This window comes from Puma concolor, chromosome B2 (assembly GCF_028749965.1).
Source record: "Puma concolor isolate L17-30 chromosome B2, mPumCon1.1.hap2, whole genome shotgun sequence".
NCBI classification, from domain to species: domain Eukaryota; kingdom Metazoa; phylum Chordata; class Mammalia; order Carnivora; family Felidae; genus Puma; species Puma concolor.
Genome location: NC_141671.1, coordinates 2949774 through 4069170, shown reverse-complemented (window position 1 = coordinate 4069170; position 1119397 = coordinate 2949774). Strand labels below are relative to the sequence as shown.

Below are 1119397 nucleotides of genomic sequence, written 5' to 3'. Positions count from 1 at the left end.
AAAATTTCAAATACTGGAATCCCTATTGGGCGACACATCTGACGAAATTTTCCACATCTTACAATGAAGCTTGCTTAGTAGACCGTGCGGTGACCTATTTACGAACTTCTAAGCTTCCAGTGCCGAGCCCTTTTTAAAGTATTTGGGGTGGCTCTTAAAAGAGCCTTTGGGTTCTTTGAGAATCAGCCTTCGGTTTACTTCTTGGACGCCACCTTCCTGGTGCTGGTTTTCTGCTGGGTGACCTTGGCCTTCCCAGCCTTGGGCTCCCCTGCTCGGGCCTTTCCTGGGCTCTGCGCCGGCCGCCTGCCCCGGCCTCCCTTAGCCTTCCTGCTGCCTCGGGGTGCTTTCGGGGCTGTTGCTGCCCGAGGCTTCTTGGCCTTCTGGGTGGTCTTGGCACTCTTCGGGGACTTCGAATCCTTGGAGATCAGCTTCTTCGCCTTGGCAGAAGTGGGCCTTTTGACCTTGCTCTTGCGGGGCTCAGGAATGGCCTTCTTGTTGAGCTTGAAGGAGCCCGAGGCGCCGGTGCCCTTGATCTGCACCAGGATGCCCTTGCTCACCAGGCTCTTGAGGCCCAGCTTGATTCGGTTGTTGTTCTTCCCCACGTCGTAGCCGGCGGCCGCCAGCGCCTTCTTGAGGGCGGCCAGAGACATGCCAGCTCGCTCCTGGGACACCGCGAGAGCCTCCGTGATCAGCTTGGACACAGAAAGGCTCGGGGTCTTGCGACTTGAGCCTGGCATGCCCACCGGCTTTCTCCCCCTCCTCTTAGCTGGAGGATTCTCCACGGGGGCGGGGGCCGTGTCAGCTGTGGCCACAGGAACCGTCTCCGACATGTCACGGAAAAAGAAACACAGAAGTGACGTACCAGACAAAGCGTAATGTGCAGTGGGGTAGGGAAAGAAGGGGAGCCTCAAGGCCTTATATAGAGCACGGCGCGCTGTGATTGGTGCATCGTCAGGCACCGCCCCGCCCCTCGGGGGAGGAGCCTTTGTGTTTCTTTTACCCCCAAAAGTTGGATCCCACACAAATCCTCTGAGCAGCATCGCCCAGGGTTTACTGCTGAGTGATCCGTGGAGATCCGGATTTCACGTGCCTTTTCACCTTTTCATGAGAAATGACCTTGCATGCCCGAAGTATCAGATAAAGCCCTTGATTTTCGGCGAAATTCAAGGAGAAGAAGAAAACTTGCTCTTTTCCTTGTAATGTAAAAGTAAGTTTTAGCGCAAAACTTACCTCATCTCTTCTGAGTAGTTTTCCAAACGGTGGGCATCCAATCCGTGGAGAAAATAAGTTATTCACGCACTGGTTTTTATGGGAAATTCTCTATGTATGTGAAGGAAATAACACAGGTCGCTTAAATGGCTCCCTGTGTAGACGATGCTTATAGAATCGGCCAAAGAGTGCAGAGTACGACTTTATTTAGGCAAACACAATCTAAGAAACCATAATCTGCAAGGTATGTGGGTGGCATGTGACCCAAACCAGTCCTCCGTCCATTGCAGTTTGATAGAAGACCCTTAAGACTCTAACACATGATATCTGCTTAGTCCAAATCAGGTCTGTCACCTCCGTGGCTGACGTCCTCAACTGAATTTTGCTTCTGTTTTCAGTCATCCAAACCCCACTTCACCCCACCCCCACTGCCTGATGCCAAGCACACACACGGAAAAAGAGACCGTCCTTATTCTCAATCGCCTATAAAACGGGAGGCAGGAACGGTGGCTGAAGAGCTCAGTGGGAACCACAGGCCCAGATCTCTAACAGAACTGAGTTGGCAGATGTGCCTGCAAAGCTGGAAGAGAGTTCTCGCAACAAGGTTCAGGAGGCTTCTTTGGGCTTGTCCTAGGACTTGCCTCTGTAAGACGTCCAGATGGGGGGGTTGTTCTTCAAGGCCAGACCTTCCAGGAGGAGAGCAACGCGGTGCGGCCAAAGCTCCCCGGGGTTCAGCGGAGGAAAACCCCATAGGGACCATCTCGTGGAGATCCCCAAATGCTCGCGCGAGAAGTTGGTTCTTCAGGCGGGAGAACCGCCTGAAGGCTTTAAGGAGAGGATTTGCATACTGGTGCTGTAGTTGTCTTGGTTTTAGAGTTTTCACAGAAACAATCATTATTGAAAATGGCCCAGGGGCGCCTGGGTGGCTCAGTTGGTTAAGCGTCGGACTTCGGCTCGGGTCATGATCTCGCAGTCCGTGAGTTCGAGCCCCACGTCGGGCTCTGTGCTGACAGCTCAGAGCCTGGAGCCTGTTTCAGATTCTGTGTCTCCCTCTCTCTCTGACCCTCCCCTGTTCATGCTCTCTCTGTGTCTCAAAAATAAATAAACATTAAAAAAAAAAAATTTAAAAAAATGGCCCAATGTCAGAGGTTGGTAGTGCGTTTCTGTAGCCTTAAAAGAAAGACAAGGGCTTCGACTTTGTGGGAAAGGAGAGAGTCTACGTGTGAAATATTTCTGAAGTGAAAATCAGAACATGAGACTTTCCAACTTCCGGGTGCAAAGTGAGACAGCAAAGTCTCCGCCTCTCTCTGGCTCATGGGCACGTGCTTACACACACACACCAGGAACAAAAATTCAGGAAACGGGACATCTGGGCGGGCCTGTCGGTTAAGTGTCCGACTTAGCTCAGGTCATGATCTTGCAGTTCATGAGCTCAAGCCCCGCGTCGGGCTCTCTTCTGTCAGCACGGATCGCGCTTTGGACCCTCAGTTTCCCTCTCTCTCTCTGACCCTCCCCCTCTCTCTCTCTCTCTTTCTCTCTCTCAATCTCAAAAAGTAAATACACCTTAAAAAACATTGAGAAAACAATAACCACCTGAAGTGTCTGCATTCTGATACTTCCTAATCTATTTCATTTTTTTAAAATGCTGGTTGCAAACTATGGGATTGATTTCACAACCCACTAATGCGCTGTGACCCTCCGTTTGAAAAATCTTTTTTCAGGTTACAAGGTTACAAGAGGTTACAAGAGCATCTTACTGAGGACCTATTTCAGGGTTTCTTTACAATGTTTATTTACTTGTGAGAGAGAGAGACGGAGACACAGTGCGAGTGGGGGAGGAGCAGACAGAGAGGGAGACGCAGAATCTGAAGCAGGCTGCAGGCTCCAGGCTCAGAGCTGTCAGCACAGAGCCCGATGCGGGCCTGGAACCCATGAACCTGAGCCCAAGTCTGTCACTAAACAGACGGAGTCACCCAGGCGGCCCAAGGACCCTAAGTTTTAACACGTGTTTGGTTTCCCGGACCCTCGGTGTGACCTCTGAGTGCTTGTGCTTGGAGGTCAGGTTGTGAAGTGGATTGATCCTTGTAATTAATTACACGTTGACAGAAGATATCATTCCATTGCTTTACAAGTAACAAAGAATTGGGAGCACCTGGGTGGCTCAGTCCATCAAGTGCCCGACTGAGGCCCAGGTCATGATCTCCCCATTTGTGGGTTCGAGCCCCGCGTCGGGCTCTGTGCTGACAGCTCAGAGCCTGGAGCCTGCTTGCCATTCGGTGTCTCTCTCTCTCTCTCTCTCTCTCTGCCCCTCCCCCACTCACGCACGTGCTCTCTCGCGCTCTCTGTCTCTCAAAAATAAATAAACATTAAAAGTAACAAAGAATTGGAGAATTTTAAAAATTCTTACATTCCGCAATTTGAAACCTAGAGAGAGGACCATGATTCGTATCTTGCACTGGAGATCTAAACGCTACCATGAACACCCACACGCACAGCGCTTACGCTGTGTCGTCATCATCCCAATTATTTCCCCTTCAAAAAAGGAAGAACTGTAGAAGCTAAGTTTATAGTTAAGAAACTGAGTCACAGAAAAGTCATGAAACTCACCCAAGGTCTTAGAGCTAGGAAGCAGGAGGCTGGCTTCAGAAGGCTCTGGCTAGTTATACACATCAGCTGTGTTGGAGTATTTATTATTTTTTTTTTCCTCTTAATATGTCAGGACTGTTCATGTAATTCCATTTTTAGAGCTTGTATTTTTTTATTAATTTTTTTTTAATGTTTATTTATTTTTGAGAGAAAGAGAAACAGTGTGAGCATGGGAGGGGCAGAAAGAGAGGGAGACACAGGATCCAAAGCAGGCCCCAGGCTCTGAGCTGTCAGCACAGAGCCCAACGAGGGGCTTGAACTCGTGAACCATGAGATCATGACCTGAGCCAGAGTCGGACGCTTAACTGAGCCACCCAGGCACCCTTAGAGCACTTGTGCTTTGTGGACCAATAATATAATTTTATCTTGAAAAACTTTCTATTGTGGGAAAGTCACCCTTCCAAACTCTCATTATTGAAACAATACTCCTGCTGTAAACATTTCCTTAGATCAACTTCTGATGACAGTTCTTCTGAAGTCAAACAATGGAAGCGATCACAAAGAAAATAAGAGAACTGTTTTCTTTTAAAAATATAATAAAATTATTCTCTCATGATATGGGAACTATACAGCCCATTCTTTTTTTTTTTTCTTTTTTTTTTTACATTTATTTATTTTTGAGAGACAGAGCACAAGTGGGGGAAGGAGCAGGGAGAGAGGGACACACAGAATCTGAAGCAGGCTCCAGACTCCGAGCTGTCAGCACAGAGCCTGATGTGGGGCTCGAACTCACAAAGCGTGAGATCATGACCTGACCCAAAGTCGGACGCTTAACTGACTGAGCCACCCAGGTGCCCCAGCAGCCCATTCTTAATATTAATATTCTAGTCTGTTGTTTAAAAACAATGTTTACCCGGGGCGCCTGGGTGGCGCAGTCGGTTAAGCGTCCGACTTCAGCCAGGTCACGATCTCGCGGTCCGTGAGTTCGAGCCCCGCATCGGGCTCTGGGCTGATGGCTCAGAGCCTGGAGCCTGTTTCTGATTCTGTGTCTCCCTCTCTCTCTGCCCCTCCCCCGTTCATGCTCTGTCTCTCTCTGTCCCAAAAATAAATAAACGTTGAAACGTTGAAAAACAATGTTTACCCTATATTTCTGTGTGTGTGTGTGTGTGTGTGTGTGAATAAAATAAAGGCTTTAGATTTTCCCTGTGTTCAGTGAGATTCACGGGGCTTCACTTACTAACGTGTCCACCCTATATACTTCTTGGATTTTCCTGGTATCTAAGTTTTAGAACTACCTTGTAAAACTGTTATCCCTTTGTCATATGTTTCTTCTTTTTTCAGTAGCTATTTTTGAACTTCATATTTGGCTTTCCACTGTCTTTAACAAACACTATTTCACAATTAACCTTAACTCTTCTTCAACTGACTTCTTCCGTTTTGAATTATTCTATTTCGATTGACTGCTTGTTCAGCTATTGAGTAACTATTTTGTTTGTTTTGTAGGAAGGGCATGTGTATAATTTCATGCTTTGTGAAGGTTGTCTCTAAAAGTCGTCAAGTGTTCGGGGTACCTGGGTGGCTCAGTCGATCAGGCATCCGACTTCAACTCCGGTCGTGATCTCCTAGTTTGTGGGGCAAGCCTCGCATGGCATCGGGCCCTGTGCTGACAGCTCAGAGCCTGGAGCCTGCTTCAGATTCTCTGTCTCCCTCCCTCTCTGCCCTTCCCTGACTTGTGCTCTGTCTCTGTCTCTCAAAAATGAATAAACGTTTACAAATTTTTAAAAAATAAATAAAAGTCATCAAGTATTGAATATCAAATGCAGGTACGATGCTGTTCCAGGGCTGAGGGACAGAAAAACAACATTTTTTTTTTTTTTAATTAAGAAAGAAGTATTACTTGGTCTTTAAGCTAAAGAAGTTACCATTTTCTTTATTTGGGAGATAAGATTTAAACATAGGCACTGACAGAGGCCTGGGTGGCTGAGTCAGTCGGTTAAGCGTCTGACTTTGGCTCAGGTCATGATGTCACAGTTCGTGGGTTCAAGCCCTGAGTCAGGCTCTGTGCTGACAGCTTGGAGCCTGGAGCCTGCTTCAGATTCTGTGTCTCCGTCCCTCTCTGCCCCTTCCCTGCTTGTGCTCTCTCTCTCTCTCTCTCAAAAATGAATAACCATTGAAAAATTTTTAGTATATGCACTGACAATTCTTGGGTGCAGAGATCAACATCGAAACCAATAACCTGCCCAGGTGGTTCACAATGGAGGACTTTGAGAGGGTGGCGGGAAAGTCTTCCTCTGTTGAGTCAGATGGACCTGAATCACTTGTTCAGCCTGTTTCTGCTGCTCCTTACGAAACTGAACACCTTCAGAAGGAGTTCTAGAAACTTCTCAGAGGACAGAGGAGCTAAACCTGCCACCATCCAATTAGGAAGCACTAGAAATGCCTGACCAAGAAGAAAAGCTATTTGCATAACTGGGACCTCCCCCGCCCCCCCATTCAGGTGACCTTATTTCTGTTCTTCCAGACGTTCCGACCTCTCTTATTAGCTATTTATATGTAAGCAAAGACAGGTGCTCATATCGTGCTGTTTCATTTGTGAATAACACGTATATAGACTTCCATCCAAAACCTTTGTGCTAACTTGACCGAAACGATCCTCCTAAGCCACACAGATGCCAATGAGCCAGTCTTTGAAAGTCCGGAGACACAGCATTGGAACTTGTGAATTTTCTGTTGCACTTTAATACAGAATACAGAAGCATCAGACAAAAAAGCAGGAAGCCTTTTCTTTTAACTTCCCGATAGTAATCCAGTAGACCTCAGATGGCCCTTGCCTAGTTCCCCTTGATCTCACCCCTTCTTCCAGGCTGGCGCATAGATTGGCCCTCCAGAGGCGCTAAAGATGGCCGTGAGGCTGAAAACTACAAGGGGGTGGAAACTGAACAGCTGACAGCACAGGGTGCTAGAGAAGCCTGTGTACCTGGGCTTCTTTATTAAGCAAAATAATAATAAACATTTTACACTAGATGTCTTTCCAGTTTATTTACCTGTCTGAGGCACTACTCTAGGACCCCTGTGAAAGCCTGCCTTGCCGCACATATAGACCCCAATGCTGCAAGGATAGTGTTAGGCTTTATATCTCTCTCCACCGCAGAGGTGAAAGTGGTTTTGCACACAGTTTGCACTGTAGTTTTGCATGAAGCGCGATGTTTTTCCTAAGCGAGTGGTCAGAGCATGTTTATTCGAGCTGAAGCATTCCTCTTCCGGTGACAAGTCTTAGTCTAGTGCTGGCTCTGGGGACACGTGACTCTGGACCCTCTGAGGCTACTGTCTGCCTGTGGCACGGGGGAGCCCTGGCCTTGGAATGAGGACAAGTGGGTTCTCCCACCTTGCCTCTTTCTGATTCTTAATGATCTTGGCCAAATATAACTGTATTTCTCCTGGGCTTACTCACTTTCCTGGTCTGTGTGTCACAGCAATGACACTGTCTTAGTCTGCTCGGGCTACCAGAACAAAATGCCATGATTGGGAAGTTTAAACAATAGAAATTTATTTCCTCATGGCTCTGGAGACTAGGAATCTGAGATCAGACTGTCAGCGTGGCCGAATTCTGGTGACAGCTCTTTCCCAGCCTGTCGTTGGCTGTCTTCTTGCTCTGTCCTCAAACGGCCTTTCTGTGGCGCATGCACGCTGGGAGAGCTAGCTTTTCCTCCTCCTGTTCGGATAAGGCCACCAATCTTTTTGGACTAGGACCTCATTTTACAACTTCTTTCACCTTAAATACTTGCTGAAGCCCCGCCTCCAGACACAGTCACACTGGGAGGTAGGGCTTCGACATACGAATTCTGGGGGGACATAATTCAATCCACAGTACACGCTTTTCTCATGGAGCAGTTAGAGGCTTTCAAGAGACAATGCAGGCAGGGGCGCCTGGGTGGCTCGGTCGGTTGAGCATCCGACTTCGGCTCAGGTCATGATCTCACGGTTCGTGGGTTCAAGCCCTGCGTCGGGCTCTGTGCTGACAGCTCAGAGCCTGGAGCCCGTTTCAGATTCTGTGTCTCCCTCTCTCTCTGCCCCCCCCCCCCACCCCGCTCATGCTCTGTGTCTCTCTGTCAAAAATAAATAAACATTAAAAAAAATTAAAAAAAAAAAAAAAGACAATGCAGGCAAAAGCAATTTCAGCTACACACAGCCAAATGCAGTTCATTATTCCAGGACAGTCCTGGACAGAGGAGGCACCTGACTGACAAATACTAGTTTTTGGTCTTAACCGAACAGCCTGCTTATTCTCCATATGGTGGCCCCCCAGGGGACAATCGTGGTCACGGGCATCATTAGGCTGCCCTTCGTTTCTTACGGGATCACAGCTAATGAAAATGTGGGGGGAAGGTACACTCGCTAATAACGAAGGAGCTGGCATTTCTATTATTATTATTATTATTATTGGCCTGTCAGGTTAATAATGCTTTAAAAAATTCTCAGTGTAAACAGTATGTTGGGATTATAAATTGGCATGGTCCTTCTAGATGGCACTTTGGCAATGTTTTGTATTAAGAGCCTTAAAAAATGCTGTGACCTGGTGATTTAGTATTTCTAGTTCTAGAAGTCTATCCTAAGGAGATGATCACATATTTAAACAAAGACGTGTGATCTGTATGATCTATAATGCATAAAAATAGAACTCAATCTAGGTAGCCAATAACAGAGGACTAATTACCCAAGTAATGATACATTCATAAAAAATTGTGTTTCTAGGGCTGCCTGGGTGGCTCAGTCGGTTAAGCATCTGACTTTAGCTCAGGTAACAGTTCATAATTTTTTTTAATGTTTTTTATTTATTCTTGAGAGAGACAGAGCATGAGTGAGGGAGGGGCAGAGTGAGAGAGGGACACAGAATCCGAAGCAGGCTCCAGGCTCTGAGCTGTCAGCACAGAGCCTCACATGGGGCTGGACCTCACAAGACGTGAGATCATGACCTGAGCCAAAGTTGGACACTCAACCAACTGAGCCACCCAGGCGCCCCAACAGTTCGTAAATTTAAGCCTCACATCAGGTTCTCCGCTGTCAGCATGGAGCCTGCTTTGGATCCTGTGCCTCCTCTCTCTCTCCCTCCATTGGATCCTCCCTCTCCCTCTCTCAAAAGTAGACAAACGTTTTTAAAAACTGTGCTTCTAAGCATATTACCTAGAAAATTATATATGTGTATCTATGGCATGGTACCTAAATTTGCTTTATATATGATATATGTTATGGGTGTACCTTATGTATTCATATTCATCTATACATATTTGTCACATACATATTAAAAGGAAGTACCAGGGCACCTGGGTGGCTCAGTCGGTTAAGTGTCTGACTTCCGCTCAGGTCATGATCTCGCGGTTCATGAGTTCGAGCCCCACATCAGGCTCTGTGCTGACAGCCCGGAGCCTGGAACCTGCTTCAGATTCTGGGTCTCCCTCTCTCTCTGCCCCTCCTCCGCTCATGCTCTCTCTCTCTCTCTCTCTCTCTCAAAAATAAACATTAAACAAATTTTTTTTGAAAAAAAAAGAGATACCAGGAGTATTTTAATTTCTTCTTTATATATTTTTCTTTTTACACATTTCTACAATAAACATTTAATATTTTTATACTCAGAAAAAAAATATTTTAGCCAGGTTCTTACTGAGCCTTCCATGATCATTAAAAATATTTCCATTTATCTTCTCGTAGCGTCACTCGTCGCTTTACGCGAGAGATGCCGTGGTGGTTAGCAGTGAGCAGTGGTGGGAAAAGATGTCTAAAACCCGTCGGCTCCTGTGAAAAGAGAGAGATTGATTGATCAATTCATTTCTATAATTCATCAGATACCTGACACTGTACTTGACTCTGAGACAACAGAGGTAATGGCAATGGCTAATTTCACTGGGAGCTCGTTCTGTGCCAGGCAGTGTGTGTTCTAAGCGTTTTATTGATGCCAATGCATTTAATCTTGGAGCAACCTTATGAGGCACCTGCTATCGTTCTGTTCGCTGGATAGATGAGAAGGCGAAGGTTGAGCTTCCCAGGTGACACGGCTGTTGGGTGGCGATTCACACCCTCTGGAGTCTCTGTAGACTCTTAAATAAAGGATGAATTTGGTCCAGTCAGTGTCTCCTAAGTTACATTTGAGCTAAGTCTTGAAGGACGAGTAAGAATTTGTCGTGTCAGGGTTTTTCACAAAGGTACCACAGTGACAAAGGCCAGGTGGTGGGGGTTGTCTAAGGTGGGGTGTTTGGGGGTGAGTTGGACTGCCCGTGAGGGGTGAGGAAGGCCCTTGGCACGGCCATGGGTTGGAGTTCCAGCTCGGTATTCCCACAGGGAGCGGTTGAAACCATCCCGGAAGCCACCCTTCTCACGGGTGTTCATCGCGCTGCTAACAGATGAAGTCACCCCCACCGCCTTTGAAATAAGTCAAATGAAACATATCTAATGGAAATGCACCCAAATAAATGCCTAGTCTGTTTCTTGAGATGTTACAAAATGCATTTTTCCCCCTCGTCTTGACAAACAAGCAGAGGCAAACCTGATTTTACCCCCGGAGGCGATGGAACCCCATGCAGGAAGACATTGGCAGGGTTTCCTTGTTAGGGAGCCCCCCACCCCCTTCAATGCATGCAGACTGACACGACCCTTTGGCGGGGACATCCGGGATCTGTGACAAGTGTTCGCACACCTGGCGGGTCTGAGGACTCATAACTATAACCCGTGCTGGACACGTCTAACGCCCAGGCAATCATTTCACTTTACAGACACAGAGACTTTGCCGCACATTTTGTATGGACTTACAAAAGGGCCATCACGGTCACATTCAGGTAAGTTTTTGGAGAGATTCGCCTGAAGCAGAGCCTGATGGTCTGCGGGGCGGACGAGGGAAGGCAGTTCTCTCTCTTTAACTGGTGAGGGACAGTCTGCCCCTCACACCACCGCCCACCTCTGCTGACTCAAGATGTGACCTCTGATATTCCGAGAGTGCATTTCACGGACTCACTGCCCCTTCAAATGTCATGGTCTTGAACAATGACAAAGGCCACGTGTGACTTTAAACCCCTTGAAGAGGCCCCAAATTTAAGGTCCGTGCTGGAGGCATCCCCCCGGCTCTCCCTCTGTGAGCTCACACATAGTCTCGCCCGCTCACACCCGAACGAACACACGGACCGTGGAACCAGAGAAGGAGGGACAGGTCCTCGAAACACGCCAGAGGGACAATGGTGGACTTTGATTTCTCTCCTTTCCTTCATCACTGGTTCTTCTTCCCCGTGTGCTTTCCAGTTTTATTGTTTGGGAATTAACTGGGTTAATAGAGCAAACCTTCAGAACGGTGCTTGGCTAAGTGCGACCCCAGTGTTAGCAGCTATGGTTACATGAAGCATGTTCATTAGTGGACATATTAAAATGACAGGCACTGCCACATGTGACCCACCTTTCCTTTCTCACATTCTATATAATTGTGTATAATAACTATTGTTTATTGTCTGTCTTCTCCAGCCACGATGTGAGCCCCGGGACGGCCGTGACTTTGTCCCCTTCCAAGGAGACGGTCACTGATGGTGACAGGGTGGTCCTTCAGGGCTGGGGGAGAAAAGAAAGAACTCAGTCACCCCACGGCTCCCTCCTCATTCTTTCTGCGCTGGATGTTGTCACTGCCTGACGAAAAACCATTTTGACCCTTAAGAGGGTCCGGAGGGTGAGAGGGAGAGGGATTGGGAAGAAAGCTGGACCTCGTGACTCCCGAACACTTGCTTGCTCCGAATCCATCGGCTTTTTTTGCGCCGACCCACGCAGCCGGTCCGCATTTTCCCGCTTCCCTGGCAGGTTAGGGGTGCTGGGACTGAGTTCCGATCAAAATCATGTGGACGGAATAACGTGTGCCGCTTCGGGGCCTGGCCCGTGAAAGCCTCCTTCTTCTGTCTGCAGGCCGGATGTCCGGGCTCCAGCAGAGTTCTCTAAGACCCGGGGACATCTGAGGCACCAGGCGGAAGGAAACTGTCCCTGAAGGACCATGGAGTAGAGCCCCATCCCCCCATTGTGACGGGACACTATACAACACTGTGTAACAGAGTGACATATCTATTGTGGTTAGCCCCTAGGTTTGGGAGATCTGTTTCATAGAACAGGGTCATCCGCCTTGTTTTGACCTGAGGCTTGTCTACTGAAGAGACGCAACATTGTTATTCGTAGTAGCACCTTGATCCTGGATCTGGTCTCCCAGTCAAGCCCCAAGCACCCTGGGGCCCCCTGCTCAAAACTTCATTCCTCGTTCATCACGGCAGCCCCCACCTCATCGTCCTCATGCCTTAAGCCTGCCTTTGTTGTTTTGTTTTGGTTTGGCTTTTGGTTTTTTGGATGACACTTGCCTTCTGAAAGATCAGACATTTTAGCTATTTATTCTGTTTTTCAATCTTACCTTCCTAGAGTCCTAGCTCTTCGAGGGAAGGGATTTTGTGATTTTGTTCACTGCTGTATGTACACGGGAATTTGGGACACAGGAGGCATTCCACAAAAATTGGTGAATGAACTGATTCAGTCCGTCATTTATGTGTGTGGCTGTGCCCCAGGCCCGGCGACAGCCCCTAGGGATACTGTGGTGACCAAATCAGAGCCCAGAGCCTGTTGGACAAGACTAGTAGACAAGGGGTCACAACTAAGTACAAACTGTGCAATGCTCACACCGGACAACTGGGAAGCGATGGGCCGGAAGATGCCTGTGGGATGGTGATGAGTAGGGATTTCTAGGCAAGAAGGAAGGAAAAAAATTTTTTTAAAAAATGGAGGTCCAGTGTATGTGGGTGGCAGAGAGCCAGGAAAGCAGGGTGTTGGAACACAAAAGAGAGGGGAGAAGGAGGGCCCAGGCACAGGGTGGAGGGGAAGGGCGTGTCAAAGTGCGTGGGAGAATCCTAAAGGCAAGATAAGTATCCCCTTCAGGCACATGGGGACCACCCACGATGCCCCAGTTCACACGCCCCACCAGACAGAGGCCCCGCGACCCTTCCCCCCAGTTCCTGCTGATTAAAATCTCTGGTCATTTTAGGGCAGTGAAAAGCCTCTGTGTGATATTATAATGATGGATGGATGTCATGGCACATTTGTCCGAACCCATAGAATGTACACGACGAAGAGGGAACCGCAATGGCCAACTATGGTCCCCGCGCGATTGTGATATGCTGGTGTAGGGTCATCCAAAAGAGTGCCATTTTGGTGAATGATGTTGCTGAGGTGGGAGGCTACGCACGTGTGGGGACTGGGGGTATATGGAAATCTGTACCCCCCTCTCAATTTTGTTGTACACCTAAAAATGTTTGAAACATATGTATGTGTCTGTGTGTGTGTGTGTGTGTATGCATATATAAGCTCTAAATACATATAAATATAAAAGCATACGTATGCCCTAAATACACACACACACACACACACACACACACACACACACATATAAAAGAATATAGGAAAAATTTGCAATCCATTCAGTCTCATTTATGTTTAGAACTGACTGGGCCAAGTTCCAGCTCTAACCCTGACAATCAAGACCCCTGAGCACTCTCCCAGACCTTCCCCAAAGCCCTCACCCTGACGCCCGCCGGGTATCACTGACCCACCCTCCCGCCTAGCAGCTTCCCTTCCCTTCGCGGTCTGAGAACCTGCACCATCTCCGTACGATTCTTAAATACACGATTTCATTGACTTTTCTCAGCTGTAAAAACTATATTTATTTCAGTGCCCTAAAGCCCACATGTGTGTGTGTTTTCAAACCTAGCACCCACTATCTCTCGCCACAGCTAGTTAAGCAAGTCCGGCAGTAAAAAGGGCACATTTCCATCTTCAGTATTTTTGTGTTTTTATATGCTGTCCCACAGTGGAGTTTGGGCCAATAAGAAATAACCGAGGAGAAAAGGGAAAAGAAAAATAAAGGAAAAGAAAACAAAGGAGAAAGTGAAGACAGGAGGGAGAAAAGAATGAGAACAAAGGTTTATCCTTGTGGCTTTTGAAGGCAAGTCTTTTACTTGGAGCACTTGAGAGGGTCAGAAGACAAGTTTAGTCTAAGGGATGAGGTCAAGGTTTCACGCCAGTATTGCCTCCTCTAGGTAAGTCTGTCTGCTCCTCGATGAGACCAGCCCCGCCACTGCCGTTCCTTTGTCCTGTCAGAGCCAACAGCTGGGACATCTAACACCACGAAAAACCATAGCAGAAAGAAACAGGCCTTTATATCAACTACAATGCAAATTGCTTACCGGATGATAAAGCTACCTAAGTCTTCAACTGAGCCAACCAAAGCCTTCCTCTTCCTCACTCAAAAAGTAGCTCATTTTCCAGATTTACTCTCTTCTCCTTAAATTATAATGAACCCACAGTGCTTGAAGATGTCAAGCTGATTGGCAGAGTCTAGACATTTTCATCCGAGCCTAGAATATCTTGCAGGAAAGGTCACGGGCAGATGTGTATTCGGCCCCATTTCTTTTTCCGCTTGGTCATCCAGGATCGCCCAGGGTGAAAGTTTGGAAAAACTAACGTTTAATGCCTTTTAATTTAGGACACCTGGGACTACTTAGCAAGTGCTGAATCTATACACCCTTCCAAATCTGGAAGACTCAAGAGAAATGCAGGGATCATTCTTTATGCCCTTAGGAAGAGGCCTAGAGAGGTCATTAAATATGGGGTGTGGTGGGGGACTGCATTTTCTTTCAACCTACTGGACCAGGGTAAAACATGGTGAAATCGGTTGGCATTCTTTTTATATCAGATCTCTTGTGAAATTCCCGATTTATGAAAAACCGGCTTTTACCAAGATCATCATAATCTGCCTTAGGTCCCTTTAGGGGTATAAAAAAGGCTATAAATGAAGTTTGTCAAATATCAGCAGACACTGAGCACCTACCATGTGCCAGGCACTCTTCAAAAGTGCTTTCTGTGCATTAAAGATCTTTAATCTCCACAAACATCTAGAAGGTAGACGCTATTACCATCATCCTCAAGACACCAGCGAGGCCAAGGGTGCCTGGCTGGCTCACTTAGTGGATCATGTGACTCTTGATCATGGGGTCATGAGTTCAAGCCCCGTGTTGGGCATGGAGCCTACTTAAAATTAAAAATAATAATAATTAACAAAAAAGACACAAATGAGGACACTGAGGCACACAGATGAGATGAGGATTTGCCTCAGTCTCACAGCTAATAAGTAGGGAGCTGGGAGGGGTCAAACCTGGAGGTTCTGTCTCCAGACGCTATGCTCTTTTTCACCATGGAGCTATTTTACTGCCATGAAACCATCCCTGGGAGGAGTGCTTTATATTTCCTGTTTCATTTAATCCTCACCCCAGCTTCATGAGTAAGCAATTATTACCACCCAGAGGCTCAGAGTGGTAGGTTTGTCAAACAGAAACTCAAAGACATTTGGGTAATTATTAGCCGGCTGTTTTCCTGCGTACAAAGCAATACATTGATTTCATCCAACAAAGTCAAAAAAGATGATTCTATAACAGAGACGGGGGGACAAAAAGCCTGCAGAGTAAGAACAGGATGTTACGTTTGTGCATTATTTTTAGTCTGGACAATCTGTTCTTACACAGACCAAGGAGGACTTCCAAAGAAAATAATTAGCGATTCTTCAGAAACTCTCAAGATTGTCTGTGGAGCACGGGACAGGCTGTCTCTGCATAGAATATTCCTCTAACCCTCAGTCACCACCTCCATCTTGGGTAGGCCATGTCTCCACCATTTCTGGCACAGGAATTTCTCAACTCCCCCACTTTTGACTTTGGTCAAAAAAGGTATGAGAACAATCACACACATATAAGTATTTGAAGTCAAGGTAGTCTCCAAGTGTTAAACTGGCTTGTCTTACTTAGAATAGTTCTCAAAGATCATTCTGATATATTTTAGTTAAACATGTATCATTTTTCTTGACTATTTCAGTTGTAATTTGAGCCACAGTCAGAAGCACTCATTCTTGTTTAGGAAATTTTAGCCAAGGTATGGAGGTCTAGGCTCTGAGAAATCCTATTCTATTCTATTCTATTCTATTCTATTCTATTCTATTCAATACTGAGGAAGACCAAATCCAAAGTCGAATTGTTGGAAAGGCGGATACTGGAGAAAAAGGCAAAACAGAGAGGAAGAGAAAGGAAGAAACGGTCGACTCTAGATCTCATCTTGACCTGTAGAATCATAAGAGCAAGCTTCCTATTTCCAGAATTCTGGAGAGTTTTTAATGAGTCTCGGATTGTGTTTCCAATAGGAATTTATACCAAAGTGGTGAGATTCTACATATGTCTGCACAGAGAATCAAATATCCCTCTGTCCTGGAGCGTACTGCCACGTGCAGAGCCTCATATGGACATATCTGGAATCTTGGAAGCTTGAGTCCCCTACTTCCTCCTACAAATGGACCTTGAGAGCGTGTTGGGAGATTCTGGCGGGAGAGCACAGCTACTCCTGTACCTTTGACCACAGAATGGTCCTCCTGTATCGGGGAAGGTCATCCTCTCTGACCTAGCACAGCCCCGGAAGGGACTCACATGGAGTGGTGAGGGAGGAAGGGGGACGCCAGCCTAGCCAGCCAGACCAGCCAAATCAACCCTGGCCAGCAGTGGGGTGACAGATGTCACAGCGAGACATTTCTTGAAGTCTCTTTGAATATAGTCTGTATATTTTGTAGAAGTGTGTGTGGTGACATCTTTTCAAAGGTAACTTCCATTTGCTCAATTATGATAGTGTATGAATAACATTAGTTATTCATAATATACAACAACATCAGAACACCCCAAAGCAAAACATGTCAAAAGAGAAGAGAAATCAAGCCACACGGATCTTTTGGTACAATCTCAAATGATAAGAATTTATGAGAATCTTCAGGGGTGGACACGTTATCATTATTATTAGGGGAAAGAGTAAAATTTTGGCACCGTTAAGTTTAAGTTGTTTGGGGCAAATTTTACTTTAAATTCTCTCATATAATCTTCTCAGTAGATGGGGGATGATATGGGTAGATGTCCAATGTGAATACTTTTATACAGATTTTTGAAGGTATTTTACCTATGATCTTTTCATCATTCACAAATAGTAAAGGCATTACCATGTGGGGAAAAATCCATAAATTTTAACAATAACATGAAATTGATTCGTTAATGTGGTTCTTAAGGTGGCTGTTGCAGCCTTGCCCCACCTTTATAGGTTTGCAATTTATATTAATCATGAATAAGGTGAGATTCAATCACTTGTCGCGTCTTTGGCCTAATCAACATATTTGTAAAATTTGAACTGGTTTGTGCTTGTCATGGGAGTTATTTTTTTGTTACATGACTGTAAAGTCTGGAGATGGTTGGGCTATACAAGCAGTGTGAGAGATTTGTGATAGTCAATTTTCAATTTTTTTTTTAGTGTTAATTTATTCTAGAGAGACACAGAGACAGAGTGCAAGCAGGGGAGGGCAGAGAGAGAGGGAGACACAGAATCTGAAAGCAGGCTCCGGGCTCCGAGCTGTCAGCACAGAGTCCGATGCGGGGCTCGAACCCATGAACCATGAGATCATGACCTGAGCCGAAGTCGGACACTTAACTGGCTGAGCCACCCAAGCGCCCCTGTGATAGTCAATTTTTATTGAGGGGCCGGTTATATTTGATTTTATTTTCAGAAATCAAACTAGAAAATTGTCGTTATAGTATTGATGGTGATGAAAACGTTAAGGGCTGTTTTTCACACTGCAGTTGGGGTATTTTCTTTAGCATCACCTTTAATTGTAACGACTCGTTCTTCCTTTTCCTCTCATGAGTAATTATCCTCCCCCCACTGAATTATTGATGATAGGGAACAGTTAAGTTAAAACATAACAGTAAAAATCTACCCGGATTACTCTTCAGAAACAATTAACTACCAAATAATGTGTCAAAAATTGTAATCAGGGTGGGACATCAGACAAACCGGCATAAAACGAGCTTAGTGTGAGAACAGTTGTTATTTACTCTCATCAGGAGGTTGGGAAGCTGGGTTTAGACTGGAAAATTTAGGAATTCAAGGTTCCTAGGTGGCTCAGTTGGTTAAGCGCCTGACCTCAGCTCGAGTCATGATCTCATGGCTGTGAGTTCAAGCCCTACATCACCATCTGTGCTGACAGCTCAGAGCCTGGAGCCTGCTTTGGACTCTGTCTCCCTCTCTCTCTGCCACTCTCCCACCCGTACTCTGTCTCTCTCTCTCTCTCTCTCTCAAAAATAAATAAACATTCAAAAAAAATGTGAAGACAAGAAAATTTAGGAATTATTATAAAAAGCAGACCAAGCAGTGATTTGGCAGTCAATATTTGAAAAATACCAAACACACCTAATTATTTTATCGTCCCTCCTCTCATTAAGTGGAGGGAATAAATCGTTGGTTACCCAATGGCTGTCAAGCAAGGCCCACTGTAAAAGAAATCTTTTTGGTGTTTTGATCTGTAGTCAGAGCTTGAATCTGGGACGGTGAAAAATAAACTTGTCAGAGCAAACTGGTTATTACATTAAGACGTAACCATAAATCATGGGTATATAAAAATGGGGAAATGGTTGCAGTCATATTTTAGAGTGCCCTGTAAAACATAGCATAAAGTGATGGGAGCAGGTTCTTTGACACGAAGCACTTTTGTTGAAAATTATCTCACACATGGCAGAGACACAATATATTGAAAGTTCCATTTGAATCCTGAATTTTTCTCTTTCTTGTAGTGTTTTTTGCTTATGTTTTTAACGAATCCTAGTAAACCTTCCTGTTCATGTGTTTTTGGATACACCCATACCATAGATAAATATAATGATAAAGTCTATAATGATCAATTCAAAGCCTTTAACTTCACTTCCGAAGTATATTTAACTAATCAGCATGCATAAAACACATATTAAGTTGAATTTACTACATTAACAAACGGTAACAACTTCCATTTGTTACCGCAATAAATAAACACACTAAATACAGCCATGATCTTGTGTGCATATTTGTGTCTTTCTACAGCTGTAATACTTAATAGGATCAGAACTCTGTGTGTTAATAACAGCCCTTAAAAGAAGCAGGTGTGACTCAGTCAGTTAAGCATCTGACTTCAGCTCTGGTCATGATCTTAGGGTTCGTGGATTCAAGGCCCACATCAGGCTCTGTGCTGACAGCTCAGAGCCAGGAGCCTGCTTTGGATTCTGTGCCTCCCTCTCTTTCTCTGCCCCTCCCCTGATTGCTTTCTCTCTCTCTCAAAAATAAATAAACCTTAAAAAAAAAAAAAAAAAAAAAGAACCAGGTGATTGTGTTCTCTCCTGGCAAAGATAAGCGAATATATATATATATCCATTCTCCTAAGGCATTTCCACATTCTCTAACTTGTTAATCTAGGGTCATTCTTAACTGTGTAAAAATAAGGGCCTTGCATAGACCAAATTGTTTTTAGGGATGCATATTTTGTACCCTCTAATTCAGAAATTGTCCAGGTATCCAAAGATTAGGCTTTTAAATACTCAATTTAATATGCCTTAAAATTCTTACAGTTATGTATAGGTTGTGAATTCAGTATTTAAGCTGACACACTGAGCTTTTGTGATTTGTATGCAACATTATGAACATTAACTTTTAAAAATATTATCTATTATGATTTAATTTAGTTCAGTGTGTAATTTACAGATGTGTAATTTTAAATAAAGTGATCTTAACTCTTCTAACCAGTAAACCTACTGGAAGAAATTTAATAAGTTCAAATTAATTAGGGTTTCTTTCTTTCTTTCTTTCTTTCTTTCTTTCTTTCTTTCTTTTTTTAGAAAATAAACCCTACCTATGACCCAGCAACAGCCCTGCTAGGAATTTACCCAAGGGATACAGGAGCAGTGCTGATGTACAGGGGCACTTGTATCCTAATGTTTATAGCAGCACTTTCAACAATAGCCAAATTATGGAAAGAGCCTAAATGTCCATCAACTGATGAATGGATAAAGAAGTTGTGGTTTATATACAGAATGGAATACTACGTGGCAAGGAGAAAGAATGAAATATGGCCTTTTGTAGCAACGTGGATGGAACTGGAGAGTGATATGCTAAGTGAAATAAGTCATACAGAGAAAATATCGTATGTTTTCACTCTTATGTGGATCCCGAGAAACTTAACAGAAGACCATGGGGGAGGGGAAGGGGAAAAAAAAAGAGAGGGAGGGAGGGAGGCAAACCATAAGAGACTCTTAAAAACTGAGAATAAACTGAGGGTTGGTGGGGGGTGGGAGGGAGGGGAGGGTGGGTGATGGGCATTGAGGAGGGCACCTGTTGGGATGAGCACTGGGTGTTGTATGGAAACCAATTTGACAATAAATTTCCTATTAAAAACAAATAAATAAAATGAAAAAAAAAAAAAGAAAATAAACCCTAGACTTGTGTGAACTAGAATATCATGCTAATGTTAATTTTACATCATGACAATAACAAAGAAAAAGACAAAAAGCCATTTCTAAAGCAAAAGTGTGAAGCCAATGAATGTATCCAAAAATTTACTTGATTAAAAATATGTGCTATTTTCCTATACAATTACATATCATGAACTAAAAATGTTAAGTTGTTCAAAAATGATAGAGTTCTGTTTTGTTTCCTATCCTATAACCTCTTAACTAAAACCACTAACTTGGGGCACCTGGCTGGCTCAGTGGGTTAAGCATCCAACTTTGGCTCAGGTCACGATCCCCCAGTTTGTGAGTTCAAGCCCCGTGTCAGGCTCTGTGCTGACAGCTCAGAGCCTGGAGCCTGCTTTGGATTCTGTGCCTCCCTCTCTCTCTGCCCCAACCCACTCGCATTCTGTCTCTGTCTCTCTCAAAAATAAATAAACATTAAAAAAATTTTTTTTAATAAATAAATAAATAAAACCACTAAATTCACAGTTAAACTTTTCTGTTTTCTCTGAATTATAGTTTAAAGGGGCAGCACACTTAAAACATTGGGAGAACGTTTATTTTGATTTGAGTTTCTCTTTTTTAAGTTTTTATTTAAGTCGCAGTTAGTTAACATACAGTGTAATATTAGTTTCAGGAGCACAATAGGGATTCAACATTTTCATGCATCACCAGGCGCTGTTCACAAGTGCCCTCCTTAATCCCCACCATCCATTTAGCACACACACCCCCACCCCCCAACATCCCCTCTGACAGTCCTCAGTATGCTCTCTATAGTTAAGAATCCATTTCTTGGCTTGCCTCTCTCTCTCTTTTTTCCCTTTGCTCCTTTTGTTTCTCAAATTCCATATACGTGTGAAATCATAGGGCATTTGTCTTTCTCTGACTGACTTATTTCCTCTAGCGTTATACTCTCTAGCTCCTAGTTTCTCTTACGTTCAATTGTGTTTTTCATTCTTTATATAAGCCCTTGAAAATGTAAATAAGTTTCCACTGTAATTTACTGATCCCCTGCTGAGGTAGAGTAGACAACCTGCTCAAAATCATTTGTATTCACAAAACAGAAAATATTCTCAAAAAAAGGTATCGGAACCCTTCACTTTGGGTCCGACTCAGTAGTGTGATTTATGATACCATGTTTCTTCTCTCTTCTCTCTAACCTTGAAAAGCCTGAAGCGACAATAATTTTGTGTTGCTGAATCATAAACTTCAGAGGCTTCTGCCTCGCAAGAGACAGGCCTTTGCACGCTGGAGATTTGGTTAACTTGTTTTCTTTCTTGTCATTAGTCTCCTGTAAGGCCTAACCACTTTCTTAAAGTCAAAAGTTACTACGGATTGCCAGTGTGTGTTTGCATTATCTTGGAAGCAGGAATGCTGTTTTTGCAGATACGGACAACTATTTGGATATGTAAGGAGAAAACACAAGAAAAGAACGTTTGGAAAGGAGGAAAGAGACTCTTATCTTTAGTTTCCGGAATCCACAGCATACAAACATAAAACACCAAACCCAGGGGATCACATTAAAGGCCAGAAAGAAAAGACCAGCTTCCTGTTCATGTGTTCTCAAATGCCAGAGAATTATAAGAACAAATAGTACATAAACACAATCAACCCCAGAAAAATTAACAAATGATCTAGACTTCAGATTCCCTGTCCTTTGCCACCAACTAATCTCTTCACGATCTGACATAAAGCCAGCAGGGTGTACCCGATCTGCAAAAGGCAATCAGGAAAAGCCAAAATAAGAAACGACTTTGGGCAAGAATACATTGCAGCCATCAAGAACCAAAGGAATATAAGCATAAAACTCCCAACAGCCCAGGGCTGGACAAGGTTCCTTTCCAGGTCACACATTTCTATTGATTCCTATGGTAGGACTTAGGTAAACAACATCTTGGTGGAACCTTCAGAAATAAATGGTCAGGTAGTTCATGAGTAGCCTGCCCTTCACTTGTATAGAAGGGAGAACAAACTATAGAATTATTTCATCCAACAAAGGCAGACCAGAATTTATATAAGACAAAAAGGGGAGAAGCGACGGAGAAAAACAAGAACGCAAACAAACAACAAACAACCCCTTGTAGTCAACCTGGTAATAGTGAAGCTGCACGTTTTGGGGGTAACCTGATTCGTTGACAGGTGGTCAGTCTGGACTGGACCATCAGTCCCTAAGCAGGCTCAATAGGCACATAGGAGAATTAAAAAAATCCAATTTCAGTTGCTGAAGGACTCAGGAAACCTTCGCGTTTGGCTGAGGAGCTAGTGTGACCAGCGTCTGCCACTGTCCTGCATTTTATCCGAAATTGTTACAGGTCTTTGTGTCCTTTGTAACAAAGTTTATTCCCTGTACCCTCCCATGTTTTTAATGGAAAAAGCAAACTTGACCACTCGGTACTGAAACGTGTGACTTGAGTAAAACAAACGTAGAAAGCGCTTTTTACACCTTAAAACTTTTGCCTGGAGCAAAGTCCACGAGTGAAGTGCTTAAAGTGGGATTTCCCCACACACAGACTGCCTGCGGTATCTGGTACCGGAAGGTTCCCTATTGGGAGACTGAGAATGCCAAGTTCAATGGCGTCCTTCCCGTCGACCCACCTCCTTTCTCCGCCCCTAGTACTTGCTTGCCTTCAGTTCAGACTCCTTGGAGGCAAGTTACCCAGCGGTTTTGACAAGGCGTCCTCTACAGCAGTATGTAGATCTTAACTACAAGCCACCAGCCACCTATGAAGGTTGGGAGTCGCATAAAGCAGACAGCACGGCCCCGAAACAGCATGCGTTTTCACTGAAAACTCCCCGGAGTAGAGTAATGGAATATAACATTTGGCACATAAAATTCCGCAGTGCTTAGTATCACCTTCATTTCCGTCTCTTAGTACCGTTAAAAACAAAGAACCTGCTTATTCCTGCATGTGCAATGGCTTTTTCTAAAGTACAATACTTTAAGGTAAATATCTTGCTAACTCCCCCATGCAAACTCAAGTGTTTGATTACAGCTCTCTTAGTGGACATGTGGGTGGCCCTGAAAAGAGCCTTTGGGGTTGGGTAAGAGGGCGCTTACTTGGCGAGTCTACTTGGAGCTGGTGTACTTGGTGACGGCCTTGGTGCCCTCGGACACGGCGTGCTTGGCCAGCTCCCCGGGCAGCAGCAGGCGCACGGCCGTCTGGATCTCGCGGGACGTGATGGTCGAGCGCTTGTTGTAATGCGCCAGGCGCGACGCCTCGCCCGCGATGCGCTCGAAGATGTCGTTGACGAACGAGTTCATGATGCCCATGGCCTTGGACGAGATGCCCGTGTCGGGGTGCACCTGCTTCAGCACCTTGTACACGTACACCGAGTAGCTCTCCTTGCGGCTGCGCTTGCGCTTCTTGCCGTCCTTCTTCTGCGCCTTGGTCACCGCCTTCTTGGAGCCCTTCTTCGGGGCGGGAGCGGACTTCGCTGGCTCAGGCATCTTAAAACCTCAGAACGCCAGAAGTGGAGTGAAAGCAGGAAGCGAATGTCTGCTACTTATAGGGCTTTTATGCTAATGAAGGATGCAGACCGCGTCTTAGTTCATTGGAAGACCAGCCGTGAGGCTGTCATCCATGGGCAGAACTATGCAAATGAGGTATGGAAATAAAGCTTTTCTATTGGCTACTTGACTGAGACTCGTTACTAGCCAATCAGGCAACCGGGTTTGCTCCCCAGGAAATGGCTATAAAAGCAGCGATGTTTTACCTACTTCCCGGCTTGCTCTCTTTTGGCAAGTGATTAGTTCTCTTGTCTTGGGATTTCTTTCCGTTGCTTACGATGTCTGGACGTGGCAAGCAGGGAGGTAAGGCTCGCGCCAAGGCGAAGTCTCGCTCTTCTCGCGCCGGGCTGCAGTTCCCGGTGGGCCGCGTGCACCGCCTGCTCCGCAAGGGCAACTACGCCGAGCGGGTCGGGGCCGGCGCGCCGGTGTACCTGGCGGCCGTGCTGGAGTACCTGACGGCCGAGATCCTGGAGCTGGCGGGCAACGCGGCCCGCGACAACAAGAAGACGCGCATCATCCCGCGCCACCTGCAGCTGGCCATCCGCAACGACGAGGAGCTCAACAAGCTGCTGGGCCGCGTCACCATCGCGCAGGGCGGCGTCCTGCCCAACATCCAGGCCGTGCTGCTGCCCAAGAAGACCGAGAGCCACCACAAGGCCAAGGGCAAGTGATCTGGCAGTCCTCTGAGTTTCCGGAAGCGCTTTCATACCCAAAGGCTCTTTTCAGAGCCCCCCACCGCTTCAAAGGAAGAGCTAATACCACTTTTTAGGTTAAGGCGGGGAAGTCGATAAAGGTAAGTTGATTTTAGCCCAAGCCAGGATAGTGCGGTTCCTCGGCTTTTGAAAAAAAAGCATCCAGGTGTTAAAATCGCCCGGTCCTTCTAGGTAACGGCAAATCGAGTGTTCGACAACTGCTTGTACTTCCTGACTTGACGAATCTAGGCACCTCGGATAGTAATGTCTAACTTAAAACTCGGTTAACTGCGCAGCTCCGCAGTGATTTCTTAAGCTGTCTTGCGAAGTTGCTCGGATGTCCTTGAACGTAAACTTAACCGAGTAACACGGTAACTCCCTGGCCAGTCTGGTAGGTGCCTCGTCTTGGGCTGCGAGCAACCCGTCTTAACTAATCTATAAAGGAGTTAGCCTCTGCTCCTGTAAGTTTTCAAAGTATTATCTGAAACTTCAAGTATGGGGAAGGGTCTCTGAAAAGTGGCTTTCCCCCGAACCGGATAGTTCACAATACTGACTGAATCCACATTCGAATTGAGGCTTCTCCTGTTTACAAGTCAATTGGCTTTGGAGCCAGTTTCTAACTCCTGGTACTCGGTCTTGTTATCCATAAACTGGTGGGAAATTGGTGTTTTCATTAGACCTTTCTGCCAATCAATGCATTTAGAGCCCCTAACTTAGAGCAGTGCTGGACTTGCAGCCAACTGCAATTAACACTTTATTTCAAGAGGCTCAAATGCCTAGATTCCTAAGGCAGCCTGAAAAAAAGGTAGATAGAATCGGGCCACAGGCCTCTCCAAAGCAGTTGCTACTGAGGATCTAGTCATTTAGCTGCTCCCAACACCAAAAGCTGCAATCTGGGACCGTGCAAAACTTCCTGCAATCTTATTTTCTAAGATTGAGTCTCCAAGTGATTCTTTGGGGTGACTGGGTTAGTGCTCTGGAAAGTTTTTAGGCAGGAAGGGTGAGTGGGCCACGGGTTGCCCACACCCCTGCACTCGGAGACTCAGGCGGCCCAAGAAGAAACAGCCTCTTGCACACGCTCTTGGAGCTCCCACTGAAGCATTTCAGGTGGCAGTGTTGGGGGAGCATTCATATCGGAATATGTACGGGGAGGGGAGGGGAGATCATCTAAACAGAAGCTGGTTCCCCGTGGATATGCCTCCCACTTTCTAAATGGTGACGCTTCTGGAATGGTCTGGAAGCAGCCTCCACCCTCCCAGCCTTCCTCCTCCTCCACTCCCACCCACCTCCCTCCTTCCCCGAGTCCCGCCTCCCGCTCCCCCAGCCTGATAGTCACCCTGGAAAAAAGGGGCTAGGGTGTCTGGGAGTTTGGTGAAGACAAAGGGGCAGAACAAGTGAGCGCCTTGATTCTAACACGTTAGAGTTTTCTGAGTTTGTAAGGATTCTAAGGGGTAGGCGGGCTGAGACTGCACACGGGGAGGTTCCGGCCTGGCAGCGGTCCAGACTGGGGTCCGCCCAGAGGACCAGGTTCTTTGCACCCAGAATTTCTTGTATGCTGGAGAACTTGGATCCTTAGGTCCGAATTGCTTTATATGAGCCTAGCAATGCTCTTCATGAACTTTCCAGGTTGGTTTTGAGCCCAGCTCCAGCACTGACCAGGTGGGTGACCTTGGGCTTCGTGGTCAATTCCCCCCTGCCTCCATTTCTTCCTGTTCACCTTCGCTCACCTAGTGGTGAAACAAGTAGGCTCAGCAGTGTGGGTTCTGAAACTAGAACACAGGCACTCAAGGGCAACAGCTGACACTAAGCACTTTACTGTGTCAGGCGCAGTCCTACCTGCTTCCAGAAAATTCATTTAAGCCAACCATCTACAGGTAAGTGCTATCACTCTCCAGACTTGAAAGCCTAGGTAACGGGAACAGAACACAGACTTAGACGTTGTCTAAGTCCCAAGGTCAGGAGGCCAATACTTTAACTGCTGGCTGTTCTGCTGTAAGCACAGCTCCCTTAATAGGTGATTGTCGGAATAATGAAACCGGTAAAAACTCAATACATAATGGCTTAACTTTGTCCATGTACCCGACTGTCACCAGTTGTATCCTCAGCTGTGAAGAATTCAAGGGAAAGAGGAGAGGTGTTCTCCCTGGAATCTACACAAACGGAGGAAGGTCACCCACGGTATTAGCACTGCAAACCCAGAGGAAAAGCCCCTAGACTTGAAACAAGGGGAAAAATCAGGAGGTGGTTCGGTAAAGAGTTACAGGACTTGATACGCTAATTTCTTCTGCATGAAGAAGGAGTTAGTGAAGATATGATTTTGAATTCTCCCCTCTGGGCTTCAGTAACAAAACTCTGTATTGTTTGGTTAAGGATACATTGTGTTAATTTTATTTGTTTCCTCTTCAGCAAGACCTCCTTAAAGTCAAAGACCCCATCCTGTTAAGTCAGCATAGACCCTTGCATAAGATAAACACTTGAAAATTGGGCAGTGTGTAAATGCTGAGCTGAGTCAGTGGCTGGGCCATCAGGAAGCACCTTGTTCTAGAGGGTCTGCTTATCACCAGAGGAGACTAACAGGTTGCTAATAACATCTTCTCTTTGCAGTAGAAAATCCCTTCTGAAAAACTAGTTTGCATTGGCATCTTATTTGGGGAGCTTCAGAGAAGCACAGAAGGTGCCAAGTGACCAGCTCTTACCGAAGAGGACAGCCAAGAGGCCGTTCCCCAAGCAGAGGACACTGCTTAGAGATGTGTCCTAGCTCCCCCTCCCAGCATACTTCTTTGCCTTCCTCTTTGAAACGTCACTGTTTATATCCAAAAGCCCTAGCTACTCCTTTGGAAAATTCTCCAGTGAGCAATAAATTCTCAGTAGCTTCAGTTGGTTTCCAGCCATCGAGCAGGTCTCCATCCGCCATGCCTCAAGGGTCCTGGGGAGGACCGTTTCAGTTGGGGCAAGTTGATGAGAATGATAAACCCAGGCCTTCCAATTACTGGAGGCACCTGGACACCAGGGACAAAAAGTTGATCTCAGGGATTTACTGAGATGTGAGGCTAAGCTCAATCATTATTTGGTTATTTAGGGCATCCCCAACAATGCAGACCAGGATGATACAGCATCACCAACTAGAAAACCCCTTTTTACATTATTCCGTCCATTATACAGTCACTAGTTTTTTTTTTTTTACAAACATGATACATTTTATAATTATGAAAGATCGTATATTAAGGTCAATTACATTACCACCTACGGGTTTGTCATCTGTCGATCCTAAGTTATAATTACCAATGTAAATATTCCTGGTAAATATGCGTGTATATTATTAGAAGATGCTAGGAATTTAACTGAGGACTCCCCATGCGTACTGAAATCGAGAATAAGAAGTGCAGACTTGAAAATAAAGTGAAGTCACAGGCATGGAGTGAGGGTGGGCATCTTAAAAAATATCCGAACTTCATGGGACTTGATTACACCGCAGTAGTTTCCCTGTGTGGCAGCTGGGGCAAGGGGATGGAACCGTCTCCGGGCTTAGGACTAACGCGCGTCATTATAGTTGAGGCTGTTTCCCAAAGAAGTGAGTGTGCTAAGCCTCAGGGACACCAGGCGGTGGTGATACCCAGAACCGAAAGTACAGGACTTGACTTTGCACCACAACAAATCGTCTTTGCGTTAAAGATGGATCCCAACACGGTCAGACTACCACGTGCCCTAAAGTTCAGAACCTTGACGCTTGGTACTTGTTCCCGGTCTTTCCCCGATGTCCCTGATGTTCCATCAATTCTGCAGTTTCCGAGGCTGTCTTATGCGCAATAAACTTCCAATTTTACGTCTCCAGCCCCGACCTCCGCTGTGAAGTGCGAATGCGTGTATGCACGTTTCTCCCCAACTCCTTCACGTGCAACTCTCTTTTCAGCCTGAATCCACCTAAGACACAGGAGTTGACGTTGTAAGCCTGTTACTCCCTCTATTCCTTCCCACTCAGGAAGTGACACTACCCTAAATCCATTTGCTCAAGCCAAAACTTTAGGGGGTGAGCCTTCCTCGCTTCCCTTCCTCTCCACAAATCCAAACCATCCATAAGTCATGTCACCTATACCCCAACACGTGTCTTCCTGTATTCTCTACGCTCCTTGCCATGACCTGAGGGGCCACCCATGACCACCTCAGGCCTCTGGCCTCTGGCCTTCTCTCGGACTTATTTCCATCTTTCTGTTCCAGCCGCACTGGTCTCTTTCCACCTGCCAAGCTCTTTCCTGCTTCAAGACATTTTCACTGTTGCTCTTTTTCTCCGAAATACCTGTTCCCTGACTTGTCTTCTAGAAAGCTCTCTCTCACCCTCCAGGACTCTGCTTTTCTTCAGACAGTCCTGTTCTGACAGACCTACCCAGACAGATCAAAGATCTGGATACAAAATACAAATACTGGATGACATTTTAGGAAACATCTTAACCTCAGGGGTGTGTGTGCGTGTGTGTGTGTGTGTGTGTGTGCGCGTGTGCGCGAACACTGAGGGTCAGGCGTTATTGTTAAGCAAGGCAGGAAACAAAGCTGTAGAAGACAGGACATAAACTACATAGGCCAGAAGGAGATTTAAGACAATAGAAGAAAATGACTAACCAGGATATTTTGTATCTTTTATTAAATTCAAGTGGCCAGGGGCGCCTGGGTGGCTTAGTCGGTTAAGCGTCCAACGTCGGCTCAGGTCACCATCTCACGGTTCTTGAGTTCGAGCCCCGCATCGGGCTCTGTGCTGACAGCTCGGAGCCTGGAGCCTGCTTCGGATTCTGTGTCTCCCTCTCTCTCTGCCCCTCCCCCTCTCGGTCTGTCTCTCTTTCTCTCTCTCAAAAACAAAAAATTTAGACATAAAAAAAATTTTTTTTAATAAATTCAAGTGGCCAATGCATATCAGGGGTAAAAAAGTCAACCTTTCTAGTAGTTAAGCTTTGTATATACCAGTAATAACGGGATGCCTTTTCCTATCCATGGAGAGACACCCACGGAAACAAATAGTAAACAGGACTACTGAGGGCGGGGAAGGATTGCCACGGCCTATACTCTTTTGAAAAATTCTCCTGGAAATATCTATTTAAATGTAGTATTAGACCCTTGGCCTTGTGTACAACAAATCAGTTCTAGATAAATAAAGACAGAAACCAAACAGGAAAAAAAAAAAGTTGGCCCTTGAAAAAAGAGGACATCTACCCTCTAGAAACAAGCCCCTATGATGTAAGGTTATAGCAAGAGAGGTTTTTCACCTTTACAAGCATCTGAGTATAAAGTGTTAAAATGGGCGTGTATTAAGTTGGTAACTTCAAGTATCAAGAGTAAAGTTAAGAAGTAGCCTCCCTCTGCTCACTGCTCTGCAGGTCACTCTCTGGCCGTGACCCTGTGTAGATTCTTTGAACTACAGTCCCAGATTTTACCTATTGGGTCTCACAGCTCTGGCGTCTCCCCATTCCAGCCTCCGCTCCATGAAATCGGGACGTCTCTGCGTTCTCACTGTGCCTTCCCTGCATCCAGCAGAGTGGGAAGTGGCGGCCACTCAACTCCGCCGAACGCGCAGGGAGGGGATGGCGTAGCCCAGAAAGCCCTCTCTGAGCCCCGCACGTGGTTGTCTGCACGTCTGCGGAGAGGGGTCTGTCCAGTAACCGTCACCCACAGCTCGCCCCGTTAGCAGGTGTGCAGCGAGATCGGGAAGTGAGCCCCGCTTGCCTGCCACGCTCCCCCTTTTCGGCTTTGTGCACTAACCTCCCCAGATTTAATGTCTTCATGATAACCCTCAGGAAGCCCTTCATTCTTTTAAGGGCCTCTTCTCTGCCGGCTGATACCCCCGCATAAAAGAATCCTCTTTAACGTGCTACTGGGTCTGTGGTTGCTAAGGGTTCGCTTGGAATCCTGGAAAGAAAAGAGTCACGCAGCTGGTGCGTGTGACAAAGTCAATACTTTTTCATCCACTCACAGTGTCTGCTCTGCACAGAAGGGCAGCTCCTGGCTCCTACATTCCAACGCGCGGGTTATCCAGTTAACACGCTCCTCTCCAGGCTGTTTGTGGAAGATTCTATCCACCCCCCGTGTCTATACCCTGGCACTTTACATTCTCCCCACATGGTGGAGTTTCAGTAAATACTCCGAATGAACGTGCCGACCACAAACCTTAGACGTGCCCAGAAATGGAATAGTCACCAAGCCGCAGGGCCTTGAGGGTTTATCCCTGGGGTATGGACCGTTTTAGCCTCCACCCAGGCTTAAATCCCAGTTACTCACTTTGGAGGGAGATCCATGACGGTTCTACAGCTGCCGTGTCCAACACAGTAGCCACTGGCCACATGTGACATTTTCAGTTTAAAGATAACATAATTAAATTAAAGAATTAAGTGAAACTAAATTGAAAACTCAGGCTTCAGTTGCACTAGCTACAGTTCAAGTTGCTGGTGGCTACGGTCTTGGATAGAAAGATACAGAGCACCTCGGTCATCCCAGAAAGTTCTATTGGTAGGCACTCCTTGTCCTTCTAATTGTTCACGGGCACTTACTCGATGCCCTCCAGGTAGCATCTGAGTATGTAACGTATGGTCACCAGACCAAATACAGGATGCTCAGTTACATGTGAATGTCAGATAAGCAGCAAATAATTGTTGAAGACTAAATATGCTTTAAACTATTGCACAAAATGTACTATGCTAAGACAAAAATTGTTATTTATCTGAAATTCAGATTTCACTGGGCGTCTTGCATTCTTATGCGCCAAATCTGGCAATGGTGCCTGAAGACCAAAATGAGAGCATCTTCCAGGGCACCTGTGTGGCTCAGTCAGTTGAGCGTCCCACTTCGGCTCAGGTCACGGTCTCACGGTTTGAGGGTTCGAGCCACGCGTCGGGCTCTGGGCTGACGGCTCAGAGCCTGGAGCCTGCTTCGGATTCCGTGTCTCCCTCTCTCTCTGCCCTTCCCCTGTTCTCTCTCTCTCTCTCTTTCTCTCTCTCTCAAAATAAATAAACATTAAAAAACAAATGAGAGCGTCTTCCCTGGGAGCCTGGGTCCTCTTGACCGTGGGGAGTTTCTATACGAGCAACTGAGAAGGTCTGACACCAGAGATGAGCCTGTGGGTCTTTCTGCCTGTGTTGAGAAAGGCCGAGGAAGAAGTTCCTAACGGCCTTTACTTTGGTTTCAGATCTTTCCTTCGGTTTCCAAAGCTTCTCACGACAGAGATGTCTGGGTCCAGAAAGTGTCTGTGAAAGTCATCGGTTCTCAGAAATAAATGGATAGATGGGGGGCCATGTTCAGTCATGACTGACTGATTCTGCACCTGCAATTTTTTCCTCCTGAAAACTTATTCCGGGTTTATTTCTTTGTGTGTACACGTACAGCTTGGGGAGGAGAGTAAAGGCGGGAAAATATTATTGAAGAGAAGCTCTGTCTCGTAGGAAATATGTCTAACGGTTTGAATAAGTCATAGATTCAGAGGGTTCAAACAAATCAAACTAGCAAGAGAATCCACCCCTCCACTGGATTACTCTACGAGGTAACCATTAATTCCCTCGTATACCTACGCACTGTTAACTCACGCAGATGTGAGTCAAGCCACCCCCTCCCGCCTTCACTGATGAAAGACAGCCGACTGTATACACTGTTCTCCCCTTACTCTTTTCCTACAACAGTGTATTTTGGAGAACTTTCCAGATGTGAAAACAGGGAGCTTTCTGCACACCATCCTGTGGGATTGCACTGTGTCCCTACATCTTAGTGCACGTAACCCGTCCGCTATCGGGGGGCATATAAAACGAGATGATAAACCCGGATTCACAGCACGTCCGATTGACAGTCCTCCCGTTCTGCTGGGGTTGCGGAAAGTGAACAGAAACGCGTCACTCTTGGATGAGAGACTCGAGGTTCTTTGCCTTAGAAACTCTATGGCCCTAGCCGAGGTAGCAATTTTGAACCTCACTTTCTTCATCTGTACAATGGAGGTAATGCCTCCCTCACGTGACTATAAGAATGAAAGAGGACCGTGTGAATTGTTTGAAGCTCAAAAGAACAACACAGATAAGATCGTGTAACTTTCAACACCATTTCGCTTGCGAGAGTTAGAGATGATACGTCGTAATAGGAACAGTCTCCAAAGTCCAGCCTGCTGCCGGGGCATGAGGTGGTGCAGGGAGGCAGGAAGGCCGGCTCTCAATTACCTGCTTGAGACATCTCCTGGGTGACATGGCCCTGTCCTGCCCACCGGAGTCAGAAAATACCCTCTCCCAATTTCCCCCGGCCCTTCTCCCTGTTGCTTTTTTTCCTTCAAACCAAGGTCAGCTTTTGTCTATTTGTTTGTTTTTTTTGTTTTTAAGGTCACGTTTTAAGAATGTCTCCACTAAGCTGTAAAGTCTGTGTGTGTTGGGGGCTGGGGGGCCCTCTGGGCCATTGTTGCACTGCCCGCTGTGAGCCTGGGGACTGACGTTGCCTGGCATACACTGGTCAGTCCAGAAACAGCTGGCGAATACATCAGGCAGGCAGGTGTGGGAAGGGGGCATCGATGTACCAAGTCTATACAAAGTGGCTTGTGCACGGGCACACACACACAAATACATGTAGTTGCACAGCACACACGCAGTGAGACCTTCCGGGAAGGCATGGGAACCTGGAGTTAACTGCTGGGGTTTGTGTCCTAGCTCTGCTCCGCCCCTTACCACGTGTCTGACTGGGGGTAAGTCACCTGCCATCCCTGAAGATCAGACTTGCCATCTGTAAAATGGGACAGCGCCTCCCAGAGTTTTGAGAACCAATCCAATGGGATGGTACCTGAGGAAGCACAGTGTTCCTCGTGAAGCTTAATATAAACATGCGTGAAACGATGCAGACAGAGATCCATCCCAGTCTATCTATCTATCATCTATCGATTCATCTGTCTATTTCCAAATATGGAAAAGCAAAAGCAGGAGAGGATATTGGGATCCCCCTCGGGGATCTGCTGGCTTCGCCTGTAGAGACAGAAGTAACCGGGCTTATGCTAAGCTGGAATACTACCTGTTGCTGGTGGCAACTAGGCCCATGGCAGGAGGAAGCTTCTAGAAGAGAGGGCCCAGCAGACATTCACTGCTGAAATGGCAGCGGATGCCGCCACTCACCTCCCCCCAAGTCTCTTCCAGGTACGGGAGCAGCAGCCCCAGTGGAACGGGTGGGCCTTTCGAACCCAGCTGAGCTGTCTTTCCAAGAGCAGAGGATGTCAAGGCACGGATGCCCCATACGTTGCCCCCTCCACTTTGGGCTCGGTTCGCTCCCTGGACGTGGAGAATTCACCCCAACCGGGGATCTGAGCAGCCTTGACACAAGAAAGAAAAATGCAGACAGCTATTAAAAAGAAGGGTCCTGGGTAGATGGGCCCTGGGGGAGGACAGAATAAGTGAGCGTAGAGCACAGAAGGAAGCTTCTGTTTCCTTTGGTTCATTCCCTGCAGGTGGTGAGTGAAGAGACCAGGGCCCTGAATCAGTTGGCCTTGTGCACGGTTGCCAAAGAGATCAGTGGTTTGTACACGTCCACACCCTGAGGTATATTTCTGCCCTTGACGTCTTGACTGTCTCACGCCTCCAGTGGACGTGCCATTTTGGATCTTTCCTTCCTCTCTTGCTACTCTGTGTTCAGTGTAGGGCTGGTAGCCTTAAAACCGCTGCTGCTTACGGAACCAGTAGTTACTAATGGGGATTAGTAAATGCGACACATCAGGGCGTTTGGTTTTCTCCTGGAGAGCCAGTTGTTAAACAGTGAGCAGCACACCCCCGCCTTGAACAACCGTCGCTCCTCCCCGGTGAGGACACACACGTTTGCTCACACTATTTTCCTGTCCGGAAAGGTCCCATCTCACTTCCCATGCTTCTGGGCTAATTTAAATCCCACACTCCTGCCCCCCACCCCACCCCCCGAGTTGTTCAGTTGGCTAAGCGTCTGACGTCGGCTCAGCTCATGATCTCGCGCTTCAGGAGTTTGAGCTGCCTGTTGGGCTCTGTGATGGCAGCTCGGAGCTGCTTCGGCTTCTGTCTCCCTCCCTCTCTCTGCCCCTCCCCTGCTCACACTCTCTCTTTCTCTCTCAAAAATAAACATTAAAAAAGTGGTTTTCAAAGATAAATAAATCCCTATAATCTGTACCTCCCATGTATATTTTCGTATTGTTTCCCATCTGTCCCTCCCATGTATATTTCGTATTGTTTTCATGCCTACTTTCCAGATTGTAGGAGGACACCTAGCACACTCTTCAGCCAGACAGATACTCACCTGCCCCAACCCTAACTTCCTTCATGGCTTTTGCTCCCTGATCATTCTCCTACTTCCAGAGGGGGAGAGTGGCCATGGCCTGGCAGGTGGTGACGCTGGGAGTGAGGGCTGTGAGCACAGCGGGCTCCGAATGCCCCAAGCAAGGCACAACTAGGGCACAGCAGGGCTGTTTAAGCAGTGACCCCAGGGACTTCCTCGGGGTTGCCTGGTGATAAACTGAGAACAATGGCTGCTTCTTTCCCCGTGGGAAGATCAGCCAATGTTCCCAAGTGCTGGGAGGCTGGCGTTCGCAGCTGACGCCCACACAGAAAATGTTTCTTCTCCCTATTCAAGTCTGCTTTCATGTTTTTTCTACTGAGGGAACAGCACAGGCAGTGGGTGCCCTTGGGGAGCACCGCCCCTCTGCGCACCAGGGATGTGCCCCTCCTTCCCCGGAGATGAGCCCTGAGCGTTGCATGAGAACAGCCAGTGCCCTGGCAGACTTCTGCCCCCCACCCCCACCTAGTTCCAGGGGCCACAGCCAAGACCACCAGAGGCCCCAAACAGGAAGGCCTAGTCTGAGTCGCATGACCTCCAGAGGTTGAAGTCAGTGGAAAGGAGTGGAAAGGAACTTCCATTAAGGGCCTAGATCTAACTTTTTGAACATGATGGAAATCGCCTTGTGTCTGTCTTCTCCAATGTCCTTCATGAAAGCTAGAAACCAATTGCTGTTTCTATAATTTCCCATTTATCTCCTGTAGGTCCCCTTTCTACCGTCCCTCCTCTGCCCGCAATCTCTTTCCTCTCCACGTACCATCAACTATCTTTCAAGGAACACTTTTTGAAAGCATCCTTGTGGGGGAAGCTGGATGGCTCAATCAGTTAAGTGTCTGACTCTCGGTTTCGGCTCAGGTCATGATCTCACAGTTTTGCGAGTTCAAGCCCCATGTCGGGCTCTGAGCCTGCCTGGGACTTCTCTGTCTCTCTCTCTCTCTCTGCCCTTCCCCTGCTCACACACTCTGTCTCTCTCAAAATAAGTAAATACACTTAAAAGATTTTTTAATGAAACTAAAAAAATTTACAAAAACCCATGAAAGTAACTTCTTGTTTTCACACTAGGTGATCGGTGTTGAAATACGTGCAGACCCGCCACCACCGCGCTCCATGGATGCTCCAGGGGGACCCAGGCTGAGCTCGGCTTCGGGCGCCCGCGTCCCTGTGGCGCAACAGCAGGTGCACAGCGGTACTCTGGCTCCATCATCAGGAACCTCGCTACCGGGATCTCACCTGTAGCTCAGAAGCTGGGCCTCAGAATCAGACAAATTGCCCTTCTACCCAAATTCACCGCTCTCCAAATTAGCGTTAGATTGTGACGGATGTAGTCCCTGCCTCATTGCAGGAAGTAGATTATAATATTCACTGTGTGCCGAGCGCTACCTTCTTTTATCTTCATAAGGAGTTTATGAGGTAGGTGCTCTTATGATCCCAGAGACCTAGGGACACAGAGACATAGGGAACTTGCCCGTGTCGTCATTTTTCGTTACGCGCTGACACCCGGGGTGTACTGGCCCAAGGAGTTGTGAATCGCCTGTCGCTTTGGAGGTTCGTTTGAGTTGACTTGGTCACCACTCCCATCTTGTAATGGCCTCTTGTAGCTTAGTCTTTAACCAAGGAACACCAGAAATGAGGCCCTACTCATTTGTTACTTTTTGGTGATTTTCGTCATTCTGAGAGAGAGAACTTCTGAGAGAGACGTTCAACTTTAAGGAAGCAAGAAGATACCTGATATTGAACAATTTGTTCTTTTTCTTTGTGCCCAACCCAAAGGAGACGGACAGCAGCCGTGAAGGCTGGACACTGTGATTTCTGGGACCCTGTGGGATAATGGAAGTAAAAACACAGGTTTGGCCATACGTCAGCCCCCCTTTTGCAACACTATGTGACCGAGAGCAAACCATTTCCCCTTTTTATCTCAGTGTTTCCTTGTCTGGAAAATGGAACCAGTCCTATCACCTGCCTCGGGGGATGGATGTCAAGGTTAAGTGGGGATAATGTACTGGGCACATAGTAGACATTGAAAACAATGCCCCCTCCTCCTTTCTTTTCCCCTTATCTATGAGCTTGGCTCATCTCTAGGTGTATCCATTCTCTATGACCACGTCACCAATTATCCCCAAACTTGGCCACTTCAGGACCGGAACTTGGCCACTTCAGGACCGGAACTTGGCCGTGCCGGGCCCTCTGGCTGTCTCGCAGGCTGCTTTGAAGATGTGGTGGGTCTACAGCGATGGCTGTAGTGGGGCCCAGTGTGTAGCGAAGGCCCAGTGTGGGATCAATCCACTCACAAACCCCTTGTACATGGCTGTTGGCAGGATTCAGACCCTCGAGGACTGTTAGACTCAGGGACTCAAGTCCTCGTTGGTTGTTTCTTGTCTTGTGGACCTTCCAACCGGACAGCTTACAGCTTGACTTTCTTCTGAGGGAGTGAGCATGAGAGAGGGCGCAAGTGAGGTCCCCAGACAGGGGCCACAACCTTTGGGAACCTAATGTGAAAAGGGACCCGCCATCGCTTCTGACGCATTCTACTTGTTCCTAGCAAGTCCCCAAGCGCAGCGCACAGTCACAGAAAACGGATAACCCGAGGGTGTGAACCCTCAGAGGCACAGGGTCACCTTAGAGGATGCCCACCTCACGGAATATATCACGACCCGTTTAAAACAAGGTGAAACTGTCTTCTTGATCCAGTATCTTTAGAAATGGAAGAGTATCTCTGAGTTCTCACACACACAGGCCTGGTTGGGTGCAGGTTGGGTCATGTGCTCAGGCATCAAAAATTGCCCAAGTATTTACATTTCTGAATGTCCCTGGAAACTACATTTCCCAGGCTCCCTTGCTCTCTGGTTTCCAGGAGTTTTGACCAATGGAGACGCTGGTAGGCCATGTTGGTGAGACTGGGCACTTCTCCCTTCCCTCTTCACTTCCTAGGGTCTCCCCAGTTGGTACTCTATGGCTCGGTCTCATCAGAGGGCCTTCACTTGGTGCTCTGAGCTCCTGACTTACCAGCCTGTGCTGTTCCAGCTACACTGGGGGGTTCCAGCCCCAGCTCCTAGTTAATAGGAGTTAACACCTCTTCCTCCCTTTGTCCCAGTAGCCCTGGGAGACACACAACTTCCTGCTGTCACGTATCTTTTGGTTACTCCCCACCCCTCTTTTGGTTTCTCAACTCTTTCATCACCCGTTTATATAATTATCTCAATTAAATTCCATCTGTATGAAATCCCTAGAGTGCCTCCTCTTTTTTAACCGGACTGTACTCATCCACTGGGAAACAGTGGGACCAAACACAGCCGACGACCACTGATCTTCCTTGAACAACTAACGTGCAGACCAGTGTTTACAGCATTTTCTAGTCCTAAATATCTGCCCGGGTCCTCATGCTGCTGGAAGTCCAGCTCAAAATATATCCTCTAATCTGTACCTTGATCTCCTGACCAGAAATTAAGCACACATCTGATACTTTATTTAATATCAAGTGTATCTCATTATACATTAATTAACGGTATGGCTTATACACTCAGTTCATGTGAATTTAGGAATAAAAAGTAACATATATCAGGGCGCCTGGGTAGCTCACTCGGTTGAGCTCAGTCAGCTCAGGTCACGATCTCACCTTTCATGAGTTCGAACCCCACGTCAGGCTCTGTGCTGACAGCTCGGAGCCGGGAGCCGGCTTCAGATTCCGTGCCTCCCTCTCTCTCTGCCCCTCCCCCGATCACACTGTCCCTCTTTCTGTCTCAAAAATAAAAAATAAAACATAAAAGAATTTTTTAAAAAGTAACATATATGGTCACTTACTATGTGTCAAGCACTGTGAAATCACTTCAGATGAGATCAGGTGCATTCAGGGTGCATATGGCCCTAAACTGTTAAATCGCTTCAAAAAAATGACCTCATCTGATCTTAGCAACCCTCCTACAAAGTAGATAATAGTTGTATCTATGAGATTTTTGCCAGATTCTACAACAAACAACCCCCAAATCTTAGTTCGTAGCAATAGCAAAGGTTATTTCCGACTCACACTGTATTTCTTAGTGGATCTGCCATGGCTCTGTTCCATGTTTTCTTCACGGAGGGACCCAGGCTGAATGCGACATAAAGGGATCTTATTGCTGTTAATGATTTTTCTGGGAAGTGGGCACACGTCACTTCTAATATTTTACCAACCAAAGCCACTCCTGTGGCAATGACTGATGTTGATGTGGAGGAGAAATGTACTCTTCATATGGGGAGGCATATTGTAAATCCATATTGATGGGCAGGGATGTGTAATCCTCCCAAATATGCAGCAAAAATTTGGGAGTAGTAATACCATCTACCATACCATTGTCATCCAAATTTTGAACATGAGACAACTGAGAAACAGAGGTTAGTAAATTTCTTAAACTCATAAATCTAGTAAGTGACAGGATTTGAATTTGAAATGGAGTCATCTGCCTTCAGAACTGTGACAGCCAGATTCCAAGATGGCCCTGGTAATCTCACCTTCCAGTATGCACACACACGCTTGGATCATTCCCTCCCCAAACTGGATACACTGACCTATGTAAGTAATATAATACTGTGGCTTCTGGAATTAGGTCATAAAAGATACTGTGACTTCAGTTTTGCTCTCTTGGATCACTCACTTTTGAGGAAGTTAGGTGCCACGTAGGGAGTCCTGGAGCAGACCTACGGAGAGGCCAAAGAACTGAGGCCTTCTGCCCAATAGCCAGCACTGACTTGGCAGCCATGAGAGCCATCTGGGAATTGGGTCTTCCAGCCCCAGTCAAGTCTTCAGATGACTCCACTTCCAGTTAATATCTTGACTCCAGTCTCATCAGATATCTCAAGTCAAAACTACCCAGTTAAGCGGTGCCTGGTGGCTCAGTCAGTTGAGCGTCCAACTCTCAACTTCGGCTCAGGTCATCATGTCACGGTTCGTGAATTCAAGCCTTGCGTTGGGCTCTGCCCTGACAGTACGGAGCCTTCTTGGGATTCTCTCTCTCCCCGTCTCTCTCTGCTGCTCCCCTGCTCTCTCTCTGTCACAATAAATAAACTTAAAAAAAACTACCCAGTAAAGTCATCCCCAAATTTCTGACCCATGGAAACTGTGTGAGATAGTAAATCCTTTTTATTATTTTAAGCCATTAAAGGTTGGGAAAATTTGTTATGCAGCAGTAGATAACTATAAAAGTGTCTGCCATTATGCCAAACTGCCACCGTGTATGAATGAACAATCTGTGTAAATATATAGATCTTACATTTACAAACCAGCAAATGCATATAATGCAGGGGGAGTGAAGAGGAAAAGGAAAGGGTTCCTGAGGAAATAATAATCGGAGTTATGATGGATAAAGAGGGAAAGTGAAGAACAGAGTAGAGATATGCAAGAAGGCCAGATGCAACCTGTTCTTATTCATTGAACCATCTCTTCTAAAGACACCGGCGACATCTTTGAAGAAATGGATGCCAAAGATACTGAGTTAGACAATGATTATGAGTTCAATGTTAAGGTTAACGAAGAGGTAGTTAATATCTCTGAAGTCATTGTTTCTCTAGGCACTCTCTTTCCAGACAGAAGACGGTATTTGTTGGGATTTTTGCCAGGATTAAGGGATCTGTGTTTTGACTCTTAAGAGTATAGGGGCGCCTGGGTGGCGCAGTCGGTTAAGCGTCCGACTTCAACCAGGTCACGATCTCGTGGTCCGTGAGTTTGAGCCCCGCGTCGGGCTCTGGGTCGGAGCCTGGAGCCTGCTTCCGATTCTGTGTCTCCCTCTCTCTCTGCCCCTCCCCTGTTCATGCTCTGTCTCTCTCTGTTCCCAAAATAAATAAACGTTGAGAAAAAAATTTAAAAAAAAAAAGAGTATATATGTAGACACTTACGCTTTATACTTTTATGCACTTCCAGTCCAAGAAAAGACACCCCAATCCTTCACCTCACCCCCAGATCCGAAACGCTCTCCACCTCCACCTTTTTCAAGGATCCTTCCTGCATCCAGATTCCATGGGATCTCCTTGCTGGTAACCCAGAGGACAAGTCCCTGACCTCTCTCAGGCTTTCATCTTGAAACAACATGGATTCATGGAGACTCAACGTGCTTCAACATCCAAATTAAGTTTAGATTTCTTAGATTTTCTCTTGCCATATTTTTTATCTTTATTTCACTGATTTATTTAGCCTCGGGCCAACGTAGAACAACTTGACTGAGTTCAGAACTTAAAATACATGTAGGTACATATATACACCGATGTAAATATGGAAGATAGATATAGAAATACACGCACACTCTATAAGGTATAAAAATGAATTTGAGATCACCTCTTAAACTGCAGCCTCTGGCACAGATTTCCTTCAGTCTGCTGATTGAGACCTATTATTTATAAAAGCAGTTTAGTTGCCAGTAGTCAACTTCGTTGAAATTAAATAGAGAAGAGAGGAGAAAGAAGGGAAGGGACTGAAAGGGAAGGGAGGGGCGGGAGGGGAAGGGAGTGAAGAAGAGAAAGCAGCAGAGCAAATTGCACAGAAAAAAACATACTTATTACTTTTGTTTTGTCTTCAGTTAGGACACGCAGGACGAGGGGTAGGCCAGGGTGAATATAATGTTGTAAGACGTGTTTCTTGATGCAGGCTATGACCAAAATGTTTTTGAGGCCACTGATCAGCTAATAAGTTACATGAAAATAAACTGAAATCATTACTGTTCAAGTTACAAAATATCTCAAAACTTAATTGCTAAAAACAACCGCCATTTTGTTATGCCCACAGACTTTGGACCAGGAATTTAGATAGAGCAGAACGGAGCTGGCTTGGATCTCTGCCATTATGTTTGGGACTTCAGATGAAAAGACTTTACCACTGTCAGTTGGAATAATCTGGAGCCTCCTCTCATATTTCTGGTCCTAGAAGTAGGATGGTTCAAATATTAAGACAGCCAACCAGAATGCCCAAACTTGGTCTCCAACAGAGGTTGGTTTCCTCACAGCCTGGTGGCCTCAGAATCACCAAAATTCTTCTCAGATAGCTCAGAGAGCAAGCCTGAGGGCTCCAGCAAATAAGGCAAAAGCTGGTTGCTCCATACGACCTGGGCTCGGAAGTCACACAGCCTCAATCCCCCCACCCTCTTGGTGTGAGCTGTCACAAGTTCACTCAGCCTCGAGGGGACAGGAATTAGATTTGATGAGGGCGCAAGAGTCAAGACACGGTAGAAAAGGGAGTGTGGGTCAGGAAAAATTGTGGCAAACATTTTTGGAAAATTAAAGTTGCTTAATCATCTAACCAGGAGGATGTCCAGGCACAGGAAGCTAGATAGTAAATACATTGGGCCACGTTTATAAATGAAATATAACACACTGCAACTCGACAACTAGAGCTCTCTCTTACCAATAATACAGTAGGGTGGTTCTTATTGAGGGAATAATCAAGACAGAGGAGTAAGAACACTATGGTTTGGCACATATACATTTCAAAATCAGGACAAACTAAACCAGAACGTTCATGGATGTATATAATAAATCTTAGATAAAAACCAGAGAAATAATTTCAGTGAAAGTCCAGAGAAAGAGCAGAATGGTGTCTCAGCCTGTACTACCTGGTGTCTGGGAAACTTAGCATACAAAAAAACACAACAAAAGAAAAAAAAAATCTTTATCATATTTTTAAGGGAAGCATGTTGTTTGCTAATAATAAAGTAATTCATGGATCCATGGCTATGGTGAAAACTTGGAAAAAACATAAAAGCTTGGACACAAGAATAAAAATCATCTACATTTCCACCGCTATGGAGAATCTATGTCACGTGGATGTTTTCCCTTTCTGTGAAAAGTGTTACAACATGGTGAGATGTGAAGAGAAACTTTTTTTAGAAAACTTTTTATTTTGAACTAATTTTAGATTATACAGAAGTTACAAAACTGGTACAAACATTCCCTTGTAGCGCTCAACTGGCTTCCCCTAATGTTCATGTCTTACATAACCGTTGTACAACGACACTACAGGAACAACGACAATACAGGAAATGCGACAAAACCAAACAAACAAGCAAACAAAAGAACAGGAAATGGACATCGGCACAATGTTATTTACCAAATGTAGACTTTTTTTCAAATTTGACAAACTTTTCCACCGGTATCCTTCTTCTGTTCCAAGGTCTTATTCAGGATCCCGCGTTGAGTTTACTTATTGTTTTTCCTCAGGATTTTCAGGTCTATAATAGTTCCTTAGTCTGTCCTCATCTCTCCTGACCTTCACACTTTTGAGGACTACTGATGAGTTACTTTAAAGAATGCCACTCGATTTGAATTTGTGTGATGTTTCCTTTTCATTGGAGTGAGCTTATGCATTTCTGCCAGGAAATATCCCCAAAACAGGTGTTTTCTCACTGCAAGGAGTTCGTGAGGTCCATATGTCCTATTACTTGTCACATTTACCTTGCTCACTTAGTTAAGGGATGTCTTCTGGGGTGAACCACTGTAAACTTATTACCTTTGTCTTCGTAGTTGATAGGTGTCTTAGGGAAGACACTCTGAGACTGAAAACCCTGCTGTTCCTTAAACTTCCGCCTGGCGATTTTAGCATCCACATGTGGATTGTATCCGCAATGAGGGAGAGTTGTCTTTCTCGTGACGTATGTATGTACTTATGGATACATATTTTATTCTAGGGAGCTAAGAAAGTCCGACATTACCGATTTTTATTTTGTTGCTCAAATGGCAGCAGCTTTGGTCATTAGTAGCTCCTTGAGACTGGCTGCCATGTTTTTTTCAGAGTTTCCATCTTTTAGAAAACATTTCCTTGTCTTCTGGTACCACAAGATGTTCCAGGCCCATCCTGTCTTTTGCCTGTTCCCTCCTTGGAATCAACCACTTATCCAAGGACCCCTGGTTCTTTTTATTGGAGAATGATGCTTAAAGGCCAGATGTGCTGGGTTCCTTCCCCAATCCTATCGCTTTTAACAGTTTATTTTACTGGTACATGTAACATTACTATAGTTGGAAGAGTCAGTTACACCAACAGACATATTCAATAAACCGTTACTCCCTCCTCACCCTGACGCTCTGTTCCCCTTTCTCCCTTCTTTATACTCCTTTATAACCATCCCCCACTGCCATAGATAACCCATCTCCTTTATTTTTGGTTTATCCTTCCTGTACATCTTCTGCACAAATAAGAAGAAGGTGTGTTTTCTTATGTCCTCTTCTTTCTCCTATGGAGGGTGTCATACTATGGATACTCTTTTGCACTTGGCTTTTTCACTTATCCATACATCCTAGAACTTGCTCCTTATTACTTCTGAGAGATGGTTCTTACCCATTTCTGTAGCTTCGTATTCTTAAGTATTGCAAGTGTACCCTAGTTCATTTCAACGTTCTCTTATGGGTTGATAATAAAGTTCTCCCTGACATTTTATAGTTCCAAACAATGTTGCAAGTCAATAATCTAGGGTGTGCAATCCACACTTGGATTGAATGGTGTGCAATCCACACATGGTTGAATGAGATAGAAAGAATAAGAATTTGTAAGGTAACATATAGGTCCTTTTACGAAAAATTCGCCAGAAATGTTCTACACCAAAAGGTAAGATAGAGTACCTATTAAAAGTCCACAGAGGGGAAGTCTGTCCCAACAGACAGAGTTCTAAAGGTGATCCACACAGTGACCACAGTCCACGGTGCCACGTCCTTTGCATACGTGATACACCTCCTGTGTGGAAACTCGGGAAGGACTCGTTTGTCCTGCAAAAAGCACTTCATCCCCAAACTCTGTCTTCACTAAAGCACTCATGACAACATTAAAATAGCCAAGTGCAGAGTCAAGTGCTTGGAACCCAGAACGATGGAGTAAAAGGAACCAAGTACAAGCTTCCTATGCCTTTAACTTGTCTGCAAATCATATTGTTGTGCCTCTTCCCACAATTGCTATCGTGTCCACCATTCACAACATGCTCCCCATTGTCCATCACTTGGGTTTTTTTTTTAGAGGCTTAAAAAAAAGTCCATATCAAGAAATCCCCCCCCTTTTTTTTTTTAGCTCATTAGAGATTAAAAACTTGAGAATACTTCATGAGTTTAAGAAATTCCATGAGAAAGACTCCTCCCACTCTAGCCTATGATCCCACACAGCAAAAGATACATTTCACATGGGAAGCATCAGCACACAGTCAAAGAACTGAGTGCATAACTGAAGCCACAGGCATTGGGCACTGGTATTGGATATTCTAGTCTAGTTCAGGAAGAAAGAAAGAAAGAAAGAAAGAAAGAAAGAAAGAAAGAAAGAAAGAAAGAAAGAAAGAAAGAAAAGAAAGATGGAGGAAGGGAGGGAGAGAGAGAGAGAAATAATGGAAAGAAAGAAAGAAAGAAAGAAAGAAAGAAAGAAAGAAAGATGGAGGAAGGGAGGGAGAGAGAGAAAGAATAAATGAAAGAAAGAAAGAAAGAAAGAAAGAAAGAAAGAAAGAAAGAAAGAAAGGTGGAGGGAGGGAGAGAGAGAGAGAGAGAGAAAGAAAGAAAGAAAGAAAGAAAGAAAGAAAGAAAGAAAGAAAGAAAAAGAAACACGTGGCCTGTGCTACTAAATTGATTTCACAACCTCTAGTGATTATTCAGACCTACAGTCTGGAAAACACATTAAGAGCACATACTTTGAAGTCAGACAGATGTGAGCTGGAAACCTAGATGCACCTGTCAGCAACAGCCTGCTCAGAAGTCCTTAGCCGGTGCAAGTCCATATGCTCCTTTGTAAAATAGGGACAACAGCCCAGGCTAGGGATGGTTACATTGACCAAGTAAGAATGTAGGTAGCACAGAGTACAATGACCAGTAAGTGGAAAGGGTAACTTTTATTGAGAATGATAAAGTGAGAGGGGCACCTGGTGGCTCAGTCCCTTAGGCTTCCGACTTCGGCTCAGGCTATGGTCTCAAGGTCTGCGGGTTCGAGCCCCACTGCAGGGTCTGCACTGACAGCTCAGAGCCTGGAGCCTGCTTGGGATTCTCTGTCTCCCTCTCGCTCTCTGCCCCTCCCCCACCTGCATGCGCACGCTTGCTTTCTCTCTCAAAATAAGTAAGCATTTTTAAAAATTAAAAAAAAAGAAGAATGATAAAACGGGATGAGGAGCAGAGATGCCATACTAGGGGCTTCTGGGAGTCCACAGGAAACCAAGGCTTATCCACCCCATGTGGATGGAAAATCATCAAGCACGGGAGGCTTTGCCATCACTTTCTCACCCTTCCAGAGCCCACTTGAGTGCCCATTCGGGTGGGAATCCAAGGGAGTCAGGGTTGGATTGCTGCAACACACCCTCTCAACCTGGGGTCACGTCTGGCATGTCACAGGCAAGTCCAGAAATCTGCACCCTCGCATGACAGAAAACGGGTTTGACCTGTTGGTCACCTCCAGGGACAGCAGTAGTTCCCAGACTCAACTGGGCATCAGAGGGAACCGAGGACTTCTTAGATATTCTGAGACTCCCTGGAGTTACTGGTTCAGAATCGTCTGAAGAAAGACTTTGGAATCTAAACTTAAAATACAAGTACACACACACACACACACACACACACACACACACACCCTAGGTAGTTGGAATAGGGCCAGCCAAGCTGATAGATCAATAGTAAAGTAGAGCCTTTGGTGTTACTCTTATGCCATCATAGAAGAGTGTCAAATAAACATTTGCTTTCATAGTGGGAGATGCTCAATGTATTCTTTGAACCCATCAGTTCATTTTATTGATGGGAAAACACACTGTACCAGAGGAGACAACCATAGGTGAGTTGAAAGATCACAGAATTTGGAGACATTAAGTCCCTCAACGTCAGAAGTGTAAGGATTACATAGGCTCAAACCAGACATTTAAGAGAAAACTTCAATGGATTGTGCAAATTTAAGCCATTTGCAAAAGTTATTGTTTGTCATTGAAAATGAGTATAACACACTGTTCTGGGATTGAATGCCCATAAATCAGTTTCCCTAGTAACTATCAACTGGTCTGTTTTGGAACCTTATCCTCTCCCTTTTTATATTAATATATACCAAAGGGCATATTTATTTTTCACTAGCATGCACTAATTACATTGAAATGTTTATACATTAAGGCTTTAAAAATACAGATTATTTACGTTGATTTTATACCAGCATTAACTTAAGTAGCACTAATCTGAAACTTTTAATTAATGTTGTATCAAAGGTATATATTCTCTTTTGACTTCAGTAGTAAGGTCTGTTGTGCAGGGAGATTTGTGGCAACAAAACTAAAAATTACCGTGATGCCCAATGCTGTGTTACAACCAGCTACACTCAAAGAATGGTGTCGTATCACTTTATAGCACTGGCCAAAATGGTACGTTGTCTCTCAAGTACATGGCTTGCAAGTTTTTAAAGACAATTCCATCCAGACCATTTTCCAGGAATGATTCCTTTAGTTGGATGGTCATCGCTAACATAGACTCTCTGTTGATTGGGCAATTACCCAAACAAACCCATCTTTCACAGATCTTGCAAAGGATGTCTTCAGAGGACCATGACTTAACTTGCATAGTCCCGCAAAGATCCACCTCTGAGATGCAAATCTGAACTTGTAATTCAATCCAACACGTAACTTGTTTTCTTTTTTATGGATGTCTGGGAAGCATAGGGCCATAATCTTCATGACAGAAGCCATATTTCGTAGGTGGACTAGCCATTCATCAGCTATTGAGTAATGACAGGGTCTGGGTTGCTCTAATAATGGGAGTAGATATGTCATCATTGACACTTCGAACGTATTTCCCCATACGATCAACGCTTGAATTTCATCTCTAACTCGTTTCTTACAGTTTAATCCAGAAGAATGTGCCAAAGAACGCCGCAACACTGCAAATTCCTCAGCGTGTCCCTCCACTTCCAATGATTTTATGGACCTCATCTCTGTGTTATTTGAAAATTAATCCTTTTGCATCTGCCCACCCTGACTATGTTTTGGGGTTCCCTTACCGACCCAAATAATCCTGAATTCAAGGTATCTAAACTCATGGAGCAGTTGTCCAGGGAAAAGAGAAGCAACAGCCCCGCCCCCAACCCTTGGGAGCAGAAAGGAAAAGAATTATCCTAAAGAATTATTTAAAAACCCAGGTGCAGCCGACAGAAATAAAACCATGACTGCATAGACTGATGTCCCAGGGGTCCAAAATCTAACCCCAAATGGGCAATAATTTGTTTGCCATTAAACTAAACCAGTTTGATGAACTCAAATGCCCTCGGCTCAATAGGCAGGACTCTCCGAGGAGCCTGTGTTACTTCCCTCACTTAAGCGCAGATTTGTAATAAAAATCTTAGTGCCAGTGGCACGGTTTTTGGACATATAAGAAGCTAACCACTTGGAGAATCCTATTTGAGAGGTCAGAAAACTCCACAGTTAAAGATCGGTTTATAATTTACGAAGAAAATAGAAAGTTTTGTTTCTCTGAGTTGAAATTTGAAGAGCACGGCGGGAAATATTGTAAGTTTCTGGCATAAAGCTTTGTGCTTTCTTCATAATTTGAGACCGGCGTGAAGCCTGAGGCTTCAGGGATCATTTTGTGAGAAAAACCGGGCGATTCGATGTAGAGAATTTTGATATTTTTGGCATTTTTTGAGGTGTAACAAACACAACTCGGGATCCGAGAGGACACTCTGCGGCTGCCAGCGAGGCGGGCTGGACAGCGCACCAATCACGGCGCAGCTCCGCCCTATATAAACGGGAGGGCGCAGCGGCGCGGCCCGAGTCCCGGCCAGTGCCTCCGCTTCCGGCTCGAGTCGCTCTCCCCGCGCCCGCCTTCGACATGTCCGAGACCGCGCCCGCCGCGCCCGCCGCTCCGGCCCCCGCCGAGAAGACGCCCGTGAAGAAGAAGGCCCGCAAGTCCGCAGGCGCCGCCAAGCGCAAAGCGTCTGGGCCGCCGGTGTCCGAGCTCATCACCAAGGCCGTGGCCGCCTCCAAGGAGCGCAGCGGCGTGTCCCTGGCCGCGCTCAAAAAGGCGCTGGCGGCCGCCGGTTACGACGTGGAGAAGAACAACAGCCGCATCAAGCTGGGCCTCAAAAGCCTGGTGAGCAAGGGCACCCTGGTGCAGACCAAGGGCACCGGCGCCTCGGGCTCGTTCAAGCTCAACAAGAAGGCGGCGTCCGGGGAGGCCAAGCCCAAAGCCAAGAAGGCGGGCGCGGCCAAGCCCAAGAAGGCTGCCGGGGCGGCCAAGAAAGCCAAGAAGGCGACGGGGGCCAGCACCCCCAAGAAGAGCGCCAAGAAGACCCCAAAGAAGGCGAAGAAGCCCGCGGCGGCTGCAGGAGCCAAAAAGGCAAAGAGCCCGAAAAAAGCGAAAGCAGCCAAGGCCAAGAAGGCGCCTAAGAGCCCAGCGAAGGCCAAAGCCGTGAAACCCAAGGCGGCCAAGCCAAAGACCGCCAAGCCCAAGGCAGCCAAGCCAAAGAAGGCAGCTAAGAAGAAATAAGTTTCTTTGGCCTACTGCTTAGAAGCTCAACACAACCCAAAGGCTCTTTTCAGAGCCACCCACAGACCTCAAGGAAAGAGCTGTTGCACTGTGTTCCTTGGGGGGCGTGGCCGGAGGGAGGACACCACCTTGGTGGGGCGGTCCCTCGAGCACAGAGCGGCGTCTCCTGGCAACGCTTATTAGTTGCGTGCACCCCCTAAGAACTTGTACGTGCAGGGGTTTCAGTCAAGGCCCCGCAAGCCTATCCACGACCGAAACTCGAGCTTATTTCTCGAGCAGGCTGATCAGTGGTAAATTTCTCCCACACTGACGGCCAGGGTGAGCGTGAGACCAGAAGTCTGGGAAGCGGTATTTCCCAAGCATTTGCTAGTACAGGTACGTACGGTGTTTCACCACCTGACCAGCCCGGCGCAATAGAGCAGGTTGCTAATCAATGAGGCGAGCTGGGAAGGACTATGGGCTTCGGGCCAACGACCACTTACTACCCCGCCTAAAGCCTGACGCATCCTAACCTCCAGACACCGACTGGTACAGGCCCCAGACTCCACGCACGAAGCCATATTAGCCAACAGGGAGTGGTCTACACCTATAAACCGAAAGCGAGGATGTCCTCCGTAAAAGTTTCAGTGACCGAAATCTACGGCGCAAGTTCTTTAACAGGCTTATTTATAGTAGCTTTAGGCAGCCTACTCTAAGCCTTCTGATTGGCTCGAAGCAAAGTAAGGAAGCAGCCAATGAAAAGCTAGACCTGCAAGTATCTTTTACATCCGCATTTGTGACGACACACTAAAATTAATCCAATCGCGGACAAAATCTTACTAACCTCATTTGAATACCGCATCTATAAATAAACGTGGCTTTGGTGCCGCGAGTTATTTTCCCAGCTCTTAGTCATAGCGTATTAACTTCACGCCGCAATGCCTGAACCCACCAAATCCGCCCCGGCCCCGAAGAAGGGCTCCAAGAAGGCGGTGACCAAGGCGCAGAAGAAGGACGGCAAGAAGCGCAAGCGCAGCCGCAAGGAGAGCTACTCGGTGTACGTGTACAAGGTGCTGAAGCAGGTGCACCCCGACACCGGCATCTCGTCCAAGGCCATGGGCATCATGAACTCGTTCGTCAACGACATCTTCGAGCGCATCGCGGGCGAGGCGTCGCGCCTGGCGCATTACAACAAGCGCTCGACCATCACGTCCCGGGAGATCCAGACGGCCGTGCGCCTGCTGCTGCCTGGGGAGCTGGCCAAGCACGCCGTGTCCGAGGGCACCAAGGCCGTCACCAAGTACACCAGCTCCAAGTAGACTTGCCAAGTAAGCGCCCCCTTACCCAGCCCCAAAGGCTCTTTTCAGAGCCATGCATGTTTTCAACAAATGAGGTGTAACCCTTTCATTACGGAAGCTGTTTTCGAGGATCTGATAATCTAGCACGACTCAATTTTTGATTAGGGCTGCGTAGAAAGTATTTTCAAGTTACTCTGTCAGTAACACCTACAGTATAAATTGCGTGCTCACCATAAACAACGATTCTCTACATCCATTATTCCTTCGGTTTCACCAAACTAGACCTTAATTTTAAATGAAACGCCATTGCAAGTGTACAACTCCTGGTTCCGTGGGCCTGGCTCCAAATTGATCGTCACGTTGTTCAGGCAGTTGATAAGGAAGGAGCTTACCCAGAGCACAAAGGAGCCTGCTCTGAAAACTTTGTTCTCCTCACCTTTCTTTTTTTTTCTTTTCCTTTTTAATGTATGGAGGTGATACTGAAAACAGCCGAAGGCCGTGGGAGCGTCCGGTAAATGTACGTGGGCTTTTCTGGTCGGCCTGCCTTGCAGCTGCTCCCATATCTGCTTGCTCTGAGCAGCCGGCCAGGGAGGGGGCCTCTCTGGGGGAGGAGGGTGGCAGAGTCTATACTGTATCCAAAAGTCGCAGCGGGACCGGAAGGGAACCTGTCCGGGCTCTGAGAGGCCTTCCAGTCCTGTCAGTTACTGTCGCCTCTGTCCTAGGAAGTCCTATTTCGCTTCAGTCTTTGGGAAGCATTCAGCTGTAAAGTCCTCTGGGCCACGAGACAGAGGCCCACTGCTCAGTCCCATCAGGTGTGTGACTGTGATGAGGCGATGGTTCCCCCCGAGACCGAGGCCCCCTTCTCAGCACCCTGGCCGCTTCCCTGGCGTACCCTTGAGGTGAGGCCGGAGAGGAGGTTGGAAGGGAAGGAAAGCCTTTCGGGCAGGCAGCGGTTTCTGTTGCACAAGCTTCGCTGGCCTGAAGGGTTTCAGCTGCTGGGGAGTGAGGAAAATGTAGACTTTCTTTATTATTCGCCAAGAAACCTGATGAGAAATCTTTCCTGGTGACGCTGACCCACCTGCCGGGTCACATCCTCAGGGTAGAAGGTGAGCTAGAAACAAGCACACACACAGACACACACACATGCACACAGACCCACACTCGCCACGGACGATGGCAAGGAAGAGGGTGCCCCGAGCCTTGGTGCTGAGCAACGTAGATTCTGCCACCGGCAATCTGGACTACTATCCATTGGTTTCTGGCATCAATATCACAGGGATTCAAACACCCAGGTTGAGAATTAATTTAGGGATTAAGCCCAAGCTGGCTTTGTGCCCCTGAGCACCTGGATAATGCAAACGCAAATCCTCTCTGGGGGAATGAGCTTCATTGTGGGCCTCAACAAATCCCCGCATAGGAACCTGGAAGAAAAGGAACGAGGCTTCGTACAGGACATTAGCACATTATTCAACAAGACACTGTGACCCAGAATAAGAGCAGGGAAATAAACAGAGTAAAAGGAAATTAACAGATACAGATTTCAAGTGGCTCACTTTAATAACTTTTAAAAGAAAAAGGGGGAGACACCTGGGTGGCTCAGTTGGTTGAGCGCACAACTCTTGATTTGGGCTCAGGTCAGGATCCCAGGGTTGGTGAGATCAAGTCCCATCTGGCTGAATGTGGAGCTAGCTTGAGGTTCTCTCTCTCTCTCTCTCTCTCTCTCTCTCTCTCTCTCTCTCTTTTTCTCAAAATAAGTAAATTATTTATTATTTACAAAGGGGGAAAAAAGGACTATTTGAAATATGCTGAGAGCCCAAGAGAATGCAAAGAATGACCACAAAGATTTGAAAAAAAGAACCAAATACAAATTCCAGATACACACACACACACACAATTAATTATAAGAAAATTAACATTTAAAAAGCTTGCTGAATAGGCTAAATAGCCAATTGGACCCAGCTGAAGAATTTTCATGAACTCTGTAAGCAGGTCTTAATTATCCAAAATCCAGAGAGAGAAAAGTAAAAGTGAATTCAAGAGATCTGGAATTAGTAGCAAAATTGTCTGAAATACATCTAATCTTGGTACCAGAAGGACAACCAGAGAGAATGATGCTGATGTGAGCTTTCAAAGATCATGGCTGAGGATGTTTTAGAGTTAATGGATTTCTCGTGTAATTAAAAATAAATAAAATAGAGTGAAAACTGATATAAAAAAGGGGGGGTCACTGCATCACACTGTGACCTAAGCCCCATAAACTCTCACAAGAGATAGAAGGCTGATTACAACAAGGTTGTGTCTTCGACCTGTTCTGACAGGTGCCATCAGACTGAAATACTGTTATAAATACTTGGGGGGGAGGGGAGGATAATTGAGAAATTATTTACATGCACTCTATACCTATCTGATTACTAAACTTTGTAATTCTAATCAATATTTAATGGACTGTCTTGCTTTTCAGTGCATATAACACTATAATTAGGAAATTTAAAAAATTTATATTCTTTCCAATAACTATTTATGTTAATTACATTATCATGTTATTGTATCAGGTAAAATCACAAACTGGATGCCATATAGGTATGCTCTCAGTCATCGTGGTCTTTTTCCTCTTTTTCATCAAAGTGGCTTTGGTAGTTCATGACTTATAAAAATTTGTTTCCCTGCTCGTTGTTCACGTGTGCACGTGAGTGTGTGTGTGTGTGTGTGTAATCTGTATGTGTTGCTTAGTTTACTTCTAAATTTATTTTAAGTCTTTTTGTTAGGAATGATATATGAATTTTTGCCATTTGATGAGCTCATGTGCTTTTTCTCCTTTATCCTGCCACAATGAATATATGTAGATTTCCTAATGTTAATCTATACTTGCATCCCCAGCCCAAATCTTACGTGGTCATGTTATATTATTATCTTAAATATCAGCTGCATACATTTTAATATTTTAGAGTTTGTGTTTTTTTTTTTTTTTTTTTTCCCTGCTCGAGTCACACTCTCTTTTGGGTTTAGCCATATCAGATTTTGTCATTAAGATTATGGTAACTCTCCTCTATTATCTACTGCTGTGTAACAAACTACCAAAACTCAACAGCTCAATCCATGAACATTTCTTCCCTCAATTTGTTTCTGGGGATCAGGAATCCACAAGTGACTTAGCTGGGTGGTTCTGCCCAGGGTCCCTCGTGGGGCTGAAGTTGAGATGTACACACAGGCTGCAGTCCCCTGAGGGCTTGACCACAGCTGGAAGATTCCTTATTCCTTACCAGAGTTGGCTGGCTGCCCTCCTGCACGAGTTCCTGTTGGCTGTTGGCAGGAGAACCACCGTAACACCTCAGTTCCCTGCCAGGAACCCTCAGGAGGGTAAATCTCTTCAAAATGTGGTAGCATTTCTCTTGCAGAAAGAGAAGTCAGGCAGAGAACGTACCCTTGAAGTCTCTGTGACCTAGTTTTGAATGTCACATGCTGTCACTTCTGCCACTTTCTACTAATTAGAAGCAAGTCACTTTAAATGTGGCATGTAATCAGAAGGGGAACTGGGTTCCAGCTCACCTTTCCAGGTAAGGATGTGAACATATTGTGAAATTTTCACATCATTTTTTAATGCTTTAATTACTCGATTATAAAAAGTATTTGTTATTTAAGGAGTAGTCAGAAATCATCTAGACCTAATTCCTTTAGGTCGTTAAGAATTCCAGGAGTTAGACTAAAATTGACCACAATCCACAAAGACAAAAGCCAATGAAACTCCTCATGATGTCCTGATGGACTTCTCCCTGAGATTGTAAGGACCGAACAGTTGTCTCTGTAGTCAAATAAACCAGCACGTTGCCAGTATATAGAGAAAATGTTGAATGAATTGAATGAATTCAACAGAGAAATCGTAAACAGCCATCTGTACAACAAATCTCTGCTTCATGATGGTTGTAGGAATATCCAACAAAACTAGTAGGTTTGGAAAAGATAAATTAAAAGGGAAAACAAATACAATAAAAAGATAAAACCCCAAGCAGAGAGCTAGCCTCTTCTCTGCTGTCCTATCACTCCCTTTCAGTGTATTCAATAAACTTCTAACTCCTTAGGGGGGGAAAAAAAAAGGTAAAATCTGAAAAATACTTTGGCCTATGCAAATATAACAAATTAATGATATAAAAATCAATGATATAAAAAATAACAATTAATAAAATTTAAAGTGGGACAAGAAGTAAAAGCTCAATTAGTTGATTTAAGAGGTGGAATTTGAACTGATGATTGAGTCAGACTTAAAAGTAAACTACAATGTTTCAAGTGTAAGGTAACAAGATTAAGAGGTAGGAGAAAGACGTACAAGAAGAAACTAAAGAGATTAATTTAGTCATGAAGGCTTATAAGGAGATCCATGACATGTGTCAAAATTCTTACTAGATTGTAGTATGGCAACAGTTCAGAGTATTACTATAAATCAGCTCATTCAAGAGATAGTCAATTGAACATCTTTGAGTCAGACACAGGCATGGGCACTGGAAATACAAAAAGAGGTGAGGGTGTCCTTGACCTTCTGGAGCTCTCAGGTTAGTAGACCATCAGTGAAACTTATAGCTACATCTTCAATTTTTTTTTTTTTAATTATTATTATCACTCACTAAGACCTAAAAAAGTGTTTACCACTCTTTGGAAATCCACTGGCAGGGGAATAGACTTGGGCTCCCATGGAAACTACAAAGCTCCTTAAGACAAAATGTTCATCCCAATATTTGAGTACTAAACAGAATCTAGTAATACTAATATCATTGTGACACAGTGCAAAGCTCAGGTACACTCCCATAAGCGTCCCCTCACGTCTGACACCAAGTGCAAAGATGAAGGGTCTCCAAAACCATCCTCGGATTTGATCATTCACTAGATGACTCACAGAATCCACTCAACTTTATTGCACCCAAGGTTGGGGGATATTAATTACATCAAAAGGATACAGATTACACATAAGCCAAGGTGAAAGGCGCATGGAGCACAGGCTTCCCAACTCAGAGCTTCTGGTAGGTCCTTTCCCAGTGGAGGCTGGGGGAGGGTTTATGTCTCCCTGCCGCACAACAATATTGGCACAACACACAGACATTGCCAACCTAGGGGATTTGTCATATGAACATGGTTGACTGTCCACGTGGCTGAACTTTAGTCAGCAGGCCCTCTGGCGGTAGCCCACATGCCACATGACCCAAAGCCCCCAACATAAGTGACATTATTACCCTATCCTGTGCAGCCCAGGGCTTCTAGGTAAACAAAGATCATCTTATCATGCAGGACATTCCATGAGCCTAGAGATCCCCTCCCAGCAAAGGGCAAAGGCCACATCTCTCTTTGGATAAAATCGGTTCTTCACCATACACATCGTCATAAGAAAAACCATAGGTTTACCGTTTTGATTAGATGGCTATGATTGACCATAACTTGAATTCTCCAACTATTTTCTTTTTTGATGGTTCTGTCAATGGTTTGGGTTTATTTAGATCAACTGTGGACCCAAAAGTTATAAGGAGATTTCTAATTGAAGGCAATGTTTTTATACTTTATTCAGATGAACAACTTCAGCCGTCTCCTCCTTGACTTATACTCCCACTGCCCTCCACACCTTGGCGGCAGCAAAGAAGACTTAGGAGAGGTGGAGATCACGCTGGGGAAAGTTCAGAGTTCTTAACCTTCATTTTGGTGGCGTGGGCACACAGCGCTACATAGAAAAAAACGCTCCCTTTGTTTTACATGGACAGCGGCACTTGACTGACCTTTCCTTTCACCAACCATGAAATTGCTACTGTGGAAAGGGAACAGGAATTGTAGAAAAGTGAAGGACTAACGTTTTCGAATTTTGTCTAAAAGTTTCACCGTGAATGTTAAGCTGCATTTCATAAATACAAAACAATAAAAGTATCACAGCCAAATGGTGGCTATTTTTTAGGAATAGGGAGAAGAAGGAAGGTGAGAGGGACTGAGAAAAAGAATGGAAGAAGCAAAGGGCTACTGCGAAAGGGAGCGCCAGAGCCTGAAGACCAAGGGGAAGGCACAGAGGAAGATAGTTGGAGAAAGCAGAGGGAAAAGAGGGAGATGAAGAGCTAGACCTTGTTATGAGTTTGACCCTTCAGCTGGGAATAGAACATTTTACATACCTCAAATACGCCCCAGATTTCTTGGGTTTGGGGGTGAGTGGATGATTACAATGTTACCACATCTGGGAGACACTCTCTGACCAGCAAATGCACATGGCGCCCTTCAATCCAGCTCTTAACTTGCTCTGTTCATTCTTCTTCATTACCCTTAGCATAACTGACATGAATTTGCATATTGCTGGTTTCCTCTTCCCATGCTCCAGGCTCTAAGCTCCATTGGGCAGAGTTAGTCCTTTTTGCTGCTGACTCCCCAATGCCTAAGGATGTTCCAGACACACAGTAGGCTCTCAGTTAGGATTTACAGCAATCATAACGAGTTAAAGTACACATATAACAACAGGGACAGGGGCCAGAGGTGAGTTGTTGCAATGGCTCAAAAGAATGAGAGACAGCATTCCTGAGTCTCACTTTCCATATCTACACACCAAAAATAATAGTATACGACTTCTTAGAGCTATTTTAAGGATTAAGTAAGATAATTCATGCAAAGCTCTTAAATCAGTCTTGAAATAATTTTGTAAGTGCTTAGCCAATGTTAACAAGTATTAGATTTCTTTAGTCATTGAATTAAAATGAAATCAGAGGGGCCAATTCTCTTCAGGTCAGAAACTAAAAGAAAATGCAAGCCTTTGAACTGCTTGAATTCCACCTGTGGAAGGATAACTGGAGGATTTGGAACAAAGATCTTATTGTCCAGGTTTCTCTTTACTGGTTTGAGTCATTATGTGTTCATGCTAAAAATGACTAAAGTGTAGGTAATATTGGAGCAGAGATTCATTATACAAGCACATGTAAAAAACAAAACAAAACAAAACAAAACAAAAAAACATCTTTCTTGTACATCAAATAGTAAGGCTGATGGCAAAATGGCACCTAACAAACCCTTTTTATTTCTTCAACTGGGGAGAGATATGAATGCAAAGAAATGAATGCAAACAGTAACTGAAAAGTGAATCAGCCATAGAATTATGAGGTATGAAAAGTGATCTGCCTGAGAAGGATTGATTAGTATGAATATTCTGCCCGAATTTAACCCATCCTGGTTTGGTGTTCACGGATTCATTAGAAGGAGAGCCTTAGCGAAGAAGAAGAAACTAAACAGTGTTCTAGCATTTTCGTTTTATTTGTTGTTTTAATGATGAAAATAGAATTTACTGCTGTTACAGGCCTACAGAGAATCATTATTTACCATGGACTATGTTTGCTGGAGAAGTCTAAATGAGGAGGGCAAAAAGTCTGTAAATGAGATGTTAGGATCAATAAAATTTGTGGAGAAATGGAATTCCACATTCCTTGTTGACCCAAATCATTCCCCGAGATCTCTCCTTTTTAGACACACATTTATTTTTCACTTTATCTTCTGGCATCGAAGTCTGAGCGGGTAAAGCCTAAGCACTGTTTTGGCTCTGGTAAGGATCTTGAAGGTAAGCAGCTTGGGTTAGCTCAGCTGACATTTGAGGTGTCACTTCCAGCACCTGAATTAAGGGAAACACAATACTTCGAAGCAGTCTCAAAATTCAGCGTGTACCAAAACTACCTGGAGCATTTTTAAAACATAGATTACTGCCCTCCCCCCCCCCCCCCCCCCCCCCCAGCTTCTGATTCACCAGATCTGTAGCAGGATCCGGTAATTTGCCGGTTGTATTATCCAGGTGATGCTGATGCAGGAGGGCCAGGAAATCACACCGTGCTTTCAACCAGAAGAAGGGATTTCCTTGAATTACGAATGCCAAACAGCAACACAAACCAGTCACATTCAGGTCTAAACTGGAACTGGAAAGTCCTAAAAATTCGCAGCGACTGTCCTGCATCCTCCGCGTCCACGCAGGCGTGGAAATGACCCTGTGGCCCGGCAGGCCCCGCCTCCGCACCGCCAGTCTCATAGCCACTCCCCCACGTCGGCTCTCTCATTGGCCCGTCCTGCGACGCCCCCACACGCCAGCTTTCTCATTGGTCTGTCCTGCCGCGCCCCCCACGCTGGTTCCGTCAGTGGGCCTTCCTGCAACGCCCGTCCATGACGCCCCCTGATTGGACCGTTTTCGCGGCACGCGTCCCGCCCCCAACGAGCCTCACGTTGCACCTGCGCCATGTTTCGTTTTTCGGGCTCCGCGGTGGGGTCGTTCGTTTTCTCGGTTGGTGGCGTCGCCGCCGGCAGGCTGTTTCCCGTTTCGTCCCTTTCTGGTGCGCAAACCGTGGCGACCCGGCCTCGCCGCGCGGCCGCTGGACGTTCGCAACAATCCAGCGGGCCGTCCGCAGATGAGAGCGCGGAACCGAGCGGTGCGCGGACCGAGCCGCGGGGCAGCAGCTTCCCTGGTCGGCCTCCTCTCTGGCGGTTTCCGAGCTGGCCGGGCCTCGCTGCCCAGTGGCCGAGGACACCCTCGCAGTGGCCGCGCAGGACGCCCGGCTTGCACAGCCCCTGTTTACCGTCCTCGTAATTGTGGGGGATTTCGTGTGAGCACTGCGTGTACCTATGTCTGTGTATGTGGGTAATTTTATTTCCTACTCGGATAACCATGCTTTTTAATTTCATATTCGGGTGCACGCAGGTCTAAATCCTTTAGGCACGGTCGGCACAGAGCCCAGGCCCCACAGTACTTTCAATGGCTCATGAAAATTTTGTCATTTTCTCTGAAATCAGAAGATAAATATTAACTGTGAAGTTGACCAAAAGGCTCTAGTATGTAATGTTAATACATTTACGTTTGTGTAATTTTAATAACGTTATTAATTTTATTATTTTAATGGAGGGAGAGGCCCAGGAAGGCAAAAGTCCCTAGGGCCCACAAAAATCAGTGAAACTGCGAGCAGATGGCACACAATCCTTCTCATCTTTGTTTAATTTTTTTTTTTTTTTTGCAAACACCCGGATACGTTTCTGAGTCCTGTCCAGATGTTAACTCAGGTGTTCCTCATAATACACACGTGAACTATTGTTGTTCTAATTACCCCCATATATATTGAGTCACCTTAAGCTTAAAATTATTTTTACCCAATGTCCTACCGTTAGTAAATGGCAGAGGGGATTCTTATTCTAACCCAGGCAGTTTAGGTCCAGGGTCCTTGCTCTTACCCCCTAGAGTAAAGACATCATCTCTTGGCAACCATATGCAATTAATTCAAGTAACAGCAGGTAAAATTTACACCAAACTCTAGCCAGGCTCCTCTGAGCCTTCTTCTCAACTTGACTTATAAAAGCTTGGACAAGCATTAAAATCGTTTTCACAGATCAAAGCTATATCCCTAAGATGACCCTAGCCCTTCTTAAAGTGCATGCCCTAAATCAAGACCCACCATTCTTTATTTTTCCTTTTCTCTTCCTTCCTTTCTTAGAATCATCTTCAATGTTTTTGCTCACGAACGTGCGTTTTACAATGTTACCAAAAATCCAGCGACGTTTTGTGGCATAACATTAAATTTTTAGTGTATTCTGGAATTTATGAACATTTTAGCATGGTGTCATCACAAAACATAAACACGGTGAAGTGTAGGTCTAACTCTTTAAAGTCAATCTTGTTTTACATCCTTCGATGACATTTTATAGTTTATTCATATAGATTCGAATTTTTTTTTCTCGGACTTAGAATCCTTAGAATCTAAAGTACTGTTGTGAATAACGTCTGGTTATTAATTTCAGTTCCAGCCGAGGCATTGCTAATGTATACAAAGGTCATGAATTTTGTGTGCTGATCATGTGTCCACTAACCCTGTTGAGCTCTCTCAGATCTGTTTGTAGAGTCTCGCGGATTTCTTAAATGACATCATTTTCGAACAATAAAGATAACAGCTTTTTCTTACTGAATTTTTATCTATACTTATTCATCCTCCCCTGGTCTCACAGTGCTGGCCAGGCCTTTAGCACCATGTTGAATGGGAATCGTGCCACAGAGCTCTTGTCTGTTTTGTTTTGTTTTTCTTTTTACTTCCTAGAAATTCTTCTAAAAGTGTACCGCTATATGTCATGCTCACTGTAGCTACTCTTTATAAACTAAGTGGCTACTCCGTCTTGTTCTAGTTTGCTGAAAATGTTTATGATGAAAGAATGTTGGGGCGCCTGGGTGGCTCAGTCGGTTAAGCATCCGACTCGGGTTCGGCTCAGGTCATGAGCCCACAGCTTCATGAGCTTGAGCCCCACATGGGGCTCGGTGCACCTGCTTGGATCCTCCACCCCCCCTCCCGCTTTCTGACCCTCCCCCACTTCGTGCTGTCTCTGTCTCTCTGAAAATAAACTCAAAAAAAAAAAAAAAAAGAGTGTTATGTTCTAGCAAATATTTTCTCAGTGTCTGTGGAGATGACCGTACAGTTTTAACACTAGTAATATCTTACACTGGCAGATTTAGGATGTTCAACTTTTCTTCCGTTCTTGGAATAAATCGTGCACAAAATGCTATTATTTGTTAAGTAACATGGCTTCTTCGTTTCCATTTTCTTGCTTTTTAAAAATTTTTTTTTTTTCAACGTTTTTTTTTTTATTTATTTTTGGGACAGAGAGAGACAGAGCATGAACGGGGGAGGGGCAGAGAGAGAGGGAGACACAGGATCGGAAACAGGCTCCAGGCTCTGAGCCATCAGCCCAGAGCCCGACGCGGGGCTCGAACTCACGGACCGCGAGATCGTGACCTGGCTGAAGTCGGACGCTTAACCGACTGCGCCACCCAGGCGCCCCCCCATTTTCTTGCTTTTTAAATAGAGCTTTTCTTTAAGTGTTCACAAGTAAGACAAAGCCATAATTTTCTCTTTTTTTTGAATTGGTCCTGTTCAGTTTTCATAATAGATTATAGACTTTCAAAAGAAAACACATAAGAGAGATCTATTTTTCCACTGAAACAGCTTTTGTAAAAATAGGGATTATCAATTCCTGTAATTTCACTTAAACCTGTATAACCCAGCTATCCTGAGTACCATTTGGGATGAAGGGCATAGAAGAGATTTTTTTTTTTTAACTGCCCTTCCTGTTCCCTTATAATCATAATTTGCTTATTCATCTTGTTTATTGCTTAATGTTTGTTCTTGAAAGACATTCTTTTCTGTTACATTTCCTTTATCTCCCTTCCTTCATTCCCCCCTCCCTCCTTCCTCTCTCTCTCCTTTCTCTTTCTTTCTTTCTTTCTTTCTTTCTTTCTTTCTTTCTTTTTTTTTCTCTTTCTTTCTTTCTTTCTTTCTTTTCTTTCTTTTTTTCTTTCTTTCTTTCTTTCTTTCTTTCTTTCTTTCTTTCCTTCTTTCTTTCCTTCTTTCTTTCTTTCTGTCTTTCAACTTATTCAAAGCATTCTCATGGTTCTTAATAACTCCCTTTTGGTAGCAACTTTCCCTTCTTAATCCCGTAACTACCTCTCAACCGCCACCCCCACCCTCACGTGCACACACACTTTTTTTTCCTAATTAGTTTTGCTAGAGGCTTGTCTATTATTAGGTTTTTCAAAGAATAAGCTTTTGGTTTACGGATCATCTCCATTTTTTCTATTTTTCTTCTTTTTAAATTTTGAAATTGACATATTAACAATAATATGTCAATGCAAAACTCCATGGAGTTTATAAATAAACAATTAGATCTAATAAGAGTTCAACAGGGTATAAGAGCACCACGTAAAAATTCATGGCCGTTCTCCACATGAGCAATGACCTATCTGGAAATAAAATAGAAAACAAAGACATCATTCCTACCAGTACAACAGATCCTAAGGATTCTAAGCCCAATGCTCGATTTACTATCATTTTTATTCTAGCTTTTTTGGTTGAATACCTAGGTTATGTATTTTCAGTGTTTCTTGTTCCTTAACATGTGCATTTAACAGTATGTATTTTCCTTTTAGTACCATTACAAATACACCCTACATTTTTCATATGTATTATTCATATTTAGCTCAAAACGTTCCATAGCTTCCTTTCTAATATCCAGCCTAATCCATGTGCTTAAAAGTATGCTTTTAGTTTCCAAGCATTTGAGAAGAGTGCTTCATTTTTACCATCTATTTTTTTAACATAGTGATTTGCCAAGTCTGTACATTATACTGTGTTGACCACAAGTGTCGCTACCGTCTGTCACCACACAACGCTATTACATTACACTTCCATTGACTACATTCCTTATGGCGTACCTGTCATGCCCCTGATGTATTTATTGCACAACTGGAAGCTTGTTCCTCCTACTCTCCTTCACCCATTTTGCCCATCCCCTCACCCTTCTCCCCCTGGCAACCATCAGTTTGTTCTCTGTATTTATGGGCCTATTTCTGCTTTTTTATCTGTTTTGTTGTTTAGATTCACATATAAGTGAAATCGTACTGCATTTGTCTTTCTCTGTCTGATTTATTTCACTTAGCATAATACTCTCGAGGCCCATCCATCCATCGTGTTGTCACAAATGGCAAGATCTCATTCTTTTTTATGGCTGAGTGATATTCCATGATGGACTGGACATACTCCACACAGATATACACACTCCACATCTTTATCCATTCATCACTGACGGACACTTACGATGCTTCCGTATCTTGGATATTGTAAATAATACTAAAAGGAACATAGGGGGGATATATATCTTTTCTAATTAGTGTTTTTGTTTTCTGAGATAAATACCCAGTAGTGAAATTACTCTATTCTCTGGTATTTCCATTTTTAAGTTTTTGAGGAAACTCCACACTGTTTTTCACAGTGCCTGTACCAATTTGCATTCCCGCCAACAAAACAAGAGGGTTCATTTTTCTCCACATCTTCAGCCCTAGTTATTTCCTTTTTTTTTTTTTTTTCCCATTCTAATGGGTGTAAGGCAATATCTCATTCTGGTTTTGATTTGCATTTCCCTGATGATAAGTGATTTAAGCATCTTTTCATTTATCTGTTGGCCATGTGTATGTCTTCATTGGAAAATGTCTATACACATCACCTACCCATTTTAAAACCTTATTATTCTTGATGTTGAGTTGTATAAGTTCTTCGTATATGATTTGGATGTTAACACGTTATTGGAAATATCATTTGCAAATATCTTCTCCCATTCAGCAGGTTGCCTTTTCATTTTGTTGTTGGTTACCTTCTCTGTGAAAAGCCTTTGATATAGGTGTAGTCCCAATAGTTTATTTTTGCTTTTGTTTCCCTGGCCTGCAGAGAAACGCTAGAAAAAGGTTGCTAAGGCAAACAGAGATTGTTAAAGAGATTATTGCCTGTGTTTTCTTCTAAGAGTTTTATAGTTTCAGGTCTCACATTTAGGTCTATAATCCATTTTGAGTTTATTTTTGTATATGATGTAGGAAAGCAGTCCAGTTTCATTATTTTGCACATAGCTGTCCAGTTTTCCCAACACCCTTTATTGAAGAGTCTTTTCCGCATTGTGTATGCCTGCCTTCTTTGGCATAGATTAATTGACCATAACAGTTGGCTTATTTCTGAGCTCTCTATCCAGTCCATTGATCTATCTGCCAGTTTTTGTGCCATTACCATATTGTTTTGATTATTATAGCTTTGTAGTGTATCTTGAAATCTGGGATTATGATACTTTCAACTTTGTTCCTCTTTCTGAAGATTGCTTTTGCTTTTGTCTTTGGTGGTTTCATACAGATTTTAAGATTATCCCAGTTCTGTGGAAAATACTGTTAGTACTTTGTCAAGAATTGCAGTGACTATAGATTACTTTGAGTAGTATGGACATTTTAACAATATTAATTCCTCCAATTTATGAGCACGTAATTTATGAAATGTATTTCCACTGTATGTGTTATCTTCAATTTCTTCATCAATGTTTATAGTTTTCAGAGTACAAATTCTTCACCTCCTTGGTTAAGTGTATTCATAGTAATTTCTATTACATACTTTCTTTAATGATATCCATTCTAATCCACGTGTTTAGAAGTGTGCTTTTAGTTTCTAAGAATATGAGAAGATTGTTTCAGTCTTACTATTCCTAAAAAAAAAAAAAAAATATTTCTATTGCTCCATAGTTAGATTATGATAAAATAGTGCAATATATACGAAACTGTTTTCTTTATATGTATGTATTTATATGTATTCTGAAGCCAGTGTTGAAAATTTGAAATTATTAAATGGGTCCTTCGAAAAATTCAGAAATACTCTACGTGTTAAGTGAAGGAATCACAGATAAATGAAGTTTGTTCATTGTGTTGTTCAATCTTCTATAACCATAAGCATTTTCCTTCGTTGTTATATGAATTTCTAAGGGTACAGTATTGAAGGCTTGCCCTACACTTGTAAACCTGAAATTCTCCTAAAACTTCTGGAAGTTACTGCCATACATAGTTACTGGCTATGCGGTCAGGTACATCAAGTCCCTAAATGTTACATCTTATCAGTGGATTTTTATTTTATCATTATGAACTATAGATCCTTTTCATTTTTAAAAGTTCAATTTCATTAATTTTTTCATAGGTCTGGGTTTGATTGTCCCTTGCTCCTACAGTGTATTATTTCATTTTTATTTCTTTAAACGTTTAGTAAATATTTTATAGTCTGTATCTGATAACTTTAATATCTGAGATTCTTTGTGTGAGGAAGAGGTGGGGATTGAAGGCTAAAAGCCTGACTCTTCAAAGTGTCTGTTCTCCTCCTAGGTTAGGTCACATTTATGATGAGTTTATATTTGAACATCCCAAATTCCTAGGAGCACCTGGCACATAATATGTTCTCAATAAATACTAGGAAATAAGTAAGTAATTTATGTGTATCTAGAGAACTTGGATCCAAGATGCTTCCCTCCTAAAGGGGTGTGAGTTTGTCTGCATGAGGCACGATGGGACGCACAAGCTCGCGCCACACATTAATGTCAGGAAGCTTTCGCGGAAACTCTACTCTAAGTTGGTCTATGGTGAAATACTTGTAGCAAATTTCCTCTACCCTCCTCCACAGAGCCCTGCAGAGACCAACAGGTTTGTTGTTAGGGATCTTTGCTAGATTTTTTTTCCCCTACAAGCCTTTGTTTTCTCAAAGAGCCCTGGCTTTTTGCTACAAGTCTCTAGTTCAGTTTAAATGCTGAGAATCCTCTTTTCCCCAACAGGCTAACATTGATTGACAAAGCGTAGAATCCTGATAATGGTATTTGCCCCTAGGAACCAAATCTGGTGGGTTTAGCAGGCTGGCTTCAGCTCCGAGGTGTTTATTGTTCTGGGAGATTTAAGGAGTTTTCCTTGGTTTCTTGTGATTTGGCCATAATGTGCTAGAGTGTTTTTGTAGTTTATCTAGTCCTTAGCTATTTTGCTTCAGGACAGCTTTCCAGAATATCTTGTTTTCCACACTGGATCTAAAAGTCCTTATAGTGCATACCTCTCTACCCCCACAAATACTTGGAGCTTTGAAATGTATTTAATATTAATATTACCATACTCGCTGCCTCTTGGTAACGTTTACCCGTCATTCTTATTTTTTCTTTATTATTATATAAATCCAGTAATGGTTTCTTTTCAGACTCAAAGAAGAGGAGCACTTTCTAATCCACATTTTGTATTACACACATTTTTTTTTTTGGTTTGTAAAAAACATGGTAAATATCATAAAAAGATAAAATATTGAACATGTTCCAGAACTCGAACATAATGCTTTTCTGAGAGAGGCAAATGAAAGCTTAAAAAAAAAAAACTTCCATGAGACGACAATCATATAGCAAAACAACTAAACAATATTACACGTAAGTTAGTATCTACCATTATTTTGGAGTTACATTTTATGTAAATTAAAAAAAAAAAAAATCTCTATTCTTAGATCCGGAGAGAATTTTGCTGGGGAATAAGCCCACCAGAGGAATTCACTGATTTGAAAGCACACTTGTCAATTTTGCTTCTTTTTTTTAATGTTTATTTCTTTTTGAGAGAGAGATAGGGAGGCGCAGGGAGAGAGGGAGACACAGAATCCAAGTAGGCTCCAGGCTCCTAGCTGTCGGCACAGAGCCCAGCATGGGACTCAAACTCAAGAACTGTGAGATCATGACCTGAGCTGAAATCGGACACTTAACCATCACTCTACGTGCCGGGTTGTCCACTGCTGATTGGCTTGACTCCATTGTATGATACTGAGTGGTCTATGGCCAAACCATCCCTTGTGGATCAAATGTTTTATGGTCTACTGCTTATTTTTAGTCAGGCCTTTTGTCAAATTCCTGAGGGAAACCTGAAGGGGAGTAGGTGGCGACTGTTACATTCTTAAGAAGCACCTTACCGCCTAGGCTGTTTGCTGTTTGCATACATCCCCAAATATGTGTCCCCCCCCCCCCCCACCCAGGGACCTCAGTCCCTCTCTGCCTATTTTATTCTACGTTTCCCAATCCTACAAGGTCTTGTGTTTCCAGGCAATGTGTCAAAAAGTGGTCACAAATTATTTGCAAAAAGAGAGGCCCTTTTCAGAGTGAAATCTCAAGGGGAGGAAGAAATTTGAGTAAAGTTAGAGAAATCATCATGCCTCAAGTGATTGCGCATAGACTTAACTCTATTGTTGGCTCTCAAACTGTAGCTTTCAAATTTACCCATAATGAAGATATACAAAATTCTCAACTAGTAAATTAATAAAGAGGTCACAGTGGCAAAGCTAATAGAGACGAACAAATAAAACCAATGGCAACGCGAATATACACCAATAACTAAGTGATCATAGACAAAGAATTGAAAAGGGCAACTAGTTTAACATGGAGAAGAAAAGACATTCCAATAAAATCTGCCCCTTTATGCTCTTTGTTTTCTTGGGCCACTCACCCCGCCACATGCACAAAGACACATACCTGCAACCATATGGACAGCACCCTAGATTGTGCTTCCCAAACTATAGCGTTCACCCAGATTACCTGGGGATCTTGTCAAGATTCAGTCTGATGTGTAGCTCTGGGGTGGGGCTTACAATCCTATTTGTAACCAGCTCCTTTACGACATCCTGCTGGTGGTCCAGTGGCTATGATGTGAGTGGTCAGCCCTCGGTCAGGGGTGGGGTGGAGGTGATTAAATTGGGGACCAAGGGTCAATGGAAAATGAGACCATTCCTCCAGGATGCAGGCCAGCAAAAGAAAGTGGTGATATATTTGTCTATGATGAAGAAGATTCAAGGGGCACCTGGGTGGCTCAGTCAGTTGAGCGTCTTGCTCTTGATTTGGGCTCAGGTTATGATTTCAAGATCCTGGAATTGAGCCCCTAGTCCAGCCCTGCGGTCAGGCCCCAAGATGAGTTTGGAGCCTACTTGGGATTCTCTCTCTCTCTCTCTCTCTCTCTCCCCTTGTAGATTTGTGATTTAAAAGAAAAGAAAGAAAATTCGAGAATCTCTCAGAGGAAGTGTTGTGTAAAAAAGGTAACCTTGAATCCATCTGCGCAATGGTAATGATAGCAACAAAGCATGTTTAAAATTTTGCAGCTCTGAGGATAATCCAGTGTTCATGAACTAACTTCAGGAGCTGAAAACGAAATAGCCAGATACCTAACCGATTAGAAAAATGAGGTAAACTTGTTTTTTACCTGTACAAAATCTGAATCTCTGCTACTTTAGATATTCATCTTAAAAGGGTTAGGATACTTTGTGACCTAGATGGCTGATTTGTGCACGACAGCAACTATGTTTCTTTACCCTCTGGTTTCTGGAAGAGATAAGCAAGACATCTGAAGCGGGGGAAGGGTGGGGGAGCGGGGAATGAGAGTATATTCTTATTCCTCTTGGCTCCCTTCCTACAAAACTGGGCAGAAACTGCCTTTGTCTACCGACAGCCACAGCTCCTGTCCGACAGCCGTCTCCTGTGCTCACTGCTCTCTTCAAACCCTGCTCTCCTCCTGCCTCTTCTGAACTAGGAATAACAGCCCAGCGTCCTTCACCATTCTTTGTTGATATCCCTTAACCCTGCTCACAACTTTGGAAACAGTCCCTCTATTGTTTAACTGTCCCAAATAATCCAATGGCAGACAGCTGAGAGTCTCTTCAGGGACTCGCTGCCCATGTGTGGAGTGTGGGTATCTAATAGCCTCCAGGGATGAGCTTCATCAGGGTCCAGTTCAGCGATCCATCTTAGGTCACGCTGGTCTTAGGGCAGGTGCTCAGTCACTGAGCAAGGCAGCTGTCAAGGGCCTGGTCATTTGACCCAATCAGGAATTTCTGTGGTAGACAGTGTGCCCAGAGTTCCCCATTGGGCTGGCAGGGTCTTCACCTCTCTCTCACTGGTCTAGAACCCGGATTTAAATGCAAAGGTACGCTTTTTCCAGGAACCGTACAGGGGGGTTGCAAATCGGAGACGTGCCCTCGACCTGACTACTGTCTCTTTGGCAATTCAAACCACAAGGGAGAGCTTCTACTTTCTAAAATTAATCACCAAAGTAATCTGGATGTTCATAAAGTAGTCTGAACTTGTTACCAAATAGGTTAAGAAGGCTGCCTGAATGGGGGAAACTACTCTCAGGAATACGTCCAATGGGACCGCAGAGCTGGAGCCAATCATGTGCAGGCAGGTCACACGACGAGTCAGCGAATCACAGGCCGCGAAACGCATTCCTCATTTGCATACCGCTGACTACAAATAGGCGGGAGCCTGGCGCGGACTCCATTTTCTCTTCACTCGGAAGAAAGCGGAGTTGAGATGCCTGAGCCCGCGAAGTCCGCTCCCGCCCCGAAGAAGGGCTCCAAGAAGGCGGTGACCAAGGCGCAGAAGAAGGACGGCAAGAAGCGCAAGCGCAGCCGCAAGGAGAGCTACTCGGTGTACGTGTACAAGGTGCTGAAGCAGGTGCACCCCGACACGGGCATCTCGTCCAAGGCCATGGGCATCATGAACTCGTTCGTCAACGACATCTTCGAGCGCATCGCGGGCGAGGCGTCGCGCCTGGCGCATTACAACAAGCGCTCGACCATCACGTCCCGCGAGATCCAGACGGCCGTGCGCCTGCTGCTGCCCGGGGAGCTGGCCAAGCACGCCGTGTCCGAGGGCACCAAGGCCGTCACCAAGTACACCAGCTCCAAGTGAGTGCTGGGAGACACGATCCAACCCAAAGGCTCTTTTCAGAGCCACAGATTTTCACCACCGGAGCTGTGCGCTGACACGCGCTGGGGTCTTTTTGGGCATTCAGGTTACTGGGAACACACGGTACACCGTGACATGTTGTCGGCTTTGGGTGGGAGATTTCGTCGTGGCCTGTAAAGACGTCCTCACCGGCGAAAACCCCGCGGGCAGAACAGCTAGCGCTCCCTCCCTGGGCCGTTGCAGCTCCAGATCGCCTTCCTTAAAAGACGCACAGGCGCGGTGGCTACTGGCGCCGCGTCTCGAAGCAGACCCTGGTGTCCACTTTACGGCAAGTATCACCCTAGGGGTGTAAGCAGCCACAGTAACATTTGAAAAGCCCGCCATCTAGAGGCGGGACTTCCTCTCCCGGTGCCGCGGGGACCACAGCCCAGGCTCTTTGTGTGGGTCGGCCCCTCCCTCGCACTGCCCTTCCCCCACCCGTTTGCTCAAGGCTCCCTGGGTCCTGCTTAGGCGTGTACCACGGGCCTTTAAAATGTGTGTCTTCACCGGCTGCCGCCCTCCAGTGAGGACACTTACCAGTTTTTGATCGTGCTTTACCTCTTTCTTAAGTTGCCCTCAAAAGGCTCTCGTCATTACATTTGATGTTTACACTGTAATGTGACAATACATTCCTCTCCCACTCCCATCCGTGACTCCCAGGTGACCGCCAAAAACAATTCTGGATATTCAAGCGCCAGAGTCTCCTTACTAGTGCAGCCCCAGAATATGAAGTTGGCACAGCAGCCCCCAGTCCCTCCTCTGTCACTTGCGAGTTTACCCCTAAACCATCCACCTGTTCTGTCTCCAGCTCTGGTCCCCAGCTCAGCTGAGCAAATGGGCGATCCGGGAGAACACGGGGACCCAGGGGAGGTCAGAGGGTGGAGAGCAGGAAACGTGGACTCAGGATATGCGTTTTACTGACCTGATGCTGGACACCAGGACCCAGAGGGCTAGGGGTTGTGATCACGTGATGCCAAAGAGCCTAAACCCAGAAAATTAAAAGCAGAATCTGTCTCCCCTCAATCAGCAAACATTGTGACCTGAGGCTTCTTTCTGGGGAGTTAGCTGAGAAAGGTTGGGCTGGCAGCACCTTACTAATGAATGGAAATAAAACTGTACTCAAGAATCGCTACCTCTATCCTCCAGAAATTTCTAGCCAGCCTTCCCAGCCAGTCTATTTTATCTCTATTCTCTCGCAGAGGCAAAATAAACACACCAAAAAAGAAAAGGAAAAAAAGAAAAAAGAAAACAAAACAAAACAAGTAATTGTTTTCATTGCCAAGTTACAACTGCATTTCAACTTTTTATGATCACCTTGATTTCAGTTTGAGGTAATACTAAAACTCCTCTGTCCGTAGTGAGTCTCCTTTTCATTCCAGGGGAGTGGTTTTGTGAGAAAGCATACGTGACTGTGTATTATTCTTTTCCGTGTCTTTCAATGACCTCCGTGCTGGCTGCACAGTATCAGACATCAAGGCCTGTAACCGGCCACTCACCGAACGCTCAAAGCAAACCTCAGTGGATGCTTTTCCTCCCGTTTTTTAGTTCTCTGCTTCTCCCCACCCCTTTTCTTGCTTTTTCACACTTTTTGGAATGCCCCCTGACCTCTCCAGCCTCCAGGCCTTTGCAACTGTTCTCTTCCTGAAATGTCCCTGATTCCACTTTTCTCCCCAACACACAGTTTTGTAATCAACAACTCTCCCTTCAGCTAGCTCAAAACGTTGAGGAAGCTTCTGAACTGCCCTGTTAAAGGCTCTCACAGCTGTAAAGAACTGGCCCTATTCTCAGCCCCAAATTCCTTATTACTGACTGGCTGGGACCCTCAGGACTAGTGTGGTTGAATCAGGGCCTGTTCCCTGAGACCAGCCAGAAACGTTCCCTTCCCTGGAGCACAGGCAAGGAGGCAGGGGGGGACCTGAACAAACCCGAGCCTGGATTAGGAGGAGGGGAAGTGGCACTGCCTCAAACAGACGCCTCTAGGCAGAAACAAGGAATATCCATTTGTCTCATTGGCATTCAAGTGCCAAGCACTGAATTATGCACCCAAGATACAGAGCAGCGCTGCTAACCTTGAGTGTGCTTCAAAGTCACCTGGAGGCTTGTTAGAGGACAGAGTGCTGGCCCCACTCCCAGAGCCTCTGTCGTCTCCTTAGCTCTGAGGGATATCTGGGAACTTGGCTTTCGAGCAAGTTCCCACAGATATAAATGCTGCTTCTAGCTGCTCTGCTCTGAGCACATCTGATACATGGAGAACAAGCTGACCAAAGCCCCTTCCTGCGTGGAGGTTTCCGGTGGTAAAGATGAGGTTATGCTAGATGAGGACAGAAAAATCAGAAAGCAGTTGAAGGGATTTCTTTCCGCATTTTGTCAAATGGTGATCGATTTCCTCTGTGTGGGGCGTTAAGCGACAGCAGTAGGCATGACAGACGAGAGACTGCTCTGTGGGGCTGAGATCCTAGCGGGAGAGGAGAGAGAATCAACACACTGATTCCTCAACTCAATCATTCCAACTAGGAGTTCTCACTGCTATGAAACTATGGGAAATAAACCAGGTGCCGTGATACTGACCAGGTGAGGGAACCGAGGAACCAGGGGATACGACTCGACTCGCAGGCCAAGAGACTGTTGCTACAACAAAGCTCTAAGGCAGGGAGGAGTCTCTGCTCAAAAATACAAGTTCTGTGTGCTGGGAGAGAAGTAAACAAATATGAGGTGTTCGGGGAAGACACTGAGGGTTAAAGGGGGGCCTGAACATGTTGGACCTTAAGCGCCAGGAAGGCACCCAGACTTTTATTGTGTCGTGAGAATCTATTAGAATTTTAAAGCACGCAGCCTGCTGTGTGGGAAATGGGATTTATGGGATTAAAGGTAGAAAGAAGCAAAGACAGAATTGAAGAAAGAAAGCAAGAGGTAGACATGGGAGGAGAAACTCTAAAGAGTTCATTTATGAACTGAGTTTCATGGGTGAGGAAACGTTGCTGACATTTACTGAGTACTTTCCATGTGTTTAAGAAACTCTACCAGAGGTGCCTGGGTGGCTCAGTCAGTTAACGGTCGGACTTTCTATTTCAGCTCAATTCATGATCCAGGGGTTCATGAGTTTGAGTCCTGCATTGGGCTCTGAGCTGACAGCATGGAGCCTGCTTGGGATTCTCTCTCTCCCTCCCTCTCTCTGCACTCCTCCCTCTCTCTAAATAAATAAAAATTAGAAAAAAACAAAAAACCTGTGCTAAACTTAGTTTTTTAACATCTCAACATCCACATTATCTAGACATAACAATTCTCTCCTTCTAATCGACTGGGGACGAGCAAGGTGTGGGGCTGGGGTTGGAACCAGAATGTGTGCCCCCAGCCTGTATGCTTATCCACCGCTCGCAGTGCTGCTGAAATTCTTGCATAATTACCAAGAATTCTAGGAGAGGATGAGGTTTCAGAGACCGGGACATGGCAGTATTTAAATCCCCTAAAGCATTCCATGGAAGGTAACAAGTGAGTAGTTGTACATGTGAATCTGGGAACCAGAGCAAAGTGGGGACCGAACATAGAAATTGTGACAAGAGTTTGGAACTAGAAATGTTATTGTTGTTGGCATGCAACGGAATTGGAATTTTCCCATGGGTAAAGAAGAAAGGAAAGAAAAGAAGATGGCCAAAGATTCTAAACGGTGAGGACAAAAACCAGGAGATTAGAGTCACAGAAGTCAGGAAAATAGTGTTTCAGGAAGGAGGACGTGTGTGACCAGCCTGGTGTGATGTCTACTGAAATGACAACATGGGAGACCTTTGCATACGGTAAATGGAACCCACTGGGAATTCGAGTTACAGGGAATAACAGGCAACCCAGACATTTGGGACAGCTTCAGGACTCAGGAATGTGGCCTCACCCTTGGGACATAAGAGTCTCCACTGTGTTGTCACCCTTTCTCTAGGGCCATGATGTCTGACTGGAGCCGGCACCTGCCCAGCTAGATCTGTCAAAGCTACTTTTCCTAGAAGCTGCGGACAGCGACAGAAGTGAAAGGCTTGAGGACCCAGCCATTTCTTCATTGATCAGGGAAATTCCCTTTCAAGAGTCTCTTGGTTTTTTTGCTTAACATTAGTGTGTATATTGGGGTGGGGGTTTTTTTTTAAAATTATCTGGAATTGAGTTTTTATGGTTGTATCCACAAAACATTCGTTAATACACTTGCAACTTCTTAAGAATGTACGTAAACTCGTATTTGTGGAACCCACACACACACTGTGAGCATATTATTTATCCGGGGTTTTCGCACTCAAGCCTGAAAAAAAAAATACGAAGCTTCCCCTGCATCATAGATGACAAACGTGATCTGTCGAGATTTGCCACAGAACATAAAGATACCAAGTGCAAATTGAAAACTTGAAGAGTATGTGTCACAGTTTAAATGTCACCTTCTTTTTCTCTGGGCATCTCTCATTTCATGAGAAATAACAATAATAGTAATAGCAATCATAATAAAAGACAAAACGGAGCAGATACCATGCACGAGGCACTGGACAAAATACTCACCAGAGGCTTAATTTTATTCACCCCAAACCTATAAGGTAGACACTGCTGCTATCTCCCTATCATAAGGGAGGAAACAGACACAGAGAGGGTAAGTGAGCTCACCAAAGACGACACAAACACAGAGTCAGGTGTCCAGTTTCTTTTTTTATTTCTTAAGGGATAATGGGAACTTGTAAACTTAATATATGAATTGTTCAAGGACGTAGACGACTGCATTCTTACGCCTTGTTAATATATTTTTCAAGACTGGCAATGGAAGTTCAAAGGGCCTTAACTAAGAAGATTCATGGACTTCTTCCTGAACCGGGCTGCAAATCCATGCCTCATTGTTTTCATTTACTCCCAAATCGTGTGTGATTCAGTCAGTTTGGACTTCAGGCCTCTGAAAATCATAATTTCTCAGATGGGGCTAGCTTGCATTTCCAAACTCACTTCTCGAGAATAGATACGCCTACGGCCCGTAGTGAATAAGCTAGGATATTATCGTTCAATATACGCTCTCTGTATTATGTCTGCCCTTTCCTCTCTTCAGTTCTGCATCTCTAGATCCCATATCCTTAAGTCCTAAACTCTAGGTTGTTGACAAGAATCCAGGGAGCCCTGGGGTTTCCCTGAATGAGCCTCGGAGGGGACTTGAGCCCCCTAACAGATTCTCAAAGGAGTCTGTGGTCCACTTATTGTGAAGATCAACTCTACCAAAGGAAGACAGTACTTTCTTTTTTTTTTTTTTTTTTAACGTTTATTTATTATTTTTGGGACAGAGAGAGACAGAGCATGAGCGGGGGAGAGGCAGAGAGAGAGGGAGACACAGAATCGGAAGCAGGCTCCAGGCTCTGAGCTATCAGCCCAGAGCCCGACGCGGGGCTCGAACTCACGGACCGCGAGATCGTGACCTGGCTGAAGTCGGACGCTTAACCGACTGCGCCACCCAGGCGCCCCAGGAAGACAGTACTTTCAATTCCCACATTACAATGGCTAAGATGTTTGCGCAGTCCACGCGTTTCTAACACATAATAAGCCCTTATTATTATTATTATTATTCCATTTCGTGTTTTGTCCAGAATGGAACACAGTGGCACACATACCAAGGGAACGGCCCCACTTGGAATCAGCTTCCCTTAAAACCATGTTCAGGTCCAGAGAGGACTGTCCACACTGCTACAGAAATTGAGAAACCCAAACCGTATTTGGTTTGAAATGTTAAGTGGCTGTAACAGTCTCCACAATACATTAGCTTAAAGACAGTTCTTCATGTCACACGGGACAGATCCTTGTGATTAATCCACCTCTTCCTGATCAATCCAGGACTCTTTTTCAAGTCATTGTTTTACCATTCCCTAAGGACCTGATGTTTCTCCTAGATCAAACAAGGTCAACTCCTTCTTACCAAATAAGAGGGAAGAAAGTTTTAAAGCCCAAACCTGGGAGTGACTTCTGACTCATTTTGGGCCCCTGTGCCACAACCTAACTTCAGCTGCAGAAAAGCCAGGACATGTCGCCTAAAGTGACAGACCCACCTATTCAGCTATGCCTTTGTATTCCAGGGAACACATTTTATTGGAAATAGACCAGTTGACATAGCACAGCGGTCCCGCAAGAATCTTCACAAAATCAGACCCATTGTTAACACACGGTGGCAATGTTGACAGTCTGAGACTCAAGGTTTACAGACCCTGAGAACAATGTGTAACCCATCTGCGAGCTGCTAGTTGAGCACGCATTTCCTGACGCAAAGGTGGGATCTGAACCACGAAGGTTTGGGGTCGAAAAGCACATGACCTCACTAGCAGGAATTCAACCATCTGTTAACGCAAATTTAAGTGGACTTGTAAGCAAGCCGAAGACTACTCGGGGTAACGAAGCAGCACGATCAGAAACAAATCTGTAGAACACTAACCGGGAGTACACTAGAAGGTTCTGGTGGGCTCAGAAAGAAACCAGCCACGCAGGACGGGGAATCTCTCTGAAACACGACAGGAACATATGTTCAAATCCACAACTTAGCACAGGCTGCTGTTCTGGATCTTCATTATCGGAGAGCACCAGAAATGCAGAGTGTTAGTTGTCAAATCAATTTCACTTCAGAACCGCAAAACGCAGCGACTGCTTAACCTGGCTCAACAGCGACTGGGGAACACGAAGTGGACAGCGCTTTTGGAGAACGCAGTAGGTGGCCCTGAAAAGGGCCTTTGGGTGAGAATCGCATGCTTTCGGTAGCGTGAACGGTGACACTTAGCCCCCGAAGCCGTAGAGGGTGCGGCCCTGGCGCTTGAGCGCGTACACCACGTCCATGGCCGTGACCGTCTTGCGCTTGGCGTGCTCCGTGTAGGTGACGGCGTCCCGGATCACGTTCTCCAGGAACACCTTGAGCACCCCGCGGGTCTCCTCGTAGATGAGGCCGGAGATGCGCTTGACGCCGCCGCGCCGGGCCAGCCGCCGGATGGCGGGCTTCGTGATGCCCTGGATGTTGTCGCGCAGCACCTTGCGGTGGCGCTTGGCGCCCCCCTTGCCCAGGCCCTTCCCGCCTTTGCCGCGACCAGACATGGTCACCACACCACTGTAACGCTACGGAAGCACCACTCCCGTCGGCGCCAAGCAGCCCTTTTATAGCAAAGTGCCGGACCTGTTTGAAAACCCCGAGATCAGGGGCGGTAACCATACTCTGGGCCCGCCCATCGCTCGTGTCTCCTTTGCTGCGAGCGGCGCCGACCGGGCGGGGCCCCTGAGCAGGAGTCTGGCCCGGAGGGGCTTCCGGGAACCCTCCCGGCTCCGCGCAGCCTTGCAGCCGGCACTCCGGGCGACGCTTCCTACACCTTCCACACAGAAGCCTCACGCTTGCCCCTCACGTCTCCCAGACCAACCCGGAAATGCTCACCGAATCCTCGCCGTCGTCCCCGAGACGCTTGAGGTCAGCTTTGACGCTAAGCATGTCTTTATTGCCAAGTGTCTTCTGGTCTTCTCGATCGATGGATCGAGGATCTGCGTCCCTCACCAAGCCTCGCTGGATGCAAGTGTCGAGAACCCTGTGCTGCCTGCCGAGTCTCCAGTTTATGATCGGACCGTATGGTTCCTTAGGGACAGCTTCTGGCTGCCACTGTCCCTGCATCACAGCCCAGTCCTCCCCCCAGTCGCACACGCGGAGCCAAGCTCTGGAGACAGCCTGCTGCCACGCTCTCCCTATGACCTGGGCGGTGTCTGCTCGGCTTCTTCTTTGCGAGTACGTAAGAAAGTCCAAGTTCTAGAGCAGTGAAGCTTCGAGGAGATTCTGCATGGAAAGTGTTGGAGGCTGCACGCAACCACTCATTCGACATTATTATATGTTGTGAATGCTCTCTGCTCCTCTCCTCAGTAGTCACGCCTCTAAAGTGGGTGCAGCTCCTAAACGAAGAGCGCATCCTGGTTTGCTACAACGTTCTTTTGACAACTCCTTCAAATAATAAACACTTACACAGTTGACCTGCCATTAAACCCTTTGAGGCTTTGTGTAGATGTGGCCTCTCCTCCAGCCTCTCTGAGGAGCACCTGCTCCATCGAAGCTTGTTTTCTGACTTCCTGGTGCATGGGGACAAATTCCAGAGCGGGGCTCTTAGCCTCGGCTACAATGGCAGGTTTCAGGACTTCTAGGAACTGGCAGAGAACAACAGTTCCATCTTTATTTGCGCTATTGACCAACGGAACCCTGGCATTGTCTCCACTGAGGCACACAGGCAGCAAACAGTGTGACCAGCAGACCCGCGATGTATTCACACTGGCAGGTGCAGCTGTCAGTATTGCCAATATCTTTTAAGCATATCACCCCTTCTACACTGTGGTAATTGTTGGTCACGAAGGCAACGTTGGTACTTTAATGTATTAATTAAAAAACACATATGTGAACACTCCAACAATTTTGGTTGTTGACAATTTGACGTTGGTATTTTAGTGTAACTCTTTTCCTTAGTCAATCCTGGGTATGTTATCTTAAGCACTTAAAAGCACTGTGCTGGGAAGGGGCCCATAAACTTAATCACATATCCAAAGAAGTCCATGACACGAAGTGATCACTGAGCCTTCTTTGGGCTCTTCAGAGCCTTGAAAGGCTCTGGGTTTGGAAAACGTGCAGACAGGAGCACTGGGAAATGCTGCGAATGTTGGAATGAAAACCATAGGTTAGTAACAATAATCTGATGAGGTTGTATAAGGGTAACAGGCAACTATCTCCACTTATCAATAGCAAAGAGGTTATAGAGAGAGTGTATCTGGTATACGGAGGTGCAAAGGCAAATAGCCAGCAGGCACCCAGAATACAAGTTTGACATTTAGGCAAGAGGACAGACCCGAGGGAGAGGCTTCAAAGTTACCCATAGAAAGGTAACTCCTGAACCCATGAAGGGGAATGGAGCAGTACCTTGGAGACTCCCTACATTTAGGTGGCCAAGAGACAGCCCTTCCTTTGTTGGTAATGCACCTCTGTTATTTCCCAGATCATGGTTGTAATTCTGACTTTCTCTTTCTTGTCTGCACTGACTGCTATCACATTGTCATAGCCTTCTTATAGCTCAGCTTCTCTGCACTTCATAATCCTCACTGCTGTCAATGAATATTCTTGAGTTTCAAAATCGAGCATAATGAATCAAGCCACTTTAAGAGGATTAGGAATACATAAACGCTATAAAATGAAATACACAAAATACACATAACTGTGATTTATGCTGAGCTGATCCCTCGTCACATCGCACCTATCTGAATCGTGTTAGTACTTAATATTTAGTTAATATTTAACCTTTGGTGCTGCAAGAAGTAATCAGGCATTTCTGGATTTTGAAGGGATACAAAAGGAGGGTGAAACCCTCGTCTCTTGGGGTTTGCCCTGGGTATCCTCAACATTTCTTTCTTTCACCATCTTAGTGAACCAGAGACTGATACACGTTTCAAAATAAACATAATAACTTCTTAAAGACAAAGGGAGAATTTGCACAGTGAAAAAAGCCATTAAATCACTCTCCACCACAAATCGATTTCCTATTCAACATCAAGCATATGTTGTAATGTGTTTCCTTCTATAAAAAATGTAGTCGTGAATATAAAACATGCTTTTAAACACTGTTCCTTTCTCAAGGGAAATCTGTGTGTGAATGTCTGCGTGTATGTGTATGCTCTTTGATTCTGTTACTTTCCAAACTTCTCATCCTCAAACATGGCAGATTTCTGACCCAAAGGTTGTAAACATTTTAGTAGCTGATCCCCCCAAATAAAATCAATGTAAACAAATTTTTTTTTTCCACCAGTTAAGGGGCCCAACCCTCCATTATGCCTCTTCTGAATCTCCTGTCATCATCTATGGGAAACACGGACCCAACACCCATGACAGGACCAAACATTACTACATTTCCCATTTTCCTCAACAAATCGGGAATGCTTGAAACCCCCAAAGTAACTAACCCTCCAAATTGCCACTAAAAGCAATGATGAAGGCTTTTTGGACAAAGTAGTGACTGTCCTTGTCAGTACAAGCTCTTATTACAACCGTCCTTTACTATCACTCTTGCAGAGAAATGGGGAAAGAGCCTGTGCTAGTTCCCTTCATATGAACCAGATTTTCCGGCTCAGTCTCAGTGAGAACTAAGCAGTTGTTGAACGTCCGAGAAGCCAAGAATGTACAGACTGTTACGAGAGAGCAAGCTAGTGACAGCACAGACGAGAGGACTTCTATTTTAAACGAAACTCGTGAAGTTGTCTCCCTGACCTGTGCATCTCTCAGAGTGGCAGGGGCTTTTGGAAAAGGCTGAGACTGACGTCGTAAAACCTGGAAGAAGAAAACAGGCAGATCTCAAAGCACGAGCTGTCCCGCGTCGCTATACAATAGAGTCGCTGTGATCCCTCCACGGGAAATTTTCATTTTTTTGCTTTCCTCAAGGGTAACAAACACAATTCCGGGACAGAGCTGAGACTAGGTTGCGGTCAAGTGGCAAGGCTGAGCTGGGAACCAATCAGCGCGCCGCGCCGTGCTTGTATATATATACACACACACACTCCAGGGCCAGGCAGCTCAACGCCGAGACTTTATTATTATTATTGTTTTCTGTACCTTCCGCCAGCCGAGCCCAGAATGTCCGAGGCCGCGCCCGCCGCGCCCGCCGCTCCGGCCCCCGCCGAGAAGACGCCCGTGAAGAAGAAGGCCCGCAAGTCCGCAGGCGCCGCCAAGCGCAAGGCGTCCGGGCCGCCGGTGTCCGAGCTCATCACCAAGGCCGTGGCCGCCTCCAAGGAGCGCAGCGGCGTGTCCCTGGCCGCGCTCAAGAAGGCGCTGGCGGCCGCCGGCTACGACGTGGAGAAGAACAACAGCCGCATCAAGCTGGGCCTCAAAAGCCTGGTGAGCAAGGGCACCCTGGTGCAGACCAAGGGCACCGGCGCCTCGGGCTCGTTCAAGCTCAACAAGAAGGCGGCGTCCGGGGAGGCCAAGCCCAAAGCCAAGAAGGCGGGCGCGGCCAAGCCCAAGAAGGCTGCCGGGGCGGCCAAGAAAACCAAGAAGTCCGCGGGGGCCGGCACCCCCAAGAAGAGCGCCAAGAAGACCCCGAAGAAGGCGAAGAAGCCGGCGGCGGCGGCGGCGGCGGCTGCGGGTAAAAAAGTGGCCAAGAGCCCGAAGAAGGTGAAAGCGGCCAAACCCAAGAAGGCGGCTAAGAGCCCCGCCAAGGCCAAGGCCCCGAAGCCCAAGGCGACCAAGCCCAAAGCTGCCAAGCCCAAGAAGGCCTCCAAGAAGAAGTAAGCGTATGGGTTCGTCGAGAACGTCGTAAAGGCTCTTTTCAGAGCCACCCACCGGCCTCGGGAAAGGAGCTGTGGCACCCTGCGGACGCAGGGGGCGTGGCGGGCAGAGAGCACTGCAGCTGGGGGGCGGCCCCTACGCAACGGACGCGGTCCCAAGAGCGACGCCTAAGTGCACTGCGGGCGGTGAGAATTATTAGTAGGGGTTGGAAAGTCTGGGGACTATTTTTGGCACTAATTCCCCCTCCCCAACGTCCGATGGTTCGAAATGGCCCACACTCCACGCGAAGGCAGGAGTAATTGCGGGGGGGAGGAGGGGATAGCTCAGCTGCACGCTAACCCAGCCCTGTTTGGGGAACCCTGGTTGTGTTGTGTACGATTTGCCCACTTTGAAATTTGCACTTGACGAGCCAGTACCATGCTTAGGTTAGGAAAATACTTTAGCCACCGCGGCTTTTCTGCACCGTCTCCTGGTAGAAAACCAAGACACTAAAGCAAAGTCCAAGGGTTCCCTAGCCAAGCGTACTGCAGAAACCCAGGTTCCTTCCAGCTCCAGCATCTAGGACGTCAACACGCCACTAGGTGTCCATTATGCGAAACCCACCCCAACGCAAGCTGTACTAGCCAGCGAGAAGCCGTGCCCACATACCCACCCACAATTAGGATTTCTCCGGGAAGGTTTCACTTTAGATTAAAAAAAAACAACCAACAGGTAACGTCCTTGAAGGCGCACTTATACTAGCTTCCGGTAGCCTAGTCTAGACCTTCTGATTGGGTAAAAGAAAAGTAACGAAACAGCCAATGAAAAGCTAGACCTGCAAGTATCTTTTACATTCGCATTTCTGACAACACGCGAAAATTAATCCAATTGCAAATGATCTTACTAACCTCATTAGAATACCGCATCTATAAATAAACGTGGCTTTGGTGCCGCGAGTTATTTTCCCAGCTCTTAGTCATAGCGTATTAACTTCACGCCGCGATGCCTGAACCCACCAAGTCCGCCCCGGCCCCGAAGAAGGGCTCCAAGAAGGCGGTGACCAAGGCGCAGAAGAAGGACGGCAAGAAGCGCAAGCGCAGCCGCAAGGAGAGCTACTCGGTGTACGTGTACAAGGTGCTGAAGCAGGTGCACCCCGACACGGGCATCTCGTCCAAGGCCATGGGCATCATGAACTCGTTCGTCAACGACATCTTCGAGCGCATCGCGGGCGAGGCGTCGCGCCTGGCGCATTACAACAAGCGCTCGACCATCACGTCCCGGGAGATCCAGACGGCCGTGCGCCTGCTGCTGCCCGGGGAGCTGGCCAAGCACGCCGTGTCCGAGGGCACCAAGGCCGTCACCAAGTACACCAGCTCCAAGTAGACTCGCCAAGTAAGCGCCCCCTTACCCAGCCCCAAAGGCTCTTTTCAGAGCCACGCATGCTTTCGAGAAATGGGCTGTAATCTCTTTTGGAAAGCTGTTTTCGGGTGTCTGATGATAAGTTTGTATCTAGCTATGACTTCCACCGATTTTCAGTTACAGGTGCGTAGGAAGTGTTTGCAAGTTACCGGGTCAGTAACCATACCTACCGTAAATTACATGCTCACGTCGAACGAAAATGGTTCTAAACAACTACTATCCCTTCAATTTCACAAAAGTAGATAATCTGAAGTGAAAATCCCATTTGAGGACACAGCTCTCGACTCCCTGGGCTGGGCTGCAGATTGATGATGAGGCACTTGATAAGGAAGGAGCTTAGCCAGAGCACAAAGGAGCCTGCTCTGAAAACTGTTCTCCTCACCTTTTCTTTTTCTTTTCCTTTTTAATGTATGGAGGTGATACTGAAAACAGCCGAAGGCCGTGGGAGCGTCCGGTAAATGTACGTGGGCTTTTCTGGTCGGCCTGCCTTGCAGCTGCTCCCATATCTGCTTGCTCTGAGCAGCCGGCCAGGGAGGGGGCCTCTCTGGGGGAGGAGGGTGGCAGAGTCTATACTGTATCCAAAAGTCGCAGCGGGACCGGAAGGGAACGTGTCCGGGCTCTGAGAGGCCTTCCAGTCCTGTCAGTTACTGTCGCCTCTGTCCTAGGAAGTCCTATTTCGCTTCAGTCTTTGGGAAGCATTCAGCTGTAAAGTCCTCTGGGCCACGAGACAGAGGCCCACTGCTCAGTCCCATCAGGTGCGTGACTGTGATGAGGCGATGGTTCCCCCCGAGACCGAGGCCCCCTTCTCAGCACCCTGGCCGCTTCCCTGGCGTACCCTTGAGGTGAGGCCGGAGAGGAGGTTGGAAGGGAGGGAAAGCCTTTCGGGCAGGCAGCGGTTTCTGTTGCACAAGCTTCGCTGGCCTGAAGGGTTTCAGCTGCTGGGGAGTGAGGAAAATGTAGACTTTATTATTCACCAAGAAACCTGATGAGAAATTTTTCCTGGTGACGCTGACGCACCTGCCGGGTCACATCTTCAGGGTAGAAGGTGAGCTAGAAACGAGCACACACACAGACACACACACATGCACACAGACTCACACTCGCCACGGACGATGGCAAGGAAGAGGGTGCCCCGAGCTTGGTGCTGAGCAAGGTAGATTCTGCCACCGGCAATCTGGACTACTATCCATTGGTTTCTGGCATCAATATCACAGGGATTCAAACACCCAGGTTGAGAATTAATTTAGGGATTAAGCCCAAGCTGGCTTTGTGCCCCTGAGCACCTGGATAATGCAAACGCAAATCCTCTCTGGGGGAATGAGCTTCATTGTGGGCCTCAACAAATCCCCGCATAGGAACCTGGAAGAAAAGGAATGAGGCTTCGTACGGGACATTAGCACATTATTCAACAAGACACTGTGACCCAGAATAAGAGCAGGGACATAGAGTAAAAGGAAATTAACAGATACAGATTTCAAGTGGCTCACTTTAATTTCTTTAAAAAGAAAAAAAAAAGAATTTGAAATATGCCAAAGGACTGAGATGCTAGTAAGATCCTTGACATATGTCAAAATTCCCCGCTAAATCGTTACATGGCGATAGTTCACAGTATTTCCCATAAATTAGTTCATTCAAGAGATAGTTACTGAACGTCTTTGGGTCAGACACTGGCACGGGCACTAGAAATACAAAAAGAGACGACGTTGTCCCAGATCATCTGGAGCCCTCTGATTTGTAGAAGATCAAGAAAACTTACAGCTAATTGCTTCCTTTTTTTTTTTTTTTTTTTTTAATTCATTACAATCTAAAAAAGTGTTTATCACTCTTTGGAACTCTGCTGGCAGGGGAATAGACTTATACGGGAACTACAAAGCTCATTAAATTAAGGTAAAATATTCATCTCAATATTTGAGTACTAAACAGAATCTAGAAATGCTAACAGACATAGTGCAAAGTTCAAGTACACTCCCAAAAGAACCCCCTCATGTCTGGCACCAACTGCAAAGTTGAAGGGTCTCCAAAACCATCCTCGGATTTGATCATTCACTAGATGACTCACAGAATCCACTCAACTTTATTGCACCCAAGGTTGGGGGATATTAATTACATCAAAAGGATACAGATTACACATAAGCCAAGGTGAAAGGCGCATGGAGCACAGGCTTCCCAACTCAGAGCTTCTGGTAGGTCCTTTCCCAGTGGAGGCCGGGGGAGGGTTTATGTCTCCCTGCCGCACAACAATATTGGCACAACACACAGACATTGCCAACCTAGGGGATTTGTCATATGAACATGGTTGACTGTCCACGTGGCTGAACTTTAGTCAGCAGGCCCTCTGGCGGTAGCCCACATGCCACATGACCCAAAGCCCCCAACATAAGTGACATTATTACCCTATCCTGTGCAGCCCAGGGCTTCTAGGTAAACAAAGATCATCTTATCATGCAGGACATTCCATGAGCCTAGAGATCCCCTCCCAGCAAAGGGCAAAGGCCACATCTCTCTTTGGATAAAATCGGTTCTTCACCATACACATCGTCATAAGAAAAACCATAGGTTTACCGTTTTGATTAGATGGCTATGATTGACCATAACTTGAATTCTCCAACTATTTTCTTTTTTGATGGTTCTGTCAATGGTTTGGGGTATTTAGATCAACTGTGGACCCAAAAGTTATAAGGAGATTTCTAACTGAAGATAATGTTTTTGTATTTTATTCAGATGAACAACTTCAGCCGTCTCCTCCTTGACTTATACTCCCACTGCCCTCCACACCCTGGCGGCAGCAAAGAAGACTTAGGAGAGGTGGAGATCACGCTGGGGAAAGTTCAGAGTTCTTAACCTTCATTTTGGTGGCGTGGGCACACAGCGCTACATAGAAAAAAACGCTCCCTTTGTTTTACATGGACAGCGGCACTTGACTGACCTTTCCTTTCACCAACCATGAAATTGCTACTGTGGAAAGGGAACAGGAATTGTAGAAAAGTGAAGGACTAACGTTTTCGAATTTTGTCTAAAAGTTTCACCGTGAATGTTAAGCTGCATTTCATAAATACAAAACAATAAAAGTATCACAGCCAAATGGTGGCTATTTTTTAGGAATAGGGAGAAGAAGGAAGGTGAGAGGGACTGAGAAAAAGAATGGAAGAAGCAAAGGGCTACTGCGAAAGGGAGCGCCAGAGCCTGAAGACCAAGGGGAAGGCACAGAGGAAGATAGTAGGAGAAAGCAGAGGGAAAAGAGGGAGATGAAGAGCTAGACCTTGTTATGAGTTTGACCCTTCAGCTGGGAATAGCACATTTTACGTACTGACATACAACCCACATTTCTTGGGTTTGGGGGTGAGTGGATGATTACAATGTTACAACATCTGAGAGACACTCTCACCAGCAAATGCACATGGCGCCCATCAATCCGGCTCTAAACTTGCTCTGTTCGTTCTTCTTCATTACCCTTAGCATAACTGACATGAATTTGCATATTGCTGGTTTCCTCTTTCCATTCTCCAGGCTCTAAGGTCCATTGGGCAGAGTTAGTCCTTTTTGCTGCTGACTCCCCAATGCCTAAGGCTGTTCCAGACTCACAGTAGGCTCTCAATTAGGATTTACAGCAATCATAACCGCTTAAAATACACATATAACAATAGGGATAGAGGATGAACTGAATTGTTGCAAATGTTTAGTAGACTTAGCGACTCAGTCTTTTTGGGTCTTTCCACGACTATATAACAATAATAAAATGTTCTAATAAGTAGTGTATTACTAAGGATTCAGTGAGGTAAATCTTGTAAAAGTCTTAAAGTACTATGGACATTTATTAACACTTAACAATTGTCAGCAAGAACTATATTTTCCTTAGTTGCTGAATTAAGAGGACAATCAGAGTAGCCAATTTTTCGCAGGTGAAAAACTAAGAGACAAAATATGATCTTTGAATGACTTGAATCCCGCCACAAGAAGTATATTGGGGGATTTGTAACGAAGATCATGTTGCTTAGGAATATCTCTTGATTAAGGATGGTTTGAGTCATTATCTGCTCATGTGAAAATGACTAAAGGTAATATTGGAGTAGAGATACCTCATAGCGCATTATACAAACACATGTGAAAAGAACTCTCTTCCTTATACAGATTCCTTATACAGATATCAGATATACACTGATATCAAATATCAGTGCTGATGGCAAAATGGCACCTAACAAATCCTTTTTTATTTCTTCAATTATAGGAGAAATATGAATAGAAAGAAGAAATGAATGTAAACACTAACTGAAAATGTGGATGAGCTCATAGAATTTATCAAGTATGAACATCTGTTTTGCCTGAGAATGATTGATTAGCGTGCCTACCCTGCTCCAATCTAACCCATCCTGGTTTAGTGTACATGGATTCCGAAAGCATTATCTCAGTGTAAGAGCCTAAATAAAGGGCTTTAGTATTTTCATTTCACTTGTTGTTTTAATTACGAAAACAGAATTTACTGCTGTTACAGGCCTACAGGGAATCATTATTTATAATGGACTATGTTTGCTGGAGAAGTCTAAATGAGGAGGGCAAAAAGTCTGTAAATGAGATGTTAAGATCAATAAAATTCGTGGAGAAGTGGAATTCCGCATTCCTTGTTGACCCACATCATTCCCCGAGATCTCTCCTTTCTAGACACACATTTATTTTTTCACTTTATCTTCTGCTTCAAAGTCTGAGTGGGTAAGGCCTAAGCACTGTTTTGGCTCTAGTAACGATCTTGGAGGTAAGTAGCTTGATTTAGCTCAGCTGACATTAAAAAAATTTTTTTAAATGTTTAGTTATTTTTGAGAGAGAGAGAGAGAGAGAGAGCGAGCGAGAGGGAGCACTAGCAGGGCAGGGGCAGAGAGCAGGAGACAAAATCCCAGGCTGGTTCCAGGCTCTGTGGTATCAGCACAGACCCTGAGGGGGCTCGAACCCACAAACCATGAGATCATGACCTGAGCCTCAGTCCCATGGTCAACCGACTGAGCCACCCAGGCGCGCATCAGCTCACATTCATGAGGGCACCTCCAGCATCCGAATTAAGGGAAACACAATACTTTGAAGCAGTCTCAAACGTCCGCGTGCACCAAAATCACCTGAAGTATTTTTTAAAACGTAGATTGCGGGGCCCCACCTCACAGATTCTGATTCACCAGATCTGTAGCAGGATCCCATTATTTGCGTCTCTATATTACCCAGGTGATGCTGATGCTGCTGGTCCAGGGAATCACACCTTGAGAACCGTGCTTTCAACTAGGAGAGGATTTTCTTGAAATACGAATACCAAACAGCAACACAAACCCGACCACATTCAGGTCTTAACTGAAACTGAAAAGTCCTAAAAACTGGCAGCCGCCCTCCTCCAACCTTCGCGACCCCGTGGCCCGGCAGGCCCCGCCTCCCCCCCCCCCCCCCGGGCAGTGTCACAGCCACGGCCCCCGCGCCGGCTTCCTCATTGGTCCGTCCTGTCACGCCCCCACCCGCTGGTTTCTCATTGGCCCTTCTTGCCACGCCCCCTCACGCCGGCTCCTTCCGTGGGCCGTCCTGCAACGCCCGTCCACACCGTCCTCCTATTGGGCCGTTTCCGCGGCAGCCGGTGGGCCCAACGAGCCTCACGTTGCGCCTGCGCCACGTTACGTGTTTCCGGCTCCTCGGTTGGGGGGCGGGGGTCGCGCGTCGTCTTGGCCCTTCCGGCCACCGGCGCCAGGCTGCTTCCGGTGTCGCCCCTGCTGGGGCGCAAACCGTGGCGACCCGGCCTCGCCGCGCGGCCGCTGGACGTTCGCAACAATCCAGCGGGCCGTCCGTAGATGAGAGCGCGGACCGAGCCGCGGGGCAGCAGCTTCCCTGGTCGGCCTCCTCTCCGACGGTTTCCGAGCTGGCCCGGCCCTGCTGCCCAGTGGCCGAGGACACCCTCGCAGTGGCCGCGCAGGACGCCCGGCTTGCACAACCCCGATTTCCCGTCCTCATGTTTGTAGGACACTTCCTTCGAGTATTTGAATGTTACATAGTTTCTTTCACGACATGCACACTAACCCATGTATTTAGAACTACTTTGTTTCCAAGCATGTGAGAGGCTTTTATTTTTACTATCTTAAAAAAAAAATACTCTTTAACTGCTCTATAGGTCGATGAGGATAAAAGAGTGCAATATAGGGGCTCCTGGAGGCTCAGTTGGTTAAATGGCGGACTTTGGCTCAGTGTCCAGCTCTGCGTTGACAGCGTGCAGCCTGGAACCTGCTTAGGATTCTGTCTCCCTCGCTCTCTGCCCCCCCCCCCCCAAAAATAAACATTAAAAAAAAATTTTTTTTAAGTGCAGTATATATGAAACTGGTACCTATTTGTTCGGTACCTATTGTTACTATTCTGAAGCCAGGGTTGAAATTTTGAAATGAGTACCTTGAAATAAGTCAGATATTCTTTAGACGTTAAACGCAGGAATCACAGATGAAGTTATGTTTATCGTGTTGTTCAAATCTTCTATAAGCATAAGCATTTTCCTTGCTTTTTATATGAATTTCAAAGAGTGGTATATCGAAAGCTTGCCCTACACTTGTAGACCTGAAGTAACCTTGAATCTGGCCGTTGCTGCCATACATAGTGGCTGTTTCGTCGGGTACATCAAGGCCCTGAAGGTTACATTTTATCAGTGGATTTTTATTTTATCTTTATGAGTTATAGCTCTTTCTCATCTCCCGAAGTTCTATTTCATTACTTTTAAAAGTGGGCCTGGTTTTGAATATCCCTTGCTTCTTGCCTGTATTATTCCACTTTTATTTCTTCAGACTTTCAGCAAATATTTCATAGTCTCTGAATTTCCATATCGGAAATTCTCTGTCTGAGGGAGAGGAGGGGATCTCTTTTGTTTGGAAGCCTGACTCCTCATAGTGTATTTTCCTTCTCAATTTACACATTTATTATGAGTTTCTGTTTAGACACCCCAAATTTCTAGGAGAGTTCCTGGAACGTAATATGTGTTCAATAAATAGTGGGTGAATAGTTAGTTGGTGATAGATAGATAGATAGATAATAAATAATCTGTGTACCTACAGAATTGGGGTTAAAGAGGTTTCCTTCCTGAAGTGGTTTGTTTGCCTCCACAAGGCACTAGAGGGCGCAACGAACCCGCCGTTCTTTAATCTGGAACCTTTCCCTGAAATAGACTCTAGGCTTTTGGTGAAATCCTGCTTGTAAATTTCCTCTACCCTTCTCCACAGCTCCACCTCTGAGACAAAACAGGTCTCCTCTTAGAAATCTTTGCTAGATTTTTTTCCCCCTCAAGCCTAAGCTTTCTCAAACGCTCTGGCTCTCGCTTACTAGTTGTCTCCAGTTCAGTTTAAGGGTCTAGAGTCCTTTTTATCCCCGAGAGGCTGACATTGACACAGTGCAGAATCTTAACGCTACTTGCCCCCAAGGGAACCCAGTCTGCCGTATTTATCAGTAGGGCTTCGGCTACTAGCTGTTTATTGTTCTGGGAGATTTGGGGAGTTTTCCTTGGTTTCTTGTGATCTAGGCCATGACATGCTAGAGAGTTTTGGCAGTTTCTCTACTCCTTAGCTTTTTTGCTTCAGGACGGCTTTCCAGAATATTTTGTTTTCCACACTGGAACTAAAATCGCTTGTAGTGTGTACCTCTCTATCCCCACTAATACTTTGAGCTTTAAAATTTGTTTAATATTAATATTGCTACGCTTGTTTTCTCTTGATAAGCAGTTTCCAGGCATATTTCCCTTCATTCTTATTTTCCTTTGTTATGATTTTTTAAATCCATACATGATTTATTTTCAGACTCAGGAGCACTTTCTAATGCACATTTTGAATTACACACAGCTTCTTGGTTTAGGAAAAAAATCATTAACATCATAAAAAGATAAAATATTGTACATATTCCAGAACTCTAATGTTGGGGAGGAAGAATTCCTCTGTACTTCAAAGTCCTTGTAGCTGGACTAAGAATCAAATTGATGTGGGACGGGTTAACAGTTGAAAGTCAAAATTAATGGAGTACACACACAGAATTCACACACACATGGGAATTTCAAAGACCGGCAAAATAAAGTATGTATGTCGTCCTGAACTAAGGAGAAAGGGGTAGGGGTGTGGGACTTCAGGGGGAGGGAAGGCAATTCACAGAGGGATCAGAAGAGCACGTGTTTAGTATTTACACGTTTGCCCTGCTTTACAAATGGATCGCTCGGATAAAATTTACCTTTGTGAATCACCCTTATTCAAGGAAAGACCCCCCCTCCCCAACTTAGGTTCTTCTGTTTGGTTAAGGGAGGGACAAAAGTTTTCTTGAGCTGCTGGGTCTCAAGTGTCTTAAACTCAAAATGTGTCAAAATGGCATAAGCTGGGAGGGTGGGGTGGGTGGTACACATCCTGAACCCCTTCACTTTCCCCAGCTGAAACTTCCTTGGGAGTTTCATTTATTCAAGGTCGGTAGTTTAATCTCCTTGATCTGGTCTCTTAGTCGTGACCATAGCCAAACTCATTTCCAGAGGCAGTGATCAAGGTGTATTCTCCAAGGTAGGCCCATGGTGCAAATACTCAGGTATTAAACAAGAAGCATTTCTATGGAAACAAAAGAAAAGCAATGGTTGATGATTGGATCTAATGTAAACCCAGTTTTTGAGTCACGGGATAACCAGCTGAGAAGACTTCTGTATGGCAGAGTTGAAGCCATCTTCAGACAGAGCGAGGGCGGGGACTGGCAAGCCGATAGATCTTCCTAGATTGTAGTTCAGGGGTCTCTGGTGATCCTTTGAGGGGCCCATAGAGCAACCGCACACAGATTATCTACGCATGAGCTATTAGGGCAATTCTTCACATCAAGTCATTTATACTTAGTTTGCAGGGCTTCGGGGAAAAGGGGAAATTTCAGCTCTCAAAGAATTCAAAGTCAGAAAGACGAAAGAAAAATCAAAATGTTAGCTTAGAGACTTGTGGCCAGGCGCTGGAGGACGCCAGAAGAAATCACGATCCAGTTCAGTTTATAACATATAGTATTAAAATCTAATATCTACAAAGATGTGTGGTCGAAACGTATTTTCTCTGTATACTCACCCTCATTTTTACCAAAGATAGCCATATTAACAGTATTTTGTTTGCAAAAGAAGTCTAGTTTTAAGATATCTTGGCCCGATTATTTCCATAAGCGCAGCAAGAAGTGTGGTTGACGGTGTAGACTCTTGAAAACCTGCTTTGCTGGAACTTTTCATAAGGAATCTCGAGATCAAATTGGTAATAGCCTCTCAAGACCAGAAGCCAAGCCAAATGCTTGCCCTCAGACTTTGCCTGCGATACCTGTACACCTGGGTGAATTCCTCTCTTCTTGAGGTCCCCCAGATATCCTGAGGTTCCTGTGCCTGCCAGAAAGTAACCTTCTCTACTCACCTAGTAAGGTAGCTTGGAATTCTGTAAGCAAGGTATCACGGTGATATTTCCTGGCTTTATTGGCTCCATAAAGTCAGCCTTAGTTCCTCAAAGTTGATGGGTCATAACTGAGTCCCTGCACATCTCTCTCAAATACGACAATCTAGTCAAAGACTCGGTAGTATGACCATTGTTCCCAATGACGTCTTGTCATAAGGAGAAGACGTACTTATTGAACTTATATAAATAAACATATTGCCATCAAAATATAAGAATTCTCACTGAGACTTTCTGGATGGTTCAGATAGGGACAAGAGATAAAGCTTTCAATTTGTTCACAGAGGCATATTTTGTCAAATTGCTGAAGTCAGTGAGCTAAGAGAAGAGGTTTTCTTAATCTGGAAAACAAAGCAAAACATTTGTTAAAAGTCAGCAATATTTGAAAGACAAAGTCATACACAGCATAATTATCTTCCTCAATTCGTCCGGTCCCATGTTATTCTTGTTTGCTTGAATCCAGTTTTTCCACTAGTCCTGGAAATTTTTACATAGTTCCGTTTTATGGTCTTAAGGTTACCAGAAACCCACAGAGTTTTTTCCATGAGGGTCACTAAACATGAAGTACATTTGAGGGAAACTTTATAGTGACATCTGAGTAAAAGTATAGCTGTATCTTAGAAAAGACTTAAAATGGTCGTGGTTAAGGATCTGATTTGAGTTTCATTACAAAGCAATTGACAAGGAAACTTTGTTATTTTTTTGGGACATAGAACACTTCCAGACCTCAGATTTCTAGGAGTTTCATATCATTTTAGATGATGTATCTATATGAATACCCACCAACAAGGTTTATCACTTCTTTCACAATGCCTCCCATGTAATTTCACATACTAAATAAGCCTAATTAGTTTAATTTCTCATCAAAAATGTTTTTTGAAATGTTACAGGGGCCCGCTAGAAAATTTCACTCAGATTATGGTCAAAAGACTTCATTTTAGAATATGATTCTGGGAAGTATGTCCAAAAAATAATAATAACAAAAGATGTGAATATTCAATCATGGATTGAATCATAAGGATCACAATCGTTATGAAATGATCCATTTGTAACAAATATGTAACTATCCATTTAATTGTAACAGCAGTAAAAGATACCAGAGTCAAATTCAGATGGTTACATAGTTGTGAGTAAAATTTAGCTTTTTTTAATATTAACACTAGGTTTTCTTAAGTAATCAAAGATCTGATAAATATGGGAAATTATTCTGGCAAACAGAATCATTGTTTTTTTAGGCAGATAACTTAAAAGGTAAAGAAAACATTTCTTCACAATTTCTTATGAAGAGCAGAGCAATAGCTGAAGAAAATTTTGTACTTGTAGCAAAGAGAAAACAAAAACTTTGCACCCACCAGTGTGCATCTGATACTGAAACTTGTTTACTAATTTCAATTTGTCCTAATCTTAGCCAGTACTGACCACATATAAAGTTTCCTTCCGAAGAATCTTTCTCCATAAACCTACAACTTTCTCTATTTAACATTCCGATCTTGACTTGAATGTTCTGTCTTTAAGCAACCAGTCTTGTTTTAAGGCTTTCTTTTGTCTCAACAAATATGTCTTTTTATTACTCATACTTCTTACCAAAAGCACATATCTTACTTTCCTTGCATACAGAGCTGTCATTTCTAGCAGTCTTTATTACATTTATTAGAATGATTTATTACGATGATTAATGCTTAGGGGCGCCTGGGTGGCTCAGTCAGTTAAGCATCCAACTTTGGCTCAGCTCATGGGTTGGAGCCCCATATCATGCTCTGTGCTGACAGCTCAGAGCCTGGAGCCTGCTTCAGTTCCGGTGTCTCCCTCTTTCTCTGCTCGCACTCTGTCTCTCTCTCTCAAAAATAAACATCAAAAAAACTTTTTGAAAATGATTAATGCTTAGAAACCTTAATTCCTCTTGAAAACTAAGTAGGAAGCAATTGTGAACTGTTACACCACAACTCTTCATATTGGCCAATTTATAAATATGTGATATTATTTTTAGAAACATGGGTTTTTTCCTAACATAATCTTTCAGTAAAGCATAACATGTTTACTAGCAAACCTAAATTTATCTTTAGCTTCTCTGTGATAAGGCAAAAGTAGATAAACATGCTCAGTACTTAATATGTCATTATTTTGTTTTATTCGGAACAGAGCTAGATCATCAACAAACTTAACTTTTACCCATCATTTAACTTACAAAACTTTAAAAGGTTAGCTTTCCAAAGATTTTGGAAGTTATTTAGTTTACCTATAAAGCTTTTTACTTTATTTACATCTACATAAATTATGTGTTTTAACAATTATGCATAGACTACCCCGCAAAAACTTCATGAAGTAGGTATCCTAAGTTTTTTTTCTTCCTAACAAAGTTTGCAACAGAAATGATGGCGGTTTGGGGTGATGATGCGGTGGTCCAGAGCCAACGGCCAAGAAAGAATTCTTGAAGATGTCTTTGGTGCAAAAAAGTGATTTTATTAAAGCATGGGGACAGGACCCGTGGGCAGAAGGAGCTGCAGGGGGTTGTGACAGGTAGCTCATTACATACCCTCAGGTTGGGAGGGGGTCAGGGATAGAGTAAGTCTCTAGGGTATTTTGGAAGCAAGGTTTCCAGGACCTTGAGGGGCTGGTGTTGTGAGGAAAACACCATTTATTTACCATTAAATAAAACCTCAGCCTTGAGACCCTTCAGGTGTATATCAGGGGCCATAAGCTTGGAGTATAATTGCCAACATATACTTGGGGGTTAAAGATAAAGGAGGTTTGCAAAGGAATTTTTATGTGTTTCAGGAGACTTACAGGATCCTGGGGGGGGGGGGGGTCAAGATAATGTTAAGCCAAGACTTCCTTTTGCCCCCCAGCAAAGTGTCACCATCAAGGCGGCTGAGCTCCTAGAGGGAGTTCACTCTGCTGGTTTCAAGGACTTGTCACTATGGGGTAGACAGTTAAGGAAATTTAATTTTTCATTTGCCTTAGTTTCCCATCACCATGGCAAGCACTTAAACCCCCTTCCATCTTGATGAGGGTGATATTAGGGCTCCAAGAAGTGGAGTCTATAGGTTTCTGGGAATTAGGCTGTGGATAAGATTGCCTTTTTCTTGCAGTTAGTTTACTAAGCTCTCCATAAACTGAAGGAGACTCCTGTCCCGCAGGACTGTGATCTCCACGAGTCAACCATCTGCTTTCTTTCTTTCCCCTGTTCTTGGGTGGCGAGGAGTGTCCGAGGAATATCACACATGCCCCACCTGGCGGGGAGGGGTGGGGGGGCATGCTGTGGGGGTGGACGGAGGGGTGCTGTTAGCCTATACTTTGCCCTCGGCCCGCCCCACACCCCCTCATCAGAAATACCATGAACTTACTGGATTCAGTAAACACAAACAGGATAAAAATTTTATATTTCATGGTGATAACTCAAAAAGCACGTCTATTTTAATGAAGCCAACAAACTGCAATTAGCTTCAATACCAAATATCTTCCCAGATTCTGTGAATTTGAAAATCATTTGGGTTATTTTCTACCTTTCTGAGTGTTAGAGTGCCCAATCTTTACAAGCGTGTGCCAGCTTCCAACCAAATATTGTACATTTAGTTATATATAAAGCGTATATAAATATAGTACATATTCATTGTAACAATACCATCCAGAAGTAGAGAAAATCTCTCACATTAAAACATACATGGACATATACACACATATCCTAATATTTGTGGAGAGGACGTTATAGGCCCAATTATCTATATATCCAGCTATCTGTTTATTTTTTTGAAAAACTTTTCCCTAAAGTTTGCCTTTCAGAAAGATTGGCTCCTGGGTCCCAGAGAAGATGGGGGTAGAAATTTTACATCAAAAGGCAGAGACAGTCTTCTTCAAGGTGTATATTTGGAGCCCACCTGCCTGTTAAGGTAGTTGCTATTGTCTGGGCAAAAAAAGTCATAAATTTGCATTTTAAAAAGGCCTCTTCCCCATCCTCCCTTTTTCTTTCTTTTTTTTTTTTTTTTTTTTCCATTCAGTTTCAGGAGAGTGTGGGATGTGTTTACATTTCAAAGACATGATGAGATTTATAATTTCAAGGGACAGAGAAAGAGCGCAAAGAAATTTTTTTTCTAGAGTGTCAGGGTAACTGCTATTTAGAATTTACCCTCTTTTAAAAATACAGAACAATTTTCTTTCAATATCCTGATTTTTTTTTTAATAATAGCCACAAACATTTTCAAAGGAATATGCAAGATCTGAAAATTGATAAAGACAGGTGGGCTTTAACTTGTTTCTAGAGTTGTGGTTGTGGTTGTGGTTTGGTAGAGATTTGTAAAATCAGGACACGTGACCCTAATCCCCCAAAGACTGGATTATAGCCCGAATATCAAGGGATGGCCCATCTTCTTAACTGAATTTGCTTCTTTATATCAGGGAGAATTTTAACTAAAATGGGAACCAAAAGATTTACACCTTTGTAAAGTCTATATGTAGCCGTTTAATAACCTTGTTTTTCTGGGCACACAATTTAAACTTGGCTTCTATTAGCCCCTGAGTATTGGCCTTTTGCAAATCATTTGCAGGAAGGCCTAGGAGACACGGTGATCATCTATTTCCTCAGAAGGCAAAGTTGTGAACGTAGTCAAATAATCTTTCTAATTACTCTCTAAATTTGGTAGGATCTTTTGAAAGCAGACATAAAGGGTCTTTATAATTTAAAAGCTCTGCTGTTGCCCAGGGGACACTTTTTTTTTTTCCCCCCTGCAGGGGTGAGTAGGGAAGAGTGGATCTAGGTTACCACTGCCAAGGACATGGTGTAGCAATGCTGAGGCTTGACAGAGCCCCATTACAGAGCCTTGGAAATTAAGAGCATGGGCACCCCTACGGCCAGTCTCCACTGCTTTTGTTAAACTCATTTCCAGGGTTTCAGTAATTACGTGAGCAACATCTATACTCGGAACCAAGAGATTAGGCCAGTGATCTCTGTAAATCCTGTAGGGAAAGGGGAATTAAAAACAGGCAGATGCAGCCAAATTTTAAGAAGGAGAATTTGCATTAGCTGTGGACATTTCCTTTTGTCTTGTGTCTAATTTCCTTTCTATTACCTCATCAAAGGAGTCACCAAGGTGAGCCATTGTAAGACAATTGAGAGCTCTTTAAATATATTTTTCAAATACGGCCAATCTAAAGGATCCATTGTATGGCCATTGACGAGTAGGATCTATTAATAATGTCTTGAAACAAAAAGCCTTTTAATGGCTTACTCCAAGACACAACAGGCGTCCAAAGAGGGCACAGAGGATGCAGACTCCTGATCCAAAAGTTTAGTTCCTAATTAGTCTAAGAAAGCAAAGGTGTTCAACGCCCAGGCAGTAAGGATGGTATAGTGAAAAAGATGTCTCTGGTCTCCCATGAAAACATGATACACCTCCAGTCACAGACCCACGAATCAGTGATAAGCGGGTAGGCACTTCTGGAATGGAACTTTCCAGCTCTAACAAGTGGGGAAGGTTGAGATGACAAAGATTCCTATGGGCCAGAACCTCTCATGACAAACACACCCGGGAGGTGGCACAGCCAGCCAGCCAGACAGGGAATCTGGGATCCCCAGTCTATTCAACTGGCCATCGGCGTGCACCAGATAAATGTACCCTCCAATTGGTCGAGACCAAAGAGAATATTCTCATTACTCAAAGGCCAAGCTCTTAAGACACAGAACAAAACAAAAGGAAAGTATTAACAGATCTAAGCCGTGGGTCTCATGGAGCCAAACTAATTCCTAGGAAGTATTTGCTGTGGGGTCGGGGACTGTGGGTTGTTTTAGAGTGTACTTCCGTGCACAGGAGTTTTCTTTTTCCTTTTTCCTTTTTTTTTTTTTTTTTGATGTTTATTTACTTATTTTTGAGAGAGAGAACTCAAAGTGGTAGAAGGCAGAGAGAGAGAGGGAGAGAGAATCTCAAGCAGGCTGTGCCCTGTCAGCACAGAGCCAGATGCAGGGCTCGAACCCACAAGCCGTGAGATCATGACCTGAGCTGAAATCAAGAGGTGGACGCTTAACCGACCGAAACCCACAGGCGCCCCTGCACAGACGTTTTCTCGAGCTGGTGTACCTACTATCCATATAGCCATTCCCAAGAGCAACTCACCTTACCGCGGGAGTTTTCTTGAGCCGGCCAGCCCTCTAACAGCTTCTAAGTGTTCAATCCATCCTCACCAATTCTGGGGTGAGGGCTTCCAAGAAGTCCCTTAGCAACGAATGACAAGCAACGTAAAAGACACAGACAAGGGGCGCCTGGGTGGCGCAGTCGGTTAAGCGTCCGACTTCAGCCAGGTCACGATCTCGCGGTCCGTGAGTTCGAGCCCCGCATAGGGCTCTGGGCTGATGGCTCAGAGCCTGGAGCCTGCTTCCAATTCTGTGTCTCCCTCTCTCTCTGCCCCTCCCCCGTTCATGCTCTGTCTCTCTCTGTCCCAAAAATAAATAAAAAACGTTGAAAAAAAAAATTTAAAAAAAAAAAGACACAGACAAAAGAAAAAAAAGCCCATCTCTGGGAGGAAATGGATCGGTTACCAAAGGGGACCCGGCCAAATCAACCAAAGAGCCCTTTAGCCCAAAGAACTAGTTCCACAAATATTCTCTCCTGCTAATCTAAATGTCAAAAGAGAGAAAAAGGACGCTCACCACTCTTGCTCCATCAGACTCCACAGACAGAGACTCCAAGAGGCTGACGTGGTAAGAAATGTGACCTTCCAGCTACATGTCGGACGACCCAAGGATCTCTAAGCTGCTGCAGTGTCTAGGACAAACAGTGTCCAGTGAGTTAAAGTACCCTGCAGACTATGCCAGCCTTTGGGGAGCATGAATTTCTGTCTGTCCCTTCAAAGCTCCTTCTACACAAGTTAGCATGAAAAGATTTACAGGAGAAAACCAAATTTATAGTATACATACAGGGAATCCACAAATACACGAAAATGCCAAAGATAGGCTAAATGAGGTCAATAAATCATTCTCGACTAGGGGGCGGGGGTAGGGGGTTGAGATTACAGAGGAAGGGAACGCACTTCATAAGGCAATGAGAACAGATGTTTGGTCATTAGATGTTTGCACTTTCATTCACATGGGATGGGGCTTCAGAGCTGACAACCAAGAAAGGATTCTTGAGATGTTGTTGGCGCAAAAAAAGGTGACTTTATTAAAGCACAGAGACAGGACCCATGGACTGGGATTGTGAGTGACTGGTTATACACTATGGAGTAGCAGGAGTGAAGGCAAAAGGGAGGCCTCCAGAAAGACTTGCATATGCTAAACAGGACTCCTAGTAGATGCCAGGGGCCTTGCTACTGCCAAGCTAGGGTTGTTTTCCCACTAGTAACACCTTAACATTAGGACACTAGGGGGTTCCTGGAGAAACGTTATGCTCTATAATTGCCTCAAATATTTGTCAATGGGCTGCAGGTTATAAGGAAATGTAATGTTACCTGCCCTCTCCTTTAAAAAAATTTTTTTTAATGTTTATTTATTTTTGAAGGAGAGAGACAGACAGAGTGTGACTGGGGGAGGGGCAGAGAGAGAGAGACACAGAACATGAAGCAGGCTCCAGCTGAGCTGTCAGCACAGAGCCCGACGCGGGGCTCGAACTCACCAACCCGCGAGATCATGACATGAGCTGAATTCAGCCGCTTGACCCCCTGAGCCACCCAGGGGACACTACTGGCCCTTTCTTTCTTGCCTTTGTTCCCACATCACTATGGAGGGGACCGTGATGTTGGGGCTCCAGGAAACTGAATCTAAAGGTTTCTGGAGATTAGACTATTGATAAGATTGCCCTTGTAATTTACCAAGATATTTGTAAACTGATGAAAATTCATGTCCTGCAAGACTGATCTCTATCAGTTAACCATTTGTTTTCTTTCTGTTCATTTGTTATTAAGTAGCCAGGAGAGCCTGAGGAGTATCACTCCTATCCTGTGGAGGGGGGCCTGTGCTACCTTGTGTTCTGCCCTCGGCTTGCCTCATGCTCCCTCATCAGATGGATCACTCAGAAAAATCTTATCTCTATTAATAACACTTATTTTGGGAAAGACTCTACTCCCAATTTAGATTTATCTGTATGGTTAAGAGAGGGAGGAAAGTTTCTCTTGAACCTGCAGAGTCTCAAGAGTCTTCAGCTAAAAATAACCCACATGCCAGACAGGCAAGGTAGAGGGGTGTGGCCAGGCCTAACCCGAAACACTATAAAATAATCAGCACTTCTTACACAAGATTGCTTTCCTGGCATTCCAAAACAAAAGAACAGGCCTTCTAATATCCAAAATTAATCAACAAATTAATCTACATTGCTACACACTAATCATAACTTGTTCTAAAATGGTTTAACGGGACTAAAGCGGCCAGGAAGAACAGGGGAAAATTTCTCTCCGGATATGACCAATAGGAGAATAGAGCTCGAACCAATCAGGCCACACGACAAACCCACCAATCAGAAGTCTCAAAATGAATCCTACATTTGCATAAAGCTGCCTACAAATAAGCAGGATCCTGGCGCCCACCCCATTTTTTCTCCTTTCGGAAGACGACAAATTTGAAATGCCTGAGCCAGCGAAGTCCGCCCCGGCCCCGAAGAAGGGCTCCAAGAAGGCGGTGACCAAGGCGCAGAAGAAGGACGGCAAGAAGCGCAAGCGCAGCCGCAAGGAGAGCTACTCGGTGTACGTGTACAAGGTGCTGAAGCAGGTGCACCCCGACACGGGCATCTCGTCCAAGGCCATGGGCATCATGAACTCGTTCGTCAACGACATCTTCGAGCGCATCGCGGGCGAGGCGTCGCGCCTGGCGCATTACAACAAGCGCTCGACCATCACGTCCCGGGAGATCCAGACGGCCGTGCGCCTGCTGCTGCCCGGGGAGCTGGCCAAGCACGCCGTGTCCGAGGGCACCAAGGCCGTCACCAAGTACACCAGCTCCAAGTGAGTGCTGGGAGACACGATCCAACCCAAAGGCTCTTTTCAGAGCCACAGATTTTCACCACCAGAGCTGTGCGCCGACACGCGCTGGGGTCTTCCTGGGCATTGTTAGGTTACTGGGGACACCCGCGGGAGAACACGCTACCGGTTCTTTGGGAGATTCTGCCTTTGGCTCGGATCGCCGAGGGCTGTGCAGACGTCGCCAGCAGCATAACCGCCCGTGGGCAGAACGGCTAGCGCTCACTTCCCGGATCCTTACAGGTTCTGGCCCCTTTCCTAAGGCTTGCACAGGCGTGGAGGCTGCTGGCCCCTTCTCGAAGCTGACCCCGGTCGCCACATGGGAAGTGTCACTCCATGGGTGTAAGCAGCCACAATGACATTTGAAAAGCCCGCCGTGTAAGGGCGGGACTTCCTCTCCCGGTACCCCGGAGACGGCGGCCCGCGTTCTTTGTGGGCATCTGATCCTCTCACTGCCCTTCCCCACTCTTTTGCCCAGGACTCCAGGATCCTGCTTAGGCGTGTGTCCTGGGTCTTCAAAACGTGTTCACCGGCTGCCGCTCTCCGGTGAGGACAACGGTTTTTAGCAAAAGTCTTTGATCTTGCTTTACCTCCTAAGCGGCTCTCAGAAAGGTGCTTGTCATTATGTTTGGCTTTTAGGGTGTAACGTGACAATATATTCCTCTCCCAATCCCCTCCCTGACTCCCAAGTGACTTCCAAAAACAATTCTGGATATTCAAGCGCTACAGTCTCCTCACAAGTGCAGCCCCCAGAATACGAAAGCTGCCTCAGCTGTCCCGAGTCCGTCCTTTTCCGTCACTTGGCAGAATTCGTCCACCTGTTCTGTCATCAGCTCTGGTCCCCGGCTCAGTTGAGCAAAAGGGCGATCCTGAGAACTCGGGGACCCAGGGAAGTCAGAGGGTGGAGAGCAGGAAACGTGGACTCAGGACATGCGTTTTACCATCCTGATGCTGGACACCAGGGTCTGGAAGGCTAGAGGTTGTGATCACGTGACGCCAAAGAACCTAAACCTGAAAAATTAAAAGCAGAATTTGTCTCCTTCCCTCATTTCTACAGACCCTGTGACGTAGAGGCTTCCTTCGGAAAGTTAGATGAGAAAGTTTGGGTTCGTGGCACCTTCCCTGTAAATGGAAATACCAAGTACACCCAAGAATCCCTAACTCTGTCCTCCAGAAAATGCACTCGAAAATCACTAACTCTGTCCTCCAGAAACTCCTAGCCAGCCTTCCTAGCCAGTCTACCTGGTCTCCCTTTATTCTCTCAAAAAGTCAAAATAAGTATGCAACACCCCCCCCCCAAAAAAAAAACAAACAAGTATTTGTTTTCCCATTGCCAAATGTACAACTGCATTTCAACTTTTTGTGATCACCTTGATTTCAGTTTGAGGTAATACTAAAACTCCTCTGTCCGTAGCGAGTCTCCTTTTCATTCCAGGGAAGTAGTTTTGTGAGAAAGCGTACGTGACTGTGTATTATTCTTTTCCGTGTCTTTCAATGACCTCCGTGCTGGCTGCACGATATCAGACATCAAGGTTCGTAGACAGCCACTCACTGAACGCTCAAACCAAGCCTCAATGGATGCTTTTCCTCCCGTTTTTTTGTTGCTTTGCTTTTTGTTTTGTTTTATTTCTTGCTTTTTCACACTTTTTGGAATGCCCCCTGACCTCTCCAGCCTCCAGGCCTTTGCAACTGTTCTCTTCCTGAAATGTCCCTGATTCCACTTTTCTCCCCAACACACAGTTTTGTAATCAACAACTCTCCCTTCAGCTAGCTCAAAACGTTGAGGAAGCTTCTGAACTGCCCTGTTAAAGGCTCTCACAGCTGTAAAGAACTGGCCCTATTCTCAGCCCCAAATTCCTTATTACTGACTGGCTGGAACCCTCAGGACTAGTATGGTTGAATCAGCGCCTGCTCCCTGAGACCAGCAATAAAGGATCCCTTCTCTACAGCACAGGCAAGGAGGGAGGGGAGACCTGAACAAACCCGAGGCTGGATTAGGAGGAGGGGAAGTGGCACTGACTGCCTCAAACAGACACCTCTAGGCAGAAACAAGGAACATCCATTTGTCGCATTGGCATTCAAGTGCCAAGCACTGAATTATGCACCCAAGATACAGAGCAGCGCTGCTAACCTTGAGTGTGCTTCAAAGTCACCTGGAGGCTTGTTAGAGGACAGAGTGCTGGCCCCACTCCCAGAGCCTCTGTCGTCTCCTTAGCTCTGAGGGATATCTGGGAACTTGGCTTTCGAGCAAGTTCCCACAGATATAAATACTGCTTCTAGCTGCTCTGCTCTGAGCACATCTGATACATGGAGAACAAGCTGACCAAAGCCCCTTCCTGCGTGGAGGTTTCCGGTGGTAAAGATGAGGTTATGCTAGATGAGGACAGAAAAATCAGAAAGCAGTTGAAGGGATTTCTTTCCGCATTTTGTCAAATGGTGATCGATTTCCTCTGTGTGGGGCGTTAAGCGACAGCAGTAGGCATGACAGACGAGAGACTGCTCTGTGGGGCTGAGATCCTAGCGGGAGAGGAGAGAGAATCAACACACTGATTCCTCAACTCGATCATTCCAAATAGGAGTTCTCACTGCTATGAAACTATGGGAAATAAACCAGGTGCCGTGATACTGACCAGGTGAGGGAACCGAGGAACCAGGGGATACGACTCGACTCGCAGGCCAAGAGGCTGTTGCTACAACAAAGCTCTAAGGCAGGGAGGAGTCTCTGCTCAAAAATACAAGTTCTGTGAGCTGGGAGAGTAGTAAACAAATATGAGGTGTTCGGGGAAGACACTGAGGGTTAAAGGGGGGCCTGAACATGTTGGACCTTAAGCGCCAGGAAGGCACCCAGACTTTTATTGTGTCGTGAGAATCTATTAGAATTTTATTTTTTTTTAATTTTTTTTTTCAACATTTATTTTTGGGACAGAGAGAGACAGAGCATGAACGGGGGAGGGGCAGAGAGAGAGGGAGACACAGAATCGGAAACAGACTCCAGGCTCCGAGCCATCAGCCCAGAGCCTGACGCGGGGCTCGAACTCACGGACTATGAGATCGTGATCTGGCTGAAGTCGGACGCTTAACCGACTGCGCCACCCAGGCGCCCCGAATCTATTAGAATTTTAAAGCATGCAGGCTGCTGTGTGGGAAATGGGATTTATGGGATTAAAGGTAGAAAGAAGCAGAAAACAGAATTGAAAAAAGATCTGGGTTTCATAGGTGAAGAAACATGTTGCTGACATTTATTGAGCACTTTCCATGTGTTTAAGAAACCATAACAGTTTCGGGGCGCCTGGGTGGCTCAGTCGGTTAAGCGTCCGACTTCGGCTCAGGTCACGATCTCGCGGTAGGGGAGTTCGAGCCCCGCATCGGGCTGTGTGCTGACCGCTCAGAGCCTGGAGCCTGTTTCAGATTCTGTATCTCCCTCTCTGTCTGACCCTCCCCTGTTCATGCTCTGTCTCTCTCTGTCTCAAAAATAAATAAACGTTAAAAAAATAAATAAAATTAAAAAAAAGAAATCGTAAGAGTTTCTTTACAAAGGTTAACTCATTTAGTGCTCTCAACTTCCACGGATTATCTAAACACAACTATGATCTCCTTCTAATCGACTGGGGATGAGCAAGGTGTGGGGCTGGGGTTGGAAGCAGAATGTGTGCCCCAGCCTGTATGCTTAACCACCGCTTGCAGTGCTGCTGAAATTCTTGCATAATTACCAAGAATTCTAGGAGAGGATGAGGTTTCAGAGACTGGGACATGGCAATGTTTAAATCCCCTAAAGCATCCCACGAAAGGTAGCAAGTGAGTAGTTGTACATGTGAATCTGGGAACCGGAGCAAAGTGGGGACCGAACATAGAAATTGTGACAAGAGTTTGGAAATAGAAATGTTATTGTTGTTGGCATGCAACGGAATTGGAATTTTCCCATGGGTAAAGAAGAAAGGAAAGAAAAGAAGATGGCCAAAGATTCTAAACGGTGAGGACAAAAACCAGGAGATTAGAGTCACAGAAGTCAAGAAAATAGTGTTTCAGGAAGGAGGACGTGACCAGCCTGGTGTGATGTCTACTGAAATGACAACATGGGAGACCTTTGCATATGGTAAATGGAACCCACTGGGCATTCGAGTTACAGGGAATAACAGGCAACCCAGACATTTGGGACAGCTTCAGGACTCAGGATTGTTGCCTTGACTCTGGGACCCAAGTGTCCCTACTTTGTTTCGCTCCTCTCTCTTAAGCCATCATGTGATTGACGCTGGCATCTCCCTAGCTGCATCTAATAGATTGCCTTTTCTAGAAACTAGGAAAAGGGACAGAACAGAAAGAACAGAAATAGACATGAGTGCTCAGGGTGTGCTAGGGGAACGTCTCTTTCAAAAGTTTTTTTTTTTATATATATATTGTTTAAATAATATCAAAACACAGAGTCAGGTCTCCAGTTTCTTTTTTTATTTCTTAAGGAATAATGGAAATTTGTAAACTTAATATATGAATTGCTCAAGGACGTAGATGACTGCATTCTTAGGCCTTGTTAATATATTTTTCAAGACTGGCGATGGAAGTTCAAAGGGCCTTAACTAAGAAGATTCATGGACTTCTTCCTGAACCGGGCTGCAAATCCATGCCTCATTGTTTTCATTTACTCCCAAATCTTGTGTGATTCAGTCAGCTTGGACTTCAGGCCTCTGAAAATCATAATTTCTCAGATGGGGCTAGCTTGCATTTCCAAACTCACTTCTCGAGAATAGATACGCCTACGGCCCGTAGTGAATAAGCTAGGATATTATCGTTCAATATGCGCTCTCTGTATTATGTCTGCCCTTTCCTCTCTTCAGTTCTGCATCTCTAGATCCCAGATCCTTAAGTCCTAGACTCCAGGTTGTTGACAAGAATCCAGGGAGCCCTGGGGTTTCCTCGGATGAGCCTCGGAGGGGACGTGACTCCCATGAAATGTCTATGCCCACATGCATATTTTCTAACAGATTCTTGAAGGAGTTATTCATCCACTTATTGTAAAGATCAACTCTGCTAAGGGAGGACAGCACTTTCAAATATTCAGATTACAGCTGCCTAAGGTATGTGGACAGTCCATGCATTTCTAACATGAGCTCTTACCCTGCGCCCTGTCCAGAATGGAACACGGCACAACACATAGGAACACAGGAAACAGACCCATTTGGAATCAGCTTTCCTTAAAGGGCTCTCAGGTGGACAGAGGACTGTCCACACTGCTTCATAAACTGAGAAAACAAATCCGTGTTTGGTTTGTAAAGTGAAGGGCTGTAACCGAGACTCCATAAATTATCTTAAGAACAATTATTCATGTCACAGGACACATCTGTTGTGATTAACTCAGCTGCTGCTGATCAATCCAGGACTCTCCCTCGAGTCGTTGTTCTGCTATCCCCCAGGCCTGAGGTCTTGTGAGGACAAACAAGATCAATACCTTATCTGGAGGCAAGAGGGGAGGTTTTAAAGCCCACACCTGGGAATGAGTTCCGCTGACTTCCTGACTCTTCCACGTGCTCACCTGTAGCCAGAAAGGCCAGCTCCTGTTGCCTGGGGTTAGAAAGCTAGTAGTCCAGCTATGCCTTTATTATGCTGAACAGCCTTCAGTGGATAAAGACCAGAGTATATTGCAAAGATCCCCAAGACTTTTCAAAAAAACAAATACACCAGGACATCAGAAGATAGAGTGAAACGCTGGCGGTTAGTACAAGGTTTCCAGCAGCTTAAGAACAGGAGACAGATAACCCACTGCAGAACAGCGTTCCTCTCAATAGCAGACAGGCTGAGAAGGCGGGGTTTCAATCACGAAGACCCGGGTTTGAAAAACTCACAGGATTATGGGGGGGGGGGGGGGGACGTTGGAACGCTCATCTGTAACGGAGATTTAATTGGAAAATAGGGAATGGTGTCTGAAGACTGAGATGAGCCCAGACTTGGTAAAACAAACCTGAACAAGGACAGTTGCCAAGATGCTTTTGAAACCGGGAAAAAACGGGTCCTGGAGGAACACGGCCGACAGAAAGCACGCAGGCGATCTCTCCACACTATCTTTCACGGATTGAACCTCACAGTCTGGAAAAGATTTAAATAAACACCAGAACCAAAAAGCGTGCCAACTCCTTCTGTGACTAAATAGGCGGCCCTGAAAAGGGCCTTTGGGTGAGAATCGCAGGCTTTTGATGGCAGGAAGGAAATACTTAGCCCCCGAAGCCGTAGAGGGTGCGGCCCTGGCGCTTGAGCGCGTACACCACGTCCATGGCCGTGACCGTCTTGCGCTTGGCGTGCTCCGTGTAGGTGACGGCGTCCCGGATCACGTTCTCCAGGAACACCTTGAGCACCCCGCGGGTCTCCTCGTAGATGAGGCCGGAGATGCGCTTCACGCCGCCGCGCCGGGCCAGCCGCCGGATGGCGGGCTTGGTGATGCCCTGGATGTTGTCGCGCAGCACCTTGCGGTGGCGCTTGGCACCACCCTTGCCCAGGCCCTTCCCGCCTTTGCCGCGACCAGACATCGTCACCACACCACCGCAACGCTACGGAAGCACCACTCCCGTCGGCGCCAAGCAGCCCTTTTATAGCAAAGTGCCGGACCTGTTTGAAAACCCCGAGAGCAGGGGCGGTAACCACACTCTGGGCCCGCCCATCGCTCGTGTCTCCTTTGCTGCGAGCGGCGCCGACCGGGCGGGGCCCCTGAGCAGGAGTCTGGCCCGGAGGGGCCTCCGGGAACCCTCCCGGCTCCGCGCAGCCTTGCAGCCGGCACTCCGGGCGACGCTTCCTACACCTTCCACACAGAAGCCTCACGCTTGCCCCTCACGTCTCCCAGACCAACCCGGAAATGCTCACCGAATCCTCGCCGTCGTCCCCGAGACGCTTGAGGTCAGCTTTGACGCTAAGCATGTCTTTATTGCCAAGTGTCTTCTGGTCTTCTCGATCGATGGATCGAGGATCTGTGTCCCTCACCAAGCCTCGCTGGATGCAAGTGTCGAGAACCCTGTGCTGCCTGCCGAGTCTCCAGTTTATGATCGGACCGTATGGTTCCTTAGGGACAGCTTCTGGCTGCCACTGTCCCTGCATCACAGCCCAGTCCTCCCCCCAGTCGCACACGCGGAGTCAAGCTCTGGAGACAGCCTGCTGCCACGCTCTCCCTATGACCTGGGCGGTGTCTGCTCGGCTTCTTCTTTGCGAGTAGGTAAGAAAGTCCAAGTTCTAGAGCAGTGAAGCTTCGAGGAGATTCTGCATGGAAAGTGTTGGAGGCTGCACGCAAGCACTCACTCGACATTATTATATGTTGTGAATGCTCTCCGCTCCTCTCCTCAGTAGTCACCCCTCTAAAGTGGGTGCAGCTCCTAAACGAAGAGCGCACCCTGGTTTGCTACAACGCTCTTTTGACAACTCCTTCAAATAATAAACACTTACACAGTTGACCTGCCATTCATCCCTTTGAGAAGTTCCCGTTGACTTCGTGTAGATGTGGCCTCTCCTCCAGGCTCTGTGAGCAGCACTTGCCTCATTGAAGCTTGTTTTCTGACTTCCTGGTGCACGGGGACAAATTCCAGAGCGGGGCTTTTAGCCTCGGCTACAATGGCAGGCTTCAGGACTTCTAGGAACTGGCAGAGAACAACAGTTCCGTCTTTATTTGCGCTATTGACCAACGGAACCCTGGCATTGTCTCCACTGAGGCACACAGGCAGCAAACAGTGTGACCGGCAGGACCCGCGATGTATTCTTCTCACTGGCAGGTGCAGCTGTCAGTATTGCCAATATCTTTTAAGCATATCACCCCTTCTACACTGTGGTAATTGTTGGTCACGAAGGCAACATTGGTACTTTAATGTATTAGTAAAGAAACACATATGTGAACACTTCAACAATTTTGGGTTTTGATAAGTTTGATTCTGGAATTTTAATATAATTCTTTTCCTTTATAAATTCTCTGTACATCATTTAAGAATTCATCGTACATATATAAGCTTCATGGGATATCCAAAGAAGTCCATGACACGAAATGATCACTGAGCTTTGGGCTCAGAGCTTTGGGCTCTTCAGAGCTTTGAAGGACTCTGGGTTTGGAAAATATGCAGACAGGAGCACTGGGAAATGCCGTGAGCATTGGAAAGAAAACCATAGGTTAGTAACAGTAGTCAGACGTTGTGTAAAGGTACATGGCAATGGTTTCTCCACCACAACAAAGAAGTTATTTCCTCACCCTCTTTTCTTTACAGACCTTATCTTGGAGAAAATAGTGTGTCTGTGTTTTCACGTTTCCCTTAGGAACATAGAGAAATTTTTCTATGGATTAAGCCCCGTCTCCTGTTTTTTCAGTAGAGAGATATTTCCTAGGTTGAGGAGATATAGTCTGTATATAATATATTATTATCCAAGTCATCTCTAGGTGTGTAAAAATGTCCCTCTGGAATTAGCTCCCCGGTCTGTCACAAGAAACACAGGACATTGTCACCCCTGACTATCCAGAGATAAGAGGAGTCATAGTTTCATTTGCTTTGCTATATGAGACATGTGATATTTTTTCTCCTAATTGTAGTCACCACTGTGCTGAGTTATATGAAAGGAAATCTGTTAATACTCAGTATTATGTGTTCCTCTCCGTCCTCTATGTTGCTACAGAAGGGTCATTTTGTTGACACTATTCTTTTACTTCTCCAACATGTGAAGGGGACAAAAATGCATAAGTTTCATATTCCTTTATCATATCCGGTAGGATATGGTTGCTGAAACATGCATCCTTTTGTACAAATTGATGTAAGCATCAAAACTCTCTGAGGAGAAATGTGGTTGGCCCACTCTGAGCCTACTGGTAAACATTGGAGGCATCTATTTATTTCCAAGTTGCTTGGACCTTCAATGGACTAAAAGTCCCCAAACAAATCAGGTGTGGCTCACTTAATAAAGAATGGGGGTTTTATAAATAGAATTTACAGAGATGACAGGTGGAAGGTTATCTTTTGATTGGAAACTACGTAGGTGAGAATAGGTTATGTAGAGAGTATAGACAGAGTGTATCTGGTATACGGAGGTGCAAAGTCAAATAACCAGCAGGCACCCAGAAATACAAGTTTGACATTTAGGCAAGAGGCCAGACCCGAGGGAGAGACTTCAAAGTTACCCATAGAAAGGTAATTCCTGAACCCATGAAGGGGAATGGAGCAGTACCTTGGAGACTCCCTACATTTAGGTGGCCAAGAGACAGCCCTTCCTTTGTTGGTAAGGCACCTCCATTATTTCCCAGATCCGGGTTGCAATTCTGGCTCTTGTCTAGACTGGCCACCGTCACAGCCTTCTTACAACATGGCCTCTCTGTAATTCATACTCCTCTTTACTATCTATGAAGATTCCTCAAGTGAGTTTCAAATTCAACCATAAGAATCAAAATCTCTTAAAAGGATTAGGAATACATAAGTAAATACACAAAGTAAAAATGATTTCTGTTGAGCTGATTTCCCATCTCATCGCACCCATCTGAGTTGTGTTAACATTTAGTCTTTAGTAACATTTCTTACGTTTTTCACATTTCAGTTGAATGCGCTACAGGAAGTAATCAGTCATTTCTGGATTTTGAAGGGATCAAAAAGGAGTGTGAAACCCTCACCTTTTGAGCTTTGCTCTGTGTGTTCCCAGCATTTCTTACTTTCAACATCCTAGCAAAACACAAGACGGGTACATGCTTCAAAATAAACGTGTTAAAGAGAAAGAATTTGAAGAGTGATGAAAATAAAAATTAAATGCCTTTCTACCATAAACATGTTTCCTATTCAACATTAGTAATACAAACCTATCTCCTTCATAACTAAGAAATGTACTAGTGAATATAAAACACGCTTTTATAAAAATTGCCCTTGTCTCAAATGAACTGTGCGTGGAAGTGTAAGAATGCATGTGTGTGTGTATGAGTGTGTGTGTGAGAGTTGCATGTGTATATTCCTTTTTTTTTCCAAATAAGCCTCAATTTTAATAAGTTCCTCTACATACACATTTGCTACTGAAAATTGAACTACCACAAAAAACTTTTATTACAACTCTAATTTTTGAAACCCAGAAAATCTAGCCCATGCACTCTGCCATGACTATAATTATTCTCTCTAGCCAAACCACCCATAGTCTCTCTATATTCCTCCTGCTCAAGTCACTTGGCTTCCAATTTGATGTTACGGGTTTTTTTGTTTTGGTTTTTTTTATGTTTTTATGGTTGAGAAAGAGCATGAGTGGGGGAAGGGTAGAGAGAGACGCACACACACAGAATCTGAAGCAGGCTCCAGCCTCCCAGCTGCCAGCACAGAGCCCTACTCTGCAGAGCGACAGTCGGACGCTTCACCCAACTGAGCCACCCAGGAGCCCCATGTTAGGTTCACGGATCTTCATGACTTCGGGCTTCTCAAACACCCAGGCAATACTCAAAACCTACTAGGACTTCCTTGGGTCATATCAAAAAGTGGAACTAAAGTATATTGAAGTCACTCAAATGCAAACTACAGGATTCCTCACAAAATATTGGTACCAAGGTAGAAAGGACAACACAGAGCTAATATCACAGATTATCAAAATACCATAGTTTGTCTATGATAGAGCAGCTCTCCCAAGCTGCTGCATACTGATTCTAAAATTACCAGCAAGAAAAACACCATATAAGGTTTATGTTTACATAGACTCGATGTCATAATTATTCTCCGTGCTGGTATCCTCGGGCGGTCTAGGATACAGGCAATAATGACATCTACATCTAGATCTTTCTACTCTGGATTCATCCGTGGAACGCTGGTTGAACTAGCGATGGTCTTTAATAAACCACATCAGCCTTTCCATCATTTCTTTCCCAGCAGTTAACACAGTCCTTACTCCACCCCTCCTCCTGATGCTGAGTATTTGGGCCACAAGTCCCTGTGGTTCCTTCTCCCTGCCCTGCTGTTGGGGTGGATATTCTGGTAGAGGGGAACGAAGTTTGATACTAGGGTCGAGAGTCAATTTACTAAGGTTCTTTATTAATACTTCAAAGATGGTTTGACAGCTGAGCCTCCCTGGGAATTTTCTTCACTGGCCATCTGAGAAGGTTCCGGGACACAGGATGGGTAAAGCTTCGTTGGCAAATCCATCGAAAGCCAAGTCTCAGACCGAAGCTCCCTCTAGACCTTTGGATTTCAGCAGAAAGTAATGAGCACAACTAGCTACAAAGTAGCCTGGAAAGAACGAGATAGCCCAGAAAGGGCGAGAAACACTGAGGCTCCAACAAACCATGGCGAGAAAAGAAAACACGTGTATATTCTTTGATTCTGTTGCTTTATTAGGTTGCCCAAGTTTATCTTCCCCAAGCATGGCAGATTTCTGTACTAAAAGCTTAATAATGTTTTAATTACCGATCCCCCCCAATAAAGTCAGTGTAAATAAGACATTTTTTACACCATAAAGGAGCCTCTTTTATAGCCCTCCTAGATAACCTCTGTCATCATCTATGGGAAACATAGGCCAGACAACCAGGTCGGGACCACACACTGCTACATTTCCCATTTTCCTCAACAAATCGGGAATGCTTGAAACCCCCAAAGTAACTAACCCCCCAAATTGCCACTAAAAGCAATGATGAAGGCTTTTTGGACAAAGTAGTGACTGTCCTTGTCAGTACAAGCTCTTATTACAACCGTCCTTTACTATCACTCTTGCAGAGAAATGGGGAAAGAGCCTGTGCTAGTTCCCTTCATATGAACCAGATTTTCCGGCTCAGTCTCAGTGAGAACTAAGCAGTTGTTGAACGTTCGAGAAGCCAAGAATGTACAGACTGTTACGAGAGAGCAAGCTAGTGACAGCACAGACGAGAGGACTTCTATTTTAAACGAAACTCGTGAAGTTGTCTCCCTGACCTGTGCATCTCTCAGAGTGGCAGGGGCTTTTGGAAAAGGCTGGGACTGACGTCGTAAAACCTGGAAGAAGAAAACAGGCAGATCTCAAAGCACGAGCTGTCCCGCGTCGCTATACAATAGAGTCGCTGTGATCCCTCCACGGGAAATTTTCATTTTTTTTGCTTTCCTCAAGGGTAACAAACACAATTCCGGGACAGAGCTGAGACTAGGTTGCGGTCAAGTGGCAAGGCTGAGCTGGGAACCAATCAGCGCGCCGCGCCGTGCTTGTATATATATACACACACACACTCCAGGGCCAGGCAGCTCAACGCCGAGACTTTATTATTATTATTGTTTTCTGTACCTTCCGCCAGCCGAGCCCAGAATGTCCGAGGCCGCGCCCGCCGCGCCCGCCGCTCCGGCCCCCGCCGAGAAGACGCCCGTGAAGAAGAAGGCCCGCAAGTCCGCAGGCGCCGCCAAGCGCAAGGCGTCCGGGCCGCCGGTGTCCGAGCTCATCACTAAGGCCGTGGCCGCCTCCAAGGAGCGCAGTGGCGTGTCCCTGGCCGCGCTCAAGAAGGCGCTGGCGGCCGCCGGCTACGACGTGGAGAAGAACAACAGTCGCATCAAGCTGGGCCTCAAGAGCCTGGTGAGCAAGGGCACCCTGGTGCAGACCAAGGGCACGGGCGCCTCGGGCTCGTTCAAGCTCAACAAGAAGGCGGCTTCCGGGGAGGCCAAGCCCAAAGCCAAGAAGGCGGGCGCGGCCAAGCCCAAGAAGGCTGCCGGGGCGGCCAAGAAAGCCAAGAAGGCCGCGGGGGCCGGCACCCCCAAGAAGAGCGCCAAGAAGACCCCGAAGAAGGCGAAGAAGCCCGCGGCGGCGGCGGCGGCGGCCAAGAAAGTGGCCAAGAGCCCGAAGAAGGTGAAAGCTGCCAAGAGCCCCGCCAAGGTCAAGGCCCCGAAGCCCAAGGCGGCCAAGCCCAAGAAGGGGCCGGCAGGAACTCAGAAGTTTGGCTAACTGAGAATACCTAAAGGCTCTTTTCAGAGCCACACAATTAAGCTTATGCAAGGACTCGTAACACTTGGTTTCTCCAGGATCTTTCACAATTTACGAGAACAAGAAGAAAGCACTATCTCATAGAAAAGGTCACTGGCTCTGAAAAGAGCCTTTAGGCATTAAAGTTTTCACTGGCTAAAGGAACTTAGGCCCGTTCCCTATGGATGCGGCGCGCCAGCTGGATGTCCTTGGGCATGATGGTGACGCGCTTGGCGTGGATGGCGCACAGGTTGGTGTCCTCGAAGAGTCCCACCAGGTAGGCCTCGCACGCCTCCTGCAGCGCCATCACGGCCGAGCTCTGGAAGCGCAGGTCGGTCTTGAAGTCCTGCGCGATCTCGCGCACCAGCCGCTGGAACGGCAGCTTGCGGATCAGCAGCTCGGTGGACTTCTGGCAGCGGCGGATCTCGCGCAGGGCCACCGTGCCGGGCCGGTAGCGGTGCGGCTTCTTGACGCCGCCGGTGGCCGGCGCGCTCTTGCGGGCCGCCTTGGTGGCCAGCTGCTTGCGGGGGGCCTTGCCGCCCGTCGACTTGCGCGCCGTCTGCTTCGTGCGAGCCATCTAAAACTTCCCACAGCAGTTAGCTGCGGGAAAATGCAACCATACCATCCTCGGCTACTATATACAACGAGACTCCCCCTGTTTGGACAGGTATTTGTTTCCTATGGCTCCAAGTGAAGACATTGGTATTGACCTTCACTCCCTGATTCACATGACCTCTAGTACATTTAGACCCAAAATTAACATCTTCCACAAAAAAAAATAAAAATAACAGCTTCTTCCGATCCACCACTGCTGGTGTTTTCAACACTTTCCGGCCTCTACCTTATTTACAAAGATATATCACTTATCTACCTCGCCTGTTTCTTCACAAAGTTCTTTGGCTTTTGAAAGCAGAATCTAATACAAATTATTCCAAAGCTATCTATTGTTGGCTGAATAACAATTTAAGATATGACCTCTGAAACCGGCTTTCTTTGGATCGTTTTGAAAAGACACCCTATAGATGTTACTGGCCAACTAGGTTTTTCTTTTAAGTTTGTTTAAGAGAGAGGTGGGGGGCAGAGAGAGAATCCGAAGCAGGCTCTGCTCAGGTGGCCGAGAACCCCACGCCTGGCTCCAACTCGGGAACTGTGAGATCATGACTTGCGTCCAGTCAGACGCTTAACCCACCGAGCCACCAGGTGCCGTGGCAAGGTAGTATTTTACCTTAATTCCACTTTAGGAAGACAAATTACATGTCTATTTCTTGATGTCTCTATTCAAACTCAGATTTTTTAGGTATGTATTTATACAAGTCCTGAATGCACCGGCCATTAAGCCTGATTTGATTTCATATTTAATGTTGTAAGGTTATAATATTATTAACACGTACTTCCTTTACACAAACCGAAGTTTGTGTAAAATGGTGTTGAAAGATACCCAGAGTTGTAAGTGCTACAACATTACTGTGTGTTCTTAGTACTGATTGAAGGACAACGGGTTCTAGGGCATGAGTTGTATTTCGATTGGCAACTGATTAGGCCCAGGCCCCAAGCTCATTAACGCTGGATCTGGTTTGTTTATAAAGTGTGAATTGCAGGTGATTCTCTCCATTAAAAGGCAAACTGCTTTCAATAGCATACAATATTAAAGGTCCAGTTCTATTGTCCTGTAGGTCACTAACTAGATTTGGATCTCCATTTCCAACAAAGAGGAAACATCAACCTTCCCATTACCTGATGGTTTACAACGCTGGGGACTGCAGCACTGATCTGTTTAACCCTTGTGACACATCTCTACATCCGTCTTAGTTTACTAATGGGAACTATGTTTATGGTAACTCTAGAGTGAATGGCTTGTTCACCTTTGTGAGGAGTTGGGAGCACGTACCCCTATTCCTGGATTGACGAACTACCCTGAAGGGCATTTCCAATTAGCTACAATTAAGAAGGAAAATGTAAGCCCTTTTCATGAATACGGGGGTGGCTCTGAAAAGAGCCTTTGGTTAAAACTGTCCCCTCAATGACCTAAGGTGCTATTTTTCCAGTTTACTTGCCCTTGGCCTTGTGGTGGCTCTCGGTCTTCTTGGGCAGCAGCACGGCCTGGATGTTGGGCAGGACGCCGCCCTGCGCGATGGTCACGCGGCCCAGCAGCTTGTTGAGCTCCTCGTCGTTGCGGATGGCCAGCTGCAGGTGGCGCGGGATGATGCGCGTCTTCTTGTTGTCGCGGGCCGCGTTGCCCGCCAGCTCCAGGATCTCGGCCGTCAGGTACTCCAGCACGGCCGCCAGGTACACCGGCGCGCCGGCCCCCACCCGCTCGGCGTAGTTGCCCTTGCGGAGCAGGCGGTGCACGCGGCCCACCGGGAACTGCAGCCCGGCCCGCGACGAGCGCGTCTTGGCCTTGGCGCGAGCCTTGCCGCCCTGCTTTCCGCGTCCAGACATTTTAATACTCTCCAACCAGTTAGCTTGGTAAGGAAAAGTGAAATGGGGGCTCAAATCCTCTCAGCAAATGAGAAGCAATTATACTTGCAAGCCGAATTGTAAATGGCGCGTTTTGATTGGCTTAAACTATCCAGAAGTTTGCAACCAATTACAAAGGACGACTAACCCCACGCAATTTTCACGTCACTGCCTTACACTTTAGGACAATTTATCCAATCAAAGTCTAACTCGTTTAACGCCTCATTCGCACAGGCGCCCTACGAATATTATGAATGCTAGAACCAGGGCACATATTTCTTATCTCAGAAGTAGAGTTTTTCATCGTCATGCCACACCCAGCGAAGTCTTCCCCGGCCCCCAAAAAGGGCTCCAAGAAGGCGGTGACCAAGGCGCAGAAGGACGGCAAGAAGCGCAAGCGCAGCCGCAAGGAGAGCTACTCGGTGTACGTGTACAAGGTGCTGAAGCAGGTGCACCCCGACACGGGCATCTCGTCCAAGGCCATGGGCATCATGAACTCGTTCGTCAACGACATCTTCGAGCGCATCGCGGGCGAGGCGTCGCGCCTGGCGCATTACAACAAGCGCTCGACCATCACGTCCCGGGAGATCCAGACGGCCGTGCGCCTGCTGCTGCCCGGGGAGCTGGCCAAGCACGCCGTGTCCGAGGGCACCAAGGCCGTCACCAAGTGCACCAGCGCCAAGTAATCCTGACAAAATGTCTTCGTATTGAACCCCAAAGTCTCTTTTAAGAGCCAGCCAGTTTTTCAGCGAGAGTTGTAATGGCTTTAATAGTTTATGTGACTGCTCAAGAGGTTTTGTTTTATTTTGCTGAAAATATCCGGCTTGCCTTGTGTGGCACCAACACCTTAAAGCACACATACATTGTCACTGGTAGAGAGAGAAAAATGTCCAACGTAGTCAACGGTGTCTTGTCTCCACCGCCCATTTTGACTAAAAGCCTGGCCAAAGTGGTGACAAGTAAGTTTCACTTAAGCTGCTGTGATGCGGTGTCCTTTACACATAGTTTCTGTGAAAAGCAAAGAGGGCTTAGATTTGGTAGGACTGCTTGGTTAGTGCTATGTTGTGGTAAAAAGAAACTGGTTGCTTTCCACGTTCATCATTGTACCCTTCTAGGAGTTTTATTTGCTTAAGGCAGTATAACTTGCAAATAATAGTGGGAACGGGCCTATGCAAGAAAACTGAAAAATGAACATCACTGACTCCAAGACGGGATCACTTAATTGTACTGAGCATTCTCCGAAGGCTTGTTAAATGAAAGGTGATCGTTGGCAAAACGCCACAGTAATGATGCCGTCCGTCCAGGAAAGAAACAGCCTTTATATTGATATTTTGGTGTCTCTCCCTTAAAATTGTTATTTTCATCCAGGGTGGACTTTGTCAGGTTTTTTTCTATCTTGACCAACAAAAACTCTTTTTAATTAAAAAAAAAAAAAAATTCACAGGTCATTGCAGTTACACCGCTGCCCGGGTCCATACAGATATATAAAATGGTAATGAAAATATGCACTTTTCTGCCTGTTGTTAGGAAACTACTTAAAGTTATAAACTGCCATGAATCCATGAATGACATCCTACATGACTTAAATGCGAAGAATGTACGTACAAAACATTTTTAGGAGTTTCACCCAGGTCGGAAAAAAGTAAAGCTATTCTGTATTCTTGTTTAATTTCTTTCATGAATAACAGACTTTCTACTCCCCACAGAACACAGATGCACACACACAATACAACATACACAAAGAATATGTAAGCCTTCAAGCAATTAACAAAAGCAACAAGGAGAGAAAAGTAAAAGAAAGAAAACTAAAACTGCCAGATTGGGCAGTTTATACTACCGTAGTCAATGATTGCTTTATGTAGTAGTCCCAGAAGGAAAGAAATATCTAAACAAAGTATATATGACTTTCCTGGGGTACAGGAGCGCCCTGAGAATATGTACGACACTGTGCCTACGCGTTCTTCCCCCTCACAGAGCAGCAAATATATAGCGTTCTATCAAATTCTGAAAACACTATGAGCTACTGCGCTAGGCAGAAAAATGCCATCCCAATTATATTTAATTTCTAATCTCTACGGATCTGTGAATAGGTTAGGGTCCAAGACAGAGGGCAGTTAAAGTTCCAGATGGCATCAAGATTGCTAATCACCTGAATTTTAAAAAGGGAATTTATCCTGGATTACCCAAGTGACCCAATGAAATGCCATGGATGCTTAGAATTGGAAGAGGCAACCTGAATACAGAACCAGAGAGATAGCAGGGGGCTGATGTGGCCGGAGACTTCTGGCTTTGAACACAGAGAAAAGGAATGGAAAGCCAAAGAAAGGAGATAACTTGGAGCAGCTATAAAAAGCAAGGAAACAGATTTGCTCTGAGAGACCCCAGAAAGGAATGCAGAATTCCTGACACCTTGACTTTCGTTGAGCGAGACCCACGCCCAAATGCTGTTTTACAAAATTAGGAAATTATAAATTTCTACAGTTTGAAGCCACAACGTTTGTGATAATTTGTCAGACCACCAGTAGGAAATGAACACATCCACGCAGCTTAAGAATTATTGATTCCGGATTCAATGACATTCTCTAAAATTAGAGTAGATAAATATTTAAATTTAAATGTGTAGATGCACGGAAATTCTCCCTAAATATTGCAGACTCCCATAGTTTTGAAATGTCTCTAATTTTAACGGCGGCAACTTCCCATTCCTTCTTTGCTAGTGTTCAAAAGGTCTGGATTTATCAGCAGTAACTCTTCTTCTTTGAGTAACACTTCCTCCACTCACTACAGTTGTATTACGTCTGATCATAATTCTTCTTCAAAAAGTTTGCATATGTTGCATGTAGAGGAGTGATGGAAAATTTTAATTCGTAACGTCCATGAAAGCCTTATGAATTGTAAAGCCCTCTCGAAGGCGAGTTTTTACCATAATTCTTGCATTTGTTTTCACAGGTGTCCATCGAATGGTTTATTTTAGTCATTTATTATGTAGTGACATGCTCATTTTATAAAGTAAGACACAGTGGGTGTGAGAACCAAAGTTGATTTACATGGCAGAACATGCCAACCAATGTCTTCTGACTCAAAGATGTCTAGAGAGAATTCAGACACTTCGCATCGAATACATTTCTCACCACTTTTATTAAGGACCTTAACATAGATTATCTCCACTCTCCAGCACTAGGCTCCATATCTCATCTCCTTCCTTAGTGCCTTCTTTGTTCAGCTTTCCTTAAGTGTACGAGTCGGCCAAAAGAGAAAACCTTGGTTGGCCTAGGAAAGGAAATCCCACATCCCTACAACTGTCAGCTGACCTCAAATTCAATTCACTTCTGTATCCTGGAATAAATACTTTCCCTGCCTGGAAGAAATGACGCTGATAAACCTGAGACCGGCAATCCCTTGAAAGCAAGAAGGGTATCTTCTATGATTACCAAAGTGCCAATGGAGAGAGGAAGTGCACTAACCAAATGCTTTCCAATGTAAAGGAGTAATGGCCCTTTAAATCAATGGAGGCTGAGGGCCATGCACCATTCAGGAAAAGTTTTCAATTTTCTGGATTTTTACAAACAGAACTTAAAAGTTACACACGTTGCGGAATACTTAAAAGCCGAAACTAAGGTATTCCCAGAGACAAGTGAAGGAAAAAACAGTAGCCACATAGAGGGCTTAAGGCACACAGGAAACAAGTTGTCAAAAATTGTAAGGTTGGAGAACAGGCAAGGTGGAATTCAGCGTGAGAACGAATGGGGGGGGAGGGAAGAAGGGGGGGTGGGACACAAGGGTGGAAATGATTCTGGGAGCGTAGAAGCCAGAGAGGGTGGACGGGGTGGTGGCATTGCTGTTGCCAGAGTAAGGCAACTGCTAAGGTTTAAGGAAAAGGGAACTTTCTTTTCACATCTCCCTCGCTGTCTCCAAAACCTTTAAAGACCCAACTGCAAATTACATATATGCAAATTTCCAGGCCCCGTATCATGTTGGGTAGGAAAAGTGTAGAGAAATTCTGAAGTAAAGGACATGCTTTACCAAGCACGGAGGAACAGGTCATGTTTCTACTTTAAAGAGTATCTAAGAAAACGCAGAGACAAAACTGAGAGTATGTGCAATTAGAGAAATCCTTAACGTGACAACTCTTTAGATGAGAATTGAAGTGGCTCTGAAAAGAGCCTTTGGGGTTGGGTAACAGGACGCTTACTTGGCAAGTCTACTTGGAGCTGGTGTACTTGGTGACGGCCTTGGTGCCCTCGGACACGGCGTGCTTGGCCAGCTCCCCGGGCAGCAGCAGGCGCACGGCCGTCTGGATCTCCCGGGACGTGATGGTCGAGCGCTTGTTGTAATGCGCCAGGCGCGACGCCTCGCCCGCGATGCGCTCGAAGATGTCGTTGACGAACGAGTTCATGATGCCCATGGCCTTGGACGAGATGCCCGTGTCGGGGTGCACCTGCTTCAGCACCTTGTACACGTACACCGAGTAGCTCTCCTTGCGGCTGCGCTTGCGCTTCTTGCCGTCCTTCTTCTGCGCCTTGGTCACCGCCTTCTTGGAGCCCTTCTTCGGGGCGGGAGCGGACTTCGCGGGCTCTGGCATCTCAACTAACAACTCAGTAGACGGATTAAACAAAACTAACCCTAAAATGTCTGTCTTTAAGCAGAGTCTCCTCTTTTATAGGGCATCTATGCAAATAAGGTATGCAGAAATACCCCGATCTGATTTGATAATGTCTTTGGTGACGTAAATATGTAAACTTGATTGTGTCATATCTTCCTTCTTATTGGTTGGATAGCGAACGGTGATCTTTTTAACCAATCCCAGCTCGCGTTTTACACTTCCATCCACCAGTATAACTGGCATCTTTTTGCTGCTTCCAGGACATTTCTTTTTCGCTTTTCCTGCGGACTCTCTCTCGCAGATACCACTCGCTATGTCTGGCCGCGGAAAGCAGGGCGGCAAGGCTCGCGCCAAGGCCAAGACGCGCTCGTCGCGGGCCGGGCTGCAGTTCCCGGTGGGCCGTGTGCACCGCCTGCTCCGCAAAGGCAACTACTCCGAGCGAGTCGGGGCCGGCGCGCCGGTGTACCTGGCGGCCGTGCTGGAGTACCTGACTGCCGAGATCCTGGAGCTGGCGGGCAACGCGGCCCGCGACAACAAGAAGACGCGCATCATCCCGCGCCACCTGCAGCTGGCCATCCGCAACGACGAGGAGCTCAACAAGCTGCTGGGCCGCGTGACCATCGCGCAGGGCGGCGTCCTGCCCAACATCCAGGCCGTGCTGCTGCCCAAGAAGACCGAGAGCCACCACAAGGCCAAGGGCAAGTGAAACGTTTACGGAATCTGCCTGCTCTCCCAATCCCCAAAATCAAAGGCTCTTTTAAGAGCCACCCATCTTTTCTGGGAAGTGCTGAAATACTACAGAACTCCTGAGACGTTTGTTTCCTCACTTGCTAACCTTAAGGTAGCCTATTTCTAAGTTTCCTATTGTAAAAACTGGACAACTCCTCCCGGTACTCCCACACAATGGTCAGATGAGTTTAAGATGTTACATGTCTAATGCCTGGAGATTTATGAAACATTACATAAAATGCTCCCGCCAATTGCAAATGCACAAGCCATTCGCAGTAAACCAAGTGGCAATTCTCTGAGGTCGTGACTTCGGGGTGTAGGTTACGTATACAACAACGATAGTCATCGAGAGCATTATCTGTATGTTGAGATTGTTTAAAAGCGCAGTGTATACACATGTACGTAATTATAAACACACTCTGGTCAAAGTTGCGGCCACAAAGTCAAACACGCATGAAAGAAATGAGAGAACAAAGGAGACACACCTGACCAATCATATATCAGGGCGGGCTCTTCGAATTCTGGGGCGGCCTGAATTCCCGCTGCAGAAAGTTGTGCGTTTCCGTCTTTTCACACAAAAAGGAAATGAATGAAGTCCGCTGAAACCCGAAATGAAACCTCGGTTTTATGAATTCAATTTAAAGTGCATTAAGTAGACATATAAACTGGAATAACTTTTGATTCTATATTCAAATCTTACTGGAAATCCAATCATTTCTCGGAAAGGGAACCTGAGAACCAATTGGATCACAGCGCGGGACCTGCGAACCACACTGATCTCTCCTATAAATAGGGTCAGAAACGGCTCCTCGCTACTCTCCGGTTTCCTTTTCTGTGTAATTGTCATGGCTCGCACGAAGCAGACGGCGCGCAAGTCGACGGGCGGCAAGGCCCCCCGCAAGCAGCTGGCCACCAAGGCGGCCCGCAAGAGCGCGCCGGCCACCGGCGGCGTCAAGAAGCCGCACCGCTACCGGCCCGGCACGGTGGCCCTGCGCGAGATCCGCCGCTACCAGAAGTCCACCGAGCTGCTGATCCGCAAGCTGCCGTTCCAGCGGCTGGTGCGCGAGATCGCGCAGGACTTCAAGACCGACCTGCGCTTCCAGAGCTCGGCCGTGATGGCGCTGCAGGAGGCGTGCGAGGCCTACCTGGTGGGGCTCTTCGAGGACACCAACCTGTGCGCCATCCACGCCAAGCGCGTCACCATCATGCCCAAGGACATCCAGCTGGCGCGCCGCATCCGCGGCGAGAGGGCGTAATTCCCCAAGGCTGTTCCCTCCGGACTTTGAAAAAGGCTCTTTTCAGAGCCCCCTACTTTGTCAAAAACTGTTGTAACTCTTTCTTTCCGATTGCTCCCTTGGTGAAAGTAAGTTTCTCTTTTTCGAGAATACCCTGAAACTGTATTAGATGGATCCGCCGGTTTTTATAACAAAGAATCGGCTTTGGATTCATAGTAATTCTGTGTAATGTGTAACATTCCGTTACTTAGTCTTTCAAACTGCAGTTGTTTGATGAGGGCACAGAATGGCTCGTAGGTATTAAAGATCAAAAGGGATACTATTGTTGAGATTTCCCTCTTTACATGCCGCCTTTTACATCCTTTTGGGGTTGAAAGAAAAGAGCAACGTTTACGATTTCCATCCTCAGCAGAGTCAAAGTCTAGGTGAATCAAGTGAAATGCATTATTTCTTTTTAATGGATCTCCAGCCCACTGGGTCGGCCCCAGTAGACCAAAAAGTAAATACAAACATGATTCCTTTTGAGGTGGAGAAATTGGTCTTCAGGCCATTACATTATATGTTACCGAAGTGTCAAGTTCAAAATAATAAGCTGTCTCATTGTGAATTATTCTGATATATAACCATCAGTAAGGGAACATCGGGAAGATGAACCTGGTTCAAAGCAATATAGGACATTATCAAGATCAGCAATAGTTCAAGAAAGTGAAGGAAACTAGGACAGTCTCCCCACAATATTCCTCTTTGACATAAAAATTGGGGGCTAAAGGCAGGTAAGCAGCAATGACAGAAAAAGTGTTGTGGGCCCTTCCCCTTTTCCGCCTTAAGACAGGATATAAATTCTATACTGGAGACTCTTAAAAGCCCAGAGAGGGACCAGAGGAAGCCGCAGACAAACCTTACTGTGAGCTTCCTCCCATATACCTACCTTGCCATGGTTTTCGGTCCTTCAAGGCCTAAAAATAAAACTGCCTTCCCTTGTCCAGTCATTTCTCCACACATTCTTTGTTGAAGACGCTGTGTACGCTGCAGTGAGTGCTAAGGTACCTCTTCCAAGGGTTCTTCCCTGGGTTTCTCCCATGTGTACGCGAAATAAACACGTTAATAAACTTCTCATTGTTTTTATCCTGCTAATCGGTGTTTTGTAAAACGGGCCCCCGCCAAGAACCAAGATGGATAGAGGAAAAACTCACCTCCCTTACAAAAGAATGAGGACTAGAATAAAACCAAAAGAGCACATTTAGATCCAGAAAGTGTTATTATTCTACAGCACAATTACAACCTTTAGATGATCTTTTCTAATGCCATAATTTTCATCTCCAACCGACAAAAATCACTGAAATTATCAACATCCTACAAGTTACCTAAATTCATAGATTTTTCACAGATACTGGACCCTAATAAGCAGTCTAACAGAAGCACATCCCCCTTGAAATAAATTTAAAAAACAAAAACACTGGCAGGCCTTTTAAACTGCGCCATATGAGACAATGTAAAGAAAATGCAGTCTATTCCTTTACCTTAATTGGATATTTGGATATTTCTTAATAGGTTTCAGATCTGTTCTGGTCTGTGACCAGAGTCTTTCCCTTGTCCTCAGTGACCTCATGCCTGATGATGAGTGTGCCTTCTCATTTGCACTTTCCACCTCCCTGCTTACCAAGGATTTACCATGACACTGAGGGACTAGTGTTGAATTTCCCAGGCCTAAAGAAGTAGAAAGTACCAGCAGCTCTGTGACACCCTGTTTATCTCCAAGTCAGAGCCACATGACATCACTTGTTTAACTTGTTTCACAAATGTGAAATTGTGATTCAAAAAATATAAAATAAACATGTGACACAGAGAGTACTTAAATCATCAATGACTGAAAAGGGTAAAATGCTCCAAAAGGTTCAAAGAATATTGAAGAAATTAGGGTATTTATAAACAACTTAACACAGAAATATTGGAATAGGATTATTGAATGAGGTTAAAGCAAAATTAATAATGTCCAAGAAGCCATAAATCTTTGGAGTTAGAGCTGTTCCACCAGACAGAAAATACTTACAGCTCTACCAAATAAACCCCTGCTGAATTTGATACATTCAATCAATAGTAAATAGTGAGATGATCAAAGTCCATGGTCCTGCAATTCTTGTGTAGTCTTTAACCTTTTATGATACTAAACATCATGGCCCATCCTTTTGTTCCCTATTTCCAAGCCTCAGATAAAGTGTCGCATACTGTGAATCCTTACTGGAAAGAAATAAAAACATAGGACCTGCAAGATAAATTTCTATGAAACTGCATGATGTGACTCCTTGACATTGTACTCATCAATCAAATACACAGTAGACACTGTAACCTTTTATTGTTTCTAGACTCCAGACTGATTCACCTGATTTTCTTATCTGTCTCTCTTGGTCTTAGGATCCAGAAACAGTAAACCATTCTCGGGCCTTCGTTTTCATGAGATGGTTTTACATTTCCACAGTGATTACTTTGCTTCTTAAAAAAAAAAAAAAAAAAAAAAAAAAAAAAAAAAAGATAAGAGATTCTACATTCTCTTGTACAGAAGCTTAAGCACTTTTGAACTATAATTGCATTAGCAAACATTTTTGGATGTTCTCTCTCTCAAAAAAGTATACTTTTGGAAAAAAAAAATATGAGCATAGAACTTCAGGAAGTCTCCATCAGCCCGCCCTTAAAGAATTCTAAGGTTGACAATTTTTCGAGTTACCCCTCTTTTCTTGCTTTGATGGGTAATGTTTTCTTTGGCAAGCCTGTGTTCGCTCCCTAACATGATTTTATTTTTTAAATTTTTTTACAATGCTTCATTTGAGTTTGGGGCCAGTCTCTGGGCAACTGTATTTCTTAGAAACATAGATGGCCCTTGAACAAGGTTAGGGGTGCTGACCCCTTGCATAGTTGAAAATCTGGATAAAACTTTTGATTCCCCAGAACTTAATGACTAACAGCCTACAGGTGACCAGTAGTCTTATGGATAACATGAACAGTTGATAAACGCATACTTTGTATATTGTATTAGATATTGTATTCTTATAATAAGGTAAGCTAGAGAAAAGAAAATGCTATTAAGAAAATAGTATTTGCAAGCGCATGGATGGAACTAAAGGGCATTATGCTCAGAGAAATTAGTCAGAGAAAGACAGGTCCCATACGACTTCACGCATATGAGGAGTTTAAAATACAAAACCGATGAGCATAAGGGAAGGGAAGCAAAAATAATATAAAAACAGGGAAGAGGACAAAATATAAGAAACTCTTAAATATACAGAACAAACAGAGGATTGCTGGAGGGGTTGTGGGGGGGGGGATTGGCTACATGGGTAAAGGGCATCAAGGAAGACACTTGTTGGGGGTGCCTGGGTGGCGCAGTCGGTTAAGCGTCCAACTTCAGCCAGGTCACGATCTCGCGGTCCGTGAGTTCGAGCCCCGCGTCGGGCTCTGGGCTGATGGCTCAGAGCCTGGAGCCTGTTTCTGATTCTGTGTCTCCCTCTCTCTCTGCCCCTCCCCCATTCATGCTCTGTCTCTCTCTGTCCCCAAAATAAATAAAAACGTTGAAAAAAAAATTTAAAAAAAAAAAAAGGAAGACACTTGTTGGAATGAGCACTGGGTGTTGTACAGAGGGGCTGAATCACTGGAATCTACTGAGATCATTGTTGCACTGTATGCTAACTAACTTGGATGTAAATTTCAAAATAAAATAAAATAAATAAATAAATAAATAAAAGTATACCTATAAAAAAAGAAAGAAAATCATAAGGAAGAGATAATACCGTTGCAGTGCTTTATTGTGTTTCCTGAAAACCAGTGTGCATATAAGTGGATCCATGCAGTTCAAACCCCTATTATTCAAGGGTCAACCTTACATTGAATTTCCACCATATTTCAAAGCGCATGATGGCAAGGTTGGGTGAAAAAATCAAGAAGCAGAGAGGGGCAAGGAAGAATCCTTGAGCAGCGCTGCGTATAGAAAATAATGCAAGCCACGTACGTTATCTTAAATTTTCCACTAACCACATTTTAAAAAGTGGAAAGATGCAATCATTTTAATAATATATTCTATGTAATCCTAAATCTCCAGATATGTTTGTTCCAATCAATGTAAAAACATGAATAATGCAATATTTCGATTCCTTTTTTCATCCTAAATCCTCTAAACTGGGTGTATATTTCATCCAATCTGCTACTAAATTTTGATTGGAAATAACTTGATTTGCATTTCAATACCATAAACTTTACCGTTGGCAAATTGAGTTCACACGCCCACCTTGTTCAAACATACGCCAAATTTTCCAATAACTGAACAGAGTAATAGCTCTTCAATTTAAGTTATTTAATATTAAAAATTCAGTCCCTCACAGCATTAGACACATTCCGAATGCTCAAAAGAGGGTCCAGAGCACTTTATCAGACAATGCTTTCTTAAAAGGAATTGTGTTTGTGGTGTGAAGGTGGTGATGGAAGCTGGTGGTTAAATGGAAAGTATATAAATTTAAATGTAGCCATGTAAGGGTAGCACTGACCTCGAAAAGCGAAGATTTGCCCATACATAGATATAGAGGTCATTAGGAAGAAAAACAAAAACAAAACCTGAACATAAATCCAGATTACAAAATACCAGATTGAGGGATTTAAAAATATGGAGGGGCGACTGGGTGGCTCAGTCAGTTCAGAGACTGACTTCGGCTCAGATCATGATCACAGGGTCCATGAGTTCCAGCCCCGCATTGGACTCTGTGCTGACAGCTGGGAGCTTAGAGCCTGCTTGGGATTCTGTCTCCCCCTCGCTCTGCCCACCCCTGCTCAGGATCTGCGTCTCTCTGTCTCTCAAAAGTAAAAAAAAAAAAAAAAAGTTAAAAAAAAATTAAGAATATCTAGAAGGAAGGCAAGCCCTGGGGCAGGAAGACAGAATTTTCTCAGGCAAAGTGGCCGTCCCTGTGTCTCACACTGGACCTGACATTTACCCTTTGACTGCCAAACCATCTTTGTGATTAACATTTCCATCCTGCGGAGGAAGAACCTACAGTGAAAATGAGAGAACACAAGCCACAAAGCAGGACGTGGGCCTCAGAAGGTGAAGTGCAGGGAGTGCAGGCGGCAAGCCAGGGGACAGGCCTCCCCATGAGAAGCCCCCACCCGTCACACTCGTGTTCGTGTCAGGCTGCGGACTGCAGTTCTTTTCTCGCTCCCTAAGACCATCCTCCCAACGTCACTACTTGACCTCGATGTAAAGTGGACAAAACTGCTTGAATGGGAGGACAGAAGGGAAACACTCCAATACATTTCAGACATGCGACTAGAATTCAAACCAATGCCGAATTTCGACTGCGACTTGCCCGAGGTGTGTAAGGGTCCTCACAGTTCAGCCCGGAGAAGCAGATGTTAGCTTGACAGCTGCCATTATTTCGGTCCCTTGATTGGCCCGAGACGTTTCCTTACAGGCCCTTAAACAGAGCCTTCTTGCGTCTCCGCGGGTACGCGCGGCCTCGCGCACTTGTGGGCGGGGATAAACTCGCTGCCCCGGCCCCGGCCCCTCCGGCCCTGTTCTCAATAAGGTCCGCCACAGGGTTATAAATTAGGATTTCGTCGCTGTGTAACCTAACTTCGCTGCTCTGTTTTACTGACCGGAGGACATGTCTGGTCGCGGCAAAGGCGGGAAGGGCCTGGGCAAGGGGGGCGCCAAGCGTCACCGCAAGGTGCTGCGCGACAACATCCAGGGCATCACCAAGCCCGCCATCCGGCGGCTGGCCCGGCGCGGCGGCGTCAAGCGCATCTCCGGCCTCATCTACGAGGAGACCCGCGGGGTGCTCAAGGTGTTCCTGGAGAACGTGATCCGGGACGCCGTCACCTACACGGAGCACGCCAAGCGCAAGACGGTCACGGCCATGGACGTGGTGTACGCGCTCAAGCGCCAGGGCCGCACCCTCTACGGCTTCGGGGGCTAAGACTTTGCGTACGAGAAGTGAATTCTTTGCCAACCCTAAAGGCCCTTTTCAGGGCCACCTATCCATGCACTAGAAGGAGCTAGCGACGCTGTTTGTTTCCTTTTCGTGGGAACTGAGGTTACTGAACGTATTTTGCGATCTGAGTTCTATGACTTCCGTATAATTTAACCATGTTTACTCCTTGCCCGGGGGCATTAAACATCAAGGCAGCCATTCAGGTTTATGCTCACGGCCTTTGTCCATGGGTTTTTCTATTTTTCAGACGTGCCCACACTTCAAAGTTGCAATCCATTTATAGACAGACATGTCCCAAACATGAGATTGTACATTTTTCAAATCCAGTTGCTATCTGGAAATAAAGCTTGAATATGAACTGGAGGAAACACCATTAGCCTACTCTGTTCAAGGAAAAGCAAAGTGAGAATGCCCAGCTACTACGTGGTAACTAGGGGGAAGGGTTTGATGTGAGAGGCTTAGACCGAGCTGTAGACTGCGGCCACCTGTAAGCAAGCCTCCTAGGTGGCACGTGGGGACTTTTTCGCCCCTTTTCTCTCTCATATTTGGATTATGTAAAATAATTGCCAATAAAATGTATTTAAGCCACAATGATTTGGGGGTTTGTCTTAACCTTGTCACATCTATTCCCTGATATTCCATAATAAAAGCAGCAATGTTAAGTCCTCTCACAAACCCGCCGGTGCCTCCTTTAAAGCCAGAAAGGGAGCTACACAGACACCTAGCCCCGTGCTAGGGCTCAACCACCTGCAGTGTTTTCTGATGTCCACACTTACAGAGGAAGGAGGGAGGAGGTCTCCAAAATGATAACCAGGCAAATTGTCTTCTCTGTCTTCACTTCAAGAGAAAGTCACTGGCAGTAGCCTAATTAAAAGCACTTCAAGGTATTTGTAGCCTTTGTCTTTACCTCTTAGCATCAATTCCTGCCTCCAGGCAAATTGAACTAGAGTAATGAAGGGACAGGGGAAAGGAGGAAAACCGTTATGTTAGTGAACTTTCTTTGGGTTCTTAGCCTTGATTTTTCTTGATGGGTCCTGTGATGGCCTCGTAGGATGTCCGCCAGGATTCCCCCTCCTGGTGCTCACCCTTGTGATCTAGCCCCCTTGGGTGTGAACATGACTTGTGACTTATTTCCAACCCACAGAGTACTACAAAGGTGACTGGATGTAATTTTTCTGTATATGATTATTGTTAACTGACGTGTATGTTGTGTAATATCTATCCTCCTTGACTTTAGCATGCTGGCTTTGACGGACCAAGTATCCGTGGCAGCATGCACAAATGCCAAGAAACCCAGGGGCTCTTTAGGAAGTGAGGGAGGCCTAAAACCAAAAGCCTACAACCATTCAAGCCAACAGCCAGCAAGAAAGAAAATGAATTCCTCAGCCCTACAAGCACAAAGAGACAAATTCAGTTAAGCAGTGAGTTTGGAAGATGGTATTTCCCCACGCAAGCATCCAAGAGACCTCTATCCGAGGTAACATCTCAATAGCATCCTGGTCTAGGACTCACCTAAACTCTGCCCAGACCCACAGAAACTCACACTGTACATGTGTATTGTTTTAAGAGAGTAAAGGCAAATGAATTGTTGTGCAGCAACAGCTAATGCAGTTAGCTAACACACTTAGCATCTTCAATCAGTGTTCCATCTAAGATAACATAACATGAACTGAAACTGCAATCATTATCTAATGGAAGACATACGTTTTAAAAAGGAAAAAAAGGGGGGGGGAGAACAAACCTATAATGGGAATATTCCCTTTGACAACTGTGTAACCCTCACACGTATCTCCAACATAAGTATACCTACGTCGTGCCTTGCAGGCTTCCCTAATACCAAGCCTATAAACAATGACGTGCTCAACAGCATACATCTAACTCATTTGACTTTCAGCAGCACAAAAACAAACCGTCTACTTTTCCATAATTAACACATGAAACCCAATGATTTTCATCCATATCTTCTGTGATCCCTGCATACCTAGATCTTTTCTTATTTTTGTTTCATTTGAGTTTTTCTCTGTCTAAATGAATACAGAACGATACAGCAAAGGCAAGAAAAGAAAAACCATGTAAAAGTGGATCAAAATTAGGGTTTAGGAAAATGACTCAACATGCTGTGCAGTTGATTACATCAATAACATACAGCCAAAATAAAATGGATGATAAATTCATTTTAACGTACATTTGAAGAATTGTCGAAACGGTCTACAATAGATGCTATGATTAAATTCTGCAGTGCAGTAATACCCATGCCTAATTTAGATCTATTATGGGATGAATGACATTCAGAGTTTGGTGTCCTGTGCAAAATAATTTCTCATTGCACGAGTTGGCCTTTGTGAAATACATATAATTATGTTGTTATAATGTGGGCATTGTAATGAAAACAAATAACCAAAGTACATGTACTTAAGTACAGACAACTGTAAGTTACAGACACCCAGTGTGAAATTATTTTAAAGTCTAATGATTGAACAAAGAACCAAGTAAAAATTTAAAGAAATCACACAAAAACTATACTTTCAGGGCTTTAGCCAAATTCCTACTATACACATTTCACGTAATCTATGTGGCTCTAAAGATTAACATAAGTTCCAATAAACATCTCATACTATAACTGTTCTCACATCTTATGGAAACAGGTCTGTAAAAAGACAAAACATGCTTTTAAAGCCAGTTGAGGAACCTTGCTATTACAACTCTTTATATGCAAAAGTGAGTGGCTCTGAAAAGAGCCTTTGGGGTTGGGTAACAGGACGCTTACTTGGCAAGTCTACTTGGAGCTGGTGTACTTGGTGACGGCCTTGGTGCCCTCGGACACGGCGTGCTTGGCCAGCTCCCCGGGCAGCAGCAGGCGCACGGCCGTCTGGATCTCCCGGGACGTGATGGTCGAGCGCTTGTTGTAATGCGCCAGGCGCGACGCCTCGCCCGCGATGCGCTCGAAGATGTCGTTGACGAACGAGTTCATGATGCCCATGGCCTTGGACGAGATGCCCGTGTCGGGGTGCACCTGCTTCAGCACCTTGTACACGTACACCGAGTAGCTCTCCTTGCGGCTGCGCTTGCGCTTCTTGCCGTCCTTCTTCTGCGCCTTGGTCACCGCCTTCTTGGAGCCCTTCTTCGGGGCCGGGGCCGACTTCGCTGGCTCAGGCATGATAAACAATACCAAAAGCAGAAGAGTTGTGACCAACAAGGAAAAGAGTGAGGTGGGAAAAAAAAAAATCCCGAGTATTTATATCACGTATATGCAAATGAGGGTCCCAAAGTCTGAATTTTGATTGGACCAAAACTGACCAATAGATTAATAGCATGCAAAAGCAGCGTTGCAAACCTGCTTTTTTATTGGACTAAAAAACTAACTCTTCCAGAGAATCCAATAGGTTAATTTACAATACCGCTTTATTGCTCAAAGTGCATTCACCAAAAATCAAACAAAAAAGAAAAAAGAAAACCTCTCAATAAAACCTTATTTTAAATTATGAAAGTAGAAACTTTCGAACTGGCACGCGAAAACGAGGGAAGGAAATTCTATTATATAGCCCAGTAGAGTCCTAACTACTGCTCCTTTGGGTTTGTCATAAATTATCCAGGACACCTCGGGTCTCTTCTGACAAGAATGATGATATGCTAGACTATTATCATTAAGGTATGTTGCAAAAGACTCGATCACCGCCATCTTTTTTAAGTTTCAGCATTGCAAACGTTTTCCTCAATGCTCACCCCATTAGACCCCGACTGACATTTTAAATCCATTAAAACCAAACAGCAGAGTCCAATCACCAGTTTGAGTCAAATACGGTATTAAAAAGAACGAGGGGCTCCAAAACATTGGAATTTTAACGTGCGAATCCGGAAATATAAAATTCCTTATGTGTTAACATTATGTCTTAGACCATACTGGAGTGAACTAGATATTTGCTGTAAATAAAATGAAGTGGAACTCATGAGATATTATACAGTGGGATTTTCAAATAGGACAGGAAATACCTTCCGGATGAAAACGAGATAACTATGCAGAAAATGGCGGATTTTTTAAAGAGAAATTCTCAAGTACTGTCTTGTTTCAAGAACACCGTACTTTGTATAGACAAACAGAAGAAAAATTCAACAGAATTGTTTACGAGAATTATGGAGTTTGTCGGTCCTATTTGTTGTGTGCCAAGCATCACAAGGGAAACAAATAGCTTAGTGATTTTTTTCCCCCAAGGGGGCCGGGAACAAGTCGGTTAATTGAAATTAACCAATCAGAAACTAGCACGGAACAGATTAAACCAATGCTAAATCTCAGGGAGCACTTCCGGAATGGAGCTCCAGTTGACTCACCGGGATTGCCCACAATCCAATCAGAGTGATTCTCCCCCTGTATAAATGCAGGGGCGAGCTGTTACCCTGGTTTCCTGACTTTGCAGTTAAGCCATGGCTCGCACGAAGCAGACAGCGCGCAAGTCGACAGGCGGCAAGGCCCCGCGCAAGCAGCTGGCCACCAAGGCGGCCCGCAAGAGCGCGCCGGCCACCGGCGGCGTCAAGAAGCCGCACCGCTACCGGCCCGGCACGGTGGCCCTGCGCGAGATCCGCCGCTACCAGAAGTCCACCGAGCTGCTGATCCGCAAGCTGCCGTTCCAGCGGCTGGTGCGCGAGATCGCGCAGGACTTCAAGACCGACCTGCGCTTCCAGAGCTCGGCCGTGATGGCGCTGCAGGAGGCGTGCGAGGCCTACCTGGTGGGGCTCTTCGAGGACACCAACCTGTGCGCCATCCACGCCAAGCGCGTCACCATCATGCCCAAGGACATCCAGCTGGCGCGCCGCATCCGCGGCGAGAGGGCGTAAACTTGATTTCCGGATTCTGTGCCAACTTTGAACCCAAAGGCTCTTTTCAGAGCCAACCACTCTGATCTATAACAGATGCCGTGACACTTAAACAAGTAAGTTCCATTGCCAACCGAGCTCAAACTTGTAGCAGGCCTGAAAGACATATAGGCCTGTCTTAAATTAAGCTCTCAAGCCTTTGGTCTCCTGAAGTTTTCCTAGTGTGTTTAGTTACATGGTTTTACTTTCAAACCCCTATTTCTCTGTATGTTGCATAGGTCTGACAGGTTTCGTTCTGGCTCTAGGATTTATGGGTTTTATTCTAAACTTCGAGTATGGTCTGTTGCACCTTTTTGGTATTGTGACCGTTCCCTTGCCTCTTCCATCCTACAGGCTCTTTGACTTTTGCAACGTTACTTGGCGCTGTTCGAGGGGTGGCCCGTTGTGTCTTTGGGGGCCTGGGCTGAGCCTTCAAGGCTTCTGGTTATCTATTTCTCCCAGGGTTCACCGTGTTGAACTTAGAGAATCCCAAGGCCCCAGAACCCTTGGTCGGCACTTAGCTGAGCAGAATTTGGGGACCCAAATCACTAGCAACCGCCAGACCTATGAAAGGTGATCAAAGATCTCCCCCTAAGCCTCTTAAGGGGAGCCAAGGCTTGGGTTATTAGCTGGAGCACAAAAAAGTAAGAGGGTAGCGTTTCCTGAGAACTTCTTGCCGTCTATCCTTCCCGGTATATCTACCAGACTAAACAACCCAACCAAGAGCGGTTTGGGTGGGTCTCAGAAAGTACCTCTGGAAATGAACGCAGGAATGAGGATCCTTTCAACTGACGCTTTTTTTTTTTTTTTAAGGTTTTAAGGAATTTCTACACCTAAATTGGGGCTCGAATTTACAACGCAAAAATCGAGTTGCATGGTCTATGGACTGAGCCATTCAAAAAGGCACTTTTGGTTTTCCTAAATTCTCTATCTTACTCTCGATTTAAATCTTATGAGACTACCTCATTTATCAGTAAAACATGACAATCCTTTGGAAGCTGGAGAGCTTTCTTAAATTATTCTGTTCAATGCCTATAAGAAAATGGTTTGATGCTATTATTAAACAGATGTTCCTTTTCCATGAAAATAACAGGTTTCTCAATTTCTAAACCGGTAACTGAATAGAAGGGAAATCAGGAATTCTGTTCTAAAACTATTCAGGGAGTTATTTGGAAATGTAGAAGGATGTTTACTAATTGGGATACACATACCACTTGGAAGGATTTCATCTCTCATGTATTTAAACGCTTCGGCAAATTTGAGTTTGAGATAGGAAAAGGTATCCTTAACTATAGAATTGAGAAGCTTCTATCAAAAAAAACCAAAAACTTTTAATGGACTGTTTCACCTCAAGGGTCACTAAGGAAAGGGACTACTGGGGTGGAATACTTAACATTGACAAAGCTATACATAAAGTGCACAGACAAGTCAGCCATCGTAAAAAGTCCTAGAGGTTTTATAGAAGAAATTTTTGTTCTTGCAACTCTTTCAGACATTGAGACTTGGGGATTTGGGAATAGGGAACTCTGGATCCATATGGAAAAGAGCTTAGCTATCCATAGCTAAAATCAGTGGAGTGTTTTATATGTGTAATGTTGGATAAAGGCATTCATATTAGAGTGTGGTTTCCTACTTCCTTTGAAATTCTAGCACAGTGAGTTTTTTTTTAATCTGTGTTCTGTCTCACCGGATGTTGGTCATCAGGATATGAGGACCCAGTGGGCACAGAAAACATCTTTTTATGTCATTAAATCCACCAGAATATGTAGAATGGTCCTTCGCCTGAACAAACCCTCAGAAAACTTCTTAGTTAAATTGGAATTTAAAAAAATTATTGCACAAACAGATTACTGTTTACTACAGTCCTGACTATAGAAATAAAACATTAGGGGCACGTGGGTGGCTCAGTCGGTTAACTGAAGTCGGTGTCCAACTTCGGTTCCAGTCATGATCGCTCGGTCCATGAGTTCAAAGCCCCACATTACGCTGCGTGCCAACAGCTCAGAGCCTGGAGTCTGCTTTGGATTCTGTGTCTCCCTCTCTGCCCCTCCCCTGCTCGCACTCTGTCTCTCTCAAAAATAAATAAACATTTTTTTAAAAAATGGTAGAGTTTGTGTAATTTTCATATACAATTTTCCTAAGTAGAAATAAATTGAGTGGTTACAATGGGCCAGAAGTCAGGTATAAGGTTCCACAATGTAAGAAAAAATAGTAGTACTTGATATCAAATTGCTTTTAATGAATTTTTATTTTATTGGAGAAAGATCACAAATTATGACTCAGGTCACATTTCATATGTACCTACTGGTAATTAAGTCGTATATGCATTTCGGGTTTATCTGGTTGCCTGAAACTACATCACTTTTCTTCACTGTATAATCTCCGAATGACCAGGCACTTTCTCTTATAGAACTGATAGCTAAAATCAAGACAATTCAGAAGTTTTATTTCATTTTGCATACACTTCCTACCGCAACTGGCAGCAGAGGGATATTGATTTTTTATATCTGGAGATTTTTTTTGCCATGAAAGCATTATAAATATTTTTGGTTTTCTTTCTGTAGTAACCCCAACACCTTCGGCAGCATAGCACGAGTCAGAAAGTAAGGGAGGTAATACCTAAGTCAAGCCATGGGGAAGAGGGGCATAAAAGGGGCAGAGAGATTTATTACTCTTGGCTTCCTTCATAGAAAGACAGAAAATAAAATTACTAATTCTGATTAATATCTGGGGATAATCCCACCTATTGGACAGGATTAAAAACTCAGTCAATTAAAATGAGATATCGCCTCACACTTGGCAGAATGGCGAAAATCAAAAACACCAGAATCAACAGGTGCTGGCTAGGATGTAGAGAAAAAGGAGCCCTCACGCACTGTTGGTGGGAATGCAGATTAGTGCAGCCACTGTGGAAAACAGTATGGAGGTTCCTCAAAAGGTTAAAAATAGAACTCCCTTAAGGCCCAATAATCACATTACTGGGTATTTATCCAAAAGATTTTTTAAAAAACACTAATTCAAAGGGGTATAGGCATTCCTTTGTTTATTGCAGCATTATTTACAATAGCCAAACTATGAAAGCAGCCCAGGTGTCCATGGATAGATGAATGAATAAAGTAGATGTGGTATATAGACAATGGAATATTATTCATCCATAGAAACAGAAGGAAATCTTGCCATCTGGCAACAACTTGGATGGAGCTAGAGAGTATAATGCCAAGCGAAATAAGTCAGAGAAAGACAAACACCATATGATTTCACTCCCATGTGGAATTTAAGAAACAAAACATGAACAAAAGGGAAAAAAGAAAGAAAGACCAGCCAAGAAGCAGACTCTTAACTATAGAGAACCAACTGGTGGTTACCAGAGGCGGGGGGTAATGGGTTAAATCGAGACTGAGGATTAAAAAGAACACTTATGGGGAAAAAAACAACAACAACAACAAAAAACCTTAGTCAATTGAAAACACAAACCTTAGAGTAGTGGAAAACCATGACTGAGGCCCTAAGGTGTAGTTTAATGAGAGAAAAGAATAGAAGCATTATAAATTTGCCATTGATAATAATGGCACCCAATTGTTAAATGTCATCAAAGCACATTATCAGAGGCTAGACATGTTAATTAGGGGAATTTATTCAAGGAGATGGAAGTTGAAATGGAATTGGGAAAACTCTCCCAGGCAGAGAGGAGAGAATGGCAGGTGAAGAAAGTTGTTTAAAAAAAGAGAAAGAAAAACAAAAGAACAAATGAGAAGGCACTGAAAAGAAAATTGGAGTTGTTATTAGCGCTAGTTAATGCAAGCAGAAAGTATTATTATGAAAAAAAAAAATTGACTGCAAAGTTCCCACCTGAACCTAAGGCAATGGGAAGCCAGTCACCCTATGCATAAGACAGATCACAGAATGACCAGAATTGCAGAGTTCGGGGCTGGAAAAATTAGAATTAGGACCCTGGGTAGGAAACAGTAGAATCATCCCAAGACGGAGAAGCTACAGAGAGCATGTGAGAAAGGCGGAAAGATCACTTACCGAGACTCTAAATAAACATCAACCTGATTTAGTGACTGAGTGACAGGAACAATTGGGGCCTCAATACAGTGACAGGAATTCAGTGTGCCGCCTCCCGTTATAAGAAGTCAGGAAATTACTAAGCAGAAGGAGAAAGTGGTTACTTCAGACTGGTCCTGAAAATTGTATTTATATTGATTGATTGATTGATTGATTGACTGGTTGTGTGCTTCTGAGAGAACTACTCACAGGGGCTCCTGTCTGATGTTTGCCATCTGTAAGTGTCAATCTCTCAGGTTTTTCTAAACCTGGGCTTTTGCAACAATAACAGACAGACCACCTTGGTTCACCAAGAGAGCATCAGAAACCCAAGCGTGAGCATTGCAAGAGACCCTCAAGGGAGACCATCCCAGGGACATGGTCAGTGATGAAACACGGTGACTGGGAATGAGCTTCCTGTTCCCTCGTCCTCTGGGTGCAGAACACTAAGACAGCGGTGGTCTTCCTTACCCAGGACGTTAGCTATAACAAAAATTGGGGGAGATGGGAAAAGATTTAAATAAGTTCTGATGCCTGTGAAAACCCTGTCCTGTCCCAGGGAAAGGAATCCGAATACGAATATACGGAAACCATAGAAAAACTAGGACCTTGATTAAATCATACTTAGCTGTGTCTGAGGCATTCCAAAGGGCTTGTGAAGTAGTTAAGTCACAACGGGCCTGAAACAGAATTACAATAACTCTACTACCTTCTGGAGGAGGCTGAAAATGAAACCAAGAACTCCACTCCCTTTGTAGCTGATACAATACATGGGGCACACGACGAAGTAGAAACAAAGAAACTTGTACTTGAGACCCAGGTCCACCGTTCGGTGACAAGCCAATTCTGGGCAGATCATCCTTCCAAACCACAATTTTCTTTTTCTTTTCTTTCTTTTTTTAATTTATTCTTCAGAGAGAGAGAGAGAGAGAGAGAGAGAGAGAGAATCACAAGCAGGCTCCGCACTGTCAGCACGGAGCCCAGCCCAGGACTCGACCTAACCTGAGCTGAAACAACAGCTGAACGCTTAACCAACTGAGCCACCCAGGCACCCTCAAGCCACAATTTTTTTTTTAACTGTGAAACCAGCATTTTAACTATACCTAATGCAAAAGCCTCATAGGGAGGTGGTGACAGAGCACCCTGTAAACTGTAAGGAACTGCAGAGACACTCGTAGTCATTTTGACCACTCACTGAATGCCCTGTGCTGGCCTCATTCTCTGATCCCACCTGGCTCTGCATCAGAAGTGAGCTCTCTCATCCTGCGTTCGAGAAAGCGCACGGGTCTCTTGCCACTTCTCTTTTCCGATCCATACAACCTCTTGTCTTCAAAAAGATTCTTTTGAGTCAATATGTCACATTCCCCCATTTATCCAGATCTCATCCTCAAACAAGTCACTGTCATAAAGAGTTTGGGGGGCTCTTTCTGGAAAGAAGAAATTATGAGCTGCAGCTGTGATTCGGAAAAGTTGAACCCCTGCTTAGAACAGCTAGGAAGAGGGGCGCCTGGGTGGCTCAGTCGGTTGAGCATCCAACTTCAGCTCAGGTCATGATCTCGCGGTCATTGAGTTCCAGCCCTGCGCTGGGCTCTGTGCTAACAGCTCATTGTCTGGAGCCTGCTTCAGATTCTGTGTCTCCCTCTCTCTCTGCCCCTCCCCCACTCACGCTGTTTCTCTCTTTCAAAAAGTAAATAAACATTAAAAAAAAAAAAAAAGAACAGCTAGAAAGATACTCTCGGATACATCCCCCAGGCCTGTTTTAACAAACTTTGAAAATAATAAATGTTAATAAGCTATTAAGCCGTAAGCGTAGGGGAGGAAGGCTGCAAATCAAGAAACAAAGTCAAAAGGGACTTGAACCTTGAGTAATCTGTGCCCACTGGAGATGTGATCAGCAGTTTCTGAGTTCTTTCCTGCTATGGACCCTACGGACGGTCTGAGGAAATCTGGACACCTTCTCCATACTTAAAGCATACTGGATAAGAAAGCGACATTAAAATGCAGTTATCAAAGTGTATTTCTTTTAAGGATGTGTATGCAATGATGTGTTTCATCAGGGACACATCAAATAACAAGGGGCACCAGGTGTAATGATGAATGTCAGTGCCAAGAGCTCAGAGGAGTGCAAACTTCATTTCAAAATACCTTCAGTACTTGAAACTGATAAGAAAACGTCTGTGGTTGTCATTACTGGAAAAGCCACAGGCACTAGCAAAATGCGTTGTGATTAGTTGCCTACACACATAATTGAGGGAAATGCCAAATTGCATGTACTCCTTGAGAAAATAAAGATGTTTCCCCATCCACCTTTACAGCCCCATAATGATCAGATTTTTGCCAAGATTTCCCAGTAAAATCAAGTGGACTTCCTTGAAATTAAATAAGTAAGTAAGTAACTAAGTAAATAAATAAATAAATAAATAAATAAATAAACAAACCAACCAACCCACCTCGGCCCTGGTAGAAGATCAAACCCATGTAGAATCCAAATGTTTTGCTCTGGTCACCGCAACTCCAACTCCGGGAACTTTCTAACAAACCACGCAGACTCCCAGAGATTTTTCTTTTATTGCGTTTCACCCTTTCTATTCTTTCATTATTCGGCATAAATATTCAAGCCAACCATGCCTCCCTGGGACCTCTCAGCAATCCAGGGGAAGGAAATCTGGCAGAGAGGATGAATAACAAACCACGAGAGAAGACTTTTACCCTTTTTAATGTTCCTTAGCCTCGGAGTGCTAAATAATTATTCGGCTTTAGAGGAGAATAGCGTGAATAGTGCCCCAAAGGAGGCCTCAAACTTACCAAGGGGGGAAAAACAAAAAACAAAAAACAAAAAAACAAGATTTTCTACTGCTCCACAACATATACAAGTTTTAATGTCAACCTCTAACTGGCGCAGTATTTTTCTACCACTGGGGGCACAGCAAGTCAAGAGTACCTTCTGATTGGCTAACTCAGAACAACATCTGCAAACCAATGGGAAAGAAACATTAGGAAACATCCAGTGACTATAATAGCCCCTTCTTCAGACCGGCTTTTTACACAACAGCCCCTTCTCTAAACACGTGTGGGCGCGGGAAACGGGGCGGCAAGGCTCGCGCCAAGGCCAAGACGCGCTCGTCGCGGGCTGGGCTGCAGTTCCCGGTGGGCCGCGTGCACCGCCTGCTCCGCAAGGGCAACTACGCCGAGCGGGTGGGGGCCGGCGCGCCGGTGTACCTGGCGGCCGTGCTGGAGTACCTGACGGCCGAGATCCTGGAGCTGGCGGGCAACGCGGCCCGCGACAACAAGAAGACGCGCATCATCCCGCGCCACCTGCAGCTGGCCATCCGCAACGACGAGGAGCTCAACAAGCTGCTGGGCCGCGTCACCATCGCGCAGAGCGGCGTCCTGCCCAACTGCTCCCCAAGAAAACCGACAGCCACCACAAAGCTAAGGGCAAGTGAGGAGTTACCCACTCACGGTCCCTGCCCCTAACAGTCAAAGGTTCTTCTCAGAGCCACCAAACTTCTCGAGAACTGTAGCCCTAGTGACAGGAGCTTACAGATTAGAATTGCAGGGAGAGGCGGCAGGTCCCCCTAGAGCCACTGAATTCGAAAGCCGCGGACCAATCACATGCTCCGGCGGGAGTGTTTGAACAAGAGGGGAGGAAGGAAACTAAAAAGGCTGACGACGGATGAGTGTTAAGACTCTTCCACTTGAAACAGAAAAAAGTGCCTTAAAGATACCAGTTAAGCTCTTCCACTTGAAATAGTTGGGTGGCTCTGAAAAGAGCCTTTGAGAACTCGGAGGCAGGACATGCCGCTACAACCTTCACTTCTTCTTAGGCGCAGCTTTCTTTGCCTTTGTCGCCTTAGGCTTGGCAGCTTTGGACTTGGCCGCTTTGGGCTTCGGGGCCTTGGCCTTGGCGGGGCTCTTGGCCGCCTTCTTGGGTTTGGCCGCTTTCACCTTCTTCGGGCTCTTGGCCACTTTCTTGCCCGCAGCCGCCGCCGCCGCGGGCTTCTTCGCCTTCTTCGGGGTCTTCTTGGCGCTCTTCTTGGGGGTGCCGGCCCCCGCGGCCTTCTTGGCTTTCTTGGCCGCCCCGGCAGCCTTCTTGGGCTTGGCCGCGCCCGCCTTCTTGGCTTTGGGCTTGGCCTCCCCGGACGCCGCCTTCTTGTTGAGCTTGAACGAGCCCGAGGCGCCCGTGCCCTTGGTCTGCACCAGGGTGCCCTTGCTCACCAGGCTCTTGAGGCCCAGCTTGATGCGGCTGTTGTTCTTCTCCACGTCGTAGCCGGCGGCCGCCAGCGCCTTCTTGAGCGCGGCCAGGGACACGCCGCTGCGCTCCTTGGAGGCGGCCACGGCCTTGGTGATGAGCTCGGACACCGGCGGCCCGGACGCCTTGCGCTTCCCGGCGGCAGCGCCGCTCTTCTTCGCCTTCTTCTTTACAGGTGCCTTCTCTGCGGGTGCAGGCGCCACAGGAGCGACTGGCGCGGTCTCCGACATCCTTCCGCGTTGCCAACTAGGACAAAAAGTAAACTCAAACTGTCAGGGCGGCGCGTCTCGGAGGCCGGCGGCGGGGGGTTTATATAGCGAGTGGCTGAGTGATGATTGGTTGCCTGCGCCGTGCGCCGCGCCGCTCAGAAGGGCTCCTCCGCTCTGCAGTGTGGCTGTGTTTCTTTCCCCTTAAAAAAGAAGAAAAACGTAAGAAATCTGGGCATGAAATAATTAGAGATTTGGGGGAAACGGATCCGAGAGTGTTCAGGCTTCATCCCTGCCTTATTTGCTATCCCTAGTTTCAAAACCAGTAACCTGAAACTTTCCTGATTCCCCCAACTCTCTTTAAAACTTCGGTCAAATTGAGACAACTTTCAGATTTTCCTTAAAAATACTATTTCTCTCTGTTCCCATTGCACGTCTGTCTTCCAGGACATGGATCTGCACCTTCTTTTCTTTGCAAATTTATATAAGTAAGCTCATTTTTATTCGAATATACAAGGAAAAACGCTTTTTTCTCGCGAGCAGTAGCACAACTCTCCCGCAGTTGTTTGCACTAAGCCCTGGGAATTGGCAAAGGGATAGAAAATTCTACGTACAAGATGGATAACTATTTTTTTTAATAGAATCTTTTTTAAGTCTTTGAGTGACCAGTGTGTAAACTGGATTTGATCCCCGTATTTGGGGGATTTAAACATTTCAGGAAGGATGGGGGGCGAGGTGGCTCCATGGGTTTTCCAGATAAACAGTTCTTAATAGCAGCTTTCCGAAAATAGTACTATAATAGGTTTTTCAGACCTAGGATCGGCATTATAGATCAACTGCAAAGAGGAAAAGAGAATCATGAAACAATAGAATGGCGGGTCTACATCATATGAGTTGAAGAATAGAAAGTTACCTGTTTATATCCCAACCGTCTCCTTGAAACTAAATTACTTAATGACAGGCAGCCTAAGACTTTTTAACTCCAATATTTAACATAGAATTTTGTACATGTCTCCTGTATTTCAAAATGAAATTTAAAGTGCAAATGTTACTTGACTGTTTTTCACCATTGCAAGTAGGGACACAAGATTAGAAAGAAAAAAATGTCATTGAAATCACTTTCTGCACTTTCATAATTCTCCCTGGGCTTTTGACTAACAGGCTATGAACTACGCTGTGACAACCTAACTTACTTGGCTACCTTTGCCCACCAAAGGAGTTGAACAAACATTTCACGGCAGGTATGACCCACTTTATTATTCCATCTCTTGTAGTTTGCAACACAACAGAGCGAATGAAATTGGGTAAATATTGGATAATGAAACACAAAGTTAATATTATCAACCAAATAATCAGATAATGAAATTAAACTACATGCTTGTGAAAATAAATATTTTGGTGTTATGTTTCTTCTAACAAATATCCTTCTTTCCAAAAATGTAGTTATTCCAGCTTCCATCCAATGATGATTTAAGAATTTTCTCACATAAATCCAAAATAGGATAATCAGTTTTAAAGATGTCGTCTCTCCATACTTAACTAATTTCATAAAAGTCACTTGGCTGGCACTGACTGAATACAAGTCTGTGGGACTTGAGCCCGTGTTATATACCAAATACAAATACTGTGTATAAAGAGGTAAACTTACAGGATGGAATATGCAGCATTTAGTTCTCCCTCGGCAGGCATTTTAGGAGTGTCTAAAAGGGACTGTTTGTCGTCCTCTATAGCGTCATTGGCAATAGCAATGGCCCCAAACATTTTACAGGCCCTTTTCAGACCGGAGCCTACTAGCTAATATCATCTAGACCTAAAGATAGAATTTAAATTGAGATTTTTAAAAGTTTACCATTTGGGTCATCATGGTAGTCAAAACATCAATTGTTGAATAATCAGTGGAATTGTCCCCTAGGTTGCAAAGACTCAATTTCAGATAGGTGAAAAGTGGGGGCCTGGGTGGCTCAGTCGGTTGAGCATCCAACTTCGGCTCAGGTCATGATCTCACGGTTTGTGAGTTTGAGCCCCGCTTCGAGCTCTGTGCTGACAGCTCAGAGCCTGGAGCCTGCTTTGGATTCGGAGTCTCCCTCTCTCTTTCTGCCCCTCCACCACTCATGCTCTCTCTCTGTCTCTGAAAAATGAATGCACCTGAAAAAGAAAATAGGTGAAAAGTTGCTACAGCAGATGTCACCACTGCATTCTTGTACAACTCTTACTGGTTCGCACATAAGGGAGAGGACATCAGGGCTATTCCCTTAATTGTAGGTAACATCTGCCCTTCCTAGAGAAGCAATAGTTGAGACTTGATTTCACCTGAAAAGTTCTTCCCCAAATGTTTAGACAAGGATGGGGTTTGGCTGTTCTAGTTACTTCTACTGTCTGAGACCCAGGTACTTATCCTCTCTGTAACTGTAGCATGGACGAGGATCTAGAAAGCTGGCTCACCCCCAGGTATTATACACTTGAAACGTCCCCCCTTTTATTTTCGTAGCCCACACAAAAAAGGTTGCGTTTATTACTTTTGAAGCCCAAATCTGCATATATGTTAAAACAATTGATTTTTCCGTTAGACCGAGACCTGAACCGTTTATTTTATACATGTAAAAATAACTGAGAGGAACTCCAGTTAGATGGGTGATGGGTAGCTCACTTATGAATTCATGTTCTCCCCATTTTGGTGTTAACCTCCCTCTCCTCATAGTAAACCACTGTGAGAGGTCTAGATAGTGCTCAGCAGGTCAGCCCACAGCAGCTATGCTTAAATGTTCCAAAATTCAGTGAATTTCGAAGTTCAGGGAGAAAAGGGACTATGTTGAATAAATACCAAACGAGTGAATTAAAAAGAAAGGCTATATAGCAGATAGAGCATTGTGTTAGAACCAGATGTGTTCAGAAGGACCACAAGAAATCACATCTATTTTAATTTCCTATCACGATGATCTCATCTGAGGACACTCTCCCACTTGAAACTCCTCTCCAAGGTGAACCATATCTCATTGTATTTCCTCAGAAGCGCACTACAATGTCAAAGTTGTATGACAATTTCCTTTTTATATGTTCTTCTCTATCTAGATCTGGTATACCCAGAAGGTGCCTACGCTCTATCACACTTTGAAAATATTCCAACCCCCACTTCCTGCAGTAAGCCTCATTTTCAAATACCCTTCCCAGTCTGGACTAGAAGTTCCTCAGAAGAAGTTCACTGTCACAGCACAACCCAAGAGAACTTACATGCAATGATGAAAACGTTCTGTATCTGTACTGTCACACAGACAGCCACTACCTACATACGCTATTGAGCAGTTAAATGTGGCTGGAGTGACCAAAGAGATCTTGAATTTGATTGAATTTTAATTAATGGAAATTTAAATGAGCACATGTGGCTAATGGCCAACATTGGGAAGCCCCACTTTAAAACCACTCTTCTCAAACTTGAATAAGCGTACCATCCACTTGAAGATCCTTTTAAAAATGCCCTATCACTTCAGGAGACTTGGCGCGGGGCCGGAAAGTCTGTGTGTCTTAAGCTCCCAAGTGATGTTCATGTTGTTGAGATACAGCTGGTCCACCCATTGCTGCCAGGCAGAAACTAGTATTCTAAGCTGATGTCTGACTCCTCACTGTTTACTTTTCTCTTCCCTCTCCTAAGCTTTCAGTTCTTTGAAAGAACGTGTAGGATGGTCTTTGCAGACCTGGTATTTATACACCGATCTTGGCATGTAAGTTCTTGAACGAAGAAATTAGTGATTCTCCTTTGGTGCCTGGGACGTCACTGTGTGTTAAGTCTGCAGGTAGCTGTAACTGAGCTGTATCTCAAATAGTGTCTAAGGGAAACGAATAATCTTCTGACTGCCTATATCGTAAGTACCAGCAGAGAAGGAATTTTTAATTACCTTTTATAGCACGTAGAAGTCAGGTTCTTAATGTGAATATATGGAAGATGCGTAACTGTTGGAGTTTGTCTATTAAGCATATCAATGCGTCATCTGTGTGACGCCTTAATTCACTAACCTTAACTCACTGGACGAGTTTCAGAGTTTCTTAGCGGTATTTTTATTAATCCTGTTAATTTGCAAACTTTTACTCAGCATGATGTATCTGCAATGTTTTACTGACATAGATCTGTGGTAGGTGGCAAGATCCTAAGACCAGAATTAGAAGACCTCAGTTCTACCCGGTAAAATACCACTTATGAGAACAGGGTTAGCTCTCCAAGCCTGGGATTCTTCATCTTTACAATGCAAATAGTGCTTTATAAATCTGGAATCAGAATAGAAATTCAATTCACATTGGCTCCCCTTCCTAGAGTTCCTTATCAAGAAGGCTGAAAATCACGTAAACGTATATGTTCTGCCATAGGGGAATGATTGTTCCATGATCCACCAAATTTAAATAAATGCTGCTAAAATTGTAAGTCATTCTTTTACTTTTAAAAGAAATGCCACATCTAAAAGCTAATTTTAATTGTTGACAAGTTGTAATTTACAACTACAAATTACAATTACAAATTACAAATTGTAATTTACAAATTACAATTACAAATAACAATGCCTCGCTTTCATAGGCACCTGTAGGGTCACCGCCTCCTTTCTATAAATGGTAAGAGGTTACGAGACTTCTCCAATGCCGATTGTCTGAGACCCCCTCCCGCAGGCACAGGACTAGCCACAGAAAGCGACAGCTCTGACCCGCGCGAGGAAACGGACGCCAGACCAGCCCACCCCCCTCCCGGCGCCCCGCCCCGCGCTCCGCGCCCCGCCCCCTCAGCCGCCGCCCGCGAGGCGGAAGTGGGAAGAGGCGGGGCAGAGACTCGTTCCCGCCCGCGCCGTTCCGGTTTCCTAAAAGGTCCGCGACCGTGGTATATAAAGGGCTGCAGCCGCAGGTAAGGTACCACACCGTGCGACGACTCGCTACTGCAGCTATGTCAGGTCGCGGCAAGGGCGGGAAGGGCCTGGGCAAGGGGGGCGCCAAGCGCCACCGCAAGGTGCTGCGCGACAACATCCAGGGCATCACCAAGCCCGCCATCCGGCGGCTGGCCCGGCGCGGCGGCGTCAAGCGCATCTCCGGCCTCATCTACGAGGAGACCCGCGGGGTGCTCAAGGTGTTCCTGGAGAACGTGATCCGGGACGCCGTCACCTACACGGAGCACGCCAAGCGCAAGACGGTCACGGCCATGGACGTGGTGTACGCGCTCAAGCGCCAGGGCCGCACCCTCTACGGCTTCGGGGGCTAAGCTTTGCACCTGCAGCCTCCGCGCAATCCCAAAAGGTCCTTCTCAGGGCCACCCACTCGGTCACACGAAGAGCTGTTAACCGAGGAAGGTTTGTCCGTGTTCCCTTTAATTCTGACTGCGGGCGGGCAGCCACGTGACCTGGCCGCGGTCATGTGCGCGGAGCCAGGGGAGGGAAGCCTCAGCTGGGAGAATGCTGCATCCAGTGCGTGTGTTCTGGCCGCTTTATGGCGCGGGCTTTCTCGCCAGCGACTGCACTCTTCTCCATTTTCCTGTCCGGCAGGCAGCTGGCCTTGAGGCCACGCCGGACCTGCCGTGCTGCCGGTTTTCTGACACAGAGTTGGTATTTGTCCTCATTGTTAACAGGGCCCACGAATACCACCAGTAAGTTTTAATTGGACAAGTTTGCTAGGTGCATATCCTAATCTGACAGTGATGGCCCAAATTAAGTCTCCATATTCCTCTACTGGCTCCTTCCCATCTCTCTCTATCTGTATGTCTATCACTATATATATCTATATCATTCAGTATCAACTTAACCCATACCTCTATCATGCACTACGTCCTTAACATTTTATTAAATCTCCAAGTAATCTTGAGTAGGTCCACGTCTCAGTCACTCTTCATGATTATGTGACTTCACTCACTAAAAATACCCTTGCCGAGCGCCTAGGTGGCTCAGGCGGTTAAGCGGTTAAGCGTCAGACTAACTCAAATCATGATCTCATGATTCGCGCGGGTTCGAGCCCACGTGGGGTTCTGCACTAACAGCGCAGGGCCTGCTTGGAATTCTCGCTTCCTCCTTCTCTGCCCCCCCCCCACTTGCACGCATTCTATCTCCCCAAAAATAAAGTAAGCTTAGAAAAAAAATACCCTTGCCATGGTTACCAGTGACCTGCTAATTGCCAGATCCAAAATCACACAAAAAAATGTCATCCCTGCTACAGCTAATCCTGTTGCATCACTCCTCCCTCCACAATCTCCCAAGTTTCTGTGGTAGTTTTCTTCCTGACCCAGATCCTGTGTTCTCCGTGATTCTTCGGTTTGCTTTCTGGGCCCTGTTCCTCTGCTTGTGATTCTTTCCAATGAACAAATGGGTGTTCTCTTCACATCAGACCAGAGATCCTCCTTGAGCCATCTCTTCCCAACTGTTCCATCGATGGTGAGACATGCAGGCACCCAGAAAAGAACCGAGTGTCAGCTGAAAAGTAGCAGAGTAGGCCACCCCAAAATATGGCACTTTGGCATGAGGATTATTTGAGCTAAAGGCACTTGGAAAACAGCAGATGCGAGAATGGGGCTCTGACCTTCCCATTTCTCTCTGAAAGCAGAGAATTATCCCGTGTGAAAGGTGTCACCCCTATATCAGCAAGAGAAGAACGCTTATCACCAGAAATAAGGAGTCAGGGCTGAGAGAAATCTATACAAACAGACCTTGTTAAAATAACCCCTTAACCCCCCTCTCCTACTTTTGTTTTTATTTCATGACCACTAATCTTTATTCAACCTAATCTTTGTTACAACCTAAGTATGTAAGCACTTAGGCCTAACCACTTTTTGGGGCCTTCATTTTCCTGTAAAGACCCCAGTGAACACATAAAAACATTAAATAACATTTGTATGCTTTCTCCTTGTTAATCTGTTACATGTCAGTTTCATCCTCTGGCCCAGCCAAAGACCTTGAAAGGGTAGAGGGAAGTTATGCCTCTTCTACACAGCCTTCCAATCCTATTCTCAGTGCCTTTGTATGACCGCAGGGTCCTGACAGTTGTCCGCCTGCGTCCTTCCCAGCTACAATCCCTCTGCCTCGCCGCAGGGACCTGAATGACTACACATTTCATGATGCCATCTGGGCAAGACTACAAAAAATAAAAAGCCTTCACTGGTTCTCCTAACATCTGCAGAATAAAATCCAAGTCTTGTGCTTTACCTGGTCCCGGCTCACCTGCACAAGCCATCTCCAGACCCCTTCCCCCACCCCCCCCACGGACTTCTCTAGCTGAGAATACGGAACAACTCATCCTACTTGGAACTTTCTTTTCATCAGCCATCTCCTTTACATATACTTCTTCATCCATAAAGAAACTTCGGCTCTTTTTGGAGGTTTCCAGGATCTTTTTCCTGAACCGCTCACTCGCAGGTTCGTTGCGGGGGCCCTGTACCTAAGGCTAAGGAAACACACAGCCTAACAAGGAAAACAGACAGAAGCTGAGCCTGTCTATCAGAGATGCACAAAAGAGCACTCAGCGGGAGGTAACTCAAAGCGGAAGTCAGAGTTTGGGGGTGTATGTACCTAATTTAGTAGGGGACAGGGAGGCAAGAAGGGCTCTTATGGAAAAGCAAATGACTTTTTGAAAGATACATGTACCCTAAAAGAATAGATGGCAGGTGTGATAGTCTCTGACAAAGTCTGTCTGGGTGTGGTACCAATTTCTCCTTTCCAACAAGACACTAGAGTTGCTCCTGAGGAGCGGACGGATTTTGGACAACCGAGTTGTTTTGAGAGGATCTGTGCCAAGGTCCAGCCCCAGCAGGTCCAGGGGTTCCCGAAGGATGAACGGAGTCGGCGAAAAAAAATTAAAAATAAAAAACTAAATGGACACAGACAACAACAGTGTGTTAGACTGGCTGCTTTATTGTAGCAGGGGTGGCATTATGTTTGTTATCAAATTCCTTGTAGCTGCATTATCTATGTTTCTAGGCATTACCTAATTCTAAAAATGTTCCTTTGTGTGATCACCCATAAAGGAACAACATAGTTATTTTCTTGTAACGTTCCCTCCTGCCCTTTCAAAGTCATCTAGCTCCCCACACCTCAAGTGGAACGTTTACAGGGATAGGACTTTTTAATTGTTTCTTTGAACCATTTGCAGTATAAGGAACAAAGGTTTTCGCTTTGGCATGGGGTGCGGGGAGGGAGCCAAGAGGGCCCTGGGAACTCACGCTTAATGCATTCCCAGAGAAACAATGTATGCCTAGGAACTAATGAACCATTCTGTACCTTAACCCACCAGGTCCAGTTATCCTCTGGAATGCCTCCTGGGGGCCAAGCGGGCCTAGGGGTTGGAGTAACTTGTATCCATAGATACGTTTCTTTGTTGCCGGAGTGGAGATTTCCAACCCATTTGCCCCCTCCTTGGCTGGGAAATACATGGGCCCATCCTTCCTTTAGGTAGAGAAGTCTTTATAGGGGGTGGCAAGGGCTGGATGTGGGGCCGCACAATTTCCCCACGGACAATTTCTTTCCCCAATGGTTCTTTTCCCGGGGGGGCCTGGTGTGGGCAATTCCCCAACTGACAATTCCCCGGGTACTTTCATTGGTAGGGGGGCTGCCCCGACCAACGCTAAGGTCAAATTACATGAAAGCGGGAGCACGAGAAGCTTCACTTGAACTTGAACTTGTGGGCCACCCTGCAGTCCCCATCCGTCCACCGCCCGGGCCCTGCCATCAGGCCGGTTCGATAGCTCGGCTTCCAGCAGATCTGCTTTTAGGCAAAGAGAGATTTCAGGAACCCAAATGCTTTCAACACAAAATTCATCCTTACACTTTGTATAAGCGCTTCTATAAAGCAGCACATTTTCGGGGGGCATATCCGGATCCCTTCACCCCTTTCAAGAGAACTTCGCCTGATTCTCCCAAGCCAAAAACACACCCCTCCACACCAGTACCCAACACAACTTCAGAGTCCCCTCTCCAACTTTGGTGTTACTACACCCTTAAACAGTTGTTGGTGATGACTAATACGCTTTCCCCTCGAGATTTCTGGAAGGTTTGGACAATATCTTCATCTTAACATTCTCAGGACCCAGATAAATTATTAGCACATGTTATTCACTTAGTAAATATCTGTGCAATGACTACATGATTCAGTGAAATGAATAAGCTATCAAAGGCCACAAATAAACTTTTTATACGAATTGTTCCCCTTTAAATAATATCTGCCCCCCTAGAACTTTTTCCTCTTACCATTTTCCTTTACACAAATATCAGGCTTGTGAGTGCCAATCACCACAGCAGCCTATTTATTTATTTATTTATTTATTTATTTTAATGTTTACTTTTGAGAGAGAGAAAGACAGAGCGAGAGTACGGGAGGGACAGAGGTAGGGAGACACAGAATACAAAGCAGGTTCCAGGCTCCGAGCTGTCAGCACAGAGCCTGATGCGGGACTCAAACCCGCGAACTGTGAGATCATGACCCAAGCTGAAGTCGGATGCTCAGCCAACTGAGCCCTCCAGGCGCCCCCCACCACTGCAGACTTTTAAGATGCAGATTGCAAGCCCTTAATTTGTAATGAAAATAATTTGATGGGTCCCAACCCTAACCCAAAATTTTCTCACAGAAATGCTACTTTCATAAGCTTATACATATTGAAAGCGAGCCAGTTTTTCATCACTGTTTACTGGGATAGCAATTGTTGCTATAGAATTCCTAAACTTTATGTTGCCGGCATGTGTTTATATAAGAGAAAGAAAATAAAAGAGGTATTAGCAGCAGCCTTTTAGGAGGGGGGAGCTCCACATTTGGTTTCTTTTCTTTCTTTTTTTTTTTTTTTGGTAATCTTTATTTTTCAGAGAGAGAGAGAGAGAGAGAGAAAAGAGAGAGCGGGGGAGGGGCAGAGAACGAAGGAGGCACAGAATCCAAAGCAAGCTCCAGGCTCCGAGCTGTCAGCACAGAGCCTATCCTGGGGCTTGAACCCACAAACCACAAGATCATGACCTGAACCAAAGTGGAGGCTTAACCAGCTGAGCCATTCTGGCTCATGTTTCCTTTCTTATGTGTCATGCCAAAAAAAAAAAAAAAAAAAAAAAAAAAAAAAAAAAAAAAACCAAAAAAAACCCCCCAAAAAAAACGGTTTTTCAGTTCCGTAGCTAGGGTTACACTTACCTACAATGTAGATTTCCTAAAAGTGTATGGTATTATATTTTTAGCAGATTCACTTATACAGTGTGAAAAAAAGCTATGGCAACAGATCTTTTATGAAAATAATCACCCAAATTAATCCAAATTACTTTGAGTGAAAGTGGTATGTTTATTCAGAATATTTGGCTGCACTTCTGAATCTAAGATTAAAATTTGGATTTATCTCTATCCATTGATGTAGCCTTTAAAAAAAAAAAAAATAGCAGGGGTGCCCGGGTGGCTCAGTCGGTTAAGCATCCGACTTCGGCTCAGGTCATGATCTCATGCATGGCTTGTGAGCTCAAGCCCTGCCTCTGTGCTGACAGCTCAGAGCCTGGAGCCTCTTCAGATTCTGTGTCTTTCTCTCTCTCTCTCTCTGCCCCTCCCCTGCTCACATTCTGTCTCACAAAAATTTAAAAAAAAAAAAAATTAAAAAAAAAATTTTTAAAAAGCAGGGAAATGTACAGAAAATATCAACCATCTTGTGTAAAAAATGAAAATATCACCCCATATAATTTTAGTTTCAAGTACATGTGTTTCTGTTTGTTTTGTTTTTACCGTGGAACCTGGAGTGAAAAGATTTGCAAACCACTGGTCCATTGATTTCCTTTATAAACGCATTCGGCTCCCAGCTTAGAACTTGGCCTCACTTACCGAGGCTTCTGAAGGGGCAATGCTCAGGCTCCCTCCCAGCCACCATGGAGATATATGTGGCCAGGCTCCACCAATCGGTCTCACCTTCGAAAGACTTCTCTTCGAAATGGAAGGACGAGACAGCAGAGACTGTTCAGTGAAATGACTGAGTCAGTCAAATGAATAAGCTATCAAAGGCCGCCAATAAACTTTTATATGAATTGCTCTCCTTTAAATAATATTATCTGCCCCCCCCCTAGAACTTTTTCCTCTCTCACCATTTTCCTTTACACAAATGTGAAGGCAAGCCATGGCTTCCAGGTGGATGACCCATAGCCCCAGGCCGATTCTGCAGAAGAGTGTGGGGTTTTAGACCCAGAAGTATCTTCAGGCCTGGTCCCACAGCCCTCCCCGGAACGCAGTCTATCCCTTTACCCTCGCCCTTCATGTGCGATCAACCAGAGTCAGACTTTCTGGTTCCTAACTTTGAATTAAAAAAAAAAAAAAAAAAAAAAGTGTTAAATGGTTTTAAATACTTCCTGGTAGAGTTTGTGTATTTTAGGTACTTAAAGTTGTTTCACAACAGTGATGTGTAGGAGAGGTAAACTTAGCAGGAGAAAAACCAATTTTCTTTTACCTGTGCACGGGAACCTTCACAGGAAAACGAAGACCCAAAAATGTGGCTAGGCGTGTGTATTGACACACTAGGTTGGAAAAGTTGCTCAAATGCTTTAGGGAGGCTGAAGAAAGATAAGGGGTATTTTAACAAGGTCTGGTTTTACAGATTACTCTCCATCTCAGGTCCCGTCTCCGATAAGAATATTCTTTCCTCCTGGGACAGGGAATTTTATCTCCTGCTTTCGGGAAGAAAAAGGAAGGTCAGAGCACCCTTCTTGCCTCTGCTGTTTTTCAAGTGCCTCAGCTGAAAAGAATCAATATGTTGATCATCAAGTCAAATTGATTTCATTTTCTTTTTTAATTTTTTTTTAACATTTATTTACTTTTGAGACAGAGAGAGAGCATGAACAGGGGAGGGTCAGAGAAAGAGGGAGACACAGAATCTGAAACAGGCTCCAGGTTCTGAGCTGTCAGCACAGAGCCCGATGCGGGGCTCGAACCCTCAGACTGGGGATCATGACCTGAGCCAAAGTCAGACGCTTAACCGACTGAGCCAGCCAGGTGCCCCTTGATTTCACTTCAATATCGAAGCAACACATATTGAGATGGCATGCTCTGAACCCCCACAGAGGCAAAAAGGCTTTAGTCCTTGTGGTCATGGCGGACAGAATACTACCCAGCCCAGCCCACCCATGAGGATGGGTCCAGATCCCCAGAGCCTGTGAATATGTTACCTGACCGAAAAGGACTTTGCAGATGGAATTAAATGGAGGGTCTGGGGTGGGGCGCCTGGATGGCTCAACTGGTTAAGAGTCCAACTCTTGGGGCACCTGGGTGGCTCAGTCGGTTGAGCGTCCAACTTCGACTCAGGTCATGATCTCGCGGTTCATGAGTTCGAGCCCTGCGTTGGGCTCTGTGCTGGCAGCTCAGAGCCTGGAGCCTGCTTCGGATTCTGTGTTCCCCTCTCTCTCTGCCCCACCCTTGCTTGTGCTCTGTCTCTCTCTGTCTTTCAAAAATGAATAAACATTAAAAAAAATTAAAGAAGAGTCCAACTCTTGATTTTGGCTCAGGTCATGATCGCATGGTTCGTGAGTTCCAGTCCCATGTTGAGTTCTGCACTGACAATGTGGAGCCCGCTTGGGATTCTCCCTCTCTCTCTCTCTCTCTCTCTGCCCCTCTCCAACTTGCTCTTTCTCAAAAATAAATAAACATTTCAATGGAGTGTCTGGAGATTAGGAGATGATTCCAGATTACACAAGGGAGCCCGGTGCAACCACAGGATTGTGGTGAAAGGAGGTATGAGAGTCACAGAAGTGGCCATGGAAGCAAAGACTGGAGCCATGTGCTTGGCAGACACTGGAAGGGGCTACGAGCCAAGGAATGTGGGTGACCTCTAGAAGCTGAAACAGGCAAGCCAAAGAATTCCCCTCTAAACCTTCACAAAGGAATGCAATCTTACCAACACCTCCATTGTAACTCCTTAGACCCATTTTGAGTTCTGACTTCCAGAAGTGTAAGCTAACAAATTTCGGGGTGTTTTTTAAGCAACTAAGATTGTGTTAATTCGATAGAGCAGCCACAGGAAACAAATACAAAACTAATAAAATCTAACTGAGGTAGCCTTAACCTTCCTTTGTCACACTGTGAAAATTTGACTGAGATTTTACCTGGGAACTTAAACTACATTTGCCCTAGTAGAACGTAGTTTCCAGATTAAAAGGAGTAATTATTTTATCTCTAAGATGCTCAGTTTGGATTCGTAATCAAATCAATACTTAATCTCCTTCTATGTGACAAGTGATAAGACGGAGTCAGCTACCAGACGGTCAAGATCATCGAAGCATAATGGTTAAAACAATGTAGGGGTAAAATTCCAGGCACGATGACCACCGGAACATAACAGAGAGCCCAGAAACCCTCACACCCAGGAGCACTTAGATGGGGGCAGAGGTGGCATAAGAGACCTGCAAGGAGGGGTGCCTGAGGGGCTCCGTCGGTGAAGCGTCCGACTTCGGCTCAGGTCATGATCTCACAGTTCGTGAGTTCGAGCCCCACGTCAGGCTCTGTGCTGACAACTCCGAGCCTGGAGCCTGCTTCGGATTCCGTGTCTCCCTCTCTCTCTGCCCCTCCCCTGCTCATGCCCTGTCTCTCTCTCTCTCTCTCTCAAAACAAATAAATAATAACATTAAAAAAAAATTTTTTTAAAGAGACCTGCAGGGAAAATATGATGCTGTCTGTAAATAATGCTTGGAAAGCTGGGTAGCCACATGGAAAACGAATGAAATTAAAGCTCCCCCACCCCAAGGATTAAAAACGGAAATGTGAAAAACAAAACACAAACTCTTAGAAAACAGCATAAGTAAATATCATCATGACCTGGGATTAGAGAGGACATTTTTAAAATAAGACAGAAAAAAGAAAAGACGTAAAGTAACAGATGGGTACATGCAACTGTCTTAAAAGCAAGAAGTTCGGTTTATAAAGGCGACTACGTGAAAAGCAAAACTACAAGTCACAGAACTGAAAATGATATGAATCTAAAATCAACCAAATGCTAGGATCCAGAATACATAAATCCACATTTGTCTAGTTAATTTAATTAATCAATATTTATTCAAATCGATAACAAAAATGGGAAAACGATCTAGAGATTGGACAAAGGCCTTGATCAGAAACTTCACAAATGAGAAAAGCCAACTGACAAGCTGGTACCACACAGATCATCCCTATGTGACCGCACGTCTTCCAACTCAGGGGTCTCTTCTGTCGCCCTGCTGTGAGGGCAGCCCAACCAGAATGAAACACCTATCTGTGGGTTGCCCTATTTCCCTTTGAAGCCACAGGTCCCTGTGCCTTTAGCTCAGGGTGGCCTATAAATCTCAACTGACAGGGCACCTGGGTGCCTCAGTCGGTTGAGCATCTGACTCTTGATTTTGGGTCGGGTCACAGTTCGTGAGATCGAGTACCACATCAGGCTCTGTGTTGAGGGCGAAGCCTGCTTGGGATTCTCTCTCTCCCTCTCTCTCAAGATAAATGAATAAGTACTTGAATGAATGAATGCATGAATGCATGACTCAATCAATCAATCAATCAATCAACCAATCTCAACTGACAGACTTATCCCTGGGTCTCATACTCTGATGGGGCTCCCACACATACATAATTAAGTTTATTTTTCTCCTGTTAATTTGTTTCTATAGCAATTTACAGCCAAAGAACCTCCAAGGGTAGAAGAAAATGGGTTCCTCCCCAGTAGCTTTTTCCACTAAGCCTTAAGCCCTTGAGATCCACGCAAGCTGTTATCTGGATCACTAACCTCCCTTTTTATCACCCAGCAGGAATCCATGCGTGGGTGTATGAAAACATTTCACATCCACCCATTGAAGATACAAGTGGTTTCTAATTTAGGGCTATTGCAAATAAAGCTGTCATGAACTTCCATGTACCAGGTTGTTTTGCCCCCGCCCCTGGCAGTTTTGTGTTATTCTGTATTTCCTGCAGTCCACCTTAAAATGACATTTTTTAAGACACAAAAGTGCTGCTATGCTATCTGGGAGCCTAATAACCTTTTGAATAGTCACAAAGGAATCCCACGGTATTGCTATTATCATTTGCCAGGTTGCTTCAAGGTTCAAAAGTATTGTACCATAGTTCCCGTTGTTTCTGAAATCTGACTTCTGGGTTCTGTAGCCGAGGATTTACCCCACCAAGAGACTCCAGTGTTTGCTGAATAAATGCTGGTATCCCTGTCCTGTGGCTCCGGCCATGGGATTTGTGTTTCCACTGACACGCAGAACTGTTCGCTTGGTTCCTGAAAAACCTCCAGCCTTTCCTAAACCTCACGGCGGGATAAACCCGGGGATGAGGCTAAGAGTTCCCCATTACCGATGTCCCTAAGACCTGACTGCGCGTACAAATCCTGCATGGCGCTGGGGATCGTCATAGGACTCTGAATTTGTTTGAGCAAAGTTGGGAGCTGTTGCCTCCTTGGTTCTTTGAGGATTAACAGATTATTCACCACCACCTGTGAAAGCTCTGAGTCCTGCCTTAGAGACTACATGGTTCTCATACGGGGTGTAGACACATTCTGCACAACCTCGACTTTTCAGTCAATCATGAGCTGCAACAAGCCGATTTCGGGGGGGTGGGGGGGGGGAGGCTAAACATACTTAGCTCTCACTCCAGGCTCCAGGGTTGGTGCACTGGCGCCCCGCGCAGTTCTACAGACAGGCTGCTGCCCACACTCCGGCTAGTGCTGCTGCATGAACTCTGGAACTGCTGTGGAACCCAGGTTTGGGGTTCCGGTACCGACCTCCATTTCCAGCACAGAAAGGATGACGGTCTTTACTGGAGGATGTATTGCTCAGTAAAGAAATAAACGCACTGCCACCTTCACTGCTCCCACGCACGACTCAGCACGCCTTCATGAACACCAGTGTGCGCATGCCCTATCAAACGCAGGAACCCAGTTCGCTTCCTGTCATTTCAGAATGAAATGTGAAAACCCACGCCTGGGTTCCGGGTAGGTCCGACATCAACTGCTGCTGGCATCTAGCCAGCTGCTCTGTAGATTTCCCAAATCCCGAGTGGTCAATTTCGGGATTGGAAGTAAATTGCCGCTACTACTTCGTAGACCGGGTAAATACACCAGCCCAAGGCGGCCGTATGAACCCTTCACTCCACATGGGCGAAGGCAGGAAGGAAAAGCCAAGACCTGTCAAACACCCTCCGCTGGAGGATGCAGTGCCAAGAGGCCTCAAAGGGCGCACTCGGCCTAATCAAGGTAAGGATCCCGAAGTTTCTCGTGTTCAGGTGGAGGCCAGAGTAGGAAGCTGGAGAGTCAGCTCCCGCGACAGGTACCAATGCTACTCAAATCTTGGCAAATGCCGCCGCCCCTAGAGGTCCTCCCACATGGCCTGGGGGGGGGGAGGGGAGAGATAGTACTGCGGACACTACTGCCCAGGATACAGCTCTTTAAATTGAAACGAGAGGTGGCTCTGAAAAGAGCCTTTGGGTTTAAGGTCGGCGATCCTTCGTTAAGAACTTAGGCCCTCTCGCCGCGGATGCGGCGCGCCAGCTGGATGTCCTTGGGCATGATGGTGACGCGCTTGGCGTGGATGGCGCACAGGTTGGTGTCCTCGAAGAGCCCCACCAGGTAGGCCTCGCACGCCTCCTGCAGCGCCATCACGGCCGAGCTCTGGAAGCGCAGGTCGGTCTTGAAGTCCTGCGCGATCTCGCGCACCAGCCGCTGGAACGGCAGCTTGCGGATCAGCAGCTCGGTGGACTTCTGGTAGCGGCGGATCTCGCGCAGGGCCACCGTGCCGGGCCGGTAGCGGTGCGGCTTCTTGACGCCGCCGGTGGCCGGCGCGCTCTTGCGGGCCGCCTTGGTGGCCAGCTGCTTGCGCGGGGCCTTGCCGCCCGTTGACTTGCGCGCCGTCTGCTTCGTGCGAGCCATAACGGGAAAATGCACACCAGACGCCCAACTGAAAGTTCCTTCGCGCTGGCTCTTATTTATAAAGGCAACGTCCTCCTGATTGGTCCGAATCTTCAAATTCCGCGCCGTGAATTGAGTAACCTGATGGGCCTTCTGATTGGTTGCAAGGACTCACTTTAGAAAATCTCGTAATCCTGAAATGTACTATGTTCCCAGAGTCCTCCGTCCTTTATTCAGCCTGTAGTTAATGTTTCACGGTACCTTAACTGGTTTTGTCTTAATCCTCTTGTCTGGAATTGAATTTGGGAAGAGACGAAAGTGAAACCTCTACAGTTCCTGAGCGGTTTCAAAAGCTGTCCGTCTGAACGTGATTGATCCGGTTCAGTATCGTCCTTTGTCATTTCTCAGTTTCTGAGCTTGAAGCCACGTTTTATATTAGCCAAGGAAGCGCCGTATCCCATAACTACCAACACACAAACAAACATTGGCATCACTTCCAGACACTCTGCTCCTAGGAAACATAAAAATCGCACCGCTGTTGAAATGTGACGGTCCTTCGCTTCGTGAAAAAGCCTAAATTTTGCCGACTTTGAGCAAACCAAACTAGTAATGCCATGGCATAATTTTCTTAAAATTTAAATACTTAATTTTTGTGTTCTCTGTATTGCATTTAGTAACCGGGTAACTGCAATTTGGCAGGCAGATGTCATAAATTTGTCAGGTTTTTGTCTCTTTAGGTCGGGATCTAGGGAGACACAAGACTTCATAAACAGGTATTACTGACAAGATATACTTTTGCAGTTTTGAAAAGGAAAACTCTGATGGTGGAGAAAAGGGTCTAGACTTGCTTTCACACAAACGACCAATCAGAAAGTAGATTTAAAATCACCTTATTTGCATAAGGTGTTTCTACTGGCAGATTTGCTCCAATCAGGAGTTAAGATAGATTAAGCCGCTATTTGCATACGAGGCATATAAAAGTAGGCCAGCCTGACGCTCAGTTTTCAGTCTGCTGGACTTTTTTTGCTACGTTTGTGCGCCATGCCTGAGCCAGCCAAGTCCGCCCCGGCCCCGAAGAAGGGCTCCAAGAAGGCGGTGACCAAGGCGCAGAAGAAGGACGGCAAGAAGCGCAAGCGCAGCCGCAAGGAGAGCTACTCGGTGTACGTGTACAAGGTGCTGAAGCAGGTGCACCCCGACACCGGCATCTCGTCCAAGGCCATGGGCATCATGAACTCGTTCGTCAACGACATCTTCGAGCGCATCGCGGGCGAGGCGTCGCGCCTGGCGCATTACAACAAGCGCTCGACCATCACGTCCCGGGAGATCCAGACGGCCGTGCGCCTGCTGCTGCCCGGGGAGCTGGCCAAGCACGCCGTGTCCGAGGGCACCAAGGCCGTCACCAAGTACACCAGCTCCAAGTAGACTTGCCAAGTAAGCGTCCTGTTACCCAACCCCAAAGGCTCTTTTCAGAGCCGCTCAACCTTTCACATAAAGAGCTTTAATCCTGGAGTGTTGGTAGTGTTAGGCAAGAGCCATGTGGCAGTTGAAATGCTTTTCTCGGTCTTTACTTTCCCATTCTAGTTTTCTCGGTAGTTTGTGTTCGTGAAACGGTATTAAGCAAGACATGAGCAGAAAAACTTGTTTCGAAAACAAGGCAGTGCTTGGCTGCTTAACTATTGAGAGTTTCAGAAAATGAAACTAACTTGGCAGAGTTTTCGCCAGGGCTTGTACTGAGAAGTCTTGGGCTGTCTGGGCGAGCCTGGACGAGTTCTACACATTGGCATCCCTTATAGGCAAGCCTGTGTAGAAAGCACAATGTGCTTGGTGAGTCTGAGTCATTGTTCAGTGGGAAACAATAGGATGCTATATACCTGATGGCGTGAGAAACTAATTTCCTAGTAAATGGAAGGGGTTGGGAGGGAAACCACTGAACTTAGAGGATAGATGTCTGTTGAAGAATAACCCCAAACTTTAGTTGTTATTCTGCAAGTAATTGAGGCATTCCGTGCTTCTTTGGAAAAGTAAACAGGATTTGTAAGAGGAAGGAGAAGGTAAAGAAGCGGCAGAGAACAGCCTGGAAACACTGCCTCTTGTTTTGCAGTGATGTCTGCCAGCCAGCACAGGAGCCAGGCCTGGGCAGTCTTCCCTTAAGAGGCTTGATAGGAATCCTCAACAGAATACACTGTCCCCTATCCATTTACAAAGTACCTTGAGACTCACGTCATCAAGAGCCCTTCAGTTACTGTCCTCACTTTTGGCAAGTCCACCCTCCTAGGCACTTCTCTGTCGGATCAGGGAGTGTGGAACAGAGAGGGTGGTGGTTAGTGCACGAGGTTCTAGGATCACAGATCTGAGTGTGCCTAACTTTCTTCCCTAAATGACGTGTTGAGGGGAAGGACTAGGACTCTGAGTTTATTTGTTTATTTGTTGAGAGCCTCAGAAAGTGAGCTTCAGAGAGTGACAGGTACTTGGGGAAGAGCTCAGTGAGCAGGATAGAAATAATCTTTGACCTCACAGGGCTCCGAGTCGAAAATGGACATTTCAATGGGAGTCTCACAGACTAACAGAAAGGGCAAACCTCTGTCTGAAGGTCACTTTAGCATTGCCAAAAGTCAAATGGATTTAATCTTGACTAGGACAATGACAAGGGAAGAGGATGTGGCTAGAGGGAGAGAAGATTCGATGTGCAGGAAAAAAAAAACATGCAGAGTTTGCATTTATGGACTAGAGTTAACAACAGGGGCTATATATTTATTTATGCTTTTCACCGGGCCATGTCTCATTTTGGGTTCACGGGGATTCTGTAGAAGTTCGGTGCCTAACTAAAATGTAGGATCTTACTGAAATGCAGAAAGGAACGCTATCATAGATCTTGTCCATTAATCTTCTTAAGGACTGTTTTTGTGTACACCCTTGGGAGTGACAGACAACCTAAAATAGTCACTGGTTAAAGTAGATAAAAGACGGTTTCTCTCTCATGAACAGGTGTATAAATGTAATCTCGGGCCTGGCATGGGGTCTTCCTAAGGAGCTCATCTCCCTTTGTGTAATGTGCGTTGACTCTGTCATTGGAGAATATTCTCAAATATATTCTGCTATTGAATTCTGCTATGGAGGACCAACCCAAGACCAACAAACTGGATGGCCGCAACTCATAAGAAATGTTAAGTGGGTAATTCCTAAGTGAGAAACTTACGAGAAGTGTTATGTGGGTAAGCAAGAAATTGTATGAGATGGAGACAAAATTCAAAAGCTGTATTGACTAAAAATCATAAATTTGTTGCCTGTCAGACATGGTGCACATAGAGAAAGTAAGCGGAGCTCGTGTGCTACACGGAGGTGGGAAGAGATGAAAGAGAGCGAGAAATGCCAGAATTTGCGCCACACCAAATATTTATGAGGTACTCAGTATTCAGTCTTACATTGACCACCCCTTGGTGACTTCCACTTTAGCCCCATTTGCCTTCTGCAGACAAACACCCTCGTCAAGGGCATGGCTGCTTGGGATGTCACGGGCAGCCAATACATGAGGCTGTGTGCCCAGAAATGGCCTGCCCGGTAGTATAATTGAAGACATGAATGGGGGGTTGGGGGGTGCCTGGGTGGCTCAGTTGGTTGGGCGTCCAACTTCAGCTCAGGTCATGATCTCACCGTTCATGAGTTCGAGCCCCGCATCAGACTCTGTGCTGGCAGCTCAGAGCCTGGAGCCTGCCTTGAGTTCTGTGTCTCCCTCTTTCTCTTCCTCTCCCCGCTGTCTCTCTCTCTCTCTCAAAAATAAATGGACATTTTTTTAAAGAAGACATGCGGGTAATTTCCTACCTTTTTATTCTAGCTGTCATTCTTACACCTTGCAGCCCAAGAGGTCTGCTCCAGCTACAACTCTCTTGTTCACATTCTATCCTGAAGGAAGGAGAAACGGGCATCCCCACCATTTACTGAAATCCTGAGAATGGGGTAACCCGGCCTTTGCTAATATGCCCTTGGCCAAAAATACTCGATGGCCACACTAGCTACAAAAGAAGCCGGGGGAGTGCCATTACTACATAAGAGAGGAAAAGCCAATTTCAGGGAACAACTGTGTGGCTGTCCCTGCCACAGCTCTTACCTAAAGACAGAAGGTCTCCCTCTCTCTCTGCTCCTCCCCCGCTCATGCTCTGTCTCTCTCTCCTTCAAAAATAAATAAAAACATTAAAAAAGAAAATTTTTAAAGACAGAGGGAGACTGATGAGTTCCTACCTCTTCAGGGGGACACTGGAGCTTCCTGGTACAACACAACTGAATTGTAAGTATTGGCAATAATTGCTTCGGCTGCGAAGAAAATAAAATGGTACCAGTCTAGTTAGAATCAAATTTCCCCGTTGAGATGAACAGTGATCACCGCCACTGGGAAGCCGGGGCGAGCGGTGTGCGATCAGCACAGGCTTGGGAGATCAGCAAAACACCTGGGAAGGTAGAGGGAGGCCAACAAGGTCAGACTCAAAGCCCGTGAACAAGGTCAGGCTGAGTTTGGAGTCCAGTGACAGCCCACTGTTTCCATGTACATTCTGAGGGCCACCATCTGGTATACAAGTTCCAGCCTTACCTGCCTCAGGCTTGACTTCTGCACTTTTTACCTTGGTGGGTTTTCTCAACTCATTCCGAAGATATCACCATCAGGGTAACATTCGTTATGCACCGAACCTCCAGAAGATTCAGTCCTCGCCTTTTGTTCTAAAAAGCTCTGTTCTCTCATTTGGAACCTCAAATCTCTTTTGATTTTAAGTACACTATCACACAATTAAGACCCTTTCCTGAATCAGGCTGGCAGTCCTCCATGAGCTTAACACTCGTCTATACCTGCCCTTGCCTCTTGGTTCACCTTCCTCACTGTGCGCTCGGGAACCTGGAGTGATACTTTCTCAAAAAATATTAAAAACACGTGAATCAATGCTGAGTTTCCCTGGGAGCCCCAGCTTGAGAACACAGAGGACCCTGTCCTCTGGCTACTTGTCAGACCGTGACCCTGAATATGCTCCCAGCTTAGGACCTGTTCAGTCATCACTGTCCTCTTCTCTGTGGAATGATCTTCTCACAGATGCGTGCAGAACCACCTCCTTCCCAGGCTTCCTGCCTCTGCCTCGGTGGCACGTTAGTGGGGGAGTCCTCCCCACCCACCCTCTTTAAGACTACAACCCTCCACCACCCATCCCTGGCAGTCCTTAATCTTCTTGGCCTGTTTCTTCCACCCCTGAATCTCTTTACCCACCAAAATACTGTGTTTGTTTATTTTTGTTTATTTCCTGTCTCCCACAACGACAAGGGCAATGTCCGTGAGCCCCACCCCAAGGGAACCTTACCCACGTTACTCACTGCTCTATTTCCGGCACCTCCAATGACGTGGGGCGCGTTGTAAGCGCTCAAAAAGTTTTTGATGGGTGTTCAGAGAAAGCAAAATTAAAATATGCATGTAACACACAATGGCCATCCATTGTCTAGCACCGGAGATAAAACCCATGACTGAATTATCAAAATGAGCACCTCTGTGAAGTAGCTTACCTCACTATGCTTCAATTTCTTCGCCGTTGTATTTGGGCTAATAATGGCCCCTCACCCATAGAGTTATTGTGTGGATTAAATAAAATGATCTATGCAGGCACCAAATTACACTTTTGAACTCATGAAGTCATGGTTCTTTTACCACCTAGACAATTCCCCGAGACAGGGATTGTTAACATCTCTACCTGGCAAGTGACCTAAGGGAAACCCAGATGCCACCCAGAGCTTGGAACAGGCCACCAGTGGGTGTAGATTCAACCAGAAACACTGCTGCTGCTGATTGGCTCACCCAGCGAAATACAGCTGGGGGGGGCTCACCACTGTTCCTGATACGCGAACCTCTGGCCTAGTCCCCGAAGACGTTCACGTCTGTAATCTTGAATTTGCAATTCAAACAAATGGAGTTTGTTACCTGAGCGTACACATTTTGCCTGTGGCCATAAAACTAGCACGTCTGAAGTATCAGGATATGAATTGCATTTAACCTCTAACCTGCACAGGTTTGCTCTTTTCTCCTTAAGTATAAAATGCTAAAAGGTCAACTTCTATTTGCTAGACCTGGATAGAAAGAAAAGTGCGCCCTAATTTTTGTCCTGGAGCACAACTGGGACTACCTAAGTATAAAACAGAACCTGCTTAACTGAGAAACACACAGAAATTCCTATGTTCAACTGTTTCCAAGGCCTTGCATCTCAGAGCTAAAACCTCCAAGGCCCTACTTGATCTGGCTTTTTATCTCTCTGCCTTCACCTCCTCCTATTGTGCCCCGCCCATTCCATGCAGCGGGGGGGACACCTCACGACTCCCCTCCCCTGTCCTCTCCCCTCGCCTCCTTTCAAATCTATGCTGAAATTGTATCCTTGTCTTCATACGTGACTTATCTAAATTTCAATTCCCCATAACATTCCTTATTCCACCTTCATTTTTCTCCTTACCATCTACCACACTACCTCTGATATTCATGTGATTTGTTGTCTGTCCTTCCTGGACGTGTAAACTCCACGAGAGCTGAGAATTCTGTTTTGTTCTCCGAGCATTATTCCCAAGGCACAGAACAGCACCTAGCACATTGTAAACTCTCAACAACTATATGTGTGGAGTAGATAAATTTTTAAATTCATCAGTGTTGAGAAATGTTTGTTGGGGGAATCATCACGGATCATTTTGGGCTTTAAAATGGTAGACGTGTTTTTGTTTTTTTATTTTTTTTAATGTTTTTTTTATTTTTGAGACAGAGACAGAGCATGAACGGGGGAGGGTCAGAGAGAGAGGGAGACACAGAATCCGAAACAGGCTCCAGGCCCCGAGCTGTCAGCAAGACCCCGACGCGGGGCTCGAACTCTTGGACCCTGAGATCATGACCTGAGCTGAAGTCGGAAGCTCAACCGACTGAGACAACCAGGCGCCCCGGTAGACGTGTTTTAAAATATTGAGAGCGGAAATGATACGATTTTTTTTTACAATGATCAAGAGGTACAGATAAAACATATTTGGCTACTGTTGATGATGTTGAAGCTGGTGCAGGGTATACAGAGTTTATCAAACCATTATTTCTTCTTGCCTATATTCTGAAATGTCACATAATAAAAACGTTCGAAAAATGAAAAGAATAGTTGTGGGGGAGAAGATAAATTGACAAAGGCCACGGAGAAAGACCAGGTGAATACCCAAACAGCACTTCGAGCCCAGTGTTGGCCTGGAAGTCCAGGATGTTCCTTTTTGTAGCATCCCTTAAAATCTGGTATTACCAGGGCGCCTGGGTGGTTCAGTGGGTTGAGCCTCTGACTCTTGATCTGGGGCTCAGGTCATGATCTCACGGTTCATGAGCTGAGGCCCCTCCTTGGGGCCTGTACTGTCAGCACAGAGCCGGCTTGGAACTCTCCTCCCTTTCTCTCTGCCCCTTACCCCCACCCCACTGGTGCTCGCTCTCTCACTCTGAAAATAAATAAACTTAAAAAATTTATTTTTAATCTCGTATTGTCAGTTGCCCAAAGCAGCCCTGTCTCTCATCATAGACTCACATTGGCCCTATCCTCAGAAATTCCTACAAAAGCCACATACTATTTGATTCATTGCAGCAAGGTTAATAGTTGTCAACCAAGCCAGAAAATCCATATATATATATATATATATATATATATATATATATATATATATATATATATATATATTGTCTCTGAAAGCAAGCTACAAACCTGATTCTACAGATATAATTCCTTGCTAAACTGGGAGTCAGGAGTTAAACAGGAGCTAACCACAAGATTGGAATTTATGTAGCATCTGGTCTTGACCCTAACTTCCTGTTGGTAGCATCTGAGCTTTCATAATTACCATTGCCTACAAGCACCCCATAGACCACAACTAAAATGGTCCTGACTGGACATCAGGCAAAGATATTTTTCACAAAACCTCTAATTGCCTCTAATGTGTCATCAATATTGAGATCACTGCTGTTAAATCAAACTATTTTCCCAGCAACTTGCAATTGATTTGGAGAACATTTAACTCTATGACATAAATAAGCATGCTGTTTGCAAATGATTATTCCTGGTGAGAGTTCACAGGTGGCTTTCTTGATGAGGCCAAAAATATCATTTTTAAAAATGGGCTTCTTAAACTGGTGTCAGTGACAAGCACATAAGGTGAACTTTGTACAATGCAGCTTCTGACCAGGCCTGGGGGGGGATGGGGGGTGGGGGGCACGTGGTGATGAGAATCTTCATCCCTACAAATGATGCCCTTGCTGGTGGGCACACCCTTTATGAGTCAGACTGTAGAAACCACCAGGACTGTTACAGGCTCTGTGACCAGTAAGCTCATTAGAAATCCTGAGTCTAATTCTTTTACAGTCAACGATCAGGCTGTACTAAGTTTTTACAAAAAAGCCAAAAAAACTCACTTCACACGAGAAGGATAGGAATTAGTCAAATTGAGGTTTCAAACATGAAAAAACTAAACATGCCCACAGCTCGTTTTCCAACTGCAAATACCCAAACCGGTGGGAACTTTGTGTAAACAGCAAACGTACAAGCACCAGCACCCAAGCTCACTTTTTGGGAGTAAAGATCCCCAACTTCCACATGTCCCCATTAACCAGTCACATATAAAATAGTGAATCATCCCACTGCCAGGCCAGAGCAGCCCTGACTTCCCGAACTCACGTGCCCTTTCCCCGGAGCCAGAAGGTACTACCTTAGAACTTCTAACCACCTATCCACTCACTAAGCAGTTTAGGGCACACCGCAAGGTGCAGAATACAGCGAGCAGGTTCTGAAGACGGCCAAACGCCATTCACCAGACCAACTTAAAGACAGAAGGCCAACAGGGCAATCAAGTCTCGAACATTAAAACCCCCAGACGGCTTCAAGTGGACAAAGTTACAGCAACTTTACAGAAAAAGTGGGTGGCTCTTAGAAGAGCCTTTGAGTTGATCGAAATCAAGAGTGGGAAAGCCTTACGCCCGCTCCCCGCGGATGCGGCGCGCCAGCTGGATGTCCTTGGGCATGATGGTGACGCGCTTGGCGTGGATGGCGCACAGGTTGGTGTCCTCGAAGAGCCCCACCAGGTAGGCCTCGCACGCCTCCTGCAGCGCCATCACGGCCGAGCTCTGGAAGCGCAGGTCGGTCTTGAAGTCCTGCGCGATCTCGCGCACCAGCCGCTGGAACGGCAGCTTGCGGATCAGCAGCTCGGTGGACTTCTGGTAGCGGCGGATCTCGCGCAGGGCCACCGTGCCGGGCCGGTAGCGGTGCGGCTTCTTGACGCCGCCGGTGGCCGGCGCGCTCTTGCGGGCCGCCTTGGTGGCCAGCTGCTTGCGCGGGGCCTTGCCGCCCGTCGACTTGCGCGCCGTCTGCTTCGTACGAGCCATTTCAGAGAAACCGAGGAGGTAAGCCAAACTGACCAGCAAGGCCAAAGGCGTTGCCTTTATATATACTCAGAAACATTCCGATTGGTCTCGCGTTTTTCAAAAGTCCCGCGCAATGAAACTATTGGCTAAAGAGTGAACGACCTGATTGGTAAATTAAAACAGACTCCGATTGGATGACTAGTTCATCATTTCAATCCCCTGTAATCTTTGTCATAGTCAGCCATCCTAGGATTTAACACTAATATTCTGGCTCAATTCATCTCAAAACCAATTAAATCACTTGGAGGTCGGGGAAAAATGCCAATTCTGATTGAGGAGACCTACGTAATGGGGCCTAACGTTCCCAGGACCACGCTTTCATCACAGATTTATGTATATTTTGTTTCAGATGGTTATTTTTACTGAACTGAACCTTGAGTGGCCTAGACTGCCACTTGTGTCCACTCTGGGAAACCACAGGTAAAACGCCTCGTCCCGGAGACGACGGTAGATCACCAGTGCACAAGAAATGTTTGTTGGGCTTCCTTAAGGTGGCCGAATAGCATACTGCTTCTTTCAATTCAGAATTGAAACAGCTTGCTCCGATTTTCGATCCTGTAGTTTTGCTGTTTAAATGTCTTAAGAGACTCTAGGTTACCGTGCCCACCCGCCATTTTTCACAGGGTTCATTTATTAAACTATCCTCCTTACTTGTGGTTATTTAAGCGTTTTACTTGCGCACAACTTGGGAAACATGGGAGTCCAACCTATCCAGATAAGCACTAGCCCAATGCTGTACTTAAAACTGTTAAGCTTATTCAGAAGTCCCGTTTCCCAGGATCCCAAAGTAACGTCAACAAAATAAATTGCAATGAATGAACTGTAACCAAAGGCTGCAACCATTTAAATTTTACGCAATTATGTTGCCTCGATTTGAGCTACAAACTCTTTCATGTGAAAACGTGGACGGCTCTGAAAAGAGCCTTTGGGTTATGAAAGTTTTTAGCTTTAGTGCACACTGGGATTTAGATAGATTCACTTGCCCTTGGCCTTGTGGTGGCTCTCGGTCTTCTTGGGCAGCAACACGGCCTGGATGTTGGGCAGGACGCCGCCCTGCGCGATGGTCACGCGGCCCAGCAGCTTGTTGAGCTCCTCGTCGTTACGGATGGCCAGCTGCAGGTGGCGCGGGATGATGCGCGTCTTCTTGTTGTCGCGGGCCGCGTTGCCCGCCAGCTCCAAGATCTCGGCTGTCAGGTACTCCAGCACCGCCGCCAGGTACACTGGCGCGCCGGCCCCGACCCGCTCCGAGTAGTTGCCCTTGCGGAGCAGGCGGTGCACGCGGCCCACCGGGAACTGCAGCCCGGCCCGCGACGAGCGCGTCTTGGCCTTGGCGCGAGCCTTGCCACCCTGTTTTCCGCGTCCAGACATGATGATGCTGTGACTACAGAGCCAGAAAAAGAAGAGACTGAGCCTACCTCGCAAGAAGCTAGACCATTATACTCTGCAGAGGTTTGGTAAAGCAGCCTATGCCGTTGCCCGAACACAAATTCTAGCCAATCAAGAAGCACGTCCAAAACAACACTGTTTCTAATTTACATAGAACGTTTACGATAGAAAGGTCAAATTATTCATGGTTGAACTATGGGGAAGAGCCAATGAGAGTTTAGGATAAAGAACAGCCTATCAGAAGCTAAGATACTGAAGGGTCCAATCAGAAATCGTAATTCTGCGATCCCTAATTTGCATACACACCAAATAAAAAAGAGGTCGCTTGCTCGTAGGCGTATTTTCCTCCCGTTCGCCTAGAGGTGTTGTTGGGACGCAATGCCTGAGCCAGCGAAGTCCGCTCCCGCCCCGAAGAAGGGCTCCAAGAAGGCGGTGACCAAGGCGCAGAAGAAGGACGGCAAGAAGCGCAAGCGCAGCCGCAAGGAGAGCTACTCGGTGTACGTGTACAAGGTGCTGAAGCAGGTGCACCCCGACACGGGCATCTCGTCCAAGGCCATGGGCATCATGAACTCGTTCGTCAACGACATCTTCGAGCGCATCGCGGGCGAGGCGTCGCGCCTGGCGCATTACAACAAGCGCTCGACCATCACGTCCCGGGAGATCCAGACGGCCGTGCGCCTGCTGCTGCCCGGGGAGCTGGCCAAGCACGCCGTGTCCGAGGGCACCAAGGCCGTCACCAAGTACACCAGCTCCAAGTAAATTTGTTCACCATCACAGCACCAACGATTTCAGGCTCTTTTAAGAGCCGCCCACATTCTCATTTAAAGAGCTGTAATCTTTCCAACTTCTGGAAACTGCAACTTGTTTTCGTCACGTTTAATTTGCTGAGTATTGGCAAACTCTGAATTTGGGAACAAAGGTTAACTTCTGGCGTGTGCGGACCATCAAGAAGCAAATGTGTAAGTAACTTGATTATGGTGCATTTGGCTTGGCTTCTTCAGACAACTGCTGGAGATAGTGGACCTAGGGTTGCCCCCACCTCGAGAGGATTTTTTTTTGTTGTTGTTTTTGTTTTTGTTTTATCGCTTTTGGCTTCATTTTGTCCTCCGTTACCTTTGGGGGAATTCCCTTCAGGAAAACCTGGAGTCCTAGTTTTGAGTGGCCCTAAATGAAAACAAGTGTTAACCATTCTTGAGAAAAATGAAACCACTTTTTTGTAATTTGTTGGCTTGTGGGTGGCTACAGCGGCACCTAATGGCGCGATGTGCCCTCTGCAGCTTGACTTTCCAGACTCTTAGCGGATCTGCTAGTCCTCAAATCCACATCCTCCCGACTCCGCTAATTAAGCGAACATTTTAACGTAGCTAAACATTGCCTCTTGGAAAAGATCAGGAACTCTATCCACTGGGGTTTTCTACCGGATTAATATACGAGGGTGAAAGAGACGCTACCTAAAACTGGGTAACAGGAGGTGGGGGGGAGTCCCAGAGTTCTTCCGAAGCCTCCCTGTGTCCTGAATAGTCTTGTCCCCAGTTACTTCTTCGTTCCCTAGGATTTTAGTCCAAGGAAGAGGAGTTCAAAGGAATTTACATTTCTGCGCTTGTCCTTCGCCTGATTTCAGCCTACAATCACCCGTGAAACGGAATCTTCCATTGTACAAGCGAATGTCCTGAGAATTGAGATTAAGCAGCCCTTTACATCAATAAACACTATATGGAATATATATCACGGATATGGAAGGTAAGAATCACCTGGTAGCAAATTTAACTCTTCTGGCGCTGTGGTGCAGAGGGGGAAACAATGAGCATTGATGGTGTAAAACTGAGCTCAAAAATCTCATTTTCCACTTACTAGCTACACGTCTTGATCTACAAATGCCTACATGGTAAATTTCCGTGAGCATTAAATAAGCGGCTCCGTTTTGTAAGGGGGCTTGTGAAGGTTCTCTCGGCCCCACATGCAGTTAAGGCATTGAGTTCTAGCTCTCCAAAGCTAATTTTAAGTACATTTAGAAAATAACATATTCATGAGAAGAAATACAAAAGCAGAAATGGACACCATAAAGGGTGTCCAAAGATACAGTCCTGGCAGCCTGTTTCAAGGCTACATTTGAGCAAACTTCTTAAACCTTCCGTGAGCATTTCCTCGCCTCTAAAATGGGAATAATAATTAGTGCCTACTGCATGGCATTGCTGATGATCAATAAAAGATCACAGTAAGAGCGCTAGGACAGTCCCTGCAGAGGGGAAAGTCATCCAAGATGGCAGCTATGGCTAAAGCCTCTGATTGAAGGGGTAGGAAAGGTGCCCATGTTAGTATCTGAGTCCTGAGGCCTTGAACAAGGCAGAAGACCACAAAAGTATAAAGGCATGGGACACCAGGTAGGGTTCTTTGTCAATCTAAACCCCTTCTAATAGTCTGAAGCCCTCCTTAGAATCATCTCTCCACCCTGAACTCTTTTAAGGACAACCTAGTGCCTGTGGCTGTGAGACTTCCCCACCTCTGCCTGCCAGTTCAAGCAACACGTGCCTAATTTTCCAGGGACTTCCTCTTGCCTCGCCTGAGCCAGCGGCACCTCATTTAACAGTAAGGTGTGCGTTGGAGTACGAGGAAGGGACGCTGGAAACACACAAGAGCCGTTAGTAACTTTTTTTCCCTTTTTTGTTCCCATGCCTCCTGTTCTCTCTGCCTAACCTCGCTGTGGTGTCCGGCCAGAACGAAGAATCATCTTCAGAAAACCAGCTGGCACTCTTAAAGTTAGAAGAGAATCACGACATTGCTGCCTGTGGTCCTTCCCAGATGAGGGAAAGCCAGGGCCGCCCTACAGACGGCTGTGCTGTTGCCAACAACTTCAAAGACAATCAATCTCATTTCAGAAAAGAACGATCCTCGAAGGAAATACAGATAACCGCAAAATAAGAAATCTTTATACCAAATAAATGTGGTCCTTTCTACCAAATAAATTTAATTAACTTTTAATATTAAGGAAAACTTACTATGCTGACCTTACGTTTCTCATTTTGACACAGAATACAGAGAAAAGTGGCCGGGACTAACACTATTCTTAGATGAGCATCTGGGAACCACTGATTTGTTCAAGTCCCTTCATTTCAGAATTTTAAAAAATGTCTCTGAATCAGCTCAGCTAATCAGAGAAGGGGCCCGGGTTAAAACAGATTTCTTGACTATTTCCCCTAAAATTATACCTACTTCTCACTTCCACATGTTTGAAGACTTATATTCTATTATTGTAAGTAATCCGCACACATATTAATATCATTAGCAGAATATTATGAAGTAATCCACACAATGAAAATTCTACTTGATCTTTCATATTCCAGCAAAGCATCCTGTAATGTTTTTAAGGCAGTCAACAAAGCAACTGTCAACCAATAGACAGATGAATCGTGACATAATCAGGCATGATCACACGCTCTAACATTGCTATGAAAGCAAACGAGCTTTAGCCACACGTGACAACGTGGCAACTCAGAATAAAGCAATTCCCAGAAACCAGATGTGATCTAATACTGTGTCAATCCATTTAGGCTAATTGTGCCGTGATAAACAATCCCCAGATCCCAGTGACTTACTACAATGAAGGTTCTTGTTTTGCTCATGTTTATTGACTGTGGGTGAGTTACTGCTCTAATTCCACCTGTCTTCAGCCTAAGAACCATGCTGGAGGAATAGGGACAGATCACACAATGGCTTACTGAAACGACACATGTCATTTTCACTCATATTCACTGCCCATAGCAAATCACATGAGCAAGCCTAATGCCATTAGGGCAGGAAATAAAATCCTCTCACCAGATGGAGTTGCAAATGTCTGGAACGATAGGGCGTTCTTCCACAGATACAATTTTTTGATAGCAAAGACTAAGCACCAAAGCCACATATTATTTAGATTTCAGTGCATGTGTGATTTTAAAAGGATAAGAAATAAAGGCAAGAAAATGACAGAATTCAAGACTGTGGCTATCTCTGGTGGGGTTGAAGGAGGACAAAATTAGGCCAAAGCAATGGATTGGTAATATTTGTATAACCGGGTTGGCAATTGGGTTCTTTAATGTTTATTTATTTTTAGAGAGAGTGAGAGACAGAGCGGAGCATGAACAGGGAAGGGGCAGAGAGAGAGGGAGACACAGACTCCGAAGCAGGCTCCAGGCTCCGAGTTGCCAGCACAGAGCCCGACGCAGGGCTCGAACTCACAAACCATGAGATGATGACCTGAGCCGAAGTCGGACACTTACAACTGAGCCACCCAGGTGCCCCAGCAATCGGGTTCTAATGTGGTCATCATCATATTATCCTTTATAACATGTACACGTAGTTCAGATATTCCTTTGTATATATTGAGAATTATAAATTATAAAGCTAATAAAGGAAAATGTGCAATTATATTGGTGGAATCACCTCACGTTCCACAAAACAACAGAAGCCTCCTAAGCTATTAAAAGTTGCCTATACTGGGTTTTGTTTATAAGAAAGAAAATCACCCCTTAGATCCCAAAAGTCTGTAGAGGCCCACAAGGACAAAGCAGGGCACTTTGCCAAAGTCACTGCTGATACACACAAAATGTGTATTTCAATGGATCCTTCTAGAAATATTTTTCTTTTCTGCAAGGTTGCTTGTGTAGCCTTTTGATTTCATTAACTGTAAATCCGTTTAACCTTCACTTCATTCCTATCTATTCATCCAGGCACTTGAGAGTTTCAGTACAGTTTCACTCTAATGGGGAAAGAGATACACATGCACCATTGAAATCCAGTATGCTAAGAGCAACAACTGATTTTGAAAAAGATAATTGTTCCACAGTGAGAAAAACTGTAGGGAAAGACAAAAGGAGACACAACTTTGCACAGCTCCCTGTTGTCCAGAGTAAAGCCCAGATCCCCGTCACGGGCCTGACAGGCCTCCTGAGCCTGGCAGTGAGCCTCCTGGGCAAGCATCCGCTTAGGACTCCCAATACGGACTTGACTTATGCTCTTTGGACACCCTTTATGGTGTCCATTTCTGCTTCACATTTCATGGGCGGGGGTGGGGGGGTGTTGACTTCCCAAATAGACTGCAAGCTTCTCAAGAGCAGAGAAAACAGACTGGGGGGCATCAGGGGTTGGTATGCCATCACAGACAGCCTCCCTAAAAGGATATTTGACTTAAAAAGTGAAGGAGGTGAGAGGGATGCCTCCAAGGATCTGGTAGCTGAGAGGCCCATGTAGAAAGAAGAGTCTTTAAAAGATCTGTGTACTTGGCCTATTTGAGAAAGTTCCAGGGCCAGTGTCACTGGGCTAAGAAGGAGAGGGAGAGTAGACAGTTTGAAGTAACAAGGGCCAAGAGAGTAAGGACTTTGACTTTCACTTTAAGTGAAATGAGAGCCGTTGGAGGGTTTTCAGCAGAGAGGCGACTTGATCTGATTTACTCTTTATTATAATCCCTGGCTGCTGTGTGAAATATAGGAGAGAGGAAGCAGATGGGGCTGCAGGAATAACGATGGAGTGACGGCCGCTTGGCCAGAGCAGCAGTGATGGGAAAGAGCCGGAAAGGGAAATGCTAGCCTTCTTGCTGTGTTTTCCAGGTACAGCTGACAGGACCTACTATGGACTGGAGGGTCGAAAACAACTCCAGCTGAAAAGTTGGACTCGCCATTTTCCAGATTCAAGATGTTGACAAGAGAGGCTGGTCTTGCAGTGATGGTGTCAGATTTGGAAATGGATATTCATGGACTTCCAAATAGAGAAGTCAAGTGGGTAGCTGGGTCTCTGAGTGTGGAGTTCAAGGGATGATGACTTAACTTCTTCTACATTATTGTATAGACGGCATCTCCACAACAACAGGGGAACACCAGCTCAACAGATCAGAAACGGGTGTTCTCAGGGTCCACTTTCTCAGATCAGGAGCTGGTGAAGGTAAGGGAAGAGAAAAGCAGCTTCAGACACAGAGCTCTGAACGCTGGCCTCCACAAACAGGCTTCGGGAGGCCTGAGAACTCACTGGAATTGCATGCAAAATATACGGGGAAGTTGTCCATTTTGAGAAAGGTGCCTATTATCTATTGGTGGATCCCCAAAGTGATCTCCCGTGGTTCTAACTTCAACAGATTATTTGAGTGAGAGCTCCACTGTCATTGCACACTCTTATGACTGAGGGCAGCTTTCCACATCTGTAAAATGAGACTATTTTCTTCTGCTTGTTCTGAGAGTCACAGGAGAAAGGGAGAATTACAGAAACACGTGTAAAACCATCAGTGATCTATCCACAGATCATGAATACAGAGCAAACACTCCTTACTTATCTGACCTAGGACTCGGTTCTTGAACTGCTTCTCTTCATTACCAACCCTCTCTCCTAAGAGATCTCATCTTCTCGCATGGCTTTTTCACTCTCGTGGCATCAGGACAGTTATACCCTGACAACTCCCAATAATGTTTCCAGCCCAGATCTCTTCCCTGAACTGCAGATTCATATATCTAGCTAACCTAGTTCGTACCTCCCTCTTAGAAATGTAATAGGTATCCCAAATTCTGCATGTCCAAAGCTGAACCTGTGATTCTCCCCAAAACTTGTTCCTTCTATATTCTTATCCATTTTAGCGACTGGCATTACCATCTTCGATGCAGTGGCTAAAATCATTGGGATTATCCGAGAGTGTTCTAATTCTCTCATACTCTACATTCACTAGCTAACAAGAGGGCCAAGGGCAAGTTGTCCAAAATAGACGATGGTGTATTATTTTGAATTGAAGCTACGTGGGAAAAAGCACATGCAAGGACACTTAGACTCTCCTCGGTCCCCTCCAAATGTGGAAATAAAACTACCATATAAAAGGAACCCCTCACTGGACTAAGTAAAAACACATCATTATCACCAGAAATAGGAACTTTAAAGCCAAGAAAGCTATAGAAACAATCCTGGTTAATTTCACTAATGTACTACGTCAGGCCAAATTCCTCTTAAAAGTCCTTACTAATTAAAGCTCTCAAATGTGTGTTTTTAATCCTGTCCATTCCTCACGAATGCATTTTCTCTGTCTAGAAGGTATAAAAACTGCCCTGCATTATTCATTTGTTTGGGCCTCAAATTCCTTACCGGACCTCTGGACGCAGGTAATAAAACCTTTGGATTTTTTTTTTTTTTTCTCCTGTTAGTATGTCCTCCTGTAAAGTTTAGTCCAGCTGGAAGACCCTGGAGGAAGTGGAATACTTCTGATGACATTTTCGGGTGATGGGGGGTGGTCCGGAGCCAACAGCCAAAAAAGAATTCTTGAAGACACCTTTGGTGCAAAAAAAAAAAAAAAAAAAAAGGTGATTTTATTAAAGCAGGGAACAGGACCCTGGGCAGGAAGAGCTGTCCTGACGGGTAACTTCTTATATACCCTCAGGATGGAAGGTGGTCAGGGATAAAGTTTTTAAGGAATTTTGTCAGCAAGGTTTCCAGGACCTTGAGGGACTAGCTGTTGCTAGGGAAACACCATTTATCACTGTGTAGTAAAACCTCAGTCATGAGACCCTTCAGATATACATCAGGGGGCCACATGCTTAGAGTATGATTGTCAGCATATATCTTGGGGCCTTTGAGATAAAGGAAGTTTCCAAAGGAATTTTTATAGGTTAAAGTAGACTTACAGGTTCAGGGGTGGGGAGTGGGAGGCGGTCAGGATAATAAGCCAAGGTGCTCTTTTGCCCCTAGCAAAGTGTCATCATCCAGCCAGCTGAGCTCCTAGAGGGAGGTCACTGCGGGTTTCAAGGACCTGCCAATGGCTGTAGGCAATAAGGGAATTTAGTTTTTCGCTTGCCTTAGCTTCCCACATCATTATGGCAAGCGCTTACACCCTTCCTTTGTTCTAGGGTAGCCAGGAGTGTCCTAGGAATGTCACATATATTCCACCTGGGGGCGGGGGAGGGGTAGCCTGTATTTTGCCCTCAGCTCGCTCCACGCTCCTCATCACTTCCCTCCCCACGCTTAGCAATTTGGGGTGAAATATCCTGATGCCTATATGTACACGTTTTTAAAATGCCACCACATCTCCTTAAAATTAGGTGACATTTACATATTGACCATTAAGTAACATCCTTATCTCCGTGAGGTTTTCATAATAGGTCATAAATTGTCGCCCGCTAGGCCACGCAACACCTGCCAGATCTGACCCTCCAGCCGCCCAGCGCACGACCCCGGGGCCTTCGGAACCGCGGAGCGAGCCTGGCAGAACGCAGCCCAGCCCAGGGGCGGGGCGGAGGCGGGGCCGGAGGCGGGGCCAGGCGGGCCGCGGGAACGCGTCTTTGTTCCGCAGCCGTCCTCCCGCCGCCGACCCCGCCATCTTGGACGCGGGAGCCCTGCAGGGAAGGCGCACCCGCTCCCTCCCGCGTGGGCATCCCCTTGCTAGTATTCCAGAACCAAACCCACCTGACTTCGAACTCGAAAGTGCTCGGGAACGAAGGAAGCGCCTTGGAAATGCTGACGATACCATGTGGCCTTGTCTGTCACCCAAAACGATGGGCAGCCCAAGGCTTAGACAAACTGACTGCGGCAGAGCCACAGCACGGCTTAACTAAGCCCCAGCGTTAAAAGCCCTCGGATTAAAATAAAAGGGCACGACAGAGCGGACAACTAACAACTCTCATACACATTTGGAAGCTAGGCCAACAATAGAACACAAAAATCCTAGAAACTAACCAAAAGCTACAGATCTTTCGTGAAAAACGTGGGCGGCCCTGAAAAGGGCCTTTTTGTGCTTGTGGAGGTAGCAGAAGATCCGAGGCGCTCAGCCGCCGAAGCCGTAGAGGGTGCGACCCTGGCGCTTGAGCGCGTACACCACGTCCATGGCCGTGACCGTCTTGCGCTTGGCGTGCTCCGTGTAGGTGACGGCGTCCCGGATCACGTTCTCCAGGAACACCTTGAGCACCCCGCGGGTCTCCTCGTAGATGAGGCCGGAGATGCGCTTGACGCCGCCGCGCCGGGCCAGCCGCCGGATGGCGGGCTTGGTGATGCCCTGGATGTTGTCGCGCAGCACCTTGCGGTGGCGCTTAGCGCCCCCTTTGCCCAAACCCTTCCCGCCTTTGCCTCGGCCAGACATGTCAGCACCGCTTAGCCACCTCCCGGAGAAAGCATGAAAGGCGTGGAGGCAACCTCCTTATATGTGCAGGATGCGGACCTAATTGAGGACTGGAAGCGCGCACGCGGGAAGGGCCGTTGCCCGGCCCCGCCCTCCGCGGCTCACTCCAGTGACGTCACTGGAGGCGGGGCCCGGACCCTCGGAGCGTGCCCTCCGCGGAGGCGGCTGGACTGTCCGGGGGCCTGTGTGGGACCTCGAAACTTTTTCGGTGCGTCAGACTAAAAAAGTGAGCGTTTTGCTCTACGTTTTGCTGCGTGAGGGGCCTTGGCCGATCGCCGGGCGCCTGCGTTGGCCTGCGGCGACCCCGCGGACCGGCCCTTCCCGCCCGAGCCTCCGTCCGGGCCTCCCGCGGCCGGGCGTCACCCCCACACCGAGCCCGAGAGGGTGTCCTCCCAACGGCGACCGCGGGCCTGGTTAGTGACTCCGAGGCGGAATTCTCGCCCGCGTGCCTTTCCCGGTCTTCCCCTTCCTTCCCTGTTTAGTAAAGTTTGTAACCCTCGCAGAGTATCTGGCCGCCTCTCCCCTCTGCCTCCGGAATTTCAACGGGGTGGTAACGCTTCCGTCTCTGCCTCTGGCTTTGTTCTCTCTGATTCTGGTAGCGATATCGTTCCGAAGAGAATTGGCAGTTTGTGGTAACCGAGGTGTTGAACCGGCGACCTCAACGTGGGTTTTTCCAGTGTCAGTAATCGCCTCTGAACACAGTTAAGAGCATTATTAGGAGTCGCCCTTCGCCGGAGAGCAGAGTGGCGCAGCGGAAGCGTGCTGGGCCCATAACCCAGAGGTCGATGGATCGAAACCATCCTCTGCTATCTGCTTTTTCCTGCAACTTTTTAGTTTCTGTAGCCTCGTTTCACAGTAGGGGAAGAAAATAGAGCCTGTTTTGCTTCATTCTGGAGTGAAAATTATTTCCTGAAAATAAACGTGAAACTGTTTACATTCTCCAGAGAGAAAAAGACCGTCGGTCATGGATACTCAGTTATCATTAATTAAGATGTTCCCCCACCACAAGCTATATTTCTAGTGGTTGCCAAAGGGATCGTGACAGTCCCATTGCCCTATGAACCTGGGAAAACGCTAAAATAAGCTGAGTGTAAGGGTGAGGACAGGGATGGAAGCCAAGAGAAGGCGTTTTCTTTCCTTCTATACGTAATTCAGAAAAGCTCTACTTGTTAGTGAGCTGTGGCCACGTGGCTAAAGCCCAGCGCCAAATCTTTGCAACTACCAGAGTCGGAAACTTTGGAATAAATAAGTAACAGTTTGAGACAGAGTGCAAAGTTTTGGTGGCCACGATTGAACTCTGACCTGAGAAAACCACTTATGTGGTTGATGCTGGTAAATGTGTTTCTACCGCCTGCCTCCCTTTACCAGTCTCCAACAGAGGTGCTCTCTAGGCTCATGCTTAAAGTGTATGTTTTATATTTCTCTCAGAAAAGATCTCTGTTCATATACTCACGTTGTAAGAGGTCGACTTATAAGATATCAGAAAGCTTATTGTGTATAAGTTCAGCTTAAACTCACCTTTCATGAATAATTGAGATAAAAGCTTATGTAGTTCCCTAATACGGAAATTAACCACCCTATCTCGCTTCTGTAACTTTGCCTGCTTGCTAAATAGATACCTTAGGCTGCAAAACGCTCCCCCACCCCTTCTGCCAAGATCTGGCCTAGGCAAGACCAACATGTAAAAAGTCACCAACTCACCGCCCCATGGTATCTTAGGTGTCTAACTACAGTTGGTCATTTTAAACCCTCTTAGGACAAAGAACTTTAAATTGATAGGTTCCCACCAAAACTAAAGTCTGTGTGTCACAATAGAATTGGCTACCATGAAATGCTGTAAATTGCAATTGGGTAACTAAATAATGACCTATTCTGACTTGCTAAAATCCATAGAAGCTCACTGCTACCTTTGTTCGGGGCCATTCTCTACACTTTTCTCCTTAAGATCAGGAGATCAGGTTTGGCCCGGCCGTGAATAAAATCTTGCCTCGCTTCTATTCGGCGTCTGGTGGTATTTTTTTTTTTTTTTCCAACAGCACCCTGTTTCATTTGGAGGTTCCACTGAGATTCTATGACCACCCGAAATTCGGAGGCTGAAGCGGAACAGCTAGGGGACAGCTCCCGAGACACGTTCCTCGGCCCCGGCCTTCCGTTCTCAGACCTGGCTTAAGCAAGGTAGGCGAGGCGGTGCCTAGTTTCTGTTTTCTGTTACTGGCCAGATCTGATTCTCGGAGGGAAGGCTGGACGCAGTTTAACTTCCCCCTAGCTGGTGTCTGGTGGAGACATCCCCAGCCCCATCTGGGTCTCCGGACCGTCTGGGTTGGGCTTGATCACCCCAACCATTCGTTCTATGTTCAGTGCTCTGTGTGCCCTGTTAACCGTTTCCTGTTAGCCTATCTTTATCTCTGGTGTGACCCAGTGTTTAACCTCCATCATGGGTCAGTCTTCGTCCGAGCCTTGCTCTCCCCTTAAATGCATGCTAAATAACTTCTCTGGTTTCAAAGAAAAAGGAAAGAACTATGGCTTTAACCTAAAGCCATGCTGGCTGCGGACATGTTGCCCACTGGACTGGCCGATGCTCTCTGGGGTTGACTGGCCCCCAGAGGGCTCCTAGAATCTTAACCTTGCTTATGCCGTCCGCAGGATTTGTCATGATGTTCATCTCGACCAGGAGCCATATGCTGTGACTTGGGTCGACCTCCTAAACGACCCACCTTCCTGGCCGAGAAAGTGCCAGAAACAGGGCCAAAAGCTGTCATCTGGCATCTCCCTTTCCCACTCCCCTTCCTGTTGTCCTCCAAACTCCGAACCCTTGCTTCCCGTCACTCAGCCTTCAAAGAGGCTTTCCCCAGTGCTTCAGGAGATACCCGAAGGGAGGGACTTGTTATCTGATTCTCAGAGACCACCTCCTTCTCCCCAGACCCCACTAGCTCCCCAGGAACCAAAAGCCGCAGGAGATCCTTTGACTAGTCCCCCACACACCAGATCAGGAGCCCTCTAGAGAGGAGAACACCGGTCCTCCGATGCCCCAGTTCCCATCCTTCCTCTTAGGCAAACGGCTCCGGCTCCCGGTCCAGACAGGCGGCCAACACGCCCGATGGTTGTCTACACTCCTTTCTCCACCTCGGACCTCTACAACTGGAAAACTCAGAACCCGCCTTTCTCTGAAAACCCCCAGGGCCTAATTGACTTATTGAGCTCCATTTTCCCCACTCACTTACCTACTTGGGGAGATTGTCACCAACTCTTGCAGGTCTTACTGACTTCAAGGAAAGGGCCAGAGTGCCCCGGGAAGCCACGAGAGCAGTCCTTGGCCCGGATGGAATGCCTACCACAGACCTTCACAGAATTGAGCACGTTTTCCCTTCCGCACCGCCCCAGGGGGACCCTAACACGGATAACGGTAGGGAGCGTCTACTCCAGCATCGCCAGATTCTGTTACAGGGGCTTCACGCAGCGGCACGAAAGCCCACCGATCTGACAAAGATTCAGGACACGGTCCAAGGACCGAATGAGTCGCCTGCAGCCTTCCTAGAAAGGCTTTCCCGGGCTTACCGCTTCTATTCCCTATTGACCCCGAGGCAACAGAGAACCGTAAAACCATTAATATGGCTTTCGTTTCTCAGTCGGCCCCAGACATCCGTAAAAAGCTCCAAAAATTAGAAGGATCCGAAGGAAAGGTAATTTCAAAGTTGGTGGAAATAGCCCAGCGAGTTTTTCAGAGCAGGGACAGCCCTGCCATTATGCAAGGGAAGGAAATAGGGAAAGCCCTAGTAGCAGCCTGGGGAAAACCCCCCCAGGCAACAGCAAAGGACAGGGAAGGCCTCAACCCCGCCAGAAAGGACCCCGAGCAAAGCTGGGAAAAAAATCAATGTGCTTATTGTAAGGAAGAAGGACATTGGAAAGATAAATGCCCCAACAAAAAGCCCCCCCATCCTCGGGGCGCCTGGGTGGCGCAGTCGGTTAAGCGTCCGACTTCAGCCAGGTCACGATCTCGCGGTCCGTGAGTTCGAGCCCCGCGTCAGGCTCTGGGCTGATGGCTCAGAGCCTGGAGCCTGTTTCCGATTCTGTGTCTCCCTCTCTCTCTGCCCCTCCCCCGTTCATGCTCTGTCTCTCTCTGTCCCAAAAATAAATAAACGTTTGAAAAAAAAAAAAAAAAAAGCCTCCCATCCTGGTCGCCCAGGAACAATGACACCACCACAGCTCCCCTCTTTCCCTGAATCCCCAGGAGTCTGTATCCCCAGGAGTCTGTGGTTACCCTCAACGTAGAAGGGAAAGAAACCAGATTCCTGGTTGACACCGGGGCTATGTATTCTGTTCTTAAAGAACCCTTAGGACCTGTGATTAGAGAAAAGGTATACATTCAGGGAGCCACAGGACGAACGCAAGGCTACCCGCGGACTCGTGCCCGAATCACTGACCTAGCTCAAGGGACTGTTACTCATTCCTTTGTGCTCATACCGGATTGCCCATATTCCCTTCTGGGGAGAGATCTGTTGCACAAGCTTAAGGCCCAAATCTCCTTTACCGGAAATTCTACAGACTTGAGCCTATAGCCACCTGCCATTCTAGTTACTTGCCCTATATCAGAGGAATATCTACTCCTGGAAAAACTGGAGCGGAAAGCCTCTCCATTAATAGAAAAGTGGAAAGAGACAATTCCTACAGCTTGGGCTGAAACTAACCTCCCCCCACCGCCCCCCGGACTAGCCATTCAGCGAGCGCCGCTGGTGATCCAGCCAGCTGCCCCAGCCACCCCCATCCGGGTGAGGCAATATCCATCCCATCAGCCAGCAAGCGAGGGAGGGAATTGCCAAACACATCAACCGCTTGCGAGAAGCTGGGATCCTAACGCCATGCCGTTCCGCCTGGAATACTCCCTTGCTTCCTGTCCCAAAACCTGGGACTTCAGAGTATAGGCCGGCACAAGACCTCAGAGAAGTTAACAAAAGGGTGGAGACAATTCATCCTTCGGTCCCCAACCCCTATACTCTCCTGAGTGAACTCTCACCAAATTACCTCCTTTACTCCGTCCTGGACTTAAAGGATGCATTCTTTTGCTTTGCCGATTGCAAAAGTCAGTCAGCCTATTTTTGCCTTTGAATGGACAGACCCAGATGGAACCTACAACGGACAGTTAACCTGGACTCAACTGCCCCAAGGGTTTAGAAACTCCCCTACTCTATTTGATGAGGCGCTTCGAAGGGATTTGGTCCCCTACCGGGAGAGCCACCCAGATGTTAGGCTGTTACAATACGTAGACAACTTGCTCCTAGCCACTGACTCCTTAGCTGCACAAAGGCTACGGAGGACCTGCTAAGGGAATTAGATGTCCTGGGATATAAAGTTTCCGCAAAGAAGGCGCAAATTCGCTTGGACTCTGTCATATACTTGGGCTACCAATTGCATGAAGGCAAGCGATCGCTGGGGCGGGAAAGAATCCAAGCTATCCTCAACATTGCCAAACCCACAACTAAAAGGCAGATCAGGGAGTTCCTAGGGGCCGCTGGGTATTGCCGCCTCCGGTTACCTGGTTTCGCTGAGATGGCAAAACCCCTGTACTCTGCCACCGGGGGTGAAGGAACTGAGATGGTCCAGAGAGAACAAGAAGATAGGGCTTTTGAGCAAATCAAGACCGCCCTCACCCAAGCCCCAGCCCTAGCTTCACCTGCTATTACCAAATCCAACTATTTGTGCATGAGATCCGGGGTCCTTACTCAAGCTCTGGGCCCCTGGAAACGACCTGTAGCCTACTTGTCCAAGCGGCTGGACTCTGTTGCCACCGGGTGGCCCGGTTGCCTCAGAGCGGTTTACCGCCACTGCCATGCTGGTTGAAGAAGCTTCCAAACTAACGCTTGGGCAAGACCTTCAGATCACAGGACCTCACGCAGTAGCATCCCTGCTGCGCTCCCCACCAGACCGATGGATCAACGCACGAATCCTCCAGGATCAGGTATTGCCACTAGACCCTCCACGCATCACTTTCCTGAAGACAGAGGCTTTAAATCCAGCCACGTTGCTGCCGGATGGCGACTCAGAGGCCCCACGCCACGATTGTTTGGAAACCGGGAGTACTCTGACGGGACTGAGGGGGCACTTAAGAGAGCAACCTCTGCCAAAGGTGGACTTCGAGCTGTTCTCTGATGGCAGCCTTTTTGTCAAAGATGGAGTCAGACACGCAGGTGCAGCTGTAGTGACTCAGGACCATGTTATCGGGGCCCAAGCCCTTGAGCACAACACTTCTGCCCAAAGAGCAGAGCTGATGGCTCGAGCCCAGGCCCTCAGATGGGCAGAGGGGAAAACAGTGAACGTTTTCACTGATAGGAGGTATGCCTTTGCCACCACCCATGTTCCTGGAGCTCTATATAAGGAAAGAGGACCGTTCACTTCAGGAGGGAAGGAAATTAAAAATACAGAAATCCTGGCCCTACTGGAAGCCTTATGGCTTCCTAAAAAGGTGGCCATTATACATCGCAAGAGCCACCAAGAGGCAGACTCGCCCCAAGCAAAAGGAAACGCCGTTGCTGATGCAACGGCCAAGGCCACAGCAGAAAGACATGTTCTCCCGATTAAAATTTTGCCTCTGCTGCCTCCACGCTTTCTCCCCACGGAACCATTTTATACCAAAGAAGAGCTACGCCTGATAAAAACCTCGAGGGCAAAAAGAGATGACCAGCATTGGTATCACCTCGAGGATGGACGCATCTTCATACCAGAAGCTATAGGACAGACCTCGCTCTCCCGCAAGCCCACAGCCCCACACATCTAGGGGCAACCAAGTTGTCTGATCTGGCCCAAAGAGAATACGTTATTCCAAACCTTAATAAAATCGTAAAAAGCCTAGTCGACCAATGCAAAGCCTGTGCTCAGACTCACCCATCTCCCAAGTTTAACTTTTCGGGACGGCGACTACGTGGACAGATGCCTGGAGAAATTATGGGAATTTGACTTCACTGAGACGAGACATGGGCCCTCGTTATCATTATCTCCTCGTTCTAGTGGACACCTTCTCTGGATGGGTAGAGGCTTTCCCCACGAGAACAGAGTCAGCTCAGATAGTGGCTAAGAAATTACTCAGTGAATTGGTCCCCCGATTTGGCATCCCTACTGGTCTGGGGTCAGATAATGGCCCGGCTTTCATAGCCCAGATATCTAAAATGTTGGCCAAAAGCTTACAAATAAATTGGAAATTACATTGTGCCTACCACCCCCAAAGTTCAGGGCAGGTAGAAAGAATGCATAGAACTCTAAAAGAAACCTTGACTGAATTAATTCCAGAAACTGGCGAAAACTGGGTAGGCGTCCTTCCTCTTGCCCTCCTCAGAGTACGCTGTATACCTTACGTAAGAGGCATTCCCCCCTTTGAAATCCTATTTGGAAGACCACCTCCCTTGCTTCCAAAATTAGGAGATGAACAATGGGCGGAAATCTCAAACCAACACCTAGGTTTCATTCCCCGGTCTCGATTTACGAGGGAACCCATTTCTCCTGTCCTAGTGCCCCTCTTTGTAGGACTGGGGGGGTTGCAGGATCCATTGGCATAAGTACCGCCGCTTTCGTCACAGGGGATCAGAACTTCAAATTACTAAGCAAACAAATTGATCAGGATATATCAGAATTAGAAAAGAATATTGATAAACTGTCTGAATCTGTAAACTCTTTAGCTGAGGTGGTACGTCAGAATCGGAGGGGCCTAGGCCTGTTGTTTTTACAACAAGGAGGGCTTTGTATGGCCCCTGGGGAACAGTGCTGTTTTTATGTCAATAATTCAGGAATCATCAAGCAGAGCCTGAGTCAGATCGGACCACGACTAGAGGAAAGAGAAAGACAAAGACGAATTCATCAAAATTGGTATGAGTGTCTATTTTCCTGGTCCCCTTGGCTAACGACTCTCCTGAGTGCCCTTGCGGGACCCCTTATCTTCCTCTTTCTAGCTATAACTATAGGACCCTGTTTGATAAAACTACTACTTCAGTTCATAAATTGAAAAATAGGATCTAGGGGCGCCTGGGTGGCTCAGTCGGTTAAGCGTCCGACTTCGGCTCAGGTCACGATCTCACGGTCCGTGAGTTCGAGCCCCGCGTCGGGCTCTGGGCTGATGGCTCAGAGCCTGGAGCCTGCTTCCGATTCTGTGTCTCCCTCTCTCTCTGCCCCTCCCCCGTTCATGCTCTGTCTCTCTCTGTCTCAAAAATAAATAAAAAACATTAAAAAAAAAAATTAAAAAAAAAAATAGGATCTATAAAGCTTATGGTGTCACGTAGCCAATACGTCCCATTAGCCCAAATGCCAAAATAAGGTTATTCAAAGATTTGAATAACTAACAAACAGGAGTGGGGAATGTAATAGGTCAACTTATAAGATATCCGAAAGCTTATTGTATATCAGTTCGGCTTAAACTCACCTTTCTTATTTATAAATTTTTTTTTTTTAACGTTTATTTATTTTTTTGGGGACAGAGAGAGACAGAGCATGAACGGGGGAGGGGCAGAGAGAGAGGGAGACACAGAATCGGAAACAGGCTCCAGGCTCTGAGCCATCAGCCCAGAGCCCGACGCGGGGCTCAAACTCACGGACCGCGAGATCGTGACCTGGCTGAAGTCGGACGCTTAACCGACTGCGCCACCCAGGCGCCCCTTAAACTCACCTTTCATGAATAGTTGCGATAAAAGCTTATGTAGTTCCCTAATACGGAAATTGACCGCCCTATCTCGCTTCTGTAACTTTGCCTGCTTGGGAAATAGATAACTTAGGTTGCAAAACGCTCCCCCACCCCTTTTACCAAGATCTGGCCTAGGCAAGACCAACATGTAAAAAGTCACCAACTCACCGCCCCACGGTATCTTAGGTGTCTAACTACAGTTGGTCATTTTAAACCCTCTTAGGACAAAGAACTTTAAATTGATAGGTTCCCACCAAAACTAAGGTCTGTGTGTCACAACAGAATTGGCTACCATGAAATGCTGTAAATTGCAATTGGGTAACTAAATAATGACCTATTCTGACTTGCTAAAATCCATAGAAGCTCACTGCTACTTTTGTTCGGGGCCATTCTCTACACTTTCCTCCTTAACATCAGGAGATCAGGTTTGGCCCGGCCGTGAATAAAATCTTGCCTCGCTTCTATTCAGTGTCTGGTGGCTTGTTTTTTTTTTTTTTTTTTTTTCGACAGCACCCTGTTTCAACGTGATACTGTGCTAAGCATGAAGTGTTCAAGTAACCTACAGTCTAGACATGCTTTTAAACAAGTATGCAAGTATGTATAGTACAATAAGGTATTTCTTTTACAAGGTTATGCACAAAGTGCAGCGGGAAGAAGGGAAAGTGACGGTTTCTGACAGCCCCACGATCACCCACTAGTTGAGTGATTTTCCAGAAGGACTCACCTGACTCAACATATACTCAAAGCTAAGATTTATGACAGCAGAGGGAAGAGTGCAGACACAGAGGGACAAAGATACGCACGAGCAAAGACAAGGGAAGTCTTTCTCGGCCTCCGTCTTCAGAGATGATGCACACACTCTTCTCCTCTCCGGCTGTGAGCTACAGGCACCAGGGAAAGCTGTGGTTGCCAAACAAAGTCCACTTGAGTCCTGGAGCCCAAGTTCTGGAAGGGACCCGGTCACCTACCTGCCATACCCACCCCACACCAGCTACGTGTCAGCAATTTCCAAGTTTACTTCAGATAAGCTGACAACTTGCTTCATAGTGCCCCACCGCCTCAGGTGCATAGAATAACATCATTTCCCAGTAACCGTGTGAACATTCCAGAGTTTGACAGAGGGACGTCACCGCGACTACAGAGATCTGTGGAATCCGAGTGAAATAGATTCGCGGCATCACCCTTGCCCTGGCAATGGCCCAAGTCGGGAAATGTGGCAGATTTTGAGTCCCAACTTGAATAAGAGCTTAGCAGGCAGCCAGGAAGAGGCTTCCAGATGGGGGGGGGGGGGGGGGGGGGGGGAAACAAGCCCAAGGAGGCATAACGGTTGAGGGTTTCTAAAGAACTATAAAGCATTCAGTGTGATCGAACATGGAGGGGAGAGAGATTGCTGTATTCAGCAAAGTGGCTGTATTCAGACCACCTCCCGTTCACCCTGTAGCTGGAGGCGGTCTGCCCCCCACAGTACACCAGACGGCCGGACAGGCCACGCTCGACGCTGGACGGATGAGATTGGTAGCCGTTTCCGGTCACACGCACTCACAGCCTGGAAGGGGAGGGCACCGCATGCCGCGCAAGGTCGCTCGGCTGCAATCTCCAATCGAGTGAGCCAGCAAGGGCTGCGGGAGGTAAGCCTCGTAGTAACCAGGGGGCAGAGCGACCCCTGGTTCCCTCCAAAAGATCAATTGGCTTATTTTAACAGCTTCCAGGATTGACAGGGAGGGAAACCCATGAGGCTGAGGGGCTGACGGGATGTACCTGGACAGAGGAACGGGCCCGAGGTCTTATCTTGTGAGAAGAGGCAAATGCACAGGCCGTTTGGGCTCAAAGATGTCAAAGGAGCCCTGGAAATGTTTGGGCCTACACTGGAATTCTGAGTTGTGGCAGAAGCGATAGGGAAAGGGCCAGGCATAAGGAAGGGAAGGGGCAGTGCAAACAGGTTTCGAATTTGTCTATGGGCAGTAAGAAACCACCACCAGTTTTGAGCAAAGGAGTAATAGGATCACATTTTCTCAGTAGAAAAAAAATCTCTGGAGGGGCGCCTGGGTGGCTCAGTCTGTTGAGCGACCGACTTCGGTTCAGGGCATGATCTCACAGTTCATGAGTTCGAGCCCCGCTGACAGCTCGGAGCCTGGAGCCCGCTTCAGATTCTGTGTCTCCCTTGGGGCGCCTGGGTGGCGCAGTCGGCTAAGCGTCCGACTTCAGCCAGGTCACGGTCTCGCGGTCAGTGAGTTCGAGCCCCGCGTCAGGCTCTGGGCTGATGGCTCAGAGCCTGGAGCCTGTTTCTGATTCTGTGTCTCCCTCTCTCTCTGCCCCTCCCCCGTTCATGCTCTGTCTCTCTCTGTCCCAAAAATAAATAAACGTTGAAAAAAAAATTAAAAAAAAAAAAAAAAGATTCTGTGTCTCCCTCTCTCTCTGTCCCTCCCCCTCTCATGCTCTGTCTCTCTCTGTCTCTGAAATAAATAAACATAAAAAAATTTATTTAAAATTTTTTTTTTCAACGTTTTTATTTATTTTTGGGACAGAGAGAGACAGAGCATGAACGGGGGAGGGGCAGAGAGAGAGGGAGACACAGAATCGGAAACAGGCTCCAGGCTCCGAGCCATCAGCCCAGAACCTGACGCGGGGCTCAAACTCACGGACCGCGAGATCGTGACCTGGCTGAAGTCGGACGCTTAACCGACTGCGCCACCCAGGCGCCCCTAAAAAAATTTATTTAAAAAAAAAGAAAATCTCTGGAATTTTCAAGTTGGTGGCCTGATCTTTGACTGTTTTTGTTTTGTTTGTTTGTTTGTTTGTTTGTTTGTTTTTGCAGGGGAGGGGGGGTGTTGGTTTTTGGTTTCACTGCAAACTATGCAACAATGTCTTTCATAACGTATGCGGTTTTAAAAAATCATTTCTTCAGCCTCTCCATTCACAGACAAGAATACGCGTACTAACATCTTGGAACTTGGCGAACGTGATCGTTGCCAAGAGAGGAGAAAATGACCCGTAAAGCACGCTAGACCAGGAGGCCAAAACATCTGCACACCCCTGCAAACAGGCAGGCGAACGTGACAGACAGACCGAACCCCAACTCAGCCTTCACTGGCCTCCGTCGCATAACCAGGCCCGTATCAGCAGCACGTTTCTGGTCAACAACCAGCAAATGTCCAAAGTTTTCGCCATCATCTCCCACCACAGGTATCTGGGATATATGTCCCTCGGGTCTCACCAGAAACTGTGTTGATGCCTGAGGGGAAATGTCATGGAAACGGAGACACCAGTCATCCGCAAAAATTCTTTGGCAACCGCCCCCTGGTTTTTCAGCTGGGCGGCTGAGTTCCGGCCCCACGTCTCACTCTGCACTGGCAACGTGGAGCCCGCTCGGGGTTCTCTCCACCCTTCCCCTGCTCGCTCGCTCTCTCTCAAAATAAATAAATAAACAAAACAATTCTTTGGGCTGGATATCCTCGCTGGGGAACCTTCCCGTCGATCATGTCTCCACCAGGTCAGGTCTCCACCGGGACAAATCCGTAGTCAGATTTTTGGGGGACGAAGGAATCTTTGAGCTCCATAATCCCCACATTAGAGGCGATGGCAAAATTCCCAAAAAATATGTATGTGAGAGATGGAGCACATGTTTATTGAGCTCCTACTATTTGCCTGATGTTATTCCGTGGACAGGGAAAGAAGGACCACGTAAATGATCCCATGTCTGTGCTCCGGAAGCTGCTGATTTACTAGTCAACACAAGCCAAGATCTATCACAAATGAGCCAAGAGGGCCAGTGCTCCCAAGGTCTGGGACTTAAGAAAATTAAGGAAATGCAGCGTGTGTAGATTGTCGACAGTATCCTTAAACAAGGTCACACAGATTCACTGATGAACTCGAAAGAAGCCATCCAAAATATCAAAATATAAGTGTAAATCTCTACCACTTTATTGGGCCGAGCACTCTACAGAGCATCATCAATTCTATAAACACCTCGGCCATAGAATGGTTTTATTGCAACACGTTCCGGTGTTGAGTCATCTACCAAATGTAAAACTCGTTAACCATGTCTGTGACACCGCGACAGTGTTTCTCTCTTCATGTACGGGAACCTCAAATAATATCAATGAGCCTGGACCACTCCAAGGGCCTAAGCGACGCCAACAAAAAGCACGCTCTTCTTCTCCAGATAGAGACACGCTGTGACAAGCGCTCTGGTGGCAGGTGACAACGATCGCAGAGTACCAGAGTGTGGGCAGGGGAGACTTGTTAGGCCCCGGGGCCTGCAAGACAGCGACAAGGACGCCGGTGAGGGTGCTGACTGCCTTGTGGGGGCGGTGACACGATCGCCGGGCCGCCGGGCGGCCCGGCACCGAGGGTCTGAGACGAGTGACTGTGGCGGAGTATTAACAGGGAAGGCGCTCTGAGTTCGCTTCTATCCCTGGATGCAGACGAGATGCGCTGCTTTGGCATCTCTTCGGTCCCACGAACAGGTTTTCAGCTCGGGAGTGGAATGGGAGTGACTTTTCTCCCCACGCTGGACCCATCATAATTGTCAGATCCTACCCGCGGTGAGTCCCGACTCCGGGGCCTCAAATAACCCGGGTAATCTAGTGTAGAAAGCGCGGGCGGCGGGCGCGCTCTTTTGAGACTCAGGACCGGTCGGAAAGCTCATTATACTTTCCAAGTGTTGCGACACACACGTGCACTTGGGGACCACGTGGCCTAACGGATAAGGCGTCTGACTTCGGATCAGAAGATTGAGGGTTCGAATCCCTTCGTGGTTAGCGCTGGCTCTTTTTTTTTTTTAATGCATTTACTCCCCCCCCCCCCCCCCCGCCCCAAAGTGGCCATATCTCACGCGGTGGGAGGGACCGCCTGTCACCTGTTTTGCAAACCCGTTTCCTACCCTCAACAGGCCATTCTCAAAAGCCTTGGAAGGACCAGTGTTTCCAGGGGAGTCGGATCTGTAAAGCGAAAGCGCTGAGCCTCAGACTGACGCGGGGCCCAGGGGCCGGCACCGTGGGAGCCTGTCGTTTGTCCTCTTCTGTGGTCTCTTTCTCTTCGGGGCTGAGTCTGTGCGTCCTTGGAGGTTCCGGCTGCCGCTGCAGCCTGTGTCACTGGTTTTCACTCTTACCCTCCTTTTCCCCTCTTAACTGCCTTTTTGCCTCCCCTTGCGTTGCCATCAAAAGGATGAGAACAGGTCATACGCAAACCTGAATTACAGAACGGAAAAATTAAGGTCAAGAAAAGAACCCAGCTGTTTCCAGAGTGTGCGGGGAAACAGGAAGACAGAAGGAGATAGTGGTGCAAAGTACACACACACACACACACACACACACACAAAGAAAAAAACCCACATTTTTGTGCCTAAATAACTGCATCTGAAACTTTAGGATGAACAAAGAGTGATTTCCAATTCTTGGCTTCCTGGTGAAAGTCTGTTCAAATCACATGGAGCGCATGAATGTCTTTGCTAGGTCAGAGCACTGACTGTTAAAACAAGGGAATAATTACCTCTTCCTCTCCCCAGCCTCTCTTTTAGGTCTCCGGTATGACTCTGGGTTTCTCTAGACAGCTGTCGAGTCCAAATTGTAAAGCAAAGTTGCGGCCGGAGCGCCAGTGCCCAGAGGTTGAGATTTCTCAGAGGAGAAAAAGTTGCAGCGCGTGAATGTCGTAAGCAACCACTCACTGCCTCCTTCCTCACAAAATGAACCATTGACACTAAGTATCCCTTATTAAGCCAGAGAAAGGATATCATCTCAAAAGAACCAGATAAAGTTATGGTTAAGAACCATTTAAGTTGCTCGCATGTTTCTGGTTTCCTGGGAATACGCAAAAGCTTCCCCCTCCCGACCGGATTGGCCTTTAACCCTCTGCACTGACTTTTTTCACCCACACCTTCTCCAGGAGATTCATGGAAGTAGAAATCCTGATCCAAGAAGACAAAAATGTCCCTGATACAAGTTCTTTCCCTCTTTCTTCTTTTCCTTTCCGTTTCTCCTGCGTTCACAGCAAAGGCTACCAAGAGGAGTAGACGGCCTTTCCAGAGCAGAAAGTGTCAAAGAGAAGAAAATCAAAAACGACAGGGCCATCTGCAGACACCCCGAACTTTAAATGGTCATTGGAGCTTAGGGGCTTGTCCCCAAATCCAGAGAATAAGAATATATGGGGCCCCCCAACAGATGCGTAAGCTTTTCCGCTTTCAGAAGGGGATTCGGAAAACAAATAACACTCGCTAGGGATGGGGAAAAGTGGCTGGAAGAACAGAAATAAAGAAGAAAGATTCCTGGATGTGGATTACAAACACAGGGCGTCGGGCCCTGCTGGACAGGGGCAGAACAGATTCGTAAGTGTAATATGTGTTTATGGAGCACACTAAGCTTCTAGGATATAGGATCTAAGTTCCTAGGATCACAGTACACAAAGTATGCAAAAGTCCGTGTCCTCAAGAGACTCGGCGTGGGGGAGAGGGCGAGGGGAAGGGAACAACGCAGAAAACACAGAGGGGAATAAGCGGGTTATATAATGTATAAGGAAATTGTAGGATATATGAGAAAAGATAGGTTTGAAAGTGTCAGGATTTGTATCATGACCGGGAAGCAGCAAAGACTGCATGTCGCAGTCAGCTACTGCCCCGTAACAAACACACAAGACCCAAACGCGTAGAAGACACTCCAGTAAGCATTTATTACTCAAGCGTCTGAAGGTGAATGACCTAAGCCAAGCTTAACCGAAGGCTGTATTTTTGAGCCGCGGGTACACCTCCACTTGGCTCCTCGGCCCCCTGGTGCAGGGGCTCTGGTGAGTTTGAAGCGTGTTCCTTTCGGGACCATGAGTGAAATCGCAGCCGCTCCCTGGAGGGGACGTCCTCTCATGAAGATGGCAAACGTATTTAAAGGCCCTGCTTGACTTGTGTCTAATATCTCATTGACCCAAGTCATCCTCAGGCCCCAGCCCAGAGACAAGGGACGACACTCCATCTCTTGAAGAGGAACTGAGGAGTTAGTTACGAGGCAAAGGACTCGGATAAAGACAGGAATGAGGGGCACCTGGGTGGCTCAGTCGGTTGAGCTTCTGACCTCGGCTCGGGTCGTGATCTCATGCTCTGTGAGTTCAAGCCCCGCTTTGGGCTCTGTGCTGATTTTGAATTTTAGCAATTATTCATCCTTTCCTTTTATCTTAATATTCCATATTAAAAATGAGTTCTCAACGTGTATGAATTCTACACACTTTGAGAAAGAGAAGAGTAGCCACTGACAGCCAGGAACTGGTCTGACGCTCAGAGCTCAGCCTTAGTGTTGCTAGGAGCTGGCCTGGCATTCCCAGCTAAGCCCTAGGAAATTCCTGTTGAACATAAATAATTTCCAGGGACACCAACCACAGGCAAGGCCACCTTGTGACCATGACGAAGCAAGATGAAAACAAAACACTGTCCGTAATCATGTCTGAACGCAGATGAAAAGCAATGAACGCAGATGAAAAGCAATAACGTTGCACATGTAACAAAAGTTGCCAAACCTCCCCTCCTTCCCGGCTCACAGGAGGGACCACTGCATTTTTTCAAACCCATTTTAGCTCTCGTCTTGCTTTGATCCTCTCACCTTGGAGACAAAAACTATTAAGGTACCCAACCATCGAGTAACTGAGTCACTTAATAGGTCACCATATTTTGCCCCCCTCCTTGTAACAAGACAATAAATCCAACTTTGATCAACCACGGTGTGTCCTTCGTAGGTCTTGGCAGGAGATCAATTATCTTGAATTTTGAAGCATTAAATATCACTGAGATGAAGCCAGTTAACTTTTATGAGATACCTTCCCTTCATCCATCGCTTCGCCAGGCTAAGGAAAGATAGATTAAAAAGTTGAATATATTCTCTGCATGTCGTAAGAGCGACAAACTGTTCCGGTTTGCTGTATTTTACCACGCTATGGTTTTGTTTGGATACCGGGTGTCTTGGGCCATGTGATAGTGTTTAATTTTTGCTTAGGAACTTTATCAGGGTTTCTTTTGCGATTTTTTCCATCTAATTTTTAATGGTCTGATGCTTTCTTTCATGTAGGAGTTTGTAAACCATCTTCAAACTACATATACCATAGAAGCCAGATATTCTTAGATAAAATTCAAAATCAGATAATTGCTTCAGATTTTGTGCTCCATGGGCCTCAGTCCTCGTGAGGTTTTTCGAAGATCCGCTGGCTCATGACAAATGTACTTAAGAATTTTCTAGATAGCAAAAGTCACAGTGTCAGTTGCAAGATCGGGACACATTGGAAAGATCTCATCACCCGAAGAACTTGGTCCGCCCGAACCTTAATAAGGAAAGGCCCGTTATATGAGTTTTTTAAAAACAGTTGGCTTGGTTTCTACCTTAGTTTCCTCATCTGTAAAATGGAGACAGGTGACACAGGGGGGAGTTTTCAAAGAGATCATCTCTACAGTCCCTACAAATTGTGTCGTTGTACGCGGTATACCCGACCCTTGCTGCCTAGTTCATAGTAAAGTGAAAACAGGTGACGGCGGAGATTTTATGGGATTATGTGCCACAATTGAGATGCAAATGGCAGAAGGTGAGCAAAGAAGGGAGAAACGAATAGAGGCTGGGGCGCTTGGAAAAGATCTTTGATTTAAACTCTTTCAGCCGAAACACAAAATGGAGAATGACGCCGGGGCGCCTGACTGGCTCAGACGGTAGAGCACGTGACTCTCCATCTCGGGGTCGTGAGTTCAAGCCCCCTGATGGACTAGGATTCTACTTTAAAAAAAAAAAAAAATAGAGAATCGCTTTTCTTTGCGGATTTACGCGAAAGGTACGTGCGAGGTGGGGCTTGCAAAAGGACCTTTTGCCGGAAGGGGGCGCCAGCATCACCTGTGCGCCGGCACCCGCACTGGCGGCTGGACCTCAGCTGGGAGACGTGAGGTCACGGCGGCGCGGGGGCGCAGGGAACCGGCCTGCGACCTCCGTCGGGACCGCGGGCCGGAGGGGCCGAGTGGCTGACCCGCGAAGGAAGACGCAGGCTCCGGGACCGGAGTTTCGGGCGGCCGTTCCCCTCAAGGCGATGGGAGCAAATCCACCCTCCGACCCCTCTGTAAAACGGTTAAATGGGTAAGTTGCAAATAGCCAAAGTTACCGTTTCTGTCTCTTTCCCTACAAGCGCTGCCAACAAGATCGGGCCATCTCTCTCGCAAAGAGCTAAAACCTCGCTGCCCTGGCCGCAGGGGAACAGCCGCGACGAGGATGGGATTCGAACCCACGCGTGCAGAGCACAATGGATTAGCAGTCCATCGCCTTAACCACTCGGCCACCTCGTCACCCGCTGGCGGCGTCTCGGATAAATATTATGTTGCTGTCTCGCGCACAGGTCTATTTTTGTCATTCCCATTGTGCTATTCATGAAGTGGATCCCTTTGCTCCCTGGAAGGGGCCCTCTTACCTTGACAAAGCGAAAAACAAAATAAAGAAGAGACTAACGTCCGGGGGAAGAGGATGTGGACCCGAAGAGAAACAAAACACTCTTCCTAAGGAAACATGGGAGCCTCTGACGGCGGAACGGAGTTAATGACTGCTTTGGTTCTAAAAATCTAACTGGATTTCGTCGTCCCTCTTAGGGCCCGTACATCGGAACCACGGACTGCATCTATTAGCGCGGGAGATTCCTCGGCAGGATTCCCAGGAGGATGGCCGTCCTGGGCACCATGAGCGCTTCTTAGAAACAGTCACCTCTCCGGGAAGTCCTGGAGGGTGACTGGGCGAGAGCTGGAAGGGAGGCGTGAAAGTCAAACTGTAACCTGTCCCGAATGTCAGGCCAAAGATTTTTGGACTGTATGGAAGGATCGTAGGACCATCCGAGGGAGCTGTGTTCTGTGCTGGTTCTATTTGTTTTGTTTGTTTCGTACAGTACGTTTGATTTTTAAAAATTTGCTGTCATTTTTTTTTTTTTTTTTTTTATTGCCTATTTCGATGCCCACCGGCCACAGATCCCCGGGAACACGCCGGCAGGTGGATCAGGGGTCTGTTGCAGCGGCCCCAAGGAAGAACACACGCCTCCAGGGATCTTGGGGAATCTCAGTTAAAGGGGTGTTTTTAAAGACCTTATTAAAACAAACATGCCTTCACGTTTCACCTCTGTCTGCCAGATTGTTGACGAAACACAACAGTCTTTCATGATTAAAAACAAAAACAAAAAAACCGTCAACAACCTTGGTACAGACAGAACGTAGAGCAACATCTTCGAGGCCACGCAAGCCTCATATGGGATATAAGCCAAATCTTGGACAACTGAAAGAGGACGTCTGTATCTCACAGCACTCACAAAAATTAACAGGAATTGGATTAAAGACATAGATATAAGACCAGAAACCATAAAACTCCTAGAAGGAAACATAAGGCGGAAAACTCCTTGACATTTATTTCAGCAACGATTTTTTTGGACAAGACACCAACAGCACAAACAACAAAAGAAAAAAGTCAACAAGTGGGACTAACGCGTCTGCGGGGCAAAAGACATCGAGAAAATGAGAGAGCAAACTGTGGAATAGGAGAAAATATTTGCAAACCATATATTGGAGGAGGATTTAATACCCAAAATAGAGGAAGAACTCATACAACTCAAGTCCTATTTAAAAATGGACATAACAACAATCAAGTCCTATTTAAAAATGGCCAGAGAGCCATATAGACATTTGCGTGGACCAGACTGGCACCATCTCGGACAGATCTGCTATGACGGCCACCCTGGGACCTGAAGCCTTCCTGAGCATGGCCCCCAGACACACTCCCACCTCCCCCCCCCACACACACACACACATTCTTTCTGTCCAACCCCACCCTGATAAGTACACCTTCGGGCACAATGTCCTCAGTCAGCTCTGGAGATACAACTGTGAGTCTCCAACATCTCCTCCAGGAAGTCCTCCCTGTGTGCTCCCAGCCCCCAAGGCTATAAAAGCAGGTCTCACAGGAGGTGGGGTCACCCAAGACACGCATCTGTCCCTAAATCCCCATGAGAAACCATTTCTCCTCCAACTAGACTTGTCAGCCTTTACCTTCCGTCTTCCTGCTCCCTGGGCTTCTGGACGTCGTTTTGTGTCGACCTCCCTTTTATGGAACATTTCTCCAAAGAAAGCATCTAACTGGCCAACCTGTTCAACATCGCCAATAATCGGGGAAATGCAAGTCAAAACCACAAGCACCCACATCCGTTAGAATGGCTATCATCATCAAGTCAATAGATAACAAGTGTTGGTAACTCTGTGGAGAAAAGGGATCCCGTGGCAGTGCATACAATACAACAGGTAAAAGGCACAAAGTTGTCACTGTTTTTAAGTTTAAGTGAGTGACGAATTCTAAAATGATGCGGGAAAGAAAAAGAATTTATCTGGGCTTGGGAGTGGCAGGACGGGAATTGTAAAACACGATGTAAAGAAAGACAGATAAAGGAAAACTATAATCACTAAGACCTGGAAGGAATGTTCCCAGTGGGAAGGTCCCAGCAATTCCTCTCAATAGAGCACTTGGTGACTAAGCAAAAGGAAAAAACGAGCTACCTGCCAAGTATGAGTCCTAGGAGAAGGCCAGAGCCAGACGGGTCTCACTCTGCTTTGGGATCTCTAGGGTCTTTGAAATCCAGTGCGGTAGACATATTTTTTGTGTAATTCCTTCCATTGAGTGTGGGCTGGACCTAGCGACTTGCTCCTAACATACAGAACACAGTAAATGTGACAGGATGTCACTTGCGTGATTAGATGACACCAGATCATGGTTTCCAGCTTACCCAAACGTTTGCCCTATTGCTGTCTCAGCCTGCATGTTTTGAGAAAACAAGCTGTCGTGTTGGTAAGATCCATGAGGCAAGGAACCACTGACGGACTCCAGCCACCAGCCAGCCAGCCACTGAGGCCCTCGGTTCCACAACCTTTGAGGAACTAAATCCTGCAACACACGTGTGAGTTTGGAAACGATGGGATCCTTCCCCCCTTGAGATTTGAGGTGACTCCAGTGCAGCCAATACTTTGGATGCAGGTCACAAAAGACCGGGAAGCAGAAGACCCGGCCACGTTGACCCTAGAGACCCACCGCAACTGTTAGACGAAGTGTATCTTGTTGTAAGTGCCGATCTGTGGCAATCTATACAACAAATAACCCACAGAGTCAGGAAGGCCTGATGGCCCTGAGATCCCGTGGCAGCGAGGGAATGCCACTGAGAAGGTAAAAGCACAAGGGACCGTAAGATTGCCAGATCTGGGTTCAAATGCTAAGCATTACACCATGGAGCCCTTACAGAAGAGTGTCTATTGAAGAAAAGACGTGTCTGGAAGCTGGATGCATATTTTACCTTTGGAAAAAAGTCCTGATCAATAGAATCAATCTAAAGAGCATTAATAGATACTTGCCATTCGTTAACAGAGGCTGTGGTAGTCTGAGTCATGCATTCTAACATAGACCCACATCCCAATCCCCAGAACCCATGAATACATTACCTTACCTGGGAAAAGACACTTTCTAGATGCGATTACATCGAGGAGTTTGAAATGAAGAGATTATCCTGGATTTTCCAAGAGCACCCAAAGCAAGGTCAGACTTAATCATAGGAAACGTGACCACAGAAGCAAGAGGTGATCCGGGGAAGAGCCCTCTAGAAGCTGAAAATGGCAATGAAACAAGCCTCTTCCCCAAAGTCTCCAGAAAACCTGCTGACACCTTGATTTTAGACTTCTGATCTCCAGAGCTGTAAGAAGGCTGATTCGTGTTGTTTTCAGCCACTAAGTACGCGGTAATTTGCTACGGCAGCAAGGGGAAACTAATACAGAGGTTCTAAAACATGACCATGACTGGGGCTTAATAGGCGTGAAGAAGTTTTGCAGGGCTTTTTCCAGAACACTGTTTAGAGGCCAGAGGAGTTTATAGAGGCTCTTCTCCTGCTGTCATTGAGATCACTGGAAGATGTGCTTGAACTAAGGACAGGAGAGTCAACGGAAGGATCCCATGCCTAGCGGGTTAACCGTCACACCACGGGATCTCTGTATAACAAACCTTCAAGGGAAGACGCGTATCCCCTTGAGTCTGGTCACTTGATCTTCAAGATGTTCGTAAATTCAATCTAAGGAACATTAAGAGAGAGCCTCTTGTCTAGAGAAATTGGAAAGGGGTGGCTGGGGTCTCACTCCACGGCTTGGACGTTTTCAAGGTCACCGTTAGCCTCCAGAACATTTGTGTGAACTGCGGGGGAGAAAAGGGGGGGTGGGGGGTGGTGTCTGATACGTGAGCCGTTAGGGCCTTAAGACTAAAGAGGATCAGATTGACATTCAGGAACCCAGGGAGACCAGAATGCTTTCCACGAGGACACAAAGTACTTCGCTTCTCGTAAGTCTGAGAAGAGAGTAAGGAATCACAGGAGGCTCTTCTGGGGAAGAAAGCTCAAGTGTAAAGTTCATGCCCCCACACACAGCAGGATGCACTGGCAAATTGCACTGGCAAATTGAAACGTGGGGACAGGCGACCAAAACCAAAGCAGGTCCCACCGAGATTTGAACTCGGATCGCTGGATTCAAAGTCCAGAGTGCTAACCATTACACCATGGGGCCACCACACATGTATTTTGAGGGAATATCTATGAATATTAAATGCAGGGCTTGTCGTTCTATTCAGCATGTTATGGACTACAGTATTTATATTTTTTAAATATCAGTGGGAAATCTGCTATATCCCAGACAGCAGATGCTCCAAAACAAACAGGACAACTGGGGCTCACACGCGTAAACAATGTTAAGACCAAGATCCTGCTGGAACCCAAACCCGGAACTGAGGTCCGGGGTGTGACACAGGAGTACTTAGGGCATCCAGAGGATAACCTGGTTTCCCAATGAAGGGGTGGGGGGGAGGGGGCGCGATGCAGAGGAGGACACAGAATTCCAGAAAAGCGCACAAGCCACGCAGCTCTGCAGGGCAGTGTCGCCCTGCTAACTGGGATGCTGAGTGCTGAGGTGCCCAAGTACACAGGTGTCTCTGGCCAAGTCCAGGTACGGGGGTGATTTAAGAGAAGAGAAGATACTAAAAGGTTGGCAGGTCCCACCGAGATTTGAACTCGGATCGCTGGATTCAAAGTCCAGAGTGCTAACCATTACACCATGGGGCCGATGACAGCTGTGTCCCCTGGCAAGTGTTTGGAAGCTCTTTGCAGCGAGTCGCATGCATGTGGTTGGATCTCTGTCCTGAACAGGTGCAGAAGGTCCACGTTCCCTGGATCCAAGGGGGCAACAGACTTGTTCGGCTGGGGGTGGAAAGCCCCACGGAGCTCGTCTTTGCTTAGAATTTTCACCAGGGCCCACAGAGGACTTGAGTGCCAATATTCCTAGAAAAATCAAAACTGTGCATTTCCTGACTACCTAACCTGGACGACGAACGTTTGTCTGCCTATAGGCTTAAAGAGGAAAGTGTCAATGCTTAAAATATCTCTTCGGACATGTACGAATATAGAAAACTCAAGAAGAAAAAAAGTTAAAGGTAGCATGGGAATTTAATTTCAAGGATTAAGAAGAACTTCTACATTTCCAAGTATTTTTACGTCCTTCTTTTTGCTTATCCGCTTTCTCTAGTGGATCAATTGCAAGTGTAATAAAAGATTAATTTCTGTTATATTTACTCTTATTTCTGTTGCATATACAGTATTGTGTGTCTGCCAGTTTTATCAATCACCACAGTTCTTCTTTTCTTAGTAAGATTTAGCCAACGTCTGAAAACAAAGCCAATGTCTGAAAAACTGAAAACAGTTTTGAAAATTCTCTATCCTGTGCATCCTCTCTGCAGTTCTGGCTTCCTAAGTGGAATAAGAGGGCTCCAGAAGGAGGGAAGATTGGAAATCTCCTGTTTGAGATACTGATTCCAAAACACCAAATGTGCTCTCGAGTAAAAGAGTGATGCACTGAGTGTGCCCAAATTTCGGATTTCGGATTTCGGTTTCAGAAGTCAGACCCGAGCTGGATAGGGAATTGGAAATAAAAAAAATTTTTTTTAATTAAAATAATTTTAAAAAAAAAGATTAAAGCCTGGGCACTTTTCAGCATCTGTATAGTGGTTTCAGAAGAAATCCCTAATGTTTTCCCCAAATCATTTTCAAAAATTTTCTTCCCCCGCTGTTATACTAAAGGACAACTACCTGCTTACAGTTTCAAGGACAAACATAGTATTACCCAGGAAAACGGTGTATTTCGTGCTGTTTGTGTGCTTTGCAGCTTCCAAAGTTGGTCCAGCAGGTGTAACACCTGGAAAGAAAACACTACACCGTAGTCGGCAGGATTCGAACCTGCGCGGGGAGACCCCAATGGATTTCAAGTCCATCGCCTTAACCACTCGGCCACGACTACGTGACTGCTCCCCAGCTGTCTGGATATATTCCCATGAGGAATAATATCTTCCCTGTTTGTAAATTGATTTTCCTGCTGGTCTAACAACTCTGGACCGCCTGTCATCATACTAAAAACAACAAGGTTTTGAATATCGAGACGTTGATAACAGAAGTTATTACAAATTGTAACGTTTGCCTGTCGTGGGAAATACCAAAGCCCCTGCGGACGTCGCATTCAATCCAACAGGTGCGGGGGTACCCAACTCAGAGATTGAGTTACAAGGGACCAAAGGGAAGCAAAGACAGGAAGCAGGTGTTTGTCCCAAATTCCCTTGGGGATTCTTACACCTCCAGATCTGGTCCACTCCCTTTTTCTAAAATTTGAGGTTGAGCCAAAGAAGGGTGCTGAGGAGATAGCAGAGGATGGTTTCGATCCATCGACCTCTGGGTTATGGGCCCAGCACGCTCCCGCTGCGCCACTCTGCTCCCCACACTAAGCCGGCTTTTCAAATTTAAATTTCAAGGCAGTAAATTTTGGCGCCTTCTTACTTATGAGATGTCTGGATGCTTTTCAGCGATTGCCTCCAAGACTGAGAAAGCATACCCCCGGCTCCGTGCACTGCCACGCTCCGCCCCTCAAATGCCAGCGGCTTGCAATTCGCCCCGGAAAGACCGACCGGTTGAGGTCGGAGTGCACGCCAGCTCCAGCAGGATGACGTCTCAGGTCATGGGGAAAACCAAATGCATGCCAATTGGCATCATTTATAAGCTGAAATTGCAAAAGGAGGGCTTGCTTTGATCTTTCTTAGCCAAACGGGGATACAAGAAACACTGTTACTTTAAGGTACTTTTAGCTTGTAAGTTTTCGGTCAAAATGTTTTCACCCGCGCGCTGGGTAAAACGCGAACGCTGCATTGGCCGGGAATCGAACCCGGGCCTCCCGCGTGGCAGGCGAGAATTCTACCACTGAACCACCAATGCTCGGCATGCCTTGTCCCCCATATTTGTCCTTATAGCTACAGTTATACAGTCTCTGGAAAGTAGAGCAATGAGATTGTACACTTTTTCCCTAGGATTTTTCTAAACCCAATCAAAGAAAAAATTATACCTAAACATTCTAAGAAAACCTGCGACTTAGAAGAAGTGAAACTGCTGATATGCGGCCCTTGGAGGCTTTTGAAGGTGAAAAACAAGTATAAATACCCAACATATAAAAATGTCTTTTCTCCATCCCCCGCTTCCCCCCTTACATCGTTAATGAAAACAAATTCCAAAAATCTCTCCGTTAGGATGCAAGCCAATTCGGTTAATTACTGGGTCAAAGCGCTCAATTCGAGGTTGAAACAAGTTACCACATTTTGGAAAAAAGACCTATCGTCACTCTGCCGTGAAGACCCAAGTTTGTAGAAGAAGGTTATGGTCATCAGACGCGAGAATAGTACAGAAAATGCTGGAAGTAGGAATTCTCCCGAATCCTATCCCTTACACACATCCCCGTGACTTGCCCTTTGGAGGGTGGCCACTGGCCGCCGAGGTCGGTGTGGGGCTGGGGAACCAAAAGCCAAGCGGGACCTGGAAATAAATAGAAGTTATATCCCTTGCTTTTGAGGACTTTTCACTTGTCTGGAGAAAAAGCCAACACAGAGAAAACCATTGACGATCCATGAAAATTATCTTTACCAAAGTGAGCCTCGAGTTTGGTTTTCTGGGAGGTAATGGGCTCTGATAGTCCGGATGATACGAAGCATGTGAGAGCCAGTTTTTCACATGCCTCTATCTCCTTCCGGTCTCTATCTCTTTGCACCTTTTCTTCAGAATAGAGAACTCACAGTATTTACTTGGCAGGTGTGATTAGGCCGCTCTGAAGGGGAGGAAGCTCCAACAGCAAATTGATCTTCAAGTAAGAATTGGGGCCATGAAATAGGTTTCTCCAAACAGGAGAAATATGTTTGAAATAGGTTTCCCTAGCAACAGAAGAAAACAGAACTGCACAGCATGAGACATAAAAATCAACCTGATCAAGTCACGTAGTGCCTTCGTTCTTGTTTACTCGTGCCTAAAGGGTGCCTACATTCCTCCAGGGGCGTCGAAGGTAAATTCAGAGGATGGCCATTAAAGCGGTTTGAAAAACAACATAAAACCACCCGTCAAATATTAGTTACTGGTTTCTATTCCATGTAACTTTTTAGCGAACCTTCGAACGTCAGAAATTTTACCGTATTTCTATCGGAAGCAGATATCTTCAGTATAACACACATCACTGGTGTTCATGTCAGTGGGGCTGTGTCCCCCCCAGGCTGTCAGTTAGGCTCTGACAGGAGGCCTGGAGGCCAGCATGGAGGAAGCCGTTACCGGCCAGGGGAACGAACGCGTTATGCAACTTGATCCAGTGGAGTTTTCGGGCTCATACGGTCCAGTTTTGTTTTCTTCCGTTGCTGGGATTTGGAAAAGGCCAGAGGCCTGTCCGGGCCCAACGCCCCGAGAAGCCCCATCACACGGGGGCCGAAGGGAGGAGCCATGGCAGGGAGCCCCCGAGCAAGTGAGGAAGAAAGAGCAAAACTCTGCTTCCCACCCCCAAGGAATACATATTCGGCCCCGGAGTTAACAACTGTCAATAAAAAAAAAGAAAGAAAGAAACACAACCCCCCATGGGCAGTTCCAACGCAAACCTCCCTGCTTGCTCTCCCTGCTCGCTCTTGAGTGCTCGCTCTCTCCCTTCCCCCTTCCCCCTCCTCTCCCCACCCCCTTTTCTCCTGCTCTCACTTCTCCACAGTGTACTTTCCGCTTTAATAAACTTTCCCACTCCTGTGCTACTTGTCTGCCCTTGAATTCATTCTGGTGACCAAGACCGAGAACCTTCGGCGAGGCCCATGGAGCTGGCTGAGGCCAGGCCCAGGCTCACCTGGCAACAGAATCAGGCAGCGAACAAGGGAGAACATTCCTTTCAGAGGAAAGGTCAAGGACAAAGGCCCTGTCCTGGGAAGGAGCGACACGTATTTGAGGAACCGAAAGGCCTGGGTGACAGATGCTGGGTTGTTTTGTTTTAAGGAGGAGGATAATCAAGACAAGATCTGTGTGTACAGACATGCGCCATAAGGACTCGGATTTCACGGAACACGAGGAGATCTGGGACGAGGTCCCTGTCAACACCCAGGGCAAGAGATGTTGATGGAAGAAAAGAGGTCCTAGTGGAACAGAGAAGGAGATGGGCTGTGACGTTTTAGGAAATCACACTCAGTGGGACTCCTGCTCAGACCTGGGAGTGAGGAAAAGGACGTCCCCAGGATGGTTCTAGATTCCTGGTTGGGTGGGGGCGGGGCGGGAATGAAGCAGAGAAGGAGGCACACCCTGTTGCAGGCAGCCGGGCGAAGGAACAGTCCAGAAAGCAACCAGAGCAGAAAGAGGGAAACAGAAGACTGTGCCTCCCCCGACGTGGTGACTGTCCAAGAGAGTGTTTCCATGAAACCTTTCTTTAAAGAAGGTTGCAAAGGACGCACTGTCCATTGGGGGGGGGGGGGCTCCTCCCCCAGCGAGATTCCCCTGGCAAGCCAAGGACAAAAGCAGAATCACAACGCGTGCCACACAACTCAGATATTCTGTCCTTTCTGTCGTGTTAAAAACAGGACCACGGGCCCAAAGATGGAGTCACCTGTGCTAAGCCCAATCGCCACACCGAGACCTAGACTTACCAGTTACAGTGTTAGCATGTCCCAGAAATGGAATCTTAAACCAGTCAGCGAGAAATCCCTGGGTCAGCACGAGGTAGGTAACCTGCCTGATAGACGCCCGTCATCCCGTAAAGCAACGGGACTCTGCCTGAACCAGCCTGTGTTATGCTAGTATAACTTCCTCGTTCCCAGGCCCTTCTGCCTATAAGAGTCTCATTCTGTACAGCTCCCTGGAGGTCCTTTCTCTCTACTACAGAGGATGCTGCCCCGGGCTTGAAAGGTCGAATAAAGTCAGTAAGATCTTCAAAACTGGCCCAGTAAATTTTGTTTTTTAACAATCACAACTCCTGGGAGGCCTCTCAAAGTCACCTACTGGGTATACCTTGGAGGGAAATCGCCTTGCTTCTTTACCCTAAAAAAGGTTATTTGCAATTGACCCCGACGTGATTCGAACACGCAACCTTCTGATCTGGAGTCAGACGCGCTACCGTTGCGCCACGAGGCCACGGGGAAAGGGCCCTTTATCTGCCAAATTAGGATTTAAATAATCCTGTCTCCTCTCCTCCAGATTCTAAAGATTTTCTTCTGTTGATGGGTGGATTGGATCAGCTTTCTCCCCACTATCCACAGCTTGGCTAACGCCTTGCTAAGAAAGTAAAGGAATTGACCACATTAAATATTAATACAAAAACCCAAATGCTCCCTTCTCAGGAAAACTCAGTGCTTTCTCAGGCTCAGTCTTTCCAACTCTTCAGAATTCTCCTGTTTTGAGAACTCTCCTGTGCTTACTATTTAGATCCGCAGTGAAACAGGAATCATGATGGCAAAAAAAACTTGGCAAAACTGCTTTACCCGTCATTCACAAGACTTCTCCCTCTTCTGAAACAGACTCCTGGCCCGGCACCGGCCCGCCTCCCTGCCTTTCTCAGCACCCACCAGGCCCACCCCGACCTGCTGAAAAGCTGCTGGGTCTCAAAAGCCCAGCGTAAACGACATCACTTCCGGAAATTCTCCCGGCTCCGGCTCCTCTCCGTCAGAATGTGCAGCCTTCTGGTCTGTATAGTTTGTACACGAGCAGCAACTCAAATCCGGTGGCTATATCGCGAGCTCTTCCCACTTTTTAGTAGCCTGTGCTTGATCTTCCTACAGTGAGTCTCAAAACGCGGTCCCCTGAAGCAGAGCATCAGTTTCAGCTAGGAACTTGCTAGAAAGGCACATCTTTGTCCACGCCCCAGAACTACCGAAGCGGGGACTCTGGGGGTGGGCCTCTGCTGCCTGTATGTCAACAAGTTCTCCAGGAGATTGCGATTCGGGGGAAAGGCGGAAAATCACTGCTCCGGCCTGGAGATCATCCCCTTCCAGGATGGAGGGTGGACAATGTCTGAGCCAGCAGGGGCCGCCACAGCTAAGTGCCACAGATTGGGTGCTTTAAGCAACGGATTTATTTTCTGGCATTTCCAGGGACTACGAACCCAAGATCGACCCTGTCAGCAGGTCTACTGATGGCTGTCTTCTCCCGGTATCTTCACTGGGTCTTTCCTCTGTCGTGTCTGTGTCCTAATCTCTTTTTAGAAGGACACCAGTCCCGTTGGATAAGGCCCACCCATGTGACCTTCCCCTGCTTTGTCTAGGTCTTTAAAAGCCCCCCCTCCAGATACAGTAACATCCTGAGGGGCTGGGGGTTAGGCCTTCAACATTGTGAAGGGGGGCCGGTGGGACACACAGCTCTGCCCCTGACTTGGAAGTTTCCAGATGGAAGCCCCTGCTGACAATTCCTGAGCCCCGCCCTGGGATGCCAGGATGGAGGGTTCACGGGTAAATGCGACTGCCTCTTTGCTTTTCCCACACTATTTGCTTAGGCCCCCGCTTTCTGGAGTCTGACAACCTCCCTCGGCCTTCCAGATGGCAAGATCTTGTGGCCTAAGTTATCTCCTGTCCCCAACTTGTCCCATTGGAACTTCTATTTTGGAGTTGCTCTGAGAGGGATTCGCGCAGTGCACAGAAATGAATTCTTGTGTTTATCCCACCATCTCTCCCTGCCACGGTGGTCCCAGGGCACAGGGAGCAATCCGGTTTGGTCTTTGCCTCTCGCGGCTCAGCCCCGAGCTCACGGTCCCCTCAGGGCTGTGGCCTCTGCTCCCAGGTGCCGTCCAAATATAAAGCACTGTCTGTTGGTTATTGTCGCTTCACCTTCTTCTCCTCCGCAGTTATCTTGCTGGAAACTTGACCACATTTCTGACCCTGCGGCCCAACTTGTTTCCCCCACTAGACTGTAAGATTTCTTTTTTTGTCCTCGAGATTTTATTTAAATCCCAGTTAGTTAACATACAGAGTGATATTGGTTTCAGGGGCAGAATTCAGGGATTCATCACTTACTCACACCACCCAGTTCTCCTCCCAACAAGTGCCCTGCTGATGACCGTCACCTGGTTCACCCACCCCCCCACCCACCTCCCTCCATCAACCTCTGGATGGTTCCCTACAGTCAGGAGTCCAGACTGTCAGACTTCTGAGGCCTTGGAAGCGCCTTGCTTTGCAATAATGATTTCACGATGTTGCAGTCACAGCGCCAAGATGATTTTCCTTCCCCAAATGTTCCCCACACACCCCCTCACACCACAGGAGGACCACGTGGCCTAATGGATAAGGCGTCTGACTTCGGATCAGAAGATTGAGGGTTCGAATCCCTTCGTGGTTGCTGCGGGGCTCACTTATTACACTCCAGGCCCTTGCTGCTGTTTTCTCGGTTCAGTCCGTGAACAGATTCTTCTCCTTCTGACGCTAACCTGATAGTTTTACCCCCCACCCCCTCCTCCCAGGTCTCCTCCACACCCCCGCCTCCGTTTGTGACCCCGCTGCCCTCCCCGCGAGTGACTGGCCCTCGATGTCGCTCACCCCCTCTTCTGGTCGGCAGCTGCCCCCGGGAGCTTCTCGGAAACGCGGACCTTCCCGGCCCGTCCCCGTCCCTCTCGGCGGGGCGCCAGTCTGGGAGCCCGGGTTCCCAGCCCGGCTGCAGGGGGCGCTCTCCGGCCCCCCGCGCCCGCTCGGCGCCCCGCCCCAGACCGCGCCCCGCCCCAGACCCCGCCCCGCGCTGCTGAGCGCCCGCCCACCTGCACCCCCGGGAACGCGGGAAAGCGAGGCGGCCCTGGGCACCCCAGGAAAGACCGGAGGCTGGGGAAGGAAGGAAAGAGGTCACGCTCGACGGCAGCCTCTAACAAATGTAGGCAAGGGGTAGGATTAGAAGACCCACCACCGTCCTCAATCCCCAGAGAAGTTAAGAGACTCAGCAAAGAGCATTAAGGATCTTAAAACCCTTAACAGGGTTAGCGGGAAACAGCACGCGCGTGGTGGTAAAGGACCACCCCCAAGGTTCCCTGCTAATTGCAAAGGAGAAGAAAGCTCGGAGGGGACCGCTCCGTCTTCCCTATCAGTTGGATGCCCCGACAAATGCCTCTGGATGGGAACTAGGTACTGGAATCAAAACGATCTAATCCATCACTGTGATTTAACTTCTGGTTTAGAGAGCAGGGAGGAATAAATTAAAAGTTGCCTCGGGAGACAGGGAGACAGAGTCAGAATGTGAGACGTTTTAGAAGATAACCGACTTGGATTTTTTTTTTTTTAAGTCAATGTCAGAACAGTAACAGCAACAGGAAGTTGGGATGCTGTTCTAAACAGAAAGGGACTAAGGAAATGTCGCAAATCAAAGGCAGAGGCTCAGCACCGAGAACCCGCACCTTGTGAGGACGAGCAGACGCTTCCTCGCTTCAGGACTTCCCGGGCTCCCTGGACAGCGTGGCCGGAAAGGAAGCTGAGAAGGTCAGATAGCTCCCATGACGAGGGCCTCTTCTGCCGTTTGTGCCCTTTTTATAGGCCACAAAGTACCTTTTAAGACTTTAAAGGAGGGAAGGGACACAATCAGATTTGCACGCTCAGGTAAAGACATCGGTCGGTGGTGACCCAGCCCGACCTCCGCCATCTGCCCCAAACTGCGTCTCTGGTGTTCTCTCTCATCGCTGCCCCTCCCTGGGCCCCTCCAAAATGCAATGTTCCAGCCAGACAGAACTTTCTTCAGTTTCTCTCCTATTCTGCGAGGTTTAGGTCTAGAACACCATGCACCTTTCCAATTTGGCCAGCTCCCACACATCCTTCAGATCTGAGCTCGAATATGATGCATTCCACATATATTCATTGATTACCCATTTACCCGTTCAGAGGTAACAAAGGCAGAACCGGAAACTGTCTTCATGCAACTCAGAGTCTAATGAGTGACTCTCCAGGCAACCACCCAAGGTGGTCACGTCTGGGACCTAGCACTGCTCCAATAGGCCACGTGGCTCCCTGGACCTCTCACTTGCCATACCCAATTGTAAATGTTCACTTCTACCATTGTTTACTCTAGAAAGCCCTCAAAGGAGGGGCTATATTTTTCTTGCTCTCCATTGAATAAGCGCACTTAGCAGAATGCATGACACGTGATTGTGCTCAGAATAAAATTTTTCAAAGAATGAAGAAATGAACCCATTCAGAGACAAGAGCCTGGAGGCCAAAATACTGCGAAGAAGTTGTTGCAATCACTCCTGTGAAAAACTGTAAGAAGCCGATCTAAGAAAAAGGGCCTGTGGCTCGGGAGGAAGAGCCAGATTTGAGAAAAAAAATTAGGACGTGGAACTGAAGGCTTGATAATCGACGGGCTGTGGGGAGAGAGTAGAGAAAGGAAGAAAGTTAGGGGGAGTTCTAAGTCTTTGGCTTGGGCTCCCGATAAAATCTGGGTTGTTGAAGGAGGTTCGAGTTTGCAGAGATAGGGTAGAGCATTCATTTGGGGACATAGTGCTTTTGAGATGCCCATGCACGTGCAAAAAGAAATTACCAAGCCGGCATATATTATGAAGCCCAGAAGAAAGGTCTGGGCTGGAGATCATTTTCAGCACATGAGCATGGATTATCAGTCATGTTTTATCCTTCTTCTGTTCACAGAATGGAGCTATTGATGAAGTACAGAATCTCCTATTTGCACACTAATACACCCACGCTCCTACACATACAGATAAGATTGTGATAATAATCGTTGTGTAGTTTCAGAAATGCGGCGATCCTGGGGATCTGTTCTTGCTCTGACGGTGATCTTTGCAAATACGGTTTAACTATCATCCACAGAGTATCAGATACAGTTGTTTTCCCCCTTGGGAGAGAAGGCCCCATGCAGTGAAGCAGATTTGACTGCCAGAAATATTTTCTCCTTCCCTATCCCATCCAACGACATTCCATCAGCCGCTTTAAAATCTTTTGAGCTTTACCAAGGCACAAGAGACAGGTTTCCCCATGGAACATTTTGATGGGTCCCCTTTCTTGAATTTGAACGTGATGGTTACAATAGCAGCTGACAATTTATTGAGCCCTTGCCGTGTTCCAGGCACTGGGTTCGGCGCGTGAAGACATGGGGTGTCTGTGACGACATCTTTGTCCGGTGATTCGCTGAGAATTAATGTCGTACTGCGGCAAAAATACGAGGATTTTTAAAGGATTATTCGAAGGCAATTCTTTACAGAGGATTATCGCCACAAATCGCTGATTTGCATTCTAGAAAAGACCCAAAAAGCATTCTCAGGTGGCCACGTGCTGGAACGCAGGTTGGGTGAGACTTCTCTGGTGTCATTAGAGGGGATCGTTTGTTTCGTCCTCTTGTGTTACTAAATCCTGAAGTAGCCTAGAGTACATGATACATGGTAACATGGAGGAAGTGGGAAAACAGCGTCACAGTAGCTGTAGTCGTGGCCGAGTGGTTAAGGCGATGGACTAGAAATCCATTGGGGTCCCCCCGCGCAGGTTCGAATCCTGCCGACTACGACGGGCGAGTTTTATATATTTGCTCTTGTACTTGACCTTCAATTACAGCCAACTTTTAAAACCATTAAACATCCGTTCAGACGTTCGCAAGTTACATCAAAATGGAGGAAGTCTCACTGACGGCGAAGGAATCCTATTGGATGAGTGAACTGAAACAAAAGAGCCAATAGAACGCTTTCGTTTGAATTCTGAGGTTTCGGGCTTGGAAATCCTGGTGATAGGGACAAAGGAAGTTGGAAGAGAAGATTCCACACATTCATATTTAGAGCGACCTAGTAAGTCTACCACCACCTTTTTCCCTAAGTGTAAATCGCATTCGCGTGTGTAGGGGCCAGTGGCGCAATGGATAACGCGTCTGACTACGGATCAGAAGATTCCAGGTTCGACTCCTGGCTGGCTCGCCATTTTGGTTATCCACCTCCCCTTTGGAGGTTCACAATCTCCATCTTCCTTAGGCCGCTGCAATTATATATATAAACATTTTTAAGCCCTTTTAAAATTTTCTTTTGTAATGTGATTTGACACAAAATAACAAAACTGCTAATAAGACACGCCTCAACTGTAGTTCATATTCTTCTTTTGGATATGTAAATTTTCTTCACATCACATCGTTCAATGGTTTTCAAAATCGACTAGTCCTCACATGAGATGATCAATACCAAATAGAAGGAAGACCTTTCAAAGGCATCGAAGTTTCACAAAAAAAGAGTATTTCTAAATACCAATTCTTTTCCTCTCTCTCTCTTTTCTTTTTTTTCAAGATTTAATTTTTTAAGAGCAGTTTTCGATTCACAGCAACACTGAGAGGACGGTACCCACGCATGCCTTCACACGTGCACAGCCTCCCCTGTTACCGACATCCCCCACCAGCGGGGGGACATTTGTTACCACTGAGGAACCTACTTTGATACGTCACAATCACCCAAAGTTCATAGCGGACGTTACAGTTCACCCTTGGTGTTATACATTCTGCGGGTCTGGACAGATGTGTAACGACGCGGATCCATCATTACAGAACCGCGCAGAGTATTTTCCACGCCCCTCCCCCATCCTCTGCGCTCTCTGCCTATTCATCTCCCCCCACCCCACGCCCGGGCCACCACTGATCGTGTAGCGTCTTCGTTGTTTTGACTTTTTTCACAATGTCATACAGTTGGGATCATATCATGTGTAGCCTTTCCGCTTGGCTTCTTTAACCTAGTAACAGGCATTTACGTTTTCTCCGTGTTTTCTCGTGGCTTGGAATCTCATTTCTTTTCATGCTGCGCAATCTTCCATTGTCTGCAGGTCCCACAATTTATTCATTCCATTCACCTACGGAAGGGCATCTTGGTGGCTTCCAATTTTGGCAATTATGAGTAAGCTGCTACAAACATCTGTGTTCATGTTTCCGTGTGGGCACATATGTCGACTCCTTTGGGCAAATGACCAGGAGGGCAGTTGCTGGATGGTATGGTAAGAGCATGTTTCGTTTTATAAGGAATTACCAAACCCTCTTCCACAGTGGTGTGCCATTTTGCCTTCCCTTCAGCAATGAATGAGAGTTCCTGTTGTCCCACATCACTGCCAGCATTTGATGTCAGTGTTCTGGACTTTGGACATTTTAAGAGGTGATTTTTAATTTTCATTTCTCTCATCACATGTGATGCGGAGCACCTTTTCATATGTTTTTTTAAAAAGGGCCTTAACAGACATCACCGAACATATAGACGGCAGATGGCAAATTTTGTTAGGTTTTTATTTCTATCCTCCTTTCTACATGCATATAATTTAAAGAGTCAAACATCGCACTAGATTTGAAACAGGAATTAACAATAATCTCATCTTCCCCTCTCGCTGAGCTCGCTGAGCTTTTCGTGCTTTGGGACGAAAAGGACTGTACTTAGCAGAGGATGGTTTCGATCCATCGACCTCTGGGTTATGGGCCCAGCACGCTCCCGCTGCGCCACTCTGCTCCGGGCGTGCGCCTCTTCATAATTAACCTTCAGTTTCTGTCTGGTTTGCCCATTCCCCTCGCTGCCTCTGCAATCTGTAGAATTGGAAAAAGGGTTCTCTTTTTTCTCTTTAGAGTAGTAATGATTTGTCTTTTGTAATTCACTAGCCCTGGGCCTGAACTAACGCCCAACAGAAGGGTGAAGAAGAAATGGAAAAGCTTATTGTGGGTATGCTTCTCCGGGGCACGAAGGCGTGATTCGATGTGACACCTGATATTGTGTATTGTGCGAATGTGTACGTTAGATCTGGAACAGAATGCCTGCCTGTAACCCACTGTCGTGTCTTAAAGCCATTCTAAGTTATACAAAATAATAGACTCTGATGAAGGAAACGTGGTTGCACTTTCCCCTGTGCTGTGGTGTGATGGTTCATAATCTTTAGGGGGGGGGGGACGGAAGTCTTGAGCCCCAGGTGAGAGGAAAACGCACATTCGCGCACATATACTTTACATTGACTTTCAGAGGGTTCGCGGAACTTCCGGCCCCGAAGACTTTCTCTGAATTGGTGGTTCACTCCCTACAGACTCAATCTGACAAACAAAAACGTTCAGGTTTTCTCGCGTCTGGAAAGGAATTGACCTCTCCTGTGCCTCGCAGTGGTAGGGAATCGCAGAGAGCCAAGGATGGTCGCCTGGCGATGCGACCGCCCCGGTCTGGAAAGGCTGGCCCATGTGTGGAGCGGGTGAGCTAAGGTCGCCTACTAGAACCGGTCGTCTGGGAACACCTGCTAAGCTTGCGAAGGTCGGAGGGACCTACAGATGAAGAGATGGGTCCGCCAGCACGGAAGTGAGCGTGTGGAGAGAAGGCAGGGAGGGTTGGGAATATTAAGGGACGAGCTGGTGAAAAGTGAAATCGAGAACGTTTGCAGTGGGTCTCTCTGGGCCCCCGGATGCAGTAACAATATCGTACGTTCCTGCGTATGCTCGCCTTTTATTTACATTTTAAGGGGGGGATCCAAGGCCGGAGAAAGCACCTTCCTACACCTCCATCCGTCTCCCTTCTCAGACCAGAGCCTCTCCCAGAGACTAAAACTACTGACCCCGACGTGATTTGAACACGCAACCTTCTGATCTGGAGTCAGACGCGCTACCGTTGCGCCACGAGGTCCCCGAGGGGCCGTGGGGTTTCTTTACCTGTCAACCTGATCCGTGGAATCGATTTTTCCGCACCCGGTGAGGACCGCGCGGGTGGAACGCGGGCCCTCCAATCACTCCCCGACTCTGCGTCCCAGTTGCTTCTACTTGACGGTCCTTCCTTCTCTATTTCACTCCTGGTTTTCTCCATCTTTATAAAAACAAACAAACAAAAAAAAAAACACGTTTGCGCGAGTTTTGTTGTTTTTGTCTTTTTTAGAAATATGGCTATTGAAGGTCGGTCGCTCCGGACAGGAGTGGCGGGGGGGGGGGGGGGGGGAGACAGCAAAGAAAAATTGTGTTCCCCACCCCCGCCCAAGTCAGAGGTGCAACCAAGGCGGGCTTGGGATCTGTTTCCCGAGTTGCTCGTAGGTTCCCGCGGTGTTTCGGGGAGGGAGGGGGCGGAGGCTGACGCGGGGCGGCCCGCGGGGACCCGAGACGCACCTGCCGGCGGATCACGGCGTCCCCGCCCCCACCCCGCGCCCCCCGTTCTCCTGCGCGGCGGGGAGACGCGATTGCTTTCGCGCTGCCAGGGGTCCTTCAAAGTCTCTCACTGGGTCTCAAACCGCCCCCGAAAAAGAGCAAGAACTCTCTTCCTGTGTGAGCAAGTAGGCCATTCTGGCGCCGGGGGTTGGCTGGTGAAAGCACCTGTCTTGAAAGTTGGAGACCCCGCTTGTGCATCTCAGGGAACGTTTTCTGCAGACCTGAAATCACGCAGACCATCTATCTCCTCAAAGAGCGAGAGGTGTCTCTGAACTCCCAGAAAAGGACATGCGGGAAAGTGATCCCCATACCTTTCTCTGGAAATTAGGGTTTCCCTTTCTTAATCTTGAAAAATGGGTCCAGCGCCCGGGGTGCGGGCTGGGAGTTGTAAAGGACCCTGGATACAGGACTGAAGGACCTCGCAGGTAGCGGTGCACCCTTGATAGGTTATGTCCAGGTGCAGTCACTCCGTGGGGTGGGGGGACGAGATTAGGGACCTGGGTGAGGGATATGCTGGAGCCCGCCTCATTGGGAGGTGAGGTGAACCAGGCTTTCAGAAAACAAACCTCCAAAGGTTCGGCAGAAGCTGAGGCCACTTAGGAAAAGAAATGGGGGTACAGGTGCGCTGCTGGCAGAGAATTCAGTGTGGCCATAGTCGACTGAAAGTTAAAAGTTATGCTTTCCTCCGCTACCTATACAACGGGGATAACGTTAGTAGTGCCCACCTCCTAGGCTGGTGTTGATAAATGCAATGTGCTCGAAACGGGCTTATATATTCACATATGTTTAGAACGACGCCTACCGGACAGCATGAGCTCTCAGGAAAGGTTAGTGTAGGAGACACCGCTTGGCTCAGCGACAAGAGCACGTGACTCTTGATCTAGGGGTTGTGAGTTTGAACCCCGCGGTCGGTGCAGGGGATATTTTAAGAGTAGATCAAACTTTAAAGAAGTAGATGGTCCCGCGATGACTACCCCTATGAAGTTTGCACGCTCACAGCCTGGTTTGCCGGAGACTGGAGGTAAAATTCACACGTGTCCACTGCTACTTTCCTGCACAGATTGGGAGTTCCGTGTCATCACACAGAATTAAATGCATTGGCTTATTTCGGGTGTTAGAAATACTCCTTTAAAAAAAAAAAATAAGTAAAATCAGGGGGGAAAAGTAACATTGTTATCATCCCAAGTTACCGTGAAAATCAGAGCGGGCTGCAGATGAGTGTGTGAACTAACTCAGACCCGCGCCTGAAATTTATGAATGTCTGTTTCTTATTTATTTTTGGCAGCGGAGACTTAAAACTCAGTGACACACTTCAGCTCATAGACGTTTCCTCGTTCATATATTTTAGTTCGTGTTTAATGCTCATTCACAGCACAGCTGATTTCTGTCTGGTTGTTTATAATCCATTTTTGCTAATATTGGAGGAATTCAGGATCATATTTTAAAATGAAATTGTTATCCATTCTCCCTAGCAAGTTCCCAGAGCTCCAAGCTGCTTCTCTCTCTTGCCTTGTTTTGCTGCCTGGGTACCCTTTTCTTTCCCAAAGCGGGAGGCCCACGATCCCAGGCCTTATAGTCGTGATTTTGCTAATTACCTTCTTCCGACACGAGGCTCAGGCAAGAGAGTTTTCAGGGCCCCTCAAAGCTGCAGTCTTAGCATTGAATCACCCTTACTGTTTGTTATGATCCTGAAGCATGGTTCTGATAGCTGGCTTTGTCTTTGTGTCCATGTTTTCTGTTTCTTCCTAGTATCTGGTCCAGAAACTTGGATCTAGTCCTGAAGATCTAAGGAAAGGGACTCCAGGAATAAACCCTTTGGTTCTTGCCAGGCCTCTCCTCCACATGGTCTCCTGCCCCACCCCCGCCCCCCATCCCCTACCTGCTGGCAGTTCCCCGCGGAATCAGTACTTATCTGGGTCTCCAAACGTCTTTCTTTGTTCCTCTCACACATCTCATTACTGAAGACTTGACACCCTCCTTAACAAGACACATTGCTGAAATCTTCATGGAACCACCTCACCTCCCCCAGGCTGGGTTCTCTCCTGATTCCTGCAGGGGGCCACCCTCTGAGTCTCCCCCACCCCCCACCCTACTAGGTAGGCCACGATTCAGACCGCCTCTGCAATGCCACATAAATTTGTGTTTAAGGGGTAGACGACGGGGGTCAAGTGTCATTAAAGTGTGTTCGAAACCTAAGGAAAAGATTCACACCCATTATGGTGGTTATTACCGAAAAAGAAAAAGGTGTTGGCAAGATATGGACAAATTGGAACGCTTACGCATTGCTGGTGGGAGTGTAAAATGCTACAACCCCGTGGAAAACAATGTTGTGGGTCCTTGAAAAATGAAACCTAGAATTACAATCTGACCCAGGAATTTCACTTCTAGGTATATCGGCAAAAGGGTTGGAAGCAGGGACTCGGGCAGCTACATGACACAGCCGGTGACATTGTATCATACTGTATGACTCCCATTACCCAAGGAATAGCCTAGAAGAGTCAGCTTCAGAGACAGAAAGTTAGAATGGTGGTCAGCAGGGGCTAAGAGGGAAGAGGGCAGAGTTCTTACTCAATGGGGACAGCTTTGGTTTAAGATGATGAAAAAGTTCTGGAGATAGAGGCTGGTGATGGTCTCACTGAATTGCCACTGAATTTACACTTCAAAGCTGTTAAAAAATGGCAGGTTCTTGTTTTGTTTTGTTTTTAAGGTTTATTCATTTTTCAGAGACAGAGAGAGACAGAGCATGGTGGGGGGTGGGGAGGGGCAGAGAGAAAGGGAGACACAGAATCTAACGCAGGCTCCGGGCTCTGAGCTGTCAGCACGAACCCGACCCCGGGTTTGAACCCACAGACCGTGAAGTCAGATGCCTAACTGACCGAGCCACCCAGGCGCCCCCAAAATGGCAGATTCTTATTAAGCAAGCTGAACAGAATGGATTAGAAGAGGGATCAGAGAAAATGAAAGGCCAGACTTGCTGTGGCTGGCAAGCATCCAGGCAGCTTGTGACCCCCCTCCAGCCCTCGAGGACTTCCTTTATTGCTTTACCACCAGAGCCTAGCTCTGGTCCCTTTTGCAATTACCTCCCGGAGCATTTGGCCCGCTGACGCACAGCCAAGGGGGCTCACGACTGACCTTCTACTTGGCAGGAGTAAATAACTTAACCTTAGCAGCAGCTGGCCCCTCAACGTGCTTAAAACTGTGCCAGATTCCTTAGAGACTTGCGCTATCTTTAGCCCCCAGCCCCCAACACCTTCCAGTCGCTTCTCACCAACACAGGTGCCGCTCTTTCTGCCCACCGGTCCTGTCCCGGTGCTTCCATAAAGGCGCTGTTTTGCACTGAAACCATCTCAAGAATTCTTCCTTGACCGTTGGCTCCCCAGCCCCAGGTGACATCAAGGGTAGACAGGATAGACGATAGATAGATAAGCAAATTCAAATATAAAAGGACAAAAAAAGAGTGTACAGTATCTATAAATTTGATTGTGTGTCTCAAGTTATAATATAAAAGGTATTTCTCACTGTGCGTCACAGTACAAAAAAAAAAAAAAAAACAAAAACTGTGAGATTATGTGAGATCGAAGACATAGGAACCAGGGAGCAGAACGACAGGACGGAGGGACGCTCCTCAGGGTTCCCTCCAGGTGTGGACCTGTTCTGTGGAGGCCCAGGGGACCCACCGACCCCCGCGCCAGGAAGCGGAGGGAAGAGAGGATCTGCGTGGTTGCTCGCTGAGAAACCAGGGCACAAGGTTGCGGAGGCAGAGGGCACTCACCCACCGGTGACTCCTCGCCGCCCCTGGACAGGTCAGAACTCTTCATCCCCAAAGTGAGATTCAATTCCGAGGAAACAGGGAGCCCCCAGATTAAGTCCTGAGCGTGTGGCCCACAGCGTTCAAACCTATTCACGGCTCTCCTAATTCTATTATCGTGGTTAAGGTCCGCTCCCCAAGGAGAGAGAAGAAAGGGCAGAAAACTTCAAGGTAACCTGGCTATGCGCCTCCGTGCAACATCCCTCGTGACCTTGTAAGCTGAGACCACTTACTCAGACTAGGTGTTTGTGTGTGTTACCTACCATATATGGGAGACCAAGAAATAAAAAATGTATTAAAAACTATGCCACGTGACCTTGGGCGCTCGAACCCAACTAAGCGGGGCCAGCGCGAATAAAGCTGCTTCCTGGAAATTAAAAAGCTTCGGTGTCTCGACTCTCTGTGCGGGAATCCTGCTACCTTATAACGTTCTTAAGGGCAAAACCCAAACTCTTCGGTCCTGGGGATGCCCTGGGGTTCCCGCCCGGCCACCTCCGGGACCAGAGGTGATCTTGGCGGAGAGGTGGTTTGTTCCCCGCGCAGGGCGCATGCAGACACGCGTGGCGGCCACTAGGGGGCGGAGAAGCCTGCCGATGAGCGTGGGGGGGGCGGGGCGGGAGGAGAGGAGGGGGGAGGAGGGCCCTGCGGGGGCGGGGGCGGCCGGGGAGGGGGGAGGGGGACCCGGCGGGGGCCAGAGTAGGGGGGAGGGGAGAAAGAGCGCTGGAGGTCGGCCGAAAAGAACGACCGAGGTGGACAGAGCAAGGGAAGGGGAAAGCAGGTTATTGCAGGGAAATCATAACTTTCTGTTTGGCAGTTAGGAAACTTCGCATCTGTTAACAAAAAGTCAGCTAAGTACATTTGAAGATCTAATTGGCTCTAGTAAGCGATTCACGAATCGGGCAGCATCCCGCCCAGCAGGCAGAGGGGGAGCTCTGAGAGGCTGTGTGAAATGGGAGGCTTTTCCAGGAGGGAGGTGGGGCCAGGCGGTTATTAGCAAAAGAAAAGGAAAGGTTGCTTCCCGCAAAGTCACCTTCTGTTAGGCGAGGGGGGTGGCGGATGGAGAGGCCCCTGTAGCAGATTACCTCGTTGGTGGAGACCAGAAAATTCCTAAGTGACCAGTTAAGACTGCTTGTCTGGGGGAGGTTGAAACTGCAGTTTCAGGCTAGGTATAAAGAAAGCCCTGGTGTGGTGACTCCGCCCAAGTGTCTCCACTTGGGGTCTGTAGTTTCCTTGTTGCCACATTTAACAACGTGTTATAGATACTGTCTCATTTTTTCCTAACACTTTTATTTTCAGCCTGAAATATTGTGGATTAAAACCAGAAAGCCTGCTCTACCCATGAGGAGGCACATTTTCGGGGTGAGGATATCAAGAGTGCTAGACCTTCCCAGTATTTTACAGTTTTATTAAATCCATTTCTGTGGTTATTCTGGACAACATGCCAAGGGGGCAGTCCTCCTGTCGGAGCTCAGACACGGAGACAAAAGGCTAGAGCAGGGCTCCAAACCTTACGGATCGTCTGGTCTCCTGGAGTCGGCGCTAGTGAGAGGGAGAGAAAATAGACTAGGAACGTGCTAGCAAGGATGGTGACCCATATGTTACGCGGAAAAAAATAAACGTGGAAGAGAGATAAAGGCAGGGGAGGCGGGAGTGATCAGGAAGGATTCCGAGCAGTCTCTTCATCTGTAAAATGGGAACAGCAGCGCCACCTCGAGGTTCTGATGAGGAACAAATGAGTTAGCATAGGCCTTAGCGAGCGCTCCCTAGGTGTGAACAATAAAAAAAGAAATTGAGAGAGACAGGGAGTTTATTACTATAATCATGACATTTGGGGCTATACTGTTTCAGAGATTGGATTAATATTTTAGCTTCACAGAGCAGGAGCTACAACAAAAGATGGAAAAAAGGTACGAGGATTTTGCACTGTAGGGGAAAAAGCTTTCTCACAATTAGCCTTGTTCCTTGTGTAAGGTAATGAGCTGCCAATCTGGTGGGGGTGGGGGGTGGGGGGGGTGTTAAGCAGAGATCTGATGCCTGCCGGTGAAGGATGTACTTGAGAGGATTTCTGCATTTTGTGGGCATCTCAGGTGGCCAAGGTTTAGAATTCTTTTCAAATATCAAACTTTATGGTTCAACTTAAAATTTACCCAGAAATTAATCTGACCTGTATTGAATGATGCCCAGTGACTCAACAAATCCTTTTTGAATTCTTCGGCTGGTCATTTTTGGAGATTAAGCATGGAGTTTCACCGTATAGCGGAAATACACCTGCTATGTTACATCATGGTCACAGCCAGCTGGTGGCATAATGCATTGTGCATTCCTTCCATGAAGTCAAAAATATTCCTTGAAAATGTTTCCCTTTGTGTTATAACATCTACAACCTAAATGATCGTCCACTGTTTTCTCTATTATCATGCAGAATCAAAACAGCATAGCAGTTTCAAGCAGAAACTTTGGGATGAGACATCTGGCTTTAGATCTGAGACCCCGTTCCTCTGTCTGTGAGGAGAGCAGCTTACTTGGTGGCTCTGAGCTTCAGATGTCTCTTCTGTAGAATGAACTCACCATGTACTATTTAACAGTGGGGTTTTACTGGTCAGAGTGGCTGAAATTAACAACTCAGGAAACAAGATGCTGGAGAGGATGTGGAGAAACGGGAACCCTCTTGCACTGTTGGTGGGAATGCAAACTGGTGCAGTCGCTCTGGAAAACGGGGTGGAGGTTCCTCAAAAAATTAAAACTAGATCTACCCTGTGACCCAGCAATAGCCCTGCTAGGAATTTATCCAAGGGATACAGGAGTGCTGATGCAGAGGGGCAATTGTACCCCAATGTTTATAGCCGTGCTTTCAACAATAGCCAAATTATGGAAAGAGCCCAAATGTCCATCAACTGATGCATGGATAAGGAAGATATGGTTTATATACACAATGGAATACTACCCGGCAATGAGAAAGAATGAGATCCTGCCATTTGCGACAACATTGATGGAACTGGAGGGTATTCTGCTAAGTGAAATAGGCCAGTCAAAGACAGATATCATATGTTTTCACTCATATGTGGATCTTGAGAAACTTAACAGAAGACCATGGGGGAAGGGAAGGGGAAAAAATAGTTACAAACAAAGGAGGGAGACAAACCATAAGAGACTCTTAAATACAGAGAACAAACTGAGGGTTGTTGGGGGGGTGGGGGGAGAAAGGAAAATGTGTTATGGGCATTGAGGAGGGCACCTGTTGGGATGAGAACTGGGTGTCGTATGTGAGCAATGATCCATGGGAATCTACTCCTGAAGCCAAGAGCACACTGTATACACTTTATGTTAGCCAACTTGACAGTAAATTATATTTTAAAAATAAAAAAATAAAAGTGGTGTTTTAAGGATTCCATGCAATAATGCATCTATAAACAGTAGCATAGTGCCTGTAAAGGAGTAAGCAGCAATTAGCAGTTAATAAAGCTAGTTTTCATCCCTACTCTTACACACCATTGAATGTGACACACATTTAATGGCAATGACCGGACCTTGTTTGGACCCTGATTTGAACAAACCAATTGTAAAAATACATTTTTGAGACAATTGGGGAAACTTAGGTATGACTGGGTTTAGATGACTCAAAGAAACTACAGTAGACTTAATTTTTATTAGGCATGATAAAGGCATTGTGGTTATGTAAGAAAAAAGTCCTTAACTATTTTTTAAAAAAAAAACTTGTTTTGATGTTTATTTATTTTTGAGGGAGAGAGACAGAGTGTGAGCAGGAGGGGTGGGGGATGGGGAGCAGAGAGAGGGAGACATAGAATCCGAAGCACGCTCCTGGCTCAGAGCGGTCAGCACAGACTCGGACGACGCAGGGCTCGAACCCACGGACTGCAAGATCATGACCGAGCCTCGAGATCACGACCTGAGCCAAAGTCAGACACTTAACCAACTGAGCCACCCAGGCGCCCCACAAGTCCTTAACTACTAAAGATTTATCCTTATGGATAAAATCGCATGGTGTGTGGCGAGAAAAATGAGGGCAGAGAGATGAATACTTTCCATTCTAGCAGAACGTTAAGGTTGCTGAAGCCGGGGATGGACGGCTGAGGGATCCCTTATACGATTCTTTCTACCTCTGTGTATGTTTGAAAATTTCCTGGATAAAAAAAATTTTTTAAGATGCTAAAAAAAATGGCAGGGAAACCTTCCCAGTACTCTGCTGAATTATAAAATGGCAGGGCGCGAATCATGAAGTGCTCATTTGGGAAGAAAATTGCATTCCTTCATCGTTCCGTTGCACAAATAGTTACCAGGCACCTGCAATATACCAGGCACTGTTCAAAGTGCCAGAGAAACAGGTGGCCCGAGACCACCACAGAGTTCACACTGCACAATGACAATGAACCAGTAAACAAAACCTATGAAGGAAATAAAACGGTGGCGGCAGCCGGGGACTGAGGATGATTTGCACCCCCTCAGGGAACATTTGGCGACATACAGAGACATTGCTGATTATTAATGGGGGAGGGGGGCTACTGGCACCTAGAGGGGAGGTGCTAAACGTCCTACAGTGCACGGGACAGCTCCCCACTGGCTGGTTCAAAATGTCGACAGTGCTGGTTGAGAAACCTTCCAGCAAGATGGGGTGGTCAGGAGTAGCTCATCTGAGGAGGTGACGGTGGAGCTGAGACCTGACTGAGGAGGAGTAAGCCAAGTGCAGAGCTGAGAGGAGAGTGTGCAGGCAGAGGGGGCAGAGTCCTTGGAGCAGGAAAGCCTTCAGTGGAAAAGGAATAGAGAGAAGGCCTCGGAAGGGGTGTGGCCGAAGAGAAAGTGGGGGGCAGACCACAGAGGGCGCCTGCCCCCTCCCGGGGTCCGGGAGCCTAATGCACGCACCAACCTCACTGAAAATTTCAAGTCTCCCGGCCCCTGGGAGCTCAGTCGGTTGAACGTCCGACTTCAGCTCAGGTCATGATCTCACGGTTCATAGTTCGGGCCCAGCATCGGGCTCTGTGCCGACAGCTCGGAGCCTGGAGACTGCTTCCATTCTGTGTCTCTGGCTCTCTCTGCCCCTCCCCTGCTCACACTGTCTCTGGCTTTCTCTCAAAAATAAATAAGCATTAAAAAAAGAATTTTTTTTTTTTTTTTTTGTAATGCTAAGTCTCAAGCCCCACCCCAGATTTACTGAGTCACTCTGCATTTTAATAAGGTCCCCACCCAGGCCACTGAGATCCCTATTTCAGTGAGGGAGGCATGCTCTGGAGAATGGCAAAGGAATTTGGGTCTTATTTAAGCTGCAAGTGTTGCTGGATGAACTGGGGCGAGCCCGGACCCTGGACCCTGGACCCAGCCAGACCTGAAGGGGTCACCAAAGGTTCTTGGTCTTGTCTTGTCATGAGAAGGCATTCAAGGACAGGCACATAGCACAGCGGACAGGCGACACAAGCAGGAAAGTTTACTAAAGTGAAAAGTACACTCTCATGATAAGGGAGCGGGTGAGAGAGAGAGAGAGAGAGAGAGGGAGGGAGCTTAGCGCCCTGGGGGTTGGGGTTTCTACCTTTTTTTTAACAGTTGTTAACTAGGGGGTAGAATATAACTTAGAGCAGGGAGCAGGATTTGGGGGGTTTTCCTCCTCGCTTGCTTGGGGGCTTCCTGTCCTGGTGCCGCCATCTGGGGCCATCTGGTGTGATGGGGCTTCTCAGGGAGTGAGGCCCGGAAGGGCCTCTGACCCTCCCTGCAGCTGGGCACGGCCTCCTCCATGCTGGCCTCCGGACATCCTGTCAGTAACTAACTGCCCACTCTAACACAAGAACCCCTGGGGGATCTGGGGGGAGCCTGCCATGTCGAACCTCCCTCTCCTGTGATGTGTGGGTACCTGGGGCCAAGTGCGGAGGAGGGAGACCTTTCAAAAAACAGAGATGGAAATGCAGGCTTGGACCACGTGGTAACCACGGAATCACAGAATGTAAATCAGGTTTATTTGGATGTAGCCCCGACAGGACTTGCTGGTGGGCTCGATGCTGGCGGTATGAGGACAGGAGGAGCAGGGATGACTTTCCAGAGTTGGTTTGAGCGGATGGCCCAGTGGCCGGGGACGAGAATAGTGATTCGACTGTGTTTCCTTTGGTGGTGGGATTTGGGGGGGGGGGGGGCATGTGTGTGCGCTTGCGTGTGCATGCGTGTGCGCACGTGCTTGTGTGTGCCCGCGTGCGTGCATATGTGTGCATGTGCATGCACGCACGTGCTGGCGTGTGCGCGTGCTTGCATGTGTGTGCCTGCGTGCACGCGTGTGCATGCACATGCTTCCGTGTGCGTGCGTGCGTGCATTGGTTAGCGCATGCTGCTTCTGCGGACAGGGCTCTCCTGTGCTGCACGGGCCCCTGCCCCCAGGTCCCCGCTCCAGGCGGGTGTCTGCGCGGTGCCCTGCTCATTACCTCTGGGCCTGGCCAGCGGAAGGTCGGGGAAATGCTCCAGGGCTCCGAATGTGCTTTCGGGGTGTGGCGTGGCTCCCTAGCTCTGCCACCTGCCGGGACGGGGGACACCCGAGTCCTGTAGGTCCTGCTGTCAGAATAAAGAGACCTCTAAGCTGACCGGAGTTCCACGTCCAGCCTGGAGTCCAACCCAGTCGGCCACACCGCAGGCCAGCTATACCCCAGACACCTGCACACCCACGGAAGAGAAAATAAATGTTGATATAATCGCCCGAGATGTTCGGTGTTTATCTGAGGCATCCTTACAATAGAAACCTGTCTGGGGGCGCCTGGGTGGCTCAGCCGGTTAAGCGTCTAAGCATCGGGTTCTTGATTTTGGCTCAGGTCATGATCTCTGGGTTCATGAGTGCGAGCCCTGTCGGAGCCTGCTTGGGATTCTCTCTTTCCCCCTCTCTGCCCTTCCGCTGCTTGCGAGCGTTCTCTCTCTCTCTCTCTCTCTCTCAAAATAAGTAAATTAGCTTTAAAAATCTTAAAAACAAAACCAAGAGACACCTGTCTAATATGCATACACCCACTATAGAGTAAATATTAGTACCATTATTATTATATATATAATGGTAAATCTTTGCCATTGATCGGGTGGGGGACTAGTTTGTCCATGTCTGAGGTTCCTATTTTGTGAATCTGAGCAGCTGAATCATCTTGCTGAACGTGAAGTTGGGGGGTGGGGACCTGAGGAGAGAGGGTCCTTGGTCTTCCCGCCCCAGGGAAAGCCTGGAAAACAGGCTTAACTCCAGGGCCTGATTTGGATGAAGGATAATCCCAGGGCTGAGAAGACTCCCTAGCACCTGAAACTTTATCTCCAACCTGCTCACTATTGCCTGAAATCTATTTCATGAGGGAGATAGCCTTTTATCCAAGAATTAGAAATCACAGATTGCAAGTGCAATGTAAAAGAAATTTCAAATGCGATATAAGAGAGCAGATGAGTTTTTAAGGTAGATAATGATCCTCTCTCTCTCTCTCTCTCTCTCTCTCTCTCTCATCTCTGTTTTTATTCAACCGTCGGTTTGGGCACAAACCCTGTCTTTCAGGCACTGACTCCATTTTCCCTCAAGTATGCAAATGTGAAATACAAGAGACTTTGCCTCACAGAAGTCTGTCTGATAAGGGATAGGGTTAAAAAGTCAGCAGGCCCTGGGCATCTGAAACTGAGTACCAAGAGGAGACTGGATATCCTGAAGTCAAACTTCTCAAATTCCACAAATTGGCCTCGGGGACAGTCTATTTTTAAAACAGAAATAGGGTCTCAAGGTATGTGCTCCATTCAATGAATCGATGAGCCTTTTCTTTTCTCTCTCTCTTTTTTTTTTTTTTAACTTTTTTAATGTTTATTTTTAAGAGAGAGAGAGATACAGAGTGTGAGCGGGGGAGGGGCAGAGAGAGAGGGAGACACAGAATCCCAAGTAGGCTCCAGGCTCTGAGCTGTCAGCACAGAGCCGGACTCGGGGCCAGAACCCACTGGCCGTTAGATCATGACCTAAGATCATGACCTGAGCAGAAGTCAGATGCTTAACCGACTGAGCCACCCAGGCGCCCCCACCTCCCATGAGCCTTTTCAAGTGTTCTGACTCTGCCAGCTAGAAATTACCATCCTTGGGGCTGAGACCAACATTTCTGGAGAGCACCCCTCTTTGGGTTAACAATAGCCCCCCAAATAAACAAACAAAAATAGAAGCAGAAGAGACAGTCTGCAAGATTTCTTTGCTCTCGCCACAGCAGATCATTGGACAGTGGGGCTTGTTGTTTTAGGCGTGCGCTGAATAACAGCTTTCCCCACGGAAGCTGAGAAACCTGTCCATCAAAATTCATGGGTTTTCCTCCCACAGAATGGAGTTGTCGCTGGTAATTGGCCATCTGGCCTGGGAATACGTTTCCTAGCACCCCTTGCTTCTAGGTGGGTCCACGGACTGATTCTCACCGAGGGAACATGGGTGGAGGTGAGGTGTGTTACCTCTGGGCCAAAGCCACTTTCTCTCTTCTTCTCTCCGGCCACATGTGACGGACTCTGCTGTCAGGGATGGGGACTCATAGATGAAAGGAGTCACACAACAAAACCTACCTGCCAACCAGGGGCGACCGTGCTGACAAGGATGTGAGCAAGACGTTAATGACCGTTGAATTAAGCCCCTGATATTTTGGAATGTATTTGTTACAGCGACTAACGATACTCGAAGCGGTATATATATATATATTATACCTTCCGTGTTCTAGAATACATAGAAATAGCAACGGTTCCTCAGGGAGGTAGGACTTCCAAAAGTTTCCTCACTTTCCCGGCTTGGTACACCCCTCTTTAAATAGCCCCCAACCCAGAGGTTCCTGGCTGACTCAGTGGGCAGAGCATGTGACCCTTGATCTCAAGGTTGTGAGTTCAAGCCCGACGTTGGGCATGGAGCTTAGTTAAAAAAAAAAAAAAAAAAATCTAAAAACATCAGAAAGATTTGGCAAATTCATATTATGATCAACGTGCCTGGGCCAAGAACACACACATGACCTTACCAACAGTCAGGGGCTCTGGTATGTTAGTTACCCAGTATCTGGGGGGCAGAAATGCACCTTTGGGGGCCCTTACCTGAAGTTTAGCATCTAGTTCGGAAATCAAGCTGCTTCTCTGGGTCAAACTAGTGGGGATCCTCCAGAAGATTTCATTCTTATCGGTAGGATTTCCAACATCAAAGCTTTTGGTAGAATGTGAAAGTTAAAGACAGTTTCCCAGTGACAAAGCAGGAAGCGCCCAGAGGAGGGGGCTGTTTGCGACTTTGCTGGGGCAGCGTGACTTTGGAGGAAACAGTATTTCCTGTTAATTAGGCAGTTGGCTTCAGCAAACCTGTCTGTTAGCCCAGCCTGAGGCCTGGAAGGGCAGATTTCCACATCCCAAGCTACTTCATACTCTCTCACTCCCGTTATTGTATCTCTGAACTCCGTCGTTCCTCACTTGTTCACAAGGGGGTTGTGGGGCCCTACGTCGTCGGACAGGTCCTCAAGAGCATCTAGTCCCTTCTTGTGATGTCAATGGAGAAGCGAGCGCTTCTCCCAGCAGGTGTCAAAGACTGGACAGAAGGCATCCCAAGGGGCAGTCCCCGAGGCCCCCTGCTCACAAAAGCCTATTGGAGGCATTCCTGACTCTTACGGGGAAAGGCCAGGTACCTAGGGCCAGACTGGAGACAAGGCTGGGAATGGCCAGGCATTTAGGAGCCAAGGATGCCCAGATAAACACAACCCACTGATCATTTTAGAGCATAAACTGCGAGTTACTCCTACACGTATTTCAAGTACATTGTCGGTGCCTTTGAGCATTTCAGAACTGTGTTCTACGACAGGGGTGCTGAAGTCACCGGGGGCGGGGGCGCGGAATGCATTGATGTCTGCAACTTACTTTAAAAGGCACGAAACAGGGGCGCCTGGGTGGCGCAGTCGGTTAAGCGTCCGACTTCAGCCAGGTCACGATCTCGCGGTCCGTGAGTTCGAGCCCCGCGTCAGGCTCTGGGCTGATGGCTCAGAGCCTGGAGCCTGCTTCCGATTCTGTGTCTCCCTCTCTCTCTGCCCCTCCCCCGTTCATGCTCTGTCTCTCTCTGTCCCAAAAATAAATAAACGTTGAAAAAAAAATTTTTATAAAAGGCACGAAACAAACAAACAAACAAACAAACAGGGCCGGAAATAACTAAATAGTGGGGCACCTGGGTGGTGGAGTCCATTAACCATCCAACTCTTGACCAGGATCTCACAGGTTCGAGCCCCACATCAGGCTCTGCGCTGACAGCACGGAGCCTACGTGGGATTCTCTCTCTCTCCGAATTTCTCTTTGCTTTCTCTCTCTCTCTCTCAAAATAAATAAATAGACATTTACAATTTTTTTTAATAGAAAGAAAGAAATACGAATGAAGAGGAGGATGAACAGGATAGATTATAACAAAGTAAGCAACCGTCCAGAGCTGGTCTCTCTGCTCAGACACACCATCTCGGCACGCGGCCCCCAGGGCTCCTGCTTGTTTTTCTGTGGGACCTGGGGACAAATGCGGAGTTCCTGCTCCAGACGCACCCGAAAGCTCCCCCCCCCCCCCCGCCACTCCCCGGCTGGTCACGAGTAGGAAGCCTGCGCTGCCTTCCCACTTTGTTTCTGCGACGCCTTTGAGCCCACTCTCGGATCAAAGGCCCCCCAGGACACCTCTGCGGTGCAGAAGTGGTTTCCGAGGCCTCTAACCCCGTCTCAGCAAGAAGGCGTCAGAGAAAACGTGGCCCGGAGTCTGGGCTCGTGTTAGGGAATTTGGGGGAGGGTTCAGGGAGGGGATGCTCTCAGGGAGGTGGGGCAGGGGCGGTCCTGCAGGTGGGCATCTTCATAAATCCTGTCTGGGGGAAGGCTGCATCTCATGAGGCTAAAGCTGTCACAGGAGGATGGCTGGGCCTGGCTGCGGTGTGGAACAGCATTCACGGTTTTCTCCGTGTTCGTACTCAGTTGTCGCGCGGTCTTGTTTTTCGTCTGGATCCGTCACAGTGATAACGTCTGATGTCGATGTTCCCTGAAATCGCTTATGGTCATCAGGACACTGAGTCCGGGCCGATGTCCAGATGTTAAGGGTTGCACTTCTCCTCAGGGCGCCCTCTTGGCCTGTGGCTTCTGGCTGGGTTTGGTCAATGGGGAGCCAGGGCAGAAGATGGAAGAAGGGGAGAGGAGGGAGCGCTGTGGGCGCACTATCTCCCTGGGCTCTGTCCCTGCAGGGCCACTGCTCCCTGGCCACACTCCCCTCCACAGCTCACGGCTCCTCTTAAGAGAGCCCTGCCTGCACGACCGCCTTCTTTCAGGTCTCCAAAACGGCCTCTCTGCCTCCTCCCCTTTGGGTTAGGGGTGGGTGGTAACAGGTCCCCTGTTCCTGGCCCTGGGTATAGCTCCATCCCGCATTTTTGTGAACAGCTCCCTACGGACCCCTTCCTGAAGTTCCCAGTGTGAGCGTCCCCTCCGATGCCTGTTGAGTCTTGCTGATGCTGGTGGCCCCGAGAACGCTGGCTCACAGCTCCTTGTCCGGCGCTGGGTTCTGACAGAGGTTCATACTGAAACGAAGGGTTATGAAGATGGCAGGATCCGCCTGGAGCGCACGTCCACCGGCTTGTGTCCCCAGTCCCAGGCACAGTGGAGACCCGCCAATGGAGAGAGTCTGCCGGGACTCAGCGGTGCCTAGGGTTGCAGACTGAGAGGGTCTGTGCGCCTGCAGAGAGCGCTGGGGCACGTGTGTCCTGTATCATCAGAATTCCCCCTTCAGCCAGGAAGGGACAGCCCGGGGCCTGGGACCGGCATCACAGGTCAGGACCCCGCGCAGCCTCGGGTAGAGCGGCTGTTCCAAGGAGGATGTCGATTCTCGGCCGGTGACTTGTGTCTTCGCAGGGACGGTGAGACACAGAGCGGCAATCCCCAGCCTTCTCCCTCCAGAGATGTGTCTTTCCCCCACAAAGCTGTCTCCCCCCGCAAACATTTCCTGCGTGTTGCCTGTGGGCCAGAATCTGTGACAGGCGACGAGAAGTGGTGAATAGTAGATCCTTAAGCAAAGACAACATGACAAAACGGAGGCGGGGGGGGGGGGGGGCGGAATATATACAACCCACACCTTACACAAAAATCGAATCTCCTTCAAATAGAAAACAGCCCAGTAGAGAAATGAGCACAGGATATAAATTATTAGCTCGCAGAAAAGGAAATGACACATGACAGGATGTGCAATGTCACTCCGTAGAGAAAACAGGCACAGACGTCAGAGCGCCCTTCTCCAGAAACGATCATTCTCACTGTTGGACAAAGCATGTGAAAACGTTTCCACCTCGTTCCTTCCGTCTTAGTTCAGGTGCCCCAAAAGCTGACTTTGGAGTCAAGGTCGAGGTCGTCGACCTGGGAAATGACCCCCCGCCCCTCCCCCCCCCCCCCCCCCCCCCCGGGAAACCAAGTTCAGAAATAAATACAAGGAAAAAAAAGCCAACCAAGTGAAAAAATGGCATAAAGGGTACCTCAACTAGTTGGTTACCATATGGGCAATGGGGCTCAATCCCACCCAGTGTTCTCAGAATCCTCGCAGCAGGGCTGGGGAGCCTGGGCCATTTACCCACAGCCCCATCCGCCCCTGGGGGGGGTTAACTCCCCTGCACTTCCGGGTCAGGCTGTGTACATGCGAAGCAGCAAGCATCCTTGTGTTAGAGAAAGCTCTCAGGTGGGGAAGAAGGAAAGCAGGCACCTGGGTAGCCACCTTGCGGGAACCTTCCGCCTGAGGGGGTGGGGGGGGGGGGTGGTGTGGGATTGGACATGGACGCCATGTGTTTACAAGGCTCTGCCCCTGAGAGTGCAGTGAATGCCTGATCAGATCCGTCGGCCCTCCCTCCACTCCCATCCGTTTAGCCGTGCTCACTTCCTGTCTTCCGGTAGGCGTCCCTGTGATAAGGCCCCGCTGCCCCCTCCCCGCCCCACCATGGCCTGGAGCTGGTGGGGGCGTCCCACCCAGGCCAGGCCAGAGGGCAGGCCTTGCGCATCTGACTGCCCGCCGGGGCATGGCGTGGCGCGCACGGAACAACTGCTGTGTGCGGCGCCCCCCGCTGGGACTCGCAGGGGAGAGGGGGAGAGAGGAATCCCAGGGTGCAAGTTATCTGCGGGGACGTGCAAGGTCCCTAACCTACGATAACGCGGGACAGAATATAGTAACAGGCAAAGCCTCGGGGGTCAGAAGAGTCTGAGGACGCTCCAGACCGGGAACGCCCGGAGTCGTTCTTGGAGGGGACAAGAAGGCGGGGCAGGGATTCAAGAGGCGGAAGTGGAGAAGGATTTGGGTGAGGGAGAGCTGGGCCGGCAGCAGCGGGGTAGGAGGCCAGGGGAGCCGTTGCTGGTGTGTTAGCCGCACAGGTTTGAATCGAAGCAGAAGGGAGTTGGAGGCCTTCGGGGAAGCATTTGGGCCCTTGGGGAAACATGAAGAGATGTGCTTTGGGAAGGTGACTTTAGAACAAAGCTATACAATGGTCGGACTGAGGTCTGCGGGGCATGGGAGGGGGGCCCGTGTGGGTGTAGAGGATGTTGGACTCAACCAGAACGACAGAGCGTGACGCCCAAGGAGAAGGCCTTTGTTCAGTGCCACCTTCCTGTCCCCGCTGGTATGTCACCTCCCTGGGGTGACTCAGCATCTCAAACTCGCATCCTTAGCATCTCTCACTCAATAGTTTTTGAATGAATGACAGGGCGCCCGTAATGGCCATGGCACCTTCTTTACTACCTCTGCACCCCTCCCTGCGTTCCCTCCTTCTCTCTCCGGCGCCCTCCTCCCGGGTGCTCCCCACAAACCCAGCAACTGGGACAGATTCCTCTGGCTTTGGAAAGAGGGCTGCTTGTCTTTGTCTCATCACCCCCAACTCCAGCCTCTACACACTCAGATATCTCTCCTGGTGGTTACCTTGCTTCCGGAAAAAAGAAAAGGAAAATTTAAAAGGTCAGCTCATCTCAAAAGGCTGTCTGCAGCACTGAGAGTTTAAAACTGTCTGTGTATTCTGCCTAGTAACTGGTGAGAGAGTAGGCTCAAGGATACCATTGGCTGGGCCCGTCCACCGTCGGCCAATCCTGGGCTCTAGACCGTTCATTGAGTTCTTGGGACTCTGCGGTCAGAGTGGACCTAGTCTCAGGTCCTGCCGCTGGGCACTCTGCGAGTAATGGAAGGCGAAGGTAAATTTTTTTGTTTTTTGTTTTTTCTTCTCCGATTTCAGGGCGGTTTGTTCTCTGTTTGTGACTATGAGATTAGACAGAAGACGGACCACAGGAAAATCATCAGTTAGTTGAGCGTCAGAGGAGAAAAGAGAACGCAGAAGTTAATTCTAGAAGGTAGGAAAGGGAGGGAGGAGGGGTAGCGCTACCCCTCTGGGGGCAGGGGTGGGGCGGTAGGTGGGAACCCACTCTGTGGGCGGCGGGGTCCCCGGGAGAGGAGCCGCTGGGGTACCTCCCAGCGCACCCCGGGATTCCTGGGGGGTTTGGGGGGGGAGGGGAAGGGTATGGAAAAATATCAGGTGACAGCTGAAGAAACTCAACTCTGGCCGGAGAAGTGAGCCGGGGAGGGCGGAAAACTGCCTCCCCGATCATTGTGTCGTTGGCTTAATCCAGGGAACGTCTAATGAGCCCATCCGTCGGGAGGTACCTGAACCCGGAGACAGCGTGGGGCGCGCTGACGATCCCCCCGCGGTTACAGGAAAGCTGGACTTGGATCGGAGCTGGGGCCCCGTCTCCTCGGCCGGTCTCTCCACGTCTGGTGCCCCCAGGCCTCCGGTCGGGCGCTGACTCTCCCGGGTGCCTGGTCGGTGGCGCTGATGGAGCCCGCGGCCGCCCCCCGCTGCCGCGCGCGGGGCTCGCTTCTCTTCTTGGCGCTCCTCTGCGGGTGTGCCCTGCTCTCAGGTAGGGGGCGCCCCAGCTCCCGCAGCCTTGCAGAGGGGAAAATGCACGCCCGAGTCGGGAGGGTCAAGAGGTATTGCAGTTGGGGTCAAGCACCTTCCATTCTGCACCGGCTCCTTGATTTCACACCAGCGCCGCCTGGTTGGAGAAACACGGTGAGAGCCCCAGAGGCGGGCTGCACGTACAGGGTTTGCGTTTTTTGAGCGGCGACGTTTCAACTGGTGAAAAGAAAACGGACGAAGTGCGCTTTCATAGGGTATCTGGCTTAACTCCAAATAACCCGACTAGCGCTATTTGAACTTTGAGCTGATGGGAAATACCTCCCAGTGAGATAGATAACATTTCGCATTCTAACATCTCCGCATTGCGTGTGCGTGTATCTTGCATTTACAACACATTTCAGTTGGGACTCGCTCGAGTTGAGGCTACACTCCAGGCCCTGTGCTAGACTGGGGGATGGTCCGTGTCTGCAAGCACGGGGTCTGGGAGGTCCTCGGGATGCGCTGTTGGTACTTTGTTCACAAAGGAGGGGCAGCCCCAGGGGCGGAGAACCCCACCGGGTGTCTCGTGCCCGAGACCGCGGCTGCTGGGGGCTGGGCCCCTGGGCCCTGGGAAAGCCCAAGTCGTCCCCCCAGAGTATCTACTTCCTTTCCTGCCTTCCATATCCGATGGCTGTGCCCCGTCTGATTCCGCTCCTCTGTCGAACAGCCCAGTTTACTGTCGTGGGTCCAGCTGACCCAGTCCTGGCCATGGTGGGAGAAGACACCACGTTTCACTGCCACCTGTCCCCCGAGAAGAACGCTGAGGACATGGAAGTGAGGTGGTTCCGGACTCACTTCTCGCGGGCAGTGCTCGTGTACAAGGGTGGACGAGAGAGAACCGAGGAACAGCTGGAGGAGTTCCGAGGAAGGACGACCTTTGTGAGCGACGGCATCACACAGGGGAGCGTGGCACTCGTCATACACAATGTCACAGCGCACGAGAATGGCATCTACCACTGTTACTTCCAAGAAGGCAGGTCCTACGATGAGGCCATCATGCGGCTGATGGTTGCAGGTGTGTCCTTTCATTTTGCTCGGTTGCTTTTTCAGTGTCGTTCGCAGGGAAAGCTTCTCTCCTCACCTCAGGCCCGTGGCAGACCAGCACATTTGTGCCTCGAATCCTCTTTAAGCGGGGAAAGTGGCTTCCTCCTGCCCCAGGACCACTGTGGGCATCGACCACCTGCTACACTGTGGGCATCGGTTCTGGAGACGTAGGCACGGGACTCAGCTACAGCCTTGAGCCAGGGAGAATGTTTAGTCCCTAGAGATAGTTCTTTTTTTTTTTAAATAAGTTTATTTGTTTTATTTTGAGGGAGGGGGAGGGGCAGAGAGCGAGGGAGAGAGAATCCCAAGCGGGCTCTGCGTAGTCAGCGTGCAGCCTGACGTGGGGCTCGATCCCACGAACCTCGAGCTCATGACCTGGGCAGAAATCAAGAGCCAGATGTTCAACCAACTGAGCCACCCTGGCGCCCCTCTAGAGATAATTCTTATGCCTACTCAGAGATCTCTGGGGGTCCTCCTTAGTAACTTGTTTTAGAATTCGACATTTTTAGTGTGTAATACAATACACAGACAGAAAAACTTAGAAACATGAATGTACAGATTACCAGATTACTATGAACTGTAACCCATGTGACCGCTACTCATATCAATGAATAGAGCCCTGCCTTCTCCTGACCGGGTGAATTCGGCCCACCATAACAAAATACCCCATAGACCGGCTTAAGCGACACAAATTAATTTTCCCACAGTTCTGGACGAAGGTCGAACCGTCCACAGGTTTGGTGTCTCCTGAGGCTTCTCTCCTTGGCTTACAGATGGCTGCCATCTCACTGTGTCCTCACGTGGTCCTCCCTCTGTGTCTTCACGTGGTCTTTCCCCTGTGTGGACCCACCCCTGGTATCTTTCTCTGTGCTGATCTCTTCACAGCCCAAGGTATTGGACGTGAGGGCTCCAATACGTGAATGGGGAGGGGCATAGTTCAGTTCATAACATGCCCCCTCTCAAAACCCCCAACTGACACGTGTTCCCAGAAGTGCTGTATAATGGGAAATACACATCTTCCTCTTTTAGACATACGACAAGTTTGGTTGCCAAAATGTTTGTACCAATATATACTCTTACCAATAGTATATGGTGCTCCATACATTTGCCATCAGGTCCGAAGACAAGTTTTTCACACTTGAATTCAATTCGTTCTCTTTTTTTAAAAAAAAACTTTTTAAATACTCATTTATTTTTGAGGCAGAGAGACACAGAGCATGAGCGGGGGAGGGGCAGAGAGAGGGAGACCAAGAATCTGAAGCAGGTTCCGGGCTCCGAGCGGTCAGCACAGAGCCCGATGCGGGGCTCGAACTCACGAACCTTGAGATCGTGACCTGAGCTGAATTCGAAGTCAGCCGCGCTCAACCGACTGAGCCACCCAGGCGCCCCAACCCATTTCTTCTTTCTAGTCAGTTGCTTTTCATGACTGGGGGGGTCAAACACTGACCTTGACCCTTTTCACTCCCCTTCCTGAATTTTCTCCTCAGCATGTATAGCCTTCTGGTGTAGTATGCACTTTGCTTATTCATCCTGCTTATTATGTCTCTTCCACTAGAGGGATTTTTTTTTTTTTCTATTCTGCTTCTGTTGTATGCCCATGTCTGGGGCATAGTAGGTGCTCAACGAATAGTAATTGAATGGATAAATGAACCTGCTGCATAAGGCTCTAAGTGCTGTTCATCATCTCATGCCTGCGCTGTCTTCATTCTGAGCCTCCGACCTGCTTCTTCAACCTTTTCCTGTGAGCCTGTGGTCAGTCCAAATTTTTAATCGTCTTTGATGTGTGTGTTAGAGCAGGCTGGGTGATGCTCTGGTAACAAGCAGCCCTCAGCACTCAGTACGTGAAAATAACAAAGGTCCGTTTCTGACCATGAAACGTGTCCTCATGAGTCAGGTGGGGCTCGACTTCACAGGGACCTTCCTCGGGGATCTGGAGCTTTGCAGTTCCCCTTGGCAGAGGGAAAGAGCCTGGCAAATCCCCTCCTGGCTCACAAAGCCTCTGCCGGTGAGGGGCGGCATGTTATTTACACTCACATTTCATTGCCCAAAGCCAGTCCCGTCCTTCACCGCACAGGAGAGCGGAAACGCAATCCCAACCGTGTGGCCAGGTGAACTGAAAATTTTTGGTGGACGGCACCAGAGTACCTTTTCAGGCTTTTGTCACCGGATTTTTTTTTTTTTTTTTTTTTAGCTTTATAGTACAAATCACAACCAGAACCAATCAGGAACTGAGTAACACCAGCAGTTATTCACCACTATATCTCCGGCATCTAGCGGATTGCTTGACATCTAGTAGGTACTTAAAAAATAGTTGTAGGGGTGCTTGGGTGGCGTGATCAGTTAAGCGTCCTACTTTGGCTCAGGTCATGATCTCGCGGTTGGTGAGTTCCAGCCCAGTGTCGGGCTCTGTGCTGACAGCTCAGAGCCTGGAGCCTGCTTCGGATTCTGTGTCTCTCTCTCTGCCCCTCCCCTCCTTGCTCTCTCTTCTCTCTCTCAAAAATAAATAAACGTTAAAAAATATTTTTAAAAATAGTTGTAAAATGAATGAGCGGAAAAAAAGAAATTGCTGATATCAAAATTTCAGAGTGGGAAAATTTACCTTTGGGCTCCCTCTCGTCATAGACATTCGCAAGTTCATCCAACAAATGCTCAACAAGCCCTTCCTATGTTCAAGTCACCGTTCCAAGAAACCGAGGATAAATCAGTGAACAAAATACGCGAAGTTTCCTGCCCTCATGGAGCTCACATTCTAGAGGATGCAGACAGCCAATAAACATGATAATTAATTACACTGGATCTTATATCCTGTGGTGGTGAGCACTGTAGAGAAAAGAAAGCAGAGAAAGGGTTGGGAGTGCTGGGGGGGGGGGGGGGGGCGGAGAATGGCCAGAGCCAGCTTCCCTGCAAGGATGACAATTGAGCAGAAGCAGAACGGAGGGGGTGAGCTGTGCCCCTCTGGGCAGAGGGACCCGGTGTGAGGCCCCATCTGGCACCGCACCTGGCCCCTGGCGTCTAGATGGGGGACCACGTACTTTGTCACTCACACTCTCTGATTTTGAGAGTAAGAAGCATGGGGACAACTGGAATCCACCAGGGCTGTCCAGCAAACTATGACATACGGACATCCCTTGTCTTGATAAACATTGATTTTGCCTTCCCCCCCCCCCCCTTTGCGCAAATACTGACCATAGTGAGAGTGACTGATGTGTACAGATGAGTTCATTACAGTGTGATTAATCACCAAGCCTGCTGACCCCAAGGGAAAGCCGTGGGAATGGAACAGAGAGGAATCTCGCAGGGTTTCAGAATAGAAGTGGCATTTAAACCGAGATTTCTAGGAGTTTATTAATAATGGTTTTAAGGTATGATCTCACCGTCGGGGCCAGTGTGTTATATTTTAAAAGAAACATTTGGGGGCGCCTGAGTGGCTCAGTCGGTTGAGCGTCGGACTTCAGCCAGGTCACAATCTCGCGGTTCGTGAGTTCGAGCCCCGCGTCGGGCTCTGGGCTGATGGCTCAGAGCCTGGAGCCTGTTTCGGATTCTGTGTCTCCCTCTCTCTCTGCCCCTCCCCCGTTCATGCTCTGTCTCTCTCTGTCCCAAAAATAAAATAAACGTTGAAAAAAAAAATTAAAAAAAAAAAAAAAGAAACATTTGAAGACTGGAAAAGCCTTTAAGATACACATAAATCAATGGCATTTCAGTGGATCAGACCCATGGAAGTAAGGCTTAGGGGACAGTGAGGTCCCCCCTAAGTAGGCCTCAATTCACAGATGATAGGAGCCCCCATCTTTGTTACTGAGAAGGGCAACCTTGTATGTAGTTAATAGAAAATATTGGGGCGCCTGGGTGGCGCAGTCGGTTAAGCGTCCGACTTCAGCCAGGTCACGATCTCGTGGTCCGTGAGTTCGAGCCCCGCGTCGGGCTCTGGGCTGATGGCTCGGAGCCTGGAGCCTGTTTCTGATTCTGTGTGTCTCCCTCTCTCTCTGCCCCTCCCCCGTTCATGCTCTGTCTCTCTCTGTCCTAAAAATAAATAAACGTTGGAAAAAAAAAAATTAAAAAAAAAAAAAGAAAATATTGTGGCGGGAAGATTTCTCACCCTGGTGCTCTGACTCTGTTCACAGCAGCCCTGCGCAGGCGACCGGGATGGGTTTGCAAGCGGTGGGAACCCTCTGTCCTTTCCCTGTAAACGCGACCCTGGCCTGGCCTGCCCTGCTCCGAGCTGAACTGTGGAATTGTTTGTTCGTTTCTTGTTTTCTCATTTGGTTAATTGGCTGGCTGGTTTCGTCCTCAAGTCTGTTGTCTAATGCTTGCCCTTACTGAACCCAATTTTGTAGAATTTCCTTCCAACCTGCCCAGTTCTTTTGAGTCTTGTCATGCTTCAGAGTTTCTGTGTGAGCCTTTCCATACGCAACTAGTCTTTGTTTCTTTGTTTCTTTGTTTCTTTGTTTCTTTCTTCTTGGCAAAAATCAGATGGAGCAGGTAGCACTAAGGCTTAAGCAACTGCTTTAATTTTGTCTTTTTGCCTCTTAATTTGTCTCAATTTTACCTTTTAATTTGCTGTCTAGCCCGAACAAACGAATTACTTAGAAGTTTGGATGAGACAGTGTGGTCCAGCAATAAACTGGAATTTTATTTTGCCCTGTTGTTCTAAAATGAATAAAAATAAAATAAAATAAGATAAAATAAAGCAAAACAGTTTGGATGATCGCTGGACCCCTGGCTAATGGGGCAGAAGTCTCCTAAGACTGTGCGTTTTCAGGTCTTGCATTAGTATTCTCTTTTATTTTTTTTTATTTTTTATTTTTTTTTAGTATTCTCTTTTAAAGATAGAATAAGTTGAAAAAGTCTGGGCTCAGGATTTTGTGTGATGTTCTGCTGACATTGAAGACGTGATATTGTTTCTCGAGGATCCCACGAGCATCCAGATCTTTCTACTAGGTAGGTGTTGTGGAGGGACTTAAGGAACTCACCTCGCTGACTGAGCCCCCTCGGAGGTAAACTTCCCTGAATTGGGGGAAGGGTAGGTTTCGTATTCTAGCTCTGTCCATTCTCCCAAAATCCAACCACTCCTTATGACCTGCGATGATGTGAAACCCTAATTAGCCAGGAGAGAAGGGACAGTGTCTCGAGGTCAAAAGCTTCCTAAGACTCTGCTGGCCTGGCAGGTTTCTGTCCTTGTCATGTGATTCTGGAGCTTCGGGAAGCCAATGCTACTGACAAGTCCTCCCAGGACAGAAAGTGAAATCCTCAACCTGCCCGTCTCAGGCCAGAGTGCACATTCTCACCCAGCAGTGAGCAAACTAACCTCTCTCACTGAATCAAATCGGTCAACGAACACTTAGGAGACAGACGGATGTGTGCCACTGTGATGGGGTCATAGGTAGAGCACAAAGCAAAGTGCCGTGTCATCCTGTCCTCAGAGATCTCACGATCCATTGGCCTCTTGGTCTCCTGGTGTTCTCTTGCTTCCTTCCCTCTGTCCCTCCCTTCCTTCCCCCCCCCCTTCATGGCAAGGGTGCTGTGGGCATAACCAGTTTCTCTGGCCACTGGCCACTGGCCATCTGTCTCCTTCCCTGGGCTCTCCTCACTGGGGGCTGATCTAAGACACTTTGGCTAAGACACTGTTGTTGCCTTTTTAGCTGAGCCCTGGTCTCTGTCCCCAGGCCTGGGCTCCAAGCCCCTCATTGAAATGAAGGGCCATGAGGACGGAGGCATCCGGCTGGAGTGCACATCCGTAGGGTGGTACCCAGAGCCCCACGCGGTGTGGAGGGACCCTTACGGTGAGATCATGCCCGCCCTGGAGGAGGCTTACACTGTGGACGCCGACGGCCTCTTCACGGTCACCGTGGCCGTGATCATCAGGGACTGCTCTGTGAGGAACGCGTCCTGCTCCGTCAACAACACCCTGCTTGGCCGGGAGAAGGAAACTGTGATTTTCATTCCAGGTTGGTTCCCTGCCCTCTGGAGGCCCATCAGGTGGAGGCAGAATCCTCAGACGGACAGACTGGAGCCTGGGGAGGTAGAAACGTGGGGCAGAGGGGTCCTGCACCCCACGGAGCTGGAGGCCGCTCCCCTCGTCCCAAGGGGAAAACCAAACAGTCTTCTCTGAGGGTCGATCTGGTGGTTTTTTCTCTGCTCTGGTCCTGATCCTGCAGCAATTTGTATTGTTTTATTTTTGTTAAAGTGTATTTATGTATTTAAGTAATCTCTGCACCCACCGTGGGGCTTGAGCTCATGACCCCGAGATCAAGAGTCACCTGCTCTTCTGACTGAGCCAGCCAGGGGCCCCCGTGGCCATGTTTAAACACTCAGAACAGTCACAAGTGGACAACGGTATGGACAAGTGGCTACCTACACCCGGAGGTGCTGCCTGGTCTCCCTTCCTGTCGGTGGAATTTCTCAAGGGAAGCGAGGGGTGGGTGGGACTCTATCTACGCGCACACACATTCGTCCAACGGATACTTAGCAAGCATCACCTGTGCTCAAGGCCCTGTGCTAGAAAGCAAAGATAAATCAGTGAACAAAATACATAAAGATCCCTACCCTCATTCTAGAGTAACAGAGAGCAAGAGGTGAAATAATTAATTAAACTGCAGACTATATCAGATGACGATAAGTAGTGTAGGAAAATTAATTGGGGGGAGGGAGGGGAGCACCAGGGGGCATGGGGGAGTTGTAATTACAAAGAGGATGCTCAGGGAAGTCGTCGCTGAAAAGATGGCGGTTGGGCAAGTGAGGAATGAACTGGGCAGATATGTGAGGACCCAGCAACCCAGGAAGCAGGAGCAGCACATGCAAAGGGCCTGAGGCAGGGGCCTGTCTAGCAGTTTGGGGGAACCCCAAAGGGCAGGCGTGGCTTGTGGGCAGGCGGGGCGACGTCAGTGAGTTGGTCCAAGTGAGATAGGACACACCGCGAGGTTTTAAGCAGAGAAGTGACATGACCTTGCTCTGGCTGCCGTGCTGAGGATAGACTGTAGACAGTATGGGCAGCGGCCCAGAATAAGGGATTGCGAAATCTCAGGCAGGAAGGAAGGGATGGTAGTTTGTGCCTGGTGGTGGCCAGTTAGCTCGGTTCACCCCGATCCTTCCCACGGTGACTCAGGTGTGCTGCCTTTCTGTCGCCTGGGCCCCCAGCCCCGGCGATCGCCGCGGGATGAGCCGGGGTAGGGCCAGGGGCCCTCTCTGGGGTTTCTGAGAGAGAAGGCGGCAGAGCAGGGACCCCAGGGAGCTCTTCCAATGGGGCTCTCTCATCCTGGGGCTCCTTTTTCTCACGACATGGGGCTTTTCGGGCTCCCTTTTCAGAATCCTTGCCCCCCCGCACACTCCCCCGGATGGCGGGCCTCGCTGCCCTCCCGCCTTCTCTGCTGCTCCTCGTCGCTGGAGTCCTCTGTCTCGCCAGGAAAGTCCACCGGGAAAAAGAGGTTGAGAATGAAGAGAGAGAAACCGCATGTCAGGAACTGGGGAAAGAAGATGTGGAAAAAGAGAAAGAACATGAGATCAGAGGTAAAAGAGCAGGAGGACAGGTCACGGTCACAGGGGGACACAGCTCTGACAGCTAGAAGCCCGGGCACAGGGAGGCAAGAAACAGAGGCGGCAGCAAGGGGCTGGGAACGGTGGCATCTTGGGACCCGCCCCGCCCTCGCAGCTTGCTCCCACTCTGCAGAGGCCCCGCCACCCCCCTGCCCACAGGGCTGTCTTGTTGAACAGAAGCAAACCCCATGGACACTCAGAAGGCCCACCCCGGGCTCACAGACCGTTTGTGGAACGTTGACAGTCCCATAGGCAGGAGGGGAGGGGGCCCGTGGTGTCCACGAAAGGCCCGTCCTTCCTCGTTTGATTCAAACTCAAATTCTCTTATTTCTTCCACTGAGGACACTCACGTGCGTCTGTTTATTTTTCAGAGCAACTTCAAGAAGAACTGCGTAAGTTTGGCATTTCCTGACGTGTCCCGTGCCGTCGTCGGTGCTCTGCTCCGTTTGTCCCCCCTCCCAGAGCTCACCTCTGCCTGTCCCTCTGTTGCAGGATGGAGAAGAACCCTGCTACATGCCGGTGAGCCTCTGACACTCCCTCACATCCACAACTCCTCCCCACTGGCCAGCCACCGGGGCCGATTAGCGCACACAAACTGGGGTGCAGGCCAGCTGGGGTGGGGGGCGCTGGGGTCAGCTCCCTGGCAGTAACCCCTGCAGCCCTGGGTCCCAGCTCTTAAGAAACGCCTTTCTGCTTCCCAGGTTACTGTGTGTCTGGCTTGGGAGGGAAGTGGGGGGGGGGGTGGCCGGGGGCGGGGTGCGGGGACAGGATCCTAATGCCTCATCCCCACGAGCACTGTGCCTCCGCTGGTTTCTCCCCTTGTGCTCCAAAGCGCCAAGGAGTCCAGGCCGTACCAGATGCCATGGTCCTCGGACCTTTCCTCTTTGGGTGAACTTCCAAACTGTCAGAGTCAGGCATATCAACAACGCGGGGAAGGGAGAAAGTCACTTTAACGCGATAGAAATGTAGTTGGGCTAAGTACTGACAGCGGTAGTGGGGAGCCGTCTGCGGGATGGCAGGGGGCCCAAGCGTTCCCCGTTTCCAGAGAGGTCACCGACGGAGACTTCACACCCGTGTTGATAGAGCAGAAGCAGGGTGGCCTGTGGAGACCTTCTCCTGTCTTTGTCCCCTGTGAAGGATGCCCTTGTGAGTCACTTCAATCAGCTGTCGCCCGTTTAAGCTGGTGGAACACACCCAACCTGTGAAAGGACCTCTTGCCGCCCAGGAATCCGCAGGGAAAAACTGGCCTTAACTGCTTCATTGGGAGAGGGGCCTCTTGGCTGGTTTAGGCCCCGCTTGGGAACTTCCTAGGTAAAGAGAGTCCCAGACACCTTCCGTCTTGAATAGACAAGGGGGCAGATCTGAGGATGATGACAGAAAGCAGGGGCCACTAACTTCAGTTCATTTGCTAAAGTTCCCCCACTGTTTAGGGTTGTCCCCGGCCTGAGGCAGTGTCCCCTCACTCGGGAGACAGACCAGCAGCCTCAGCAAGTCTGTGAGCCGGCTTCCTGCCCGGGAGCAGGTGCAGGGGGCTTTCCCCACGGGGATCTCCCACCACCTTCCTGGGCCCTCTCTGGGGTCCGGGAGCAGCACCATCTCCTGAGACCCCAGACCTAACCGGGAGACTTCCTCTGCAGCTGACGTGGTCCTAGACCCAGACACGGCACATCCTGAGCTGTTCCTGACAGAGGACTGGAGAGGTGTGAGGCGAGGCCCCTCCAGGCAGAGTGTGCCTGACAACCCCGAGAGGTTCGACTGCCGGCCCTGTGTCCTGGGCCTGGAGAGCTTCTCCTCAGGGAGGCACTACTGGGAGGTGGAGGTCGAAAACGTGATGGTGTGGGCTCTGGGGCTTTGTAGAGACAATGTCGAAAGGAAAGGAGAGGCCTTACTGGTTCCTCGGAATGGCTTCTGGACCCTGGAGATGTTTGGAAACCAATACCGGGTCCTGTCTTCCCCCGAGAAGATCCTCCCCCTGAAAGAGCGCCTTCGCCGCGTGGGCATCTTTCTGGACTACGAAGCTGGAGATATCTCCTTCTATAACATGAGGGACCGGTCACACATCTACACGTGTCCCCGCTCACCCTTCTCTGGGCCCTTGAGACCCTTCTTCAGGCTGGGGTCTGATGACAGCCCCCTCTTCATCTGCCCAGCCTTCACAGGGGCCCGGGGGGTCGCGGTGCCCGAGGGCGGCCTGATCCTTCACAGGACGGGGACCCAGCGCAGCCACCAGGGTCAGTTCCCTGGTCTCAGAGCCAAGTAGAGGGCCCCGGCACCCCTGGCAGGAAACGGGTCATGTCAAGAACCGCCTCCAGAGGCCTCCTGGACACCCTCTTCAGGCCCAGCCCTGCCTGGCCCTCATCAGGCTGTTGCTTTCCCGATTCATTTGCTGGTGACCACGGGGGCACGGGCCGGTCTCGGAGCCGTGCTGCCACACGGCTCCCAACCTGGAAGGAAGCGGGAGACAGTGACGGGTTTTAACATCAGGGTGACACGGTCAGCCTGATGCCCGGGCACCAGGCTCTGTGGACTCGGGGTGAGGGACACAGGACCCACTGTAAGGGGAGGGAAACCATAACAGGAGGTCAGGGACGGGAAGCCAAGCCTGGGGGGAGGGAAGGGAGAAGGGCCTGGGTGCTGTCCAGCCTCAGTTACAGCTATGGGGGTTGGAGAGCTGGTGGTCCCATTTCTATCCCTCCCCCCCCCCCCCCCCCCCGGAGATTTCCAGATTGCACTCCTAGCCTAGAACTGAGCTGAAGAAAGATGAAAGATGAAGACCCGCGTTGGCCTGGCTCGGGTGTCCCCTCAATAAACTGGGAGTCAGTACTCAGTGACTGAGTATGGCTTAAGGGTTAAGGTCGCAGCTGAGCTGGTGAGAACTGCCCCGAGTGGATCGCAAGGTTCAGGTTCAGTGGGCAAAGCAGCAGTTTCCAACGTTTTGACCTCAGGCCACTTAAGTAAGATACCTCAAAAGTTATTGAGGACCCCAAAGAGTCTTGCTCACTTGGGTTATATCTGTGAACATTTATGGCATTGAAGGTTGAAACTGAAACATTTAAAAACTGTATTTATAATTTATATGAAAATAGCAATAATAAACCAATGATAAGTTAATAGGAAAAACATGTTTTATGAAGAATCACTTGTTTCCAAAGCAAAATAAATGTTATTGAGAAATGTGGCATTCTTTAAGGTTTCTGCAAGGCTAATGTCTGGCTTCTCCTAAAAGATGGGCTGCACCTTTACATCTGCTGCTGTACTCAGTGTTGGAGTATCACAAATCATGCCATCTTGAAAACTTTGAGAGATTGAGAGCAAAAACATTATATTATTATTATTATTATTATTACTACTAATGGGGTCTTGGAGTGGTGGCGGTCTGGAGCTGATGGCTAAGAAAGAATTCTTGACACGTCTTTGGTGCAAAAAGGTGATTTTATTAAGGCACGGGGACGGGGATCCGTGGGCAGGAAGAGTGGCACTGGGGTCGTGAGGAGTGACTGGTCATATACTAGGGACTTGGGGGAGGTCAAGGTAAAAGGCAGGGAGCCCCAGAAGGACTTTCAAATACTACAGGGGGCGCTTAAGATACAGGAGCCCCGGCCAAGGTCAAGCTAAGGTTGTTGTCCCTCTAGTAAGGCGTTAACATTAAGAGGGGAGGGGGTTCCCGGAGAAACGTCGTACTCTGTATTTGCCTCAAGTACTTGTCAGTGGGCCGCAGGTTACACAGAAATTCAATGTTATTTACCATTTCCTTCTTGCCTTTATTCCCCACATCGCTAGGGAGGGGAAGGTCATGTTGGGGCTCTGGGAAACTGAAAATATAGGTTTCTGAAGATTAGAGTCTTGATAAGATTGCCTTTTTCTTGTCCTTTACCAAGACATTTTGTAAACTGATATAGACTCACGTCCTGCACGACTGTGATCTCTACCGGTTAACCATTTGCATTCCCCTTTCCTTTGTTCTTGGGCAGCCCCAGTGCCTGAGGAATGTCACAGAGATCCCACCTGGCGGTTGGGGGGTGGGGGTGGGGGTGGGGAGGGTGGGTGGTGAGGTGTTGCGGGGTGTCAGCTTGCCTTTGGCTCCCTCATCAAGTAATGCGGGGGCCCTGGGCAGGCGGCCCCCAAACAAGCTGGTTCTTGGCTCGTCCTCCCGTCTCTGAAAATCCCTCCCTTCCTCTAGGAGGCCCTTCCTAACTTCGCCGGCTAAACTTAGTCCGAGATGGAACAGTGGCTGTGTTGGGTCCCCTCCCCCCACCCGGCCCTAACCACGGAGCTCGCTGCTGCTCTGGGCTTATCCCCCTAGAAGAGCGGGCTGAGCTACACGTTCTAGGGCCGGAGACCTCACAGGAATGCGGAAGCAGGATGTTTGCCAGAAAGAACTCAGCACCGGAAACCGGACTACACCGGCCCGCGCCCAGGTGGACCCCGGCGCCGGCCCATCACCTGCTCTCTCCTCATTATAATACGCAAATACAGCCAGGGGTGGAGACCTAACATGCTAATGAGACAGGCGGGGCAGGTGGCGGCGCGTGCTGCCCAGTGCGCCTGCGCGCCAGCTTCTCCCCGCCCCGCAAGCCCGGGCGTTCCGTCTTTCCCGCCTCAGCCGCTTTGCCAACGGCGGGCCGGTGCCGGGGGCCGGCGGGGACTTCTGCGCCTGGCGCCGCGCTGGTGCCGGAGGATAAGCCCCGGGAAACGCCTCTCTCGGCCTCATGTCGATTTCTGTTTGCGCCGAGAGCCAAAGAGCCGCGGGGTCGGGATCGTACTTTGGCGACCACGCAGGGACCCAGAGAGGGAGCCCCGGTGACGGCCCGGAGCCTGCGGACCGCGGAGGGAGTCCCCCCTGCTGTGCGACTCACCAGCGGCTCGGAGCTGGAGTCCCGCGTCCCCGCGGCGGTAAGTCGTGCCTCCCGCCGCCGGGACTCTGCCCCTCGTCTCAGGCCGCGCATGCGGCTGCGGGTTTTGCCCGTCTCCTTCTGTCACTGTCATTGTAGTCTGCATTTCTCGGACGGAGCAAGGTTGGTCTGGGCCAGCGTTCCGGGGCCGGGTGTCCCCGGTCCCCCGACTCTGACCTCCCCGGCGTTGGTCCCCTGCAGGGTCACTGGGAGCTCTCTGGTGGGTTCAGCCTGAGTGTCCCCTGTCCCCTGACTCTAACCCCCAGTGGTGGTCCCCTGCAGGCTCACTGGAGGGCCTCTGGTGGGTTGAGCCCGGCCTGGGTATCCTCTCCGCTGGCTTTCCTTGTGGCTGGTCTCCGTTTCCTGGGTGTGTTTGAAAGCCGGAATTACTTCCAGACTCTCTTGTGATTTTCTTTGGGGTCAGATCTGTGTTCTTTACCTGTTGTCTCTCGGAATGGGGCTGTGGCCCTGAGAACTCACTCTGTGTTGTCTTTGTGTAAGTGTTAACTTCCTAAGTCGGTCTTGGCTTGACCCTGACCATCTTGTCTTTCTCCTTCTTGTTTGTCTTGTGAATCATCTGGTACCTTTTTATCTTATTAAGAGGGAAGGAGAATTCCTGGTGAGTCAGACTTCGTTCCAGTGTCAGGTTGAAGAAATCCAGACCTTGGTCCGGATTCGGGGGGCCTCAGGGTTAATCTTTTTGTGTACCGGGGAGCCGCCTGGTTTAAGAAATCAAGCTGCTCTGGTCGTACTGGCCTGCTTCTACCGATGGGCCAACTGGGACAAGGAGAGGTCCATTCACCCAGAATCACCCAGGCTTCACACAGAATCACACAGTGTGACTCTATCTGCTAGTCAGCTTTCACCTTTTTTCTTTTTTTATAAGTCACCAGGCCCATCCAACTTCCCAACATGTGCGACACCTTAAATGGGACAAAGGACTCCCTTCTAGGATTTTTTTAAATAATTGGGATCAGGGGCGCCTGGGTGGCTTCGTCGGTTGGGCATCCGACTTGGGCTCAGGTCATGATCTCGCAGTCTGTGAGTTCGAGCCCCGCGTCGGGCTCTGTGCTGGCAGCTCGGAGCCTGGAGCCTGTTTCAGATTCTGTGTCTCCCTCTCTCTCTGCCCCTCCTCCGCTTGCACTCTTTCTCTCTCTCAAAAATAAGTAAACATTAAAAATAAATAAATAAATACTTGGGATCAGTTTAAATTGGATGGTTTGAAGAAGAGGAAAACAAAAAAAAATTTTTTTTTTTTTTTTTTTTTGCATGGCACTGTTTGGCCCCAATATCTTAGGCGAACAAGAACCAGGAACCGTGGCTCCAAAATGGACCATTAAATTTGTATGCTCAAATTTAAATTTTAATACTATCTTGCAGTTGGATTTGTTTTGCAAAAGATCTCAGAAGTAGGGAGAGACACCAAGACCCCAAATTAAGGAATTCTTGCAGAGTCTCTGTGGCCTCAGATCGTTACCACCGGCACCCCTCTCACTGCTGGGTTGAAACCAGACATTTTATTTATTTACTTACCTATTTAAATTTATATTGGGGCGCCTGGGTGGCGCAGTCGGTTAAGCGTCCGACTTCAGCCAGGTCACGATCTCGCGGTCCGTGAGTTCGAGCCCCGCGTCGGGCTCTGGGCTGATGGCTCAGAGCCTGGAGCCTGTTTCCGATTCTGTGTCTCCCTCTCTCTCTGCCCCTCCCCCGTTCATGCTCTTTCTCTCTCTGTCCCAAAAATAAATAAACGTTAAATTTATATTTATTTATTTGAGAGAGACAGCAAGCAGGGGAGGGGCAGAGTGTGAGGAAGACAGAATCCTAAGCAGGCTCTGCAAAGTCAGCAGAGAGCCCAGTGTGGGCCTCGAACTCACAAACCATGAGATCATGTCCTGAGTTGAAGTCAAGAGTCGGACACTTAACCCGCTGAGCCACTCAGGCACCCCAAAACCAGACATTTTAGACAATCCCCTGTTCTAGTCAAGTGGGACCTAGTACTCCTTTGCAGGAGTCCCATCCCAAACCCCCTCTACCCCTGCGACTTTGACCCCAACAACTTCCCCTCCTTCCTCCAAGGTCTCCCCACCTCCTTATTCATAAGGAGCTTCCCTGCCCCTGCATCCTCCTCCCTCCTCTGGAGTAAGTCCCACTAGCACCCACAGTGCCCACCCACCCACCATAGGCCCCAACTGGATCTGTTTCCCCTTAGGGAAAGGACATACCCGAGGAAGGGATTACCAGAGTTTCATGTCTTGCTTACAGACCTGGTTCTGTGTAAAGAAAAGTTGGGTCATTTTTCCAAAACAAACAAACAAACAAACAAACAAACAAACAAACACCTGACGAGATGTCACCCCAGGCCTTACTGTTGCACCCTAGATGAGGAAGACAGATCCTTAGGAAGGCTGGGGATTATGCTGACAGCCTGGGGTCTTAGCGTCTGCCAATCCAGGGGACGGAGAGCTTGGGGCCGGATGAAATGCTGTCCCTGCTTGGGACCCACAGTAGGATCAGGAGGGCACAACCCCCAGGGTGCAGAGGCACTTTATTACCTGCCTGTCTGAAGGGATGACGAAGTGCCTAGCCAAACCAGCTAATTATGACAAAGGGAGGGAAATAACTCGGCAAAAAGGATGAGAATCCAGCTGTCTTTCTAAACCACTGATGGACGCCTTCCGCAGACGCCCAAATGGAGACCCAGAGTCGCCGCGGGGAGGTCTTTACTGACTGTGTGCTTTATCGTCCAGCCTGCCTCTGATCTTAGGGGGAAGCTACTGACGTCAGAGGCAGGTTCTCAGTCCCTGCTGTCACCTTTGGTGGAGGAGGCCTTCAAGGTTTTTAATAACTGAGACAGCGCAGAGGAGGCCAGTGAAGACAAGGGTAGCAGGACAGGCACAGGTTCTGGCTGCCCTGCTCAGGGTGACCCCAGGAGGCCCAGAAGGCCGTAGCCAGAACCATCGGAACAAGTGTGCGTAATGCAGGCAGGAAGGCGGGGGGACCTGAGCCTGCCCGCCCCAGAGAGCGAAGGGCACACGCGGACTCCCACCCCCGGCCAGTCTCTCGGAAGAGGGGCCGTGCAACCACAAAGAGGCCCCAGGAGCTGCCCGCCCCAGCACCCACCTGACCCCTTACCATTGTACTAGCGGAACCTCGGTCACCCTTGACGTGGCGGGTAGGAAAACTAAATTCCGTGTAGATACTGGAGCCGCCTGCTCTGTCCTGACCCAGCCTGTGGGCCCTTCCCCAAGTGTGACATGTGGTAACTGGGAGAGATGTGGCCAAAGGTGAGACCGTTTACCTTCCCCCTCGCCTGTGAAGCCAGATCAACTGTTCTGCGCATTCCTGTCTGTAGGTCCCGGAAAGCTCTGCCCTGCCGCTGGGGAGAGATCTACGAAACCATTCTGGAGCCACTCTTTACCTTGAAAAGGGTGATATTAAAATGGAGATAGACCGGAAACTGGGATTTCATCCGTGGGCACTACTGGCTGGTCCCAGGCTTGAGCCGCAGATACGCCTGAGGACAAACAACCAAGTAGACTCATGTCCCAGGGGAGGCAAAAAAAAAAAACAAAAAACAAAAAAAAAAAGTCTCCCCCGTTCAGGGAAAGGTAAAACCTAGTGCAGGGTGTCTAGAAAAAAATAGTTCCCCGTGAAAAGTAAATCTTTAGGAGGAATCCAGCTGATAATTTCAAAATTTCTCAAGTATGGATGGATCAAGCCTTGTCAATCCCCATGTAATACCCCAGTCCTCCCAGTGAGGAAGCCCAGTGGAGAATATTGCTTTGTACAGGATTTGAGGGCCATAAATAAAGCTGTTCTCATACACCTGGTAGTACCCAACCCGTATACTCTGCTCACCCAGGGTCCAGGCGATGCTAAATTTTTTACCACCCTGGACCTGAAGGGTGCCTTTTTCTGCACATCCCTTTATGAGGAGAGTCACTATTTACTCGCCTTCGAATGGAAAACCCCTGATACTCAAGACACTACCCAGCACACCTGGGTGGTGCTTCCCTGGGGCCTTAGAGACACCCCCCACCAACCTATTTGGAAATATAGTGGCAAAAGAGTTACAAGAATTAAAATTGAGAGATGGGATCCTCTTACAACATGGTGATTTGTTAATAGCCAGTTTGACTAAGCAGTCCTCGGACTGTAATACTGCAAAAACCTTATATTTTCTAGCTAACAGAGGATATAGGGTCTCCCCCATCAAAGGCTCACATATCACAACAACAGGGCCAATATCTGGGCTTCATCCTATCTCCAGGCACCCATGTCCTGGCCACGGATCCCAAGAGGACCAGCAGCGCCTGCCCATACTGCCAACTAGAAAGCAACTCCGTGGCTTTCTTGACACGAGAGAGTTCTCTTGTATCTGGTTCCCCAGTTACGGCCCTGATGCAAAGCCCCTATATGAGGCCTTGAAGGGGGAAGAAAGGGAACCCCTACAATAGACTGTGTTGGGGGGCTTTTAAAGCCTTGAAAATGGAGCTGGATGGAGCCCCTGCACCGGAGTTCCCCTATTTGGATAAACATTTTACCTCATCTACCCATGAGAGGCAGGCTTTGGGGGTCCTAACTCAAAAGCTGGACCCTGATCAGAGACTACTTTTCAAAATAACTAGACCCAGTTGCACAGGGACGGCCCAGCAGTGATGGCCACATCTCTCTTAGCGAGGCCAGTAAGCTTACCCCGGGTCAGCCTAACTCCCTGTCAGGTTCAGACCATGTTAGAAACTAGAGGGCACCACTGGCTGACGGGAGGAAGGCTAACTAAGTATCAGGCCCTCTTGCCAGATTCCCCAGATATTTTAAAGGTCCACTGGACTGCACCCTGCTTCATCCTGGAGGTTAAGGGTCTCCAACATCAGTATGGAGACAGTAGAACAGACTTCTAGCAGACCTGACCTTCAAGACAGACCCCTTGACAATCTGGATATGGTGTCATTTATGGACAGGACACTTGTGGAGAGAGGCATCTGGAAGGCAGGCTACGTGATCGTGAACCTAAGTAGGGTCATTGAGGCTAGAGCTCACCTCGACACTTCATCCACCCAAAAGGTTGAACTGATAGCCCTAATTAGGACCTTGCAGTTGGGGGAAGGAAAAAAGATGAAATCTCTACACTGACTCACAATATGGGTTCCATGTACTACATGCCCTTGCGGTCGTCCAGAAAGACAGGAAAATGTCAGCAGCAAGAATTCACCAATACAACGTAAGGACCCAATCTTCACTCTTGTAGGGGCAGCACAGCTTCTCGTTTAGGTGGCTGTGGTCCATTGTAAAAGTTGTCAGAAAGATGGGACCTCTGTAAGCAAAGAAAAGAACAGTAAGGCTGACCGATCAGCTGTTCACAGTCCATGGAGCACAAAAACCAGATCAAATTACCACCTTGACAGTTGGCTCCTCTGAGTTCCCCGGCCACCCTCAATGCTCCCTGCTGGCATGGGAGGACACAGAGAGACAGGGATATACAGAATAAAGTGCTGGTAGCTTATGAGAGAGGACAAAATTCTCATTCCAGAAGCCCGACAAGAAAAGCTTAAACATTGACATGATGCATGCCACCCATTATGGCAGAGATGTCCAATGGGACTTGGTGCAAAAGGTCTTTCTAGGTCAGGGACTTAGACAATAAAACCAAGTTACCCTTGCCTGTGACTTCTGCACCCAAAATAAACCACAGAGCCGTCCAGTCTATCCCCACTTCTCATGCCAGTCCAAGACCAGGGGGCGTTTCCTGGGGAAGATTGGCAAGTGGATTCTACCCAGATGCCATCACAAGCAGGCTACAGACATTACCTCGTGTTTGTTGATATTTTTACCGAATGGGTATAAGCCTTCCCACCCGGGTCTGGGAAGGCGACTGAGGTCTGTAAATCCCTCCTAAAAGGGAATTCCCAAGTCTCTCCAAAGTGGTAACGGGCCTTCTTTTATGGCTAATGTCACCCAGAGCCTTTCAGCAGCCTTGGGAATAAGTTATAAATGACATGCTCCCTGGCACCCCCATTCCTCAGGGAAGGTAGAAAAGATGAATCAGACCCTTAAAAAGATGCGAGCAAAACTCTGTCAAGAAACTGAAGAGCCTTGGGTCAAATTGCTTCCTCTCACACCACTCAGGATTCCCACCGCCCCTAAGACTCAGAGCATTTGAAACGACAGGAGCGACCCTTCTTCCAGTGAAATGACATGGGAGACCCTCCTTCCAGCCCATATTCCACCACGCGGGAAGATAAGCCAGAACTTGCGGCCTTTGATCACTTTGTTTGGGCTGAGTGCTAAGAGCCAGTTGGGCTTCTGCTAATCATAGGCTGCCGGCACCCCTAGAGGTGATTTAGAAGAGCCCTCCCCTCTGCAAATTAATCCAGGGGGTCAGGCCTTCCTTCCAAGTTGTAAGGAGGGCTCCCCAGAAAAAAAGCAGTTGCTCCCCAAGTGTCAAGGTGATTTTTAGTCACTCCAGTGGCAGTTAAGCTGCAAGGAATCCCTAGCTGGGGACATCTTTCCAGGCTAAAATCTTTTTCTCCTGGACCTCCTCAGAAACGCCTGGAAGGCCTGGAACCATCTTCCTCACGTGAACCTGTGGGAGACCCCAGATACTTGGTCCAAGAAGCGAGCCTCAGAGTCAGATAAGTGATTCTATCTTGGTGGATTGGTTTGCTGACGTTTCTTTTTATTGCGTCTGTTTTCCTTTTTCTTCTCTGTGGGTACATTTCGGGGCACTCCACTCTGGCAAACACCTGTTCTGCCCCTGCTGGGTCTAGAAGACCAGAACCAATGATGGGTTGCATAATGTGGGCCCTTCTCTTGGCCCTTCTCCTGGGGATGAGTTGGGAAGGAAATAACAAAGGGAGGGAAACTTGGGGAGAAAATTCAATTGTCAACTTCTCCAGCATCGTGGCCTCGGGAAATAATCTCTCTAACTGTTGGATCTGCCATCCCGGCCCACGGGATGGGGTTCCTAAGCTCCAATTCGAGCCTACAAACGAGGATGTGCCTCTCACTTTGACTTCCGGACCCATTAGGAGCACACCACTCCTGGTGGCGGAACTCAAGGACCGCGAGGATATGACGTGTGTGACCCTTACAGACACTTGGAACCAAACTGGGCTCCAGGTTAAGCGCCCACTTCTCTGTAAAGAACAGGGGCGGCCCTGTTGCCCCTGCGAGACCAACACCTGCCTTACCAGTGCGGGCAGCTCGCCCTCCATTTATCCCATGTCCTTTTCCATTGCAAGCTCTTCGTGTGTCCCCAACCAGACTCACTGGTGTGTGGACTCCTCTCTGCTTCCCCCGGGCGACCAACCTAACTTCTCCTGTACTCACTGGAAAGGAACAGCAACCCCTTCCTGGAGGCTCACCTATCAGACCCCATCTGCCTTCGATAGCCACGAGGGAATAGAGGAGGACGCAGAGCTAGGTGGGGGGCCGATGGACGGAGGGCCCCTGTCCCCCAGGTGCAAGAGCACACCTAAGTGGGGTCCCCTTTTACGAAGCTGGTTTAATTCCTCTTCAGCCCGCCGGGCCTGTGCCCCCCCTGGATATCTGTTCCTCTGTGGGCCACCACAAAACAAACTGCCCTATGAAGGGAGCCCCGATTCCTCCTTCTCCTGGCCTCTTCGGGCAGTGGCCTACGCGTGTTTAGATAATGTCCACTTCCGGGGACAATGCACTGTGGGACGACTGGGCCCAGAAGGATTAGGCGCCACTATATATAACGTCACCTCTCAAGGCAGACGTAAGAGAGCACTCGGGCTTATCTTGGCGGCAGCTGGAGAAGCCACGGGACCGGCTGCCCCCCGGGGGGGGATTGCCTATCATGAGACGACCTTAAAAAGCCTTACCCAGGTCATCGAAAACCTGGCCTCAAGCGCTGGCGACACCTCAGAGGCCCTCCAGGAGTCCCTAGATTCCCTTGACAATAGGTTAGCTGTAGATTATCTTATGGCCACACAAGGGGGTGTCTGTGCGGTAGTCAACGACACGTGCTGCACCTACATCAACGCCTCTGGGGAGGTCGAACTAAATACCCAGGAGATTTACAGACAAGCCAGATCGTTGCATGGGTTCAAGAGCCCCAATGGCCAAACTATATAGGACTCAGAGGTTATATGCCTAACATTGCCTGATTCCGTTCTTTCCTGGGCCCTCTTGTGGCAAAAAATTCTTCTGTTACTATTCAGACCCTGCCTCCTTAATCTTTTGGTTAAGTTTGAGTCTTCTAGAGGACGGCAGTTTCTTGTCAAACAGATAGTGGCACAAGGGCCCCACCTGTCCAGCCCCAAGAGGACCAAGGTCCTTACAGGTCGTTAGAGCAGTCAGCGGGAGAGTTTTACTCCTCCTGGTAGGACAGGGACGACGCCCCGCTCAGCAAGAAGCAGTTTCAGAAGATGAGACCTTCGGCCCCTCCTCCTTAGGAATAAGGAGGGTAAAATCTCTCCGGTGGAGGTGGGGAGGGGTGAGGTGGACCAGGGGCTGTGTCTGGGACCTCCCCCCCTCCCCGCCCTAACCACAATGCACTTTGCTCTGTGCTTTTGTCACCTTAGGAGAAAAGGCTGAGAGCTACATGCTTTTGAGCATTATATCTCATAGGGATGCGGGGGCAGGATGTTTTCCAGAAAGAACTCAAATGAAGAAACCAAACTAAACCAAGCCTGTGCCAAGATGGACCCCAGCACGGACCCTCACCTACTTTTTTCGTCGTTAGAATACCAATAATCCCGGCCGTGGGTGGATACTTAACATGCTAATAAGACACGTGCTGCGGAAGCATGTTCTGTCCACTGCGCCTGCGCCCCAACCTCCTTTGTCTCCACCTCCACCTGCTGAGATGTCCCTCCTTTGCCGCTTCAGCCCCCTTGCAGGCTTTGCCGGCCTTTGTTCCGGGAGCCGGCTGGGACGTTTGTTCCGCCGTCGTCTCTCTGGTCTGGAGCATAGGCCCCCAATAAACGCTGCCTGAACCTTTTCTTGGCGTCGTGTCAATTTCTGTTTTTGCGGAGAGCTGGAGAACCCTGGGGTCCAGAACAGTCCCGCCGGTTCCTCTTTCTTGGCTTTCTCAAGTCCCGGTCCCTGGTGATGTGGATGTCTTTTTACTTGTTTACTTGTTAGGGAGGGTATTTTTCATATGGGAGATTTGCTACCTGCTTTCAGCGGGACGGAGGAGGGTGTGAGTGTCCTTGCACTATTTCCTAGGTAACTTATTTAATTAAGATCATCAATATTGCCAGAGTGATACCTGCCCTTTCTCTCTATATCATTGTAGGGGAGGCAAAACTTTACCTCTTCCCATCTTGGGTTTTTGGCTAGGACTCTTAACGAAAACACTAACAAGAGAAAAACAGTTCACTCACACAGTGCACATCACAAGGGAAACCTAAATGAAAACAAACACGATGGTAACAAAATTCCAACTTATTTTCCATCTTCAATAAAGGAGAGTACATTTGCAGAGGTGATAGGACAAAGGAAAACAATTTTAGGCCCCAAGGCCAACAAGCTGGGAAGGTACTAATAAGGGAGAAAAGTAATGGAGAATGGTTGGTTTGGAGATTCTCCTGGTTCCTCTCTGGGCTGGTAAATGTCTCTCCAGTAAAATAATTTATATCTTGCCTTTAGGCAAAACAGGGGGAAAGTAAAGAACTTTTCCTGTGTTGGCTGCCTTTTTTTTTTTTTTTCCCCTGACTCAAAAACCTTTTGTTTAATTTATACAAAAAGCTACTAAATACAAAAAGTAGTTTAAAACAAAATAGTTTGTTTTTTTTTCCTGGCAGAATTTAAATGCACATAATGGATAATTCTGAAGAAAATGCATTTTCCCCACAGTGTTCAGGACTAAAATTCTACTGAAATCTTTGTTGGCCCCTTCTAGAATTGCCTTCAGCTCAAAATAATTTCTGTGACAAAATAGTGTATTTTGGGTGGCCTATTCTAGTTTTCATCATTAAAATGTCTAGGGCCTTTTTTTTTTTCCCTCCCTTACGTCTAAAACTGATTCTCTGCTCAGTGGTCATCACATGCGTGAGACTTCTCATTTGGGGAATATTATTTTGGAAATGAAATGGCGTGGGAGGCACCCAGAGGGGAAGGCTGAGGTTGATTCCTGTATATTTCACCAGATGAGGCAGCTCAGCAGGGTGTTTGTGCCTTGTGGGCATTTAAACCTTAGACATGCTTGAATTCCATAACCTTTTAAGATGACTTCTAGTCAAAAGTCATCCCCGTCTAGAGTCTAGAACTATGATTCTAGGCTTTTCAAAATTGGAAGGGATTCAGGGTCCCTGGGGAGCTCAGCTAGAGCAGCAGGTGACTCTTGTTCTTGGGGTTGTGAGTTTGAGCCCCACATTCGGTGTAGCAGTTACTTTTAGATAAAGAAACTTTTTTTTTTTTTTTTGGCGGGGGGGGGGGGGACAGAGAGAGACAGAGCATGAACGGGGAAGGGGCAGAGAGAGAGGGAGACACAGAATCGGAAACAGGCTCCAGGCTGTGAGCCATCAGCCCAGAGCCTGATGCGGGGCTTGAACTCACGGACCGCGAGATCGTGACCTGGCTGAAGTCGGACGCTTAACCGACTGCGCCACCCAGGCGCCCCAAGAAACTTTCTTTTAATTGGGAGGGAGGGGGGTGCCTGGGTGGCTCGGTCGGTTAAGGTTAAATGTCGGGCTGTTGATTTCGGCTCAGGTCATGGTCTTGTGGTTCGTGAGTTTGCGCCCTGCCTTGGGCTCTGTGCACAGAGCCTGCTTGGGATTCTGTCTCCCTCTCTGTCTGCCTCTCCTCTGCTCGCTCTCTCTCTCTCTCTCAAAATACATACATATGTAACATTGGAAGGGATTCTAAAGGTTATAAAACCCCAAATACGCTAAATAATACATAAATAAATAAAACCCCAAATACCTTTAGATCTGAAGGAGAATGTGGGCTCTGAGAAAGCAAAATCAGGTATGACAGCTGCTTCCCAGAACGGACAAGACCACTCCAGGATTGTGACGGAGTGAGACAAGTCCCCTGTGTAATCGTGTTCGGCATGCAGACACAAATGCAACACCACAGGCAAACCACAAGAGCGACCACACGTCCCCGTCTCAGCTAAGTGCTTCTTTACCCATTACAATTTCAGCCCACTCTGTTCCTCCATGTCCTAATAAACATCAGAATATTCAGTCCTGCCACCAGTCCCCCGGTTTCCAGCGGCATTCATCCAGAGCAACCCTTCCCTCTTTGACCTCTCCCAAACCCCCACCACAAACTGAAATCCTATAAATCCCTCCCACCCCTCTCACTGAGACACCCCAGCTCCCAGCCTCCCCACAGTATGTGAGATCTGTGCTGCGGTAACAGGTACCATCAAATTTAACTGGGTTTGGCCACAGGTCTGCCTTGGCTGCTGGGCTCCAGCGTGGCCATGGACAGGGCAGAGCCCCTGTGGTCTCCCAGCCCTCCTACCCATCCATCCCAAACTTGGCTGCAGACTTTCACTTAAGTTCCCTAGATACAGCAACCTCTCTTAGCAAGTGAAGCCAAAAGGAACTTCCTGCAGATTTCTAAGAACATAAACTGCAACAAAAAGCATTCCTTGTTTGTGACGTATTGATAGTTTTTCGGTAATCAAGTATTCACAGAAGGGAACAGTCACTCCACTGTATGATTCTCAAGCACATTCCCTCCTCCTTCCCACGTCTTAACTCAAATCTCAATTGCTTTAGTTCTATTTATTTTCCAAAGAAATTCCTACAAGAGCTTGGAGAATTCTGGGGTTCCCCCACATGGTTCCATCAATAAGGCTTTGCATCTCTTATAAAACCATAAAACCTCCCTGTTACTGCAGAACGCAAAGAGCGCAATGGTACGCACATCGGCGGATCTTCATTTCTCTGGGACTCTTTGCTTCTAACTGTGTTGGCCCTTCCATAAGATTACGGCTACATAACCATGGAGTTGGAAAGAGTGAAGAGAAGTGACCTATCTGTAGTGGTGATGTAAAAGAACTGTATCAGGGTTCTCCAGAGAAGCAGACCCAACAGGGTAGATACAGACATCTAGAAAAAGATGTGTTACGAGGGACCAGTTCATGTGACTGTGGAGGCAGAGAAGCCCCAGGCTCTGCCCCCCACAAGCTGGAGCCCCTGGAAAAGTGCTCCAAACCCCGAGGTCTGAGCACCAGGGAGCCAGCGTCTGAGGGAAGGGACAGCTGGACATCCCAGCTCAAGCAGAGAGCAAACACGCTTCCTCCGTCTTTGTTCTGCTCAGCCCTCAATGGATTGGATGATGCCCATCCACGTTGTTGAGGGAAACCTGCTTTATTCTGACTCCCAGGTCATGATCCCGGGGTCATGGGCTCAAGCCTCTCGCCGGGCTGCGTGCTGAGCATGGGGCCTGCTCGAGATTCTCTCCCTGCCCCTCTCGCCCGCTCACTTGCTCCTCTAAAAAATGAAAAATAAACTAGTTTTAGAAAGAGAAGCAGGACACCTGGCTGGCTCAGTGGGAAGAGCATGCGACTCTTAATCCCGGGGCTGGGAGTTTGAGTTCCATGCTGGATGTAGAGCTTACTTAAGACAATAAATAAATAAACTTAAAAGAGAGACAGAAGGGGCAAGTGGTTGCCTCAGTCAAGTGCTGGTGAAGGTCACGTAGAACGAGGATGAGAGTAATCCCTGGCTCTGACTAGTCTAGGACACTGGGAAATCTGAGCAGTGGTGGGAAAGGGCCGAAGAGATAAGTCCTGACCTTTGGCCATGAGATTCACTCCATAGGGAGCGGGTCACATGCCTCGGCCCAAACAATCTTCGCGTCTCAGAGGGAAAAGTCTGTTTCGGGTCTCCAGTGGCCCTGGGCATGGCAGGACCTTCCCCATAGCAGCCCCGCATGGTTCAGGCATCTCACAAATAACGCGAGCCTGGAGAGACAGGGGCACCTAGCATCTCTGTTCCCGGAGTGAGCCTTGACTCAGACATCCTGCCTGGGATGACCCAAGGTGTTCCTTTATGTAGAAGTGACTCAGATGTTACCCCGTCAAAACTGGGGCTGCCACATAGCTTGAGTTCTAGATACCCTTGCTTTCTATCTCCCTGGCCCCTTCCTTGTTCCGTGTAGCTCCCTTGGGTGCAGGAAAAAGCTCTTCTTTTTTTCTTTCCCCCCGAAAATTCCCTGTGAGATTTTTTTGACAACGTAGAGCAGGCGTCAGGAGTCTAGTCATAGCGTGTTGAGGAGAGGAAACCCATTATAGATGACATTTTTCAGAAGTTCAACACAAAGGGGAGTTGAGAATGAGACAGGAGCATTTCAAACGAGGAAGGCCAACGGCCAGTTAGTTTGATTTCAGCTGCAGATTCTATGTTGGCTTTTGTGCTGATGAGAAGTCAGAGAGTAAGAACGTGAAGGGGAGCTCAGTTTAGGAGAGGAAGGTAGACTTGGAAACAAAAGACAAAACTAAACACACGTGCCTGTCAAAGTAGGACTCAGGTCAGCTGTGTGCCAGCAGAGAGGACCAGGAAGTTTTCTGTGTCACAGGATAAACCAGGCCCATGTCCTGGAGACTCGGTTTTGCTTGGAGGGGGCCTGGGTTATCCAGAGTCCTATTTAAACAAATCTCGTATATGATGAAGTAAAATGATGTGATTTACCCCAAACTTATGGGTAAGACCCAAGACTTTCTCACTTGAGTTGGGCAGCGCTGGGGGCTCCTTCCTGAAGCCCCTCTGGTTAGGGTGCTCGGGTGCACCTGCTTGCTTCTGGAAGAAGTTGCCCTTAAATGAGCTTCTGAGGGAGGAGCAGGACTTTGTCCTGCAGATGCTGTAGGAAGCGGGGAGACAGCACCGGAACCTGGAGGCCTGGAAAGGTGCTGTGGGCTGAGGTTACCCCATCTTCCAAATTCTTCGAGAGGCGGATAGGCCATCGGAGGGGAGGGAGAAGAGGCCGAGAGGAAGGAATCAGGGAGACAACTAGATCCTACATTTTCTTGACCAGATTAAGTGTCTGAATTTGGTGCTGGGGCCGCTAAGGAGACACGTAGGGGTTTTGAAGCAAGAAGTGACATGATCAGATTTCCATTTGGTAAAAGCCATTCTAGCAGTCTTGTAAGTCAACCGGAGCAATTATTTTTTGTTGGTCGTTTTTTTCTTTTTTAATGTTTATTTTTGAGATAGCCTTTAGGTGGGGGAGGGGCAGAGAGGCCGGGGACAAAGGATTGGAAGCGGGCTCCGCACTCACAGCTTCAAGCCCGATGCGGGTCTGCGGGTCGGGTCTGGCTCATGAACCCTGAGATCATGACCTCAGCCAAAGTCAGAGGCTCAACCCACCGAGCCACCCAGGTGCCCCTCTTTCGTTGGTCTTAATCATAACCTGAAATAAAGGCAAAGTACAAACTGGGGTGGTGAAGGATATGAGCCACAAATATTAATACAGGATTGACAGCTTTAATTTATAAAAAATTCATATAGAAGAATAGGAAACAGCATCAGAATGTCTGGGGGGGGGGCAATTTGCCTGGAAAAATCTCTTCCAGAGTATATTAAATAGTTAATACGAAAAGTGATCAGCCTCGCTGTCCTATAAATGTCTAGTAAAATAATAATTTGATCCATTTCACCCATCCCATTAGTGATGACTAGGGAATAATTGTTCTCAGTGTTGGCAGGAATTAGGTGAGAGGCTCATTCCCATTAACAGTGTGATAGGTTTAACTTTGGCAATATGCTCAGAATTCAACTCCTAGACCCGATGACTATCTTTCTGGGAATTTATCAGAAAGTTTGTCAGGAAGTATCAAAGATGTGGACAAAGACTTATGTATTTATAAAGTGCACTAGTTGTAGTAGATTTAAAAAAAAAGCCACTAAGATGTCCCACAATCTTGGGAATTACAGGAACCTACAATATGATATTATGTAAGTATAAATAATGTTTCTGATTATGTAAAAGCTTCATCAATTCTGCCACAATGTGAACAGAGGCTGTCACTGGTTGGTGACATTATGAGTGATTTCTGCTTTGTAAAAGTGTTTTCCAGAGGTGCCTGGCTGGCTCAGTCAGTGGAGCAGGAGAGCCTTGATCTTGGGGTTGTAAGTTTGAGTCCCACATTGGGTGCAGAGATTACTTAAAAATAAAAATCTTAAAAAAAATAACTAAAAAAATGTTTTCCCATGTTTTTAATTTTTTTTTTCATGACAATAAGAGGTTTAACCCCAAAATAAGGAATTGCAGGCCGAATTGCTTGCAGGAAGGCAACTTTGAGGCAGTGAAAACTGAATCACACACGTGCATTCCCAGTCCACCCTTGAACTTTCAACCCACATAAACAACAGAGTAACAACTTCCCCTCTTCTCAGCCCTTACCTCACTTGACAGGCCTAATCTCATTTAATGCCCCCAGTGCCTCCCCAACTTCAGGATAAAAGAAGTGAGGCTTGAGGGGGAAAATTCACCAGCCCAACGCCTTCCATTTCATTTTAGTGTTGTCTTGACCCTCCCTTTTTGCCCTATCCCCTTTTATTTAGTCCAGCCCATCCTTCTGTGTCCTGGTCTTTGAGCTGAAGACTGCAAAGACACGGACCCTTCGTCTCTCTGGAAAACTTCCCCTCCCCACCCCGCCCCCCAGAGCCAAGGCCTGGGAGCTGGGGGCAGGCTTTCCTGAGGTCACTTCCCGCTTCCTTCTTCCCCGCCTTTAACTTTGGCTCCTGGGGCCACAGCCAGCTTGGTCACTTGCTAACCAGGCTCCTGGGTGCCTCTTCCTCCAAGATCAGAGGTCAGTGCTGTGCCCGCTCTGGTCCCCCCCCCCACCCCCAAGAGAGCACTTTCTCTCCCTCTGGCTCTTTCCCGGGTCCTGGGCCCTCCACCCCCTGCCCTTTACTCTCCAGCTCCCCTCCCTTTCCCCGACTTTCCTCTTCTCTTCTCCGGTTCAGTCCCCTGGTTTCCATCTCTGCCTCCATCGCTTCATCTTTATTATCATTCCTGAAACAAATACCAAATTACTGTATTGGGGGGGGGGGGAGGCTTTTTAGAGCAGCGGTACATTGGTACGCAACCCATTAATGGGTACCATGCCTCCCAATTCCCTTCTCCTAGGATTCTTTTAGGGGTTTAGGGCCTATTCGGCTGTGCACCTGCTCGGCCACACGGGGCGGTGTGCGCTGGCACCGGGAGTCTGCGGTGGGAGGGGGCGAGCGGGCGGATCCGCGTGGAAAGAGCGGTGGGGAGGAGGCCGGAGAAGGGCGTCGAAAGATCCATCGCCCGGCCTGCATCTCCCACGCGCAAGTTCTGACGCCCGCAGGACACCCGGCGACCTGCTGCCCCAGGAAGGTTGGACATGGCAGTTTTTCCAAACTCCTGCCTCCCCGCGTGCCTGCTCGTCCTCACTTTCTTCCAGCTGTCCAGGCCCGATTCGGGTAGGTCCCCCCCCCCCCCCCCCCCCCCGCGCGCTCCGTCTCTGGCCCCCTGGGGTTCCCCGCCCCGACCTCGACCGGGATCCGGGTGGAGCAGACGGCCCTCCGTCCGTGTGAGTCCTCAGCCCCCCCCCCCCCCCCCTGCACGCCCGGTTTGCGCAGCCCCCTTCGACGTGATTGGCCCCGCGGAGCCCGTCCTGGCCGCGCTGGGGGACGACGCCGAGCTGCCCTGCCGCCTGTCCCCGAGCGTGAGCGCCGAGCGCATGGAGCTGCGGTGGTTCCGCGGGAAGGTGGCGGCCGCGGTGCTGGTGCGCCGGGACGGCCGCGAGCGGGAGGCCGAGCAGACGGCCGAGTACCGCGGCAGGGCCACGCTGCTGGACGGCGACATCGCGGCCGGGCGCGTCGCCGTGCGCATACACCGGGTCCGGGCCTCGGACGACGGCGAGTACCGGTGCCTCTTCCGGCAGGACGGACGCTACGGGGAGGCCAGCGTGCACCTGAAGGTGGCCGGTGAGTGCGCGGGTTCGACCCTCTCCGGTGACTTCCGGGCGCCGTCCGTTTTCCCGCGGCTCCCTTGCTTTGGAAGCCACCGCGTTCGTCGTCCCGAGAAATGCCTTCTAGGGCGGAAAAGGCTGGCGGGCCGAGGGTGGGAGGTCAGCGGGAAGGCGTTGGAGAGATGGCCCCATGTTGTGATTGCGAGGCTACACCACATCCTCTCTAGTTAGCGCGCCAGAATATGCTCGATCCAGCCCCAGGCCCCAACATTCAGGTTGTGTCTGCTTGTCACCACTCCGGTGAGGGACGCTGTGCCGCGCGTTTCCGTTGCAACCTGTGGCTGCCGCGTGGATTCGTGCCTAGGGACGGGCTTCCCAGGATCCTAGAGGTGGCTGCTCGCTAACATTGTCGATCCACCTAGAAAAGTTTTTGGGTTTTGTTTCCCTTCTCTGCTTCAAGCCAAATTTCAAACTAAGGAGAATGGTAAGCATTCAGGAGGAAAGTATGCGTTGAGGTCTGACTTTCCTGCTTACTTGGAATGCCATCAAACTAATCTCTTTCTGAGCCTTATTTCCTGCTATAAAACTGGGCAATGCATCTGTCAAACAAGATTTGGCAAGAATGAAATAAAGTGAGACAGCGTATACATGAAACTGTTATTGTTACTCTTTTAAAGTGATAGACATCTTTGAGAATCTCCTCAAGGTGGCAGGCAGCCCTTTTCATGAAAAGAATACGCATTTTCACATATACACACAAATCGAAACGTGGATTTAAACTAAGAGCTGTGGACAGGTGTTTAAGGACTCTCCTCTGCAGCTTGGTGTTTTTCTACACTCTGCAGAAGTGTAAGAATATAATTAGGCTGAAAACAGAAAGGGTAAGAACAGCTTTATGTTGATATATGTTAGGACACTGGGGCAAGGAGGTTGAAACCATTTAAGAAAATTCCTGAATCAGTATCACACGGAAAGGAAACTTAAATTGTCAGCTACAGTCTTAATGCAGGGAACCTCCAATCCCCCTTCTCCTCAGGGACACTTCTTCTCTGTTCACATCTTCTCTGTTAAATACCCACTCCTGGTTCTCCTCCTCAAAGTCTTCTCACATCCAACCACAAAGCCCTCTCCCATCTCTGGAGCTCCCTAACCTGCCTCTAAGCCATTGGTCTTGCTGTTCCTGCTGACTATGTTCCTATGTCTGTCCATCACACTCCTGCTTACATTTCAAACACTAAATCCCAATATGGCATCCCTCTCTGATAAGGTTCCTTTTACTGACGCCTCAGTTTCCTCGTGGTTTCCTCGTGTCATGAAACAGAACATGAATCCCTCTCATTCCTAGTCTCCGTGTGCCTTTCTTTCTCAGACTGTGTAACCCTATGGTTATAAGGTTCCCAGAAGGGTGTCCACTAAAGGAGTGAGGCCAGCTTCTCTCTCCGTAGCTCTGGGCTCTGATCCTCAAATCCATATGGAAGTTCAAGAAAGTGGAGAGATCCGGCTGGAGTGTACCTCCGTAGGATGGTACCCAGAGCCCCAGGTGCAGTGGAGAACTTCCGAGGGAGAGTGGTTTCCATCCACATCAGAGTCTAGGAATCCTGATGAAGAAGGCCTGTTCACTGTGGCGGCTTCCGTGATCATCAGGGACACCTCCATGAAGAATATATCCTGCCATTTCCAGAACCTCCTTCTGGGCCAGGAGAAGGAAGTAGAGATCTCCATACCAGGTCAGTGAAATCAGCGTTGGGTTCCTATGTGACAGTTTTAGGGCCACGTCACCTAGGGCACCTGCCCAAGCCATGCCCTCATGACACAGTTGTCTACTTTCTCCCCACCTAAGCTCCTGATCCCCGACGTGAGGGAGCCCCACCAACGTCCTCAGAAGAATAGGGATTCTGAACACATCAACCCTCCCTGGATCTCATTGAAGTCCCAGATTTTCCATTTTAGGAGATATATCTTAGATACAGAAGATCTGTCCTTGGGGGCCTTCCTAATCCAGAGCGTTCTCTCCTTGAGTAACAGGAAAACCCATTTCCACCCTTGCCCCTTGGCCCCCCCCTCCCATGCTAGAGCTCTGTCTAGGTTTCGAGGGCCCTCAGGAAAGCAGATCTTCTCATCACCCTTCCCCCCACCCCAACCATCTCTGGCTCAGGCAAGGACCTTTCCTTATTCTTTGGTCATTGAGTCCCTTTCTGTGGCACACAGAGGTGACATGTCCCCTTCCTTATTTACTTCCTGCATCCCCTTGGCTCCCATCCTGCTCCTTCCTCTCTTTCACTGCCCTCCCCTACCTGAGATCAAAATTTTTCTGAAAAGCTTAGAGCAGCACTGGAAGGACTCATTTTTGCCGTGGGAGAAACGGGGGAGGTCTAGGTCGTCCTCTCTTGCAGCCCCCTTTGCAATCGGGAGCAGAGGCAGACTTGCTCAGAGCCGCACGACAAATGTCCTTCTTGGGGATTTCGTTTCAGCTCCCTTCTTCCCACGGCTGACTCCCTGGATGGTGGCAGTGGCTGTCATCTTGATGGTCCTGGGACTTCTTACAATTGGGTCCGTATTTGGCACTTGGAGACTATACAGGGAAAGAGCCCGACAGAGAAAGGATGAATTCAGCTCTAAAGGTGAGTCACAGGCCGCTTGTCAGGAGTGCTTACGAGTGGGGGTGGACCCAAGTCCTTTCAGAAGATATTTGGGTCTAGAATTCTGGAAGTCAAGATGGGGGGTCGTTATAAGGCACCTGAAGCCGCTGATCCCCAATACGAAGGTCTGGGGTGCAGAAGGAGTCAAAACCAATGCAAACTGAGATATTAGACCTGATGTGCACTCACTACCCACCCTCAGACTCTCTCCTCACTTCTAACTCGGTTTCCCAGTAAAGATTAAAGATCTGATCCCAAGCCAGTAGGAACTTCCTGCACATTTCTTAGAAACATAAAATAAATAAATAAACCATAATCCTTGTTCCTCATTTATTGATAAAGCTTCAGTAATCAGGTTAGAGATGAACCATTTATTCCTTTGTCATTAAGGTATTTCTGTTTGTTTTCCAGAGAAACTCCTGGAAGAGCTCAGTAAGTTCTCTCTTCTTGTCGTTAGTTCACCGACAAGGTGTCCCCTCTCTTATTAGAAACCCGTCAATGACCATCTCGTTCTCTTTCATTGCAGAACAGAAAAAGGCCACCCTGCATGCAGGTGAGTGACTGAGCTTCTCAAGGGCTCTGAGGCTCTATCACCCAGGGATTCAAAGTCCTATAATACTTGGACATAAAAACACTAACAGTTTCGTGATGAAGATAGATAGGGGAAAGATGATGTAAACGGGTCTCACATTTTCCTCAAGGCACAGAGAGGGCCCTTGGAAGATGTTTCGAAGACAAGCCCTGTAACAGGCGCCCCTGAGGCCCTGGGGACAGTCAACTCACACATCACCTTGTGGCTTTTGACGGAAGAGGAAAATAGAGACAGCAGAATAGGCCAAGCACCTCTCCTCCTGAGGAGACCTACCAAAGTCTAGAACAGTCTAGATAGATAGATAGATAAATAGATATTTTTAATTTTTTTATTGTTTATTATTTTTGAGAGACAGAGAGAGACAGAGAGCAAGCAGGAAAGGGGCAGAGAGAGAGGGAGACACAGAATCGGAAACAGGCTCCGGGCTCTGAGCCCTCAGGACAGAGCCCGACGTGAGGCTCGAACTCACAGACTGTGAGATCATGACCTGAGCTGTAGTCAGCCGTCCAACCGACTGAGCCACCCAGGCGCCCATATATATATATATATATATATATATATATATATATATACACACACACACACACATATACATACATATATATACATACACATATATATATACATATGTATATGTATATATATATATACACATATATATATACATATGTATATGTATACACATATGTATATATATATGTGTATATATATATATAATTTTTTTTTTTTTTTGAGAAGAAAGACTATGTCTTGTCACCTCTAATGCTCACTGATGCTCAGACCAGCTCTCTCTCCGTCTCTAGTTGACGTGACTCTGGATCCAGACACCGCCCATCCCCACCTCTTTTTGTACGAGGATTCAAAATCTGTCCGGCTGGAAGATTCACGCCAGAAACTGCCCGAGAAACCAGAGAGATTTGACTCCTGGCCTTGTGTGTTGGGTCGTGAGACCTTCACGTCAGGGCGACATTTCTGGGAGGTGGAGGTGGGAGACAGGGCCGACTGGGCGGTCGGGGTGTGTAGGGAGAATGTGGTGAAGAAAGGGTTTGACCCCATGACTCCTCAGAATGGGTTCTGGGCTGTGGAGTTGTATGGGAATGGGTACTGGGCCCTCACCCCACAGCGGACCCCTCTCCCATTGGCAGGGCCCCCCCGCCGGGTTGGGATTTTCCTGGACTATGAATCAGGAGACGTCTCCTTCTACAATATGGCCAACGGAGCCCATATCTATACTTTCTCCAATGCCTCCTTCTCTGGTCCCCTTCGGCCTTTCTTCTGCCTGTGGTCTTGTGGTAAAAAGCCCTTGACCATCTGCCCACCCACTGATGGGCCTGAGAGAGTCACGGTAGTTGTCGATGCCAAGGACTTTGCTAAGGAGATCCCGCTGTCCCCTATGGGGGAGGACTCTGCCTCTGGGGATACGGATACCCTCCACTCTAAGCTAATCCCTACCCAGCCCAGCCAAGGGGCACCTTAAGAAATCTCCCAGCTAAACCGTTCTCCTTTATGCCAAGCCCTCCCCTCAGTCCTCTCTGAGTCGCCAGCCCCCGACCTCACCCAGCCCCTGTTTCTTCCTGTTGGGTAGGGATCAGTTGGTCTTGGGAAGGTTATGTTGCTGCTGTTAGAGAGCGTGGGGTGTAGGGCCTTCCTAATCTGTTTCTGTACTGGTACTCGGGGCAGGCGCGTGACTCTGAAGCTGTTTCTAGTGTCCTCCTACCCCTCCCCCCAGGCCACATCCTATAGGGAGGGACAGCTCGGCTATCGAGATGGGGTTAGGTTGGCATGTGGTTATGACAGAAACATCTCAGTGTCCAGAAGAGGGATGAGTAGAGGAACAGCTTTTACACAAGCGGGAAACCCCAAAGGTTCTGGGAAGGGAAAATTCGAGGCTGAAGTCCCATAACGGAACCTGGGGGGACATCGCAGTGGAGGAAAGGGAGGGGAACCTAGGCCGATGACGAATACCTGGCCTGCTCCTAGAGTTTTACGGCCTGTCTCTCAGATTTGCTAAGACATGTCCTACAGCGTAAAGGGGACTGGCCCTACTCCCGTGGGATCTGAAAAAAATGGTGTGGGGGCGTGGAGAAGGGATGAAGGGAGCAGGGCTGGGGCCCGGACAGAAGATCTGACCCCGGGAGAAAACGGGAGACCAAACCCAAGCTGTGTGCGTCGCCGCGACGCGGAGCCTGCTTTCCTCTCCGCGGCCTCCTGTTTCCCCCTCACCTGGAGTCATTCCAGCCTCACTTGCTGGGCCCCACAACTTTCCAGCTCTCTTCCTCCTTTTGACTTAGAATCTCTCCATCTCAGAGCCTTTCTAGAAACCCTGGTCGGTGATGTCCCCTCTTCAGCAGCCGGTGTCGGCCTCGGGGCCCCTCAGCCCTCATCCCAACATCCGGTTTAGCCCCCTCAAACCCCCCTTCCATCCGCTCCCCAAGCAGCTCATGCCCACGCCCACCGGTCACTCTCCCCGCCCAGCTTTCCTGCGTGCCGTTCTCCCCGGGGTCCCCAGAGGCTGTGTCATCGCGCTCGACACAGCTAGACTGACCGCACCTGCTTGTGTTTGCGCTTTCCCGTATCCTCGGGGCTTGTCACGCCAACGGACCGCAGGTGTATCTGGGCTCGCCCCTTCTACTTCCGTTGTGTTCTTCCAGTTTCCAGCATGGGTGTCGCCCGTGGTCTTGACCTAATAAATAAGTCTGTTGATTGCTGAAAGCGGCATCTGCAACCTTCCTTTCTTTATCCCAACAAGTGGAACCGAGACAGAAACAGGAAAGAAACCGCCGGGGAGTGCAGCTGCCCGGCCGCGGCAGCGTGGTTCTGTGTAGCCAAGACTCACCCGCAGGCCTGACGGCAGTGGGCTCACCGAGGGCGCAAGGGCTATCGTCCCAGGAGGGTCTAGCTGCTTACAGACCTCCTCCTCCCAGGAGGAGGAAATATTGGGGAAATTGTGAATTGTAGGGCCTAGTAATTGGAAAAATAAAAATAAAAACCTTGGGTGATCTTTAGACACCCCTCTTTCAGAGGTGCCTGGGTGGCTCAATCGGTTAAGCATCCAACTCTTGGTTTGGGCCCAGGTCACACTTTCCCAGTTCGTGAGTTCGAGCCCCACATCAGGCTCTGGGATGGCGGCGTGGAGCCTGCTTGGGATTTCTCTCTCTCTCTCTCTCTCTCTCTCTCTCCCTCTCTCTCTCTCGTTCCCTCTCTGCCCCTTCCCTGCTTGTTCTCTGTCTCTCAAAAATAAATACACATTGAAAAAAGAAAAAACCACTCCCCCAGAGGGGAAGCCCTGTGGATTCCCACTTGAGGACCTGAGGACATCTGTAGTTCAGTGAGCTGAACGCTTTCCCCTGTGTTGCCCCAAGCAAGCAAGGATCGGGAGCGGTCTCCTTCACACATGGTCTGACCTTAATGCAATTCAACCAGCTCTGAACGTGAGTCTCCAAAGGATTCACCAAATGGTGGGCATATCACCTAATATGCGTGTCTTCTGCTAAGGAGTCATCAAAGTCAGATCCGTTCCAGGTCAAGCAAGAAATCCAGATCCCGATTATATCCACACTAACATATTATTTCCATTATTGCACCGCATATATTTCTCTTAAGATAAAATCCAACTTTTCTAAATTTTCAGTCTGCTGACTACCCTCACAGAGGATTGTGGCAAATTTAAAACCCAGCATTCTCTCTTAGGGGAAAATTCTGAACACCAGACAGGTCTCTTACCATCACATTCACTGTGTATTGTGACAGGTGATATTGTCAACAACTCTATCACTCACCTTTGTGATTGTCACCTCCCAGGCCCCATTTCCATTTAGGTTTTGATTATGGTTTTGGTTTCAGTGTCTTCCTACGGACTTGGGGTTCAAGACCTACATAACAATATCTAGATAATGACATTTCCACATATGCATTATTGTAAAGTCATTCCGCATAAAGGCTTGTAAATCAGGCGACCACACAGGTGGTATTTGGGAAAGGGATCAAGAAGAAACTATAATGCATGAGAAGTGACTGTCAACACTTAACTCCATCTGCCTCCTTTCAGAGATAAGAGTCTGAAGCCAAGAGACATAAAGTGATTTCTTTCTTTTTTTTTTTTTAATGTTTATTTATTTATGAGACAGAGAGAGACCGAGCGTGAAAGGGGGAGGGTCAAAGAGAGAGAGACACACAGAATCGGAAGCAGGCTCCAGGCTCTGAGCTGTCAGCACAGAGCCCGACGTGGGGCTCGAAACTCACAGAGCGTGTGAGATCACGACCTGAGCCAAAGTCAGAAGCTCAACGACTGAGCCAGCCGGGCGCCCTGACATAGCGTGATTCATTAAAACATACAGTCTGTGCCTAAGCCAGGACCTGAAAGCGGGTGTCCTTGCTATCTGTCCAGGACATCTTATACTGAACAAACTGTAGTTGAGTAGGAGGACTAAAGACTCCGAGATATTATCAAGGTGGGACCCGTTGGCTCAGGAGCTTCTTAGGCACGAAGAGGGTCAGGAGAAGAAAAGAGTAACTAAGTGTGCCACCTTATACTTGTGCCAAGGGCTGGCACCTGGAGAACCAGACAGAAAGGGCCCCTTCCATCATCTCGTGGATTCCCCCAACACCCAGTGCCCTCCTTGCCACGCCCCTTCCTCAAACACTTCTCACCCCACACTGTCCTCCCCAGGCCGGCCACTTACACGGCACCCCTGGGAGAAGGACATCATATAGCGCGACTCGAGTGTTCATGTTTGTTCAAATCATACTTTCAGAAAGTCGAAGAAAAAGTCTCGAGTCTTTCAAAAATACGTGGGAGCCTCAGGCAGTTGCTTTGCCGGTGTAACGTAGAATGTGTGTCCGGAGACGTATTTGTGAAACCTCACCGAGAACAGACGGCTCTGCTAGAAGGACAGACAGCCATAGATTTTAATCAGCTCTCTGACTCTCCTCCCCTCCCCCCAGGACTCTTGGCCTCCCCACGATCCATGATTTCCTTGACCATTCAAGGAAAACGGTCACGAGGCACAGTGCGAACCAGACAGCAGATTCCTAGGAAACGTCTGTGTCCTTCCTCCTTCCCCCCACCCCCCGACCCCCACCCCCACCCCCAGCTCCAGCCTCTTTGCATGAAGCACATCCTCGAGGAAGAACTTATCTGATGAGCCTTGAGGCTCTTTTTCCAGCTGGCACCGGCCACCGGGGCCTGGAGGAAACGGCGAGTCTGCGGACGTTCTGGCTTTATTCCTGAATCTCCTAAAAGAGACGAGCCTGGGTGTTGCTGGGCTTCTGGAACCCGGAAAGCGGATCTGCGTCCCGGACAGATGGATTCGTCTTCACAAAATGCTCACGTGCAACCACGCCGACCATTGGATTGGAATGTGCTCTCTGGATCGTTTCCATCTTATCTCTGGGAAAGGCTGGGCCCTGGCATTTCAGGAGCCGGGGAAAACCCTCCTTTGCTGATGGTCATCTCTGGCCACCTCCCACCATCCACCTTCAGACATCCCACGCGGGTGGACACGCACACACACGGAGCCTACGAACGGCCCCCGCGAGTCGCGCTTTGGCCGGCGGCACTCCACGTGTTACAAATATTTGGGGCCGGAGCCCTGTGCCACGGAGGCCTGAACACGTTTTCTGAATGCGGCCCCTCCACCTCACCCTGAAGGGATTCAGCCTTTTTCGGAAGCTAAATCCTAAGCTAAATCCTAAAGCCTTTTTCGGAAGTAATGATCTCGAACTTGGGTGCACACTGGAATCACCCGGGGGGTGAAGGGGGAACCGTAAGGAATACAGTCCCCAGGTGGCACTCTCAGGCACCCCAATTCGATGAGTCTGAGGCGGGGAGGCTGTTGGCAGTATGCGCGCGCTTTCGCATGGCACCTGCTCACGCCAGAGCAGTTTCTCTGGTAAGAATTGCGGGGTTACTGGGCCTCCAGCCAGTGACTCTCAAACCTGGGCACATCGCAGGATCCCCTGGAGTGCTGGTTACACACAGATTCCTGGACTCTACCCCCCAAATGTCTGACTCGGTAGGTCTGGGTGAGACTGAGAATTACTTGCGTCTAACTGGTTCTCTGGGGACGGGGATTTGATGCTTCATTTAAGCGCTCAAGCTTTGTATTTCTTCAAATGAATTTAGATGAAACTGTTAGGAAAGCCGTTTCTCAGGTCAACACGGGCCAAACGACTTGTCCGCAAGCCTCCAGGCAGTTGACTCACTAGTCCTTTGTTTGAAACTCACGGTCAGGTTCCCCGACTCCCCGTCGGCGATGTCCTGACCACAGCATCCCGACGCTAACACTGGACAAGAAACCCCGAGGTAGGTCCCATCAGACGTGAAGTGTGCTTAGAGAACTTGCTGCAGTAGAGGCCTGGCATCGAGGGCCCCTGTGCCAGGTTTACTAGATGCAGAAACTTCTTCTGTTCCCCGCAGTAGAACATCCACACAGTAAAGCCGGCAAATCCTCAGTGTAGAGACTTCAACGAATTCAGAACGAGAGGCTCCACTCGCCCGCCCGCTAACGCCGCTTCCCGGGGCGGCGCCCGCTGGGAGGAGGGGGAGGGTTAGCGAGCGCCTGCGGGCAGGGCTGCAGCCTGCGCGCACCTGCCGCGGCCCAAAACCTCCCGGGAGAAAGCGCGTATTCCAGCGACACGGTGCCACGAGTTCAGCAGGGTTCTGCCCCCTGTGGGGGGAGGGCGCCCTTCTCCCCGGGCATCCCGCCCCGCCCCTCCCGGGGGCCTGGAATCGAATCCGCGGTCGCACGGCAGGTGCCACTCGGACGCGCCCGGAGCCGGGTGCTATTTATTGCGCGCGGGACGCCGGGGCCGGCGTCCAGCGCGCGGCTCACGCAGGAGCGCTCGTTTCACTCCTGCCCGGAAGGGTTCCGCATCCGGAACTGCTTGGTGTGTGGGTAGAGACACAAATAAATTCGGAGCAAGCCTGCTCTCCAGCGAGTCAGGATGGCCGAGCGGTCTAAGGCGCTGCGTTCAGGTCGCAGTCTCCCCTGGAGGCGTGGGTTCGAATCCCACTCCTGACAAAATGGCCCTTTTTTTCGAATCCTTACTATGGAAGGTGGCCCGCTACTTTTTCCAATATTCCTACAGCGGAATGATCAACTGAAAAAAAAAAAAAAAATTCTTGTCTATGCTCTCGAATGTAAGCACTCGGTACGTAGAAGATGATGTAAGGCCTGGTAGTTTTCATCTCCTTTCTCTGTCTGTAATTGTCTGTCTCTCCTGTCACGTTCGAGGAATTGAATGAATGCTACCCCTGAATTACAAGCGCCGATGTCGGCAGGGCCCTCTTTTGTTTGCTTATAGATTTCTTTTTAATAATACCCTTTTCTCAAGTTCATGTCCCATCCTCCACCCCCATAAGAAATTTCTGGAGAGAGGGTATCTTTTTCCTTCTCAATGTTTTTGTGGAACATATATTTTTGGTTTCAGTGCTTTCGTTTTTAATCCACATAAATGACACTGTTTCATATATCCTATTCCATTTTATTTTATTTTATTTTATTTTATTTTATTTTATTTTACATCCAAGTTAGCTAGCATATAGTGCAACAGTGATTTCACCAGTATATTTAATGCCCCTTACCCATTTAGCCCATCCCCCCTCCCACAACCCCTCCAGTAACCCTCTGTTTGTTCCCCATATATGAGTCTCTTATGTTTTGTCTCCCTCCCTATTTTTTTTTTAAATTTAATGTTTACTTATTTTTAAGAGAGAAAGAGACAGAGCATGAGTGGAGAAGGGGCAGAGAGAGAGAGGGAGGCACAGAATCCGAAGCAGGCTCCAGGCTCTGAGCTGTCAGCATAGGGCCAGACCCCGGGCTCCAACTCACGAACTGTGAGATCATGACCTGAGCCAAAGTAGGAAGCTCAACCAACTGAGCCACCCGGGTGCCTCCCCTCCCAGTTTTTATATTATTTTTGCTTCCCTTCTCTTATGTTCATCTGTTTTGTCTCTTAAAGTCCTCGTATGAGCGAAGTCATGTGATATTTGTCTTTCTCTGACTAATTTCGCTTAGCATCATACCCTCCAGTTCCATCCACGTAGTTGCAAATATCAAGATTTCATTCTTTTTGGTTGCCGAGTAACACTCCATTGTGCATATATACCACATCTTCTTTATCCATTCAGCCATCGTGTCCCATTCAATTTTTGCCTCATTTCCATCCTACCACGGTTTTGAGGTTTACCTATGTTGCCGTATGCACATCTAGACCATTGCTTTTAATCGCTGCACAGAGGTCTGCAAGCATGGGTTTGCCTACTCACCCAGGGATGACTCCCAGACTGGGTTCAACGCCTGGCCACCACACACACACAAAAAAAGATGCCATCAATGAACGTCTTCCTATGTTTTCCATTATGAATCTTTCCTTGACATAGAGCAGGAGCAAATGACAGGTGATGAGGGTCTGACAGTTAAAAAGCTTAGACTTCAAAACTGGATCTAGGACCCAGGGAATGTGATTTAGACACATAGAAATTCATGTTTAGTGACATCTTCAGAAATATCCCTCAAATTCCAGTTTCCTGATGTTCAGACTGCTTATCTTAAGCATCAATAGTTACAGCTACAAATATTAACAGTGCTTCTATTTTGAACTCAAAACTTAGATAGTGAATATTATTCTAACATAATTTCTTGCAAAGCCCCAAGTAATCAAAAAGCACAGGCGACTGGAATTTTCTCCTCACCATTCCATTTTTTTTTAATTTTTTTATTTTTCAACGTTTTATTTATTTTTTTTGGGAGAGAGACAGAGCATGAACGGGGGAGGGGCAGAGAGACAGGGAGACACAGAATCAGAAACAGGCTCCAGGCTCTGAGCCATCAGCCCAGAGCCTGACGCGGGGCTCGAACTCACGGACCGCGAGATCGTGACCTGGCTGAAGTCGGACGCTTAACCGACTGCGCCACCCAGGCGCCCCCTCACCAGTCCATTTTTAAAAGAAATCCGATCCAATCCCAGGTTACAAGGACAGAAAACAGAGGGAATCTGTTTTATGATCATTGATAATCATTCTGCCCTCTCCCAAAGTCCTCAAAATTCACAGAAACCTTCATACACACACTGAAAGAAAAGCGAGTTGGTATTGCTTAGAAAGACTGTCCTCAGTGAGGTTAGAAAAGAACAAGCAAACGAGGGTTCTCCTTATCGCCCAGGTGGCCACACCCCCAGTCCATTTCTGCCCATTTAGTGTCCTCCCTTGGGCCCTGGCAACATATGAGAAAAGAGGAAATGGCAAACAGGTGCAAAGAGAAGCATTTAGAGACACCTGGAGGGCGAACGGGTTCAATGGTCTTCAGGCTACAGGGGCCCCTGACTCTGCCACTGATGAGCTATGTGACCTTCCAGGCAAGTGACTTTGTAAGCCCGTGCCTTGGTGCCCTCCTCTCTAAAGGGAAGAAAATAACTGAACATTACTTCATACGTAGGCTGTGAGGATTGCATGACTTAGTAGATATAAAGTGCTTGGCAAAGAACACTTTATTTGCCTGGAAAATCAGAAACACCTGATAAATGACATTTTTTGTTACAATAGAGCACCTGCTCTCTGCTGGGGCCTGTGCCGAACTCTGGAGATCGGAGATCGCCCTTATTTGAGAGAGAGAGAGAGGGCTTGAGCAGAGTCTGGCAGAGAGAGAGGGAGAGAGAAGCGCAAGCAGGCTCCGCACTGTCGGAGCAGAGCCCGCCGGGGGCCTGAACCCATGACCATGAGACCATGACCTGAGTAGAAACCAAGAGGCAGATTCTTAACCCGCTGAGCCACCAAGGTGCCCCAGTAGCACGTGGTCTTTAAAAACAAAACAAAACATGAAGCAAGCAAGCAAACAAACAAATTTATCCCATGAAGCATTTGATGACTTACGGTCAGGTCAAGTCCGTCTGTGGTCTTTGAGAGTTTCAGGATCTGCACACACAGCCACGCAGTCCACCCCTCTCCTCCCACCCGCCATTGCTTCCTCGGATCTTCACCTGTAGCCACCCACGGTCCCCTTTGCCAGGAGCATCTTTTCCACGCCTTCTCTCCAGCCCCCTCTCTACATCTCCTCCGTGCTCAGTATGGGTGTCACTTCTTCGTGAAGTCTTCCCCCACCTCTTTCCTCCACCAGTCCGGGCTAAATAGTGAACTGCGGCCCCCAGGGCCCCCACCCCCAGTGTTATCACCCGCCACTACCCTGCAACTGCCATTGAACTGTCTGCCTGCACCCTCCCCCCAGGCTTTTTACAGCACCATTCATGACCCATGTGCGACTGGCATGGCGCTTGCATAGAACTGGCTCTGGACAAGTAGGCACCGGGAGGCTAAACAAACATTGGTTTGTAAATCATTTCCACTTGCACACGTAAATCACTTTCATGGTCCATATATGGAGAGGTAGAAAGGCTTTCAAGCTTTTGGGGAGAGATGGTTAGAGTCCTCACCTGGAATATTCTAGAGCTCCAAGAGCCAGCACCATTACCTCAGTGGTACAGATCATGCACTCTGTTAAGGGCCTCTGGGCTGGAAGCATCCCGGTAAAGGTGTTCGTGGACCCTGATGGAGCAGGGGGTGAAGGTCAAGTGAAATTCAGTAGCAGGGTGAAGTAGTGTTCTAGTGCTGACGTCTACCCCATGACTCAGCCTGGGAGTCTGCGCCTTGGCTCTTCCTGGACGGCTTGGAGTCAGCCTGGGGCTGCCATTTTCAAGTCCGCCTGTCCTAGTGGGCTACCCATCCGCTCTGTGACGTACAGACAGTTGCTTCTTCCTGACGCCTTCTTTTCTGAAATCACCGGTGACAAATAGTTTGAGTTTGATGCTCCTTTCCGAAAAAGTCTGAGCACAACACCACCTGTTAAATCAGTTATTTGCGGCTTGCGTGATGTGGTTGGATTTTAGTGGCTGCTGTGAATTGAGATGCTGCACATGTAGCAATCATTCCGGAGGCTGCGCTTTCTGCAAATATTGCCTGCTGATTGTAAGAGTGCATTGGTCTGGAATTCCCCCAGGAAAGAGGATCGGGTGACCAGATATTATGATGTTGCTTGTAGTTTAAACTTGGTGATTTTGCCTTCTGCTTTCCTTAGTTTCCTCTAGTATTGGCTGCAAAAAAAAAAAAAAAAAAAAAAAAAAAAAAAAAAAATTACGTGTAAAATGTGTTGACACAAAGGAAGATCGAAATTCTTTCTCCTGAAAGAAACGCAAACTCTTTTCTCTCTATGCAGAGTGGCCACCCTGAGACCCACATAAAACACTTCGACGAAATTCCGTAGGGGAATTTACCCTTGATGTTATTATACTTTGATCGCGCATTCTCTTTGCTGGGAGCGGGAAAACCACAAAAGGCCCCGCTGGGATTCGAACCCAGGATCTCCTGTTTACTAGACAGGCGCTTTAACCAGCTAAGCCACGGAGCCGGCACGCCTGCTTGCTTCCAAATCGACATAGAAAAGGAATGATGTTTGCTTTCCTTGTGTGTATGTCTGCATTTTCCCACCACTGACGGTCAGGAGCAGCCTAGAGGCTTCTCTAGGCCCAAAAGATGAATCAGTCCCCGCTTCGCCCCCAGAAGACCCAAGAAACTGCGCGGCTGCAGGAAAACTGAGGCCCCTTCTCGCAGGCGCCGGAAGGCGTCTTGTCCCAGAAACTGCGGGGAGGGCGGTTCTCACGCCTCCGCGGGGAGTGTGACCCGGGGCCCCAGGGAGGGGACGCCCGGCTTTTCCACCACAACTCCGCCAGCACCTCGGGAAGCGAGCTCTGTGTTCTGAGTGTCACGGTCTTTAATGAAAACTCCAGTCATTCCTTACTCCATGGCTTTCCCTAAAATTGGGTTCCACCTGCCTGCTTCTGCTTATAATGCTAACTAATGGAATCCCACAGCCGCAACTTTAGAAATACGAGACTTCATAATTAACATCTAGTTTTAGCCAGAGAGAAGCAGCCCCCTCTCCTCCGCAGCTACAGAGGGAGAGAAGCTTTCTTGTCCTAAAACTGGTCCAAAGGATTTGTTTTGATTAAGATGTCAAATTGAGAGCATTCACAAGAACTTCTATATTGTCATGGGGACTTGTGTGTTTGTCACTCTTCCCCAATTTATTCTATTCTCTGTAAAATAAATCTGTCCTTGGGAATAAGATTTGAACAAAGGGCGTTAGTGAAACTCGCAAGAGTTTACAAATTATTGCCATAACCCGAGAATGTAACTTCCCAGATGAAACCTCTAATTACGATTGGCTGTGTTGCCCGAAATCTGTTCTCCTGGGGATAATGCTGAAATCAGCCTTTCGGTATTTCTAAATTGTATCCACATTTGAAGGATTTCGCTGTCACACTCTAAAAGGCAGCCCTTGGCACTTAACCACCACCTCCACACAGTTGAGGGCTGGGGTATAAAAGCCCATGACTCTGCTAGATTTCCCACTGCAGTAAAAACCCTGAAAGTCTATGAAACATGAAATCAGTTTGAGCCTCCATGAAATAAGCACCTATTTCTTTAATATGATAAGATTAGCTATTATATTATTAGTGTGCTGAGAGCCAACATAATCATAAAGAGCACAGCCACACCTACTATGGTTTGACCAAACTGTGGCAGGTTATCAGAAAGACAGCAGAGCGGTGAGTATTTGGTCGGGGTTTTCCTTTGGTTGGTCACCAGCGGTCAAAATCTGCAGTGAAATGCCGCTAAGTCAAAGCAGCTGTTTAACAAGCCGCAGACGAATCTTGGGGGAAAACTGAGACTTAGAACGATCGCTTCCAGAACTCTGGGTGCGAATTCTCTCCTCTACGCAATCCCCAGTGTGGCCGGCAAAGCCCGTGGAAGGGCCTCTCACACTTGGCTCTGTTCCTCGCATCTGAAACTGGAGAAGGTGCGGATCTCTGTGTCACAGACTGCTGACAATAATGTAAAGAAACACAGGAGGGGCAGAGAGTGCCATTGTCCACATGCTTGAGAGAGAAACCAGAAGAACAGTGCACTGCGATGGTTATCTTGATGTGTGAACTTGGCTAGGCTGTACAGTACCCAGTTATTCAACTGAACACTAATCTGGATGTTGCTGTAAAGATATGTTGTAAATATCTTCGTGGGTTAACGTGGCTACAATGAGTTGACTGTAAGATCCTCAGTAATACGGGTGAGCCAGCCAGCCGAACCAATTATTATTTCCAACCAGGTGAAAGGCTTTATTTAAAAGCAAAATGGAGGCTTCCCGGAGGAAGAAGAAAATCTGTCTTAAGACTGTAGCATCAGCTCCTGCCTGAGATTTTCTAAACTACAGGCCTGCTCCGCAGATTTCAGACTTGCCAGGCTTTGAAATAGTCATTCATTCGTTCATTCATTCATTCATTCATTCATATTCTCTTACTAGTTCTGTTTTTTTTTTTTCTGGACTCTGTTTCTCTGACTGATACAACCACTGAAGAAAAGACTGAACGCTAGAAACTGGAACTCTCAGAAAAGGTGACCCCTAGAAAGCTCTCCAAAAACAAAGTGAAAGCATGCCTTGGCTCATGTCAGGTTGTGAGCATCGCAGAGAACTTGGAGGCCGCTGAAGCTTTCAAAACCTGCCCAACGAAGGGAGGTCTCTGCAGATACCGAGGAGAGAACATGTGGACGGGGCCTCCAGCTAGCTGAGTTGAAGCCCATTTTAGAGGTGCAAGACGCGACCCGTGGCTCCAGGGACGCCTTGAGGTCTGGCCTGCCTGCCCATCCTGGGTATGTGATGAGGGTAGAATAGAACCGAGAAATACCCCAGTTTGCTTCATTTCTCAACATTCAAGCCTGAGTGTTCGTGTTTCCAAACTGCTCTTGAGAACAGAAATCTCCTTTCGCTTCTTATAGGGAGGCGACAGTCTGTGAACTCGGATGGGAAAATAAATATTTATCTTGACGAACTTGATACTGAAACTTTGTGTTTTATTCCATGTTGAGTGTTGGCAACAAATTACTGTTGTATCTCAGCCCTTTTTATTTTGTCATTTTTGGAGATCACAAGTATTTCACATCAAATTACAGTTGTTACAAATTTCTTTAAATATCATGGATGCTCATTAGTGCTTTGAAATTACGGTATTGATTAGACCTGCTGTACATTGTCAGTTAGTGCATTAATAGAGGAGGAAAAATATTGACACAGCATACGTTTTTAATATTTTGGTAACATATTTCAGTGTAATTGATTTCCCTTTGAAATCGTACGTATTTATCTTTTTTTCTTTCTAGCCGAAATGATTATTCTGTGAGGCAGTCCATAACCACCAAAGTGCCCTAGGCATACAAGTAGAAAACCTGGCCAGAGGTCTCCTGTTCCATCGTCCAGGGGGAGATTCCTAACTAGGTCTACTATAAGGTTATGCAGAAAGAGCAGGAACACCTGTATTATTCTTAAGGGCCGTTGCAACCTTATGAACTGAAAACGACTATTTTCTACACTCAGTGGATATGTTCTCAATGTCAGGCAGTTTCACTCGGTTAACAGCCGTCAACTTGTCTGCGATGCTCACCCAGGCATGGAGACGACGATTACTTCTCAAGAATTCTGGAGACTGAAACGCACACCTGGGAGATGCTTACTCGCTTCCTGAGAAAGCGAACACGCGCAGTCACGCGTGCGGATGACGATGCCCCTTTCAAAGGTGTCAAATTGGGAGTCGCAGGCCCAGCGGTAGGCGCGCAGGCAAGCAGGTGCTTAGCGCAGAGCCTTGCTTGGTAAGTACTGAAACACATTTTTTAACGACCGAAGGAGAGACAAGAGAGCACGCCAGATCACGCCACCCCACCACGACCTCCAAGTCCCAACAGATCACATCCACGGTCCTCGCAAGCGGGGGGTCTGTGCGCGCTCTCGCCCCTCCAGGCTCTTTTCCCTGATACCCGCGTTTCTGTCTCGTTAATCACCGTCTCCGCCGGGCCTTCCTGGTCTTCCCGGTCTTTTTGTTTTCCTCCAAATGCTCATCATGATTATTCTCCTTACGTAGTGCTTCCCTGTCATCTTGTCGATGGACAAGGGACCACATCGCTTTTCTTCAGGGCTCCACTTCCAGCGCCTCCGACGGTAACACTGGTTGCGGGGCGAACGCGTGGATGGCGAGGTGTCGCGGGCGGAGAAGACGCCGCGGAGGGGAGCACGGACGCCACGGAGCGAGCAGCCGGCTGCAGGTGACCGGCCGGGAGCCCAGCGGGGCAGCGGGGAGCGCGGCCCGGGCGCGAGCGCGCCTCGCCTGGACCCGCCGGCGCCTGCGTCCTCACGAAAGCATCCGCGGCGGCAAACACCTCCGTGCGGGCCAGTGGCGCAATGGATAACGCGTCTGACTACGGATCAGAAGATTCCAGGTTCGACTCCTGGCTGGCTCGAGGCGGGTCGTGCTATTTTGCCTCTCCCTGGCAGAGCACCGCGGCACGCCGCGGAGCCTGAAAACTCGGGCACGGCGACATCTGCCTTGCAGGTTCTCCGGGGCCAAAGAGCGCCGCATTTACCGCAGCTGGGGGGTCCTCACGCCCCTGCACAGCAAGTTCCGCGTCTCGGCCACGCGGTGGCGCGGAGCAGCCCGAGGCCTGTGCACGGTCCCGGGGCGTGCCTATTCCGATTGAGAAGTAACCGAGAAGGGTCACTCGTGAGCAGTGAAGCCTCTCTCTTGTTTTCTCCCAATCTGGGCATTTCCAGAATAAACTGTTATGGATTTGGTTTCAAGTCTGTACACTGCGAGGGTTTGGCCCGCGCTCTTCACGGGCTCGTGTGGTGCGAACAAGACGGGTGCACGGACGCATGCGCACACGGCAGGCCGGGCGGCGTGTTCTGCAGGGAGAACTGCTCTCGCAGGGAGCTTGCCCCCATCGTGTTTCCGTAGTGTAGTGGTTATCACGTTCGCCTCACACGCGAAAGGTCCCCGGTTCGAAACCGGGCGGAAACAAGGCTTCCTTTTCTTCTCTCCGTTTTTTAGCTAATTCCTTAAAATTTTGTTTCCTTTATTTCCTAAAACTCGCAGGTCTTCTTTCATACGTTCCCGCCTTCTGTCGTCTTGTCGCCGGGCGGTGGTGCGGAGGCGGCCCCGCCCGAGCTGGGCCGGGGTCCCGCGGACCCGGGCGGCGGCCTGACGTCTCGCGAGCGGAGACGCGGCTCTCCCCCGCTCGCACGCGGCCGCGCGGCCGCCCGCAGCCCCGGAAGCGGTTCCTCGCCGCCCGCCGCCTTCCTGTTCCCGGCGGGGCCCGCTCGGCGCGTCCGCCCCCGGCCCCGCGGCCCGCGCCGGCCCCGCCCCAGCCGAGGGCACCGGCGCCCGGGCCGCGGCTGGGAGCCCCGCGCCTGCCGGACGGCCGCGGGACTCGGGTGCGCCGCCGAGGCGGTCGTGTACCGGGGACCCTCCGGCCGCCGCGCCTCCGGAATCACGGTGTGTCCGCCGGCCCGGGCGTGAGTCTCTGGGAAGGGGCGGAATTCCGGCGGCGCGTCGCCCGGACGCTGGGGCGGACACCTGGGGGGGGGGGGGGGCGGCCGGGGGGCCGAAGGGACTGCGCCGGCCGGGCCGTGGCGGGTGGGTTGGCCTGGCCCACCCCCCTCGGCGTCCGTCTCCCCCACTCCCGGGGGCCTCACCTGCGGGAAGCCCCCCTCCCCGCCGCCCCGGGGACCCCGGAGGCCCGGCTCTGCCTGCGCTTTGGCCTTCTGCCCTCCCCGCCCGAAGAAAGTTAAGAAACGGACCCGCGGTGGGTTCTGCGCGTCGCCTCGAAGCTTGGGGTCACGGGCCGCACCTGCTCGGAATCGGGTCTTGAGCCCCGGTGTTTGGCCTCTGACCTCGGACCCCTGGTCTGCTTGCGTGGTAATTGGATCCATCAAAGGCTTTTCTGGCACAGAAGTCTTGGTATCCCACCCGACAGCCTCAGGATTTCCTTCGTAGATGATTATTACTACCACGACCACCACTGCTTTTTGCTTTTAAGGGTCGGCCGAGCCTAGTCTCCCAGTCCGCGGGGCTCTGGGTTCCCTGAAATGACTGATGCCAATGTGATGTGTTTATGGGCATAAGAAAGGGCAGCCTTTACCTAAGGAGCTTTCCTTCTCTCTCTCCCTCCTCCATTTTCATCCTGTCTCTGCCAAAAAAAGGACATGATTTTATCATCTTGTTAATTCCCTTGTTAGCAAGATAATAAGGTTTGGCAGGTGGCCGATAGAAATTTATCCAAGACCTTTTCATTTACAGTCTCTTCCCTGCCACTCAGAAATAGGAGGGAGTTAATGTGCCCAGAAAGCAGGCGGGGGTCTCAGGGGCCTGGGAGATGTTGCAGATTTGTCCTCGGATGCCAGTGGGCGGGAACACCGAAGCGAGTGTGCCCCGAGCCAACCAGTTGCAAATGGGTGGCAGTTTCGTTTAGAAACCCGTGGCTCTCTGCTTCTCTTCAGACCAGGAGAACCCGGGCAAGATGCAGCTGCCCTACCCTTTTAGACACTCTGCCCTTTCTCACCTTTCCCTCCCCCAGTGCCCCTCACTTAACCCCAGATGGAAGCTCGGGCTGCAGGCCCTGACTGATCACGTCGTCTGGCAGGTGGAGAACAGATAGGCCCTAGATGGCGGCTGACGCCAGGTGGGCTCTTGTCCCGCGGCTCCCCTTGCACACCAGCTTTTCTTGGGTCATGTCCTTTATTCTCCCTTCCCCAAACTTGGCGTTAGCAGCCTTCTTCCAGGTCTCCCGTCCAACCCCAAAGCACGATCTTGGCCTGAGTAAGAGGCAGAGAGAAGGTGGCCTTGCGACTTTGGGGGTGGGATTGAGACCACAACCCAAGTTAGAACTGGCTCCCAGAAATCCAGATCAGTAAATGCTGCTAAAATGCGCCCTGTGCGAGTCTGCTGGGAATGGGGTGGGGCATGTATCGGATGGGGCGGGATTTGCTCCGTGGATACTGGCGACAGGCTTGCGAGGAAAGAGAAAAAACCATATGGGGGAAGGATTTTGAGAGCTGTGCCAAACCTCACAGGGAATCTCACCCGGGATGTGCTCTAGGTCAGTAGGGTCTTAGCACTCGCCCCTCCTGCGTTAATGTGCCGGAGCTGTGTGACAAAATGCCACAGGCCGCGTGTCGGAAACGACAGAAATGTATTTTCTCCCAGTTCTAAAGGCTGGAAGTCCGGCATCAGGATGTTAACAGCTTTGGTTTCTTCCCAATCCTCTCCCCTTAGCTTGGATGGTCACCCCTCTGTGTTGTCTGTGTCCCGATCCCCTCTTATAAGGACAGGAATGCTGTCGGGTCGGGGCCCACCCGTATGTTCTCATTTTACCTTAACTGCCTTTTTTTTTTTTTTTTTTTTTTTAATTTTTTTTTCAACGTTTTTATTTATTTTTGGGACAGAGAGAGACAGAGCATGAACGGGGGAGGGGCAGAGAGAGACGGAGACACAGAATCAGAAACAGGCTCCAGGCTCCGAGCCATCAGCCCAGAGCCTGACGCGGGGCTCGAACTCACGGACCGCGAGATCGTGACCTGGCTGAAGTCGGACGCTTAACCGACTGCGCCACCCAGGCGCCCCTTAACTGCCTTTTTAAAGGCCCTGCCTCCAACTGCAGTCACAGTGTGAGGTCCTGGGGGTCAGGACTTCTACCTATGAATTTGGGGGGGGGTGCAAATTCAGCTCACTTCTGGAGACTGAGATGGATGTATCACATACCCTGTTGACACAGTTTGGAGAATCCCCAGCAGTGCGTCTCCCAGAGGATCATAGCACAGCTGCTTCAAAGTCGGCGTTAGCAGGTTTGTCCTGCCCATGAAAGCTAGGATTTACTCTTCATTTGACCATTAGGTGTTTTAAGCTATTTCTGCCAGTTAATTTAAACTTCCTAGGTCTTTTGCTAATGGAAAAATGCACATCTTCGTAGCTAACAGAAGCATTTTAAGGAAAGGATGTTGCCTCTCCCCCGGGGGCTGCTGAGGGAGAGAGAGCCTGGACGTTGCGGAACAGGCAGTCTGGTTAAATGAAGAATTCGTTCTCCCGTGAGGTGTGCAACCTGGGAGAGAGTGATTCAGAGTCTCACTGTGTTCCTGTTCTGTTCTCTGTTACAATAGCACTTCCAAGGACAAAGCTGTATTCACAAAGGGGGACTGTTAAATTCCTAAAGCTTGAAACATTGTTGCCCTGTCTTGATCATTTCTTGCCCTGGAGATAGCCATGGAAAGTCCTATTTCTGGATTCCCGCAGTTACAACATTAGGTAGATTTATCTGCCAGCCCTTAATAGTTCTTCCCTCTGACATACACGATGGAATGTTTGTCGCCTGTGAATTCTATATTTTATTGTCTGACAAATTATTTCTTCTTGTTTTAATTCTTAAAATATGGGGGGGGGTTGTTTTGTTTTTTTGAATCAGTAGACTTCTTTTTTTTTTTAAGAACAGTTTTAGTCTTTCAGACAAATTGAGCAGAAAGTACAGTTTCTCCTATTATTAAAGTTTCTCTTCTTATTAACAACTTGCACTGGCGTGGTACATGTGTTACAATCGATGAGCCAGGATTTCCACATAATTACCTGAAGTCCACAGTCTACATTCGGCCTCCCTCTTTGTATACAGTGGAGTTTTGCTAAATGCCTAATGTCGCGTATCCACCATTACGGTAACATACAGAATGGTTTCACTGCCCTCAAAAGCCCCCTGTACGCGGGGCGCCTGGGTGGCTCGGTCGGTTAAGCGTCCGACTTCGGCTCAGGTCATGAGTTCGAGCCCCGCATTGGGCTCTGCGCTGACAGCTCAGAGCCTGGAGCCTGCTTCGGATTCTGTCTCCCTCTCTCTGCGCCTCCCCTGTTCATGCTCTGTCTCTCTCTGTCTCAGAGATGAATAAACATTAAGAAAAAAAATTTTTTTAAATAATTATACCAGGACAACAGGGATAAACCCAGTCACCCTAGCACCAGACCAAATGATTTTCATGCCATAAAAGATCTCTCAACGTTGGTCCCTTCATCTTAAGAGCAGCTGTCTCCCTGCCTGTCCCTCTCCAGGCACACCGTCACCACACGCAGCGTTAGCCTGTGGGATCTCTAGCCTCCTCAATTATTTTCTTTAAAAATCATTTTCTGTGTTGTGCCAGAATTTGGGTTAAAACACACACACACACACACACACACACACACACACACACACACACACCTTTTGTTCTCTAAGAATTGTTCAAGCATGTCTTTAGTGGTGCGCTTGGGAGAGGAAATAAAAAGAGGATAAATTAGGCCTAAGTTCACGGAATGTCTGGGGACGCGTGTCCTCGGGTGAGGGCGGGCGAGTCCCCCGGACCAGCAGACCCATGCTGCGCTTCTGTGGCAGCAGGGGCTTCGTGACCCTCAGGAATTTAGAATATTTAGAGGCGGGCGAAGGGCGCTGCAAGGGGAGAGAAGGGTCCTGCTAATTTCACATTAGCTTTTCACTGCATTGCTGTTCAGCATGAGAATACAACTGTCCCTCCTGTTCATATCCCTCCCTGTTCCCAAAGTCCCTTACCAGGTCCCAAGGGCAATACTGACTGATTCAGACACTTTGGCTCTTTCTTCTTCATGCTAATATATTTCTCCCTCTATTGCACAAGGAGGAAGGGAGAAACAAAATTTTCAGCGGCTCTAGTCATGGTGAAAAAGTGGGGAGAAGAATGGCTAATTTGATACTTTAGCACGATTTACAGGTGGGTCCTTTTGTTAGCCAAGGAACATAAAATCAAAACCGGGTTTGCTCAAGGATCAGGTTTGCCCACGAAGTATCTAGATAGTGAGGTCCAGCAAAAACAACACAACAGAACTTTGGAGCAGTTTAGGGACAAGGTAATTTTTTTTTTTTTCCCTCAAAACGCTGTGGAGTGGGGCAGGGCAGAGGTTACAGAATTCCCCAGGAAATGGTTCAAGGGTGGGGGGTGGGCAGAGGTCTGAGCCGCTGGACTTGGCCTAAAGCTTTAAAAGAGTTCCCATGCCACTTGGGAATGGCAGCCACAGCCCCGGGTCCTAATTACCCGACCCCAAATAAATCACCTTCTGTTCTGTGTGCTCCTGTCCCACCCCCAGTCCAAGGAAGAGAGTGCTACCTCACCCCTTCCTCTGGACCCCCACCCCGTCTCCAGCCACCGGCTCTTTCTCGACTCCCTTCGATGTGGCTCTTGTCCCGATTTTTACCTTTATCCCTTATTTTGTTGTTGTTGTTGTTTTCTGTTTTGGTTTTACTACATGCTTGCGGTGTAGACATGCCATTTGGCTGTATGCTTGTCAGTGGATCTATACTGTACATATTTGGCAATCCGTGGTTTTTGCTCAACATTACGTGCTTGAGATTCATCCTAATCTCTTCGTTTCTGCTGCTGACTCGCGTTCCTTTGCAGTGATGCTAATAATGGATTGATCTCTTCTGCTACCGAAAGGCCAGTGGGTGGTGTAGAGGTTCGTAAACATTCTCATAGGGATTTCCTGTGTTCATCTCCAAGAATTCCTCTAGGTAAACACCCAGAAGTGAAATTGCTTTTCAGGATATTTTCAAATTTAATACACTAATTTACACACAAATAAACAGCACAGCCCAGCAGTGCATGATGCTTTAATTGTTCCACATCTGCTGGGCGCTTGATTTTGTCAGGCCATTTAGTTTCCACCAATTTGATGGCCGTGAAATGTCAGCGTGTCTTTCTCTGTGTTACTAGTGAGGTTGGGCATATTCGTACGTGCTTATTCACCATTCGTGCTGCTTCTAAGAAGTTCTTGTTAACACTTTTGCTCATTGTTTTAAATTTTTCATTTTGCCCTTCTCTCGTGGATCTGTAGCCATTCTTTTTTTTTTTTTTAATTTCTTAATGTTTATTTTTGAGAGACAGAGCACAACTTGGGGAGGGGCAGAGAGAGGGGGGGGACACAGAATCCCAAGCAGGCTCCAGGCTCTGAGCTGTCGGCACAGAGACCCACACGGGGCTCGAACTCGTGAACTCTAAGATCATGACCTGAGCCCAAGTTGGAGGTTCAACTGACTGAACCCAGGCGCCCCAGGAATTCTTTGTATATTCTGGATTCGGATCCCTTGTCAGTTCTGTGTGTTGGGAATATCTTTGCCCAGCTTGTAACCTATGCTTTTACTTTTTTATACTATCTTCGATTTGTACAAGTTCTTCATTCTAATACAGTCAACCTTGAATGTTAATGTAGTTCCATCTGTCCGTCCATCCCGTAATGGCTTACACGCTTTGTGTTTGTTACAGAAATCTTCCCGGAAGCAGTGTGAGGAAGGCAGAAGCCGCCGCCCTCCCTGGCCTGGCGAAGCCACCCGCCACCATGCCCAAGAGAAAGGCAAAAGGCGATGCTAAAGGTGACAAAGCCAAGGTGAAGGGTGAGCCGCAGAGGAGATCTGCGCGGCTGTCTGCCAAGCCCGCTCCCCCAAAACCGGAAGCCAGGCCTCCAAAGGCCGCTGCCAGGAAGGCCGAGAAGCGGCCCAAGGGGAGAAAGGGGAAAGCAGAGGGCGACAGGGTTGGGGACAAGGCAGGGGACAAGGCCGGGAAGAACCCGGACGCTTCCACGGCCCCGTCACAGAAAGCAGAAGGCAGCGGGGACGCCAAATGAAATGTACTTTTTTCATAACTCAACTTCTAGTGACTCTGCTGTTCGAGATACTGTCTGTCTTCAGTCAACTTTTATAAAAGTGTAGAACTTGGGCTCTGATTTCCAACTTCCGCTGTTGGCATACAAGACGCATTGTTGTTGTCCCCTGTGGAAAGCGCAAATCCCGCTGACAGAATGTCTCCGGGGCCCGATTGAAATGGGGGGAGATGGCACCTCGTGTCCTCACTGTTGAAGATTATTCTCGGTTCCCGGGAGGGGTCTCCTGTCAGCCCCCCCGGGCTCAAAAGCCTCCCGGCATGGAGAAGCAAAACCTCATGGCTTCTCTCCTGAGGCGAGCAGCATACACTGGCCTTCCTGGAATAGTCATGACGCGGCCTTGGCACCCCCAGCCTCCTGTCGGGTGATCGCACTCAGGCCTTCTGGCCGTAACAGCAAGATGGCGTTGCCCCAAAGAGCCAGGATCCCTGTGTGTAGTTGGCGGGCGATCCCAGTGGCCATCCTGGACTTTTTAGCTCCTCTCCCCCACGTCAGAGTTGACCCGTGAAAAGATCTCACGTACCTCATGCGAAATATCCACGCCTCCCGAGAACGTCACCTTTTCGGAAGAGCAACAGAAGACTGTTGACTTGGGCGGGGGGGCGGGGGGGGGGAGTTTGAATGTTGTCGGGTGTTGTGTGGATTGATTGTCACCCGTGTCCTCCTGGAAGTGGCTGGTCCTGAAAAGTACCTTATAAAAGCTGAATACATATTAGCCTGGTGGGAGGGGGATCATTTCCTACCCACAGCCCTAGAGATCTTCTTTACTGCACCTTAAACATGGTTTTACGTTTCACACTTGTCCGCAGTCTTCTCTGCACTGATCGGCGTGCAAAGTACGAGATAGAGGTTCAATATAATATTTTGTCCAGGTGGATGAGCTGTGGTCGTCGCTGCACCATTTTCTGAAGAGTTCATTCCTTCCCATGGATCCGGAACACCAGCTCTTTCGAAAATGGAGTCTCTTGGGGGTGGGTGGGTGCGGGGCAGGGCGGGTGTGGATTCTCTTCTGACTCACTGGTCAGTTTGCCCAACCCCACGGCAGTGCAATATAGTCCTGAGCACTACAGCTTTTAGAAAGAGGTCTTGGTATCTCAGGACAAATCTCACCTCCACCTCCAAAATAAAGTCTCCACCAAACTTGTCTTCTTGGGGAGCATCGTGGCCATCTTCAGCCGTTTGCTAACGGCTTTTAGAATTAGATTTGCTACAACTTTTAGAATTAGATTGATCAGTCCTTTTATTTTTAAAATTTTTTTAATGTCTATTCATTTTTGAGATACAGAGAGAGACAGAGTGTGCATAGGGGAGGGGCAGAGAGAGAGGGAGACACAGAATCCCAAGCAGGCTCCAGGCTCTGAGCCGTCAGCACGGAGCCTGATGTGTGGCTCGAACTCACGAATCGCGAGATCATGACCTGAGCCGACGTCGGACGCTTAGCCGACTGAGCCACCCAGGCGCCCCTAGATTGACCAGTTCTAAAACAAAACAAAAATGCTGGAATTTTTATTGGACTTATATTGAATTCATAGACTAATTACAATGTTGAGTCTTCCCTTGAACATGATGTAGCTCTTCATTTATTTAACCTTTTTAAGTGTCTTTCAATAAAGTTTTATAATTTTCTCCATAAATGTCTATTGTTAATATTTCCTAGGGACTTTATACTTTTTGATGCTATTTTGTGGTATGCATTTTCTAGCTAGTTGATTTTCATATCCAGCATCTTTGCTGAACTCTCATTCGTGTAATATGTGTGTATATTCTTTTGGGCTTTCTACATAAGTAAACCATATGTTGTGTATATGCAAACAGTTTTGCTTCTACACAATGTTATTCCCTTTTTTACTCTTTCTAACGCTGGGCATCGTCCAAGTTGCTAGGGGCACAACAACGAACAAAACAAAGGCGGCTTTCGCCAAGCTTCTATTCTGGTGGGGGGAGGGGTAGAAAATACCCAAACTTACGTGACGAGGGGCCTTAAAAGTGGGTGCTATGTAGATAGGGTGGTTGGGGAAGTCCTCCCTGATGAGGATGACACCTGAGCGGAACCCTTAATGAAATAAAGGAACAAGAGAGGTCCACAGGAGGGAAAACGTTCCAGCAGAGGGAACGGCAAATGCAGTCAGGAGGTGAAAATGTGTTTGGCTGTTTGGCTCGCTGAGGGAGAACAAGGAAGCAGAAGAGGAATTGGAAAGAGGGCGGACAAGAGTGTCTCTGAACATTATGGGATACTGTTAGAGTTTCAGACAGAGAATAACAATCTGAGTTGTGGAGGGGGGTGTGGGGGCACCGATGTGTGGGCAGGCAATAGGCTGTAAGGGACGGACAAAAGTTGGAGGAAGATCCGCTAAATGGCTGTCACTGAGTAGCATGAAACTATTTTATCAAGCTGTCTTACTGTCTGTCCTCCTGCTCAACTGTCCCCACCTCATTTTGCTTGGTAACCAGCAAATATGTATCTGTGCCTTCTCTTTGCCAAGCAACAGATCGGGATTAAAGAAAAACACGCCCTGTCCTCAGAGTCCAAAGTCAAATGCAGTAAAGTCACCACACGGTACTGTGCCCGGTGTGGGGCTAATGCCGCAGAAGATCCTGACCGTGATGCCAGAGCAGGAAGGGGTCCTGGGTTGTTTTGACACTTAAGCAGCAAAATGAAAACAGGAGTTAGTCAAGCAAGAAGTCCTTTAAGCAAGAAGGAGTGGGGGAAAGAAAGCCTTCTAGAAAGAGCAATGACATTTGCAAAGAGGTTAAGAGAACATGGTGCATAGTAGGTGGTCAATAAATTGTTGAATCCAAAGAATGATTTAAATGCATCACCAAGTAAATTCTAGCAGGTTTTTTTTTTCTTTTTTTTTACAGTAAGGAAGTTCTCAAGTGCTCACTGTTTGCCAAACACTGTCCAGTGATTCCCATGCGTAAGTTTATTTCCATGACCCTATGAGCTGAATATTATTATCCCCATTTTACTTTACACTTAGTGACACTTGAGACAAACAGATTAATTTGCCTTGAGGTCAGACAGTGAGTGGTAAAATCCGTATTAAGACCCAGGTCTACAACTCGGGGGGTTAGAAAGCCCCTCATTGTTGGAAAGATCAGCGGTATAAATTTCAAATGTAATCCATCCAGTTTCTGAGTAAATTAAGGAAATTGCCCAAGATACCACTAGAAAACAATCAAATGCAAGCTATCCACATGCTAAACAGTTGTGATTTCCAGCGAAGACAGGCAGTAATGAAAGGACACTAAATTCCAGGGGGATGTATTGCGTTTTTAAAAATCCAGGATCGTGTTCTGATGGAGCCGAAGGATGGAACCCACGAACAAGGTTAAGAGCGGCACAGGCACCAAATTTATTAGGGCGAGAATGAAACAAGACTCCCGCTACCCACTACCCGGGAGGGGCTCCTTACAGAGGAGGCCTGTTTAGACAGTCCTCAGTGTATCAGGAGGGAGTTTATCAGCCTGGTGAGTGGCCAAACACATTTCACAAGAGGCCTTAAAATCCGGGGCATGATTTAGGGCCATTCACAGCTGGGTATAGGGTATCTCAGTCTATGCTTGGTTTCCTGCAGGAATGATAATTTCAGTAGTCAGTAGGGGCCCTGATGAAAAACAGTAAAGACAGAAACCCATCAGGGTCTAAGAGACGTTCCAACACATGTCGTCCTTACAGCGACTTCCCTAGGAAACAGTCCCCAGTTGGGATCTAATTTAATCATGCACGGACTGGTTTGGGCCGGCTCTGAGTGGCGTTCTCTGGGCCAGAGGCGGCTAGACCAGGGATCTGGAGGGGCCCACATTAGACCAACGAGGAGGAAACCTCGCAAGGGAGTCTTAAGAGTGGCAGCCGTCCTGGTGACTTAGGTGGCTGTCCCACGCCCAAGACGGACAACTTGCTATAAGGACAGGAATAAAGAGAGGGCATCAAGTTTCTGGTCTTACCATTCCTGCCAGGGTACTAACCTCCAGCCAAAAGGCAGCCTTTCTCCTCCCTGTGGAGGAGCCACGGGCACCAGAGGCCTGCAGCCTGAGCAACTGACATGAAACTGTTCCTCCAAAAGCCCCTGAGATAAAAGGAACGAGGAGAGGAATTACCAAGTTAGCGCTGGGGCTCAGAGTCCAGATGAAAAAACTCAAAGCCCCACGTAAGGGCGCGACAGTGATAAAATTATAAAGTGAGGTTCATGAGCAAATGGCTGCGAAAGAATTCTTGAGGTGTTTTCTGGTGGAAAAAGGTGCTTTTACTACAGCAAAGGGACAGGACCCAGGGGGCAGAGAGGGCTGCCCCGGGGGGTTGTGAGGAGTGACTGGTTACATACTTTCAAGTCAGTGGGAGTGAGGATAAGCCAGTCTCTGAGGAATTTGGAAGCAAGGTTTCAGGACGTTGAGGGGCAGCCGCTGTTAAGATAAGGTTGCTTTTCGTCTTTAATGAAACAAAAACATGAAGGCAGCAGGGCGGCCATGAGGTCCTCAAGGTCACGGTCTGCACATCTAGCAGTCGGCTGCCAGCGGCAAGGAGATTTAAACTGCATTTCTCTTGCCTCCGTTTCCCTCATCAAGTGGTCATATGGAATTTAGAATTTCCGCGTATCTCTAGCACCACAAAGCTAGAAAGGGTTATTTATTATTATTTTTTTCTGTACAAAGAGGCTAGGGTCTTAGCCAAATATTTCGAAGCGGGGAGAGCAAATTAGGAAATAATATATCAGCCCTGAAACCTCTCTGCCCACTTTTCCTGTCTGCAAATTCCTCAATTAACACCCTGGTCCGTGCATCTTTTGAGCATGTGGGTGTCTGACACCAAATAGACGGAGCGATCCAGAGTTTTCCAGAATGACAGTTCTGACCCTCGAAAGTGAGTCAATGGTCCTGGCAGAGCTAGAAAGCCGAAGGAGGGAAACGTATTTTCCTGGATCCACCCCTGTCCCTCCCAGTTCTGTTACGGGGTGAACTGGGAAGACCCCGGGGCCTGGGGCCTCCACCCACCCACCCACCCCTGGGGTGAACTGGGAAGACCCACCCAAGGAGTCCCCGAAGGGTATTGGTCTTGTCACAAGAAATTCAAGGACAGGCGTGCAGCACAACCAGCCACACAAGCGGGAAAGTTTATTAAAGGGAAATGTACGATCTCGAGACACCAGAGCAGGCGGCTCGAGAGAGACAGAGACAGAGAGAGACAGAGACAGAGAGGACAGGCGCCATCCCCGAGGGGTTGGGTTCCCCTCCCCCATGTTTCACCGCCGGTTGGGAACCGGGGGACAGAATGTTCAGGACTCGGGGCTGGTCTCCCACGTTTCCTCCTCTCTTGCTCAGAGCCTCCCGTGCTGGCGCCGCCCCCCGGGGCCCGTCCCGTCCGTGAGACTTGGAGACAGTGAGGCCTGCGGTGTAGATAACGGGCATCCTGTCTCAAGTACGAGCCGTGGATGGGTTTGGGGGGGGGGGGTTCGGGGGTCGTGAGCCAGCGGCCAAGAAACAAGTCTGGAGACGTCTTGGGTGCCAAAAGGTGATTGTATATAACCGCCCGGGGACAGGACCCGCGGGCAGGGAGAGCTGCCCTGGGGTTGCGAGGAGTGACGGGTTCTCTGTTTTTGGGTTTGTGGAGGGCGGGAAGGTAGAGATAACCTGAGTCTCTAAGGAAATTTCTGTCCGCTGAACGCAACGCCTACAGGGCCTTGGGGGCCTGGCTGTGGTTAAGATAAGGCTGCTTTTTGTTTTTAATACAACAGCAACAGCAAGGCAGGGTGAGTTCCTTTCTGAGTTCCGTTCTGGGGGCCTCAGGCGTCTAGCAGATGCAGGTCGTGAGAAGGTGTAATCGAAGCCACATTTCTCCTGCCTTTGTTCTCCTCAGTGGGAAAATGTCTGTGACTTCTGCTGGTGACGGAACCACAGACGCTCCTGACGGTGGTTGGCTCCCTACGTTCCTAGGTTCAGGGTACAGCCAGATTTCAGCTCCAGCTCGGAGATCTGAAAGGTGCAAATGTTCACCAGTCCCCAAGGTAAGAAACCCTGCAAAAGCGCTTAACGAGGTGTCTGGCCCGTTGAGGGACCCCCAGAGAAGTGGATAGTGGCAATTTATTACTTTGCTTGTGCCCGTTCAGGTTTCTTTCGGGGAACCGGGGTAAAGCCGATCACATGAAGTGTTGGAGGGACCCCAAAATGAATCAGAATGGAGCCCATGGCTTCAGGCATTTTTTAATTCACTTTTTGACCGAGGTACAGTTGACGAATACTGTGTTAGTTTCAACCGCCCCACGTAGGGACTCGGTGTCTGTGCACCTTGTGAAATGATCGCTGCCATTGTGTGGCCAACGTCTGTCATTTTACACAGTGACAAAAAACCTTCTGGGTGATGAGCATGTTCAAGATTTACTCTCTTAGCAAAACTGGCAGCTGTGTAATAGAGTATTATTAACTGTATGAACTTCGGTTACTTATGCATCGAACTAAATGTGTAATCCGCTATGTAAATAACATATCTGCATCTACTTGTGTGTACGAATGCCTTTAGATGTGAGTGCTAAGGAGTGCTGTCCGCACCCTCCAGCTGCGGGATAAAGGAAGGGAAAATTCGGTGGGTGTAGGGAGTCGGGGGTTGCAAAGTGAGGAGAAAGGGGGGACTCAGGCATGATGACATAATTTTAGGGGGCAATCCCTTGATTTATTCAGCAGTTAGAGAGCTTCGATCGTGGCCACGGCTACAGCTCAGGCACAAGGGCCTTGTCCTCAACAGAGAGTGAGAAGGCCTTTCTCCAGAGGTGGAGAAAAACCTCTCCCATCTGAGGAAAAGTAGGAAAAAAAAAAACAAAAAACAAAAAACAAACCACAAGTGAAAAGCTCTAAATCATACATCCCTGCGAAGAAAGACTTAAAGGAGCCTTTGCACAAAGGACTTAGCTCTAAGCACCACCTTTGATTCCACTGTCCCGGCAGCGACCGGTTAAGCTGCGGTTAGATAACGCACAAGAGCAAAGAAGCATGGGATGGGGGAGAATACATTAGACACAAAGCACAAAGGGCCTTTCTCCTGCGAAGGATTTCAGATTTTATCCTGTCTGTCTTAAAAGCTTCAGCCCTGGGGGAAAGCCTGTCCAGACTCGCAGTTCACAAAAACCTCTGTGTCACTTGGGCTTTGGATGGTGGAATTAGAGGGAGGATGTTGGAAGGAGACGTTTCCTGACTGGAAAATACACTGCTTTATTCAGCCCTAGAGATGAGGAAGTAGCAAATCAGCTGTCCCCTTTGCTGAAAAAGATAGCTAGAAAATTGTTGTCATAACTCCCCACAGAGATGGCGGGAGCCTGAATTTGGGTGATAGGATGGGAGCAGGAAAGGAAATGAACCTTTCACAAAATTCTCTGCCCCCACTTCCTCTTGAGTATTTAAAGGGTAGACTTGGTGATGGGTTGGATACGGAGGAGTGGGGCGAGGAAAGGAAAGGAGTCTGAGAAGGCATCTAACTTCCAGCTTTGGATTCATGTGGGTGGTTGTGTAATTAACCAAGGTAAAGAATATGCAGAAGGAAGAAGGGAGCGTGGGGTTGATGAGCGCCAAGAAATGTGAAGGGTCCAAAGTTTTACCCAACGTGCCAGCTAAACCTGCCGCATGCAGGTTCACGGACGCTGGTGTAATTCATGAGACTCCTGGGTCCGAGACAATGGAAAGTCTATTATTCTAGTAGTAGCAATAACTGGATTATCAGCATTTTTTCCTCTGGTTCCCTGGCTCTAGTTTGCAGAGGGCAAAACCATGGCATCTGTACACGTGCGGGTTCTGTTACAAGAGAGAAACCCTAAACCCATGGATGTAAGCACGCCTGTCCATTGCTCTGGAGAGACATTGTCTCTGTCTTCCAAGAGTGTTTGCTGTGCAAGCATCCTTGGAAAGAATATCCAGAACAAAGGGGGCATTCATTGCCTTGCTAGCAATACATGAAGAAATGTGAGAGATTCATGAAGGATTACGTCCCAACACCGAGTTGCTTCACCAGTTGAGTTTTTTCTTTTTCTTCCTTCCTCCCTTCCTTCCTTCCTTCCTTTCCTTCCTCCCTCCCTCCCTCTCTCTCTTTCTCTTTCTTTCTTTCTCTTTCTTTTTCTTTCCTTCCTTCCTCCCTCCCTCTCTTTCTTTCTTTCTTTTTCTTTCTTTCCTCCCTTTCTTTCTTTCTTTCTTTCTTTCTCTTTACTTCCTTCCTCCTTCCTTCCTTCTTCCTTCCTTCCTCCTTCCTTCCTTCTTCCTTCCTTCCTTCCTTCCTTCCTTCCTTCCTTCCTTCCTTCCTCCTTCCTTCCTTCCTTCCTTCCTTCCTTCTTCCCTCCCTCTTTCTTTCTTTCTTTCTTTCTTTCTTTCTTTCTTTCTTTCTTTCTCTTTCTTTCACAAAGTCTTCAGAGACTGGATGAGTTGGTGGAGGGTATGTTCTCCTCAATAGACCAGAAGCATCAAAGAACATCCACAGATCTATTGAGATCTACATTTGTTATTTGTACACTCTTGCTGTGTGTTTTACATTTCAATAAACAATAGAAAGGAAGCTTGGCTTGGGGAGTTTAAATCTGACTGTTCGCCTCAAGCCACCTGCCCAACAGAAGGGTAAACGACCCATGGGCATTTCTAGTAGCTGTTTCCTCTGGGCACCAACCTCAGGGTAGCTGGGTCTCTTGAATGGAGGGTGCCAGCCACACATGTGGTTTTGTCTGGTAAAGCAAATGATGAGGACTAGTTGAGTATTGAGTTTGAAAACCGATGGAAGCCCGTTAAGAGATCGGGACAATAGTGTCGAATGGAAATACAGTTCGTCTGTTAACTTAATCCGGTGCCATTTTATAATTTTATATGAGTCGCTTGCCTACTGGAACTGGAACAACATTCTTGGCAAGTCGGTCAATCAAGCGATTGCAGCAGGCGGATTCCTGTTGTTCAAGGGGTTGCCTTTTCTTTCCGTCCCAAGCTTCCCCCAAAGACTGAGAAAAGAAAGGAAGTCTTTTGACTCTCGTCTAACTACACGCACTGGTGTCTGGTAACTCCTTCGTCTTCCTGAACGGTGTAGCCACTCAACATGTATTATTTTTACTGCCTGGTGCCCTGAGACCATGTTGCAATCCTTTTGGATTTAATATTCGATTTTGTGACTTCCTCCCGCTGCTTATTTTTAAAAGGTTGTGAGAGACGCTTGCCCTGTTGTGTTTAGGTCAAGTTAATGGAGGTTTTGTTTTTTTTTTTTTTCTTTTGAAAAGCTCTGAGTGTTATAAAGAAATGTTGTGGGGTCACAACCCAAGTGGGTTTCCTTATAGGCAGGAAAAAATTCCATGAAGCGACAGGCGCTTAGAGAAGAAATTTCTTGTGTGACTCTAATAGCAATAAGAGTAACGATAATGTTGGATTACTTCTGCAGTTTTGTGTTTTGTTTGTTTTTGCAAAGTGCTATACTTTCTCTGAGGATTGAGCTCAAGGCCCTCATATTATGAAGCTGACATTCTGCCTACGGTGTCCCCAAGGCACCGGACAAGAAGTGTTCTGTTAGGGTTTTCCAGAGGTTTCGTAGCAACTCTGGTGATTTTTTTTTCATAGCATTGTAAAATCCCCTTTCTCTGTCATCCTCTGGATCACTTAGGATGAAATTTCTTCTTTGGGCGATTCCCAAACGGAGTCTCCTTCAGGGGCTTTCAAGTTCTGTTCCTTCCGTGGTTCCTAGCAGGGCAGAGATGGTGTTGATGGCAGTGAGCTCGGGTGACTTGAGGTTTGGGGTCACTCTAGGAGAGGGGACTTGGATTTAGGGCAAGGGACAGGTTATGCAGCACAGGACCCGTCACCTTGTGCTATATGTCACATTTCATCTTTATGATTTCTCCAAGCCCCGTGTTTCCCAACGAGGGGGGAGCAAAATCAGTTTAATGGTGTGTGGCATCCAGCATTGGAAAGATAGAGGATAGAGTCGGGGCGCCTGGGTGGCGCAGTCGGTTGAGCGTCCGACTTCAGCCAGGTCGCGATCTCGCGCTCCGTGAGTTCGAGCCCCGCGTCGGGCTCTGGGCTGATGGCTCGGAGCCTGGAGCCTGTTTCCGATTCTGTGTCTCCCTCTCTCTCTGCCCCTCCCCCCGTTCATGCTCTGTCTCTCTCTGTCCCAAAAATAAATAAACATTGAAAAAAAAAAAAAAAAGAGGATAGAGTCTGAAACATCAGAAGGCAATGAATACGTAAGAGTAAGTGGTAATTCAGGCCATTTTCTTCCTCCTATCTTTGTATGTCTGGGTCCAGATGCAACCTAAAGCTCAAACGAGTCATGGCCAAAAAAGTGTGGAAGCCGAGGCCACCAGCCCCTGAGTTCTAAGTGCTGACACTACAGCCCAGTAGTTTACCTGGGCTTCCCCGGAGCCGAGCAGAGCCGCGGACCAGAAAGGAGCCCTCCGGCGTGGGACAGAGGGAACAGTTCTGTGCTTTTGTTGCTTTTCAAATAAGAGTTTGACTTTTGATAACTTGTGACCATTGTCAATGAGACTTTCCCTTATGCTCTGGAGGAAATGTTTTGTGTGTGTGCCTTCCAGACACCTGTCTGAAAGGCCCTTCTTGTTTTCTGAACAGGTCCTAGGTTATTCTGTGCTGTGCTCAGAATCCCCTCTAATTTTTTAGTGACATCAGAGCCTGTGATTTGAGATTATCTTCCTTCCTGTTACTATTTACTGGGATTAAAATGCAGGAATGGAGACGGGAAAAAACAAAACAAAACAAAACAAACACAACGTAAAAGCGCTGACGCCCGAACAGGGACTTGAACCCTGGACCCTCAGATTAAAAGTCTGATGCTCTACCGACTGAGCTATCCGGGCTCACATGCTGTACCCTTAACACATCAACTGTAGTCAATTTATCTGCAAACTTGAAGGAGAAAGTTCTTTTAGAAGTTTCACCGGTGATTCCGGTTTAGAGCTATTCATTCACAAAATGCTTGTTAATACCCTAATTAGCATAGAAACTCAGTCACAGTGAAAGTCTTCTTTAATACCCTGATCTAACTATATTATATGAATTATAATGTTGCCCCTTATTATAATGTTTTCTTTCTCTCTATATACATGGATCAATACTAGATAGATATTATACTGTATAGAATTCTGTGCAACTGGTCTTCAGTTTCTAGGCTTCCCAGAAAAATATCTCAAATATTCTACATTTGGGCCCAAATAGAGCACTTTCCAAAGGAAGCCAACATGACACCGGCGCTTTTAAGGGGCAATTAAATCACCTTTTAGGCGGCACTTTGGATATCTGAATATGGGTCGAGAGCCAGAGGAAGCGGTTTGATTTTGTGCTGGGTCTCCGCTGTCTTTATTTATTTATTAACTTTTTAAATTTAAATAAACTTTTAATTTTTGAATAGTTTTAGATGTGCCAAAAGGTTGCAAAAACATACAGAGTGCCCACATACCCAGCGTCCTCTGTTGCTCACACCTTACACGTGTATGCACTTTAAAGGGCACCAGTTAGAATACCGCGCACGTCCGCGTGTGCATTTCTCAGCTTAGACAGTAATGACCCACATTCGTGTGTCCCTCCAGGGTCGTATCTCTTCATCTCCCCCGGATACACACTGTCTTGAACTTGGGGTTTATGCTCCCTCTCCCGTTCTTTGTAATTTGGCATCTATTAAGGTGTTTCAAAGTTCCTGAACAATATACCCTGGAAACTTCTGTCATAGAATTGAAACTTCAGGACTTAAAAAACAAACAAACCAGTCGCAGCTTTACTTAGGTATCTCTGTTTACTTAATCATCTTCTCAGTGGGTGTCCTTCCGGACCAGCACAGTTTGGGCATGAGATTCTAGCGATCACTGAAAACGGGCCCTGTAAACTCTAGGGCACCCTAACTTTTCCAGGGGCCGGGAACAAGGGTCCAAGAGAAAGCAGGAGGCCTTCAGCTGCCCCACCACTCCTCCTTCGTCTTCTCAGCCTCCGGCGCCAGGCGTGAGGAGAGGAGGTCCATCCTTCTGGAAGCCCGCTTAGGGCTTTGGGCTGGAAACTCTGGATTGTGGGAGTGGCCGAGAGGGGAGTGGGGTGACTAAAGCTTCTCAATTTTAGCCCTGGACGCCCTGAGTCCCAAGGCAAACTGTGACCCTAGAAGACCTTCTGCTCTGTGCGGTCTCGAGCCCCCTGTATTACTAGTATCCTTTTATCTAGGCGGAAGGCTTTCCTCGGGTAGTTAATCCTGGAGCCAGTTTATTATCTTCAAGTCAACATATATCCCTTGTTCTGGGGCTCATTCGTTTCTTCCACTTCTCTCTCAGTTCAGCTGCAAATTTGCAGTGGTCTTATCAGCCCATAGTCAGCCTAACGTGGCTGCAGTGCCCCTCAGCCGTCCTTAAGGAAAGGAAAAAAGGAAAGAAAGAAACTTTTAAACTAGAGGTCCTCTCTCCTTTTTCTCAGAGTTTTCAGTAGTTGGTTCCCTCCTTTGATCGCTAGCTAGGTTAAGTGCTTGACGAGGGTCCGATGGCCGGAAAGCTTCTTCCGCTCGGAATACTGATGTTGTCCCTTTAACCATTTCATGATTTTGCTGAATCAATAAAGGAAAATTTAACTTTAGTATTGAAGAAAATCTTAATTACTGGGGGAAAAAAAATAAGGTTGAAAGAATTGGGAAGAGTTATAAAGAGACATTCTGTACGGTTGGGGATGTAGCTCAGTGGTAGAGCGCATGCTTCGCATGTATGAGGCCCCGGGTTCGATCCCCGGCATCTCCAAACTGTTTTCCCTGCCCCATCGGAAGCTACGGCTATGTTTTTACAATGTGGAATCATTAGACTTCGTATCCTCCTCTTCGATAATTTTCTAAGGCGTTCTTATAGCCACTGCATACAGAATCATGTATGTAGAGAGGGAAACAGGACAACTCTAAGGTATTTTGGGAAATCTTTACCTGAAACCAATAAACTGGCAACTTAGAGAAAAAACACCCAAGGGAAGAGATGGCCTAAGCGGAGCAACCTGCCAATCAGCCCAGGACCTATCAATAAAAGGCTATTTGTAGTATCTGGCTGGCCTTTAAAGGCAGAGATAATCTTGGCCTGAAAATACAGAGGGGTGGGCGGGAGGATAAGGGGGTATTGCTAGCCACCTCCTTGCTGCGTCACCGCAGGAAGAAAGTAGGATGAGTCTTGGGAGAATGACGAAGTCTAGGTCGGTGGGGCCAAATTCGACGTCTTGGATACACCACATCACTTACAGTATAAAATAAACAATAACCAGAGTACATTCTTGTAAGGACTTTGGAAAGGTACTTGCCGTAGTTGGCCGGTTAGCTCAGTTGGTTAGAGCGTGGTGCTAATAACGCCAAGGTCGCGGGTTCGATCCCCGTACGGGCCAGCGGTTCGTTTTCTATTTCGGTGTCTACTCGCCCTAAATGCTGACCTCCCCTTGTGTCCCCCGCAGAGGCGGCGGCGGGGGACCACGGTCCGGGGGAGGACAGCCGCTTTTTGCTTCAAGTGCAGACCACCCCAGGGGAGCCCCGAGCGCGCATCTCGGCAAGCGGGCACTCGCAGAGTTTGCCCCGAGAAGCAGAAGGGCACCGGGACGCTGTAGGGGTGATTCAATTCATTAGGAGGAAAACGGCGTCGCCGAACGCTGCCCGGGAAAAGAGTCAGGAGACAAGTGTCTTCAGTCACCGCGGCTCGGGCTCGCGTCCGTGCGGACTGAAGGTAGCTCTGGTCACGCAGGCGGGGGAGGAACCCGAGTGCAGAGAAGCCTGTTGTCGTCATTGAATGGATGTCCCCGTGAGGAAGGACCAAGCCGCTGGGCACAACCCACCCTGCTTCCGTCCGCGTCCTGGGGGCCGGCTTGCCGACGCCCGCGGCCCCTGCGTTCTGGCCATTTCTGGACGGGACGCCCCTGTGTCCGCCTCATTTTCCGCCACGGCCGGCTTTCGGCTCCTTAACTGTGTCCCCCGCTTCCCACACAGCTCATCTCCTCTGAATTCTCGACCCCGCGTCCCCACGGCCCGCCGAGCCACGCCCGCGCTCCGGCTACTTGCGGGGGACCCCGGGAGCAGGGGGCCGGCCGGGGGTCGTCCCACAGACCGGCTCCGCGAGGTGACAAGCAGCACCGGCTTCTGCTGCCCTCCCAGCGGCCACGGTCTTTTCTTACAGTGGATGGGCCGGCGGCCCTTGAGAAACAAGGCTCCGTTCACTCCTTACAGGGATTATTGGGTCGCGAGATGAGCCGGCGAAGTTCTGGGAGCCACAGAGCGGGAGGGTCAGAGTAAGGGTCGGTCGTAGTTATATTTACCCAAATATGAATGAAATGCAAAAGATAAAATAAAGAAATTCACTAAATATTTAATATATTCAGAAGAACCAGAAGGCGTGCGGCTCGTTGGTCTAGGGGTATGATTCTCGCTTAGGGTGCGAGAGGTCCCGGGTTCAAATCCCGGACGAGCCCTGTTTTGTTTTGTTTTACAGAAAAACGGGTGCAGCTACAGTTCAATGAAACCACTCGACCTCCACGTGAAAACGCGTTCGCTGCATACGCTCTCGATCCCAATAAGTGACTTTTACTAAAAAGAAACAAACACTGTTTAATTTTGGCTTTTACTCCGTGTTCCATCGGCTCTAAAGTGACTCTCGCAGAGGCAGATGTTTCTGGTTCTCCAAGTTAGTTCCAACTCCACGGTTGTGATCCGATCAAAGTGCAGGAAGACGATGGTCACATCTCCATTCAGTGTCATCCATCGTTCATTCACCACTTTTTTATGGAATAATAAGACAATGAGCTCTAGAGTTGGGGTTCTGGCAACCTTCGTCTAGGATATTTCGGCTTTCCTCGTTCGCACAGGGGTGACTATCTCCCCCCGCCCAATCTTTCAGGAGACTGAGGTTCTGCCTCCTCGTTGGGAGGGGACGCTTTCTCGCTTCCCGGAGGGTGCTCTTGGTACATTCACTAAGCAGGTATTTGTTTACCATCTATTATGTTCAGTGAACCTTTGAGGTCAGTGGTAAACAAAACACACATTAAAATGAAATTGCACCCCTTTCCCTTCTCTGCGTGTGTGAGCCTTGATGGTGGGGAAGTACAAAATATGAACAAGCGGTGGGAGGAGAAACGCGCAGAGACTGCCTGCGGGGCCACATACACAGCCAGAGGTGCCTCGTTGGGCCACAAAGAGGGCGCAGGGGCTCCTGGGCTTGGAAGAGCGATGGGGGTGCCAGGGTTGGGGTGATTCGCGCAGCACCCAGAGATGCCGGCCCTTGGATCCGGGAAACTTTCTGTGCCGTATTCGCAGCAGGTCGGTGAGAATGGGGGGGGGTGGTGGTGGCGAGGTAGGGAAAGTGAACCGGTTTGCACAGCAAGAATAGCAGATAATGCTTATATACTTTGACTTTCACGTCATCTTTTTTGGAAGACAAAAACAATCAGACAAGACCTAGAACCCTACAGTCGCAACAGGGCCAAGAATTCGTATGTGCTCATAATAGATTGGGGAAGATCTGGAACCAACTGCCCGGCTAGCTCAGTCGGTAGAGCATGAGACTCTTAATCTCAGGGTCGTGGGTTCGAGCCCCACGTTGGGCGGTCGCTTTTTCAATGTGTATTCTCAACTCCTTTTCCGTCCACTCACTTCCGAAGCAAGGTCCCCCCAATGTCATGCAAGAGCAGTATGGGAGGTCAACGCTTTTAAATGTGTGGAATTATGGAATCACCGGGAGCGGCCGCGCTTCACGGCTCTGCTCCGCTACGCCTAACCTGCTCTCTTACTCTTGCAGAGGTGGGCCTCATCGCCCCCTAGCGGGGAATGCATTTTTCTGGCCCCTTAGAGATTTGTCTTGACATTGCCAAGTCTGTGGTAGAGCATGAGCTTGGTATTTTTAAGCTCCTCGGATGATTCTGAAGCACGAAAAAAGGCTTAGGGATGGTGGGAGAAGGACTCAGAGATGTTGGCAAAGCTAAAGTCTGAAGGTGGAGAAAAAAACGATCCAAACACAGGGAACAGTCTGATGGGCAGAGGTCAGAGGTGACAATGTCCAAGCAGAGTTTTGAGATCCGCGACTCCACTTTCTGGCCCAAGCAAGCGTCATTCCGGAATAACGGGAGGCGAATTTGCTATTTCCACTGCCTCACGCATCGGTTCGGTTTCTGATCACCTGCACCCAGACAGCACAATACACCTAATTGTGGAAGGTACCGAACAGTCCATAATAGACTGCAACTGCCTACAAAATAAAATCTAACTATTTCGGCTTGTTTTTCAAAAGCCAAACTGCATTTCTACCCCCAACTCCTCTGAGCTCTCCACCCTCTAGAATAAGCCTGCCCAGTCCAGCCACCGAGGTGTCCTCTTTTTCCTCCTACAAATCCATGGTGGTTGGCACTAGGTCGAGTCAGCTCTGTGCATGGATGATATTATCCCAGACAGGGGTGGATTTTGCCACCACTGACTGACTTGAAAACCATTCCCGTGGTCAAACTGACCAAGACTTTTCCAAATGTCCCTTTAGGAAAATTCCATCACGCCTGTCTTACTTTACCATTCCTTTGAAGCGTTCGTGGATTCACTGGCAGTGACTGATGAAACGCCCATGACCGTGATGGAGAAACCACACACATACACGGCTCTTCATGGATTCTAAAAGCACAATGAACCACATATGTTCCTCTCACTTCCCTAACCTTGACCCGATGTTCTCTTCAGGCCTCAGGACAACTCATGAAAATGCTCTCACTTGAGTATCCGCATCTGGCTGGACATGTGAGTCACCTGGCGAGCTTGCAAATTTGAGTCCTGAGCCCCAGCTCGGCCCTAGTGAAGCTGAATCTCTGATGCTTTAGAAACCAGGGCTTCCGAGGGGGTTCGTTTCATTTTAACACGACGGATTCGGTGGCCTGGCCCAGCTGGAGTACCGCGAGGGGTCAGCATCTTACTGGAAGCCCTGTTTCTTGGTGTCTCGGGTTCAGAAACTTGACGTCGCGGGTCTTTTCTGCCATTCTCCCTTCCTCTTCCCAGGCATGTAGACTCTGCAGGGATGGGGTCCCGATTCCCCCAAATGAAACACACCCGTCCCTTTGTTCGTTACGCACACTCACTGAGCGCCACTCTGTGTCAGGCGGTGCTCTGGGGGTTGGGATTTATCAGTGGACAAAGCAACGACCCCTGCCCCTTAACTTTCCGTGTAGTAAATACACAACTAAACGAAAAGCGGCGTTAGAGAGTGGTCAGGGTGCTGGGATCAGGTCGGGGGCACGGGGTTGTCAGGTGACGCTTCCCGAAGGGGACTCTTGAGCAAACAGGAGCCACGGTGTCATTTTCGAGGAGAGTTTCTAAATAGAGGACTCAGGCCGAAGGCAAAGGCATGTTTGTGGCCGTGTGGTCTCAAAAAATGTGAGGCCTTGCACGCTGTCAGGACTTCGAGCTGAGTGAGGAATGAATACGTCTCAGAAGTGTCTGTACAGAAGAGTGACAGGGTCTAACCTACCTCTGAAAAGGATAACTGGCTGTCGTGTCGGGAACAGATCTCAAGGGGACAATAGCAGTCACAAGGAGACCGCGTCAGGAGGCTCTTGGTGACCAAAGGTGTCAAGTCAGCCCGGAGGGGTCACAGGGCAGGAGTGGAGAAGTGGCCTGATTTCTGGGACTTCCTGGGGGTGCGAACGACAGTCAAGAAAAACTTTTAAAGTCAGAGGGCGACTTGGTAGATTTACACCAGGAAACAGACTGTTAGGGGGCCCTGTGTGTGTGTGTGTGTGTGTGTGTGTGTGTGTGAAGGCCAAATTCGTATGAAAGGTAGGCTAGGGTATAATCAGAGCAAAAAGAGATGGTAACATTGCTGGTGTCGCTGTAAAAACGCCGGTGCTGCTGGCTGGCTGTGCCCCACTGAGCTGGCGCCAGCCCCGCGGAATGACGGTGTGGAAAGACTGCCCACTTCTGGGCGCCGTGGAGTCACCACAAATTACCGCTCTCCACGCGCCCCCTTCCAAGGCTTCCTTGTCTCTTTACCCAGGCGCCTGGATGACTATCGCTGATCGATCACTCGCTCCCCGTGATGTTACACTTAGTCCCCAAACTATTCAGCATTTCACCTGCTCCGCTCAACTGCATCTGTCGTCGGGCGCGGGAGTCACATGTTTTACGCCACGTGGATTCCCCAGAGTTTGGAGATCCCGTCGTCATGTACCCAATGACACCGAGGATCAAGAGTCGACATGACATGGATGAACGAGAAGGAACTTTCCTAGAGGGGTACACTGACCTTGAACTGTCTTCCAAACCAACGGATGAACACCCTTCTCGTGCTGGATGCTCAGGATGAAAACACACGCAACGTGGTCCGGGCCTTCAGGAAGCCTGTCATCTCCCCACTGGGAGAATGTAACTGATTCAGTGGAAGTGAAACCCCCAGCTGTGTTTGAGCTGGCGCTAGGAAATGGAAGGGCTTGGCGTGACGGGTTTAAAGAAGTAGGTGGCGGTGACGGGACCGGGTAGTTACGAAATCACCCGGGTTTACCAAGCAAACTCCGAGGAACAAAGACCTCGTATCTGGTTCAGACGTTCTACCTGCGAGAGTCTACAACCACTGAGGATTTCCGGACCACGTGTTGTGGGCAGACAAACCCCAAGTCTTAGTGGAAAGCCTGAACCGCCTTTCCTCGCCCCGCAGCCCCTGCTGAGTGTTTTGGCTTCTGGGGTGCCACGAGGACTATACTGGGTTATCACGGATAAAACAAATAGTGCTAATATTAATAAACATACCCGATTGTCAATGAACTTATTGCATTTCTGGCTTATAAACAACCTTTGAGTTGCTTGGAACAGACTGCTTTTTCCTATTCTTACTAGTCCTTGGCTATATTGTTAAAACTGAATTGACATACTTGAAAATTGAATATCTGAATCTAAGACCTGTGGCATCACCTCCAAGGCCAAGGCTGTCCCTGAGCAGCTAACCTAACTGCTTTGATAAAACACTTGAACTGCAAAGGGTGTTTGGCGAGGGGTGGAGGGGGAGGGGTCTTGTTATGCCAATCTGCCAAACAAAACACCACTGGGCGCTTCAACAACAGAGATTTATTTCCTCAGTTCTGGAGGTTGAGAAGTCCAAGGTCGAGGGGCCGGCTGATTCAGCTTCTGGTAAGAGCTCTCGTCTCGGTTTGCGGACGTCGCCTTCTCATGGTGTCCTCACGGAGAAGGGCGAGGGGGGTGAGCTCCCTTCCGGTGAGGACACTAATCCTACTGCATCGGGGCCCCATCCCCGTGACCTCATTTAACCCGATTGACTTCCTTACTCCACATACAGCCACGCTGAGGGTCCCGTGTAAACTTCAGTAAGGCTTTCACATGAATTTTGGGGAGACCCCCCCCAAAAACCCCATCCAAAACACACTGTGGCATTTGGAATTCGGAAGCTTCTCTGGCACACGGTAGGTAGTCAAACAGTTGTTGAAGGAATGATTTAGCTGCACTGTCTGTACAAAACTCAACCCCACCTTCTAAACATCTAACAGTGTATGATAAACACGACTAAATTAGCTAAAAAACCGCCTTACAGTGGCTTTTCCTCAGGACAGATACTCAGGAAGCGGAACGCAAGACTGTTCATTACTAGAGCTGGAATGGTGCTGGATGGAGCCAGATAGGAAAAAGACAAAAGAAAATACAAATCAGCCAGTAATTTGAGGGCACCGACTACAAGGCTGTGCAAGCCCAGAGACAGATCCGAACTCGGGAGGTCAGTCTCTGAGAAAAAGCAAAGGGGGACAAAACCACACTGTTGTCAACAGGAGGTTCTAGTTCAGCCTGTTCCGGAAGCTCCAACAGCAATGTGTCAGTCAGGCGTGCTTCTGGAAGCCTCGCTAGGTGAGGAGAGGAAAGGAAGAAAGGAAGAAACGTGTCAGAGGCCACAGGTCCAGGAGAAAGGAAGAACCCTCTAGGCACGCGTGCTCATCTGTGCAAGCAGCCCGGGGACAACCGCGTAGGCATTCCAGAAACAAAGGACAGTATCATTTTCTGAACAGGAAATAAGGAAAATGTAAGGAACGACTGCAGCAGTTTTCAGAGATTATGGCTCAAGAGATCGATCCACGTGACTGGACTGGAGGGCGTGGCCTCTGGGAAAGAGGCCTAAACTATGGCGCCAAAGAACAATGAAACCAATCCACGAACGTTGCCTCTAAAGCTAAAGCAACGTTCCTTCTTTCAGGCCTGTCACACAGGAGTCTCATGAAGGACAAAGCACTGCCCCCACTGCTGAACCTATTGCTACCTTTTTGTTTCATGTGGTATATTCTTGAACTTTCCACTCTGACTTACCCAAAGGTGTGGCCCAGATGAAAACCTTTCAAAGCGCCCTGTGAGGGCTCCCCTGCTTGAGCGGGTGGGGGGACTGGGCAGTTCACCCCATACACTTTGCTTTACGAATGCTATTTCATAGGATATGCACGGCAATACCTCTTAGGACCTGTGTTATTTTGATTATCATTACCCCCATTCTGGACAGGGCACTGGCAAGTTAGAGAGGTCACAAAGCGGGGAAGAGACAGGATTCAAAAGTGGCCTAAGTGGTCTGAACACTAATAATGAGGTAGCAGAAAGAGAAATTATGAAGATAATTCCGTTTACAATGGCACCAAAAAGAATAACAAACCTAGGAATAAATTTAGGAAGTTTCACCAAGGAAGTGAGAGACCCATACTCCAAAAACTGTTGAACACTGATGAAAGAAACCGAAGGCAAGACAGACAAATGGAGAGATGTTCCGCGCTCGCGGACTGGAAGAATCAATCTTGTTAAAATCTCCATACGGCCCAAAGTAATCTACAGATTGAATGCGAGCCTTATCAAAACACAACTGCGTTTTTCATGGAATATGCAAAAAAAATGGGTATGGAACCACAAGAGACCCCCCCCCCCCCCGAGAGTCAAAGCGATCTAGAGAAAGAAGAACAAACCTGGAGGTATCACAAACCCATAAAATTCATATTTCAAGATATATATATATATGTATATGTACATATATAACATGCATATTATATACTGTGTACATTATATAACATATATACACTTCAAGATACACTACGAAGCTGTAATAATCACAACAGAATAGCACTGGCACTAAAATAGACACATTGGCCAATGGAATAGAGAACCCAGAAATAAACCCACACGTATATGGCCCATTAGGACAAAAGAGGCAAGAATATCCGATGGGAAAAAGGCAGCCTGTCGACAAATGGTGCCCGGAGAACCGGGCAGCAACATGCAGAAGGACGAAACTAGACCACTTTCTTACACCATTCACAAAAACAAACTCAGAATGGATGAAAGACCTAAATGTGAGACCTAAAACCATAAAACTCCTAGGAGAAAACAGAGGTAATAATTTCTCTGACATCAGACCGCGCAACATTTTTCTAGAGCTGTCTCCTCAGGCAAGGGAAACAAAAGCAAAACTAAACAACTGGGACTACGCCAACTTAAAAGCATTCGCACAGCGACAGAAACCATCAACAAAATGAAAAGGCAATCTACCGAACGGGAGAAAATATTTGCAAGTGACATGTCCAATAAGGGGCCAATATCCAAAATATATAAAGGACTTGCACAACTCAAACACCAAAAAACCCTAAACAATATGATTAAAAATGGGCAGAGGACCCAGACATGTTTCCAAAGAAGACACCCAGATGGCCAACAGACGCGTGAAAAGGTGCTCGACATCACTCATCATCAGGGAAGTGAAAATCAAAAGCACAGTGAGCTATCACCTCACACCTGTCAGAACAGCTAGAGTCAAAAAGGCAAGAAAACCTTGGCGAGGATGTGGAGAAGAAGGAACCCTTGGGCACTGTTGGTGGGAATGTACATTGGCGCAGCCGCTGTGGAAAACAGTAGAGGTTCTTCAAAAAGTTAGAAATAGAAGTACCCTATGACGCAGTAATTTCACTACTGGCTAATAACCCCAAGAAAATGAAAACACTAATCTGAAAAGGTATATCCACGCCGATGTTTATGGCAGCATTATTCACAGCAGCCCACATGTGGAAGCAACCCGGGCGTCCATCGATAGATGAACAAATAAAGAAGATGTACTATGTATATACAAAGGACTATTACTCAGCCATAAAAAAAAAAATGAGACCTCGCCATCTGTGACAACGTGGATGGACCTAGAGGACATAATTCAAAGACAAATACCATATGCTTTCACTTATATGTGGAATCTAAAAACAAAACAAAGAAACAACAAAAAAGCAAACTTTTAAATACGCCAAGTGGCAAAGGACAAACTTGTGGTTGCCAGGGGGAGGTGGACAGGAGAATAAGTGAAATAGATAAAGGGGCACAAATTTCCAGGTGTAAGATTACATCAGGGAGGTGAAAAGTACAGCGTTGAGAATATGGCCAAGACGATTACCGTAATATTGTCCGGTGACAGATCGTGCCTACACTCATCATGGTGACCACAGTAATGCACAGAATTTTTGAATCATTACACTGTATCCCTGAAACTAACATACCACTGTTTATGATACTTCAATTAAAAAAAACAAAACAAAACCCAAGTGGCCTAAGTGGCCCCAAAGCCTTTGTTCTTTCCATTATACCATACACGCTACTAAATAATGTCTGTTGCCCTAGTTTCTACCACAAAAATTCGTTATTTACTTTTATATCGTGTTAAACAGAGCCTACCTACAGGAGGGTTCAATGCACATACATTTCTTGCAGTCTTACAACGCAGTGACCTTTATAAAGCACATTTCACAGAAGCGGCTCTGCACTCCCCCCCGGGACACACGCAGTCTGCACCTGGGGCGAGCCGGTCTCTGCCCCCCCCCCCCCCCCCCCCCCCGCCAGGGTCACTACCGCACGCCCCCCACCCCCCTCTCCCCGGGATGTGGGGCGGGGTCACAGCTCGCTCGGCCCGCGGGGCCCGCGGCCAGCGCGCGCGCGGGAAACCTTACTGCAGGGACAAAGGAAAGAGCGACCTGTCGCTAGGCAGCGTGGGCCCCACTTGACACGAAAGGGCCTTTATCTGACGGAAAATTACGCAGTGCACAGCGCGAACTACAGAACCTTCAGGACGGCTCACCGGCCCGGCGTCGGGCGGAGCTGCCAGGGCTCCGCGGCCCCGGTCGCCCCCGCCGCACGTCGCGCCACGCCCTCCCGCCACGTGACCGCCGCTCGCCACGTGACCCCCGGCCACCCGCCCGCCGTGCGGCCCCGCGGTCCGCTGCCCCGGCCCCGGCTCCCGACCTGGAGGAAGGAAGGGAGCACGGCGTCCGGAGGGGGCGGGTGAAGAAGCCAGAAAAGTGGGCGGCCGAGCGAGTGCCCCCGGGCGGGCGCCCAAAACGGCCGTCGGGGCGCGGCCGTGTGGAGCCCCTTCGGCCGAGGGGGGCCCTGGCGCGCTTTCTTTTCCTGGGTGGGCCGACCTGCCCCCCGACCGGTCCCCCGAACTCCTGCCGCTTTCCGACCGTCGCGTCCGGGAGTCCGGCGCGCGCACGCTCACCTGCGTCTCAGAACACTCCCGAAGGACGTAAAGGGACCCCAAAACTTTCCTGCTTCTTCCCGGTTTCACCCCGGGTTGCATTTTATTTTGCAGATCCATAGAAAGGAATGTTATAGATTCATATACATGAATCAGGCAAGATTCTTCGCCTACAAAAATACAGGCTGTACATACACATCTCAGCGTCCCTCGCATCTACTGGCTGTACCTCCACCTGCCCCCCTCTCTCAAGGCTCCCTTCAGGCCCGTCTCTTTCATCTCCGAATCTTTTCGCACGTGGAGCGGGACAAAATGAAAGGCAGCTTTTTATTACATTTCGATGCATTTAACTTTTTGACAGGTGTGCTTTGACAAAATGGTTACTATGAAATACACCTATAAAATAACATTTAGTCAATTGGGCTTAGGGTGGAGATAAAATTTTATATGTAATTCATTCAGACTGTCCTCTCTTCAAGTAGATGGTTCGTGAAGACTTGAAGAGGTTAATGGCCAAATTAAGTGATTTACTTGCTTTTAATTCTTACTCAGAAAAAAAAAATTTTTTTCTTTGTCCCACAGGTGGTCTCAAGGATCTACTTGCCCAAGGGGGGGTCATTTGCCCCATCTGTGTGGCTCCATCGGGTGACAGTGTAATGATGTTTAATGGAATGTGAAGAAGGACAACACATTCCTGATGTCGGAGGCCACCGCAGGTCGATTTCATTAACAAGAGAGTAACCGACCTTTTTGACCTTCAGACAGTCACAGAAAACTTGGTCAGAACCTCACACTTTGCAAAATTAACTAGTATTTGAAAGACATTAGTTTCTACCTTGCGTGAAGATAGAGAAGAATTTAAAAACGTAGTTTTGGCTCCCTATTGATGTTTTTGCCGAGTTCAGAATTCGTGTGATAAACCATTTGTCTACAAAGACAAATGTCAATGAAAGGACATTTTAGCGTTTCGGAGAGCTTAACCCTCTACTTCTTTTCTTCCTCCTCCCCCTCCTTCTGTTAGTGACCCTGTTACAATTTAAGTCACTTCAAATCCTATTTCTAAGTTGAGTCAAAATCGGTTACTGAAATTCATTCCTCATCAGAGAAAACGCTCCTCGCTAAGTCCTTAGGCGTTTCTGTGCCTCCTTATTTTATTTTGCTTTTTGCAAACCAGTGGAGGCTCCCGTTTCCTTCTTCGTCCAGGGCAGTGGCCCTTGGAGCGTCCGTCGCGAAGGAGCGCGGGATTAAGAACAGAAGAGCGGACGCGGCCAGGGCGGACCCGTAAACCACGCGGCCGAGCGAAGGGACCGGCGCCTACGGGCTCCCAAGCGCGCGCAGAGAAGGCATCCTCGGCGGGAACGTTCAGCAGTGTGATTCCTTCGATAGCTCAGTTGGTAGAGCGGAGGACTGTAGTGGTGAAGCTCCTCGGGCATCCTTAGGTCGCTGGTTCGAATCCGGCTCGAAGGAATTCGTGTTTTGCGTCCTTTTTTTTTTTTTTTTTGAATCCTCACCCTCAAAAAGGTGCATTTCAGCTACATACATCCCCGATGTGCGTCTCCTAAGACTATTCCCGTTGTACAACGAATCTAATTTTTAAAATGACTGGTTTCTGTAACGACGACTAATACGCGCGATCAGACAGGCTTCAGCCGCACACTTCACATACAGCGGGGGCCGCAGAGAAGTCCTGGGCCCTGCAGAGGCGGAGCAGAGGCGGCCCCACGGGGCTGGGGGTCCGCTGACGCGTCCGCGCTCTCCCACCGGGGGGGACCCGGGACCCGGGAAGGAAGGACGCGACCTGCGTAGGAAGGACGCGACCTGCGGGTAATCGGCGGGGCACGCGCGCCCCCTGGTGGAATTGGAGTCGCGAGTCTCCCGGACGGTGTTTTTCCTGCTCGACTGCAGGCAGCCGCCCACAATGTCAGGGCCGGATGAAATTCCGGGATTCAGGGGCACTACTCTCCCTTCTCGGTTTAATGGTGTAACGGCGGTTTTGAACCCTGCCTGAGGAAAGTCGGTGGACACAGAATCACTTGGGCAGGTTTTACAACGCGCCTCTGCCTGGACCATTTTGAAGGTGCGACCTAGGCATTGGTAGTTTTAAAAATTCCCAGGTGGCATTCATGTGCCGCAGGGGTGGAGAACCACGGATAGAAGAGAATCAAAAATCCTAGAATTAAAAATAACAGACAAGGTGGGAGAAATGGGTAGGACTTTCTACCCATTTTGGGAATCAGCTCAAAAGATAGAGATTCCGCTTATCAACAGAAAGCATTTGCTAATTTTGCGCCAGTCTCATTAAAATATATTAATCCCACTTGTGCCCTGTCTCAAACGTGGGATACCGACCACCTCCCGAGTGGGAGAGTCCTCAACTACAAAGATACTAATTAGATCAAGTAAAGAAGACTTGTGTGCGAATTTTGTCCTTGGTAATTTTTTGTATTTTTTGAATTTTTGGTATTCCTTCCTGTGCTTCAGAACTTTTAGTCTTAAATGATTCTCAAGCTTTGGTGTATATCAGAACACAGAAGCCCAGGCTTCTTGCGTTGGGGTAGTGTGAGAACCACTGCCTAAACCATATTGGAAACTATCCCTATTAAGGGCTGAAGATTGGTCTTAACCGGTAGCTCCTGATGAAATTTGTTTTCGGAAAGCGAACTGGGGCAAACGAGTAAAGAAGAAAACTGGTCCGATTTTCTTTTCAAAGATAACTTTTGGGCTCTGGATGCAAAGTGTATTAGAGAGTCCTGGCCTGAGCTTCTGAAGGCACCACCGAGGTTCTCCAGCCTCCTGTGACTGGGCCATTTTCTGCCACAGCCCGGTATCAGTATCCGCATCATCACCACCACCTCCAAAGATATAGCCGTCCGACTCCAGAGGAGGAAAACTGCATGCATAAAAAACAAGTCTGAAATATACTTGATTATGTGGCTCTTCACCATCTCACTAAGAAGTGGGAATCCTTCCTTCCAGTTTTAAGAACTTGAGGTGGCCCTACATAGGTCAGATGTGTGGGAAATAGATTGAGAATAAAAATACAACATTAATGCATAAATAATTGAAGTGTCGATTCGTAAGTCCACGTGGCAGGGGCCAATATTCAAACCTGCAAAACGTCTGCCAGATCCTAAAGACCTCAGCCTTCCTATCCTGGCACTGTCTGAAGGCCTTCCCTGTTATGACCTGGGCCCCGCTCCCAGCTGGTGATGTCTCCATCATCTCCGTCTGTTTAGAGGAGCAGGAAAGCAAAAGCCAGCGGGGAAGAGAACGCAAAACTGGAGAATGCGGGCATCGATCCCGCTACCTCTCGCATGCTAAGCGAGCGCTCTACCATTTGAGCTAATTCCCCGTCCGGACACGCCGCCACGCCTCTCTTCCCCACTTTGAAATCTGGAGGCCATTCAGAACGTGTCGCGCCACCTGTTTGTAGTCGGTCTTAGCCAATTGTTTGGGGTGCGGGGCCGCAGATCAATGGCGATTCTGTCCCTCGGCGCCACCTACAACCTGTCCTACGCTTCTGGACCCTGTCGGTAAAAGAGCTCAGGAGTGCAGCTGGAATCCAGGCCGTGGAGTCCTCAGAAACACTTGTCTTAGAAATTGGGCAAGAGTTTAACCCTGGACGTCTATCTGTGGAAACAGGGAATGGAAGGAAATTGCAGGTGCATCCAGGAGGGGAAACTAAGTTTCTCGAGCAAAGAGGCTCGGTTTTGGCCTTTGCAATAGGCCTTGACAATCCCTGCACCCCTACATTTTCCACCAGTTGACTCTGCTGGCTTCAGAAACAGACTCTCCGGAGTCCCCACAGACATCCCTTAAAAAAAAAAAAAAAAAAAAAAACCCTTAAAAAAAACTGGCTTAAAGAAAAGAAAATCCCCGCCTGTGGATACATGGCCACGAGGGGGCGCGCGTCCCAGTTTATTTCTCCTTTCATTCTGGCTTCTATATTTCTGATTTTGATTAAAGGGTGTAAAAGTTATTTTGCATTTTTCCAAGGTAAACATTAATCGGATGCTAAGATAATTCTGCCTGCAGGCTGAGATCTAGAGTCTTTGCAAAAAGACAAAGGCAGTAGTCACCTCTTTTTCTTCGGGACTTATTGGGTACTAAGTATCAGGTACTGTACTAGGTGCTGCTTACTGGAAAGAGCTTGCTCCGAAGAGCAGGATTCGCTGGGCATTGCCAGGAGCCCATCACGTGCAGGAAAGCCATATGAAGGCTTTCAGTCCCATCTACACCTTCGACTTCTTTGCCTAATATTCCATCATTAGAGACTTCCTCCATTTGGTTTAGTGTTATTTTTTAGTCTCAGTGAAATTGAAGCAAGCGATCAAAATTCAAACGGAGGAGAAACATCTCAATTAAGAAAGTGACTCTCCGTCCCTATGCAGAACAGCCCTTTCCAAGATCCTTAAAATGCCCTTCACGTCTGCTCTCCTTTTTTGCTTTTTCTCTGCAATCAGGGCTGATAAAAACGCGGATGAATAGCCCTCTGACTGACGAAAACTTCCACCTTCTTGCCTCCCCACAACTTAGGAAAGAGAGTTCACAACTCGGGTTTTCCGAGTGTGTGTAGAAACCCACCGTTCAGTTCAAAACTTAGCTCCAGGCCAGCCCCACCCTGACTGTCCCCAGCATCTGGATGTGTCTCCCCTATTCTTTCCTGGACAGAATTCACCCTGCTGCAGAAGTCCATTTGGCCTCCGCTCACTTTTTCCTCCCTATTTATTTTCCCTATGATTCTACTAAGGGTGTAGGTGTGGAATTTTAGCGACAGAAAGTAGGCCTGCTCCACAGCTCAGGTCCATGGACGGAACACTGGCATGACTGACCGCACCGGCAGCGACTGGCTTGTCTGGGGGCCTGCAGCCATGAGCTGGGAGTGTTCGTTTCCAGTCCCGCTGTGTTGGGTGTTACATTTCCCAACACTCGGCTTCCACAGAGACCAAATGAAAATCAAGAATATTACTTTAAAACTCACATGGACGTTTTACCAGTTGTTACCAGACTCCACTCTAAGCTCTCTGTTCTGGACTGAATTGCGTTCCCCCCAAATTCACATGTTGAAGCTCTAACCCCCAGGGTGATTGTATTTGGAATAAGGAAGTAACTAAGGTTTACCAGGTTGTAAGGGCGGGGCCCTGATCCCCTGGGATTGGTGGCCTACAGGGGAGCCACCAAAGAGCCCATTCTTTCTCTGCCCTGTGAAGGCACAGCCAGGAGACGGCCATCTGCAAGCCAAGAAGAGAGCTGTCACAGGAACTGAATGGCCTTGGTCATGGGCTTCCAGCCTCCAGAACTGTGAGAAAAAAATAATTTTTGTTGTTTGAGCCACCCCAGTCTGTGGCATTTTGTCACAGCAGCCTGAGCAGACTAAGACAAAACCCCCTTTTTAATCTGCCTTGTGATAAAGGAGATGGGAGTCTGTGAACCACATTGCTGATTTACTGCCAAAAGGGAAGCTGGGAGGACAATGAAAGGCTGGAGAAGGAGGAAAGGTGGGCTTACTCCTTCCTGTGTCCTTTCCGGGAACTTCCTGTTCCTCTAAGTGTGGCCCCAGCGATGAATCCATCACCATCCTGAGATTTCAGCACTTGTTGGCAACGTTTCCTACTTGGTATTCAAAGCACAGAAAGGACACCTGATAATGTTAAGAGAAACCGTCCACTTCTTAGGACCCTTTTTCTCTAGCTGCTAATCCTCTATTAGGTTAGGAACATTGAAAGGAACGTTACTAGGTTCCGTTTCACTAGCGTCTCATGGAAAGGGACTTCATTACTGAGCTCCCTATCAACTATGAGCTCTCAATGTTTCTAATAGGGAGGCACTGGCAATTGCCATTTGAAGAAAAATTTGGATTTTTTCCCAATAATATGGTTTTGTACAACTTTTATTATAAGAAGCACAGATATTTTATAGAGAAACCCACTTAATCTTTTCCTTAAATATATTACAAAGGAAAGCCTTTTTGCTCCAGGTAGTTTAGCAAATTCTCTACTTGTGTCTATTTCTGTAGCAGGTGCAAGGAAACTGATCAATTTCTGTTGAACCTCAATGTTGTCTGATTTTCTTTGGGTCAGGAATATTTATATTTCCACTTAAGAATTTTAAGAATTTTTGTTTCATTTTAATTGCTCTACTATAATTATGCAGTGGAATGTGAACCACCCAGATCATATTTACCCAACTAAGAACATTTACACACACACACACACACACACACACACACACACACACACACAACACTCCACATTTTTCATCATTAGAGTTAAGAATAGACACGATTTCCCATTGGACTTTCACTGTGGAGTACTGCAATGTACCAAAATGCATGGGACCTTGCTCTGTTCACAACCCAGGGATCTTCTCCAACCTAGTTGTCTGTATTTAGGGCAACCATAACCTTTATTGAGCAAACTTTGACACTTTGGAGAGAAGGAGTAGGTAACCAGAGAGGAAGGAAGGAAATCGGTCCATAATAAGAGGGCACTACCTTCAGCTATATTGTTCCTGGGGGAGGATGACAGGGGACAGCCGTAAGGGTTTTGCTTGAGAGCTACATAAGTGATATCCTAATGTCTTATACGTATAACCCAATGAATTTTATGTCTTTATAAACCCATGGAACCAGCTGTCTATCCAGATCACTATATAAAACACATTCGGGGTCTAGGAAGTCAGCTTAAGGCTGCACTTTGAAAAGTGCACGTGAACATTACCAACACAGAGACCGTCTGGACCGCCGTTATTTTAGGAATCCTGAAAGGGTGCCTCCCAGGAGTCCTTCGATAGCTCAGTTGGTAGAGCGGAGGACTGTAGGTGTGATAGTTGGACATCCTTAGGTCGCTGGTTCGAATCCGGCTCGAAGGACGACAATTTTGGAAATCGTAGACAACTCCAGCGACGCCACAGCAGCATTTAGACCCTTACTGAATGCAGAGAATAGTCCCTTTCCGCACTGTGCAGTTTCAGGTTTTAATTGAGATTCAAACCTGAACGCGCTCTCTTATTTACAAGCACAAAGCGCGTTGGAACAGACTGCCAACGTGGTGGCTCTAGGGAAGGGGGGAACGGGGTGGGGAAGCCCTTCCCACGAGTCTCCGTTCACCTTTTCGCCTGTGAAACTCACACGCTCCCGAGGGCGGCCCGGCTCCGCGCGCGCGGCCCCGACCCTGGGCTCCCTGCGCGCGGCCGTCTCGGGTTCCAGGTTCAGCGTTTCCCCGCGCGCGGCCCCGGCGCCGGCTCCGCGCAGCGCAACCGCGAGGGCGCGCGAGTGTCTCCGACGTTGGGGTCCGCGCCCGCCGCTGGGGGCCCTGTTAGCCCGGTGATGTCTGAAGAAGCCTTCTGTCTGACAAATTTCAGACACACCCAGGACGCAGCATAACGAACTCCCATCGTATCCACCGCCCAGACCCTAACCCCAGAGCCACACCCTGCCCGCAACCTGTGACCTTTGGGCACAAACCCGAGATGTGTTCTCCTTTCTCCCGCTCTTGTGTCTCAGAAGAGATCGGTGTGAAGGACGGAACAGGGGACAGGACCAGCCCAAGCCTCCTGTCCCCTCTGCAAACACACCAGGAGTGGAGGACAATCACCTTTCAGATGAACCGAGTGCGCGGGTGGGAGGCCGCCTGCACCTTGGGGATGTCCCCGCGCTGGGACGCGTGCAAACGAGGAGGTCGAACTTGTACACGCGGGTTCGCTCGTGACCCAAGACACCTGCTCTGCTCCCAGCCGATCGCGGCTACTGCGCAATTCGAAGGAGCTGGGCCTGCGGAAGCCCTGTCTGCTGCTCGCCGTCAGGGGGACCACACCACCCACAGCTTTCCTCTAGCTTTCGGCCGTGAACTTAGACATGGCACGCATGTTTGAGACAGTCGTGTAGCTTCTCGTAGAATATCATGCTCAGCCTGTTTGCTAATAGTTTGGTGTAAATCCCAACATTTAAAAATGATCTCGAATGGTAATTTTCAGGAACAGCAAGGAATTAGGAGGGTTTGAAGATTCCTGCTGTCCTTTTCAGTCTGTCTTTGGGAAAGCCTGTTCCCAGCAACCAAACGGCCGGTAGAAGCTACCAAGTTTTAAGCAGGCTGAATTCTGGAATGTCGTTGCAAGAGAGGAGAGGAGAACAGGGCAGTCCTGTGGCCCACGTGACGCAGGACAGAGCAGATGAAACGCCTGGTGTCTAACGACTTGTATCCTTTTTGCTGGAGTCCCAACTACTGCAGTTTTCAGTCTTGAAAAATTGCCACAGCCTTTTCAAATCCCATCCAAGATCTGGATTCACTCTGATAAATTTGCTCCACTTTTAGCTCAACACATTTAGAAATTCCACAAAGAGCCTGAGCCTACAATGAGCAGCTTTTCCAGAATACTTTCCTGGAATCCATTTCTTGGAGTGACCGGAAAAAAAAACTCACCTCTCTTAAAGTAATACAAAATGACACTAGGCTGGCAGGCAGACTCTCGGCAAACGTCACTGAACTTTTCTTTCACTCAGCGATAGAACACGGACAATTGGAAACCAACCAACAAACAAATCTTTGAACCCTCTTACCATACATATCTCTTGGTGCAGAAGTTCACACATTTCTGTTGGGTGTTTTCCTAGGAGGAGAATGAGCCTTCCTCGTGGATTCAGACTTGCACGTTTCCTGTGTGTCCGCCTGAGTAGGGTAGGTTACACTGCAGTCACAAGCATCCCCCCCTCTGCAAATCATGATGGCTCGTAACCGGAAACTCTTCAGTGTCATATAAATCAGTCATGGTTTGCCTGGTGGGCTCCTTGTGGATCCCCAACAACTCAGATCATATTTTGTCAGGGGAAGTGTCAAGAGGGTTGTGGTGGATGGCTCACTGGCTCTCCAACTTCCAGGAGGGACATCTCATTTGTCAAAACAGTTGTGTCACACGGCCACATCTATTTCTAAAGGAGTAGTGAACTCTAATCTTAGATATGGTACAACACAATGTCAGGAGATTTTTGAAAAGCAATAGTGTCCATTACAGTTCACCACGCAGCCACCAACGATTCTGCCCACCCTCCTTCCTAAAAGCCAAACACGCTTGGCTTCCCCTGGGGGGAGACAACATAAAAGTCCATGAGAACGTCAGTTTGCTGAAAGTCTAGCATCTCTGAGTGATGCACACTGGTTCCTTCGCTGGTGAAGGATTTGCATTTGTTTCTACGCGGCTTTTCATAAATGCAACTAGGTCTGTCCAAATGTGACATTTAGGACGACTAAAACTCTTGTATGTGATACAAAACATCAGCTTGAACGCACTGGAGATTTAAAAATAGGGTAAACACAAATTTGTGTAATTGCATAATATGCTACAAATAGTAAGTACTATGGGTAAAAGAACAAGTAAACAGAGTAAGTTGGGAATCAGTGATAAGGAGGCCGTGGGCAGCAAGAAACAGACTGCTTAGCAATGGCATCGAGTTGGTGTTGAAGTTTCTGTATGGATGACCAGTTTTCTTTTGTTTTTAATTACTTCTATTGAAATGTAATTTAAACACAGTAAAAGTCAGGGGCTCCTGGGGGGCTCAGTTGGTTAAGCATTTGACTCTTGATTTTGGCTCAGGTCAGGATCTCATGGTGTGTGAGATCGAGCCCTGGTGTCAGAGCCTGCTGAAGATTCTCTCTCTCCCCCCTGCCCCTCTCCCCCGCTTGTGCACTCTCTCTCTCTCTAAAACAAAACAAAACAAAAACCCCACACACACATAGTAAAATCCATTCCTTTTAAGTCTTTTCAAGTGTATGTTCGGTGAGTCTTGAAAATTATATTCAGTCACAGAACTACCACAACCATCATGATATAGAACCTTTTCATCCCTCCAAAAAGTTTACTTCTGCCTTCAGAAGCACTGATCTGCTTTCCGTCGCAGTACTTTTTGCAAAAGTCTAGAGAGAGACTCGCGCAGCGTGCGGCTGGGAGCCTGGCTTCCTTTACCTAGCAGTGCTGTTGGGATTCACCGGGTGTATATCCATGGTTCATTCCCTCTTACTGGCCAGTAGCCCATGGTAGGGATGTACTACGATTTGTTTCTTCACTCACCAGCTAACGAAAGTTGGTATTGGTTTTCTTGTTAATAACAAAACTGCTTGTTATGGACCGAATAACCACCCCCGGCCCCGTTCCTATGTTGAAGCCCTGATTTCCAGTACATCAGAATGAGACCGTATTTGGAGATGGACCCTGAAAGACGTTACTGCATTCATTGTGTGCCTTGACCCGATCTGGCTGGCATCTTTATAAGAGGAGGTGATGAGGACACAGAGAGAGACGCTAGGAGCATGTGAGTACAAAGTAACTACCGTGGAAGGAGGAAACAAGAAGATACCCTTCTGAGGCCAAACAGAGGCCGCAGAAGAAATCAACCCTGCTGACACCTTGATCTTGGGCCTCAGCTTCCAGAGCTGTGAGGAAATAAATTTCTGTTGCTTGAGTCACCCAGCCTGTGGCCGGTTGTCATGGCGGTCCTCACCGACTATTACGTGGCTATAAATATTTCGGGTGTAAGTCTTTGTGTGGACGTGCCTTTTCATTTATTTTCGGTAAATAACATAGGCATGGGACTGCTGGATCCTATGGGAAGTGTGTATTTAACTTTCAAAGAAACTACCAGCTGTTATCCAAGGGGGCTATACCGTTTCACATTCTCATTGCAGTTCGTTTCTCCACATCTTAGCACAGTCAGTCTTTTAAATATTGGCCATTCAGAATCGTAAGGAACACTGTAACACATTCACATGTCCTACCCACATTTATGGGGAGGGGATTATTCAGATATTCTAAGAGGTGGGTGAAAATCCCGGGGTCATCTTATATTTCGGCCTCCTTTGATGAATGTGTGGAGGCATCTCCCGGGGCTTAATCTGCATTTCCCTCGTGGCTAATGATGTCTACCTTTTCAGGTAGTTATAGGTCATCTGCACATCTTCGGTGAAATGTCTGTTGAGATCCTTCCCTTTTTTAAAAAAAATTGAATTGTTTGCCTCCTGATTGAGTTGTGAGAATGCTTTATACTGGATAAAAGTCTTGTATGTCAGATGTTTGTTCTGCAAATACTGTCTCCCAGTCTGTGGTTTGACTTTTCATTTTCTTAGTGGTATCTTTTGAAAACAGCTCTCTCTCTCTGCCCCTCCCCCACATTTTCTCTCTGTCTCTTAAAAATAAATACGTAAACTTAAAAAAAAAAAAGGAGAGAAATGTACTAGACCATATATTCTTAGTTTCTCATGAGAGGGAACAGAATAACTACATGTAATATGAATTATGTGTTGGCAGATTTCTCATAGAAATCACTAGGTAGGATCTTCTGAAGAAAAATGTATTTTTTCAAGGCTATAGTTACAAAGTATTTTTAAATAAGAAATACTCTTTTATAGATAAACTTACCAGAAATCTTTTCTAAGGATACATCACCAAGAAATGTCTGTCCAGATGGCTTCCTGTTTTCTCCAACCATGTTCAACCAGGAAGCTAAACACCATTACAGGTGTTCATTAGCAATGCATGATAGCATTCCCCCCCCCCCAATAAATGTCTACGTTGCTCTTCTCAAAATTGGGGAGGGGCGTATTTATTTGGTCCACTCTAATATGAGGCACTCAGTTCCTAGACATACACTCGCATACGCGATGCCCCTCATGGTTTGGGTCTAGCACATTTCTGTCTGTACACTTTCCTTGTCTTTCAACAAGGAGAAATGCGATGTTTCCAAAATGAACTTGGCAGTGTCTCTGCTTTAAGACAGTAGAGCCCTCTTCAACCGAGTTATCTATATTTAGGATAAGTTATCATTTATCGGCCACTATAACAGGCGTTAAGTGGCCGGGACAGCGGGGCTGCAGTAGGGATAAGGGTGATGGGCCTCAGGGAGCAGGATACGGAACAAGGATGGTGGTATTTCCTTTTTTAAAGACCTGAAACAGGCAGTAAAAAGCACAAAACTTAAGTTTTTATGAATATTGATTTTTTAATATACCTCTATGATCGCGACCCCTATCAGTTTTAGAACATTTCCAGCACCTTAGAAAAAAATTCGCACTACATTTTAAAAATAGAATCCAAACAAAACCATTGAGAGAAACATTAAGGTATTCTAACGAGCCTCACCACCAATCCTTCGATAGCTCAGTTGGTAGAGCGGAGGACTGTAGGCGTGTGGTTGTGGTCATCCTTAGGTCGCTGGTTCGAATCCGGCTCGAAGGACTTGGCCTTTTTGAAAGGTTTTCGGTGACACTGCACACCTGGTCCCTTAGCGTGTGTAGGAAAACTTGAACACAGTTGGGCGGACTGTCATTTGTACTTACAGATGAACTCGTAGGACTGAAAAATAATAAAAACAATAGTGAACGACCCCCAGATACGTACACAAAAAGCTGCTTATGTAAGTCGGGGTCTCCAGGAAGGCTGACTTTTCATGGAGTTTGGGAAAGGGAAAGGGTCATGGGGAGGGCGGACAACCGGAAGGACGTCTGGACCCAAAGTTTACAATTCATTTTGGAGGCCCGGTGGTCTTTCTGGACTCTCTGTTATGCTGATATTTAAGCGCATAAACATTTAATTAATGGCAACTTGAAACACACACAAGGTCGAGAAAACAGCATATGTTACCATCGCAGCCATCACATGGGTACAACAGAAAGCATCTATTTCCGCAGATGCCCCCCTTCCCACCCCGGCCTCTTGAAGCAGTGCCGAGATGTGCTCTCACTTCATCCGTAGTTGCTCGGTGCTTTGAAGACGGAAGAATGACATACGGGACCGAGTCTGTGCCTCTTACCGCCCTCTCCCGCCTCTAAAAAAGGAGCGGCGGGCAAATGATAAAGTTTGCTTTCGTAACATTAATGAAACCGGCGTGTAGGAACTCGAGTTTATTAGATCTTTCGCCCACTCCAGGAAGAGCGTGGCGCTGCGTTCCTGCAGGAATATACTGGGAGGCTCTCTGGCAGGAGCTGTCACCTAGGAAGGTAGCTTGTGGACGGACACCTGCGCCCCCTGCTGCAGTCCTCTGGGTTCCTCGGCGCCCTCGCCTGTTCCAGCGGGATGGGAATTTCCGTCCGGCTGCAGCGAGGGCGGGTCTAAGTTACGCTTAAACTCGCCCCGGGCCCCTTCCGGAAAGCGGGCTGGAGGGTTTGTCCGCATTCCAGGCCGCGCCCCTTTCCGCCCCACTGCAGGTGCGCGTGGGAGGAACGGCGGCTCCAAGAGCACGGAGACGGCGCCCCCTGCTGGGCGCGTCCGCGCGCGACGGGACAGGGCGGCGCCAGGCACCTGCGGGAGAGAGGTCTCAGTAGGAGTGCCAAGACCGCCCCCGGGGCCGTCCGCACAGACAGGTCTCGCGAGACCAGGGTTAAGCGCGCCGCCCGGGGGGTGGGATCCCCAGACTCCGGTCGTGTGTATATGTGCCAACAGGTGTTTATAATATAAACACGAATCACGTATCAGTACAAATGTACGATAGGCGCCAAGCACGTATTTAACGTTAGGGCAATAACTGTTACACATGAACATTTGGGGGACATCTTTACGAAATCAAATCTAAAATGAATACTTTAAGGTAAACAAAATACTTGTAAACTGCTTGAGGTCACAACTGAAATTTTCAAAATGCAAATCTCACTTCCAAAACCTGTATTTGCGAAGCTAAAGTACATTTCCAAAACTTAGAAACATTCAAAACTCGCAGCTAAATTTTGAAAAATAATTCAAATTTCAAAACTCAAGACAATTTTAAAAACTGAAGTAAACTGTAAAAGGTGGAACAGCCCCCAACCGGAGGCACAGCCGGGTCCCTTGGGTAAAATGCTGTTTTGATCGCTGACACACAGAAACCTCTCCCAACTTCCCAGTTTTCCAGCATTTCAGGAAGAGCCTGCTTCCCGCCTTTCTACACCTCACCAAGGCGTTCTCCAGGGCGCTTTAACACTTGGGGACCCACCCGCTCGGCTTCTGCCTCTGGGCCTGCTCGACCCCGGGTCCCACCCGTCAGCTTCGGATCTCGCGGCCGCTCCGGCCCCCACTTCCGCTCTCTCCACCCAATCTGGTTCTTCCATTTATCTCCGCCCGCGTCGGTCCCGCCCCCTCGCCGCCGGCCGGCGTACTCGGTGCGCAGCCGGCGCGGCGCGGCGCGGCGCTTTACGGCTGTCGTGCTTCTGGTACCCGCCAGCATGGAGGCCGAGGAGTTGGAGAAGGAGGCTGCGGAGCAGGAGCCCCCGGAAGCGAGAGACCAGAAACCAGAAGCGGAGGAGGAGCAGGAGGAATCCGAAGAGGCGGCTTGCGGCGGCAGGAAGCGGGTAGTACCGGGTATTGTGTACTTGGGCCACCTCCCGCCCCGCTTTCGGCCTCTGCACGTACGGAACCTTCTCAGCGCCTATGGCGAGGTCGGGCGCGTTTTTTTCCAGCCGGAGGGTAAGAGCGGAGGCCGTGGCTGTGCGGGCAGCAGGGTGGACTAGCCCGCGCGTCGCGTGGCTCGGGCTGTGCGCGTCCGAGGCGCTGTGGGGCACGGGACTCGAGGCCGGCGCCCGGGGAGACGAGTGGTGCGCAAACCTTTAAGGAGACGGGATTAGGTGTGCGTAGCGCCTTGCGCACAGATGGGTAGTTCTCGGGTTGTGAACTCTGGCTTCTGATGTCGACCCCGCGCAGCCCTCTTTCCTGAGCCAGCTTTACCAGTTTACTGAGTGAGTACATCCTGAATAAAAGTCTCAGAGGCTTTTTCACACACTGAACCCATCCCCTTTGTCATCGCGGCCCGGGTCTAGACTGTGTGGTCAGCTGACCCCAGCTCCCGCGCGGACACTAACCGAATCGGGATTGGGGGCGTGTGAGAGTTGTAAGTAGAATGTTCGGAGCGGATCTGATGCAGGAGTTGACGTTTGAGGAAAGGATTTAGACGTGGGGAAAGGGTGCACGGGGAATGGATGGAACTTGGAGTCCTTTTCCCGGGCAGAGGCCTGGAGGTGGGATCCTGGCCCGAGGGCGAGTGGGGGGTGAAGTTCCTTGGGAGCCACGTGGGCCCCTTAAACCTCTGCTGTGTCCTCGGCGCGCAGACGGGTTCGTGAGGCGCAAGAAGAAGGCGGCGGCAGCCTCGGCCACGGGAGGGAAAAAGCGGTCCAAGTACAGCAAGGACTACACCGAGGGCTGGGTGGAGTTTCGGGACAAGCGAGTGGCCAAGCGCGTGGCGGCCAGTCTGCACAACACGCCCATGGGAGCCCGACGGCGCAGCCCCTTCCGTTACGACCTGTGGAACCTCAAGGTAAGGGGCGGACTTGTCTGCCTTCCCAGCCCTAGCCGGGGCTGCTCCGTTACCTCCTGTTGGTCCCACCCGCTCTCCTCTCCTCTGCCTTCCTGCCACGCCTTACCCACGTCCTTTCTCGTTTTTGTTGTCGTTGTTGTTGTTCGCAGTACCTGCACCGTTTCACGTGGTCCCACCTCAGCGAACATCTTGCCTTTGAGCGCCAGGTACGCAGGCAGCGCCTGAGGGCCGAGGTTGCCCAGGCCAAGCGTGAGACTGACTTCTACCTTCGAAGTGTGGAACGGGGACAGCGCTTCCTTGCTGCTGATGGGGACTCCGCCCGCCCGAATGGCACCTGGGCCTTTGCCCAGCGTCCTACTGAGCAGGAGCTGAGAGCCCGGAAGGCAGCTCGGCCCGGGGGACGTGAACGGGCTCGCCTGGCTAATGTCCAGGACCAGGCTCGCTCCAACCGAGGGCTGCTTGCCAAGATCTTCGGAGCTCCACCACCTTCAGAGAGCGTGGAAGAACCCTCACTAGCCAGGGACTCATGAAGGGCAGAGGAGACCCCTTCTGTCTCATAGCCCTGATAATGTCTATTCAGGCAGACGTTTTATTATCTTTCTCAGACCAGGAGTCTCTGATGAGTGCTCAGACAGACCTTTTGTGGGCCTCTCCTCCCCGCTCCCACTCCTGTTGCCTGGCAAAGGCCCCTAATTCATACTAGCATGAGTGTGACTACTGCACATGCCTGTTTCATTTGATTCTTGGCCATCTGCCTCCTGCCCAGTGGGAGCCTCTAAAAATCCCACTTTCTGGCCTCAGGAAGAGCCTTTACCTCAAGCTAGAGTGGGAATGTGTAGTCCAGGCAACTTTTTTACCAACTGTAAGTGAAGGGTAGCGGCCACATCCTTTTTATTTAGAAAAGATTAACAGGGATGGGTTAATGGGGTGGGACTGGATGGGAGCCACCTTCCAAATGTATTTATAGAAAAGAAAAAAATGTATATATTTGTATACTTTTGTAGTTTATTGGTGTGTGTGTGGGGGTGCATTTTATAAGTTCTAACTTCTGTCTCCTCATGTCCCATTAATGTCATCTCCTGGTCTCAGAGCCACCTCTCCCTCCCTCTCCACCTTCAGTCTGAACTCTTTTCTGTCTATCAGATTAATTTCTTAGCCCACTTTATCAATGATCTAATTCCACATTTACCAAGTCACTACATGAGGACATAGTGATAGTGGGTAATAACACACGGCCCTTGGCATTAAGAGTTGTAGGCCACTAGAAAGGGACAGATATTCAAGAAATAATGTCCAGAGGTACTGCAGGCATCATGTAGAAATATATAAGGGCTAGAGGAGGAGCCATGGGAGGGCTTGGTTTATCTGGGAAGGTAAGCAGTGCTTAATATGGAGCTGATCCCTCATCACGCTCTTCAGAGAGGGGTCAGTTTTCACCAAGTTTTCCATATCGCTCCTGAAAAGTGAACAGAAATCTGAATGAGCCTGATGTACTCCTGTTGTTGGAAACAAAGCTCCATGGATGGAGCGTTGGGTTCAAACCACTGTAAAGGGAGACAAAGCCTAGGAGGTAGGCACGGTGCCCTTCGGGTGGTCTTCTACGAATTAGGGCTTAGACAAGGGGGAGGGCTCACAACACTAAAGCAGCTTTAGAAGCCGCACAGAATCCATGGCAGCCACTAAGAGAAACGGAAAACTGAAGTGTTAAGAAACCTGGACGCAGCCTCATAGAACTTGAAACCGGTCAGGGGCGCCTGGCTGCCTCGGTCCATGGAGTGAGCGACTCCCGATCTGGAGTTGGGTGTAGAGATCACTGAAAAAGTCTTAAAAAATACTAGTCACTATCCAGTCTGTTAAACCTACTTGAAATAGTAGAGTGACTATAATAATAATGGATTTTGCTTGTGCAATTTAATTCCCTGCCCGCCCCCCCACCCCCCAACGCCGCTCCTCAATATAATTACTCGTGTTTGGGTGAGGCAGATTCATCCACTTCTTTGGCTCTAAAATGATAAAATCTTAGTCCTGTTACGATTTTTATTCGATAGGTGCACTTTATGTGGGAGAATAAAAATGACCTTACGTTCAAAATGATGTCTGTTGGGTGTCACATTTCCCACGTCCCTAACCCTCTCATACCCGTCTGATAAAAACATCTGTGTAACGTTACACCCTCAGGCTTGGGAACTTGATACCCTTGTTTCTGTGTTCATTTCTCCTGAGTTTGTTTCCTGTGGGTCGTTTCCCCAGGTCATGATGTCTTCCCAAGTGAGCGAGAAAAATTCCGTGTCAGAATCTGACAAGCTGTCATATTCACTTATTCAGGATTCCCAGTGCCACTGTCACCTTTGGTAGATAAAGAGAATATCGAGAGTGAGAAATCTTTTCCCCTTAGGTTGCTAACAATTTAGGAAGCAAAACATGGGGCTTCGGAATTTTTTGAATGAAATAAACTTCTCAGGCTGGGTGGCGTCAGGTGTCAGTATATTCAAGGTCAGCATCCAAGGGTCCGGTACAGTAGTTCGCACAGAGAGTTTACCCGCAGCCTGGAAAACTGGGTAAATCACAGGCGGAGCAAGAAATGAAGATAAGAATGGGTGGAAGACAATGAGTTTCTGGGGAACCGTCAGCTTGATTCCCTGCAGACCAAGCCCTTTGAGGGCAGGAATATACCTTCTTTTACACTTAAAATTTTATTTTCTGGATGTTGCCACCAGTAACCCTGACATGGGTCAATTTTAGTTGTACAAATGCAGCAATTGTGTACGTTCCCAGAAGTGGATTTGCAGAGTAATTTCGGTAGATCTTGTCAAAATGCCTTTTATGGAAAGTGTCAGGGACCCTTTGGGGGATTATAAGCGAGGAAAGTCAGATGATTTCGATGGAAGCTTGCACTCTGCCTCCGCGGCCCATTCCCGACGTCCAGAGCCCGAGGACCTGACTCGGGGACAGCCTGGGCCAGCTGGGTGTGGACAGCCGGGGTTCACGCCGCCGGATGGACCAACGCAGCTGAGGGAGAAGGAATCTGGAAACAAATTCAGTAGAATTAGGGACAAAATGACGGATTGCGCCCACGTCTGGCTGCATCCTGAAGGCTTTCAAGCAAATAATCCGTGAACACGGGAACACTCCCTCTGTCGCAAGACGCCCTGGGGAGCTACGTTAGCTCGGTTTTCATTTTATTTGTGAGAATGTTCACAAACGGATTTTGTACGACAAAATTTCCGAAAGCCGGAGTTCTTAAAGGGAAAGTGCCGTCCCTGGGTGGGCTCGAACCACCAACCTTTCGGTTAACAGCCGAACGCGCTAACCGATTGCGCCACAGAGACGGGGACGCGAGGAGCTCTCTTGTCAAACATGATCATGTCATTTCCCCAGTCCAGACCGTGGGATATACTCAAGAAACGAACCTTTTGCCGGGCATGTATATTGAAGAAATGTTCCCTCGCTTCCTGGTTTCTGTTGTTCCTATGTTTTGAAAACAAATTTTGACAATACAGATATTATTCTTAGAGAGGAACCTCACAGTGTTGACTGGGTGGGGAGCTGGGCGCGGGACTGCTGTTTACCCCGAGAAAGTGTGATTATAATAAAATAATAAATAAATAATAATAATAATAATAATAATAATAATAATAGTGAAGGACATCTGGACCGAATTTCTTTTCAGGTCGATAAGAGAGCTTTTGCTAACACTCCGGTTGATAGGGAAGCCCCTGGAAGGGTTCTGTACAGGTGAAGATACCTTCAATGGGAAAGATTCCAGTAAGAGAAACGCAGAAAGGAAAACCATTTAGGGGACAGTCTGAAGGCTCATCAGTGGATCCTTAAATGATCAGGTAAAAGTGTACTTGCCCGGAAATAGGATATTCTCACGTACCAAAGCAGCAGCGCAGAGATCCCTTGCTAACCGCAAAGAGAAAAGTCTTTACAAAATGACCTCTGTCTCCACTTACACCAGGGATCAAATTGAGCATCATTAACAATGGGGCGGATTAACATCGGCACTTCCTGGTGAAGTCACACGGGCACGCCCACATGATATTCTGGCCAAAAAGGATTAACTTGGATGTCATTTGATAACTTCTGGCCTCCTTGCTCCATTTAGCTATTGCCGTGGAACAAGATGCTGAAAAATGTTAGTGACTGTTTCAATCATGGCTCTTCCAGAGAAGCAGAACATATGTAATATCTCTTGTCTCTCTCATCTCTCTATCTCAGTTCCTTTCTCTAGAGATCTCCCCCTATTCTAGATCCATCCACCAGTCCTCAATCAATCCATCATCTATCTATCTCATCCCTTACCTATCTGATGGGCTGATGTGTATAGAGCTGGCCAGCAAGCTAGAACTCAGACAGGATTTCTGTGTCACAGTCTTGAGACAGAATTTCTTCTTCAGGGGAAAAAAAAAAAAAAAAAAAAAAAAGGAACGAAACATGAAGAATTTAAAATGTTGGTTGAGTAAAATAAGATCTCGGAGATTCCAAAGTCAAAACATCCACTTAAGGGTCCTCAGCACAGACTTGAGTATTTTGGGATACAGCGTACATGGAAAGGTCTGGAAGGCTGGAAATTAGTGCGAAATAGACAGTAATATGTCCCTGGAAAGAGCCCCAGCTGGGAAAACGCGATCAGAAAAATTAAGGTGTGATGTAATTTTCTTTGCTTGGAGAGTAATAATAAGTAGCCAAAGCGTGATACAAAGTGCGACAAACGGGAGGAATTGTGTGCAGAGGGGGATGGGGTATGTGAGAACTCTATTTCTTGTGGGGTTTTTCCCTGTATTTCTGATTATTCTTTTTTTTTTTTATTAAAAAAACTTTTTAAATGTTTATTTTTGAGAGACAGAGACAGAACATGAATGGGGAGAGGCAGAGAAAGGGAGACACAGAGTCCGAAGCAGGGTCCAGGCGGTGAGAGCCTGACGCAGGCCTCGAACTCACAAACCTGTGAGATCATGACCTGAGCTGAAGTCAGACGCTTAACTGACTGAACCACCCAGGTGCCCCAGTGATGATTTTTTCTACAAATCTAAAACTGCTTTAAATAATAGTCTATTAAGTTAAATCAGTCAATCAGTCAATCAATCATATGAAAAAGGAGGGGTGTTACTGACCAGACTCAAAACACGATCAAAGGGAAGTTTCTCGAGCACTGTTACCTGTACCTGAATTCAAATTAGGATCCCGGAAATGGGCCTTTGGTCTTACGGTGAGGACACAGTGATCACACCTGGAATTCTCCCAAAATGCCCTTTGCTCTGCAAAGTATAATTCAATGTGACAGCAGCCGTAGTCTACCTTTTCATTCAATGACGCATCTTTAATACCTCCCTCCTGCTTTATTGGGTCATAGCAATCAATCCGCTACGTTCCATAGAGGGACATAACAAGATGAAACAAATCATGTTTGCTGTTCTGTTATTCCTCATAGATTTCACTTCGGAGTTAATACATTTAGTAGACTGTTCAGTTTGGGAGACTTGTTTCAGAATGTACCGGAAGGTACCTCTCTGGAGAGGTAGGCAGAGGGGTGGAGGGGCAGAGGGGGTGCTGAGTCAATGCTGTAAACTTTGGTTAAATTAAAAGTGAGGAAATCACAGAGTGCTAAGGCGAATATATTTTGGGGACCAACTGATTGAATTCCACTCATCTTACTGAAGAAGAAGGTAGGGACCCAACAGGCTAAATGTGTTACCCACCGGCATGTGGCTTATAAGCAGAAGAGCAAAGGTCAACCACCCGACTTCCTGATTCTCTCTCAGGGTTCTTTTTACAACACACCAGGCTTCACAGACTTGTTCCCTGTAACCAGGCCGTGTGAGCGTTACGACTGTTTGTTATGCTGTTTACCCCACCCTCCTATCACAATGCAAACTTCATAAATGCACGTTCTCTTCACTGATATTTGCACATTGTCTACAACGATGTCCAGCCTCAGCAACCATTTGTTACATAAAGAAAAAGTTCTTCCACGGTGGTCGGGCCGCATTCAACCTACTCACAGCCCTGCGCGTTCAGGCAAACCCCCAATAAGACGCCTTCTGGCCAAGCCACCGCCAGGTTGCGTCATTTCCGGTGGTTGTCCTCCCAGATTTGAATGTTCTTGGAAAGAAATGATCGCACTTCATACACAGTAAGTGCTTAACAAATGTCACCTCCTTTCCACCTCTCTTCCCTCTAGGGAGGCTTCTTTCCCTGCGGGTGTTTCATTTCCTCCAGCTAATACTTGAAATCTTTAGAGTACCTACTAGGATAGTGGGTGTCCCAGTGGGGAAATTTCCACAGGAACACATCACAAACGATGTATACGAAAACTGCACACTTCAAGCAGAGAGGCTCTGGCCCTCAGGTGGGAAGTCCCACCAGAGACTCCATCGCTGAACGATGGGGCTTCCAGAACTGGTTTTCCTAACAAGGGGTCCGGTTGGGTGATGCCTCCCTCCTCTGAATTCCGCCTGGACAAAGTCTGTATCACAATGAAGTTCTTGGCTGATCTCTTATTTTAAAAGCATTTTGCGTGTAAGTTTTATTTCCCCCGTAAAAGGAAACCGTATAAAATCTTGAACGTTGAGGATACCTAAGAGAGAAAAAGATGAGAAGAACTTGAGGGACACAGCACCAGAGAATCCTCTCAGGACGTTTACCAACATACGAGGCCATCTTTTTTTTTTTTTTTTTTTTTTTTTAATTTTTTTTTTCTTCAACGTTTTTTATTTATTTTTGGGACAGAGAGAGACAGAGCATGAACGGGGGAGGGGCAGAGAGAGAGAGGGAGACACAGAATCGGAAACAGGCTCCAGGCTCTGAGCCATCAGCCCAGAGCCCGACGCAGGGCTCGAACTCACGGACCACGAGATCGTGACCTGGCTGAAGTCGGACGCTTAACCGACTGCGCCACCCAGGCGCCCCGCGAGGCCATCTTTTTAAGAAAGGACAATTTAGGGGCGCCCGGCTGGCTCCACCGATAGAGCATGTGACTCCTGGAGTTGTGAGTTCGAGCCCCACATGGGTGCAGAGATTACTTAAAAGTAAAATTTTTAAAAAGAAAAAAAAAAAAGGAGACCAGTTGGCAGCTAAATTTTGTAGGCAAAACATAAGAGCTTCACTCCATCAAGGCCCTCAAAGCTACACGAACTATTTTGAAATACATGGATTCAAGGGTGAAAACAACGCAACTTTCCATCAGCAGATGAGTGGATAAGCAAAATGTGGTGTACTCATACAACAGAAGATTATTCATCCTTAAAAAAGAATGAAATTGTGATACCTGCTGCACAGAGATGCACCGGGAAAACATTATGCTAAGTGAAATAAGCTAGACACAAAAGGACAAATATCGTATGATTCCACTCATATGAGGTACCTAGACTAGGCAAACTCATGGGGGCGGAAAGTAGGAGAGAGGTTACCAGGGGCTCGAGGAAGAGAGAATGAGAAGTTACTTTCTAATGGGAACAGTTTCTGTTTGGGAGGATGAAAAAGTTCTAGAAATTGACAGTGTGATGGCTATACAACATTGGGAATATACTTACCTTTTTTTACCTTTTTAATTTTGTTTTGATGTTTATTTATGTTTTGAGAGAGAGAGAGAGTGAGTGCATGTGGGATAGGGGCAGGATAGGGACAGAGGGAGAGGGAGACAGAATCCCAAACAGGCTCCAGGCTCCAAGTTGTCAGCACAGAGCCCGCCGCGGGGCTAGAACTCACAAACTGCGAGATCATGACCTGAGCCAAAGACAGACGCTCAACCGAGGGAGCCACCCAGGCACCCCATGGGAATGTACTTCATTTGTAAATGTACAAACGGTTAAAATAGTAAATTTTATGTTATATTTTATGAAATTTCTTTAAAAAAACATGGATTTTGCATTTTCAATTTCAAAAATATGTTCACTATTAGATATTTGGGAAATAGACCTATAAACCAACAGAAATAATCACTGTAACCATTTTAATGAGCATATTCCCAATGTTTTTCCTATACATGTCTATATATATTAAAGTGGAGTCATTCAGTACATATCACTGTATAACCTGCCTTTTAGTTTTTGCAATGTATCATGCATATCCCTTAGTGTCAGACATACACATTTACGACTCACTTTGACAAGCATCCTTGTATGTGTATTTTGTCACACTTTTAATTGCTTCCTAATGGTATATTCCTTAAAATAACTTCAGATCAAATCCAAGAGGATTTGAGTGTTGAGAAAACTAAGGGGGAAATCCCTCGGAAAACAAAGGTAGGTATAACTCTAGAACAGACAGAAGAAAAAGATCAACGACTAAAAAAAGACATTGGGTTTTAAGTACCATGATCTACCTTGTAAACAGTCCCAGTGGTTTATGGTACAGCTATGCTCTAAGAGTTGCCCAACTCCAGTAAAATAGTTGTATTCTTAATGTTCTGTTCAACCTGTTTTTTTCCGAATTTTAACATTTAAATAATGAGATGATATATAATACATAAAAATTAGGAGGTGAAAATGTCCTCTATTTTTAACATTCATAAAAATACTATTCTCAATATCCCCCTAGAATTTTTCTATGCATTTACAAACATACCACTTTTTACAATAATGTACCTCCTACTTTGATAGTCTTGACACAAATATATTTTGGGCATTTCATCAAATGGAGTCACCGCAGTTGATTTAAATAGTTTATTTAACTTAGCATTTAAATCGTTTCCAATTTTTTGCTATATCACAAGCTGGCTACAATAAATATCCATGTAGATATAGACACATAGATTTGTGTTATCAGTAGATTTATAGAACATCCTTAAAGTGTAATTGCTGGGTTAAAGAATATATACATTAAATGTGAAAGCTACTATTCTCCTACTTTCAAACCATTTCAGGCGTAAAGTTTGTTTCTCCAATAAGACTGTATATACATATATGAACGATTTGTACTCATACTAGTAATGTACAAGAGTGGTTTAGTCTATTTATAGACTGGGCAGCTTCTAAACTGCAGAAATTTATTTGTTACAGTCTGGAGTCTGGAAGTCCAGGACGAGGATGCCAAAATGGGGGAGTTCTGGTGAAGGCCTTCTTCCCGATTCTGTTCAAGACGGCAGTCTTCTTGCTGGGCGCTCACATGGCCGAAGGGGCAAGAAGGCTCTCTAGGGTCTCTTCCATAAGGGCACTGACGCTATCCATGATGGTTTCACCCTCATGACCTAATCACCTCCCAAAGGCCCCACTGCCAAACGCCATGAAGCCGTAAGAATTTGGGGGAGACACGAACATTCAATCTATAAAGGTTTCTGTTTTTCCAAACTGCCACCAATACGGCTATTACTGTTTTTTAATCTTTGCTAATATGAAACATTACCAAGAGTTGGAAAATTCAAGAATAATCAAAGTCTTTTACATTACTTTGAATATTAATGTGACTCTTTTTTCTTTAATATGATTTATTGCCAAATTGGCTAACATACAGTGTGTAAAGTGTGCTCTTGGTTTTGGGGGTAGATTCCTGTGGTTCATCGCTTACATACAACACCCAGTGCTCCTTCCAATAAGTGCCCTCCTCAACGCCCATCATCCATTTTCCCCTCTTCCCCACCTCCCCATCCACCCTCAGTATGTTCTTTGTATATAAGAGTCTCTTACAGTTTGCCTCCCTCTCTGTTTGAAACTATTTTTTCCCCTTCGCTTCCCTCACGGTCTTCTGTTAAGTTTCTCAAGTTCCACATGAGTGAAAATATATGATATCTGTCTTTCTCTGACTGATTTATTTCACTTAGCATAATACCCTCCAGTTCCATCTACGTTGCTGCAAATGGCATGATTTTATTCTTTCTCACTGCCAAGTAGGATTCCATTATCTGTATAAACCACATCTTCTTTATCCATTCATCAGTTGATGGACATTTAGGCTCTTTCCACAATTTGGCTATTGTTGATAGTGCTGCTATAAACTGGGGTACACGTGCCCCTACGAATCAGCACTCCTGTATCCTTTGGATGAATTCCTAGCAGGGCTATTGGTGAGTTGTAGGGTAGTTCTAGTTTTAATTTTTTGAGGAACCTCCACCCCGTTTTCCAGAGCGACTGCACCAGTTTGCGTTCCCACCAACAGTGCAAGAGGGTTCCCGTTTCTCCACATCCTCGCCAGCAGCCGCAGTTTCCTGAATTGTTCATTTTAGCCACTCTGACCGGTGTGAAGCGGTATCGAAATGTGGTTTTGCTTTGTAGTTCCCTGATGATGAGTGATGTTGAGCATCTCTTCATGTGTCTGTTGGCCATCTGGATGTCTTCTTTGGAGAAGTGTCTACTCATGAATGTGACTCTTTTTTCAGGTGTATATTGACTTTATTCCCTCAGTAACTCCCTGTTCACATCTTTTCCTATTTTTAGTTATTGATTTGTAGAAGCTCTTTTATAGCACGAATAGGAACACTTGCCCGTGATATATGGTGAGTAGACTTCCTTATCTGGTCTATGGGGCAATTAAGTAACGTTAAGTTTTTAGTTTTTATACTGTCAAGTCTGATAACTCTTTCATAATTTCTGACACTGATATTATGTGAAGAAAGGCCTTCACAACAAAGGATTATTTTTTTAATTATCATAAACTTTATTTTGGCACAACCATGATGTTATGTTTTACATTAAGAAAATAGTACGTTTTTTCTAATGAAACCCCTCCAGACCGTTTTTTAGATTGGGTGTGGTGGGAATTTAATGCCTTTTCGCCAACCCTCAATGTGTTAAGCACATTTCAAATGAATGATCCTTTTCTCCATGACTTAAATACCAATTTAAAGATAAACTACTTCGGGGGCGCCTGGGTGGCCCAGTCGGTTAAGCTTCTGACTCTTGATCTCAGCTCAGGTCTCGATCTCAGGGTCGGGAATTCAAGCCCCAGTGGGGTCTGTGCTGGGTGAGGAGCCTACTTAAAAAAAAAAATAAAAAAATTCCTTGCTATATAAATCACTGATCTGTTGTTTGGAATTTTTATTCCACAGCCTTTGGAGGAAAAACAACCCTTGATCTCTTCTAAGTATGGCAGTGGAACCTTCCACGTAGAGAGAGCAGTGGGTTAGGAAACCTGTGTGGAGCGGCCCTAGCTGCTGCTTTACTCACATAGGCCTCTTTCAAGATTCATTTTTGTTGCTCTGGGATTTTGCCTCTTTAGGTCTTCTCTTTAGTTCCTCCAGAAGCTGGAGGTTCATACCTGAAGAGGCAAGCTCCCTTCCGCTTGATCTTTAACTCTGAGGCTTACTGCACACCCCCCTCCCCCACGAGGGAGGCAAACAGCAGGTCGAAAGAAGGGACCCACACCAGCACCCCTCACACAACAGTCCTGCTGCAGCCAGCCTCTGACGACCACAGACATTCAAAGCAGCTCCAATGTGAGCATCAAGTTCCATACAAATGGATATAAAATGGAACGTGACAGAATCCAGCAGAGAAGGGACCTGTTCTAGTTCTGATTCCGTCATACGGATCTTTAGTACAAGCTTAGTTTCCTCACCATCTGCAGACTGGGGAAATCACTGTTATCCTCCGAGTTCCTGGGAACTCTGTATGAGACAATATATCAAAAAACAGCTCTAGAAGATGTAATTTACCATACAAATAGAAGGAATCACTGTAAAATACTAACAGTAGGCTTTCAAAGCTTGGGATGGCCTTAAATACTACACGGTGATACTGTTCAAAAGAAATATCACGTGAGACTCATATGCAATTTAAAATTTTTTAGTAGCCATATGAAAGGAAAACGAAAAAAGAGACAAGTGTAATTTGAGTAATATACCTTATTTAACACAATATATCCAAAATACCATTTAACATGAAATTGATATGTTATTAAGGAGACAATTTACATTCTCTCTTTTGCACGAACCCTTCCAAATCTAGTGTGTATCATGTAAGTGTAGCATATCTCAGTTTAGACTAAAATTTTATGTGCTCAATAGCTACATGTGGCTAGCTACCTTAATAGTGCAAATATATGGTGTAAATACTTATTTTAGAGAGCGGAAGACTCAGGTTCAGAGGTGTTAAGGGACTTTCTTCAAGGCCATCTGGCTTTATTATGGTAGAGCTTGGCTTAGAATTCCAATCTTTTAACCTACCTGTACTTTACTTTTGCACTCAGGGTGGTAGGGATCTAATTTTTTTCTCCTAAGCTTTTATCTTAACACCATTTACTGAGTGACTCATCCTTTCTGCACTGATCCAAAATGACACTTTTTTTTTTAAATTTTTTTTTTCAACGTTTATTTATTTTTGGGACAGAGAGAGACAGAGCGTGAACGGGGGAGGGGCAGAGAGAGAGGGAGACACAGAATCGGAAACAGGCTCCAGGCTCCGAGCCGGCAGCCCAGAGCCTGACGCGGGGCTCGAACTCACGGAGCGCGAGATCGTGACCTGGCTGAAGTCGGACGCTCAACCGACTGCGCCACCCAGGCGCCCCCAAAATGACACTTTTTAAGTACAGTAAATTCCTATATAATGCAGATCTGTTTCTGCACTTTGCGTTTTGCTTTATCTACTGTCCTTGGAGGAAAAGGAACTCTTGATCTCTTCCGTGTGTGTAGTGAACACCTTCCAGTGGTTTTCCATTTAATTTACACTGTTAACACCGACAAAACAATGCACAAGATTTTAAACATATCATATATACACACAGAACTCAGCGGAAGCACACGACACATTTTATACATGTGGTTCTCATTGCAGAGCTGCGGCCAGGCCAGCCCGGGAGACCCCCATTCACAGGGACACAGGTTCAGACACAAACACACACAGGACCTCAGGCACACATAACTCGGCCCAACACACGGACACGGAGTAGGCGTGGAGGGGCCGCAGTGAGGGGAGCGCGAAAGGAGGACGGAGAAATGCGAACCACAAGCCCTAGATGGCAGGGGCAACACGAAGCCTCCTCACCCGCCACAGAATCGCTGGGAGGCGGGGAGGAATCAGCGCATCCCCTCGTGGATGCTCGGTGGCAGGGGCGTGGCCAGAGGGTTGGGGGCGTGGCCAGAGGGCGTGGGGGGCGTGAGGGCGTGGGGAGAGGAAAGCAGACGTCCGGAAGGAAGCCGGGGTGGGAATCCACGCCTTCCCCCGTTGCTAGAGACGAGAAAAGAGACGGATGGATGGATTGCAGTACTGGAGAGCACATCTTGCACTTCGGCTGAAAGATCGGCGATCTTTGGGAAAGCAGCTAAGTAGAAAACTGAGAGAAGGCAGATTGTAGCATGATAGGAAATGAACACTTGGAAATGGAAGCAGTATAGACTTTAAGCTGGTAAATTTTGGAACGGGAAAAAGAAAGAAAAAAAAAAAAAAAACACCAGCCGATTAAAGGCAACCCAAACCTTTTCTTCTTTTTTAAACCGGGTACAAAAGGGCATCTGCACATGTTTGAACACATGAGGGAAAATCTCCATGAAGGAAATGAATTTTAAAAACGTACAGAAAAGACAAACGAAGTAGGTTCCAGAGGCGGTGGCAGCATGGGCTGGGCAGGTTAAAGGAGTCAGCACATTTATTCCTCTGGGAGAAGAAAGGCGAGATAGATAAAAAGATTTGTGTTGAAGCGGTCAGGAGGGCCCTGACTGCCAGATTTTTTCCTTGTAGGTGATCCGATGGGGGCGCCGAGGAGGGCAGAGGAGGCCGGCGGCGACTGTTCCAAACTCCGTCAGTCCCCCGCTCGGCCAGAAACACAGGGTTTGTACCGCCCACTGGCGAACCCTAAGGCCTTGCCGCCCCCGAAAACGACCACGAGCAGCTCCAACGTCCTCCGCCCGCACGTCGGGGCTCCCCGTTTAGAACGGGGGCTGGATTCAACCAGGAAGGTCCACCTAGGATTTCATACAAAGGCTCCTCCTCGTTTTCAGATATGTTAAGGCAACCTTCTGAGCCAGGAGTGAAGGTACGCGAGGGCTGCGGAGATTTCTCAAAATGGGCACGGAACATAATAAACAGGAGCTACCCCACGGGTCCTCTCCTTTCCTCCCTAGACCTTAACCGCCAGTTACTCGACCTTAGCAGGTGCAGCCCCTCCGCGCCAAGGTTCCCCTGCCGGACAGGACGGAAGGACGGCTTTCAGCTTGCCCCACTGCTTCTAGAGCCCAACTGGAAGGCGAGGCCAAAGCTGTCGCCTGGAGCATGAAACGAGCAAGCTTCTACTGCGTGGCAAGCTGTTTTTTCCCTCAAGGAGAAAAGAACTATTCTCGACAAACACTTACGGCCTCTGCGGGCGCTGGGACGCACCTTCGCTCTTCCACTTCCCGAGACACCACTTCTGTCCCCGTCACTTGCAAGGGGAATGGCTGCTTCCCCAGGCTCGTCTCAGCACCGCCCACCTGCATGTCGGGCCGGGGACAGAGCAGCAGGAGGGCCGCAGGCCTCGTCGGGCACACCTCTCTACCCGCAAGCCAGAAGGAAAACCAGCCGAGGCTGGGCCATTTTCCCTTCCCCTTTTCGTCCGCTGGCTGTCATACCTCCCTCTTCTTTCCTCGCAATGAAAAAGCCACTCAAAACCCCGAAACCTATTCCATTAGGGGAGCAAACAGATACAAACGGAGGCACACGTGACAACGGGGGGAAACTCGGTGCCACCCCAACGACACGGAGAGGTAGGACTGCGCCCCGGGCGGATTCTAAATTCAAACTTCAGATTCAAAATTTGTCTTGATTTTGACGTTGCAGGTGACTCACATAAACCGATGTTTTGCGGTTACTGAGTTTTAGCCCCAAATATGGACCGTTTCAGCGGTGACACCCTCCTGTGTTATTTAGGTAATGCCCGGCAGAGGCTCCAGAAGGATCCGATATCCACAGCAGAGCAGAGACAATACTCCTTCCAGGTTTCCGTTCACTTCTCCGCTCTCGCCTCAAAAACTCCTGGAACTCTAGAGCTGCTCTGATGGCCCTGATCGCCTCTACCAGGCCGAAGGGCCATGTGAATGTCAACTTGAGTCCTTTGTTTTGTGTATTTAATTAAGGTAGAGCTGGCAACGTTCTAAGATACTCACGTGGGCGTTGCAAGGATCTGACCTGTGTCCACTGTGGAAGGATTCCTCCAGATCGGCTTTATTCTAACCCAAGTGTAGGGGAAATGCCTTTTCTTAGCAGAGACAAAAACAGAGTTTTTCAGAATAAAAGTTTATTCAAGAATTAAGGGAAAACAAAAACATTAAAGCATAGGAATACATTGACTGAATACAAGTGTCTCGTTTGGTCTGAAATCTTGAAAGGTACCCCAACTACTTACCTGAGGTAGATTTAGCTTGGCACTGTCTCAAGAGAACCTCCATCCATCCCAGAAGTTACCTTCTAGTTTTGGCTACAGGCTCCCAAGTGGTCCTCTCCAACCTCAGGTTATGCTCTACGAACAACACCAACACTTTTTCCCCACAGTTAAAAGCCCTCACCCTCGGACCTGTCTCATACCCCTAATGTTCTCCTTTTGAGGGATGGTCCATCCTTAACTTACTTAAAGACGAGAGACAATTACCGGTAAGATTAGTTGAAAGAAGGGGCGAGCCACTGCCCTGGCGACGATACAAACTCTGTCCCCTTCTCCAAGTTCTCATGACTAACAAGTAGCCATACGGACTAACTGTCATCACCACCAGGCCATACGCCCAATACTATTTTAAGTATTACAACTGTCAAACATATACTGGTGACGGGCATGATTTGCACCGAAGAGAAACAAATACATCTTGCGTGTTTTGTCACACTGGGCCACTTTTCATGGTGTAAGAGCTGTGTATGAAAATTACTAAAACACATCAGATCGAATAAACTTCCAGCAATTGTTTTCAAACACAAAAAAACAAAAAAGCAAAAACGAAAACACAAACAAAAAATCCCCTAGAATCAGATTCCTTATTATCACTATATGCTCTATCCACTGACCCTAAGATTATCAGGATCATCAACCAGTCATTAGGATCAAAGCTTAGAGCCACACACAAGGTAGCCACTGGCCACCCATGAGTCCGAATGCCAACACTCTCTGGAGTTCGGGGATTTGTTAGAATAAACCAGAGAACCCAGACCAGCAACAACATACTGACTCACCAGTCTATAGTCCCAAATACTGGAGGAATCTTAAGGATTTCTATTAAATGTCTTTTAATCTGAGAGAAGGAAAAAACCCCTCAGAATTGTCCGTTAATAACCCCTGGATTAATTATAGTATTTCTAGAGAATGTTAAAGATAATCGTAATTATCCTGGTAAATTGCAGATACGTGCTCATCCTTAAACCTCTGATGAATCTGCCCACTACTTTTCCCTTGTAGCATTTAGAATCCTACGTTCCAAGCCGAACAGATACCTTGTGTTGTGGTGACTGCAATCCTTTCCCTGGGAATAAAAAGTATTTTCTTTTCTTGGCAGAACCGAAATAAACGAAAAGCGTATCATTATGGGGCTTGATCTGCTATCAACAGCAGGGTAACAGAGTGGAAAGAACACCAGCTTTGGAGTCGGGATAATCAGAATCAAGAAGTTTAGCTCCTCCATTAATAATGCATCATTATGTGTTCTTTTCTGTGCCTGCTCAGGCTTAAACCTTTCTTTTGGTTTCCCTTAATCAGCCTGCGAGGATCTGAAGAGTGGGTCTCATCACTGAAAGAGACGTGACAAGGTCCCAACAACGTGCACGCTAGCAACGTCATGACGGTTCTGCTGAAATTTGCACTTCTGAGTTGGAAAGAAATCAATCTCTAAAGCGGAGATTTCGAAAACCAGCGATCATCTCAAAGGTATTTCAGGGAAAGGAAACTTTTGAGGGGATGCCTTAACTCACACTAAAATACACAAGCTGACTATTCTGCCTCTTTATGAGGTTGGCCCTCCGAAGGAAGAACCTGGGGGGACAGTTTCGATCTAGGGTCACTACTCCCTGGCCGTTCAGTTCTTTTCACTACTAGCAAATGGTTCCCAGGCTACTATCGACACGCTAGTCCCCATTCTGGTCAAGAATAAAAAAGGGACAGAGGCAAAGTCAATACAATCCTTTCCCCCAACAGTTAACACATGTCACACCTTCTATCACAAGGTTACGGTCCTTTCCTTTATTGGATTTCCAAATTGTAAAAAGCGAAAGTAATCATTAAGTGGTTCAGATAAAAGAAAAGCATCTTTACCTGAGTTACCCATGAGGCCTACCACGATCTGCCCTCACTCCTCCCAGAACGAGCTCCTGGGGATCTAAAAACTGTTTACATACTGACTCCATTAAAAGTCATCTCTACCATATGGGTCAACTAACTATGAGAACAGTTCTCTTCATACCTATTATATGTACACAGTCCACACAATTCGATCTCTCACTGGCAAAAAGTTCTCTGCAGAGTACGTTCTTTGGGACCAGATAAGGTAGGAGAGTTTCTGACAAGGCTTTTTTCAGACTCCAGGGGCTTTTTCACTTGTGTGAGTGCCCCAGGATACCACAAGAGCGGATCACTGACAGAAGTTTTTCTCATTCAGAGACTCTGTAAGGTCCTTCCTCAGATTGGGTTTCTTTGGTGCAAACCCAAGGAGGCTCTCCCAATGAATGGATTTGCCACATTCAAGACAAATAGACACACTTTCACCAGTATGGCTTCTCTGAAGAGTAAAAAAAGTCACAGTTCTGTTAGAAGCTTTTTACACACTTGCTGGGGCTTCTCCCCACTGTGGGCTTTCTGACATCCGATGCGATGTGTGTACTGTCTGAAGCTCTGTTGACACGGAGGGCATTTAGAAAGTCCTCTGGTGTGAATTCTCGTGGGATGGGGGTGGGGGGTGGGCACCGCTAGAAAGTTCTCTCACACTCACTGCATTTGCAAGGTCTCCCACCTGTACGAATCCCCTCGTGGGTGATCAGCTATGAGCTTGGGCTACGGGTTTTCCAAAACTCAGGGCATTTGTAAGGTTTCTCACTCGAGTGACTGATAAAAGTGTCCTGCTAGGGTAGCTCTCTGGGCAAACCATTTCTCAACTTCCCACAGTTGCATTCTCTGGTCCCCACGGAAGTCTGAGCCCCGAGGAAAGTCTGAGGTTCGCCTAGAGTCCTTTATCTTAGGAGTTCTCGGACACGTACATACACCTTCTATGGGATTATAACTCCTTGTCTGATCAAGACATCTGTGAGGCTTCAGATGCATGGGGAGGGCTGAGCTCAAGACCCTTGTCACCCATATTACAGATATACGGTTTTTCACCGATGTGGATTGTCTGATGTTGCAGAAGGGCTGGGCTCTGGTGGAAGCTTTTATCGCACACGCTGTACTTATAACGCAGCTCTTCGGTCTGAGTTCGCATTTTCTGTTGGGCCACGAAGTCCATGCCTAGGAGGAAGCCACCCTCACATGTAGACCACTGGGGTGGTTTCTCGTCCATGTGAATTCTCTGATGCACAATAAGGTCTGAGCCACAGCTGAAGCTTTTCTCATATTCGAGGCATTTGAAAGTGTGAGTGTGAGTTGCCTGATGCCTGATCAGGTTAGCGCTCCGCGTAAAGCTTCTCATGCACTCCAAGCACTTATACGGCTTCTCGCCCGTATGGACTCTCTGATGTACAATAAGGTCTGATTTCTGGCCAAAGCACTTCTCACAGGCACCACACTTATAGGGCTTCTCCCCAGTGTGAACTCTTTTATGAACAATGAAGGCTGAACGGTGTCGGTAACTTTTCTCACACTTGTTGCATTTATAGGGCCTTTCGCCAGTATGAGTTCTCTGGTGGCTGATGAGGTCTGACTTCCCACTAAAAGCCTTTTCACACTCCAGACACTTAAACGGCTTCTCACCCGTGTGAGTTCTTCGGTGCCTTATGAGGTTCGTGCTTCGACTGAAGCATTTATCACACTCGCTACACAGATACGGCTTCTCGCCTGTATGGCTTCGCTGGTGGACAAGCAGGTCGGAGCTCTGGCCGAAATTCTTGCCACAGATGTCACAGGTATAGAATTTTTTACCTGCGTGTGTCCTCTGGTGTCCCGAAAGGGCTAAGTGATGCCAGAAGCTCTTCTCGCATTTGCTGCATTTATAAGGTTTCTCGTAATTGTGGACCCTCTGGTGTGAAAGCAGCTCTGAGCTTTGGACGAAGGTTTTCTCACACATATCACATCTGTAAGGTTTCTCCCCAGTGTGGGATCTCTCACACATAATAAGAGCTAAGCGTTCACACAAGTTTTGCTCACGTTCAAGGCACTGGTATAGCTGATCATCTATTTGCGTAATCTCATGCACATGAATAAAAATCTTTTTACCCTTCTGAGGGCATACATGATATATTTTCCTTTTCTGAGTTCTCTGATTATATCTCTCTTCCGAAGCGCACATTTTCTATGGCTCTCTCCTAGGGAGTCTTCCACTGGTCTTCTTGACCCATCATTTTCTTCATAGCTGTTTTCTTGGTAAGAACTTGAAAGATACATCTGTTCTAGGCCTTTCAGTCATGAGCAGTTCGTCACTACAAGTTTCCAGCATCCTATACACTAATTCCTTACTTGGTATTTTCAACCCTGTGAGACAAAGAAGAAACATTACCTATATTCCTGTCACTAAGAAAAGAATGTTCAAAGTTAAAAATCACTGCAAAAAAGACAGAAATTCTCCATCAGAGTCCATAAGTGCTCTAGTTTTCACAAGGGTTGAAATCAGTTAGTTTTCCTCTTTTCTTTTTTTAAAGAAAAAAAAAATTTTTTTTAATGTTTTTATTTATTTTTGGGACAGAGAGACAGAGCTCGAGCAGGGGAGGGGCAGAGAGAGAGGGAGACACAGGATCAGAAGTGGGCTCCAGGCTCCGAGCTGTCAGCACAGAGCCCGACGCAGGGCTCGAACTCACGGACTGTGAGATCATGACCTGAGCCGAAGGTGGACGCTCAACCGACTGAGCCACCCAGGTGCCCCGGTTAGTTTTCCTCTTTCCTAATACGAAACCGGTCAGTGGCACATCGGAGGAAAAGACCAGTCAGGATTATTTCTGTTACGAACCTGGGTGATCTCAAAACCAGGGTTCTTCCCCTTCCCCTCGCTTCAACCGAATAATCAAGAGGCCGAACAGCTCCTCGTAGCGCATAATAGGTGCTCAAAGCTAGAACAGAAGTTATTTTGCATCCACAGACACCTAAAGTAACCTACGAAAACGCTGATGCAAAGGTTACTTGGTGTACGTACACTCTTCTGGGGACAGAGTCCATGGTTCCTCAGCTGTGACGCGTAGGACCGGGCACCCGCACACTCAGGTGACATGAAAACAGCAGGAGGGTTGAGTATAGCACGCTAGTAAGCGGAACGGACCAGAACCCAAAACACAACAGCTCCAGAAGCGGCAGCAGCAGTGGCCACCTGAATTCAGACAAAACAAGGAGTCAAAAGGATCGAGAAGGTGGAGGGCTTTCTGCGTCATCAGTCTGCTAATCAGTTTTCCAATTTCCCTGCAACAATTCGGTAAGCTCTCCATGTGCAGGGCACGGAGACGGCTGTTGTGATAGAAGAAAAAAAAAAAAAGTTATTCATAAACATAAGAAGAAATACCACGGCTTCAAATGTCAGCTCAAAAAAGTTCTAATGTTTAGGTTTCGGGGATGAGAGAAAACGGAATGGGGTTGGGAGTAGTGAGTGCGGTTTCTCGAGTGCAGACACGGGTCCACAAGAAATGTAATGCTGAAACCACGGCAGAAGGACAGGATGAGAGAGAAACACGACGCACGGCTACCAGAGCAGTGAAGTCAACGGCTCGGAGCAGGGCAAGGAGGTGAGCTGGAACGAGAGACAGCACGCTTATGCTAAATACGGTTAAGTATACACCTCCGATTTCAAAAACTCTATCACGTCACTGTGATCGTCAAAGCCGTTCCAGACGTGACATTTTTGGGGGTCCAAACTACAAGTTCCAGATGACTCTCGCGGTGGCGTTAAGAATTCCTTACACTCCCAGATCGTTTGATGATGGGTACCCTAGGGAACAAGGTCACCAACCTGATCCATCAAATGGACCTCTGCCACCCAGTAACATATCTTCAAAGTGAGCCCATTTCTGTCCTCACGAGAGAATGAATACTCCTATTATTTACCGGCGCGCCGAGCGCCAGAGGTCACCTCGTTGACTCCTGCGCGCGTGTCTCGGAGCGCTAAGCGGGTGTCTGCAGCGGGACACTTACCGCGGTCACTGAGGGACCGGGGGCCTCTTCGGAAAGAGTGATCCAGAAACTACCAACAACAACAACACACAGCGCACGAAGCACCAAGTAGCCTGGGGCTGCCATCGTCGACCCCCAAAGCCTGAAGTGTCACAAAGGACGCTTCTTATTCACCAGGGTTTGCAACGAAATGCCTCGTGTCTGCTCCTGCCTTACTGACCGGCAAAGACAAGTTCGGCACAGGCGGGGCGGTGGCGCACAGACCCGGCCTCCTCCGCCCCCGGCCACCCGATCTCCGTTCCTGTTCTTTCAGGTCCTCGGCCAAAGCCTTGGAGCCCTCCTGTGACCTTCTCCCTCACACCCCACAACGGAGCCATCAGCAGACTCGCTGGCTCCATTCTCAGAACGAGAACCCAACTGCCTCTCTCGCCGGCCGCGAGCCAAGGAGACGTCTCGGAAGAAACCAAGCCCGACGCTTTGATCTTGGACCGTCAGCCTCCAGAACCGGGAGAAAATAAATTTGCTCTTTACACCACTCAGTCTGTGGCACTTTGTCACGGCAGCCCCAGAACTCAGGCCACCCTCCCGTCACCACCTCCTACACTCAGACTCTCCACTCTGCGGCCAGCGGAACTCGTGTTAAAACAACAGAATGTGGGGGCGCCTGGGGGGCTTGGTCGGTTAAGCCTCTGACTCTTGGTTTCTGCTCAGGTCATGACTCGGGGTCCTGATCCCAGCGTCTTGAGATCGAGCCCGGTGGAGCCTGCTTGGGACTCTCTCTCCATCTGCCCCTCTCCTCTCACACTCTGTCTAAAAAGATACAAACAAAGAAAAAGCCCAGACAACAGGGCAAGTCCTCTGTGCCCCTGACGAACAGCCTGCGGCTCTGCTGACCCCACGGCCTCCCCCACCTGCTCTCTCACCAGCCTAACCCCATCGCACGTCCCCACCTGGCCACATGGCCTCCGGGCTGTCCTCACCCACGCTCCCCAGGGCCTCTGCCCCTCCCGGTCTGGTCCCTAGCTCTCTTCCTCCAGGGGTGTGCCCAGCGCCCTCTCAATTCCTCTGTTTCTTCAAACGTCTCTTTCCCAGGAGGCCTCTCCCGACCCCCGCGTTTAAAACAGGGAGCTGCCCGCATGCTCCCGGCTTCCCAACCCCTTTTTTGCTTTCCTCCACCGCGTATGCCATCTTCTGATACGTGATGTACTCGGGTCGTTGAGGCCTCTGGCTGAAGCACGACAAGATGTCTGGGTGTCGTGTGTGCGCTTTCTCCCGTGCACACGGCAGGTGCTTACCAGGCACCTCCGGTGCTTGCACCACCCCCCCCCCCCCCCCCCCCCCCGTAACTGTTGTGTCCTCGCGGGAAGGAGGAAGGGGGCCGAGTGTCGCTGTGCCCGGGCTCAGTCCCGGAGACAGGACGCACGTTGCTGAGGCCTAGACACGGCGGCTTACCTGGGAGCTAGCTGGGAGAGCGCCTGGCTTCCTGGCCCCGCGAATCCGGTCTCTCTCGGCAGCCGGCCTTCTGTAAGACATGAGGGTATGACAGGGACGGTCACAAGCGAGTGGACTTGGCCCTAGAGCGTTTCACCCAACGACTCCGAAAATGGGTAAAGTTTCCTTAAGAAAACTTAAGGGTGTTCTCCCACAAGCCCTTACATTGAGTCCTGAGAGATGAATCGTCCTAACCCATCCCGTGTGGCTCTCCAGAAAGGGGACAAGAATCTGAAAACCATCTGCATAATCTACGTCCTCCTCGGGGTTCTGACACGGAGGGGAAGGGCCCCCAAGGCCAAATCTCAGGAGAGACACACGCAAAGGTGACACCCTGGCCGCAGGAACGCAGGCCGCCCCATCCGCAGCCATGGGGACAACCTGCACAGCAACAAGGCCCAACTTTACTCGGTGCTGCAGGCAGGCCTCAGGCTCTGGGGCATCGAGAGTCTACACCGGCCCCAGCCGCCTTCTGTTTCAGCCGCACGCAACTCAGGAGGCGGCCGATGACCGGCACTTGACGGGCACGAGAGTTAGAGTGTCCAGGCCGGTCCCCGACTCCTTCCCTCAGCAGCCTGGACCTGCCTGTTCCGGGCCACTGAGGCTTCAGGTCCCTCGAGGGTCCTGCTGCCACCAGGGATCAGAAGCCAGAGCGGAAGTGCTCAGACCCAGACAACACACGGGCCGGGCAGAGGCTCCGCGTGACACTCGTCCAGAGCTTCCACCACGCAGACGACCTATTTCCTGGCTCTGGCTCCAGGTAAGACGGGGTAAACACAGGCCATCCTCGGCCCCCCTCGGAATCTTCGTGAAACCTGGCCAGGAAGCACAGGCCAGCTACCCGAGGACTCTGGAAAGGAAACGGCACGCAGGTCAGGAAAGACAGGAACTTCAAGCACAACCCAATTTCTGCCGACGTTCATGTTGTTGTTGTTGCTGTTGTTCCCTTTAGCAGCCCCCGGCCTGAACTCCACACGGGCCAAAACGAGAGGTCAGGGAAGCCGTAGGTCGTAGTTCAACTAGATTTTTCAGAAAAACCTACGCGCTTCCATGACAAGGGCTTCATGCTAACTTCGGTCGAGGGGCAGAAAACGGATTAAAGATGGAAAAAGAACAGAATACTTCTGGAAGAACTACACAGAACACGGGAAGAAAAGAGAGTTGGAGAGGGGGTATCGGTGCTGCAGACACCCACACGCACACCCACACCGCCCCGGCATGCCTCTAGCTCTGTAAGGACAAGAACAAATGCACCGAACAAACGCACCCCTTCCCCAAATGCCTCGGGTGAGCTCTCAGCGGCAAGCCACCGAGTGGAGCAGGGCCAGGGCAGCAGGGCGAAGGGAGCAGGGCCGGCTGAAGACGCAGGCTTCGGGCCGGCCGGGGTGCTGGAAGCAGTCTACGACGGACACAACTGACTCCAAGTAGAAACTGTTTTCTTCAAGCTCTGATCAGAGCAGGACAGAAGGAAGGGACTCAGCCTGCACACGCTCAGAGGCAGTCCCAGGGTGGCGATCCTTCAGGAAAGTGAAACGGAAAGGACAGGAACCTTCCGGGCTGCACCGCGAAGGAGAAAAGGAGCAGAGAGGAAGGTAAGGTCCTTCAAGATGATGGAAAAAGTTTTTTAGAAAAAAGGAAAATAAAAATACCATCTAGGGGCCCCTGGGTGGCTCAGTCTTAGCTTAAGCATCCTACTGGATTCCGGCTCAGGTCATGATCTCATGGCTTGTGGGACTGAGCCCCGCGTCGGGCTCTGCACGGACAGCTCGGAGCCTGCTTGGGATTCTCTCTCTCCCTCTCTCTGCCCCTCCCCTGCTTGGGAGCATGTACTCGATCTCTCTCAAAATAAACAAACATTAAAGAAAAAACAAAAAAAAGAAAAACAATGCCACAAAACTTTACCACAATGACAAAAGTGGTAAAGTGCTGCTGAATTAGCAGTCTTATTAAATATTTCACATTCTAGTAAAATAGACGTAATTCAACTAAAAACTAGGAAAAGAAACAAAAAACTAATATAACCTCACTGGTTATTGTATTAATGGCAGGTGAGAGTTAAGGGATACTACCAAAACCTGAAAAACCAGATAATTAAAGGCTAAATAAGAAAATGATACCAAGGGGGTGCCCGGGGCGGCTCAGTCAGTTAAGCGTCGCACTCTCGGATTCTGCTCAGGTCATGATCTCATGGTGTGTGAGTTTGAGCCCCACATCAGGCTCTGTCCTATCAGCTTGAGATTCTCTTTCTTCCTCTCTCTCCTTCCTTCCCGCTCTCTCTCTGTGTCAAAAATAAATAAATAAAACTTAAAAAAAAAAAAAAAAAAAACTACGAAAAGAAAAAAGAAAAAGAAAATGGTACCAAGGCATTACAAAGATCTATGTTCCAAGGTAGCCATTATAACAAAAATGAAACATTCTAGATTTTTTTTTAATAAAAAGCAACAAGCAGTTGAAGAAACAAGTATAAATAACACGATCACGCTGAGACCAAACACATCAATCATATCGATAAATGAGGAGTTTTACTCACCCATTAAAATTTTTTAAAAATTTTATTATTTTTATTTAATAAAATATTAAATATTGTAATATTTAAAATAAATACATTTATTATCTTAATAGGAGTAGGAGACACAGAATTTGAAGCAGGCTCCAGGCCCTGAGCTGTCAGTATAGAGCCTGATGCGGGGCTCAAACCCATGAGGTGTGAAATCATGACCTGAGCCGAACTGGACGCTTAACCGACTCACTCACCCATTAAAAAATTTTTACTGTGGGGGCGCCTGGGTGGCGCAGTCGGGTAAGCGTCCGACTTCAGCCAGGTCACGATCTCGCGGTCCGTGAGTTCGAGCCCCGCGTCGGGCTCTGGGCTGATGGCTCAGAGCCTGGAGCCTGTTTCCGATTCTGTGTCTCCCTCTCTCTCTGCCCCTCCCCCGTTCATGCTCTGTCTCTCTCTGTCCCAAAAATAAATAAAAAACGTTGAAAAAAGAAAAAAAAAATTTTACTGTGGCTCAAGAAGAAGCAAGACCCAACTATATGCTAAACACAAGAGACACCTAAAACAAAGATTTGAAAAGGCTGAAAACGCAGGGACAGAAAAAAGGATACGGGGCAAATAGAAACAATAAAAGTAGGGTTTTTTTTTTTTTTTTTTTTAAGGTATCAGGAAGAGAATTCGGCCAAAAAACATGAAACATGATAAAGGGCACCTTTTAATGTTGAAAGCCATATACTATAGCTTGACTTGTAACAGTTACGGTTTTGCACCAAATCACACAGCAGTCAACCTCATCAAGCAAAAACTACACTACATAACAAAAAATAGAGATACACACATTATTAATAAGAAAACTTAACATTCCACGGCCAGTAAATGGACATACAAAGTAGAACAAAAATAAGTTATGATGCAGAAAACTTGATCACATTAGTAAGTAAATCTTAGGAATAGCTAAGGATAGTTATCTCCCAATAACAGGAAATAAACTTTCTTCTCAAGCACACATGAATCAGTCACAGAATTCTGTCATATAGTAGGTCACAAAGAGAGCATCAGTAAATTCCATAAAGTGACATCAAACTAAAAATTTACTGAAACATCAAATTAAAAAAGCCCCTCTGAAATGGGGAAAAATAAACTAATAAAACAACTCTTCAGCAAATGGGGAGACAAAAAAAAATTTCTAAGTATTGACAATTAACAATATTACAGATTATAATCTATGGAATAAATGTAAAGCAGTGACCAAGGAATATTCATAGTTTTAAATATTTTTACATCGATAAGAAGAATTACATGAACAAACTAAAATTCTCACCTCAAAAAGCTAAAAAAAAAAAAGGTAAATCAAAAGAAATTAAGGAAGAAAATAAAATTAAAGACGGAAATCAGGAAACTGAAGAGAAAAACAACCTAATTATAAATCAAAATCCTACTTTGGAAAAAATGTAAAGAACTGATAAACTACTAGCTAACTTAATGAGGAAAAAAGGGAGAAAGTACACGCTTACAAAGGAAGGAATAAATAATAGCTAAAACAAACCCCGCCCCCACATACACATACCGGATCACTTTGCAGACTTCTGCACAAATAAATGTGATCGTCTATGAAACAGACTGTTTCCTCGCGAAATACAATTTACCAAAATCACCCCCTTCAGAGACAGAAAGTTTTAGAACACTAATATGCACAGAATAAACAAAGTTGTTGAGGAATTACCCCACAAAAAACCACTAGACCTAGATCATTAAAAAATTTTTTTTTTTACTCACGAACTGTGAGATCATGACCTGAGCCAAAGTTGGACACTCAACCGACTGAACCACCCAGGCACTCCTGCACCTAGATGATTTCAGAAGAGTATTCTAACAAACTTACAAAGACCAAATAAACCTAATGTTTCATAAATATCTTCCAGAGCGCTTAAAAATGAACAAAACTTCTAATTTTTTTGTGAAAATAGTTTAACATTGACAACCTGACAAAGAGTACAAAAATGTTTTGTAGCCCAGTATTAAAGTGAAAAGTACTAACAAAAATGCAACATCACATTAAGGAAAGTAATATATCATGACAAAAGTGGGAGTTATTCAAGGAATGCAACATTTGTTCAATATCAGGAAATCCATTAACATAATACTGCATATTAACAGATCTATGGGGGAAAATCATAATTATCTCCATAGATACTGAAGGAACTCACAACAGAAATCAACATCCATACCTGATGAAAATACTCAAGAAAGTAGGAATTAATGAATACTTCCTTTTATTTTTTATACGAATACTCCTTTTTAAATGATAAAATATACACTCCTTAGTCTTATAGCCAGTACCTAAGTGAGAAAAACTAGTCATTTCCAGTGAGATCAGGAACAAGTCAAGAATGACCACTATCTCCATTGTTAATAAACTCTGAGCTGGAAGTATTAGCCAACACAATTAGAAACAAAAAGTCAATTAGAGGTTTAATAACTGAAAAGAGGTAAAATTATACCTGTTTGGAGATGTATGAGAGTATAACTAGAAAACTCTAGAATCAACATTAAAACTGACTCAAAAGAATTCAGTAAGGCAGTAGGATATAAAACTCACCCACAGAAACAGCCCTTTTCTGTGCACAGACAACCGACTAGAGCATACAATGATAGAGAATATTCCTTGTATGATAACAGAAAATATGAAATATTTAATACAAAAATAAATAATTTTGTAAAATAGAGAAGAGGAAAACTCTCAAACACTACTGAAGGACCTAAAAGTAGACCTGAACAAACGGAAAGGTATCTTTTGTTCTTGGATAGAATGACTCAATATAATGAAGATGTTGGTTCCTCGTAAAAAGATGTGTGAATTAATGCAATTACAACAAAAAATAATATGCTTCTTCATGGAACCAGACCAAATGTGAGCAAACTATGGCCCACGGGTCAATTCTGGCCTGCAGCCTGTTTCCATAAAGTTTTTTTTTTTTTTTTTTTTTTTCAACGTTTTGTTTCCATAAAGTTTTACCGAAACAAGGTAACACTTAACTCATTAACATATTGCCCATGGCTTCTTTCACACAGGCAGAGTTAAATAGGTGAGCAGAGACCATATGGCCCCCAAAACCTAAAGTACATACTTTCTGACACTTCACAGACATATCAGGAATGCCTGAGCTACCGTTATTACTCAAATTCACTTGGGAAAACCAACATGCAAGAATCGCTAGGAAACAATGAAAAGAAAGATTGGGGGGGGTGACTAACTCTATGAGACATTAAAATATAGTATAAAGCTTCTAATGTTAATATTCTGGTACAGGAATACATAAAAAGATAAGTGGAATAGAATAAAAATCCAGAAACAGATATCAACATACATAGAAATTTACTATACAATAAAGGTTATGTCTCAAATTACCAGAGAAAAACTAAACTATTTATTTACTTATTTATTTGTTTATTTAGAGAGCGCATGAGTGGGGGAGAGACAGAGAGGGAGAGAGAGAATCCCAAGCAGGGTCTGCACTCTCAGCACAGAGCCCGATGTAGGGCTTGAGCTCATGAACTGTGAGATCATGACCTGAGCCAAAATCAAGAGTCAGACAATCGACTGAGCCTCCCAGGCGCTGAACTTTTAATAAACGATGTCAGAACATCAGGACAGTCACATGAAAACTGATACAATTTGATCTATACCCACATCACATACCAAAATCAATTCTAAACTGATCAGGGATCTGAATTTAACACGTTGAAACCACACAGGTACTGAAACGTACAGATAACCTCAGTGTACAGATAACCTCAGTGTACAGAAAGGTTTTCAGCCTATGACACAAGATTGGCCATTTGACTAAAATAAAAGCATTTTGCATGTAAAAAGGAAAGAACAAAGTCAAAAGTCAATGACAAACTGAAAGAAAATGTTTGTAACATATATTTGAGACAAACGAGTATTTACATCTATTAGATAAAGGTCTCTTAAAAATTGAGGGGAAAAAAACCACTAAAAACCTGATAGAACAATAGGCAAAAAAAATACACAAAAAAGACAGAAAAATGTTTCTCAAACATATGAAAAGATGTTCAATCTCACTTATATTTACAGAAATTTAAATTAACAGTACATGAAATATCTAGGAATAGACAGGAGCTTTCTAAACTTGATAAAGAATGCAAGAAAACTATAGCTAATATTATACTTAATGGTGAGAAGCTCGAGTCTTTCCAGTTAAGACAAGGAAAAAGGTAAGGATGTCCCTTCTTACTACTCCTTTTCAACGTCATACTGAAAGTCTTAGGTAATACAGTAAGACAAGAAGAAGAAATAAAAATTATACAGAATGGGAAAAAATAAACTATCTTTGCTTCCAGATCACATGACTGTCAGTGTAGAAAATACAAAAGTATCAACAAAAAACCTGGAATTAATTAAGCGATTATAGCAAGCATGCAGGATACAAAGATAATATACAAAAGGCAATCACGTTCTTCCACACCAGCAATGAATCTGAAGTTAAAAACACAACGTCATTAGCACCTATGCAAAATGATATACTTAAGTATTAATCTAACTTATGTATTAATCTAACTTATGTATGCATGAAGAAAACATAAAACTCTGATGAAAGAAATAAAAAAGAACTAAATAAATGAACAGAAATCCCATGTTCATGGATACGCTGACATCTATGCTGTCAGGACGCCAATTCTTCCTAACTTGATCTACAGGTTGAACTCAATTCCAATCAAAATCCCTGCAGGTTATTCTGTTGCTATCAACAAATTGACCCTAAAGTTTATACAGAGAGCAAAAGACCCAGAGAAGTCAACAAACTATTGAAAGAGAACAAAACTGAGGGACTGACACTACTCAACTTCAAGACTTGCTACAATGCTCCAGTAACCCATGTAGTATTGGTAAAAGGACAAAACAAGGTGGAAGAGAGTCTAGAAATGGACTCATATAGATGTAGTCAACTGATCTTTCGACAAAACAGCAAAGGCGATGCAATCCAGAAAGATGTCTTTCAACAAACGTGGCAAGAACAACTGGACGTCCCTGCAAGAATACGAAATAGACAGACTACGCTTTTCACAAAAATGAACTCAAAATAGGCCATGGACTTAAATGTAAAACACAAAACTATAAAACTCCTAGAAGATAACACGGGGGAAATGCAGACAATTTTTTAGATAAAATACCAAAGGAATGACCTATGAAAGAAATAACAATCTGGATTTCATTAAGGTTAAAAACTTCTGGGGGCGCCTGGGTGGCGCAGTCGGTTAAGCGTCCGACTTCAGCCAGGTCACGATCTCGCGGTCTGTGAGTTCGAGCCCCGCGTCGGGCTCTGGGCTGATAGCTCAGAGCCTGGAGCCTGTTTCCGATTCTGTGTCTCCCTCTCTCTCTGCCCCTCCCCCATTCATGCTCTGTCTCTCTCTGTCCCAAAAATAAATAAACGTTGAAAAAAAAAAAAAAAAAAAAAAAAAACTTCTGTTTTGTAAAAGACACAGTCTAAAGCCACAGACTGGGAGAAAATATTTGCAAAAGACATCTGATAAAGGACTGTTATCCAAAATATACAATGCATTTCTATATTCTTAAAACCCAACAAGGAACCACCTGATTGAAAAAAGGGCAAAGGATCTGAACAGACAGCCCCCCAGAGAAGATGTACAGATGACAAATAAGCATATGAAAAGATGCTGCACATCGTACATCACTGGGGAACTGAACATTAAAACAAGATACCACTAAAAATTACAATGACCCAAATCCAGTACACTGACAACACCAGATGCTGACAAGGACGTGGAGCAACAGGAACTCCCGTCCATCGCTGGTGGGAACGCAAAATGGTACAGCCACTCTGGAAGGCAGTTTGGTGGTTTTTCACAAAACTAAACACACTCTGGGGTGCCTGGGTGCTCGGTCGGTTAAGCGTCCAACCTCAGCTCAGGTCATGATCTCACAGTTGGTGGGTTCAAGCCCCGCGTTGGGCTCTATGCTGACGGCTCAGAGCCTGGAGCCCCTTCACATTGTGTGTCTCCCTCTCTCTCTGCCCCTCCCCCACTCACAGTGTCTCTCTCAAAAATTAATCAACATTAAAAACACACACACACACAACTAAACACACTCTTACATAATCCAGCAACTGTGCTTCTTGGTATTTACCCAAAGGAGCTGAAAATGTGATGTCCACACAAACACCTACACAAGGATGTTTACAGCAGCTCTGTGCACAACTGCCAAAACTCGGCAGCACCAAAGATGCCCTTCAGTCAACGAAAGGATAACCAAACGGTGCCACATCCAGACAACGGAACATTGCTTAGAGCTGAAATAGGAATGTTCCCCAGGGAAAGCCCTGGGGAAACCTTATACGCATATTGCTAAGTGAAAGAAACCAGCCTGAAAAGGCCACAAACTGTACGATTCCAAGTACATGATATTCTAGAATAAACAAAACTATGGCATTGGTGAAAGAGATCAGTGGTTTCAGGGGTTGGGGAGAAGGATGAGTAAGCGGAGCACAGAGGATTTTCAGGGCAGTGAAACTCTTCTGTGACACCATAAATGGTGACAGACGCCATTATACATTTGTCAAAGCCACGGAATGTACAACACAAAGAACGAACCCTCAAGTAAATCAAGGCCTTTGGGTGATAATGGCATCTCAATGTAGGCTCCTTTGTAACAGATGTAGCACTCTGGTCCCAGAGGTTGACAGCCGGGGAGGCGCGGGGGGCGGGGGGCGGGTAGAGGACGTAAGGCAGCTGCGTGCACTCTCCACTCAATTTTGCTGGGAACCTACGAGTACTCTCAAAAACGTCTATTTCAAAAAATGAAATAATTAAAAAAGGTATGTGAAATATTGTTTCTCACCAATCAGGCCGGCATCCATTGAAAAGTATGACAGCGCATTTTGTTGTCAAAACTGTGGGGCAACAGACACGCTTGTGTTGCTAGAGGGAAGGCCAACTGACACGTCGCTCTGGCCGGGAGTTTGGCAGAGCTCCTAAAACTAGATCTGCATTTGTATCTGACTCAGCGGTCCCATCTCTAGAAATCGGCTCTGAAGATACATCTCCAACAATTTAAACATATACAAGCATGAAGATGCGCACCGTAGCCAAGGTTTGCGGTTTGAAAACATTTAAACCACTTCAATGCCCATGTGAAGCAAAGTGGTTGAACAAACCTCGTATAATGGAGTACTACGCACCTGTAAAGGAAGAAAACCTTCGTGAATTGATACGAAATGATTTTCAGGATATACCATAGATTTCAAAAAACAACAGTCGAGAAACACATGCCACATTTTGTGGGGTGCGTGGGTGGCTCAGTCGTTAAGGCTCTGGCTCTTGGTGTTGGCTCGGGTCACGGTCTCACCATCTGTGGGTCTGAGCCCCGCATGGGGCTCGTGGCTGACAGTACAGAGCCTGCTTGGAGTTCTCTCTCTCCGTCTCTCTGCCCCTCCCCCCACTCTCAAAAAGGAAAAAAGAAAAACATCCACTCCATTTTGTGTAAGATCGCAGTAGAAATAAAAAACTTACACATGTATCTATTCATTTGGCCACAGACAGCTTTGGAAAAGGTGAAAGACACTAACGCGCGTGGCTACTATCCCGTGGGGGGCGAACCCGCAGTAAGAACACAGGAAAACGGAACTGGTGGCAACAGGTGATGGAGGGAGAGTCGCGCTTCTGTGAACCTACGTTGTTTGTAACACGCACGTTTTTACTTTCACAACTGTTACATTCCACAGGCTCAGTAAGTAAACAGGCAAGACGCCTGAGCAAAATGTTACAATGTAATATAAGCGAAACAAATGAGTCAGTGTTTCAAATGAAGAATACCCAGAAGGGGACAAACTCAAATCGTACTTTCACACGATACTAAGAATATAAACCCAAGTTGAAGATAAAAAGAACTATAAACAATTACTGCACTCTAATTAGCAGGGCTATTTCCCCCTGTGGTGGTGAAGATACACTACCTACTGTATACCCTCGGACTGAACAAATAAGTAAATATACTACTGGCAAAATGGCACACAGATTCCTTACCGTCAGAGAAGGGAGTTACAAATATAGAAAAGAGAACTCTAGTGTTTAACTGGAATTAGAAGTATCAGGAGGTCAAATTTTTTTAAACATTTTTTAAGTTTATTTATTTATTTTGAGAGAGGAAGGGAGCACCTGAATGGGAGAGGGGCGGGATGGGGGGGACTGAGGATCCAAAGTAGGCTCTGTGTCGACTGCAGAGAGCTCAGTGTGGGGCTCGAACTCATGAACTGTGGGATCATGGCCTGAGCCGAAGTCAGATGCTCAACCAACTGAGCCACCCAGGCGCCCCAGAGATCAAGTTTTTAAGTATATACAGAACACAGAAATGCATGTATGTGTCAAAGTGCACGTTTATTTTATCTTTCTAATAATGTCTGCTGAAAGGTCACAGAAAGCATGAAATCTTAGTAGTAAGGAGCACACCAAGCACTCAGGTCTTGTTTCTAAACACCATTCTCCCCTGAAAGCGATCAGGGCTCCTGGGAGAAATGTTGATTCTGGGCTTTAGAAAGGACAAGATGAGCCCAGAGCACCTTGTGCCAGAAAATAAGCAAGTGCTCAGAAAGTGGTGACAAGATGGGAAAAGGACCCAGGAGCCAGGCCGAGGGGGCTGCTATTACCCAAATCCGGAACAAACAGAACATCAAAACAAGCAATAAGTTAGTAACACAGTAAGAATCCATGAATCTATACATATCTATATATATATATATATATGTATATATATATATATATATACATATATATATATATATATATAAAGCGAATAGAGAAGGGAGTTTTTCTTATACTAAAAAGCCAACAATTAGATGTAGAAGAAAAGATGTAATTTTAAAAGTCACGCTGTCCAATCAAAAGAAGAATATGAATTATTTCAGGCAAAAATCTAGTGGGTATAAAGTTTGTGAGATCAGGATATTGACACAATCTGAAAATATCTCCTTACTAGATATTTAATAATTACAGGGACAAGGAGAGTAACTTCATAGGACACAAACCTGGAAGCCACCACTTAAACCCAGTGATCAAAGTCACTGTCACCAGTAACATGGTATATAACTTGCCTCCTACTAGAATGTGCAGTACAGAATGCACCCCTGGGCCACCTTGTCAACAACGTATAACCTGAATCTGATCATGAGGAAACATCAGACAAACCCAAAGTGAAGGAAATCCTACTAAATACGTGGCCTGAACTCTTAAAAAAGTCAAGGTCATGAAAGACAAAGTCTGAGGATATGTGTGCCACAAACAAGAAGACATGACAATTAAATGAAATGGGGGGGGGGGTGGTGGATTGATCTTTGTAAGAACCAGGTTTTCCCCTTTTCTTGAAAAGGCCATTAGTGGAACAATGGGTTAAATTTGAATAAGATAATATTATATGAGTTAATATCTTGACTTTGATAGCTGTAATGGTAAGAGAACAGCCTTGTTTTTAAGACAGGAACTATTGAGTATTTAGGACAGGCTCTCTCAGCTGGGGTTCGAGGAAAGAATGAAGCTCCACAGAAAATGATTTGAGTAACTGTTTTTTCAGTTCTCCCAAGAATGGCATGTAGCTAGAAGCATTGTACGTGCATAAGAAAGCAGTTAATTCATGACATACCTTAGGACTTTAGGGCTTAATTCTCTTTAAGACTTTAGGGCTTAGCATGTCGTAAGACTTCAGGGCTTCACTCTCTCATAGTTTGACAAGAATCATTATGGCTATAACCTACTCTCAAAAAGTTCAGGAAAAAAACGCACATGGATGCATATGTAGGTGAACACAGACACACACAGAGTCGTAAAGCAAACACAGTACAACGGTAACATTTAGGGCTGCTGGGCAAAGGGTACAGGACTACTCTGTATGATTTTGCAACTCTTGTGTGAGTCTGAAATTATTTCCAAATTAACAGATATTTTAGTTTGTTTTTTAAAGAACACGGTAGCAGTGAGTTGATATATTGTGCGGACATTGAACGTTCAAGTTCTGGAATCAGGCTTTGGTTCAAATTCCCACTGTGCTCCCCTGTAGACACAGGAACCTGGGCAAGGAAAGTACTTACCTTCCTTCTGCTTCCATTTCCCCTGTGATAAAATATGTAAGGTACCATGGCCTGCCTTAAGGAGCAGCCATGACAACTGAGACGTTGCCACTAAGGACCCAGCTCCATGCCTGAGAATCAAGGGATGCTCGATGAACGACAGGCTCTATCATTTTCTTCATTCCATCTTCACACACAGGAAAACCCGAATATTTACTGAGTGTATCCTCCGTGTCTGTCTCTTGTGCAAAGCCTTGTTCAAAGCCCATTTAAACTTAATTAGCTAAATCATAAACAATAACTCAGGCGCCCCTGAACGTTCTGTCTTTTAAGCTGTGTGGGGCGCCTGTAGCTCCGTCGGTTTAGTGTCCAACTTTGGCTCAGGTTGTGATCTCACGGTTCAAGAGTTCGAGCCCCGCATCGGGCTCTATGCTGACAGCTCAGAGCCTGGAGCCTGCTTCGGATTCTGTGTCTCCCTCTCTCTCTGCCCCTCCCCTGCTCGTTCTCTGTCTCTGTCTCTCTCTCTCAAAAATAAACAAAGATTAAAAAGATAAGATAAAATGTGTATTACTGCAGTATGACTGCTAAGGTCAAAAGGGGAGCAGAGTGGAAACAAAGAATTCTGAGTCTGGTCATAGCCTGGTAAGTGAAATCAGAGTATTCCTGACTAATCAGGCCAGGGAAGCCTATCTGCTCTAAGTAGCCAATAAAGCGGGGGGCACCAAGAAGAAAAAACTTAAAACATCAGGAAATCATTTTCTTATTCGCATCTCAGTCTTTTAGATGTCAGCACCTAGAAGACAAAATACAGTCTAGTTGCCCAGACTTCCTTAGCTCCAAGATGTTTCAACTGTTTCGCGGCACACTCAGAAGAAAGCCTGGTCTTCGCTGTCCTACGTCCTGTGGCACCCCTGCCTACCTTCAGCCTCGCGAGCCGCCTCAAAACTCTGGCACTTGTTCCTTCTGCCTAGAATGCTCTCCCCCCAGGTAGCTTGCTTCCTAATTTGATTCCAGTCTCTGAACATTAATTCCTCAAAAGGAGGCACCCCCTGGACTACTTTATGTCAGATAGCGGGGTCCTCTTATCCTGTTCCATTTCTCTTATAGCACTTCCCACCCAACGATGTGGAATAGATTTTATACCTGTTCATCTGTTTCTCCCTCCTACTAGAATATAACTTCCATTAGGGTTAGGCCTTAGTCTATTGTCCCCTGCAATATCCCCAGGATCTAGGCTACGCCGTTGAATGAAACCTATGACCAAACGGCACGACAAAAAAAAGGGCCGTCATAATTCTCAGAGCCCCCATGGCAATGCAACCGGCTAGGCTAGCAGCCCTGGCTGGTCCTCTTGGCAAACTCAAACATATCCTGCAAGTCTTAGCTTCAGGGTACCCTCTTCCAAGAGGTTTCTCTTATCTCACCCTAGCAAGACACTGGTTCTGTTTTCCATCGGTAGAGTCACAGTGTGCAGAGTAAGCAGGCAGGCAATAAAAGTCCAGGCAGAGAAACTGAGTTTAGAACTTCAAAGCGCAAGGTTAAGGATGCATGGGACAAACAGACAAAGGTGACAGAATATTAATCTAAAAAACAGGTAATGCCAACTGTATCAGGCCTGAGGCTAGGGATTACCTCCTTTCTTTTACTTTTTTAAAGCTTATTTATTTATTTATTTTGAGAGAGATATGAGAGGGGGCAGAAAGAGGGAGAGAGAGAGAATCCCAAGCAGAGCCAGACTCAGGGCTCAAACTCACAGAACTGTGAGATCATGACCTGAGCCAAAATCAAGAGTCGGACGCTCAACTGACTGAGCCCCCCGCTGGCCACCCCCTTCATTTATTTTTAATTGATGGCATGGACTGTCTCATTTAATCTTCCCAAGAACTCTATAAAATAGGTATTAATACCCATATTTGCACCTAACAGATAGAAAACCTGATGCTTAGGGCAGTTAAACAATTACCCAACAACTCACAGCTAGTAAGCAGAAGAGCCACGATTTAAATTTCGATCTTTTAACTACGGAGTCTGCCCAAGCACTGAGCATACTGCCTGTTCTGGGCTGCAAATCAACCAAGAAGCAATTACTACAAGCCTGTTGCGAGTATCCATGTTGGAAAGAAGTAGAAAATACATTCAGGTTAGTGGAATAGGATCCAGTTTTATCACTTTGCTATTTCAGGAGCTAAGAGAGTATCAATCCCTTTTTCATGTTATCTTCTCCCAATCCTAGGCAGGCCCTCAGTCCCACCTCTCCTTCCCCCTCCCAAATCCACATTTATCTAGAAACACGCAACCTGGTATGCCACTTACCGTAACAACAAAGACTCGAGACCGTGTTCCTTCTGGCTTCAAAAGGTCTCTGGTCCGTAAGTATTCACAGCACGCAATTCTGCCCTCTCCTGGAGGAAAAATCAATAACGCAGAAATGTATAGTTTTTTGGTGAAATTTGTATTTTTTCTGGAGCTGGCCATCTAAATATTGCTCCCATTTATTCCCCAGTCTGGTCAGCATCCTTCAACCACATCTTACCTCTTCCCACATTTGCTTACATTTTGTTTCTCCTCCGAGAGGCACCTGCTGCTGGCGGCCATCAGGTCCTTCCCAACCAGCTCTAGACAAAACACCAAGAATCCTTCTGGACAATGACTAACTTTAACTCAAGAGAGCCCCGAGTCCTGTTTCACTTGCTTGTTTAAATTTTTCTTTCTGCTAATTATCTTTTGTTTGCATTACCTCAACTTCTAAGGTCAAGGACCCATTCTTCTAACCACTCTACACGCCAAGACGTAGTTGACAAGTGTATACGGTACCATTTTATATACAATGTAGCTTTCCAAGAACAGTTATAAGGTGGCTGAAAACCAGATGGTTCTGTTCTTCTGAACATTTGAGTGCAATATAACTAATCTCTACCTTTAAGATGCTGGGGGAGGGGGTGGACTTCAAGGTCCTTCGGTTTCCCCCCCGTAGGAAGAGATACAGATCGCTTAGCAAAGTGCCTGGTAATTAATATTTACTATTATCTCCAGGAGCGACCGTACCGAGCTTCTCTTCTTTCAACTTTTCATTGACCGTCTCTCGGTCCGCCGTCGGGCGGCTGGGGGTCACAGACCCCGCTCGGCGGCGAGTAGCAGAGGCTGCTCTTGCCCTGCGGAGGCCGGGGGCCGGCGAGGCGGCGGGGGCTGCTTTCTGGTCCCGCCGCCCCCCTCCCACTCCCCCCGGGGCCCGCGGCCGCGCCCCTCCCAGGCCCCGCGGGCCGCGCTTACCCCGGCAGCCGCCGGCACCGCCCCTCCGCCTGGGACCGCACTTCCGGTTAGTCTCCGGACACTCGGCGCTGGGCTTCCCGGCGGCCGCAGCCTCCGCGGCGGTGGACCTCGGGGCCCACCTTCGGGAAGGGAAGGAAAGCAAACCTGGGGGGCGGACGAGAGCCAGGAGCAGCTCCCTTTGCGCGGCTCGGGAGGGGAGCTGGGGCCAGGCCGCCCACTGACCGCTTTAAGGGCCGACAGGGCCGGCTACGCGAGCCCTTTCAGCCAGGCTGGGAAGCGGCCGGCGCAGCCCCGCCCCCGCGAGTCACATGATCACCCCTGCTTCGGCGGCTGGGGCGTCCCGCCCCCAGCCTCTGGGCCAATGGGGGCTGAGCCCGTGTAGCGGGGCGGGGCCCCGGGGCGCCTGCGCTGCGGGCCTTCGGCGGTTCGGGGCGGAGCTGGCCAGGAAATGGAGAGTTCCTCGGAGGCTTGGGGTCCTGGGCTGAGGGGGGAGGTGGGTGCTCCACGGCCACCTGGTCTAAGAGGAAACGACGTTGTTTAAATGACAGTGTCTGACTTCCGTGCCCTTTCCTCAAGGCAGTTAAAGGAGGACTCGAGCTAGGAGTAGCTTCACGGAGACGAGTGCGGACCCCGCGAAAAACACCCCGAAGGACCTGGGAGAAATGGAGGAACCGCAGCGCAGCGGAAGCGCTCGGTCACAGAGGATGTGGCCCGCGAGCTGGCTGAAACGCTTTCAGAGGGGTGGTGGTGGTCGTGCGTAGGTGGAGACAGCTGCAGCGGAGGAGGCTAGGACTGCTCTGATGCCAGCGGGGTCCCCAGCCCTGGGCTGGAATCCGCTAAGACTAATCCCTTGTGTTTGGGTTCGAGCAGAATGCAGATTTCCTTCCGAGGAATATCTGCTTTCCCTGCTCGGTTGTTGAGTGAGTAAAAGTTTTTAAGAAGCCCTCAGACGGCGAAGAGTCCTTGGCGGTGTAACCAAGGACTTCGGTTGTGAGCAAAGTACTGGGGACCGTGAGCCGTGAGAACATCCTCAGGGTTTACCAGTCACGCGTTCAAGATTAACGAATCATGTTGCTAATTCTGGGATTCTCCGGGGGAGCTGCGGTTTATTTTCGTTTCATATTTGCTTTTAATGAAAACTGAGCAAGGCCAAAATGCTCTACCGGGAGTCGTCTTAATATTTGAAATAGTAATTTTTAAGTTGAGTAGGTGGTACGTTCCAGACCGTGTTCTAAACACTTCCCATGTGTTATCCCATTAACCTGTCACAAAAATTCTATGAGATGTGTATTATGATGATGATTTATCTTAGGAGGAAACTGGTGCGCACAGAGACTGAGTAACTTGCCCAAGAGCACACGTTTGGTAACTGATGAGGCTGAAAGATGAACAGTCTGATCCCAGGGCCTGTGCTTGCGCTCACTATGCTTAGAAGGCTACCTCAGCAGTGGTTGAGTGTATTGTGGGGATATTCTGGAATAGAAATCAAGCAAATGGTTCTGATCCCCACACTGCATGTGAGAAGGTCTCATAAAGTGCTGAACTCCTCAGCCTTTTCTTTCGAGAGACACGGGCTCAGAGTGCTCATTTTATTTCTTGTGTCATTCATTCAGCAAATGCTTATGGAGCACTACCAATTCATGTGCCTGCACAGTGGCTATTAGGAATTTAAAGGCCGATGAGACCCAGTCCCATTCCTCTAATGGCTCACACCTAGCACGGAGACAGCAGCTGTCGTAAGTGGTGTAGTAGAGGCAGAAGTGACGTAATCTAGGGCAACCAAGGGAGGAGAGTTTCAATCAAAAGGTTGGGGAGGGCAATGTCACATACCGTAGAGGTCAGTTGAGAATTCCTATGCTCTGGGCATGTTATAAGGTCTTCATGTGTACTAACGCAGTCATCCGAGAACCCTATGCTGTTTAACCGTCACAACAACCCCATCTTACAGATGAGGGGCGTGAAGTACGAGGAAGTTAAGTGTTTCGTACAAGATCATGCTGCTGGTAAGCGGCAAAATAGAGATTGAAGCCCTGGCAGTCTGGCTTTCTGCTTCTGTGGAGTGTGACGGAAAGGGAAGAAGGGGACACAAGCTGTATCATTCTTTCCAGAAGCTGGGCTATAAAAATGAACAATGAAAGGCCATTTCTACTGTAGAACATCAGACGCCCACAGGGAGAAGGTCCTGCAGCCCCAGGGTGAAAGAGATTGGAATATGTTGCTAAAGGAAAAATGTCAACAGAATGAAGATTCAGGAGAGCGATATCTGAGGCCTCGCAGGAGATACGAGGGCCTGGGGTCTGAAATACTGGGGAGGGATGATCCTTGAAGCAGAGAAGGCAAATCAGAGGAAGGAAAATACACCTGCATTGCCTCCGTCTTGTTCAGAAACCCTTTTCGGGTTTGGAGGGAGGAATCCCAACTAGCTACAGGTACCCTATGCATCAGATTTCCAACTTGTTCTACGAGTCATTGACCAGAACCCTGATTCAGCAGAGTTATGTTCTCACAAAAGCATCTTCTGTTTGTTCGAATCCAAAGATAACAACCAACAGCCTATTTTAAAAAGTCACCATGTTAATGGCTGAACAATTCCAACGGGATAGCTTGGCTGATCTCTTGATTTCCTAGGACTTCTCAGGTTTTCTCACTGAAGCACACCCGAGCAAGAGGAAGATGAAGAGGTGCCTCAAAGTCACAGGTGGCATATTCGAGGGTCCCGTTTTTGTCTACTTGTTGTGAAACCATACAGAAAAGAGTGCCTGGAGCGGACCGCAGAGGTCGAGATGGCCAGCGGCCAGCGGAAGCAGCTGCCTGGGTCGGCCGCGTTCATGGACACCAGGCGAGCTTCAACAAAGCCACTGGCCTCGAGCACCGCGAGCTCTTCAGGAAGGGGAAGCCGGAGCTCACGCTTCCGAAGTGTTCTTGATGCTTTCGGGCGCATGCTCCTCTCCCACTGCGCCAGCCAGGTGCCCCGCGGGGAAGCCACTGTAAGTTTCTAAGTTAGTATGACTGTTCATAAGCTTTGTTCACAGCCGAAGCCTAGTTTATGGCCACCGTGCATCGTGTACTCCCTCCGTGGATGAGTAGTGTAAGCAAACCGTCTTGTCCTGGAGATGCGGTCAGCGCTCCTGCTCGCTCCGCTCCACTCCGTGGCAACGACACACGTGATTCCCGCCTCTGGGCTAGTCTACAATCTTTTGAGCTCTTACAAGATGGAAAAGAGAGCATATCGCCCTGTAAAGACCGTTCATTCTCCGGCACATTTTCTTCCCCACGAAGAACAGGTTTCCCCGGCAGCTGTCCCTAAGTTGGGCTCAAAGGAAACTCTCTTTCTGATTTTTAGAGATTCCAAAAGGTTTGTTCATTTTGCACGGAGAGGTGTGCTGTGCTTTGTGTGTTTTGCATGCGTGTGTGTGGCTATGCTCGTGGCTTCCTTCAGGAGCTTCAGGGAGAAGCCTGAGTTCTATTCCTATAGAAGTGTCTGTTCCACTGCGTCTGTCCATTACTCTTGTGGAGTTAGGTTCAGATTTGGGTAAGAAGGAGGTTTAAAGGGCCTCATTCTCATCTCCAATGAATAAGGGAAACCTTCTGTACAGCCCCATGTACACCTACACAATGTTTCTAAACCTAGATATCCCTGTGATTTTTGCCCCTTCCCCCCAGTTGAACCTGTACAGTACAATTATTTCAGAAGGCAGACTGTAAAATAAACGTATGAGCCCAAGTTTAGGATACAGCTGGGATCAGAGAGGTTGGGAGAAGAAGCCACCAGACCACCACCCTGTCTTTCCTTCCCCGTATTTCAAGTGGATTATGTAAAAAACAGCTGGTTTTAAGTAATTTTCAGGCAATGATTTGGACTCTGCCATTTGCCACTGCAGAATTCTTTTTTTTTTTTTCCAATGTTGACTAATTTTATCATGTTGGGGATGTTGTCAAAAAACCAAATTTCTTTTTCTTCTTAAAAAAAATTTCTTGTGGTAAAACGTGTATAACATAAAACATACCATCTTAACCACTCTTAAGTGTACAATTTAAAAACATTAATTACATTTACAATGTTCTCCAACCATCACTATTTCCAAATCTTTATCCATCACCCAACTAGAAACTCAACCCATTCATACCTGTCTTCCCCTGACTCCTCATATCCTCAAATCCATTTTCTGTTACTATGAATTTGCCTATTCTAGACATTTCATTTAAGTGGATGCGTATAATATTTATACTTTGGTATCTGGCTTATTTCACTTATTTCACTTTTTAAGGTTCATCCATGTTTTAGCATGTATGAAAACTTCCATTTTATGACTGGATACTATCATATATATATATACACATATATAAATGTATATGTGTATGTATCTCATATATACTGGCTGTTGTGAACAGTGCTGCAATGCACATTGAAATACAAGTGTCTGAGTGGGTCTCTATTCTCAATTATTTTGGGTATATACCTAGGAGTAGAATTGCTAGCTGATATGTTGATTCTATGTTTAGCTTTTTGAGGAAGTCATCTGTTTTACACAGCAATTTATGTTTTACATTCCCACTGACATTACACGAGGGTCCCAATTTCTCCACATCTTTGCCAACATTTATTTCCCTTTTCGTTTTAATTCTAGCCATCCTAGCAGGTGATATCTCATTGTAGTTTTGTTTTGCATTTCTCTGATGAGTAATGATGAACATTTTTTCATGCGCTTACTGGCCATCTTTTTTTTAAATGTTTTTTTTTGAGAGAGAGAGAGAGAGAGAGAGAGAGACAGAGCATGAGCAGGGGAGGGGCAGAGAGAGAGGGAGGGACACAGTCTCTTTAGCTGTCCAGGCTCTGAGCTGTCAACACAGAGCCCAATGCGGGCACATGCCCACGAACGATGAGATCATGACCCGAGCTGAAGTTGGATGCTTAACCAACTGAGCCACCCAGGCGCCCCTGCACATCTTCTTTAGAGAAGTTTTTATTTGAATCCTTTGTCCATTTTAATTTTAATTAATCAATTCAAATTTTTTGAATTGAGACGTATTTGGCACACAACATTACATTAGTTTCAGGTGCTCAGCATAGTGACTCAACATCTCTCTCTGTTGGGCTGTGCTCACCCAAGTGTAGCTGCATCTGTCACCACCCAACGCTATCGTAATACCATGGACTATATTCCCTATGCTGTCTGTACCTTTGATCCCTGTGACTTATCCATTCTATGACTGGAAGCCTGCATCTCCCACTCTCTTTCACCCTTTTCGCTCACCCCCCCAGCCCCCTCTTTCTGTCAACCATAAGTTTGTTTGCTTTTTATATTTTTAGATCTGTTTCTGCTTGTTTGTTTGTTTGTTTGTTTGTTCTTTTGTCTTATTCTTTAGATTCCACATATGAGTGAAATGACATGGTATTTGTCTTTTTATATCTGACGTATTTCACATAACGTAATACCATCCAGGTCCATCCATGTTGTCATAAGTGGCAGGGTCTTGTTCTTTTTCACGACTGAGTAATGTTCCTAGATCTATATCTATACACCACATCTTCTGTATCCATTCGTCCGCCAATGGACATGTGGGCTGCTTCCATATCTTGGCTATTACAGCTATTACTGCAGTAAATGTAGGGGTGCATGTATCTTCTCAAATTTGTATTTTTGTTTTCTTTGGGTGAATACACAGTGACGGAATTACTGGATCATATGGTAGCTCTATTTTTAATTTTTTGAGGAACCTCCATACTGTTTTCCACAGTGGCTGTACCAGTTTGCATTCCCACCAACGGTGCCCGAGGGGTCCTTTATCCCCAGTCTTCCCTTACATTCGTTATTGCTTGTCTTTTTGATTCTAGCCATTGTGACAGGTGTGAAGTGATATTTCATTGTGGTTTTGATTTGTATTTCCTTGATGATGAATGATGTTGAGCATCTTCTCGTGTGTCTGTTGACCATCTGTATGACTTCTTTGGAAAAGTGTCTATTCAGGTCCTTTGCCCATTTTTAATCGGATTATTATTAAAATTTTTTGGTGGTGAGCTCTATAAATTCTTTATATATTTTTGGATAATAGCCCCTTATTGGATATGTCATTTGCAAAAACCTTCTCCCATTCAGCAGGTTGAATTTTCATTTTGTTGATGTCAAATCACTACGATGTATACATGAAACGAATATAATATTGTATGTCAGCTATGCTTCAATTAAAAAAAAAAGTCCTCATCCTACTCTCCCTCTTTTCCCTTCTTCTTTTGTTCCATTCCATTTCCCTTTACTTTTCCTTCCTGAAGAATTTACTTGTACAGTCATTAGGTACGTCAGACCAAGTTCGGACTGGGGAGCTGTGGTGTCCCGGACTTTCCCGGGTGAAGAAAGTATCCATGTTGGGAGGTGACACGGAGTGTTGGATCCCAGGCGGGATGCGGATACCCCTTGCTGCGGATTGTTTACCCCAAGCATGATGCAGGAGGCATCCCCTTAGGAACGGGGCCCAAAACATGGTGTTGGAGCCCCGGTGAGATGAGAGCAGCTCAGCACACGGTGTTCAAGTCTGATCGGCACGAGGAGGGCGTCTAGGGAGGCAGAAGCCCAACCAGTGGCGTCACATCCTGAGCCGGGTCAGGAGGGCAACTCTGTGGCACAAAGCAAAGGCAGTTGACGCAGAATTCACGAAAAGGGTTTGGGAGTGGGCTGTGGGTGTGCCATTATTTCTGCACGCTCCCCCCACACAAGAGGTTTTTTTTTTTTTTTTTTTTTCAACGTTTATTTATTTTTGGGACAGAGAGAGACAGAGCATGAACGGGCGAGGGGCAGAGAGAGAGGGAGACACAGAATCGGAAACAGGCTCCAGGCTCTGAGCCATCAGCCCAGAGCCCGACGCGGGGCTCGAACTCACGGACCGTGAGATCGTGACCTGGCTGAAGCCGGACGCTTAACTGACTGCGCCACCCAGGCGCCCCCCCACACAAGAGTTTCAACTGAGGCGCTCCTTCCCTCTTCCTAAATCTTCACAAGAGCGGCGTCAACAAGGCCAGTCAATGGCACCAAAATACGGGCGACACGCTGGAGGAGGCCAGGGGAATATTAAGGCAACAGATGGGCGGCTTGACTGCCTGGAGCTGATTCTTCGGTGAGATTGGCCTGTAGTCTTAGAGCTTCAAGGCCAACCAGGCATGGACATTTCCCACAGAACACATGCGGGAGGTGGGAGAGAGAGAGAGAGAGAGAGCATTGGCGTGGGATCAACGTAATGCTAGTTTAAATGGGCCCTAGTGGAGAAATGAAAGCAACTCAGGGGGAGGGAAGCAGGAGGAAAGAGACAGAAAACATTTTCCCTAGCAACTATCCAAGGGGCTAGCACTCAACAGCTCCAGTGGGGGCAGGGAGAAGTATGACCTTTATGTCAAGTATGAATTTTAGGGTGTTACATGGAGCTCAGCGTTTAACTTTGGCACTGAGACTGTATTACTTGGGAGAAGGCACGAAACGAGTTAGGTCTTCCTATGGAGGGAGGAAGAAAATGCGTCCCAGTGAATGGAAATAAAATGATAATGGAAGACCTAACGGTATGTTCTATGTTGTTATATCCCAGGGGAGGTCACATCCTTATCACAGAGTTTGGAGAGGGCCAATTGGTAAAGTTATATGACTGTCCCTTAATTACTTTTGGTATTATTAGGACTTTATCACACTATCCAAGGACACCTCGCGGATCTGAGAGGCAGCTCCCCATGGGGGTAATGCAAACGCATGCGGTAGGTCCAGCAATGCTCGGAACATAAAGAAGCCACTTGACGTTTTCAATTTCTGAGCATGGGTGTAAACATTGTATCATTTTTATTTAGAACTGGCAAATAAAATAAAAAGCATTCCTTTTTAAAAATTCTTGGGGCGCCTGGGTGGCGCAGTCGGTTAAGCGTCCGACTTCAGCCAGGTCGCGATCTCGCGGTCCGTGAGTTCGAGCCCCGCGTCGGGCTCTGGGCTGAGGGCTCAGAGCCTGGAGCCTGTTTCCGATTCTGTGTCTCCCTCTCTCTCTGCCCCTCCCCCGTTCATGCTCTGTCTCTCTCTGTCCCAAAAATAAATAAAAGTTGAAAAAAAAATTAAAAAAAAAAAAATTCTTAAAATGTGTATTTGATTTTGAGAGAGAGAGAGAGAGAAACAGAGCAGGGGTGGAGGAGGGACAGAGAGGAAGACACAGAATCCAAAGCAGGCTCCAGGCTCCGAGCTGTCAGCACAGAGCCCGACGTGGGGCTCGAACCCATGAACTGTGACATCATGACCTGAGCCGAAGTCAGCCGCTTAACCCACTGAGCCACCCAGGCGCCCCCAAAAGCATTCTTTAATGGGAGCAAGGATGGGGGTGGGGGTGGGCAAAATGGGTGAAGGGGGTCAAAAGGCACAGACTGCCAGTTATAGAACAAATAAGTCATGGGGATGTAAGGTTCACCATGGTGACTAAAGTTAATAATACTGTATTTTACATTTGAAAATTGCTAAGAGAGTAGATCTTAAACGTCCTCATCACAAGAAAAAAATGTAACTATGTATGGAAATAGATATTAATTATATTTATTGTGTGGGGCGCCTGGTGGCTCAGTCAGTTAAGTGTCTGACTTTTGATTTCAGCTCAGGTCAGATCTTACAGTTTGTGAGATGGAGCCCCACGTTGGGCTTTGCACTGGCAGTAAGGAGCCTACTTGGGATTCTCTCTCTCTCTCTCTCTCTCTCTCTCTCTCTCTCTTTCTCTCTCTCTCTGCCCCTCCCCTGCCCGCATGCTTCCTCTGTCTCTCTCTTTCAAGATGGATGAACTTTATTTATTTATTTTTATGAACCATGAGATCGTGACCTGAGTCGAAATCAAAAGGCAGATGCCTGACCAACTGAGCCACCCAGGCGCCCCAAAATGGATAAACTTATTTAAGTTCTATTTCTAAGTACCTGTTGTGGCGATGTAAGGTCCTAGCCTCTCGTAAATATGTTTTTTGGTGTTAAACAATGTGTGGGGAGATGTGTTCACGAGAAAGGACCCCTGGAATTGCGTATTTAAGGCAAGGGTAGGTCTGGAGGTGTTATTGATATGGAACCTGGAAGGGTGTGCCGGGAAGGTGCGTAGTCCCAAGAAGAGGCAAGTGGCCAGGCGGCCAAGCCTTTTCCTGACACCGAGGCTTCCCCTGGATCTGGGGATCGCCGCAGGCAGGGTTCCGCTGTCCGTCAGTGAAAGCAGTTTTAAGAAATGGTTTAAACATGCGGACAAGCACACTGATGCAGTAGTTGGAAGGGCCAAAGGACCAGGCTGCGGGCTGGCCGCCGTTCCGTCAGCAGAAAACGGGTCCTCCTGGGGGGCTTCCAGGGGTCACCATCGGAAAGCAAGGCCAACGGCCACTTTCTGTGGGTCTTTGCAGACATTCAGAGCTCAGGAAGGTGGCCTGCCACCTGTTAGGATGACCTCTGCTGCACGTGGACGAAGCCTGCCTCCTTCCCCCGCGACAACAAAAGCATTCTGTGTAGGAGCCGTGAATTGCGCGGCTCTTGTAGCTTTGGAACTATATCTTGTTCTGGCCGGTCGCTGCCACTTATCTGTCTCTCACATGCCACAGTGTAAAAACTGTTTTAAACCAGAGCAGAGAGCAGGTAATTCCTGGCCTGTTACCCGCAGTTCCCTGTTTGTGTTTGCGCTATGTATTTTGAGATCCCAACATGTGGGGCTGCTTTTCTCGTTTTAGGTTTCCATACAGGTTTCGATCGAGCTGTGTGCAGAAATGTAGAAAGTGGCTGTAGCCAGGTTTCCCTGCTGCCTTTCACCTTGCCCCCCTCACCCCCGAGCATCTAAGCCAAGAACTGAAAAGAGCCTGAAGAGGATGTAGGGTAGAGGAGGAGATGTTTTGTAAGAGAGGCATATTGGACTAGACTTTGAAAAAGGAATTAAGGGACTTCCCTAAATCAAGTTAAAAAAAAAAAAAGAGAGAGAGATTCACCCAAATATGGAGAGAGAAAATCCTAGAACCCACGCGGCATGGATGCTATAGAGGTTCCCGTGGAAGGCACCAGGCAGGTAGAAATAAGAACACGTGTAGAGTTACCTCCCTCCCTCCTTTTCCCGGGATCGGCACTGGATCCCGTAAACTTGGCATGGACCCATGTGAATAAGTAGATAACAAGTGGCCGAGGTTTATACCCACCTTCAGAACCAGGACTCAGAGCCAGTCATTTCTCTAGGCCATGCCGAGAGTGAGTCCACACCCTAGTCCTTGGCACCTCAGAAGGTGGCTGTGTTTGGAGAGTGGGCCTTTAGAGAGGTCATTAGAGTAGACCCTAATCCAATCTGCCTGGTGTCCTTCTAAGTAGAGGAGGTTAGGACATGGAGAGAAACCAGACGCGTCCACGCTCAAAGACCCCGGGAGACAGAAGGCGGCCATCAACAAGTCAAGGAGGGGGACCTGAGGAGAAGGCAAACCCACCGACGCCCTGATTTGATCTTGGATCTCGATCTAGCCTCCAGGACTGGGAGAAAAATTTCTCACAGTTTAAGCCCTGCGGTCTGTGGTGTTTTGTTACAGCAGCCTTAGCTGACTAATACAGAGCGGAAGGGTTATGTTATCAAAATGGAGTCTTTGGGAGGATATGTTTAATCGTTGGAATGATGATGTTTGGGCCTTTGTCCTGTCAGCTCCTGAGGTCAAGGATTGCTCAGTTCCCTCTAAACCCCCAACCCCAGGACAGTGCTCAGCACACAACACGTTCTCAGTGAGTAGAATGAATGATGCGATGACAAGGAAGGGAGGTTTAAGGGAGGTCTTACAGAAATAATCTACCATAGTGGTCCTCAAGCTTTCTGGTGTCCGGACTCTTTACTCTTTTTTTTTTTTTTTTTTAAAGAATTTTTATGTTTAAGTAATATCCACACCCAGTGTGGGGCTCCAACTTACAACCCAGAGATCAAGGTCGCGTGCTGTGTGGACTAAGCCAGCCAGGTTCCCCAGGACTCTTTACGCTCTTAAAAATTATTGTGAAACCCAACGTTCTTTGTGGATTATATCCATCAGTATTTACTATGTTAAGAGTTCAGACGGCAAATTTAAAAGTATTTATCTGTTAGGTTTTTTCTAAAATGAGCGCGATCAACCTACTAGGTGTTATCATGAGTCACACTTCATGAAAAAATAACTATATATTTTTTTCTTTAACTCTCCTTAATGACTGGCTTAGTGGAAGACAGATTTTCATATCTGCTTCTACATTCAAAATGCTGTAAGCATGTGAAGAAAGTTTGGCATCATACAGATATGTTGTTAGAAAGGGAAAGAGTATTGCAATAGCCTTTTCAGGTAATCATGGACATTCTTCTCTGATGACCTTATACCAAAACGCGACAGGTTGTACTTTCCGTAGGGTTGGCTGTGATGTGGAATCTGAAGCCTTCTCGCTATCTTTGGATGCGTGATTTGGTAACAACTTGGTCGTATTGGTCCACTGAGCTATCTCGCTTTTCCAAATGTTGGAACATTTCAGTGTAGAGTATCCAACAGAAAAGAACATTCGTTAACACTGTCACCAATCTCATCAGAAATGCCTGTAGGTGTTGGGAAACTGCAAGTTCATGATGTCTCCTAAAAGCTGATTTTCACCTGAAAGCTAATGGCTCGTCATTGCAAACAAAGCCTCTCGGTTATTGCCTTTGAGTTTATTACTTTTTGGTACGGGCTGATTTCTTTGATTTTTGCGAAAATGTCTATGTCACAGTTTGGTTTCTTATTTATTCTTTTAAATGAAAATGCTGCTCCATCAAAGTATATACTTTTTTTTACTGCTTCATCAAGGATATTCTTAAGGAAAACACTTGTCCCCAGAGAATGTGGCAGCTGTGGACACAGCGAGGAGTCAGTGGTACCTCTTGATATTAGATGCTTAATCCATAGACGGAACTAGGAGTTTTACCGACTGTTTTTGGACCATCAGCTTTTTGCATAACAAATAAAGCCTTGATGTTATGAAAACATTATTGGCCTCACATACCTTGAAAGTGTCTCAGGAATCCCCTGGATTCCCCACCACTCTTTGAGAACGGATGATCTGAAGTTACCTGCGGGGATTGGAGGGACAAAGGGCCAAGGTTGCCTTGGAAATTTTGAACCCAGGTGCCAAGACCATGGCAGGCTGTGAGTTAAGGTTGGTTGAATGGACGACCCTCAAGATTAAGGGTCCCCTGCTCTACCCACTGAGCCAGCCAGGCATCCTCCTGTGAGTAGGATCTTTAATAGAATTTTTGGTTGCCTGGAGAAAACATGGAGACTCATAAAATCAGTTTGTGATACTTCGAGGGGAGTATCTCGGGTGACATACGTGGAAATGCAGATTTCAATGGACAGAAAAGTGTAGACTATGGACATATTCGGGAGGTATTCATTCAACTATTTAGTGAGTCTACTACTCCCAACAGAGGAGACTGTGGACGGTCAAAAATTCATTCATGTCTCCGAGGGAACGACAATCCAGATCAACAGAGAGGGAGACGGAGAACACCCGCCAAAGGTCAAACACAAGTGTTCGGTGGGCACATCATGGTTTCCAGGAATCAGATGATTCTTTTAAGGTCTAACCAGAGCCCGACCCCCGTCGCCTTCTTAGCGCAGTGGGCAGCGCGTCAGTCTCATAATCTGAAGGTCCTGAGTTCGAGCCTCAGAGAGGGCAAGTGTTTTTGCGCGGAAGCGTGCGCCCCCCCTCGTTTTCACCGCAGGTGGTAACCTTAACCCCCTTTTAGGGGTGAGGCGTTGGAGCGTCCTGGGAGAGCTGGGACGTAGCGTCTCCCGTCCTGAATCCAGAGGGTGGTGCCGCTTGAGATGCGGCGGTTTCGCACAGCGAGCGCCCGGGTCCCCATCCGACCCGCACCCCACGGCTGCGTCCCGGAGGTGCGGGCCCGGGGACGGGTGAGGCTCGGGCGCCCGCGTGTCCCGAGAAACCGGGTGGGGACGGCCCGCGGCACGTGCCGGGACGGGCGGGGACCCGCGGGCGCTGCCCTCCCCCGACATCGCCGCGCGGGCCTGTGGCGCGCTCGCGGGGGGGACCCGCGGCCTCGCGATCGGCCGCCCGCAGGGCTGCGTCCCGGCGCACAGGTGCGCGGCGCTCGGCTGCTTTTCCCGTTCTCAGGGTCACGGGCGCAGAAGACCGGGCGATCCCGGACGTCTTTGAAGCGTAGTCGGTGGCGTCTTTCTGCCTTTTTTCCGCGTTTGGCTCCCCCCGCGGCGGAGCTGGCGAGGGCTTGCCGGGCACTCCCACGGGCTGCGCGTGGACCGCGAGGGAGCGCGCGGCAAGGGGCGTGCGCGGGGAGCGCGGAGGTCCGGCCGCGCGGGGGCGCTGGGTGTCGGCCGGGCGCGCGCCAGGCGGCTCCGGTTCCCGCGGCGGGAGCACCTCTCGGCCAACCGGACCCGGCTTTACGTGGGGCTGACCTGGGAAGGAAGGAAGGAAGGGAGGGAGGGAGGAAGGAAAGAAGGAAAGAAGGGAGGGAGGAAGGAAGGAAGGGAGGAAGGAAGGAAGGAAGGAAGGAAGAGGGGCCAGCAAGTCTCAGAACAGGCCCTGGCTCACGCCGCGGGCTGCAGGGTGCCGAGGGTCAAGGCCACGGGAGGTTACGACGCCCAGTGGACTTTATAGAAACTGAATTCATGCAGGAAGAAAGGAGGAAACACAGTGTTGGGAAGTGTGTCCTTAACGAAGCGTTTACCCACCTGCCTGGGATCCCATCACCACCCGCCCGGCTTCCCTGTTTCGAGTGCAATGCCAGTCCGGGGCCCTAGCTTCAGGAAAGAGGCCATTCTCTGTGCCACACACAGAACCCACCTAGTTGTTCCCCCTTTTGCCCTAGAGGCTCCTGGAGATGGAAACAAACGTGCAAAAACTTGCCAGCGAGAAAGCAATTCCACCCCACCCGTTCTCAGAACTTACTGGGGCCTAGCCTGCCGGGGGAGGGGACTCACTCAGAGGTACACAGCAGTGGGACAGTCCCTGCCTTTGGGCGCTTTCTCACGACGTTTTCTCGTTTCCAACAGGAGCCCAAACCCCGAGATTGCTGAGGGTGATGCTGAGGCCATGAGGAGGTCCTGGGAAAGGCTTCGCCCCTGGAGGGTAAGAAATTATCACGTCTCCCGGACCCCTTGCCTTTTCAGGCCACCAAGGTGAAGTGAGGACCGAATAACTGCCTAACATCCCGGAGAGTGCCCGGGGCAAGGGCGTGAGGACAACCAATGGCTCTCTTGTCTCCATCACAGGGTGCAGCTCCCAGGTTCATGGGGACCTGAACCTGTCCCGAGTGGGGAAGACCGCCTCAGGCACCGCCCTGTTGGTTCATCCGGGTATTCCAGAATCGCCTTCTGTTTTGTCAAAAGTTAGGATCATCAACTGCTGTGGCTGACTGGGAGGTGGCCTGGGGGGAAGCCAGTCCGGGCGCTGTGTTGACACCTCTGGCCCCGGGGGTGCCTAGTCCAGGGGTAAGTGGGAAAACCCTGTACATAGGAAAAATGGTCATTTATATGTAATTCAAGATAAGCACTTTTTTTTTTTTTAAGTTTAAAACACCAATTAAACATGCTGTCCTTTAGACATAAAAAGGAACGTGGTGGGTTTTGTTGCTGTTGTTGGTTGTTTTTTTTTAAGTTGCTAAACAAAATAATCGGTCGAAAGAAATCAAGGTTCAGCTTTCATTTTTTTAATATTTATTCCTTTTTTGAGACACAGAGAGAGACAGTGTGAGCGGGGGAAGGACAGAGAGAGAGGGAGACAGAATCCGAAGCAGGCTCCAGGCTCTGAGCTGTCAGCACAGAGCCCGATGCTGGGCTTGAACCAAGAGCTGTGAGATCATGACCTGAGCCGAAGTCGGTGGCTTAACCGACTGAGCCCCCCAGGCGCCCCTGAATATGCTATTTAGATGACTCAATTAAAAGAGTGATCCATTGAGCTTTGGGGACAGGCTGACAGAGACTTGATCCAGGGCCGGGAAGATCTGCAGGAGCCCCCCCCCCCCCCTTCCAAGGGTTGAGACTGGGGGACGCAAGGGCATTATCTCTAGAGGGAATGGCAGGTGTGGGATTAGCAGCCAGGGGTACACGCAGGGCTGAAGGTCCATCTGGTTCCGGGTCTGCGGGGGTGGGGTGTGGGGGGGCAGGTGTCACAGTGGCCTCATTCCGTTACCTCCCTTCAATCCCTACCCCCAGCTGGCACTGTTTGATCGTCCCACACAGGGGGCTTGAGCAGTAGGGAGATACACGCTAGCTTTGAGGTTTCTGCCGCCTACACTTGTTCACTCCCGTGGGCATCTGGTGGGCTGGCCGAGGATCCCCGCCCGGCCCTCAGGCCATCGGAGCCCCGTGGGAAGGAGTGAGGCTTTCTGCTTTAGTTTCCCCCCTGTGACCCCGGCTCTCAGCCTTGGGCACAGCAAGAGCAAAGACGCGGCATCAGCAAGACTGGAGCTAAAGAATACAACGAATTCACGTCTGCCTTTTGTTTTTCCCCTTGAAAAACAGAAAAGCGTAGAGACGGTTGGGGCAGTTACCTTACTTGTATTCTTTTATTTTTAATAATTTTAAATTTATTTATTTGAGAGAGAGCAAGCAAGCAGGGGAGGGGCAAAGAGAGAGGGAGAGAGAGAATCTCGGTGCTAGCACCGAGCCTGATGTGGAGCCCAGTCCCACGAACCGTGAGATCATGCCCTGGGCCGAGATCAAGAGTCCAACACTTAGGATTCTGTGTCTCCCTCTCTCTCTGCTCCTCCTCCGCTCGCACTCTGTCTTTCTCTCAAAAATAAATAAATATTAAAAAAAAAAGAGTCTGACACTTAACCGACTGAGCCCCCCAGGCGCCCCTTACTCTTAAATTTTATATAGTTTTTGAATCGGTAACAAATGAACACAGTTCAATATTCAAGAGGTTTCCCAAAGGGCGCTGGCGTTCCCAGTGTTCAAGTCCCTGCCCCAAAAGCAGTTAAAGTTAGCAAATGCTCATGTGTATTTCCTAAGATACCTAAGGAATGTACAAGAAAGTATCTGTGAACCTAAGTGTATTTTTACGTATCTGGTTCTTGCTCTTCATGCTGTGAAAAGCTGCTTTTATCAGTGGACCTTGGATCTCTTTATTTTTCCTCTTGTGCTCTTCCCCCCCCCCTTTTCAAGTCCACCAGAGATTCGGTTGTAAGCAGTTACTGTATTTTATTTAACTGTTCTCCTGTTGATGAGTCTTTAGGGTGTTTCCAGTCCCATGACGTTACAAACAAAGCTGCAGTTATTTTCTTATGCGCATTTCCTGCACAGGTAAGAGTGTCTGTAGCATGAAATCCTAGAAGTGCAGCCGCTGAGTTAATTTTGATAGATTTGGCCACATTGCCTTCCATGAGTGCGGTACGCGATCGGGAGGGAATCAAGAGGGAAGCGAACTGACCCTTCGCAGCCAGTGAGGAAAAATATACCAGGTTTCCTAGACACTGACATTCGCTTACAGGAAAGACCATTCTCCGGGAAGGTGCCACCTGTTCAAATGGCCCACCGTGTTTACAGGCACATTTTGGAGCAGGGAAAAAGTAGAGCTCCTTGCTGGTGGGTAGAAGAAAGCCAAGTTTCAGAAACATGTAGGTGTCTGGGTTACGGCAAGAAAGGTAAAAGATATTCTGCCCCCACCCCTGCTCCCCCCGCCCCTGGAGACCCTCCACTCCCACTGCTCCTGTGCCTGGAAGAGCCCTGGCCTCTCTGTCTTCTTTCCAGGAAACATCCTCTTTTCCCTTTCACAGCCTTCCCTGAGCCTTCCCACGCACAGAAGCCCGGTAAGGCCAGGAACTCAGCACGCCTCCTCCAACCCGTGGGCCATCCAGTCCCAGACAGCATCTCAGGCCCGACCCACAGTCTAGTCCTGGGGGAAGAGTGGCCCTGGGGGCCCTGCACAGCTCTGTCTGAGGTGAGCCCAGATCTGCCTGCAGAGGGTGGGGGCCATGGGGCCGGGGCTGCGTGGGGGAGAGGAGGTTCTCAGCCAAGAGTAGACAGAGCCCTGGCTACTGACAGAACGAAATAGTTCCAAACACTTGCACCTCAAAATGAAAGGGAAGGAAAAATAGAATCGAATACACATGAATAAAGAATAAAGTAAAACTGACTTGCTGTGTTCTTCGTGGCCACGAACACGCTCTGCCCCGGGGCCTTGACATCAAGTCGTCTGAGCCGGCGCCATGTGATCAGAGGCCTCTGGCTTCCTTTTCTGTCCCTTTCCCCTTAGAAGCTGAACTTTGGGCAGTCATAACTTGAACTTGCACTTTGTCCTAATCAGAAAATGTAAAAAAGAAACCATCTGTTCCTGTTCTTCCCCTTCCTTTCCTCTTCTTCTCAAGATCACTCCTGTAATTACGTTGTATTGGATAAGGAGCCAAACGGCTAACTTAGAAATGGGCGTTTTAGGCACAGGCAAGGTCCCAGGGGAACGAAATCACCTGGAATGAAGGGGGACTAATAAGCAGTTAACTTGCATAGAGGGGAGAGTGGGCTAACCATTCAGAGGATGAGGGGCTCTGGACACCTTCTTATAGGCGGAAGTAACTGTGACATGACCAAATCTGCGTTTTTCAAAAGACAGTTGTGGTGCTCCTGCAAAAGATGGCTTGGAAAGAAGTGAAAGTTAAGCTCGAAGGTCAGAAGGCGCATTAGGGCATCACCTTGGTGGACCCGGCAGGGCACTGGCAGCCAATGAGACTCATTTCTCCCTTGAGCAGACATTTCATGAGGGCTTACCTCAGCTGTTAGCCTCTGGGGCTCCACATTAGCTACGCGTCTTGGGGATTCAGTCACAGCCAAGACAGACCTAAGTCATACATCCTTGTATGGGGAGACAAAAATACAAAATCATAAACTAGGTAGTTTCAGAGACAATGGAAGTAAGCACTGATGGTTCAGGGGAAAGTGCTCTGAGGGATGATCTTGAGGTGAGCCTAAATAATGTGAAGAGTCAAGAAGGCCAAGACTCCCAAGCCTTCAAGCAGAAGGAAGAGTAATGCCAATGACCCCAAGGCAACATTCCCTGGGTTACTCAAAGGGAAGATTAAGAGGAGCTAATGTTTCTAATTTAGACGGAGAGGTAGAATTGACAGAATTTGGTGGAAAACTGAACACAGATGATGATAAGGAAGGAGAGGTCCTTAGCTCTCTGGCTTGGGCAATTGTGTGGATGGTCATGCTTTCTCCCAAGACTGGATATTCTTCACTAAAGCAGACTTGGGGAGAGAAATGGTTAGGTTCTTGCCAGGTCCTGTGAGTTCTGAAATACTCATGGGATGTGCGAGTAGAGATACCAGTAAGGGATTATGGACGAAAATTGGAACTCAGGAGAGATGGCCCTCCAGAATAGAGAAAGTGCTTGTAATTGAAGCAAAGAGAAATAAACCACATGGGGCTGTACAACTCAATACTGGAGCCACCAGTGACGTGTGCTTATCAAGTATTTGAAATGTGCTATGAAATGAGATGCGCCAGAAGCGTAACATCTACATCAGGTTTCAAAAACTTAGTATGAGGCAAAGAGTGCAAAATGTCTCATTAATAATTTTTATACTGGGGTGCCTGGGTGGCTCAGTCGGTTGATCGCCGACTTCCGCTCAGGTCATGATCTTGGGGTTGACAGGTTCGAGCCCCGCGTCGGGCTCTGGGCTGACAGCTCAGAGCCTGGAACCTGTTTCCGATTCTGTGTCTCCCTCTTTCTCTGCCCCTCCCCTGCTCATGCTCTGTCTCTGTCTCACAAATAAATATAAAACATTGAAAAAAATTAAAAAAAATAATTCTTATATTGATTAGTTGTTGAACTGATAATATTTGGGATTTTCACTTGTTTCCGTTTGTGTGTGTGTTTTTAATTTAAGTTTATTTTTTGAGAGAGAGCGAGTGAGCAGGGGAGGAGCAGAGAGAGAGAGAGAGAGATTCTCAAGCAGGCTCTGCACTGGGCTCGAACTCACCATGAGATCACGACCTGAGCCAAATTAAGAGTTGGCCGTTTAACCCACTGAGCTACCCAGGCGCCCCTGTTTCTGTTTGCTTTTGAATGTGACTACTAGAACATTTAAAATTATATGTACGATGCATATTTCTGTCGGATAGCACAGGTATAAGGTAATAATAGTTCTGAACCTCCTGGTGAGAAGGAGATCACATTTGTAGAAATATTTACATATAAAATATGAACGGTCACAGATCCAACTGTCCCCCACCCAGGCAAATTAGCTCGAGATAAGAAGCGGCCCAAGGACAGAACCTCAAAGAATATTCACAGAGAAAGAGAGAGAAAAGGTGAGGACACGAAGACCACTGGAAAGTTCCAGGAGAACTAGCTGGCGCTATCCAAATCCCAGGAAGAGATGGGGCAGGGTGGAGAGAATTTCAAAAACTGTAGCCCTCAGGAAGAAAAAATGTAGAAATTCCTATTGGATTTTACAACTTGAAGGAGATCGCAGCGGCCTTGAATAAAAGCAGTGTACATGAGATGCCACACGCAAGTAGCCTGTCGTCGGCTCTGGGCTGAAGGAAGGTTGGGATCCACGCACGTTTCTCCTTCCGGAATTTGGCAGTAGAGATCAGGACGAAAATGTGCCAATTTCTTGAGAGTGGAATCGGGGAATTTTACGCCAAGGAGAACTTTACGCCTGCGCGTACATTTTTTTCAGACTTCCGTCGCAAATACCATCTCCCTTCACAGGTCACTAAGAAACCAAGTAAAATCCACACTTTCTTTAATGTTTTAAGTCTCTTTTCAGCTATAGAAGGTCCCTTGCTTTTCTTTTTAAATGATTATTAATTAGCTAATATACTTTATTTTTTAGAGCACTTTTAGATTAAAAAACAATTTTTGAGTGGAAAGTATATTGTTTCCGATAGACAACGTTACCCTTGCTCCTTCATAGTTTCCTATATATATATATATATATATATATATATATATATATATATATACAATGTTTATTCAGTGTTTGAGAGAGAGACACACACTGAATCTAAAGCAGGCTCCAGACTCCGAGCTGTCAGCATAGAGCCCCATGCGAGGCTTGAACCCAAGAACTGTGGGATCATGACCTGAGCCAAAGCCTGATGCTTACCTGACCCAGCCACCCAGGCGCCCCATCCCCCGTTAGCAACATTTGCCATTAGTCTGGCACATGTGTTACAATGGGTGAATCAATATTACGATTAGTGACTGAAGTCCATAGTTAACATTCGGGTTATACGTTCTATGGGTCTTGACAAATGTATAACAACATGTATACACTACACCAGAGTCATACAGAGTAGTGGTTCGTGCCAATGGACTTGGTAAAGGAGCTGGGTCTTTTATCCGACGTAATTTCCCACCTTGTGGATTTATGCAGTTGCCTCTTTGTGGTGTCCCTTGACATGTTTCTTGACTTGCTCTATTTCCTGCCAACTGGTAGTTAGAGGTAGATGTTCCCTTAGCTTCAGGTTCAAATACCTTAACAGTAAAATTTGGTAGGTATTGTGTGCCTCACCTTGAGGTACATAATGTCCAAATTTCCCATTTTTAGCCATCAATATTAATGCTGATATAGGAGCTCAAATGTCTATACTGTCATACACACATCTCATATATATAATCAAATGTGGACACATAAAACTGATACACAAAATAATTTTAGACAATATCATTAAACGAGTAAACATAAGCACAAACACAGTATTAATTCTCAAGTGTGCATCTTAGAGAAAAATAGAAAGCATACTTTCAGACTCCTTACAAGCTAACAAAAATGAGAATTTTGAATGACTTATTCCTTGGGTTCTGCAGAAACTGCTCTGGGGGGGGGGGGGTAGGGACGTCCCGCGAGCAAAAGTGGAGAATGCAGGCGTCGATCCCGCTACCTCTCGCATGCTAAGCGAGCGCTCTACCACTTGAGCTAATTCCCCCTGGCGCCTGCGTCGTTCAGCCTGTTTTATGATCGTGAGGCGAATTCCATTCCAGTCCCACTTTCTAGTTTCCAGGCGGTTCGGACCCTCGGGAAGCTGCACCGCAGGGGCGGAGCCGGAAGGGGGCTTCTAGAACACAGCCTGGGGCCCGGGAGGCGCCGACCTGCCCTGCGCGGGGGGCGGGGAGGGACAGGAGCAAAGGCCCGCGGGAAGCACCCCCCCCAACCCCCACCCCCCTTCCCCTGCGCCCTGCGGTCGGAGCGGGGAGCACGGGGGGTCCCTCTCTAGCACGCCTGCTCGAGCGCTTGGAAGCGCTCCTGCACCCCATCCCACATCCGGGCTACAAACCCTAGCATCTTTCCACTTACTGTTCCTTCAAATAATTCATCTTTCATCTGTTACCTGAGCTATTCATGGCTTCTCCATTAGGAGGTGAGACCTGCTATCTGTTTCTCCTGGAGTCTGGAGCGCTTGCTTTTCTACTGACTTTTAGACCATTGAGTCTAGAACTCTTTTTTTTAAAGAAGTAGCTGGCCTGGGGGACTCATTTATGGTGATTTATTTTACGGTGGTCCATATCGTGATGCCGGTTTACAAAATATCAACACAATTGAAGCGTAATTTATATGCAGTAAAATGCAGACATCTTAAGTGTGTAGTTCAATGAATTTTGACAAGGTATGCGAGCATGTAACCATCACCACAATTAAAATATAGAACAGTTTCACAATCCCTATCAAAATAACACCAGCATTCTTCACAGAGCTAGAACAAACAATCCTAAAATTTGTATGCAACCAGAAGAGACCCCAAATAGCCAAAGTAATCCTGAAAAAGAAAACCAAACCTGGAGGCATCACAATCACGGATTTCAAGCTATACTACAAAGCTGTACTCATCAAAACAGTATGACACTGGCACAAAAACAGACACTGAGATCAACGGAACAGAACAGAGAACCCAGAAATGGACCCACAAACGTATGGCCAACTAATCTCTGACAAAGCAGGAAAGAATATCCAATGGAATAAAGACAGTCTCCTCAGCAAGTGGTGCTGGGAAAACTGGACAGCGACAAGCAGAAGAATGAACCTGGACCACTTTCTTACACCAGACACAAAAATAACCTCAAAATGGATGAAAGACCTCAATGTAAGACAGGAAGCCATCAAAATCCTCAGGGAGGAAGCAGGCAAAAACCTTTTTGACTTTGGCCGCAGCAACTTCTTTCTCAACATGTCTCCAGAGGCAAGGGAAACAAAAGCAAAAATGAACTACTGGGATCTCATCAAAATAAAAAGCTTCTGCACAGCGAAGGAAACAATCAGCAAAACTAAAAGGCAACCAACGGAATAGAAGAAGATATTTGCATATGACATATCTGGTAAAGGGTTAGTATCCAAAATCTATAAAGAACTTACCAACTCAATACCCTAAACCCAAATAACCCAGTGAAGAAATGAGCAGAAGACATGAATAGACACTTTTCCAAAGAAGACATCCGGGTGGCCAACCAACACATGGAAAAATGCTCAACATCACTTATCATCAGGGAAATACAAATCAAAACCACAATAAAATACCACCTCACACCTGTCAGAATGGCTAACGTTAACAACTCAGGCATCAACAGATGTTGGCAAGGATACAGAGGAAGGGGAACCCTTTTGCATTGTTGGTGGGAATGCAAGCTGGTGCAGCCACTCTGGAAAACAGTATGGAGGTTCCTCAAAAAAAAAAAAAAAAAAAAAAATAGAACTACCCTACGGCCAAGCAATTGCATTACTAGGTATTTACCCAAGGGATACAGGTGTGCTGTTTCAAAGGGGCACATGCACCCCAATGTTTGTAGCAGTGCTAGTGACAATAGCCAAAGTACGGAAAGAGCCCAAATGTCCATCGATGGATGAATGGATAAAGATGTAGTATATATATACAATGGAGTATTACTTGGAAATCAAAAAGAATAAAATCTTGCCATTTGCAACTACGTGGATGGAACTGGAGGGTATTATGCTAAGTGAAATTAGTCAGAGAAAGACAAATATCATATTATTTCACTCATATGTGGAATTTCAGAAACAAAACAGATGAACCTAAGGGAAGGAAAGCAAAAATGATATAAAAACAGAGAGGGAGACAAACTGTAAGAGACTTAAATACAGAGAACAAACTGAGGGTTGCTGGTGGGCTGTTGGGTGGAGGGATGGGCTAAATGGGTGAGGGGCATTAAGGAAGGCACCTGTGCGATGAGCACTGGGTGTTATATGTAAGTGATGAATCACTAAATTCTATTCCTGAAATTATTATGACACTGTATGTTAACTAACTTGGAAAGAACGAAAGAATGAAAGAGAAGGAAGGAAGGAAGGAAGGAAGGAAGGAAGGAAGGAAGGAAGGAAGGAATTAAAAATTAAAAATAAAAAGAAAGGAGGAAAACAAAAAGCTATAGAGCAGTTTCATTGTATGGGTTTTCTAGGGCCGCCATAACAAAATGCCAAAAACTGGATGGCTTAAAACAAACATTTATGGTCTTAGCTCTAGAGTCTAGAAGTCTGAAGTCAAGGTCTCCGTCGGGCGGTGCTCTCTCTCATGGCTCTCGGCAGAATCCTTCCTTGCCTCTCCAAGCTTCTGGTATTTGCCAGCAATCCTAGGAGTTGTCTCCCCAGTAGACGCCCCACTCCAGCCACCGGCCCGTCTTCTGCTGATGTGCCTTCACATGGCCTCCCTCCTGGCATGTGTCTCTCCATGTCCAAATCTCCCCCTCTGGTAGGGACACGAGTCAGATCAGATTAGGGCTCACCTCAAGACCTCCTTTTAACTCGATTACTTCTGGAACAACCCTATTTCCGAGTCAGGTCACATTTCCACACACTGAGGGGTAGGACTTCAACCCATGTCTTTTGGGGGAACTACAATTCAGCCAAATATCCATCATCTCAGAGTTCCCTCAGGACCCTTTGCCATGAACCTCCCACACACGCCTCCACTATAGCTGTGTGAGACCACTGGACTGATTTCTGTCAATGTGGATGAATTTTGTTCTTGAATTTCATACATTTTTTTTCACCCCGCCTGTTTTGGAGGGTTCACCCGTATTATTGCACGTATCGGATGTACATTCTTTACCGCCGACTACTCTTCCGTTGTGTGAATATGCCTGAAACATTATTATTCACTTACCCGTGACAGACATTTGATGGACTAGTATGAATGAAAATTCATATAAAATGTTTTGGCAGGCATATGGTTTTATTTCACTTAAATATTTAGGAGGAGAATTGCCTGGTTATATCTTAAGCGTATGTTTCACTTCATCGTCAACTGTCAAATATTTTTCCAAATTGGGAGCTCAAATTTACACTGCAACCACCAGTGTGTGAGAGTTTCAATTTCCCCACATCCTGGCAATGTTTGATGTTGTCAGTCGTCTTTATATGTAGGGGTTTTAATTTCCATTTGGATTTACTTTGCATTTCCCTGAAGATCAATGTTGCTGAACACCGTTCAATGTGACTGTTGCTCATGTATGCGTCTCATTTTATGAAATTCGTGCTTGAATTTTTGTGCCCTTATGCTTACTGGGTGTCTGTCCTTATATCACTGAGTGGGAAGAGTATGTTTTATATTTTCAATACAAGTCCTATGTTATAGTTTGTGTATATAATAAATAAGTTCACATATAAAAGTATCTTAAATATTTTTCTCAAGTCTTTGTCTTGACTTTGCATTTTCTTAATAATGTGTTTTAGAAAGCAAACATCTAAGAGGTGCCTGGCTGGCTCAGTCAGGGAAGTATGTGACTCTTGTTCTCAGGGTTGTGGGTTTGAGCCCCATGTTGGGCATAGAGATTTCTTAAAAAAAAAAAAAAATCTTAAAAAAAAGAAAGCAAACATTTAACAATTTTATGAAATCCAATTTTTTTTTTTTAATGGCTCATGCTCTTTGGGTCCCTGATTAGAATGCTTTTTCTACATTAATTACATGCAGAGTTTTTTTCTTGTTTACTTCTACACATTTGATAGTTTTAGTGTTAAATTTCATGTAGTGTATATGAATGATTTTGATTTTGATTTTGTTTTTTGTATTAAGTGCAAGATAAGAATGGAGATTCATATTTTCCATACGTTTATCCAGTTGCTAAGGACCATGTTTGAAAAACCTTTCCTTTCTCCCATTAAATGACATTTTACGTCTGTCATAAATCAAGATGTGTAGGTCTGTTTCTGGACATTCTGTCCTTTCCCATTAATCTATGTAAGTATGGCAGTACTCCAATATTTTGATTACTATAGCTTTATAATATAAAATCTTGAAATCGTGTGGTATAATTCCTCTACATTTGTTTTTCTTTTCCTGATTATTTTGGCTATTCTATGTTCTTCAGAATCAGCTTGTCAGTTTCTACAAAAACTCCTGCTACTGAGTTACTGATTAGTATTTAATTTTTTTTAATGTTTATTCATTTTTGAAAGACAGAGAGGGACAGAGCACAAGCAGGGGTGGGGGTGGAGAGAAAGGGGGACACAGAATCTGAAGCAGGCTTCAGGCTCTGAGCGGTCAGCACCAGAGCTCGACGCAGGGCTCGATCTCACGAACTGAGAGATCATGACCTGAGCTGAAGTCAGACGCTCAGCCAGCTGAGCCACCCAGGCGCCCCTACTGGTTAGTATTTTATTGAATTTCTAGATCAACTCAGAAAAAACTGACATCTTAGTAATACTGAATTTTCCAATTTTTTGTAAATTTCTATGGTCAGGTCTTGTGCATCTTGTTAAATGTATCCCTAAGTATTTTATTGATTGTAATTGAAAATGCTCACTTAATGTTTCAATTCTTTGTTGCCAGTATATATATATATAAATACAATTAATGTCTGTATATTATTGTTGTAATCTGTGACCTAAATTTACTTATAGATATAATGCTAATTTTTGTAGATTTATGAGGATTTTCTGTGTAGCTGATTATGTTGTGTGTAAATCAATATGGTTTTATGTCTTCTTTTAAAATATGTGTTATTCACTCATTCATTCATTCATTCATTCACTCATTCATTCCAGTTTGGTTTTGTTTGGTTTGCACTGGTTGGGGCTTCCAGTAAAATGTAGAATGGACGTGGTGCGAACAGACACTTTTGCACCTATTTCTTGTTTACTGAGTTAAAAAGTCATATGGATGGTATATTTGGCCAAATATTTTTTCTGTATCAAATGAGATTATTATCTATATATTTTTGCCCTGTTAATATGTTACATTTGATTGACTTTCCAATACTGAAGTAAACTTTCATTTGTGAGACAATGTGTCCTAATTCACGGTGTATTATCCTTTTTATAGATTGCTGGATTTAATTCATTAATATTTTAAAAACAATTTTTGCCTCTATGTTAATGAGGGATATTGGCCTACAGGTTTCTCGTAAGGATTTTCTCTGCTTTTGGTGCCCAGGTTATGCTGTGCTTATAAAACAAAACAGAAAGCATTCCCTGCTTTTCTATCTGGAATATGTTCAGATTGGATTGACTGATATTCTCTTTTTTTCTAAAAGTACTTAATTAGGGGCGCCTGGGTGGCGCAGTCGGTTGAGCGTCCGACTTCAGCCAGGTCACGATCTCGCGGTCCGTGAGTTAGAGCCCCGCGTCAGGCTCTGGGCTGATGGCTCGGAGCCTGGAGCCTGTTTCCGATTCTGTGTCTCCCTCTCTCTCTGCCCCTCCCCCGTTCATGCTCTGTCTCTCTGTCCCAAAAATAAATAAACGTTGAAAAAAAAATAAAAAAAAAAGTACTTAATTAAATATACCAGTGAATGAAAACATACCAAAAATATTAAATAGCTTAATATTTTTAAAAATACTCAGTGGCTTTGTGGAAAGTTTTAAATGTATGAGTTGAATATCTTTAATAGTTACAGGGCTTTTCAATATTTCTATTTCCTCTTGTGTATGTTTAAGTGAACTGTGTTTTAAGTAAACTGTATTTTGTTTGTTTGTTTGTTTGCTTGTTCTTGTTGAGGTTTAGCTGACATATTGTATTAGTTTCAGGTGTTCAACATAGTGGTTTGACATTTGTATATGTTGTGAAATGATCAGCACAATAAGTCTAGTTAGCATGCATAAATTGTGTTTTAAAGGGATTTTCCCATTTTGCCTAACCCTATAGTTTCTGGCAAAAAGTTTTTCATAATATTCCCAGTTACCTTAATATTATGCATAGATCCTTTCATCATTCTTTCTAATCTCAGTAGTGTCTCCAGTGATGTCGTCCTTTTAAAAAATATTTATTTATTTTTGAGAGAGAGAGAGTGTGTGTGAGTTGGGGAGGGGCAGAGAGAGACAGGGAGACACAGAATCTGAAGCAGGCTCCAGGCTCTGAGCTGTCAGCACAGAGTTCAATGCGGGGCTCGAACTCACGGACCGTGAGATCATGACCTGAGCCAAAGTGGGATGCTTAACCAACTGAGCCACCCAGTCGCTCCAAGTGATGTCCTCTTTTGTTAACGAAAAATTTCATCCTCTCTTTTTTTATTGGCCTATTTATTTATTGACATTTTCAGAGAACCAGATTTTGTTTCATTAATTTTCTTTATCATTATTTTCAATGATAGCCAAACTATGGAGAGAGCCCAAATATCCATTGACTGACAAACAGATAAAGAAAATGTGATATATGTGTGTGTGTGTATATATATATATATATATATATATATATATATATATATGCATATGCATTTATATGTATACACACACACACACACACACAATGGAATATATCTCAGCCATCAAAAAGAATGAAATCTTGCCATTTGCAATGACGTGGTTGGAGCTAGAATGTATTATGCTAAGTGAAATAAGTTAATCAGAGAAAAACATCATATGATCGCACTCGTATGTGGAATTTAAGAAACAAAACAGATGAACACGTTGGGGGCGGGGGAGAAGAGAGGGAAACAAACCACAAGAGACTCTTAGGAATAGAGAGAACCATCTGAGGGTTCACGGAGGGAGATGGGGTGGGGGATGGGCTGGATGGGTGATGGGTACTAAGGAGGGCACCTGTTGTGATGAGCACTGGGTGTTGTACGTAAGTGATGAATCACTGAATCCTGCTCCTGAAACCAATATTGCACTGTATGTTAATTAACTGAAATTTAAATTAAAACAAAGAGATAAATCGAATTTAAAAAGTTTTCTTTATTGCTTATTTTATATTTTATGAATTTCTGCTTTTTGCGCTTTCCTTCTTTGGATTTAATGTACTCTTCTTTGTCTAGCTTCTCAAGGTGAAATCTTTTATTATTGGTTTCAAACCTCTTTTCTTTTTTAATATAAGAACTTCCAACTCTAAATTTTCTTTTGTCATTACTTTTACTGCACTCCAAATTTTTTCCTAAAGTTGCATTTTTACTAACATTCAATTTCAAATGTTTTTTTTTTTAACTTGCCTTGACATTGCTTCTTTGACCAATATTATTTAGATGTATGTTGTTTAATTTCAGACATATGGGGACTTTCCAGATACCTACTTGTTATTCTAATTTACTCTTGTTGAGACTGTGCTCTCTAGAATATCATTCATTTTACACCATAAAGACAGCATGTTATCTATTATCTATCTATCTATCTATCTATCTATCTATCTATCTATCTATCATCTATCTAATTTTCTTGTTTCCCTTCCCCATCTTAGTTGAGATCACCTGACTACATTATTGGCAATACAGTAACAGCTTCTTAACCCACCTAAGTCTCCGCAAGATTTCCCCCTTCAATGTTTTCGTCATAGGACCCAACTCCAAGGTGCTCTTTCAACTGCAAAGCTAGTTTTAAAACTCACTCTTTAGAAGTGTTGAATGACTGACTGTCGCCTACGGTTACCACCATAAAGTTAGTATTCTTTTGCCTTTATTATCTCAGCATTGAATATATCTCCAGCATCATTTTCCTACTAGAATTCACACGTAACTACTTCTAGCTCTTCAAAACAAGGGAAAACCAGTTGCTGAATCGACTCCAGGACTTGGCATTATTTCTACGTGCCTGAACCAGTCCCACCATCCCCACCAGTCCCTACATACACTCTCCTTCACCCCTTGATGCATTCAGTGCCGGGCGAGGGGGGGCAGGTTTTTCTCAGGAGTCCTCACACTCCGTCAGTAGCTACACTGTCTCATAATTGTGGTTTGCCTCAGTTTCTTCCTTATTAGGTTGCCACGTTCGTAGAGGGCAGGAATTCATACCCTCGTTCTGATCTGCATGCGTGGCATCATTCGCTGTTGATTTTGATCTACGCTGGCTACGAGACCCTTATTAGACGTGTGCTTTGCAAGTGCTGCCTCCCATTCTGTGCCCTTTTGACTCTCTTGTGCCCTGTGAGGCACAGAGGTTTTGACTTTGATGGAGTCCAGCTTTTCCTCATTTTTGTTTCTTTTCTCTCTGGGGCTTGTGATGTACACTCTGAGGACATCAGACCGAGACCAAGCGGAGAGGGGCTTGAATGTAGGAGCTGTTTTAGAGATATTTAGCGAGTTGAATGTCATAATCATTTAGAGGTAATCAGGGGTATTCATTTATGTTAATTAATCACATAATGGTGGAGCGAGAATGCTTGTTCATTTATAAATGTGCGAGGCAGCGATCAGAATCAACATTGTCTAGAAACCCCTCCCTCCCCCCCCCAAAAAAACCAAGTTGATCCCAGGAAACACAGATTGTGGGATCAGCTCAACAACAAAGAACCCCAGGCAGTCGTAGGAGTGCCTCAACCCAAGGTCAGAAGAGATGTGAAGGGTTTGGGGGATGGAGTTATTAATCCTAAAACAGTTTTAGGGCGAAAGTTGATAAGATCCTTCTAGGCCGGGATGGGGTGGATTTTTTTAAAAATATAATTTATTGCCAAATTGGCTAACATACAGTGCGTAAAGTGCGCTCTCAGTTTTGGGGGTAGATTCCCGTGGTTCATCGCTTCCATACAACACCGAGTGCTCATCCCAACAAGTGCCCTCCTCAATGCCCATCCCCCCACTTCCCCCCTCCCCTCCCCCGCCCCCCATCAACCCTCAGACTGTTCTCTGTATTTAAGAGTGCGACTTTGTAAAGCAGGTGAATCACTGGTTCAATCAGCAGGACTGGGTCGTGGGAGGACCACGAGGCGCTCGCGTACTTACCCAGGTTCACCTTTGGTCTGGTCCTTGAGTGGTGGGCCTGAACAAGTCAGAGTGAAGACCGTTGGAGCCTAGTCTGTGTCCCTGGGCTTGGGGTGGAGACTTTTCCTGTGCAGTGAGTCCTCGGCTTGTGCGGATTCTGAGCGTTTGTCCTCCCCCCTCAGGAGGAGGGCCGCGCGGTCACGGTGAAAATACGCATTGAATCTCCCAAAGGGTCTCCGGTACAAACAGCGAGGCGGGGAGAGCGGGGCGTCGGGGCGCGGAGCCGCGGGCCCCCGCTCTGGTGGAGCCCAAAACTGCTGTCGCTGCCCCCTGGCCGTGCCCGGCGCCCCAGACTCTCTCCCTCCTCCCTCTGCAGGCCTAGGGCTGCGGGGCTAGGGGGGGGTGGGGGGTACAGAGTCTCTCTCACCGCCTCCCTACCGACCTGAGAGTGGGGCGTCCTCTGTCCAGGAGTTTCCGCGGGCGCCCCAGGCTGGAGGTGTCTTTTTCCTTCCTTCCTCCTTCCCTCCCTCCTTTCTTCCCTCTTTAACTCTCTCCTACCCTCCTTCCCTCCCTCCCTTCATTCCTTCCTGTCCTTCTTCCCTTCCCCCCTTCCCCCCTTCTTTTCCTCCCTCCCCTTCCTTTTCCTTCCTTCCTCCTTCCTTCCCTCCTTCCTTCTCCCTCCCTCCCTTCTTTCTCAGAACTCTCATTACTGTTACTACTGAACCGTGGCTGACTCGCAAGTTTCTATTAGTTTCAGGTGCACAACACGGTGATTCAACAACTCTGTGCATCACTCAGTGCTCCGCACGATGGGTGTGGTCACCATACGAGGTCGTCACAAGATCAATCACTATATTCCCCGTGCTGTACTTTTCATCTCCCTGACCTATTTATTTTATAACTGGAAGTTCGTACCTCGTCATCCCCCTTTATGAATTTCGTCACCACCCACCCCATCCCTCTGCCAACCGATTGTTTATTCTCTGCCTTTATGAGTCTGCTTCTATTGTTTGTTTGTTCTTTTGGTTTTTTTAGATTCCACGTAGAAGTGAAGTCATACGGTATGACTCCCTCTCTTGACGTAATGCCGTCAACGTCCGTACACGTGGACACAAATGGCAAGGTCTCATTCTTTTATTTTATGGCTGAGGAGTATTCCCTTGGGTACATATACACCACGCCTTCTCTATCCACTCAGCTATGGATAGACACGGTGTGGCGGGGGCTTCCACAGCCGGGCTATTGTAGATAATGCTGCAGAAAACATAGGGGTGCGCATAACTTTTCAAATTGGTGTCCTCGTTTTCTGTGGGTAATAACCCAGTGGTGGAATTCCTGGAGCATAAGGTATTTCTACTTTTACTTTTTAAAAGAAGCTCCATACCGCTTTCCACAGTGGCTGCACCAGTTGTCACTCTCGTCCACAGCGCACCAAGGTTCCCTTTCCTCACATCCCGGCCAGGCCAGCGTGTCTTGGGTTTGCTTTTCTGACAACTCAAAAATATTTGTTTCAATTTTTTTTTTTTCCAGGGTCCAAGGGGTTTGACCCGCGCGGGAGGTGTGGGGGAGGGGCGGGGTGACCCCTGGGGCTGGTGACCAAGTTCAAAGCTTGGAGGCCGGGAGAAGGAAGGGCTCTTCTCTGCGTCCTGTTCTTTCACGGGCCAAATTCTCAGGGAAACGTGGTGATAAGGACATGCAGCAGAATGCTGGGTTCTCTGGAGATTCTGGAACAGTCGCGGGATTCCGTCGCACGGGAGAACACACTTAACCCGGCATCGCCCTCGCCCGTTTCCGCAGCGTTTACCTTTGCCCTCTTTCCCTTCCCCGGTTTGGGATCGGGCCTTTGGACCGGACAAAAGCAACAAAGAGGGTACGCGTGTCCTCAACCCATTTGCTCCAAGCTTTCCTCCCTGTTTTCTTTCCTCCTCTACCCGAGGCTAGGCCCACAGTGTATCCAGGAAGTGGAGGAAGAGGAGGGGAGAGGAGCGAGAGGAGGGAGAGGAGGAATGGGGGAGGAGGAATGGGGGAGGTGGGGGGAGGGCAGGGAGAGGGTGAGGAAGGGCGGGCCCCACTGTCCAACCGGGAACATTCGGCCGTGCAAAGCGCGGACGCGGGCAGCAACAGGTGCGCAGGGCGCGAACGCGGGGCGCTCCCAGGGCCGGTGGATGGACTTCAGGGAGCGGCGCGGAAAGACAAGCCAGCCTGTGGGAAGTGAACTGGGAAGGCGTGAGGGTCAAGTCCAACAGCCTGACGAAGACTCGGGCCCCTGGCAGAAAGGTCCAGGCCCGAAGCCCCGCACCTGCCGTGAAAGCGAGGCGGCCGGTGGAGACGCCGTTATTTATCCGGTGATTCGCGGCAGGGCCACCGTGCCCGTCCGCGCGTCCTGCGCCGCGGTCCGGGCCCTGGGCTGCTCGGCCCACCCCGTTACCCGGCCTCCCAGAAGCTTCCGGAACGGAATCCCAGTGAATTCCTGCGCCAGGAGCGGCCAGCCGGGCGGGGAACGTCAGGATCGTCTTCGGGTCAACCGCGTCCCACGCTGAGGTCCGCGGAGCTCCCTCGGTCGGAGGGAACCTCAGAGCTGAGTCTTTGTGGGCACAGGTGTCAATGAGCGTCACGTGTTTCAAGAAATGCGGTCACGAAGCACTGCCATGGGACGTGTTTATCCAAAGTGACCTTTGCAAAGAGGAACGTGGGAGTGCTTTCCCGAATTAGGTAAAAAGGGGGGACGAGCTCAAAAGTTCTGCCTCTAGAAGGAAATGGGTGGAGAGCACAGTGGGCACTGCGTTCGAAGCCACGAGGCGCAGGCGGAGAGCGGGGGTGATTGCCACCTCGCGGGAGCTCCGCGAGCAAACACGAGACCCTTCACCCCCCACCCCCCCCCCCCCCCCGAGGACGCAGGAAGGGGGCTGAGGTTGCCTTTCACATAAGGTGGTGGCGACACGCCCGAGCAGGTGACTTTTGAACTTGCCTCGTGCAGCCCTGTATTGTAATTGAAATTTCGGGCCTTGAATAAACCGAGGATCGCAACGTCTTCCAAGCTCCAAGGTGACTCTGAAAAGGAAACTTCCTTTGAAAGCGATTGGATCTTCATCTTTACTATCTAGTCGAGTGTAGGAAGCCCCTGTCCGCATCTGGCCGGTTAGCTCAGTTGGTTAGAGCGTGGTGCTAATAACGCCAAGGTCGCGGGTTCGATCCCCGTACGGGCCACATGTGGTTTTTGTCCCCACTCCCTAAAACTCCGTGAACGGATAAGAAGGTGAAGTTCAGCCTCCTCCGCTCATCAATGTTGAGCAGGGTGTAGGGCGGACGGGTGTCCAAAGATTCCCCAACGGTGACCGGGTTCTTCGGGTGAATTTCTCTCCTTTATGCTCTGCTTACTTGGGCCGGGCTGTCCTTGGCCTGAGCAGGTAAGTAAAGCCTTTCAGAGCAACTCAGGCCCTGGCCTCTGCCCCCTTCTTTATTCCTATTTCCTCTTTTCTGGCACTTGACTCCAGGGGTACTGGACTTGAGGACGTGCCTCCGACAGACCGCCCAAACGTTCACGGCTCTTCGCTCGTCCAGCTACTTGTCAGACCCAAAGCCATCTTCTGGGGGGCACCTGGCCCCTGTTGCCTCTCGCAGAGATCCAGGAAAACATCTGTTTTGTGACGTTTACCAAGGTGGGAATCTCTGTTGTTCAGCCATCTTCCCCATTAGACTGTAAGGGGAAGGATGCATCGGGGGCAGGGTGCTTATTGCCTTGTGCTAAGTACTTTTAAAAGTCTGCGTTAATGATTGAAGAACGAAAGAAATGTGTGCAGGCAACAGGAAAGAGTGTGACCGGGGCTTCAAATGGACCTCACGGGCCTGTGAGATCCGTGCTGTCTCAACACAGTGCCTGGGGGGCGAGTGAGGGGGTGGCCTACAGCACATGGCAACTGGTCCCGTTTCTCTGAGTGTATCCCTGAGGCTCCTTCAGAATGGTTCTATGTGTCCCCGGATCGAGGTGGAGGTACCAGGATTAGGATAGAGCGTGTCCAGTAGATCCAAAGTCAGGGAAAGTCTAGAAGGTTGGACCGGGCTGAGGCCGGGAGATGAGGGAGAGGACTCTGACCGCCTCGGACCCCAAGAGAGGGAAGGATAAATATGGACAAGAAGTGACCCCTTCCAGTCTCACCAGAGCAGTCTTCCTGACATTTACGATAACTGACTCTAAAATATCAGTCTCGTTAATATCACGCTTCCACTCTTGATTTCTTAGTTTTGATAGGATCTTGCTTTCCTCTCAACTCTTTGCCCTTCTGTCAGAGCAGGCAGTTAGTTAGCTGTAAGAGGAAGCCTGGAGGCCAGCACGGAGGAGGCCATGCCCGGCCTCAGGGAGGGTCAGAGGCCTGTTGGGGCCTCACTCCCCGAGAAGCCCCAGCACACCAGATGGGCCCAAGAGGGCCGGGCCATGACAGCAAGCCCCTGAGCAAGAGAGGAGGAAAAGTGGGAACCCAGCCCCAAGTAATGAACATTCCGTCCCCTGGTTCACGGCCGTCAGTAAAAGATGGAAGCCCGACCCCAGGGCGCGCAGCTCTCTCTCTGTCTGTCCCTCACCCCCGCTCCTATCTCCAGAGTGTGCTTTTCACTTTAAGAAACTTTCTTGCTTGTGTGGCTTGACCCACGTGCTGCGTGTCTGTCCTCAAATTCCTTCTCAAGACGAGACCAGAAACCTTCAGCCACTCCTATGGGTCTGACTCCTATGGGTCAAGGCCCCAGGGCCCAGGGTCTCCCAGTTTGCCGGGGAACATGTCTGTATCGTGATTTTGCTCTATAAGGCCAATTAGATCGTGGATGGCGTTCAATTCTTCACTATGTCTGTTGATTTGTTACCTACTCAGCCCATCAATGCATGAGAGAGGAGTGTTGACATTTGCCACTGTAATTTGGGGGTTTTCTATTTTTCTTTTCAGATTTATTGGCTTTTGTTTATGAGTTTTGAAGCTCTGTGGCCAGGGGCATACACATTTAGGGAATACACACGGTTATTCCTTTGGTGAGTTGACACCTTATAACTCCGTAACACTTCTCTTTATACCTGGAAGCGTTGCTTTGCTTTGAAATCTATCGATACTGATATGTCCGCTTCAGCTTTTTTTGGATTGATGCTTGTACTGTGTACCTTTTCCCTTTCTTTACTTTCAGTCTTGTGTATGACTCTTAATCTTGCACGTAACTTCTTTTTTTTCTTTTTCAAAATTTTATTTAAATCCTGGTTGTTGCATACACCTTTTCATCTCAGCTATAAGGATATTTGAAGTGAGTTTCCTACCGCGAGAAATCTATTTTAATACATCCTGACCATCTGACTCTTAATTGGTATGTTTAGATTACTTACGTTTTGTTTTCTGATATTTCGATGGGTTTGCCTATCAGTTTACTACTTAATTGATTAATGGCCTATTCCCTTTGTTTTTCATTCTTCTTTTTGTTTCTCTTGCTAGATACTTTTGGCTTATTTAAATGTTGTCAGTAAGCGGTCCAGCAATTACCAGACGCATACAGAACTTTTCACGGGATACTTCGAATCATTAACTTACCATTCGAGTTAAATAAAGAAACCTCACGACCCTGTAATTTCTTTACCGTAACCTCCTTATGTTATCTGTATGGTACACAGAGATACAATGAAAATTCCATCAGACAGTGTTGTCATTTTCACTTTCGATCATCAACCCTACTTTAAAGAACTCAAGAGGGAATAACAGTGTGTCACATTTACCTGGATGTTGCCTCTCTCTGCTATGGTTCATTCATTCTTTGTATCTAAGTTTCCTTCCGGTATCCCTTTTCTGGTCTCCCAATGTTACGAATTCTTCTCTAGCACTTCTGCTAGCAGTGGGTTCTCTTAGTTTTACTTTTAAGTGAGCATGTATTTCTTTCACCTTTATGTCCAAAGGATAATTTTTGCTCTCCTGAGCCTTCTGGGGTTAACAGGTCTTTCTTTCAGCATTTAATAGATGTTATGTCATTTCCTTCCGGTCCTTGTGGTTTCTGATGAGAAATACATCTCATCATCCAGATTGTAGTTTCCTTTTGGTTTTTGTCTTGATGCTGTCAGGATTTTTTCCCCTTTTGTTTCCAGCAGGCTAATTGTGACATGTCTGTGTGTGGATTTACCCACATTATCCTGCTTGAGGTTTGCTGAACTTCTTGAATCTGATTTATGTCTTTTGCCAAGTTTGGGGGAATCTTCAGCCATTAATAATTCAATTATTTTCCTTTTTTCAATGACCTCTTTCTCCTCTTCTTCTGCAATGATGTAAATATAATTTCTTTGTGATTTTCCTATTTGCCCCTGAGGCTCTGTCCAGCTTTTAACATGCACTTTTCTCTCTGCCATTTAGATTGGGTACTTAATATTGTTCTGCCTTCATACTGACCGAAAGTTTCTCAGCCATCTCCTTCTGCTATTGAGACAATCCAGTGTTTTCATTCATAATTTTGGTTCATACCCTTTTCAGTTCTGAAGTTTCAACTTGGATTTACATCTTCAGATTATTTGCTAAGGTTTTCCAACATTCCGTTCATTTCAAAGAACTCTTTGCCCTGGTTCTTGGAGCATTTAATCATTACTGCTGTAATGTAAAGGACTTGTCAGATGATTCCAAAACGTGTGTCACCTCAATATTGGTATCTGTTGATTCTCTCCTCCAAGTGATTGAAGAATTTCTTGGTTCTTTATATGCTGAATCATTTTGGATGATAACCTAGCCACTTAAATATTATGTTATAAGGCTTTGTGTCTCACTCAAATCTTACAGAGAAGCTTTGTTTTTGTGGGTATTTTGCCTTGTGTTCAAGTTCCAAGTACCAACCAGCCCTCGATGTGCTAGGGTTTCAAGGTCCCTTCTGTTTTCAAAGCCTTTATAATACTCTTTGGAGATCTCTGGAGTGTGTGCACCCCAGTGGCCAGTGTGGACCGGGGCAGCGGGCTACTGCTCAGTGCGGTTCTCAGAGTCTACGCCGTGTTGTTTAGGGTCAGAGCCCCTTGTCCACAGCTCGCCTGGTGCATTCAAGAGTTCATAAACAACTTGATGTGTTTGCTTTCCATGTGTCTTCCCCAGTATTTTCTGGTCACTTGGGGTTCACCATCTCAATCCACTGAGAAGGAAGTTGGATCTTTCCTCACTCTGCTCTGCCCTGCGCTTGTCAGGAGGGCCAAGCTGCAGGAGAAATGGAGAAAAAGAGCAACGGAATGTGTCCCTTGGGATCACAGCTCCTCTGTAGAAACAAAACAAGTCATAAATTGATTGTAGATCTCCTTACCCCGCACAGGTAGAGCCAAAGAAGGCTGGTCTTGAACTTGCTCAGAGGCAAGGTACGAAAAAGCATCCAAATTAGTGGGTTCGAAGTGTCTAATATTTTCTCAGTGAATTCAATGGGTCGGAAGGTGTGGAGTTGTGAGCTGGAACATTGGGTCAAAACAGCAGAGTCTGGAGAATGTGGGCGTCGATCCCACTACCTCTCACATGCTAAGCGAGCGCTCTACCGCCTGAGCTAATTCCCCACCTCACCCGCTTTCTCCTCCAGTCTTTGACCTTACCGGTCCTCCCCTCAGTCAGTGCTCACTGTCCTGGGCGGCCCCCAGCACAGAAAATGTCAGAGCCTTTAGTATGAAATCAGGAGCCACTAAGGGCGTGTCTTCTCCGAGATGACCCAGGGCCAGAGAGCGACGGGTACCCTTTTCCTCTGCCAGGGGAAGGAGGAGGAAGCAGCCACGGGAAAACTCCGGAGTCCCCAAACTTGCACGTTTCAAATTCTCCGGGACTAGAAGAAGACACATCTCAGGGAAAGGGCTCATCCAGAATACATCGGCTAAAATGGCCCAGCTATCTCAGGATGGTTCTCTGTGTCCTAAAGACAAAAACAAAAACCCAACGAGAAAAGGGAGAGGATCACTCGTTCCTCTCAGGTGGGGCTGCCTAGAATAGGAACCGGTGATTTCTCCGGGAAGGCAAAAGAAACCGACTGTTTCCGCCCGGTTTCGAACCGGGGACCTCTCGCGTGTTAGGCGAGCGTGATAACCACTACACTACGGAAACCCACACCCTGAGGGCGTTCGGAGATTGATGTTCGAGTCTTACTACGCAAAGCAAGTCATGTGGCAGTTACAGATCCACGACCAGGAGAAGAGCCGGAAAAACAAACAAACAAACAAACAAACAAACAAACAAAGTAATACAAAACAGAAAATCCCAAACAGGCAGAGCTATAGGAACTAAGAGGAGAGATTGTATCAGCATGAAGAGATAAAAAAATGGATGTTGAGGAGTCCCGAGGAGGCGTCAACAGGGAGAAAGAACAGGTACGTATGTAGGAATTCCTGTGTTAAGAAATATACCTGTTCAGTTAGGGTGGGGTGTGTGCGTGTGTGTGTGTGTGTGTGTGTGTGTGTGTGTGTGTGAAATAGACACGGAGGGAGGCAGTGGTTAGGAAACCTGCATAGGGAGGCTCTATGTTGGGGAGATAGTGTGGAGCTCCAGAACCTTTCAGAAAACTCCAGGCAGATGGTTTACATAACCAAAGTAACATTGTAGGAACGGTTTTTAATGTGGAATGCCAGCGAGGTTGGCAATGGGGACACCGAAACTGACGAGAACAGAAAGACACTGGGGAGATGTCGAAGGGTTGGGGTTTGTCCTATTAACTCTCGCGCCTCCGAGTACCATGAGTCTGTATCCTCAGGGCTCAGGGTGCTGCCCGCATAGAATAAACACATCCTCCATAAACATCATAGAATGGGTGAAGGGATACACGAGTGGGAAGAGAGAGAAGGATTCTGCAGAGGTTGGGGAGGACGGATGTACAGCAGTCGTCGAGACACCGGGTGTAGACATCGGAGGGAGAAGAAGGAATCACGGGCACGGAGAAGGCTTGAGCCCAAGCGGCGGATACGGAAGAGATTTTTAATTAATGTCTCGTGAATGGAAGCCCAGATCCACTCATGTCCATAGTGGACAGATCCACTCATCTGTCATGTGAATAAGAGCATGAATGGGTCCTGGCGGACGGGTCATGAATCTCCCTAAGGAAGATCGTACTTCTCTCCTTTCATGGACTTTCTCTGAGAATCCCCCTAGTTTCCCCATCTTCTTGCCCCTGACAGCTTGGGGCTTTGTGTTCCCCTCCAGACACGTGGGGCACAGACACCGCAGACCCACAGGTTCCCTTTTCACCCTGTGTCTCTAGGTGCCCCTCGCCGGCCTTCTTTGCTTCCCGAGGCTAAGCAGGGAGGCCTTCTTCTCACCAGGACCTCTCTGTCCAGAAAATAGGGCAGAAGGCCCACCTTCTCACTAGCCTAAAGCTGGGAATCTTAGGTCGGAAACGCCCAGCACAGCCCGGTGCAGATGACGGTCGCCCTCTCCCCAGCTCTTTCTCAGGTTTTTCTTCTTTGTCTACAGCCCGGTGACAGTGTGGGTCAAACGCTAAGCCTGAGCTGCCTTGGGCATGAAATCAGAAAAGCACCAGAAATGCATACATTGCCATTTTTTTTTTTACAAAAGGCCTGACGTTTCCTGGGATTGAGTTCAGGAGAGAAACCCTAGGGACCGCAGGAGCCTATTAAGAAAGAAGGAAGAATCGTTGCTGGAGAAAACAGGGGTCTTTCCCGCGACTCTCACTGCAAAGAAGGGCATTCTAACATCTGACCCAATTCTCATGCTCCAAGCCTCTTTTTGACCTGTGGTCCTTCCGGGCACGTGCCCCAGCCCATTGTGTGGATCTCACCGGGTACGTGGGGTTGCGTCACTACCCATTGAAGACGACCCGACCGAGGGCAGAGCGTCTCAAATATGACTTCAGCAAAAGCACCGAAACTGCTGTTTCTGTCGGGGAGTGTGGGGGAAAGGGAGACCTGCCGTTGGTCGCCATGACAGTGCTCTAGCTCCGAAACGCTTTCACTATCTTGAACGGCAGCCAGAAGGCAAATGAAAGGTCCCAGCCGGGTGGGGTGCCCCGTTGAAATGACAGGGCTGTCCCAGAAGTTGTGTATCTCCCTGTAAAAGCAGGGCTGCGATTGGCACCCGATTTGGAGATATGGCCACCCAGGAGGAGAACGTGGGGGACCCCTGGGCCTCACATCTGCACCTCCAGCCCCTCCCAGCGTGGCCCCGGTCACTGGGTCGGGCTTGATCCCTCTCCCTAACTCCAAGAGAAAGATAGGATTGGCATAAGGAGACCCTAGGATCCGGGGACAAGGATAAGGGAGGGCGAGGGGGAGGAGGAAGAATTTGTAAGAGGACATCGAAACTGGCTTTTACTCAGCATTTAATTTTAGAGAAGTCAAGATATGGTCAGGAAAGATCAACACCGATGCTCCAGGCGTCAGAATCTCTTTTCATCCTAATTATCTGTCAGGGATGTTCGAGACGTGGAGTCAGAAATCATGGGAAAAGGCTTTTCTCCATCGTGGAAGAAACCACGTGTTTCTTTTCTCCCTTCCTCGCCTGAACTCAGTAGGTAACAACTCCGATGCACGTGCCCGGCAAAGCGCGGAATGAAATCGAGAAGGTTTCTCTCCACCACGGACATTTGAGTCGGGTCCGCTGCTTCACCATCCCGACGTCCCGAGCTCCTCAGGGGCCCGGGACCCTGCTACCTGCGCGCGTTACGTCCCGCAGCCCGGCTTCCTGCTTTGCCCAGAGAACAATCCGTTTCTCAAGCCGTCACGGGCTCTTCCCTTCCCCAGGAGCTACGTTTTCCACGTAGAAGAAAGGCTGTTCTGTCCAAGACGAGAACCCTGGTGGTGAATTCTAACCTCAACCTGCAAATAGCTCTCCTACCGCGCCCCCCCCCCCCCCAGTCGCCTTGATGGCTAAAAATTACGCTAGTGACAGTGTTAGAAGAACTAAGGCACAAGGATCTCAACAAGCAAGAAGGAAGGAGAGACTGAAAAGTATCTTCAAGGTGCTAACTCTTCTGACTCTTTCCCGGAAAGCTGAACGAACCACCTCCACGCTCCCGTCCCCCTTTACTGTCGACCGATCCCCCCACAGTAAACGTTGTCACTGGGTCATCCTTCATTTTTCCTATTTGCTTCTTGTCTGTTCCTCTCACACCCCCCCTGCACAGGGATGCAGCTCCGGGAGGGAGGGAGTTTTTGCATTGTTACACTCTTTAATTACTGCCCCCAGAACTGCCCATTGATCAGCTAGATGTGCTCTAGAAATATTTATTGAAGGATTAAAAGAGTCAAAAAGGATTTTACACTTCTCTCACCCCTTAATTGCGCTTGGGGGACCTTCAGAGCGGGGAGTTGGAAGAGAAATTTCTCCTGCTTCTTGCATAGGACAGAGAAGAAGACCAACAACACAGTGTAGCTTGTAGTTTCTGGCACAATCTGAGTTTCTCCAGCGTTCATTTTCCTGAAACCACTGGGAAGCCCAACGAACTACAAAACTGATTTCACTGTCCTCAGCAAGTACTGAGTCAGTCTTGAAAAAAAAAAATCCTTATCAGGAGCCACTTGATAATTTTACTTTCTGTTCTTTCTTTTTTTTAAAAAATCAAAGTATTCTTAGGTTCTGGCTAACCGTGAAGAAAAAAGAAGACCCAGCTTGCCCTCTCTGAGGCTCGAACTCAGGACCTTCAGATTATGAGACTGACGCGCTGCCGGCTGCGCTAAGAGGGCAGCTTGCAGGGGCTGCTTACATTTAAAGGAAAATATCAAATATTTTCCAAGCACCGCTGCTTTATTGGTTTCCAGCTTTCAAGAAATACAATCGATGCTACTTGAAAATCACTCCGTATAAGCCAATGCCGCACCCGAAGGAATTTACGCCCAAGATCCGTGAAGTCCAGGCTTTTCCGGGAATCTGCCCAAGGCCAGGTCCATCGGGGCTGCAGGACTGGGGACAGTAATGCCTGGCTTTTGCTGCTCCGGGGTTCCAGTGATGTGGTTGTTCCTGCCCTTGGAGATCTCAGGCGATCTTACGCCTTCCAAGGTCTCCTTTGTTGGAAACCAACATACGAGGTGCTTATTTAAGAGGAGTTCACAGCCTGGAGGACTAAATGAATGAATATAAGTGAGTAAATAATCCTCACATTTGTCTATAGCCCGTAGTTCTCTGTCTTCCTCTGTTTTACCTCCCCTGACATCTACCTGACTGGAGGCATCCTCCCTGTGAAAAGCACAAACCAAACGTAGTAAAAGCCTTGCTCTTTGCTTTGCTTTGTGACACACCAGTAATTATAGAGAGATTTGTGGAGCTTATCTCACAGAGTCCATCCAGTAGGATTCGGGCAACACAACTATTTATCAAAATCTGCACTTCCCAGATATAATGGAGGTTCAGATAAATTCAGTATTGCTCCTAATTTCCCAGAGCTGCTCAGTGGCAAAACCGAATTGAGAAGATTTGTTAGACTGCACCGTGGGAGCTCTTTCTCTGCTCCAACTCAAGACGCCTCTGTTGTCCGTTGTCTAGCCCTCTGCTTGCCTTCCTTTGGGCTTAGACTTCCGAGTCAGTTTTCACTCATTCTCCTCCTTCAACTCCCACATCCGGGGACTTGATAATTACCGAACTTTGTTCTTGTGCAATTCTTTTGCATCTATCACTTCTCTTCCATTAATTCAGGACTTATTCGCTGGGGAGATGCTCTTGGCTGGGCATGGTACTCAGCTCAGGAGCTCCAGAAGGAATCTGGCGACCCCAGCCCACAAGAGATGGGAAGGAAATTATCCAATTCCCAGTTTCACCACTTTCTCCCCGCCCCCGGGCATTTACAGATAGATAACTCTGTAAACTCCTAAAGTATCAATTGTAGTAACGTCACTCTTCTGCACACTGACCATTCTTGGTTTTCTAGTTTTGGTACGATCTTCCTCTTCTCCCAATCTTTGCTTCTTCTTCCTTACCTACGTTGTAACTTTGCTCTATAAGGTCAACGGGTGGATGCTGGTGTTCAGCTCTTCAACGTATTTGCTGATTTGTTACCTACTAGATGTATCAACTGATAGAGACAAGTGTTAACACCTGCAGCCAGAAGTGTGGAGTTTTTGGTTTGATTTTCTTTTTAGGTTTATTAACTTTTGTTTGAGTTTGGGAGATCTGTGGCCAGATGCATGCACCTTTAGAAGTTCCATCTCTTGGGTGAACAGACACCAAATAATTACACCACCTCTCTCTTTATATGTGGAAAGTTTCTTTGCTTTGAAATCTACTTTGTCAGATATAAACATATCCAATTCACTTTTTTTTTCCTTAGTGGCTTAATTTTCCCCATTCTTTTACTCTACCGAAGCCATTATATTTGAGGTGAGTTTCTTATAATCAGCACATGTTTGGGCCATGGTTTATTTTTCATACATTCTGACCATCTCTAGTATGTAACTGCTGTGTTTAGACCAGTTACGTTTAATGTTATTAAGGATATGTTTGTGTATAGGTCTATGATTTTTACTTTGTTCATTCTGTGCTTCATTCTCCTTTTTCTGTCTTCTTACTTCCTTTTGACTTTTAGAAACACACTATTAATTTGTCTTTTGTGTTTGTGTGTGTGTGTTTTACTATACCTATTTGTATAGGTATGTAGCCATTATCTAGGTTATTAATAATAGCAATTCGCACATGTATTACCCTATACATACTTAACATTTTGCAGTCTATTTTAGAATCAATGTCATACCATTCAGGTCGAACCTAGAAACCTTATCACCTTTTAGATCCCTTAACTCTAACCCATTTGTGTCGTGAATATAGTATATTTAGATGAAATGAAAATTAATCAGTGTTATAATTTTTGCTTTCGGTTATCAGGAGCTTACTTAAAAAATTATAAAAAGGACTTTGAAGAGCTCCAGAGAATATCAGTCTATCATACTCGCTTTTCTGCTGAGAAATTATCCCTTCACCTATTTTTTAGTGGGTCCTGTGTCTAATATGGAGCTTGAACTCACGATCCTGAGATCAAGGGCCACATGCTCTACCGACTGGGCCACTCCGGCACGCCTTCCTTCGCCGCCGATGCTCCAAATTCCCTGTCAATTCTCTTCAGTCCAGTTTTTTTTTTTTTTTTTTTTTTTTTAAAGCTGTTCTGATACCAGTGGATTTTCTCGGTCCTCTTTCAAGTGAGAAATGTATTTATCTCACCTTCCTGTCTGAAGGATATTTTTGTTACAGATAAAATTTCAGCTTAACAATTATTTTTTTTAGCATTTAGAAAAACATCCTTCCCTGTCTTTCTAGCTTCTATGGTTTCTGATAAGAATTCCACAAACATGCAGATTGTGGTTTCGTTTCCCTGGCAGCTTTCACGTGCTTTTCTTTCATCTTCAGCGGTTTGACTGTGATGTGCTCGGGTGTGATTTTCTTTGGATTTATCCCTCTTGGGTTTACTGGACTCTCTGAATCTGGTTTACGCGCGTTGCACGTCCCTGAGCCGTGTTGCACTTAGGGCAGGACTGCAAGGGACAACGGAGAAAAACAGCGACTGGCTGTGTCTGGCCCTTCAGGGTCACAGATTTTGCAACCTAGCAGTCTACGTGCTAGGGGTTTGTGGGGCCGAGGCCAAAAGTGGAGAATGTGGGTATCGATCCCACCACCTCTCGCATGCTAAGCGAGCGCTCTACCACCTGAGCTAATTCCCCAGACACGTGCCGTGGGCCCCTCCAGGTTTTCTTTAATAAGGAGATGCGTGGTCTCCATTTTTCCCCGTCCTTGGGGACCCAGAGTACCGGGCGGGTCAAGTTCATGGACGCGGAACGTGGATTCAGCTGAGCGCGCATCCTCTCGAGACCCGCCAGGCCCGGGGCGCGGCGGTCACCGGTCCCTCCGCGGGGGGCGGAGGGGGACAGAGTCGCCAAAAGATCTGGTGCCGCCAGAGCCTCCCGTCGCGCGCTCTCCGGGACAGAAGCGCGCCCTTTCGGGTCGGGAGGGAGTCCCCCGGGACGGGACCCCCACACCCCCGCGCCGAGGCGGCCTCCGGAGGGGGCGGCGGGATGGCCCCGGGTCGCGGAGGCAAAAAGGCGCACGCTGTTCCCGCCCGGTCTCGAACCGGGGACCTCTCGCGTGTGAGGCGAGCGTGATGACCGCTACACCACGGAAACCCCGCGTGGGGGCGCCTCTCCTCTGTTCCGGGATGCGCCTTTGCCCGGGTAAGCGTGCGCCGCCTGGCGGTCCCGGTCGGTACTGCAGACGAACAGCCAGACCCCGAATGTGCCCCACGGAAGGGCGGAGAAGCACAACTGCCGCGGAGCGTAGGCGCCAAACTGCTCCTGGGGGGATGCGGGCGCGGAGGGTACCGGGGGGAGGTGGAGGGAATGGGGGAGGGGAGCGCAGGCGCGGCCGTAGGAACGCCCTGGGGGGAGGGCGAGGCCTGTTTCATTACTGGAGTGAACGACGAAGTGCCTCGGGGCGGCCGGGCGGGGACAGCGGGGTCCCCGCAGCCGCACTGCGCCCGAGACGGGGCTGGGGGGACGCGAGCCCGCCCTCTCCCCCCCCTCCCGCGCCGTCCTCCCCCTGCCGGCGGCGGCGACCTCCACGCCCCGGGGCAACCGCGGGGCTTCTGACCTGCACGGCAAGTTCAAACGGAGGTAATAACGGACTCTGGATTTTTTGTTTCTTCTTTCTCGGCGCAGACGGGACGGGGAGGGGAAGAAGCCCGACCGGCCGCGATCCGCGGGACGGAAGGCGGTCGCAGGCGGGCCGCGAGGGGCGTCCGAGCCCGGGGATGCGCCGACGGCCACTCCTGGTTCTCCGGGCCCGAAGAAAGGGATTTCGGGGGTGGCGGGAAGGGACCCCTGCTCCCCGCGATTGAGATTTGCGTGAAGGTTTATTTAGCCCGGGAAGGAAAGGGAGAAGGATGACGCCCGATGTCAGATGGAGGCGAGTGTGGATCGGAGGCCTCTGCACCGGGCGGCCCTGAGATCAGAGTGACGGGAACGAAGGCTGTGACCCAGAGTTGTCAGAGAAAACGCCCGCAGGCACGTCGGGAACAGGCGGTTAAAGGTGCCTGGGCCTCACCCCTGCCGTTGTGCTCCCACGTTTTAATGACACCCAGGGCGAATTCCTGGGGGTCGCCTGCTAGGTCACAAACAGAACCAATGAGAACCTTTTCCAAGGCCACCTCTGTGCCCCAAGACAGCTATCTGTCAAGGGACCCAGTCAGCGGCAGGTTGACCCAGTCACACAGTAAATGCCCAGCAGAAAATCCTGTAGGGCAATTGCTTCCCCAGCAGGTGTCAGATCTAGTGAGGGTTCCAGCAAGGGTGAGTTCGGGAAGGTCATGACTCCTAGGGGGCTGGCCCGTGGGACGTCCCTGCATCTCATCCCACGCTGACGGCCTTTCCTCTTCTTCACCTTGAGCCGAAGCCTTAGATACACCAAGAGCCCCGCATGAGGTTCTGGCAACAAGGGCCAGAGAGGTCCCCACCCCAGCTGTCAGCCTCTCAATTCTTCTGTGTCCAGACTTGACTCTTTTGCACCACGGAGACCATTACTCAAATGTCGCGGCCTTAGAGAGCCCTTCCCCGACCTCTCTAACTGCATCAGTGCCCCACCCGTCTCTCTCTTCATCTTTTTTTTTTTTTAATTCTGTACCGGAAAGTATGTGAAATTGCTGTTACATTTCCCATACTTCCTCTAGGGTAAGGGCTTCTTGAAAAGTTGACGGTCTAGATCCTGGCGGTGTCTAGGACGATGCTGGTCCCGGATATCGCCTGTTCAGACATTGGTGACATGGAGGGGACAGTTTCCCTCTGTCTTGTACTCCTTCATAGGGTCAATTCAAGGAGGAACCATTCTTAAACTGAGGCCACATGCTCGCTGGGGGGCCCTCTGGTTTCCCGGAACGGACGAGATAATTGCGCACAGCCGAAAGGAGGCAAGAACGCGTCACCCGTGGCGTTTTTGAATACTCCTTTCTGCTGGGCAATCACAGCTCCAAGCACCCCTTTTGGAGCTCTTAGTGGCTTAAGGAAGAGGCAGTTGCCACGATTAATTTGTAAGAAATGGAAGTGACCGGCTTTTGCCAGTGGCCGGCCGTGATCATGTAGCGGTTACTACTCAGGTTGTGACTGTGACGCCCTCAGTGGGAATCTGAGTGTGGCGGTCTGGGATCTACCGCTGTCATTGCCTCCCCCCCCCCCCCCGAAACCGGATCTAAGGCTTTGATCCGAAGCTGGGTTTTCTTCCATTCGGAAGAAAATCTGTGCTTCTTTCCGGGCACTGCCTGTCAAATCAGGCCAGAAGGGCAAGAAAAATCTGAGCTTTCTCAATTCGTTGTTCTCTTTCTCTGTGCACCTCCACTCAAGGAGGTGCTCACAACTGTTTTGAGGATGAGAAGCCGTTCGTCTGCTTTAACCCGAGAGAATCTGCCAAGTCCCTGAAGAATGAAACAACAGGGTTTGAAGGCAAATTAGGAAGGACTTACTTTTGCTCGAGCGTGCACGGGAAAAAATTCCAGGAGTGAAGGTGTTCGACGGGCCAGCCCTCCTCACGAATGGCTTTGGATGTCAGGATAAAGCATTTGGACAGTCTCTGTAGCTAAGTTTGCTGGTAAATGAATTTAGTCTGGGCTGTGTCTGAATTTGCATTTCAGTAACATTCCAACAGGGGGCAGCACTAAACTGAGCGCGAAGGCCGGGAGGCCGGGAGGTCAGGGCATTATCGTGAGGGTCTAGCCAGAAGTACTCTCCAGTAACTCTGTTGGAGTTGGACACCTTTACTCATCCGGCAAATCTTCATTTGAGGGCCTACTGCATGCTGTTGGGGGGGGGGGGTTGGTCAGAGTGCGTCCCTAGATGCTAGATGGCATTGACCCCAAGGCCCTTGGGTGTGAAACTCTTTCGAATCTGATCTCATATTGAATTCTATGGAGAGGTCCCAAGGAACCACTGCCCTGTGCGTGGAGAAAAGGCATTCCGTAATGCAGACATCGGAGGAGGAATTGGGCCTCGGTTTTGAGGTCCGAGGCAAGGAATTGGTCCAGCAGGGTGATCGGTGGGACTTTCCTCTCCCCGTCGGAAGACCCCAACGTGGGGGTTCAACGTGACTTTATTTTCCCGTGTGCAAGATGTCAATCGACATCGCTGTTTTAAGAACAAAATGAATCCAGTCAACAGAGACGTTAGGAAGATGTGTTACCCCCACGGTCCCCTTCACAAAGAGCAGGTTTGGGACTGCAATCAGAGGCTGAAGCCAATTTCAAGAGAATGAAAATGCTTCCATTTTGGACACAAAGGTGGGGTGCACCCCGGGAACGGGGCAGGAATCCAGCAGCAAAGGGGCCGGAGGTACCTGTTTGCCATTAGTCAACCTGACGGTCTGGGAGAGGAAGAAGTTTTGTTTTCGGCGGGTCTGGGAGGGTCACCCGGGTACCGCGTCACAGCAGGAAGTGGGTCTAGACACAGGCCAGGCTGGGGGGGGGGGGGACAGGGTGGGTTGAGTTGTAAGTGGGGTCATCGCAGGAGGCAGAGGACATGGGAACTTTCCCACTGCAGGGTCCCCTACCTGGAGAGGTCTGATTCAGGTTCGTTTTCTTCAAGTCCTTCAAGTCCTATTTTCTTCGAGTCACACGAGCCGCTCACGTCGGTTCCTCGCTGGTGATCTGGGTCATCTGGAGAGCGATGACCTCGTGAGGGATTTCCAGCGCAGAGCGAAGCGGACGTACAGAGGGAGGTCTGAGACCGCGGGGTTTGCGAGTAGGAAGCCAATGCGGGTGCAAATCCCTACACACTTGCCCGTGGGAGACACATCGGCGCTGTTAATAGTGGTTGTCACTGGAGCGGCGACCAGTGCTGGGGGCACCTGAGTTTGGACTCCAGGAACGTTTCTCCGCTCCCAAAAGTTTAAAGACAAAGTTTGGGCCGCCAGGATGGAAGGAGCCGCTCAGCCCAGGCCCTTCTGTTCTCTTTTCTGTCGCCCGAATTCTCTCCGCTGCCCCCTGCGCTCCTCCAGCGTTGGTCTCGAAGTAGGATAGAAAGTCCGTCCCTTTACTGGCCGGGATCCTCTCTCTGCCATTCTGTCGGCTGGCCCGCTCGCGTGTGCGTCGGTGACCAACCCCCCCCCCCCCCCGCCCCCGCAGTGGGGACGAGCCCTGCAGCAGCAGCGGCCACAGGGACCTGTCACTTTGGAGGCCCGGGGCTGGAGGGGCGCGATGCGCAGGGCGCGCACTGCGCCACGTGGGGCGGCTGCTCTGCACCTGCGGGGGCGGGGGAGCCCCGCTGCGTCTGGGCCCCCAGGCCGCCCAGCTGAGCCCAGCCCCGTACCCTGCCACTGGGTAGCCACATGGTCTAGGTCTTCCCTGTCACCGTGAGAAGGGCTCATCGTCTCCCAGCTGTTTCTCTCTCGGGGTGGAGGGGGGGGGGGGGGCTGGTGGATGATTCCCGTGCGTTCTGTCCTCGCCCTCCAGCTTCTCTCCTCCATCCGGGATGAAGTCGCTGTGGATTGTTGCGGTGTGGATTCCGACGGCCCCGCACCGGAGGAAACGGAGCAGGATTGTCAGAGGATTCGGAGCGGTAACAAAGGGGCGAGCGTCCCCAAACCGGAGACGGTTTCATGCAAAATGGGCTGGTGTCGAAGATGTCATTAGTCCATTTGTGCCAGACTCTGGCCTGCTTCGTACGTCTTCCCTCCGTCCTCAGGGGTGTGGGGACGGAACCAGAGTTCTAATGCAACTCCTCATAATAAAACAGCCCCTGCACGTGGTAAGCCCCACCGCCCCCTCTGCCCCCAAAAGGACGGGGGCCGCCGAGCCAGCCAGGAGTCGAACCTGGAATCTTCTGATCCGTAGTCAGACGCGTTATCCATTGCGCCACTGGCCCCGCCGGCGGAGGCGGCCGTTCAAGCATCAGTAATTAGTCTTCCCCAGGTGCTCGCATTCCTCCGTCCCCCGGCTTCTGGGTGTCGCTCGCGTGCACTCGGCCCCTTTCCGGATTCGCGGTCTACCTCGAGGACTCATTAGTTCGGTGTCCGGGCGGCTCAGGGCACTGACCTCGTGGCCGAGCCCCTGCCAACCCCAAATGATGGAGGTGTTGCGGCCTAGCTGTTGGAGAGCTGCGGGAAGCCGGGGGTCGGGGACCAGCGTGACCGCAGGCGGTGGGAAACACCGCCAACCGGGTCAGACTCCTTCTTACCCAGTTTGGGCTTTGTGCCTTCCCGCTGTCGTCGGCGCAGAGCGCCCGGGGCTCCCCTAGATGGCGCTGTGTTGCCCACGGGCCGTTTGCCCGGGGGCGGGGGGGGGGGGGGGTGTCGCTCACTGAATTGCGTGTCCCTTGAGGGCAGCACCCTCAGGGTCAGCAATAACTGAGTTCCCCAGTGAACGTCTGTGCCTGAAGAACTGAGGGAGAGCAAGGCCTGCGTGCAGGCGTGTGAATCCACGCTCTCCTAACCCGGAGGTTTCGGTGGAAGCCCCGAGGAGTTCTGGGCACAGCGCTGCGGGTCCGGTTTCCTGAGTTCGGCTGTGAGGCTGCCGGGGCTGGGCAGGCCCAGCAGGTCTAAAGCTAGTGACGCACAGTAGGGCTGGGCTGGAGCCAGTGGCCGAGAAGCTTCCTAAGCGAAGAGAGTGTCTAGCCTGATGGGACGGAAGAGAAAGCTGAGCGAACCAAAGGCACACGGGCCTGGCATTTTTCGTGGCACCTGTGTGGTTGCTTTGGAGTTTGTCCCGATGCCGGCGACCGGGAGGGTTTAGAACTGAATGCTGACACACAGCGTCCATGACAGCGACCTCTAAAGATGCCGCCCCAGTAACAGGAAACCTTCGGCAATGGATCCACAGCGGGTGAAACCACGACATTCAACGGCCCAAACGAAGTGGATTCTTTGCCACACGCAACAAGCCCAGAGGGTGAGGAAGCCCAGCGCGTGGTTAATTCAGCGGCTCCACGATGTCCTCGGGACCCAGACTTTTAAAAAATCGTTGCACCCCGTCCCGTCTCAACAGATGGATCTCACGCTCCGGCCGGTTTCCCTGCAGTTCCTCACACTCTCACGAGCTTTAAAGTCCGGAAGGAAAACAAAACAAAACAAAACAAGACAAAAACCCAGACAGGCCTCTTTCCTCTGTCTCTTGTGGAGGACGACGTCTCCTGTCTGCTCCCGGTAGATTTCCGGCTAGATGTGCATAACTGGCGGGAATTATTCCCCGGGGCAGGCCCACTGTGATTGATTAGGTCAATCCTAATTCTTCTTCTGGAGCCGGGAGTGGGGGGTCTGTCTCCTCCAAAGCCGAGGAGGTGGAGGGGATGTTGTCATGTGAAGGAAAACATGTTTCTGCTGGAAAGGAGGCGTGGGGGCCGTGGGATTGGCGGTGGGGTGCCCACGCGGGAGTCAGCTCCGTCCCTGGGTTTGACATAAAATGAAATCAATAGCCTTTAAGGCATTTTTGAGAGCTGAGAGCTCTATTCCTTACGTTCACCTACATCAGATCATGGCTCCGTGCTGACAGCTGGGCGCCTGGAGCCTGCTTCGGATTCTAGCTGTCCTCCCCCCCACCCCCGCCCAAATCTCTTGTGTAGCCTGGATTCTACCAGAGCTTTCTTTGAGTCTAGGAGCTACTCATGCGTGTTTCCAATGATTTTCATTGTTTAAGGTAGTTTAGATCTGGTTTCGTTCCCGGCACCAGAAAGAGTCCTGAATAATACAACGGTGAAGAGATTCCACTCGTGAAATTTCCAGAGGGCAGAGAAGTTTTTGCCAACACTTGGGCCTCGCAGATGGGGAACGAGCTTTGTTACCTTTAGGAGACGACTTCCGGGAGACCGGGAACGGCGTGTGCGGGTGGCTGGGCCTCAGGAATCTTCAGGGTGAGGAGAAGGTTCTCATTTCAAATCCCCAACAGCCGAAGCAGACTCATCCCTGCCGGGACCCCACCTGGGTCTTCCCTCTTGCGAAAACTTAAACTCCTGGAATCCTAGCCCGTATCTGAACACGGGTTAGTCACAGGCCAACTCCTTCTGGTCTCACGCGGTAATGAAACACGAGTGTGTGTCGCCGGGAAGCCTTGCGTTACAGGCTGGACGCGATGTGTCTCTTACCGTTAGCCTTCTTGCCGCCACCGAGGTCAGGCCAGCCCAGTTTACCCAGTTTCCTCTACGGCTGTTGCGGGGCCTCATCGGCCACTGGTGTTTGCTTGGGTTCCACTTGCATCGGCTTCCGTAAAACACACCGGAGCCAACAAGTGGCGGAAGCTGCAGAAACAGGGAATTCCCGAGGAAAGGACGACGGTTTTGAAGCTGGAACGCCACGCTACCTGATACACGTCAGGAGGTTTAACGATGAACCATTTTTCAAAGCAGGTTTGACCAATGGGAGCGTGGTGCAGGGAGCGGACTACTGTGTCCATCCCGTCTCCCCCCCACCTGCCCCTCGTCCTGCTAGAATCCGTCTTCCAAATCTTCTCTGATCTCCAAGACATGGTTCTCACCGACGATTCAGGAGAGTGGATTCTGTGGCTTCGGTGAAGGCAAACTCTGACTTTATACAGTAGGAGCAGCCGCGGTGGGCGGGCGACATGCCACTGTGCCCAATCCAGGCCCACAACCACTCGCGGCACCCAATCCGGGCCCAGAACCACTGCACCCAATCCCAGCGCACAACCACTGCGCCCAATCCGGGCCCAGAACCACTGCACCCAATCCCAGCCCACAACCACTGCGCCCAATCCAGGCCCAGAACCACTCATGGCACCCAATCCAGGCTCAGAACCACTCACGGCACCCAATCCAGGCCCAGAACCACTGCACCCAATCCCAGCCCACAACCACTGCGCCCAATCCGGGCCCAGAACCACTGCACCCAATCCCAGCCCACAACCACTGCGCCCAATCCAGGCCCAGAACCACTCATGGCACCCAATCCAGGCTCAGAACCACTCACGGCACCCAATCCGGGCCCAGAACCACTGCACCCAATCCCAGCCCACAACCACTGCGCCCAATCCAGGCCCAGAACCACTCATGGCACCCAATCCAGGCTCAGAACCACTCACGGCACCCAATCCGGGCCCAGAACCACTGCACCCAATCCCAGCCCACAACCACTGCGCCCAATCCAGGCCCAGAACCACTCATGGCACCCAATCCAGGCTCAGAACCACTCACGGCACCCAATCCAGGCCCAGAACCACTGCACCCAATCCCAGCCCACAACCACTGCGCCCAATCCAGGCCCAGAACCACTCATGGCACCCAATCCAGGCTCAGAACCACTCACGGCACCCAATCCGGGCCCAGAACCACTGCACCCAATCCCAGCCCACAACCACTGCGCCCAATCCGGGCCCAGAACCACTGCACCCAATCCCAGCCCACAACCACTGCGCCCAATCCAGGCTCAGAACCACTCACGGCACCCAATCCAGGCTCAGAACCACTGCACCCAATCCCAGCCCACAACCACTGCGCCCAATCCGGGCCCAGAACCACTGCACCCAATCCCAGCCCACAACCACTGCGCCCAATCCGGGCTCAGAACCACTCACGGCACCCAATCCAGGCCCAGAACCACTGCTCCAATCCCCGCCCAGAACCAGCAGCACTTGAGGGGAAGGGCTGAGCCCCACAGGTGATTGCTCTGCATTCAGGATCTACCCCCAGGACTTGCAGAGCCCCGAGAATGTTCACCGGATAAGAAAAACAGTGTGGCCCTGAGCGAAAGGATCAAGGAGAGGTAGAGAAAGGTGATGTTCGCTTCCTCGTGTGAGCCCCTTGGTTTCCGGATGTATAGACTGTGCAGCAATAACCCAAGGAACACACGGGTCCCTGCGAGGAAAGAAAGGCAAAGACGACCTGTGCGGTCAGCTTAGTTTACGGCCTGAGGGCTCAGTCCCTTAGGGGCTACGTCACCCTACCTCCCCGACCCTGTTTCCTCCGGTTCATTTGCATTGGATTCGCTTTCTCCTCAGTCGTCCCCGACCCGCTTCCGAGGGGCTCTGCCCAGAGGACCACCACCCCGGCCCGGTACCAGGTGCATCAGGGGGTCCTCGCCCTCCTATCCCCTACCTAGGAGGAAGAAGGTGACTGTGAAGAGAAAGCAGTGTTTCTGGTGCCGGGAAGGGGCTGAGGGAAGGCCAGGAGGATAAAGCTCGGGAAGAAGGACAGAAGGGCGACGATCACGAAAATCCGACCAAATGTGAAGTGGTCTGAATTAGGAAGGGAGAGGGGAGAAAGGCCAGCAGCTCCCTCTAGGGTGCCCTTCCTTCCTCGGTCTGAGTCCCTAGAATGCTAAAGAAGCAGGGCACAGACTTCAAGGTGGGAGCCTAGGGCAACTGGTGGGAAGCGGAGGGAGCTGCAAAAAGATCTAGAATACCGATTCTCGAATGGTGATTCCAGAACGGTGATTCCAGCTGGGCTGGTGTCCCCCCCAGAGGCCTGACGCCCCACCGGGCCCCCATGGGGTGGAAAGAGGGGCCGACAATTCCTGGGAAGGATGGGATCGGTGTGGGGCCCTCCCTTTCGAGGGCAGAACTTACTCGATCCTGATGAAGGAATCCGGCCCGTGACGTCACCGCTGCAGATGGCCAAGAGGCCGCTGAACGGGCGGGGGCAGTGCCCGGGACCTCTACCCTCACCCAGGTGGAGAGGTTGAAGGCCCACCACAGCAGGGCCGAGCCCGCGAAGGTGCCCACCAGGATGAGGACGCGGGTAAGGCCTATCCCACACTTCACACAAAAGGGTGCTGACTGCAAAAACGTGAGGGGAAGGCACCCGAGCTAGATTTTCTCACTTCCTTTGGGGTTTCTCCCCATCCTTAAACTGCCATCCAAGTCCCATCTCCTCTCGGCTTGCAGAATTCTGCCTCCTCCCTCCCGGCCCTGTCCCCTCCTGTCTCTGTGCCCTGGCCGTCAGGGCCGAGAGCCTTCCCCTCGCTGGAACCCTGCACGGGCCCTCGCAGCCTTGCGTTGTTACTACGCTTTTTCTGGGTGTCCCTGGGCTGGAAGTCCCCGGAGGACAAGAGCCCCGACTTAACCTCCCGTCACACTCGGCCCAGTGCTTTACATGCAAGAATATCTCAGCCAATACCTGTTGACAGAAAGGGGGAAAAAAAAATAGCAGACGCCAAATCCGTTCCTCGGTGATGTCGAGAGAAGTCAAGTTTTTTTCTGATGCTCAGCTTTCCCTGGCACGGTCGTCGCCTCTTGTCCCCTGTCTTCCTGCTGACGGTCCCGGCTTACCTTTTCTCTTATTTCTTCTTTTAATCGTTCTGTTTCAGCTTTAATCCTGTGACAGCCTAACCTCTTCAAGAGTAGAAGCTCGCGGTCCTCTCCTGTGTCCCCCTTGGTAGGGACACTCGGTGACATCCTAAGTATGTGAACTCTACCTTCCTCCCTGCTGTCTCTGTTTAAAAAAACAAAAAACAAAAAAACATAGCAGGGGCCCCCGGTTGGCTCAGTCGGTTAAGCATCCGACTCTGACTCCAGTCACGATCTCACAGTTTGTGAATTTGAGCCCCGCATCCACAGAGCCCGCTTCAGATCCTCTGTCCCCCTCTCTCTGCCCCTCCCCTGCCCATGCTTTCTCTCCCCCAAATCAATAAAACATTAAAAAAACCACAAACCTATATCATTTCCCAGGGCGCCTGGTTGGCTCCATTGTGGAGCATGTGGCTCTTGATCTTGGGGTTGTGAGTTCGAGCCCCATCTTGAGTATAGAGGTTATTAAAAAAAAAAAAAAACCATTTCCCACACCTCTCCACCCAGCCATGTCTTTGTTTTCCTCGGCACTCGTGTACCTCAAAAGTTATGGCTTGTGTCCTTCGTTCTAACTTCTAATACTAACTAGGAAGGAACACTGCATTCCTGTACAAGACTGAAGGTTCCTGTACAAGACTGAAGGGGATGTGAGAGAGATTACAGGATAATCAGGGAGATACCTGGGGAGATAAAAGTGGAAAACAGTTTTGTGTTAAGGGTGCACTGGTCAGACTGCCCACTTCCATCCTTCATCAGAATACTGTTAGCCCACGTGACACCTTTGGTCCCTGCCCCTACTGACTAGCACGCTGCTTGGCCAATGGTGGACACTCGGCAAGTTTGTTGATGAAGGAATTAATGAGTAAGTAAATATAAAGAATAAGGAGAGGACGACGCAGAGGGCTGCTAAGAACCTCTCTGGAAGCTTTTAAAATGCAAATTCTGGGAAGGCCAGGACTATCTTGTCCATTCTATTCATTTCAGTGTTCTGAGCCCTGATATACTGTCTGTCAGAGGCAGGTGCTACATAAATATTTTTGGAACAAATGAATGATCCAGGAACAGAAGACTCCTCCTCGGGGTGGAGGGATTCGTCACGTTCACTCAGCTGACCTTTCCTGTTAGGTATACACTATACCAAAATGTTTAAAAATTCAGTAGGAATTTTGTCGAGTGTGCAATACATTTCTAGCTCAGAACTATAGGTTTTTGTATGAGTCTGTTGTACAATTAAGAGGATAGTCTGCTCATGCCAGTGGCTGGGGAAAGAAGGGATATTTGTGGCGGGAAATCAGATGTAATTCGACAAGGTAAAGATCGCTTTTGACAACCACGTGCACTTGGAGACCCAATCCTGAGACTTAGGGAGAGTAGACATGGCAAGGTCTTTAAGTTTCAAGGTTGGTGGGAGCTCCATTGGAAAGGGCAACACATTTTCTTGGCTCAATGGCCCCAGGGAGTGTGATTCTTGAGTGCAGTTCAGTACCATGGGGTGGGGTCCACACACAGATTCCAAACCTTTCCCAACCAGAGATCTATACCTGAGCTGATCTAATCTATAGAAAACAGATGACCACCAGTCACCTTTTTCTCAAAGGGTGGCACCCAAATAGTTCCATTCTAGATGCCTTAGGAGAGGTTAATTCATGACCTCCAGTGGACACCTTAGTGCACGAGGCTGACTTAGGTTAGTCTGAGAAAAGATGGACCAAGGCTGAGTCTCCTACACATTTCCCACGTGAGAAAAGCTTAGGATTTTCTCAGGGTCTATGTAGCTCTAAAAAATAATCCTTTGAGTTAGTAGCTTCAGTACACTAGACTTTTCCTCGGGTGCCCAGATGCCCTTTATCCGTCTTGTGGAAGACAGTGGGACATTACTTAGTGCTCTTAAGTTCCGTGGTCATCTTTTATCTGAGTTGGAAGACACCTTTAGGGGCAAGTGGTATTTATAAGCTTCCAGAAGACTTCAGGGGCTCTTTTGCCTCTTTAAACACATAGTACCTTTCACATATGACTCAACATTTTTCTATCTTACAGTACAGTTTTTGTTTTGACATATCATATACGCATGTACATGACAAGTGGTAATTTAAAAAAAAGAAGAAGAAAGTGTCGGGGATAGAAACGGCCGGCTAGCTCTACATAATCTGTCTCCCACGTCACCCACCCCCAAGAAAGACCCCGCACTCCGGGTAAACGTAAAGACACACACCTTCTCACAACTCTCCTAGCTCTGAGGTCTTTCACGCAGTTAGATATTTTGAAAACCTAGTTGAACGTGGCATCGGGACACCGGGAACTTGGGGGAGCCGATCTCGGACCTGTTCCGGCTGTTTGTCCCGGGCAGTTCCCATGTCCTGTCCCGGGGAGGGATGCCGGGGGTGGGAGGAGCTGCGGACTCCGGCGACAGGTCGCGGGTCACTCGGCTGCAGCGGGCAGCCCCGCACGCGCCCTCTGGCGGCCGCGAGCATCCTCGGGTGTCCACCAGGTGCTGGGACACCGCGGGGGGGGGGGGGGGGGGGGAAGGTGCGCCTCCCCCCCCCGCCCCCCGCCCCCCGCCAGCCCTGCGCGTGGAGCGCGGTCCTGGGGGGCCCGTCGGGGTCGCCCGAGCGCGTGCACCTGTGTGTCCCTGGAAGCAGCCGCCGCCGTTTCCGCGAGCAGAGCGCCCTCCGCGCCTTCGGGCCCCGGGCGGGGTGGCAGAGGAACCCGCTCCGCCTGGGCGCGCGGGGACAGCGGGGGACGCGCGGGCTGGGCTCGCTTCCCGCCGGCGGACGCCCCTGCGTAGGCCGTGTAGCTAGCGACCGGAAGTGGGGAGCAGGTGCTCCAGTGGCGCAATCGGTTAGCGCGCGGTACTTATACAGCAGTATGTGTGCGGGTGATGCCGAGGTTGTGAGTTCGATCCTCACCTGGAGCATCGTTTTCCGCCCAGAGGCGGCCTCCCTCCGGAGAGACCCTTTCCTGCCTCCCTAGGCCCTTGGGGACCACGTCCCACCATCTTCGATGTGTTTGAATTTGTTCGATAGCAAGTATCCTCCCGGTTCTCCTTCGCGCTTTTGAAACAGAACAATGTGAAGAAGGGTTTGCAGACCGAGTCTGTTGTGCTGCGGTGACTTAGCTTCTCTCTTTAGCCCCACCCTGCCCTTCCTGCACCCCCCTTCCCACTTTGCTCTAAAGACGATGGCTCCTGGGGAGACCCCGGCACATACTTAGAAAGTGCTGAGCAACTTGCCTGCTGTGACGAGCCCTGAACTCCATTAGAGGGAACTCAGAAGTGAGACATTTCCTGCCAGAAGAAAATTCCAGCTTCGGGGAACAATGAGACGCTGATTTCTGATTTCTGAAGACAGCATCACCTCTAGTACCCCCCCGCCCCCACTTTACCCTGATGAACCAACAACCATGGCAGGTTGAGCAGCTCTGGTCACCCGAGAAGCAGAACCTGGCATCCCCATATTATCCAGCTGTCTGGGCCTGGAACAGGAGGAGCGACGATGACATCCAGAAACCAGAAATCTGCAGACCAACAGTGCAGGAATAAGCAGATTGCTGTGCACGAGGTTGGTAGGCAGCAGGTAGTGATTTTGACTTAGAAATATGCGGCTCCCCCCCCCCCCCCCGCCCCCATGAAACAAGAAGCCCACCTGGTCATGGATCTTATCACACCTCCTCACTCTGCCCCAAAGGGTAAATTGAACTAGGTAATTTGGAGTATTTTTCCCAGCTGTCAAGATTATCCCAAACCTGAGCGCATGTATGTTCCACCCACAACAGGTTGCAGAAAATAGTACATGGAATGAAACGGAGCCCAGAGAACTCTCCCTTGAGATCTGGATTCCTAAACGTGTCCTGCACGCGTCTGGACATTGTACAGTCATAGAGTGGTCTTCCTGGGGAAGCGTAGGGAAGTCCCATCCAGGAAAACACCAGATAATAATAATAAAAATGGACACTTTCACACTTCGTAGCTTTTGCTAAGCCACCGGAGTACCTTGGAGACTGTCAAAGTCTAATCTTCAAGTATCTATGGAGATTAAATGGCAGAGATTTATTTAGGTTGTTAATGAGGAAATGGACAGTATAGTAAACTAGTTCAAGTGACAGTAGAAGAGACTGGTAAATGCATTATCAGTGGGGAAAAAAAAGAATGCTCAAATAATATTGCAAAATTGAGTGAAAAACTAGCTAATGTCCCACAGAACAGCAAAAAGTATAATCTTTGGGGTTATTTTCCAAAAGACAGAAACTAGTTGCATTTCTGTTGGACAAGAATCATTTGAAATTAATCAGTCTTCTGCAGGATAACATTTAACTTTACGGAGTCTAAGCCCTAGAGTAGCAATATCCAAGAAAATCGGTTGCCCCTTAGGTGGGCATGTTGAACATGCTCTAATATAATTTTGAAAGGATATTCTGTAATCTTTTCGCCTTATTTTCAAGATTTGGATCATTTTTCTTCCCAGGTCTAGCATCCTAATTCAATTCTTTGGTCTCTGCCTCCATTCAGTCGGCCGCATGATGGTCAAGACGTCTCATGGTGCAAAAAGTTGCTTTTTATTAAAGCACAGGGACAGGACCCGTGGGCAGAAAGAGCTGCACAGGGGTTGTGAGGAGTGGCTGATTATATACTTTTTAGTTAGTGGGGGTGAGGGATAAGTAAGTCTCCAAGGACTTGGTGTGTGTTGAAAGTGAGATTTACAGGATCTTGGAGGGGTGGCAGTTGTCAAGATAGGGTTACCCTTTATTGTCTAGTAAAGCATGAGTCATGAGAAGCTGTAGGCATGTCATGCTCTGCGTGTCTCCAATGCGCATCAGTGGGCCATGTGTTGTCAGATAATTCATTTTTGGTTACTTTCTGCCGGCCTTTGCTTCCCTCATCAGATCTTATTGAGCATCTGCCCAATAAGTATGTTTTGAAAAGTGAGTTGTGTCCTCAATGGTAAGCGGTTATTTCCATAAAGAACTGTTGTGATGCTATCGAAACCACTCTGGTGATACTCAACCTGGAATGTTTTGCTAGATGTTGGTAGGCAGCTACACAAGAAAGGAGAGAGTGGTTAACTACTCTCCCCAACGCGCTAAGCTGTCATGATAGCAGATCTGCGACGAAATTCTCCACGTATATGATCATCTATTGGGAAGCAAGCAGGAAAGAGTCATCAGATCTGTTCTGTAAGTTCAGCGAAGTTCCTGTGTTTTTGTTGTTGTTTTCTTGCTTGTGTAGCTCCAAAACTACCTTTAAAAAACTCAGGTATAATTGACATACAACAGTGAGTTCATTTCAGGTGTGCAACATAATGATTCAATAGTTGTGTATATTGCAAAATGACCACCCCAATAAGTCTAGTGAACATCCATTACCATACATAGGTGCAGTGTTTTTCCTTGATAAGTACTTTGATGATTCCCTCTCTTAGCAACTTCCATATATGCAATGAAGAATTAACTATAGTCGCTATTCTGTACATTACATCCCCATGACTCATTTATCTTATAGCTGGAAATTTGTACCTTTTAACTTCCTTAACCCATTTTGCCCACCCCCACCTTCCACCTCTGTCAACCACCAACCTGATCCCCAGCCCGCACCCCCCCAAAACTACTTTTCATGAAAAGTTAGCCTGAGGCATATGCAATAATTTTTCAGAGGCAGAATTCAGCCAAACTTCTATCAGAGTCAGGAAAACCAGAACAGACCACAGGGCTCCTTTAACTCTTATTATCTTTGGATGCTATCTCTTAAATATCTAATTCACAGTTCTTGGGCACAACTAATTTACCTACTAAGACCACATTTCTGATATCCTAATTAATTAACAAGGACAAATTTCACTAAAGAAAACCAATTTTTAATATGTTAATCAGCAGAGCCTCTGGCGTTTGTCACAGATAAGACAAGTATTTTTAGCGGCCACTTCTGTACCGTAGGTTTCTGTTTATGATGCCAGCTCCCCATCCTCCAGAGTGTGATATCTGGGCAGTGGCCTGACCCTAGAATCATTTAAAATCATTAAAAACATTTTTTTCTTTAGCTTATTTATTTATTTTGAGAGAGAGAGAGAGCAGGATCGTAGGAAGGGGAGGGGCAGTGAGAGAGAGGGGGAGAGGGAATCCCAAGCAGGCTTCGAGCTCTCGGTGCAGAGCCCGTCCAGGAGCTCGATCCCACGAATCATGAGATCGTGACCTGAGCTGAAATCAAGAGTCAGAATATCAAAACTCTGGAAATAATCTCAGAGTTTCTTCCAGGTCAAAAGATTCATTTAGAATTTGATTTGGGGAAGTTTGAGAAAAGTATCAAAAAAGATTTTAAAGCACTTGATCAAATAGGATCATAGGTCACTGTGAAGCAATACTTTGTTATCTATTTAATCCAAGTGTCAGCAAAAGATTTTAAAGGGAAATACAGGGGCTTACACAGTTGTTAGCAAAAATCAGCTCTTCTAATATTGAGAAGGCTCTATTTTCCTAAGTAATCAAAGACCTGCTAAACACAGGAAAATATTTTGGCAAAACATAGAATTTTCTAGGCAGATAACTTTAAATGATAAAAAAAAAAACCTTTTATGATCTCTTACCAAGAGCAAACCAATAGTTCAATAAACTTTGTCTTCTTAACAGACGAAAGAAAATTAAGTTCTAGTTTTACATCAGTGCACGGTTACTATGAAAGCCTAAGAAAAAACAAACAAACAACCCTTTAACAAATTCATTCAATCTTATCCAGCTTGATCACATGCAAAATTCCTTTCCCAAGATTCCTTTTTCATAAACCTTCTACAACATTCTATGTCCGTTTTAGTTCATCTCTTGTTCTCTTTCCCATTCAGACATAACCGGCTTTACTTTAGGACAAAAGCACACTCATTTCTCTCAACAAAAATGCACCTTCATTCCTCCTTCCTATTCTTACCCAAAACAAAAAACTAGAAAGCAAACCCAAAAACCCCAAACAAACAAACAAACAAACCCCACAAAACGCAAACACCCACATCATATTTTCCTTGCCATGTTGAACTATTTCTAGTAGCTTTCATTACATATATTGTTAGAATGCTTAACTTTTAGAAATCTTCATTTCTAGTGAAAACCAAACAGTAAGCAATTGCGAACCATTACACCAGCATTCTTTAGATTGGGAAATTTATGAATACGTTTCATAATTTCTAGAAGCATATGCCTTTTAAAATTTTCCAACGTAGCACCAACATATCCAAATATCTTTTAGTTTCTCTGTAATGAGAAGCCATGGGTAGATGAACCTATGTTCAATAAGTAATGCTTCAGTATTTTATCTTATTTGGAAATGATCTAGATGTTTAATGACTATCATCTCATTTAACTTAGCGAAAATCTAAGGTTTTAAGTTACCAAAAAGATTTTTTAATAGACATAAATATTGCTGAAAAACTTATGTACTTTTACCTTACATTTACTTAATTCATTTGCTCTTAATTATGTTTAGGTTTAGTTATGAACATTTCACAAGACATTAAACAGCTAACCATCATTTTTAAGTTCTTTTTCTTGCCGACAAATTCTGTAACGGAGAAAACATGAGCTTATTTGATTTGTAGTAAACCCAGATAGAATAAAAGTATTCTATTTACTGCTGGCAACTCTAAAAACGTCTCTTCTAGTTAAATCCACAAACTTCAGACAGCTTTTATTTATTATAGATTGATCCTAGATCATGTGAACTGAAAAAACATCCAGGTTAAGTTTCTATTATATTTCTGATGATTTCGCTAAGTGCTTTTCTTAATCCTCTTTTACAAATTAATTTTGCTAGTACTATCTGGAGGTAGAAAACACCACATACGTACAGATGAAGAATGTACAGATAGATGCGGAGACCTTATCGTTCTAAAGTTTTAAGCCATGAGGCGTGTATAACGAGGCAAAACTCACTAGTTCATAAGCGAATGGCTGGATCCAAACTCTTTTGACAGATGGAATAAATTGAGGTTAACCGCTCAGATGGCGGTGACACTTTTTCTACTAATATTTGTGGAGAGGACACCAAGGATTTGTATTCGTCCTTGACAAGTAACCTCATGGCGGCTGTGGGTAGATTTTTGGCAAGGGGGCTCCCACAGCCATTTGTATTTTTAAAAGGCCTGCCGCCTGGCCCTGTTTTCCTTCAGTCTTGGGAATTGGGGATGATGTAGATCAGATTTCTTGAAGAGGTTATAAGCCTTTTGAGATAAATAAGGAAGGTTTGGGCTGGTAGGCACGAACGGGGAGAGAACTTGAACTGCCTCTAGAACGGTTTCTCATTTTACAAGAGTTGTAAGATCAGGGCGATTGCTCTCAATTTGTCAAAGAACCGGGTCGTAACTTAAATGACATCACAGATCCGTATCTCCAGCCTCAGGATGCACCATTTGCTTCTTTCTGGGTACATAGTTCTAATTTTAATGTGGGGTGGGGGAGGCTTTCAAGAATTCCTATCGGGCTCTGACCATCAGCTTCCAATCTGGCCAACGTTTCGGCCACAGATCTACTTAAAAGAAAATTCTTTTAAATATGCTGTCAGTCTTCAGCTTGAACGAACAGTAAATATTTCTGGCAGTATTGAATAACCCCCTCTGAATGTAAGTGGGGGCCCCAAAGAGTTTGCACAGGATGCTACCTTCCCGAGATCCAGACCCACTCCCAAAGGTAGCCAAAGAAAGAGCCAACAAGTCTCAGGCAGAGAGGCGGGAAGCCACAACTCCTCAGAACATAAAATAAGAATGAGGAAGGCAATAACCAATGGGTTTGGATTTGGAAGGAGGGACAACGTGAAATTTTATTTTCCTTTTTCAACTGGGCACTATAGGCAGAGATTCAGAAAAGCTGTTTCTGGTAAGAACTTTTTTTTAACCATTTTTTTTTAACCTTCATTTACCATTTTTTAACCATTTTTTTAACCTTCAGTTACTTTTTTTTTTTTTTTTTTTTTTACCATTTACCAATCAAACACTGGCTTCCAGGATCCCCTCTGCAGACGCTGTTGTCTACCGGAGATTCAGCTTGATTGTTGAAGCGAATAACGTATTTACCAGAAAATCCCTCAGTTCTGTCAGTTCTGGGAGGGGCCCAAGTGCGACCGTGGGAAGCAGATGTGGGGGTGTCTATAAGGTGATTAATTTGGCCGACTTTGGGTCGTGGTCCTGTCAGTGCAGTTCAGACAGCAGAGCAGTAGGTACCTCTTGTATCTTTTTCATTTAAAAAACAAAATTTTACTGAGAATACACTGAGGGTTGATGGGGGTGGGAGGGAGGGGAGGGTAGGTGAGGGGCATGAAGGAGGGCACCTTTAGGATGAGCACTGGGTGTTGTGTGGAAACCAATTTGACAATAAATTTAATATTAAAAAAACAACAAATTTTTTTAACATTTATTTATTTTTGAGGGAGAGAGACAGAGCACAAGCAGGGGAGGGGCAGAGAGAGAGGGAGACACAGAATCCGAAGGAGGCTCCAGGCCCGACACAGAGCTTGAACCCATGAATGGTGAGATCATGACCTGAGCCGAAGCCGGCCGCTTAACCCACTGAGCCACCCAGGGACCCCATGTCTCTTTCGTTTTTTATCAGCTTTTTGGCAATGAAGCTGTTTTCTGGATTTGGAAGCCTTTGCTTGTAAGTGCCCTTCTTAAGTGATCTTATCCAGTTGGAACATTCCTCAGAGTGGTTTCTGTGATTCCACATTATTCAAAAGTTCACCCATTTCCCCAGAAAGGCACAAGAGCCAGGCCCCGAGGCCAGGTAGATGGAACCGATCTGACCTCTGGATTCGCTAAGATGTCGTAGTTATGAGGACCCTGTCTTGTGATAGCCGTTGTAAAACACCGGCAGTCAATGTGTTTTCTCCCCTTTTGAACAGGGCGGGTGGCTGAAGGAAGCTCCAGAAAACGGAAACAAGAGTACTCATCGGGAAAAGTGACGCCTTTATAAAAACCAAGAGGACGAGGCTCTTAAGTAGATTCCACCTGAAGCCTGGAGAGCTCGAAATGCAAGGAGGGCAGAGCTGGAGTGCAGGAGAAAACTGACCTCACACTCCAGGCTTGGGAGAAAGCAGTGAGCTCAGTGGGCTCGGTGGGTGTTGGCACCTGTTTGCTCGCCAGCCCTGGAGCTGTGAGGGGTCTTCGCTGGATCCCACTTCTCCGACACCAAGGGATGGCGACCTCAAAAATCAAAACGGCCGGTGATTTTATTAGCAAAATGGGCTGATGTGGGGAAAGCCAGGAATCACAACGCGGGACCAGCAAACTGTGGGAACACCAGCGGCACGTCCGGAGAGACAAGGGGCAGGCTGGTTTCATCAGGTTTTAGGAGCAAACCGGGGAGGATTGATGTGCACAGAAGTTCACTGGAGAAGAACGAGAGTTTGAGGCCGCGGAGGTCTCTCCTTGGCTGCAAGCGTGGTTAGTGCGTCGTTTCCGGGCGCGGCGGGGTCCTCCTTGGCGAGGAGGAGGGGCATGCTGCATTCTAAACTGGGGTTTCCTTTATTCACTTTCACACACACACACACACACGCCGTACACGTAGTGCAGCACTGGGGGCCAGGGCTTTGGGGAACACAGCCCCTGAGGGGGTGTGTGTGCGTGTGTGCGTGTGTGTGTGTGTGTGTGTGCACCGTGCTTTGCGTGCTGACTACATATTGAAGGAACGGCAATAATTGCTCAGGCAAGAACGTCAGAGCCACGTGACAGGGCTGGCGGAACCGAAGGCTGGAAAGAACTCTTTCCCACTTCCTGCAACACCCGAACAAGCCCCCGATTGCCCAGTACGGGGCCTCTCTTTAAAGCAAAAAGTAAATCTGCTCGTAGAAGCCTCGAGTGATCTGATGCTCTGATGCACGAAGGCAGAAGCGATCCCCAACACGAATCTAACGCTCCGCTCCTGGAGGAGGTGGTGCAGGGTGTACTTTCCCCACATCTCGGGGGGCACTCCGGCGGGGAGGCCGGTGGGAGGCCCTGCTGATCAGCACAAAGGGGCTGAGACTGGCGTAACCGAGCGTTAGAAACAGTTTCATATTTAACACCGTGTGGTCACTGGTCAAGAAGGAGCCGATGCAGAAGGAGAAAATGAAGTCTGCCCAATAAAAGAGAAGGAAGCAGGCCATGAGGAGGAGGGCACTCCGCATAGCTCTCGTCTCTGGGCTGGAAGTTCTCTGGAATCTGGAGCTCCGCAGGTGGAGCACACTCTGGCGATGCTTGCACAGACGGAAAGCCATGTACCCGCTGCTCCAGCCCATGAGGCTCTGGGAGATGATGTCCCGCAGCGCCATGAGAGTCAGGAAGAGCCACCTGACGATCAGCCCAGAGGGCAGCATATGGCAATAGGGGTGGGAGCCAGACGGTGTGATCCCGGACCCGTTCGCGCTCTGGGCGGCTGTGATGTAGGAGAGCAAGTTGGAGCTTATCAGGGAATTCAAGATCCAGAAGAGGAGGAGAGAGGGGAGCACTTGCCACGCGGTGTGGGGCTTGAGCTTTCTCCACGAGGAGGTCCTGGGGCTGATGGTGATGGCCTGGACCACGCTGAGGAGACAGGTGGTGCACATTGACAGGCCACGGGCCACTCTCCCCAGATAAAACACAGTTTTGCAAGTAGCAGTGCCTAGGCGATTTCTGAGATGAAAAGATACGGTGATATCTTTGCTCCCTTTGGTACAAATAATGATCGTATTTGCAAAAGCCAGTTGGGCGAGGATAAGGTGTATGGGTTTTTTCTCGGGTCCCGTGAGAAAAGCGGACACATGTCCCGCAAATAGAAAGAGGTTCCCCACAATTCCGGGTCCAGTAAGAGAAAGCAAGGTTATTCCCCGGATGAGCTTACTCCAAATCATCTTCTGACTTCATGCACAAAACTAGGAAGGACTTGGGAGAGACACGAAGAAGTAAAGATGACATAGTTTAGGTCCGGGGCTTTTCTGGGTCTACTCCAGCGAAAAGGACACTTTCAGTTCCGAAGTGTATAGATGTATATGGTTCTGTCACTCGCATGTCTCCGGTCTCATTCTCCGCTCTCTCTTCTTTTTTCTCCTGTGTCCGTTGATATGAAGATGGTGACACCTATAATTTAAACATCCAGCCTAAACATCTCTCGTATAACCCACGCTAGAGCGTCCCCCTGCCATTCCCAGAGGTCCTTCTATCCCTGTACACGTACCCCTCGTGTATCAAATGGCCGTGGCAATATGTTTCCCGGGCAACAGCTCAGCGAAGGGCCACAGCACTCAGTCAATTTCCAAGCCGTAATGCTGAGTATCATTTGGATGCCTCCTCCTTCACTACTTCCCAATAAATGATCTCACTGTTTAGGAGTGTGCTGGTGCTCCCTCCCCACCCCCTGCCCCGCCTCGCCACCCCCCAGGTGCTCTTCCCGAGCACACTTACCGCTGCTCTGATACTGTGAATACTGGGCTAATAGTGGCAGTGTCTCCAAAGAATTGTACTTGGCTAAATGAGAGTGTTTACACAGGGGAGTCTAGTGGCTTGTTCACTTCCTCCAAGGGCGGTAGGAAAGCCCGGTCCCCTTTCCTCAAGGGGGGCTAACTCTGGTGACCTTGGTGTTCCGGACTTTCCAGATGGGTGGGATACCCCCCTGCCCCCCTCCCTGCCTGTGCAGGTCCCACTCTCCACTTCTCCTGAGTGCAAAATCAAAAAGCAAATCAAAATAAAAAATCAGGAAAATTCACCCAGCAATTCATCAGAGAAATAGATTTGGCCCCATGGGATCCAGCCAAAGGCTCACATCGTGCGGACTCAGCCTCTTCCCCTTTGTCAAACATGGTGATTTTCTCAATCAGAAATGCCCCCACCCTGCGGGCCTAGGTTCCACCACTGTCTCACGTTGTGATTTACAGAACCCGCTCATCACTCTCTCTGTTTATTCTCTTTCTACATCGTAGTCGAAATGAGATCTTGAAACATCAATCTTCCTTCTGCTTCACTTCTTGCAAACTGTATGTGGCTTCACCTGTCAACCTCCTTCTAAACGTGTCTGCCCTCCCCAATCTGGCCTCCTGTCCTTCTCACCAAATTCACTTCTGAACTGCCTTTGCCCCTTACCTGTTTCTTTCCTTCACTGGGGAGCGGAGCACTTGAGAGGGTGCTGTCTGCGCACCGAGTACCTACGGGACCCAGCACGGTATCGGCTATCAACCGCTCAAAAAGTTGTTTATGAATATAGGATGAAATGAGGCATATGGTTATGCTTGTAAAACTGCCTGGTAATCACACAGACGGGTTCATGAGCCACTTTGGAGAGATGGTTGAGATGGAGAAGTCAATCCACGTTGGATAGCACGTTCAGAAGGGACTTCAGTGTGTCCTCAGATGGGTAAGTGAGTTGAATGTCAGGGCCTCCCTTGATTTAGTGAATGACATCGGTCATCCTTTGGGAGACCTGTACATTATGATACATTTCTCCTTCCCGCATCTCTGTGTCTACCTACTTCTGCCTGGATTCCAACCCCCCCCCCCCCGCCCCGCCTTGATACACCTCTCTACTCTCTGAAACACCGATAACAGATTTTGAAAGAAAGAATTTGTCTTGGCTTTTCTGAAGGGCATCCCAAGTAGACTGGAAAAGCTGCACACATATATGATCTGGAGGGCACTGGAGACAGAGGTTACATATATATACATTTTAATAAGCTCTCCCAAGCTTCTTTTTTCCTTAAAGATTAATTTATTTGTTCCCCTGCCTCAGTTAAGTCAACACGGCTTGCAACTTCATAAATGAAAGGTACATGACATAATAGAGCTTTGGATGACAAGAACATTTGTTTACTAATTCAAAAACACATTGTTAATGAATAGAATGAATGACTTAGGGGCGCCTGGGAGGCTCAGTCGGTTGAGCGTCTGACTTCAGCTCGGGTCACGATCTCACGGTTCATGGGGTCAAGCCTCGCGTCGGGCTCTGGGCTGACAGCTCAGAGCCCGGAGCCCACTTCAGATTCTGTGTCTCCCTCGCTCTCTGCCCCTCCCCCGCTCACACGCTGTCTCTCTCTGTCTCTCAAAAATAAATACATGTTAAAATTTTTTTTTTAATTTTTTTTAATGTTTTTATTTATTTTTGAGACAGAGAGAGACAGAGCATGAACGGGGGAGGGACAGAGAGAGAGGGAGACACAGAATCAGAAGCAGGCTCCGGGCTCTGAGCCGTCAGCCCAGAGCCCGACGCGGGGCTCGAACTCACGGACCGCGAGATTGTGACCTGGCTGAAGTCAGACGCTCAACTGACTGAGCCACCCAGGCGCCCCTAAAAAAATTTTTTTAAAAAAAAGAATGAACGTCTTAAGATTTTTTTTCTCCCCCCACACAAGAAGATCGGCTTTAACATTCTACAGGAGACTCAGATTTCTAATCTTTCCAAGCTCAGTAGACTTTAATGGTCCCTTATCACTGTGGACATTGTCACTGAGTGGACGAAAGTCCAGCCATGCTGCACATTGATTAGGCAAAGACGTGAATGTCCTCCTCACCGCTTCTGCACAAACAGTTGTGAATCAGCTTTCACCCGCTTCTTACTTGTATCATTTGCGAATGAACAAAATGCAGTCTGTGTGACTTTAGTTAAGTCAAGGTTGGCTCTGTTTTGTATTTGTGTGCCTGTGTTTTGTAGAAAATGGTAGGGACGCTTATGCACGTTCCAGATGCCGGAGAAGTACGGTTCCATCCGAGTACGGCAACCGCTGGTCACAAGAACAAGCTTTGCGATCTGAGTTTACTACGGCCTTCCCAGCTCCTGTCTGGGTGACTTGGGGCATGTAATTTGGCCTCTCCAAGCCCAAGAACTCTCACCCGTAAAAACTAGGGATGATCTTTTGTACTCTGTAGTTCAGGAGTAAACGAGCTCAGGATTTGGTGCTATGTCAGTTCCCAGAAAGTATTAAAGAATCATTTTCTAAAAATGACTATTAGTATTCCTATGTGTCCCCACACTTCAGAAAAAAAAATTCTTTATAATAATGTACTATATCATTTGGGGGGGGAGCTGGAAAAGAAAAACATCAGAATAAATAAAATCTTAGTAGAGCAGGCAAACGTGCCCAGTGCCTAAAGGGCAGAACTAACGGGCACAGAGCCCCTCGGCCGGGAGGGGACGTGCACACGAGCTGAGAGAAAACTCCAGAGAGTCACTGCGTGCGCGCACACCCGGGTGAGCCGCCCTGGGCGTCCATCTGACGCCCCCCCCCCCCCCCCCCCCCCCCGCCACGTGAGGAAGGGGCAGCTTCGGGCTCAGCGCGGACCCCCGGGCTCACCTCCTGTGCAGCACAGAGAAGCCGCGTCTCCCGAAGGGCTGGGAGGCGGCCAGCTGTCCTCCCCCTGGGTCCCGGCCGCTCCTGCCACACAACCGACCCAGCAGACAGGCTCCGACTCTCCTCTCCTCTCCTCTCGCGCCTGCCCGGCCCCGCCCTGCCCCCCAGCGGCCTGTGTCCGAAGCCAAGGCCGGCGCCCACCCGTGGCCGCCAGGGGTACCCACCTCGTCAGCTGCACGCGGCCCTGCTCGGGGAGAGGGTGTTCTGGCCGCAGCGCCAGCCGGGCCCTGTTATACCTCCCCGGGTCCCCGTGCCCCTGGCTCAGGCGCTGAGGTCACGATTTCAGTGTCAAGGGCTCCTTGTGCACCAGGTGGGTCCCCGGGGCCCACTTCTCCCCTCTCCCTGATGCTCTGTAATTTGCGGAGCCGGGAACCGTCCTCATGCAATTAGAGTAAACGCACTGCAGGCTGAGCGCTGGTGCAGCTGGGGCCCTGGGGGGGGGGGGGGCTCGGGGTCCCCGGACCTCATTAGGGCCTCCTGCCACCCCCACCCCCGCCCCACTGGCCGCCACAGCTCAGGAACAGACACCTGAGAATCACAAGTGCTCACTTCGTGAATAGTTTAAACTGCACCCACACTGATAACAGAAGATCATTGAGGGGCAGCGTCAGAATCCCCACTGCCCCCCCCCACCTCGTGATAGACGGGGTCCAGAAGGGAGCAGGAGGGGGACTCCTGGGGTGCTGGCTTCCTGATCTGGGGGCTGGTCGTGGGCTCTGGGTCAGTCCATACAGCTCACTGAGGTGCTCCCTTCTGAGTGTGTTCATTTCTTTTGCAAGTTTGCCTCCAAATGGTTGGTGGCCCAGAAGGTCAGGTCCTGCGGTCATGGTCCAGACCCAGGTCTGAGTGTAACACTTATTATTTTGCTTTAATTTTTCTTTCTCTAGTAATGCTCATCCTCATGGGTGTGAAATGGTATGCTAGGATGCTTTTTATTTACTTTTCCCTGTTGCTGAGTGATGTTGAGCCTCTTTTCGTGGTTATTGGCCATTTGTGTGTCTTCTTTGGAGAAATGCCCATCTTTTCCATGTCTTCTTTGTTGTCTATGTTTTTGGAGTCACATCCAAGAAATCATTGCAAAATCCAGTGTCATGGAGTTTTGTCTTATTTTATTTTTTTTGGTAAGTTTTATAGTGTTAGCCCTCAAAGTTAGGTCTTGGGTCCATTTTGAGTTAATTTTTGTTGGTGGTGTGAGATAAGAGTCTCATTTCCTTCTTTTGCATGTGGATATCCAGTGTTCCCAACACCACTTGCCAAAAAAACTGTCCTTTCCCCATTGAATGATCTTGGCACTCTTGTTGGAAATCTTTTGATCAAATATGTGAAAGTGCATTTCTGCATTCTCTATTCTATTCTATTCCATTGGTTTATATGTCTGTCTTTAGTCCAGTACCATACTGTTTGATTGCCATAGCTTTGTAATCAGTTTTGAAATCAGGAAGTCTGACATCTCTAACTTTGTCTTTTTCCTTTTTCCAAAATGGTTTTTCGCTATTCGGAGTACTTAGAAATTCCATATGAAATTTAGGTTGTACTTTGCTGTTTCTGTAAAAAACATCATTGGAAGTTTGATGTGGTTTGCATTAAATCTGTTGGTTTCGGGGTAGTATTGACATCTTAACAATATTAAGTTTTCCCATCCATGAACATGGGATGTCTTTCCACTTATTTATGTCTCCTTAATTTCTTTCAGCATTGTTTGTATGTTCAGTGTATGAACTTTTTGCCTCTTTGGTTAAGATTATTCTTAAGTATTTTTGTTCTTTTTGATGGTCTTTGAAATGCAATTGTGTTTTTAAATTCTTTTTTTTGTATTGTCCATTGTTGGTATATAGAAATAACTGATTTTGGTGTGTTGATTTTGTGTCTTGCAACTTTGCTATACCCATTAGTTCTAACAGGATTATTTGTGGGGTCTTTAGAGTTTTTCACAAATAAAACTTTATAGTCTGTTCACGGGGATACTTTTATTTCTTCCTTTGCAATTTAGATGCTTTTTATTTCCTTTTGTTGCCTGACTAGTACTTCCAGTACTGTGTTGAATAGAAGTGATGAAAGCAGACATGTTTATCTGGTTCCTAATCTCATAGGTTAAGCTTTCAGTCTTTCCCCATTGAGTATGATGTTTGTTGTGAGTTTTTCATATATGACCTTTATTATGCTAAAGTAGTTTCCTCCTATTTCTAGTTTGTTAAGGTGCTTTTTTTTTTTTTTTAATCATTCTAGACTATTGAATTTTGTCAAATGTCTTTTCTGTGTGAATTGAGAGGGACATGTGGTCTTTTCATCCTTCATTTTGTGCTAAATTTATGTTAAAGGAATTTTTTTTCTCGTGCCAGCATAAAAAAAGATAATAAAAGAAAAATGTTAGGATATACCGTATGTAAGGAAATTTTGATTGACGTGAACCTTATTTGTCTGTGTCTATAATGCATACAAATAACACTAATTTTTATTTTTTATTATTTTTTTAAATTTTATTCATTTTGACAGAGAGTGTATGTGCGTGTGAGGGAGGGGAAGAGAGAGAAGGAGAGAGAGAATCCCAAGCAGGCTTCACACTGTCACACTGCTGGGATTGATGCAGGGCTCATCTCTGGGCTAGATCTCAGGAACTGTGAGATCATGACCTGAGCGGAAATCAAGATTTAACTGAGCCACCCAGGCACCGCAAATAATACTGATTTTTAAAAGCAATAGAGCATGTTAAGATATCAGACAAAGTTGACTCAATGTTGAGAAGTTTAATTTTTAAAAAAGCTTATAAATCTTTCACTGCAAATTGTACAAGGACAATATAAAAAAAGAGACTGAGAGGAAGAGTAAAGTTACTTTATAGGTTGTATTCCTGTTAAAATAGATAAATTATTTTCTGCCCAGAAATGAAAAGCTCTTTTTTATCACTAAAGATTCTTATTAACTCTCTGGGTCTTGACATACTCTCAAATGATTTTTATCAAAAGCTTCTTATTAAAAAAAAAAAACTGGTAAAGCTCATTACTGCTTCTTTTTACTATATTTGAAACATATTGCCTGAAGCATACCTTGCCTACAGCTTCTCAAGCTTTATGGTTATATCTTGTTCCTCTCTCATCCTTTTTGCTGGCCAGGCTGAGAGTAAAAATGAGCTGAAGATATCTTACACATCTAAATGATTTTCAGATTTTGGGGTGCCTGGGTGGCTCAGTCAGTTAAGTGTCTGACTTCTCAGGTCACGATCTCACAGCTTGTGAGTTCGAGCCCCGCATCGGGCCCTGCGCCAACAGCTCGGAGCCTGGAGCCTGCTTCAGATTCTGTGTCTCCCTCTCTCTCTCTCTCTCTCTCTCTGCCCCTCCCCCACTCACACTCAGTCTCTGTCTCTCTCAAAAAATAAAGAAACATGAAGAAAATTTTCATGATTTTCAGATTTCAAGATTCTCACTAGTCAAACAAAATGTCGTATATTTATGATATAAAAAATGGGGGTGACTAAAAAGTACTGGCGGTGGACATTCAGCAGTAGTTAGATCACAATATGGTGGAGCTGTCCTATTTGCAGGCCCATCTCGTTGATTGACCTTCACTTTGTTACATTTCTTACAAATTGCAGGTTTGTGTCAACCCGCTGTGGAGCAAGTCTGTGGGTGCCATTTTTCCAACAGCGTTTGCCCACTTTGCGTTTCTGTGTCTCATCCTCGTAATTCCCACAATATTTTAAACGTTTTCATTATTATTATATTTATTGTGGTGATCTGTGATCAATGATGTCACCACTGTAATTGTTTCGGGGTTCCGAGAACCGTGCCCCGAGACCATGGTGAACGTAATCAGTTGATGTTGTGTGTTGAATCACTATGTTGTACACCTGAGGTGAGAGAAGATTGCGTGTTAAGTACACCACTGGGAGTTCACAGGGGTGTATACAGAGCTGCGATCCGCGAGGACCTGACTTTGTTTGACCTTATCTCAGCAAGGGCTCAAGAGGTCACATGGCTCAGCGAGTTGTTGCCCTGTTTGCAGTTACTGAGGGTCTAACACCTTTATCCCTGGACTTGCAAGTCTCTGGAAGGGGACTAGGGGCTCCTCGTCCAGGAAATTATTTTGCCTGGAACCTGACACAGGCTGAGTCGCAGGCTGAGAGGGTAGTACTGTGGGGAGAGTTTAAGCTCCAGCGGGACAGGTGGAAAAGCCTGGATAAGGTCTTCGCATCCTAAGAGTGAAGACCAGGAAGGCTGGTGCGAGGGTGGAGAGGAGCCCTGCCCGCGGCCACAACACCCACCTTCCTTCGGCCTTGAGGAGAAGGCACCTGAACACACGTGACGAGGAGGCTGGGGATGCGCGGTGACAGCTCCCGGGGCTGCGACCTTCTGGCTTCCCTCTGGGGCGGCAACTGAAGCTGGCATCCCCTGCCCCCAATCCTCCTTCCACTCCCCACTGACTGTGCTGGGGCCGCGTCTCTCCCGCCCTCGCGGAATCTGGGGGTGGGGGGTGTAGAGGAGACCCCAGGGCACAGGGCTCCAGGACCCTCGCAGGCTCTCCACGCAGCTCTGTGAAGCATCAGTGATCTCAGGTTCGCCAGTGTAACTACCCACCACAGTTAGAAACTGGACAATGACTTTGGGGCAGGGCCTAATAAGGACCTGGTGTCTGCCTCTCCTTTCGAGATTGTCTTGTGAGTATTTGCCAGGACATTCGGGGGCACCATGACGGCAGCACAGAAAGTTCGAGGAAGGCTATCTGTCACTTTATTGTGACCCCACTTAAAAGGTCCAATGAACTTACCAATGCAGCTAGAAAAGTTTATCATAAAGTTAATGAGGAAAAATAAAGACACAGGAATATCTAGGAAAATACCCAAAAGAAAACCTTTAAAGGAAACTGGCTCTCTTCATTAAGGTATACAATGAAACATCTATATTCAACAGTGTGGTACTGGGGCCTGGATAGGCAGACAATGGGCTGAATAGAAATTTCACAAATAGATACAATTACATACACAAATTCACTATAAAATAAAACTGGTATTTCAAATCGCAGAGAAAAAGGTTTTAATAGAGGCCTTTGAATCAATGCTATAATTATTTGGAAAAAAGATAAAATTAGATCTATTCCTCCAACCATATCCTCATAACTTTCCTCTGTTTGAAATAATCTCTAAATAAAAAACAATTCAATACGAATGAATAGTCCCCAAGGCAAATAGTGGACTGGAGGAGGTGTGACCCAAGAACATGAACTCCCTGGGGTTCCTCGCCAGTCCCCTACGTACTGCAAATCTCCCTGCCTTTGCTCAGGCCCCTTCCTCAGTCTGGGACACCCTCTCTCTTGGCCACCTCTAGAAAAGTTGCTCAAGACTAACCTTCATAGGGTAGTTCTATTTTTTTATTAATTTTATTTTTTTTTAATTTACATCCAAATTAGTTAGCCTATAGTGCAACAGGATTTCAGGAGTAGATTCCTTAGTGCCCCTTCCCCATTTAGCCCATCCCCCTTCCCACACCCACTCCAGTAACCCTCTGTTCTCCATATTTCAGGGTCTCTTCTGTTTTGTCCCCCCTCCCTGTTTCTTTATTATTTTTATTTCCCTTCTCTTATGTTCATCTGTTCTGTCTCTTAAAGTCCTCATATGAGTGAAGTCATATGATATTTGTCTTTCTCTGACTAATTTCGCTTAGCATAATACCCTCCAGTTCCATCCACGTAGTTGCAAAGGGCAAGATTTCATTCTTTTTGATTGCCGAGTAACACTCCATTGTGTGTATATATATATACCACATCTTCTTTACCCATTCATCCATCGATGGACATTTGGGCTCTTTCCATACTTTGGCTATTGTTGATAGTGCTGCCATAAACATGGGAGTGCATGTGTCCCTTCGAAACCGCACACCTGTATCCCTTGGATAAATACCTAATAGTGTAATGCTAGGTCATAGAGTAGTTCTATTTTTAGTTTTTTTGAGGAACCTCCCTACTGTTTTCCAGAGAGGCTGCAAGGTAATTCTATTTTCTGAAGGTTAGTCTTGAGCAATCCAGCAACTGCACTACTAGGTGTTTACCCAAAGGATACAAAAATTCAAGGGTACACATGCACCCCAATGTTTACGGCATTGTCTACAACAGCCATATTATGGGAATGGCCCAAGTGTCCATTGACTGATGAATGGACTGATGAATGTATATATATATATATATATATACACACACACACACACACAATGAAATATTATTCAGCCATAAAGAAGAATAAAATCTTGCCATTGCCATGGCGTGGATGGAGCTAGACAGAGTATTATGCTAAGTAAAATAAGTCAGTCGGAGAAAGACAAATACCATATGATATCACTCATATGCGGAATTTAAGAAATAAAACCAATGGCCATGGGGTGCAGGGAAGAGAGGAAAAAATGAAAAACAGACTCTTCACTAAAGGGAACAAACCAATAGTTACCAGAAGGGAGGTTGGGGGCGGGGATGGGTTAAATAGGTGATACGGATATAGGAGGGCACTTGTGATGAACCCTGGGTACTGTATGTGCCTGTCGAATCACTAAATTCTACACCTGAAACTATTTCACACTGTTAACCAACTGGAATTTAAGTAAAAACTTGGAAAGAAAAATAAATACTAACCTTCGATATTGTCTTCCTTTTCCAGGCATTTATGATTCATTCTGATTAGTCAGAATTAATTCCTATTTTGTTCGTTCACCCGCGCTTAGGAAACAAGCAGCTGAAAAATCTCCCCCACCCCTACCCTTTGCTTGAACTCGCTAGGGATGAGTCTCAACATTTTTTGCACCGCAGCCTTTGGAAATCAGGCGCAAGTCGGGCCACCTGTCCCCCCTAAGATGACCCAAGAAGCACACGGGGATTTGGGGGGAATCGGAAGTCGCGGCTCCTCTGCTGGGATGAGCGGGGAGAGAGCCCCGCGAGTGAAGGGCTCTGTCTGCCCTGCGCAGTTCCACCCTGCAGGGTGGAGGCGGTGACGACACGGGGTAGAGTTGCAGCGCGGCCCCGCTGGGGCCCGTCGTCTAAGCTTCCGGACTGTCTTCTTAGCCGCGAATTCGGAGTCCGGACTCGCCAGGCTCCCTGAGGTCCACACCAGGGGGACCGGCTCTGGGAGCCCCCGCCCGCGGCTGGCTCGGGCGGGTGGCGCCCTCGGACCGCAGGGAGGGGGGGACCGCAGACAGGTGCCAGGCAGCCGCGCGGGGGGAGCCCAGGCCCAGGCCGAGGTGCTTGCGTCCCGGCTCCGCCCCCGTCGCGACTCCTGGGGGAGCTGAGCCTGCTTTTCGCGTCGCGACTTTTCCAGTCCGGTCGTGGTCCATTCGCGTGGGAGCCGGAGCTGGTCTCCCGGGCGTCCCCGAGCCGCCTCCTGGATCCCCTGCGTCCAGGACAGCCGGGAAGCGCCCGAGTGTCAACTCTGCGGTAAAGCACCCCAGACGGCAGCGCGTGGGGACGAAGTGGCCGAGTGGTTAAGGCGATGGACTGCTAATCCATTGTGCTCTGCACGCGTGGGTTCAAGTCCCACCTTCGTCGGTTGCGTGCTTTTGATTTACAATTATTTTTGTGTCTCCTTCTGGCGTTTCCAGCTTGGGGCCAGCTCCCTTCAAGTGCCAGTCCGAGGAGTGCCTGGTTGGCTCAGTGGCAGAGCAGGGGGCTGCAGGCCTTGGGATCGTGGGTTCAAGCCCCGCGTTGGTGTAGAGATTACTTAAATAAATAAGCTTGAAAAGAAAGCAATCTGCCCGCTGTTCTTGAGCTTCCCCTGGAGAAGGTTGTCTTTACCCTTACTGTATAAATTCTGCCACTTACCCCTTTCTTCTTTAAGGGAGTATTCCTGCATTTGTGACCTTAATTCTTTACAGCGGATATTATTCTTCATTTTCACCCTGTCTGATATATTCTCTTGATATTTAGCCATATTCCTTGAAGAGCTCTTGTTTTTAGCCCATTCATAATTAGGAGAATTGATTGGTCAAAGGCTTGAACCTTATGAATCTTTTTTGGCAATTGACCAATTTCCAAATGGACCAATTTGTTTCATTTTACAGTGTTACCCCTCATACTTGAGTAAGCCAGATTCTCAATACAATGGAAATCTAGTATTATTTTAGTATTTTATGTTTAGAGAACAATAGAATATAGGTTCTAGATAGACGTCTGAGGTGTATCCATTTAGGAAAATGTTTCCTCCTCAAATTTCAACTCGTTTTTACAATTGCATTGCCTTCTGTTTAAAAACTATTATCTTCAAGAATTTTCCAAAATCTTTTTATGTTTAACTTTTTTTTTTTTTTTTTGAGAGAGAGAACATGGGAGGGGGAGAGAGAGGGAGAGAACCCCAAACAGGCTCTCTGCTGTCAGTGCAGAGCCTGACTCAGGGCTTGAACTCGCCAACCGTGAGATCACGCCCTCAGCCGAAATCAAGAGTCTGATGCTTAACCTACTGAGCCACCCAAGCCCCCTGAAGTAGTAATTCTTCTTCTTCTTCCTCCTCCTCCTCCTCCTCCTTCTTCTCCTTCTCCTTCTTCTTCTTTTTTTAAAGACATTTGATTATCGCAATTTAAAAACACATCGATGATTGGAAATAATAATGTAAAAATATTTGCAGGCTTATCTCAGATCTTCAAAAGTCCCCTCTATTGTCTAGCCTTGCCCGTAGCCTCCTCTCTGTCTGCTCCTTCCAATTTGTCTTATGGGCAACTATTCTATCATCAGGAAACAAACTCGCCAATATCTCCTCCACATCCCCTGGTAAGTTACCACCTAAAACTTCATTGGCCTGTCTGTGACTACATTGAGAGCCTTTGGTTCTTTACAGCGAAGAGAAGAAGAAAATGCATTAATAGGAAAGGAAATCTGACCTTAGGACTCTCTGATGAAACACTAGGCTTCAGAGAATCCAGTCGTCTGTGGAAAACCGATCCGAAGAAAAGTCTTTCCTCTCAAATTAAGGTACTCCACTGCACGGTAGCACTGTGAGTGAACATAGCATCTGGGTGCGATGTGACCGTGTCGCCGTGAAGCCGTGGGTTTTTCCACCCAGAGGTGGCGGCACCTGCCGACTGCGACCTTCCTTTCCCGTTTCCCCTTGGTTTTCGTCCTTCATCCCTCAACCTCATACAAGTGATTCTTATCCTCTGCATTCTCTTAATGCTTGCCCCAGAGAGCAAGTGGAAGAGAACTTTATCTTACGCACTTGCCCGTCCTGTGGGATGTACCATTTTGGCTCACCCACTCATTCTCTGGTGTGCATACTTCTGGAAGGCCGAGGGTTGGCTGGCTCTGGCTAGTTGAGCAAAGCGCTCCTGTCCGGCCAGTCTCAGAGGCTGGCCTGGGGCTTACGTCCACAAAACCAGACACTGGAAGTGCTAGGGGGATCACCGAGGGAGCGGGGAGTGGTGGCCAAGTCACAATGGACGGGATCCAAGGAAAGACAGGGAGGGAACGGACGAAAGAGGTTCTGGGGCTCAGGCCGAATGCGCCAGAGGAGACCGTGCGTCACAGACGCCTCTCTGAGCGGTGACCCCGGCTCGTCTCTCACTGCCACCCCCGTGTCATCCATCGTGGCCCACACGCTTGTCCTTGGAGAGCTGGTCAAGGCTCTAAGCTTCCTCTGTTCTACGCAGATATGGGAAGAATGGAAGTTTAGCAAGTGCTCCGTGCAGAAGCCTTTCAGCACTCACAATACTGTCAGGAACGTAAGCTCAAAAAAAAAAAAAAATTGCAGTGTAACGTAAAGCAGAAGTAAGTTATTGAAGCTGTGTGGACGTGGTGTAATGAAGCCCCAAAGAAGTAGGCATAGGCGATCGCCATTATTTAGTACGGGAATAAAATAACCACATGCATACGTAAACAATATTGAAATATGGTAAACAGAAGTCTTCAACATGGAGTGAGAGCCTGTTTATATCAATTCGAAGATTTTGCACTCTACACATATATGAGAAAGAAAAAATACCAGATATTTTTCAAAGTGGCTTCATCGGAAATCTTATTGCCAGACCTACGCATTGTACCCAAATATGTATATTTAATTCCAGTTTGAGAAATCAAGAACTAAGTTCTTCATTTGAGTTCGTGGAATGCCAGGGGCGCCTGGGGGGCTCAGTCGGTCGAGCGTCCTACTTCGGCTCAGGTCATGATCTCACGGCTCGTGGGTTCGAGCCCCGTGTCGGGCTCTGTGCTGACAGCTCGGAGCCTGGAGCCCGCTTCAGATTCTGTGTGTGTGTGTGTGTGTGTGTCTCCCTCTCTCTGCCTCTCCCCCCCTCACGCTCTGTCCCTCTCTCCTTCAGAAATAAATAAACATTAAAAAAATTTTTTAAATAAATTAATTAATGGAAAGCCAGATTACTTTGTGCCCTTTGGTAATAAAGAGATGGATTGCGTCGTGAGGGCATCAGGACGCTAACAAATGATGTCTAGGAATAAAACCGCAAATTGTTTTCAAACTTAGTTTCTTTATTCCTGTAAAAAGATACATTCCTATGAGTAGCAAATCAGAGAGCACAGAAACATATAAAATGAAACTCTTCATACTATGCCTCCACTTACCTGCTTTCTCTCAAAACAGGTAACCACTCTTATAGTTTACTTTTTATTCTTCCAGAGATACTTCGTGTGTGTAACATCAAATCAAATATATTTTACTCTCATGTGAATGCTATTGCCCTGAAATTGCTTTTCTTTTATTGATTAAAATCTACCATGGATGTCAAACTCTATCAGCACATTTAGCACTTGCTCACTTTTTCATGAATTTCATAAAATTCCATCCCTTTGGAAGGATGGATATTTATGGATGTGTGAATGCTTTCAACTAACTAGAAATATAGAATCTTTGGTTGCATATTTAAGTTGTTTTTTAAAAACAGCTCTGGGATGTCTATTTTTCTTAGTGTAATCCTCACGCAGACAATTATATTTATAGGATCAGATTCTAAAGAGAAATTATTGGGACAAAGGGTACATTACCTGGTAATTATGATTAAATTTGCCAAATTGCTTTCTTTGCTCGTTTCTTACTCCTGGAGTGTTCCTGGTGAAAGAGCCATTTAACAAACATGAGAATTTTTTGGTAATGTTTATTTATTCATTTTGAGACAGAAAGAGAGCAGGGGAGGGAGAGAGAGAGAGAGAGAGAGAACCCCAAACAGGCTCTGTGCTGACAGCACAGAGCCCGACGTGGGGCTCGAACCCATGACCCGCTAGATCATGACCCGAGCCGAATAGTCAGTCGCTTAACTTACTGAGCCACATAGGTGCCCTACCAACATAAGACTTTAAGTGACTTCTTGAGGGTGACAAGATGGAAAATGAGAAAATGATTCAGTCCCTGTTGTACGGGCTCCTGTGTCAGCTCAGGACCGAAGGTTCCAGTTTCTTGTATGAGAATAACTTCCATTATGTCTTTAATATATTTGTTATATGTTCAAGTTCCCCACGTCCATTGTATTTTTACGCTTGATCTTAGCCAAAAGGTCCAGAAGTGATGTACCGTTTTATTTTTAAACACGGCACAGGAAGACTAATGGTTATTTCAAATGACCCTACTGAAGGCATCAGTGAAAAAACAGAGTTGTTCCAGCTTTATGTAGAGTGCCAATGTCCACCCTGAAGTCCGTCTCTGTGAATCAGCACAAACGGGCTGAGAATTGCATAACCAAGAGTTCGAAATTCTTGAATATTTAATACGAAAGAAGCATTCTCTAAGGAGAAATTTAAGCCCAGAGAAAGAATACAATCTGTCCAATAAAATAAAAGAAAACAAAGCATCAGAAGGAGAACACCGTGAGCGGCTCTTCTCTCACGGGGGGGTCTGGTGGAGGATCTTGGATTTCTGAAGGTAGAGGACGTGCCTGTGGTGCTTGTGGAGAAGAAGGACCATATAGGCGCTGGCCCAGCCCATGAGACTCAGAAACAAGAAATCCCCCAGGGCCATGAGGATGGTAAACGTCCACTTCATGATCTGGCTTCTTGGGAGGACGTAAGAGCAGCTATTTCTGTGGCTAGCTCGTGACTTGTTTAGGCTGCTCGTGTTTCTGACGTAGTAGAGTCAGTTCATGCTGACCAAGGAGTCGAGGACCCAGAAGAAGAGGCAGAAGGGAAGGATGTGCCGTGCGGATGCTGGCTTGAAGCCGGCGGGCACGGGGGGCTCTGGGGCTGATGGTGGTGGCCTGGACCACGGCCAGGAAGCTGCTGGTGGAGATCGAAAGGCCCCGGGCCACCCTCTCCAGAAACACAAACGCTTTACAGCCCATGTCACCCAGGACGTTTCTCACACCAAACATCGCTATTGTTTTCAGCGTTACCTTGGACAAAAGTATCACGGTATTTGTAAAAGCCAAGCGGATGCTAAGAAGGTGTACAGATTTCGTCGCAGTGCCCGAAAAGAAAGCGCACGTATACTTCACAAACACAGAGATGTTCCCCACGATGCCGGGTCCGGTGAGAAAGAGAAAAATTGTTGCCCGGATAGTGTTCAAAACCATGTTTTTGCTTCAAGGGCAGAGAAATTTGAATCCAGCAAGAGCCTTTCGAAGAAAGCTGTGGGCCCAGGTGGATCTGCGAAGAAAAATGCACATCAAAGGGCTCCTCCGGTGCACAGAGGACAGTCACGGTGTATGTGACAGAGCAGATTTCTGTCCAAAGAACTCTTCCTTTCCCCGTGAGCGCTCTCGGCGGGTCATTCTATGTGGCTTCGGATGCGATCCTGAGAATCAGAATACAGAATCTGAGGTGGCAGTCCGGATTTGGTTGTCTGGCTCCACACCGGCGAAGACAAACTACGTGCTCCAGAGTTTATGTGTCCCCGATACGTGCGATCCCAGCGTGTGCTGAGCGGAACTAAAATTTCCCCCAACCGGACGTCCCCCTGTGCTTTCCAGTTCCTCGCGTGACATCACCATCAGCCACCCCCAGGAAATCTGGGTCTTGCTCACCGCCCCACGTCCCCACACGAGAGCCTGAAAACCTCCCGTTGCATCAGTGTCTTTTGTAGCTCCCACATTCAGCCTGTCTCATCTGAACCCCTGAGGCTCAGCAGGCATGACGAATCTCATTCTGACGAGGATAACAATTTCCTGGTGTGCCTCCCGATTCCAGTCTTATACCTCTGATACACAGCCCTGAATACTTCCAGAGTTGTCTTTGAAAGCCCAGACTGAGTCTGTGAGTTCACTGCTTGCAAGTTTTCACCGGGTTTTCCTAGTTTCAACACCAAATCAGACGGCGTACGTAGCCTTTGGAGATGGGACCCCAACTTTTAAAGCCGGATCAGCCAGAGACGTGCAGACATGGTCCGTGGGCTAGATGAGCTCTGATGGGACCTGATGCAGTCTGGGCAGGGCCCGGGGGGTAGGGGGGTGGGGAGACCTTGGAATGCTGCCCGGCAGGGGGGCAGGGGTCTGCACAGGAGGTCTGAGTCCCGCTGAGGACACGGAGGACACCCCAGGGGAGGCCTGGGTCCCTTCAGGGCGTGTTACTGGCGCCCCGGAGGGGGCGGTTAGGAGAAGCCAGCTAACAAGGAACTGGGTGCTGTCCTGAGACAGGGGCGGTTAGGAAGTAGGGACTCCCAGGGGTGGGCAGGGTAGCCAAGTGGGCTGGGGCCGCTTGCGTAGGAAAGGAGGAAGCACAGCCACGAAGGGTGATGGCACCGGTCACACTCGCTCAAGAGCCCTGGGGGAATCCGTGTTTGCAGGGAATTGAGCGGTCAGCTGTCCCGCGGCTGTCCTCCCGCCCTGGTTAACAAGGGAACTGAGGCGCCTGCTGTCAGTCCCAGCCCGCCGGCCCCCTTCGCGCCTGGGCGAAAATGCACGCTCTCGCCCCCAACCTCTCCCACCTCCCTTTTCACCCAGAAGTGGCTAGAACACTGCTGACAGGTTCCCCAGACAACATAAACCAGGAGGTCTGACTGAACCGCGGGGCTTGCACGGGCCCTGTGTGCTTGGAAAGGCGGCCCACCGGCCTTCACCCGCTCCCTACGCTCCCAGTCCTTAAGGGCTCGGACGACCGTGGCCCGGAAGGCGTCGGGCAGCACGAGCTGCGTGAACTTAGGCTTGTGTCCGGGTTTGGCACCAGGAGGCCTCAGGACCCGGGGACCTCGGTCGTGGCCTTTGGGGCCCCGCGTCCTCCCCCCCACGGACACGTGGGGAGACCAAGGCCTGCGCCACGTTGTCGGAGAAAGCGAGACAGGATCCCAACTGCCTCGCACCTCGTGAAATGAACGGCCCGCCTGATGGCAGGAACAGCAGCCTGAGCCAACCTTCTGGAGTCAGAACAGATTCACTGTTTAGTCCAAGCCCTGGAATCTGTTACAGTGACTGCACTCAGCACAGTTCAGTGCCCCGCCGTGTCCTCATCAAATAGGTTCCCGTTTGGTTTTGCTCCTCTCGACCCAGAGTCTCCCGAGTTTGCAGCCTTCTTTTCATCTTCCCCAAATTTCAAACTCTGAATCAGAGTTGGGACCGGTGTCTGTGTCACCCAATCAGCCGCTTCTCTTCGTTTCCGACCGAACCCTGGCAGAGGAGGGAGGGACGGTGTCCTCCCAGATTGGTTTTTGGAAATGTCGAAGGAAACGATTTTCCCAGACACCTTCTCCCTTCAGACAGGTGCGTAGAGCCCCTTCTGGATCTAACACCTACCCGCTGAGCCAAGGAGGCGCATCCCTGTCGGCTCGTGTTCTCAACTAACTAACAGATGAGATCAGCGCTTTCGGCTACAGACCCCTAGGGTCCAATTGCAGGGGAGTGCCTCGGGCCCCCACCTCCCGACCCGGCAACCCGACAACCAAGAAGTGGGACTTCGCCAACAGCCACTGCAAAGGTCACCCTGGTGGCTGTTAAGAGGTGCCCCGGGCAAGCGCAGGGGCAAAGATGACATACACTTGCGATAGCACGAATGATAGACGGGGAGGCCGCAGGGTGCAGGCGGGAACACAGGCTCGCAGTGAAACGCATGCACTTGGGGATTAGCAGCACACTGGCCGAGACAAGGCCGGCTCAGCCGCCGAACACAGATGCACCAGACGCGGGTACAGATGTTGTAAACGCTGACGGGGCCGACAGAGTCGTAACACGGGTGAGCGTGGAGGCCGAAGAAAGAGTCGTTCCTGGAAACCCGAACTACCCTCACACCTGCTTGCTTTCTGGCTAAAAGAAAGCGGGAGCCCGATGTGGGGGCCCCCCGCGGAGTGTCTTGTGGTACCAGACCCCGAACCAAACGCGTCTGGAGGCACCTTTGCGGAAAGCGGCCCCACCCGCTTTCTGGCCCCGGCACGTACCTGGGTAAGGTCCGACGGGTCAGGGCGGTCAGGCTCCTGGAGCCCTCTCGGGAGCTCCCTCACTTGGTCGCAGAGAAAAGCGACGGCCCTGCCTCGGAGGCGGACTCTGTAGGGCGCAGGGCCAACTGGAGGAACCGGTCAGCTGTGCTCACCCGGCACCGGCTGTGAGGTCAAGTTCTAGGTCGGTCCTTCTGGCAGGTGAACCCGCGAAGCCATATTTGTACCCTCTGGGTTTGAGGAGCTCTTGGCAAACATACACCGTAACCGAGACCTCAGTTTCCAAAGTTGTCAGCCCGCTCGGGCGGAGAAAACCCTCGACGGAATCTCGGTCCCTGAAGTATAGCTGTGCGTCTCCCTCCACAATTACAAGTGTGTGGCTCAGAAACGTTCTCAGTCTTAATGAGGCTTAATTGTGTTAATAGGAAGGTTGTGCCGTGGGAAAATGAACAACAGCCAGGCTTCTGTATCCAGCCTTTCCAATTTTTCTGGCCCCCTCCTCGCCTCCCCTAAGTTCCAAGGCTGTGAATCAGAATGGGGACGGGCTCCTGGACACATAGAAGTCTCTTTCCTTTCTTTCTCGCGGTGTCCTTTATGCACAGGGATCTAACAAAGGGTGGCTGGGATGGAGATTCTGTTTTCTGCGCGCGTCACAAGCATGATCCGGAGAGGACAGGAGTCACCACGCTCCGCCTATGCACACTGTGTTTTAGTGGGGAGGTGAGTTTCCTTCCACCTCTCTGAGATCCAAGCTGAGACTCTGTCGTGAAAGACGTCCAGACAAACAAGAGGAAACAAGCAGGCATTTATTAGCACATCTTCCTCCTGTGCACTTGAAGATAACCAGAAAAAATTGAGTACCTCTCCGTGGGGGCGGAGAATTCTGGCTAAACACCACTGATTTAAGGGAGGGGGAAAGGAGATGACTGATCATTTTTCAGAAGTTAGAGAAGTTAGGAGCCCACAAATACAGATTCTTAGCGAGTTAAACAGAAAGTGATCACATCAGACACACTGTAGGGCAATTCATAGCACAGAAGTGAAAAGATTTTTAAAGCAGCCAGAAAAAAAGATTTCTGAGGAAAGGATGTGCAGATTGGCATAGATTTCTCAAAAGTCTGAAGTGAGAAGATATATTTTGACACTGTTGGGGGAAAAAAAATGCTGTCAACTGGCAGGGTTATACAAAGTAAATGTGTCTCTCACATATAAGGATAACAGAAATATAATGTGAGATGAAGTAAAATAGGGCAATACTGCCACTAAGAAAGATTTATTAAGGAGTCTTCAAGTTCATACTTGAGGAATTATTAAAAAAAAACCTAGGAGAGCTAAAGTGTAAGTAAAAAAAAAAAAAGGAAAAGAAACTGTTAAATAGATAAACACAAGCAAATATTGCCAGTATAAGATGATGGTGAATCAGATAAATAATGTCTCCTTTTTGACTGAAAAGATGGGAATTAAAGTACTGGATAGGAATAGTTTAGCAGAAAGAAGCAATTAGATTTCCAGTGTTTTAAAGTGTTGTAATGCTTAGAGAACCTTATGGAGTACCGTGACTTCAGGCTCTGTAAAGTCAACCATGCGGGATGACATTTCAGTAATAAGCACGCAAAAAAAACTGAACAAAATGTATACCACGTGGATGGGTGGAGGAAAAGAAGAGTAGAATAACAGGGGAAATGAAAGAAGAAAAGACAAAACAGAAGGAATGATAAACACAAATACGGGAAGAGTACAAATCAAAGAAATCCAAGTAGATCAGTACATACCATAACAACATGTTAATGCCCAACCATGGAATGGTCTCTCATATGGGAAGGATCTCTGGGCAGGTTTGGGTTTCGGCTAAAGGAGTCCGAGCAGGGGCTTGGGGAAGCAGGATCAGTTCATGTTTCTGAGATGGGATTAGTAATTCGGAGAAGCCAGCAGTAAGTAAGAATTGGGTGCAGTCGTGAATCTAAGGTGGGCTAGCAATGGGGGATCCCCAGTAACAAACAGATATATCAAAAGTGCTTTGGGGTGGGGCGCCTGGGTGGCTCCCTTGGTTAGGCGGCTGCCTTCTGCTCAGGCCGTGATCTCACTGTTCATGAGTTCGAGCCCCACGTGGGGCTCTGTGCTGACCGCTCAGAGCCTGGAGCCTGCTTCGGATGCCGCGTCTCCCTCTCTCTCTGCTCCTCCCTCACTCACGCTCTGCCTCTCTCTCTCTCTCTCTCTCTAAGATAAATAAACATTAAAAAAATTTAAAAAACTGGTTTGGGGCATCATTGGCATGAAAACAGTAGGGATTTCAAGAGGGGGCGTTTACAGTGTTGTTCAGCTGCTCTGTGACCTTGGAAGAAATGGTCCTGCGTGTACACTTTGCAGCCTGATTTGCCTATATGCGTCCTCAAAGCCTGATGAGTGCTTTTCTCTTTTTCAGCATGAGCTGACTTTGATTCTCTCAGTCTGGGGGAGATGTTACTCTTCGAAACATCAAACGTTTATATGTTTCGTAAAATATTAAACAATTTAATTTGCTCTCGTTGATTTATTCCTGAAAAAGCAACGAGTCAGTAAATCACTTTCCCAAGGTCTCAGAGCTGGCCGCTGGCGGAAGCCGACATCAAACTCAGGCAAAGTAATTCCAGAGGCCGTAGATCAAGACGTTATTCTTTGCTGCCTATGACTATTGCATTAGGGGAAATTAGATATCAAATACTGCTCTTTTTCCTCTTTAAGGGGCCTATCCAACACATAATGACAGATCAGGTTGAGAGTAAAATTGTGGAAGAAGATACCTTGACTAATGAAAATAGTAAGAATGTAAGAGAACCTATATTAATACGACACAAAACAATGAAGGCAAGAGAGCATTCCTGCTGACCATAGAGGGTTTCCATATAGTGATAAAAGTTCCAAATCATATAATAAAAGAATTCCCAACTGTATATAGTTATTAAAATAATCTTAAAATACAGAAAACAGAAGTGATAGAACCACAGGGGGAAATGTACATATTCACCACCATAAAATTTCAACATACCTTTTTCACTTATTGATAGGTAAATAAGACCAGAAATTAGTAAACATTTAGAACAACATAATTAATAATTTAAAACATATTTAGACTCTTACATCCTAAAATTAAAGAGAATATGTATTATTAAGATGGTGTAGGGGCGCCTGGATGGCTCAGTCAGTTGGGCATCCGACTTTCGCTCAGGTCATGATCTCGAGGTCTGTGAGTTCAAGCCCCACGTTGGGCTCTGTGCTGACAGCTCAGAGCCTGGAGCCTGCTTCGGATTCTGTGTCTCCCTGTCTCTCTGCCCTTCCCCACTCACTCCCTGTCTCTCTCTCAAAACTAAATAAACATAAAAAAAAGAAGGTGTGCAAAACATTACGGGGCCCTAAGGTCTCAAAAAATATTTTAACAGTATAGTTAAAACTGTATTTTCTGAAAAATATAGTTAGGTTAGAAATAAATATCAAAAGGTAAAACATAATATTTCCCTGCTTATTTTCATTTATTACATATGCACGGATCCCAAAACAATACACATGGAGTTTCCCTTGTTTGAAACTCTATTAAAATTGTACCTTAACTTACCTTTCTCCTGCTTGTCCATCTTGTGGTTGTAGGCGCAATTCATTATACCCAGTGCTGTCAAATATTCAGTTGTACGAATGTATCACTACGTCTTTATTCATTCTCTTACCGACTTAGATTTATTTCTAGTTCTTGTTGGTTGTTATTCATTTGCCCTAAAAGCAACTCTACCAACTGCCTTGTGTCCTGCACAAACGTGCCAGACGCACCCTACAGAAGTGGCTCTCAAAGTACCGAGTGTCTCAGTGCTCCCTGGACGGCCTGTTAAAACACAAATCATTGGGAAACACTCCCAAGAATTTCGGACTCAGTAGGTCTGGGACGGGCCGTAGAATTATCATCTCTAACCAGTTCCCAAGTGATGCTCAGATCTCTGAACCCCACATCAGGACCACACTTCAAAAACTAGAGGGGCGCCTGGGTGGCGCAGTCGGTTGAGCGTCCGACTTCAGCCAGGTCACGATCTCGCGGTCCGTGAGTTCGAGCCCCGCGTCAGGCTCTGGGCTGATGGCTCAGAGCCTGGAGCCTGTTTCCGATTCTGTGTCTCCCTCTCTCTCTGCCCCTCCCCCGTTCATGCTCTGTCTCTCTCTGTCCCAAAAATAAATAAACGTTGAAAAAAAAATTAAAAAAAAAAAACAAAAAACTAGTATTCTAAGGTATACGTCGTAGAGTAGTAAGGTATCTGGTAACAGTGAGATATGGCAGTGGTCGTTCAACAGCTGAGTCATAGGCCATGAGTTATTCAAACTTCCTGGTTAATAATTCCAGGGGCGCCTGGGTGGCTCAGTCGGTTAAGCGTCCGACTTCGGCTCAGGCCATGATCTCATGGTTCGTGAGTTCGAGCCCTACGTCGGGCTCTGTGCTGACAGCTCAGAGCCTGGAGCCTGCTTCAGGTTCTGTGTCTCCCCCTCTCTCTGCCCCTCCCCCGCTCATGCTCTGTCCCTCTCTCTGTCAAAAATAAATGAACATTAAAAACGGAATAATCCCAAACTATTTCTACAGATGTTCCAATCAACAAGCCACCAGCCCTAAATCCCCAGTGTCCCACATGCTCACTAACACTTGGTCTTCGGTCCCTTTAAATTTGAGAAAAATATTATTTTGTGTGGTTTTAATTTACATTGCCATAAAACTACTGAGCCCGAGTGTGTCCTCATCTTTATATGTTCCATTCAGGTTTTTACTCTTCTGCAGAATGGCTCTTCCTCCCCGCCCCCATTTTTTTCTTTTGTCTTTTTCCTGTTTATTTTAGCAAGGCTTCCTATATATTCTGAATACTGATTCAGCATAGTTGGTTGTAGATATGGTTTACCAGTCTGTAGCTTGCTGTTTTCCTTACTTAGGGGGCTTTAAAAAAAAATTTTTTTTTTAACACTTATTTTTTGAGAGACAGAGAGAAAGAGACAGAGCATGGGCAGGGGAGGGGCCGAGAGAGAGGGAGACACAGAATCGGAAGCAGGCTCCAGGCTCAAGCTGTCAGCACAGAGCCCCACGAGGGGCTCCAACTCACAAACTGCGAGATCACGACCTGAGCCGAAGTCGGACGCTCAACTGACTGAGCCACCCAGGCGCCCCACTTAGGGGGCTTTTTGAGGAGCATGAGTTATGAGAGATCTGGGTAGGAGTCCTACTGGCTGCCCTCTGGGAGTTATTTAAGCCCTCCGGCCTCAGCATCCAACTTATTTCTCCCATTTTCATGAAGGTCAAATAACTTATATAAAGTACTCTGATGTATAATTCATTACCACGTGCCTCTCTTCACAGGCGCTGAGCGGAAATTGCAGCAATCTGGCGTTTTCTCCATAGAGTGCCTCCCGTCTGCATCCTTGTGCCGACGGGAGCTCTGCGAACAGCAGACACGGTCCGCGAGAAGATACTCAGACACTCACGCGCACCCCACTTTGGAGGGAGCACAAAGGTTACACTAAGGGACCCGAAGGACTGAATAAAAGCCGTGCAAGTGAGATGAAAAGCAACGTAAGCGAGCGAAGCGTGCGTCGTCAGCGGCGCCCGGCAGGACAGCAGGTGCTCCCGGGGTTGTCCTCCCCGAAGGGACGGAAAACCCCCAGTGTCCTCTGCGCCCTCACCTCTCCCCTCCTTCCACTAACCCCCACCTCACCCAGCTGACGGGAACCCAGCTCACCCCGGGGCCCAGCCAGCACCTGTCAGTCCCGGGCCTTCCTTCACAGCCAGGTCCTGCGGAGAAGGACTATGTAAGCCCGTCTGTGCCTCGAGGCGGGATGAATGTCACATCAGCTTCCCTCCCCTGCTTGAATGGACCAGCTAGAAAGGAGCCATCTCTGGAAGTGGCACTAGGGACCCGAACAACTCTGGGTGGGGGGTACACTCATCCCACTCAGACCCGGGTCTGGACCATGACCGCAGGACCTGACCTTCTGGGCCACCGACCATTTGCAGGCAAACTTGCAAAAGAAATGAACACACTCAGAAGGGAGCACCTCAGTGAGCTGTATGGACTGACCCAGAGCCCACGACCAGCCCCCAGATCAGGAAGCCAGCACCCCAGGAGTCCCCCTCCTGCTCCCTTCTGGACCCCGTCTATCACGAGGTGGGGGGGGGGGGCAGTGGGGATTCTGACCCTGCCCCTCAATGATCTTCTGTTATCAGTGTGGGTGCAGTTTAAACTATTCACGAAGTGAGCACTTGTGATTCTCAGGTGTCTGTTCCTGAGCTGTGGCGGCCAGTGGGGCGGGGGTGGGGGTGGCAGGAGGCCCTAATGAGGTCTGGGGACCCCGAGCCCCCCCCCCCCCCCCCCAGGGCCCCAGCTGCACCAGCGCTCAGCCTGCAGTGCGTTTACTCTAATTGCATGAGGACGGTTCCCGGCTCCGCAAATTACAGAGCATCAGGGAGAGGGGAGAAGTGGGCCCCGGGGACCCACCTGGTGCACAAGGAGCCCTTGACACTGACATCGTGACCTCAGCGCCTGAGCCAGGGGCACGGGGACCCGGGGAGGTATAACAGGGCCCGGCTGGCGCTGCGGCCAGAACACCCTCTCCGCGAGCAGGGCCGCGTGCAGCTGACGAGGTGGGTACCCCTGGCGGCCACGGGTGGGCGCCGGCCTTGGCTTCGGACACAGGCCGCTGGGGGGCAGGGCGGGGCCGGGCAGGCGCGAGAGGAGAGGAGAGGAGAGTCAGAGCCTGTCCGCTGGGTTGGTTGTGTGGCAGGAGCGGCCGGGACCCAGGGGGAGGACAGCTGGCCGCCTCCCAGCCCTTCGGGAGACGCGGCTTCTCTGTGCTGCACAGGAGGTGAGCCCGGGGGTCCGCGCTGAGCCCGAAGCTGCCCCTTCCTCACGTGGCGGGGGGGGGGGGGGGGGGCGTCAGATGGACGCCCAGGGCGGCTCACCCGGGTGTGCGCGCACGCAGTGACTCTCTGGAGTTTTCTCTCAGCTCGTGTGCACGTCCCCTCCCGGCTGAGGGGCTCTGTGCCCGTTAGTTCTGCCTTTTCGGCACTGGGCACGCTTGCCTGCTCTACTAAGATTTAGAATTCCAAGTGTTGTCACATGTATTCTGCATTTTTCTTTTAAACAGCACAGTAGCTTCAAAACCTAACACAGTAGACTCTTAGAATTGCTGAGACTCTGACACAAAGGGTGGAGGGAAAGCGCACATGACACTAATGGTTGTCTTTCAGGGAATTGCTCTTTAGTAGTTTCCAGGCAGTGACGCTCACTCAGTCCTCCCAACAGACCAGTCCGATACAAAGCATCGGTCCCATTTTACAGATGGGGGTCGTGGGGCCCTAGGGAGGTCACGTAACATGTAGAGGGAGAGCGGAGGAACCAGGGTTTGAAGGTCGGAGCGGCGGACCGCAAAGCTAGCGGGTGTGAGTCCGGGCACGAGTGTGCGTCCCGGATCAACGAGGCCGGGTAAGCCGCCGGGGGATTCAAGCCCCAGTGTCCGGGAGACTGGGCAGGTCCGTCAGGTGGGAGGTAGAAATGGATGGGCTGGCCTGGGAAGGAGAGATCAGGGGAGCAGAGTGGGGATGGTCACGAAGAGTGAGGGAAAGGGGAGCGGCGCCTGGAAGCAAAGCCGAGTCACTAACGTGAACCGAGATGCGCCTTATGAACGTGTCTCAGGTCCTGACCAAACGCTTCAACATATCCGTGGTTTCATCCTATTTATTTGCTACAGTGTTATTTTTGTTATAGCCGTGAGTCGCCAATTACTCAACCATTTAGCAAGTACTATATAAGAGAGAGAAAACCCGGGCTCCCCAAGTCATAGAGCTAGACACAGCCAGATTGGGGTGCACACCCAGGGTTTAAATGCAGTCTCCGGGATGCTTCTTTTATCATTTCCCACCGCTGAGCCGGGCACAGTCCTTGGGTCTCAGGCTTATAAAGGAAATAAATCTTGAAAACACTGATACCTTAACATTGTAAATCTTATGGCTGGAATAATGAAGGCAATTCTAGTTTTGTTTCCTATTGTTCTTTATTCTTTGATCTCAACTCGGGCAGATGCCTCTTTTTCCTTTCAATATTAAGCAATCCAATGATGGTAGGACCGTTGTGGTCTATGTGAGGTATTTTTCTATCCCCGAATGGTATTGCTAAAATTGATTTGTAAAAGAGCTCTATTTAGTTGATTTAAAGTCAGGTGCTCATAAACATTGGGCATTCTAAAACTCAGAAAGGTAGAAACTAACCCAAATGTTATGCAAGTTCACATGATCTAATAAAATACTTGATATAAAAGCTAGTTTAGGGGCGCCTGGGTGGCGCAGTCGGTTAAGCGTCCGACTTCAGCCAGGTCACGATCTCGCGGTCCGGGAGTTCGAGCCCCGCGTCGGGCTCTGGGCTGATGGCTCAGAGCCTGGAGCCTGTTTCCGATTCTGTGTCTCCCTCTCTCTCTGACCCTCCCCCGTTCATGCTCTGTCTCTCTCTGTCCCAAAAATAAATAAACGTTGAAAAAAAAAATTAAAAAAAAAAATAAAAGCTAGTTTAGGGGCACCTGGGTGGCCTAGTCCGTTAAGCGTCCGACTCTGGATTTCGGCTCAGGCCACGATCTCACGGTCTCAAGATCGAGCTCCGAGTCAGGCTCCATGCAATGTGGAGCCTGCTCCGGATTCTCTCTTTCCCTCTGCCCCACTCTCCTGCTTGTTCTCTCTCTCTACCTCAAGAAATGAAAATTAAAAATAAACTACCATTTAAAAAAGCTAGTTTAAGGCTGATGGTTTCTTTAAAACAGACGTGTCTTTAGAATTGTTGACATTAAATGTAAAAATTTTATTCTGAGTTTACTAGCCAAGTAAGTTCATGTCTCCCAGGAGACCTGTGAACGACAAACGGAATGTGATAGCTTAAGATAATGGCTGATTTTGCCTAATGTTTAGTGAGGTTTTTGCACGTAATCTACATATAACTTTTAAATTTTTTTTTTTCGATGTTTATTTATTTTTGGGACAGAGAGAGACAGAGCATGAACGGGGGAGGGGCAGAGAGAGAGGGAGACACAGAATCGGAAACAGGCTCCAGGCTCTGAGCCATCAGCCCAGAGCCCGACGCGGGGCTCGAACTCACAGACCGCGAGATCGTGACCTGGCTGAAGTCGGACGCTTAACCGACTGCGCCACCCAGGCGCCCCTACATATAACTTTTAAAAGCAAGTAAATGGAAGATACATTTTTATAAATAAGCCTTCCAGTAACATTTATGTCCACTTGATTTTTCTAAGTCTTTTTGGTAACCTAAAACTTTAAAATTTTGCTGGATTAGGTTAAATGGTAAATTAAGTGAAATCCATTAGAAAGCTAGATCGTTTCCAAACAAGACAAAATATTCCAACAGTAACTACTAAATACAGTTTTATCTACTTTGGGCTTCTTTTACAGAGAAACGAAAAGATATTTAGATATGTTGACTTAAATTTTTTAATATTTAATTTAATTTAAAAAAGATATTCTTCTAGAAATTTTGAAATGTATTCATAATTTTCCAAATCTAAAGAATGCTGGTACAAGGGCATTAATCCTGTCCATTGTTATGACCTCATCTAAACCTAATCAACTCCCAAGTCCCCCCACCCTTCCTAATAACACATCACATCACATCACATCACATCACATCACATCACATTCTTATGTTGAATTGTGGGGGGCACAAACATTCAGTCCATAGCAGCTGGTTTCTGATGAATAGACAGGAGTGAGAGATAAGAAGGGTGGTACCAGGTGAGGCACAGGGACTCTGTGCATATTCCTGTGGGTCAGATAAGTGCCAAGATTCAGTTTGTTTGCAGGAGTTAAATGTACGCTAGCACTTTCCTACAAGATGGATCTGAAAGCAAGGATGTCAAGCAGGTAGCTTTGCACAGATCGAGAGAAGGCAATTGAGCTTGGACTAAATGCAAAGCCATCAAGGACTGTAAGATAGAGATTCAAAGAAACAGACTTCTGATTTGAAATCTCAACTGGCACAAAATGAATAGGGAAAATCCTATTTTTAGGGAAGAGTCAGGAGCTAGGAAAATATACTAACCACAGTATGAGATATCAGGGTAGCACTTCTGATGGAGAAAATGGTCAGGTTAGACAAATGTTACGTTACACTAAAAAGCTTCTGCACAAGGAAGGACGCAATCAACAAAAACTAAAAGGCAACGGACGGAATGGGAGAAGATATTTGCAAACGACATATCAGATAAAGCGTTAGTATCCAAAATCTATAAAGAACTTACCCAGCTCAACACCTAAAAACCAAATAATCCAGTGAAGAAGTGTACAAAAACATGAATAGACACTTTTCCAAAAAAGACATCCAGAGGGCCAGCAGACACATGAGAAGATGCTCAACATCACTCATCATCAGGGAAATACAAATCAAAACCACAATGAGATATTACCTCAAGCCAGTCAGAATCACTAAAATTAACAACTCAGGAAACAACAGATGTTGGCAAGGATGTGGAGAAAGGGGAGAACACTCTTGCACTGTTGGTGGGAATGCAAGCTGATGCAGCCACTCTGGAAAACAGTATGGAGGTTCCCCAAAAAGTTAAAAATAAAATTACCCTACAACTCAGTAATTGCTCTATTAGGTATTTATCCAAAGGATACACAAATGCTGGTTCAAAGGGGCACATGCACCCCAATGTTTACAACAGCACTATCAACAATAGCTAAATTATGGAAAGAGCCCAAATGTCCATCTACTGATGAGTGGATAAAGAAGATGTGGTGTGTATATACACACATACATACACACACACACACACACACACACACACACACACACAATGGAATACTCCTCAGCAATGAAAAAGATTTAAATCTTGCTTTTTGCAACAACGTGGATGTACCTGGAGGGTATTATGCTAAGCAAAATAAGTCAGTCAGAGAAAGACAGATTCCATGTGATTTCACTCATATGTGAAATTTGAGAAACTCAACAGATGAACAGGGGGAAGGGAAGGAAAAATAAGATTAAAATGGGGGGGGCAAACCATAAGAGACTCTTAAATACAGAGAACAAACTGAGGGTTGCTGGAGCAGGGTGAGTGGGGGGATGGGCTAACTGGGGGATGGGCATTGAGGAGGGCCCTTGTTGGGATGAGCCCTGGGTGTCATATGTAAGAGATGAATCACCGGGTTCTATTCCTGAAGCCAAGACTACACTTAGGTTAACTAATTGGAATTTAAATTTAAAAAATTAAAAAAAAAAGAAACATAATCAGTACGACATTAGCCGTAACTGGATTTCCTCAAAGCAGATTCTGAAAGTTTAATTCTGTTCACAGGGTTTATTGTGGGGGGGGGGGGGGGGGTTGGAGGAAGTGAAGATAAAGGAGGGGTGAACCGGTGAAAACAAGTCCCAGATGTGGTCTTAGTTATCAGAACATATCAGCCACGTCCAGCCTACGAGACCACGGAATGAATCTGCCTAACGGAGCACCCCACATGTGGAGGTGGCCGAGCTCCTTCGCGCAGGCGGTAACCGGCCTAGGTTCTCTGAATAAGGCCCCGACAGGGGTGGGGGCAGTGTGTATCCTCCTGGTAGAGGTTGCTTTCTCTTGCCAGAGGCAATTCTCCAGACAAGGGCAACTGTTTCCAGCCAGGGCTCATAGCAGTAGAGTCACGAAGGCACAGGCTACCAGAGGGGGTGGGGAGGACCCACAATGCGCCCTACAACGTGAAGCTGGCTGGATATCGGACGTGAGGGACGGTGAAAGGCAGCGTCACAAAGCAGGAATTGACCGCGGGTTGGGGAACACGTGACCTAGAGCGGGACGTCCGGGGGAACACTGTTGCAGGCGCACAGACAGGTGGAGCGTTCAGAAGGTAAAGTTACGGGAATCGGGTGGACCGTGTGTGATGTAGGACATGCAGATTTTACAGTCATCCCTGCTACAAATCAAATGCTGCTGCAGAAGCATAAAGGGCAGAGAAAGCATGGATTGAGCAGAACGCATAGGCAGGACCATGCACGCACTGCGGTATTTCTGCTTCTCTGTCCCCTTCAGTCAACCGGAGAGAGGCCACAGCCGTAAAACATGTTTGTCTTCGCCGTCCTCACTTGTTTGTTTTCCTCAAAAGGTTTTTCCTGTACTGTCCATGAGGTGGAAGATAAACTGGATTGACTGCATCCGGGGAACAATCTTGCTTTCTCTTACTGGACCTGGCTGTGCGGGAAACTTCTTTTTGTTTGCGAGCCATGTGTACGTTTTTGTCATGGGTCCTAAGAAAAAGCCCACAGACCTTCTCCTCGTCCACCTGGCTTTTAGCAATACCATGACACTTTGTGCCAGAGGCATTTTCGATGTAACAGCAGCTTTTCATGTCAGTAACTTTCCTGATAGTGCCAGTTGCAAAACTGTGTTTTATCTGGGGAGAGTGGCCCGTGGCCTGTCAATGTGCACCACCTGTCTCCTCAGCGTGGTTCAGGCCATCACCATCAGCCCCAGGACCTCCTCGTGGAGAAAGCTCAAGCCCCACACCGCGTGGCAAGTGCTCCCCTCTCTCCTCCTCTTCTGGATCTTGAATTCCCTGATAAGCTCCAACTTGCTCTCCTACATCACAGCCACCCAGAGCGCGAACGGGTCCGGGATCACACCGTCTGGCTCCCACCCCTATTGCCATATGCTGCCCTCTGGGCTGATCGTCAGGTGGCTCTTCCTGACTCTCATGGCGCTGCGGGACATCATCTCCCAGAGCCTCATGGGCTGGAGCAGCGGGTACATGGCTTTCCGTCTGTGCAAGCATCGCCAGAGTGTGCTCCACCTGCGGAGCTCCAGATTCCAGAGAACTTCCAGCCCAGAGACGAGAGCTATGCGGAGTGCCCTCCTCCTCATGGCCTGCTTCCTTCTCTTTTATTGGGCAGATTTCATTTTCTCCTTCTGCATCGGCTCCTTCTTGACCAGTGACCACACGGTGTTAAATATAAAACTGTTTCTAACGCTCGGTTACGCCAGTCTCAGCCCCTTTGTGCTGATCAGCAGGGCCTCCCACCGGCCTCCCCGCCGGAGTGCCCGCCAAGATGTGGGGAAACCTGCTTTCTATACTGATTCTGTTAGTAGCTACAGGTAGATGATGTAGTGAAATTTTTTGCACGGCAAAAATTCTGTGCAGCCTGAACTAGAAGCGTATTATAAAAATAGTGTGCTGGCCTGGGTTTTCCGAGAAGCAAACACCAAGACCAAATTAAATATGCAGGGAAGTTGCCAGGGCAAACAGACTGGGAGAGAAAATGTGGAGGGAGCCCGGGAGGCCCAAGAGCCATCCAATCAAGATGCAAGTATGATTCTGAGTGAAGGACAGAGGAGAAAAGATTGGATGGAAACATCCTAGGCCAACTTCCAGCCTACATAGAGTTAAACGAGGGAGTTATTTGGCCATCAGCAAAATCCCAGGAATACCTCCAAACTCATTTGAAGGGACCAGCACGACTTTGATACAAAAATCTGAAAAAGGACATTGCAAGGTAACAAAATCATAGGTTAACATTGCTTATGCATATAAATGCAGCAATTGTAAACAAAATATTGGCAATCAGAACCCAACAATACATAAAAAGGATAATATATTATGCTCCAGTGTAATTTATTCCCGAGATACAAGAAGGGATTAATATTCAATAAACCGAGGAAAATAATGAATCTCATAAAGACATCAAAGGACAAAGAAAACATGCATTCGTTTTAATAGAGCCATAAACACACTTGACAAAAATCAACACCCCGTTATGAAAAATATAAATAAAACTTCTCAGGGAAATTATAAAGGAAAGTAAGTTTCTTAAGTTGATAGAGATTAGCTACAGGAAAACCACAGTTAACATCATATTCAATATGGAAATTTTAAATGCTTATCTCCGAAGTTGGGAATGAGGCAGATGTTTATTATCATCATTTCTCCTCAGCATTGTTCTGGAGACTCTAGACCCTGTGAGAAGGTAAAACAACAACAACAACAAAAAAAAAAAAACAAAAACAAAAAACAAAAAAACAAGGAGAAGAGAAAAGAAAAGAAAATGGAATGAAATAAGTAAAATTTTTTTTACTCACCATTAATAAAATTGTGTGTGTAGGAAACAGGAAAGAATGAAAAAGAAGTGAAACTAGGAAGTTCAATAGATTGAAGGTCAATAGAAAAATAATTGCCTTCTACCTATTAGCAATACATAATTGAAAATTTTACTAAAAATTTAAACATCAAATATATGAGAAAACAAGCAAATCACTTATGCTATTTCTCCACTGAAAACTATGAAACATTGATACATTAAAGCTACATAAATAAATAAGAATCCTACGTTCGTGGAAAGTAAAACTCAATATGTTTAAGGTGTCAATTCTCCCAAATTTTTTTTTAATTTTTTAAGTTTATTTATTTATTTTGAGAAGGGGGGGTGGGGCAGAGAGAGAGAGAGGGAGAGAGAGAATCCCAAGCAGGCAGGGTAGAGTCTGGCGCAGGGCTCAGTCTTATGAACCATGAGATCATGCCCTGATTCAAAATCAAGAGTTGGACGCTTAACCAACTGAGCCACCCAGGCACCCTCCCCCCATAATCACTCTTTAAGTTGCAGTGCAATTTGGATTAATATTCCAAAATGTGTGTGTGTGTGTGTGTGTGTGTGTGTGTGTATAAACTCGTATGCTTATCTTAAGTTTATGTGAAAATATAAAGGACCTACTAGAATGAGAAAACTGATCAACAGAACAAGAGACTAAGCCCAGACTACATATTTATATTTATAATAATCTGATTTATTATAAGGGCAACACTTCAGTGCAGTGGGTCAAAAATGGACTTTAAGTGAATTATGTTGGGTTTCTGAAATATCCACATGGAAAAATGCACCTGACCTCCTAACCTACATAACCCAAACAGAGATGGAATAAAGATTTTAATATGTAGAATAATAAAGCTTTTAGAAGAAAGTGTAAGAGAATATTTTTATGACGACAGAGTAGACAGATATTTTTTTAAAGAACAGGATGTCAAACAGGCTAACCCTAAAAAGAATTATAATTTGGACAATATTAAAATTAGGATTTTCTATCCATCGATCGTCATCATTAAGAAGCTGAGTAGAGATACCACAGATTGGGACAAGATATGCACAATACACATAACTGACAAAAGATTCAAATATATGCAGACTCTTAGATGTCAATAAAGAAAAATAAACAACCCAATAAAAATGGGCAAAGGCTTGAACAGCCACCTCCACTAAATGGTATTCAATGTCCAGTAAACGTATGAAAAGGTGCACAACATCATTAATCCTGAAGGAACCGCAAATCAAAACTACAATGAATTATATCACTGCACACACACCCGAAGGCATGAAACTAAAACATCAACAAGACAAAGTGTTGGCATACATATTTTGTTCATTAGATTTATGAACTTTTAAAAACATTCTAATAGTATTGAATCGAAGAGGGGAAACACAAACAGAACTTGAAAACCGCTGCCCTAACCTATTCATCTTATGAGAGACCCCTGGAGACACTACTGAGTTTGTTGATTATCTGAATGCTGGCAAGTCCCTTGTGGAACCACCTAATGAAGGCAGTGAAGACCCGTCAAGAAAGAAGGAAAGCAAGCAAGTGAGCGAGAACCCGAGCCAGAGTGGAAAGGAGGCAGGAGCAAGGAAAATCCCATTAAATACAACTTGAATCCCATAAGGTCTTGAACCCAAGACCTCTCACTTTAACAGATAAATCGAACAACAAAGCTACACTATCTTCAATGTTATTTGAAATACATAATATAGGAAACATTTAATGATGTTAATTATATACATCTTTATGAGAAACTGCATCGATTTGAGAAAGGAAAGATCTTTTCTGGCCCAAACCAGGGAGAACTCCTTGATACAAGGCGTAGGCAGAGGAGACCGCCCCTTATGGAAATCGCCAGTATCAGACACATTATCCCTGTGCTAATTCCTTTTTTTTTTTCTTTCCCCCAGTGTTTCTTGGCTCCGTAACTACAAAAAAAGCTGTTCTAAGCTCTGCTATTCGAGATAACCCAGACCTTCCCACTCTACCTGGCTCAATCCAACGAACACGGTGGGGTCTGCATCCCACGTGCCGGGTTAGAAGGGGGGGTGTGGAGAAGGGAGGCCTCGTGGGCACAACAGACAAGAAACACCTTCAGCTCACCTGGGGCTCCCGGTGCAGGAGTGGGCGTGGCCGGGGGCCGCAGCCTGGGGGCCAAGCCAACTGCGCCCCCGGGGACTCACCAGCTGGGGGGGGGGGGGGGGGCGATGGACGTAAACATGCGCAGAAGGGGCGACCACAGGCCTTTTGAGTTACACGTTTGTACTTGTATGCTCCATTTGTATGAAGAAATTCCAGGTGGGCCCACCGGATAAAGGTGAAAGGTTGATGTTAGTGGGGGAAGGGGTAGCTTGGGACTGGGGTGGGGGAGGATTATTTTATTTCTTTATAGATGCAGCTTTAAACCCTAGCAAATGCATTGCTTATTCAAACATACAAAACAAAGTTGTGGAAGGGTAGATAGATAGATGACGGATTATTGACCTTTAGAGTTTTTTTTCCCACTCAGTATAGTACCCTTGAGATCTATCTAAATTGTTGCATGCATCAATAGTTAATTAATTTTTTAAAGAGTTTTAAAAAAGGAATCTCTACACCCCGCATGGGGGTCTCGAAGCTACAACCCCAAGATCAAGAGTCCCACGCTCCACCGAGTGAGCCAGCCACGGGCTGCAGGTAATTAATTTTATTGCTGAATACTATCGTATAGTATGGGTGTACCTCATTTTGTGTAACCATTCACCCATTGAGGCGCATTCCGGTTGTTTCCAGCTTTTCGCCATTCGAAGGCAAACTGGCTGTGAACATTTGTGTACGAGCGTCTGTGCACGTACATTTTCATTTCTCTGACATATCTCATCTTAATGTGTATTTCTCTGGAAACTGGTGACGTTGCACATCTTGTCACATGTTAGCTTTCCATCTGTCCTCTTCATTGAAATATTTCATGCCTTTTGCACATTTTATAATTGGATTGCTCATCTTTCCCCTTTTGAGTTTTGAGTGTTATTTCTACATTCTAGAACAATCCTTTGTTTGATACACACTTCGTAAATATTTCTCCCAGTCTAAGGCATGTCTTTCCATCTTCTCAGCAGAGTCTTTCACAGAGCAAAAGTCTTTATTTTTTAAAAAATTTATTTATTTACTTAAAAAGGTGGGGGGAGGTAGAGAGAGAGAGAGAGAGAGAATCCGAAGCAGGCTCCACACTGTCTGTGTGCATGGAGCCTGATGCAAGGCTCAAACTTACAAACCATGAGTTTATGACCTGAGCTGAATCTAGAGTCCAACACTTAGCTGACTGAGCCACCCAGGCACCCCTCTTTATTTTTGTTATAGTCTCTATTAAGACCTGGGTCCTGAAGATGTTCTCTTCTTAAGCCTTTATTTTCCAGGGCGCCTGGGTGGCTCAGTCAGTTAAGCATCTGACTCCAGTGGAACTATGGCGGGAGTTAAGAGCTTGTGCTCTTGTGTTAGAGTCCTGGGTTCAATCCTTGGTTCAGCTACTTACTATCTATGGGTGTTGGAGAAAGAGAATTAGCCACAAAATCTCCAGCCAACCACAAGACTTCTCTATAAAAAGTAAAAGGGAAGGAAAACAATTTTATTGTTGAGAAAGCAGGAAACCATAATGTGCTGTGCACCACAGACAATCCACTAAAGAGACTGCAGGAACAGAAAACAAAAGCTACTCGCAAACTAAGCAGGGTCGGGTCTGGTTGGTACTTGGATGGGAAAAAACAAAAGCTCACTTTTTATAGAGCCAAGCAGGTGCAACCCATCACATACATCTTATCTCAAGGTAAGTGATAGCTTGCCCTCCAGTGAGAAGTCTGGCCAGCACCATTTGTCACACATAGTGCGTCCTAAAGTCACCTGGTGATTTGGATGATGCTGTGTAAATTAGTTGGCTTCATCTGAAGAGAAAATAAATAAATTTCTCAATTCTGATGACAGGGTGTAGTTTTGCAATTTGGGATAAGGTCCTCCCAGAAGCTGGGCTCCTAAGTCCCGTAGCACCTCGGTGACAAGGGCACTGTCTTCTTTCAGGCTTATGTTTCAAAAGGTGGCTCACAGGTCCTTGACAAAAACATTCTTGGGTTGCAAAACTGGTAAGCTTTTTATTTAGCTTTTTAAAAATTTTACATACATCTCAAAGGGGCTGAGGAAAAATTTGTAAGTTTTTTTTTTTAAGAAAACACTCTTAAGAGAAGGGAAGGTGGGGTCTCGCTTTTGCACCAGCGAAAATTATTATTTTTTCTTTTGCCCTTAGAAGTCTCAGTGGGCAACGTATGCAGTCTTTTTTGTGTGCGACATTTTTAAAGTTTATTTATGTATTTTGAGAGAGAGAGAGAGATCAGGGGAGGAGCAGACAGAGAGGGAGAGAGAGAGTTCCAAGAAGGCTCCTTTGCTATCAGCAAGGAGCCAGATGCGGGGCTCAATCCCACAAACTGGGAGATCATGACTTGAGCGGAAATCAAGAGTCAGACACTTAACTGACTGAGCCGTCCAGGTGCCCCACAACTTATGCAATCTATGTGTGCCTGCGTGTCCTCATTCAAAATTGGGGACGAAAATAGTGCTTATCTCAAAAGGCTTTTTATCACATGTACATCACATGTTACATAAGTATTTTTAGCAGGTTCCTGGTACACCTATAGGTAATGTGAAAGAAGAGAATATTCAATGACGCTTGTTCAAGGCGCTAAGGCAGACTATTCAGGACCACGGTGGGAGGTACAGGGAAACACTGCTGTGGGATCTTAACAATGATGGGGAAACACCGGGCTTAATTCGGAATACTGCTTCGCCCCTGGGCGCCGGCTTGCGGGGGGCACCTCTTAACAGCCACCAGGGTGGCCGTTGCAGTGGCTGTTGGCGAAATCCCACTTCTTCGTTGCAGGGTTGCCGGGTGGTGAGGTGGGGGCCCGAGGCAATCCCCTGCAATTGGACCCTAGGGGTCCGTAGCTGAAAGCGCTGATCTCATCTGTTAGTTAGTTGAGAACACGAGCCGACAGGGATGCGCCTCCTTGGCTCAGCGGGTAGGTGTTAGATCCAGAAGGGGCTCTACGCACCTGTCTGAAGGGAGAAGGTGTCTGGGAAAATCGTTTTCTTCGACATTTCCAAAAACCAATCTGGGAGGACACTGTCCCTCCCTCCTCTGCCAGGGTTCGGTCGGAAACGAAGAGAAGCGGCTGATTGGGTGACACAGACACCGGTCCCAACTCTGATTCAGAGCTTTGAAATTTGGGGAAGATGAAAAGAAGGCTGCAAACTTGGGAGACTCTGGGTCGAGAGAAGCAAAACCAAACGGGAACCTATTTGATGAGGACACGGCGGGGCACTGAACTGTGCTGAGTGCAATCACTGTAACAGATTCCAGGGCTTGGACTAAACAGTGAATCTGTTCTGACTCCAGAAGGTTGGCTCAGGCTGCTGTTCCTGCCATCAGGCGGGCTGTTCATTTCACGAGGTGCGAGGCAGTTGGGATCCTGTCTCGCTTTCTCCGACAATGTGGCGCAGGCCTTGGTCTCCCCACGTGTCCGTGGGGGGGAGGACGCGGGGCCCCAAAGGCCACGACCGAGGTCCCCGGGTCCTGAGGCCTCCTGGTGCCAAACCCGGACACAAGCCTAAGTTCACGCAGCTCGTGCTGCCAGACGCCTTCCGGGCCACGGTCGTCCGAGCCCTTAAGGACTGGGAGCGTAGGGAGCGGGTGAAGGCCGGTGGGCCGCCTTTCCAAGCACACAGGGCCCGTGCAAGCCCCGCGGTTCAGTCAGACCTCCTGGTTTATGTTGTCTGGGGAACCTGTCAGCAGTGTTCTAGCCACTTCTGGGTGAAAAGGGAGGTGGGAGAGGTTGGGGGCGAGAGCGTGCATTTTCGCCCAGGCGCGAAGGGGGCCGGCGGGCTGGGACTGACAGCAGGCGCCTCAGTTCCCTTGTTAACCAGGGCGGGAGGACAGCCGCGGGACAGCTGACCGCTCAATTCCCTGCAAACACGGATTCCCCCAGGGCTCTTGAGCGAGTGTGACCGGCGCCATCACCCTTCGTGGCTGTGCTTCCTCCTTTCCTACGCAAGCGGCCCCAGCCCACTTGGCTACCCTGCCCACCCCTGGGAGTCCCTACTTCCTAACCGCCCCTGTCTCAGGACAGCACCCAGTTCCTTGTTAGCTGGCTTCTCCTAACCGCCCCCTCCGGGGCGCCAGTAACACGCCCTGAAGGGACCCAGGCCTCCCCTGGGGTGTCCTCCGTGTCCTCAGCGGGACTCAGACCTCCTGTGCAGACCCCTGCCCCCCTGCCGGGCAGCATTCCAAGGTCCCCCCACCCCCCACCCCCCGGGCCCTGCCCAGACTGCGTCAGGTCCCATCAGAGCTCGTCCAGCCCACGGACCATGTCTGCACGTCTCTGGCTGATCCGGCTTTAAAAGTTGGGGTCCCATCTCCAAAGGCTACGTACGCCGTCTGATTTGGTGTTGAAACTAGGAAAACCCGGTGAAAACTTGCAAGCAGTGAACTCACAGACTCAGTCTGGGCTTTCAAAGACACCTCTGGAAGTATTCAGGGCTGTGTATCAGAGGTATAAAGATTGGAATCGGGAGGCACACCAGGAAATTGTTATCCTCGTCAGAATGAGATTCGTCATGCCTGCTGAGCCTCAGGGGTTCAGATGAGACAGGCTGAATGTGGGAGCTACAAAAGACACTGATGCAACGGGAGGTTTTCAGGCTCTCGTGTGGGGACGTGGGGCGGTGAGCAAGACCCAGATTTCCTGGGGGTGGCTGATGGTGATGTCACGCGAGGAACTGGAAAGCACAGGGGGACGTCCGGTTGGGGGAAATTTTAGTTCCGCTCAGCACACGCTGGGATCGCACGTATCGGGGCCACATAAACTCTGGAGCACGTAGTTTGTCTTCGCCGGTGTGGAGCCAGACAACCAAATCCGGACTGCCACCTCAGATTCTGTATTCTGATTCTCAGGATCGCATCCGAAGCCACATAGAATGACCCGCCGAGAGCGCTCACGGGGAAAGGAAGAGTTCTTTGGACAGAAATCTGCTCTGTCACATACACCGTGACTGTCCTCCGTGCACCGGAGGAGCCCTTTGATGTGCATTTTTCTTCGCAGATCCACCTGGGCCCACAGCTTTCTTCGAAAGGCTCTTGCTGGATTCAAATTTCTCTGCCCTTGAAGCAAAAACATGGTTTTGAACACTATCCGGGCAACAATTTTTCTCTTTCTCACCGGACCCGGCATCGTGGGGAACATCTCTGTGTTTGTGAAGTATACGTGCGCTTTCTTTTCAGGCACTGCAATGAAATCTGTACACCTTCTTAGCATCCACTTGGTTTTTACAAATACCGTGATACTTTTGTCCAAGGTAACGCTGAAAACAATAGCGATGTTTGGTGTGAGAAACGTCCTGGGTGACATGGGCTGTAAAGCGTTTGTGTTTCTGGAGAGGGTGGCCCGGGGCCTTTCGATCTCCACCAGCAGCTTCCTGGCCATGGTCCAGGCCACCACCATCAGCCCCAGAGCCCCCCGTGCCCGCCGGCTTCAAGCCAGCATCCGCACGGCACATCCTTCCCTTCTGCCTCTTCTTCTGGGTCCTCAACTCCTTGGTCAGCATGAACTGACTCTACTACGTCAGAAACACGAGCAGCCTAAACAGGTCACGAGCTAGCCACGGAAATAGCTGCTCTTACGTCCTCCCAAGAAGCCAGATCATGAAGTGGACGTTTCCCATCTCATGGCCCTGCGGGATTTCTTGTTTCTGAGTCTCATGGGCTGGGCCAGCGCCTATATGGTCCTTCTTCTCCACAAGCACCACAGGCACGTCCTCTACCTTCAGAAATCCAAGATCCTCCACCAGACCCCCCCGTGAGAGAAGAGCCGCTCACAGTGTTCTCCTTCTGATGCTTTGTTTTCTTTTATTTTATTGGACAGATTGTATTCTTTCTCTGGGCTTAAATTTCTCCTTAGAGAATGCTTCTTTTGTATTAAATATTCAAGAATTTCGAACTCTTGGTTATGCAATTCTCAGCCCGTTTGTGCTGATTCACAGAGACGGACGTCAGGGTGGACGTTGGCATACTCAATAAATCCTGAAAAATGCCTGGTTTTTCACAGATCCCTTGGGTAGCAAGTTTGAAAGAAGACATGTTATGGCTGAGCATTAAAAAAAAAAATGAAGCCTGGCTTAAACAAATTAAAGTATCGTATTATACAACAAAGCTGGTGACTAGTAGCCATGAGCTGACAAGGAAGGAGATTATAATAACCTCTGGGGACTCAGCCTTCTTCTCATGTCCATTCTGCCACCCTCGGGAAGAGTTAGCCAATTCCACTTTCTTTCTTATAAGATGTCTCTTTAACTATCATGCTTCCTGTAGGAAGGAGAAGAATCTGTCAAATTCCCTCAAAAAGCTGGTGTACTTACTCTTTGACTTATACGCTTAACTTCTAGGAGGATCAAGAAGATAAATATTGGGGCGCCTGGGTGGTGCAGTCAGTTAAGCGTCCGACTTCAACCAGGTCACGATCTCACGGTCCGTGAGTTCGAGCCCCACGTCGGGCTCTGGGCTGATGGCTCAGAGCCTGGAGCCTGTTTCCGATTCTGTGTCTCCCTCTCTCTCTGCCCCTCGCCCGTTCATGCTCTGTCTCTCTCTGTCCCAAAAATAAATAAACGTTGAAAAAAAAATTAAAAAAAAAAAAAAGAAGATAAATATTGCTCGTAGGAGATTTGTAGCCTAAAAACTATTACAAACTGCAGCAATTTTTTAAACACATCAACTAAAATATCTAGCCAAAAAGGGCTGTTTTGCTGGCTATGTGAAAATATCCTAGAGGATCCAGCCATACAAAGGAATTTTTGTTGAGCTTGTGAAAGAACAGGTGAGTTCAAAATGTATTGTTATGGAATAATATTCAAAGTGTATTTGTAATTAATAAGAGATAGTAATTCAAGAGCAATAGTATTAAAAAATGGACTGTAATATTTTTACTCGCCGTTATCTCCATCTTTTACAAGAGTTCAAAAGACACTTAAAAGAGTGTTACCTGGTTTCAGAGAAACTGGGTAAGTGAAGCAAAAACTGGAACTTCCTTTTACATCTTTCTATATTTTCCGAGTTGTTAAATCTTTGAGTACGTATTTTTAAAAAATGAATTAAAATTTGTTTTGAAAATAATTTGTGACTTGTTGCAAGACACATTTGTTAGTGCCCTCACACTGCCACAATAAAACCAGCCTCATCCTAGTATGCCATGAAAGAGTCACAAAAGAATGTGGTTCTACATTAATTTACATAGGAAATCAATAAGATACCACATATCTATTTGTAGATTTTTTTTTGTAAAAATTAAAACAAAGGAATTGTCTTGAAAGTAACCAGAGTTAAATGATAGATTACCCACTGGAAAGCAATGATTCTTAAATGACAGTGGATTTCTTAGAAGAAACCGTGCACCTGAGACAAAACTTCATTGATCATGTCACCCTACTAAACTCCTTCTCTAACTGGCCATCCCCAGTGAGACTTTGGAGCTCCGGGAATTATCGTCAGTTGAGAGCCAATGATCATGAATCTCTGAAAAGATGATTATATCCCTCATCTACTACACAGTTACCATAGTATATGACTGAATGTTCCTTTCGGGATGGCCGGCGGGAAGATTATCAGTGTATTTCTTTGGCAATGTAGTAGGGTTTCTTCCTGGGGGTCTGTCTCTCCCATCATTTAGGTGCCATAGGTGACTGAACTGGTTCCAGTCTGGGAATGGTTAAGGATCCATGACCATTCATGATGTGCAAGGGCTGATTCAAGTCAGATTTTTACTCACAAGGCCTGGAGTTTTTCTCCTTTTTCAGATCAAGAAAGACTTGAGTCGACCTCTTATATACATTGGTTCTAGAGAACCATAATCAACTAGTCAATGGCAAAGGTCTCTGTGAGTCAGACTATTTGATTAATGTCCATACCTGTCATTCTGCATTCAAATTATTCACACTATATTTAGGCATTTCGGTTCAATGACAAAAACTTCTGATGTAATTTCTTATTTGTAGGGAAGAACTTCAACACAGATCTTCTAGGATGCTGGGGCTATACTCATGAATTTATTTGTCACAGCTCTAGCGAAAGGCATATTTTCTGGAACCCTCCTGGTTTGGATGAGCAGATCTTACATAATAAATACTTTAGAATTCCAATAATCCCAAATCTTGGGTTAACTTCCTCTACAGCATACTAAGAAGTTCTTGGCATTTCAGCTTCATTTAGTGTGGGCCACGTTTGGGTTCATCTTTCAGTCATCCAAGCTCTCAAACTGTTTGAGCCATTCCTAGCCACTTAGGCTAAAATATTGAATTCATAATCTCTGCTGAGTGAGTCTATCTCAATACATTTGGTTTTATCCATCTTTACACTCTTTTCACCTTGATCCTACACCCTTCAGATCCATTTCCATATACCTATCTCCAGCTTGGGCCACAAATTATCTTGGGACTGTTTCCGAAATACAGATGAAATGTTTTCTGAAATACGTGTGGCTTTGCCCTAAAACCTATCTTGCTCTAAAATCTATTGCAAGATTTTCATTGCTCCGTATAGGATTTTGGACTGCCATAGTCATGTCCACCATATTTGGATCATCTCTACCATCAGCCCCTAATGGAAAATCTGACCCTTCGTGTCATACCAAATTTAATGAAGGCTATATAGGTAGTTATGAATTTACAATAAATATGGGGGATAACAGCATATTCAAGGACACTGTGGAAATGGGTAAAATTGAGATGTGAAAACTATTACACAAATGTGCTTCTTTCTTGAGAAAATAAATTGAAAGAAATAAAAAGAGAGGAGTGAAAACTTGACAGTTAACAAGAGACTTAGATATTTTAAAAGAACACAGTATAAGATCTTATTTCTTGTCTACTTATTTTCTTTTTTTAAAAAAAAATGTTTATTTTGAGAAAGAGTGTGATCAGGGGAGGAGCAGAGAGAGAGGGAAGGCGAGAGAGAGAGAATCCCAAGCAGGCTCCACACTGTCAGTGTGGAGCCCAACACAGGGCTTGATCTCACAATTGAGTGAGATCGTGACCTGAGTCAAAAGAGTCAGACACTTAACCAACTGAGCCACCCAAGCACCCCTTTTATTTATTTATTTTCATCCCGTCTTATTTCCTTGAAGGAATAAAGTAAAAGTTCATAATTATTGAACACATGCATAAATGAGTGAATGTCCAATTATCAAATAAGTAGTGTAGCAAGTAAGTGGGAAGAATGATTCTTATCCATGATGCTCAATAGAGCAAACGTAAGGAAACGCAACTAATGTGCAAGCATGAACAGAGGAGAAGAAAATAGAGTCAGATACCAAACTGAAAGAAGGATTTTGGAAAGTGAGAGAAGTTTTAAATGAGAGCTATGGGCCACTTTGGCTAGATTGCCAAGAACAAATATTTAAGTATCCGTGACAGCTTAAAAACTAATATTTCACAACTGGCTCAACTGATTGACCCACCATAACAAACCACTGTTCATTTCCCCACTTTTTGTTCATACTGGACATATCAAGAGCGTCACATATGGTGATGATTCTTTCTCCAGAAGGGGAGATGAAATACCTACTTGAATGACTTGCAGTCAAGAAACACCACATCCATGTAGTCTGGTATATTAGTATTCTATTGCTGCATAACAAATGAACACACATTTAACGACTTAAAGTAACACAAATGTATTACCTCATAGTTTCAGAGGGTCAGGAATATGGCCTAGCTGCCTCTTCTGATTAGTGTCTCACCAGACACAATTCACAATGTCAGCTAAGGTTGCGGTCTCATCTGAGGTCTTCCTAGCTCGCTTGATGGCTGGCAAACTTCAGTTCCCTGTTGTTTTAGAACGCAGACCCTCAGTTCCTAGAGGACACCCCCTGCCACGTGACCCTCTTCATAAGCCGTTCACATCATTTCTGTTTACTTCTTCAAAGCTAGCAGGAGAGCCTCTCCTACTCTGAATATGTCTCTTTTGGACCCTCTTCCAAAAGGCTCACCTGATTAGGTCAGACTCACCCAGGATAATCTGTCACTCTCTCTTTTGTTGTTGTTGTTTAGTTTTTATTTTGTAATCATAAACGTAGCTCTGCAATCCAGCTAGACTTGGAGGGGAATCAGGAAACTAGGGGACCCATAGAACTGCAGCCAGAGCACAAAGATTGTATGATATTTTGAGCAGATGGGGGTGAAGGACTGCTCCCCTGAGCGACAGAAGGAACAGTCTGGCAGTTTAGATACAATGCGAGTCAAATGCACTAGATTTGTCCGCAGTTGACAACAGTGATCTTGCCAATGCTGGACCCAAAGTGTTCCCTGGCTTCCACAACATTCGTGCCCTCTTTTGTCTTGCCAAAGACCACCTGCTCACCATCACACTCAGTGCTGGCAGCGCAGACGAAACCTGGGAACCATTTGTGTTGGGTCCAGCCGACCACGGATGAGATGCCAGATGCCCTATGCTTCAGGATGACATTCTCAAGTTTCTCCCCGTAAGTGGGCTTGCTGCCAGCGCCATTATAGCGTGTGAAGTCACCACCTTGGCACATTAATCCCCAATTAATCCTATGAAAGCAGGAAACTTTATGACCAAGTCCATTCTCCCCAGTGCACAGAACACAACAATTTTCCATTGTCTTTGGAATTTTGTCTGTAAACAGCTCGAAGGAGATATGGCCAAATGGCTTGCTATCCGGGGTGATGTTGAAGAACACAGTGGAGTTGACCATGGGCTGGGCCACACAGATGGCTCCAAGGTGGTAGCATCTGCAAGTCTTGATCTCTCGTTTTTTATTATTAACTCAAAGCCAATTGATTAGGGACCTTAACTACATCTGAAAAAAATCACTTCCATTTTGTCATATAATATAATTCAATCATGGTAGTGTAGGAGCCAAGGCCAGGTTGTCCCAAAATGTACCACAATGGCAGACTGATTATTTTGAATTAAAGCTATTAGAGAAACAGACAGTGCATAGGCCTCAGACCTTCTGCTCTCTCCCTGAAAGCAGGAAATAAATCTTTCATATGAAAGATACCCACCATATACTAAGAAGTAAAAAGAAATTCTTGTCACCAGAGATGGAAAATTTAAGAGTGGAGAAAGCTGTATAAATGGCAGAGAAAGCTGTTACGTTTTTACTAATCTACTATCTCAGCCCAAATTCCACTTAGAAGTCCTTACTAAGTAAAGTTCTCAAACATCTGTTTTCTTTATCCTGTCAATTACTCAAAAATGTATTATTTCTTTGTCTAAAAAGTATAAACACTGCCTGCCTTGGTCATTTCTTTAGGTCTTAATTTTATTATTGGTAGTCCAGGCACATGTAATAACTGTGGTTGGTTTCTCCTATTAATCTGTCTCACGTCAACTTAACTCTTAAGCCAACTGGAAGACCTTGAAGGGTAGAGGAAGAATTTTTCCTTCCCCACAGTAGTGAAATCCCACCATATCCAGAGGTCTTGCCCATATTCTGGGAAAGAGGATTACACCAGGTCTGCACACCAGAGAGAAAAGAATCATGGGACTCATCACAGAATCCTGCCCATCTCCCCTTCCACTAGTTTACTGTTTTCAAATCAAATAATCTAAATCTCAAAATTGATTTTGGTAGCAGTTCCGGAAACATGAGAGATACAGAAGAGGGGCTGGTTGTACATTTTCCCACTGAAAGAAGTTAGATGAGAGCATGGCTGGAAGGGAAGAAGAATGAGGGCCATCAGGCAGCGGACTGAAAAACTAATCTGTGCTGTTCAGTCAGGACAGTCAGTTCTCTGGGAGCAAGTAGAATGGAGAAATGGGAGACACTCCTGGCTTATGTCTGGTAATGTTTTACACTTTCGTCTGGGGGGTGGTTTTATAGACATGTATAGTTTGTAAAGATTCATTGGGCTATATAAGTAAGCTATATGTGGTTTTCTTTATGTATATTTTACCTCAGTGACAATAAAACTTAAAATGCCTGGACTATGGAAATTCTTTCTGAGCATATTCATATGCCTGGAGACTATTGCTGCTGACTGAAGATGCTACGTATTACGTAAGTGTTTTTATCAAAATAACAAAATTCTGGGCGTGCCTGGGTGGCTCATTCCATCGAGCATCTAACTCTTGGTTTTGGCTCAGGTTGCGATCTCACGGTTTCATGACTTTGAGCCCCGGGTCTGGCTCTGTGCTGGCAGCACAAGAACCTGCTTGGGAATCTTTCTCCCTCTCTCTTTGCCTCTCCCCTGCTCACGCTTTCTCTCTCTCCCTCTCTCTTTTCCCCTCCCCTGCTCACACACACACACACACACACACACACACTCTCTCTCTCTCTCTCTCAAAATAAATACACTTAAAAATAATAAAATTCTGCCTCTCTTTAATGTTACTTTTTCTTGGGGCACCTGGGTGGCTCAGTTGGTTAAGCATCCGACTTCGGCTCAGGTCAGATCTCATGGCTCGTTGAGTTCAAGCCCCATGTAGGGCTCTGTGTTGACAGCTCAGAGCCTGGAGCCTGCTTCGGATTCTGTGTCTCCCTCTCTCTCTGTTCTTCCCCCACTTGCCCTCTGTCTCTTTCTCTCTCTCAAATATAAACATTTAAAGAATTTTTAAAAAAGTTACTTTTTCTTCAGTGCATTATAACCCATATCAGGCTGTTATAAAAACCTGAGTGGTAAAATTTAGCCAAGTTGCCAGTAAAATACACTAGATCTCAGAAACCCTTTATCTGAAAAATGGGGATGATACTAATGACATCATGACCTTTACAAAGGAAAACAGGAGGAATATACCAGAGCACATAGTTCACAGTCTGTACCCCGTAATCACTCATTAATTTTATGGAAATGAATAAAGACCACTCCATGATTTACTAATTAGAACTCTGGACCCCGATTCTGACAATAAGCTGAAAGTTGAACCATTACCATCTCTAATTAAATGGATTCTTCCCAAATGTTGGGCAGGTCATTGAGAGGATGTGACCACTGGTTGACTTGTGAGCTGGACCCTGGCGATGGGAGCTCCTTACTCCTTCCCCTGTCTTTGGAATATGTGTTCTGTTTGCCTTCCCTGTTTCCAGAAGCTGCCTCAAGGACACAGCTTTGAGATAGTGATGTGGTGTTGAGGCCACCTAGACACTATATGTGACTGAACCCAGTTAGGACCTCTGTATAAACTTTTAAGATTTGGCAGGCAGGTGCAGGGATCTTCTTGTCGCAGACCACTGAAGACAAGCCTAGTATGTAAATTCTCTTGCTAACTAGAACTGGTACCTACCAACCTGGAGTGGACTGCTTCTCTCTTCAGTCTCTCCCTGACCTCCTCAGAGGGCTCTGTTTCAGATTATCCCCAAGAAGCTCTTGAGGTTGCCAACTAACACCAACACACGTGTTTGATTCCAGATGAACTGCTGTTTCCCTGAAACATGCATGAATTCTGCATACCTGACTTCATGGGCAAACTAAGCACAGGGTTAGCAGTGACTACCCTTGTCCCTGGTTCCCTGCCAGCCCAGGGACAGTTAAGGTAAAACTATGTGCCAGAGAGCAAAATGCACATGAAACTTGGAACAGATGAAATCAGTGTGAATAAAGAGGCTGGGACTTGTAATTAAGAGAAAGGACAATTTTGTGACACCAAGTTCATTAATGGGAACACTCAATTCATTAGTGCAAAGTATTTATTCTTTTCATACACTTTGAGGGGAGAGAGAAAGAGAGTGAGAGAGAACGTGAGCAAGGGAGGGGCAGAGAAAGAGGGAGAGAGAAAATCCCAAGCGGGCTCCATGCTGTCAGCCTAGAGCCCAACGTGGGACTCCAACACACGAACTTTAAGATCATGATCTGAGCAGAAATCAAGAGGTGGATGCTTAACTGATTGAGCCACCCAGGTGCCCCCATTATTGCAAAGTATTAAAATTCTAAAGATATTCCTTAAGATATACATTTGGGGGATTTGAATTTTTCCATTGTTGCCTCTCACCTTTATCACCCACTTTTGGAAGCTATGTGATAACACAGTAGGCTGGAGACAAGAGGAGACTGGGTACATTTCTTGAAGAATACCCAAAATAAAAATCAAGAAATACAAAGTGAGAGTAGGGATAGAGAGAAAACTACTTCCTTGGAGTTTTATGATGTTGTAGTCACTATGTGCCTCAAAAAACTCTTAGAATGTTCAGTGGTGGAAAACAATCCAAAGTTGTAATTGAGGTACCTGCTATCACTCCGTCTAGGACTTGAACTCTGTGATTAATTAATTAAAATTCAAGTTAGTTGACATACAGTGTAGTCTTGGCTTCAGGAGTAGAACCCAGTGATTCATCACTTACATATAACACTCAGGGCACATCCCAAAAAGTGCCCTCCTTAATGCCCATCACCCATTTAACCTATCTTCACCCGCCCCCCCAGCAACCCTTAGTTGTTCTCTGTATTTAAGAGTCTCTCATGGTTTGCCTCCCTCTCTGTTTGTAACTTATTTTTCCTTCCCTTTCCCTCTGGTCTTATGCTAAGTTTCTCAAATTCCACATATGAGTGAAATCATATGCTATCTGTCTTTCTCTGACTGACTTATTTCACTTAGCATAATACCCTCCAGTTCCATCCATGCTGCTGCGAATGGCAAGATTTCATTCTTTTTGATTGTTGAGTAAAGTACATTGTATATATACACCACATCTTCTTTATCCACTCATCAGTCGATGGACATTTAGGCTTTTTCCATAATTTAGCTATTGTTGATAGCGCTGTTGTAAACATTGGGGTGCATGTGCCCTTTTGAACCAGCATTTTTGTATCCTTTGGATAAATACCTAGTAGTGCAATTGCTGGGTCACAGGATAGTTCTACTCTAAATTTTTTTGAGAAACCTCCATACTGTTTTCCAGAGTGGCTGAACCAGTTTGCATTCCCACCAACAGTGCAAGAGTGTTCTCCCCTTTCTCTGCATCCTTGCCAACATCTGTTGTTTCCTGAGTTGTTAATTTTAGCCACTCTGACCAGTGTGAGGTGATATCTCATTGTGGTTTTGATTTGTATTTCCCTGATGATGAGCGATGTTGAGTATCTTTTCCTGTGTCTACTAGCCATCTGGATGTCTTCTTTGGAAAAGTGTCTATTCATGACTTCTGCCCATTTCGTCACTGGATTACTTGTTTTTGGGTGTTAAGTTTGGTAAGTTCTTTATAGATTTTGGATACTAACCATTTATCCAATATGTTATTTGCAAATATCTTCTTCCATTCCGTCAGATGCCTTTTAGTTTTGTTGTTTCCTTTGCTGTGCAGGAGCTTTTTATCTTGATGAGGTCCCAACAGTTCATTTTTGCTTTTATTTCCCTTGCCTCTGGAGACATGTCAAGTAAGAAGTTGCTGCAGCCAAGGTCAAAGAGGTTGCTGCCTGTTTTCTCCTGTAGGATTTTTCTGGTTGCCTGTCACATTTAGGTCTTTCATCCATTTTGAATTTATTTTTGTGTATGGTGTAAGAAAGTGGTCCAGGTTCATTCTTCTGCATGTTGCTGTCCAGTTTTCCCAACACTATTTGCTGAAGAGACTGTCTTTGGGTCACAAATCAGCCCTCAACAGGTACAAAAAGATTGTGATCACACTATGCACATTTCTAGATCACAACACTCTGAAACTTCAAATCAACCACAAGAAAAAAATTTAGAAAGCCTCCAAATATATGGAGGTTAAAGAACATCTTACCAAAGAATGACTGGGTTAACCAGGAAATTAAAGAAGAAATTTAAAAATACATGGAAGCAAATGAAAATAAAACACGACCGTCCAAACCCTTTGGGATGCAGCCAAGTCAGTCCTAAGAGGAAAATACACTGCAATCCAGGCCTATCTCAAGAAGCAAAAAAGGTCCCAAATACAGAACCTAACCTCACACCTAAAGGAACTAGAAATACGGCAGCAGAGAAAGCCCAAAGCCAGTAAAAGAACAGAAATAAAGATTAGAGCAGAGATAAACAATATAGAATCCACAAAAATAGTAGAACATATCAATGAATCTAAGAGCTGGGTTTTTGAAAGAATAAACAAAATTGATAAACCACTAGCCAGAGTTCTCAAACAGAAAAGAGAAAGGACCCAAATAGATAAAATCATGATAGAAACAGGAGAGATCACAACTAACACCACAGAAATACAAACAATTATTAGAGAATCCTATGAAAAATTATATGCCAACAAATTGGACAACCTGGAAGAAACAGACAAATTCCTAGACACCCACACACTTCCAAAACTCAAACAGGAAGAAACAGAAAATTTGAACAGGCCCATAACCAGCAAAGAAATTGAATCTGTTATCAAAAATCTCCCAACAAATAAGTGTCCTGGGCCACATGGCTTCCCAGAGGAATACTACCAGACATTGAAAGCAGAGATAATAATACCTATTCTTCTCAAGCTATTCCAAAAAAATGGAAATGGAAGGAAAGCTTCCAGACTCATTCTATGAAGCCAGCATCACCTTGATTCCAAAACCAAACACACCACTAAAAAGGAGAAGTAAAGGCCAATATCTCTAATGAACCTGGATGAAAAAATTCTCAACAAGATACTAGCAAATCAAATTCAACAGTATATTAAAAGAATTATTCACCATGCTCAAGTGGGATTCATTCCTGGGCTGCAGGGCTGGTTCAATATTCGCAAATCAATCAACGTGATACACCATGTTAACAGAAGAAAGGATAAGACCGTATGATCCTGTCAATAGATACAGAAAAAGCACTTGACAAAATACAGTGTCCCTTCCTGACAAAAACCCTCAAGGAAGTTGGGATAGAAGGAACATATCTTAACATAATAAAAACCATATACGATAGGCCCACAGCTAATATCATCCTCAATGGGCAAAAATTGAGGGCTTTCCTCCTAAGGTCATGAACACGACAGGGATGTCCACACTCGCCACTGTTGTTCAACATAGTGCTGGAAGTTCTAGCCTCAGTAATCAGACAACAAAATGAAATAAAAGGCATAGAAATTGGCAAGGAAGAAGTCAAACTTTCACTGTTCGCAGACAACATGATTCTCTACATGGAAAACCCAAAAGACTCTACCAAAAAACTGCTAGACGTGATACAGGAATTCAGCAAAGTCACAGGATATAAAATCAGTGTACAGAAACCAGTTGCTTTTTTATACACCAATAATGAAGCACCAGAAAGAGATCTCAAGGAATCGATCCCATTAACAATTGCACCAAATACCATAAAATACCTAGGAATAAATAAACCTAACGAAAGAGGTAAAAGATTTATGCACTGAAAACTACAGAAAGCTTACGAAAGAAATTGAAGAAGACATAAAGAAATGGAAAAACATTAAATGCTCATGGATTGGAAGAACGAATATTGTTAAAATGTCGATACTACCCAAAGCAATCTACATATTCAATGCAATCCCTATCAAAATAGCACCAGCATTCTTCACAGAGCTAAAACAAACAATCCTAACATTTGTATGGGACCACAAAAGACCCCGAATAGCCAAATGTTGAAAAAGAAAACCAAAGCTGGAGGCATCATAATTCCGGACTTTAAGGTACATTACAAAGCTGTAATTTTCCAGACACTATGGTACTGGCACAAAAACAGACACATAGATCCATGGAATAGAATAGAGAACCCAGAAACGGACCCACAAATACATGGCCAACTAATCTTCGACAGCGCAGGAAAAAGTATCCAGTGGAAAAAAGAACCCCATGTTTAAAAGGCAGACAAAGTAACCTCTGAGGAGATTAACTCCGTGCTCTCAACCCAAACAATATCTCCTCCCATACATCCCAGGAAAGATTGGGACACAGTTTAGAAAAACCAGTGTCATAGCAGATGGTACAGGAATCTTTCTAGGCAGAGGTGGATGGCTTCCTTGTGCGGAGGGGGCAAATGGGAGGTAGTGTGGTCTACGTGGTAAACCGTGCAGGGTGGGCATTCTCACCTTGTATCGTTGGGATCGGCACAATCAGGGAGGGAGTTTTGCCCCTATTACCAGATACAAACATTATCAACGAAGGGTGACCATGGGTCCAGAAGCTGGGCAGGAGATATCTGCAGGGTGCCAGACCTATTTTAGAATGACAATAATCAGGAAATCTATGGTAGGGGTGACAGAATGTGTGGGCGACGTCAGCATAAGGATTTGAAATAAACACAATACAAATTCTGTAAGTCACAAAGGAAGAAAATGGAAACCTGACGCTGGAATAAACAGTTACGAAGAAGAAACAGCCAGAGACACTGGCTATGGATGGGAAATGAATGAGTTTTTCGACAACTCGGTAGACTATCAGATAAGACAGAGGGCAGTATACCCAAAGATCAAATGAGTGAGCTAGAACATTAAGTCAAAGAACAATCTTAGCAAGCATTACAGAGGCATCAAAAGGTAGAAACTAAGATAACTTTACGAAACACAACAACAAACGAGGCCCAGAAGGACAGAACGAAATAAGTGGAGAGACAGCATTTACAGAAACAGTGTTCCGGTCCTTGGGTCTATGGTAGCTGGTGGCCCTGGACCTGGAGGTAGCCTCGCTCCTTGCCTGGGGTAATCTTGGAATCTGGGCAGTATGTAGTGCCTGATTTCAGGGCTGTCCGGGACAGCCATGAATGCCACATCCTATGCCCTCCCCTTGCAAGGCGTTGAGTAATTCCAGAGGGCCAAGAGTCATAAGTATGTTCCAGTTCACTCTAGAAAGAAATGCAACCCCAAGGACAATTATGACACGTGTCCATAGGAGAAAATGAGGTCAGCACAGTGTTCTAGCTCTGAGGAGTCCATGTGCACAACAGGCCAGGGGGTGAATCGGTGCCTTGTCGTTCTCTCCAGATCTGGCCTGTTAGTGGGTCTTTAGGAAGAACTGGAGTAGACAAACAGAAATAAAGGGTGAGATTACCAAATCAGATGGAACCCTCAGGAGACAGAAGACAGGAAAACTGATGAAGATAAAGAGTGAGAGTTGACAAGAATATCAGCCATGTCCCGGGTCTTGTCTTTGATTAGAGAAAAATGTTCAGAAAAACACTGATAAGAAACTTAACTGGGTTGACACACCATCTTTCTGAGGAGCTGACATTTCAAATGTCTCTCAATCCTCCTGAAAAGCCGAAACCTTCTAAAGCTAAGGACAGACACAAGAGGGAGACAAACTAAGCATTCATCCACCTGCATTGCCTTTTTCAGAGGAGGAAATTTTGTGAGACACTCAGCAAACAGGGATGCCAGTCTATAAAGAATTTGGAGACAGCTACTTGCACTGAAGGGTTAAATCTTTGAAGGGCTCTGTGCTTAGTTCTAGCAGAATACAGAAGTTTCAAAGTCATAAACCAGATGAAGTCATAATGACCTGTGCTTGGGGTACAATCTGGTTTTAGGGCACCGAATATTACAATCAATGCCTTGACCAACATGCCTACTCATGGTACCTAACTGGGCCCTCGCGCCCCCCAGACAATAGAAATTGACAAGAGGCAGAAGGGGCCATCCAGGCAGGGTTTGGTTGGGGCTTATGCTGGAGCACAAGAGAGGCTGGGTCTCTGAGGAGGGGTCAGAGAGAGCTTTATAAAGAGGCGTAGGTGGGAAAAGAATGACTTCTAGTCACATAGAGGAGGGGATTTCTTGGCTCCTGCACACGTCAAGGTCATGCTTCTTCATGCGTCTTCTAGCATGTTAAATCTCAACCCTTGGGCAGTACTTTTTTTTAGTATTTTAATGAGGGGGAAACGGGGGTGAAACGTTAGCGCCGTGGTCCATCTTGGGGCTCACTGGTTTGGCCCCACCTTTACCAGTCTTCACAGTCAGGACATCCCTTTCAATGAGCATGCTGCCTCTGCGTTCCTGCAAGATACGCTACTCAAGGGCATATCTTTTTCTCTCTGTGAAGGCAGCCAAGAAATGCTGGATTTTGTGGTTGCGGTGAGGGGACCCAAGTCCAGTCCTCACTCCGTCTTACTTATGAGAAAGCAAGTTTTTAGGGGACTTGTTAAAGAACATGTCAAACAACTACCTCTGTAAAAGTAAACCATAGAAAATTAAGATGGATGTCCCCTCAAATCATTTGTCATACCGTACAGCATATCATGAAATTTAGAATAGAGTCCAAATGTATTGTTTAGATAAGAATACCGATCAAAACTAGAGTACTTTCCTAATGTAAACTTAATTGGGTTCAGTGAATCACAGATTAATCTACAGACAGAACTCACGTCGGAGTGGTTCTCATATAACAGATGGGAAAAAGGATGAAAAATTTAGTAACATGAGCCTAAGTTAAGAAGTGATCATAAGGCCCCAAAATGTATATTAGTTGTCATTGAAAGATAGTTGCATTGATTAAATAGCCAAGAAGACTGTGGCTCATCTTTTTGACTCGGAAAGCGTGAAGACAAAAAAATTCCCTCTGACGCTTACTTGCTTGGTACCATGATCGCTTCTTTTTCCAATCTAATAATTATAGAATAACGGGAAGGATGAACCTAATGAGGGGAACTGTTTTTAATTCTGAAGGTATCACACTCAGTGCAACAAAATAAAATTGAAAATGTGTATTAGTTCCAGGCATGCGTGTTGGTTCACATGGATTTAAAATGTGGCTTAGATACACCAGCTAATGTAAACTTTGACTTTAACCAGAAGTTTTTGGTAAGTTAATAAACGCATCTAACACTAACGTCTTGGTGCCCGTGAAACATTAATGTTAAGAAATCTACCTCGGATCAGTGGAACTTCTGGGAGCTGAAAACACGCTTTGGTCTAGGAGCCCCTCGGTAATGATAATATCTAACTTTCAAAAAGGAAAGAAGTGAGAAGAGGACAACTCCAGAATAAGAATTTTTCTAACCTAACTTAATTCAAAGTTAGATGGAAATGAGTTAAACGACTTAGAATAGTTTAGCGAAGTAGAGCAACGGAAAAAGAAAATGTCCAAATTTCCTACAGACCAGCCTTACCAGCAAGTGACGTCATGGTGATTGCAACTGTCAACAGACCTTTCACACAAACAGCCTTTCCAACTGTTCATTCATGTAGGTGATTGGCGGGGAATTAAGTTTCGGGGAACAAATTCTTTGTAAACAGAATGAGGGTAATTGGAATCTATTTCTTCTTATCTGAAAATATGGAGGGGCCCTGCACGTAGGCGGCTCGTTGGTCTAGGGGTATGATTCTCGCTTCGGGTGCGAGAGGTCCCGGGTTCAAATCCCGGACGAGCCCGCTTCCTTTTCAACCAACTGGATTCAGAGAATCAAGGAAAAGAAGTATTTTCCCAAATATTCTTGCCAAAAAGACTGGGCTCTCACCTTGCTAACAGTGGCACTGTTCTCGGAGGAGCTGGGCTCTGAATCGCGGATCTCATGGACGCGAGGCACACGACGCGGTACCCGGCCGCCAGCGCCTGTGGGTCCCTCCGCCGCCACCGAGGGAGCCCGGGGCCGCGGCGGGCGCGCACGCGCGTGCGCACACCTGGCGCGGCTCGGGAGGCGCGAGTAGCGTCCCCTCGGAGCTCCCGTGCGCGCGCGCAGTCGCTAATTCCTGACTTACGTTGTCGCCTGGCAACGGGATGAGCGTCCACGACGCGCTGCATCCGCCGCTCCCAGGACGCGGAGCAAAGAGGCGCCCCGGTCCGCTGCTGGCGTGAGACGCCTGCCGCTCTTTTCCTGCGTTGTCGCGGTTGTTCATTCGTTTATTCGTTCCGCGGGTGAATTTTCAGCGAATACTGCAGGTCAACTGTGCTGGGTGCCGGGGGCGCAGTGGTGGACAAGAAATAAACTAGTTTTTGTATCTACGGAATTTCACATCACAAGTAGCTAAATATTTACCATGTTCACGCTTCCTGGGACGAAGCACAGCATTCCCATAGAAGCGTGGAGAACCAGGGCCGACCTGTCCGCTCCAGGGAATGTTGCCCGCCAGGGTTTGTCCGCCAGGAAAGAGAAACCAGAAGGAGCAACCCCTGCCCCATGCCCGAAACTTAACCAGTACTTTCTCCTCTGCCCCAGGAGATGCGCTCACTTCTGAACTGTTGAAACGCTCGGGTACATTGATGAACATAAATTTAAAAGACGAGACAAGAAAGAAAAAGAAAGAAAGAAAGAAAGAAAGAAAGAAAGAAAGAAAGAAAGAAAGAAAGAAAGAAAGAAGGAAGGAAGGAAAGAAAGAGAGAGAGAGAAGGAGGGAGGAAGGAAGAGAGAGAGAAAGAAAGAAAGAAAAGAAAAAAGAAAAGAGAAGAAAAAGTGGAGAGGAAGATACTAATTCACTTAGTTTACTCGTGCTAGCTGAATTAAGCTATTTCTTTCTAATAACCGTGTTGTGACCCAAACTGAAAGTGAACACACACACACACACACACACACACACACACACACACCACTCCAATTTCTTTCAAGGCTCAACTGGCCCAGCTCATCTCAGTATTCTGAAAGACTGGGTCTTTTGTTACCTTTCTGATCAGTTGAAGGCCCAATAGGCTTGAAGGCGCAGGTCATCGTTCAGAAGTGGTGCATAACATATTCTCTTTTTACACACGAAACATGAATTTAAAATTTATTTGTAATTTAAAATAATTTTATAATTTGAAGTAGATGGTGTCATTCATTAAGTTTGCAATTCAAAAGGAACTTCCTCCAACCTTTGCCCTTCAAGAATGTTCTCAGGATTCAGGAAGTCAATTTTATGCCATCTAAACCAGAGATTGAATAATCTTCTTTCGAGGGATTTTATTATCCCAAGAAGGGTGAGTTAAAGATACTGTCTGGTACTAAAAGGCACAGGCAGGTCATTTTACAGTGAAGTCTATCGTCAATAAGCTGGACTCATAATCTGTTTCCATTTATTTTTAGGGCCTCATTATAACAATACCCAGCAACCAAAGATCACCTGACGTCTAAACTTAAGTGTCTAATATGAGAGGGATAAAAGTGAACTTAGAAAAAATAGAGGCTAACGTAATGCAGAGAGAAGAAACCTTCTCAGGAAAGTTATTACAGGGAGAAAGAATGCTGTAGAAAACAGTAGCTTGGCTACAGAAGCCTCTTAAAATTGAAATTGTGAGTGTAGAAATGAAAAACTTAATGGAGTAGCTGGAATAATTTTCTTCCAGAAGACAGAGTAAAATATGTAAAGGGAAACTCCAGCAGTCATGTTCCCTAGGAGACCCCCAAATTAGTTGAAACTGCCGCCTATACAAAAACCTGCACGCAATGCTTATAGCAGCTTTATTCACAATTGTGGAAACTTGGAAGCAACCAAAATGTCCTTCAATAAGTGAATTAACAAGCTGCAATACATCCATACAATGGAATATTATTTAGTGATAAAAAGTAGTAAGCCTTGGGGGCGCCTGGGTGGCTCAGTCGGTTAAGCGTCCGACTTCGGTTCAGGTCATGATCTCACGGTGTGTGAGATTGAGCCCCGCATCGGGCTCTGTGCTGACGGCTCAGAGCCTGGAGCCTGCTTCAGATTCTGTGTCTCCCTTTCTCTCTGACCCTCCCCCGTTCATGCTCTGTCTCGTTCTGTCTCAAAAATAAATAAACATTAAAAAAATTTTTTTAAATAAAAATAAGAAGAGTGTAAAAATTTCAAAAAAGTGGGGGAAAAAAAAAGGGAGACAAAACACCCTGGAGGTTTAAAATCCAAGGTAAAAGAAATCCCAGAAAAAAAAAAAAAAAAAGAAGAAAGAAAGAAACTAGAGAGCACATGAGAAAATCAAAACAAAAAAAGTCAAGCTAATTTCCCAAACTGAAATACATGATTTTGCCAATTTAATGCTGTAATAGAGCTCTGAGAACAATGAATGAAAATAGAAACACACGAAGGTATATTTTTCAGACATTTAGGAACACCGGGGACAGAGAAATAATCCTGAAAGAGAAAAAAGCTAATTGCAAATGAAGTATCAGTAATTAAAATGACTTCTTACTTCTCAAAAGCAATACAGGAAGCTAGAAGAAAACGGAGAACGCTTTCAAAATCCTGAAGAAAAACTTCCCCAACCTAGCATTCCATACCCAACCAACACTCAATCGAACGTCAGAGAAACATAAAAGATATTCTCCAATACCCAAGTATTTAAAAAATCTAAATATCATAAGAGAACAGTGGACAATATTTGCCAGTCATCACAAACAAGCAGTGAAGACCAATTCAAAAAGACTATGATATAATTGGAAGAAAGATAGATCGGAAGCCTGTCCCTATACGGTGGTGTTTAAGGCGAGGAAACAAGATGAGCCTTTTTGTGTGGTGAGTAGTCAATCGAAAATTCTAAACTTGAAAAATCAGTTAAGTAGAGAAAGCATCCGTATCAGTCAGAATACAATTCTGGCTTTGTAACAAAGACCTCAACCTACTGTAGCTTAAAGGAGGCGGACGTTACTCATCTCTCACATGATCGTCGGAAGGTACAATCGAGGCTGACGCTCTGGCCCCACAGTGTTGGTTCAGTATTGTACCTCGTGGCTCCCTCCTTCCTGCGGGGTTGCTTCGTGTTTCGTGACTCCTTCTTTCCCGCGGTGTTGCCACGTCCAACAAGCACACACGGTAGGAGGAGAGAAGTGGAGGGTGTTCCTTTCCTCTTCTGGGCATAACCTGCACGTTTCACATACACCGACTCTCCAACGCACTGGTTTCGAAACTGGTCACATGATCCCACTTAGCATCAAGGAAAGTTGTGCGTTCCGGACTTCTCGTGGGTGGCTCTGAGCCCTGCTAAATGTCCAACCAGCCATCTCTGCCGTAGCATCCGATTTGGAGATACGCCGGGAAAAGCAAACACCACCACGAACCGAAAGCCAAATGGCTGAAAATCTTTCCCTCTCACAAGGGGGAAAGATGAGGAAGAAGGCCACGTATTTTTGAAGTACTTAAGATTTTTAAACGTGTGGTTAACTTTGATGGGAAAAGATGTGAACTTAAAAAATAAGCCTGAAGCCGAGAACAAAGGTGTGGATTAAAAAAAAAAAAAAAAAAAAAAAAATCCATCCGGGTTCAAATGGGGCAGGGGAGGAATACCCCATGAGGGAAAAAGGTCTTGTTGGAAAGAGGGGAAATAGATCTTTCTTGATACCGAATCGGGAATTGGACCAAGTGGAGAAAACAAGGCACAGGGACGTGAGTGAAGTTAAGCATGAAGATCCAAGCAGGTCAGCGCTGCAAACACTAAAATAGAAGGTTGTTTTCAAGTAAGAAGAGAGAAGGCTTCTCTGTCGCAAGCAGAGTGGTCTTGACTCAAGAAGATGTTAGTGGGACCCAAGGTAGAGTGTCCTGACCCTAAGAGCGTGAGAATCGGCGGGGATCCATTCCTGCAGGATCCCCCCATGTTTCCTGTTGTGCTTCCTATGATTGATTTTCTTGGGCTCGGAAAAAAAAAAAAAAAATCTTCATGACCACCTTCCTGCTCAGATTTCAGGATTCTCCCTGATGGGTCACACACATGCTTCAGCGCTCCGGCCACAGTGATTTCTCAACACTCGTCCAGACACTGTCGGCCCCCCGGCCTTTGCTCAGGCCCTGTCCTCAGTGAAGGACACCCTCTCTCCTGGCCAGCTCAAGAAAACTTCCTCGGCAAGACTCACCTTTAATACAGCCTTCTTTCCGCAGGCATTTATGATTCATTCTGATTAGTCATAATCAAGCCCTACCCATGTTCCCTTATGTGCATTGTATTCATTCTGTGAAACAAATTTTTAAAAAGCAGTTGAAAAAGCTTTTTGCACCCTTCCCCAAATAATCTTCCCGCTGGGAGTGACTCTTGTTAACTTTTTTTTTTTTTTTTTTTTTTTTTTTTGCACCGCATCCTTTGGAAATCAGGCGCAAGTCGGGCCACCTGTCCCCCCTAAGATGACCCAAGAAGCACACGGGGATTTGGGGGGAATCGGAAGTCGCGGCTCCTCTGCTGGGATGAGGGGGGAGAGAGCCCCGCGAGTGAAGGGCTCTGTCTGCCCTGCGCAGTTCCACCCTGCAGGGTGGAGGCGGTGACGACACGGGGTAGAGTTGCAGCGCGGCCCCGCTGGGGCCCGTCGTCTAAGCTTCCGGACTGTCTTCTTAGCCGCGAATTCGGAGTCCGGACTCGCCAGGCTCCCTGAGGTCCACACCAGGGGGACCGGCTCTGGGAGCCCCCGCCCGCGGCTGGCTCGGGCGGGTGGCGCCCTCGGACCGCAGGGAGGGGGGGACCGCAGACAGGTGCCAGGCAGCCGCGCGGGGGAAGCCCAGGCCCAGGCCGAGGTGCTTGCGTCCCGGCTCCGCCCCCGTCGCGACTCCTGGGGGAGCTGAGCCTGCTTTTCGCGTCGCGACTTTTCCAGTCCGGTCGTGGTCCATTCGCGTGGGAGCCGGAGCTGGTCTCCCGGGCGTCCCCGAGCCGCCTCCTGGATCCCCTGCGTCCAGGACAGCCGGGAAGCGCCCGAGTGTCAACTCTGAAATAAAGTACTTGGAGACCGTGGTGCGTCGTGACGAGGTGGCCGAGTGGTTAAGGCGATGGACTGCTAATCCATTGTGCTCTGCACGCGTGGGTTCGAATCCCACCCTCGTCGGTGAAGGTATTTTAGCGAGGGGGAGTGGGAAGGAGTGCGTGCAATTTCACCTTGGCTTTGGTTGTCAATATTGTCTGTGTGGATACTTTATGTGAGTACTAAAGTGCCCGCGGAAGGCTTCCTTTCGGGTCCCTGAGGAAGGAGAGGGTGGGAAGGAGAGAAGCGAAACACCCGTGAAAAATTCTGCTCCCGAGAAATCACAAAGATATGGATGGCCCTTTATTAACACTGGAAGGCTGTACTGTTTTACCGCTTATACTTCGATCTGCAACTCTCCTGGAACTAATATCGATTTACAGTGGAAGGAAAAATCTATTGGAGTATTTATTTATTGATCTATCATCCACCTGTAGATAAATACAGTCATATTGCTATTCAAACAGATCACTTTTACCGTGGACATCGAATGGCCCTGTCTGTGTGGTTCTTTTCAGGCATCTACTCTTGACTTGTCTGTTTTACATACTCCGCTGTCTTATTTCTAGAGCTTTGTAACAAGTCTCAACCCCTTGTTCCTATTCCAGATTTGCCTGTTCTAAATTGCCTTTTTGTAGTTCCCTACACATTTTAGAATCGTTATGTAAATGTCTGCCCCCAAAAAAGGGGGGGAGGGGAAGGCTGATATAATTTTGGCTAATAATGTTTGAATCTATAGAGCAGTGTGAATACAATAGACATCTTTAAAATATTGAATCTTACAATACATATTAGACCCTTCAATTATGTATGTCTTCTTGAATTTATCTCAATAGTGGCTTGTCTGATTTGTCTACATAGAAATATAGCCCGTATTTTACTAGATATGTTTTAGGTATTTGTATTTAAGTATCTGAATTAGGCTGTAAAATATGGCGTATATGAATATGTTGTTGTATATGCTATTAGGTTTTGAAATTTTATTGTGTATTAAAGCATTGAAATCCAGTGGATTTTTATATACCAGTCATGGAAAGCCTGATAATAGCTCATCATGCGGGCGCTGAGTTGAAAAGACGACATCACAGACACATGGTCTTGCTATGGAAAATGCCATATTAGGAAAAGCCGAGGCCCCATCAGGAGATGCATACAGGCCATCGGACCCCAGGGAATGCGCAGTCCGCACTGGGTACGTCGCAGCACACAATTTTCGGGGAAGAAATAGCGGGGTGGGGGAAGTTGAAACTGAGATAGGCTTTTTGTATTGGAGAGAGAAAATGTTCTACTGAAAGGCACTCTTACTGTGCGGGTGAACATTCTGGACAGGAGTCACTGCTTAGTTAATTTCTGGCTCCCTGAAGTGGGTCGAGGAGGGAGGACAGTTGCCAGGTACAACAGAGGACCCACCTTTGCTTTACGCATAGAAGCTGTCTTTTGAGTAAACCTGTTGAGAGCATCCGAGGGCACCCTCTCCCCCTCCAGGACTTAATGATCCGCTCACTAGGTAGGCTTCCTGTGATACATGCACTTTACTGCGGATATAAAATTGATTAGAAAGTATGGACGAGGGGCGCCTGGGTGGCGCAGTCGGTTAAGCGTCCGACTTCAGCCAGGTCACGATCTCGCGGTCCGGGAGTTCGAGCCCCGCGTCGGGCTCTGGGCCGATGGCTCGGAGCCTGGAGCCTGTTTCCGATTCTGTGTCTCCCTCTCTCTCTGCCCCTCCCCCGTTCATGCTCTGTCTCTCTCTGTCCCAAAAATAAATAAAAAACGTTGAAAAAAAAATTAAAAAAAAAAAAAAGAAAGTATGGACGAGTTCACTGAACATTGATGATACAAAAGTATATGACATGAGCCTTATGGTTTAATTAGTGGACTTTCGTTGCTGCTTCGATATGAACATCTACGAGCATCTTGCTCACGGATATTCTCATCCCCCAAAGCTCATTGCAAACTTCTTGGAACTTTAGCAGAACAAAACCCAAGGGGCTGCTGGCCTCTGGCCCATATGTCCGTTTTTTCCAATCGTGGCTGAGGCTTCGCTCACCCGGCGTGGGGCTCGTGACTGGAGGGTGGGTGGAAGTGGCTCTCAGTGACAGGTGATTTCTCCCCATTGGGGGACATTCGGCCATGTCTGGAGACATGTTTGGTTGTCACAATTAGAGAGGGACCCTCTGGCGGGGAAAGGCCAGAGGCGCTGCCGACACCCTCCAATGCTCGGTACTTTCTCCAACAGCAAATAATTTCCAGCACGAAATGTTACTAACATCAAGGTTGAGAAGTCCTGATATGTTGTGATAGAGATTAACATAATGCACACACATATGTATTATAATATCATAAGAACCCTGAGTACAATATAGTAAGAACCCTGTCCTGGGTCTTAAGGAAGTCCATTCCGGTAGGTGATACAGACAGTGACCCCCACAGGCCACAACACAGGCACAAGCTGATGCTATTGAGACACAACATGAACCACACATACAGCTACTCAAAGGCAAAAACTCTAGCATAGACCTGGAGCGGCACAGAGACAGATGAACGCCAGAGACACAGAGTCTGAGAAGCAGACGTGTATTCAAAATGACACAATCACCCCCACACGCACTAAATAAGGCAGTGTCAAAGTGTGCCAAACACTGGGCTAAGCCCTTCCTAATCAAATGGGGATAACATTCTCATTAAAAAGTATCTGATACAATCGTGGTCTCCGTGTAAAATTTCATAAATCCAAGGCACAAAGAACTTAAACTTTCCCAAGGTCACCAGCTGATAAACTGGGCTGGGGGGTTAGGATTTTTAGCCGTCTGGTCTGAAATCTAGTGTCTGCCTTACCCACGCTTCTAAGCTATCCCTTTCCCTGAGGGTCTCAGGAGGCTGGTTCCTTCTTCTCCTTCCGGTATTGGATCTAAGAGGCCTTCCAAGACCCCCCCCCCCACACCCCTGTCTTTAAAACTCCCACGTTGCCTTGTTTTGTTGCCTCCAAGAACCATGAGTGTTTGAAATTACTCTGTATCCTTTTCACTTCTCCCCACAGGGCTTGAGGAAGCGAGAGCTGGTCCATCCAGGACTGCAAGATACAGGGAATGAAAATACGAAATGCCTAATTAAATTGCAGCTTCGGATCATTTTTTAGTATATCTCATGTGATATTTGGAGCATGCTTATATTTTAAAAAATAATCATTCATCTGGGGGTGCCCGGGGGGCTCCCTCGGCTAAGCGAAGAGTCTTGCTTTTTCGGCTCAGGTCCTGAACTTGGCAGCTTGTGAGTCCGAGCCCCGCGTCGGGCTCTTGTCTGACCGTGTGAAGCCTGTTTGGGATTCGCTCTCTCCCTTTCTCTCTGCCCCTCCCCTGCGCACTCTCTCCGTCTCCCTCTCAAAACAAATAAATAAACCTAAAAAAATTAACCAAAGAAATAAAAAAATGATTCATCCATTCGAAATTCACCTGTAATGTTTTGTCTGGCAACCCTATCTCCTTCACGGTCAGCCTGACATCTGTGGGGTCTTGGCATACAGTGGCCATTAAATGTCCATTCAATGTGGAAATATAGTAAGTGTTTCTATGGTTGCAGCTCAGGAAATCAATGGAACTCTCTGACCTGGGTGCAGGGATTGGTCTACTTACGGATTTGCGGGGAGAATGTCCACAGAGAGTTGCAGATGAACAATCGAGTTGCAATGTCCACAGATAGTTGCAGAAATCGGTGATTTCTTACTGTTGCCCGTCCCCAGGTGGTCACTATCTTCACCCATCGCTTTGGGTGCTGCCGCACCTCGGTGCCATCGTGTGTCTCTGCTGGTCTGGAAGATCTTCCCTTAGAACCTTCTAAGACTTGTTGATCCCCCAGCAATTCCTCTCCACACACCTAACTGCCTTCTCAGTACGGGATGGCGTAGAGCGACAGTGTGTTTTCTGGAAAGGGTCCGAGGACATGACCGTTCTTTATGGACGCACCGCTCGTGCGTCTTTTCCCTTTTCATTCCAGGCTTCTGGCTCCTCGTTTTTCCCATCTTCAAACTATTATCCACCTGTCGGATTTGGGAGGCGATAAGTGAACTCATGAATATGAGATCATTTGTAGGCTCTCAAAGGCAAGACAAATGCCAGTAACCAATACTGCTTAATGTGGGACTCTCACACTGCGAGTGGACACCCGAGAGTGAGAGTCTCACACTCAAGAAGACACCGAGTGCAGAACAGAGTCTGGGGTACGGCAGGACCAGTGGGTTTTGGAGCTGAAATGCCAGGATACCGGCCCATGAACATCTATAGCCACAAAATAAGCATATCCCTGTAGCCAGCAGAGAAGATGGTGAGAGGAACTGTGTTGGGAACAGGCCTCTGAGGCTCCCTGGATTTGGTTCCCGGCTGTGATGGGGTGTATGGAACGAACGAGAAGCCCAGGTGCCTGCTTCCCTGATGCTGGCGCCTGTTGCTGAGTCAGGAACCGTGTCCGTGCCTTTAGAGGACTCACATGCTTTCCTGGAAGGGAAGCATTACGTGAGCAATCACGGAATCATTTGATGGCATCGTTCGTGTGTGCTGAAAAGAACCAGATGGGACTATGAGGACAGAACCCGTCACCTAGGGGTTTGGGAGAAACATCCCAGAGACGGGGGCATGAAAGCCATGAATCGAAGCAGACCCACAGGGGCCTGAGTATTTAACATATTCTGACCATCATCTGACTGATGATGATGAGAATCATTCTCCTCTTGAGAAACCTGCGTGGCCCGGTGGACTGGGGAGACCCCGGGCCCTGACCCAGAGGAGTCCCCAGAGGTGCTTAGTCTTGTCACTAGAAGGAATTCCAGCACAGACACGCAGCAGATGAGCGACGCAGTGGGAAAGTTTATTAAAGTGAAAAGTACCCTTGAGACATGAGGGCAAGAGAGAGGCAGAGACAGAGACAGACAGAGAATGAGAGCTGTGCCTTTGGGGTTGGGTTTCTTTTATTGCCGGATGTCAACTGGGGGACAGAACATTCATTACTTGGGGCGCGAAGCGTGGGTGGCCTCCCACTTTCCCTCCTCTCTTGCTCAGGGCTTCCTGTCATGGCCCGGCCCTCTTGGGCCCATCTGGTATGATGGGGCTTCTCGGGGAGTGAGGCCCCGACAGGCCTCTGGCCCTCCCCGCGGCTGGGCACGGCCTCCTCCGTGCTGGCCTCCGGGCATCCCCTCAGAGCCTAACTAACTGCCTGCTATCCAGGGGTTACAAAATTGTGAATTAATTATTTTGACTTAGTGATACCTGGGCGAGGAGAAAAAGACCCAGAAGTTCTCATGGCTACAGAGTATCGGCACATTTTCTGAAGAGATTTGTTATAGATCATCAATACTGACTTTTTTCAGTCTCACATAAGGCAAATATTTTCTAGTTTGTCCTTTGTGTTCTATCCTTGTTTGTTAGTATGTGGCAAAACATTTTAAATACGTGCGTTTTAATGTTTCTTCTTTGTGTTTTTTCATCAGATTTAGCATGAAATTCAGAAACACAAGTGAAATAATTTTCTAAATTTTTCCTCCTGAAGAAATCATGCTAACTACGGTTATACGCTTCCAGTCTTCCCCACTCACCATTAAGGTTCTCCTTATGGGCCACCTGCCTGGCTCAGTCGGAAGAGGGGGCAACTCTTGATCTTGGGGCTATAAGTTCGAACCCCACACTGGATGTAGAGATTACCCAAATAAATAACATCTTCAAAAAAAAAAAAAGTTACTTCAGGACCCCTGGGTGGCTCAGTCGGTTGGGCATGCAACTTCGGCTCGGGTCATGGTCTCCTGGTGCGTGGGTTCAATCCCTCCATCCGGCTCTGTCCTGACAGCTCAGAGCCTAGAGCCTGCTTCGGATTCTGTGTTTCCCTCTCTCTGCCTGCCCCCCCGCCCCGCTTGCCCTCTGCCTCCCTCTCAAAAATAAACATTAAAAGGTAATTCATTCATTAATTAAAAAGTTACTTCTTGCACAAAATAGGTGCCAAGTAAAATTTTGAACTGTGGGCTGCACCTCCGAATCACCATCCACAAATTCTGGAGTCTCACATAGGCTGGTGAATGTCCTGCCTTATTTCGATTGGTTTGTTTAATGGAAATCCATGCAAATGAGATATCAGTTGAGATGAGTGTGGCAGGGCGTGGGTAAACGGTGTGATCTTGCCCGTCCTGATAAAAAGGCAGCATTAAACCGCAGGCCTTCACGTGCACAGTCTTTAGGGTTGGAGGCCTGAAAAGAGCTCCTCGGTGTAAGGGGTGAGTTTTACTTCTCGCACTCTTTCTATACTTGATTAGAAATCACTTTGATGAGGGATATGTGTTTGCTATTGGGGGTATTTGTTTAAAAAGTAAATACATAAACAGAGTAAGTAGACAGTGTGGAAGACAGAGGAATGGTCTCACACCATTCCTTCTTTAATAGAATTCTTCTATCCCTTCAGCCCCCAGCAAATTTTAGAGAAAACATTCATGAGGACTCTAAGGGGAGTCTCCTTAAACATTGAAAGGGGTCTGCCATGTATTGGAAGCACTTAAAGTTATGCTGAGTGTTATTTGTTGGACGTGGGCTAAAATGAAAGGTCACAGAAACATGGGCCATGTTTCACGGAACTCAAAATCTTAGGAGGCCGTGAGACGGTAAACAAAAGGGGGACTAAAGAATGCAAATTCCATGCAGAAATAAGTGTTACTTACGGGCTCTTTGCCAAAGCATTTTTTTTTTTTTTTATGGATTATACATCCTGTCTTGGCTCACTGATCAATCATACTTCACTTGCAACCTCCAGTCAGCTTGTTTTCACTCCTAAATGTTGCTCAAAGGAGTGAAAGAATCCTGGATAGTGATGGAACACTCAGTCTTTTTTGATGGCGTAATCCTCACTGCCGGGTGCGTTCCTCGGTACAACGATACGTTTGGTCTTCATCCACCGTTCCTGTAACTGCTTCAGAGCCATAAAGGTGAACTGGGTGTCTTGTTGTTAATGAAGGTGACTTTGGGATCCCAACCTAGGGCAGGGCTGGTAGCCAGGAGGACCGACCCTGTGATCAGAGGGGCTCAGTCCCAGACCCCTGGGGAGAGGGGAGGGGCTGTAAGTTGAACCAGCCAACGGCCAATGTCTTAGTCAATCAGGACTGTGCGACGAGACCGCCATAAAAACCCAGCAGCGCTGGGTCTGAAACGCTTCCAGGTTGGTGCACACGTGGAGATGTGGGCCATGCCGTGTGACTTGATTGCTTCTTGCCCTTTCTCCATACCTCGCGCTTCTGGCTGGTGATTCATATCCTTTCTCACATCCTTTAGCGAACTGGTAAGCCTGTTTCCCTCAGTTGTGGGAGTCGTTCTAGCAAATTAAAGGAGGAGGAGGTCCTGGGAGCCTGCGATCTGTAGCCAGGCAGTCAGAAGCACAGGTAACCCCCTGGGGCTTACTACTGGCAGCTGCAGTGAGGGCCAGGGGCAGTCTTATAGGACCGAGCCCTTGACCCCTGGGATCTGATGCGGTCTCCCCATAGATGTTGTCAGAATTGAGTGAGTTCTTGGACACCACACGGGAATCGGGTCCAAGAACTTAAAAGATCTGGTGTCAGTAGAGTCTCCGTTCCCCAGCATCCATGGCTAAGCTCCAGAAAGCGCTGACCTGTCTCTGTTTTCGGGGACGTTGAGGAGCCCCACTGTGGCGTGTGAACACAGCGTGTGCCCAGGAAACCCTGCCTCCTTGGTGATGGTGACCAGCAGGAAGCCTGCGCGTGAGTTACGCCTCGTTCAGCGTGTGCGTCTGAGCATCTTTCCTACACGCCCACCCACTAACAGGGTCCCGCAGGGGCCCTGGCAAGTTTGGGGACGATTATGCCAACGCCCCTGCTGTAAACGTCCTCGTCCTTCCGGACACCACGTGCTCGCAGCTACTCGGGCCGCTGAGTCACGGATCCGAAACGTGTCCGAGTTTCAGTGTGGCTGTTGCCATCCTTCCCACGCCCTCAGTGCCCAGGGCCGCCTGTCGCTTTCCTACCTGCCGTCACGCAGTGCTGGTGTCTCTACGGTTAGGGCACTCACCTTGGTTACGGTTGCTGTATAGTGTTACCACGCTGTGACTCGCACTTGAACACCCGACACGCCAACTGAGTTTGAGTCCCCTTGTATCATATGCATGGTCCATGTGGAAACTCGCTTTTGTAAAGTGCCTTTTCGGGTCGTGACTATTCTGTTTTAGGTTTATTTATTATTTGTTTATTTTGAGACAGAGAGAGGGAGAGGCCGTGTGACCAGGGAGAGGGGCCAAGAGACCAGGGGAGACAGAATCCCAAGCAGGCTCCGCGCTGTCCGCATGGAGCCCAACGCAGGGCTTGAACCCACAAACCGTGAGATCATTAACCTGAGCCGAAATCAAGAGTCGGTCACTTACCTGACTGAGTCACCTGGTGCCCCAAGTCTTGACTGTTTTGCGAAGGTGGGGTTATCTTCCTTTATTTGGTTAGGGAGTGTTTTTGATATTTTTTTGGCCGGTGAGCGTCTTGCCACTGCGTTTTTCCATTTCCGCTCTGTCAGTGTTTTTTTTTTTTTATTATTTTTTTTATCACAATTTTAATAGACGCCGGTTTTCCGTCTTCCGACTCACGGTGATTGCGTTCTCTCCCCTCTAAGAGTCCTCCCCTCCGCAACGAGCCTCCAATTTGCCCCCGGGGGGACGTCTCATGCCCCGTTTTTTCATTTCACGCTCCATATACGTTGCATTTTGAGCTGAAACTTCTAAGGTGACACAGAGGGGTCATTGTCAAACTTGTTCTCTCTTCTTGCCCGATGAGCCCAGCCCTCTTTGCTGACAAAGCTGTCCCACCCCCCTTTCGGCAGCGCTCACTGTGTCTTCCGTTGAGTTTCCATACGAGTTTCTGCCGTTTTTGAAACCTTCCTTTCGTTCTAGTCGTTCTCTGAGGAGGAGTTCCAGGTGGCTATGACTAGGTTGGCCTCACAGAGCACGTGATATTTTTTGTGCAATTCCTTTCGCTTTTTTTCATTTTGTGTTGGTCTTGAGGTCTCTGGACCCTGCTCATGTCCACATCGACTTACCTTTTCTTCTCAGTTGCCAAAAAAGGCAAAGGCTGCTATGTTGGTAGAAATACAGTTGATCCCGCCGGTTAAACTGAGGAGAAAGCAAAGGACCCCTTTAAAATATCATCTTTCGGTCTGTGACCATAATATGTAAGGACATACAATTGGCGTTTGCCCATGTTTTGTGTCTAGTAACCTCTTTAAATGCATTGGTTCCAATATTCTCTCTGGTGTCCCGTATGTATTATGCGTATCTTACAGCCTCACTTGGCAACGAGACAGTTGTCACTTGTCATTGACACGATGGTAAATCTTTCCTTCTTTTTTCCACAGGTACCGCGGCGGCAAAACTCGGAGCGGCCTCGACTGACGCGCCCCTTTCACCCGAAGTCCCTACTTCAAGATCCCTGTTTGACGTTCTCTGCCTCACTTGTCGTTTGGACATTTGGAGAGGGAGAACCGGGATGGCTGTTCCACCTGTCCTCGATGGCTTGACATCAGCCGCATCCAAAGGATCCAGACCAGCGTGATCCCGGGGAGGCCGGGGACTAAGATCCCAGCGCGGGGGATGCTGGCAATGAGCAGGGTCTCCCGTGTGCCGCCTGTGGATGCTGGAGGTGATCACCGCATCCCAGCTCCCTAAAAGGGAGAGGCAGCTTCCAACACTTTGCCCAGGAGGGGAGGGATCGCTGTTCTAACTTGAAGGGCTGGGTGGATTTTGAGAGAAGCCGCAGGTTAAATATCTGAGGCCGCTGCAACTTACACGTCGCCTCTGCTGACGGCTCGTGGCATCGTAGCTCACCGCGTCTCCCTGTGTTAAGACGAGGTCAGTCACCGAAACACGCGAGTGCAGCCGTAGCCAACCCTGGGGCAGCTCAGATGATCACGTCACCCTCCTCGCAAGTCCACCCCCCTCTCTGGACGGGGCCCTTGCAGCCCGAGAGGGGGCTGGGAAATGAGAGATACCGGTGACCCGGCCACAGCGTGCGAGCCTGGTGGCCGTGTTAGTACCCGACGTTCTCGGTCTTTGTTCCTAGTTTCAGCGTCTGCTTCAGGGAGTCGGGTCGATTCGGCAGAACCGGAAAATGTTTCTGCAAAAAAGCATTAATCCAACAAGAAGCTCTTCGCCCGAACGTCTGTTCCAACCCCTTGTAAAGACCCTTCAACGTATAATAAACCTTCAGTTGAGTTCAAGTCTTAAAAATCTTGTGTTGTGACGCACATGAAACTGAACAGGATTTAACACGAAACGAGGGCTTCAGACAGAGACTGTGAAGCTATTTGAGCTGCCTTTTAATAACCTCTGCGGCCGTTACTGCCTGCAGGACCTTGAGCTCTTTGCCGCCACCTCTGTCTTTCAGGTTCGTCCTCTGTAAATGGGGGGAAAGTAGAAAAGCCCTTTTCAGAATTAAACATGTTAGTATCTGTAAAGTTATTAGTACAGGAACCGGAGCCAATGATAGATTGTTTACATGCTGTTTTACTCCTATTATTAGTGTCATTATCAAACTGTTTTCTACTTTGCTTGAGTCTATTACCTCTTTATTGTGAAGGAGTCTGGATCTGGCTACAGTCAGCGATCGTTGGAGCCTCTGGCGTGGGTTCATCCAGATGCGCCCACCACAGACATTCATCTCAGCTCCTCGTGGCCCCGGGTCCGCTGGTCACCTCTGGTCCCCTCCGCTAGGCGGTTCCAGTGGGAGGGACAGCAGAGTGGGCTGTGGGAGTTTGCAATGCGCCTACATACCATCAAGGACCTTTCCTGGTGTCTTCAGACCTGGGTTCTCCCCGGGGGGAGGGCATGAGGTCACCACTGGCACAGAAACCGGGACTGTTCGCCGCGTGACCCCCCAACATGCGGTAAGTAGATATTGTTCTGGACTTTGATCTGAGAAATTTCACTTTTCAATGCCTTTGATGGTTTCCCCTTATTCACCTTCACAAACACATCTACCTCAGATCCTCTGTATCTGCTCTTTCCGCCTGCAATCCCAGCAGAGGGTGGGAACATTCAAGCCATGGAGATGTGTGCCAAAGGAACTACGGGTGTTGCAATTTGACCATGGTCGTGTCCAGGAGATGGCGTCATCTCTGTCCAAAAAGAAAAGCATATTGATATTGACGAAAATGCTGGATCATTTCTTTCTTCTTTCTTCTTTCTTTCAGAGAGAGAGAGAGAGCAAGCATGAGCAGGGGAGGGGCAGCGGGAGGTTGAGAGAGAGGGAGACAGAGAGAGAGAGAGAACCCCAAGGTGGGGGGCGACGCAGGGCTTGATCTCACAACCGTGGGATCATGGCCATGAGACCACGACCTGAGCTTAAATCAAGAGTCAGATGCTTAACCAACTGAGGCACCCAGGCGCGCCTCTAATTTGGTTTTCTGATAAGGAAGACTTCAGATTAGAACTGCAAAAATAAATCAGTGATTTAAAAACCTGACTTAATTCTAAATACTAGGTCTTGCTCAACGTGGAGCTGAACCAGACCCCAGAAGCCACAGTTCAAGGCTGGGTTTGTTTCTTTCTCTGGCATCTTCCCAAGAGGTAGCATTCGGCTGCTTCTGGATGGTACCATGAATGTACTACTGAAGAGCAAGCCGATAAGGGTAGGACCTGAGAAGGAGCGAGGGGGAAAGGAACGGGGCGGCCAGAACCTTATAGAACAAGGACCCTCCCCTATAGACCGTGGGCATTCACTTTCAAATGTCCCCTCTCTGCAAAGACAGCTTTCCTACTATTCTGCCTTTCTCATCTTATAGTCTAATAAACTTTTGTCTGCTGCTCATTTTGATGGAGTTTTGGGGTGATAGTGGGGTGGTCCGGAGCCGATGGCCAAGAAAGAATTCTTGAAGACGTCTTTGGTGCAAAAAAAAAAAAGGTGATATTAGTAAAGCATGGGGACGGGACCCGTGGGCAGGAAGAGCTTCACGGGGTCGTGACGGGTAACTCGTTATGTACCCGCAGGTTGGGAGGGGGTCAGGGATAGAGTAAGTCTCTAAGGAATTTTGGAAGCAAGGTTTCCGGGACCTTGAGGGGCTGGTGTTGTGAGAAAAACACCATTTATTACCGCTTAGTAAAACCCCAGTCGTGAGACCCTTCAGATGTATATCAGGGGGCCATATGCTTAGGGTATGATTGCCAGCATATACTTGGGGCGGTTGAGATCAAGGAAGTTTCCAATGGAATTTTTAAATGTTAAAGCAGACTCACGGGAGGATAATGTTGAGCCAAGGTTCTCTTTTGCCCCCAGCAAAGTGCCATCATGGAGGCAGCTGAACTCCCAGAGGGAGGTCACTCTACCAGTTTCAAGGAATGTTAATGGGCTATAGGCAGTAAGGGAATTTAGTTTTTCATTTGCCTTAGTTTCCCCCATCACCGTGGCCAGCACTGAAGCCCCTTTCCTTCATTCTTGGGTGGCCAGGAGTGTCTGAGGAACATCACATATGCTGACCTGCAGGCGGGGGTGCTGTAACCTGTACTTGGCCCTCAGCTCGCCCCGCGCTCCCTCATCAATTTTGTTTCCCCCTTTTCATTCTTCGAAGCGGCGAGACCACAAATCCCGGGCACTGAGGTAAAGAATCCCACAAGAACATCGTTTCCATATGTGAACTAGAGTTCTTGTCCCTTATTTGTGGGCTTTTCAGATTGAATTTAAAAAGGTGTATTACAGACTTAATCTATCCTATGATATTTTTACTATGACTGAAAAATGACATTTTTACTTGTTTAAAACAACTTTATTAAAGCGTTACTGGCATGTGACAAACTGCGGATATTTATTTGTTTTAATTTTTTTAATGTTTTATCTCACGTTTGAGAGACAGAGAGAAAGAGCAAGCAGGGGAGGGGCAGAGAAAGTGGGAGACACAGAATCTGAAGCAGGCTCCAGGCTCTGAGCTGTCAGCATGCAGGGCTCGAACCCATGAACCTTGAGATCAGACCTGAGCCGAAGTCGGAAGCTCAACCAACTGAGCCACCCAGACCCCCCAAACTGCACATATTTAAAGCATACATTTAATGAGCTTTGATAGATGTATACACATGAAACCATTACCCCCATCAAGATAGTGAACTTCTCCCCTCACCCCTAAAGTCTCCTTGTCCCCTTCTAGAATACTGTTCTCCTGCCCCCTCTGACTCCATCTCCAAGGGACCTGATGGGTCTCCATTTGTAAGGATGTCTCACTCTCTGTCCCAGGAAGAGAACTCTCAGCCATGAAAAAGGTGCTGACTTAAATCTGCATAACAACCTTACCCTCTTTTACAGTTTTTCCTGGGAACCTCGCCTCACTGGCCTTCCTAACCTCCAACTGCTTTCTTCTGTCTTGAGCTGAAGATGATATTTAAGGTGGTGCCATTTCAGGGAGTTTCGCTCAGTTTTCCTGGGCCTGTCCCATGCATACATGAGGTAGACATATTATTAAGGTTCTGTTTTCCTCTTGTGAATCTGCCTTTTGTTACAGGTGGGGTCTCAGCCACAGCACCTTGGAGGGCAGAGGGGAAACTGTTTTTCATCCGCTGCGTAAGCTCCCCGATGAGAATGCAGGCTGGCAGGGATCTGGACGGAAGCCCTGGAAGCCGCTAAGCCGACGCTGCAGCTAAGTCTTTCCCGGAGCTGAGCATTTACTATCCTGAGATAATAAACGTGTATGATTTATAGACACTAAGCTCGTGGCATCACACAAAATTCCACCAAGTAAATTCTAAAGATCTTGTCGGCGTTACTCAACGATTCATAAATCGGATCCATAAATCCAGTCTAGCAGACAGAAGTTCTAGGACTTCCAAGGAGCTACACAGAGTGAAAGGCTCTTATAGGCAGAAAGCGGGGAGAAGAAGGAAGTTCTACCAGAAGAGCAGGTTGGTTATTGCCAAGGTTACTTTCCTTTGCAGAAAAGCCTGGGGTCTGTCAGGCGGATTACCCACCTACCTAGTGCTGACCGGGTGATTTCTGATGGACTGGTTTACGATTCCATTCTCTGAGAGAGCTAGAACTGTAATTATCAGTTTGGTGATCCAAGGCTGAGCATAAACTCCATCTGGGGCCTATTGTCTTAACAAGGCTCATGTATCCCGCCCAGGAGCAGCAGGAAACTAACACTTTTGTTGGCCAACTGTTCATTCCTTTTCGTTGCCAAGTAGAATTCCACGACATGAATGTACCACACACGGAAACTATTGATCACTTTGGGGGAGGGTAGGTAAGGAATCTTTTATTTATTTATTTATTTATTTTTTAATTTATTTTGAAAATCGTATTTAAGTTCTGGTTCGTTAACATACAGTGCAATGTCGGTCTCGGGAGTAGAATTCAGTGATTCATCGCTTGCATCCAACACCCAGGGCTGATTCCAACAGGTTCCCTCCTTAGTACCCATCACCCATCTAGCCCAGCCCCCACCCACCTCCCCTCATCAACCCTCAGTTTGTTCTCTGTCTTCAGAGTCTCCTATGGTTTGTTTCCTTCCCTCTTTTCTCTTTTCTCCCCGCCCCCTCCCCCGTATGTTCATCTGTTTTGTTTCTTAAACTCCACGTACGAGTAAAAATCAGATGGTACTTGTTTTTCCCTGATTGACTTCTTTCACTTATTAGCTATTTATCTATTGATGACCATTTCGACAATTTCCAGATTTGGGCTAATACAAATAGGGCTTCTATGAACATGTGTGTGCAGATCTTTGTACGGTGAAGGGTAGTGGAATATTCCGTCGCAGAATAGGCTACTTTGGCATATTGGTTGTTTTGAGTAAAGCTACTTGAGAAGCAGCTGGTTCGAGAAGAACACTGATGGGGGAGCGCGGGGCGAGCTGAGGGCCAAGTACAGGTTACAGCACCCCCGCCTGCAGGTGGGACATGTGTGATGTTCCTCGGACACTCCTGGCCGCCCAAGAATGAAGGAAAGGGGTTTCAGTGCTGGCCACGGTGATGGGGGAAACTAAGGCAAATGAAAAATTAAATTCCCTTACTGCCTACAGCCCATCAACAAGTCCTCGAAACCGGCAGAGTGACCTCCTCTAGGAGCTCAGCTGCCTTGACGATGACACTTTGCTGGGGGCAAAGAGAGAACCTTAGCTTAATAGTATCCCAACCTTGAGGAGCCTGCAAGTCAATTTCCTTTATCTCAGCTGCCCCAAGATACATGCTGGCAATCGTACTCCAAGCTTATGGCCCCCTGATATGCATCTGAAGGGTCTTAAGACAAGTTTTATTAAATGGTAATAAATGGTGTTTCCTTAGCAACAGCTAGCCCCTCAAGGTCCTGGAACCCTTGCTTCCAAAATTCCTTTAGAGACTTACTCTATCCCTGACCCCCTCCCAACCTGCGGGTACATAACGAGTTACCCGTCACGACCCCAGTGCAGCTCTTTCTGCCCACGGGTCCTGTCCCCATGCTTTAATAAAATCACCTTTTTGCACCAAAGACGTCTCGAGAATTCTTTCTTGGCCTTCGGCTCCAGATCCCACAAATCCCTCACCACTCCGAAACTTCATCACTCTGACCCTCATCTTCCCCCCCAGAAAGCAGGAAATAAATCTCCCATGTGAAAGATACCAGAAGGGCAGAAGACCCAGGGATGGGACTTTAGGGTCAAGGAGGCTGTATAGACAAATCTTGTGACTTCACGAATTTAACCACCCTAAACCCAAACTGTCTTGTCAATTCTTCACAGATGTATTGTTTGTCTACAAGGTGTAAAAGCCGCCTGCTTTGCTCATGTCTTTGAGTCTCATGTTTTTATGGGGCCCCCGCACATATGAAACTAAATTTGTTTTTCTCCCGTTAATCTGTCTCATGTCAATTTATTTATTTCTTTTTTATTTTTTTTTCAACGTTTATTTATTTTTGGGACAGAGAGAGACAGAGCATGAACGGGGGAGGGGCAGAGAGAGAGGGAGACACAGAATCGGAAACAGGCTCCAGGCTCTGAGCCATCAGCCCAGAGCCTGACGCGGGGCTCGAACTCCCGGACCGAGAGATCGTGACCTGGCTGAAGTCGGACGCCCAACCGACTGCGCCACCCAGGCGCCCCTGTCTCATGTCAATTTAATTGCCAGACGAGACCAAGAAGCTAGAAGGAAAGAAGGGAAAATCTTTCCATGCTTACAATGATCATATGTTTCATTTTCTTTTGAGTACGAACCTAGGGGTGCAATAGTTGAATCATGTCGTAGATTATGATTAAATTTTTAAGACCCTGTCAAATTATTTTCCATTTTCGATTTATAGCACAAGTCTACGAGAGTTCTGGTTCCCTCGTGTCCTTCCCAACACTTTGCATGATTAATCTTTTTACCGTTAGCTTTTCAAATAGGTGTAGTGGTATTTGGTTGTGATTTTAATTTGCATTTCCCTGAGAGCTAATGATATGCAGTACCTTTTCCCTGTGGTTATTTGCAGCCCCATATTTTCTTATAAAGTATCTGTTCATCTCTTTTGCCCATTTATTTAACTGAGTCCCTTATTCTCTCAGTGTTGAAATGTTGAGCATGCTTTAAATACAGTCCTTTATCAAATAAGTGAATTTGCAACGATTTGTCCCAGTTTGTGACTTGACTTTCTCCCAGTGGGATTCTCTTGTCTTTTGAAGAACAAAGTTTTTTCATGTTAAAGAAGCCTAATTTGTCAATTTGTTCCTTTTTGGATCATATTTCTGATGTCATGTCTACAACTCTTTGCCTAACCCAAGGTCACAAAATTTTCTCCTACATTTTCTAGGAGTTTTGTAGTTTTTAGCGTCATGTTTAAGTCTGTAATACATTTTGAGGTAGTTTTTGCAAATTATGGACCCAAGTTGTCCGTGTGTGTATGTGTGTGTGTGTGTGTGTATTGAATTTTTCCATTTATTAAAAAACATATCCTTTTTTTACCAGTTTGCCTTTGGGCCTCTTTTAAACAATAAATGAAATTTATTTAAATTTCAATTTCTGATTGTTGTCAGTATAGTAAAATACAGTTGAGTTTTGTATATTAACTTTGCGTCCTGTAACCTTTCTGAACTCACTCATTAGTTCTAGTAGGTTTTTGTAGATTCAGTACAAATGCTTCCTTTTCAATTTGGATGACTCTTTCTCTCTTTCTTTCTCTCCCTCCGCCTTTCTCCCTCTCTGTCTCTCTCTATCTTATTCTTTTTCCTATTTCTTGATTTCACGGACTAGAATTTCCGATAAAACATTAAATAGAAGTAATGAGAGCAGACATAGCAATCTTATTCACAGTCTTAGCGAGAAACCATCATTCTTTTTAAGAATGTAGTTAGTTGAGTTTTTTGGTAGATGCCCTTTATCAGGGTGAAAACATCTGTTCCAGAGTTTGCTGAGAGGTTTTATCAGAGATGGATATTGTCAAATGAGTTTCTGCATCTATTGAGATGATCATATGTATTTTCTTTTTTAGTTTGTTAATGCAGTGTATTACACTGATTGATTTTCTAATGTTCAACCAGCCTTACATTTTAGGGATAAACCGGGGGTGTTTGATCATGATGTATGATTCTTTTAATATATTAATCGATTTTAATTTCTAAAATTTCGCTTAGAATTTTTGCATCTATGTTCATGAAGGATATTGGTCAGTAGTTTTCTTTGTAATGTATTTGCCTCGTTTTAGCATCAAAATGATATCCCCATCATAGAATGGGTTAGGATAGGTGTGTGCAAACATTTTCTTGAAGATGCCAAATAATAAGTATTTTAGGCTGTGCAGGCCGTAGGGTCTCTGTCACTCCTCTGCTATTGAAGTGAAAAAGTAACCACAGATTCTACACAAATGAATGGTGTAGCTGTGCTCTAATAACACGCTATTACCAAAATCAGCCAAAGGGCTGGATTTAGTCTATAGACCACTGTTTGTCAACCCCTGAATTAGGAAGTTTTTCTCCCCGAATCTAACACTTATGAAAATGTAAAGACCATCATAAAAGAAGAACAAGTTTGGGGGACTACTGGATATCAAGCCCTATCTTAAGCTATGGTAATAAGGGTGATTGGTATTGGGCTAAAAATATACCCACACATGTATAGTCACCCGATCTGCAACAATGTGCAAATGGTCTAAGGGTTGTCTTTTTAATAAACTGCATTGGGTCAATGATACGTCCATATGGAAACATCCATATGAAAAAGACCCTTACAAATCAATAAGTAAATGATAAATAACCCAATAAAAAATGGTCAAAGATATTAATAATCTCCACTAAATGGTATTCGATGTACAGTAAGCATATGAAAGGGTACATCACATCATTACTCATGAAGGAACTGAAAATTAAAATAACAGAATAGCGCTGTACATCTTCCCAGAAGGACAAAAATTAACAAGCCTGACAAGATAAAGGCAAAAATAGGAAGTAATTAAAATCATTTTATATTGCTCACAGGAGACTGAGTTGGTCTCTATTATCTATTCTGGAAAAATATTTGTCAGCGTTTCTGACAAGCAAACGTGTCTACCTTATAAACTGTCGATTCTGCTCCTAATTATATGCCTGAAATGAATGGATGCATAAGCTCACCAAAATACATACACAAAAATATTCATAGAGCTTATATTCATAATACCCAAACAAACTAAAAGTCTCTGAAAAGTAACCAAGCGTATGCAATTTAAATTGTTAGCATTTCCTGAAATTGTCTTGTAAGCATTCTTAAAGCACAAATGAACAACTTCAGCCCTAAATTGTCACCATTTCTTCCGGGCCACTAGGAGTCAATCAAATATTTTATCATGTGTATATTATTTTTAATCAATAAAGAAATCTAAGAATTCAAAGTACAAACTTTAAAGTACTGACTTGACAAGTACAAACTTTAAAGTGGGTGCCTGGGTGGCTCAGTCAGCTAAGCATCTGACTTCGGCTCAGGTCATGATCTCACAGTTTATGAGTCGGAGCCCCATATCGGGCTCTCTGCAGTCAGTGTGGAGCCCACTTCAGATCACGTCTCCTTCTCTCTCTGCCCCTCCCTGGCTCCTGCTTTCTCTGTCTCAAAAATAAATAAACACACACACACACACACACACACACACACACACACACACACAAAACCCTAAAGTATTGACTTCGTAGCATAATTAATGAAAATATAATAAATTCACATACAAATTCATAAATTCAAATATACTGTGGTTTGTTCATCTTCAGTTTGTCACTTCTTTACATAAGATGGGCTTTTTTTTTTTATCAAGCACATAAATAAAAATATTTTAAGGTGGCATTTGAATCAATCATGCTGGAAAGTCCAAACACGATGTGTAAACTACCAACCTGCCCTGTTATCAGAATAGAACAGAAGGAAACCGGCGAGGATACTTTCTGAGTTTACGAAAGTAGTTTGGAAGGTCTGGTTCTATTCCTTCTGCACGGAGGAGGCCATTCTTCCAGGGTTGTGTTCACGGGGCCTGAAGGACAGAATATGGGAGCAAGTGGAAACGCGGTGCCGGCTACTGGAGCCGGGGGGTGGGGGTGGGGGGCTGCTGTGGGCTGAGGGAGGCCCTGAACATCTCACTTTGTTTCTGGTGGCAGGATTAATGGGATTAAGTGTAAAGGCACCTCTGGTCTCTTCTATTAGACTGAGAGCAGGGGTGATGTCTGACTCCTCTCTGCTTCCCACAACGATGGAGTTTTGGAGTGGTGGCGGGTCCGGAGCCCACGGCCAAGAAAGAATTCTTGTAGACGTCTTTGGTGCCAAGAGGTGATTTCATTAAAGCACGGGGACAGGACAGAAAGAGCTGCGCTGGGGTCAGAAGGAGTGACTGATTAGGGAGGCCCCCCGAGGGACTGCGATGTGCTACAGAGGACTCCTAAAATACCAGAGGCCTTTCTGTTATCAAGCTAAGCTTGTCCCTTAGGACAGGAGGGGGTTCCTGGAGAAATGCTCTACTCCGGATTTGCCTCAACTATTTGCCAACAGGCTGCAGGTTACCAAAAAATGGAATTTTACCTGTCATTTCCCTCTTGCCTCTGTTCTCCGCAGCGCTGTGGAGGGAGGGTGACATTAGGGCTCCAGGAGAATGAGTGATTTCCTGAGAAATTGGAACTGAAGGAGAGGCTCACATGCAGGGGCTCCCGTGTAGGAACAGGTCTGGTCTCAGGTTACCTGCCTCAGGTCACTATGGTGCACCTGCCGAGAAGTTTCAGCCGCGCTAGTTAGTAAGGAAAGAGTTCCAAGCTAGATAATGAGAAAAGTAGGCAGGTGAACGGTGAGAAGAACATCACCGCTGGCCATTTGGGTTAAAGTGGGGGGTTGGGGGTGGGGGCTGAGAGTACACGTTGACGTTTCTGTTTGTATAAAGAAGTTCCAGATGGCTGCACCCCAAACTGGTGACCGTGCTTCTTTGTTATCGATGGGGGAGCTCGGCGGTCGAGGAGGACGGTGGGAGCAGGGCTCTTTCTTGTGTTCTTTATATAAGCAATTATTAAACCTTCGCAGCGACGGATAGAAACCGGAAATAAAACAAAGCTCTAGCTGCATTACCCAAAATGGCCACAAGGTGCCGACAGAGTCCAACGCTCTCCCCGGGAGCGGGCGGGGTGGTTGGGGGAGGGGTGGGAGGAGGAGACCTGGCCGGGAGGCCCTTCCCGCTTGCCGACCCCTCTGCCTGTTCCTGCGGTTCAGTCGCTGGAGTCGCTCTCTGTGTCACCCTTTGTCCCAAAGAGAAATAGCTTCGTTAACCGGGCTGACTTCTTACAAAAGTCGGGGAGGCAGGCAGGGAAGGGACTGAGGCGGGATGGAAGCTACACAAGTCCTCGTCAGTTACAGCGTCTCGCCCACAGGGTGTCACTCTCCGCGCCTACATTGGGCGGAAGGGGGACAGTGTAAAGAAACCACGTATTACGTCAATCATGAATATTGTCACAAAAGTCCCAACAGATGCAGAGTTGAACAAAACACAAGATCCTCGCACCTAAATTTAGAAGTGATGATCTGTAACATCATCCAATATCTAGTTGCTTACAAAGAAAACCCCTCAATTGCCTCAAATACTTTTTTACAATAATTTATTTTAACTGAAGTAGGATTCGATTGGTTGCTATGTCTCTCAAATTTATTTTAAAGCGTAACCCTTCACCAAATGTCCAAATTAGCCGAGTTCGCTCTCTGGAAAAGGGTTGAGAAACAATCTGGGTGATGGCAATTCTCACTGCTCATGGATTGTCATTGCTTGTAGACATTTTCTGCGAAAAGTGCTGGGGAGAAAAGTTATTTGATAAGAAGAAATACTGACGTTTTCATGTGAAAAGTTAACATCTTTCCCAAATGTCCATCGACTGATGAATGGATGAAGAGGGTATGATATATATACACAATGGAGTATTACTCCATCAAAAAGAATGAAAGCTTGCCATTTGCAATGACATGGATGGAGCTAGAGTGTGTTATGCTAAGTGAAATAAGTCAAAGAAAGACAAATATCCTATGTGTTCACTCACATGTGGAATTTAAGAAACAAAATAAATTAACATATGGAAAGCGGGGAAAAAAAGAAAAAAGAGGGAAACAAACCTTAAGAGACCCTTAAAGATCTAGAACAAACTGAGGGTGGGGGATGGGCTGGATGGGTGATGGGTATCAGGAGGGCACCTGTTGTGATGAGCACTGGGTACTGTATGCAATTGATGAGTCACTGAATCCTGCTCCTGAAACCAATGTTGCGCTGCATGTTAACTAACTAGAATTTAAATAAAAATCTGAGAAGAAAAAAAGTTAAATCCTTAAGTTTATAATTGAAACGCCTCTGAAAATTGTAGTTTTTTAACACAATAAAATTTGTTTTCTATATCCATAGATAAAATGGGAAAAGGTATCTTAACACTTTTATTATGCTCACTTAGGAACTAGAAGGAAAGAGAGAAGAAAAGAAGGTCTGAAGCTAAAAAATCTGACCTCAGGTGAGATCGAGGTCAGATTTCAGCACAGACTTTTCAACCCCTTTTTCATTTCAAGTTGACATTCACTAATATTTTCTCCTTCCCAAGTTAAGGAAGAAAGTGCCTAGAAGCGTGGATGTTGCAAAATAGCTTAAGAGAAAATGCCTCGGGGCGCCTGGGTGGCGCAGTCAGTCGGTTGGGCGTCCGACTTCAGCCAGGTCACGATCTCGCGGTCCGTGAGTTCGAGCCCCGCGTCGGGCTCTGGGCTGATGGCTCAGAGCCTGGAGCCTGTTTCCGATTCTGTGTCTCCCTCTCTCTCTGCCCCTCCCCCGTTCATGCTCTGTCTCTCTCTGTCCCAAAAATAAATAAACGTTGAAAAAAAAAAAAAAAGAGAAAATGCCTCCTCTAAGGGAGTATAATGTAATACTCTTTTCTTCGTGGTTAGTACTTTTGTTTCCTGTTTAAGAAGTCCTTCTCTATAGTGAGATCATATTTTCCTAGCTGATCTTCTAAAAGAAGATTTACACTTAGGGGGTCTTCCTACAATCACCCATAACCAACTGCACTCATCAATTTTTTTGAGCAGCCTATCGTTTCCTCACTAACGTGAAATTTCAACAAAAAATTAGACGCGATCCTTGGCTTTCTATCTAATTCAGTTGGTAAATGTGTTCATCTCTGTGCATTGCCACCCAGTATCAGGTCTTTTATCACTACATCAGGTTCTACCTCTCATCGAGAGCTTCTTGGGTTTGTTTCTGTTTTCTGATTTGTTCTTACCATTTTGCTCTTTAAATAAATGTTAGGATTAGCTTCCAAATTCCAAAACGGACATTAGGATTTTGACGGGAATTACCGTGAATACCAATTTTAGAAGACCTGACATCTTTAATATTTCGTGCCCATGAATGTATTATATCTTTTCATTTAATGCCTTTAAATAAGGGTCTGATATCATTGGATTTCTTCTTGACCCATTATATTTACAGCAGCTATTATATGGTTCTATTACATATATTTAGTAATGTGTGAAAAAGTTTGTGGTTACATAGAAATTCAATTAATTCGTGTAAATTGAGAAGTAAACCTTGGCCAAAGACCAAAATACACTCTTTTCCGCATATTGCTTTTCCATGACAGTGACGATGTTCTCGTTTTGCACGTCTCAGTCATATCCTAAGAGCAGAGGCAGAATCAGTTCAGTTATAGAAAATAGCTCGTAATCCCAAATCCACTGTTCTTCTGGTTCCACGGTGAGGCCATATGTATACTGTGTCACCTGTAGAGTTATGTGGCACCAAGACACCCTGAATAAAACAGTAAAGGAGAAGGAAAGAAACACCAGAGATTAGGTTAAATAGCCAACTACACACGTGAAATCTCACAGGAGGAAACCGGGTAGACAGCACAATTTTTTTTTTCAGCTCGGTTATCTGAAAACCGTTTCACCAAGCGACCCATTCGTAAGAATTATTAAAACTTTATTTGTGTACTTATGAATGTTGTAGTAACTTAGATCAGTGTAGTTTAACTTGTACTTGAAGGTTTCTGAGACTAAGTCGACTGGCTTTCATTGTATCTTTTTTATGACGGCCTTTTAAAGAACACTCCAACGTTCTCTGTTCCAGGTGCCTGCCTGTCCCTCCTAAAAACAGGGTGTGGGAGGGAAGAAGGAAAACAAAAACTTATACAAGATTGAGAAACAGAGGAATCCGAAAGCCCAAAGTCCTCAAGACTTCCCACATGTCTCTCTCATTCTCTTTTTTTAAAATTTTTTAAATGTTTATTTTTTGGAGAGAGAGAGAAACAGAGTGCAAGCAGGGGAGGGGCAGAGAGACAGGGAGGGAGACACAGAATCCAAAGCAGGCTCCAGGCTCTGAGCCGTCAGCACAGAGCCCAACGTGGGCCTCGAATCCACAAACCATGAGATCATGACCCGAGCCAAAGTCGGATGCTTAACCAACTGAGACACCCAGGTGCCCCCTTCCCATATGTCTCTTAAGCCAGTCCGTGAATCTAATTAAAATTGTTTTAACTTTATATCAGAAATGGCTCATTTTTTGTAAATCAATAAAATTTAACAGTGTGATCTCAGTCTCCGCTGGCAGACATATTCCTCCTTTGAGTACTAAAGCTTTTAAGAACAAAAAAACCGAAAATCCAATGAACGCAACAGAGAGAGCCCTGAAATGCAAAGATGGAGAGTGGGTGTTTTTTGAGCTGGTGATTAACCCTAAGAGCAGAGGGACTACCCCCTTTCTGCCTCTTTGTTCTTTGGCCAATGTGTTTTGGCAATGGCAGAAATTATGCCTATTTGTCACTCTTCGGTACCTATACATTATCCAGTTGAATGGGACTCCGATAACTTGCCAAACTCCTAGATGCCACTTTAACAGAGTCTCCCAGTAATTGGTAAGGCTGTGCTCATGAAGGATGTGGTGCCCATGAAGACTGGTGAGTCCCAAGCCATCTTCTCATTGCCTTACCCTTTTTCTAAAATGACCTGAATGCTGTGAGATAGAGGCACAAAGTATTCAGGAAGTTCATGGATAATCTTGCCAGCGACGGCATGAGAGAAGGTGAAACACACCAAATCTAGAGTAAGTGTCTGTGTCAGTGAAGTCCAATAGCTGCCTCATCCATGACAACATGGATCCAAGAAGAGCGGTCCCGGCATATGGGACACTTAGCAGCGCCAGGATCCAGGTCAACTCTGGTGAGCTAAGTCTATACCAAAGAGCTTGTGGGTAACCTCCAGCAGCATCACCCCGGCCACCTTGCTTGGGCAGTAGGAAGGGTGTTGAGGAAAAGAAACTTTGTGATGTGCACATGGTGGCTGTCGTATGCCTGAGTACCGATAGCCTCCTCGGAAGGACAGACCTGTTGGTTCGCATCCACAAGGGCCAATGTCATTCTTACACTCTGGGACCATTCTGAGTTCATCCATATCATTCGTCCCCCAAACTCGTCCACAAACCTCCACTTTTGTCCCCTCCAAACCCTTGCCCAGCCAGACACACATGCATCAGTTTAGCTCGATATCTTAGATCATTTCTCTTTCCAGCAAAACTAAACAATGAGATGCCATTCTCCTCTCTTTTCTGTTGTCTTTCATGGGTACTTTTGAGCGGGACGTTGTTATTACTCGTTCTAATACTGCCCTTTTGACTGGTGTCAGCAGTGGTATTAGCTCAAATATGTTGAAGGCTTACTATATGCAAGACATTGTTAACATAATAATTCACAAGGGGCACCTGGGTGGCTCAGTTGGTTAAGCGTCCGACTTTGGCTCGGGTCATGATCTCATGGTTTGTGGGTTCGAGCCCCGCGTCGGGCTCTGTGCTGATGACTCAGAGCCTGGAGCCTGCTTCAGATTCTGTGTCTCCACCTCTCGGCCTCTCCCCTGCTCATGCTCTGTGTCTCTCCGTCTCTCAATAATAAATAAATGGCAAAAAAAAAAAAAGGTTTTTTTTGAAGATATTAATTCACGAGAAGCACTACCAAATCCCCCTTTGGAAATGAGGAAGAAAGCGACAGAAATTAAAGTCATGTGTAAATGCAAATTTCAAGTGGCAGGGCCTAGTTTCAAACCTAGGTAGTGTTTCTCAATCAGGTGTTGATAGGAAAAGTCCTCATGCTATTAAAAAATAGCAAAAAGCATAACTATGTTTCAGAAGTAGAAACAATTGGGGTGTGAGCTACTTGCTCTCAAAATTATTTTCCTCCTTCAGCACTTGCTCAGGCCGAGCCTTGCGTGTATCACTTCCTCCTGCTCATCAAGTACCGATGTATACGTCATAGTTTTGTCGATCTGATGGTGTACAAGTAATAGCAGGAGAACAAACAACGTGTTCTTCTGGTGTCCCGATGTCAAATAAATAGTATCGTTTCCACAGTGAGGGTGAAGCGATACATTTGCAAAGACTGGAGAAAATACTAGTAATGTGCAAAACAAATGCTTCAGGTATGCCAAACAGTGTTCTTAAAATTCAAAAATTCCGTTCTAGACTTATGGGCAGAAGGCATAGGCCTTCATGGAATGCAGACTCTAAACAGGGTTGCATATCCAACATTTGGGGACAATATCAGGACAAGTGGTTCTTCGAAATTAAAGCTTAGCATAAGTCGTTCAAATCAATAGTTTGGAAATATGGTTATTATGAACTGGGTATTTGCCATCTGTCATCAAAACTTGAAAATAAAATTGACAAAAGTTATAATGGGATGAGCTTTAACATACCAAAGATAGAGTTGAAGAGCAGATATCCGCATAGGTATCTAATTATAGGGTCATGCATCTTTCAATGGACTTTGTCAGCGTGTCTCTATTAACCCCCTGGGGAATGGGTGTCTTGATTTCCACAACCGATGTAGATTAGCTTACAAAGAAATATGTGCACGGTAGAAACATGAAATATCATTTGATATAGTATAGCTTGAAAAAAGATTTCTTACAAACAGCCGGTTCATCTAACACAATGTTCAAGGCATCATTGTGGTTTATGATCTCTGGGGAAGATGGGCCAAATAGCTTTAAGTATTTGAGCAACAAATGTGTGTATTTTGGGATAAGATATAACACCATGTACAATGTACACTTTTGTAAATGACATACTATATTAGGTTAGCTTTGAACCAATTCTTCTGAAGCTGGTTAGAAGTAGGTTAAAGTGATAACAGTTTAGGGGAGCCTGAGTGGCTCCCTCAGTTAAGCGTGTGACTTTGGCTCCAGTCACAACTCAAGCCCCGCAACAGGCTCTGTGGTGACAGCTCGGAGCCTGGAACCTGCTTCGGATTCTGTGTCTCCCTCTCTCCCTGCCCCTCTCCCGCTTGTGCTCAGTCTCTCTCAAAAATAAATAAACATAAATAAATAAATACACAAATACATATAAGTACATAAATAAAGTGTAACAGTTTTTCAAGCAAAAGATTAAACTCTTGCCTTATTTATAAGGGGGCCCCATCCAGGTGCAAATAACTCCACAGATGAAAATTTGATTTATTTTCCTGATTTGTGTATGGCTTAAGCAGTTTAATTTTCTGAGTAATAGGGTAAATTGGCTGGTTATCTTTTCAACTTTGTTGTTTCCAAAAAAAACTTAGTTTTCACAAAGTTTCATCTGGGAATGGACTATTGCCTACGACTCATCCTCTGTCCCAATCCCTCTGCTTTTTCCACGAATTCGGGCTTTGTATTCTCATTTCTATACCCTATAGCACAAACAACAAGAACAAAAAGTATTTAGCTTGAACATTATCATCTGATTATTTGGATTAATGGAGAGGATCAGGGGGCTCATATGACAGAAGAAGTGACAAAAATTATGTTGTTTCCAGGTACTCGGTTATCATTAGTGTGGGGTGGAGATGAAGGAAAGAACTTTCTCTTTTCTTCCTTATTTTTCCTGTCTTGACTGCACATTTTCTGTGGGGAAACATACAGCAAACCACTTAGTAGCAATTCACTAACTATACTATACGGAGGCAGTTCCCAAATGCTGGACAAGGAAAGGGAATTTTGGAGAGCAGGCCAGATTGACGTGGGCACTGAACCAGGAGTAGGATTCGAGTCAACAAAGGAGAAGCCTATATTTGACGTTGGAACTAACAAAACATTGTTTTAGACATTATCGCTGTGTTAAATTTAGATCCGTTTTAGATAAATTGGGTAATTTATTTATATCAATTAAATGCATTTAAAATTACTACCTAAACCCCAAACCAGCCGGACTGGAGGCTTCCAAATGCTTTACAGATCATGGCTGTTTAGCTAAGAGACACAAGATATTGAAGAATTATAATCTAGAGACACATTGTTGGCTGCCTGGTTCTTATTTGTGGCAACCTAACCGACGCGGAGCGTGCTTTTTCCTTACTGGTTCCCAACAATGTCAAACAGCAGCTTTAAGCGCCAACCAAAGGAACTTGAAAAGAAAAACTGATTCTCGTTTTACAGGAGTCTGGGATGGATGCTATCAAGCTTCTTTGCCTTCACCGAACCCCCAAATAGCCCTGTCTCGTCATGGTGACATTTTCCATTATATGGGTATATGGCAGAAGGAAACCGGCAGCCTAATTGGAAATACAGCATTGGTACTTCTCAGCCTGAAAACATCTTCCAGATTCCTCTCTCCAACGAAAATTCCAAGAGGAAATACTACACCTCACTCCTGGCAAGTTTAGAAAGCTTAAGAGAATGAAAACAGGATAGACAGCCGGAGAATATTTACTCTAGGTGCCTGAGTGTGCTGGGCTGGGGGGGGGGGGGGGGGGGGGGAGGGGGAGGGGTCTCAGATGCCAGAACCAATCAGGGCGCAGAGAGGAAGGGCGGCAAATTCAAACTGTACGCGCAACCCCCGAAACCTGGGCACGAGTCCAGTTCTGTTCTCAAGGGGTGACTGGGGAGTATTTGAATTTGCTTCCAGCTTATGTTTTCTCTTCCACCGTTTACTTAATTCTAAAGGTTATTCGAACTGGTGACAGAGCCCTTTTGAAAGTAGCTAGCTCCTAAGTGAGGGACAAGCTCAGAGCCTTTGTTACTTTGCACAGGAGCCCCAGAGCTTGGCTAAGACACAGTATTAGTTTTGCCGCTTAGTTACTGTTAATAGGAAAAGCCGGGGATTGTTCAGACTACTGTAATGAGTCACCGGATCAGCACAGAATAAGTGGCAGCTCTCTCTTTGAGAATATGGGTGGCTCTTAAAAGAGCCGTTAGGGTTCAGTTTGCAGCCAACTCACTGTTCACTTGGCGCTGGTGTACTTGGTGACGGCCTTGGTGCCCTCGGACACGGCGTGCTTGGCCAGCTCCCCGGGCAGCAGCAGGCGCACGGCCGTCTGGATCTCCCGGGATGTGATGGTCGAGCGCTTGTTGTAATGCGCCAGGCGCGACGCCTCGCCCGCGATGCGCTCAAAGATGTCGTTGACGAACGAGTTCATGATGCCCATGGCCTTGGACGAGATGCCCGTGTCGGGGTGCACCTGCTTCAGTACCTTGTACACGTAGATGGAATAGCTCTCCTTGCGGCTGCGCTTGCGCTTCTTGCCGTCCTTCTTCTGCGCCTTGGTCACCGCCTTCTTGGAGCCCTTCTTCGGGGCCGGGGCGGATTTGGCTGGTTCAGGCATAATTCAGAACAGCTCAAGACTCCTAAAGGAAAAAACCAAAGAGGCAAAAACAAAAGAGAAACTAGAAGGGCGTAATGCGCCCCTTTTATATAGAACCACATATGCAAATAAGGCGTAAATTAGAGTGCTGTGTCTGATAGGTGGCCGCTCAGGGCAACGTCAGGAGTGAATTCTGCCCAATCGGAATACAAGGATCCCAAAGTTGCATTTCCATTGGTTAAGATGAAGCTGCAATGTTAACCAATGAAAACTTTTGTTTTTCAAGCCCAATAAGGGTTATAAAAACTGCTACCCCCGGTCGGTTTCGTTTTGGCAGTTTATCGCAGTGTAGTTTTTCTGAGTCGCAATGTCTGGACGCGGAAAGCAGGGCGGCAAGGCTCGCGCCAAGGCCAAGACGCGCTCGTCGCGGGCCGGGCTGCAGTTCCCGGTGGGCCGCGTGCACCGCCTGCTCCGCAAGGGCAACTACGCCGAGCGGGTCGGGGCCGGCGCGCCGGTGTACCTGGCGGCCGTGCTGGAGTACCTGACGGCCGAGATCCTGGAGCTGGCGGGCAACGCGGCCCGCGACAACAAGAAGACGCGCATCATCCCGCGCCACCTGCAGCTGGCCATCCGCAACGACGAGGAGCTCAACAAGCTGCTGGGCCGCGTCACCATCGCGCAGGGCGGCGTCCTGCCCAACATCCAGGCCGTGCTGCTGCCCAAGAAGACCGAGAGCCACCACAAGGCTAAGAGCAAGTAGTGGCCTATATGATAGCTTACAGTAGCTCGAGTAAGTCGAGTCCAAACCCAAAGGCTCTTTTCAGGGCCACCTATCTTTTCTGGAAAAGAACTTAACATTTCTTTGACACTAAGGAAGGAAAGTGAGATGTAGGGAAATTGGGTCACTCACTCTTCACGAGCCTCCGTCCTGGGTTGAAAGCAGGACACCGTAGATTAAACCCTAACGTGCAAAGCGGGGAAGATTTCAGCCCATGGCGGTGATTGGGGACAGACTTTTTCGGTTTCTTCATTGTTTACGTAGCTTTTCGGGTAATGAAATTTGGCGCAAAAAAAGTTGCCCTCCCTGACTTGGGCGGACGGCGCAGCGAGCAGCCGGCCACCGGCAAGCCGCACCGCTACCGGCCCGGCACGGTGGCCCTGCGTGAGATCCGCCGCTACCAGAAGGCCACCGAGCTGCTGATCCGCAAGCTGCCATTCCAGCGGCTGGTGCGCGAGATCGCGCAGGACTTCAAGACCGACCTGCGCTTCCAGAGCTCGGCCGTGATGGCGCTGCAGGAGGCGTGCGAGGCCTACCTGGTGGGGCTCTTCGAGGACACCAACCTGTGTGCCATCCGCGCCAAGCGCGTCACCGTCATGCCCAAAGGACATGCAGTTCGCCTACAGGTGAACGGAGAGCTTCAGGGCCCGATTGTCGTGCGCCATCCCAAGGCTGGCCGCCACGTCCAGTCTTCCTAACAGTACCTAAGTTTTGAGACACTGCCCTCGCCAGTCCCCTCCGTGTTGGCAAATGAATGAAATACTGGGATTACGCTGGTAGGTAGGACACCGTTCTGGAGCCCGAGAAATGTTTCTCCCGTTTAGGAGGAGCCTAAAATCGTCAGTGCCCTTGGTTGCTTCCGGGTAGTTATTTCTGTCCCACTTTAAGTTAGTTCCCACAACTATTGCCATTGAAATGTAAAGTGTAGTTAATCGCACAGGCTGTTCCGCCTTACAGGCTTCAAGGTCCATGTAGAGTAAGGAAAATCCTATAAATAGAGGATTGTATGGTTTGACCAAGGAATGCTTCTGAATGGAGAGATGGAGTGTGCTGTGGCTCCCGACGACCCAGGTCTCTCCGCCCAGCTGACCGGTTAGGTGTGGAAGGAGGTTGATTGACGTGACTTACTTTTGTTGCTGTTGTCACCAAATAAGGAAAGTTCTGCCAATGGTTTTGATTGCCCAGGGCACAATCTTGCCTCCTAGTTTCTGTGCACTGGACCCCTGTCACGGATGTCATCTCAAAAACGGGGAGAGAAACGTTCTTCACTTTTTTTCTTGAATGTCACGGACGACGTTGGCCGCCTGATGACATTTATGGAAATTCTGCTTAGGATAATATTTCAAGGGTATAAAATGCAAACATTGCAAAAAAATGTTTATTCCACTTCTTATCCAAATTTCAAAAAATAATAAATTTGGTAGGAGGGATCAGTGTGTTTATATAGTTAGCACATTCCATAATGCAGTCTTTTGGAGACATCTGTGATTTCCAGTGGGTGACAAAGTCACAGGTATGGAAATTGATGGCCCAATATCGTCATAAAGGGAAATGCTAAAGTTTAGTCAGAGGCGAAGTGTATTTTTCCCCATCCCAACTCACAGGCTTCCCCCCCTTATCAGCACCACCACCCCATCCACAGGCTCCTGATTTTTTTTTTCCTTGGAGGTATTGTGGCGTATATGGACTCCAGGTTAAAAGCACTTGCTCTCAAATTTGGTTGACCTACCCGTTATTTTTCAACCCGATAAAATTGGGGGGTGATGGTGGTGGGGTGGTTCGGAACTGACGGCCAAGAAAGAATTCTTGAAGACGTCTTTGGTGCAAAAACGTGATTTTCTTTTTTTTTTTTTTTTTTTTCAACGTTTATTTATTTTTGGGACAGAGAGAGACAGAGCATGAACGGGGGAGGGGCAGAGAGAGAGGGAGACACAGAATCGGAAACAGGCTCCAGGCTCTGAGCCATCAGCCCAGAGCCTGACGCGGGGCTCGAACTCACGGACCGCGAGATCGTGACCTGGCTGAAGTCGGACGCTTAACCGACTGCGCCACCCAGGCGCCCCAAAAACGTGATTTTCTTAAAGCACAGGGACAGGACCCGTGGGCAGGAAGAGCTGTATGGGGTCGTGACGGGTAGCTCATTATATATCCTCAGGTTGGGAGGGGGTCAGGGATAGAGTAAGTCTTTAGGGTATTTTGGAAGCAAGGTTTCCGGGGCCTTGAGGGGCTGGTGTTGCGAGGAAAACACCATTTATCAACGTTTTAACACTCGAAGTCTATTAATATCTCATATTAATATTCACACCCTTCAGTTGTTTCTATTTCTTGTACTTAAAATATAATTACTGCGAATCCCAGTGTAACTATGACTTCTTGGAATCAAAATAAATGCTGACAACTTATTTAACAATGACGGGCACTCAAATGCACACTCCCCCTAGTAAAATATTTTTGACTTTTGATGGGATTTTTAGAAGCTGGGTGACCCAAATGATTTTATTCATTATTCAGTTGTTCTGTCTTTAACTATGTCTTCTAATTATAGGCCAAGAAAAATAATTTATCCTCTGTGCTTTTGAATGTTTGGCTGAGACCCCTGCAGTAGAAGACAGTTTTCCCAAGGAAAAAAACACACAGAAATTTATTAACGTTGTTAAACAACAAAAATTCAACTGACTAAAGGTCAAATTGGCTTTTTTTCAATGATTTCTGGAGCAGGCAGCGTCCCATCTAGCAACAGAAAGGAGTTCTGCTGCGCTATAGAAAACGAAAGGCTTTTCAAGGTGGGAAAGCAGCAGAAAAAGGAAATTATTAGCAAAGAGTGCATTGTTTCAGTCAAGGTCATCCTCCTAAAGGAATTGGCTGGGCCTACTGGTGGATTATCTCCCCAGCACAGACTAGGTTAATTGCTCCTTGAGTGGCTAAAGGTTCCATTCCCAGGGTGGGAAACCGATCGGATTAGGCGTTCAGGCTTGGTTTGCTGCCGTGGGGTTTCGCACACGTGACTCCCATCTGGGGTTTACCGTCTCTGTGACGTGTACCTCGTGTGTACACAGGAGATAACACTGGCGAAGATGAACTCCAGAGGTGCCTCGGAAGTACGGCTTAAGTACCGTCTACCGCTTGTCGGGAAGCAAGAATTCCTGTCCCCTTCAAGGGTCCTTCTAGCTGGACTAAGAATCCCATTGACGTGAGAAAAGTTAATAGGAGAAAATCAAATTTAACAACATACATATGGAGAATCCACACAGACATGGAAATTCCAAAGACAGCCAGGCCAAACAAGGCATGTATGTCATCCTGAACTAAGAAGGGGGCAGAGGTCTGGGACTAGGAAGGGAAGGAATGCATTCACAGGGCCATAGGAGCATGCTAATTCCATGTTTGTCCTGCCATATGGATGGGTCACTCAGATCAACTTTATCGCCGCCAATAACCCTATTCTGGGAAAGACCCCCAATTCAGGTTGTTCTATGTAGTTAGTACCAAGAGTTTCTCTGAGCCCGTGGGGTCTTCACTGCCTTCAGCTCAGAATAATCTTCATGCCCAGTGGCGCATCTTGGAGCGGCCTGCCCTTGGCCCCCATGAGCCGAAGACAAAAGGTGAGGGGAAGTCAGTTATGGGAAGGTCACCAGGAGAACAAGAATGAAGTCCGTCAGGCAGATTTAAGTTGCTGCCTTCTCCGTTGATAAGGGCCGAATACTGTCTACTGGTGTGGCCAGGTGAACTGGGAAGACCCTGAGCCCTAAGACCTCAACCAAGCCCAGATCAAAGATGTCACCGAAGGCTCTTGGTCGCCTCATGAGAAAGAATTCAAGGGCAGACACAACACAGTGGATGAGAGGTACACTCAGATGTGAGAGCCAGTGAGCTCAAGGGAGAGAGAGCATGTGTGAACCAGGGTTGAGGTTTCTATCAGTTATTGACAGTTGTTAACTAGGAGGAGGAATATTGATTACCTGGGGGCGGGGATTTCTTGGAAGCAGGGTTTTGGGCCTTTTCCTCCTCACTTGCTGGGGGGCTTCCTGTCCTGGCGCCGCCATCTTGGGCCCCTCCAGTGTGCTGGGGCTTTCAGGGGAGTGTGGCCAGATAGGCCTCTGACCCACCCTGCAGCTGGGCACGGCCTCCTCCGCCCCGGCCTCCAGGCATCCTCTTAGAGCCTACCTAACTGCCTGCTGTGACACTGGAATTAACCTTTCCCCTTCCTGGTAGAAAGGGAAGGAGAGACATCTTGATAAATCTACTTCCTGTTTTTAGAGATAGAAGGGAAAAACCAAGAGCTTTTCTGATCTCTGCTTTATCTCAAATGCCTTCAGCTGAAAATAAACCTTATGCCAGAGTGGAATATTCTGGGGTGGCCTATTCTGCCACCTTTCAATACCTAATGCTAATATTTTGTTGGTATTTGTTAGTACAGAATTAGGTCAGTATTAAGAAAAAACCTGAGGAGCGCCTGGGTGGCTCAGTTGGTTAAGCATCTGACTCTGGCTCAGGTCATGATCATGATCTCACAGTTTGTGAGTTTGAGTCCCACGTCAGACCCTGCGCTGTCAGCTCAGAGCTTGGAGCCTGCTTCAGATTCTGGGTCTCCCTGTCTCTGCCCGTCTCCCACTCACGCTGTCTCTCCCTGTCTGAAAAATAACAACAAAAAGGTTTTTTTTTTTAATTAAAAAAAACTTTAAATCTGCATTGTATTTCTAAGTAATACACAGAGAACGTGTCTAAAAATTTTAAGGCAAACTAAAGCTGTCTCTTTACAATACTTCTCAGTATTGTATCTTAACTCCATCACAGGATACTATGCCCCTCGGGTCTTTTGCCTAAATTAAGACACACACTGGAAAAAAGAGCTTAAGGAAAACGTGGGACAAACGTCAGTACGAGCAGGTGAGCAGTAAAGGTCAGGTCTTGGGGCCTCGCTGGTGACATTGTCACTTTCCTCCAGTACTGCACCACTTACCTGCTGAGTTTTCATCTGGTAAGGAATGAGAAGACCAAATTCTCTGTCAAAAATTTGGTTAAGATGAACCTTTATGGATTTGTCCCGAATATTTGGTCAAGTGCACAAAGACATATATATTCAAGGTGATTGCAACATTGTTTTAGTACCAAATTTCATCAAACCTAAAACACTCACTGTTGTAAGTTAAATAGCCTATTATGTGCCAATAACCTGTTAAAAAGCAAAATTCAACCAAGTAAATCTGAAGATCTAATTGGCTTCGTTAAATGAAGATTCGTGAATTGGGCAGCATCTGAGGAACTGTATAAAATGGAAAGTTTTTATAGGAAGAAGGGTGGGGCAAGAAAGTTATAAACAAAAGAAAAGAAAAGATTGTTTCCGGCCAGAGCACCTTCCCTTAAGGGTAAAGTCAGGGGGTCTGATTATGCCGATTGATTACCTCACCTTCCTTTGGAGGATGAACAGGCCCCTGAGACAGATTATACCTCTTTGGTGCTTATCAGAAATTAATTCATGTTAATTTTAGCATTCTGACAGGTGCGTTTGGGAAAGTATTCTAAGAAGATAATGCAAATACCCAAGGCAGTCATTTACACGAAATGTTTAAGCAAGATCAAAAAAGGATAAGGAATTTAAAGATCAAGTCTAAGATCAAGAATGTTTAAGGACGATCAAGAGCAGAGGGGCCAAGGGGTGAAAGCGAGTTCACTGAGTGGTCAGAGGTCACGGGCGGAGGTCACGGGCAGAGGTCAGATCACGCCAAGCTGAGTTGTATAAACCATCCGAAATTACCATTCGAAGCTTCGAACGTGGGAGTATCACAACCCGACCTACGTTTTTTCCGGAAGTTCACTCACACAAGTGTATTGTGAATACAAAGTTCAGAAGTAAGGCTAGAAGTTGGGAAACCATTGCTGTAGCCTGCTCGAGAGATTTGGCCTAAAGGAAACAGTACAGAGTCATTAGGCATAGGATGTATTTGGCAAGTGTAACTAACTGAGTTTGCTGCCGAGGTTCGTTATGCACATTAAAGTACGTGTCTTTTCCATTAAAATTCTCTTGTTAGGTACCAGTCTTCCTTCCTGGTACTTACAAATGAAGATTTCCTTTAAAAATGTAAATATCTCTCACAATAAAGTAACTTCTATTTTCAGACATTCTCCTTATCTGCTGTTTCGCAAAAATAATCAGTTCAGAATAATCCTTACGAGAAAGAGGCACACTCAGCTACCCTTCAGCTGTGAAAGGTACAGGGAAAATACCTTGATTTGAATGAAGTTTATCTTGATCTATAAAAGTCAGTGAATATGAGAAAACGGCCCAAATGGCATTATATTGTCATGAACTAATACACTGTAGGTTTATAGCAAAATAAATACCTTCCGCTATCACTTTCAGAAACTTTAAAGAGCCTGACCAACTTTCCAGATCGCTGCCCACTGCCAACTTTAACAGGATGCGTTGCCAGGCAAAAATCCATGAAGTCAAAGAGGGAGGCTGCAGGTTGGTGGGAATTTTACTGATTCTTAAAGTAGACAAAGTAGGGTCTGTAAAATGTATTCCAATTAACTCATGTTGGAGAAATACAATTAAAAGCAAAAGGAGAGGGGCGCTGGGGGGCTCAGTCGGTTAAGCATTCTTGATTTCCACTCAGGTCATCGTCTCATGGTTCTCACATCTCTCTCAGCGCTGACAGCCTGGAACCTGCTTGGGATTCTTGTTCTCTGTCTTTCTCTCTCTCCCTGACCCTATCTTCCGGCTCTCGCTTTCTAGTTAAATAAATAAATAAAGGAATAAATAAATAAATTTAAAAGGAAGGAAAAGAAAACAATCTTTTTATTCAACACACATTAAGCCAGAATACTATGCTCATCATAGGTAATCTCCTAAAGAGACTGCAAAGGCACAGAGAAACCTTACTTTTTTAGTGAGATTTAGTAGCTAAGTGGGTACATCCCTTTACATTAGATAGGTTTTGCAGTGTGGACGCAGGTAACAGCTGAACTTGGGTCCCTTTCCTTCTCAAGAAGCTGGCAAGTAGAGGACTGTTTCCCCTGATGATTACCTTTCAAAGAGAGTAAGATCCTTGAGGAAAGTCCCTGAATTAAGGGGCCAGCAAAAGACTTATTTAGCCATAAAAAGGCAAGAAATTCTGAAACAGAAAAAGGAAAATAGAAGGACCCTCAGGGAGAATTAAGCCTCTTATTTCCTATTTGCATTTGCCCTTGAACTAACCTATGCTATCCGTCCCTTTATAAAATATATAGAATATACCCCCCCCCCTGGTTGAATGGGTTTTGTTTCTTCAAATGTTGGGCAGGTGTTCTTTCATTGCCACATAAACGCAGAAAAGAAATTTAAATATCTTAATGACATTTTAAAATTATGTGTATTTCTTTTATAAAATTTAAATGGAATACTTTGGAAATACTGTAATGCAACATTTGCTAAAAGTAATTCATTGATATAAAGGGTAGCAATAAAATCATTGGATAGCAAGGGGATTACATGCTAATGCTGAAAAAAGTGTTAAAATTTCGCAGAATTTAAGCAATAGTAAAGTTGTATATATATTTTTTTCAGCCAAGTATATTTTCATAAAGATTTTCGTAGAAAGACCAAAGTGTACTTTTTTCCCCCTGCATTAGAATTGTTACTTGTTCACTAATGACAAATTAATTGCTCTTATAATTAATGAGAGCTTTTAAAAATTTTTCAAATGATATATTACTTAGGGGGAAAAAAAACAACCTCTACTGAGATACACGTAAAGACCTAGATGGATGGAGAGATTCAGTATTTTTCAGGTTAGGAAAACACAGTATTTGCCATAATAAATGTATAGCGAAATGCTAATTTTCCTTTTTTTTTTTAAATTTTTTTTTCAACGTTTATTTATTTGGGACAGAGAGAGACAGAGCATGAACGGGGGAGGGGCAGAGAGAGAGGGAGACACAGAATCGGAAACAGGCTCCAGGCTCTGAGCCATCAGCCCAGAGCCTGACGCGGGGCTCGAACTCCCGGACCGCGAGATCGTGACCTGGCTGAAGTCGGACGCTTAACCGACTGCGCCACCCAGGCGCCCCGAAATGCTATTTTTCAATGTTACAAATATAACCTTCAGCACTGCCAGTAGACTAATCAGAGGAGCAGTGAAAACTCAAGAAATAATTTTAAGTGAAATATTCAATATATGAGCAACTAATTCCCTCGAATCAGTGGGGAAAATACTATGTTCTACTGGTTAGCTAGCTGGTTAACTTTTTAAAAGTTAATTCTCTATACAAGAAACCAAGTCTGGATTACTATAGTTAAGATTATCTTAATGGCTCTCTTCATTATGAGTAAGATGTAGTAGGAGCTGCTGTTGAAACTGAAAACTGCTACACCTTTGCTGGAAGAGAATTTAGCAATACACCTGCAAGATCTTAAAATTCTGTTTTACTAGCACATCTTGTTCAACATGTAAGAAGTTAGCATTTGGAGCATTACTCCCCCCGTATAACCTCACAAAATGCACAGTCTTACACACATAGTTAGCAAATGCATGCCTATTTGTAGAGACGTAAACGGAGTATTTTCTTCCCTGTGCTCTTTAAAGTGTATCCTCTGCAGTGTTAAAGTTCCGTTGCTTAATGAGGATGGGGTACGGAACACGCTACACGAGAACGAGGGGAAATCGCCCGGGTCCTGGGTGTAAAGCGCTCCGAGAACAAAGGAGGCTCGGGTTTAGGTCCCTCCTCCAACCCAGGCGGACTTCCCGCCGCTGCCCTTCCGGTTCTCACTCCGGTCCGCAGAGGTTGCCTATAAAAGAGAGCTGCGCGCTCTCGCTGCATTCTTCTGCTCTCAGACTTCCAGAAGATGTCAGGTCGCGGCAAGGGCGGGAAGGGCCTGGGCAAGGGGGGCGCCAAGCGCCACCGCAAGGTGCTGCGCGACAACATCCAGGGCATCACCAAGCCCGCCATCCGGCGGCTGGCCCGGCGCGGCGGCGTCAAGCGCATCTCCGGCCTCATCTACGAGGAGACCCGCGGGGTGCTCAAGGTGTTCCTGGAGAACGTGATCCGGGACGCCGTCACCTACACGGAGCACGCCAAGCGCAAGACGGTCACGGCCATGGACGTGGTGTACGCGCTCAAGCGCCAGGGCCGCACCCTCTACGGCTTCGGGGGCTAAAGTTTTTTGAAGGTTCCCGTCGCTTACCAAAAAGGCCCTTTTTAGGGCCCCCAAGTTTTCGTTAAAAGAGCTTTAGTGCTTGTCTATAAACGGGTCTCGGTAGAGCCGTTTTCAAATGCGGCTTAATGGTTATTTCTGCCCGGGGAGTTCAACGTGGTCGGCGGATGGGAGTTGAGACCCAGCGGGACAGGACCTGGGCCCCCCGACCCCCCGACCCCTTCTCACTGCGTGGTGGCATTGCACGGCATCTGGTTATTTTTGCATCATTAGCTTAGTCCAAAGATTTTGAGAAATCTGGAACGTCCGGCCTTAAGGGCCAGGCCCACACTAACCTAACCTAACACCGATCTTTTAAATACATTCCTTCATGTCCGATCGTGAAGAGGCCAAGCAAAGTAATGTTCCCCTTAACAGGAAACTTGTTTGCAGAGAGCTCTAGAAGAGAATCTATCTGTCCTCTTGCACTGTAGACCACATTCATGATTTATCCATTCCTTTCTCTGTTGGAAATTTAGATTGCTGTATTTCCCTCCATGACCTAGCACGGCAATGGGCACTGTACTCCGCTGTACGCCTTCTCTCCTTGCTTATCTAGGAGTGGGATTGCTCACCAAGAAGATCTGTGCATATTCAACTTGACAAGAAATGAGCAGCTTGCTTCTCAAGGTTGTAGTTTGGGCTACATTCCCATATTCCACAAGTACCGAGAGTTCCTGCTACCCCCCGCCCCCCCGCGGCCCCCCCCCCCCTCGCCTGCAACATTTTGCTAACGGCAGACCAGATTTTTGCCTGTCCGCATTTGCTAAATTGTATCTCATGTATTTAAATTGCATTTCTCTGATCGTAACAAAGTTGTTTACTTTCTTACAAGATTTTTGGCTATTTTGGAGTCAGGTCTAATAATGTTGGGTTTATATTCTTAGGAGTTCTGGCAAGTGATGCCTGTTCGTACAGGAGTTATTTCCCTCGGTTCCTCAAAGAAATGCAGGCACAAGTGGACGAAATTTAGGCTGCTCATGGCATTATTGGGCTTGGAGATGGAAACTTTTCTGAAATTACTGGCAACTGATCGTCCTACTCTCTTAGTAAGCCATGATTGATGGCCCGAATGCCTAAAATTTGCAAGCCGTCATGAAAGACAAAAGGGAGAGTGAAAGAGAAGAAATCCTGCCTATAATTTGTTTCAATTTGTGGTAAATACCTTCCGTGGACTCTCTCGCGTAATCTTGATCGGTTTTATTATTCTCATTTTAAAATGGCAAAATAAAGGCACTGCCAGCCAAGTCAAATAACCAAGTCACAAATATATTCTATAACACGAACCTATAACGTTTTTAACCATTCTTCTCTGCTTAGCGCAGCTAGAGAAGCCATCACCAAGAGTCGGCTGTAGTCCTAGTCCCATGAGGAAGAAATGGCAGACGTGTATCAGGACAAGTATCAGGGACAGCTCGTGACTCTCCCAATCTGATCGTTATTCCGATCTCTTCTACAGTAGATCCGATTGTGGGCCTAAGAAAGTCACTTTTATCATCTCTATTCACACAGATTTCATGTTCTCTCTGGAGAGCACATAATTCACAAAGTTCAGATCAATGCTCTCCTACAGATGGGCGAACAGATGCACAGACTTTAATTTACTCAAATCAGTAGAGGCACGAGATTCCAACGGTTACTTATATGCCCTTATTTTCCCCCATTACACCACCTGTCCCTTCTCTCTCTGGCAGTATGACAAACCAGTAAGCTAGCCACATTATTGCGAGCCCTTGTATTCCATTTCTTTACTCAGGAGAAAAGGTAAGCTTATCTTTGCCTTGCATACCTCTCCCTCAGGGTGGTCTGGCACTGTCCCGGTCCCAAATGGGCCGGAGAGGCCAACTTTCTTCCCCCAAGCTGGATGAAGGCACTGCTCTACGAATCTAACGTCCCCTCCGGCACACAGTATCTTTCTCATTATATCGTGCCGCCTAGGACAGGCGATAACCGGAGGTAAAAGGCTGGCTTTGGAAGACCAGTGGGGACTGAACTTACCAATAAAGGCAGATTAGAACGCCTAACGGAGAAAAGTCACAAGACAATAGGCTGTTAGGATCGACAGGAAGCCGCTCTTGCTCACAACCGAAGGACCCACATTCGCGCTACAGCCAGGAATCATTTTTAGTTCACACAACACACGTATACAAACTTGTGTTACTCTCCCGTTAAGGGGCATACTAGAATGTTTGCTGCAAACCCGCTCGAGTCAACTCACAGCACATCCGGTTTCCTTCCTGCCAGAGGCGGTTGTGGGCACAGTAGGCATTACTCACTGCAATGGAATCCTCATGGTTGCCTCAAAGAAACCGCCTGAACTTGAGCCTCGATTCTCAACATGTAGTTACAGCTCTGATATTGACAGGTTAGTGGCTCTTAAAAGAGCCTTTGGGTTAAATATTCTTACTTGGCAACTTTACTTCGCGCTGGTGTACTTGGTGACGGCCTTGGTGCCCTCGGACACGGCGTGCTTGGCCAGCTCCCCGGGCAGCAGCAGGCGCACGGCCGTCTGGATCTCCCGGGACGTGATGGTCGAGCGCTTGTTGTAATGCGCCAGGCGCGACGCCTCGCCCGCGATGCGCTCGAAGATGTCGTTGACGAACGAGTTCATGATGCCCATGGCCTTGGACGAGATGCCCGTGTCGGGGTGCACCTGCTTCAGCACCTTGTACACGTACACCGAGTAGCTCTCCTTGCGGCTGCGCTTGCGCTTCTTGCCGTCCTTCTTCTGCGCCTTGGTCACCGCCTTCTTGGAGCCCTTCTTCGGGGCCGGGGCGGACTTGGCTGGCTCAGGCATGGCCGAGAGAAGACCTGACGCGCTGAGAAGAGAAATGAAAACTATACTGCGGGCAAAGCGCAACTTGTCCTTTTTATGTAGAAGCCCTTATGCAAATAAGGTGCAAGTTACAGTCCTGGGTCTGATTGGTGACTAGTCAACTTGACGTCAGCAGTCAGTTCTGCCCAATCGCAACGCGAGACTCCCAAAGCTTCATTCTCATTGGATGAAATAAAGCCACCAGCTTAGCCAATGCAAAGTCTTCTTTTTCGCGCTCAATAGGGTTATAAAAAGTGCTGGCCTGGTGTTGGCTGTATCAGGTACACTCTGTGCATCTGGGGTTGTCATGTCTGGACGCGGGAAACAGGGCGGCAAGGCTCGCGCCAAGGCCAAGACGCGCTCGTCGCGGGCCGGGCTGCAGTTCCCGGTGGGCCGCGTGCACCGCCTGCTCCGCAAGGGCAACTACGCCGAGCGGGTGGGGGCCGGCGCGCCGGTGTACCTGGCGGCCGTGCTGGAGTACCTGACGGCCGAGATCCTGGAGCTGGCGGGCAACGCGGCCCGCGACAACAAGAAGACGCGCATCATCCCGCGCCACCTGCAGCTGGCCATCCGCAACGACGAGGAGCTCAACAAGCTGCTGGGCCGCGTGACCATCGCGCAGGGCGGCGTCCTGCCCAACATCCAGGCCGTGTTGCTGCCCAAGAAGACCGAGAGCCACCACAAGGCCAAATAAGGAGTAAGGTTAGGGAAGTTGCCAAACAAAGGCTCTTTTCAGAGCCACTTAAACTATCAAAGAGAAAGCTGGTGCACACTATCTGCTGTGTTTTTTGGTGACTGTAAGGCCTCGTTAATCGTGGGAGACGAAGTGTCAATTTTATGGGCGATAACTACATGTAGTCTGACCTACGGGAAGGACAAGCTGGAGATACAGGGTAGCGGGTTTAGTGTCCAGAAGTTTCAGATGGAGCCAGTCAGGCAAATTCCTGAACCCATTTTGATTACGTTATCCGTTACCAGTTTTAGGCGGCCAAAAGTACGGGATGCAGTGACCGCTTTTCCAGAAGAAATTTAGCTGTATGAATGTACTAGAAGAGTTCTGGAAAAGGACACTGATTCTTAGGTGCTCTAAATTCTCAGGTGATGGAATTCTTAGTGGTCTTCCCCTTTTAAGATTTCATTCCGAAGGGTAGTTAGTCTGACTTACTGGTTGAAAGTACACAGAACTTACTGAATCCCACATTGGTAAATCCTTGGTCCTATTTCTTCGGAGCCCATGTGTTCATTTGATTCACTCTTCCAGCAGCTCAGGACCCAATAGCGGATGCAACCTAGAAAATCTGCCTCCGTGGAAATTACTCCAGTAAGAGAGACAAACACAGAATCATACAATAGGTTAGGTGTCAAATATCTTGTGCAGAAAATAGAGCAGCTACACAGCATAATGGGGACCCCTATTTTAGATCGAAGGTAAGTGTAGATAACTTCTTTAAAGGTGTATCTGATCAGAGACCTACGTTCATCTAAAAAAGAGATGAGCCAGGTAGATATTAGAGGAAGAGAATTACAAGCGGAGGGAACTGAACATGCAGAGGCCTTAAGACAGAAGATGTGTGTGGCATTAGTTGGGAACAGCCAGCAGGCCCAGAAGACTACGGTGTTAAAGCAAGCGGGGGGGAGCATAACGTAGGACTTTGGAGTATGTGGATTAATGTGGATGACTCATCAAAAGCAGTAGCAATCCTGATCTCTGAGGTAATAAATTTGATAATACAAATCAAAGTTGTCAAAATCTGTGGACCCCAACCCACTTAAAAAAAAAAAAAAGAGGGGCGCCTGGGTGGCGCAGTCGGTTAAGCGTCCGACTTCAGCCAGGTCACGATCTCGCGGTCCGTGAGTTCGAGCCCCGCGTCAGGCGCTGGGCTGATGGCTCAGAGCCTGGAGCCTGCTTCCGATTCTGTGTCTCCCTCTCTCTCTGCCCCCTCCCCCATTCATGCTCTGTCTCTCTCTGTCCCAAAAATAAATAAACGTTGAAAAAAAAAATTTAAAAAAAAAAAAAAAAAGAGAGAGATACCATAAAAGTATTAATTTGTCGTGTGGTCACAAACAGCGATGTTAAGAGCACACAGTTTATAATTCAATACACACAGATTTGTTTGCTACTGAATGGAAGGAAGAAATATTCCTCTGTCCAGATTTCTTCGAGCCGGGCTAAGAACTCGATTGACATGAGACGGATTAGGAGGAGGAAAAAAATGTTTTGTGACGTGCGCGGGGAGGCCCAATAATGAAATTGACACTTGAACAGACTGTAAAGCGGGCAGTTTTCATACACTTGAGACAGACAAACAAAAAAAGTGAGGATTTGACAGGGTAAAGAAAACAGATGTTTGGGAATCTTAATTAGTAAGAAGTTTTAAGTAAAAGTTGGGCTGAGGTAGTCGATTGGTGAGAGACGTCACAAGGCTTGTTACTCTCAATTCACTTTCTCTGGTGATAAGTGGTCTTTTACTTTTCCGTCCTGGGAGGTGACCTTTCCTAAGGGAGATGTTCCCTGCTTCCAGGGGGACCGAAGATGGTGTGAGGTCCTCGCACCTGCTGCTTCCCAAGAAGCTCCCATTCAAAATAATCAGTACGCCATAGAGGTCCATTTGGGGCGGCCTCCCGGGGCCCCCACACTGGTCCTGGTCTTAGCTCGCGGAAGCCCTACTGAATAAAGCAATAATAAAATGCCAGAGACCCAGGACAGAGATTATGGTGACAGAGCAATGCAGGTGAGGTTCTCCGGGAGCGGATGCCCAGGTGGAGTTTGGGGTACAAGATGTTATTAAGGACCAACAGCTGTGGCAGGAGGAAGAGGAACTAGGACCGGACAGAGGGTCAGACCGTGCCGCGGGCCAGACAAACGTGGGGGTACAGACCCCTGAGCCGCCCGTCAGCGATGTCCCGCACTGGGCAAAGATCCCCCCGGCCCAGTCTGCATGGCCCCGCTTTGCTCTGTGCGGGCTGCAGGCTGCCCTGGACGAGGGTGCGGCCTTGAGCCGGGTCAGGTCCTGTCACTCGGGCAAACCCTGAAGTTGCTCGGCGGCTGTTGTAAACGCACTCGCTCTGCAGCTGGACAGCAAGGCTTCCCCGGAGGGGGGTCTGCGCCCCGCATTTGTATGTCTCTGACATACATTAACATGCATGTAAACACTGACGGTGAGTAATGTCTGTGACGGTGTTTGTAAAACTTACTTTTTAACACATATGGCTGGTATCACCTCTTTACTTTCATTGGGGAATTCAAAAGGGATGTGGTTTCTTTTTAGAGAAATGAGAAAATCTACAGACTTTCTAAAAAATCTTTACTAATGTTGTCTACTCCCGTAAGATTGTATTAGATGCTTGATTCATATCAAAGAGAAAGTGATATAAAACAGTTATAAGGACTACAGGGTGGGGGGAGGTGAGGGGCGGGCACCTGGGGGGCTCAGTCGGTTGAGTGGTTGAGAATCTGACTCTTCACTTCGGCTCAGGTCACGATCTCATGGTTTGTGAGATCGAGCCCCATGTCAGGCTCTACACTGACAGCAGAAAGTCTGCTTGGAATTCTGTCTCTCTCTCTCTCTGCCCCTCCCTCCCTGTCTCTCTTAAAATTAAATAAATAAACTTAAAAAAAAAAACAACAACAACAATTATAAGGACTACGGAGGATCTTCCACTGGCCCTCCCTCCTTCCTTCAGATCCAGCCAATCACCTCGCTCTCCCGGTACTGGGAAATAATCCAGCCTTACACCATGATGTGGAAGCTTCAGAATGAACAGTTGAGGCCCAAATGGAAGGAGAGGGAGCCTTTCAAGAGAACATGGAAGGGAAATTCCATACAGACCACTCTGGGCTACCGATGAGGTGGGTATTGTTCTAATTCCAACCCAGAAAAGAAATGCTATGGGCTGAGTGTTTGTATCTCACCCTCACCCCCTAGTTCTTAGGCTAAAACCCTAAACTCCAATGGGATGGTACTAGGAGGTGGGACCTTTGGGAGGTGACTGGTTTTCCATGAGGTCATGAGGGTAGAATCCCCAGGATGGGATTACTGCTCTTATAAGAGCGAGAGGGGGGCGCCTGGGCACCTGGGTGGCTTGGTCGGTTAAGCGTCCGACTTCGGCTCAGGTCATGATCTCACGGTCCGTGAGTTCAAGCCCCGCGTCGGGCTCTGTGCTGACGGCTCAGAGCCTGGAGCCAGCTTCAGATTCTGTGTGTCCCTCTCTTTCTGCTCCTCCCCTGTTCATGCTCTCTCTCTGTCTCAAAAATAAATAAACGTTAAAAAAAAAAAAAAGAGCGAGAGACCAGGACACCTGCCTCCCCGCAGCCCACAGAGACATCACATGAGCACACAGTGAGAGGGTGGCCTCTACCAGCCAGGAAGCCAGCCCTCAGCCGACACTGGCACCTTGATCTTGTGGTTCCTAGACTCCAGAACTGTGACAAATAAATGTATTGCTGGGGAAACTGGGGAGACCCTGGGCTCTGGGGCCTCGACTCAAGCCAGACCCAAAGGAGTCCCGGAAGGTTCCTGGTCTCATCAGAAGGAATTCAAGGACAGACACGCTGGTTTCCCACTTTTTCCTCTTCACTTGCCCAGGGGCTTCCTGTCATGGCGCCGCCATCGTGGGCCCGTCTGGTGGGATGGGGCTTCTCAGGAGTGTGGCCCGGACAGGCCTCTGACCTTCCCCACAGCTGGGCGCGGCCTCCTCCGTGCTGGCCTCCAGGCTTCCTGTGAGAGCCGAACTAAATATCTGCTCTGACATTGTTATTTAAGCCGCCAGCCTACGGTGTAGGCTCCCACAGCGTAAGCCAAGAAAGTACAGTGTGATTCAATCAGATTCTCAATTGGTAAAAGATAAATCTGTAAATCAAGACATTATCTACCTCAACACAGAACCCGTACGTAACTGCCCTTCTCGTAACTACCTGGTCTTCTATACTTTGGTCTAAAGTGGGCAAACCTTGGTTGAGAAGGTTTGAAGGGACATGTTGAAAGATTTTAGCAGAGGAGTAGCATGTAGATGGTCAGATTTGCATTAACAAATGCCAAATGAGGAGCGCCTGGGAGGCGCAGTTGGTTAAGCGTCCAACTCTTGATCTTGGCCCAGAGGGTCATGATCCCACAGTTCGTGGGTTCAAGTCCTGCACGGACAGCGCGGAGCCTGCTTGGGATTCTGTCTCTCCTTCTCTCTGCCCCTCCCCTGCTTGGGCTCACACCCGCTCTCTCTCAAAATAAATAAACAAGCTTCATAAATATATTTTTTTTAATGAGGAAGAATAAAACTAGATTTCATTATTCAAGTCATGTTTACAGTAGTCATTTCCTGAAAACGAGGATCGCAGTTAATACATTCTTTTCCTCGTTCTATTCTTTATTCCTTCATCACACCTATTACTAGATGGAGTTGTTGTTAACACATGGGGTATAGGGAACAATTGTAAGGTCAGATCTAATATTTATCCCCCAAAGTAACTACATGATTCAGACAATTAATAATGACAAAATCTCAGAGATCTACGTGGTTATGGATATGGGGATGCTTGACTAAGGACAAAAGAATATAACTTTATACCAGGCTGACTTTGTTGACGTTGCTTCACTTATCGGGGAATTTAAACCCTATGTGTGCTGTTACTTTTTTTTAACGTTTATTTATTTTTGAGAGAGAGAGAGAGAGCGCCCACCAGCAGGGGAGGGGCACAGAGAGAGAGAGAGAGAATCCAAAGCAGGCTCTGCACTATTAGCTCATAACCTGATGTGGGGCTTGAACTCATGAACCGTGAGATCACGACCTAAGCTGATCAGATGCTCAGTAGACTGAGCCACCCAGGCGCCCCCCATGTGTGCTATTTTCAGCACCTGATAGGAGTTCTGACATTTACAAGAATGACTGATACCTACACTCACAACTGGCGATCGGCATATAAATTTAAGATCCCAGATCTCCCTTGGAATAACACAAAGGAAAATACCAAAAGAACTCTGAGGGCAAAACTGCTTGTGCAAATTAATATCGTTTGACCCCTCAAAAGCTAACCGCATTATATTCATGGTAGAATTGCTAAGCGAATTGGTATCTTTGTGGGGAAATCATTGCATCCCATACTCTGCTTGCCTGAAACATTTATGAATTAATGAAACGATCAGATCAGAATTAGAAAGCCCCGTCAGGGACGGGCCCTTCTGACTTGGCCTGGCACTGTCGCTAAATAAATCAGAAGCCTCTCTGAACATTCTAGTCAGTTTCCAAAATGTCCTTTCAGGAGATCAGTTTGCACAAAGAGATCGTATTCGGCTTGTTCCGTCCCTTTCCCAGGGGAAGGAATGCTGTGTTACAGTGATCTTGTCCCCCCCAGCCCCCTCAACCTCCCCACTCAAGACCTAACCAGCACCATTGCCAGAAGCAACTAGATTCTCCTTTCTTCCTGGCTTCTCCTTTCCCTCCCATTGCCTCCCCCTGGCGGAAACTACCCAGAACTCTGCTGACAAAGGAATCGAAAAAAATATAATCTCTAGTCTTCTAGCCCTCGGGATACAAAGAAAAGCGTGAGGTGGGAACAAAGACACAACAGACACACACTCATAAAGCAAAGGGTTCACCATGCATGGCCTTCTCTACAGCCACGACTTCTGTTCTGCTTTACTTCTTTCTCATAACACTCTAATCACAAGGGATTGTTTACTGCTTCTAAAATAGGTGATGGCTCTTCCTGCCTCAGGACCTTTACATGTGCTGTTTTCAAGGCCCAGAGTGTTTGTCCATCCGGTCACTCTTTGCATAACCTCCTATTTTTTTTTAACATTTATTTATTTTTGAGACACAGAGAGAGAGAGAGAGAGAGAGCATGAACAGGGGAGGGTCAGAGAAAGAGGGAGACACAGAATCTGAAACAGGCTCCGGGCTCTCAGCTGTCAGCACAGAGCCCGACGCGGGGCTCGAACCCACGGACTGCGAGATCATGACCTGAGCTGAAGTCGGACACTCAACCGACTGAGCCACCCAGGCGCCCCAACCTCCTATTATCCTACTATTATTTTATGTCATTTTTCATTAAAAAAAATTATCTCTTGGTGAGGTATTCCCCGAATCCTGATCCACATTACGCGTTCTGCAGCCTTAAACTCCTTATCAATTACCATATTTTACAAACACATATCTTATTTGTATTTGTGTTTAATGTCTGTAAACTTCACTAGCATGTAAGCTGAAAGAGGTCAGCATGGCAGCTAGTGTTTCACCAGAAAAAGGACGCTCGGACCGAATACTTTGATATCGTCTCATTGGCGTGTGAAGAGCAGGGAGCAAGGTGTTAAGAAGTCACAAGGGACAGAGAAGCTGATCCATGGAGGCCGTCACCACCCCCCACCCTCCCAGCCCCAGAGGGCAATGGGAGGAAAGGGAATCTGGAGACAAAGGGTGCTCCTTCCTCTGTCTAAACTGCCAAATCCGGACGGGAAGCCGGAGGGCAAAGATTGAATTGGTCGATTCAGAGAGAGGTCAGCCTCCCTGCGGGTGAAGGAGGGGAGAGCAACTGTCTGGCCCAGCCCTTCCCCTGGTTCCCCGGCACATCCTCTTGTCCTTTCCCACATGGAAACTCTGTATTTCCAACATGGGAGGGTGAACTGGCAGCCTGCTCACCGGATAATTTCAGTTTGTTCAGAGACCCACCTTAAATTTAACATGTTACCACCTTCTTAGAAGGTGTTGGGGTAAAAAGTGAGAAATAATCAGCTGACATAATACAAAGCTACTAGGGATCCCGCTTCTGATCAGGAGGCTTAAATTAGCCATCTCACTTCCTTCTAAAAACTCGTTCCTTATCACCCTGACCTCTGCGAGCGTCTTAACCGCATTCTTACACACATGGGGGTAAAATCTACGCCTTTATTCCCATGGGACCCATGTCCTTGCGAGTCTTTTTTTTTTTTTTTTAATTGTTCCGCCACAATGTTTTTAGTGCCCAGGGCTGGTGGCAAACAATACTTAGAAGCTTCTCTCGGTTCCAGTAGTATCTTTTTCGCCCCCATTGGATAACAGACACCCAATTACTTCCTGGAAATTGGGATGAATCATCCCAGCGAGAAGAGGAACTCTTCTATTGGTTCAGTGGCATGGAGAGACTAAAATGCACAGAGGCCGTTCTCAGCCTTTACATTTGTTGAAATTGACTAATCAATTAATTTGAAAACTGACAATGCTCCCTCCTGGACACATTTCTCTATTGGGCATGAAGACCTTCAAGCCCTCAGAGCTGAAGTTCACAGGGGTAGGATACCAAATTCTCCCAATGGATCACCGGGTGTAATGATGAGAGGGGCCTTTCTCACCTTGACCCCTTGATTCCCAGATCCGTGTATTCTGAATACAGAGGGCGTGGCTTTCTGTGTTGCCCGTTGTTTTAAGGCACGGTTGGAAGGAACACCCTGTAGGACAAAAACTTGAAGATCCTCATCTCAGTTAGTGGCATAATGAGCTTCCAGAAGGCCGTTTCACAGTTCTATCAAGCCACTAGCTCCTGGGTGATGCGTGCACGTTATGACCGGTGAACACCATGGGTACAAGGCCATTGACTCAAAGTATGTGCCCGACTTAGAGGCACCGTTTGGGGTTCCATGATGACGGGAAGGGTATCCTGTGGGCCCGTGGACGGTGGTAGGAGCTGAAACATATAAACAAGGAAAGCAAATTCAGGCCCCAAATAGGTGCCTACCTCGTAAGGAAAAATCAGTGCTTCCTCCGTGAAAGAAGGGTCTGGTATAATCAAATCGCTAACTAGTGGCCACTTGATGGAGCCCCGAAAGTGACCCGGTAAGGACGCTCAGCAGCGACCTCTGCCGTTGGCAAGCAGGACAGTCAGCAGTGGTGGTGGCCCACTCAGCTGGGTGTTGGTGAGCGTTTGATTTGAACCTGCCCAACTCCGTACAGGGAGAATCGTGCATTCGCTGTTTGGCCGGGGAAAGAGGTTAACTGATGCCCACAGAGAGGTCACCGTTTCCACTTCATGGTTAACAGCCTTCATGGGAGGAGCCCTCTGGTAATCACTTTGGGGTGACTCGAATACATTCGGATGCACACCCAGTGCTGTGCTGACAGGATTTCCCTTACCCTTGGGCTGAGTTGTAACTTACAATGCACAGCCATCCAGTTCTACTGGTGCTAGAATGCTCTGCAAAGCCAATCGAAATGGGCCATGACTGCCAATCCTCTGTTAACTGGTCTTAAGGAGTTCACCATGACCTTATTGAAGGAGGTTGAAGGAGACGTAGCCAGGCAGTAGGAACAGATACCAAAGGAGTTCAGACTGCATCACACATGCACCCCAGACCATCTCAGTTCTGGTCTTATCTATAGAATTTCACTTTCAAATAAGATGCTACTGTGAGTACCCAGTTGTATGATTCAGTAGATCATAGAACACCTGGGGAATATCTGTGGACACATATCTACTTTGTGTCCCAACGTCACGCATTCAGTGACTATAATGGCTCAGTAGGTGTCAGAGGCTACTTTTACATAAAGAATCGTTGTCATTAGAAGAAGCCATGGCCTTACTCTAAGTCCCCGGGTGTAGTACTCTTCATGAGGTTTGCAAGAGTCTCTTGGAGCATCCCCGTGCGCCACGGATAACCTGCACTGGGAGGAATGTGTCGCGAGGAGAGGGAAGGTCAGGAAAGCTTCCCGGACGAACTGAAGCTACTGGATCCAACCGGGTGAAGAGCAGGCAGAGGGCAGGGCAGCCCGCCAGGGGGCAGGGCCGTCCCGAGGGGCTTCCGGTCCACGCCGGCAGCGCGCAGTCGGGTCCCGGTCCTGGCAGCCGGGGAGGCAGGAGGAAGAGGCCGGAACGAGGCCGGAGCCCCTGCGGGCAGCGCGGGGTGCGGGCCCAGGCCGGCCGGACCCTCCCGACCTCCGGCAGGTGCACCGGGCGGCACCCAGCCGCGCGCTCCGGGGACCCCGGACCCGGACTGCGCGCCGGGCCCCGGAGATTCTGGCCGGTTGGGGCACAAAGGGGCCCCAGGATGCCTCTCTCCGAGGCAGCACGTCTCCAGCCTGCGGCCAGAGCGCAGAGGACCACGCGTCGTAAAACTCGGGCAGAGACCCGCGTGGGCGGGGACGTGGGAGTGGTGCGTTCGCGAGCGTTCCCGCCGCCGGCGAGGGGCCGCCAGGGTCGGCCACGTCCACGTGGCGGAACTTAATGTTCCTCCCCTTCGGTTTGCTCGCCAAGAGCACAGTATCCGAGCGGGGAGGGCGGAGCAGTCATCGGGGTGAGCAATTCAAAAAAAAAAGGGCGGACCGCCCAGTGCAGGTGTCTCCCGACGACACAGGTAGGCGTTGCTGACAAAGGAGGAAGGCCGGGCCGGGAGCGGGTGGCCCGCGGTGGCGCGCCGTGATCGTATAGTGGTTAGTACTCTGCGTTGTGGCCGCAGCAACCTCGGTTCGAATCCGAGTCACGGCAGGAGTGTGTGGTGCCCGCCTTTTTCGTCGCGACCAGGGGACGCCTGACACCCGTGTCCTTCACCACCAGCCCGGCCTCGGGCATCCCTGTCTCTTTTTAGCGCTGTTCTCCCCAACCATGCCCAAGTCCCATGGCCCTGTGGGCACTGGCTGCAAGTCCCAAGAAGTGACAAAAATACACATAGAAACCTTTTCCTTTTCAACAGGAGGAAATGACTGTCCAAACGCAGACCCAGGTTGATGGTGGCAGTCTTCCCTAGGGACAAAGGTCTGATTATGAATCACGCCTGCTGAGTATGGTGGCTGGGCCAGGGCTGAAAAACTGTGACCTTCTGATCATCTGGAGAAAATTGGGGAGGGGGGGGAATACAGCTCAGAAGAATAACCCCTACCTCTAGCCTCTCCCGTTTCCAGAATGATTTAGAAAGGGGCAGGTGGACAGGTCAGGCGGGTGTAGGGAGAGCTGAGGTGAGGTGGAGGTGTCTGGAAGGAGACCCCCAAGCCCCCAAGAACTCCCAGGAGTTCGACAACCCACAAATGGCATCTCCTCTCTCCTGGGCCTTGTGGATTTTGAACTATACTATTTGCTGTCTATTTTGTCATATTTTTGTAGCAGCTTTTAGCAATTTCCGCATGAAGATCTCCGATTTCCAAAAGCTTTCCCTTCCTAAGGCTTCAGTGGCCCCCGTTCCTTCCCCAACTGTCTAGGTGACGTAGGGTCTGACGCTCGCACCTACAAAGCTTCTGAGACGTTGTGACTGAGGCTTCTTGTACTGCCGGGGTCACCTCACGGGCAGCCCCAGTGGCCCGACCGCAGTCATACCAGTCACCCAGGGTCACCCGTACCACATCTACTCAGTTTTCTCTGTTACGTGTGTTACTTCCACTCAGTCTTACAGGGGCAAGGACAGGGATCAAGCGCGTGTTTTCCATGGTGAGGACAGGGGTCAAGTGCGTATTGACCCAGAAGGACCAGCTCCTGTCGATTCTTTCGCCACCAGTGAACGAGGAGACTGGTTGAGAACAGAGACAAACGGCTTGGTCCGGAAGTTCTCCAGAACACATGTTCTCCGGCTTTTAGTGGCCCGAGGAGTAGGTCATGGGCTGTGGCCCAGAGGCCACCTCTTAGTAGCAGGAGGGTTAGTGTCCTCAGTCTGGCCCCGAACTCTCTTGTAGCACCAGGCGAGTGCGGGGTGAAGACCTACACTCTGTGATTTGCTCAAAAGGCCCAGAGCTTGCTTGGCGTGTCCCGTATGTTTACCTGGTACCACGCGCGTGTTTCTATTAGATGTATATTGGATTTATATTAGATATATTAGATGCTCTGCTCATGGCTCTATTGTGTAACGTTGAATGAACCTCAGTGGCAAATCCAGTCTAAACCGAGCGGCGGGGGGTGATAAAAACCGCCTCGTCCAGGGAGTCCTTTTACGTAGGCGTGAATATCGGTCTGGGAGCCTCCTACACAGCGTGCCAGCCACGTCCGCAGACAGGAAACTGCCCTCCTCGACGGCACTCACGGTCCGGCTTTTAAACTTCTCTGCGCCCCATCGTCCTCCTCTCTCAAGGGAAGCGAAGGAGAATTACCACTTCCTACAACTGTTCTGAAGATGTAAGGGCATGACGGGCGTGGTGGCACCGGCTCGGTGAGGTACAAACCCCAAAGCGATCCAACGAGCCGTTGTCGTTATTGGCAAATAAAGAAAGCGCGTCGCGACCTCCACGGAGGAAGGGCTTCACGCGGTGCTGATGGTGCGGACACTGGAGCCAAAGTCAGCATCTTTTTAAGGGGCCTGACTGCCGCGCCGTGCCGTTTTGATGGGGAGAAGCTAAGAGCAGGAAGAGCTCTTTGTCCGTCCTCAGGATTAAGGTTTATTTCAAGATCTCGGCGAGGCCGCGGGTAAAGCCGATCGTGGCCAAGACGTTTGCCATAGTAGGTTATATACGTTCAGGGAAAGCACGCAGCGAGGTCAGCGGGGGAGGCAGATCAGAGGAAGCATGGCCACAAGTCAGGGAATCAGGAAAAGGAAAGATTTACGTCCAAGAAGCTTTGTTGTCCTGTGAGCGGAAATCAGAGGGAGCGCCCGGGGCAGGGGCCATTTCTCCCAAGAGGGCAGCAGGCCGACTCTAGACTCTATGTAGGCCGCACCAGCGCCTCCTTCGTGCTAACACGGCTGCTCAGATTGGAAAGCTTTTCAAGAGGAGAGGCGGAGGGCTTTTCCTCCAGGGCCCTAGGCAGGCTTTAGCTAGACTCGTAAAAGGGAATAGCCAGGCCTCACAAAGAACCCGGGGCAAGAGAGCTCCGTGCATACAGGTCCCGCCTGGGGACCAGCTGGACCCAGGCCCGGGGCCGGACCCATCAGAGGCCGCCCCACACTTGACCCGAACCTCACCCGCGCGGGCCTCCCAAGGCCCGGCCTCCAGTCTTTCCTCTAAGTGTGAGGCCCGGGGCAGGACAGACCGCCCCGGACAGAGGCTGGAAGGCGAGAGGGACAGCAGCAGGCCCTAAGCTGAACAGAACAGGTAAGAGCGGGCTCAAGGGACAGAGAGACGTCGATTCGCTTGGGATCTGCCTCACAGCTCTCGGTAGACCCTTGGCCGAGACAGAATTGTTAGCCATCCTCCTCCACTGCCGTAGCTAAAATGCCTAAGCGCTTTGCTTTTCGTATTTCAGGCTTTGATCCGCCTATCATGAACTTCGACGTACATTTTGAAGTGTGAACTTTTCCCCAACACGTGTAATTGAGTCAGGAAGACTTAATGAAGAGTGGACATGCCCTCTGGACCCGCCCTGCCGCCCACGTCGGATATGATGGTTTCATTATTGGCCTGGATATTGTGCCATCCATTCTGTTCCACTGGCTTACTTCTAGATCTCTGCGAAAATGCCGTGCATATTGTTATCCTTTACGGTACGTCTAGTATTTACAAGAGGAAGCTGTCCTACTTTCTTTATCTTCTTTTTAAAAATGATTTAGCTGGCTTGGGTGCCTGGGTGGTTCGGTCGGTTGAGCAGTTGAACAGCCGGCTCTTGACTTCGGTTCAGATCTTCCAGTTCGTGAAATCGAGCCCCATGTCCGGCTCTGCGCGGACCGTGCAGAGCCTGCTTGGGATTCTCACGCTTCCTCTCTCTTTGCCCCTCCCCACTCTGTCTCAAAATAGGTAAGTAAACATTTTAAAAAATGATTTAGCTGGCTAAATCTCTCCGGTTCTTCCAAGTATTAGGATCTGTTGGAGTTCTGACGGAACTCTCATTTAATATATATAATTTTAAAGAGACTTCGTATTTTTCCCTTATAAAGCATTTTCTCCCCTTGATACAGTGTTTCTCTGTGGTGACTTAAGCAGTTTTTGATATCTCTCCATAATATTTTAGGACTCTTCCTGTGTAAACATTATCCATAATTTGTCAGATTCATTTTTGGGTATAATTTTTTAGGCCGTATTTTCTGTATGTTTCTGAATTAAAATTACGCACAGTAAGTAGCAAGCGTGCTAAACTCAGGTATTGACTTTAAACGTTCCTTGATCCTCTCTTTTCTCTATGGATAATATCATATTATCTGCAACTAATGAGTCCTTATTTATTCCTTTTCAATTCTTATATATTCCCTTCCAGTTTGAAATCGTCCTAACAGACCATGATTGCTCCTCCCACAAGGAATGAGGGACCTTAATTTTGTTTGCACGGCTTTCTATAGGTCTTATTTCAACCCCAAGTTCACGCACAAGTTATTGAAATCTCTTTCGAGGGTGTCTCTCCACATCCCAGTTTCTCTCAGCTTTGCACCTCCGGGAAGAATTCCTCCCCAGACCTTCCTGAACCCCCGCAATCCCACCCCCCTCTTGCCTCACATTTGCATCTGGAACTTTCTGTATCCCCAGTCTCCCTGTTTCTCAACTTGCATTTTCATTTTTACCTAGATCCCGGGGAAGGCAGGAGTAAAGGTAAATTTCACAGGGCAAAGCACTTTTGAAAACGTCTCCTACGCTCAAACCTGACGGATACTTGGGTTTCACGTGGCATCTACGGTGGCTTTGGTCTTCTTGAAGACTGGAAGCCGTTGCCTCACTGTCTTCTAGCTTCTGGCCTCCATCTTGAAAAGTCAGTGAGTCTGTCAACGGATCTACTTTGTGTTTTCTTTCCCCCCCTCTCTGGAATATTTTAGGCCCTTTTCTATTTCCTCAGTAGCTAAGTATCAGATTATTTTTATCCTTTTTACTGAATATTCAGTGATCCCTGACCACCTAGAATTTTTTGCGTAGGGCTGGGATATGTACCTGATTCGGGGGGGTTCTCTTCCTTGCATTTTCCCTATTATTTCTAGAAGTAATATTACTTGAATTTTGCACATCCTCGGCTTTCCCTCTACTTATTTTTTTTTCTCTCCTTCAGCACTATGTTTTTGATCTTCCAGGATACTACCACACTTTATGATCCGCTTTGTGGATTTTTCATTTCTGCTAATACCTCTTTCTTTTACAGAAGCCTCTTTCCCCGTGTCGACAGGCCTGTTTCGGCATTCAGTGCGGTCTCCCACCTCTCTGGGCATATCCGTTTGTTCTCCGCATGGTTCTGTCGTAGCCTTGATCCTCACGGCTCTTCTCCCCCGTCTTTTATTCCCTTTCTGCAACATAGTCTTCAAATACGTAACAACGCTGGCTTCTCCGTGCCTCGTCAAGAGCAGAGCACTCGCAAGGGGACTGGCAGCTCCGGGTGTCTGTGGTGGAGGAGGACTGCAGCCGGCCCGGGAGGCCCCGGGAGGTCGGTGTCCCTTGTTTGCAGCGCAGAACCGCCCCCCCCCCCCCCCCACCGCGTCCGGCGCTCGCGGCCGGGAGGCGGGTCGCCCCAGACCGGAGGCCCAGGCTGCGCACTGCTGACCTGAATCCCTCGCTCAGGTTTGCGGTTTTAGGAATCCCTGCACATCGGGCGCTCGGTGTCTTGGGGAGAAAACTCGGGCTTCACGGACGCCGGTTCCTTTCTGCCTCTGACGGCGGCTGGACGTGGCAGGAAACGAGACTCTTTTTCTGGGACCCCCTGACGCTGCTGCACCCGCCTCCAGCTGAGCGCTGTATGAAGGTGAATCTCCCAAGCGGTCCGCGGTTCTGGTTTTCCATCGGCGCTGTCAAAGCCTAAAGTTTAAAAAAAAAAAAAAAAAAAAAAAAAAAAAAGCCGCTAAAATTGAAGCTGAAGGGCAAGCCCGCTCGGTTTGCGTCCGACCGGGCGCGGAAAAGAAGCGCCGCCGGAGCTGGTTCCACTGGGGATCGAACCCAGGACCTTCTGCGTGTAAAGCAGACGTGATAACCACTACACTATGGAACCGCAAGCCGGCAGAGGCCTGCAGGTCTCTCCATACAAAAGTTTCCGAGCAAACACGTCGAAGGAAAACCGTTTCTAGTCCCCCCACCGCCCCGGAAAGAGAACGAGCCCGTCCGCGCCGAGGGAGTCGCGGCCCGGGACTGCGCCCCCGGCGCGTCCCGCTCGCGCCCCAGCTTGAAACATCCTCGAGCCAAGTCCCGTGGGAACACGCGAGAAGACACTAGGGGCGGCAGCGTTCTCGACTGGTGCCCCCTCGGGGCGCGCCTGGGCTACTCCGGGTTCCTCCGCTGGTTCGAGACGCGCCTGGTTTCGAGCCGCGACCCCCAAGTACGCATGTCTGGCATATTGATTATTCTGAGTTAAAGGCGCTGGAAAAACAGGAGGTGAAGGAAGAACTCTCTCGCTTGTCTTTTTCCTCCTGAGAGCAGGAGGTAAAGGAGCCAGGCGAGAGGCGCCCTCCCTGTCCCAGGGGGAAGGACCCTTCTGATCACCGAGACCAGGCCAGGAGAAATCTGCACCGAACCCGGTTAAACCAACCCTTACCTGCTACTCACTTGGCCCCGGCTCACTTCCCTAGGCCCAGACCCCTTCTCTTGCCCGGCTTTCCCAACGTGCGTGCAACCTAGCCCGTGAGCACGGGGCTCTAACTGCTTTGAGACTTTGTGTGAGCACCCCCCGCCCCCATGTCAGAATTGCTTCATGAAATGTGTGTTTCTGTTTTCTATCAGTTTAATCTGTAGGCCCGGCCAGAAACCCTAAAAGCTTAGAAGAGAGATTTTACCTCCCTTACACAATCTTTCTCTCTCTCTCTCTCCCTTCCTCTGACACAATGCGGCTGTGACCATCTCGGGCAAACTCCAGGCCCCACTCTCCAGAGCCTCGGTGAAGGGCTGGGAGCCTTTTGAAAGTCAAGTCACCGGTGAGGGCCGCGAGGCCGAGGACGCTGTGTGCGGGCCATGTAATCCCGGGTGTTCCTTGGTGTTGTCCAGGCTCTTCTCAGTTTTCATTTCTGCTTAGAATCAAATTACAGCAGACTTAGACGCTGATGGACTTGAGGCGGTTATGCCGAATCCGTGGTGGGCGAAGACCTCGATGCAAAGATCCAGTCGTGCCCCCATTAAACGCTGCCTAGCAGGATTTTTGCCCCCAGCTCTTGTCCTGAGGTGCAGGATTACAGGAGAGAGAAAAATAAGCAAAGAGCCTGAGAACAGAGACAGAAATGCATAGGTTTTCCGGAACCAGTAAGAGGGGTTTCCAGTCCGTGTTGAAAAGGACCAATTAGAAGACAAGATTATGCGCCACACGCAAGGATTGGACCCCCGCAGACTTTAAGTTCAGAACCCTACCCACTCATCCGTCACAGCAACTTAGAACTGGGATCCTCCTATCTTTTTCTTCCAGGAACCGAAATACTTGTTTTCAGTTTAGGGAGCCTGCGATTGACATCAGAGGTCTATGCAACTTAGGCCCAGGCTTACAAGAATACAAACAAAAACCAAATCTTTGCAAGGTTGTCTGCTGGGAAATTCATAAAATATCATTCAAACAGTGTTTTATTAAGATATATTCTTTACAGGGGCGCCTGGGTGGCTCAGTCGGTTAAGCGTCTCACTTTTGATTTTGGCTCAGGTCCATGATCTCACGGTATGTGGGATCGAGCCCTGCATCGGGCTATGTGCTGGCAGCACAGGGCCTGCTTGGGATTCTCTCTCTCTGCCCCCCTCTCTCTCTCTGTCTCAAAATAAATAAATAAACTTCTAAAAAATAATAAAAATAAACTAAAATAGATTCTTTCCATGCTATGACTTGTACTGTGTGTTAGGGAATAATCGGATTCTCCCCAACCTTGCAGACATATGTTCTAACAGGAAAAACACGTAATTTTATGAAATATGTAATTACGTAAAAAACGTGAAGCAGCTAAGAGAAAGGAAACGTAGGACGCTAAGTGAGCAAGTTCACCTGCTGGGCACCCTTACCAAACCAAAAAAACTCTTGAGAACTGGAAGACACAATTCCAACAGATTGTCATAAAAAACCAACACACTTATCTAGAAAAGTAGATGGATCGACGTCTCAAACGTGAAAAAATCGGCACATTTTTTGTTGAGAGAGGAGAACAGTTTTTAACTTAGTAACAGAGAAAGGCCCTTTAAGCCTAACCTCAAAAGGGCAAACCATGGGGCGGGGGGGGGGGGGGGGGGGGGGGGAGACAAACCCTTAACAAAAGTAAGGATCCGCCATTAGGTTCCTCCATCAACAGGCCAGTGGGTAACATAACGGGGGACGATCTTTCCAGATCCCAGATTCACAGCAGTCTAATAACCACGATACACCACACAGCCCCTGCGAATCAACATGAAAGATCCATCAGCCTCAGTAAGAACACAGGCGGATTATAAGAGTCCATGCCAATGGCCAACAAACATATAAACAAATGCTCAAAATCTTTAGAAAACATAAAGGCAAACTCTGAGGCGACAGTGATGAGACGCATCGCTCTACACATATTAGATTACAAAGTAGAAAGCTGACTCGTGCTGAGCGTCGAGACCAGGATAAAGGGGCGTGCAGAGCGGTGGAGTGTGGACTGGAGAGCACGCTGGGATTACTTAGCCATTCTGCTCCTACACGCACATCCCAGTGAAACTCTCCACCACGTATGTAAAGGGGGTGGATGAAAAGGCGGTGTTATTTGGAACTGGGGGGACCGGGGGGGCAGTGGAGGCAACCTGGGTGAGTCCATCACTGGGACGGAAGAGAGGAAACAGTGGGAGCGCCCACTATGGGAATTTATACGGCATTAGAAGCAACGACTTCGGAGCACAGGACAACTCTGATGGATCTTGAAGTCAGTATGTTTTTTTAAACATAATTTGTTGTCAAATTGGCTTACCTAGTCACAATCTTTTTGAAAGGCATAAAACTAGATAATATGCCATTTATGTAAGTGTGTAACATATGTGCACGGAATTGCAACTTTGCAAAAAATACACCTCAAAATGGCCGTACCACAAACAAACGAACTGGTACCGGGAGAGGAATGGCAGCAGGACCTGGGGACGAAGGGAAAGCATAACCCTCAAGCGACACAAGAAAAGGCCAACCGGGTTAGGTACAGGCTAGGATGGCTGGGAAGAGAGCCGGGGGGCGGGGCTGGTGTCCAGAGGAAAGCAGGTGTACAGAGATCTGCCTGTCCCCAGGAGGTCTCCGAAGTGATCTGTCACCCCTGCAGCGTCTTGCCCTTTGTGGCTGCCCAGGAACGCACGTGCCCTTGTCGCTCAGAACGCACAAAGCAGCATCTAAACGTCTCAGGATGATGGCCCCACCTGCTCTCTCCACGCTGAGCCGCACTCGGGCCCCAGGTGCCACAGTCCCCCCCTTCTGCTTTTGTCCACCTGGTGCAGAACCTGTCAGAGGACAGGTCGTGTGACTCTGCTAAGACCCCCGCCCTGCGCCAAGCCCAGATCCCACAGCATCCCGTGGGGTTATCCGTCACACTCTGCCCGATTTCTCCTTCTCCGTACCCTCTTCTCAGTCCTTCTGTCTTGACAGAGACCAAGGCGGTTTTAACCCAGCGGGTCAATCCGCGAACGGAACGAGACTGTGCCAGGAGTAAAGTGTCCTCCTGCGGAACTCCCCACAGAGCAACAGATCTGTCGGGGTCCAGACTGTCTTGGGAAGAAAGGGCCTGACAGTGGCTGGTCTGGGCACGCTGGAAGCAGGGCGGCCCCAAATCTACCTTGGTGTGTGCTCATCTCTGCTTGCTGTCCTGAGCCAAGTTAGATATAACAGAGGGACGCGTGACAGTCTTGCTCCAGTGCAGGAAATCAGCTCAGAAGGTCGCCCCGTGGGTTTGTAACCCAGCAGTAGTCGGATTTGTTCTTACATCCCCCCTTATCTCTCTGGCGGGTGGGGGGGGTAGGGGTTGGGGCAAATCGTTGGAACGTGTTTTCTTCGCCTCCCTCTAGAACACAAATTCTGTCAGAAAAGAAAGTTTTGTCTATTTTTTGTTCACTGTTCTATCGCCCATACCTAGAAAAGGGCTTGATCAGCTAGTGACTCCCGATTGGGGACAAAGGATTTAAAGAAGAAACAAAATTAAAATGTGTTGCAATAACCAACGCGTCCTCTAGATGGCGAGAGTCGCCATGAAATAGGAATTTAACCCATTTTTAATTTGAAAAATTTTAAACCTTTCTTGCATTGAAGAATGCATCTTCTTTAAATGTTGGAGGTTTCCGTTTAAGTACAAGCTCGGAAACACAGATATCGTCTCTTGGTCACAAAATGAAGTGAGTTTCTGACAAGTTGCTACAACTCACAGAAAACGGTATAAATATGATATAACTGAACATAAACTCAAAAAGGGGCTCTGTGGCTTAGCTGGTCAAAGCGCCTGTCTAGTAAACAGGAGATCCTGGGTTCGAATCCCAGCGGGGCCTTCTTTGTTTAGTTTTCTGTTTTTCCATAGTGGAAGGTGCCACTAAATATGTCGGAGAGGCATTAAAGAATCTGTGTGGCGGGTAAGCCTGCGCTGAATTGTTATTCCAGGCGAGGAGAGTCTCTTGCCAGGCCACTGCCGTCCCATTATGAGGGCCTGGGGTGAAGGGAAAATGAGGAAGGTTTCTGTAGTTGATAGAAAGTGACGGGTTTGCTGATGGCAGGTAAGACTGGGTTAAGAACTGAGTGACAGGTGCCTTGCAGTAGAGGTAGAAAGCAATGCGCCACACTGTGGCTTGGAGGTTCGGTCCCAGATCTCTGAACCTGGGACATCTTCAGCTGAGGGAGTGTCAGGCAGGGAATAAACCAGGGTGTCTGGCTTGAGTCAGACTCCGATTTTATTTTTTGAGATCAAGTAAGAGAACAGCGGCCAGACTTGGACCCTCGCCACTTTGGTTTTGTGCGGGCCCGGGAACCGCCGCCTTTGTGCATCGGATGCACATTCTGGGCAAAGGGGAGAGACTGGAGCTCGGGGAGGAAATAAACCACAAACAGACTGGCGCCTTCCTGAATCTACGGAGCCCTGGCCTGCGCACTGGGCTTTTCCGTTTTATGTAGAGATCTCGAAGGTTCTGACTGGGGTCCCCTGAGAGTCACTGTCTCTTCACCTAGCGCAAGCGGCCCAGCCCGGCGCGCAGCGTCCCGTTCACACCGCAGCAACCCTGAGTTCATCGTTTATTCATAGCAGTTCCCCCCTCCCAACTTCCAAAGGAATGTGAACAAACAAGACAGCGAAGGTGGAGGACTAGGCCACCCCCAAATATGCCACTTGGGCACAAGGATTATTGTGAGCTGAAAGTGAGAGAGAGGAATTAGGACAGAAGTTTGCCACGAGGCCCTTGTGCCCTCTCTGCGGGGAAAGACGGAGGTTCACCCCCAGACAACCTTAGACCCCAACAGCCTGGAAATCAAATAACGAACTTTACTGACTGGCCTGTCTCTCTGCCCTTGGCCTGACACGCGTTCCTTTGTTCCATGACTTCACCACAAATCCACTGTTCTTTGTTGAAGATGCCACGTAAGCTGGACTTCTAAGCCACGGCGACAGTTACTTGTTCTCCCCGGGCGTCCCCACCTGTACCCGGGGCAAACGGGTTGACAAACTTCGGTCGGTTTTTCCTTCTTACTCGCTCGTTACCGGGGTCTCGGCGAAGACCTGAGAGAGGCAGCGGGGCACTATCTTTCCCACCTCAGTCACAAACCTCGAGTACCTCTAATTCTGCAGGGTTGCTGCTTGTGAACCCGATCCAGTGAAGGCTGAAAACACCTTGGGAACCCAGACATCACATATTAGTGTCACTCCTGCCTGCTCCCTACCAGAAACTTGGGCGCGGAGGGACAGATATGCCACAGGTATGTCAGGAAGTGGCCCCGAACAATCCGTGTCGCACGTAGGAAGTCAAACTCACAAACCGAAGACCAAACTGTGCCCACGTGACACCGTCCGATGCTCCAAAGTCAACGACAATTACAGGGAGGCCTCCTCCAGTATTAGCTCATCCGCAGACCCCACTCGCGGCCTGGTTGATGGGTAAGGAAATGGAATCGTCTCTCCTCTCTCCCTTGCCACATTTAGGACAGGAGGAGGCAGGAAGTCAGGAGGAATGACAGAAGACGACACAGAACACAGGATGCCAACGTTTCAAGGTTTGCAAGATAACAGATTCAGCGAAGATTTTTTTTTATAGAGGACAGGAAATCTTAGAGAGATAACAATTAGAACAGATCCGAGAAAGCAAGACAGTCAGATCAAAATAAACAAACAAAAAGGCCTCAAAAGAAAGGAAAAATATTTGGAAATAAGAATATCTGACCGTTTACCAGCAGCGGCCTTGGTTTTTAAACAGATTTGTGACTCAAATCCTGGAATATGGCTTTTAAGGATCTCTTTGTTCGTTTACCTAACATGTACATTCTGGAACGGGCAGAACACTTCTCACGCTGAGGATCAATTAGATCGCGAGAGCCTCCTGTTTCTTGTTTCGTTCTTCAGCGTTCCAGTCGGTTCCCCTGGGAGGGAGGTCAGAAGCCTGGGATTTCACGGGCCCTTTACGCTGGAAAGCTGCAGTTGAAAAACGCTGTAAACAATTGAATAAACTACGTCTTGGAGGTTTAAGTATCTAAAATACGAACTTGACTGGAAGTGCTTGTTCCGTTACAAACAATCCCAACACGCAGTTTAAAAAATCGTACTTCTTAGCGCATCTGGAGATCGCACAGTCGGACACAATCCACGTTGGTAACATCTCAGCAATGGTGTGAAATCGGTTCCAACCGCGTGGACTCCTGAAGCCAGGACAGTGTCAGACTGTCCCAGGGTGTGGAAGAACATAATGATGGGCAAAATTGGCAGGTTAATTTTATTTATCCCCATTTAGAATACCTGAGTTTGAAGAGCCACGGAATATACCAAAATCTGGGAAGGTTTGCTTCACTTTGATGTGTTTGTTCCTTTGGTTAACTGCTCGGTGCCCTCACCCATAATATGACCGGTTCTTTCTGTTTCCCCTGTGTAACCTTCTCCGACAGCAAATATTCTGTTTTTTAGCAGAATAAGCTTTATAGTTTACACTGATTGTGTCGTCTTTCCTGAAGAAAACAAAGGTTTCTCACATGGGAATAATGTCGTTTACAGTCACGTTACCTTCTGTGCTTAGTTTTAACTGTTTTATTGTAACTTTGAAACCAATAGCCACGGAAGTTCTCCAGCAATCATGGTTTGTTTCCTCTCCTAAGTGTTCAAATGTTCTGATCGGTTTTAACCTTTGCCTTCCCCCAATCGAATCCTAAATGTCAACTAAAACTTTCAAGGTACTGTTTCCACCTACACCTGTGGTTGAGACGTCCCCGAAGGTGCCTGGAAAATCCTAACGATGCGTTCTGTCCCCTTGCAAAAAGGCAGATAGTGGGGGCGCCTGGGTGGCGCAGTCGGTTAAGCGTCCGACTTTAGCCAGGTCACGATCTCGCGGTCCGTGAGTTCGAGCCCCGCGTCAGGCTCTGCCCTGATGGCTCAGAGCCTGGAGCCTGTTTCCGATTCTGTGTCTCCCTCTCTCTCTGCCCCTCCCCCGTTCATGCTCTGTCTCTCTCTGTCCCAAAAATAAATAAACGTTAAAAAAAAAATTAAAAAAAAAAAAAAAAAAAGGCAGATAGTGAAGAGAACCAGGGCTATTTGATAGGCTATTATTGATGAGTTGCACAGGAAGAGGTGAAAATCAGAAGGGATGCCAGAAGGAGGGGGAGGGGGAGGAGGAAAAGGAGGAGGAGGAGGAGGAGGAGGAGAAAGGCCTAGGCTTCCCTAAGTCAGATTTGCATGGCTAAAACGTTCATATAAATATTTCAGAAATTGTACACCGAATGGGAAATTCCTGGAGACATATTGTTGCTCTTACTGTCCATGACATGTTTCCATCAACATAGAAAGTCCTGGTGCTGTTTTCTCTGATATTAGACAACAGTAGTGAAGTGTCATCAGTCATAATTTTAGCTATTTTTTTAAACGTTTACTTGGTCGCAACTTTACTTCTTTAATTTGAATCTAGCAGCTTCTGGGCTTCTGAATTTCAAATGGGATTTACATCACTTGCCTATGGAGTCTAATTAATGTATAAATATGTAGAACTTACTCCAGACTTACCACAACTGTCTCATATTGTTGATATATTATTCTTACTATGTGATTTGTATATTTGCAGCATATTAGGTCTCAGGATTATTATATGTCTGTTTCAAGACTTTTTCTCTGTGGAAATTATGTTCATCCACTGCTATAAATCCCATGCAGTGTTTTCTATCTCCTTTGAAAATATGGTAGATCACTATGTCTGTAGCTATTTTGTCTAAAACTTATTTTGGATTGGCTTTCTCATCTCGTTTTTGTATCACAGAAACAACCAAAACTCCTTAGTGGCAGTCTCCTCATTATGAATTCTCACCAGATCTCTTGCTTTTGAAAATCGTTAAGTAATAAATTAATTACGGCCCCTTTAAATCTTCTGACATCTATACATAGTCATTCTGTTTTACTTCACTTCCCTGAAAGCATCTGCAATCAGCCACAGGCCAGCTTTATCTTCAACAAAGCACAAGTCTTCAAAGCCTCACAGGAGAAGACCACGCCACCAGATATGCTTGGTTATAGACTCTGGATGGCGTGGCTTCAACAACGTTGCGCCCATAACCATCCTACCGAGCCTGGAGTTCCAGAATTCTGCTCCAGAAGCCCCCTGAGTTCTGGAAACTGTGCTCGGGCGATGAAGGGACTCGGCCAGCAGAAAGATGCTTCCTGATCAGAGAAGAGAGAGAACACACTTTACTAAGTGTTCGCGTTATGTACATGGCAGCACCAAAGTGACAACAAAATCATGTCCGAATCTCACTCCTTGTTTACAGTAAAGCTGAAGAAAGACTAGGAACTTGTCTGTATCTCCTTGAGAAGCCAGTGGCTGCACCCTATGACGGTCTCCCCGAAATCTCACGACGGACCCCTGAGCTGATCCTGGAGGCATATTTTTACCTATCTAGAGGCTATCTGGCCCATAGCCTTAGAGATACTCTACACTGTAAACACTGAAGACTGAACTTAATCCATAGAGATATCTATCTCTATTCTGAAGATTCCAGTAAAGACTCAGATTGACTAGGTGTCCAAGGAGACCCCGCATAGCACAGGGAGGGGAGACAAGGGCACTTTTCCCTATAGAAACAGAGAAAAACGTTGTCATTTACCCTGACACCCTGTTACCTCAAGATCTGGTGGAACAAGAATTACATAGGACTGACTGAGGGATGACTTAGTCTTTGTTTGGAATAGTGTGCAAGCTGCTATACGATTCTACCTTCTAGATCTACAAAGAAGCCCTTTTTCTTTACTCTTAAGGATCCATGCTAGGAGTTGTAACAGTTTAGTAGACTTCACTTTTGTGAACTGAAACAGTTGAAAATATCCTATTGTCTAGCAACATGCTCATTTGTATATCTATCTGAATCATCGTTTTACCTTTTCCTGAAAAAATTACCTTTGAACACATCTACACAAAATTTCCTTCGGTCAACGGTGTGCTTTGGAGCTCTATCCTACGGTTTCGCACAGAAAGTGTTTTATCCACATTGTCACAGAAAATGGAAGAAAGGTGTCCTCTTCCCGTCCTCTCTCCAGCCCTGCTTGTGTACCTCCCGACTCAGGGGGGAAATGGACTCAAAAGTTCTCATTCAGCTTCTGGCCAGCTGGACCAACTCGACTGAAAATAGGCTGTGTCCTAATAGCGTATAACGGTGGCTGTGCCATGTGCCGGCTCTGTGTAGCTGCTCCAAGACACAGAGAGTAGGAAAAAGCAGGATGCGAAACAGTGCGCACAATGTAACACTTTATGCCCCACTGAGAGAAATGCACGTTCATATTTACAGCGGCGCGCATAGAGGAGAATATACAAGAAAGTGAGGGTAGCACTTCCTTCCACAGGGGAGACAGTGGTGACAGGTGGCAGAGTGACCCGAGAAGCAGCCCATGTAGTTACTGATACCAGAAGGTATTACCTTATCCGAGCCAGACGGAAACCGGGAGGCGCATCAGGCTCGCAGGAAGGGGTAGAAGGGCCGGGCTCCGTGCTGTGGGCGCGGGGCTGACTCTCCTCGCAGGCTGTGGGCGAGCGCAGGTCCGCCCAGGTCAGCATCGGCCTGTCGAGTCCTCGTACTTCACATCTGTGGGTGCGGTATTTCACATACAATGAAGTACTGAATAGTCCTTGTCAGTTTTTTAAAATGGGTTTTTCAACCTTTAGCTTTGAGCCCGGCACTGTTCTTGACCTAGAGGATGCAGCGCCGACCACACAGACGAAGCCCCGCTTTCTGGGATTCACTGAGCATCTCCTAACGTCCCCGGCCCCACGCTCCAGGCACTGCTTACGTTACTATTTAATCAGTATGGCTCATGTCACTTTCGTGGCTGCCCGGAAGTCGGCCACAGGAGGAAGCGCAGAGCACGTGGGCGGCCAGCGGGGCAGAGCCAGCGGCCTGGAGAAGCAGGTGGAAAGAACTCCGGCAAAGATCGGCGGGCGCTAGGACCCGGGGCAGGACCTCCGGAAAAGGACCGGGCGGGCGCTAGGACCCGAGGCGGCCCGAGGCTTCCCGCGCGCCCGCCGAGCGTGCGCGGCCTTGACCCGAGCTCCTGCTCTTTCCGGGGGTCCGGGGCGGCCCCCACTCCGGACGGAGGGAGCAGCCGCGGCGGCGAGCGCCTCCGGAAGCCCGGACTGCCGCAGGGCAGGCTCTCCCGAGGGTCGCAGGCCCTGTGACCGTCCCTACCGCCCCGCGTTCCTTCCCACCGTTCCTTTACAAGCCCTTCCAGCCGGACTCTCGGGCGCCATTGCTTCTTTCACAAAAACAAGGCTTCCAGAAGCACCGCTCGGCAGTGGCGGCGTAGGACTCTCCGTAACCGGCTGTGGGGCTGCAGATTCCACATGACGGGGTGACCGCAAAAGGAAAAACAGCGCACAGCGTGGCCCGTACGGGGATCGAACCCGCGACCTTGGCGTTATTAGCACCACGCTCTAACCAACTGAGCTAACCGGCCCGCCTTGGCGCGCTCGCTTTACTTACGTACTTTAAAGTAACCACGAACCAAGGGTGACGGGCGCCTTTCCCTACGGAAGGCTCGGACACGCTGTTTCTTCTAGAAGGAAAGGGAAAGGAGACGTCCCAGGGTCGACACAGCTGAGCCGGGCTCCTTCCCGGGAAAACCCGGTCCTTCCCAAACTGCAGAAGCACATAGACGGCGCCGAGCGGGGCTTCCTCTCTCCTACCCAGCCCGGGAGGGGCCGACCGCGGAGCCGCCGCCGCGCAGCGCACACTCCCGGCTCCCGCGAAAGGTTGGAGCAGGTCGGCTCCTCCCAGACCCTGGGGGCCCGGGACCCCGCACCCCGCGGCGCGCGGCCCAGAGTCTGAAACGGTGTCCCGGAGCTGCAGGGCGGCCCGCGGGACGCGCGGTGGCGCCCGAGTGCTGGGCTGGCGTCGGCGGGAAGGCACCGCCCCCTCTCGAGAGCCTCCGACCCTTCTCCGTCCCCAGAGAACTCAGACACCCCAAATCCATGACAAAAGAAGTCGAGACCAGGGTGAGTTCGTAGTTTGGGCCGCTAGCTGGGCCTGAGAGAGCAGAGGAGCTCAGGCCCGGGTGGATCAACTCCGAGAAGGGAGGCGGGAAACCTTTGTCCCCGGAGCGCGCGCCTGGCCGCGCGGCCGGATCCACCTGCCGGCAGGTGTCAGGGAGCCGCGCAGCCGCAGATCCACCCTCTGCTTGTCCTCCTTTCTCTGTTGGACCCTACAACCCTCCCATTTCTCTTCTAACTTCCTACTCTCTGTTGCTTCTCAAGTTCATTGACCCACTTTATACGCACATGTATCCGAGTAAGACTCAAAAGCCACTTTTTTCTTTTTTTCTATTTGAGAATGGAGAGCTGTAGCTTTCAACAAAGCGGATCAACTACTTTCCATCATGCAATTTATACATCTTGGTTTTACTTTAAAAATAAGAGCTGTGAGAGCATGCTCCTTATCTTTGGCGCATCTCTAACTTTGAATCCGCATCCTCCACATGAACTGGTAAGTTGTCTTCATTTGCTTCGTCCTGTAGTAAAGAATCAGTGGACGTCGAATTGAAAAACCAGGATTTTTTGCTCTCCGGGGTCCCTTCTCTTCTCTTTGTGCTTTACTACCGCACCCCTGGCTTTCCAAACCCTGAGAGGTGCCTGGGAGATCTCTCTCCTTCCAGAGAGCCTTGGAGAGATTTCTCTCAGCTCTCAGCCGTGGCTCTTGGCTGTTTAATACAAAGTGCCTTGGATCGGTTGCCCTTAGCTTTCCTGCCCTGCCCTCTGACTTTAGAGACTTTGCCCCAAGCGGGGGGGTGGGGGGCCTCAGTGGATATTTCTCTCCACTTTCTAGCCTTTTCCCTCGGCCCCTTTTTGGCTTGCTCTCCCACAGAGACAGTTGGCAGTGGTTTTGGCTACGTGGAATTCTCTGGGTCAAGCAAGCCCACCAACAAACTTTAAAAATCCCTTAGATTTTCTCCCAGTCTCTCCTGGTCGGGTGTTCACAGTTTTCTTTTGCGCCTCTGCCCATCTGTCAGGGATAAGAGGCCTTTTTTACCCTGCAAAGGCCTCTTTCTGGAGTTTAGTTTCCTCAGGTTCTTTTGTATCGTTGACTCCCTGACGGGCTCAGAAAACCTGATGTTCTGCAGTTTATGGGCCTGTTTAATAAGCAGGCTGAGGAGGAGACACTATGGGCTTGCTCTAATTAGCAGGTTTAAGAGGGAGACACTGTGGCAACTTTGCATAGCCTGACCAAACATGCCTAGATTTCTGTGCCAAAATGGCTTTGTCATCCTTGAAACGACTTCATTTAAAATATATATGGCAACAGCCTGGCCACTCTCAGTAAAGAAAGGAATCATTTGAGGGCCTGCTTTGTGCCACATGATTGCGTGTTGTTTCGAGTGAACTTTCCATCATGCATCATTTATTCAATGGATATTAAGAGACAGCCATGATTGTCCTTATACTGAAGTTGGGAAAAATTAGAAATAATATATACATGTTGCCATGGAAACTTACAGAAGTGAAGTGGCTGACCACTTACAGGCTTTACTTAGACTTCTGGGTGAGATTTCTGGGTGCCTGGGAGGGCCTGTGTCATGTGGAGTTTAGGATACATTTCAGAAAGTTACCTATAATATCGTTCACTGATTTCACAAATGTTTATGGATATCCTGCCAAGATCCAGTCTAGTCTTCACGATGGCAGCCCATAGACATGGCCCAAAGACACACATGGTCCCTCCCCCCCACCTCCCAGAGCTTCAAATCTAATAACACCCGTGGTATATGGTTACTTGTCTAAGTGTAGGCAAGGTCTTTCCCACATAGGCAGTATCTTTGTTTTACCTTAAGAAGGATCTTCTCTTGTTCTTCAGGTCTGACGCTGATGTATTTTCTATGCAAATGATCAGGACAGATTAACAGCGTTGCCCAGTGAAAGCTCTTAAACTGTGCATCACAGAAAACTTCCGTATTTTGGGTTCATAGCACATCCGGTTAAAGAGAATAATATCCTGTGTTAGAACCCTTCTCCCTTTCTGTAATTTTGGAGAGTATTGTCACCAGCAATGTTGAAGATTAGCTTGACAGAGTATACTATGGAATGCTCAAGTTTAGAAGTCAAGCAATGGAGGAAAATGTGAACCTTGAAGTCAACTGGGAAAGAAGGATTTTGAGGTCAGGAAATAACCGTGGGGTCTTCTGTAGAGAAATGCTAACGTGAAGGGTTGGTCTATGTAAAAGTCGGTATGAAAAATCACTCCCAGTGTGGCCTCAAGAAGGTACCTTCAGTTTGCTCTTAGAAACTGTGGAGTGCAGGATTTTCATTCTGTAACCACTAATAAATTGCGGAGGCCAGTGGAGTCTGAATGCGGGCATCAGAACAAGTTGAGGGGCGCCTGGGTGGCCCAGTCGGTTAAGCATCCGACTCTTATTTTGGCTCAAGTCATGATCTCGTGGCCTGTGGGTTCGAGCCCTGCTTCAGGCTCTGTGCCGTCAGCTGCGTTACCGTTCTATTTCTACCTCATCTCCTTGACTTTTCTTGCTTCCTTTTACCACCATCAGAGCACCCACTGTACCCACAATAAGGTGCTGTTCAACCAGTTTTTGCAAATGGGACAATGAATGGCCAATTTCTTCTTTCAACCTCAAGGAAGGAAATGGAACACATATTCAAATTAGTTTTAGGCAAGATTTCTAGTATGTCTTCACAGGGTTTTTCACATGGCTTAGCCTAAATTCCCACAAATGTGAGCATTTACCTCTAAGGAACATGAGAAAAATAAGAAAAGTAAACAAATCTGGTATGATTTATATAAATTGGCGACTCCCATTAGGATTCTCTCCTGTGCACTAATCTCTCTGAAGCCACGGGGACAGGGAGACCTTAAGTCATTCCTAACAGAAGTTGGAAGTGCCACGCAATCTCCCAGCGTCCACCCAAAGCTCGCACAAAAGTCGGGTGAAGGCATCTTGAGCAGTAAGTCAAAGAAACCTGTCTCTGAAATGATCATTTCGGGACAGCAAACGAGTACTCGTGTTCTGTTTATTGGTTGCTTATTCCTGGTACCCAGATGTGAAAAATGCCATCAGCAACATGACCTAACACTACAAAGCGTAGCGACTTTGAGCGGAGGGAAGGAGGACTCACAGGTTGGTTGTGAATGAAGACAGAGCGGTCAGGTTCCACGTCAGCCCCGTCGAGTGCAGACGGATGGGGGGAGGAGTTCATAGGAGGTTATCAAGAGTAAAGGTGGGACCGGACGTGGACGCGGTTGTGAAAATTGCTGCACATCAGATTCTGGTTATCGTGATGGTTTTACCCAGGAAGCAACCAGATGATATCCTGGAGGAAGAGAGCTCACTTGGCAACAGCAAGCAGATGAGCAGAAGAAAAAACACTTAACAAAGGCTGAGAGCAAGTGAAACAGTATAAAAAATGTTTTGAGATCTGAAAGTGTTAAATACTTGTTTTTTTAATTAATTTTTTTTATTTTTGAGATCAATGTGGATTCATATACAGTTGTAAGAAATAATACAGAGTGTTCCCAGGTGCCCTTTACCGTTTTTCCCAATGGTAACATCTTGCAAAACAATATCACACGCAGCATGTTGACATTCAAACAGTCAAGACCCAGAACATTTCAACGGCCCAAGGATTCCTCAGATTGCCCTTTTAGAACCACATCCACTTTCTTCCTACCCACGTTCCCTCCTTAACCACTGGCAACCACTAATCTATTCCCCATTTCTATAGTTTTACCGTTTCAAGCATGTTCTATAAATGGAAGCATATAGTATATAGCCTTTGGGAATTTTTTTTCACTCCAAAATTCACTGCAAATTCATGCAGATTCTTCCAGGTATCAGTAGTTGATTCCCGTTTATTGCTGAGTCATTGTATAGATGGTTCATCACTCACTCCTTGAAGGGCGTCTGGGTTTTTTCTGGGTTTTGGCTATCATGAATAAAGTTGGTGTGAACATTCACATACAGTCGAAGGAGAGAAAAAATAATTTTCCCTCTAGTCTTTTCAGTTCTTGGCTGAGACCCTCCCACCGCCCATTATACAAGACAGACTGACAGAAGTAAAAGAAACAGAAGTTTGGTAACATATATACCTCTTGCGTACATGGGAGAGACCCGGGAAAACTGTGTCACTACCACGTATACAGAAGACGTACGTATTGTAAACGTCTATTCTTTTTCTCTTGCTAATTTGTCCTTTATTGCAGGGAGGTCTCAGCCAAGAATCTAGAAGGGTAGAGGGAAAATTGCTTTACCTCCCCTACACAGTTATTGGTGTGGACATAAGTCTCCCATGTCTCTAGCATGAATGCCAAGGAGAGCCATTGTTGGTCGCATGGTGATTTTGTATCTAGTTTCGGAAGATTTGCCAGTGTATTTCCAGGGTGGCTGAATTACATTCCCGCTAGCGATTTGTGGCGTATTCGTCGGCGGGGGCTGCGGTAAGGGTCATTTCTGTTGCTCTGCCTCCCAGTTCACACATTCTTTCCTCTGCCCCTTGCGTGCTGCTGTTGAGCCCAGGCTCTGAGATCTTTATTTTGCTCACTGAGTTTTTCGAGTCTACAATTTTCATTTTGTACTCCTTTTATGTCTTTCCCCTGAAGCTTTCTATTTTTCATTTGTTTCCATCACGTTCATAATTGTTCACTGAGGCATTGTCAGGTGGCTGCTTTCAAATCTCTGTCGGATAACCCTGAATCCCTTACATCTTGTTATTGGACTCGCTCGGCTGAATGTCTTCTTTTACACAGTTGGGGATTTTTCCAGCTTTTGGTTTGACAAGTGATTTTTCAACTAACGTCTGGACCTAATGTGCTTTGTGTTGTGAGACTCTGGCTCTTATTTGAACTCTGTTTTAGTTGGCTTTCTCTGCCCCCAAGGGAGGTGGGGGGGGGGGGCACATGTGTTCATTACTGCCAGCCGGGCAATCCAGAAGTCCAGGGTCCCCCACTCAGCCTCCACTGACACCAGAGGTAGGGAGCGTCTTATTTCTGCTGGCAGGTGGTGAGAATTCTGGCTCCCATGCGGTCTCCACTGGCCCAGAGATGGATGGAGGCAGGACCCAGTTACTGGGCAATGATGAAAGCCCCGTTCTTCACGGGGTTCCTCTATCACCACCCCAGCAGGCAGGGAGAGGGAGAGACACTGCTGGGTGGGGGGTACAAGTCCTGGCTTCCTGCTTGGCCTTTGCTGCCCCAGGCACTGGTAAGGCTACAGTGGAATGTGGTGCGTGGCTAGAGGTCAGCAGTTATTGTCTACAAGTGTTTTGTCTTGCTAGGCCGTCCCTTTGACGGCCTTTTGGCTGGAGAGGGCAGATTTTCTTAGACTTTTCTGTATGTGCCCACTGGTATTTCAGGCTTCCGGTTTATTTAGCTCCAAGTCTAGGATGCATGAGACAAAAATAGGGAGCCTGCCATCGTGTCATTCTTCTGGCCCCAGGGTCCCTAGCCAGTCTCCTTCCTTTCTCCGCCTTTCAGGTTCTTAGGTTTATTTTATGCATAACGTCCAGGGGGGTTGGTTACACTTAGCAACTACAGGACAGAGATAAGTACATCTTCTTCCCAGAAACTCTGATTAACTTTTATATTACTATTGCTATGAATGGACTACAATAAGATACTTATATAATTTATATGTAATTCATAACATAGCATATTACTATTTATTTATACTATACACGTATTATGCCTCTATTATCCTACATGGACTTACATGTGTTTGTGTATATCCTGTGATAGCAAACATAAGATTTCTGGAGCAGAGATTGACGTTATTATTATGAACTGCAATAATCCCTTAGTCTTTTCCTCCTCTCCATCAATGTGCCTTAGATTTTCTAGCTCTTATGTCCCTTTGAGAATACGAATATCCCACGGACCCCCTTCCCAAGCTGCCTTCCACGGAGACCACCAGGGAAGGGCAGCGACTTCCAACCGCCGAAGGAGGGGACAGAGGTTCCTGCGCGCCCCGCCCCCCTCCGCGTGCCAACACCAGAGACGCTGCTGCTCCTTGACTGGCACCTTTGACTGTGAACTGTCCTGTGCTGTTAAAGACACCCCTTATTTGCGTGGACAGGGGGAGCACGACCACCTCTCCAAAGACCACTGGGATCAGAACGCCGCTGTGGAACCTGCAGCAGGTGCCGTTTACTGACTCCTGCAAAGTTCAATACTTTAAAATACCGACTGGGATGCTGGTCAGGTTTCTCCAGAAAAACAGACCCAGGAGGACGTTTACATATACAGAAAGAGATTCATTGTAAGGAACTGGCTCACGTGATTGTGGCAGCTGAGAGGGTCCAAAATCTGATAGGGGAGCTGGCAGACCAGAGACCCAGGAAGGGGTTACAGTTGGAGCCCAAAGGCATCTGCTGGCAAACCGGGAAGTTCTGATGTTGCAGATGAAATCCGAAGGCACTGTGGTGTCAAAACTCCCTCTCGTCCACTGGAGATCAGCCCTGGTTTCTACTCAAGACTTCACTTGATTGTACAAAACTCCCTTGCTTTACAGAGGGCAATCTGCTTTACTCAAAGCCCACCAGTTTACATGTAAACCCCATCCAAAAGCACAGAAACAACCAGAATAATGTTTGACCAAATACGTGGGCACCATGGCCCATTCAAGTTGAAACATAAAAATTAACGATCACAACCAGTAAATAATGTTCATCCTCCCAGATGATCGCTAAACGAAGCCAAGACGCTCAGAGATGAGGCTCTTGGCTTACGTGTTTCTCCTTGAATGAAATACGATTTTTCCCTCCCGGTCTCGGTAATTTTTTGTGTGTGAAAATAGTTCCTCGTCCCCGTCCTATCAAAGATACCCAGTTATTGGATCCATTAGTCAGAATGGCCCACATTACTTGTAACCTCATGATCTGTTGCCCAAATAAAAATTAGGCTTCGTTCATTGAGCTGCATATTCAGCTGACAGCACAAATGTAAATTTTGGCAAATTCAGCCAACAAGTTTCTTACCAAAGAAAATGAAAAGGGAACATCTGGGTGGCTCAGTCTTGGTTTTGGCTCAGGTCACGATCTCACGGTTCCTGAGTTCAAGTCCTGCCATCAGGCTCCACGCTGATAGCACGGAGCCTACCTGGAATTCTGTCTCTCCCTCTCTCTCTGCCCTTCATCCACTCTGTCTCTTAAAGTTGTAAAAATTTTAAGAAAACGAAAAGATGAGGGGCGCCTGGGGGGCTCAGTGGGTTAGGCGTCCGACTTCGGCTTTGGTCATGATCTCTCAGTTTGTGAGTTCAAGCCCCACGTCCGGGTCTGTGCTGACAGCTCGGAGCCTGGCGCCTGCTTCGCATTCTGGGTCTCCCTCTCTCTCTGCCCCTCCCCCACTCATGCTCTGTCTCTGTCTCTCTCAAAAACAAATAAACATTAAAAAAATTAAACAACGAAAAGATGATACCCGCTAAATGTCCCTCGCAGCCCGTACACCATGTCTCCTGTTCACAGGGGCGTGGTTTATTCACTATGATAGTGAAGCCTTCATCCATCAGGGTTTTGCCCACTTTTCAGTTTCTCAGAATTTGCAGAAACTGAGATTTTTTGGCTGTGTAGAAATTTTTGACATGGAGATGATATGATATGATATGATATGATATGATATGATAGATGTGAAAAACCTGATGAGAACCAGCAGGTCAACGCAAACAAGCTGTAAAGTAGGCGGACGCTTTTGGAGAGCTGGAAAGGAATTCCCACCTGTCCAGGAACCTGTGATTGGTATTCAGTAAAATCCCAAGGATTCCAGGCTCGGTTTTATCGAGCGGATATTTAGGTGGATGTCTTCACACTGAACTGACACAAAGGACAGTGTAATGTGGTCTTGAGAAGAACAGACTGCACGTCAAAGTGATTCTTCTTTAACCGGTCTTCACCACTACATCAAAGAAGAGAAGAATGTCCTAAAGGCCGCAGGCAGTTCAGTGAAGCATTATTGGAACAGGAAACAACGAGTAAAAATAACCTACAGAATTATGGGACAGGAAAAAAAAAAACAACATGTTGTTAGTTTTTATTAAACATAGATCATCTGCTTAATTTGTCCTATTGTAATCATCTTTTTTAAAAATATTACACGTATGTGTCTTATGCATACACAATAACATCGTCTACACAACTTAAATACCCAATAAGAAGTTTACGTTTCTCTATCAGAGGACAGAAACATTGTAAAATTATTGTTATATTTTCTCACATGTGTATTTGTTAAGTCCTGCTGTTAACTACCAATTGCCACTTTTAACTGGTCCCATTGTTTTGATTAAATAACAGTATTCAGGTAACAGAGCAGCAAATAGAATAATATAATTTCAAATAAACACTTGTTTTTCATATTTTTATGGTAATGTAACAATACACGTGTGTTGGAAGTATTCAGTTTGTATTTCAGGTTTATGTTTGTTCGTTTCCACCTGGCACGGCTCTGTCCTGGGTCGGCCCTCTAAAGCTGGCCTCGCGGGCACATTCAACTCCGCGGTGCTGAGAAGGGACGGGACAAATACTCCGAGCGCGGCAGAGCGCCCTTGGGCTCCGAGAGGGCTCCCGGGGAGAGAACGGGCCGCCAGGTCTGCAGCAGGTGCAGCGCGGGGCGCGCGCGGCGGGGGGGGGGGGGGGGGGGGGGCGCACGACCTTGAACACCCAGACTCGGCCCCTTCTTGCCCGCTTTCCGGGGGGGCTCACCCCCGGGCCGCAGAGGGGAGCGGGCGGCAGGGGCGACCCTTTGGTTTTTATGTTGTTTGTGAAATATAAGGAAGTTGAAATCCCCGAAGTCAAGTCAAGCGTATTTTGAGAAAATAGTTGTTTCCGCCCGGTTTCGAACCGGGGACCTTTCGCGTGTGAGGCGAACGTGATAACCACTACACTACGGAAACGGCCGTGGGCTGGCTCACGTGTTTGTACCTCTGACTGCATTTTTTTTTCTTTTTTTTTTTTTTTTTTTTTTTTGCCTGCATGGGCCCGTCCAGGAAATGTTTGTTGTTATGGTGCATTTCTGCCTCTTCTTTCTATTTATGAAAAAAGAAAACCGCCATAACCAAACAAAGGCTTCACCCAGGACCCCAATTCTTGCATCATCCTGGAGAATTGGGGGGGGGGGGGTAAATTAATAAGTTGTTATTTTTTAAAAACTGTTCCTAGTTTTGACATAGAATTGGCATACAGCACCGTATGAATTTAAGATGTACAGCATAATGATCTGACTTCCACCTGTTAAGAAATGATTACAACTGGAGAATTTGATTTCAAGACTACCCCATGCTGTCTACACCTGTTTCTCTGTCCCTGCAATGGGGATTCCTCTCTTGGTGACAGAAAATGACTCTGGGAACCAGGATTGAGCGGCCTGAGCACAGGAGATGGTCAGAAGCCACGGACGCTTTCTGCCCCAGCGTCTTCCTTTGCAGGTGAGTTGAGTAGAAGTAGTCGTGTGGCTTCACCTCGCTACCAGGCTTCTGGGACCCACAAAGGAGGTGAAATGTTTAGGGAACACCATCCCAGGCGCGGAATGCAAATGCAAGAAGTCTTTGTCCTCCAGGAACTCGGAGTCCGTAATAAGTCTTCTTTACAGAGTCATAGAGTCACGATATCTTTGTTGTACTGTCGCTTGCCCAAACTTACAGCTGGTAGAGACAAGCGTCTCTAGGTTATGTCATCTCGCCCTTGGGTCTCACGCTCTATCACAGTTGAACTGGACGCACGCTATTATGCCAACCAAATGGGCGATATTTGGCCACAAAATGTAATGCCACGGTCGCTCTTGATGAGACCATGTTCTCAGCCTGAGAACAAATCTTTCTAAATTCATTGTTAAAAGCTGAACGGACTCAAATACAAACGAACCGACTCAGGTAAAAGGTAAATGTCTGTCTTGGGGAATGGGTAAGGGTAGGATAGTGAAAAAGGCAAGGAGTAAATTGCATAATAATTTAGTGATACGTGGGTCTGTGTTTGAGTCAGAGATTTTGCTAAAAATTAGAAATATCGAAGACTTGATTTTTTTTTTCTGGAATGGAATAAGCTTAGAAGGGGGAACCATCACATCTCTCAACCATATTTAGGGACGTTGTTCCCCACTTCCAGATCACGATCCCCTAGTAACTGGTAGAAGCTTCCTATCCCAACCTGAAGAAGGTCAGTGTCCTCTTGTCTGAGGTATTTGTAATGGCCTCTCTGAGCTCCTTGTCTTGCTGAGCTCGGCTGATACTCTCCCGGATCTGTCACGACCACCTCTCTCCTTTTCTGAGACCCCAGAGGGTCAAGTACAAAGTGTGACCCATGAGGAGGTGTGGCACACATCAAAATAACTGCATGATTTTCCCAGTTTATATTGACAGGACCCTGGCAGTTTTGAATGGGAATGGCTCTCGAGTGGACAGGATCAAGGTAGCAGGAAAATAAAGCTGCATCACACAGCTCACCGACACAGTCTTACTTGGCACAGGTATCCAATTCAGTGTCTTAACTCAAGGGCCTGGGAGCAGCTCCAAAGTTTCATTAATTAAAACATTATAATTCATACGTGATTAATGTATGGACCCAAAGTTAGGGTGAACCAACAGAATGAAATTGAAACATCAGTATTTCCTCAGTGTATGGAGAGCAAACCCAAGGCCTAAGAAGATTGAAATTCTAGAAGGAATTTGTCATGGGCTTCTCCGGGGGGAACTAACTTTCACCCCGGTTGTGAGAAGTAAGTTCATGAGGAGCGCCTCAGGATCCTTGAGTTGTTCTCGGGTGGCTTTTCCTCAGAGGCCAGAAATGACAGGGGGGCCTTGCTGACCCTGACCTGGAATCCCCACACGTAACAGAGATGACTGGAGCCCAGGGTGACAGGGGCCAAATGTTGGCAATAAACTGCCAAAGACTGGATGGGTGTTGTCACGAACTCGGTGGTGTCTCCTGAAAATCCACATGTTCTAGCCCTAACCCCTAATGTGACTGTTTGGAAGCAGGCACTTTAAGGTGGTAAGTGAGGTCATAGGGTGGGGTCCTCATCCAACTGGACTGGTGTCCTTGCTTGAAGACAAAGACACACCGGAAATCTCTCTCCAAGTGTGCACAGAGGAAAGGCCATCTACGGGCCTAGAGGTCCCCCCAGAAAGCAGTCCCGCACGCACGTAGACCTTGGACTTGGTTTGTATGAGCTCCCAGACGGGAGCCGGTTTTGAAGGCAGAGAAGTCCAGTGTCCCTTGAGAAACACCCCTGGCACATAGACAAAAATGTACACTCCTGTTCTTCCTCCGAGCCTTTCCTAAAAGGACCTATGTCCACTTACCAAAGTGACTGTGCGTTAGGGAGGAGGAAGTGGAATTTTGGGGATTGCTAGAAAATGGCTCCGGGCTGGCATTTATTCCTAGAGATACAAAGCATCACGGCTGCCCACCGAGCAAGACAGGGACTCAGTGAAGCCTTGCTTCCCATCTGTCTCGCTGTGGGCATGGTGGGTCCCGAAACCTTCCCTGAACCCATTTCCCTAATTCCAGACGGTAACTTTAATATTACTTCCATGGTTCACGGAGTGAATGCTACGATGGCAGAAAAGGCCAAGTGGAAGCCACTAGAAACTCCTCTAACGATGACAACAGTGAAGCAACAGCAGGGATCACAGAGGTTAGTGCCAACATCAGGGACTGGAAAGCTACAGGGTAGAGACTCCCTCCGTCTCTCTATTCTGTGATTGTATCTGTATCTGTATCTGTATCTGTATCTGTATCTGTCGTCGTAGAAGAGAGGTCGCTCGTGCAGGGTGACAGAAGCTACTGTCAGTGTCGTCGAGGGGTTGTTCCCATTGCGCGTGCGATTCCAGACGCCATTTCATCCGTGGAGAAATTTAACGCGGGCACCTAGTGTGCAGCCGCGGGCAGGGCTGGTGCTGCGTTCTCTGTGCCTAACCGTCGAACCCGCCGGAAGCAGTGGACTTTGCGCTGGCTCAGCCAGCAGCACCCCCGTCTACCCCACCTCAGGGCATATCAACACTCCGATCCCAAGGCCTAAGTTAGGCACGGAGACCTTCACCCCCATGACCATGCCCTAAAGTTGAAAGCTGATTCTTGTTTGACACATGGACATTTGAGGCAAATGTATATTTTGCAAACTGACCACAAGGCGAACGGGTGTGCCTTTCCGGAACTGGCTCGGTCTTGTGGGCCTCCTTTGTGTCTCCAACCCAGTCGTAATCCACTCGGGCTGCTGTAACAGAGGCACCATAGACTGGGTGGCTTAAACGACAAGCATGTATCTCTCGAAGTTCTGGAAGCTGGGAAGTCCCAGCTCAAGGCAGGAGCAGATTCTGAATCTGGTGAAGTTTTCTTCCTGGCTTCCTGGCTCATAGAGGGCAGTCTTTCTCTGTGTCTACACCCAAAGGAATGGGTGAGCGAACTCTCCAGGGTCTCTTTTATAAGCACCTGTTCCCATTCTTGAGGGCCCCACCCTCGTGACCCCATCACCTCCCAAGGCCCCACCCCCAGGTACCATCACCCTATTGGGGATTAGGGTTCAAGGCACCAATTTGGGAGGAACACGCATAGTCCACAGCAATCCCCCGAACACCCACTTCCTTTTCTGACTTCAAATAGGTTTGGTGCAGAGTAAGTTGATGCAAGCCTCCTGGGCATGGTGGCCAGTGACACGGGGGGTCACAGGTCGGACTAGGGTCACCATCCACTCCTGGCCGCCTCAGTTTTCTTTCCTTTCTCTTGTGAAAAACATCTTTCTTCCTACATCATCCAAAGAAGTGATACTGAACCGTGACACTAAAACTGACGCTGAAACGAGTTACCAAAACATCTTGAGAGGAAGTCATCTGAGTTGACTGCAGGCATTCGGACCCACTGTCCCACAGTGGTCTCGGCTGTCAGCTGAGGACCTTCAGAGGCATCAAGGGAGCCATCTTCTAAGATTTCTTTCCTTCTCCCCCTTCTTCCTGAAACTGAGAAAGGAAGTTGACTGAGCAGGACTCTGGCAAACTTTAAAATCAAAGATGCTTTAAAGAAAATTATGATAATTTACCAGTACGTTCTCTTCCAACTGTTTCCCAGTTCAGCAGCGTCTACACCCGCTCAGCTTCTCAGGGCTCTGGGCTGGGGAGTCAGTCCTGGAGGAGAGAGAATGAACATCTCCTGGGGGACGTTGAGTTGGACAAGAACACGGCAGGTTCCTGGCGACACCGAGAGTCTGAGAAATTTGGAAATTAAACTCCCGGGGAGGAGACAGGAAGGAAGGGGTGAGCAGTGACAGCTTGTGGATGGGTCCTTTTTAACAAACAGCCTCCTTTCTCCGTTTTTTTCTGCAGGGACATCTGAATTCCTTGGCAGAGTAGGACTAGGGGAAAATCAAGATCTAGCTGAGAGAGAACCACAGACATTTCAAAAGACACTTGAATTTGTGGATGGATTCCACCGTGTTCGTCCCAAGACAACTTGAGCCTCCAAAGGGTTCTGCCAAAGGCCCTGAAAATTAAACCAATGAAACTGCCCCGTGGCCAGCCTTGGGTTGGTCCTGGGTCTGTTGCAGAGCTGTGAACTGGTTAAATGGCAAAGCTGGGGACAAAGACTGGAGATTGCCACTACACAGTTCCTCCACTCAGTGCTCTTTGCCACGAGAGGACTTCACAGTGAAAACCACTCCTGGAAATTACGCTGTAAGGAGAACTACATGCAGGCCCAGACAGAAAATACTCCTTTCTCTGCAAAAATAAAATATACGCGCACACACACACACACACACACACACACACACACGCACGCACACGCACCCTACAGATATTTGAAATTGTACTCCCAGACCCAAAGGAGGAAGTTTAAGCTACTTGAACTCTGTGAACTGGGAAAAAATAGTCCAAGGTTGCACCGTGGAGACAGGACTTCTCCACTTCTCCCGGAACACCTAGAGCAAATCAAGACCACTCCCCAGCGGGCCTGGAAAGCAGGGTGTGCACTCCAGGTGTCCGTGCCCCTAGGACACTTTCCAGAGCCCTCTTCCTGTGGCCCCAGCCTCCTCAACCGACTCGGAATGGCGATTGGCTCCCTCTGGTGCTCCGGGTGAGGTCTCCCTCAGAGCCCTCGATCGCTGAGTTCCAGAAGGGAAGGCCCACTCACCCTTCCAGAGGAGGCCCCTGGGAAAAACAATTCTGTCCCCCACCTCCTCGTCCGTAGTGTTTTCTTGAGCTTTTCATTTTTTTAGTAGGTGCGTCAAAGCCTAAAGTGGCCTGTGGGCACCTCCTGCCTCCTGCCAATGAGCCCCTCAAATGACTACTGTCGTCCTGAGTCCACTCATTATCCTTGAGGGATGTGTCGTGTAAAATCTATGTATGATCTAACACAAATAGATTTCCAATGGTAACACTGGATGCAGATTGCTCTGACCGTCGCTTTTACGTTAAAATATGTGTTTGTACATAACGACCCTTCTCGTTTTCTTTGAAATATGCATAGCACTCCACTGTGGAGTTAGGCCATAATTTATCCAAATAAATAATTCTGAATAATTAGGTTTTTCCCAATCTTGTTATTACAGTTAATGCCACAGAGAATAAACTTCAGCACAATATGGTCTGTCGTGTGTGCAAGTCTACGGGGTATATTTGTGGAAATGCTGGACCCGAGGGTATGGGCGTTTGACATGTTGGTAAGATCCTGTCAGATTGCCCTCCGGGCAACAAGGCAGAGTATATTCCACGGAGAGCACGATTAAATAGGAGGTTGGGCATGAATAATACAGCTCCCTAATTCACTTCCTACCAACTATGAATCCAACCAGGCAATCCATGAAGACTGTAGAAAAAGTCTGAAAATCAAGGATTCTTGCGATGCTGGAAGATCGCCTCCTCTCCAAGAGGTGAGATTTTGCAGCCTGGGGCCTGGCAGGATGGGGGTGAGGTGAAGGTGGCTGGGGGTGCTGAGTGGAGACGCCTGATGCAGGGGCTTGGGCATGGTTTCCTGTCGCGTCCACTCAAAGTAAATAGGCCAAAGGCGCAGAAGCAACCAGACTGCAGCAGTCAGGGCCTTGCACGAACGTGTGTTTCTTTGTAGGCAAAGGCCTGCGTGCCAGGCTGTGATGGCCGAGTGGTTAAGGCGTTGGACTCGAAATCCAATGGGGTTTCCCGCGCAGGTTCAAATCCTGCTCACAGCGCTCTGTGGTGCTTTTTCTATCCAAGTTCTAGGATGAAATTCTCACAAAGCACGGTCTTCTCAGCTTCTCATCTTATTCCACGAACTGAGAAGTAGGAGGCGAGCGGGGAGCTACCTATCCAGAGGGCTGTGTTAGTCCCCCCCACCTTGGCTTCGGCACCACTCGGGTATTTGGGACCCTAAGCCACCACTCGGGTGTTTGGGACCCTTATGTCCTTGTCCTCGTAGGAGGCGAGCGGGGAGCTACCTATCCATATTTGGGACCCTAAGCCACCACTCGGGTGTTTGGGACCCTTATGTCCTTGTCCTCGTAGGAGGCGAGCGGGGAGCTACCTATCCAGAGGGCTGTGTTAGTCCCCCCCACCTTGGCTTAGGCACCACTCGGGTGTTTGGGACCCTTATGTCCTTGTCCTCGTAGGAGGCGAGCAGGGAGCTACCTATCCAGAGGGCTGTGTTAGTCCCCCCCACCTTGGCTTAGGCACCACTCGGGTGTTTGGGACCCTTATGTCCTTGTCCTCGTAGGAGGCGAGCAGGGAGCTACCTATCCAGAGGGCTGTGTTAGTCCCCCCCACCTTGGCTTAGGCACCACTCGGGTGTTTGGGACCCTTATGTCCTTGTCCTCGTAGGAGGCGAGCAGGGAGCTACCTATCCAGAGGGCTGTGTTAGTCCCCCCCACCTTGGCTTAGGCACCACTCGGGTGTTTGGGACCCTTATGTCCTTGTCCTCGTAGGAGGCGAGCAGGGAGCTACCTATCCAGAGGGCTGTGTTAGTCCCCCCCACCTTGGCTTAGGCACCACTCGGGTGTTTGGGACCCTTATGTCCTTGTCCTCGTAGGAGGCGAGCAGGGAGCTACCTATCCAGAGGGCTGTGTTAGTCCCCCCCACCTTGGCTTAGGCACCACTCGGGTGTTTGGGACCCTTATGTCCTTGTCCTCGTCCCGTCCCAGCCGCGCACCCATGAATCTCTCCCTGGGAGCGGGCACCGCTTCCACGGACCCAGGAAGTGAAGCCTGAGGTTTAGCTCTCAGAAGAGCCACTTGCTTTGTAATGAGATTGGGAAATCCGAAGGCAGACCCCAGGGGCAAAGACAAACAGGAGATTTTGTTTTTAAAACTCTTGAATAAAAGTCCTTGTGCTGACAATAGAGATGTACGTAAACTTCCTTAAAGAGTTCTCTGGTATTTGAAAAAAACGGAAGGGGAGGGGAGGGAAGGGGAGGGAAGTGGAGGGAAGGGGCCGGACCTAACGCAGGCTGGTGGGAAACACAAAGCTCTAGGATCAGAAATAGCCATGAGATTTGCAACTACGTGGATGGAACTGGAGGGTATTACGCTAAGTGAAATTAGTCAGAGAAAGACAAAAATCATATGACTTCACTCCTATGAGAACTTTAAGAGACAGAACAGATGAAATAAGGGAAGGGAAACAAAAATAATATAAAAACAGGGAGGGGGACTAAACAGAAGAGACTCATAAATATGGAGAGCAAACTGAGGGTTCCGGGAGGGGTTGTGGGAGGGGGGAGGGGCTCAATGGGGAAGGGGCACTAAGGCATCTACTCCTGAAATCATTGTTGCACTATGTGCTAACTAATTTGGATGTGAATTTTTAAAAAATTTAAGAATAATAAAAAATTTAAAAAAAGAAATATCCATGAGTGTGTGTCAACTGCTCTCTAAAACATCGTATAGAAACGAGGAAATCGAAGCAAAGAGAAAGTCACAACTGGGCCAAGGCAATGAACCCAGTGGGCCAGGAGTCTGCATAAAGGCACCCTGAGACCCCGGCGCCCATGCTGCTGGCTCTCAGGGGAGAGCACCACCCTCACTTAGAAATACTTTGGTATTTCCACGTGTCTATTTCGCCTGTATCGAGCCCTTTAATATACCTAGCTGTTTTATGTAATGGTATTCTTTCACTTTATAGCTGTAAACCCAAACGTCGAAGCTTCTATGTGAATCTGGTTCTGAAAACACTTACCTTTGTTGAATTCTTGCCGGCCTTTGGCCTAATTGGGGAGGGTGGGTGTTTCTGAACGTCTGTTCTCAGCATAGAGTCTGCAAGTATCTCTCCGTCTTGAGTTACAGGTCTTCAGAGAGTGAGGTGGAAATATATGATTCATCACTCAAATAAGGTATTTTATTCCACTTTCTTTTTCACGATATCAAAATTTTACATCATATGGCTCGCTATGACTGAGCCACACATAGCATCAGTGTTAAGCACGTAAACAAAACGAGATGGCTGACGGAGCCATGAACCAGCTGCGTAAACTGACGGAACATTCACAAGTAGAAACAGGCAAGCACATAGATGGAAAAATGCAAACACCAGTCATCCTGTCACATACGTGATGCTTCGAGGCGGAAAACCCTTTCATACACGCGACTATTTTCAGGGGATGTAACTTATACAAGCTAACCACAAAGACCCCATCAGTCAGCTTTGCCGGAGTCCACAGGTCTTTCTTCAACTCACTTCTGCCTGCATCACGAAGCAACTGCGTGCTCGACGATTCCAATGAATGATGGATAATCGACACACAGCAGCCGAGGGGGCCAGTGGCGCAATGGATAACGCGTCTGACTACGGATCAGAAGATTCTAGGTTCGACTCCTGGCTGGCTCGTACCTCCTCCCTTCTTTTTGGTAAGAATGTCTTTCTGTGTAAGTTCTTCAAGTGGGTAAGAGAAACAGATTTTTAGTCCTTTGGAAGGCACTTGATCTGGTCTGGCTCTTGAGCTCACGTGGTGCTGCCACGCCACCCAGCCGGGGCTCTCCAACAAGTCTGAGTGGATGCTGGAATTGTCTGTCCTCTCAACTTCCCTTTTCACCTGCTTCCTTTTGCTGATACTGAGAGAGCTGACTGAAGGATCTTTGGAAAGACAGCTCGAAGATCAAATAAGGAATATCATTCGACCATAAAAAGGAATGAGGTTCTGATACATGCTACACCCTGGATGAACCTTGAGGACGTCATGCTAAGTGGGGGGAAAAAAAAGAAAGAAAAAGCCAGACACAAAAGGCCCTCGTGTATGATTCCATTTCTGTTTAATGTCAAGAACAGGCACATTCAAAGAGCTAGTAGCTGCTAGGAGCTGGGGAACCGGGTGGAAAGGGACAGAATGTGATCGGGAGTGATGAGTATGTTTTGCAATTAGATCATGGCGACGGTTGCACAAGTCTGCATATACTAAAAACCACTGAACTGTGCACTTTCATGTGAATTTTGTGGTATGTGAATTAGACCTTAATTTTTAAGAACCAAAGAAGTGTCAAAAAATAAAAATTGGCCAGTATTTTCTTCACTAGGTTGTCCCCCACTTGGGCAAGGGCTCTGCCTCTTCGGGCTCTCTCTCCCCTGCACACTTTCTGTCCCTCGGTCCCCGCCCCGGAGGAAAGAGAAGGGACGTCAACCGAGAAAGACGAGAAAGACGTGGCCGCGGACCAACGAAACCAGAGCCTCCCGTGCACCCTCAGTTCTGCGTTCTCCGCAAAGGTCCCCCCGCCCCGAACACGCACGAAAGCGACTGAGCCTCCTTGTCCCCGCCGCGCCCCGCGAGGTCACCCACGGCGCGGCCGCCTGGCCGCGGCAGGCCGAGACTGAGGAACTGTTTGCAGTCGCAAAGGGTCCGGGACGGACGAGAAGGGGGCGGCGGCCCTGGCCGGGGTCACCCCGAACAGGTGCGCCTCCCTGAACACGCGCTCCCGCGCTCGACCCCGCAGCGGGGGCAGGGGGAGAGGCTGAAGCCCGGGCGGGGAAGGCGCAAACAAGCAACGGGCACCTCGGCTTGCGGATATGCACGGATTTATGTCACAAAAACGCGGTGGCACGGTGTGCGCCGTCGCGGGCGCTGGCGCGGAGAATGAACCTGCCACGCGTCCAGACCTCCTTCGATAGGTACACGGGCCGTCGGGCTGGAAGCGCATTACAAGGCGGGAAGGAGGGACGGATGGTCTAAGGGGTTGGGAGCCTCTAGAGTCGGTGCTCCTCAAAGTTTAGCGCGCAGGAAAGCCACGGAAGGGGGAAAACCCGGCTTTCTGCGTCTCGCTCCCCGGATTCCACGCCGGTTCCTGCGGTGCAGCCCGGGACCCGTCAGTGAGAGGTGCGCGCGCGACCGTCCCGCAGACCACACCTGCGGTGGCACCTGCTCTACCCGCTCTGTGCAGCCAACACCGACGGGGGACATCCATCCACCGTTGGAAAAAAGAAAAAAGAAAAATAGAGCTTCTCCACGAAGATGCAAATCCCCACTTCAGCTTTATTCCGCTGTGCTTTAACCAACTAATTAATTTTAAGGGAACCGATCGTTTCTCTCCTCAGTTTTCGTTTTCCTCAAGATTTTGTTCTAAACGTGTACCTATCACCAAATACTTTATTTCATGTTGGTGGTGGTGGCTTGTTTTAGAAAGAAGTCTATTTCCACCTCCCCCTCAAACAAACAAAAAGACCTTTCGTAGAATAATCACACTATTGGGCGTAAAGGAGGAAACAGGCTTTTTCTTTTCTTTTCTCTAATCTGCAGGTTGGGAACTCCTCTTCCCCATAAAAGCATCAGCTGAGATTATTTTTCTGAGAAGAGAAAAGTTTTTTGTTTTCCCTCAGAATGTTCTAGAGCTGCACTGTCCAAAACACTAGCCATTAGCACATGTTTCTAAAACTTAATTCAAAAAAGAAAGAATGTGCAATTCCTTATGAATGGAATAATGTTTGGGATAAAAACGTTACAATCAATCACACTTGTTTATTTATACTTTTTAAATACGGCTACTTGGAAAATTAAGTTTACTTATTATATGGTATTTGTTAACTCCCACACCTTCTTGTCGTTATGGATGTGGTAATATCAGTAAAGTGCCATCACTTTGCCAGGGTTGTGGGGGGTGTCACATTCCAAAGAAATTGGTTCTTACGCCAAAAAATGAACGTGCTCTTCTCCAAAAGCAATTCCTAGTGTGTGAAAGCGAAACCTTTTCGTACTGTATTTCTTTACCTGCTTTTCTTTTTCTTTGCAAGAGGGCTGGTTAAAGAGCCTGCTTAGTACACAGATTGTGGATGGCAATTTGGTGAGGTTCTGTCTACAGGCTTCGTCATCTGGAAAATGTTAGTCCTAGTTTTGTTGAAGACCATTTGGAGGATTTATACGTGATGAAACCTGAGTTATTCAATTGCTGTATAACGAGGAAGACAAAGTCTGACGTTTACTGCGTAGATGCAACTTCCAAAGGTGGCAGGAACAGAAGTTTTCAAGGAAGAGCCAGGAAGACTGGGTGGCATGTGTCAAAAGTTCCATGAAAAATCACTCTTCGTAGCACATGACTGAACCACCATAAACTATTACCTGGACACCAAAAAATTCAGAATTCTCATCTGACGACGATGCTTCTCCCCGATGCAATGAGATTATCAGTGATTTGGTTTGCAATAATTGGATATTTTGTCCTTGATCTATGACTTTACATTTGAGAGCTTGTAATAAGAGCTCCAGCAGTTCTTGGAAACCCTTTTTGATTTTGTATGATCCCCACAACTACTCTTAATTCTCTTTGTATCCTGGAGTAGTCACCATATGTGATGTCCAATAATTATTTGTAAATGGATCAGTGAATATCCAATTTCCTTCCTTCACTTTTTTGGAAGTCAGTACAATAGAGCTGGAACAGGCTGAGGGCTGTAGGAACTTCGGAACCGAAGCAAAACTCTTCCTCCTGCAGTGCCTCTCCAGCGCCCTCTACTGTCAAAACTCCAGTGCCTCTACAAGGAGAAAAATTTTAAGGCCCAGATCCCTTTTCAAAAAGCTGTCTAAAAAGACAAATTTGCCAAACATAAACTATTGCTACTTCATCAAGATAAAAAGTTTATGCACAGTGAAAGAAACAATCAGCAAAACTAAAAGGCAGCCTATGGAATGGGAGAAGATATTTCCAAACAACATATTGGGTAAAGGGTTAATATCCAAAATCTATAAAGAACTTATCAAACTCAGCACCCAAAAGCCAAATAATCCAGTGAAGAAATGGGCAGAAGACATGAATAGACACTTTTCCAAAGAGGACATCTGACGGCTAATAGACGTATGAAAAGATGCTCAACATCACTCATCATCAGGGAAACACAAAGCAAAACCACGATGAGATACCACTTCACACCTGTCAGAATGGCTAAAATAACAATACAGGAAACAACAGACATTGGCGAGGATGCGGAGAAAGGGGAACCCTCTTGCACTGTTGGTGGGAATGCAAACTAGTGCAGCCACTCTGGAAAACAGTATAGAGTTTCCTCAAGAAACTAAAAATACAATTGCCCTACAATTCAGCAATTGCATTAATAGGTTTACCCAAAGAATACAAAAATACAGATTCGAAGGGCACATGCACCCCCATGTTTATAGCAGCACTATCAACAATAGCCAAAGTATGGAAAGAGCCCAAATGTCCGTTGGCCGATGAATGGAATATTACTCAGCGGCAAAAAGAATGAAATCTTGCCATTTGCAATGACATGTATGGAGCTAGAGTGTATTATGCTAAGCAAAATGAGTCAATCAGAGAAAGACAAATACCGTATGATTTCACTCATATGTGGAATTTAAGAAACAAAACAGATGAATAGATGGGAAGTGGTGGGCGGCAGGTGGGGGGGGGGAGAGAAGAGAGGGAAACAAACCATAAAGAGACTCTTTTTTTTTTTTTTTCTAAATTTTTTTTTTTGAATGTTTATTTATTTTTGGGACAGAGAGAGACAGAGCATGAACGGGGGAGGGGCAGAGAGAGAGGGAGACACAGAATCGGAAACAGGCTCCAGGCTCCGAGCCATCAGCCCAGAGCCCGACGCGGGGCTCTAACTCGAGGACCGCGAGATCGTGACCTGGTTGAAGTCGGACGCTTAACCGACTGCGCCACCCAGGCGCCCCATAAAGAGACTCTTAAAGGTACAGAACTAACTGAGGGTTGATGGAGGTAGTTGGGGGGGGATGGGCTGGATGGGTGATGGGTATCAGGAGGGCACCTGTTGTGATGAGCACTGGGCATTGTATGTAAGTGATGAATCACTGACTTCTATTCCGAAAACCAATATGGCACTGCATGTTAACTAAATAAAATTTAAATTACAAAAAGGAAAAAATAAAAGGAGGAATTTGGGCTGAGAAGCGTGTTAGGGGGAAAAAACTGTTGTTGTTTTTTTTTCTCCTGCGTGTCTCCTTTACAACTTACACAGAACACTTTACACTTGTGGTCACCAAATGTGTGGGGTTTTTCCTCTCACCAAGCAATTCAACACCAGCTGGATGTCTTGGGTGTAACTCAATTCTGACACTCTCTATCTGAAGCTGGTGTCGGATCCCACAGGTTAAGGGTTCAGTCTCACGAGACTGCGCTCACTTTAGATGTCAAAGGCGAGTTGTGGGCCCCAGGTTACCCACAACTCTGTCCAACTTGGCAACAAATTGGAGGGTCCCATGAGCGCCTCCCCGGTATTTGCTAGCACAGTTCACAGAGCTCAGGGAAACACTTACACACATCTAGCAGGTTATTAAAGGGTCTGATAAAGGATACGGTTGGGCAGGCACCTGTGGTCTGAGAGGATCTCAAGCACGGGAGTGCCTGTCCCTGGGGAGCTGGGGGGAGGTCACCCTCCCAGTACATTGAGGTACAAACTCAAGTGAGTTGAGTGAGTTGAGTTCACCAACCTAGAGCTCTCTGAATCTTACACTTCGGTGACTTTTATGGAGGCTTCATCATGTGGATGTGATTGATCACACACCCCATTTTCAGTCCTTTTCCCTTCTTAAGAGAATTGGGGCCAGGGCTGAGCATTCCCAGCTTCTAATCATGGCTTGGTCTTTCTGGTGACCCTCATCCGGGAGCCACCAGGAGCCCAGCCGGAGGCACCTCAGTAGGACCAAAGACACTCCTATCACCCAGGAAATTACAGGAAAGCCATCTCTCTCTAGCCAAACGATCAGGAAGAGAGCAGCCGAGCAAGACGGACAACTTTCAGACAGGAAAACTCTACTCCAGCAACACACCGCAGGAAACACTGCCCCAATACCTCCACCCTCCCGTTCACCATCTGAAAGGACCCAGTGGACAGCTCAGACCCCCACCTTTGACCAGCAAGGAAGGTGGTGTTGGAGAAGGCCAGGTGTAACCTGAGACCTTCACCCTTACTTAGTAGGCAATATCTAGGCCCTGTTCTCTCCAATTCCTGCCCGACCAGAAGCTCAGAGCATTTGGGTGGAGCTCTTAAAGGGGAAATTCATTTTCCGTTGATATGGCTGGGCCAGTTGGTTGGGAAACTCTTCCCCGTCAGCGTCCGTAAGCGGGCTGGGCAGATTTTCAGAAACAAACCTTCTAGTGTGCTGCGGGATAGGATAGTCCCGACTATGAATCGGAGCCAAGATAAGATAGAATTCCATTGGTTTGTACCACGGAATACACCTTTCCAATTTGTTGGCGTCTTCCAGGCAGGTGAGCCTCTGTTTTTCTCAATGAAATTATCCTCCAGATGTCCTGCCACAGTCTGGAGGGGTAGTACCCCCCCCCCCCCCGCCATATCTTGAAATTGAGGGAGAGGGTCTGCAGTTCTAAATTCCTTGCAAGTGACATTCGGCCAAATTCTATTCTCACTCTTACTTTCACTGTCTACATATTAATCCCTGCAGCTGCCAATTTTTTAAGTTTAGGAGGTCAGTTTTCACAAGAGAAGTTGTATTTTTATGCAGCTTTTCCCAATTCCGGCTTAAAACAAACCTCTCCTCGAGTATCTCGCCAGTCCTTCTGCCATTTGGTTTTCAAAACTTGGGTGCCACCCTTTACTTTCCTATGATTGTCCTTATGTGTTTCTGCTGTAAAAAAAACACCCCCCTTTCTTTCTTTTTTTGGTGGAGTTTTGGATAGAGAGACATCAAATGCTCATTTTTACCACGCCATCATTATAAGTAGATCTGTCTCTGACTTACTGTGATTTCTTATCATGCCGGATTCGCAAAAGATCAGTACAATAATATCACAGGCAATGAATAGTATGGCATCATTTATGTTCAGATTAAAATCCTAGAGGACTCGAGCTCTCACTTAACATGAATAGAGCTGGAAAGAGTGTTGCTCCTAATCTAACAACCAAAAATCTAGATCATGTAAAAAAAAATTATAAGTTTCTGTGAATCCACGAAGAGCTGAGGTCTCAGAGCGACCAGATAGTATGCAATCTAAGGAAAACACTTGCCTCCAGCAGAGATGGGACATGAGCACTGTCTCACCCAAAAGCAGTGGTATGAAGACGGGGCCTCCAGGCAAGAGGGTCAGAAAAGTCCAGCTAAAATTCATCATTTCGTAGTGAATTGCTGACACCCAAGTGTTGGCCAGCAGGGGGCTGGGACCGCTGGGACCAGTGTTTGGATGGGCGGAGGTGGGGGGGGGGTTACCCACACTTCACCGAGCACTCTCGGGGGCAGGGCAAGAGCACAGAGAAAGCCTCCATCAGTAGTCCGGGCTTTTATTACTGGGCCCAGAATACTAGAGAATGTCAGCTGCGGGGGGGTGGGGGGTGGGGGGGCGAGCAGGCTGACTGAAAAAGTCACACCCCAGAGCCCCAGGATCACAGAGCACAGGAAGACTGGGGCTCAAGCCTCCCACACGACCCCCTAGACCAGCGAGCGCTAGTTATCAAGAAACAGAAGTGTAGCGCTGGGGGAAGGCAAGAAACCCAAGGAGAGAAGCCCTCTCTGAAACTTGTACAGAGAAGGCATACAGCTGAGGGTCGAGCAAAAACATTGAAAAAGCAAGAAATTAAGCCTCACCCCAAACCCAAAGAAGAGCCAAAAGAATCTGAAGCCGGTTGTGCTCTGATGGAAAATATAGCAACGATAAAATACAAACATATCTCAACTCCTGCTTCAATTTCAACCTCACACATTAATAGCCTAGTAGAAGGGACATATCGGTCTCCGGCTTAGATACTACTAACCTCACTGGCTACAGCCCTCACACTGTGTCCAGCAGCTAGTGAAAAATTATGAGACGCTCATAAAAGCGGGAAGAAACCATTCACTGTCAAGAGACAAAGCAGCAAAATGAGATTCAGATATGTCTCACATGATGAAACTGTCAGAAAGGGAATTTCAGGTACCCATGGTTATTATGTTAAAGGCTCCAGTGGAAAAATGGACCACGTACGTTAGCAGATGAGAAATTTCAGTAGATTGTTGGAAACTAAAAGTCAAATAGATATGCTAAAAAAATTTGTAAAAACCTACACACAGTAACAGAGATAAAGAATGCCTTTAATGTCTCCCCAGGAGACTCTGGTCTGAGGGGCAGTTGAAGGAAGGTCAGTAGAGTCTACCCAGCCTGAAACACCAAGAAAAAAAGACTGGGGAAAAAAGATCATTAAAGAGTTATTGATTAATGCCAAATAGTCTCATATATTTATTGTTGAAATCCCAGAAGGCAAAGAAAGAGAGAAAAAATAGAAAAAAATATTTGAAGAGATAAAGACTGAGTACTTTCCCAAAATAATGAAATTCATCCAACCCCGGCTCCAAGATCAGAGAACTGTAAGCATTTTATATTGGTTGGGGTGGGGGGGGACTCTACCTCATAGTCATACTGCTGAAAACAAATAAAAGAGAGTGCTGAAGGCGGTCAAAGAACGAAATACATATTACATATAGCTGAAAAAGATAAAAATTACAGCAGACTTCTCACCAGAAAGTAAGTATGCCAAAGGACAAGGGAATGACACTTGAAAGTGATGAGAGACAAAACAAACAAAACCCCAAAAGAACAGAAACTCTTGACCATGAATTCTCTATCACGCAAAAAATATTTTTCAACCATGAAGAAGACATTAAGGTCTGCCCAGACACACAAAATCTGAAGGGCGGATGACCAGCAGACCTGCGCAACAGGAGACGTCGTGAGAAGGAGGAATTCAGGGAGAAGGGATACGAGCCCAGAGACACAAGAAAGAGTGAATATCCCAGGAGGTGGCTACCCCGTGAAGAAGGTACATAAAAGGAATATTTTCTCCCAATTTGAATCACTCTAAATACGATCGGCTGCATAAAGCAATCGTGCTGATGAGCTGTGGAATGTACGGGAGAGCCAAGGCGTGGGACGGAGAACACACCACAGAGGAGAGAGGAGCCAGGAGCCCGCTGTTGCAAACTCGGAGCCACTCAAGAAGCAGCATGATGCCATTTGAAAAGTGGATCTGGGTTCATTGCAGCTGGGTGCAGGAAACCCCAGGGAAACCAGTCGAGGTTGTTTTCAAAGGCAAACAGTAAGGCCACAATGAAGATAAAATTGAATCACGTAGAGTGCTCCGAAGTGTCAAAGACAGGAAGAAAGATAAAGGAAAGGAACACCTAGAAAACAGGGTAACGAGACAGTGGATTTTAACACCAACATGTCAGCGATGACGTTACATGTAGGTTATCTGAATCCACTGATTAGAGTTTGTCAAGTTGGATAATAGAAACTCAGACCCAGCTGCAATACCGGATTGACTCCCCAGGAGGGAATTTTTATCTCGCATAAAGTATGCATACCGGGAGTGGGGTTCGAACCCACGCGGGCACACGCCCATTGGATCTTAAGTCCAACGCCTTAACCACTCGGCCATCCCGGTGGCACATGCAAACTCTGATGTCAAAATTACTGAATTAGAATTAATTAGAATTGCTAATTCCTGGAAAGTTACGAATATACCTGGGAAATCTGTGACCAGGCTTTAACATGCCGAGAGGAAACAATTCCTTATAATGCTTTTTGGGGGTAAAAGAAAACTAATGAAAATGTTTCTTTTCAACAACTATTACGTAATCACTAATTTGTACCATACATTACGGCGGGTGTTAGGGAAAGACTGAAATATGCCTGATCTCACGGACCTGCATCAAAATGAGAAATATTATGACATAAAAAACACAAGATGCTACAGGAATACTCATCAGATTCAACTCACTTTGTCACCACTTACGCTCAAGAGAAGACCCTTCTTTTAGTGGATTTGGAAAGAAAACCAAAGGGAACAGGAAGTGGAGTGAGAGGTGAGGAGAATGCAGCTGCGTGAACTATGTCTCTAACTCTACAAAGGTGGTATCTGTACTTTTCATTACTCATCAGAGAACACTGTTTTGCCTGCTGAATCTCAGCCCCCATTCCGAGCCCATTGAATCTAACTGTCCGGGTGAGGGTTTCAGGTCTGGAACCAGAGAATAGTTAATATTGAGACAACCTACCCTTGGAGTAAGTTCAGAAAACCCTACCGCATACATATGGAGTTTGGAGTTTAATACGTGACATTGGTTCTAATAAAGGAAGTGTTTTAACCGAGAGTTCCAACTCTCCACTGATGAAGTCTCTTTCCTGAGTACCTACTGTGCGCTAGGCACCGAGCCAGGTGCACGTAATACTAAGTCAGTAAGACACGGTCAGACACTTCAGGGAGTGGGCTGATGAAGAACTCATTAAAGCAGGTTGCAGATGGGGATTTGGGGGCTTGTCTTGAAAGTTTGTGAAGGCTTCCGGAATCAGAGATGAAACTAATCCTGATGTAGGGTTTGGAATAGAATTAATGTGCAAACATCATAAAACACCTATTGAGAGCCACCATAATAAATAAATACTCCTGTGCTATTTTGGTTACCTGGAGAGAGAACTGCAATATGAGAAGATTGTCAGCTGTACCACACAAGCATGAAAGGTCTAAGCACCGCCCTCCTCCGGCTTGAAACCACTGAGGCAGAAAGAGTCCAGCTTTTGCTGGCAATGCACAGAGCTCACCAAGTTCAAAACCATGTCCTGTATTGGCTGGTAAAGCCACGAGAAAGGAATGTGTCACTCATTTCATTGGTCCATCAGCTCAGAGCTCTGTCTCTGGCCTTTTAGATACTCTGTGCTAGCGAGCCAAGAGATGGCCTAGAAGCTTCTTGCCTTTGCCTGTTGAGGGAGATCCAGGCTGGGTCAATGCCAAGTCCGTGCCTGGGTCAGAGCTGAACTGGGAAGAGTGAGTGGTGGGTGCAACAAAGGGCATGTCGGAGAAAGGAGTTCCCACACATTGGCACACGCAAGGGCTTTTATATTTTTCTATTATTGTGATTCTTTTTGTTGCCAATTTTTTAAATCGATGCATAATTGACATATGACTTTATTTTCAGGTGTAAAATTTAATGATTAAATATTGTACATTGCAAAACGATAACCACAATAAGTCTAGGTAACGTCCATCACCATACAGTTACGATTCTCTTTCTCGTGATGAGAACTTTTGAAATCTACTTTCTTAGCAACTTGCAAACATGCAATACAGTATCGTTAACTGGAGTCACCGTGGTGTATCTTATATCCCCATGACTTATTTCTTTCATAACTGGAAATGTGTACTTTTTGCCCCCTTCACCCATTTTGCCCACCCCACACCCTCCACCTCCTAGCAACTGCCAATCTGTTCTCTGTATCTATGAACTCAAGTTTTCGTTTTTGTTTTTGCCTGTTCGTTTTAAGATTTCGCACATAAGTGAGGTCATGCAGTATTTGTCTTTCTCTGACTTATCTCACTTAGCATAATGCCCTCCAGATCCACTCATGTTGTCTCAAAGGGCAAGATTTCGTTCTTCCTTTCAGCTGAACGATATTCCTCGTGTATATTTCCCACGTTGTCTTCATCTGTTCACACACCGAGGGACCCTTAGGCTGTGTCCCCATCCTGCCTATTGTAAACAATACCGCAGTGAACGTGGGATGCATCTATCTTTTCAAGTTAGTGTTTTTGTTTTCTTCTGATGAATACCCAGAAGGGGAATTGCTGGACCTCACGGTAGTTCTGAGGACCCTCCGTGCTGTTTTCCACAGGGGCTGCGCCAATTTACATTCCCACCAACGGTGCATGATGAGAGTTCTCTTTCCTCCACATCCTCACCAACACCTGTTATTTCTTATCTTTTTAAGACTAACCATCCTAACAGGTGTGAGGTGATATCTCATTGTGTTTTTCATTTGTATTTCCCTGATGATGAGTGAGCACGTTCTCATGTGTCTGTTGGCCGTCTGGGTGTCTTCTCTGCAAAAATGTCCCTTCAGATCCTCTGCCCATTTTAAAATGGGATTGTTTGGTGTGTGTGTGCATGTGTGTGTGTTTGTTTATTTTTTGCTATTAGTTGTATGAGTCCTTTATAATTTTTTGATACTAACCCCATATCAGATACATGGTTTGCAAACATTTTCTCCCATTCCATAGGTTGCCTTTTTATTGACTGGTTGATGGTTTCCTTTGCTGTGCAGAAGATTTTGATCTGATGTAGTCCCACTTGTTTATTTTTGCTTTTGTTGCCGCGATTATTGTGATTCTTAACACAGAGTAGAATTGTCTGTAGAGTTTATAAAATATACTTAGCTAGAAGAGTGTAAATACCTAAATGTGAGAGGTAAAAATTAATGGAAATGTATGAAGAAAAGTGTCTTTATGACCTGGAGGTCAGGGAGGACTTAAGGAAAAAAAACCATAAAAGCGCCAACGGCTGGTATGGTTTACTTCATCCAAATCAAATATTCAAGTGAAGGCCACAATGGGACAGTAAATGGACAGGTATGACTAAAGTAAAAGATAACTGAGACATTTAAAAATGACAGCTTAGGGGCACCTGAGTGGCACAGTTGGTTAAGCGTCCGACTCTGGATCTCGGCTCAGGTCATGATCTCAGGGTTCCTGAGTTCAAGCCCTGCATTGGGCTCTGTGCTGATGGCGCGGAGCCTGCTTGGGATTCTGCCTCTCCTTCTCTCTGCCCCTCTCCTGCTTGTACTCTCTCTCTCAGAATAAATAAATGAACTTTTAAATTTTTAAAAAATAGGGGCGCCTGGGTGGCGCAGTCGGTTAAGCGTCCGACTTCAGCCAGGTCACGATCTCGCGCTCCGTGAGTTCGAGCCCCGCGTCGGGCTCTGGGCTGATGGCTCAGAGCCTGGAGCCTGTTTCCGATTCTGTGTCTCCCTCTCTCTCTGCCCCTCCCCCGTTCATGCTCTGTCTCTCTCTGTCCCAAAAATAAATAAACGTTGAAAAAAAAAAAAATTTAAAAAAAAAAAAATAAAAAAAAATAAAACTGACAGCCTGCTCTATATTATGGAGTAAGAAGTCGTGGAAATCAGCAAAATCAGACAGAAAATTCAACATATGATGGGTAAAAAAAAAAAAGGAACAGGGTGCTCATCAAAGCCAAGATAAAGAAGAATCTGAAAAGATTAACAAAGATATTAAACAGTTAATATTGCTAGTAATGTATGCAAATGCAAAATAAAATGAGATCTGACTCTACATATGTTAAGTGTGAAAAATCAGAAAACCGCATGTGTTCTTTACCGCAGGAACGAGGACAGAACAATCCTCGCGTCCTGCTGATGGAAGCTTATGCTGGTGTAGCTATCGTTTGTGAGCTAAAGTTGGCAGCATCTATATCTCCATAGCTTCTACAATTGTCCCCCAAGTCAGTGCCCCTGGTTCTGTATTCTGAGAGTATTTGCCAGTCGCAGGTGCTCAGGCTTTGTTGAAAATGCTTTTTTGGTGGCTCCTTATGGAAGCCAGAAAGAAATAAGGAAATGGAAAAGTCTGCCAGACCCCAGACCCCTGCAGCCCAGTGGAGCAGACATCCCCTGGATGGGAAAGACTGTAAAATAATAGCTTGGTCTCTTTGTTATGAAATAAAAAAGCAGGACAAGGAATCAGCACTTGGTTTATTTTGGGGCTTCTTCAGGCAAAGTACAGGTAACAGCCACTACATTAGGACACGAGGTCGTTGCTGAGGACAGGCACAAATGCAAGAAAGAGCAGGAAGCTGACAAAAAAAAAATTGCTTACAGCTAACAGGTCCAAGGACAGTCTAATCACAAGCCAAGTGAGGAGGGCATTCTAAGTGCTGAGGAACCTTAAAAGCATCTCATCTGGCATGTGTGTGAAAGGCCCATTCTTTAGAATACACTGGGAGAAAAGTTAGGCTTAGAGGTCCGAAATACCATTCTTGATTTTTACTTGGTCCTGCTTAATCATTCATTAATTCATCCATCAACCATTCACTCATTCAAGGAACATCAACTGAACCCCTATTACCAGCCAGGTGTTGTTGAACAGTTCGGAATAAAGCGGTGGGTACAAGAGACAAAACATCCTTTTCCTTGGGGAACTTACATTTCAGTTCTAAGCTGATTAAATATGTCTTTCTTTGATGAAAGCCATAACCATACTTAGGAGAACTTTTTATTAACATTCCTCAGGCTCGGTAAAAACCGCTGGATATGGTTCACAAAGCTAAGCTAATTATGCATGAGGAAGCTGCCAATATATGCACGAAACCATAATAAATCCATAGTGGGAGAAATAGATCTACATATTAGCTCACTGCTGATTAGTCCACGGATAATTTTTTTCTGCCTCGTGTTTACACTCTCCCAAGCCCATCCAGGCGATGTATTTCCTGTTGTACATCTTTGCATGAACACTGCCCTGTCATTTGTTTTCAAACCTGGGTAAAGTGTCTCATTCAGGAGTGTTTAAAGCGGGTGTCTAACAAACCTCACCGCCAGGATCCCGACAGGCCTCCAGCGCGAAGGAAAAGCGCTCAGGTGGATGTCGTGTCTGATGGGATCTCAGTTCTCCAGGCCCCTCGGCTCCACAGAGCAAGGAGTCCGTGGGGCCGTTTGTCCCTTTGGCAACAGAGACGACGTCTGGTACCTGTCTCTCCTAGGTGGTCGGCGGAAGCGAGGCCAGCCTGTCCCGGACCGATGGCTGCGCGGCAATGCCCAGCGATTCAGACACAGCGCGGGCGTGCTGGCCACGTGGACGCCACCTGTGGCCGGAGACGAGCGTCCTCTCGCCAGTCGGCTCCGGCTCCTACAGGACACTGTTCAGTCGTGGAGAGGTGAAGGTCAGAGCGTCTTACAAGGTCAGAGGCAGGAGCCAACGGCAGATGAGGACACCCCCAGGAGTCGGCCCAGGATTTCCCCGCCAGGTGTCTGCAGAGTAGCTGGGCCCTGGGGTAACACCGGCCTGGCCCCAAATTATCCAGTGCAGACGTTGTGGGGTCAAAGAACCGGAAAGTGTGGAGTGGAAAACATTTGCCTCCACCCAGAGTACAGCCTCCAGGGAAGGCTAAATTTAAGGTTAAATTTAACTAATTCAGGAAAGTAAAGCTCATGAGCCGACGGGTTTCCGTAGTGTAGTGGTTATCACGTTTGCCTAACACACAAAAGGTCCCCGGTTCGAAACCGGGTGGAAACAGTGGGTTTGCTTCCCCCCCCCCAAGTTCTGTTCCAGAAACCATCTACCTAAATTTACTCACATTTCCACCCAGTCTCAAATCTTTGTGCTCTCTTTGCAGCCCAGAACTTTTAATTACAAGAATTATATTAGAAACAAGCCCAGAGCTGAGCCTCGCTTCCTCTCCTTGTTCAACCAGACACTGTTGAATCCTCACCACTGGGGTGGGGGAAGATTCTGCGGGGCTGAGGGGGGGGGGGCGGGGAGGGAGGCTGTCCAGCGGGGCGGGCGTCTGCATCCGCCTGGAGCAGAAACCGGAGGGGATAGGCCTGGGAGGGGAGTGTGGCTCGTCCACGCAAGGGGGGGGATCAAGAAGTCCTCTGCAACCGCAGCAGGGCACCCGGCGGAGAGGACTTCCAGGAGGCGGAGAGCGGGCACCAAGGAGCGGACAAGTCAAGGGCGGCCTTGTTAGCCCGCTGTTTAAGGACTTCGGCCTTCACTCGGATAAAATTGGAAGGCGCCGGGTTTTAGGCACTGAAATGACTCTACACGACGTCAGTGTTCAGAAGGACGCCTCTGCCAGATCTGTGCAGAATATTCTGCATGCGGAAGAGTATGGGAGACTACGGAGCCCCTGTCATCAGGCGGCTCATCAGAGCTAACTGTGGCTTGGACAGCATGGTGGCTGTGGGGTTGCTGGAAAGTCGTTACGGTCTATACTTTAAAGGCAGAGCGAGAGAAATCCCTGAGGAAATGGATGGGAAGAGTGAGAAAAACCAGAATCGGAGATGACCCTGACGTTTTTTGCAGAACTGGAAGGACGGGCTTGCCCTTAACTGAAATGGGGGCGTCGGGAGGGAGCAGCGTGGATAGCGAAAACGTGGAAGTTCTGTTTTAGACATGCTAACTTGTATCTTTTATTGCTTTCAGACAAATTTAGTGATCCTTCACTTACATACAACACCCAGTGCTCATCCTAGCAAGTGCCCTCCTTAATGCCCCTTGCCCGCTTAACCCACCCCCCACCCACCTCCCCTCCAGCAGCCCTCAGGTTGTTCTCTGTATTTAAAAGTCTCTTATGGGGGCGCCTGGGTGGCGCAGTCGGTTAAGCGTCCGACTTCAGCCAGGTCACGATCTCGCGGTCCGTGAGTTCGAGCCCCGCGTCGGGCTCTGGGCTGATGGCTCAGAGCCTGGAGCCTGTTTCCGATTCTGTGTCTCCCTCTCTCTCTGCCCCTCCCCCGTTCATGCTCTGTCTCTCTCTGTCCCAAAAATAAATAAACGTTTAAAAAATAAATAAATAAATAAATAAATAAAAATAAAAGTCTCTTATGGTTTGTTTCCCTCCCTGTTTTTCTTATTTGTCCCTCCCTTCCCCTGTGTTCATCTGTTATGTTTCTCAAATTCCGCGTATGAGTGAAATCATATGATATTCATCTTTCCCTGACTTATTTCACTTAGCATAATACACTCTAGTTCCATCCCCATCATTGCAAATGGCAAGATTTCATTCTTTCTGATGGCTGAGTGATACTCCATTGTGCGTGTGTGTATATATATAAACACAGGAGTACAAAAAAATTTTGACAGTACAAAAAAATTCCTTTCCCTGAGGAGACTGAAGAATTTTCCAGAGTTCGATAATAGCAACAGGTCACAAGTAGATTTTGATTCCATCTTTCTCTTCTCTGTTATTTTCCCTTTTCAGGACAAAGATATATGAAGACTGGTTCTGGAACTATGCTAACATTTAAAATAGTTGAAGGAACCATGAGATGTCCACCTCTGAGTAATTTACTAGCAATCCACTAGCTGGCCACGTCTTCAGTCTCATCGGATAGGTACCGCTCCACCATCAGCCCGCAATCACAAAAATGCTACATGGTCTTGGAGGACGGCCGTGTTTTGTCACATGTAATGCTGACGCTCAACTCCCAAGTCAGAGCTCTCAAAGGCAGCCAATCCGTGGGCTGGCACGTGACCTGTGAGGAGACCTATAACCTGATCCTCCATAAAAATCTCTGCCCCAAAATGATTCACGTATTTAGATAGGTCTCGTATTTAGATGGATTTTTTAGGGGGGAGGAATTAGAACTGGAAGGAGCAAAACTAATGCCACAGACATAATAGATTCAAAGAGAAAATTACACTGATTTACTGATTCACATTAATCCCTATTTGCCAGCATAGAGGTCAATGAACTACTGCCCTTGAACGACATCGAGATGATTAATCTAGACCCTCAATAGATCTTGCTAAATTAAGAGACCCTTCCAGCTAGAGTATATGTGATCTTACCCTAAAATCCTCTTTAGGTAATTTCCACTTCATCTAGCCCCTAGATATTAAAAGGAGGGAAAGGCGATGGATGGAGTTAAGGTGATGTTTTCTCCACCCCCTCTCTTCAAGCCTATGTCATCTTTTTTTAAACAAAGAACTTAATCACTCATTCATTCAATCGATATGTATTGAACGCATATACTGTGTCATACATTATTCGTTACTGGGATAACACCTATGAACAAAATAGAAATCTCTTCCCTTTCTAGCAGCAGGATTACAGAAATTTTTTAAAAGCAAAGTTACATATAAAATGCAATACAATGTGACAATAAATGCTAAGGAAAAAAAATTGAGAGAAGGACATTGGGGGCGAATTTTTATTTTCAAATTCTAAATGGATTATTGGTGACATTTGGGCAAAAAATCTGAAGGAAGAAAATGAATGATCCATGGGGCTGTCTAGGTAAATTGATTCCAGACAGAGGATAGAGTGCCCACAGGGAGCCTGATACGGAATTTACCTTGTGTATTTAAGGAATACCAAGGAGGCTAATTCTGCTGGATAAAATGAATGCTATTTTAATGTACACAACACTTATCTACTGCCACAAATCTACTGCTTAACAAACTATCCGAATTCAGTAGCTTAAAATAATTAGGATCTATTTATCTCACTAGCCTGTGGTTAACTAATATAGGTCAGGACTGACTAGACTGTTGAAGGTCCCAGCTGGATTGACTCACATATCTGGTGAACAATAAACAATCAGACAATCTCCACACATCTCATAGTCTCCAGCATGCTAAACCCAGGCAAGTTCTCAAGGCAAAAACAACCAGGAAAAAATACTAAACAAATCCCTCCTGGAACTAAAAAGCAATTATAGCAAGGTTGTAGGATACAAGGTTAATATACGAAAGTCAATCATTTTCCTACATACTAGCAATGAAAATTTGGAATTTGAAATTAAAAATACAATGTGATTTACATTTACACCCCCAAAATAAAATACTTAGGTACAATTCTAACAAAATGGGTACAAAGTCTATACGTGAAGAAAAGTACAAAAGCGCCTGGGTGGCTCAGTTGGTTAAACGTCCGAGTCTTGATTTCAGTTCAGGTCACGATCCCAGGGTTGTGGGATTAAGCTCTGCATCAGGCTCTGTGTCAGGCTCTGTGCTGGGCATGGAACCTGCTTGAGATTCTGTCTCTCTTTCTCCCTCTACCCCCTGACTTGTTCATATTCTCTCTCTCTCTCTCTCTCTCTCAAGGAAAAAAAAAAACTATAAAACTTTGATGAAATAAATCAAAGAACTAAATAGATATTCCATGTTCATGGATAGAAAGACTTAACACTGACAAGATGTTAGTTTTTCCCAGCTTGATCTATAGATTCAACACAACCCCAATCAAACCCCCAGCAAATTGTTTTGGGATATTAACAAGTTGATTCTAAAGTCTATATGGAGAAGCGAAAGACCCAGAATTGTCAACACAATATTGAAAGAGAAGGATAAAGTTGGAGGACTGACACTACCTGACTTCAAGAAGTATGATAAAATCACAATAATCAAGACATTGTGTTATTGGCAAAAGAACAGATAAATGGATAAGAATAGACAGAATAAAGCATACAGAAACAGACCCACACAAATTTAATCTGTTGATCCTTGACAAAGGAGCAAAAACAATACAATGGATAAAAGACAGCCTTTTCAACAAATAGTGCCGGAACAATTACATGTCCACATGCAAAAAAGAAAAAGAAAGAATCATAGACTTAAGTGTAAAACACAAAACTATAAAACTCCTAGCAGCTAACATAGGAGAAAAAAATAAGCATATGAAAGATGGTCAACATTACATGTCGTCATGGAAATGCAAATAAAAACAACAATGAGACACCACCACGCACCTGTTGGAATGGCCAAAATCCAAAACATGGACGATACCAAATGCTGGGGAGGGTGTGGGGCAACAGGAACTCTCACAACGTTGCTGGTGGGAATGCAACCACTTTGGAAGACAGTTTGGCAGTTTCTGGCAAAATTAAACATCCTCTTACCAACCAAGCAATCCAGCAACCACATTCCTTGGTATTTACCCAAATCAGCTGAAAATTTACGTCTACACAAAAACCTGCACACAGATGTGGATAGCAGCTTTATGCATAATTGCCAACCTTTGGAAACAAGATGTTCTCCAGGAGGTGAGTAGATAAGTAAACCATGGTATAGCCACACAATGGAATATTATACAGCACTGAAAAGAAATGAGCTATTGAGCAATGAAAAGATATATAGGGACCTTAAACGCATATTGCTAAATGAAAGAAGCCAGTCTGGAAAGGCCACACACTATATGATTCAACTCTGTGATATTTGCAAAAGGCAAAACTATAGAGACAGTAAAAAGATCAGAGGTTGTCAGGATTAGGAGGGATGGAGGGAGGAACAGGCAGAGCACAGAGGATTTTTAGGGCAGTGAAACTATTCGGTATGATACTATAATGGTAGACATACATCACATATTTGCCAAAAGCTACAGAACACCCAACAAGAGGGAGTCCAAATGCAAACTATGGACCTTGGATGATGATAATGTGTCACTGTAGGTTCACCAGTTGTAGTAAAGGTGCCATTCTGATTTGGGACATTGATAGTGCAGGAGGTTGTGTGTGTGGTGGGGTAGGGGGTATATGAGAACTTCCCACTCAATTTTGCTGTGAACCTAAAACTGCTCTAAAAAATAAAGACTACTTAAAAGAAAAAAAAAAAAAACAGGAACCAAAACAAGCAAGCAGAAAGAGTAAAGGGCATATTCAAGAAGCTTCTTTGTCAAGTTTGCTAACACTGCGTTGGCCAACATCAGTCACAGGGCTCGGCCAAAAGAAAAGGGGAAGGCACGACAAGGGCACACGAAGAACACCATGAATAAAGGGAGGGGAGAAGAGTTGGGGTTATTAATGCAATAAGCCCACCACAGTAATGAATTATTTCTAGTTAATTTGATGCAAAAAGGTCAAAATAAAAATCGCCTTTTTTTTTAACCTGGTTATGTGCTCCACGTATTCTAGCTTCTCACTCTAACTCCATCACCACCCACGCCACGATCATGACCATCCCTGCCACTTACAGCATTCCTAAGCGCCCCCATGCCTCACGGTGTCCTTAACTCCACCTCTGCTAGTCATCTCGTCACTGTGTCCAAGATGGGTTGAGAGGCTCAGAGAAAAAATCGTTTTTATTATACATTACTTGGATATTAAACGAATATAGATGGGACAGGAAGGAGGGAAGGGAGGGAGGAAGGAAGGAAGAAGAAATTTTGCTATTAGGTCGAAGTAAATGTTGAGAACATAAACTTATCACAAACTTAGAAAAAGACTGATCGGGGCCCCTGGTGGGGCGGGGTGGGGGGGGAGCACGTGACTCTCGATTGCCGCTCAGGTCATGATTTCACTGTTTGTGAGTTCGAGCCCCCTGTCAGGCTGTGCGCTAACAGTGCCCAGCCTGGTTGGCGTTCTCTTTCTCTCCCTCCCTCTCTGCCCCTCCCCTATTCACGCAGGCACACACTCTCATTCTCCCAAAATAAATAAACAAACTTCCAAAAAACAGAGACTGATTATTCTGTAGCCAGGCCAGCAGCCACCAACTCAGTCTATCAGGGATAACTGTTTTCAAGGCAATGAATCACTGTCAACCCCTGCCTTCGGAAGGTCAGCCAGTCAGACACGGGTTCGCTCCAACAAACAGGCCCCTGAGCGCCACCAACCAGTCTCTCCCAAACAGTCAGGCTTCCACAGATCCATCAACCCGCTCACCCCGAGTGTCCTCGCTTCCCTGAGCCCCTTCCCCCAAAACATCATCCACCCCTCAGCTCTCTCAGGGGCCGGTGCCTTACCAACCCAGCTCCCTCCCCAAATGAGTTTTGGCTCTGTGTTTCAAGTAGTGGGTGGTGGTTTCACCATCCTTTGAGAAAGCCCCTTCATCGAATCTCAAACACCTCAATTTCATTTTTTGCTGGGATTACATTTTTGATTCATTTTCCATTGCTGATATTCTTGGGTGTCGGATGCGGCGGTGTGGCCTTCACAACCATACGGTTTTGTCATAAGCAGTGACTCGGGTAGGCCTCGGTTCCTTTGTACCGTGTGTTAACCAGATTCGGCAAAGTACCGACACACTCTGATGGAAAAGCTTCATACATTCACTCCACGAATATTTACCGAATGCCTGCTGTATGTTCAAAACTGTTGTTGGTCTTAGAGATCCAGAGAACAAAACAAAGCAAAACAAAACCTGTTTCCATGGAAGGAAATTCTGGTGGAAGCAAACTGGCAGCTTTTTATTTTTTTTTTAATTTTTTTTTTTCAACTGGCAGCTTTTTAAAAAGGAAATTGGGTCGCCTGGGTGGCTCAGTCGGTTGAGCGTCCGACTTCGCTCAGGTCACGATCTCACAGTCCATGAGTTCGAGCCCCGTGTCAGGCTCTGTGCCGACAGCTCAGAGCCTGGAGCCTGCTTCAGATTCTGTGTCTCCCTCTCTCTCTGGCCCTCCCCCCATTCATGCTCTGTCTCTCTCTGTCTCAAAAATAAATAAATGTTAAAAAAAAAAATTTAAAAAGGAAAGTACGCACTGTGTCTAACTTGATTTTTTTTTTAAATTTTTTTTTCAACGTTTATTTATTTTTGGGACAGAGAGAGAGAGAGAGCATGAACGGGGGAGGAGCAGAGAGAGAGGGAGACACAGAATCGGAAACAGGCTCCAGGCTCTGAGCCATCAGCCCAGAGCCTGACGCGGGGCTCGAACTCACGGACCGCGAGATCGTGACCTGGCTGAAGTCGGACGCTTAACCGACTGCGCCACCCAGGCGCCCCTAACTTGATTTTTTTAACAATAAGAAATATCAACTTCAACAGTGTTGAGAGGCAGCGCAGAGAGGCGGGCACAATCAGGTACATGAAGCACAGAAGGGCCACGCGGAAAGGGACAAGGACACGGGCGCTCGGATGGTCACACGTCTCTCCAGCGCCAACCCCTGGCTTTGTGCCCTGGTTCTCTTCACTGAAATTTCTGTCTCAAGGCTTTAAGCCACTTTTTATCAAGTTGCTGGTTTCCCCCCACACCACCACCAGCCCCCTTGGAAAGGGGGACAAAGAAGGTAGTTGTCTCTGCTGAGGATTAGGAAGTAAAGTCAACTTTAGTCTCAATTTTATGTTGGGGAGAGGCTGTTCCCAGCCCAAGAACGGGTGCCTTTCCTGGACCATTTGGGGATCAAACCCACGACGTCGGGCTGTCGGCGCCACATTCTGCCCGCCTGAGCCAACCAGCCACCTGGCCAGACCTCCTTTTTACTTAAAAGGGTAAAAAGGGTGTTGACGTGCTTGTGTCTCTTTAAAACTAAAGGAAATCCTTCTTCTTCTCCAAAGGAGGCTTTTTTAAGAGAGGTGAGACTGGGGGGCAGTGATAAGGTGATAAGACAGACGGGGAGACTAGGAAGGAGACAGGGTGAGACCTGGACAGAGAGTCACTCAAGTAGAGAAGACGACAGAGGGTGAAGGACGGAGGAACAAAGAGAGGGCAAGGTGGGGCAGCGGGGAGACCAAGGGGCTGAGGGAGGGGGCAGGGTGAGGTCCCTGCGTGGAGACCCAGAGACTAGAGGCCAGAACGCAGACTAAGGCATAGAGAGCCTGAGGGACGGCTGGATGGAAAGTCACGGGACAGAGAGGGAAACTGGATATTCAGGCACCACACCCGCAGGTCCCGTGTACAGACTGGCGTCCCTGCCCCGCTGTACTGGTTCTCACAGACGCCTGTCCCCGGAGAGGCATCTGGAAAGAAACCCGAGCTCCCACTGAAAGGCCACAACCTCAAAGTCCAGCCCCAGAACACAATAAAGGTCCTGAGTGAGCGGGGGAACAGAGCGCGGAGGAGCGGACAGCATGGCCGGCAGGCCTGGCCCCCCACGGCTGGGCCCTCTGCTCCTGCTCTCCCTCTGGGGGTCCTCGGCTCCGGGTAGGAAGAGGCAGCGGGTCAGGCAGGGGCTCCTGCGGGGGCCTGGCTGACTCCCTCCCCGTCTGTGTCCCAAAGCCCCCCTCCTCAGGCGCCTGGCTGAGCACATTGAGCGGTTTCAGGAGGGCTCCGGCCCGGGCCTGGGTTTCGGCCCAAATGCATTGGTCCCCCCAAAACAAGGCTGGCTGGAGCAGCCACTGGACCCCTTCAACACATCCGACCAGCGATCTTTCCTGCAGGTGAGGCCGGGGGGGGGGGGGGGCTGACGCTTTCTCCCCCAGCTCTATCTACCCTCAGTCTCTGTGTCTCTGGGCCCCACGGGCTCATCCTGTGCCTGCTGCCCGTGCCCCTGTGGCCTCCGGTCAGCCCCTCTGGTCCTTAGTGTGCCCTTGATCCCCGGGCCCCCCTTTCTTTCTTCAGCCTCCACTTCCCTTGTCCCTCAGGCGCCGTCTTTGACCCCCTTCTCCCTGTCCTTCAGATTGAACAGCAAATCCACCACCAACATGTAGGGCTCAATACGTAGCAGAAATGTGGACCAGCTTTGGAAGCAGACCTACCTCACGAGAGGAACTGGAAGGGATCTGATGGATGAACACTTGCCCCATTTTTCACACCTCCTGTGTGCACAGTGTGTGCAGGTCAGCTCCCCTAGGCCCTGCTTCCAAATTGGTCTGCACCCGTCACTTATCTTCGGCTTAGCGTTTCCATATACAGCCAGGGCCCCCGCCGCTGGCCAGTGTCCTGGACCCTGGAGACACAAGGGTAAAAACGTCGATGAACTATCTGCTCCTACAGACCTTGCATTCTAGCTGAAGAGACTAACAGGAGAGAAAGGAACATAACTACACAAGCCGAGTTCACACACTACTAAGTATATAAAGGAAGACCCATAAGGGAGAGAGACCGCAGTGAACTAGGAATAAAGAACAGGTCAGAACTCTCAATCCTCATCTTCTTCTCTACCCCACCTCTCAGCGGTACTGGGTGAATGACCAACACTGGGCCAGCCGGCATGGACCCGTGTTCCTGCATCTGGGGGGCGAGGGCAGCCTCAGGCCTGGCTCAGTGACGAGAGGTAAGAAGCAGGGCTGGGAAGCTGGTGGGGGCCGGGAAGGGCGCCCCATGTTGTCGTGCGGTGAGGCGGGAGGGCTGTAACCCCCTGATGAAGTTTTGGGGTGATGGTGAGGTTCGCAGGGTCTGGAACCCACGGCCAGGACAGAATTGTTGAAGACGTCTTTGGTGCAAAAAGGTGACTTTATTGAAGCGCGGGGACAGGACCTGTGGGCGGGGAGAACTGTACTGGGGTCGTGTAGAAGGGCTGGTTGTACGCCATGGACTTGGGGGAGGTAAAGTCAAAAGGGAAGTTTCCAAAGAGACTTTCACAAGCTCAAGACTTACTGGAGGCCCAGCTATGGTCAAGCTAAGGTTGTTTCTTCCTCTGGCAAAGCATTAACATAAGACAGTAGGGACTTCCCGGACTTCAGGCTATTGATGGGGTTGCCTTTTTCTCGTAAACTGGTGGAGACTCTTATCAGTTTAACCGTTTGGTTTTTTGTCCTTTCCTGTTTTGGGGTAGCCTGGAGTGTCCAGGGACTATCACACAGATCCCACCTTGAGGGTGGGGGTGCCCTGAGGCTGCACTCTGCCCTCAGGTGGCCCCGCGCTCCCTCATCACCCCAACCGGACACTCTTCACAGGGCACCCTGCAGCCCTGGCCCCAGCCTGGGGGGCCCTCGTGATAGGCCTGGAGCACAGATTTTATGGCCTGAGTTTACCTGCCGGGGGCCTGGATGTGGCCCAGCTCCGCTTCCTGTCCAGCCGCCACGCGTGAGTGAGGGTGGGGGAGTGTTCGGGGTCATGGCGCTGAGGCCGTCTGTATCCGGGCACCTCTGCATCTGTGTGGCTCTCCGCCACTGCCCAAGGTCGACCTCCGGGTCTCTGGTCCACGTTTCCTTCGCTCTTTCAGTGTCTTATTCTCTCCCTGTCTCTGGGTCCCTGTCCCTCCCTCTTTCTCTCCGGCCACATTTTCATCTCTTCCTGTGTCACTGCAGTCTCCCGGTCCAGACCAGCAGTATCTGGATGACACAGCCTCCCCACTGGTCTTTGGTTTCTGCCCTTGAGCCCATCAGCGTATTGTACACACGAAGCTACAGTGACTGTTAGAGCACAGACCAGACCACCCTCTCCAAGCTCACATCTCCCAGGGTCTCCCATCTGCCTCACAGTCAAGTCAAAATCTTCACAGGGGCCACGAGGTCCTACTGGCTCTGGGTCCCCGTTACTTCTCTGGCCCCCACTTCCGCACACTCACTGGGCTCCAGCGACGCCCGCGTCCTTGCTGCTCTGAAGGCTTACAGGCACATTGCTGCCTTGAGCCTTTTTCTCTCTGCGGGGAGCGCCCCCCCCCCCCCGTATTTGTATGGCTGTCTCCCTCACCTCCTTCCCTAGACGCTCTTCCCAGACCCCAGTGCGTCCCACCTGCTTTGCCGTCGGCCCCAGGACTTACCTCTCCTGGTCTCCGGCTGTGTCAGTCTCGGCCTTTCTCGGTCTCACTCTCGCCTCCGTCATCTCTATCTCCACCTCTGTCTCTGTGCCTCCATGCTTCTCTGTCTCCCCACGTTTTCACAAGCTGTACGGGGTTCTAAGTGCCCTAGGAAGGCACTAACTGCAGCCTGCTTCGGAAAATCCGGGAAGACACGGAAACACCTAGAAAAGAGGATGTAGCCACATGGCAACATTTCCCTTTCTGATGGTGTCTCCTCTTCCTCCAGCGCCCCCAGCCCTCCCCTTATCCCCCAGGTTTCTGCACGCGCTGCCTGGGAGACTCTTCCTCCCCCCTATAGCCCGCAGTGAGGAGGGTGGAGGCTTGGCGGCGGGGGGGGGGGGGGGGGGGGGGGTGGTCCTCTGGCCCAGGTGCGCATTTTCTGAGATCAGGCTCACACACACCCGTGACAAGAGCCCTGGCTTCTGGCCAGACCCCCCCCCCCGCCCCATTCGGGTCTCTGGACCCCCCCCCCCCGTGCAGAGGCGGGGGGGTGCATCCTCGGGGATTCCTGGAGAGGAGGGCCCACCGACCTCCCCGCTGCCCCTAGGCTGGCTGACGTCGCCTCCGCCCGCCTTGCACTCGGCCGCCTCTACAACGTCTCCTCCTCCAGCCCCTGGATCTGCTTTGGAGGCTCCTACGCCGGCTCCCTGGCCGCCTGGGCCCGGCTCAAGGTCCCCGGGACTCTCCGGGCGGGCTGGGGTGGGTCCCGGTCTCAGGCGGCAAGGGCACCCCCGCCCCGCAGGCGCCCCCCCACACACTCCTGCCCCCCGCCGAAGGGCTTTCCGCAAGCTGTCGTCTCCAGGGTCCACGTGTAGAGGGGAGGGACTTGCCCCCGACCTCAGTGCAGGCGGTGACACGGAGGCGGCGGGGATGGGGTTCTAGGACCTGAGCCCCCCAGGTTGACGACGGCTGTCCTCCCTCAGTTCCCCCACCTCATCTTCGCCTCCGTCGCCTCCTCTGCTCCGGTACGGGCCGTGCTGGATTTTTCCGAGTACAACGAGGTGAGGGCGGCGGGCGGCGGGTGCGGGGTGGGGGGGGGGGGGTGGGGGAGGTCCTTGGTGCAGGGAGTCCCCTGAAACCTCCTCCCGCGCTCCCTCCACAGGTGGTGTCCCGAAGCCTGACGAGCGCGGCCGTCGGCGGCTCCCCGGAGGTAGCACATGGGGCCAGTCCGCGGGGGTATGGGGACGGGAGAACTTGGAAGGGGGGGCAGAGAAAACCGGGGAAGCTGGCAAGGTGGCGGGGTCTGAGAGAGGACCGAGACCGGGAAGGTGGGCGGATTTGGGGACGTGGGATGGGGCGGGGCCCGGCGGGGTCGACCCTATCAGGAGGGCGAGGCTCTGCGGGAGGCGGGACCAAGGGGGGACGACCCTATCAGAAGGGCGAGACTCAGCGCGGGGCGGGGCCACCTCATAAATGGGGCGAGGCTCAGTGTGGGGCGGGGCCCGGGGTGACGACCCTATCAGGAGAGCGAGGCTGGGCGCGGGGCGGGGCCTAAGGGGACAACCCTATCAGAAGGGCGAGGCTCCTCCAGGGGCGGGGCCCGGGGAGGTGGTCGGGAGGAGCACGGTCAGGGGGCGGGGCCTCGGGCGGGACCTCTGAGGAAGTGGGGCGCTGGGGGGAAGGACTCCGGGTCCTGGGCCGGTGAAGGCGAGGCCCAGGACCCCGAGTCCTCGCCAATGAGGCCCCTCGCTCCCCGCAGTGCCGGGCGGCGGCGGCCGCAGCCTTCGCGGACGTGGAGCGGCGGCTGCTCGCGGGCGGGGCGGCTCGCGCGGCGCTGCGGGCGGAGCTGGGCGCCTGCGCGCCACTGGGTCGCGCGGAGGACCGGGCGGAGCTGCTGGGGGCGCTGCAGGCCCTGGTGGGGGGCGCCGCGCAGTACGACGCGCAGGCGGGAGCGCCGCTGAGCGTGCGGCGGCTGTGCGGGCTCCTCCTGCAAGGCGGGGGCAACCGCAGCCACTCCGCGCCCTACCGCGGGCTCCGGCGGGCAGTGCAGGTGAGCGGCCTGGGAGAGTCCGCCGGCGGGGCGCCTGCTCCGCCGCGTGTCCTGCGGTGGGCGTGACCCCTTCTGACCTTGGTCTCCCGGTCTGTGAAGCGGGGGTGACGCCTCAGGGCCGGGGGAGGTGCGGAGAAGCCGGTCAGGGGAAGCGCGCGCTCTGCAGGTGTTAGCGACTACGACTGGTCCCTATTTTGCGCTTCCTGTTCGGTCCACTCCCGGACCTGCAGCGGAGTCTAGCGCACAGCAGGTGCTCCGGTAGCGTTGACGGAAGAAAGAAGCCCTGGGGACATAGCGTCCCTAGAGACCGAGATTCCAGCCTCGGGATCCACGGCTAGAAACAGCTGTTCCAAGAGATGGTCACACGCCCAGGGTCTCACAGTCACCTAGTGCCTTCACCTCTAACCCACAGGGACCCAGGCACCCACTCGCCCTGACCCCCGACTCCCAGGAGAACTCTGTAGCTCTTCTGACCTCTGACCTTTGACTTGTAGGCACCTGTGTATGCTTTCAGGCCCTGGGCCCTGACTCTCAGGGACAGGAGTAATGTGTGTGTGTGTGTGTGTGTGTGTGTGTGTGTGTGTATTGTCCCCTAGGTCGTCATGCACAGCCTGGGCCAGAGGTGTCTAAGCTTTTCCCGAGCAGAGACAGTGGCACAGCTGAAGGTCACAGAGTCCCAAGTGTCCGGTGTGGGCGACCGCCAGTGGTTGTACCAGACTTGTACTGAGTTCGGCTTCTGTGAGTGACCCGCCCACCCCTCACCCCTGAAACGTACCTTCTGCACTGTGCCCAGACAGGCTGTCTCACACGTGGTCTGGACTTGATCCATTTCCATAGGACCCTGGCCACACTGCTGGGCCTGGTTTTACCCATAGGTGTGGGGCTGGAAGGTACATAGCTGTACTAGAGTGTGCCAGAATCCCTCACGCACACAGTCCTCACATGAGTGATATGTGTCCCTGTCCCAGGAGTGGCCCCACTCTCTCCCTAGTCACTGGACTAGAAACCCTAGCACATTTTACATGCCTCCTTCCCTTTGTCCCATAGCCTGTCAGCCACTGAGTCCTGCCCACTCTTCATCCTGGACAGCCTTCCAGTTCACCCCAACCCCCTTTCTATTCCCAGCTCTGCCACCCTGGTAGAGGCCCCCATCCGCTCCTGCCTGGATCCCTGACCCCACCTCCTCTCTGGTCTCCAGGCCTTCATTTCACCCCTACAATCCAATTTCCTCACCGAGAGAGCTTTTTCTAAATATGACCTTGTCCTTCCTCCCATGGCTTCTCAGTGACCCTTGGGCAGGGTTGCCACATACAATACAGGACGCCCAGTTACATGTGAATTTGAGAAAACTTTTTTTTTTTAGTGTGTGTCCCAAATATTGCATGAGACATACTAAAAAAAGTATTTGTTAACTGAAATTCAAATTGAACTGGACATCCTGTAATTTTGTTTGCTAATCTGGGTCCCCTACTCCAGAGTTAAATTCAAATCCTTTCCCATCTCCTGCAGGCAATGAAGATATGGTTTAAAGCAAAGCGTTCAAATTCCAGCTCTATTTCATAGCTATGTGATCTTGGGCAAATAACCTAAGCTCTCTCTCTGTGCCTTAGTTTCCACGTCTGTAAAATGGGAATAACAGTAGTGCCTCTCATAAGGTTGTTTCCAGGATTAAAGGAGGTAATATCTGTAACATGCTAAGAATAACACTGGTATACAGTGAGTTCTCCCTAAGTACTAATTATTGTTACTCCTACAAGACTACACATTTCGACCCTCAAATACATTAGTTTTCCTAACACCTCAGGAACTTTGCACATACTGTTCACTTTGCTTGGATTACTCATCTTCCTCTCGTCACCCAGTTTACTCATCTTCAAGTCTCAATACAAGATGCCCCCTCCTCAGGAAGCCTTACCTGATTGCTGGAGAGAGGTCCGCCTCCTGGCCTCCCCTACCACCCCCCTCAACTGCTCTGTGTTTTTTCTCATTAGCACTTTGCAATCTCATCCTACAGACCCGGTTGCCCATCTCCCCCTGTGCACTGTGAGCCCTGTGACAACAGAGCCTGGGACCGTCTTGCGTTCCCAATACCGGTCACCATGTATGTGAGCATACAATAGGTGCTCCGTGCCTGGTGAAGAAAGGAATGACTGAATGTGAGGCTAAGGGAGTTAGATGTAGCCTGGGGGCACTGGGGAGGTAAGGATTTTAAGCAAGGGAGACGTGGTCCAATTTGTGCTTTAAGTTCCTACGCTCCCGTGTCTCTCTGGACCTGTGCGCCTGCTCTTTCCCCTGTTCAGGCTGCTTTTTCTTTTCTGTCTTCCTCACTCCTGAAGGTTTCATCCCTGGCAGGTTCCTGTCTTGGAGCCTCTCATGCCAACTGGGATTCCTCCCACCCCAGGTCTTTTTCCCTCCCAGCCATGACCAGTCTGGGCTGTCACTGTGGGTGGGGTCTCTCTGACAGGATTGTGAGCTCACCGGAGGGAGGGTATGGGGCTGCTTGGGTCATCACCAGGGGAGACTCTATGGTGACGATTAAAGGCTGTATGCCCCACGCTTACAGATGTCTCCCCCCACAGATGTCACCTGTGAGGACCCCAGCTGCCCCTTCTCCCGGGTCCCGGCACTGCCCTCCCAGCTAGAGCTCTGCCAGCAGGTGTTCGGGCTCTCCACCTCCTCCGTAGCCCAGGCCGTGACCCAGACCAACTCCTACTACGGCGGCCAGACCCCGGGGGCCACCCAGGTGCTGTTCGTTAATGGTGAGCGCCCCTCAGCACCTGAGCCCCGGGTGGGCACCTAACCCCGGCGCGACATGCCATCCTTCCTTTCTTTCCAGGGGACACAGACCCCTGGCACGCGCTAAGCGTAACACAAGCCTCGGGACCGTCGGCGTCGGCCCTTCTCATCCCCGGAGCCTCCCACTGCATGGACATGGCCCCTGAGAGGCCGTCAGACTCCCCCAGCCTCCGCCGGGGGCGCCAGGTAAGAGGGCGGCCCTGCTGGATTAGTCGCATTCATTTGCGAGTTAATTGGCCTGCCCCTGCCCTCCACTGGAAGTCTGACTTCCAGAATTGTCCCCTCCCCAGAGCATCTCCCAGCAGCTGCAGACCTGGCTCGGGCCGGCACAGCGGAGCCAGGCCAGGGGTGGGGACTGAGGGCCCGGGACCCTCGCCACTCCCTGCGTGGCCACCTCCTTCCCGGACGTGTCCTCTGGACGGGAGGACGGAGCTTGTTTGGAAAGAGGGAATTGCCAGGAATCGGGCTTCAGCTTCTGATCCGCACACAGACTCGTTGCTGCAGACCTCTCACTCCTGAGAGTGGACGTCGTGCATCTTGGTATCTTCTTTTCTTTTGGAGGGAGCATTTTATTAATTGTTTCGTGGCTATCTCTTTTATTGTGTAAAGTATCTTAACGTAAAGTCTCTTTGTGTAACATAATTCGGGAACGATCTCCCACTGACTTATTTTTTGTCCTACTTTCAAAAGCACAGCAACCTTGGTAGGTTCTTCGGGTCCCAAAGGGAGTCAGAAGTCAGAAATTGGAGTCAGCTTCCATCTTGGTCTGTTGGGGCTGCGATAACAGAACCCTGTGGATTGGGTGGCTTATAAACGACAGATATTTATCTCACGAGGTTCTGGACACTGGGAAGCGTGACATCAGGGCACCGGAAAATCAGGTGTCTGGGGAGAACTCGCTTCCTGGTTGTCACTCTCTTTGGGGCGGGGGAGGGGCAGAGATAGGGAGAGAGAAGCCCAAGCAGGCTTCACATCAACTCATCAGCTTGGAGCTGGACCCTGGGGCCAACCTCACCACCAGGAGGTCATGACCTGAGCCGAAATCAAGAGTCAGGGCACTTAACTGACGTTGCCGGCCGGGCACCCCAAGGAATATTGGTATTTTAAGTCAGATGTCAAATGTGCTGCAGCTCAAATTCTGCTCGGCTCCTGGGTTGGGTGCCCTGCTGAGCCCCTCCCTCCCCGCTCAGGCCCTGTCCCTGCTTCTCACTGTCCCCTCTTCCTCGGGCTCTTGCTTTCTCCTGGTCTCTGTCTCTGTCTCCCAGCCGGTCTCCTGTTTCTCTGAATATCCTCATTTCCATCTGTCTGTGGGTCATTCTGTCCCCCTGTTTATTTCTGTGCTGCAGTCTATGTCCGTGGTGTCCTGTCTCTCAGTCAGTGTCCCTCTTCGCCTCCTCTCTAGCTTGTCTGCCCCGGCTAGCTCCCCGGCGCCCGGTGTCTGCCTTTCCTCCTCCGTCTCTGCCTCAGTTTCCCTCTCTTCAGACTCTCCCTGTCTCTCCTCGCTGCCTTCTCAGTCTCTGAGACCTTTTCGGTTTCTCCCCTGCCATTTAATCTTTGTGCTTCTGCCTCCGGCTCTTAATCTCCTTCCCAGCCCTTCCCTCAATGCCACAGTTCCACACCTCCAGCTTCCCGCCCTGGGGGTCTAGGGCCCTGGTCCAGCCTTCACGATAGGGGAGCCCCAGGCTCTGGGGGGGGGGGTGCGCCCACCCTCAGGGGTGTCTGCTGAGCCTTGGTTCACTCTGAGCAGGCCTTGGGAACAGGAAGTAGCGAGTCAGGGAGGCAAGTGCCGCTGGGGGGCTGGGGAGGGCAGGGGGAGACAAGTCAGGACAAGGTTTGGGGCTGGTAAGAGAAGCTACAAGCCCGCAGTCCTGTGAGGAAGTCCCTGCTCGCCTGTCTGGACGCTGAACCCTGAGTCCTGACTGTCCCCGCTGACCCCCCTAACCCCAGCTCCGTTCACCGGGTCCTCCCTGTGGGGACAACCCCAAGCTGAGGCCTAGCGTGGCCTGACACGTGGAGGGTGCTCGGTCCCGTGGGGGATGAAAGAACCAGGTCTAACGTCAGCGCTTCCCATGCTTTGCCGGATGCAGCTGCTTGCACTGTCTTCTGCAAACGTCTTCTCAACCTGCCGTCTGAATGGACCTGGCTTTGGTGCCCGGCTCCCTTCTCGAGCATTCTCAGAGCTCCCCCAGCGGTGAGTGCGGCACCAGGCTGAGCTGCCCGTGTGCTGAGATCCTCGTTCCCTCTGGGCACGGGTCTGCGGCGGCCCGCGCACCAGGCTGGGCCACCTCAGTTCACTCGGCTGAGACTCTGAGACTGCCGGGCGAACAGCCGTACTGTCTGTGTGGGTCTGTATTAGGGAAGGATGGAGAATTCTGAGGTACTCTCCCTTCCTGGTGTCCTCGGCCCATACTTGGCCCCTACTATCCCTTCTCCACCTGCAAACCACGAAGATTCTTGCAAAAGGTAAATCAGGTCACCTCTGCTTAAAAGCCGCCTCGCTTCCCATTAGAACCAGAATAAGGTTGGAATTCTTCCCCCGGGGCTACGAGGCCCTTCGGCCTTTGGCTTTTGACTCTTTGCACTCAACTCCCAGTACTCCCCACACTGCAGGCCAACCTCTTGGCCTCCTCGTTTACTTCAGATCTAAAGCTGATTCCTACTTCATGTCCTCGCGTTTGCTGTTCCCTCCGCCAGGACGCGGTTCCCTTCAATGACCTTTAAATGACTGACTCCTTCTTAACATTCAGGCTCCACTCCAATGTCACCTCCAGGAGGCCTTTCCTGACTGCCTCTGTGTCCCAGTCACTCCCTGTCACATTACCTGTTTTACGTGCTTCCCAGCCACGGGCACCACCTGAAATTACCTTGTTTTATTTTCTTTCTAATTCGGCCCCCTCTGTACTAGAATGCGCTGTCCCTGAGCCAGGGGACGGTGCTCTCCTGGTAAACACGCCCCTGTGAGTTCTGCGTTTCACAACCTGTGCCGTTTTCACCCGAACTTGGTTCTCCAGAAGCTCAGCGGTCTACCAGATCAAAGATCGCAAAGCACTTCTCAGGACCAGGAGGGCTGGTAAATTTGTGGTCCACCCACCTGTGACTTTCACTTACCGGTTATGCGCTATATCCTAGAAAACACTTGAATTCGAATGAGGATAAACAGTTCCGAGGAATGTAGAAACATTGCATTCTGAGGGTCCCTGGTTTGTGCCACACACACTCCCCCTGGAAGCGGGACCCAGTGGGGCTTCTCACCTTCTCTGGAGGTTTGTGGGCTGGCGCGGGTGGAGCATGACCTTATCCCAGGGCGCGAACTCCGGGGCACGTGAAAATGCCTGTTCTATGGCGCCCTCACCAGAAGAGACTCTCAGCTTCACACAAACCTCTCACGTTGAGTCTAGAGAAGACCAAAGGTGAAGGACTAGTACCACCTGATCAAAAAATTTCCTACTAAGCTGCAATAATGAAGACGATGTGGTTTGGGCATTGCATGTAGATAAACAGATCAACGGGGCAGGACGGAGTCCAGAAGCAGACACACACACACGCGCGCGCGATCAATTAATTTTCTACAATGATGCCTAGGCCAATCAGTTGAGGAAGTCTTTAAAACAAATAATCCTGGAACAACTGGATAAACTACAGACCTTCTCTCAATCTCTTTTGCAAGCTTCTTTGCAACTTGGTATCTGAATGGGTCTGGGTTTGGTGCCGGACTACTTTCTCTTCCCAAGCATTCTCTGAGCTGCAGAGCGTGGGGGAAAAGATTAACCTCACCCCTATCTCATACGATACTCAAAAATTAATACAAGTGGAGGTAAGGCTAAAGCTATAAAATAGAAAAATCACTTATGACCTTGTAGTAGGCAAATATTTCTTAGGGAGGAAAGCATAGCATAAAATACGTTAAAAGGAGCAAACTGACATTATCAAAGGGATACATTGGCATTATCAAAATTTAAAACTTCTCATAGAAAAACTCATTATAAAACATCACTAAGAAATGGAAAGGGAAGGAAAAGACTGAAGGGAAACACGCACACTACGTACGTCCGACCAAGGATCTGCGTCCAGATTGAAGAACTGGAAATCAATTTCAGGAAGACAAGGCTGCGACACGTGGGTGGGAGAAAGGAAGCCCCGCCGGGCGGCTTTGGTCCGAATCCTCTCGGGTCAGAACCGGGATCTGAGAAAGACTCGCGACAGGAGGGTTCGTCCATTCAAGCCACGAGTTAACCTTCTCTGCTTTTCCCATCTCCGCGGTGGGGGAGAGCGAAATGGGAAGAAGGCGGGACTTTTTTTTAAAAACTGTCCGTCTTTGGCATTTTTTTGTTTTGTCCTCCCTTTCCTCCTCCCCTCCTCCCCTCCCTCTCCTCTCTCCCCTCCCCCTTCCTCCCTCTCCTCCAACTTGAAGAACCGGTGTCCAGGATTTTTGTTTACATCATCACAATAGAGGCCACCCTTCCGTCGGGTGGCCGGTTAGCTCAGTTGGTTAGAGCGTGGTGCTAATAACGCCAAGGTCGCGGGTTCGATCCCCGTACGGGCCAGGCAGACACCGTTTTACCGTCGCTGCGCGCGCAGTTCCCCTACCCGACCCGGGTGGACCCAACTGCTGAAATCAAACACTTGCGTGGAGCTGTGGGACCTTCACGTCTTGTTATTATGATTTTAAGAAGTAACAAACGAAAGCTAGAATAGAAAGTGTTTTTAAAAGACATTGAACAAAGTAGAGCGGGTACATTTAGGCAAGGCGGGGCCAGGATGAGAGAGAATTCCTTGGTTTGTGTTGGGGAAAAAAACTGAATTGGTTTTGGCTTATGTAACACGTCCCGCAGACCGAGAGGTCCTTCCTCGGTGGCCGGTTAGCTCAGCTGGTTAGAGCGTGGTGCTAATAACGCCAAGGTCGCGGGTTCGAGACCCGTACTGGCCACATGGGGGCGGCTTTTGTTACGTTTAAACACCGGAGTCCGTCAGTCCAGGACTCATCCCCAGGCCTCAACCAATGCGGAATTTAGAGAATTTGAACACGGTTCTCTGACTTCCCTGCTTTAGTAGGTCCTTGTTTGATTTCTGTCCACAAAGGTCAGCAGGGACCTGGAAAAAGAAAAAAATTACCTTTGTGCGATTTTTTTTTTCCATCGGGAAACTGATTCTTGCAACGGAAACTGGCCTGTTTGGATTATTTCCAACTGGGAAGAAATTGTAAGACCACCCGCGCTTTGTGCACGTCCACACTTGGGGCTTCACTAGTTGAATGAGAGATGAAACGAGATGTTTGAAGCTATATGGGAAGCAGGCTCCTATTAATATCGACACAGGAGGAAAGAAAGGCAGCTTCGTTGTAAACATTCTGACAGCGGGCTCACCGTTAAAACGTTTACTTTGGGGGTAAAAATATATTCATGTGTTCCAAAGTTAGAAAATATTAAAAGGTACAGTGAAAAGCCTCCCGCCCCTGTCATGCACCCACTGGTGATTTCCAACTTCTATAGGAGACCCCTTAGGTATTCCCTTTGCACAAGCAAATATTTACATAAACTCTTGTTTTCTCTTCTTCCCCTAAGAGTCAGCATATGCGCTCAATTTGCCTTCTTCACTTAGCTATATAAGGTGGCATCTTATCAGTGTTTTGAGAGCTTTCAAGCAACACTTTGGATACTGTGCCTTTGGCGAAATGAAAGCGTAGTTTCAAACAAGTTGGCATAGTCAGCAAAGTTGAACCTGAAACGTTCTAACCTTTTGTATCACTGTTGGAGGGAATGCACACAGGGAGGCAGCTTGGGGAAACTTGAGAACAGGCGGAAATGTTCAAGCAAAGCACTTTCTGCCCGACCCCTAAAGAAAATTGTGCATTATTAACAAATTTGTTTAAATCGCTCCACTCTTCAGAATGCAATAATTAGCCGCTATTCTGTGTCTGGTAAATGCTGGAGATGTATGACTATGTGAAAAAAGCAGAATTCGAAACGGTGTGTGTAAGATTCCGATTCTTCCATTTTAAAACAAGCTTTATTATGGGATAATTTACATACAATAAAATGCACCCATTTTAAGTGTAGAATTTGGTAAGTTTATTATCAGTGTCAGAACAAAGCTGTTATCTCTCAAGCTACACGTTAGCCCTACACTACAATTTAACCGTTACAATCCCCCAAACCTCCTCTGTGCTTTGTGGTAGTTAGAAGAATGTCCCCCCAAAGATGTCCACCTCCTAATCCCTGAGGTCTATGAATATATTATTTTGCGTGGCAAAAGGGACTTTGCACATGTGACTAAGGATCTTAAAATGAAGTGATTTTCCTGAATTATCTAGATGGGGTCCAATGTCATCACAAGGGCCCTTCTAAGAGGGGTCAGGGTCACAGAAGGAGATGTGACATAGAAATAGAGGTTGAAGAGGTGCAGTGCTGTTAGCCAAGGAATGCCAGCAGCGTCTAGAAGTTGGACAAAGCAAGGAAACAAAATTCCCTCTAGAGCTTACCAAGCAATGCAGTACCGCTGACCCATGTTGGACTGACCTCCAGGACAGGAGGAAAGTAAGTGTATGTTGTTTTCAAGCACTGAATTTGTGGTAATTTGTTACAATCACAATAGGAAACTTACATACCCTTTCTACTCGGTTATACCCCCATCCCAGCCCCAGGCGACTATAGATGTTCTTTCTATCATGATGGCTTTGCCTTGTCCAGAATTTCTTATAGGCCATGTAGTACGTACTCTCATGTTTCCGGCTTCCTTTGCTCAGCCCGATATCTTTGAGATTCATTCATGTTGCTGCATGTATCAGTCGCTTGTTCCATTTTCTTGCTGAATTGCAGTCCCTGTACAGACATATCACCGTCTGTTTTCCATTCACATGTGAATAGACTTTTTCATATGAAGATTAATGTCACAAGTCTTTGTGTGGACGTATGTTGTATTAGTCAGGGTTCTCCAGAAAAAGAGAGAGAGAGAGAGAGAGAGAGAGAGAGAGAGATCTTAAAGAACTGGCGCAGGCAGTTGTGAGGGTCGGGCAAGCCCACATCTGCGGGGTAGATCAGCAGAGTGGAGACGCAGGAAAGATCTGAGGTTAAAGCTCCAGCCTAAAGGCAAGGTGCTCAGGTGGTTAAGTGCCTGACTCTTGCTTTTGGCTCAGGTCAGGATCTCACAATTCACGGGTTCAAGACCCACATCGGGCTCTGTACTGGCAGCATAGGGCCTGCTTGGGACTCTCTCTCTCTCTCTCTCTCTCTCTCTCTCTCTCTCTCCCTCTGTCTCTGCCCCACCCCTCTCGTGCAAGCGCACACTCTCTCTGTCTCTCTCTCAAAACAAATAAATTTAAAAAAATTTTTACAGTGTACTGGCAGAATTCCCCCTTCCTCAGGAGAGAAAGGTCTTTCTTTTTTCAAGGCCTTCAACTGATTGGATGAGGCCACTCACGTTATGAAGGGTAATTCGCTTTACTCAAAACCTACTGGTTAAATGTTAATCTCATCCAAGAAACATCTTTGCAGCAACATCTAAACTAGTATTTGGCCAAATATCTGAATACTGTGGCCTAGACTTGTTGACACATAAAATTACCCAGCAATGTTTTCATTTCTTTTGGGGTAAATACCTAGGAGTTCATTTCTTTTGGGGTAAATACCTAGAATTGCTGGGTCATTTGGTCAACGTCTGTTTGACTTTATAAGAAGCTACGAAATATTCTCCAAAATGGTAAGACCATTTTACTTTCCAATTAATACTTTGTGAGAGCTCCATTTGCTCCAGACTTCTCCAACATTTGGTATTGCCAGACTTTTAAATTTTAGACAGCCTATTTGAAACATTTAAATAGACTTAAAGTATTATCTCCTTGTGGCACTAATTGGCATTCTCCATAACTAATAATGAGTTCAACCGACTGAGCCACCCAGACACCCCTGATATTTCTTTTCTCATTTAAGAAGTTTCTTGTGACACCTACGATGGTTTGCATTTTTGTTGTAACAGTTACCCCCATCTATTTACCCTTACATAACTTGTTTTTCCCCCAATCTGGTCCTGGACTTCTTCTATCACAGAAACTTCCTGGATTATAAATTTAATTATTATGACATTTTATTGACGCTTTTTCTTTTTGTTTTAATTTTTTGTATTTCTGACTTCGTGTGATTTTTTTCAAATCCAAAAAATGCTTATTTGAGGATGGCTGATTCAATTTTGAGAGCTGTGTTACAGTTTTCTTCTGCTTTTTCACTTTTTGGAGGAATTTTCATCAGCTAAAATGTTTTGCCTTGGGGTTTTCTTATATTATAGTAGCTTTGCATAAATAAAGCTTGTTCAGATATTGTGGGAAGAGACTTGGGATCGTTTACAGGATTCCTAGTTCAAGGCCATCCTCTTCTATCCCTACATAAAAATACAGTATCTTTAATGGATGTCTTTGGGGAGAGGGCTGGGGATCCACTGGGAAAGAGTTCTGTGTCTTCCGATTTTTATGTTTCCTTTGGTCTTGGGGGATTCTGAATCCCCCCCTTCCTTCTTTTTTCCTTTACCAGCTACTCTCCGCGGAGGGCTTCTCCTCACTTTCTTCTCCCCCAGAAGTTTCTGCTGCTGCTACCGTCTCAGGACTGGCGTGCGTGCCCAGGTTCCTTCCCAGTGTTTTAAGCTGAAATTTCTATTTGAGAGGAGGGGAATTTTAGCTGAATGTTGGGATCTCAGTCCCCATTTTCTTACTTCTAGATGGCTTTTCTGGAGCTCCTTCCATTCTCCACAGAGAGTCGCCTTTGGGAGCTCTTGAAAGGCAGATCTGCTTGACGTGGGTGTTTTTAGTTCTCCTTTACAGGGAACTTGAAGTCTGTCTTCTAGTTGGGGAGAAGGTATGGCTTTAATGTTGTGTGCGTGTGTTGTAATACGTGGAGAAATTCAGATCTGGGCGATTGTTATTATCCTCAGGTTTTAGATTACCACCGAAATGAGGAGACATTAAAAAATCACATAGTACTTTAAAAAAAAAAATAAGTGTGTTTTCCATTGTATTTAATAGTGCCAAATTTCCTCACGTGGGTGCTGTAGCAACTCTCTGCCCTCTAGAGCGTGAAAGTTCATGTTTCCTTACAAAACCACAAAACAACGTCTGATCTGCTCTCCTTAAAATCTGCTTCTGTGGGAAACTGCACATGTCTAATTGCATGAAAACTGGAGCCTTCCCGTTTCTGGCATCCAACACTTGGGGTTCCTTTAATACACTGCTCAAACCTGCTAAAGTAGATGTTGTTTCTGCAATTTTAAGTCCTTAACATTGTAACTAGGATGGAATGAAAATAATAATCTTTCCAGTCAGGCCCTGGCTGTGCACTCATTTAAAATACTCCACATTTGCTGCTGATGGTTTTCCCCCAACCATCACGAAAGCCAGGGAAATCCTCTGTGCAAGCCAGCGTGGCCCCACGCTGCACAGCCCAGTTGGGCGAGTGTCCAGAAGGGGAAACTGAGCGCACAACCCACTGGGTTCTTGGCCATCTAAGTGTCTGGAAGGAAAAGAGGAACCTTCCAAACCTCTCCTGAATGGAAGCCAAGGTAAGTTTGTGGTTCCACTGGGAATCGAACCCAGGGTCTTCTGCGTGTAAGGCAGATGTGCTAACCACTACACCATGGAACCTGGGGGTAACCTGTCTTCCTAGGTGCTCTTACTAGAATCAAGGTAAGAAAAGAAGACCAAAATTAGGTATAGATTGTTATTATGATTGAGAACGAAGTCCTGTGAACTTGGCCCGGGGAGCATGTGTGGGACAGATGAACATTACATACACAAGTTTGAAAGTCTTAATGAATACTGTCACCTGAAAATATAGTATGAAAATGACTTCAAATGTTCGGAGACACCCTCCATTTTTCTATCCTCCTGGGACACTCTTAGTCTGGTCAACATTTATTGTTTTTCTGCCCATATTTATTGAGAGCTTACTATGCTCCAGACACTTTTCAAGGCTCTGGGATACAGCAGTAAATACAAAGGTAAAAAAATATATATATCCTTCTTGAGATGACACTAAAAAAGTGCATTTATATTTCATGGAAACTATCCTTGAATTCAGCAGCAGCCGCATGAACTCCTTCTCTGCCCCTTGTCCTGAAACTCCTGCATGTTTCAATAGACAAGATCAAAAACCACATCCATTAAGATCAGCATCAACACAGATCTAGTGTTGCTGTGAAATCAGCTTAGAACTTGCAGACCTTGGAAAAGGGTCGTGAGGTTGTTTATATGCCTTGTCTCCGCGAACGGCAAGTTCGCGGCCTTGACATGGCTGGAGTATGTGTGCTGCTGGCTTATTTCTTTGTGCCCCCACATGTCTGCGCACGGAAGGAAAAGTTCTCAGACACGGAGACTGAGTGGGCGTGCGGGGCTGCCTCTGTGAGAGAGAGAGAGAGAGAGAGCAGCAGCAGCAGCAGCCGTGGCCCGCACATAGCCTTTATTTCATCTTTCATTAGATGTGAGCATCAAAGAATATCAGAGCAAAGAAAGAGCACAAAGGATCTTTAGACATGAGCCAGACATACGTCTGGTGGCGACGTGAAGGCACAAAGGAGCGCGTGTGGTTTCCAGGAATGTCAGCGAGTTACAGCAGGTGGTGTTGTATCTAAACTGTCCTCTGCGGGACTGTGGGGCTCTGTATCTCACGCGTTCAACCGCCTGGAGACCAGAACAGTGCTGACATTTCGGCCGGTACCCCATCCCCCTCCAGGACTTACAATACACGCTCTAGAAATACCGCCACACTCCCCCAGGCAGCAGGAGGAGCCTGAGCCAGTAGCAAAAGATGTGATGAAGTCCTTGAAGCTGTTCCAAATACATATCACGTTCCAGTACATGCTAGGTGTCAAGGCACCCATGGTACAAAAGTAAGAGTAAATTGCAGAGGTGTGTGAGCCAGCCAGACACTTGTCATGGAAAGGAGAGAGTGGCTCTTTTTAGATGACAGTCTAGGAAAGAAAGACCATGGAGGTTTTAATGAATTCGGTGGAAGCAACTTCCAAAATGGAGGCAACTTGAACTTCAGATGCTGCAGTGAGAAAGATGAATTTTGGAAGACCAGACAGCCTCCACCCAGGCCGGGACCAAGAGCACCCGTAATATCCTAGCGATAATCCCCACATCCCTGAAAGTGTAACAGTTTGTAAAATGTACGAAGGAGAAAATACAGTGCCTTATTTCAGTACTCCAATTTATTTAGAAACTAAGAACGGATTGAAAAGGAGGATGAAATGTGTGTAAAATACTGAATTTCAAATAGTTAAGATACACTTTATACCCACATCACCTACCAATCCTTTTTACATTGGGCTACTGCAAAAATACTTAAGAGTTAAGATAACTAACAAAGCGCTTGATGTCCCTATTCAAATTGTTTGCTTTTTGTATACAATAATATCAGGACTTCTTAAATGATGGCATTTTCCCTTTATGTACCAGGGGTTCCTTTGTGTGTTCATGTTAGAAACAGTTTCTCTACTGCTCTTATCGTTTATTATAAAATTTCAGTATTTAATATAAATCAGTTAAAGCAGTTCTGTTCAAGTGAGACCTATAGCTCAAGACATTTCTGAAAAAAACCATTAAATATAACTAGTTTCTGTGTAGGCTGGAAGGTTGAGTTTCTATTGAAACTAGTTCTTATTGAAATAAGTTCTTACTTATTTTTTATGTGCATCTAAACATTTTCAATGTTATTTACCAGTGTTGCATCCACACGACTCCTGAAACAGAATGCTAAGGGCACCAATGACAGTCACAGCAAAGTTTGTTGCTACGAGAGGCAAGGCCGACCGATCGGGACCGACACTTTTGATCAGAGTGCAGCCTCGAACAGCCGGGGTACAGAATTTTTATAGCCGACCACATCGTCTTATCATCACCTGGGAACAGAACAAAGAAATAGTTCCCAGATGAGGTGGAAACAGTTCCCGGATGGGGTGATTATTTTAGACCTTCTGCCATTAAGCCGCAACGAGTTGATCTCCTTGACCCTGCCTCTGGCCCACTTTTCTTTGAACTTTTGTTCCCTTAATTGGTGAAGCCTAATTTACAAGCGTATGAAGTGTAATTTACAAGAGTAAAGCAAGGCTGTTATCTCTTAACCTTCAGTGTCAGCACAAAGCTGTTATCTCTCAAGCTCTAGCTTAGCCCTACACTACAATTTAACCCTTACACGAGTTGTAAATATATTAGTGCCTTTGGTGCCTATTATATGCAAAAATGCAGTGAGGGAAGTTTACTAATGCAATTGGCTTGGTCCCTCTGCAGTATAGTTTGAGAGAGAGAGAAACACATAGGATAAAAAAAAAGAGAAACATGTAGGATAGAATATCGTGATAGTGGATTGTTATTTAGTCTACCATATTAAAAAACATGTTTTCTCCCACACATGTAATCGTCCTCTGAGGGTGTGCTATTTCTAACCTCTGCTACAGTTTCTTGCATGCTGGATTTATTGCTTGGTTACTTTCTCGAATGATGGAATAACATACGATATCTTCGCAGTATTTTATCTGTTTAAATTGATAGAATACCAAAAAGTAAATGAATCAACTTGGCAGTCACCATTAGGAGTTAAAAACTATAAGTCTTAGGATTCATTCACATCCTCAGGGATATGACAAATCAAATTGAGGTGAAAGTGCAGAGATCAACCAACTGCAACATGGTATTTCACAAGCTCGAAAGGAGACAGACACGAAGATATATCCAAAAGCAAAAAGACCTTAGGGGAATGACATCCATCCTATCATACATAAAAATGTTCTAAAGGATAACATCACATGCTCTTTATTATGAAAAAATAAAGGAATGTACGTCTGGGAAACTGAGCACAAGATGAATTGGTCTGAGTCCCCGAATCACACACTTGAGCACCTCATGTCTGTCTGTGTCTCTAAACCAATCACATCTTCCTGGACCACAGATGCTTGCTAATGAGAAAGGCGTTTTGAAGGTGTTTCCTGGAGAAGGTTGAGGGACGCAGTGAGTATCTCGTCTAAAAATCAACCCAGACTTTCGAGATTCAACCACGGGCTGGCTTGCTCTTGTCCTTTTAGCAAGTGTCTTTCTTCCTCCACGATTTAGGCGAGCAGAGAATGACTCGGAGAGAAATTGGCTCCGCTGTTCCCTCGTCTCTCCTGATGTTGACCACACTACACAGTGGAAGTAAGGTTCGCACACAAGACAAAGCCTCCCTAATCCAGTCATCCCCCACTTTCTGGTCGTACAGGAAGACAACCAGCACCTAATTCCACCTGTGTCGAGAAAGCGGTTACGTTTATCTCAATACGAAGAGAGAGAGAGGAGGTGGAATTTCCTGACTAGTCTATGTCAGGTATGGGCTGTTATTTACATTTACGAATGGTCGATTACACCCTCCCTATGGATTTACAGGCGGGAGCTACCAGGGAGCAGGGCTGGGACTCCCTGTAGTTCTGGCATATCAGATTTGTCTTCTCCCTCTCCGGCAACACCAGACTCTGGACTCTGCTGGTTTTAAGCCTCAACCCTCAGTTTCCCAGTTCCCTCATGTCACTCTTTTCCATTTTATTTGCACTTCCCGCCCCCAGGAAGTGCCGCAAAATTGTCACCTGATCTTCCTCTTTGCAGGACCAGGCCTGGAGGTCGCCTTCACTGATCTTTTGGGGCTTTTCCTTTCCGCCTGTCCTCTTCCAGCTAAGGGCTTTCTGCACCACCACCCCCTGCCCTCCCCACCCCCACCCCTGCCTGGATGTCGCCGGCGGGGCCAGCAGCCGGGGCCCAGCGACTCTGCTCCCAACCACGGGCTGAGGAATTATTTCTAGAAGTTTGTGGGATTGTATTATAGATCCGTGTGTTTAACTGGCGCGTGTCACAGCGCACTCCCCCAGCGTTGTCCCAAGGATAGAAACGATCTCAAGGATTTGTCCAGCTCCAGTTTCTTGGAATGAGAACATATGCCTTTTCCCGGGTAATGTTTAGTATCCGTTTTTCGGAAAGAAAGGGATCGCTATCAACTTTAAAGAGGAAAAAGGAGGGTGAGAGTAAGAAGACGTCTATCCAATACTGCTTGGAGGGAAAGTGTAAGAAAATAATACGCCAGTAAAGTTCTCATGTGTTTTGATATTCGTATATAATTTCTTTCTTAATTTTTTCCAAGTTTCTACTTAAATTGCAGTTAGCATGCCAGGTGTGGAATTTAAGAAGCGTGGTGTATTTTTAATGCCTCCCATGTGCCACAGCAGACTGCCACTCTCCGCGAATACGGAACATAGTTGCACGTGGGATAAACGGCCACCGCTGAGCGACAAAGGGAAGAGAACCGCCAGCGCCTGAGCGCCAGCATTTCGCCAAGTGATTCACTTCCGGAAAGCCTTGGGTCGGCTCGGCTGAGAGGCACCATTGTCCCCCGTGTGGCAGAGTCCAAGCTGAACCCACCTTCCATACCAAGCAGTTGTGAAGACTCCGGGAAGCGCGACCGTCTGGCTGCCTACTGCAACGGTCCAGTGGCTGAGGAAGTTTTTATTCCTGGTGCAGCGTATCGACACTGCTGTGCACCTTTCGGGAGAAAGTAAGAAAACGTGATCAAGATCCTGAGAATTCGTTTGGATGCGCTTTTGTTGGGCAAACATTCTCGAGAACCACATTGGTCAGACCAAACAGTGACATCACCCTCAAATTACATACAAAGGAGACTGCTCTCGCTGTGGGCTCCGTGGCTTAGCTGGTCAAAGCGCCTGTCTAGTAAACAGGAGATCCTGGGTTCGACTCCCAGCGGGGCCTTTCCACACGAGCTTTTGTGATTTAGTAGCTGAGAAGTGGAGAGAATTTGAATTCACATCCCTGAAGCACCAGAGGTGGAAGGGACAGCATTAGGGGAAGACTCTTCTTTAAAAACAAAAACACACTTCTCCCAACAGGACAGTGATAGAAATGCCGAAATATCTGTGCTGAGAGCTGAGAAACTCAGATCTTGTTCTATGACTATGACCTGGGCACTGGGATTGCCTAGGAAAAGTGGGGTTTGCCCCTTGGTCTTCTTTTGCCATTTTAGACCAAACCTCAGACACTCACCACTTAGGTTATACATGACCTCTGTGACTGTCTTCGTCATTTTCGCCCCCTAGAATCTTTCCCAACTAGGACGTTGTAAACAGCTGTTTTTCTTGACTGGCTCCTTGAATGGCCATTTCCCCCTCCCCCATCCCCAATTTTGCATCAGATCGCTCTTTGGCCCACCGAATAGTGAATCGTGTCTTGGACCAGAGCCATGCTTCTCAAACCTTGGCGAGGACGTGAATTACCTGGCGTTCCATTAAAATGAAAGATTTAATTCACCGCATCTTGGATGGGGCTTGAAATCCAGCATTCATACAAGTCTCGGGTGACTGATGTCTATGCCACTGTTACAAGGACCCTATTTGGTTTAGAAAGGCTAGTGACTTAGTGATCTAGCTTCACTGGTTGTGGCTTTTGCCCCCCCCCCCCCAAGGTAAAATTGCTATATAATACCAGATAACTTTCAAGTGAACATTATAATTAGACATCTGTTTGTACTACAAAGTGATCACGGCCAAAATTCTAGTTCCCTTTCATTACCATACAACTGACCCTCTTCTTCCATTCTGCCTGCTCTCGAATCCCCTTACCCCCTGGTAACCACGAGCCTGCTCTCTGCCTCTATGAGTTTGTTTTTATATTGTTTTGTTTGTTCATTCGTGTTGTTTCTTAGACTCTCACATATGCGCGAGATCATACAGTATTCGTCTTTCTCCGACTTCTTTCCCCATAAGTGTAATATCCTTGAGGTCCATCCATGTTGTCAAAAATGGCAAGATTTCATTCTCCTCTATGGTTGAATACTGTTCCACTGTATATATACCACATTTTCCCCATCCATTCACCTATTGACGAACGCTCAGGTTGTTTCTGTGTCTTGCTTATTGTAAATCATGCTGCAACAGGGGCGCCTGGGTGGCTCAGTCGGTTAAGCGTCTCACAGTCCACGTTCTCTCTGACACTTGTTATTTCTTGCCTTTTTGATAACAATTCTTCTGACGGGTGTGAGGTGATATCTCATTTGCTTTTAATTTGCGTTTCCAGTAGTCATGTTGAACATCTTTTCACGTACCTGTTGGCCATCCGTATAACTTCTTTACAAAAATATCTATTCAGATCACCTGCCCATCTTTTAATCAGGTCGTTTTCTTATTGTTGAGTTGTGTGAGTTCTTTATATGTTTGGGGTATTAACGCTTTATCAAATAGATGATTTACACATATCTTCTTCCATTCAGGAAGTTGTCTTCATTTGAACGGATGGTTTCCTTCGCAGTGCAAAAGCTTTTTGGTTGGATGTAGTCCCATTTGTTTATTTTTGCTTGATTCCCTTGCGTGTGGAGTTGGATCCACAGACACACAGCTAAGACTGATGTCAAGGAACCTACTGCCTGTGTTTTCTTCCAGAATTTTGTGGCTTGAGGTCCTACATTCAAGTCTTTAACCCACGTTGAGTTCATTCTTGTGTGTGGTATAAATAATGCTCTACCCGCATTCTTTTGCACGAGGCTGTCCAGTTTTCCCAGCACCTCAGTCGTTGTGGTTTTGAGTTCTGTTTTTTTTATATGTTTATAACTATTTTCCACACCCATTAGTAAACCTGGAGTTGTCTACTCATTTGCCTTTCATCCAATCCAGTTCAAAAGAAATGAAAGAAAGGAACGAGGGAAAAACTCTAATATAAATTAGTGTAAATCAGTTAACGTTGTAACTGTTTTCTCCTTCGAATGTGTTAAGGGACTGTGGAATATACCAGAAATTTTGGAAGGAGGAGTAATATGATTGTATCTGAAAGAGGAGAGGATAAAAAAGAATGGCAAAGCACACAAGATTCCTTTTTTTAAAAAAAAGCTGGAGGCAACTGCTTTTTAAAAATGCTTTTTAAGGAATCTACTCCTGAAATCAGTGTTGCACTATATGCTAACTAATTTGGATGTAAATTAAAAAAATAAAATAAAAAAGTGCTTTTAAATCTGAAAACTCTTGGTGCACTTACTAGTTAGATAACTCTAAAAAAAATAATACAGCTGGAAAAAAAACTTTAAACCCCAAGACTTGAGATTTTCTTGTTTATCTGCTCTATTTCTTCTACATTCTAAAAAACACTTTTAAAGCTTTTGTCATACTCCATAAGTGCCATGCTCCCCACTCTTGGTGATGTGCACAACGTTTCTCAAACAATCAGTTTCATTTCCTTCCTTTCTTGCTTCTCCCCCTAAAGGTCTAACGGGCTGATGTCTCCTTTTGTGAGCCATTTGGAAGGAATGTTATGTCTCAGAAGACTTATTTTGTAGATCTCTTGTAGTGGAATACTGACTTCTGTTAGAAATAAAAATAATAAACAGTGCTATGAAACTCTGCTGGGAGAGGTGAGTATTTAAATATAATAAAGGAGAATGTTTGTTCTCTACAATTCGATCCCAAATGAGACCTGGAAATTCATCAATATGTCATATCTTTAACTGAAATCCTATCTCTACCAACTCAAGTTAATGAGTGCTCATTACTCCTAGGTCCCATGGCATGTGCCCTGGCCCGGGACCTACCATGCTGCCCCTAATGCCGATCCCTCCTCCCCACCCCCAGGCCTCACTTCACCTCTGCTCCACCAATGTATTTCTTTTCATCTATCAAGTCTCAGATCGGTGATCACTTCTTCCGACAGTCTTTCCTAATCATTAGGAGTTGCAAAATTGTCTCATTTGTATGCATCTGTGAAAAAGCATGAGCATTTATCTCTGTAGTTTTATTTGGCAATTTTAAAAATAAATGGGGGGGGGCAGGGGGGCTCAGTCCCTTTAGCTTCCAACTTTGGCTCAGGCCATGATCTTGGAGTTGGTGACCTTGAGGCCTGCATCCAGCTCTGTGCTGACAGCTGGGGGCCTGGAGCCTGCTTCCGATTCTGTGTCTCCCTCTCTCTCTGCCCCTCTCCCCCCTTCTTTCTCTGTCTCTGTCTCTCTTTTTCTGTCTCAAAAATAAACACTAAAAAATAAAATAACTTATTTTGTGCAATCATATTATAATAATCAGTGCACATGCCCTTTGCTTCCCCAGGCTTGTCCGATTTTTCAGGACACCTGGTACCTCCAGAGCCTAGGTCAGGATTGGGCACCTTGTGGGCTGCTCATTAATTCCTTTAAAATAAATATCTAATCAACTTATTTTTCAAAAAAATGAACCAGAAGTTATGCTGTCCACTCGATGTCAGAAGAAAAAGTAAGACTGAAGATCCTGCCCTCTAGGAAATACTGCCTCGCTTCTGTTTCCGACAGCATTGAGACCCGTCCGAGTTTGAGTTACGGGAGGGGTTTTCCAGCTTTGCCGTCTCTGACCGATGCAGTCACAGCGCGGTCCTGCCGCGAATTTCTCACGATGGGTTTGAAGACAGATCATTTTGCAGTGAGCACCTTCTAGTCCCAGACAAATGCTGGGAAGGGAGAAAGAGTGACGGACGTCAGGGTACACGAGGAGGAAAACAAACTCCCTCGGCAGACTGACACGGTCCCTGAGCACTGGCACCCAGAGCGGAAGCGGGGACACGAAGTCCAGTCACAGGGACGCCCAAAGGGCTCCCTTTGTCACCCCGCCCAGCAGTAAACTGGGACGGTCCCCCACCCGCGCTAGGCGGAGTTTCCAGCATGGCCCGGCAGGTCTGGGGGTCCCCAGCTTTTCCAGGTCAGAAGAGATGCGGACCCCAAGCACCCCCCCCCCCCTCCCGGGAACCCCTGCCTGCAGCCTAGGAAGGAATTTGGACTCTGGGTTTCAGTTATGCGTGGTTACGAGTTAGGGAGTTTACTGTATTGTTATTTTAACAACAAAAAGTGTAAGAGAAAGAGAGTCATCGTGAGTGACGATACGTATAAAGAAAAATCATTCAAAGTTACCGGGTTTGGGGGCACCCAGAAAATGGGTGTACGTTCCATAGGACATTCTAGAAGGATTTTAGAAACAGCTCCGGCAGGCCGGTTTCCGTAGTGTAGTGGTTATCACGTTCGCCTAACACGCGAAAGGTCCCCGGTTCGAAACCGGGCGGAAACAGCCGCCCGCTCGCTTTTTTCGCACTTTGCCCAGTGCTCCCAGTGCCTGAGACCCTGCGCCCTGCCCGGGACCCCACACGAACACACACCTTTGCCACCTGCCCCAACGCCACCAGCGCGGACCCTTGCGTCCCCAAAGGCTTTCTGACAACAGGAGACCTCCTGCCCCCCTAGCCCCCCCCCGCTTCCCTTCAACATCACATCCCTCTCCCACGGGCTGCACCCCAAGACCTCTCAGGTCCCCGCGGATAAGCCGTCCCCAACCCCGTAGTGGGCACCCTCCGCGCGGGGCCCACGCCTCCTCTGTCTTCACGCAGCCTTTTCACGAAAACCTGCTCTGGTTTTACCAACAGCATCACCTTCCTGTGACGCTAAGTGCTGCGTCCTGTCCGGGAATCGCCTGCCTTCCTCGAGGGCACCAGGAGTTCCCCGCACGACCTTGCGTCCACCTACTGCTTCCGCCTGGGCCGCGGGCACAGGGCTGACCCGGGGACAGGCAGGGGCCGGTGCGCAGAAGTGACCCGCAGAAGTAAATGTGACCACGGGGAAACCATCGGGAACCAAGGGCGATGCTCCCCGGACGCCGTCCATTTCCCACATCGTGTCCTCGCCGGACGCTGTCCCTGCACCTGGCGTCCGGGCTCTGTGTGCGGAGCAGAGGGCACCGGAGCGGATCCGGGTGCTGGGTGGCGCTGGGAAGCATTGCGTAAAGCGAGAAAAAGCGGGTCGACGGCTGTTTCCGCCCGGTTTCGAACCGGGGACCTTTCGCGTGTTAGGCGAACGTGATAACCACTACACTACGGAAACCACGCCGCACCCCGCTCGCCTCTTCCCGGATGGAGACTAGCCGGTCTCTGGGTCTCCCGGCTTTGTTCCCACCGGAGGCCTCTTTCCTTCCGGGAAATAGCAACCTTATTCCGCCTCTCTCTTGACTAAAAGCAAGAACCTTCGAGGCAGTGACTCGCTCCAAGGAAACACCGTCTAGGGGAAGAACGCCTTTCCAGATGCAGGACAGAAAGTGTAGGCCGCCTCGGGGTCTGGCGGGTGTCAGAAAATTCCTCCATGGGGTGGGGTGGGGGGGGATCCTGTTTACGTTTACCTGACCTCAGAGGGCTCCGTGACCTGCATCTCCCGGGTGCCAGACACGGGTCCTGGCTGGGATACTGACCCGGATCCGGTGGACTGACTGTGGAAGGGGCCCGTTGCGTGCGGGCCCCGCTTGACCCACAGAAGCTGAGGCCCGAGAGGGGGGTGTGCCCACCTGCGTGCCGGGCGGAGTGGGGACGGCCGTGGGGACCAGACCGTGGGACGTTGCCTGGCGGGGCTCGGTGCCCACGACGCCACTGGCCCGGCGCGGCGGGGACATGTCACGGGCTCCTGCTACGCACTGGGCGCGCTCGGGTCCCATACCCGCCGCCGTCGCTAATCCAACAGCGGGAGGGCCGCGCTCACAAACTGCGCCCGCCACGCCTCAGGGGACTGCCAGTGACCTTTGGGAGGGGGACCGGAGCCCCATCTCCGCGGCTCAGCAGGGCCCAGAGCTGGAAGGGGACGCGCCCCCTCACACCTGTGCCTACCAAACGCCCTCTCATTGTGACGGTCCTGGCGTTTCCCTAGGGACCGCGGGTCGTTTTACTGTGGGTAGTGGCTATCCAGTGTCCCCGCTATTCGCTGCGAAGGCTACCCTTCCCCTCGTCGACTCGCCTGGCACCGTTGTTGACAATCAGCTGGCGATGCGTGCCCGGTGTTGTTCTAGACTCTCGGTTACGTTCTGTGGGTTTGCACACCTCTCCTTTTGCCAGGACCTCAGTCTCGGTTTCCGTGTCGTGACAGACAGTCTCCCGTCAAGAAGAGAAATCCTCCAAGTCGGGTCCTCTTTTTGCAAAATGACGTTTCCTTCTGGCGTCTTTTGCGTTTCCAGGCGGATTTGAAAGACTGGCGTTTCCATGTCGGCGGGGCAGGGGGAAGACGCTTCCCCGGGATTCTGAGCGGGATTGTTGTCATTTCACCCGGATGCTGGTCCCTGAGCGCAGGACGCTTCCCCGTGTGCGCCGATCCGCCCTGATCCCCCCTCTTCCCCGCGGTGTGCTGCCCGCTCCGCGTGTGCGCAGAGCACTTTCGCCGCCCGAGGAGAGCACAGCCTTCCAGAAGGTCCCTGAGGAGCGAAAAGGCGCCTGTCCCCTGCGAGTAGGAGCGGCGTCCTCCGGGCCCTGCGGAGACCTGCTGTGCTCTGATCGCAGAGCTTCGGGAAGCCTTGCGTTTGCCGCAGGTGTTTTCCCGAAAAGAGGGAAACGGGACGCCCCGCCCCTTCCCAGCCCGGTTTCTGTGCGTCTTTTCGGGTGGGACGTTAGGATTTGGGGAAGACGAGATTTGCTAGTGGGTGCGGATCACGTGTGCCGGAAGGGGACTTTTTCTTTCAGTGTTTCTGTTGTGGAAAATCGAGTGGAATGAGAAAACTATGAAAACGTGGTTTTCCAGGGAGAGCTACCGCAGGAGCAGAGGCGGAAAGATTGAGGGACAGACGCGGGGGTGCGGGTGTGGCCGGTTAGCTCAGTTGGTTAGAGCGTGGTGCTAATAACGCCAAGGTCGCGGGTTCGATCCCCGTACGGGCCAGTGGTTCCTTTTACCTCCTAACCCCCCCGAGTTCACGGTTACCTGTGCTCCCCCAAGTCTTACACTTGGAGGTGTGAAGGATCACTGTCAACCACATTTCCCCGCTGGTCGGTTCCTAGAGCATAAAACGATCACAGGGTCAGGGTCATGAGCTCACCCACGACCTTGGGCGGGGGATTCATTATTAAAGAAGAAGAAATCAGTTGGATTTATTATAACTTAAAAAAAACAACGGTGTTTGTTATTACTAGCGGAACTTATTTTGTCCATGGTATATTCATTCTGTCATTTTACAATTAATTCCTTTGCCCAAAACCTTGCCCTTTGCCCATCTTCAGCCTTTACAACAATTTGCAGCCGGGAAGTAGCGTTTCCAACTCTTTTTATGGAATTTCCAAGATACTCAATGTTTTCCCCCCACACTTACTTGCTCCAAAGTATTTGATTTCCCCAATATTCGTTGAAGCTGATTTCTAGAGTCTGTAAGACAGCACTAAGCGATCCTGGGACATGTGTGGACATCTTTGCTGTCATCACGACTGGCTGGCCCTTCTGGCATTGAGGAAGTGAGCCCACGGGTGCCACGCATCCCGAAATCTGCTGGAGAGCCCGCAGATCGTCCTAAGCTCCGCTAGACTTGCAAATGTCCTTCTAGACTTTCTGTAAGTAAAAATGCTTTCCTTCCCTGAGCCTAAAACGAACTCTCTGTGCATGTAAATGCAAACATTTTCCCTGCTTTCGGTGTATTCCAGATTTTTAAAGTGAGGGTCCATTGACTTTTGTTTCACCTGCTGAGACGTGCTTATGTTAGAAAAGCGTGTCACTGAGAGCAGTTCACTTGGTTTTGGGTCACGAGTGAAACCTGCCTGTGTCATGGTACTGAGTCTAGGTCCAAGTGTCCCCAGCGCACGTATCGGCACCGGGTGTAAAGTCCGTGTTCCACGGCTGTTTATTGAATGAATGAGTCCTCACTACACAGGCTGCCGCCCACGCTTTCCTTCTGCCATCTGATAGGTGCAAAGAAAGGGATGCTCAGGAGTGTTTCATTATTTACAGTTCTCTAATGAGTCCGTCTAAGTCTCTTGGCATACGTATAGGACATTTGAATTTTCTTTTCTGTGCACCGTGTGTTGATAGCCACACACAGGGGTATTCGTCTTTTTCTTACCGATTTGCAGGCTCTCGTTAAATATGAGGACCATTGTCATTTGTCTATGATGTGAAACAAAAACACCCTAATTTGTCATTTGCCTTTTGACTCCCCTTGTGACTGATTCTGTCTTGCACAAAAATGCTCATGTTTGTAGTTACAATGCTCAGATTTGAGGTTTTAGTTTCCGCGTTTCCACTTTACCACCGTAACAACTTTTCCCGATGTGTTCTTGTGGAAAGTTCACGTTTCCGTATTTACATTTAAATCTGTGACCCGCCGTGGTAAATGTGCCTATTTAACAGGAGCTGTATGATTCCTGTGCAGGGATCCCCTTGGCATGCAAGGGGATGCAAGGGGAATGCAAGAAAAAAGTAGAGAAGAGAAAGTTTGGGAACAGGAGGGTCCCCTGGGCTGATGGCCCAAGTGACGGCTTTATTGTTGCTGTACACAATCTTTTATATCCAGACTCTTATGGGTCAGGCCGTTCTAAGAATAAACAGGTTTCACATGATCGCTGCCAACCAAAACATTTAGTTCTGTGTTTCTTGTGCATTTTCTAGACGGGTCACAAGACCTTGTTAAGATTGCTAGCAAAACACAGTTCCCATGTTTGTTTCTATCTGACTCGGGGTAGAAAAAGGGAGGTACCATTACTGGCAACACCTGCAGACCACGGGCTTCAGGAATGAACTCTCTCAGCCTTGACAAGGCTTTCGTATGTCCTTGAGAGTGGGGGAATGGGAGGGGGAACCACCGGGTTGGCTAAGTCAACAGGGAACGTTGCTCGACCCGGTCTCAGCCTGGCGCCGGGGCCCGGCCCCCCCACACCCACCATTGCTTCTCCCACTGATATGAAATGCTGTCCTATGTGGAAATCCTTGCTCGTTTCCACATTTAAGTAGCAGTGATCTGGTTCCTTTGAGAGTAAAGGAGCATGGAACCTGGATCCCTACAAATATGAGTTTGAATTCTGTGGTTTTCCCTTTGTCTCCCAAGGTTCTCCTTTCTGAAAGGGAGACACTCCCTAACTCAGACCCCTGCACGAACAGTAACTATCAGCTGGTTTGCAGGCATGAATCCCTTTCCCTGTGGCAGAAAGTACTGCTTTCCTTTAGAAACTCTCTTTATTTGCCAAGTTTCCTGTCCTCATCCAGTAGCATCGTCCTGCTTCTTTAATATTTTAATCGTTCATTCCTGATATGTCTAACTACATGGAATTTCACCTCAGCAGTGCACATATGAAGCAAATGCTTGACTTTAAGTCTTTTCAATGAAAGCAACAGATTTTCACCAGTGAAGCTTCTGTGGCATCCCGGGCCCAGGGTGTCTCTTGTTCCCTCAACAGATTCCAAGTCTGAGATTTTTCTCAGGTTCAGAAACAGGAGAAAGTTTGTGATTGTTACCGGTGTAACCACCCTCAGTATCTGGCTTATCATCGCGTTTCCTTTGCGGACACAACCTGAGATGAACTGTGCCCACAAGTCTCTGTGAGGCAGGTGCTTGGCTGGGGCCCTGCCTTTGCTGCTTATCGTATTTCGTGTCACCAGGAGGCTTCAGGCAGTGAAACTCTGTTAGTGGCTTCTGTTGCTGTGATGTCCTCTCATCCCCGTTGTTGGCAGAGTCTAGTTTCTCTGACCCTCAGCCCCCCCCCCCCGCAGAGAAGAGCTAACAGAGAGAAATTCGATGTAGCTTTTTATGTGCTGCTCTAAAAAAAATTGCCTACGATGAGATCGTGAAGATTTCTCCCATTATTTTTTTAAAGTGTATCTATTTATTCTGAAAGGGAGACGATCCCAAGCAGGCTCCAGATGTCAGCACAGAGTCCCGTGGGGGGCTCGATCCCACAAACCATGAGAGTGTGACCTGAGTTGAAATCAAGAGTCGGACACTTAACCAACCGAGCCCCCCAGGCGCCCTCTCAGATTATTTTCATGGGAAAGTTCTCTCATTTTTCCTTTGGGATCACCGTGCACCCCTCAGTCCCACGGCCTGGGGTGAAAGCCCCCCATACTCAGCTCCCCTCCCGATCTGCAGGGTCAACCCGCCCTCTCCCCACCGCCCCCCCCCCCCCGCCCCCGGCCCCGCTCCCCAGCGCTGTCCCTGCAAACGCGGGGCTCTGGGAGCTCAGAGGTTAGCGATCCGTTCCCTGGATGTGGAAGCGCCCGGCCCGGCCCTCAGCCCAGTACAGACACTGGGATCCGTGCGTCGTGGTTTTTCTTCTCCATAAAAAAAAAAAAAAGTCTGTGACCAAACACACACACCAACAACCTGCCATGAGGCCGCGTCCCGGTCTCCTGTGTCACCGCGGGAAAGCTCACACGCGGCGTCGCGAGTCCCGCAGCGGAGCGGGTGCCGGGTCCCCGGCAGGGCCGGCGAGCAGCAGGTGCGGTGGCGGACACCTGCGGGCGCGCGTCCCGCTTCCCAAGGCCGTGTCCGCGTGTCCCGCGGCCTTCTGTCCGTCCCACGCCCGGAACCCCGCCTCAGCGCCCTCCCTTCCCCGGCCAGGACCGCGCGGTGCCTCAGGGGGCCGTCTGCGGAGCCGCCTCCTGCTGGTGGCCGCGCGTGGCCGCCCCGCCGGGAAGCAAGGGCCGCGGGCAGCGGGGGCGGCTCGGCAGGTGCGGCGGGTGCAGGGCGCGCGGACAGCAGCGGAACCGCAGGCGGACCGGGTCCCGGGGGCGCAGGTGCACCTGGAGGGGGGCTGGGGGGTGGGAGGGGCGAGAGGCAGGATGGAGGCGGAAGGTGCGCAGGGTCTCCGCACCCCGAGTCCGCTCCAGTCCCCCTGCTCCGCACACAGAGCCCGGACGCCAGGTGCAGGGACACCGTCCGGCGAGGACGATGTGGGAAATGGACGGCGTCCGGGAAGCATCGCCCTTGGTTCCCGACGGTTTCCCCGTGGTCACATTTGCTGCAGCGGGTCACTTCTGCGGGTCACTTCTGCGCACCGGCCCCTGCCTGTCCCCGGGTCAGCCCTGTGCCCGCGGCCCAGGCGGAAGCAGTAGGTGGACGCAAGGTCGTGCGGGGAACTCCTGGTGCCCTCGAGGAAGGCAGGCGATTCCCGGACAGGACGCAGCACTTAGCGTCACAGGAAGGTGATGCTGTTGGTAAAACCAGAGCAGGTTTTCGTGAAAAGGCTGCGTGAAGACAGAGGAGGCACGGGCCCCGCGCGGAGGGTGCCCACTACGGGGTTGGGGACGGCTTATCCGCAGGGACCTGAGAGCTCTTAGGGTGCCGCCCTTGGGAGAGGGATGTGATGTTGAAGGGAAGCGGGGGGGCTGGGGGGGCAGGAGGTCGCCTGTTGTCAGAAAGCCTTTGGGGACGCAAGGGTCCGCGCTGGTGGCGTTGGGACAGGTGGCAAAGGTGTGTGTTCGTGTGGGGTCCCGGGCAGGGCGCAGGGTCTCAGGCACTGGGAGCACTGGGCAAAGTGCGAAAAAAGCGAGCGGGCGGCTGTTTCCGCCCGGTTTCGAACCGGGGACCTTTCGCGTGTTAGGCGAACGTGATAACCACTACACTACGGAAACCACGCCGCACCCCGCTCGCATCCTCCCGGATGGAGACGAGCCGGTCTCTGGGTCTCCCGGCTTTGTTCCCACCGGAGGCCTCTTTCCTTCCGGGAAATAGCAACCTTATTCCGCCTCTCTCTTGACTAAAAGCAAGAACCTTCGAGGCAGTGACTCGCTCCAAGGAAACACCGTCTAGGGGAAGAACGCCTTTCCAGATGCAGGACAGAAAGTGTAGGCCGCCTCGGGGTCTGGCGGGTGTCGGAAAATTCCTCCATGGGGTGGGGTGGGGGGGGAATCCTGTTTACGTTTACCTGACCTCAGAGGGCTCCGTGACCTGCATCTCCCGGGTGCCAGACACGGGTCCTGGCTGGGATACTGACCCGGATCCGGTGGACTGACTGTGGAAGGGGCCCGTTGCGTGCGGGCCCCGCTTGACCCACAGAAGCTGAGGCCCGAGAGGGGGGTGTGCCCACCTGCGTGCCGGGCGGAGTGGGGACGGCCGTGGGGGCCAGACCGTGGGACGTTGCCTGGCGGGGCTCGGTGCCCACGACGCCACTGGCCCGGCGCGGCGGGGACATGTCACGGGCTCCTGCTACGCACTGGGCGCGCTCGGGTCCCATACCCGCCGCCGTCGCTAATCCAACAGCGGGAGGGCCGCGCTCACAAACTGCGCCCGCCACGCCTCAGGGGACTGCCAGTGACCTTTGGGAGGGGGACCGGAGCCCCATCTCCGCGGCTCAGCAGGGCCCAGAGCTGGAAGGGGACGCGCCCCCTCACACCTGTGCCTACCAAACGCCCTCTCATTGTGACGGTCCTGGCGTTTCCCTAGGGACCGCGGGTCGTTTTACTGTGGGTAGTGGCTATCCAGTGTCCCCGCTATTCGCTGCGAAGGCTACCCTTCCCCTCGTCGACTCGCCTGGCACCGTTGTTGACAATCAGCTGGCGATGCGTGCCCGGTATTATTCTAGTGCAACTGTCAACTGCAGCGAGACCTTTGGAGCTGAGCTGGCCAATTAGTTCAGCTGGTTAGAGCGCGGTGCTAATAACACCAAGGTCGCCTGACCACCTGAGTTCAATGCTACCTGCAAAGATTTGGTTCCGCTCTCCTAAGTTTTGCACTTGAAGGAGTTCTAAAGGATCACTGTTGCCAGGGTTCCCTGCTGGCTCAGTTAGCTCCTAGCGCCTATGACTATGCATGAGCTCAAGCCCCACCTTGGGCAGAGGCTTCGTTAAGGAAAAAAAAAAAAAAATCAAATGGATTTATTATAACTTTTTATTTTTATTTTTTAAATTTTTAAATGTTTATTTTTGAGAGAGAGAGAGAGAGAGAGAGAGCACAAGCAGGGGAGGGGCAGAGAGAGACACACAGAAACTGAAGCAGGCTCCAAGGCTCTGAGCTGTCAGCACAGAGCCTGACAAGGGGCTTGAACTCACAATCTGTGACATCATGACCTGAGTTGCCCTCACGAACTGTGACATCATGACCTGAGCCGAAGTCGGATGCTTAACTGACTGAGCCACCCAGGCACCCTGATTTATTGTAACTTTTTAAAAAACAATGGTGTTTGTTCCTTAGGTAATTGTGGAACCTATCTTGTTCATGGTACATTCATTCTATTATTTTACAATCAATTCTCTTGCCCAAAACCTTACCCTTTAACCTTTCCATCTTTAGCCTTTACAACGATTTTCAGCCTGGGAATAACCTTCCTAACTCCTTCTATGAAGTTTCCAAGATACTAATTTTATTCGTGCTTACTTGCTACAAAGCATTTCATTTCCCTCTTGTTCGTCGTAAGTGGTTTCTAGAATGTGTAAGACAGCACTAAGGGACATTGCGGAAATGTGGGCACATTTTGATTGTCATCACGACTGGCTGGCTTTTCTGGCATTTAGTAAGTGAGGCCAGGGGTGCTACCCATCCTGAAATCTACTGGAGAGCCCACAGATGTCCTAAGCTCCACTAGACTTGCAAATGTCCTTCTAGATTTTTTGTTGTTGTTTCTTTGTTTGTTTATTTGTAATTTAGATCCAAGGTAGTTGACATATACTGTAATAATGGTGTCAGGAGTAGAGTTGAGTGATTCATCACTTACATGTAAGACCCAGTGCTCATCCCAACAAGTGCCCTCCTCAGTGCCCGTCACCCTTCTAGCCCATCCCCCCACCTCCCACCAGAAACCCTCAGTTTGTTCTCTGTATTTAAGAGTCTCTTATGGTTTGCCTCCCTCTCTGTTTTTATTTCGTTTCCTTCCTTTCAGACTCTTTTGTAAGTAAAAATACTTTCCTTGCTTGAGCCTAGAACCGAACACTCTTCGCAGAGTGGAAACCCAGAAACTAAAAACCTGAAAGTGTTGATAATTATAACTACAAACATGACCATTCTTTTGCAAGGGAAATCAATCATAAGGCGAGTCGAAAGGCAAATGACAAATCAGAATGTTTGTGTTTCACATCAAAGACAAATGACGAATGGTCCTCATAATTAAGATCCTACAAATGGGTAAAGAAACAAACAAACAAACAAAACCCCCAAATACCCCTGTATGTGGCTATCAACACACAGTGGATAACACACAGTGCTGTCTTACAAATTCTAGAAATAACTTGCCATGAAAAGGGGGGAAATGAAATGCTTCTCACCAGGGAAGTGTGAATAAAGTGAGTGTCTTGGCAATTCCACAAAAGGAGGTGGAAAGGCTCCTTCCAGGCTGAAGATCGTTGTAAAGGCTGAAGACGGGAAGGTTAAAAGGGCAAGGTCTTAGCGAAGGGAATTGGTTGCAAAATAATAGAATGAATATACCATGGACAAAACTGGTTTCACAATTACGTAATGAAGAAATGCCGTGGATTGTGGATTTGTTTAAATCATGGTAAGACTAGTTGGTGTTTTTGTTTTGTTTTGCTTTATTACAGAACACTGAGCAAATTGGGGCAGGAACTCATGATCCCGTGAGGAAGAGTCACATGTGCTACCAAGTGAGGCAGCAGGACCCCGGTAGCAGGGATTCTTTAGAATGACTTCAAGTGCCAACTTGGGGGAAAAACCACATCTTTGTAGGTGGTGTTGAACTCCTGGTAAAAAGGGACGTGGCCAGTACGGGGCTCGAACCCGCGACCTTGGCGTTATTAGCACCACGCTCTAACCAGCTGAGCTAACCGGCCAGGTCGGCTCTCGGGGGCTCTGCTTTTCGGGACTCCACCCTAGGACGCCGCTCCTACTCGCAGGGGACAGGCGCCTTTTCGCTCCTCAGGGACCTTCTGGAAGGCTGTGCTCTCCTCGGGCGGCGAAAGTGCTCTGCGCACACGCGGAGTGGGCAGCACACCGCGGGGAAGAGGGGGGATCAGGGCGGATCGGCGCACACGGGGAAGCGTCCTGCGCTCAGGGACCAGCATCCGGGTGAAATGACAACAATCCCGCTCAGAATCCGGGGAAGCGTCTTCCCCCTGCCCCGCCGACATGGAAACGCCAGTCTTTCAAATCCGCCTGGAAACGCAAAAGACGCCAGAAGGAAACGTCATTTTGCAAAAAGAGGACCCGACTTGGAGGATTTCTCTTCTTGACGGGAGACTGTCTGTCACGACACGGAAACCGAGACTGGGGTCCTGGCAAAAGGAGAGGTGTGCAAACCCACAGAACATAACCGAGAGTCCAGAATAACACCGGGCACGCATCGCCAGCTGATTGTCAACAACGGTGCCAGGCGAGTCGACGAGGGGAAGGGTAGCCTTCGCAGCGAATAGCGGGGACACTGGATAGCCACTACCCACAGTAAAACGACCCGCGGTCCCTAGGGAAACGCCAGGACCGTCACAATGAGAGGGCGTTTGGTAGGCACAGGTGTGAGGGGGCGCGTCCCCTTCCAGCTCTGGGCCCTGCTGAGCCGCGGAGATGGGGCTCCGGTCCCCCTCCCAAAGGTCACCGGCAGTCCCCTGAGGCGTGGCGGGCGCAGTTTGTGAGCGCGGCCCTCCCGCTGTTGGATTAGCGACGGCGGCGGGTATGGGACCCGAGCGCGCCCAGTGCGTAGCAGGAGCCCGTGACATGTCCCCGCCGCGCCGGGCCAGTGGCGTCGTGGGCACCGAGCCCCGCCAGGCAACGTCCCACGGTCTGGCCCCCACGGCCGTCCCCACTCCGCCCGGCACGCAGGTGGGCACACCCCCCTCTCGGGCCTCAGCTTCTGTGGGTCAAGCGGGGCCCGCACGCAACGGGCCCCTTCCACAGTCAGTCCACCGGATCCGGGTCAGTATCCCAGCCAGGACCCGTGTCTGGCACCCGGGAGATGCAGGTCACGGAACCCTCTGAGGTCAGGTAAACGTAAACAGGATCCCCCCCCACCCCACCCCATGGAGGAATTTTCCGACACCCGCCAGACCCCGAGGCGGCCTACACTTTCTGTCCTGCATCTGGAAAGGCGTTCTTCCCCTAGACGGTGTTTCCTTGGAGCGAGTCACTGCCTCGAAGGTTCTTGCTTTTAGTCAAGAGAGAGGCGGAATAAGGTTGCTATTTCCCGGAAGGAAAGAGGCCTCCGGTGGGAACAAAGCCGGGAGACCCAGAGACCGGCTAGTCTCCATCGGGGAGGAGGCAATGCGTGTGTGCCGTAGTTTCCGTAGTGTAGTGGTTATCACGTTCGCCTAACACGCGAAAGGTCCCCGGTTCGAAACCGGGCGGAAACAGGAAGGTCTCTCTCCCGGGGGAGTGTTACTTTTGAGGTTTCCCTGGAGCTGCGCTGGCGGCACAAGACCCCCCTCCAAGGGGCCCTCCCTGGAGCCTGCAGCGCTGGGGGCCTCTCTCTTGGGGGGGATCGGTCTCCCCTCCTTCCCAAGCGCCCCCACCCCCTGCCCCAGGACTTCTCAGAGCTAAGGTCTCCAGTTAACGTATTTATTTCCAGATCAATATATCCAGATATTGGGTGAATTTTGAGGAGGAGAGTGAGGGAGAGACAGAAGAGCGGAGATGTCGGGGGGGGGGTGCAGATGGGGCGGACAGGAATCACAGGAATCGGCGGGGACATCTCAGGGGCGCGCGGCCACTCAGGCCGGCGCTCCACTCGCCAGGTCCCCAGGAATACCTCAGGGACTTGGACCTCAGGCTGATCTGATGCCCGCCTGGCCCCGGGGAGGCGGTGCTGCCAGACTTGGGGGCAGTCTGTGTGGCACAAGGCCCTGGCCAGGCCCTTCCCTCCAGGGCCACCTGCTGCACTCAGCTTGGGTGGAGCAGCACGTGTGGCACTTGGAGCCGGAACGCTCGTGGCGCACGTGGGACAGGGTTAGGGTGTTGCCCTGCACGCTGTGCACCGGGGCCCTGCGGGACCTTTGCCCGGGACTCAACGTCCAGCTGGGAGGAGGTCCCCGGGCTCAGGCCTGGACCGTTCCTGTGGGGGGAGGGGCCCCACGTGGGACCTCCCAAGTGGGGTCATTTGCTGCATTTGGAAGTCAGGACGTGTGGGGGAGGCTTAATAGTGACTTGGTTGTGTTAGTCTCATATTTTCCCCAAGACTATGAGCCGTGCCCAACAGGCTTCCTTTGCAACTGGCTGATCGGGTCAGGGGTTTGCTCCTGTGGGTTCGAAGCCCATATACAGAGTTCATGTTTGGCTGGTGTTCCCCTCAGCAAGAAAGTTTGTTTTGTTGGTGCCCGAGCTGGACTCATAAGAATGTAAATCGATTTAAAACATTAGGAGACATCTTCAGGCTGTTTATTTATTGTTCTGCCTCTTAGACCTCAAAACCGGCCCTTTGGGCTTCAGGCCTAAAAATAAAGTGGCTCGGTTTGGGGTGTTAAGTAGGTTTTCCAAAGGATCTCACACACTTCCGGCAGGCATCCTGGAATATCGCTGAAAGACGGCAGTGTGGGGGGCAGATCTTTGGATGGGGGACCTGGTCATCCATTTCACCCGGATATCAGCATAGACGTGAACTCACGTGCAGCGACTAACGGTTCGGCTGACTGGTCAGAGTGGGCACCGAGTAGAAGATCGCTGTCATATGATAACTTCCACCAGCTTGCCTACACCCAGAAGCAGGGAACAGCTCAGGAGCCAGGATGATTCTGCAGGTTTTGTCTGCCAGCCTTAGTAATCAGCAACCCTGGCGGGCTAATTGGTCACAGAAACGGAGTAGCCTAGTGGCAGGAATGGGCCCATAACATGGGGTGCCACTAATCAAGGCTGATCGAGTCGCCGCTACAGCCACACCCTGAGCCTGCCAGCCGGAAGAGCGATGCGGGGTCCTTGACACAGCGCCTCTCTAGAGGAAAGTGACTTGCCTCTTATTAACTTAGCCAGGAAAACAGGACACCCAGATCCTGGAGAAGTTACTGGCGGCATGAACTCATTTCGTGGAGGCAGTGGCTCTGAGCGGCCAGGGTGGTGCACTGGACGTGAGGGGCGACCAGAGCCCCCGGACCCACCCTGTCTGACGCCAGGCGCTCCTCAATCCAGGACACCTCTAAAAAGTCGTCGCAACTAACATCTCTCCTAAAATCAGGATGATTGAACAGCCTCACATTGTACTTGAAGCAAAGCCAAGTTCCTCAGATCTCCTCCAAGGTCCTGCGCATTCTAACCCTGCATTTCTCTCCATCTCATCGCCATTCTTCTCCTTCTTGCTTGTGCTCTGGCCGCATCGTGCTCTCCACCTGACCCCCCCTCTTCCCGTCGGGTGTCCCTGCAGTCTCAGTAAGCCCCCACGGACCCCTGAGTTTAGAGCTGCACCCTACTCCCCACGCCACAGTCCCCCACCCAGCCCCGATCTCTCCATCCCATTTAACAGCTCCTTGTACATTATGTAATTGTCAACAAAAGGACTCTGATATAGACACGTAAACTACATGGGCTCTGCCCACCTGCTGTCTCCTCTTTTGTCTCGTCTCCCACTCTCCCCACCAGTCTTCGTCCCCAGACACACTGGCGTGTCTCAGGCTTTCTCTCCTCAGGTGGTTTTGCCCACGAGGTTCTTTCCGGTGTGTGAAAAAAGGAAGCCACCGCTGGCCCCCTCTCCTGTCTCTCACTCAGCCCCTTCCTGTCTGCTTCTCCCACATTCTCTTTGTCAAACCACTGACTGCACCCCCAAAGTCTTGTCTACCTGAGATGAGATGACATTTCTGAATTAAACACGCCCCCACTGTGACTTCTTCCACCTCTTCACTGACGGTCTGGTTTTGCCTCAGTTGTGTAGCATGCGGCCGGGGACTCAGACAGAGCAGCATCGGGGCACCTGGGTGGCTCAGTGGGTTGAGTGTCCGACTCAGGTCATGATCTCATGGGTTCGTGAGTTTGAGCCCTGCCCCCTTCCCCCCACCCCCACTCGCTCTCTCTCAAAATAAATAAATTTTTATTTTTTTAAAAAAAGGAGTAAGAAATGTGGCCAGGATTCTATTTATGTGTCCTCAGTTCAGTTAAAGGAAACAAACACATTCTGGGGCAGCCCTCTGAAGCATAATGGGACAATGTCTATCAAAATTATCAGAGCAAACATTCTCTGACATATTTTCTATACGTGTGCAGGACATCATGACGTGAGATATGGTGTATGTTCGTAGATAGGAACAGTGTTTGCCACAGCAGTTTGTGGGGAAATTTTAATTGTCGGTTAAACTGTGGTACATCCCATATAACTGAAGACTACGGCAGTTTAAAAGAGGAAGAAAACCACTTTCCTGTTTTGATATGGGAGGATCACAAAAATACCTTCTAAATAAAAAAATAAAGCAACACACACATACACACACACACACACACAACCTGGATAAAATGCCATATCTATCAAGAGAAAAGAGAAAATATTTGTCCGGGCAGAGAGAGAGGGAGACAGAGAGAATCCCAAGCAGGCTCCGCACCGTCAGCACAAAGCCCAACTCGGGGCCCAACCCCAGGAACGGTGAGATCATGACCTGAGCGGAAATCAAGTCAGACACTTAACCGACTAAGGCACCCTGGCGCCCCATTAGCCAATGATCTTTAAATGACCTTCCTTGTAAAGTCACCTTGAACTTGTACAGACACTGTTATTAGAAGGAGTCATTTGCGCACTATTTGGTTTTGGAAGTCTCGAGAGAGTAAAGGGCGTCCTAGGTGACTATTTGGTGGAAATATTTAGCCACTAATTAAATTAGACCTTATTATATTTATTATAAAAATTGATTATCTTGGTTGTCCTAAAATATCCAGATAAGAAACCGTATGTTCACTGTTTCAAGTAGTTGATTTTCTAATTTATTTAGAGAAAATCTGATTTACCATTCTTATGACCTGCTGGGAGAACTTCCTTCTCCTAAACGAGAATCACTTCACATATCTGATTTTGTAAATCAATTTCCTTGACCCATCTGTACAGGGCAAACATCTACTTAGGAACATCTGCCCTGCCCCTGACCACCCTGCAAATTGCCTTTCTTTCCTCTCAAGTCCCAGACCCCTGCCCCCTTGTTAGTTCCGGATGCCGGAGGCGACTCGGGCAGACGGTCTTCGAAATTTCTAGGTCTGTGTGGATTCCTCCTATTAAATTTGATGTTCGCCCATTAATGTGTCACATGTCAATCGGATTCTTAGTTCAGCAAGGACCTTGATGGGCCCGGAGTTCACACCCACCCGGACAACATCTGACTCGCATCCATTTTCCAGAGTCCGGAAGGGGCGTGTTGGAAGCCTGGAGTCCAGCTGGGTCCCTGTCAACTGCACGGTCCCGCGGGTGGCTCTCCCTCACTCCTCCACCTCACCTCCTACCTCTGTCAACCGAAGTTTTCACCCGCCTGTCCCCTGCCCGCCTGGAACACAATGGGGGAGCCTCCTCCTGACCCACCCCGGCCATTACATCCTGCTGAGAACTCTTCAGGGGACCCGGCTGGGCAGGCAGGGGCGTGGGGGTGGGGGCCGTGGTGGAGACAAGTGGGGCAGGACCCCGGGAGAGGTGGAGCCGGAGGACCGCGAGGGGCGAGTCCCCCGCTGGGCCAAGCAGGCCAGGGGACAGAGCGGGGACAGCACCGGCTTCAGACTCTGGGCAGGGGCCCGTCAGGGGTCAAGTGCCACAGAGGGAAGGGACCCCCCTGTCACAAACTGTCCGAGGTCGAGTTTACAGAATTAACTTTCCACGCGTCTCATCAGTGACTGTCCGCGAGTGAATTTCTTGTCACGGCCCACGACCCCGCGCGGTGCCCAAGAGGGACCGGGGCTGGGGCCGAGGCGCTCTTTCCGTTCCGCAGGGCAAAGTCCAGACTTGATTTAGAAGGCAGAGAGCATGATTGCTTTGGGCCCGAGACGGAACCTCCCGGCATGTCTTGCGTCTCCGCTCGCTGAGGTGTTGGGCGGGAGCCGCTCCCATCCCTCGGCGACCGGTCCCACCGCCCGTCGGGGCCACAGCCTCTCCAGACTTCGGGACGCGGCCGCACGCAGTTCCCACCCCCCGGGGCTCAGGCCTTCCCAGCCCCCCACAGAAGAAACGCGGATGGGACTGGGGGTCGAAGGTTCCACGTGGAGGAAAACCCAGCAGCGGACGGTCAGTGTCAGAGATCCCGGGCGCGGGGTGGGGCGCGGCAGGTGCGCGCGTCGGGCCCGTCCTGGCCTAACCCCGAATCCGCCCGGTGGGCTCTCTGGGAAGGGAGTGGGGCCAGAAGAAGCCCAGGAATAGCAGCCCTGTCTGTACTCTGACTCCACTAAGGAAACTGCCCCAAAGTCCTTCACGGAACGTGTGCTGGGAATCCCCGCGCTCGGAGCCGGCGAAAGGCCCCCGGGGGGCGGCTCAGGTGCCGAGACGCGCCGTCCTCGCGTGTGGACCCGCACGGTGGGGGCTCGGGCCGCCCGGGGTCGTCCTCCAGGCCGTTTGCGGGTCCCTCCTGCTCACTTGTCCCGAGCGGAGCGCCCAGCAGGAGGCCGGGGGCCGGGGGGGGGGGGGGGGGGTGCGATGCGCCGGTCCTCCCTCCCCACCACAGGTGCCCCAGGGTCGCAGGGACCCTCCTCCCGTCCCGTCCCCGGTCCCCCGCGCAGGTGCAGGGCCCCCAGAAGGAAATCAGCCTTGATAAGCAAGCGGAGTGAAGGACCGCAGGCCTCGGCCTCAGGTGTCCCCACCTCCCAGGGCGCGTGTGAGCCTCACGTGAGGTAACAATACAAACACCTGTCACAAAACCTGAACCTCGGTGACGGCTCGGCCCGGGTCACGACCTCACCTGTGCTCCTATTTAGGGGCCCGGAGCACCCCGTTCCGGAACCGCTTGGGGGGAATACGCAGGTAAAAGGGGGAGATGGTTGGTGACGTTTGGAAGCCGGTGTTTTCCAGTAAGACCCTGGGGTAGGAGGTGTGCGACAGGTGACCGTCCACGACTCCATCCCGGAGGAGGAAAAGCAACGTGTGTCCTCCTTCCCATCAACTGGATTTAAGGAAGGAGAAGTAGGTCATCCAAGTCTTTAGGGAAGTGACTCAGGAGGTGGGTCCCATGGTGTAATGGTCAGCACTCTGGACTCTGAATCCAGCGATCCGAGTTCAAATCTCGGTGGGACCTTGCGTGGCTCTTTTTCCAACTTCGGGCTCCTCCTTTCCCCAAGCCAAACCCTTTTGCAAAGGAACCCCTGTGCCCAAACTTACTCCTGGCATTCCTTCCTGTACTAGCCCCTGTCTGCAGTCACCAGTATTGGGAACAAAAAGAATGCCCTCTGCCCTTCAAGGTTGTTTAGCTGAATTAAGGATTAAAGTCACATGAGACATATTAAAAGGAGAAACTCAAATTTAATTTCAAACTTCAGGGAACCCAAACAGACATGAGATTCCAAAGACAGCAAAACAAGCTGTCTGTATATGTTATTCAGAACTAAGGAGAGAGGGGTCCCTGGAAGGGAAGGGCGATAAAAAAGAATGTTTGGTGGACACTGTTTGTAGGGCCACTCAGAAGCAAGGGGACAAAGAGAGAACTTTGGTCAAACGGGCCTTCCCAGGGTCCTCCTCTCTGTCTACTGCCCCTGGTTCAAAGTATGACGTAATTCTATGCTGATAGCTTTCTTCCTGCTGCAGGATCTTTTAGGCAGTTGTGTGTGGGTTGGGGGGGTGTCAGTTTCTTCCTGAGTTTTCTGGGCCTTGATTGTCTTCAGCTCAAAATAATCTGCAAGCCCACGTGACACATTTTGGAGTGGCCTGCCCTTGGCCCCTGCACTTGCCAAAGGCTAGCTTAATGCCTGGGGTGCACAGCTGGTTGTGGGGAGGAGGGCAGGGGAAGGAGAAATCTCTCCAGGAAATGCGCAAGGAAACCTCCCAAACCTTGCTGGAACTGGAAGTTTCTAGAGAAGATCTGCAAACGGAGACACGAGGAAAGATGGCCTGTGAGAGGAGCCAGAGAAAACCTGGTGATAGTCGTGGACCCAGAAAGTCAGGATGGAAATTGACAAAAGGATGTACCCCAAGCTATGGGCGCAGGTGGTCGAGCAAACTGTCCTCAGACAAGACCGTGAGAACCACAGCCCTAATTCAGAGGTCTGGGTCGGTAGATCCGATCCGATCCGCGATAGTCAATACTCGGTAGACGTGAGGCTTCGAGTTTGCACGAGCAAGCTTTACACGTTCGGGGAAGGGGAAATGAGCTGATTCAGAGACTTCTTCCCCAGGATAGCGTGTTTACTCCACGGGCCTCGACTGTTCTGGATGTGGGTTCCCTGAGGACTTGGCCTGGAGCCACCTCCAGCCCTCTCTGCTGTTGCCGGTCCGGCCCTCAGATCTGGGAGCCCCTTGTGCACCAAGAGCAGGTGACCAAAGTCAGTCTTCTGTGACCGTCCCCAGTGACCTCGAGGAGATCTCCAATGCAGAAAAAAGAGAAAACCAGTCAAGTGCAGGCACGCAAGCAATATTTTTGAACAACCAGATAGGACAGAAACATATGTATTAAGATTAACTATGGGCTTTTTAAGTAGTGATGTGGAAATCCGCACATCTTAATTGTTACAACCGAACAGACCATATCTTGCGAGTGCAAGGGATTGGAGCTCGGCGGCGATCAATCAAGTTTCCCTCCCCTTCCTGCCTACGACCCCTTGTGAGCGGACCAGCTTCGCAGCAGCTCTCAGAGCGGTCTGAACCAGTCTCCCTGGCCATAGTCCTCGGGCAGATGACGAATAAAACACTGACTAACCCACTTTGAAGTTGGCTTTTCCCCCCAGGGGACAGATCGTTGTGCGGGTTGGAAAAGTGCGGCTGCTCTGGGAACTGCTGGGGCCCTTTCGGTTTGGAAGGAGGCTCTGATGGAAGAGGAGAGCAGGGCGAGAAGCCGGATGTGGTCAGAAAAAAGCAGCTCCAGTGTCAGTGAAGATCGGAGAATTCATGCCACCGAGGCCAGAGGGCTGGAGATGGGGACACAGAGAAACACTTTCCTAAAATGTCCCTTCCCGACCACGCACCTGCTCCTGATGGATGTGAGCCCTCCCTGCTAGCACATCCCCTTGCAAATCAGGCCGGTCTATTTCCTTTTATGCGACAGACTTCTGCGACCTGTGACCTCGGGGGGTAAAAACATCCCCACTGACCAGAAAGGACAATTGGAAATACTGGCGTCTCTGACATTCTGGAAGTATTGTCTGTAGGCAGGACAGGGGGCGGCGTCTCAGTTGCATATTTTATACGATCTCTTGGAGAAGGAGGTGACAAGCTTCGCATCTACTTCAGAGTAACATCACACTAAACGAAAGGGAACAGACATGTATCACGGAAAGTTGGCGCTTTAATTCTTTTTACTCATTCGGACTCATAAGAAAATCCTCCTCGACTTTTGTCAAAGAAAAGAGATAACCACATTTTGTAAAAGTTATTTGTACATGGTTGCAAGTCCCTTCTTTGCTAGCGCTTTTATTCACTGCTATGATGTATTTATTAGATTCAGTGACAGGAAATGTATTAAAGAGTCTACTTTAAATAATGCACCTTAAGTAATCATAAAAGCACACTTTCATAAAAGCACACTTATTCAAATGCACAAACTAGGGGTCTTTTTGCTGTTAACCTCCACCAAAGTCTTCTTATTCCAGTCGTCAGTTTTCCTCTGTGGACACATGACCTGATGGGGAAAAATATTCCTGGCCCTTTCACTAAAGAACGCATTTCCAATGCAATGCTGCTTCACATATGTAATAAACTACTTGTCAAACTTATCTTTGTAGATCTTGTTGTGTGAAATGAAATGCAAAGCTAATTCAAGTCGGCAGAAGATAGATTAATTGTCCCTGGAAACAAGTAAAAAATAGGCTTCAATTTATGCTCCCTGTTGCATAGCGGCAGGATAGGGTCTTCGAGCGCAAAATACATATCGGGATAAAATTCTGGAAGGCAAGTGTGAGTACTGAGGAAGGAAGACAATTGAGGCTGGAGGCCCCGGCGGGCTAAAATGGGATTAACAAAACGGGGAAGGCTACCCGGAGGAAGGTGGAAAGGACTAGAGGTAAGAAATCCCTGCCACGACTGTGATTTGAAAAACAATGCCGCAGCTCGGGGTCACAGAGCAAAGCTTGGCCGAAAGTAAGGCGTTAAAGAGGTATCTGAAGAGCTTACCGCTCGTGGGACGAGGTGGCCGAGTGGTTAAGGCGATGGACTGCTAATCCATTGTGCTCTGCACGCGTGGGTTCGAATCCCACCCTCGTCGGCCCTGGCTGTCGGGAGCGCGGGTGTGAGTTTTGCACTCCTCACCTTGGTGTGCGACGTTCCGCCTTCACACCCTCCATCCCCTTCCGACGGCGGTTGCCTTGCCTTCTTGCGCGGCAGGGGGGGGGGCGAGTGCTCCCTTTTAGAGCGCCGCCTGCTGCTTCCGCCCCCTTCCGCGGTCGCGGAGCTGGGGACTCAGGCACAGCATCCCTGTGGCGCACAGTCCTTGGCCCCAGCCACGTCGGGGCTCAAATCGCAGAACCAAAGCAGCCGAGGCTTCGGTCCGACGCCGGCTTCCCCTCCTGGGAACAGTTTACAACTCTGTTCGCCGCCTCCTTCGTTCCTCAAGCCGCAGGAATCCTTACCTTTCCTTGTTTCTCGTCACAGCCCAGCGCTTGGGAACCTCCTGTCTCGAATTCGCTTCAAAATGCTGATGAGCGGTGGGCGGGTCAGAGAAGAAACGACCTCCACAAACACTGCTAATGGTTTAAGGTGGTTGGTGGGAATTTGCGTGTATATTACATAGTTCCCGTTACTTTTTCAAACGGCCATAACAAGGGTCTTAAACTCTTCACTTGGAAATAACTTCGATCTTAAAGAAAATTGGTAAGAATAAGAATAGAACAAAACCCACCTCTATACCTTTTATTGGGATTCACCTATTAACATTTTGTGCCATTTCCTCCCTCTCTCTCCCTCCCTGCCTCTCTGATTCAGTCTCCATGTTCGGTCTATCTCCATTTCTCCCTATTTTTTTTTTTTTTCAGAACCACGGAAGAGTAAATTGTATGTTTCATGGCCTTTTGCTTTTAAATACTTAAGTAGATATTTCCTAAAACTAAGGATATTCTTTATGTATAACGACAGTATATGTATCCGTTCAGTGTATTTAACAATGATACTGTTTTTAAAATCTCTCACCTGTATTTCAATTTTGTCTACTGGCCCAGTAATGCCTCTTAGAGCATCCCCTCCCCCAGTACAGACTAGGTATCGTATCATTTGTCCAAAAACATGTTTTTTACTTCGATTCCAGTTAGTTAAGTTCAGTTGTCCATCTTTAATCTAAAACATCACCGCAGCCTCTCTTTGTAGTCATGATATTGACATTTTTTTAAAGAATACAGTAGCTACTCACTTTGTTGTTTGTTTTGTTGTTCTTTAAGAAAATTTCTTACATTTTTAAATTTTTTAATTTAAAACTTTTTTTAAATTAAATTTTTTTCTTTTAATAAGTTTCTTAAATTTATTTTTATATAAATTCTCGGTGGCGGGTCAGGTCATGATCTCAGGGTTCGTGAAAGTGCGGAGCCTGTTTAGGATTCTCTATCTCCCTCACTCTCTGATCCTCCCCCACTCGCTCCATCTCTCAAATAAATAGGCTTCAAAAACAATTTTTTTTTTTAAAGAGCTTTTCCTGAACCTACTGGGTTTTGATAGCTTTTTTTTGCATACATACATATAAATTTTTATTGATATGAAATTCACAATTCACCATGTAACCATTTCAAAATCTATAATTCAGTGACTTTTAGTTCATTCACAAGGTTGTGTAACCATCACCACTATCAGGTTCTAGAACATTCCTTTTTTTTTTTTTTTTTATCTTCTGTGATTGTTTATTTAGTTTTGCCTTTTTTTTTTTTTTTTTAAATTTACATCCAAGTAAGTTAGCATATAGTACAACAATGATTTCAGGGGTAGTTGATTGCTTTATAAGTCAAAATAATCTTCATGCCAAAGTGGCCCACCTTGGGGGAGCCTGCCTGCCCTTGGCCCACCAAAGTTACCCCTCAGATTTAGCATGCATTAATAATTCTTACCTGAACCCATCTTTACTAAGGCGGTTGCAAAATGATGGAACTTCAGCTCCAACACTGTCTGCACGTTCTGTGACAAGTCAGGGCGCACACCTTTAAATGCAAAGGATCAAAGCTGTGCCTCCTCCTCCCCCCGCCCTGGTCCCGTCGGCCCCCCTCACCTTACTTCTATTTTTCCATAGGATTTCCTCTTCATTGTCATTATTTAAGGTCCTTGTTGTTACAGGAATTTCTATTTTCTTGTTATAATGTAGAGACTCACTAAAGAGTGCTTTACTTACAAAATTTTCCTCATAAACACATTTTTGCAAATACCTTAATGACTTCCATTTTCCCCCTGAATTTGTCCATGGGATCCTGATGCACACACTTTTTTACTTTAATGCATTCCTTCCATTTTCTTCTACCATTTCACATGTAACTTCTTTGCATCTGTTCCATAAAATCTGATGCATAAAATCCTACAAATGGCGTCTTTGTGATTATTACAACATGCATTGCTTTAGCGAAGGGCTCCCAAAACATTCCCATTAACTTGACCTAAATGTGATAAACCGTGCACAGGGCTGCATAAAGAAGTGAGGAGCAGGACACTGATGCCCAAGGAAAATGCAATATAGTCATTGGGCAGAAGTCAATGAACATGTTTTTCTTTCAAGTGTAAAGAAAATAGAAAACTATAACCAGAGACAAGCATGTATTCTGAAAGATATAATGCTGATCCACTGGGAATGAAAGGTAAATTTGTCACCTCTCCCTAAGTAAGAAGGGTGAGGTTTGCATCTCTTTAGAAATGAGACGGGCAGCTTTTGCAAAAAGAAAGAAGAAAGAAAAGAAAGGAAAATACCCATTTGCAGAAATTAGGTAAAGGGTGAAAAAACATTGCAGGAGTTGTAAAGAACAAAAAAAAAGAGGTGCCTTTAATTCTACCTTTCCCCCCTGCAGGTGGGAAAGGAGGAACCCTAGCAGAGGATGGTTTCGATCCATCGACCTCTGGGTTATGGGCCCAGCACGCTCCCGCTGCGCCACTCTGCTAGTCGTGACACCTGCTCACCTATTTCCTCCCTATGAACATGATCAGGTATTGCATTTCCTTGTATAGGTAAATTGTGATTTTGTTTATAAGATACAATCCTACTCGGGAATAAAAACAATATTTTTTTGTGAATTTTATCATACATATAACGACACAATTCAATCTCAGAAACATCACGCTGGGCAAAAAATGCCACACAACATGATGTGCTATAGGATTCTACTTATGTGAAGTTCAAGAGCAAACGAAACTATCTGGTGACAGAAATCAGAAGAGGGATTAGCTTGTAGGATGCAGCACCGACGGGCAAAGTGGCAAGAGGCAACCGTCTGGAGTAAGGGGAATGTTCTCAGCCTTGATGCGAATGGTGGTCACACGGGATGCACTCAAGATCTATGCATTTTACTGCATGTAAAATATACTTCAATAAACTGCTGAAAACACGGAGGGGACCACAGAGATGTAATAACCAAAAAGGAAGAGAGGGAGGGAGAGCAAGAGAAGAGAATGGAAAAGAAAGAAGGAAAGAAGGAAGCAGGGAGGAAGGGAAAGTGGGAGAGAGAGAGCAAAGAAAAAGAAGTACTTTCTATGTATACTTCAGGGAGCTAAGGCAACAGTGGCCCCCAAAGCTTCCCAAAATAAGGTGTGGAGCCACGAAGAGCTCCCTGGGAGCAGGAGAAGATCCCCAACACTCTTTGGGGAAGCGCCTGAGCCAGGCCTCCAGCAGCCAGTACGCGGTCAGCGCAGAAGGTCGCTTTGGCGAACCCTGGCGGCCGCCTCACGCCCTCAAGCGCGCGGGCAAGATGGCGGCCGCCTCACACACTCGCGCGCGGGCAAGATGGCGGCCGCCTCACACCGTCCCCTGTCCCCCAAGCGCGGGCAAGAACGGCCGCTTGAGGAAAAGCCGCTCCTATAGATTTGAGCGCATTCTCCTCAAGGAGGGAAAGAAAATTGACTTCTAAAGTGTTCCTTCCAGGGCTGCATTTCCTTCATATCAGTTCTAAGAGTGTATCAAGAAAGATCAAAACTAAAACATGGATATTAGTTTTCTGGAAGCACATTCTCAGACAGGTAGAAATCACGTCCTTTCACCCAGTTACAGATTTTTCAAGACTTCTGTGTACACACAACAGGCTTAGGTTTTCTCCACGTTGTCCGCAAGGTCACAGTTCCACCGGCACTAGGCAATCTAGAAGCTTCACGGTGGTTGCTCCGCTGAGGAGGTGGTCTTGTGTCCCTGTGAGGAAAAACGGTATCCACAAACACGCGCTCAGAGGCTCTGGAAAGCTGCCCCTGAAGGCGGGGGCCTAAGACCTGGCCGACTGGTTCTGTGAGGAAGGCCAAACAAACACAATCTGTGTGGCGCTTTATGGTGGAGGCCGGAGAAAGTACTGAGGAGAGAAGGGGCCCCTCACACAGCCACCCTCCTCCTCATGCTCTCCTCTGTGACCCAGCCCAGTGTGATGTGAGTAGAAAGCATCCATCTGCCATAGGAGAATGCTCAGCAAAACTGAGCGGTCTGCCCCGTCTCCGGCCACACCCGTAATGACAACATCAACGTGGGTCAAATGCCCTTCTGTCTCCTTAATAGGAAACGTATTTGTATTTTTTTTTTGGAACAGTCTAGAAGGCTTTAAAATGAGAACCCAAAAATACAATATATATATATATATATATATATATATATATATATATATATACACATATATCTTGTCTTCTACACTCGGTGGACACACGTATCACCCCAACCAGGGTAGTCTGCTTGAGCAGAAATCTCATTTAGATGGCAAAAGAAAAACAAAAAAGGAGAAATTACAACCACAGTGAAAATGTAGATTTCTCGAGAATAGGGCACAGGCTTGCGCGTAGTGCGAGGAAAACATTGAGCCTCTGAAGATGCCAGAGGCTACCCTCCTGCATTTGCTGTAGCATGAAATATGCAGAAATATATTAAAAAGATGTTAAAACATGTATATACAATAAATATGTAAAATAAACTAATCTTTACTTCAACACATCCTTTTCGAGTGCCTTCTATTGAACGGACCATGCCCACCCACCCCCGGCCTCGTGGGGCTTTGTTTTGTCTTTCATTTTCCATGACCTTGACCTGTAGGATACGACACACTGGTGTCGTGGGTGGGAAGGAAGTGGCCAGTGAAACCGGTGTGGCGAAACAGCTCTTAACGTGATGCCCACGATCCCTCCCTCCTGATGCCCACGCCCTTGTGCGATCTCTTCTATGGCAAAGGCGACAGGAGGTACGTGGTTACATGTATGCGATGACGGGATAAGTTACAGGACATAGTATCACCCATTCACTTGCTGGGACCTAATCCTGCCGCCTCCTCCTCTCCTCACACACCCTACCTCCTGGTTGGCACTCACTGCCAGCTACCGAGTTCGAACTCACATCCTTAACGGTGGTAGCAGGTGCCTTCGCAACCTCCCACATCTGGGGGGGGGGGCCCAGTCCGTCCCCCGTTTGATTCCTCCCTCACGTGACAGCCACAGCAGTCAAACCCAAACTTGTCTCTTTCTTGCTTAAAATCTCTACCCTGTTCTCCGCCGTGTTTAGGACCCGGTCCACACCGCGTGCCCATCTACCTGCCTGCTTCTCCCCGGCCGTGCCCGGAGGCCTCCCAGGTGATCCTCCCTGCAGGTGATCCCAACACACATCCACTGTGTCTCCCAGACCGGCCTGTGCACGTGCTCGGTCTTTGGCCCCGCGACGCCCTTTTCTACTTGGTGCTCGGAACACCCGAAGGCAGAATGCGAGTCGAAGTGTTCAGCTACCGTGTCAAGGGCAGCAGACAAAATCCTATATGTTCCTCTTGCACCCACCACCCCCCCCCCCATGTATGATGGCAATCTTGGGTCAGGCGATGCCTTTAAAAGTCGCGACAGCATGGATATTTAGAGTCAGACATCCCTGCAGCGGGGTTCTGGCTCTGATGATCTGCTGAGAGAGAGGAGTGAGCACGGACTTTGAAGCCGTGAGGCTTTAAATCCCAAATCTAGCCCTTTACTAACTGGGTGCGCTCGGGCCCCATCTCTACTGCCGGGAGTTTAACAGTCATTCCTGTGTCAGAAGCTTATTTCAAAATTTTATTTGCGTGTCATCAACCAGTTTAAGATTCTTTTTCCCCCTGGGCCTCTTCCAAGGGATCCATAAGGCAGGAGATAGACGGAGCGCGGGCGTCATTCTCGCCTCCTTTCGTGGGTTCACTAGTGCTCAGGACTGTGTTGCTTCTTACTCCCCTTGGTTAGGGAACAGGTCTGCCGGGTATCTGCTGTTCTCCCTTGCTTCTCAGGTGCTAGAGGCTTCCTGCCCCTGCCTGTCCCCTCCGGGAGAGATGTGCGTGTGGAGCGGTGATTTCACCAGGTAGAAATTAAAAGGAAAAAAAAAAAAATGAAGTGTAGACTTCGGTTCCCTAACTTGGGCAGTTCTGGCTCAAGGCGCAAGGATCGTGACCTTTAATGGGGAGAGAGAAGTCATCCCTTCACGTCAAAACACTGCGGTGAATTCAGGAACCAACACGCGCAGCCCTTAAGTGGGGCGGCGCGCCCCCCACCGTCGGCCAGGTCCCGGAGACCTTTTCACGCGTGTTTTGGCTCTACCCACGTGGCACCGTCCCTACAGGCCATCCCTCCTCCAAACCCAGCTCAAAGCAGGAAATGCGGGGAGCCATGAGCGCACGTCTCCGCGCGGACGCGCCAGAGAGCGCCCGGCCTGGAAGGAGACGGGCCCGGGGCTTTCCTTTTCTGGAATGAGGAGTGGCCGCTGGGATCGGAGGGACTGAGTCTTGACTTGCCAAGCTCTTAGGGGCTAAATGGGCAGAGAAAGGGACGGGGAAGAGCCTGGAACACCGCTCCTGGGAAGAGACTGGAACAGCTTGGGGTGGGGGGGAAAGGGATACAGCAAGAGAAGCCCATCCCGGTGCCCTTGAGGGTTGGTCAGTCAAGGAAAATTACGGCAGATTTCATCAAGTTCGATTCAAGGTCACATTATATCAAAAGCTCCTCCGGGACTCATCGAAGCACAAAGCGACGCCAAGTCAGGGTAGGCATTCCTAGGGCACCAGAGAAAGGGCGCTGCTTCTTAGGGCCAATAGAAGCCGGCTAAGACTTAGAGAGCATCTGCCCCTCCCCCTGAGGATGCCGGGAGTGTGGGCTGTGCTCCCAGCCTTCCCCACCCCCACCCCCACCCCCTGGCCTGTCTGTTCCCAAGGGGAGAGCCCGAGGCAGGGTCCTGACTGCGCTCCCACCTGACACGGAGAGGAGTGGGCAAGAAGGGGAGTTTCTTCAACTCCAGAGGTTTGGTTCCACCCGGTTTCATTCCGCTGTTACCACGAGGTACTTGGTCCTCTGATTTCTTCTAGATGATGGATCAGGGTGAGTATGTGGAAGCTCCAGCCTTAGATCTGGGGTATGTTTGCTTTAGAGAATTGGAGGGCACCGAGCTCGTCACAATACGGAGGCCCAGACCAGGGGATGGGGGGGGGGGGGGGGCACCGGCTACTTCTTGTGGGCGTGACGCCTTCGGGAATGCCCCTGTTCCCGACTCTTTGGGGTTTTTGATTTTGCTCCAATGGAAAATGAAGAGGCCGATGGTCTGAAAGGTCCTCTCCCAACGGAACTGCGGGCAGGTGGAGAGGCCATCCCAAAGCCAAGGCCGCTGCTCCTGGTAAGGGGCCCGGGGACAGGGGTGCTCTGAGCAAAGGGGGCCATGCCCGGGCCCCCAAACATAGTCTTTCTTGCCGAGGTGTTGGTCCTTCCCAAGACCAAAGGCTTGCTCTGGCTGGCCAGGCCCCGGGTGTTCTGGCTCCAGCCTTTTCCAAAGGGCGTGAGGGCGGCGCCCGTGGTCCCACTTCGCAGTGCTGCGGTGCCGAACGCTCCAGAGTCGGAGCTCCTGTCCGGGGCGGTCACACTGACCCCGGACTCCCCGCAGTCCATAGGGGTCACCAATCCCCCGAAGGCAAAAGGCCGGGGGGCCGTGCTGCCGAACACGGAGCCGGCCGCCCCGCTCCGGAGGGTCTGGGCCGCAGCTCCAAAGCCGTCTGCGCCGGTTTGGCCAAACGGAGACCCCGCCGGAGCGCTGCCCGAGTTTGGCCGGACGCCGCCGGAGGGGGCGGAGGGGACGCGACAGGTGGAGGCGGAGGGCGTCAGACCGCCAGAGGCCGACCGCGCGGTCTTACCGAAGGCTGGCCCAGCCCGGGGCGGGGCGGGGGCTGCCGTTGCCCACGTCCCCGGACCGAAAGGACTAGTGACCCTCGGGCCCGGCGGGGCCGGGGGTGCCCCCTGCTCCTGCCCATCTGGAGCCCCAAGTGCCGGCTGGAGAGGGGCTCCTGGGGAGGGTGGGAAGGGGGGCCTTGAGCCCGCCCCCGAGGGCGCGGGGAGTGCGGAGCCGACGCCAGAGGTTCGGGCCGTTAATGCCGACCGGCTCCCGGCCGCGGGCGCGGAGGCTGGCAGAGGCGGGCGCCGCACATCGGCAGAGCTCTTACGAGGGGGCATCTGCACAGCGCCGGAAAGAACCTGGCTGAAGATGGTGACCGTGTGCACGGCAGGGACGGGGGCACGCGGGTGTGGGGGGAAGATGAAGCTTGTGGCTTGGGAGAAGCAGGCCCTGAAGGCACAGGAGGCCCCGAGAAGGAGCGCGCGGCAGGCAGGGGCGCGGTCAGCCCGGTCCACGGCCCCGCTGAGACCCACCGCGCCGATGTCCACGGGGGGCGGGAAAGGAGACTCTTGGCAAGCGCGGGCCGGGGTGGCGGACACGACGACGGCGGTAGCCTTGAGCAGGCTGCGGAGGAGATGGGGGGGCGCAGGGGGAGCGGGGGGCGAGGCGTGCTCGGAAGAGGAAGGAGCCACCCCGGGCCCGGTTTGACGGGGTCCTCCGCGGCCAAAGACGGGCCTGAAGGTAGGGGCCAAGAGACCCGGGGCTGAAGGTGCCGAGGCGGTGGCCGAAATGCTGGGACGTAAGGAGTCTCCGATCTCGCCGTTGGGCGGGAGCCCCGAAGTGGGCTGTGGCGTGGGGTGGGCAGAAGCTGCCGCAGGAGGCGCAGATGCAGGGGGGAGGAGAGCCCGGCCGCCCAGAAAGGCCACCCTTTGCACGGCGGGCGGTGCGGGGGTGAGGGCCGGCCGCTCCGGGGGCGCGGCGGTCCCGCCGGCCTGAGCCGCGGGGGGTGGCCTGGTGGCGTCCGAGGCTGGCGGCGGGGCGGAAGCAGGGGTCAGACGGAGCCAGGTGGCTGCGGACTCGGAGTCAGAAGAGGGGCGCGGAAGGGGCTCTGGCTGCGAGCAGCCGCGTGAGGGCAGCGGGCTGACTTCCTTCAGGGGCGAGAGCGCCGCAGGGACCGCCCGGCGGCCGGGGGACGGTGGCGAGGCCGCCGGAGGCTCCCGCGTCTCTGCGGAGCTTCCCGCCCGCGGATCCGCGTCCTGGGTTCGAGCTGTGCCTGCACCGGGCGGACCGGGAGACGCGGCAGGCTGAGCGGCGGAGCCCGGCTCGGGGACACAGCGTGTGGGGACCTCGGTCCCGTCCTCTCGGGCTGTACTGCTCCACCGGAGTCCGACTTCGTGCCCCGAGGCCTGGTCCTCGTCAGAGTCCGCATCACCGAGCCCGGGAGGTGGACCCGGGGTCCCAGGGCTGCGCGGCGGCCGCGGAGGCCCCTGACTCTGCGGCTCAGAGCCGCCGGACGCCGCCGGGGACCTGGCCGGTGGCGGTGGCCCTGGAGACGGAGACCGGCGACCCTTTCCTTTCTTTCTCACCGGCCATTCTGGGGGCTGCAGGGCCGCACCGGGCGCCCTTCGCTTCCCGGGCTCGCCGAGCGGTCTGGACGAGCTGTAAGAGCTGCTGATGGCGTTTCTCGGGGAGCGCGGGGGGCCCCCCGAGTGCGCGCGGGCCTCGGGGCTCCGGGAGGGGCAGCCGGGGCCCCCGCTCGCGCTGCCGTCCGGGCCCAGGGAGTCCGGGCTTCTCCTCAGCGGCCCCGGCCGGGGCTCGAAAGACGCGAGGACCCCGTTTCTCAGCAGGGGCCGAAATGCGGACGGCCTGGGGTCCGGGCTCCGCCTGGCGGCCTGCAGGCCCCCGGGACGCGGCGGGTCTTCCCAGCCCGCCCTCCCCTTCGTGCACCCCCGGAGCGCCCGCAGCACCGTCTCCTTTGCGCAGGGGTCCGGGGGCTTCTCGGAGGCCGGGGGCCCAGCGGAGCGGATCGCGCGCGCGGGCCAGGGCTCGGGGGGCGCGATCCTCACGGTGACTAGGCTCCGCCGCGCCCGCGGGTGCCGGAGGGACCAGACGCTGCGCCTGAAGTAGCTGTCCCACCAGTCCGACGGCAGCGGCCCCACGATGGCGTTGCGGGGCCTCTTCATGGGGAAGCGCCTCCAGGCCTCGTCGACCGGGCCCGCGGGGGCCCGGCCGGGCGGCCTCCCGGGGGGCCGGTGCCGCGGCGCGGGGTGGGCGCGGTAGACGCGCTGCACCTGCTCGGTGGCGTGCGCGCGCGCCCGGGCCGGGGACGACGGCGGGGACCCCGGCCTGCCCAGGTAGCCGCCCATGCGGAGCGACGCGGCGGCCGGGCCACCGGGCGGGTTTCGGTTCCCGAGGTCGGAGTCGGCGTTCGCCGCGTTCCCCCGACGGTTGGGACCCTGGCGCGAGGAAAGGGCGAGGCTCTCGGGGCGCTTGCCCGCCCCCCACCCCCCGCCCGCAGGCCCGGCGCCCGGAGGGAAGGGAGGAGGGGACCCCGGGTCGCGCTCCCCGCCGGGGACGGTGCGGCCCGAGCGCACCGAGGCTCGAGCAGCCGGAGTCCAGGGGGCGCGGGATCGGGGTGCGCGGGGACCGCCCTGGAGGCCGCGCTGGCGATCCGCGAGGTGGTTGCCACCTTCTCCTTTCCTCTTTGCAAGACACGTGGGAAGTTTCTTACAAGAAAAAACATAGTCTTACCGTGCCATCCAGCAACCACACTGCTAGGTATTTACCTAAAGGAGCTGAAAAGTTTTGTGCATGCAAAAACCTGCACATGAATGTTGGTAGAAGCTTTATCTCTAGTTGTCAGGAATTGGAAGCAGCCAAGGAGTACTTCGCTAGAGGAATACACCGTGGCACATTCCTACAGTGGAATATCATTCAGCACCAGACAGAAATGAACTATCAAGTCACAAAAAAAGACACGGAGGAACCTTAAGGCTGTATTGCTACGCAAACAAAACCAGTCTGAGAAGGCCACGTGCTGTTTGATTCCCGCTCTATTAAATTCTGGAAAACACAAACCTATAGAGAGTAAAAAGATCGGTGGTTTCGGGAAGTGGGGAAATGGGTGGGGCACAGGGGACTTAATTCTGCGTGAAACCACATCGGTGGTCACAAGATGTTGTGTATTTGGCAAAACCCATAGAATGTAGGACAAAAGAGTGAGCCCGAATATAAACTCTGTACTTTAGTTAATAATAATGTACCAATATTGATTCACCAGTAGTAACCAATGTACCACACCAAGAAGATGTGGATGGGAGGGGAATCGGGAGCGGAAGTAGGGGGAGGAGAGAGTGTAAGGAAACTTCCTGTGCTTTCTCTTCCATTTTTCTGCAAACCTAAAACTGTTCTTAAAAATATAAAGTCTGCTAAGTTTAAAAATTAAAATGGGGGCGCCTGGGGGGGCTCAGTCGGTTTAGCCTCCGACACTTGACTTCAGCTCAGGTCTGATCTCGCGGTTCATGGGTTCGTGGGTTCGAGCCCTGTGTGGGGCTCTTCGCTGGCTGCCGGTGTGGAGCCTGCTTGGGTCTCTCTCTCTCTCTCTCTCTCTCTCTCTCTCTGCCCCTCCCTGCTTGTGCTCTCTTTCTGTCAAAAGTAAATAAATCATTTATTAAAGAAATGAAATTTGCAATGTCTTGGCGCTTGGACTCCAAGCCTCAGCCCTCTTAAAACCGCCTTATGATTTACTTAACACAATAGGTAAATCACAGGTGCGTCGCTGTTTTGTTGTTTAAGCAAGTAACGCAGGCATTCAGCACATTGTCAGTTACGCGGGAAATTAAGGCAATTGTTGACAGTTCTCGTCGGCGAAATTGACAAGCCAAGGTTTAGCGCAGCTCACTTTACCTGTCTGCCCTTGTGCCGGATCCCCTTCCCCGGGATCTGGGGCCAGGGCCTTGGGGTGAACTGAAATTCGTTCCGGGAGAGAGAGACGGGAGGGGTGCGGCCTAGGAGGATGGGGTGGTGGGTCAGGGCCGCTTCCAGAGTGAGGGTGATAGAGACCAAGGCAGACCTGGGGAGAGGGAGGGTGCAGGGGGCCGGGACGGGGGTGGGAGTGGGGAGGGGCAGGCCCTGCGGGCAAAAGTTGCTGGAGAGTAAGGCAGGTTGGGGCAGAAAGCACCGCGGGGCCGGCGCGGCGGCGGCTCAGGCTCTGACCTCTGACGGAAAGATTCTTCTAAAAGGAGTGCCAGTTTCTGTATAGACAATGATGCTACATATATTAAAAAAAAAACGTTTATATGTGTTTCTGGGGGGCGGGGGGGGGGTGCCCATTCTTGGACTCAGGCCGTGAGAACGTGGTAGCTTCAGTTCCTGTCTCCCGGGACGGTATTGCCAGGAAGCCAGGGTGCCGGACCGAAAAGGAAGCCTCGTGACGCAGGCTGCAGCCGAGGGGGACGCGCGTGCGACAGATGTGGGAGATGGGGGGAGGACAGGCCGGAGGAGGGGGCCCAGGTCCCTCAGGAGACGTTGGGGGCCCGCGGGGCCGTGCTCCCTGAGGCTCTAGGATGGGGCTGGTTTTGGGGGTGCGGGAAACACCCCCAGGGGCTGGAAGAGGCAGGTGCTCCCGGAACCTACTGCTGGAGTGAGAGTGCGCCGCTGGGCCGGTGCCCACGGCAGCGGGGAACCCGCGGACCGAGAAGTCCCCGTTCTCGCCCCCAGGCTTCCAGCCCCTCGGGGTCCCACTGGCGCCACCGAAGGAGTCGAGGACGGTTTGCTGCCCCGGCTCCGCCTGACGAGCAGGCGAGGACGCGCTGACACCACTTGCGTAAAGGTCGGAAGCGGGCACACCACGTGTCTGGCCACGCCTAGATTTGTGGCGCGTCTATAAACAACCGCAAAAGAATGGTGAACACACACTAGCAACGCCTCTGGGTGGAAAGGTGGCATCGAGGAGGAGCGATCTGAGGCTTTAAAGCTCCTGGCAGGCTCTGATTTCTCAAGCTGTGTTGTGCAAATCGGTGTATTCGTTTTACTTTATATATTGCATCTGGGGGCTTTGTTTTGTAAGTTTAAATCCAGGTTAGTTAACACATCATGTAATAATGATTTCAGAAATAGAATTTAGTGATTTGTCACTTACATACAACAGCCAGTGCCCACCCCAGCAAGTGCCCCCCTCGATGCCCATCACCCATCTAGCGCCTCCCCGCCCCCAGCAACCCTCAGTTTGTTCTCTGTATTTATGAGTCTCTTACGGTCTGCCTCCCTCTCTGCTTTTATCGTATTTTTCTTTCCCTTCCCCCATGTTCATCCGTTGTGTTGCTCAAATTCCACACATGAGTGAAATCGTATGCTACTTGTCTTTCTCTGGCTGACTTATTTCTATATATTGCATTTTTGGTTTTTTTTAAAATTTTTTTAACATTCATTTATTTTTGAGACAGAGAGCATGAACAGGGGATGGTCAGAGAAAGAGGGAGACACAGAATCTGAAACAGGCTCCAGGCTCTGAGCTGTCAGCACAGAGCCCGACGCGGGGCTCGAACCCCACGGACCGCGAGATCATGACCTGAGTCGAAGTCGGACGCTTAACCGACTGAGCCACCCAGGCGCCCCTATATATTGCATTTTTGAATGGGTATGTGGTTTTATGCAGTCTACTTTCCACACTGGAATATAGTGTATCCGGGTCAATCTTATGCGGTTGAAAGCAATTAAGTTACAGTAAAAAAAAAATTTTTTTTTTTTAATCTTAAGTATCTTGTATGTACCCACTAACAGAGGGACTAGGGATTCTATTAAAGTTTGGGGGTTTAGCTCCTTGGACAGAACACGGCGTTTCAGATCGCTTTCTAAGAAAACTTCAGAGATATGAACCCACGCTGAACGTTTTGCTCTCACGGCAGCGTCCGAAGGGGGAAAAACTTGTCTGGGAAGCGGCAAGAAGGCCCGCGTGAAAGCCGCGTGGCGGTTCCCTCTGTCTGCCGGCTGAAGTTCAGAAGTGACTCCCCTCCGCGGCGGAGCCCCGCAGCCCCGGGGCACCCAACAGAAGGTTCCACGCACCGTGGGCGTTGACGACAGCACGTGGGCCCAGGTGTTGGCGGGGCGACGGTAAGGAACGAGTCCACGCGACGTGCCAGGGGGGCGCGGCCTCCGGGAGAGCGAGCCGAGCAGGGCACGCCCGGCAGAGGGCGCTCGCGGAGGGCGGCGGGGGCAGAGGGGCGGGGCCTTCGCTTGAAGCGGCGCCGCTGTCCCGGCCTCCCGGCGCAGCGCGGGGAGCCTCGGCCTGCGATCGCCGGCCCCGGAAGCTTCCTTCGGCGAGGATTCCGCGAAGCCTCCCGCTCTGAGAACGTGAGGGAGGTTTGCAGATTCCTGCAGGCGTTTCCTGTTCTCACTTAGCGCCCGCTTCGGGGGACAGAAGGGCCCTGCGTTGCTTCAGCGCCTTTCCGGTCGTCTTCTCGAAACCCCTCCTGTTTTCCCACCGGAAGGCCCCGCGCTGTCTCTTTGGTCGCCAAACACGACTCTTGGTCTTTTTGTTTTCTCTTCATCCCCCCCCGCTCCCTTCCCTTATGCCTCTTTTCCTCGTCTGCTCCTTCTGTCCCCGAGCAGCGCTCGGCAGGACGGATCCGGGAGGCGGACTAGTCGCCTGGCATCGGTTCAGTCCCCGCGGCATCTTCGCCCGGTGGCCCTGGGCGAGACTCTCTGCCTGTCCTCGTCTGTCAAGTAGGAGCGGTCCCCGTTCGGCCCTCGGAGGAGTTTGTGAGAATAAACTAAAGTGAGTCTCTGTGAAGCATTAGAACGCGGCTTTATACGGAGTAAGCGCTGAACAAGTGTTTATCGAATTCGTAAGTCGTCTTCTCTTACCTTTATGGTAAACTTCCTGCATTCAAGGCCATCTCAGCGTCTTTTTCCACGTTCACGTTGCTTTTAACATTCCTCTCACATTTTAAATACATTCTGGCATTGATTATTTTGCTTCTGCTTTAGTTAATTCCGTTCATGACTTCCCTCTACTGTTTTTTGTTTTTTTATTCCTCCCCTCTTCCTTCTCTGTATTTCATACATGAAGCGACTTTCTTAAGAGGTCCAATTCCCAGGAGGCGGTTAAGCATCTGACTCTGGATCTCCGCTCTTGGTCTCGCTGTGTGGGTTGGGGCTCCGCGCTGCGCTGGGCGTGGAGACTGCTTAAAATAAAAACAAAAGACAAAATATCCGAGTCTCAATCCCCTTTGCTGGGTAACCTCTTGTCTTCTGTTATAACTTCTCTTGCTTTTTTTTTTTTTCCTGCCTTATATTTTATTCATCGTTATTACAGTCCCTTTCTTTCGCATTTAAGATGCTTTGCATACGTTCCAGACGTTCTACATATTTTCTTTATGCTTTTTGCAACCACTTATGTACCAAGCTCTTCTCCTTTTTCCTGGGACTCACTCTCTATCGTTCTGCAAGTGGCTTTTGATTTTCTCTGATTTCACCAGTGGATGTGTGTAGCTTTTATTCCTGTTTCTCCCGGGAGCCTTTCAAAATTTCTTTACAAAAAGCTCTTCAAAGTCTAGCATTCTCCTTTCATCTCATGTTGTAGCCCCGTGGAGCATCAGTACTCTCGTTACCATAGCAACTGTCTCTTGTCTTCCACTTTGCTGCCGCTGGTTTACACATTTCATTTTTATTTTCTCTTTCTTCATTCTTAGTCCTCTTTCCACGGATCCCCTTAATTTCCTCTTTCCCTTCTTTATTTTTGCTCATCCTCTTATTAAATGTGTTCTCTTGGGTTTTTTTTTTGTTTGTTTTCCATTATTTTTAAATCCTTGTATGTCAATCAAGATTTCCAGTATTGTTTTAATAATGCCTTTAATTATTCTTTTAGCTTTTAATATCTGTACGTATATAGTTGTCTAGAAACCCAGCCATTCTTTTTTTTTATCCATTATCTTTGCGCCTTGCCTGTTTGCTTAATCTTTTCTTTGTTTCTGGGGCTTCTCTTTAATGTTTTAGGTCTTCTTGATGCAAACCTCATGCTGGTTTACACACCTCTACTTTCGCATTGTTGTGATCACTGTATTTTCTTCTTCCTCAGCTTGTCTTTGTAGGATTGGTCAGGGTTCACCAGAGAAACGGAACAAAGGGCATCTGGAGAGGGTGAGACGGAGAGAGAAATTTTAGGGAACTGGCTCACCCCGCGGTGGGGACTGACAAGTCCCAGTTCTGCAGGAACCGCAGGGAAGAGTTGTCACAGTTCCAGCCCAAGGGCAGTCTGGGGCAGAATTTTGTTACTGATTGGATGACACCCACCACATTCTGTAGGGAGGGTATCCCGATTTGCCCCAAATCTACTGATTTAAATATTAGTCTCATCTAAAAAATACCTTCAAGTAATATCCAGACTGGTGCTTTACCAAATTAATACCTGGACACAGGTCGCTTAGACAAGTCAACACCTCAAATTAACCGCCCTCCCCCCTTCCAAGCTCTCTCCCTGTGAACGTTCCTCTTCAGTCTCCTTCTTCTCGGGGCTCAGGACCCGTCCTCTGCTTGTCCCCTCTGCCCTCGCTTTCCCCAGAGCAGCTTTGCATAGTGTGCCTTTCTAAACGCTTTCAACAGATGCCACCCAGAATGGCACCCCAACCGGAGGGGGGGGGCGCTTGCAAAACCAAGGTGGCTGAGCCATTCCCTCCCAGAGCCACCAAGCAGGTCGCGACACAAAATGACAAACTCGAAGCCTGCTGTCTGCATTGTACACACCCCCTCCCCTTCCCTCCGACAAGCCACACCACGACCACAGCCTGCCGTCTCCACGGTCATGGAACTGGACGGTGGGCGGACAGACGCCCGTTCCTGTGAGTTTTCTCGTTCGTCTCAGAGTTCCAGAACAGTTGCTTCTGTTCCTTGTGGCCGGCTTATTGGTTGCCCCCGTGGAGGGAGGGATTCTGGGAGCCCCTACTCTGGCACTTTCTTGACGTCCTGTGTGTTCACCGGTCAAGGACGTTTCTTGCAGGCACGTTACAATTGGCTCTTGCTTTTTTTTTTTTTTTTTTTATCCTGCCTGACAACATGCAGCTTTTAATTTGTTTTTCTCCCCCGACACGCCCCTTTTTGACCATATTCCGATTGAGTTTTTTAATGTTTGTGTTGAGAGAGAGAAAGAGAGAGACAGCACGAGTGGGGGAGGGGCAGAGAGACAGGAGATTCCAGGCAGGCTCCCCGCTGTGAGCCCAGTGCCCAGCGTAGGGCTCAAACTCACTAAACCATGAATGAGATCATGACCTGAGTGGAGATCAAGATCGGATGCTTAACCGACTGAGCCACCCAAGCGGTCCAATAGCCTGATTAATTTTAAGCAAGAATGTGATGCCATCAGACAGAATGTAATTATTTTCCACATAATAAATATGTTGAGGTGTGCCTGGGTGGCTCAGTCGGTTAAGCGTCCGACTTCGGCTCAGGTCATGATCTCCCAGTTTGTGGGTTCGAGCCCCGCGTCTGCTGACAGCTCGGAGCCTGGAGCCTGCTTCGGATTCTGTGTCTCCCTCTCTCTCTGCCCCTCCCCTGCTCACGCTCTGTCTCTCTCTCCTTCAAAAATAAATAAACATCAAAAAAAAAAAAAACTTAAAAAAAAAGTTTGGAAGAACGAGCCAGGAAAGGAGGGATATAGTGCTTATTTGTAGGAAATAGAATCAGCATGACATTTCTTCCCCCTATGAAGGGGGAGTTGTAAAAAAATATATTTAAATGATGCCACTTTCAGCTCTAAACTCAATTAATGCTCCTGCCCGAGAGAGGAGAAACAAATTTGGAGTGTGAAATCGTGAGTAGCGTTTGGCAAATGTGTATGCGGTCAGTAGTTTGGAATTCGGGAGGAAGGTCTTGGCCAGAAACCATCACTCGGATAACAATGAGTCGTTGCAAGTTCCTACATGTTACAGGATTGTCCAAACTCCTTAAGACTCTCCGCGTGTAGTTTCTTTTGCTTTAGATGTTGAAGATACATATTTTTGAAGATTTCATTTTTGAGGAATCTCTACATCCTGCGTGGGGCTTGAACCCACAACCCCAAGATCGAGTCGTACGCTCCACCGACTGAGCCCGCGTGCTGGGCATTGAGGATGGTTAAGTTGAGGTTGAAATCGTGGGAGCGAATGGGATTGCTAGGAAAGAGCGCGGAGTGAGGGCAGAACCCACGAGAAACGCGGAGGTGCAGGGATCGGAAAACAGGGCTGCGGGGGGGGGGGGGGGGGGAAGGTCAGAAAAGGAAGCTGAATGAGAAACGGGACCGCAGAAGACGCGGAGTAGCAAGGACGTGGGAGCGGTCAGTGGTGACCAGCCGTTCAGCCTTCTGCCAAGAGTTTTACATCTACCTTGTGAAGAAAAGGAGAGGTCTACAATTTCTAGGTCAGTGTCAGGAGAAGGGCTGTTTGTTAATTAAACGACAGAGACTTTGTCGTTTCTGTTGGGTGGCTGGAAAGCGAATTCGTCTGGTACCTTAATGAATACAGCTGATCCCTTTAGCCACCTCCGTGGGACCCTCACGGCATCTGTAAACGTGAGAAATGTGTTCTCTAAGCAAAGGAAATTTGTCGTCACAAGCAAAATTAGCATTTTAACCGCAGAAACTACTCAGGAGTTTTACCTGTGTGGTCTAAATGTGTTTTATGATTCGTAACGCAGCAGCGTGCGGTAATTATTCTGAAAAGTGAATTCTATACGTGTACTACCATTTTTTTAAGTTTTTAAAAAAATGTTTATTTATTTTTGAGAGAGAGAGAGAGAGAGTGGGGGAGGGGCAGAGAGAGAGGGAGACACAGAATCCGAAGCAGGCTCCAGGCTCCGAGCTGTCAGCACAGAGCCGGACGCGGGGCTCGAACCCACCAACCGTGAGATCACGACCTGAGCTGAGATCCAGAGTCAGACGTCCAACCGACTGAGCCACCCAGATGCCCCACCTGTACTACTGTTGTCCATAAAAGGGACAAAATATTTAAAATTAAAGGTTAGAATTAAAAAAAAAAACAATATTGGAATTTGAAGAAAAAATGCCTTTTGTGATATTCTACATTGTCCTTATTTTTTCTTTCTTTCTTTCTTTTTTGCTTTTTGCAGAATTGTCTTTAAAGTAGAACAGACCCCTCCTGGAAAATGACCCAGAACAAGGATCAAGGTGTGCACGCGAAGCTGAACTGGTCCATACAGAGAAACGCTCCTCCAGGAGTGTGAACGGGGCATGACACGGAGCCTCTGGAGACGGCACAGATGTGCTATGGATCCCTGAACATTCGTTCTAGGGCCCCCGCGACTGCTGTCATACTGGAAATAGATTTATGTGGCCCTTTAAGTGACGCTGCCTCCGTCAAACAATCATGCAAGTTTTCTTTTCAACTGACGTAATTTAATTTGGGGGGTTTTAATTACCTTTCAAACTGGCATTGGGCGCCCGGGGGGCTTCCTGCTCTTCGTTGTATATCTGCACGTCGCATTCATGCGACCTCATCAGAAAAAGCCCTTAGATGCGATTCTCGTTCATCTAACTTTGGCTGATGTGACGACAGCCACCTTCAGGGGCGTCCCGTATATAACGTCCCCCTTCGGAGTCAGGGATGTTTTGGAGGCTGTCCAAAACATTTGTAAAGCTGTGCTGTGCATTCACAGAGTGACGCGGGGTGTTTGCATATGTGCTGCTTCTCTCCTGAGCAGTTTTCAGGCCCTTGTCATCAGCCCTGCTTGCTCCAGGTGGGCACGGCTCAAGTCCAAGATCTACGCACAAATCCTGCCCCTGTTGGTTTACTCCTGGGCCAGCAAGGTGCTAAGCAACACGTGGGTCATCATAAGCACTGTGGTCACAGGCAACTCCGCTGGGGTCGGACCCGTATATTCCCCGAAGTTCTGTAAAACAAGGCGGTTCGCGTACCATCAGGCAATGTTGTTGCGAACTGTCATGTTTATGCAAGACTTCTTCTTTTTGTTCCTCACGATTTGGACCAGTTTCTACATGGTGACCGTCCTGTTCAGGCACCACAAGACAGCCCTGCGGATTCACGGTACCAGCCTCTCGCCACGATCTTTTCCCCGAAACAAAAGCCACCCACGTCGCCTTCTGGCTAGTAAGCTGCTTTGTTTTCTTTTACGGGGCTAACACGTGTCTTTCCATTTATATGGGCTCTTTCTACGAGAAAAACCTGATGCCGGAGAGGGAGAGCATCACTAGTTTTCTCTCGTCTTGTTACCCAATGGTCTGTGCTTTGATCTTGATTAAATATGATAATAGGGTTTCCAGATATGCCTGTGCCTTTTCAAATATGATCCTTTTCCCTTGCTCACAACTGGGATTTCTACTGCATCTAAAAAATACTGATAAAAATTGTTTTAATTGCAAGAGAACACGGTGTTAGAATTGGTATGATTTTAAAAGTTTACCTATGTCAAGGAGCGCCTGAGTGGCTCAGTGGGTTAAGCGTCTGACTTTGGCTCAGGTCATGATCTCATGGTTTGTGAGTTCGAGCCCTGTGTCGTGCTCTGTGCTGACAGCTCAGAGCCTGGAGCCTGCTTTGGATTCTGTGTCACCCTCTGTCTGCCCCTCTGCCACTTGCTCTCTGTCTCAAAAATAAGTAAACGTTAAAAAAATATTTTAATAAAAATTTATTCATATTGAGAGAGAGAGAGCAAGCAGGGGAGGGGCACAGAGAAAGGGAGAGAGAGAGTCCCAAGCAGGCTCTGTACTGTCAGTGTGGAGCCCGACTCAGGACTCCATCCCACAGGGCTCGATCCCATAAACAGTGAGATCATGACCTGAGCTGAAACCAAGAGTCCAACGCTTAACCATGCCACCCAGGCGCCCCTAGAATTATTATGAGTATTAGACAGCAGTCTCGATTACATCTAGGTAAAAAATTTGAGAAATATGAATCCATTTTGATTCAATCTATGAAAATCTCTTCAAGAATAAAAGAGCACATTGTGGATGAATACGTACAATATAACGTACATATAAATTCTAAAAACGTGGAAAATTATATCAATAAAAAATTACAATGCAGTAAAAATAAAGAAATGTAATTAATGGTAAAAATCAAATTCAAGAGAGTGTTATCTTTTTTTAAATTTTTTGATGTTTTTATTTATTTTTGAGACAGAGAGAGACAGAGCATGAGCAGGGGAGGGGCAAAGAGAGGGAGACACAGAAGCAGAAGCAGGCTCCAGGCTCTGAGCTGTCAGCACAGAGCCCGACGCAGGGCTCGAACTCACGAGCTGTGAGATCATGACCTGAGCTGAAGTCAGACGCCCAACTGACTGAGCCGCCCCGGTGCCCCCAAGAGAGTGTTATCTTTAAGGGGTTTGGTAGAAGATGCAAAAAGTTGGGAACCACATTTTCATTTGTAATATTTTGTTTCTAGATTGGGCTATGTATCTATTATTAACATTTGTATGTGCCCAAGATGTCCTATAAATACATTTTTAAATAAGCAGATTAGTTCTCATTTTCATACTGTCTTGTAAATCATTTATTTGCACACATTTTGCATTAGATTTATAGAGTTGGTTAGATTTATGATTTCCAGAAGAAATCATGGAACAGATTTCTAGTTCCACGTGTAGTATATCCTCTCACTGAATATTCCTAATCTAAGTGACATTAAATTTAAAATTTTTCCTAAAATTATAAAATACTTTATGATCTAGTAGGAACTAAAAAGCTAACATCCAAGAAAGAAAATCATTTCTGGGCATAACTGACTAGCTTTTCATCAACTCTCCCACTAAGGATTATTAGAACAGGGTGAGAGGAATGTACGTATATTATATATATAGTTACACACGCACGCACCCCCATATAATATTATATGTATAGTTACATACACACGCCCCTATATATATTATCTTATATATATAGTTACACACATGCACCTCCCATATACATTATGTACATAGTTACATATACACGCACCCCCATATGTATATTATATATATGTATATATATATACATATATATATAGTTACATACACACACATAGGGTGTGCGTGTGTGTGTATGTGACTTGAAGCCATTGGAGACATAAATCTTACCAAAGTGGGCAGACCTCTATTCAGAAAGCAATAAAACATTGTCAAGAGACTGTGAAGAAAACCTGATTAATAATATCCTGTGTTTATTGAATCAAAGAATCAGTATTGTAAAATTGTACTTCTCCTTAAAATGATTGGTTATAAAGTCAATGCAATTACAATTAAAAGACAGTATTGTGAAAATTGACAAGCTCATTCTATACTTGGAATGGAAATATAAAATCCAATACTCTGTTGAAAAAAAAAACAAAATGAGAGGATGTACACAGACAGATATCAAGGCTTATCGAATGCCATGGTAGGACAGTATGCTAAAAATAGACCAGTGCAATCAGTGTCCAGAAACAGAATCAAACATTTGTAGACACAATTTATGAAAAAGATTGCACTATATAGCAGTGGGGGAATGAATGGTTTTTCAATAAACAATACTGAAAAGATAAATCCTGTCCTCTATATCACATAAACAAAAATCAATACCGTATTAATCTTAGACTTAAATACGAAGGGTGAAACGAAGCTTCTAGAAGCTAACATACAGGGATATCTTCACGAGCATGGAGTAGGCAAAGATTCCGTAAACAGAAAACTGAGTGGCACGCCCATAAAGGAAAATATTGATATTCTGGGTTAAATTGAAATTAGGAAATTCTCTACGTCAAAAGACGTCGTTAAGAGAGTTGATAGCCAAACTGTAATGTGGGAAACGATATTTCCAGCACATCTGACTGACACAAGTCTTTTATCCACAATACGTAAACAACACCCACAAATCAATAATAAACGTACAGACAACCCGGTAGAAAAAGCACAAAAATTTGAAAAGGCTTTTTAGCAAAATAAAAGTACGCAGAAAGCCCCTAAGCGTATTAAAATATGCTTGGCTTCATTATTAATCAAGGCAATGCAAATTAAGATGTTTGAGTTGCAGCCATACACCTAGCAGAATGGCAAAATCAAAGAGTGTAAATTGTTACAACTTTGGGAGTCTGTTGGGCAACATTTTATAGTGTTGGAGCTGTCAACGAATCTCATTGATCCAACATTCCGCCTCTGTATATAGACTCAGACCCCGACATATACAAAAATGTTCCTTTTTTTGGTTTTTTACTTGTAGTCGTCCCAAATAGATAAGTTGTGTAATATACGTAAGATGGAATACTTTCCTGCCATGAAAATGAAGACGCTATTGCTACATTCAATAGCATAGATTACTTTACAGGCGTAATTGAATTAAAAAAAGCCAGACACAGGGGCGCCTGGGTGGCGCAGTCGGTTAAGCGTCCGACTTCAGCCAGGTCACGATCTCGCGGTCCGTGAGTTCGAGCCCCGCGTCAGACTCTGGGCTGATGGCTCAGAGCCTGGAGCCTGTTTCCGATTCTGTGTCTCCCTCTCTCTCTGCCCCTCCCCCGTTCATGCTCTGTCTCTCTCTGTCCCAAAAATAAATAAACGTTGGAAAAAAAAAAAAGTTTAAGAAAGCCAGACACAAAGGAGCATAGACAAGAGGACTCGACTGACATATATTTTAAGGACAGTGGAAACTAAACTCTGGTGTTAGAAGTTAGAGCGGTGGTTACTTTTTGGAGGAAAGTGCCTGACAGGTGGCCTCGCGGTCGTCTCTGAGGTGCTGGTAATATTGTATTTCTTGATCCGGAGGCACCTGGATGACTCCGCTGGTGGAGTGTGTGACGCTTGACCTCAGGGTCGTGAGTTTGAGCCCCACGTTGGTGGTGGGACCTGCTTTAAAAAAAAATGTTGTTTCTTGATCTAGATGGCGGTTCCTCGCGGGTTTTCTGCGTGAAAATTTATTTACCGCCATCCATATGAATTGTGTGATTTAAAATATTATAAGCCAATTCTTTAAAAGCTTAAGGACTGTTATGAATCAATACATATGTTACAAATCCGTTCTTTGAGAGTTCATTTTAGAAAATGAAAATAATAAAACGTTGCAGAGACCTAAGGGACATGTGAAAATGGAATCTAAAAGGAAAAACACAGAGCAGGAGAGCACCTAGGGCGCCACGTTGCTTTTGCTTTTAAGGCTCTTACTCCTGGAGGCAAAATTGCATTTCTATTTTGGCAGCTTCTAAATTGAGGCAAGGCGACGTCATTGGGATCTGTTGCAAATAGAGGATCACTCTGTGTTATCGCACGTCCCTCCTGGTACGCGTTCATCTAACGATGACCTAGAAACAAAACTCAGCCCCCACTCCCAGTGCACTGCAGGAACAATGGTCTTGTCGCTCTGGGAGCTGTGGAGTGGAAGAGATGGAAAACATCCTCACTACTAAGACGTCAAAGCCCCAAAGCGGGCCTCTGAGCGGACAGGCCTCCTAGATGCAGTTCCCAAGTAGTTCAGGGAGCCGCAAGTCACAAACAGAGTTTGAGGTTTGTATTACTGACCTATTACTGGAACAATTCCACATTTAGTAGTTGAAACAATCAACAAGCACTTATCTCCTGAGGTCTGTAGGTTGGAAGTCCAGGAGTGTCCTTTCTGGGTGGTTGCAGCTCACGGTCCCTCCTAAGGTTGCCGACAAGATGCCAGCTAGAGCTCCAACCATCTTACAGCGTGACTCTGGCAGGAGGGTCCCGTGCCAAACTCTCCCAAGGGTACTGGTCGGGGGACTCGCTTCCTCCCCACATGGGCCTCTTCCTGGGGCTGCTCAGGACATGGCACCTGGCTTCCCCGAGAGCCACAACCACCTCTGTGTTTGGCCACAAAAGACCAACCCTGAAACGATGGTGTAGGAGCTATACAAGGGCAAGAATATTAAGAGGTAAAGATCATTGGGGTCATCTTAGAGGCTGCCTCCAGAGTCTGGCCTCTGGCCAGTGATCTACGACACTCCCTTATGCAAAACACACTCACCAGGTCCCGAGAGGCCCCAGAGGTCCCAGAATTTAGCCTTTAAATCAAATCCATGGGTATGAAGTCCCTTGGGTACGGTACCTTGAACATATTCCTTCAGGTACAAAGAAAGGAACCTTGCGCCTCAAAGGAGAAAATACTCTCTTACTTGGAGGAGGCTTTGGACCTTTGACTCTAGAATTAAAAGTCTCTGGCTCTACCAACCAAGCCCCATAGGCCCCCAGGAAGTAGCTTTTATTCATATACAGAAATGGTTTCAGCAAATATCGCTGCTATTGATGAGTATTGTAAATACGTTCTTGGACTCAGGGAAGACTGTTGAAGAAACAGGTTCAAGTCCACGGGATCAATTCACGGAGCAGAAGTGTATTCAGGTATCCTGAGTGCTACGTCGTAGTCACTGGTGAGCTGTTCTACGTTGTTTGTACCGTGTCTGAGAAGCCATTCCGGTTTACGTAGAAGGAAGTAGATAGCATCGACACAACAACCCTTGCTTACTGACATAGAGTTTGTAAGGGTGAGACTCAAAAGTGGAACTAATTGATTGTCTTTGGAATATATTTAGTAACACTTATCATGGTCACTGGTCTTCTCTGGATGACCAAGAAAAAACAAAACTAATGACAAATTAGGAGAAGGGGAAAGCAATCAGTAGAGAGCAATGGTTGGAATTATTACTACATTTTGCCAAATATTTATTGATGTAAAAAAAAAAAATGAAGCATCCAGGGAAGGGAATGTCCTGGCAAATGTGACCCTGCTTTGTGCCCTGAACTTCACTAGTTTGGGGATGATTTTACCTTCTAAACTACTTTTTGCCCTCATGTACTTTTTAAACAAATACCTAACGTTTTTCATCAGATATGCGTGAAGACTGTAATGACTGGCATATCGTAAACTTTTCACTGTTTTTTGAAGTCTGGCATCACACTCCTTTCTCACATTAAATGGAGTCTAAAAACCATAGTGATTGACTACCGGCCAAAATCCCTTTAAAAAATAGAAAAACATGCCCTTCTATGAAGGGAAATTTTATATTCGATTCTCTTTCTCCTTGAATGAGTTTATGCAGATCTTATGTATATTTATGTATATTTTATGTATATAAAAGATTTTTGTCTATAATGTATACATTATGCAGATTTTATGTATATAATGTATATTTCCTTAAAGTCCTCCTTTGCTCATGCTGTTACACTAGCCTGCACTAAATGTAAGAATAAATATCACAATCTGCAACTTTGCTGTTTGATAGGACCACACATCTGTATCATAATTAATTCTTTTGGTTTGAGTTATATTTGCACTTATGCAACGCAATCAAAACATCACCGGTAGATATTAGCACATTTGGAAATCCCTTTGCTGGAAGATATGGCAGCAGTAAATATGGAGTTTGTCACGTTCTCCATGAAATCTCGGAGCATATATAAGACCACCTTAACTGAAGGAGTATTTCCCATTGTTCTTTTGCTGGACACCCTGGATGGAAGGAATTTCACCCTTCAGGGAACTTGAGGTGGGTGGAAGTTTGAGAATTGCCTACTTGGAGAAGGCATGTTTTCAAAGGAAGTTGGGAACGAAGAATCCAGATTCGAGGAGGGTATGGAAGATCTGGAAACTGGTTTAGGTGTTTGAGCTCATTGCCTAATTTAGTAAAACTCTGCTGCACGAGGAGGCACGTGTAAAAGTCTCATAGCAGAGGATGGTTTCGATCCATCGACCTCTGGGTTATGGGCCCAGCACGCTTCCGCTGCGCCACTCTGCTTCTCCTGTTGGTGCCTCTGTTTTTTTTTTTATTAATGACAAATATCACCTTGTCGGAGCTGAGCTCTCTCTCTCTCTATTTTCTTTTTTTTTTTTTTTTCTATCTCCTTCCCTTCGAAAGGATTGTCACCCTCCTCTCCGCGTGTGGGAGATCCGCTCTCCCCCGACCAGGCGGCCAAGGGCCCCGACCTCCGGGACCGCGCTTGTCCAACCAGCCCAAGAGTGTACAAACTCGGGATTTTTTTTCCCCCCCTTAACTTGATTTACTTTCCAGGAGCCGCTCTTCGCTCTGAGAGCCGCGGGGGGAAAGTGCGCTGAGCAACTCCGTGCGGCCTTTTCGGCGCGATCCGAGTCATCGCGATCCGAGTCGTCGGGAGCGGACCCGCCGCCGTCAGAGGAGTCGTGCCACCGCCGCGCGGGCTTCCCCTCCAAAAGGCTCGCAGACCGTCGCGAGGAGGAAAAGGAGGTTTTCTGTTTGTGCTGCAAGGAAGCAGACTGTCCCGGGGAAGGCGCGCCGGGAACAGAGGGGACCCACCCAGCGCGGTGCTCCCGGGCTTGCACGGGAGCCACAGTCTCCGCTGGATCCCGTCGGGAGCCGTTTTCACACGCACGCGCGCACTCAGACTCACACACGTGCATGCACTCACGCGCGCACTCACGCACGTGCGCACTCACGCACGTACTCACTCACGCACACACACGCGCACAGTCACACACACGCCGTCGGAAATAAAAAACGAGACACCGATAGAGACAGGAGCTGCATTCCCTTGGCTCCGATCAGAACAGAACTTTGGGCACGTCCCGGAACAACTGCCCTGGCTCGTCGCTGCCCCCGCGAGGCCGTCAGGCCCGAGGGCGCGTCCCGATCGCTGAGAACCTCGGATCCTCGCTGATGGAAACTTCGGGACGACGGGCGTGAACGAGCTCGCGGGACCGCCGCTCGCTTGCTGCAGGTATTCGTCTCCCCTTCGCCCCACGCCCGTCCGCAGGGACACTGGAGGGGCGGCCTCTGCACGCTTGCTCCTGTGCCAGAGCCGGGGCGCGCGCGGCCGGTCCCGGGGCAGAGAGGGGGCGCGCACGGCCCTTCCGGGGCCAGAGCGGGGGCGCGCGCGGCGCTTCCGGGGCCAGAGCGGGGGCGCGCACGGCCCTTCCGGGGCCAGAGCGGGGGCGCGCGCGGCGCTTCCGGGGCCAGAGCGGGGGCGCGCGCGGCCCTTCCGGGGACAGAGCGGGGGCGCACACGGCCCTCCCCGGAGCAGAGCGCGGGCGCACAGCCTTCAAACTTTCGGACTGCATCCCCCCGAGTCAGAAATACATGTTAAATCACAACTCAATAATACAGTATGCAAACAATCTGTCTACTGGTTTATCTATCTTTCAATCGAGAGAGAAAGAGAGAGAGAAAGGAAGAGAAACCAAATTCCATCACACAATATTTTACTACATGGGGTTTATTCTGATAGTTCCCACTCCCATGATAGTCTATTTCATTTATTAAGATACCAGTCTTGGCCTTTTCTTCGCTGTTGATTTTACACTTCTGAGACACATAGTAGATTGAAAAACACTGGCACCTGTATAATGGTAATAAAAAATGGCTTTGTCCCCCTGGAGTCAAACAATGGAGTGGAAGACAGTGCCCTTTTCATATTGGAGGGGACCAGTAGTCAAAGAGTTAGGGAAAAGGTTCTGGTTCCAGCAGCTTTTCCGTTTGGTATTACACAGTAAACAAGTGAACTTTGTCAGGGTCTATACTCCAGATGCCTCCCTGTATGTGTGTCCCTGTGGCAGGTGAAGGGATAGTACACGGGCCACACTGTCCTCTCTGAGTCAGCTTTCCCACCTCTGTCCTACATTTGAGAGGCGGTTTCTGTCCCCTCATCTGTGGAAGCATTCTTGCCTCTTAGGGCATATTCCGCTGGGGTTTTTCTCTGTTTCACCGTATCCAACATATTGTTCTGATGGTCCCCTCTACCTGGAGAATTCTTACTTCTGATCTCTATAGGATTTGCTCCTGGCCTTTGTTCAAATGGCAGGACCCATGAATCCAAAGGCTTTGGAGAGATTCAGCCTGCCCTCCATTTTCTGTGAATACCTCGAAGAGCTGTTTGTTTGTTTGTTTTTACTGCTGAGTTGTATTCCATAGAATAGATGGACCACAGTGTGTTTACCCAACCACCTACTGGGAAACGTTTGGGTTGTTTCCCGGTTTGGGCTATTACAAACAAAGCTGCTCTGAGTAAGAATGTAGGGGTTTTGTGTGGACATAAGTTCTCCTTGTCCTGGGATAACTGCCCAGGAGTGGAATTGCTGGATTGCATACAGTGTTGTGTGTAGCTTTTTGAAAGAGACGACCAAACTGCTTTCCAGAGCGGCTGCACCACTTTCCCTTCCCATCAGCCATGGGTGACAGACCCGGTTTCTGTGCCCCCTGGCCAGTCCTAAGCAGGGTCACACAACTAAACTGTGTTATTGTAACTCTTCTGAGGGGTGCGCGGTGACACCTCATCATGGTCTGAACTCACATTTCCTAAATGACTGGTGATATTGAACATCTTTTCCCGGGCCATTTGTATATCCTCTTTGGTAAAATGTCTCTTCGTGTCTTGTGCCCACCTTCATTTATTTATTTCTTAAGTAGGCTCCACACCCAGCGTGGGGCTTGAACTCAAGCCCCTAGGATCAAGTGTCAGATGCTCTATCCACCGAGCCAGCCAGGCATCCAGGTTGATTGTTGTTTTAATGTTGGGTTTGAGAATTCTTCACATAGTCTAGATATGATAGTCCAGATACGTGGTTTGCAAATATTTTCTCCCAACTGTAACTTGCCTGTTTATCCTCTTAAGAGGGTCCTTTCCCGAGCAAAAGCTTTTAATTTGATGAAATTCAATGAGTCACATTTGTCTTTTATGGATGTGTTTTTGGTGTCATGTCTAAAGCTCTGCAAGCCTGCGGTCCTCCAGATTTTATTTTTTTCTAAAAGTTTTATACTTTTATGTTTTTTTTAAATTTATTTTTGAGACACAGAGAAACAGAGTGTGGGGGGGGGGAGGGGCAGAGAGAGGGAGACAGAATCCAAAGCAGGGTCCAGGCTCCAAGCGGTCAGCACAGAGCCCGTTGCAGGGCTCGAACCCACAAACCATGAGATCATGACCTGAGCCCAAGTCAGACTCTCAACCGACTGAGCCACCCAGGCGCCCCTTGTATTTTACTTATCATTTCCAATTACTTTTCTAATAAGCTGTGAGGTTTAGGTTGAGGTTTGTGCTTTTTTGCCTATGGATATCAAATTCGTTCACCACCTTTTTTTTTTGAGAAGACCAAGACTTTCCTTCCTCTTCTAAATTGCTTTTGCACTTTTGTCAAAAATCACTTAGCTGTACTTGTATGTGGCGATCTATGGGTTCTCTACTGTTTCTTTGACTTACACGTCTGTCTGCCAATGATGTACGGTCTCTTACTGTGGCTGTAAAATCTTGAAATAAGAAGATTGGTTTCTTCCACTTTATTTCTCTTTTTCTCAGAATTGTTTTAGTTATTCTAACTCATTTGCCTTGCCATATACATCGTAGAATAGTCGCGTTCGTGTCTACAAAAAACTCACCCGGATTTTGGTAGGCATTCTGTTAAATCTGTATCTAACTTTGACAAGACTTGACGCCTTTGGGTCTTCCAATCAAACGAACACAGAATATTTCTCCATTTATTTAGGTCTTTGATTTGTTTCAACAGCATTTTGTAGTTTTGTGTTTTTCCGCATGTACATATCCAGGTAGATTTGAAGCTAAGTTATTTTTTGAAGTACCATTTAAATGGTACTGCATTTTAGTTCTGGTGCCTGCATGCCTATTGCTAGTGTATAGAAATCCGATGGGTTTTTGTATTCTGACCTTGTATTCTGTGACTTTGCTGAACATACTTATTAGTTCTGGGACATTTGTGTTTGTTTTTAGTTTCCTTAGGATTTGCTGTGGAACCATCATAACATCTTCAAGTGGAATGGGAAGGGCAATCTGTAGGCAGAGAGGGAGGGGGAAATGTGTGTTTCTGGAGAAAAATATAATCCACTGAACAATCAACAGCACCATCAACCCGCACTTTGCCAAAATTGTGGAAATGAACAACATGCACTTTTGCAAAATGCAAAGTGTCCTGGTGTTTCTGGGTCGGATAAGTATGTCACCTAAGACCATACTGCGGTATCGGACGAGTAACTCCACGCCGTTTTTGTTTGTCATTAGAATGTGACATGGGCGCCTGGGTGACTCAGTCAGTTAAGCACCTGGCTCTTGAGCTCAGCTCAGGTCTTGATCTCGGGGTCGTGAGTCCCAAGCCCCGTGTTGGGCTCCGTGCTGAGCGTGAAGCCTACTTAAAAAAAAAAAAAAAGAAAAAACAAAGTGACGTCAGGGGGGTTTGGCAGAGACTCTCCTCACCTGCCAAGGGGCTCAGTTGTGAGCACAAAGGACAGAAAATCTGAAGGTCCTGGATTTTGACACGGTGAACACCTTACTCCGTAAATATGGTTTCCAGTTCCTTTTCTAAAACACCCAAGTCTAGAGGGATAGTTTTCTTACACTCCATGGACTTTTGAACATTTTGTACTGTGTTCCTGGGAAATCTACTAAAAAGTGCTAAAGTTGTCTTCTGCTTGCAATAGAATAAATAGCAAACCTTGGCTACTGGGTAAGGTTTTACTTGGGACAGGTAAAAGTCGTCCAACTTGGACCCAAACTTAACCTTCTCTGAAGGACAAAAACCTAGAGAACCTTCAGACCCCTAGGGAAAGCAAGGGCCATACTGCCTGGACAGGGACTTGAACCCTGGACCCTCAGATTAAAAGTCTGATGCTCTGCCAACTGAGCTACCCAGGCTCTTGGAGCACAGCTCTGTCCAGATGCATAAATAAGATCAAAACTACTTCAGCTCAACAGTGTGGTCGATTCATTCTTGCATTCAGGCAAGGCAGCTGAACAGGCGTTTAATCTCTATAGTCAGTCAGTTCACTCAGCACTTGTTTATGTTTTCTGTAGGTAGAGAAGGAATGTACATCTAGAAAACAACAGAGAAGGAATTTACATCCAGAAAACAATCCTTATTTGAGTACAGTTGTAGAAGGGGAAGATAAACAAAAGCAACCGATTGTTTCCAGTAAATATTTATGGAATGCTTAGTGACATCTTTAACCCCTTATTTACGGGGCACCGAGAAATAGCCAAAAAGGATACAAAGAGGAACAAAGAAACAATAAAAATATAAATAACTAACAGAGAACAAGAGAAGAAATGTGAAAAGCAACCAGGGGAGAACGATGGTAAGAATCTGAGAAATTTGGGAACATCTGCCAATTTTTTTTTCTTGCTGTGAGAAAAAAATGAGTCGTTAAAAAGGAAGAGAAATGTCGTGGTGACTGTGAGTGGCCCTACTTTGTACCCTGGGCTGGTGTTCTTAACCCCTGAAAGAATGTTGGCAATTTAGTATTCCCTGTTACATTTTTTTTCAGTGGACACGTAACATTTTTCTTCACATGTTTAAATTCTTCCAAAGGGTGTTGTGACTTGTATCAAAGAAATCTAAAAGGTAACTTAATACTTAGCCACATGCCTCGGGGCACCTGAGCGTCTCCGTTGGTTAAGTGGCGGAGTTGAGGTCAGGTCCTGATCTCACAGGATGTATGTTCAAGCCCCGCAAGGGGTTCCGTGCTGGCAGCGGGACCTGCTTTGGATTCTCTCTCTTGCTCTCTGCCACTCCTTGCTTGCGCTCTCTCACAGGTAATTAAATAAACATTAAAAATATACTTAGCGATATCCCTTGTGAGAGAGAGACCCCTTCTTTAATCTTCCATGGAAGAATTTACTTGGATCCTTTATCCCCTTGAATTCGTTATTTCCACTTCATGTCTCCCATGGAACTTTATCCCAATACTGTCATTTTGTATTTGGTCTTTCTTGATCTTCCCACCATACGCTTCTAGGAACCAAAGACAGGTATAAGCATTGAAATCTGATGTTATTTCCCGCGACCCCAAATCTGTGTTAAAAACACTTCCTGTGGGTTGTGTTCTATTTGCACCTGCCTTAATGGGAGATGTAATGGACGTGCATGTGGAATTCGTTACCCCCCTTCCCCTCATCGCCCCCCAAAGAAATCGTGGAAGAGACCCAGTCCTCCAGCAGGAGAGTGTGACAGCGAGGCTGGAGCGCAGGGGGACAGTGACCTTCCTATTGTCTCATGTCCGCCTTTGCTTCTCCGCTTTGCAGGCGCGGTCACCCTGGAACTCCTTCCCCGTTCCCCATTTGCCAGCCCCTGCTTGTGCTTCGGATCTCCGTTCAGACGCCACCCATCACCTCCTTCTGGAAGCTTTTGCGGACGCCTCAAGACTGGCTTTGCAACTCCTGGAATACACCCAGGATTCCCGGGGTTATTTCTGTGTTACATGACGTGGTATCACTCCCTGGTTTGTCCCTTCCCGGGGCATGGCCATGTTCGGGGCCCAGTCCTCAAATGCCGCGTATGTGCAAATGCCTCTTTTCATCTTGGACTCTGCCTTCTAACTCCAGCTTCACAGATGCAATCGTTTCCTGCACAGGTATTTTACACTTGACGCCATCGGAAACTGGGCTCCTGCCCCCCTCCCCAGTCTGGCTCCTCACCCGTCTTCCCCAACTATAACCCGTCCGTGCGGTGCTGTCCCACTGGAACGCCCATCTTCCCTTGACTGCCGCTGAGATGTGTGCAACAGACTCGTCACTGGTCTCCTGTTTCAATGTTCCTTGCCTTCTTCCTGTCTACACAGAAGGAGGGCAGAACTCTCCAGGGGCTCCCCTCTCATTCGGATAAAAGCCCAGCTGCCTCTAGTGACCTACCTCCCCTCCCCTTCTTCTCCAGCCACAGCGCCTCCTGCTGGTGCTCAGACAGGCACGAACCACGCCTGCTCCGGACTCAGGCCTTCGCCCTTGCTGTGTGCTCTGCCCCGAAAGCTCTTTCTTCCCAAAGATGCGCCTAACTCGTTTCCTCCTGTCCTTCAGGCCTTTGCTCAAATAGCACTTGCTCAGTGAAATCTTACCTGCTCAACATACGTAAAATTTCAAACCACTTTTTTTTAAATTTTTTTTAACGTTTATTCATTTTTTGAGAGACAGAGAGGGACAGAGCATGAGCAGGAAAGGAGCAGAGAGAGGGAGACACAGAATCCGAAGCGGGCTCCAGGCTCTGAGCTGTCAGCACGGAGCCCGACACGGGGCTCGAACTCACAAACTGTGGGATCATGACCTGAGCCCAAGTGGGATGCTCCACCGACTGAGCCACCCAGGCGCCCCTCAAACCACTTTTTAAAAGTTGTCCCCATCATCTTCCTGCTTTATTTCTTATAAGTGCATATACTACATTCTTTTTCACTCATTTGTCTGAATTTCCCATTAGCATGCGAATTCCACGGGACAGAGACTTTTGCCCATTTTGTTGACAGCCATCGTCCCGGGGTCCAGAGGAACGCATGTCCTCTGCGGCTACACCTTAATAATCCGTTAAGTGCGTGTTGAACGAATGGCCTACCAGCCCCATAGGAAGCACGCAGTAAACAAATTTCCTGCAGGAGGACGTGTGAACACATTTCAAGAGTTTAAGACCGAAAGAGGACACGGATGGTCTTTTCCTCAGTAGAGTGTTCTAGGCTCTGCTTACATGGCTCCTGGTCGTGTGTCTCAACCTGAGTTGCCGACCGTGGGTCTTCTGTCTAATCATGTGGCCTGACCGCGCTGGTCGGTGCTGGTGCAGGAGCCACAGATTGTGGTGGGACTTCACACCTGAGACTTCCTGTCTGCACATGTCGTCTCCGTGGTCATTAGTTCTCCCCCTTTCCAAACCTTTAGGTCGCCAAGGAATAAACCCTGACTCCTGAGCCGCTTATTTTTTTATTTTTGAAAGAGAGAGAGAGAGAGCGCGCGCGAGTGGAGGAGGGGCGGGGGAGGGCGGGACAGAGGATCCAAAGGGGGCTCCACGCTGACAGCTGTGAACCCGACGCGGGGCTCAAACTCATGAACCGCGAGATCATGACCTGAGTTGAAGTTGGACACTCAACCCACTGAGCCACCCAGGCGCGCCATGGGCCTTGCTTTTGATACTTCAAACTACGTTTTGGAAACTGTGGGCATTACAGTAACTGCGTAGTTACATTCTTAATACATTTCACCACGTGCACATGTTAATTTTGTCTCCTTTTGAAACTTACATAAGTATAACGTACTAAATGTTTCCTTTGTGTCTTCCTTTCACAGTATTGTTTGTAAGGTTCATCCGTATCGTTCTCTGTAGCTCTGATCTGTTGTCAGCTGCTGAATAGTGTTTGACACTGTTTATTGGCATTGGTGCAAATGTCCACTCGGGTTGTTTTCAATTGTGGCTCTACAAACAACACTACTGTGAAAATTCGGATACTCGTCTCCTGCTGTATGTGTGCACGTGTTTCTCCCGGGGAAACATCTAGGATAACACGGTATGTGTATCTTCAACTGACGAAAGTCCAGCTGTCTCCCACGGTATTTGTGTCAGTTTAGACTCTGAATAGTAGTGATCGAAGCTATTACTTCACATCCTTGCCAATAATTAGTATTTCTTGTCTTTTTAATTTTATCAATTCTGGTGGAAGATCAGTAGCATCATAATTGCAGGATTAATTTGCCTTTTCTTAAGTTTCTAATAAGGTTGATTGCTGTAGTTGTTTTAAAGTATGTGCACAAATTCTTTGGCAGTCTGTCCGGTCCGCAGAAGGTGGTCCAAATTCCCTCTCCTTGACCGGGGGCCCTGGTGACTCGTCTCTAACTGAGTGAGGCAGAAGGGACACTGGTGACATCTCAGGCTAAACATCTGCCTGGCTCCCTCTCTCTCTGGGAGTCACAGACTTCATAGTCCTAGAGGCTCTTTCTGAATTCTGAGTTTTCACGCTAGTCCTCTGTAGGTTACTTACGTCACAAACATCCCCTCCCATTTTGTGAGTTAGGTTCATTCTTTCTTAGTGCTTTTTGATGAACAAATTCTTCATTTCACTTAATAAAATAATTTGTAAATTTAATCTCGTTAAGTCAATCCACTTTTCCTATGTTTATTTTTTTCATTTTTTTAATGTTTATTTTTTTTTTTAATTTTTTTTAATGTTTATTTATTTTTGACACAGAGAGAGACAGAACATGGACAGGGGAGGGTCAGAGAGAGGGAGACACAGAAGTGGAAACAGGCTCCAGGCTCTGAGCTGTCAGCACAGAGCCCGACGTGGGGCTCGAACTCACGGACTGCGAGATCATGACCTGAGCCGAAGCCGGCCGCTTAGCCAACTGAGCCACCCAGGCGCCCCTAATGTTTATTATTTTTGAGGGAGAGATGAAGTGCGAATGGGGGAGGGGCAGAGAGAGGGAGACACAGAACCTGAAGCAGTCTCCAGGCTCTGAGCTGTCAGCAGAGAGCCCAACGAGGGGCTCCAACCCACGAACTATGAGATCATGATCTGAGCTGAAGTCGGTCGCTCAACTGACTGAGCCACCCAGGCGCCCCCGCTTTTCCTATGTTTAGTGCTGTTGTGTCTTATTCCTTATTCCTGTCCAGAAGTCCCCAGTGTATATTTTTTATCTTCTCTTCTAAATGCGTTATAGTTTTGTCTTTTACATTGCAGCATTAATGCACCTGGAATTAGCTCTTAGGTATGGTGTATATTTTTCTCATATAGATATGTAATTACGCCAGCACAATTTCCTCTCCGTACTCCTCTGCATCCCATTTGCTAAATACATCCCATTTGTTAAATCCTCTTTTGTTCCATTGATCCACTTGTCCGTCCTTGCACGGACACCACGCTGTGTGCCTTCATGAGGTTTTAGAGGGAGGGGTTTTTTTTTTTTTTTTCCACTGAAGAAAAATTGGCATATAACATTAGTGGCAGGTGCACTACATAACAGCTTGGTATTTGTATACAATAGGAAGTTATCACCATACAAGCGATGCCCTCCACCCATCCTCCAGCCCCCTTCCCCTCGACAACTACCAGTCTGCTTTCTGTATCTGTGAGTTTTGTTTTGTGTGTTCATTTGCTTTGTGTTTTAGAAAGCACATGAGGTGAGATCAGACAGCACTTCTCTGACTTGGTTCCCTCCACCCGCGTGGAGCGTGGCCCAGGGCTGAGCGAGGGGCTCCCGGGAGCCCAGGTGATGCAGGCCAGGGGCGCTGGGGACCCGCACTCGGGGCGGCAGTGTTCCCCTGTGCCCCTGAAGTAGCGAGACGGTGCTCACCAGCACCTCCATCATCTGGAGATAGTCCCAACTGCTCCCTGCCCCTCCGGCAGCCACCGTGAGATTAGCAGTGATCTCCTTTACAAGGAATCCAGGCAGCTCTGGAGGAGAGAGTCAGCCCGGGGACGTTGAAAACGAGGGTATCTCAGGCCCCAGAGCCCCTGGAGCCCCCGGAGAGAAGCGCCTCTTGCTCCCCAAGCCAGATGTTCTAGGGGTGTCCCCGCCCCAGCACCGGTCCCCAGGTTCAGGGGTGCCTGCGGTGGGACACACACCCCTCCCTGCTCAGGGAGAAATCCCCGCCCTCGAGGTCCCTCCTGTCGTGTGTCTGCTCCCCGGAGGTGGGGGTCTTGGGTGAAACCGCATCTCCCCTCCCCTGCCCACCCGCCTTGGCCTTTTCCTCCCTTGCTGTGGAGGGCTCCGCTCAGCTGGATTTCGGGTCTCTTTCGGTCGTATCGCTTTGGTTTCCAGATAGGCCGGAGGAAAACCAGTGCTCCAGTTTCTCGGAAAGACTTGTGCGAAGCGCGCACGAGCACACGCCAACATAGACCTTCACCTGGCTTGAAACCCGTTTGAGCTATCCTTGGTCACGTGCCTGCTTTGGGGGTGCCTGTACTTGGCTTGGTGCTCAGCTCTGGGCACATCGCGTGGCGAGAAAGGCCTTCTAGTAAACGTCATGCATTTAGAAATCAGCTGAATTTCCCCTTGCGGATGGGGAGCACGGCCTGCCCCTCCTGAGAGCGCCTGGCCTGTGCAGACCCCTCTCCCTGCTTCCCCTGTTCCCCAGCGGCCCTAGGGGACCACCTGCCAGCCTGCCCTCCAGACTGAACTCCTGGGCCCTGCGTTATGAAGCCAGGGCGTTTCTACTGCAATGTCAGCGACAAGGAGCACAACCGCTCTGAGATCACAGCTGGCTGTTTGTTGCCATTCTCCCCTTGAGAAGGACACATGACTTTGCTCCTTCTCCTTCTGCGGGACATGAGGTCCCAGCGGTGGGGTTTGGGAGTGGTGCTGGGGTCCAGAGCCCACGGCCAAGAGAGAATTCTTGAGGTGTCCTCAGGGCAAAACGGTGGTTTTATTAAAGCTCGGGGACGGGACATGTGGGCAGGAAGAGCTGTCCCAGGACCATGAGCAGAGACGATTATGTACCATGGGGTTGGGGGAGGTAAAGTCACGGGGAGCTTTCCAGCGGGACTTTCATACCTACAGAAGACTCGCAGGATGCAGGAGAGCCAGCTGTCCTCAAGCCGAGGTTGTCTTCCCCTCGAGCAAAGCATTAGCATCGACAGTAGGAGCTCCTGGAGGAATGTCGTACTCTGTCTTTGCCTGAGTATTTGCCAAAGGGCTGCAGGTTCTGAGGAAAGTTGATTTTACCTGCCATTTCCTCCTGCCTTTGTTCCCATATCACTCTGGCCCGTTTACGGTCAATGGGATATGAGTAATATAATGCACAAAACTTCCAGATTAGGTCACACTCCTAGTGAGAGAGAGATGTCCTTTCACTTCTGCCGTCTTGAAGAGGGAGAAGATGCCTGGATGTCAAGGCCAAGGCACACAGCGAGGATGGTGGGGCAACGAGACTGAAAGCCTGCGTTCCTGCCATCTTGGAGTTCCCGTGCCCAGGGAGCCCCCGTGCTCATGTGCATAATCTGTGTGCCACCACTGGTCTGGGTCTGTTATGAGAGACACCCCTAATCCTAACAAATGCAAACTCTCTGAATACTGAGCCAAAGCTGGTTGCTAAGGGGTTGACAAAGGAAATCATCTAGGTATAACACACATAACGCATGCTTCCTCAGTCAACGGTAAACAGCACCTTCCTTTCCTGAGTCACGGCACCTGCTTCCCTCCTGCGGTGCTCCCGAGCACTGCCCTCCCTCAGTCAGCGCCCCTACAGCACCCTCCCTCCCTCCGTCAGTGCTCCCATGGCATCCATCCTCCCTCAGTCAGTGCTCCCACAGGGCCCGCCCTCTCTCCGTCAGTGCTCCCACAGCATCGACCTTTCCTCGGTGAGTGCTCCCACAGGGCCCGCCATCCCTCCATCAGTGCTCCCACGGTACCTGCCCTTCTTTGGTCAGTGGTAAACAGCACCTTCCCTTCCTCAGTCAATGAAGATTATTGAACATCTACCATATTTCTACTTTGACTTAGTTTCTGTGAAGGTTTAAAACTAAGGTATAGAACCTACTTTCCATATTCCTACTGAGCATCAAGGAACCACTAGATACTAAAAAGTCCATGTGAATAAATGTTACAGAAATGCAAAGAAAAAAGAGATGAGTGCTGATCACCATCATCACCATCATCACCAGCATCATCACCATCATCACTGTCATCACCACCGTCATCACCACCATCATCACCACCATCATCATCACCACCACCATCATCACCACCATCACCACCATCATCACCACCATCACCACCATCATCACCATCACCACCATCACCACCACCACCATCGTCATCACCATCATCATCACCATTATCACCACCACCACCCAACAGTGTGTGTGTGCCAGGCCACAAGATGAAGCTTGAAAGAGACAGGGCTGAGGAAGGTAAACAAGAAGGGTATACTAAGTGCAGTTAGCACATGGTCAGAGTGTTGGGAAGCAGGAGAGAAAGTGAGAACCACTTGGCTGAAATGTGTCTCCGTGGGAAAGCGATGTTTGCTGCAGGGGGAAACAGGCTGAGACAGCAAGAACAAAAATGCCACAAAACAGCTTTATGACAGTCTTAAACTTGTGCTCAGAGTTTTTAAATCCATTGCATAATTTGCTAAAGTAGTCTCCTATTCCAAAACCATTAAATTTGCTTAGTTATCAAATTCCTTTTAAATATTGTTTCTTTGATTATAAAACAATGCACAGGCATGACAGAAAATCTGGAAAAAAATTAACTGGTCAACTTAGTATCACAGGCTTCTGAAATAAATCTTCATATTTTCAGGCTATTGTCTCTGTAATCATAGGAAAAAGACCAGAGACCAACAGACTCTCCTAGATCAACATTCATTTTCATTCACGTGGCCTTTACATATTTAGGTGGAAATGGCAAATACACTTTCCAATTTCATCTGTTCTTAGAAATCTGCTCGAGACTTTAGAACTGCTTTCCAGTTCCTTTTCACTTGGGACATGATAGCAACCAATTGAACTTAATAGAGAGAATTTATATTGCACCATTAAGTTTGGGTGGATTCTAGGTAACCCAGCCTTTACCAATAATTTGATTCATTCTTTTTGAGGTTTTATCCAACACCATATTCTTAATCAAGAAAAAATCCCAACCTTCCTACTGCAATAATTAACAGAATTCATATTACTTTATCTCTTAATTTCCTTGAATAGTCATAGTATGTTTAATTTTGGAGGACCCATGGTAATGAATAGTGTGTAGGCCATATCTTTACTGAATCCATAATGATGGCCACATCCTCACAATGTAAATCAGAACTGTTGTAGAATAAATAGGTCATAATTTAAGAATCACCTCTGTAAAAGCCCACATTGGTAATAAATAAAATAAATGTGGATCTTAAAGATCAATTAGTCAGACCTTCAAATTTTTCAGGTGAGTAAATTAAGGTTTAAAGAGGTAAAGTGACTTACCCTAAAGTAAGTAATGCCCTCAGTTAGTAATAGAGCTGAGATTAGAACCCAGGACCTCTAAAACCCATAAATGCGCTCTTCCCACTAAGCCATGTGGCCACTCTAGTTGACAGTTTTCATGATCCCTCTGTTTCCCTGGTCTCCACAGCAGCCAGACTCTCAAGGCATTCAGAGGATTTCTCTCCAGTGTAAGATTTTTTGTGTTGAACAGAAGAGTTTTGCTTAACGGTTTTCCTACAGGCAGTATGTATATTTGCTTTCTCAGCACTGTGAATTTTCTGGTGTTTTGTAAGATACGTGCTCTGGCTAAAGGCTTTTCCACATTCGTTACATTTGTAGAGTTTCTCTTCAGTGTGAGTCTTCTGATGTTTTTTAAGGTCTGTCCTCCGGCTGAAGGCTCTGCCACATTCACTGCATGCATAAGGCTTCTCTCCAGTATGAATGATTTGATGTTGAATGAGGCCTGAGCAGTAACTAAAGGCTTTTCCACATTCACTACATGTATAGGATTTTTCACTAGAATGAGTTTTCTGGTGATTTCTGAGGTTTGTACTCTGACTGAAGGCTTTTCCACATACGTTACACTTATAGGGTTTCTCTCCAGTGTGAGTTCTCTGATGTTGAATAAGTGCTGACCTATCGCTAAAGGCTTTTCCGCAGTCATCGCATTTATAGGGCTTCTCTCCAGTATGAATTCTCTTATGTTGAATAAGAGCTGAGCAGAAACTGAAAGCTTTCCCACAATCATTACATTCATAGGGCTTCTCACCAGTGTGAGTTCTCTGATGCTGAATATGCCCTGAGCGGTCACTGAAAGCTTTCCCACATTCATTACATCTGTAGGGTTTTTCTCCAGTGTGAACTCTCATGTGTTGCGTAAGGAATGAACTCTGGGCAAAAGTTTTCTCACACTCATGACATTTATATGGTTTATCTCCTGTGTGACTTCTCTGATGTTGAGTAAGGTATGTGCTTCTGCTAAAGGTTTTTCCACATTCCTTACATTCGTAGGGTTTCTCCCCAGTATGAGTTCTTTGATGGCGAGTGAGAGCTGAGTAGTTACCAAAGGCTTTCCCACATTCACTACACTCATAGGGCTTCTCCCCAGTGTGAATTCTTTGATGCTGGATAAGGGCTGAACAGTCACTAAAGGCATTCCCACATTCACTGCACCTGTATGGTTTCTCTCCAGTATGTGTTCTCTGGTGTTGAATCAGGTCGGAGCAGTAGCTGAAAGCTTTCCCACAGTCATTACATTCATGAGGTTTCTCCCCAGTGTGAATGATATGATGTCGAATAAGAGCGGAGTGATCACTGAAGGCTTTTCCACAGGCATTACATTCATAGGGCTTTTCTCCTGTATGAATTCTTTGATGTTGAGTAAGATGTGCACTCTGACTGAAGGTTTTACCACATTCACTGCATTCGTAAGGTTTCTCTCCAGTATGAATTCTCTGATGTAGAGTAAGATGCGTGCCCTGGCTAAAAGCCTTTCCACATTCAAGACATTTATAGGGTTTCTCACCAGTGTGAATTCTTTGATGCTGAGTAAGGTATGTGCTACGACTAAACGTCTTACCGCATTCAGTGCACTCATAAGGTCTCTCCCCACTATGAATTCTCTGATGTTGAATAAAGACTGAACAATAACTGAAGGCCTTCCCACATTCATTGCATTTGTAGGGCTTTTCCCCTGTGTGAGTCTTCTGATGGTTTGTCAGGTGGGAACTCTGGTTAAATCCCTTTCCGCATTCGTTACATCTGTAGGCTCGCTCTCCAGTATGCGTTCTTTCATGTTGAATAAGAGTGGTGTGGTCTCCTAAGGCTTTCCCGCATCCACTACATTCACAAGGTCTCTTTCCATCACACTCCCTTTGTATAATTAAGTCTGAGTTTTGTTGGAAGATTTTCCCACGTGTAGCATGTTCACGAACACACCGTTCTACAGGCTCACACTGCTCCGAAACTATTGATTGTACAGTGACAGCTTTTCCAAATTCATTAGCTTCTATACCTCTTTCTTGGGCAGGAATTTCCATGCAGTTGACTTTATCTCGTCCCAGATGTGCTGATTCTTAAACTGTTCTCTGGGTCTCCAGGTACCTCCCAACACAGACTTTATCTTTGTAAGTTCTTCCGTGTTTATTCCTCGGGATGGAGTTTCTTTGAAAATGTCCTGCTGCTGTAGTGTTGACTTCTCGGCTTCAGGTCCAGACACGCCATCTGCAAGACATGAAAGTCCAAAGCTGGAATATAAGAAGCTGCTCTGTGAGGAATGGGGTAATGAAGCTGTAAACACTGAGATCATACAACAGGGGGATGTAAATATTACCTGCTCTCTGGGGAGGAAATGCTAGTGGTGTGAAGGGGTTGGAGCTAAATGAAAGTGACCGAAGGGAATGGAGCAAACACGGTCAGGTGAGAAGGTGGTTCAGGAAAAGTCTAAACTGAAGAGATTACAAAAAAGAAGAACATGAAGATGAGGAGGTATTAGGAAAGGAGAACTGTGATCAAAGAGAAATGGCTTCTAGGGAGTCTTCTGTGAGAAAAATACTTAATCAGCATTGAAACTATTATCCTAAAGCCCATTAAGAGCTCTTTAAATGTCTCTTTAAAAAACCTTTTCTTTTGGGGCGCCTGGGTGGCTCCGTCAGTGAAGTGTCCGGCTTCAGCTCAGGTCATGATCTCACGATTCGTGGGTTTGAGCCCCGCTTCGGGCTCTGTGCTGACGGCTGGGAGCCTGGAGCCTGCTTCCGATTCTGTGTCTCCCTCTCTCTCTGCCCCTCCCCCGCTCGCGCGCACGCTCTCTCTCTCTCTCTCTCTCTCAAAAATGAATAAACGTTAAAAAAAAGAAAACTTTTCTTTTTGAGCCTGATGTTGGGTGCAGAGATTACATAAAAAGAAAAGCTTAAAAACAACAACAACAAAAACATTTCTTTTAAATTTGTTTTTTTGACTTACACAAAACAATACTTTTACCTAATTCCCCTTTGGTGAATAACTGCTACTGACATTACTGTTTTACATTTAATGTAAGAAGAGGGAAAGAAAAGGAAAGTTTGAATAGGGAGAAATCTACTCTTTTGCAATGAAAAATAATTCTCGTGGCTTTCCAAGGACAACATATTTCTTTTTTACTCTCAGTCACGGACAGAAAGACAAGAAACACTATGAATAGAAGGCAAACAAGAGAGATGACCCTTCATCTTCTATGTTAGCGTGCCTAGAAGTAGTCTTTAATTATGGGTTCACGCTTAAGACCGAGTTACCAATGTGCTGGTTGAAAGTTAAGTGCTTGTGTGTAAGGACATGATAAATGATGGGTTTCATCGCAGGACTGCTGGGCACGGACTTGGCTGTTTCATTAGACGACCCCCAAGTGTTAGCACCTATGCAATCTTTTACTTTGGGCTGGTAAGGTTCCCCAGAAGGGATAGTGAGCAGTAGATTTGTCACTTAGACATCCGTTTTCAGTGAGCACGGCATATCACAGGCAAGCGTTAACCACAAGGAATTAGTGGTCTTATTAACTGTATTCCCAACATTCAACGTTCATTCCTCATGTAACTCATCATTCCTTCTCCTGCCCCCAAAGTCTTTCTTTCCTTCCTGATTTTGCCACCTAAATCTTGACCATATTTTAGAGCCCCACTCAAATTACATAAGCCCCATGACAGTCTTAACTCCCATTTTCTGGATCTCCCACAATATTTCCTGTACTGTTTCAACTTCTAATTTCAATACCTAAAAGCCATGCCTTTTGTTGTTTACCCCTTATCTGATGTGCACATATTTGTGTCTCCAGAGTTACTGTTTCTTGTCTCGGGGGGAAAGAAACTTGGAAGACTCTTTTGGCTGTGGAGCTGACAGTTATTGAATTTATTCCGAGCTGACCCACAATACTGACATAGTTCATTCTCCTAAAAACCCTGTGAGGTGGAAAACAGGATCTTGCTTTAAGGGAGGTTCAGGGTGCTGAAGTCACCTGCCTCAAGTTACACGTAAGCCAGAGTTCCAGAGTTGAATCTTAATCTCTGCTGCCCTAGGGAGCTGCCTGATGGAGCAGAGGATAATGGGTAAAGACACAGAAAACCCAGAGCTTTCATCCCACTTTTCTATGACTGTGTGACATCAGGGGAAGCCCTCCCATCTGGCCCTTTTCCAGTCCTCAATACCACTTACGGTGTGAGTTTTTTCCACATACTTAAATTCTTCTCATACTTTCGAGATGGAGGCCCTTCGTGAGCTGACCCATCACCAGTCAGCCTCGCCATTTGTCACTCTCACACACCCCCTACACTCCAGCCACCCTGTGTCCACTTCCTAGCACTTATCAAGTCTCTCACGTCTCCCTGCACTTGATCTTTTGTCCAGAACTGCCCTTGAACCACCTACTGTTTGCTATGCCGATTCCTGCTCATTCTTCAGGATTCAGTTCTGACGTCACCTGTTCTAGGCTCCTTATCTATGTTCTCTTAGCCTCTGTCATCATAAAATAATTGTTTCTACAAATAATAACAGCTAATATTTAACAAGTGCTTATGCTTTGAACAATCACTGTTCTAAGTACTTTACATGTATTTAATCACTTATCCTTTACTGGAACTCCATGGGTAGAAGCTATTTTTGTCTCCATTTTACAAGTGAGGGAAGGGGCATAAACCCATAAAGCCCTGTGCACCGACCTCTAGCCACGTGTGGCTGCTGGACACCAGAAACATGGCCACGCCAAACTGAGCTGTACTCTGTGTAAAATACACACCAGATTTTGAAGATTAAAAAAAAAAAAAAAGGAGGGGTGCCTGGGTGGCTCAGTCGGTTAAGCGGCCGACTTCAGCCAGGTCACGATCTCGCGGTCCATGAGTTCAAGCCCCGCGTCGGGCTCTGGGCTGACGGCTCAGAGCCCGGCTGTTTCAGATTCTGTGTCTCCCTCTCTCTGACCCTCCCCCGTACATGCTCCGTCTCTCTCTGTCTCAAAAATAAATAAACGTTAAAAAAAAAAATTAAAAAAAAAAAAAGGAAAATGTCTCATTAATAAGTTTTTATACTGATTACGTGTTAAAAAGTTTTAAACACACGGGAGTCAATAAAAGATATCCTTAAAGTTAATTCTACTTGTTTCTCATTACTTTTCTTAAACATGACTACTAAGAAATTTTTAAAATTTTTTTTTTCAACGTTTATTTATTTTTGGGACAGAGAGAGAGACAGAGCATGAACGGGCGAGGGGCAAAGAGAGAGGGAGACACAGAATTGGAAACAGGCTCCAGGCTCTGAGCCATCAGCCCAGAGCCCGACGCGGGGCTCGAACTCACGGACCGCGAGATCGTGACCTGGCTGAAGTCAGACGCTTAACCGACTGCGCCACCCAGGCGCCCCTAAGAAATTTTTTAAATGACACATGTGGTTTGCATTATATTTCTACTGGTCATGTTGGCTTAGAGAGTTTAGGGCGTTTGTGCAAAGGCTGCACAGCTAGTAAGTGGCAGAGCCAGGATTAAAGCCAGCCCCAGAGCCCCTTCTTCACCACTGCTCCCATGCTGTGTCCGCACTACTCCATCACAGCACCCACCAGTGTTTTCACTGGACGTTGAGCTTCTGGAGGTCACGGACTAAAGTCTTTAACCTCCGAGCCCTCAATGCCTGGCATGGTTTTTGGCGCACAGACTACGCCTGACGAATGCTTGGTGAGTGGACAAATGCTGGTGGTTTTCTTATGAGAATGCCCCAATGACAGCCGTTTTTAAAGATAAGTCCGGCCAGGTGTGTGTGTGGGCGTGTTTGTTTGTTGTTGTCCTTTTTTGGCAACCAAGCCCTAGAAATTACTTAAAGCTAAAGGTGAGTTAAAGCCATTACCCTAATATTTGGAACAGTACATGTTTGAGAGCATCTACTGCATAAACGCTAAGAGGGATTTTCAGCCCGTAAACCAAAACAACCACTGCAGAACAACTTTTCGCAGATACCCGTTAAGAGGCACAAACAGAAACCACTGAAGGAACCCACGGAGGAGTCAGAAAATCAGGTGAACTGGAGCTCTGCGCTGTCACGCACAGCATGAGAAGGTGGGTTCGTGAAGGACAGCGGACTCAATAGATACAAGGAGGCTAAGGAAATCGGACTCTTCTGAAAGAAAAGGAGTAATGCTCTTTGTGAGTACACGGAGCACGGTGGGAGAGACAGCCAACTCGTAGGATACACAGACACGGCGGGCATGCTGGACTCCTGACACTGGGAATTTAAAACTACTGTAATTAATAAGCTAAATGGTCGAATGGAGAAGGTAGGCAGCAGGCAAGAGCAGATGGGCAGTGTAAGCACAACCAGAAAGACATGCTAGAGATTTAAAACACAACCAGCAGAAACGAAGAGTGCCTTCGAAGAACTCACTAGCAGACTGGACACCGCGGACAAGACCGTCTCCAAGAAAATGCTGCAACGGGACCCCCAAAACCTAAAAAGCAAAAAGCATAACGTCTGAAAAAAAAAAACCAGAACAGACCCTCGGGAACCCTGTCCCAGGTATCTCTTCGTCTGGCTGTTCATCTGTAACCTTTATCGCGTCCTTGACAATCCACTAAATGGTCAACCTAAGCGTTTCCCTGGGTCCTGTGAGCTGTCCTGGCAAATGATCTAATCCAAGGAGGGAGGTCATGGGACCCTCTGACTTGTAGCCAAGTCAGACGGGTCGTGGGCAATCCGGGGACCCGCTACTTGCCACCGGCATGTGAAGTGGGGGGGCTGTCCTGTGAGACTGAGCACGTACCCCCTGGGGTCCTCACTAGCTCTGATTAGGGTCAGAACTGAACCGGACACCCAGCTGGTGTCACAGAGAATTGCACATTTTACCATTATAATAATGCCTCCTGATTATCTTTCTCCTTCCAAGTATTTTTAGGATACCTCTGCTTTTGATGCTCGCTTCGACAGCACATATACTCGGATACCTCTGTTTTGGAATAAATGACCGAATGAATAAACCTTTATTCTTTCAACCAATATTTATTGAACCCGGTGCTCAGTACTGACAATACAGAGCTTAACAAAACATGGTACCTGATCGCACAGAGCTGAGTGTCTAGGAGATAAACAACAACCAAATAGTCACACAAATATGTAACTATAGTTGTGACAGGTGTCCTAGAGAAGAGTCGTGTGAGGCCATGAGCGTCTTTAATAAGGCGATCTGACCTGGTCGGGTTTCGGCGGGGTTTACTTGAAGAGACGATGCTGGACTAAATCCCAAGGGATCAGTAGGAGTCACCGGGGCGACAAGATAAAGAAAAGCGCCCCAAGCAGAGGAAGCAGCAGCTGGTGCGAAGGCAGCATCACTCCAGGGGACACGTGAGGGTGAGACGCTGACGGAGGCCGCGTGCACAGAGCAGACAAGGTGTATGAACGAACGGGGGGTGAGGGGTGGGTGGAGATTGCCACTGCAGGGGGAGAGGCCAGCTCTGGGAGGTCACAGCCCGGGCAAGAGCATACAGTCTTCAACCTGACACAGGAAGAAGCCATCTCAGAGGAGGGGACAGAAGATGACAAAAGCAGATCTGGGTGCTAGAGAGGCTCTCTCTCTGGCAGGGAGTAGGGAGGTGGAAAGGCCAGAACGGACATGAAACAGTACTGGTGTGGATGCTGCAGAAATCTAGGCGAGATGAGAACGCGGATTAGAGAGAAAGTGAGCAGAGACAGAAAGAAGGGACACATTGGCAATACGCGTAGGAGGCAACGTTGACAGGGCGTGGTGACAAGCTGGACACGCGGGCGAGACAGAAGGGGCTGTAACGGTGCACTTCTGGGTCTCTGGCTAACATGACTGGGAGATGGGCCTCTTTACCATGACAAGGCACACTGACAGACGACCAAGCGTGTCTTTTGGATTTTTTTTTCCGATTGTTGCCGAAGCGATTAAGTTCTTCAGGATGAAGGAAAATGACACCAGAAGGAAATTCTGATCCCCACAAAGAAATTTAAAGTATTAGAAACGGTAAATATCTGGGTAAATTAAAATGTAAGAGCTTGCTTTTATCTAATTTTTTATCATACATACGACTATGTAAAGGAAAAATTATAACACTGCCTAGTACAATTCATAACATATGTACAGGTAATACATGAGCCAGCTAGAACAAAAGAATGGAGGGGCACCTGGGTGGCGCAGTCGGTTAAGCGTCCGACTTCAGCCAGGTCACGATCTCGCGGTCCGTGAGTTCGAGCCCCGCGTCAGGCTCTGGGCTGATGGCTCAGAGCCTGGAGCCTGTTTCCGATTCTGTGTCTCCCTCTCTCTCTGCCCCTCCCCCGTTCATGCTCTGTCTCTCTCTGTCCCAAAAATAAATAAAAATGTTGAAAAAAAAATTAAAAAAAAAAAAAAAGAATGGAGTGTGGTAATTGGACCTATGTGGTTGTAAGGTTTCCACATTTTTACGGGAAGTGAAATGTTAATGCTAAGAAGACTGAAGAATTAAGGATGTATATTGTAATCCCTAGAGGAACTGCTAAAAATAATAATGAAAAGGAGCACAGCTCCTTTTTAGCACAGCTAAAAAGCTAATAGGAAAACTTAAAACAAATATCTAAAAGTATTTAAATGGTCCACAAAACAGAAGAAAAGGAAACTCAGGGGAAAACAAAGGGATGAACAATGGTGAGACAAACCCAAACGTACCAGTAATTACAGTAAATTCAAATAGTCGAAACCAGGTGTTGACAAATTATGGCCTGAGGGCCAATCTGGCCGATACCGGTTTCTGAAAATAAAGTTTTACTGGATCATAGCTGCACCCATTCATTTACACACCGTCTACAGTGGTTTCTCTCTCTCTTTTTTTTTTTTAACGTTTATTTATTTTTGAGACAGAGAGAGACAGAGCATGAATGGGGGAGGGTCAGAGAGAGAGAGACACACAGAATCTGAAACAGGCTCCGGGCTCTGAGCTGTCAGCACAGAGCCCAACGCAGGGCTCGAACTCACAGACCGTGAGATCATGACCTGAGCCAAAGTCGGCCGCCCACCCGACTGAGCCACCCAGGTGCCCCCCGCAGCTTTCTCTTTATTGGCAGAGTTGAGTGAATGGCCCACCAAGGCTGAAGTATTTACCATTTGGCTCTTAAAGAAAAAAGTCTGTCTAATCCTCCTCTAAGCTCTCCGATCAAAAGGCAGAGATCAAGATAGAGAAGACAAACTATATACTTTCTACAAGAGACATTACTTCCTATGTGAAGTCATAGATCAAGGGTAAATGGATAGAGACAGATTTATTATGCAAACTGTAAGAAGGCTGGATGGCTATATTGTCAGATAATAACAGATTTCAAGATAGAATATTGTCAGAGCTGAAGAGGGATGTTTCTTCATGTTCAACAGCCATCTCTCAACAATTGACCACATGCACTTTAAAAAACAGTAAGGACACAGAAGATCTGAATGACATTGCCAGACTCCTTGACCTGTTTGCTATTTAGTACACAACATCTGACGACTGCTGAATCCACATTTTAAGTCCCCAGGGACATTCACTAGGACAGACCAGATGCCTGGCCAGAACAATTCTCAGTAGGTTTAAACAGATGGGAATCAGCAGCCGAGCTGGGACTTGCCCTTCTAGCCATGATGAACTTCTAGCTACGGTGAAATAACAAGAAGCAGGTTTATCCTCCTGCCTGGAACAACCAAGAAATATATGAACAATGACAAAACTGGAGGTGACAATATGGATTTCGACAGAGGACAAAATATATAAAACAATGGTAAGATACCAGACGTCCAGTAATAACGGTGACCCCTGCCCTGGTGTGATAGGCAGCCTGTGAGATGACCCTCAATGACCCGGGACCCATTCCCAGCCTTGTGTAATTCCCTTCTCTTGAGTAACATGTGTCAACCAATAAAATATTCCAACACTGAGGGAATGATGAGGTTACTAAAGAATGTTATTTCCATCCTGGTAGTGGACTCTTTCTCTTGCTGACTCTGAAGAGGCTGAAACACTGGAGGTCCGTGTGGCACGGAACCGAAGGTGGCCTCCATCCACAAGCCGACAAGAAGCTAAGTTCCTCGGTCCAAGAACTCAACAAACCGAATCCTACCAACAACCACTTAAGTAAGTTAGGAAGTGAATCCTTCCCCACTTGAGCCTTCAGATAAGATCTCAGACCTCGCTGATGCCTTGATTGCAGCCCTTGCAAAAGACCGTGAAGTAGAGGATCCAGTTAAGCCATGTTCCATTCCTGACCCTGGGATAATAATGCATGTTGTTTTAAGCCTGCAAAGTGTCGGGGGTGACTTGTTATATAGCAAGAGATAACTAATCTCTCCAACTGCCTGCCTGCAGAGTTTCCAGGCTGTAGCACAGGGTTAGGGAATCCATATGTAAGAACTAAACAGGGGGAGTGCGGAGTCTGGGGAGGCCCATGTGGCCGGAGTTTGTTGAACAGAGTAGTGAGAAAAGAGACTTATAGAGAGAACTCTGGAGATCTTCAGAGGGCCCCCCTTGAGTATTTAGCAAGGTGTACATCACCATATGCGTGTGAGGAAACTACTCGAGGCCAGGAAAAGAACTATTTAAAAGTATTCGAGGTAACGGTGCACAGAGCTCACACAGGGCCCATTTTGACAGCCAAACTAGGAAACTGCACGATACACGAAATACTGCATTGAATCCACAGAACGGTCGCCTTAGTATGAGGAAAAAATTAGCCCTAGGCTGAGAACTGCTTCGATCCCACTTAACAGATCTTAAAAGCAAGACCTGGAAGGATCAAATTGTTTCCAAGTATCCCAGATAAAAGCTCAGAAATGCCTTTAGGAACACAAAACTACCTAGCACTCAAAAAGAAAAATTTATAATGCCTGGCATCCAAACAAAGATCACTAGAGGAAAAAAAAAGAATAAAATTACAACCCACAATGAAAAAGAATCAGTCAAATGAAACTGATCTGAATGAACAGAGGTGAGAATTACAATTAATACAGCTACAGTCCACGTGTCCAAATAAGTAGAGAGCAGTGGAGGAAATTTAAAAAAAGGTTCAAACAGAATTTCTAGAAATAAAAAACTAATGATCAAGATGAAAAATGCACTGATGGGTCAATGGCAAGGTAGACACTGCAAACATAAAGGTTAATGAACTTCAGATAGCAACAGAAACATTCCAAAAATAAATAGATAATTTTTTTTAAAAGAATGAACAGCGTATCAGTGAGGTGGGGGGCAAATTTAAACAGACTAATATTTGTGCACTTGAAATCTACAGACTGGGGGAGTGGGGCAGAAAAAGTATGTCAGGAAATAGTGGCTGAAAACTGTACAAATCTGATGAAAACTACAGACCCGCAGACCCAAGAAGTTCAACAAATTCTAAGCTCAGAAACATGGCGAAAACTAAACCAATGCATATAATAATCAATTTAGTCAAAACTAGTGATAAAGAGAAAATCTTAAAAATCAGGCAGAGAGAAAAAAGACACATTGCATACAGAAGAACACAGACAACACGTCAGAAACCATGCGATCAAGAGGACGATGGAGGAACTTCTTTAAAGTACTTACAAAGAGAAAACACCTGTCACCTTAGAATTGTATATACAGAGGAAATGCCTTTCAAAAATTAAAGTAAAATAAAGGCATTTTTCAGATGTAAGAAGACTGAGATCATTCACAATATATTCTCTGAGAAAAATGGAATTAGCAACCAGTCACAATAAGATATCCAGAAAAATCGCCATATAATTAGAAATTAAACAGTGCTAAATCAATTATTCAAGAAATTATTATTTTTTAAATTTTTTAAGAAGTGTATTTATTTGGCAAGAGAGAGAGCAAGTGCATGTGCAGGCACAAGCAGGGGAGGGACAGGGAGGAGGAGAGAGAATCCCAAGTAGGCTCCGCGCCATCAGCGTAGAGCCCGAGGTGGGGATCGAACTCGCAAACTGCGAGATCATGACCTGAGCGGAGATCAGGAGTCAGGTGCTTAACATACTATGCCACCCAGGAGCCCCTTTATTTATCTTCTTATGAAGTTATAAGAAATGTAAGAAAATATTTTGAACATAATGATAACATACATAACAAATCAAAATTTGTGAGCTATAGCTATAGAAGCACTGAGTAGAACTGTCCACAATAACTTCGGAAATGAGGAAAACTTTCTGTCCCTGGGCTGTCAAATACAGCAGTGGCCATAAGGATTTGAAATATGGCTAGTACAAGTAAGGAGGTGAGCGCTTAATTTCATTCCATTTTAATTAATTTAACTTTAAATAGCTACCTATGGCTAGGGGGTTCTTCAATCGGGAATAGTTCTAGATCTTGATTTGGTAGACGTTTCACAACCATAAACAATTGCTAAAACTCAAACCATTCAAATAAAATTGATGAAGACAATTGTATGTAAAATACACCTCAAAGCTGGGCAAAAAATAGGAAGGGTACAGTTGCAAAGGTATATAAACTATGAAGAGGGAGAAGGGAAAATTAAAGGCAGATTTATGTTGGTTATGGGAAAATCTGGGCAGATTTATGTTGGTTTCAGGAGGGTGAAAGGGTTCTCAGCCGAGAGACTGTATTTTCCTTGCCATCTGTGAAGAAAATAGAGTGGTTCAAGGTTTGAGGAGGCCAGAACTGAAATCTTCCTTACACACAACCACAGAGTGTTGTTTCTGTTTTCAGTGATTATTTTGTTTTCAATGATTTTTCTATAAAGGCAACTACCATCGAAATCAAGGTACTTTGTTCTGAGTTTTTACTAAGATTTGGTCAGTTTTTTGGGTTGTTTTTTTTGTTTTGTTTTGTTTTTGTTTTTGTTTTTGTTTTTTTTGGGGGGGGCCTGAGTTGCAGTGCGTTCCTTTTTCTTTCTCCTTTATTCTAAAGTTAGGGCATTATATAGCCTTAAGAATTATGTACGTTAGTTTTACCCATTTCATAAATTTCATTTCAGGATAGAAATGAGGGCATTCCACAATACTTGTAATAAAAAAGGGCCTGCGGAGTCTGAAAAAGTGGAGAACCACGGATACACTGGGTCATTTAACCTCACAGCAACTCCCTGATAAAGTTACTCAAAAAAGTTAAGTAACTGGTCTCAGGTCACCACACAATCAATAAATCTCAAACCAGCATTCAAATTCAGACCGGTTTGCTTTTCAAAACCAGGCTGAATGAAAACTTATGTTCACAGAAAAACCTGTACCTGAACATTTAGAGCAGCATAATTCATAATTACCAGAACCGGGAAACAATCTAAATGTTCTTTAACAGGTAAGCAGATGAAAAACAAACAAACTACGGTCTATTTAGTGGAATATTACTGAGCGATACGCAACTCACACAAGACAAAGGAGTCTCCAAGGCCTGGTGCTGAGTGACAGAAGCCAGCCCCAGGAGGTTATACAGTGTCAGATTCCATCTCTAGGACGTTCTGGAAAAGACAAAAGGAGAGAGATGGGGCACGGTCTGCGGCTACCGGCGGTTAGCAGTGGGGGGCAGGGGTGACTACGATAAAGGCAGCAGTGGGGCCAGGGGTGACCACGATAAAGGCAGGTGCGTGGAGTGCATCCTGCCGGTGCTGGTGGCTGCACCTGTCCGTACAGCTGTTAGATCGGCACGCCCCCCTGCGGTACGGTGACTTTGAAACTGATCAAACCAGGCCTTCTTCCTTGAACCGCGAAGGATAAAAGGCCTGCATGGGAGGAGGGGTCCCGGGGAGCGACACCGGAGGGGCTTTGCTCGGGGCTCCACACAGATCCCACCTGTCTCCCCACCTTCGCGAAGAGCTCCTCCCCTCGTGCTCTCTGAGTCCCCGGGGAAGCGACAGGACAGCTGTGTCCCCACGTCCCGGCTCCCCCTCACCCCCTCACCCCCACACCCCGCCCGGCCGAGGTCTCACCTCTCCCGCCGGGGCCTCTCGCAGGCTGCCTCCCGGCGCTACCGCAGCTCTGCTCCCTCAATGGCTCGGGCGGGGGAGGGCGAGTCCCCTCCGCTCCTCCCTGCGGGACCCCCAGGCCGCGCGTGGGACCACCAGGGCCGCTAGCGCCGGGCTCCGAAGCCCGGAGGCCGCCTCACCCGGGAGACCGAGCCCCTCGAAGACACCGCGCAGATCCGGGCCCGGGGGGTGGGGGGTGGGCGTGCCGAACCTCGACCCCGCCCCTCTCGAGGGCCACAGCTGGCGCAAGTGAAAAGGCGACCCCCCGCCCCTTCCGAAAGGGCAAGGCCCTGCGAAACTTCGGGGCCTGCGAGACCTGACCCACCAGTCCCGAGCCAGGGGCACCGACTACCAGGTCCCCGTCCCAAAGGAACTACGCCTGAGCAGCTCTCGGCTCCACAGGACCCGCTCTTTCTCCGCAAACAATTCCCAGCCACGTCTGCGGCTGCGCGGACTCGACGGGGGGGGGGGGGGGGGGGGGGGAGGGGGCGGGTCTGCAGAGTCCACGTGACCCTAACTGGGCGGGGTCTGGGCGTGGCCGCTGGGGAGCCGGGCTTGTCTGGGAGAACGTTCGGTATACAGTTCTGGTCTGGTCGGTGCGGCACAGCCTCGGGGAGTGGGGTTTTCGTGAGTAACTCGCGTGCAATTTAGTTCCTCGGTTTTACAGCACTGACTCTGCTCTCGTAAGCGAAGGAGAAAGGAAGTTTCCTGCTGTCTTCTCTCGACATACCTTGAACCACTAAAATCCCAGAGCCACAGGAAAATCAGATTCCATAGCAACAGGCAATGATTATTAAACGCATACTGTGTGCCAGGCACTCTTCTCCGCGCTTTGTATGTATTATCTCGTTTGAGAAGGCGAAGTCAGCTCTGCCATTAACCAGACTCAGATGACACGGATAGAGCCTGCTGCAAAGTTAACAGCAAATATTTCTCCCCAATTGGTCATACATATTGCAGTTGTGAAATTTCACAGAGCTTTTTTTTTTTTTTAATCTTTATTTATTTTTGAGAGAGAGACAGCGTGTGAGCAGGGAGGAGCAGAGAGAGAGGGAGATACAGAATCGGAGCTGTCAGCACAGAGCCTGACGTGGGGCTTGAACTGTGAGATCAGGACCCGAGGTGAAGTTGGAGGCTTAACCGACTGAGCCACCCAGGCGCACAATGATCCTCTTTAAAGATTTCCTACGTTCTTACTAATGGCATGCCCACCTTTGCCTTGCTATTCCCACTTTTTTTTTTTTTTAGGAAAAAACTAGTGAGAAATCTTCTTTGCTAAAATCAGAGACCGTCGGAAACTATTTGACATCGTTCTCAGGATAAATCAACATCCCACTCTTGCCAGGGGAATTCGAGCCATTTTCAACAGAAACAATCTCTATTTCCAAACCGGGTGCAGAGCTTCAGATACAGCATTTTCACACACAACATGTCACGTTTATGTTAACTTGGAGATTTCTAAAACAACAGGCCTGCGTCTATTTTTTAATCCAGACCGACCTTGCATTGAGCCCATCAAAAAAAAAAAAAATGCTGCTTTATTTAATTTTACCTAAAATTTACTCTTCGTCGAAATCCTACAATAACCCTGCTTCATTCTTTGTGAGATGGTCCACGTTTCTACTGGTAAAGGTCTACCTTGTTGCAGCGAATGAATAAACCGAATTTGGTTGGACTATATACATTTATTCCTGGTAGTCCTTATCAGATGTGTTTTAGCACATTTCACCTCAAAACATAAGCTCCCAGAGACTGGCACATTGTAGATAATCAAATAATTTTTGAATAAATGATTGATGTCATTATTAACCTCATTTTACAGATGAGAAAATGGTCTCAGAGAGGTTAAATACCTTGCCCAAGGTCACCCATGATTTGGCTACAGGAGCTCACTTTTTTTTTTTTTTTACAGTAGTTCACATTCTTAATTGTTGCGCTGTGTGCCCTAATGCTCACCCAAGATAGGTCGTGCTTAAAATTTCACAGCTAGCAAATGTCCAAACTGGGATTAGAGTCCATGTCTAATCCCAGTTCAATTATTCTCCTACTCTATCTACTGTGGGGTGTGTGTGTGTGTGTGTGTGTGTGTGTGTGTGTGTGTGAGAGAGAGAGAGAGAGAGAGAGAGAGATGTATACTCTAGCTCATCTGCCTGATCTTGGATAGACACCGATATTTTTACCAATGACAATATCTCCAAGATCCAAACACTGTCATATTTGAGATGGAAAGTCTCAGATTCCATCCCTCGGTAAGGTATAGCCTTGATGTTGCTTGTTCATTCTAACAGTGAAGGAGGTGAGTGAAAGGGCCCAGCACTGAGAAGCACCTCGGTGGCTGTAAGAAGTCAGTAATGAGCAGAGAAGAACACCTCCTGGTGCTGAACAAGTGTCATCTCCAAAAACGTCTTGTTCCTCCATCAGTGGATGAGCCTGAAAAGACAACCATCACTGGATTCGTCTGATCGTCTCTCTACATTTCTTGAGTCTCATATCCTTACATCTAATCAAGCCTCCGAGAATGGGCAGGATTTTGAGACCCCTCAGTGTGAGGCACTCTCTCTCGGCAGATGACACAAGAAACATCTGAAAGAAATTAGGGACAGTTAAGAGAGTCAAACACAGCTCAGAATTATCTAGAACGTCAATGCTCCCAAATGAAAAATTGCCATGAAGATTCAAATAAAGCAAAATTGGAAAAACGAAAGCAATTCTATCTGGAAAAATTAAAAACTACAAAAGCATTGTCAGCATAAACTGGGAAAGATGAAGGCTCATGACCTTCAATAAGGCCGCAGAACATGGCAATGTATATACATACAAGTGTGTATTGTGTGTGTGGAGGGAAATTGATGGGGCTGAGCTTGACGCTGGATCCTACAGTCTTGCAAATCTAAATAAAGAGCTCATTTTACAAACTTCTCAAGAACGTGTGCATGCTTTAAAGAAAAAAAAATCACGTGATCTGAAAGAGAAATAATAGAAATCAATGGGCTGTTCACATAACATTCTTTTCAAATATTTATTGAGAGTATTTTTAAGTATACAGGTGAACGATGTGACAAATGTATACACTTGAGTAAGCACCACCCCCCCATCATGATCCAGAACACTTCTGTGTCTCCAGAAGGTTCCCTGTGTTCCCTTGCAGGCAGGATCCCTCTATAGAACATTTTAATGATTTCCCATTGAATATATGAAACCAGAAAAATTTTTTTTAAACCTTTATTTATTTTTGAGACAGAGAGAGACAGAGCATGAACGGAGGAGGGTCAGAGAGAGAGGGAGACACAGAATCTGAAACAGGCTCCAGGCTCTGAGCTGTCAGCACAGAGCCTGACGCGGGGCTCGAACTCACGGACCGCGAGATCATGACCTGAGCCGAAGTCGGATGCTTAACCGACTGAGCCACCCAGGCGCCCCGAAACCAGAAAATTTTTATTAACATATTTGGATCATTGATTCTATAATAAAAATCTATATGCTATTTTGTTAGAAGCTATGTCTCTTGGCATTTGTTAACCAACTTTAACTGATTTTGCCAATGAAAAATAACATTATTGACTCTTATGTATTCCAACTACCCCAAATGCCAGCTGCTTACCAAAATAACCATCATCTCATTACCTCATCAATGAATGGATTAAATTGAAGTTAATGGGGGGGTGCCTGGGTGGCTCAGTCGGTGGAGCGTGCAACTCTTGACCTCAGAGCTGTAGGTTCAAGCCCCACATTGGGTATAGAGATTACTTATTTTTTTTAAATTTTTTTAATGTTTATTTATTTCTGAGACAGACAGAGACAGAGCATGAGTGGGGAAGGGGCAGAGAGAGAGGGAGACACAGAATCCGAAGCAGGCTCCAGGCTCCCAGCTGTCAGCACAGAGCCTGATGCGGGGCCCGAACTCACAAAGCATGAGATCATGACCCGAGCCCAAGTCGGTCGCTCAACCAACTGAGCCCCCCGGGCGCCCCGGGTATAGAGATTACTTTAAAAAATAGAACATTTTAAAAATGAGAGCGGGCAGAGGAATTATTGAAAATATTGAAGTGAACAGGCTGAAATTTAATATGTTCATTTAAAACTTTTATCTATTTCTTTAAAAATATATGGCCCAGGGGTGCCTGGGTGGCTCAGTCGGTTAAGCATCCAACTTTTGATTTCAGCTCATGATCTCATGGTTCAAGTTCAAGGCCCACGTCGGGCTCTGTGCTGGCAACGTGGAGCCTGCTTGGGATTCTGTCTCTTTCTCCCTCTCTCTCTGCCCCTCTCCCACTCACACTGTTTCTGTCTCTCTGAAAATTAATAAACTTTAAAAAATAAAATAAAATAAAATATATGGCCCCGGGAACTTCAGTTAGGTAGATATTGTTAACTTCATACGTTTTTCCCCCCATAAATATTAACTGATCCTCTCAATGGGCCAGGCACTGTGCTAAGTACCAGAACACAGAAGCGTGGACTCTATCAAATATGACGTGGTCTGTGTATTAATTTAAAAAATAAAAGTGCAGGGGCGCCTGGGTGGCGCAGTCGGTTAAGCGTCCGACTTCAGCCAGGTCACGATCTCGCGGTCCGTGAGTTCGAGCCCTGCATCGGGCTCTGGGCTGATGGCTCAGAGCCTGGAGCCTGTTTCCGATTCTGTGTCTCCCTCTCTCTCTGCCCCTCCCCCGTTCATGCTCTGTCTCTCTCTGTCCCAAAAATAAATAAAAAACGTTGAAAAAAAAATTAAAAAATAAAAGTGCAACCTAAGAAATGCCTGGAGCATTGTTTTGCCACCCACCATACATATATATACACACACAGGCCAATGTCCCTGATGAATATAGATGCAAAAATTGTCAACGAAATATTAACAAACCAAATTCAACACTACATTAAAAGGATCATACACCATGATCAAATGGGACTTTTCCCTGGGATGCAAGGATGGTTTAACACACACAAATCAATAAACCACATTAATAGGATGAAAGACAAAACTCGTGTTATGATCTCAACAGATGCAGAAAAAGCATCAGACGAAACTCAACATGTTTTCATGATAGAAAACACTCACATCGGGTATAAGATGAACACACCTCAACATAATAAAGGCTGTATATGAGAAACATGCAGCCAACATCATACTCAATGGCAGAAGGTTGAAAGCTTTTCCATGGGGCGCCTGGGTGGCTCAGTCGGTTAAGCAGCTGACTGTGGCTCAGGTCATGATCTCATGGTCCGTGAGTTCGAGCCCTGCGTCGGTCTCTGTGCTGACAGCTCAGAGCCTGGAGCCTGCTTCTGTTTCTGTGTCTCCCTCTCTCTCTGCCCCTCCCCCATTCGTACTCTGTCTCTCTCTGCCTTTCAAAAATGAATAAATGTTTAAAAAAAAGAGAATGCTTTCCCTCTGGCATCGGGAACAAGGCAAGAGTGTCCCCTCTCACCATTCTTTTCAACACAGTACTGGAAGTCCTACCCAGTTAGGCAAGAAAATGAAACAAAAGGCATCCAAATCAGAAAGGAAGAAGGAAAATCATCTGTTTGTTGATGATATGATCTTGTATACAGAAAAGATGTCAAACACTCTCAAAAAATGGTTGGAATGGGAGCACCTGGGTGGCTCAGTCAGTGAAAAGTTTGACTCTTGATCTCAGCTCAGATCTTGATCTCAGGGCCGTGAGTTCAAGCACTGCGCTGGGCTCCACGCTGGGCACCTACTTAAAAAAAATTGAAGTTGGGGCGCCTGGGTGGCGCAGTCGGTTAAGCGTCCGACTTCAGCCAGGTCACGATCTCGCGGTCCGTGAGTTCGAGCCCCGCGTCAGGCTCTGGGCTGATGGCTCAGAGCCTGGAGCCTGTTTCCGATTCTGTGTCTCCCTCTCTCTCTGCCCTCCCCCGTTCATGCTCTGTCTCTCTCTGTCCCAAAAATAAATAGACGTTGAAAAAAAAAAAATTTAAAAAAAAAAGGAAAAAAAAAATTGAAGTTAATGGAAGTTTAACTTGTATTTTCCATTTCATGTTATTGAATACTAGCCTAAAGATTAGACAAATAACTTGTATACATTGCCATTATTTCTGTTGTCAGTGTATGGCTGTATTATAACTGTTGCCATATAATTTAGGGTATATTTTAAATTGTATTTGAATTTACACTGTTTAATAACAGCCGACTAAAACTAAATAGAAGTAAGTTTGGGGAGAGATGAGGGAATCAAGTTTCACAATTCATCATGTTTAGGTCATTTCTGGTTTCTTTCTCAGATGCTGTGGGTATCTCAAGGGAACTCAGATTTACTATCATCGTACCTTCTGACCTGAGGCCCAATCTCTTAAAATGATGTGAACTTATTAAAATATGGATAATTAGGATTCATTCATGAAGCATGATGACATGGTACTTTTAAAACCAAGTGCCGGGGCGCCTGGGTGGCGCAGTCGGTTAAGCGTCCGACTTCAGCCAGGTCACGACCCGTGAGTTTGAACCCCGCGTCGGGCTCTGGGCTGATGGCTCGGAGCCAGGAGCCTGTTTCCGATTCTGTGTCTCCCTCTCTCTCTGCCCCTCCCCCGTTCATGCTCTGTCTCTCTCTGTCCCCAAAATAAATAAAAAACGTTGAAAAAAAAATTTTAAAACCAAGTGCCAAATAATAAGAAATAGGCTCATCTGTGTGTCTTTCCTAATCTTCTACTGCTTTACTAGTATGTTCAAAGGAGAGAAGATAGTCTTCAAAAAGTACATGCTTAGATCCTGAAGAATTTATTCTTGTAAAACACCTTGAAAATCACTCTCTTCCCATGTTGTCTTTCCGTCTTAGATAAGATCTTGTGGTGTTGGAGATGAGGAAGTGAAGAGAAGCATAGTGATGGATGGGTGGCTCTGTGTTGGGGATGAGGAAGTGAAGCATAGTGGAATGAATGGCTCTGTTTAGGGGTTCAGCCATTTAAAAGATGTCCCTTTGCTTCTTCAGGTCCTCTGGAATTGTCTCTGTCACGGGTGGGAAGACTTATGTGATAGATACTTGGATTCCCGGCTTCTCTGAATAGAACTTGTGGAAATAGAATTTGGGGTGACCTTCTCAATAAAAAAAATTTCCTTAATTTTTATTTGGGTGCTTCTGTTTCCATTGGGGCACTCTTTTTTTTAAAATTTTTTATTCAAGTATACCTGGCATATGATGTTCTATTAGTTTCAGGGACACAACATAGTAATTCAATAATTCTATACACTGCGCAATGCTCACCATGATAAGAATAGTTACCAGCTGTCACCATACAACGTTATTACAAGGTTTTTCTACTATACTCCCTATGTTGTACTTTTCATCCCTGTGACATATTTGTTCTATAAGGGAATTTCTTTTTTTTTTTTTTAATTTCAGAAAGCTTCCGAAGATGAGAGCATAAAAAATCTGGCCAAAAATGTATTAATGAATGATGTAAGTATTTAAATGGAGTCTCTCTATAAAACACTGATAGAAAGCTGAAATATCAGAACTACACAGTACCCGCCCTCAAGTATCTTACAAAATTTATTGGGTAGTTTCTTGCTCACAATGCTAACTTGATCACCTTTCATGAAATATCAAGTCTTACTTAAACTTTCCTTGTTTTACCAGTGAAATCTTTGATCTCTGGTGATGACTGACATTTATGTAAAGTCATTAATATATTCATCACATTCACAGAATTTCTAGGTAGTGTGAGTTATCGGATGCTCAAAGGAATTTAACTCTGGCTGAAGGCTTTCTTAGACTGACTATGTCCATAGGGTCTTTCCGGAGTGTGTGGTCTTTTGATGTTTGATGAGACTTGTGCTCTGGGTAAAGATTTTGCTACATTCACCACATTCGTAAGGTTTCTTTCCAGGATGAGTTGTCTGATGTGTGGTAAGATTTGAACTCCGGCCAATGGCTTTCCCACACTGGCTACATTCATAGGGTCTCTCTCCAGTGTTTTTTTTTTCTGATGTTTGGCAAGATTTGAGCTCTGGCTAAAAGCCTTCCCCCATTGTGTTCATAAAGGTTCTTTCCAGTGTGGATTACTTGATGTAAGGCAAGGTGTGAACTCTGGCGCTTGGCTCTCTCACACTCATTACACCCGTAGGGTTTTTCTCCAGGATGTATTTGCCAATGCTGAATCAGAACTGACTGGTTTTAAAAGGCTTTCTCAGATTCATTACACTCACAGGGTTTCTCTTCAGTGTGTATTCTTCTGTTTAATAAGTGTTTAATGAGCCAGGGCTGAAGGACTTTTCATACTCATATGATTTCTCACCAGTATGAGTTCTCTGATGTTTAATAAGAGAAGAATTCTAGCTGAAAGTTTTTACACAATCATTGCATTTAAAGGATTTCTCTCCACTGTGGATTTTCTGATGCTGAGTAAAGGTTAGATTGTCACTGAAGACTTTCTGACTATTACATTCAGAAGATTTCTCTCTAAAATGAGATGATGAATGATGAGTCTTTAGATGACTATTAAGAAAATAATCATAACTGAACAATTTCCCACATTCCTTAGATTTGCATGGCTTCTCAACGCTGTATATTTGACGAGGTCTTGCTTTCTGCTTGAATATATCTTCAGTCTTATCACATTTATATGGTCTTTCCCTCCTATAGGAATTTTTTGTTGTGTAGTAAGAAATGGTTTTGCAAACTTTGTATGACTATCTTTTGTGGGTCCTTCCATTATTGCCCCCAAGGCTAAATCTTCTTCAAAAACATCTTGGTTTTCAATAGACTCCTTGGGCTCTAGACTATTTTCTCAACCTGAAGAAAATGTTAAAGATTCATGCCTTTTGTGCTGAGTGAAAAGAAACTGGTAAAGATGAAGGGATGTCATGAAATTAAATATGTTCACAGATATATATGGCTCTTACACTCTGAAACATGTCTTTGCATTTGATAGAACTCAGGGATGGGAAAGGAGAAAAGGTACGTTGGGACAAGAATGGTAGGGAAGGGGAGCACATCAATCTATATACAGAATTCAAAATGTGAGAGAAGGAAAGTGATCTGGTGGGAAGCATCATCAGAAATTAGCGACATACAAGACACACACACACACACACACACACACACACACACACACACACATTTCAAGTTAGTGTTTTCCTCTTCTTCAGATCAATATTCAGCAGGGGAACTGCTGAATCATAAAGTAGTTCTATTTTTAACTTTTTGAGGAGCCTCCATACTGTTTTCCACAGTGGATACACCAATTTACATTCCCATCAACAGTACGTGAGGGTTTGCTTTCCTTCACATCCTTACTAACATTTGTTATTTCTTTTCATTTTTTGGTAATAGCCATTCTAACGGATGTAAGGTGATAACCTCATTGTGGTTTAGATTCGCATTTCCCTGATGATGAGTGATGTTGAGCATCTTTTCATGTACCTGTTTCTTTGGAAACAGGAAAATGCCTCTGGAAAAATGCCTATTCAGATCTTCTGCCCATGTTTTAGTTGGGGTGTTTGGCTTGTTTGTTGTTGTTGTTGTTGCTTATTTGCATGTGGTTTTGTTCTTTTTTTCCTCTTGAGTTGCACGAATCCGTCATATATTTTGGGTAACAGCCTCTTACTACTTAAATGATTCGCAATTTTTTCCTCCCATTTAGTAGGTTGTCTTCTCATTTTGTTGGTGGTTTCCTTTGCTGTGTAGAAGCGTGTTAGTTTAATGTAGAGCCACTTGTTTATTCTTGCTTTTGTTGCTTTTGCTTTTGGTGTCAGATCCAAAAAATCATTGCTAAGACCTGTGTCAAGTAGCTTACTGCCTATGCCTTCTTCTAGGAGTTGTATGACTTCAGGTCCTGCAGTCAGGTCTTTACTCCGTTTGAGTTAAATTTTATGCATGGTGTGAGAGAGTGGTCCAGTTTCATTCTTTTGCACAGTCATAACCAGGAAGATTTATTATTATTTGTTCCACTATTGAGAAAGGACTCTTTCATCTCACCAACCCCGGCTCCTTGGGGAGACTCCTTGGGGGACAGGGCGAACATGCTGCCTATATCCAACTCTACCAACTGTACACAGAGTTACGCTCCCTTGACAAGCGGCATGTCATGCCTTGTTTGATGTGTTCAAGCACAGCCTGGATAGTTTTCCCGTGGGGTGTTAGAGAAAGGATTCAGTCATTGAAAAAGTGGTGGGGGCTAAATCTATAGTTCTCGCCAGGGGCAGTACAATCTCCCGGAAGTCATTTTGGAAATGGGCTGGGAGTTTCTAGTTGGCTCTATGATTAAAGGGTACAATGGCATTGTGTGGACAGGGACCAGATATACCAGATATTATGCACTATACCAAAAGCAGTCCCACACAATAAAAAATTGTACCTTCCTGTACGTGAACATAAACCTAAGTGCATTTTAAAATAAACATTATATACCTTTTGCATGTTTTTAACAAAGCCTGAATTTTCCAAGGAGGCAACTTCCAGATGCCAGATGTATTAAGATAAAAGAAGACTTTATTTTGCTCGGATATATACCATGAGTGATTCATTGATACAATGCTACTCATGGTATTTGGGTTGCCAATGCAAGAGGATGAGACACTCTCCCTGGTCTGCATTGTAGCTGTATATTCATGGTGATTTTATCTACATTTAGCCCTTGTTTGAACATATTAAATGCAAAGAAAAGTATAGACAATATTCAATTCAATATTGTCTTCCTTCTCTAAGCCAAATTTGTTCATTGTTTTTAGGTGCAAGCATTTGACACCCTCATTATGCAGTCATGCCCAAGCATTTACAAACCGAAACACATATTACTTTGTTATGCATTACTTTCCTTTTATTTCTTCATCTCATAATTACAGCATCGTATTGGTGGTGTTAAATTGCGTATGTGGTTTTACTTCTTTTTGAAATTTCAAGAAGACAAAGAGAATGTTATAAAATATTTATCATGTAAGGGTTTCACTGGGCTTGACTGGGTAGTGTACTCATGGTTTAGATGAATTCGAATGCATCTTCCAACATTGAGGTTCTGACAAATAATTTAGGGGGAAAATGAACACAGAGACTAAAAAATTATTTCGTGTATGATAAAAGCTGGGTTTTTATCTGAGAAAAACCAGGGTAGGGTCCTGATTTCACCCATCTCCCCGGCTCCCGGTGGGGTCTGGCGTCCAGGCTGGGCGAGGAAGCCTGTCTGTCCGGGGCGGGTCGGGGACGCCGGCATCGGGAGAACCAGCGACGCGCACCGGAAATGCCGCGTCCCGGCGCCCCTCCTCGGACCCAGGGGGACACCTTGGAGCGCGAAGCCTGGGGATCTGCGTCCTGCCCGGTGGTCCGGGTGCGCTGGGTAACACCGGGCACCCCTGCTCTGCGCTGCGCCGTGTGGAAGGCACAGAGGCGCTCAGGGCCCCCGACGCCTCCCTCAGCCTCGCGCCCGACGGGAGGGGCCGAGCGCTGGGGCGCAGGCGCAGAGCCGCCCGCGCCGCCCGCGCGCCCCGCCCGCTCCGTCCGGCGGCGGCTCGTCAGCGCAGGGTGAGGCCGCGTCCGCGCAGCCGGGCTCCACCCGGAGCGCGAGCGCCGAGGCGCCGCTACCCCGCAAACCGGGGAGCGTGGGAGCCGACGCGAGGGCTCCCCGCTAACCCTTCCGGCTTCCTCGAGCGCCGCGCGCACTCCGGTTCCGTCACCGCGCGGGCCCGGCCCCGGGTGTGTCCCGGCGCGCGGCCGGAGGCGGCCGGTGAGTGCCGCGCGCGGGGCCCGGGGCCGGGCCTGGAGGCTCCGGGGAGCGGTGTCGCGGAGAGCACGGGTGGTGTGGCCGCGGGGGCGGGGACGCTGGCTGCGGAGGGCCGGGGTGGGGGTGGGGGGCAGGCTGGTCCTGGGGCTGCGCGGTCGGCGGGGGGGGGGGGGGGGGGGTGGTCTCGGGGTGCGTCCCCGCCACCAGCTCAGGACCCGAGTTGCGTTCCGCTCCCCTCTGGGCTCAGCCGGGCGACCGGGTTGTCCCCGGTGCTTGCCGTGTGCCGGTCACTGGTCCAAGCGTTTTTCCACCTGGACCGACTCCTCTTATCCTCGCATTAACCCCGTGACATGCACTGTTCTTGCTCCCATGTTGCAGATGAGGAAACTGAGGCACAGAGATGAAGCACCTTCCATGACGTTACAGATCTTGTGAGTAGTAGTCCCCATTTTGTGGTTCCGATGGTGACGGTTCGTACTTTGATATGGTAGTTTATTAATTGGTGGAGGTATTGACAAATTCTGTGCATCGAATCGTGTGATCTGCTATTATTTTGAGCCGGTTTCCCCGAACGCTGTTGCCTGAAGACCATCTTGCAGTCGGTCTCAGGACTTCGCCCCCGTTCTAGGGTTGAACTGAGGCTGCCCAGGCCCTCGTGCCGATTCCTTTGCGCGCTGGCAAAGACTCCAGCAAGCGGTCCAGCTGAAATACTACAAAACAGAGCACTTGGAGAAGAGCTGTTCCAGAACCTTCCGAACCGGCTTCCTCCCGAATGACATAAATTTTTAACACTGAAGGGAGCAGAGCTAAGCGAGCCTTCTTGCTGGATTCCAAGTTGATTCTAAGAAGAAGTGGCATGGGCAGAAGAATTTCGGATGGTTAGGGTAACAGGAGGTGGCCAGCGCTGGGAAGATTGGGGCGCTTGTGACTGCTCTGCTTGAGAAAAGGATTTGGAAGGGATGCAGGATCCATGAAGCAGGGAGGTGATCCGGAAAAGGAGAGGATGAGGAAGGAAGGAGGAAAGGAGAAAAAAAGGAGAAAAGGAGAGGATGAGGAAGGAAGGAGGAAAAGAGAATATGGAAGGCGACTTCCCACACTATGGTCGCGAAATCCCTTGGAGGGAAATCTGGGTAAGGGCATGGCCCTAACCTTGGGGACATCCAATGACCTGCCCTCTCTGAAATCTGGGGGTTCCTCCCTGAGACTTGGGTCACACAGCCCAGTCATGCCTTGGTGTGCATCCTCCAAAGCCGGGATCTGTCCAGGCTCTAGAGCAGCAGCCGCTGGAGGGGACCTCACCAGTTCTCTGAGAGCAACTTCCCTTTTTTATTTATTTTTTAATGTTTATTCATTTTGTTTTGGTTTTTTTTTATTTTTTTTTTTAACGTTTATTTATTTTTTTTTTGGGACAGAGAGAGACAGAGCATGAACGGAGGAGGGGCAGAGAGAGAGGGAGACACAGAATCAGAAACAGGCTCCAGGCTCTGAGCCATCAGCCCAGAGCCTGACGCGGGGCTCGAACTCCCGGACCGCGAGATCGTGACCTGGCTGAAGTCGACCGCTTAACCGACTGCGCCACCCAGGCGCCCCTATTTTTTAATGTTTATTCATTTGGAAAGAGAGGGACAGAGCACAAGCAGGGGTGGGGTGGAGAAAGAGGGGGACACAGAATCTGAAGCACGCTCCAGGCTCCGAGCTGTCAGCACAGAGCCCGACGTGGAGCTTGAACTCACAAACCGCGAGATCATGACCCGAGCCGAAGTTGGATGCTCAACCGACTGAGCCACCCAGGTGCCCCTGAGAGCAACTTCCCTTAAGTGTGCACCAGCACAATTTTAAAATTACTTCATTTGCGGTATGTCTCCTTGTGTTGTGTCTGATATTCCTTATTATAAATGCTTTGCTACCTTTTAACTTGTAACATTAACAGCTTTGTGAGAAAAGCAGGTAGTAGTTACACCGTTTTACAGTGTGGGACCAGATTTTCAGGAAGGCGAGTGACCCGCCCAGGGATGCACAGCCCTGTGATGGTGGAGCGGTGGCAGCTGCCTTCTGTATTGATCCCCAGGAGGAAGTAAGAGACTGCCAGTCGCTCACACCCTCGTGTGAGGAAATTGACAGAGAGGCTGGATTATATGCCTCCATTCACCTAGAGAGTTTAGGAAGAGTCTAGGCTTGGCCCAGATCCACCTCCTTTACCTTTGGTCATTAAAGAGTTAGGGACTTAAGGTCAGACATCCGTGTGTATTGTCCTGTTTCTGTCTCTGGGAGGAGGAAGGATTGCTTTTAGGCATTTGTTTTACCTCGTAACCCTTAAGGTTGCGTTCAGCTAGCCAGAGGTGGTCATTGCTAGACCAGTGGTTCTGGCTGCCCAGGAGAAGACCTCTGCCAGCTTTGCTTTTGGACAAACAGAAAGCCAGGAGGAAGTAGAAGAGGGAAAGGCAGCTGTCTGTCCTACTAGAAGAGCTACAGCCCATGTAAGGGAAGGATTCTTTTCTGAACGTCTGTCACCTCACCAAGCAGGGGATACATTTATTTCTCTTTTCAAGAACTTCCTTCAGGTGACTCTGCCCAATTTTGCCCCGGATGGGACTCGCCATTGTTTGCCTGCCGACCGCCCTTAATGTCTCGCTCTCCACTCCTTTGCTCTGTTTCGTCATCAGGTGATTGAAGAACACAGCCTCTTGGCCTGTTTCTTGAATGGTTTCATCTGACACATGGACCTTAGGCTCTCACATTTCTCTGGTGCTTTGAAAAAGACAAGGTTCATTCTAGTCTCATCCCCTTAGTCTAGGCAGACAGTGTCCCTTAGCTTTTGGGACCTAAAATTAAACTCCAGGAATCCGAGACCTTTGGACCAAAATCAAGTCTAACATCTTCATTTGACATATGGAGAGACATAAAACCAGATTGGTGGTTTTCCCCAGGTTTTTATATAGCTACCAACAGAGCTGTGACCAAATTCCAGATTACCTGGTGAATGCTTACACCACAGGGCTTCCATCTGGTACTTTGCCGATTCCTGCCAAGGATGCCACCTGCACTGTGGGCCGGCGGATTTGATCCTCAGGCTGCAGGGTTAGGGCTTGAGGGTGCTTGGGACTTACTGCAGCCTCTCAGGGTGATCACCTTTTAGAGGCAGGCACTCTCTAAACCTCCATGTTGCTCTGCGGTCAAGGTCATGCTGGTATCCTGGTATCTGTGGAGGTTAGTTTCTTGGCCTTTTAGGGGCCACAGGAGTAAAAAGTGCAACTGAGGCATTCCTCCTTAGTGAGCCTGAGTCTAGCATTTATCACTTGGCCTTGGGCCAATTACTTAACCTCTCTGTACCTCAAATTCTTCCTGTGTTGTATTGTGGGAATAATCATAGCATCCCTCTCACTGATGGGAGGCATAAATGAGTCAACATTCATAAAAATGCTCACAATAAGCAGACACAAAAGACCTCAAGAGCTTCCAAGTTAAGTTCCTTTTTTTATTTTTTTTATTTTATTTATTTATTTAAAAAAAATTTTTTTTAACGTTTATTTTTGAGACAGAGAGAGACAGAGCATGAACAGGGGAGGTGCAGAGAGAGAGGGAGACAAAGAATCTGAAATAGGCTCCAGGCTCTGAGCTGTCAGCACAGAGCCCGACGCGGGGCTCGAACTCATGGACTGTGAGATCATGACCTGAGCCGAAGTCAGACGCTTAACCGACCAAGCCACTCAGGCGCCCCAAGTTCCTTTTTTTAAAAAATTTTTTTAAATGTCTTAGTTTTGAGAGAGAGAGAGCGCGTGCGCAAGTAGGGGGAGGTGCAGAGACAGAGGGAGACACAGAATCCAAAGCAGGCTCCAGACTCTGAGCTGTCAGCATAGAGCCCGACGCAGGGCTTGAACTCACAAGCCGCGAGATCGTGACCTGAGCCGAAGCCGGATGTTTAACCAAGTGAGCCACCCAGGCGCTCCAAATTCCTTTTTTTAATGTTTATTTATTTTTGAGACAGGGAGAGACAGAGCATGAATGGGGGAGGGGCAGAGAGAGAGGGAGACACAGAATCTGAAACAGGCTCCGGGCTCTGAGCCGTCAGCCCAGAGCCCGATGCGGGGCTCGAACTCACGGACCGTGAGATCATGACCTGAGCCGAAGTCGGACGCTTAACCCACTGAGCCACCCAGGCGCCCCCAAATTCCTTTTTTTAATGTAGAAACGTTCCCCAGTGGGGTTTCTATGTATCGGTCACACATGCCACATATACAAACGTAAAATGCATGGTACAGTTACACATGCAGTGAGCTTATTTGAAATGCCAAAACAACTACATTTGGCGACACTTGTACAACCGGAACAAATGAATTGATTTCTAGATGCCCTGATATAACACTGGCTCCTTGTACCAACCGCCAAGGCATTAGTGAGTGTGAGGGAGACACTTGACCTCAAACTGGCCATCTCCTTTGAATTCTGTCCTAGTTCTTTCTCTGTTCAGGATACTCTGTTTACTTTAGATAGCCTATGTTTGCATGGTTCTAAGAAAATTTATAAAGATCTTCAAATTTCAGATCTTCCTGGTTGAGGGGAAAACCTTAAACAAATCCCCCCAAACCTAAACATTTTCTCAACAGTGTCTCTTCTCCAGGATGGACTACAATATGTAATAACGTGGTCACATTCCACTACGGACAGAAGTCCCATTTCCACATCACCTTTGTGGCCGTGCGGGTGCTCTCATATGTCCAAGGGCTTCTGCTGGGGACGAGGACTTGGCTTTAGAGGCTTTGTGATTTACCTGCTGTGACACGCACGTGCAACTGTTACCATTTTCGTTCCATTTCGCTAGAGAAGTATTTCTCCTCATTTCAGACCTGCCGTCCCCTTCATCATCCTGAAGTAAAACTTACAAACAATAGTAATGACCTGTAGATGTAACTTCCGAAATATCAACACGTTACCTATGACATAAAGGAAAGTAACTTATTAGGATAGTACTATTGCAGCACTTAAAGGCTGGATGAAGTAGGTGGCAGCATCTATAGAATCACTGTGCAGACAACAGCTACAAATACAGCCCGGTAAACCAATGTCACGTCTGTGAATTCAATACCGTGAGTGGTTTGAGTTTCCTGGAATGGTGAACACTTCCTAGTATCCAAAGAAAAAGAAGTGTATTTCCTTAATTTTCCAATATATATCAAAGCTGCGCAACATATTTTGTATCTGTATGTAAAGCAGCGTTAGGTGACTATTAACAACTTTTTTGAAAGTCTCACAGGATCGGGAACATTTTTTGTTTTGCAGGAATGCCCATTATCCCTGACCTGCACTAAATTCCAATAGCACCATCCAGTCAACGGGACAGTGAAAAAGAAAAAAACAAAAAAACGCTCACCGATTCCCCAAACTTTCCCGAGGAGGATTACTGTAATAAGACAGAGAAGTAGCAGTGAACCGCCAACAAAGTAATGCTAGAGTAGCTAAAGGGTCTGGGCCGCAAAGGGGGGCAAAGTCCGGTTAAGGGGGGAGGCATCAGGTGTGCAACTGGATTTGTGCCGCAAGGATCAAAAAAAGTTAGTCTCTTATTCAGCCTGGTGGTAGGGCTTCCGTGTTCCCTGTTTCCAGCTGAAAGGCAGGTTTTTGGCAAAGCTGGATACAGACGGCATCACCCTGGATACGGACAGCAGCCCTCTTGGATACAGACGGCATCATCACACTGCCCTCGAGGCTCACCCTGCGTGACTTCTTGGTGGGTGTCCTCCATTCACCTTCACATCTGGGAGGTTCCTGGTCTACGAGAAAGGAAATACCTGTGAAACCAGATCATCTCCTAACCCGGCAGATGTGTGAGCAGAGGCATTAGGGGGAACGTTACACGGTTTGCAGCCTGTTGTCAAGCACAGGGGCTGCAGATGAGTCCACGAGAGAATGGCTTAAAGAAGAAGCTTCAGTGGGGAAACTTGGGAGCCCAGAGATGGGGGAGAAGAAAAGGCGCAGATCCCCACATTCTCCCATTTTCCCAGCAGGAAGGTTGTGGCAGCCGGGGTGCTCCGCCGGTCACTCGGCACGGGTTAGCGTCCCGGGAGAGGGCCTTGCCGCTCTTCCCTTACGAGCCAGTGTAAGCACAGCCCTGTCGGCCGGGGGGGGTAAGTAGACCGCTTGGTGCCAGGCAGTCTGTGGGGTGCCGGCTGTTTAACAGGGCGCGTCTGAGAAGCTAGCCGCCTAGTACCTGGGAGCCTTGAGATCCTTGGGAAGTGCCGGCCCTGCCGGCAGCAGGAAGTCTGTGGGAAGCCGAGCTTATGTTCTAGACCCTCCTACGTGAGGAATGTCGGGTGGGGGGGAGGCTGGTTTCAGCCAGCACATTTCTCAGGCCACTTAGAGTAGGTTTCTAAGGTTCTTTGGGGACAGTTCTACTTGTTAACTTATAAGAACTTACTAAATACAAATGTCTGGGCCCCATATCATACCTGCTAGGCCTGAGGCAAAGCCAAGATATCTCGAGCAACAAGCTCTAGAAGGGATTCTGATGCGGATGTGTATAACCTTTTGGAGCCCAGTTTTAGCTCCTGTCACACAGCCGTTTTCGCCAGCCCCTCCTGCCACAGCCTCTGAAAGTTGGCAGTGTCTTTTCTGTACATCGAAGCATTAAGACCGAGCTCTGACAAGCCCTGTGTTACATCATTTCCCATCAGCCGGAATCCCAGCATGTGAACTGCACGTGGTCATTCGGTCGGAGGGAGGACAGCGGTGGATGCTGGATCTTCAGTGACCGAAAATCCCTGTCTAGGTGAGTGATATCATTGAAAAGACTGCCAATGTGATACTTAGGAGACGTCAGGTCTAGTCTAAGCTCTTGTAATTCGCCAGGTGACTGAAGCTACCCAGTCTGCTTTCTGTTTGTCAGATGTGAGCTGGCCTAGATGACCTCTGTGGAGATGAACTCGGATAGTCTCGGGTAGTAGACTTGCTCAGAAGAACACCTAAACCGGTTGGAGGGAGGGCTGGGGGACCCGTGGCAGTGGCAGTGCTGTAGTTACTTAAATCCTGTTGTCTCTCAGGGCCAAGAAAATGATTGCATTCACGCTTGATAGAGTCATCCTGCACTTTTTGCTTTTTCAGAGGGGGTCTCTTCTACACTGAGTCTGTTCTCACCCCTTCCCTTCTTCCCATTTACTACCACTCGTCGGCTGCAGTAACTAACAGCTCATTTTCCTTTCGAAGCCCTGCTCTCCGCTCATCAGCTGGTCTACCTGCTCATTTCCATTTTTTGGGCTCAGCATAGCACCCGCCTCCCTCCCCCTGTTTCTTGATGTCTCTGTGCTCACCATGCCTATTATAGGATCTCAGCCTGCTATCTCTTCTGTCCCTGTTCACTTCCCTTCAACTGTCCCTTTTTATTTTCTCCCCGTAGAAAGCTGACACTAGGTGTGAATTGCAAATTTGCTGTCTTTTTTTTTTTTTTCCCTGATGGCTTCTTTCCCTTGGTCTCCACACTAGAGGCAGGTGAGGCAGGTGACGTTTGCACTTTAAATGTCTTTCAGATAGGGAGATTTGAACTGAGCCAAAGCATCAACACCATTCAGGCTATTGCCGAAGAATAGAGTTTTCAGGGTCAGCAATGGAAGGTCTCAGAGGGAAGACCCAAGGTCGTACGAATGAAGAAGCCTGTAAAAGTGGGGGCCAGTTGTCAAGGCAGACAAAATGTCCCGTACGGAAGACATCTTCTTTTGGGAAAACAGCGATCAGAAAAGTGTCGGTGACCCTCAAGGAAATTTTCACGAGGGAGAGAGGTCCCGAATCTAGTGAATTTAGCCCGAGCTCAGAAGTTAATACCCAGCAGAAAACTCCAGAGGGAGCTAGATCCCCCATATCTAGGAAACACTTCGAAGACAATTCAGACTTAATTAAACACCAAAAACTCTTCCCACAGAAGAAACCCTGTAAATGCAATGAATGTGGCAAAGCCTTCAGTTACCAGTCAGACCTTATGGTCCACAGTAGAACTCATGGTGGAGAAAAGCCTTTTGAATGCCACGAGTGTGGGAAAACCTTCAGCCGAAGCACACACCTTCTCGAACATCAGAGAACTCACACCGGAGAGAAGCCGTATGAATGCGGTGAGTGTGGAAAGGCTTTCAGCCGGAGTACTCACCTTAGTCTACACCGGAGGATCCACACGGGAGAGAAACCGTATGAATGCGGTGCGTGCGGGAAAGCCTTTAGCCGAAGCACTAACCTCAGTCAGCATCAGCGAACTCACACCCAAGAAAGACCTTACAAATGTAACGAGTGCGGGAAAGCCTTCGGTGACCGGTCAACCGTAATTCAGCATCAGCGCATACACACCGGCGAGAACCCGTACGCGTGTCGCGAATGCGGGAGAGCTTTCAGCTGGATCTCCTCCCTCGTTGAGCACCAGAGGACGCACACCGGGGACAGCCCCTACGCGTGCAGCGGCTGCGGGAAGGTGTTCAGCAGAAGCTCGTCCCTTAGCGAACACCAGAGGATCCACACCGGAGAAAAGCCCCATGAGTGTGGAGAGTGCGGGAAGGGCTTCGGTCGGAGCTCCTCCCTCATCATTCACCAGAGAACTCACACGAGAGAGAAGCCGTACAAATGTAATGACTGTGGGAAAGCCTTCAGTCAGAGTTCAACTCTCATCAGACATCAGCAGCTTCACGCGAAAGGGTAATATCTGAGCTCTCGTTGATGGCAGTGCAAGAGCACACAGCGTGACTTCCTGTCGCTACACGTCTTGGGAGTCCCCCGCTCTACTAGCTGGCCAGAAGCCAATTTCAAGTTAGCCTTCCTGCCTTCCTTCCTTGATGCTCAAAGGACTGATCAAGACAAGGGGATGACTTTCAGAAGCCAACACGTTCCATCCCCTATTCTGGAGGACTCCAGACTTAGAGTATAGACCTCCTACCTGACACCTTGTATTTGCTCACTTTATCTGTTCCGCAGGGCTTGGCTCCCTGAACGGTCAGTGAACCTTCTGTTTCCCGACCACGTCAGCCCCTTTACTTAAGAGGAAATCCTGTGTGTGTGTGTGTGTGTGTGTGTGTGTGTGTGTGTGTGTGTGTGTGCGCGCGCGCGTGTGTGAGAGAGAGAGACAGAGAGAGAGAGAGAGAGAGAGAGATGCTGGCTCTAGTCACAGAAGAGAAGGAGCTGGCTTCAGAACAGGACAAAACACTCCCACTGGTTTGGTGATAATAGCGTTGAGGCAAATTCAGTCCCTCATCTTATAAGGACGGATTTTTCTCTTAGACCTTTTTTTGCTGTAGCGTATTTTCCTCAAAGTATAAACCATGGTTCTACTAATGTGCTTAAGTAATCCTAGTAGTATTTTATGTCTTCCTTACCAAGAATGTCCTGACACTTAACGTTTAATTTTTCCATTATTTAGAAAAAATGCTGCCCTAGTTTTTAAATTTTTCTTTTGTTTACAGACTTCATGAAGCTTCAGCCCTCTGGCCCTAATGCTCACTGATCCTGTAGAGCTGATCTCAAGGACAAATTCAGTGCCTATTTCTTAGTCTTTTTCCTACTTGACATTTGCAGAATTGGCACTTTTGGCCACCCTTAGGCCTTAACATTTGCGCTTCTGCTGGGATCCATGATTGTGTGCTGATCCACACTTTCCCTACCTCCCAACGTTCTCTGATTAACAGTGATGAGCTCTATAACTTTGGGCAAGAATTAGACCAGAATAGTCTCATTTCATCGGGCCATAATACTTGAGGTTATTCAATGAGGTTGTAAGCTTCTTGAAGACACAAACCTTTCTTTAGATCCCTTTAAAGCATCCAAAGTGCTGAGCAGTCCCTAAATGCCCTGTGATTATTGCCCACCTTATCCCAGGTAATCAGTTGGCTAGGTTTTATCTGAAATGGCTTACGAGTTGATTTCTCTCTCTGTTCTTAACTGCTGCTGCCGGGGCCTCAGGAGTTTGGGCCCAGATTGTGAGAGTAAACACCATTGCCCTTGTCTCCCTGTCTCCAACTCGATGCCTGACTAAACAATCACCTTGTCTGAAGAGTCCACAGTTCTCATTGTTCCTGGGAAAAAGGTCAAACTGTAACTTCAAGGCCTTCCACAGTTAGGTCCATTTCCTTATTTTCCATTACTGCCCGGTATCCGTGGGCAGACCTGTCCTTTTTGTCCCTACCACACCCTCTGTTCACACTTGGCTTCTTTTCAAACTATTCTGTGGCACCCTTTTACACTTCCTGCTTTTTTCCTTGTGTCTCTGCAAATCCTATCCACACTCAAGTCTGCCCCCACTGACACTCTTAGTTCCCCACCTGAGAAGTCCTTTGCAGAAGGGGCGCCTGGGTGGCTCAGTCGGTTGAGTGTCTGACTTCAGCTCAGGTCATGATCTCGTGGTTCGTGAGCTTGAGACCCGTGTCCGGCTCTGTGCTGACAGCTCAGAGTCTGAAGTGTGCTTCAGATTCTGTGTCTCTCTCTCTCTCTGCCCCTCCCCCACTCACACTCTCTCTCAAAAATAAACATTAAAAAAGAAGTCCTTTGCAGTGATGGTTTGCGTGTATTTTCCTACATTACACACTTTCTTATTCTGTTCTCAGATCCTTTCAGGTGCTTTTTTTCCATAAACTTTTGAAGTTAGAAATTGTCTTAAATCTCTTAGAAGCCCCATCTAACACATGGTACAATGCAGGTCTGCACTCTCGTTTTAATCTAAACCAGGAGGGTTTAATTTAATAGTGCAGTGTCTTTAGTCTTTTGACTGGTGAGATGACCTCATAAATATTTTGGTCCTTTTTGTCCTACTTTGAATTATGTAAATTCACTCTTGGGACTAAGTGTCCTTTAGAGCTCTGGGATGCTGGCGTCTTGGCTTTCCATCTCGTGGGACTGTTGTAAGGAACAAATGAAATGAGTTTATTCATGTAAAGTGATGAAAACAGTGGCTGACAAAGTAAGCGCTCAATAAATGCTAATTGTTATCATTCTACTGCTTCACATTGGCCTGTAGCCTTTCATTTCATCCCCTGCAGGGTCTGTAAATCCATTACCAGAAATGGAAGCCTGGGATCACCATCCATTAGATTAGGAGACATTTCTTCTAACCTCAGTAATAGTCAAGAGCCGTCTATTATATTACAACTCTATTATGGACTCAAGATAGCTTACAACATATGGTAAAATAGAAAAACAAACACACATACAAATCAGCATTAGGGAAAGGAGAAAGCCTGGAAGACCAAGATCAGGACAACTTTTGGCATGCTTGAGTCATCCAGATAGGGATACAAACTGAGCATTCTGGCAACTAACGTGAGTAAAGTGAATAGAGCATTTGCTTACTTAGTATTTGGAAAGAAAAAAAAAAAGTCCATTCTTCAAGGAAAACAAACCTTTCCTAATAGATTTAAGATGCATTTCTCCATTGGTCTGCATGTAATTATACAATACATTTGGTAACAAAAAAATGAAAACCAATATATTCTCCACAGCACCTAGCATATAGTAGGTTCTCCAGTGAATAGTTCATAGTGGAGGCTCAGAAGGGTAGGGGTGGAGTGGGGTTAGAAGGAGCAGAGCACAGAATACTTGGATAATCACATAATAACTGGGTGCTAGAAGAAAAGATCTTTTCACATATTTGAGTCCTTTAATTGCTTACATAATGGGATGAAAAAAATTGAAGTTTACAGATGTTACATAACTTACCAAGGACCAGGACTGGGCCTCTTAAGCTGGCCCCTGGCAAGGTCTGGAGAAAGAGCCGTAAGGAAAGGCATAGAGATGGGAAAGCCCTGTTTGTCGCAGTAGATGAACTGGACTGTGGCAGGAAGTTCAATGAAGTGCAAATGAGAAGCTTGACTTAGAACTGGGTACCTCGATGATGGCACCCTGGGGTCCTAGATCGTGTTTGGGTTTAATAAGGGAACTACAGGAGGTTACTGATCGTATCGTGCTAATCAGGTGTGGTTTCAGGGGGAAGGACTAATTCTGGAGAGGAGACAGGATGGTCTGGAAATGAGAGGGCAGTCAGAAACGAGGTGGGAGGCTGGACTGTAAGGGCAGTGGTTTTGAGACTCGGAGAGGGCCGGTTGTTGGAAGACACGGTGTCCAGATCCGGGCGACGAAGAAGAGCCGGAGAGAGGTTCCGTTCCTTAATTGCTCTTAATTTTCACTAAAGCTACCGGCACCTGCAGGGAGGGGTTCTGATCTGCCGTCCGCAGGTAGCCAATGAACAACACGTTAAATGCCGACCGTCTGACAGTGATTACCTTGCGTCTTTTCGAAGAAGTGAATGTGGAACCAGAAACGTCTGGGATGTCCCGTGGGGAGGTCAAGTCAGAAGGGAAGAGTGATCATTGGGAGGACCGGTGCTCACCGCAAGCGATTCGACTCACGGAAGCCCCGCCCCAGGAACGTGCGCCTCACGCGGCGCGCACGTGCCAGCGTGCAGCACGGGCCCCTGGTTCCCACGCGCCCTGCGTGCCGACGCGCTGCGGCCCTTCCCGGCCTCCGTCGGCGGCGAGCCAGGCGCGCGGCGCTTCCCCGACGTGGGCGCGACGGCCGCTTCCGGAGCCTGCGGACGCTGCCGGGCCCAGGCTTCCGCGTCCCTGCGTCCTGCGGGCGCTCCCGGCGACGCAGGCCCCTACCCCCCCAACCCCCCCCCCCCCCGGCCTCCGCGTCCCCGAGTCCTGTGGGCGCTCCGGGCGACGTGGGCCCGGGGGCCGGGAGAGCGCGGCGTCCGGGCGGCCCAGGAGAGGCTGCCGCCGCGGCTGCTTGGGTTTCTTTTTTTTTTCTTTCTTTTTCTTTTTAAACTAGCTTGCAGGCTTTTACTTTGAGACAGTTTAGAACTAGCAGTCACCACCTCGGTTCACCTGCTGAGAAGGACGTGAGCGCGGTTTACCGCGCGGACGCAAGCAGGGCCGGCGGTGCGGCGAGTGCCCGGCTCCCCGGGACCAGGCGGCGGCGGCGGGACGGCAGGTGAGCGGCGCGGGTGCCTTCGCCGGCGCTCTGCTTCCCCTCGCGGACCTCGACCGTGACTTCCGTTGTTCTCTACGTCGTCTTCGTGCCTTTTGACAAGGGGTGTGTAGAGCCGACTCTAGATTCTGCTTTACTACGTTTTAATGAAGGAAGTGCATTGTTGGCTGTGTTCGCTGAATCAGTATACTTATTTTTCAGTCCCGTTTCTATGCTAAGGTTTGTGTTGAAATTCTAGTGGTTTTCCGCCTTTCGTGATAGGAGTTAACCTATTCCTGCACACGGATCAGCGGGTGTTGCATCTTTTGTATTTTTTAGCCGTTGGGCGCTCCGGGGTGGCTCGGTGGGTTGAGCGGCCCACTCTGGTTCGGCTCAGGTCACGATCTCACGGTTGGACGGCCTGCAGTGTGGGCACAGGGCCTGCGTGGGATTCCCAGTCCCCCTCTCTCTGCCCCTTCCCTGCGCGCGCTCGCTCTCTCTCGCAAAAGAAATGAACTTAAAGACCTATTTTGTAGCAGTTGAAGATAGAAAAAGGAACATGGATGGGGCACCTGGGTGGCTCAGTCGGTCCGACTGTCTCTCCTTCTCAAAAATAAATACGTGTTAAAAATCTTTTTTAAAAGAAAAAGGAACATGGACTTTGAAATTGCTGAGGAATAGCCTCAGCCTGAAATCCTAGTTGATGGCTCTTTATGCAGAGTTTGGGGACATAGAGGCAGCAGCTGCTGATAAATTTAACTTTTACATCTCATCAAAGCCATTTTTGCCTCTCTGTGTCACCTTTTGCCTTTACTCTCCCAACACGAGGTCTTTTCAAATTTGGTTGTGAAAGGAAACGAAGGAGATGGAAAGGAAGGGCGATCATGTAGATAGAATTGAGGAAAAGGGGTTGGTGGGGAATCAAGACACCAAGTCCATATCTACTGATTGTTTTGAAGTTTTGTTTTGTTTTTAATGTTTATTTTATTTTTTTTTTAAATTTTTTTTTCAACGTTTATTTATTTTGGGGACAGAGAGAGACAGAGCATGAACGGGGGAGGGGCAGAGAGAGGGAGACACAGAATCTGAAGCAGGCTCCAGGCTCTGAGCCATCAGCCCAGAGCCTGACGCAGGGCTCGAACTCCCGGACCGCGAGATCGTGACCTGGCTGAAGTCGGACGCTTAACCGACTGCACCACCCAGGCGCCCCTTAATGTTTATTTTTGAGAGAGACAGAGTGCGAGCCGGGGAGGGGCAGAGAGAGGGAGACACAGAATCTGAAGCAGGCTCCAGGCTCTGAGCCCGATGTCAGCACAGAGCCCGATGCGGGGCTCGAACTCATGGACTGCAAGATCATGACCTGAGCCGAAGTCGGACACTTAACCGACTGAGCCGCCCAGGCGCCCCTAAAATTTTTTAAATTTAATTTTAAATCCTAGTATAGTTAACACACAGAGTTATATTAGTTTCAGGTGTCCAATGTGGTGGTTCAACAATTCCATACAATGCCCGATGCTCATCACTTCTTTATATTCATCCCCCCTCCACACCCTTCTGGTAGCTGTCGGTCTGTTTTCTGTAGTTAAGAGTCTGAAGTCTGTTTCTTTGTCTCTCTTTTTACCCCCTTTGCTCATTTGGGTTTTTGTTTGTTTGCTTCTTTAATTCCACATACTAGCGAAGTCATATGGTATTTGTCTTTCTCTGAGTTTTTTCACTTAGCATTATACTCTAGCTCCATCCTGTTGTTACAAAAGGCAGATGTCATTCTTTTCTATGGCTGAATAATATTCTTTTGTGTATACATATGGCGTCTCCATTCACGCATATTTCGTCTGCCTCCATAGTTTGGCTGTTGCAAATAATGCTACTATGAACGTAGGGGAGCACGCATCCTTTTGAGGTAGTGAATGTTTTGAGTAAATACCCGGTAGTGTGATTCCTGGGTCATAGGGTAGTTCTGTATTTGATTTGTTGAGGAACCTCCACACTGTTTTCCAGAGCGGCTGCACCAGTTCGCATTCCTACGAGCGGCGCGTGAGGATTCTTTTTTCTCAGCATCCTCGCCAACACTTGTTGTTTCTTGTGTTCTTGGTTTTAGCCATTCTGCCGGGCGTGAGGTGATATCTCATGGTAGGTTTGATTTGCGTTTCCCTGATGATGAGCGATGTTGAGCATCTTTTCGTGTGTCTGTTGGCCGTTTGGATGTCTTCTCTGGAGAAGTTTCTGTTCATTTCTTCTACCCGTTGTTTAATTGGATTGTTTGCCTTTGGGGTGTCGGGTTGTATTTTGCTGAGATGTTTTAAATGAAACTGAAACACCATGTAATTTCATCCTTGCCTATTTCATTATGCATTTCTAAAAACCGGGGACAGTTTGTAACCACAGTGTAACCACAGTGCTACTATCATGCCTGAAAAAAGTAACCGTAGTTCCTCGAAACCCTTCATTTTGTAGATGAAATACAACCTGAGCCACATCTTCTGTTTTGGAAAATGGACAGAAACTAAGGTAGTCTGGCACCGGATGTGGATCCGTACTAAGTTCGAGGGTTGAGGTAGGGTATTTCTTCCCACGTGATGCTCACCGTTTATCCCAGCTTCCAGGACCCCGGACTGGAGCTGTATTAACCTAGCCAGTTGGTTTCTTCAGAACATTGGCTTCTCATGGGAAGCTGGAGATTTGAGTCCTTGAGAACCATTCTCTAATATTTTCCCTTACTTTTCATCTTCTCTGATAGGCCTCTTCCCACGGTTAACAATTTCCTTACAACCTCATAGTCTAAAAGGACTCTTGAGCAGTGTGGCAACTGAAAATAAAAACATCCCACATCCAGTCCAGCAGCAGATCCTACTGGCCCTGCTTGAGAATTGTTCCAGAATCAAACTGTTTCCCACTGTTTCTACCCTGACGCAGGCTGCCTTCCTATCTCTGCTGGAGTGTCGCCTTCTAACTAGTCTCCTTGTTTTCGTCCTTGTCCCCCTTCCCACCCCGGGCACACACAGACACACAGTCTGTTCTCAGCACACGACCAGGAGGGACCCTCTTCAAATGTTTGTTCATCATGTCACCCCCGCTCAGAACTGTCCTGTGGCTTCTCGTCTTACTCATCGTAAAAGCCAAAGCCACAGCCCTTGGGGTGGCCTACAAGATCCCACCTAGTCTGGGCTCCTTACGACCCCTTGAATCTAACCTTCTGTGGCTCTGCTTCTCATTCTCCTTCCTCTGGCCACACTGGCCTCCTCTTGTTCTTCAGCGGCCTGGCTGCTCTTGCCCCAGGACTTCCACATCTGCCTTTTACTCTGCTTGGGTGGCCTCCGCCCAGACCTCACCTCCTATGTCGTCTTCTCAGCGTGAGGCTGTTTCTTGTCACCCTACTTGAAATTGCAACACAAACCCTACCGGAATCTTCTGTCCCCCTGTCTTGTTTTATTTTTACCTATAGCATATACATGGTACTTTCCTTTTAAAATTTTTATCGTCTACCCCGTCACTAGAATGTAAGCTTCATGAGAGGAGAGATTTTTATTTATTGTATTTACTGCTGTGTTTTCATTATCTGAAAGAGGAAGCGCCTAAGGAATGAACACACAGAAAAGTTGGTCTTTGTCTTTTTGTTTGCTTCAGATTCAGGGATGAGAACTTAGGCGGAGTCAGTGATTTCAGAGCAGAGGCAGAGCATTACTGAATAAGCAGTCCCAGAGAGATACTTTGAAAACCTTCCTCAGCACCCTCTGTGTGAAGAATCTCGTGTTGGGGAGACTAGCAAAGCTTAGAAGGAATTGTGTAGGAACACATCACAAGAAAGTGCCTTGTCGAAGAAAGGGGCTTCACAAAAATTACCACTTACCTAAAAACCCCACTGTGGAGCAGCAGTATGAAAGTGATGGGTTTTGGAAAAGCTAAGGCAGTATGCACTGAACAACGGAGGGTTCTTATGGACAGATCTCATTAATTGTACCATATATGAGAAAAGCTTCACATGGAATTCAAAGGCAATGAAACATCAGATCGTTTTTACTGAAGAGAAAACATACTGTTGTAATGACTATAGGAAAGACTTGTACACCATTCCAGTCTCATTCAAGATAAAAAAAAGACAGAGTCCTTATTTATCATCAGAGAAGCCATAAGAAGAGAGGTCTTGGGGGCACCTGGGTGGCTCAGTCGGTTAAACGTCGACTTTGGCTCAGGTCATGTTCTCATGGTTCGTGGTTCAAGCCCCCTGTAAGGCTCTGTGCTGACAGCTCAGAGCCTGGAGCCTGCTTCGGATTCTGTGTCTCCTTCTCTCTCTGCCCTTCCCTGCTCATGCTCTGTCTCACCCTCTCTCTCTCAAAAATAAACATTAAAAAAGAAGAAGAAGAGAGGTCTTATGCGTGCATTGAATGTGGCAGATCCTTTACCCAGCATGCGTATCCTGAGTCAGTGTTGCATAATCTGTACGGGGACGAGGCCCTATGAACACACTGCGTGGGAAAAGGCATTTCGTTGAAGTACCTTCCTTCCTGTGCAAAATAGAATTCGTATATAGTCAGTGAATGTGGGAACATTTTTTGACAGATGTCTTTCTTCTCTCCCTTTCTCTGTTACCCTCAATACCTCGCCCTTCCTGTGTCCCTCTCTCCCACTTCTTCTCCCTCCTTTCTATCTTACTACATCAGAACTCATACTGGGGAGAAACCATAGGAATTCAGTAAATGCAAGAACACTTGTCGTCACAGTTCACATCTTACTCAGTAAGGGTAGGAGAACTCTTTCAACCAAAACGCATGGCTTATTCAGCACATAATATATCATGCTGGAGAAAAACCAAACAGATGAAATTAATATGGGAAGGCCTTCACTTGCTCCGCACACCTTGTCAAACATCAACCACTGATGCCGGAAAAGGCTGTACAAATGTTGTGAACAGGAGGAGACCTTTAAGCTGTAGGGGCCAGCAGCAGGCTGCCGCGAGATGGGCCACTTTGGCAGGAAGAACGTTTTGAGTTAAAAAGCAATCAAAACCCAGCAGATTCAGGAAAAGCTATTTACCTTCCCCAACAACAGCCTAAGAATAATTTAGATAGAGGTCCTTCTCCGGGAAGAGAGCTGTCGCCATGGGTAAGTACACTGTGATATACACTAGGTATGGTGGGACAGGGAGGAACCTAGCAAGACCTATTTGACAAGCGTCCTCTCTGTGTCCCATTCATTTACCAGCAAATGTTTGTTTACCAAACATGTGCTCTTTTTCATTATTCCTGAGAATTGCATTCCTGCCCTTTGAGTCCCAGACCTCTACTCCTTTCTCCTTAGTTGAGAATGACATGTGTCCCTCATTTTGCGTGGCTGTCTTTGGAATGTCATGTCTGTGTGGATTCCCTGTACGTACACTATTAAATTTGATTTTCTCCTGTCACATGTGTCTCATGTCAATTTGATTCCTAGTTCAGCTAGAAGGACCTTGAAGGGGACAGGAGATTCTTGCTCCCCAGCAAAGTGTAACTCATCTCCCACTATGACTTGACACATACAGGTTCACAACATTTATCTCATCAGTGTGGGAAATCTTTTGGTCTCGTGTCATCTATTAACATCAAGGAATAAATAAATACTAGTGAGAAGCCCTATCAGTCTGCCAAATATGGAAGGGTCTTCGCTCAGAGTTTATGTCTTTCACAGCAACAGAGAAAAATCTCAGAAGCAGTTCTGTTCTTACACAGCATCAACTCTGTAACACACAACACATACTTCTGGTTTCCAATCCAACATGTAAAGAACTTGGAAGTTATCATTCCCATCCTCCCATCAAGTAAAGCTACAGAAACTGAAAATTAGCAACTCTTCTTCGATTCATCAGAGAATTGCAGTCATGGGGCAAATACCACCTGAAAACTGGAGAGACAGATAGGCAGACACGGAGCGTCATAACTTACCAAGAGCAGAAACTGAGGCTGGAGCCAGTTACTGATGGGATTAAGTACAGGCTGATTGACTAATTCCTGAAGACTGAGCATGGTCTAACTTGAGAATTAAAAAACCGGGGGGTCCGACCTTTGTGGAGCCCTGCATTATGCATTATTATAAAGGTTACCTCCAGGAGCCCTTCTCACTGTGAAGATCTGAGAAAAATCCTTTCCCCGCTGGAAGCAGTGATTTTGAAATACAGCCAGAGCTATTCCATTCTCCTTAACAAATGCCCTCAAAGAAAACTGTTTCACTAGAGTCTGGCTACATGGCGGAAGGGAAGTTCCCAATCCTAGCCCCCTCTTGCCTTCCTGTCTCTCTTAAAAGGGAGGAGGAGTACTGAGAAGTACTTGTGACAGTCCCAGCCCAGGTCACAAGCACACTAAAAGACTGATGCCTAACCATAGATTAGAGAACACTTCCCCACCCACCCTGACATCTTACCACATGTCAGTGTGGTTCCTGTATGATAACGGGGGATTACACATGAAAAAGCTGTAATGTTACTAGGTGAACAGGGGAGACTCCGGGCCCTGAGACCTCAACCCAGCCTGCCCCAAAACCATCACCGAATGCTCTTGGTCTTGTCGTGAGAAAGGGTAGACAACGCAGTGGATGAGCAACACAAGAGGGCGTTTATTCTAATGAAGGTACACTCTCAAGTTGTGAGAGTGGGTGAGCTCCAGGGAGAGTGAGCTGTGTCCTTGGGGTTTAGGTTTCTGTCTTTTATTGACAGTTGTGCATGGTGGTGGTGGAGCGGTGGATTACTTGGAAGCAAGGTTTTGTGTCTTTTCTGTTTTTGGTCAAGGGTTTCTTGTCATAGCATCTGCCATCTTGGGCCCATCTGGTGTGATGGGGCTTCTCATGAATGCTGCCTGGACAGACCTCTGACCCTCCCCAGAGCTGGGCATGGCTTCCTCTTTGCTGGCCTCCAGACATCCTGTCAGAGCCTAACTAACTGCCTGCTTTCATAATAAGACTCAGGCTATATTTAAGAAACAGTCTCTAGGGAAACCCAAGGACAACAGAGGAGACAAAAACAAGGACAGAGAGGAAATTAGCCTCTGACACCTATGGCTGAAGAAAATATTAAACACAGTCAAATTCCTAGCCACACAAACATAAAATCCCACACACTAAAGGCCTGTTTACTTCAGTTCCTTTTACCCAATATATTGTATCTGGATTTCAATAGAAAGTTACAAGGTATACCACAAAGCACAAGATGAGGCTAAAGAGACTAAGCAAGTGTTGATGAGAAGCAGATTCCAGTATGGCAAAGATTTTGAGATTATCAGACTAGGAATTTAAAATATGATGAATATGTTAAGAGCTTTAAAAGGGACAACATAAAGGGCACCTGGGTGGCTCAGTCAGTTAAGCATTCAACTCTTGATTTTGGTTCAGGTCATGTCTCACAGTTCATGAGTTCAAGCCTCGCATCGGTCTCCACAGTGACGCTGTGAGGCCTGCTTGGGATTCTGTCTCTCTCTCTGCCCCTCCCCTGCTCGCTTGCTCTCTCTCTCAAGATAAATATTTAAAAATTAAAAAAAAAAAAAAATAAAAGAGACAGCATAAAAGAACAGATGGATAATGTAAGCAAAAACTCTAAGAATGAATCAAAAGGAAATGCTAGAATTCTAAAGCACTGTAAAGAAATGAACAGTAGTTTTGATAGGCCCATCAGTAGACTGGACACAGCCAAGCAAAGAATCATCGAGCTTGAATATATGTTAGTAGAAACTTCCCAGACTGAAGAGCAAAGAGAAAAAAAGAATACAAAGAGCAGAACAGAATATTCGAGAACTGTCAGGCAGTTACCAAAAAAAGTGTATCATACTTAATGGGAATACCGGGAGGAGAAAGAGACAAAGGACCAGAAGAAATGTTTGGAGTAATGATGGCTGAGAAGTTTGCAGAATAAGTGACAGACAGAACATAACTGTGGGGAACAAACTGATATGAGAACAAAACAAGGTCAGTCATATTTATCATCTTGTGAAACCTAATTAAAATGTATCTGGGACTTTTCCATTGTTCAGATAAAAGAGTGTTAGCTATTCAAAGACCAATTTGCATGCATTTAACTTTCCTAGTCCACAGTCTTATGCACCAAGACCTCAGACGTATTATAATCACCACCCCACACATTTATTCCTCGTAGTGAGCTCTTTGTGAGGAACTGAGGGCAACTTCACAGATTATTTGATATACAGTAAAACCTTGGATTGCGAGTAACTTGTTCTGCGAATGTTCTGCAAGATGAGCAAACGTTTCTAATAAATTTAAACAAGTGATGTCTTGGAATACCAGTCGTACAGAACACCAAATGTCACATGATCACAACTGAGCCAATAGTGTTCTCTCTCTCTCTCTCTCTCTCTCTCTCTCTCTCTCCCCCTCCCTTCCTCCTCCCTCCCTCCCTCCCCCTCCCCCCCCTCCCCCCCTCCCCGGGGTTGTGGGTGATCATCTCCCATGCTCAGATGCTCAGTCAGAGGCCGAGGTGTTTGGCACAAATCAGTGATTTTTCAGCACATTGGAAGGTGCCCGTAACTGGCACTAGTGTATTTTTTGTTACTTCCAAGCACCTGTGGACAGTCCTTTGCTTTTCCAGAAAAGTGAACTTAGGAATGCTTTGCTTCATTCTAGGTCAGGCTGCCTGCAGATATAGGCCCTTTCCTCTGCTGCCTCGTCGCCAGTTACATTAAATAAGTATATGACGAGAGTTTATTAATACTGCACTGTAGTCAACATCCGTGTGAGTGTATACAATGGCCCCCATGCAGAGAAAGATCTCGTTGAGCCAACAGGTGGCAGTGATTCTGTCAGTGATAGTGAAAGTCTTCCTACACAAGAACCCTCCTCTGTCTTGCCTCCCTCACACCAGCCGTGAAAATTTTCAAAGGGAAGTGCAGGTTAATTTGTTTATTTTTCTTTATATTTTCTTGATTTTTTTGTATTATATTACAATATTGTAGTCATTTTTATATGAATATTTCTGGGTTGTGGAATGAGTCATCTGAGTTTCCATTATTTCTTTTGGGGAAATTCACTTGGATACACAAGTGCTTTGGATTACAAGCATGTTTCTGGAAGGAATTATGCTTGCAAACCCTGGTATTATTGTATTGTTAATCCCAGGAGTACTGATTTAGCAAAGCAATGACAAGGAAAGGGGTTTGGAAGACTTCGAAGTAAATAACACCGTGCTGCTGTGTAAGTACTGATCAAAGGACACAAGTCAGGAGTGGCTGGATGGAGATGTGTAGGGCGAGGTATGTGGGAAGGGGCACAGAGCTTCCATGCCCTCTCCTGGTACTTTGATGTACGCACCAACCTGGAAGTTCCCGGAACGCCTTAGGTTGGGGTTTTAATGGAGTCATTACCTTGGCACCGTTGGTTAAGTCCCTGGCCGTTAGTGATTAACTCAACCTCTAGCCCCCCTCCCCCTACTTGGAAGATGGGAGTGGGACTGAAAGTTCCAACTCTCTGGCCACCTGGTTGGTTCCCCTGACAACCAGCACGCCCATCCTTAGGGGCTTCCGGCCCCTAAAGAGCTTCACCTCATTAACATTAACTCAAGGTGGTTGAGTGGGGCTTTTGTGAATAACAAAAGATGCTCCTTCATGTTTTTCATTCTGGAGCTTGTTTCTGGAGCTGGGGACAAAAATGAAATATAAAAGTAGTTGCTTCTGTTGTTTTTATTACTGAGCAAATTACAAGGGTTTTTAGGAGCTCTGGAACTGAGGCAAAGACCAAGTACAAATTTCTTTTCATGATATCACAATCAGAAATACAAAAGTTTGGAAAAGAACAAAACTCAAGAAAGAATTGAAAAAAATAATTTCAGAAGTGAAGACTAGACTACAAGGAACAGAAGAACAAATAAATACAACAAATAATACATCGAGAGAAATAAGGTAGACAAATATTTAAAATCCGAACTAAATCAAGAGATAAGGAATTGATGGAGGCAATGATCTTCAGTGGCTGACAGCATTGCCATTCTGTGCCTGTGATAGAGGTGTGCAACACCACCTATGAAGTATCCTTGCCCCTTAAAATCAATATAGATGTATTTATTATTTTCTAATGTTTTTGTTTTATTTTAGAGAGAGAGAGAGTGCGAGCAGGGGAGGGGCAGAGAGAGAGGGAAACAGAATCTGAAACAGGCTCCAGGCTCTGAGCTGTCAGCACAGAGCCTGAGGCAGGGCTCGAACTCTCAAACTATGAGATCATAACCTGAGCCAAAGTGGGATAGTTAACCAACTCTTGACTTTGGCTCAAGTCGTGATCTCACGGTTTGTGAGTTTGAGCCCCGCATCAGGCTCTGTGCTGACAGTGAGGAGCCTGTTTGGGACTCTCTGTCTCCCTGGTTCTCTGCCCCTTCCCCACTCATGCTTTTTGTCTTTCTCAAAACAAATAAACATTTAAATATTAAATGTGTTTATAAATTATATATAAATATAAAAAGCATAAAGATAAAGATAGAAATAATATAGATATATCTGATCAAACCTCTTGGACCTATTGATTTATAGGAAACACAGGGACAAAAGAAATCTATTAAATGACACTGTGGAAATACAACCAGCAAAATCTAGTACAACGATAGGAAACACTGACAAACAACATAGCTAATTCAATAAAAAATTGCAAGAAAAAAATACATGGAAGAAGACTTCATGGATTAAAAAGTCGCAAGAGACAAATAAACTAAATCATAATATATGGGTATTATTTGGATGCCAATTCAGCTTGTTAAAGTGAGTTAGTTAGGTTCCAACAAGGTGCGTGGAGGTCGGCCAAGAGGAAGTCATGGTCACCTTTGGGAAACTCAGAGGCCTGTCTACACAGCATTCCAGAACAAGCCACAGGTCCATGATGACTAACAAAGTAGGCTGGAAACCCCCAATCAAATAATAGGTAAGGTACAAAACCCTTCCAAGAAATCCTCACCTCAAATAATGGATATCACACACCCCCTTGTTAACAACTGTCAATAAAAAATGAAACCCAAACCCCAGGGCACCAGCTCTCTCTCTCTCTCTCTCGAGTTCACCTGTTCTCACATGTAAAGAGTATCCTTTCACTTTAATAAGTTTTGCTGCTTGTATCACTGCACATCACGTCATGTGTCCTTGAATTCTTTCTCATGAGGAGACCAAGAACCTTCAGCGACATCTTTGGGATGGACTCAGGGCCTGGGGTCTCCCCAGTTCACCAAGCAACAAAACAAATACTTGTAAAATTTAAAAAATATATAAACAAGAAAATGTGAACCGGGATATTATGTAGCTCCAATGAGAGAACATATATAGAAATAATATAAATACTGTAAACAACAAACAAATAAGGTACTAAGACCATTTTAGATTGAAAGCAGAAAGTACCTTAGGTGAAGAAATTTGAGTTATGTGAGAGGCTATTATTTCCTAGTGCTACCAGATTTATTAATTTTCTTATTTTATTTTATTTATTTTTTAATTTACACTCAAGTTAGCATATAGTGCAACAATGATTTCAGGGGTAGATTCCTTAATGCCCCTTACCCATTTAGCCCATCACCCCTCCACAATCCCTCCAGTAACCCTCTGTTTGTTCTCCATATTTAGGAGTCTCTTACGTTTTGTCCCCCTCCCTGTTTTTATATTATTTTTGCTTCCCTTCCTTTGTGTTCATCTGTGTCTTAAAGCCCTCATATGAGTGAAGTCATATATTTGTCTTTCTCTGACTAGTTTTGCTTAGCATAATACCCTCTAGTTCCATCCACATAGTTGCAAATGGCAAGATTTCATTCTTTTTGATTGCCGAGTAATACTCCATTGTATGTATGTATGTGTGTGTATGTATGTGTATATGTATTTATACACACATACATACATAAAATGGGTATATACATATATATGTACACACACACACACACATACACAATACATCTTCTTTATCCATTCATCTGTCAGTGGACATTTGGGCTCTTTCCCTACTTTGGCTATTGTTAACAGTGCTACTATAAACATTGGGGTGCCTGTGTCCCTTCGAAACAGCACACTTGTATCTCTTGGATAAATACCTAGTAGTGCGATTGCTGGGTCGTAGGGTAGTGCTATTTTTAATTTTTTGAGGAACCTCCATACTGTTTTCCAGAGTGGCTGCACCAGTTTGCATTCCCACCAGCAGTGCAAAAAGATTCCTCTTTCTCCGCATCCTTGCCAACATCTGTTGTTGCCGGAGTTGTTAATGTGAGCCATTCTGACAGGTGTGAGGTGCTATCTCATTGTGGTTTTGATTTGTAGTTCCCTGCTGATGAGTGACGTGGAGCCTTTTTTCATGTGTCAGTTGGCCATCTGGATGTCTTCTTTGGAGAAGTGTCTATCCATGTCTTTTGCCCATTTCTTCACTGGGTTATTTTTGGGGTGTTGAGTTTGATAGATTTTGTATACTAACCCTTTATCTGACAGGTCATTTGCATATATCCTCTCCTATTCCGTTGATTGCCTTTTAGTTTTGCTGATTGTTTCCTTTGCTGTTCAGAAGCTTTTAACTTTGATGAAGTCCCAATAGTTCATTTTTGCTTTTGTTTCCCTTGCCTCTGGAGACGTGTTGAGTAACAAGTTGCTGCAGCCAAGATCAAAGAGGTTTTGCCTGCTTTCTCCTGGAGGATTTTGATGGCTTCCTGTCTTACATTTAGGTCTTTCATCCATTTTGAGTTTATTTTTGTGTCTGGTGTAAGAAAGTGGTCCAGGTTCATTTTTCTGCATCTCGCTGTCCACTTTTCCCAGACCACTTGTGGAAGAGACTGTCTTTATTCCATTGGATATTCTTTCCTGCTTTGTCAGAGATTAGTTGGCCATACATTTGTGGGTCCATTTCTGGGTTCTCGATTCTGTTCCATTGAACTGAGTGTCTGTTTTTGTGCCAGTGTCATACTGTCTTGATGATTACAGCTTTGTAATACAGCTTGAAGTCCGGGATTGTGATGCCTCCGGCTTTGGTTTTCTTTTTCAAGATTGCTTTGGCTATTTGGGGTCTTTTCTGGATCCATATAAATTTTAGGATTGTTTGTTTTAGCTCTGTGAAGAATGCTGGTGTTATTTTGATAGGGATTGCATTGAATATGTAGATTGCTTTGGGTAGTATTGACATTTTAACAATATGTGTTCTTCCTATCCAGGAACAGGGAATATTTCTCCATTTTTTTTTTTTGTGTCTTCTTCAGTTTCTTTCAGAAGCTTTCTATAGTTTTCAGTATATAGATTTTTTATCTCTTTGGTGAGATTTAACTCCTAGGTATTTTATGGTTTTTGGTGCAATTGTAAATGGGATTGATTCCTTGATTTCTTTGTGTTGCTTCATTGTTGGTGTATAGGAATGCAAAAGATTTCTGTGCATTGATTTTATACCCTGCAGCTTTCCTGATATCATGGATCAGTTCTAGCAGTTTTTTGGTGGAATCTTTTGGGTTTTCATATAGAGTATCATGTCATCTGCAAAGAGTGAAAGTTTGACCTCCCCCTGGCCGATTTGGATGGTTTTTATTTCTTTGTGCTGTCTGATTGCTGAGGCTAAGACTTCCAATACTATGTTCTACAGTGGTTGTGAGAGTGGACATCCCTGTCTTGTTCCTGGCCTTAGGGGGAAAGCTCTCAGTTTTTCCCCAATTGAGGATGGTATTAGTGTTGGCTCTTTCTTTCATATATGGCTTTTATCATCTTGAGGTATGATCCTTCTATCTCTACTTTCTTGAGGGTTTTTATCAAGAGAGGATGCTGTATTTTGTCACATGCTTTCTCTGCATCTGTTGAGAGGAGCATATGGTTCTTGTCCTTTCTCTTATTGATGTGATAAATCACATTTATTGTTTTGCAGATATTGAACCAGCCCTGCATCCCAGGTACAAATCCCACTTGGTTGTGGCGAATACTTTTTTGTTGTATTCTTGGATCCTGTTGACTAATATCTTGTTGAGGATTTTTGCATTCACATTCATCAGGGAAATTGGTCTATAGTTCTCCTTTTTAGTGTGGTCTCGTTTGGTTTTGGAATCAAGATAATGCTGGCTTCATAGAAAGAGTTTGGAAGTTTTCCTTCCTTTTCTATTTTTTGTAAAGCTTCAAGAGAATGGGTGTTAACTTTTCCTTAAATGTTTGGTAGAATTCCCCTGGAAGGCCATCTGGCCCTGGACTCTTGTTTTTTGGGAGATTTTTGATGACTAATTCGATTCCTTTACTGGTTATGGGTCTGTTCAAATTTTCTATTTCTTACTGTTTCAGTTTGGTAGTGTATATATTTCTAGGAATTTGTCCATTTCTTCCAGATTGCCCATTTTATTGGTGTATAATTGCTCATAATATTCTCTTATTATTGTTTGTGTTTCTGCTGTGTTGGTTGTGATCTCTTCTCTTTCATTCTTGGTTTTATTTATTTGGGTTCCTTTATTCTTTTTGACCAAACTGGCTAGTGGTTTATCAATTTTGTTAATGCTTTCAAAGAGCCAGCTTCTGGTTTCATTGATCTGTTCTACTGGTTTTTTGTTTTGTTTTGTTTTTTGTTTTGATAGCATTAATTTCTGCTCTGATCTTGATTATTTCCTGTCTTCTGTTTTTGGGTTTTATTTGCTGTTCTTTTCCCATCTCTTTAGGGTATAAGGTTAGGTTGTGTATCTGAGACCTTTCTTCCTTCTTTAGGAAGGCTTGCATTGCTATATAGTTCCCTTTTATGACTGCCTTTGCTGCATCCCAGAGGTCCTAGGCTGGGGTGTTGTCATTTTCATTGGCTTCCTTTTACTTTTTAATTTCCTCTTTAACTTCTTGGTTAGCCCATTCATTGTTTGGTAGGATGTTCTTTAGTCTCACAAGTATTTGTTACCTTTCCAAATTTTTTCTTGTGGTTGATTTTCGAGTTTCATAGTGTTGTGGTCTGAAAACATGCGTGTTATGATCTCGATCTTTTTGTACTTTTTGAGGGCTGATTTGTTTGTGGTCTATTCTGGAGAACATTCCATGTGCACTGGAGAAGAATGTATATTCCGCAGCTTTAGGATGAAATGTTCTGAATATATCTGTTAAGTCCATCTGGTACAGTGTGTCATTCAAAGTCATTGTTTCCTTACTGATTTTCTGCTTAGGTGATCTGTCCAATTGTTGTAAGTGGGATGTTGAAGTCCCCTACTATTATGGTATTATTATCAATGAGTTTCTTTATGTTTGTGATTAATTGATTTATATATTTGGGTGTCACATTTGGAGCATAAATGTTTACAATTGTTAGGTCTTCTTTGTGGATAGGCCCTTTAGTTATGATATAATACCCTTTTCATTTCTTGTTACAGTCTTTAAAGTCTAGATTGTCTGATATAAGTATGGCTACTCTGGCTTTCTTCCGTCAACAATTAGCATGATAGATGGTTCTCATTCCCTTACTTTCAATCTGAAGGTGTCTTTAGGTCTAAAGTGGGTTTCTTGTAACAGCATATGGATAGATCTTAGTGTCTTATCCATTCTGTTACTTTATGTCTTTTGATTGGAGCATTAGTCTATTGACGTTTAGAGTGAGTACTGAAAGTTATGAATGTATTGCCATTATGTTGCTTGTAGAATTGGAGTTTCTGCTGGTGTTCTCTGGTCCTTATTAGTCTTTGTTGGTTTTGGTATTTATTTATTTATTTATTTAGTCAGTCTTTTCTCCCCTCAGAGAGCCCCCTTAAAATTTCTTGCTGGGCTGGTTTAGTGGTTACAAACTCCTTTAATTTTTGCTTTGGAAACTTTTAATCTCTCCTATTTTGAATGACAGCCTTGCTGGATAATGAATTCTTGGCTGCATATTTTTCTGATTCAGCACATTGAATATATCCTGCCTCTCTTTTCTGGCGGGCCACGTTTCTGTGAATAGGTCTGCTGCACACCTGATCTGTCTTCCCTAGTAGATTAAGGACTTTTTTCCCCTTGCTGCTTTCATGATTCTTTCCTTGCCTGAGTATTTTGTGGATTTGACTATGGTATGCCTTGTTGATGGTTGGTTTTTGTTGAATCTAATGGGAGCCCTCTGTGCCTTCTGGATTTTGATGTCTGTGTCTTTCCCCAGGTAAGGAAAGTTTTCCGCTATGATTTGCTCACATAACCCTTCTACCCCTTTTTCTCTCCCTCTTCTGGGACCATGATTCTGATGTTGTTCCTTTTTAATGAGTCACTGATTCTTAAATCACGCTCTTTTGCCTTAGTATCCATCTTTTTTTGTGCTTCATTAGTCTCTATAAATTTGTCCTCCATATCGCTGATTCTATGCCCTGCCTCATCCATTCTTGCCTCTGTGATTGCAGCTCAGTTATAGCACTTTTTTATTTTATCCTGACTAGCTTTTACTTCTTTTATCTTCACAGAAAGGGATTCTAATCTATTTTCGACTCTAGCTAGTATTCTTATCGTGATTCTAAATTCTGGTTCATGTATCTTGCTTGTATCTGTGTTGCTGTCATTTCTTCCTGCTCTTTCTTTTGGGGTGAATTCCTTTGTTTCATCATTTTGGAGGGAGAAAAGGAATTAACGAGGTAAAAAACATTAAAGTTAAAAAATTAAAATTAAAAAATTAAAAACAACCCCCCCCACCCCCGACACACACAAATCAAATAAATAGTGCTAGATCCTAGGTGTGTTTTGGTCTGGGTGTTGAAAGGGGCTTGATAGATTAGAGAAAACAGGAGAAAGGAAAAAAAAAAGAAATCGCTTGAAAATTTGAAAAAATGAGTACACTGAAATAGAATAAAATGAAATGATGGAAGTAAAATAGACTTTGAAAAAAATTTACACAAGTAAAAAATATAGTAGGAAAAAAAAATATTTTTAATAAAAATTGAAAATAAAAATAAATGTTTTCTTTATGAATTCAAGAAAAAAGAATGAAAAAGACAAAGAAAAAATTGAATAGATGGACCAGCAAACAGACTGAAATACAATTGACATTACTTTGTTTTCCCCTAGAAGTCAAACTATGAAGTGCTTTATAGTCCCTAAACTAAGCGGGCAGAGAGATCTGTGTTCCTGAAGAGCAAGGTTGGCCCAGTTGGGCGGGGCTTAGTGTACCAGCTCTGTTCTCCACTAGATGGCGCTTCTAGCCTACTGGGGTGGATTGTTGTGGTGCTTGTAGGTGTGTATGCTCATGCACAATTGGGGCAAAAATGGCGTCACCTAGCTACCCAGTCTCTAGTATCAAAACTCTGTTCTTCCTGATCAGCAGTCACGCACCCATCCTTTCTCTCTGGCTTCCATCCACTCCCTGCTTTTACACTGTCCTGACCGAGCCCCAGGCAGCACCTCCCTCCTGAGTTTTATCTCTGATGCGGCTGTTTCCCGACCTCTTATTTCTGAGGGACTGCGGCTTGTACCTGCTCAGATCCTCTGTAGGAGGGTCTCACCGAGCAGTGGCCGGGTGCCAGCTGCACCCAGGAACATTCGCGGGACCGTGATGTTGCCGATGCCCAGAGGTTGCCGCTGGGTGCCAGCCTGCCCCAGCAAAAGCACACACGACTGTGTAGCAGCAGCGTGTCAGCCTTTCAGGGATTATGGAAAATCACAGCACACATCTGGTGCCAGGCTTCACCCCCAAGGACCTTGTTCCAGCACCAGCGAATGTAGTTGTTCTCCCGGTCCACTGGGGCCTTGCCTATGGGGAGGCCACACAGCCTCTACCAGATGTCCTCCCAGCAGGGACACCACCTCTCCCTGTGTGGCCCAAAGACCCCCGGACTTCACTCTGCTCCTGGGATTCGCCCTTCCCACCAGAGCACCTCCACGTATCAAACTGCAGAGTTTCAGACTCTGCGCTCCCCCTTTATAGAGTCTCCATGGAATTTAAGCCCTCTCCTTTCTCATTTCTCCCTTTTTGGTTCCATCTGTGGGGCTGTTTCCACTCTTCCACTTTCTCTCCAGCTGCTTTCATTGGGAGGTGCTTTTCCTGCCCCCTGTCTCTGTCCTTTCTCCACAAGCAAAAACAGCTCCCTGCCCTCTGTGGCCTCTCTCTCCCCCAGTTAAACACTGCACGGCATACCTGCTGAGTTCTGTGGTTCCGGTTGTGCAGGTTGTTGTGTTAATCCTCAAGTCAGTTTTCTAGGTGTGCAGGATGGTTTAATGTTGATCCGGCTGTATTTCGTGGACGCGAGACACACAAAAAAACTTCCATGCTTCACAAAACTTCACAAAACTTCACAGTTTTGTATTGTTTTTTTTTTTCAAATTTTTATTTAAATTCTAGTTCATTGACATACAGTGTAGCATTGGTTTCAGGAGTAGAATTCAGTGATGTCATCACTTACATACAATACCCTGTGCTCATCACAACAGGTGCCCTCCTGATACCCATCACCCATCTAGCCCATTCCCCACCCACCTCCCTCCATCAACCCTCAGTTGGTTCTCTATTGTTAAGAGTTGCTTATGGTTTGTTTCCCTCTCTCTTTCCCTCATTTCCCATATGTTCATTGGTTTTTGTTCCCTAAATTTCACATATGAGTGAAGTCATATGGTATGTGCCTTTCCTTGACTGGCTTATTTCTCTTAGCGTAATTCTAGCTGAATCCACGTGATTGCAAAGATTTCATTCTTTTTGATGGCTGAGTAATATGCCACATCTTTATCCATTCATCAGTCGATGGACATTTGGGCTCTTTCCATACTTTGTTGTCGGTAATGCTGCTATAAACATTGGGATGCATGTGCCCCTTCGAATCTTTATTTTTGTATTCTTTGGATAAATACCTAGTAGTGCAATCGCTGGATCGTTGGGTAGTTTATTTGTAACTTTTTGAGGAACCTCCATACTCCATAGAGTGGCTGCACCAGTTTGCTTTTCCACCAACAGAAATCCGTTTTCAATCTGAATAAAGATAACATTCTTGAAATTAAAAACATTTTTTTAATGTTTATCTTTGAGAGAGAGACAGGTGTAAGCAGGGGAGGGGGAGAGAGAGGGGGAGGCATGGAATCTGAAGGAGGCTCCAGGCTCTGTGCTGTGATGCAGGGCTCGAACTCATGAACTGTGAGATCATGACCTGAGCTGAAGTCAGACGCTTAACCGACTGAGCTACCCAGGCGCCCCCAAAGATCAGCATTCTAAACATGGCCCCCACCGTCTGTAGAGACCCTCGTTAACCTCTCCAGCTTCTTCCTACCCTCTCAGGCCACTGTGCTCCTGAAGCTCTGGGCTTCTCCTGGGTTTTCAGAGGTGCTCACCTGTCTTAGCCCCTCTGCCTCAAAACCCTTCCTTGTTTTCTTTGCCTATTGTTTTAAAAGGTAGGTCTTGTTATTCAGGTACAGTGACACCAGGAGATCAGGTGATTGCCTTTGAAAAGAGTTTGTTATTCGCAGATGCCTCCAGGAGCAGGCCCCAAGTGGCAGGCCTGGCCACAAGGGGGAGGCCCATGGTTGGTCTGGAGGCTGAAGAGGTTGGAGGAAAATGTGGGCACAGCTTTGTTCGTGTTTCCTGTGGAACAGAACAGGCAGAGAAGGGAAGGCAGGTTTAGAATTGGCTAATTTGAATTATTTCCAGTGGGGGAGCGGAGGGGCCGTCCTGAGTTGTCTCGTGCCTGCGAGTGAGCCACGGGGTGGGTGGGAGGCCACAGTGGGCTCTAGGTTGCTCGGTTTATGTAGGAAAGATAAGCTGTGTGGGGAGAGGTGTTTGCTGTCACTAGGAAGTGGCTAATCCTGGGAAGGGACAGTCCCTCTCCAGGCTCTGAGGTTCCAAATGCCACAGCATGGAGAAAACAGCGGGTGGGGGGAGAATCTGGAAAAGAAGGAAGTATGATTAATACAACCTTCTATGTGCTCCTTATCAGTGAGCTTTCAGCTCAGCTGTCCCCTCCTCTGGGAGCTTCCAGTGACTTCCCAGACTACGTCATTTTGCTCCTTCACAATTTCTAGCTCACGTGATTATTTGATGAAAGCCTGTCCTCCTGACCGAATCAGACATGAGGGCCGGTAATTTGTCTCTCCCGTTCACCTTTGTGCCCACAGCTACAAAACAGTGTTTGGCACACAGTAGTCATTCCAGAAATACCTGTCGAATAGATAAACGAGGGTCTCCCGGCCTCAGTCACTGCCACACCAAAATGAATTTCCCTTTTATCCACAAATTAAATCCTAGAGGCCAGCAACTTAGAAACTATTTTTCCTAGGAAATCTTGGCAGTTAGGGTGCTAGGTCAAATTTTAAATGCTGGGCACCTGGGTGGCTCAGTTGGTTGAGTCCGACTTCGGCTCAGGTCATGATCTCACTGCTGGTGAGATTCTGTCTCTCTCTCTCTCTCTCTGCCCCTCATCCCCTCACGCTCTGTCTCTCTCAAAAAATAAACTTAAGAAAAATTTTTTTTAATCTTAAAGCTTATGCAGTGAATAACATCCCTGATGTGTTTGACTCACAAACCATCATAACAATGTGGGGAAGGTGTTTTCTGAGTTGTGGACGTGAGAACCCAACACTTTCTTAGAGCAGTCAGTGTCTGTAGCTGCCATTCTAAGGTCAGCAAGGTTTTGGAATGAGGCTTCCTCTGGTGTGAAGGGAGATGATAACCAAGTAAGTAATTCGGTGTGCTGCCAGTTTACTTTTCCGTAGAGGTGTCTGTCAATAATCCCATACTGTATACACCAAAAGAAATAATGAACTTAACATTCTCCTTAGATGTTTTGAAACAGGCAGAGATCACCTTAGGACTCAGAAATTTCTCTCTAGCCCTTGCAGGGGTCAGTTTCTTTTTATAAGTTGAGGACCGCCTGAATGCCCAACCCCTTACTTGACTCTGAGGTGTGTCCAGAATCACTGTGGCTTCATAGATACAAGCTAGAAGGCCATGAACAGGGACAGCATGTGGTAGTGGTCAAAAGAATTCTCCAGGAGATGAGGCTTCCAGCCCCAGCAGTGCCACTTACTCCCTGAACGAAAGTCAGCTACTTGGCATGAGTCTGTTCCTCATTTCCGCTTATTCCGCCAGACCGCTCTGATAAGAAGTTTAAAACGTGGAGGCACTTAAAAAATACTCAGATCTTATTTAATAACTTGTACCAATAAAGAGATGGCTGACATTATTTATCTATAAGCCGCTGTTCTAAAACTTTACATGAATTTATTGAATCTATTGAACCCCAAGAAGGATGTCCATGGGGCATGTGGGTAGCTTAGTCAGTTAAGCACCTGACTCTTGATTTTGGGTCAGGTCATGATCTCACGTCTGTGACTTCAAGCCCTGTGTCAGGCTCTGTGCTGACAGAGTGGAGCCTACTTGAGGTTCTCTCCCTCTCTCTGCCCTCCCCTGCTTGTTCTCCGTCTGTCTCAAAAATAAATAAACCCATCCCTGACATTATCCATATTTTAAACATGAGGAAACTGAAGTAGGGGCTAGTAATTTAATCAAGGTCACACAGCAAGTAAACTAGAGCCGGGGCTTGAACCTAGGTAGTCTGGGGCTGGGGAGCAAGCACTTCTCTTCTACCACGCCTCCCTGCAAGGAAATGCATCTTTGCAAAGTAAGATTTGGTAATTTTGGTGTTCCTTCCCCGGAACCATCAGAGGCAACTCAGCATTTTTTTTTTTTTTTTTTTACGAGTTTCCTAGACTGTAATGGCATATGGCAGAGCCTAAAGGGAGAGAAGTGGTCTGCATGGCCTGATGTGAGGGTGACGTCACAGAGGTCCCATGCATTCCGCTGGCACCCGGTGCTGAAGCAAGAGAGACGTTCGTTTTCCCCAGCCTTCTTCAGAGTTCTCTTCCGAGATGTCTGCTCTTCGCCTTTCACCCTTTGGAGACGGATTTCGCCTTCTCTTGAATCTCATCTTTCTGTTAGCCATATCTTCCTATCAGACTCTGAAACAAAAAACTCCACCACTCACCACCTCTTTGATACTCCCAGAGGACTTTGTGGTTTTATCTACCTTAATCCTAAATTTCCCTGGGAAAGCAATGAGAACTGGCTTCGACCTCTGCTTTAGGATGTGTTCCTTCAGGTGACCCTTCGTCCCCACAATCTCAGGCTGAAAAGTTGTAGGTCAGGTTTGTTCTTCCTGGTAAAGATTCCTGTTGCCCAGAGTAGCAGGCACGCGGTGGTCTCAGCCTCTTGGTCCTACCCTGTCGCTGCTGCTGCGCAGACGCACTGGGAGGCACGGGTCTGTTGTCAGACAAGGGCGGCAAAGCTGATCTCCCAGGAACTTCGGTAGACCAGAGCTTGCTTTCGTGTGCAGCCAGGGGACACGCAGCCTTCACCAACGGTAATGACCGGTGAGAACGCGGGGAGCCTCGCGTCCCTTCTCCGAAGTGGAGGTGGCCTCCGCGCAAGGCCGAGCTGGGTCCCAGCGGCCGGAGCCCCTCCCGGACTGCCCTGAACCCACAGCTGCGAACTACAGTTCCCAGAAGCCCCCGCATCGTCCCAGCTCCCAGACTCCATTTCCCGGAAGTCTTGGGCCCTGCGGGACGTCACTGGCTTCCTGCGGAGGAGTCTGCGGGTGTCGGGTGGGCGGCAGCTCGCCAGGTGCCGGGGAGGTGCTGCTGGGCCTCTTTGGGGAGGCACCCTGGATCTGTGGCTGCTGCTTCTCACAAGATAAGTCAGAGTGAAGCTTTCCCTTTCCCCCTTCTCTTTATTCGTTTAACATGTACTTTCTGTGCCTCCTATCTGTTCATCTGCATTTCTGATTTGTGGACTGGGAGACTGAAGAAGAGTCCTTCACTTAATCCTGCCCAAAGGGGCCACGATCCTTCCCCCAGCACCGGCCCCGCCGCCCTTCCTCGGCCCCCTCCACACTGGCCGAGAAGCGTAAGGGATGAAAAGCGGAAAATAAACACTTGTCCCGTCACTCAGATATTAGTAATTGTTATTTCAGCCCCGCCCCCCATATCAGTGTGTTTATATCTGCACATGCTAGGTATGGAGATGTGTATATAAATATACATCTCGACACATAACAAAAAAGTTTTGGTTTCTATGTAACAAATTGTTTACATATTCATCTTGAACGTCCACCAGTGTTAATAGTTTACATTTTTACATTTTTACATTTACTATGAATTTTTCATAGTACTATCAAAGACCTGCCCTGTATCAGCATTTCTTTTCAGGGTTTCTAAGCACCAGTGTTTTTATTTGGAACCCCTAGCAAATGCTTCAGTCAGGTATTCTCAAAACAACTTTATAAAATTATTTTATTAGTTGTGGTAATGGTATCATGGTTATGTTTCAAAGGAAGAAAAAGCCCTTTGTGGGTTAAGAGGTACAAGTCATAGAGTCTATCTGGGTCTTAAAAATACTCCGGGAGGGGCGCCTGGATGGCTCAGTTGGCTGAGCATAGACTTTGGCTCAGGTCAGGATTTCACAGTTGGTGAGTCCGGCTGTCAGCTCAGAGTCGGTTCTGGCCCCCTCCCTCTGCCCCTCCCCCACTTGCACTCTCCCAAAAATAAATATTCAAAAAAATACCCCAGGAATAAATAAAAGTGGGGAAGGAGGAGGTGATGGCTAAACAAGGTTGGTATCATGGAAGCTGAGTGAGGGATACACTGGAGTTCGCTGTACTGTTCCGTGTCTATTTGAAATTTTCTGTAATAATTTTTATGCGCACAAGGATTCTTTTGGGGACAATGAGGTCCACTCATTCTCCTGCCTCGTGTTTAAGTCACCCCGTGACCGCTGCGCAAACGAACAGTTGTCACCTCCAGTCCTCTCTGTGATGCTCAGTGATTTCTTTTCCTGGGACCTTTCTTCTCACAGGTTTTCCACAGTACTTGTGAGACCAAAGTAAATCTCCGCTCTTCCCAGAACATGCCTTTCACCTTCACGTTCCCCCGTCTCCTCCTGGCCTCTCAGACACACCTGACTTCGGCGTCTGGCTTATAGCCTTCTGCTCCATTTCCTGGTCTCATTTCATTCCGAGTGACATCAGGGTGCCTCGCCGGGTAAATGCTCAGTAAATATTTGTTGAATCTCAGTGTCCACATGGATGAATCATCGGGCAAACCTTGGCCTTCTGTCTGGAGCCGGGGGTGTCGGCGGGCAGGAGTCCCCGGGCCTGTGGGCGGTGGGCATCTGCCGCGTGTGCTTCTCCTCGCCCACCGGTGACTCCGAGCCTTCCCTTTTTAATTCTTGTTCCGAAAGTTCTCCTCCCCCTGTGCCTTCAGAAGGGGCCTGCCGGCTGCTCCCCGCCCACGGCCTGCTGTCCGCCCCGCTTTCCACACCCACCGCTGGGCCCCGGCCGCCACGCGTCCCAGCTGTCGTTCTCTGTGTCTCCTCGTGACTCCGCTCTCCCGCTCGCCTCAGTTTTCTGTCGGTCTCTCCGGTGACTCATCTCGTTATCACTTTCAACAAGTCTAGTGGGGCTCTTCTATTTAAAAACATCTTCACCAAACCCACATGCTACTCCAGCCAGCAAGCCAGTTCTGTCCTAAGGTTGCCACACTTCTGTCCCCTTAGACTGCTGTTTCTTCAGTCGTACACTTACCATCACCCACTGGCTCCCTGGCCCCTAAAATCTGACCCATCCCCTTGAAACTCAACTCTCTCTGCTCACAGACGAGGAGAATGAAAACTACATGGAGGGGCCATTTTCATCGGTCAGACTGGCAGAGATCCCCGGGTCTGACAGCAGAGTCCTTGTCGAGGCGGTGGGGAAAGAGTCTCATGTTGCCGGTAGGCAGCGCGGCCGAGGGGAATTGGGCCACATCTGACAATTGCACGCATCTGCACGTGTTTTAAATGACACACATACGAGGTAATTCACCGAGTAGTTTGTAATAGCAAAAAACTGAAAAGGACCTAAATGTCCATAGAATTGGTCAGATAAATTCCGGCTGTCCATGTGGTGAAACGCTGCGGCTGGTGATAGTTCATTTGGTGTGTGAACTTGGCCAGGCTATGGTGTTGAGTCGTTCAGTCAAACACTAGATGTTTCTGTGAAGGCATTTTGTAGATGTGATATTTAATGAAGTTGATAACCCTCCAGAATGTGGGTGGGCCTCACTCAATCAGTTGTAGGCCTTAGGACAAAACCTGACATTTCCCGGAGCAGAAGGAATTCTGCCTCACGACTGTAACACCGAAATCTTGCTTGAGTTTTCAGCCTGCAGGCTCGCTCTTGGGATTTTTGGACTCAAGACAGAAACATCAGCTCTTATCTGGATCCCAAACTGCTGGCCTGCCTTACGGATTTTCAACTTGTCAGCTCCCACAATTGCATGAGCCAGTTTAAAAAAAAAAAAATCTCTATTTCTCTGCATCTAAATCTATATATCATCTATATCTATAGGTTCTGTTTCTCTGAAGAGAATGATGCAATACTATAAAAAAAAAGTGAAGATACTCTCTATGTGGAAAGATCTGCAGAATATATATTTGAATGAAAAAAAGCCAGGTGGATAACATTCTGTGTTAAAAAAGAATTGAAACAAGAATATGAATTTATATCTGCTTTTATCTGCACCAGAACTCTGGAAGGGTGCTCAAATTAATTAAAGTAGTTACGTGACGGGCGCCTGGGCGGCTCGGTCAGCTGAGCATCCGACTTCAGCTCAAGTCATGATCTCAGTTTGTGAGTTCGAGCCCTGCATTGGGTTCTGGGCTGACAGCTTGGAGCCCAGAGCCTGCTTTGGATTCTGTGTCTCCCTCTCTCTCTCTCTCCCCCACTTGTGTTGTCTATCTGTCTCTCTCTCTCAAAAATAAATATTAAAAACAATTTAAAACGGTTACTTGATAGGGACTTCTAGACAGGTGGAGGACAGAGGTGGGAGCGACACATTTTTAAATCTATTTTTTTATATATCTGTGGTTTCTGAGCCATGTGACTATTTTTACCTGTCCCCAAACTTCAATTTTCTGTGGGTTTCACTAGCTCCTGATTGCTAGCTGTTCGCTTCCTGGTCCCACTCGTTCGGGAGGCGGCCTTCTCCACCGCACGCGATCTTGCCCGGGAGTGTCCTCATCCAGCCTCTCCGAGCTTTGACCCTCCTAGTCCTCTGATTCGCTTTATTTCTTTCTTTGACTCTTCTGTTCTTGACCGTGGACGTTCTCCAAAGTGTCGTCTCTGGCATCTCCTCTGGCCCCTTTTCTCTTTCCGTGCAGCTGAAACCATTCAGTCTGTTTCCAGTCTGCATCTCCCCTCAGAGCCTTGCTCATGGTCAAGACCTGCATTTCCAGCTATTTTCCCACGTGTTTCCAGACCAGGATTCTGTTGTGCCACAGACTAATCTCTGCAAAGGAACTCGTCATCTTCAACCCAGGTTTTTACACTGGCTACTCTGTCAAGTGGTGTCCCCAGCCCTTAAGAGGGCATTTTGGCGGTCACGGTGACTGGGGAGCGTTCCTTGGATTTAGTGGCAGGAGTCTGTGATGATAAGCACCCTCAAGTGCGCGGGGTGGTCAGGCACAGCAGGAACTGTCCCACCCAAATGCCAGGTGACGCCCTCCCCTTCCGTCACCGTCTGTCCTGCCATCTCGGTGCGTACGGTGTCGGTGTCGGCTCCGGCTGTCCCCTGCCCCTTCCTCCTGCACTTAGCTGGTCGCCCAGCCCTGCTGCTTCCTCTCCTGCGGCTCTCACTGGCCTCGTGCACCTGTGAGCTCGCAGCTGCAGCCTTGGCAAAGGCCCCTCAACTGGCTCCGCCTCCGAGCCTCCGTTTCCCGCTCTTGTCGTTTGCCGGCCGAGTGCTCTCCCCGCAGACGCGTGGTCACCGTCCTCTTCCGCGAGCGGTGCGCCCGAGAGCCAGCGCCGCCTGTCCGGCCTTGTCTCCGCGTCTGGCCACGTGCGGCAGAGTCACGGACGCTTTCCTGCTGGTCCCCACCGGGATGAGTCCCCTGGGTTCAGGGGTGGGCCCAGCCGTGCCTCAGGCACCTGGAAGCCCGTCTGAGGTGGAGGGTGTGACCAGGCCGGTGTCCGGAACACAGGTCCCATCCCGTTGTGAGGTCACTCCCGCTGGTCCCCCTCTCCCTCCTCTCCACACCTGTTTACAGGGACAGATCCAGAGGGAGAAAGTTCTCTGACCTTTCCCTTGTCGCAGCAAACGATCTTCCCTGGGAACCCCTCTGCCGTCGCGGGAAGGAGGTCGGACCACCACGAAAATGTAGTAAGTGCAGCTTAGAGGGGAAAGGTAATGGGTCGGTGTTTGTTCAACACTAGTTTGTCCTGCCGGATTTCTGAAGCCTTTAACGACGGGCGACGCCCCGCAGCCCGGACACACTAGGACATGAAGGAGCCCCTGGCAGGTGAGCGTGCGTGGTTCCGGCGCGGCCTGTTCCCTCCCAGTCCGCGGGCGGGAGCTCCGTTCTCCAGAATGTTCTTGTCGCGCAGCCAGAACTCCTGCAGGCGGGCGGTTGAGTCCTGCCGCGCAGGCGTGACGAGTGCTGGCTGAGAGCCGGCGGCGTGTTCTGCCGGGACGCGGGTAGTGCGGTCGCCCCAGGGGCAGGGGACCCCGCAGGTGCACCGGGGCAGGAGGAAAGGGTTTCGCTCCAGAGAACGAGGCGCCCTGGGGAGAGCACCCAGGCCCCCGGGGTCCGAAACAGCACGGGAGGGGCTGCTATGTGGGGTCGGGGCGGCGGGGGGGGGGGGGGGGCGGCCGAGGTGGCCCCACACTGAGCCGCGGTCCCGCGGGGTTGTGCGCTTTGCACACATTCCACCTGCCGTCACAGCCCGGTCATCCAAACCGGGAAGGCCCCGTCGCAGGCGGCCTCTGCGTGGAGGGCCGAGAACTTTCCGGGAGACCTTTCACGTGGAGGCAGGGGAGAGTGGATGTGCAGCGGCGTGCAGGACAGAGGACCGCGGCCGATGACAGGGTGACGCTGAGTGCCGTTTCCGCTGTCCTGCCCGGCTGCCCGGCCGCAGGGACCGCACGGGGATGAGACGGAGTAGGGTGTCGCAGTCTGCCAGGAAGGCGCAGGCCCCGCTCGCAGCGCGGGTCACGGGGGAGGGGGGGGGCGGGGCGGACTGCGGTTCCCAGGGTGGCGGCAGCCAGGAGGGGGTCCCTACAGCACGGAGCCACGTCTGTGACCCTCCGCCGAGTCCTGCCCAGGACGGCCACCGGGGCACCCAGCTGGGGGGGGGGGGGTGGGGAGGGCGAGCAGGCTTTGCGGGGGGCGGGGGGGGGGGGTTGACAGCGACATCGCTGTGGCCGTGTTTTGGGACACGTGTTTGCTGCCGTCATGAGGGATAAGGAGCGACAGCCGTGGGAGATCCGGGCCACGGAGCAGAGGCCACCGGACCCCTCTGCCCTCCGTCCTTGTGCAGTCTCCGCTCCTCACAGGCGTGCTTCCGGCAACTGAGTTTACACACTTGAACAGCCTACGTGTGAGGAGATCGGGGGCGCCTTTTGAGTTCTTTCACATTTTCCAGTGTCATTTTCCATTTTGCTGGTCTCTGGAAAGTTTTGTCATTATTCCGTCAATGTTGAAAATGAGGTGGTAGCTCTTACTTTGCTTTTCTGGCCACTCACAGCCAGTACTTTATTTCATATTGAAGACGGCACTCTAGTGACTCTCCTAGATTGTACCCTGGCCACCAGCAGATTGCTAGCAGCATTGAGACCTTCTCCAGACCTTCAGAATCAGCTGCAGGATGTAAAGCTGGAGAAGTACCCCTCCTCCCCCCGCATTGTCTCTCAGCAAAGAGACGACCCGTGTCTCTCACACGTAGAGTAGGAATCCTGTACCCAAGTTTTGGGGTCACCGAGTCCAGTCTTTTTTGTATAACAGGGTAGGAAATGAAACTACCTTATGATCTTTATTTCGCCAAATTGATTTTTTTCAACATGAACATTTTTTATGCTAGAAAAGTGAAAATTGCCCAGCTGAAATGTTACAAAAATCTTAAAATATTAGAATTCATGTATCAATGCTTGCACTTTTGTCATTACTTATTTCTTTTCCCACTTTACCCAATTGTAACTTTATAGTGAGATACGTTTTTGGTAAAATGGATGAATTGATTTTTTTCAGCAAATCGGTTACGCATTGGTTTCTGTCTAATGCACATATGGCACATTGATTTTGAATGAATCGGTCTGATTCCACTGAAGGGACGCTCTGTTGAAAGGTGGTGACAAGTGGCTGAGGTACCTAACAATCGGTTTTAGGAAGTGCAACAGCATCCATTTAACAATCCTGTAGCTCTGTGATGTACAGAGAGGTTAGCAACCTGAAGTTCCATTGATGGTCAGGATGTTTAATTTCAGGTTTAAATAGTAATGCTACCTTCTGTCCATTGCTTCATGATCATCATGTTCATTTAAACAGTACTGATCGTGGGGCACCTGGGTGGCTCAGTCTGTTGAGTGTCTGACTTTGGCTCACCGCTTGTGGGTTTGAGCCCCACATTGGGCTCTGTGCTGGCAGCTCAGAGCCTGCAGCCTGCTTCGGATTCTGTGTTCCGCTCTCTCTCTCTGCCCCTCCCTTGTTCATGCTCTCTCTCAAGAATAAGTAAAACATAAAAAAAAGAAAAAGACAGTACTGATCATTTGTTTGTTAATTTTTAATTGAAGGTACATTGGCAGTCCTCTGGAACACTGATCCAGTGAAGAAGTTTGCCTTGATGATGATGATGTGATCTACATTTCCTTTTTTTTTTTTTTAATTATTTAGAGAGAGATAGCGCGAGCACGGGAGAGGCAGAAGGAGAGAGAGGGAGAGAAAAAATCCCAAGCAGGATCTACACAGAACCTGACACGGGGTTCGAGCTACAAAACCAGGAGATCATGACCTGACCCGAAATCAAGAGTCAGACGCTTAATCGACTGAGCCCCCCAGCGTCCCTGTGGTTTATGTTTTCAAAAGCTTTTGACAAGGAGCTTCATCAAAAGTTGTTATTGTCATTTTTTTTAAGAGATTTAGCTTGTGTTTTGGGGGGGAACTTTTTTTTAAAGTTTATTTTGAGAGAGAGGGAAGGAGAGAGAGAATCCCAGGCAGGCTCCGCACCGTCAGCACAGAACCCGATATGGGGCTCGAACTCACGAACCGTGAGACGATGACCTGAGCCAAAATCAGGAGGCGGACGTTTAACCGACCGAGCCTCCCCAGGCGCCCCCTGACGAGGAAAATGCCAGCGCTGGAACTCTGAGTGCATAAAGCTGTGACAGAGATGGCAAGAGGGGCGCCACTATGTACTCTTGCCACTGGAGGGGAGCCGGTCAACTCAACACCCAGAGGGTAGCATTACTTTTGGTGACTTACTCTTAGGCTTCGCAATGAGGTGGAAAAATACGGACTTGGAACCAGAACAGAATTTGAATGCTCATTCCACCACTTTTCTATATAATTGACAGAAAAGTTACTTTACTGTTTAAATTTATCATCTGTAAAAGCAGGTGTAGCAACGCAGACTTTCTAGGCCTGTAGTTTTAAAAAATGGGATAATGCATGTTAAGTGGCCTGGAATGATGCTTTTTAATAAATGGTAGTTATCGCCGCCGTCATTGTCCAGGGCCTGGTTCCAAGCGTCTGAGCCCAGGTGCGCCAGAACATATTCACATTGACCATCGCAAGTCAGATCGCTCATTTGAGACTCGTATAAAACAGGACGCTAGGGGCGCCTGGGTGGCGCAGTCGGTTAAGCGTCCGACTTCGGCCAGGTCACGATCTCGCGGTCCGTGAGTTCGAGCCCCGCGTCGGGCTCTGGGCTGATGGCTCAGAGCCTGGAGCCTGTTTCCGATTCTGTGTCTCCCTCTCTCTCTGCTCCTCCCCCGTTCATGCTCTGTCTCTCTCTGTCCCAAAAATAAATAAATGTTGAAAAAAAAAATTTTTTTAAAACAGGACGCTAACGTATTAACAAAAGTGCAGCTGTGGTGAGGACTGGACTCTGTAATGAGCACAAACATCGCGTTCTCTCCTGGCGGTCAGATCTGTAGAGGAAAGCATTGCTATCAGAAAACGAAGGTGTGGATGAAATGTGAAATTTGTGCGGAGGGCATTGGTTGTGTGATTCAGAAGGTTGTGGGACCTGCGGATCGCCCCACGTTGTCACTCTGCCTCTCCAAGTCCCTCCAGCTCCCAGCCCATTCCGTCATGGGCCCTGTGCCCCTGTTTTCTTCCGTTCCCCCTCCTCTTCTCTCTGCCTGGACGCTGTAATTGACCTGGGGGCTTGGGCCGTGGTTATTTTTCCTCCGAAACGTAAACATAGGATCGTGAAGGTGAGTACTGACCCCTCTCCTCCCCCGCTTCACTTTCAGCCAGTCACTCGGTTATACATACTGAGTGCCTACCATCTGAGGTGCTGTGCCCAGGGGCTTGTGCACTGTGAGGCTCTGTGGTCACTAGTCGGTCTTGATTCAAAATGTTCCCAAATTGTCAGGGTGCCTGGGTGGCTCAGTCAGTTAAGCATCAGACTCTTGATTTTGGCTCACCAACCGTGAGATCGAGCCCCACATCACACTCTGCCCCGACAGCGCAGAACCTGCTTGGATTCTCTCTCCCTGCCCCTCCCCAGCTCTCTCGCTCTCAAAGCAATCATTAAAAAACATGTTTCCAAATGATCCAATCTACTTTCTCATTTGCATTTGTCACAGTGAGAGACTTGACAAGAAAATGCGTCAGACTCTGAAAACAACTCTTCAGATAATTCTGGCGCTTTTTCCTTCTCCTTCTTGCTCTCCTTCCCATGCAGCTCTCACGCACGTAGACTTACTGGCCCGGAGGTGGGGTAGGTGTCCTGCTTGCTCCTCGTCGCCTGTTACAGGCCGTCATTTCTGCCTCTTCCCTGGAACCCCCAGCTCCACCAGGACACCTGCCATCAAAGCGCAGAGTCGGCCACCCACAACCTCTCCTTGAGGTCCTCCGCCGACCCCAGGTCACTCCCTCATCCGCCGGAGGATACGGCACCTGCCTCACTCTTCCCGGGACTGTTCTCCTTGGGGATTTTAATGCACGTGCAGGCAACCCATCTAACGCCCGGCCCTCCTCTCCTCCCACAGTCCGTTTTCCCTTCCTCCTCGGACATCTGCACCCACGGTCACACTCTGGACCTTGTGTCCTTACCAGTAAGTACACTCCTCAGAAACCCCATTTCGAGCAGCCGCGGCCTGACTGCCATCTCCTTCCTACCCTTTCAGCTTCCTCCCTCTAGTACTGTCACTTTAGTTTTTTCAACCCCAACAAAACCTCAAACAGTGAGACCTGTGGATTTATCTTTGCTTCCCTCTCTCCATTCCCCGCTTAAATTCCACGAGCCATTATTATAAGCTGTCTCTCACAACCTCCCTTGTTTTCTTAACCTTCTGTTGGGTCAGACTCTCCTAGAAAACTCCCGGTTAAATCCGTTTCCGGCTTATTCCGTCCCTGCCCCCCTGCAGCAGAACAGAACAGCAGACCGTCGCTAAAGGAAACTCCGGGATGGTGACTGGTCTCATTTGACGTTCACGGCCAGACTCCTCAAAGGGACTGTCCGTTGCCCTCCAGCCCCGCCTTTCCTCAGTCAGGTCAGTCCCCCCTCTCCTGCCCTCCTTTCCTTAGGCCTCTCCTTACTTCACCCACTGCTCAGGCTCAGCTGAGGACCCAATTCGACGAAGCGGCGGGAGCGGTCGGGGGAGCGCTTCCACATCGGGCCTCCGCCAGCTTTGGTGTTCCCTCCTGCTTTGAGGTCAGCCCGCTCCCCCTCCCTTCAGGGCTTCGCCGCTGCCGCCGCCGTATGGCGACTCCTCTCCAGATCATCACTGGTTCAGCCTCGGCAGCGTTCCAACATACCGAGAGATCTCATCCATTCGGTACCCTCTTCCGGCAACTACCCCGATTTTCTCTTCGCATTGTAGCAAGACTCAAGTGCCCAGACTTGGCTTTCTCCAACTGTTTCCTTCCTAGTCTGCGAACCCCCCTCCAATCAGGTTTTAGTCTGCCAGAGCTGCTCTTAAGAGCAACGCTGATCTCGTTACTGCCAAACCTGACGTGCTCAGCCTTCATCTTGTATCAGCCTCGAGGGAGACCCAGTCGGCCGTCTTCGCCTTCTGAGACACAGTTTGCGTGTGGCTTCCGTGTACTGCGCTCCTTCACTATCCCGCCTCACCTGCTGCCTGCCTTCTGCATGGGTCTCCCCTTTCTGATTCCTAAGGGCCCCGTCCTCGGAACTCTTCTCTCTGCTCTCCTCCTAAGCCAGCCCGTCCAGTCCCACGATCTTAAATATACACCGTAGGCTGTGGAGAGAGTGCACTTCTCTCCTTCGTGCTCCTGACTTGCCTCCTTGGCAGCCTACCGGCGGCCTACACCTGGATGTCTGAAGGATCCGAAGCAACACTTGGCCCCGATCGCTAAAATTAAACACACAAATGCAAATGTTGGCAAAGATGCAGAGCAACAGAAACTTACTGCGTGGCGGAGGGGAAATTGTTCCGCTTTGGCGAGTGGTTTGGCGGTGTCTACTGAAGTTGAACGCGTGTCCCTCCCCCCCCATGACGCCATAATTTCACTCCTAGGTGTTCAAACAGATGGGTACACGTGCACAGAAGACACGTGCGAATGTCACTGGTGGCATTATTCGGAATTGCCTCGCACCGGAAACGGTCGGAACGATGCATCTGTTGGTAGGACGGAGAGACGGTGCTACACGCACAGCTCCTTGCAGCTGTGAGCCTCACACGCACGGTCTGAGTTTAAAAAGCTAGTCACGGAAGCCTCCAGCTTTGCGAGTTTGTAGGAGCAAAGAGCAAAACCGGTGAAACTTACCTATGGTATTAGAATGCAGGACGGCGGTCACCTTTGGGAAGGAGCGAGGTTGTGACTGGAAGGGGCTCGAGAGGGGCTGCTGGGATGCTGGTTGTACAGATGTGTTCTTTGTACGCTTGTATTTGGTGTGTGTGGTTTTTTTTTTTTTTTTACCATGTTTAAACAAGTTCCAAAACTGAATTCTGATTCGTCACCCCTCGTGTGAACCCGCGCCCTCTCTGGTGACCTCCGGCTCAGAACACCGCAGCTTCTTTCTGCGGGTTACACGAGCCAAAGCCCTGAGAGCCATTCTGGTTTCTTTCTCTCACGCTTCCACGTCCATACCGTCAGCAAACCGGTCTGTTGTGTTTTCAAAATATGGCCTCAACTGCTTCCTACCACTCACTGCTACGGTTTTGTCCAAGTTGCCATCAGCCCTTAGTTGGACTTCTTGGAGTAGTGTCCCGCTCGAGTCTTCTCTGCAGGGTACTTTCGACCCTGCAGTCTCTTCCCTACATCACAGCAAGTAACCCTTTTATTTTATTCATTTTTAATTGTTTTAATGTTTATTTATTTTGAGAGAACATGAGCAGGGGAGGGGCAGAGAGAGAGGGAGACACAGAATCCAGGCAGGTTCCAGGCTGTGAGCTGTCAGCACAGAGCCCGACATGGGGTTTGAACCCACGAACCGTGAGATCATGACCTGAGCTGAAGTCGGACTTTTAACCAGCTGAGCCACCCAGGTGCCCCAGTGACCATTTTAAAACATAACCAAAATCACATCCCTCCCCTGCTCAGTAGGCTCCAGTGACTTACCGTCTCATTCTGAGTAAAATGCCAAATCGTCCCAAGGCCAGGCAGGCCCTGTGTGAATGTTTTCCAGCCATCTGACCTCTCCTACCACTCACTGAGCTCCAGCGGGTGTTCCTAGAACAGCCAAATGCTTCCGTCTCAGCCAAATGCTTCCAGGCCACACCCTCTGCCTGGAAAGTTCTCCTCCCAGGTATCTACTTAGTTCATTCCTTCAGTCTCTGTTTGGAAACGGACCCTCTCCTGAGAAAGGAGTTTCTGGCCATCTGATTTGCATCGGCAGGGCAGCCCTTAGGGGGGTTTCCCACAAGCCATCTGTGCTATTTTAGTGCTATTTAAAATACCATCGCTCAGCATTTTACACATCTAAAAATTTTTTTAATATTTATTTATATTTGAGAGAGAGAAAGAACCAGCAGAGGAGGGGTAGAGAGAGAGGGAGACAGAATCCAAAGCAGGCTCCAGGCTGAGCTGTCAGCACAGAGCCCAATGCGGGGCTTGAACTCATAAGCCGTGAGATCGTGACCTGAGCAGAAGTTGGACGCTCAATCGACCGAGTCACCCAGGCGCCCTGGCATTTTACACATTTATTTAGAATAAATGTGAGTTCTGTGAAAGCAGATTTGGTTTGGTCCACGTCTGAAGCCCCACTACTGTAAGGCCAGGTAACTCTCAGGCACTGGCTGTGGATAAATTACTTTTAATGAAGACCGACTAGGTTATGTGATATTTCCCCCTTTCCTGCTTCCCTCACCAAGGTATTGGACAAAAACCCAGTGAGGTGGCCCTTTATAATCTGGCGACAGACCAGGAAATTGCCGATCTAGGACCTTGGGAAAAATGCTTGGTCTCTATATGGGGACTGGACAGTCTTGGACTCTGAAACACCCTTAGAACTACATATGAAGGTCATAGAATTTTTTAGAAATCAGAGAATTCCTTGCCTCCCAAAGTGTTGTTTTCTGGGTTACTGCTGAGATCCTTGTCAACGGTCGTGGCTACACCTCTGATGTAAACTGAACCGCTCTATTTTTCTGGGCTGATCATAATTTCAAGGAAAAAGCTGTAACTTCTAACTTCCAAATCTCCCCTTTAGATTTTAGTTGTACCCCGCCGTCTAGTCCGACACACTGGGATCCGGCACGTTACATAAATCTGTAGCTACGTTATGGTAGGTGTCTGTGGCGTATAAATAACAAAATTAGGGGAAAAAAGACATACCGCTTAAAGTAACTTCCTTTCTCGGTTCTTCAAATAGGAGTGAGGAGGGAAAAAAGGAGAGCCCGAGGCTAGGGGACACGTCAGGCGAAGGACACCAGGCACCACGGTGGGCGATGAGACGGACGCATCTGAGCAGCGGCTGGTAGTCTGCCCGCCTGGGGACCTGGGAGGTGTTCCGGGACAACTAGGAGATACGGTTTTGTGGGCTACTCAAAGAGATACAGAAACTAAGGTCACGTTAACTTTCGGAGTCTCCCTGCTCGTCCCTGGTCGGGGCCTGGCATCCCGGGAGTGGTTAGCACACAGTCTGGAGAGCTGGTGGGCCGGCACAGGGGGAGGCATGGAAGAGGATGAAGTTAGGCAGTGACCGCATAGTCCCGGGGCTCCGCATCTGACCTGACAGCATCTCTGAAGGGATCAAGTTAAGGGAACAGAGTGGGATCTTTCAGGGCTCGGGACACATTTCCACATAAATCCTGTTCATTTAGGAATCGGTGGTACAGGGACAGGAGTCCTCTCCTTGCAGACAGACGCGGGGTTTCCCATTTGGGGATCTCCTCTGAAATGAGGACCCTTCCCACAGATGCAGAGGCTTCATTTCCTTGGAATCTGAGCGGCTCAGATTCCAGCCAGAGCTTACTCTGTGACCGGGGTCCAGTCCTCCTGGCCAGGCTTATCTCTCCCCAATGGGACGACCTAAGTCCTACGTGACAGAAGTCTCGAGAAATTGAGGAATACCCAGGTGACGTTCCTTTATAGATGCGTCAAGTTACGACAGAAAAAGGTCCTGAGATTTAAATGGCTACATTATTTCCTGAATTCTGTTTTTCACCGTCTGGCATCTTCAGTCAAGGAGGGGCCCAAATCCCAGTGTAGGTCACTGGCATTTATATAAATAAGCCAAAAAGACTGCTGCATGGATTTTTTTTTTTCATTTGTGAAAATCTGCAGCGCCCCCTCCCCCAAACCTCACCTGAAGAAGAGTCTAGAACTCCTTTTCTGTGCTACCCTGTTGTCAGAGCTCTCCATTCTCAAGGCCAGGCTGGGAAGTTGTCAGGTGCCCCTTAAAAGAGCTACCTGATCGTCAGACTCCATCCGGAGGAAACCTGATGCTGATTTCTGGCTGACGCGTCGCCCTGCCTGCCGGGGGCATCGTGGGCACAGTCGTCTGCTTCAGAAATCTGGGGGCCAAGGAAAAGCAGGTAAAATGACCTTTACACAGCTGCTTAATTTCTGCAGTGTGGTGAGGAAATAAGTTGACCCTACACCCCAGAGCCTGTGCGAACCCAACTTAAAAAATATTACAAAAACTATACTGTGTACAGCAGCCGATCTGTGAGGCTTGTAAGAGGAGCCGCAGGAAGAAGCTACAATTCAAGGAGGGGGAATGAAACCTGCCCCCTTGTTCTTTCCAGGGTGCGCGGCAGGAGTGTGCCCGGTCTAACCCCCCAGGCCAGTCTCTGAGCACAGGGCCTTGGCAACAGAATTTTACAAAGTTCCTGAAGTGATTCCACGATGCAGTGAGGGTTAAATAACACTGGTTTCAGGTACAGAAGAGGATCTCTGTAGGTTGTGATGAGCTAGAATGTTAAAACCAGAAGAGAAAATAACAGGAAGGTTTAACGTTACGCTGACGTAAGCCACTATATAATGAGTCATTAATTTAAGAATGCTTTACAGTTCTTTTTATTAGGAACCAGTTAATCAACTTAAACGCATTAGAACAGAAGCATAATAGATCCCCAGCCTAGTTACTGAGGCACAGACGCTTTCTATTGGCAAAACATGCATAAATATACACACTCTAGATGCGACACAGCAAAATGCTGACGTGCAGTGACCCCGTTCAAGAGTACACTGTGAACACAAAAAAGTGGAATATAAAATTCCAAACAACGTTTGAAAGCGTCCACTCCAAATCCCCTCATTCACGGAGCAAAGTGAAGCTTAAAACGGTTGAATTTTCCAATGTCACAAAGTTGCTCGAAAACCACTGGATGACTTCATCCCAATGTACTTTCCCTTCTATGGCGCGACCGTGAAAAGTTAACACCTTTTAGGCAGTTTCTCACTTCACTCTGAATCTTCAGCACTTAACCGAAGGACAGGCCGGAGCAGATGTGTCCGCCACGTCTGTGATGTTCTGGCCAGGGTCATATGCCCGGGTGCAGTCTCTGGTGCTTGTTGAGAGCAGAGCGGTATCGGAAGGCTTTCCCGCAGTCGCTACATCCAAAGGGCTTCTCTCCCGAATGAATCCTCTGGTGCTGGATGAGGTACGTGCTCTGGCTGAAAGTCTTCCTGCACTCGTTACAGTTATAAGGTTTCTCCCCCGTGTGCGTGTTCTGGTGTTCGGTCAGGTGCGTGCTGCGGCTGAAGGCTCTGTCGCACTCGTTGCACTTGTAGGGCTTCTCTCCCGTGTGAACTCGCTGGTGCTGAGTCAGGTGAGAGCTCTGGCTGAAAGCCTTTTCGCATTTATTACACCGGTAGGGTTTTTCTTCCGTGTGAGTCTTCTGATGTTGAGCAAGAGAGGAACAGTGCCGGAAGGCTTTGCCACACTCCGCGCACTCATAAGGCTTTGCTCCCGTGTGAATCCGCTTGTGTTGCGTGAGGTGTATGTTCTGGTTGAAGGCTCTCCCGCACTCGTTACACTTGTAAGGTCTTTCTCCGGTGTGTATCTTCCTGTGCTGAATCAGGGAGGAGCCGTAACTGAAGGTTTTCCCACATTCGTGACACTGATAGGGCTTCTCACCGGTGTGAATTCTCTCGTGTTTGGCAAGAGATGAACTCCGGATAAAGGCTTTCCCACACTCCTTACATTCATAAGCTTTCTCCTGGGTGTGAGTCTTCTGATGTTGATTCAGGTTGGAGAGATAACTGAAAGCCTTTCCGCACTCATTGCACTCAAAGGGCTTTTCCCTGGTGTGAATTCTCCGATGCTGCGTCAGGGACGAGCAGTAACTGAAGGCCTTCCCGCATTCGTTGCACTTGTAAGGTTTCTCTCCGGTGTGAATTTTCAGATGTTGGGCGAGGGAGGACCAGTAACTGAAGGACTTTCCGCATTCGGCGCAGTCGTACGGCTTCTCCCCGGTGTGTGTCTTCTGATGTTGGGTGAGGTTGGAGTGCTGACTGAAGGCTTTCCCACATTCGTTGCACTCGTAGGGTTTTTCACCAGTATGGATCATATGGTGACGAATAAACGTCGAGGGCCCATTGAAGGCCTTCCCGCATTCGTTGCATTTATAGGTCTTCTCCCCGGTGTGAATTTTTTGATGCTGAGTAAGGTGCGTGCTCCTGGTGAAGGTTTTGTCACACTCATCACATTTGAAAGGTTTTTCTCCTGTGTGAATTTTCTGATGTTCCATAAAGTGGCCTCTCTGGCTGAAGGCTTTTCCACATTCATTGCAGGTGTACGGTTTCTCCCCAGTATGAATCCTCTGGTGCTGCACAAGATGGGTCCTCTGACTGAAGGCTTTCCCACATTCGTCACATTTATAGGGTTTTTCTCCAGTGTGGATTCTTTGATGTTGAGTAAGAGACGGACCCTCAATGAAGCCCTTCCCACACTGATCACATTTGTAGGGTTTATCTCCAGTGTGAATTCTTTGATGGTTGATAAGGTTTTCACTCCGGCTGAAGGCTTTTTCACATTCGTTACATTTGTAAGGCTTCTCCCCGGTGTGCGTCCTCTGATGGCGAATGAGAGCAGAACAGTAACTGAACGCTTTCCCGCATTCGTTGCACTTACAAGATTTCTCTTTTCTGACCGGGTTTGTATTCTGCCTGACGCTCGTCTTAGTAGCGGTCTCTTCTGCAGATGTTTCTTGTGTCACAAGGTTTGAGCTTACACTGATGCTTTTTTCAAAGTCCTTATTTATAGGGCCTCTCTCCCAAGTGGGTATTGTCTTTTCGGTTATTTTTATTTCTCTTGGCAGCGCCTGCCGGTGTGCCTGACGCTTCTCCAGACTGCCTTCGTACCCCCAACTTTCTGAAAAGTCAGAACCGTGAGGGTCTTCCCTTTTGTGGTTTTCCACCACTGCCCCGTGACACGGCTGCTCTTCAGAAATGTCCGGCTCTGGGACTGCTTGGCTATCTTCTGGTCCGATGTCATGGTCTGCAAGAAAAAGAAAACACCTATATTCTCTATTCAGAAGGCGGGAGAATAACTGCCCTTGTGGGAATGATCTAATGAAGCTAAAAATAAAGCTTTTGGGAAGTCCTGAGGACTTTCGAGCGCAGCCCTATTATTTGAGGAGAACGTTGGAAAGAGCCAAGGATAGCCATAAATAAAATCCGAAAGCGGCGAGACAACGTCTAATTCCACATCACAGATAATCTCTAAGAGCCAGTAAGGAAACGCCACTTGAGGTCACAGTAGATTAAGGACAGACCACAGAGCTGGCCAAGAGGAGACACAGATAGGCTAACGGAGGTGGTCTGAAGTGGGATTCCTTGCCAGTGAACAGCAAAACAAAAATCAAGGGATCAAGATTCCCAGTAGGGACAGAACGGGAAGACTTGGCTAAGACCACGGTGTTTAGCCTGGAACACGACCTAGTCTGTCTCTGCCAGAGACGCGAAGTTGTCAACAGAGGAAATACTTCAAGGCAGGCAGATGACAAGGTCAATTTTCGGCATTTTGAGAATGAGAAAAGGCAGTGATGGAGCAGACTGGGGTGGTGTTTGTGGGCGTGGAAGATGCCCAAAGTAGAAGGACCCAGACGCTCAAGTAACAGGAAAGATCAGCTTCAGGGGAAGCGAGAGCTGCGGAAGTGACAGGAACGTTTCGGGGGAGGGGCTCAATAAAACATAAGCAGAGTCGAATACGTAATAATCTACACACAAGGCAGTTTATCAGCAAACAAACAACAGAAGCGGCGCCAGACCGGCAGGAGGCGGAGCGCTGCCCCAGACACAGGCGACAACTAAAACTAGGCCCGTCAACGCCGGTAGAGTCGGGAAAGATCAAAAGCCGCATTTAAAACGTGTTTCTTTGGTCCCTTTGACAACAGGAGGCTGCGGCAGACCCCCGGGAACCCCGAGTGTCCCGTGCTGCCGGCCTCGTCACGGTCACCGTCACGGTCCCCACCAGCATGCGCCCAGAGCTCTCCTGTCCCCTCTCCGTCCCTGGCGCCCTGGGGAATGGCGCAGGCGGACCCCTGACAGCGACGCGTCCCCGGCAGGGACGGGAAGGTCCACGCGACACGGGTCTTGGGGAACGGCCAAGCCTCCGCGTAAGAAACAGGTACGTTTCCTTAAGAGAACGGCACCTGGCAAGCCACGTGTACAGCACGTGCCCATGAGGAACGGCTCCCAGAAGCGCTTCCCGGTGAGCAGGTGGAGACTGCGGCCTGTGAGGCCGTTCGGCGGCTCGTCTCCAGCCCCGGAGTCCCAGGGGAAGCCGGGACGTGCTCTCCACGTTGTCATGTCTGCGCGGTAACCAACAGAATGACCAGAACGGCAGTGGCGGGCAGAGAAGGAAGGCTTGGAGGACCGTGGGGTGTGAGCTCGGGAACTCCCGAGCCTGCACCGCTGGGTTTCCAAGGCACAGGGCGCACCGAGCCATAGGAGGAACACGCCCAAGGCCCTACTTGGGTAGACGAGGGAGGAGGGTGAGATCAGGTAAACGGGGCAGAGGTTTAAGAATAGGGAATCTCAGGATGACAGCATCCAAGAGGAGCTAAACAAGATGAGGCTTCAGGGCGGAAAGCACCCCGTCCCCCCAGACTTAGTACAGTAGCAGGAAGCTGATTTCACAGGAAGGAAGGACCCAATTAGGCAAACAGGTACAGAGGGCTATAGACCACCACGGGATGATGTCACCCAGAGCGGAGCTAATTAGCAAAAGAAAGGCGCTTGTGGACCCTGAGGTGCAGGCTCCTTCTAGTCCCCGAGACCCAACCTTCCAACCTTCCGCCAGGAGTTTATTTTGTACTGACCCAAACCCCCAACACCGCCTACCTTCAAAACCCCCTCCCCCCACGCCCATGAGTTAACCTTCACGATTTCATGGATTTCACGGTCTCTTTGTACGCGCCCGTCCCCAGGCTTGTACGCCTCCTGATCCTAATAAAAACGAAGCAAGACCCTTGCTCGGGGCTCTTGTCTCCTCCCGACATTAGCCTCTCTCACATTTTTAATCCTGCATCCGGCTTTCTTGCTAGACAAGAGAGAACTCCAGACCCAGGGTCTATGACAGAGAAAGTTCCAGAAGGCCAGACTGAACCGCACCGTTCCTACTGCAGAAACGCATTTGCACTTTACTAGTGTGAAGCTGTGGGCACCGAGCGCAGGACCGCAACACCCCTGTGCGTGGAGAAGTACACACGCGGACGGGCGGACTGCCACACACCGGGGAGACTGTAGGGATCGCGGCTACGCGTCAAGATTCTGCAGAGACCAGGTCACCAAGACAGCCCAGAGGAGACGGCAGAAAGAGGGCAAGGAAGACAATACAAGGACCAGGAGCCACTTCAGTGCAGGTATTGTTACCGCTTCCGATTACCTGTACATTTCTGTAAATCTGTAAACTGCTTTTACGGAGGGAAAAAGTGCCAGGTCCGCAGCTAAGAGGAAGTCTGCTCTGAGGGCTGAAGCGGGTGGGACCAACGGCCAGCTTACAAGATGGCCATCGTTTGGTCACGTCCCAGGAACAAAAGTAAACCAAAGAATGGAGCCAAATATTTCAAGGGACTGTCTTCTACCTACGGACCGGGTCACTGGAACCACCACCTACATGAGCTATGTATGTAGCTCATGTACATGAGACACCAACATCAGGGGTCTAGTATTTTTACCTAAATAAGTCTTTTTGGTAATGACTAAAGCACTTTGTGAAAAATCTAGGATTTTTCGATACATATTTAAATATTTTTAAATTGCTTTTTCATCTGCTCACGTTGGAATTTTTAAAAACTTCGTTTTTAATTTGTAATAAAACTTGACCATTTTTTTCCCCAAAAGTTAACGTGTAAGCATGACTTAATAAAAGCTTTTTTTTTTTAAGTCACTTTTCTAAATTGTGTTCCATGAAACCATCTTCTTTTGAAAAATGTATTTATTTTGGGGGCGCCTGGGTGGCTCAGTCGGTTAAGCGTCCGACTTCGGCCCAGGACATGATCTCACAGTTCCTGAGTTTGAGGCCCGCGGCAGGCTCTGTGCTGACAGCTCGGAGCCCGGAGCCTGCTTTGGATTCTGTGTCTCCCCCGGTGTCTCTCTGTCTGCCCCTCCCCAGCTCATGCTTGCACTCTGTCTCTGTCAAAAACTTAAAAAAAAAATTTATTTATTTTGAGAGGGAGTGCACACAGGGGACGGGCAGAGAGGGAGAGAGAATCCCAAGCAAGCTTCACGATGTCAGCAAAGAGCCCGATGTGGGGCTCGAACTCCCAGAACGTGAGATCATACCAAGAGTCGGACGCTCCATGGACTGAGCCACCCAGGGGGCCTCTAAGGGAAATATTTTAATTGTGCAGTTTGGAAAGGATTCACTGTTGGGAGGGTGAGGGTTTGAGGCAGAATGTGCCATTCCATGCAGCCCTGTTGGAAATTCCTAGTGGCCAGCTACGTATTTGAAAATCTGAGTTCTTCTGGCAAGAAACCCGCTAAACTTGTAGATGATCCAACACTTCCCAAATCTGAACACAGAGTACTTTCTTTTCTCCATAGAAAAGAACCCCCACCCCAGCTCACTGACTCTGGAGATCTATCCCTTACCTTGTATGACTAAGTCTGTATATGTTTTCAGGGTCAGATCTCTGAAGAGGTCTCTCTGTGCAGTTGGGAATTCACGGTTTACAAGAAAGTTATTCACAGTCTCAAGGACGGTCTGAGTCGTAGGATCGGAGGCGTAAGGAATAAAACGGAAGACTGCAGACACAGACTCGCTCGTGCAGAGTTTGGCTGGGAAGGCAAGGAGGCAGCCTGGATGGTGGCCAAAAGGATGACCAGTGTTGAGTAAAAGTATTCAGAAATTTAGGTTACTGTTTCCGTTTGAAAGGCCTAGTAATGGAGCCTGTAGATCTAAAAAAAAGGGGGAAAAACAACCCTGTAGGGCTGTAAAGCGAGGTGATAGTTAAGAGATAGTTAGATCAGGGGCGCCTGGGTGGCGCAGTCGGTTAAGCGTCCGACTTCAGCCAGGTCACGATCTCGCGGTCCGTGAGTTCGAGCCCCGCGTCGGGCTCTGGGCTGATGGCTCGGAGCCTGGAGCCTGTTTCCGATTCTGTGTCTCCCTCTCTCTCTGCCCCTCCCCCGTTCATGCTCTGTCTCTCTCTGTCCCAAAAATAAATAAAAAACGTTGAAAAAAAAAATTTAAAAAAAAAAAAAGAGATAGTTAGATCAGAGTCCCAAAGGAGGTGGGGAAAGATGGAACCCACCGGAGTCCAGGTTAAGAGGTTGCCTTCAGAACAAGGCAGGAAGGATGCCTCCTGGGAGAGGAATATAAAACTAGAACAGATGTCGAAAGCCCCAGTGTTCTCACAAAGCCCAAGAGTCCGGATGGATTCTCGTTTCGCCACGGGAGCTGCTTTCAAGAAAAACAGATCTATCTAGATTTCAGCCATAAAAACCTCTTGCCAGGCTGAGGCCTAGAAGTGACGATGCTCTTCCCCCAGGTCCCCAGTACTTACCCCCGCCAGTAGCTCCCGGAACACCGGACTCCACCACCCATGGCTCCGTCCCTTGTTCTAACTGGGAAATCACGTCAGGTTTGGAGACTTGGAGTCCTGCTCACAGGGGGAAAAAAAGGTGTCTGGCTGCAGTAAAAGCCCCGTGGGACAAATCCGACGGCTCTGAACAGCACATAAAGCCTCAGCGGTCCAAATGCCCAGACATGGTTTAATCTGGAAACTGATGTGGGTTCAGAAAAATTACTAGGTTGTACTTCTACCTGCTAGGAGAGTAGACACCTTTTCAAAACTTAGCAATCTTTGCTTCCTTAACTTCATCAGAGGCAAAAACTTACTGAAGCAGAGAGCCCTCCTCCTCCACACCCACAGACACTTAACTCCGAGAGACCCTTACCTATAGAGACAAGGTGTGTATAATTCTCCAGCGTCACATCCCTGAACAAGTCTCTCTGTACAGGGTCCAGCTGTTTCCATTCCTCCTGGGTAAAATCCACTATCACATCCTTGAAGGTCACGGATTCCTGAAATAGCAAACATATTTCTCCTCAGCCATAACGCATTAACCCGGGGAAAGGGCCAAGTCGGCAACACTGACAGAAGCAAGGCGAGACAGTTGCGGGGCCATCTGGAAAAGGACTCTGATGGTTCCTCTTTGTGAAGTGACTATAAAAACGGTACCTCGTTCGTAGGCTCCCTATATAAGAAGTCAACGTGACACATTTAGGGTCTGGCATACAATTAGTGGTAAGTCAATGGAGGCCTTTGTTGTGGTCAGTCATCGTCACCTCTGTGTTCTAAGGTCTATCAAGTATTAATAATACACCTACTAACAAAAATGAAATGTTTTACTACCTACAATGTTCAGTAACAATCAAAAATGTTTCTGAAAGAATCTGGGGAGAATTCCCTATCACATCTCAAAGTATACCAAGATGTATACCAAAAGATTAAGATAAATTAAAACAGTGGCCGAGTAAGGAATAAAACTCAATGTAGCAAAACAGTCCAAAAACGAACCCATGGTTATAAGAACTGAATATATGGATTAAGCAACCATCAGTTTGAAAAAGCTGAATTAGTCACCAAACGGTGTCATAACAGTGACTGTCCAGAGAAAAAAATGAAGGTGGGTTCCTTCATGGCACACAAATATTTCTGTTGAGTCGAAATTCAATTTTAAGAAAAAGCAAAAATAGAATAAGAGGTAGGGTTTATAATCTTGCAGTGTAGAAAGCAAACATCCTAAGACAGACTGACCCACACCACCACACAAATGTGTAAAACTTCTCAAGCCATAAAAGGCAATATTCTGAGATCCCACAAATAGCAAAAGAAGCCCGATGAACCCACATCAATAAAAAAAAAAAAAAAAAGCCAACAACCCAAACAGGCAATTCACCCGACAGTGTTAAATAAGCCATGAAAAAATGCCCCACTCCACCGCCACTACGGTGGGAGGAGCTCAGGCCGGCCAGCGCCGCGGGCAGCGCGCATGTGCAGCTTGGCAGGGACACGCGGTCTGTCTCCCGGGCAATCTGACGGGAGCCATAGAACTTGAAATGCCCGTATCCGTGAATCCAGCGTTATTGCCTGTAGGAATTTATTCTCCAGAAACACCTCGGACGCAAAGACATACGCACCAGTCCCCTCGCAACACCGTGGAGGGAAAACAAGCAAATTAAATGCCCGTTAACAGGACAGTGCTTACAGACTTTGTGGTGTATCCGTGCTACGCACCTGACGCGGACTTTTAAATGAAGTAGCTCGATGTGCGCTAATTAGGAAATGACGTGTGATACGACGATCAGTATACATGGCCTGATCCTGGTTCTGTTCTTATGAACAGGCAAGTTCTATGTAAATGACAGAAAACAACCTACAAGACGACACAACCAAATATCAGTGGCGCTGTGTGGTGGGACTCGGAGGCAGGACGGGGGGCGTCCTACTTTTGTCTTTATTCTGCGTTTGAAATCGGGGGAGTTAATTTGGTTTGAAATTGGTAACTGTTGAGATTTCTGCCTCTAACCACAGCAGAGCGACCGGACGGGCTCTCCCGGTGCAAGCGAGCACACGCCCCGAAACAAACACGCTGGCACTTGAACAGCAGGCAGACGGAGAGAGGGGAACAGGTCACCTGAGCCCCGCACCCCCTCGTTTCCGGCCCGGAGGCGCTAGGGACCCACAGCAGGAGGCAGGGCCCATCCCCGACGGGCGTCTCCCCGAGACCACGCCGGATGCTCAGGACTGCGTGCGGAGGAACGTGCACGTTATGGCGTAAGCTCTGTCACACTGGCAGCTGCCGCGGTGACAGAGCCAGAGCGGAGGGGACGCGCACGCTCCACTCCCATACCGTTCCGGCACACTCCAGGAGCGAGGCCAGAGGAACAGCGGCAGGTCTGGGCCGTTCGGCGCTTGCTAAGCTGCAGGGACACGTGAACAAGCCCTGGAAACGAATGCCTGGGAGTCCCCGACGGCGGTGTTACCGTGTGCCTACGCGCCACGTCCCAGACCTGTCCGCACGTGAAGACACGCGCACACGGCGGCGCCCACTTCGGGGTCTGCGCCACAGCCGCTCAGAGCCGCTCAGGACTCCAGCAGGCTTCCCGTCTCCTCCCCTGTCCGTGCGTCCCAGCTGGAAAGGAAGTGCCTCTGCGTGACCGTCACAGAGGGAGGACTCGGAAGCGTGTACCTGATGTCTCTGGATTCCGCTTGGGATCTTTTCCCTTCTCACGGTGTTTTGTGTCCTTTGTTGTAATAATCTTTAGCCCTAAGTCTTGCCACCGAGTTGGGCGAGTCATTCTGGCAAATCACTGAATTCAAGGGTGGTCGTGGGCAGCCCGAAAAATGGACCCAGAGTAAGGCTAGGCTAGACCAGCCTTAAGAAAGCTTAGGGATCAAAAACAAACCGCAAGGGGCGCCTCGGGGGCTCAGTCGGTTAAGCGTCCGACATCAACTCAGGTTATGATCTCACAGTTTATGGGTTTGAGCCCCGGGTTGGGCTCTGTGCTGACAGCTCGGAGCCTGGAGCCTGCTTTGCATTCTGTGTCTCCCTCTCTCTGCCCTTCCCCTGCTCGTGCTGTCTATCTGAAACAAACATCAAAAAACCCCACAAAACTTCAAGAAGATCAAGCTGTGGTCCAGACGAGAGTAACAAGACTGGATTTACACTCGTGCATGAAATAACCAAAAACTCCCAGACAAAACATACGAAACAACAGTTTCCAAGACAACGAATCTCCTACAACAAAGGACAGCCATCCCTAAGAATCAGTAAAGCAGTGAGGTGGGCCGTACAGCTGCTCCCACTTCCTGCCTCGAGAGCCCACGGGACAGAGGGCCGCGGAGGAGACAGCGAGCAGAGAAGCCAGAAGAACCGCCGAGGCTCCCGCTTGAGCTTCCAGCAAGTACCCAGCCGTGCGTGGCTGCGAAGAGGCCACCGGGGGCAGGGAGAGAATCGCCCGGTACTGGCGTTCAAAATGGGCTGGAAACAGTCTCCATTCTCATCATCAAAGTGGAAAATTTCATGGTTCATTAGACATTGGGTAGAATACGCAGGAAGGTCGTGTCTCAAGAGTGGCAATAAGTGGCCTTAGACTATACACTGTCCTGGTTCACCTAACAGACCTTAAAGCAAGATTTGAAAGAAACACTGGTTCGGGCACCATAACTGCATCCCGGAATAAGGCTCAAGGATATTTGACAGGAACACAAAACTATGCAGAACCCAACAAAGTTAAATCAGAGATTTAAATCGGAGATAATGAGGTATACAGAGCAGCAGGAAAATACAGGCTATAATGAGGAAGATAACCAGTTAAAGCCAACCCGGAACTAACACACCTGCTAGAATTAACAGATGAGAACATTAAAAATTATTCTGGCCGCATTCCGTATGTTCAAAAAGCTAATAGAGGCACGTGAGACATTTTTTAAATAGACCTAAGTGGAACGTCTAGAGCTAAAAATGAGAATGTCTGGAGATGAAGAACACACTGAATAGCGTTCATGGCAGATTAGGGATGAAGAAGAAAAGATTAATAAATTCAAAGACAATGAGATAAAAACTATCAAAAGTGAAACAGGAAAAAAAACATGTAAAAAGATGTAGCTTCAGGGAGCTCTGGGCAACTTCAAGTGGCCCATTACGTGTGTAGCTGGAGTCCCTGAAAAAAGAAGAGGAGAGGAGCAGAGAAAACATTTGAAGAAAGAAATTTTTTTCTACACTTGATGAAAACTGTAAACCCACAGATCGAAGAAACTCCATGAACTCCAAGTATAAGAGACACAAATCCACATTGAGACACATCTTAATTAAATAGCTCAAACCCAGTGATGGAGAAAATCCTGGAAAACAGGGCACATGAATAAATATAAAGGAACAGAGAAATGACAGCAGCTTTTTCGATGCAAGCAGTGCACAGAGGAGAAAATGAAGCAACAACAGCGTAGAACAGAACAGACAGTGTAGAGAGAACGGTCAATGTAGAACCGAAAAACAAAGGCACAATAAAGACTTCTTCAGATATAAAAACTTGAAGGAATTCCGTGGCTACAAAGGTGCTCTGAGAAATCTTAAGACCTTCATGCAGAAGAAGAAATGATACCAGGTGAATATAAGGGCCTACACCAAGGATTCTCAACCTTGTCGTTACTGATATTTTGGACCAGATCATTCTTTTAAATAATCCGGGGGGGAAGGGGCATCACTGCATCAACCCACCGGATGCCAACAGCACTTCCCACTGAGTCAGGACAACCAAAATGTCTCTTGACATTTCCGAATGTCCCAGGGGTCAAAATCACCATAATTGTGAATCACTGATGTACATCATAAAGGATGAAAAACACTAGAAATAGTAGTTGGGTGGATAAATATATATACGTTTTTCTTACTATTTTTTCCAGCTCTTTAAAAGGTAATTTCTTGGGGCGCCTGGGTGGCGCAGTCGGTTAGGCGTCCGACTTCAGCCAGGTCACGATCTCGTGGTCTGTGAGTTCGAGCCCCGCGTCGGGCTCTGGGCTGATGGCTCAGAGCCTGGAGCCTGTTTCCGATTCTGTGTCTCCCTCTCTCTCTGCCCCTCCCCCGTTCATGCTCTGTCTCTCTCTGTCCCAAAAATAAATAAACGTTGAAAAAAAAAATTATAAAAGGTAATTGCTTAAACAAAAATAAGTATTGTGGGATTTATAACAGGTGTACAAGTAAAACGTGTCTGGGGGCGCACCTGGGCGGCTCAGTCGATTAAGTGTCTGACTCTTAGTTTTGGCTCAGGTCATAGTCTCATGGTTCGTGAGTTCGAGCCCCCAGTTGGGTTCTGCGCTGACAGCGCGGAGCCTGCTTAGGATTCTCTCTCCCTCTCTCTCTGCCCGTCCCCAGCTCATGCTCTCTCACTCTCAAAAATAAACATTAAAAAAATATTAAGGAAAAAATAAAATTTCTTGAAAAACAAACATATGGCAATAGCTGCATTAAAAACTGGGAGGAGTGGACTGGAAGCGCACTACTGGAAGGTTCTTACATTAGTCCTGAAGGGCAGCCTCGCCTGAAAGTAAATGGCAATAAATGTGTATACCTTAAGCAACAGATAAAATAACCAAGGGTTATGGCTAGTAAGCTAGTGAAGAAAACACACTGGAATCCTAAGCAGTATTAAGTTTCCAGAAGAAGGTACGGATAGAGGAAAAAGGGAATGAAGGCAATACAAATAAGAAAAAAAAGCTAGATGACAGACTTACACTAATCACTTCAACAATCACGTTAAATGTAAATGTATCACATTAGATATAAAATCACATTAAATAAATAGTCTAAACACCCCAGCGAAAAGGCAGATTGCCTGACTGGACAGAAAAAGCAAAACCCAATGAACTACATGTTGTCTATAAGTAACTCACTTTGAATATAAAGACACAAAGTAAAAGCAAAGGATGAAAAAAGACACACTACGCTGACACCAAGCAAATATCAAAGTAAGTTTCGAGACAAACAACATTACCAGGCATAAAAAATAAAAAGTTCATTTCTCAATGATAAATAAGGTCAGGTGATTAAGAGGACATAACAATCCTAAATGTTTACACACCTAGAAGCAGCTTCACAATACATGAAGGAAAAGCCGATGGAATTGCAAGGAGAAATAGACAAATCTATATAATAACAGCCCCAAATTTCACTATCCCTATCACAACATTTGATAAAACAAGTAGAAAATCAGTAAGGATATAAAACACTTGAGGGGCGTCTGGGTGGCTCAGTCTGTTAAGCGTCTGACTTCGGCTCAGGTCATGATCTTGCCGTCCATGAGTTCAAGCCCCAGGTCAGGCTCTGTGCTTTCAGTTCAGAGCCTGGAGCCTGCTTCGGATTCTGTGTCTCCCTCTCTCTCTGCCCCTTCCCTGCTCACACTGTGTCTTTCTCTCTCAAAAATAAAAAATATATATATTAAAAAAAAACCCACTTGAACAACAACTTGACCTAAATGACACGTGTGGTATATGGAATAGTGGCCCTCCCAAAGATGTCCACATCCTAATCCCTAAAACCTATGAAATTATTATCTAATACAAGAGACACTGCAGAAGCGATCCCGGTGGGGAAATATCCCAGAATGCATGAGGGGCCCAAGGTAATCAAGAGTCCTTACAAGAGGGAGGCAAGAAGGTCACAGGGCAGATGTGAAGAGGGAAACAAGTCAGAGTCGCAGAGAGGTCTGCAGATGGAGGAAGGGGACACAAGCCAAAGAATGCAGGCAGCCTCGAGAAGCTGGAAGAAGGGAACAGATTCTGCCCTAGAGCCTTCAGAGGATGCAGCCCAGCCTACTGACCCCTGCAACTAAGCCAGTAAATGTGTGGGTTCAAGCCATTAACCTTGTAAAAGGAAACAAATACATTCTTAGAATCCTCTACCCAACAACCTGAAAAAATACACATTCTTCTCAAGTGCTCACTGCTCATTTATCAAGATAGACTATAATGAGAACAAAAGTCTCAGATTCAAAAAGATTCAGTCATACAGAGAATGTTCTCTGGTTGGGTATCTTCACTGTCTTGACTGTGGTGATGGTTTCATGAGTGCACGTGTACGTCAAAACTTATCAAGTTATACACTTTAAATATACACAGTTTATTATCATATCATTCACCAATAAAAAATAAAGACCTACCAGAGTCTTTGAGTCTGAGCTCAAAGTAGGAAGAACTGGGGTCATTTCTTTGACGATTACATTGTGGGACAAGAAGTAGGGGAAAAAAAATCTAAGAAAAAGGAGCCTGATTAAAGGGGGGCTTGAGGTTAATGATACCTGGTGGAATAATGGTTACCTTTTTTTCCTAAATTCTCAGTTACTGTTTTTTCTTAAAACATTGTCCTGTCCAATCCCTCCTCAGAAACCACTAATGGTTCATGAATGGCCTACAGAATAAAGCCTTCAACACCTCGTCTAGACATCAGAGGCTTGTCCTGTTCCAACTTCTTCAACCATTTGTTTACCATCTGCCCAAAGAAACCAGCTCCCACAATCTTCATGAACCCTATGTGACACCTTTCTTACTTGTGAACCTTTCTCAAAATCTTCTCCATACCGAGGGGTGCCTGGGTGGCTCAGTCAGTTAAGCGTCCAACTCCTGATTTCAGCTCGGGTAACCATCTCACGGTGCATGAGTTCCAGCCCCGCTGACAGCACAGAGCCTGCTTGGGATTCTCTCCCTCTACCCCTCCTCCACTCACTGACTGTCTCTCAAAATAAATAAATAAACATTTAAAAAAATATATCCAAATGTCACCCATCCTTTTACTAGTAACACAAATCCCTTATCCCCGTGAAACTCTCCTGACCCCGCCAGACCACACACTTTTTGCATTCTCTATTTTCATGGTACTCATTTAACCTGTTTTATATTTACCTGTTCTGGTTTTTAGCGGTCATTTGGCCTATTCAAGTTAAGGATCAAGTCAAGACTTGATCTTCTTTTGCTCTCTCACTGTTGGAGCATGACAAGATACGAAGCAAGAGGTTAAGTCGCAAACGTGTCAGTCAAGCTGAAGAAGCAGAGGTCTGAACAAGGTCACTGGGCAGGTGGGAGCCCAGAATGAATTCCCAACATTGGCTTTTAAATGAACATACCCCACAGCAAGAAATACACAATCCACTCGAAGGACTAAAATGGCATTTGGGATCATTCCGACTTACGTGAAAACTGGCTGGTGGGAGGAGAGTATGGCCCCCTGGGAGAAGGGTGGACTCCGAAGAGGTCGGATCTGGAGAAGAAGAAACCACAGTGAGTCGTGTCAACATTAGCTGGTCCCTGCAATCTTAAATCCAGATTATCTTTCTACGTGAGAATAGCAGGAACTATTATGCCATTTCCTTTACTTCTCAGAATCCAAAAAAAGAAACAAGATAAATGCTGACTAGCACGTGGCACCCTCATCGGTAGGCTCGGGAGGTAAAGCATTACTCTCACAGTTCTGTCTCTAGACTTGACAGCATCATTCAACTCAATCTATGTTCCCTGTTAAGTGAGGCAAAGTATTTCTTTTTTTTTTTTTTTTTTAATTTTTTTTTTCAACGTTTATTTATTTTTGGGACAGAGAGAGACAGAGCATGAACGGGGGAGGGGCAGAGAGAGAGGGAGACACAGAATCGGAAACAGGCTCCAGGTCTGAGCCATCAGCCCAGAGCCTGACGCGGGGCTCGAACTCACGGACCGCGAGATCGTGACCTGGCTGAAGTCGGATGCTTAACCGACTGCGCCACCCAGGCGCCCCGAGGCAAAGTATTTCTGCTGCCTTCTCTGCTATATCCAACATCTGAATAAAAAATGATTGTTTCCAGGGGCACATGGGTGGCTCAGTCGGTTGAGCATCTGACTTTTGATTTCGGCTCAGGTCACGATCTCGTGGTTCATGAGTTCGAGCCCTGCATGGGGCTCCGCCCGGACAGCGCAGAGCCTGCTTGGGATTCTCTTCCTCCCTCTCTCGCTCAAAAATATATGAACATTTTTTTTTTAAATGAAAAAAAGATACGATTACTTCCCAGGCCCTTTGAAACTCTGCTATTCATGAAAATTAAATATCACAATAGCATATATTAGTCATACTACCTACCCGCTAGATTGTCTAAAAATTAAACAGACCTGATCAGTACTAACTGCGGCAAGGACATAGAGAAACTGGAACTTTTGTGCAGTTGCCTGTAAATTTATCAATCACATAGAAAAAGTGTTTGGCAGGTATATACTGACTTTAAACATGTTCATTGTGAATTCAGCAATTCCACTCGTGTGCCTACAATCATGAAAGTGAGGGCTTACAACCACCTAAACACTTGTACAGGACTGCTCATAGCAGGTTTACTGATGATAGCCCCAAACCGGAAATAACCCAAACATCTTTCAACATGAATAAACCATGACATTTTCATACAACAGAATATTATTCAACAATATAAAGAACGAGCTGTCGATATACCAAATAACATGGATGTAACTCATAATGTTGAGCAAAACAAAAAACATAACAAGACGCATACTATGTAATTTCACTTAAATAAAAAAAAAAAACAGACCAAACTGGTCTATGGTAATAGAACAGTGATTACCTCTGGAGGGATAACAACTGGGCAGGAGCACAAGAGAAACTTCTGGGGCATCAGAAACATTCTATATCTTAATGTGGTGGTGATTACACTGGTATATGATACATAAAACATTAATCAAGCACTATACTCTAGATTTGTGCACTTTATGTATATAATTGATATGTCAACAAACAAAAACAAACATTGCTCTTGGGGAGGTCTATTCAGAGTAATGGTTACCAGGGAAGCCCGGTTCCCAGAAAACAGAGGAAGCAACAAAAGGAACTGTTTCTTTTTCTAGACTTAAATTTGATCAGTAAGGGAAAACTGATCTGTAATAGAAATTTTGAGGAAAAAAAATGAAGATGTGATTTTATAGTTTTTATTTAAACTTTTTTATGTTTACTTTTTGAGATGGGGGTGGGGAAGGGGGAGTAAGAGAGGGAGACACACAGTCTGAAGCAGGCTCTGGGCTCTGAGCTGTCAGCACAGAGCCTGATCTGGGGCTTCAACCCACAAATCCTGAGATCCTCACCTGAGTTGAAGCTGGATGCTTAACTGAGTGAGCCACCCAGGCACCCCAAGAGTTTTTTGTTTTTTTTTTTAAGTTTTTGTCTTTTATTTAGTGTTGCTAACAATTCTTGTTTTTTTAAATTCACATCCAAATTAGTTAGCATATAGTGCAACAATGATTTCTGGAGTAGATTCCTTAGTGCCCCTTCCCCATTTAGCCCCTCCCCTCTCCCCCCTCCCACAACCCCTCCATTAACCCTCAATTTGTCCTCCACATTTAAGAGTCTCTTATGTTTTGTCTCCCTCCCTGTTTTTATATTATTTTTGTTTCCCTTCCCTTACGTTCATCTGTTTTGTCTCTTAAAGTCCTCATATGAGTGAAGTCATCTGATTTTTGTCTTTCTCTAATTTTGTTTAGCAAAATACCCTCCAGTTCCATCCACGTAGTTGCAAATGGCAAGATTTCATTCTTTTTGACTGCCGAGTAATACTCCCATTGTGTGCATATATCTATGTATACATGTACCACATCTTTATCCATGCATCCATCCATGGACAGAAGGAAATGACCATGTACAGCTATGTACCCAAAACTTTAGGAAAACAGAAATGAGAAACATGGGTAAGATGCTTTTGATTTCAAGTAACAGAAACCCACAGAACCAACACCAGTGACACCTGTAGAAAGCAAGTATGTGCCTGGCAACAGCAGATGCTCACTACATGTTACAGGTATCAGGACTATAAGGGACGGAGGTTCATGAAAAGTAATCCTAACTAAACAACTGAAAAATCCCAAAAAGAAAACAAAAGGCAACGACTTACAATGAAATTACTCTGGCAATAATTCTGAGGAACTCAGAATTAAAAAGAACGTTCATAAAAGATATGATAGGCAGAGAACTGAGGAGAAGGATGTCATCAACGTGGCAGAGTAAGAGTTTTCTATCATCTTCCCTCAAAGAACACGATTCAGACAATCACCCAGGGATGGTTCACAGTGGTCTGTGTGGAAGCCCAGGAGCCCAACAGAGAAGCTTCAGCACACCCAGGACCAGATGCTCCGAAGATGCAAGAGGCAGTTTCACTTTATCTGCATCACCCCCCACCCCCAAGGTGGTAAAGCTCAGGGCCGAGAGACCTTCAAGGCCCTTTATTTCTCCCACAGGGTAAAAGTGAGACTGTGAGAATATTCAGCTTCCCGCCACTTCCTTCCCACCCAGCCAGAGACCGTGTGACTGGGGGACAGGGAGCAGCTGAGAGAACAGGAGTCGGTGCTCTCAGAGGGAAATGAAGGACCACAGATCCTACAAGCCACTTCATGGGCCCTCAGGAAGCCAACCCACTGGGGATGCTCCAGCTGCAGATACCCCCAACTAGCCCGTGGGCACCTCCAGTGCCCTACATACCTCCCCACAACACCCCTGGCCCTATGGCTGGCTCCCTATGGACACTCCTGATGGAGGGGAGAGCGAGACTTTGTAGACAACTAGTGAGCGCATGCAGAGGGCCGACCTGACCCTGCAGGGCTGAGAGAAAGCACTAAGCCCTCAGCATTCAGCACCACCAAGGAGAGCAAATGGGAGTCTGTCAGCACTCAGCCTGGCTTTGCAGGACTGAGAGAAGGCACACAATTTTAAGAATTCCCAGCCAAGAGGGAATAAGAAATGTGAGGCAGACATAGCCATAGAAGGTCAGAGAAAGCCTCAAAATCCCTGACAGAAGGTATTTTTTTTCCTGAAATCAGTAAGTAAAGACAGGAGAAGGTGACTGCTTCTTCAAATGCAAAGATGGAACACCAGATTTCAAGAAACACGAAAAACCAAGAAAACAGGACACCACTGAAGGAACACAATTTTCCTTTAACTAACCCCAAACAAATGGAGATTTATGACTTACATGACAAAAAAAATAGTAATTCAAAATAATTGTTTTAAAGATGTTCAGTGAGCTAGAAGAAAACACAGAAAAATATTTAAATTAAATTAGGAAAACAATACATAAAATTAGAAGTTTAGCAGATAGACATCATTAACAAAAGGCAAAGCAAACCAAAACAAATTTTAGAGCCAAAGAACATAATGAATGATATGAAAAATGCAATGGAAGACACCTATTGCACACTGGACCATGGAGAAGAAAGAACCTGTGAGGTAGAACACATGTCATTTGAAATTATCCATTCAGAGGCATCCGGGTGGCTCCATCAATTAAGCGTCCGACTTTGGCTCAGGTCATGATCTGATGGGGAGTTACAGCCTCATGTCAGCCTCTGTGCTGATAAGAATCTGCTTCAGATTCTGTATCTCCCTCTCTCGGTCCCTCCTCCACTCACTCCCATCTCTCTCTCTCTCAAAAATAAGTAAACATCGAAATTATCCATTCAGAGGAAGATAAAGGAAAAAAAGAATGCCTATGAAAAACAATCTACACATTAGTGGAGTCCCAGAAGAATAAAGGAAATAAGGAACAGAAAGCTTATCTAAAGAAATAATAACTAAGAATTTCCCAAATCTTGGGAGAGACTAACACCTCCAAGTTCATGAAGCTCACAGGTCTCCAAATAATTTCAACTGAAAAACATCTTCTCTAAAACACATAATGATAAAACTGTCTACGATCAAAGACAAAAAGAAAATTATAAAAGTAGGAACAGGGAAAAAAAAATTTTGTTCACATTTAAGGGAAGTCCTGGGAAGGCTACTGGCAGATTTCTCAGCAAAAAAAAGTGCAGCCAGCACAGAGTGGGATAATATATGCAATGTGCTAAAAGAAAAAAACTTCAAACCAAGAATACTTTACCCAGCAAAGCTATGCTTCAGAAATGAGGGAGAGATAAAGACTTTTCTATACAACACAAGTTGAAGGAGTTCATCACCTCTAGAGTTGTTTTACAAGAAATGCTGAAAGGCATCATTCAAGGTGAAGTAAAAGTATACTAATTAATAACATGAAACATGAAATTACAAAACACACTGGTAAATGGGGCACCTGGGTGGTTCAGTCGGTTAAGCATCCAACTTAGGCTCAGATCATGATTTCATGGTCCGTGAATTCAAGCCTCGCGTCAGGCTCTGTGTTGATATCTCAGGGCCTGGAGATTGCTTCAGATTCTGTGTCTCCCTCTCTCTCTGTTCCTCCCCCACTCACACTCTGTCTCTCTCTCTAATATAAATAAGGAAAAATTAAAAACAAAAAAACCCAACACACTGGTAAAGATAAGTATATAGTCAAATTCAGAACACTAATACTGTAATATGGTTGTGTGTTCAACATTTAATTCTCATATAAAGGTTAAAGGACAAAAACGTTAACTACAATAATTTATTAATAGACACAGAATATAAAAAGATGTAAACTGTGATGTCAAAGACAGATAATAGGAAGGGCAGTAATAAGATAGAGTTTTTGTATGGAATCGCAGTTTAGTTGGTTATCAGCTTGAAACAGACTGTTTTATCTCTAAGATGTTTTCTGTAGGCCCCAGGATAACCACAAAGCAAAACTTACAGTAAATACACAAAAGTTAAAGAAATCAAAGCATACCACTATGGAAAATGATCAGTTCACAAAGGAAGACAGCAAAAGAGGAAGAAAGGAGCCAGGGAAGTACAAAACAGCCGGAAAAAAACCCAAAAAAACCTAATAAGGCAATAGTAGGTCTTCACTTAAATGGACTAAATTCTCCAGTCAAAAGGAACACAGTGGCTGAATGGATAAAGGAAAATAAGACCCAACTGATATACTGCCTTATAAAAGACTCACTTCAATTTTACAGGCACACTAGGCTCAAAGTAAAGGGATGGAAAAAGATACTCCATCCAAAAGGAAAGCAAAAGAGAGCAGAGGTAGCTATACATATATCAGACAAAATAGACTTAAAGTCACAAATTGTGAAAAGAGACCAAAAGAGCCATTATATAATGATAAAGGGGTCAATTCATGAAGAGGATATAATAACTACAAATACATACTAACATCAAAACTCCTAAACTTATTAAGCAAATACTAACAGGTTTCAGGGGGGAAATAGACAACAATGCATAATAGTAAAAGACTTCGGTACCCCACTTTCAGCAATGAGTAGGGCATCCAGACAGAAAATTAACAAAGAAACACTGGACTTGAACCTACTTTAGACCAAATGGACCTAAAAGACATATATACAACATTCTATCCAACACCACCAAATACACATTCTTCTTGAGGACACAAGGGGCATTCTCCAGGACAGATCATATGAAAAATCACAAATCAAGTCTTGGTAAATTTAAGAAGACTGAAATCATACCCACTATCTACTCAAACAATGATATGAAAAGTGGAGGTCATTCAAAAATACGTGGACACAGGGGTGCCTGGGTGGCTCAGTCAGTTAAGCATCTGACTCTTGGTTTCAACTCAGGTCATGATCTCATGGTTTTGTGAGTTCGAGCCCACATTGGGCTCTGCGCTGATGGTGTGGAGCCTGCTTTAAATTCTGTTTCCCCGTCTCTCTGTCCCTCCCCTATGTGCGTGCATGCGTGTTCTCTCTCTCTCTGAAAAGAAATAATAAACAAACTTAAAAATATATATATGTGAACACAGGGCTGCCTGGGTGGCTCAGTCAGTTACGTGTCTGACTTCGGCTCAGGTCATGATCTCACGGTTCATGGGTTCGAGCCCAGCGTTAGGCTGTGCTGACCGCTTGCTCAGAGCCTGGAGCCTGCTTCAGATTCTGTGTCTCCTTCTCTCTCTGTGCCACTCCCCCGCTCATGCTCTTGTCTCTCAAAAATAAATGTAAAAATAAATTAATTAATTAATTAATTAAATTAAATTAAATATGTGGACACAAAACAACATATTCCTGAGCAACCAAAGAGTAAAAGAAGAAATCAAAAGGGAAGTCAAAAGATATCTCGAAACAAATAAAAATGGAAACAAAGTATCAAAACTTATCAGATATAGCAAAATTAGTACTAAGAGAGAATTAACACTAAATGTCTACATTAAGAAAAAAGAAAGTTCTCAAATAAACAACCTAGCTCTGCACTCAAGGAACTGGAAAAAGAACAAACTGAGTCCCAAGTTAGCAGAAGAAAGGAAATAACAAAGATCAGAGCAGAAGTAAATGAAATAAACACCAGAAAAATAATAGAAAAGATCAATGAAACTAAGAGTTGGTTTTTTGAAAAGGCACACAAAATTGAAAAACCTTTAGCTAAACTAAGAAAAAAAGAGAAAAAGCTTAAATGAAAGGAAGCATTACCACAGAAATTGATACCACAGAAATCTGATCCACAGAAAGGATCACAAGAAACTACTGTGCCATCAAAATGGATAACCTATATCAGGGCATCCGGCTGGCTCAGTTGGTTGAGCATCTGACTCGAATTCAGCTCAGGTCATGATCTCAGTTTGTGAGACTGAGCTCCATGTTGGGCTCTGAGTTGACAGTACAGATCCTGCTTGGGATTCTCTCTCTCCCTCTCTGCCCCATCCCTGCACACACTCAACTCTTTCTCTAAATAAATAAATTTTAAAAAATGGATAACCTATAAAAAATAAATTCTTGGAAACATACAACCCAATAAAACTGAATCATGAAGAAACAGAATATCTGAACAGACCAATAAGGAGTAAGGAGATTGAATCAGTATTCAACCTTCCCCCCAAACAGACAAGCCCACTGTTTCACTGGTGAACTCTACCTAATACTTCCAACAATTTTTAACACCAATACTTTTCAAACTCAGCACCATATATAACAAACCTACTCATCATACTCACTGGAAAACATTCAAAGACTTCCCTTTATGATAAGGGACAAGAGGAGGGGCCCACTCTCACCTTTTCTATTTAACATAATACTAGAAGTCCTAACCAGAGTAATTAGACAACAAAAAGAAATAAAAGGTATCCACATTAGAAAGGAAGAAGTAAAATTATGTTTGCAGATGACATGATATTATATAGAGAAAAGCCTAAAAGTCTACCAAAACCACTGTTAGGCATTAGTGGTATAGTGGTGAGCATAGCTGCCTTCCAAAAACACTGTTAGAACTAATCAACAAATTCAGCAAAGTTGCAGGATACAAAATCAACATACAAAAATCAGTGGTGTTTCTAAACACTAAAAATGAAGCATCTAAAAAAAAGAAAACAATCCCATTTAGAATAGCATCAAAAACAATAAAATAAAATACTTAGGAATAAATTTAACCAAGTAGGTGAAAGATCTCTACTCTGAAAACTACAAAACACTGATGAAAAAAAAATCACAGAAGACACAAATAAATAGAAAGGTATCCCATGTTCATGGATCAGAAGAATTTCTATTGTTAAAATGTCCATAATACCCAAAGCTGTCTACAGATTCAATGTAATCCCTATCAAAATTCCAATGGCATTTTTCAGAATAATAGGAAGAAGAATCCTAAAATCCATACGGTACTACAAAAGACCCCCAAAAGACAAAGCAATCCTGAGAAAGAAGAACAAAATAGGATGCACCACACTTTCTGATGTCAAACTATATTATAAACCCATAGCAATGAAAACAATATGGTGCTAGCATAAAAAGAGACACAAACTAATGGAACAGAATTGAGAGCCCAGAAGTAAACCTTCTTATGTTTAGCCAATTCATATTTGACAAGGGACCCAAGAATACCCAATGGGGAAAGAATGGTGGAAGAATAGTCTCTTCAAAAAATGGTGGTAAGATGGGGTGCCTGGGTGGCTCAGTCGGTTAAGCATCTGACTTCTGCTCAGGTCATGATCTCACGGTCCGTGAGTTCAAGCCCCGCGTCGGGCTCTGTGCTGACAGCTCAGAGCCTGGACCCTGGAGCCTGTTTCAGATTCTGTGTCTCCCTCTCTCTCTGCCCCTCCCCTGCTCATGCTCTGTCTCTCTCTGTCTCAAAAATAAACGTAAAAAAAAAAAAAAAAAAACGGTGGTAAGAAAATTAGATATAATCACAGGTAGAAGAATGAAAATGAACCCTGTCATATACCAATCATGAAAATTAACCTGAAATAGATTACAGATTTAAACAAAACCTAAAACCTAAAAGTCCTAGAAGAAAACTTAGGAGGAAAGCTCCTTGACACTAGTCTTGGCAATGATCTTTTCAACATGACATCAAAAGTACAAGCAACATAAGCAAACATGAACTATAGCGAACTAAAAAATTTCTGCAAAGAAAAGCAAAGGAAACCATCAATAAAATGAAAAGGCAACCTATGGAATGAGAGAAAATATTTGCACACCACGTATTTGATAGGGGTTAATATCCAAAATATATGTAAGGAACTCATACAGCTCAACAGCATAAAAACAAGTAATCCAATTTAAAAATAGGCAGAGGACCTGAATAAACATTTTTCCAAAGAAGATACACAAATGTACCAAAGAGGTACATTAAAAGATGCTCAACATCGGGGCGCCTGGGTGGCTTGGTGGGTTAAGCATCCGACTTCGGCTCAGGTCATGATCTCACGGTCCCTGAGTTCGAGCCCCGCGTCAGGCTCTGTGCTGACAGCTCAGAGCCTGGGCCCTGTTTCGGATTCTGTGTGTCCCTCTCTCTCTCTGACCCTCCCCCGTTCATGCTCTATCTCTCTCTGTCTCAAAAATAAATAAACGTTAAAAAAAAATTAAAAAAAAAAAAAGATGCTCAACATCATTAAGTATCAGGGAAATGCAAATCCAAACCAAGTGAGTTATCACCTCACACCTGTTAGAATATTATCAAAAAGACAAAAGATAATAAGTGTTGCTGGATGTGTAGAAAAGGAACTTTTGTGTACTATTAATGGGAATGTAAGTTGGTATAGCCACTATGGAAATACATATATCACATTTTCTTTATCCATTCATGTGTTGATGGACACTTAGGTTGTTTCCATGTCCTGGCTATTGTGATTAACACTATAATAAATATGGGGGTGCAGATACTTCTCCAAGATAGTGATTTCATTTCCAGAAGTGGGACTGCTGGATCATTTGGAAGTTCTATTTTTAATTTCTTGAGGAACCTGTATTGCTTTCCATAGTGATTATATCTATTTACATTTCTATCAACAGTGGATGTGATAACTAACCCTACTGAGGTAATCACTTCCCAATATATATCAAATCATCACTATGGACAACTTAAACTTACACAATGTTATGAGGCAAGTATATCTAAATATAGCTAGAAAAAACTTTTTCTCAGAAACATTTTGTAGTTTTAAGTGTACAGAGCTTACACATATTAGATATATTCCTGTTTCATATGTTTTAATGTTTTGTTTTGTTTTGTTTAATGCTCATTTATTTATTTTGAGGAGAGAGAACATGAGCGGGGGAGGGGCAGAGAGCGAGGGAGAGAGAATCCCAGGCAGGCTCCATGCTGTTCAGTGCAGAGCCAGACGCAGGGCTCAGTCTCACAAACCATGAGATCATGACCTGACCCGAAATCAAGAGTTGGATGCTTAACCAACTGAGCCACCCAGGCACCTCTCCCATTTCATATTTTTGATGCTATTGTTATTTTTATGGAATTGTTATTTTTATTATAATCTATAATTGTTCTTCGATGATATAAAAAAAAAACAGCTGATGTTTAAAATCAAACTTTTTGTTTTGTTTTGAGATAATTTTAGATAGATATGCACTTGTAAGAAACAGAAGAGATTCTTTGCACTCCTAAAAAAAAAAAAAAAAAAGAATTGACAATCAATAAGATATATCTCGAACCTGCATAAATAATACAAGAAATATTAAGACTTCTAATGATGTTAAATAAATTCAAAAAAAGAACTGTATGATAATAGGTTAAACCAAACCTGACTTGATGGCCATATCTGAACAATGTAAAGACAGTGACAATGTAGAGGAAAGTCTATAATGACAGGTCACAGGGCTCTGTCCTTACTCTGAACCTGTTCAAGGACACGAAGAAAGAAATAAAAGGAATATTCATTAAATATGGTAGTGAGATAAAGTTGGAAAGGACAGTTAAAACACTAAATAAATGGGACACGTGGATGGTTCGGTCGGTAGACCCTGTGCCTCTCGATCTCAAGGTCATGAGTTCAATGTGTGGAGCCTACTTACAACAAATATATGTAAAAACAAAAACAAAAAAAACACTGAATAGATGAAGATTCATAATTATTCTGACAAGCTGGAAAAAGCCCTAAACAATCATATATGTGAAGTCCTGATATTTAAGGATAAAAAACAATTCTCTTACACAGGATGGCATAAATCTACTTCCCTACGGTTATGTAAAAAAGATCTAGGGCTTACAGCACAATATCGCTGATTTTTTTTCAAAACAAACGTAACCTGATGCTGCACAGCAGAAATATAATTCAAACAAATTCGTCCTTTTAGGTGTTTTTCAAAGCATTTGTAAAGAACTATGTTTAATTTCAGGCAATGCATTTTAAGAAGCATGCTCGCCTGCAGGAGAGTCGAAGAGGTCCAGATGTGTCCTATAAGATCCATCAACGGAGCTGAGACGGTTTTGTTTAGAAAAGAAAAGAATGTGCGAGTAGGAGTTGTAACAGCTGAATTCGCATTCTGGAGGGCAGTAATGTGGAAGAGAGAACAGTCTCTTGCTTTCGGAGACCAAGAACTAAGATCCAACACAGAAGTTACAGGGCTAGGCACTTCTGCCTAATAGAAGGAACTAAAAAAAAAAGAGCCAACAAGGGAACAGTCTGCACCCAAAATGGAGTTTGATGCCACACTTCGCATAGGCTTGACAGACGGCCATCAGCAAGGGACACTTTAATTCTTGCACTGAAGGGATGATTACCAAGATTTTTTCTGACTGCAAGTTTACCATCCTAATATTTAAGAAACAGAAGTCACGTGAGGATCACAGACATTCTGAATCATCTCTCCTTCTCATTCCCCAATCCCGAAGCCGGGGAGACTTAACTCTTCCTGCAAGTCTCTCCATATGAATGTAAGAATCTCTCCCCTTGATGGAATGCAGTTTTTCTCTATCCCTAAGATAAGCTCCCCACCCCACCCCCCCAACTTCCACCTCTACCAATGAGTTCTGTCAAGTAGTCGATCTTCCGGTCCTCACTGTCCTTTTGCCTCCATCAGCCCTCTGTCCCCCCTCCAGTCCCCACTACCTTCCATCTCAGGAGCTCATTCCGTTCCTCCCGAGCCTGGACACCAGGATTTCTCAAGCAGCGTCCTTCCAGCGGGGGCCTCGGTCTGGGGGGCTCAGGTGTCCGGCCAGGAGTCGGCGCCGGCTGAGCCCTTACACGGGCGGAGCGGGGCAGCCCTAAAAGACACAGCCCGGGGTCAGCAGCCTGCGTCACAATCGCACCTCTGAGTTTTGCACAGTGGCTAAGAGACCCTTGGAAAAGAGAAGTGTCCGCCGAGAGCCACCAAACAGGCACTCCCGCTGAACAAAAAGAGAGTGGAGCTCGAGTACGCAGGTTCAGCCCCGGATTCAAAAACCCCTTGGTGCCCACCCTGCAGTCTGGCCAGAGGCGCCCCCAGACCCGGCCCGTTACCTCCGTGCCCACTTGCGGGCTCACACCCCGGCTCGCGAACGGAAGACACACCTGTTGCGGGGTGGAAACGCTGGAAGGTGGAGCGGCGGGGCGGGGCCCGCTCCCAGTCCTTCCTCCCAGACCGGAACAAAAGAACAAAGCCCTCCAAGGGATCAGGGCGGAACCGCCCCGCGCGGAGGGAGGCGAGGGGCGCCCCCTCCGAGGACTCCCCAGCTCCCTCTCGCAGAGGCCGCTTCCAGCGGGGCGAGGAGGATGACGTCACGCAGCCGCAAGGCTGGCGGTTGCCATGGTGATACCTGGGCTTCCCTCCCTCTAGGGCTCTCCACACTCTCAGCTCGCGCGTCCGGAAGCGCCGGGACCGGCACCAGACCTAGCGAAGGGAGCCGAAGAGGGTGCACTTCCCCAGCGCCAACCTCTGCCGGCTTCAACGGCCACTTCCGGTCGCGCGGAGAGAGCCCCTCCCCCCGCTCGTCGTGCCCGGCGGACGCGCGGAACTACGGTTCCCAGAATGCTCCACGACGCCGAACTCCATTTCCCAGAGCTCCCGTTGGGCGGGGCCGGGAGTTCTCCGCGCCAGTCTCTGGCTTCTGAACGTCTCTGGCGGGAGTAACCGGACCCTGGGGACCCTCAAGTTTGTGTGACCGAACGTAGTGTAGGAGATACACATTTACACACGTGTATAATTTTAAAACGCAGGGAAACACTGCACAATTCATTATTTGCCTTTACTACTTGTTCTGCATTCTATTTAGGGCTCTATTTCTTCATTTTAAAACTTCTTGTCGTGGCCCATTATATTGCCTTCAGGACTTTCAAATGGGTCGCGACCCACATCTTTTTAAATGCTAAAGGAAAGCGGGAAGTGGTGTTACCGTGTTCTGCCCTACAGCAGTGCACGGTGTAAGCCTACGTCAGCTGCGAATGGAGTCCAACGCCGGTCTGTCGGTGTGTCCCTGGCAGAAAAGAACCCAATAGAAGTCCGTAGGTTTTTATAGTGTTCGATGTGTGGCCCACGCAACTGACTGTGCTGCTTCCCAGGCTTTTGGATAGAGGGCCTAAGGTCAAGTCAGTGCTGGATGACAAAACATTAAACTTGGAAATCCTAACAATGAATACATGAAAGACAAATTCACAAAGGAAAGGAAAGGAGAAACGACATCTAAGACCAGATTTCAAAAAAGATCTAAGGGAGGCACTAGAAAATTTCAGGGAACAAGTTGATATTCTCAGTAGATTCCAAGAAGACATCGACCCAATGAAAACAGGATAGAGAGATGTGAGAACAAGATGTGAAAAAAACAAAACACTAAAAAGACATTCTAGATGAAAAAGGATAAAAATATATAGCGAGCATATTTAACATCAGCAGCATAATTAAAGTCATATTGGAGAACTGGATGGATGCTGTGAAAAGTGAGTCGGTTACCTATAGGATATTCTTTTAAAAAGCTCTTCTATGAATCAGAAGAAAAAGATGAATGAGGCAGAAGAAAAAGTGATATAAAGGACAGACGATGGAAAGCCAACATAGGGATAACTGGCCATCAGGAAAAAGTGACGATATGCAATGAGCTATGATTTTCATATGACTTTATGCCAGGCAGGGTCCTAATAAGTGCTTTGCATCTATTAACTTTTTAAATTCCTAAAACAAGCTAATGAAGTTATTCTGTATTATTATTCCTACTCTACAACTGAAGGAAGCTGAGGCACAGATACGTTGAATAACTTGCCTAAATCACACAGCCAGCAAATGGGGAAGCTGGGACTTGAGTTTAGGAATTTGGTCCCAAACTCTCACTTTTAATCTCTGTAACACTAGACCCTCCCAAGTAAAGACATGAACAGCTTCCCGAGTTTAAGAATATATCTCTCATTCATGGCTGGTGGGAGGGCAAAATGGTACAACCACTTTGGAAGACAGTTTGCAATTTCTCACAAAACAAAACATACTCTTACAATACGATCCAGCAATCTCGTTCCCGGATATTTGCCCGAATGAACTGAAAACTCATGCTCATATAAAAGTCTAATTTCCAAAACTTGAAAGCCACCAAAATGTCCTTCAATAGGTGATGGATAAACAATGGCACGTCCAGACAATGGAATATTATTCTGCAAGGAAAAGAAATAACCTATCAAGCTACCAAAACACCCGGAAGAACATTAAATGCATACTGCTGAGTGAGAGAATTTGAAGAGGCTACATACTTTATGACTCCAACCATATAACATTCTGGAAAAGACAAACCTGTGGAGACTGCAAAGAACAATGGTTGCAAGGTGCTGGGGAAAGGGAAGGAGTCATGGATAAATAGAACGAAGGGGATTTTTAGGGCAGCGAAACCATTCTGTATGATAGCGTAATGAATGTATGTCATTATATTTTTGTCAAAACCCATGGAACGTACAAGACACAGTGAATCCCTAATATTAACTAGCAGCATAAATAATATCAATACTGGCTCATCAACTGAAACAAAGGTACCACACTAACCCAAGATGTTAATGATAGGGAAAACTGGTTGGGGGAAGGGGGAGTGAGAGTATATGGAAACTCTGTACCTTCTGCTCAATTTTTCTGTAAACCTAAAACTTTTTTTAAAGTGTATAATTAGGGGCGCCTGGGCGGCGCAGTCGGTTAAGCGTCCGACTTCAGCCAGGTCACGATCTCGCGGTCCGTGAGTTCGAGCCCCGCGTCAGGCTCTGGGCTGATGGCTCAGAGCCCGGAGCCTGTTTCCGATTCTGTGTCTCCCTCTCTCTCTGCCCCTCCCCCGTTCATGCTCCGTCTCTCTCTGTCCCAAAAAATAAATAAGCGTTGAAAAATAAAAAATAAAAAAATAAATAAATAAAAAATAAAGTGTATAATTAAAAAACACATGACCATCAAAGTTGCTCTGTTAAGGTTTCAGAAGGAAATGAAGGACACGTAATGAGAAACTGGAAGAAAAGTGACTGTTGTTATAAAGTGAGGAAATTGCCAAGCACAGTGTGGAAGGTGCAGCTTGACTTCTCCCTGATGTCTATCGTTAAAAAAAATTTTTTTTTTTTGCAAAAATTTAAAAAGAAGTCGAGGAAAGAACTGTTAAGCAAAAGGGAACCAGATTTTGACGACTTGGAAAATTTTCAGCCATCCCTTACGCGAAAGAGACTTTCAATACTGAGGACAGCAAGAACGCGTGTGTACACATATATATTAGTTTTAGTGACTGGGTCTGCACATAAAATGGAAGCTAGTACAGGAAGTTGCACATAGATGCTCCGGGGCTACATGGGTAAAATATTAATTGAGCAGCTATCATGTGCCACGCACCAACCAATTAAAAAATAAAACAAAAAACACTACCTACATAGAAGGTATAATTTGGTGAATAAAAGACAAAGTTTACTGAGTTTTTACTGGATGCAACGCTCTGAACAGTTTATTTAAGTTAACATATTAACTGAGGGTTCTAGAGAACAGGAAAGGATAGAAATTCATGAAAAATGCACAGATGAATAATTTAAGATATAACTCTGCCTCAGTAATGCGTCTTTTTGCACAATGGCTGGAAGTTTGGTAACACAGAATGCTTTTACTCCAAATAGTAAGTATGTTACCAATAAATATTTGGGTGTGACATACATTGTAGCAGCAGCAAAAAAGTATGACATCCTAGTGATGAAGGATCTTTTGAAAGGAAAATATTTGATTAACTTTAACAGCTACAGAACAAAGCATCCAAGAGTGAACAACTCAGTATGTCTACACAAAGCCAGCACAACCATGGACTCAGCACCCAATTTGAAAACCGAAACATTACCAGAATGCTAGAAACTCCTCCCAAGGGTAGTAGTATTCTGATTTCTAACACCACAGATTAGTTCCACCTGTTTTTGAACTTTCAAACAATGGAATGCACTATAAATGTATTCTTTTGTGCCTGGCTCCCCTCGCTCATTCTTAGCGTGGGAGGTTTCATTCGTGTGATTGTTCTTGTAGTTCCTTCCACTCCCTGTGGGGTGAAATTCCATTTTATAAGAAAACAACAAACAAACAACAACAGCAGCTCACGATTTGTCTTTTCTACCGCAGATGGACGTTTGGTTTATTTCCAAAGCAGGACTAAAATAATAACTGGACTAGCTTTTGTTTCCTGCAGCTCAACGTGCATTGTCTTCCTTTACCTAGACCCATTCCATTAAAAACATTTTCAGTCCAGTAAAACAAAGTTGCACCTGTGTCCACTCCTTCCTCACTGGCACCCTAAAGCAAACAAGCAGTTGATTAATTGTAATTCAAAGGGCACATCACTAATTGCTGTTTTGCAGTGTTTTCCAAAGCACAGATCTTGGATATTTCCTCGGTATCAAACCTCAATCAAAACTAGCGTTCCAGATGACTTAAGCAAAAACAAAAGAGCCACAACGTGCTTGATAAAAAACGCGTACGCCAAGTAAAAAAGAGGAGGGGATCCGCACAAGTTATGGATAATAACTGCTTCACGTCTACCCCTTCGGAGCAGGCTGTCCCATCAAACCACAGGATTAACTAACGTCTCTCCCTTTCTCGTCTCTTCCTCGCTCTCTACAGGCGACGTGATTTCTCCACCTGCGATCGTTTGCCTCTTAAGTGAGCAGGGCACCCCGAGTAGACCACAACCAACTCCCGGCACCGGGGCACCCCACGACCTCGGACTCGAAGGCGGAGACCAAGTCGGGGAAGAGAAAACACACCGGCGCTCGCTGACTTTGGAGAGAGAGAGAGAGCGCCTGCTTTGCACACGAATCAACACAGGGTCCTGCTCTGGGAAGGCGCCCCCCGCAGCCCTCCCCCCGCCCTGCGCCCGCGACAGCGGCCGGCGGCGCCGAGTCCCTCCCGAAAGCCGCTCCGGTCGGTCACGGGCGCCGGGCTCCCCTCCAGCGGGCCCGCGGCCCCGGAACCGCCGGCAGGTCGCACACACTTGGCAGCGGCTCGGCTCCCGGCGCCCGCGGCCTCCACCCTTTCCCCGCCTTCGGCCGCTGCTCTTTCTAGGTAAGGCCTGCGCTGGCCGCTCGAGCCCCATGTAGTCGTGGCCGAGTGGTTAAGGCGATGGACTAGAAATCCATTGGGGTCTCCCCGCGCAGGTTCGAATCCTGCCGACTACGGCGTGTTTTTCTCCGGTCCGAGTTCGGCCTCGGCCCGCCGGGAGCAGCGGGCCCTGTTACTTTAACGCCCCGGAGAGCAGGGCTCCCTCTTTTCCTCGGAAAACCCGCCCGAAGCTTTAGCGGAGGCCGGCCGGGGCTAGCCAGTGTAGACGCGCACCAGGCACCTGGGCCACCACAGGGGACGCTCCCCGGGCGCGTCCCGTCAGTTCTTTCCGTCGTCCCGCCCCGGAACTGCAGCCGCGCTCCGCGATCCGAGGTCCGGCGAAGGACCGCGCTGGGCCGGGGGCGTCCACCTGCGGCGCCAGGGCGCTAGTCCCGGAGCGGGGCGGGGGCGGGGGCGGGGCGGGGGAGGAGCTGCAGTCCGACCAGGAGGAAAATGGCTTCCGCGCCGGGGGCGGCGCCAGCTCCGGGACCACGTGGTGGACGGCTGGCGGCCAATCAGAATTCCCCCGGATGTGACGCGTCGGCAGGGCATAAGGTCACTCTAGGTATCCCTCAAAAATGTGTGGTGTGAATCTGATCAGAGGAAACCTCTGACGGTTTCAGAAGGAGGGTCGTTCCACAAAGTAACTGCGTTGTTCTCCTCCTCGCAAATCGCACCAGTATGACACAGAGGAAGAATAATGTTTCAGATCTTAAAAGAATTTAATGCAACACATGATCTGGGGTTTTCTTTTGCTGTGCAGGGCATTATTGGAACAATCGGTGAAATCCGAATGAACCACAGGGATTATATAATTTTATTTTATCGGTGGTAATTCCTGATTGCATTCATTGTTCTTTGGTTATATAAAAGAATGGCTTTAAGAAAATACTGGGAGAAGAAAGAAAAGACAATGCGTTTTCAAACTCCGTCTCAGTTTCAAAAAAGTATGACATTAAGAGAAAAGGAAAGTACAAGAATATGTCAAACACGCTAAACTTTGGAGAATGGAGTGAAGGGTAGCCAGGAATTCTTTATATTCTCGTAAATGTTCTGTCGGAAATTATTTGAAAATTAAATTATTTCAAAATAAAAGGGTGAAAGAAGAAAACAGAATAAAACCATAAATGAAGAATATACTCATTGAAATTTATTGTCTTCTTCCAAAAGCAAGAGCACACTGTACACACTATGTTAGCTAATTTGACAATAAATTATATTGAAAAAGAAAAGCACAAATACACAGTTTGAACCATTCATATGAAAGGGGCAATGAGTAAATTACTCAATAAGAATTTAGGATTGGTGAAGGAATGGGTTCAAAATGTTTTTGTTTTTGTTTTTTTTTTTAAGGTTACTTATTTTGAGAGCAAGAGAATGGGGAAGGGGCAGAGAGAGAGGGGGAGAGAGAGAATTCCAAGCAGGCTCTCTGCGGTTGGTGCAGAGCCCGGTGTGGAGCTTGATCCCACGACCAAGAGATCACGACCTGAGCCCAGAGCAAGAGGCGGAGGCTTAAAGGACTGAGCCACCCAGGCATCCCCCACCCCCCCAACAGCATCGTTTTTTAAAAGAAGGGCCACCCTTCCAAGATAAAAGCCTAAATCTGAAATATGACTTTAAAGTTAATTGTTAACATTCTGTCATGAAGTTTTGATAGTCAAGTTTAAAAGATAGTATTACCGTGCAGCTCTGTCGGCCACTAGCTTATTTCTGAAGCGACTCTAGGGCGCAGGAGGCTGCCCCCTGCTTTTCACCTACCATTGAATCTCATTTGTCTCTCTTCTTCAGAGACAAACTATTCCTTTTTTATGCAGGAAATATGATTCCTCATGATAAGAATTACGAAGGCACTGAGAGCAATCAACGCGGGCGGGGCTTGAAGGGCTCCGAACCGTGGAAGAAGGGAAACAGGACCCGAGGTGCACAAGGGCATCCCCGTGAGGACACGTGCTATTTTCCAGCATTTTGGAATAGATGTCAAGTGCAAAGATGTAGATGCGCTGGGCCGGGGAGACCTAGAACCCGAGGGACAAAGTTCTGGTGGTGAGGGAACCACGGAGAAGGAGCTCGAATTTCTATGTATTCTTCTTATATCATTGACAAATCCCTCAACTGCACACACACACAGGAAGAGGTTCCAAAACTCTGTCGGAAAGAGCAGCTGGAAGGCCAATAATGTTCTCTAGAGATTCAGCGGGCGTATACTTCTGGGGGACACAGAGGTTAAAGTTCACGCCTCTCCCAGTTGGAGGGAACTTGGTTAACAGTACTGTTATTTGAGACTTCACAAGCATTTCCCCTTAGCAGTAAGTGACAAACCCTAGTCATAAGAACCACACAAAAGGAGTAACGGCTATGTCTTTAGCTTAAAGAAACACTAACATAGACCAACTGTAACAAAGGTTCAATCTTATGTACTTCAGAAGGACTACCAGAAAACTCTGAATGTTTGAACAGAAAGCAATACACATCTATGTAGTCCATGGGTCAAAGAAGATAACAAAATGGAATCTAAAATTTTTTTGAGCTGAGTAATAATGAAATGCATTATATTCTTATTTGTCTGATGTAGCTAGAGCCATTTTTAGAGGGAAATTTTTATTTTTTTATTTTTTATTTTTACATATTTTTTAATGTCTATTATTTTTGAGACACACACACACACACACACACACACACACACACACAGCACGAACAGGGGAGGAGCAGAGAGAGGGGAGACACAGAATCTGAAGCAGGCTTCAGGCTCTGAGCTGTCAGTGCAGAGCCCGACGTGGGGCTCGAACTCACGAACTGCAAGACCATGACCCGAGCCGAAGTCCAACACTTAAATGACACAGCCACCCAGGCCCTCCCCCCCCCCCCAAATTTTTATTTTTGACTGCAGGTATTAGAACAAGACAAAGGTTGAAAACAAGTGATTTAACTTTTTAATTTTATGGCTCAGCAAGCCATAAAAAGTTGGGAATTTAAATGCACAAAGTAGAAGGCTCTATAAAAATAAGTGCAAAAATCAATCAATGGAAAACAGACATACATCAGAGAAAATCAACAAAGTGAAAAAGCTGGCTCTTTGAAAAGAATGATAAAATAGATACACCCTGAACAAGACTAATCAAAAAGACGATAAGATAAACACACAAAATACCAGCAGTAGGAATGAAATAGATGATATTCATATATATCCTAAATATATTTTGAAAACAAGAAAGAGGCATTATAAACATCTTTATGTCAATACATGAGACGTGTTCAATGAAATGGATACATTCCTGGAAAAACACAATTTACCACAACTGACACAAAAAGCAATAGGAAACTGAAGTGTCCTATTCCTATTAAAGAGATTGAATCCATAATTTACTCACCGTGTCCAGGGTGCCTGGGTGGCTCAGTCGGTTGAGCGTCTGACTTCGGCTCAGGTCACAATCTCATGGTCTGTGAGTTTGAGCCCCAAGTGGGGCTCTGTACTGACAGCTCAGAGCCTGGAGCCCGCTTCGGATTCTGTGTCTCCCTCTCTCTCTGCCCCTCCCCTGCTCATGCTCTGTCTCTCTCTCTCAAAAGTAAATAAACATGAACAACAAAAAAAAATTTTTTTTAAATAAAGAGATTGAATCTACAATTTAAAAAGTCACTCATATAAACTTCCAGGAGTAGATAGATTCATTTGTAATTTTTCTATGCAAAGAGAGATGAAATCAATCCTACTGAAATCTTACAGAAAAAAAAAACATCTTTCAACTCATTATGAGACCAACATAACTGTGATCCAGAACCTGAAAGACATTATGAGAACATGTCTTTTATTTAATTATTAATACTGGCATATTACAGGCCAGTATCTCTTATAAACAGAAGCAAAGCTCAAAACTGTTAACTAAGATAAAAGCAAATCAAATCAAGCATCTTTTTTGAAAAAGCTGAAACATCATGATCAAATGGACTTTATTCTAGAAATTCAAGATTGGCTTAACATTTTTTTTTTTTTTTAAATTTTTTTTTCAACGTTTTTATTTATTTTTGGGACAGAGAGAGACAGAGCATGAACGGGGGAGGGGCAGAGAGAGAGGGAGACACAGAATCGGAAACAGGCTCCAGGCTCTGAGCCATCAGCCCAGAGCCTGACGCAGGGCTCGAACTCACGGACCGTGAGATCGTGACCTGGCTGAAGTCGGACGCTTAACCGACTGCGCCACCCAGGCGCCCCTTGGCTTAACATTTTTAAAATGTAATTTACCGCATCGATAAAATAAATGTAAGAACCAATGATCATCTTATTAAACACAGAAAAAACATTTTTTTTTCAACGTTTTTTATTTATTTTTGGGACAGAGAGAGACAGAGCATGAACGGGGGAGGGGCAGAGAGGGAGGGAGACACAGAATCGGAAACAGGCTCCAGGCTCTGAGCCATCAGCCCAGAGCCCGACGCGGGGCTCGAACTCACGGGCCGCGAGATCGTGACCTGGCTGAAGGACGCTTAACCGACTGCGCCACCCAGGCGCCCCCAGAAAAAACATTTGATAAAATTCAACATCAATTCATGATAAAAACCCGAAAAATGCTGAATAGAGGGGGATTTCTTTAGTCTACCTAAAACAATAAAATAATACCTACACTGAACCCAGTCTGGGAACATGACCAAGATGTCTATATTATTTCTTTTACTCAACATGGTTCTGGAAGTAAAATCTAGTGCAATAAAACAAGAAGACAATAGGAGTCCCTGGGTGGCTCAGTTGGTTGAGCGTCCGACTTCAGCTCAGGTCATGATCTCACAGCTTGTGAGTTCAAGCCCCATGTTAGGCTCTGTGCTGACAGCTTGGATCTTGGAGTCTGCCTCCCTCTCTGCTCCAACCCACTTGCATTCTGTCTCTTTCTCAAAAATAAATAAACATTAAAAAAATTTTTTTAAAAAAACAAGACAAGAATAATTGATATTAATAATAATTATTATTAATCAATTATTAATAATTGATATTAATTTCAGGGAAATGAAACCTTTCATTATTATGAATGTACGAAACTGAGAAGAATCTCAAAATTACTGGAATTAGTTAAATGAATTTAGTTACTTACTATTCGTTACTATTCAGGAGGTTATTGCCTTTGTGGTCAATGTGCAAAATGTCAAACGTGTGAATATATTCTAGCAACAAACAAGTGAAATATAGAATTTTCTAAATTCCATTTCAATAGCATTACAAACATTACCTAGGAATAAGTCTGACAAAACTGTGCAAGAAGACTCCATCAGAAACTACAAGACATTACTGGGCTACATTAAAGAAGACCTAAACAAGTGATCTCTTTTGCATATGGGATGACTCAAGAGTGTTAGGATGTCAAATCATCTTAAATTACTCAGCAGATTCAATGAAATCCAAATCCAAATCTCAGAAAGTATTTTTGTAGAAACGGGCTCTAGTGCAAAGGAACTTGCAAAGTCAAGTCAATATTGAAGAAGATAAACTAAGCTAGAACAATTATGCTGCCAACTCACAAAATAGGTCCTAGGTAAATTTAGTCAAGCGAGGGTGGTCTTTTCCATAATGATACAACATCTTGAGAGAATTAAATGAATCTTGACTTCCTACTTTGCATTATAAATGCATTACAAACAAAACTATTTCGTGATAAACCTTCATGTGAAAGAAAAAACAACCCAGTTTCTAGAAGAAAACAGAGCAGAATATCTTCATGGACTTGGGCTAGAGAAAGATTTCTCAAATGGGGCCAACTGAGTCATAAAATAAGAAGTTGAAGAGTTGGACACTTCAAATTAAGGATGTATTGGTTGCAGAAGACACCCATGAAAAAAGCAAAAACAAAGCCTTGAAATGGGAGGAGGTATCTGGGATCTGTATGTATATTATCCATCCATCCATCAAATGACTAATTTCTTCATATATGAAGAACCTCTACGAATAAATAAAAGTAGACAACTCAACTTGAAAGTGGGCAACAGGGGCGCCTGGGTGGCTCAGTTGGTTAAGCGTCCAACTTCAGCTCAGGTCATGATCCTGCAGTTTGTGAGTTTGAGCCCCGTGTTGGGCCTCTGTGCTGAAAGCTCAGAGCATGGAGCCTGCTTTGGATTCCATGCCTCCCTCTCTCTCTGCCTCTCCCCTGCTTGTGCTCTGTCTCTCTCTGTCTCTCAAAAATGAGTAAACATTACAAAAAGAAAATGGGCAACAGGCTTGGCAGACATTTTGTTAAAAATATTCAAAATGGGGGGCGCCTGGGTGGTTCAGTCGGTTAAGCATCCGACTTTGGCTCAGGTCATGATCTCACGGTCTGTGAGTTCGAGCCCTGCGTCGGGCTCTGTGCTGACAGCTCAAAGCTTGGAGCCTGTTTCAGATTCTGTGTCTCCCTCTTTCTCTCTCCTCCCCTGCTCATGCTCTATCTTTCTCCTCTCAAAAATAAATAAATGTTAAAAAAATTTTTTTAAATATTCAAAAGGGTCAATAAGCATATAAAAAGGCACTCAACATCATGACTCATCAGAGGAATGCAAATCGAAACCAAAATTAGATAGCACTATACACCCATGAGAATGTCTAAAATTTAAAATTCTAAGCATAAAAACTAGTGGTAAGAGCATTTTCACGTTGCTAGTAGGAGTATAAATTCGTGTAACCACTTGGAAAAAATGTTCCACCATGCCTACAAAAGTTACACATAATATTCTTGTGACCCAGATATTATCCTACTTGACCACGTAACCAACACAAATAGCGTGTACGCGCATGTTCGTAGCAACGTCATTTGTGACAGTCAAAGTCTAAACCACCTAAATGTACTGTCAGTGGCAGAATGGAAATGTGGAATAGTATACAGCCATTATAAGGAATAATTACTGATAAACACAGCAACATGGCCAAGCCTCACAGATATGATGTCACTCAAAAAAACACCTAGAAGAGTGTCCATCTCCACTTATAAGAAGTACGAAAACAGCAAAATTGATATATGACGATGGAGTGCTTGTCCTTGGAGGGAGGGTACACGCGGACAGGGATGAGACTAATGAGAGCCTTCTGTACTGCTGAAAATGTTCTGTATCTTGATCGTGGTGATTGTCATACAGGTATATGTACATGCGAAAGCTGATCAAGCTATATAATTTTAAGATTTGTGGTCCTGGGGCGCCTGGGTGGCGCAGTCGGTTAAGCATCCGACTTCAGCCAGGTCACGATCTCGCGGTCCGTGAGTTCGAGCCCCGCGTCGGGCTCTGGGCTGATGGCTCAGAGCCTGGAGCCTGTTTCCGATTCTGTGTCTCCCTCTCTCTCTGCCCCTCCCCCGTTCATGCTCTGTCTCTCTCTGTCCCAAAAATAAATAAACGTTAAAAAAAAAAAAAAAGTTTAAAAAAAAGATTTGTGGTCTTTACAGTACGTAAGTTATACCTAAATTGAGAAAATGAAAAAAATTAGGCAAAATAAAGATGGTTTCACTCGAAGGAAAGCAGGGAGAATGCCTCATTAGCAGCCATGCATGACAAGACCTGATAAAGGGTGAGGTGCTGGGTGACTCAGTCGGTTAAGCGCCCAACTCTTGACTTCGGCCCACGTCATGATTTCACGGTCGTGAGATCAAGCCCCACGTAGGGCTCCACACTGAGCATGAAGCCCGGTTGGGATTCTCTCTCTGTCCCTGCCCTGCTCATGCTCTCTCAAAACAAAAGTTCCAATTTCAATAAGCATCAAAAATGTCACCTGCCTAGCAGTAAATCTAATAAAAGATGAGCAAGATATCTGTACTAAAATCCTGTATTCATCCAGAAGAAGGTGAATAATATAAATACTTATCGACTTAAAAAGGGGCAAGGGAGCAGGAATGGGAGGACAAAGAACAAACTGGCAAAGTTGACAGAACTGGAAGCAAAACTAAATAGCTACTTATCTTTAATGCCAGTAGACTAAATATTTCAATTATAAGACAGATCATCATAATGGGGAAAAAAATTTACCCAAAACGATATGCTTTTTATAAGGCACACAATTTAAACATATGGCTTTTTAAAAAAGATTGAAGTAAAAAAATGGAAGACACAGAATAAATAACAACAACGAAAACTGACCCGAACCACTTTAATGAGAATAATTTGAATTTGTAGCCTTTAAGAAAGAAGCATTACTAAAAATAATGAGGCTGTTTCATAACCTCCAGGGTCAATTTAGTAAGAAAATATTACAACACTATATTTGTACGGGCATAATAACAGCTTCAAAGTGTAGAACGCAAAAGATGGACAGAGCTAAATGAAGACACACAAAAATCCATAATCATAGTTGATATTTCAACACCTCTGTAGAAATAACAAACGGGACTTAGAGAAAATTTTACTATGGAAAATTAAGTAAAATTTAGTGAGGAAATTTTAGGCAACTGGATTAATACGATACCCAACTGCAGAACACCTGAGCTTTGGGGGGACACAGGAGACACTGAACAAAATCACTACAGGCAAAGCATCACGCAAGTCTCAACGAGTTTCAGGAGACAGAGATCAAGCGGAACAGGTCCGGCACTGTAAAATGAAATCAAAACCAATGTCAAGAACATCAACAAGTGGAAAATCCTCAAATGTTACAAAATCAAGTAACGGAATTGAACTTACAAAATAACCCTGTGGGTCAAATAAGTTTAAAAAACTGTAAACGATTTTTAACTGCATGATAATGAAAACCGGATCTATAACGTCTTGTGACAAGAAGCTACAACAGCACTTGAGGTCTAATCGTTAGCTCCAAATCTACACATTAACAGAGAAGAAAAGTGGAAAGGTAATGATCTAAGCTTTCATCTCAAGAATCGAGTTTTAACAAGCCAGTAAATTAAATCTTTAAAAGTCTCAAGGAAAAGACAATAGTAAGTGTGATACCCGCTGAAAAAGAATAGAGGAAATTAATAGAACAAAAATTTGCTTTTCACATAGTGAAATTGTTACCTCAAATCAAGACTATTTTTTTAAAAATTTTTTAATGTTTATTTATTTTTGAGAGGGAGAGAGACAGGGTGTGGGCAGGGGAGGGGCAGAAAGAGAGAGGGAGACACAGAATCCAAAGCGGGCTCCAAGGCTCTGAGCTGTCAGCACAGAGCCCGACGCGGGGCTCAAACCCACGAATCGTGAGATCGTGACCTGAGCCAAAGTCGGACGCCCAACCGACTGAGCCACCCAGGCGCCCCAAATCCAGACTATTTTTAAGGAGGAAAAAGTATAAAAGGGGGACGACATTAAAGATCTTACTGATATCAAGATCAGAGTGAAAAGATAAAATGAACAGTTCGTGAGGAAGGAATCTGACAATAGAGGACAAATCACAGGTTCCTTTATAAACGTGACTTACCAAAGCAGACACAAAAAGAAATTAAAAGTTCAAACAGTCTGAAGTCTACGAGAGAAATTAAAGTCATAATTACCCTCTGTGTTAGCTTGCTATGGCCGCCATTACAAAATACCATAGAATCAGGGGCTTAAACAACAGAAATTGATTTTCTCACATTTCTTGAGGCTAGAAGTCCAAGATCAAGGTGCAGTCTTGGTTTATCCAGGGACCTGTCTCTCTGGCTTGCAGAGAGCCATTTTCTCCAATGTGAAGATAGCTGTGTCCTTATATGGCCTTTCTTCTGTGAGTGCTCATCTCTGGGGTCTCTTGGTGTGCAAATTTCTTCCTATACACCGGTCAGATTGAATTAGCGCCCATCCTAACAGCCTCATTTTAACTTAATTTCCTTTTTAAAGTCTCTATCTCCAAGCGCAGCCACATTGTGAGGTGGGGCACTGGGGTGGGGGTGGCGGTTAGGTCTTCAGCATCTGATTCTGGGAGGGAAAGGGCGCCTGGGTGGCTCAGTCGGTTGAGCATCTGTCTGACTTTGGCTCAGGTCATGATCTCACAGTTCACGGGTTCAAGCCCCATGTCGGGCTCCGTGCTGACAGCTCAGAACCTGGAGCCTGCTTCAAGTTCTGTGTCTCTCTCTCTGCGTGTGGGTCCCTCCCCCATTCATGCTATATCTCTCCCTCTCTGTCTCTCAGAAATAAATTTAGAAAGTTTAAAAAAATGCATCTGGGAGGGAACACAATTCAGCTTATAACACCTTTTGACAAAGCAAACAGTATGCAAAAATGGCTTCACTGTTGAAACCTTAAACCATTGAGGAAGGAATAATACCATACACAAACTCTCTCAGCAAACAGAAAAAGTAAAAACATTCGTAACTCTCTTGATGAGGCCTGAATAATCTTCATACTAACACCTGACCAGGATATTACTAGAGAGGAAATTCCAGGTCAATCTATGTGTTGAACATTCTAGGTGTAAAACTCCTAAATCAAATAATAGCAATCAGATCCAGTAATATCAGTGATCCAATGAGTTGAAAGTAAAGAGGTAATGTTTGTCTTAGTAATATGAAATTTGTTTAATATAAACATCAATCACTTGAAATGTATCACAAAGAGTAAGAGAAAAAAATCAAATGATCATAGCATTTGACACAATTCAACACCCCTCATTAAAAACTTTCACCGGTCTAGGAATGGAAAGGAGATTCCTTAATCCCATGATGCATATATACAAAATCCGACATCTAACATCCTGATTATGGTAAGTATTCAACACTTTCGTCCAGATCCTGGGACCAAGACAAGCATGGTCACTCCCACCACTGCTTTCGAAGTTGTATCGGGATCTTAGCTCATAAAATAAGTTAAGGCGTAACAAAGAATTAAAGACATTGACATTGGAAATGAAGAAATAGGACTGTCATCATTTGCAGATGATGCAATTAGGTGTTTGGAAAACTCCCCAAATCTACAAATTATTAGAATTAATAAGTAAAAATAGCAAATTTGTTGCGTACAAAACCCAACATCCAAATAAATATATGTCATCTTCATACACACTGGCAAAAAAAAAAAAAAACAAGACAACTTTTTATTTATTTATTTTTTCAACGTTTATTTATTTTTGGGACAGAGAGAGACAGAGCATGGACAGGGGAGGGGCAGAGAGAGAGGGAGACACAGAATCGGAAACAGGCTCCAGCCTCTGAGCCATCAGCCCAGAGCCGGACACAGGGCTCGAACTCACGGACCGCGAGATCGCTACCTGGCTGAAGTCGGACGCTTAACCGACTGCACCACCCAGGCGCCCCAAGACAACTTTTTAAAATGTCACTTATAATAGCAAGAAAACTATGAATAACCTAATAACAAATACCGTAATAAATGTCATTAAAAAGTACAACAGTGCTACATTAATAGCTCCGAATCACTGTGCAGAGAATTTTAAAAATTGTCTAAATGAAAGGATATACCATATTCATAGATTGAAAGACACAGACTCAATGTATTTGAAATAAAATATTCAAACAGGACTTTTGGTAGAATTGACCATCTCTAAAATGCAATTTCAGGGGCTCCTGGGTGGATCAGTCGGTTAAGCGTCCAACTTCGGCTCAGGTCGTGATCTCACGGTTCGTGAGTTCAAGTCCCGCATCAGGCTCTGTGCTGACGGCTCAGAGCCTGGAGCCTGCTTTGGATTTTGGATTTTGTGTCTCGCTCTCTCTCTGCCCCTCCGTCTCTCTCTCTCAAAAATAAACATTAAAAATTTTTTAAAAATCAAAGTGTAACTGCCAGTGGAAAGGACTTAGCATAGTCAACGAAGTCTTGCATAAGAACAAATCTGGAGGATTTTTACTACCACATAACAAGACTTATTCTAAAGCTATACTGATTAAGAAAGTGTGTTACTGGGGCGCCTGGGTGGCTCAGTGGGTCGGGCGTCCGACTTCGGCTCAGGTCATGATCTCGCCCTCCGTGAGTTCGAGCCCCGCGTCAGGCTCTGTGCTGAGTGCTCAGAGCCTGGAGCCTGTTTCCGATTCTGTGTCTCCCTCTCTCTGACCCTCCCCCGTTCATGCTCTGTCTCAAAAATAAATAAACGTTAAAAAAAAATATTAAAAAAAAAGTGTGTTACTGGCATAAGGACAGATACAAAGATCAATACAACAAAATAGATATGCCTACACAAAACCACACACATGTAACAAAGTGTCACTGCAATTCAATGGGGCAAGTGATGGATTTTTCAAAAAGCAGTTCTGAGTCAACTCAACATACAAAGGAGAACAATGTGGACATTGACCTCCTCTGTAAACTATCCCCTAAACTAATTCAAGATGTATTCAAGACCTAACTATGTGAGCTAAAACAATAAATGTTATCGACGAAAACAGGAGACTGTCTTCACGAACTTTGAATTAACGAAGATTTCTGTTTAATAAGCACAAAAAGCAATGCCCATTTAAAAAAGATAGATTGGACTTCTTTCAACTTAAGAACTTCAGCACATCCAAAGACAACATTAATGGTGTGAAAAGGCACAGGGCGGGAGGAGATATTTGTCACACACACATTTGGCAAAACATTTATGTCTAGAATATGTAAAGAACTCCTTAAAATCAGTAAGAAAAAAGGCTATAGGCAGTAACTCAGATGGGGGGAATCTGGGTAATCTCCTGGGGCAACGGCTGAAAAACTAGTCACTAACACTGAGGGCGTCTTTCGAGGTGTCAGTAGGCTTCCCCTCAGGGTGATACAGGTGCATTATTTTTAATTCTCTGGGAAGGCAGAACATTTCAGCTTTAACGTCTATACAGGGTACAGCAGGTTGGCATAAGCATCTAGTTCCACTTTCTGAACCTTCCCTTACGACAGAGGCTAGAAGGTTAAAAGTACAAATCCTGGGCGCGTGGGGGGCTCCGTCGGCTAAGGGCCCGACTCTTGACTTCAGCTCAGGTCATGATCTCACGGTTCGTGGGTTCGAGCCCCATCTCGGGCCCTGTGCTGCCAGCTCAGAGCCTGGAGCCTGCTTCGGATTCTGTGTCTCCCCCTCTCTCTGCCCCTCTGCCCCTCGCACTCTCTTTGTCTCTCTCAAAATTAAGTAAACATTTTTTTAATAGTCTTTTTTTTTTTTTTAAAGTTTATTTATTTTTGGGACAGAGAGAGACAGAGCATGAACGGGGGAGGGGCAGAGAGAGAGGGAGACACAGAATCGGAAACAGGCTCCAGGCTCTGAGCCATCAGCCCAGAGCCCGACGCGGGGCTCGAACTCACGGACCGCGAGATCGTGACCTGGCTGAAGCCGGACGCTTAACCGACTGCGCCACCCAGGCGCCCCAAGTAAACATTTTTTTAAAAAAAGAAATGGGGGCGCCTGGGTGGCGCAGTCGGTTGAGCGTCCGACTTCAGCCAGGTCACGATCTCACGGTCCGTGAGTTCGAGCCCCGCGTCGGGCTCTGGGCTGATGGCTCGGAGCCTGGAGCCTGTTTCCGATTCTGTGTCTCCCTCTCTCTCTGCCCCTCCCCCGTTCATGCTCTGTCTCTCTCTGTCCCAAAAATAAATAAAAAACGTTGAAAAAAAAATTTAAAAAATAAATAAATAAAAAAAATAAAAAAAGAAATGTAAACTACTTTCTGACTGTTGTGTTTTCTCAGATTCTGTTTCTGTCTATCTGATACCCACTGATCACAGGGCCAAGTTAACCCCCGAGTTTGTTTTTTTACATCTCCTGCCATCCAGAGCCCAATACTCTGAACCACCTCCCAAACTGCTTCTAGGGGACCCGAGTAGCATTTAAGTTTTCTTGCAATGGCACCGACCTCTCCTCTCTGAGACCGGGGCACAAGTCACTGGCTGACTTGCTTTCTGCCATGACAAAAGGCTCTCGTGCCAAATTTTGAGAACCACTGCCCTGGAAAGTACACTGGTGTTGCAGAAGCCTCCAGATTTCTGCCCCGCGGTTCAGGCAACAGACGTCTGAAACCAACCATTCCAGGGGCAGCGTCCGGATTTTCTGCTTTCTCGACTGCAGAGACAACGCAGGCTCTCTGGGAGCCCATCTCCTCGGGGTTGGATTAGAGCTGGCACCTCCCTCCACCCCCCCCATCCCAAACTTTCCTAGGGGTCTGTATTCTTCATTAATCCCCTTTCGCTTACAATAGCTTCAGAGGTTTTGTTTTTGAAGGAAATCTTTAGGGACATACAACACAATGTAGTAGTGATGAGGAAAAAGACGTGAACTGTAACGACACAGCTCAAGGAAGTTTCACAAAGGGAACACACCTGTGTACCCGGGACCCCAGAATGAGAAACCCCATTCTCGGCATCCCGGGCAGGTCCTCCTCGTGGACTTTCGCAGCCACAGGTACCTTCGACCATCACCTGTCTGATTCCTAACACCACACATTTGTTTTGTCTGTTTTGAAAGCATGAAACGTGTCTGGTTTTTCGCAGGTATTTGACTTCCCTCGAACTACAGTTCCACAGGAATTTACTTAAAACGTCACAGGTTTGTTAAAAACGTGTGGACCAAATAAAAGCGTCATAATGTGACACATTACGGCAACATCTATATCACAACTTCCATTTTGCTTTAAATTTGCACTTAGTCACGTTATAAGTTGACCCGATTTGTAAACAATGACTCCGCGACTGATACTCAGTTTGATGGGAAAGGCAGTTCGGCCAATAGACCGCTCAGTTAAATACGGAGTCAGGCTCCTTTACCCCAAACCCGCCTTAATACTCCCCTCAGAGCAGTCTCCCCTCCATTAAACTGGGGGGTTTCCTAGAATTGATTTTATGTTAGGAGAGGAACCTCCTTCATCTCCCTCCCGCCCCCTTCCCTCTTCCCGTCACCTCTCTCCCCCCTCCTCCTCTTGTCTATTTAGTTTTGCCTCAAAAAAGGGACATTTATGCAAAGGAAAAAAGGCACAGAATAGCAAGATAGTCATGCCTGTCTCCCTCCCCTCCCCTCCCCTGCTCCTCCTCAACCCCCCTTCCCGCCACGCACAGACCCCTGGCTGCTGCGGGGAGCAGGACAGCCCCTCTCACATAAGGTCGGGAACACCGAGGGGCATCTCCTCAATGGAGGTGTTGCAGAAGGTCTGGGTGTCTCCAAGAGTCCCCTTGTCTTCTTCGGTCACCATGGTAATGGCCGCAGTCTATGGCCACATATGGCTTTAGCCGCCTCCACGCATACTTCAGTCCTGCGGGCGGTTTAGTGGCGCCGAAGCCCCTTCCGTCTTGGGCTCGAACCCCCTCCTCCTCCCCACCCATGCCCTCCTCCCTCCCCTCCTTGTCCTCCCTGTTTAAAAATTAGATTAAGCCCTTCTAAGCAGGATAGACCAAATCCGCTTCAAGAGTTGGGAAAACGCGGCCAGAGAAACTAACATGTAAACCTAAGAGGAAATACAGACGCTGCGGGGCGTTGGTTAAACCTGGAGAGAAAGAGCCCGGGCCTCGGCCCAACGTCAGAGCCGAGTGGGAAACAAGAGGCTTAGCAACCTGCCGGCGAGGGGATGCAGAACTCTGAGCGCCCTCCGCCCGGGGCACAAAGCCAAGGAAGCGGCCCCCCGCCTGGTGCCCGCCTAGAACTCACCGGGAACCCACCTGGAGCCCGCGTGGAAGCCCGGACTCACCCGCGACCGCTGGTGGCACCGCCGCTCCGGGTCCCGGGGGTCGGCCGCAGCGTGTCCGCGGAGCTCCCGAGGGATCGTGCGCGTCGCCGCCGCGGCCCACGGAAGCGGGGCCGTGCGCTCCCGCCCGCGGGTAGTCGTGGCCGAGCGGTTAAGGCGACGGGCTAGAAATCCGTTGGGGTGTCCCCGCGCAGGTTCGAGTCCTGCCGACTACGGCGTGTTTTTCTGCGCCCCCGCGGGCACTGCGGGGCGGCCCTGGTGACCAGGGCCCCGCTCCGTCCCTCTCGCTGCCTCCGGACTCCCGTCGTGCGGCGGCTTTTTTTAAAACATGGTCTTCACAGGCAAAACCCCGCAAAACCCACCGAGCAAGCTTTTCTCTGCGGCGACGCCGCCTGGGTTTCCTCCTGCGGGTGGCGCGCCCGGTGGCGGGGGCACAAGGCCCGGGTGCCCCGCAGACCCAGCGCGGAGGGACCCCGGGCCGTGCGCGGTTTGCGGCGCTCCCGCCGGAGGACGCCACGCGCGCCCCCCGCGCGCCCCCGCCCGGGCTGGCGGTCTCCGGGCCGCGGGCGCCCCCTGGCGGCGGGGCCTTCCCGCCGGTCCCGGGCCCCCGACCACCTGCTTGCTCCACTCAGTTCTCGTCCGTCTTCCTGCGCCTCACTGTTTTCTAGGCAACCGGATCGGATGCAAAAGAAGCGAGCTGCATGCGTCACGATGAGTAGTACAGAAGGAGAACGGTAACCCGACAGCGGGGACGATGGGGACAGGCAGCATCCTGTGCCGCCCAGAGACCTACTTCGGTGGACTCGACCTCATCTGCGTGGTGCTCGGCTAAAAGCGCACAACCTGAATTTAACTTTCGGGAAAGCATCAAACTCAGGGTGAGGGGGCGTCCTACAAAATACCTGCCCAAGTTAGGCTTTGAAGGTCAATGAGATGAAACACAAAGATGGGGGCGCTCTTCCAGACGAAAGGACTAAGGAGGCAGGACAAATGAATGTCATCTGTTTTTCTTGAAATAAAGGATTCGCACAATTGGCAAAACAGTAACAAGGTCTCTAGATCAAATAAGAGTGTTAATCCAGATTTCATAACTGTTCTGTGCTTAGGAAAGAGAACGTCCCTGGTTTTAGGAAATACACACTGAAGTATTTAGTGGTAAGGGGACATCTTGTCTGAAACACACTAGAAAAAAATTATATATGTGTAAACTTATTTTTATATATCTAGCTATTAAAAAACACATATCATAAATTAACAGCGAATATAGGTGAAGGATTTATGAAAATTCTTTGTACTATCTTGCAACTTCTCCATAAATTAGAAATTAGATCAAAATAAAAAGTTGAAGGAAGAAAAAGAAAGCAATAGAACAATTAATTTAACAATATGCTCCTTCAAATAAAAACCCAAGCACAATTTGAGCATTAGACATAACATTAGGGAAATACTATGTTTCGAAACACTCAATTAAAAAAAAAAATGTTTGTTTCTTCATTTTGAGAGAGAGCATGTGTGCAAGCAGGGTAGGGACCAAAGAGAGAGGGAGAGAGAGAATCCCAACGTGGAGCTCGAACCCATGAACCGTGAGATCAGGCTGAAATCAAGCCGGATGCTCAGCCTTGGGAGCCACCCAGGTGCCCCGGAAAGACTCAATTTTATCAAGATGACAACTATTTCCAAATTGATCAATAGGTTCAATAAAATCCAATCAATCTCTATGTATTGTATGGAAATTAACTCACTGCTTTAAAAACACATTTGGAAATGCAGAACAACTTAAAAAACAAGAAGCTATTGAAGAAGATAGCAAAGTTGGAAGACTGATACCATATGTGTATATATATATATATATATATATATATATATTCAAGACATATGTAATTACTTATAAATCCATACTAATTAAGACAGTGTGCTCTTGGTTATTATATATGTAAATACTAAAACATTGTCTTCTTATAGTTATTTTAGAGAAAGAGTGAGAGTAGGGGAGAGGGGCAGAGGGAGAGTAGGAAAGAATCCCAAGCAGGCTCCACACTCAGCTCGGAGCCCCATGCGGGGCTCCATCAGATGACCCCAGGATCATGACCTGAACCAAAATGAAGAGTCAGCCACTCAACTTATTGAGCCATCCAGCGCCCCCATTATCTTCATTATCTGTGTCAACTTGGCCAGGTTGAACTACATTCCCCAGAATTCCCTTTTCTATGTGTTTCTGATTGGATGGTCCCCAGGAGACATTCTTGGGAGAGATTTGGAGGAAGAGGTCAAGTAGCAGCCATCTTGTTGCTCATTCTAACTCATCTGCTGACTTACCTCCTCAGGAGGCAGAGCTGGGTCTGCCGCTGCCCCCCACCCTCCCTTCCCCTGCACCCTCCTTCAGCCTCCCTCTTTCCCGGATCACATGTGTGCGTTTAGCCCTAAATGAAGGGCCCTGGCTTCTGCAGGACATCTGCACCACCAAGTTCTGAGGCAACCAAAGCTGACACAGATTTCAGTCCGTCCGGTGGGATCCAGTTCATGCTTGTGGGTTCCAGCTTGTTCTAATCTTACCCACTTTTTATCTGTCTTCCCGTCTGGGTCAAACTGCCCTGGGGGGTCTGAGCTTCAGCACTTCAACATTTATGTGGACTATTCAACCGGCTTCTACAAATCTACATGTGTACACATGTATCTGTCTATCTCTAGGTATCGATACCTGTATATGAAATTTACATAACCATCCTTAGGTGGGGGGGGGGGGTCCGCTTCTGCCATTGAACACTGACCGCCCTTATTTTTTCATGGTCTTGCACTAAGCGTTAACCCTCACGTGTTGACCAGGAATACATTTAGTTGTCGAAATGTCTGCATTCAAGAAGACGGTCACGGAAGAAAAAGATGATTAAGCAACCACACAAAGGAATGGGCGAATACCCCGCCAAGATTTAAAGTCAGATCGGTGGGCTGGAAGCGGCCAGCGCCAGAGGGACTTGTGATCTGCAGCATTGTGGAACACCTGAGACCAGACATATTCGTCCACCTTAAACTGGAAAACAGAATACGGTATACAACACAGTGTTCTTCAGACAGCAAGCGACTTCAGACGGTGACTAACGCGGATACCTGGGAGAAGAAAAACGGATGAGAAAAAAAGCACCCACCTTACTGCTGGAAAACAGATCAAGAGGGACATTTCATGATGGTAAAGGGGTAAATACTTCAGGACACAACACCCCTACATCTGTATACAATTAATAACAGTTTCAAAATACATGTAGCAAAATCCGAGAAACTGCAAAGAGAAAGAGAAAAATTCCTCAAATACAGTTAAAGATTTTAACACTTTCTTTCAGTAATTGGTAGAACACAACGGTCAGGAAAGTCAGTCAGAATATGCCAGATTTGAACAACATTATCAATGAACTTGACCTAATTAACATTTATCGAACCTTCTATCCAACAACAAAATATACTATACTCAAGAAACATTGACTACTCACCAAGGCAAATTGTATTATGGGCTATAAGACAAATCTTGGTAAGTTTAAGAGGATGTGAAATCATGGAAAATATGTTCTCTGATCATGACAGAATTAAACCAGAAATCAGTAACGGAAATTAAAGACAATACATCTAAATAACCCACAGGTCAAATAATATATCACAAGGGAAATTTAAGTTTTTTATTAAGAAAATAAAAACAAGGGGCACCTGGGTGGTTCAGTCGGGTAAGCGTCCGACTTCAGCTCAGGTCATGACTTCACGATTCGTGGGTTCGAGCCCCGTGTCGGGCTCAGGGCCTGGGGCCTGCTTCAGGTTCTGTGTCTCCCTCTCTCTCTGCTCCTCCCCTGCTCACACTCTGTCTCTCAAAAACAAAGATTAAAAAAATTTTTTTAAAGAAAGTAAAAACAAAACATAAAACACCTACAGCTGAAGCTTTGTATAGAGAGCAATTTATAGCAAGAGATGCTTATATTATAAAAGTTCTTAAATCAGTGAATTATAGTCCACCCCAAGAAACTAGAAAAAGTGAACCTGAAACTAATATAACACTGTGGATTAGCGATACTGGAATTAAAATTTAAAACTTAATTTAAAAAAAAAACTAGAAAAAAAGAAGAGCAAATTAAATGCAAAATAAGCAGAAAGAAATATTAAAGAGAAAAGCAAAATTCAACTAAACAAAACAGAAGAACAGAGAAAATCAGTGAACCCCAAAATCTGGTTATTTGACAAGTTGAATAATATTGACAAATCTCTACCAGACTGATCTGGAAAGAAGTCACATATTACCAATACCAGGAAAGAAAGAGGGAACCAGATTCTGCAGACAATAAAATAATGTTATGAATAATATTACGTCAATTAATGTGATAAATTAGGTCAAATGGATCAAACTACAGCTCACTCAAGAACAACTAATCTAAGTTGCCATCAATCTATTTAACATAGAATTTGTCATTAAAAACCTCACAAAGGAAAATCCAGGCCAATAAGGAGCTTTACTGGTGCACTGTACTAAACCTTTAAAGAAGGAAGAACACCATGTCCACATAAACTTTTCCAAAAGTTAGAAGAGGAGGGAGCACTTTTCCTGTTCGTTTTATGAGGTCAACGTTACCCTGATATCAAAACCAAATGACAGTTGAGAAAAAATATCACAGACCAATATTCCCCATGAAAAGAGTTGCAGATATCCTTAACACATTTTAGCGAATTCAATTAAGTAATATTTTTACTTTTTTTGAAAGAGAGAGAGAGCGTGGGTGTGGGAAAGGGACAGAAGGAGAGAGACTCTCCAGCAGGTTCCACATGGGACTCAATCCCATGTCTCTGGGTCAGATGCTCAACCGACTGAGCCACCCAGGCACCCAAATCAAGTAGTTTTTAAAAAGCATGATATGCCACGACCAAATGGGGTTTATCCACGAGACCCGAAAAGTGATTATTGCTTTTCAGTTCTCAAGGGGGTCATTTCTCGTGTTTCTCCCCAAGGAAACACGAAGACTGGATGCTTTCATTCCAACATTCAGTAGTCCTGTGGATTCATGAACGTCTCTTACCTGCACATTTTTCTATTTGTACACGTGGGTGTTGGCACTTCGTGGGACTGTGCTGAGGGTTCAATGGAGTTACCAATCGGAAGTCATTTTCTAGAAGATGAAATACGTAGCCCGTAGATCCTTGCCTTATTTCCACCAGATCAATTTCCATGCCACACCTCTCCCTGTTCCTTCAAACACATGACAAGTGATACAGAATCATCCTATAGTTTGAGAGGACGTGTGGGGACCCTTTACATCCAAGTACAAAGAAATGCATATACTTGGCCTGAAAATTTGAAAGCGAGAGAAAAGCTGAAAGCAGAAAATGAGGCTAGCTACGATTCCAACACACACAGGGAAGTCAGCATTCGGTGTTTTGTTGACACATGTCTAGTTGTAGTTGTTGCTGTTTCTGCTGTGTGTGTGTGTTCGGACACACACAGGGTTTTTAACGTAAGGGTACGCAGTGGCATATTGATTTAAACCTGGCTTTCCATTTTCATATTTTCCGGTAATATAAATAACGCAGAGAGCAATGCTTCCTATGAAAAATTTAAGGAAAACAAAAGTGATCGAAATAGATAGCTACCCTCACTTCACCGCACATCTTTGCTCTCTTGTTAGATTGGCGGGTGTCCCGTGAGATTTTTTTTTTTTTTAATGTACTTGCTTAATTTGGGGTTTCACTTTCTATACATGGGGACTATGTGTACGTGCTGTTATGGGTACTAAGGTTCACACGCATTTTCCAAGTAGAACGACGAGGATCTAATTCTTTACGGGCTACCTGGTGCCCTGAGATCGGGCCGGCGTCACCGTCCTGCCTTCCTGGCCAACGTGCCGCTTCCATGGTTCTGCAACGACAACGTTGCGGCGGCCTTGGTGACCACGCAAAGCGGCTGTTTCTGCCCCGTTTCCTCGGTCCGAGTGGAGGGTTCACGGAAGCCACGGCGTCTCCCACTCCCGGGACCCCGGAAGGGCAGGGGTTCAAAGGCCGCGGGGTCAGTGGGGGCCGTTCCAGCGCGGAGAAAGCAGACCCCGGGTGCGACCCCGCGCGGGCCCAGGCTCAGACCGCCGCCTCGTGCCGGACTCGCTGGTCTGCTGGGAACACTGACGCTCCCGCGGTGAGGACTCTGCTCCCCGCGCTCCCGACCGCCCGGGCGGCACGAGAGGTCGGGCCCTCTTAATCTGTACCGTTTTACAGGCCAGCCCCCCATTCTCCCCGCGGGTTCGCGTTCCGCTCACCGGGCCAGCCGAGCGGTGCACCGGGCCCCGCGAGCCGGGCTTGGGCGCCGCGCTGTCTACGACTTGAAAAAAGCGGCCGAGCGTCGTGTAGTCGTGGCCGAGTGGTTAAGGCGATGGACTAGAAATCCATTGGGGTCTCCCCGCGCAGGTTCGAATCCTGCCGACTACGGCGGCTCCTTTTCCCGCGGGCGGGCGGGCGGGCGAGCGGGACACCCCCAGCCTTTTTTTTTTTTTTTTTTTATCAAAGCCCGGGAGCCCCGCGGAGGGGGCGCGGCTGTGCCGAGGGCGCAGCAGGTGCGGGGGTCTCGGGGACGCGCCGCGGGCGTCCCCGGTTTCGGGGCACCTCTGGAGCGGCCCGGGGTCGCCGCTTCGGCCGCCTGCGTCCCCCAGCGCGGCGGAGCAGCCCGGCCGGGGAGCGGGCGCCGTCGGGCCGGCAGGGCGGGCGGGGTCGCCGGCAGGGGTCGCGGGAGCGAGCCGCGCGCCGCCCTCGGGGCCCAGAGCCCGCGGGCGGCGGGGGTTGGCTTTATGGGATCCGCAGGACGCCGTCACCGCGTCCTCCTCGTTAGTATAGTGGTGAGTATCCCCGCCTGTCACGCGGGAGACCGGGGTTCGATTCCCCGACGGGGAGCACGGAGCATCCTTTTGCGTCCACACCCGCCTGTTTTGGAATCCCTGGCCGCCCGGAGAGCTGCGGAGCTCGACCCGGTTGGCGACCGTGAGCGGCGGGGACCGGGAAGCGCTCTCCCGCCGCCGCGGCTCCTCCGGGCGCACCTGCCTGATAGAAGACGCGGTCCAGGACGCAGAAGCCCGCGCGCCGTCTTGACCTTGTTCAATCAGCCTCTGTTAGGGGGAGCGCTCCGTGCCGGTTGGCGAGTCCGGGCAAGCTTCAACGGCGGACCGCAAGAGAAGTTACGACAGAGAAGTTCATTACTCACAGGTGGTGGAGGAAGGGCGCCCACGCTTCAGAGCGCCGCGTCGGGAGGTCGAGGCAGACAGAGCAACCCGACCTGCCTTTATTAGGGCCCGTGAGTGCAGTGCTCTGGGGGGCTCCAGGGCTAGGGCTGGACTGGCCGGTTCGAACCAGAAGAGGGGTCTGGGTGAGCTCCACAGGGCTCTAATCTAAGGAGAGCGCAATGTCATGGCCCTGGGAGGCAGGGGAGACTTGATCACGAGCGCTTCGGGGACGTCATGGCAGGAACGTACATTTGCTGTGACCCTGCGGGCTGCTGTTGTAGGGCACACACCTGTACGAGGGCCTGGTGTCCCTTTCCCGTCCCTGCGGGCCTCGGCCCAAGAACGTGGATGCTGAGACCGCAATCCCCCCGGGGTAGCCTAGCTGGGCTCTCCATACACAGGGATGCGAATAAGAAAAATAAGTAGGAAACACACAGTCTAACAGAAAGATGGGCAAACGTCCAACGGGTCCTTCACAGAAGAGGGCATCAAAGTAACCAATAACCTCACCAGAAAAAGTGACAAGTAAAACTAGATTCCACTACTACATTCGTTAGAGTTCTCCAGAGAAAGAGAACCGATCGGACGTGTTTCTAGAGAGACAGAGATTTATTTGGAAGAGTTGGTCACAAGCTTATGGAGGCTGGTAAGTCCAGAATCTCCAGAGCGGGCAGCGGGTCGGTGACCCAGAAGAACCCAGGCAGCCGGGCAAGTCTGAAGGCTGTCTGCCGCCTGAATGCCTTCTTGCTCGGGAAGTCAGTCTTTTGTTGGATTTATGCCCACCCACGTGATGGAGGGCAATCTGCTCTGCTCAGAGTCCACCAATTTCCACGTGAATCTCATCCAAAAACACCCTCACAGAAACGTCGCGGAGACACAGAATAACGACTGACCACACGGCCCAGCAGGTTGACACGTAAAATTAACCAGCACAACTGTTTGCCCATTAGAAACGTTCAAATGAAATAACAGAAGACAAGGATGTGGACTCTCATTTGTGGGCACGCAGAGGGGTTCGATTACTTGCAAAAAGTACTTTGGCATCACAGGACTAAAGCTTGAACATACACACTTACAGCGGTTCCACAATTCCATCCCAGACGACATCTGCCCGGCAAAACCCCCGACTGCTGTTGCCTTGAAAGACACGCACAAGAATATTCACGGCAGCACTGTTGTGGCCCAAACTAGGAACATTCCAGATGCCTCCGTGGAGGAGGTGGACTTTAAGAAATGCCTTGAGGGGCGCCTGGGTGGCGCAGTCGGTTAAGCGTCCGACTGCAGCCAGGTCACGATCTCACGGTCCGTGAGTTCGAGCCCCGCATCGGGCTCTGGGCTGATGGCTCAGAGCCTGGAGCCTGTTTCCGATTCTGTGTCTCCCTCTCTCTCTGCCCCTCCCCCGTTCATGCTCTGTCTCTCTCTGTCCCAAAAATAAATAAACGTTGAAAAAAAAATTTTTAAAAAGAAATGCCTTGACATCTGGGGCTGATTTTCAAGAGTGGTGAAGGGGTGTGTGTGTGTGTGTGTGTGTTGGCTTTTTGTTTCATTTTGTTCCTCTACAAACAAAAGGTCTGTTCCTACCTGGACCTTTCCTTTCCACTTTCTTCTGCATGCAAATCAGAACACGGAGCCTTTGAGTTTATACTTTGTTTCCCGAATCAACCATAAGGCCCAGGTAAGTGTCCTTGGTCCCCAGATGTGCAGGAGAAGGTAGGAAGAGAGGGCTGGGACCAGAGAACTCTCCCCTGGAGTCTCTAAGTTGTAAGGTGGAGATACTGAACCCGGTGAGTGCTGGCCAGAGACTGTGCTGTTAGGTTTGGGAGTTTTTCTCTAACTGACCTGATTTCCACTTTTTTAATTTTTAATTCCCACTTCTTTCCAAAACTTGCAAATGCGATACTATGACACACTCAATGGATAAAGTGTATCAGACCTCGATGTGCAAGAGAAACTCTAAGTTCAACTTCTTCGTGTATCATGTTATCTGTCAATGTCATGGTAATACCATAGTAAGAGTAATTCCACAGGCACTCACGTTCCAAAGATAAGACGATTGACTACCCCGGTCATTTACTTAGTTTACGTCCTCAGACCAGTGTCACCACAGATCTCCATCAGTAATTTTGCTCTAAAGTCATCCTGTGACGAATCCTGGCCCCTAAAGCTCCTATAAGTCTCCTTCCCTCACTCCCCTCTTTGAGACACTGAGACTCTTCCAGTCTGAGACTCTAACTTGCGGAGTAAGTTTAATACACCCAGTTTGCCAGAATTAGCAGGCTTTTTCCCTGATGGTTTTTGGAGGGGGCTCCACGTGGACTTTGTTCTTACCTTCAAACTAGAAATATCCACTTCTTGTGGTTCAACCAACTTTTCCCACTCTTGGGCCCTGGAATTTTCAGGTTGAGAAGGTTTAATGGGTGCAGAGCTCTTTATAAACCGATCATTCATATGAAGCCACAATAACAATCGGTCACTATCACTCAAAAACAGGTAAAACCTCATTGCTGTTGAATGATCCGCCCTACACTTGGGCTAACAAAACACTTAACACACAGTGGGTAACAACTCATACTCCCGGCCAACCACTTAGATTTATCTATGGAGGCAAAAATCTGAATAAGAGAGTCAGGCAGTAACATTAATTTCCAAGTGTAGACAACAGCAGTGAAAGCAAGCTGAGCTGCCCCCACACCTGCACCAACGTCTGGCTCCCTGGGTATAGACACAAACCCAGACAGAGTTCAAACTCAGTCCTGCCACTTACTAGCTGCGTGACCTTGGCCAACTTATTTTACTCCTATGGGTGTCCCTTTCCAGATTTTTAAACTGAGGATATGAATACAATTCACTTCACACGAATGTTGTAAGGACCTTACGTGCTAACATACACAAAGCGCTTGGAGATTTGTATGTAATGGGCGCTTGATAAATACCAGCTGATATTAACGTCATTCCTACGTGTGAACTACACCAGGATTGAGTTGCTGGCCACTAACCCTGCAATATTTGTGAAAAGTGACTTCACAACTGCATTTAAGAAAGTCCTTGCTCTAGTTAGCATTTGACTGTGCACTGTTGGGCGACTCAATGTCGGGTTTCCTTATCTGTAAAATGGGACTTATGTTACCTACATGATAGGGCTACGGGATTAAATGAGCTAACGCAGGTAATCCCAAATTCAGTGCTTGGGACATAGTAAGGATTCAAACACTGGTAGCTGTTAGAGCAAATACTGCTTTATAAAGCCTGAGTTCCCTAGAGCAGACGGTAGCAAGGAAAACACCTCGTCTCCAGAAGATGGGGGTCCGACTTTGCTGCCCAGCGACCCCGAGTTGGCTATGAGCCATAACCGTGGAAAAAGAAACGGCCTTCCTCAAGTCAAGACGTCCACACCCTCACAGATTTACTCACCCCTTTGCGACTGTTTGGCATCGGAGGAAGAGGTTATGAGACCCAGAGAAATGGGTAGCAGGGTAGGCAGGGCGACCAGGGGACCCGGACGCCAAGGGCAAAACCGTAGCCGGCAGGATTCGAACCTGCGCGGGGAGACCCCAATGGATTTCAAGTCCATCGCCTTAACCACTCGGCCACGACTACCTGCTGACGGCCGCCTCCTGCCAGCGATTTTGAAGGCGGGCCACCTCGCGGCACCAGGCCGTCCTGCGCCTGCCTGGACGCGCCGCGACGCCGAGATGCCACGCGGGGAGGGAGGCTCGCTGTGCGGGAGTCGGGTCTGCGTCCACGCGAGGCCTCTCAGTCTGGGGTGCGGGGGTCACCCGGCAGCAAAGGGAATCGGGCGGCGCGGGTGGGATTCAGGGAAGACTGTCCGTGCCCGGAGTCCGCTCCCTCGTCACCGCCGGCCGCGCGTCCGCGGGGTCTCTGCGGAGCGGGCGGTGGTCCCGGCGGCCTCGGATGTGCAGGTGCCAGTGGCCTTGGGAGCGCGCCGGGAGGACTCCGAGTTGCTGGCGTCTGCTGTCGGCGCCCGCCACTAAAACCTCAATACCTCGATGGCCTTCACCTGCTTTGCGCTTTCCTGCTTTCCAAGAACAGGTTGAAACCCGACGGGAGCGCGGGTGCGGTGGGAGGGGCGGGAGGGAGCAGGTGCAGAAGACCACCCGGGAGGGGGGTCCCTGCGCCTCGCCTGCCCCGGGAGGGAGGCCCCTTGGATGGGGAGACGCAGGTCGGACGGGGAGGACCCTGTGCACCTCCCTTAACACACGGGCGGTGTGAGCGCGGCCGCATCTGGCTCGAGTAATAGGATTGTCCCCGCGCGCAGAGACTGCCTTCAGCGGCACCCCGTGGAACCGGGTTCTTCTCTCAGTGCAGAATTTAGGGACCACAGGGGTGAGAACTGGGGATTGAAGTGCTTTGTCAAAGCTCCCTCACAGCACAGTCACCAGACTTGAGAGAATTCCCTGCGCGCCCGAGGCCCTCAGGCTCCCGCGTCTGTTCTCACTCAGGGCGGGCGGAGGGACAGGTGCTCCCGCAGTGGGTCCAAGGCTGGCGCCCAGGAAGATCCGCTGAAATCCTGTCCCCCCTCCCACCTATGAATGTGACTATTTGAAAAGAGTCTTTGCTGATGCCATCAAGTTATTAAATGAGGTCATTGTGGATTAGGTGGGGCCCTAAATCCAATGATAGTGTCCTTATAAGGAGCAGGAGATTTGGAGGCACACGGGGACACAGTCCACGTAAGGGGGAGGCAGAGGTTGGAACAAAGCGGCTGCCAACCTAGGAGGCCAGCGGAGAGCCATGAAAGAGGTTCTCCTCGGTCCCTCTAGAAACACCAACCTTGGAGACACCGTGCATTCGGGTCTCTGGACTCCGGAGCTGTGAGAAGATACATTTCTGTCGCTTTAAGCCACTCACTTTCTGGTAATTTGTTAGGGCAGTCCTGGGCCACCAAGCCAGCTCCCTTCCCGGGGTGCTTGGAACAAGATCCTTGTTCGGGACTCGCTCCCACATTCCACCGCGGAAGCCCACACAAATGGCTAACCTCCTTCCACGGCAAACTTAGTTTGGAGCAAACTCTCCTAGGGAAAGAACCCAAACTAAAAGAAATTATTTATGTGCAAAGACACTTGTGATGCTGTTAGTTATAATTAAAGCATTTCCAAAAATGGGAGGGGGTGATGGTATAGCTTAGGCGTTTGAGGGTTGTGGGTTATTTCTTTCCTTGTGTTTTTCATGAAGTACACATTATGACTCAAGTGTTTTTAAAGTGAAGAAGCAGAAATCGTGACTTTATTGCTGGAGCCAGAAAGATGTATTCTCCAGGTACAAGGCTTCAGTATCACTCAGTAACCAAACGTTGGCTCAAGGGGTCATTGTCCAGAGGGACTGCTTGTCCACCATGGCCGTGAAGTCCGGTTTTCCTGGGAAGGAAGGAAGCACAGAGAGATTAAGTGTCCGGCCCCAGGTCGCAGAGCTAGCAGGAAAAAGCCACTGAGTGGCTGCAGCTAGGAAATGTGTGTTCACTTGAGAGAGGATTTAGTGCAGAAAAGTGCCATGTTCATTTTGGGTTTTGTTGGTTTTTTTTAATAGACGTTGTCAATCCAGTTGGCTTTTAAAACTCAATATTGGGCAAATAATCATAACAATTGATAATAATAGTAATAATAATAATAATTTGAGAAATAATTTGGGAGATTGAAGTCCTAAAGTCGCCACGAAGGTGAGGCTGGTGGCCGCAGAGACTGCCACGCTGATGTGCAGATTCTGAGAATTAGTCCTCAGCGAACGAACGTCTAGGTTTGTTTTGAGGAGGGCGTTTGTCTCCTTGGGCCACGGCAGAATCAGCGCCGAACAAAAACCGCCAGAATGCTCTGGAACAGATGAGCTCCGTGTTTGCGAAGCATTTGCAAAGCAAGGTCTTCTGCTCTTGGCCTTGTTTATTTAGGAAAAGGTGTTTATTATTAATTAAAATAGACCCGTTGTTCAACAATGCAGCTGGAGGGGGGCACGCGTCCAGGAGGGCTGGGGCAGCTTTGTAAGGTGCCCTGCTCCTGGGCCCTCCACCTCATCGCCCCCCGTCGCCCCGTGGATTTCACGCAGAGTCGAAAGTGATCCCTGTGGGCCTGGAGCCAGGGTCACCCTAGCGGTCGTCATGGGGATGAAACTTGAACTTGGCGCGGTGAAAAGGATGAGAGACACGAACCTCCCTCCCGTGTGAGGGTGCAGGCAGGAAACCGGCCCTGAACCAGCTGCTCGGAAGATACGGGAGACCACTCAGACCCGCCCCCCCTCCATGCCACAATTTTTTCTCATCTACGCGTAATCACAATGAAACAACTTGGAAACTACTGCCACTTGGGGACTAGAAGGGCGTTTGTGTGTGTGTGTGTGTGTGTGTGTGTGTGTGTGTGTGTGTGTGTGACTCTCTGTCTCTCTTCGTGAACGTGCACGTACAGAGGTGGATGAAAGCCACGTGCACACAGCAGTGATTCCTCACGCGGAGAACATGCTGGGACCCCACACACAGGTCTGGAAATAGATGCAGCCCCCTCCCGCCCCATCCCAGTCAACAGATTACGGAATATGTTTTGGGTTGAAATGATCATCCTACTCTGTGTAGTTTTCTGTCCCTTCTGATATATCCCACTTCGTTTATTACCCTGTCCTTTTATGTTCCCCCTTTTATATCTTGTCTGCTTTTGTGTTGACTGAACAGTTCTATGTTATTCTATTATTTCCTCTCTACCAACATGCAAGTTGCATGTTCTTTTAATTTTTCTTTCAATGGTGAGCCTAGAGATCACCACATATAGTCCTGACCCAACAGTTCTTAGTTACCATCTTTCCAGACAATGCAAAGGACTTAATGTTAGAAAAATTTAATTCTATTCATTCCTCTCTTGATTTAAATGCCATTGTTTGCGTGCACTTAATTTTTTTAATGTTTATTTATTTTGAGGGGGAGAGAGACAGAGCCTGAGCCAAGAAGGGGCAGAGAGAGAGAGGGAGACACAGAATCTGAAGCGAGCTCCCTGATGTGGGGCTCGAGCCCACGAACAGTGAGATCATGACCTGAGCTGAAGTCCAAGTCCATCCAGCGTTTAACCAACTGAGCCACCCAGGGGCCCCTGTTTGTGTGCATTTAAATTCTACATTCATTTTCTCCTCTAGAAGACATTCGTATTGTTTTATTCAGTCAATATTCGCTTTAATTTGATGATAATGTTCCATTTTTATTTGTATTTTCTGCATCTTCCTCTGAGATCCTTTCTACTTTATGTCTTAATCTTCAGGAAGCAGCTGGAATATGGTTTATGAGATAGCTATGACTGGGGGGAACAGTGCCTCTGTGAGTGGACAGGAAAAAGCCCAAGGAAACTAGGTTTATTTTGTTTTTAATTTAAAAAAATGTTTATTTGTGAGAGAGAGAGTGTGAGAGGAGGAAGGGCAGAGAGAGAAACAAAATCTCAAGTAGGCTCCACACTGTCAGCACAAAGGGTGTGCTGATGCAGGGATCGAACCCATGAATCCATGGATTGTGAGATCATGGCCTCCGCCAAAGTCAGATGCTCTGACCCATTGTGCCACCCAGGCTCAGGCCTAGAAACTAGGTTTAAATGACACAGGATTTGGCAAACTCACTGACAGTCAAGAGAGAAAAAGCTGTCGGGCACCTGCCTTCCATTTACATGCCAATTTCTTTACCGATTCCTGGAGAAGGTCAGAATGTAAGGGGTCTTCTCAGAGAGGACGCAGTAGAGGTGCGATTGCCCCATGACAAAGATGAGCCCGTCTCCCCTTCCGTCCCCATTCCATCTGACCTACTTATGTGTGAGTCCCCAGACTGCATTCTCGGGAATCTGCACCCCAACAGCCCCCTGAGAACCAGTCCAGCTAGTATTTGGGCTTCAGTCACAGATACAACTTTGACCTCATTCGCAAGACAAAGATTAATGAAAATTTTAGTCACAATTAAAAGGTGGTTCTCCTTCAGCAGTGTGATGCTTCATTTCTACTTAGAGAATTTGTTTTTATTCAGTTAGAGATCAGGTTAGGTGACATAAGAGAATCTCCAGATGCAGAATATTCATAGCCTGGGGTCCATGAACACCTGGAATAGTTTGCAAAATGATATATGTATGTATCTAGGGGCACCTTTGTGGGAAAGAGGCTTCCCAGATTTTATTTGATATGATCTGGAAGCAAGAGGCAAAAGAAATATACCAGGAATCTTTGCTCTACTGAGTTCTTTATCTTGGGAAAGAAGAGAAGAATTTTTCAGCAGCATTTTGTTGGGGGAGAAGATATAAGATGCCTGTGAATGAGCACGAACATTTTAAACCAATTCTCAGGGACTGGTACCAGCCCCCATACCTTCTCTGATGTGGGACTGACCTCCGTCTTGCAGGAACTTGGCGATTACTTACTCTCAGGAAAGATGGTTCGCTCCGTCCTCAGCCCTTCAGCTTGACAGTCTGGGATCGCTTCTGTCCCCTACCGTCCCCACCTTGGTGGGGGGGGGGGGAGGATCTCCTCCGCGACAGCAGGGAGCCTTGCTGCTGAGAAGCTCAGGAAAGGGGGAGCCTCGGCCGCCCGCCGGGGGAGCCGCTGCACCTGCGTCTGCGCAGCCGGGCGGGGGCGGCCGGGCCCGGATTGGCGGTGGGGGGCGAGCTGCAGAAAGGGCAGAGGGCGACAAAAAGCAGGACCTGTCTCATCTGTCCCTAGAAACCGATTTGCTTCTGAATTTTGCGCCGAGAGCCCGGTGCGCGCGAGGAAAAGCCTGCGTCAGGAGGCAGGCTGATACCTGCCCAGGGCGCAAATGTCAGCTTTTCCGAGGAACCTGAGCCACAAATGGGGATGCATCCTGTCGGGAAGGAGAGCTGTCCGCGACAGCGGCTGTGGGGTTCCATGGTGTAATGGTTAGCACTCTGGACTCTGAATCCAGCGATCCGAGTTCAAATCTCGGTGGAACCTAAGTATTTTCATCCTTTTTTTTTTTTTTTTTTTTTTTTTTTTTAAGTTTTCTTTTTTAGGAATGATCGTCAGGGAGTCCCCGGTTCACATGAAACCCAGAGTGTGATCTAGAAGGGGAAGATGACACGAACTCTTGTGTGGACCCCACTGCCTCCCTGCCGTCTTGTTCGGAGTGCAGAACCACCTCCCTCTTTCTCCCCATTTTCCTCTCCCACCTAACAGATATTCTGTGACGCTCATAACTTTGAGTTGAGTTGAACTTTTCCGGATTGATTGCTCTATAAAATGCCCTGAGCTCACTTGGTGCAGGGTCAAAAGGATGCGACAGAATTGAGGGAGAAAAGAGATCCTCTTGAGCACAATACTTTTCTGCCCAGAGAGAATGAGGCTTCATAATGTCCAGTAGGTACAATGACCAGACTTCAGAGGTGTTTCATTTTCCACGGAGAAATGAAGACTTGTGAAAATCTATTCATACTTTAAATAAAGGATTTCTTGAACTGTCTCAGATATTTGAACACCACTGGATGATGCCCATGTAAACTTGAAGCACTGTGGACAGAGCAAATAAAGACTCAGATACATTTTCTAAGTACTTCCGCGGTGTTCCTTTGGTCATTTCCATGACATTGATCCACCGCACAGAATTGCTGTCGGTGACGAATTTGTTCCAGAGAAATCACGGGGCTTTCAGACTGCATCCTAGGACATCTCTGCGTTTTATTTTCATAAAACTGAACGTTCTGATTGGAAGCTGGTTGTTTTTCTGGTGAATGTCTGCGTATGCCACAAGTTCAGGCAAGACAAGGAAGTTCCCGAGATCCTCAAGAAGTAATCCCAAAGTGCTTTCCTTACTTTTATTTCATCTATTGCCTTCCTAAAAACGGTATATATACTTTTTCACTTAATATTTGCTAATGGGTATAAGCTTTTCATATGCCCTTTTTATTTTTTTTTTTATTTTTATTTTTTTAATTTTTTTTTTCAACGTTTATTTATTTTTGGGACAGAGAGAGACAGAGCATGAACGGGGGAGGGGCAGAGAGAGAGAGAGACACAGAATCGGAAACAGGCTCCAGGCTCCGAGCCATCAGCCCAGAGCCTGACGCGGGGCTCGAACTCCCGGACCGCGAGATCGTGACCTGGCTGAAGTCGGACGCTTAACCGACTGCGCCACCCAGGCGCCCCCATATGCCCTTTTTAAAAGTTTATTTATTTTGAGAGCTAGAGAGAGTGCGAGCAGGGGACAGGCAGACAGAGGATCCCATGCAGGCTCTGCACTGCCAGCACAGAGCCCGATGTGAGGCCGGATCCCATGAACCATGAGATCATGACCCGAGCCAAAATCAAAAGTCAGAAACTTAACTGACTGAGCCACGCGGGCGTCCCTAAAAATTGCATATTTTAATTTCAAGATACAGAGTATCAGGCTATAAATGATCTTATGGGTCTTACTCTTTGACTTAATAACATATTGCTAAAATTAATTGTTATTTTTGTTGCAAGTAGCTGCCATTCATTCAGTCATTCGTTCACTCCTCCTTTCATGCATAATACTCTACTGCGTCGATATACCGCAGTTCGTTCATCCATCTTTTTGTTAATGGGCAACTCACATAATTATACATAATATGAATTTGGTTTTGACTTAGGTCAGCTCTGGGGTCATGGGAAATTGAAACTGTTTTAGGGCAGAGAAAATCCACAATTCGATAACCACGCATTTAGCTGGAATTTATAACTTCCAGCTGTCATTCCCTCCCTCCAAAGGCTTAGGCACAGTAATAATCACTCGCCCTTCTATATTATACTACCCCGTTCTCCTAATTACTCATAATGCCTTAATTCCTAGAGTTCACTGCCAGCAGAACTATGTCTCCAGGTACAGTAGGCTATTACTGGCGCGAACAGCTTAAATATCTACCTACACTTACTGTTTCCGGGAAGCAGTTCTGCATAAGACTTTTGCCATCTGTTTCTTTCTTCTGAAGGAAGAGATCTTGCTTTCAGACATCTGATTGGCAAACCTGAGGGCGCAGGCCTGTCTTCTAGCTGCACGGGAGGCTGGGGACTGAGTTATGGCTGCCGTCTTGAGCATGCGCAGTTCATAGCTAGGCGTTTCTTCCTAACCTATGAAGTCTCCGCCATATTAGTGCACTATGTTCAGCAATATGATTGTCACCTACTATTCCTTTTTCTAACTTGCCCAACTTTTCTTCTCCCAGTAGTTTTCTCATCTGTCATGATTCATTAGCAGAATATATTCTAAAGAAGGTTATTAAGCACAGCAAATAGAATTACATCATTAAGAAGTAAATTATGAAAAAGATCGCTTTTAATAAATAATAAAAAAATAAAATCAGAGAGGGGAAATTTATTCATTGATACTAAAAGCTCAAATATATAGTTTCAACAGTAGAGACAACAAAAGTGAGAGCAAATGAATGAACAAGAAATTGGAATAACCGAGTGGTATACAAAAATTATAAAGAACAACATTCAGAAACACACGAGAAAATCTAAATAAGCAGTGAATGCATAAGACAATATCATTAGTAATTACTACCTTTTCAGGTGTAGTAACAAAATGAAACTAAAATTATAGACAGCAATGATATAAGAAATGGGACATTGTGATCAGGGTCAAATTAGAGTTATTTATTATGAGAAAAGATTAAACACAAAGTTCATTGAAGTCATAAATCAGGCAAATGATAAATGACTGTAAAATCAGTGTTTGTCTGAGTCCCTTGCCGAAGCCACACAATACCCATTTGTAACAAGGGATATTAAATGCTAGGATTAAAAGAAAGGAAGGAAGGAAGGAAGGAAGGAAGGAAGGAAGGAAGGAAGGAAGGAAGAAAGAAATATTATTGAAAAAATCAATTAATATTAGCATTATATTTTGTTTTTTTAATGTTTATTTATTTTTTTGAGAGGGAGAGAGACAGAGCATGAGTGGGAGAGGGGCAGAAAGAGAGGGAGACACAGAATCCGGGGCTCGAACCCACGAACCACGAGCTCATGACCTGAGCTGAAACTTAACGGACTGAACCACCCAGGCGCCCCATAGCATTATTATTTAATGTAGTGTATGACATGTGAGTATACTGGTGTATTATAATTGTGCTGTAATTAAAAGTTTAATAGTCAAGAATTGGAATATTGATATTGTGTTTTATCGTCATTTGCTAAATTTTTCTTCATTGTGCTGCACAGTTGGGCCCCCCAAAACTGCCCTCTTGTAACTTAGATGGACCCCATTTGTTTCTAACCCTTACTCCTTTTCTTCATAGACTTTATTATATCTGAATAAATGAAGATTTATCCTAATTTTAGAGTTTTTCTTCCTCATGAAAGTGGAATATGGCAAAGTAAACATTCTACTTTTAAATTATCGTGAGCGGATGGAAAGAATTCTCAAACAGGGCTTTTTCTTTAAAGACTCAAAGCCAAAATAGAATGTCATTTTTTAAAGTTATTTTTAAATATTCTAGAAATGAAGAATTAAGATACAATCACATCTTTATTACTCTTCATTTTATTCTAAAGCAAATATTTATAAACAGTTTTGGGGAATAAAAGTATGAGATGTTCTGTTTTAATGTTTTATCTATTTATTTTGAGAGAGAGAGTGAGCATGAGTGGGGGAGAGGGGCAGAGGGGGAGACAGAGAGAGAGAATCTTAAGCAGGCCCCAGGCCCAGAACAAAGCACAAAGTGGGGTTCAGTCTCACGACCGTGAGATCATGACCTGAGCCCAAATCAAGAGTCAGATGCTTAACTGACTGAGCCACCCGGGCACCTCATGAGATGTTCTTCTCACTGCTAGCTATCTAGCTAAAGAACTCTCAATATTTATATTATCTTTTTTATATCAATTCAGTTTTATTAATTCTTAATATTGCATAAATAAAATTAGCCATTTTCACAAATTATTAATTATTGAAGCATTTTAACCCCAGAAATAGTGAAAATCCATTCATATTTCAACAAATAGATGGTATTTAAAAATTTTTTTTAAGTTTATTTATTTTTGAGACAGGGAGAGACAGAGCATGAACGGGGGAGAGTCAGAGAGAGGGAGACACAGAATCCAAAACAGACTCCAGGCTCTGAGCTGTCAGCACAGAGCCCCACGTGGGGCTCAAACTCACGAACCGCGAGATCATGACCTGAGCCGAAGTCAGCCCCTTAACCGACCGAGCCACCCAGGCGCCCCAAATTGATGGTATTTTAATAGATAGAGCACATAAGGAGATTTTCATTCCGTGCTTAATAGCTGGAATTATTATTCTTGTCTCAAAATAACTTTTCGGATAGTAACAGTAAACCTGTTACTGTAAACACTAGTAGTCTTACACTGATTAGACATGATGGTAAACAATACAATCTCATGATTGTTTATTAAACTTAGGTTTAAGGATGCCAAAAATGCTGTGGAAATAGGCACCTGGCTGCTTAGCTTAATAAAGGCAACAGATAGAGCAAAATCAATCAGCAAAGCGTTGAATCTATGGCTAAAATCAAGTTGTGTTACATCTGATGCCGATTACATTCGGATTTGTTACGTATGAGTGTTGAGACTTCAAGGGAAACACTAATCATAATAGAAATGGTGCATTTAAGTTACATATTTTACTTTGAGATCATTGGAAATTCAAAGGCACTTCCAAGAAATAATACAGAGAGACCTCCTGTGCCCTTTCCCCAGTTTCCCCCAAGGGTGACATCTTGCAAATTATCCTCCAATGTAAAAAACAAGGATGTTGACATAAATATAGTGAAGATAAAACATGGCCATCGTCACCTCCCTTTCCCAGTACACCTACTTTCCTCCCTCTGCCCTCATTCCCCCACCCCTCGCAACCACTGATTGGTTCTCATTTCTACGTGTTCCCATTAAAGAGTGTAAGAGTCTTTCGGTGACTGAAGCCGGGAAGATTCTAGCCGGGGCCGAGGATATAGGACCACCTTGTCCTCCTCCCCTTCGACCTTTCCCCAAGGCCCCTCTATAAAATGGTTTGATTCCCCCCCACACACACACACACACAAAAGAATGCTATATAAATGGAATCATAGAGTATATAACCCTTTAAGGTGAACTTTTTCACTCGCTGTAATTCTATTAAAGTGAGATTTCTGTTTGCAATCCTTTTAATGAGCAGTGATGTTGAGCATGTGCTTCTCAGCCATTTATATGTCATTTATGGAGAAGTTCATTCAAGTACTTTGCCTAATTTTAACACTGGGTTGAGTAGTGGGAATTCTGTATATAATCTAGATATGGAACCCGATCTTGTCAAACGTACAATTTATGAATATTTTCTCCAAATCTGCTGGTTGTCTTTTCCCTCTCTTGATAGTTCCCCCGATGCACGAAGCTAAAATCGAGGTGCCAGTGGGTCTGCATTTCTTTCTGGAGGCTCCAGGGAAGAGTCTGTTACCTCACTCAACTGGGTCAGAATTCGGTTCCCTGCGGTCGTAAGACCAATGTTGCTTGCTGCCAATAAGCTTAAAACGGTTTCCATCATTTCGAGGCCACCACATTCCTTGGTTTGCAGCCCTCCTTCCTCCATCTTGAAAGTCAGCAGCGATGGACGGAGTCCTCATCTCCCATATCTCTGGCCTACTGTTTTGCCTCCCTCTTCCACTTTTAAGCACTTTAGTGATGAGACTGGGCCTTCTCAGATAATTCGGGATAATCTCTCCATCTCCATCCCATTCCCAAGAGCCATTTTGCCACGTAAGGCGACATATTTGCAAGTGTTGGGGGGGGGTTAGAACATGGACATTTGGAGACACCATTATTCTGCCCATCACAGCAGCTACGGAGTGCCTTTATTTCATTCAGTTTAAGATCTTTCTGGTTCTTGGCGTGACAAGTGATGTCCAATTGGTTCGAGACATTTTGGGTATTATGCTGTGAGACTTTGGATCTTATGTAAACCTTCTGCGTTAGCTGGCTCCCTCTAACATCTAACACTGCTCTGACAGGGGAAGGGGGAAACGTTCTGGTTACGGCCAGGGAGCGATAGCATTTCAGGTTCCCCATTCAGCCTCTGTCGCTACCCAAGGTGTTGGCTCCTTATTGCTGTGCAAGAGAGGGAGTCCTGGGTCCCCATTAGGCTTCCTCTAGTGCTTCCCTGAATCGGAGGGGTGGGAGAGCCTCATCCTTGCTCCCCGTGTGACCTCCACTAACACTGAGCAATGATGAACGTCTTGTCTCTCCGCTAGGCCTCTTCCAATCTCACCCCGGTGGGGAGCGTGAGAGGCCAGGCGGGGTTGGTAGTGCAGGTGCCCCAAGGGGTCTCTAGGGACAGGGCCTGGGAAAGGCCCTTTTAAAGCCTGGAGCAGTGAAAGTCTCAGCCTCATACTCTGCTCTCTCTGAGATACTTTGTGGCGGGGGCAGGGGGCAGGGGTGGAGGGGAACGCCCTGCTACAGTCTGGCAGGGATGGATTCGGGCCCCCCCCCCCCCCCGTGTCTTCGCTGCTTGTGGGTGGGGTGAGACTGCAGTTTGCTTTCATTTTCATCTTCCTGCAACTGAAAACCTCTCCAATGGAATGTTTAACTTCCCTAAACACACAACATGAACTTAAAAGCATAAATCCTAAGACTCAACATACAATTTTTAAAATATAAAGCTTTTAGAAAAAGGCAAGCTTAGGTCCAGGAACTTGTCAAAATATCATGACTTCCTACTGGGAAAGCACTCTCAGCCTCCCATCCACCCTTGCTAATTTAGATTATATAGATTGGGATTTTTTTTTTTAGTTTATTTATTTTTTAAGAGAGAGAGAGAGAGAGAGAGAGAGAACAGAGGAGGAGCAGAGAGAGGTGGGGACAGAGAATCCCAAGCAGGCTCCGCATTGTCAATGCAGAGCGGGACAGAGGGCTTGAACTCACAAACCCTGAGATCATAAATCAAGAGCCAGATGCTTAACCAACTGAGCCCCCCCAGGCGTCCCTAGATCATATAGATTATGCAGCACACATACCAACTGGCTGTCTGACCCTTCAGGACCCTGTGGTCTATTAACTGTCTCTGCAGCCCTGTTGGTGAAGCCGACCCTCCAGCCCAGCTGGTCGTCATGGTAACTGCCTGCTTCCACCAGGGTCCTGTCACTCCCGTTGCCATTAACAAGCCCAGCCCTGTGACCACCTGTCCTTCAGTGAGCCCTGAATTTCCCAGTAATTCTAGTCCCTTCTCACCCGCACATTTCTGATGGCCTCGGCGAACAGTGCGGTCATCTGGGTGAGACCCGGGGTCAGGCGGGAGCTCTTGGGGCGCTGGTTACGACCTACCTCCATCTGGCTCACCATGGTGTGTGGATTGGCGAAAACTCATAAAGCCCTGCCCTGGAGAGCTGTGCACATTTCTGTGTCTGTTTCGCTTCCATGAAGACAAACACCAGTTTGCCTTGATGGAGAGCTCTGTTTAGCCAGAGGAATAAAACCCAGCAGTCTTTCTGAGCACATTGCAACATAGTAGACAAAGACATTCTCATTTTAAAGCATGAGACACTGAAACAGAGATTTTAAGTGACTCCCCCAAAACCACACAGGGAGTAAGGGACGAAGGTGATGTCTGAACCTGCCCATGAACCCGAGGGTGGGGGTGGGGGGCTCCCGCGGCAGAGTCCGGGCGTGAAATCCTCAAGCTTTGAACACGATTGTTTCATAAAGTAAATCCGAGGCTGAAAGTGGTAAGGAACGTGGGGAAGAAGTCCTACCTGGCTCCCGAAGAGACAACTGCAGCTGACTTCTTCTCCTTCAAGTCACAATTCCGAACAGCGCGGTTTTTGGTTTTGTTTTAAAGTAAGTTTGACTCCTTGGAAACGGGCCGCGAGGACACAGCAGGTGTATGTCCGGTCGGTAACCAGAGTGCACCTTCTGCCTTGAAGCAGCCGCGGGGTCTTCTGCCATGTGCAGAACCCAACACTCGTCTTGAAAATGGTTGGTCACTTGGAGTTGTCCAGCCTGTCGCTGTCCTCACGGAGCCGCGGCCCGATGCTACAGCCCGTGCGGGTTTGCTGCGCGTCTCCCGGGTCCCCTCGGCAGCTGGCCGCGCAGGGAGCTGGGCTCCCGGGAGGTGTCCTGCCCCAGCCCCTTCCGGCAGGCCGCCCGAGGCAGGGGTCCTCCCGAGCTCACGACAAGGACGCGTGACTCCGCCAATTCGCCCCGCTGATGTGCAACGGGAAGAGACGGGAACAGCAGATGCGCTTCCTGGTGGAAGATGCGAGCCCCTGACGCCTGTCCCTGGCGCCTGCCTCTGGCGCCTGCCCCTGACACCTGCGGGCCTCACGGCTACTTATGCTAATGAGGTCCGGAGCGCCCATGTAGTCGTGGCCGAGTGGTTAAGGCGATGGACTAGAAATCCATTGGGGTCTCCCCGCGCAGGTTCGAATCCTGCCGACTACGGCGCCCCGCCCCCCACCTGGGGGCCATCCTATTGTCGCCGCCTGAGCCGGGAAGGCAGCGACCCGGTCCTTTCTGGGGCGGCGGGAAGACTCCGCGCTTGCCCGGACAGGAGGCGCGCGCGCCGTGTTTCCATGCACTTTTGCACAAGTCGCTCGGCCACAGTCCTGCAGGTGTGTCCCTGTCCCCGAGGAGGAGCCAGGCTTCGCGATGCTCCCGTGTCCGCCGCGGTCCCAGCCCCGCTCGGACGGCAGCGTGTCCGCCCGGGAGGTGGCCGCGGGGTCCGCATCTCCGAGGAATCGCACCTTCGTCTGGACGCTTGTCCCGCCACGCACGGCCTGGCCACTGGAAAGGACATCCCAGGAAACTTTGGATCAAATACAGGGGAAAGCCACGACCCGGCGATGGTCCCCAAGTCGTGAATCCAAACCACTGCACAAGTAAGGAAATTAAGTAAAGCCATTTTCCTCGTCCAGCAGGGTCGACGGGGTCTCGCTGAGCTGGCTGGTCCTGGGGCCCTGGACAGGGGTGGGGTGGGGGGGAAGAGAGGGGCCAAAGACAAGGAGTTTGACCCTCCCTGGGCTCAAGCCAGACCCGGTTCAGAGGCAGAATCGCACTGTACGAATTACAGGCAGGGGGTCGTGTATTAAAGGGACACTCTCGACTCCCTGCCTGGACAATCCTTGGAGACTCCGGCCTGTCACTGTCCTGGCTGCTTCGTCGCACCCGTGTCATCACACCCGTGTGCACCTAGTGCAAGGATGCTTCTCATAACTCCTCGTAAACACGGTGCCCACCCTACGGATGGATGACCGGGTCCCTGCCTCCTTTATGTGTGTCTCCAGAGGCAGGAGGAATAATTAAAAGCACTTTGAGTCGCCAAGTCAACTGGGCCGGTGGTGCTGAGCTGTGACAGGTCCTCTCGGCTGAGCAGTGCCAGTGGGATGAACGTGACTCGGCCGGGCCTACAAGACAGGTTTCGAAGGGTGAACTTGATCTTTCTTTGCAAAACGCATCATCTTTCTTCTCTCCTCCTTTCCCATCCAGGTTACTGGTGGCTGAGACTCAGAACCTAACAGAATTCTAAAATGTCAGAGCTAATGGAATGTTCAGGTCCTCTTGTGGAAACAATTCCTAATTTTAGAGGTGAGGGAAGTGACCCATGTGACATCAAAGTACAGAATTTAAAAACAGAAATGTGTTCAGAAAAGGGCGTCTGGCTGGCTGAGTTGGTAGAGCGGGCAACTCTTGATCTCAAGGCTGCTGGTTCAAGCCCCACGTGGGGTGTAGAGATTGCTTTAAAAAATAAATGTAAAAAAAGACAGGTTTTTTTTTTTTTTTAACGTGTTCAAAAACATACCTTAGAGGAGAGTTTTGATCTGTCAGCGGGAGTTCCTCTCATTCCCAATGCTTCTTCTGGAGGAGCCCGTGGAGGGCAGAGCCCATGTTCTGGGGGCTGTAGCAAGGATCCCCAACCAGGACGGCCCATGACGCAGAATTTTGCTTCTCAGAGTGTGGGTGTGTGATCTGGTTTCCAAACATTGCCCCTGGGATTCTAGAAAGAGTTCTCCCTTTACTTTTAAATTGCCAAGATGTCTTGTAGAGGAGGAAGATAAAACCGACAACACCACACTGGTGGACCGGAGCCAGAGTTCCGGTGATTTCAACAGAGAATGTAAGGAAGGAAGTGGAGACGACCCGATAGGGCCACCCTTCACTTTCCTCCATCGTTTTGATATTCAGAGAGTGGTCGCATTTCCAGTGGAAATACGGCCACAGCTGTAATGTAAAGACTTCTATCAGTCATATTAAAAAGTAAACCGACAAGTATAATTCATTTTAATAATGTTTTATTTAACCCAGTACAGCCAACCTATCATTTCAAGCTGTAAGCAATTTGGAGAGTCGACGAGATATTTTGTTGTTTTTTTTCCGGGCACGATCTTCCAAGTCTGGCATGTAGTTTGCACCTGGAGCGCGCTTCCTTGGGTCCAAGGGCTCACTGGTTCCCCGAGGCAAGCGGCTAAGACACCACAGATCTGCAGTGTGTAGAAAGCACCACACTGAGCGTGCAGGACATCGAAGCCAAGCATGGTCTACGCGGGAAACAACCGGGTACGTCTAAGTTGGGAGTCTCCCAGGCGCGCACCTCGCGGCGCTTCGGGGACTACTGTCGCTGTGACTCCCAGCATTTCCAGGCGCTCTTCCCCGACTCCCTGGGTGTCTGTGGCGGCCGGTGAGCGAGGCTCGCAGCCCCTGTCCCCGAGCGGCGGGGAGCGCCTGTCCGGGCAGCGGAAGCAGCTGTTTGGGCACCGAGGACACTGTCCGTCCCTTGCAGGGACGATTCCTCAGAAGGCAGAGGCCAGGAAGCCGTGCGCCTTCATCACTCATCAGCTCCCCCCCTCCTCTCCTTGTGCCGTCGTGGGGGGTGGGGGGGGCGCGTCTCTCTGATGGGCTGAGTTGCTGCTCTTACAGCAAAGGTAGAATTCCTCGTGGGTGCAAGTTGATGGTTAGCTTCCGCCCTCGCTTCCTGCCATCCGTGCATCTTGGAGGCTGCCTTCCCACTTGGATACTGAGAGAGTTCATACTGAGAGAGTAGTTCATCCCCCACCCCCGGCTTCTATGCCTCTCCTGGTGTCTTTGCCAAAACACGCTTTGAGAAGACGCACATCACCGCTAGTGCCCCAAGTCACTTTTTGCACATATATCTCCTTTCAGCCTGGTGTTATACTTCTCCCTCATTGTGTCTGCAGAACGTGTCTCAATGGACTGTCCCGTTTCAATCCTCAAAGTCCAGCTGATAAACTATTTCAGCCACTGTCGTAGCAAATCACCCCACTTACGAATCTAACTGGTGTCGTGTCCTTTCTAAATAGTAAATTCCTACGTGGAGTGTCCTTTGCTCTCTCCTGTTTTCCTGGCTTCATCTAAGAGTCCGCAGAAAGTAGATGCATGAATCCAGCATTTCCCCTCACACGTCTTAAGAAACCTCTGTGTCCTCTGTTACATGTGCTAGTCCTTCAGAAGGAACACAGCACTGCCAGTAAAATGCTACTTACGAGGTGTCTGTGACTCCCGGAAAGAAAGGCAGAAAAGGACAAACCAGGGGCTTCTTCTCAGTGGAGACCATGGAGTTGGGTTCGGAAGGGAGGACTAGAGAATCCCGTGACCTCTGGTTACAAGGGCACAGAGTTCTGTTCCACTCTGTTGGGCCTGCGTGTGTCTGATTTTAGTGTCTCAGGGGTGTGCATTGAGGAACTCACACCTGGCAAAGGTGAGAGAAATCGTACAGCTGGTTTGACTAGGACCTGAGCCTCGGGCATGGGTGTGCCTTGGCCTCCTAGTTTATAAAGTTGAGGCTAATGACTCACATAGACGCGTTTCAGAGACGATATTTCTCTGGCAACTTTGTGTTTAATTACAGTGTAGTAGTGATGAAACTTATTCGTTAAAATAAAAGGAGACACAAAGGAGAGGCTAAAATGCAGACGGTTTCTCAGTCTGCTGTCTGTGGCCTCTAACAGTGTTTGTGAACCCCCCCCCCCAGTGGTCTCTACAATTGTTGGTTTTACCCCCAGGGGTGGGCGTCTCTCTGTGAGAGGGTGAGTAAATGTTATTTTCCGGGCCGTGGGACTTTGAGCCAAAAAATAAGTTAATAATTTCTTCCTTAATAGCTTCATGACCACTGAATGGGAAGAAGAGCTTGCTACCTCGATTTTGTTGTTTTGGGAAGCACACAAAATGACTAAGAGAAGATATGTGGGTCACAAATAGATTCCTTCTAACTTGTACTAGGTTTGTCTGACGTGAGTCCAACATGAGTCTTCTCAAAGACAAAGTCCCACTCACTACCACAGGAGGGAAGAAGCTTTCTTGAAAACCACTAGGCTTACTGCCATGCCCATGTGTGTTGACGACGTACTCAGACCAAGACAGGCGGGTGTCCATCTAAAGCAAATGACTTTCAAGGCTGATCCCTATTGCCAACGGCATCGACAAACTTATTCTCCTCTCCCCCCTCTTATATTACACGAGCTTGATTGTATTTTTGCCTTCCACTTCATCACTGCCATTACACCCTCAGGAGGTTTTTGTTGTTGTTGAGATTTTATTTTCAAGTAATCTCTGCACACAGTGTGGAGCTTGAACTCACAACCCTGACATCAAGAGGCCCAAGCTCCACCCACTGAGCCAGCCAGGCGCCCCTACACTCAGGTCTCTAATGGCTATTCAAACCCTTCCCGTGTGGGCTCTGTTGCATGTGCATAGAGTAGCCTTCCTAGTTGGACACAAGTCACAAGAGCAGGGACACGTCCTCCGCCTTCACTTTGTGTTAACTACACCCCAGTCAATAAGATCAAATTCATTCAGAAATGGAGTTTTATCAAAGATACACTGTGTTTCACAGTTTGCTTTTCTGTTTTTGATGTTTTTTGTTTGTTTGTTTTGTCTGCGTAAGCTATACTAAGCACTTAATATTATATCTGGGAGGCTTCAGACAGCTTCGTCATGTTTCATAAGGAAGGGGAAAAGGGCAAAGTAAATGCCTCTACGTAAAATGCCTGAAAAAAAGAAAAACTATTCAGGAACAAGTTCAACAAAAGAAGTGCAAAACTTACACTCTGAAGACTACAAAGCATTACTGAAATAAATGAAGATAGATATGTTTATGGATTGCGTCTGAACAATGTTATGATAGCAAGCGTCCCCCAAATTGATCTTCCCTCCCAGAATGCTAGCTGACTTCTTTGTAGAAATTGATGAGCTGATTCTAAAATTCACATGGGATTTCAAGGGACCCAGAATATCCAGAACAATCTTGAAAAAGAAGAAAAAGCAGGAGGACTCACTTCCCAACTTTAAGACTAACTGCAAGGCAATGATGATCAGGACAGTGAAATCAATGGGATAGAATTGAGAGTCCAGAAATAAAGCCATATGTCTACAGTCATCTGGTTTTTTATTAAAAAGTGCCAAGACCATTGGCGGGGGTGGGGGTGGGGGTGGGAATGGTCTTTTCAACAAACGGTGGCTCTGAGACCTAGATGACCACCTGCCAAAGAATGAAGTTGTGTCCTTACCTCACACAATTTACACACATTAACTCAAAACGGGTTAAAGACATAATACAAGCTCTAATATTATCAACCTTTGAAACGGAAACACTGGGGAAATCTTCAAGGCCTCAGATTTGGCAATAGATTGTTAGGTATGACACCAGGGCTCAAGCAACAAAAAATAGATAAAGTAGACTTCGTTAACATCAAAAGCAATCGTGCTTCAAAGGACGCTATAAAAAATGCAACCAAACAGCTAGAGGAAAAGATTTGCAAATCATATACCGGATAAGGGACTTGCATCTAGAATGTATAAAGACCTTTACAACTCCAGGGAAAGACAAATAGTTCGTGAAAAAATGAGCAAAGTACACAAATAGACTTTTCCCTAAGAAAGATATACAGATGGCCATTAAGCACACGGGAAAATGTTGGCTGTCATTAGTCATTTGGGAAATGCAAATCAAAACCCCAGTGACATACCATTTCACACCTATCAGGATAGCTTTAATGAAAAGGCCATGTAATAACAAGTGTTGGGGAGGATATGGAGAAATCTGAACCATCACACACAGGGGAGAATGAAAATGGTGCATTCATGTGGGAAAACAGTCTGGCCACTCTTCAAAAGATTAAGCATCGACCTACCATATGACCCAGCAATTCTAGGTATACAAACAAGATACAGGAAAACATGTACATAAATAATAATGATGGCAAAACTCACGTTATTTTGAAGTACATGTAGTGAAAACTAAAAGCTCTCTGCAACCCACGAGTTCAGCTCTTCAATTTCTACGCACAGCAGGAAGCTGAAGCCAGGTCTGGTGGAACCTTCCAGAGGGAAAATATATGCACGTGCACCACCTTTTCACCTTTTCTGGTTTTTAAACATCGTAGCTATCACATACAATTCTGCAGTGAATGTTGAAGGCCGTTCCAGTTGTGGGACGTAGCCCGTCCAGCCTCCCCAAAGGCTGACTCGTTCCAACAACTCATCAGAACAAGGAGTCCCTTCAGTTCTGAGGAGAAAGTCTTACTTGCCAATATGGTGCCGCAGTATGGTAGTCATCCAGATGACATTAAGGAATAGGAAGGATTTGACTACAAGTGCACTTTCTGGTATGCAACGTGATCTTCACCAACAGAACCAAGCTTCAGCACGGCTATTTACTTTAACAAGGGACATCTCTGTCATGTAGTCGTGGCCGAGTGGTTAAGGCGATGGACTAGAAATCCATTGGGGTTTCCCCGCGCAGGTTCGAATCCTGCCGACTACGGAGCGACTCCCTCCGGAATATTTTGACATCTTGTAGGTTACTTTGAAACCCTACACAGCTGCAAGTTCAAGAGAAACAGGAACTGAACCCAAACTGTAAACAATGCATCCTCATTCACTAAAACCCCCCTGTTTTGTTCTTGGGATTAACGGGCCTGTGATGGAGCCTCTCAATCTGGCCAGAAAAAAAGAAATCATAATTACTGTATTATCCAGTAGGTTTGGCCTGAGTCCTAATGCTTTATTTTCTCCCAGAAGAGTCCAAATTTCAGAGATACCTTGGTGGTTCCTGCTTGAAGGTCACTCTTTCAGAAAGATGAAAAGCTAGTGGGAGTGCTTTCTTCTCCATGGAATTGTTACCCTTAGGCAATTTTTGCAGACCAGCTGTATCATTAATATCCCCCAATACACTCATGTTTTCATGCATCTGTGCAGGCTGATCTGGAGTTTCAGGCTGGCTTACCACAACCCCAGCCTGGGTAAGGGGTAAGGAAAGAAGCACCAGAAGTAAATGTTATCCGAAGACAGTAAAATCATTTGCTTCCATGTCACTGGAAAATAAAGTCTGGAACAAAGCTGTAATCAACTGACAGAAAGTATGTTTTCTTTGCATATTAAGAATTCCAATATTGGGGCGCCTGGGTGGCTCAGTTGGTTGAGTGACCGACTTCTCAGCTCAGGGCGTGATCTCGCGGTCCATGGGTTCGAGCCCCACGTCGGGCTCTGTGCTGACGGCTCAGAGCCTGGAGCCTGCTTTGGATTCTGTGTCTCCCTCTCTTTCTGCCCCTCCCCCATTCATGCTCTGTCTCTGTCTCAAAAATAAACATTAAAAAATTTTAATCAAAAAAGAATTTCAATATTTAAAATATTTTAAAAATAATAATCATGATATGAATCTCAAATGATATTGGGATACACGCAGTAAAAAAAGTGTTTTCCATCTAATTGCTTGAGCTCTTCGATTTGCCTCCCCAGTGGAATGAGTTTTTGCATAACTTTCCAGAGTTACATGTGTGTATAATGTTCAGTCCACTGTATACTCTTAAGTGAAGGGTAGCAAATTCGTACACAGTGTTCATCTTGGTTATTTCTTTCCCTTAACAATACATACTGACCCATGGAAATATGCCCAACTGATTTCTGAACAGTAGCGTAGGGGGAAAAATTCAACAGAAGAGGGAGCCTTCAATACTTGGTCCTCGAGTAGCTGGCATCCGTAGGCCAAAAAGCCCAACAAAAACAGAAACCAAAACCCACATCGACCTAAATCTCATTCTGTACACAAAAATTAACTTAAAATGAATCACAGACTAAAATGTAAAATTCTAAAACTTTTAGAAAACAACATAGCAAATTTTTCAGGATCTAGGGTCAGGCAGACTCCTTCGACTTGGTACCAAAAGCTCAATCCTCAAAAGGAAAAGAGATAAATCAGACCTCTTCAAAATTAACAGCTTTTACTCTGCAGAAAGACGCTACGAAGCAGTTGAAAAAACAAGCTACAAATCGGGAGAAATATTTATAACCCACATATCTGGCCAAGGACAGTATCTAGAACATCTACACAGAATTCTCAAAACCGGACAGACCAGGAAAGAAAACCAACACTTTAGTTAGAAAGTCGATAAAAGACATGAGAGACATTACACCTATGATAATATACGGATGGCAAATTAAGTACAGGAACAAAATGTTCAACTTCCTTAGCTGTCAGGAAATACAAACTAAAACCACAATAAGGTATCACCCTCCACCTGTCAGAATGGCTAAACCAAAAATAATGACCACACTCGATTCTGGCGAGGATGTGGGGAAACTAAATCCCTCCTACACTGATGGTGGGAACGTAAAATGGTAAAGTGACTCAGGAAAATGGTTTGGTAGCTTCTTAGAAAAGTAAACGTGAAATTTTCAGATAATCCAGTAATCGCACTCTCGGGTATTTATTCCAGAGAAATAGGAACCTATGTTCCTACAAAGATCTTTATGTAGTTTTTCTTACAGCATCTTTATCCAGACTAGCCCCAAACGGGAAACACAGGTAGGTGAATGTCTGAACAGCTAATGATGTATCCACACTGTGAAATATGCTTCCAGTACAAAGGAAGAGACTACAGATACATGTGTCCACTTGGATGAATTTCCAGGGACTTGTGTGGAAAAGAAGCCAATCTCAAAAAGTTATATATTGTGTGATTCCACTTCTACAACATTCTGGGAAAGACTCACTTAGATGAAGAATCAGCTTCTGGTTTTCTGGCCTTAGGGAGGGAAGTGCTGGGAGAAGATGGGGGGGGGGAGTCTCACTGCCACGAAGCCACACGGGCTTGGGGTGCTGGCTACTGTGAATCTGCACGTGATAAACTGCATAGAGGTGAACGTACTCACACGAAAGTGAGTACAACTGGGGAGATGAGAATAAGACTTGGAGGGCTGTATCAATGTCGATATCCTGCTGGTGATGTGATGAGCCCGGATGTTACCATGGGGGGAAACTCGGGTAACGTGTTCTCTCTCTAGCATTACTTACAACTCAGTGAGTCTGGAGTTACATGGAGTAAATACATAGATTTACATATATTATGCATGTGTAATTCACATCACTACAAACGAACATGCCTCATTCACACGATCACCTGCAGAATATTCCATTATATATGCGTTCCACAGCTTAAAGAATCAAAAACTATTTCATTTAGAGTTTTGAAATCTTCTTTTTTTTGTATCATTACAAAAGAGCTTTTTATTAGAGGTGTAGTTGCCAGGTAGGTCTAGAATGTAAAGAATCCAGAAGCTTCTGGCTCTGCTGTTTTATTAGCATAGGCTACATGTTTAACCTTCTTCGGTCTGTATTTCCCTCAAAATGTTTTTGTGTGTGTGTGTGTGGATAGTGTAATTTTTTTAATTTTATTTTTTAATTTCTTTTTTTAAATTTACATCCAAATTAGTTAGCATATAGTGCAACAACGATTTCAGGAGTAGATTCCTTAGTGCCCCTTATCTTTGTATTGCACACAATTTCACAGCGAATGTCTTCGCGTTGTCCATCATTCCTCACAGAGTTTGATTCAGAGTCCGTCTGAACCTTCCATCAGGGTTTGTCCTGGTTTGGAGGGTAGCTCCCTGGTTGCCCTCAGAGGCTGACAAAGCAGGAAGCTGGAGATTAAATCAAACCGAGTCTCGTCAACCCGGGGACAAAGCACAACGTGCCCATTTGTCATGAGAGCAAAGGGTCATCTATTGGACCCATTATGTCAAAGAGTCAGGAGTTTTGGCTTCGAACGTACATTTTACTGTGTTCTTTCACCTCACTGAGAGAGAGTCAAAGTTGAAGACAGTTGCTTCATCCCAGTGAGTGATCTTGCTGGATCTCAGTCTAGTTCTCATTTAGCTGCAGGAATTTCCATCTCCCGTGTTACATACGAAACAAGCAATCTGCTAGAGCCTGATTCTCCCTGCAGCTAAGTTTTCCACCTGAAAAGTTGAAGAAAGACGAAGACAGAGGATCCTCGAGTCTAAGATACACTCACCCCACTGCCAGAAGGGATGGGTGGGTGGGGACATCTAAAGACGCAGCTGCTGGAGTCGGGGCCGAGGAGCAGACCAGAGAACTCAGTCAGGTCAGGGAGAAGTGGAGCGTCTTGACTCGCACTGTCAATCCTGAGGGCGAAAAACCGGGCTCCCTCTAGACATAAAAATGTAAGTTTCAGCCCTTCTAGTGCAATCCAGAGACGGTGTCACAGGCTTGAAATTAGCACTTTGAATCAAAGCCAAAAAACGGGCGGCCAGTCCAGCTAAGAACAGGGGCCCCCGGAGTCTGGCTTCGCTTGACAGAATTGAGGAGCGCGGGCCAAGTCCCGCATTTCCACGATCTTTTTTTGAAGTCTTGGTTCGACCCTTGCAATTTCCCCGGAGAGCATTCGGGAGTCCTAGTGACCGACGCACAGGTGCAGAGGCCGCGTGACCCTCTTCCGGCAGGAGGGGGCCGCGTCCCGTTCCTGCTGGCGGGGGTCAGCCGTAGAAGTGACGGAACGTTCTGTCCACACAGGGTCTGCGCTTCTGTGGCAGGCAAGAGGGAACGGGGCAGAAAGTACGAGAATGTGCCCGAGAAGGTGCGCACCCTGCAGAATTCGGAAGGGAAGCGAAGGGGGTGAAGGAGGAAACCAGTCGGCGCCTTCAGGGGTTGGCAGGTGCCACAAACCGCGCCTGTATCGGGGGAAGGGCGTCCCCGGTTTGGGTAAAATCGCCTCGGAGAGGGCCCGCCTCTGCCCCGGGAGCTGGCCTGTCGGGTTTCTTCAAACGCCCGCAGCCTTGGCAGCCTGTAGAGTCGCTAGGGCCTTCTGGGCTAAGTCACCCGTCTGTCGGTGCCCGAGGGCCAAGACCCCGCAGGTAGAAACGGACCTGTCGCGCAGCCCCACGTCTGACCGCGGAGCGCGGTGCGCGGGGCTGGGGGTGGGGGCGCTTCCAGAGCTGGGTGCAGGTGGCTCTGAACCCCGCGATGGGGACTTGGAAATGGGGGGGGGGTGACTTTGGGGTCTCCAATAACGGAGAGCGGCCGAGCGAATGAGACCTGCGCGGACGCGCAGGCAGGGGTCACGAAAGGTAAAACAGAGCCCGGGACCACGTTAGCAGATAAATCCGAGTGCGCGGCGAGAAGGAAGAGGAGAAAGGTGATGGGGTGGAGGACCAGGAGCGAATCCCAAGGAAGGGGCTTTGCCCGAGCCCTGGTGTGGAGAGCTGACATCCTCGCCATCATCACTCCCAGCGCAGGCGGGTGACGGGCGACCTCGCAGGGAGAGGACTGGAGGTCCCTGAGGGTCTGCGCGGCGAGGACACGTCGGGAGTGGCGTGTTGGGCTGGGAAGAGAGTGAAACGCGGAGCAGAGACGGAGGGAGGGAGGGAGGGAGAGTGGGGGGACGGAGCGTAGCAGCACGCGGGTCAAGCAGGTAGGAATCGGGATAGGAAAGCCAGCGACGGCTTCGCCAGACGAGCAGAGTGGCGCAGCGGGAGCGTGCTGGGCCCATAACCCAGAGGTCGATGGATCGAAACCATCCTCTGCTAAGCTCGCTTATTGCTGCCCGCGAGCGCGGGGTCTGCTTCCCAAGCACCCCCAGGGCGGAGGCCCCTCCCGGGGAAGGATCTCCCGGCTGCCCTGCTCTCTCTTTCTCAAAGCTCACGGAATAACGGCAAACCCTCCCAGCCTTTTATTTTTCTGGCACTCCCGGTCTGCCGGCTGGACTCGGGCTCAAACCTAAAGAGTCACAGGGGCCTTTCGTGAGCTCGGCGGCGCCCCTACTTCCCGCGCCGCCGGGCCCTGGCGGCCTTGGCTTGGGACGCCGCGGAGGGGACCCTCGGGGGAAAGGGAGCTGACCCTGGGAGGAGCGGGGCTGACCCTCGGCGGAGCGGAGGTGACCCTCGGAGAGAGTGGGGGTTCAGGGCGGAGGGAGGGGAGGTGACGCTCCGGGGGGCGCCCGTAGGAGAAGCCCCCGCAATAGCGGGAATCCGTACGCGTGGGGAGCGGGCGGCGGGACGCGGTGCCGCGGCTCCCGGGGGAGGAGGTGCTGGCGGGGGCGGGTGGGCAGCGGGAGGGTGGGGCGGGAGCCGGCGGACACCGGGGCCCGCAGAAGAGGACGCGGGGCCGCGCGGCGGGAGCGGACGGAAAAGGACCGGGACGCGGGCGGGCGGGGGGTTCGCGGGCGGGAACCGCTCGCAGAAGTGACCCCCAGCGTCCGCCTCGCTTCCGGGCCGGGACGCGCGGGACCCGAGACGTGCGCGCCCCAGACGGCCGCGCCCCCGCCCTGCGGCCCCTGACTCCGGGACCCCCTCCCCGCGCGCCTCCCCGCACGTACCGGCCCGATCCCGGTCTCGGTGAGAAGCCCGGCTCCCCGGGGCCCGGGTGAAGTCTCCCGACTCGGGAAGGACGCGCTGTTCCGTCACCGCAGCGGCCGCGCCGTTGAGGCGGGAGGGGGCGGACTTTTAACCGGAAGTCTAGGGGGCAAATTCCCGCGTCTTCCTTCGTGTCTGTTCACGAGCCGCGGCGCAGCCCCCGGAGGATGAGGAGCGGGACAAGCTGCGGGTCCGGCTGTGGTTGCACCCCTTCTGTGCTCAGGGCTCTGTGAATTCCAGGTCCGGCTCCCGGGGGGACGCCGCACCTACCATCTTCCCCGACTCGGGGAGAAGCCCCCTGCGGACCCCGCGGCCACCTCCCGGGCGGACACGCTGCCGTCCGAGCGGGGCTGGGACCGCGGCGGACACGGGAGCATCGCGAAGCCTGGCTCCTCCTCGGGGACAGGGACACACCTGCAGGACTGTGGCCGAGCGACTTGTGCAAAAGTGCATGGAAACACGGCGCGCGCGCCTCCTGTCCGGGCAAGCGCGGAGTCTTCCCGCCGCCCCAGAAAGGACCGGGTCGCTGCCTTCCCGGCTCAGGCGGCGACAATAGGATGGCCCCCAGGTGGGGGGCGGGGCGCCGTAGTCGGCAGGATTCGAACCTGCGCGGGGAGACCCCAATGGATTTCTAGTCCATCGCCTTAACCACTCGGCCACGACTACATGGGCGCTCCGGACCTCATTAGCATAAGTAGCCGTGAGGCCCGCAGGTGTCAGGGGCAGGCGCCAGAGGCAGGCGCCAGGGACAGGCGTCAGGGGCTCGCATCTTCCACCAGGAAGCGCATCTGCTGTTCCCGTCTCTTCCCGTTGGACATCAGCGGGGCGAATTGGCGGAGTCACGCGTCCTTGTCGTGAGCTCGGGAGGACCCCTGTCTCGGGCGGCCTGCCGGAAGGGGCTGGGGCAGGACACCTCCCGGGAGCCCAGCTCCCTGCGCGGCCAGCTGCCGAGGGGACCCGGGAGACGCGCAGCAAACCCGCACGGGCTGTAGCATCGGGCCGCGGCTCCGTGAGGACAGCGACAGGCTGTGCGGAGGTCCAGCCCCAGCAGGTCCAGGGGTTCCCGAAGGATGAACGTCGTGGGCGAAAATAACACATGGACGCAGACAACAGCAGTGGGTTCGACCGGCGGCTTTATTGTGGCAAACGTGGCATTATATTTGTTAGCAAATTCCTTGTAGCTGTGTTATCTATGTTTCTAGGCATTACCTAATTCTAAAAATGTTCCTTTGTGTGATCACCCATAAAGGAACAACATAGTTATTTTCTTGTAACGTTCCCTCCTGCCCTTTCAAGGTCATCTAGCTCTCGACACCTCAAGTGGAACGTTTACAGGGATAGGACTTTTTAATTGTTTCTTTGAACCATTTGCAGTATAAGGAACAAAGGTTTTCGCTTTGGTCTGGGGTGCGGGGAGGGAGCCAAGAGGGCCCTGGGAACCCACGCCTCATGTGCTCCCAGAGAAACAATGTATACCTAGGAACTAATGAGCCATTCTGTACCTTAACCCACCAGGTCCAGTTACCATCTGGAAGCCTCCTGGGGGCCAAGCAGGCCTAGGGGTTGGAGTAATTTGTATCCATAGATATGTTTCTTTGTTGCCATAGTGGGGATTTCGAACCCATTTGCCCCCTCCTTGGCTGGGAAATACATGGGCCCATCCTTCCTTTAGGTAGAGGAGTCTTTATAGGGGGTGGCAAGGGCTGGATGTGGGGCCGCACAATTTCCCTGCGGAATCTTATTTCTTTCCCCAATGGTTCTTTTCCCGGGAGGCCTGGTGTGGGCAATTCCCCAACCGACAACTCCCCAGGTACTTTCATTGGTAGGGGGGCTGCCCTGACCAACGCTAAGGTCAAATTACATAGAAGCGGGAACATGAGAAGCTTCACTTGAACTTGTACTTGTGGGCCGCCCGGGCCCTGCCATCAGGCTGGTTGGATAGCTCGGCTTCCGGCGAGGCTGGACAACTCCAAGTGACCAACCGTTTTCAAGACGAGTGTTGGGTTCTGCACATAGTGGAAGATCCGGCGGTCGTCTCCCCGAAAACCCACACCCATCTGATTTAAAAGACTGTCTGGCTGCACCCGTGTGCGGAGATCACCCTGGCACAGGCCTCCAATAAAGCCGTTCCTCAAACCTTCAAAACATGAACATGTATACAAATGTAAGAGGCTTCTAAAACTGTTCCCCATCTCACTGTTCTTTCAACATCATCTTTTAAAAATTTGTTAATTTTGCCAATCGCCGACTGGCGCCGATGTTTTGAGAAACAAGTTCAAGGTAATTACTTTCACTGTGCATTGCAGGCAACGAGGCAGATAATTAATCCAAGAACCCTTTGAGGCAAATGTCAACTCTCGGGTAATATCAATAAATAACCAACAAATCAATACAATGCGTCCCTCTGCTGTTCACTTGTAAGACTGGATCACTTCGGGCTGCAGGAAGCAAACAGAAGGTTCGCTCCTGACTCTGCAAGCCGGAAGCCAGCAGCGGAAACATCGTGAAGTGTCCCTCCCTTCCTCTCAGTGTTTCACTGGCGAAAAGGTTGCCTCACTGAGGTCATGTTAATTGCACATTGCTCTTGTCAGTGAATACGTGTTATGTCATAAACGTTTTCCCAGGACGATTACAGAAACCTCCCAAATTTCTGTTTAGCGGCCTTTATTGATCTGTTAGGCAGATGAAGCAAAAATATTTAAACATTTCATCCATTTTTAATACCTTTTTAAACCTATCACAACGGGAAATGAAAAGGTTTGTGTGCAGTACACGCTCTTTGTTAAGTTCATTTCCCTAGGACGGCGCTCCTCAAAGCTCAGTGGGCATCAGGTCCTCCCTCCTGGGCTCCCTCCTGGGCTCCCTCCTGGATTCCCTTCCGGATTCCTTCCTGGGCTCCCTCCTGGGCTCCGTCCTGGGCTCCCAAGCACCCTGTGACCCTGTGACCGCGGTGTCCGCGAAGGGCGGCCGCTGGGGGTCGGCTCCGGTGCTGCGGGCCTCGGACATTCGAGTGGTTTGTGCCGGAGCCTTTTTCTGACCCGCCACGAGGCCGCGGGTTCTCGGTTTGCCCTGCACGGTGGACGGGCTCCTTTGTTCCGGAGGGCGAGGCCCGCGGATCTTCCCGGCTGTCGCCCGGCCCCACTCCTTGGGGCGCGGCACGCATCCACTCTCGGTTCACCCCAGGCGAGCAGGTAGTCGTGGCCGAGTGGTTAAGGCGATGGACTTGAAATCCATTGGGGTCTCCCCGCGCAGGTTCGAATCCTGCCGACTACGGTTTTACCAGGAACAGTCTGGATTATTCTCCCGCGTACGCACACCCGCAGATGAAGGTAACGCACCCCGTTCCCCACCCGCGGGGGCTGCTTCCTCAAGTGCGGGCGGCGCCCTGCTCGGCTCCACTCGCCAAGTTGGCATGATGCATGCACCCGACTTCCTCAGACTCCAGCCCCCACTGTGGGAAGTTAGGATCCCTGAAAAGTAGTGACTCTGGTAGCTCGCTACCGATCACTTTGTGCCGAGAAGACAGGAGCGAAGCAGGAGCCCCGTGAGATTTTTATTTCCACTTAATCGATGAAGAAACTGCTCAGGGCCGCACAGTGAGGCGGTATGGTCGCGGACTTCCGGGTGGGTTGATGGGCCGGGGCGCTCACAAGGTCCTCAGGAGACACTCCTAAAACGCTCAGGTTGCTCGCAGCTTCAGGGGCAGATTTGTTAGCGCCCCCAAATCACAGTGGGTCCTCTTTTTCAGGCCCGTACTGCACCCCGGCGTTCCAAGGACTTGGCGCGTCTTATTTGTCGATGTTTACACCAGGTCGTCAGAGATCCCGCCAGACAAAATAGGTTTGTATCCTGGTCTCAGGACTGGGAAGCCAGAGGGCGAGCCCCGCACCCAACCCCCCAGCAGCTGTTCGTCGCCCCTGCCCCTGCCGGGGGTTCAGACCCGCGCCTGCCTCCACCGCTGAGTCGGCTCACTGTTCTGGACTCGTCCTCTCCGGCGATAAGACCACAAGAGTGGTGCGACCTAAGATCCTGGATTTGGCCTGGGATGGAATATTGCTGCCCGTTGAGTGTTCGGTGCTCATGTTTTCCCTGATGCCGGAAGCATCACCCCTCAGTACGTGGGTGGGTGGGGGGGGTTCGCCTATATCTGAGCGGGGCATTTCTTCACAGCGCGCAAAGAGTTTCCCACCCAGCAGACCTTTTCCGCTCCTGAACCCCAGAGCCTGATGCCGGGACAGACTTTTCCAACCAACAGGATTTGGATGTAGAGTCGAAGACTGGTTTGAGAGAAAGGCGAGAGCTGTTTTGGCCCCAGAGATGGGGAGGAATTGGAATTAAGGCACATATATTGGAGGGAAGGAGACTTTTAAACTCTGCAAAGCCCCCGATCGACATATTCCTTAGAATTAATGCTTCCATGCTGCTGCAGAGAGAGACCCCAAAGCAGATTCTTCTGTCCCCACTCCCTTCTCCTCTAGCACGTTCAGGGGATGAAAGTGTTACGGTGGGTTTCACAAATGATTAGGAGAAACAAACAGTGATTAAGAGGCTTATGAGTTCAGGTCCGGAAGAAAGATGGGAGTGAACTTGCGGGTGAGAAGACCCGGTGGGGGATGGAGCTGTGGGGGGGGGGGAAGGTGACTGAAAGTTATATGGCTTTGAGGATAAATGATTATTTAGGGAGTCACTAAAAAGATCACCTTATTGCTAAGGGCAAGAATCATCCTGGAAGCAGCCTTCCCCAGAATGACACCCAACAGTGTGAGACAGTGGGGGGAACACCGACAAGATCCTCAGGGAAGCATAATGTAAGTCCAGGATTTTACATCAGCTGAGATGTATTTTGGGTCATTTAAGAATGTGTATTCCCACCCAAAAGGATTAGGCGACATTTAACAGGCATAGATCCACACATAGCTATATGGATGAATCTGAAAAAAAAAAAAAATGAAAGCTTCAGGAGCAGAATGAGACATATAGCAAAATATGATACGGAAAATAAAATCAAATACGCAAAAATACTGACATCTGTTTTGCAGGAACACATTTGAGTAAAACTGTAAACATTAGATGCTTTTAAAGTTAGCCTTATAGGGGCGCCTGGGTGGCTCAGTTGGTTGAGCATCCGGCTTTGGCTCTGGTCATGATCTCATGGTTCATGAGTTTGAGCCCCACGTCAGGCTCTGTGCTGACAGCTCAGAGCCTGGAGCCTGCTTTGATTTTGTGTCTTCTCTCTCTGCCTCACCCCTGCTCATGCTGTCTCTCACTGTCTCTCAATAATAAATAAACATTAAAAAAAATTTTTTTTAAAGTTCACTTTGTAGAGTAGATTCGAGGGAGACCATTATGGAGATAAAACAATCAATCAATTAAGACATGGTCTTTACAGAGACTAATTTACAACCGAGATTGAAAATCTGACAGGTGTTTCAAATCATTGTAATCTTTGAGACACATTTATGTACATATACATATATATTATATTAGATAAAATTTAATGGATGAAAAATAATGGCTAAACGTTAGAATGACAGAAACTTCAAAATGTCGACAGTATTGCAGGGCTATCCAAGGCCTGTGAGCTGACAGTTGGAAATTATGGAGCTATTTTGGACACAAATCTGTCACCGTGTAATTAAATAAAAGACAAACTTAGCACAGGATCCAACTTTTCATTGTGTTTATGCTACATATCCCACAAGTCTGTAGAAGGTATCTATGACTATGTTCAGCTTAGTGGCGTTAACAGGGGTGGGATTTTTAATCAGTCTGTTTGTCTGCGACTTGGTGAGTCCATACGACTGAGTGGACGCACACTGAGGTCCGAGACAGTGAGAGGAAGTTACACAGTAAATGTAAACAACACGTGTGGAGCACTTTACTGTTCGTATAAAATAACAAAACAACACATGCAAACAGAACTACAAACATTCAGACAAAAAGTTGCAGAGTCTGGGGGTGGGGGTGAGGGGGGAAATGTCACAGGGCACCTAGCAAAATAATTGCTCCTGGAGTCAGAAGGCATAGAATATTGTAGTGTGAAAGGGAAATATCAATCCATCCAGCTAAAAAAAAAAAAAAAAAAAAAAAAAGAGCTGTATATAGACCAACAATGGTAATGTGCTTTGAACTGTGGAACGTAATTAAGTTAAATGCCTGCTTGGAAATCCAAAAACAAATTGCAACTCTTTGACGTTACCTGGATAGGGTCTATGCCCTCCCACCTGACCCAGGAACATACCTGTAGTGGGGCACGCTGGGCCGATCACCCGTGGCAGGGAGGGAGAACTCCCCCCAGAGGGATCAGGAGGTGTCTCAGGGGAAAGGATGCTGGAAATAATTTTTCTAGGATTTGGGCTTTGGCCGGGTGCTTTGGGGGAGGCTCCCGAGTAGCAGGGTTCTGCTCTGGATTAGAAACTGTCAGAAAGCAGGCGCTATTCCATCACTAGGTATCGCAGTTGATCTTGTGAGAAGGAAGCAGATCGGAGAGAAGATAAAGCTGTAACTGGTCAGAGGTGACAGTCACTTGTTTGCATGAGGAAGAGGTTTGGTATTGTGTGTGTGGCACAGTGACCTTAGACAAAGTTGGGCCGTCAGCTGTCTGACTCATTCTATCATGGTCTCGGAGGAGGCATGTCTGATGTCGGTATTCTGGGCGATTATGTTCAATAGGAGATGACGTGGCCTGGCCCGAGTGCCGGCTCAGCTTCTGGATGTCACAAGATACTTTATTCTCCTTTCTTTCTCTATCCAACACTTCTCTTGTGATGAAATTCTTGTTTGCCTCTTAATTTCAAAGTTGAAATTCAACATATCAAAGTTCTTGGGGGATAGGATTGGGGAATATGGACTTTGACCAAAGTCTTTGAGCCCATCTTACCATAGTTAGCATCTAATGTGGGTAATGAGGGACATTAGAACAATTTCGAATGGGGCCACCTTCAGATGGGGTGTGAGATGAACAAACTTTGAGGTGATCAGAGGTCACTGGCATGATTAATTCCACTTCAGACCATCGGTGTACTAGAAATCCCTGTACCAGCCCTAAACCTTGACCTGCAAGGGCTTAGTTTTCAGACAGTAAAATGACGTCACAGAACGTCCCAGGAAACAGATATCACACGGGTATCATCGTAGGTGGGAGGGCATCACAAAAATGGCCCTGATTTCACTTGAAAACATCATCCTCAGTATATAATGACTGATGGGGGCACCTGGGTGGCTCAGTTGGTTGAACAACTAGCTCTTGATTTGACTCCGGTCATGATCTCATAACTGTGCGATTGTCCCCCTACCCCCCACCAAGCCCAAGGCGCATGGAGCCTTGGAACAGGCTCTGAGATGGACAGGAGGCCTGCTTGAGATTCTCTCTCTCTCTCCTTCTGCACCCGCCCCCCCCCCCCCGGTGTTAAACTCTCTCAAAAATAAAATATATATATATTTAAATATATATACATATATAATGACTGGTTGATATCAACTGTGGTAAACTGAATTTCTACTTTCTCTGGACATATATTCATCTACTTTATGCATGCCTCCCTTCTTCTTCAATTAGGCTGAGCCTTCTCACACTTAATAAGAAACAACAGAAAGGAAAAGAGTTTCCACAATCTTTCCTCCCCTCTTCTATAACAATCAGGCGAATCCGTATGGCTACAGGTTTGAGTCAACCACGGCTGTCAGTTTTTGGTGTAGAGGAAATATCTGTTGATCGTATCCTCTTTAAGTTTTCTGATTCTGATTCATGTGGACCATTTTCTGATGGCAAAATATTTACAAGAAAGACTTAGAGTTTTACTTTTGCAGGGTAGAGACACTTTTTGCATGTTTGTCTGAACAAGAAAATTTGTGTGCCTAGGAAGGTAAGAAAGAATAAAGCAAACTTCAGTGTCGACCACACTAAGAGCAGTCCGTATCCACGGGTGACGGAGTGTGTGAAGAGTAGATCCCGCATACTCTGAAGGGCGAGGGGCTGCGGCAAAGCCATAACTGGTGTTTCCCCAGCACAGACCTAGCAAGACACTCGGGATTGTGCGTATCCCACAGTCAGTGACACACCGTGAGAGAGAAAACCAAAGATCTCTAATTTTGAATGAGGGTGTGTGTTTACTCGTGGTGGCAGAGACTTCACAGAACTCATTTATTATGAAGGGCAATCTGGATATGCACGTTTGGATAAACAGTTTGCACAAAGCGACAACGGGAGAAGAAGCAGGCCGTGAACGAGACCCGGCTACGGGGACAGAATTTGCAGGGCGGGCACATTTGGAGTTAGTGATAGGTGTTGGTTGTGAGGGGGAGACCATTGCCTAACAATCTCCTACCCGCCTGGTGTCGTGATGAGACTATTTGCTGGCGTGGGATCTTCCAGCCCGTAGCGGAACGTCTGCAGATTTCCAATCCAGGATGAAAACAACCTCACTGCATGTAACACAGACGCCCAACCAGAAGTTAAAAAGAAGAAGAAGAAGGCCTATACACAACAGCACAAGAGCAAATGAAAAAAGGAAACTTGTACAAATAATGTAATTAGTAAAGAAATAGCTGTAGAGCAGGAGTTAGCCGTGCTGGATGAGAAAGAGGGAAGTCTGGCGTTCTGGGGGCGGCATAATGGCCCGATGAAGGCCCAGTGAGATTATTACTATGGATTTCCCCTCAAATTTTACCTCGAAATATGTTGAATCTGTAGATATATTTACGATGTGATAATGAGTCTTAGGCACCCCTTACTTAGAGTCCCCTAATTTCAGATTTTCCACCTTTGGTTTCTGTGTGTGTGTGTGTGTGTGTGTGTGTGTGTGTGTGTGTGTGTATTGTATACACAAACTGGGTTCAGTGGCCATAGGGAGAGGGGAGGAGGACCATTAGAATTATTTATTTCCCCTGTTTGAAATATTTAGCAAGTGCAAACATTCTTTTTAATGTGCACAGAAAATAAATGTTATGTGAGTCGATTCTTGCTTTTTATTTAGAGTTGTTTCCCGGTCACGGCAGAGTACAGGGGCTTTGCGTTTCCCTCCTGCGTTTCCGTCTCATGGTTCTTTCCCTCCTTAAAAAGAAACCCCATTAAGCCAGAAGGAAATTCTGTTCCTTCGTCCTGGCCCAGATGCAGGCGTGTGCGGACTTGCAGGGACTCACAGGGGGTACCCAGGGCAACACTTGTCGGGGTCATTGAGGTGAACAGCACTTTCCAGGAAAAAAACAAAGCGAGACCAAAACACTCAGCAGGTTCCACCGAGACTTGAACTCGGATCGCTGGATTCAGAGTCCAGAGTGCTAACCATTACACCATGGAACCCCACGCGGGATGCCAGCCCCCGTAATCGTCTATGAAGAGTTTGAGCGACTCCACTGAGCGTTTAGTCGCGTTTATGAGTCACGATTCTTCGTCCACGCTCGCGCATGACACTCTTAAAAACAAACCCCAGGAGATTTCATTTTTGTCTTATTTTATGTTCCGCCACCCAGACGGCCATAGAGTGCCCCTCCCCCCCCCCCCCCCCCCCCCCCGAGGTCCTCACCCTGCTGGCTTCGGGAGGAAGAGGCAGCACCCGATCCGCAGCGGGGCTGGGCGGACGTCACAGTCACTGTACGCGGCGACGGTCCCCGGGAAGCGGCCCGCTTAGTCCCCGGACACACGGGGCACAGGCTTGGCGTCTCGCCTCCCGGCCCCGCGGTGTTTTCTCCTCGCACATTGTTGATCGTCGCGTCTCCTGCCTCCGGGAAGACACACCCATGTGTCCGTTTCTGGCACGTTCACGGGAGAAAACCCGCGGGAGGAGCGTGTTGGCGAGAAAAAGGCGCAGGTGGGCTTGAGCGCACCTCGGCCACCTGCAGCCGTCGGCAAGGAGCGCGTGGGCCACGCGGCAAGTCACCGTCTACACCCGCCAAGTCACCGTCTACACCCGCCGCCTGACCCGAGAGGAGCGTGCCCGCGAAGGCTGCCGAACTCTATCCACGACGTTCTTTCCCGCTGCTCCGCACAGACCCTCTCTCGGGCCCCGCGATCCCCTTCGGCTAAAGAACAGGCTTCTGGGCGCGGAATTTGTGCGGGCGGGACCCCGGGGGTGCGGGACCCTGGGGGGGAGGGCGCGGGACCCCGGGGGGTGCCGGCCGCCTGCCCCGCGCGTCCGAGGCCGCAGAACGACTTCTCATCGGAGAGAGGGAGCCTGGGCCCTGCGGCGCGGTGACTATCCGGGTGAAACCTGTCCGCGCTCAGGACTGTGTCCGAGGCCAGCACCCGGGTCTCCGTGCCGCGCACCCCGGACACCCCCCGCCCCAGGCACTCGCCACGCGGAGGAGGCGGCGGCACGCGCCTCCCCTGCTAGCAGGGGCGAGCGAGGTCGGAAGGGCGGCCCGCCTCTCCTTCCATTGGTCTGTGATGCAAGACCAACCAAACTCAAGGAGCTTGCAAAACGCCAACTCCGTGCAAACACCAGTTCCGCGCAAAGCCCTTGGAGAACTAGGACCCGGTTCCGGAATCTGGGTCCTGCTAACCCACACGTCTGCGGCCATCTCACGCGCGGGAGGAAGGTGTCACCCTGCAGCTCACAGGAGCAGGTGCAGAAACATCGCCACAGAAAATAATCTTAAAGGAAATGTAGAGCTAAGCTTGCAAAATGCAGAGCGAAACCTCTCCTCCCTCTCAGGCTTGGGGGTTAGCCCACGGCCCCTGGAGAGTCACTTCTTGGTCCGGGGCCTATATATGTAGATATCCAAAAAGCAGGAGTGAAGAACGGGGAAAAGAAGACATTAGAACAGGACCAAATCAAAGGATTGAAACAGAAAGATACAGTTTTTAAAGCTCCTATTGTAGGGGCGCCTGGGTGGCGCAGTCGGTTAAGCGTCCGACTTCAGCCAGGTCACGATCTCGTGGTTCGTGAGTTCGAGCCCCGCGTCGGGCTCTGGGCTGATGGCTCAGAGCCTGGAGCCTGTTTCCGATTCTGTGTCTCCCTCTCTCTCTGCCCCTCCCCCATTCATGCTCTGTCTCTCTCTGTCTCAAAAATAAATAAACGTTGAAAAAAAATAAAGTTCTTATTGTAGAAAAAAAGCCATCAGCACCTTTTCCCAAGACCATTCAACAGTTTTATTGGACTCTGGAAGGTCAGGCGCTGGAGGTGTAGAGGTGAATAAGACACGGGCTCTCTGCTGGGAAGGATGTTCCGTAACCGGGGATCAAGTGGAGAAGCGCTTGTAGCTGGCAGTGTAACGGCTCGGACAAGATGGGAAGTTCAAATACAAACAAAAATGGAAAATACTGGTTTGCACAAGAATTGATAACCTACTGTGCAGACTGACCGTCCATAGAGAAAGTGCACAATAAGAGTTCAGCGCATGGGTCCCGATTATAAAAGCAGAACGGTTTGTCTTTGGCAGCCACAAGACGGTAAAACAGAAAAGGGAAAATAAAGAGTAAGTTCCACAACGGACTTAGAATTTTGGCTCAAACGAGCCTCCGTGCTGTTCGCTTTCACAGGCACGTACACGCACCGGGGTGTGAACAGGAAAACCCAACAAGGGCAAAGCCAGCGAGCCCAGGAGCTCCCACTGTCATGAGGGAGAGAGGTGCTGAGCCCGCTCAGGGGAGATGCTTATACTGGTCAGAAAGAAGGCGCTGGGCCTCGTGGCCATCGAGAGGCATTTTGTGCATGTCTGAAAACAAGAAAACGAAGCTGGCAATTTCTTCCGTCTCTTTGTAATGGACTGTGAAATTACTAGGGAGACTTCCAGAACCTTTGTGGGTGAAGCACCCCATGGCATAAGGAATGGAAGTGTCAGCCCGTCACACACAGAGGAACCTGGACACCAGCACCCCGCGAGTGCAGACCACAGACCACCCAGCGAGTTCACAAAATTACCCCAGTCTGTGCCCAAAACTAAGACCCCCCCCCCCACGTCTAGGTTTTTCCTGCATCTCATAGAGCCCAACGGTAACTCTTAAGAAATGAAATCACTCCAGTAAAATCAAACATAAAGCTCCTAGAGAAACAGCCTCTTCAAGTTCAGGCTGCATGATTCATTAACCTCGAAACTGCAAATTAGGAGCCCAAGGTGCACCCAGGCCTGGAGCTAAAAAGCTCGTCAAACTGGCTCTGATTGTCTCCCTCGTCTCAGGGCGGTTATGGGATGTGGCTTCCTGACCAAGCTGATGTAGGAGACCAGAGTTACACAAATCTGGGTCAGGCCCTGGGGAGAGGACCAGGTTCCTTTCTAAGCAGAGGAAGATCAGAATCTCTCCCGCAGCTTCTGCTCAACCTTTATCTTGAGTTTCCCATGAGAACAGTTATATCTGAATTACATTTTCCTCATTTCTTTTGGCAAAGGAAACATGTAAAAGTGTCTCTAATAAAGTGTCTCCTAAGTCTCAATAGATATGCTGAAGCTTGTAGGAACACATTTTTTTTTTTTCCCCTAGGCTTTCCTTGTTGCACTTGGAGGTAATGCCTTGTATTTCCAAGTCATGGCTATTTCATTAGCCATGCTTTATCCAGAGGTCTTGCTTCTGGAAGATTGAGAAATGGAGAAAAAATTCCAGGTAGCGACGGAAGTAAAAAGAGACGCCGATACAGCCACAATCATAGTGGGGTATTTTCACACAATACACCTCTCTGAAAAGCTAATAGAAAACATAAACAGAAAAAGTAACCATAATTCATAATACTGTTATTCATATAACCATACAATATAGAGAGAACAGGGCACACATCAACTCCAGGACTCAAACTTTTTCAGACACAGACGAAATGATCTCAAATTTGACATTTTACCAGGCCACAAAGCAAGGCTCCAAAACCATAACAGGGCTGGATACATGCTATTATTTCACGGCAAGAAAATTATACCAGAAATCAAAACCTGAAAATGAAAAATTATATTTGTTTACAAAATACGAAATGTGCTTCTAAATAACCTATGGTTCAAAGGATAGATCCCAAATGAAATTAGGAACTATTTTGAAATAAATGATAAAAATAGTGCATATCTGAACACATACTGTGCAGCTAGAAGTGTATATAGAGGGACCCCCTTGTGTACATATATATAAATAAAATAAACACTTAAAGGTAATGATCTAAGCATTCAGCACATGAAACTGGGAATCAACCACTAATTTCTTTCCAAAGAAGCTTCAGGGAAGGAAATAATGAAGCAAAGAGCAGACAATGCAATAGAAAGTAAGTACAAAATGGGGACACTCAACAAAGCCAACAAAAGTGGTAATCGTTTTTTTTCTTTTTTTGATATTTTTCTTGTGATAAAATACACACAACATAAAAACTGACCGTTTTACCATTTTTCAGTGCACAGTTCAGTAGCATCACGCACGTTCACCTTGTCCTGCAGCCCTTCCCACGTCTCTCCTGAACTTTATGCACCTTTTCTCAAGCTGAAATTCTGTAGCCACTAGTCAATACTTCCCTATATCCCCCTGGAAACCACCGCATCACTTTCTGTCTATATGCGTTCACTCTAGGTATCTCATGGAAGTGGAATCAGTTTTTGTCCTTTTGTGGCACATTTCACTCAGCACGGTGTCTCCAAGCTCCATCTGTGTTGACGAATGCATCAGAATGTCATTCCTTTCTCAGGCTGGATAATACCCCATCACATGCATAGACCCCATTTTGTTTAAGCACTCGCCCACTGATGGACACTTGAGCTGTTTCTACCTTTTGACTGTTGTGAACAATGAGTGTACAAATATCTGTTCGAGACTATGCTTTCGATTCTTTTGGGTGCATACACAGAAGTACAATTGCTGGGTCATATGGCCATTGTATTTTCAACTTTTTTCAGCCTCGTTGAGATCTAACTGACACCTAACGCTGTGTAAGTTTAAGGCACAAGGCAGAATAATTTGATATGTACGTGGTTGATATGTACGTATTACCTCACAGAGTTTCAATTTTGTATTGATTGTGTGATTTATTTCAGAAATGCAATCTGATTTAACATTCAAAACGCAATCTATAAAAGTAAATCTTTTGCATCGATAATATTAATAAGTAAAAGAATAATTATACAGTCATCAAAATACACGTGTAGAAAGTGTTTGACAAAATACAGTCCCTGTTCATGTTTTTAACTTAAAAAAGCTGTTTTTAATGGTTACAGATACATAGCAAGTTGCAAATATAGTACAGAGAGGTTCCATGTACCCCATGGTTCCTTCACCCATTTCCCTGATGGGTTACTTGTGACATAATCAAAGTACCATATTAAAAGCAGGAGATTAATATTGGCTCAGTGTTTGTATGTAATCCTGTCTCTGGTGAGAGCAGCCAATCTCAAAACGTTACATACTGTGGGCATTCCTGCACCAGATACACCACAGAACATCGCTGGGATCATCTCCACCCGCCCCTTCCAATCACGCTCACACTCTGTTCCCACCATCCGGAAACCTCTGACAACCGCTACTCTGTTCTAATCTCTACAATTTTGTCACTCGGTAGAGTCACGTAGTTGGAATCATGCACTGGGCGACCCATCAGGATTACTTCTTTCCCTGAGCCTAGTGCCCCCCTGAATGGCTTCCAAACTGTTGATTCGTCACTAGTGCCCTCCACTCTTTCCTGCCTAGAGTTCCAATCGACACACTTTGTGTCGTCACGCACCTGCTGAAGGACACTTTGGTGGTGTTCAGTTTTTGGCTGTTGCAAAGAAGACCCCTGTGGTCCTTCATCTGTAGGTTTTTGTGCAAACACAAGTTTCCATCTCTCCGGGAATGAGAGTGCAGGGGACGAATCATACAGCATTTTCCTGTTTTATTTTTATAAGAAACTGCCATTTTGCATTTCCACCCATATAAAAATCGTGTTCAATTTCTATCACATTCTCAGAAAGGCCAAACTACAGGGACAGAAAACGTGTGTGGGTATGGGCTGTTGTCTGCGGGGCTGGGAGGTGTCTAGAAAGGGGAACACAAGGCAGTTTCTGGATTGATAAAACCGCCTGGATCCTGATTACGGTAGCTGATTACACAAACGTGTGCATATGCTTTCAAAAAGTCCATTTTACTCCTCAATAAATTTTTTAAGTATCCTAAAAATAGCCTCTTGTGGCAGACTAAATACCCTTCACCCAGTGGTCTCTTTGGGAAATAGCTTACCTGGAGCAGAGTTCGGGGGAGAGAAAATTCGAAAGTACCCTTAGCTTTTGCACGTCGCCGGGCACAGGCCTGTTGGCGCGAACTTTCTGTGGCAACGAGCGTACCGACTCCGGTTTTTTCTGGGCGGCACTTGGGGAGGGCGGAGGCGGTGGGTTTTCGCCAGGCCCGAGACGCGTCCGCGCCAGGAACGCGCACCCCCTGCAGGCGGGATCAGACTGGGGAGAACGGTGAGGGCGGCCTCTCCGCGAATCGCGGGGCAAAAGCTCACTCGTAGTCGGCAGGATTCGAACCTGCGCGGGGAGACCCCAATGGATTTCTAGTCCATCGCCTTAACCACTCGGCCACGACTACAGGCACGAGCCGTGCTTCTTCGAATTCTAGGAGGAAACGTGGTAGGTTTACAGGTAGGATGCCCGTGTAGACAAAAGCGTGTTCAGGAAGCTGGCCAAGGTGCAGGGAGAGAGACGCGACGCTGAAAACCGCCCTGGGTCCCCTCACTCGGGGTCCCCAAGCTCCGAGGCTGACACCTAGCATACTCATCTCGCGGCGTTCGGGAAAGTGCTTGGCAAATACCAATGCGCTATCACTTTCCACGCGGATTAGAAGAAACCTATGGGTATAGACGGTCCAGGAGTTTCATTTCCCCTGAGATCCTGGCTGCTTTCTGAAGAAATGGATTAGCTGGTGTGGTTTGGTTTTTGCCAGTGCAAAATGTAACCAACACGACAGTTTCCTGCTCTCCTGTTCACTTTTGCAACGCACTGCTTCCTTCGGCAGGATTTCCAGATGCTCCACAGGGAAGATTCAGAACAAAATGCTTGAGTGTGGGTGCCAGGTAGATCGGTCCCCATTTTATGACCAATGGGTAAGAGGCGACAGCTGAAGGATTTGATGCGTCTTGAGAAAGCTGAGGTAACTGCTTGGATTTAATACATTGTATTTAATCAGAAGTAACAACGTGTTGTTTAAATAGAGTTCAATTCAGATGCCACTGGGAATGGAGAGGGCTAGATCTAATCAAAGATAAAATATTTTCCTTCTATTTATATCCAGAAAAGATAAACTGTGCTGTCGCTAATAACCAGAAGGCATGTGGTCATGGTAAGTAAGCACGCATCACTGGCAATCTTGGGAAAATTCCCAGCTATTTGCTTTAAAAGACTGAGACATATTTTCCATCTTTATTTTCTGCGTCTCCCCATAAGAATATTGGGGGGCGGGGGCGGCAGACCGTTGTCTTGAACTTTCCTAAAACATTTTTTAAAGTCTCAATTTTTTGTTATTAATATAATAACCCCCAAAGAGTCCTTCACCAAAGTATGCACGCAAAATAATTCTTAAGGTCTAATTCAATCAGCAGGTCAGAGAGGTAGAGAGGCCCCCAGGAATTCAATTAGTCAAGAACAAACTCAGAAATAGTGACCCGCATTGGAAAAGACAGATGATTGAACTGCGAACTGCTGGGGAACATTCAACTCCAAAGTCCTCGAGTCTATACTTAGAGTTCCTCTTTCGGTGCCCAGAAAAATAGATGTTTCTCTTCCTTGATTGGAAAATCTGTGATGTATGGAAACCAATTTGACAATAAATTTCGTATTAAACATAAATAAATAAGAAAAAAAAGAAAATCTGTGATGGCTGTCTCACACGGGGTGAGGGAGGTGGAGAAAACAACCCACAAGCTTACCTCCCAGAAACCAGCAGGACTTGGGTATAACTTCTTTCCCTCACCCCCAACCCCAGTCCTTCCCTTTCTTCCTTTCTTTTTCTTTCTTTCTTTCTTTCTTTCTTTCTTTCTTTCTTTCTTTCTTTCTTTTCTTTTCTTTTCTTTTCTTTTCTTTCTTTTTTCCTTTCTTCTTTTTCTTTTCTTTTTTCTTTCTTTCTTCTTTCTTTCTTCCTTTTCTTTTCTTTTCTTTCTTTCTTTCTTCCTTCCTTTCTTCTTTTTCTTTTCTTTTCTTTCTTTCTTTCTTTTTTCTTTCTTTTCTTTCTTTCTTTCTCTGTAACACAAGGGGAAAAGTTTATTAAAGTGAAAAGTGCACTCTTGAGATATGAGATGGGGTGAACTTAAGAGAGAGAGAGAGCTTGGCCCCCTCCCCCAGTACTTTGAATGCAAAAAAAAAAAAAAAAAAGTGAATAGTTGAAGTCCCCCAGAACTTAAATGCAGACAAAACCCAGCAGGAATACGTAAGCAGTTGAAAAGTTGGGTTATGACTCCTGTGGTAAGAACCACAGACCACACACCATGGGGAGCGGTGGGTGCATCTCACTAGGAAGAGCCTATTAGAAAGTTCAAGTTCCTACAGGGTTGAGTCTTGCGTGAGGTGATTTGGGGGAGGATTTCAAGAGGAGGGCTTTTCTGGATTGGATGCTGTCTGGAAGCAGGGAGCGATTCTGTGACTGGATAGCTTGAAACATCCCGTCCCGAAGGGAGAGTAGAGCAAAGCTGAAACTATGATTACTGAAGAAGCTGTGGTTACTCATATTGGACAAGTTGGGGCGACTTGGGGTCATTTTTGTGGCTTCACAATATGTTTGTTTCTGTTTTTCTTTTGTGTGTGTGAGTGCGCTCAGACACGACTACAGAGCGATCTTATTTTCATCTTGCTCCGTCAAGGTCACTGAGTGGCCCCGTCTGGCACCTGTGTTCGGTCAAGCTGTCTGTGCGCAGCGGGAGAGCGCCCAGGCCCGGCCGGTGACTCCGGGTCACCTCCCCATGACGGGTGCCGCTTTTCTCTGTCTCACAGTTTTCTAAGTCACGAATTTCGTCGAATATCACATCACAAACGCTTTTTGCAGGAACTCCCCAGATGTCATCGTAGTGGCTTGGTGATGTTTCGCTCTTCGGATGAGGCCGGAAAGAATTCGATATTCAATATTCTGCTTTTGCGCACAAAACGTTCTTCTTCAGGTGGGGCTCGTTCCGTGGGACAGTGTCCTGCAAAACGGATGACCGATTCAAGCGTTATCAAGCTTAAATCAGCCGAAACGCGTGTCCCGGGTGCTGCGCTCGCGGGGAGAACACGACCCTGTGAGAACACGAAGGCAGCGCAGAGGCAGGAGCCCTGGGCGTCGATCGCCACACGAGTGTCCCGGACAAGGGCTGGAGGACATCTTTGCCTTGGGATCTGAAAATCGGACGCCATCTGTTACTTGCTCGCGCCCCCGCAAAGGCCCTTCTGTTCCCAGGATTGCGTGACCCCACGTGTCCTCGCAGGTCAGCGGCGGGAGAATGCACCATGGGCAAGCTCCGACTCACCAGCCTCGATTGGTTCTGGATTTACTAGGGGCGCATTCTTTAATCTGTGAAGAAGACGCCTGGCCTCAGCCAGGAAATTGTTGCAAAACTCGGTGTGTGCCCATGCCCCCCACATCAGGCCTCTGTCACACTCACTGCCAGCACACCTTGGCCCGGTGGCCAGCCGCCCGCCTACCACACGCTCGCATTAGGAGTTAACATTCCACTAGCTATGAGGGCGGCTAGACGGCGTGCAATTCTGCTGACTGGCTGTGGAGGGGTGAGCCGGGGCGAGCGATCCAGCACCCAAGATGTTTACTGAGGATGTGGGGATCAGGGGTTCAGGGAAGGTAACCCGAACGTCTGCTGTCGGGAAAGGGCTGAGGATGACCATGCGCGCGACCAACGGCATCAGCCTTTCCAGAGCTCAGGTCCGGGAGGGTGGATCACCCATCGTGGATAACGGGGACATGAGCAGGGGTGGCTGTAAAGTCTGTGTATCTTAAAGATGCCCGTTGTCATTCAGTCCGTCATCACAGCCGTCTAGAAGCAGCACACCAAGTTTCTGAGCCACGGGGGGGGGGGGGGGGGGAGAATATCCTTCCCTGTGAACGGGGATGATGGGGTTTCGTCCTGGTCCCGGCCCAGTGCCTCCCTCCATTCACAGGCTCAGCAATCGTAGGAGAGGGAATTCTCCGTCCGGAGCAAACTCTGCTCTCACTCACAACCTGTGGTCTGAGACAGATGGGTTTCCAGGAGACCCTAGTTCGCCCAGGATGGACAGCACAGGTCGGAAGACACAGGGGGAGACCTTCACAGCTGTGCCAAACATCACAGGGTCTTTCCTCGCACTTCGCTGTTGGGATTTCACGTGACATATACGGGAAAGGCCCACAAAGTATTTGGAGAACGTGGGTGCATGGCGTAGCCCACGATGGGTAAGCGGCCTAGAGGACTTTATAACGTATAATGAAAATCATGTTTAGGCACCGTCTCTGCATGAAATTATTTACTTGAAAACGCGTTCTCAGATGGGGTGTTAAGACTGCTGAGGCAAGAGGGATTAAGATAAGGTCCGGAAGACTATTTCATTCCACAGACCACTAATTTGGGGGCTTGCTGCAGATATGTGCCACACGAGCAGCTGGGAATATTTAACTGCTCTGCAGTCTACGCGTCTTATTTTCTGCGAAGGAGCCCTTGCAACTGAGCATTCTGTTGATGGCAGACACAAACTAACGACAAATATATTTCTACCGCTGTCCACCCGGAAAGACTTCCTTTCATTTGAAAACTTTAACATTCTCTGCGAAGCACAGAGTGTGGGTTTCAGTATCTAATTAAGTAGCTTAAGGCGTGCTTAGTTAGATCTCCGGATTCCCGGATCTCATCTTCCCAACTGACTTGTGCTTCGTGCCCATCTCGGATACTCCACGGTGACGAAAAGAATTTCATCTTGTAAGCGGACACGCAGGAATGACCCTCAGGAAATAGGACGACCCATCTCCTCTGGCGCTGAGAACGTTCCACCCGGCTTAGCCTCCCGCTCGCGTCCAACACTCTCGTCCTGTCCGCTTTGCACTTTCGCAGACGCTGGGTTGGGAGCTCGGGTTTTGCCCTGCAAGCCTCGGAGCTCGTTTTGTGCTTTCCGGGTGCGGCCCGGACGTGGGGGTGGGGCTGGGGACCGACGGACCCCGCGTGCGCGCGCGTGCAGGGCCCTGGGGCCCCTGACCTCCACGTGTGCGCGCTCCGCCTGCAGGTCGGGGCTGGACCCCCGCTGTCCGGGTCGCCGCGCATCACGTCGTGGCCCAGTGGGAACAGCTGAGATGTCCCCTCTTCTTCCGACAGCCCCCTCCCGATGCGCAGATCACCGCAGCGCGCGCGTTCGCGCCCGCAGATCCCGGACTGGCCGCACCTGTAACCCGCCCCTTCGACGAACCCACTGGACCGAGGGTCGCCGAAGGAGCGGGGGCGGCTGGACCGCCCGGTCGCACCGGAGAGAGGCAGCAAAGAAAATTGCCGAGTTGGGAATCTGCAGTATTTCCCAAGCTGCCTGGATGCGCTCAAAGCTCCGCGGGCCTGCGTGGCGGTGCGGTGCTTTGCTCCGCGAGTCCCGGGACCAGGCCGCGCGCGGAAGCCACCGTCCTGGTCAACAGCACAGGTGCCAGGGAGCGCCTCCCCGACCGGGGCCGGAGGGGACGGGGTGAGGGCGGCGAGGAGGAGAGAGGTGGGTGGGGACGGGTTAGCCCCGGCTGCCCAGGCCACGTGCCGGGAGCCCCCCCCCCCCCCCAGTTCTGTATTCGCGGAGCCAGCGGCCGGGAGCACATCCGTGCATCATGCGGCTGAAATGACATCTGCGTGCTTATGTCTTTATTTATTTGATTATTTATTTATTTACTTTTTCCTTTACATCCAAGTCGGTTAGCATATAGTGCAACAATGACTTCAGGGGTAGAGTTCAGCGGTTCATCCTCTATGTGTAACACCCAGTGCTCAGCCCTTTACCCATTTAGCCCACCCCCCACCCACAATCCCTCCAGTAACCCTCTGTTTGTTCTCCATATTTAGGAGTCTCTTATGTTTTGTCCCCCTCCCTGTTTTTATATTATTTTTGCTTCCCTTCCCTTGTGTTCACCTGCTCTGTGTCTTCAAGTCCTCAGATGAGTGAAGTCATGATATATGTCCTTCTCTGACTAACTTCGCTTAGCATAATACCGTCCAGTTCCGTCCACAGAGTTGCAAATGGCCTGGGGTTTTGAGCTTTGATCAAACTGTTCCTCATCTCGTAGAGACAGATGAGAATGGTCGCTGGAAGGATCAGAAACACCCGCGTCGGGTACTGTGTGTCCTGTTTTTGTGTTTCTTGCACTTTTCGCGGTGACTGGAACGGAATAAATGTCCAGAAAAATACTGTATTGCTGACCAAATGCACAGTAGACGACCTTAGGGCTCGGGCCCAGCGCGCCTCCCTGCAGGCTCTGTGGCGCAATGGATAGCGCATTGGACTTCTAGCGCGGGCGGTGGAGGAATTCAAAGGTTGCGGGTTCGAGTCCCGCCAGAGTCGGAAGTGTTTTGCCACTCAGTGGCCACTTGGTTTCAGCTTTGCGGTGTTGGGTCCCTGTAGTTTCTTCATGAGCAATCCCACTCGTGTGTACAGGGGCTCAGTGACCAAACACAGCGAAAGAGAATGAACGCTTGTAGCGAAGGTTCAACATTTGCATAAATGCTGCTATTTCTCTGTCATGAGAAACGTCTTCCAACGTGCTGTTTTCCCGGTCTTGGCTGGAGGGTCGCGGGCGGGGGTTCCACGCTGCTCCTGCCAGAACATTGAAGTCGCGGGGGCTTTGCAGCTGCTGACGCGCAGCCCGGGTCTGCACTCCCCCTTCCCTCACGGCGCCCCCAAAGCGCTCCTTGGAAGCACCCAAGTTCCAGCTCCGGAAACTTAACCAAAATTCAGTTTGCTTTTAAATGAATGGTGGGCGAGATCAGTAGCAATTATCCCACTTCCCCCTTAACTGTGGAAATGGAGACAGAGCCGAAAAATACACCTGCTCTCCATCCTCGAACACTACTTCCTTCATTCTCTCCACTGGCGCTTAGTTTCGAGTATCCTTCCAGAAGTTATACATGCATGTGTATGTTATATAAACATATATTATACAATATATCTATATTATATAAGATTTATATATTTATATATAATCATATGGAACTCTGCGCCCGTCTTTCGTGTGTAATATCATTTCACATATGCAGTGTTGTTGTGTTCTTTATATAAGCTATGTAATATTCCACAGCAGGGGGTGTATACAATTGTATCGTAAACACCTCACATCTTAAGTCCAGGTTGCAAGGCATCGCATGGCCAGCCCTCCCCTTACTGAAGGCCCCCCGGGGGGGCGGGTGGTCTTGTGTTTGCCATTAGGGAAACAGGACCACAGACCCACTGAATTCCCAGCAAAGCCTGCATCTGGCATGCTTCCGTGCGCTGAAAAGGGAGAACTGGTTGACCTCTACCTTTGCTTGTTGAGCATGGGGTCATTCATCTTCCAATAAAGCATTTTCTTGAACCACCTCTTGTGACATGGTGGGTTTTCTGCTCTTCAACTTGCACAATTCGGCCATGATGCACGTTTCACTGCCGTCAGCTAGGGTAATAATTAACCTCCTATAGAATAGTGCCGATTACACACTCCTCATACCACGATGTACATCGCGTGTCCAGCAGGCCAGGCAGTGAAACGAGGTGCTAGTTTCACAGCCTGTGACCCCTATTCATTCCTGCATAGATTTCCCAGTAAATTACCACGTTCTTACTATGGCTGCAATGCCGCTTTTCTAATATTAACTCCACACATGGATGATTTCGGAATTCTCCATGCCACTGCATGTTTTATCTGTTAATCCCTGCACCAAAATGCATGCCCTTAATTAAATGAGTTTTCTACTGAGTCTTGATACTTAGTATGCTAAATACCACTGTCTTTTTCTTCTTTAAAAGTCTCCTGACCAGAACAGTCACAGACTCACCTTTTCTCTTTGCCTTCCCTCAAGGATCTCAGTCCTACACTTCCTGCTTCCTGACATCTTTTCTCTAATGGTTATGTAATAGATTTTTTTTCCTGGTTTTCTAATTTTTGTATAGCCAGAGGACAACTCTCCTTGTGGTTAATCCTTCATGGGTGGAAGTAAAAATTTCATTAAAAAAAAAAACACGACAGAGATCACCAATTACTTTCACCATTTCATAGTACTTTTCTTAGATTTTTAGATTATTTGATCTATGCATGGGGCTGTTTAAGGACCCTCTTAATCAATTGATTGATTTCTTTTTATCTGCATATTTTATTCCCTATATCATTTTTCTTCATAGGAAACCATTTTAATGTATTAACTGTTTACATTGCTATTACATTAAAACATTACATGTTTTCTTACAGAATATGTAATATTTTGTGCATATCTTTTCCATATGACAAAATCATATTTGGTATACATATCATTCCACTTCGGACTTTTTCTTTTTTTATAAATTGGGATTTAAAAAAATGTTTATTTATTTTTGGGAGGGAGACAGAATGTGAGCGGGGTAGGGGCAGAGAGAGAGAGGGAGACACAAAATCTGAAGCAGGCTCCAGGCTGTCAGCATAGAGCCTGATGCAGGTCTTGAACTCACAAACTGTGAGATCATGACCTGAGCTGAAGTCAGACACTTAACCAACTGAGCTACCCAGGCACCCCTGACTTTTTTTCCATAACCATCATTACTTTCTTTATACATCATTTAAATGCTAAGCAATATCTCATAGGGTGTATCTACCATATTTTACCTTTTTAAAAAATGCTTCTAAGAAGGTGCCATTTTAGTTCCTGAGGCAAACATCCTCATTCGCATCCATTTGAAAGGCATCTACCATATACCATCCAGATGTGCTGGTCTGTAAGTTACATTTCAAATACATAGTAATAAGTGAAAGAAATACGGTCACTGCTGACGGTCCTGACTTCCCTTCCAGTATATCATATTTGTTTTTGGCTATATAATAATACATTTCATATAAAATTATAACGAGATAATTAAATGAAGGTCCAACTGTCAAGAAGCAGGCTTAGAAACTGGCTTGGGTCGGATGGTGCAGCGGTGTGAATGTGTGTGAGGGAAGGAAATATTCAAGGTAGATCCTATCTTACTACATAAATAAATACATTATCAGTAAACTTACAAGATCGGGGGTTCAAAAAACAATGAGAACATTTGCTGTAGATGGGACTTGGTGAAACAAATCAATGGATACATTTCCTCACAGGTCATTGACATGCTCTCCAAGCTTCTCGGTGTCTTTCTTGTAAAATGCCTATTTCATAAACAGCAAATGATTGGATCTTCTCTTTTTTCCAGTCTGACCATTTCTTGATTTCAGAGTGGGATTTTAAACTCACAGAGGATGTTGTAGAAATATCGCTGGTACCTGTTGAATGTGAGACTGGGTTCTACGTGTGTCTCTCGCAACGTGCGGATGTAGTAAGGCAGAGACCAGGACTGGAGAAAGCGTTCTCAGGCTCCTGATATTCAGTCATTGATTCATAGACAGAAAGTCAAAGGGCTCCCAGGGGGAGTTTTTCTCACTGTTAGGAAGGCCAAAAATAATACTTCAAGCTAAGGAAGTGTAAGAATTTCTGAAAGTTTGGCACCCGTATGTTTGGCAGTTTCATTTATTCTCTCTGTCTTACCTGGGGAAAAAAGGATGATACGGGCAATGGAGAATCTGAGTAAGCATTAATATCCTACAGAGCTCTTTAGTAACAATTCTGGGCAATTGAGTGTACATCACTAAATAAGTAATACAGATTTTACCAGGTGGGAAATAGAAGTCAAACAGCATTTTGTGCTTCTGCTAAAATTGTGACTTTTTGACAAGAGAAAGCTTTGATCCACATGAAAATTGTTTTTTGTTTTGTTTTTTTTTTTAGATTTTATTTTTTAAAGTAATCTCTACACCCAACATGGGGCTTGAACTCATGACCCCAAGATCAAGACTTACATGCTCTTCTGACTGAGCCAGCCAGGCTCCCCATATGAAAATTGCTTTTATATACATTTTTATACACATTTCATATAACACACACACACACACACTTTTATATACATTGTTTTTATAAACATTTTTATATCTTTTTTGGTACAATGGAATAAAATTAATTTTTGAATGTGTAAAGGGGTCTTGAGGCTTGACCCCAGTGTCTTTATCGTTTTGAGGGGATTACAGACTAGGTAGGTCAGATAAGCATCAGAAACATCCTCGGCTTTACCTTTAACATTTTTGTATGAGTCCTCATTTAAGAGTGTAGTCGATTTTTCTTTGGAATAGCAGTGAGACTCCAGCTCCAGCTAACGTATGGGTTAATCAGCACGAGCAGAACGGATGGTAGGTAAGTGGGATCCTTCCTTATCGTATAACAACTAATTTCTGACATGGAGTTAAATATTCCCCTGTGAGTAGCAACTTATCATAAACACTGAGGACCTCTGTTTTAATCGTGAAGTGTATGTACTATAATTGTCCCCGACTGACTGATAATCACTTTATACACAATTTTTATACCTATCTTTATGTTTGAACATGACTACGTTTTCTATAAGCTGAGAAATAAAAGATCATTGATATGTATTTATATTTATGTATTTTACTTTATTTTTATGAAATAAAAATACACCCTCATACACAATTAACCCAGGAAGACTGTTCTCTTTTCAGTGTTAGTCTTTTTTTTTTTAAATCCTAAGTTCGGTAAATAAGAGAATTCTCACAATACTTCTGAGTCCAAGTCTGAAAAATGACAAAGCAAACCTAATTATTTCTATCATTCTTCCTTTTTAAAGTGGAAGAGCAAATCTTTCTGTCAGTTGGAGGCCATTCTAGAAAACCTGAAGGAGTTAGGCACAAAAGACATCTTCCTGGTTTTTACTATTCTGAAGTTAGGCCCTACATTTGTGAAAATCAAGTCAAGAGGAATTGTCATGGGAGACAAAACATGAATACAAGTCAGAATTGTGTAAAAATGAGGCATAGTTGTTTTTTTTTTTTTTAACAGATAACATGTAAATCCACAGCAATAATAACAGTGACTATTGGGAACTTAAAAATATGTAGATTGTCTTCAAATTACTTAAAAATATACCAGGAGTACAAAGAGGCAACAGAATATTTTGGCGATTCAGAAAGAACTTCGGTTAACTTGGCACAAATAACTTGATAATTTTGCAGGAAAAAAATCAAATTTTGCTCTTTTGCACGTATTTTCATCCCACAATTGTATATTCTTTTCCTACAAATAAATCAATTAAAAATGACTATCTCATATTTTTGATCATTTGTATACTGTTTTTTATTTAAAAAAAAAATTTAAATGCTTATTTACTACCGAGAGACAGAGGGACACAGAGTGTGAGCAGGGGAGGAGCAGAGAGAGAGGGAGACACAGGATTAAAGCAGGCTCCAGGCTCGGAGCTGTCAGCACAGAGCCCGACGTGGGGCTCGAACTCAAAAACTGTGTGAGTTCATGACCTGAGCTCAAGTCAGCCGCCTGACCAACTGAGCCACCCAGGCGCCCCTGTGTACTGCCTTTTAAATGAACCTTACTATATCTCTATATGTATGTATTTAAATATACACACATACAGCATCAGATGTATCTGCGGACATTACCGGGGGTCCACGGAGGGTGGCACCGGGTGCCAATCACCCCTGGTTGAGAATCACTGTTCTAACCCTTTTGCCTCTCATGTCTCGCTGATCTGATGCCACAGAATACATCACATCCAGACGCTTCACGCCACAGCCCACGCCCTGACCATCATGGAGAAGTGATGGGGAGAAGGTGTGCAGGGGAGGAAAGAGGAAGGTCGGAGAAGAAAAAGAGGCTGAGGCGAGGGCAGTGGGGAGGAGGGACACGCAGGAGAAGGGTGGAGGGGTGGAGGGTGCCCCTGCCCCTCACAGAGCAGTTCAAATACTGGAGGCAGGAACCCTCACCTCATCCATGTTGTAAGACCTACATTTTAATACTGATGTATTACTGAGATTCCACACAGAAGGAGAAAGAAAGAAACAGAAAGGAGGGACGAAGGAAGCACCGGCAGAGGAGAAAGACATGCAAGCCCACCGACTTAAAAACGGTGAAGTGCGGGCAGCAATAGGGAGAAAGGGGAAGATCCGCTCTTGCTGCCTAAAACGGCGGTTACGTAAAGTTGCAGACTTGGAAACTAAAACGGGAGCGTGTCAGAAGTGGGATTCGAACCCACGCCTCCATGCGGAGACCAGAAGCCCCGATCGCGGGAAGCGAAGCTTGAGTCTGGCGCCTTAGACCACTCGGCCATCCTGACACCCGCAAAGGGCGGGCCGCTAACCGGCTTGTAAACGCACCAGAGGGACTCGGACTCCGCGCGGCGAGCGCCAGCCCACTGCGCCTGCGCGATGCCGGAGGCGAAAGGCGAGTTTGCCGGAAGCCGGGGGCTGAGGCGCGCGGAGCCGGAGCCGGGACCCGGGGACACCCGGGGGGACCCGGGGGACGCCTCCGCCCCGCCGGGTGGGGTGAGGAAAGCGCGGGCCGCAGAGCCCTCCCCCACCCCCCGGGCTTCCCGCGGGGCTCACGCCCCTCCCCCCACGGTTAAGTTCAGAAGGTAACAGGTGCCGCGAGACCCGGCGAGCAGGGCTTAGCGCCCCCTGCCCCGGCCCCCCTGGAAGTGTCCTCCTAAGAGTAAGCGGCGGCTGGATTGTTTTTTCGGTCAAGTCGAAATGATTAAATGTTATTCCCCAGGCATAGGTTTGTCGCGTTAGTTTTAATGCCTGAAATTCGGTGTCATTTCTGTGCCAAAATAGCACGAACACACGGCTTCGTAGGAGTTGGCATCGTGGGTACTGCATGAACTTGACGCATGGTTTTCCTATTTGGTCAAAGTGGCATTTGTCTTCATGAATTGAAAAGCCCAAACATTATGCCTTAAATTAAAGATAACGGAAGTATTGACTCGAAGTAGGTGAGTAGTCCGGGGCTGGCGCTGGGTGGGTGGGAATTTGTCCCCCCCCCCCCCCCCCCCGGTCTCTCTGCAGGTGCTCGCGAGCAGCTAAATCACGAACCACGAGCACTGTTTCCTCACCCGCCGCTCACTCCTGTCTTGGGATGAGTTGGGGCTCGCGATGCAACGTGAGGGACAAAGCTGGAGGCGGCCCTGCACCCCCCCCCCCCCCCCCGGCCCTAAAGAACACAGATCCTCCATTTCCGAAACTACGGGGACAGTCCCGCAGGGGACAGCCAGGCTTAATCCCCCTCGGTTGTGTCAGGTCAAACCCTCCTCCTCTCCATCTTCCTTCCCTGCGTTCTCTTGAGGATGCCCTTCAGTCGTTCCAGTTCCTACAAAAGCCTCGTCCCGGTTTCCCCCACCGGCAGGGCAGGGAGCCCGCGCGTCCGCTCTGCAAGCATCTGAGGAGGAAATAGTGTGTCCGAGGGTCCTTCTGCCCCAAACCGCGAGTCCCCTTCGGCAATAATTGGGTCCAGGAAGAACCTTCACTCTCCCTGTAGCTGTGCGCGTTAACCGGCTCTTTAAAGAATGTCCAGGGTGGCGGTTACGCGGTCTGCTTAAGGATGAGATGACCCGGGTCGCTGAGCCACACTTTGGGGGGGCCCTGGTAGTTCCTGGAACCTTAGATCACTTCTCTTCCTGGTAGTTCGAATGCTGCACGGAATTTAGTTATTTATAAGACAAGTTAGCCCCACCCTTCCAGGGCCTGGGTAGCTCAGTCGGTAGAGCATCAGACTTTTAATCTGAGGGTCCAGGGTTCAAGTCCCTGTTCAGGCGGCGGTTGAACTTTTTTTCCCCCCAGCCACATGTGGAAGAGGAACCTGCACGTGGTCCACATGAACTCGTTGTCTTTGCCCACGTGAAGGCCCAATCTAGCCTCATTTAATTATTCCAAGAGCGAACTAAGCCACTCCTAGATTTTGCAAGGGAATGTAGAATTGTGGGCGATAGGAAGAAAGACAACAAAAAACTTTTGAGTGAATTGCTGTGAGATGTGCCCTTTTAAAATTCCCTTGCGCAACGTGGGGGTGACTGTCTAGAAGGCGGGGTGCAGTTTGATTAGATCCTGCCCGGGTACCATTGTGGTCGCTTTGATCCCTGGGCGTCCCCCAGCTTGTTCAGCAGACGCCAGTGCACGGCTACTGCCCCGCTCTGCAACACGGAGGTGAAGAACTGAAATCCAGACACATCCTGAAATCGTGTTCGCCATCCACTTTGTGCTTTCGTTGAGAAGCCGCCCCTCCCAGGGTGCCTGGCCGGCTGGGTTGGTAGGGAGTGCGACTCTCGGTCTCCCGGTTGTGCGCTCGAGCCCCATGTCGGTATGGAGGTTACTTTCAAAATCTTTAAAAAGGGAAAGCTACTCCCCTTCTCCTGGGGTTTAAATCATCTGTAGAAGCTCTGGAAGGAGGCTCTTTCCATTTGTTCTGTGTAGGGTGCCATAGGCTTTGGTAAGTCCTTAGATGGCGTTTTGATTAAAAAGTCAAGGTTTTCGCCTGGTGGATACTGTGTGTGCAAAGCAAGAGTGCGTTTGCTTCATCACTGTGTTCCTCGTTTCCACCGCGTGATACCCCCGCAGGAGAACGCATGTCTGGAGAGTGGTGCCGGCTTCCCTTCCTTCGGCTGGACGCCTGACAGGGCGACAGGGAGCCTCCCCATCTAGGTGTGCCTGACGTAAAGATGTCAAACAACTCCTCATTAAAAGATCCAAAGTCTGCTGTTCTCCAGGTTGAGTTCCTGGCCTGCTCTTGAATCTTAATTCAGTCGGAGAAAGGCTGAGATCTCCCAGATGAGCGGAAGGAACCCACAGCTTCCGGGACACTCGGGCTCTCCCCAGAGTGTGGACCAATTTCCTAGAGTCTTGGACGGGTGCCACAGCCCGTCATCACTGAGCAGATCATTTAACCTCCACACTGTGCATTTGCTGAAAGCTGATTTATGTGCACATACACGGGAAATGAACCAGAAAAGTCGAGTTCGAAGAGCAGGCTCCATTTGGGGGTGTTTTCGCTGGAGTCCGCCACTGACTGCCGGAAGCGGGCAGTAGGGTAGAGCAGAGGGGCCCTGGGAGATCACGTATTCCTACAGGCCAGGCAGAGCAGGACACCAGGTTCCCTCAGGAACTCGGGGACAGCTGTGTCCCCTGGCTGCGGTGACCAAGGAGGAAGCCCAGGAGGAGATCGGGAGGAGCTGGAGTCGAGCTGACAAGACAGGGCACCTGCCAGGGAGTCTGCTGCCCCCTGTCGAGTTTTTCCTGCACTTTGTAACTGGGATTTCCCAGGTCCTTCGGAGCCGGAAGAAGGGCGGTGAGCCCACCTCGGAGGCTTCTCCAGCTGGAAAAGACGGTTTCCCTGGTCCCCACTTTTGGCAGGTGTTTCCTGCTCGCTCGCCCCTCCTTCCTTTTCTCCACCTCGCCGCTGCCTCCCCTCCTTTTCTCTCTGGTCTCTTCTCTGCTTCCTTCTCTGTCTCCCCCCACGTGTCACCTCCAGTCTCTAAAGGCAAAGTGGGGTGGAACTAAAACACGCCGTCCCCACTGCGCACTGTAGTGACTACGTGATTTGGAGGAGAAACACCAGGTTGCTGTTGTTACACGAAGGGTGGTAACAACAGAATCTATGCTACATCACTAGTGGGCTTTTTTTTTAATGCCATACAAATAGTTTACATTTTATATGAAATACAATAAACATGTGACTATGTTAGTAACATAACCAGAATAACTAATGACAGAGAAATGAGCAGTGGTTCCCTAACTTCGAGGCCTGTTGAGATCACCCGGGAATTTCCAACACCTACTGAGGGCTGGTTCCCACCTCCAGACATTCTAATTTCATCGGTACTGGGTCCCACCCCCCCATCAGGGATTTTAGAAGCTTCCAGGTGATTCTAATGTACAGCAAACTTCTATGTACATTGAGAGCTTTGCCAAGGGCGGTTCGTGTAAGACCAAGGTCTCCATCGCCAGAGACCTTGTTAGAAAATCCAGAACCCCCGGACGTACGCTATGTCTACTGCAGGAGAATCTGCATTTGACAAAATAGGCGGGTAGTCCCAAAGCCCCTAAGAGTGTGAAGAGTCACATGTGTCGGGAAAAACCGTCAAAGTCTTGGAAATAGGCAACAGAAAGTTACTGGGTGTCCTTTCAGTGAAGTGTTGGACATTGTCTGCCGGACTTTTGGAAATTGTTTGGTTCTGAGTGTGCACCTTTAACTGAATTTCTATTTATTAAGCTATTCCAGAGTTTTGTATGGTAGAGGCTGGCTTGTAGATAGTTGATCATAATGCACCTGATGTCTGTCCATAGCAAAAATTCAAATACATTTTGCCCCATAGGGAAGATAATCTCAAGTATTACTGTCTTATAGATTGCTAACCCGTTTCCCATTAATTACTCATTTACTAATCTCCTCAAGAGTCATGGGGTAGAATTTGTTATCCTAAATGTACAGGTGCAGGGAGGGGCGTGAGGGGCAAGTACCCTAAGACAGCACCCGCTGTGGAGGGATGCGGCCTAAATTCAGGCACATCTCTAGGTGATTCAAGCGCTCCTCTGTCTTAACAATAGTCTGGGTTGTTTCATTTTCTCGCCAGCTCCATCGAAGGTTGTCCCTTCCCGTTTCAGTTCGGAGCAGCTGGGAATTGCTACTTCGTGTGGACTTTCCCTTTTTCTTTTTTCTAATCTATCCGGTCTGAAAGCGATTTTGATCAGGTGTTTATCGCCCAGCGCTGAGACCAACGGACACATAATTCCGGGGCAGGTAAGGGGCTGGCCCCAGGCACCCCAATCCTTGCCTGCCGCGGCCCAGGTTCCGGCTGCTGCAGGGAGCCGGGAGTTCGAGTCCCGCCGCCGGCAAACCTGGGCTTGAGCCCGTGCGCCACCGGTTCGCAGGCGCCTTCACCTGCCCCTTCGACTCCACCTGCTCCTCGTCCCCGAGCGCGGGCCCTACGCCCTGGATGCTCCGGGGAGGCCCCTCCGTCGCCTCACCTGTCCCGGCAGGTGCCCGTCCCTTTCCGCCCAAACACCCCCACCCCCTGCCCCCGACGCGCCCCCCGCCCCCGACGCGCCCCCCGCCGCGCCCCCCGCCGCGCCCCCCGCCCCCGACGCGCCCCCCGCCCCGCGTGCCTGGACACACACCTCACTGGCGCCTGCGACGTCTGCAGCTCAAAGTTCTCAGCTCAACATCCGGGAGCATTTCCGGGGCGCACTTCGCATCCAGGGAAAGCTGCCCGGTGCAACGATCAGCCCCCACACGGAAATTACCTTAAAACGAGTGGAATCCAAGCAGGAAGCCCCCCGGGAGCCCAGCCCACCCCGGAAGTTTGCTTCTCTCAAAAGGGCGAGGCCAAAAGTTGCACCTACTGTCTCCCCGTCGGGGAATCGAACCCCGGTCTCCCGCGTGACAGGCGGGGATACTCACCACTATACTAACGAGGAGGACGCGTTAGTCCCCGGAAAGTTCTCCTATAGAGGAATTCACACGCTGGGTCCTGACCTTTCCTGTGCACGGGATTCCTGAGACGCGCCCATCTTCACAGGAAAGATTTGTTATAAAATCCAAGAGAACAGATTTCCCAGTGTGACCTGGAAAATGCAAACACGACAGCCCGCAGGAGATCAGACGTTGCCGTGCACAGTGTTATCACTCTGGCACAGAAATGTTCCTTAACAGCAGGACCCCCGAGCTAGACGCACGTCCTCTGCTTCGGTTCGCCACGGTGAGAATCGTCTGTGTTGTGCGTGAATTTGTACACGGAGTAGGGAGAAGAGCTTACTCTCAAAATCTAATCTCAGGTTCTGCAGCGCTGGCATCGAGTGGGTTATTTGCCTTTTAGCGATGGAAATCCCACCGTTAGGAATATTCCTCGGTGAAATTCCAGCCCAGAGCCAGAGCGGGCTTCCCAGGTGGTCTTTGTAGCAATTCCAGGGAGCAAAGAATCGAAGACACACTTCCCGGATGAGCATGACTGAAATGAACGTGTGTCCTGACCGGAGAGAAAAGCAATAGGAGTCCTACGACCTCGGAACAAACCTCTACAAACAGGTTTGGCTTAAGGCAACAGAAACGCGTTCCTCTCAGTTTTGGAGACCAGCAGAGGGAGATCAAGATGCCAGCGCCAGGAGGGCTCTGGAGAAGACTCTTTCCCGGCTTCTTCCCAGCCTCCTGTGACTCCGCGCCATCCTGCCTGCTCCTTGGCCTCCGGCTGCCAAGTTCCAATCTTGGAACTTGCCTCTCTCTGTGTCTCTGTGGGTCCTCTCTTATAGGGACACCAGCCACTGGATGTAGGGCCCAGCCCAGCGCAGTAGGACCCGATCTTAATGTAACTAATGACATCTGCAAAGACCTGTTTCTAAGTAAGGTCGCGCTCTGAGGTTCTTGACAGACACAGATTTCCAGGGGGTGCTATTTAACCCGCTGCAATTAAGAATGAAAGATAAAGCGTTTATGCATAAACTCCATTGACTGTGCCAGAGTATACACTAAGAGCTGGAAAGGCACTGATGAAGTTTGGTTGTGGGGAAAGGGAAGGGAGAGTATACAGTCGTCTGATACTGTTGCTCCAGTAAAAATGGAAGGAAATTGTAAAAAGAGGAGGACAAAGCTGTTAAATGACATAATGATGGTGATAACACAAACATACAAACTTTCCAAAAATATTAGAAACGGCAAAATGTCAACATAGCCTCGTTTCCAAAGAGACATTAAAGACCTAAACAAATGGAGAAGTATATAATTTTGTGGATAGGGGGACTTAGTATCTCAAGGATAGCATTTCTCCTTAAAGCGATCTATGAATTCCACATTATTCTAATATTAATCCCAACAATTTTTTCAAGAGCTTGAAAAGATTTCCAAGAGCTTTTTGTAAAATTGTATGTAAGTGTATCGGGCCCATAATAGCAAGGCCACTTCTACTACAAATACGGAGAGGATCGCCTGTAAAGCTTGCAGAACTTATCAGACACTCCAGGAATGAATATATTGTCACATCACAGACACTGGTATAGAACCTCAAATTGGTTAAACAGGACAGAGAGCTCAGGAGATCAGTATTTGGTGTATTGAGAGGGGTGGCATTCAGGGCAGAGGACAGTTCAGGCTACTTAGTAAATGGAGCGAGGAAAAAAATATAGTTTTCTCATGGAGGGAAATATGACATTGGATAAAGAACACTAGAAAGATCAAGGATATAAATGCCACCACCAAAATTTAAAGCTCTCAGTAGAGAGTATGTGAATCAGCCAGGAACCTGTATGTGCTAGCCTGGGGAATAATGTGGAGAAATTTAATATAGTAAATTTAATAGAATTTAATAATTTGTATAGAAATGTAATATAGTAAATTGTATAGCAAATATAGTAATATAGTAAAATTCCGTTAATGATGGAAGAGCTGATGTGGTCAATGGGACAGAGACTATCAATGTAGGAAGCCACACAGCCTAAAAGGCCTGGCTCTCTGGGAGAACTTGAAACCCCCGCAGATTTGCCCTCGAAGGCATTTGATGCCCTGAGGAGATACAGCTGAGACCAAGCAGTGGCGAGTAATACTTTCACTCTGGCTTCTCTCCTCTAATCTCCATCCAGTGCCCAACACTGATTTCAACCCAACCAGAAGTCACCTGACGAGGTAAGTTGAGGACAGCAGCTTACGTGGTCCAGCATCTTCGTGTTAGAAAGCACGAACGAGCCCAGGTCATGGATAAATCTGAGCACAGACATGCGAGGCCTCCCCTTCTGCTCCTCACCATCCAGTCTCAGCATTTGACTAAAATTTAACTTACATTCAAAAAGCTAATGCTCTGTACGCATGAGGGTGCCCTCAAGCCCTTCCAAAAAAAGAAAGGCAAAGCACCATCCTACTTTTGGAAAGACAGGGGAATTGGAATTCTCCAGACCCAAGATCTCATCACACCAGCTCTGTTCTCTGTGAACTGAAGGCAAAGAGAACGTGCAGCTACTCCAGGTTACGGAGCCCGCGGTAGAAAGAGGGGTAGACATGACCTGGTTCCGCCATCTTTTTTTGGCCTCCAATCTCCCACCAGCACAACTAAGCTGCAGACAGGTGGGAGGTTGGCCTGGGAAACACAGTCTGGGGAGTTGAGCCCTGCTGATGTAGAGAGTAATTCAGGGGATGGGGATCCACCCACAAGTGAGTGAGTGATCCACCCCCATCATGAGAATGTATATTCGAGCAGCAAAGATTGGAAACACTGGTTAAATACGACACAGAAATGCTACAGGGTCAAGACAACTTTGACCGGTTTGTGCATATGAAATTAATAGCTTCTTGTAACCGAATTTATAGCTTAAAATGAAAACACAAGTTGTGCGGAGAAAGGTTAACTGCAATTCAAATAATGGAATTGCAAGAAACTAAAGAGAAAAAGAAAAAAATGCACCAAGACCTCCCTTACGTTAGTAAGTCAAGCACGTCAACTCAATAGAAAAACAGGCAGTCAAATAAATACATAAGTAAACCGGAATTGGGGAGAAAATTCAAGTGTATAAACCCAAACATGTGTAGAGATATTCAACCTCACTGTGATACCAAAATGCAAGCCATTACTTCAACAAACTTATTTCCACTTGATAGGATAAAAATTAAATGTACAGAAGTGACAACCGTTGGAGAAGATTTGAAGACACAGTACCCTTTATACTTTGCCCAAAGAGCCTGTGGTGGTGACCCTCATGTGTGAACTTGCCCAGATCAGATATCTGGCTAAACATTGTTTCTAGGTGTGTGTGTGAGGGTGTTTCTGGATGAAATTAGCACTTGAATTAGGGGGTTCGGTAAAGCCATTTGCCTTCCCCAATATGGGTGAGCACCATCCAAGCCGCTGAGAGCCTAAATAGGACAAAAGGGCAGGGAAAGACTTCGGCCCTCTGCCTAATTGCTCAAAGCTGGAACATGGATCTTCTTCCGGCTCCCTGATTCTCAGGCCTTCGGACTCAGGTTGAATTATGACGGGGCAGACGTTATGGGTTGAATGTTTGGTTATCCCCAAATTCATAGGTTGAAATCTTGCCCTCCAATGTGATGGTATTTAGAAGTGGATCCTTTGAGAGGTGACTAATTCCTGAGTTAGTCCCTACTGGATTGGATTAATGCCCTTTTCAGGAGACCCCAAAGAGCTCCTTCGAGGAAGCTCTCTCTCATCAGACAATTGAAGCTGCTAGCACCTTGATCTTGGACTTCCCAGGCTCTAAAACTGAGGAGTAAATTGCTGTTGTTTAGAAGCCCCCAGTCTGTGGAAATTGTCACAGTAGCCACAAGGGACTAAGACGGGCGTGCGTCTTTACAACTTTGGGAAAACAGTGCTCATTACCTCCAATGGTTACACATTTATGTAACCTGGCAAATCAACACTTTGTCTCCTAGGAACATACTCACACGTTACATAGGCATACTTTGTTCTCTTGAGCTTTGCTTTATGGCTTTTATGACTGTTGTTTTTATAAACTGTAGGTTTGTGGCAACCCTGCGTCCTGCAAATTTGCTGGCACCATTTCCCCAAAGGCATTTGCTCACTTCGTGTCCTTGTGTCACACTTTGGTAATTCTCACAATATTTCAACCTTTTTCACTATTATTATATTTGTTGTGGTGATCTGTGATCCATGAGCGTTGAGGCTCCCATTGTAACTATTTTGGGGGGCCACGAACCGTGCCCAAAGACGAGAGCGAAATTAATCGATAATTGTGTATATTCTGGCAGCTCCATTGACCGGCCTTTCCCCATCTCTCCCCTTCCCTCTTCTCGGGCCTTTCTTTTCCCCAAGAAATATTGAAATAGCCCTACAACGGCCTCTAAGTGTTCAAGGGGAGGAGGAGCGGGGCACCTCACTTTAAATCGAAAGCTGGATGTGATTAAGCTCAGCGAGAAAGGCATGTTGAGAGCCACGGCAGGCCGAAAGCTAGGCCTCTTGTGCCAGACAGTCGGCCAAGTTGTGAGTGCGAAGGAAAAGTGAAAAATGTAGCTCCGGCGAACACACAACTGGTGAGAAGTGACACAGCCTTATTGCTGATGGTGGAGACAGTTCGAGCGGTCTGCATAGAAGATCAAACCAGCCCCAACATTCCCTGAAGCTAAAGCCTTGTCCAGAGAGCAAGGCCCCGACCCTCTTCAATTCCAGAAATGTCGTTCCTGAACCATGCATCAACAAGTCTATCTTTCCGCCTCTGGTTTGACATGCCCTCTTTATCATAGACTAAATGTCCTCATGTGATTTGGTTTATTTCTGGACTTTGTATTTGACCGCACTGATCTATTTGTCCATTCATTTGTGAGTGCCACAGTTTTTTTGTAGGTTGATGTTTATCGTCGAAGGTTGGGGTCCTCTAAGCGTACTCGGGTCCTCCGCAAAGAGGGATCATTTCACTCCTCTTCCAAATTTTGTGTCTCTGATATTTCTCATCTAACTGCATTCCCAACACTGCCAGCGGACAATATTGAGTAGCAGTGGGGGTAGTGACCAGCTGTATTCTTAGTGGCAATGCCCGTAGTGGTCTCCTGTTAAATAAGCTGCTTAAACTGCTGGTTTCAAGATGGGTGTGTGTGTGTGTGTGTGTGTTCAGAGAAAGTATTCATTACTTTCTATTTTCTTGAACTTTTAAGTCAGGAACGGGTGTTGAATTTTACCTAATAATTTTTCAGTATCCGTATCGATGTGGTTTTGGACTGGTGGGGGGTCCAGAGCCGATGGCTTCGAAAGACTCCTTGAGACGTCTTTGCGCAAAAAGGTGGTTTTATTAAGGCATGGGGACAGGACCCGTGGGCAGGAAGAGCGGCTCTGGGGTTGTGAGGAGGGACTGATTGCACACTTGGGAGTTGGGGGACTCCAAGGTAAAAGGGAAGTTTCCAAAATGACTTTCATATGCTAAAGAGGACTCAGAAGATACCAGAGGCCTGGCTATTGTCAAGCTAAGGTGGTTTTCCCTCTAGCGAAGTATGAACATTAAGACCGTAGGGGTTCCCGGAGGAATGTTATACTCTGCCTGCCTCAAGTATTTGTCAATGAGCTGCAGGTTCTAAGGAAATTTAGTTCTGCCATTTCCTTCTGTCCTTGTTCCCCACACCACTGTGGAGGGGAGGGGCATGTTGGGGCTCCAGGAAACTAAGTCTAGAGGTGTCTGGAGATTGCCTTTTTTTCTTGTAAATCATGAAAACACAAACTGATGGAGACTCAAGTCTTGCACGACTGTGATCTCTATCAGTCAACCATTTGTTTTCCCCTTTCTTTGGTTCTTGGGCAACCAGGGGAGCCTGAGGAATGTCACAAAGAGCCCACCCGTCTGGGCAGAGGTGGGGGCGTGGGGGGGAGGTTGGAGGGTGTCACCTTGCCGTATGCTCCTTCATCAGTATCAGAAGATATCATATGGCTTTTCCCTTTACATCTATTAATGTGACATATCCTTATCCTTTAATGGACTTCGTAAAAATGAGACAATCTTGAATTCCTGGACTAAATCTCACTCGGTCAGAATGGTGTTGGACTCTGTTTGCTAATGTCAGTATTTTCAGATTGATATTCATGTATGATCATCACATGTACATTTTTTTACTGTTAGGTTCAGACATTAATGCGATAATTGCTTCATAAAAAGAATTAGAAGGTATTCCTTCATGTTCTATGTTCTGGAATAATTTATGTAGCACTCAGACTATCTGATGTTTGTAGATTTGACAGAATTCTTCTCAAGACCATTTGGGCCTAGTGGTTTTTTGTGGAGTAGTACCTTGATAACGTTCTCTGTTTTATGGCACATAGTCTAAGTTTTCTGCTGATGTAGTCTTGATTTTGGTAAACCGCATTTCTGTAGGACTCATCCGTTTCGTCTAGGTTTTCAAATATATCTCAAAGGGGTTTGCAAAATATTTTTATAATGTTGACAACATCTCTTTGTTTTCGATGTTGATTTCCCTTCAGTGTTTCTTAGGTCTGTTTTCTCCTTTTTCTCATGATTAAATTAGCCATTAGTTTGCCTTAAGTTATTTTTTTTCCAGAAATTCAGGATTTTGATTTTATTCTATTTTCTACCACACTGATTTCTGCACTTTATTTTTCTCATTTTCTTCCTTGTGTTTTCGTCTGTTAATTTTGTTGATATCATTCTGGTTTTTTCAACTGACCGTTGATTGTATTTGTTTCCATTCTTATTGACAAGGAGTTTCACAGAGTACCATGAACTGAGGGGCTCATAAACAACAAAAATCCATTTTTCACAGTTCCAGAGGTTGGAGGTCCAAGACTGGCGGTGCCAGTGTGGCTGGGGTCTGGTGAGAGCCCTCCTCCGGGTTGTTTTCTTGTATGCTCACAGGGCAAAGAGGGCTAGAGAGCACTCAGGGCTTCCTTTTGTAAGTCACTAATGTCATTCACCCTCCTGACCCAATTACCTCCCAAACACCCCACATCCCAATATATCACACTGGGGTTTAGAATTTCAACATATGAATTTGGGGGGGGGGTACAAACATTCAGTTCATTGCAAGGATCGCTATCTTCCTGTTATCACTACTTTAAATGAACCCCCCCATTCTGTTATGTAGTGTTTTCTTGTTGTGTTAACACGTCTAAGATAAAGAGATACACAATGAACAATTAATTAACAATTAACAATTGAAACAAAAGCCAAAACTTTATAGTAAAATAGTAAAAAGATGTTAATAGACAATTTTTTAAGATATAAAAAAAGTCCCTAGGGGCTCCTGGGTGGCTCAGGTCATGATCTCATGGTTTGTGGTTTCCCATGTCGGGGTCTGTGCTGACAGCTGGGAGCCCGGAGCCTGCTTCAGATTCTGTGTCTCCCTCTCTCTCTGCCCTCCCCTACTTGCGCTCTGTCTCTCTCTCTCTCAAAAATAAACAAGTGTTAAAAAAAAATTTTAAAGTCCCTTATACATATAAAAGTATATCCGAACTCTAACAGATAAAGAAATGCAAATTCACGCCAAACTGAGATGCCATTTTTCTGCTGTTAGATTTACAAAAATTCAAAGGTATGTCAAAGCTATGGGGAACAGGCAGTCTTACTTATTGCTGGTGGGAATAGAAATTGATATAACCGTTATGGAGGGGAATTGGGGCATATCTAACAAGATTCTAACAGGATAAGCCGAGTGGGGACTGATTGCCCACAGAGAGAAGGTGGGAGTGAGCAGAGAGAGAGGGAAGGAAAACCAAAGAACCGCTGAGGCGAGTGACATTTCTCCGAGTATCTCTGCATGGTTTTGACTTTTAGAACGATATCGTCCCCGTGCCTACAAAAATAATAAAATAAACAAGGATAGGGTAGAGATGCAACATGGCATGAAACTGATGATTTCAAATGAATAATATGACAACGAAAAAAGGAGAGACCCAACACAATGAACTTAAGCGCAGTATTTATACTACATGTCGTCAGGCTAAAAACATAAAAAATTAGAAAACCAGTAAATTCTCAGTACCTTGGGTTCCCAGGGCCGTGGTTTAACGCACACACACCATGCACTTAAAAGCGCATGATCAGGGCCTTTAACCATAATCCAAATCCCTGGATAAGAACCGAAACTTTTTAACGTAAAGACAAAAAAGCAGCTAAGACCATTTCAAAATGTGTTCGCATATGGCTTTTCAGCCAGGTGCTTTTAAGGTGCCACAAACTGTCCGTGTAGGAAGAGTTGGCCCAAACTGTGTCACCTCGGAGACAGACGGCAAAGACTCTCTTCCCTTCCAAGGCAAGAGAAATCGCTCCAAGATTAATGAGTCGTGTCAAAGGAACGTGAAAACAGACAAATGTGATTAATGAAAGACCAAAAACGTAAACTCTTGCAAGGATATGCCCTGGTCTGTTTCGGCTGTTGTGGAGACCCCGCTCCAGAGATGTTGTAGGCCTAACTGAAATAAAACAGTGACAGGCCGCCTGAACAGGGACTTGAACCCTGGACCCTCAGATTAAAAGTCTGATGCTCTACCGACTGAGCTACCCAGGCTTCACGCCAGAGGTCCCAATTCACCGCATATAATGACTAAGGGCTCCAAGAAGTGCGAGTGATGCCCGTGACTCCAGAGATCACTGGCGTCCCCCAGCTGCGCCGCTCACACAGTCCGGGCCTCAGCGCTGCCGCTGAGCTCGACGGCATTGAGCGCTGCATTTCTTCGCGACACAAGTATTGGGTGTATTTACTGCAGGGGGCGTGGGAGGAAAGTCGCTTGGGAACCGGGGGGATCCGTCTGGTGGGAAGGAATATTCCTGCAGGAGAGGACTGCAGGCAGAGCCCCCGGAGCCGGCCTGGGCGTGGACGCGCAGGTGTCCCCACGGCTCACCGCGAGGAGGAAGCGCGGGTTCCACCAGCGACTTCCGAAAATGGGAGGAAACTTAGGAGAGCCAAACGTTGGGTAAAGAACGAAGGTTGCGGCACAGGGCAGAGGTTTAATTCCCGTTGCTTCCAGCAGTGTTTTCCTTCGGCGTCGGGGTTCCTGGGCTGTGAGGGTGGAGCAGTGGGCAAACACGCGACCGCCTCTTCTAAGACGGGCTTCTGTCCGGGACGCGCCGCAGTGTCCAAGTCGTTCCTCGCCTTCCGTCACGTTCCTTCCCTCCACCCCTCCAGGTCTCCCCCACACCTGTCCGACCTCCCTTTATCAGTTCTGTCATTCTTGCGCCCACTCGTCCGACCCAGCAGGGACGTGAACCCCGGGCAGTGCACCGCCCCCTCCCCAGCGACTCTCGGGAGTCCGCTTGCGTCCCCGCCCTGCTGTTTTTACCTCCACGTTCGGTCCTGAGCTCCGTCCTGTGTACTGGAGGGACGGACCAGGCAGATGCGAGCGCGTGCGCGGCGTCACCGCAGGTCTTCGTGCGTGCACGACACGTGGTCGCACCTCGGCAGGGGCCAAGACGCGGGGACCATAAACGGGATGACGCGTCCCTTCCCAGTATGGGGTGAGCGTCAAAAATGTTAATAAAGACACGCTTTTGATAATGGCCAATTTCCAACAAGATCCAAAAGAGATCAAGAAAGGTAAGGTAGTAGTGTCACTGTCACGAGCAGCCTTGGTGTTCGTGCGGATCTTGGAGCTGGAGAGAGCAGTGTGCGGATTGAATAAAAACACGCTAGCAGAGGATGGTTTCGATCCATCGACCTCTGGGTTATGGGCCCAGCACGCTTCCGCTGCGCCACTCTGCTACCTGCGGCGACAGCGGCCTAGACTCTCACTAATTAGTACGTCTTTTCGGGTGTCTACACTCTCTTCTCCGCCGGCTCTTCTACCGCCTTCCACTCGGGGTCCACCCCACATTTCCTTCTCAGACCTGCGACCACAGGGAATCCCTCCCACGTCCGCGCCTTTGTACACACTCAGAAAACCCAGGGTCCGCAGCCCTTTCTCGGGAGCCCGCGTGGAGTTCTGGCGGGGGGTTCAAAGCTTGGAGCTCTCGCGCCATAACCTGCGCGCTCGTGGACCCGAAACTAGGTCGCCCTGCACCTCCGCCACCCAGGAGGGGGCAGGGGCGTGGGGCAGAGCCTGGGCTCGCTAGAGGGGAGGGGCGGGGCAGAGGGAGGGGAAGGATGGGGTGGGGACCCGGCTAGGGCAGAGAGTAGGGCAGGCTGGGACGGGGGCGGGGCGAGAGCGGAGGGAGGGGAGGGTTGGGGGCTGGGCGGGGTAGAGGGAGGGGCTCGCGAGGCGGGGGCGGAGCGAAGGCAGAGGGAGGGGGGGCGGGGCGGAGCGAGGGGGGAAGTGGGCGGGGCATGCCGGGGTGGGGGGCGAGAGCGGAGGGAGGGTCGGGGGCAGAGGGCGGGGCAGAGGGAGGAGCCACAAGCGCTACTTGCAGAACCTCCACTACCGGGGTTGCAGGGAAGGGGCGAGCGCAGGACTCACAGGAGGCTCCGTGCCCTCCTCCCCTGCAGCGGGACGTCCTGCCTACACGAAATCTCCAATCTCTGGTCCCGACACTGAGTTGGTGTTTGGGAGAGAGTCTGTACGTATGTTGTGACCTTGGAGCAGAAAGCGAGGCCCGGATCGCTTTCTAGTTATGTCTGGACCCGTTTCTGCCAGCGAGGCCTGGTTCTTCCCGACAAAGACTCCTGCCAAGCTGTTTCCAAACTTTTCCATGTCCTCATTTCTTACCTGACACCCTTTCGTTCTTCTTTCTTGTCCCTCTCATCGACCGTCTCTTCTTTCTCCCACCTTCCAGGGATGCCCCGAGAGCGTCGTTGAAAGACTGTCTCCTACGCAGAAGTATATGAAGCCGCCTCTCAGTTCGCGCAGGTGTTTCCGTCTTTCCTCCAGGCTCTTGGCCTTGGAGCTACAGAGCCCAAGGGGATCCTACCTTGCTGGGATCTTCGCTCACATCTGAGCCCATGGCCACCTGCTGCGTACTTATTCAAAACCAGACTTCTCTCCGTTCAGCTTCATGGTTACATGCTATATTCGTTCGTATGATTTGAATTGCTCCAAAGTTAAAAAGCAAAAAAAAAAAAAAAAAAAAAAGTCTGGAACATAGAAGGCGCCTGCTACTGGAGAGGTAGCATTTCCCCCACGTTTCGTTTTGAGTGGAACACAAGGTAACTTTGTGGTTCTCCTGGGTAGAGGTCACATTTGTAAGTGGATTTTTACAAAGGCAAGTTATCAATACTTCAGCCTTCTTTTTTTTTTTTTAAACAAAAATACAAGACAACAAATCTCCACCTTTATTTATTTACTTTTCAGTTAGTTTAAATCCTTGAGGGGTACAGCATCACACGGATTTTGTGGCCAATGGCTTTAGCAGGAAGGTTGCTTTGGAATTTGGCACGAACCATGCCACTGTTTCCATGAGCATGAGTCACTTTTCCCCAGATTACTCTGGTTTTATTCGGTTTGCCACAGGGAGTCACTGTGTTGTTCTTTGCTTCGTACACATAAGCACATCTCTTGCCTAGATAGAATTCAGTTTCATCTCGAGCATAAACACCTTCAATTTTAAGAAGAGCTGTGTGCTCCCTCTGGTTCCGGAGACCTCGCCTACAGCCAGCAAAAATGGCTTTGGATCACAGCCTTCCAGACGTGTTTGTTGTTTCAGGAGTCCAGTTCCTAGCAGGCCTCCACGGGTTCCAAGACGGCGGAAAGAGGATAGATACTTCAGGCTTCTTAAGGAACCGTTTCTATCGCCCATTCCTTACTGCCTCATCGTCAGCTTCAGAACTGTCTTCCAGTTTCTATTCAGTTACTTAGAAAGGTCTGATTGAGAAGGCCCAAGTCACAATCACAGTTTAGCTCCAGCTGGAAGCCTCTAGAACCGCAGGTGATACTTCACCCCCAGAGGGACTCAGCCATTATTTCTCTCAAGGTTCTGAATATGGTATGTGATTCCCAAAAGGGCCGGATTTATGGGCCTGAACCTATGCAGTCACACAGCGCACCGTCACCCCCAAACCCACACTTAGAAGGGCTCTGTCTTGGGGTTTATGCTCTGCAGATGCCGTCTTGAAATTCTTAAGAGTTTTCCCTTTACATATGTTTCGTGATGCTCACTGGGGCACGGAGCGTGTTGAGGCTGGGGCTTTCGTTGAAGCCTGGGCTCTCCTGGCTCTTCCCTCCCAGAGATGGGTTTGTGCCAATTTGCCCTTCCCACTCCCCTTCCTGACCCCCTCCCTCCAGCAGTAAGCTCCCTAGGAGATCTGGGGGGAAAGGTTGTAGTCTCGCAGCTGGCATTACCAGGGGACGCTGGGTGGGAGTCTTGGTGGGAGTGAGCCTCTAGCCCACCCCCATGCGGGTATATTTTAGTAATTTTAGCAGCACGTTTCTCCCGCTCTTTGAGCCAGGGGTCCCCATTTTCCTTTGTCATTGGGTCCTGTAAATTATGTAGCTGGTCCATCTCCCCCAGTTTCCCAGGTCTCCCGTTCTGTTTCCTGGCCTCTCCACGGCCTTCTTTGCTATCTTGCTCTCACTTTTGGAAAGTCAGGACCTGAATTTTCAACAAGGGAGCCTGGTGTTTTCAAGGGGAGAGTGCGGAGTCTTCATTTTGAAATCCCACTGCTGAAGGCTGTGTAAACACCACCCGCGGTAGATTTTTTTTTTTTTTTTTAACGTGGCCATCTACATGGAAGTGTACGGAACTGACCTTGAAGTGAATTTCGTTCCAGAGTGAAGACAGAATATAACTCAACGGTGAAGACAGAGGTTGACAATTTTGACTACGTGAAAGTTAAGAAGTGTTCTTTTAAAAATCATGCTCAACACTCTAAGGGTAAACAGAAATATACGAATAAAGAGAGAAGAACTAGACTAAGTCTAAGTGAATATTCTGGAAGCAGTATGACAGAGTTTAAGAGGTGGAAAATATGAAAGACTAATAAAGAGGCATGGAAAACAGATTAAAAGGTTCAAACAAGAAAGAGAACAGCTGTGCTTTGATTGTAGAACCAGCCAGTGATGGTTTAATGTTAGTCGACAGATCCTGAGATTAAAATATTTCATAATAGGTATTCTTTCTGTTAGCATAAGAAGATAGCACGATGCCTCTTAAAAGAAAGAAAAAAATATAATCTCCAGAAAGTTACATATTAAAAGCTAAAAGTGAAATAGGACGTTGAGTATGTTAACGTAATTTTATGCAACAAAAAGACAAGATAATGAAAGGAAGAATAGTAGAATTACAAGCCAGTGAAATTTGGCCTCCAATTACCATAAAGCAAACTTTCTTTGGCACTGGAGGTATTATTTATATTTCATCGTGGTAATTGTTTTTTTTTTTTTTTTTAAGTTTTTTATTCATGTTGAGAGAGACAGAGACAGCACAAGTGAGGGAGGGGCAGATACTGCGGGTCGTTGTTTTAATCAACAAACATTCAATAAGTACAATAGGGGAAAGGGTCTTGAGTCAACGGAAAACCGCAAACCGCATTCTCTCAAAGAATCCCCTCTGGGTTATCTAATTCTGATTCACTCGACAATTCGGTAATTGCGAATACCTGGGAGCAATGGAAAATAATTCTTGTCTATAGACATACAAACTCTGTCTTGGACAGGAGAGGTTCAGATGACTTCCCTTCCCTGCTGTGCCAAAAGCTGGGGTCACATTTTCACATTTATTTCAGTATTCCTGAGCTATAAATATACCTACTCTTTGGATTCTCTTTTAAACTGATAAAATATGCTGGATTCCTGTATTATGAGTTAAGTAAAGCCTTTAACGTACGGTGGTTCTTATATCTGTATGAGTTACGGCTTTACTTTTATTGAAACTCATCTTTTCACTACTATGTGCCAGACACAGTTCTAAGCAGTGAGAATAAGAAACTAAACTTTTGTCTTCAGAGAGCTTATTTTCTAGTGACACATAAAGTAAGTGTTGAACAATTATTCTGTAAAGACCTTTTACATCAATGAAGATATTTATTGTCTCGGTATTGAATTAGCCTATTAACCTTAAAAACAAAAACTGCCTATTATTTTTACCAGCGAAAGATGGGTTTATTTGGGAATAAAAGAGAATTGCAATCTGGCAAAACCATAGGCAAGTCCAGGGAACACAGGAGAAATGTGCTTTTTTAAGCAGAAAAGGGGTGAGCTGGGAAGGCAGTTCCAAACCAATGGTTTGTTGGAGCAAACCGGAAGTTGAAGCATGGTGGCTTCTCATTGGCTGGGCTGGGGTGGGGGGGTGGACAGGAAGAACGTGTCTTCCCGGGGCTGGAATAGTAGAGTGGTGTCCATTTGCAAGGTCGAGTCTGTGCAAGGTTAAGTCCCTGTCTTCCTGTTGGGGCTGCAGTTGGCATGGTTGGGCTGAAAGTGGTCCCGGGTAGACTGGGGAGCCCATCCCCAGGACGTCCACCGAAGGTTCTCCGTCTTGTCACAAGAAAGCATTCAAGGACAGACCAGACACAACGGTTGAGGGGTGCAAATAGGAAGTTCATTAAAGTGGGAGCACACTAGAGATGTGAGAGCGAGTGAACTCAGGGGAGAGCCGCCGTGAGGGGCTGGGTGTCTAGCTTTTACTGACAGTTGTTAACTAGGGGATGGAATATGTAGGATTTTTTTGGTGGGGGGTAGGGTTTGGGGGGCATTTTCTCCCTTATTTGGTGAGGGTTTCTGGCCTGTCTGGTGCCATCTGGCTTCTCGTGGCTTTGTTTCGGAGTGTGACCAGGACCGGCCTCTGACTTCCTTGCTGCTGGCCTCCAGACATCCTGTTAGAACCTAACTGACTGCTTACTCTACCAGTATGGAGTTAGTTCGTCAATCAGTCAAATCGTGGAGTCTTTCATGACCTTGGCCATATCTCTGGTCTGCTAGGTTTTGACTGTTTCAGTTGACTTGTACATTGTATTGGGCTTGAGAAACAAATATTGCATGCTGATTTTGAATTCCCTTCACACTGATGGGGGAATGTGGGGCAAGCTGAGGGCAAAGTACAGGCTGGCACACCCCCGCCCCCAGGTGGGATATGGGTGATGTTCCCAGGACACTCCTGGCTACTCAAGAACAAAGGAAAGGGGTGTAAGTGCTGGCCACGGTGATGTGGGAAACTAAGGCAGATGAAAAATTAAATTCCCTTACTGCCTACAGCCCACTAACATTCCTTGAAACTGGTAGAGTGACCTCCTGCTAGGAGCTCAGCTGCCTCGATGATGACACTTTGCTGGGGGCAAAAGAGAACCTTAGCTTAACATTATCCCAACCTCTAGGATCCTGGAAGTCTACTTCCTTGATCTCAACTGCCCCTAGATAGATGCTGGCAATCAGACTCCAAGCTTATGGCCCCTGGTATACATCTGAAGGGTCTCATGACTGAGGTTTTATTAAACAGCAGTTAGTGGCATTTCCGTAGCAACAGCCAGTCCCTCAAAGTCCTAGAAACCTTGCTTCCTGGGGCGCCTGGGTGGCGCAGTCAGTTAAGCGTCCGACTTCAGCCAGGTCACGATCTCGCGGCCCGTGGGTTCGAGCCCCGCATCAGGCTCTGGGCTGACGGCTCAGAGCCTGGAGCCTGTTTCCGATTCTGTGTCTCCCTCTCTCTCTGCCCCTCCCCCGTTCATGCTCTGTCTCTCTCTCTGTCCCAAAAATAAATAAACGTTGAAAAAAAAAAAAGAAACCTTGCTTCCAAAATTCCTTAGAGACTTAACCTATCCCTGATCCCCTCCCAGCCTGAGGGTATATAATGTTACCTGTCACAACCCCATGCAGTTCTTCCTGCCCATGGGTCCTGTCCCCATGCTTTAATAAAATCACCTTTTTTTGCACCAAGGATGTGTCTTCAAGAGTTTTTTCTTGATTGTCGGCTCCGGACCACCCCACCATCACCCCAAAACGTCATCAACACTACATACATCTGATAGTTTAAATAATCAAATAGGGACGGATAGGAAAAAAAAAAAGATGCAGAACAAAAGAAGAAGAATACATTTGTTTTTATTAATTTTGGGAACACACGAGTCCATTAGAAAGTGTAGGGAAGGAAAATTTTTCCTTCTATCCTCTAGGTTCTTTTGGCTGGTCTGTTAATTAAATTGACATAGGACAGATCAATAGGAGAAAACACACTTAATTTCATACATATGGGAGCCCCAAAGACAAGACACTCGGGGGCAAGTTGATTTATATGCCATTCTGAGCTAAGGAATGGGACAGGGGTTGGGGCTTCAACAAGAAGGAAGACGACTCACAGGAAGATGGGCAGAGCAAATGTTTGGAAAACAAATATCTGTCATGTGGTGCAAAGACAATGGGACACAGGAAGGACTTAGAACAAACAGGCCCTGTGAGCTCCCCCCAGCTCACCACCCCTGTTCCACACTTTTTACAGTCTTTTCCGCTAATTGCTCTCTTCCTGGGCCAGGCCTTCTATCTACATTTTTCAGGCAGTTGAGTCAAATGCCAAAGTGGCACACCCTGGGGTGGCCTATTCTGCTCCCCTGGAAAAGCATGTAAACTAAGGAAAGCATAAAAGGTTTTAAAGTGTTCTCCCTGACCACAGTACTGAAATTAAATACATATATCCCATTTTATACATAGGTAAACTGAGACAAGAGTCAGAACACAGTGACCTGATCAAACATGTCTCCCTCTCCACTCTCCTAATTAGCTTACTGTTAATCAGCTTGTATAAGATTTCGCATGCGTCAAAAAATCATCAGAGACGTAAAAATGGACAACAGAAATTGTTGGGTCCTTGCCTTAGTGAAGTGCTGGGCATGGTCTAGCAGACCCTCTGGGAATTATCCAGTTTTATAGGAATGGGCACCTTGGACTGACTTTTATTCACGAGGCTATTTTAGAACTCTATGGTGGTAGAGGTCAACTTATTAAAACAAATAATTTTGCAAGTGCTTCTTGTCTACATCACTGCAAAGGATTTTGCACGCTTGGAATACAATTCTGTCCAGGAGAAGAGAGGACCCCAAACACTGAGCTTTATTGTGCTATAGGATATTAACCAGTTTTGCACCTGTTAGAATTGACTTCAGCCTTTCTGATTGTGTGTGGTCTGTTCTTCTCATTCTCCTTTGAAACATTTCTAACTGTTTACTCATTAACTAGTGAGACATTTGACATTGTGTTCATATTATATGTTTAAAAGTCAAGTTTTCAGGTTTTTAAAAAAGGACTTTATTTGCCAAGTAACCTCCACACCCCACATCGGGCTCAAACCCACAACCTCAAGATCAAGAGTCACAGGCTCTACCGACTGAGCCAGCCTGGCACCCCAAGGCCTTGCCTTTTCATCTGATTGATAACACCAATACATTGGGAGAGTTTCCAAGAGAGAAGGAGGAAGAAGTCCTGACTGAGATGTCAAGGGCATCTTGAGAGAGCACACCGCCCAAGGTGGGCAGGCGAAGTCTGAAAACAAGTTCATTGGCAGAAAGGAGGACTGGCAGCACATTTTCTAAGTGTTTGGAAGATAGGACACCACGGTTCAGAAAGGGCAATGGAGCAGGGGATTGGAGTTGCTGCTGCACCAGCCACGTTAGCCAATAGAAAAGTGAAGGTGACCGGGGTCTTGAGCAGCGGCCACTTGTCACATGGTTTGCTGGGGTGGGGTGGGGGTGGGGGGCCCTACATGAAGTCTCCTTAATCCCCGGAGGATCTCGAGGGAGGACTTGTTCCCTAAATGTAGGGATGGAGGACACGTTCACAGATGGCCCGAGTCATGCAGAGCGGTCCCACACCACACTTTTGTGAGTCACGGGGCTTCAGGCACACACATCTGATTCAAGACCTTCACGTTTTCCACCTCTTTGCGTTGCCTTGGAGACAGTATTTGGGGTGCTCTCTGTGAAGACCGACACCAACCCAAACCAGACAACTATCCACCCCCCCCCCCCCGGCCCCCCACGGCCGTGCGCACAGACTAGGATCCTGGCACAGCTGTCTGCGAGTCGGGGCCTGCATGTTTCGGGGGTCCTCGTGGGAAACGAAAGGTTTCTGCAGGCCATTAACTGAGGGAACTGACCAAGAACGCTCCTATGGGGCAGCAGGAAAAGGGAACATCGGTCGAGGCAGGAGGGATTTAAAAGACAACGTCTTTTTCAACTCAGGAGAGATTGAGAAGCCAGTCGTCCGTCCGTGCCCTCCTACTTCTCTCATTCTGCGCCCTATGCTGAGGCGCGCCCCGCATCACATCCCTTCTCGCCCTGCAGGCCGAAGGAATGGAAGGGGAGAGGAGAGGGGAGCCAGGAGGTGGCGCCGGGGGACCCTGGGGAGGGAACCCGAGGGCCGCGCAGGGACGTTCAAGGCCCCCGCGCGCCCTGGCCGGAGCCGGTGAGACGCGAAAACACCGCTGCGCCCCGGGGCCGGCTCCCCGCGGGAAAGCTCGTGCAGATGAAGGCGCGGGAGGGTCCGTGACCGTCCAGGGAAGCCCCCGAGGCACGGCGGGCGCACCCCGGTCCCGGTGGCACCTGCAGCCGCACCCCACGCCCTAGACGGGTCCTGCAGGCAGGCCCCCGGGACGCGCGCCTTCACCCCGCCGCCAGCGTGCAACTCCCCGCACCGCTCGTCCGCTTGTGCCTTCGGGTTTGCGGGCGCTTCGCCCCCGTACCTTCTGGAAACAGAACCCCGCCCCCTTCCTGCACGGAAGGGCCTCGGTCATTAATGGTACTTACCCCCCAAGGCCGCACGGTTCGTCAGGATGGCCGAGTGGTCTAAGGCGCCAGACTCAAGCTTCCGCTTCCCGCTCTGGGGCTTCTGGTCTCCGCGTGGAGGCGTGGGTTCGAATCCCACTCCTGACAGCGCTCGTTTTGGTTCTTGCCTCACTCATCATCACCCTTTGGTCCCAGGGCTCACTCAGAATGGGAGGAAAATTTTGCAAGCCGTGTACTGGGTAAGAAGTTAATATTCAAAGTTTGTAAAGAATTCATACAACTTAATAACAAAGTAGCAACCGATCTGATTTAAAAATGGGCGGAGGAACTAAACAGACATTTGCCCAAAGACGACGTCCGAATGGACGACAGGCAAATGAAAAGGTTCTCAACATCACTAGCTGTCAGGGAAATACGAATCCAACCCACAATGAGATATCACCTCACACCTGTTAGAATAGCCAGCCTCAGGAAGAGGCTGTTGAAGGAAGGATGTGGAGAAAAGGGGGCCCTGGCTCACTGCTGGTGGGGGTGCAAACGGGGACGGCCGCTGCCGGAAACAGGGTGGAGTTTCCTCAAAAAAAGAAATAAATAAAAATAGAACTCTCATATGACACAGAAATGCCACTTCTGGGTATTTATTCAAAGGAAATAAAAGCAGCATTGAAGAGACATAGGCACTCCCATGTTTAGTGCAGTATTATGCATAATAGCCCAGATATGGAAGTGACCTTTGTCTGTCAATGCATGAATGGATCAAGATGTGAGAGATACATATCTATACGTATATAATAGAAGAGTATTCAGCCAGGAGAAAAAAAGGGAAATTCTGCCATTTGAATCAACATGGATAGACCCTGAGTATATTATGCTAAGTGACATGAGTCAGAGAGAGAAAGACAAATACTGCATATAGGAGGTATGTGGAATTAAAAACAAAATTGTGTCAGCAGAGAGTGGAGTGGTGGAATCCAGGAGCTGGGGGTGGGGGTGGGTGGGAGAGATACTCTAGGGTGTATATTTGCAACTAGTAGATAAATGAGTCCTGGAACCCTAAAAGACAGCACAGTGATTATAAACAACAAAACTGTGTTATGAACATTAAACTTGTCAAGAACCGAGATGCTGATTGTTGTCAGCACTAGAAGAAATGATAATTATGTGGCCAGCTAAGAACTCTGTTGTACACCTTAAGTGTTACACGATATTGAGCTTACACAATATTGTGTGTCAGATATCTCTCTATTTTGAACACAGAAAAAAAACTACTACAATGACTTTCCTAGGCAAGGCCAGCGGTGGAGCTGAGCTGGAATCCCACCGAGACACATCCCTGCCGGAGAAGTTGCTGGATAGTAATTCAGTAACAGGGGGACAAACTCGTATTCAATAGCAAAGCTGCAAACATCTAAGATCTGAAGTTTCAGACCAAGATGTTAGCCTACGCAGAACTTCATAGAATGCATTTTTTTTTTACCTTCAAAAAATGAATCACATAAATCACATAACCCTGAGATAAAATCTCACAGGGAGCTCTTACTGTTAGTGAGCGTATTTGCACAGCGAGGCCACTTCTCCGCGATTGCTGACTTAAAGGTTTTCGCTCTCAGAGTTCACAGGCGGCACTGCAGACTTCGGGACGCAACTTTGGAACAGGTGCTTTTCCGCTCGCGGGTTCAGTAATTCTCTCCTCAGTAAAAACCCCTCCCGCCTGCGGATGACTCGCCCACCCGCGCACGCGGTTCCAGTTTCTGGGAAGAGGGAAGGGGTTGCGTCCAAATGTCCGTGAAAACACCCCCGTACTCTCTTTGTGGCCGGTTAGTTAGTCGCAGGCGGTTACGGGGGAGAATTTTGAATCCACGGAGAGAGGAACAAAACGGAAGTGTCAGAAGTGGGATTCGAACCCACGCCTCCATGCGGAGACCAGAAGCCCCAGAGCGGGAAGCGGAAGCTTGAGTCTGGCGCCTTAGACCACTCGGCCATCCTGACACCGCGGCGCGACACTTGCCAAATCTGCTACTTGAGGTGCTTCCGCGCGTGCCCCGGGGCTCAGCGCCCGCGGCGTCTTGCGGAGAGACTGGGCGAGGCGCGGGTTCGGAACCCAGAGACGCGACCGCGGCGGAGTACGGCGCCCGAGCCGCCCTTAACCTTTCATCTCGCTTCCCGGTTCACTCACCAGCGCTGTCTTCCGCCCTGCGGGGTCGCTTGGGCGCTGCAGGACAGTCCTGCCCCTCCTTTCTCCACGGCTCTCGGGTGCTTTTCAGTAAAAATGACCCACCTTGGGCGGCAGCAGCTAGTCTGAAACATGTTTGCCTTCGTGGCTGGAAAAACACCAGCTGACGGTGAAAATGAAATAGCCAGGAAGGAAACGAAGTAACCTTGGTGCAACTACCGTTCTGGGACTAAGCCGTGAAAGAGAGAAGCACTTTAAAATTCCGACAAACAGGAGTATCGACAGGTTCCTGTAATCAGACCGCAAGGGTCTAGATCCATACAGCACATTTAAATTTGTAAGACATCACTTTTAAATCTGTGATTTCTTCATCTATTACTCTAAAGCTGCGTGGGAAATACCTTTTTTAAAAGGTGGGTTATTATTTGTAGATTTGACTCTTTTTAATGTGATTATGTTTCAGCACGGCAGTGACAACACTATCGAAAATTAAGTGCATATCTTAATGTATGCATATGTTGAATTTTTGCACTCGGCCTATACCGGTTTGAGGTCTATGTATATATTTTCTGTGGAATGAAAACTTCTGCATACAGGTTTAAAATATCGGAGATACTTGAAAGTAGATATTATTTTGAATGTCCCGTCATATGGAATTGCAGCAGAAAATATGCCATAATCCAACTGTCTTTCATAGATGGATTCCTCACAGCACAGTCAGTATGTCATGAACTCGTGGATCGTACATTTCCTGACACCTCTTTGTTACATTGTATTTTACCCATTTTTTCCTTACCAGTTCAGGGGAAATTGGATAAGTGAAATCTGAAATAGTAGAGGCTTCTGAGTGCAGCCGTAAGAACGCCTGTGACAGATGGTATTTTCCAAAGATGGCCCTACCGAGAGATGGCATGCCACGGGTTTTTCCTTTAATGCGATTTTGACACATTTCCGCCCGAGGGTGGGGGACTGTGTTGCATCGCATTGGATCTAGGTAGATCTGCGATGCTTGGAACCGATGCTGCTGGGCTCCCAGTGTTAGCTCACCACCGCTTCCAACAGGCTTATCTCAGGACATTTGTCCTCAGAACCCAGCCACCACGCTGCCAGGAAGCCCGACCTGGGCCACAGGAGACCCTGCAGGGGGGAACTGAGGTCTCCAGCCCGCACCAGCAGCGGCTGCCTGACACGCGGGGAAATGGTCCTTCGCATGATTTCCTGCCCCCAGCCTCACAGTCCTCCAGTGGGGTCTCCCGAAACCAGGAGCAGAGACAAGCCGTGTCCTCGGCGCTCTGCCCAGATTCCCAACCAAGTCTGGGAGAGAGTAAATGAGAGCTGTTGTGTCAGTTAAGTCATCACGTTTTAATGTGATTTTTTACGTGGCAATAGGTCGGGGGCATCCGTCCAATCAGGAGAGAGACACCGCACAGTAATTTGACAGGAAAAGGTGTTTGGTTGTTTATTTATTTACTTATTTTTCAGGTTGTATTGAGATATGATTGACCTAGAACACTGTAAGTTTAAGATGGGCAACGTGAGGATCTGATATAGGAACGTGTTGCAAAACGATCACCACAGCAACCTGAGCCAACATCTGTCACCTCGCATTGTGACAATTTTTTCCTTGTGATGAAGACTTTTAAGATCCACTCTCTCAGCAATTTTCAAGTACATATTTCAGTAGTGCTAACTATGGTTGACATGTTTTACACGATATCCCCAGAACTTGTTTATCTTATAACGAACAGGGCAAGTTTTAATGTCAAGAATTGTTAACTAAAGGGAGGGTCGGAGGAACAAGGAATTGGCTAGGAACAAGTAAAGAGAACTGGGAAGACTTTAAGAAGAGCGACCCAGGGAGCAGTCACCACCCCTAGGGCTGAAAAAGCACGGCCGGAAGAGAGGGCCGAGATAAAGCCTGGAAGGGTGAGCCCTCTGCCCCTCCGCACCCCTAGCTAAGATCCAGCCTTGCTGTGGGGGACACAGCCGTGGCTCACTAAAGACCAGAGAAATCACGTGGTGTTGTGCCGGCAGAACTTGGCAGAACTTGCGATCCCAGAGTCAGGGACGTTTCAAGGAGGGTGAGGAAAAATGAGCCCGGAGAAGGGCGCCCGGCTGGCACACTCAGTAAAGCACGTGAGTTTTGGTCTCAGGGTTGCAAGTTCAAGCCCCACATTGGCTGTAGGTTTTAATAAAATCCTTTTTGAAAAGGCTGGAGGAAAGGAAAGCATTATTATCTAATGGCAGAAAGCTTAGCAGGACTGTTACTATGGTAAATGTGAAAACAGAGAAAATGCACCTAATGAATTTGGAGATTCGGCGAAAGACGTTTCCGGGCAATGTTCTGAAGGTGTCGCCTGGCTTTTCCTAGATGCCTACGGTAAAATGAGACACGAGAGGGACACACTACGAGAGACAGACACACTAAGGAAAGAATGGTTAATTATAAAGGAGCCAGGACTTGGTGAATATTCAGCAGTAAAACTGTTCCCCATTGCCAGCTTCTCCAGATGACAGACGATGTTACAATTAAGAAAAGTCTTCTGGGAAAACATGGTCTAAAGAGAAAGCCAAGGATGCAATTGTGAAGCCTCGGGTCAGATCCCAGAAAGATCTCTGCTGAGCCGCACGCAGGTGGACCTGCGGATCAGGGCCCTACACAAATTACATATATGTATTTTTAAGTCAAAACCTATGTCATACTTGTTTTAAGCCCTTAATTTGAGGGGTAATTTGTTCTGTAGCCATGGTAACTGAAACAATAGTAATGGCAAATGCAATCATAGGACAATTAAAGGAACAAGACAAAAAGGAAAAGACAAGAAATCCAGATAATGGAGCTCCCACCGCAGAGCAGACTTTGAGAGCTGGTATTTACCTGTAATTGACATTCTGTAGTGTATTCTATTCTGGGGTCAGGGAACCAGCCCTGGGAGCCAAATCCCGCCCGAGGCCCGTTTGTGCAGGGCCTGTGAGCTAAAATGGACATTTTAGAGTAGTTGAAAAGGTCAAGGGAATATTTCATGACCTGTGAACATTATATGAAATTCTAATTTCAGTGTTGTGAATGAAGTGCTGTAAGAACACAGCCCCGCTTCCTCGCTTATGTATTATTTATCTGAGACGAGTTTTGAGCCACAGTCTGGAGCTGAGTAGTGGCGACAGAGACCATATGCCCGCAAAGCCTAAAATGTTTACCATCTGGCCCTTTCCAGGAAGAGTTTGCCGACTCTCTCGCGAATCTGTCATTCTGTGGTTTTTATTCTTTTTTTTTTTTAATTTTTTTTTAACGCTTATTTATTTTTGAGACAGAGAGAGACAGAGCATGAACAGGGGAGGGGCAGAGAGAGAGGGAGACACAGAATCTGAAACAGGCTCCAGGCTCTGAGCTGTCAGCAGAGAGCCCAACGCGGGGCTGGAACTCATGGACTGTGAGATCATGACCTGAGCCGAAGTCGGGCGCTTAACCGACCAAGCCACCCAGGCGCCCCCCCCCCACCGTGGTTTTTATTCTGAGTGCACTGGCAACTCTGGGTTCTTTGTTGTTCTTCTGGGGGAAGCTTAGGGCCTCCGTTTCTTTTCTGTTATCTGTTGCTCACGTCCTTTCAGAGGAGTGGCCCGACTCCAGGCTTCTCGGGCTAACAATTTCTCTCTACTCTAGATTAGCTGCCGCTTAGGGACACGCGTGACCTAGGGTGGGTGGGGGGTATGTCTGGGGCGCAGAGGTTTGTGAAAGGCAGAGACGTAGGCACGTTCCTTCCCCCGGTCTCGTGCTGGCGTCACCATCACCTTCTCCGCACTGGAGTGTGCTTTATCCCCTTTCTCCACTGCAGAGAGCGAAAAATCTAGCTCTACATTCCCCATACAGGTGGGCTCGGTGGACCAGATACGCTCTTCTGTTCTGTCTCTTCCCGGAACCAGAACAGGGTGTCTCATTTATGGAGCCCCCGACATTCTTGCCCGTGACCTTCTCTCCCAGGCCCCTTTGGGACCCAGTGCCACTTATTTACGCCTAGCTAGACATGTGTGTGCACCTTCTTGGCTCCTGCTGCCCCCTTTCTCACCCTGTAAAAGAGGAGGCAAGAGCATTTGTCTCACTAAATCTTACCCATGAGGGATTCCAAAGGCCAACAGAAGCCACACTGGGTATTAGTTGTAAGGAAAGGTGTTACGGATCCCAGTTGAGTCCTGTTGGCCGGAAAGGAGCTACTGCACAACCAGGATCTTCTCTCTGCTTTGTGTCCAATGGAACTAACCAGCTACCCATCAGCCCAACGGCACACAAAGGTGTGTGGCTACTGTCTGCGGAGAGCCTGTTGAGGGCAAGTGACAAGAAGGACATAAAACCGAACACAGCCACTCAACGTACCGTCGGCAGACCACCACAGTCCAAAAATGTCTACCACCAGTCTTCTCTGTTCCAAGATAGGGAGCTCGTGCCAGAAAGAAATCAGTTGTATTGGTGAGCATCTTGTTTAATTCTGTTGATGGATTGTTTGTAGTGAAAGTTCCTCAGGGAAGGGAGGAGTGCGTTTAATTACATTCTGGAACAAGCTTACCTCTCTGTGGACCAGAAACGGATGTTTCCTGACCAGCAACTTTGCACATCCCTGGTATTAGGGGAGTGTTCCAACACTCAAGTGTAGGGCAGGATCGTGCGTTTTAAAAAGATAATCCACACTACCAGTATGATCAGAACGAGATTTCCAAAACATTATTTATGTAGCTCATGGGGTCCCCAAGAGAAACAGACTTGACCGCCTCTCGAGCAGGAGATATCACTGCAGCCTTAGGTGGTGTTTGGAATGAAACCAGAAGCCCCACGGCATGTTCTCCAGAACCAGCCTTATTTCACAGGAGAGCTGCCTTTCGCAGACCAGTCTCCCTGGGAGGCGTCTGCCAGAAAGGACTAGACTTCCTGCCTTCTTCCTCACCCGATGGCAGTGAGTGGCCAACATACTGCAATGGTTGGACTCCCAATATGGGCCAATTCAAGCTGTTTAGAAGTAAATATTATGTATCCGCTGCTCAAGCGTCAACCTACCCTATTACCCGAGGTCCATCCAAGAATTTCACGACTCGACCAACCCTACCCTAACCCTATCACTGCAGTTACATTAGGGTGCTGCTCATCCTTCCTTTGCTCATCCAGACCCATTCTCTGGCCTGCGTTTCTTCCCTGGAAGGCTGTATCCCGTTGGGCTCTCCTGCCCCGCGAGCTCCTATGTGGATTCAGCCCGTGGAAGCTACCGGCAGATGTGAGATGCCAAGAGACAAGTAGAGGTCCCCGATTTCCTCTCTTGAACCTAACCCTAAATTTGGAGATCAATCCAATGGCTCTCCGAAAACACCCGTTAAAACAAATTCTAGGGGTGCCTGGGTGGCTCAGTCGGTTAAGCATCTGACCCTTGGTTTCGGCCCAGGTCATGATCTCACGGTTCATGAGGTCAGGCCCCATGTCCGGCTCTGTGCTGACAGTGCAGAGCCTGGTTGGGATTCTCTCTCTCCCTCTCTCTCTCCCTCTGTCCCTCCCCTGTTCATGCTCTTTCTCTCTCTCTCTCTCAAAATAAATAAATAAACTTAAAAAACGAAAACCACATTCCAGTTAGGCGAAGATTTCCTACATGAGAAGGAGGTAAAAATTAATAACAACAGTAGGGAAAAGTGAATTGTCAAGGTTAGCATCACAGAGTCAAAGGGCTGGGTCCTACATTTATGGAATTCTGAATCCTTTGGCTCCACAAATCACATTCACCATAAGTAAGGCTCAACCAAACACAGAGAAATATTACTCAAGTATCTTTTAATTTGTATGATTGAACAAGCATTACAAGCTAATTATAGAGGGCTTTACACATAAATAAATTCGAAAGCCAACGGAGAGTCCCCACTGTGCTGACTTATTTCCTTCTAAGTCAAGGTGCAAGGCGTTTAGAATAAAACTGTGATCGTATCATGTAGTTTTGCACTCAGCCTTTTTCACTTACTGGTATTTTATGGCCTTTCCCCATATTGAATATAGTTTTCTTCTAAAAATCTGTAAGAGCCACCTGATATCCTGTGTGGCTATATAGTACCTCAGTGCGGTGTTAGTGGAAGTGGACCAAAATTCAGAGTCCCACCTGGAGACTCCGGCCTGGGAGAGGGGTGGTTCAGGACCCCTTGGGAGTATTGGCAACAGATCTGGGGACTTGATGGAGGCGGGTGTCTATCTCCTACTTCCGTCCTTCCCGTCTCCCTCCCGACTGTGTTCTCTGCTTCCTTTCCCGTTTTCTTAAAGAGAGTTCTTTAATTCTTAGGAGGCGGCCATGCCTCCATGATCAGAGCCTGGAGCCGTCTGTCTTCCTGCCCCTGAGGTCTTGGGTTCCAGGCAAGGCTTAGCTGACTTTTGGAGACTCGAGCTGGGAGAAGAGCGCTATCTGGGCTCGTCCCCTTTGAGAACTGTGGCTTCTTGCAGGCCTTCGCAGAGCTGCAAAAACGCTCTCAATATAACTGTGTCTGCAGGTGAAACAGTCTGTCACACACACCGCGTGGTCGAGATTTGCACGCACGCCGCGCGGTCTCTACCTACTGAGCACTTGCGGAAAGACATGGAGCCTGCACAGAATCCAGCCCAAGGGCTCATCGAATGAACGCATTTCAGCCTTTGTCTCTGCAGACAGGGGAGGGCAGAGAGCCCATTGAGATAACTTAAGATCATTAAAAAATAAAACACCCCCCCCCCCCCAAAAAAAAGTTCAAGTGATTTCTCTGGCCCTAACAGGCCTGTTTCACCGACGTTATACATTTCTTTAGGTGCTAGAAGCAGGAAGTGAACATTGTACACAAACCTGCAAATCACAGGCCGGCTGGGACTTTCTGACCCTCCTCGGGCCTGCACCCCCTTCTCCGATACTCGGGCGTCGACGCGAAGCTTCGGAAGACAGGGCCCTTCCGCGCAGGCAAGTCGAGGATTTTGGAGAATGTGAACACACTGGCCGCTCCCGGAGGCGGGGGCGGACCTCTAATCCTAGCGGGGTCAGCACGGCGCCGCCAAAGAGTAAATGGTAACCTTGAACCCCCTCCACTGACCTCGCTCTCACCTTCATGGACACGCCCACCCCTTGTTAGGTTTCCGACCGCGTGCGTTCGTGAGGCCCCAGGGCACACAGGCAGTGCTGCGCCTGCGCACGGTGGTTGTCCCAGCCTGTGGGTCCCTCTGCCCGGCTGGCCGCCGGCCCTGCAGGCAAGGGTCGCACGGCCTCTCCCCTGCCGCGTGGAGCGCGCATTCCGGAGTCCCGGGCGGAAGCGCCGCGCGGCCCCCCCGCTTCCCAGAGCCGGAATCTTGCTTTTCCGGTCGTTTTCATGACTCCTTTGGCCTGGCCAGCAGTCGAGGTGTGTTTGGGTTTGGTTCCTCCTGTTTCCGTGTAAGCCAGCGACCGAGCCGCGAGAGTTCGGAGGGAAGCGGTCCCTGCCAGCTCCAGGCGCACCTGCTGCGGGCTTGGCTCGGGGGCCCGCGGCTTCCGGGCGCGTTTCCTCCCTGACCCCGGTCTCGTTACTTTGAGGCGCTGCTGGTCTGAGCCCGGTCCCCAGACAGCCCTTCTGATGTTGAAACTGTCACGGAGAAAGTAGGAAAGGGGATGAGGGTGGAACATGGAATTTCCAGAAACTTAAAAAACAGGAACCCAGACATTTGAATATATAATCAACCTTAGGACAAGGAGTCAGAGAGGGACTCACCAAGGCTCCGTAGCTCAGGGGTTAGAGCACTGGTCTCGTAAACCAGGGGTCGTGAGTTCGAATCTCACTGGGGCCTCCAATAACTGGCTTTTTTTTTTTCTTCAGCTTTGGTAGATGATTTCAAAAGGAATGTTTCATTGACACCGGAATCAAGAACTAGAAATGAACCGACTGCATCTCTATTCTGTATTCTCAGAAAATTGCTGCGAACAAAGGAGACGATTCTAAGATTGAAATTTCTCCTGATAAATGGAAATTGAGCCGCTGCGCCACCTGCATTACTGGTAACACCTGAAATTCAGGTGCAGAAACAACCTGAAGAGCCACCAGTGTCACTACTGCCCATATAAGCCAGCGGGGAAGCTGATTTGTATGGAGCTTCAACCCCACCCTGGGGTCCTGCCTCGTTCAGCCACTGGAGGCCTAAAGGAATTGTGTTATAATCATGGATCTTATCGCACTTACCCAGTGGACGCTGAACTCCCCCACAGACAGGAGTCACATCCGATTTACTCTTGTATCTCAGAGCCTGGCCAAGTGGGGACCCTAGTGTGTGCTCAGCAAAGGTTTGCTGAGTGAAGCCCAGCTAAAGACTGTACCCATAGTGCCGCGACTCTGCAAATACCTTAGGGGGCATAAAAACGATCTGAAGGTCAAGGAGCCAAGGGCAGCAAACCGAGAAGACCAAAGAGCAACTCAGCCCTGATAACGATTCTACCAAATCTGGGACTCCTCCTTCTGGCCTCATTTTGTTGTCTCATGATTGGATTTGGCTGCCCCCAACGTGAACACTGGATATCAGCTGAATGGCTTCCGTGTGTTGCTAAAACCAATAATCCACACCAGAGATTCAGCTGATGGAATCTCCCTACACCACGCTTGTATTAAATAATTAATAATATAGTAATTATAAGTATATAAGCCACAGACACATTTCTCCAGAAAGTACTTTGGAGTTTTGAAAACAATCCAACACACCTCCCTTTGCAAGGTGTTTGGAAAGGGTACTGTAAACTCTGAAAGACACATTTGATTCATTTTCGTTAAAATCAGTCAGCTTTCTGCTGCTCCCAGCTAAGGACTCTGGCTGTTCCTCAGAGTCTCCGGGGTTCGTTGTGCTTTCGTGACTTTGTGGACGCTGCTCTCTCTGCTCGAAATACACCCCCAACCCTTGTTCTGGCAAAGTCCTCCCCATCTTTCAGGATTCGGCTCGTGGGTCGCTTTACCCTCAATCTAGGCGAGCGGTGCTTTTTCTAACACCATTTGTACACCTTTATAACAGCATATGTATAAGGCCCACTAAATAACTGATGGCTTTTTTTCTCTTTTTCTTACTAAAATGGCACTTCTTGGGGCGCCTGGGTGGCGCAGTCGGTTAAGCGTCCGACTTCAGCCAGGTCACGATCTCGCGGTCCGTGAGTTCGAGCCCCGCGTCAGGCTCTGGGCTGATGGCTCGGAGCCTGGAGCCTGTTTCCGATTCTGTGTCTCCCTCTCTCTCTGCCCCTCCCCCGTTCATGCTCTGTCTCTCTCTGTCCCCAAAATAAATAAACGTTGAAAAAAAAAATTAAAAAAAAAAATAATAAAATGGCACTTCTTGGTAGTAGATAGGAAATTCCGTGTCCATAGTTATCGGTCCTAAGGAAACTATTATAATTCAGCACTTTAGGGGAAAAAGCAACACTTTTTTGCTAAATATAACAAGCACTATTAATGATCTTTAACTTCTCTGTCGAAAATAATACGCCAGTGCGTTTCTTTCCCGATTCAGAAATAGCCTCTGTTCCAAAGTTGCTTTGTAAACGGGAAGCTACACTTTGCTGGCTGGGCCTCAGAGGCTCTGGCGGTCTCCTGAGGGGCCTGGGGGAGCAGAGGGAAGGGGCAGAAAGGAGAGCAGAGGGTGACAAGAAAAACTGCTTGTCAGAATAAGAAAAAGACCTAAACCACGGCTTCTCATTACGATTCTGAAACTCCGAGCCGTCTCACTTGGCACAGAACTAGAGAGAAAGGAAGTGAGCCTCCAAAAGACATCTCTGGTGGAATGATAGCCCAGAAATCCAAATGAAAGACTGAACTTTTCTTTTTTCACATGAATTCCTTTTAGCCTCTGTGTGTATGAAGCAGACGATTTGAGGGCGTCTCGTTTTAGTCCCCAAGGTTACTGTTTCCCCTCGTTTTGGATTATATAAGCCAACGGCTTCCACTGTTTGGTGTGAGTGTGTGTGTGTGTGTGTGTGTAGCCAGGGTCAAGGCCCAAGAAATTGCAAGATAAAATTTGTAACCTCATGCGCGGTCAATCAAGGCGTGAAGAAGTGTGAAAGATAATGAGGCCAAAAGAACAGACTTTGGAGACACGTCCACTGGCCAAATCTGGATGTCGCAATACCCACCCCTACTTCGTGGTGCTTGAGGCCAAATGTAAAATCCGTTACTCTGATGATTCCCTGACTTCTAGAATCCACCTCACAACACGCTCTTACTCGTGGGGCTGATGAAAGTGAAACTATAAAAACTAAATAGGCTGAGGGGCGTCTGGTGGCTCAGTCGGTTGAGAGACTTTGGCTCAGGTCACGATCTCACAGTTCGCGAGTTCAAGCCCCGCATCGGGCTCTGTGCTGACTGCTTGCTCAGAGCCTGGAGCCTGCTTCAGATTCTGTGTCTCCTCTGTCTGCCCCTCCCCCACTCATGCTCTGTCTCACTCTTTCTCAAAAGTAAATAAATGTAAATTTAAAAAAATTTAAAAAAACCTAAATCGACTGAAAGGAGGCTGACCTCTGTAGACGGAACACACACGTCACGTCTCCTTATCCCATCCACTGAGCACAGCTAAGAATCCCAGGCGTTAGGTGTAAACCAAATGTAAGGAGACCCTGAAAGGTGTGGAGAAGAAAGAAGAGAACTTGGGACCCGAAGAATGGCATGATGGTGAATTCCCTGGGTTTTCATTATGGGGTGTCGTATTTTCGAGATTGGGTACAGTAGAGGCCTGCTGTGTGATATTTCATATACAGTACAGCATTATATACAAAGAGAGAGAGAGAGAGAGAATTGACCTTGAACAATGTGGGAGATTAGGGCCTGGGTCCCCATGCAGTCAAAGATCCAGAGATAACTTTTGATTCCCCCCAAACTTAACTACTAATAGCCTATTGTTGACCGGAACCCTTATCTATAAGAATTGACACCATTTTGTATACTGTATTCTTCTAACGAAGTAAGCTAAAGAAATGTTATTAAGAAAATCCCAGGGACTGACTGGCTCAGTGAGGAGGGCATTGACTCTGAAGCTCCCCATGGGGCACAGAGATCACTTAAAACAAAAAAAAAAAAAAAAAAGGAAAAAAGAAAGAAATCACAAGGAAGGAAAGATACATTTACAATACTGTGCTATAGTTACTGAAAAATCTGCATATGAATGGACCCAACAGTTTAGACCATGCTGTTCAGTTTAGACTGTGTGTGGGTACACAGCGGCCTCTGTCCCCGGTTCCTGGCACAGAGCTCCCAAGTCCCTTGTAGTTTCCCCGAGTGACAAGAGCACTAGGAGCGTCTTTTGTTCTAATACTCGGTCTTTGACCTCAGTTCCTGGTGCAGAGCTGCTAAACCCTTTGGAATGTCCTCGGTGACAGGGGCGTCTTTTGTTCGAAAGGGGCGACTCCGCGTGGGGTCCTGGGTGGGGGCTGGTCACCGGAAGACGGAGCCACCATCAGGAGCTTGGAATGTTCAGCTGCCCCCACCCCCATCCTCCAGGAAGGGAAGAGGGACTAGAGATTGAGTTACTGAGCCTCAGGCCTATGTGATGAGTCTCCCCAAAAATCCCAGAAGGACAGGGTTCAGAAAACTTCTGGGTTTATGGCTAAAAGCATCTAGAAGCGCGAGCCTGAGTGGCTGCTCTGATGGCTGAGTGCGGAGGGAGGGACAGAGAGGGTGAGCCATTCTTCCGTGGATCTCAGAAAAAGGCGGGTGTTTCTTGGTGATGGGTATGTGTCTCCTCCTCTAAGGGACTGAGGCTTCTTTCCTGTAGGGAGGGGTGCCTGGGGGGACGTGTGCTGTAGGGAGGGGTGCCGGGTGGGGGGCTTGGAAGACACAGTCTGCCCCATGCGGCCCAACCTCACAGCAGCCAGTCCGGGCGGCGTGAGTGAGGAGGGAGAGTTCAGGAGACCAAACGTACCTCCTTGCCCACTGCAGCGTCAGCATCGTGAAAAGGCCTGAGCCGGGAAAGGAGAAAGCTTTATGCTGGGTGAGGATTTTAAGAGTTGATATCACGCTATACCGGAAGACGAGAGTGTTCCTTAGCATTGGTACAGAGAGCTTATTCCGATGCTTGTCGGTGACATGGGGAGACTGGAGGGCCTCTCTTTCAGAACGGCGCGGTCCTGCTGTTTCTCCGCTAGGCCCCGCGTACTCCTGTTCTGTTCACCTGCCTGGGAGTAAACCAAAGAGGTTCTGTGCCCATTCCGAGGGGGGAGGCGAGAAAGTCAGTCTTTCTCTGAGTTTCCTCCTAGGCCCCCTGGGACACCGGATCCCGAGCGTGTTCGGGACACTGGCTTCCAGCAAACCCGGCTGGTGCTGCGTCAGTACCCCTTACCCACGGTGATCTGTGAAATAACACTTCCTGTCCACCTGTCGCTCGCCCTGGATTGGCCCCTGCCCCGGATTCCTTAAGGAGAAGGACTCTGGACCTCCCTCCGATATAAACTCTTAACCGCAGGCGACAAGACTCACTCTCCTTCCCTTCCCGAGTCTTCCAGACTCTGCGTCTGCGACACTCTTACCACTTACACTATTCACCGAACTGGTTTCGCTTCCTTCTGGCTCCTGTTTGATTTCGATCCTGCTCGAAGCCAAAGACCCTCTTGGCTGGTCCTCTGGGAGCCCCTGTGGGTCCTCCCACCCAACCTGCCTCCATCATTAAAAATGGTGAGATTTTACTCAAGACCATTGTCATGGGGAGAGGGACTGAACCCAACTCCAAACACAGCGCAGATCGTTGGAGAGTTACCGCCCTGAGGATGGCTAAGAGGAGAGACTTCCGACACCGGGATTCTTGTGAAAGACGGGGCCACAGCTCAAGGGTAGAGGCTGAGGAATCTGATCCCATGTCACAGCTGGGAGAATTCTTACGCAGCGGACTTTGCAGGATTCTTGCTAAACTGGGTGAGACAGGGGTGCCTGGGTGGCTCAGTCCCTTAAGCCAAGGACTTTTTTTCTTTAATTTTAAGTTGTTTTATTTTTTATTTTTTTAAAATTTACATTCAAATTAGTTAGCATATAGTGCAACAATGATTTCAGGAGTAGATTCCTTAGTGCCCCTGAAGACTCTTGATCTCGGCTCAGGTCACGATCTCACGGTTTCCTGAGTTCGAGCCCCGCATCAGGTTCTGTGCTGACAGCATGGAGCCTGCTTAGGATTCTCTCTCTCCTACCCTGCCCCTCCTCTGCTTACACTGTCTCTGTCTGGGTCAAAAATAAATAAACTTCAAATAAAAGGAAAAAATAAACTGGGGGGGGGGGGCCGGGGAAGCAAGCCCCGGGGGCCAAGGCCTCCCTGGAGTCTTTGTCGGCCTGAGCAAGAATCCAGAAAAGCTGGATCTACTGGAATTTTCACCGAGAAGTGAGGAGAAAGGTCTGCAGAGCCGGCTGAAAGAGGCAGTTGAGAGAGAGTGAAGTTTCTTCCTGCTCGTTCCCTACGAGCTGAGCTCAGCTCAGCCAGTAAATCTGGCATGCGGGGTTGCTCCGGTGCTTAATGCATGGATGGTATTTTCCTGTAAAGTCGGCGTTTGTTTGAAGGAATTTTGTAAACCGGAGTTGAGGGTTGCAAAAATCAGACGCTGCTCTAGTTAGTTTAAAATGGAATGGAATGGAATGGAATGGAATGGAATGGAATGTATGTATGTATGTATGTATTTAGGGAGCACGTGAGCAGAGCAGGGGCAGAGAGAGTCCCAGGTAGGCTCTGAGGGGCTTAAACTCATGAGCCATGAGATCATGACCTGAGCCAAAATCAGGAGTCAGATTCTCAACCGACTGAGCCGCCCAGGTGTCCCTGAAATGGAATTTATTTTTAAAGTCGAGGAACACCTGGGTGGCTCAGCCGGTTGAGCGTCTGACTTCGCTCAGGTCATGATCTTACCGTTCATGGGTTCAAGCCCCTCATTGGGCTCTGTGCTGACAGCTCAGAGCCTGGAGCCTGCTTCGGATTCTGTGTTTCCCTCTCTCCCTCTCTCTGCCTGTCCCCTGCTCACGCTCTGTCTCTGTCTCCCTCTCAAAAATAAATAAACATTAAAATTTTTTTTTTCACTGAACAACTTGGGGGCACCTGGGTGGTGCAGTCGCTTAAGGATCCAACTCTTGATTTCAACTCAGGTCATGATCTCACGGTTCCAACGTTCGAGCCCCGCGTAGGGTTCTGTGCTAACAGCTCAGAGCCTGGAGCCATTTGGGGATTCTGTCTCGCCTTCTTTCTGCCCCTTCCCCACGTGTATGTGTGCGCGCCCGCGTGCTCTCTCTCTTCCTGAGAATAAATCAATAAACTTATTTTTTTTAACTGAGCACCTCATAGGAGATTTTAAGATGGGCAAAAGGGACTTGTGGGTTCCCCTTCAACGGGATGCTGGGGCCTCCGGGGATTTGCTGATCCTAGAGAGGGTTGGTCTGTGGGTGACTCTTACAACTGTGGAGAAGGAAGCTAACCCGTAGAAGACTGACAGTATGCGAATCCTGTGTGTGGAGAGTCCAAATTACGGCGGGTGCAACGCCAGGCCGGTCAGCTGCGGTGCTCGCCGGCTGTGGGGCTGGCATCGGGTTGTAAATTCATTTCTGTATTTCTCACCCGACTACGTATGTGCGTTGCTTTGAATTCTCTTTTGAACCAACGATAATATCTTACTGATTAGCTAACGTTTCCCTCGTAAATTACTGAGCTTATTAAAATACTTGAAATGATAGGATTCCGAAAACTTTGCCCCAAAATGCGGCACCTTGACATATTGACTGTCTTAAGCCGAAGGAACTGGAGAAGATCCAGAAGCAGGAAGGTCACGCTGACCTGCCCTTGCCCTCCTTCCCTGAAGCAGGTCGCAAAATCCCTTGTAGCAGGTCTGTGCTGGGAGGATGAAGACATTCTTGCCCCCACGGGGTGGGCAGCGGGGGGCCAAGAGATCTGTGCAAACAAATCTTGTTAAACTAACCATTTGCCACCCCCACCCCAAACCCCCTCGTATTGTCAATTCCTCGCAAATTATTGTCCCTTTGTCCCAACGGCATACAAGCTTCCTGGTCTGGTCACTTCTTGGAGTCTTCGTGCTCTGGTGCAGACTTCCGCGTACACGTAAAAATCCGGTAGGGTCTGTATGCTTTTCTCCCCTCAGTCTTTGCCAGTTTAATTTTCAGACCCAGCCAAGGACCCCCAGGGGAGCAAGGAGAACTTTTTTCCCGCCTCCAGACACATGTTCACGTCATGGTTATAGGAGAGCCGATTCGTCCTTTAATGCTCCACAATTCTTCTCCGATGTTCCAGATACATGGATGTCCGGAGAGTCGGGCCCAGAGACAATGTCCAAGCCAGGGGGCTGCGGACGCAGACAGCCGGGTACCAGTGCACTGGGCGTCCCTGCCACCTCCTCTGCTAAACCCGACGGAGCACCCGCTGTTCCTGAGCCACGTGGCTGCCCGGAGAGCCGGGGTGACCCCAGGCCCCGAGGCCCCGCCCCAGCCCGCCCCGAAGATGTCGCTGAAGGCCCTTGGTCTCCTCAGGAGAAAACATTCAAGGACGCACGATGCGGTGTGCAGTGATCCAAGCAGCAAAGTCTATTGAAGTGAAAGTACGCTCTTTAGATGTGAGAGCAGGTGAGCCAGAGAGAGAGCTGGTGCCCTGGGGTCGGGTTTCCCTCTGTTACTGACGGTTGTGAACTAGGGGACAGAATGTTCATTGCTTGGGGCTCGTCTCCTGCTTGTCCTCCTCACTTGCTCGGGGGCTTGCCATAGTGGCCATCGGGGCCAACCGGTGTGGGTGTGACCCGGTTTCTCGGGAGTGCGGCCCACACAGGCCTCTGACCTTCCCTGAAGCTGGGCACAGCCTCCTCCGTGCTGGCCTCCGGGCTTCCTCTTAGAGCCCAACTCACCGCCCACTCTAACAACCAATGTGTCTCCACTGACAGCCTCAAAACGGCCACAAAGCCTGTCCAATGCTTCTTCCGCACATTAGTCTCTTCTAAATCTATTCCCGTATGGGTGTGTCTATTGGAGAAAAATCTAGGTCTGTCTCTGCACTCTGGATTCCAGGGAGACTACAAAGTGGAGTTTCTAACTTCTGCCTTGAGATAAGTGGGGCTGTTGATAGCATAGATGGGCTACTCAAAAGAAGTGTTCAAAATATACACAATATTTTATTTGACTTTTTGACAGTTCACAACGTGTTGCTCACGTTAATCCATTTCATTTAATAATCTGCTATGTTGTTGCTGTCACCATCAGCATTGTCATTGCTATTTCTCGTTTGAGAGGACCAGGCTTTTAAAAAATCCAGGGGGCTCCTGGGGGGCTCAGTCAATACACCAACTTCGGCTCAGGTCAGGATCTCGCGGTCCGTGGGTTCGAGCCCCGCGTCGAGCTCCGTGCTGACAGCTCAGAGCCTGAAGAGCTGCCTCGGATTCTGCGTCTGCCTCTTCCTCTCCCACTCATGCCCTGTCTCTCTCTCCAAAACAAATAAATGCTAAAAAAATTTTTAAAAATCTGGTTGGACTCCATGATGGTTAACTCCATGATTAAAAATCTTTTTCCTTACCAAGAGGCAACCCCTTAATCACAAGAGAAACAGGAAAGACTAAGATGTAGTTGTAGAAATTGGTCTCCACCAGAAGCAGTTCACAGTCTGGACAATCTGTAAAAATCTTGTACTTTACTTGGGTCTTGTTTGTTTGTTTGTTTGTTTGTTTGTTTGTTTTGAGGAGGGGGCTGTCTGTCATAAGATAACACGCCTGACTGCATCATAGAAGGACAAGAGAAAAGAGTCCCTAGAGAACAAGGCAGGTGGTCCTCCAGTTTCCTAATGGCTCCTTGGTGACAGAGTCATTCTGCCAAGGTCAGGGGACAGCATCGATGTCCCTCCTGCCCTAACCAATCAGCGGTAAAAAGGTCTAATCAGGTGAATGAAGGGGGCGGGCCTCTAGCTCAGGAATGCGTGTGTGAGGAAAGCCCGAGCGGAGGGACACGTTGCAGAGTCCGGAGAAGGTCACTAGAGCAGGCCCACAAGTGTGGAAATGGCCCAGGTTTCCTACCTGGGGACCCATAGACACGTACCAGTCAGGGCGGCCCTGCGCTTCTCTCCGACAACAGGATACCCCGAGTGGGCCGTGTTTTCATGTAACAGCCGGAAAGATACTGAACAGGTGGAAAGTTAAATGAGAATTCTCACCCTTTGTTCAGAAACGCAGACGGGACCCCCGGGTGCAAGGCAATGGGACAGGTGCCGGGGAGAAACAAAACAAAGCTGTCTAAGATGCGATCCTGAGGGGGGAGCAGTGTCCCCACTCCCCTGCAGGCCAGAGGGCCGTGTCCCCGGGTCTGGCCGGCGGGAGCAGGGCAGGCACCTCGCAGCCCTCTGCTGGTGTCGCTCCGCGTGTCCTTGCTGCGTCTGTTCCAGCTCGGCCTGGCCCCTCCCACCCGCCTGCTGATCTTCCTACTTTCCCCGTGGGTGAGAGATGGAAGTCCGAGGGCATAAGATCCTGCCTCACAGGTGCCTAGCGTGCGTGGGAGTGACGTGTCGCGAAATGTCCCTCGGCCTTGTTTCGGAAACGTGGAAAACATCGGGAGAAAGGAGAGCTTGAAAACGGGGTGGTTCGGACAAGGTGTTTCAGTCCGAAGGTGGGAGCGAAATTATACCAACAAGAAACCTCAGCGCACGGCTTACACCAGACGATGGAAAGGGCACCCCGCGCAGTGCCGCGGGGCCCAGGAAGGCAGCGGGAAACCCTCCGCCAAGCCGGTCAGTCTGCAGAATCCGGAAGCTCGACGGCTTTCCCACCGTCGAGTCAGCTCGACCAGAGCGCATGAGAGAATCGTGAATGACTAGAGCATCTCACATTTCTGGAAGATACAAAGATCGAGTAAACCCAACACCCCCAAACCCCAGCGAAGATGAATGTCAAAGGGTAGAGGAAGCTTCTGGCAACTGTCGTCTGGAAGTGTGTCTTTGGCGTTTTGCTCTGCAAGCCACCAAACGGAGAGAGAGAGGCTGTCACAAACGGGAAAATTTGTGGGAACCAGAGTGTTTGAGCCTGATGCCCCTAGACTCGCACAAAACCATGGCATAGGAGGACCGTCCCACGGGAATCAGCCAGGCAAGGCAATACCCGTTGGGGCCCAGGGGCCCCAGGCTCTGCGAAGGGACACTCCGAGGCCGGAAGATACCCCAACGCTGCATCACGTCCCCCAGGACGCGAGACAGGGCCCTCTGCTGGGCGCCTACATGATATTTCAGTCACGGATCCGTTCCGGAGCGAGAATCTCCTGTCCCCTTCAAGGTCCTCCAAGCTGGACGAAGACTCAAATGCACACGAACTAGATTAGCAGAGAAAATAAAATTTAAAGCCTGTGTCTGGGGAATCCACACAGACAGGGAAATTCCAAAGACAGTCAGGCAAAGACAGATGAGGCACACACGTCCTCATCAACCTTGCGGGTCGGGGTCTGGGACTTCAAATGGAAGGAATGGAATCCTCAGGAAGATAGAAACGAGTAAACGTCTGGTAAACAAATGTTTGCTGGGCCACCCAGAAACGGTGGGACGCAGGGAGGACATTCGTCCAACAGGCCTTGCCGGGTCTCCCCCCCCACCCCCCGTGTGCCCTGCCTAGTTCACCCCAGAGTGTCATCGTCCATGGTGACCGCTCTCTTCCTGGAGCAGGTTCTCAATCTAAATTCTTTTTAGACAGTCGAGGGGGAGGTAAAGAGCTTTTCCTGGATCTGCTCAGTTTTGATAGCTTTTAACACAAAATAATCTTTATGCCAAAGGGACCCATCTTGGGGCGGCCTGCCCTGGGCCCCGACATATCCATGCCTAAGTATTGAGAGCGTATTTTTATTAGGGAAGGTGTGCCGAATTTATGTACTTCCTATTTGGCCTACTCAAGATTATGTCATTTTTTTTTTCATTTGAATTGAATTAATGAATTACATTCATTAATTATGTAGCATGGAACCAACTTTAAATTGTTTAAATGACCACCTTCTGTTTTTTGCAAGCACGCTTAAAACGGGCACTGCTCGATTCTGTTCATGAACACCTTCCGCAGTGGTGTTAGTTAGCTGAAGATCGGACTGTTCCACCCCACGGTGTGCCTGTTCGCCATAAGGGTTGTTTTGAGCTGATTAGTTCTGAGAAAAAGCAGACACAGAAGAGGCTCTAAAAACAGAGTAGAAGTTACCCGTTTGTAAAGGCAGTTTATAAAGGAACTCTCTATGGGCGAGGCTTTCCTTCTCTGTACTCTAAATCACAAGAGCATCTTTTTGTAACACCCCTCCAGTCTGTCTTTTTTTTTTTTTTTTTTTTTTTAGACGTTTGCTTATTTTTGAGAGACAGAGAGGGGCAGAGCATGAGCGGGGGAGGGGCAGAGAGAGAGGGAGACACAAAATCCAAAGCAGGCTCCAGACTGTCAGCACAGAGCCCAGTGTGGGGCTCGAACCCTCAAACTGCAAGACCATGACCTGAGCTGGAGTCTGAGCCTCAACCCACTGAGCCACCCAGGGACCCCCCCTCCGGTCAGTCTTAAGGGTTCACTTGCTTCAAGCTAACACACCCCTTACTTGCTGTCCCAAGGCCCTTCACTGTAACAGAACTAATGTGCTCTCTCTTGAGATTTGCAGAGCACTGGCCTTGAGGAGTGAAGGACCAGAATGTTCCCAGGCCACGGAGGCCAGCAAGCGGGTTTAAAGCCACCTTAGCTTTTCGATTAGCCTAGCAATTTTTTAGCAAAATGGTTTTCTTTTTCAGGTCACACAAATGATTTTACTAATCTCCCTGTGGGTGTCTGCAGACCTTGTCCTCCTTTGCAGAAAGAACGGAGTCCTCCTACGTACCATGAAACAGGAACCCAACTCCCTCACACATCCCAGCACTGAGACAACGTTGGCAGCTGGCACCATGGGGTCTGCGCATAATCAAGAAATGTTGCAGGCCCCTTTACTTCCTTTGCCGATTAACCCCCTAAGTCCCTTTAAAAACCCCTGGGCCGGGCAGAAACCTGGGAGTTGGCTTTTGGACAAGAGTCCGCCTTCTCCTCAGTTTGCTGGGCTCCAGAATAAAGGTCGATTCCTTTCCAGTCAAAACTTGAGTCTGGGTCTTTCAGTCGATGACGCTCAGCTAAACTTGGGTTTGGTAACATCATCAATGGAAAAGGCTCTGACTTTATGCTGCGTGACAAACATTACCTGTGTTTACCTTGCTTTTCCTGATAACGTCAAAACTGGCGCCCCCATACCTTTCTCTTCTTCGTCTTTAACTAGGATGGTATTTCAGCTGGAGTTGGAAGTCACTTTGAAGAGTTACTCATTTTCCCCTGGGCGTCTTTCATATGCACCGGAGGTTCCATGTTAGTGAGCTTCTGTGTTTTTGTTTTGCTAATTGTTCACGACAGGGATCTCAGGCAAGAACCCAGAGGGACAGAGGGCAAATTATTTTTCCTACTCTGCAAAGCAAAATGAATCGGTGTTCGTTTTTTTAATTAGCAAGCTTTATGTTTTAGAATAGATTTTCAGAAAAATGAGCAGAAAGTACAGAGAATTCCTGTATTGGACCTCTTTAATTGTGTTACTTTTATTTGTTGCTGGTATCGGAGTAATGCTGGTGTTATAAAATCAAAAACAAAGTCACTTCTTCCTACTCTATGCTATTTTCAATATTTAAATATTAAAAAGGTTCAAAGCATTCCACTCCAAAATATGCCGCTTTGGGAAAGACATTATTTTTAGGCAACGGAAGACCAGCAGAGACAAGCTCTTTACTGCCCCCCCACCCCAGCTGCTTAAATGCCTAAAATACAGTGTATTTTGTAAAGGAATTTTGTAAAGGAATTTGCCAGCTGCTTAAATGTCTAAAATACAGTGTATTTTGTAAAGGAATTTTGTAAAGGAATCTGTAAGTTCCTGTAAATTTTGTAAAGGAATTTACATTTATAAGGGAAACTTCCACTAGAAAAAGCATCTGTACCAAGAAGAGAGCTATTCCCAGAGACAAATTTATCCAGGAGACACTCTTAGCTGCGCAGAAAGGCAACTTTATTTACCATGCATTTCCTCCTTTACCTTCCCATAAGTTGCCTCTTCCAACTCAGAAGCTCCACATCTCGATTCCTGTGCGTCTCCCAGGATGGCACGGAGGTCTCGATCATCTGTGAGATGCCTGCGTGTACATACGTAATTAATATAGCTTTTTTCCTCCTGTCAATGTTTTATGTCAACTTAATTCTTGTGCCGGTCGCAGAACCCAGTCAGTGTCCCTCTCCTGCAATGTCATCACACACCTGGCTTTGCTCTGACAAGTCACTTTACTGTCTCCGTGGGTATTAGCCACATTAGTAATGCCTGTTGTCCTGGAAAATCACCAATTTTGTCCAGGTTCTCATTTTTTTTGGTTGAGGTGTACAAAATACTCTTTTAAAATTATATTTGTACATTTCTTCTGCATCCTCGCTGTAATTCCCAAGTTTATGTTCCTGTTTTTAATAACCTAATTATTATCTATTTTATTTCTCTTCATGTTATCTATATATTTTTCCCTTTTGTTTTTTCCTAAAAATAATCTTTGGGGTCCTGCTTTTTTCCCTTTAGCTTTTTAAATTAATTTCTTATGCTTCCCTTGGATCTTTAATTGTTCCTTTCCCACTATCATGTCTCAAACACTTACTTATTTTCTTTATTCTTGTTTAATGATGTGAAGGTTTTAGGCTCTGAGCCCACATTGAGCTGTACCTAAACGTTCTCAAAACACACGTGCAAGAAACACACTGCGTGCACACACACACACACACACACACACACACACACACACACGAAGGATATCTAGAATAATGTCTCCCTTACCTCATACTTGACTTTATTTAATCTATACAGTACAAACCATGAAAGCACGTTGAAAAACATGACATGGCCCACCTAGCTATAGTTTCTTTATTCTGGGACGATCATCTCCCCGCATGGGCCAACCGTCACCTTGTTCCTGGTTTTACCCTTTAGCCAGTTACTTGGCCCAAAGGGGATGCTCAGTAGATTTACTGTGAAGGTGATAACTTTTCAAGCTGTTGGATGCCCGCTTGCACTCCCAGGCTCCGTGGGACCCAAGCAAGGTGCTCCTAAGGTTATGATGCATTTTAATCGCACTTAACATCGCCGGAGACACGTGACCTGATGTCCCTCCCTTTGTAGGTCATTTGCTGTCTTTCTGTTTATGAAGTTTGGTGACAATGACAAGATATCTCAGTTTTGATGGATTCAATATTTGTTTTTCCTGGAAGACGACTTTCTTTATAAATATTTGCAAACATTTTTGTTGACGTTTTATTTCTTGTTTCACTTCATCTTTCTCTACTTCAGACACCGGCCACCAGATTGTTTAGCTCTCCGTCGTGTTTCGGTAAAACCTACGTGATTCTGTTTCCGCGTTTGTCATTTTCCTTTGAATTTCATGAATTTTTCCCTAATCTTGTTTTGTCACAGACTCAGTTTGTTAGGGTTACTCGCTGTTTCTACTTTGTAAATGCTGTAGCGCATTTTATTTGCTCTTCAGTCTCTGTTTTCATTCAGTTCTGACGCCTTTAAAGTCATTTTGCTTCGCAGCCAGAGCATAAGCGTATGACCCAGCTGCCACCGGCCCCCCGACCCGCGTCAGGCTTCGGTTCAGGCGCTGTGGACGTGGAAAAGCAGGTAGTGTGAGAATCGGCTCCGCCGAGACGGACAGAAGATGTGTTCATTTTTCCGAAGAACCTTGCACCACTGCTTGGTGGTGCGGCTGTGTTGGGGGGGGGGGGGTGGTGGGTGGATGGGGCGTTATTGCTGGTTGCACAGCGTCTACGCCTGGCCCTCTGGCCTCCTCAGGAATTCTGGTGGATTTCTTACCCACTTGTTGCACAGTTGGGTTGGCCATATACAGGTAAGAACTCTGATTGGTACGGTGAGTCTTTGAAACGTTGTTTAAAGGGCCATAAGAGACACATTCTAACATGTCAGTTCCGGATAGTTCTTCTGATTTGGGTGAAAGCGTTGGTTTGAGGTTATCAGAGAAAGTGAGCCTTCGGACCATAGACCTCCACTAATCCTATCTCTCCCTACCCCCATCCTCACCGCCCTTCTGGGGAAAGAGAGAGAGAGGGGTGGGGAGAGAGAGAGGGGGGCACACAGAAAGAAACAGAGACAGAGACAGAGACAGAGAGAGGGGGGACAGAGGGAGAGAGGGGGGAAGAGAGAGAGAGGAATTGAGATGGGGGGATAGAGAAAAAGACACACACACACACACACACACACACACACACACACAGAATCTCAGGGTTCTTTGGGTCTTGTACACGATGCCGACTTCTCCACAGGGCTGGAGGGGGCTACGGACCTTTTGGGCATCTTTTCAGTAATCGACCCATTTTTCCACATTAATTTCCTTCGTTCCTTTGTGACCTGCCAAGACATGGTTTATTCTTGGAGGTTAGTCATTCTGGATAATTCTTCCTCGAAGACTCTCCTAACGTCATCCTACAGGGAAGACGCCAACAGACTGAGGTTTGGCACTTCTTTCATCTTGAGGGACGTTCCCCTGATCGGTGTTGGGGGAGGTGAGTTTTCGGTCTGGAAGGATGTTGTGCAACCTTTGCCCAGGTTGCAGCCCCCACCTCCCACCGACAATCTACAGGTTTCCAAATTGGAGGATACTACTGTTTGCTTTCAGCTCTTATGTAACTGATTCATTCTATGAAGTATCTGGGAGTGTGTACAGAGAACCTGCTCAGTTCTCTTCTTTTAGATTGGTGCTCATAACTGTTCATTCTTCGGGTGACCTCTAAAAAATGGACATATAACTTTAGCCTTTTCTCTGCTCTGAATACTTGCTAGGGATCCAAACACTTTCTCTTATTTTTATTTATTTTCTTAGATTTAGAGACAGGGAGGGTTTATAATTATTAGGATCAACTGGGAGCTTTTTAAAAATGTTGATTTTGGGGATCTATCCCAAACCAATAAACTCAGTCTCTGAGGGTGAGGACTGTTCGCGGGTATGGTGCTAGGCAATTTTTCAGTTCCTCCAGGGGGAGGAATCACTATTCTAAAAATACAGATTCAGAGGGGTTGGAATGTTTTGTGCCCCCAAAGCACATAGCAGCCAGGCTCTGAGGTGTTTCAAATGCTATTTCAACATTTCCGCATTATTAATATGGTCTTAAAGACTTGTGAAGAGAAGATACACCCAAAGGTAAATGGCATTTTCCCCGGGTTATAAAAAGACACCACTTTTCTCAAATGGCAAATGAAGTCCAGCCACATCTGCCTCTTGCAGACGCAGAATAATGAGGACCTTGAATCATGGACTCTATAGAATCATCTTTTTGAGACAGAATTTGAGTATTTCCTAGAGTTACTGGCTGAGATGACTTTAATGGGACATTTCAGTTGCTACCATACGTCCATTGTCTTCTTGAAAAGTGGGTTAAAGACCCAGTGGTTGCCCTTTATTTGTATTGCTGTTATGCAAGGGAGGGAAAAAGGTTTTCCTTGACCCTCGTAGGGTCCCTGGCCGGGTCTCAAAATTAAACCGACAAAGGCAGATTCACAGGAGGAAAGCACACAAGTTTATTTGACATAAGGTGTACATGACCCGGTAGCCTTCATGAGGAAATAAGACCTGAAGACAGGGTTAAGCCTAATTATTTTTACGCCAAGCTTGATGAAGAATGGACGAGCCTGAAGACACGTGACAGGCCGAAAGGTAAACCGGGAGACACTGTTTGGATTCTTCCCGGGGTCCCTTTGTCTTTGGAGAGAAGGATGCTGTTTTCCTCAGGGTACCTCTGACACAGGAGTTTTATGACCTGCTTCGGGGCAGACGGGCAGGGGGCGGGTCAGAGTGACCTTCCTGCTTCTCACATTTTCTCAAGCTCCTTCCGCTTGAAATAGTTGATTTGCCAACTTGCCATATTTTGGGCTAGCGTGTTCTGAACCCCATCAATCACAACAATATGCCTATTTCCACCTTGGTGCCCTCCCCCCCCATTCAAAACATAATATCACACACTACCTCCCAAACCCCGGCCAGTCATTCCGAACACTGCCAGTTGTATCACGGCTCCTATCGCCCAGGAACTCAGGTGCGGAGGGAACCTTCACAATGGATAGTCTTAGAAGGGGTTCATAAACAGGCTATTTGACAAAGGTGTGGGCAGGTTGAGGGGAAGGACAGAGAACACAGCTACTGCTGACGGGTGGTTAGCATCCCTAGGGCCTGAAGCAGCAGGGAAGAAGCCATTATTGGAGATGAAGGAAAGGTCCACTTGGATGAGCTAGACGGAGGTGAGGCCCAGAAAGGAGTGCAGAGAGATAGATACCCCCACCTCCGTGTCCTCTCTGACCTCCCGCTGGTGCCCCCACTGTGAAACTGCGGCTGATGTCAGCGGCTGGTGGGGAGCCCATGATGTCGTCCAGACGGGCCAGCCTTCCACACGACAGAAGGTGGAGATCAGAAGACGGTTATTATTATTTTTTTACCATTAACGATTCCAAGCATTTAGCTTCCTGCTTTTCCCCACGCACACGATTTTATGCTTTAAGGCCTATGTTGTGTCACAGATTTGGCTTCTCTGATGAAAATCAGCTTAAGATCCGGTGGCGCCCCAAGTCTTGTAAGTTTCCACCTCTTAAGAACAGTAATTCCCAAGATGCGGGCTCTTCTCTGGATCCGGATCCGGGACACGGCCCCATGGACGCTACCCTGGGATTTACACGCGGCCGTAGAACAGTGCCTGCCGACGGCTGCTGTTCAGATGGGATGGTCTCTAGATGTCAGGCCAACTTGGTCTCTGGAGGCCGTGGAGGAGGGGGGGGGGCGGGGGAGGACTTCTCCGGTTGAGGGTCATCTACCGAAGATCTAGTGTTGCTTCTCACCTCTCGTGTTCAGGTGTCACACACGTGGAATGACAGCGGCCCAGCGATGGTCTGCCCTCCCCTCCCCCGCCGTGCGTGTGTCTGGGAGGAGGAACCTGGTCGCCGGCCTATTCCTCTCAGCCCCGACTGTGAGGCAGTGTGTGGTCAAGAATACTGGGCAGGCTATTCTCCTCTTTAAACGATTCCGCTTCTTCTGCACAGGAATTATTCCATAAAAGCAAAAAGGCCTCGTATCTCGTGTGTACTTACACTTTAATGGTTGCAATTTCCGCGGGCCCAAATCAAACGAATAAGCCAGCAGACCAATGCACAAGGGGCTTTTCTGATTAAAGGCCACATGGAGGGGACGAGGGTTGTGGGTGGGCATGACATCACAAACAGCCAGGCAAACAGCCAGGAACCTGCAAGACCCAGCGGGGTGGAGGAGGGGGGGTGGGGGATGGAGGAATGCGGGTGGGGAGTGGAGTGGGGTGGAGGAGAGGGAGGTGGGGAGGTGGAGGGGTCTGGGGGTGTGGAGGTGCGGTGGGGTTGGGGTGTTGAAGGGGGTGTTGAGGTGGGGGGGTTGGAGGGGTGGGGGGGAGGAGCAGGGTGAGGATGGGGGTGGGAGTGTGAAGGAAGGGTGGTGGAGGGAGGTGGGTGGAGGAGGGGGGTGGAGGGATGGGGTGGGGGTGTGTGGACCCGGCCTTGGCCGCCGTGAGGCGCAGCACGAGCGAGGAGGGGTCTCGACTCCAGCGGTTCCCGCGGGGGCTGCCGGAGCGGCGGGCTGGGACCCGGGCTCGCGAGGAGCCGGCGGGCGCGGACTCCAGGGGGCGCGCGGAGCCGGGGCCGGGACTCGGCTCGTCGGCGCCCCGGGCGCGGTGGGAGCCTCTCGGAGCTGCGGACGGGTTGGCCCCACGTCTCCTGCCCGCGGACACCGGCCCCGCCCCGCGGGGGAAGTGGGGGGGGGGGGGAGGGGGCGGAGCCGGGAGGGCGGAGCGCGCGCCCGTCCCGGGAGGGCGGGGCAGGCGTCGGGACGGCGGCGTGCGTCGGCTCGCAGCGGGGCGGCGGGTGCGGGCGGGTCCCCGCGCGTCCGCGTGCCCGCGCGCCGGCCCCAGGCTCTGTAGAGCGCGCGCTGGCTGTGCGGGGAAAGCATGCTCCAGTGGCGCAATCGGTTAGCGCGCGGTACTTATACAGCAGTATATGTGCGGGTGATGCCGAGGTTGTGAGTTCGAGCCTCACCTGGAGCATGTTTTCTTCCCTTTGCGGTTTCACACTCCTTTTCTTCGGGTGCGTTTCCCCCTCCTCCTCCGGACAAAGCGCTGGAGGGAGCCTGTGTTCTTTTCCGCGGCGAGACCGCGGATATGGAGGGCATTTGGTGGTTTCCGAACGGGACGAAACCGCACACCAGAAGGAGGCAAATTGAATTTGTCCAGGCGGAGGCGCTTCTCCCGGGTCAGGGGACCTCACAGCCATTGCATATCGGCGGAGGAGGCCCCATCCTTTCCCCGCTCCTTTCCTTAAAGGATTCCGCAGCTCTTTGGGAAGTGGGCGGGGGAGCGGATGGGGCCTGGCGTGCTGTCTGCTATCAGCTCGGGGGGGGGGGGGGGTGCGGATGGGAGCAGGGGGGGCGCTCCCGCATCTTAGTTCTGAAGCCGCAGGGCTCCGTCTGGTGGCCGGATTCCACCTGTGAAATCTTCGTGGGATTTGAGTCGCCTAGGCCGGCCTCCAGCAGTGAGGCACCGGGCACAGGTGGCTGGGTACGTACTTCTTCCTAATTTCATCAGAAAATAAACAGACAAGGCCTGTTTGCAGAGCTGCTGTCATTCTGACGCTGTGTCTGAAATAAATGATTCAAGTTTGCCTGTTTTTTTGTCCAGGCTCTCCTGGATTTATTCTGTCTCAGGGCCTCCTCCTCTTCTGTTCCTTAAATACGACATTCCCTACAGTTCCGTCCTCCGCTTTGCTCTCGGCTAAGGATATATGCATTCTTTGTGTGGCATTCGTTCCCTTGATTACAGCCTCTCCGTCAGAACCGAGGTCTACCCTTTCTGTCGCACCCAGCCCTCTCGATTGAACGCAGAGCCCAGCATCCTGCTGACCTCTGCGCTGTTCTGACCTTAACCCCGTCGGGTCTGTAACATCGACACGTGGGAAAATTATCAACCTTAAACCCACTCCCTCCCCTGGGCTCTTTACTTCAAAGGCGGTCATTTAACAAATATGGAATGCCTGCGGTTTTACTGGGTCCGTGCCTCGTGCTGAGGTTACCCACTGAAGTAAAAAGATGAAGCTTCTGTGCTCTGGATCCTGAGTTCTAGGAGGGAGGAATCCGCAGTGACCAATTAAAAATAAACATCCAAGTAGACAGAGTGGCGGAGTGTTTCCTGGAGAAAAACAAAGACAGGCGACAAGGGACAGGAGGCACCAGAGTATGTGCTGGGAGTGCTGTATCATGTAGGGTTGTGACCAGAAGGCTCGCTAAGCCAGTGGCCTGTAGGCAGAGGCCTGAAGGAAGCAAGGAAGCAAGTCTCAGGTCTCCACCGCGGAAGTCCTGCCCAGGCCCAGGGAAGAACAAACACGCGGCCTAGCTGTGGGAAGTCCCCAGAAGTTCACTGCCGTGTATTTTTCCACAGAAGAGCCTCTTCGATAATTTTTGAAAAGCTAATACGTGACGTGATGTTATATACGGTACCAGTTAGGACCGAGGCCAAAGGATGTTCGAGGAGACGGTGTGGAAGCAGAATCCCAGAGGCACAGAGCAGTGTCCCCAGGGCTTTCCTGCGTGCTGTCCGAGGCTGGGCTGTCCCTGGCTCCCGAGGCTTGATTTTAGAGCACTGCCGCGGGTTGTTCAAAACAGAAGACAGCCATGCAGTTTTCTAGCATCTCCTTTTTCATGAGATTCTCACCAACTTAGTGGCTTAAGAGAGCACAGGATCATTGCGTTGCAGCTCCTTAGGCCGCGAGTCCACGGTGGCTCTCACTGCCCTGAGATCAGGCTGCTGGCCAGGCTGGGACCTCCTGGAAGTTCTGGGGGAGCATGCTTCTTCTTGCCTGCTCGGCCTTCGGCCTTCTAGAGCCCGCCGGCGCCTTGGCACTGGAACATTCCATCTCCAGAGCCAGCCACGGAATGACCCTGATCGCTGCTTCTGTGGTCACCTCTCTTTTCCCGACTCTAATGTTTTTCCTCTTCCATCTTTTAAGGACCCTTATGATTGTATTGGAGCCCCTGGATAATCCAGGATAATCTCCCTATTTTAAGATCCTGAATTTAGGCACATCTGCAAAATTCCGTTTGCCGTGTGAGGCAGCACATTCCCAGGATCTGGGGGTGGTGGTGTGGACATCTTCACGGAGGCCTTACTCTGCCCAGCAGGATGATCGTATCTCAGGGGTAAACTCCACCACCGTCGACGGGGAGCAGCGCCTTCCCCCAGCGTCTCCTCCTTCCCTGGTGTAGCCTACTTCCCCTGCACGCCCCCCCCCCCCCCCCCCCCCCCGGCCACCACTCACCTGCTCTCCACTGCCATCCGGTTGCCTTTTCTAGAATTTCGTGTGAGATCATACAACTTGTGGGGTTTTGGTTCGACCTCTTCTACTTGGCATCGTGCTGTGCTGATGTCTGTGGCCGAGACTCACGTTTGATTCCTCGTATTTGTCTGTTACGCGGTCTTCTTGATTCCACCTTACCTCCTAACGTCTCTGTCTATTCCCCTGTTCATAGTCCGTGCTCCCACAGACCGCTGTGCCTTGATAAGTACCCTCGTTGTGTCCTGGCTCTTTTTTCTTCCTTTGCATCCATGTGTCTGCTGGTGACCACACTCCCGTACCTCCCCGGTGTCCACGGTGCACTGCCCTGCGAGCCTCTCCTGCTCTGCCGGGCCCCGGGTGGATTAGCTCAGGCTTCTCTTTGCTTCCCTCCCTCACTCCGTGGATCATAAGCTCCTGGGCGGACAAGGACTGTATTTTAGCTGCTCTGATTTCTTTAGCACCCGCTCAACTCCTGACTCTGAGTAGAGTGTCCCCCTAGGTAAGCTTTCTGCACCTGTGGTGTCTCAGAGGGCTCTGCACCTTTGCCCCCTCTGTCTCCCCCCTTAACCCCTTATGGTGAGACTTTATTTTGTTTTATTGATATAATTTATTTATTTCAGCAAGATAAACGTTAAAACGCAGACACTGAGAAATGAACAATATTAACAAGGGACTTTTGTTTTGTCTTGCAGTGTCTTTCACTGAAGAATGTGGAGTCAAAGGTCAGAGCAGGGATGTGCCAGCTCAGGTAAAAAAAAAAAAAAAAAAAAAAAAAAAGCAGTGATGACCACGGCCTGTTTGAGTCCTTTCTCTGCCTACGAGATTCCCTTCACCTGGTCCACTTGCCAGATTCCTGCTCCTTCTTCTTCGTGGCCCAGAAACAGACCTGATGGTTTTTTCCCTCTTCCTAATAGATAATTTGTAGTGTTAAATTCACATTTATCTCATGGTAAAAACGATGTGTTTACACACACAGCCGTCTTTCCTACGAGTTTGCTTATTAAGGGCAATTACCATGACTTTTTGCTCAAAAATGCTCAAAATGCTCAAAAATATCTATAGAGTCTCAAAATGGTACAGGAGAAGAATGCAGAACTTTGAAGAGAAAAGGAAGATAAAAAAGGAAGGAGGAAAAAGTAAGGTGGTTTGGATGGGAATGATGAGAAGGAAAACAAAAAAAGGGTTTCTGTTGGCTGTTCCAGGTGAAAATATCAGATATTTTAAACACTATAACTCGAGGTTTTTCTAGAGTTGACACACACTTCCACCAAATGAGGATTGATTTACACGCTTGGCTGAGAAATAGAACTGGTAATGAGTTTGTTTTAGCCACCGTGAGACCTCGTGTGCCATCAGAAAAGGCCACATAGGCGCGCCTGGGTGGCTCAGTCGATTGAGTGTCTGACTCTTCATTTGGGCTCAGGTCATGATCCTGGGGTCGTGGGATCCAGCCTGTGTTGGGCCCCATGTTGGGTTCCACACTGGGCACTGGGCGTGGAGGCTGCTTATAATTCTCTCTCTCCCTCTGCCCCTTTCCCCAGCCTGTGTGCACTCTCTCTAAAATTAAAAAGAAGGCGGGGGAGGAGGAGGGGGAGGAGGAAGAGGAGGAGGAGGAGGAGGAGAAGAAGAAGAAGAAGAAGAAGAAGAGGAAGAAGAAGAAACAGCCAAATATCCTACTTCAAAAATTTCCCTCTTCATTGTGTCCAGTAAAATTTTGTGACTATTTATGGAGTGATAGAATTTTAAATAGTTGAACAAGAAACTTTCTCACAATTTTGACCTGTGGGTCTCTTTACTATTTGCTTATTTCTCCCCAGTTTCCATTTCTATTTCTGGGGCAAACTGAAAAGATCCATATCCTTAAAAAGCCCTGTAAGTGATTTTATCCATAACTTAAATATGGCCCACTCTTGCGTCTTCTATCACATCCAAGTTATGGTTCATGTAACAATTTTGTGAATTTTTATTTATTTATTTATTTTGCCTAGATAACACATTTCCTTGGCTCTGAATATTCGTGAGTATCAAGGTCCTCCCTGGTTCTATCTCCCAGTCCCCAGGTCCCCCGAGCACAGGCTGTTGCTTTACGTTGTGGATGCAAATTGAATAAGCTTTTTAAAAATCTTTAAAGAGAAAGGAAAAGAGTTTCATTTGAGCACAAGTTAGTTCAGGTGCCTGGGATACACAAACTTTGCAAAGAAGAGAGAGCTCTTAGGAAGGAACATTTGGTGCAGTTATATATGTTTTTTACATTTTAAAAAGTTATGGGGGCGCCTGGGTGCCTCATTCAGTTGGTTCCTTACAGGAACCAGGGAGGTTTTGAAACTTTTCTTATCTTTATGTTAGGAATGCTCCTTTTTGGTTATTATTATTTTTTTAAATAAAGCAGATGCACCGTGTGTGTTCAAGGCAGAAATAGAGCCCCTGCTTTGAGGTTTTGCTGAGTCATTTTGACCTTGGTAAATGTTAAAGCATGGCTTCCCCGGAAGCCCAGAAGCAGGGCCCATAAACATGAAAAGTTGACAATTTTCTTTGTTTTACCAATGTTGTTAGATTCTTCAAAAACTAGAGTGACTTACATTCTCTTCTTTGCCAGATACCATTCGAGGTGAACATGTGGAGAGGACCCTACCCCTTCCCAGGTAGTGAAAATGGCCAGAGAGGTCTGTCCTTTGCTTCAGATGTTGGAAGCTAATCTATGTCATACCCAATAGTAGAAGTGAAACCTTCGTCTGTGAGCCTAATTCATTTCAGAACCATGCTTGTGATCTAAAGCACTTCATTGCAAATATATCCAATGTGTATTTGTATATTCAAGCGAACTTCAAAACCATTGGCTCAGTTGTGATCACCTGACATTCGGCGTCACGTACCACTCGTTTTGCAAGACATCGCTCATGTATCAAGTGAAAATGTATCAGAAACGTTTGCTTGTTTTGTGAAACGTTTGCGGAACAAGATACTTGCAATCCCAGGTTTTACTGTATATATATTTTAGGATGGGTCTGGCCACATAACACAGCTATGTCAGAAAGACCAACCATGTGATCTAGGGTGGGGGCTTTAGGTCATGCTCTCAGGCAGCCTGGAGGGTGAGTTCAAGTACATGCATAATCGATCACTTATGCCTGTACAATGAAGCCCGGTAAAAACTCTGGGCACAGAAACTCAGGTGAATTTCCTGAGCTAACAATAAATACTCTGTGCATTGTCACACGTCGATGCAGAACTATCGCTTATCCTGAGGATGATAGCAATTTCATTTGGAACTCTGCCAGAGTCTGCTGCATGTGTGTCTCCTTTTGGCTGATTTTAATTTGTGTTCTTTCCCTTTAATACACTGTAACCAATGAGTATAATAGCTCTGATGAGCTCCGGGACCCCTTTTAGCAAATTATCGAGCCCAATGGTGTTTTGCAGAACGAAAACTTGCAAATACGTGTCGGAAGTGAGAGAAGCCTAGGGACTGTGCCCTCACACTTTGCTGTTTGGCCAACTCCAGGTAGAGGAGTCAGGTAGAAATCTCCCCCGATCTGACAGCGCTTCCCATGAAACGGATCAATAGTAACATAGGGAATAAGCTTAATTATTTCTAACACCCTCTTTTTACAATATTAAGGAGCAAATCGTGGCTGATTCTCTAGGAGCCCTCTGGGAAATCTCAGTCAGTGTTAGGTGCAAACTGCGTCAGGAGTTGAAGCGAGGAGAAAAAAATGTCAAAAGTTTCCAGGTAGTAACACCTAATTAAATAGGCTCGCAAGTTAATACTTGGCTACCCATTTAACCAAGTGACAGTAAGATCTTAAAGGTAAACACAGGGGACTTTCACTTTCTGCTCCAACGTGTAAACAGTTTGGGAGCCATCACTCTGATCCTCACCACAAGAGAAAAGCTGAAAATCAATAATTCTCCTTAGATGTATCAGGATATTGAGGTCACAGGGCGACCTGGTAACCCAAAACCTGGAGAGGAAGGAGAGCGGCAGAGGGAATCACGGTCACTGATCACAGTCCGTGAGAATCACAGAAGGTGGAATCACAGCCAATGCTCAAGGAAGCCCCAGAAGGTGGAAACGGAGCGGGAGACAACTAACAAAACAAAGAACAAGGGAAATGAATGGAAAATGTTTACAAATACGGATGTCCTTGACTTGCAGTGGGGTTACGTCCTGCTAAACCCATCATAAATGGAAAATATAAGTTACAAATGCATTTAACGCACTTCCTACAGGACATCAGTTTCGCTCGCCTCAGATGTGTTCAGAATGCTCCCATCAGCCTACAGTTGGGCAAAATCATCTAACACCCAGCTTATTTTATACTAAAGTGTTGAATGTCTCATGTAATTCACTCAATGCTGTGCTGAAAGTGACCAGCAGAACGGGGTCAGAATGGTCGTGATGCTTCCCAGCATCACGAGAGAGGACCCCACCCACGTCACAGCCTGGAAAAAGATCGAAATCCAAAGTCCGCTTCCTCCTGAATGTGTATGGCTCTTGCACCGACGTAAACGGAACCATCATAAATGGGGACTGTCTGTGCGGTGATCCCTCCGTACGCGTGGTTCCACTTTTGACAGTTTCCGCTGCCCGCGGTCAGCTGAGGTCTGGAGGCAGACGACCCTCCTTGTGACATGTCATCAGAAGGTCAAGAGCAGCCTAACGCCTCCATCGCAGTGGCTGCGTCATTCAACCACTGCATGTTTCAAAACGTATGGGCCTGTACAACACAAAGAGTAAATCCTAGGAAACTATGGACCTCGGCTGCCAACAGTGTATCACTCTTGGTTTATCCATTGTAACAAATGTATCATACTAATGCAAGATGCTACTAAGAGAAGAAACTCTGAATTTGGGGGAATAGGGAATCTGGGAAGTCCCTGAACTTTCTGCACAATTTTTTTTGTAAACCTAGAAATGCTCTGAAGAATAGCCTATTTTAAAAAGTCAACATAGAAGGTAATGTCATTATAAATAACCGTAGCTGTGTCAAAGGTGGAAAGACTTTGTTATCTCACATAATCAAGGGCATACTAAAAACAGATAGTTGTAGGAGTTAAATTCTGCCATTTGGGGGAGGAAATGAACTGAACTGTCACCGTTGTGCCAAAGCATGTAATGGCAGGAGCTTTTGAAGGGGGCTTGGGGTGCATTTAGAGTTACCCATAGTATCAAGGTGAAAAGCCAGAGCGAAATAACTGTCAAACAAAGAAGCAAAATTACATCCTCACCGAGCTGCCCCAGACGAATGTCTGGAGCACCTGTATCAGCAGGTGGTCTCACTGGGATCGATCCCAGAGCCACCGTCAGGAAAGGACGACAGGACGACAGCAGGCTGGGAGCCCTGCGCGTCTGGGTGGATGAGACGGGTGTCCCAGGTGGGCTATTACTCCCGTGTGACCCAGGACACCAAACGGCCAAAGACAAAAGCCAGAGAGATGAGGACACCGACTTTCTTTAGGCCCTCGTGATCGGGAGAGTGCCCCCACAATGCGGGATCGTGGCGTTCTCTGCAGGGTGGTTTGCCTTAGACGGTTATAGGGAATATACACAGCGTCCACATGAGGTTGTGTGGAATCGTCTAGCAATTGGGGAAGTTTCAATCAGATGAGTGGGAAGTGTTCAGTTGTGTGTCTGGCTACTTTCAAGGGGATTGTACGGAGTTCACACAGCAGGCCTGGGGCTGCTGTCCTTAGGAGGGCCTGCTTGCAGGATGGGCCTGTGGCTGGCATCTGGGAACTTAGATTTTAAGAGATTCCGACCATTTCCCAAATGGCGGGAGCGCCTCACTGTGCCTGAGCTGTTCATGCAACGCATACAGTTCTGCCGAACACCTGCCTTCTTCCTGGGTCTGCAGTTTCGATATACGCTAGGCAGTCTCCCCCCACCCCCAAGTACTTGGGCACCGGGTCTCTGACGAACTTCCCTGGTGGACATTTTCCGTGTCTTGTCACAATTTTCGGCTGTGGGAATTAAGCCTGTCCTCTGTGACTCGCCCCTGGTATCCCCCCGACTTTGCGCCTGGTGCCTTTTTCCTTTGCTGACTTTTGCTGTGATAAATCATAGCTATGAGGACACCTATATGCTGAGTCCCGTGAGTCTTTCTCGAATCATTGAACGGGGGGTGGGGGTGGGGCGACAGAGGGACAAACAGTTCTCATCTTGGTCGATCACTCATGTCACAAAGGACAAGAACTTGGCGAGGAGTGACAGGGGAAGGGTCTGTGTTTGGTCTTACCAGCAGGTTTGGGCAAAAGAGGGAAGATTTGTGTTTGGGCTTGTCCGCGCTTAAAGACTATGATGATGTTTTGCATTATATAGGAGGTGGGGTTTGTTGACTGCAAGTTGCTCGTATAATTTTTGATACAGGGTATGCTAAATTATTATTTTTTTCAGTTATCCAAATAACAGATACCCCCATAGGGTAACTATTTTAAACAATACAGAGAAACACCAAAAACATCTTATTCTCCCCTCTGTTAATAATTAATATCATTAGTCATCAAAAAAAAATACAAGTGCAAATCACAAAGAAACTGCACGACATCCTGGCCTGAATAGCCAAAATTAGAATGGCTGACAATATCCAGTACTGGCTGGCCTATGAAGTAACCAGAAGCCTCACACATCGCTGTTAAGAGTGTACACACTTAATACGTGCATTTTGGAAAACTGTTTAGCAACATCTAATAAAGTTAAACATACATATATCCTGTGACCCAGCAATTTCATATTCTATCTGTGTATTTATGTATCTAGGTATTTATCTATGTATCTATCCATATACCTTTGTATCTATCTATGTATCTATCTGTGTATCCATCTATTTATATGATGAATGAGTGCTCATGTTCACCTGAAACCATGCACAAGACGGTTCAGTGGCTTTTGTAGCCTAGAACTGGAAACCAAATGCCATCATCAGCATTAGAATGCACCAGTGAGTTGTGGTGTAACCAAATGGAAGTTGATGTAAAGGGACAAACTGTCATCACAGATAAAAACACAGATGAATCTCAAAGACAATATTGAGTGAAAGAAACCGGACATAAGAATGCAGATCCAATTTGTTTTAATGTGTATGAAGACACAGTAAAGGACAGCACATACAGTGAGAGCCCGGACCAGGGGCTGACTTTGGGAGGACAGCAAATGAGAGGGAGTCTGACAGTGCTCAGGTGCTTACACAGGGTGTGTAAAAATCATTAAGCTGTGCACTTAAGATTTGCATACTTTACGCTATGTAATTTATACTTTCATAAAATGAAAGGGGAAAGGAATAAAAACAACTGAAAGAATAAAAAAATTTGGGGGGTCCAAACTAGAAATTACCCCAAATGGCGTTTTCTTGAATTCTTCCAGCAGGAAGCTTTGAATCTCTACACTCCCACGGCTATCTTATTCATACATTAGAAACCCTGTACAAAATTTTCTTTATCACCTTTTTTTTTGTTCTTCCTACAATACTCAGGAAACCTTGAATATGTTCACACGTTGTGTAAATTTGTTTAACTTTTTTTTTTTTTGTATAGTTAACATACAGTATTGTATTAGTTTCGGGTGTACAATATAGTGACCCTCCCCCCCGGTCTGATTTCTATGTCCGTAGGATTAGTTTTGAAATGGGCAAAATGTAACATTTTCAGAAGATTATTTTTGAGTTACATTTTCAGAAAACAACACAAAAAATTTACTGACTTTCCTGAAACGTATCATCCTAAAAAGCAAATAGGCTGTTCAGAAAAGCTTATTTAAGGAGTAATTGACAAGAAACACTCTCAGGGCTCGCCGAGATAGCTCAGTTGGGAGAGCGTTAGACTGAAGATCTAAAGGTCCCTGGTTCGATCCCGGGTCTCGGCAGGTCTCTTTTGCAAATGTTGACTTTCCTATTACTGATGGGCCTCGGAAACCGTGAACCCATAGCAAATGTCAGTCACCCTCAAATAAGTTCAGTCCACAGCACCATTTATGTGGAAAGGAACCGCATACATTCACCCTTACTTTATTGGAAAGGGCTTTTGTAAACTCTGGCAAAACGCAGTTCTACATCTATACACTAAGTTCCTCCGGTTCCTTCAGGTAAAGAGAGCTCAGGGCCTTTTTCAGAGCACTGGGGTGTTACTAAATGCATCTATAGGAATCAGGGCATGAGCACTTTGAGTTCTTCACTTAATTACCTCTGTTTCTGCTTTCACTTAGGGTCCTTACACGGTCAGCACTTTGAATCCTGTAAGAAGTTTTGCTTACTTTATACGGCGTTTTGGTTTTCAGCTCTAGGGACAGTCCTAGTGCGTCATTTTACTGTGCAGAAAGGCGAGAATGATAGTTTAAGCATAAATTGAATTTTATTTATTTTTAAAGAACCTCTGGTTTATTTTTTTAAATATAATTTATTGTCAAATTGGCTTCCGTACAACGCCCAGTGCTCATCCCAACAAGTGCCCTCCTCCATGCCCATCACCCACTTTCCCCTCCCCCCCCGACATGAACTGAATTTTACTAGTATTTATTAAGATTATACGCGACTATATATATGCTATAAAATATCACAGGAATTGTGAACATTGATCTATCATTTTTCCCAAGACACTGCTGGATACTTAACGGAATCTAATCTGGAACATAACGCGCATCGTGTGAAATTCTCTTACAAGACATTTGCTGCACACGCTATAGCATATGGCCGAGGGTGTAGGTGGGGACGTTAAAGGAACGCTTGACTAGGGGTAGGATATTTTGGGGGGGAAAAGGAAGCAGACGAGCGCTCTGGTGGTCTCCGAGGACGATCTGAGGGTAGAGTCTAGGATCCATGGATTCGTTCTATACCGTCATGTTGAAGGACGGGTCTTTTCACGAGCCCCTCTTCTGATCCGGAATCGCTACGTTCACACGCAATATTTCACTTACAAGCAGGCACGGAAAAATACAGTTGTGGGCGTGGGACCTTCGGTCCACGTGGGCAGGTGACTGAGGTGGGGTGAGGACAGCTGACCCACACCCTAGGTTTCCCCAGCTGGGAGGGGCTGGGTCTGCAGGGGAGCGAGGGCGGGGCCCGCGGTGGTCCCGGAGACCCTCGGGCGGGGTCGGAAAAGTCAGGGGGCCGGGCCGCCCTGGAAACTCCGTTCTTCCCGGAGGAAGGGAGTCCAGGGTAATCCCTTCGGCGTTTCAAGGCCCGGAAACCAGCGACGTGCGTCGCGGCGGCTTTGCCTGCCGAGCCCGGAGCCCGGGACGCGGTCGGGGGGCGCGGTTGCGGTGCGGACCCCGGGGTCAGGTCGCGGTGCGGCGCGCGGCTCCCCGCGACGACGAGGAGGACGCAGACCGCGGAGGCCACCTCGGGGACTCGGAAGGCCTGGGCCCCCAGTCTCTATCCGTCGACCCTGGACACTTCCAGAGCGGACCCTGGAGGCGCGTGCTTCTGTCCTGCGCCAGCGTCGGCTTTGAACCCAACAGTCGTCATCACCTGTTGATTCTCTTAGCTCTAAATAAAAGTATTCTCGGAAAAGTATTCTCAGCACGAAAGTTCGACAAATACGTGGGGACTAATTCACGCCGGGAACACCTTCAACCTGTCTTCGGGGGACCGGCCAGGAGGCTCGCGGGACGCCCAGCGCGCAGCTGGCTGACTCCGGGGGTCCCCCCGCTCGCACGCCGCGATCCGAGGGACACCCAGCAGGTGCCGTCGGCGGAGAATTAACAGCCGGGCGCCGCCTGCCCCTCGCCCTCTGCAAACCTCCGCGGCCCCGCTCTCCCGCCCCCAAGCAGGACAACTCACGGTGGTGACCCGTGCTGCTGGGGGCCGCCGTCCCGGCTCATGACGTCGGGGCAGGTGTCTGCGGGGCTTCAGAGACCCCGGGGCACAGCGCCTTTCCTGCCTCGCGCTCGTCTGCGTTTCCTTGCCTGGAACCGACCCGAACTGGACGCGTCACTAAGGTACAAGTCCTGGGAGAGAAGTTTGCGACGTGTGATCCGGAGCTACCGACTCGCCTCTAAAAAGGGGACACTCCCTTCACCACAACCGAAAATCCCGTCCCGGTGCTCTCTCCACAAATAGGCTGGACCCAGCGTCTGCACAAGTCTCTCCGTGGATTTCCTAGTCCAAATCCGAAGAACTGAGAGTGTAGACTTCTCATTACAGGCTATGGATACGGTTCAAAACGGTCCTTAGAAGCGAGAGAAGAAAAAGAAGACATTCCCCTTAGTTTAGGGCAAACAAAACTGTAGATGAACTTATTCTTTTAGAAAGCGCCCCCCGTCGGGTGGCCGGTTAGCTCAGTTGGTTAGAGCGTGGTGCTAATAACGCCAAGGTCGCGGGTTCGATCCCCGTACGGGCCACGCAGCGTGACCTTTTTCGGCCTTCCCGCCGCGTGGACTTGGCCGACTCACTCGACGGACCCCAAATCGCCGCTAATCAGAATCAGAAGTTCGGACCTTCCTCTTCCCGACAAGAAGGCTGTGTATTTTCGCTTCGCTTCGCTTGTTCTTAATTAAAAGTAACCACACCCGCCGCGAAGTTTCCTGAAGCAACCCGAGGGAGTGGTGTGGGCACGAGGCGGCTGTGTTTTAGGAAAGGGGGGCGTCAAGGACCGTTGTAGCAATGTGCCTGCTCGGTTTTTGGTGAAACTCCAGGAGACGGTAGTATCCGGGCGCGTAAGAGAAGCTGCTAGAGAGAAAAGGAGGCAGGCGGAGGCTGGCGGTGGCTCGGTTGGCTGGGGCAGCGACACACGGGCTTTGCTCCGGTCGGGTCTCCGCCCCTGCACCTGCGGGCCCCCGGCCAGGCTGCACCCGCTTTTTCCGGCTCGGTCCCCGCCCCTGCACCTGCCCGCACCCGGCGGGGCTGCGCACCCGGGCTGCACCTGCTTTCTTCGGTTCCATCCCCGCCCGCCAAGGCGCACGCGCTGACCGCAATTCACCTGCCGTGCCGAGCGAGGAGACAAGCTACACATTCGGAAATCGGTCCACGTACGAGGATGATCTTCTGGGCTGGTTTGAAGAATTTCCCCCACTTGGCAGTGATTCCCCCCCAGCCTCTATGCTGGGCCCCGACGCACAGGGAGGAGGCAGGTCTGTTGAGAGCCCCCTCCCCACCCCACCCCCACCCCCGGGAGCTGCCACCTCCCGGGTCTTCCTCATCTTCTCCCGCTGTTTACTTTTGTAAAAGAAGGGATTCCTGTCGGCTCTTTGTCCCTCGGGGGCAGCGGCGTCTGTCCCCACGATGGCCTGGCCGGGCACGTGGGGACATGTCGGGGAGGAGTGGCGACTGCGGCCGGCCGTCAGGGCCAAGCTCTAAGGGGCCCCACTGAGGCAAAGAGCCGCTCGCACCCGTGTGCCCACAGCCCAACCTTCCTTGAGGGGTTCCCCAGGAGGGGTTCCCTTTCTTGGCTGGTAGCCGTGGGAGGAAGCAGCTCGCAGGAGAGACCTCTGGGGTGAGGACCCTTCCCACGGGGAAAAATGTGGGTGGAGAAGATACTGGAAGAACAGCTTTTATTTTTTAGAGCTTCTTTGATTTTAAAACCTTCCTTCTAACGGTCTTTTTCGGCCAATCTCCTGTCTCAAGTTCAAGAGATGAAGGAAGAAAAAGCTTAGAGGATCGTTCCTTCGATGCTTCGATGCGTCTCTTTCAGACCCAACCCACAGCCGATGTGGGATAGCATTGCCAGGGTGAAGGATCAAGTTCCAGGAAAATGTGTTCAGAGGACTTTGAGGATTGTTTCAATCTTTCTTTTTTCTTTTTCTTTTTTTTATGGGTACCTAGAGAGCGTGAAGAGAAAAAAGCGAGCCCAACGAGCCAGCCAGGAGTCGAACCTAGAATCTTCTGATCCGTAGTCAGACGCGTTATCCATTGCGCCACTGGCCCGCGCTTGCTCAGGTGGCCTCAGTGTTAGTATTTTCATTACTTTACACAATTCACACCAGACGAGGAAGTGGTTGACTAGGAACAAAATCTGTACCAATTCTGGGAAAGCATAATTGAGTTTATGACTTGCTTGCACAACACATTTACATAAAATGTTTTCATTGAAGACAGAGGGCGACCTGCACTTCTCTGACTGTCCCCATGGGACACTTGTTTGGTGCTTCGGGGCTGTTTGCTTTGCTTCGTTTTGGTTTGGCTTTTGCTTGAACAAATCTCCACGGACGCAGGGTTCACGTTCCCTCTGGACTCTGTCTTCACTCCAGCTTATCCTGGTGCCTGGCTTTGGGGCTCTTCCTCACCGCCCCGCCCACAGACGTCGCCCACAAACTGCAAGAAACACCAGATGCAATAAGGAGGCGAGAATTCAGTGGAAGTATACATTTTAAGATTCGCATTTGACGGAGAAACTTGGAAACCAGGAACTCATTTACTAACAAACACAAAATTGGCTTAAATTGTACTTGGCTCTTCGAGGGAGGCAGAATAGTCGCCAGCATGAGCAGGCGTTCGCCAGATTTCACAGCCTCACGATCAGGCAGCCGGTGTTTTTGAGCTCTCCAAGGCCGGATCTCGGCGTGGACGGTGGAGACGCGGAAATCTGGAGGTTCTCAGGCGCCCTAGGCGCCCAGACCAGGGAAGGGGAGGGTGGAAGTCAGACCGGGCTGGTGGCCCAGGCACCTCAAGCATTCAGGGCTATAAATGGGGACCGTGGCTGAAGGGAGGGGGCCGGTTGGGACCCTCACCAAAAAGCTGCGACGCTGTGAGCAGGATTTGAACCTGCGCGGGGAGACCCCATTGGATTTCGAGTCCAACGCCTTAACCACTCGGCCATCACAGCCCCCATGGAGAAGGCCTCACTCGCTGGACTGAAGACAAGTGTCTGTTGTTGACCGGGCGGCGTGGCAGAAGAGATAGGGGTGGCTGATGCCGGAGGGTCCCCTCAAAACCTTCAACTTCATGGCTCTTTCAACTTTTCAGATATTTAGGCAAAAATCTGGGCAACACGCTTGACTTCAATTATTCTTTCATGCCGCACAGGTGCAGGAATTCTCTTTCCCTCTGCCCTCAGAAGCATCTAGATCCGAAAACGCTCTCACCACCCAGCTGCTAGCAGCCTGGTGCACAGCGCCTGCACGTCTAACGCGGAATATGCTGCAGTCGCTGTCAGCCTTGTTCTTCGCTGTAAGCATCAGGCTCCTCGCTGTCCCGTGCTTTGCCCTGCCCGGTCCCAGCCCCTTACCTACTGCAGGTGTTTCCTCAAATAACACCTGAAACTCACACCTGAAACTTTCACCTCCCCTCTTTCCAGTGCTTCTCCTCATTCTCTGCTTTATTTTCCCCCATGTCACTCATAATCACTGTAACACACTGTGTAACTTATTTATTTTGGGTGGGACCATGTGAGGTAGTTCATGGGACCATGGGACCGTGTGTTGAAATGTGAGTACTCCTGGCTCCCCATTACACGCTTATTCCTTCACATCCTTTTGGATATGCGTGTATTTTCTTCAGATTCCCAAGGCCCCGATGTTCACAATTTCCATATGTAGGGAAGAAGAATGTTCCCTCTCTTCTCTTAGGCTGGGGGCTGGGGCCTACGAATGCAACTGACAAAAGACAGACGAACGGGAGAAAAGGTTTACAAAGTTTGTCAATGTTGTTTTTTTTTCTTATTTTAATTTTACAGGCGTGAAGGCTTCACGTGAAAGAAGTGAGAACCCAAAGAAGCAGTTAGACTGGAAAGCTTTTATGCCATTTTAGCAAAGGGTGATACATTGTAGGGAAGCGGGTACACCAGGAAAAGGGGACCGTGGGCTCCAAGGGGCAACAGTTGTGGGAAGGAAAACAGCGGGGAAAGAATGGAAGACCGGGTTGGTTGGCAGTCTACTTCCTCAGGCTCCTCTTGGCGCTGACTTCCTACCTCCAGTCATCGGGGTGGTTCTCTCTCTGGCAGGACGTGGGGGGTGGGGGGAACCTTCACCAAGGGACACTTATGTCCTGTTTCAGGCACACAGGAGGACAGAGGGCTCTTCCTGTTTGCTTTTTCTCAGTTGCTCTCAGCTCAAGATCATCCTTATACTAAACTGACGTATCTGGGCGTAGCAAACGTTTGCGTGCGTTTGTAAGTCTGAGACCCCAGAAAGGAAGTGCAGGTTCACGTCTAAAAGGATGTAGGCTCAGGAGCAAAACAAGGGCCAGCGGCTGTTTCCGCCCGGTTTCGAACCGGGGACCTTTCGCGTGTTAGGCGAACGTGATAACCACTACACTACGGAAACCCCGTGACGAGAGAGCTTAGTAAAAGTAAATATTTCTTGATGCCCCCAGGTCTTTTTCGTAGGGGAATTTCCCCTTTACAAAATTAACGGTGTCCAATCCCAGGAGAAATGCGTTCACCAAATGTATCTACCATAATGTTCAGAGAAGCCTGTTTAGCCAAAAAAATTGGAAACTACCCCAGTGCCCATGAAAGCTTTCTACAGAAAATGACCCTTGATCTGAGACTTCATAGATGAAAAGACTGTGAAGCATGATGCAGAGACGTCAGAAAGGGGGGTCTCGTCATTGGGAACTGAGTGGAGTGGGCATGATCTTGGGAGGCGGGGAATGGTGGGTGGGCGGGGATGGAGGCGTGGCGGGGGGGGGCGGGGAACGTCAGGAGGCAGGTCGGTGGATATCCAAGGATTTGAAGGAGGGCATGGAAAGAAATGAGATTAAATGGGAATATGTGGGCCAGACCAGAGAAGATGAGGTGTGTGCCTTCCACAGAGGGGAAGGTATAATTTAATCTGAATGTGATGAGACAGGTTGGAGCCTAAGCTTTAATTCTTGGAGTGTAGATGTCATCAGTGAAGATTTCCTTAAAAAAAAAAAAATCAAGGTGTATTTTACACTATTAAAATGCACTAATCTTAAGGATACAGCTCAATGAAAAAATAAAAGTCACATCACCTCATTGATTCAAGAAGCCCAGCAAATGACAGCCAGGATAATCATAAGGGAAATCATAACCACCTAAATTATATTGAAATGCTTGGAAACCAAAGATTTAAAAAATCTTAAAAAGGAGGTGGAGAGAAAAGATAATACATTTTAGGTTAAACAAAGGTTAAATGGAATAATAACTATTCATTCAAAGAAACACAGAAAAAGAGGAACATAAAAAGGGGGGACAAATGGACAAAAAAATAACTTGACGATGGACTTAAATCCAAATATAAATAACTTCATATCATGTAAGTGGGATAAACACGTAATTAAGTGGCAGAGATCGGCTGGCAGAATAGCAAAATAGGAAAAACCGGAGCCAACTGTTCCCTGCTTACAAGAGACGCACAAGATGACTAATGATGACAGGTTGAAGGTAGAGTGACGAGGAAAGCTTACCTTGAAATCACTAGGCATTAGAAAGCTGGTGTGGCCATATGAATATCAGACAGAGTAGACCTGAAGGTAAAAAGCAAGACCAAGGTTAAAGAGAAACATTCAACAACAATTAAATGATCAATTCACCAAGGACACTTATGAATTCTTGGATGAAGCGAAACTGAGAAAATTAAAATAAGAAATAGAACAACCACGACTATGGTTGGTGATTTAAAAGACCCCTTGGAGTAGCTGGTGAGAAGCTGAAAGAAAAGGGGAAATAAGTAGGATATAGAAGATTTAGGCCATGGCTAGTAACTTAGCAATTTAACCTAATTAGCACTTTTAAGACACTACGCCTAACTCTTGCAGAATACACATTATTTTCAGGTGCACCTGAAAAATTCACCAAAACAGGGCCATCGAACAAGTCCCCCAAATTTTTAAAGGACTAAAATAAACCTTCAGATATTTTCTGACAACAGAATTAAACAGGAAGTCAGTAACAAAAAAGTAGAAAATGCCCAGATATAGTGAAACTTCAGCATGACTCTTCTATATAAGCCACAAGTCAAAGTCAAGGTATAATGGAAACCAGAAGGTAATTCTAACTAAAAGCAACTAGAACAATACTTAGTGGAAAATATACAGGTTTACATGCATATATTAGAAAAAGAAGAGAGGGTTAAAATTGGGAAATTTTAAGAAGGAAGTGGTGTCTTGTATTTTAAGACAGAGACTTTGGTGTGTCGAGAATGGCTTTCGATGGCCAATCTGGAAGACAGGGACAGCTAAGAGATGTTGAAGACCCAAAGAGGGACCAATAGAAGGACAGATGGCAAGGACATCTTACGCGTGTTGAAGGCACAATCAACAAGACTTTGTGGTGACTTCATGGTGGGAAAGGCAGTGGGAGGAATCGAGGTTAATTTTAACCACAGGTTTCCAATGGGATTGACGTCAGTTGAGTTTAGGGTGTACTGTGCTAATAGTGCCTATGTGAAATCTAAGTGCAGATGGAAATAATGAGTTTCAAGCTTGGGCGAGATCTGTTTTGGATGTGGATATTTGGGGAGATCAGCTCCAGGCAGGCCGCCAAGATGCTTAGAGTTGCTGAAGAAATTCTAAAGGATGAAGGATCAACTCCAGAGATTCTGCAATGGGTCAGCGCTGGGGACATCAGCCCTGGAAAGCGCCAAGGTGCTTGAGATTTTTTCCAGGTGTAATCATGGTGTAGGTACACGGCTCAAGAACTTAAAACTTAACCATCTGAGAGTGTTCGACACTCCTAAGTTTGATGTGCTGTTTATGTGGAATTGTAGACACAGACTCAGCATTAAACAACACCAACACAGAGAAGAAAGTGTGACAACAGGGAACAGGGACAGATGAATCCAGAAGATCTCAGCTGAGTCTGCTGAGTAATGATTTGTGCAAGTAATTATCTACAGGGTGGTCATTATCGCGTTCATTTCACACCTAAGCTTTCCTGGTGAAAGCTGGACATCCTTCCCAATCATTTCCCTTTCTCCAACACTTTTCATCATCACCATACTTTACCTTTCACCTTTTAATGGACATTTCATTCAGATGAATTCACCAGCCTCTCCAGTGCCCAATTTTAGCAACGAATACCTGAACACGAAGAAGAAAGAAGCACACAGCTGACCTAAAACAACACCACGCCTCCTGTAAGAGCGCAGAAGAGAGCTGTCTGTTTGAGGATCCCAAGCCAGGGAACATTTAATAGGGGAGGAGGTTTGAATAAAGAATAACTTATGTCAGGAAATAAATGGTATTTAGTTAGAACTCTCTTCAGCAAAGACACAATTTTGAATGTTCGGGACTTGATTCAAATTATCTTATAGAGGAACTACTTTTTATTTTCTAGTCCTGTTAACCACTCAACTCTTATGGAGTCCATTAGATGCAAATCCACTTTAAGGAGTTTTAATAAAATATTAGTCTTCTAACACCTTTGCATTTCCTGATGCTCAAAAATCAACAAGAAAGTAATCAATCCTTTCTTAGTCATCAGTAATTTCTTAGTAATACAAAGAATATCTGAAAGGGTGTTTTCACAGTGGTTGAATCTCTGTCACTTGATCTCAAATGGCAGGGCAGAGGGGCAAACCTCACCTAGGCTAGGCGAGGCTCCTTGCCTTTTCCTGATATATCACCCCTAGAACAGATATTCTGAGTCTTTAAATTACCCTTACGACGTACAGGATATGCGTCTCAAAGGCGTGAGTATTCCCCAGGTAAATTCAAGTTGGTACCTACCCACCCGGAGAAAACACGGGAGGTTAAATCACAAAAGCCAGAAAGAAAGCTGAGGCACAGGCCCCGCTGGGATTCGAACCCAGGATCTCCTGTTTACTAGACAGGCGCTTTAACCAGCTAAGCCACGGAGCCAGGTACAGTGGGCCCCTAAATTACATATTATTTCAGTATGATTTCACACACCTCAACTGTAATGAACTTAGTAACTAGTTCACCAGATGTTTCAGAAACGAAAGAACAGACATGTCTCAGTCAAAACCAAAGAAGAATGTTCTCTTGGAAGGATGAACACAGGGCCTGGATTGAAATGATTGTCTCTTTGTGGATCGTTGTTTCAAGGTGGACACCACTAGACCCACTGAAGTCTGTTGGGGACACAGACCTTTGTTGAACCCTAAAGGAAAGATGAGTTGACTTTCTACTAATCATCCTTTTCTCTTAACCACACACCCGCTCTCTCCTCTATTAGTGTGGAAAAGGAGAGGTCGCTGGTCAAAGATTAGCACGTGTCTGCCACATGGCTCTGAGAGAACTGTGAGGATTTGTTTGCGCCTGTCAGATGGCCCTCCAAAATGGTGGCACTCCTTTCGCCACTCACAGATGTTGACCGCCCATGGTTCACTCACGGCTGGGTTGGTCTCTGGGAACTTCCTCCACAGAAGAGGCACCTTGCTCAAAGTTACACCCACCTTCGAGGGGTGCTCACATCCAAGACTGGGTGATGTTAGAGTACAAATCTCCCCCTCACCCTCCTCCGCCTCAACGCAGGGCATTCCTGAAGCGCCATTCCAAGCTCAAATCCCCCTGAGACATCAGCTTGAGGCCTCTGTTAAACTACACGCAGCTCAGCTTCTGCCTCTTCCCAATGCCACTTCCCTCACCCTCTCGTATTTACTGATTCTGAGAGCGTTCCCCATGAACTCGGAGCGTTTCCCAGGGAAGTGACCCTTGACAAAAGGCAAGTAATGACTGATGCATACTTTGGTCTCTAGAGGTCAGAGTGAAGTCTGAATGGGGTCCAGACTTTGAGAAATCATTTACCATAGCAAGTGCCCCGGGAAAACAAGCATGATAATAATATTAATCTTCTACTCTACAAACTTTCAGAGTTCTCACCACAGAATAACAACAGAAATATGAAGATACCTGCTGGTTGCTTCAAACGGTATACAAAGTTGCAAAAGAGTGCTAAATGGCCAGAAGAATGATTTATAGGTATATTAAACGCAAATACTTGAAATGGAAAGTTAGGAAATAAAAGGCAAAGTTAGCTGGTCAAAGAATATGGTTCTCATTTCCAGGGAGAAATAGCGCATATCAAGTCCTAAACACCTTACATACTACAGTGCATATCCGAGAGAAGCCCATATAATACATACACGTGCTCACAGGTACTTATAAATGGAGGGGAAAGAAGGCTTTGAGAATGTGCACAGACCGGTGAACTTCTGAAAATAAGCCAGTACCCCTGGCTGAGAAAGCGCCGTGGTGGGAAGCCAGGGGGAAGCGGGACCTAGCAGAGAGCGGAGGATGGCAGGACTCCGCGCCCCGCGCCCCCTGCCGGCCCCTCCCTCGGGGGCGCGTCCGGGCAGGTGCATCAGGCCGTGCTGGGAAGGGCGCACCTGCTCCGAGGTTTCCCTCCTTCCTCCGGAGTCGCCCGACGGGGGCCTCGGCTCCTCCTCCGGTTTCAGTCCCGGCGCTGCTCCCGGGCCCAGGACGCGCCCCGCCTCCCCCTTCCCTCCGGCTGGGTTCGGGAGCTCGGGTCGCGCTCCGGGTCCCGGTGGGTCAGCAGCCCCGCAGACCCCAGCCCCGCTCTCGGGCGCCACCACGCGTCCGGGAGCCACACGGCAGCTCCAGCTCGGCGGCACTGAGGCGCGGACTCGGCGCGGCGCTGCGCGGGGTCCGAGGTGCGGCGTCCCCAGGGTCCGGGCGGAGCCGGCCTGTCTCGACGGTCCCCGGGAGCGCCGAGGCGCCTGGATCCCGCTCCCTGACGTTGGCCTGAATCTTCTCGGGTTTTCCCGGAAGAAGCCCGATCCCTTGAGGCCGAATATGGAGCTTTCCCCCTCCCTTCTCCCCCCTCGGCCCCTCCAGACGGGAAGGACGCGAGGAACAGGAGCGGTCCTCTCTTCTTCCCGAGATTAGCCTCGAGGAAGCAATGCTGTTTGAGTGCCGTTTACCGTGGGAAAAAGCCCGCACGTGCCCTGGCCGGTTAGCTCAGTTGGTTAGAGCGTGGTGCTAATAACGCCAAGGTCACGGGTTCGATCCCCGTACGGGCCAACTTTTGCGCTACACGTGGAGGGTACCCGCGGGCCTGCACACCCTCTGGGTGCGGGCTTTGCTGGGTGAGCGAGTCTCCGAACTTCTTTGCTGCGGTGCTGGCCCCCAAGGTGGGCACAGTCCCCGCCCCCAGCTTGCCGGTGCCCTGCACCTGTCTCGGCCCCCCGCGCTCTCGCACACTAGCGGGGGCGACAGAGCAGAGGGCTTTGTTTTCCTGTGATGAAACTCTTCTGGAAGGAGAAAAACCTGAATTATTTGTTTCCTCTGAAAACCAGTTGTGGAAAACCAGTTGTGGAATCGCCCTTCCTACCACTCACCGTGGGTCATTCTGCATCCCCCGGTTCAGTCTAAAAGACAGAAAGGACTACAAAATGAGAAAAATTTTCCAAAACTTTAATAGTAAGGATTGACAAAGATCTCTGTTTCCTACACTCTCACACTTATTCTGACATGAAAGGGTTACATAACTTAAAACGTTATTTGAGGTTTCTGTTTTTGCGTTAATGATACATACATTGATGGTTTTGAAGAAAAAAACTTTAAAAAGATAAATGCAAACGTTTCCCTTTCAGCGGTATTCTTCCTTAGCCCACTTCTCACCATCACCTTCTGTAGGTCAACTCTGTTCTTAACTTCTCATTTATCCTTACTGGTTTTCATAGATATAAATATTTGTATTTATTATTATTTTTTCTTCTTTTCCCCGCAAAAGATTCATAATCATTTACCCAATGTTTGCCCTTGCACTTTTCTCTTAGTATATCTTGAGTGTTTCTAATTGCACTTTCCACTTTGTACACAGTCAAAAATTAAAGCTTATTTTCAAATGAGTTGGTCCTGCCAGCCAGGAGTTGAATCTAGAAATTTCTCAACATCATACAAAGTGTCGGGTTTTCCAACACAGGGAAGGAGGTAGTGGAAATGATATCCTTGATTTTCTCTAATGTGAACAAAGCGCTTTCTTTCTCAAGCCGTATCACATTTAGAGACTTGAATAGGCACTCCTAAGCTGCTCAATTATCAAACAAAATTACAATTTTGACAAACGTGTATCGATCTTTCACTCTTCAGTATGGCACTGTGTTGTCCTTCATGAAAAGATGTGAAGGAAATATGAAGTGACAGACTGGAGTCCGAAAGACTGTGTGTGCATGACTATGATCTCTTTAAAACTATCCTGCGACTAACTCTCATGTGGTTTGGGGGGAAATGGGTAACGTAAGACAAGGGGCAAACGTGGAAAATGTGTTCCCAATTGTTGACATTGGATGAAGAGTATATAGGAGTTCTTTGTATTACTTTTGCTTTTTTTTTTTTTCTGTAAGTGTGACATATATGTTTTTTAAAACTTTAAAACTTTAAATCAATAAGAATGTTTCACACATGTCTCAGGACATTATTAAATGTGCTAAATAGTCATTCCCTTTATTTATTTTTTTTTTTTTAATTTTTAAAAAAAATTTTTTTTCAACGTTTATTTATTTTTGCGACAGAGAGAGACAGAGCATGAACGGGGGAGGGGCAGAGAGAGAGGGAGACACAGAATCGGAAACAGGCTCCGGGCTCTGAGCCATCAGCCCAGAGCCCGACGCGGGGCTCGAACTCGCGGACGGCAAGATCGTGACCTGGCTGAAGTCGGACGCTTAACCGACTGCACCACCCAGGCGCCCCAATAGTCATTCCCTTTAGATGGTGGAGTTATGAATTATGTTTAGTTTTTTCTTTTTGCTTAGCCACACTTTCTGCAATGAGCCCCTATATATACTTATATAATGTAAAACAAACAACAACAAAAAAATTTAGAAAAAAACAAAGAAAGAGAAAAAAAAAGAATCATCAATCTGTAGGATGTTTACACTCATTATACTTCTTTTCCTTATTGGGAAACTAAATCAAAGGAAGTAACCTACTAAGTAACTAAAGTGAAATTCCCAGAAAGAATCCCCATGCCGATAGTGCAGGGTACATGGCTCACATATGCTCAGAGTTTCTTATCTAGACAGGAGTTTTCAAGTCCACAGTTCATATTCAGTATTAATGATGAGATTAATATTAATTTAAAATTGGAGCAATTAATATTCTAAGGTACAATTCAAGATGCTGTGAACTTGGTTATTTGAATAGGACGATTCCTTGGAATATGATCATCCACTGACAAAATGGCAAACGTGCCTTTGAGAAACAGCATAGTGACTTCGTTAAAAGGAAGTTCTGTAGAGCTATCTGATCAGAATGCTGACTCAGTTTTTTCTCTATAAAATGAGCATGATTATAATATCTACCTCATAGGTTTGTTGTTATGTTTCAATATGTTAACTCATTTAAAACACATAAATAGTGCTTGATACATAATAACTGTTATATAAGATTTTAGTTACAACTGTTATTTTAAACTGTAAGATACTGAAAGACTGGAGCTGAAGTATACTGTAGCAACTCTGGGATCAACCCAAAACTGCTGGTCCTTTTTATTCCTATAACACTGTGTAGGATCAGAAAAATGTTTGCCTTCTTCCCATCTCGGTTCTTTGGCTGGTCTAGTAATTAAATTGAGATAAGACTGATCCACAGGAGGAAGATAAATTTAATTTTATACATGTGAGAACCCCATAAAGAAAGGAAACTCAAAAATGTGACCAAAGCAGGAAGCTTTCCTACCGTGTAGGCAAATAAACAATCAATTTGTGAAGAACTGACAGCACAAAGGGGTTTGGACTTGGGATAATTAACGGTGGAGAAGTGACAAGGTTTATTTGTACAGGCTTCTCAAACAGAATCTTGTAGAGCCCGGATCGTCATCTCTAGCGCTAAGGGTGTCCTCTACCTTTCTGGTCCAGGGAGGGGACCCTTCACATGGGAGACTTCGCTCCTGCTCTTGGCAGGACAAAGGAGGGTCAGAGTGTTGTTCGTGCACGAATTGTCTCTCAAACACCTTTAGTTACAAATAACCAGTATGTTAAAATGACGTATTTTGGGGTGTGATATTCTGCTCACCTTCAACCGCATTCACTTCCAAATTCAATTTATGTTCTTCTCTACCTGTCCTCAGAATCACTGGTTGTTTCATCTCAGATCTGACTTCCCCGTTTGGTCGCACAAAGTTTTGTCCATTCCTATTTCCTGGGTTCTTTTAAAAAACTTTTCATGTTAACTTTTTTTCTAGCTCAGGTGCATTATCGTAGTCATGTGTCTCTTGTTTATCATTGACATTTGATTTGCATTATTTCCTTGTGGAAGGAAGCTTTTAATTTTGCTCATTATTGGGCCCCCATATGTACGTAATTAAACTTTGGGGTTTCTCCTCCTCCTGTTGATCTGTCTCATGTAAACTTAATTCTTAGACCAGCTAGAAGAAACTTGAAGGGTAGAGGAAATTCTTCCCCTCCATCAGCACAGCAACTCAAAGGCCATGAAACCAAGTGAATAGGCCGTACCGTAGAGCCAGATGACCAGTGTGGCTGGTGAGGGAAAGGGTCTGGGTCTCTGGCCTGCCCTGCCCATTCCAGTCTCTGCTCGATCTCTAGCTTCGGGTGGTCCAGCTGAAGATTCTCCTTTTGTGAGGTAGGTTGGCTGATCTATGGGCTTTGGCATTAGGAAATAAGGAAGAAGCTGGTGAAGGGTGGCAGACAATGCCAGCCCGAAACATGCCCCTGGGGCGCAATGGTCATTTTGAGCGAAACGCTTTTGAAAAGCAGCAGATGCAAGAAAAACACTCCAGCCTTTCTTCTTATTCTTAAAAGTAGGAGATAAAATTCTCCTGTGGAAGATGTCTTTAAATATTGCTTTAAAATATTATCTCGATTGGTAATTATCTTGATTCCTTTTACCAAGAGAAGAGTAACATTCTGATTCTCAAGGATAGAAAGTTGAGGCTGAGGGAAATCTGTACAAACAAACCTTGTTAAATTCACCCTTATCTTCTGGTCACTTCACCCAATTACCTCCCTAGCCCCTGCCACCTTGCCTCATCACATTTTCTTAATTTTACTGCTCTTTGTCCAATTCCGTGTAAGCGTGTGCAACTCTAACTTTGGGACATTCCCTGTGAGGCCTCCCGTGTCACATAAATCATGTTAAATAAAGTGTGTTGTTAATTGTCTTTACATTATAGGGGCCCACATCGAGAACTCAGAAGGGCAGAAGGAAAGATTATTTTCCTTCTCTTCATTGAAGTGAGAGACTGGTTTTCTGATGTGTGCATTCTTAAAAGTCCTTGGGAAACAAAACCCAGACTGGAAAACCTCAAGTTTCTTCTACAAATAAAAGGGGGGAGAGAGAGAGAAACTATAGATTCAAAGAACTGAAGAGACATATATGTCCAATCACTTGTTTTTTAAAATGTGTATGTGTATCTTATATACATGCTTCTTATAGTCTATATTATATAGAATATTATAATTTTAATACCTCTATATAATTATATTATACAACACATTTATAAGATTTATCAAACGTGGCAAAATTGGAACAATAATTGAATGCTTGATCTTATTTTTGTTATATTTAGATGTGGTCATTATACTGTGATTATGTTTTTTAAGAGTCCTTATCTTTTAGAGATACATAAGGATTAGCCTTGTGCCAGTCATAGTGGAGCCTGAGACAAAAGGAAAATCAGTAATACTGATTCTCTATTAAGAATTTTGATATTGTATTCATTATGGATCTTTTGCATTAATTTTGATTTTTAAAATATTGCTTTAAAATATTATCTCGATTGGTAAGCTTTTTGGTAGCCTTGCAAATTTTGTGCCCAAGGCAGAGCTCACTTGCCTCACCCTAGCCCCGGCTGTGCTAAATTTATGGAAGATTCATGTCTGAGATTTACTGCAAAGTGTTGGGGGAATGAGGGTTGGGGTTATAGATGACTAAAATTGCCATCAATTGATAATTATTGAAAGGGTTAGATATGGTTATCGGATTCATTATACGGTTCTCTCTTTGTATGCATACTTCTGAAGTTTTCCAAACAATTTCTGGCAAATCCAACCCCTCCGGGCCCAGGTTGAAGGTAAGGAGAAGAGAGAAAGGCAGGCGGAGCAACTAACCATAGAGGCGCAGACTCCTCCCAGGTTCCTAGAGCGGACCGGAAGTGACGCCGCGGAGGGAAGCCTAGCCGTCCCGCTCGGCGGTGGACTCGGAGGTGGCTGTGCGGCGGGGAGCTCCAGCGGACTTGGACGCCAGTTCTTCGATCCCGGGGCCCCAGCAGGACCCCCTCCGCGCTTCGAGGCTGTTCGAGGAGGGCCGGGCTTCGCAGCCTACAACCTGACGAGGGCGGGACGTGGGGGCAACTGTCGTGGACGTGGGTCTGGGACACGAGCTGGCCCCCACGGTCCCTTTCCTCGCTTGGGAAGCGGCCGGCGCGGGGCAAGGCACGGAAGGGCCTCTCCTCGGCCTTTGGGAGGGAACCGAGTGCGCGGATGACCGGGCCGAGAGGCGACTCTGGCCCGGGAGCCGAAGGCACCTCCCCGCCCCACCAGGGGAGGCCCCTCCGGAGCAGTGTGGCCTTTTCCCTGCGGAGGAGGTTCGGGGTCTTGAGCGGCAGGTGCTGGAGTTTACTGCCCCAGATAACAGCATCTTCTGGAAGAGTATTCCGTGGGAGGCGGAGATGTGGCTGCGTTCAGGGACCGACGATTCTGGGCATCGGAGGAGTACGAGATGGTAGTTATGGGGCGGGGGTTGGGGGGGCAGATGGTCATCACGATTGCAGCCCCTCTGTCTCAACAGCCGGCCTCGACCTTGAGATCATCTGAAGTGTCCATGTGCGGACGGTGGTGGTCACCCCTGGCTGCTGTCCGAGCCCCCTCTTTATTCCGGGCAGAAGCCCTTTCTTTGACGCGGTGCCTGGTGGAGACATTGTGGCTTAACCGGCACTTAATCCGTTGGCCCGGGGAAATTTACCAGCACCGTACTGAGTCACAAACTTGGGTCATACAAGCAACGAGTAGAGGGAAAGAATCTTACCTCTTTTTACCGAATTTGAAGAACGCCGCGATATTTTTCTCGGTTTAAGCAGAGTTTTCTTCAGCAAAGGTGGAATCCGTATAAGGATTTCCTGGCACTGTTAGGAGCTCGGTGATGGAATTTTAGTATCTTTTCTGTCAGGAGTTAATGTGGAAATCCAGCGATGTTCTTGAAAGCTCTAGTGATTGGGGGAAAAAATGACCTTTGTTCTGTTGCAGTAATTACAACAACAGGTGGAGGAATTGTATGCCAGCTGCTGCTGAACCGGTTTACACGTGTGTTCCTTCATCCTCACAACCCTGAGCGAGAGATGCTTTTGTTAAATCCATTTTCACGCTGGTGTAGCCAAGGCCCAGAGTTTAACTCGGTGAGTAGTTCAAGATCCCATCGCTAGTAAGTGGCAGAACCAAGGGTTTGAGTTCATGTCCGTCTGACATCAAAGCCTGTGTTTTTTTACTGTTAAGCCAGTGGGGTGCTTCTGCTATAGGCTCTCATTTTTTTTTTTTTTAATTTTTTAAACGTTTTTTTAAAATTTATTTTTTGAGAGGGACAGAGACAGAGTGAGCAAGGGAGGGGCAGAGAGAGAGGGAGTCACAGAATGTGAAGCAGGCTCCAGGCTCTGAGCTGTCAGCACAGATCCCGATGCGGGGCTGGAACTCACGAACCATGAGATCATGACCTGAGCCGAAGTCGGATGCTTAATCGACTGAGCCACAGGCGCCCCTTATATATTTGTTTTTGAAAACCCAATTTATTCATGTGTTTCAAAATGAAAATAATAAAGAAGGTACACAGTGAAGTCTCACTCCTACCCTCCCTCCCATCCACTCCACTCCCTTCCCCGGCACAGCAAACAGGGAACAGTTGTTGTTAGCGTTTTTAGTTGTCTCTCCAGAATTCCTTTGTGGAAATACAAGCAAATACAAGATATGTTATTTTCACTCTTTCTTATATGTTATGTGACACTCGCTTTTTTCCACTTAACGTTATATCTTAGAGATTTCCATATTAGTAAAGACAGTTTATTTATTTATGAATAAACTATTATGATACATTAGGTATATATTTTGGTCTTCCTCCATGGTTCTTGGCTCGTAGCTCCAAAAACCTTTGTCATTTCCTAAGAGACTAGAGTAAGAGGGGCATCTTTGGTTATAATATTTGGTGTTACACTTGGTTCCTGAAATAGCTTTTGAGTGCTAAATGTGAAGAGTATCTTTTATTATTCATCGCGAACTTCTTTCAGCCACACCTGAGCCTATGTTAATGAAGTGACTTTTTTGGAAAGCTCTAGGAACCGGATTTTGAGATTAGAGTATTGGAACTTTCAGCTCTACCCCCTGACCTCCAGGAAGGGAATGGGGCTGGAAGTTGAACTGACCACCAGTGGCCAACGCCTACATGCTGTGCTGTCTGTCTTGTATCCAAATTTGTTTCTCCTTTGGTTTCCGCCACCGTAACAGCTAGAGAGCCAGAAAGTCTTTCCTTCCCCAACTCCCTTGTAGTTGGAGTAGCTGGCATGTGACCTGGGTCTGACCGTTGAGATTCAAGTGGAAATCACTTGTGAGGGGCTTCTGGAAACATTTCTTTAAAGGGAGTGACTTCTCTAAAGAGAGTGAAGTCTTTGCAAGGGTGGAGGGTGACTTGGCCGTCATGCTCCATCACCTCCTTAGCCTGTGCTTTGCTCTCTATCTGGAATGCAGACAGGATTCCGGGAGGAACAGAAGCGCTCACGGGTCTGTGACGACGAAAGCCACAGGACGACGGCGGTTAAGCAAGGAGACAGAAGGTGGTTGGGAACTTCGTGACTCTCTTGAACAGTGGTGCCAGCCCTAGATGATTTACCTGAGGACTTCTTGATAAATGACATACTTACCCCAGAGAAAAACTAGACTTTTCTGTTGCGGCGAGTCCCGTCCTAACTGACCACCCGGCGGGTAAGTAGTAGCCCCTGCTGTGTGCCACGGCACTTGTCACCACGTCACGTACTAGCCCCGAAGGTCCTCGTAATGATCGCATGAGATAGACCGGACGTTCTCCAAGCGCGGTCCCCCCCGAGCCAACAGCGTTAGCATGACCTGGAAACTCGTTGGAGATGCAAATTTGGGTGCCTGACCCCAGAACTTCTGAATCAGACTCTGGGAGCAAGGGTCCAGCAATCTGTTTTAACAAGCCTTCCAGGTGATTCTAATGCATATGAAGTTCGACAGATTCATCTCTGTAGATGGAGTACTGTCTCCATTTTACACATAAGTAGACGGAGCCGAACTTAAGTGACTTGCCAGTGTCCTAAAACTAGTAAGACGAACTACTAGTGTTTCTATAATGACCCCATTACATCCCATGTTAAGAACTCCTATTCTAGAGAAGTGATCTCCAGAATTTGAAAGCATACCCCTTTGAGAGATAATAGATAGTGCATCCCCTTGAACATTTTTACCTTGACATATAAAATTCTCCATCACAAGTTTAAACGATGGTAAAGAATTTGATTGCCAGTAGATTGTAAATGATGACATTTTAGAATGTGTTCCGACACTCTCCTAAATTAAAAAAAAATTTTTTTCTTAATGTTTACTTATTTTTGAGAGAGAGAGAGAGAGAGAGACAGAGCACAAGTGGGCGAGGGCACAGAGAGAGGGAGACACAGAAGCAGAAGCAGGCTCCAGGCCGTCAGCACAGAGCCCGACGCGGGGCTCGAACTCACAAGCCGCGAGATCGTGACCTGAGCCGAAGTCGGACGCTTAACCGACTGAGCCACCCAGGCACCCCTAACACTCTCCTAAATTTATCCAGTGGAATCTAAATACCATAGTGGTGATTACTTTAAATGAACTATCATCCATTTATTTATTTATTTAAGTTTATATATTTTGCTAGCACCAGCGGGGGAGGGGGAGAGAGAATCCCAAGTAGGCTCCACGCTCTCAGTGTAGAGGCGACTTGGGCTGATCCCATGAACCATGAGATCGTGACCTGAGAGGAGTCAAGAGTCAGATGCCTGACTAACTGAGCCACCCGGGCGCCCCAGCTGTCATCCATTAAAAGAAATAATTTCCTTTGACGTCTGAAATTTTACCTCCTCGTCTTTTGTGCCTGAACTTGTATTTTCATTCGCCACCCCACAAAAATAAATTCTACTGTAACATGGCTGTTTTTGGTCTACCCTGTCTTCTCTGCAACAAAATAGTATAAACAGTGAACTTAATTTTTTTTAAAAGTTCCATTGACCATAATAACTTTAAGAGTTCATTTGCTCTCACCATTGTTATAATTTTTATTAGTGTAAAATCAAGTCATTGTGGATATATTTGATTATTAACTTATTTGATAGGTTAATAAAGTAAAATTGAGTTGCAAATTCACTCTTAATGAGATGGATGTGGCTAAGATTTTCTAATTAATGCATGTATCTGTGGATGAATATTCCTCATTGCGAGAATGGGACAAGTTCAGTATCAATTTTATGTCTATTTTCATTACTGTAGATGAGAGACTATATCAGTTTACAAGAATCAGTAGGTAGGAATTCAAGGATTTTGAAGTAGGAATGCTATTCTAATTTTTCTGACACCTGCGTTACATGCCCAAATCACATTATGCGTCAAAAAAATGTTTGTTACTCTGATTCTGACAGCTGGGTTAGACCCTCCTCACTTGTGTGCAAAGCAAATAGAGTAGAAACCATTTTGTTACAAGTCACGTAAGGCTCACTTGCTCACTGACGCCGTTATCTCCGGGTCCTCTCGCGAGACGTCTTGAGGCCGTGCCTCTTGGGTCGGCGTGAAGGGTGTGACTTGGGACGGCTGGGTGGAGAGGGCTGTGACGAAAGGGAAGGTGGGAAAGCAGCAGGTTGCGGGCAGATCGGTCACGAGTCTCGGGGGAATCCACGGTCACAAGCTGGTTCCTTTACGGTGTCTGCGTTCACGTGTTCCCAGGGGGCACGTGTGTCCGGGTTTGACAACTACGGGAGCTGAGAGATCGCTCTCGGAATCATCGCTGTTATGTTCTACAGAGTTTAAACGGATAGATCCCTTCAGGTTTGAAGTCTCTCACTTGGGAAGTAACGCGTTTCTGCAAAGAACAACACGGAGCCAGCCTGCAAATCGCGAATTGTACTCGGGCGTCAATACACTGCTGAGGGGTGATTGTTCTCATCTGAGTATCTCGGGGGCATCTTTAACCTTCACATATTTTAGGTAAATATTCAAATGGTCTGAATACATCCTAAATTCTGCAGACCTCTTGTCCCGGTAGCAGCAGTCACAGACCAATTCTTGAGTTCTGAGGGAGTAACCTTCACGTCACTTAGGACTTCTGGCCTCACCTCCGAAGGGGGTTTCTGTGGACTCAGCACGAGGGGAAGTGAGTTGAGAATCCCAGGTGTTCAGCCTGTTTCATTCTTTGCTGGCCCCACACCCTCCTGTAGTTTCTCCTGTGTCTGTACGAACTTGCTTTTCTCTCATCCGTCACTACACTGGTTCATTTCTCTTTTTTTATTGTGGAAAGAACACTTAACGTGAACTCTGCCCTCTTAAACATACAATAGATGGTCGTTGGCCGGAGGTCCTTGTCGCACAGCGCATTTCCGGAGCTTGATATCTTCCTTGACTGGAACCGTGTCTGGTAACTCCGTATGACCCCCGGCAGCCCCCGTTCCACTCTGATTCTGTGAATTTGACCACCCTATATTCCTCAAATCGCGGAATCATGCAGTATTTGTCCTGAAGTGGCTTATTTCACTTGGAATGCTACCCTCAGGGTTCATCCGTGTGGTGGAATAGTGCGCAATGCCACTGTTTTAGGACTGGATAACGTCGCGTTGTCTGCAGAGACCAGGTTTTCTTTATCTGCTTGAAAGTCTAGGTGGTGTTCACATCTGGGCTACTCTGATCATTGTTGCAGTGGACACGGGAGTGCTAATCTCTCTTCCAGACCCTGATTTCGTCTCTTTCGGAGAAATCCCAGAAGTGGGGTGGCTACCGCATGATAGTTCTGCTTCTAATATTTTGAGAAGACGCCTTCCTGTTCTCATAGCAGCTGCATCATTTCCTTCCTACCAGCGGGGTGCGGGTGTTCTGTTTTCCCCACATCTTCACCAGCACCGTTGTCCTTTTTTTTTGTCTTGTTTTTTTGATGATAGCCATCCTCACAGGTATGAGGTAGCATCTCATTGTGGTTGTGTGTGTGTGTGTGTGTGTGTGTCTGTGTGTGTGGTTTCGATTTGCATTCCCCTGATGATTAATGCCATTGAGCATCTTTTCATATACTTGGGGGCCATTTATATATCATCTTTGGAGAAATGTCTTTTCAAGTTTTCAGCCCATTTTTTAATTGGACTATTAGTTTTTTGTTTTATTTATTGCTATTGAGCTGTAGCAGTTCCTTACGTATTTAGAGAATTACCCCTTATCAGATACATGGTTTGCAAATATTTTCTCCCATTCTGTAGGTTGTCTTTTTGCTGTGTTGGTTGTTTCCTTTGCTGTGCAGGACATTTTAAGTTGATGTAGTCCCACTTGTCAGCTTTGGCTTTTGTTGCCTGAGCCTTTGGTGCCTTATCGATGAAATCCTTGCCAAAACCAATGTCATGAAGCTTTCCCCCGTGTTTTTTTTGTAGCAGTTTTAAAATCTCAGGCCTTACATATAAGTTTTTACTGTATGTTGTTTGTTTTTTATATGTGGTGTAAGATAAGGGTCCAGTTTCATTCTTTTGCGTGTGAATATTCAGTTTTCCATCACCATTTGTCGAAGAGACTATACGATCCTTCCTCCATCTTGTATTCTTGCTGAAGATCGGCTGACCGTAGATGCATGGCTTTATTCCTGGATTCTCCACTCTGTTCTTTGGTCTTTGTGTCTGTGTTTATGCCGTTACTGTACTCTTGATGACTGTATCTCTGTAGTATTTTTGAAACCAGGAAGTGTGATGCCTCTGGCTTTGTTCTTCTCAAGATGTCTGACTCTTTAGGGTCCTTTGTGCTTCTGTATGAATTATAGAATTGTTTTTTCAGTTTCTGTGAAAAATGCCTTTGGGATTTTGATAGGGATTACATCGATTCTGTAGATCTCTTAGGAAGTGTGGACATTGGAACAATATTAAGGTTTCCACTCAATAGGAAGTCTGTTTGTAAGTTCTTTGTTTCATCTTTGTTTTATAGTTTTCAGTGTACAGGTGTTTTATCTCCTTAGTTAATTTTTTTCCTGAGTATTCTTTTTTGTAATAAGTGGGATTGTTTACCTAATTTCCTTTTTGTAGAGTTTGTTATTCGTGTCTAGTAGCACAGATGAGTTTTGTGGGCTGATATCATATCCTGTAATTTTATTGAACTCATCTGTTCTAACAGTTTAAAGTTTTTTTAATGTTTATTCATTTTTGAGAGAGAGAGCATGGGGGAGCGGCAGAGAGAGGGAGGGAGGGAGACACAGAATCCGAAGCAGGCTCCAGGCTCCGAGCTGTCAGCCCAGAGCCTGACATGGGGCTCAAACCCACAAACCGTGAGATCGTGACCTGAGCCGAAGTCGGACACTTAACTTACTGAGCCACCCAGGGGCCCCTATTCTAACACTTTTTAAAATGGAGTCTTTAAAATTTTTCTCTATATTAGATCATGTCTGCTGTAAACAGGGATCATTTTACTTCTTCGTTTCTGATCCGTATGCCTTTTCTTTCTCTTTCTTGCCTAATGGCTCTGACTGGGGCTTCCGGTACTGTGATGAGCAGAGGTGGCAAGAGTGGCCATCCTTGCCCTGTTCCTGATCTTAGAGGGAATCTTTCATTTATTCACCTTTGAGAATGATGTTAGCTGTGGGCTCATATTTGATCTTTATTACGTTTAGGCACATCCTTCTAAACCTAGTTTGTCGAGAGGTTTTATCATGAGAGGTTGTTGAGTCTTGTCAGATGCTTTTTCTGCACCTCTTAATTAGTCCTTTATTCGGTTAACGTGGTGTATCAGGTATTCACTGACTCCGGTCTGTCGACGACGATGAATATCCTTGCAAACCCAGCAAGAGTGTGTCCCAAATCTACCAGTTTTGGTGAGTCGAGTTCTGGGTTCCCCTAGGATGAAGAAACCTTTTAGTTTTTGATTTCTTAAAAAGGGAATTTGGTGGGGTGTGGGGGGTGGGGACTCAGTCGACTGTCCAACTCTTGATTTTGGCTTAGGTCATGATCCCAGCCGGGGATGGTGGATCGAGCCCCACGCAGGTCTGTGCACTGAGCATGGGGCCTGCATGAGATGCTCTCTCTCCCTCTGCCCTCCTCCACTCACTCGTGCTCTGTCTCACAAAAGAGAAAGTCGGGGGCGGCGGGGGGGTTGTCCTTGCATTGTCGCTAGTTGGTGGGTTTGTGGGGAGAAGGAGATCCAGGGTTTCTTGCTCCAGAAACACCATCTTTCTTCGTGTGCCTTGACCAAGTCAGCCAGCTCCTGGAGTGCGGCCCAGGTGCTCGTGGTGGACTTTTATCCCCGCTGGCCACCTAGCTCCAGGGACCGCCCCCTGCTAGTGCCGTGGCCATCCCGGAAGCTCAGCTAGTTCCTCGCAAAGGAGCTCTGCCTCTCGACGGGTCCAGTTTTGGCGATCCCACTTGTGATTTATCATTTCTGAGCGCTGGTGCAGTCATTCTGTGATGGGCTCGTTCATTCACCCCGTATTACAGGTGACTGCGTGCCAGACTGTTCTAGGCGAGGGGGGACCCAGACGAGGTCCCTGCGCCCGGTGACCTTACGGGCTGGTGGGAGGAAACAAAAAGTAACCTTTCCGCTGGAAAAGAGCCATGAAGCAACATAAAGTGGAGTCAGCAGACGGAGGAGGAGGAAGGACGGCAAAGGGCCCTGAGCAAAGGACTGAATGTCAATCAAACAACACTCACATGAAAGTGCTAATGCGGGGAGGTGGGCACTTAAGAGACTCCATCATTGCCTTGGCCTTGTATTTTGGAGGCCTGGATCTCAGTTGCTTAGTGGGGACAGAGAAGCCAGGAAGGGTGGCGGGGGGGGGGGGGGGGGGGAGGGGTCCAGAAGTCTTCCCTGTGCTCGAGTGTTGTGACACCTCCCCCGCCCCCAGCCCCGAATCTGTCAGCTGCTCGCCACTTACTCAGTGACCCTGACGTCGCTCTCAGTCGCGTCTGGACTTGTTCACAAGCGTGGGGTCTCTTCCTCCTTCCAGAGCAGAAAAAGGGACACTGACAAAGGATGGCTTTGTGTTGAGCGAGTGCCCGAGAAAGAGAACATGAGAACATGCACTGTGCTGGCAGAGGCAGGTTAGATCATAATGCTGGGTCCGTAAGGATTTCCCCACTTCATGATGTCACCCCGTGGGCCACCAATGAGCAGGCACAGTGGCCTGTGTTCTCAGTCTCCGACTGGTCCTTCTGTCCACTTCCTCACCAGAGCCGGGTTCTCTCCTGGTGACCCCGCTCCCCCTGCTGGCTCCTCCCCCGTGTGTTAGCCCCTTGCTCCTCCTCACCTCTTCCAGACTGTTCTCTCCCCCTCCGTAAGAACTCCTAGCCTGGAAGCTTCTCCCCAGGACTTGGCCACACCTTCTCCTTACTTTTGCTGTCATCTACAGCCTGTTGGGATAAGTCCTCCCATTTTTTGAAAATGTAAGCCCTTGGAGTACTCTCACTCTGATACGACCCCTCACGTGATTCTTGGTGAGGTTAGTACCCGGGAAGGCCGTTCCCAGTACGCCTGGCCTCCCAGCTCCCTGGTCGCTCATCCCGTGATCTTGTCTCCGCCCCTTCCTCGCAGCCCCTCATACGGCCCAGGCTCAGACCAGGGCTTTCCAACCTGCGCCTCGGCTCACGGCCATAAATCTGTCTTGCGTGCAGACTGTACGTGTGCGTGTGTATAGTTTGGACGTTTTGTATTCCACTACTTGCCTTTGCTACTTACAAGTAAAAGGTAGAAAGTACCAAATGTGTGTTTACTCATATTTAAATAAATTAAAAAAACTCCAAAACGAACAATGGAAGCGCAAAGTCAGAAAGGTTCGTTGTGACCTCCAGAGCCGATCTGTCCGTCCACAGTGTCTTGCTGCTGAGAGCTGCAGCTTTAAAACTGCCTTAGACGTGGTTAGACCCTCAAGCGTCTCGCTCTGTCCGTGACCTCTTCCCACTCATCCCCTCTCAGGCCTCAGCTCTATCAGCCCCCTGACCCCAGGGCACCTTTGTCCACTCCCCCCTCCCCCCGTGTTGCCCACCCCCCTTGTCACGTCCTCACTTCCCTCCTTACCTGACGCCATTAGAGCCACCCTCTTGCACACCCCCTCAACCCACCTGCCTCATCAACACTCGTATGCAATGCCAACCCATCAAAAATCTGCATTTCTGTTTATTCACTGCCTACACCCATACAGTGAATGAAACTGGAAAAAAGCAGGCTGACTTGTCCAGTTGTAAACTCATGACCATAAACCTTGAGCGAGCCCTTCGTGCTGCCCCGCGATCCCACACCATTCCCCAGCCCTTTCTTCTAGGTAACTTCTCACCTGTCACCGTCTCCAGAACCTCCTGCCCCGTGCTCACCTCGGCCAGGACCTTGCCGTCTCCTCCTCTGAGAAAATAGAAGACGTTTTCCACACAGTCTCATGACCTCATCTATGACCTCACGGGTGTGTGTTCTGCCTTTCTTCCTAGTTACCGTGGGTAATTTGCTCATCCTCTCATCTGGGGCTAGCCTCAGGAATATTGCCGTCTCCCTCAGGTTACCAGGGTCTCTCTTCTGCGTGTTAAAAACAAAAGACCTTTTGATCCCACAAGCTCTTCAAAGACTTGTCTATTGTTATTGTGTCCGTCCGTCCTCTGTCCGTTCTTCCAGGGGGCCTCCTCTTCCATCCGTCTTTCTGATGAGCTCTGTCGTTCCATTCAAACAGCGTCTGTCAAGGTCGCAATGACCTTTTCATTGATGAATTGAGGATCCGTTTTCATTCCTCACCTTACTTGTCTTATCGATGACATTTGGCACAGACATTTCCTCCTTGAAACATTTTCTTATGGCTTCAGGGACACCTCTCTCATTTGGTCTCTTCCTATTCCACTGGCTACTTCTTCCCAGTCGTCTTTGTTGGGTACTTCTGTCCCTGGGTCTCTAACTCCTGGAAAGCCTTGGAGCTCAGTCCTAGGATCACTTCTCTCCTTGGGCCACACTGAAACTCACTTACTCGCGATGGTTTTAATTCCCACGTCTCCTGGGGCCCCTGGGTGGCTCAGTCCGTTAAGCGGCCGACTTCGACTCAGGTCATGATTTCACAGTCCGTGAGTTCGAGCCCCACGTCGGGCTCTGTGCTGACAGCTCAGAGCCTGGAGCCTGTTTCAGATTCTGTGTCTCCCTCTCTCTGACCCTCCCCTGTTCATGCTGTCTCTCTCTCTGTCTCAAAAATAAATAAACGTTGAAAAAAAAATTTATAAAAAAAAAATTCCCACGTCTCCTGACATTTCTCAGATTTAAATCCCTGTGTCTCTAGCCTGGACCTCCTTCTTAATCCCCATGCGAGTATATACCATCACCTAACATCCTTGGACGTCTAAAAGGTATATCTGATGTAACATGTCCGAAATCAAACTGCTTCTCACCCCCTTGTGCCTGCAACTTGATCTCACCCATATCAGCAAAAAGCAACGTGGTCCTTACGGATCTGAATCCAAAACCTTGAGCTCATTCCTGACTCACATGTCTAATCCATCACTAAGCCCAGTGGCTCTACCTGCCAAGCAAACCCGGTGGGAGACTGGCAGCGCCCTCCTCAATAAGCACATGCTCCAAACCTCCATGATGTCATATGGTGTCACTCTTGCAGTAGCTCCCTGAGTCCCTTGCTTAAACCTTGCCCAGTAGTCTAATCATAAAACAGCAACTGAGTGAATCCATGGAAATGTGAGTCCGGCCTTATTTCTCTGCTGCAATGGCTTCTCAGAATAAAAACCAAATTCTTGGGGCGCCTGGGTGGCGCAGTCGGTTAAGCGTCCGACTTCAGCCAGGTCACGATCTCGCGGTCCGTGAGTTCGAGCCCCGCGTCAGGCTCTGGGCTGATGGCTCGGAGCCTGGAGCCTGTTTCCGATTCTGTGTCTCCCTCTCTCTCTGCCCCTCCCCCGTTCATGCTCTGTCTCTCTCTGTCCCAAAAATAAATAAACGTTGAAAAAAAAACCAAAAAAAAAAAACCAAAAAAAAAAAAAAAAACAAATTCTTTAATGTTACTGCTGGATCCTCCAGTCTGGCCCTCATCACCTTGGTGATGTACTCTCTGTCTCCACTCCAGCCGCATGCTGGCCTCCTTGCTGGAAGTGATACATGACTTCGTTGTCATATGTATTCACACAGGCTGCACACAGTTTGGACATTGGGGTTGGGTAAGCTTCCAACCGAAGCTTGGGCCCTGAAGGATAGATTCACACTGGCTGATGAGGGAAGAGAAGCAGGGGGACCGGGTAGATGGGGACGAGCAGAGCCCAGGGGCTGCACCACTCTTGGGAGATCTCCCTATGGTAACCATATTTGTTTGCAGACCAATACCAGGCATCTGGAACAGTGTAGGCACCACAGTGGGCAGTCAAGACATATCCGCTTACTAAGTGAATGAGATACTTGGATGGTACTTAGTGGGCAACGGGACAGAAGGTTTAAGTGGAGCCCATAGCGGGAACTCTTGCCTATGCAGGATTTGGGAGACAGTATGGTGACCTTTTTTTGGCAGAGAGGTTGAATTTTTGGAGGAAGTAGACAGAAATAAAGCTGGACAGATAGGGTGAAGCTAGATTAAGGAAGGGCTTGGATGCTACTCAAAGGATTACATCACATGTGCTGGGGAGATTTTAGGAGCCCTCTAAGCAGAAGGACCTGATAAAGTTATGGGGGGAGAGGCTGTTAGTCTGCGGTCTGGATTGGTGGGGACCACAGCCGACCCGGGAGAGGTGTTAGAAGGCAGTATTACAGAATGTCGGGCATGACATGGGCATAGGGTATTTGTTAAATAAGGAATTAAACTGTGGAAGGGTTATTGGGGCCAGGATGGGAGATTCAAGAAAGTTTTAGGAATGAGGGATCATTAGGAATTGTTTTTGAAGGGTAAGGAGTTAATCTGGAGAGTCTGGGGAAACTCCCCCCTGCCCCTTCCCTTTCTTAGGTGATGCCTCTCCAGCGGTGGTTTAGCATGAAGACACCGAGCAGAGACATGGTCCTCAGCTGTCATTTCCTGGCCACCTCCTTGGTGTGGTGGTGTTTCCTGGTGTCCTGGGTGGAAATAGAGCTGCCTGGAAATAGAGCCTTGTCAGCACGCTCTTCGAAGTCTGGGCGCCCGGCACAAGCCAGGTGAGACGAGGTTCGACCTGCAGCCTCAAGTCCCCTCCTCCCCAGCTCCCCCACAGCCGCTCCTGCCCGCCCGACACCCACCCGCATTCACGGGCTCCCCTCACGTGGGGCCTGGACAGCCGGGGAGTGGGTCCTAGAGAGGGAGGGCTTCTCAGACTCTGCCATTCGTCCCTGGTTCTAGCCTCCTGAACACTGGGTGGGAGTTTCATGGTCAGCGCCCTTCTCGGCTCGCTCGTTCTGCTTGAACTTTCTGTTGCTGGTTATTCCCTGAGGCCCAGAAACGGTGTTTCCTATGCGTTTATCTTCACCGTCAGGGGTAAGGACAGGCAGGAGCGAACTCTGAACGTCTTGCCCTTGGGTTAGAGGGAAGATTTTAGCTTGATGAGCTTTTTAAAAAAACGTTGAGGAGGGGAGCCTGGGTGGCTCAGTCGGTTAAGCGTCCGACTTCAGCTCAGGTCACGATCTCACGGTCCGTGAGTTCGAGCCCCGCGTCGGGCTCTGGGCTGATGGCTCAGAGCCTGGAGCCTGCTTCGGATTCTGTGTCTCCCTCTCTCTCTGCCCCTCCCCCGTTCATGCTCTGTCTCTCTCTGTCTCAAAAATAAATAAACGTAAAAAAAAAAATTAAAAAAAAAAAACAAAAAACGTTGAGGAGAGTGCCAAGGAAAAGAAAAATCTAGGAGAAAACAGTGGTCTCGCAGTATGGAGGACGGTTTGGCTCACGGATCATGTTTCTGCAGTGGAGCCGTGAAGTGTCAGCACAGGCTGATCAGAAGGTCTGTCTCTCTAGTGTCTTGGGTTGGCGCGGGCTCTTGTGTTCCTCTCGGTATCTACGCACTGTCTGCAAACTTTGGAAGTGGCTCGGGGACCTGATCTGCCAGAAATCACCAAAAGTGTCCTTACACCTGTCCGGCTCGGCCATCTTTCTCCTGTCTGGTGAGTGGTCATCGGGTTCTGATTGAGGAAGGTCAGTCAGCCTCCCGGGAAGTGGATAAAGCTTGTTTCTTTGGTCTTCCTTTTCCTTAGTCTCAAGTTCCATCAGTAGTCACTTTCCTTACTTTCTCCTTTTCCTCTTTGGTTCTGAGCATTAGTGTCCCTTATGGTGCTTGCCCACGATTTCGGGATGTATGTTAAAAATTTTGTTCTTACTTGATTTCTTCCTGCAGTTCGGTTTCGCAGTATAAACCCCGGAAGTGGGATCAAGAAGCACTCTCTGCACCAAACGCACTTTGGACAAGGGGTAGAATGCAGAATACGGGGAAGAATTACTTCCTTTTCTTGACAGCAGAGTGTAGAACATAACACGTAGGACCAGCTACATACTTTGTGAGGCTCAGTGCAAAATGCAGCTGTGGGGTCTCTTGGCCGAAGGTCATCAACCATTTCAAGATAGCGACGGCAGAGCAGGAGGCCCCTCTGGGTGCAGGGCCCTGTGTCTCCGTCCCAGTCACACAGCTGGACGCTGTCAGCTTGGACGTTGTGTTACGGGGTGATCACAAAACCACACCTTAGTCTCTGGGCCTGTTCCACTCCTTGAAAATTAGAGACTGTCTCCACCAGAGTCATCAGTATAGTTGTTTTCTTAGGAGCCCTCTGCCTTCACAGTTCCCAGGGTTTGGGAGCTGTTGGAGTTTTAAAATCTCAACCAAGCCACATGGACACCGTCTCATCAGAAGACCCAAAACTGAGCCGAAAACCAGCAGAGAGAGTGAACTGAACGAAGAGGGCTCCCTACCCGCAGCTGGCGATTTCTCAGCCACCCACCCCAAAGGCAGTGTCCCCGACTCTCCCCCTTGTTCTGTTCAGGTGTCTTTCTAGAGCCCTGGATCAGAGGTGTGTTTCATGGTGGAGGAAGTGAAGGGGTAGAATTGCGTGTGAAGAAGCAGAGAGGCAGTCTTGTATTTTGGTTCCTAAATTACACAGATGCCTCTTCTCCATTTTCTCTACAAATGTGCACTTACTGGGCTCAGTATTTCATTGTCTTTAACAAAGCTCTTCCTCCATCTGTGAAGCTGAAGTTTTAATAAAAATCTTCCTCCCTCTGGGAGCGTTGTGACTGATCATTTTTCCCCACAGTGTCGTTTCGGCAAATGCTGCTGGCGGGCACAGCGTCTGCGGCTGGTGGAGCCGTCTTCCTCAGTCTGGTGGAAGGGCAGTGACCGTTTGGCCCTACTCACGACACCGCTGCTGTGGGACCGCAGAGGGTCCTGGAGACTGCAGTCAGATCGCCAGGCCGGAGGCTCGCGGCCAGGCCCAGGGTGATGTGTTGGGAACACCTGACTCAGGTGTTCGGCCTATAAAAGTGTGGATGAGATGACAGCGTTAGAGAAGTGAGAAGTGAACGTCTAGAATGTTTTAAAAGCTACAGAAATCAATCAGGAACATTGTCATCAGGACAGCTTATCAAGGAAGGGAATGGTTTTCTTTTATGGGGCACAGGAACTAGTGATTACTGAGCACTCCCTACTTGCTGTGCTACACGCAGTGTGTGTGTGTGTCCTCACAACTCGGTGACGTAGGGGTTATTATCTCCACTGGAACCGTGAGACACTGTGGCTGAGGGGATACGTGGTGGAGGCAGAAGTGGGAGACAAGATCGCTCTTCTGCGGTGTCCACGTGTCCGTGAACCCCTCTCTTCTCAGGGTCTCAGTAAGGGGTCGGCTTCTCTAGATCTGGGGAATCTGCTCCGAAGTCTTCCTTCCGAACTAGTCTACTCCATGGTCTCTTAAAAGCACATTTATCTTTTGATCAGGGAGTGACCACCTTTGTAGGAATCCCCTGATCTAGATAACTGAATTCATAGTGGAATCCTGATAACCAACAAGAGTGTTCACCGTTCTAAGTTTCTATCGTTTCAACCTTCCTCATCACTAACCCTGATACAGACTGTAGGTCAGACGACTCCCATCCTGGGGAAGGAACCCTGAGCGTCCACCTTACACTGTCAGGACAAAAGATTCTTCATAAAGTTTTATTTTTTTTAAGTATTTCATCCTTTCTCCACATATAAAGATCCAAAGGATTGGTTGTTGTGGTTTTTTTTTTTTCACTATTTCTGCATTTACTTTTCTCCTTTTTAATTATACAAGTATTACGGAGGATTGTTGCCAAAACACATAAAAAATATGGCTACAAAAATATACATATATATTCCCACATTAAGTAAACACTTAAGCACATTTTATAGTATAGATACTGCTGGACATTATATACATATGTATACATACATCCATTTTTTAAAAGGATTATCCATTTTTTAACTTAATGCTATTTCCTAAGCCTCTTTGCTAAAAAATAATAACTATTACATTCTAAAGAGTGAAGGTCAGTAAATATTTCTTGGATGAATATATAATTTCCCTTGATCACTAGCTGCTTCGAAACCCCTACCTCAGGTATCTTTGAACACTATATTGCGTCAGACAAAAAGTATTTTGTCCCTGAGAACAAAACAAAAAGTAATAGGGATCTCATTTTCTCCTCCTCCCTTCTAGCTCCTACACTTTGCTTTCATTCCCTTCTCTAGAGGTGCAGTGGGAAAGACATTTTCAGATCCAACTCCTTCCTGGTTGGATAAACTCATCTGAAAAAAAGCCACACTTGGGCCATGTGCAAAACGGGAAGTGTTATTGGTAAGCCAAGTACTGATGAAAGCGAGATCTCATTGTTCCATTGCCTGAAAATTGGAGCTGCAGAACAGTGGGTAAATATTTTCTCTTTTATGTAAAAAGTTAGGGAAGATAAGACTACGTTCATATTTGCAAGTATCATTAAGAAAAGGAAGGTTGTATAAGAAACTGAGGTAAAGGTGTTGGTGAGACCCGCAGAGATGGGGAAGGAGGGACCACAGACTTCAGGAACCTTCTAATACTCTCTCATTTTTCAGCCAAGTGAATATATTACTCATGCAAAAACTATATATACTGCATTGTTTCTTAAATTCTTACTGTGCTGAGATTAGTGCAAATTGTCCTTCCTTGTTTTTTTAATCATGGTTTTGCTTACACTGAACTGGTGTGATGGTTAATTTTATGGGTCAACTTGACTGGGCCATGGGGTTCCCAGATACTTGGTCACATATTCTGGATGTTTCCATGAGGGTGTTTTGGGGTGAGTGTAACATTTAAATCAGTAGACAGTAAACCACCTTGCCCCCCCAATGTGGGTGGGCCTCCTTCAATCAGTTGAAGGTCTGAATAGAAAAAATGGGCCTCCCTCCCCTGAAGAAGATGGAACTCCTCTTGCCAGACGGCCTTTGAGCCGGGACGGCCGTTTCTTCCTGCCCTCGGACTCCGTCTGAAACATTGGCTCTTCCTGAATCCCAAGGCTGCTGGTCTTTGCGCCGGAACCACACCATTGGCTCTCCTGGGCCTCCCACTTGCTGCCTGCAGATCTGATGACTTCTCAGCCTCTATATCCACAGGAGCCAACCTATATATTCCACCCTACTGGTTCTGTTTCTCTGGAGAAGGCTGGCACAAGCAGTAAAGAGAGGATGGCCCAGGGTGAGGTGGTAGGAGTGTGGCTGGCTTGACGATTTCCGTCCAAAGACAAAACCAATCCAGAAAGCCTCAGTTTCCTCCTCGAATCAGTTTCCTGTTGAAAATAAAAGCCACCTGTGTGTCTCTTCCTTTACCCAGAAAGCCTGGGTGGGAGGGAGGAAACTTAGTTTGTTTTTCCCTCAGTGTTGCATTCCCAATATCAAGATGCATGTTGCAATATATATATATCATATATATATTATATATATATACCATATATATATATGATATATATATATACCACATATATATGTACCATATATGGTGTATATATATATATATATATATATATATTTATAAACTATGTATATAAACTAGTTTAAGGGATGAATTGGTAGCTATTAATTATGTATTAGATGAAAGACTAGTATCTGTGAAGGATTGTACAGGCTTATACACCGTGGGAGGGCAACTTGGAGGCCATCACAGAATTCCACCTGCCTCGAGGAACAACAGGAGAGGTTGGGGCTGCGTGGAAGTTGCCGGCATCACTGATGATCGGGAGGAAGTTAATAAAGTCAAGTGCCTGACACAACGGGTTCAGATCTTCCTGGTGGCAGAGAGGGGTTTGGGATGGTAATTTTAGAGGAGTTGACTCTCTGGTGGGGAGATGTGACATAAGAGAACTCGTGCAGTGACAGAACCTGGACGTCGGTGGCATTGGGCGCCAGTCTGCACGGCATCGCTAACCGACCACTGAGAGACTGCTGTGTTTTCTCTTTAGCAGATTTCAGTTGGGGTAAAATCTTTGCCATCTGGAATCTCATTTCAGAAAAAAATAAATCTTCCACTTCCACCCGTCCTCTCTCTACCTCATTCACGGGAAAGAAAAAAGATGACAGAAACCACCTTTGGTAGGGAGGAGTCTTGCCTCTCCATGGAACGTTAGTCTTTCTCAAACCGACTTATTTCTGACCGTGAAGACACAGGAAGTTCCTTCCTTCTGCCGGGGATGGCCAGGAGCAAACGTGAAACTCAAGGTTCACACTTGAAATTCAAGGCCGCTCATGAAAATGATGCACTGAGCTGCCCCAGGATCAGAGAACGTTCAAATGTGGAATCTCGATGTTTGATCTCAAAACATAGAAGCAATTTAGCCATCAGGACAAATTTTATCTGATGTTAAATCTGATTTTGGGGTTTCTGTTAGGGACTGCTACAAAAGAAGTGTGTGAGTTTCTTCTTAGGGGACAGATGACTAATCTATACAGAGGCAAAGAGACTTCTTAATTCAGCAGGCATTTACATGAGATAAGGGTTATTGTCTCCATTTAACAAAGGAAGAAATCAAGGCTCAGAGAGGCCATGGGAAAGCCAGAATTAGAACATTGGTTGTTGAGTTCCAAGGTTCGTGGTCTTTCCAATCATCCAGTCCTATGCATTTTAGAGAACAGAATTTAGTAGTCCGGCATTTCAACGGATGGGGAGAATATGGACATTCAGTAATATGGTGTTGAGATTACTGGTAATCCTCTGGAAATAAGGTAGAGTTAGATCTGTATCTCGCATATTAAAACACAGGGAAAAATCAGATACCTCAGAGATCTAGATACAAAAATCATGAACATCGTAGAAGAAATGGCGTTCCTCTGTCACTCTCGCTCTTGTAGCAGGAAAAGGCACATCCAAGTCAGACATTGAACCAGAAGGCTGATCACTGTGGGGGCACACGGTCCAAAGTGTCCGCCTCCAAAATCCCTGCCAAGTTCCAAGGCAAATAAACCTGTGACATACCGACAGAAGGCCCCACGGACTCCTGTTTCCCCCGAGAGGAAGACCTGACAGGGAAGGAGAGAAATGGGTACAGGATATAATAAGTTCACACGAGAGGAGACCCAGGGGGTTCATCCACTTGAAAGGATGCCCAACAACACTGACCGGAAGGCCAGCTAACACCGCCCCCTGCGGGAGCGTCTTTCCATGTGCGGACACCCACCTTCCGCGGCGCGGGGTCAGCCGTGTTTCGGAGCCAGCCGCAGGGGGTGAGGGGCACCTGGCGGGTGGTCGTCCGGCGGGGCCCCAGGCCTCCGTCCCCCTCGCAACGGAGAGGCCCGCAGGAGGAGCGGCTCCTTAGGAAGACTGTGGACTTGGGGCGGCGCGTGGGGGGGGGGGGGGAGGGGGGGAGGAGGGGCTCACGCTGGCCCTCTGAGGGGGTCCGAGCAAAAATCGGTTCGGTTCGCGCAGGTGCTTCTGCTTGAGGACAGCGTGGGGGGGGGGGGGGGGGGGGGGACAAGAAAAGCAGGCGCGGGGTCAGGCCGCGTTCGCAGCCCCAGGGGGGCCTCCAGCCTTCAGAAACTCGCCCTACCGGGAGTGGGGTTCGAACCCACGCGGGCACCTGCCCATTGGATCTTAAGTCCAACGCCTTAACCACTCGGCCATCCCGGTGGCTGGGCTTCTGCCCCCGGCAACTGTTTTTTTCTTGCAAGCACGGTATTCGCGCCGCGCAGGAAGGAAGCCCCGGGTTTCTGATTTTGGGGGTTGCATCGGACGTGAGGCGGGTCTTCGCAGAGGAAGCAGCCCGCCGCCTGCTTTCGGGGAGCGCCCACGCCCCCCCCCCCCCCCCCCCCCCCCCCCCCCCCCCCGCCCCCGAGCTCACTGCCTGGGCCTCAGAGAAGTAGCTCTTTCTGTGTGGTACGAAAAGAAAAACGAACGGGGGCGGGACGGAGAGCAAGAGCCCCCGCCCTCCCCCTGCCCCGGTGCACCTGCTCCCTCCGCTCCCCGCCGCCGCCATCCGGACTCGCTTGAGAGGCCGCGGTTCCCCCCCCCCCCCCCCAGTCCCAGACCTCCCGTCCCCCTCCCCCCTCCCCAACCCGGGGCTGGGCAGCGGGGCTGGGGCCCAAGGGACGTGAGGTTAAACGAGCTCGCCCTGGCGGTAGATTTGGAAATCCCTAGCGGACACAGTTCACGTGCGTGACTCCGATTTTAATGGCAAGGGGCTGTAACTGCCAGCCCAGTGTGTCCCCGAAGGAGCGGAGCGTGGGACCCCGCACCTCCGGTATAGGGTGGGCCCCAAGAATGCCAACCCCACCGGGCACACTCGGGTGACCACCGCTCTCCGTCTGCGGACCACACTCCGCCAAGGGCGCTACAAGTCTCGCGGGGAATGTATGCATCCGATGGGACATTTGGGGTCTCCTGGGCTAAAATGAGATCTGGAGGGCGCTACCCAACACCTAGCGTGTGACACGGCCCTCAGGGAACCGAAGGGAGGCACCACAGTGTGAGGGGGTCATGTCTGCCCTACCGGACAAGCAGAGATGACTCTTCCAGAATGTCCGTTGATGGACCCAACCCTCGTTTTGAATGTTCAGACTGACCGGATCCACATTCAGATCTTTCTCTCTGGCTGATAAATTCACCCACAAGGAGTGGCCCCCTCAAGTCCTCCGGTTGGCCGGCTCTGGGTTCTGTCTCCGGCCAGATCAAGGTTCAACTCCTAGAAAGGAGACAGGGCCCAAGGGTCCTGCACTTAACAAGCCCAGAAGGAAACCCAGACGTCTCAGCGCTGGGGTGAGAACTGGGCTGAGGCTGGGGTTGGACACGACTGCTGCTTCCACAAAAAAAAAAAACAGATCAGAGATAGCATCCTACAGGTATGGACAGACACAAAGGTTCCCAGAACATTCCATTACTGTTGTTCTGAACACGGGCTACACAGTAGAATCAGCTAGTAAGTTTAGTTCCCAAATGTGAAAGTAAAAAATAAAGCTACCAGAAGTCCATGAGGAGAAGAACTTTAAACCCCTTCAAGAGCACAGTCGATAAAGACATAAGACTCTAGCATTTGCTTCCATTACAACGGAGAATGTGTAAAATAAAGGACATGAGAGAAATATAAATAGATAAATGAGATGATGGGTGAGTGTATCTAAGTTGTCCCAAAGTAGCAAGGGCCGGATAGATAGATGATACCGCAGCAAAAAGCCACGAACGGCAGCAAGGTCAGAAGGAAGTGGGCAAGTAGGTCGACAGGGACGCAGGCTTCCGCCTCCACCCGTGAAGGATGCGTGCCTGTAGGAGCCGCGCTTCCCTCGTGGGCAACAAGGAGGCCGGACAGGAATTGCGACATTTGCTGTCAGTGCAGGGCCCCCATCCCCGGCAGCGGGGGGGACGGAAGAGGTGAGTCTCACAAAGGTTTTAGCTTAGGGCCTAGAGGCAGCTTCTAGCCCCAGCACGGCCGAGGGCGGAGGGCGAGGGCGGAGGGCGATTCAGAGCCAGGCGGGGTCCCCGCATTGGGAGCACAAACAGCATCTCGACGAGGCCAAAGCCGTCAGGATACAGGGGGCACAGGACACCGGAGAGGAGAAAGCCGCGCACGGAGAGGGCTCCCGGGCTGGCTGTGCCTTCGGGGCGGAATATTGATTCGCGCTCAAGGGGAGGTTAAAACTCCAGGAGGCTGGGAAAGGAGCCCCTGGAAAAGAATAAGCTGCTTACAAAGCCCTGAAAATGGTTCCCACCAGCTCTCCCGAGGAGACATCCTAACTTACGGGGCATCAGGTGGGGTCCATACCAAGGCATAACCTTAGGTTTGGATCCCCCCCCCCCATAAAATATCCACAGGAGGCACAAATGGATCCCGAGGAAAATGTTACTTGAACCTGGAGAAAAAGGGATTCGTCGTGAAGCAGTTGGGGATTTAGAAACGCCAGGGCCTGCAGTGTCATGGAATGGAAACCAGTCCCACGGACCCGTTTAGCTAGAGAGATTTCCAGGCGGAACTGCGAGGGTGCTGCTCAGGTTTCAGTGAAGGGGAGGACTGTCAAACACAAACGAGCCACAACTCAGAGGGCTTGAAAGACAAGCTGTTCGTCATGCCCAGCGGCTCCACGATGAAAAGCGATGCCGACGTTAAGAAAGAAATGACTTTCAGGCAAGAATTAAATCCAGAGCACTGTCAGAAAATGCGGCCTCAAGATGAAGCCACAGGCGTGATTGTAAAATCTTTCGTTGGCACTCCAAAGGGAGTTAAGGCGGTATCTCAGCAGAAAAACCTCTGAGCCTCTTAAGGAGGACTTGCCCCGCCCGTCCCATCCACAAAAGCACAACTCTTGCGGGTGTGATGCCACGGCAGCTGGATTGGAAGCCAAGGCAAGCAAGGGCTTGTTTGCCTGAGGTCTGCGGATGTGGCTTTTTTTTAATACAGAGGTTGGCCAACTTTTTCTTCAATGGGCCAGTGGACCATACAGTCAGCGTCTGTCGAAGCTACTCAAATCTGCTGTTGTAAGCAGGAAAGTGGCCGCAGATGATGTGAAAAGAATACGTGTGGCCGTGTTCCAATAAAACTTGACAAGAACAGGTAGCTGGCCAGATTTGTCCTATGGGTCACAGTTTGCCACCTCCCACTATACAAGGATAAACTCCAACAACGTTCACGAGATCGCAGGTCTTTCAAGAGCAGGGTGGTTGAACGCGGCTTGAACTAAAGGGACAGAGGACCTGGAAGAACGAAAAGAAAAAGAAAATGAAGAGAGGGGCCGGAGCCTCCCAGACCACAGGCAGGAGGTCGGCTAAGGCGACTCTTCAGCTGCAAGTGGGAGAAAATTCCCGCCAGTGGGATGGCTGATCCCGAGGGCGCAGCCAAGGGTCCGGGAGACCGATTCCCAGACAGCAGCGCTGAGTCCTAATCAGGAAGCGTCATGTGCCCACCGGCGCCTAGGATCGCCGTGGACCCGTGTGCCTCCTGTTTTGTTCCTTTTGCACGCGAGTGTGCACACAGCGTGCCCCGTGCCTCCTGTGCCCGTCTGCTGGGAGGCAGGGAGCTCCCAAGGTGCATAGGTGTTCGAGTTAAGGACAGTCCTACTCGAGGATTCCTCCCCGAGGAAGGAGCTTTCCCTGGTGTCGATGACCCCATCCTGGGCTCCACGTAGATTAAGGTGTGACATTTCATAAAACAATATGCGTCAGGGAGGGATGGGACATCAGGCTCCGTGGCTTAGTTGGTTAAAGCGCCTGTCTAGTAAACAGGAGATCCTGGGTTCGAATCCCAGCGGGGCCTTCCTCTTTGAGGTTTTACAAAGCGAAATTGTCCAAGGCAAATACAGGCGATGGGTAAAAAATAAGCAAAACAAATCAGAGCTTGGGTTTTATACCTGATGGAAGCCTCAGATGTCGAGTCTACCTGTCTGAGGCGTTTTGTAGAAGACTGAGAAGATTATTCACCATGAATTGGCAAAGCTATGCTGTGAACTAGACGCGAGCCGTAATTTTCTAATTTTAAACCTCTATAGCTACGCTCCACATTTCCCAAAGAAGCTCGCAGTCTCAGCATTTTGCTTTTAAAGCAATCCACAAAGAAGGCAAGAAAAAGAGACAAGCCGTGCATGTTGTGCAAACCGAGTGCCGCGATAACCACCCCTCCTTCTCCCGTGATTGTGGATTCTAGGACGCCACAGAATATTTTGAAAAGTCCAGTGACGTGATGGAATCTTGGAAGAGTAAGAAGAATGGCGATGGAACCAACCAAAACAGAGAACAAGAAGTCTAACAGGCGACTGGAGGCAGCTGGGACTGGAAGTACTTAGATCAAAATAAAACGCTGGGAAAAAAAAAAAAAATCAAATCCTAGAATAGAATTTTAATGTTTTAGCCGATCTTTTCCTTTTGATGTGCGAGGATGCCTCTTAAGGCGGTCCAGTCTGCAAAGGCACCCCCTCCTCCACACAACATTCGTCGTCAAGCAGGGGGTGGCACTGTTCTCAGCTGCTTGCTCCTCCCCGGAAGGACCAGAGAGGTGGCACGACCGCTCCTTTTGTGAGCTTTCGGGAGGACGCGTGACAGGATTTGTGGGCCCAGCGTGAAACGAAAACGCAGGGCTTTCTGTTGAAAAGTTATTGAGAATTTCAGACCAGGAGTGGTAGAACATTAAGTTGGGCGTGTGGTTTGCCAGCCGTGACGCTGGCCCTCTTTGGGAGTCTGGTTTTTTTGCCCAAAGACTGGATTTTAAATTTTTTTTTTTTTCAACGTTTATTTATTTTTGGGACAGAGAGAGACAGAGCATGAACGGGCGAGGGGCAGAGAGAGAGGGAGATACAGAATAGGAAACAGGCTCCAGGCTCTGAGCCATCAGCCCAGAGCCTGACGCGGGGCTCGAACTCACGGACCGCGAGATCGTGACCTGGCTGAAGTCGGACGCTTAACCGACTGCGCCACCCAGGCGCCCCCAAAGACTGGATTTTAAAGGACTCCTGAAAGTGGAATGCAGTCCAAGGTGACGGTCAATGAGACCCAGTGCTTTTAGAAGCCCCGGGAGCTGGAGGGTACTGACTGGAGAACGTGGCACTCGAGAAAACCGTCGCGCTGTAAGAACTGTGAAAACAAACTCGGTGAGAGGGCCTTCTCTCCACCTGACGTATTTTGCTGGCTTATGTTCTTTTCCCAAACAACTCCTCCTTCCAGGTCCCCGTCAGTGTCCCCTGGCCTGGTGACCGGGCGCACAAAACAGACACCCTGTCTCGGGGTGTCCCCATGACTCTCTAACTCGGGAGAGGAAGGGACGGAGCTGTGCACAGGAGACCATAGATAAAGCGAATAGAAGGCTGGGTCAGAAGGGTGACAGGTGTCTATGTGACACACGGCATTGGCTTGTTGGAAGAGAAAAGGGTTTACTCGGCCGTGCGTGTGTTTCTGCCTGGTTTCGAACCAGGGACCTTTCGCGTGTGAGGCGAATGTGATAACCGCTACACCACAGAAACCCCCGCATGTGGGCTGGGCCGGTGGCTCTCACCTAGGTTTCCTGCGTTCATCAGCGTTGGTTCCTAAAAGTCCGGGGTCTTCTCTCTACTCACGTTTGCGTAGTCAGTGTCCACAACCGCATTTTAAACTTGATCCAAAACAAGCACCACGCTGAGGTTAGGAGGTATCCCATTCCCAGACATTTTTAAGTGTTTAAATTCTATGAGCCTTATGCTAAAACCATGACCACGATCAGAATGATCTCGTTCTTCCCCACCCTCCACATGCTCCCGGGCGTGGCTCTCAATCTATTCCCTGCCCAGCTTGAAATTCAAAACTTCACTCCCTTTCACACAATTCCACACACATTAACCATTTTCTTTTCTAATATACGCATTTATTATTTTTCAATAGACTTGTTAAAGAGCAGTTTAGGGTTCACAGCAAAACTGAGTAGAAGGTAGAGACGTTGTCCGAGAGTTCCTATCACGAAAGGGAGTTGGATTTTGTCAAAGGCTTTTTCTGCAGCTAGCGATCTGATCACGCGCGTTTTCTCTCTTAGCCTGTTGGTGTGATGGATTACATTAAGTGATTTTGGATCTTGAACCAGCCTTACACACCTGGAATAAATCCCACTGGGTCATGGTGTATAATTCTTTTGATACGTTGTTAGATTCAATTTGCTAGTATTTTGCTGAGGATTCTTGCATCTGTGTTCATAAAGATGACAGTCTGTGGTTTTCCTTTCCGGCCGTGTCTTTGTTTGATCCTGATGTTAGGATGATGCTCGCCCCGCTAAGTTTGGAAGCGTTTCCTCTGCTTCTGTCTTTTGAAAGAGATTGTAGAGAAGTGGTATTATTTCTTCCTTAGATCTTTGGCAGATTTCACTGTGAACTTCCCTGGGCCTGAAATTTCTGTTTTGGAATAGTATTTCTTATTGATTCAATTTCTTTAACATGTGGAGGCCTATTGAGGGTCATTGTTTCTTCTTGTGTGAATTTTGGCAAATTCTGTCTCCACAACTTCAATCGGTCCATTTCGTCTAGGTTATCTGAATTGTGGGTATAAAGATTGTGCATAACATCCCTTTATTGTCCTTGGGATCTATCGTTTTGTCTTTTCTTTCATTTCTGCTATCACGAATCTGTGTCCCTTCCCTTGTTTTTCTTAGTCTAGTGAGAGGCTGATCGATTTTTACTGATTTTATTGATCTTTTCAAAGCTCCAGCTTTTAGTTTCATTGATTTCCTGTCTTTAATTTCTGTTCTAATTTTTATTATTCTTTTCTGCTTGCTTTGGATAATTAGGTCTTCTTTTTCTACTCTCCTAGGATGGAATCTTAGATGATTTACTTCCGATCTTTTTTTTTGCAAATAATATGCATCCGATGCTCTAAATTTCTCTAAGCACTTCTTTTACTGTATGAAACAGTGTGTTTTCATGTCATTCAGTTCAAGATGTTTTTCACTTTTTCCCGAGACATTTTCTCTGCCCCATGTGTCATTGAGAAGTGTGTTGTTTAGTCTCCGGGTTTTGGGGGGATTTTCTAGCTATCTTTCTGCTATCGATTGCTAGTTCAATTCTGTTGGCGCCCGAGAGCAGACGTTGTCTGACTTCAATGCTTTCAGATGTGGTAAGGTGTGTTGTATGGCCCAGAATGTGGTCCCGTGTGACCTTGAGAAGAGCGAGTGTTCTGCTGTTGTCGGGTAAGCTGTCTGTAGATGTAGATGATATCCATTTGCTTGATGGCGTTGTTCAGCTCGGCTGTGTCCTCACTGATCTCCTGCCTGCTGGACCATTTCTGACACGAAGTCTCCAAACATGATCATGGATTCACCTGTTCCTCTTTACAATTCTCTTACATTCTTTCCCAGGTGGTTTGATGATCTGTGAGGCATGTTCACACTAAGCATTGACCCCTTTTGTCAAGGGAGAATCGAACCCCTTGTCATTCTCTGAAGCTCCTTTCTATCTCTGGTGGTGTCCTTGCTCTGAAGTCGGCTCCGTCTGGCTTGAACACGTTCTCCTGCTCCCTTTGTTCCAACGTTGGCTGGTGTGTCTGTGTCCATTCACTTACCTTTAGTCGATATGTGTCTTTATGTTGCAAGTGGGTTTCTTGTAGACAACATATAGTTTAGTCTTGTCTCTTGGTCCACTCTGACAACCTCTGTCTTTTAATTGGTGCAGTTAGACCATTGATATTTGGGCTGATTCCTGGTATAGTGGGATTAATATTTTGCGCAGCCGTTACTACTTTCTGTTTGGTGCCTTTGTTTTTTGTTCCTGTGTTTGTCTTCCACTCTTTTTCTGTCTTTTGTGGCTTTAATTGAGCACTTCACATTATTGTATTATATTATTTTATTTTCTCTCCTTTCTTAGCATATCAGTTATACTTCTTTTGTTACTTTTTTTTTTTACTGGTCACCCTAGAGTTTGCAATATATATTTGCAACTACCCCAAGCCCACTTTCAAATAACACTGTGTCAGGGGCGCCCGGCGGGCTCAGTCGGTTAAGCGTCCGACTTCGGCTCAGGTCGTGATCTCATGGTTTGTGGGTTCGGGTCCCACGTCGGGCTCTGTGCTGACAGCTCAGAGCCTGGGGCCTGCTTGGGATTCTGTGTCTTCCTCCCTCTCTGCCCCTCCCACGTTCTGTCTCTTTCTCTCAAAACAAAGCAAAACAAAACACTGTGTCACTTTACAGGAAGTGTGAGTACCTTATAACAGCAAAATAATCCTAATTCTTCCCTCCTGTTCCTTGTATCCTTGTTGTCATTTGTTTCACACATACATAAGCAAATATATGTATATACACACATAGATATACAACATACATAATCTAGTATGTTGTGGGTATTTTTATGTTGAACACCCTGTTATCAGTCAGGTCAATTCAGAGTAAGAAATAAGAAAGTTTTTATTTTGCCTTCATGTATTTCTTCTCTGATGGTCTTTCTCACATAGATCCGAGTTTCTGATCTGTATCATTCCTTTCCTCTGAAGAATTTCTCTTAACGTTTCTTGCTGGATGGGTCGCTGGCCACGAATGCTCTCAATATTTTCTCTGGGGAAATCTTTATATCTTCTCCACTCTTTAGGGATGACTTCCCAGGGTGCAGAATTCTAGATAAATGTGTTTATCTCTAGCACGAAATATTTCACTCCGCTTTTTTTGCTTGCACATTTCCTGAGGGGGAAGCGGCTGTAATCCTTATCTTTGCTCCTCTGTAGGTAATTTCTTCCCCCTGTAGCAGCTACTTGTTGGCATTTATCCCGGTCGGTGCTCCCTGACTATCGTGGATGACGCTGCTGTGGACACCGATGTACAGAGAAGGCCTTCCTCTGCCCACCGAGATTTTCGTGAAGCCTGGCAGCACATTTGAAATCAGGACTGGACAACCCGCCGTTTCCTACTTCCTGAGGGCGGCTGCTGGGATTGCAAAGGGGGCCGGCAGACAGCCTCCGGTCAGAAGAGCGGACAGCTTTCCAGAAGCAGCGAACCTAGAAACGGGCAGGTGCCAGGAGGCGACCCCGGTCCTCACACTCCGGGGACTCGAGGGGACCCGCTGGAAGAGCCGTGCCAAAGGAGAGGGAGGAGGTGACGCCAATCTGATGACTATTTCCCCCACTTTAAAGGAAGTATTTTTCCATGTATGACAGTCTCAAGGGATCAAGTCTAAATCAACATCCTTTGTCATCTCCGCAACCCCCCTCCGGCCGCCAAAAGTACATTTCTAAATTTTTTTTTTTTAATGTTTATTTATTTTTGAGACAGAGAGACAAAGCATGAAGGGGGGAGGGTCAGAGAGAGGGAGACACAGAATCTGAAACAGGCTCCAGGCTCTGAGCTGTCAACACAGAGCCCGACGCGGGGCTCGAACTCACAGACTGTGAGATCATGACCCGAGCCGAGCCGAAGTCGGCCGCTTAACCGACTGAACCACCCAGGCACCCCAACCGCCAAAAGTACATTTCTAAACGTTTGGTGGCATTCCTCCGTGAAACCGTCTGGGGTGGCTTTTCTTTGTTGTGATGGTTTGGATTCCTGCTTCAGTATCTCAGCAGTTACGGGACTGTTCACATGTTTGTTGCTTCATGTTTTCTATTTGGCCGATTGGATGTTTCTAGACATCCGTCCACTTAATCTAGCTTTACCCAGTATGCTTTTTCGGAGTACTCTCTTGCAATTGCTTTTATTTCTATAAAATCTGTAATAACGTCCCCACTTTCACTTCTCATTTTCATCATTTGCGTCTCCTCTCTTTGTTTTTCTCAGTCAATGTAGCTAAACACTGGTCAGTTTTGTTGAAACTTTCAAAGAACCGACTTGCTGTTTCATCTATACTTTCAATTCCGTTGCCAGCCTCTCTTCCTGCTGGCCCGCCTTATCTGAGTGCCTGCCCTACGGATTTACAAATTGCTTAGCCAGTCCCCGTAATTGGCATAAGCCAAGTCCTTCCATAAACCTTCACCCCCGCACCCCCCCCCGCCCTGCCACCCCTCCCAAAACGAATCCTCTTTTGTGTCTCTTTTCTTTTGGTCAACGGGTCTGTGAAGTTCATTCATGGAAGTTGTAGATTATTCATTCTACGTTCTGCGTTATGTATTTTTTCATGTGAACATGTCCACGTGACTGCAGGTGGGCACTTGGGAAGTTTCCAGTCTTGACTACCATGAACAGATGGCTGGGCGTGCTGGTGATTCTACCGGCTGGATTTACATCCCAGCATCCGCTAGGCAAGTATCGACCGTCAGGACATGGTATCGTTGATTACAAGGAATGAAAAGTCTGAGATCTAGGACAGGACACAATGAACGAAAGATCTCTTGAATTGAAAACGTTTCCAGGCCTGGATACCTTCTTCTAGTCTGACCACTTCACACACGTGGTGTTCTGGAATGTGGTGGTGAGCACCTTCCCTCGACATTTGAAAGGTTCCCTGGCTTGGAAAATAAGGTCTTCATTCCTAATCCTAAATTTTGCTTCCTAGCGTCTCCATTTGGCCAGATAGAATCACTGTTTATCTTCAAACAGAGGAAGCTTCTTGCTCCTCGCGGACTCCCTAAGCCACGTTGCTGGCACCCTGCGCCCCCGTCCCAGCCACCTGCCCCAGTGGCTCTGAGTCTCCGGGTTGTTAGGGGGCCCCTGCGGTGCCAGCCCCCGGAAGCAGCCTCAGCAAAGGATACCGCCTGCGACACCTTGATGAGGTGCTGGCCCGGACAGTCGTGTTCATCCTTTAACAGGTCTCCTTATCGGAAACAGTCTGAGCCCAACGAAAAGCGCCCACGTTTGGCTCTGACCACGGGTCTTACTCAGATGCTGAGTCCCCAGGGGCTGTCGCAGAGCCTCACAACGGGGGGGCCCGCACCCAGTGAGCCTTCTGACTTCGGTCGCTCAGGAGGCCATCCCCCTTCAGGGACAGCTCGTCCCCTCCTGCCGATCTGATGGTCTTAGCCTCACCCGAGCTGGGCGCTCCTTTGGAACAGGTGCCCCGTTCGTTTCCCTTAAGGGCCCCAGGAGGGACACCGCGTGTGACTGACGCACTCCCTTCTGGAGTTCCCTGTGTCTCAGCAGAATGGTGTGCTGCCTCTGCGGGATCGGAGCCGGGAGCAGCCAGGGGTGCAGAGAGCTGGGGCCGGGAGCCCAAGGCGCGCAGACCTGAGGGCTCAGTCGGGTGCCGGCTCCCCGCAGGGCTCCCGGCTTCCCACGAAGGCGAGGACGCGCGTTGGCCGTGTGGAAACATCTCGAGTGGAGGAGACGCAGGTGCCCGGGGGTCTTCCTGGGGTTCCCGCCAGGACGCGGCTGAGGGACGGACAGCCTCAGGGGCCGGGTCGGAGGCCTCTGCTGGACAAACCCTGCTGAGAACCGGAGCCTTCTTCCCCGCTTCCCCTCAACACGCCTGTGAAGGTTAATTGTTTGTGTCGGCGTGACTGGGCTCAGGGCTGCAGACAGGCTGCGAAACCATGATGGCCGGGTGTCCGGACTCCTCGGGAAGCCCCGTCACCCCAGACGGGCCCAAGGGGGTGGCGCCATGACAGGAGCCCCGGGGCAAACGAGGAAGGGAAGGCGCCAAACCTCCCGCCCCAAGTCACGAATATCCCGTCCTCTAGTGAACAGCTGCTCCCAAGACAGAAACCTGAGCGCCTGGGAGGAAGGGCTGGCCACACTCTGGCTCGCTCGGTGGGTGGGTGCGTGCGGCCTACGCCGTCTCTCTCCCTCCCCTGCGTCACCACCCGCCGTGCTGGGAGTTGTGTGTCTGACCTTGAGTCCTTTCTCGTGATGAGGCCAAGAGCGTTCAGTGACACCTTTGGGACGGAAGGGGTCAGGGCCCCGGGCCCCGGGTCTCCCCAGTTCACCCGGTACCAAATGCACAAGGAGGGTCAGAACTGGACTGAACCTCGGGACACGTAGCGGGTCGGTGTCCGGAGAGCTGGGGAACCGGCGGGTGTGGGGTGGGGGGGAGGTGCAGCACATTTGTTATCAGAAGTAGACCACAATCGCGGGGAGAAACCACTCAGAGCTGCTGCGGAGCCCAGGGCCCAGGACCGGGAGAGGCCTGGCCGCGATGGGGGAGTCTTCATGTCCACAGTAGACAGTGTTTGCTGGGAGGTACCGAGCGGGACTTCTCTAGCCGCTCGGGAGTAGGGACTTATTCAAGTCTCCACATTCCAAAAAGAGCCACCAAAAATGAGGCCATTGCCTCCCTCAGTGGAGCAGGATATTCCCGCACAGAGAGTAGAGTCGTGACAGCGAGGCTTTTTTTTTTTTTTTTTCCCAGGAAGCAACTTAATTCCTTCTGACACTGCTCAGTTGGGTTCGCACTCGAGGAACTGAGCCCCGGACGCCACATGGTGTAGCTTTTAATCTATTTTCCACTTCTTTGTCTCCCGTATATGGTGACGCACAAACGTGCAGTCTGATTAAGTGGTTTCACGTTACAAGGTCGTGAGGGATGTGGGCACGTACACGTATAGTCAGGTTGCCTTGAGGGTTTTTTTATTTCTTTCCTTAGGGAGGAGACCCTACCACATTCCCCCCTTTGAGGCTTGGACCCCTCTGTCTGGGTCTAAGAGCATCATCTTGGTTTAGAGGTTTATATTTCTATAATATCACTACACGAGTGGCCGTCTGTTGTTTTTAATCACGGCCTCGATGAGACTGGAGGCAGACAGTACAACCAGGGGAGCTAGGCAGGGTAGGATTAAGCACCCTCCCAGAATTAGGAGGATAATTTTTATGAGAGTTTTGAATCCCCTGAAAGCTGAAAACCATTTTTCAAATAACTCCCTGGGGTTTCAACCATTCCAGGTCTGGACGGGGACATGAGCAATCCTTTGTATTTGACCCGTGATCTCCTCTATGACTTTCCCTCATCATCGGTCTGCAGGCGGCAGGCGCTCAGGCTAAACTTTCCTTCCAGAAACGCCTCCCTCAGAAGCAAGCAGGTAATCTAAGGCCAAGCGGTTTTGATAGATGGCATGGCGCGCTTCGGTTTGCTGCTCGGCTAGTAAGTTAAGAGCTCTGACTGCATTGATTGTCGCATTGTAATTTCTACAACTGCTTGCAGTCTGATTATGCGGTTTAGCATGTAGATGGGGGTGCGGTGGCCCCAGGACCCGTCCTCTGTCCAGGTGGCAGGGCCATAAGATCGGATTACACGCTCGGGAGGCCATTTATGACCTTTTTAGTCGCCAGTTTGTAAGGCACGCTGCTTCCTTTGAGTCTCCCCGCCCCCATACGCTTGGGCTCCCAAATGTTCCCCTCTGGCAAGCGGGAGCAGGAAGAAAGATGGACAGAGAGTTCCCAGCACACGTGACCCTGACCAGGCCGAGGGAAGTCCTGTAGGGGCCGTCCTTCCCCATATCCAGCGAAGTCCACCTGGGACCCGCCATTTGATGGCCGTGTTGACGTTGTCTCAGGCCTCTCGTTGATGAGAGCAGTTAGACCAGGGGTGCGGATCCGGCTCAAGGTGATCCGGGGTCTCCCACCACTGGGTTTTCCGGGTGGTTGAGTGATGAGATCTTTGGCCTAGGCATGTTAAGTTTTTAACGAGACGACGTTTTTCCCAAATAGGGAATCCAAACCCCGGTAGTAGGGCTGCGGCATTTTGTTTTACTATAAGCTTTGTGGGACCTAATTTTCTGGTGTCTCACGGCCATCGATCCCCACGTTGGTACCAACGAAGAATCCTGTCCTCCAAAGGAAGGTGAGGGTTCACAGAAACCTGTTACCACATTTTTAGTCAGTTGGCCAATTACAGTGAGAATTACAGTAACAGTGAGAAACAAGGCGTGACAGTGCGTCACAGCAAGGAAACATATAGAAAATAAGGACGGTCTTCTGTTTCACCAGCCCGTCGGTTCCTCGAGCTTCTGCCGTGCGTAGATCAGTCAGCTTCCGGAGTGACTAAAGCAGGGCTGCAGTCTCCCGGGCCTCTGGAGTGGCAGAACCTTCCGTGCGGTCAGCTTGCGCGGCGTGGATGGATCCGGAAGGCACTCCCAGTTTCGAGATGCCAGCTTCACTCTGTTGTAGCGAATGCAGGGACCCGCCTCGGCTACCTTTCCTGCAGTAGGGGTGGACACAATGACAGTGAACGGGCCCCTCCAGAGGGGTGTCAGGGGTTGGATGTTCCACTCCTTCCTACACACAGCATCTCCTGGTTAGAGGGGTGAGGGTCTGCGGTCAGACTCACAGGTGATCGCTCCCTGACCCAGCGGTATAAGGTGATTAGGGTAGAGGCAAGGGCTCACATCTGTTGTCTTAGGGTTAGATTGCCTGTCTCATCTAGATCCTCCTCTTACGCCCTTGATAATGGGGCAAGGGTGCCCATAAAGGATTTCGAAAGGGGAGAACCCCGTCTGCTGCTTCAGCCTCCCACCTGCGGCTGCAGTCTGCCTCCCTGAAGGTCCCTGATCTCTCCCTGCCTCATGTTAACCCTTCCCTATTCATTCCTCCCCTGGAACAGGGCCCGTGTCGGCTGTCAGGGAACAGGGACGCTGCCCGTTCTGGCTTCTTCAAGCTGATAGGGGACAGTGTAGGGGTACAGCCGTCGGAGTGTGCCCCAGGGTCGCTGGAGTGGCCCACAGTGTGGTTCTACGGGAAGGCTGGCAGGCAGGAGGCTGCATAGACGTCAGCAGACACGAAGAGAAAAACACCAAGTGAAGAGGATACTCACCAACAAGATGGCATCTGTCAAACGATCTCGGGGAGACCCTGGCTTTGGGAGCAACGTGTGTTGGGGAACCTCTCGTAACCCAGGTGACGGAGCAAGTAACCGATGGGGGGGGGGGGCTCTATTTTCAAGAGTTTGGCCCTCAGCTCATTAAAACAAATTTTTAAGCATCTAATGCTTGCGAGGTGTTATTTAGAGTTTTGCTGAGTCTAAGCAGACGGGTTGCTTCATTTTGAGGTGTAAAACTTTTCCAAGAGCCAGGAGTTCGACTGGAGGAAGAGGCAAGGCAGCCATTTCCCGTTATGAATTTGCAAATGTTTAGGGGAGCCACACCCGGGTATTATTTGATAAAGCAGAACTTTCCTGACTTTGTGTGCCTTTTCTGTCCTGTAGGGGGAGGCCTTTACTCAATTAGTAAAAGTATCAATCCGCACCCACAGGCGTTGGAATTCCTTTGGCCTTGGCAGATGAGGGAAACCTAATCGTTAGTCTTTCCTGGATAGTCTCTGGTTCCTTGATGGTCTGGGGGAGCAAGTCTGTGGTTGGAAGGATTGCTTCTAAGACACTTTACAGGCTGTTACTACTCGCAAAACTGTCCTTGACGCCTTTTCTTTTAGTAAACATCCTTTGGGCCATTTGATAAGTTTTGTCCCTCCCTAAATGAAAAGCCTGATGCTGTGTTTTAATGATCTTTTAGCTCTGTGAGCCCGGTAATAGTAAATGCCCTGCTCTGTTTGCAGCCATTCCAAGGGCTGGAGTCAGACCCCAGTTTATTTTTTCGGGGGGGCGGGGCGGGGAGAGTAGGTGGGACTGAGTCTCATTTAATCATTGATACGGCAGGCAAACTATTTTCCCGAATCAGCCTACACTATCCGCTGATTTCCAAACGCGCACACAATTGTTCATCTGTTCTGGAGTCAGTAGTGTGCAGTCTCTAACTCGGTTACAATGTGCCTTCCTAGCAAGGCAGGAAGGCCGTCTGGTTTTGCCAAGAAAGAAGGAGCAGAAATTAGTTTTCCCCATAGGTATCCCAGGGGCTGAGAGAAACACTTAGGTGTAAGCTTCCCGGAGATGCTTCTACTTGTTCTCCTGAGTGTGGACGGTTGGCCTGGAGCGGGAAGGGGGACGGAGAAGGTGGCTCCGGCGTCAAGAAGGACATCAACCAGTTTTCCTTCTGTGTTGAGAGTCACTCGAGGCTCCGGGTTTCTGATGGACAGTTGGTTGAGGGGAGCCACCGTCAAGAGCCCCAGGCCCCGGTCAGTCCCTCCCAGGGACACTGGTTTTCTGAGCCCTCATAGACAGAGGCCCCGAGAGGGCCTCGAGATCTCCGGCGGTTGTCTCCGCGCGAAGGGCCTGGCTTACGGGGTTTTCATTTTGGTTGTCCCCTCTGAGGACAGTCTCACTTCAGTGCTCTGAACGACCTCGGGAAGTCCGGTCTGACCTAGTGCGTAAGGCCACCACTAAGGCCTCGGATTCTTTTTTTTTTTTTTTTTAAGCCTCCTTTTCTGTTTTTTTTTTTTTTTAATTTATTTTTATTTTTTTATTTTTTATTCTTCTCTTGATCTTGGCTGTAACATGCCCAGTTGGCAGCTCGTAAGAGCTCCTCCGGGCTCCCTTCCAGACCAACGGTCAGGTTTTACAGTTTTCTCTGAATATCTGGGGCCGATCGAGTGACAAATTTGTCTTTTAGGATTGTCTCAGCCTCAGGGGTGTCAGGGGAGATAGGTCAGTGTCATCAGCCTCACAGACCGTAGATTTGGGGCGAGTGGTGGCTCAGAGGTGCACCTGCACAGAAGTTGTGCAAGCCAGTCCTCGTGAGCCCGAGAAGCAGCACCCACAACAGGCAGAGGCCTTGGGCAGCGGCCAGTCATGTGAGGAGACAAAGGTCTCTCTCCCTCCTTTGCTCCCCAGTCAATGGATGAGCCAGGCCTGGCAGCGGAGAGGGGACGTCTGACCCTGCACCCTCCTGCGTCCTCGGAAGACAGACCACCTGCCCCCTCCGTCTATCCGCCATCTTCCTTACTTCCCTTTCCTCTCTGCCCCCAGCCCTACAGTGGGGACACTGAAATAAATGTGTCCTCAAACTTATGGAATTGGCCCACAGGATGGAAAGAGAGGTTTAACAAGACCAGGCTGAAGGCAGCGGTTGGAGGAAAATTAAGTCGTCTCATGTTGCAATGTCATGGGGTTGAGGCTCCTCGTGGCTTTGTGGGCCATCACCCTGCCGAGGACGTGACCCCTGGGCACGGTCTGACTGAGACGCATGCCGTCTTCACGAGGAGAGGGACCTGGGCGTGGGGGACGCAGAGATGGAACCCGCGTCCCCCCCCCCCGGCTGCACCTGACCGTGATCCTGCCCGTGCAGCGGGAGTAAAGTCCGTGCTGTCTCTGGTCCTGCCCTGAAGAGGTGCTTCCTTCAGATCCTGATCACTGGGAAGAGTTTTCGAAGGAGGACAAAGCTTATTAACACAGCAGCGCACCCTCCTCCAACCAAGGCATGAAAACAAGACCCGAGGCCCAGGAAGCGAAAAGCACAGGCAACTACAGTCATTTCTCAGGACCCGGTGTGGGCACCTCGCCCCTGAGGACGCTACCCCTGATCGGTCCAGCCGGCAGAGGCCCGTGGCGCTGTGTCTGCCCTGCGGCTCAAGCTGATGCTGGTGTTTGTGTATCTCGCAGGGGTGGAGGCTCCTTGAGGACAGACCTGTGCTTCCTGCCACCCCGCTGCTTGTGGAGGGCCAGCATATTGTCGGGCCCGCAAAGAATTGGGGATTGCAGGGGAGAGGCAACCTCTTTCCCCCAGTGAAAGGACTGAGGGTCCCTGAATCCTCAGGTTCCACGGTGGTTCACACCCTCCCTGGAATTAGCATAAGGCCTATCAGCAGTCAAGGACCCTCTCGGCTGGTCCTGTGGGGCCCCTCTGGGTCCTGGGGCCCACATCAGTTTCAGGAGGCCCAACGTCCACTTCCGGTGAAGGGGTCTTACATTGGGCTGCTCTCGTAGGCCTGGCCCATTTCCTTGACCAGTCTTGACCATCAACACCCTCCCTCCGTGCCCTTTGCCCTGGGAACCTACTGAATCCAGATGGAAATCATAAATTAAGTTATTCCTAAACAATGTAGATGGGCAGACACGTACTGCTCAGAAACCACTCAGGGCCTCATGACGATTCATTCACTGGGTTCATTAATTCCGTAGTGTTGCCAAAGGTCACTACCGTGGAGGCAGAAATGGCTGACGACCACCCATGCCAGGCACGTATCTGATCAAACAGAAGCATTTCAAAGCCAATTGGAGGACCTCCTGTTTCCCATCCAGCATATGAGGAGTTTACGAGTTGCCAGTCTTATCCTCATAGCGAGAAAAACACGAAACAGACTGAAAATTTGCAAATCTTCTTCCAGTCTTCACAGAACAGAGCTCAGCAGGGCAAACCACCGCCTCCCAAACTGGAGCGACAGGCGGGCCGGAGGCTCGAAGCTCACGGTACCAGAGGCCGGGAGGAGAAACCGAGGCAGGAGCGCCACACAGGGGGAAGCTCGGCCGAGGAATGGAGCCCCCTGCAGACAAGCGTGAAGTTACAAACTCGAGGGGGTCCAGTCTCCGGGAAGCCCCCGCACTTTCGCGGAGTTCACCTCTGGGAGCCCTACCAGGTTCTGGAGGAAAATCCCCCCACGCCTCCTCAAGGGGAGGAGAACCATAGCCATTCAAAAATACCCTCGTTCTCTTGTCCCCAACAAGGCCTGAGCACAGGGGACCGAGCCAGACAGACCCGGGGGGGTGAGAGACACCCAGCTCCCAGCCCCCTCCGGCCTCTTCTGCTCACCTAAGAGGGGGAGGGGCTAACACGGAGGAAGGTCACAGCCCAAGGCCCAGGTTCACCGACAGACAGACGGGCCTAGGCACAGAATGCTTCCGTCCCCTCACACGGTGAATTACCAGGGAAAGAACTGCACATCTCAGACCTTATGTAAGAAGTCTCTGAGGAAAGCCACGTGTCTGATTTTCTCCTTCTCATTCCCCCCTCTTGATTCTCAAGCTGCCCTTAGCGGACTTAGAGAACATCAAAGTTTTATATTAGCAGTGAAGGGAGTCCTGGCATTGTAACAGGAAGGCGGCGACCCCTCTGGTACTTCTGCTGAGTGGGGGCACAGAGGTTGTGCAGTCAGGGGTTCACTCCCCCCCCCCCCCCCCCCCCCCGTTGTCCAAGGGGCTGTAATCGTAGTTAGGGCTTCTGGTTCCCACCACCGTCTGAAGCCTTACTGTCTCTACCCAAGAGGAAACAAAGTGGGTTATCACATTGAGAACACAGGGGCCAAACAGGAGGGCTATCAAAAGCGTCAGGAGGGGATCAACTAAGGGCAGAATCCAAGGGCCCCGTTTCCGTATGTCATTCCAGAACCCCCAGGATTCTGACAGCTCTCGCCTTCTGTCCGAGACCCCTTCCTTCAGCTGTTGGACCGTATTTCTGACTAATTCCTCCTTGGTTTGCATAGAAGCAACCTTCCTCATTTAGGAAGAGGCGTATTTCCCCCCTTCTCAGCCCTGGACAGGTCGAACCCTCTTCTATTTTGTCATACCCCTGCTGCTAAGGAGTCCACCAGGGACTTTGCAACCTGTTCTACATCATCTGTCGGATCTTGGGATAGGTTTTGGTGAAAGGAAATCGATGAGGCTGCTCCCCCAACTCCAGTACTTACTCCGGCAGGGAGTCCCAACCCGATTAGTAGAGGCGTAGCTTGGATAGCTCGGTTGGACCGGGTATGTGCAGCCCAGGGAACGGTAAGAGATTGGTTGTCGGGGAGAATACTCGCTTGGGGGGTTAGGGGTGCAAAGGCGCAAATTCCCATCCGGCCAGCAGGCAGGCACAAATCAGCATTAGTTCCACAAACAAAGAATATTCCTGCGGGCCAAGAACCATTTGTCCTAGCCCTTGCAATTGTTTATGGACCTCTAAGTTTCCCCATTCCTTGATGTCCCCTTGGAGTTGAATCAAGGGGGGTGGTCTCCCGTACAGTATCCCGAAGGGGGAGAATCCTACTTTTGCTGAGGGGCGCAGCGTACTTGCGGCAGGCCCAGGGGCGGTATTTCAGCCCAGGGCAGACTAGTTTCTTGACCGAGTTCTGCCGGAGCTCATTTGAGGGCCGGGTTCACACGTTCCACTTTCCCTGGACTCTGGGGCCGGTAGGCCGCGTGTAAGTCCCACTGGATACCCGGCTCCTGGCTACTTGTTGCACTGCCTCGGCCAAGAAAGCCGGACGTCGTCTGAGCCTATGGTTAGGGGCGTTCCGTGTCTGGGAATGATATCCCTTAGCAGGGCCTTGGTTACCCCTCTTGCGTGTTCGGAGCGTGTGGGGGAGGCCTCCGCCCAGCCCAGGAACGTGGAGATGAATACCGGGAGGTATTTGTATCCTCCCCGGGTCTACCTCCAAATCCTTGAAGGGCGCCTGACCACAGCGTTGGGTTCCCTTGGGCCCGGTGGGGCTTTGTTTGGCACTATTTTGAGCACCGAGGAGGCAGTGTTGAGAGGCTGAGGCACGGAGGGACGGGAGCTGAGCGATTACATAGTAACGGCTCCGTAAGGCCTCAGAGGAAGGTTTTCCCAGGTGGGTGAGCTCAGGCTGTCGGAGAACCACCAGGCCGGCTAGCGGCTCCGGTACGGAGACTCTTTGGTCTGGAAGCACCCACCATCCTTCTGTCTGGCCTCCTGTTCCCTGCTGTGCCCGTTTTGTCTCTTGGATCGTGTACCTCGGGGCGGTGGGCAGTTCCAGGGCCAGCGTGACTTTTGGGGGCGTTGTTCGTTCTCCCGCTGCTTGTTGAGCTGCGGCGTCTGCCCGGCCGTTACCTTCTGACACTGAGTCAGTCCTTTCCTCTTTGGTGTCCCTTGCAGCGGGTGACTGCTACTTCCCTGGGTTCTCAGACTGCCCTTAATAGTTGTGGGATTTCTTCCCGGGTTTTGATTTCGCTTCCTCCTGCCGCCGCAAGTCCTCTCTCCTTGTATAGGGCCCCGCGTGCGCGTGGAGCGGCGAAGGCGTGGCGCGAGTCAGTGTCCGTGTCGGCCCTTTTGTCCTTCCCGAGTTCTCGTGCTCTGAGGAGGGCCCACAGCTCCGTTCTTTGGGCCGACCGTCCTTGCGGCAGGGCCTCTGTTTCTACGACCTCACAATCGGAGACTAGCGCGGAGACTAGCCAGACGCTGTGTCTGGCCTTCGTTCGTGAAGCTGCCGCCATCGGTGCGCAGGATGAGGTCAGGATTGTGTAAGGGCCTGTCTGATAGGTCGGCTCGGCCAGAACAGACTTCGTCCAGTGCCTCCGGACAATCATGCCCTGCGGGCAAGAAAGAGGCGGGGTTTAGGGTTTTTCCGGCTTCCGGTCTTACTCGTCGGTTCTCACTTAGCCGTCCCTGGTAACGTGTCACCCGAGCGCACGGTGGCCAGTGTTGCCCTCCGGCAGCCATCAAGGAAATAACAGAATGGGAAACCTAACATTTAGGTTTGGTCGCCACGGGCATTTGTCCGCATCCTTGATTAGAAGTGCAGTGGCTCCTAGTGCCCTCAGGGTGGCCGTCCTGCAGCAACTGAGTCATTATGCTTCGAAAGGTACGCCACCGGTCTTCGCCAAGGCCTAAATCGCTGGGTGAGAACCCCCAGGGCCGCCCCATTCTTCTCATGTACGAACAGGTTGGAATCTCGCGATATATCTGGGAGCCCCAAGGCTGGTGCCTCTGTGAGTTTTGTTTGTACGGTGGCGAAGGCCTTTTCTTTTCCGTCGTGTCTCGTGTGGCGGCCTGGCCAACTCAGCACCCTGGCATCCATATCCGACAGAATCCTGCCGCTCCCGGGAACTCTCGGACCTGCCGGAGGGTAGGGGGAGCCGGGGTGGCACAGGCTGCCTGTTTCCTTTCCACTCCCGGCATCCGTTGGCCTTGGGTGATTTTGAAGTCCAGATATTTAACTTTCCTGTCGGCAGATCCGTGCCTTTTTCTTTGACACCCGGTATCCCGCCTCTGCCAGTAGCCTGAGTGGGGCCCTGGTTCCCTCCCAGCATTGGGTCTGCGTGGGACTGGCCGGCAGGAGATCGTCCACGTTGGAGGAGGACACGTCCTAGGTCCTAGGTCCTGTTCCGGAAACCTGGCTAAGTCAGATGCCAGCGCCCCACTGAATAAGATGGGTGGATTTTTGAAGCCTTACAGCAGTCTAGTCCAAGTGAATTGCCCCTTTGCCCCCGTGGCTGGGTTTTCGCTCAAAGGCGAATAAGGGTTGACGATTAGGCACCGACTGGAGACAAAAGGCATCTTTTAAACTGAGGCCTGTGAACCATCCTGCTCCCAAGGATGTGAGTCCTCGTAGAGCGTATGGGTTAGGCAACGCTGAATGAGGCATGATGACTGCTTCATTAATGGCTCTTGGGTCCTGTACAGGATGGTAATCATTTGTCCCAGGCTTTTTTATGGGCAGCAGAGGAGTATTCTATGGGGACTGGCATCGCTTCAGAAATCCCCATTTGAGTAGCCTGTCCAAGTGTGTCTGGATCCCCAGGCATGCCTCCCGTGGGACCCCATCTTGGTGTATTTTGACAGGTCGGGCCCCAGGCTTTAGGTCAATTAGTATCAGGCAGTGGTTTTTTGGCAGACCAGGGCGGTTCCTTCTGCCCAAACTGAAGGGAGTTCGGCTTCTAGTTTGGGGGCCGCTGTTGGCTCACCGGGAGGGCAAGTATATAATCTGTTCCTCTTCCCGTGGATTCATCAGGGACAAAACCATGGGTTGGGCCTCTTTGTTTAGGTGCCGTTGCGTCTGTCCATCCGAGGTGAAGGCTATTTCTGCTCTCAACTTGGCCAGGAGGTCTCACCTAACAGTGACAGCGGGCAGTCGTGTAGATACAGGAATTCATGAACCTCCTGGTGACCCCCAGCCGGCACTGTTGGGGACCGCGCAATGGCCTTCGGGTTTGCTGCCCAGTGGCTCCTACGATGGTGACTTGTGACCCGAAAGAGGTGCCACCTGTGTGTCACCAGAGTGTTCGGCTCCGGTGTCGACCATGAAGTCTATTGTCTGGCCCTCTACCTTCATTTTGACCATGGGCTCGTGGGGGCCCAGCTGGAGAGAGCCTGGTCGTTCCTAATCAGGGTCCACTCGCGCCGGTCCGATCAGGTCAGCCTCGGGTGGTTCCGGCTGGTAGCTGGGTGGGGAAGTTTTCGTTTTTCCCTTTTGGCGGTTGGGACGTTCATTTTTCCAGGGTCCACATTCCTTGCAGAAGGCACACTGATCCTGGGTCAGTGGCGCCCTTCTCTTTTGTTCTTGCATTTCTCAGGGTGTCCGTGGGGGCCCGTCTGGCGGGGGTGGCGCCCCAAGGCCGCGGCCAGGAGAGCTGCCTGTTGGTCCATTCTTCGGTCCGTCTCCTTTCTGGCAGCTTGGTCCCGATTTACAAAACCCTGTTGGCGATTTCCAATAGTTTGGTGGCGTTCTTTCCAGTGAATCCTTCCCGGTTTTGGGGCTTCTGTCTAATGTCACACTGGGCCTGTCCCACGAAGGCAGCAATGACCATGCTCTGGTTTTGGGGGGCTTCTGGGCCGAATGGAGAGTAAACTCTGTAGGTCTCACATAATCTGTCATAGAAGTCAGCTGGACTCTCTTCTGGCTTTTGTAGGACCTCGGATACTTTTGCCATGCGGGTGGGCTTTCTGGCCCCGCTTTTACCCCTTGGAGGAAGGTGAGTTGGTATCTCTGTAACCGGGCCCTTCCCTCCTCCGTGTCGGGGTCCCGGCGGGGCTCCTCTTCGGGCACAGCCTCCCGTGCCCAAGCCTCAACATCTAGTTGTCCACCTGGTGCCTGGGTCTGGAGCCATTTTCTGGCTTCAATGACAATTCGTGGGCGCTCTTCCGTGTTGAAAAGGGTGAGCAGAGGCTGCTTACCGTCGACCCAGGCAGGACGGGGGGTCTGGACCAGGGACTCTAGGAGTTTCGCCTGCGGTCTCTCAGATCGGGCGGGTGTGGTGTTTGCAGTTGATGAGGTCAGCAGTGGAGAACGGTCGGTAGCAGAAAACCGATCCTCCCTCTTTTGGGGTCTTAACGGGACCTATATTCTCTGTGGACCCTTTGTTTCCTGTAACAGCAACTGCACTGCCGTTGGGGGTCCTGGACCTTGAGCCACAGACCCAAGCACCGGTTCGGGCGACCCTGGGAGGGGTGGGCTAGCCGCTGGTGGAGGCGAAAGCGACGGAGGTGGACTGTTGGGCAGGTGAGGTTCCCCTCTCTTGAGCGGTGGGGCATAGAGGGCATATGGTGGTGGAAATGGAAGGGCTTCTGGATTTTCTGGGAGGATGGGGGGCGTTTTTTCCTGCTGTGAGGTCTTCTTCTCGGCCTGTGCCACCAAGACCCTACATTGTCCCTTACTATTAATGCAGAACCGGACCCAAGGAGGCTGGACTTGGGCTGTTTCCAGCCACTGATCAATGTATGGGAATTGATCCGAGGGGCCAGGGTCTCCAGTAACTACTTTATAAACAGCTCGGACCGTGGGGACATCTAGGGTGCCCTCAGAGGCCAGCCTGCACCGAACGTGGGCCATCCTAATTCACAGACCGTGCAGAATTTCCCAGGGATCAGTCTTATCCCATAGTCTCCCGAGAACGCCTTCTTGATCACGCAATCCAGTATAGTCGGCTTTGAGGAGCCCGCTCCCATGATGGTCTCCGGGGAGGCGGTCTGGACCCTCCCAGGTACAGTGTCACAAGACAGGAGGATACTGTCCCTTCGTCCGCCTGGCTGCTCCCCTCGCTGGGATTTGGGCGCCTCTTAGCTTTGGCAGGTCAGTATCTTGGATCAGGTGTGTCGGGAGGGACAGCGTCCCCTGGGCCCTGATGCTGCCTTCAGCCGGAGGAAATGGAAAGAGGTCTCCAGGGAACCGCGGGTTAGGACTCATGCAATCAGCGCGGGGGAAATGTTTAAAGCGTTGAGAGAAAAAACTACCGGTGTGGGATTCCGTATGCCGAGAAACTATCCTCCGGAGCGAAGAAGGGATTTCTCCGGCAGAAGTAGAAGGAATCCCGTGTCATAGACGGGCCTTGCAAGAAATGTTAAAAAGAAGTAAGGCAGAGAGAAGGCGAACGAGGAGGTGAGGAAACAAATCAAGGTAGACTGAGGGAGGCTGTGTTCCGGTGCCCGATGGGCACCCTCTGGGGCTCTGGAGGCTTGGGTGGGGGTGGGGGCAGGGAGAGGTCCAGTGACCGCGTGGGCCTCAGGGAACGGGGCTGGGGAGGAAGACCAGAGGCTTCCTCCCTAGAGGCTAAGGGCCCAGACTCCAAATCTTGTGGGCCCGGTCCTGTGCTGGGGGCACGGATCTGTTTTGCCGGGATCCACGTCGTGCACATCAATCGGTCACCTTCCTCCTCTGCAGCGTCTTCCTACCCTCGGTCTAGCTGCCCAGGGGCTCAGCCTGCCTCCGAGAGAAGGAAAGACTCCGATGCAGTGGCTGGAATGAAGGCTGGCGGAACAGGCCACTGTGGCATAAGGATTGTTTTGAGCGGAAGTCAGTGGAGAAGCCGCAGATACAAGAGGCTCTCTGCACCGCCCCCCCCCTTCTCCCCCTCCCCCAGCCCCATCCACCCCCATGTGCCTAAAAGCCGGGCAGAAGTTTACAGAGTTGTCCGTCTTCCCCTCCGTGCTGGGAAACACAAAAGGTGTCGACCCTTGTCAGGGAGAAGGCACGGACAGAGTGTGTCCCAAACGTCCGCTGGCTTACCGTGCGCGACCCGGTCACCTCCCCTGCCGCCCCTCCCCCCCCCCCAACTCTTTTCTCGCGTCTTCAGCGGCGGGGCGGGGGGATTGGGATTTGGGCGGAGCTCCTCGTCCTGCGGGTACGCGTGAGGCGCGCACGTTAGTAAACGATTTCTTTTGCGCTGCTGTTGTTACTGAGTTACTGAGACCGGAGGGCTGGAGAGAGAATTACTTCTCCTCCCCGGCAAGGGTGATGGCCCCCACGCCCTGCGCGTCCCGGAGCCGGGAAAGCAGTTTCCGAGAGGCCGGCGCGGGATCTGGTGCCACACGCCGCGCGAGGACAGCCGCGCAGGGGCCGCGGGAACCGGGCGCAGGGGACACCTGTTGCGGCCACCACCGCGCGAGCCAGCAGGAGCCGGGCGCAGGGGACAGCGGCCACCACCGCGCGGGCGGCGGGAGCGGGGCGCAGGGGGGGGGTACCCGGCTCACCCCGGTTGCCAGGCGAAGGGGCGGCGCGCGGGGGGGGGCGGTCAGCCCGGCGTCCGTGTGCCTTCCTCCCCCCGCCAGCGGGCGGCCGAGTCCAGAGCAGCTCCCGGGTGCGCGTCCGCGCTCCCGCTGCCGAGCAAGCCGCTCGGGCCGCCGCGCCACCTGCTTCCCGGAGAAGGCGGCCCGGCAGCGACCGCGGCGGGAGCGGGGGGTGGGAGGTGGGGGGTGGGGGGGGACAGGGGCGGGAGAGGCGAGGGGCAGCCCGGCGAAGGGGCTGCTCCTTCATCTGATAAAACATAAGAGCCGGGGCGCCTCCCGCGGAGCAGAGTGGCGCAGCGGAAGCGTGCTGGGCCCATAACCCAGAGGTCGATGGATCGAAACCATCCTCTGCTAACCGGACCTTTTGGAGGAAGATGGCATTCGGGCTCATAGTAGTCACCCCTGACATAGTGCCTGATTTCTAGAAACGTGTGGTACGTTCATCCTTTCTCCTTCAAATGATAGCATGACTCTCTCATGGCTCGTTTCAGAGCAGAGGCAAATCTTCGAGGAGGGAGAAGGGGAGATGACAGGTGCCGAGCTTCCTTCCGGCAGGCGGTCAGCGCACCTGGAGGGGGCATGTGACCGTTGTCGCGCAGTTTTCTTACGCCTCAAGGAGAAGCATTGCTTACTTTTGCCCAGGCCGCTGGTTACTGCAAACCTGCCTTTTTACTTGGGTGGGGTTTTCTGCTTCTTTCACTCGCGTGTCTCTTCCTGCGCACGATCTTATGACACTCATTTCGAGCGCATCGTAATGGGCTGCAAATTCTTCTCTGAAGCAATGTTATGTGCCGGAACCGGGAAGGTGTCTTTTATAGCCTCTCCTTGTCCATACGTGCGCAAACTAGATTCACGGAAACGTTAGGAGAAACACAAGAAGCAAAGAAGTTAGATGTGAAATGGTAGAAAACACTGGAAGCCACTAGAATAAAACATTCCAAATGGACACCAAGTTCCATGGACAAACGAGGAAGCAAAATAGTCCTTCTGACACATTTGCGGAAGACAAATTTTACAAAGAAAATTACTAATCGATATACTTTTTAATGTGTGCCTGGGCTGTGACGAGGGGACAGAGACTCTTCTGAACAGCGGGACCCCCACAGGGCAAGATAGCCGAAGGGAAAGTTCGAGTAATCATGTTCATGCAGGAGTTTAGTGGTGAAGACGTTCCTGTTGGGCAAGACCAGTCCTCTTCGACGTATTCTGCTTGTTTGGCCCCTAAAAGCATTTTCACCTTAACTGTCCAGAGTGAGGAATACGTACACAAGCAGCATTAGTCACAGATGGCCAGGGAAGCTGGTGATGTAAAAGGGTAGAACTGGGCATAAAGGAATATGGAAGAACGTTTCTCTGAGTGCACTTTCTGGTAAGCCTTTACCTTTCGAAAGCTACATTTGTGAAGGTTCTGCAGTTTCAAAAATTAATATGAAATCAACAAGATGGGAAGGGGAGGGATGAAAACCCAAAACTGAAAGCCAATGAGCTGAATTCTTTTTTTTCTTTTTTAATATTTTTCATGTTTACTTATTTTTGAAAGAGAGAGAGAGAGAAGGGCAAAGAGAGAGGGAGACACAGAATGTGAAGAGGCTCCAGGCTCTGAGCCGGCAGCACAGAGCCCCCACGTGGGGCTCGCACCCACGAACCGGGAGGTCGTGACCTGAGCTGCAGTCGATGCCTAACGACTGAGCCCCCCCGGGCGACCCCGGAAGACTCTTGTTTAAAATAGAATATCTGACACTGTGATGCGGCCTCGGCTGCTGCTGCTGCCTCGGCACCTCGTGCTGGTCTCCAGGCGCCAGCTGTGGAGAAATCCTTTCCCCCCCCACGCTCCTCATTTTCCTTCCCCCCATCCCGCCCCGCCTCAGCTCTGCACCTGCCGCTCACACCTCTGCCCGCCGCTCACCCCTGCGCCCACCGCTCGCACCTGCGCCCCCTCCCCCGCTCACACCTGCGCCCCCCACACCTGTGCTCTCCACGCTCGTCTCCACCCACCGCTCACACCTGCGCCCCGCACACCTGTGCTCTCCACGCTCGTCTCCACCCACCGCTCACACCTGCGCCCCGCACACCTGTGCTCTCCACGCTCGTCTCCACCCACCGCTCACACCTGCGCCCCTCCCCCGCTCACACCTGTGCCCACCTCTCTCACCTGCGCCTGCTGCTCATCCTTCCGCCTGGGCGTCACGGTTCTTCCCGAGGCTTCTTCCGCTGCCTTGATCCGGGCTTCGGCTTCGCTGCTCCCAGTAGGTTTCCTCGGCACCCCAATTGCCCCCATCGGACCCGCACATGGTTTGCTCCTTTAACAGCATCCTCCCTCCCGCCCGCCAGCAAGCTCCCAGCGCGGGACCGTCCTGCCGCCTTGCGCTCCGTGGGGTCCCCGCCGCCGTCCAGCGCAGCGTCCAGGTCAGCTCGTGCCCGGAGCAGGAGCCGCAGCGCACCCTGTCCCCATCCTCACCGGAGCCGGGTGGCTCACCCCCCTTGTGTCCCAAATCTGCTGTGTGTCTTTCCGAATGTCTCTTTAATCCCCCCCCCCCCATCCCATCTGACCCCCAACGTCCTTGCTCCTGAGGGCTGGGCTGTGATTAAAGGCAGACGAGGTCCTGGTTTGCGTGGCCGCGACCGAGGTCACCTGCAGAAAAGGTCCAGCTCGCTGCACTCCCGGCGCTTGGCCTCATCCGCGCTCGTCTTCCCGGACTCAGTGATACACTTTCGGCGGACGCCGTGGGGCCCCCGCCCTCGGCTGCCGCGGCCGCACCTTGAACGAGTCCCTGTCTGTGGAAACGGGCCGAGCGTTTTGGGAGCTCAGCCGCAGGAAGCAAGGCTGCGCGCTGAACTTGCTGGAGGTTCTCCGGCCCTTCCAGCCCCGGGCTCCGCTTCCGATGCCTCCAGCTCAGAGTGAACCTTCCCGGATTCCCCACGTAAATCCTTTGATTCACGCGAATTACACCCACCCTCGTGTGATGCCAGGATGTGGAGCTGCCACCCAGTTTGTAAGTCTCTTGCTGCCACCGGACGAGGTAAGTGCGGTCCTGCTGAAGGGACAGGGCGCGGTCAGACCGTCGATGCAGTTTTTCCAGGCACCTCAGAAAGAGCGCAGACAACGCTCTGGTTTATTTTGCAAGTAGCCAGAGAAGAGTGGGGGGAATCAGAAGAAGGGACAGGGAATAGTGGAGCAGAGAAAAACAGGGTCAGACTGTCCTTGGGGTGCAGATCGTGTCCCCAGAGACGGAGCCCTGGGCCCGATTCGTGCAGACTGTGAGCTGTATCATTCCAGACGCCCTCAGACAAATGCTCCAGACTTTGACGACCGCCGTCGTTATTTTCTGCATCCCTTCAAAGCCTGCCAGGCTCGCCAAGGGGACCCTGTTGTGTTCAAGGGCACCGGTGTCTTTGCTCTGAGGTAGGTAATGAGGCAGAGACCCACAGGACTTGGGACCCAGCTCCCGAGGCCTCTCTCCAGGCTGATGAGCTCATGTCTATGTTCACCAGAAGCGACTTAGCCCTCAGCTCTTTACCAGAAGCTGGAAATTAAAAATGAAACATTATTGGAATCTCCAGCCCTCCTCCCCCCCTTTATCTTCCTATTCCCCTGTACCTGGAAATTTCAATAACCTAAGGGAAGAATGCTCTAAGGGAATTAAAATGTATTAAAAGAAACTCTAAACAGAAAATTTTTAGCATTGTCAGAAGTATACAGAGAGGGAAATAGATACATTTAAAAATGGATACAAGGCAATTAACATACAACAAAGCTAATATTTCCATCCAGGAAGTGAAGGCGATTTTAAAACAAATTGTGATGGTGTAACTAACTTGACCTATGGAAGAAAACAAAGATGGACATTTACTCTCAACCGTGTTAAAAATCAAGTTCCAGATAGACTCGTGACTTAGATACAAAATATAAATTAATAAAATACGTAGTTGCAATTAATAAGAGAACTCAGAAAAAAATTTACTTGGAAACTATTGGATATTTAAGCGACGAAGGTTTAAAACAATACTCTTCAATAAAAGTTTACGAAATCATAATAAAACACCTTAACTCAAATGTACACAAACAGAAGGGGAAATCCACCTGAAAATTAGCAATGAACCAGTCAGAGATGATGTAAAAGGGCTGCTTTGGTCTATGACTTCATTGTTTGAACCAAGAACAGTTTCAAGCAATTTTAATTCTGTATTTTTGTGCTTTCACACGTTTTCCAGCGCTCTTCTAAAATATTTCCTCATAAATTTAAATCACTCCCAAGAATGTAACTTGCAGCATATGTAAACTTAAGAAAGAATCCAATCAATGATTGAATACTGTTCATTGGAAACTAAAAGCTTTAACGATCTACATGCACTAAGATTCTCTAAAAATATACTTGGTGAAAGAAATAAGACAGAGAAAGACAAATACCTTATGATCTCATTTACATGTGAGATCTAAAACAAACCTGAAACTAATATAATGTTATATATTATTTATACCTCAATTAAAAAAATATGGCATGCTTTTAAGAGTTGAAAGTGCTCATGAATTCTCTTTTAAAAATATTTCTGTTCTATATCTGCCACAGAATTTTATCCCAATATATTGCATTTTTACGCTTAAAGGCTGTGATTAATGACTCAATTATCCTAGTCTAAAACAAAATCATATAAAAATTGAGGTATGATTTTTAGTTATTTCAGGTGTGTAAGTCTCTCTACTTTAAATGTTTTTCTTCTTGTTTGAGCAGCCATTAAACATAATAGCATGCAAGAAAACATTAAACATACTTTTTCATAAGTACAGGATATGAAAAATAATATTATACTGGAACTTAATGAAAGTGATGGGACTTCCTTCCCTTCCCTCCCCCTCTTACAGTCACGTGTCTGCGGATGGAATGGAATGGAACGGAGCGGAATAGAAACGGTTTGGAAAAGATAGTAAAACGACCAGTAGTTTATAGAAAGGTAGGGATCAAATTGAAAAAGGAAACCTAAGGTCCCACCGAGATTTGAACTCGGATCGCTGGATTCAGAGTCCAGAGTGCTGACCATTACACCATGGGGCCCACCTAGCCACCTTCCCCCCTAATTTGGTGACATAGTTCTTCTTGCCCAAGTCCCCCGATCTATAAGCACAGGTGACTTTTCCTCCTCCGGGATGGAGTCGTGGACGGTCACCTGTCGCACACCTCCTACCCCAGGGTCTTACTGGAAAACACCGGCTTCCAAACGTCACCAACCCTCTTCCCCTTTTACCTGCGTATTCCCCCCAAGCGGTTCCGGAACGGGGTGCTCCGGGCCCCTAAATAGGAGCACAGGTGAGGTCGTGACCCGGGCCGAGCCGTCACCGAGGTTCAGGTTTTGTGACAGGTGTTTGTATTGTTACCTCACGTGAGGCTCACACGCGCCCTGGGAGGTGGGGACACCTGAGACCGAGGCCTGCGGTCCTTCACTCCGCTTGCTTATCAAGGCTGATTTCCTTCTGCGGGCCCTGCACCTGCGCGGGGGACCGGGGACGGGACTGGAGGAGGGTCCCTGCAGCCCTGGGGCACCTGTGTGTGTGTGTGTGTGGGGGGGTGGGGACCGGTGACGGGGAGGGAGGAGGGTCCCTGCGGCACCTCTTTGGGGGTGGACTGGGGACGGGGAGGGAGGAGGGTCCCTGCGACCCTGGAGCACCCGTGTGTGTGGGGTCCGGTGGCGGGAGGGAGGTCCCTGCGGCTCCGGCACCAGCCCCGCGCCCTCCAGTCCTCTCCCCGACGGAAAGCGGATGTGAGAGGCGTTCGCACGTGACTCGGGGAATGCGTGTCGTGGGGCGCACCCTGGACATAGCGGAGTAGCGTACGGACCTGGCACCTGCTGGAGCGACACGGGGGCCTCCCGCCCGCCGCCGCCCTTTCGTTGGCTGCGTGCGCGCTCTGGGTGCTTTCCCAGGATGCGGAGCCTGTGGGCGCGGGACAGCCCGGCCGGGCTGCCCCCCGGGATTTCAGGATCCGGAGCCCGTGGGCGCTGGGCCGCCGGGCCGGGCCGCCTCCCCAGATTAAAGGATTTTGCGGCGAAGCGCTGCGAGGACGGCGCGCCCCCTGGTGGACACAGACGGCAAAGCGCAACAAAGCGCCGCGAAACCAGGCCGCCCCCAACACCCCAACACCCCAACCCCGGAGGACCGAACCCCGCAACGCGCCGTTCTCCCTGTAAATACGGGGCTTCTTGCGGGGTCCGCTCGCAGAGCGAGTTTTGCAGGGTGGCTCTTTCTGGAAAGCGGGGCTGGGAATCTTCCTGAAGCCTAGAACAGGTGCAGGTCGTATTCGCGCAGAGTGGGTAGGAACTCCTCGGGACGGAGGGTGCAAATCCTCCGCGGGTCCTTCAATCCGCCAAGACCCGGCGCAGATGAGGAAAAGGTCCTGCCAAAGAACACTGCGCCGGGAAAGCCCCGACATTTCTCATCCCTCCACGAAGCCAGCCAGAGGTGAACACACTAGTTCAATCACAGTTTCCGACGCCAAAGGAAAAAAAGAATCCCAACGACCTTGACCTTGGGAGGTTCAGGGAGGGCCCCTGACTTGAGCAGCAGCGGCTCCCCGTTTATCAGCACGTCTGTGCTCCTGCTGGGCGCCTCCTGGGGGTTTCCCTCCGCCCGCAGGTGAGCCGGCTGAGAGCCCGGGTGTGACCTGAGCGGGCGCCCAGCAAGGGCACCGTCCAGGAGCCTGTGTCTCCGTCCTGCGCCCTCGGAGACGAGATCGGCGCACCCTCAGCCCAAGTCCGCTTCCCGTGCCCACTCCGAAGTCTTCAGCGAACGCACGATTAGTGCGCTCCGGAGGCGGGCCTCGGGGGCTGGGCAGGAATGCAGGGAAAGGGGCCTTTGTTCCCGGAAGTGAGTTCTTGCCCAAAACAGGCGAAATACGGTGGTCCGACCCCCTCCTCCTCCCTTTAGCCACTGAGCGGCCTCATTAAGACCACTCGTTGTGGACATTCATCTCCAGGGAGACTTCCGCTCGGGTCTGGGGGCAAATCTCGTTCTTAGCGGGTGTAGACTCGGGATCATGGAAGGAGAAGGAGTGAGAAGGAACCGGGTTCGGGTTCTGGGATGGGTGAGTCAGTCCGGGTGCACGGCCAGGGCCCGTGGGACCCAGACCTGAAAGGTGAGCGGGCGTCAGGGCTGACCCCTCCCCCTCGCTCAGGAGGGAGGGTTCCCTGCACGAGGAATTGAAACCCGACGCGGGCTGAGAAGGGCAACGCGGAGGAGGCACTGACGCCCGGGGCCAGGGAGCCAGCGGCGGCCCCAGGGAGAAGGGCCGCAGGGTGCAAGTTGGGTTTTGGAGAACACGAGGGCAGAGGGGGAGGGCGAAGACACTGAGTGGGTAGAAAACGAGAAGAGAGGGGGGAAGAACGGAAAGAACAGAAATACTTCCACCCCGGCTGGTGACTAGAAGCTGACGCGGGAGCCTGCGAGGGGCAGGAACAGTGACAGGCGCACGAGGCAGGAGATGCGGGCAGGTTAGGGCCGCGATCGTGCTGCGGCGAGAATTCTGCAAGCGACCGGCACGGGCGTCCACGCAGCACGACTCACGTGCAAGAAGGAATCTCGGAGGCGTGCAGCTCGCCCAGGGGAGGGGGTGGGGCGAGGGGGCCTGCAAGGGCTGGGGGCCGCGGGAAGCTCCGAGGGGTCGAGGGGGGCCGCAAGGGCTGGGGGCCGCGGGCAGGGGACCGTTCGCTCTGCGGGCCTGGGCTTGGTGAGAGCGTCCGATGGAGGAGGCCAAGCACGGGGAGGGCGGACCCGCTCAGACCGGGTATTGATCCCTTCTCAGCTCAGATCCCTTTTCCAGCCTCACAGTAACCTGGCCATTCCTCGTAAGACGGAAGTCCTTCTGTGTGCACAACCTCCTCTGTAGGAATCCAGCCAAGGGCACACGTGGGAGACACGAGTCCCGCCCCCCTCCCCTCCGCCCCCAATCTGGATCTGGGAGCAGTTTACAGGATTGGAGACTGCTTCTTGTGCGCGTTCCTCCGCGGGGTCTCGCTGGCGCGGGCGGGCTCTGGCTTCCGGTAATATTATTGGTCGTTAGGGCTTCGTATGGGCTGCCTTACAGGGGGAGAGGGTCGTTTTAAGAGAGATCACGGGAAGAAAAATAGAAAAAAAAAAAAAAATTGGCAAAGAGAAGCCCAGAAGGTCCCACCGAGATTTGAACTCGGATCGCTGGATTCAAAGTCCAGAGTGCTAACCATTACACCATGGGGCCGGCGGGTGCCGTTGCTTAGCAGGTATCCCTTGTGATAAATATTCATCACTGAGGCGCTGCATCCTAATTCCCAGATTTTCATTTTTTTCCTCCTCCTCCTTTCCCCCCCCCCAGTAAAGCTGTACCGCCCCCTGCAGGCGCATTTTGGAAATGTGTGAGTGCTTTGGCTGTCTCCATGGCTGGGGGCACCAATGGCTGTTACAGGTCACGACCGGAGAGGCCGAAGGCCTGACCTACTCAGGACAGTCTTCTACAAAGACTGGTCCTTAGGACTGCGCGGCTTTGGTGGCACCACCTTCTATGCCCTTCATCCGGTTTTCAGGCGCCTTTTCTAACTGAAATTCCTGCTCCCACCTTTGCACCCGTCTGTCCATAGTGAATCGTCTCATGGACATCTGGCAGGACGCTGTCGGACTTCGTTAGGGTTTTGAGGTTAATTCTGACGTGGGAAGTCACAGTTTCTGGTCGGGGGTGTTGGGAGACTCACGGTTGGAATCCTAAGTCACCACAGGAGAAGTCTGACCGCTGTGAGGCCGCCGTACTGTTAAGTAGCCCGGACCCGCGTCAGTGTACTGGCCCACAGTGTCAACACACAGGCGTGGGAATAAAGATGCCGTCAGGTGATTGTCGCCCTCCGCAGCTATGCCGAGAGTCACCCCAAGTCGGTGAACTCCCACCTGAGCTCCAGACATCTTGGAGCACATCCTGACCACAGAATCCACGAATATAACGAAATGTTTCTTATGGTACCAGGTTTGGGGCTGGTTTCCTATGCAGTAACGGTAACCAGAGAAACTTCTAGAAACAGGAATTTTCCCTGTCTACTCCCTCAGTATTGCCCAGTAGGATTGTCCTCAATTTGTCGTCACCATAAGTAATATGTTAATGGACATCAGCGTTCGTGTCTTCTTATGGGCCTATTTAAGAACTTGCGATAGGCCTCCCAACATGATGATTGTTTCCAAAATTGTTGGCCCTGGGGTCTGCAAGAGTGGGATGGAATTTGAAAAGTTAAAAATATGAAGTAGATGATTAAGGCTAAGAAGAACCCCCCCTCCCCCCTCCCAAAGACGCCCTCTAAGGGCCATGTATTGTTATATGAAGCGGAAAAAGACATTTGTGGGTCATCACTCACGCAGTGTCGTTCCAGAGTCTGCCTGGTGCTGGGGGTATGGTGGAGAACGGGGTTCATCTGTTAGAAGTCACCTCTTTAGGGAGAGTGTTACAAGAATACCCTTCGCTGCCCTGGATCCAGATCCTAGCGCATGTGAGGCCATCGGCTCTCATTTTGCGGCGCTAATTTCCAACAGCTGCCTAAAGAATCTTCGGGTTTGTGAGGTTCTATGCAGGAAGCAAGTTGCACTACGAGGAAGAGGCAGACGTGGGAACCTCAAAACTTCTCCCCTCATGGGTCCCTTTGCTGTGCCCACACCAGCCTCTCTGGCTGTTCCAGAAGATGCTAAGCAGGGAGCTGACTTGGGTACTTTGCACAGGTCCCTTCCACCTGGAGTAGCTTCCCCTAGATGGTGTTTCTCTCTCCACTTGATGTCAGTGATGTCCACCGTCCCTGTCCGCCTACCCTCCTTCACATCGTGCACCTGGGTGGCTCCATCAGTGAAGCATTTGACCTTGACTCAGGTCACGATCTCACGGTTTGTGGGGTCGGGCTCTCGGCTGTCAGTGCTGTTAGTGAGGAACCTGCCTCAGGTCCTCTGACTCTCTGCCCCTCCCTTGCTCACTCTCGCTTTCTCTCTCAAAGAGAGACAAACATTGAAAAATTTTTGAAAAAAAAAACTTGTGACTCCCAACTCCCTAGCCACTTCCTTGCTTTATTTCATACAAACTACTCAGCCAGGAGCTGACGTAGAACAGATTTAATTAATTAGTTAATTTATTTGTCTGGCTCGCTCCTCCCCTCCACGTGCCACTTACACAGTAACTTCCGCAGCCTTCTTTTCCCAGTGTTTCTCCAATGCCAGACTAGTGGCTTCCATACAAGAGAACGCTCTTATTTTATGATTAAATTAATTTTCTTTACACTGGCTGATTGGATCACACAGAGGTCAAATTACTGGCTCTCCGATGATTTGTCTGACTTATAATTGGGATTTGCAACAATGCGTATACTTTTCTTATTCCCCTAGTGCACGATGCTTAATGATTTTCCTGTTACACACGTGGCCTGAAGCTCCACGGACTATTCGGACCTTTGTCACATCTCCTGTTGTTATGCCCAGCATTCGTGATCCCCAAAGACCACCAGGGAGCCGAGTCCGATGCAAAAGCAAAGAGCCTTTATTCGAGCTAGCTCGAGCTCAATCCCCTACCCGCACGGACGCAGCGGTGAGATACCCCAGAGAGAGCGGGTTTCAAAAGCACAAAGGTTTTATAGGGATCATGGCCTTAGCCGATTGGCTGGGGAAGGGTTGTGGCCTCAGCCGATTGGCTGCCAAAGTGTGGTCCCAGATCAGCAATTATCAGCATCACCTGGAACTTGTTAAAAATGCAACTGTTGGGCGTGGTGGTCACAGACCCACTGAATCAGACAGACACTCTGGGGGTGGCGCTCAGCAATCTGTGTTTGAACAAGTCTTCCAGGAGATTCTGATGCACCTGAAGTGTAAGAACCACTGTGTCTGAGGCTCTCTAACATGTTTGGCCTCAGTGTATACAGAACGTTTCTCACTGGTCACCTATTAACCATTGGCTGTGAGCCTTGCTGTGCTGTGTAAATACCTAGCACCAAACACCATCCCCAGAGACTCTGATGAGTTGGTTTGGGGAGGGGTAAAATGCTCCCAGGTCATTCTAAGCCTGCACAGGGTTGAGGGCTCCGGCCTCTGGCCCCTCCCTGAGAGAAGCCCTCCCTCTTCTACTCACACTTTCCACGCCTCTCACACTCCCCTTCCTCCCACCTCAGACTTCGGAAGAATGCATCATTCGGTAGCCTGCTTTCTTAGAAAACAAGTTACTCAAGGAGAGGAGGCGTGGTCTGAGGTTTGAGCGGGAACTTCTTTCTGCGGCCACGTCGGGGACACAGTCACTAGTCGGCCGGCCTAGGTCTGCTCTTTCGCCATCTTATCTCTTGTTAACGTGAGCTGCGACAGACTGAAGCGGAAGTTCTTGTAGGAAAATGTGAGGTTAAAGGAAACCGATTTAGAAAAAAACTTGCACGAAAGAAGATGGGGACTGTTTCTATACTAAACACCAAGAAATAAAAACCGAAAAATTCTCTTCCTCCTGGCAATGGCCAATTAGAAAGAAGGACCTCCTGGATGGTAGAAGATAAGGCCCACTTCTCTCGCATGAAATAAAACCCTCTTCAACTTCTTTTCTATTTCTTCACGTAGAATATAAAGTCAAGCCTGCCCAGTGAGGCCCTGTCTGCACCACCGTACTGCGTCCCATATGGAGTTCTGGGCCAGTGTTCAAAGCTGCTACCCAGCAGTTTGTTTGCGGGTGATAAACACAGAGGAGTGTCATTAGATTTGTAAGGGGGTCTCCTAGGACCTCAGAACACGAGACATTGTTGCACAGCCTTCCAGCATTTATCTCCGAAGCGGGCACTTCTCATCCATTGGCTTCTTTGATCATAGGCTACAGAGGCAACAATGTTGCATATGAAATCTTTCCTTTAAGCCGGTCATAAATTCTTCTGAGCTTCTTCTACTGGTTCCAAAATAGTGATACTTTCTTTTTCTCCTTCATGCTCATGGAGCAACGAGATCCTATGAATGCTGGGCTAATTTAATAAGTAATTTGAGAGCCCGCTTCACTCGAATAGCCATCCAGTTATATTGGCGTGTAGAATTTTGCATATTTCGGAATCTTACTTGGTAAGCCCTTCACAATTCGTATTAGTTGCTTTATCCCGAAGGCCTGCCATTTTCAGAAGCCTGCGCAGAGTACAGAATGAAGCCTTTGGTATAACATTCCCTCAGACTAATGGCCCATGGACTGCTGCCTTCTGCCTCCCCTTGTAGACTTTAGTCCCACCAACGATTACTGATTCCTTGAATGTGATAACCCCTTTCCTACTTCTTCTGCCTAGAATGTTGTTTTGTATGATCCCCACCCCTACCGGTAATATCACCTGTCCTGTGCTCCTTGGGTTTTCCATACACATCTCTGCCAAGGCATTTATTATGTGCGTTTTATCTGTATTTGAGCAGGGGGAATTCTTAGATTTATTTATTTTTTCGTTCATTCATTCATTTATGGGCAGTGCACGCCTGATTTAAAATTCGGAGAGCATAAAAGGGTTACAGTTGAAAAGATCCTCCCTGAATCGTTGGCAGTTTATCTAGTATCCTTCTAGAGGCATTTTACAATCATACAAACATACGTATACAAAATTCTCTGCGCACTATCCTGTGCCTTACTTTTTGCACTAGCCAGTAATGGAGACCTTCACATATCGATACCTGGAGAAGCCTAATAGTACCCAGTGGTTACAAATGTGGATTCTGAAGCTAGATTCTTTAAAAAGTATGTTTGCATTACTTATTGGCTGTGCAACCTCAGGCCGTTTACTCAACCTCTCTGAATCCCCACTTTATAATCTGTTATAAAACAGGCATAGTAGTAATTTCACTCATAAGGTTATTATAAAGATTAAAGGTTGGAATTTATGTGAGGAATCTTTTAGGACCTCGTCTGGCACGTGGTAAGCAATACATATTAGCTACTGCTATTATGAAAAAGAGCATTTTTATTTGTTTTTACCATCAGAATAATGCACCGTAACTTATCGCTTTGTTTTTGATCACTCAGATTGCTTCTAGTCTCTTGTACTATAAACCGGGCTGCTGAAAAACTCTGTACATATATGTCATTTTGCACATTTTCACGAACAATACAATCCCAGAGGTGGTTTCTGGGCGTAAAAATAGATGCATTGTTTTGAAAGAGATTGTCAAATTTTCTTCCATGAAAGGATTACCAATTTTCAGGGCCCCCAGTGGTGACTGAGAATTAAGATCATGGAGTCTTACTCAGGAATTTCCATTTCTAACCCAACATACAATGACTGGCTTGTAGTGAGTATTAAAGGCGAAATAAAATGTTAGTTTAACTGGTTGGAAGGATTGGGAAATACAGTGGGGTTTTGGTGGCGGCAAGAAAGCATTTTAAAATCTGCTTTGGCATCTTTTTATCCTAGCAAAGTCACAAGACTACTGGCAAGGAGGTGGACACAGAAGACTTTTATTTGTCACTTTGCGTTGGCCTATTACTACAGAGATTTCTTTCAGAAACTGGAAAGAGGAATAGATAAAAATTACTGAAGTTTCATTACTACCTTAATACAACAGGGTGGCGGGGGACCATAAGTAGCAACTGGCCGGAGTGCCATCGATTTACTGGCTTTCCGGTAGCAAAATGCTTTACTACTGCCATAACGTGTTTTCACGTTGGTTATTCCACGTGACTCTAACACAGACAAAGATACCGGCAAGAAGACAAAGGAACATTGAGTGACTAAGAGCTGCAACCTTCCTTTAGACCTCTCATTGTCATCTGCGAGTTATTCCCATTTTACAGAGGGAAGACGTGGAGATCTGTACCTTATGCAATTTGCTGCAAGACACAGCAAGAACTGGCCCGATGGGGCCAAGAGCCCAGCATGGTGCTAGGAACATAGTTAATGCCCAATAAATCTGAAGAAATGAGGGGTTACTGTAGAAGGATGATAAAAGCAAAGGCCTTCATTTACACTTTCCTTTCTCATCAGGGCAGGGATTATGCCCTAAAAGAGGCAGCCAATCCTACCAAAAGCGAGGACTCAAATTTGGCAGCTTAAATTCCATTCACGTTATTATTATTATTATTATTATTATTATTATTATTATTATTTGGCTGTGTGGCCTTGGGTAAGTGAGTTGTTTTGCTTTACTTGAGAAAGGGAGGTGACCGTGCCCACTTCACAGAGCTGTTCTGAGGAGTTAACATGCACTGAGCACTGTACCTGCCATATTGGACGCCGTGCACCTGCTGGCGGTGTGTCCATCCTGCAGATCAGTACTCAGAGCCGTGCAAGGGGTGGAGCTGGAGCGAGAGCCGGGAGTTTCCGCTCCTATCCAGGGAGCCCAAGAACTTCGCTGCACCTTGTGCCCACATGTGCAGAATGGCGAATAGCACGTGGAGGCCCACATTCACTGACTAATCTCCTTTTCTTGCTTTAAATATCTAAAGCTGAGCCCTTAGGGCTCTTTAGTCCCTGCGAGGGCACCACGAAGACTGCCTTACCTCCGCCCAAGACCACCTCGGAGACTCAACGTAAGCTTTAGCACCCACCTCCCCCTCCTCCACCTTTGGAACGAGGAAGTGGGATGAATTGTGAGGCTTTCCCGCCCGTGTTCCTCTAGTTTCCACTTGGTCCGCAGAGTTCAAGCAAAAGGCTGGCCTCACTCCACTCTCCTTTCCCTTCAGTGCTCCAGGTTGTGACTTTTGTCCTTGGGGTTTCCGCTTATACGGCCATTATCAGGTGTAGACACGGCAAGCGCGGGAACGCACGGGGAAGGGTGTTGCTAAGCGCCACCACAATGCTGCAGTCACGTCCAGGGCACCACCAAGCCCGTCACCCAATCAACATGGCAGCGTCAAACCCACCTCCAGCCTCCTGGACGAGGAGACCCGAAGGGTGCTTAAGGTGTCCCTGGAAAACGTGATCCAGGACGCTGTCACCTACCCAGAACAACACCCGTTTCCCTAATAACGACAGTGCACCAGCTCTTCCTTAGCAAGTTTAAGTGGCTCTGAAAAGAGCCTTTGGGATTGGTTAACAGGACACTTACTTGGCAAGTCTACTTGGAGCTGGTGTACTTGGTGACGGCCTTGGTGCCCTCGGACACGGCGTGCTTGGCCAGCTCCCCGGGCAGCAGCAGGCGCACGGCCGTCTGGATCTCCCGGGACGTGATGGTCGAGCGCTTGTTGTAATGCGCCAGGCGCGACGCTTCGCCCGCGATGCGCTCGAAGATGTCGTTGACGAACGAGTTCATGATGCCCATGGCCTTGGACGAGATGCCCGTGTCGGGGTGCACCTGCTTCAGCACCTTGTACACGTACACCGAGTAGCTCTCCTTGCGGCTGCGCTTGCGCTTCTTGCCGTCCTTCTTCTGCGCCTTGGTCACCGCCTTCTTGGAGCCCTTCTTCGGGGCCGGGGCGGACTTGGCTGGCTCAGGCATGGCCCGGACGATGCAGGACGCGCTCAGAAAAAACGAAACTGTACGGCGGGTAAGACGCCACTTGTCCGGTTTATATAGAAACCCTTATGCAAATAAGGTGTAAGTTACAGTCCTGGGTCTGATTGGTGGCTAGTCAACATGACGTCACTAGTTAGCCCTGCCCAATCACGACGCGACACTCCCAAAACTGCATTCTCGTTGGAGAAAATAAAGCCACAAGCTTAGCCAATGCAAAGCCTTCTTTTTCGCGCCCAATCAGGGCTATAAAAAGTGCTGGTTGTGTGCTCGTCTCGCCAAGTGCCTCTAGAGTGTTCAGGTGGTCATGTCTGGACGCGGGAAGCAGGGCGGCAAGGCTCGCGCCAAGGCCAAGACGCGCTCGTCGCGGGCCGGGCTGCAGTTCCCGGTGGGCCGCGTGCACCGCCTGCTCCGCAAGGGCAACTACGCCGAGCGGGTGGGGGCCGGCGCGCCGGTGTACCTGGCGGCCGTGCTGGAGTACCTGACGGCCGAGATCCTGGAGCTGGCGGGCAACGCGGCCCGCGACAACAAGAAGACGCGCATCATCCCGCGCCACCTGCAGCTGGCCATCCGCAACGACGAGGAGCTCAACAAGCTGCTGGGCCGCGTCACCATCGCGCAGGGCGGCGTCCTGCCCAACATCCAGGCTGTGCTGCTTCCCAAGAAGACCGAGAGCCACCACAAAGCCAAGTGAGAAAGAAGCTTGGAAACCACTGAAAAACAAAAGGCTCTTTTCAGAGCCACTTCTATAGTCCTAAAAAGGTGACACGACTTGTTTTCTTTCGTTCAGGATGATTGAAGTGCAATTTCTAGTTGGGCTTTAGCTTCCTGTTCACACTTAAGAATTGGTATTGTAGTGGCCAAGGAGGGCAGTCTGCCCCCAGGTTACCACATTGGTATATTACTCTGAACTAAATACACTTGGGAAACCTCCACTGTGTAAAGACACTCAGACTCCTGCTGTTTCTCTGAAAGCTGGATCACCAGAGATAGGAATTCTAAAGACTCGGGAGCTGCAGTTTCTACTAGTCTGCTTTTGTTCAACTTGTTCAGTCCAGGATATCAAACATGTTTTCTGTATTTTGCCAAATCCTCAGGTTTTTGTCTAAAAACTAAAAACTTCTGCCTTGGTCATTGATTTGGGGTCGGAAACTTCAGTGGGCCTCTACATGTAATAAAACGCACTTTTTTGTTATTCTAGTTCTTAAACCAGGTTAGGAGTGGGTACAATGAAGGGAGAAGAATTTTTTTCCCTTTCCTACAGTGTTTAGGATACTTTGCTAACAAGTTAACATTTGTGAACTAAATAGACTAATTTCAAAGTCATTTATTTGAATGTACAAGGACATTAAATTGATTCAAGGTGACCAGTATCTGAAAGTTTGTTGTAGGTGACAATTTTACTATCAAGGTAACTGGGCAGGATGCAGGAGTGGTTTCCATATATGGTACACAAAACCACTAGGGTGTCAGGAAGATGGTAATTTTGAATTAAAAAATTGCCTTTAAAGAATAATTTGGTTTTCATGATCTGTTTACTAAAAGCATTCAAATACAGTTTATAGTATTATAATTATTCATGTGTATATTCATGTATATGAGTATATACATATATTACCACATGGCCAAACGTGTAGATGTCCAACATAGCGATACAATCTTGGTCGTAACAAGGATGGCACTGAATGCTAAGAACTGGAGTCCAAGTTTTCATGATGGAGACCCAGTTTGAAAGAATAGAAATGCTTCTGAAAAGCCAAAGGCCCGTTTGAGAATAGTGAGTTCAAAGATCCTGGTCCGTTGTCCATATTTCTACACAGGCAAAGCAAGATCCTTGTATACTAGTCCTTGGAAAAGACTGGAATATTTATGCTACTTACTAGTTTTGCAATCTCAAGAAATGGATGCACAAACACTATTTTTTTCTGTGGCCTCATTTATTAAATTGTAACGTATTTCTACTTTCCGAGAATTTCCGTTTCATATTCAGGTGCTATACATTAAGGACACAACAATAAGACCCTGCCTGTCCAAAAGAAACTCATTCTAATGGGATAAAACCCAAAAGTAAATAATCAAAACACAAGATAGCAAGACAAATAAGCACAGGACTTTGGGAGGACTAAGACGGAAGGATAAGGAAGGAGAGGGAACATCTCATCTGAAGCCTGGAGGAAACTGGGAATTAGAGGAAAGGGTGGGGATCTCAGCAGAGAATGAGCAGCAGCAGATTCATGGCTCGTGGTATTTCAGGCAATGACACAAAGTTCGACACTGGCCACAGGGCAGATTGCAAGAGACAGGAAGAAGCCAGAAGGGATCTGTAGGCCACTTGCTTGGTTTTAAAGACCTTTATATACTGATGACTCCCAAGCCTTACTTTCTATGTACTAATGACTCCCAAACCTTTATGTCCATCCCAGACTTACCTCCTGAGTTAAGACGTACATATTCACGTACATTCTGAAATTCCTGCAGATCTCTAGCAAAGTGAAAATGCACACCCCAGACTGATCAGACCATCCCTCCTCCTTCAGTGAGCCTTAGAAGATGGCATCACATTCGACACGTTAGCATGAGCCAAAATGATCTGGGGTCACTGAGCGTGCATTTTTGCGTGCCATTCCTATAGCAAAACTCAATTCCTCTTATGGGGTGATGAAAGCACACCTTGAAAGCCCAGAAAGAGCTGAGGTAGGTCACGAGATAATCAGTTTAGCACATGGAGTGGTTTCAGAGACTTGGACTATCCATTTTAGACCCACAGATCTAAAAATGACCAGGTCCACACAACTAGAACTACTCACTGCCCCTGAATAAGTCTTCATATAATCAGAACGGAAAGACTAACTTGGAGAATTGTACTTTTTGCATACTTTGCCCCACCAGCAAGAGTATTGATCAGGGTGGACAGGGCCCTTCTTAATAGCTGTTTCCCAGCCCAGGGGTAAGGAAAGCTTCACTTTTACTCAATACCAATCTGTTTTGGATCAGCACGGCCTCGTGTGTGTGTGCGCGCGCATGTGTGTGTGTGTGTGTGTGTCTGTGTGTGTGTAGGGGAGGGTAAATTGGGAGGGTGGGAGGGCACTTTCCTCCAAATATACCTTCCCTTCCAGAGGAAGGCAGATTACGGAGAGGATATTTATAATACATTGTTTTGCTGGTAGAGGCTAGTAGGGCATTTTTAATTGGTAAAATACTGGCGTTATGGGGCGCCTGGGTGGCGCAGTCGGTTAAGCGTCCGACTTCAGCCAGGTCACGATCTCGCGGTCCGTGAGTTCGAGCCCCGCGTCAGGCTCTGGGCTGATGGCTCAGAGCCTGGAGCCTGTTTCCGATTCTGTGTCTCCCTCTTTCTCTGCCCCTCCCCCGTTCATGCTCTGTCTCTCTCTGTCCCAAAAAAATAAATAAACGTTAAAAAAAAAAAAAAAATTAAAAAAAAAAAAAAATACTGGCGTTATCTTGAAACTCTGGATGTGGAAATCACAGGCACTAGTTAACCATGAACCCCACTCACGTGAAGGCAATTAACACAATCAAGATGGGTGATTTTAAGTTAGCAGTTGTGACCTTGGAACCCAGCTTCAAGAGTACAAAGTAACTTAGAAATTTCTTCCCACCTGCCTCAAAGTTGAGAAGGGACAGGGAGAACAAGAAAGGGAGAACATGTGCGGGTAGCTTCCTTGTGTTTACATCAAGTTGCCTACCGAGAAAAAGGGTTTAATGAACCCCAGACCATAGTGGTTAAACAGGACTAAAAGTATAAATCGGAGCGCAAGCAGGCCAATAGCTAAGTGCACTTGTGAGGGTCTTTACTAACTTCCCAAAACACTGTAAAGTGCCCGGAAATGGTCGTTATTCACCGGTGAAACCAACCCATCAATAACTGTCACAGGGAAACAGTCCTTTTCAGCGTACATGTGGTGGCTCTGAAAAGAGCCTTTGGGAAGGAGTGACAGACCTTGTGGCTCAGGCCCGCTCCCCGCGGATGCGGCGCGCCAGCTGGATATCTTTGGGCATGATGGTGACGCGCTTGGCGTGGATGGCGCACAGGTTGGTGTCCTCGAAGAGCCCCACCAGGTAGGCCTCGCACGCCTCCTGCAGCGCCATCACGGCCGAGCTCTGGAAGCGCAGGTCGGTCTTGAAGTCCTGCGCGATCTCGCGCACCAGCCGCTGGAACGGCAGCTTGCGGATCAGCAGCTCGGTGGACTTCTGGTAGCGGCGGATCTCGCGCAGGGCCACCGTGCCGGGCCGGTAGCGGTGCGGCTTTTTGACGCCGCCGGTGGCCGGCGCGCTCTTGCGGGCCGCCTTGGTGGCCAGCTGCTTGCGCGGGGCCTTGCCGCCTGTCGACTTGCGCGCCGTCTGCTTCGTGCGAGCCATGGATTGGACGTTGGATGCCAGTAAGAAAAGAAAGCCGGTTCCGTTTTATTTATAGTGAGAGTCAGAAGCTGATTGGACAAAAGGGGACCAGCCTACACAACCGGTAACCGGATTGGTTAAAGACTCGAAACTTTTATGGAGCGCCGAGTGTGCTGATGGTCTTGTCCACGACCTCAATATGTATTTTTTGTCCGCTTTATATTAGCGATTTCCCGTAGAAATAAATGCAAGCTACATAAGAAACATATTTTCACATTATATCCACATTAGAACAAAATAAAAAAACAAATTATTTTAAGTATTTTGTTTAACCTAGTATTTCCAAAATCATTTCAACATGTAATCAGCAACTGTTAGATATTTTACATTCCTTTCTCCAAACTCTGCGGAATCCAGTGTGCATTTTACACCTACAGCACTTCTTAATTCAGACTAGCCACACGTCCCGTGATCACTAGACACAACTGGCTACCATTCTGGACAGCTCAATTCTATACCATCTCCCCTCAATTTTTTATACTTTTTACATTTTGGGATTTGTTATTTTTCAACAAGGAAATTCTAACTTGCATGCAAACAATCCACAGACTAGAAACTTCATAGGGAAACATTGTTCCACGAACTTCTCTTTTTAAGAGAATACAAACCAATTCCATTGCAGCATACTTTATTTTTCTAACTTGGAAATTCAAAATTACGATACCTGTCTTGTTTTACTAACGGGGGAGGAGAGACTGGCTTTGCAAAGGACATGAAGCATGGTGTGTAATTTAGCAGAATTACTCGTATTCCTGTCTTAAGGATTATCTACTTCCCCACCACCAGTAACCTATGGTGGGTCTACCCATCTGCATGTACATCCAGAAATTCTCACTCGAAAGTGGCAAGTCCATACGATAGGTTCTTTGCATGACATGAAAAGTTAGACGACGGATTTGAAAATTTTAGGACTAGGAAGTCGAACTTTTTACTCAATTGCTTTTACTTAACCTATTAAGTTGTGAGATTGGTGACGCTTCAGAATTCTCAGAAACAAAAGGTACTTCGTGTACAGCTCTTCACAGGCAATTGTAGGTGGCTCTTAAAAGAGCCTTTGGTTTAAGCGGGAGAGGCGTTGTAGCAAATTAGTCCAGGATTCTATTTCCCCTTGGCCTTGTGGTGGCTCTCGGTCTTCTTGGGCAGCAGCACGGCCTGGATGTTGGGCAGGACGCCGCCCTGCGCGATGGTGACGCGGCCCAGCAGCTTGTTGAGCTCCTCGTCGTTGCGGATGGCCAGCTGCAGGTGGCGCGGGATGATGCGCGTCTTCTTGTTGTCGCGGGCCGCGTTGCCCGCCAGCTCCAGGATCTCGGCCGTCAGGTACTCCAGCACGGCCGCCAGGTACACCGGCGCGCCGGCCCCCACCCGCTCGGCGTAGTTGCCCTTGCGGAGCAGGCGGTGCACGCGGCCCACCGGGAACTGCAGCCCGGCCCGCGACGAGCGCGTCTTGGCCTTGGCGCGAGCCTTGCCGCCCTGCTTCCCGCGTCCAGACATGACCACCTGAACACTCTAGAGGCACTTGGCAAGACGAGCACACAACCAGCACTTTTTATAGCCCTGATTGGGCGCGAAAAAGAAGGCTTTGCATTGGCTAAGCTTGTGGCTTTATTTTCTCCAACGAGAATGCAGTTTTGGGAGTGTCGCGTCGTGATTGGGCAGGGCTAACTAGTGACGTCATGTTGACTAGCCACCAATCAGACCCAGGACTGTAACTTACACCTTATTTGCATAAGGGTTTCTATATAAACCGGACAAGTGGCGTCTTACCCGCCGTACAGTTTCGTTTTTTCTGAGCGCGTCCTGCATCGTCCGGGCCATGCCTGAGCCAGCCAAGTCCGCCCCGGCCCCGAAGAAGGGCTCCAAGAAGGCGGTGACCAAGGCGCAGAAGAAGGACGGCAAGAAGCGCAAGCGCAGCCGCAAAGAGAGCTACTCGGTGTACGTGTACAAGGTGCTGAAGCAGGTGCACCCCGACACGGGCATCTCGTCCAAGGCCATGGGCATCATGAACTCGTTCGTCAACGACATCTTCGAGCGCATCGCGGGCGAAGCGTCGCGCCTGGCGCATTACAACAAGCGCTCGACCATCACGTCCCGGGAGATCCAGACGGCCGTGCGCCTGCTGCTGCCCGGGGAGCTGGCCAAGCACGCCGTGTCCGAGGGCACCAAGGCCGTCACCAAGTACACCAGCTCCAAGTAAACTGGCTTTTCCCAGGAAGATCGGATTCTCCAGACCCATGCCCCAAAGGCTCTTTTTAGAGCCATCCACGCTTTCTAAAAAAGAGCTTGTTCGCTGTTAGCTTTGTTTAATGTAGATTGGGCGTTGTATATTCTCTTAGAAGTAAATAATTTGAGAAACTGACATTCTTGTTAGGATTTGCCTCGAGCATTTTAGCATTAAATTTGAAGTTGCTTTTTAGTATGAAATTTTGTGTACTACGAAAAAGCCAAAGAAGTTATCACCTCGGCTCTGTAAATTGGGCTGCAATACTATTCAGAGGTTCCTGTGGTAAACTATGTAGAACATAGTGGTTTCTGGCTTCGACTTAATCTGTGCGTAGACCTACGCTAGTTTTCTCCCGAGTAAGAGGGTAAGACAGGATCATGGGGTGTGGGTCTTCGTTGACAGGGCTGGTGCCATCTATGTGCCCCCAGGCTCCCGTGATTCTACCTCCTGCTCCATCTTTTACTGCTTTATAGTTGGAAGGTAATGTTAATGTCAGGACAGCAGCGCTGATTGAAAACTTGGTGACTTAACGTCACCAGACAGCGTAGTTCAGACTATTCTATTCTCTAGTTCCTCACCTGGTCACCTCTGTCAGTTTACCCCACGAAGGCGTCCATACCGTGCCTCCCCCCGCCCCCTCGTAAAAGTATAAGCATTATTAAAGGGCTTTCAGTAAAGGTGTAACAAATACAGTCTGAAAAATAAATCTGAGCCCTTTCCCATCAGGCTAAATGAAGACTTGGAGAAGTTTCTTTCTTTTCCTTCTCCGCCTTTTCAATTCTCTTTAATATTCCCAGTAACTAACTCAGTCTTTTTATTTGTATCAAGTCCACCGTTCTTCACTCCTCCATGTATGCAGCAAATTGGTCTCCAGTGCCTAGTAGGTGCTAAGACACTTTCCTGCAATGAGAAAGTCCCAGCATCTCCAGAGGAAACAGAAGAAAATGGGGACTGTGCAAATAAGCTGGGAAGTGAGCTAAGTGGAGCCTGCTGGGTGGGTAAGACCCTGTAGCGGGGAGAGAAGCCTGCTCCAGGCAGGTTGGTCTGAGCACCTAGCACACCCTTAGAGACTTTGGAAGCTACTTTAGAGTGGCTGGAGGCTGGGATGCCTGGAGATGAAGGTGGAAAGGCCAGCCGAAGGTGGGGCAGAAAACCTTAGATACTGTGAAGCCCTGCACACCTTGTCAAGAAATATAATGTTTATCTACTGGGAGAATCCAGACCGCAGAAATTGAAAATGTTGCAAGATGTAGGATTCTGAATCATTTTCCCGGTGGCCTAGGTGAGAACAGATTGAAAGGGAGTGAGATCCGGGTCAAAACGTTGGAAATACCAGCCACGGGTGAAGTCGGGACTAAGGAGGCAGCAGTCAGAAGAGGAGGGCGGACGGGGAAAAGGAAGCAGAAAGGTCAGGCCTTGCTGCACACGGACGGACTGACAGAAGGTGGCGGAGCACAGGCTGACGTCCAGCTTTCAGCGGGAGCAACGTCAGTGCTCAAGAAAGGGGGCTCAGAAAGGGGACTTGGGAGGAGGAGAGGCTCGCCACGCTCATTCCGATCGGGTTCCAGACTCGCTGCCCCCAAATACGGCACCTTGGCCCTTGGCATATATTAATATCTTGAGCTTGAAAGAGTTTGAGAAACTAAAAAGCTGGAAGGTCGCTCGGACCCCCCTCCCCCCACCCCCCACCCCGCTCCGCCCTTTGACCCTGAGGCGGGAGAAGAGCCTCCCCAGGGAAAGGTGCCCTCCCTGCACCCAGGGGAAGGGAGGCCTTCTTGTCACCAGAGACAGGGGAATTGGGGGCCAAAAGGCCACTTGAAAAAACCTTATTATTTCTTCAATTGACTACCCCAAGCCCAAAGCCCTGTGTCTTGTCAATTCCTCACAAATTCATCTTTTTTCTAAAAGGTATGGAGGTTCCCCTGCGAGAGTCACTTTGAGATGTCCTGCTCTCGTGAAGGCTCTCGTGTAGCATGGAATAATTCAGTAAGATTTGGACCCTTTTTTTCCCCGTTGGTCTGTCTCATGTTGGTTTAATTCTTAGCCAGAGATCCGAAGAAGATTGAGAATTCTCTATTTCCCTACATTTCATTCAGCAAATATTTATTGCCCCGATACTAGGAGCCAGGCCTCGTTCTAAGCCCAGCAATGTGACAGTGACCTGGTTCAGAACAAGTCTCAAAATGCCCCTTGGACAAGTGGACTATTTGGCACAAGGACTAAAGCCACTCAACAACCTCACAGGCCAAGAAAAACTTTTGCCCCTCCCTTAACTGCCTTAAAGGATTTCGATAAGGGGTTGATAACAGAGGGAGAGCTATTACCAGTCAGAACGTTTAATGTGGAAAGATGTTGCGAGGCCGGGCAAACATCTGATTAACCAAACAGCGGCCTGTGATTGGCCCTCCTCTCCTTTGCAGCCCCAGGTCCCCGTCCCATCCCTCAGCCAGGGAGGGGGACTCAGCCTCGACTGCCTGACTGCCTTGGAGTCTCTTATTTTTTACAGGGCTTCTGTACTTATGAAATCAAATTTGTTTTTTTCCCCCGTTAATCTGTTTTATGTCATTTCAATTAGTGGGCCAGCCAATGAACCATGAAAGGAATAAAGGGAAAATTTCCAGTTCCTACAATGTACAAAATGACGAGATCTTTCTTTTAAAGATGTCAATTTTTCTGCCCCAGTTAATAAGTGCAATGCAGTGATGTGAAAACTTCCAAAAGGGGTTCATTTTTCCTTTAAACCTGAAACAAGATCCAGTATTTTGCAGGGGAGCAGAATATACCACCTCGAACTATGTCGCTTTGGTGTTTTATCAGTGATGGTAAACTCACATGCACAACAGTTATCGCTGGCACAGGTGAATGTGATAAGAATTTTGTGGAAAGTGTAGTAATATTAATCAAATACCACAAAATCTACATCCTTTCTGACAAAGCATTTCAACTCTAGGTTATCCTCAGATTTATGTATAAATCTCCTTTAAAATTGAAAAAAAAAGCACATTATGTTAAGTACTAGAACATTTGTTTAAAATGTATCATAGAAACTGCTTATGATGGAATATTACACAGATATAAAAATAATCACTTTTTTCACCTTCAGTCATGTAACTTTTCCAAAGTTCCAAGTGAAAATAGATTTCCTTTGGCAAAGGAAACTGATTAAAATATAGAACAGAATAGACTTTTTGGTAATAGTTCTGTCAGGGAGGGAGAATATCCTGTCCGTTTCTAGGTCCTTCTAGCTAGGCTAAGAATCAAATTGACATGAAACAGATTAACAGGAGAAAATCAAATATAATAGTGTATGTACAGGGAATCCACACAGACATGACATTTCAAAGACAGTCCAGCAAAATGAGGCATATGTCAGGCTGAACTAAGGAGGGGGCAGGGGTCTGGGACTTCAAAGGGAAGGAATGCACTTCTGAAGAGTTTGGTTAACCAATGTCTGCCGGGCCACTCAGTGGGGCATAGAGAGGACTCTGATCAAACAGGCCTTGCCAGGTCCCTGCCCATCTTCTATACATAGTTCATAATATAGTTATCGACTGTGAAAGCTCGCTTCCTGGAGCAGGTCCTCTATGCAATTTCTTTTTATTTAGTTGTGGAGGAGGTAAAAAGCTTTCCTGAATTTGCTGGATTTTAATAACCTTCACGCCAAACTGGCCCATCTTAGTGGCCTGCCCTTGCCCCCACAGTTCCAAGTATGAGTCACTGTTAAAAGTGACACATCGATCAGTGGGGAAAAGAATTCTTTTAAACATCTGGTTTATTAAGGATTTACTAGAGAATTGGTTAAAGTGTACTATAGAGAATTCTTAAGGAAGAATACCACGTGGATATTAAAAACGTCTTTTTCTCTTTAGAGAGAGGAAATTGACTAAAAATATAATCAGCATAAAGAAGTTCCACAGTCCCTATGCACGGCACTGTGTAAATTTTCTTTGAAAAAAATACGTGCATATGTCTGTTCACCAAAATATCAAAGTAGCCAGTAGTCGTAAGTGCTCTTTGTATCCTGGGGTAAGAGCTTGCTAGTTTATTGCTTGCCTTTTTTTTTTTTTTTTTTTTTTTTTGCATTTTTCATAACGTTCAAAAGCAATTTTTAAAGTTTTAACACGTGGTCACAAAAGGTACTAGGTATAGAACAAAGCAGCACAAGGAAACCGAAGGCTTTTTTTTTTTTTTTTGGTCAGACTTCCCTCCCCCACTGGGTGGCACTTCGCGGCTTCCTTAGGTTCTCAGTTCGGTCCGCCAGCGGATATATAAAAGCCCGCAGCTCTGGGGACGTGATAGGGTTTTGTGAAGTCTTTCTTGTCGGCATGTCTGGTCGCGGCAAGGGCGGGAAGGGCCTGGGCAAGGGAGGCGCCAAGCGCCACCGCAAGGTGCTGCGCGACAACATCCAGGGCATCACCAAGCCCGCCATCCGGCGGCTGGCCCGGCGCGGCGGCGTCAAGCGCATCTCCGGCCTCATCTACGAGGAGACCCGCGGGGTGCTCAAGGTGTTCCTGGAGAACGTGATCCGGGACGCCGTCACCTACACGGAGCACGCCAAGCGCAAGACGGTCACGGCCATGGACGTGGTGTACGCGCTCAAGCGCCAGGGCCGCACCCTCTATGGCTTCGGGGGCTGAACTCCAGGTTCCCGGTTTCTGGGGTTCTGCGCACCCCCGTCCCGCCCTGTCTACAAGCAAAAGGCCCTTTTCAGGGCTCCCCCCACTCTCACAGAGGAGCCGTGACGCTAGTTTGATGCTCGCTGGTCCGCGTCCCGCACGGGTCGCTCCCTCTCCTGTTGGCAAACCTACAACAGCGAGCCTTTCCGCCTGGCTTGGGGTCTTGTTAGCTGAGAATTCGCTCGAGGAAGCAGGTCGTGTGAAGAGGCTTCTGAGGCCTGCGGTGGACACAACTTCCTTTTTGAGGCTTAACTGTGGGCCTGCTGGGGAGACCCCCTCCTGTGATCGGCCCCTTGCCAGAAGTCCTGCAGAGTCCGCTTGGCAGAGTTGAAAAAGTTTTCAGACTTAAAGTTAGGGAGGTTTTTATTCTAAGAAAGGTGGCAATCTATTTTTAAGTTTGTAATTGAGGGCTCCGCCCCCTCTAAATGTCCCCTGTCAATCAGGTCAGTGGTGTCTAAGTCTGGAGGGGCCACTAATGTCCTATTGTTCGTCATCACTTCCCACGAAGAGTAGACAGCTTTTAAAAGTTAACGCTAAATGTGTTTTTGTTATGTTTTAAGGGCAAGGATCCTAATCGGCGCTCGTTCAGCGTTAATTTATGACGTACAAATGGTGGGTGTAACACATGGAAAATGTACTTTTAACTCGTGGGAAAATGTCAGCTTTGGCACCAGCGAGTGGACCCTCGTGAACTTTGGACATAAAGACGAGTCTCTTAAGCATGTAAAACAAAATATTGTGAAAGTTAAGACGTAAATGTCCTGTTGTATAACTTTGCTTACCGAAGTGATGCGGGGTGGTGAAACGTCTAAACAGTCGTTATAGAAGCGTCACTTGGTTGTGAGAGCAGGTTCAGTTCTAAGTCTTTCCTGGGCCTCAGTTTTTTCACCTACACGGTTAGGAGGAGGAAGCGGAGGAGGAGGAAGAGGAGGAAACCTCACTCAAAGGATTATTTTGAGGATTGAGTTGTTAATGACAAGTGCTTGAATCCTGCCTGCCACACAGAGCTGTGTGAAGCACTTATCATTTGCGTTCCGCCACTAATGACCTCCGGGTGTGAGCAACTTTTCTTGAACAACCACATTCCAGTAGAGATCCAGCCACATTAACAGGAGACACTATAGTCTCTTAGGGAGCCGTGCATAATACTCTGGTGTATGTTTTTTTCCAAACAACTGTGCAAATGTTAGAGATACTCTATTTATTTATTTATTTATTTATTTATTTACGGAGTAGAATTTCGTGTTTCATTACTTACATGTGACACCCAGTGCTCATCCCAACAAGTGTCCTCCTTAATGCCCATCATCCATCTCACCCATCCCCCACCCAATGGAGGTATTCTCTTGATTATTCTTACAATGTATACTTGTTCATTTGTACTCATTCTGGGTTTATGCCTTGCTGGCCTCAAAATACACCACCAGACAAGCTGTCCTGTGGCCCAGAAAGACTCAGACCAAATTTAAATGCTGGGGATGCGTGTGTGTGTGTGTGTGTGTGTGTGTGTGTGTGTGTGTTGTGTTTGTTTTTAATACATTTGAGTACATAGCCTGAGACAGGGGGAAAGACGTGTGGTAAGTTAAGGCTTGGGTAAGGGCATGAGGAGATAGATGGACCACAGCAACTGAATCATTTGTTATGTATTTAGTTACCTTTCTCTCTGCCACATACAGCCTTTCTTCTTGAAGACTACAGCCCAAGTTGGGACAAGTGGTTCCTCAAATGGAAGGCGCCCGGGGCCAATGACAGGGAGCTAGTCTATGGAAGACAGACGGTTATTCCTGGTCACAGCTGTTGCTTACTAGTTCACCTGCCTAATGGACATGTGTTTGATTTGCGTATCTTAGGCAAAGGACATGTGGGGCCAGGATGGACATCACCAGAGGGTGACTGAATCAAGGTACTACGTGTTCCAAATATATTTAGTGTATCACGAATATTTAGTGCCTTACGTATCTCATGCATATTTAGTGTCTGGTGTTTCAAGTATAAAAGTGCCTCATGAATATTACATGTCTCTTGGTCCTTTACCCCTTCTTTATATCCTTAATACATACACACTCCACTTTCTAGGTATTTACCTATACTTAAGACAGAAGTTTCATCCATCACATTTGTTTCTCTAGCAGTATGAATATCTGCAAATAGTAGAGAAATATACACTTTGAAATGTTTAGGGAACCAACATCAAGGCTTTTTATCAACTGTGATACTTCATCTTATGATGAAGTATTTTAAATTTTATCTTTTGTCTTACTTGGTCTGTTTTAATGATGGTTTGAAAAGGGGATAAAGGAAAGGCCTACTTGTTTTAAGAAGGATCAATTAGTTCTAAGCCTATACCAACCACATTATAATAACCGCATTCCTTGGATTCCTTGGATTCCTAGCATTTTGCATAAAATCCAACCATTATTCTGTGAAGTTTTGTAGATGGAGCCAATCAATATATAACCTGTTTTCAACAGAGTCGATAGTTTTAAGATTCCTGACAATTTACCAGGAGTTCTTTTAATAGAATATTTTTTAAAAATTTGAGGAATCCATTTGAAAAAGACAACAATTACAAGTATAAGAGGACTTTAGTAAGGGAATTTTAGCCACAACCAAATCAGTTCATTCAGTCCTAACTAATTAACTCTTGCTTTGCTGATCTTGGGTTAAGTACCCTGCTTCTAATACGGCTTGGAAAATCTTAAATCAGTCCCAGGGTAGAGTCTGACAGGTATCTGGTACAATTATTTATTAAAGTTCTTTTGATGCTTCTTCTGTATAACTCAATTTCAGATCTGTATTTTGTAGCATGGGCCTGTAGAGAACCGCATAAGGAAAAATAGTAACCATCCGTTGATGACTAGACAATGTCTGGTTAATTTACTATATTAATCAGTGTTACCATTATGGAATAGGATAGGATCTATTTAGGTATGATACTGTGAATACGGAGATTGATAAACCTCCAGGAGCCTTCTGATATTTCCCGGAAAGTATTTGTTATTTTTTTTGCCATGGCGTTGATATCTAGGAACAAAGTCTGTTGGTAGTTTTGTGTGGTTATTGTATATAAATATAAATATGTTCTATCCAACTTAAGTAAAATTGTTAAACATTTATATTAAAAATATTTTATCTGGTTAACTTAGGAATGTATAGTTTTTTTTTGATTTGCCCTCTTTTTTCCTATTACACGATATATAAGAAAAGAGTTCTCACAATTGTATATTGCTAGTTACAAAGTACATCTTTTCTCATAAAATGAGAAAATATGTGTGGCTTCCTGGCCACGTGGGAAACTACAAGAGGAGTTTAGATACAAGTAATACCTTCAGAGTTTCATTATTCAAAATTTGGGGCCTGGATTTATGAAAAGTAATATCGAGAACTTTTGAATGTTTCTTTAAATCAGGCTATGAACATAAGCCATGGATTTCTGAAGACAAGTACTAGAATATTAACTATAAAAATAAAAAATAATGTACAGAATACTTAAGGATTTTTTTTTAGTTGTTTATTTTTAAGAACTGAGAGACTGTTACCAGACTTATTCAAGAAATCAGTGGAAAGCCGCAAACAGAAGGTGTTGGGGAAATACAATCAAAACCAAATTCTCCCGACAGACAATCTCCTACAGGAATAGCAAAGACAAAAGGAAATCCCATTCAAAACACTGTGGGTTTTGCAATTTAGAGTCATATGTTAGCTGAAGTTAGCGCAAGTATTCCCAGGAAAATGAGAGATCACAATCATTAAGAAAGACCGCACTGCATTTCCGAGATGCATCCAGGGTCCTGAGTTGGGAGAAGGCCAGGTGCATATTTAGTATTTGACCTCACAAAGGTTAACTCTTGGTGAAGCACGGGCAAATGTTTAAAGTTTTTAATTTCAGCTTTAGGGGGAAAAATATCTATCTATCATCTATCTATCTATATCTATATCTAATATCTCGATCACTGTTTACTTTTTTTATATACCTGTGGGAGTTACTACTTCGGCCTGTGTATATGCATTGGCCAAGCTTTCTACCAACATCCAGATTTTCACCTTTGACTTTGGGTTTCTTTCTCTACTTGCTAAGATCTGGTCTGGAGGAATATTAAGACCTACTTTTGGGGCGCCTGGGTGGCGCAGTCGGTTAAGCGTCCGACTTCAGCCAGGTCACGATCTCGCGGTCCGTGAGTTCGAGCCCCGCGTCGGGCTCTGGGCTGATGGCTCGGAGCCTGGAGCCTGTTTCCGATTCTGTGTCTCCCTCTCTCTCTGCCCCTCCCCTGTTCATGCTCTGTCTCTCTCTGTCCCAAAAATAAAATAAACTTTGAAAAAAAAAATTAAAAAAAAAAAAAAAAAAAAAAAAAAAAAAAAGACCTACTTTGAATTTAGGTCTGGGTTCATGTCCTAACCCCTTGATTCCTTTTCCACTCTTCCACTCCCAAGATCCCTGCAGTAGCTCCTCTGGGTTTAGGGTCTGCCTTGTTTTGTCACCCTAACATTTCTGTAATGCAACCTTGTTTCCCTTGTTACTTAGTTGGGATGCCTTCCAATTGCGTCCCACCCTCAGCAGCCCTCCGTGGGGGATCAGCCTGCAAGTCTTCTACCACCTACCGGTCTCCCCACTGGGTGGAAACCAGGATCCGAGCCGGGGGGCCAACCACGTGCTGCATGCATCAGAAAGGGGGCAAGGAAGGACGGCTCGTCACTACTGCTGCTCTCCAGTCCCCTTAGCACGCACTGGTTTCTTGAGCAGAGGACACAGGTCAGCAGAATAAAGGCCACTAAACAGGAACTAAACTTGAAAGCGTCGAGAATACTAAACGCACCAAGTCACGAATTCAGCGCGGAGACGCGGAGTCCGTCTCGTCTGTCTCAACCCTGACACATGTACACCTTGTGGACAGAAAAAATCGTCCCAGTTCTTCAACTGCGGCCATACCGAAGCTCCTAGTGCAGCATTAAAACCCCAAACGCCAGACTTTTAAGTTAAACAGAACACCAAGCATGTTTGCTAAATACACTGATGCCCAAGGAAAATGCACGAAAATGTGGGCAGTTTGCAGTAATACTTTCCTAGTCTGGACACGTAAGGAATAGGAGTGCAAAGGCCAGAATAGGAGTTAACAAAGTCAGAGAACACAAAGCGAAACCCGCGTCACGGCTCCTTCGCTGAGAGGATGGGGGCCCTGAAAAGGGCCTTTTCTGTGCTTGGGGAGGTCGTAGTGGGTCCCGGGCGCTCAGCCCCCGAAGCCGTAGAGGGTGCGGCCCTGGCGCTTGAGCGCGTACACCACGTCCATGGCCGTGACCGTCTTGCGCTTGGCGTGCTCCGTGTAGGTGACGGCGTCCCGGATCACGTTCTCCAGGAACACCTTGAGCACCCCGCGGGTCTCCTCGTAGATGAGGCCGGAGATGCGCTTGACGCCGCCGCGCCGGGCCAGCCGCCGGATGGCGGGCTTGGTGATGCCCTGGATGTTGTCGCGCAGCACCTTGCGGTGGCGCTTGGCGCCCCCCTTGCCTAGGCCCTTCCCGCCTTTGCCCCGGCCTGACATAGCTACCTAACTACGTTCTGTGAGTAAGTCACAGCGATGGCCCCACTGTCCCGACCGGCGTTATTATAAGCAGTCGTCGGACCTGATTGAGAACTGAACGCGCGGGCGGGAACCGAGGCGCCGCGACCGCACGCCGGGCTCCGCCCCTCTCTGGCTGAGAGCCAATGGCGGTGTGGGGGAGGGAACGGAGTGAGGAGTTTCACTTTTAAGCTCTAGATTTTTCTGAAACCGTTGATATTTGTATCTGAAATTATATCTTCCCGTGAGAATGTTCACAGGGGCTCATTTTTTTTTTTTATAAGCAAGTGCTGTCCTTTCTCCTTCAGAAAGGGATGATTGGGAAGGGTACCCTAGGACGCCACCCCAAAATAGGAGTGGGGAGCTCAGACACACCTTCCCCAAACATGCCCCGTGCGTGTGAACGGTACGGTATACGCCGCCCGCACGTAGGCCTGTCTGACATAAGGGCTATTTTTGAGCAGTTTAGAGAAATACCAGACGGAGGAGAATCTCTAAAACCAGAGGAGAACTCACACTTTCTTAAGGGGAATTTCACATTTATGAAGGAGATCTCAGTCGGTGTCTCCCTCTCTGTGCCAGAAAGAGAAGGACGACTAGATCAGCACGGAAACTTGTCCCTGGAGAAAGCCCGGCCTTGATTCTGCAGAACAACCTTGCCTTGTTTACCATCCTTTTCCTGGGAGCCCATAACCGGCGCCCTGTGCACGCCCCTCCCGCATGACATCTTTTGTCTTTAGTGGAAGATGGTATGTAAAGGGGGTGGCTTGGGCCTTTTCAGGTGTTCTCAGTTTTTCAGACTATCTCCCAGGAATACATGACGTGCATGTCATTACTCTTCTGCTTGTTTTCTCTGGTTACTCTGCCTTTGCTATGGCAGGGGGCGTGGGGGGCGGGAGGGGGGACGTACAGAACCTAGCAGGGTAGAGGGTTACTTATTTTTCCTCCCCTACAGTGTTCTTTTGTATTACATCAATGTTTTACATTGCAGTTGCATTAGAGGGCCTAATTTGCCATGACAGGTCTCATGGTTTCTTTTCAAAAATTTCTGATGTAGTCTCACAAGGTTCCTTTCATGGGCAACTTTAGAATCATTGTAGCAGTTTCGGGGGGAAAAATCCCTTTAAGATTTTGATCACAATTGCATTAACTGTAAATTCACTGGAGTACAATTAAAGCCCTACGGGGGCGCCTGGGTGGCTCAGTCGGTTAAGCGCCCGACTTCAGCTCAGGTCACGATCTCGCAGTCTGTGAGTTCGAGCCCCGCGTCAGGCTCTGGGCTGATGGCTCGGAGCCTGGAGCCTGTTTCCGATTCTGTGTCTCCCTCGCTCTCTGTCCCTCCCCCATTCATGCTGTGTCTCTCTCTGTCTCAAAAATAAATAAACGTTAAAAAAAAAAATTAAAAAAAAAAAAAAAAGCCCTACAAAAATGACGTACTTATATCCATAAACTTACCGCTTGCAGTTTCTTTTAAGCCTTTTAATTTTCAACGACTAAAATGAAAATTTGGTTTTCATATAAGACTTAAAATAGAATATTCTTCGCGTACGTTGGATTTTATTTCTTAAAAACAAATACAAGATCATAGTCTGAAATTTTGACACCAATATAATTTTGTAAACTACTGTAACTAACGTCACCCATTGTTCAAGTGTGTGTTTTAGGAACCGGTTAATAGCTGAAAAAAAAAACAAACAAACAACTGCGGTTTGAAATTGTATCTTCTCTACTGATTGGGTTTTGGTCACTTGCTTATGGTTTCTAAATCTTTGTTCATGTACAGAATGGGATTGGGATAGTAACAGTAATCACCTCATAAACAGTGTAAGAATTAATGAAGATAATTTATGTAAAATACTGCATATACATGGCATGCTTCTATTTAATATAACAAGTAATTTTTATTTTTAGTACTAAATTTAAAATATTTTATATTTACTTTATACTTTAAAATATTTTCACCTTAATACACATGAATTTAAAACATTGTACATGATGTACACAATGTTAAATAACTAACATTTATTTTTACTACATATTATGTTATTAACAGAGTCTATGTTTATTTTAATATATTATATTATGTGGGGGAAGGGCGAAATATTTCCTTTCTTCCCTTGCTAATCTAATAATTAAATTGATATGAGACAGATTAACAGGAATGAAACAAACCATATGTATGGGAGTCTCATAAAAATACAGCCCCCACAGGTGCCTGGATAGCTCAGTCTGTTAAGTGTCCGACTTCGGCTCTGGTCATGATTTCACGGTTTGTGGGTTCGAGCCCCGCGTCGGGCTCTGTGCTGACAGCTCAGAGCATGGATCCTGCTTCCATTCAGTGTCTCCCTCTCTCTCTGCCCCTCTACTGCTCACACTCTCTCTCTCTCAAAAATAAACACACACACACACACACACACACACACACACACACACACACAAATAGAGCACCCAGGAAATGAGGCTTATATAACATATTGAACTAAGGAAAAGGGAAAGGGTCTGTCTGGAGGTTTAAAAGGAAAGAAGACCTGGGGCACCTGGGTGGCGCAGTCGGTTAGGCGTCCGACTTCAGCCAGGTCACGATCTCGCGGTCTGTGAGTTCGAGCCCCGCGTCAGGCTCTGGGCTGATGGCTCAGAGCCTGGAGCCTGTTTCCGATTCTGTGTCTCCCTCTCTCTCTGCCCCTCCCCCGTTCATGCTCTGTCTCTCTCTGTCCCAAAAATAAATAAACGTTGAAAAAAAAAAATTTAAAAAAAAAAAAAAAAGGAAAGAAGACCATTCACAGGAAGGAGAGAGAAGGTGTTTGGAAAATAAAGGTTGCCCTGTCATGCAGATACATTTCCCAGGATAAAAATATCTCTCAAAAAATAAAATAAAATAATAAAAGGTATCTCTGGTAGTACCTTTTCCTGGTACAGGCCCCCTTTCCAATGTAAATTTAGGCAGGTAAGGGGGAACATAAGAGGTTTTCCTGAATCTGCTAGGTTTTGATTGCTGTTAGCTCAAAATAATCCTTAGGCCAAAGAGATATATTTTGGGCTGGAGAAATCTGCTGTCCCTCAATAGATTTTTTATGGACATTTATTTTGGTCAAAATGTATTTTTAATAGTTATTACCCTAAACAAAATGAACATGTTACTTTTTTCCTCTGTTTTCATTTCTATATATGTATGTACATCTTCATCAAGTATTTTGTTTTGAAATAACTTTTTTTTTTTTTTAATTTTTTTTTTCAACGTTTATTTATTTTTGGGACAGAGAGAGACAGAGCATGAATGGGGGAGGGGCAGAGAGAGAGGGAGACACAGAATCGGAAACAGGCTCCAGGCTCTGAGCCATCAGCCCAGAGCCTGACGCGGGGCTCGAACTCACAGACCGCGAGATCGTGACCTGGCTGAAGTCGGACGCTTAACCGACTGCGCCACCCAGGCGCCCCTGAAATAACTTCTTTTTTAAAAATTTTTTAATGTTTATTTTTAAGAGAGAGAGAGAGAGAGAGACAGAGACAGAGCATGAGTGGGGGAGGGGTAGAGAGAGAGGGAGACACAGAATCCGAAGCAGGCTCCAGGCTCTGAGCTGTCAGCACAGAGCCCGACGTGGGGCTCAAACCCACGAGCTGTGAGCTCATGACCTGAGCCGAAGTCGGATGCTTAACCGAGTCACCCAGGCGCCCCTGTTTTGAACTAACTTCTAATCAGTGTTTTAACAGCTAAAAATGTAAGTGAAGGATGATCGCAGCAGAGGGTCCATTGCTACTCCCTCTTCACGAAAGCCCTGTCTCTTGAGATACTACCACTGCACCAGGAAAACCAATATTTTCATGTAGACAACTTCAATAGTAAGCATATAGAAAAATCTGGAAGCCGAGAGATTTATAAAAACCACACAAAAGCAACCCTAGGGGAAAGTCACTGAAGCCTCAGAAATTTGTACTGGTTGGGGGATCCCTAATTCTCTGCCCTTGGTGTTTGCACCCCGGCCTGCATCCCTGCCTTCCTCCAAGCCGCTGGGGCCCCTGATCACTTGAGCTGTTTTGTTATTCAACCAGGTAACTCATATTCATCGACAGAAGTAGCATTTATTTAAATGTGAGATTGTTGGTAGATTGGGGGAGGAGGCAGGAGGCCGATCAAATTAAGGTCATCAAGCACAGCCTCTTTCCAGATAAACACCATGAACTGAAAAAGGCAATTTACGTCTTTCCGACTGGTCTTTGCTCCTTGGACCCGTCTCATCTTTACGCTGCCTCCCCTTAGATTGACTCCAGTTCCTCCATGGGATCTCTTTTTTATTTACCTTTCCATCTCTCTTTTTTTTTTTTGTTTTTGTTTTTTGTTTTTATTTTATACCACGTACCTATGTTATAAGGATTTTTATTATTATACAATTGACACAATTTATTGACTATATTTTGTGGGGTTGTCATTGTGTCATTTGTGTTTAGGAAGACACAAATATGAATAAAACCCAGTCTCCACTCTAAGGGACTTTGTAAACTGATGGGTGAGATACACGGGAAATCTAACATGGGAAGAGGTGCTTTCAGAATCTGCAGAGATGGAAATTAATGGAGAGACCAACGCCAGAAAGAAAGCTTAAACACTGCTTTCCTCTGTGTCAATTATACTTCAATTGTTTAATAAAATGTTCTGCCACTAAAATTGAACTTTACCTCCTATGAAAATGATTTTACAGTATAAACTATGAAGTTGTCATCAGTCCTTCTGGATCTGATTGCAATTACAAATATCTGAATTATTTCATCAAGAGTTTTTGAAAGTTTTGTTCTATTTTTTAAAAAGAAGTTTTTATTCATTTATTTTTTTGATTATATAAGTAATAATAGTGATGAAGTTTTTTTAGGGGGGGGGGGTTGTGACATCCAGAGACGATGGCCAAGAAAGAATGTTGAAGACGTCTTGGGTGCAAAAAGGTGATTTTATTAAAGCACAGGGACAGGACCCTGGGCAGGAAGAGCTGTCCTGACAGGTAGAGTAAGTCTCTAAGGTATTTTGGAAGCCAAGTTTCCAGGACCTTGAGGGGGTAGCTGTTGCTAAGGGAACACCATTTATTATCATTTAGTAAAACCTCAGTCATGAGACCCTTTAGATGTATGGGGGTCTCTTATGGGGGGCCATAAGCTTGGAGTAGGATTACCAGCATATATCTTGGGGCAGTTGAGATAAAGGAAGTAGACTGACAAGATCCTTAAAGTTGGGATAATGTAAAGCCAAGGTTCCCTTTTGCCCCCAGCAAAGTGCCATCATGGAGGCAGCTGACCTCCTAGAGGGAGGTCACTCTGCCGGTTTCAAGGACTTGCCAATGGCTGTAGGCAGTAAGGGAATTTAATTTTCCATTTGCCTTAGTTTCCCACAGCACCATGGCCAGCACTTAAACCCCTTTCCTTCGTTCTTGGGCGGTCAGGGGTGTCCGAGGAATATCACACATGTCCCACCTGGGGCGGGGGTGTGTGCCAGCTTGTGCTTTGCCCCTCAGTCGGCCTCATGCTCCCTCATCAATAGTACGCACTTTATCCAATGACCTTGGAGCTATAGGCAACTAACAAAAAACTCAGTTAACATGGAATTATAAGCGATAGTGTATCATGCTTGAATATATTTTACTTAAAACAAAAATGTGTATTTTTTTGCCAATTGTTTGATTATGGGTTCATCGGTTTGATAAATCAAAACCATGCGAATAACATAATTTTAATAACAATTTAACAATGTAGTCGTTCTTGTGAGAAATACAAACAATGCAAGAAAGCAATTACTAGCGATTTGATCTGTTAAGGGCGGCCAAAACTTGTCCTTTCTTTCCTTCTAGGTCCTCTGGCTGGTCTGACAATGAAGTTGACAGAGGACAGATGAACAAGAGGAAAACATTTAATTTGGTACATGCAGGAGTCCCACCAAGACTGGTGAGGCTCTCCCACAGTCAGGCAGTCGAGGCTTGCATGCTACTGAGCTAAGAAGGGGGCAGAGGTCTGGGCTTCAAAGGGAAGACTGTTCACAGGAACACGGGGAAAGGATGTTCAGTAAACAACAGCTTGCCAGGCCTTGTGGAGGCAAGGAGACAGGGAGAAATTTGCTCAGGTCCTGTGAGCTCCCCACAGCTCTTTGCACCTAGCTCCCACTTCGTACTTACCTCTGGTGACAGCTCTCCTCCTGGCCCAGGCCCAGTCACATCCTTGTAGGCAGTAGAGGGGGTGGTAAAAAGTCTACCTGAGTATTTTGGGGCCTAACTGTCTTCAGCTCATAAAACTCCACTCGTCAAAGTGTCTCATGCTGGGAGATTTGTTCTGAACCTTGTCACAAAAGCCACATCAATCATCAAAACAGCGTATTTTATGATTAAACATGGAAAGAACTCCTAGGCCTTCCTTGGAGCTGTGTTAACTCATTCTATTTGACGTTTCCCATGCTAAGAGAAATAGCTGTTCAAAATTTACAAATTTGATTAATGCAGGTGACTTTTTAAGAGGAAACAAAACTGAATAATCAGATTCACTGAAATCAGGATGTGGGTCCTTTGACATCGAATAATCGTAACTTTGAAAGAAACGTTTTTAAAGGTGACATTTCCCTCCTATCTGGGATTGCTGTGTTCACGGATTCTAGGGGGTTTTTTGCCTGTGACTGAAGTTCAGATTTCACGATAGGACATACAAACCTTTGAAGAGACCCAGGAAATAAACTCATTCACATAGACTAGACGCGGCATCGAAACTTAATTTTATTAGATCTTCGTGAGGAAAAACTAAACATTGGCGGAGGTGTACTTCCGTGGAGAGGAATGGAAGACGCCCTCCAGCTTCTGACTTGGTGATAAGGGCGTGCTGGTGGCCGAGAACAGTCAGAATAGGCACTGGGACTCATTGGGTGCCAGTATAGTTTAGGTGAAAATCTGACTTACAACGTCCACCTCTCACGTCTGCTGCAAAGGCACAAGGTCTCCCCGATGTTTTCCCTGCCGTCTTTACTTCACCTGTGTACAATTATGAAATGCATTGTCTGCCTGAACTTATTTCAAACAAGGAGTCCACCGGCCTGCAGGACTAACGCAGGACATATAGGAGGGGGGAGTCTTTTTCAGGAGGATTCCATTGAATTAGAAGAGGGAAGGCTAGGCCAAAGTCACAGGCTGCCAAGTTTGGGTTCCACATGGACATTCGATCCTGCGGGAAGAATCAAGGACACCCAAGTTTTCTTCTTATGGGTTCCTTAGGGCAAAGGTTTGTTTTTGGCAAGGTGACTTCTTTTACTTCAAGGACTCTTGAGCCGATTGACAGACCTATAGATTTTCTAACAGGATTTGCCACTATTCAACACCTGCTATCCCAATGACAGAACGTGAGGCACAGCTCTTTTCCTTGATTAAGTGGATGGCTCTAAAAAGAGCCTTTTGGTTTGGACAGGAGACTTGAGCTCCAGACTAGGCCATATTTCTACTTGCCCTTGGTCTTGTGGTGGCTCTCGGTCTTCTTGGGCAGCAGCACGGCCTGGATGTTGGGCAGGACGCCGCCCTGCGCGATGGTGACGCGGCCCAGCAGCTTGTTGAGCTCCTCGTCGTTGCGGATGGCCAGCTGCAGGTGGCGCGGGATGATGCGCGTCTTCTTGTTGTCGCGGGCCGCGTTGCCCGCCAGCTCCAGGATCTCGGCCGTCAGGTACTCCAGCACGGCCGCCAGGTACACCGGCGCGCCGGCCCCCACCCGCTCGGCGTAGTTGCCCTTGCGGAGCAGGCGGTGCACGCGGCCCACCGGGAACTGCAGCCCGGCCCGCGACGAGCGCGTCTTGGCCTTGGCGCGAGCCTTGCCGCCCTGCTTCCCGCGTCCGGACATGACGGAGAAAATATCACAAACCTGAATAGGCTCAGTACGGGCTGAGCCAGAGATACCCTATTTATAGTCTCTAATGGGCGCAAAAACAAAACTATCCCATTGGCTAAAATTACAGTTTCGCTGCAACCAATGGGATGCTGGTTTTCAAATACACTTGCTTTGATTGAACGAAATTAATACGTGACGTTTGCAGAACTCGCCAATTAGCTACAGGATTTCGTCCAGTGCCTCCTTTGTTTAAGAAGCTGTGGATAAAAAGGACACTTAGAGCCTCGTACTCATTCTTTCTGTTTTCAAGTCCTTTAACAGTGATTCCCAATCATGCCTGAGCCAGCGAAGTCCGCCCCGGCCCCGAAGAAGGGCTCCAAGAAGGCGGTGACCAAGGCGCAGAAGAAGGACGGCAAGAAGCGCAAGCGCAGCCGCAAGGAGAGCTACTCGGTGTACGTGTACAAGGTGCTGAAGCAGGTGCACCCCGACACGGGCATCTCGTCCAAGGCCATGGGCATCATGAACTCGTTCGTCAACGACATCTTCGAGCGCATCGCGGGCGAGGCGTCGCGCCTGGCGCATTACAACAAGCGCTCGACCATCACGTCCCGGGAGATCCAGACGGCCGTGCGCCTGCTGCTGCCCGGGGAGCTGGCCAAGCACGCCGTGTCCGAGGGCACCAAGGCCGTCACCAAGTACACCAGCGCAAAGTGAGCCCGCCGGCTGCAGAGCAATCGGTAAGGCTCGGTCCACACCCCAAAGGCTCTTTTCAGAGCCACTCAGTCCTCTAAAGGGAACTGGCACTTATTTACACTGGGTCTTTGTTTTCTGTAAAGAAACCGTATCTGAGTCCCGTGTTTTCGTCTCGCTAGAAATTACAGTGTACAGCAAGTTGAAATAACTCCAGAGACGTATTTCTATGGGTTTCGGTCAAGAAGGATCACATTCGTGATCAGACAAGCCTACTGAAAGAAAGCACCCTTTGTGTCAAACAAAACCTGGTCAGCTTTGAACACGTCAGCCTGGCAGGAGGTTCCATGACCACAAAGCTCTGTCCTTAGCTCCCAGGCGCACCTTACAGCGAAGCCCTGGGCACGCGCTGAGAAGCGCACACATCCTTTTATTCACTACTGTTTCTTTTGGGGATGGTGCCAGCTCTGCTCCCCCAGGTTTGGATTCGCCACTGGCAAGTTAGAAAGGCAGCAGAAGGAAATGGAAGATCCCCGTTCATCGGTGGCCACGTTGGTCTGGGCAGCCAACCAGGGCGCAGCGCGCGGAGTTTAAATTTTACCGCCGGCTGCCCGGTGGTAGTCTGTCCTCACTGGGGTGATTCTGGGCCTGTGGCTTGGCGTGAGGAACCGCTGCTGGACTCACTCCCTCGTTTCTCTGAGTGAAATTCCTCTTTAGGGGAGGGATTGGGTTCTGTTTCCTGCCTTTCCTGTCGGAGAATCCATCCCATGTTTTCTTTCTCTCTGTGCGCCTTGCATTTCCTGTTTCTATGGGAAGACGTTTGGAAAGAAAATGAGAAAAGTCAGAGAAGGCTGTTCCTTCACCCCCGATTCAGGGAGTACAAATCCTTCTCTCCGCTTTAAGCCTTAGGAATGGCATATTTAAAAATATCTTGGTCTTGGCGGGGGGGGGGGGGGGGGGGTGGAAACACTTCTACATTTGAGTTGGGTTTGCTGAACTTTTTGATAATGCCCTTTGTCCAATGTCAGTACTCCAGTGACTCAGTTCCACCCACAGGTGTCTGGGTGAGAATATTCTCCATTCTTAGTGGCAAAGTAGTAGATGCAGCCACATACTCATGGCCAAAAAGACTAAACAGATATATTGCGGTACATTCACTCGCTAGGAGTCCACATAGCAGGAAAAAGATTAAGATACACAGCAGTGCTTGGTTAAATTTCAGAAACCTAAATCTCAGGAGGTTCGTATATGATAGCACTCTATAGAACTCGAAAATACATTATTATTTAAGCTTCTATAGAAGCACGTGTAAGTGTAGGATTCAAAAAACTTTAAGAGCTCCATGTGCGAGTTTTTAAAAATCAGGAAGCGCACACCTCAGTGACTGAGGTAAATGACTTGTTATCAACATTCCAGATTTAGTGCTAGAAGCTCATCATGGGTGTTTGATAGTTGTTTTACACTTAAGATGTATGTTACACATACTCCCTTTATGTAGCAAATGCTATACTGAAAAATATAATAGGGAAAGAATCTTGCATAAAAATCAAGGTCCCATCATCTCATGTGTCCTAGAGGAAACCTTATAAATGAGAATTAAATACAGTACAGGGTTTCTGTAGATAGAATTAGTTTCTTTGAGGGTGTAGGAGAAAAAGACTGACAGGCTATTAAAAAGGCCCATGAATTCAGAAAACTCAAGATGTGGGCTACAATTCAGCCAGAACCCACCTCCAGCTCCTGTAAACTTTTCTGTCTACTCAGCTTCTCAAAATCTTTGGGACAGGTCTCTGGCCTATACATGTGTGTGTGTGTGCATGTGTGTGTGTTTTGTCTATGTTTTATGTATTCATGTGTATGTATGTGTGTATACCCCTTCCTCAATTCTGTTAGAAAAGAAATATTTTTAAGTCTATGTATCATTTCTCCTTCCATCGCCCTTCAAGACGGTTGATGACAGGGGCGCCTGGGTGGCTCGGTTGGTTAAGCGTCCGACTTTGGCTCAGGTCATGATCTTGTGGTTCATGGGGGTGAGCCCTAATGTTGGGCTTCAGATTCTGTGTCACCCTCTCTGGGCCTCCCCCACTCACGCTCTCTCTCTCTCAAAAATAAGTAAACATGAAAAAAAATGAAAAAAAAAGATAGTTGATGACAGTGAATTTACCATATATTTGGTTATTTTCATCACTACTTTCAGACCACATATGCCTTTGATCCTGTCCATTAATCCATTAGTGCAGGTAATTGGCGGTAAACTCTGGTATTTCTGTTTTACAGCATGAGGGACTCGGCAGATAAAATCCAGGGGAGGAAATGAGAGGATTTAGAGGGATTAAGTTATCTACCACATAGATCCTCGGCCTGGGGAACGTGTGTGTGTAGAGATGGGTGTGGATGGCATAGGTACAGTTACAGGTATGGGAATAGGTAGATATGACTTGCACCTGTCAGCAGGAAAGATGTTTTGAAGAACCCGGGAAGGAGGATTCTGAAATCTGCGCAGAATGGACAGGAGCACGCAGAAGGCATTTGTGGTCCCTCTGTACAGGGTTCACACATCGGGTCCATTGCACTTCAGCATTTAGAAACTTGAAATTCCTGAAAGGAGAGAAAAATAAAGAACCCAATGCTAGATTTTGTGGGTTATTTGCACTTTGGTGATCCAGGCATCTAACCCTTCGTTGTTCAAAGTATCTTGATTAATTTATGGCACTGCTGATCAGTCTTGGGGAAATTGACTTGAGCTCATCCCAATCTGAATGTCACTTCACTGTCTTACACCAGACTGGCTGGTATCTTCCATGATCCACATGATGTGCCCCAAGTAATACTTTTTTTCATCTTGTCTCTAAAGAACAACTTTTAGAGCACAAAGGGACAGATTGGAACATAAAAAACAGATGAGAGAATCTTATCCTAAAGGAGAGGCTTTTCCCCAAGTTACATTACCTGAAAATGGCCTTTGTCCAGCCTAGAGAAATTCATGTTTTCTTCATTGAAAACTTCCTTCCAGGTTGAACAAAACGTACTGACAAAAGCTTAACCCTTTTTTTTTTTTTCTCACTCCTTCCTAGATTTCATGCAGTTTACCAGCCCTCAGGACATTGTATCGGGCACATGACATTAATTTGACCACAACTTCCCTTAGGCACCTGTTAGGTTCCTGGATATGGAAGCATCTCCTCACCCACAACTGTCCAAACCCCTTTAACTGTGTATTGTTTCTGCAGATGGCTCGTTTATCTGCTTCCTAATACCTTTTATTTTAAGGCTTATTTATTTTTTTTACATTTATTTATTTATTTAGAGAGAGAAAGAAAGAGTGTGCAAGCGGGGAAAGGGCAGAGAGAGAGAGAGAGAGAGAGAATCCCAAGCAGGCTCCGCACTGTCATCTCAGAGCCCAACTCGAGGCTGGATCCCACGAACAGCGAGATCATGACCTGAGCGGAAACCAAGTCAGACGTTCAACCGACTGAGCCACCCAGGTGCCCCGGCTGCTTCCTAATTGCTTTCAACTTCTATTGAGCTTCTGTTTCAGAAGCTCGCCTTTCCTGATGTTGTCACCTATTCGGCCTCTTGGGAGGTTTCACGAGAAAAGCAGACATGCGGTATTAAAACACAAAACAAGTTAACAAAACGCACAAGGAAATTATTTTCCAGACTTGAATAGGGTTAAGAACTTTCTCTCAACTCCTACAGCTTAAACGAGTTGACTGAGGGCCTGACAAGTACTAGGAAGGGGGTCGGGTAGACTACGGGACGAGGACCCCACCCCTGCAGGTGTGCAAGAATCCCAGTGACAGAAAGAAGAACCAAATAAGTGCCTCAGCCAAAGGTCTGTGCTTACATCATTTTGAGGGAGAAATTATGAGAAGCTGTAAGGGAACACTGGAATCCCAAGGATATTAATTTGGGGAGAACCTCATATGTATAGATATTTATTTGTTTTTGAGGAAAAGAATGTGAGCAGGGGAGGGGCAGAAAGAGGGGACAGAAGCAGGCTCTGCTGAGAGCAGAGGGCCCCAAACATACGGGGCTTGAACTCACGAACCATGAGATCACGACCTGAGCCAAAGTCAGACACTTAATGGACTGAGCCACCCCTGGAGAGAACCTTTAAATTTCAAGGCACCAGGGCAGAGGCTCCAGGCCAGGGCTGCTGAGGCCAGGGGGAGGAGAGGAGGGAGCTGTGACCCGCGCTTATGCACACGCCGTGAGTTCTGGGCTCGTGTAGCTTAATAAACAGGTTACATTTCCTGGACTTCATTTATGAAAGGCAGCGGTTCTCATGTGTGTCATTCCCCGGGCTCCCCTTTTATATCTATTTTTAGTGGCCCCTTTTTCCAGCCTAAAGTTAAATTCTTAGGTAATAACACTTAAACGCATGCATAATTTCTAAAGGTCATGAAACAGTGTAACTATTATATAAAAATGAAATAAGAGACAGTTATTTTAACAATAAAGGAGATGACTTCAACATGAATGCTTGCGTCCTACACAAAAACACATAGAGAAGTAGTTGAGTATTTGCACCTGTACTGGTGAGCAGTGAAACCAGTAGGATGGATATGTATATATATTAAGACGTTTCTTACAAGGACCCGGCTCCTGTGACTGGGGAGGCTGACAAGGCCCGAGAGCTGCCGGGTGAGTCAGGAACTGGGAGACCCAGGGAGGCCATGCTGTTCCAGCCTGAAGACCCGCAGGTTTGACACCCAGGCAGAGCCCATGTTTCAGTCTGAGTCCAAAGGCAGGAAGAAGCCAATATCCCAGCTCAAAAGCAGCCAGACATGAGTAATTCTTAGTCAAGGGAGGGACAGACAGCCTTTTTGTTCCTTTTCCTGATTTCAACTGATTGAATGTGGCCCACCCACATCAGGGAGAACAATCTGTTTACAAATTAAGTCTACCAATTTATTTTTAATTTTTCTAATGGTTTATTATTCATTTTTGAGAGACAGAGTGCTAGCAGGGGAGGGGCAGAGAGAGAGAGAGAGAGAGAGAGAGAGAGGGAGACACACAATCTGAAGGAGGCTCCGGGCTCCGAGCTGTCAGCACAGAGCTGGATGCTGAGCTCAAACACATGAACCATGAGATCATGACCTGAGCCGAAGTCGGATGCTTAACCGACTGAGTCACCCAGGAGCCCCTTAAGTCTACCAATTTATTTATTTATTTATTTATTTTTTTCAACGTTTATTTATTTTTGGGACACAGAGAGACAGAGCATGAACGGGGGAGGGGCAGAGAGAGAGGGAGACACAGAATCGGAAACAGGCTCCAGGCTCTGAGCCATCAGCCCAGAGCCCGACGCGGGGCTCGAACTCACGGAGCGCGAGATCGTGACCTGGCTGAAGTCGGACGCTTAACCGACTGCGCCACCCAGGCGCCCCTAAGTCTACCAATTTAAATGTCGCTGTCATCCAAAACCCCCTTGACAGAAATACCCAGAATAATGTCTGACCCAGTATCTGGGTAGTGCACGGCCCTGTCAGGTTGACACAACAGTCCTCACAGAACCTGTGTATAGAATCATCCTGGAGCCACCAAGACCTTGTAGGGTTGACTCGGGTGTTCAAACACTGAAAAGAGACTTAACTCTCAGTGAGGCGACTTTTTTTTTTTCTTTTTGTAAACACCAATGATTCTTGGGGGACATGAGCATGTGAAAGGAACAAAACACAATCCGGATTTGTCGGAAACTTCAGTGTCCCCTAAACTACACACAAACACGTGGGCAAAGACCTCGTGCTTCCGGGTTCTGGGCTTGATCCACAACAGGTCCTGCACCTTCAGATTTACCCGGAGACACTTGGAAGTCTCGTGTCCCCTGACTCCGTTCTTCATAGGACACCCAGCAGCCCGTCCGCTCCTGTCAGGGGTGCACCTCCCCCCAGTCACTGGGACAGCCTAAATCCGGTCTGCCTCGTTCCTAGCGTGCTCCCGAAGGGCCACTACTGCTCTGCGGGAATGCAGACCCTGGTGACTTTGATCGCACAGGCTACAGCATGGCAATGTTAAAGGAGAGAGCTGCCGGGAGGCGTCCGAGATGCTGGGGTACCCCCAGAAACAGGCGGCAGTGCTGATAGATCCGTTCGCATCCGTTCGCAGAAGACCTGGAGAGGCGTCAGCCCTGGGTAAGCCAGAAGGTCCACGTGTCTAGCTGAATGGTTCCCAGAAGCTGACCCTGGACGTGGGAGTAAGCACAAGTGTGAGACGAGGTGGACAGCTTTGTCTGTGGGTGCGCCAGCCCGCCGGCTTTGAACGAAGGCAGCAGCACTGACACTGACATTCAGCTTCAGCCGGAAGAGAATAAACAAGCGGGACACTGAAACCCAGGTGGGGGGCCACCTGTGCGGGGCCCACTGTGATACTGGAGCTCCTCTATGTACCCTCGACCCTAAGAACATACAGGAACTCAGCTCTCCTCGAAATGTGGCGCAGAGGCATGGTGACCCCGGAGGGAATGGACTCCCCACAGCCGCCTCCTGGGTTGGCCTTTACAACAGTCACCTCCTTGTAGATGCCTCAGAAGCCTCCCTCCCCTGGCCACCTGATACGTATGCACCCGATAGGTCAGCAAGTCGTCTCTCTGTAGAATCTGTCAGAGACGCTGAGGGACCCCCCCACCCCCCTCTTGCTGGAAGCATAATAGACATCGAGTGAGAACACGCTCTGGGAAAGACGAGGCACGTGGGAGCTGCTGGTGCTGGGACAGCGATCCCCAAACCTCAGACTTGACTTTGTTTTCTCATCCTTCTCACAGACGTGTTGTACAAGCCTAGAAGGAAAGAAATGAAAATAAATGTGTGTGTCTTTGGGGGGCAAAGAGAACTGAAGAGAGAAAGGGGTCCCCCTTTGGAGAAAGGGGATCAATTATTATTGTGTCCTTGGAGAAGCAGGTGATAAAAAAAAAAAAACAAAAAAACAAAAACACCATCAGGGGCGTCTGGGTGGCTCAGTCAGTTAAGCATCTGACTCTTGACTTCAGCTCAGGGCATGGTCTCTCAGTGTGTGAGTTTGAGCCCCGTGTCAGTCTCTGCGCTGACAGTGTGGAGCCTGCTTGGGATTCGCTCCCTCTCTGCCTCTCCCCTGCTTGCATGGTCTCTCTCAAAATAAATAAACTTAAAAAAAAACAAAAGCAAAAACATGGTCACTGTCCTAAAGGACATAGATCATGATGTACAACAACAGAAGGAGCTTTATACGTGAGATATCTGATTCCCGAATCATGATCTGGTATGGTGTGTTCTAAGGGAGGTGGAACAGAATGGGCAAATTCTTCAAAGCAAACCCCAGCATTCAGGGCTCAAGCCACACGGTCCCAAGGATAACTAGTCTGGATTCATTTGTGTAGAAATAAGCATTATTGTGAAAAGCGTTATTAACGAGGAAAGTGACATTTTAGAGAGGTCTACTCCGGCAGAAGTGTGCAGAGGGAGAAGACTGGGGAGGAAGTCCCCCTCCGCCGTGACTGAGGGATGATCGGAAGCAGACCCCGAGTCCCTCACTCTGCCCCCTCCACCATCCTATTCCACGCCCCACCTCCTCTGTCCTGGCCACTGAACAGCTTCCACCTGCTGAATGCTCCCAGCCCCTGGCTCCTGCATCCCCCCAGCAGCCCAGAGATCCCTGGGACTTCGTCAGATCACCTTCAACACTTCTGAGCCCTTACCCTGGTCTCTGAGGGGTCAGGTGCTCCGGCCCAGGGCTGCCTCCGGCCTCCGATCCCCAGTGTCCAGCTGGCCTCCTCTGCCCCAGCCTCCCTGGCCCCTCCAGCCTTCGCACTACCTCTCCCTCTGCCCGGAATGCTCCCGCACGTTCCTTCTCGCCGCCTCCCTCCCAATGACCCCCCTCCGTGGCTAGGACCGGGCAGTCTCACTGGTATCAGGCAAGAAATTACCTCGAGGTCCCGGCGATCTCCCGCGGAGGGCACGGCACAGAAAGACTCAGACTGCATTTCAGCGCTCTCACCACAGTGCCTTATTTAAATCAGTTAGAAACCCAGCAAGCAGCAGAGGGGAAGAGAGAGGTTCAGTGTACGAGTGAGCCGAGCCAGCTACCTGATTCAAGTGTGTGTGACTCTCGTCTATCTGTTCTCTCCGAGCATCAGCCCGCGGGGCAGATGCAGGGCCGGCGCCTGGCCCCACGGAAGCTCGCCCAGGAGTCTGCTCAACAGCCACAGGCTTTATTTTTGTTCCCAGACTCCTGGTGTCCCCAGAGTGGGGCTGACTTCAGGCCTCATGATTACCGACTGACACGAGTCTGGTGTGCGTGAGTTCCAAGTATCTAGCATCTCATATATTTAGTGCAAGAATAGCTCTGGACTCTTTCACCCCTACGATCTCTGCTGAACAACGTATGCCCTGTTTCCTATTTACCCATTCTTATGACATCTTAAAGGTTTTTGCCTCTATGTTACTAATTAAAAGCATACTTGTCTTTTATAATAAAATTACTAATTTTTAAAAGTAAATGTGTGTTACAATCCATGTCATTTGTGGGCGTAATCCCTGGCATATAACGGTAAATATATGCCAGATGGATGAGTCATGCTTTCTTTCCTCTCCAGCTCGTGCTTTTCCTGAATCGTCTGTGCACACATGCGCGCACACACGCACAGGCACTGGAAAGGAATCCCACAGACCTGAGTTCTGGCGTGCTAGAGGGCTTGCCATTTGACCTGTCTCGTTTCCGATTGCTCAACTGTAAATTAGAGGAGGGTTTAACAAGACGATCTTTAAGTTTCCCTCCGGCATGTAGGGCGTCATCAATAATGTGTGTCTCTGCTCCAGGTTTCTTTGTGCTGTGGCTTCACCTTAGTCCATCAAATACATTTCAACAAAATCAAAAGCCTTCTGTCTTTTGACAAGATTGTTAGGAACATTACCGCTAAGATCCAGAAGCAGAGGAAAATTTTCCTATATAACATCCGTGAATTTTGCATAAAGGAATCCGTAAGAGGAGAAATTAAATTTTAGAGCCTTTTCAAGCAGTATAAAGTCAGTAGAATAACAGATTTACAGACAAGCCTGGGAAATTTTGCAGAGCTTTTTTAAAAAAAAAAAAAAAACAACAAACATCTGAGGGGCACCTGGGTGGCTCAGTTGGTTGAGCGTCCAACTCTTAGTTTAGGTTCAGGTCATGATTTCGTGGTTGGGAGATCGAGCCCCGTATCAGGCTCTGTGCTCCCTCTCTCTCTGCCCCTCCCTTGCTTGCACTCTGTCAAAAAAGAAATTACTTTTGATTATTTGAAAACTAGAGTAAACTTCTCATGAAAGTAGTAGCAATGAAGTAACGTTATAGATTACCATCACTATAAAAAATTAGGGGCACCCGGGTGGTACAGTTGCTTAAATGTCTGACTCTTGATTTCAGCTCATGATTTCACGGTTTGTTAGTTTGAGCCCCGAGCTGGACTCTGTGCTGATTGATAGCACAGAGCTTGCTTGGGACTCTCTCTCCCCCTCTCTCTCTGCCCCTCCCCCATTCGTGCTCTCTTTCTCTCTCTCAAAATAAATTGCTGGAAGCCAAGCTAACCCAGCCTGAGTGGCAGGGCCCGGGCTGTGCACGGATTGGTGACTGCAGGGCGGCCCTGCCGACAGTGAAGTTTCTTGTACTCCTGCTTTTAGGTAATTTGGCCTTATTAAAGTACCTGGGGTATTGTCTGTTGGGGAATTGCCCTCGGCAGGCCCCCTGGGAAAAGAACCATTAGGGAAGAAAATAAGGTTCCGCAAGAAATTGCGGGGCCTTACGTTTAGCCCTCGCCATTCCCTATGGAGACTCCTCTTCGTACCGGAAGGATAGCCTCATACGTTTGCCGGCAAAGAGGGCCTGTAAAGGAGAGACATATGGATTTGAAAGCCCCACTCCGGCAACTAAGGAGTGTATCTCTGGGCACAGGTGACTTCAACCCCTAGGCCCACCTGGCCCCCCCGGAGGCATTCCAGATGATGACTGAACCTAGTCGGTTCATTGGTTCCTAGGTGCATTGTCTCTCTGAGAATGTATGAGGCATGGGTTTCTAAGGCTTTTTCGGCCCCTTTCTGGCACCTCGGACCGAGGCAGACACATTGTTCTTCTGGCCTCATGTGGTTAGGAGGTCATGTCCCTGTAACTGTTCCACTTGAGGTGTTGAGAAATGGAGGGCCTTTCACGAGAACAGCAAAGCGAATGCTTTGTAGATTATAGATAAACGCAGATGCATAACGGAATAATGTAAGAAATTAATCTATACTCAAAGGGTATGCGGGAAAGTTAGGGGAAAATCACCATGTTATTTCTTAAAGGCCCTTTACACATAGGAACATTTTCAAAATTAGGTAATGTTAGATAGATGACGTATGCTACCAGGAAATCACTAGCAAACATAATGCCACGTTTACTACAAAAAATGGGCCAGTTCAACACACTGCTGTTGTCTGTGTCCATTTTTATTTTAGTTTTTTATTTTTATTTCTATTTTAGTTTTATTTTCACTTTTTCGCCGACGCCGTTCATCCTTCGGGAACCCCTGGACCTGCCGGAGCTGGACTCCGGGAAAAAAAAGAAATAAAAACTTAAAAAAATAAAAGGCAAAGATAACACCACCTCACAGCAATTAGGTCAAAATCTGGAACGCTGAGAACACCAAATGCTGACAAGGACGTGGAGCAAGGTGAACCGTCGGTCGCTGCTGGCGGGAGTGCAAAATGGAAAAGGGTCTTCCATCCCGGAAGAGAGTTTGGTCAAGTCTTACAAAACCATACATACGCTTTCCACATAATCCTGCAATCGCCTTCTTTGGTATTTACCCAAAGGAGTTGAAAACGTGTCACACAAAACCTGCACTCAGGCGCATGTAGCAGCTTTCTTCAGAACTGGCAAAACTTGGAAGCAACCGAGACGTCCTTTGGTAAGTGACTGGACGAGCAAACTGGTGCAGCCAGACAACGCTATCACTCGGCGCTAAAAGGAAATGAGCTGACGAGCCGGGAAAAGACGTGCAGGGACCTAAAATGCATATTAGGGAGTGAAAGAAGCCAATTACAGCGTTACGGAAAAGGTAAAATTATAAAGACAGTAAAATGATCACTGGTTTCCAGGGGCTGAGGGCAGGGAAAGGATGAGTAGATTTTGAGGGCACTGAAAACTCTGTGTGCCATAATGATGGGTACATACCATTATCCACTGAGAGTGAAACTGATGTAAACTGTGGACTTTGAGGGGCGCCTGGCTGACTCAGGCGGTTGAGGGTCCGACTTCGGCTCAGGTCACGATCTTGGGATTCGTGGGTTGCAGCCCCGCGTTGGGCTCTGTGCCGACAGCTCAGAGCCCGGAGCCCGCTTCGGATTCTGTGTCGCCCTCTCTCTCTGCCCCTCCCCCGCTCATGCTCCGTCTCTCTTTGTCTCTCAAACATAAATGTGAAAAGAAAAACCTTTTTTTTAAATAATAAAAAAGTAAAAACAAAAAGTCAAAGATAAAGTAACATAGAAGTTGTGGACGTACTTCTTGTATATTTATAAGCTTGTCACTCAAGGACAGAAAAAAAAAATACTATTCTGCCGACTGATCACTTGAGGCAAAATTTCCCATCTGTTCAAATTGCCTATGAAAATATAGAGACAATTTAATATGATTAATTTGGAATATGCCAAGAAATAAATGACTGACCAGCCATGAGAAGTCTCTCAAAGGCGATGGCCTTGAGATGGGTGAAAAGAGAAGCTAGTCTGAATCTTTGCCTGAGACCTCACATTCAAAGTTGAATAGCTTCAGACATCTTTTTGGAAACCATATTATAATACCTTTGCTAGATGACTTACAATTTCAGATTTCTGAATTTTTATACTAGTGGTGACTTTAAAAGAAAAATTTTAATGCACTGGAACAAAACATAAGAGACAAAATAATTCCCAGAGATTTCCTGAGATGCTTAGAATGAAGAAAAATATCCACCAGTAAGTGTTTTTTGAGTGTTTTAATTTTTTTAAATGATTTTTGGGGTGCCTGGGTGGCTCAGTTGGTCAAGTATCTGACTCTTGATTTGGGCTCAGATCATGCATGATCTCACAGTTTGTGAGATGGGGCCCTGTGTAGGGCTCTGTGCTCAGCGTGGAACCTGCTTGAGATTCTCTTTCTCTCTCTGCCCCTCCCCAACTCATGCGTGCATGCTCTCTCAGAATAAACATTAAAAAAAAAAATAAAACGACTTTATATCACATCTGCTTTAATTGTGAAAATAATACAGAACAAACAATTGAGAACATAGGCATGGACTTTTCATGCAAATATTCGGGTGTTGCACAAAAATGTTCAATAATGGTAACTTTTGAAAGTTCCTGCACTTATGTATGAGAAAAACAAATATGAAGTACACCCCAATTAATATTAGAAATATGTGCATATGATGTGAATATGGAGTTGTACCTAAAACATGTTCTAATCCAAACATACTAGTGTTTTTTACTAGTTGGTTCTTGTGAATGTATTTTGAGAACATGGAACTATAAAAAATTCTTGCACTCAAATTTGAGGGGTAGCATTGTATAAATGTAACACTGGATTTTTAAAATTAATTCTTGGGGCACCTGGGTGGCTCAGTTGGTTAAGAGTCCGACTTGGCTCAGGTCACCATCCCATTGTTCCTGAGTTCAAGACCTGCGTCGGGCTCTGTGCTGACAGCTCAGAGCCTGGAGCCTGCTTTGGATTCTGAGTCTCCCTCTCTCTCTGCGCCTCCCCTGCTCACACTCTGTCTCTCTCTTCATCTCAAAAATAAGTAAACATTAAACAAAATTAAAAAACAATTCTTGATATTAATGTGATTGTTCTGTAGCTTTTTAATTTAATTCCACCACCAACATGTTAAACTCACATCTTGAAAATAAAGTAATAGAACGTTAAAGTATCCTGCAAGTGTTAATACATTTGTATTTGGCCAAATACAATTATTTATATTTGTCTCCAAGCAACTGAAACTTAATACTGCGTGCAACTAAAATAATTATACCATGAGTGTGTGTACATGTATATGTATATATGTATTTGTTCATGTATGTCACATACATAAATGTATTATTTATACACACGCTAAAATAAATTCTATTTTAATTTCTCCAATGCTTTTACTCCAAGGGGATTCCAAAAAATTCAAAAGCATTGGCTATCTGGTTTTTGATTATTTCATGCTCCCAGCACAGAACAGCAGTGAGATGGAAAATACATATAGATGCAATCCTGACATCTTAGCTATATACTCTGTAAGCCCAAATACACTATACACATACATATACACGTACACACCCTAAAACAAAATTATACATAACACATTTTTATATTTTTTCATTTATATTGTATCTAATGGAATTAATGGAATAATCAGAAACTGGACAATTGCTGACCCCTTATTTTTTTAGTACTCTCTTGGGGTAAGAATGTTAGAAAAATTAAAACTTCGTATTCTTTTCAAAGAAGTGGCATGCAGCTGATAATGACTGGGAGAACCATTTGGGGCTACATGTGCAGAGAGAGCACACGGACAGCATCCTCATATTTATTCTGTGGACTATATTAATTCTTTCAGAAGTTCAAGGTGGAATATTAAAATTACTAATTTATTATGAGTATTCTTTACAGAACTTTGTCTATGTTTATTTATTTTTGAGAGCCAGAGAGACAGAGCACGGGCAGGGGAGGGGCAGAGAGAGAGGGAGACACGGAATCTGAAGCAGGCTCCAGGTTCTGAGCTGTCAGCACGGTGCTCGAACTCAGACCGTGAGATCATGACCTGAGTGAAAGTCCGATGCTCAACCATCTGAGCACCCAGGCGCCCCATGAGTATTTTAACACATACCTGGATAGGAGTCCATTGTGTCTTTTCTAAAATCTGTAATTATATTGTTTTTTGAAACTCTTTATTTAGATCGAGACCCCAAATCTGGTAAATTAACCTTGATAAGGTGATGTCTTATATTGGCAGAGAAGAATAAAGCAATTAGCTCAGGAAGAAAAGTGAGTTAGAGTTAAAAAAATTATTCTGGACCAAGATAAAGGACTGTCAGAGAAGAGTGTAATATGCACTTGGCCTTTGAAAACAGCATCTGCCACTGAAGTGTTCTTGAGGCTCTGGAGTCAGGCAGGTGCGCCAGTGGTCGCAGAGAACTAACCACCCAGCGTAAGCCCTAGAGTGGAGATTTTGGTCTCTCTTTATTCACCAGAAGCCCTGGAAGAGGTAGTGATTACAAGTTTTGAGTTAATGCGTCCAAGACATTAGTGACTGAAAGTAAGGCCGATCTTAGATGTCCGGACTAACAGTAACAGTAAAAAGAGAGGGGAGGCAAGAAAGTATGAAAGAATCATGTTTAAACCGTGCTAATTGGAGAATTAAAATTAAACAAACTGGCACCTGGCTCACTCAGTTGGTACAGCATGTGACTCAATCTCAGGGTCAGGAGTTCAAGCCCCGCATTGGGCGTGGAGCCTAGTTAAGAAAAAAATGAAAACGCTGTAGATCAAGGCTAAAAAAAGAGCTCCCTGCCTTTTTATTCACTGAAATTTCATTTCAGGAGAGCGGATTTCATTTTAATGACAGCCATCATTGGGCATGCAGACCGATTCACAAGGCCTTCTCAAATTATTCTGTGCATCAGCTCCTGCCAAGGGTATCCCCAATGCTACCGCCAACAGGATGGTTATGAAATAAACAAATGAAATGTCTTCTTGTCCTAAAGGCAGTGATTCTCAAAATATGATCTGGGGACACATGGGGGTCTCTGAGACCCTTCTGGTGGGTGTGTGAGACTAAATTTATTTGTTAATTAAATTAAAATAAATTTAATTTTAATCCAGTCTTTAATTTAATTAAAATAAAATTTAATTAAAATTAAAATTAATTTTAAGTAAAAAATAAATTTACTTAACTTTTCCACTCTAATTTTCATTTGACAATCATATTACAATAGATTGGCTGCAGAAACAAATACTGTACATGAATCTAGCTGTCTTCTATTAAGCCAGAAATTAAAGATATTTCCAAAATGTAAACACAATTCCACTCTTCTTCCTGAATTTTGTTATTCTGGAAAACTATAACTATTTCTCATAAAATATGTATGTTGCCGTAAAATGGGAGTTGCCTACGTGAAAATCACAACGAACAGACACGGGCTCCAGAAAAGAGGGCATTACAATGTGAGATAAAGGAGGCAGGCTCAGTATGCACCTTTCTGGAGGTGTACCTTGGAAGGTATACCCAGGAAAACATGCAAAAAGTGACCCCTAGAAAAATTCAAGTCTGAAAGTAGTGCCTGGATTAGCAATCCTCATCCTTAAGGGGGGAACGGAGGTGATTAATTTAGGTTCTCATTTTCCTCTCTGTCCCCATCTTTATCCCAACACCATTTAGGTTACTTGGTGAAAACGTAGGCCTACAATGAGAGGTAGCAGAAAGGTCCGTACTCAGCATTGACCGTAAGGAATGTTAAAGGGACTGTCACTTGGTAAGTTTCCTTTAAACCAATTTATGTGATTCAGAGCCTTCCAATGGGAAGGGGGAGGGGGGACAGGGGAGATACTGATAAACGGTGGTATTCCGTAAGGGGAGAGAAATAGATGTTCAGCCAGTTAAGATTTTCACTAGAAGCTGAAAGATATTCTTTCTTCTCGTCATAATTTAAAATTTTCTCACTAGTTAACCGAACGAGTGATTCTTGGTGTGAGAATTTAGATGTTAAGTGAAATACTCACAATGAAATCATTTTGGGGTGTCTGATGTTTGTGAGAATAATAAAAAAAACAACAACTTTAGATCTTATTGGAAACACAAGGCCAAAATGTAGCTTTTGCACAAATTAAGAAGCACGGACCAAAGCCTTCAGATTAAAAATTGCATTTGCCTACCTCTAAATCGGGATAAAATGGGCACTAGTGGTTTTGGAAAGCGTAGATGGCTGTGAAAGAAAGCCCGTGGGGGCGTCTGACCCCTACCTTGGAGGCACCTTGTACACGTACACGGGGCGGGGGCCGGGGGCGCGATCTCCCGGCGGCTGCGCTTGCGCCTCTTGCCGTCCTTCGGCGCCTCGGTCACCGCCTCCTTGGAGCCCTCCTTCGGGGCGGGAGCGGACTTGGCTGGCTCAGGCAGGGCCGGGAGTAGTTGCTGAAGGGCTTGAGAATAAGAGAGAAAATGAGAAGGGGGCTCTACGTGCCTCTGTTCACAGCTTGTTAGCCTTGACTGGTCTTGTTACGGAGCACAGGAAGCACCCCCGCCCCCCAAGCCGAAAGACTGGAGAAAAACTGAGGGTCTCTAGGTTCTCTTTATGCACAGCTTCTCACGCGAAGAAAATTAAACAAACCGGGTGTCTAATTGGTGGTAAATTCTAGAGGGCATCATGTGGTTGTATCCAATCAAAATAAGTGTATTTGAAAAGCCAGGATTCCATTGGCTAAAATAAGACTGGAATTTTAGCCAATGGGACAGCTTTATTTTGGCGCCGCGTGAGGACTATAAGTAGTGAAGCTGTGTCCCATCCTACACACCCACATTCTAGTCCCTGGTGAGTTGCTTCTTGTCGTTATGTCTGGACGCGGGAAGCAGGGCGGCAAAGCTCGCGCCAAGGCCAAGACGCGCTCGTCGCGGGCCGGGCTGCAGTTCCCGGTGGGCCGCGTGCACCGCCTGCTCCGCAAGGGCAACTACGCCGAGCGGGTGGGGGCCGGCGCGCCGGTGTACCTGGCGGCCGTGCTGGAGTACCTGACGGCCGAGATCCTGGAGCTGGCGGGCAACGCGGCCCGCGACAACAAGAAGACGCGCATCATCCCGCGCCACCTGCAGCTGGCCATCCGCAACGACGAGGAGCTCAACAAGCTGCTGGGCCGCGTGACCATCGCGCAGGGCGGCGTCCTGCCCAACATCCAGGCCGTGTTGCTGCCCAAGAAGACCGAGAGCCACCACAAGGCCAAGGGCAAATAAGGTCTCTCTAGCAACTTGCAAACAAACCAAAGGCTCTTTTCAGAGCCACTCACTATTTCCGGTAAAGAGCTGGGACAGTAGTTAAGGGGTCTACGCCACTGAACTTTTATTAAAGCCCAGCCCATCTGCGCTCAATACGTGTACCAATCAAGATCCTCCTGCCTGCAAGGATAACCAGGAAAAGAACCAATTAGGGATGTTGCGCGGGCTTTTTAAAAAGGCAAACTACTTTCCTTTTGTAACCCACTTAGACGCTGCAGATAATGGATAGCCCGTAGGGGCTGTATCTGCATTAAGTAATCCACACAAGGGGCTGAATGAAATTCAGTCCCCCACTCATTCTTTGCAAGTGAAATCGAGAGAGAAACTGAAAAGGGGAAAGGGTAACAGATGCAGGGTTTTAACTTAACCCGCAGTGTTGGCTGACGCAATTGTTCAAGAAGAAGGGCTCGACCTGAGCGTACAGCTGTTTTCAGAAATCTCTGGGTGGCTCTGAAAAGAGCCTTTGGGGTTTTGCTGCCTTCTCAAAGGCCAACTTCCTACTTCTTTTTCGGGGCCGCTTTCTTCGCCTTGGCAGCCTTGGGCTTCGCTGCCTTGGGCTTGGCGGCTTTGGGCTTGGCCGCCTTCGGCTTCACAGCCTTGGGCTTGGCTGGGCTCTTCGCCGCCTTCTTGGGCTTGGCGGCGGCCTTGGCCTTCTTGGGGCTCTTGGCCACCTTCTTGACCCCGGCAGCCGCGGGCTTCTTCGCCTTCTTCGGAGTTTTCTTCACCGCCTTCTTGGCTCCCGCAGCCTTCTTTGGCTTCTTGGGGGTGGCCCCGGAGGGCTTCTTGGCCTTCGCCGCGCCCGCCTTCTTGGCTTTAGGCTTGGCCTCCCCGGAGGCCGCCTTCTTGTTGAGCTTGAACGAGCCCGAGGCGCCGGTGCCCTTGGTCTGCACCAGGGTGCCCTTGCTCACCAGGCTCTTGAGGCCCAGCTTGATGCGGCTGTTGTTCTTCTCCACGTCGTAGCCGGCGGCCGCCAGCGCCTTCTTGAGCGCGGCCAGGGAGAGACCGTTGCGCTCCTTGGAGGCGGCGACCGCCTTGGTGATCAGCTCTGACACCGGGGGGCCGGTGGCCTTGCGTTTCGCCGCGCCACCGCCCGCAGCTTTCTTGGTCGCCTTCTTCTTGGCAGGTGACTTCTCCACCGGCGCCGGGGCAGCCGTCTCGGCAGGCGCGGTTTCCGACATGGCCAGAGGCAGGAACTGCGAGAGGAAGAGAGACTCAAAATCCAAAGAGCAAGTCGTGCAATGCCGCCCGACTCCGGCCAGGCGCTTATATAAGCCGGTGGCGCTCTGTGATTGGTGGAGCGTCCAATCCACTGCCCTCAGGCAGCCGCCCTTCGCGGTTGGACTCCAGAACTGTGTTTGTTAGCCCCCCAAATTTGATTAAATGCTGAAAATAATTGTACAGAATTTGACGCTTTGAAGCTGTAAAGGAGGAAAGCAGCCTCCAGGTTCACATGCTGGCTTGTGTTTTCATGAGTCCTGCGCAACAGATGAAAGATATTTTTAAAAATCTTTTCAGCTTTTCACGTATATCCACTGGGTTTAAGGCATTGTGCTAGTTTGTTGCAAGTTGCAATAAGTTTCTAGGAACTATCAAGTGGAGATTTTTTCAAAAGCTTTGTCCCTAGGTTCGGCCTTTGATTTTTTGCTAGAGGAAGACCCAGGTTTCCTTGGTTTGGACATAAACTTTGTTTCCAACTGTAGCAAGTAACACAGGGGCAGCGCAGACAGTTGCCTGCAGCCCCAAATTCACCACATACACCCCACACACCCCACTTTCAAAACCAGTTCTGCTTCCTAGGATTTTGCAGGTGACAATATCTCTAGAGAATGCCTTTTGCAGCTTGGAGATGTTCAGTAGCCAGAATGACGTCTACCTTGCAGCGGGAGGAAGAGGAATGACTTTGGCTTCAGGATCCAATGACCTGGATTCAAATTCAAACTTAAATTGAGTGTGTTTTGTTTTTGTTTTTGTTTTTATCGAGATCCTTTCTCTCTTTAGTATTAGGAAAATCCATGATAATAAGTACAAAAATTGCCTTGCCCGGATAATGTGCTTTAGGAAAAACTCAAACCTGCTGAAAATATTCAAGGGGTTCCAGTAGTCCTCAAAAGTACAGACTGTGTAGATGACATGGGACTTTGTCCGGTTTCCAAGGTGCTCTCCCCAGTGCTCTCATTCAAACCCCATTTCTCCATCAACATTTAATAAAGTACACTGTCAGGAATACCCTCTTCTGTAAGCAGCCAGGAGACATCAATGTGGGCATTTTTGTGTGTTTGAGCAAAGGCAGACCTGTATTTCAGAGAAATTGTTGACTATCAACTATGAGAAGGGTGGGAATTGAGGGACTGCAAGTTATAGAGGTTCAGAAGAATTCAGGAATACATTAGCATCCAAGAGAACTGAGGCAGTAACCTTGAGGTTGGAACGGAGGGAGGATATGTTTGCTTATTTGTTTGGGAGGAGGGTGAGGTGGGGAATGGATAGGATTTTGTGACTGGCCTGGATGAGAAGGGAGGTCTAATGATTAGAATCTCTACTGCAATCAACACTCACCTAGTTCTTCCCTGTGACAAACTTTAGGGAAGTTTAAAGTTGCCAACGTATTTCTCCCCAAAGAGCTCCTGGAGTTGAACCTGTAGCCAATTTAAGGCCAAATCGGGACAGTGTCGTTTTCTGTTGCTCTCAAGTTAAGAGTGCTTTTTAGATTTTTTAATTGTGTTAAGAAAAAAAAAAAAAAAAAAAAAAGCCGGAGACAATATTTGGCCTGAAAAGGCCAGAATATTTGCTATCTGGCCATTTTGCTATGTTTTGGACTCATCCACACAGACACAGATTATGGGATATTACTACAAGCCTGCCTTTTTTCAGAACAATGCACGTCAAGAACTAAAGAAGGGATATTAACAAAAATGTTTTAAGCAAGCATTTCCCACCACTTCAACCACAAAACTTTCAGAAGATCTAGGGTGGGGGAAACCCAAACCTCTATGCTTAAGAGAGGCATAATTAACAAGGGCTAACATTCACTGAGCATTCACTAAGTGCCAGGAAGTAATCTAAGATTGCTCTACAGTCTTATTTGCCACAGTTTACAGCTATAGAGACCCAGGGCAAGGATGAATACCTGCCAGAAGTTATATGGCTAGTCATTGGCAGTTTTAAGGTTTGAACCTGGACCACAAGCTCTGTAAGCAATATATGTCCTCAGCTCTATTATGATGGGAAAGATCCTAGAAAGGGTGAGGAGAAATCAATCTTTGAAGCTTGTAAGAGATAACACCAAGTAGTCTCTAAAACTAAGAGCCACTAAAGAATTTCTAGACTCCTCTATTAGAGGACTCTGGCCCGCAGGTCAGAATGGCCTTTTTTTCTTTTCTTTTTTCCAGAACGGTCTTTCTTGTCAATTCCCCGACATTCCAAAAAGTTTTAGGAGCCTGTAGCTGGGATGTCAGCCTCTCTGGAGGGGCAAACCCCAAATACGGGAAAGAATATAAGGCCCAGATGGCTGACCAGTCTGAGAACACTCGAGAAAAACTGCAACCTCATGGGAATTAGGATTTGTAATCAAAACAAGCAAATAAACAATTATAGTCCTATGTGAAAAGCACAAGGTTTTTAAAAAAAAAAAAAGTAATTGGACAAACTTAATAGACACAACAAATTTATTAGGAAACCCATTATTTTTGTGGAAACTAGTAACAGCTTTAAAATCTTAGTTCCGTCTGATTCCTTTTGAAAAAAAACAACCCAAAAATCCTCACAACCCAGCTTCACACTGAGAAGCACAATTTTAAAACAAGGAAATACCTTATGCTTTTTAGAGCTCCTAAGAACTCATACATTGATAAAACCGAAGAGACTATTCTTGTCAAACATCACGTTGAAACCTTTTTAAGCACGGAGGGTACTACATGTTCTGTGTCTCCGAGTAAGAGAAGCAAATTGAGGCCCATTCCTGATGTAAAAGCACTGGGGGTCACTTGGCAAAAGTAAATAAGCGGTTCTTGCCAACTGCACAATGCACAGAAACCTGAACTCAACTTTAAAACTTTCTTTCCTTCAATCACTTCACGTGGCCCAGAACAGCTCATTTCTAGGATGGCTGGTTCGTTTCAACATATTCAAACAGCTCCTTTGTGCTAAATACCAGGAGGGGGTCAGCCAGTGCGAAACCTCCCGATGCACAGCACAGCCACCTCCTGCAGTCTTCGGGTACACACGCCTGGTGTGGCCCAGGAGCTATTGGAAACCGCCCCGTGTTGTTCCCGAGCCTACCGTATATTCCCTACAAGTTTAACAGCTCTTTTCTGGTGACAATGGAGGGGCTCTGAAAAGAGCCTTTGGGGTAGGGTGTACGGAGAACGCTACAAAGCTTTATGCCCGCTCCCCACGGATGCGGCGCGCCAGCTGGATGTCCTTGGGCATGATGGTGACGCGCTTGGCGTGGATGGCGCACAGGTTGGTGTCCTCGAAGAGCCCCACCAGGTAGGCCTCGCACGCCTCCTGCAGCGCCATCACGGCCGAGCTCTGGAAGCGCAGGTCGGTCTTGAAGTCCTGCGCGATCTCGCGCACCAGCCGCTGGAACGGCAGCTTGCGGATCAGCAGCTCGGTGGACTTCTGGTAGCGGCGGATCTCGCGCAGGGCCACGGTGCCGGGCCGGTAGCGGTGCGGCTTCTTGACGCCGCCGGTGGCCGGCGCGCTCTTGCGGGCCGCCTTGGTGGCCAGCTGCTTGCGCGGGGCCTTGCCGCCCGTCGACTTGCGCGCCGTCTGCTTCGTGCGAGCCATGACAACTACGTCTAGCTACTCAGCACTGCGGGATCAAGAACACGGGTCCCAGTACTTATAGCGACCCTCGAATCCTGATTGGACAGTAGGCGCCCGCCCCGCCCAGCCTCGCCCCGCCTCCAGAATTCACTTGGTTCAATCCATTGAGGACCGGAAGCGTCTTCCCGCCTCGCCCGCCGATCTCTGTGATGATGCACAAAGAAAATGTCGGCCTTTTCAAAAAACTTCTAGGTTGCATGAGCATCCCTTACCATGTTGTATTGAGAATCCCAAAGTGCATTTCACGAATTTAAAAAGCGTCATGATTGCATTCCTGGTAAAAATGCATCTACTTTAAATGAAGTCAATTGGCGGGACTGACGTGGTTTGCACGTCCTGGCAATGCGTTCTAAGCCAGAACTCCCAGACGAAGAGAATCGCTGTTTACCACGATCGTCCAGTTGCCCCTCGGACGACGTATGGTAAGTTAGTTCGGCTTTCAGTACAAACCTGCTTTTGACAGTAAAGACTCAGCATGACCGGACGTTTAGCCACTTTGTGATGGACACACCGGGGACCGAGTGCAGAGACGCGCGGATGTTTCAGGCACACTTTAGTTTCAGGTCTGATGGGTCCTAACCCAAGCTAAGGGCATTCATGGTACGGCGCTCAGTTAAGTCAATAAAGGGGTCTACAGCTCCTTAACAGATTTCGTGGGTGGCCCTTAGAAGGGCCTTTTGAACAATAGGTGCGACGATTTAAGATCATCTTAGCCCCCGAAGCCGTAGAGAGTGCGGCCCTGGCGCTTGAGCGCGTACACCACGTCCATGGCCGTGACCGTCTTGCGCTTGGCGTGCTCCGTGTAGGTGACGGCGTCCCGGATCACGTTCTCCAGGAACACCTTGAGCACCCCGCGGGTCTCCTCGTAGATGAGGCCGGAGATGCGCTTGACGCCGCCGCGCCGGGCCAGCCGCCGGATAGCGGGCTTGGTGATGCCCTGGATGTTGTCGCGCAGCACCTTGCGGTGGCGCTTGGCGCCTCCCTTGCCTAGGCCCTTCCCACCCTTACCACGTCCAGACATGTTTCCGGAACAAACAGTATTACTCGCCGAGGTAGGAGTTTATATACTCCTCTGTCGGACCTGTTTGGGAACACCGCCGACCCACAGTATCCGCCCGCTGAGCCCTCCGACCGAGCCCAGCCGGAGTTTTCAGCATCAATGCGAGGGGCGGTGCTTACAGTCCTTGATTAAAAAAAGGAGCCTAATGGAAAGTTCCTGCGGTTCTCTGCGCTTGCCCGGGCCTCGGTGGCCGGGTGAAGTCTTGCTGTTGTTTCTGTCGCTCAGCACTGGTCGAGGTGGCGACTCGTGGCGGGGCAGCTGAGCTCGCGTGGAACTCTACTGAGCTGCGATTGCAGGCATTTGGGGGCGTTTGTGAAACTGCGTCGGGCGCCGGGTCCTCTCTCCGTGACCCGTCGGGCGGCCCGCGTCGGCGCCTCCTGGCTACAGGTCAAGGTGCGGTTTTTACCTCCCCGTTTCCTTTCTTTACGTATTGCTTATTGTCTTCTTTCCCTTCCCCTTCGCTGCCACATATTTTGGGGGAAGTGACTTACTCTCTTCATCTGGGTTGGAAACACTAGGTTTCTTAAGTTGTTGAGGAAGGTGACCTTTTACTCATGCCTTGCAGAGCGCAGGAGCAGGCGGCAAAGCTTTTCCAAGCTCCCCCTCGCCCACCAAGTCCTTTGATGAACTGGGAAACCGACTGCACCCAGAAACCGTCTGCCTTTCGTTTACAAACAAAAGGCAGAATGAAGAGACTAGGGAAGACTTTATTCCAGGGAAAAAACCTTGGAAAGGCGACGCTGTGGTGGTTTCCCTGATCGGGCTGTTTGGAACGGCCTCTCTCGGGCGCTGGCTTGTCTCCCAGATAATGAATCGTTTCTCCCTGGAAACCTGCTCGTCCACACCCACGCTTCTCTTTCCCCCAGCCTCTGTTAGGTTTACACTTCCTATTTCAAAAGTGTGTGATTATTTACTCCTTGAACAAATACCTAATTTTATTCCAGGAATCAGCCACTGGGTGTATCCTAAACTGTACTTCCCGTAAGTTAAAAACACTACTTGCCTGTGTTGTATTCGTGAACATTTCTTACTGAGCGTCGAGTCCCGCCTCTTTTTCCATCCCTGTTTAAAAATGGAATCTGCGTGCTTAACCTTGAGGAAGTAAAAGGTAGTATCTGCTGATGAATAAGGGCACTCTTTCCCCTGCACCTATAGAGAAACGGGCAGCATTCTGCTTCAATATATACCAGCTGTTCTTGGAAATATTATTTGGAGACCAGTCTTTTCAAGATAAGTCTTGCAGCACAGAAAAGTTATGAGTGTTCCTTTGGTGAAGGTAACATACCTTGAAAGGCGTGTAATTTGATTTGATTGCATTGCCAGTGCTCTGTCCTGAAACATTCACGGTCTCTGTTTCCTGAAGGTGTAATTCCCTGTTAAATTCGAGACTCTTCATTCTCTTTTCCCCCTGGCATGGAGGGAGCAAACAGACGGGCCTGCAGATTTTTTAGCTACATCTGCTGGCACTCTGTTCCCTGCATGCAAGGGGGAGAAGAGAATTTAAAAAGTCCCCAGTATTTTAAGAGCTTAAGGTTCTCATTTCCTTTCAATTAAATACTATTAAAATTCTATTTTGTGTCTCGGCATGTAATTATGCTAATTGACATGAGCTGTCCAATAATTTCTTGGTGAATAATTGGGATACATGCAGGGATTCCCCCCCCCCCCCCCCCCCGCACACACACACATTAGGAGATAGTATTTTCCAAGAGAAATATTGACAATGTTTTAAGTTCTGTGAAACTTAATTAGGCCCTTAATTAGGCGAAATTAAGGCCCTTAAGAGGCCTAATTAAGGCCCTTGCCCCTTAATGAGGCGAAAGTTGTTTGCTGATCCACACCTCCTTGGTTGACAATTTTTTAATATTATTAGTTCCAAGTGTTTGGCTCAATCCTTTTCAACACTGTCGTGTTTTCAATGTAATTTGCACATCCTTATTTCCTTGTCACCTGATTTTGTTTTGTTTGTTCTGGTTAAGGCTTTGGAAGTGGCTGGGAGATTGTTTTCCTTATCTTTGACTTTTTTGTTGCTGTCTTCCACTCAAAGTTAGCTTCCCTACTAGTCATTACTCCCTCTCCCAAATCTCATTTCTCCTGTCCCCCGCATGCTTGCACACTCACTTATACGTGCACACACACATACCGGTCCAAAACGCCACTAACTTTTTGGAGTCTTTTCCACTCCATGAACTTAGGCTCTCAAGTCCTTTCTCCCACTTTGGTAGTATCTTACTTCCACACAGAGCAGCCTTTCACCAGCTCAGAATCTTAACTGTGAGACCTGGAAGCAGGGGGTTTCCTTTTCTTGCCCTCGCCTCAGAGCAGTCACCACCGCTGCTGGCATCTGTAAAGCTTCCTTCAGCTTCTAACTCCTTCCATGTGCTGGTAAGACCAATGGAAGGGGGCGCCTAGTCTAGGTGGCTCAGTTGGTTAAACGCCAGACTTTGGTTCAGGTCATGATCTAACAGTTCGTGGGTTCCAGCCCCACATCGGGCTCTGCTGACCCTGTGGAGCCTGCTTGGGATTCTCTCTCCCTCTCTCTCTGTCCCCCCACCCCCATCAGTAAATAAACCTAAAAAAAAGGGGGGGGGGTAATTGAAGCGGGATGCACTGCTCCCTACTTCGGCCTCTTCCTCTCTTCATCTTACCCGTCCTCTTTCCTAGGGTCATTTTGTCATTTTCTTGTCCGTTAATGGCTAGAAAAGTGATTTTCAAAACTCACTGATCAGTGGCAACTCTTGCTTTGTTCTGAAACTCAAAAGACTCAAGTGTATTCTCCAACATAGGAGGCATTTCATGCCTGACATTGCCTCATTTTATCGAATGTCCTACCTTGTTTTTGCAATTTCTTACTATCACGTGATCCATGATGGTCTTAATATTGTTTTCTAAGCTTCTCTTAATTTAGCTAATTTTCATGCCTGAAATCTATCCGACAACGTTGCCGGGAAATGCTGTTCATCTTACCTTACTAATATCTCCAGGGTTGGCTAGTGAGAACATAAAAACCACAGTGAAGCTGAGGGCCCTGGTGTAGAGGCCCCCTTAGCCATCCTGGCTTCCAAAGAAGGGGGAGAGGCCAAGAACGCAGTTCCTAAGCTTCTACTCTTCGAAAATGAACTGGTTGCTGTAGACTGAATGTGTGTGTCCATTCAGAATTCATAACGTTGAAACCTGAACCCTAATGTGATGGGCCTTGGAAGTGGGGATACTGACAGGCGCTGAAGTCCTAAGTGCAGAGGCCTCCCGGATGCTGTTAGTGCCTCTGTAAGAGAGACCCCAGTGATCCACTGTTGTCTCCCACGGTGTGAGGACCCAGTGACATGACCGTCTGTGAACCAGGAAGTAACTTCTCAGTACACACTGAATTTTTTTAATAAATATTTTTTTTTTCCTTCAACGTTTATTTATTTTTGGGACAGAGAGAGACAGAGCATGAACGGGGGAGGGGCAGAGAGAGAGGGAGACACAGAATCGGAAACAGGCTCCAGGCTCTGAGCCATCAGCCCAGAGCCTGACACGGGGCTCGAACTCACGGACCGCGAGATCGTGACCTGGCTGAAGTCGGATGCTTAACCGACTGTGCCACCCAGGCTCCCCATCAGTACACACCGAATTTGACCAAAGCCTTTGTCTTTGACTTCCCAGCCTCCTGAACTCTGGGAAATAAATTTCTGTTGTTTGTAAGCCACGCAGCGTATGGTGTTCTGTCCTGGCAGCCGGAACAGACCAAGACACTGGTGTCCTGTAAATCAGGTTTAAAACGTACTCAAGATTCAGATGAATGTAGGGGAAGGGAAGGAAACGTGAGATAAAAATAAAAGGAGGCAAACTGTGAGAGACTCTTAAATACCAAGAACAAGCGGGAGGGGAGGGGAGGGGAGGGGGTAGCTGGGGGATGGGCGTTGAGGAGGGCACTTGTGATGAGCCCTGGGTGTCATTGTAAGAGATGAATCACTGGGTTCTACTCCTGAAGCCGAGACTACACTGTATGTTAACTAACTAGAATTTAAATAAATAAAGAAGAAAGGGGAAAAAAAAAAAAAGGACTCAGAACTGGTGCCTTTGGTTTTGGTGGTTATTCCAGGTCATTTGTGAGTAAACCCAGAAAATTCTGTTGGAGATCATGGCCCAAGAGTCCAGGTATGAACTGAATGAGGATGAGCAGGGATGAGCGTTTGGTTCAGCTTTTTGATATGCCCAAATTCGGGTGACCCCCCCCCCCCCCCCCCCCCCAGAACAAACCACCAGAGTCCAGAGTCAAAGCCAAGTGGCAAGGGTCGTTTATTGCAGGTTCGAACCCGGACCTCCGCGCACTCGTTGCTAAGAGGCCCGAGCGAGGTTTTTACAGCGTTTTTATAGACAGGCCCAAACAAGTTAAGGGGAAGTTAGAGGCTTTCCATGGTTACAGAGCTGTTATTGGTTGACATTTAAATTTGAACACAGAACTTGATTGGACCCCACCTTTAGGTCAGACCACAACTGGGCATGCCTTGGCTAGTTCCAGGAACGGCGTGGGGGGGGTTCTTTTGTTTTGTGGTTATGGGTACACCTGGTATTTTTCTTTAGTCTCTCATTCCCCCTTCTTTGGTGCCTCAAGAGCCAATCTTGGGTCTTATGTGTCTGATTCAAATGTTTCGGTAACGATAGGTTGGTATTGGGTCCTAAGGACCATCAGTTGGACCGTGTTAACCCGGTCTTTGATAATGGCAACTAGTTTATTAATAATATAAGGCCCGAGGGTGAGGAGGGGAAGGAGGAGTATAAGGGGCCCAGCTAGAGCTGAAAGCAGGGTGGCTAGCCATGGGGACTGACTGAACCAAGACTCAAACCAGCCTTGTTGTTCTCGCCCACGCCTCCATTTGGCCAGGCCTTCTCTAACTTTAGCCATGGACTCTCGGACTACTCCGGTGTGGTCAGCATAAAAACAACATTCTTCTCTTAAGGCTGCACATAAACCTCCTTGGAGGAAGACTAGATCTAGCCCCCTTCGGTTCTGTAGGACTACTTCAGAAAGGGAGGTCAGAGATTTTTCGAGGTGCGAGATTGAGTCCTCAACTCTGGCTGTATCTTCATCAATGGCTGCCCTTAGGCTGTTGAACCCCCGGTGCTGGATGGCTAGTGATGAGATCCCTGTTCCTGCCCCTATGGTACCGAGGCCAAATAAGGTGGACAAAGTTATGGCCGTAAAGGGTTCCTGTTTTGTTCTTATTGACTCTCTTGCTTCCGTCCCTTCTGTCCACAGGTCATATACAACATTTTCTTGGTGGTAAATAACCTTTGGAAACACTAATACCAGGATACAATATTCTGTTGACGAATTAAAGACATTCCTGCTAACACATGGGGTGAGCCCTGTCTTAGAACAAACCCACCAACCGTCAGGAGCTGGAATTATCCATTTAGATTCATTTATAGAGTAATTAGTCGGGACACAGAGCTGGATATGGCTAGAGGGGACCTTTCCTATACAAGTCCCATTGCCAGTGACCGCTTGCAGTGTGAGGCCGGGGCTCTTTCGATTCCACCGGCAAGCTGCTGGGGACTCTTCTGATTGTGAAAAGGGGCAGCTAGACCTACGGCTTCGTAGAAGGGGGGTTTTATATCATAACATAACCAGCAGGCCCTTGTCGCCTCAGGGTCCGACCGGTTTAAGGCCGCATATGCTGCTGTTAGCAATTTCCATAGGGAGTCTATGCCTTCTGGGTTCTGATTTTCTTGGACAGCTTGTGCTTTTACTCCTGGGGTAAGGATGGGGGTCCTGCCGGAGGGAGTAGTGAAGATCTGCCCGGGGATAGGCTTATCTCTTTTTTTCCCCTAATACCTGATTTGGCCCCACTGGTTGTACAAGAGGGGAGACTTTTAATTTTATTTGAATGGCAGTCCCAAAGAGGGGATATTGATAGAAGTAGAGTCCCCAAGTGAGTCCTGAGACCCACCGCCTGTCCTTTTTCCCCTCCTCTGTAAATCTTACACGAATAAGGTTACAGTTCTCATCATACCTGGTGTGGGTACATGGTTGGACATAGGACATTTCAATAAATTGGGGTTTCACTTCCCACTTCCATTCCCCATCATTGGAGGTGACACAACTCCAGGCTGCGCAGTAGAGGGTTTCGATCCCTCCACATGTGTGCTTCATCACCCCCGTCCTAAATCCCGGACATGCATAAAATCCATTTCTACTTATTGACACCCTCCTTTGCAGCTGCCTCCATTTACCTCCTTCCATTTCTTCTAACGGACTAACTTTTTCTAAATTGAAATATAAATCTGGCCACCAGGTATTTAATGGGGCAGTTCCTAGGGTTTTGTTGTAGATTTCATGAGTCTCTAAGTTAGTAATTTCCCAGGTCAAATTATAGGGGTTGCGGGGATTTGGATCTACAGACAGAATTTGCAGAACAATCAGGAGGAGGGCAAGTACCATAGTTACAGCTCAGTCCGTTGGCGGCGTAGGGTCAATTTTAAAGGATTGTCCTTAGTCCGGTCAACAGTCCAGGTTGTCTTTGAGGGTCCGATGAGGTCTGAGAACGGGTCCACCGGTTTGGCGTGGGTGCAATGGATCCAGGTGGCGATTCCGTCTACTTTGATGGCAGTCGGCGTTGTCTGGATGACCTGGAAGGGTCCCTTCCACCTGGGTTCCAGAGTCCCCTGCCGATGACGTTTGACGAGGACCCAATCCCCGGGGCGGAACTGATGAGGAATAGGCGGGGGTCCAGTCTCATAAAGTTCTTTTAATTTGGGCCATACATCTTCATGGACCCTCTGCAAGGCTTGTAGGGAGAACAAGAGTTCAAGACCATTATCGTTCTCAGTTTTGACAAGGTTATCTTTTAGGTTAGGGATGATGGGGGGTGGTCTACCATGTATTATTTCATAGGGTGTGAGTCCCAGTTTGTATGGGGAATTACGCACCCTGAACAGAGTGTAGGGGAGAAGGACCACCCAATTAGCGCCAGTCTCCATGGTCAATTTGGTTAGGGTCTCTTTTAATGTTCTGTTCATTCTTTCTACCTGTCCTGAGCTTTGGGGTCGGTCTCTCTTCTGGGGCGTCCCTGTTGTTGTAGACCCGTTGTGCTATACGGAGCAGATCCTGGATCTGTTTACCTTCTAAATCCTCTAGCCTTTGGAGTTTTTTCTTAATGTCAGGAGCTGCTTGATTTACAAAGGACATAACGACAGCAGCCTGGTTCTCAGGGACTTCTGGATCCATGGGGGTAAACTGTCTAAAGGCTTCCATTAGTCTAAGTAAGCAGCTGGACTCTCTGTCTTTCCCTGTACGACCGAATATACCTTAGCCAAATTGGTGGGCTTGCGAGCTGCAGCCCGGACACCCGCCATCAGAGTCTGGCGATAAATGAGTAGCCTTCCCCTACCTTCTGCCGTGTTGTAGTCCCATTCGTCCTGTGGAGGCCTGGTTAGGGGGAAAGCCGCATTAATGAGGTCAGGGTTGGATGTCGGCCGACCGTGGTCTCCGGGAACCAGCTTTCTTGCTTCTAATTGGATCCTCTCTCGCTCCTCTGTAGTGAACAGGATGCGGAGGAGCCGCTGACAGTCGTCCCAGGTGGGCTGGTGGGTGAACGTGACACTGTCTAAAAGAGCTATTAGGTCTTTAGGGTTATCAGAGAATCGAGCGTTCTGTGTTTTCCAGTTGTGAAGGTCACTGGTGGAAAAGGGCCAATACTGGAGTCGGGGGTTGCCTGTCTCATCTGGGGGTCCTATTTCCCCCAAGGGTAGGGCCACAGTGGAGTCGGGGAGGCGAGGGTTTGGCTCACGCTGGGTGCGCCCGCGGGTTCGGCCGGCTGGCCCCTCGCGGTCGGTTTCGTTTTCAATGGGGCCCGGCGCAGCTATAGCCTCCCGTCCTCCTGGTTCCGGCGCAGCTGCCGTTTCCCGTCTTCCCGGTTCCCCTAGGGGGGCAACTAGCGGGGCAGGGCCTGGGGTATGAGGGGAGGGGGATGATAGGGTGGAGGGTCTAGGGATAGTAGGTCCTGACTATCGGGCAATAAGGGATACAAGGGCGCGGACGGCGTCTTTGGTTTTGGGGAATCTGCAGTCCACATGGCAAGGACCTTACACGTTCCTGAGGACAGGAAGGGGGCCAGCCAAGGGGGTGGATTTTCCACCAGATTCTGCCATACTAGAATGTAGGGAATCTGATCCGGGTGTCCCTCGCGACCCGGTAGAAAAATCTTTGACTTCACCTTAGCAATTATAGGGAGGCAGAAAGTTCCTTCGGTTGGTCACCCAACGCCGAAGGTTGGCCATTCGGAGCGGCAGAGGGTTATTCATTTTCCCCGCCGGATGTCTAGACTCAAATTCTGCCCTCTGCTTCTAACATCCCTGAAGTTAGCAACAAGGAGAGAAAGAGGAGTGCTTGGAGATTGGCCCATCTGTATCCTGGAGGTGGAGAAAAGGATTGAAAGGAGAAACAGTAAAGTTATGAGGATTTCTGGTTGCGCCAGGCCAGGTCACCTGTGAAAGAGAAGGGGTTCAACACTTAAAGGTTATGGAATAAAGACCACAACACTTAGATCGCTAGCGCGTTTCGGGTGTTCGTAACCCGGACAGAAGAATTCCGATGGGCCCAAAAAGGTGCTCCAGACGGGTGCCAGTGGACGTCTCCTACTGGACCGGACTGACTGCCCTATAGCTAGTCCGCCAGGGCTGTGTCAGTCACCGATACAGATCCCGCGCGGGAGAGAGCCAGAAACGAACGGAGCCGGCTCACTTACCGATCGGTCTCAGGGACGACCCGTTGACTTGGGGTCTGGTGGGCTTGGGGGTATCCCGGAGGAGCCCCCAAATGATATGCCCAAATTCGGGTGACCCCCGAGAACAAACCACCAGAATCCAGAGTCAAAGCCAAGCGGCAAGGGTTTATTGCAGGTTCAAACCTGGATCTCCGCGCACTCCTTGCCGGTGACGCTAAGAGGCCCGAGCGAGGTTTTTTACAGCATTTTTATAGACAGGCCCAAACAAGTTAAGGGGAAGTTAGGGGCTTACCATGGTTACAGAGCTGTTATTGGTTGACATTTAAATTTGAACACTCAGCCGAACTTGATTGGTTTCCGCCTTTAGGTCAGACCACAACCGGGCATGCCTTGGCTAGTTCCGGAATGGCGGAGGGGGGGGCGGTTCTTTTGTTTTGTGTTTATGGGTACACCTGGTATTTTTGTTTAGTCTCTCACTTTTGTTTTTGCCATTTACTTGTTTCTTGATCTTAGAAGAAAGAGCACTTCTTGGAATGCAACCGCTATATTTTCCTTATTCATGCCCTTAATTTATCTCTACCCTTTTGTTTTCACAAATAGCAGTTTGATGAATATTCGCGATATGTCCTTTTATGGGTCTGTAGGAGAATTTCCTTTGGGCATAGACCTGGGCATACCCAGTTCTACGAAGTAAATTAGATAATTGTTCAAAATGTATTGCGTAAAACCACCATCAGCAAACCACCACAGGAAAGTAAGTTTCTCCACCTCGCATGCCACGTGTGATTTTTATCCAGTATTTCATTATTTTAACTTGCATTTATCTGATTACCTAGTGAAGTACAAAAATTCTTCATATAATTGTTAGCTATTCAACTGTCTCCATTTAAAGTCAGATTTTTTTTTTTTCTTTAAGATAGGCAATAAACTAATATACTCAAGGCGTATTTTCTTCCACAGAACTATCATTCCTATAAACCCTGTTTCAGGCCATTTATGTAGGTGAAAATTTTTAAGTGCACTTGGTACCAGTTTCCATCTCAGAAATACATTATTTCTAATCTTATCCAGATAAGAAACCTTATTACTGGTAGAGATATATTTAGAAATGCATTTTTTACACTTAAGAATCTCTTTCATAATGAGAACCGTGTCAGTGGGGGACACTTCCTGCAGCATAGCCCGCTGCAGAGTGAGCACCCCCCATGCTTCCTTCGTAAAGAATCTTTGGCCGGGTGCCTGGGTGGCTCAGTCAGTTGAGCATCGGACTCTTGGTTTCAGTTCAGGTCATGATCACACGTTTTGTGACTTCAAGCCCCTGCATCAGGCTCTGCGCTGACAGTGGGGTTCCTGCTTGGGATTCTCTCCCCCAATCTGTTCCTCCCCTGCTTGTGCTCTCAAAATAAATAAACTTTAAAAAATATACATAATGAATTCTTGGTGACTTTGCTTGCTTCCCTGCTTGATGGCCTCTCAGGGCTTCTCCTCTGGAGAGCCTGTGGGCAGTTCTAAAACCGTCTGTTCTCATCTAATTATCTCAGCATCTCCCCTGCCTCCTAAACACTGGTGTTCCCGGGGAACAAGTACTACCCGGAATTGGAAGACAAGTTTGGAGAATCCCACCTTGTGAGACAGAAACTTCAAAGAAATAAGAATCTTCAAAGAAATAAGATTGGCCACTAGCAGAAGTGAAATCCTTTTTACGAGTTGCTGAGTATTACTGATCAAATTAGATTGTTTTCTAAATATCAACCAATGACAATAGTGACGACTCCTGCATGTAATCTTATAAGAGGATTTGGGTTTATTTCCTCAATGTTACAAGAGACACACCACACTAGGAATTCTAGATGCAATTAGGTTTACTGGGTCTTACTGTGCACTTAACATCTCCTCGGGGGGGGGGGGGGGGGTGGATACTCTCCTACAGTCTCATATATTACCACATTTATCTTTAAAGCAATCTCTTGAAAGCAAGGATCCATTTCATCATTAAGGAAAACGCCATCTAAAATAACTTCTAATCTGGGCATCTGGGTGGCTCAGTTAAGTGTTCGACTTTGGCGCAGGTCATGATCTCCCGGTTCGTGGGTTCGAGCCCAGCATCGGGCTCTTTGCTGACAGCTCACAGCCTGGAGCCTGCTTCGGATTCTGTGTCTCCCTCTCTCTCTGCCCCTCCCCCACTCATGCTCTGTCTCTCTGTGTCTCTCTCGAAAATAAATAAAACATTAACAAAAAAATTTAAAATAACTTATAATCTACATGTTTGCTAGTCTATACTGGTATGGGATCTGGGAAAAGGAGAGTCACAGAATAATGATTTGTAATGGTTTATTTAACAAGTATGTATCTCTGACCATTAGAAATGGTACTTCTGGGGGCGCCTGGCTGGCTAAGTCTGTGGAGCGTGCAACTTCTGATCTCCGGGTCATGAGTTCAAGCTCCACATTGGGTGTAGAGATCACTTAAGTAAATAAGTAAATTTAAGAGAGAGTACCTTCAACAGGTAAATTTCCAAAAAGAGAGAGAGAAAGCACTGCTGAGAGCGAGAAAGGACTCAGCTGTAGTCTCTAGCCCAGCCTGCATGAACACCACACTTCCCATGCCCTCTAAAGTCTGCAGCTGGAGGTGACCATACCAGGTACATACCTTCAAAGCAGCCCTACCTGAGGAACCAAAGACTTCATCTTCCTTCTGAATCTTTTGGGGCACAAAGCTGGTCTCCAGCCTCTCTGGACAACAGCAAAAGAAAATCCTGCTGCCAACGGGGCAGTGGCTATGGCGCAGAGCTGTGGGGTGTGGTCATCTCATCTAGACTGATGGAGTCCATTGGGTGACCACTAACTCTTCTGGTTTGTTTTTTTTTTTCCCCCATTGCGTTGGTTATTCACTGTTGTGTAATGAATTACCCCCAAAACTTAACAAAAAATGTATTATTTCACACAGTTTCTGGAGGTCAGAAAACAGTGGTTTAGCTGGGTGGTCTGGTTCAGGGTCTCTCAAGAAGAGTCAAGCTGTCCACAGGGGCCATGGTCACTTGAGGCTTGACTGGGGCCGGAGATGGCTGGGGCTCCCATGGCTGTTGGGAGTTGTTCATGGAATGTTGGAGAAGGCGTCAGTTTCGTGGGCTGCCTGCATGTCCTCCCAACACGGCAGCCGGGGTCCCCCAGGGCAAGTGACGGGAGAGAGAGCAAGGAGGACAGGACCTTCTGTGACCTCGTCTCCAAATAGCTCCCCATTACTTTGGCTTCATGCCTTTGCTTTATCCCATTCACTAGAAGCCAGTCCCTAACCAAATCCAGTCCAAACTCAAGGGGAGAGGAATCAGGCTCCATTTTTTGAAGGTAAGAGTATCAAAGAATTTTTGAACGTGTCCTAAAACCACCTTTTCTATGCCCAAACTTAGCCTTCCAACAGAATATTCCTCACTGTTCCATAGACACTCTTCCATAGACACCCCCACCCCCACCCTCCGATCCCAGCAGGTGTGCTGTCTGAGGACCTGGAAGATGTCAAAACAACCTGACTTCTGCCCTGAGCCTTTTTGCCTAAAGGAAATAGGCTTTCCTGCCCCCAGCTTTGCTTTTCTTTTTTTTAAAATTAATTCTTTATTTTCCTACAGCCATTGGAGGCTTATCCAGATCTTCCATCCTAGGGTTTATTGGAAGACTCTTAAACAGATCTACCAGCTTGGCCCCCTAATACTTGGGTACTTATGGAAAAGATAAACGTTTCTAGAGCTAGTGAAGCAGTAGTTAGCGATAGGCCCTGTCCACACCCCAGCTACAGTCAGGTTCACATCCAAAAAGATATGCAAAGATACTTTGGACACTGTCAAGCTTTCTATAGTTGTCAGTATTTTATCTACGCACCGTGGGAATCACAATAGGGGTGATTCCACGCAGCATGACAGGTGCAATGCCGGTGGCGGTGAGCACGGTAACCGCCTAGGGCTGAATGGAGCTATCTTGGGTGGAAAAGACAGCAAAATCAGCAATACATTCGTTCAACGAGGATTTAATTAGCACCTGCCGTGTATCAGGCTTTTACTATCCCAGGGATAGGACAGTAAACAGAAAAGACTCTGGCCTCGTGACATGTATGTTTTATGGGGAGAGAAGAGTGGGGTGGTTGGCCTCCAGGCTTCCGGTGCCAGGCCCCCAGAAGCTGGCAGAGGAGGACCAGAGGGCCAATGCGCTGAACTTAGAATATCTTTTCTTAGCATGTGTGTGGAGGAGAGTAAACATTCCTGAGCTTTACCCTATACAGTTACCAGATGTTAGTGCTAAGCAGTGAGAAATGCCATAAGAGTGGTCTGAACACGAAGCTCATTTGTTTGGCAAACAGAGCTACGGCCTCAACCAAATTCCGGCTTTTTGCTTTTTTGGAGTTGTATAAAGGGAATGGAATATCGGTAAGTAAACGTGAGGCCTGCACGCCTGCTAGGTTCTAGGCAAAACACTAGCAGTGCCCGATTTTAACCTGGCGGCACCCGCCACGTCCTGGGAACCTGGACAACTCAAATCTTTCAACTCCATGGAAGAACTTAAACGTGCAAGTAAGTTGTCCTCCCGCGTGCAGTGGATACACCGAAGTTGCACCGAACTCCACTCCCGGATTGTAGGAGATGGGGCGGGAGGTACCGTATCTATGCTGAATCTTGCTTTACTTGGTGGCAAAGTTCCTTTCTTGAAGGTTTTCTATTTTTACATCTGGAGTACTTAAAGGATCAAACGGTAACTGGGTCTCTGCAGTCTTTTTAGATAAACCGTCTATTAAGGAACAGCTTTCGTAAGTATTTAATAGAAGACGAACCCAGTAGGCAAGGCCTCCGCCACTAAACGTTAGCGTAAGGCGAAGCGACACTAGCTGCTGGAGAAAAACTGCGGTACGCCGACCCCACTTCCCTCTCTTCCACGAAGTCTGTACTTTTAAGTCAGTAGCAGGCCGGAGTACACAGCTTCTCTCCGTGAGAACAGAAGTGGCTCTGAAAAGAGCCTTTGGGGGAGGGGATTGGAAGCGAGGGCGGCCGGACCAGCTTCGGGAGAAGTTTACGCCCGCTCCCCGCGGATGCGGCGCGCCAGCTGGATGTCCTTGGGCATGATGGTGACGCGCTTGGCGTGGATGGCGCACAGGTTGGTGTCCTCGAAGAGCCCCACCAGGTAGGCCTCGCACGCCTCCTGCAGCGCCATCACGGCCGAGCTCTGGAAGCGCAGGTCGGTCTTGAAGTCCTGCGCGATCTCGCGCACCAGCCGCTGGAACGGCAGCTTGCGGATCAGCAGCTCGGTGGACTTCTGGTAGCGGCGGATCTCGCGCAGGGCCACGGTGCCGGGCCGGTAGCGGTGCGGCTTCTTGACGCCGCCGGTGGCCGGCGCGCTCTTGCGGGCCGCCTTGGTGGCCAGCTGCTTGCGCGGGGCCTTGCCGCCCGTCGACTTGCGCGCCGTCTGCTTCGTGCGAGCCATGACTGTGAAGCTCGCGCTGCGAAAACCAGCGACTGAGGTCCGCGCCGGGACCAGACTTTATACTGATGATACGATCCTGATTGGCCAGGACTGTCGCGGGAGTAACCTGATTGGTTTTTCCTTCAATCCTCATCTGAGTCCTAAAATCTCTGAAACCGTTTTGTTTTCCATGCTGCTGATTTTATTTCCTATTATAGGAACAAAATCATTGCCGTACTCCATCCTAAGTTTACTGTTTTCAACCAAAACGTTAAGATTCCACCAGTGAAACAGAATCGGACCTGGAATTTGTGGAAGTCAGCGCCTAAATTATCTCTTTAAAAATGCATTTTTATTTCAGCTTCTTCCCCTTTTCAAATATGGCGGGGGTGGGGAAGCGGGAATTACACCAGAATAATGTATTCGTTAGTCTCATTTTAAATAAATTCCGCTTCGTGACTGCATCATTTATATCTGCTTTTAATGACAGTACCAAGACCTGGAATAAAGAAGGTTTTACACTAAGACAGTGGCTCTTTGGAACAACCAAACTGCCCTATGTGGTGTGGGGAGGGGAGCTGGCTGTCAGTCCAAGTTACCAGTGAGTGTTATCTGACACCTTCACTAACCGATTTTGATGAAATCAAGTGCTTTTTTGGATTAACTCCTAAATTGTATGCTAAATTTAACCAGGGTGTGGAGTGGTGAGATTCAGCGGTCAACACTTAGAGCTTTTTCAAATAGTTCTGAAAGTGTTAGGACGCTTGAATTGACCAGTGGACCATCAGGTTCTGCTAGTAAGACTCGGGGTGGGGGCTGGAGGACAAAATAGGCTTAACATTTAGAGTAGTCGCTGGAAGAGAAACTGTTTTTAATTACCCAGAACACTGTGCTCGTGGGGAGGTGACCAAGAGGTATTTTAATGGCTTTATTGAGCAAACCACACAGTCAAAAGGAACTTGGGCAAACCAAAGGAGACTTTTCACTTTGGGTTCCTCGAACTTACAGGGGTTCAGAAAAATGCGTGTTCAGTTCTTCCACAGAAATGGTGGGTGGCTCTGAAAAGAGCCTTTGATCTCAATCTGAAATGTGGGAATTCAAACTTTATTTGCCCTTAGCCTTGTGGTGGCTCTCGGTCTTCTTGGGCAGCAGCACGGCCTGGATGTTGGGCAAGACGCCGCCCTGCGCGATGGTGACGCGGCCCAGCAGCTTGTTGAGCTCCTCGTCGTTGCGGATGGCCAGCTGCAGGTGGCGCGGGATGATACGCGTCTTCTTGTTGTCGCGGGCCGCGTTGCCCGCCAGCTCCAGGATCTCGGCCGTCAGGTACTCCAGCACGGCCGCCAGGTACACCGGCGCGCCGGCCCCCACCCGCTCGGCGTAGTTGCCCTTGCGGAGCAGGCGGTGCACGCGGCCTACCGGGAACTGCAGCCCGGCCCGCGACGAGCGCGTCTTGGCCTTGGCGCGAGCTTTGCCGCCCTGCTTCCCGCGTCCAGACATGACCACCTAAACACTCTAGAGGCACTTGGCAAAACGAGGGCAAAACCAGCACTTTTTATAGCCCTGATTGGGCGCGAAAAAGAAGGCTTTGCATTGGCTAAACTTGTGGCTTTATTTTCTCCAACGAGAATGCAGCTTTGGGAGTCTTGCGTTGTGATTGGACAGAACTAACCACTGACGTCATGTTGACTAGTCACCAATCAGGCCCAGGACTGTAACTTACACCTTATTTGCATAAAGGCTTCTATATAAAAAGGACAAGGAGGGACTACTGCCTACAGTGCATTTTTCTCCTTTTCTCCTGATAGCATTGCGCGTCCCTCGCCATGCCTGAGCCAGCCAAGTCCGCTCCCGCCCCGAAGAAGGGCTCCAAGAAGGCGGTGACCAAGGCGCAGAAGAAGGACGGCAAGAAGCGCAAGCGCAGCCGCAAGGAGAGCTACTCGGTGTACGTGTACAAGGTGCTGAAGCAGGTGCACCCCGACACGGGCATCTCGTCCAAGGCCATGGGCATCATGAACTCGTTCGTCAACGACATCTTCGAGCGCATCGCGGGCGAGGCGTCGCGCCTGGCGCATTACAACAAGCGCTCGACCATCACGTCCCGGGAGATCCAGACGGCCGTGCGCCTGCTGCTGCCCGGGGAGCTGGCCAAGCACGCCGTGTCCGAGGGCACCAAGGCCGTCACCAAGTACACCAGCTCCAAGTGAGTGCTGGGAGACACGATCCAACCCAAAGGCTCTTTTCAGAGCCACCTACATTTTCCGAGAAAGCAGCTGGCTTATTTTGTCTCCTTTCCTTTAGAAGTGTTTGGGGCTGGGTTCGGACTGGGGAAGAGCAGTAGGAAGCTAAGCTCCCCGCAAGAGCGGTTGGGTAAGCATTTAAGCTCATTGTCCTTCAACTTTAGTGTGGTTTCTTAGGCGCCCTTTGGAAGGTGGCCTTGTCCTCTGCTCCGGCAGCCGAAATTTCGCCTTTAGTTATTTTATCAGTGGAGCCCCCGGCATTAATCCTTGGTTGCCTGCAGAGCCCGCCGATAAGCTACGCTACTTCCTGGGGAGGAGCTCCCTAATTTTACCACGTTCCTGAACTCGTGGACATCATTTTCATCTCCTTTTTTTTCTTTGCTCTTTCCGAGACTGGTTTTTTGTCTCCATCCTTGGAGGCCTTAGGGTGGTGGCGCATTAGGCTTCCTTGTCCTCTTCTGCCACCTTGTGGCAAAAAAGCGGAGGCACGGATCTAAGGCTTCCCGAGGACAACCAATTTGGAGGGTAGGTAGAGTTATTGTCTCTTTACCCGCTGGATTTGACGAGTTTCCTTGACAGTCACTCGTGCGCATGATAGAAAGTCGTGGAGAGTATTGCCGTCTGGTTAAAGCTGTCAAAAGAAAAAAACAAAACAACAAAAAGCAAAATACTCTGCACCCTAAAATAAGTTTTAAAGAAATAAGAGTTGTAGGGTCCTGCGCTATTTCTGGTCCTCAAAGTAACAAGCGCTTTGTTTCCTGTGAACCTAAACACCGGACAGAACCCTCAAACCCCTGATTTTGCTGGCTGCTCTTTGAAGGCATGTCAGGATTTAGGAATATGATTACGTGTACGTAAGTTGCACTTTTTCCACCATGAAGGGGCCAGTATAGACTTGGTAACCCCAATTTTGCAGGTCCCTCCGCGCTTTTAAATATGTGTTTCCCCCAAAGTCTGACTCTTCCCCTCTTTGCAGGTAGACCTTTTCTTTCTAGATATTTCTGTCTCGTGCTCCTCCATGGATACTTCTACTGCCTAATTAAGTCCCAACATTCTACTAAAATGCTTGCAATAGTCTTCTGGTGTTGCCACAACAAAATACCATTTATTGTGTGGTTTAAGCAACATATATTTATTTTCTCACGGTTCTGGAGGCTATGAGTCCAAGATCAAGGTGTGAGCAGGGTTAGCTTCCCTCTGCTTACACCTGTGTCCTCGTGTGGGCTTTTTTCTGTGTTTGCACACCTCTGGTGTCTCTCCTTCTTCCTGTAAGAACCTCAGTCCTATTGGATCAGGACCTTCCTTATGACTTCATCTAACCTTAATTACCTCTTAAAGGCTGTGCGTCCAAATACAGTCACACTGGGGTTTGAGAGAACGCAATTTAATCCATAACAGCACATAAAGCCATTTTCCATGCTTTGCTGTCAATCTTCCAGTCCAAATTGTCTTTCATAAAACATCTATACTTAGCTTACAGTGCCGCTAACAAGACAGCTGTGCTGTTCCCTACGTCGGGGGTTTCAAATTAGATGCTCACAAAGGCCCAGCCCGTAAGAGCCAAACTGGCTGGATATTAGAAACCACGCCTCATCTGCACAAAAAAACAGTCTTCGCTCTTTTTCTTCTTTTTTAAATGTTTGTTTATTTTTGAGACAGAGAGAGAGCATGAACAGGGGAGGAGCAGAGAGAGAGAGGGAGACACAGAATCCAAAGCAGGCTCCAGGCTCTGAGCTGTGGGCACAGAGCCTGACGCGGGGCTCGAACTCACGGACCATGAGATCGTGACCTGAGCCGAAGTTGGACCCTTAACCGACTGAGCCGCCCAGGGGCCCCTCTTTGCTCTTTTTCTTGAAGCACATGGACTTTCCATACCAGATGTCATTTTCCCGGTTTTAATGGCACATTTCGCTGTTCTCTTGTGGATGCTATAATGCCAGCTAGCATCTGCCCATGAAGGGGACCAGCGGGAACTTCAGAGACCTGAAGAACGTGAGGTCTATGCGGTAGATTTCACCTACTTGTTGCCCTGCAGGGGCTGCGAGCCCTGGACAGTGAGTCTCTCCAAATTTCAAGAGGATATGAGATGCATTTGAATATGGAATATTCTAAAATTTCAATACGGGCAACTAATAAAAAATGCATAACATGGTGTGTGTGAAACAAAAAAAACGTCTTAAAGCTCACAACGCTTAAGCTCACAGTTGGAGATCTCTGGGCATTAGCAGAGATTCCTGTGCCCATGACAAGCTGTCCCTTATACATCCCCTGCTACCAAAGCCCAGATCCAGTTCCCAGATCTCCCCAGCTTCTTATATCCTTCACAGAAAAGAATCCATTCCTCACCTGGAAGGTGTGGGCAGAGCACAGGGTCTTGCACACTGCAGGCTTTCAACAGCTGCTCTCTGCCGATTAAATAAATGGATAAAAAGCTAACAGATTTTTTAATTCTTTAAGCTTGCTACCAGCAATGAAATAAAAGCGGTGAAAGGTGGAGTTATTTATTGCGGATTTGATAGTTACCTGGTTAAATAAACCCATTCATACTGGATTATGTTATGTTTGTCTTATTGTGATATATTCTCCTGTATCTACTTTTCTTTGGTCCAGTCTTTTCTTTAGTGACTGTCCCCGCCTCTCCTGTCTTATGAGGAATGAAAGGGAAGGACTGAAGGCGCCACCGGGAATCCGAACCGGAGCTCCACCTCTCCCCTTCCTAGTGTGAATCCCGTCCATAAAGGGCCCACCCTTGTTCCCCTGAACCGAGCTCGTCTTTCTCGTTTAGTCCCTTACTTCCTGCTGTTCATTGAAGTGAGACACAGACTCTCACATTCCGTTTAATTCAACTATCTAGTGAGTCACCGCTTTTACTTTATGTTTTTATTTTACTTTACCTTCATGCCTATGGGAGAAATAAGAACCAAATTGTCTTCTGATCAAACAAAGAAATATCACAAAGGGAAAGGTCTTGGGGCGACAAGGAGATTCAATCTTGCATCTTATTACCGGGGCAGCACATTGTTAAAAAGACAATCATTGGCAGACTTAGAATTTAAATGTTACTTTCACAGGTCATAGGAACGATCTGAAGTCCACGTCTTTGAAAATCTTTCATCAGAAACGTTGGTGGCCAGGTCCATTGATGAAGTCTTACAGGATCCATCCCTCTCTGTAGCAAAGAAGGGGCTTTCTCTCTCCCGCACCAAAAAGGGTATGTTTCTTAAAGTCTAGGTGCTGGTATTCCACTAATTGGTACCTCCTGATAAAAGCAGGCCTGCGAATGAAATGTTGACATGGAGAAGTAAAAAGGGAAAGGGGAATATTAATAAAATTATTATGAGCTGTCAGAATAAATTACCAGCTACCTGGAAGTGGATGAAGGGGACACCAGGGTGGCCTTTCAGTGGCGCACTGTGGCAGCCTCCAGGTCATGTGGCCGCTGGAGGGTGCATCTTCGATTGCCTTTGAATGATTAGGCTATTTAACAACTTGATAGAGATAGACTGTCAGTTGTAGACATTAATAAAACGCACATGATTCCAGGTGATGAATGTGGAAAGGAAGGTGGGAAAAAGTGAGCTGGTCCCAGTCTCTTGTCTTCCCCCAAAGCTCATCAAATGGACACTCAGCTCCACAAGAAGAATCTGGCTCCACACAAGGAAATTCTGCAGTTTGGAAATCTCTGTAATCTGCCTTAAAAGCCATCCAGTGAAGACGACGATTGAAGACCAGCACTTTGAGGAATCAGAAGGCTTGAGTCCCATCCACCATTCATCCCAGCAGCAACAGCCACACCTTTCTGGGTGTTTTACCAGATTGATCTTTTAAAATAAGCATTGTGCTATTTAAATAAAAGCCTTCATATGAGTCATCCCCAGACTCTTTGCAAATAAAGATTATTTATTTAAAAAAAATGGAAGAGATGCACATCAAATTCATGTAGCCTTGCCCAGAGTAAGAGGATAGTAGGATTGAGGTGAAGTTAGAGTGCTTCGGTTTTGTGTGGGCTTCCCCCCCTCCCCTTAAATATAAAAGAGATTTCTAGTGAACATACCACAATGTTAAATAATAGATCGATTTTGTGTGGTCATTTTCGTATTCCATAATTTTTTAAAAGGTAAGAGAAGGTGAAGAAAAACGTCACATATTGGTGTTTGGTGTATTAGAAATTGTAGCTTTTCACATATTCACCAAATCACCAAAACAGACAAAAATCTCCATTCTTGTGCACTTAGATCCCAGGAGGGAGAAAACATATACTATAAAATACACGGCATGCCACGTGCTGAGGAGGAAAACAGTGGGGGAGAGATTGTTGGGACAGTTGTCATTTTAAATACCCCAAACTGTCCTTAACTAAATCTCCAAAACTGAAAATAGCTCTTTACGGTTCTTTTGAAATCGAAACCTAAAGTCTTGTGGTCTTACCACATGGTAGTCGGTAGATATGCGACCTTACAGATGATGGTTAAAATGAATTCTCTCCTCTCTGACCTGGGGCACCTGACATTGCTTAATTAGAAACTTTTTGATTTGTAGATTATTTTCGTCTCCAAAATTATTCCCCTGCCAAAGCTTTCATTAGAGATGGTGGGGAATTATGTTCTCTGCTTTTTGTGGGGTTTTTTTTTTTTTTTAATAAGAAAATGCCAACTAGCAGAGGATGGTTTCGATCCATCGACCTCTGGGTTATGGGCCCAGCACGCTTCCGCTGCGCCACTCTGCTCGGCACGACACAAAAACCTTTAGGAAGGTCTTTTATTATATTTTCCTCCAAAGGCTGCCACCAGCTTTTGTATTTTGTTTTTGAGATAATTGTGTTTTTTCCTTTCAAGCTCACTCATTATTCATGCTTCCGAAAGGACAATGAGCCCAGGGTGCACTGACCCCAAATATTCTGAATGCAAAACATTTCATGATTCCGCCGGGAAAACAGTCGCGCCCCGCCTGCCCCGCTGATCTGAGCGGGAGCGAGTCTGCACCTCACAGTCCCACCCTGTACGAGTAGCCCCCCAAAATCCAGCGTGGGAGGCATCCTACGTTTGCACGCACGGGAGCGATTTAAAAATAATTAGAAAGGATCCAAGAGGTAAAAACAACCCTCAGGGCCCCTTGCATTGGCCGGGAATCGAACCCGGGCCTCCCGCGTGGCAGGCGAGAATTCTACCACTGAACCACCAATGCCCGGTAACAAAAAGCGAACGCCAGCGCTAGAAATGGCCGCGGCGTCGCAACACCGACAACCGTGTATTTCTTTCCCTTGGCTCGTGTTCTGCTCTTATTGACTAGAACCCGGTGATGCCCCTTCTTCCCCTCTTTTCAGGAAAACCTCACTTTCGTTGCAAGTTCCGCGACCGGGAGGCCGGCCGGGCGGGGGCGGAGCGGTGGGACCTCCGGCCACTGGGTGGGACCCTCGGGACGCGGTGGGGGCAGCGAGGTCGCGCCCCCGGCAGGCGGTGCGGGCAGCGCGGTGGGCCTCCCGGAAGGCGGTGGGGATGGCCCGGTGGCGCCCTCTGCTGGCCGCCACGGAGGAAAGCAACGCGGGGCTTAGGCGTCCTTCGGTTGCCATAGAAACCCCTTCAGTGTCTAGGGCACAGAGGTGTCAATGAAACGTAATTTCCAAAAACCGAAAAACAAACAAAAAGACCAGGTGAAATCATAACTGTCATACGAATATAAAATTTTTGAAAGGTTTTTTTTTTTTTTTTAAGATTTCATTTAGCTCCTTCCTGAGATAACTGATGAGGGGTTACTACCCGTTCAGAGAAGTCAAAGAAGGGATGCCATTTACAGGTGAGGAACAGTGACCCGAATGTGACCCGAATGTGTCGGCGGGGTCAAAACCGGCTTTTCGGCGGTGGGAGTGGGCAGGGGCAGCGGACTGGGGAGAAGGAAAATGTCCCGTCACCAGACAGAACCCATCCCGTGTCCACAGACGCGACTTGTTTTCTACTGCTACCAGTCCCCGACAGTTACAGAGTTGTAAAATAGGATCAGAATCACGTGACACAGACGGGTGTGCCGAAGTTCTCCTCTGAAGCAGATTTTCCTAAAGCTTTTTTCTTTTTCTGGGAGATTCGGCTAACTCCAAGTACGAACTTAAGGGCCCAACTCGCAAGGTAAACACACCTTTGTGTTAAGAGCCCTGGGTTACTGTTCCTGACCATCTTTCCTTACAGTCTACAGTCACAGACCCCTGTAGGAAGGCCGTGAAACATGTGAACATTCTCCCTGGAGGCCTGTGCACACTCACATGCACTTGAGATTGAGTTCAGGTATTGGGCCTAGGATGAGCTCTCTTTTACCTGGAAGGGGGTCCTTCTTTGGGAACATACTGCTCAGCCATTCATTTCCACCCCTACCCTCTCCAGGTTTCTGCTCAGGGCCTCAGCTTGGACTGGGGGCAAGGGGCAAAGAGATATTTGTAACCGGGTATAGATAAACCTGAATTCCTTAAAATCATGCAAGAGACCCACGGGGGCAGGAAGAGCGGCCCTGGGATTTTGCCCTTGATGAGGGAGCACGGGGCCACCTGAGGGCAGAGTGCAGCCTCCGGGCACCCCCACCCTCAAGGTGGGATCTGTGTGATAGTCCCTGGACACTCCAGGCTACCCCAAAACAGGAAAGGACAAAAAACCAAACGGTTGAACTGATAACAGTCTCCACCAGTTTACGAGAAAAAGGCAACCCCGTCAATAGCCTCAAGTCCGGGAAGTCCCTACTGTCTTATGTTAATGCTTTGCCGGAGGGAGAAGCAACCTTAGCTTGACCATAGCTGGGCCTCCAGTAAGTCTTGGAGCTTGTGAAAGTCTCTTTGGAAACTCCCTCTGGACTCTTCCCCCGGCTCCATAAAGGGGTCACCCCCCTACCGCTCCAGTGCAGCCCTCCCTGCCTGCAGGTCCTGTCCCCGCGCTGTAATCAAATCACCTCTTTGCACCAAAGAGGTCTTCAAGAATTCTAGGGGCTCCTGGGTGGCGCAGTCGGTTAAGCGTCCGACTTCAGCCAGGTCACGATCTCGCGGTCCGTGAGTTCGAGCCCCGCGTCGGGCTCAGGGCTGATGGCTCGGAGCCTGGAGCCTGTTTCCGATTCTGTGTCTCCCTCTCTCTCTGCCCCTCCCCTGTTCATGCTCTGTCTCTCTCTGTCCCAAAAATAAATAAAAAACGTTGAAAAAAAAAATTAAAAAAAAAAAAAAGAATTCTTTCTCGGCCATCGGCTCTGGACGCCATGAACCCCCCATCACCCCAAAACTTCATTACCCTCAGCTTGCCTCATGCTCCCTCATCACCCCTGGCTATACTGTCTTTGGTCCAAATGGGCACATATTCATGTTGACCTGGTCACCTTGAAGGCAAGAACTTCCACTGAAGTGAAAGAGGGCTCCTGTGTCTCCTACCAGCACAAGGCAGGTGTAGGTGGGGGTACATTTCCCTCCTTACCTCACCGGCTCTTTAGCTGCCCTCATAATTAGATTGACATAAGACAGATGCACCGAAGGCAAAAAAGTTAATGTGATACATAAAATTGTAAGATAAATTAAATATATAAAATATAAGACCATAAAGATAGAAGACTCAAATAAGTGACCAAAGCAGGCAGCTTTTATGCCCTTCAGGCAAAGAAACGATAAATTTGTGAATCACTGACAAGACAAAGTTAGCAAGCATGTCACATTATTAATTATTGTATTAATTATATTATATATCAGCATATAATATTTATTAATAATAATTGTATTAATTACTAATTATTACGTATTCATCTTCCCTATCAACGTTTATTTTATTTATTTATTTTTTTGGGACAGAGAGAGACAGAGCATGAACGAGGGAGGGGCAGAGAGAGAGGGAGACACAGAATCGGAAACAGGCTCCAGGCTCCGAGCCATCAGCCCAGAGCCCGACGCGGGGCTCGAACTCACGGACCGCGAGATCGTGACCTGGCTGAAGTCGGACGCTTAACCGACTGCGCCACCCAGGCGCCCCTCATCTTCCCTATCGATGAAGACTGTGTAGGGGTCTTTCCTCTGTAGGGAAAAATAACCTTCCCTCTACCCTTCATTGCTCGTGGCTGAGGACCAGCCCCCACATAAAAGAGATGAACAAGAGAAGAACAAACACGTTTCACAACAGGTGTACCTTATGCATACGTGGGAGAGACCGTCCCGGGAAAACTCCCCGGAATGGCCCGGGGCCACCCCCTTAAACACCATCTTCCGCTAAAAACAAAGATGTGGGCGTGAGGGTGGGAGAGGGGCAGTCACAGGAGGGGACTAGGCAACCCACAGGAAGGTGGTTGTCCAGATTTAATCTGGTGCCTTCCCCACCGAGTTTCCGGTGATTTAGAGTCACCTTTCTCTTCCAGGTGCAGACAGGGAGTCGCCCTTACGACGACTCGTATCGACGACGAGTCCCCCTTACGACGAATCTCCAAATGGAGATTTCTGTTATAAATGTAAATCGCCTCGACAAAAGGATATCTTCTCTGCTTTTAGAGCTTCTGGGTCTGCTTTTTCTCAAAAAAAAAAAAAAAAAAAAAAAATCATTTTATTTTGGGATGGATTATTCTGCTATCCTTCAACCGTGGTTTTCTTACAGCCCTAAATTCCGCTTCTGGTGATAAGGATGCCTTCCGCTCTTCTGGTACCGGGATGGCACCTGTCACATGGGGGACTTGTCTCCTGTTTACGGGGAGAGACGCAGATTCAGAGAGACCTTTTTGCACTACCTGGTCCTCAGGTACCTTTGATTTAAAAATATCAGTGTGTCAAAGTGGCATATTTTGACGTGGCCCGTTCTGTTCTCCCTCCCCGTGACTCCCACAGACGTGAGAAAAGGGTACCTGGAAACGAATGATGTGTCACTCCTCTCTCTTACAGGCCGTGTCGAATCTATCAGTAAACAGTATCAGCTCTCTTCAAAGTATCCTGTTAAAATGGAAAAACAATCCTACCCAGTCAGTCAGGAATTTTCTGGAGAGCACCGGTGAGGTCATCTCCATCACCAGCCTGCAAAGCAAAAGGAGGTAATTTGTAAAGGACAAAGTAAAACGACAGGACCCTCTGCCTTGCCCCCTAAGGGAAAGTGACCTTGCCAGAAACAATCTTTTCTTTTGTCAATAACTTACTTGCCCCACCCCCTCCTTCCTGTAGAAGCCTCCCATTTTGTCCACCTCCTCAGAGCCCCCTCCACTTGCTGGGTAACATGCTGTCCAATTTATGAATCACTTAATATAAGAGCCAATTACATTGTTTGAAAAACCACCACCACCACGAGGCCCCAAATGGCATCACTTAGTTTTTTGGGGTTTTTGGTTTTTTTGGCATCACTTAGTTTAAAGCCCCGAGTCAGGAGACCAAGACTTAATAATCCCTAACCTAAGCGCAAGTTTCACTCCCCAAGAATATAATCTTTGACCAGTCAACATGGAATTTTCTGGTCAGAACTAGAGAATTTACTGAGAGACCACTCCCCCTTAGGAGGGCAACCTTGCCTAAACAACGCATTCTTTGCTAACCAATACCTTTCTTTCTTTCTTTTTGTTTTATGCCCTCTCTCTGCCTTTAAAAACTTGTATTGGGCACTTGGGTGGCTCTGTCGGTTGAGCCTCCGATTTCAAGTCATGAGCTCCCGGTTGGTGAGTTCGAGCCCCACGTGGGGCTCACTGCTGTCAGCCCATCGGTGCAGAGCCCGTTATGGTTCCTCTGCCCCTCCCCTGCTTGTTCTCTCCCCAGAATAAATAAATATTGAAAAAACAAACAAAAAACCTTTTATTTAGCTCAGTGGAGCTCCCCTGTACCTGCTAGCTGGGACGCTACCCAATTCATGAATCATTTCATAAAACCAATTAGATCTTTTAATTTATTCAGCTGAAATTTGATCGCTGAACACCCAGAATCTCACCACTGCTCACCACCTCTGTCCTTACACTCTGGTCCCTGCTACCAACATCTCTTCCCTAAGTCATTGCCAATGTTACTAACTGCTCTCCCTGCTTCTGTCTTGTTTGTATTATAGTCGATTTTGTCCCTCCCCCATTCAAACCCTCTCACCCACCATAAAAGACAAACCCTACAGTGACCCATCCTTCCTTAGGGGAGGACAAAACTTTTCCTCTACCCTTTTAGGTTCAGTAGCTGGGATGTGCCAATTAAGCTGACAAAAGACATTAGCAGGTGAAAAGTCATACAGGTTTTACTTTCGACCTTATGTGCGTGGGGGTTCCACAGAAAAGAAACGAAAATGCCAAGGAAGCAGTTCGGCTTGGCAGCTGATATTCCGTTGTAACAAAGGGTGAAAAATTGTAGAGAAATGACCTGACCGAGGGAAGAGGGGTTTGGCTTCTAGGAGAGGTAAATTGCAGGAAGGAAATATATGGGGAAATTGATATTAGATAAGGGTTATTTTAGTAAAGTTCGTTTTATGCGCACTCATCTGGGTGCTGACCTTCCTTCTTCCTCATGGCTGTCAAATTCCCCCGGAGAAGGGATTTCCGATAGTCCTCATTTCTCAGAATTTTCTGCGTTTAGTCAGAGCAGGGAGCTCCACGAAGGTTTCTTTCTGCCTCTGTCAAGTCTCAATTGCCTTCAGCTCAAAATAATCCATATGCTAATCTGGCAAACTTTGGGGTGACATGCGATGATCCCCCCCCACACCTCTACTTGCAATCTGTCTCCCACCCCTCTCTCCCTCACCCACTTCACCTCACCCCTTTCGGTCACAGGTGTAGCAGAGGAAAAATACGTTTCCCCCTGTTAACCTTAACAATAAAACTGCCAGTTGTTTTGCCAGCAAAAATGGGTTCACGTGGCAATAGCCAGAGACTTGCAATCTGGGACAATGAAGGCCATGAGCAAGTCTAGAGAGCAAAGGAGAACACACTGTTTTCTAGAAGACGGCGGGGGGGGGGGGGGGTACTTGGGAAGGTTGTTATAAACGAAACGTCCATTGGAGCAAAGTGAGGTCCGAAAGCGTACAGGCTCTTCATTGGCTGGGTCGTGACGGTCCCCTCGGCCGGGCTGCTGGGGGTGGGGGGAGGGGGAGGGTTTTTTCCTCTTGCTGGGGTCCCAAAGCAGGATCCAACCTCCAGGTCGGTCGCTTCCGGTTGTGGCTGCAGTTGGCCGCGGGCTGGGCGCGCTCCCTCTGCCGGCCTCTGTCTCCATTCAAAACAGATCTTTCATTAATTTTCACAGCCTCTGTCTTCCTAGGCTCTTGGTGGAGACGTCCGCATAATAAAAAGATTAGCCGGAGAAAAACGACCAAGTATAATAATGTGTGTACCGCCTGTATCTTGGGAGACACCCAGGAAAACGGACTAACTCCCCAAATGGCTCAAGCCACCACCTTAAATACCTGTCCACCCGGGGCCCTAAGCCATGTTGGGGATGCGGAGGGAGGCCAGTGAGGGCAGATTTTTCAGGCCACGTACGGTAAGCAAGGGCATGGTTAGGGGGCAGACTGCAGTCGGTACCTTCCCCACTGATGTTTCTAGAGATTAGGCATCCGGCTCTTCAAGGTACCAGAGGGAGACATACTTACAAAATGCAGGTTTCCCTTCTGAATGTGAATGTCTCTTACAAGAGGGTAACTTCTACTCAGTTTTCAGAGCTTCTCCTGTGGCTGCACTTTCTTAAAAATCACTAACTCGCGGGCCGCCTGGATGGCTCAGTTGGTTAAGCCTCTGACTCTTGATCTCAGCTCAGGTCATGATCTCACGGTTTCGTGGGATCAAGCCCCGCAGCATTGGGCTCTGCGCGGACGCCCAGGAACCTGCTTGGGATCCTCTCTCTCTCTGACCCCCTCTCCCCCACTTGTGCTGTCTCTCTCAAAATAGATACACTTCAAAGAGAAAAAAATTGTTTTCTTCAAAAACCCAGCTCAGTATAATCCTTATGCCTGAGAGGCATGTTTTGGGGCGGCAAATACCGCTCCCCTCTGACACCAAACACACCCTAGCTTCTGGCGTCTACAGTCCGGACCAGCCCCCTCCCTCCCCCACCCCACACCCACCATCCGCCCCGGGGCCTCATGGCCCCAGGTCACAGCTGAAATGTCCCATTCTCAGGAATGCCTGAAAAGTGCGCCACCTCCCTACGCTTTTTCCTGTTTTGTTTTGTTTTTTCTTTAACCTGTCACACACTTACCTTGTTTATTTTTGTCTCTCTCCCCTTTCCAAATTACACACACAAATCTTACCTCCCCGAGGTTTTTGGTTTCTCTTGGCTGTGTGAGGGAGCAAAATGTGCCACCCTCAAAAGTGTCTCTTTGGCATGTGGATTATTTTAGACTGGTTATTTTTAAATTTTTTAAAAAAATTTTGTTGATGTTTTTATTTATTTTTGAGACAGAGAGAGACAGAGCGTGAGCAGGGGTAGGGGCAGAGAGGGAGGGAGACACAGAATCCGAAGCAGGTTCCAAGCTCGGAGCTGGCAGCAGAGAGCCCCACGCAGGGCTCGAACTCACAGACTGTGAGATCATGACTGAGCCGAAGTTGGAAGCTTAACCGACTGAGCCACCCAGGTGCCCCATAGACTGATTATTTTTGAGAAACAGAAGGTTCAGGAAGAATCTTTCACCTTCCTTTCGTTGCCTAAAACGATTGAGATAGAGCAACTGTTGCAGGAAGGAGCTCTCACCTCCCCCACACCCCAGGCTGACCGAGCTGAATACAAACAGGCTGGTGACACGACCCACCCTGAAAGGGCCACAGGCCCCAGCTAACCAATGGGCTGGTTAGACCAGGCAGTTACCAAAATGGGAAAAGCCCCCACATCCCCCAAGCTCCCTGACTGTGGCCCCTCACCAACGCCTCGGGGCACACAGCCTCTGCTCTGCTGTCCTGCCCACCGCTCCCCTGCAGGGTACTCAGTAAGCTTCTGTGTCTTTTTTTCTGCCTCAGGCGCATCCTTTCACTGCCCCGGCCACGCCCCCATCCATCCGGTCACTCCAAGGACAATCCCGTCACCCCACGGACAGTCCCGTCACACCACGGACCATCCGGTCACCCCACCGACAACCCGGTCATGCCACAGACAAGAGCAGATAGAATTGCTTTACCACCTTGGTCATCACTGCTCCATATTGCATATCCATATGCAATACTATGGGAAGTGTGCACATTCTACTCAGAAATCGAGATCAGTGACACACATCTAACATTCCCTAACAATAGATAAAGGTAGTCTAGTATTTGCTATGCTAAATAAATCCAGAATGGATTCTACTTATTTATAATATACATTTTAAGTCATACACTAAATACATTAAAAAATATACTGAATACATTGAATAGTATATTACATTAAAAATAATATACTACAGGGGCGCCTGGGTGGCGCAGTCGGTTAAGCGTCCGACTTCAGCCAGGTCACGATCTCGCGGTCCGTGAGTTCGAGCCCCGCGTCGGGCTGTGGGCTGATGGCTCGGAGCCTGGAGCCTGTTTCCGATTCTGTGTCTCCCTCTCTCTCTGCCCCTCCCCCGTTCATGCTCTGTCTCTCTCTGTCCCAAAAAAAATAAATAAAAGTTGAAAAAAAAATTAAAAAAAAATAATATACTACATAAGATATATTAAATAATCAAAATAAGTATACCTTACATTAACAAGTAATAATATTAATAATTATTTATATAGTATATACTTTTATTAACATGTCATATATTTATCATATATTTATATTAATATGTATTTAATATATAATATATACTTTTAAAATAATCACAAACTGATAGTGAAATGTTTGCAGAATTTTGTTATAAATCACTTTAAAACCATTATATCACGTATTGAATCAATCACTGGCTCAGTTTTAAAAATGTGAAATACCTCAATTTCCATCCCTGGTTTCACTGCTATTTCCTGATCATTCTTAAAGGTTACTGACACTGACTTTGGGATCATATCAAAATTAATCTCTGGTAGTCCAGTATATTATTTATTTGGACTTCAAAATATGCATGCGTTTCACTGGGGAATGTCTTCTCATACTTCAATCTATTCTCTTAGTGTTTTGCTTCCATTTTCCCTTTTAATTATAGTTCTCACTGATGGAGATAAAAGATAGGAACTCAGCAAAACATCTTCACTTTAGATATTAGCCCAGCAGTCTCTAAAGTGTGGTTCCCTGATAGTCCTTACCTAGGCAATCATTAGACATGCAAATTTCCAGGCCCCGCTCTCCCCCAGACCTTAGAAAATCTGGCAGCTGGGTGTGTCCCCCCACCAGGGGGATTTTAAAGCCCTCCAGGCGGTGCTGATACTTGTGGAAGCTTTAAGAACCATTGTGTTGTGTTGGAATGACACTGAGACAGAAATGGATGCTGTTATTGGGAGCGCTTAAGAAATGTGCTAATTGTGTTTCTTGGTTGTCTTTTCTCTTTGTATGGTATACTTAGTGGAAGAAAAAAATTGGAAAAGAAGGATAGTGAGGAAGCAGTTCAAATGACGACAGTATGACAATCATGAGATTGTCACGCTGTATTATAACCAAATAACCACCTCACAGGGTCTAAGTATTTTCCTCAGCACTGTGGTGATCTCTGAGGGCCATATGGAATTAGCACAGATTACAGCCACCTCAAGGGAACTAACATGGAATTCATAAGCTTTGCTTCTTGCCTGAGGAAAAGTGCATCAAATAAGTCATGAATGTTATTACATGCTGTGCCGTTTTTATTTTCATGATTTAGACTAAGTGCCTCAGGGTTTAAAAAGAAAGATCATATAGATAGTAGGATGATCATGAAAAAACTTTTCATCAAAAAACATTTGCTTCAGGTGTAAAATGTAGCTACAGTTGACAGAATAGAGTAGGACACTTCAGAAGGGGTGAGTGTAGAAGCGGGGGAATAGAAGGTGCAGTAAAACTGGAAGGAATATCATGGAGCATTTTAGGATTATGTTGATGTGGGAAGAGTGTTAATAATTTAAGCTAGGGCTATGAACCTTATATCTACAGTTAAGAGGAGGGGGCTTTGAATGGTTCTGTTAAATTTCCTGTGAAGCATGGGTTGAGTGTGGGTGGGTGTATTCTGGCTGAGTGTGGGTTGAGTGTGGGAGCTGAGTGTGTATGAAGGTATTTGCATGTGTATAAAAATGTTTTGTTTACTAAGCTTTTATTCTAGTCTCACAGAAGTCTAATTCTTCCCCAAGCATACAAACCAGGGGTATCAAGCTTAGGGTGTTAAATATTTTAAGGTTATGCTATTTTAGGGGATCATAACAGACCAGTCAGTGGCACTTGTACAGTGAATATATATAAAAAGTACAACATAAATGCAATTTTCTATCTATGACATTGTATTTGAGGGAGAGCACCATAATAGTTCTAAGAGTAGTGAGAATAAAGCAATTTAGAGACAATTAAATTATTAAAATACATAAACCTCAAGTCTTTAAGAAGGCCTACCATTTGAGGGGCACCCGGGTGGCTCAGTTGGTTAAGCATCTGACTCTTGATCTCAGCTCGGGTCATGATCTCGGCGTCATGAGTTCAAGCCCCGCATTGAGAACAATCCAGCAAGGCTTATCATTCGGGCATTCCTATTTCTTGATTAAGAAGACCCACACAATCACCCTCTTAAATGCCCCCTTTACATCTTTATTCCTAAGTGTGTATATAAGGGGGTTCAGCATGGGTGCGATGATCCCATAGAAGAGGGACACCATCTTGCCCCGGTCCTTGGAGTTGGGGGATGGTGGTTGCAGGTACATGGAGATAGCAGTGCCATAGAAGAGTGACACCACAATTAGATGGGAGCCACACGTCCCAAATGCCTTTCTCCGGCCTTCGGCCGACTGGATTCTCAACACTGCTCGGGCAATAAAAGCATACGATACAAGGATGAGGGTCACGGGTAGTAAAAGAAATAGCACACTGATAAAGAATAGTTCGGCCTCGTTTGCTGTTGTGTCCACACAGGACAACTTGAGCAGAGCAGGGACTTCACAGAAGAAGTGATCCACTTCTTTACGGCCACAGAGCGGCAGCTGAAGGGTCAAGGTGGACTGCAACACTGAGTTGCCAAAGCCGCTAATCCAGGACGCGGCCGCCAGCTGGAGGCACAGCCTCTGGTGCATGACGACTGAGTAATGGAGAGGCCGACAAATAGCGACAAACCTATCCAAGGACATGACGGCCAGGAGAAGGCATTCAGTGGAACCCAAGGCCAGGAAAATGAAAAGCTGGGCCACACAGCCGCCGTAACTAATTACTTTCCTGGTGCTGCATATGTTGACCAGCATTTGTGGAACTGTACTTGTGGTGTAGCAAAGGTCCAGGAGTGACAGATTGGTAAGAAAAAAGTACATGGGGGTGTGGAGTTTGGGGTCCAGATGAGACACGGCAATTATCGCCAGATTGCCAAAGATAGTCAAGACATAGGAAACCAGGAACACCACAAAGAGTGGGAGCTCCAGCCATGGTCGATCTGAGAAACCCAAGAGGATGAACTCCCGGGGGGCGCTCGCGTTTACCCCCTTCATGATCGGTGGCTCAGCTCTTGGTTCCCTGCAATAGAAACAGTCATGAAGGTAATAATTACACACTTATTTGCTGTCGATTGGTCATAATTACTTTGCTAATAATCTGCCTACGTTACAGACTGATAGCATCCATAATGTGAAAAAGTACTGATAAAAATATAAATATCTTCCCAAGTATTTCCAAAGTGTTTCTATATTTGTAACAGCTTATTAGCAGAATGAATTTCAAGACTTTTTATAGCATATCATCAGTTTCCACGTTTGCAGAGTTTATCCTTCGACCTTTTATCAATTTGCAAGTTCATTATTCTCAGTTCTTTCTGCCTAGGTACCTACTATTAGGTAGAACTTGGCATAGTTTCTGCCACTGGAATGTATTCTAATTTCTCCTTAATGCCACGACATTCCCTGTTAGTACGAAGTAGTCAAAATTGTTTAAATCTCACCCCTCCTACCCTAAAAAAAAAAAAAAAAATAGACCGTACCTAGCAACTTATCAGACTCAATTTAAGGAATTATATCCTTTTACTTTTAGAAGGTCAGAATTCGTATAGGAGTTTTTAATAATGAGGAACTTGACGTCCAACAGGTGTGGTGGGATCATACCTTGTCCAGTCACATTACCCTGGGAGTGTTTCTGATCCTCTGATCTTCAGTCTCTTCATGTCTACAGTGAAAATAAGAATGCTTGTCTAGGTTGTCTCGATGTGAGACATAGCTGCCCACAACTGTCTCAACACCGGCCCCAGAAACAGAGCAGTGCGGATGAACGGAGCTTTCGCGACTCAAGGTCTCCGAGGTGCTCAGAGAGGAATTCCGTATGATTTGCCCAAACTTCCTTGGGGTGCCAATGAGAAATGGCTCTGTCCATTGAAAAGTCACCTTCCCATTTCCTCCTTAACTCCCAAAACATCAGCCTGAGACACAGGGGTCATTGTAACCATCGGCTATGAAGTAACGTGTCACTTTTAGTGTCAGCTGCCTGGCGCATGTCTGGTCCACCCAAACACAGCCACCACGTTCAGGAGAGGGTGACAGTGACACAGGAAGCCCGAGGTGCTCTGGGCAGAAGCTCCATAGAGCCCTGTGTGACCTATAGGTGTGACCAAGCCCGTTCTACCTGCCAAAAATCTCAACAGAACACGCGAAATTATTTCGCTACTTTAGCAATACCAGATTGTAAACTTTTCATTGTTATTCTTGTTCATCAAAATGTTAGCAATGTGTATTTTAACTTTGCTTTATGTATTTTATAGACGATTAACCCGCCCCAAAATATCCCCTCTCTTGCTCTCATCTGCTAAATCGAGATGCATTGGCACAGATATAGATGTGAAATGATGTTCAGATGTATCTTTAAGTGACAAAAAGTTGATTATTGAACATTTGTGGAGCAGGATCCCATCGATTTAAAAAAGAAATACTAGATAGACATAGGGACACCTGGGTGGTTCAGTTGGTTGAATGCCTGGCTCTCGATTTCGGCTCAGGTCATGGTCCCAGGGTTGTGGAATCAGGCCCCACATCGGGTTCTGTGATGAGCATGAATCCTGCTTAAGTTTCTCTCTCTCTCTCCCTTGGCCCCTTTCCCCCAACTCACGCTTTCTCTCTCTCTAAAAAATAAATGAATGAATGAATGAATGAATGAATAAAACAAATAAGTAAATCAATCAGTCAATAAATAAAATTTACTCTCTGTCTTTTACTCTCAGATTGACCTTCCTTTCGTTGAAGACTTTGATCCCCCTGAGGGCACAGCTGGTTCCTCCTCAAAAAAGACAGGTGTATCATGTCAGGGCAACCAGATGCGGCCGACAGCGGGTGTCAGGATAAACTACATGTCAGTTGTTATTATTGCTTTGGATTTTCAGATTTCTATTTCTATTCTATTATTTCATGTTTGCTTGTAGTAGCCCTTTCGGATTTCATCCACGTGAGACTCTGAGAAGCACAGTGAATCAGTGGACTTTCTTCCAGGCCGGCTCTGTTCAACCCCAACCCAAGCTGCGGAAGTTCCATCAGTATGTCTGGGGAAGGAAAATGTATGCAGTTGTTTGCCTCATGTCAAACAGCTTCAGTAGCCAATGTGATTTTCCTTTTAAGTCTTACCATCCTTCTTCCCTTATGGGTTCTAGATAAATAGTTTTAAAGGATACTAAAGCATCAAGAACACAAAACAGACATGAGCTGAGTGACTAGTGTGGAAAGTTTAGAAAGCAGCACGGGGGAGGGGGAGCTCTTCAGAGCTTGCCCCCCCACCCCCCCCACCCGAGCTGCCCAGAGCACAGATCTATTCCCTCACGAAGTGCTGCAGCTGGTGCCTCCTTCTTCCTCTTCTTCAATGTGGAACACACTTTCAGATGTATTTAGAATTTTCAAAAAACTATGTGTTTGTTTCTTTGTTTTTTTCTGTAAGCGCACCCAGTGAAGGGGCCCAAAGTGGGGAGGGAGGGAGGGGTGCTTGAACTCCAGACCGTGAAATCAAGACCTTGGCTGAGATCAAGAGTTAGATGCTTCACCCACTGAGCGCCCCAGGAACCCCTCCAAGGACTGTTTTGGATGGTGGTGCTGCATCTTTTGTTTTCGGCTGTCATAATCAAAGTCCATTATCTTGCAATTAATGGTATCTTAGAATTAGGAAAAGACGGTAAACATGCGATTTTCGGGTTTCTTGCCTGAAACCTTTTGACTCCCAGGTCAATTTTGCCTGTTCTCTTGTGTTCTGTTTGTTACTGTTACATGGAAACATTCTACTTTTGTTTCTAAAGGTATGGGAAACAATGGTGAACTCCAGTTTAACTAAAAGATTCTTCTTTAGGGGCGCCTGGGTGTCTCCGTGGGATAAGACTTAGGGCTTCGGTTCAGCTCGTGGTCTCACATTTTGTGAGTTTCCAGCCAAGTCACGCTCTGTGCTGACAGCTCAGAGCCTAGAGGCTGAAAGGGATTCTGTGTCTCCCTGTCTCTGCCCCTCTTCCAACCCCTCTCACTCTCTCTTAAAAAAAAAAAAAAAAAAAAAAAAAGTTAAAAAATGTTTAAAAGATTTTTCTTGAAAAACATTTGTGAATGACGTTTTAAAGAGACAAAGAAGAATGTTATTTCCGGGATTATTCTCTTGGGTTATTTCGTAAAGTGAGGGCCTTTTGAGTAAAATAAAAGAACTTCCGTTTCCCTTGCTTTTTACATATTTCCAACTACATAGAATCGAATTGTATAAAAGTGCACTGCACGGTCTCAGGAGTGCTTCTGATGAAATTAGCTGATACAGGCACAACCTGAAAGCTGAGAGCTGGACACAGAGTTGGCTGGCTAGTTATCCTTCAACTGCAATGTATTTAAATACGCGAGTCATTTGTAAATGCCCAGTGTTTTCTTTGCTACAGTCCCATGTCAACATTCCATTAACGAGTCTTATTACCTTGGTTTAGATATTTAGTGAGAAAGACTCAAGTCAATCCTTACGGTAGCAAAAGGTGGATTCCTTTAGGGAGGAATTATTTAAAAATATATAACTATAATATATTTCATGTTGGATCAGTAAATTTATTTTTGGACACTTGGACTGTGATGTGAGGGGCCGGTGTGTGTGTATGCGTGTGTGTGACAGGAGAGAGCCGGTGAGCGAGCTCTGGGGTATTAGCGTTTTCCCCATCAATAGAAGCCGTAAAGAGCAAACATACAACAATTCCAAGCTGAACCTCATGAACCGAATCAAACTTTTGCAGTAGGGGCCGTTCAGCCACAGGAAATCAGTGCAGGGAGTGTGTCAACAACAAACAAGAAAACTGGCTCGAAATAGCACAACTTGTAGCAAGTATATACTTTCTGAAGTGCTTGGGTAATTAAATGAAAACAAAAGTCGCGCTGTGCATGAAGCTTGTCCAGCTTTCAAAAAATGGAAGGATGCAGAACAAAAGTACAATTCTGCCCGTGGCTTTGAGCGTGCACGTTATAAGCTGTTCTAGCCCATCCACGTCGTAAAGCTGAGCGTAAATTTTAACTCACGGGATTTTCACTTAATGCCGTGTTTTTATTGCTTGTTTTTTTTTTTTAAGTTAATATGAAGTCTTATGGCATACCTGCTAAAATTTTAGAATGTCTTCATTCTTAAAAAATGTCTTTTGCCCTCCTTTGCTCTAATGTAGATCACACCTTAGGAAACCTGGTAGCTATGTGTCAAGGCTACTGTGTATTTGACTTGTAATATACTTTTATCGTCTCAAAATCCATCCATTAGTTTTCTGCCCACACATCCCCAACCTCAATCTCACAGACTTTCCCCCCACATGCAGCAATCTCCTTGGTGCTGCTGTACCCAAATTTCCCCCAGAAACACACCCTTCTCTCAAATGTCACCTCCATCTGACCTCGGCTGACTGTTCCTCCCAGAGGCTTTCCGTGATTCCAATTCCGCTTCATGTTCTCAGTGTTAGGATCGCACTATTTGCCAACAAGTAGAACAGACAGACAAAAACCTAGGAAGTTCTTATCTGCATCTCTGCAATTGTATCAGATTTGCTCCCGATTGTTGACACACAGGCCAGGAGCTTGTGGTTGTGGCTGGTACCTTAAAGGCCACTGGGCAGATTCCCCTAGTCTGGAGTGAAGCTGCATGGACAGCATCTCAAGCTAATGCTATTCTCCCTGTGAGTAACAAGCATTCAACAGGGCAGCAAAGTAAAGTATTTTGATTATGCGAGCTACCGAGGGGATCAGAAAAGAGCACATCTGGGTTGAAGCAGAAGTTAATGGAAGGAGAATTTTAGAAGCTGCTGAGGGGATGTTGGCAAACTTTATCTGTGATCCTCTTAGAATGCCTGAACCCGGAGTCCGGAACACTTGCCCAGATGAATACGCATGATCATCTCTTTGTAAACCTGTACATTGGTTGACCTCATATTGGTCATCTCACTGTGGAATTCTCTCCTCCCGTATCTGAGCTCAAACATTCAAAAAGATAAGGTTTGACAGAGTCTTGGAAGCATCTCTACGAGCTACAGAATGGGCAGAGGATCAAGACAAGAGAGGTAACAAGAGTTTTCCTCCCCAATCTGCCAGTAAGTCGTCCTACAGTTGGGGAAGTGAGTTAATTGCTTCAGATGTTAGTTTTATCCTTTGTAACATTGTGGGGTCGGTATTTCCTTCGGGCATAAAAGCTGTTTACTTTTAAGGTTTCTCAAATCATCTCATATGCCTAAGAGATAGGCTTCCAAATATCACACAGATTCCATCTTCTTGCTGGAGTGTAGGGATGAACACCGGGATTAATTTTCACACAGCTAATGCATTATAGTTTGGCTTCGCATAATTGACAAAGAAGTTTGCTAAATTTTTCTCCTGTTTAGGAAAGATTACTTTTGCAGGCAGAAAATGAACTTAGATGCTCAGAGATGTTCCTTGCCCAAGGTCTTAGAGCTAGCAAGCAGCAAACTGAAGATTAGAGCCAGGATTGCCGTGCTCTAAAGTTCTTATTTCCCATAGAGGTTACAAATGTATTCAAAATAACATCCTATATAAACGTTCATAGAAGCTGAAGCAGAATGAATTATATTCTTCCTAGCACATCGTTTGGTCTCAGCTGAGATGTGAAATGTAAACAGTCCATGAAATGGGTGCTTAGAACACTCACATTTTACCAAGTATAAGTAATATGATACTCAGTGTGTAAGGATATGATAGTATTACAACATAGTAAGCGTGTGTATATTACGAAGTAATACTCCGTGAGCTTAGGAATTTTTTGATCTGTATTCTACTCACCTCCATTTTGAGCACTGGAGACAGAGCAATCTATTTTTGTGACCAAGACGGCTTGAATCCAAGTAGAATTCAAGTTCACAGGTGTGTTACTGAGCTGTGTAGCCGATTCGATGAAATTCATTCAACTTCTTTTAGTTACGCTCCATGTAGGTCATGAGGTTTCTGTTCAGAGTGAGCTGGAAGATGAGGACTCACAATCACAGATGACCAGAATGTGGTGTTCTGGCATCACACCGTTTGGAATTAGGCCATCAACTGGTATTTTCAGAGCGTTTTTTTCTAACCGGTTTTGCAAGAAACAGATAGAAGTATGGCCGTACTTCCTCTCTCAATATTGGTGCTTGTTTTGGTCTGTGGTAGAAATCTCAAACACTGAATTGCAAACTCTTCCCCCACAGTTTATAGTATTTAACCGCATACCCAATGGGAAGAGAGAGAGAGGAGATCTCTGTGCTCTTGGTTTGCTCAGCAAACTTCCTCTAGGGACAAAATCCTCAACTTTTTCTAAGACAGAAGTAATGACAATGGGGACTAAAGTTTGTTATCAAAGTTTGATGTTGTGCTGTGGAACTAAGATTCCTCTTCTTAACTCTTCATGAGTTCTCTAAAGGCATGCAGAAAGGAATTCTTTATTCCACATGTAAATTCTCTAAATGGACCTCTATTTGTCTTAAGAACACTGCTTTATTAACTTCTTTTGTAATACATTTTACATAAAGTAGTTTTAAAAATTAACACAGAGTCAATGAACATAGAGTCAATATATCCCTTATCTTTCATGGATTTGAAATTTTCTAGGCTTAATTACTAAGCTCTTCTTTGACTCAAGATTGCATAGATGTTCTTGTAAGATTTAATTTTCTTAAATTGCAGTATTTACTCTAGCCAGAATATATATTTACAGAATATATATTTTACTTTTGAGAAGAGCTGGAAGATAATATGTAGGCTCATGTCAATTTCCTTTCCAGATGAATAGATTTGACAAACATATATTTATAATTCTGAAAAAAATATTCGGATCTATTAAGTAGAAAAAAACCACAAGCTTTTAACAAATTTGAGGACCCGCCCCATAGCTCGATAGGAAAAGGACAGATTCTAGGAATTAACAATATAGAGACTAAGCAAATCCAAACGACCAATATAAGAAAATATGACCAAATTCTCAAATAGAGAAGTATATATTAAAACAGCGATGATAGGGGCGCCTGGGTGGCGCAGTCGGTTAAGCGTCCGACTTCAGCCAGGTCACGATCTCGCGGTCTGTGAGTTCGAGCCCCGCATCAGGCTCTGGGCTGATGGCTCGGAGCCTGGAGCCTGTTTCCGATTCTGTGTCTCCCTCTCTCTCTGCCCCTCCCCCGTTCATGCTCTGTCTCTCTCTGTCCCAAAAATAAATAAAAACGTTGAAAAAAAAAATTAAAAAAAAAACAGCGATGATAAAACTCTTCATACTCATCAGACTGCAAGCAAACGGAGAATTGAAGGCTACTGCTGATGGGAAAGAAGGAAAAAGGTTACTCACAGATTACTGGAGGAAATGCAAAGCGTTACAGTCTTTCTGGGGGAAAATATGGCAATGACCTCTAACTACTACAAATTCTCAACCTGGCGCTGCCCGTCCTTGGAATCTCTCTCATAGAAATCTAACGGGGCACCTGGGTGGCTCAGTCAGTTAAGTGTCTGCCTCTTGATTTGGGCTCAGGTCATGATCTCACGGTTTGTGAGTTTAAGTGCTGCATCGGGGCTCCTCGCTGACAGCATGGAGCCTTCTTGGGATTCTCTCTCCCTCTCTCCCTGCCCCTCCCTTGTGTTCTCTCTCTCTCTTTCAAAATAAATAAATAAACTTCTAAAAAAAAAAAAAGGAGAGAAATCTAATTGTATATAAGGACAAATGGAAAATAATGCTTGATGTAGAAATATTTTAATGGCCGGAGATGGAGAAAAATACAGAGTATTTTACAATAGTAAACTCACTAAATAATTAATATAGTCACAGAATGGGAAATATTCATCCATGTAGAATAAGCAATGATGGCTCTAACAAATGGTTTGGAGATGTTTTCCTGAGATATTGCTGAATGAGCAAACAAAATGTAGAAAAATGCACATAACCTGGTCATAATTTTGTAAAATAATGATTTAAAACACCCTGAACATGATTTTTTTTAACGTATTGTTGGTATGAGAGTTGATGAGAAAATATGTTTGTTTTTCTCTGGAATAATAGCAAAGGCTACTTCTTAGGTAATTAACATGAATAACCTGGAGATAGAGGACAATAGCCACAGAGAGAAAAGGAGGAAAGGTATGAAGAAAAACTGGAAAAGAAAAGAAAAGAAGATTTTGTGTACATTGAAACATTTTTTGAAATTAATAGCAGTGATTGCTTCTGGACAGAACAGAAGTAAGGTTGGGGATGCTCAGGGCAAAATTGTACTACTGCATGCATTTTTTTTTTTTTTTTTTTACAATGTTTCTTAACAGGCTATAACTTATTTATCTTCAACAGGTTGTAATTTAAATGAACGAAATTACAGTTTATTTATTTTTTTTTTTAATTTTTTTTCAATGTTTTTTATTTATTTTTGGGACAGAGAGAGACAGAGCATGAACGGGGAAGGGGCAGAGAGAGAGGGAGACACAGAATGGGAAGCAGGCTCCAGGCTCTGAGCCATCAGCCCAGAGCCCAACGCGGGGCTCGAACTCACGGACCGCAAGATCGTGACCTGGCTGAAGTCGGACGCTTAACCGACTGCGCCACCCAGGCGCCCCCGAAATTACAGTTTAAAAGAAAGTAAGCGAGGCCTAAAGGAAATATAAATAAAAATAAATATTTATTCTGCAGAATGGATCAAGTGTAGATAAACTGAAATTGTTTCACAAGTCCTGAAACATAGAAATTACCAAGCAATGCCCACTTCTCTCGTCCTGAAATGGGGAAGAGTCTGCTGAATTTATTATCCAGACAGATGCCCTGCTGTCCTTTGAAAGGATTATTTCCTCAATAATCCTGTGATTATCTCTATTGCCCTATGAGAGCGAGCCATTATCTCCACAGATATGTAGCTAGTGAACCGGGCTTGGAGAGGTTCAAACAGAATGTGTTAGGAAACTGGCTGATTCATATGGATGTCCTACCCTCGTCCATGTTTGCTTTATTTTTCCTCTGTTACCCAGAGTCATGAGTCTCCCTTCTTACCACAAGGACTCATTTTCTAGAAATCTACTTATTAGCATAGCTCTAATGCTAATGCTAATAGCATTAGAAGATGTATTATTGTACAGTTGATCTGGGAACAATGCTGGAGGTTAGGGGTGCCGGCATGTGCAGTCAAAAATTCACCCATAACTTTTGACTCCCCTGAAATTTTACTAATAGCCTATAAAATGTGAAATAGTATATGGATAAGGTTTCCTCCCGCTGGAAGCCTTATTGATAACATAAAGAATCCATTCACATTTTTTATTTTATATGTTATATATATTATACACTGTATTCTTTTTTTTTTTTAATGTTTTAAACATTTATTTGTTTTTGAGAGACAGAGCATGAGTGGGGGAGGGGCAGAGAGAGAGGGAGACACAGAATCCGAAGCAGGCTCCAGGCCCGGAGCAGCCAGCACGGAACCCGATGCGGGACTCCAACTCGGGAACCGTGAGATCATGACCTGAGCCAAAGTCAAACACTTAACTGACTGAGCCACCCAGGTGCCCCTTTATTCCATGGACTATTACACTGAACACGTATTTTTTGTGTTTGTTCCTTCGGTAGCTCTCCGATATTTTACACAAATGATTTGTTGTATTTCTTGTGACTTTTCTAGCTCTCGACTCCTGAAAACTATTCTGTCTTGCCTGGAATCAGAAATCTCGAATCAGATTTGAGCTGAATTTGTCATAAACAGCACATTTTTTGCTGGTGTGGGTGGCTTCAGGGGAACATCAGAGGTGGATTTACCATGAAACTGATCATTCGCAATCCTCATATCCATCACTGACACACGGGCACCTTCAAAGACCCTGGGAGGGGGACACCTGGGTGGCTCAGTCGGTTGAGCCTCTGACTTCAGCTCAGGTCATGATCTCAAGGCTTGTGAGTTCAAGCCCCGTGTCGGGGTCTGTGCTGACAGCTCAGGGCCTGGAGCTTGCTTCTGATTCTGTCTCCCTCTCTCTCTGCTCCTCCCCTGTTCACTCTCTCTCTCTCAAAAATGAATAAACATTAAAAAAAAAATTTTTTTTTTAAAGACCCTGGGAGGGATCCCAGCAATGTGTACACATGAACATATGTTTTTGTAAAATTTCCAAAAAATAATTTATCCATAATTAGTTAAGGCCACATTCTCTTTCCCACTCTCCTAGGGAGACAAGCTGACCAAAGTAGAGCCATTTTGGTTTTATGCTGATCCTTAACATAAAAGTCAACAGGTCATATAAAGAGTCCCCAGGTCCGACTCAGGGAGAAGCTCAAGACCCCACTCCCTCAGGCAGTAAAAGCCACAAAGGCTGGACATTCTTGCAACTGCTCTTGTGGGTCATTCCACAACCGTGAGACAATAGAAAAACTAACCGCCCCATTGAAGTGATAAACCGGAGTTAAAGAGTAAGCCCCTCCCTATACTTTAGCTAATTGAAGAAATCTCATAAAACCCTTTGCTGGAGGCAAAGGTGGGGGGGGGGGGTCCTCTTCCCCATCTGGGAGGAAAGATCGCTGCTTACTTCTATACTTAATAAATCTTTGTCCCTTTCTCCACGTGGCTTGTTCTTGAATTCTTTCTCGCACAAAACCAAGAACTCTCTGGGCCGTGCGCCTGAGTGAGGCCTGTCCTCTCGGGGCCTCCACTGGCCTGACATACTCTGCCATAAGTCTCATGTCAGTTGGTAATGATGCAACTGAGGGAATTCCTGTCACCCGGCTGAGAGAGAGTTGTTTTAGGGACATAGCCGTTCCCGTATATAGGAATGGCCTCCTGGTGTAGAGACGGCTTCTGGCCCTGCTGCCTGCCTCACCCGTGTCGTGATGTCCGCGTGGAGCAGGGCAGGATGTGAAGACGCCCGACGATGCCAGAACCCGCGGCGTATGCGGAGAGGAGCCGTGACCCAGCTGCTCAAGCCTCGGAACACGAGCTCGTGATCACTGGCGGGACCCCAGTTGATGAAGGGTCGTATTTTCAGAGACATAAAAGAGAATCTCAACACAAAGCTAATAGAACTCAACTCTACTTTGGAAAGGTGTTTCGCACTGGTCAAGAAAAACAAGTGAGAAGTCATAGATCTCTGATGTGCATCAACACAGAGTATCATCCATTGTCATCATTGAGTTTGTTGATTAGAAAACAATTACAGAAAATCCGTCAGGCAAATTAATGACATCTGAGGGAAAAAAAGCAGAGTGCGTGAATCATTGAAATTGTACTTTCTTCAGATAAAATCTGAATAGAAATATGAACAGGATCTTGGATTTGTTTTTAATATTCCAATTAACAAAGAGGCGTGAATCAAAGAGCATCTTTGAAAGTGATTTGCATTCTTAATATCTGAAGAAAATATTAACGTCAATGAAGGTAACAGAAAAGTAGTAAAATGTCACTCTAATATTTGCATGAAGCATCAATGAGAAAATGATTAATGAAGTGCTATTATGTCATTAACTGTTTCACAAGAAAACTTGCAATCCCTCCCCCCCCCAATTCTTACACAACATGTAAAAATGGAAATGACCACAGGTTTTCCCCAAATGTGAAACAACAGTAAGGATTTACAAGCCTTCTTTTTTTTTTTTTTTTTAACGTTTATTTATTTTTTTGGGACAGAGAGAGACAGAGCATGAACGGGGGAGGGGCAGAGAGAGAGGGAGACACAGAATCAGAAACAGGCTCCAGGCTCTGAGCCATCAGCCCAGAGCCCGACGCGGGGCTCGAACTCACGGACCGCGAGATCGTGACCTGGCTGAAGTCGGACGCTTAACCGACTGCACCACCCAGGCGCCCCATACAAGCCTTCTTGATAATGAGTTGTGAAGGCAACAGGAAACTTCTAAACTATTTCTGTTAACTTATAACAAGTAAAATTGGATCAGCCACGCCCCACTAAAGCAGAGATTCAATTATCTTTCTATTCTGTCTATAGAAACTTGCAACCTGAAATTACTTTTACGTTAAAAAAAATGGAAAATTAACTAAGGAGTTTCCATCCATAAAACAGAGAACATAGACGTGTATCAGGCGGTTAATTTTAAAATGATATATTATTTTTTAGATTCTGTGATGTCACGGAGGAAAATATTTTCCTCTACCCTCTTAAGTTCTGTAATTGAGGGCATATAAATTAAAATAACAAAAGACAGATTAACGGGAGAAAAGGCATACAATTTTTATTAATATTTTAGTGCATAGGAGTTCACAGAAAAGAGGTGAAACTCTAGGAAGCAGCTAGACCCAGGGGCTTATACATTATTTTAACAAAGGAAAGGGAGTTTGGGCTTCAAGGGATAATAAACTGTGGAGATGTGACTAGGAAGTATATAGAGGAAACAGATGGAAACTAAGGGCTGTTTTAATAAAAAGGTTGGTTTATGTAGACTCATCTCAAGGCTCAGTCTGTCCCCGGTGATAAGAGCCCTCCCTCTTCCTGGTATGGAAGAGGGGATACCTTCACCAAGGGAAATTTATGTCCCGATTTTAGGCAGAAGAGGGGAGGGCAGAGGACTCTGTGCATCTGCTGAATCTCATTTGTCTTCAGCTAAAAATAATCCTTGGGCCAAACTGACACATTTTAGAGTGGCTTATCCTGACCGCCTTCAGTGGTGATAAGGGCATTTGTCTCCTTTCAGAAATAGGTAATTTGTGTGATTTCTTTTCTCATGCTAAGTACATATTGATTATTATATCTACTTTTTATTTTTTATTCTGTATTTATTTTACTAAAGTGAACCTCCAGGATTGTGTAAGCTCCAGGCTTCCCCAAGCTTGGATCGGCTCCTCCATAGTACAGACTCGGGACTGGAAGTCAGAGCGGTTTTCCAATTACAGTAGAGGGAAATGATTCTAGAATTTTCTAGTTGCTTTGGCACCAGTTCCCGGGCCCCATAATCTTTCTGACTCAGGTGAGGCAGGGTGAGGGAGCACAGACAGATCCCTTGCCGGTTCAGTTCTGCATCATGGTTCTGGGAGTTGTTTCTGGAAGCTCAACATAAAGCACGCTCATGAGCTTGTGAAATTCCCGGTACTTCCCGAGAACTCCTTTATTTAAGCGAACCAAGACGAATTATTTTGTTAGTAATTGGGAAGCCTTCTAGATATGGGAACTGGTACCACTAATGAAGTTGTGGGGTGATGGTGGGGTGGTCCAGAGCTGACGGACAAGAAAGAATTCTTGAAGACATCTTTGGTGCAAAAAGATGATTCTATCAAAACACGGAGACAGGACCCGCGGGCAGGAAGAGCTGCATGGGGTAGCTCATTATATATCCTCAGGTTGGGAGGGGGTCAGGGATTGAGTAAATCTCTAAGGAATTTTGGAAGCAAGGTTTTTCCGGGACCTTGAGGGGCTAGCTGTTGCTACAGAAACACCATTTATCACCGTTTAGTAAAACCTCAGTCGTGGGACCCTTCAGATATATATCAGGGGCCATAAGCTTAGAGTATGATTGCCAGCATATACTTGGGGCAGTTGAGATCAAGGAAGCTTCCAAAGGAATTTTTATATGTTAAAGTAGACTTACAGGATCCTGGGGGTTGGGATGATGTTAAGCTAAGACTCTCTTTTGTCCCCAACAAAGTGCCATCATCGAGGCACCTGAGCTCCTAGAGGGAGTTTTCTCTGCCGGTTTCAAGGACTTGTCCATGGCTGTAGTCAGTAAGGGAATTTAATTTTTCATTTGCCTTAGTTTCCCACATCACCGTGGCCAGCACTTAAACCTCTTTCATTATTGGGTGGCCAGGAGTGTCTGAGGAATATCACACATGTCCCACCTGGGTGGGGAAGGGGGGGGGGGGGCGGTGCTGTAACCTGTACTTTGCCCTCAGCCTGCCCCAGCTCTCCCACCATTAAATTACCTCCTGTGGTATCTGGAATGAAGCTTTGCATTCAAGGCTTGTCGCTATAGATCTCCAGGGCTGGCACAAGGGCACGAAGCCTGGAGTTGGGGAAAGCTGATTGAAGTGTGTGGGAGAGCTTGAAGAAATAATACTACAAACTCAAGCCTTCAAATTATCAGCTCAAATCAGGATCAGAGGACCAGGATTTTTTTTTTTTTTTTTTTTTAATAAAAGATTGTCCTCAGCCAACCTTTTATTTCTTGTCATTGTCGGGCTAAATATAAACAAATAAGTTGCAGAGAATGATCCTGTGGGTTTCTGAATCAAATTCTAAATCAGATTCATAGCCCTGTGATATATTGTACTATAAGAAATGGATATTTAATCCTAGTCCCTGGTTCCTGGCATAAAAACTCCTAAAACCCTAGGAATTTCCTGAGTGATGGGAATGAAGAGTCTTTTGTTATTCATAATAAACTCCTTTCCATCACCCCCGGGTTTATTATGCTAACGAGGGGACTCTGGGTGGGGCCCAGGAGCTTCCAGAAGGGTGCTGGTTGCCGGAGGAAGCGGCCACAGGATTAGGGGGTCAGAAGTCTCAGCTGCACGTCCTGACTGTCTGGAGAGATTGAGCTGGTCACCAGCGGCTCGTGATCTAGTCAACCACGCCTAAATGACCGAGGTTTGGAGAGCTTCTGGGTTGGTGAGCACACGGACCAGCAGGCAGGAGGCACACCCAGGGGCCTCGCCCTCTGGATTTCCTCCAGTTGGCTGTTCCTGAGCTGTGTCTTTTACGCTAAGCCAGTAATAGTAGCTTAGCTGCTTTTCTGAGTTCTGTGAGCCATTCTAGCAAATGATCAAACCTGAGGAGGGGGTTGTGGGAGCCCCTGAATTGATAGTCAGTCGGTCCTCGTCCTGTCGGAGTTGAAGCGGAAACCCCTACGCACTCGCTGTCAGAAGCAGGAGACTAAAAGTGGTTCCGACGTGGTTCGAGTAAAAACAGCTCCGAACCCTGTGTGATTTATTTTTGATGAAACGTCGGACGTTATTTGGAAAGAATGGGACCCCAGGGATTGGAACGGGGACCTTTGGTGGTTTTAGACGATCCTGTGTATCTAAACCCTTAACGTCCACGGGGATTTCCAAGACAGAGCGAGACTCTCCTTCTCTCTAGTGAAGCGGTCAGCCGAGCGGATCTTGACCAAAGCAGTTCCTTCGCAAGAGGACAATTCTCGTCAGTCCCTACTCCTAAGCGGAGCATCCGATCACCGTGTGCCCTGGGGACGCAATTATAAGTGAAACCTTGGAGGGAACTGCTTTCACACTACAAGAACTGCAGGCATTTGCTTTAGTTTTTGTCACCAGAAACTCGGTGAATATGTGTGGGAATGGTTTCTGGGGGTGACACCAGGGAGGGAGAATGTTTTACATTGAGATGTTTTATCAACCTGGAATTACCAACAGATTTGGAAT

The 1119397-nt window shown here is 47.6% G+C and overlaps 62 protein-coding genes, 19 long non-coding RNA genes, 98 other non-coding genes and 6 pseudogenes across 216 annotated transcripts in view; 92 read left to right on the top strand and 93 right to left on the bottom strand.

Moving 5' to 3' along the window:
* The window catches only part of H1-6 (H1.6 linker histone, cluster member), a 1434-nt gene extending 56 nt beyond the window's left edge, over positions 1-1378 (bottom strand). The window contains exon 1 of the mRNA XM_025916997.2: positions 1-1378. This exon is cut by the window's left edge and continues 56 nt beyond it. Within this exon, the coding sequence (XP_025772782.2) occupies positions 195-1040 (846 nt within the window). The 5' untranslated portion in view covers positions 1041-1378 and the 3' untranslated portion in view covers positions 1-194.
* Positions 1379-9343: 7965 nt separating this feature from the next.
* Positions 9344-23677, bottom strand: LOC112853475 (histone H2B type 1-C/E/F/G/I). Of its 2 annotated transcripts, XR_015250961.1 has the most exons (3): positions 23239-23677; positions 11231-11379; positions 9344-9585 (listed from the first exon to the last, which is right to left on the bottom strand). XR_015250961.1 is itself a non-coding variant. In XM_025917017.2 (2 exons), the coding sequence occupies exon 1, from the start codon at positions 23626-23628 to the stop codon at positions 23248-23250; it is 381 nt and encodes a 126-aa protein (XP_025772802.1). In that variant the 5' UTR covers positions 23629-23676; the 3' UTR covers positions 9344-9585; positions 23239-23247. The 2 variants fall into 2 exon arrangements, 1 of the variants encoding a protein (XP_025772802.1); XM_025917017.2 differs by lacking the exon at positions 11231-11379 and having other exon boundaries at positions 23239-23676.
* Positions 23678-23897: 220 nt separating this feature from the next.
* LOC112853467 (histone H2A type 1-C) lies at positions 23898-24423 on the top strand. The gene has a single exon (XM_025917009.2). The coding sequence runs from the start codon at positions 23967-23969 to the stop codon at positions 24357-24359; it is 393 nt and encodes a 130-aa protein (XP_025772794.1). The 5' UTR covers positions 23898-23966; the 3' UTR covers positions 24360-24423.
* A 23956-nt stretch (positions 24424-48379) lies between these two features.
* Positions 48380-49155, top strand: H1-4 (H1.4 linker histone, cluster member). The gene has a single exon (XM_025916995.2). The coding sequence runs from the start codon at positions 48435-48437 to the stop codon at positions 49089-49091; it is 657 nt and encodes a 218-aa protein (XP_025772780.1). The 5' UTR covers positions 48380-48434; the 3' UTR covers positions 49092-49155.
* A 122-nt stretch (positions 49156-49277) lies between these two features.
* Positions 49278-57789, top strand: LOC112853482 (histone H2B type 1-M). Its single transcript, XM_086706062.1, has 2 exons — positions 49278-50398; positions 55917-57789. The coding sequence occupies exon 1, from the start codon at positions 50009-50011 to the stop codon at positions 50387-50389; it is 381 nt and encodes a 126-aa protein (XP_086562188.1). The 5' UTR covers positions 49278-50008; the 3' UTR covers positions 50390-50398; positions 55917-57789.
* On the bottom strand, positions 57607-58373 carry LOC147580672 (uncharacterized). Its single transcript, XR_015250960.1, has 2 exons — positions 58110-58373; positions 57607-57977 (listed from the first exon to the last, which is right to left on the bottom strand). It is a non-coding gene; the product is annotated as an uncharacterized LOC147580672 (long non-coding RNA).
* A 10632-nt stretch (positions 58374-69005) lies between these two features.
* On the top strand, positions 69006-69467 carry LOC112853477 (histone H2B type 1-C/E/F/G/I). Its single transcript, XM_025917021.2, has one exon. It carries the CDS (start codon positions 69041-69043, stop codon positions 69419-69421), a length of 381 nt encoding a protein of 126 aa, XP_025772806.1. The 5' UTR covers positions 69006-69040; the 3' UTR covers positions 69422-69467.
* Positions 69468-75515: 6048 nt separating this feature from the next.
* LOC147580671 (histone H4) lies at positions 75516-76576 on the bottom strand. The gene has a single exon (XM_086706061.1). It carries the CDS (start codon positions 76529-76531, stop codon positions 76220-76222), a length of 312 nt encoding a protein of 103 aa, XP_086562187.1. The 5' UTR covers positions 76532-76576; the 3' UTR covers positions 75516-76219.
* A 3431-nt stretch (positions 76577-80007) lies between these two features.
* On the top strand, positions 80008-80779 carry LOC147580670 (histone H1.3-like). The gene has a single exon (XM_086706058.1). The coding sequence runs from the start codon at positions 80076-80078 to the stop codon at positions 80727-80729; it is 654 nt and encodes a 217-aa protein (XP_086562184.1). The 5' UTR covers positions 80008-80075; the 3' UTR covers positions 80730-80779.
* An 889-nt stretch (positions 80780-81668) lies between these two features.
* LOC147580669 (histone H2B type 1-M) lies at positions 81669-86565 on the top strand. 3 transcript variants are annotated; one of them, XR_015250959.1, is made up of 3 exons: positions 81669-82097; positions 82541-82966; positions 86350-86565. XR_015250959.1 is itself a non-coding variant. In XM_086706060.1 (2 exons), the coding sequence occupies exon 1, from the start codon at positions 81708-81710 to the stop codon at positions 82086-82088; it is 381 nt and encodes a 126-aa protein (XP_086562186.1). In that variant the 5' UTR covers positions 81669-81707; the 3' UTR covers positions 82089-82097; positions 86350-86565. The 3 variants fall into 3 exon arrangements, 2 of the variants coding, with proteins under 2 accessions (XP_086562186.1, XP_086562185.1); XM_086706060.1 differs by lacking the exon at positions 82541-82966; XM_086706059.1 differs by lacking the exons at positions 82541-82966; positions 86350-86565 and adding an exon at positions 84846-85206.
* Positions 86566-100055: 13490 nt separating this feature from the next.
* LOC147580668 (histone H2B type 1-C/E/F/G/I) lies at positions 100056-100524 on the top strand. The gene has a single exon (XM_086706057.1). It carries the CDS (start codon positions 100098-100100, stop codon positions 100476-100478), a length of 381 nt encoding a protein of 126 aa, XP_086562183.1. The 5' UTR covers positions 100056-100097; the 3' UTR covers positions 100479-100524.
* A 6101-nt stretch (positions 100525-106625) lies between these two features.
* On the bottom strand, positions 106626-107057 carry LOC112853488 (histone H4). The gene has a single exon (XM_025917034.2). It carries the CDS (start codon positions 106999-107001, stop codon positions 106690-106692), a length of 312 nt encoding a protein of 103 aa, XP_025772819.1. The 5' UTR covers positions 107002-107057; the 3' UTR covers positions 106626-106689.
* Positions 107058-112607: 5550 nt separating this feature from the next.
* Positions 112608-115818, top strand: LOC147580666 (histone H1.4-like). The gene is made up of 2 exons (XM_086706055.1): positions 112608-113337; positions 115460-115818. The coding sequence occupies exons 1-2, from the start codon at positions 112721-112723 to the stop codon at positions 115686-115688; spliced, it is 846 nt and encodes a 281-aa protein (XP_086562181.1). The 5' UTR covers positions 112608-112720; the 3' UTR covers positions 115689-115818.
* LOC147580667 (histone H3.1-like) lies at positions 112651-115374 on the bottom strand. Its single transcript, XM_086706053.1, has one exon. The coding sequence runs from the start codon at positions 113940-113942 to the stop codon at positions 113532-113534; it is 411 nt and encodes a 136-aa protein (XP_086562179.1). The 5' UTR covers positions 113943-115374; the 3' UTR covers positions 112651-113531.
* A 297-nt stretch (positions 115819-116115) lies between the features above and the next one.
* On the top strand, positions 116116-117583 carry LOC112853486 (histone H2B type 1-K-like). Its single transcript, XM_025917031.2, has 2 exons — positions 116116-116562; positions 116841-117583. The coding sequence occupies exon 1, from the start codon at positions 116131-116133 to the stop codon at positions 116506-116508; it is 378 nt and encodes a 125-aa protein (XP_025772816.1). The 5' UTR covers positions 116116-116130; the 3' UTR covers positions 116509-116562; positions 116841-117583.
* A 2328-nt stretch (positions 117584-119911) lies between these two features.
* Positions 119912-120436, bottom strand: LOC112853476 (histone H2B type 1-C/E/F/G/I). The gene has a single exon (XM_025917018.2). The coding sequence runs from the start codon at positions 120402-120404 to the stop codon at positions 120024-120026; it is 381 nt and encodes a 126-aa protein (XP_025772803.1). The 5' UTR covers positions 120405-120436; the 3' UTR covers positions 119912-120023.
* Positions 120437-120839: 403 nt separating this feature from the next.
* LOC112853457 (histone H1.3) lies at positions 120840-141810 on the bottom strand. The gene is made up of 2 exons (XM_025916994.2): positions 141071-141810; positions 120840-121083 (listed from the first exon to the last, which is right to left on the bottom strand). The coding sequence occupies exons 1-2, from the start codon at positions 141733-141735 to the stop codon at positions 120855-120857; spliced, it is 894 nt and encodes a 297-aa protein (XP_025772779.2). The 5' UTR covers positions 141736-141810; the 3' UTR covers positions 120840-120854.
* LOC112853492 (histone H3.1) lies at positions 121953-123523 on the top strand. Its single transcript, XM_086706052.1, has one exon. The coding sequence runs from the start codon at positions 122000-122002 to the stop codon at positions 122408-122410; it is 411 nt and encodes a 136-aa protein (XP_086562178.1). The 5' UTR covers positions 121953-121999; the 3' UTR covers positions 122411-123523.
* Positions 127994-128404, top strand: LOC147580665 (histone H4). The gene has a single exon (XM_086706054.1). It carries the CDS (start codon positions 128032-128034, stop codon positions 128341-128343), a length of 312 nt encoding a protein of 103 aa, XP_086562180.1. The 5' UTR covers positions 127994-128031; the 3' UTR covers positions 128344-128404.
* LOC112853480 (histone H2B type 1-C/E/F/G/I) lies at positions 130518-131551 on the bottom strand. The gene has a single exon (XM_025917026.2). It carries the CDS (start codon positions 131513-131515, stop codon positions 131135-131137), a length of 381 nt encoding a protein of 126 aa, XP_025772811.1. The 5' UTR covers positions 131516-131551; the 3' UTR covers positions 130518-131134.
* LOC147580664 (histone H3.1) lies at positions 132746-133240 on the top strand. Its single transcript, XM_086706051.1, has one exon. The coding sequence runs from the start codon at positions 132778-132780 to the stop codon at positions 133186-133188; it is 411 nt and encodes a 136-aa protein (XP_086562177.1). The 5' UTR covers positions 132746-132777; the 3' UTR covers positions 133189-133240.
* On the top strand, positions 136011-140714 carry LOC112853775 (histone H2A type 1-E-like; annotated as a pseudogene).
* A 4792-nt stretch (positions 141811-146602) lies between the features above and the next one.
* Positions 146603-146977, top strand: LOC112853774 (histone H4). Its single transcript, XM_025917349.2, has one exon. It carries the CDS (start codon positions 146630-146632, stop codon positions 146939-146941), a length of 312 nt encoding a protein of 103 aa, XP_025773134.2. The 5' UTR covers positions 146603-146629; the 3' UTR covers positions 146942-146977.
* Positions 146978-157237: 10260 nt separating this feature from the next.
* On the top strand, positions 157238-161252 carry LOC147580663 (uncharacterized). The gene is made up of 2 exons (XR_015250958.1): positions 157238-157876; positions 160629-161252. It is a non-coding gene; the product is annotated as an uncharacterized LOC147580663 (long non-coding RNA).
* Positions 158084-158585, bottom strand: LOC112853465 (histone H3.1). The gene has a single exon (XM_025917006.2). It carries the CDS (start codon positions 158546-158548, stop codon positions 158138-158140), a length of 411 nt encoding a protein of 136 aa, XP_025772791.1. The 5' UTR covers positions 158549-158585; the 3' UTR covers positions 158084-158137.
* LOC112853496 (histone H2B type 1-C/E/F/G/I) lies at positions 159537-160007 on the top strand. The gene has a single exon (XM_025917040.2). It carries the CDS (start codon positions 159569-159571, stop codon positions 159947-159949), a length of 381 nt encoding a protein of 126 aa, XP_025772825.1. The 5' UTR covers positions 159537-159568; the 3' UTR covers positions 159950-160007.
* A 6210-nt stretch (positions 161253-167462) lies between the features above and the next one.
* LOC147580662 (histone H3.1) lies at positions 167463-167966 on the bottom strand. Its single transcript, XM_086706044.1, has one exon. It carries the CDS (start codon positions 167925-167927, stop codon positions 167517-167519), a length of 411 nt encoding a protein of 136 aa, XP_086562170.1. The 5' UTR covers positions 167928-167966; the 3' UTR covers positions 167463-167516.
* A 905-nt stretch (positions 167967-168871) lies between these two features.
* Positions 168872-169394, bottom strand: LOC112853472 (histone H2A type 1-B). The gene has a single exon (XM_025917014.2). The coding sequence runs from the start codon at positions 169332-169334 to the stop codon at positions 168942-168944; it is 393 nt and encodes a 130-aa protein (XP_025772799.1). The 5' UTR covers positions 169335-169394; the 3' UTR covers positions 168872-168941.
* Positions 169395-169679: 285 nt separating this feature from the next.
* LOC112853479 (histone H2B type 1-C/E/F/G/I) lies at positions 169680-172973 on the top strand. Its single transcript, XM_025917024.2, has 3 exons — positions 169680-170311; positions 170974-171092; positions 172068-172973. The coding sequence occupies exon 1, from the start codon at positions 169731-169733 to the stop codon at positions 170109-170111; it is 381 nt and encodes a 126-aa protein (XP_025772809.1). The 5' UTR covers positions 169680-169730; the 3' UTR covers positions 170112-170311; positions 170974-171092; positions 172068-172973.
* Positions 172974-174768: 1795 nt separating this feature from the next.
* LOC147580661 (histone H4) lies at positions 174769-178480 on the bottom strand. The gene is made up of 3 exons (XM_086706049.1): positions 177759-178480; positions 176445-176628; positions 174769-175256 (listed from the first exon to the last, which is right to left on the bottom strand). The coding sequence occupies exon 1, from the start codon at positions 178426-178428 to the stop codon at positions 178117-178119; it is 312 nt and encodes a 103-aa protein (XP_086562175.1). The 5' UTR covers positions 178429-178480; the 3' UTR covers positions 174769-175256; positions 176445-176628; positions 177759-178116.
* On the top strand, positions 178457-192901 carry LOC147580660 (uncharacterized). 9 transcript variants are annotated; one of them, XR_015250956.1, is made up of 7 exons: positions 178457-178880; positions 180504-180642; positions 181721-181870; positions 186240-186318; positions 187637-187720; positions 188568-188754; positions 190032-190559. XR_015250956.1 is itself a non-coding variant. In XM_086706046.1 (4 exons), exon 1 carries the CDS (start codon positions 184292-184294, stop codon positions 185234-185236), a length of 945 nt encoding a protein of 314 aa, XP_086562172.1. In that variant the 5' UTR covers positions 182706-184291; the 3' UTR covers positions 185237-186318; positions 187637-187720; positions 188568-188754; positions 190047-190559. The 9 variants fall into 9 exon arrangements, 3 of the variants coding, with proteins under 3 accessions (XP_086562172.1, XP_086562171.1, XP_086562174.1); XR_015250955.1 differs by having other exon boundaries at positions 178568-178675; positions 181519-181870; XR_015250953.1 differs by having other exon boundaries at positions 178573-178880; positions 181519-181870.
* On the top strand, positions 179205-179276 carry TRNAM-CAU (transfer RNA methionine (anticodon CAU)). The gene has a single exon. It is a non-coding gene; the product is annotated as a tRNA-Met (tRNA).
* On the top strand, positions 191814-191886 carry TRNAR-UCG (transfer RNA arginine (anticodon UCG)). Its single transcript has one exon. It is a non-coding gene; the product is annotated as a tRNA-Arg (tRNA).
* A 3432-nt stretch (positions 192902-196333) lies between the features above and the next one.
* Positions 196334-196415, bottom strand: TRNAS-GCU (transfer RNA serine (anticodon GCU)). The gene has a single exon. It is a non-coding gene; the product is annotated as a tRNA-Ser (tRNA).
* A 4200-nt stretch (positions 196416-200615) lies between these two features.
* On the bottom strand, positions 200616-200687 carry TRNAQ-UUG (transfer RNA glutamine (anticodon UUG)). Its single transcript has one exon. It is a non-coding gene; the product is annotated as a tRNA-Gln (tRNA).
* A 479-nt stretch (positions 200688-201166) lies between these two features.
* TRNAQ-UUG (transfer RNA glutamine (anticodon UUG)) lies at positions 201167-201238 on the bottom strand. The gene has a single exon. It is a non-coding gene; the product is annotated as a tRNA-Gln (tRNA).
* A 1146-nt stretch (positions 201239-202384) lies between these two features.
* Positions 202385-202466, bottom strand: TRNAS-UGA (transfer RNA serine (anticodon UGA)). Its single transcript has one exon. It is a non-coding gene; the product is annotated as a tRNA-Ser (tRNA).
* A 395-nt stretch (positions 202467-202861) lies between these two features.
* Positions 202862-202933, bottom strand: TRNAM-CAU (transfer RNA methionine (anticodon CAU)). The gene has a single exon. It is a non-coding gene; the product is annotated as a tRNA-Met (tRNA).
* Positions 202934-203357: 424 nt separating this feature from the next.
* TRNAG-GCC (transfer RNA glycine (anticodon GCC)) lies at positions 203358-203428 on the bottom strand. Its single transcript has one exon. It is a non-coding gene; the product is annotated as a tRNA-Gly (tRNA).
* Positions 203429-206548: 3120 nt separating this feature from the next.
* TRNAW-CCA (transfer RNA tryptophan (anticodon CCA)) lies at positions 206549-206620 on the bottom strand. The gene has a single exon. It is a non-coding gene; the product is annotated as a tRNA-Trp (tRNA).
* A 2120-nt stretch (positions 206621-208740) lies between these two features.
* Positions 208741-208813, top strand: TRNAR-UCG (transfer RNA arginine (anticodon UCG)). The gene has a single exon. It is a non-coding gene; the product is annotated as a tRNA-Arg (tRNA).
* Positions 208814-211880: 3067 nt separating this feature from the next.
* On the top strand, positions 211881-211962 carry TRNAS-AGA (transfer RNA serine (anticodon AGA)). The gene has a single exon. It is a non-coding gene; the product is annotated as a tRNA-Ser (tRNA).
* A 328-nt stretch (positions 211963-212290) lies between these two features.
* Positions 212291-212363, top strand: TRNAR-ACG (transfer RNA arginine (anticodon ACG)). Its single transcript has one exon. It is a non-coding gene; the product is annotated as a tRNA-Arg (tRNA).
* Positions 212364-213845: 1482 nt separating this feature from the next.
* Positions 213846-213917, bottom strand: TRNAM-CAU (transfer RNA methionine (anticodon CAU)). The gene has a single exon. It is a non-coding gene; the product is annotated as a tRNA-Met (tRNA).
* A 1074-nt stretch (positions 213918-214991) lies between these two features.
* Positions 214992-215063, bottom strand: TRNAW-CCA (transfer RNA tryptophan (anticodon CCA)). The gene has a single exon. It is a non-coding gene; the product is annotated as a tRNA-Trp (tRNA).
* Positions 215064-229694: 14631 nt separating this feature from the next.
* LOC147580657 (uncharacterized) lies at positions 229695-233463 on the bottom strand. The gene is made up of 2 exons (XR_015250951.1): positions 233404-233463; positions 229695-231699 (listed from the first exon to the last, which is right to left on the bottom strand). It is a non-coding gene; the product is annotated as an uncharacterized LOC147580657 (long non-coding RNA).
* On the top strand, positions 232630-246048 carry LOC112853584 (butyrophilin subfamily 2 member A2-like). 3 transcript variants are annotated; one of them, XM_086706040.1, is made up of 9 exons: positions 232630-232730; positions 233579-233693; positions 233970-234257; positions 234963-235310; positions 241003-241284; positions 242642-242842; positions 243241-243261; positions 243362-243388; positions 244507-246048. In XM_086706040.1, exons 3-9 carry the CDS (start codon positions 234173-234175, stop codon positions 245127-245129), a joined length of 1587 nt encoding a protein of 528 aa, XP_086562166.1. In that variant the 5' UTR covers positions 232630-232730; positions 233579-233693; positions 233970-234172; the 3' UTR covers positions 245130-246048. The 3 variants fall into 3 exon arrangements, with proteins under 3 accessions (XP_086562166.1, XP_086562165.1, XP_086562167.1); XM_086706039.1 differs by lacking the exon at positions 232630-232730 and adding an exon at positions 232823-232975; XM_086706041.1 differs by lacking the exons at positions 232630-232730; positions 233579-233693 and adding an exon at positions 233417-233537.
* Positions 246049-247393: 1345 nt separating this feature from the next.
* LOC147580656 (endogenous retrovirus group V member 2 Env polyprotein-like) lies at positions 247394-256729 on the top strand. The gene is made up of 2 exons (XM_086706043.1): positions 247394-247762; positions 254305-256729. Exon 2 carries the CDS (start codon positions 254542-254544, stop codon positions 255859-255861), a length of 1320 nt encoding a protein of 439 aa, XP_086562169.1. The 5' UTR covers positions 247394-247762; positions 254305-254541; the 3' UTR covers positions 255862-256729.
* A 6800-nt stretch (positions 256730-263529) lies between these two features.
* On the top strand, positions 263530-270574 carry BTN1A1 (butyrophilin subfamily 1 member A1). The gene is made up of 7 exons (XM_086706042.1): positions 263530-264140; positions 264300-264647; positions 266077-266358; positions 267103-267252; positions 267682-267702; positions 267797-267823; positions 268666-270574. The coding sequence occupies exons 1-7, from the start codon at positions 264062-264064 to the stop codon at positions 269337-269339; spliced, it is 1581 nt and encodes a 526-aa protein (XP_086562168.1). The 5' UTR covers positions 263530-264061; the 3' UTR covers positions 269340-270574.
* A 7111-nt stretch (positions 270575-277685) lies between these two features.
* Positions 277686-283615, bottom strand: LOC147580654 (uncharacterized). The gene is made up of 2 exons (XR_015250950.1): positions 282350-283615; positions 277686-278947 (listed from the first exon to the last, which is right to left on the bottom strand). It is a non-coding gene; the product is annotated as an uncharacterized LOC147580654 (long non-coding RNA).
* Positions 279188-279261, bottom strand: TRNAT-AGU (transfer RNA threonine (anticodon AGU)). The gene has a single exon. It is a non-coding gene; the product is annotated as a tRNA-Thr (tRNA).
* On the top strand, positions 283127-283199 carry TRNAR-ACG (transfer RNA arginine (anticodon ACG)). The gene has a single exon. It is a non-coding gene; the product is annotated as a tRNA-Arg (tRNA).
* Positions 283616-283683: 68 nt separating the features above from the next.
* TRNAV-CAC (transfer RNA valine (anticodon CAC)) lies at positions 283684-283756 on the top strand. The gene has a single exon. It is a non-coding gene; the product is annotated as a tRNA-Val (tRNA).
* Positions 283757-284013: 257 nt separating this feature from the next.
* On the top strand, positions 284014-292068 carry HMGN4 (high mobility group nucleosomal binding domain 4). 3 transcript variants are annotated; one of them, XM_086706036.1, is made up of 2 exons: positions 284014-284250; positions 290041-292068. In XM_086706036.1, exon 2 carries the CDS (start codon positions 290114-290116, stop codon positions 290396-290398), a length of 285 nt encoding a protein of 94 aa, XP_086562162.1. In that variant the 5' UTR covers positions 284014-284250; positions 290041-290113; the 3' UTR covers positions 290399-292068. The 3 variants fall into 3 exon arrangements, with proteins under 3 accessions (XP_086562162.1, XP_086562163.1, XP_086562161.1); XM_086706037.1 differs by having other exon boundaries at positions 284018-284230; XM_086706035.1 differs by lacking the exon at positions 284014-284250 and adding an exon at positions 286792-287035.
* Positions 292069-301178: 9110 nt separating this feature from the next.
* TRNAK-UUU (transfer RNA lysine (anticodon UUU)) lies at positions 301179-301251 on the bottom strand. The gene has a single exon. It is a non-coding gene; the product is annotated as a tRNA-Lys (tRNA).
* Positions 301252-303087: 1836 nt separating this feature from the next.
* On the top strand, positions 303088-303159 carry TRNAA-CGC (transfer RNA alanine (anticodon CGC)). Its single transcript has one exon. It is a non-coding gene; the product is annotated as a tRNA-Ala (tRNA).
* A 548-nt stretch (positions 303160-303707) lies between these two features.
* On the top strand, positions 303708-303781 carry TRNAI-AAU (transfer RNA isoleucine (anticodon AAU)). Its single transcript has one exon. It is a non-coding gene; the product is annotated as a tRNA-Ile (tRNA).
* Positions 303782-304780: 999 nt separating this feature from the next.
* On the top strand, positions 304781-304852 carry TRNAP-AGG (transfer RNA proline (anticodon AGG)). The gene has a single exon. It is a non-coding gene; the product is annotated as a tRNA-Pro (tRNA).
* A 1058-nt stretch (positions 304853-305910) lies between these two features.
* On the top strand, positions 305911-305983 carry TRNAK-CUU (transfer RNA lysine (anticodon CUU)). The gene has a single exon. It is a non-coding gene; the product is annotated as a tRNA-Lys (tRNA).
* Positions 305984-309453: 3470 nt separating this feature from the next.
* LOC147580652 (uncharacterized) lies at positions 309454-313220 on the bottom strand. The gene is made up of 2 exons (XR_015250949.1): positions 312379-313220; positions 309454-310251 (listed from the first exon to the last, which is right to left on the bottom strand). It is a non-coding gene; the product is annotated as an uncharacterized LOC147580652 (long non-coding RNA).
* Positions 313221-315266: 2046 nt separating this feature from the next.
* TRNAY-GUA (transfer RNA tyrosine (anticodon GUA)) lies at positions 315267-315357 on the top strand. Its single transcript is given in 2 exon segments — positions 315267-315303; positions 315322-315357. It is a non-coding gene; the product is annotated as a tRNA-Tyr (tRNA).
* Positions 315358-317169: 1812 nt separating this feature from the next.
* On the bottom strand, positions 317170-317242 carry TRNAA-AGC (transfer RNA alanine (anticodon AGC)). Its single transcript has one exon. It is a non-coding gene; the product is annotated as a tRNA-Ala (tRNA).
* Positions 317243-320672: 3430 nt separating this feature from the next.
* TRNAY-GUA (transfer RNA tyrosine (anticodon GUA)) lies at positions 320673-320760 on the top strand. The gene is given in 2 exon segments: positions 320673-320709; positions 320725-320760. It is a non-coding gene; the product is annotated as a tRNA-Tyr (tRNA).
* Positions 320761-322354: 1594 nt separating this feature from the next.
* On the bottom strand, positions 322355-327833 carry LOC147580650 (uncharacterized). Its single transcript, XR_015250948.1, has 3 exons — positions 326518-327833; positions 326017-326229; positions 322355-323173 (listed from the first exon to the last, which is right to left on the bottom strand). It is a non-coding gene; the product is annotated as an uncharacterized LOC147580650 (long non-coding RNA).
* TRNAY-GUA (transfer RNA tyrosine (anticodon GUA)) lies at positions 326024-326112 on the top strand. The gene is given in 2 exon segments: positions 326024-326060; positions 326077-326112. It is a non-coding gene; the product is annotated as a tRNA-Tyr (tRNA).
* Positions 327834-328015: 182 nt separating the features above from the next.
* Positions 328016-331246, top strand: ABT1 (activator of basal transcription 1). Its single transcript, XM_025916992.2, has 3 exons — positions 328016-328311; positions 328950-329155; positions 329305-331246. Exons 1-3 carry the CDS (start codon positions 328071-328073, stop codon positions 329683-329685), a joined length of 828 nt encoding a protein of 275 aa, XP_025772777.1. The 5' UTR covers positions 328016-328070; the 3' UTR covers positions 329686-331246.
* A 1164-nt stretch (positions 331247-332410) lies between these two features.
* On the bottom strand, positions 332411-332484 carry TRNAN-GUU (transfer RNA asparagine (anticodon GUU)). The gene has a single exon. It is a non-coding gene; the product is annotated as a tRNA-Asn (tRNA).
* An 11791-nt stretch (positions 332485-344275) lies between these two features.
* Positions 344276-367946, bottom strand: ZNF322 (zinc finger protein 322). Of its 8 annotated transcripts, none has more exons than XM_086706029.1 (5): positions 367631-367942; positions 366894-366975; positions 366674-366762; positions 351728-351797; positions 344276-348655 (listed from the first exon to the last, which is right to left on the bottom strand). In XM_086706029.1, exon 5 carries the CDS (start codon positions 348471-348473, stop codon positions 347265-347267), a length of 1209 nt encoding a protein of 402 aa, XP_086562155.1. In that variant the 5' UTR covers positions 348474-348655; positions 351728-351797; positions 366674-366762; positions 366894-366975; positions 367631-367942; the 3' UTR covers positions 344276-347264. The 8 variants fall into 8 exon arrangements, 7 of the variants coding, with proteins under 7 accessions (XP_086562155.1, XP_086562154.1, XP_086562157.1 ...); XM_086706028.1 differs by having other exon boundaries at positions 366914-366975; XM_086706031.1 differs by lacking the exon at positions 367631-367942 and adding an exon at positions 367382-367595.
* Positions 367947-380225: 12279 nt separating this feature from the next.
* On the top strand, positions 380226-380298 carry TRNAM-CAU (transfer RNA methionine (anticodon CAU)). Its single transcript has one exon. It is a non-coding gene; the product is annotated as a tRNA-Met (tRNA).
* Positions 380299-400810: 20512 nt separating this feature from the next.
* TRNAI-AAU (transfer RNA isoleucine (anticodon AAU)) lies at positions 400811-400884 on the top strand. Its single transcript has one exon. It is a non-coding gene; the product is annotated as a tRNA-Ile (tRNA).
* A 4786-nt stretch (positions 400885-405670) lies between these two features.
* On the bottom strand, positions 405671-405743 carry TRNAV-AAC (transfer RNA valine (anticodon AAC)). Its single transcript has one exon. It is a non-coding gene; the product is annotated as a tRNA-Val (tRNA).
* A 3514-nt stretch (positions 405744-409257) lies between these two features.
* TRNAM-CAU (transfer RNA methionine (anticodon CAU)) lies at positions 409258-409330 on the bottom strand. Its single transcript has one exon. It is a non-coding gene; the product is annotated as a tRNA-Met (tRNA).
* A 2885-nt stretch (positions 409331-412215) lies between these two features.
* Positions 412216-412288, bottom strand: TRNAA-AGC (transfer RNA alanine (anticodon AGC)). The gene has a single exon. It is a non-coding gene; the product is annotated as a tRNA-Ala (tRNA).
* Positions 412289-412674: 386 nt separating this feature from the next.
* On the bottom strand, positions 412675-412747 carry TRNAV-CAC (transfer RNA valine (anticodon CAC)). The gene has a single exon. It is a non-coding gene; the product is annotated as a tRNA-Val (tRNA).
* Positions 412733-434659, bottom strand: LOC147580647 (vomeronasal type-1 receptor 4-like; annotated as a pseudogene).
* On the bottom strand, positions 417391-417463 carry TRNAR-ACG (transfer RNA arginine (anticodon ACG)). Its single transcript has one exon. It is a non-coding gene; the product is annotated as a tRNA-Arg (tRNA).
* TRNAI-UAU (transfer RNA isoleucine (anticodon UAU)) lies at positions 425650-425743 on the top strand. Its single transcript has 2 exons — positions 425650-425687; positions 425708-425743. It is a non-coding gene; the product is annotated as a tRNA-Ile (tRNA).
* Positions 434660-445578: 10919 nt separating the features above from the next.
* On the top strand, positions 445579-445660 carry TRNAS-GCU (transfer RNA serine (anticodon GCU)). The gene has a single exon. It is a non-coding gene; the product is annotated as a tRNA-Ser (tRNA).
* A 4267-nt stretch (positions 445661-449927) lies between these two features.
* Positions 449928-451199, bottom strand: LOC112853587 (vomeronasal type-1 receptor 4-like; annotated as a pseudogene).
* Positions 451200-465558: 14359 nt separating this feature from the next.
* On the top strand, positions 465559-466530 carry LOC147580646 (putative vomeronasal receptor-like protein 4). The gene has a single exon (XM_086705931.1). The coding sequence runs from the start codon at positions 465559-465561 to the stop codon at positions 466528-466530; it is 972 nt and encodes a 323-aa protein (XP_086562057.1).
* Positions 466531-467112: 582 nt separating this feature from the next.
* Positions 467113-469812, bottom strand: LOC147580645 (uncharacterized). The gene is made up of 2 exons (XR_015250751.1): positions 469617-469812; positions 467113-467385 (listed from the first exon to the last, which is right to left on the bottom strand). It is a non-coding gene; the product is annotated as an uncharacterized LOC147580645 (long non-coding RNA).
* Positions 469813-479824: 10012 nt separating this feature from the next.
* LOC112853464 (peptidyl-prolyl cis-trans isomerase A pseudogene) lies at positions 479825-480295 on the bottom strand (annotated as a pseudogene).
* A 10419-nt stretch (positions 480296-490714) lies between these two features.
* Positions 490715-490786, top strand: TRNAP-CGG (transfer RNA proline (anticodon CGG)). The gene has a single exon. It is a non-coding gene; the product is annotated as a tRNA-Pro (tRNA).
* Positions 490787-496016: 5230 nt separating this feature from the next.
* On the top strand, positions 496017-496098 carry TRNAS-GCU (transfer RNA serine (anticodon GCU)). Its single transcript has one exon. It is a non-coding gene; the product is annotated as a tRNA-Ser (tRNA).
* A 21649-nt stretch (positions 496099-517747) lies between these two features.
* LOC112853478 (histone H2B type 1-J) lies at positions 517748-525091 on the bottom strand. Of its 3 annotated transcripts, none has more exons than XM_025917022.2 (2): positions 524655-525091; positions 517748-519223 (listed from the first exon to the last, which is right to left on the bottom strand). In XM_025917022.2, the coding sequence occupies exon 1, from the start codon at positions 525036-525038 to the stop codon at positions 524658-524660; it is 381 nt and encodes a 126-aa protein (XP_025772807.1). In that variant the 5' UTR covers positions 525039-525091; the 3' UTR covers positions 517748-519223; positions 524655-524657. The 3 variants fall into 3 exon arrangements, with proteins under 3 accessions (XP_025772807.1, XP_086561905.1, XP_025772808.1); XM_086705779.1 differs by lacking the exon at positions 517748-519223 and adding an exon at positions 522884-523127; XM_025917023.2 differs by lacking the exon at positions 517748-519223 and adding an exon at positions 523158-523341.
* On the bottom strand, positions 517748-1023044 carry LOC147580609 (histone H2B type 1-C/E/F/G/I). The gene is made up of 2 exons (XM_086705778.1): positions 1022605-1023044; positions 517748-519235 (listed from the first exon to the last, which is right to left on the bottom strand). Exon 1 carries the CDS (start codon positions 1022984-1022986, stop codon positions 1022606-1022608), a length of 381 nt encoding a protein of 126 aa, XP_086561904.1. The 5' UTR covers positions 1022987-1023044; the 3' UTR covers positions 517748-519235; position 1022605.
* Positions 525329-525850, top strand: LOC112853470 (histone H2A type 1-H-like). Its single transcript, XM_025917012.2, has one exon. It carries the CDS (start codon positions 525385-525387, stop codon positions 525775-525777), a length of 393 nt encoding a protein of 130 aa, XP_025772797.1. The 5' UTR covers positions 525329-525384; the 3' UTR covers positions 525778-525850.
* Positions 526004-527285, top strand: LOC147580643 (histone H3.1-like). Its single transcript, XM_086705775.1, has one exon. It carries the CDS (start codon positions 526071-526073, stop codon positions 526491-526493), a length of 423 nt encoding a protein of 140 aa, XP_086561901.1. The 5' UTR covers positions 526004-526070; the 3' UTR covers positions 526494-527285.
* Positions 534586-534946, top strand: H4C9 (H4 clustered histone 9). Its single transcript, XM_086705781.1, has one exon. The coding sequence runs from the start codon at positions 534620-534622 to the stop codon at positions 534929-534931; it is 312 nt and encodes a 103-aa protein (XP_086561907.1). The 5' UTR covers positions 534586-534619; the 3' UTR covers positions 534932-534946.
* LOC112853481 (histone H2B type 1-K) lies at positions 536153-537826 on the bottom strand. Its single transcript, XM_086706026.1, has one exon. The coding sequence runs from the start codon at positions 537762-537764 to the stop codon at positions 537384-537386; it is 381 nt and encodes a 126-aa protein (XP_086562152.1). The 5' UTR covers positions 537765-537826; the 3' UTR covers positions 536153-537383.
* H2AC12 (H2A clustered histone 12) lies at positions 538051-538555 on the top strand. The gene has a single exon (XM_025917016.2). It carries the CDS (start codon positions 538090-538092, stop codon positions 538474-538476), a length of 387 nt encoding a protein of 128 aa, XP_025772801.1. The 5' UTR covers positions 538051-538089; the 3' UTR covers positions 538477-538555.
* Positions 547525-555323, top strand: LOC147580639 (uncharacterized). Its single transcript, XR_015250946.1, has 2 exons — positions 547525-548095; positions 550900-555323. It is a non-coding gene; the product is annotated as an uncharacterized LOC147580639 (long non-coding RNA).
* TRNAH-GUG (transfer RNA histidin (anticodon GUG)) lies at positions 548155-548226 on the top strand. Its single transcript has one exon. It is a non-coding gene; the product is annotated as a tRNA-His (tRNA).
* Positions 553476-553548, bottom strand: TRNAV-UAC (transfer RNA valine (anticodon UAC)). Its single transcript has one exon. It is a non-coding gene; the product is annotated as a tRNA-Val (tRNA).
* TRNAT-AGU (transfer RNA threonine (anticodon AGU)) lies at positions 557917-557990 on the top strand. The gene has a single exon. It is a non-coding gene; the product is annotated as a tRNA-Thr (tRNA).
* On the bottom strand, positions 562031-564972 carry LOC147580638 (uncharacterized). Its single transcript, XR_015250942.1, has 3 exons — positions 564644-564972; positions 563581-563745; positions 562031-562330 (listed from the first exon to the last, which is right to left on the bottom strand). It is a non-coding gene; the product is annotated as an uncharacterized LOC147580638 (long non-coding RNA).
* On the bottom strand, positions 564540-564613 carry TRNAI-AAU (transfer RNA isoleucine (anticodon AAU)). The gene has a single exon. It is a non-coding gene; the product is annotated as a tRNA-Ile (tRNA).
* Positions 564989-579711, top strand: LOC147580635 (uncharacterized). 3 transcript variants are annotated; one of them, XR_015250941.1, is made up of 7 exons: positions 564989-565638; positions 569164-569306; positions 573556-573730; positions 574476-574567; positions 575485-575604; positions 576648-576774; positions 578456-579711. It is a non-coding gene; the product is annotated as an uncharacterized LOC147580635 (long non-coding RNA). The 3 variants fall into 3 exon arrangements; XR_015250940.1 differs by lacking the exon at positions 569164-569306 and having other exon boundaries at positions 573544-573730; XR_015250939.1 differs by lacking the exon at positions 564989-565638 and having other exon boundaries at positions 568981-569306.
* Positions 568155-573185, bottom strand: LOC147580637 (uncharacterized). The gene is made up of 2 exons (XR_015250944.1): positions 572569-573185; positions 568155-568472 (listed from the first exon to the last, which is right to left on the bottom strand). It is a non-coding gene; the product is annotated as an uncharacterized LOC147580637 (long non-coding RNA).
* TRNAV-CAC (transfer RNA valine (anticodon CAC)) lies at positions 573964-574036 on the bottom strand. Its single transcript has one exon. It is a non-coding gene; the product is annotated as a tRNA-Val (tRNA).
* TRNAS-CGA (transfer RNA serine (anticodon CGA)) lies at positions 580213-580293 on the top strand. Its single transcript has one exon. It is a non-coding gene; the product is annotated as a tRNA-Ser (tRNA).
* Positions 582847-582919, top strand: TRNAR-ACG (transfer RNA arginine (anticodon ACG)). The gene has a single exon. It is a non-coding gene; the product is annotated as a tRNA-Arg (tRNA).
* On the bottom strand, positions 591846-591928 carry TRNAL-UAA (transfer RNA leucine (anticodon UAA)). Its single transcript has one exon. It is a non-coding gene; the product is annotated as a tRNA-Leu (tRNA).
* Positions 597490-597562, top strand: TRNAV-AAC (transfer RNA valine (anticodon AAC)). The gene has a single exon. It is a non-coding gene; the product is annotated as a tRNA-Val (tRNA).
* On the bottom strand, positions 599988-609957 carry LOC147580634 (uncharacterized). The gene is made up of 4 exons (XR_015250943.1): positions 609312-609957; positions 608341-608540; positions 606392-606582; positions 599988-601862 (listed from the first exon to the last, which is right to left on the bottom strand). It is a non-coding gene; the product is annotated as an uncharacterized LOC147580634 (long non-coding RNA).
* Positions 605717-613690, top strand: PRSS16 (serine protease 16). Of its 2 annotated transcripts, XM_086706024.1 has the most exons (12): positions 605717-605837; positions 605913-606073; positions 606810-606909; positions 607532-607661; positions 608927-609050; positions 609303-609380; positions 609482-609529; positions 610079-610369; positions 610966-611107; positions 612949-613128; positions 613206-613351; positions 613456-613690. In XM_086706024.1, the coding sequence occupies exons 1-12, from the start codon at positions 605765-605767 to the stop codon at positions 613522-613524; spliced, it is 1542 nt and encodes a 513-aa protein (XP_086562150.1). In that variant the 5' UTR covers positions 605717-605764; the 3' UTR covers positions 613525-613690. The 2 variants fall into 2 exon arrangements, with proteins under 2 accessions (XP_086562150.1, XP_086562149.1); XM_086706023.1 differs by lacking the exon at positions 610079-610369.
* TRNAI-AAU (transfer RNA isoleucine (anticodon AAU)) lies at positions 617636-617709 on the top strand. Its single transcript has one exon. It is a non-coding gene; the product is annotated as a tRNA-Ile (tRNA).
* TRNAI-AAU (transfer RNA isoleucine (anticodon AAU)) lies at positions 618019-618092 on the top strand. Its single transcript has one exon. It is a non-coding gene; the product is annotated as a tRNA-Ile (tRNA).
* TRNAV-UAC (transfer RNA valine (anticodon UAC)) lies at positions 622715-622787 on the bottom strand. Its single transcript has one exon. It is a non-coding gene; the product is annotated as a tRNA-Val (tRNA).
* TRNAT-AGU (transfer RNA threonine (anticodon AGU)) lies at positions 627856-627929 on the top strand. The gene has a single exon. It is a non-coding gene; the product is annotated as a tRNA-Thr (tRNA).
* TRNAV-AAC (transfer RNA valine (anticodon AAC)) lies at positions 632170-632242 on the top strand. The gene has a single exon. It is a non-coding gene; the product is annotated as a tRNA-Val (tRNA).
* Positions 632976-633048, bottom strand: TRNAV-AAC (transfer RNA valine (anticodon AAC)). The gene has a single exon. It is a non-coding gene; the product is annotated as a tRNA-Val (tRNA).
* On the top strand, positions 634781-634854 carry TRNAI-AAU (transfer RNA isoleucine (anticodon AAU)). Its single transcript has one exon. It is a non-coding gene; the product is annotated as a tRNA-Ile (tRNA).
* Positions 639453-639525, bottom strand: TRNAV-AAC (transfer RNA valine (anticodon AAC)). The gene has a single exon. It is a non-coding gene; the product is annotated as a tRNA-Val (tRNA).
* Positions 642599-642672, bottom strand: TRNAI-AAU (transfer RNA isoleucine (anticodon AAU)). Its single transcript has one exon. It is a non-coding gene; the product is annotated as a tRNA-Ile (tRNA).
* Positions 644109-644181, top strand: TRNAV-AAC (transfer RNA valine (anticodon AAC)). Its single transcript has one exon. It is a non-coding gene; the product is annotated as a tRNA-Val (tRNA).
* TRNAQ-CUG (transfer RNA glutamine (anticodon CUG)) lies at positions 649927-649998 on the top strand. The gene has a single exon. It is a non-coding gene; the product is annotated as a tRNA-Gln (tRNA).
* Positions 653031-653112, top strand: TRNAS-GCU (transfer RNA serine (anticodon GCU)). Its single transcript has one exon. It is a non-coding gene; the product is annotated as a tRNA-Ser (tRNA).
* Positions 655895-655966, bottom strand: TRNAM-CAU (transfer RNA methionine (anticodon CAU)). The gene has a single exon. It is a non-coding gene; the product is annotated as a tRNA-Met (tRNA).
* On the bottom strand, positions 660384-666331 carry POM121L2 (POM121 transmembrane nucleoporin like 2). Its single transcript, XM_086705988.1, has 4 exons — positions 666284-666331; positions 665529-666025; positions 665050-665215; positions 660384-663869 (listed from the first exon to the last, which is right to left on the bottom strand). Exons 1-4 carry the CDS (start codon positions 666329-666331, stop codon positions 660486-660488), a joined length of 4095 nt encoding a protein of 1364 aa, XP_086562114.1. The 3' UTR covers positions 660384-660485.
* Positions 667405-672472, top strand: LOC147580628 (uncharacterized). Its single transcript, XR_015250945.1, has 2 exons — positions 667405-667988; positions 672241-672472. It is a non-coding gene; the product is annotated as an uncharacterized LOC147580628 (long non-coding RNA).
* On the bottom strand, positions 679770-679841 carry TRNAM-CAU (transfer RNA methionine (anticodon CAU)). Its single transcript has one exon. It is a non-coding gene; the product is annotated as a tRNA-Met (tRNA).
* On the bottom strand, positions 684639-684711 carry TRNAK-UUU (transfer RNA lysine (anticodon UUU)). Its single transcript has one exon. It is a non-coding gene; the product is annotated as a tRNA-Lys (tRNA).
* LOC112853776 (uncharacterized) lies at positions 692825-708088 on the bottom strand. 3 transcript variants are annotated; one of them, XM_086705725.1, is made up of 4 exons: positions 707971-708088; positions 707051-707141; positions 700116-700179; positions 692825-695948 (listed from the first exon to the last, which is right to left on the bottom strand). In XM_086705725.1, the coding sequence occupies exon 4, from the start codon at positions 695762-695764 to the stop codon at positions 693842-693844; it is 1923 nt and encodes a 640-aa protein (XP_086561851.1). In that variant the 5' UTR covers positions 695765-695948; positions 700116-700179; positions 707051-707141; positions 707971-708088; the 3' UTR covers positions 692825-693841. The 3 variants fall into 3 exon arrangements, with proteins under 3 accessions (XP_086561851.1, XP_086561849.1, XP_086561850.1); XM_086705723.1 differs by having other exon boundaries at positions 707610-708084; XM_086705724.1 differs by lacking the exon at positions 700116-700179 and having other exon boundaries at positions 707610-708084.
* Positions 715375-717620, bottom strand: LOC147580626 (uncharacterized; annotated as a pseudogene).
* Positions 719070-730268, top strand: ZNF391 (zinc finger protein 391). 5 transcript variants are annotated; one of them, XM_086705756.1, is made up of 4 exons: positions 719070-719315; positions 719691-719743; positions 725312-726072; positions 726827-730268. In XM_086705756.1, exon 4 carries the CDS (start codon positions 726904-726906, stop codon positions 727975-727977), a length of 1074 nt encoding a protein of 357 aa, XP_086561882.1. In that variant the 5' UTR covers positions 719070-719315; positions 719691-719743; positions 725312-726072; positions 726827-726903; the 3' UTR covers positions 727978-730268. The 5 variants fall into 5 exon arrangements, with proteins under 5 accessions (XP_086561882.1, XP_086561883.1, XP_086561885.1 ...); XM_086705757.1 differs by having other exon boundaries at positions 725309-726072; XM_086705759.1 differs by lacking the exons at positions 719070-719315; positions 719691-719743 and adding an exon at positions 720909-721167 and having other exon boundaries at positions 725309-726072.
* ZNF184 (zinc finger protein 184) lies at positions 769502-797507 on the bottom strand. 4 transcript variants are annotated; one of them, XM_086705720.1, is made up of 6 exons: positions 797047-797507; positions 796657-796811; positions 784639-784706; positions 776847-776973; positions 776453-776548; positions 769502-771942 (listed from the first exon to the last, which is right to left on the bottom strand). In XM_086705720.1, exons 2-6 carry the CDS (start codon positions 796661-796663, stop codon positions 769985-769987), a joined length of 2256 nt encoding a protein of 751 aa, XP_086561846.1. In that variant the 5' UTR covers positions 796664-796811; positions 797047-797507; the 3' UTR covers positions 769502-769984. The 4 variants fall into 4 exon arrangements, with proteins under 4 accessions (XP_086561846.1, XP_086561845.1, XP_086561847.1 ...); XM_086705719.1 differs by having other exon boundaries at positions 797098-797507; XM_086705721.1 differs by having other exon boundaries at positions 797343-797503.
* TRNAS-AGA (transfer RNA serine (anticodon AGA)) lies at positions 802092-802173 on the top strand. The gene has a single exon. It is a non-coding gene; the product is annotated as a tRNA-Ser (tRNA).
* Positions 817616-818827, top strand: LOC147580624 (uncharacterized). The gene is made up of 2 exons (XR_015250750.1): positions 817616-817766; positions 818241-818827. It is a non-coding gene; the product is annotated as an uncharacterized LOC147580624 (long non-coding RNA).
* On the top strand, positions 817706-817787 carry TRNAS-AGA (transfer RNA serine (anticodon AGA)). Its single transcript has one exon. It is a non-coding gene; the product is annotated as a tRNA-Ser (tRNA).
* Positions 823932-824013, top strand: TRNAS-AGA (transfer RNA serine (anticodon AGA)). The gene has a single exon. It is a non-coding gene; the product is annotated as a tRNA-Ser (tRNA).
* TRNAS-UGA (transfer RNA serine (anticodon UGA)) lies at positions 828314-828395 on the bottom strand. The gene has a single exon. It is a non-coding gene; the product is annotated as a tRNA-Ser (tRNA).
* TRNAQ-CUG (transfer RNA glutamine (anticodon CUG)) lies at positions 833655-833726 on the top strand. The gene has a single exon. It is a non-coding gene; the product is annotated as a tRNA-Gln (tRNA).
* On the top strand, positions 842066-842147 carry TRNAS-AGA (transfer RNA serine (anticodon AGA)). The gene has a single exon. It is a non-coding gene; the product is annotated as a tRNA-Ser (tRNA).
* Positions 848400-848481, top strand: TRNAS-AGA (transfer RNA serine (anticodon AGA)). The gene has a single exon. It is a non-coding gene; the product is annotated as a tRNA-Ser (tRNA).
* On the top strand, positions 853470-853541 carry TRNAM-CAU (transfer RNA methionine (anticodon CAU)). The gene has a single exon. It is a non-coding gene; the product is annotated as a tRNA-Met (tRNA).
* On the bottom strand, positions 854951-855032 carry TRNAS-AGA (transfer RNA serine (anticodon AGA)). Its single transcript has one exon. It is a non-coding gene; the product is annotated as a tRNA-Ser (tRNA).
* TRNAS-UGA (transfer RNA serine (anticodon UGA)) lies at positions 857558-857639 on the top strand. Its single transcript has one exon. It is a non-coding gene; the product is annotated as a tRNA-Ser (tRNA).
* TRNAQ-CUG (transfer RNA glutamine (anticodon CUG)) lies at positions 863596-863667 on the bottom strand. Its single transcript has one exon. It is a non-coding gene; the product is annotated as a tRNA-Gln (tRNA).
* Positions 869751-869832, bottom strand: TRNAS-AGA (transfer RNA serine (anticodon AGA)). Its single transcript has one exon. It is a non-coding gene; the product is annotated as a tRNA-Ser (tRNA).
* TRNAR-UCU (transfer RNA arginine (anticodon UCU)) lies at positions 875691-875780 on the top strand. Its single transcript is given in 2 exon segments — positions 875691-875727; positions 875745-875780. It is a non-coding gene; the product is annotated as a tRNA-Arg (tRNA).
* TRNAL-CAA (transfer RNA leucine (anticodon CAA)) lies at positions 881492-881597 on the bottom strand. Its single transcript has 2 exons — positions 881560-881597; positions 881492-881537 (listed from the first exon to the last, which is right to left on the bottom strand). It is a non-coding gene; the product is annotated as a tRNA-Leu (tRNA).
* On the top strand, positions 882998-883070 carry TRNAK-UUU (transfer RNA lysine (anticodon UUU)). The gene has a single exon. It is a non-coding gene; the product is annotated as a tRNA-Lys (tRNA).
* On the bottom strand, positions 895192-895264 carry TRNAK-UUU (transfer RNA lysine (anticodon UUU)). The gene has a single exon. It is a non-coding gene; the product is annotated as a tRNA-Lys (tRNA).
* TRNAM-CAU (transfer RNA methionine (anticodon CAU)) lies at positions 896384-896455 on the bottom strand. Its single transcript has one exon. It is a non-coding gene; the product is annotated as a tRNA-Met (tRNA).
* LOC112853777 (large ribosomal subunit protein eL33 pseudogene) lies at positions 897936-898437 on the bottom strand (annotated as a pseudogene).
* On the top strand, positions 905365-905470 carry TRNAL-CAA (transfer RNA leucine (anticodon CAA)). Its single transcript has 2 exons — positions 905365-905402; positions 905425-905470. It is a non-coding gene; the product is annotated as a tRNA-Leu (tRNA).
* TRNAL-CAA (transfer RNA leucine (anticodon CAA)) lies at positions 907207-907312 on the bottom strand. The gene is made up of 2 exons: positions 907275-907312; positions 907207-907252 (listed from the first exon to the last, which is right to left on the bottom strand). It is a non-coding gene; the product is annotated as a tRNA-Leu (tRNA).
* On the top strand, positions 915219-915291 carry TRNAT-CGU (transfer RNA threonine (anticodon CGU)). The gene has a single exon. It is a non-coding gene; the product is annotated as a tRNA-Thr (tRNA).
* Positions 934483-934576, top strand: TRNAI-UAU (transfer RNA isoleucine (anticodon UAU)). The gene is made up of 2 exons: positions 934483-934520; positions 934541-934576. It is a non-coding gene; the product is annotated as a tRNA-Ile (tRNA).
* On the top strand, positions 944643-944715 carry TRNAF-GAA (transfer RNA phenylalanine (anticodon GAA)). The gene has a single exon. It is a non-coding gene; the product is annotated as a tRNA-Phe (tRNA).
* Positions 947114-947187, top strand: TRNAI-AAU (transfer RNA isoleucine (anticodon AAU)). Its single transcript has one exon. It is a non-coding gene; the product is annotated as a tRNA-Ile (tRNA).
* On the bottom strand, positions 948637-948709 carry TRNAR-ACG (transfer RNA arginine (anticodon ACG)). The gene has a single exon. It is a non-coding gene; the product is annotated as a tRNA-Arg (tRNA).
* TRNAS-CGA (transfer RNA serine (anticodon CGA)) lies at positions 949526-949607 on the bottom strand. The gene has a single exon. It is a non-coding gene; the product is annotated as a tRNA-Ser (tRNA).
* On the bottom strand, positions 950973-951045 carry TRNAV-AAC (transfer RNA valine (anticodon AAC)). The gene has a single exon. It is a non-coding gene; the product is annotated as a tRNA-Val (tRNA).
* Positions 954474-954547, bottom strand: TRNAT-AGU (transfer RNA threonine (anticodon AGU)). Its single transcript has one exon. It is a non-coding gene; the product is annotated as a tRNA-Thr (tRNA).
* TRNAI-AAU (transfer RNA isoleucine (anticodon AAU)) lies at positions 956619-956692 on the top strand. Its single transcript has one exon. It is a non-coding gene; the product is annotated as a tRNA-Ile (tRNA).
* On the top strand, positions 961810-965222 carry LOC147580614 (uncharacterized). 2 transcript variants are annotated; one of them, XR_015250936.1, is made up of 3 exons: positions 961810-962353; positions 962875-963023; positions 964360-965222. It is a non-coding gene; the product is annotated as an uncharacterized LOC147580614 (long non-coding RNA). The 2 variants fall into 2 exon arrangements; XR_015250935.1 differs by having other exon boundaries at positions 961810-963023.
* Positions 969459-971598, bottom strand: LOC147580613 (uncharacterized). The gene is made up of 2 exons (XR_015250938.1): positions 970754-971598; positions 969459-969719 (listed from the first exon to the last, which is right to left on the bottom strand). It is a non-coding gene; the product is annotated as an uncharacterized LOC147580613 (long non-coding RNA).
* On the top strand, positions 969463-977003 carry LOC147580612 (uncharacterized). Its single transcript, XR_015250937.1, has 4 exons — positions 969463-970551; positions 972137-972271; positions 975752-975897; positions 976271-977003. It is a non-coding gene; the product is annotated as an uncharacterized LOC147580612 (long non-coding RNA).
* TRNAL-UAA (transfer RNA leucine (anticodon UAA)) lies at positions 981806-981888 on the bottom strand. Its single transcript has one exon. It is a non-coding gene; the product is annotated as a tRNA-Leu (tRNA).
* TRNAT-AGU (transfer RNA threonine (anticodon AGU)) lies at positions 985425-985498 on the top strand. Its single transcript has one exon. It is a non-coding gene; the product is annotated as a tRNA-Thr (tRNA).
* Positions 987122-987194, bottom strand: TRNAV-CAC (transfer RNA valine (anticodon CAC)). The gene has a single exon. It is a non-coding gene; the product is annotated as a tRNA-Val (tRNA).
* TRNAM-CAU (transfer RNA methionine (anticodon CAU)) lies at positions 1007863-1007934 on the top strand. Its single transcript has one exon. It is a non-coding gene; the product is annotated as a tRNA-Met (tRNA).
* On the bottom strand, positions 1012560-1012631 carry TRNAQ-CUG (transfer RNA glutamine (anticodon CUG)). The gene has a single exon. It is a non-coding gene; the product is annotated as a tRNA-Gln (tRNA).
* TRNAQ-UUG (transfer RNA glutamine (anticodon UUG)) lies at positions 1015731-1015802 on the bottom strand. The gene has a single exon. It is a non-coding gene; the product is annotated as a tRNA-Gln (tRNA).
* Positions 1023045-1023270: 226 nt separating the features above from the next.
* LOC147580608 (histone H2A type 1-E-like) lies at positions 1023271-1024203 on the top strand. The gene has a single exon (XM_086705777.1). The coding sequence runs from the start codon at positions 1023309-1023311 to the stop codon at positions 1023693-1023695; it is 387 nt and encodes a 128-aa protein (XP_086561903.1). The 5' UTR covers positions 1023271-1023308; the 3' UTR covers positions 1023696-1024203.
* A 2504-nt stretch (positions 1024204-1026707) lies between these two features.
* On the bottom strand, positions 1026708-1027414 carry H3C10 (H3 clustered histone 10). Its single transcript, XM_025917007.2, has one exon. It carries the CDS (start codon positions 1027376-1027378, stop codon positions 1026968-1026970), a length of 411 nt encoding a protein of 136 aa, XP_025772792.1. The 5' UTR covers positions 1027379-1027414; the 3' UTR covers positions 1026708-1026967.
* A 922-nt stretch (positions 1027415-1028336) lies between these two features.
* Positions 1028337-1028944, bottom strand: H2AC13 (H2A clustered histone 13). The gene has a single exon (XM_086705776.1). It carries the CDS (start codon positions 1028906-1028908, stop codon positions 1028516-1028518), a length of 393 nt encoding a protein of 130 aa, XP_086561902.1. The 5' UTR covers positions 1028909-1028944; the 3' UTR covers positions 1028337-1028515.
* Positions 1028945-1029194: 250 nt separating this feature from the next.
* On the top strand, positions 1029195-1029679 carry LOC147580606 (histone H2B type 1-C/E/F/G/I). Its single transcript, XM_086705780.1, has one exon. The coding sequence runs from the start codon at positions 1029231-1029233 to the stop codon at positions 1029609-1029611; it is 381 nt and encodes a 126-aa protein (XP_086561906.1). The 5' UTR covers positions 1029195-1029230; the 3' UTR covers positions 1029612-1029679.
* A 4252-nt stretch (positions 1029680-1033931) lies between these two features.
* LOC147580605 (histone H4) lies at positions 1033932-1037455 on the top strand. Its single transcript, XM_086705782.1, has one exon. It carries the CDS (start codon positions 1033964-1033966, stop codon positions 1034273-1034275), a length of 312 nt encoding a protein of 103 aa, XP_086561908.1. The 5' UTR covers positions 1033932-1033963; the 3' UTR covers positions 1034276-1037455.
* A 2024-nt stretch (positions 1037456-1039479) lies between these two features.
* LOC112853454 (histone H4) lies at positions 1039480-1039872 on the bottom strand. Its single transcript, XM_086706022.1, has one exon. The coding sequence runs from the start codon at positions 1039849-1039851 to the stop codon at positions 1039540-1039542; it is 312 nt and encodes a 103-aa protein (XP_086562148.1). The 5' UTR covers positions 1039852-1039872; the 3' UTR covers positions 1039480-1039539.
* A 7380-nt stretch (positions 1039873-1047252) lies between these two features.
* LOC112853589 (histone H2A type 1-J) lies at positions 1047253-1047750 on the bottom strand. Its single transcript, XM_086706020.1, has one exon. The coding sequence runs from the start codon at positions 1047709-1047711 to the stop codon at positions 1047319-1047321; it is 393 nt and encodes a 130-aa protein (XP_086562146.1). The 5' UTR covers positions 1047712-1047750; the 3' UTR covers positions 1047253-1047318.
* A 188-nt stretch (positions 1047751-1047938) lies between these two features.
* On the top strand, positions 1047939-1062370 carry LOC112853484 (histone H2B type 1-K). The gene is made up of 2 exons (XM_025917029.2): positions 1047939-1048436; positions 1058857-1062370. Exon 1 carries the CDS (start codon positions 1048033-1048035, stop codon positions 1048411-1048413), a length of 381 nt encoding a protein of 126 aa, XP_025772814.1. The 5' UTR covers positions 1047939-1048032; the 3' UTR covers positions 1048414-1048436; positions 1058857-1062370.
* A 179-nt stretch (positions 1062371-1062549) lies between these two features.
* LOC147580604 (uncharacterized) lies at positions 1062550-1064725 on the bottom strand. Its single transcript, XR_015250934.1, has 2 exons — positions 1064353-1064725; positions 1062550-1062847 (listed from the first exon to the last, which is right to left on the bottom strand). It is a non-coding gene; the product is annotated as an uncharacterized LOC147580604 (long non-coding RNA).
* A 249-nt stretch (positions 1064726-1064974) lies between these two features.
* On the bottom strand, positions 1064975-1066610 carry H1-5 (H1.5 linker histone, cluster member). The gene is made up of 2 exons (XM_025916993.2): positions 1065875-1066610; positions 1064975-1065286 (listed from the first exon to the last, which is right to left on the bottom strand). Exons 1-2 carry the CDS (start codon positions 1066549-1066551, stop codon positions 1065055-1065057), a joined length of 909 nt encoding a protein of 302 aa, XP_025772778.2. The 5' UTR covers positions 1066552-1066610; the 3' UTR covers positions 1064975-1065054.
* A 3082-nt stretch (positions 1066611-1069692) lies between these two features.
* On the bottom strand, positions 1069693-1070207 carry LOC147580603 (histone H3.1). The gene has a single exon (XM_086706015.1). It carries the CDS (start codon positions 1070159-1070161, stop codon positions 1069751-1069753), a length of 411 nt encoding a protein of 136 aa, XP_086562141.1. The 5' UTR covers positions 1070162-1070207; the 3' UTR covers positions 1069693-1069750.
* Positions 1070208-1070857: 650 nt separating this feature from the next.
* Positions 1070858-1071247, bottom strand: LOC147580602 (histone H4). The gene has a single exon (XM_086706018.1). The coding sequence runs from the start codon at positions 1071219-1071221 to the stop codon at positions 1070910-1070912; it is 312 nt and encodes a 103-aa protein (XP_086562144.1). The 5' UTR covers positions 1071222-1071247; the 3' UTR covers positions 1070858-1070909.
* A 4280-nt stretch (positions 1071248-1075527) lies between these two features.
* LOC147580601 (uncharacterized) lies at positions 1075528-1079981 on the bottom strand. Its single transcript, XR_015250933.1, has 2 exons — positions 1079465-1079981; positions 1075528-1078783 (listed from the first exon to the last, which is right to left on the bottom strand). It is a non-coding gene; the product is annotated as an uncharacterized LOC147580601 (long non-coding RNA).
* A 4971-nt stretch (positions 1079982-1084952) lies between these two features.
* Positions 1084953-1085460, bottom strand: LOC147580600 (histone H3.1). The gene has a single exon (XM_086706016.1). The coding sequence runs from the start codon at positions 1085434-1085436 to the stop codon at positions 1085026-1085028; it is 411 nt and encodes a 136-aa protein (XP_086562142.1). The 5' UTR covers positions 1085437-1085460; the 3' UTR covers positions 1084953-1085025.
* Positions 1085461-1086464: 1004 nt separating this feature from the next.
* LOC147580599 (histone H2A type 1-E) lies at positions 1086465-1086953 on the bottom strand. The gene has a single exon (XM_086706017.1). It carries the CDS (start codon positions 1086910-1086912, stop codon positions 1086520-1086522), a length of 393 nt encoding a protein of 130 aa, XP_086562143.1. The 5' UTR covers positions 1086913-1086953; the 3' UTR covers positions 1086465-1086519.
* A 282-nt stretch (positions 1086954-1087235) lies between these two features.
* On the top strand, positions 1087236-1087667 carry LOC147580598 (histone H2B type 1-C/E/F/G/I). Its single transcript, XM_086706019.1, has one exon. The coding sequence runs from the start codon at positions 1087239-1087241 to the stop codon at positions 1087617-1087619; it is 381 nt and encodes a 126-aa protein (XP_086562145.1). The 5' UTR covers positions 1087236-1087238; the 3' UTR covers positions 1087620-1087667.
* Positions 1087668-1092306: 4639 nt separating this feature from the next.
* Positions 1092307-1092378, bottom strand: TRNAM-CAU (transfer RNA methionine (anticodon CAU)). The gene has a single exon. It is a non-coding gene; the product is annotated as a tRNA-Met (tRNA).
* Positions 1092379-1092765: 387 nt separating this feature from the next.
* Positions 1092766-1092836, bottom strand: TRNAG-GCC (transfer RNA glycine (anticodon GCC)). The gene has a single exon. It is a non-coding gene; the product is annotated as a tRNA-Gly (tRNA).
* A 10350-nt stretch (positions 1092837-1103186) lies between these two features.
* LOC112853443 (olfactory receptor 2B2) lies at positions 1103187-1104128 on the bottom strand. The gene has a single exon (XM_025916979.1). It carries the CDS (start codon positions 1104126-1104128, stop codon positions 1103187-1103189), a length of 942 nt encoding a protein of 313 aa, XP_025772764.1.
* Positions 1104129-1119397: the final 15269 nt, after the last annotated feature.

Bases quoted from the DNA above. Each gene is read 5' to 3' on its own strand.
- LOC147580661 (XM_086706049.1), bottom strand. From the start codon at position 178,428: ATGTCTGGCCGAGGCAAAGGCGGGAAGGGTTTGGGCAAAGGGGGCGCT.
- H4C9 (XM_086705781.1), top strand. From the start codon at position 534,620: ATGTCAGGTCGCGGCAAGGGCGGGAAGGGCCTGGGCAAGGGGGGCGCC.
- LOC112853584 (XM_086706040.1), top strand. From the start codon at position 234,173: ATGGAGCCCGCGGCCGCCCCCCGCTGCCGCGCGCGGGGCTCGCTTCTC. The intron at 243,262-243,361 runs GTAAGTTTGGCA...CCTCTGTTGCAG, and splicing joins GCAACTTCAAGAAGAACTGC to GATGGAGAAGAACCCTGCTA. The intron at 243,389-244,506 runs GTGAGCCTCTGA...CTTCCTCTGCAG, and splicing joins AAGAACCCTGCTACATGCCG to CTGACGTGGTCCTAGACCCA.
- LOC112853486 (XM_025917031.2), top strand. From the start codon at position 116,131: ATGCCACACCCAGCGAAGTCTTCCCCGGCCCCCAAAAAGGGCTCCAAG.
- LOC112853484 (XM_025917029.2), top strand. From the start codon at position 1,048,033: ATGCCTGAGCCAGCGAAGTCCGCCCCGGCCCCGAAGAAGGGCTCCAAG.
- LOC112853457 (XM_025916994.2), bottom strand. From the start codon at position 141,735: ATGTCGGAGACCGCGCCAGTCGCTCCTGTGGCGCCTGCACCCGCAGAG. The intron at 121,084-141,070 runs GTGAAGGTTGTA...CTTGGGCAGCAG, and splicing joins AAAGCTGCGCCTAAGAAGAA to CACGGCCTGGATGTTGGGCA.
- LOC147580608 (XM_086705777.1), top strand. From the start codon at position 1,023,309: ATGTCTGGACGCGGGAAGCAGGGCGGCAAGGCTCGCGCCAAGGCCAAG.
- LOC112853492 (XM_086706052.1), top strand. From the start codon at position 122,000: ATGGCTCGCACGAAGCAGACGGCGCGCAAGTCGACGGGCGGCAAGGCC.
- LOC112853470 (XM_025917012.2), top strand. From the start codon at position 525,385: ATGTCTGGACGCGGAAAGCAGGGCGGCAAGGCTCGCGCCAAGGCCAAG.
- LOC112853774 (XM_025917349.2), top strand. From the start codon at position 146,630: ATGTCAGGTCGCGGCAAGGGCGGGAAGGGCCTGGGCAAGGGGGGCGCC.
- LOC147580599 (XM_086706017.1), bottom strand. From the start codon at position 1,086,912: ATGTCTGGACGCGGGAAGCAGGGCGGCAAAGCTCGCGCCAAGGCCAAG.
- PRSS16 (XM_086706024.1), top strand. From the start codon at position 605,765: ATGGCCGGCAGGCCTGGCCCCCCACGGCTGGGCCCTCTGCTCCTGCTC. The intron at 605,838-605,912 runs GTAGGAAGAGGC...TGTGTCCCAAAG, and splicing joins CTGGGGGTCCTCGGCTCCGG to CCCCCCTCCTCAGGCGCCTG. The intron at 609,051-609,302 runs GTCCCCGGGACT...GTCCTCCCTCAG, and splicing joins CCGCCTGGGCCCGGCTCAAG to TTCCCCCACCTCATCTTCGC.
- POM121L2 (XM_086705988.1), bottom strand. From the start codon at position 666,331: ATGGGCATCGAGGGGGGCACTTGCTGGGGTGGGCACTGGCTGTTGTAT. The intron at 665,216-665,528 runs GTCCCGGGAGAC...CCCTCTCCCCAG, and splicing joins CCTGGCTTCCTGGCAATACC to GTCTGCCTTGGTCTCTATCA. The intron at 663,870-665,049 runs GTAAAGTGAGCT...TTTTCTTGTAAG, and splicing joins TCCGGCACAAGGGCAGACAG to AAACTTCCCACGTGTCTTGC.
- LOC147580656 (XM_086706043.1), top strand. From the start codon at position 254,542: ATGATGGGTTGCATAATGTGGGCCCTTCTCTTGGCCCTTCTCCTGGGG.
- LOC147580609 (XM_086705778.1), bottom strand. From the start codon at position 1,022,986: ATGCCTGAGCCAGCCAAGTCCGCCCCGGCCCCGAAGAAGGGCTCCAAG.
- LOC112853479 (XM_025917024.2), top strand. From the start codon at position 169,731: ATGCCTGAGCCAGCGAAGTCCGCTCCCGCCCCGAAGAAGGGCTCCAAG.
- LOC112853496 (XM_025917040.2), top strand. From the start codon at position 159,569: ATGCCTGAGCCAGCCAAGTCCGCCCCGGCCCCGAAGAAGGGCTCCAAG.
- LOC147580665 (XM_086706054.1), top strand. From the start codon at position 128,032: ATGTCTGGTCGCGGCAAAGGCGGGAAGGGCCTGGGCAAGGGGGGCGCC.
- LOC112853589 (XM_086706020.1), bottom strand. From the start codon at position 1,047,711: ATGTCCGGACGCGGGAAGCAGGGCGGCAAGGCTCGCGCCAAGGCCAAG.
- H2AC12 (XM_025917016.2), top strand. From the start codon at position 538,090: ATGTCTGGACGCGGGAAACAGGGCGGCAAGGCTCGCGCCAAGGCCAAG.
- LOC147580602 (XM_086706018.1), bottom strand. From the start codon at position 1,071,221: ATGTCTGGACGTGGTAAGGGTGGGAAGGGCCTAGGCAAGGGAGGCGCC.
- LOC147580664 (XM_086706051.1), top strand. From the start codon at position 132,778: ATGGCTCGCACGAAGCAGACAGCGCGCAAGTCGACAGGCGGCAAGGCC.
- H2AC13 (XM_086705776.1), bottom strand. From the start codon at position 1,028,908: ATGTCTGGACGCGGGAAGCAGGGCGGCAAGGCTCGCGCCAAGGCCAAG.
- LOC112853467 (XM_025917009.2), top strand. From the start codon at position 23,967: ATGTCTGGACGTGGCAAGCAGGGAGGTAAGGCTCGCGCCAAGGCGAAG.
- LOC147580646 (XM_086705931.1), top strand. From the start codon at position 465,559: ATGAGGTGGAAGATAAACTGGATTGACTGCATCCGGGGAACAATCTTG.
- LOC112853488 (XM_025917034.2), bottom strand. From the start codon at position 107,001: ATGTCTGGTCGCGGCAAAGGCGGGAAGGGCCTGGGCAAGGGTGGTGCC.
- H1-4 (XM_025916995.2), top strand. From the start codon at position 48,435: ATGTCCGAGACCGCGCCCGCCGCGCCCGCCGCTCCGGCCCCCGCCGAG.
- ZNF184 (XM_025916965.2), bottom strand. From the start codon at position 784,743: ATGTTGACACGACTCACTGTGGTTTCTTCTTCTCCAGATCCGACCTCT. The intron at 776,974-784,638 runs GTAAGTCGGAAT...TTGCTATTTCAG, and splicing joins TCCCACCAGCCAGTTTTCAC to GAATCCGTGACCTTCAAGGA. The intron at 771,943-776,452 runs GTAAGTACTGGG...TTTTTCTTGCAG, and splicing joins TCCGGGAGCTACTGGCGGGG to ACCATGACATCGGACCAGAA.
- LOC147580598 (XM_086706019.1), top strand. From the start codon at position 1,087,239: ATGCCTGAGCCAGCCAAGTCCGCTCCCGCCCCGAAGAAGGGCTCCAAG.
- LOC112853482 (XM_086706062.1), top strand. From the start codon at position 50,009: ATGCCTGAACCCACCAAATCCGCCCCGGCCCCGAAGAAGGGCTCCAAG.
- LOC112853480 (XM_025917026.2), bottom strand. From the start codon at position 131,515: ATGCCTGAGCCAGCGAAGTCGGCCCCGGCCCCGAAGAAGGGCTCCAAG.
- LOC147580662 (XM_086706044.1), bottom strand. From the start codon at position 167,927: ATGGCTCGTACGAAGCAGACGGCGCGCAAGTCGACGGGCGGCAAGGCC.
- LOC147580603 (XM_086706015.1), bottom strand. From the start codon at position 1,070,161: ATGGCTCGCACGAAGCAGACGGCGCGCAAGTCGACGGGCGGCAAGGCC.
- LOC112853472 (XM_025917014.2), bottom strand. From the start codon at position 169,334: ATGTCTGGACGCGGAAAACAGGGTGGCAAGGCTCGCGCCAAGGCCAAG.
- HMGN4 (XM_086706036.1), top strand. From the start codon at position 290,114: ATGCCCAAGAGAAAGGCAAAAGGCGATGCTAAAGGTGACAAAGCCAAG.
- LOC147580669 (XM_086706060.1), top strand. From the start codon at position 81,708: ATGCCTGAACCCACCAAGTCCGCCCCGGCCCCGAAGAAGGGCTCCAAG.
- H3C10 (XM_025917007.2), bottom strand. From the start codon at position 1,027,378: ATGGCTCGCACGAAGCAGACGGCGCGCAAGTCGACAGGCGGCAAGGCC.
- LOC147580643 (XM_086705775.1), top strand. From the start codon at position 526,071: ATGAAATTTGGCGCAAAAAAAGTTGCCCTCCCTGACTTGGGCGGACGG.
- LOC112853478 (XM_025917022.2), bottom strand. From the start codon at position 525,038: ATGCCTGAACCAGCCAAATCCGCCCCGGCCCCGAAGAAGGGCTCCAAG.
- LOC147580600 (XM_086706016.1), bottom strand. From the start codon at position 1,085,436: ATGGCTCGCACGAAGCAGACGGCGCGCAAGTCGACGGGCGGCAAGGCC.
- LOC112853476 (XM_025917018.2), bottom strand. From the start codon at position 120,404: ATGCCAGAGCCCGCGAAGTCCGCTCCCGCCCCGAAGAAGGGCTCCAAG.
- LOC112853475 (XM_025917017.2), bottom strand. From the start codon at position 23,628: ATGCCTGAGCCAGCGAAGTCCGCTCCCGCCCCGAAGAAGGGCTCCAAG.
- LOC112853443 (XM_025916979.1), bottom strand. From the start codon at position 1,104,128: ATGAAGGGGGTAAACGCGAGCGCCCCCCGGGAGTTCATCCTCTTGGGT.
- LOC147580671 (XM_086706061.1), bottom strand. From the start codon at position 76,531: ATGTCTGGTCGCGGCAAAGGCGGGAAGGGCCTGGGCAAGGGGGGCGCC.
- LOC112853477 (XM_025917021.2), top strand. From the start codon at position 69,041: ATGCCTGAGCCCGCGAAGTCCGCTCCCGCCCCGAAGAAGGGCTCCAAG.
- ZNF391 (XM_086705756.1), top strand. From the start codon at position 726,904: ATGGAAGGTCTCAGAGGGAAGACCCAAGGTCGTACGAATGAAGAAGCC.
- LOC147580666 (XM_086706055.1), top strand. From the start codon at position 112,721: ATGTCCGAGGCCGCGCCCGCCGCGCCCGCCGCTCCGGCCCCCGCCGAG. The intron at 113,338-115,459 runs GTTTGGCTAACT...CTTGGGCAGCAG, and splicing joins GGGCCGGCAGGAACTCAGAA to CACGGCCTGGATGTTGGGCA.
- BTN1A1 (XM_086706042.1), top strand. From the start codon at position 264,062: ATGGCAGTTTTTCCAAACTCCTGCCTCCCCGCGTGCCTGCTCGTCCTC. The intron at 267,253-267,681 runs GTGAGTCACAGG...TTTGTTTTCCAG, and splicing joins GGATGAATTCAGCTCTAAAG to AGAAACTCCTGGAAGAGCTC. The intron at 267,824-268,665 runs GTGAGTGACTGA...CTCCGTCTCTAG, and splicing joins AAAGGCCACCCTGCATGCAG to TTGACGTGACTCTGGATCCA.
- LOC147580668 (XM_086706057.1), top strand. From the start codon at position 100,098: ATGCCTGAGCCAGCGAAGTCCGCCCCGGCCCCGAAGAAGGGCTCCAAG.
- LOC147580606 (XM_086705780.1), top strand. From the start codon at position 1,029,231: ATGCCTGAGCCAGCCAAGTCCGCCCCGGCCCCGAAGAAGGGCTCCAAG.
- LOC147580670 (XM_086706058.1), top strand. From the start codon at position 80,076: ATGTCCGAGGCCGCGCCCGCCGCGCCCGCCGCTCCGGCCCCCGCCGAG.
- LOC147580667 (XM_086706053.1), bottom strand. From the start codon at position 113,942: ATGGCTCGCACGAAGCAGACGGCGCGCAAGTCGACGGGCGGCAAGGCC.
- LOC147580660 (XM_086706048.1), top strand. From the start codon at position 184,292: ATGCTGGTTGAAGAAGCTTCCAAACTAACGCTTGGGCAAGACCTTCAG.
- LOC112853481 (XM_086706026.1), bottom strand. From the start codon at position 537,764: ATGCCTGAGCCAGCCAAGTCCGCCCCGGCCCCGAAGAAGGGCTCCAAG.
- LOC147580605 (XM_086705782.1), top strand. From the start codon at position 1,033,964: ATGTCTGGTCGCGGCAAGGGCGGGAAGGGCCTGGGCAAGGGAGGCGCC.
- ABT1 (XM_025916992.2), top strand. From the start codon at position 328,071: ATGGAGGCCGAGGAGTTGGAGAAGGAGGCTGCGGAGCAGGAGCCCCCG. The intron at 328,312-328,949 runs GTAAGAGCGGAG...CTCGGCGCGCAG, and splicing joins CGTTTTTTTCCAGCCGGAGG to ACGGGTTCGTGAGGCGCAAG. The intron at 329,156-329,304 runs GTAAGGGGCGGA...TGTTGTTCGCAG, and splicing joins ACGACCTGTGGAACCTCAAG to TACCTGCACCGTTTCACGTG.
- ZNF322 (XM_086706029.1), bottom strand. From the start codon at position 348,473: ATGTGCGCTTCGGAAGAGAGATATAATCAGAGAACTCAGAAAAGGAAA.
- H1-5 (XM_025916993.2), bottom strand. From the start codon at position 1,066,551: ATGTCGGAAACCGCGCCTGCCGAGACGGCTGCCCCGGCGCCGGTGGAG. The intron at 1,065,287-1,065,874 runs GTAGGAAGTTGG...CTTCTTGGGCAG, and splicing joins AAAGCGGCCCCGAAAAAGAA to CAACACGGCCTGGATGTTGG.
- LOC112853776 (XM_086705725.1), bottom strand. From the start codon at position 695,764: ATGGAAATTCCTGCCCAAGAAAGAGGTATAGAAGCTAATGAATTTGGA.
- LOC112853454 (XM_086706022.1), bottom strand. From the start codon at position 1,039,851: ATGTCAGGCCGGGGCAAAGGCGGGAAGGGCCTAGGCAAGGGGGGCGCC.
- LOC112853465 (XM_025917006.2), bottom strand. From the start codon at position 158,548: ATGGCTCGCACGAAGCAGACGGCGCGCAAGTCAACGGGCGGCAAGGCC.